At 37.2% G+C, this 1,153,433-nt stretch overlaps 3 protein-coding genes and 1 non-coding gene across 6 annotated transcripts; 2 read left to right on the top strand and 2 right to left on the bottom strand.

Moving 5' to 3' along the window:
- Nucleotides 1–227,522: 227,522 nt before the first annotated feature.
- On the top strand, nucleotides 227,523–228,498 carry LOC138386312 (NEDD8-conjugating enzyme UBE2F-like). Of its 2 annotated transcripts, XM_069472651.1 has the most exons (2): nucleotides 227,523–227,733; nucleotides 227,830–228,498. In XM_069472651.1, the coding sequence occupies exons 1-2, from the start codon at nucleotides 227,611–227,613 to the stop codon at nucleotides 228,166–228,168; spliced, it is 462 nt and encodes a 153-aa protein (XP_069328752.1). In that variant the 5' UTR covers nucleotides 227,523–227,610; the 3' UTR covers nucleotides 228,169–228,498. The 2 variants fall into 2 exon arrangements, with proteins under 2 accessions (XP_069328752.1, XP_069328751.1); XM_069472650.1 differs by having other exon boundaries at nucleotides 227,523–228,498.
- A 63,835-nt stretch (nucleotides 228,499–292,333) lies between these two features.
- On the top strand, nucleotides 292,334–888,027 carry LSAMP (limbic system associated membrane protein). Of its 2 annotated transcripts, XM_069472647.1 has the most exons (9): nucleotides 292,334–292,488; nucleotides 617,528–617,760; nucleotides 687,784–687,909; nucleotides 847,165–847,299; nucleotides 855,780–855,900; nucleotides 856,337–856,485; nucleotides 863,311–863,346; nucleotides 881,466–881,498; nucleotides 887,930–888,027. In XM_069472647.1, exons 1-9 carry the CDS (start codon nucleotides 292,334–292,336, stop codon nucleotides 888,025–888,027), a joined length of 1,086 nt encoding a protein of 361 aa, XP_069328748.1. The 2 variants fall into 2 exon arrangements, with proteins under 2 accessions (XP_069328748.1, XP_069328749.1); XM_069472648.1 differs by lacking the exons at nucleotides 863,311–863,346; nucleotides 881,466–881,498.
- On the bottom strand, nucleotides 733,542–733,645 carry LOC138388802 (U6 spliceosomal RNA). Its single transcript, XR_011234289.1, has one exon. It is a non-coding gene; the product is annotated as a U6 spliceosomal RNA (small nuclear RNA).
- A 64,683-nt stretch (nucleotides 888,028–952,710) lies between the features above and the next one.
- Nucleotides 952,711–1,048,786, bottom strand: GAP43 (growth associated protein 43). Its single transcript, XM_069472646.1, has 3 exons — nucleotides 1,048,575–1,048,786; nucleotides 997,413–998,019; nucleotides 952,711–953,398 (listed from the first exon to the last, which is right to left on the bottom strand). The coding sequence occupies exons 1-3, from the start codon at nucleotides 1,048,602–1,048,604 to the stop codon at nucleotides 953,310–953,312; spliced, it is 726 nt and encodes a 241-aa protein (XP_069328747.1). The 5' UTR covers nucleotides 1,048,605–1,048,786; the 3' UTR covers nucleotides 952,711–953,309.
- Nucleotides 1,048,787–1,153,433: the final 104,647 nt, after the last annotated feature.

Below are 1,153,433 nucleotides of genomic sequence, written 5' to 3'. Positions count from 1 at the left end.
GGTGCCAGCACCCAGGATATCTTATTGTTTGAAGGGGAAAGTAGAACATGGTCTAAATTGATATGAAGTATAAGGGTAGTAACATGGCATGTGTGTGTTACCTTATTTTATTCACACTCTTTCTGAGGTAGATGGTTTGTTGATACTACAAATAAAGAAACTGAGATTTGCTAAAGAAACTGTATTTACCCAATGCCACAGAGCTAATATGTGATGGAAGTGGAATAGAAACATGGGTCAGTCTGATGCTGAAATTTGCATTTTTTGAACTAGGCTAAGCTGTCATTCTTTCTTTCTATGTCAAGAAAATTTGAGGTAGCAGAATCCCCTTTATCTCAGAATACTGTAGAGGTCGGAAGTCAAGGGAAGAATACTCTGTTTTTACACTTTGGCTTATAGATAGGTAGCATAACTATACAAAAAAATACAAAGGAGATAGAACTGCTTTTAAAGAAGCCAGTACTTTTCACTACCCTAGCATAACATTACTGAATGTCTGTCAAGGTTTTTCGTAAAAAATTGCAACAGAGAAATTCAAATTGTTAAAGTTAATTGCAGGATTAAATTGCCATTTGTCAATAGCAATGTAATTTTTATTATAAATTACAGGACTATAGCTTTCAGGCATATTTTATCAATATGTTTTCAATGATTTAATAACAATATTTCTCAAAAATAAGCCAAACCACTTCTTTTCTGCTTTTTAAATGAACATGTTCAGAGGATTTTCATCAGTGTGCTAGCCAGCTCTGCAAAATTTCTAGTAAATAAATTATCACCAGGAGGCTCAAAATCCATTACCATAAAAAAAGCCATTTTTCCCTCCCTAATCGATTGCCCACTGTGCAACTGCTAATGGGACCATACACACATGTTGTGCAGAGGGAATTCGTTTTCAGGTTCTCTCTCTTTTCTAGAATTTATTTTACAAAGAATTTCTCACTAAACTCATAAATTAGTCAATGCATAAAATGAACACTTCGGCTTGCAGCAGGAGAAACATTAAGGTTGTGCACCTAGGGAATTTTCCAAGCTGGTTCCCAAGGAAAAGGAGGTTGGACTAGGTGATTTTGCAAACGCTACAGCACTGCCTGGGAGAGCCAGTCCTTTCCTAGCTTCCTACAGCACAGTTTGCCTTCCCCTATGTCCTTGTGGGCACAAACGTTTCTCACATGTGCTGACTGCTATTCCATGTGAGAAATGCTCTGAGCAGTATGGCCTTTGAACCTAGAAGTTTTGAAATGATCTCAGGACAAGTAGATTCATTTTACAAAGTCATCTCAGTTCATCCCCACAATCCCATCTTTTACCTCCAACCCCACTCTTCTATCTTTCACAGAAGATAGTTCAGTTGTATAAATCCCAATTTATAGCATTCTATGACCCTTTTATAAGTCCAGAGCTTTGGCTGATAAATCAGCCTTGCCCATGCACAGAATAGTCAATCTTAGGGAATAAAATAAAGTGAGTGGCATGGGAAGGCCTGTCCCCCAAAATTTTATCCCAACTGAGAGCCACTAAATCTGAGATTTTATTTGAAAGTTATTTCTTTTTGCCACACCAGTTGCCTTCTCTCAAAAACTTAGAATTCTGAGGCTAGAAGCAGATTTAAGTTCAAGTATTCAATTGCCTCCCTTCACACATTATTTGTCTAGATCAAGGTAGCACTCTAGTAAGAGGTAAAGTCTGGAGTTTAGTCTGAGTTTTTGAATGAAATTACCTATGTTTTGAGAGATGATTGAGTATCAGTGGAGTCAAAGCAGCCGAAGAATGAGATGCCTGCAAAGATTGTGGTGATGTGAGAGGGCAGATAGAAGAAGGCAGGCTAGGGATAGGAGAATTAGGAACTTTGAAAAGACTTATAGGGCATCGAAAACTATAGTGGGAGCACTTAGCGGATTTAAGTGATTTCTCTTTGTGTATAGGTCTGATTCTGCCTGTCAGAATATGTCATGCTTTCTTTAAGATATTTTAAAAATTCTCTTATAGTAACCAATTTTTTTTTTCTCATTCTTTCCTTAGGTAAGTTGCCATTCCTGTTTTTTTTAAAAAAAACTATTATCCTGGGAAAAGTCATGTATATGAGGCAAGTAACTATTATGGCTTCTCTGCTCTCAATCTTTGGGTAACTGTTTCTCTTTGTCTGTTTTATCTTAGGTTATCTAGAGATTTAAAGGCATTGACTTTAGAGTTTTCATTTACTTAAGAGTCTATAGGGGTAATGATATCCTTTTATGAACTAAATGGTCATTTGGAGACTGTTTCAAGAACTACAACATTTGTTTGCATATTTATGTTTACTATCAAGTTTCCTGTGAGTTTTTCACTGTGAGCTGATTGACAGATAAGGTTGATAAGGTTTCAAAAACCAAATGGTACTTTTCCTATCACTGAGCCACACATAATGGTAGAACTCAAATTTTACAGTGAAGCAATATAGTTCATTTCTCTACACCAAAGTTATACAGTTATTTTGTCATTGTGATTTTCACTTACCAGAATAATGACTTAGATCTTAGATGCATGTTGATTGATTAGGAATTCTTTGGATTATTATGATCTAGCACAATGTAGATAATACACCTTAGAAATATCTTTGTCTTTTCTTTATAATTATTTCTTTAAATTTTCTTTCTAGTAGCCTCTTCTTTATTATTATTTCACTCTTTTCTTACAAACATAAGATTCAATAATTTATTGATAGATAGATAGGTAACGTATTTAGTTGAATAACTACCAAGGAATAAAACTGTGGCTACTAGTGAAATATCATAGAAAATCATAAGGATTAAAGGATGGAGATTTATAATTTGTAGGTTTCCCACCCCAGTAGAGTTTTTTAATAAGTCACTGTTATGATACCCTGAACAACCAAAACTGCAGTTTTTCTGAGTACAGAACCCTCAAACATATTTTATCATGAGGAATGTGGGGTGTGTGTGTATATATTTATTGAGACTGGATCTGATCAAATCAGAATTTTAAATGAAGCCAACTGGACAATGTCTAGATTGCTAAAATGGTGGATCTGAAGCAGGAAATACAAATGTGAATCACACTGTCCTAAAATAGCCACAGATCTTAACAGTTCGAAAATAAATAGTTGTAGTGGGATTTATGGTATTAAAGCTTTGGTCTAATTACAAACATTAATTTTCTTTAGCAGCATTGGCATAGCATTTCTATAGCTAGAGGGTCCCCGGGCAAGACCCAAACTATAGATCTTAGAAATTCTTTCCTTAGTTATTACCACCTTACGTTATTGAAATTTAAAGATCTTTTATATTCAAATTGACTTTTTATCAACCCTGCAATTTATTTTCTTTTTAAAAAAGGTTTTAATTATTTAAGATAGTGATATTTCTTCACATTTAGATTTTTCACTTTATTTCCTGTTTCTCAAATACTATCTCAAATTTCCTTTGTGTTTAGGCTTTTAACACCACAGGAGAACAAATTTTTAAAATATATATTTTCATTGATATTTTCAAAAAAAGAATTATGGTTGCTTTGGGAACTTTAACAGAGAGTTTTCTGACTCCCGTGTAATTATAATCTCAGTCTTAATTATACATTAGCATATTTTTGCATCTAATTTTATAAACAAATGCAAACCTCTGTAATAATGCAGTCTTGAGTGGCAAATTTAGAACCGTAGAAGTTAGGTAATTCCTAAACATAAGATGCCTTGAGATAAGAATGGAATACATTGCTATCTATGTATATAAACATATTCATATATAAACACATATAAGATAGAATAGTAAAACTGTCAACAGTTAACTTTATTTCAAGTTATTTTAAGCAAGCATATATAACAATTATTCTCTTTACATAGTACTGGTGAAATTTCACCTTAAAATTAAACTTTGTTTTAGATCATCTTTTTATCAGGAATATTCAGTTCAACAATCATTTAATCAACATCTATTTATTATTGGGTACTATGCCAAAGACTGTTGAGAATAGAGAGATAAGAAAACAGATATTGTTCCCAAGTAGCCCTTAAAAGAGTGGTGGAGATAGAAAAGGTATATCTGAGTATAACATAAAGTGGAATACATAAATACCATAAACAAAGCCAGAGGGTTGTGAGTGCATAAGAAAAATAATATTTTGAACTGAGAAATAAAAGAAGACTTTATGAAATGATTACATATGGGCCAGGATTAGAGGATAGATGGAAATTTGATGGAAGGTAGTTTAGAAGCAGACTAGATAGAAAACACAATGAGTAAGACTCAGAAGAGGAAAGGGTATTTTGAGGGCATCCAGTAGGTTATAAAAAGAAATTGTTAAAACATCAAATTGTCTATTAAGCCACATTAGATTATATGATTCTTAATTCTCCAGGATTAATTAGATATTTTTGATTACATGGTTGTAAGAAGACAGTAAAATTCTTGATGTTATGGGATTCTCATTTCTTCAATTTAACAGTGAACCTTTCATAAAAGTTTAGCAATATATATTTGACAGGGGGTTAATTATACCCACTAGAAGGTAAGTTTGAATCCATTTTCCCACCATCCAGCAGTATAACTTTGAACAAGTTTCTTAATATCCTTGTGCTTCAGTTCCTTATCTATAAAATGGGGATAAAAAATCCACAGAATTGTTCTGAGGATAGAATGGGTTAATTTAGTGAAATATGCCTGGCTCGTACTAGCTATGTAAGTGTTTATTATTTTCATCTTTAAATATTTAAAAAAAAAACAGCTCCTTTTAGATATAACAGAGAGTCATTCTTTAACATTAAATATAATTAAATAGTTATTATAATTCCTTAGAACTAATTAAGTGAAGTTCATAGTATATACCATGCTCCTGCTTTAAGAATCACTGAGAATATGCATATATATATGTAAAATCATTTTATGTAGAATTTTGTCTGACATGCTTTTCAAAGAATAAAGCTGAAGCTGTAGAAATTTTAGATGCTATACCTTATGCATGGCGTGTCGTTGCCTGTAGCTTAGTGTTTTATTCTTAGCTAACGTGTTGTATATTTGTTCTTCTGACCAGAAATTTTACTAAAGAGATGAAACTTATCATCTTTAATGCTCTTCAGATGCTTCTAATTTATACTTATGTTGCTGTTGCTAACAAACAGTCCTGTGTCACTCAGCTTTTTTAGTATTTCATTCTGCAATGATAACGGAAAAGTGTATTTGGTAATAACGGGTATTGCTGTTTTCATTTGTCTCAAGTGCTAGTTTTATTGTCATCTATTGCAGTTTAATGACCCAAACCTTGACAATACTCTCGGATGAGCTGTGTGATAGGCAACACTTGGATGAAAAGGAAAGGCTGATCGGCAAGCAGTGGCTCAATGAGGGAACATGGAGGTCTGAGTTTTTCCTTTAGAACAGGCTTTTTCAGAATAAACAAGGACTCTAATGGAAATGTTTTCAATATTGTTTCCATGTTCCAATACATAATAGCAAGGAAATATTGAATAATACAGTTCAGTAAAGGTTCATATATTTTATGAGCAATTTTATCAGAAGTGCTGTTATTTTTCTAAATAGCATTGTTATTAGTCTTTGTATTGTGCCAGAAAACTTTGAATACATCAAAAATGATACAATCACTTTCGTTTATAGTTTAGAGTACACAAAATCAAAATACTGAGCCAAGGGTAAAGTACACAGCATGGTTGCATTTAATGAAGTTTAGTTGCCTTTCCTTTTACTTTGGAGAGTAAGGGAAGAATGTTCTTGAAACAGAATTTGCTTGAAGGAAAAGTAAGAAGGGAAACAGCAAAATATAATAAGAGTAAGGTTTAACATAGAAGAATGCTAGGTGTCAGTATGGATGAGATGGCCACAGGGGGAGGGAGAGCAGGGCAAATAATAAACATAGAATTAAACATTTTCAGAAGTCCTAATTAAATAATGTGTAGAGGTAGAGTTTGGTGAAGACATTTCAAACTTGCGATTTATCTGCTCAAGGAAAATAGCTATGAAAACCTTTCTGGGTTATAAAGAATTATACATACACACATAAAAATATTTTATAGAGTTTATTATTTGAATGTAATAGTGACATTCAACAAAGTTTTTCAGAATTTTATGATATGTTACAGCCCTTTGCAGACTATGCCCTGACTGTATTTCAAAGTATATAAATTGTGTGCATGTATTTATTTATAGCAAATCAATAGGTGGATAGATGGATAAATATAGATGTAGATATATAAACCAATTGCTTGTTTAGTCTCAAATTCATTCCCCACGCCTCACCTGCTATGCTCCATATCACAGGTGGTGGACTCTACAAATGACATTTTCTTGTTCTGTTGCTGACTGGTTTCCTGCTAGGTTCAGCCAATGGGAGCCACTGCTGGGAGGCTGGCAGTGAGGCACATAAGCTGGGCTGTTTCTCACCATCTCTGTGCTTCTGCATCTCTTCCATGGTCCTAACTTCCACAGGCAGCCTCTGCAATGGTGTCATATCCCCTTGTGTGGCCTAACTCCCAGGCCATAATAACATCTTCTCCCTTGGTTCTAGAAATAGTAATATCTTTCTGCTATTGCTAATCTCTGGTGTAAATCATCACCCCCTAGTTAGTTTTCAGCTCTTCCAATGTCATTGTAACATCTTCCTTGGATTAAATTCCCTCTAATGGGAATTTTGTTTCCCTGACTAGTCTTTATTCTATAGATTGAGCTTAGAATTTGGAGTTACTGTGTAAGCATAGTTCATAGCCATTCTACATGTTAAATAGAGATTAAATCATCAGATAGGTGCCAGCATAACCAACCCAGCTTTTCTAGACCTTTCTATGGCAAGGCATAGTTTCACCTCTGGTACTTCCATATCAGCCTCACACCCTGTCAAGCGCACTCAGTAACACCCTTGTTCTCTTATTTCCTGCTACAAGTGCCAACCTGATTGGAAAAACAAATTGTTAACATGCTTTAAGAAATTAAAGAAAATAATGTTCTAAACACTATGTTATTGATTTAAATTCCAGTAGGAGCTTAAGGAGCGGGGGACAAAAGGATTTGGAAAAAAAGGTGGTGGGAATTTGACATTTTTTTTAAAATATAGAGAATGGTAAGCCTCAGTTATACCTGAAAGATTGGTAGAGTATTGATAGGCCATGGCCTTCTGGGAAGAAAAAGAACATGAAAAGAAGGATGTGGTTGGTAGTAAACACAAGAAACTGTAAAGGTCTGAGATTGATTAGAACATAGAACCAACTGCGAGTGTGGGGAGTTGAGGGAAATAATGGAGCAAAAACTAGGAGCAAGCACTGTGAAATATATACAAGAAAGCTCAAAATGGCTGGCCTGCAGTTTCCTTATGAAACAGTAGAGAAGGTCAGATGAAGAGGAAATGGCTGCAATACAGAGGAATTGGAAGTTTATGGAATGAGGAAGTAGTTTTTAACTGGTTGCTGAAGAAGTCAGTGATCATTAGGTGATGAACTATGGAACTGACACATTGAAAGACAGGATGAGGATGGTCAAAATTAACCTCTTTTGGGCCAGATAGAGTATATTTTCCTCCAAAAACTCACTCTTTGTGACAGTATATCTTATGCTCTCATACACACCATAGTATCTAATAGAGATTTTGGAAAATGTATAGTTTGTAATGGGCTCCATTGCACAGGTTAATTGATTGAAAGAGTAACCAATGGCATTTGTTTCATACAATTTTTTTTTTTTTTTTTGACATAATCTCACTTGTCACCCGGACTAAACTGCTGTGGCATCAGCCTAGCTCACAGCAACCTCAAACTCCTGGGCTCAAGCGATCCTCCTGCCTCAGCCTCCCGAGTAGATGGGACTACAGGCATGCGCCACCATGCCTGGCTAATTTTTCTGTTTTTAGTAGAGATGGGGTCCCACTATTGCTCAGGCTGATCCCAAACTCCTGAGCTCAAGTGATCCTCCCACATCGGCCTCCCAGAGTGCTAGGATTACAGGTGTGAGCCACCACACCTGGCCCTTTTCCAGACTTTTGGCTTAACATATACAATACTTATACAATATACTTAACATATGCAATACTTCATTTTGGATGAAAGACATCATTTACCAATGCCAAAGAATCAACCTAGATACTGCACAGCTGTTGTTAGGGATTATTGTTTTTACTAAATAGATAATCATTTATAGTCTGATTTGACCTTAAAAAATATTTTTGACTATAAATGTTATATTCCTTTGGGGTCTCTGATTTTAGAATACACACTTGGTAGATGTATTCTGAAAACATTTTGTCAAGTTTAAAAAAATTTGGATGGATCTGATGCTTCTGAGTACTTTGGGAAAATAACTCAAGAGAAATTCAAATTTAAAATGAGCAATAATAGCCTCAGTGTAGGTTTTTTTTCAAATTGCATTAAAATACAAACTAATGCTTAAAAAGGCTAACAAGCTAAAGTTAGAACTAATATATTCATTACTCTCAGAAAGGCACAATGCATTTTAGAAGCCAAGTGAAGGGCTAGTTTCTTTTAAGGATTATTTGTATTAAACCACTTAATTTTAGATGCCAGTGCTCTTGCTGAAGTCTGTTAAGCCATTGCAAAAAAATATAATAATAAAAATATTATGTTCATGAATTTGATGGTCTCCATTACTTCCTTTGGCTTCTTTAGCTAAGTTTCCTGGCTAGACTCTCTTCAAGTAATAAATGTTAGAGAGATTATCTGTGCCTTTCCTGTCTTCCTTCATATAACATAAGATTGCCTTCGAGTAGTAATAGAAAAACTTTAGTCCTAACAAAATTTCTTGTTTTATCCATCTATCCATTCTGTCAAAAATTAAAATGTAGGCTCAACCCTTGGTAGTGCCATTTATCAGCTATGGGATTTCAAGCAGGTCATTCATGACTTTTGGAAACCTAAGTTTCCACAAATATAAAATATGTGAAGTATTGTCTATTTTGTAGGATTGCTGAGGAATTAAATGTAATATTATAGATTAAAATGTTTCATAAACTTGAGAGTGATATATTAATATTAGAGTATATCATTTTAAAAAAATAAATACCTACTATTGGAAAAATCTGGATGAGGCTCTCATGGAGGAGGTAGAAAATTAATAGAACATGACTTCTGACTTCAAAAAATTGGTAATATAGTTAAGTTAAGCAAGTCAATTAGTTTTTTGGAGTTTTTTTGTATTTTTTTTTGGTTTATAAAGCCAGAGAAAGCCCTTGGAAACAAGGTTTTCTGAGGCTATCACTTGTCTTGGAAACTAGGCTTGTTCTTTGACTGTTTAAGTATAGTTTTAGTATTGTGGAAATCAAATAATATTTGGAGTTGCAAAATTTCTAACAAGCATTTAGTCCAACATCCTCATTATAAGAAATGATAAAACTATAGCCTACGTTAATGAAGTGACTTGTCCACAATCATCCAGTAGTGGATGAATCAGGAATAGAATTCTGTTCTCTTTCTTTCAAGCACAGAAATATTTCCATTGGTGTATTCATTCTCATTTTTTTTGGCCCCAAACTTTCTTGAGCCATGCCTTGTTATATTCTCTTACGTGGAAACTTTGAAGATAATGTGACAAAAGAAAAATACATGGCCTAAAAGGAGAAGACTGATAAACCTCCTGGTCCTATGTTGCAGGGCTTACTGAGAAGGATTTTACCTCTTCAGAACTGCCTACTAGAAAAAAATAGGTTAGAGATACTAGATCGAGAACTACTAAGTTCTTAGAAAAATCAATGTAAATAAAGCATTTTAATTAGGTGACAATTATATGTGGGTTTTGAGGAAATTCAAGGGTACATAAAATGTGTGACTTATAATTATAAATAGCCATTTATTGGCTTGAAAATCCTAGGAATTATATACCAGCAACTATCACTTTGGTAGAGAAATTAGTATAATAAAAGATAGAATAATATCTCCAAAGTTAGCATCTCATCTTAATTTTTAGTTGAACCCTAGTTCTGTATCTTTAGTTATGTATGAGGTATTGCCAAGTTTATGTCACAAATTCCCACCACCATGCAGAATTAATAAATGTTAACATTGTCATATTTACTTCTAATTGCTTTTATAAAGAAAACATTACAAATTGAGTAACCTTCTTCTTTCCCTATTCCCTTTTTAAACAATTTATTTGTATCCTCATGCTTGTTTCTGTAAATTTAGATTTTTATGGTTTCTACTCTTTACTGGACACATAATAGATATTTAACAAGCTTCTTGATTCTAAGTTGAAACAAAATGTTACTTTTCAGTGGTTTTTAAAAATTTTTATGTCATTTCTGATTTTTTCTATTTTATTTTTCATCTAATTATTAATATAATGATTCTAAATTATATTAAGAAAGAGGTGTAAAATTAAAGAGGCACAGGAAGATAAAATATTTTCCATGTTTTGTATACTCTTACTTAAATATCTCTCTTTTCCTTTTTCCTCAAACATTATTATTAGAATTATTATTTATAAAATCCTTAGTTGGTTATTTTATTATTATTGCCATGCTTGTCATGCTTTGAGTATTTTGGGGCATTCTAGGAGAAATTAGAAGGGGAGAGTTAGATCTAGGTATGAAGCCTGAATTATATTGGTGGTTACTTATCCAAATAGATTAATCCTTAATTCTAAGCCTTTCTGAAGCAGGGAAGACATAGTCTTAGAATGAATTTTCTATACTGAATTGTAGAGATAATTGAACAGAAAAATATCAGGAATTATGGTGAACTATGTATGGGACAGTCCCCCTTAACATATTTTTTCCACTGTTGAACTCAGACAAGTATTCTGATTTTTAAAGCTATAGCAGGCAGAAAGGAAATGATATAATGACTTCTTTCCACCTGGGGGATGTTAAAAGCTAGAAGACAGTCTAATCTCAGTTTGACATGAAATGTAAGCCCAGTTCTTGAGTATAGATCGTGTCCTAGTTATCCATATATTTTTTTTATCCTGCTGCTATATGGCTGTAATGAGCTGGCCTCATGACATCTTCAAAGGCCATTGGGAAGCTGGGGAGCAAGAGTAGGATAGAAGCATTTGGCCTACTCTGTTATTGAACAGTCAAGCAGCACATGTGTTTACATGTGTTCCTCTACCAACTCCCCAGTTAATATGCAACTCGAGGTATCGATAAGCCTGAAAAGCCATCTATGGTTTAGGCATCAACAGAGCCCATGAACAACACAAATCACAGAGAGCATCCTGTGGTTCTATTATTTCAGTTTTCCTAAGATCTATGTTAACTAATTGCTTTGATTTTGTTCCTGTGGGTACTCTGTTCTCTGCCAACCTAATAAATATAATGCTATTATTAAAACCAAGCTTAAAACCAGGCTATATTGTTACTATTGAGCTATCTGCCTACCTACTCAGCTAATGGAATACTTGGTTGTCAGTTAGGACGTGCTTTCATTAAAGAGTTACAATGCTCTTTACAAATATTAACTCAATTTGCTCAAGCATCCCTCTGTGGCTCCTCTAAAGTATTATTTTTCTTAGTTTATAAGAGGTAGAAGAGAAATGCTGGCCCATTTTCCTAAGTTCACACTGCAAAGAGGAAGACAGGAAGAAAAAACACACTCTTCTTAACATTTCATTAGAACTACAACATTACTTTTTGTTTTGAGCTTTTCACAATTTAAAAAACTTACCCAATTTATCTCTCAGCACTCACTAATGTACAATCTTGGTTGAATGATTTCAAGTCTCTAAACTTCATATTCTGTTAGGATTGTTTAGTGGACTTAATTAAGTCGTATGGGCAAACTGCTTAATAGAGTCCTTTCCTGGTACATTGTAAGTGTAAGAAAATGGAAGCATTTCTTAATAAATTAAATTGCATTGACCCACCTTCCAATAGTCAAAGGCATCTAATAATGGAAGTGCTGTTTCACAAGGTGGTGACTTACCCATCACTGGCAAAGCCTCTACAGAGGCAGATATCCAATATACACCTATGTTAGAGGAGGAGTCATGTGTTGAGTGTATGTGGGGGCTAGATGGTCTTTGAGATCTCCCCCAATTCTGACAGGGCAAGTTGTAGTAGGTGATAAGACACTGCACTGAAGGATCATGAAAATTCTTGATACTCGCACAGGTCTTTATAGTTTAAATGTACTGTTATTGTGCATATTTTTAATTAATCCTTAGAATAGTCCTATGAGGTAGACAAGAGTGATGTAATTGTCTTCATTTTATAGATGGGAAAATCTTGAGCATTAGAGAAGTCAGCCGGGCGTCATGGCTCACGCCTGTAATCCTAGCACTCTGGGAGGCTCAGGCGGGAGAGGATCGCTCGAGGTCAGGACTTCTAGATCAGAGAAGTGACTTTCTCAAGGTCATATATTAGAAACTTGAGAAGCTACAACTTACACCCTGTTTTTATGTAGCTGTGCTCATACATTTTGCATCATGTGTAGTCACTCATGTTTTTATTCTTATGACGGGTACCATTTAAAGACCACTTTTAAAGATTCACCCACTTTCTCAGCATTCCTCTTCTGTGTTCTTCACATCTACCCAATTCCTGTTACACCCACAGATCACAGTATTTCAATGCCCATATGTACTGGTTGAAGACCTACAGTGAGATTTAAAATTGGAAAGAACATTTCCTCCCTACTCTGGACCTCACTGCCTTGCAGATTCTGCTCTGGCATCCAGAACAAGAAGAATGCCAAAGCAGGTACCACCCTGCGTTATTCACTGCAGAGCAATGGCATTCTGAAAGGTCATGGGGCGAGGGGAGGAACATTTCTCACTGTGAATTACTCTTGAGATGAAACTGCTTTTTAATCTAAATCTGTGGTTGCATAGCCATTCAGCTGGTGATTAATTGAGGTGGCTGTGACTGGAATGGTAGCAGGAAGCCAATTCTGCAAGGTTGAGAATGGGCTCCCGCCTTGCTATAATTTATTGCCATAAAGAGAGGAAAGAGGAAAATATTACAAGTGTTTAATAGCCAATCAGAGTGTTTGCAGACCTGCATTTGTTTTTGTTTTGTTTTTTCCAAGCTCCAGGCACACATCACAAGAACAGATATCAGTGGCCATTCAATTTGGATCAGTTCAGCCTTTTTTTTTTTTTTCCATTTTTCAAGCTTAATTTACACTGTATTTTTCTCTTTATGCAACAAATACTTCATTTGCTTTCTTAAAGAAGGGATAAACACCATCAGCTAGTAGAGACATTGAATTCGCCCTTCTTCTTCTTTGCATTTTCCCAAGGCAGTAAAACAAAAGACTTTAAGACACGGATGCTATTTACATGCTAAGAGATGCTGAAACTTTCTTCTGTTTGACTATCCTGATGGGAGGTAGGAGGCTGGCTTCCACCTGAATGTCCTTCTCAGCCCTGTGCTTCAGCTATTCATCCTGTCCCATTGTCTTTCCTTCCTGTTAAGCAGTAAGGCAGGCAGACTAGCTGTTGTAAGAACTCATTAGTTTGGTTTGTATGTGTTTGGGCAAGTCGCAAATGTATTCCAAGTCAGGATAATTTGTGGAGAAGTCAACATCAAGACAGTGGAATCATCAGGGAATCCTGAAAGGAGAGATTCATTACCATTTCATCTTTCATTCTTTTTATTTAACAAGCACTGATCACCATATAATGAACATAAAGGAAAATTATTAAACTTTGAACCCTTATAGTGACTCTCAGCCTTTCATGAGAGACATATACATGATAAAACAAACTCTGTGTAATAGTAGATAAGAAGTCAGTTGTTTCAAAGGCAGAGAAGAAAAGATCCTGACCAGGTCTGGGGACTGCTGAAAGGTTTTCCCAGAAGTGGAGATAGCTGGATAGCCTATCAAAGAGTGAACGCAGGAGATAGATTTAGCAGAAGAGGCCTTTCTAAACAGCAGGGCATACAATTCACGAAAGTATAGGGGAGAATGCTGTGTCCAAGGCAAATAGTTTGATGTAACTAAAGCAACCTGTATACCTGAGGCAGTGGCAAAAATTGTAGTAAAAGCGCTATGGAGAGGTAACCTGTGGCTTACAAACGAATTTGAAATTCAGTTGTGATAAGAGGTGATCTGGATAAGTTTTTAGCTTGAGGCAATTTCAAAAGGCGTAATGCTGTAGCATCTGATGGATGCAAGTAGCAGCTGGTAAATGTCTCCTTCTTCTATTTGCTTCCTGTTTAAGCTGAGGTTGAGACACTCCACTTCCAGGACATGGTTGGGATGGATGTAATTCATCTCCATCTCTGTGCAGAAGGGGTTGACTCAGTGAAGTGGCAAGGCATTTGAAAGCAACCCAGAACCTTTAAAGAACGTCTCTTGTGAGCTGAACTAAGGCCATTAAAGTGGGACTAGAGAAGCGGGAGAATGAAAGGAAATTATGTGGGGAGGGAAGTGGCAGGACCTTGACAATGACCTGGTGAACCATTCAGAGTCATGGAGAATGAGTGGATGATTATTTGGAGAACTGTACCTGGGATATGAGAGAAATGATAACATTTTTCACTCTGAAAAGGAGTAGACATGTGGAAGAACTGTGGGGGAAGAGAAACAGCTTAGGATCCCACGTTCAACTCAAGTTGATGGCTCACACATAATTCAGAGCATCTAATTGTCCTTGATGTTTCTAGAACATCATTCATGATGTGTTTTAAATGACTGCTACTTTAGTAGCATTGTTAAATGGGTCCTAGGTAACTCTAAGTTACCTAAAGTTACTTAGAATTGTATGTAAGACAGCACTGTGAGAATAAGAGCAAAGAAGTCTATAAGTTTATGCTAATAACAAAAATAATTTAAAAATTAATATTGATAATAATATAATGAATAATAATAAAATATACTATGCACCAGGTCTGTGTTAAACACATTATATACATTATCTCATTTAATCCTCACAACCTTAGGAAGAAGGTAGTCTCATGATTACCATTTTATAACAGAAAAAGAAATAGGAGCTACCAAGGCAAAATGATTGCCCATGCCTCCCGTTGGCAAGTAGTATAAGTAGGGATCAGACCCAGGAGTGGTAAAAAAAGGTGGGATGTAGGAGTGTACAGCTGACTTGTATATCAATAATAGTCCATAGAGCATCTGCTGGCTCCATATGTCAGCTTCACAGAGCATCATGAAGCTTTCAAACAAAAAGACTAATTGTTTTTTTTAAGAACTTTAAATATATTAGGCCAGTAAGAATATTTGCAATGAGAATCCAATAGATGGGATGAAAGAAAGAAGGGCAAAAGGAGAGAGAGAGAGAAAATAGGAGATCATTTTAGTCTATAATGACTTCTAAAACTATCATCTGACTGGTATGTATTGCATCACAGGTTATAAGGGAGGAGTAGTTGGGAAGACAGAACCACCCTTGAAGGAATCCGTAAGAAAAAGCTCAGATGATTCTGTAGGAACTTCTGAATTGCCTTTGCTCACCAGAGGTGTCCCTGACAGTGGCCTCTAGGTGGTTCCCCTGGGCCCTACCACTGAGGTAGTGGTACCCAGACATAAAAGCTAGTGTAGACTGCTGCATAAGCTTTCCTCACCAAAGCGAACTGCAGGACGGTGCCTGCTAACTAATAAAGGGCATAAATGGCAGTGGAAGAAATATTACCTTTTTAGCATCTTAGCTTCACTAATAGTGGAAAGTAAATTTTTTAAAGAACTCTTTCTTTCAAAGTATGCTTGACAGTGAGCTTCCAAGTATGATGTCAAAGGCCACCCCATCTTCTTCCTCCCAATGGTCCTTTTTCTAAGACTTATGGTGAAGGAAGAAAAGTGTTCCAGTATCTTGGGTTGAATCCAAGCCAGGAAATTCTATTACACTTCCAGAATGATTTTCTCCAACAGTTTCAATTAGGTAAGAAATTCCTCCTTCTCCACTTTAAGAAACTGAATGCATTCCCTACTGTCTTCATTTGGATTCACGGAGGCATAAATGTACCTGTTGAGAAATATATTTGACAACCAAGGATTGAAAGATTCTGTAGAGATGTGCGGTTTTTGTTATATTTCTGTGAAAACTCCATAGGCCACCCTCTGGCCTTTTAGAGGGGAAAAAGCACTTTTTCTACAATTAAAAATATCCAGTGGTGCCATTACTCCCAACACAAGGAAGTAAACACATAAATAAAATATTAGTGGTGATTGTAACAGCATGTTATGTTTTTTTTTTTGTAAGTCTGTTATCACTTTTAAGTAGCTTGAACAATGTATCCTGAAATTCACCAAAGGCATTTGTGCACACCTCTTTCTGTAGGAAATTTGTACTCATCAACCTTAATTGAGACTTAAAAGAAAACATTTGAATTGCCGTTGGCTACATATAAAAAAAATTCACTGTGCCTGACATTCCTATTCCTATCTCCCTGTACTTTCACCCAGCTATATAATATACGTGTGAAAATGGATATGTTTGGAGAGAAATGACAATGGAAAAAATGACAACCATGCCTGAGCAGGAAAGACAGTCAAAAGGGAAGCAGTGTTAGAGAGGGATTGTGAGAAAATTAAACAGACACATTTACAGAAACACCAAATAACTCTTTTCATGCATTTCTTTATCTCCTCCCATTATTCTCTTTGAAGAGCATGGGTTCTCTAATTCCTCCCTTTGTCTTTCTTGTCCTCCACCGAATCACCAGAACTTGGAAAGCAAATCAAATCAAGGATTAACCTTTTAAGCATGAAATATATCTCTTTCTATGCTATGTGCGTCCTCTATAAATCATTCTGTAAAAGAAGTCTAGGACATTCACACAGCTCCAATCCTCAGGTGACTACTTGGGAAATGCTAGCAGCAGCCCCCCACCTCATTTACTATGATGGCTTTTCTCCAGTTGAAATACTGTTTTGCTTTAGCTTTGGGTAGGAATGAGCTCTTCAGATGTTTTTCTCATGCAATATACAGCAACACCACAATTATAAAACTAGCACAGTAGCAAGGTTATAGGCCCAGAGGAAAGAATGATAAAACATAATTATTTGTGAGTAATGAAGTAATTCCATAGCCTAAAGCTTAACAATTATGCTAAGACTAAATCACAAAGGAAAATATCAAGAGGCAAAGCAGGTCCAGGTTCCTAGAACCTTTTCCCATGTAGCATTGCCCAAGACTGCTTCCTCTGCAAGACTCTGAGCTGCCCACTCCTAGCCATCCCATCACCCCTGGCCACAACGGCCATGGAAATAACAATGACAACCATTTACTGGAAGCCTAACATATGCCAGGCACTCAGGACTATTTCCTCTAATCCCTCCCTTAGTCCTACAAAATCAGTATCTTTATTCCCATTTTACAGACATTAAATTAGCTTGTCCGAGGTCACACAGGCATTGGCCAACCTAGGATTCGAATATAGGTCAGCCTGGCTCCAGTGACTCTACTCTTCCCACTAGGCAAAAGGAGAGTGAAGCCAACCCATGGGTCTTTGATACCTTTCCACTCCTTGCAGGTAGCTATAATCTACGTGCATACTCATTAAAGAAAAGTGAATCCCAAGAGAAAAATAGGGTTTTCCTCTAAGGGAGGGTTTCTCAAGCTTTTAAAAATATTATCACATCCCAAGAGCCTTTTTAAACATTTTTATTCCTAATTTCCCCTGTGAAATTTTAATACAATGATACACTGTATATCTTCTGTACTGCATCCTTTAAAGAGACCACAAATCATTGTAATATCTAAGATTTTTTCCACCACTTGGAGGGTGATATTGCTCCTGTTGAGAATGTATGCTCTCAAGCGACACAGCACATCCTTGACGCTCTCCTTTGATTCAACAACACCCAACAGGGATAACAGAGTTCTTCTTCCCCTCCCACTCATCAGGTAGATTAAATGTGTTGTGAAAGAAGCGCATTGGTGAATATCCACAGCGATCAGTGGATCAATTTAGTAAAGAAAGGAAACTATGCAGAGCATCGTGAGCGCTTGCAGACATTTCAGATGGGAAAATCTGTTGTTAGGGACAGCAAAACAAACAAGGCTGCAGTTATGTAATCCAAACCATTACCAGCCATTAATTGTTTTTTTTTTTTTTTGTAATTACTGATTGATCTGTAATTTGATTGTAGAATCCAGGCTTTTATAATAAAGCATGGGCTGAACTATCCAATTAAGAATATAGAGGCTCAAAAGAATCCAAATACATGGCTTGATTTACTGAGAGACTGAGGTGATTTTTAGCAGAGGGACCAATTAAAAACTCCAGAAAAGTGGGAAGAGATTTAGATTGAAATTGAATTAGCCTTTATTTGGCACACACTGTACACCAGATAGTGGTCTGGATGTTTTTAAATTATCATATATCTAAGCTACATGATAACTCTATGAGGCCAATAGAAATTTTCATCTTTTATACTCCAAGAACCTGAAGCTCAACACAGATGTTCAAAACTTGCTCAAGACCACACGACTATCGAGTGGTAAAGAATCAAAGTTAAATATGCATCAGTTAAATTTCATTTTGGCTTGGGTTGCAGTTATTTTTTACTTTATATAAATCTGATACATGCAAATGCATTTTTATACACAAAAAGACATAACCAAATCACAAAATACTGGGGTATTTAAAAATTACATCATATTTATTTGAAAAATTTGACATTAACTTGTGTGTGTTGTACTTTTAAATGAAGAACCTTGGAAAACATTACATTTTAAAGCCGTCTATGAACTGCTGACTGGTAAGGAAAGAAGATTTTATATTTTCTCACCAAGTCTCTTCCGTTCCCTTAATTTCCTTTCCCTGTGTCTAAAACTGTCACAGATCAAGACTTAGCATGAAGGAACAGAATATAAATTATGGTGCTGGGGTGTAGGAACTAAGCTTATAAGGATTTGTCTTAAACTGGCTATAACATGCAAAAGTTGGGGAAACATAATCCTAATTATCTCTGCTCATTGCTCACCTGAGGAGAACAGTACACTGTGGCTGTTTTCCTTAACTCTTTGTATCCTAACCAACAACATGAACAATAGCTGTTCAGAAAAATCTGAGTTGATTTATTCATTTTCTAAATAACTAATAAATAAGATGGACCAGACTTATACTAGACACTGGCTAAGCAGAAGTATATTAATTAATCAAGAATCTCTGTCCTCAAGGAGCTACAGTCTGTGCAAAGATATATAGATTAACTAATAAACAAATAGATAAATATGTACTTATCATTTTGATAAATATTTGATTGCAAAAACCAGGGTGCTTTGATAGAGAATAGATGGGGGTGGTGCAAGCCACTCAGAAAGAGTCAACATTAGTTCTAAGTTAAATGAGACCTAATTGTGGATGAGAAATTGGCCACGAGAAAAGAAGAAAGATGGGTTTGCGGCCTGAAGGAAGAGTTGGCTCTGAGGAATAAATGGTTTGGCATATTTAAGGAATGAAAGGAAACAAAGTTTCTGAAGCTGTGGCAAGCAGAGAAGAGCCAAGTATTGGGATGCAGATAGTCCAGAAAGGCCACTGTAGCCACTGTGAAGAGATGGAATCTTATTCCAAGAGTTGTGGGGACCTTCAAAGGGTTTTATGACAGAGAATGGGAGGATTTTATTTACATATTTAGAAGATCACTTTGGCTGATGGAAGGGGAGAAGGAGGCAATGTGAAGATCAGTGAAGAGTCTCTTGCAGTGTCCAGACACAAAATGTTGGTTCACTGGACTAGTCTGGCAGGCAAGGAAAATGGGATTGATAATTCAAGGGCTGATCTTCAGTTAATGCTGTGAGGAGACCCTCCTGACAGCTACACGTGGTTAGGGAGAAAGAAAATAGTGAGGACCACTGTCACCACTCCATGGCCTTCTGTAATTGAGTAGTCCCCACCTTTACCAGGACAAAATGAGCTACCTGTCACCTACTTCTCTCTGGCTACATGGGCTTTATGTGCCTTTTTTTTTTTTTTCTTAAAGGCAGCCTTGATTGTTTTCTCCAGAAAAACACTTGTATATAAGTATTAGGAATAGGACTGGGGGAGAGGTGATTAGATGGTGATTTGCTCTATGACTTTTTTGTATAAATATTATTTCTAAATTATATGACATTAGATGATTAAAAGCAAAAACAAAGAAAACAAGGTGCTTAATTTTTCCTACTGTAGAAGCTTAATCTAAAACATAAAACACTGCCCTGACACACTAGGAAAAATAACAGAGGGATTAAGTCTCCTACTTATAATAATATAAACATTGGTATGCTAGATATGTTTACTGATGGGTACATTTTGCAGAACTATATTGCAAAAACAAAATCATGAAGATGACAATTTTGGGGACAGAGGGCTCCCTGCTTCTTCAGGGGTCTCAAATTATTTTGCACTTTTCAGGCCGCGGGCCTGCAGGCCAGCCTTGCCCTTTTACCCCCCTCCAACAGGAAGTTTATGACTTCCCTGTCTCACTCTAGCTAAGCCGTAGTCACATTAGAAAAGCAACCTTATAAGCAAACACTAAGGAGTATTTACAGCCTAAAATATGACTCCATGCAGGGCTTCTGCATTACAACAAGACTGCTAGAGCCCAGATCCTCAACTTAACAAATATAAGTTTCTAGTGGCAAAACGTCTCAGGGACAGGCTGATGGGCGGGTTATTTGAGAGCAGTAGTCTTCTGAGCAGCCCTCTAATCAGATTGCAGAGCTGAATGGCTGTTCCATATGTCTGGGAGGCCAGCCCTGCTGCTCAGAGTTCTAGATGGTGAGTTTTCTCCTCTTGTTTATGAGCACAGAGTTGACAGCAGCCCCTCAGCACTGGAAACTGGCCAGCAGTCAGTCAAGTGGCAAGTATCTATTAAACACTCCAGGGTACATTGCCCTCTTGGGGTCTGGTCTGGTAGCAGCTTCTACTCTTCTGTGAGCCATACTTTTTCCGACATGACTTAGCTCAAGGAGGTTTTTTCATCTTGAATGCAAAAGTTTATGGGTTAAAAGCTTATTTAAGTGTCCCCAGGGTGGGTTGGGTGAGAGACCAACATTGCCTTCTTGTCACACATATGCTATCTGGAGCCAGTTAAAGACTGGAAAAATTGCTTGAGGAGGCGTATGGAAATTTAAGAGATAGAAAGCAATCAAAACAACATTTTTTGAGACTAGTGTTAAAATCATGATTGAGAATAGAACTAAATATGAATCAGTCTTTATTTTTTTTTTTTTCCTCATGAAATCATCAATACAATTTCCTGACTATCTGGGATGGTTTTGGGATAGGGGGAGGTGGATAGACTGGATTACTATGTTTAAATTCACATTTTATATCTTTTCAAATGCTATAGAATTGTTCTTCTCACTATGAATGGATATAGCTGATGCCTGGCATTGGAAGCGTACTAGGAATAGAGCAGGCTCAAAATAAAAAGTACTGCTTAATGGATGAACTTCACAATGCATTGCTCCTCGGAAGCAGAGGGCTCCTGGCCACTGCTGATGTGAGTGGAGAGGAGATGACACTTCTTGGCAAGGATTCTGAGCTTGATGTGCTTTGGTACTTGGGTATTTCTAGCTCTGAGGAGAGAATACATTCCACCAGTGAGCAAGTGAGTGCACGTTTATGTGTGCGTGTGCATGTGTGTATGTGCACACGTGTGTTTCATGGTCACTGGAAAGAGTGTGAGAAGAGGTCTAAAATCCTGTTCAGGTAAAAAAACGCTAATGAAGATGTCTCTGCACTGACTTGATTCAATTGTATTGAACATTCCCCATGTTTTTCTGTAATGTTAGAGTTACCTACAGTTTTTTTAATAGGATATATAAATGTATCTCATATTTACTTTCTCTTCCATTTAGTCAGGACCACATATTGAAGACTTTTTATCTCTAACATCTTCCAATCTGTTGCCTTCTCTCAGTCCCTAGTGCTTTAGTTCAGGCCCTTTAGTTTCCTATCTAGACAATTTTAATAGCCTTCCAACTAATTTCCTTACCACCAGAACAACCTTTCTCCACCTTGTCCTTCTACTGTTGCCCAAGTGATTATTATAAAACCCAAATCTTGTTAAAGCACTTTCAGCTGAAAAATCACTAAGTGGCTCCTAATAGTTTTAGCTCATATCTAATAGCTGACAATGATATTTTTTACTGAGTCTGACCTGTGTGGTAGATACCATGCTAGGCATTTTTATATACGGATTCTCTCATTGAAGCCTCATCATTCCTTTGTTTTAGGCGCTAGGACTAATTTGCACACTTTAACGTAAGGAGTGAGCTTTAAGACTCAGAACACCAAAAGACACAATCAAATGCTGTTCTAGTGTCTTTTTGTTTCAATCCCAAACAATATTAAACAATATCAAGATACGCCCAATGTAACAGGCTGAGAGATCTGTCATTGATTGCATATCTGGGTGTATGTATGAGATAAATTCCTAAGAGGAATTGCTCCAAGTGTTTATATGGTTTTATAAATCAGAAAAATGTTGCCAGGTTACCTTCCATAGAGGTTGTGCAATTCATATTCACACCAGGAATGTACTCACCTCCTTGTCCACAACAACTTCTTGATTTTTGCCAATATGATAAATGAAAAAATAGTATCACTTTGTAGTTTTAATTTGCATTTCTCATTACTAGATGAAGGTTATATAAAAGAAGAATCTGGCCAAAGGTCTTCCAGAACAATTGGGAAATAGGTGCCATTATTATTTCTCCCTTTATAGGGTGGAAACGCAACCAAGACGCTGTCAAGCTTAATTCTTTAACTTCATATCATTAATCAATTTATTCAGTGAAGTTCCAGTGCTTAAAACTACTGTATTCCAGATCACCACATGGACTCCATGGACTCCAATACTTTCCACCGCATACAAGCTCCCCGAAGGCAGTAGGTTGTCCTCAACTCCACATCTTGGTACTTGCTGTACTGACTCTCTGGAATGTGCCTTCCCTCCTTGATCAGCTAATTCATCCTTATATACTTCAGATTTTTATTTAAGTATCACCTTCTCCAGAAAGCTCTCCCTGATTTGCATTCCTTTCCTCTGTGCTACCACAATACCCTCTTCTGACCTATAGCCCACTCGGTAGCACCCTGCATTAGGGTCATGTTTCACTGAAATATTCATGATAGCAAGACTGCCTCTTATCTGACTTTATTTTCTGAGTACTTGGCCCAAGGTCTCACACATAGTAAGTACTAAATATATGTTTGTTGAATCAGCAAAATGAATGGATGATTGAAAACCACAAACTAAAACAAACTCATTGAAAATTTAAGGAATGAAAAAGATAAATGCTGCACATTACTTTTTTCCTCAAGAATACACACTGCTGCTTTATTATTAACAAAATTTTATTTTCTCAAAGGCTGTATAGTTTATATTCTTCATTTGGACAGAAAACAGAAAAAAAAGGCCTTTATTTCAGGGGTTTTCAGTTGTCTGAGGGGCATAGGGAGCCCTCTGAGGGCCCCTGGAAGAGGCAGTGGGTTGAGGATCTCCACTTGCCCGTCCAAGTCCTCCTCACCCCTTCATACTCACCTGACCGCTTCAACCGAGCACAGTGTCCTCTGTGTTACATCTAAAATTCCAGTGTAAGCACTTTTTTTTTTTTTAATAGAGTTATGTAGTTCCAAAATGTTTTATAGTCTTTTGAAATGGAGAAAGCCTAGGTATACAAAGCAGGAAATTTGGGTTCTAGTCTTGCCCCTGCCTTCTTGCCCCAGACAGCTTTATGATCTTACATTAGACATTGACTCATCTGAGGCCCTGTATCTTCATCTGTAAGATGAGTCTTCTAGGTCAGGGGTCCCCAGCCTATGGTGAGTTGTATAATTATTTTGTCATGCATTACAATGTAATAATAATAGAAATAAAGTGCATAATAAATGTAATGCACTTGAATTATCCCAAAACCATCCCCCTCCTTCCTGGTCCATGAAAAAGTTGTCTTCCATGAAAACGGTCCCTGGTGCCAAAAAGGATGGGCACCTCTGCACTAGGCTACACAAGGCCAAAGTCTCTTGTTGTTCTAGAACAATATCTTTGTTTATATCCATGTATTACCTTTAAAAGTCTAAACCTTTTGTTGTTTTAAGCACTGTAGTCAAAATTTCCTTTTTTATTCGCCACTTTGATCATAGAACCCTGCAACTCTCTTTACTCTTTTAAAAAGTCATGATTAGTTTCCATTTCCTAAGGTATGAAGAGCAATTTCCTTGTCCTCACCCTCAAACCGTCTCCCAGGAGCGTCTGTATCATCCAACCATTTTATCTCCTTGGTCCTCTTGTCGGCCCACTCACCACACGCCCTTTGATATTCACAGCCACTCATACCTCCTCTGTTTTTTCTTACATACTGCCCTAGACCTGGGGAGTCTTTGCTTTTTACTTTATCTTTATTTTAAAATATTCCACCAATTAGGCATGGTCCATGAAATCAACTCTCTCTGACTAGTGAAGGGACAATGTTTATTACTCCATTTTCGTTTTAGTCATAGGCTAAAACACCTGCCGTGGTAAACCTCATTAATATAAAACATACATATTTTTAAGCATTAACTTTCTATCAAAATCTTATATATTATGCAGATCATATTGATAATAGTCTACAAGCTCCTTAAGGGGTAAATTTACATCTGTTTTAACTACTGCATAAAGCCTACAGGAGGCCACCTATGTGGACATACACATTTACAAGCTTTCTGTGTCTACAAGGACTCAGATTTAAACTACAAAGGTTGGGAGATAATTAATATGAAATTGGAGATGCTTGAAAAGTAAAATATAATTTAAAAATTAATCTCAAATATTAGCTTTTTACTTCTTTTCTGTTGAATTGCTTTTCCTGTAAAGGAAGAATGTCTAATTTTGTGAACATCAATAATGTATTCTTAAAAGAAGTCCCTTCTACATAGTGATCATATCCTGAAAAAGGAGAGAGGGTTTGTGGAGTAGAAAGAAACCCCACTTCTGTCATTTCCTTAGTTCTTTTGTCATTATTGAAAGCCTCCAAATTAAAAAAACAACAACAACAACAACAAAAAAACATATATGCCTCAAGGACACTTTACCACTGCTTTCCTCCAAATCCTGATGTGTTGCTAATGCTTGGAAAACACTGGTCTAAGTTCTGAAACAGATCTAGGAGGTAAGTTTTTTCGATGGGACACATCCCTGTTAATAAGCCAGTGTGGCCCCAAGGGGCAGTGTGGCTTCCTCTTCAGGGGCCCAAGGGCTTCCACAGCATTCTATTCATAGCAGTGAGGGATTTGTCTCTTTCCAACGTTTGTCTAATGAGCCGACTCTTCCCTTTATCTGGGGCACCTCAAAGGCCTCACTCCCCTGGGCCATCGTGGGGAATGACTTTCCTGCTATCATTTTTTCCAATGAGAGTGGTACGTCCACCTCCTGTGGGGCCAAATTACTCTCGAGCTGCAGTGTTTTGTCAGTTTATAAGGTTTCCCTTCTGTGTCCCAGAGAGCAGCAGCTGTTCCTTAGACACCGGAACCCACACTGTGTGCTACTGTCCCTTATAACGACAGGAACTCCTCCTTTAGTCTTACCACTTACTGGACAGGTAAACTTTTCGGCCTATAAAATTTCAGCAATGTAAGGTTTTTTGGATTTGGCCGGTGCTAGAGAAAGAAAGATGAGCAGAGTTGGAAGGGATAAGTAAAGAGGCTTTATTGGGGCACTCCTGGGTAAGGGTAACAAGTCCCAAGAGAGGGACCTGGGCGAGATTCTTGGGTCCCGGGAGAGAGAGAGACCCAGGAAGTCGCATCGCCAAGTCTGAGTGGGTTTATATATGTTTTTAGGGCTGGGGGTAGGGGTTTCTTTGGCAGGAAGATTTATGGTGGGGAGAACAAGGAATTGTCCCTTGCAGTTTTAGGGCGGGTATTGAGAAATAGGAGGGGCCGGTGGTATGTATGGACTCTAGGAACCAAGACTCTTATCAGGGTAACCATCCAGGTGTGGTCATCCTTTAACTTAGCTGGGCCATGCAGGCATTGTCCTTGGCAGGTCTCGTGGGCTTCTTCTTTTTCCATTAGGGAGGGGAGGGGTACCCACCACCAGCCTTACACATCAAGTGTGAGTAAGATAGACAATATAGTCTAGCAATGCAGTGAGGAGGCACTTTTTCAGTAAGAAATAACACTTTTTAATCATTTTAAAAAGTGTATTTTTATCCTAAGAGTTTCAGCCCAACACAAAATGACTTAGCAGACTCAATAGATGACAAAAGCCTTGTATACTTATTAATTTCACTCTTCTAATGCCCTGACACTGGATCGTCAATAGATGTACTGAGCCCCAAGGTCCTTTTGTTTCAGCGTCCTTAACGCAGAATGGAGGAACAGGAGGCAGAACATCATTAACCTTGATTGCCCCCCAGGTCCCCACCAACCACCATTCTTTACTCTCTATGTGAGGGAGCCCTCTGATTTTACCCCTTAATTTAGTCTACAAATTTCTTTTACTTAGTAAAGTAGAAAAGGCAACCATATTCCACACACATGCCCTAAATCACAGTATTAACTGAGCCAGATTCTTAATATCATCTTGAACTAGTCTGCAGTTCTGATTGCAAAGATAATGTGACGTGTGTGTGTGTGTGTGTGTGTGTGTGTGTTTATGCTCACAGGATGAGAGAGGGAGACAGAGAGAGACATGCATGTGTGTACACATGCACTATACACACCAAACACCCATCTCACCAATTTCCAGTTCTCTGGACCTTTAGAAAGCCTAGAGAGCATGGAGATAGAGGATTACTAGGAAATGATTTGGATTTTAATATTCTCACTTATTTGAAATACAATTACATGGAGACAAGAAAGTAAGGTGAGAGGAATAATAAAATTACCATTTAAAATTTCTTACTTTTCATGCATGGAAGATTGACCTAAATCACAGACGCAAATTACAGTTTTATTTTGTTTTTGTTTATTTTCCTTTTCTTTGTGGCCCTCACCTTTTCAATCCACTTGCTTTGGTCTACTTTGAGAAGCCTTAAAATTGCAGACAGTGTGTCGGCTGTAGAGTTTGGGCCTGCCACCTTCTCCTTCCTGTTTGCCATGCTCTGTTTTGCCCAAATGCTGCTCAGGATAAAACTCAGGTGAACTTTCTGTATGTTTGATGCAGAACCAGGCTGGGTTTGTTTCTGGCTATTGCACTTACTCACTTTAGGACTACTCTTATATCCGCCAAATTGAAAACACTTGTGGTACACTTCTGATATTCATTGTAATACCAAGGGTCTTAACTAGCCTGTGAGTGATAAATTCTTAAGATAATAAGGTTTATTTTTCCTTCTAGGCAGTGATGTATCAAAGCTTTGTTTCTTTTCTAATCAGAAAAGCCCCAGAGTTTCCTCCTTATTAATATTTGGTTGAAACTTTAAGATGTTAGTAATATACAGAGGCACATATTTGAAATCACAATTTGAGCTTCCATGACGATGCCAATCATTATAACAAAACACCAATCCTTAATGCTTATGTTCCATAAAATTGCCCCATATAGTCAATTAGTGAACAGTGAGCCATTGTTCCTAGGGTAAATACACGGTTAGCTTCCTGCAAATCTCTGGTCACAATATTTTTGTCAACTGATTGATCCATAACCTTGTTTTATGTGTGTTTCTATTTAAAGATGCCTTATTGAATGTATACTGCTGATTCATTAACATAGAACTCCCACCAAGAGCACTGTAAGTCATGCCTGAACAAAGCTTATCTAACACATATTCCCTCCTTAAGGCACAGCACAGCCCTACACTTGGTGGCCATCATAACCAGTGAGATCACCAACAACACAAAAAGATGAAAAATATGGCACTAAATAGACTACAAAAAGAAACTTGCTTTCAGTATGAGAGCTGAATCCAGGAGGCAGCTCAGCCAGGAATGCTCATGAGCTCTGGCAACTCAAATTTTTCTCCAATCCGTGCATGTCCATGAATGACCATGAAAGTACAGAGAGTTTCAACTTGGGAATTATGAATAAATTTTAGCAAGTAGGCGAAATTGCAAATAATGGAATCAGCAAATACTGAAGATCGACTGTAATTTGTAATTTAAAGTGAAGTTCCAGATGATGTAGGCTCCTGGAGAATTATCTATTCCCATCTCACAGACCTTCATGATCTGGCAAATCTCTTTTATCTTCCAGAAAACAATAAGGGGCAGAGTCTTCTTCAAATAGCTCTGGGCTAACAAAGTTTATCAAGTACTGCAGACAACTCTGTACCTGGAACTATCCATCTGTGGGTTGTCTTTGATTTAACCAGGTTCTTGTAACATTCAGTTTTTAATTCTGCTTTTCCTTCCTACCTGAAATAAACAATAACCACCCATGTGTTTTTGGCTCTTTATAGGGGTGCCCTTCCCTGCCCCAGTACCCCTGGCACCTGTGCTGAGTGTAGAGCTTCATCCTTTCTTAGAGCATTTCAAAGTGCAAAATCCTTTATAAGTACATATATGAGATAATATGTGTGTATGTTATATATTTTTATGTATATGTATAACGAATATATATAATATTTATATAGTAAGGAGAGTCATATTTGTAATAAATAGCTGTTAGATTTTTGTTTATTTTAAAGTAAAAATATGTAAAATCTAGATGGAGTAACATAATAAGTTCTTTGTCCTCATATTAGTTGCTCAAGTTGATATCAAAAAATCAAAAAAGATGATAGGCTAGAAGTTCTACCCAATATTTCCAGGAAAGTGCAGGATTCTTCACTCTGCTGAATTAGGCTCTAGAGAAGGCAAAGAGAACACAGAGAGGAGAAATTAGACAGGTATCCAATTAAATCTGCTTTAAGAAGAGTGACTTATTTTTCTCAAAAGATGGAATTGTTTCATTACACCTTTATTTCTGTTTTCCAGAAGCTATATGGCTTAAGGGAACTTTTATAAAGATTTCAGATATCCCCATAATAATTCTTTTCAGACATTTAGCCTCTGTTAATATTTCTTCTGAACAACTACAACTAAACAAATATCACTTTCTTGATGCCACTGGTCTTATTAAAATCTGTTTCTGACTCCCTGTTTCTAAAGCGTCTAATGCAATTCCGTTGCTTGGAATTCTAGGTCTTGCACCACCTGGTCAGGGTTATTTTTCCTTCTTCCTTTTAATATAGCAGTTCTCAAACCTTAGTGTGCATTAGAATTACCTGCAAGTCTTATTAAAAATACGTATTCTGAGACCTCACCCACAGAATTGCTGATTCAGTAAGTCTGGGTGGGACCCAAGGATTTTGTATTTGCTTTAAGTTTGCAACTTGCTCTAGGGATCACACTAATAACCATTATCCCTGATGGATCAATTTATTTAGATACTTACTACAACGCCTGGCACATTGCAAATGCTCAAGAAATGCTAACCATATATCGGTTATCCTTGTTTCATTGCCTTTATTTTATAAATATTCTATTTTATCCTATCTTCACCTACTCAAATCTATCTTGACAAAGGTAAAATCTCAATCAACTTTTAAAAGTCTTTGATATCATCATTGGCTCTTCCTTTCCTGAGTACACATTGATCTATGCCATTAATTTAATTTTTAATGACATATTGGCATAAATGTATGACTAATTTGTTTCCATGATAAAATTGTCTCTCCATCTAGATGAGGCCATTTCTTGTATATCTGCTCTACCCATCACGGTGTCCAAAACAGCTATTGAATAGGCAAGATGGATTATTTGCTTATAAGGTTCTCAAGTATGCATCTATTTTGAAGGTTGTAGAGAAACTCAAAAAACTATATATTGGGCTAATAAGAAGGTAGGTAGTGAGAGTAAATACCTATTTAATTCCTCTTAAAGTACTTAAGGATAATTAAAAATTTTTAAATTTTATTTATTTATTAACTCGGTTGCCAAATTACAATCTGCCTTTTAATTTTTTCTTATTGTAAAGTTGGAATGCTTTGAATCTCAAAGCCTACTACGAAGTTGAAAGTTGTCTTCCCTATAAATATTTAATACAAATATATATTACATTTATGTAATACTAGTGTCATTCATGTATCTATGTATAGTGTAAAACATATATGTGTGACTTAAATGTTACAGAGTTTCAGTTTGCTTCCTTGGAGTTCTAGCTCTATACTTCACTAGAAATCTGGGAATTCTATACCCAGAAATCTATCAAAATCAAGCACAGGGCCTGGAGAAAGGCAATTCAAGTAGGTAACTATTGTTATTTCCATGGTTGGGGACTGCAGTACTATTAGGATTTCTGGGCACCAAGCAGTATTTTGTAAAAGTTCTCCATAATTTTTTCAAGAAGGCTGAAAGTTTCTAGCAAAGGGACTTCTAAGGCTTTTCATTATGTTTGGGACCCTCCTTCAGTTGCCTGTGAAGCCATACAAGCCACTGCCCACTGGACTAAGCAACCGCTCTTCAGTAAGATAACTCTTCTGAGTTTATATGGTTGACTTACAGTTAATTTTTCTTACAAGGGAATTATTTGAATATCATTCGATTTATCAGAAACTTTTTTAGAAAATAAATTTGGTTTAGCAGAAACTGTAAATTCATTCAATTATGTGTTAATTCATTCGGTAAACATTTATTGAGTGCGTATGTGCTTGGGACAGTGTACTAAGTATTTTAAAGAATTAAAATATGTATCAGATATGGATTTTATTTTCAATCATTTTATGATAGCTGATATAAAATATATGTCCATAAAGAACTACATTTTGAAGGCGAAAGAATTAAGTGCCTTAAGAGAGGCTAATGCAATGCATGTTGAAAAATAATATGGATTATTTAAAGGACATTGTGGTAGACTTTATGGCAAAAGCTTTATTTAGGTTGGGTCAGTGAGGCTGTGTATAGACATGTGGAGTTGGGAAGGTAAATTGCTTTTGCTAAACTTGGTCACTCTTCATGTGAGTTGAATTCTAGAGAGAGGGACCAGGTCATGGCATGGGAACGTGAAATGAATGTGGAACCCCCTTGGTTCAGTTTCCCTGGAGCTTGACGGGCAGGAGTAGGAAGGCTGGAAGAGCTAGATGTTGTGAGTTCAAGAAGGGCTGTCAACGTCAGGCCAAGGAAGATCATCTTGAGTTTTAGTCTATATATGGTGGGGAGAGAAGGGAAATGAATCCATCTGTGCTTTAATAAGATTAGTCTGTCAATAAAATGTATACTGAATTGTCCATAATCTCAATATTTCACTTATAATCTCACATCTAAAATTTTGATGAATTTGTCTCCTTTATGGATCTTTCCCACTTCTGGACTTTGAGACTTGCAATAATTTCTTGGGCAGTGTTTTCCTCAACAAGAGAGAGTCTTGGGATCCATGGTCACCTTAGTGAAAGGTCTTATCTAGAAGGTTACAAAATAATCAGGTAAAGAGAGAGAAAGGGAGAAAGTCTTTGAGAGAAAGATGATGACCCAGTTATATGTATGCTTTATGACTCAATGGGCATATCATGGACTTTCAAAGAGAAGTGAAAGAAAAAAATCAATAAGAGGCAGTGCTTTGCAGACACGTGCAGTTTCCAGTAGCAGAGGTGATTGTTATCAAGCCCAGGTTGCTCCAGATTGTCGTTTGGGGTTGAGTCTGAAAATAGAAGTCATGGGTGTACTAGGTAAATATTGACATCCTGCAAATAACCTTCGACTCTTCTATAAAAAAAGGAGTCCAGCAAATAAATATTTTGGGTTTCTTACAGTACAAAATTATTTGGTAAGATCTGGAAAGTTGCTAGTTTGAATTATTAATGATCACAGTATACATTTAAAGTGAAAAAACATACATACTACCAGAAAACACTATCATCTTCCTTTCACAATGAGAAATTTATTACAGAATCACTACAGCCTCTATCAGTGTAATATTAGGCTTACAAACTCAGAGTTTGCCTTGTTTTTTGTTTTTTTTTTTAAACTGACATGAATTTAGGAAAGTTAGCTAGGTATTAAAAATTACCAAAAACCAATCTGTTAATTAAACCCACCTACACACATTGATAAAATAAAAAAATTCACCTCTTTGTTTTGTAAACCTAATACACTCCATCACATAATAGCTTTTCAGTTTTGTGCATGAAACGTCATTTTTTTCATACTTCACAAAACTATTTGGGGCTGCTCCGTGTTGTGGCTTTCAGACTTGCCTGCCCCCTGTCCCCTATCTGCCTTAGCCAAGTACTCTTTCTTTGCAAACGGCTTGGTAGTTCCTGTTTCCCAAAGGCGTTAGGTGGGATGTATGTACAAAAGCAGGGCAATCGTGCCCTCTGCTGGCCAGAGAAAGTGGTTGCATTTTGAGATTCCCCGAGCTTGAGCACAGCAAAGAGAAGCGTAAAGATGTGCTTTCTTGTAATTCTATAGTTTAGCAATTTCCTGAGACACACTTCTTCCTGTAGATAGTATTACCCCTTTCATGGTCTTTCTGGAATTATCAAGGAAGGGAAGACAAATACATGCTGAGCTCTTCAAGGAATACTATTTATCACTGGCATTTTCCAGATTGCCAGATAAATGGAGTCAACAAAGGTTTAAATTCTTAATAGGGACGTTGCTGTCCCATGATGGAAATCTCAGGAAAGGTGAATGACTCATAACTATTTTTCATTTGTCTCTCTGATTCACCTGTCTGCTTTTTAGGAGGAAATTAGCATTAAAACTGATTTAGTGCTTTCTAAATCCAAAGATGGAAATAAGCATTCTGCAACTTCCTCCTGACATCCTCAGACTCAATGGGAAAAAAGGAATAATGGCTCACTACGCAGGAATGATACTGACCACACTGCCTATCCGTAAGGAAGGCAGGGATCTGACCTGCAGCCGGAGGAACCCCACACAACTAAGTCAGCCTCTTCTGCTCAGGAGAAGCGTAGTCTCATTTCAAGAAAGCTCAGAAGCTGAAATAACCGTAGCAGAAACTAGATCTCTGCCTGGGGCTTCAGGTTACTTTCACAAAGGAACCCAGGCACTTTATGGGCCAGCTGGGTGTAACTGGGCTGTCATTAAGAGCAGCCAGACAGTCAGAGTCCCAGATAACTGACATCAAGTAATTTATTAATTACTAAAAAAAAAAAAAATCCATTTATAATTTCACTTTTCAAATATTGCACTTATACCTTAATTCAAATTGGTGATTTGAAAGTGTATTTTTAGGGAAAAATGCATTTATAAATTACACTTATACCTTAATTCAAATTGTTGAATTATCATTCATTAATTTGGGCTTACATTGTTTTCAACAAAATTAGCCAAAATTCTGGTGATCAAAGGGAGAAATGTGGTGGTAGATATAAGGAGGAGGAATAGGTTCCCCATTAGAGATGTTTCTCTAGCAGGACAAAGATTTATGTTGCATTGTGTAATTGGTTTTGAGGCTGTGATAATGAGCATGTTGTCAGAAATTTCAAAGAATCAATGTAACCAGCTCGAAACTCATTCCTGAGCTCTAGACTCAAACTCAACCTCCAACTGGACAGATTTTTTGATTAACGCTCTGTTATATGAAATTTGGCACTTTGAAAATAAATATTTAAAGCAATAAAAATATGATTAGATAAAAGGAATAAGTTCTAGTAGGGAAGTTATAGTTAATAATGATTCATTGTATATTTCAAAATAGCTGGAAGCATTGTAATGTTCCCAACACAAAGAAAAGATAAATGTTTGAGGGGTTGGATATCCCAATTACCTTGATGTGATCTTTATACATTATTTACAGGTATCAAAATATCACATGCAGCCCCAAAATATGTAAAACTATGACATACCAATTTTTAAAATGACAATGTGTGTGAAAATAATTTACACAAAACTGTAGTAAAATATGAAGTATGAACTTTGGTAAAGAGGACTTTGGAATTAATTAAATTGAAGTTTAGGGGGAAGAAAAACAAAAGACAAAATAACAAAACAGCTTTATCATCTTCATAATGAATCCATTTCCCCTCCTGACTTGCCTTTTCTCTCTGTGTCAGCATCATTTCTCAGTAGCTTGGGTTCATTTTTCACGGCTTTCTTTCTTGCATTCTTTTCCAAATAGATTTCTAAACTACATTGATTCTTTGTGAATTGTATTCCTTTGTCATCCTCCCATTCGCACTGCCGCCAGGATTTTGTCCTGCTTCATAACTGAGTAATGCCACAGCATTGCGACTCATTTTCCTGCTTCTGGTCTCTCCACTCTGTGGTCCATTCTCTCTGGGTGCTCCGTGAGGACTGGATGAAAGTCAGTATTTTAATCTGGCTTTCAGTGTGTGCTAAGATCTGGCTCTCGTCTTTGCTAATGAAGCTCCTTACTCTATGTTCCCACTAACTCCACGAGCTTGCGTTTCATGCATGCTTTTTGCCAGCCAGATTCTGTTTTACCACATGGTCCTACCTACCAAAAATACCTTCTTCTTCCCTTTCACTTATTAAAAATATATCCATGTTTTAAGGACAAGGTTATACCCCACCTCTTTGGGATAACTTCTCTGATTACTATGCCAGGAGAGAGTTCCTATGATGACCTTACCCAGCTTTCTATACGTAAACCGAGTTTTACTTGCCAAGCCATACATATGGTACATTTTATCCTTGATCGTATCTCTCACTTATTTTACTAGATTGTATGTTGCTTGAAGCCATAGACAATGGCTCATTCATCTTTATGGTCTATCAAGCACCTAAACATTTAGCACTCTGTACATTTAAAATAGCTATTTCCGTTGGTAACTTGGAAGTGTATTTTTAGGGAAAATGCATTTATAAAGCAAATGCTCATACTTTATCTTTTACACAAATTAAGAGTTTCAACTAAATACCTTGCTGAAAGAAAAATATACTAAAATCTTTTACAGAAATAGGCTTGAAAGATTTCCATAAGGCAATTCTTTAGCACAATTGCCTCAGTAAATAGGTTAAAACAAATGAAATTAACATGCCAATCACTTATAAGTAAATAGGTATTTTAAAACTAACAATTGAAAATTTTTTTTCTTGATTGTTTTTAAACTTGCATTCTGAAACTTATTAAGAGCAGCCAAGTAAGTTTAATAAATCCTTTATTTATAAACACTTTGTCTGGCCCATGTCCACATATTTTGAAATATTGAAGAATATAATGGAATTATTTCCCATTGCATATCTCCTCTGAACTGTGGTCTCCTTACATTTGAATAGAATGATGGGGAGATACTTCTTTCCATAAGTATTTACTGAGCAACCCGTAGATACATGTCTGGCATAGAAGAAAAAGCATGTAACAAAACAAACAAGGTCCTTGTCCTCGTTGTTAAGTCTTACGGTAGGAATAAGCTTTTTCTAGTCCACTTTCTGTCAGAAATGTCATTCTAGGAACCCAAATAATTGTTTATAAAAAGAATTGGGGCGTGAAAGTTGGTAAGAAACATTTCCTTCCTCTACTTACTTTCTTCTAACTCGTGAAATGACAGAAAACAGTATCATGAAAATTTATTTTTATTTTAGCTTCACACCAGGAAAGAGTAACTGCAAAGAAAACTTATCATCAGTGTTACATTACTGAGTGTCTTCTGGTTGAGTACATGTATATCCAAGCTTTCTTCTTCCCCTCTCTCTTCCAGTCAAATAACAGACCAACAATGTACACTCTGGGTAGGTGGAGAAACTAAGCAAAAAGCTTTGTAAAAATTAAAATTTAGAGTTGAAAGGGATCTTTGAGAACATTTAGTCCAACTACTTCATTTTTCCATAAAAGAAAAACAAACTCAGAAAGAAAATTACATTCTCAAGGATTTACAATCAATTATTAACAGATTCTAGACCAGAAAAAGTCTTCAGATAGTCAGTTCACTTTTTCTTCTAAACTACTTTGTTCCTGACAATTTTTTCATTCGTGCATTCCACACAAACATTGTTTTATTTTTTTCATCTAGAGGAGGAGGCCTAGAAAAGGCATCCTGAAAGAGGGAAACCCACTCTCAGCCTTAGAAAAAGCAGATAAGTATAATAACTCCTATGAGAATAAAGCCATAGGTGGTATTCCAGACAGAAGGAACCAATGTGGGAAGGCTTAGGGTATGCCATGGCCTGGCAAACTGCATAGACCATGGAGGATCTGATGGGCATGGGGAGAGGTGAGTCTCAGAGCATAGGAGGGGCTAGATCATCAAGGGTGTTGGATGCTTTGCAAAGGAATTTTGTTCCTTTCCTGGAAGTGATAAAGAGCTGTTAAAATGTTCTAATAGGGAGTAGTGGGTAGATGTGTGTGTTAAATGATAGCATCTTTGTTTCTTAGATATCATTGCTGTAGCAATTCAGAAGACAGAGGTTGAGGGAATGCAGGCAGAGAAACCAGAGAGAAGGCGGTTGTAGTGATTCAAACAAGTGATAGTGTACACTCTATCTAAATCTCACCCTCATTACTCATGTTGACCCAAAGAAAATGTAGGCATCTGTCATACAGTCCACAACAAGGTGAGTCCACAAGATCCTTAGTCTGTGAATGAGCATCAGGGATACATAAGCCCCTGAAAGGGAAATATATTTGGTGCACGTGGGTATGTGTATTTCTATGAGAGAGATATGTACCATATTCTCAAAAGGATGAGATACTCAAATTTTTTAACAACTACAGCACTAAAAAAAGCCTGTAAGAGTTGAGGCAGTTTCTGCAGCGCCTAACTCCCCACCCAGAAAATCAGTCTTCCTGGATGATTGTATCAGGGCTTTATAGGAGAAATGATTTTTTGAGACATGTATCTTTTGGCTGAAATTGATGTAGTAGATTTGTAACTCTGCAGAAGCAGTGGTAATTATCATGGCTCTCCCAGAAGAATATGAGCAGCAATTCATAAAATTTTAGAGTTAGAGTCTTCTGCTGGCAGAGGTGAGGAAGTATTGCGAAATGCATATTTGGTTGGCATCCTTTAGTATAATCAGGAGTTGCTGCAACTTCTGAGACACAACATAGTAACAGAGTCCAGTTTATCTTAATTTTTAATTTGGATTATGGGGATATATTCTTCACTTCTAAGAATTTTTACTAGTAAGGAATCAGAATTAGTCTGTTTTACAGAACAGTAAAAAAGTTAACAGTCTCAAAATAGTGTTATAGCTTAATCTGAAGTATGTAATATTCCTGCATACACTGACTTATAAAACTGAGAAGAACATTCTATGTCAACATTTAAATTGCCCGATACTTATTAGAAAAAGCAATGTAATATTCATTTCTTTGGTATTGGTATGTCATACTAAGTATTGCTTATAACAGAAATTTAGGAAAAGAAGCAAATTCAGTGCTATGAAATACAGCATGGACATAAATGCTCTCTTCCAGATGTTATGGGCTCATAGATTGCTTCCTATACAATAAATTCTCTGTTACTGAGAATTGTAACTGCAGTTTTTTTTTTTTTTTTAATATTTGGGGAGAACAGCACATATCTGTGCTGAGAATTTTATTTTAATTTATTTTTGTTTATATAATAAATTATGTATGTATATATACATACATTCACACACACATGTGTAGTGTTATCATATATATTACAAAGCAAAATTTTATAATTATCATCCAACCCAAAAACTAGAATGTTGCCCAAATTTGCATCTACCTATAGGATTCTTTCCTATCTCATCCCCTTTTCTCTCCTCAGGGGTACCCATTAATCTAAATTTCCTATTTACTATTCACTTGCTATTTTATAAAATGGTTATATCATATATATTAAAACAATAAATTATTTTGGTTTGCTTATTTTTAAGCTTTATAAAATACTATTAGATATGGGTAGTTTTCTGAGGCTTTCTCTTTTCACTCAGCATTATGTTTGTTTATTTTTCATCAGTGCATAATATCCCATTGGATGAATATCCACAATCTGTTTATCCATTATTTTGTTAAAAGATATTCAAATTCTACCATTTCCAATATAAAATATTTTAATTGAATTTTTGCAGATAATTTATTAATCTCATTTTCACCATGTAACTATAACAGTGTGTAAGCTCTGAATCTAGTTCTCTCTATATAAAAATATTGATACTGTTTGTCTCAGAACTGATCCCAGGTTCTGATCTATTACTGTCTTTCCTGAAAATATTTCTCTGGTCAGCTAAGTTTTTGACCAGTCACCTATTTCCCAGCTCTGCTCAGTAAAGAAAGACCAGCTGCAGTGCATTCTGTGTAGTGCATAGCCCAGCCTTCCTAGAGATAAATGGATTAAATCACAGGCCAAAGCATCTTTCTTTCAAGAGATGTTTTTGTGATCTAGAAAAAAACATCCTTCTACTTCATGGGTTGGGCAAGCAATAGTTTTTTCCAGCAACATGAATGTATTTTTATTATCTATAAATCTTCAGTGCACAAGGAGGGGCTTCAGCTCCCTCCTCTGTCTTGTTTACTGGGAGATTGTGGATTGGATATAAAAGAGGAGCGCCTTTCAGTATATTGGTCATTTTTATGAGAGTGTTTTGGAAAAAGTATTTGCTTCAAGCTTATATCATATATATATATATACACACACACACACACACATTTATATAAACACATACATATACACACACAAATATTTATGCTCATCACTGGCAGTAGCAGCTCTAGCATCACCACTATTACCACCCTCATGAGAATTATGTGTAAATATGAGACCTAGACAGTTTTTCCATTCCTGAACTGATTCTTACTGTTTCACTTTAAACACAATTCTAGACATTAAGCAACACTCAGATTTGAATCTTCAATGATATCATAAGTCTCGTTTATGAAATCGTGTTTATTAAAATACTAAATATTTTGAACAATAATTTGGTTCAGATAAACTTAAGGATTAAAATATCATTAAATATAAAACTTTAAAAGCATTATCAATGACTAACTCTGTGTTGACATTACTAGTGTTATAATCTATAGGATAACTGTTCTTTTTGAGTAATCACTAGTTTAAAAAAAATTGAACTTGAAAAAACTAGGTATTTATCTATCCATTAATATACCTATGGGCAGGTACATTATTACAGTACGATTACATTTTCCAGCTGCTGAAATCTTGCCTGCTGGCATATCAGCACATTTTTAAACATGCACATATCCACACGCGCACACACAGTGCACTGTTATTTCGCTTGATCCAAGGGGCAGTGTGGTTAATTGACATCTGCTAGAATAACATTTGACAATATCACCAAAAGAGACCCTGACATAGTGCTGTGAAACTGTTCAGAGGATACACTGGGTTCAAAAATAAATATTCTGGAAAAGCTCAAAAAACTGCTCTGCAATGTAGCTACTAAATATTTCCTTACATTTATTATACCTCCCTTTCTAATGCTATATATTTTGACACTATGCTAAAACTATAAATCTGAAATTACATACATTTCAGTCACTTAAAATTTCCAAAAAATTTATTGTGCTTATTCATAGCACATCAGAACATATATTGGAGGTATCAGGATATGCTTTCATGGGAAAATATAGTGCTATTGTAAGCAGCTTTCTCCATAAGGAAAATACAAGCTAGTAAATGGGACAGCTCTCTTTGTCTGCCTTCCCATTAACTAATCTATGAATCTGCCTTCATCTACAATTATATCATTTCTTCCCTCTCTAGGAAGCATCCCTCCTCCTACCTCAGGTGCAGCTCTCCAAACTTCCTCAATCTTACTTCCCTCCCCTTTACAGGAGACAGCTCCATCAGTAATCACACACAGACGCAGGCACGATCTCCTACTTCTTCATTCATTCTCGTCACTGTATGCTTGCCATCAGCCTTTAAACAAACTAACAGGCAAAGCAAACATAGGCCCTTGATGCTACAATGCTTTCAAGCTATAGTCCTGCCTCTTTATCGTCCTTCAAAAAAGCCCATGTTGTCCCCAACTCTCTCACTTCCCATTCATTATAACAAATGCTCTTTTAAAAAACTACTTAAAATTTGAATTCTGAAAGACTTCCCCCCTTTCATTATTTGTCCTTCTCCAACCTGGCTTAAACCCAACATCGCTCCACTGGCATGTGTCTTGCTAAATACACCGGTTATCAACATGTTGCCAAATTCAGCAAACACTTTCCAATCCTCATTTTATGTGCTCTCACAGCAGCTTTCAGTGCAGTTGCTTCAGCTTTTCTTCTTGCAGTATTTTCCTCGCTATCTTTCATGACACCACCTTCACATGATTTTATTCCCATCTTTCTGCCTGCTCCTCAATTGCTCAGGCCTCGATTCAGGGTCCCCCTCTCTTCTTTTCACGTTATACTGTCTTATCAAGACATCTCACCCACGTCTCTGCTTTTACAAACTATCTATAGGCCAAGACGTTACATTTCTTCTTCAGCTCTTTCTGAGCTCCAGATTCATATTTCCATTTGTTTATGTGACGTGTCCACTTGGATGTTGTGGATTATAGGTAAAACCCCTTTAACATCTCCTTCCATAAACAACCACATGAAGTACATGGGTTTTTAAGTTCAGATGTTTGGACAATTGCATATTTCCATGGCAGGAAGAGGGCTAGAAGCAGTATGCAATTCGAGACTAAATTACAAGGGCTTTGATAGGGAATAAAGGGAGAACAATTTTCTCCTCAGTGCCATTCTATCATTTTCCTTCTTCCTTTTCATAATATTCAGCTATGATTCTGATGGGTTGGTTTTTATAATTAATACACCAACCGATAATGGTACCTCTCACATGTGTTTATATCTTCTGCTTGTGGAGAATATATTGGGAAAGTTGGGAACAAACACCTCCCCCACAGAACACAAGGACACACAGACACAGACACATTCATAGACACCACTGCCACTGCACCCTATCCAGAGAGAGAGAGAGAAGGAGAGAGACAGAAAGAAAGAGAGACAAGCATGGAATAAAGAAATTTTATGAAGTTGGAAGGTAGGAACCCAGAGATGGAAAAGTAAGCATATCAGTGGAAAGACATAAAATATAAATGTGAGTCAAAAATAAATCTGAGATGCCTTTCTATTAATTGTGTTCTCTGTGCTCCAGCTTTTGTTCCTTGACCTAAGGAACAAGTCTTTCCAAATTCATTGCTATGTGGATGTTGCTGCATCCTGACTTGTGTATTTTAGGTTATTAAGTATGAAATGTCCAATTTCCTTAAGTATTACACTAAGTTTGATCATTAATATCTTTGATATTTCACTTTGACAGTTCTTGCTTTATTTTTATTGTGAAGGTACATCTTCAGTCTTGCAAATGCATGGTTTGACTTGTCATTATCTTTCAAAAAAAAAATTTTTAGAGCATTTTTTGTGAAACCATGGATAAGTCAAAAATTTGTGTTATTTTTGAATATGAGTTCCATCACGGAACCAATGCAGTGCAAACAGCTTGAAATATAAAGAAAGCATTTGGGAAGGATGTGGCTAATGAACACGCAGTATGGTGATAGTTTGAGAAGTTTTGTTCTGGTGATTTTAATCTTGAAAATGAGCCTCTTGGGTGACCTGAGACCCAGGTGGATAATGATGAACTGAAAGCTGTAGTGGAAGCGAATCCATCTCAGCCTACACATGAATTAGTAGCAAAGTTTCTTGTTACTATTCCAACAGCATTGGACCATTTAAAACAAATTGGTAAGGTAAAGAAGCTGGATAGATGAGTTCTTCATGAATTAAATGAGTGTCACAAGAGAAATCATCTCAAACTTGCCTTTCTTTGCTGTCATGACATAAAAGTTAACCATTTCTACACCGTATTGTCATGTGTGATTAAAAATGGATTCTTTTTGACAATTGCAAGCATTCAGAATAATGGTTGGATAAATATGAAGTGCCAAAACACAGTCCAAAACCGAATATTCATCAAAAAAACTAATGGTGTCTGTTTGGTGGTCCAGCACTGGTATTATCCACTACAGCTTCATGAAACCTGGGCAATAGATTACAGTGGATGTCTACTGCAACCAATTGGACAAAGTGATGATGATGCTTGTGATTAAGCAGCCCAGACTGGTCAATAGAGACAGGCCAATTCTCTTGCAAGATAAAGCTCGACCACATGTTGCACAAACAGTGATTCTCAAACTACAGCAGCTGGACTTGGAAACTCTCTGTCATCCACCTTATTCACCAGACCTTGCACCAACTGACTACCACTTTTTCCAGGCTTTGAACCACTCTTTGTAAGGAAAAATACTCAATTCTCAACAAGTGGTGGAAAATGCCTTTCGTGATTTCATCACCACTCGCTCTCCAGGCTTTTTCCCTGCTGGCATAAAAAAGCTACAGTTAAGACGGCAAAACTGTGTCAATAGTTTAGGAGCATACTTTGATTAATTGTATTGCTTCTTGTTTGAAATATCATAAACTACACTTTTGATTCAAAATAGGACATTTCATATTTAATGGTACTAACCTTGGGTTTTGGCATGGCTATTAGACTGGCTTTAGACTTCTGATTTTGCTAGGTAAACAATGTCCCTCATTCTGCCCAGATCTCTTAATTTGTTCACAATTTTTCATGGCAGATACTCTTGCAGAGGGGCCTGTCCCCTTCTCCAATTCTCCCAGTCCCAAATCTTATCTTTGTTAGGATGAGGAGGAAGTTGGAAAGATATTTGTGATTTCTGTGTAATGCAGAGGTGCCAGAAAATATAATAGTTTCCAGCCAAGCAAGGTTACTAGGTAGATACATCAAAGCAGACACATAGTCAATCTATAGAAGTACAGCCAGATGAAGACTTGGATGGATATTAAGAGCGACTGTGGGCTTGAATTGTTTCCCTCTTCATGGAGATCCATTTATAAAGCATGTCAGCTCAGCACTGAAATTCTAGCTGTGGCAGAGGATGTCTGCCTCAATTGTTCTCTTTTAGTTACTACATGTGACTAAAAGAAACAAGTATAAAAACTCAGAGCTGCAAGGAGAGAGACAGACCTTAGGGAGAGAATGGCAGAAAATCATTACCTTAGTGGATTCTACGCCCAACCCCCTGCAGCCACCATTTTTAAACCAAACTGTAGTAACTTTTATAGATTCAAATTATCTTAAAGTCCCAGGGGTTTCTACTGGTTTATTCCAGAATCTTGGTATGAACATGATCACACAATTGTATCTTGATTAAAAAATATTTTATGGAAAGATGCACAGTTTAGTTCAATCAAATTCAACAAACATGGATTGTGGGCCTGCTGGATTAGGCATTGCAATAAGTACTAGGGATGTCTCAGAGACCAAGAGCAACACCATTCCTGCCTTCATATTGCTCGCAGTCCAATCTGTAAGACAGCATGGAATTAAGATGGAATTTCTAGAGAGATTTAAGTCAGCAAGGGAGAAAATTCAACTCACATGAGATGTATTATAAAATAAAAATGGCTCTTGAATTTATTAAATTAATGACTATATATATATTGCCCCCTCCTAGAGAGTCATGGTTTAAATAATCATGTTTGAAGCTCTAAGAAGGAAAAAAAAACTATTTGATTTGATAAAGGCATTTGTGGATAAAGAGTTATTCTGATATGTGACAGAGACTGGATTTTGTTCAGTTTCTGCTGTTTTGTTTTATTTTTACAGCACATTGATAGAGTGTGCATTTCTAAGAGGCAGTTTATGCTATAATTTCAAGAAAGTTACTGGGGATGACGTGTGCATCAGACTTTCATAAGATGCTTTTGATTACTCCAAACATTACAAACTCCTGAGTCCAGGTGGCAACGCACTAACCCAGAGACATCTGGTTTCTTTCTCATAGATGTAGTTGTGCTTGGTGTCATTTGTTCAAGGCAGGTTAAGAGAATGAACTGTGTTCTCTAGGTTTGAGTCTTAATCTCACATATTTATTTCTCAATGTTGGCATATAATGGTCTTTGTTGTGGAGTAAGATAATTCAAAAGGGAGAAACATTGACAATAGAGGATATGAATTACATGGAGAAAGATATTTGCTTCATCTGTCATGTGGAGCTCCCAGCATGAAAGGTAAAATGTGAGAAAGCAGCAACATTAAAGTGTATTCAAAGAGTTGAAAGAAGGGAGTGGGAAAAAAGAGATGTGGGATAGAGAAATAAGTATGTGTTTAATGGCAGGCTGTCCTGGACTGGAATTGCGTGCATCTTATACTTCACAAAGGGGGAAGTGGAGAACAGGACAAATGATTAGAGATTATTTCAATAAACATCAATGAGCAATTACAACAGGAAGTACCAGGGATGTCGTAAGACAGGAACTGAGACGCAAGAACCAGGCCTTTCACTTCTCCACGTGTTCCTAAAGAGGATGAGAGAAGGATCTAGCAATGTTGTCTCAGTCATTTTTACAGCCTAGCATATCACCTGGTCAGAGAAAATACTGGAAAGACATTTGTTCATTTAGGTAAAGTTTGTTAAAATAATTTTATTAAATAACTCTGTTTTAGTTCATATGAGTCACATATTTCTAGTTAAAGCCATTGGTCTGGCCACAAGAAGAGGCCAGTGAATAAAAAGGAAATTAACATTTATTAACTACTTAGGAATCATGTTCTACTATGCCAAAAAATTATGTATAATTGACATATATTTTCTCTTTTAATTCTAACAACAAGCCTAGGAATGTTTATTGTTTTCTTAATTGCCCAAGATCAAGAATTCAAAGCTCTGAGAAATTGATTAATTTCTTTAAGGTAATACAAATAGTAAGTGGAAAAATCAATCATGCTTCAATCCAACAGGTGGAAGATTGTAATTTAAACTTGGGTCAGTTTGATGTGGAAACCCAACCTTTAAATTTTAATCTAGGTACAGAAATCAGAAAAAAAAAAAAAAGATCCTACATATCTACAGTGAGCAAGCACAATGAACGTAGAGAATAAATGCTAAATTATTCATAAGAGAAAACTACATTCTAGACTTTCAGATAAGAATGGTACGTGTTTTTGTGTGTTTCAATTAGGCATTATCCTCGGCACTCACTTCATTAGCCATTGTCATACATTAATCGCAAGGAAATAGCAACACGAAGCAGGGTAGCACTCACACCTGCTGCAACTAGCTACATGTCCAGTAGAGGGAGCCGCCATCTTACAATTGAAAGTCTTCCTTCAGAAAGTGCAGCGTCCTGTTTTTGAAGGGAGCCCTGAGAGGTCTAGGAAAACATTATCTTCAAATGTATTTGGGGGAAAAATTGCTCAGATTTTAAAGCAGCCCACTGTCTAGATGCAAAGAGGAATGCATGAAATTAGTTGCTCATTTCCTAAAGTTACTAAAATCCAGTGGAGTGTTGGATCTTGAGTCTGATTCATTGTGTTAATATTTATTTTCAAAGGGTAGAAATGGCCAGTGATGTCCTGAACAATATTGAGGCATTTTATTCCCCCAGGCTGTGCCATGGCATCTCCTGGCCTCATTAATATAGTGACTAATGAAACTTAATACCCTTCAGTGGGTCTACTCCTCCCCTTTCTCATTTCATCAATATTCTGAAGGAGAGGATGGACTAGATCAAGGAAAGGGTTAAAAAGAAATAGTAAATATGTACACTTATGTAGTTACACCCCCATTCTGTGGAAATCTGAGTATAAAGAAATATCTCAAGGTGAGGTGGAAAAAGCAAACCTTAGTTTATTTATTTATTTTTTATCTAACAATTTCTCTGATAAGTAAAGGGTAGAGAGGGATAGGGAGAAAGAATGCATTTTTTTAAGTGTTCATTTAAAGGTATTTCTTCTTATTGTTATTATTTATTATTATTATTCTTTGTAATTATAGAATCCATTTCCTTATGATAAACTCTCATTTTTTTTCCTTTGAATTTTTTTTTCTGTTTTCTCTCCATTTTTCTCTCACATTTTTCTCTCTTCCATTTTCTTTTCTCTTCTCCTCTAAGGCATCTATTATTTCTTCTCCTTTTCTTTTTCTGACTACTTCATGTTCTCCAAGGCATTCTGCCATTTCACACACAAATGAAAACTTAGTCAGCTTTTTTGTTATACACAAGCTCTCAGTCTTCTGAAAGTATCCCCATTGGTACTGTACCAGTTCCATATGATTTGAAATAGTGCTAGGAAGGACATACCCGAACATCACTTGTGCTAAAGAAGATGATCTCTGTCTAAGAGGGAGTAGTAGCTGGATCCAAAGACTTCCAGGCTCAGGTGGGAGACCAAATGATGGCTTTGACATTATCACGCTTCTGATGGAGTGAAGTGGGAAACAGATACAGTGATGCTGCCATTTTAGGTACATGAACCAGGACAGGAAGAGAGGGTGAAACAATTAAGGAGAAAAGAGGACAAGAGTATAGGGCTGACATTTACTGAAAAAATGCTGATGGTGGGGTTAAAGCTAGTATAAGTGTGCTAACTCTCCCTTTGACTAATTGTTTTACTTGGGTTAGATCTCTTACATTCTCTAAGCTTCAGTTTCCTTATCTGTATAATGGGAGTAAAAATCTTCACCCCACAGCTTTGCCATGAGAATAAAATGAACAATGAATATAAAGATGCATATTAAAGAACTTGACTATGGCTAAGAGTACAGTTTTGAGGAATGGTGTGATGAGGTAGAAATGGCACAGGCTTCATAAGCAGAGATTCTGGTCCCTGTAACAGCACTTTCCAGACCCTTAACCTCAGGCAGAACTTAAAAGAAGATGCAAAGCCTTCAAATCCAAGTCATGATCCTGACCTGCTGTGTGACCTTGGGTAAGCCATAAAAACTTTTGAATTTCTATTTCTGTATTTGGAAAATGAGTGTAAGTAGTTCCTATTTTAAAGTTGACAAGATTAAATATGATGATCTATGTGGAAATGTGCTGCAGTCAGGAAGGCTGTTTGTCACCTGTTCCCTTCTCCTAGCACCAGTAAAGCCCTTTCACCCTATTGCAAGGATCTCAGTTGATTTAACTCCCCTAACTTCAACTTGGCATCCAGCTTGCCCTTTACTGTACCAAGAGCTCTCCAAAATCCAGTCTCCATTCAATGTCAACCCGACATTCCTAAAAATGTAGTCATAAGTGCTTCTAGTCTCCTAGTTTTACTCAAACGCTTTAGTAAGTGCATCCGCTCCTGTGGAGTCAACGATCACATTTGTCTGAATGAGTTAATGTCAGCATCTCCAGCTTTGCTCTCTCTTACGAATTTCAGTTTTTCACATCCAGCTGCCCCCTGGTCAGTTCAAGATTACTCTGTGTTGGTTAGAATATGGTCTAGAAAAACAAGAAATGCATTACCCCATTCTTTGAGAGTGTGTTTTTTCCGGTACTGCTCTAACAAATGTAGCAGCTTAAGATAACATAAATGTATCATCTCACGGTTTTGTAGGTTAGAAATTCAGCACAGCATGGTTGGGTTCTCTGCTCAGAGTCTTACCAGACTATATAGCTTAGATATCTGCTGGGCTGTGGTTTTCATCTGGTGCCCATGGGCTTCTTCCAAGCTCACTGGGTGAAAGAATTCATTTCCTTCTCAGGCTTTCCATGTGACCCTCTTCACCTCCAAGTCAGCAATGGTGGATACAGCTCTTCTCATGCTTCTGATCACTCAGATTCCTTTTTTGCTCTAAAAGATTGCATCTAAAAGATGAGATTACATTGGGTCCAACCAGATAATCTCCCTATTTTAAGGTCAATTGATTAGTAATGTTAATTATATTTTCAAAGTCCCTTTTGGGAGCCATAATTTTTCCTACCAAAAACATCACTGAAGGCACATCTGCCACCCTTACATAGAAGATTAGAGCTCAAAGGAATTTTTGGTAGAAAAAATTATGGCTCCCAATGAGATTTCACACTCTGATCTCCAGGATTGTCACTCTATTACTTTCCATGGCAAAAGGGACTTTGAAAATGTAATTAACATTACCTACCAAAAACATCACTGAAGGCACATCTGCCACCTGGTTCAATCTCTTTATTTTCCAGGTAAGGAAATCCGAGGTCCAGTTAGTAAATATACCTGCCAAGGTTACATGCTGTTCAGTCCAACACCAGTGCCCTTTTTTCACTACTTCCCCAGTGAAGTAGTTCCATTTATTCCCATTAATTTCATCTCTTAAAAGTCTTTCCATTTTTCTTCATCCTGTTGAAATTATATTTAATCATGAGTCTTCCATCTATTGTAACAACAATCTCAGCTTTGAAATTTATTGAATGAAATAGCTAATAAAAATGTTAACACAGAATTTTTACAAAATTCATGGAGACTTGAGTGAAGCAACTAAAGAGAATTATAATGCAGCTTGTAAATAGGAATATATATGTACAGATACATAAATACCTGATTACACACACACATGCACTCACACACACATAGGGGATCAAGGTGTTTAGCTGACACAAAATGAGTCTTGAAAGTCTCCCTTGAGATACATTATGAAGGAAGATAAAACTATGTTGGAAGAAAATAAAGAAGGTTTTGTTATGAAGGGAGAAGCCACAGATGTGTGAGTTGACAAGTCAAGAGCATCAAGCAGATTGGATTTTGTTTTCAAGAATGGAAGGATTCTTTTGAGGAATAAGACAGGGGTAATGTTGAATAGATAAGAAGGAAGCATTCTCTAGAAAGCTCTGGATCTCAGTCTACAGGTAGGCATGTAAATCAGCTTTTGGAAAAGTGGTTTCAGCAATGTATGCTGGTTGGCCGTGTATCGTGTATGGGTAGGATGGAGACAGACCCCAGGGAGAACACTCTGGGGAATGGTTGCAGGAATCTAGACATAAGTTATGAAATGTGGGCAGACTCTGGTAAAGAAAAAGAATGGGCAAATCAGAGAAACCTGGGGGAGACCTAGAAGGATTTGTTGACTGATTGAATGAGGAACATATACGAAAGAGAAGATTTCAATTACGTATTGAATTTTCAGCCTAGAACATCTGGAAAATGGACGTGCCATCATCAGAGATGGGGGTGTTTGAAAGATGGCTGTTTCCTCTTCTTATATGTGGGACCTCATTCTGGGGCTGTTGTGCACAAACCTGAAAGACATTAATAAGTGTGGTCAATTACACATGTTATCACTTTTACCCTCTCTTTTTTTTTTTTTTCATTTTATTTCCCACAATAAGACTGTTATTCATGTATTTGTTTATTTGCTTATTCATTGAGAGACCATAGACTGAGATGGCTCCAGCATCATGGGTTTCTACATAAGCAAACTGAAGCTTAATGCAAATAGTAAAACAAAAGTTAACCTTTACCAATCAGAAGCCACCAAATGACTAGGGACTTTCCACTTTAACCAGTCAAATACATTTTCTTTGGCTTGTTTTTACAAACACCTTATAGAAGTTTTCTTCCTCCCACCCCACTTCTTCTCCAGTGCAGCACTGAACCACTTGCTGTCTGGTAATGCTCAATTCATAAACTGCTGAATGCTCAAATAAACTCATTAAAATTTTAATGTGCCTGACTTTATCTTTTAACAAGGCTCACTGTTTATAAAAAATCATTACAAGATAAAGTGATTATTTGCACTTTGTGGCACATGAGGAAGTTTTTTAATATAGGTACAATTAATGCTTGAAAAACTTCATAGAAAAATGAAAAATATGTTTTTCAAGAAAGCCAGACACTAAGGCTTACCATTCTAGATGTATTACTAACTTTTAATTTGTAGAAATGTCTTTTAAATTCCTTTCTTATTGCTGCCCTAAAACTCTCACAGTCTTATTCCAAGCAATGCCTATGCCTTGCCCATCGATATCACCTTAACTGCATTTCCATAGGATTGGCCAGTAAATTGGGGTAACTGACTTCACCCATTATTTTTAGTAACTTGACAATAGCTGTGAAAAAGTAACTGACAGGAGACAAAAATACCCACAAGGTAGGACAAGAGTTAGGAAATACTTATTTATATTTCTATTTAGCTGCTTATTATAATATACTAGTCAACTGACCTCTGGTTGCCACCTCCTCCATTCCTTTAAATTAATTTTCCTAAAAATCCCACTGCAATAATATGACTTCGGCTAAAAAAAAATCAAGCAACTTTTAGTTGTTCCTCATTGCCTAACGTACATAACTCCAATTCTTAATGTGGCCATTTCCTGAGATATTATTTTGTTTTTTCTCCTGGTATTTTCTTACCTATTCCATTTCTTCTTTGAAGCAAGCGAGCTGGCCATGCACCCCCTTGTTTCAGAGGAGGCCTGTGGCAGTGAGTCAGTCAGAAGTTATCCTCAGTGTTTGCTTTTCCCTGGCTTTTGTTTTCTAAAAGCGAGGAGTTTAGAGTAAATATCTTAGGGGGGAAAAAAGGCTAAAATATAAGAGAGATGTATAACATGTACTGATTTTAATTGAAGTGGAAGCAGTGTGAATTTGGGAGTATGACAGGGTAAGCACATTCATTCTTGTGTAGTCAAAAATCACTTTGCCCAGATAACTTGAAATATCTCCAGCTTTATTCTCTCTCATGAGCTGCAGTTCTTCATATCCAGCTGCTTACTGGACTTCTTCTTCTTCCTCCTCTTTTTTTGTATTTTGTATTTTTTTTTTTTTGTAGCCATCTTTGACAAAGTTTAGGAGGTTCCTACTATTACTAACTTGCTACATTTTTTTTGTCATAGAGGATTTATCATAACGCTGTTTCTGTGTTTATTGACATAATCGTATATTTGCTGTCCTTTTATCTGTGAATGGAATAAATTAAACTTATAGATTTTCTAATAATGTATTACCCTTTGATGCCTGAGATAAAATAAACTAGGTTCTAATGCATTATCTTTTTCACACTCTCAGGAATTTTTTTTGTTAGTGTTTTCTTTGGGATTTTTGTATCTATTAATAAGTTTATGATTGAGGTTGGTTTATACTTTTCCTTTCTCACATGATCCTTGCTTGGTTTTGCTTTTAATGTTACCCTAGCCTCATAAAATTAGGCAAGTTTCCTTCATTTCTGTTCACTAGAAGTAATTTTTATAAGGTTAGAATGACTTTTTGAAAGTTTGATAGAACATTCTGTTAAATTGCCTAAGCTAAATCTTTTCTTTGTAGAAAGATTTTAACTGTTTGCTCTGTTTTTTTGTTTGTTTGTTTGTTTGTTTTTGTTTTTTTTGGTTTTTTTCTTTCCGGAGACAGGGTCTTGTTCTGTCACCCAGGCTGTACTGCAATGGCATGATCACATGATCACAGCTTACTGCAACCTTGCAACCTTGAACGCCTGGGCTCAAGCAATGCTCCCACCTCAGCCACCCAAGTAGCTGGGACTACAGGCACATGCCACCACACCCAGCTAAATTTTTAAATTTTTGTAAATAAGGAGTCTTATTATGTTGCCCAGGCTGGTCTCAAGCTCCTAGCCTCAATAGATCCTCCTGCCTTGGCCTCCCAAATTGCTAGGATTACAGGAGTGAACCACCACACCTGGTTTCATTCTGTTTTTTAATGATTGATTATAGAACCATCATAGCCCTCTAGTTCTTCTTGAATCATTATCAATATGTTATATTTATATAGGATGTGTCCAATTTTCTTAAATTTTCAAATTTACTGATATAAAGTTATTCATATACTTTTATTATTATAATTTTAATCCCTAGATATCTGTTTTGTCTATTTTCTTGATTACTTCTGACAAAGTTTTGTCTAATTTTTAGCCTTTTCTCAGTGATACATTTTGTTTTTATAGTTTTTATTTTATCATTAATTCTTATTTTATTAATATACTCTACTATGTTTTTTAATATTTTTCTTTCTATTCTCTTTGAGTTTATTCTGATGTTCTTTTTCTAAACCTTTGAACTGGGTATTTAGGTCACATATTTCAGAGTATCTTTATAATTTATCTGGAGTGTAGTTGTCAGTGGGTCAAAGTGTCTGGTTTTCCATATTGACCAAATGGAAATCCTAGAATTAAAATTTCTTGAGCAATGGAGGCAAAAGAACAGTTCTATTCCAGCTACTCTGCTCCTGAAGTACCACATTTAGCTTTCTTCATATAGATTAAAGGGGACATTAAAAAATATAAGATGCACACAGTTAAAAGTAAGCAGAGTGGTGGGATGTCTGAAATTTATGACATATGAGGAAATAGTAGAATAACTGTTGATATTCAACCTAAAAATTAGAATTGGGGTTGAGATGGGGATAAGGATAGAAAGTCTACAAATTCTTGACATGCTATAGAATGACAGATTGAATTTTATTCTTTTTGGTTCTAAATCACAAAAATTAGTTTAATGGATAAAATTTAGAAATTAGATTTTGGTTCAAGCAATAAATATCTACTAATAAGCTACCTGGTGGTAGAAGACCCATTGTCACAGGAATTGTTCAGAGGCCAGTCCACACATAACTGAATATTATGGTGGAACATCACAAGTGATTTAGAGAGTTGAATGTGATAACCTCTAAGGTCCCTTCTCAAATTTGGAATTTCATGATTTTAAGCTTAATTGTCATTGAAAAGAGATCCTGTATCTCCTCTTGTTTTTGTTTGGATGGTGTTGTCTAAAACTGCTTAAATGAGTACTATGAATACTGAAACTAAATGTATAAATGAATGATTGAATGAGTAAATGAGTCATAACAGTAGCAAATATGCTATGGTCTCTTGCCTTTTCACCTTATCCATAATTAGTGCAGCTATATACTTTAAAATGTATATGTGTGTGTGTGTGTGTGTGTATGTGTGTGTGTAGCAGTAGACAAGAGGGAGGAGGAGATAATCTGTTAAGAATTAAAGTACTAGAAGTGATTTCTTACAGGCGGTGGCTCACGCCTGTAATCCTAGCACTCTGGGAGGCCGAAGCGGGTGGATCGCTCGAGGTCGGGAGTTGGAGACCAGCCTGAGCAAGAGCAAGACCCCCGTCTCTACTAAAAATAGAAAGAAATTATATGGACAACTAAAATATATATAGAAAAAATTAGCCGGGCATGGTGGCGCATGCCTGTAGTCCCACCTACTCGGGAGGCTGAGGCAGTAGGATTGCTTAAGCCCAGGAGTTTGAGGTTGCTGTGAGCTAGGCTGACGCCACGTCACTCACTCTAGCCAGGGCAACAAAGCGATACCCAGTCTCAAAAAAAAAAAAAAAAGAAGAAGAAGTGATTTCTTATTCAGGGTGAGTAAAATCCTCCAATGCCTCAATTCAGAGACATCCTGGGAATGTTTTATGGATCAGGTTTCATCACCTGTTAGAACTAGGACTGAATAGCTGAGCTACTTTTGATGGATGGCACTTCAGCATCTGTCTTTAAACCAGTACTTTCAGCTCACACCTTCTTCACTACTCCCTTTGTGCAGTATTCTGATAACCTTCCTTCTGCTGGCTACCGAGTCAGTATAGGATATTTGCTTTCTTAAGTACACTTTTGTCCACCTTCCTACCTCAACTATAAATTACCAACCTATGTAAGAACCTAGGTATGATCTCTGCCCATTTTTCAGTTTGTGGACTTCTCCTAGATAATTTTATCATGTGGACTCTAATTTCAGTCACCATCCTCTCATGCTTGGCTAATTACAGTAGCCTCCTAACTAGTCTTCCTGTTTGCAGTTGTGCCCCTCTCACCTCCAATCCAATTCCTATCCTGAATCCAGGTGATTTCAACAACAAAAATGTTGATGATGCACCTTTTCTGTCTACCCTGCTGCAATGGTTGTGCATTACCTGATACAGCCCAAAGTCCTTAGCATAGACCAAGAGAGGCTTCGTAAGCTAAACCCTGCCTGTCACTCCTGTCTCCTTTCTCACCAATGCCCACCTACAACAGGCTGTAAGATGTTCAGGGTTTTTTTATGGTTTTAAAATATTTTATTTCTGGAAGCACAGTTTTAAATTCCAAGAAACCTTTTGGCTCTCTATTCTTTTTTCATAGCAGCATATTTTTACTTTATTGATGTAATATTCTCTGAAATCTTGTTGAGAATGATTGCTTTAAATTTTCCTTTCATAAGAATTCTCCTTTTTTTCCCTATGGTATTGGTTTTATTCTTTATTCTTTTTGGGATTTTGTTTCATTTTTGTTGACATGTAATAGTTGTACATATTTATGGAGTATATGTGATATTTTGATACTAACATACAATGTGTAATGATCAAATCAGGGCAATTGAAATATCCATTACTTCAAGCATTTATCTTTTTTAGTGTTGGGAATATTACAATTCTTTTCTAGCTATTTGAAATATACAATTAATTATTGTTAAATATAATTTCCGTACTGTACTACCAAATACTAGGACTTATTCCTCTTATCTAAATATATTTTTGGTACCTCTTTACCAACGTCTCTTTATTCAGCCCTCCCCCTTTGCCTTTCCAGCCTCTGGTAACAATAATGCTACTCTTTACCTCTGTGAAGGATCTTCGTTTGTTAACAGCAACCATATTCTCTATTTTTGTCAAAGTCTTTGCACAAACTGTTCCTTTGCCTGGAACCCACACTGATAATGCCAATTTTGTTCAGCTTGGCAAAAAGAATGTTTGCCTCAAAGCAGTGGGATGATGAAAACATATATGGCAACAATTTTCAAATGTTAGTTAACAAGGCGTAAAAGATAACCTTTTTTTTTTTCCACTAAATTAACTTAATCTCAACTCCAGGCCACCATCCTGCCAGGTTGATCAGAGCTCTATCAGCACCTCAGTCATTCTGCTAGCTCATTTCCCTGATTCCATTATAGTGCATAATACACTCTCTATATCTCTACAAAAATAGTTTCTGAGTTTCTAATATAGTTACAACATTTTGCTGTTTCAGATCCTTCAATAGCTATCTATTGTCAATAGGATAAAATAAATTGCAGACTGCCAGTTTTTCTCTCAATGTCTGTCTTTCCTTTGTTCCTGGACCATTGGTTACTTAACTACAGACAACGTTTTCCAGCCTCCCTTGAAGCTAGTTCTGCCCCTTTGACTAAGCTCAAGGCAGTGGGATGATAAATGGAAATGATGTGTGCAAGTCAAGGTCATCTCCAAATGCAGGGATAGTGCTCTGTAATCTGGCCACTGCGTACCTCTCTATGCTCATATCTTACAGTTTCTGAAACTTTACACTCTAATAATGTTAAGTAACTTGTATTGTGCTGTTGTGTTGTTATCTCATGCTTATCAAATTTTATGTTTTGCTCACCTGGTATGAAATACTCTGTCCTTTCTTCATTTTCAACTTTTAGAACTTCATTTGCTCTAAGAAGTCTTCTTTGTCTTCCTCTTCCACCTTTGTTCTAATCTGAGTGAAATGCTACCCCTGTGTGCTTCCACCACACCAGGTATACTGAAATTTCTTATTTATATATCTAGTTTTTCAACGAGGCTAAAAGTTTCTCAAGAAAGCTACTGTGTTGTATCCATATATGTAACTATAATGCCTAGCAAGTTGCTTGGCACTTGGTCCATGCTAAACTGAACTGCTTCTTCTACTGACCTTTGTTAGTGCAAATCTTTAGGTGGCAGAAGGCACTAAGGAATCATGATTGGTTAAATGCATGTGGCAAGGAGCTGGGGAAATGACATACTCCAAGAGGCATCAGACACAGTCTTGGAGATGGAAAATAAATCCTTTTCCATTGTAAAGAAAAAGGGTCTTTGATCATGTATTTCCAGTCTCTCTGCATTTGACCTCCCCATTTGCATTCGGTCACTCATGTTTCTTGTTTTTCTCCTACTCTTTGTACACATTCCCTTACTTTATTCCACCTTTTTCAGAGCATGCTGCCCTCACCCTTCCAACTTGAACATGTGAGACATGGCTTCTTATCATTATTTTACAAAGTCACAATTCCAGTGGGCCACAGAAAGCAACATAATTAAAATTTTTATTTTGCCTTAAGTATGTACGGGTGGTAGGTTGGTTAGGTGAAGTGTGTGGTTGAATACAGGGAAGAAGAGATGTTTTGGGGAAAAGATTCCTTATATGGAACAATGTCAGAATGTCATATGTCATAACTGTCAAATGACAATTGTCATTTGCTTTTATATCAGATATTTAAGAATCAAAATTTCTGGCTCAGTGATTCATATTGTTAGTAATTCATCAGTTCCCCTGATCACCAAGTTAAAATTAGAGTCCAAAGATTTTCCTGCATGTTCCCTTTCAGAGGCAAGAGAGTTTTAATCTTTAGTTTTTTATCTCCTCAAAGATGGCTGATGATTTCAGTGGTTGTTATGCTAGCCTCAGTAGTTTTGGGATCTGAAGCATATCTACATCATCTTTATACAATAAGACTATACAAATCTAAATTTCCTGTATGCATATTTTACCAATTGAGCTCTTCATGCAACATATATTTATGGAGCAACTTCTGAAGGTATACTTTGATTTCTGTCTTGAGATCTGATTCTTTTTCTTCTCCCCAATTTTCTGTTTTGTTTTTTTTCCCCAACATTCTTGTCTGGCAATCTGCAGCCCTCCTCAGAGTCCTCGCTAAACTCTCTAGGAACTGCCCACCCCCCTTTTTTAAAAAATTTACTGTGGGGTCTTGGTTATTCGACTTGCTATCTGAAGGTGTTGCCCTAGACAGGCTTCAGGGCACACTACTTGCCTCAGTGGAAAATGCAGAGGTTTATTCCTTCCGTTCCAGGTTTGAGTTAGATCTTAGGGTTGAAGGTTTGCCTTTCAAAGAATGAGTCTTAACAGGGCTTCTAATACTTACCAGGCTGTAAACCAATGGAGAACATTTCCCTCTTTCCTGCATGCCTTGAGATAAAACTCCCTTCTGTCCTTTTCTTGCATCGCCTTCCCTCTTGTGTGGATTTGTAATGATTGCTAGAGTGCTGGGGATTCATGCTAATAATGAGTTCTCAAGAGCGACTTTCCTTTTTTTTTTTTCCTTTCCTTCTCTCTCTCTTTTTTATTTCCTCGAGTGGTTAGTTCTGAAAAGAATAATTTATAAAATCATTTTTATTCAAGTTTGGAGGAAGAAGAAAGAGGAACGGTGAGGAGAGAACCCTTTTGCGGTTTTAATTGCTTTGCAGTGCATGCGTGAGGCTCTGCTCAGCTTATCAAAGCTCACACAGCTGAGGCCCTGCGCTCACTGCTCAGCGCTGCCTCCTCAGAGCGGCTGGGCTCCACTGATGGACCAGATAGTGCCTCAGCTATCTGATGGCTTTAGTGCTTAGGAGGTTAATTCAAGTGATGAATTGGAAAATTTGGAAGGGTGGGAGGAAGGGAAGAGGGGCTGCTTTCCAGGACTTTTAGAATCATTAAGATTTTGTTTTTTAAATGAAGTCTTATTCCTCCCTCCTCCTTGCTAGGATTTGATAAATTTGTACACTTAAGGGAGAAAATAACTTTTTCTTTAGTGCTAAGATGATAATATGAATTAGAATATATTACTTGATTTATCATTAGCATATTTTAATACCTGGGAACAACTCTGCTGAATAAGTCTCATTGAGGAAGCCGGAAATTCATGGAGGCATTTAAACTTGTAGAAGAGAAGGCTGAGGCACGATTAAGTACTCCAATTAAGGCATATAATAGGTAGTTCTAAGGTGATGGTGAAAAGGTGGTCACAATCTCTAAGGAAGCAGAATAGGAGAAAACATAGTCAAGTTCTCTGTAAGAGAAACGGGAGAGCTGTTAGATCATGAAAGCAAGTGGCGTGTAAAAGTGGTTTTGGAGCAGGTTATGGAATCACCACCAACAGAAGGATTTAAAAGTCATATTTTTAAAAACTATGCTTTATAGGTGGGAATGGTGTTCAAAATTAGCTTGTGCTTTTTGTTGTTGTTTGTTTTCAAGATGTTATGTTATTTTGAAGAGGCACTGGGTTTCTTTGTGGGGAGTTCTGTGCGAGCGGGCAAGGCCAAACAGAGAAAAAGCACACACCGGTGCACGTGCAGTCCTCTCATTGTGCTCACAACACTCTTGTCTTCTTCCACAGTGGTTAAGAGCACCAACTTTGAGGCCAAACAGCCTGGGGTCACATCCTGGTTCTACCAATTCTTAGTTGTGGGGACTTAGGCATGTTGCATAACCTCTTTGTGCTTCAGAGTTCTAATCTATAAAGTCAGGTTAATTATAATAACTTCATCACAGGGTTGGCACGAGAATTAGATGTGTAGATATTATAAGTGTTTAGGGTGGCACCTGGCACAAAGAAAGTCCTCTGTGATTTAAGCTGTGCCCATTCTATGCCAATCCATGGTCATAGTGCAAAATAGATGAGTTCTTCCTCAGTTTCACCCAACTGCAATGTAGGTATTAAGCCCCACAAGTTCTTACCGTCTTGCATAGAGATGCCGCTGCCAATTCACCATTATCAGTGGTCCTTACACTGTTGAATATGATGATCGTTATTAGTATTCCCTCTCCTTAATGAGTATGTATACTTGAGTCAGGCCATGGACAAGAAGGCAGGCCAGGCGCCTATGTGGTTGTAATAGAAAGCACAAGGATTTGGGGGACCAACAGACCTGGCTGGTTTCAATCTCAGCTTTCTCTGTGACTGTGAGCGATTTACTTAACCTTCTTGAGCCCCCAGATTTCCTCAACTTGTAAAAAACTATTTTGATGATAAAGAAGAAGATGGTGATGTTTAGAAATGCAGTCACAACCATGGCAGCCTCCCTTCTGTCGAGAATCAGACAGTGCCTGCTTATTACTGCAGAATCTGGTAGCCATTAGAGGAAAGGCCTTTGTGTGAAAGATTTTTTAAATAATATGCTTAAGGATGTCTTTTCAATAAGATAATTTATAGTTGTTATGTCTGTCAACCACTTAATATATATTTCACATGTTAAAAATTAAGAACTCTTTAACTACTATTTTAGTTAAATTATTTAATTGGAGGCAGAATATGGGCTTATGGATTGTCACTTATGTCTGATAAAGAACCTGTGTTTTCTAGTTAATTCAATTTAAAATAAATTTTCTCACTTTAAATATATTAGGAGAAGGAGGAGAAATCCTTTCTCTCTTGAAAGCAACAATGGAGCACTCTATTATTAAATGCAGAAAATCATGCTAATGCAACCTGATGGCTGAGATTTCACAACACAAAAATCAGGAAATTCAGAGTTCTGTTTCCCACAGCAACTGCAGCTCTTCTCCCCTTGAGCATATATAGCATTTTATATTATCAAATATGCATTCACCTCTAAATTATTATATGTGCACAACGGGTTCAAATTACAGTAACCATGGGCACCAGAAATGTAAAATTCCTGACAATTGAAAATTTAAGTTTCAGTAGTGCTTTTCTTTTCTTCTTATTTTTATTTTATTTTATATTAGTCATTTAAAATACTCCTTTGAAATAGTGAAAATGTTGTCAATGCCTTCAGCCTCAAGCTTCTGTATAAGATGCCATAAATGTGTTAGAAAGGCTACAATAATTAATTCTATCTGTCCATGATTTGTGGACATACTACGTGCAAGACCCAATTCTGTGCACTTTAATTGAAGATTTATGTTCAGTGCTCAGGTCCCTCAATTTATAGCTTTCTGCTTGGCCCTAAAACCCACCAAGCAAGACTTATTAAATTTAGCACCATGGTTAACAGTTCTTCTGTTTGAAAGTAGTATTTGGAAGGATTCTCCCTGAAGTTTACTATCATTAATATTCATAGCCCATGTTCTATTCTAATATAGTTATTTGAGAAGGACAGACACAATGAGCCCTTTTGTTATTAAGTTACTTAAAGATATACTTTTCAATCCTTATAACCTCTCTTCAGTGGGTGTAATTACAATACCAAAAAAAAAGATCTATAATAAGCAGTATTAATCATTATAAAAATCAAATTCCTGTTTTTAAAGATGCTATTCCAGATCCATTTTTTTTTGTACCAGGTAGCAATCCACAGGGATGCCTAGCCTTCATCTCTTGCCATCAAGGACCTGGAGGGAAAGGAAGTTACTAAAATAGCCAGGCATTTAGAGTATAAAAATCTTATGGATCATTGGATTAGAAGTTCTGCTTCAGGGAATTTGTCCAAAACGTCTAATCAGACAAGAGCACCAAGATATATGTTCAGAAACAAGTGTCATAGCATGGACTATAATATTTTTTATAAAAAGAGAGAGAAACTACCAAAATATTAAGGTATCGGCATTGGTTAATTAAATATTGACATAACACTATGCTAAGCAGCATTTAACAATTATGATTTAGATATATATTCATATTTATTGTGAAAAGAGTTCCAAAATACATTGTTAAACAATAACAAATACAAATTTCAAAGTTTGAATACATAGCATCAGCCTATGTGGGAATATGGATATATATATATATATAAATGATCTCATATATATGTTTACGTTTGTATAAAACTTGAAAAAATCTCTAGAAAGACTATTCATAAAATGTTGACAGTTATCTCTGGATAACAGAATTTCAGATTTTTTAATTTTTTTTTATTATGCTTTATCTTCATAGTTTTGTTTCTAATAACTATATATCATTTTCATTACCAAAAAAGATTAGATCATCTTAAAACTACATGTCTTTACATATATACACAAATATGTATACATAGATACACAGGTCTAATGTGATGCCTTTTATACTAGAGCAAACATACAGCAACAACAAACTCTGACATGGTCAAAACTTGTACAGTTTGACACTTGAGACTTTGCTTTCTGATCAGGTCATGACAATAAGTTAGCCTCAAGTAAAAAATAGAATTCTACTTAAAGTCACCTATGTGGGAATCCAGGGATCATAGATTTAAGGCCCAAATTTTCAGGATAAGCTATACTTTCAGAAGAGACTGTGTGGAGAAGGGCCTGGAAGGGTCTGGCTGTTCATTCACAATTTGAATAAAAGAGCGTTGAGAGAATGTGGGGTGGGAGGATGTGGTAGTGGGTGCTGATTTCAAAGCAAGTGTAACTGCATGGATTGGAAATGAGAGAGGAAATCATTTTGGAGAAACATGGATATGGTGGTTGTTAAGTATAGATTTTAAGGGCGTGTTTTGGATTGATCAGCAGGAAGAGTGGCTGTCAAAAGCATAGTCTTAGAATATAGTTCAGTCAGAATGTATTGAATACTTATTTACCAAAAAGCCAGCCAAGCACTGAAGAAGAGATTTAGCAATCAAGAGAGAAAAAGGAAGAGGTCCTGATGAAATGAAGAGATAGTGTGTAATGAGTGAGCATTGAGCCCATGCCTAGAACACTAAGGAACAAGACTGAGCCATAGCAGCAGAAAGTCTTCCATTGAAACGTCACATTGTCTTCCTTTTTTCCCACTGCCATTAACCTATGCTGAACCATTGTTTTCTTCTTAACTCATTCATGTGAAATTCTTGTGTATCTGCCATTTGGCAGACACTGTGGCAAATATTTGCATCATGGTGACAAATAATACACAGCCCTGGCCTTGGAAGACGGCAGTCCCATGGGGGAGTTGGAGAAGTACACAGGTCTTCAGCTATTATAAATACCATGACACAGAGAGATGCAATGGGGGCAACTAATTCAAACTGATGGCTTGGGACAGTTTTGTTTTGTTATATTTTCTTCCCTGTCTTATTGCCAGTTTCCTTTAGCAGCTTCCTGATTTGTAGACCTTGGCCTTTTCTTCTCTGGAAGCATCTTGATGCTGATATTAGATTTAAAATATTTTTGAAAAGTAATTTTATTCTGTCACTTTCTTGTTCATAAACTTACAATGGCTCTATATTCTCTTTTTTTATACATTCTAAACAGTTAAGGTCCTTCCACATTCTCACTGTTCTATACTTCTACCCAAACTTGCAGTTCTTTCCATATATATATATATATATATTTTTTTTTTTCAGAATATTATGGGGATACAAATGTTTAGGTTACATATATTGCCTTTGCCCCACCTGAGTCAGAGCTACAAGCCTGTCTATCCCCCAGACAGTGCACACCTCACCATTAGATGTGAATATACCCATCCCACCTGCCTGACACCCAGTGAATGTTACTACCATATGTGCACATAAGGGTTGATCAAATTGCAGTTCTTCATTTATTATTTATTTTGGTGTTCATCTTCCCCCACTGTGAGGGGCTCTGAGGTTGCAAAGATGAATTAGATGTGGTCTCTGTTCTCTAAGCTTATAGTCTAATAATACAGGGTAGAAATATATAAAAATGAGTACAATGAATGCTTAGCGCTATGATTGAGTGTATACTGAACACAGTAGAAATGAGAATTGTAAAGTCTATCTGAGGAAAGGAGAAGAGGTAGAACTTTGACTAAGTCTTAAAAGATGAGTTGGACTTTGCAAATTGGAGAATGGTTTTCTTTGTTAAAGGAGCAACAGGAGTAAGAGTGTGAATAAATAAAGAAACCTGTGAATTGGAAGAGAAGTTGACATTGAGTTAAAAATACATAGAAATATTAGGTTGTGGATATGAATAGAGGCCAAATCATGGCAATCTCTTTGTTATAATAATTAATTTCTAATCATGGTATCCACTGAATGTTTCTGAGAGGGAATGACTTAACCAGATTTGGATTTTTGGCAGAATGACTGGGAAATAAATTAAGAGGTCATTGTATTCATCTGGACAAATATCCCGCAGGCAGGGCACTAAGAAAGGCTAGAGGAGGGAGGAGACTGATGCAAGAGAAGGTAAGGATCTAGTCACAAGAATTTGTGGCATAAAACTCAATATTTTTCACTTGATGTCTGGAGGGATGCTTTATATTCACCACAGAAGAGATTATATGAAATCATAGAAGTCAGAGAGGATGATGCGGAGGTGTTAGAAGGCAAGATGATGAATTCAGTCTTGAGTGTGCTGAGTTGGAGATGTTTGGGGGTGATTCAAGCAGACAGTTGAATATATGAATTTTCAACCTGGGAAAAGGATCTAGGCTAGAGAAACAAATTTGGAAATCATATAAAAATGGCAATTGAAATTATGGGAGTGAACTCATTTATTTAACAAATATTTAATGGAAGCCAATTATATGCCACAGAGTCTCCTAGATGTTGAGGATTTACAGGTGAACAAAATACAAAACACCTCCAACCCCTTGTAGAACTTGCATTTTTGCAGGGGCAGCCAGGAAATAAATAAATAGGTAAAATGTGTAGAATATCAACTGGTGATAAATAGACATAGAAGAGAGAACGCAGACTGTAGGAGTGGTAATCAAAGAGAGGTTTGCAATTTTTAAAAGGGCGGTCAAGGAGGGCCTCCTGAGAGCGTGGTGTTTAAGCAAAGACAGAGAGGCATGAGCTGCTACAGTCCTGGGTAAGGTAAGGTTGAAAATAGGAAAGAGGAGAAAAAACTGATGATGTAAGTCTCCAAATCTCTTTTGAATTTAATGTAGTTGTAAAATATGTTTGGTGATATTTTAAATTTAAAAATGACACTTGAAAACATTTTTATACTTTAAGTGTAAACGATAGATTAATTGCTGGAATAATGGAAATTATCAGAGATACAGAAGTTTACCTAAACAATGAGAAAGCATATTTGAAATTGAAGTGCTTTAGAAAATCATTCTAGTCTGCGGTTGCTATCTATATATCTAAATATACATCTCTCTTCCTGTATACATCTTCAAGTAACTTTGGGTATTGTCATTAAATTCATACTCTCAACAATGAAAGTGCACCATCAATACATGAATGGATTAATAAAATGCGGTATATGTATACCATGGAGTATTACTCAGCCATTAAAAAAAATGGTGAGCTACCTCTTGTATTATCCTGAATAGAGCTGAAGCCCATTCTTCTAAGTGAAGTATCACAAGAATGGAAAAACAAATGCCAATGTACTCACCATTTACTAATTGATCAAAACTTATGTGCACACATGGAAGTAACATTCATCGAGTGTCAGGCAGGTGGGAGGGGGGAGGAGGGGATGGGTAAACTCACACCTAACGGGCAAGATGCACACTGTCTGGGGGATGAGCACAGCACGTTTGTAGGTCTGACTCCGGTGGTGCAAAAGCAATTTATGTAACCAAAGCATTTGTATCCCCGTAATATTCTGGAAAAAATTCATACTCTCAGTCTCACCGTAGCTGTACACTAATAACTCTTCATCATGCTCAAGCTAAACTCTGAATATATAAGGGCTGAGAGGGGGGATCATCAAAGAGATGTCTAGATCCTTGTAAAACATATTGTCTCCAACACCCTAAGGGTTTCTGTATGCCTATTTTTAATGAACCTCACTCAATTTAGACTTTTAAATTTACTAAAAATTGAGCAGATCCAGTTTAATTTTCTCTTTCTGGTAACAAAGGAAAACAAAAATTTTGTTTATTTGTGAATAATTTCTATAGAGCTTGAAGAAAATGGTAACATTTTCTATTTATTTACAGGGTTTTTCTTCACGTTTCTAACAAAAACAATAACACTCCGAATGCCCAGTGTGGCATTATTTTAATATGTCCAGATACATCCTGTCATGACCAGACAAATTGTATTTCTCAATGTAAAGGAAGTTTGTCCAGATATCTCTGTCTTTCTTATCTTAAGGCATTCATTATATGTTATTTATTCCTTTAACTGCACTGTTCTCTTACTAATATCTAGATATTGATTATTATTAAATTTGGTGTCCTAATTCCCCCAAGGTACTTGATGTAATCAAAGTGGGATCATGTGTGTGATTTTGAATGTCTCCTGCGTTTTCATATATAGAGAAGATTAGCTGGCCTTTGCCTTTATTGCCCCCAGGGATGGTGCCAGATAGTCCCAAATTGCACCATGCTGACCATGCTGCCTGAAGCCCAGCACCCTTCTACCCACTCATGCTCTTTATCTATAAAACTGTCATTATTATGGAAGTCCAGAAATCTCAAAATTTGCATTTAGCATCCCAGTTGTTGTAATCTTTTACTTAGCTGTGTATTTCTTTCTGTGCATTGGATTATTTGCATGTATCCCAGTTATTGTTGTTCATTAGTTCAAAACAAAATGAAACTCTCAAATACTCTTTTTGAGCTGAAATATATTTCCTCTGAATTTGCTTGTGTTATTTCTTTCTTTTTGTCTTTTTTTTTTTCACATAGCACTTATTTTTTGCTCTCTAGTTAGTGGAAATGGACAATTGGACACAATTACATTGCAGCCAGCTTCACAGGAATGACTATATCTATTCAGTGTATTTATGGAGTATAGGAAAGCCAAAAAAAAACAAAAACAAAAAACTTTTTCATTCTTCCCTTATAGAATTTTACTGCAGCTCAACTCTCCATTATTATCTATGTGGGGGGTATATATGCATTTTTTAGTGTACATTGAGCATAGTATCTTGCTACCAAGCTATATTAGATATACACTCTTGGAATCCACAAAATGAGTCCATTGTGGGCCATGACTTGAGTTATACTGCACACAGTTTTTGAGCTATATTATTAGCCACAGCAATGCTACCCTTCAATAATGTGGGAAAATCAAGTGTTAACTGTATTTGCTTTTGAATATTGTCATCATAAATCTTTCCGCATTGTTGACCTTCCCAAGTATAATAGTGTGTTTCATCTTGCCAGGGTAATTGTGGCTTTACCCTTTATTAAAGACTTCTTGAGTTTAGACATGAGGGAACCAAAGACAGCCAGTACCCTGCAAGCTCAGGGTAAACTACACCATAAATGCACAGCAAATATCTCACAAAGATACAGTAATTACACAACAAATACCTCTTTGCTAAGCAATGAATTATAGAGCCCAATATCCTGTAATTACAAACCATTTATATATCTGTTTAAATTACTATGAATGCCACTTAGCGTAATCACTTTGGTGATTAATCAAACATTATGTGTGGTATGGAATGCTTCAGAGTTCACAGGTGTGCATGTTTTTCAAACGCTTGCCCTAAAGTATCAAACTGCAAAGTTGCTAGTATTATATTTTCCCCATATTTTATTAATATTTCTAAAAGCCATATTTTTCTTGAACTACCATTGCTTTATGCTTGCTTTGGAAACATTTAGGAATATTCCATTCAGATTTTAATGGTTAAAAAGCCATGTTTTAATAGCTATGATTTTCAGAGCTCTAACATGCACACCCTTCAGGGGGTTAAACCAGAAAAAAACTCACATTGCCAAGTGTGTGTTTGGAGTGAAGCTTTAGTGGCACATTCAGCTTCTGTCTTCCCAAGCGAGAACTTTAACAGCACAGTCACGAAGCATTCAAGGAATTGGGCCAAGTGCCTACCAAGGTGTTCTTTGGTCAGGGTACAGATCTGCCCTAAGGCTATGAATGACAAGGATTTGTCCAGGACTGCTGGTCTGAGCTCTTGCATTTTTGGCTGCCAAAGACTTTAGTTTAATCTTCCTGGCAACAGTAAATAAGGGTCAAATCGGATTATTCTAAACCAATATGAGAATAATTTGAGAACAATAGTTGGCTAGGGAGAGAATGTCATGCAACTGAATTACAGTAAATTATATAGAGTCTTGCCTTGGAAAGAATAATTTGATCACACGACCTGCAAGTAACAATTATTACCGATTGCAGCAGGCACCCCTCAGCAGTTCATATGGAAGCTACGTTAGGCAATAAGCCTCAACTTGTATATGATCCAAATATGGGATATGCAGATGTTTATATTATATAGAAACATTTACTGAACATTTATTATTAGGCAGTCACTATTCTAAGTGTTTTATATATATTAATGTAGTTGATCTTCACCATAACCCCGTGAAGTACCTAACTATCATTACCCCCATTTTAATGACAAGGAAACCAAGCTCGGAGCTTTTAAGTAACTGCCTCATGGCTACTAAGTGACAGATATGGCTTCTCAACCAAGAGAGCCTGGCTTCTACGTTTATGCTTCTAAAAGCTATGCTACAGAAGCCTGTCTTTAGAGACTAAAATGAGCTCTGGTTGAAGTTATATTATTGATTTTAATAGTATGTTGGATCTCAACTACATTTAATCTCAGAAATCAAATTCTTCCTGCCAAAGTTTTGCACAGCTTTCATTTGTGCAGCTGAGCAAGAGTGTCTCCAAGCTCTCCAATTTTACCAGGTAGTGATTTGAGCCCGACTTGCACTGTTGTGTGCTATGACAGAGCAGATCCAGGTATGAGTAACTGGAAATGCAACTCATTGGTAAGTTAGTGTCCAAGCTATCAGATAATTTACTGACAGTATGACTTTCTACATTTGGCTCTATCAGTTCCCTGTTTATTTTTGTCTTCTTCTTCCTCCCACCCCCAACCCTTTTTTGATAGAGAAGAAAAGCATTGTCCTTAGGCTTAATAAGAGTTTTCTTGATGAGGATTTTCTTCCCCAGCCTTAAAGAGGAAAGTACTAAATTGGAAAGTAAAACAAACTATTTTAAAAGGTTTGAAAGTAAATTTGAAATGGAAGTGTTGCAGAAATCCTGAAACCTAAAAGCAACTGATAGAGAAAAGGAAGGTGAACTGTGAGGGTGGAAGCACTAGAAAGAAAAGTTTAAAAAATAAACAAATGAACGAACACCTTGGTCAGCATTGGAAAAGAAACACATTCTTCTTCCGTATGAATATGCTCTTGCAGGCCTGCTTTTGGCAAGTGTACTACTAAAGCACATTTCATTTGATGTTAGGGACATAAGCACGTTTACTGGGTCATGGTAGACTGGCTTTATCCAAGGCAGGAGTAGCAAATACAGAGGTATACTCAGGGAATAAAAGCAGAGAGAGACGGAAGTTTAAGAAGGAATTTAATTATTATAATAGAAATGCAGAGAATTAGGAAGCATGGGAAAAATTAGAAAAGAAACATAGGAATTATTTTTATTGAGATAGCAGGAAAGGAAGAAATTAACTGCCAACAGGCAGGTAGATTGAAAATGTCTAAAAGTGGAGAGAAACTTAAGGGAGTTTTTTCAGGGCAGACAGGATCTAGAAAATAGTCTTGATAAATTGATTAAAAGGTTTGCAGAGAAACTCTTGACATCAGTTTGAAGTTTGAGGAAGATGGATACAGCAATACAACTATTCATCCATTCACTCAAACTAATTAAGAATTGATACTAGGCCAGGCGCAGTGGCTCACGCCTGTAATCCTAGCACTCTGGGAGGCCGAGGTAGATTGCTTGAAATAAGGAGTTCAAGACCAGCCTGAGCAAGAGCAAGATGCCGTTTCTACTGAAAATAGAATTATTAGCCAGGCATGGTGGCACATGCCTGTAGTCCCATCTACTTGGGAGGCTGAGGCAGGAAGATCGCTTGAGCCCAGGAGTTTGAGGGTGCTGTGAGTTAGGCTGATGCCACAGCACTCTAGCCTATGCAACAGAGTGAGACTCTGTCTCAAAAAAAAAGAAGAACTGATACTATATAAGATATTGTGCTAGGCACAGCCTCTACCCTCTAAAGGTCAGAGTTCAGTGAGGGCAAGAGACATATCCTTATCTGACAGTGTCTTCAAATTGCTCCATTAGAATTACCACACACACATACACATACACACACATACAAATGCCAAGGTGATATTGCAGAAGAAGAGATAAAAAGATGGTTGAGAAAGATTTAATGGTAAAGGTAACATTGGACTTGGCCTAAGTACATATAATTTTACAGGGAGAAGGAGAAAAGTTTAATGCAACCTGTCGAAGACCAGGAGTGATCCTGTAAATATTGACAGGATCAACAGTGTCTACTTCTGCTTCCCTCTGTTAACGAATGTGCAGGCATTCAAAACATTTTTTGATGATGGATAGTGAACTAGGCCCTGTGTAGGCTGCTCAGGACACCAAGAAGAAGAAGATGCTGTCTGTTTTAAATGGTTCTGAGCACAGTTTGAGTGAGATAATGGCCTGGTAACCAGATAAATTATGATACAACCAAGTATGCCTGATAAAATTGGTCAGAGCACTGTGGGAGTACAAACTGCCTAGAGGTGACATTCCAACAATGCTGGAGGGGAAATTTGGCAGGCAAAGGAAAACATTCTAAGGTGAGAGAACAGCATGAGGAAAGACTTGGAGTTGTGCTTTATAAACCGTAATTAGATATGGAGCCCACATCCACACCCAGCTTCCACTGTTGGTTTTTCCATGGGCTAGATCCCAATTTGAAGTTCTGTGAGGGCAAAATTATGTTCATTGCTCCTATCTTCTGTTGACTCCTTTTGACCTAAATTGGAGAGTGGCACCCCATGTAATAGGTCTGTGATCATATTCTTCATCTTTCAGCAGAATGGTATCCCATTGCACCTCTCTTTAAACTATAATTTTATGTTATTTGAGACAAAAATTGTGAAATCAACATAGGACATATACTCTATCCTTTTAGCTAAGTCCTGAACTTTGCTTTTGTCTCTTTTCTTTGAGTTGTCAGCCTGCATCTGTGTGTGGGTGAGAGAGAGAGAGAGAGAGAGAGGAAGGGAGAGTGGGAGAGAGAGTCTGCTTTATGCATTTTATACTTCAAAGGAACCTTTTGTTATATATTTTTTTTTAAGACTAGTCAAGTGCAGTAGTAAGGAGAGGGGAAAGTAGTAGAACAAGGAGTTCAATCTGTAACTGACTGTGAACAATCAAGTGAGATAACTCACTACCTTCGGACCAGCCTGTTATAAAAAATTTTAAACATACAAAAGTAGATAGACTGGTATAATGAACACTATGTATTCATCTATAAATCTCAGCAATGATCAATTCATGACCAATGTTGTTCCATTTGTATTCTCACCCCATCTCTCCTCCAAAAATTTTGAAATAAATCTCAGACATTGAATCATTTCATCTGAAAATATTTCAGGATATATCTCTAAAATATAGGGATGTTTTAAAATATAACCATATTACTAGTGCCACTCTGAAAATTAGCAATGATTCCTTAATATTAAATATTCTTTCAGTATTTACATTTCCCTAATTCATAAATAGGTAGGTAGGTAAATAGATATGGATATAGATATCACTGATTTTTTTGGTCTGAATCAAATTCTAAATCATTTCAATATCCATTGTGATTGGTTAGCAACATCTCCTCAGTGTCTTTTAATCAATATCAGGGGTCAACATACTTACTGTAGCCCGTGGACCAAATACATATTGCCACCTGTTTATGCAAATAAAGTTTTATTGAAACATGCCTATGATCATTAGTTTACATGTTGCCTATAGCTACTTTCACATTACAACTGCAGTGTTGAGTACTTGTGATGGAGATTGTATGGCTCCAAAAGCTGAAAATATTTAGCATCTGACCCTATACAGAAAAGGTTTGCTGACTCCTGATCTGTAGCTCCCAACCCTCCCCCTCAAATCATTTTAAGAGTCATACATGCTTTGAATATCAAGCTTAGCTATAGAAGAAATATACCCCTACTTGTTTAAAAAAAAATGGCATCCTCCAAATAAATTTCAGACTCAAAACTCTTCTGGAGAAATGTAGATGACAAGCAGGAATAAGAGGGAGACTTGGTTGGGCTTTCACAAAGTAGAAGTAACTTGCAAAGGTTACTACCTCAGGGCTCCCAACTTCCTATGTCTTTGGCTTTGCCACTGCACTCAAAGATGATCCAGCTGGGGCACTGGCTCATATCTCTCTAACTCAGCTTCTTGCCAGCATAATAATAAGCAAAACAGTGTGAAGATTTAATATGTAATTAGGGTGTAAGTGTATTTCCAACACTGCTCTAAATACTTTATATGTATTAATTCATTTAATTCTCACATACACTGTCATTAACTCTGCTTTACATATGTGGAAACTGAGGCATAGAGATATTAATGGAAGTCCTAGGCTGACCAAAAATTTATGGCAGTTTGCCATTGCATTTCCTCTCCTGTTAAAAAGTCTACATGGAGGTCCAGTTATTTTAATCAGAAGATTGCTTGGTGAACATGGAGCAAGAGCAAATGCAATTTAGATAGATTTTCTTGGTGGTGAAGTACATCAAGAGGCACTGGTATATAGTCTGCACTCATTTCATCAATAGACATAAATGTACCAACCAGAGATCTGTGTTTGCTCATCAAGAAACCCTCCAGCCTGGATTATATGGAAGACACACTGATATCATTTCCTTCTCCCTTGGCTTCCTTTATGAATCAATGCAAACCATGCACCTCTTTCTTCAGATTGATTAAAATAAAATGATTTGGTTTCAGCTTGCGTTTTCCAGTCCTACATTTGTAGGCTTTTGCCCAAGTCATTTTACTTAAACTTGGGTATTTCAGAACTGCTTAGCTTCACATTTTTTGAAATCCTTTTGGCTCTTCTGCAGATGACTAATCTCTTCTACTCTGGGTTGCTTCTTGCTTGTTCACTCTCAGTGAGTAAACCAATTTCCACATTCTCACAGACACTTTACCTTTACCCACTCACTAAACTCTTGAGACAATCAACTGTGTCAGAAGGATTTTTAAAGCTAATTTATTTAATTTCTTAGTCCATAATAGTGCACACCAGCCTAGTCAGAATTGGCCTTTTATTATCTACTCCAGAAGAAAGGGCAAGTGTTGCTTTAAAAGTTCATAGATACTCTTAATTCTCAGTGCCAAGACAGGATAGATCAAGGGTGCAGAAAGACAACTTGTTCCACCAGTGTTGGTGTGCACCTGACAGGGAGCACCTGGGACACCTGACAGGTGTTGTGCACCTATCAGGTGTCCCAGTCTTCAGCAGGTGTAACTGACAATGAAAACCAGGAGATGGTGCTGGCACCACATGACCACCCACACAGCTGTAAGCAGCACTCTGTAATCATTGCTGCGTTCCTACTCTACCTTGTTCCCTGCATGAAATGGAAATCTGAGAGGGGAATTGGAAAGGTGGGCTTGGACATGCTTGCAGCTCTGACTTGGGCGGTACAAAGGCAATATATGTAGCCAAACTGTTTGTACCCCCTTAATATTCTGAAATAAAATAAATAAATAAGTAAAAACTCAGCCTCACAGTAGGGTCAAATGACTTTAGAATAACAATCAACCAATGAGAAATTAAATACGGTGATCATGATTACTGAGAAGCATTTTTGGAAGAGTTACGTTATATGCTGTAATGTGCAGCAAAGTGACATCTTCTCCACATCAGTTGCTACCCTTGGATCTAGTGTCTTCCTGTACTGTGAACTTGGTGTCTGGGGTGTCATGGAAAAGGCTCTAAGTTCCTTGTTTAGGTCTATGTGTGACAGAGTGAGAGAAAGAGTCAAAGCAAGCAAGATGAGCCTGAGACTGAGAGAGCAGGATGTAGGAGGGAGGGTGGTCTGATCATGACAGTGCAAGCCCATGGAGTCACAGAGATGTGGTGAGAACATCAGTGGAACTTTCCACACATGATAGGATGGGTTCTGAGCCAATCTTACTTGGATTGCAAATTCAAAACTGGATTATGTGAATAACAAGCCATGAAATTAGGCAGTGGTTTACTAGAGTGAGCAGTGTGACTTTTAATTAGCATGTCTAAGAGAATAATCTTTACTGGGCCAATGTGGACAATTCTGATACACTCCTGTGTGCCAACATTCTTCTTGACCCCTGTCTTTGTGTACTGGGACAGACTGACTCCACATATAGGAGTTCTTGTTAATGACAAAAAGAAAATTCTTAACCATTGTTTCTTCAAATGCTAAAAGCCCACTCTAAGTTGAAATATTTTTTATTGATTTTTATGGATACTTACACCCTCCAATATTCTGCAAAATGTTGATTGTCTGCATTAGTATTCCTAAGAATGCCTGATTTTTGTTTACTTTTCCCTAAAGAACCTTGCAACCTTTGTCCTGCCTTCTTATCTGTTTCTACCTTACTGCAAAAAAAAAAAAAAAAAAAAAAAAAATCCAAAAACAAAACAAAAGAAAACCCTTCATTTCTTAATCGGAGATTAATAAATATAAATCCTTCCAGTGTCTCCTCTGACCCACCCCCACAGAGTACAAATGTGAATGTCATGATACTTTCTCTGTTAAATCTTTAAGTGCCATTCCTTCATCAAGGGTGAGTGATTTATAATTTCATGCTCAATTTTGAGTTTTTATTTTCACTTTGGCTACTGGGTACTTGGTGCTTTTGAGAACTGCTTTGTATGGAGGAAAAAAAGATGATCATAGCTTTTAGTTATTTCTAAAATGTTATTACCCACTTATTGTATAGATGTCAGATGCTATAATAAAACTCCTATTTTCACAGTTGCAACAGAAATGACCACTTCATTTTAGTGAGACTTTTTTTTAACCATATAAGGTTAATAGAGTATGTGCCTTGTTATGGGTGGGTCTGATCACACAATTTCTAATAAGGCATAGCTATGTGAGCAAAATGCTGAGGTGTGTGTGTATTTAACAGGATGAGAATGCTGGGCTATAGAGGCAAGGCAGGGCGGGAGGCTCCATGGAGGTTTCTGCATTGTGCTTTCTTGCAGGGGAGAGCGGGAGGAAAAGAAACTGTTGCCTGTTGCCTTAACGACCAACATTGCTTGTGACCTTCACTGAATGTCTCTGCATTTTTTAGCAACATTGCTGAGTAGGAGGAAGGCATGGATTGGGGAAGCATATTCTTGGAGACTATTGTGCACAGCCTAAATAGCTATCATAATGCATAAGTGTGAAAAAAACACACAAAGCTGCCTAATTGTAAGACTCGAATTGAAAGAAAAATCTGGTGGCATCAACTGAGGCCTTTGGCTCTAGGGTTGTTGAAAAGGTTTTGTGTAGGAAGCGCTGATTGGCGTGATTGTGGGACCAAAAACCAAGCTGCCAGCTGTGGCTATGGATATACAGTGCTTCTACCATCTTACCTGGGCTCTCAGAGAAGGGACTAAATGGATGCTAGGGACTGGGAGTGCACTCAGTTCATAGTCATTGAAGTAGAAGAGAAAATATCTAGGCCAAAGAAACAGTGGCTAAACACTGGCCCCTGTGGCTCCCTGGGGTCCTGCTGCTTCATCTCTATGTCACATAGCCCTGGAGTGGTTGATGAACAGGTATTATGCTCCCAGAAATAAATGGGCGTGATCTGACCCTGACCAATTCCACTTAGCAAGCCAGTTCTCCTTTCATTCTCTCCCTCTCTTCTATTTGGCAATCCTTCAGCCTCTGCCTGAGTTTCATCTAAGAATGATTTCTAAGCTAACCCAGAGCATCCTGTGACTAGAAGTGAAGGAAGCAAACACACGAGGCAGCATTCTCATACGGTTTTACTCATCCATGCAGTGGATACTTATATAATTCTTGGAAAATTATGACAGAATAATTATAAAAGATGACTCCTCATATATTACTTATTCTGAGCATAGGTGCTTGACTGCTTTAAGAATTGCAATGTGCAAAAAAACTGTTTATTTTCTCCTTTGAAGAAGAACTCATACAAAATTGCAGCTTTCACATGTATACATGGAGTTATTTTTTAGAGCAAAAAAATGGATATGTGTGGCATTAACTGCTAATTCTTTTTCAATATCTATTCTCCCACCTCCTTTTTCAGTAATAGAGCTTTTCTCTGGGCACATGGCTGCCCAGATAAAAAATACATTTTCAAACTTCCCTTGCAGAAAGTTATGGTCCAGTGACTAAGTTAAGGCTAATAGAATGTGAGTAGGAAAGTTGTATTTAAGTTCTGGGTTGTTTTTTTAAGAGGAAGAGATATGTCCCTCCCTTCTCCTCCTTCCTTCCTTCTGGCTGAAATGTATTCATAACCGTAAGACCTAAAGAGCAACTTGGGCTATGACATGGATGCTACATATTGAGGATGGCAAACTGACAGGACCCAACACCATCAAACCACCATACTGTACCCACATCATCAACCTGGACTTTAAGAGAGAAATATAATTCTCTGTTGTCCACATCACTGTACTTTTTTTTTCTTTGTTTTAGCAGCCTAATCTGTATCTTGACTAATATGTTTCTTCTCCTAGCATACTGATACCAGTTTTCAGCTGAAAAAAAACTTTCATTTCAAGTAAACAAAAGGGGTATTTTGGGGGATATTTTGCCTAGTAAAACTTGGCTAGAGTGTTCTCACATTTCTAAATTTACATTTCTCAGCACAATTATAATTAAATGCCCAATAATATGCATAAAACCTCTATAATTTCATTTATACAATGTTCAAAAAAAAGGCAAAGCAAATCTATGGTGTTATAAATCATAACAGAGTTAACTATCCAGAAAAAGCTCAACCTTCTGATGATCTTGGAGAGCGCAGAGTCATACGGTACTGGGAGATGAACTGAGAAATCAAGGGGGTGGAGAGGTGGATGCTGAAGAACTGAATTTAGACCTTATTGAATCTTGTTGTTTCAGGCTGTGAGTTGAAATTTAAGTTAAATCGTGACATCCGGGAATTAAAATAAATCCCAGAAGCTACCTCTAACTTTGTATAAGAAGATTTCATCTCATTCATCCCATTCTACAGAGAATTAACCTCACTGGATAAACCTAGAAGCACTAAGTCAATTTAATCTTCATAAAAATTACATTCTAAAATATATTCTAAAAATTTTTAACTTTTTAATATATTTCAGATCAACTGTACTAAGAAATGCTTGATTGTGTTTTTACACTGATTATTTAAAGGGAAATAATTTGAGGATATCTCAGAACATTGGCATGCGTTTAGCAGATCGGTTTGAGTGATACTTCAGATAACAAATAATGGATTAAGTTTCACACTTGCTTTGCATGTATCTTTCGTTTTCAGTTCTCATGATTCTGTGAGTACCTACAGATACCCCAGGAGACATCTTGTCCACTAAGAAAAATAAACTGGGAATGGAACCTACCAGATTTATCTATACCATGTTTTTATTGTTTAAAAAGTTTTATTAAGTTAAATAAGAAAATAGATTAACAACACAATTCTCATTGCTGAGTTCTGAACAGCTCGGTGTTAGGAATGGTCTGTGTTCACACTGTAAGAGAGAACCTTAAAATTCCATTTGTAACTTGATGTGAATTTGTCTCATATCCTTGTAATCTTCAGTCACTGCTGGTGAAGTCCCCATGTTGCCTGCTGTCTCCATGACTTTCATTCCTATCCTTCTCACCTAATCTCTCTTGCCATTTCTCTCAGCTCCTCCCTCTGTGTATTCTGGAATGTCTAACCAACAATAATTTATCTCTCATGCATCCTCAACTCCTTCTCTTCACCATGTACCTTAATTGAAACCTAATTAACTCCCAAGCATAATGCTTACTCTGGAAACTCTTCAAGAATTGGAAAATCATTATTTTGCCAGTGTATTCAAATTACCTCTTATCACCATTGCTTATTCTAGACTTATTCTAGACTTATTCTTCTGAGATCAGAACAAAATAAATCTTACAAGTCTCATACCATCTATCTATTTTCTACCATTCTTGGTCTCTATCCTCCTTGCTAGTTCCTTTTCTACTGCTGTACCCCAAATCATATCATTATTCTATGGGACTTCAGTTTCCATGTGATTGACCAGCACAACATTCTGATTTTATAATACTTTGGCTTCTTAGACATCTACATGTTTCAGCTTGACTTTAGTTATCAATACTGACATTAACAACAGAGCCAACTTTGTCATCTCATAAAATGTTTATTTCTTATTTAGTCTTACTGTGAACTTCAAAATCCCAATTTCTAACCACAGCCACAATTAAAATCTTTCATCTTTCTCATTCCCTTACTCCCAGAACATTACTTTTTTCTTTCCCATTTTACCTGCTGACCCCTTAATTTCCCTATTTCTCTTTCTATCTCTCTTTTGTTTTCAAGGAAGGAGTGAGGAATCAAGAATTCCAATGTAAACATAGTAAGCTGAGAAATTCCTGGTGGAAGCCTCAGTATAAACATACATAGACAGTTTAGAGCTCACAGGATAAAACTGGCCTGGAGACATAATTTGGGGATATTCACATAGCACATAGAGATGCTATTTAAAGACATAAGTCAGGATGAGATCAATGAGGCAAAGTTGTTGACAGAGAAGAGGGATTTGGAAGGCATACTGAAATACTTCAATATTTACAAGTCTAGAAGAAGAGAAATCATCAAGGGAGTCTGAGAAGAAGTGGCCAGTGTGCTGAGAAGACACCAGAGGGCTGAGTAGAGTCATGGAAGTCGAGAGAAGAGAATATTTGAAGGAAAATGTCGTCTAGTGTGTGGAATCCTTTCTCTCATAGAGTAAGATAAGGCAACATAGAAATCCTTGGTGGAAAACCATTTTGGTGGTATGTAAACCTGAAAACCTGGTTGGAGTGAGAAAAAAGTGAGGAGTTTAAGCTATGATGGAGAACAGAAAAGTGCTGAGTGAGATAGCAGAACAGGGGAGTTTTGTTTCTTTTTTTAAAAGATGGAAGATACAAAATATTAAGATGTTTGAATATGAGTATGTTAGCACATCTGCATTGGGTATGCAAATAATCTGGTGAAGGAAAGATTTAGCATGTAGTAGAGAGAGGAAAAATGGAGGAGTGAAGTCCTTGACAAATCATTTGAGGATAGAGTTCAGAGAGATTTTTCCCTTTCTGGGAGAAGGAAAAAATTTTACGTTGAATTAGGAGAGCAAGAGATGCAAGTTGGTTTTTCCAAATTGCCACTGAGACTATAAAAGAATTCCCTATAACATCTCATTTTATTAACAATGTATAAGGCAGGTGCCAACTTAGAGTGAGGAGAAATGTGGGAATAGGAGTTTGGAGGAAAGTTAAGTAGTATGAAATAATATATTCAGAGAGGGAGAAAGCAAATTTATTGAAAAAAGTAAAATTTTGACAGTGATAAGGGTCCAAATGAGTTTATGGTTGTGAATTAAAGTGAAACTAGTCAGGTTAATTGTTTTGTTTGTTTGTTTGTTTGTTTTTGTACACACCCTCCCTTCACCCCCAGCACCACCTATTAATAATTGCTCCTACACGGGCGAGGGCAGGCTGGGTGGGGCGTGGGGGGGGGGGCTTGAGTGAAGGAAGCATGACACATGATAGAGAGGATAGAGAGGGAGCGGGGTAAGGCATTGGTGGTTGATTATAGTGATGACCCATGGAATTCAAGACAGATCCCTAGCAGAGCCAAACATAGCCAAACATTTGCAGTTTTAGCCTGGTGCTATCTTTTACTGTTTTCAGAATCATTTCATGACTTTACGACTTATTTCTTCAACACCACGATCTTCCTTGAGGAAAGATATTATTTTATTTTTCTTTCATCATAAGAATAGGCATACTGTAGGTTTTCTATAAAGTATCCTGAATCAGTGGCGGTGGATACGGGATCTGAACTCCTAAGTTCTACATTAAAATTATTATCCCACTGCCAGAAACTTTTCCCAAGAAATATTTGTTTAGCGTGAGTATTTACAGATACAGTACAGTAATTTTAGTGGGTTTTTAATTTAGGCTTCATGTAGTATTCCCAATCCATCTGTTAATTGCACTGATTACATCCTCTGGCTGATTACACTGAAAATTGCTATCCATGCCTCAGGTCAGGCAATGAGAAAGTTGTGGGTTGAGTTGTGAGGGAGGATAAATCGGTGTAAATTGAAGTAACAAGCAACTGAAAATAAAGGCAGGGGATGTTTGCAGAGAGTGTGCTGATTAGTTACCATGCTGAGCAGTTTGCCTTCAACAAAATCTAGCTCTGTGGGCAGATTGAAACACTAAACTGCTGACTTACTGTGATACCACATTGTCCCTCGGAGTAAAGTTATGAACTACCAACTTTCTAAATTTTATTTTATTTTTGGTTTAGCTAAGGAACACACTTATAAATCCACCCATGAAGAGTGTTTCTCACTGCATTAGCAGGTTTCAAATTTTGGTTTAAATTCCCAAAGTGTGAGTCACTTAGTCTAATCTGACCTTGAATGTACCCTGGATTGTCTATATGTTAGGTAGCAGTATAGTGTAGTCCTTAAGACTTTGGGGTTTGGAGCAAGTCCTGCTTAGGCATTGAGTATTATCTTCTTTGAGTATTAAGTCTTGAGTTTTGGCCAGGCGCGGTGGCTCACGCCTGTAATCCTAGCACTCTGGGAGGCCGAGGCGGGTGGATCGCTCGAGGTCAGGAGTTCGAGACCAGCCTGAGCAAGAGTGAGACCCCGTCTCTACTAAAAATAGAAAGAAATTATATGGACAACTAAAAAATATATATACAAAAAAATTAGCCGGGCATGGTGGTGCATGCCTGTAGTCCCAGCTACTCGGGAGGCTGAGGCAGGAGGATCGCTTGAGCCCAGGAGTTTGAGGTTGCTGTGAGCTAGGCTGAAGCCACGGCACTCACTCTAGTCCGGGCAACAGAGTGAGACTCTGTCTCAAAAAAAAAAAAAAAAAAAAAAAAAAAAAGTCTTGAGTTTTATCTTACCACTAGGAAGGAGGAAACTGAAAGGAGGGATGAGAGACCAACAGTCAAAGTCAGGGTTCTTTTAGGTCTGTTCTCCCAAACATGAGAGCCTTGCTTAAGGCCTATAACTGGAAGAGTGGGGAAAAAAAAGGAAGATGGAGCATTTAAGCATGTATTTAACTAATGAAATATACTGAAAGTCTCTTTTAAGCAGCATATATATCTGCTTTGGACCCTGTTTATTTGGTATTTTTAGCAGTGACTTGGATAACAAAACAGAAGGCCTGCTTATCAAATTTTCAAAAGTTTAATTTGTGAGGGATACCTGATACTCTGAATAACGAAATAAAAATTCAAGATTGTCAGCTTAAACAGTGAGCTAAAGCTAACAAGCTGAAAATCAATGGGAATAAATGTGAAGTCTCACACGTAGATTAAAACATCCATTGCACAAGACAGGTTAGGGGGGAAATGTTACTTAATTGAAGTTTATGTAAAATCATGCATTGATTGTTGCCACAATTTATGGCAAAAAGCAGAGTGATCCTACGCCGAGTTAATAGAAATATAGCTTCCAGATGGTGGGAGGTAAAAATCCTAACATACTCTGCACTGATTAGATTACATCTGGAGCCTTGTGTTCAGAGATAGGCAATATATTTTAAAAGGACCATTGGAAACTAGGTGGTAATCGGATGGCAAAAATATTTGTACATCACCATAGGAGGTGATGAAACTGGGAGAAGAGAAATTTCATGCGGATATGGTAGCCATCTTTTTATTTGAAGGTTTCCCCGTGAAAGTGAACTTAGACTTGTTTTCCAAAGCCCAAAACTTTCTTCATAAATTAGACTTACATTTGGACTCACATTTAAGGAAGTAAGTATTTTCCAATAGTTAAAACTAGTCGAGAATTAAAGCTTTATTGTGAAACAGGGAACATCCTGCCAGAACAGAGCCTGGAAGACAGAGCACTCTGGCACGCAGTGGGGGTTTGGTCTGCAGGTAGATCGTCTCTGAGGTCCCTTCTAACCCTGTGACTCTACAAGAGAAAAGTGGATTGGGAAACTTAAATCTTCACAGTGAAAATGTATTAGTGGGTATCAGCCGGCCAGGCTGCTGAGCCGTGCACATAGGCGCTGTTTGCTTTTGATTTGCTCATCCTTGTCTGATGGACAGGTGTTGTTCTCAGTGAAGCTGGCTCAGCTTTCTTTGTTTTGGTTACTTTGAAGCAGAAGGATTAATCCCCTCTGGAGATATTTGCTTGTTTTTGCTGTCAGAGCAGTCACACTTTTCCCTTTGTATCTCTTAGCTTGTTTTTTGAAGTTCAGCTTCACAGAGAAATAGGCCTCATGTTTCCTTGGTGATTCAGAGTCAAGCTACTCCCTCCTCCACCTCCCCAGACAGCCACTGAAGATTGTTTATCCTGGTTTGCATTTTGGCCTCCACAAAGAAGGACAAAAGACCACTTTGGGAGCCCAAACTTAAAAATTTCTTGCAAAAAGTATCTCTCAGAGGTTAAGACAGGCCAGAACCACTATTTTTTCTTTCTTTCTTATTTTTTTTCCCTGAGGTACCTTCTATATGAAAAACTGAAGAAATGCTAATGTAAGTTTATCTTTTAGAAATCAATGTTTTCATCAGAAATAACTATAGCAGCTCTATATTACTGTACTTGGTAAAATCATTAACAGTCTACATATAAGGCCTTTGCCATTTTAGGGTCATGGCAAATTGATCCTTCCAGAAGTAGTCCTTGCTACTCAGGAGGCTGAGGGGAAAAAAACATATATGTGGCTAGTTTGTAGTCATTTCTCACTGCTATGGCATTTACTTGGAATGAAAATGCCCCATACATCTTGATATTCAAAATGTAGTCCATGGACCAGATGCATCAATATCATTGGGGATGTTATAACTTCAGAATCTCGGGCCCTACCCAGGTTTACTTATCAATACCTGCATTTTAACAAGGTCCCCAGTTATTCATATATACACTAAAATTTGAGAGGTACTGCTCTAGAACCTGCTCAAAAACTTGCAGTTATCTAAGATCTAAAATGCACAGCTAGCTCTTAGTGGATGTTACAGTTTTAATGATAGCATGTCAGAAGGACTGTCACACCAAAACCATCTCCTGCTATATGTTCCAGATTAAGGACATACATTTGGTGCAGAGGTCCACAAATTCCAGGGAGAATGGAAAAATTTCTAAAAAGCTCTTGATTCCTCACAGAAGACACTCCTGATTTGGGGGAGATCCTTTGTTCTCATTGGCTTATGTATTTTCAGATTGATTTTTTTCACTTCTTCCCTGTGACTATTACGGTAATAGGCACTTTGGGGTTCCTTGGGGGGGGGGTAAAAGATGTGTCCTTTCCTCTCCAGCAACAACTTAAAGAAGGCTAATGGGAAGTTACTGTATGGACCAGAGAAAAGGAAGCATGAAACAGAGAATATAGTCCAGCCTCTTATCTATGCAAAAGATGCCTTCTCAGCTCATAGGTGTTTCAGGCCAGTTTCTCAGGGTTAGAAACCGTCTATGGATTTGGGGCTAAAGCTGTAGTTGGAAACAATAGTGCTCATACCTGGTTTATTCTCTATGTAGATCTCCATTGGATACCTACCATATGCTTGGTGGTGGAAAGGGTTCAGGACCCTGGAACCTGGCAGCGAAGCACGAATGACATGTCAACACATTTGAGCTCCATCCCTTAAGAATTTTGATTCAGGTTATATGATAACTATCCTTGTAAGGGATGGGGTATCATATTAATTGGATCTCAACACCTTGCTTTAGTGAATGATCTGAGGGCTGCTGTTGACAGAGTTAGGGAGTGAGGGCATTATGGAACCCATCACCCAAGGGAAAATGGTAACCAGAGAACTGAAGAAGGAATCATTTTGAATCATTTTCTCACTAGATCATCTACAGAATTTTGTCCTGGTTATACTTCATATTTAGTAGAATGAGGACAGACTGTTGTTTAAAACATAACCTTAAATTCATTACCCATATTGTAAGCACAGTCTAAATTTTATTAGAATTTTTAAAAATAGAATGTTATAAGAACAAAGATAATATAAACTCAGCATTGGATATTTTTGTGTGTATATTTTTTCTTGTTTGCCGCAATAGTTTTGTAGAGGAAAGCTTCAGCTTTTTCTTATTTAAAATGAACTCATAATGGCATAAGGTCATTTTGATAAGTTGATAATATAATGCATGTGGAAGCACTTGGTAAACTGAAAAAGACAGCTTGAATATTATCTGTGCCCATACAAACAGATGTTATTTATTCTCACACTTGCTATTTTCTCAGTGCAGGTCAACCCTGATTGTAACCTAAAATCATGAGCTGCAACTCTTCTTTAGACTTCGTTTTGTTATTTATCAAAATCTGCAATTGATGAGAAAACACCACCTTTTAGCATCTCTCTCCCCTTTCTTCAATTCCATCCTCTTGCTTTGCTTATTCTCCAGACAATTCTAAAAAAGTTATTTCTCTTCTCTTGGTGTTTACATTCTTCAAATGCTTGTAGACAGTTTTCATATGCCACCTCAGTTGTTGCTTTGCCAAGCTATACAGATTTAGTCCTTTTCATCTTTCCTCATAAGTCACTGCCTCCGTCTCTTTAATCATTTTTCTTGCTGCTCTCTGAATTTCATCCAATTTGTTGATATCTTTCTGGTATAGAGGTGCCAAGAACGGAGTGTACAGTGTGATTAAGGAGCCATGTCCATCACTTCTCAGCCAGATGGGACAGTTGTGACTTCAGAGGACACGGTGAATGTATATTGGCAGCTGAGATAAAGGAAAAGGAAACAGTAAATCTTGAGAAAGTAATTCTATAATTCATTGTCCCTAGGGAAAATAAAATAAGCATTTAATTAAAAGATGTGTTCCTGGTTTTGTGACTAACAGATGCTATTTGGGTGAGAAAGGCGAAAAATGGCATCATTTAATAAGATAAGAAACACAGTAGCATAATGCCATAAATCAGACCCTTTCTCACATTTGGAAAAACAATGGTAAACTATGAACAATATTATCCTGAAAAATGCTTTTTGTTATTTTTCTCTATATAAAAAGCAGACAGGAAATTTAGTTCAAGTAATTTAAAACATTCAACATATTCCTTGTACCATACTAATGCAGATAATACCCGATTCAGAAAATGTGCCCCACAAAAAAAAATGCTTTCTGTAAATTTATGTTTATGTAGAGTTTCCATCTAGTTCTTAGGTTATGTTCCAAATTTAGGTTTAGGTTTACTTACAGGATGAGTGAGAGATTAAAGTAGGAATATTTGTTATGTAGGCTGTCCACAGTTAATACTAAGAAGCCAGTATTTTCTAGCATAGCTGAATATAGATATTTCACCAGATGCTATATTAAAGCTGAGTTTCATTGCTGCCCTAATTTATCTTTAGTGTTTTGCTTTATGCTTATGTTTAAAGTTTTACTGTACTCATTGAACTGTGCTTGATCATTAATAATGGCAGCTGTCTTTAATGAGATGCATGTTACCCTCTAGCAGGTGGCATGGTCTAATAGTCTGAGCATTGAATTATGAGTCAGAAGGGAAATACTTCTTATATAGGACTACATTGTAGCATGAGAAAACTGCAAGTACCTTAAAAATGGAATAACATTTGAAATGGGAGAATGAAAAAACAAACAAACCAGGTTTTCCGGAATAATCACCATAACCCCTTAAACTCTGAAAGGAGAAACCATAATTCACCTATTGCTATTATGGAAGCTAGCAGAAGCTTGGTCAACAAAGTGCTGACATTTTTAGTTGAGATAACCCACCTGTTACTTTGTGCTGTAAGGAAGAAGAAGAGAGAGTTGCTACAGTGCCCGGTGCATTTTCTAGCATTAAGACTGCCAGAGAAAATAAGTATGCATGCTCTTACTTCTTAAAACCGCAAGAACATTTCTGAGGTTTTGTTGGTCTACACACTATCCACACTTACAGTGATGGTGATTCTTAGATATAGGCCTAGTCAGAGTGCCAAGTTTAATTACGAATTCATATCTTCCTTTTGATACCTTTACCCTAAAATTGATGTTTTGGAGATGGGAAAGTAAAGTCTAGATTTACAGGCACAATTAATAAAGCTCCGTAATTGGATTCATAGGAATGAAGGTTTGAGTTTCAGCTCATCAGCCACCTGACCTTGGGAAACATCTTTGAGTTTGTTAGTGGAGTGATCATCATGTTCTTCTAACTCCTAGGGTAGTTGGAAATATCTAAGAGGATAATACTATGGGAGGATAGGGAAGTGCAGAAAAACACAATGACTCCTTGTTGGTTTTCATTGTGTGGTAAAGGTAATCATGTCTCCTTACCTTTCTTTCATTGTCACTCAAAGATTTATTCCTGAAAAAAAAAATATGTTTAGAAAATATAAACTCTGCAAACATGTCAGTTTTGCTAATAAGTCTCAAAGTAGCAAATGGAAAAATAAGTTGCATTGCATGAAAAGTAATACTTATGTTTAGAATTTTCTTTCATATTAGATGTTATATTTGAAATTTCTAAAATTCTAGTAGAGAAATAAGGGACAGAAAATTATTCCAGTCCCAACTGGGACTATGTTATCTCATGGTATGGTTGTAATCCAAGAGCATGGTTGCCATCACTTTTCTGGTCACCTCCCCTTAATATATGTGGGATAAGAAGGGGTTTGTTCTGCCTCCTCTCACACATCTTCCTCTTGACTGCCTTGTCTGAATGGCATTTTCTCTCCTCTGTAGTTTTTTGCTTTGCCATGGTTCACTGCCCACTTGCTGCTGGTATGTCAGGGAGGTTATGGTTGGTGGTCCCCTTTCAGTAAAGTTGAGACCCTCAAAATGGCCTCTACAGAGAGGGAGTAGAATGCAGGGTAGGTCTTCTTTTATTTTGTCCTTGTGGGAATAGTAATCCAAAAAATTGTTTGAGCATATATACTATGCCACTGAAACTTTGGAAAATAATTTTAAAATTAGAAATGTTTAGAAAATTGTAATTTATATGCTAAAAAGTTCATTGTTTAAGAGAAATGTGCTCAAGAAGTTAGAGTCTGCTTGGGTATGATCGGTGAGTGCAGCCTCATTCATAACATTGCTCTCTTGTTTCTTGATTTCTCTACCATTAGGAGAAGCCTTTCTTGTTTAAACCACTGTCAAATATATCTCTACCCACATTTCAGGACACATTACCCTCAATCTACAGCAGGTGATCTTGCCATCTTCCTACCTCTAGCAGGATAGATTTCCGTGTCTTAAATCTGAAAAAATCTGACATCTGTTCCCAGAGGGACATCTCAGGGTGGATTTTGGTGTCTTTGTCTAACAGAACAATCTAAGGTATCAGGGGAACTCTGTTTTGTGAATCTCAAGAGGTCCACAGATTAATTCATCAGTATGCTTCTAGGTTTTCCTTTTTGAATGTTGAGTCTTTAATTGCTGAGTCACATACACACAGATACACATTCTGCTTGCTCAAGAGGGAAACACTAATTCTCAGAGTCAGATCTTTCTAAATGAGAGATCACAAACTAGTAATCCCCTAGCCAAATTCAGCCCACAGATATGTTTTATTTGGCCTATACAGTTTATGTTTATTTTTAGAAATTGAGCTAACATTAAAACTAGAGCATTTCATACAAGATTCCACATTTCTGGCTTTATTAAAACCGTAATAAGGTCTAGATACACTCAACCTATAATTATACATGACAAAATTTGGCCAAACTGAGTAGAGGCTGCCTTTTCAAGGTCAGGGCTATGATCTTCATTCAATGATGGTCTCTACCAGACCCTATTATTCTTCCAATGTGGAAGTGATGCTATTTACTGGTCCTACTACTTTGTTTTTCATATTCCTGTCCCATTTCTCTTATTATTAATTTTATCTGCCTCTCTCTTATAGACCCTTGTCAGAATCCATAATTCTGAGCTGTGGAAAGTCAATTGAATGTTCTAATTCCTGGCTAAGCCTGTTCAGCGGCAGTAACTACGGTTCAAATTTCTCATATTTTCATCCATAACAAACTTGTATTTGGGTGCCACAAGATGGAAATAATAAATGAGGAGTAAAACAGTAAAACCCCACATTATGAAAATAAGAATTATAATAATAAATAAGGGGTGAAAATGTAAAAAGACATGTTTATTTAATAGATGACCACCACTGTAAACCATTTTAACTGCTCATGTGCCAAGGCAAGATCAAATATATTCCATTTGTTTCCCAATTTTTAATGTCCTTGAGTAGACTCTATAGACAAATAAGTAATCATGGATAAGTTATAAGTTATAAAAATGGAGTGGGATTTCCTAAGTAGAGACAAAATAGCAGAACTTACATTTTCTCAATTCTTAAAATGTATGCTGCCTGGTTGTGTTTGGAAAAGAAAGAATTACAGATATTGGAGATGAAATGACCCTTATTACTAACATTTAACTTCTCTGCACACCAACATTTGCAGATGAAGAACCTGAGAAGCAGAGATGCTGAATGTCTAGCCCAGGGTCACACTACTAGTCTATTGTAAGGGCTGGGACACAGGATCTTCTGTCTAGAGATAGTGCTGCTCTAGATCATTAAAAATTATCTCGGCACATGGAATTGCTGTTGATTTTTTATGTTTTCAGGCTGAAAGATGTACCTTTATTATTTTTTACTAAGTTTAAAGTTGGCCAGTAGGCAGGGAGCATGGTCACATTATGGACTAGGGAGAATCAAATTGACAGTTTTTATTTCTATAGAATGCTTTAGCTCTGTACCTGTTAGACCTGGAGACTTTATGAGCTGAGTTTAATCCACTACTCTTTTCACCAAGGCAACATAGTAGAGAGAACAGAGCCCTGATAGTGAAGGCAGACAGCTCTGATTGATGTTATGGTTCTGCCTGGTGTTTACTTTTAAGACTTATGAAACAGGAAATTTAATCTTTCTGTACCCCAGCTTCCTTATCAGTACAATAAAGATAATACTACCCAATGGGAGACCCATTCGTTTGTTCATTGAATAAGTGCATATTAAACCCCTACTATGTGCCATACATTGTTCTTGGTGCAAATGGAGAGCCAGAAATCAGATACTCTCCCTTATACAGGGCAAGGTAATTGTAAAGATTAAATGAACCATCTTCAATGGTTCCAGGCACAGAGGGCATGTTCAATAATTTTCATTGTTCATTTCTTGCACTATTCTTTTTCAAAACCATGCCCTAAAATCAGGAGAATCTTTGCTCCCAAGTTTCAGTATATATTGAGAAAAGAAAAGCATATACATTTCCAAGAATAAGACTTTATGAATTTTTTAATAACCAACTGAAATCTAAATGTTTTTTTCCTATGGGCCAGGCCAAAATGAGGTGGGTTATGTAAAACAAGGATAAGTGCACAAACACCTCCAACCATATACTTTCCCATGGCAACATACACAATCTATTTTCTGTAAAATATAGAAGCAACCCCTGCATTATTTGTATTTCAAAACTTTTCTCTTGCTCTTAGGGCAATGTCACAGACATTTTGCTTTATCTTTGCTTCCTCACATAAAAATTGTAAGGCAGAGTAAGATTCCCATTCCTCTAAGTTTCTACACACTAAAAGTGGGGGCGGGAGTGGGTGGTTAATCAAGAAAAAATTCTTATACCTCCTTTTGATCATCATCTCTGAAAGAGAAAAAAGAGTTTAAACAGAATTAGGCTGCTGGGAGGAGCTCTTAGAGGCATTAGGACAGCTAAAAACAGAGTTGCTTATTTTTTTTCCTAAAGGGAATGATCTGTTGGTAATTGGAGGAAGGAATGAGAATTAGCACTCCGCTAGGCCTTTTAAATATGTTATTTCATTTAATTCTTACAACACATGATCCAATAACACAAAATATAAATAGAAAGTTAGCAAAAATCCCCACACAATTTAAGTATAATTTTGACTTATGCATATGTTGCCCCTATCTGACTGCGAATCCCCTGTTCTCACACTGCACGGTGAGATTCATCATATTAGCCATTGTCATAAGGGTGTAAAAGTGTTTGTCTGAGCTCTGTTTCATTTTAATCCAAGGTATACTTTTTTTGGTATTATGTAGGGCTATTTGATGTGGTGACACCTCCCTGAGATAGCATCATGGGCAATGAAAAGGACATGCATTTCAGGCCTGCTGATAAGTGTCTGCGTGGCATGGGATGGAAAAGTCACTTCATTTTTCTGGGCCTTGGTTTCCTCACCTGTGAAATGGAATGAGTCAGATGATGCTACTTGTAACAGCCTTGTAGCTCAGCAAAGACAATTCCTCAAGGGTGTGTATGTGGGTGTGTGGGTGTGTGTGTGTTTAAATTTGTTTTTACAAGATAGCTGACTGTCCACTCTTTTGTGATACTGGAAATATTCTGAATTGTCACAAAATTAGGGTTCTTTCCACTCTTCTGAAAAATATATTTGCTATTAATTCTAAAACCACCCCCATGCATGCCTCGTCATTGGTACCTGCCTCGGGCAAGGTGATGGAATAGAAAACAGGACCTCGAAAACAGTGCCTGCCATTAGGGTCTCTTCTTTCAGCACCTCTGGTTCCTACATTACTAGAAGTCTGCCAATTCCCCCAGCATCCTCTTTCTCTGTCTCTCCCTCTATCAATAATCTTCCCTCTGCTCAGCTGTTTGCTAACTCAGGGTAAATTATTTCTGAAAAATGTGGTATTAAACTTTACATTTTTATAACATAATAGTAGAAATTAAGGATTAACTTTCGAATGCTTTCACCTTGGAGCAGAGGTGAGGTTTGGTGGGAAGGACGGGGAGTAATTTCAGGGAATTCAACCTTTCGGAGAAGCCCATATCCTATGGATGACAGTGACAGACATTTGTGGATTTAATGAATGTAAAGCCCCAACAGAATGCCTGGCACATAGTAGGAGTTTAGCAAATCATAGATCTTATAATTCTTACTTCACAAGTCAGCCTTGCGTGTTGTGTAATTTACTCAGATCCCTGGAAAGCTTGTTCTCTTTCAAAATCTCTTTGAAGTTTTTGAAACCTGGGACGTTTTGGAGTTTAACCTAATGTTCCACAAATAAACCATTTTCTCTTACCTTTTCTTTTATCTTCCTCTGAATCTCACTGCTTTTTTATATTATTTTTCATTCCTGTATTTTCTCTCCTGCCTTCTGGCTTTGTAGCTTTTACATTTACAGAATTGCCATCCCCTAATATCCTTATTACCCAGCCCCCCTCGCTTGTGGCCAGGGGGCAAAGTATATTCTCTGGCTCAGGAGAAAGTCTAGTAATGTGCAGAAGCACCATACCTGAGGCAAGGTGAGAATTTAATACATTTTCTAATCTCTTCTTTCTTACTGCCCCTCCTCTGTTTTCCCTTGTATCAAAGTACTAAAGGCCAGGCAATCTTTTTCTCCCTCTGTTTTTTTCCCGCCTTGTTTTATTTTATTTTGCTTTCTGTCAGCTTGTGGAAGACTGAGAACCGGGAATGTATGATGAGATCGCCGATAACACGAAAGCGGGAGCACAGCGTAGGGGCGAGCCAGTGTAGTGGGGACCGCTGCTGTGTTCATGCATACGACTGGCATTCTCCATTTAAATAAAATAGGTTATTTTATTTATGTTTCTTCAGAAATATAGTCAACTACCTGTGTTTTTATTGGCCTGCTTCCCAGGTCTCTGTCTTTCTGGCACCCAGTGCTCATTTTCCCCTCTGCTTTTTCTTACACCGTCCCTCTTTCCTAGATGGCTGTCCTCCCTCTTCTCTAACTAATACTTCTTTCAGTATAAATCTCCCCCAGTTCATAAAATTTTGCTAATTGTTATTAATAGTAAAACAGAAATTGTGCATTGCTTTACAGGGCATGAAATTTGTTTCATTTTCACACTTTATTCAACTCTTGAAATAACCCCATAGTACATATTGTATGACTATCATTCCCACTTTACAGGTGAAAAAACCATGCCCAGGCCTCATATGATATGGAACTATTAGGTATTCTGATTTCTGATAATATGCCCTTTGCACAAAACTCTAATATCTTTCTGTTTTAGCCTGTATTGATCTTCCCCTTTGCTGATTTATTTTTGCAATTATACCTGACTCTGTGTAATTTAATATTTAATTATATACTGATGTAGGATATTCTAAAATTACTTCATACATCACTTCATATATATTAGTTCATTCAATCTAACTCTATTGTTAGCCACATGGAGAAGGGAATTCTGTCTTATACTTGTCTTATTTCTCTTTGAGTACCTGACTCAGTATTGGAACCATACATATTTAATGAATATTTTTGTTTGGTCAGTCAAACAAAACAAGATTTATTCTATTCACCACATTTGATATCTCCTTATGTATATGAAGAGATGGATAGGTAGTAGTTGTAATGGTGATGAGGAAAATAATTTACTTATTCTTCATAAATCCTGCTATGCTTTGAATGTGCCCCCCAAAGCATGTGTTGGAAGCTTAATCCCCCATGCAACAGGTTGGGAGGAGGGAACTAATGAGAGGCAATTAGGCCATAAGGGCTCTGTCCTCACGATGGATAATACTATTATTGAGGGAGTGGGTTTCTTATAAAGGGCCGAGTTTGGTACCTTTTTTCCTCTTTCTCTCCTGCTCTTTTGCCTTCTACCCTGGGATAATGCAGCACAACACCCTTGCCAAATGCGGGCCCCTTAATCTTGAATTTCACAGCCCCTAGAACTGTAAGAAATAAATCTCTGATGGTTATAAATTACCCAGTCTCAGGTACTCTGTTATAGCAGCACAAAAGGGACGAAGACAAACCCACCATCTTTATTCCTACATGAGAATCGTGGATGTTTTTCCTGCTGGGGTTCCCATTTCCCATATGGGAATCATGAAGCAGACAGAGGCAGTACTACTTTTGCCGATGTTGCCCTTGTCTAAGTGAATGATGACTGACACCCTTTGGAATGCATAACATACTCTTTATTTTGCAAATGTGGACTATCTATGTCAGCCAGAGCCATATTTACTCAAGAATAAATAAGATTTTTAAAACTAAGGTCAAGTGTTTAGACCATCACTTTACAAATCTGGGTAGGCCGAATGCCATTGTGTTATACTGCTTCTAGCCTTCTATGCAAAACGATATATTTTTAAATCCTTTACTTTTTTTTTTTAACTTCTTTTTGTTTTTCTGGCAGAGATGGTTTGAAGGGAAAGTAAAGAGCTGGTTTAGATCTGTTTATTTCAGTAGGAAGAGTACCTCTTAAAGAAGGAAACAGGTGTTGAAGTGCCTCTTCTCTTCCTTATCCTTGTCCTACTGCTTATTTTTCCCTTGTCTTCCTCACTGGCAAAAGAGTCTGGTATAAGATTTACAGGAACTGTTTCTTCCTCAGCTGAAGAAATATTTAGACAGGAGGAGAGACAGATTTGAATCCCCACCCACAGCAGACCTTCTGGTCGCACCCAGTCTTTCACATGACAGAACTGAAGCACGAAGGGTATTTTTCAGAAGTTTTAGAATTATTTTTAATAATCACACTATTCTCTTCTTTGGAGACTGGCAATCTGGACATTTGTTTTTTTTTTCTCTTTACTAGCTTGAATTTTCCAGAATTCTATTGTTTTCTCTTCTCCTCTTTTTCAAGGATATATTAAAAAAATCCTACTATAGGTTGCCAAGCAAAGTGTCTTTTAAAAGAGAAAGTGGCAAAAAGATGAAGTCTAACTGGCCAGTAGGGGTAAAGGAAAGGATGCTTTCAGGATATAGAGTTTATTCTTTCTCCAAAAACCAGTATCTAACATAGCAGACATAATACAGGGATTGAAAACAGAACAAATGAAATGACACTAGAGAGAAATAAAACTATATCCTATGAAAGAGAATATGAAGAAAAAATCTAGAGCACATATGCAATGTAGGTATCATTTTGGGGCTAGAGCTTTCTTAAGTACAGAAAAGTGCTACTCATGCTCTTGTTTCCTGGGATAAAAGCATCTCCTGGGAGCTTGTTAGAAATGCAGACTCGTCAGTCCTACCTAAGATCTGATTCAGAATCTGCATTTAGCAGGATCTGCAGGTGACTCACAGACACTGCTAAAAGCCTTGGCACCTACTCTTCCTTTCTGGCTCATCCTGCGTTTTCAGTGTTTGGCTCTTTGCCCCTGTATCTGCTCCTTTATTCCAGCACATCCTTGCTGAGGAATCTGATTTGGCCTCTCAGCTGCTGGATCTAGCCTTCCTGCTTGTAATAAATTGCATAATTCTGTAGAGGGGATCCGTATTTAGCTAGCAAAATACAATTCTGTAGTCAGGCTAACTATCTCTGGGGTGCTGGTTATGCACACTGCTGGGTGCTCTGTGGTTAATATGTAATTTTATTTTTGAAAGGCAGAATTAGATCAATGTTTCTTCATTTCCTTGGGTTTAAGAGGAACACACGCTAGGATTAATAGGTCTCAATTTTTTTTCAAAATGCTAAAATGCATTCTATGTTGTCAGAACAATAAATCATTTACTCTCTGAGTTCTTCATACTCAAGAAATAGTGAAGCAATTACTGACTTTGGTCACAAGATTAAACCTTTGAAATAATATTTGCTGATACATTCTTCACTGGGGAATATCACCCTTTTCTTTTCCAGTTACCATGGGCTAATAATGAACTCCTACAACCTAACCTATTGTTTGTTATTGCTTTATGGTGAGAAAACACAATAAAAGTGTCCAGACAATACTCATCAGCTGTTCTCCTGAAGTGCCATGGTACCAGGTTTGTTTTGCATGTTACCATATAATTAAGACTCAAACCTGCTTTGGCCCCTGGGGGTGTTGTGGTGGTATCTGGGTATTTCTAGGACATTATTCATAGTATTCAGTTATAGGCTCTTGTTTGTTGACAGTCTTACTCTGATTTGATATTAGAATAGGAAAAACTCAGTATGTTTTTTTTTTTCCTTTATGGTTGACTACAGAGCCAAAATAAAATATATTAACTGGTGAATTGGGATAGTGTATGATTAAAATCAAAATAAAAATCCATTTTGGCTGAATAGATCAACACTGGGGGAATTAAAATTTCTTTCATTCTGTCATGTCTACCACTGTGACTAAATTAGCTGTGATGTCCCTAATTCAGTATTTGTAACTTTTAGTCATTAATTCTACAGTAGAGGATTCGATCAACCTTGCAGAAATTTGAATTAGTTTTTAATAAGAATTAAAAAAAACCCCTCCATCTCTGTTGCAAAGAAACTCCATGAACACAGTAGGTGCTCAAAAATGCCTGTTCTGTTTTTTAGATTATCAATAAAGATATTGAAATTCTACGTTGTTTAGCTGTTATGCCTGAAATCAAAGAAACAGAATACAAAGGGACTTGTTTCTTTTCCCTAATATTGAAGATAATGCATCATGCTAGAAGAAAAATTCTAACATCAATAGTTCTTTAATCCATTTCTAAGAGATATGCCTCTGCCTGGAGCTATGCTGATTGACCTTCAGGGTACTTTTAAACCCCAAGTGCCACATCTGAATTGGAATCAAAACACACGTCTTTCTTGCTGAGCACAACATTCTTTTCAATTCAACAATAATTTATCATGTGCCTAACAGTATCATAGGCAAGGGAAATGTTAAAGATATAAAACATATGCTCCTTTCTCTCTGCACAACATGTATATTATTTCATGATATAGTTAGAGAGAATCTCAAAGAATATACAAAGCAGGGTATAGCATATGGAAGTCATTATCTGTGTTCACCAAGCTAGTTCTCCTCCTGCAGCCTCCCTTCTGGAGAGCAGCACACTAGCTACCCCAGCCTCACTTCCCATTATATCCAATCAATCATCATATCCAGTTGATTCTATCTGTGTAATATTTCTTGATTCAATACTTTCTCTCCTCTTATACTGCGGCTTTAGATTGGCCTATATTACCTTTGGCTTGGACTACTGCAACACAATATCCTTTTAACCTTTTGACTGGTCTTTCCAACTCTGACATCCCCCTAGCCAGCTTCTTAAAACATAGATCTAAAATTGACACACTCTTTTTGTCTCCATCACTCACAAGACAAAGTCCAGACCCTATATTCTAGACTTATGCCTCCTGTTTTGTCTCTATCAGCATAAATATTTATATCCTACACTCTCACCAGAACATATCCAGCTGTTTCAGCATCTGGAGTTTTTCACATACTGCTCCCCTGACTAGAATGTCCTTCCTTCCCTTCTTTTCTCTACTTGACAGTCAACAAAACATCTTTCAAATTTCCATTTAGGAAAGTTTCTTACAATCATCTTCCTAAACATGACTGACCTATCTCTCCCTTGGATTCCATTCTGTAGACTGGGCATACTTCCATTATTATCCCTATAATATTATACCTACTCCCATTCAACTGTAAGCTTCTCAAAGACAGGATTCAGATATTCATCTCTCCATCTCCTCAAAGAGTGAATAGAGTATAGCAGGTGTTTGATGATAGAATGAACAAATGGTTGCTAAGTAAATGAATGGTCAAAGTGTGATACTACTATGGTAGAATCTCTGAGAAGAGGCTCACCTAGTGTAACAAACGACCACAAAGTTTGTGGCTTCAAACAGTACAAATTAATCATCTTGCATTCCAGGCCGGGAGCCTAGAACTGGTCAGCAGAAGTGCAAACCTCCCAATGGCTTTGGAAGGAATCTGTTGCCTTGTCTTTTCCACCGTCTTGTGGCTGTTTACTTTCATGGCCTGGGGCCCCACATCACTCTGACCTCTACTTTTTTGGTCACGTCTCCTTCTCTGACTCTTCTACCCCACTCTTCCACAGCTTAAGCACCCTTGTGATTATATTGGTCCCACCAATGTAATTCGGGATAATCTAGAATAATCTGCCCATGCTTAATTAATTACACCTGAAAAAAATCCCTGCTATCTAAAATAACATATTCACAGGTGCTAAGGATTAGGATGTGGAGCTCTCCGGTGGGCTATTTTTCTCCGTATACGCTCAGATCAAGCCATTTCTTGGCTATTACAAATATGGCCAGGCCTATGGCTTTGCAAAGAAGATGGAAAATAACCTAGTAGGGAGAAGAAGGCTAGTATTAAATGATTTTTTTAAACAAAAACAAAAACACCACCTGAGGCTCATAGGCAAGTTTACAGACTGCTGCACATGTCCACAGAGAGCATGTGTACACACCTGAACTCACATGTACTGTCTTTTCTGATCCATCTCTAAGTCAAGGTGGCTTTCTATTAATACCATGCTCCCTGGACTCCACATTGCCCTTGTGCTTTTTCTAAAAGATTTCTTCTGGGCCGGGCGCGGTGGCTCACGCCTGTAATCCTAGCACTCTGGGAGGCCGAGGCGGGTGGATCGCTCGAGGTCAGGAGTTCGAGACCAGCCTGAGCAAGAGTGAGACCCCGTCTCTACTAAAAATAGAAAGAAATTATATGGACAACTAAAATATATATATACAAAAAATTAGCTGGGCATGGTGGCGCATGCCTGTAGTCCCAGCTACTCGGGAGGCTGAGGCAGGAGGATCGCTTGAGCCCAGGAGTTTGAGGTTGCTGTGAGCTAGGCTGAAGCCACGGCACTCACTCTAGCCCGGGCAACAGAGTGAGACTCTGTCTCAAAAAAAAAAAAAAAAAAAAAGATTTCTTCTGAAGATGAACCTTAGCTTGATTTCGTGTGTAATGTGCCCAAGGAAGGCAGTGGGATTTGACCTAGCTGCCTCCCACCTACAAAAGACCCAGGTGGGCAAAAAGTTCTATTCGGCATGCACTTCAGTCCTCACGGCATGGCAAGTGACATTCAGATAACTGTTATTCAAAAGCACCTTCAGAAATTTGTTGGAGCACTTGAGGAAAAAAATGTGAATATCTTTCATTTTAGATGGTTGTGATTTTCCAAAGAGTTACTTGCTTTGTTATTTCTTTGAAAAGCCTTAGGAGAACTCTGTCCGATTGATTCCAAGTGCTCTCATGGCCTGAAATTCAATTTGCCCACTGATGTTGCCTACCTCTAAGATTCCCCATCTCTCCTCTCAAGTCACATGTTATTTGGCTTAGCTTTAAATACAGTTTTGTTTGTACGTGGCTGAAAGCTTCTTCAAGGCTGTAGTGCACCTTCATCACGTGTGATGTCACTTGTGAGTCAGTCAAAGGACTGTTTAGTTTTTCTGCTTCTATTCCCTCAAGACTTGATGGCTCTCCCTGTTTTTATTCATCAGTGCCACTCTGTACCCTTGCTCTACCTTTTCTAAAGGTGTGTGTATTGGTATACTGAGAGCCAAATGTCTCTTATTTCCCCCCTTAAAAACTGGATTCAGAATATAATAAGATAGTGTTCCAAAACATCAGTTCTAATCCTCTTGCCCCAAAGGGAATGGTGTTAAGAATCTTGAAAGTCTTTTATCAGACTAAACTTGATTTCTCTATAACTAGAAACTTTCTTATATAATAAATACTTGTCTTGCAAGTGTCTTCAAGTGACAAGATAATACCTTATCAATCATAAATTTTCCAAGTTATGCAGATATCTTCTTCTATTCTGTTTGTATTGTCATTTGTGGATAGTGCAAAAAAGAAGTTAGAAGCACAGAAGAGAGAATATTATTGGGACACTTCCCCATATACTTGAAAATTCAGAGACATCTTTCTCACTGGTTTTCAGCAGCTGATTGTTACGGAAAATCAGTTAATACTAATTAAACACTCCTTTTATTATGGGGCACTGGGTGAGGGGAAGAAAGTGGCATGAGGTAACTTTCTGGCAAACTGAAGTTATGAACTGTTGACTGAATTTGATTTTTATAGAATGGCTAACAACTCAAGGGCATTATCCAAAGCTGACAGGTATATATCAAGGAGTCCTCTGAATTTGGCTAAGCTTATTAGGGATAGCATTATCATTTATAAGAAAATTCCAGGAGGTTTTTTAAGTACATGGAGTCCTCGAGCAATATGAAAAACACACACAGTGAACGACGAGATAGGCGGTGTTCAGTCTCTGGAGAATGACAGGTTGTCTTGACCCAGGCTGGATTTGAAGCTGAGATTGGAGATATTGCGGAGCTGAGTTTTAGATCACTAAGTAATCCCCTCTGGCTCATCTTCTCTGCTTAGCCTGTGTCAATTTTTTTAAAGTACCTGAATTACATTTTTATGTTGCTCTATAAATAAAGCAATTGTGACATTTTTAATACATTTACAGTTCCTGTAAGTCATTGCTCCTTTCACTTAATTGAAAGGAGGGTTTCATGGTTTAAATTTGGTAATACGGTATCAAATGGAGTTCAAATCCAACTCAGAAATAAACATCCTTCTTAAAATTTAAGTACCAACGAAGCATTAGAGGTGTTCAAATCATAACTCAAAATCACCTAAATTCAAAGAGCTTGAATCATTATATGAACTATTAGAGAAACCCACAACCAAGTATAATGAGCTGTTAGCTCTTTGAAACTAGTCACTGCATCTTATTTTTCTTTGCAATTCACGAGCCCAGTCAATTGTCTGCATGCATTTATTTATTAATTCAACAAACATTAATTTATTCCTACTCTGTACCAGAACTATTCTGGGTCCTGGAGATACAGAAATAAATATCACAGTTCCTTCTTTTAAGGAAAGATACGTTGAAAATATTATGAGATGATATAAGGTAGTCACTTTATCTTGCCTGGGTAGTGTCAAAAGCATTCCTAGATAAGATGCTTCTCGTGCTGAGCTTTGAAGGGAAGTATAGGAGGTAGCTATAGCAAGAACCCTGAGCACTCTGAGAAGTGGAAAAGTTTAACAGGAATGGAGTGTTCAGTGTATGGAATGGGAGTGGCAAAAGTTGATTTTTAAGAGACAGAAAGAAAGCATTCATGAAAAGCCTTATACACCACACTGAAATTTCAGGTTCTAATCTGAAATTCACTGGTTGCTGTTGGATAGTTGCTGATTTGGGTTTTAGAAAGGTGACTCTGACAGCTTTATGGAAAATAGACTGGTGTTGGGGAATAGTGCAAAACCGGAAGAAGGGAGGCCAATAAGAGATGTTTCAAAACCCAGGAGATGGCTGCTTAATCTAGAGTAGGATCAGTGGGCATGTGATATGCAAGGGAAAGGGAAAAATCAAGGATAACTCTTTTTCTTGCTTGGGCATCTGGGTGTATGTCAATGGCATTTGCCAAGAGGGAACAGTGGAGAGGAGTAGTACTTAGAGAAGAGAAGGCAAGACAAGAGGAGTGCCATTGAGGTTAAGATGATGGCACACGATAATAACATGATAAATAAAATATTCTTTAACAACACTGTATTGCCCAATTCTTTATAAATGAAATCTACTTTACACTATATCAACTGCCATGCCTTTTCCCATTATAGCCCAATTCATTCAACCTCTAATCACATTTTGCTCCCTTCTTTGTAATGCCTATGCTTTTACTTTCCTCTGGTGTAATTTTGGCATACCACTTCCCTTGTTTTACTATGGCTGTCTATGTTAGCAGGCTAAATTTTAGCATTAGGGATTGATTGGCTTAAGTCCCTTCCAATTCAAACAATCTTTTCCATGAGTCTTTGGTTTCTGGTTTTTGTTTGTTAGTTTTGCAGGTCACCCGTAGTGGACCTTCTACTTGCAAATGATTTGGAATGCCTTGGTCAGCACCAACTTCATTATTGAAAGGGTCCCACATGAGGGCATCTAAGCCTGAACAAGTTGTGCAAGTCTAACTAACCCAAATTCTGGCTATATATTTCCTTTTAAAAGATTAAGAAAAGCTGCAGCAGAAAGAGCAGCTAATGTTCAGATTTACCACCTATTTCTGGATCCTGAGCAATTTCAATACCTTTAATTGTGTGAAAAATCATGGTTTTTTAATAATTATGCAATAAGTGCCTTGGTCATTACACAGTGGAAACAATCCTATGACAGATCTATCCCAAAGGTTTTAATTTCTTCACTATGTAAAAATTAGGAGTAAGAAAAGTGAATAGTTCAGAAATGAAAGAGGGGGACTATAAGCTTAAGAAGAGAAGGTGAACTTTCAAAATACAACTTTAACTCTTTAAATACCTAAAGAGCTATTTTTCCCTCCATCAAAAATCCCTCTGATAAGTAACATGGCATGCACAGGTGTGCTTTTTAAGTGGAATGGAATAAAAGATGGCATGTAGCATCTGGGTCTCTTCTGTAGATATCCAATTGGCTTCTTCCCTTATCTTGTGCAGTCTTTACTTAGATATAGGTTTTCCTAGTCACTTTATTTTACATTGTCCCATTCCGCATTCAGTACTCCCTATCTCCTTCCCTTGCTTTATTTGACTCCATTACACTAAATCTATTGAAACTATATGTTTAACATTTTTTAAATTTTGTTTTATGTTCACATTCATCTCCCCCTGCCCAACTAGAATGTATATACTTATACACTTTATGCACACACACATAGGTATATATATTATATATGCATGTATATATGGAGGGGTGTGTATATACATGAGGCATAGATGTGTCTCCTTTGTTCACTGCCGTATCCAAAGACCTAAAACTGTGCCTGATACATGGTACAAACTCAATAAATATTTTCTGAATAAGTGAATGTCAGTTGTCATAGAGCTATTTGTGTCTTATAACATTTTTCCTAGGAAATTTATTTTTATGCACTTATAGAATATACTAAGAATGTTGTATAAACTTAAAATTGTAAACAAAAGGGCTATTGTGGTAACAAAGATGAGAAATATCTTAGGTAGTTGATCCTGGAGGATCTCTACTGATATTTCTATAAAAGGGAGCACTCTATTTCAAATAGCATAGATTTAAGGTATCTCTTTTAAGATTCTTGGCTTTATAAAAATGGATTTTTAAAGAATTTTCATGAAGACTCTTATATAGATTCCCTTGTGAAGTGTGCTCTGGGACATATACCTATGTATATAATGGCCTAAAAGATGGGGGGTAGGGTCTTGTGAATATTTTACTTTTGTTTTTGGAAGCTTTTTACTTTCATTTTAATCATTAGGATAATAGTCTCACAGCTGTTCCCCTCTCTCTGATAGATTTAGAGCTTTTGGAGGAATCCCAGAAAGAAATGAATGAGTAGGCAGAGTGTTAATTGATTGTACATATAAGCAGAATAACATCAATGTATTAATTTCTGGTTGATGCCAGTTTTTAAGGAGGTGCGGAGTAAATGCATGCTGTAACCAGGATGGGCCTAAGGAGGCAGAAGAGACCCTATGCTTTGCCATCCCCTGTTCATCTCTACTGCGTCTTGCTCATGCTGAAAATTCCTGCAAACTTTATTTTGTCACTAAATGCAAAACTCGTAAGTCTGAATGGAAGGAGGAAAGAGAATCCAGAGAGGAGGAGATTTAGGGACCCAAAGACTAGTTTTTACTTCTTTACAAATCTGAAAACTCTAAAATATATTTTCAATTTTAATATGTCCATGTGTTCATTCATCTATTCAACATTTTTTGATTGCTTGATCCATGCCAGGCACTGTCCTCTACTTAGGTAATATCATTCATTATTGGAAAAAAAATATGCATTATGCCCCTACTATTGGCAGGCCCCGTTCCAAGCACTAATGACAGAGAAGTGAAACATTAAGTCCCTACTTTCACTGAGCTCATGTTATAAGAAGGGAAAAATGACTGTAAGTAACCAAAACCAAAACAAACACACAAAGAAATGTTATCAGGTATTGGCGAGTGTTATAATGGAAAATAGAGCCAGGTAAGTGGGAATGGAACATGTGGTGAGGACATAGAGATAAATATGAAGTGAAACAAATGGTGATATTATTTTCCATGGTTTTGTGCTTGAGAAAGATAGTTCTAATGGCAAGTGTGAGGGTCAGTCTGCGTGACAGCAAGACTTGGGCCTGATGGCCAAATATCACTGCAGTTTTGCAGGCTTTGCTAGGGGGATGGGAGTGGGGTAGAGGAGAGTTTAAGTATATATAGCTAGAGTATATACTCTTTACAGTCTTGTGACATATGATGACATTTCTCTCAACAACAGACCACATAAACCACTGTGGTGCTGTGAGGTTATAATGAAGTTGAAAAATTCCTATCACCTAGTGATGCTATAGCCATTATAATGTCATCATAACACAAGGCATTACCTTCTCTGTTTAGACACACAAATACTTACCATTGTGTTACAGTGGCCCACAATGTTCAGTACAGTAGCTGTACAGGTTTTTAGCCTAGGAACAAGAGGCTATAACATATAGCCTAGGTGTGTAGCAAGCTGTGCCATCTAGGTTTGTGTAAGTAAACACTATGATGTTCACACAATGTCTAAATTGCCTAATGATGTATTTCTCAGAACATATCCCCATCATTAAGTGAAATATGACTGTATATACTATATATATACTCTACATAGACCCTACATAGAGAATATAAGTACACATGTGTATATATAAGTATATATATATGTGTATATACATATACAGAATATAAATATTTATGCTTTACTGCCATATAGCCATACATATCCATACATACACATACACACACACACACGAGAGAAAGAGAGAGAAGAGTGAGAAAAAGAGAGAGGAATATAGAGAAGGTATAAGCCATGTTTTTAAAAAGTAGACTAGACAGGACTCAGGCATTCTTTAAACCATTATTGAGCAGACACTTAATTTCAGGCAATATGCTAGATGCTCAGACACACAGTATATGTGTGTAGGTGCACAATACTTTACATAGGAAAGTCTGTTATGTATGAAACAGCATGCTTCAGAGACTACTTAGCAAATTCAGAAATTGTGCCTGCCACATTTTATATATCTTCTCAAAACAGATAATTACTTTTTCTAGTGTGTTAGTAAAGGAAAACGTGTTTTCATTTTAAAGTCATGTTTGTATTACATAAGCAAGTCTCCTTTTCCCACAGGCCACAAAGTCTGGTCAGCCCTTTCACTGAAGGTAGTAATAAAGCCATCAGACTTTCACTAAAGAAGGAATTGCCTTGAGGATGAGAAGTGTGAGGTTATATATAATTCACAAATTTACTGATTATTTTCCACCCACATTACAACTTTAAGAATTTAGCCCAATTGCATATACACATGCATACACATGCATATACCCATACAAACTAATTTTAAAAAAGTGTTCTTTGGTACCAAAGAGTGTCATTTCAAAATGCTTTCTCTTCCCAGTAGATTGGATTACTGAGCCGGAGAAGGGAAGGTTTGTCCCTTTCTGACCAGGACACTGATAAGCCTCATAAATTAAAATTTATATCTTCCCTTGTTACTGACATACCACCTAGCTCTTTTGAATTATCACAGCCACCAAATGAATTTTATAGTCCATTGGGGGCTGTCCATGCTTGTTAAGATGATATTTCCATCTCTGGCGTAGCATGGAATCTCATCTCCTCCTTGGTGAGTGATGACAGTGCCAAATCCCCCATCAGCCCTCTTTTGCTTCTTGGAATGGTCTCTAAGTTATGTATCCTCTACTACCTAGATCAGCTGAAAAATTGTGACATGATCAAACCGCAATGGGCCCTTGGATTACCTCTGTTTTGTGTCATCTTCCCACTACAGAAGGCTCTGGCTTTGTGACATGTTCCCTAGATGAGTTTCTCTGTTTCTTTCCTATTTATATTATTCTTGTATTAGTGTCTATTATTTTCTGCTTTCTTACCCATTCTATCAAAATCACTTAAGTTCACTCTGCTAGGAGATTTATTTATATCATCACATTTAATTCTTTCAAGACTCTGTAAGTAGGTATTTCTATTCCTATGGTAGAGATGCAAGAAAGGTGACAAAGGTCAAGCAGGTATCAGGAGAAGCAGCAGAATACAATTTGAGATTATATAATTTCAAAGGCCATGCTTTGTTATAGTCAATGCTATCTCTTAGAAAAACCATGGATTCCCCCTCATTCTTCTCCACCTTACTCTCACAGTCTCACTCTCTCACCGCAAACTCTCCTAGAGGAAGAGAACAGTACTACAATATTCACTTCAATGTCTTTCCAGCAGTTTCCTTCTAAGTCATGAAAGCAATATGGGAAGATAAAGAACACAAAATTTGGTCTAAGGAGATTTGGTTTTGAGTATAGTTCTGGCACCAACTAGTTAGGTGATCTGGGAAAATTCCACCCTGGTGTAAAATGACATAAAACCTGTAGTGATTTGGGGTTGTGGGGAGATTAAAATGAGACTGCTGGGAGGTGTAACGTTCTGGTGTCCATGGGCAACCTGGTCAATGATTTGGATGGTGGGGCCCTAGTGAGACCACCTGAAAGTTTCTGCAGATCAGATCCTGAGGGATCCCTGGATCCCTGTCTTTCCTGAGCCTTGTTTATACACACCATTCAATGTAATTTCTCTAAAGTCTTTTTTTTCCCCTAAAGTGTACCAAAGTAATTTTTGTTGTTTATAACCTAGAGAATCTGACTAATACCCACTTCATAACTTGCCAGGATTTTGATTCTCGTGGGATTTCAGTGAGACTTCTCTGGGGCCAAAATGATAAAATTAAATAATTAGTAGGCAAGTGAGACCACAGGGTAATGGGAGATGGGTCCTGGAGACTAGCAAGTAAGGAGGGGCTGGGTCCTGGAGGTGTCATCATATTTTTTCCTTTCCTTGTATCCTGGGATTCCCAGGTTGGCCATAAAACTGACATAGTAGAGGGAACCCCTGGGTCAGAGGTAACTCAGACCTGGAGTAGTTCTGAAGGACAGTTTTAGATGATAAGGTTACCTGAATTTTCCTAGCTCTACTGGATGCCCACATCTCAATGACCCTGGAATGACAGTGAGTTTTGAGATGGATTGCTGACTGAAGCTACGCAGGATCCTGAGCAGGGCTGCCTTTGTTGGTGAGGAAAAATAGAGGTTCGTATTCTAACTACTAGCTGGCAGGCAAGGCTGTGCTGGCAGAGTTAAAGGGAGCCTCATTTTCATACACCAGCTAATGCAGATTTGTGACTAAAAGACTCTAAGTCTTCACCCTTAAAAAGCATCAAGCTCCAGCCACTGAGTAAAACTGTGAAGAAAGTGATAAATATTCCCTTAGGAATTTATCTTTTCTTTCTGTGACAATGAGTCTATGAAGCATTCTTTTAACAATTACTATGAGTCGTATTTTCTTAGGGTGAGCTTCAAATTTTGGTTTGGCTTTATTTTTGGAAAAAATAAAGGGGTGTGTGTGTGCATGTACATCTATGCATGTGATGACTTTGGTCTCAGTTTCTGATTATGTTAAATTGAAATTCTTCTGATGTTGGCTGGGAATGACTGGAGAATATTTGATTTCCCAGCAATCAGTGCCATTACTGAACTTTTCTCTGCATGGATCTGTATTTTATTGTTTATCTAGCATAAGCAGTACACTTGAGGCAGTACCATATGTGAAGAAATAAATACTCCCTTCATTTACACAGATATCTTGTCTGCTAAGAGTATGACGACATGGGGATAATACATAAAGTCAAGATCCAGATGGCTTGCCAATATTAAAGATCTATTTTAGGCATATGATTTTCAGGTCTTAACTCATGGCCCCTTGGCCAAATCCAAATGCAAGTTAATTATTATATGCTTCTTTAAATTCCCTCCAACAATTTCATTTGAGTATAGCACTCTACCCTATTCCTGGGTGGTGATTCTGTCCCTGCTATGAAACATCTGCTAGTGCCTATCTGAGTAATCGTCACCATTACTCACTTACATTGTCAGAGTTTTATGAGACTTAGGGAACCCATGCTCTGAAAAACTATAAAATGAAGGACATTGACTCACTTGGTTGAAAGATGGTGTAAAAGTCCAGCATTTCATAGTTTGCTTTAAGTGAAAAAAGAAATTGGACTTGATATAGAAGGGAAGTTAAACAGAGGAGTGGTGGAAATGGTATTTCATTTAGGTCCATTGACTACATGGCTCAAATTCTTGGTCACACACTAAAATCATCTGTAATATCCTGGTCCTAGCCTCAACCAATTAATTGTGAATCTCTAGGGGTGGATCCTGAGCATTGATATTTTAAAATAGATTCTTGGCTGACTCTAGTCCATAGCCAGACTCGAGTACATTCATGTAAGTTTTATTCCAAGTGACTCAATGCTAAGTATCACTATCTACCTCCTATTTTATAGTATTAGCGTTAGAAAAGATAAGATAATGCCTTAGGAGAAGACAATGCCTTAAATTGATCATGTAAACTTGGTGTAATGAAACCTAATCTAAAAATTCATAGATGTGCAACCACGTCTCCTCTAAGACATTCTCACCTTCTTTTTATACATATAATAATTACTATTCTTAGGTTGCTTCTATGCTGCATTTCCTTTCTTTTGTAAGAACTTCTATAATTCCAAGTTATTTTAAATCTTGCCTTAGCAGTTAATTTCTTTTGGACGACTGTACAGGCACCCTGAAAGAAAATGACAACATATTAATTGATGAGGCAATCAAATCAGAGTTCAAAATGTCTTCAGTCAGGAGTTTACGAAGACTTTGAAAAAGATGAAGTTCATGTGAATTTGTCTAGTGAAATTAGTATTGGGAAACAAAACCAGTCCAGTTCTTCTACATGCCAGGGCCAGCAATGTTTGTGTAGGCCTCTGTACTTTACCAAGCAAGCTCCTCATCATTTAATCCTCACAGTAGGAAGGGATGGGGATTGTTATATCCATTTTATAGAGGAGGAAACTGAACCTCAAAGTTGGTTAGTGGCTTTTCAAGCATAATTCTACTGCACTGTTACCTGGAAATCAATGCTGCTGTAGCTGCAATATTTATATTCATACTGGCATTTGCTTGTATGTAGAAAAGCTATTGATTTTTATGTGTTTACTTTGTGCTCAGATTCCTGTTGTACTTCTCTTACTGGTCTAATATTTTTTAGTTGTTTTTCTTGGGTTCAAAGCATATAAACGTATCATCTTTAAATAATGACAATGTTGCATCCACTTTACTATTAGTTCATATCTTATTTCTTTATCTTGTCTATTCTTAGTGATTATTACTTTCAGAACAATGTTAAATAATATGTGATATTGTATATCCTGTACTTGGTACCAACTTAATGGGAATACATCTAAACTTTTCACTTCTGAACATGATACTGGCTTTTAGTTTTAAAACAGAAATTTCTATTCTAGATGTGTGTTTATTATATATGTGCTTGTAAGATATCTGCATGTATAAAATGCAATGTTAAGAAGTATCCAATTCTTACAACTTAACAACAAAAACCAAACCACCTAATATAAAAATGGGCAAAGGAATTACATATACATTTCTCCAAGTAAGATATATAAATGTCAATAAACACATGAAAAATACTCAACATCATTAGTCATTTGGGTAATGCAAATCAAAACCACGATAAAATACCACTTCATACCCACTCATATAACTATAATTTAAAAACAAAACAAAACAAAATCGGAAAATAAGAAGTGTTAATGAGGGTGTGGAGAAATTGGAATCCTCATACATTGCTGGTGGTAATATAAAATGTTGTAGTCACTGTGCACAATAGTTTGACCATTCCTAAAAAAATTAAGCACAGACTTATCATATGCCCAGTAATTGCATTCCTAGGTGTATATAACACCTCAAAGAATTGGAAATGGATATAGTTATAGACTAAATTATGTGTTCTCAAAATTCATATGGTGAAGCCCTAAACCCCAAATGTTATAGCTTTTAGAGATAGAGCCTTTAAAGAGGTAATTAAGGTTAAATGAGGTTATAAAAGTATGTCCTAATCCAATATGACTGGCATCCTTACAAGGAGAGAGAGAGAGAGAGAGAGAGAGAGAGATACCAGGGATGTGTACACATACTGTAGAGGCCATGTGAGGACATAGCAAGAAGGTAGTGGTCTGTAAACCAAGGAGAGAGTCCTCAGAAAAAAGCAACCCTACAGTTGCCTTGATCTTGAACTTCTAGTCTCCAGAATTGTGAGAAAATAAATTTCTGTTGTTTAAGCCACCCAATCTGTGGTGTTGTTATGATAGCCTTAGCAGACTGAGATGTTAGTACAAAAACTTGTGCATGATGTTCATAGTAACTCTAATCACAATAGCCAAAAGTTTGAAATCATACAGATGTCTATCTACTAATAAACGAAATGTGGTATCTCCATACAATGAAATATTATTCACCCATAAAAAGGAATTAAATACTGATACATACTACAATATGGATGAACCTCAAAAACATTATGCTAAGTGAAAGAAGCTAGGCAGAAAAGGTCATATATTTTATGATTTCACTTATATACAAAACTCTGAATGGCAAAGCCATAGAGACAAAGCAGGTTAGTCATTGCCAGACCAGAAGAAGGAAATGGGGAATGACTGGTTAAGTGGGTTTGTGGTTTCTTTGGGGTGATGAAAATATTACGGAACTAGATGGAAGTCATGGTTGCACAACATCTTGAATATACTGAATGCAGCTGAACTGTATATTTTAAAAAGTCATCATGTTGCACACCTTAAATATATACAATTTTTTAAATTATGCTCAATAAAGCTTGAGCAAAAAATGGATGAAATCGTCAATTATATGTTATGTGAATTTTACCTCAATTAAAAAAACAAGATTGACAGGAAGCATATGATTCTAACTGACAAAATAAAATAAATTATCTATTTATTTTATTAGGATTTTTTCAAAATAAGAATGATGAGCATAATTTTTGAATATATATTTAACATTTTTAATATATTTTTATCACACTCTTAGTATGGTGAATTGTATTAATAGGTCATTTGAACCAAGCTTGCAACCCTGCTAAAACCTAGCTCATGTTCTGCTGCATGCTATGGTATAATATTTGATTTAGTATTTTTGCATATGTATCCATAAAAATTACTTATAGTTTCTCTCTTTTCTGGCATTAGTATAACAAGTTTTAATATCTATATTTTGCTGGACTTGTAAAGTGCTTGAAAGCTCTTTTCTCATTTATGTTCAAAAGCAATTAAATAGCATCAGAGGGGTTTCCTATAAGTAGCAAAAACTGAAACTGTTTAGTTGTTGTTTTGGGAGGTGGAGGGATGGTCATGAGAAAGAAAGTCAATAGTTTTTTATGACTTTTTCAATTTTTTTTTTTTTTTTTTTGTAGCAAACAGCTTGCTAGATTCTCCGGCTCTTTTGGGGTTATTTTTTTAAATGAAGGTACCACTCAATGAATTTTCACTGAATATAACTTTGTAACAAACATACAAATGAATAAACAGAATTTTACCAGTGAAGACCTCTGTTGTACGTACCTGTTGCTGCTCCACTCAAGGGTAATCTCTATTCTTACTTCTATCACCATATATTAGTTTTTGCCTGTTTTTTGTGCTTCATATGAATGTAATTATACAGTAAATACTCTTTGCATCAAAATTCTTTTCTTCAACATTATAGTTAAGAGATTCATTCATATTGGTGTGTTTATTTATTCTTACTGTTGTATAGTATTTCATTATGTGAACAGTGATAATACCATACCATATTTATCCGTTCTTCCATTGATAAACATTTTAGGTAGTTTTAAGTGAGAGGCTATTATGAATAGTTTTGTTCTTCACATTCGAGTCCATGTCTTTCTTTCAACTATGAATGCACTTCTGTTGAGTATGTACCTAAAAGTAGAATTGCTGAATCATAGAGTGTGTGTTAATTCAGATATGGTGGGTATTACAAAACAGTTCCAAATAGCTAAATTCATCTTCCCGCCAGCAGTATATGAGAGTTCCCATTGCTCCAGTTCCTTACAACACTTGGTAATTCCTATCATTTTAATTATAGTCATTCTCTTGAGTGTAGGTTGTCGTGTATTTGGGGTTTTAATTCACATTTCTGGCATGACTAATGAATGGAACACCTCTTCATATATGTATTGGCCATTTGGATAGACTTTTTTATAAAGTTCTATTATATCATTTGTCAAATTTTCTATTGGTTTGCCCATATTTTTCATATTAATTTTAATAGTTCTTTATATATTTTGATTATGATTTTTGAGCCCTTTGTTATTAATGTATTACAAGTATCTTCTCTCAGTCTGTGGGTTGCCATTTTATCCTCTTTTTGATAGTACCATATATATTTTTTATCTTTATGTTATTGCTCTTATTCTGGGTCAATTTTGTGTTTCATCCAAAGTTTGGAAGTATCAGTATATAGAGTTAAGCAAAAGAGTCTGTTATGCTTCTTGTATATTTTCAGTGTCTTTTGTATTGAATAGGACCCCATTCTTATTTCTAATTTTCAGTTTTGGTATTTTTCTTTTATTTTACTGGCAAAGTTAACTAGTACTATATCAGGGATTTTTTTCTCCCCCCAAAAAGCCTTTTTTGGATTTATTTGTTTTATAGTTTTTAGTTTATTGATTTTGGCTTTTATCTTTATTAATACATTCCTTTTATTTCCCTTAATTATGTTTTTTTGCTCTAATTTCTTGAGTTGAATAATTAATCCATATATTTTCATTCCTTCTTTTTAAAAAAGTAAGAATTTAATTACATAAATATTCTTTCAAGCACAGCTTTCTGTATATCCCTTACATATGCTGCATAATGTTATCATAATTATTATTTTATAAAGTAGCTATTTGTTTACAAACAGTGGGGTGGGAAGAGTGAGTTAGGAAAACAAAATCTGCCATTCAGGTGCGTTGTCTCAGAACATTTTTCTCATCAAATTCACCAGATTCTCTGCCCCTGTGGCACATCTTCATTCATTTAAGTCCTACCGTTTTGATCAGCAGGAGATGCATGTAGCTCCCAATTAAGCTTGGCAAATGCACAGGCATTCTGCGTAGTGGTTTAGTATTTACCCGCCTGTTTTTAGCTGCTTCTGATCCATCTTCTCCCCACTTTCACCCCTGAAATTCATCTTACCTGCCTTCTAAAGAGAGGGCACACAAAACCATTTGAGTGGTTTTTGCCTTCTTTTTTCTTTCCTCATCCTCAAGGAAAAGGACCTAAATATGGGCCTGCAGCCAATCTGAGAGGGATTCCAGGCGAAGTATTGTTGTTTGATCATCAGGGTCATACCATCTACTTCTGAAGAACTTGGTATCCCTCATGGAGTCTGTAGAAATCTGGGTCACAGCAAACCTTTCTTGGTTTGGTCCTATCTAGACTGTTTGGATTGCTATAACAGAATACAACTGGATATTAAAAGCAGAAATTTATTTCCTCATAATCTGGAGGCTGTAAGTCCAAGATCAAGGTGCCAGCAGGTTGAGTTGTCTGGCAAAGTTTCTTTTTTCCAGGATGGCACTGTGAATTCTCCAGAAAGAAGAAATGCTTTGTCCTCATGTGGCAGAAGGTGAGAGGGCAAAAAGAGATGAACTCCCTCCATCAAATCCTTTTATCAGGGAACCCAATTCTATTCATGAGGGAGGAGCCTTTATAACCTAATCACCTCTTAAAAGGCACCACCTCTTAATATTATCACATTGGCCATTATGTTCCCACACATGAATTTGGAAGGGGACAAAAACATTCTATCTGTAGCATTCTTTCCCTGGCCTCCAAAAATTCATATACTTCTCACATGCAAACTACATTTATTCCATCCCGATAACCCCAAAAAGCATTAACTTGTTCCAGCATCAACTTTAAAGTCTGAGTCCAAAGTCTCATTTAAACATCAAGTAAGTGAGACTCAAGGTATGATTCATCCTGAGGGAAATTTTCCACCAACTGTGATCATATGAAATCAAACAAGTTCTATGTTTCTAAAGTACAATGGTGGGACAGGCATAGGATAGATTTTCCCATTTCAAAAGAGAGTAACAGTAAAAAAGAAATAGACAACATGTCCTAAAGGTGTCCAAAAACCCAGTAAGGCAAACATTAAATCTTAAAGCTCAAGAATAATCTTTGGCTCCACGTCCTGACTAACACCTTCTTAATGAGACACCACAAAGTTCCTCATGGTTTTAGTCTTTTGTTGCACTGAGTTAATAAACCCAACTTTCTTCTAGTGGAGGTGTTTCTGGTATTTTTTGGCTATAGAATGTTTACAAGTAATATATTTCTCTCTAATTCATAAATCTCATTATTATTTATTGAGTGCATATTATTTCATATAAAATAAAGAAATTAATAATTATTACGTGTATTTAGTGGTAAAGTTATTTCATTATAGTATAACCCACAAAGTTTATTGTTTATTTTACATATATTATGTGTTCTAATCTTCAACTACTATATAAGATGACCTTTTCATATACAGGTATGAAAATTGAAGCTGAGCAATATTAATTGGCAGTTATAATGTTAAATAATTAATCTACAACTTTGTGTCATGAAATAGATACTATTAAGGTAGATATTAATCATGCTGAGTAGCCAGTGAGGAAACTGAGCTTTAGCAAGGTTCAATACATTTTAAGAGGTCACATAATTAGCAAGTAGCAGAGACAGGCTTATTGCTGAATTGCATCATTTGTACTGCTACGTTTATATCCAGATGCTGAGACATGAAGAATATTTCAAGAAAAAAAGGGAGAAAATATATGGTGTTTTTGAAGATATGAAATGCATTTACTACTGCTTGAGTGTATTGTGAGTGAGAGAGAAGCTAGAGATGGAGCTGGAGAAGTTAGCAGGGCAGGTGTGTGTGTGTAGTGGGAGGGATTGGACTACATTAGAAACAAAATGAAAAACGATTCAAGCCTTATAAAGGGGAATACCATGTGAAATTGTGTGATTTTGAAATACTGCTCTGACTGCAAAGTAGAAAATAGATTTAAGGAGAGCAACATCAGTGATAAGGAGACCAATTAGGAGGGTATTGTAGTGCTCTAGGAGAAAATAATGTTGCCTTGAATGACAGTGGTGACAGTAACAATGGAAAGAAGTAGACAGATTTGAGAGATTTATGAGCTAGATTCCATGGGATTCAGTTACTGAGTGGATTTAGTAGGTGACAGAGTGAGTGGAGTCAAGGATAACAACTAAATATCAGACGAGCAATTATCGAGATGGTAATAAATAGAAGTAAATTTGTTGGGGGAGAGAAGTCTAGCTTTGGATATGCTCATTTTCAGAATTGCCTATGTGTATGCCTTTAATTAGGCAGTTGAATGTTCATTCCTGGAGCTCAGGAGACATGTGTGTGTCTGTGTGTGTGTGTGTGTGTGTGTGTGTGTGTGAGTTGTCTGCATATATTCAGCAGTATCATTCAATGCCATTAGGACTAGAAAGAACTGCCCTCTGAAATTTCTAAGAGTGAGAAGAACAGAAGAGCCAGGACCAGGCTTTGAGAAACACTGATATTTAAAGAATAACTACAGGAAGCAGAGCATGCATGTGAGATTAAGGAAGAGAAGCCAGGAAGGTTTATGCTGTGGAAGCATGAAGTAGGGTAGTTCAAGTTAAGACATGAAGCCAGATAAGAATGTCGAGTGCTATTGGATTTGATAAAGAGATCCAAGAATGTTGAAAAATCTTCCTTTTATTTTTTCCTTTGAGTCAAAAGGCATCTACAGAATCCTCTTGGACCTCCTTTCCTCTTTATACTACTGCATGTTTTCCTCCATTTGTTTTTATGTCTAGTTCTGTCAATAGGTGCTGTCTTCATCCAGCAAAGTACACACCAAGGTCTTTGAGATCATGAAATGATTCTGGAAGGAGCTGGCAAGGGTTTCCTGTGCATCTTTGGTAGATGTTTCTGAAAGATTTAATCTTTTGTAGGGCAAATGTATCTTTCTCTTGTTAATGTTGGCCAACTCACATAGAATTATTTTGATGAGTTATTATTCCAGTAAAGCATCTCACTCTTTGTCTTATCAAAGACACTTTCTTCACCAGGAATAAAGAAAGAAGGACAAATGGAAATACAGGGAAAATAAAATTCTATCGTGTCACTCTGAACACGTGTGGAGAGACTATAAAGGAAATGGATATTGTGGGTTAGATGTGCCCATTTTATTGGTTATTCATAGAGGACAGAGCTCACAGATGTTATCACACTACTATCTAATCCCATTAAACTTCTACACCCCTACTTCCAATTCTGCTTTCAAATAAATACTAAATCTGTGCTGCATTTTAAATTAAAGGAAATGTATTATTATTCACATTGGAATTTTTTTCCCCAAAAGGCAGATTGTTTATAAGCACTTTTTACGCACTCAACTTTAACAAACATTTTACACAATGATGATTTTAACTAAAGCAACGGGACTGTTGATATTGTTCTATTTTTCCAGACTGTGTCTCTCTCCATTTTTTTTTTCATTTTTGCTTCATTTAACCTGTGTTTTTTGTCATTCTGATAGTTTGTGTACATGCACAAGGAGGTGGGGGTGGCTGGTATTGCTACTTTCTCTAGGTCCTGATTACGTCTCATTTTATTTTTCCACTTCATTTCCATGTTTTTCCTCCTCCTACTCAGTGTCAAAAAAAGAGTGCTTTTTAATATGTTTTTAAAAACCCTTTGAAATGATACTGTCTCTGTCACTTCACTCTCACTTTTTAAATTATAAACTAAAATAAAAATTGGCATATTGATAAAAGCTTCCAAGGCTGCTGCCTGCTGCTTCCAGGTGATTAGGTGTGAGAAGGTGGCCTTTCTCAGTTCAGATAAAAAATATGCAAATGATGATATTTAAATCAAAATGACAGTGTAGTACAGGAGGGAGGAACACATTTATTCCTTTTCTTCTACACTCTTTCTCTTTTGCATGGTTATCTAAGGAGCAGCTTATAACTTTTTGACTGAGGAGTTGAAGATTAAGGAACAGTTCATATCCACCTGCAAACCAAGTCTCCACCTTGGAAAGAAATTATTCCTGGCCTTGGTTCAAATATTTTAAATTGCCCCTTCTTTATTCAGATGATGCATTCGGATTTCTGACTTTCCACATAGAAGAGAATCCCACGTGTTTTGAGCCCTTGTTATGGCCAAACTTTATGCTAGGCTTTTAAATATGTTTCCATTTAATCCATATAATAATCCTCCAAAGTAAGCATCATTATCCTCATTTTTACATGTGAAGAAACTGAAATGTGGTGATAGGACGTATCCGACACTAACATTTCCAGGATCACTGACTAGAAAGTGAGGGGTGCAGGACAAGGTTTGTTCACTTCTAAATTACATATGATTGTCATCAACAAAAAAAGAGATAGATATGCCCAGAGTGGACACTGAAGTGTGGCCAATGTCTATGTGCACGAGCTTGTGTCTCAGCACAGGTGAAGACTAAACACAGCTGTCAGGTCTATTTTAATAGCTCTAACTCATCAATATGGATGCTATTCAGAAAAAGATGCACAAATATTGTGGACAGACTGGAAGAAACATGCAGATAACTTCTAACTGGCATGCATAGCGACACAGTGGCCACTCTATAGCATTTGAGTCTGAACTCGGAATTTGCATCATGGACTCTGACGTATTTAGAGTCACAGTCAATTTAATTTGTCACCCAATAAACTGATGCAATCATAGATTTTAATATCTATGCAGACCAGAATTGGGGTTTTCTGGTGTAAATAAGAATCTAGGAACTGTGACTTCACAAATGCTGTGAATGTTTTGAAACTTAATGGGTAAAGGAGTAGAGTGTGAATGTAGTTTACTGCAGACCTTGGCTGGATATGATGTGTGAATTTGTCTGCTTGTATCTAGAGTATGTTTCTCTGCACAGAAAGAGGCTGAAGGAAGAACTGGAAAACAGGAATGGGTAACATTTTCCAAACAATAGTTATACCTGTTTAGTAAAAGGCAACCAGACTACTCAAATATTAATTTTCCATTTTTAGGATGCATTTAGTCGTAAAGTGACATTAACTGGGATTCCAAGAACAGTTTAGCGCCCAGGATACAGGCAATATCCCTATGAAGCACTGGGGTCACATGCAATCCCAGCTGGGCCCAGAAGTGGAGAGGCATGAAAACTCATTTTCTTACCAGGAAAGCTAATACTAACAGACCTAGGATTAAATTTTCTCAAGCTCCAGACATCACTTAAAGATTAAATATTTAATTAAAATTTCAGAGAAAGAGAGAAAAAGGAAAACTCAGTGTAGCTGAAGGATCTGGTGTTTGCTTCTTTGATCCGATGGCTGAATAACTATAGCACTGGTGATTCTGATGATGTTTAAAGGGCCACATGTTCCATTCGTACCTCACGGCCTCATTATGCAGCAGCTTCTGATGAAACGTTTTCTGCTTTTCTAACAAATGTTCAATTCTTCAAATGGAGAGAGGTAGCAGTCTATCGCTATAGTTTAAAAGAAAATATTTGAGTAGAATGGCCATCTGTGTCTTTCATTTTAGCTATGGGGAAGAGACAAAACAGGGAGGAGACAGGAGGTATGGATAGCTGGCACTTTGCCTATTGTGAGGACCATGGGAACCCTAGCAGGTTCCTATAGAGACAACACATCTCTTTATTCTTTTATCAAAGAGAATTCATCATGTTGAAAGTCTAAACTCCTTTAGTGAGAGACCTGATGATGCTTTTTGGTCTCTCATCACTCACTACTGTTTGATCTATGAGCCTTTTGAGAGGTAGGTAGCATGAGACCAGGAACCTAATAGCATGTCAACCCCTGCCTCCCATTTTCTCTTCCCCTTTTTCCATCCAGACTCTATGGGAAGAATAAGAATAAGTCCTTGTGAATTTAGGATATGATTTAGCAGGTTTTATATAAGAGAGAAAACAGAAGTAGTCATTGGGTCACATACATAGTTTCACGTTACAGGCTTTAACTTCTCTGTGAGATACAAATGAGATGCTCTATTGGACAAGCTTTGACCTAGAATCTATGCAACATATTTCTAATGATTGTACTAATGATGGGTAGTCATTTTGAGTACTCTAAGGGCAACAGGGTTACCAGCTTGCTGTGATACTCTTTTTCCTTAAAATTCACTTAAGGTCAGAAAAATCACCAAATTCATAAGTAGACATACTTTTAACCCAAACATGTTGGGATTTACTAGTCTTATATCAGTCATGCCTCCCTTCAAACCTATGTACTAAAAGTTAAATGAAAGAGCCTCCCCCACTCCTTGGCATTAAATGTTTCTCACTTGGTACAAGCAAATAATGTTTATTGTGACAACAGGAGGTATATTGCAATTCAACTCTGGCACCAAACACTTGAAATTAGTGTCAGACTCCACAGGTTAAAGGGCTTGGTCCCCAGCAGGACTGCTTTTACTTCAGTTGCCAGATGTCCCTACAGAATCTCCTTGGCCACTTGCACTTCTGACTGATTGGCTACAAATTTGGGAATTCTGAAGGACCCCCTCAGGTTTAGTGACTCCTTATAACAACATACAAAACTCAGGGAAGTCCTGTGCTGATAATTAGAGTTTTATTAGAGGATATAAATCAGGACCAGCCAATGGAGAGACACAAAGGGCAATGTTTGGGAGGGTCTGAAACACAGAGCTTCTGTGTCCTCTCCTTGTGCAATCAGGGCACATCACCCTTCTGGCACAGCAGTGTGTTCACCAAACAGGAAGCTTCACTGAGCCTGGGTTTCCAGAGTCACTACAGGGGTTTTATTATGTAGCTGTGATTGATTGAACTCCATCTCCAGTCCCCTTCCCTATCCCTTTCCCCTGCCTGGAGTTCAGGCTGGCCCCAAGTCCCAGTCCTCTCATCCTGTGATTTACCTTTCTAGAGACCAGGCCCCTCCTGAAGCTATAGGGAAGGGCCCACTATGAATCTCATTACTGTAAATTCAGGTGAGAGCCAAAGGGCTCATGAATAACAAAGAGACTTGTATCACTCAGGAAACTCCATGAGCTTTAGAAGCTCTGTGCCCAGAACCCAGGACAAAGACCAGACAGTTTTTTTTATTATACAACAGTGTTAGATCTAGGTGAATCTTAAACATTATGCAGGTATCAGTGCTATTGTTTCAAATGAGAAACTGGAGACTCAGATTTTCTACTTAGCTGACCCTGGGTCACAAAACCTATGTAGGAGAAACAGAAGGAGCACTAGAACACAGGCTCTGTGGCTGCCTGCTGTGTCCTCCCTCTGGTGCCCGTGTCTCTTACCACATTAGCTTACGGTAAAATGCCCTCCTGGAGCTGTCTTTGTCATATGTATTTTGAGATGGCTAATTTGGAAATAAACACAAAATAATTCAACATTGGGTAAGACCCTCTCTTTTCCTTTTTTCCTTGTTACGAAGCAGCCTGGAGCTCCTTTACCATGTCAAAATTGAGAGATAGCTTCTTAAGGGTGAACATTTTGAGAGGAGTAAGGCTTTTGAAGCATATGTGATGCATGTTTTTTGAAAAAGTGTACCCTTTTGGTTGAAAAGAATTAAATTTTTGAATGACCCTTGACCGTTTTTGCCATTTCCCATCATGTGCTGTACTTACTCAAACCAGTAATTTCTGTATGCAACCCTACATAACGGTTTGATTTTCAAAAGGATATATAGAAAACAGCTTGTCCTTGATGACATACTGTTCAGAGTCATTTCATCTTTCCCTTCATTTTTCAAGGGAAAAAGATCAACACTTTACATTTTCTGAAAATTCATCAATCTATGATCCAAATGCCTACCACGAAAATGGGACTGTTTGCCCTTTGTAAACTTTTCCGTCTTGTTCTAAATAAGAAAAAAATCTTGCTCTCTCTGCTGATTCAACTGCAGAAGACAACTTGTGAGCCAGATTTAATGTTTGCTTTCACAAACACATGTGGCCATATTTACACATTAGCAGGATTACGAAGTCTAGTGATCATTTGTGCTTGCAGATAATTGTGGCTTATATTCAAGGCCTATTTTGGCTTGATTTCAATTGTTTCTACTTACTTGCCTGCCTCCATATAGACACGAAGACTTCTTGTTTCTCTTCATTCCCCGTTTATGTTTTTTTGTTCTTCTACTTCTTCACCCCAGATATTTAAAGTATGGTGGGAGATTTTAACTTTTGTTATTATTAAAACATCTAAATCTTGACTCATTCATCCTACATAATACGGCTGCCTACTTTTTCAAAATAAACATCACCAATTATGACATTCCTTCTCAAAAATTTTTTGGATTATTCTATTGTTTTCCATTAATTTAAAAATGAAATACAAATCTAGCCTGGTATTCAAGTTCTCTCATAAGAAATTGTTTCCTAATGTTATGTTATTTCTTCCATATATGTTTGATCTGCTTCCAAACAGTTCTATAGTGTTTTCTATACCTCTGCCAATGTTTTGCCAAATTGTTTTTATTATTTCTATTATCTAAAATAAAATCTCCTAGCTGATAAAATTTTGTCATCTTTCAGTTCCAGCTCAAATGCTATCTCTGCCAGAAAATCATTTATTCTGTCCCTCTTACCGTTCTTTCTTCTTTCCAGGGACAACAGACTTTTACTGATAAACTACTATGTTAGGTATAGCGTCCATTGCTGGAAATACAATGGTGAATAATATACCAATAGGGGCCTCCTGCCTTCAAAAATTGTAAAGCCCAGGGAGAAGAGATAGGGGAGTACAACAAAGTACAAAGAATGCTATATGATATAAGGGAGGAAGTACAAGGTTCTATGGGGACACATAAAAAGGGAACTTGGCCCAGCCTTGAGCAATGAAAGAAAGATTCTAAGAAAAAGTGATTTCTATGCCAAAGCTGGAATAAGAAGGTACCACATGTCAGGATAAAGAATAAGGAACAGGGAAGAAGGATCCATGCAGATGGAAAACATGTGTCAAGGCCCAAAGGTGAGAAAAGGTGCAGCATATTTGAGGAATATACAGAATTTACAAATAATCTGAGCATAAAATGAATCATAGGAGTAATGAAAACTGACACTGAGAGGAAGATAGGAGCTTATTTGAGATGTTATTAGCAATAGTAGAAAAACTTATCCAATAGAAAATTGGATTTACAGGTCAAGAGAGGAGAGAGAGTTCAGTTAAAAATATGGACTTGAGAATTTTCAGTTACTGACTCAATAACTGAGTATGATATCCCTTAATATGAGTATGCAAAAGTGAGGAGTTAAAACAACCCTGAAGAACACATTGGTATTTAAGGAGTAGTCTTAGAGTAGTCTAAGAAGGAAAGGCCAGAGAAGTGGGGGCAAAAACAGAGTCTGATAGCACAACAACAAGAAACAAGGGAAGGTTGGTCAATAGAAGAAAATGCTCCTAAAAAGTTATGTAAGATACAGAATGAGATATGCCCATGAATTTAGGCAAAATGAAATCAGTTGAGAGCTCTAGAAAAAGCATCTCCAATGGACTGGTGGGGCTGAAGTATGATTGATGGCCTTGGGTTGAGATGAGAGTGTAAGTAAGATGGTGACACTTCAAGTAAGAACTTTTACAAGAAGGTTGGCTGTGAAAAGGTGGAAAGAAGGACATTGGTAGCTAAAGGTAAATATAGGTTGGGAGAAGGAGGTTTATGAAAGAGATAATATTTTTACATAGTATAGAAAAAGTTCAGGTAGAAAGGTTAAAAATACAGGAGAGAGAAAACTCCTATTATGTAAGTCCATGGAAAGAAAACAAAACAAAACAAAAGAGACAAGAGACTAATTACTTATTTGTAGCCAACAGGAGATTCTCAAAGTTAGTTGTGGATTCCCAGTAATGTACAAGTTTGGGGCTGGGGAGTTGGGAAAATCCTTGCCTGATGAATTATACTCTGTCCAGATTTCCATTACATTTTGCTTGTGGCTTCTTTTAGCACTTACTACATTGCCTCATTGGTTTATGATTTACTTGGTCTATCTCAACCAGATCAGTACTGTCCAAGAAAATTATAATGTAAGCCACAAGCATGAGTCCCATACATAATTTTAAATGTTCTAATAATCACATTAGGAAAAATCTAAAAAGAGGAAATTAATGTTGATAATATATTTTATTTAATCAGCATATTCAAAATATTATCATTTTGAAATATATTCAACATAAAAATTATTAATGGTAATATTCCACATTTTTTTTGTACTGGACCTTTGAAACCTCGTGTGTATTTAACATTTATATTACATCTCAGTACAGACCAACCATGTTTCAAGTGCTCGGTAGCCACATATAGATAGTGACTACTGTATTGGACAGTACAGCTATAGATGGTAAGTACCATGAGAACAGATACTATTACTTCCCTTCATTTGTAATCCCTTTTGCTCACTTAATAGTTAGAATTGGAATTATATAAAATGAGAACATCTACCAAGGTAGTCATAGGATATTCAGTGATTTCTTAAAGTACAGTCATGCGCTACATAATGATATTTCAGTCAATGACAGACCTCATATATAATGGTGGCCCCATAAGATTATAATGGAGCTGAAAAATTCCCATCACCTAGTGATGCTGTAGCCATGCTATCATGGTCACATAATGCATTACTCATGTGTTTGTGGTGAGTCTGGTAGAAACAAACCTACTGTGCAATCAATCTCTTAAAAGTACAGCACATAAAATTCTGTTCATTACATAATACTTGACAATGATAATAAACAGCTAGGTTACTGGTTTATTTATTTACTATACTATACTTTTTATTGCTATTTTAGAGTATATTCCTTCTACTTATAAAAAGAACTGTAAACAGCTTCAGACAAGTCTTTTAGGAGGTATTCCAGAAGGAGACAATGTTATCAGAGGAGATGACAACTCCATGCCTGCTATTGCCCCTGAAGATCTTCCTGGGGGACAAGATATGGAGGTGGAAGACAGTGATATTGATTATTCTGACCCTGTGTAGGCCTAAGCTACTGTGTGTGTTTATGTCTTCATTTTTAACAAAAAGTTTAAAAAGTAAAACAAAACAAAACTTATAGAGAAAAAAATGCAAAAATACTTATAGAATAAGTAAAGTATTTTTGTATAGCTGTACTCTGTGGTTGCGTTTTAAGCTAAGTGGTATTACAAAAGAATCAAGAAGTTAAAAAAATAAATTATAAAGTAAAAAAGTTACAATAAGCTAAGGTTAACTTATTATTGAAGAAAATTTTTTTATAAACTTAGTGTTGCCTAAATATATAGTATGTATAAAGTCTACACAGTAGACACAGTAGGACATAGTAGTGTCCTAGGCCTTCACATTTACTCACCACTCACTCACTGACTCACTCAGAGCAAATTCTAGTCCTGCAAGCTCCTTTCATGGTACCCTAAACAAGGGTACCATTTTTTTTATCTTTTAAATTGTATTTTTACTGTACCTTTCCTGTTTCAATATATTGAGATACAGAAATACTTACTATTGTGTTACAATTGCCTATACTATTCAGTATAGTAGCATGATATCCAGGTTTGTAGCTTAGGAGCAATAGGCTATGCTATACCATATAGCCCAGATGTGTAGTAGGCTATACCACCTAGGTTTTTGTAAGACACTCTGTGGTGTTCAATGATGAAATTGCCTAATATCACAACTCTTAGAACATATCCCTGTCATTAAGTGATGCATGACTATAAATTTAATTGATCCAGTAAATAAAAATCAGCAATACCTACATAGTATTTGTCAACGTTGGTGCTGGAAAACTCATCTTTTTTTCTCTTCAGAGGCCTTTAGGAAATTCGGCTCATCTTCAGAAACAAAAATGATATTTATGTCAATTTGAGCAGCCTAGATGAGATTAGGAATCATCCTGACCAAATCACAATTTGTTGCTCTAGCCCAGGTTTTCTGACTTCTGCCTTTCCAGAAGAGGTCTGGTTCTGTGAGTATAAATGCAAAATCCATCCGATTTGGTATTACAGCAGTTTGTCTTCTTTCTAATAAACTGGGCCATCTCCCTGAGAGGTGGATGGTCTGGATAAACGGAAGAGCTGGAGGATAGCCTCACCATTGGCTAGCTACACTCAGGAAGCAAATAAACATCAGAGGATTTCTTCTCTGAATAGTCCTTTTGCAGATAATAGTCTACTTTTGCTTAGAGATATATCCCTGGTAGTGTCAATGTGATACGTGAATAAATGAATCATGGAATCATAGGATGTTGGAGCCTGAAAGGACCTTAAAGATCATCTTGTTAGCATTTCTACACCCTCATCTACCCTGATTCTTATTTTACAGGAGAGGAAGTAGTCATAATATCACATTTCTTCTGATCTTGAAAGCAGAATTGAGACCTGGCGTAAGGTTTTCTCTAGAACCCGTTTTCATTAAAAGTGTGTTCCAGACCAGACTGAATGCATGTTATACCCTACAGAATAATTCTTGCACATGTGGCTTATATATTTACAACTAACGAAAAATATCTCTCTGCATAGAGTCTCTTCCTCTAAATAGTTAAGCTTTATGTATTCTTGAAGCATCAAATGTGTCCCTTTAAATGGATTCTCCCATTTATTTTAAATTTCCTAAAATAAAAAAGATCCCCGCTATGTAAGGACTTCTTTGTCAGTTCCTGCCACTGTACTCCCAGCTGTGGCTACTAAAGAGCTCCCAGCAGATTGCTCAGCTTTGCCTAATCCCTGAATCATTAAGATTCAGGCCTGGTGGTATATTAGAAACTAATTCTCCACCAGCAGGAATAAGAAAATTAGTCTGTAGCCCTATGCCAGGTGTCCCTTTTCTCCCAAGGACTGCATCAGCACCAAGCTGAGATTTCTTTCTCTCACCACCCTCCCCCATCTTCCCTCTGCATTTCTATTCCATTCTAAGGAGCTGCCTACCCTCCTGGGCCTGTTGCAACAAACCTCAACCCCAAGCCAAGTTTTTTATGGCTCTGTCCCTCCTTCTAGCTCCCACAGGTCTTTTCCTTCGGAGTCTAGTTTCTCTTCCCTGCATCGTCAGTCTCCGCGGCTGCCCTGCTTAAACCCCGGTGGAGCTCCCTGACAGCATGGATCAGTTCCCTCACCTAATACCAGGTACCAAACCAATCCCTGTTTGACATCCCTTGCTTCTCTTTCTTTAAAGCAGAACTTTTAGAAACCTGGCCCAAGCCTATAGGATTCACTGTATTGTTCTAGATCTAGTGATTTTGACTTTAGACTGTCTTTCCCCTGAGTTATCACATCCACTGGAGGATTATTCCTCCTAGCCTTTATTTCCTTGTTTCCAGACAGCTTCCTTCTCTCCACTACTCTACTGCTGGGCACAGTTCGGCTGAGCCTGAAATTATACAGAATGTCAGGTTCTGGCCATATTTCAGAAGAAGAATAAGAAATACTTGTTTGTGCTATAATACAGTATTTCATTTCAGTAATCCTAAGAGTTTTTCTGCAAGGTTATTATATTTTTATTATCTTTGATGGCTACCTTACCAAGAAAAATTAAATATCTGTCTAATTTTAAACATCTAGTTTAAAAGGCACTATTAAAACTGGCTATAGTATACAGTCTCATAAAGATGAGAAAAGAGATTCTAATGTGTTAAGTTCTGTTTATGCAGAAAATCACAGATACTTAGGTTAGTTGAGTAAGAACAGAAACCCATGACATATAGTACCATTGACTATTTTTTATTTTTGCCTTCACATTTTTTTGCTTTTTTGGTACTAAGAAGAAGCCTACTGTACAAAGATAGATTTTTTTTTTTAATTATATAACTCTCTATTATCTAGAACACACTCTGGCTCCATATATTTAATATTAGCCTGCAGAGACTTCATCATATATTAGGCTTCAGGGAAAAAAAAAAGTGTTTATATAGCCATCTTGAAAATTGTCAGACAATATATCAGTCAAAGGATGTCATATAAAGTAAAACATTAAGAAGAATATTTATGGGGTTTTTGTGCTGTCCTGGCATTACAATTCCAATAAATCATTCTGCAGCATGTACCCTTCTTTCCTTTCTGCCTTTGTAAAAGTTGTGCAGCCTAATAGATGGTTAGAGCTGGAAAATTCACAAGCCCGACAGAATCCTGAATTGGAGGGTAGTCATTAAACTGCCACCTTGTGAGACGTTACTCCCTAGCCTATGAGCACCAAACTGACATTTCCCCTGTGTACACTTTTCATGAAATTAAAACTAGTTAGTTACAGAGAAATGGCTGCATAATTTTCAAAGTCATTCTAATTCCCAAATAGCACTAGAAAACTGCAAATTAGAAAGATACCAAGTGGTAGTAGTCATTTTGACAATGTATTGACAATGAGCAGTTAGAGATATCACACTAGCAGTGTGGATTTAAGAAGTGCTGTTAAGTAAGTAGGTTTATCTTATAGCAGCTGGGAAGCTCTCCTGCCCTTTCTTGGGCTTTCCAGATTTGTGTTTATTCTTGTCAGGCTCCATACCACCCTTGGTGAGTGGTAAGAAGTCTAAGTAAGTCAGCAGGTTTCATTCTGGCTGACATTCCATTTAAGGGGGATATGAAATAGTGAAAAAGATTTCAAGGTGTGCTTTCTAACAGTCCATCTATGTGGGCAACATTGTAAACGTACCATTAAAAGGTACCTTTTTCGTGTTTTAATTTTTACCTTGGATAGGTTGAGCAGTTGCTGCTGGGTACTGAGTCAGCCTGAGGTACTAATGAATTCACAAGTTACAAGGAAAAGAAAAGAAAATGGACTTGGGTTTTGAGTGTCATTAATATTCAGTCCAGAGCTTTCACAGTGCAGTCCCCTGGCCAACATGACAGGCAAATATGCAGGACAGCTACAAATTCAGGAGAGGAGGGTACTACCCAAGTCCCTACCTTCATTCATATTTCATCCCTGTACCTTAGGCCTTGCAAAAGAGAAAATGGTAAGAACCTCTAGGTTTTTATCTTCTTATTCTTCTTCCCAGTTTAGTTGTTCATTTACACAGTAGTGGGAATGGATGTCCTTCTCTTGTTTGAAAAATCTCATATCTTCTCTTCAGAAAGACTAAAAATAAGAAATTGGTGTCATGTATAAAAGGTAGCTAAATATGACACAAATATTCATTCTTTCTGTTTTACTCTATTGTTTAAGGAAGACACACCTGATTATATAGCATTTTTCTGTAATGTTATAAACACTGCAAAATCTAAGCTACAGATTTGCAATGAGGACATATTCTGACTAATCTGTAATTCAGTGTAGTGAGCATGATCCATATAGCCATGACCCTGCATGAAAATCATGTATATATTTTTAATTACCAGTTAATATGCTTACTTCCTCAGTTAAAACACGTTCCTTGTATTTCCAAATTTTTCCAATTAAAGCATTTTAAGTGCCATGTGTTTCAAACCAGCTTCCTTAGATCAAGTTGTAAATTTACATAAGTGCACATTAATGTAAAATTTATCAACATTTAACTTAAAAAACCAAATTGGCACAATAGAATTTGCATATGTAATGTAAAACTGTTCAAATAATCTTGGTTTTCATGCATTTATTAATTTGTATAGTATTCGCAAATGGCACAGAAATGGAAAGGCTAAAAGTGTTACCTAGGAATATAGCTGAAGATAAAAGGTCATAATTCAGAGCTTCCAACCCATTTATGATCTCACAGAAGTTCTTCTGTGTATACTCACAGAATTCTGAGTACGAAAGTTTGTAAAATAACGATCTGATAACCACATAAGTACTATTATTCCTGAATTATTATGGAAAATTATATAAAGAACCTGGCTAAATGACAGCTCCAAATATTTCATAAAACTATCCTCACTGACTCTTCAACTGGTTTGTGAGGTTTTTGAAGACAAAAGCCATGACTAAATAGTCCCTATATCTATTGTAGTGACTGGCATATAGTAGACACTTCCTAAGAATTATTGAATTAATGGACAAAAGCTCCTTGACTTTTTAGTCAGACATAAGGTCAGAAACTGGGTTATACCATACATATATGATCCAGGCAACCTTGAGTCAGTTACTCAAACCCATTGTGCATTGGTTTTAGCATTAAGGGGGGAAAAAAAGAAAAGAAAAAAAAAGGAAGCTACTTCTTAAGGTAATTATTAAATAAAAGTAACTTACATTAAAAAGGATGACCTATTTCCAGACTCAAAATATGTAACTTTTTTTTTCCCACTTCCCACCCTCTACATTGCTACCACATGAATTGGAATTCAAGTCCTAAGTAAGAGAAACTTGCTAATACATGGCCCTTCAATCTTTCCTGCAGTCTTTCTTTCCTTTGACATAAAAGTACGAAGAGAATTTGCAAGGGAATAGGAAAAGTGAGTATTCAGATAATGGAGAGGGAAGAAAGAAGAAAAAATGTTGACTTGGCCTTTGGTCCTTCCAGGGATCTTGGGAAATGCTTGCTTTCATGCCAGGATAAGCACCCTGGATGAGAGGCGGAGTCTCAAAGCAGATGATGTGTGTTCCTGCGCTAAACTTCTTCTTCCAGCACTACCAGTTCTCTGACTTTACTGGTCCCGTCTGTCCTTGATTTCTCCAAGGAACCACAGGCTATTTCCAGTACACCCTGCTGGGGCATCTTGATTATTATTTTTTTCCTATTTCCCTTGAAAACTGTTCTTATAAGCTATACAATACTTCAGGCCTCTACTTTTCTTTTGTTAATCTGATAAATTCATCCCTTATAGGAAAGCTTTTAATCAGACAATGAGTTAATTAAATCAAGTTTTTGTTTCAATGTTAGCATTTCTAGAAAACATGGCAAGCTTTCGATGAGAGGTTTTTGGCTGGTGCTTCTCTTGCCACATAAAGCCACAGATTTTGTGCTTACTTGTGCTGACACTGTTGAATCTTGAAGCTGTTGGTGGGAGCTGTTTTGGGCTTTGAGGAGCTAAAAAACTCTAGAGAGGGAATTCTTTCTCATTCGAAATGAAAATAGCTATATTCACTTTTATTCTTGGCTGTTAAAGCAATCTATTATGCATATTATACCAGTACGGATTAGGAACAGGAGGAAAAAAGGTAAAATAAGACCCCTATCTACTCTTTAACATTTTAGGACATGTATTTTTTTCAGTATTTTTCACTGCTAATATACAAGAAAACTGAATCATATTATATTTTACTTTTTTTTTTCAATAAACAATATATTATGGAGATATTTCAATGTCAATAAAGATAGAACTACATAATCATTTTTAATGGCCACATAGAATTCTACTGCATGTTATTTTACTCCTTTCAGACTACTATAACAAAATCCCATAAGCCGAGTAGCTTATAAACAACAGACATTTATTTCTCACAGTTCTGGAGCCTGGGAAGTCCAGGATTAAGGTGCTGGCAGATTTAGTGTATGGTGAGGGCTTGCTTTCTGGTTCATAGACAGTGCCTTCTTGCTATGTCCTCACATGGTGGAAAAGGTGAGAGTTCTCCATCCCACCTCTTTTATAATGGCACTAATCCCATTCATGAAGGCTCTATCCCTATCATCTAATCACCTAACACAGGCTCTACCTCTTTATACTATCCTAATACCCTCTGAGGAGGTTAGGATTTCAACATATGAATTTTGAGGGGACACAAACATTCAAACCATAGCACATGTTAATATTGTAATTTGTTTAACCATTTCCTTATTCGTGAGCATTATGTTTGTTTCCAATTTTTTGTTCTTATAAGCAAAACTCATGGACTTTCTTCAAAATACAACTTTGATATTAATCTGATTGTACTCTGCTATATAATTTTGGATTATATTCTTAGTTGATTTGTTAGGTATAAGAGGATACATATTTAGAATTATGATTCATTTTACCAGGTTGTCCTTTTAAATGTTTGAGCCATTTATCCTTTCCACTAAAAGAATGCTTAATGGATGTAGTCACTGATATCACTGATACATGACACATACACACACACACACACACACACACACGCACCCCCCACAGTAATAACCAAATACATTTTGGTGTTTGTAAAATGCTTTCATATTCATTGAACCATTTGACCCTTATAACTATCTTGTGAGGTAGGTAGGGCAGGTATGCTACCCAGTTTTTACAGCTGAGTCAACTAAGACAACCTGGTTTATGCACTTCCTTGGTGGTCCAGCAAGTGCTTCTTCCAGGGTCCTTTCATTATCATCTTTTTAAGAAATCTTAGTCCATTTTGTGCAGCTATAACAGAATACCTGAGATTAGATGATTTACAAAGAACAGAAATTTATTTCTTACAGTAATAAAGACCAGGAACTTCAACATCAAGGGGCCATCATCTGGAGAGGGCCTTCTTGCTGCATCATCCCAGGGTAGAGGGCAGAAGGGCAAAAGAGATGGGGAGAGAGTGAGTAAGAGTAGGGAAAACTCTTCCTTTTATAGCAAACCTACTTCCAAAATAATGGCATTAATCCCTTAACTGCCCTGATGCCTAATCGCCTCTCATTAGGGCCCACCTCCCAACACTGTTGCATTGGGGATTAAGTTTCCAACACATGTTTTTGTGGGACACATTCAAACCAGAGCATGGAGGTATGATGATACTTCATTATATTTATAGTTTGGATCCAAAATTTTAAAAATCCATGGTCTCTGTAACAAAAAAAAGTAGGTGCCAATTGGCTTTTCATTTACATATAATTTGCATCTAGTTCTTTGAATGTCATTGTGTACAGAAATCCTCTTAGCCTCTTATTAGGAAGAGCCACCTTTTTTGGTAAAAATAACGCTCAAAACTCTAACGCTGGCACTGGTAAGATACTTTATTACTGGAAAAGAGGATCTAAACTACCCAGTGCTACTCTGCCTCTGAGGGCCACCTCCCCCATGGATTTTCTTACTAATAGTGCTGCCATTTCAATAATGCCCATGAGACTTGATTTATCTTTTAATACCTTGATCATAGCCTCTCACTTGACACCTATAACACAGCTGAGACAAGTCTGTAATATCTAAGCAACACACTATTAAAGGGAAAGCAACAGATGATGCATATCATATTTTATTGTGCTGTTATAGATACTTATAAATCTAATATAAATTATGGATTCTCTTAATGATTAAACTACACATAAACACTCATGTAAAACATTTTGCATGTGAATTAATAAAATTCATAGCCTCACTAGAGTCCAAACATGGATCACAATTATCAATCTTAAATTCTTTGCTGGAGATAAATCTGATTTAAAAAACTATATCTGACTCTCTTAGGTTATTGTTGATTTCTTCAAAATATGCATTCTTTCTTGAATCTTTCTGTATCTTATTAGCCATAACCAATGCTACATCCCTATATACCTTAACTCTCTAAAGTATAGATCAAGAGAGGCCAATACTTATTATTACCTAACTCTAGGTTCCCTCCCCAACAGTTTACAGTTTCTTCCCTGACTTCACCTATCAACCAATGACCTGGTTCTACACAGACATCAGAAAAATAGCTGTTTCTGTATAACACAGCCATCATAGCACACATACAACAAAAAGAGATAAACTCTCACAGAGCTCAGGTGGGAAGGACTTTCCATTCTTATTCTTGTTTTCTGTTTTCTTCAACCCCTTTCTGAAGTTTGATGTTGTTTCCTTTCTGTTTGCTGAAAGAATTTAAAGTTCTATATTATTTGTATTCTAAGAGCTTCCATAACTTGAGAAACTCTTTCTCTCTGTATCTTAAAACAGTTGCTAGGAGACACCGGCTAAACAACAATAAATCAGTAAACCCGTGGTCTTATGTTTCCTGGGAGTAGAGGAATAGTGTGTCCTTTTGCAGATGAGGATACACTAAAGAGAACTGAGCAACTACTCAGAGACAAGATCTTCTAGTTCTTAGCAGAGGATGAGAGAGAATGAGAGAGAACAGAATAACAAAGATGATTTTCTGAAAAAGGAACTTCCGTGAAGTTATTGAAAACTGGGGTTTGACGCAGAACTTAAGATTAGAGTTGATATTAGAAGAAAGAGTTGGTTTCTTCTAAAAACAGGTAAAAATTTCACCAAGGGGTGATGAGTGAGGTTTGCAGTTTAGGGCATTTTACCAAGATAATTTTCGCAAGTCCACAGTGTGATGCTGTGATGGACTGAATGCCTCTGTCTCATTTAGTAATCTAGTAGAGCAGTTATCCTCAATTTCCTTATTTTTAAGCCCAGTGAAAATTTGTTAATTTCCTCTCCCCCAAAAGCCTGGCTTTTGAGTGAGGCTTATAATGTAGGTTCCCCTTTTGGTGCCCCATAATTCTAGGGCTAAGCTAAAGGAAGGCTTTGCCTTCATTGTGTGATTTGAGGAAGAATAAAAGGACAACCTTATTTTTTTTTGTTCACTCATTCTGTCTGTGCTTGAATTTCCTCAATTATAAATCTCCTTGTCTATTAAAGACTGTGATATGTTAAGCACACACTATTTGGAAGAAAGGAAGGAAGGAAAGAAGGAAGGAAGGAAGGAAGGAAGGAAGGAAGGAAGGACAGACAGACTCTGGTAAAGGGTAATACTTCATTCTTATCTAACAAATACCTTAGAAAAATTAGTTGCTGCAGTCTGAGCAGGGACCTGAGCTGGATGGATATTTGGGAAAAGGTTGAAATTCTGAGAGGGGAAATAGGTTACTTACTTCAGCAATTTTATCAGAGGTCAATCAGGCCAGACCTCTAAGGATCATACAAACTCTGAGAGGCAGAAAAGGAAATTAAAATATCCAATTTGGGAGGCCAGTTTGGGCTGTTCACTTATTCCAGCACAGAATCAGTACTCTGCAGCTTCGGTCTCCACAGGCACATTTCATCTCAGTTGCCTCTAGTTACTAATGTTTTTAAAACTTTTTGCTTTTTCAGTAATTTAGGCTCTTGAATAGCACTTTTTCCAAATCTGTACCATGGAGAACCCCACCACCATGCAAATAGCCGTGACCCAAGCATTATTCACGAACATCTCAAGGCAAAGGGTGACTGCTTTGTCTTTTGTGCCCTTTAGTGTCAGTTTGTAAAAGCCTCCCTGGGTCTGCTGACCCCCAGTGACCCGAGCACCAGGCCTTACTTAACACTCAGCTCCAGGACATCTCTGTGTTGCTCTCCAGGGTTAGGTGACAGAGTGTAGTGCTAAGTGTTTTAGCCTTGGGAGAAAGCTGGATTCTAGTTGTGACTATGTTCTAACATTTTGACTTTGGCAGGTCCCTTTTCCTACTTGGGACTTAGTTGCTCCATCCATACAAGGAGGATTCATTCATTCTTATCAAGCAATAGCTTACTACGAGCCTACTGTGCATGGGGCACTGTGAGTCTAGATAATTCTTAACTCGTCTTTTGATCTATAATCTTCCAGCTTTGTTTTTCCTCCTGAGCCCCGGCAGGGCTCATTATTGAGTCCAATCTGCTAACAAGCGTCATGTCTCGGTATCCAGTCAAAAGATTCCTTCTTTTCCAATGAGTCTTATAGGCTCTATATTCAATCCTCACAGAGACTGGATTTTCTCTGTGATTTCCAGTCCCTCTGCTGTGCCCTTACCTCTCTGCCTCTGCGTGTTATTTGCTATTTGAAACTCTATTTCTTTTTGTCCTTTCTCTGCTTAAAAAGACACTTTGGCCTGGCCCCGTCCCTGAGTTCTTGAGATCTACATCCTGTTTTCCCTGTGGATTGGTCAGGGTCTCAATCCCTGAATGGTCATCCTTCCAGTAATCCACCCTGCCTTACTTCTGTAGCCGAGATCGTCTCCACTGAATACACCTGGGGCTGGCTTTCCCTCGACAGAGTGATTCTGCCATATCCTAATCCTGGTTCTGACAGAACTCTGATTAAATACACCAACCAAAAAATAGAACATGCTTATGGCAAATCTTTAGGCAAATATAGCCTACTTGGGTTGATTTTTTTTGCTGCTTATCTAAGTAGAAATGCCAAAGAGCAAATGCTCCCTATTCTAGCTGGTAACAAACCTGAAAGGAACTAGGTGCCACATTTCTGTTGTATCATCCCCTTTTCTCTGTTTCCCTTTCTTTTTGATTCTGTGTCAAATATCTGTCTGTGTATCATTCTTGTTCCTCCCAAGCTTTGGCTCTCTTTGGAGCTTTGGTTTTAGAAACATGCACACATATATATGCAATTAAATGCAGGCTTTGACTTTTCACCTGGGAAACTGGAAGGATAAGGTGAGCTAAGCTTTTAATTACAAGTACCCATTCTGGGAGGCAGGGAGTTTGAGCTTCTGACAGCTACCACCGCTCAGCTTAATCCCATCTTTCAGGGAAGAAAAAGAAAAAGCCCACATGTATCTATCTACAGAAATGTTGACTTAATATATTCAACATTTCTTAAATATTTGCTAAAGTCTGCTTTAAAACCAGGACAAATATTATTGTTGTTGTTAAGTTGAAAGCTTTATATGACTAAGATTCTTTGATTCCTCTAAGGTTATTCTACCTCCATTTTAAAGTTGACTCTTGATATACAGAAATGCTAGTATTCTGCACTTTTATAACTGCTTTCAACCAGAATCCCAAATCTCTTTACAAATACTAATTACTGTGGTCTAATGTCACTGGAAATTGTTAAATATGCTCCAAAGAGGTTAAACACTTTAAATCCCGATTTACAAATTAAAAACTAGAATGTGGAAAAGCTAAGCTGCATTTGGGGATTTAAATAGGGTTTTGGTTGAAACAACTGGAAATGACAGCTGTCAACCCAGTCCCCTAGTCCTTGAACTCATTTGATATCCTACACTTCTTGAATTATTAGGCATGTAGAAAGACAGGTTGCCATTGTGAATTCAGACACTGAGGATCTCTTTTTCTCCAAATAATATATAACACCTAAAAATATTACTGTACGGTGGTGGCATTTTTCCAGGTCAAAATTTAAAATATATTTTTTCTTATATAAGTCATTCTTTAAAACCAGGAATTGTAATCAGTGAAATTATTTCTCCCTTTATGACAATTTCTAGACATCCATCAACTAGATTCATTTTTGTAAGCTTAAAAAAATAGAGATAGATGTATGTATCTTATGTACATATATGTATCTGTACAGGCATATATCATATATGCATATATATCATATACATGTATACACACACAAAATAAAGCAAAAATCATTTTCATTTAAAAATCTTGATATAAGGACCAGGTTGATGAAAGTCTCTTGTGTGTTATGCAAATATGTGTCAGTGTATTTCTAGCATTGCCTTCTTATCTCTAAAAGCTTATCTGTATTTAGGGTTTTAGTGAAACAACAGGACATAACATCTATTCCTATGAGCTCATAGTCTAACTTCATCTCAGTATTACCTTATTATTAATATATTTTCCCCATTGGTATTAACTGATCAACACTTAAGTGCACATATAGTAGTAACATTCATCGAGTGTTGGGCAGATGGGAGGGCTAAGGAGGGGATGGGTATATATACACCTAATGTGTGCGGTGCAAACTGCCTGGAGGATGGACATGCTTGAAGTTCTGACTCAGGTGGGGCAAAGGCAGTATATGTAACCTAATCATTTGTACCCCCATAATATGCTGAAATAAAAAAAAAAAAACTATTGAGCTAGAGGTATGTCATTGACTGAACTGCAGGTAGGCATACATAGACTAACTAGAAGACTAGAAAGTGTGTCTAATCAATGAGCCTCATCTTAGAATGGGTAATAAATGATACAAATTATATCAGGACTTTCACAGTCATGAGGGAAACAGATAGGACATCAAGAGATACCACAATAGATATTTAGAGGGTGAGAGTAAAAATATGCAATATGTTCTACTATGTATAGGTAGAGAAATTAAAAGGCTGCCATTGGCACAAATGAATTTTTACTGGGGTTCCAAAGAGGCCTTGGTGATGCAACAAACAAGTGTTGCCTCATTTCCTCCTGGGCTACATCTTAGAACATTGGACCCTTTGTGTCTGAATCCAAGGAAAATATTTTCTTACCAGAATGTGAACCAAATAATGAATTTAGATGGCTGCTTTGGAAGTAGGGGATATTATGTAGAAGAGACATTGGTTGGTAAATGGGTAAAAGGCCAATAAAATATTTCATTTGGCTGGCGAAACACTCTTCATGCTTGTCAAATAATTGTGGCAATTTATTAATAGTTCCTGTTCACAACTCCATTTATTAGAACTTCTTTTCTTAATTTTAAAATACTCCCAAGTCTCCCCTAGGATGAAGTGATGATTATAAACTAATATTTCTCTACCAACAATAATGTCTCTCAAAATTTACTTTTAGTTAAAAAATTATCTTGAAATTTACTGTCCCAAATTCTACACGTTAAATGCCATTATTTAAACTGAAATGAGTTCTACCCTAGTCCAACATTAGGAAAATGATAAAAGTTTTGCTCCTATTCCACACTAGGTTTTGTCACATGATTATAGCCATACATGACCCTATGCCCAGATTGTGTAGACTCCTGGCTTCAGGTTTCCTTGATTCTGTCTGACAATTGGACAATTTGGACATAAAAGATATGTGAGGATTAAGATGACTTTGAGCTATGTATGGCTTGTATCTGTATCTATATACCCACATCTCTATATGGTTATCTATATGACACGAGTTAATTGATGAAAAACATGTGAAAGAGTTCCTGGACCATGGAAACCATGCAATAAGTATTACCTGTCTGTGCTATTCTTACTGTTGTTTAATTTGTTATTTTGTTGTGATTTTTATAAGACATAATTACCTTCCTAGGGAAGTACAAACCACAACTTGAAGCAAGACAGGAGTCTGCATAATTGAAAACTTAGATTGGAGCATCACACAATAACCAAAAGGCATCCTAACTGACTCTCCCCCAAACAGGAGTGCTTCACCTCACTGAGGGCTGGCATCTTTCACCCCAGAGGGCTCCTCTGTGATTGACAGCTCTATTTCTGATGTTGTCTCCAAGGAAGGAGCTGAAGGCCATTATTAATATGGGCCATTGTGTTTGACCCTCTATTCACCTTTGAACAGGCACTCTTTATGGAGGATGAATTTTTGGTCTGGCCAGGTATTAGAAGGATTCATAGAATAAGCTACAAGGAGACATCCCAGTGATTCTTACCTGGGGCTTTTCTTTTGGCTTCATGAGGCCCTGGAGATTCTGGTACTGCCTGATGGCTGCCAGTCCACGTGAGAGAAAGCCTATATCTAGAGTTAACCAGCATTCAGATTGGTGTATAAAGAAAGTGAAATTATATCTGGCTTGGAACTAAGCTTTGTACCAGAATGAACTCAGAGTCATACTGCATAAGCCCAGGGTTATTATCTACTATCACACATACGAATAAGCTCTCCATCTTGTCACTGCCTATGTACCATCTTCTCTGATTTTTCTCATCACTGCAGTTCATCTCTCCAGTCTCCGCGCTAGGCAGTTTATTCTACCTGCTCCCATCATCATTTATCCCGAGAGTATGTGCTGTTACCAGTCAGATTACATCTGCCAAATTCCTCATGGCTGTTTAGATCATGGGCTTTGGAATCAGCCCAACTTGGTTTCATGTCCCTTTTCTAACTTGCTGGTTGGGTGAACTTGGGCAAGTTATTTAACCTCTCTGAGTCTTCATTTTATTGTGTATAAAATAGTGATATTAATAACTAAATTTAAGGAGTTGCTGTGAGGATTAAAAACAATGGTATATGTAAGGTGCTTGGCACATAGCTAGCAATTCATTAAATGAGATAAATATGCAAAATACTTACTGTGATATTTTGGCACAAATGAACATTCAATATATCTCAGCTACTACTAATATTTGCTTCTTCTTAGCCCTTTCTTCCCTCAGTTCTTCTTTTACTTCTACGTCTCTTTTCTAGGCTCTTTGGGGCAGAATAATAGAATAATATGTCATCTCTGACCCCCTGCTGCTAGGAATGGGAAGGAGTCTAGGATGAGAAGAAATCAGGGGTGAAAAGAAGAGAAGTATAAACAAAATATTATGGGAATTCTTTGTAGGGAAAAATAGATTTTGACTAGGGAGGAGGCATCAGAGAAGGTTTCACATGGAAGGTGTTATTTGAGCTGACTCTTGAATAACTAAAACTGATTGCTTAATAATAAAGAATAAAGGAAGGAGAGAATAGCCAGGAAATGTGATCACAGTCAAATATATTTGACCTGCCATAACTTGTCAGGTAATAGGAGTGAGGTGAGCAAAGTGACAACTGTGTCCTGAGACTCTGACTCTAAGGGAAGCATTTCTTCAGAACAATTTGATTAAATGTTTATTTACTATTCTCTTGACTCTGGAAAAGGGTTCAAAGTGAGTAAGAAGAGGGCAAGCAGTTAAATTCTTATTTTTTTTTTTTTGTTGTTTCAAGGCATTTATAAAATCTGTGATGAAATAGATTTTTCTCTCAAGAGTCACATTTTTCTGAGTCCAAGATAAGGTGATTTGTACTTTTATTTTAGAAGCACCTCACCTGCCAATCTCCCCCCACAACAACAAATCTATCTACATTTAACAAATTATTTAATCAGAATAACAATCAAAGTATAAACATTCCTTTTTCTAAATACTAATCATAATTAACCAAAAGTTGTTTTGGTATTTTAAAGACATTAAAAAAAAAAAATCCTGCCTGACATGCAGTTGCTTGTACTTACACACATATCATTTCAAAGAGCACTACAAGAGCCAGAACAGTTGGTGTTAGACTTAGAGGAGAGATTAGCAGGACTCCATTCCAGGAAAATCATTATGGTGATCGCTTGTCACTTGTCATTACGTATAAGTCCTATTGGTCTTGCTTCAGTTTCAGTTTGGACTCACACTTGGGAAATTACATTTTATCTTCTTCTTTACTTCTAGAATTCACTGTATTCATCTAACTGGCTGCCAGTTTACACTGACTATTCTACTACCCACCTTTGGGCTCTTTTCATTCTTTTCCTTAAAGCCAAATATATATTATTTTTGTATTTGTATGTCAGAATCAATAGCACATATGCTGTTTATTTGAATGGGATGCCTCAAATGAAGCAAAGCATAAACAAGTTACCCAGAATGGCCCACATTGAGGGACATTTGTTGGATTGCCCCTAAAAATGTTTGTGTTTATACAATAATTAGAAATTCCATAGTCAATCATGGCAAAATCCATCCTACTCCAAGTTTATATTTTTGGAATACAACCATACCTAGATATTATCTTAGGAAATGGATTTTGTTCCAAATTAGTCAGAGTTCTCCAGAGAAACAGAATCATGGGACATATAGAGGTATATAGAAGGAGATTTACTATGAGGAGTTGGCTCATGCAATTGTAAAGACTGAGAAGTCCCATGATCTGCTGTCGGCCCAGGAAAGCTGGTAGTGCAGTCCCATTATAAGCCTGAGGACCTGAGAACCAGAAGGGTCAGTGATGTATGTCCCAGCCCCGGGAGGAAGGGAGGAGCTCAAGAAGAGTGAATTCACCATTATTCCATCTTTTTATTCTATTTGGGCCTTCAAGGATTAGATGATGTCCATCCACATTGGTGAGGACAATCTGCTTTACTCAGTCTACCGATTCAAATGCTAATCTCTTCTGGAAACACCCTCACAGTCACACCCAGAAATAATGTTTTACCAGCTGTTTGAGCATCTCTTAGCTCATTCAAATTGACACATAAAATTAGCCATCACATGTCCTATTTCTTTTTCAATGATATTTCCTTGCTCCATCTTATTTACAGCTTTTTAAAAGTATATATTCTTGCTATACTCTAAAAATGATCTCTTTTTTTCCTGTCACTTGCTAGCTCATCTGCCAAGTGACTATATGACTACCCCCATGCACACATTGACCCCTTAATGGAACTCTGGCCTTTAAATGAGCTCCACCAAAAAAAAATCTTCATATTCAGCACAAAATTCTGTGTTGGACAAAAAAATGAGATCTTAGTGTTCATTGAATGAATGAATGAATGAATGAATAAAAATTAATAGCCAGGGATGCCAGATATAAGATAAAGTAGAATTATAGTAGACTATTATCATTATATCTTTTATGCATACTATAGAGTAATAACTTTTTGGGGTGTGTCTGTATCTATGAGGAAACTGCAAAAAATTATCTTGACTAATGAATCAGTAAGTTAGTACAGATATGGGAAGAAAGCCACTATTTCAGGTCAAAAATGATTAAATTGAAAACGACCATTGAGATTATTTTCAAAATGGTTGTAGAATACAGCTTCACATTGAAACACAACTACCACTGCCTTCACTACTCTTTCAGTAATATTTTATTCCCCTTATTTATAACTGGACTCTCATTCCCTTTGAGATATACCCCCAGCTCTCTAGGTACCCTCCTTGAGAAAGACCATATTCTTTCATAAAGTTCTACAACAAAAAGTTTTCTGTACTTTTATCCCAAAGGTAGCTATAATTCCACCTTTCAGTTAAGGAATTATCCTCTGATGAGGATATTAAGAGGAGTAACATTAGCTTCCATTATTAGATATTAACAGCTTATCCTGGATCTCTTCATAAAAACCTGGGATTTCCTTCCTTCCAAAGGAGAAAGGAGACCTAAACTTTATGGGAAAAAATAGATTAGGAGTTATGTATTTAGGTACAAATGGACCAGGGTGTTAGAGTTAGAAGCAGGTCTCAATGTAGAAAGGCAAATCCAGAGTTGATTAAAACAGGGATGAATGGGTTTGGTGACCAGAAGAGGAGAGAAGGCATCAGAAGGGTTGTTCAAACAGGAAGGATGCAATGAAGATACCCATTTTCTCTAGGGCAGGACATAAACACTTTGATAAAGTGAATTACACTTGTACTGTACATATTAATAAGATAAATATGTTCTTACCTACAATTGATGGCTTGTGGAAAATGAATAATATCTTCTTCTAGGCAGTAATTTCTACTGATTTACTATTAAGGCAGCATTCCTGAGTAAGCGTGATTTGTATCCTACATGACAGATACTACTTCCTTTCTGTCTCTAAGAATATACATAGAACTCTTTACAATGCTAGAGTCAAATAGAACAGGACTGACTCCTGAGCTCTTTCACTTCTTTCCTAATATTTAATATTTCTCTGATTAGAATAAACTTTGAACTCTTTTTCAACTCAGGTGATTTTTCTTAATATGTTATATTCATCTAAAACAAGAAGCCTTTTAAATTATGTTAGTAATAATAATTTACTCTATTATGAAACTTTAGCCATAACCTAGATGTCAAATGGCGGGTATTTATTGGGCCCCACTGTATATGTAGGCATTGGCTAAACCACAATATTTTGTAATTTACCAGCTTTAAGTAGGCAAAAAGTGAAGACCAGAGAATAGCCTATTTATTTTATGATCCTTAATTATAGGATAACTACAGAAGAGAGGAGCTCTATTAAGCAATTACTCTTTAAAGTATGACTGACAGCACATTGTAATGGTGTTATGATTCTGACCTGATCACTCAGAAAGTAGTAAGGGGGTTTTAAAATTTTCAGGTCAATTATATGTAGGTGGTTTATGCCTTTTGGTTCCAATCACATTTCCCTTTTGCCCTAAGAGTTTTCTTACCTTTTTCAGTACCTTGAATGTACACACTGCTTTCCACACAATCAGGATATTATTGCCCTGATTTTCAGGACGACTCCTCTCTTCTTACCCAGCCCTCCACCCTCTACTCAGTATCATTTTATTCCCCCATGCCAAAACACATGTGTCCTTCTTGTACTTATTTATGTCTTTCCTGGCTAATTTTCCCAGTGCTCTATCCTCTGACTAATGACATCTCAGCTCAAGACTAAGAAGCCTCCGAGGTCATAAGTTCCTGTTTCAAATATTTCCATATCCATTTTTCTTCAGATTGGGCTGTGCTTCTTTCATTTATTCTAAATTAAACTTCTCCTCAGGCTTGGATTTTACAAGACTTCCTCTGCTTTCTAAATCCCTAAATCTACCCTCTCTTCCAAATCCGTGAGCCAAGTGTTACTTGTCAGTTCATTGATTCTGGCTTGAAATTCAGGAAAAGCAAAAGTTACCCACCAGATGACTGATTTGTTCTACTCTCTCACTTTGGGAAAAAAAGAAAAATCCTGTGTTAGATTTTTTTTTAAGAGTCATACTTTTCCTAGGGATGAAGACTTGCAAAGAATGTCTTCTTGGAAGAATCATACCATATCAGAAGGTGCCGTCAAGTGTGGTTTTTGAGGTGCTTATAATGTATGTGCTAGAACTTTTCTTCATCACAGTGTTACCCAGTGAAAATAATTTAGTATTTAAGATCAAATCTATGATTCTAGCTAAAGTAAATTAATTATAATAAAAACAACTTAAGGAAAGATGGTCTTATCTATAAGGAGTTTCCATGGCCAGGATATTAGAATAGCCTTAGGTTTATCATTATTTATGAATTTATTTTATTATTTATAATGTTGGACACACAGAAGGCACTTAAGAAAATGGTAGTCTCCTTTCTCGTTTTTATATCGTGGCTGTTCTGCACCATCAGTCTCCTTCCCCTCTCCCTCTCTCTCTCTCTCTCTCTCCTCTCTATGTACTTAAAATCTACCTGAGTGTTTCTTTATAAGACATCATAATAAATTCTCTTTAAAATGTAAGGACATTTAATTATGTGCATGTGCCACATGATAACGGCTTTATGAATTTCAAACTTAGAGGTGAGAATCAGCACATTGTGACCTAGATTGCATGATAAGATTTGTAATGGGGAGCAGTAAGTCTTATGCATTCAGGTCCTATAATGCACAGTAATTTCCGGTAAGCTGGTAGACATAGTACTTCCTTCTACATGCTTTTTGACTTCAGAATCAAAGACAGCCACACATAGAGCTTATGTTAGTGTAACACTTGGCAGGTCACCCACCCCTCTTTTTGATAAGCTTTAAACTGTTCAAAATACTGTGTTTCAGTCACTACCTTTCTTTCCTTCTACTTTACAGAGTTTCTAATTTAATCCTTACAACTTCTGTGGTAGCTGTTATTTTTGGTTGTTGAATAAACTAGGAAGATATGAAAGAATTAATTTTGTTTAAGTGTTTTCACAGTACAGCATTTCTTTAAAATGCTTTTACAATAACCTTTACCTTCTTTCTCAAATTCCAGTTTCATACATTTGATATCTATCATCTCCATAAGAGCTTTTCTTTTATTTTAATCTCTAACTTTGCTTTGCCCAATTATTTTGCCCATTATGAAGCACAACTGAGGTGAAAGGAGCATCCCTCTTGCTAAATTTTCAAAGAAAAAAGAGGGATTAGCTATACTCTAGCAGTCATAATTTAATTTGAAGAATTAAAATAATACATAATTATTTATAAAGTAAAGCTCTACATAGACTTAAATGTACTTTCTCTTCAGATAGCAAATGCTTTATTTCACTAAAATTAGCACTGTTTTATTAGCACTTTATGAATATGAATAAAACTTGGGTATTTTAAGAAATAAAATGCCCCTCTTCTGTAGCCCCTGCATGCTTTGCTAATTCTTCGTACATTAGGTCACAATTAAGAGGTCTTGCAATAACACTGAATGCAATCACATGCACGGGTATGATGGAGTAATGAGTTCCTCCAACTAGAATCATTGTAAATGTGCATGGGTTTAGCATATTCAGACTTTTAGACTGTGACCACTACCTGAGTCACGAGCTTTTTACAAAACTCTAGTTGTCCTATTATTAACTTCACATTTACATAGTTATTTATATTTTCAGTATCCATTCTGTTCCTTGGCCATGAATTCTATTTTTTCAGACTTCATGAGTTATTTCAGGCTTACAAGAATTATCTATATTAGAATAATCTTTACTCAACAAATACTTACCAAGTGCTTATTATATACACGTCTTAGTCAGTTTGGGCTGCTATAACAAAGTGCCATAGACTGGGTGGCTGATAGATAATAGAAACTTATTTCTCACAGCTCTGGAGGGTGAGAACTCTAAGATCAAGGTGCGGCAAGTGAGGTGTCTGTTGAGGGCTCACTTCCTGGTTTGCAGATAGTCGTTTGCTCATTGTACTCTCCCATGGCGAAGGGCAGAGACAGAAGCAGCAAGCTCTCTTGTGTCTTTTTGTAGGGGTACGTATCCCATTTATGAAGCCTCCATCCTTATGATCTAATCACCTCCCACAAGGCCCCCACCTCTAATAACATCACATTAGACGTGACAATTTCAACATATGAATAACGGGGGGTGGGCAGCAAAAACATTCAGTCCATAGCAAAATAGCACTGGTCTAGGTACTGGGTACATATATTGCCTTTGTCCCACCTGAGTCAGAGCTTCAAGCATGTCCATTCCCTGTATGGTATGCACCGTACCCAATAGGTGTGAATATACCCATTCTCTCCTCCCAGCTCCCATCTGCCCAACACCCAATAAATGTTACTACTATATGTGCACTTACGTGCTTTTAGTGGCAGGATAATGTTCAAGTCAAATAAAAACTGTGAAGTCAATTCAGAGGCTTCTATCTCTCTTACTGTTATAGCTAAGTCTTTTTATCTGCCAAGCCCTAGCAGCCTGTATATTAAACATGTGCCAAAAATGACCTTTCACTTATGTCTCCTTTGTAGGTATTGCCTAAGAATGTTTGAGGCCACATTCATAAAAATTCCCACTAACTCCTACCCTCATGTTTTTGCTCCCTAAGAAAATTTGGCTCCATTGTAGTTCATACAACCCATGTTTGGTGGCTTAGGTTAAAATCGGGCCTGAGTTAGAATCATGCATGGATCTGCCTTTTCCTAGCTGTACAACCTCAGGAAAATTTTAACAAATCCCTAAAATTTGTGGATAGATTGAATTAGTTAGTAATTATAAAGTACTTAGTGCTTGGTACAGGGTATTCAACAGATGCTAGCTCTTTAGCTCTTCTTGTTTTTATTATTTCTAACCATGAACTTCCCCTCCAGATTTGGTCTCATCTTCTCACACTTGGATTACTCATTGCACTAACCTCCTACCTGGCCTCCCTGTCACCAGGTGCCAAACTCCGTCAGTGATATTTTTTCCTCTAAAATGAGAACCTGTTCAATTTATCCTACTAGCTAAAAATGCTACTATGATTCCCATGTTACCTTTACAATACATTTCCATAGTCAGAGTGTGGCATTTGGAACATTATCTTGCTGTCCTCCTCTGTTCCCAGTCCTCACTTCATCCCTTCCCAGTCTCATTTCCTCTTCCAGTGCTTCCTCCAATGGCTTGCTCAGGTCACACCGCTGCTCACTCTCAGGGACTTGCAGGTGCCTGTTGGCTTCTCCAGCCTTCTTGCCCTGACAAACTACTGTGTCTTCTTCAAGATTCTTCTTCAAGACTCTGTAGTCTTTGTCTAACAACCCAACTCAGGCACACTTGCCTTTATGTTCTCCTTCTTTGTACCTTTAAGATGACTCTACCACAGCACAGCATAGAAACTGAGTCTTATCATTTTAAAGTTGGCCCCAGAGTGTGTTTCTCGTGGGCACCTTATTTGAAAAATACATAAATTTAGTAAGCTTCCTTCAGTAGGAGGAGGAACATTGAGTGTCTAGATGCCAGCAGAAACCGAAATAACAAAGTGTAAGGAAAACTCTGTGTGAAAAACAGAGAAAAACTGGAGTTTTGTTTGAATCTGGGTCCTTAGAGAAAGAGAGGAAACATTAGCTCTTGTGAGAGTAGGGACTTTATGGACGATCAACTAGTGGACATAACCTTGTGTGGAGGAATGTGAAGGACATTTAGGAAGAGATCTGCTAAATGTTTAACTTGAAGTTTTTTGCATTTCTTGAACCTCTGCTCTGTCTCCTTTCCGAATCCTTAAGAAAATTTGCTGCATGCTGTCTTGTGTACATGGCATGAGGGGCGGAGTTCAGGAACAATTTCGAAAAGACTGAGTTTCACAACAGGGACAATTTGGTGTGATGAGGAGCCCGAGGGGAAAGGGGTAGTGGGGCAAGCTTTCAGGTTCACTTTATTTAGGGCAAAGGCATGAAGGCTCTTGCTGACAGCCCAGTTACAATGGCATTTACCCCTTATACGCCCCCCTGCTACTCCTTCAGCTAGTTAAATTTTTCACATTCTGCTCTCAACCTAAATGTTTCTTCCTCAGGAAAGCTGGCCCTGACCCCAGGGGCTAGATTAAACACCTTAGTTCCATGATTTCTCGACACTGTATGTTACAGAGCTAGAGTTCTTAATTTTAGACACTGTTTCCTCCCAGAGGCAGTTTGCAATGTTCGAACCATTTTTGATTATTACTACTGCAGGGGATGGGGGTAGGGGGATGCTAATGGCATCTAGCAGGCAAAGAGGCCAGGAATGCTGCTAAACACCCTACAACACACAAGGAATTATTCAGATCAAAATGTCATAGTGTTGAAGTTGTGAAACCCTGGTGTGGAGTATAATCTATTTACTTGTTTTATATATATGTATATAGTTTCCCCACTAGACTATAACCTCCACAAGAAAAGACTGAGTCAGTTTTGTTAATCAGTATATTCACACTGCCTAAGCTACTGCTTGACACGTAGTGGGTGCTCAAAAAAAAGTTGATTGCTTGAATAATTGATTGCCACTATATTTATTTATTCATGTGTCTGTTTTGCCACTGGACTGCACTATCCCTGAAGGCAGACTAAATATCTTTCTGTTGATGGGACAATAGCATGAAGCACATAGTACATAATACATAGTAGGAAGACCATAATATTTTTTGAGTAAATGAAAAATTGCATAGGTTCTCTGTGATTTTCAAGAGGATAAAATGCAAGGTTAACACATACTCTCTTTGCTCCTCCAAAATATTTTTCAAATCCAATTTTTTCCTATATTCCTATGCTGAGAAAACTTAGCCACAGGAATAATTTATCTATAGTGATAATTGGTCCAAGACTGAAAGATTTTGTTTTAAGGAAGAAAAGGAAAAAAATGTACTCCTCTGTAAAAGAGTGACTTTCTCAGCCTGATTATTTTAGGTATAAACAATAGAAGGGGGTAGTATTTTAAGTGTCAGAGAAGGAAGCTGCCTCCTTTGGTGATCTTTTGCATGTTCTTTAAGAATTCATAATCTAGCAGGAAGGTGGGCATGTAAACAAATAATCATAATGCAATGAGAAAAAAAAGAGATTATGTCATTGGATTCTCATTGCCTAAAATAGTGCCTGCTTAGGGTAGGTACTTGCTAGATGAATTTTTGAAAGGATCTGGTATAAGCTTGGTAATAAATGAGGTTCAGTAAATAACCATTTTCACTTTTTTCCTAATGGGTAAGGACTCCATGTACTCAGGTTTTGTTTTGTGTTTGTGTTTCCTTAGTACTTTTACCAGGTCTTTCATAAAGGACTTAACTATGTTCACTGAGGAATCCAGGAATCTCCATGTTATGATGTTGGCAACATTCAGTCTGGATTTGGGTCATGAAATACAGTGGTTTTGTCTGAGTATTCTTATGGATTCTCATTACCTCCTGTCTAAACTAGACCAACTCTTATTCCCAGGCACTGTTTTGTGGCATTTCATCTGCATGCCTTTGCTCTTTCTGTTTCCTTCTGATGAAATGACTTTTCCTTCTTTCACCTAAAAATGTCTTATTCACCTCTTAATATTTTTAGTGTAAAATCTCCTTCTGCCATAAGGCCTCACTTGCTCAGCTAGTAGATCTCTCCCTCTTTGAATATCAACAACACTGTATTTTCAGTACCACTCAGGACACTTGATGCCAGCTGTCTTGAATTCCATGGTCTGAGTATCTGTCCTATCCTTTCTATTTAGGTGAGGGGGTACTCGTTGTAGCACAAGAGGCACGGGCTTTGAGTCATACAGATCTTGGGTCTCAGGATGGTTATTTGGCCTTCAGGAAATTATATAATTTAACTGAGACTCATTTTCCTCATCTGTAAAATGGATATATAATAATATATACATTTAAATCAAATCTATGAAGCACTTAGTGTAATGACAAGCATATGTTATATGCTCAATAAACTTCCTGCTCTACTATGTCCTTTTCAGTAATTGTAAACTTCTAGGTTCTTCATTTTATTCAGTCTAGATCAACATATAATAAAGTAAGTATATGGTATTTTTAATAAACTTTATTTTTAGAGCAGTTTTAGATTTACAGAAAAAGTTGCAAAGACAGCAGAGAAACTTCCCACTAAGTTTTTCATATGATTAATATCTTACATTAGTATGATACATCTGTTACAAGTGACGAACCAATATTGATATATTATTATTAACTAAAGTTCAAACTTTATTTATATTTTTGTAGTTTTTACCTAATGTTCTTTTTCTCTTCCAAGATCACATTCACAATACATTTCACTTAGTCATATTTCTTTAGGCTACTCTTGGTTATGACAGTTTCTCAGATTTTCCCTGTTTTTTGATGGCTTTGAAAGTTTTGAGACATTCTAGCCAGTATTTTGTGGAATGTTCCTCTATTGGGATTTATCTGATGTTTTTCTAATGATTAAACTTAGGTTATGTGCTTTTCAGAGAAAGAACTCAGAAGTAAAGGGGATTTTCATTATATGATATCAAGGGTACATGTTATCAGTATGACCTTGGCTAGGGTAGCATTTGTCAGATTTCTCCTCTATAAAGTCACTCTTTTTACTCCCATTTCCATATTGTACTCTTTTTGAAGAATGTCGCAATGTATGGCTATTTATTTATTTAATTAGAGACAGGGTCTCGCTCTGTTTCCTTGTGTAGAGTGCAGTGGTGTCATCACAGCTCACCACCACCTCAAACTCCTGGGCTCAAGCGATCCTCCTGCCTCAGTCTCCTGAGTAGCTGGGACTATAGGCATATACTACCATGCCTGGCTAATTTTTTCTATTTTTGGTAGAGATGGGGTTTTACTCTTGCTCAGGCTGGTCTCAAACTCCTGACCTCAAGCAATCCTCCCACCTAGGCCTCACAGAGTGCTAAGATTACAGGCATGAGTTACCACACCCAGCCTGTATGGACTATACTTTAAAAACGGGGAGTTATGCTCCACTTCCTTGAAAGTGAGGTATCTAAATATTATTTGGAATGTTTCTGCAGGGAGATTTTAAGGTTCTACCAAAAAAGCAGACCCAGTAGGATATATGTAGATTGATGGATAGGTAGACAGACAGATAGATATGGCCTGTGTGATTATGATGGCTGGCAAGTTTTAAATTCATGTTGGACAGGCTGGCATGCAAGAAACTCTCAGGTAAGAGTTGATGCTGCAGCCCAGGGAGTCCAGAATCAGAATTTTTTCTTGCTCCAAGAAACATTCATTTTTCTTTTAAGATACATAAGCTGATTGGATGAGACCATCCAGATTATCAAGAATAATCTCCTTTTTCAAATAAAGGAGATGATTACTCCTTAACTGACTATGAACTAATTGTAGATGTTAAGTACATCTACAAAATACCTTCACAGCAGTACCTAGGTTAGTGTTTAATTAAATAACTAGGCACTATGGCCTAACCAGGTTGACACATAAAATAGCCCAGCAGAGCTTCTTTGCTCTCATTTATTCATTCAATTATTTATTTATATAAGTGTGAACTTATGCATATTTATTTTTAGTTTCACATTATAATACAACATTGTTTTGCTTATTTTGCTGCTTGAATTGTTTCAGCTTTGGCCATTGGAAGCTCTTTCAGTTGGCTACTGTGTCCCTTTGACATAATCCCATCAGTGTGTGTGTGGGGGGGGGAGTGGTTAGCATTTCCTTACTTTCTAGTGGTATAAAATACCCCAGGCTCATATGTACATTTCCTGGATAAATGGGTTACCTATTTATCCAAGATGCTCTGGTTCCTTTTATTGGAGAATAGTATTAGAAAGCAAGATCTTGGTGCTAGATGTCCCTGTTGTTATTAGAGCACCACTACTTTTAACTCTCTCAACTCACAGAGCAAGGAAATATATGTGTGCCCACTAATGCATATATATAAATACACATACCTATAAATATTTCAATATGTCTTCAACTCTAATCCATTGCTACTGATCATCTTAGTCTACGATCCTTAGTTTTGTGTAGATTCTCACCAACAGTAGGAAACCTGACTTCTACTATATGCCATCCATTCATTTAATTTTAGTTCCACTAGACATATATAATGATTTGAGAATTGTTAACCTGTACCCTCATGGGAAGCAACTTTATCAACTTCCAAAGCTACTTAGATCATTATCTTTTCTCTCCACCCTCTTCAGTGAGGTTGTTTTACACAGTGAGTTTATAATAAGTTTGATTGTTTTTTTTTCACATTCTATACTTTATCCTGGTATTCCCAACCTCAAAAGTGATTTTTTTAAAAAATTGCACATATTAAGGTTCACATTCTGTGCTGTAAAGTTCTATGAATTTTAACAGATTCATAATTTCATGTATCCATCATTATAGTATCATACAAAATAGTTTTGCTACCCTAAAAATACCTATGCTTTACCTAGTCACATCCCACCGCCCCAAATCCCTAGCAACCACTGATCTTTTTTTTAAAGTCTCCACAGTTTACCCTTTCTAGAATGTAACATAATTGGATTCATACAATATGTAGCCTTTCAGACAGGCGTCTTTCACTGAGCAATACGCATTTAAGATTCATCGGTATCTTTTCATGGCTTGATCACTCATTTCTTCTTTTTTTTTCATTTCAGCATATTACAGGGGTATAAATGTTTAGGTTACATATATATTGCCTTTGCCCGACCCGAGTCAGAGCTTCAAGCATATCCATCCCCCAGACGGTGTGCACTGCACCCATTAGGTGTGAATATACCCACCACCCCCCATCGGCCCAACATCTGATGAATGTTACTACTATATGTGCACATAAGTGTTGATCAGTTAATACCAATTTGATGGTGAGTACATGTGGTACTGTTTTTCCATTCTTGTGATACTTCACTTAGTAGAATGGGCTGCAGCTCTATCCAGGATAATACAAGAGGTGATACATCACCATCGTTTTTTGTGGCTGAGTAGAACTCCATGGTATAAATATACCACATTTTATTAATCCACTTATGTATTGATGGGCACTTGGGTTGTTTCCACATCTTTGCAATTGTGAATTGTGCTGCTATAAACATTCTAGTGCAGATGTCTTTTTTATAGAATGTCTTTTTTTCCTTTGGATAGATGTCCAGCAACGGGATTGCTGTATCAACTGATAGTTCTACTTGTAGCTCTTTAAGGTATCTCCTTATTGCTTTCCACAGAGGTTGCACTAGTTTGCAGTCCCACCAGCAGTGTATAAGTGTTCCTATCTCTCCACACCATGCCAACATTTATTGTTTGGGACTTTTTGATAAAGGCCATTCTCACTGAAGATAAGTGATATCTCACTGTGGTTTTGATTTGCATTTCCCTGGTGATCAGAGATGTTGAGCATTTTTTCATGTTTGTTAGCCATTAGTCTATCTTCTTTTGAAAAGTTTCTGTTGACGTCTTTTGCCTACTTTTTGAGAGAGTTGTTTGATTTTTTTCTTGCTGATTTTCCTGAGTTCTATATAGATTCTAGTTACCAGCCCTTCATCAGATGTGTAGCATGTGAATATTTTCTACCATTCTGTAGGTTGTCTGTTTGCTCTCGTGATAGTTTCCTTGGGTGTGCAGAGGCTTTTTAATTTGATCAGGCCCATTTATTTATTCTTTTTATCACAAAATAATACTCCCTTGTATGGATATACCACAATTTATTACCTATTAATTTATTGAAGCAATATCTATCGCTTTATGGTTTTGACATAGTAAGGTCTTGATCAATAAAAAAAAAAATGGAGTGAAGAATTGAGTAACCAAAACAATGTCTTTAGCCTTGAAATTTATAAAAGGGAGAGAACTTAACTCTTTTCATCTATTTCAACCCCAAGTTCTCTGATGCTTCTTCTTCTTTGTCCACACCATGTCTACTTAACTAGGAATTGATTTCTACTGTTTGTTAGTGGGGGGTGTAGCTTTTGAAGCAAAAAGAAAGTTTTGCAGAACTAGTATGCATAACCTGAATTCAATCAGAAACACCAAAAACAAGAAAAAGCTGCATCATCATCCTGTTTGCCCTGAAGAATATATGGGTAAAGCCTATTAGACATAAAAGAGAAAAACAAGACAAACATACAGCCATCATGAACAATCACAAAAGGAGCAAAATTATTACATTTTGTTTTAGATACTGCAAAGTTTCCTATTTCTGGACTCTCCTAGACCAGGATTTTAAGGTATCAAAGTTAATAGGTAGACAGGATAAAATACTTGGAGATGACAATTCCATACAAACATTTACCTTTAGCATAAGGTCAATGGAAATATATATGGTCTGCTTTCTTTTTTGGAAAATTCTGTTCTCAGAGACCCTGAAAATCTCTCCAGATTGGAATGCAACACCACTTTTATCTTGGATGCAGAATTTGTATTGGGACACCATCTCTGAAGCAGGAAAAAAAAAAAAAAAATACACCATCCTCACTGAAGCTTGCCAATTCCAAGGCTGATTCATATTCCAAATTGAGTTGTTTTGCCTTTCTTAGCTTTCCTTTGAATCTGTTTCCAAGCTATAATCTGTAGACAACTGTTCGCCCACGTACCTGCGGTTAGGGTATTGTGAGACAGCTTTGCCTTTATTCCATATTAAATGAAAAAATTACTTTAATGCAGCAGTGAAGTAAAAATGCTGTAGGCACTCTAGAAAATAAAAGCCAGAAATTTCTAACTTAATGGTCCTGCGGAAGAAAAATCTCAGCTTTATTGTGTATCCTATGCATATCACAATGTACCTTTGACATAAAGTTGAAAGACAAATAAGATAAACCACTTTCCACTTTCTTCTTACTACTTATTATGAAGGATTAGTAAGACCCCAGAACAAGCTGAGGTCTTACTCTTTCCCCTGTTTTGCTCCTGTGTGTCACTCTGGGCATGGAGTTGGTAAGTCAGATTTGTGAGATGAGCACAGGAGAGGAGGGCAGAGAATAGAACTCAGCTCAAATGTACGATCAAGTTAAATGTGTGTCTTTTAAGAAATATAAATGATCAATCTGCTTTTACACTAAAGTGGTTTAATATATTTTTAATTGTGCAAGGGTCTTTCAGTTAATTAACAAATATTTCTTGAAAGCCTACTTTGGCAATAAAATGTTGAAAAATTCTGAAGGGATACCCAAAATTTAAGGAGATAGAGAAAATGGAGAAAATAGACTCAAAAGACATTAACAACATGATGGTATACAATTAAATGACTGATACATGATATAAACCAGTTGTTCCCATGACAGAAGCACCGGTGGCATTGTGTTAGAAAATAACAGGATCTCTTGGAACTACTGGTGTAGCCAGAATGCCATAAGGACTCAGAGGAGAGAGAGAGAGAGAGAGACAGACAGACAGAGAAAGATGAGGGGAGGAGAGAGACAGTGCTTGAGTGCAAGAGAATGTGTGTGAATTGTGCACTCAGAATATTCCAAGAAAGACATCAAACGTAAGGCAACTAATCCATAGGTATTGATTAATTTTTGTTAAATAACTCACCACCCCAAAATTTAGTGGTTTGAAACAACTAATTTATTTAGTTCATGAGTTTGTGGATGGCTGGGTAGTTGTTCTGGATAGGCTGCTTCTACTTACTTTAATGAGGGTCTCCATGCCTTTGTGGGTAGCTGATAGTTGGCTGGTGGCTGGTAATTCAGGATGGCCTCATTTAGATGTCTGGTGGTTTTCTGCTGTGAGCTGGAACGCTCCTCCATCATGCTAGTTTGTTCTCATGGTGCCATGAAGTGGCATGAGATGGTGTTCTCAAGGTTCCAAATACAGCAAGAGTGGGAAGTCCTAATGCAAAACCACTTTTCAAGTCTCTGCTTGAGTTGTATTTGCTGTTATCTCATTAGTCAAAGCTAGTCATAAGACAAAATGGAGAAACGCATGCCTCACTTTGATTGGAGGAGCTACAGATTCACATTGCAAAGTGGCATTCATGTGAGAATGGGAAAAATATATGGCCACTTTTTTCAATGGACCAGAGTATACAAAGCAGTGAGGAAAGATGTAGCTTCAGTGAAGTAGAGTTAATGTTGAAAAGAAGTGAAGAAATATAGTTGAGTGACTTAATGAACCACTGGACAGATTTTAAGAGGGGAAAGAAGAGATGGTTAAATAAACAAAATCTGGATCTAGATGTGAGGTAATAAGGACATGCACTGCAGTAATGGCATGGATTTTTTTTAAGTGCCAGATATGAGAATTAATTCAGAATAAATTATTAGCATGCTTTGATTACTGATGGATTTGGGGGTTTGGAGAGACAAGTGGAAGGAAGTAAAGAAGATAGGTTCAAGGTTTCAGCCTTTGATAGAAGACTAGTAATACCTTCACAGATATAGATAAGGAAAGAAGATTCTACTCTAGGGTAAGGTTTTGTTTGGGCACATTAAATTTAAATGGATGGCATCATATCCCATTAATCATGTTCACTACAACATCGGAAATGTGGGTGAAAGGCTTGACAAAAGACCAGGGATATATGAAAGAACAGATATTTTGTTCATCTTCCACATAGATCAGTGAATGTAGTAATTGGATGAACTGTCTGAGACAGAATATAGAGAGAAAAACATAGGTTGGAGATATGAACCATAAAGGAGGATCATTAGAGGAACAAAAAGAGGAAAGAAAACAGAAAAGGATAAATAAAGAGCAAAGAGTGAACGGAGAATTAGAAGAGGGAAGGGGAGGGAGCAGGGTCAAATTATGTCAGAAAGCCCAAATTAGAAACAGTTTCAAAACAATTTCCTGGGTTTTTTCCTCAGGAGCATTTGTAAACAGAAATTAAATTGTGTTATTTCATAGGAACAACAACAACAAACAAAAGAGCTTGGCATGAAGTTGTCAGCAATGCTACAGAGCAGCCTAGAAAGATGAGAGAAATGACAATTAATAATTGCAATAAGAGATAATTAAGGCCAAACTCCCAGTTGCCAGATTCTTCCCCTAGATCAAGGGGAAGGTAAACTCTTTGTGTTTTGGCTCATCAAACATTCTCACCATTACACTATTTGAAACTAAGCTACTGGACATTTGAAGATTGAAAGATAACAAAATAATCTGAACTTGGCAGGTGCATGTGCAAAGTGAGTCCACGTTTTCTTCATTCATTTTGTTCTCATTTTCCACTTTTTAAGAGGAGGCAAGAGTTTGTTCTTTCCCAATGTTGGATGTGTGTCCAGTATTTGCTCAGTCACTTGCTGATTATAAGTTACAAAGTTGGTGGATGCAGACAGGTACCCTGTGGTCACTGTTACATTGTGGTCACTGTAAATACAGTTCCCTAGAGTTATGCAGCATAAAATGTGTGACCATTGTGGTACTGTGGGGTGGAAGGGAATTATCTCTGCATGACTTATAGTCTAACAGAGGTGGGGAAGACAGGCAGAAAGAAAAAACACAATCATTGGCAAATCCCGAATACTTATTTTACAGAAAGATAAGACAAAGGAACCAGTGACTAGAGAGCGTTGTGAAGAAATTCTGAGTTTTAGTTTGGAGGAGAGTAACCAGATGAGATCCTCTCAAAAAGAGCTAATGTTGGGGAGAATGAGGCGACAAAGTGGGAAAACCAAGTATGTGGGTCCCCAAATGCCTGAGTATATAGTTTGGATATCATCCATAGGCTATATAGAAATTAAAGAGCTAGTTACATATTCAGGAGAACTTAGAAGAGTACAAGGAAGCAGGTGGGGGTACTTTCAGGCAGAATAATTCCTTTTACTTTTTTCTTAAGCATTATGTGCAAGTAAAAGAGGATAAACTCACCTGATCTGCTTAGCCAAGGTAAATATCCTGAGATATAGTAAATCTGTGCGATACACCCTTCAGATTTATTTTACAATTTATTTCTGGATTCCCAGGGATGTTTTGTAAATTGAGTATTCTTCACATGAATAGTGATTTTTTCCATCCTGGTAATGTAAGAAAATTTAAGTACACACATTGTGTAAAATTCAACAGTTATTAAAAGTGAATTTACAGTGGTCAATGCCAAGAATATTGTCTTAGTGTGTTCTTATTCTTTTACTGTAATTAAACTATAGAAGTTAACACTGTCAAAATTTTTGGGGGTTGTTTAATTTGAGAAGCTGAGTTGATATTGAATTGATATGAATGAATCAATGGCTAATCAGTTTAAATAGCAATCATTACTGAATATATTTATGGGAACTTAATTACTGTACAGTAGTACCATGTCAAGTGTGAAAAAGCATTAAAATATACTCAGACGTGTCAACAGACAATGTCAAAAAATGCAATGGACTATGAACCCATTAAACTTTATATTTTTAAGCACTTTACTTGGACAAATCATCAGATCGCAGTGATAACTTGCAAAATATGCAAATTAGTAATATTACACTTCCAAGCAAGCCACGACACATTCTTGGCCTATTTGTACATTCACTGTATTCAACACAAATTACCATCAGGGTTGCTGTTGTTGAGCACAGATTCTAACATCCCTTGTCTGAAATTCTGGTGATGATCAGGGCAGGTGGTGAAAACTACATTGTCTGTTTAAGCGATATCATCTAGAGCTGCCTTATTTCCTTGCAGTGTTTTGCACTTTGTAATCTAGCTTAGTTTATTGGACAAGCTTGTCTTAGAAAACAGGGACCTCATGCATGAAACAGTGGAAAGGCAAATTATTATGCAAACATTGAGAGATTTGTAGAGCATTTAGCATGGCCACCATAAAAGATTGGGTCTGATTCAGAAGCTGAAGTGGGGGCTCTGTGAGCAATGAAAAGAAGGAGATGACCATGTAGGTGTAAGAATAATGCAAGAAGAAATATGCTTACTTCAGAGTTCTGAAATAATTTTCTAATGAGAGATCAAAAACATTCACGGTAGGAAGTCAACACCTATTGAAAGATGTTTTTATAGCTGTCAGTTCTAGCCATCTCTTTCTCTATGTCTGATATAAGCACATATACACCATACGTATGCAACATCACACACACACACACACACACGCGCACACTCCCAGATATACACACATCTTTTTCCCTTTCATGGTTAGAGACAATAAACATGTTGCTATCCTTTTCATGACCCCTCTCCTCAAATTCTTCTGCTGAGCTTTTATTACGAACTATTCCAAAAGCTAGCTGGGAAGGAAAATTCTTTTGCTATTAGATGAAACCTTTTGTCTCCTATTTTGAATCAAAGGTGAAGGACGAAATGGATTCAATCTGTTTCTTTAAGTCATTTTTTTTCTAATGGTCTCTGAAGCTTATTGATAAGAACACTTGTATTGTGAGGGCTTTTCTTTTACATCTGCTCTTTCTATAGTTTCTGTCAATATAAGAGATGTGGCATTTCTATATATTTCTACCTTAATTAAAATGGTGCTTGGAAAATGGAAGCAGTGAAGAAAAAGTAAGAAGGGTTCACTTTTGTCAGAGAATAAAGAGAGAGAGAGAGAGAGAGAGAGAGAAATCAACTTGACAGGAGAGGCAAAATTCAGAACATACGGTGATTGGGAAAGCTAGATGGAAATAAAATGCAAAGGTGTGTAAGCTTTGGCCAAAAGCTGTAAGACAAATCTGACTGATACAGGTTTTCCGTTTTTTTTTTTTTTTTATTTCATCTTATTGTTATGGGGGATACAGAATTACAGGTTACATACATTGCCCATGTACCGCCTTTCCCCCCAAGTCAGAGCTCCAGGCGTGTCCGTTCCCCAGGTAGTGCACATTGCACCCATCATGTAGGTATATATCCCTCCCCCGCCACCCCCCCTTCCCGACTCAGCACCTTCAAGTGTTACCATTCCCCAAACGGTGCTCAATGCACTCATTGTGTAGGCAAACACCCATCCCCTCCCCCATCCCCCACCTCAGTCTGATATCCGATTGGTGTCGTTCCCAGATGTGTATTTAGGTGATGTTCAGGGAAACCAATTTTCTGGTGAGTACATGTGATGCTTGTTTTTCCATTCTTGGGATACTTCACTTAATAGAATGGGTTCCAACTCTCTCCAGGAGAACCATAGAGATGTCGTATCTTCATTATTCCTTATAGCTGAGTAATATTCCATGGTATACATATACCACAGCTTACTAATCCAATCATGTATTGATGGGCATTTGGGTTGTTTCCACATCTTTGCTATTGTGAATTGTGCTGCTATAAACATTCGGGTACATGTGTCTTTGTTACAGAATGACCTTTTTTCCTTTGGGTATATGCCCAGTAATGGGATTGCTGGGTCAAATGGCAGGTCTACTTGAATCTGTTTAAGATACCTCCATAGTGCTTTCCACAGGGGTTGCACTAGTTTGCAGTCCCACCAGCAGTGTATGAGTGTTCCTGTCTCTCCACACCCACGCCAACATGTGTTGTTTTGGGTTTTTTTTTGATAAAGGCCATTCTCATTGGGGTTAAGTGATATCTCATTGTGGTTTTGATTTGCATTTCTCTGATGATTAGGGATGTTGAGCATTTTTTCATATGTTTGTTAGCCATTCTTATATCTTCTTTTGAGAAGTTTCTATTCATGTCATTTGCCCACTTTTTGATAGGGTTGCTTGATTTTTTCTTGCTGATTTTCCTGAGTTCTAAATAGATTCTTGTTATCAGTCCTTTATCATATAGTCACCTAATTTTTGACAAAGCGGGAAAGAATATACTCTGGGGACAAGAATCCCTATTCAATAAATGGTGCTGGGAGAATTGGTTAGCCACTTGTAGAAGACTGAAACAGGACCCACAGCTTTCACCTCTCACAAAAATCAAATCACGGTGGATAACAGACTTAAACTTTAGGCGTGATACAATCAGAATTCTAGAAGAAAATGTAGGAAAGACTCTTACAGACATTGGCCTAGGCAAAGAATTTATGAAGAAGACCCCCAAGGCAATCACAGCAGCAACAAAAATAAATGAATGGGACATGATTAAATTAAAAAGCTTCTGCACAGCCAAAGAAACAGTCATGAGAATAAACAGACCACCTACAGAATGGGAAAAAATTTTTGCATACTACACATCAGGTTTTCCGTTTTTAAGTCTCAGCTGCTCCTGTATTCACTCAGAAGCTTCCATATCCTTTTCCATTCCCCTAAAAGTAAAGAACAGCCTCTTGATCGATTGATTGCTGTAATAATTGCACCCCAAATGCAAAGCTCTTCTTTCCCCAGATAGAGGCAGTAGGACCAGGCCATGTAAGTGGCTTGGGGATTGCTGGCTCCCAGTTAAAGTTAACTCCTAGTCTAAGTTAAACTCCCCAATCCCCTGAAAACTGGAATTTATACCATCTCACGTCTACACTCCTGTCTTCAAGAAAACATACACAATTCTGTGTCTATGTGCTCACATGACCTGTAACATAAGAGTTTAGCTTATCACGATTCCCCCCTTGACTTTGAAATATTTCCAAGATTCAGACTTATAGAAACATTGTCAGGAAGAAGACATATTGGTCAATTCTATGGAACTACTTACATAAAAAAAAAAAAAAAAAAACAGGGACAGAGTGGTGAGAGTGCATTCACACCAGTCTGGCAGTGCAAAGCATCTTGACTTTTAGTGTTACGACCTGAACACAAAAGTGATGACTTTTCACATCTACAAAATTTTTTCCATCAAATATATACAGTGTTGTTCATATGAATATCGTTGTTGAAAAATGTGATCAGATAGGTGAAGAGAAAAGAAAATCATCCTGCTAAGTTCAAAGAAAATAAATTCTGGAAACTGGAGGATATTATAAGTAATATTTCTTCTAAAATTTTATACAGGCAAAGTAACAGAAGAGCTGAAGCAGCTGCATATTGAAAGCTATTGATGAGAAAGCTCTGAATTATCCATGCTAACTTTCTAATAAATCAGATTTTATAGAATATTATTTTTTTCTTCCCTCTATTTTACCCTAGATCCTTGCACTTTGTTTAATAAGAGAGTTGCATCCAAAGGGAAACAAGCTAACCTTAAATTTTCAGGCTCATTGGGATCAATCTCCTCTGAAAGGAGCTACTACTGTCTCTCAGACCAAAAGTAGAACATAAAATTCATACTGACTCATTAAAATCCTAGACTTCTCCAGTCCCATCTGTAATGATGACAAGTAGTAATCAATGTGATTGCAATGTGCACTTAATGCTTTTGTATATCAACACATGCATGCATGTAGCATGGTTTGGAGACAGAAATATTTCAAGATTGTTTTGAAATCTAAGATTTCAGACTGTATCATGGTTTCTATTACACAATGTAATTGAAATGGGTGATGATCTTGGTAGGAGAGAAGAAGCTAATAATGTGACTTTTTCCCTCATTGTGGGCTTTTTGGGTTTCAGCAGCCCAACACTCTCAGTCCCCAATGTGATACCCAAAGATACGGAACATAAGCCACACTACTATCTAGTGTTAACACCCAGCGATGATACAACCAGCAAATGTTTCCTTGTGGGAAGCCTCTGAGGATCCCAATTACTGTGAATCAAGAGAGAAGTCAGTCAGGCTTGAAGTAAGGAGCTTGCATTTAAAATCAGCAGAGAGAGAACGGATGAAGTTTCTTGGCTTGTCAGAGCTGCTGAAAACTATTACTGTCAAACTCACCACCTCCTTTCAGCCCTTCCTTCTACCTTACAGTATCGATAGGAAATACAATAGATCTATTCCTCTTCATCTTCCTACAAGAGCATGAGGTTGCTTATTGACATTTTCTAGATTTCACTCCAAGAAGTTGTTTTTCAGGACAGGATCCTGGAGAGGTCCCTACATCTCTCCTCATTTGGAATGAAAGCCCAGAAGGTGCTTCTCAGGGAGCAGAAAAGAAGTGCCTACAGCTGTTTTTGCTGCCAGAGAACTTAACGAAAGATTGCAGGGGCCACATCCTCTTTAATTGAGTTTCAGCTTGTTTCACACATGGGAGTCTAGTTGTCACAAGGGAATTATAAATGGACACATTGCCCTTCATGGCTGTGGAGGCCGCTGGAGTGGAGGATGATAAGGGCATCATTATTCATGGAGATTGTCCATGCTTTCTTAGAAAGGGTCAGATGACAGGAGTCCTTGAGCAGGGAGACACTAGAGTTAGGTTTCCAGGATGCATTTGACAGTCTAGCCAGTCAAATGCTACTCGTTCTTTAAAAATTTCCCCCTAGTGGTTGTAAGAAAGTGTATAGATATGCTGAGTAAGTAACTTTTCCCTTAGCATCTAAAACAGCAATCCATCTGGATTCTTAACTAACTTAACTTATCAACACTTAAGTGCACATATAGTAGTAACATTCATCAGGTGTCGGGCAGGTGGGAGAGGGAGTAGGGGATAGGTATATATATACCTAACGGGTACAGTGTGCACATGCACCGTCGGAGGGATGGACACGCTTGAAGCTCTGACTCGGGTGGGGCAAAGGCAATATATGTAACCTAAACATTTGTGCCCCCGTAATATGCTGAAATAAAAATTTTTTTTAAAAGATTTTGATATTTTAGTCAAGTAGCTTTAGTATAGATTATGTTCTGTGTTTTATTAAAATAATTTTCACAAAATTTTTATTGTGATTAAACACATAACAAAGAATTTACATTTACCATCTTAATGTTTTTAAGTGTATAGTACAGTAGTATCAAGTATATTCATATTGCCTTGCAACTTTTTCATCTTACAAAACTAAAACTGTATTCCCATTGAAAAGCAACCCCTCATTTCCTTCTCAACCCAGGGCCTGGCTACTTTCTGTTTTTATGAGTTTGATTAGTTTTGATACCTCATACAAGTGGAATTATACATTATTTCTCTATGTTCTGTGTTTTTAACTGGTTGATAAGTACTACTAGAGACCTAGGATTAATTCCACACAAAGACTGAATTTTTGTATTCTAACAACTATACTAAGTCCTGAGAAATATTTCAGCCCTCATAAAACTTTCAATCTAGTGGAGAATACTGATATTTGGACAGCAAGTACAATAAAATATAACATACACTGTAACAGATGTATGCACATATAGGAATATCACTTTGATTAATAATTTTGTTTTTACCAAAATACTTTTCATCATGTTTCTAGTATTACTTCAGGAATTTTCTATTGTATTTCCATATTCTTGTTGTAGGTCTTATTTCCTGTAAACTAAGATTATATTTAAATTCTTATATTAAATATCCAGGATCGCTTTTTTATTTTCTACACCTTGTGCATATCTTAAGTCATAAGTATTATTTGCCACTTATTAATTTTAGAGAATCATAGTGAAAAGTCTGCCTACCTTTTTTCTACTTTAACTATCACTTCTGTAGTCCTCTAGAGGCGTGGTCCCCAACCACTGGGCCATGGAGGGGTACTGGTCTGTGGCCTGTTAGGAACCAGGCTGCACAGCAGGAGGTGAGCAGTGGGCATGAGCAAGTGATGCTTCATCTGTATTTACCGCTACTCCCCATTGCTTGCATCACTGCCTGAGCTCCACTCCCTGTCAAATCAGCTGTAGCATTAGATTCTCATAGGAGCACGAACCCTACTGTAAACTGTGAGGGATCTAGGCTGCGTGCTCCTTATGAGAATCTAATGTCTGATGATCTGAGGTGGAGCTGAGGTGGTGATGCTAGCGCTGGGGAGCGGCTGCAAACACAGATTATCATTAGCAGAGAGGTTTCACTGCACAGAGACCAAAATAAATCAATTGCTTGCAGATTCATATCAAAACCCTATCAGTGAGTGTGGCAAGTGACAATTAAGCTGCATCTGGTGGCAGTCTTTAAGTCAGAATCTGACACTTATTTTAGTCCATGCACAGTCTGCTCATTATTTTATTTACCACTTCTGTCCACGTCACAGTTTTGGTAAGCCCACAAGCTAACTCTAGCAAAAATGAGTAAAAAACAAACATCGCTGGAGAGCTTCTTTGAAAAGGAGGAAAGACCCAAGGAGGACAGCAGAAGACTCTAGGACTGCCAACAAAATGAAAGCTGCATTTAAAAGAAAATGCCAAGAGTCCTACTTAAATCATGGGTTCATTGCAACAGCTGGTTCACATTCTCCAAGTCCAATCTGTATAATATGTGGTGACTGGCTATACAATGAAGCCATGAAATGTTCAAAACTGCTTTGCCACACGAAGACCGAGCACCCTGAATTATAAGCCAAGCCTTTGGAGTTTTTCAAAAGAAAAAATGTAAACACCAAGAACAGAAGCAGTTATAGAAGGCCACCACTTCATCAAATGTGTCTGCACTGAGAGCATGATTCTTAGTTGCTAACCACATCGCTAAAGCTAAGAATCCCTTCACTATTGGTGAAGAGTTGATCTTGCCTGCTGCTAAGGACATTTGCTATGAACTTTCAGGAGAGGCTGCAGTTCAAAGTGACAATTGTTCCTCTTTCAGCTAGCACCATAACTAGATGAATTAATGAAATGTCAGGGGATACCAGGACACAATTGTTAGAATTAATGAGTCACTGTGGTATGCAATCCAGGTTGACCAGTCTACTGATGTTGACAAGGCAACAATGCTTGTTTTTGTGCGATATGTTTTTTAGGAGGACGTACATGAGGATATGTTATGTGCACTTTTGTTGCCAACCAACAGCACAGCTGCAGAACTAGTCAAGTCTTTGAATGATTGCATATCAGGAAAACTGAATTGGTCATTTTACGTCAGTATATGCACGGACAAAGTGGCTGCCATCACTGGACAGCTTTCTGGTTTCACTACTCGGGTTGAGGAGGTCACTTCTGAATGTGAATCTCCACACTATGTTCATGCATAGAGAAATGCTGGCTAGCTGAAAAATGTCATCTGAACTAAGCAAGGTTTTGGAATATGTGATTAAAATTATCAAGCACATTAAAGTACATCCCTTAACTCACATCTGTTAACACAGCTCTGTGAAGGGATGGACGCAGAGCACACACATCTTCCTTTATACATAGAAGTGAGATGGTTTTCTAAAGGTAGATCACTGGCCAGAGTTTTTGAGTTATGAGAGCCTCTCCAGAGATTTCTTTTAGAAAAACAGTCACCACTGGCAGCACATTTTGGTGACACAGAATAGGACACAAAATTTGCTTACTTGTGTGACATATTCAACTTGGTCAATTAACTTAACTGTCACTTTAGGATATAACACCAATGGTGTTCAACTGCCCAGATAAAGTGGCTGTATTCAAAGCCAAACTGGAATTATGGGGGTAATGAAGGAACATTGGGATTTGTCACATGACTGAAACATTAGCAGAGATTTTGAAAGAGACTGAGCCAGGGCCTTCTTTCTCCCAGCTGGTGCATGATCACCTATCTCACTTTTCGAAAGAGTTTGAGCATTACTTCCCAACCACAAAAGACTCCCGAACTGGGAAGGAATGGATCTGAGACCCATTTGTGAATAAGCCAGGTGAATCAACTTTGTCTGTGCTAGAAGAGGATCAACTACTTGAGATCACAAATGACGGTGTCCTTAAAAGTATGTTTGAGACAACTTCGAATCTCCATACGTTCTGGATTAAAGACAAGGTAGAATACCCTGAGATTTCCACAAAAGCACTGAAAAGTCTGCTTCTATTTCCAACATCCTATTTTTGTGAAGCAGGGTTTTCTTCAGTGACACCAACCAAAATAAGATTACAGAGTAGACTGGACATAAGCAGCACATTTCGGGCGTCACTGTCTCCCGTCACCCCCAGATGGGACCATCTAGTTGCAGGAAAACATGCTCAGGGTTCCCACTGATTCTCCATTATGGTGAGCTGTATAATTATTTTGTTATATATTACAATCTAATAATAATAGAAATAAAGTGCATAATAAATGTAATGTGCTTGAATCATCCCAAAACCATCCCCTCGACCCCCTGGCACTTGGGAAAATCATCTTCCATGAAACCAGTCCTTGGTGCCAAAAAGGTTGGGACCCACTGCTCTCAAGTATGTGATGTTGTATGAGCATTCTTCTTCATTCCTATAAGATTTCAGTGTAAAGCCCCTCAATCATATGCAGAAGACTTCTGCCAGACATTCTTTCCAACTCTGTGAGATGTACTGTATTCTCTCTAAAAATTCATATTTTTGGTATTAAAGGCTGCTGTTCAATATTTTTAAATACCCACAGAGTAATCTTTCCTTTAAATATCTGCATTCAAAAATCCTTTCCAAAACAATAGTCTTTAAACTTAGATAAAAATTCTACTTGTACCTAAAATTGCTACTCATGTTATAAAAAATCAAAGAATTGGAGTTCTTGATTGGCCCCCAAGTATCATTGGCATCAATGCTCCCATTTTGAAAATAAGGAAAAAGAAGCTAGAAGTAGGAAATGACTTGTTCAAGATCAAGGTTGTTAAAGATACATTTAAGGTGTTTTTTTGTTTTCTTCCTGTCTCAATCATTTGTTTTCATTTGAATCCACAGAAGTGGGTGGGTAGCAAACGGTGGGTTTGATGAGTCTTAGGAGGTACAGCATCACCCTTGGATAAGTGCTCTGGGAAAATAACAACCTCTCAATCAGCCTTATCAATCTGCATAAAGACACTTCTATAAGTGGCCATTCTCATATCTTCCTCCTAAGGTCTGTAATAAGATACCTTGAATTTATTAGTGCCTATAAATCCTCCTTAATATAATGTTGCTCAGGGGAAGTAGCTGCTTCAACTACTATGAGAAGAGACACATAATAGCTTTATGTTAGGTAAGACAGGTTTTTTTTTTTCCTCCCTATTGTCTGTGTCATGCCCTTCCTCTAAAACACTCTGAATCTCCTTTACCCATTCATGTATTCATTCCACAAGTGATCAGAGTTCCTAATGTATTCCAGATACTCTATTTGGCACTGGGCATAAAATGGTGAATACGATAGACTTGTACTCTACCTTCAAGTCTCTGCTTTCAGAACTGTTTAGCAAGACATTTATTTGTGTTTTCCACCTGTATTGTTTCTTGTGGGTAGCCTAAGCATACTTTGTTTTTCAAATAAGCATGAGGGTAGAGAAATATTACTTATGCTTTTCTATTATGATCATACATAATAAGGACATCTCATGATCTCCTGTCAGAATTGTGATAGAAACTCTCTAAGACACCAAAATGACAAGTTCCTTATTTATTCCTGAGATTCTCTATTCTTAAAATTATCAGTGTGAATTTTGAGGACCAACTGTTTCCTTTTTTTGTGAAGGCCCTCCCAGGCCTGTTCATTTGGATTATGTCCATAAGCTATTAACACAGTCTATGGGTAGTAGCATGTCTATCTAGTCAACCACTATGTATCCATTGTTTCTAAAACCTCCTGGAACATAATTAAATACCTAATAAATATTGTAGAATAAGTGAAAAGAAAAATGAAAGAGTAAGCTTCAGGAAAGTATTGGTTGTACGCCGATTGGTCATTTTTCTTTTTCATTCTTCATTCCTAGAAACTTCCCATTGACTTGAAAAGGGTTAGTAATTAGATTTAATTTGCATGAAACTTGCTGTAATTATAGTTTTGTTAAGAAAAAATGGTTTTGAGGAGGCTTTCTTCAAATTTCAATAACATTTCTCCTGTTTTACTGTTTCCTTTAGTTGCCCTCTTTTCTCTGGCCCGCTGCTGTTCTAGAAGTCCTGAAATGGGCCCACCTTCTAGAGTCCATCTCAGCAAGGCTTGCTCTGGGGCAGGGACTGGAATGGGGAGAGCTGTTATCAACAAGGAGCAGTTTTTTAGTATAGTTACCTTTCACAAGTTAGTGCGTATTCTCACTTTGTGCTTCATTTCTCTGTCTGGATGATGGACTAGTTTAGAAAAGGTATGAGACAGTGAATAAAAAATATATTGGATTAATTTTTTTTCATTTAGTAATTACTTTACTGCAGCAAACAGAACTGGGTCTGAGTGAATGTTGACATCTAATTTTCAGGTTTTGAATTGCTTGGAGAAAAAGCAGATCTCACTGTTTTTATCTACTAACTTCACTGTGAAGTAATTATGCAGAACAGAATATGGTCTTGGGCAGTGTTTAACACAGGCAGGTCATAACTAGACAGAAAATGGACCCTTCCTTTTAGGATAGGAATAATTAATGGCCCATAATCTTGGAGGAGCAATGGTGATGTTGCTTAATAGACATACACTTGCAGGGAATTGCCTGCTTATAAGGCATGTCTTTTGCCACTCTAGGTCATTCATAAACTGGCAACATAATTTGGAAACGAAAGCTCTTTTACCTAACTCTTTTCTCCATTTTGGGGGGTACATTTTCATTTCCATGAGCAAGATTGTGCTTTGTGAGCATTTTGTTGGTTTTGTTTATTTGCAAATGTGTGCGTGTATATATTCCAATAGGCTGTTATTCTTGTGTTACAAATGAACAGAGAAATTCGAAAAAACGGGAATTTGAATGGAAAGTAGAATGGAATCATGGAATTGAAATTTTAGAGCTGTAAAGGGCTTTAGTGCATATATTTTAATTCCTTTTTTATACATTGCAAAGAGTTAGGCAAAATGTACAATCTGAGGGGACAGTCCCCACCATACCGCCCTCACTGAAGACACCAGCTACAAACCCTTGAGTCTTCAGGGTCACCCTCATTTCAGGCCAGCTGGCTACAAGTTCAGGGAATCTCATGACCAACCTCATGTTTGATAACTTGAGTTTGACAATCAGGGACGTTCACCTGAGCTTTGGTATCCAGAGTTTTTATTAGGATTTTATAACATAGGCATAATTAATTGATTATTGCCTATGTGACTGAACTCATTCTCCAGCCTCCCACCCCTATACCCTGAGCTCTAGCCCTTTAATCACATGGCTGTTTTTTCTGACATGGCCAGCCCTCAACCTGAATTATCTCATTAGTACAAACTGTTGAAGGATCCACCATGAGTCCCCTGGTTAGCATAAACTATCAGATATGGTTAAGGGGTCCATCACCAATAACAAAGACACACCTATTTCTCAGGAAATTCCAAGGGTATAGAGGTTGCTTCCCAGAAGCCAGGAAAATAGATAGATTTCTCTTAGGTAAGGACAAATTCCTTATGACACATACTTGCACAGCCCAGATTGCTGATTTGGTTTAAAGAATTCAAATAAGTTAGAGGAAAGGACTGGATCTCAGGAAAATATCTCCTGCCTTTCTGTCCAGAGTGTTTTCCTCTACTATCCAAAATGATTACTAGAATATGAAACCTACTTTATAGCACCTGTTACAGCAAAATACCCTGAAAAATACAATATTTACAAGGCAATGGTGAGATGAGTATTGATTTTAGACCTGTCAGATTTAATTTGCATACGATGACCTCACCCAAGTGAGGATAGGAGCCTAATAATCTGGGCAAATCCGTTAGGAAAGAGAAGGGGGTGATAAGTGGAAAAAAGTTCTATAGAAGGTAGGGGAGGTTCTGCTTAGGAACTCAAGAGGAACAACCCAGGATTGCATGGTTTGGGTGGAGGTTAAAAAAGGGGGTGGTGTGGAAAATTAGAGAAGACAATTGCTTTAATGAAACTAAAAAGATTTTGAGCAAGTGTAATTAAAGATGGAACCAAAAAGTAACATAGAGACTTCGTATCTAACTGTCAAGAAAAAAATCTGTAAATATACAAGAGTGAAGTAACTGGATAGAAGACTTCAGAATTAAAGAACAGGTCAGTAAGAACTTTGTTCATTCGTATGTCTTTATCCATTTAATATAGGATAATCTTAAAAACTCTTCAATTTTAGTACGATACCATTTATACTATTTAAAAGTAGGTTATATAAAAGCATATATATAACATGCCAAATTTTGTGTAAGAAAAAAGGGCAAATAAAAAACCCATATACATCTGCTTATTTTTACAAAAGTAGATATAAACCAAATAACCAAAAGAATTGTTTATGTCCACAGGGCACTGGCAGGGCAGCAGAGTGTAAGAAGTGGGGAAAATATGACACTTTTCTGAGTATAACTTTTTGTATAGTTTGAACTTTTAGAAACTTGTTATGTTCTACATATTCAAAAATAAAAATTTATAAGAATAGGAAGAATAAAACAGATAACTGACAACAAAGAAAGAATCCAACTGTCTTTTAAATGAATGGCATAATGACAGAGGGAAACACAAAGAATTAATCCAAATGTTTTAATATTATTATATAATTATCAAAATATAACTTACATTTAATAAAATTCACCAGTTTTTCCCACCATTCATTTCATTTACTTTGAGTATAATTTGCTTTGTACAATATCTTTAAGGGGGTTGGAAGATAGACAGAAAAAAGTGGCAACAGCAAGTAGTTTTGGAAGGTTTAACGACAAAGGGTAATAGTCTGCCTTTAAATTTTTTGTGGCATATCAAAAGTTACTATTTGTTCTAGATTTTTCAGGAAAATTATTGTTTTAAATATTACATTGTAGGTTTTATTTTTCCTACCTTTGAACTTGGATAATATGACCACCACCTTAAGCATATGTTTATTCATTTAATAATAAAATGAGTTGTTTGGGGAACCATGACTTGTGAATGGTTGATCTTCTGTAAGTGTTGCCTTAGTGACCTTGGGCTGCTATAACAAAATTTTATAAACTGGATGGCTTAAACCACAGATATTTATTTCTCACAGTTCTGGTCTCTTGAAGTCCAAAGTTAAGGTGTCCATTTAGTTCCTGGTGAGGGCCCACTTCCTGGCTTACAGATGGTCACTGTCTTGCTGTGTCCTCGCATGACAGGGAGAGAAACAAGTTCTCTGATCTCTTCTTATGAGGGCACAAATCTTATCATGAATACCACACTCTTATGACCTCATCTAAACCTAATTACTTCCCAAAGGCCTTCTAATACCATCACAGTGGGGGTTAGGGCTTCAACATATGAATTGCGGGGGACACAAACAGTTACTTCATAATAAGTATTTGCAACTATGTTTCAACACAGTATTTGGACTGTATACCATGAATCTAGAAGGAAAAATTGCAAATAAATCTTAAACTCTTTAAAGTTGTTTAGTTTTTTATTTGTTTTTAATAGTGGCAAATGTATAACAATTCTGAAAGTACTTTGTGTGCACGACAGTACTGAGCAAATAAGTAAATGTGATGATGATGTTGAAAAGCAATGTTTTTACTTTGATAAAAGGGGATATGGAATGCAGGGAGGCAAAGAAGAGCCCTGTGGATTAGATTGGAATTGGAGATATCAATACAAATAAGTATTTCCTGTGTCCATGGGAAGGGCAAGAAGCAATGACATATCAGGCATAATGAGCATACTTAAAGGATAGAGGTTGGCTTTTAAGTGTCATTTCCCACGTAATGAAACCAGGGATAATCGAAGATATGACTAATTCCAGGACTGGGGAAGGGAAGGTGTTAATATGGATCTGGAACATCTTGTTTAGGAAGTACTCAAAAAAAAAAAAACAAAAAAGAGTGTGTTAAAAGGATACAGAAGACAGTCTGAGGGACCACTCACTGTATGCAACTAGGCAATTTTTGGCATCAAAAATTAAGGAGTGTATTATAATACAGTGAATAAAAAGGAGTCTATGAGTGTATATTTATAAACAACAGGTAAAAAAGACAAATAAATGGGGAAGAGAAAACTCTTCCTAACAGTATGTCAACTGATAAATGTGGAAAGAATAACGGATTAGGAAAAACACTATTTTGCAACCATCACAGAATAAATTGCAATAGACAGGGATCATCAATGGACTCTAAATGTAGGGAGAAATGTTTGGTGAAAAACAGAATATTTGCATAATTCCAAACTATTACCTCACAGATCACATATTAGTTGCAAGGGAGGGAGATAGTTACTATACAGTGGAAAAACCAAACAACACTTTGACCTGGGAGTCCAAATTAATATCACCAATGACTGAGAGATGGACAAGGTACCTTCAGATGTGACACCCTAAAGAGAACACATCACTGATGTCATATGCTAATGAGGCATATATTACCTGAATAGAATTAAGAGAAAACATCAGATGTGACAACAAAATGCAATGAATGACCGTAAACTGCTGGATCTTATGTTGGAGGGAAAAACAATGCTATGAATGGCATAGATGGGTCATTTCACAAAATTGAACCATAGGCTATAGATTAGATCATGTTATCAATGTTAAATTTCCTGAATTTGAAATGTGTGTGTGTGTGTATATGTATATATATGGAAGTATATGTATTTAATATAAATTATATATCAACATTAATTATATATTTTTTTATAGAAATGGGGTTTTACTATGTTGTCCAGGCTGATCTTGAACTTCTGGGCTCAAGTGATCATCCCACCTCCGCCTCCTCAGTAGCTGGGAATACAGGCACGTTCCACTATGCCTCGCTTAAACTGTATAATTTAATGAGAGAGCGCACAAAGGTGACGAAGTAGTACAAATTGGTGAAACTGGGAAAGAGTATACAGAAGTCCTCTGTACTAATTGAGCAACCTTTACAAGTTTGAAATTATAATATTTCAAAATTAGAATTTAAAAAGAAATGAATTTTTATGAATTGTTTGCTCTTGAAGGGAATGTCCCAGGAAAATAAAGAGCCAGATAAATTTCCAAGGAATGAGCCCCTGAAAGCTTGGCTTATGGCAAGCTAGATAGGTTTCTTATTTCGTTACTTTAAAGATCCCTGATTGAACAAACCTCTTTAAAATCTTTCCTTTTCACATTAGATCAGCTCCTTTTGTAGATCCTCTATTCCTTTTTTCCTTGTAGCATAGCAATCCTACAGGTAATGTGTGTGCTTCCTCATTTGCTTCCTTTGAATTGTGATAATCCAGCGGAATCCCTCACAAGAGCACAAGTCCACAAGCGCCTCACAGACTAGGGCACATTCCCAGGCCATTTCTCTCTCCAATGGCCCTTTTCCCTTTCAGCTCCAAATCTAATTTTTCACTCAAGATAAGCAACCAGATGGCTCGGTGGGCCTCCAGGGGGCCTCCAATGTAATAGGAACTCACTTTATATCTAATGGAGAGGACGAGGATTAACAATCCTGACCAGCCAAATTACATATTGCCTCACATCTGCGATGCTGCCAGCAGCTAAAAGAACTGTAGGGACTTCATTTCATTTACTCTCTCATGGTCTTTGAGAGTTAGATAAGGAACAAGTATCACAAGCTCCATCCTTTAAAAGAATCTACTGATGCCCAGATATATTATGTGCAACATTCATAGATTCATAGATCTGGCAAAGCCTTCTCTTCAGAAAAGAAATATTTTGCCCTGTTTGACAGCAAAATTTTCCAAAGTTATAAAATAATAATAACTAAAAAGATATAGTTAGAAGTATTATTATACATCCACTTCAGGTCATGATTGATAGAATAACTTATACCATCTCTTGGAGTCTTCAAATGTGCATGACTCCGTGTGTGTGTGTGTGTGTGTGTGTGTGTGTGTAAATTCATGTTATAATTGTCCCATCAATAATTTTAATGTAATTATTTGTTGAGAAAGATGATGAGATTATGAAATATATCACTTTTGCTTTGGCTTTTGCAGAGCTTAGATGTTTCCAAATGCTGCACAATTGTAGAGCTGAGAGGAACCTGGGACAGTGCCACATCTAATACTTTCCATTCTAGCAGGATCCTTTTAAAAATAACCCACGAATATTACCCTCTCCCTTATTATTCTAGAGATTGAAGAGACAATAAGAACACAATGTAGAAAGGGGATTCATCTCCAATATCAATTAGTACCTTTAGTCTTAACAAATTTCTTTTTTGGTTTTATATCTCTCACCAGGGGCCTCAAACATTGTTACTCAAATTATTGTTTCATTTTGATCATAATTTATTAGTAGTGTTGATTTTTCTCTCTGCCCTTCTTGACTTCACTTTCTTCTTTTACTTTTTCTTCAGCCTGATTCAGTTGCCATATACTTTTTTTTTCTCAAACCCTTTGAGTGTTGTTTGAGACTTCATACCATCCTGACCAATACCTTTCCTTCTTTCAGATTTAAAACTGAGTCTTTGAATCTGGCAGGAAGGTTTAGTCTTTCTTCCTCAACAGCTACTAGATATAACATGAAATGCTGTGATCTTGGAGTAACTTCAAGGCTTTTATTTCTAAAGTTATTAAACATAGTTATTTTAATAGGGCTTTAATACTGTAGTCCTAGGGACAGGGTATGGTGGCTCATGCTTGTAATCCTAGCATTCTGGGAGGCAAAGGGGGGAGAATAGCTTGAGCTCAGGGGTTGGAGACCAGCCTGAGCAAAAGCAAGATCCTGTCTCTATCAAAAAATAGAAAAAAATAGCTGGGTGTGGTGGCGTGCACCTGGAGTTTTAGCTACTGGGGAGGCCAAGGCAGGAGGCTCTCTTGAGCCCAGGAGTCTGAGGTTGCAGTGAGTTATTATGTTGCAGTGAGCTATTATGACGCCACTGCAATCTAGCCTGCGTGACAGAGCAAGACTCTGTCCCCAAATAAATAAGATAAAAAATAAAAAAATACTGTAGTCCTTAAAAAATTATTCCCCTGTAGGTTATGCTATGAATTTCTATTTCTTATTTCCTGGCCCAGAATTTTTGCATTGAGATTTATAAAAGTCATGATTATTGGATGTTTGCTGATGGTGTTCAAAAGCTACTGCTCTCTTAATGCAGCACACTGCTATCAAGTGAAGACTGAAGCCTGAGTTCTTCAGGCAAAAAATAACTGAGTCAGAATTTAGTATAATTTCCCACTTAACTTTCCTCCACATGATACAATATTACATGTAGCTAATATCATACTACAGTAATTCAGGGAAATTACTGCTTTTTCAGTGCTAGAAATTGAACCAGTTTATTACTTCATTTTATAAATATTTACGATGCACTCAAATTATGAGGCATTGTTTTAGCTACTTGATGTGGGGGAAATCGTGGCCAATGAAACACTGTTCTCAAGAAGTTTATATTCCATGGAAAAAGGCAAATATAATACACTGGCAAACAGGAAATCAATAGCATAGCTTTGGTCAGTAGTAAATTCTATGAAGAAAAACAAAAATAAGGGGATGTGTAAGAAAGTGACATGGTGGGTGAGAGTGGAGCAGCAGTCAAGTTGGATATTCAGGGAAAGGCTCAGAGAAAGTGTCGTCCCAATGGGGGCCTGGATGATAAGGGAGCTGCCACCCAGACAATGCGAGTATAGACACAAAGCTCCTAAAGCCTGAAAGAGGTTGGCACATTTGAAGAACAGAAAGAAGGCCAGGCTACTGAGCGCAGGCAGCAGCAAGGGAGAGTGATAGGAGACGATGTCAGGCAGGGCTAGAGGGCTTGAACAAAGTAGAGTGAGATGAGGAATTCACCATATTTCATGCTTATTTTGCATCTAGGGCAAGCAGATATATTGGAAGAGGAGAGGTAATTGTATAAAATGGTCAAGGCGAGGTGAGTTACTGATCTAAGAGAATAGCTGTGCTGGTAAGCCTTAGGACAATCTAAATTTTTCCTCTGTCCATTAGCTAAAATCTCTAGGGTCACTAAGTGAGGAATTATGGGATTTTTTAAAGGAGAGGTGGTCTGTGGTTGAAGATGTCATGTCACTATTGCCAGCTGTAGATGGCCTTTCCACAGCCCCGTCTATTCTCACACAAAAAGGGTATATATGGTGGTAGACTCCAATTTATATAGAGACCAGAAGACAGATCCACTCTTCATTACTTGATCAGCACAGATGGCCTTCCCTGAAGCTTCCTTAGGGTAAAAAGAGCTTATTTAAATAAAATTTTATTCATCATTATTTGGGAAGAGAACGTGATAATGGTAATTTCAAACAGCAACTAATATGAAAGTTCATCTATATTTGGTTGTAATTGATATTATATTAGTTTGGCATCAGGTTCCACCTCTTCATCATTTAGTAGCTATGTAACACTGGTGGCAGTTATTTAACCTCCCCAAGTCTCATTTTCCTCTTCTGTATAACTAAGACAATAATAGGATTCATCTGACAGGATTGTTGTGAGAATTACATTAAACAAGATAATATATGCAAAGCACTGAGCACAATACCTGTTACCTAATGACCACTCCACATAGTTACAGAAGTTAGCAACAATAATAACCACTCACATTTAATGCTTAAATTTTACAAAACACCTTCACATGCATGATGCCATTTGATGCTTACAATAATCTGTGAGGCTAAATTCCTTACATAACATCATGCAGCTTTAAGTAATCAAAGCTCATTTTAAAATAAAATCCTACACCTAAAGAATAGGAATCTATTAGAAGGAATGAGACAGGAGAGGCAGAAATAATGGCCTAGAGGCCAACTAAGTGGTAAGGGGAGTCAGTTTATGTTTAACATTTTTTTATAAATAATCTATAATCTAATATTTCATACATGGATGACAAAATGGTCGATCCATTTTGCATATTCATTAAAATGTCATTAATACAATACCTTTCATTCTTTTGGAGAAATCATGTTAAAAATTCATAGTCAAATTGCGTTCCCAATCAGAGTCACACACCACTCATTAAATGATGCAGAGTATCTGGTATTTCTATTTCACACTTATTTCTCTGACATGCAGTTAGTTTTGGGAAGTAACATGCCCCCTCTTCAGCAGATACACAGCTACATAAATGCTTCACACAGGAAGGGAAGAAAGATCTCCTGCCCCCTTCAAATAGGGAGATTGGGGTGACATAATCAGCAGAAATACATCATTAATATGCTTCTGTGTCGTACATGTGGAATTCTTAATAAACCCTGTAAGAGGTTAGGCACTCAAACTGGGATTTGGCTAATGCTTTGGAAAACTACTTCTCTTCTGGCACAACTGCTTTCTCTCAATATGGGAATAGGGCCAAGTGGACCAGCAGTGGCACTAGATAGATTGATGGGGATGCCTACCACTGAAATATTTTCCTGTGTGCTGCAGCTATGTCATCTTTATTCTCATCGCCCTATCTTCAGGCATTCTCCCTCTTTTATTCAGGGAATGAGACTCCACAAGAGAGACACTATCCTTGACAGCCTTGTTATGCCTTCAGGTCAATGCCAAACACACAAAGGTCCCTGATTTACAAAGGGAGAAACTATGTCTTGCACAGCCTCCGGCAAAATACAGGACTGGAATGACTCAGTGAGCTGCCTTTGTGTTTTCCCTGGCCCAAGTTAACCTTAGGCAAAATGGTAAAATAGTTAAAAGTCTGAGGTTGATCTTTGGTTTCTACCTTTCTATATTTCATTTCTCTTGTTTAGGTTTCTCCTATTACTTAGGATCTACACTGTGCAAGACACTGTGGGGAAAGTTATATGAAGATGCAAAGAGTTGTAAGACACAGTCCTTCTCCTTAGGAATTTTTGTGACTGAAATAGCGAACGGTGGCATATCTGAAATAACAGCATCTGAGAAGGAAGGCTAGTTTAGGATGGGACAGTTTACTACAAATTATATGCAACTGGGAGCTACCAAACCTGTCTGAGTGAGATGAGCACACTAAAAATAAGGAATGGCCGTAAATGACATGACCTATAATGATTTGTTTTTGGAAGAGCCATTGTGTTGACACATCATACTGAATATCTGGAAATCATCCGTTGTCTCTGAGGTACAGCACAAATACTATAAATCGGGAATCATAATTTTAAAACCCTCTGCACATAACAGAAGCACCTAGTTTACAGCATCTGACTGCTGTTCACAATAAATGCTCTGTAATATCTGTTGATGGTTTGGGTTACAAATGCTAGAAAATTCTAATATGATTTGCTGTACCTCAGCTTGATTTATTTATCACATTTATATAAACTGGCTCTCCAAACTGCTTCCCAGAAATCAATAATGTAGTAACTTCTCCAATAACAAATAATAGCCAAAAAGAAAAGAAACTGGGATATGACATAGAAAACGTGTGAAAATATGGGGCATATTTTTAGCTCAAGTTATAAATGAAATGGAGAGTCAATAGTGTTTTCGGTAGTTCTCCAATGAGCATGGGGTTCATACATAGGAGGGGCAAAAGCATAAAGAGCTTGAAAAGTAAGAGCATAAAACCACTGAGACTCATAATGACATCTCATAGCTCTAATTTAGACAAGCTTGTGCCTACCACTTAAGTTCGCGCGCGCACAAACACACACACACACACACACACACACACACACGAACAGCCCTAGTTAGATTCAACCCTCTTACTGTAGTCTATCTTACATACAGCAGGTTCGGAGGGGCAAAATTTTCCACTTGTGTTATTGAAGTCTGTACTGCATTCTCTGTCATTCCTCTTTGACCCAGGTGCAGTGGATTATAAAGAAAAACTAGTTGGAATCAGAAAATGCAAGCTTGAGTCTTGATTTAGCCATTTATTAGCTGTGTCCTTTAAAACACATTACTTGTCCTCTATGACCCATAGTTTGCTTTACTTAGAAAGGAGGGTTAATTATAGCTTGCAACTATGAAATAAACAATCCACCAGTGTGCAATGTGTATCAGAAAACTCAGCTGAAAACTATAACTTGACTGTTCATATAATTATAATGGGCTTAAATTGAATGGAATTCAGAGGCTGTTTGTGTGGTTATCATGACTGATATTGTATCTTTTCACCTGGTGATTAGACTTGAGTCATGCTTTTGAAGAGTGTGGGAGAAAGTCAAGTCCATGTGTCAGTTCAATGTGTTCAATTGTAAATAATAGAATACTCATTTTGTAGTGATTTTTAATATAAGGGTTTATTTTTCTTATAAATCAGGATGCTAGATGTATAGATCTAACATATCTGAAATATTTTGGGGCTTTCCTTTTTGAGTGTAAGATGTTGGCCTCAACTCCTAATATTTGGTTCCATTCAAGGCAAAAGAAGTACAGGGGTATGGCAGCCACTCTTTCTTATCAAATAATAGAGGGATTTATCTTCTTTCCTCAGTAAATCAAAATATTTCCCAGAAAACATCAGTAGATATCTAATTCTACCCCATTGATTAGAAAAAACTACTGTGGCCACCTCTTGGTGCAAAGGGAACTGACAAAATCAAGTTGTTGTTTTTTTTTTTTTTTTTACCTGAGCATAATTCTGCCCTGAACCTAATTTAGGCTTTTTAGCAAGAAAGGGGAAGGAAAAGAAAATTGGGCAGTTGACTCAAAGTATCTGCCATAAACTGACGCTTCAATGAAATAATTTAAAGTTGAGTTACCTTTCCTAATCAAGCACCAATATTTTTGTTACACTGAGACTTCAACGATCAATATCTGGTAGCACAGATACAGGTGTGTGGAACATTTCTATTTACTCAAATATGCCAGTTCTCAAATAAAATGACTGCATTTCGTGTTAAACTGACTTTTCTCATTAGTTACTCTAATTGAGGAACATTTAGCTTCTTGGAACAAAAACCATCCAAACCATATTTTTTTCCCCTGATATGTCTGTAACTATAAAAATCAGCAAATAAAAAGAACCAGATCAGCAAGGCATTGACGTGTGCACACATCTAAGTTTACCAACAGTAGCTAATTAGTTGTATCTGGATGAATTATAAATGGTGAAAGAACTGAAATTAGCAACTATGACTCCCATGTAGGCAGCTGATCTTGGTCGCATCTGTAAATATGACAAGAACCAGCATTTGTTTCTTATAGGTTTAAAGAGAAAGATACATACTAACTTGTGTGCATAAAGACTTTCTGCCCATTTGATGATAGTAATCAAGTCATGCCCTTCATGTCTCATTGCATTTATCCACGAATTTGATAATTTCTATCTGTACCCATAGGGGCAAATGCACTAGCATCTATGTGGTCAGTATATAGTGCTTGCAGTAATAAGAATTCTTCCCTCAGTTACATGATTTAAAAGATTATTTTGAGGAAGAGATAGTATGCAAAGGAGAGAACAGCCTGGAAGAAAAAGTAGTGTGTAGAGAGACCTTTGGAACAGGGAAAAGGATTTATCAATATTAAAAAAGGCCTAGAATGTATTTCTTTAGTTTCCTTCCTTATCAGTCTTATTGGGCATATGTGTAGAATGGTGGAATTAACACGAAATGTGGCTAGAGCTGCGGGCTTACAAAGAAGTTAGACTATCACATGTGTACTGGGAGAGTTCTCTGTAAAGAGTAGGCATGCACGGCCCTACCTGCCTTAAAATATTTAGGACTATGTATCAATAAAAAAAATTAGATGTCCATTTCTATGGAAATTGAACTATTTCTTAGCAACTTGCTTCATAAATAGGAAAAAGATGTCAAAATTTTCCAGAAGCTGAAGGCATTTAATATTAGAACAACTTTATACTTTCATTTTAATCACCAACACCAAAACAATGTCTGATTGTCTCCGTTTAGTGCACTAATTTGTTTGAAATCATGTCCGGTACTGGATATTAGGGAAATTCTGTTTAATCTCCTAATAGATTTCTATAGGACATCATCAGGCAGAAACTCATGGGATAACAGAATGGTTTGGGCTACAGTTTAGTATGTACTTTTCTCATAAACTCCAATTGCAAGAAAATGGAAGGACTAATTCACTCTGTCAATTTGCTTTTAAAAGTTCAGAGACCTTTAGTAGATCTACAAAACTACAGCTCTCATGCAAGCTGGGTTGCCCCAAGAAACTCTCTAAGGCCACTTGATGGGTTTTCCTCCAGCACTGTTGATGCCCAGCCTGCCGTGACCTCATAATTAGTAAAGTGGAGCACAGACACAATAGACCCATTAGTATGCTAGTACTTACACCACCGCACTGCAAGCCAAAAGATACTTGGAGGACAACACCAGAACACATTCCCTGTGCAACTGGATATCTTTTGAGCTTAAGAAGAATATGAACATTATAAACCCTTGAAACATTTCAACAGGGGTATCTATAGACAAAAGATCTCTTTAGTAGTGCCTCTGCACTGTAACAGGAAAACAAGCTGACCACTTCAATGTACAACTGAAAAAGAATGAAGGTTGTGCACTGACCTGCATAAGAGAAAACCTATACAAAGCACAGTTTCCATTTCAGATATAAAACTAGGCTTAGCTTTGGACAGTGATAAATTGAATGACCAGGGCCAGTAAAGTGAAATGTGATTTTTTTTTTTTTTTTTTTTTGCCTGTCAACCATGCCTTAGTTTGCAAAATCATTATGTCCCATTCTTTTATAAACTTACTTGCCCAGATAGGCCCACAGATAGGTATTTGATTCAGAACTAGTCAATTAGAAAAACTTATTCCCCACCCCAACAGAGCTGCATGTAACAATTTTTCCCTCTATATGGAAAGAAACTGTGCCTGAGAATGATGCCAATGAAGACAAAAGTAAAGCTGAGAGATGGGGGTGGGAGGTGAGAGAGAGAAAGAAAGAGAGAGAGAATCATTTCAGAAGCTGCACCCAGCTGAAGTTGATCCTAAATCTATCTTTGGGCTTTTAATGCCAAGTTTTGTTTTTTTTTTTCTTGAGCTATATTAACTTGGGATTCTCTCACTTGAAATTATAGGTATACTGTCAAATACACAAAATTGAAAGTATGAAGAATTCCAGAAAATGGCTTATCCTTCAAAAAGTTTTTATAACACAACCAAAATGTCATCATATAGCAAGACAAACCAAAATCTGGCTTGGCTGTGACCTAGCTATATTGTCAGGGGGATATGGAATTTGAACGTGTTAAATTTGTCATGCCTGACACTTTAAACACTATCATCACTGTTATTATAAGTCAAACCTCTTTAACACCACATTTTAAAATAACAGAATACTTTTCATGGTCATTTGAACTCAGAGCCCAGCATATTAGTAAAAATTACTAGGGAAATACTCAGCAGGAGTGAGCAGGACTACATCTGTAGTTGGAGGTTAGAATTATTATACTTTTGTTAGAAATACTGAGAGTTTAAGTTACTTGTAAGAAAAAATTTCATGGGCCTGAGTTTAGTGCTCACAATCTATGTGCCATACTGAGATTTGGCAATGTCTCCGGGTTCGAGGCAGGAAATAGTGTTGTCAAAATTGCAAGGGGGTTTTGGTCTAGGTCCAGTTGCTTGTTGCACAAAGATTCAATTATTGAGACTATGAGGATTGCCAAGGAAGAAAGGAATTTTAATAGGACAGACATCTTGTTGGGAGAATGAGAGAAGCTACCTCAAATCTAAGGGAGATTATGGGCTTTTGAAGGAGAGGATGCCTTGGGGCAGGTCATGATGTAACTATTATAACAAGGGGCTAGGTGCATTGGGGGCAGGTTGTCGGGGATGGTGAATCTGGGCATTAGGAAGTCTTCCCCAGGCCTTCAGAAACTCAGATCCTTTATCTCGTAAAGCATCCACCATTTTGGGGAAACAACTCAAAATGTCAAGTAGTTAGTTAAGGGAGAAGATTATAAAAAAAGATATAGGGCTCATTGAAATTTGTTCATAGAGTCAGTTGCAATGATCCTTTGTTTATACTCAGGACTATACAGCCCGCAGAGGGAGTGGATCCATTGCAGAGTTTTGCTTTGCTTGGGGGCCTAAAATTTAATCCTATACCATTGTTTCTCTACCCTCAACTGTTTCACCATAAGCAGTATGGGATGTAAAGACTTATGTGTAAATTGTATGAGATAAATGGGAATCCTGAACTATGACTACAAAACAAAGCCTAAGGAAAAACACAACTGTCTACTTAGTTGAAAAAAGATGACTATCAGTGCTTATCTGTCAGAGCTTTTAACTAAAAAGCCACAGGACTCAAAAAAAAAAAAAAAAAAAAAAAGGGACACTGCAGAATAGAGGTTGAGAAATTCTTTCCAGATTTGGACCTAGCCACTTGATAGACATTAGTCCAGGGTTTTTTTTTGTTTTTTTTTTTGTTTTGTTTTTTTTTAACTTAATAAACATGCTGTGGGGCTCATCTGGAGACCAGAGTGTTGTACACATTGGCTTTTTTAACAGCTCCATGAGGGAATTGATCACAGATACTCTAGTTTTGACCTCAGAGTACGGGGTAGGCTTAGGTGTGCTCACTGTCAATATTTCTCCTCCATACATAATGCAGAGCACACACTCCAAGTCCTAACTGAGTAATTTGGAGTCAATACTTAGGAGAGCGAGAGAAGAAAAATCTCACGTTATGGTTTATAACCGCTGCTGTTTAACACTTAGATCAAAAGCTTTACGGTGATCACACCTTTGGTGCATTTCACTTACACAGGAGCGGCTGGAGGTGATTTTTTTTCTGCTATAGTATATTCCCCATGGAAGAGACTGTAGATGTTGCTGGCCAATGTATTAAGAAGTTTCGTGCTTTGTGTGATTGTTGTGGGGCTGGTGGTAAGGGGGAGAGAGGGTGCCCATCTATGGCATTCTCAGCCACAAATTGCTATAGAGCCTGTATATTCCAATTTGGCAAAAACAGATACTATTGACACTGATTTTTTCTTTTAATCATAATATATAAAATACATATTCTATCATCACAGAAAGGATTTGATAGACTATTTATCATGCTATTTTGGATAGCTGCATATATTCCATACTGCACAAGTAGGGGGAGGTCAATTAGGAGTCTATAAATCAGGTAGTTCCTTGCCTGCAGCCTTTCTCATGCTTTAGGGTGTCACCTTCTTGGCTCTCAGAGTCCATATAGCTTTGTGCACCTGATTTTTCCTAGATTCTCCCCAAAGAGTAGCTGGTGATGCTACTGATGGAGCAATGTTGTGCTTATGGTGGCTCCATTTGTACTCCAGGGGACTCCTGTGTCTAGGGCAGCTCTCCACAGGTATTCCAGCTCCAACAGGGGTATTGCAACACAGATCTAAACCCTAGAGGTGTGAGGAGTACTCATTCTCTGCTCAGAATCCTCTTCAAGACATCTCCAAGGACTTTATTTCATCCAGTAATGCTCAAAGATTAACTTGCAATCTTGCATTTAAGACAGCAGTTTGATAGTTCCACAGATCTGGGTTTTTTGGAAACATTCTCAGTCAGAATTTAATCCAGTTTCATCATATAGGTTAAGTATCCCTAATCTTAAAATCCAAAATTCTCTAGAATCTGAAACATTTTGAATGTCAGCATGACACTCAAAGACAATGCCCATTAGAGTATTTTGGATTTCAAATTTTTGGATTAGGGATGCTGAGCTGGAATAATGCAAATATTGCAAAACAAATAAACAAACAAAATCCAAACTCTGAAACACTTCTTGTCCCAAGCATTTTGACTAAGAGGTCCTCAATCTATATTTGTAAAAGAGCCAACAAAACACTAGTCCAGTTTCACAGAGACCTGTCTCACAATAAGTAAGATATAAATTATAAATGTACAGTTTAAAGAAACTATGAATTAAGTAAGGTCTTCATTTCTTGATCTGTATGTCTTTTTAAAGAGAAATAGTATACAGAGTTGGAATATGAGATTAGGAACCAGAAACACTGGAATTCATTCCTTCTGAACTTAATCGCTGGGTGTAATGAGTCAATCACTTAATTTTCTGAGTCTTAATCTCCCTTTCAAATTAAAAATAGGAATAGTTTGCATTTGAGTTTGCATTAAGTGTCAGACACTGTGATGACTAAGTATTCTGCCTTCATTTCACTGAGTTTTGTTATAGCCCCATGAGGTAGGCATTACCGTCATCGTTCCTAGTGTACACATGAGGGCGCTGAAACCCAGAGAGGTTCAGTTTTCTGTCTGAACTCTTAAAGGTGAGAAGTGATGAAACAGGGATTTAAACCCAGAAAACTTTGGCTCTAGAGACGTTTTTGCTACTAATTGCTCTCTGCTTCTGATACTACTAATTTCTTTACAGGGTGGGCACGAACACAGCATTTTTAAAAGTGTTTGGAAAAACATTTTGTAAACTGGAAGGTAATATGGAGGCATGGTTAGATTATTATTTTTAGTCAGATCCAGAAGTCCTGTTCCTGCTACCTCCTCCTGGTCCCCTGCTATTCCCCAACCAGGTTCCATTCCTGGCTGAAGCCTAGCAAAATGTTTGCTATGCTCAGTATATTAGTAGTCCCTGTGATACCAAATGTATTTATTTTTCAGGTTAATATATTTACACTTTAAGAGATAGTGCCGGATAGCCTCCCAATACCTCAATAAAAAATACTTTCATATCATATAACATGATAAGCCTAAGGGGAGAGTGTCTTTAAGTTAGTGTGGTTCTTCTATAAATTCTTCATGGAGAAGTCAACTCTGTGAACCAGGACTTCTCAGAGTCTGGCCTTTGCACCACTTGCATCAGATTTATCTAGCATCTATGGTCAAAATTCAGACTCCCAGGCCCTGCTTTGAGACTCTGATTCAGTTGCTCTAACAAGATCCTTAGTTGAATCTTAAGGACACTATAGTTTGATGCCAACTGCTCCAGACTTAATTATAGATCCCACTCTATAATTTATTGCAGACCATTTAATACACAAGTAGATATTTCCCATGAGGGATGTCAAGGCGAGTTTGCTCAAAAGAGTGTTGACTATCAAGGATGAGAATTATATCAACTTGAAAAAATCTGTGTGCATCTTGCATGAAGGAGTAAATGAGTTGTGTAATGTATAGAGATGATCTTTTCATTAATAAGGTTCTTTTTCTAGTTGAGGGTCAAATGACATTTTCTTGTCTTGGTTTGCAGAACACCTTTCATAGCATAAATCAGTATTGCAAACTCAAGTGCTCCACTTAGCTGCATTTTAGGGGGATGGCTAATTGATTCACTTGCAACTTTGTTTCGAATGATTTCATTTTCCCTGAAGAAAAGGTTAATAAATGTGCAGAGATATTTATTTTAAAAAATAGTCATTTTTAATGTTTCTTCCTTGTACCGTATGATAGACAAGAGATGATAGAAGCCTTTCTCTAGGTCTGACAAGATTCCCAAGCAGTCAGTGAACAGGTTGAGAGGGGTTACTGGAGCAATGTCTCTCTGACACGGTACTGAGTTGTAACATAGGAGCTTTTCCTGTGACTAAAAGGACAGAAAAAAACCAACTGTCCTAGGAACATTGAGGTCTACTGAACCATGTACTCTAAGCAGCCAGAAAAATTTCAAGTCTCTCACTTCAAAGGTGTTGGAAAACTTTCAAGTGCAAATGCTGGAAAGCTAGGGCCCAGAGTTGAAAGAGAGGAGCATGATTTTTGTTTTTATTTTCAAAGGAGCATAGCATCTTCTGGAATTACCATGATTACATTATTTTGAACGGGGGTAGTTTCTATTTAAGGGCCTCTGAAACCGAGACAATATATATAAAGATGATTATGACACTCGAAACACTCTCATTCCCAAGGGTCCGTCAATCATCGTATTCCGTGCCTATTCTCCCCCAGCTGCATAAATTGGCCCCAGGGTACACAGAAAGCTTCCGTTTCAGAATATTTCTCTCAACCCAATTTTTCTTAAAATTGGTCTAGCTATTAAGTTAGGAGACAGAAAATATAACCTTAGTGAGGGGGATACATTCATAGGGACATCTGCCACTCAAAGCAACTCTATTTCCACACACAAATCTGTTGCCCATGAAATGCCAAAATGCCCATGTCTGCAGAAGAACATCTGAGCATTAAATTTTGGAGACTGTTAGCAGATGAGTTCATGGGATTTGCTACACATTCCTTTGTTCAAACAAATTGGGAGCTGCCCCCTGAGGCCTCTGCTCATAGAATTTTAAAGTTTTCACTGAGTTACAAAAACAAAGGGAATAATATCATGGGTCAGTGGCTATACTAGTAAATCATTTATTTATAGAGGCTTACTGCAAAAACCCCTTAAAACCTATAAAATATAAATAGTGTAAAACAGTTCACACCTTTTGGAAATCTGCACATAGACTTGATTCTCCGCTAATGGATGCACTTGGGCAGCTTCAGAGTTTTAGCAACTCTTCTTTCCTCTTGGTGGTTGTACACACACAGAAGGAATTGTTGTCTATTGTGGCTGGTGTTCCGAGTAAAGTCAGCAAATCTTCAGGAACACACTGAAAATGGGAATCAGTTATTAAAATAGAGTTGTTCTTCAAATTTCTCAATTACCTTAGAAATGATTATTTAAAATCCATTTGCCATGATCTGACACAGCCCCTTGTCAAGGCTCACCAGCTAATTATGTTATTAGAATTTTTTATATTTGTTTTTTTATTTGATCTATAGAGGTATTTTAAGATTTTATTATTTTAAAATATTTCCATGATATTTAACTGGATTGGTAGCAATGTATGGCCAAATTTTATGCATAGGGCTTTGGAAGAGACTACATTCTCCCTGTTACTGTCTACGGGACCATGTTTGTTACCTATGAACTGTCCCATTAGTGGGTGGGGTGGCAGGGCTCATATCTGAGTGAAGTATCAAAGAGAATATTTCGTTTACTTATTCATCAAGTATTTTATGAAGTATATAGTACATGCTAAGCACAGTTCTAGACATAGGAGTACAGCTGTGATCCAAAAAGACACAATTCCTCTTCTCATGGAGCTTACCTTCTAGTTAAAGAAGAAAATACTCAATTAAACTAATAAATATATAGTGTACCTTTAAAGAAGGGAAAAACACCTATTCTATCCATCTTAGGTTTTCTGGTTGGGGCCCTGTATATAAAATTGGCCAAATAAAGATTATCAAAAGAAAAACAAACAGAGATTATTCACTTGAGTATCATACTTACAAATGGGAGTGCCCAAAAATGTGTAACTCAAAAGGTTGGTTGAAACTTGTATGTATATATCATCTTAGGCTTAAACAAAGGAGGAGGGTGTTGGGCTTCTAGATAGTTAGTCAAGTTATGGGAAGATGACCAGGAAAAGTCTGGTAAATAAGCATTAATTAACCTTTTTGTCCAAATTTAAGTTTTCTCCACTGATAACATTTAAGATTCCTCCTTTCCTTAGTATAGGAAAGGGAGACCTCTCTACAAATGGGAATTGTTTTTATAAATATAAATTTCCTTTACAAAGGGAAAACTTGTGCCCTGTTTTAGAATTTATCACAAGTCTGCTGGTTCTCAATGGCCTTTAGTTCAAAATAATCCATATGTCCAAGAGGCATATTTTTGGGTGCATAATTGGTACCTCTCCTACTACAGAATGACATGATGAAAAATGAAATGGGCATAAAAAGTGAGGATGTGTAAAGAAGTAGGTAGGGCTATATTACTATATTTCAAAGACATCAACAATTGCAAATTGCAACTATATTTATCTACCAATTAGAAGAACAGAAAAGCTTCCAATTATAATCATAAGATGCATCCAATTCTCAGAGGTGTTAAAATGTAAAAAAAAAAAAAAGAAAAAAGTCATCTTAAAATCTTAAATCAAAGAAATAGAGTGTGTAGTGTGTTGTCAGGAAGGTTTTACTGAAAAATGATATTTAAGCAGAGACCTGAGGGAATGGACAGTGGGAGATGCATGACTAGGCAAAGAGTATTTCAAACAGAGGGACGCACAGGTGCAAACTTGCTGAGGTGGAGGCATACTTTGAATTCTCATGTTAGAGGAAGGGCAAATAGGCTGGTATAGCTGGAAGGCAGTGGACAAGGGGCAGACCCTGTAGGGCCTTCCAGGCCATGGTAAGAAATTTAGATTTTACTCTGAGTGAGAAGGAAAGCCAGTACAGGCTTTGAGCAGAGGAGGTATACAACCTGATTTAGCATGTCAAAGAATCATTCCAGCTGCTCTCCACCCTGTGGAGAATAGACAATAGGGGAAAAATGATGAAAGCAGGGCAAAAAGGTAGGAAACTATTGAAATAATCCATCCAAGAGTTGATGGTGGCTTTGACTAATGGGTCAGGTGCTAGCAGGGAAGTTGATGAGAAATGGTTAGATTCTTGGTGAGTTTGAGATGCTATATATAACCCAATACCTTTAAAAGGCTGTACTATTCTTTAGAGATGCCAATCATATTTGTTATGCACTTGATCTGAGACCCCAGGGCACTCTCTAGATAGGAAAGATAAAATTAATGGAAAGTCCTAGTGAAAGAGTACAATTTAGAAACAAGAAGATGTCAATGTTCAGGACCTCTGGTGGAAAAGCTCAGAGAGATTCCCCATCTGGACATAGATGCTAGCTTAAAACTATGGATGAAGAAGCAGAATGCCCTTGGAGAGTGAAAATAACCTATGTGCCTAAGTAGTGAATGTACTGCAGAAAATTTGAACTAATTGGAATTGGGTGAGGAAAAGCCCTGAGAATCTAGGAACCTGGTACATATCTTTATCCCAATAAGTTTATGATCCCAGTTCATGTTCTGTTTTATGAATTCTCAGCTTAGTAACTCAATCTATTTATCGATTTTTATAATTTCTTTAAGGAGTATGTTGCTTAGTAAAATCCCACCTTTTTATTACTGAAAATCAGTGAAACAGATTTAAACTTTGGGGTCCACATACCTGGGCTTGAGTGTCAGGGCTGCAACCTCCTGTTTATCTGCATTTTGGAAATTTACTTAACTTCTCTGAACTTTCAGCACCAACTTCTGAGAAAAGCGGCCAATAATAACAATATCTTCCTCATAGGATTGTTGTGAGAATTATAGGAGAGCATGTAGTTTTGGCATCCAGCACAATAGGTGACACATAGTAAGTTTTTAATAATTGGCTGTCAATCATAAAGGTACAAGCACATAAAGAAGAACATAGTGCCCTGGAGGCTAACGTGGCGGTAGCAATCATGCCCCCAGATGGAGAACCAAGGAAATCTACTGTTCTCCTACAGACAGAAACATCTAACTCAAAAAGGAAAAGAAGAACAGGTTCAAATTGAGGCTCTTTTCCTACGTGGGTTTTCTTCCCCTCACAACACCTTCTATGCACTTGACTTGCATGACAGTGTTGACTCTTCTTAATCTAGGGTCTCCCTTGAGTTCTGTGTCTCACTAGAATCTCAGTGGTAGCCAGTGAGAATCTGCTAAGTTAATTAGGTGAGCAGGTGGAAACCTAGAGGAATAATAGAACATTTGCTATTGAAATGAGACTCTTAGGGACCTCTTTAGTGCTTACATGGGGAGATCATCTTTTGTTGTAATTGTTGCACATTTGGTGGATGCCTCAGAAAAGTCCTGCTGAATTGGACTGTGTTGAATTTGTTGAGCTAGACTCTTTGAATTTAGTCTGATGTCTCTCCTATTCTGTCTGTGACTCTTGCTTTCTCCTTCTGTCGCCTGCCTAAAGCATCATCTAGTTCCTCTCATGCCTCTCTCCCTTTCATTTTCCATCTGTTTGTCTCTCACTTTTCTCCATATTGGTTTCTCGCTACACATTTCTGTGGCACCTTTCACCAGAGATCCTCAGAGCTCAACATAGTTGTTACTCAGTGGGCTTTGCAGAGCACTCATCAGTGTTTCCATCAAAGGATGAATTAACTCCCTGCTGCCCTTCACCAACCTGTAGCAAGGGGCCATGCTGTTCCTGGTTAGTTTAAGGCAGCAGGGAACTAATTGTTCCCTTAGTCAGTGTGGTGGTAAACTTCTTTCATTATGTTCACAGGTTCACACTCTGCTCTAAAAAGAACCTATTTTTACTAACTTCTTGGCTGATTACCACCCTGCCTGTAATCCATTCTTATGGCAGGAAAGGTGCTGTCAAGGCAGCTCCAGGCAAAGTGGGATAATACGGTGTTTTTTTGACACCTTTCAGTGTGAGCTCTGGCTTTCTTAAGTAATGGAGACAGCCTGCATCATTATTTTTAAGGAGAAAGATGTCACCGTGTGGCTGAGTTTGTGCTCGCTAATGTGCAGATTTGGGAGACCATCATTTTCTATTTTCCTTGGATGCATTGTCAAGAGAGAGATAGAACAGAGTGGGCCCTGATTCACATTCAATGCTACAGGGCCTTGAAAAATGTAGGCATTCTACAAAGGCTACAATTTACAAACGGTGTGTTCATACCCACCTGTGCAGTTGTTAGGCTGTAGTTAACACCTGTATGCATTGTGAATGAGTATTAGAAATATTCATGAGAAATGCTAAGTGCAGGAAACATATATTTCAAAAAAATCTCTGCAATACCTATGAAAAATCTTCATGTTCTTGATATTATAGAGGCAAATATGCACAGTAAAAATGTTACCTTATTCCATAAATTCCAATTATTGATGAACACCTGCTGGTTCTACCTGTACAACATATATCCTATGATACTGCCAGCAAAGAGAAAGAGATTTTTCTACCAATACCCAATATTCTGTGGGTGTACAATAAATATTAAGCTACTACTGCAGTAATTGAAACATAAAAGGAAATTTTGTAGAATTGATTAACTGACAGTACTTATCATGAGCATGATGATTCTTTTAGATTAATCACAACACGCACACAGTCACCATCCTTATTTCTCTTTTCCACTGCCTCCCCTTCCTTTTTATCCCTCTACTCCTTTTTTTAATGGCTGTCTTTTCCCTTAGTCCTTTAATATTTTTTTCTATAATAAATTATTTCAAATGGCAAATTTAGGTTTGCCTTAATAACTTCTAATTAGTCCATTGATCGATTTTCTCTCCAGCTCTCAAATTCAGCTCTATTTCTAGATCCCACAGCTCTACCTTAGCCTAAGTGTCCAGTCACTTTGAGTTGTTATCTGCCTTCAATATTTCTTACATCCTTCATACAGCTTCCAGCCAATCTTTTTATTTCTCTCCTACCCCCAGCCACCAACATGGTTCCTAAAGCCTGAGTCACATGTCAGCTCCAAGCCCAAAATTCAAAACTTTCTGTCAACTGCCCACACCATTCTTTCCCTGTAGCATCACCTGTTACCCTAACTCTTGGCAGACCTCTATTGCAGCCAAGTCCAGTTACCTTGAACCCCATTATACTGTTGGTTCGTTTCCTTCATGGTGTTTTGGAGCACCTTGCAAAGATTTTCCTTTGGCACACTGCCAGTGCATAGGCTTTATTTCCTCATGAGTAGTTCAAACCTCTCACCTTCTTGGAAATGTTTCTGGGGATAGTCATATATCTTTGTAAGTAATCTACATCATTTTACTTTATGTATCAACTTTACTGACAGCCAGCTTTCATCTGTTGCTCTGATATTTAGCTGTCTTTCTCAAGGAATTCTCTATGTGTGCTTCTTTTTCTTGTTAAATTATAAACTAATACTTATCACTAACATAGTTTCTGGGCATGATATAGAATTATGTACATAATAGACATAGGTGAATGTTTCTTAACTAGTCTTCATTCTCTTATTGATATATTCCTTGTGTCACTGTTTCTTTTCATAGAGCTGTGAAAACCTCTCTAGCTATATTTTTAAAAACCTGGAACTGTAGCTATTTAACTTTCATAGAGGCCTGCACCCAGTCAGTAATCAAAATTGTGTTTCTATACTAAAATGAAATAATGAAGTTAACCAATTATTACTTTATTGTGTTTCCATTATTAACAGAAAGTCTTATCACTTTTTAGTTACTACTTCTGCAATTGATTTTGCTATACTTTCCAATTGTTTGTGGTATTAATATTATCTTTAGAGAGAAGTTATAAGGTCCTTTAAGAATGAACTTTGACTTCTATGTCTGTATCTTTATAGTATAGAACTGAGAGAGTTCAGCTGAAAATAGCAGGTAATAAGTAATAATTTGCTGAATAACCTTAAAAAAACAAGGCTCTCTTCTGTTTTTTTTTTCCCATAAATAACCTAACACAGACAGCAGTTAGAAACATGAATTATGAAGCCAAGCTGAGTCTGAATCTAAATCTGTGAACTGTGTGACTTGGCCAAGTTACTAAACCTTTCTGTGCCTCAATTCATGCACTTGCAATATGGAAATCACAATAATGCTCACCTTATAGAAATGTTATGAAGATTAAATGGAGTTAATATATGTAAAATATTTATTAGGAAAATATCTGTTGTGCAATAACTGCTAAAATGTATTTGCTATTATATCTTGTCCTTAAGCACTATAGTCTAGTAGGGTAGTTCTCAATTTTATTTTAATTTTTGATGGCTAGGATAATCAAACTCTACTTCGAAATTTTCCCCTTGAATAAATATTATAAAGAAATGCATCATGCTCCTTTTTCTGTAGAATGATATTAATGCTTAATCCTGTTACTGTAAGCAGATCCAGGGATACCAGTCAATAAACAAAAATGAATAGTACAGTCAAATAAGATCTTCAGAGAACATAGGCTTACAAAGTATAACAGTAACTAGTGCTTAAATTGCTACTGCAGTATTCTGAGCTCTTGACAAGAAGGATGTGTGAAAAGCGGCATTGGTATTTTCTGGATGATGGCTTTGCAGATAGGTGCTTTTTTAGAGTTATCTTTAGGAAATTATGCTTTAAATTTATGTCCTGAGTAGCTGGATCACACATGATATATTTGCCCTCAGCCCAGAGGCCCTTTCTCCTCCCACAACCATCTTAAGCCTTTACCCACCAGAAAAATTTTTATCCATATTTCAAAACTCAACTCAGGCGTCATTTTTTAATTCTTTGTTTCTCTACGTCTACCTGCATCCCCCCAAAATAAATCAGTTCTCAAAGTTACTTCCATTATTTACTCATGTTCCTACCATTGTATTTATTACCTGTATTCTAATTTGTTTGTTTACTTGCCTGTCTTCTTTTGGCTTAGTTATTTTATGGACTGGACTTTAATAAATTCCCTATCCCAAGTTCTCAGCCAAGTTTCTGAACGCAGGCCTTAGACCGCTCGGCCATCCTGACTCGCTGCCAGTCTAGTTTCTAATGCACTTTAACTGTCCAAAGTTTTTGCTTTGTTTTTATTTGTTTATTGGTTCTATTATTTTTTTAAATCATTTATAAAAATGTTGTAAAGTTGCTGAATAGGGAATCAAATAAAGAGTACCAAGAGCATAAATCCAATGTTGATAAGAAAAACTCTAACAATAAATTAGAAAAGTCAATGAAAGCTCACAAAGCAAAGATCTTTAAAATGAAATATGTTGCTTTGAAGAGACATGCAGAACTCTTTAGTAATGCCTACCACCTATGCAGAATTGGAATGACATAGCTAGAAAATCTTCAACTATTTTTAATCACAGAAAACTAAAAACTTAAAAGCAGAAGTCATTGGGAGCAGAATAGGAAAAGTGTCTGGGGGTTGGAGGTTGACATAAGATGGGCTTTAGGATTAGATGGATTTGGTTTCTAATTCCAGTTCAGCAACCTATTATGTGACTTCAGGAGACCCACGTATCTTCTTAACCTGTTTCCTTATGTGGAAAATGAAATCTACCTCTGTGTTCTGCTATGAAGCTTATGTATCCCAAGTTTAGCTGCTTGGCATGAGTAACTCTTGAATAAATATTACCTATTACCATCATTGGAGTAGAAACAATCCAGGTTCATTGGTGGAAGCAGTGCAATAATGGAACCATTATCTTAGTTTAATTTCAAAAAATTCTTGAGGACTAAATCCATAGAACTTTTTTTACAAATATTCAAATACAGGTGCTATAAGAAATATTATTTGATATCCATACACTTATAGAACCACTTTATTTTATGACTGTGTATCAATTTATCATTAAATATAATTTTTACTTTTAAGAAGATAGATTGGTGACAGAAAAAAAATTGGTGTAGCAATTTTAAGATACAATAAAATAGTGATGAGCTATCATTTTAATGAATTAATTATAAGAAGTAGATGTCTTCTGTTTTGAGTTTTCAGTGCCTGAGGATTTGATAAGGTTTTAGGTTCATAGATCAACAATATTTTAAAAGAAAAACTTAAATATAAGCAACATTGCTCTTCCCATTGCTAGTGGATAAACATGGTGGACTAACTGCTATGTGAACACAGACACATGCAACTAGATGTAGTTCCATATATGATTAAAAGTTTGAAACCCCTCTCAAGATATCTAGCCCTGAATGCCCCTCTTAAAGTTGATAAGACTACTGAATTATGACCATACCTTTAGAAAATATTAGACATAAGATTTATTTGCATTCCTCCTTTTCTCCACCCCTGCCCCTAAAAAAATAAGAAGAATGATGTTTTTGAAAAGTCCAAGACTTTCAGCATGTCATTAGAAAAAGAATTGACCTTTTAACTTTTAATCACAAGGCTACTTTTAAGAGAAGAAAATTTGGTATGGTAACAATTTCATGAACAGTTTTCCTCAAGGGACTGTCAACTCAACAAAAAAAGAGCAAAATCCTTGTATCTGCCATCATCTTAAGCATAATTAAAAACAAGAAGCTTGAACATCTCCAAGCCTGATGTATTGCAGTGACCCGATTGACTAAAATAGTCCATATCTGTTATGAAGATCCCCCTCCACCCAATATGAGAAAAAATCTTGCACTGTATACTCACTTAGTATGATTGTATATTATTTTTATATCAGACTATTCATTGTATGTTCCTTGATAACACCACTCTGTGGTAGGCTTTACTTCCATTTTCAGAAACACACCCAGAGTAAATCAAATTTAGTAACTTTTCCAAAGTCACAGGTGAGCTGAGGCAGATAGAAGATTCAATGGGCAGTATCAGAATGGCCACTGAAGCGTTGCAAGTTTCCCAGTAATTAGCTAAAAGGTAATCCTTAAAAGGTAACAGGAAATTTATGCCCAAAAGGAAGGATTAGAACATATTTGGAAGCTTGAAACTTCTATTAATAATGAACTTCTTTATGAGCACATTCATTTTTATAGTCATTTCTCTTCTCTTTTTTCATCTACTTCCCACCCTTTCTTAATTACAAAGGACTTTCCACCAAAGTTTCTCTCATAAAAAGGGACGGCCTGTGCCCCTCACGAGATTCAACTGATTATACACACACTGTCTTAGATTGACAGCTCAATCAATTAATCAGTACCAGTCTCCTCCTGACACTAACACAGAGAGCCCTTTCACTTGTCAGAAGGGAAAAAGAAAGCAAAATACATAAAAGAGGAAGAAAAACAAAAAAAATAGTAGATTAATACTTTATTTCCATTTATCTCTACCTCACTTATGCATGGAATAAGGTAAGATTTCTAACTAAAGTTTCTCACTGGCATAAAAATACTATTTTAAAACCACCTTAAAAGTAATGCGGTAATAATACCTTTCATTTACATCTAATACTGTGTACATATTGAAAGAATCCAAGAAAGTTTAATGATTAAAAAAAGTAAACACTATTTCTCACCTGTTTTTTTCTATTTAATCTTAATTATATATGATGATCACTGTTGGGATTCTGAAATAGAACTTGTACCCATGTTTTTTATTCTGGTTTTCCTAAGATTGATGCTACCTCACTTTAGAGCTCACCAGAGACAATTTCCATTTCTTGGAAGTAAAAAATAAATTCTCCCAGAAGAACTTGTTAAGGATAAGGTTCCAACTTTCTCCAGTATCTAGGGAGATCTTGAAAGCTCTCAAATGGTTATAGGTAATGGATATGTCTGCCAGAGATGCCCCATGCTAAAGGCCACTGTAAAGACGAACTGCCTTCATGATAGATGGTGTTACAGATAGTTAGGTTCTTTCAGTGCTAGACTTGGGGTGACCCACTGTATTCAACGTGAACTATACCCTATGATCCAGAAAGAAGTAAATATGAATCTTAATAACTTCCTCTAAATTCATACTTATTCTCTATATATCCTTGACGGACCAAAACACATATTAGATTTCTTATAATGGCCAGGCTCATTTTGAAGTTGTTTTCACACAATAAGTAGCAGAGATTTCAGGGATGAGGAAAAATCAGAAGCACTACTTACCTCCTTTTGGCATTATGCCAAATCCTCACCAGAATGAAAATATTTCTGTGATCATTATCCTCCAGAACAGGTAGGAATGACACTTCACGTCTCTGTCCAGCGTCATGAAGCAAATCCAAACACAAATCATGCAATTTTAGATTTCCATAATAGAGCTAAAACACTCTTTAACAAAAATGTTTGCAATTATGTATTTTGCAATAGGAGGTAAATTTTTCAAATTAGTTTAGAGGTGTTTAACATGGAAAGGAAGGTAGGTAAAAATGCTATAGATGCTAATTTAGCAGGTTAGTTTGATATGCACTTAGAACAGATGCTCAGTTGAATACACTATTCAGTGTTAGTTTCTAAATTTATGAAAGTATTTTAAAATAAAAAAGGTAGTACAAATATTACCTGATTTCTTAAATATTCAAATATATCAATTAAAACGTGGGCAACTTTACTTATTGAGATGTGCAGATTTTACATGTTTTATTCATTTAAATTCAGAACAAAAAGAAAAAAAGCTTTGATATTTTATAATTACACTCAAATTATTAAATGACAATTGGATTATGAAATGTAAGGTATTCAAGTATTCCCAACTACTGTACTGGTGAGAGAGATCCATGGATTCTGTTGCAGTTTAATGTATCAATTTAAATCAGTTCTGTCCTTTATAGGAAGGGAAAATAAAATAAATACTCCCCTAGGGGCTGCCAAAGAGAAAAGTGTATCCTTCCACCCCCTGTCAGGTATTCCGATGAAGCTGAGATTGCACCTGCTTCATCTTTAACTAGGCACTGACTAAAATTGTGTCCCCTGCTATATGGATTTCCAAAACAGTTCTTTAAATTCTGTTCCTTTTCTCTCCTTGAAACCCACCTACCACGCTTTCTCTTCACATATCAAAAAATAAATGTCAGTGAATATATAGGAAGAATCATGTAAGGACATAGGAATGGTGATGGATGCCCTCAAAATAACTAAGCATTTTTTTCTATTTTTATTTAAAAAAATTTGTTGATACTGATTTTTTCTTCTTAACCACAGTTCCTTCATTAGTTTCAGAGCTAGAATGAATCTGAACTCAGGAATTCTATTTATAACTAAAGCCCATTACCAGTGTATAAAGGAAAAATGGTTCCAGACATTCTCTTACCATTCTGGAAAAATTTCATTCTCCCAGTAATGTCTTATTATTTTCTGAATAATCCTAAAAGATGTTTTTCTTTTATTTATTTATTTTTTATATCAGCATATTATGGGGGTACAAATTTTTAGGTTATGTATGTATATTGCCCTTGCCCCCTCTCCCCCTGAGTCAGAGCTTCAAGCATGTCCATCCCCCAGACGGTGCACATCACGCTTATTATGTATGTATATACCCATCCCCTCTTCCTCTCTCCCACCTAAAAGATTTTAAAATGAAAAAAAAAAAAAAAAACAAACACAAGCAAAGAATTGTTGGGGAGCATTGACATTATTCTAAATAGAACTATAGAGAAGTGTTATGTGACTTGTTTGAGGATTTCAGGAAACTGAAGTCATTATTTGCCTTATGTCTTAGAGAAATGTACACATTTTATGTATTCAGGATTTAAAGGGAAAACCAGTTTTTTTCCCCATGAAAATTTAATCTGGAATGTGTTTTCACCCTATCCTTGCTCCTTTGGGTATTTTAACTTATACATTTTAAACACAAATAGCAGAGACATACTTTTAAAAACTAATGTTTATGCCATTAGTTCATGAAACACTTTTGTAGGATGTTATCTCTTTAGTGACTTATGATCAATTTTCTCCTATTCTATAACAATTTCAAAATAACCAAAATACTTCTCTGAATGGTTATCACTGGAAGCTGAGTTATTTTAACTTCTTCTTTTTCCACTCACTGTGTCTAATCCACCCACTCACTACTGCTATTTCGCTACCTACTCCATTCTTTTCACTTCTATCTCTGTAAAGTAGGTGCTCACTACCAGATTCTGAATTGTTTCAATGGCCCCCGAACCCCATTCTTTCTCTTTTCCATGTGGCATTCAATCTACCCTACTCCCCAGAGTTAAATGACATTTCTAAAACCTATTTTGATGATCATTTGCCCTCTGTTAAAATGTTTCATGAATCCCTTCTTTTGGTAGAATATTTTAACCTGATACGTAAGGCCCAAATTTATCTGACTGTGACCTGTTTTCCCAATCTCTCATTGTGTTAATTTTTCACAAGAGTTTTTTTTTTTTTTTTTTTTTTTTTTTCTGGATAGGGTGTTCTATGGATTGTCTATGGAACATTTCATCCTTACTGCCTGCTTTTTTGGACTATGCTTATGGTGTGCTCAGGGCCTGGATCTCCTGTGCCTCTCCCTTCACCTATAAATATTAAACATAAGCCCTTCTTCCTCTTCTTTATCTTCCATGAAACCAACTCTACCAGAACCTCACAGGGAAATCCCATAATTCATGCCTTTTCATTCATTCTGTCAGTTAATTATTCTCCTTCTTTGGTTATCATGTAATTATTTCCCCTGAGTACCATCTAAACTAAAGACTCCTCAGCACTTCTGTTTTCTTTGCATTCTCAAATCACTTAGCAAAATGTTGGTGTAGGGAAAGAAATGTATGCCTAGATGCATATGCATAGATGCATAGGTGAATAAAAAAATTGATAATGACATACTGAATTCCATTAATACAAGGAGCCCAATAACTTTATTCATCATTTAGGTATTAAACATTCAAAACAACAAATTAGAATGGGGGGTAGACATTTTGGCAATTTTAGCTTTAAGATAGCAAAAATGGATATCGGTACCTATCTGTGCATTTTACTTGTTATAAGTTAATATTGTTAAGTAAATTGTGGCACTCTAAGTTCCTCATGATCATATCCCTATAATCAATGTTTCCTTTGATTTCTTTCCTTTATTTCATGTCTGAACTATTTTGAGGTATAACGGTTGTAAATTACTTTGGTCTGTTCACTGTATGCGCCATCCATGACTACTTCAGCCCTATTTTCTATTCCATTTCATTATATATGGTCTGCAAGACCTGTACCTTCCCCTAGGTCCTCAAACCTATAACTTAACATTTAAATGTAAAGATAAAATTTTTCCTGGCCAAAAATGACACCAGAATTCATGAAAACTACTCATTTACTAAAGCACTAAAGCTGGAGAAAAGGAAAAGCCACCATTTTAATATGAATAAAAACTAATTTTCTAGTTTCAAATGGAGCTTATGGTAGAAATGTACAATGGTGCGGTCACTTTGGAGACCAGCTAATAGTTCTTCTAAAAGTTAAATATAAAATTACATATGACCAAATAATTTTACTCCTAGGTATATATCCAAAATAATTGAAAACAGATCTTCAAAGGAAAACTTGTACATGAATGTTTGTAGAATCTTGATTTATAGTATCCAAAAGGTAGAATCAACCCAAATGTCCATCAATGAATGAATGGATAAACAAAATGTGGTATACCCATACAATCGGATATTATTTGGCCACAAAAAGGAATGAAGTACTGATGCATACACTCTATGGCATGATGAGTCTGGAAAACATTATGCTAAGTGAAAGAAGCCAGTTACCAAAATACCACATATTTTGTTATTCTGTTCACTGCCTATAGGCAAATCTATAGAGATAGAAAGTAGATTAGTACTTTACTTAATGCTAGAGACAGGAAATGGAGGACAAAGTATAGCTAAAGAATATAGGATTTTTATTTTCTATTACTTTAATTTCAAAATATTAAGGGGGTACAAATATTTTTGTTACATGCATACCTTGTGTAATACCTAAGTCAGGGCTTTTGCTGTAACCATCACCAGAATACGGTTCATTGTACCCAATAGGTTAGTTTTTAGCCCTCAGCCCCACCTACTCTATTCCCTTCTTGGTTTTCAACAACCTTTATATCTCTTCATGCCCATTTGTATGCTCATTTAGCTCCCACTTATTAGTGAGAACATATGGTGTTTGTTTTTCTACTCCTGAGATACTTCACTTAGGATAATGGTCTCCAGTTCCATCCAAGTTGCTGCAAAGACATTATTTCATTCTTTTTTATGGCTGAATAGTACTTCTTGGTGTGTGTGTGTGTGTGTGTGTGTGTGTGTGTATGTATATCACATTTTCTTTATCCACTCATGAATTGATGGATATTAAGGTGGATTCCACATCTTTGCAATTGTGAATTGTCCTGCAATAAACGTTCAAGTGCAGGTGTCTTTTTTTAATGTTAACATTACACAGTATGCAAAAAAAGCTGTTTTAAAAATGGAGCTTAAAACAAAAAAGATGAATGGCCATCTACATTGAGACATTTACTCATAGATGATGGAGGAGTAAAAAAAAGCACAAGCAAATTTTAGTGCTGCCTCCTGAACTCCTATTCTCATTGGAAAGAAAGTGGAGGAACTGTTCCTAAAGAGGGCATTGCATTAAGAATTATAGTTTCTATTCAGTCCAGGAGAGAACTGACTTTAGTGCTAACTAATGGAAACTTTAACGTGCTAATGTTAAAGAAGCCGAGAGTCCTTAGAGAGCTATATTCTTTCATTACAAGTCAGAGAAAAGACAGGAAGTCCGCAAGAGGGTCTCAGACAGGTGCAGTAGCAATTAGCATGTGCCAGGTGTGTATATATTTACCTCAGGTTATGTTGGAGAGGAATCAGCAGATCTCCCTTTTTTATAGGGTCAACTGGATATAGTCTGATTTGTATTGCCAGAGGACGGCATTTGAGTGTCAAACAATCTAAGCACCTGGAGGTTGAACAGATGATTAGGAGTGCTGGATGCACAAGGATCTGAAGATTGCAGCACCCTAAGTAGAAATATCACTAACCCTCTTAAAACATACAGCATGAGTGACTAAATTCAAATTATTGTGCTCAAAAGAATTTTTAAACTCCTCTACATGAAGTCCTATTAGCCAGATTAATATCTAGGGTTTACAGCTTTTATTTCAGGGAATGATCTAATGATCAAGAAAGAAAGTCACATTACTTAAAAGCATGAAGCCCTAGATTGGGTCAGTTCTAGGGACTATTGGCAAAAGCATTGCACTATTGCTCACACTCTCCTGGTTTTTGCTCCTGAATTATATTATGTTCACAAATGTACAGAATAATCGTTCTTCAGATGTATCTCACATGTCGAGAGAAGAAGCCATAAATGATATCCAGGGCTACAAATGTTGTCTGATTAATCTTTCCTTTGAATCCATTCCCAAAGATAAAAGAATAAGGAAATTATAAGTGTAAACACCACATGTCATCAGATGCAAATCATCAGCTTCCACTACCAGAGACTTTTTCCAAAAAAACACATTTTACCCATGACAATATTTAAGAGCTCTAGATTCTGATTAACTTTGTTAATTTCCCATTATTGTTTAACAAAGTGAATTACTAATATAAAAGCTAATGAAGATTTCTAGAGTAGAACATAGCTCACAAGTGACACAACTCCCCTCCTTTCACCACCCAATTCAGAATGAAAATATTAGGATACCAGAGGAGGAAACTAACTGAATAAATATTTTAAAATGCTATCTACCATCTTCAATGTAAAAACTAAAGATTTTTAATAGTGTAACCAAAATACGTCATGTCAATTACATACTAATCCTATATTACTGGTAGCATTGATAGCATTTTCATAGGTCTGCATCTTCTAAATGAAAAATAGGGGCAAATATATACCCAGGGCTGTTGGCACCAAACATTGCCTGGCTCACAAGTGCAGTTTGTAGCAGAAACTTCTAAAAACCATAGACAGCTACACACATGTAGAATACAAATTTTCAAATCTCTTTTTTTCTCTGCTTCTCTTTCTCTTTTTCTCTCACTCTGTTTTGCCTCTAACATTCCACCACCCTCTTCCCTCTTGATACATTTAATATCATGCTGATATATTAGCAAAAATGCAAATGCCATGCTCACAAATGCTTGTGATTGGCCAGTTTCTCAATTACACCCTCCTGATACTTTTGCATACTCCACTATGGAGTATTTCATGTGTGTGTGTTTGTGTGTGTGTGGGGGGTGCTTTTTATTTGGGGAGTGAGCAATGGGGGCAGGCATAGCACATGACAGTGCAAAATTGCCAGTCTGACAAATTGTATTTCTCTTGGGAAATTAAAAAAAAATTGCCCACATTTATACTCCTTCCATCTTTTGTCTTCTTCTCCACATACCTTGTGCTATTGAACGATGTCTTTGATTAGAGTACATGAACCAGGAAAGAAGAATAGGATCTTGCTGAACAGAAGAAAATCCCATTGATAACTCTGGTGTTGTTTGTTCACTTACCTGGAAATGGCTTAAAGCTTCTCAGTATTAAAAGGAGTGTTGGATTTTTTCTCCTGTGCTTCCCAAGTAAAGGATTAGGGAATACTAGGTTTTTGTAATTATGATAAGTAAAACTGTTGAAGTTTGCCTAAACTGAGATTAAATTAGGAGTATATAATGTGTTCAAGACCCAACATAATTGTTCATATTAAGCTCACTAAGAAATATGCCTTTAGCTTTAACTGCTTGCACCAGGATAAAAAGGAAAAAAAAAAAAAAAAAAAAAGAAAAGAAAAGAAATATGCCAGCAGGCTGAGAATTATTTGGGTTCCCTTTTATATTGATTTTTTTCTCTTTTTATTCTTTTTTCATTGTTAGGTTTTGAAAATATTTCTATTTGCTCACCCACTGCTGTTTTTTTCTAGTAGCAAATAAGTTGTTACCAGTCCCTTATAATAATAGAAATTTGTTATCCCTTGCATTTATTTCACCAAAGCCCCCATCCCACAAAAATCCCCAAAAGTGAGTTAATTCTTTATTACTTTTCATTGTAAAAGAAAGGCAGTATAATGAACAGTTGTGCTTTATCGGGAAACAAAATCTTTCTCTATCGTGACATGGCACTATGTATCACTTGGCCCTACAAAGAGGGTGTCCTCGGGTCAGGAAAAACTCCAGTGGGGTGTGAATGGCACTACCAAACTGGACATGCAAATTAAGTTTTTATCATAAATCCATAGGTCACCTTCCTAAGAGTGTTGTATAAGTACTTGAAGTGTATTTTCATACCATTTTCTTACCTTGGTGGGTAGAACTTCACTTAAAAAATGTTGATATGGATCACAGTTGATATTCACAAAAGAAATATCCCATGATTTCGTATTGTAAGCATCTTGTCCAGTACTTCTTGACCTCTGCCACCTCCCCCGTGCACCCCCCATACTGAGAGTAATGGATAAAGTAGACCTTTAGGTACCCATAGAGTGTCATCCACTCTGGGGCGGAGTCTAATCACTTCCTAAGTACACTAGATAAGGAACATGGACTTCCTCTGGGTGCCCGATTTGAGAAGATCTGGGAGCCGCCCTTGCATTCCCATCATGAAAAGCAAAAACGTGCTTGTTGAATTTAAGGTGATTTGCTGAAATTTAAGAAAACTTAAGAGGTCTATCATCTCCTTTCTTACCATTTCTTTTCCTCTCATCTCAGGGTGAAATTCCATTGACATTTTGTGATGGGAATGTGATTGAATGTTATGTAAACATTAGCGTGTCCCCTATCTGAGAAGACTAAGTTAGTGTCAGCCATAAAAATAAGTTAGCTCACAATAGAGGATTAGATTTCTGATAAAATAGAAAGTCCCAAAGAGTGGAGCAAAAAAGAAAACAATCGTGGACTATTGAAATGGAAGCTGAGGCAGCTGGCAGGCAAAGGATTGGGGAAAGAGAAGGCAACTATGAAGACCTTGGGTGTGCATGGGCATAAAGCCTGGCTGCAAGGGAGCAGGGAAAACAGATGTGACCTACTTTTTAATTATACCTCAGCCGGGTATCCTTGGGACTTAGTTTTGGGATTATATATATGTAAATCTTTCTCTGAGTCATTTTCTTCCCAGTATTTACTGCAACAACGCTTCATAATAAAATATTCAAGTTTTTATAGTTATACCTACATATATATACACATGCATATGGGTGGTTCAAAATATTTTTCTTTGAATAGGTGAGGTTTTGACTGAAAATGAATTATAATACAAAGACAAACAATTCTTGATTAGAAATGGGTTTTCTGGGCCGGGCGCGGTGGCTCACGCCTGTAATCCTAGCACTCTGGGAGGCCGAGGCGGGTGGATCGCTCGAGGTCAGGAGTTCGAGACCAGCCTGAGCAAGAGTGAGACCCCGTCTCTACTAAAAATAGAAAGAAATTATATGGACAACTAAAATATATATATACAAAAAATTAGCCAGGCATGGTGGCGCATGCCTGTGGTCCCAGCTACTCGGGAGGCTGAGGCAGTAGGATCACTTAAGCCCAGGAGTTTGAGGTTGCTGTGAGCTAGACTGACGCCACGGCACTCACTCTAGCCCGGGCAACAGAGTGAGACTCTGTCTCAAAAAAAAAAAAAAAAAAGAAATGGGTTTTCTGTATAGAAGCAAAATGATTCACAATCAAGATCAGCCATTTCAGGCTAGATAGTACATAAACATAGATAAATAAGCAAATCAATCAGCCAAACAACCATCTTCCATGCTTGGAGTTTGAAGAAAAAAATGTGGTTCTTCAATAGACCTTGAGATTTTCACAGGAAAAAAAGTATATTTCTGAGTTGTGTTGCCCTTTACTTGACATTTCTAACTTCAGAGCAAGGACTCAAGCCTATTTTAACATTTTTCATAGAGCTGTATGTGGGGAAATACCTGTTCCACAAGAGTGCCTATTGTGGGCAGGGCACTGAATCTGTAAACATATACACAGATTACACAGATTTCTTGACCTCCAGAAGCTCATAGTATTGAAAGACAGATGTATAAACATATGTATAAAATAAATAACAACAGTAAACATGTATGCCATGTTTGCTGTGTGCCAAGTCCTTTTCTTATATATACTCATTCTGTCCTCCGAGTGGCCCTCTGAAGAAAGCATCAGTATTATCCTGTTTCACAGATAAGAAACACAGAAATTAAATTAACTTGTCCAAAGTCACACAGCTATTAAATGATAGAGTCAGAAGGTGCAACTAGGCATATAGCTCCCAAGTTTGTAATTTTAACCACAGTGCAATGATGGAAAAACATAAGGGGTATAATGGGAATGTAAATGATGGAATTTATTAGGGGTAAAAAAAGGTATCATCCAGAGAGATAAACATGAGTTTATTCTTTAAAAATATGTAAATGTGAGGATCAGGGAGAGAGGAAAAAGAGTCAGGGATTTACATTCCTGGCAGCTCGTTTTTGTTAATTATTTCTTGTTTTACTAAATAAGGCTTCTGTACAATATATTTCACTACTTCCATTCAATCACCTGTACTTCAATTAAGAAGAAGGGAAAAAAATTGTTTTCCTATTATACCATGCTTAAATAAGTCGGCCAGTGTGATGGAGTGAAGAAATAGACACCCTGGTTGATCAGTCACATGTGGTGGGTTGGGAGGGAGCATTATTGATTTGATGTAATATAAATGTGATAAGAAAGCGTCTACCTGATGTACAATATTTCCGCTACCAGCCTCCTTATGCTTTGGTGTTACAGCATTTAAGGCAGCAGAAGTTATCTGGAAGGGAGAAGCCCTTTGATGGTCATGAACACATTAGCTCACATTACTTTTATCAGCTTCCTAGCAAAGAGCAAAATGGCTGAAGACAAGGCAAGTGAGGCAGAGGGCAAATAGGTTATGACTGGGGGAATTTGGAGAGGAGAAAAAAACTGGAAAGAATGGGCCATGCCTTGGAGACCATAACAAGCCAAGATAAGCAATGGTGCTCGGATGTGGGGGTGGGCAAGAGCAAAACAGCAGTCTCAGTTGTGCAGCCAAATGTTGTACTCAAACACCCAGGAGTGTTATTTTGGAAATACAGTTCCAAAAGGAAATGGATAAATTTTTTCTCCTGTGACTGGGGAGCTGGGACAATCATCTACATCCTGAAGGGGCAGAATGAAGATGAAACAAATAAATCTTTGGGTGCAAATTTCTTCCTTGGCTGATTATATGCTCAGAAAATGTTAGAGCTTAGAGATCATCCAGTTCCCTACACTGAGTGTCCGGTCTGAGATCCAAGGTTACTCTATCAGTTCAGTTGTCCCCCGAATATATGGTGTAACCTCCACAAGTTTTGCTGACCCTGGTGGCAGCTGCTTCCAGACATTATCCTACAAACTCTGATGATCTTCCCAAGAGCACAATGCACCTTATAGAAACTCTTGGGTCCTAAGTTGGGTAGATGCCTCCTTTCAACCTCCCCTTTTCTGTGAATGAAGAGTGGCTTTCCTTTTCACTGCTTGGTTTCCTCTCAAAGATAAATACCTAGATCCAGGGAAGATATATAGCATGGGTTGCCAGACTTAGCAAATAAAAATGAAGCATGCCCAGTTAAATTTTAATTTCAGATAGTAGTGATACTTTTGGGGCATAAGTATTAATATATTACACACAATATTTAAGAAATATCTTGTGAAAAAAATTTATCTGAAATTCAAATTTAGCTGTTTGTCCTGTATTTTATCTGGTAATAATATATATGGAATAGTGGAAAGAACATAGGCCTTGGTGTTTAACAGAATGGGAATTCAAATGCTAGATCTGCTACCTAACAGATGTGAGACTTTAAAGACTATATTTAACCAAGGAGGTGAAAGACCTCTACAAGAAGAACTACAAAACATTGAGGAAGGAAATAGCAAAGGATATAAATAAATGGGAAAACATATCATGCTTGTGGATCAGCAGAATCAACATTGTTAAAATATCCATACTACCCAAAGTGATCTATATATTCAATGCAATCCCCATTAAAGTACCAACATCATTTTTTATAGATCTAGAAAAAATCATTATATGCTACATATGAAACCAGAAAAGACCCCGAATAGCCAAAGCAACCTTAAACAAAAAGAACAAATTGGGAGACATCACTTTACCAGACTTCAAGCTATACTACAAGGCTGTAGTAACTAAAACAGCATGATACTGGCACAAGAACAGAGACCTAGACTAATGGATCAGAACAGAGAACCCAGATATGAAACCATCCTCATATAGCCATCTGATCTTTAACAAAGCAGACAAAAACATACACTGGGGGAAAAAATCCCTATTCAATAAATGGTGCTGGGAAAATTGGATAGCAACATGTAGAATACTGAAACAGGGTTAGCACCTCTTACCACTCACAAAAATTAATTCACAAAGGATAACAGAATTAAACCTAAGGCGTGGGACTATAAGGACTCTGGAGGAAGAGGTCAGAAAAACTCTTATAGATATTGGCCTAAGCAAAGAATTATGAAGAAGCCCCCAAAGGCAATCACAACAACAACAAAAATAAATAAATGGGACCTGATCAAATTAAAAAGCTTCTGCACAGCCAAGGAAACAATCAATAGAGCGAATAGACAACCTACAGAAGGGGAGAAAAATCTTTGCATGCTATACATCTGATAAAGGGCTAACAACCAGAATCTACAAAGAACTCAAGTAAATCAGCAAGAAAACATCAAACAATCCCATTAAAAAGTGGGCAGAAGACATGAACAGAAGCTTTTCAAAAGAAGATAGACTAATGGCAAATAAGCATATGAAAAAATGCTCAATGTCTCTAATCATCTGGGAAATGCAAATCAAAACCATAATTAGATATCACCTAACTCCAGTGAGAATGGCTTTCTTCAAAAAGTCCCAAAGCAACAGATGCTGGTGTGGATGTGGAGAAAAAGGAATACTTATACACTGTTGATGGGACTGCAAAGTAGTACAACCTCTATGGAAAGTAGTATGGAGATACCCCAAAGAACTAAAAGTAGACCTACCATTTGATCCAGCAATCTCACTATTAGATATTTTCCCAAAGGGAAAAAAAAAAACACTTTATAAAAAAAATAAGAAGACTTGAATGTTTATAGCAGCACAATTCACAATTGCAAAGATGTGGAAACAACATAAGTATCCATCAATGCATGAGTGGATCAATAAAATGTGGTATATGTACACCATGGAGTATTACTCAGCCATAATACGGTGATGAACTAATACCTTTAACAACTCAGATGTAACTGGAGACCATCTTTGTAAGTGAAGTATCACAAGAATGAAGGAACAAAAACCATATGTACTCACTACTAAATTGAAACTTATAGATCAACACTCATTTGCACATATGGTAGTAAAATTCAATGGAAATCAAGCAGGAGGGAGGGGAGGGGAGAGGATAGGTGTACTCACACCTAACGGGTACAATGCACACTATGTGGGTGATGGTCACACTTACAACTTTGACTCAAACTGTACAAAAGCAATTCATGTAACTAAAATGTTTGTACCACTGTAATATTCTGAAATTTAAAAAAAAAAACAAAAAACCAGAAATTACCTAGTCTCTCTGAACTTATGTCTTCCCTTAAACAGAGATAATATTAATATCTATCATAGGGTTGGTAAGAGGATTAAATAAGCTAATATATGAGCTGTGTCATTGTAGAACGCCTTCAAATTGAAGGGTCTCAGTAAGTCGTGGCTCCCTCTGGGACACAGCAGCATGGGGAAGGTCATATAGAAACTGATAGCAGTTACTGTTGATAGAATTTAATTCTCTAACCTTCTAACAGCATTTTCATTGTCCAGATACATGATCAGTATTTGATTTTCATATATTTTCTTAAAGGTTTGGTAGTGTTTTTTATGTAAAATATTTCAGAATCTAACTAAAAGCTGTCAAATCTGATGTTTCTCTGCAAATTCCTCCATAAAGTTGTTTATTGCACTCCTGTGTTTGATTCTCAAAGCTGTTTGGTACCTCTTAACTCTGTCAATTATTTACCACTCTCCCTTTTATCCTATTAGTGCAAGTGAATTTAGCAGTACCACAGCTCCCTGCCAGTGAGTTCTCTGTCTTTGTGCGTTTCTTTCTCTGTTTATCCCTCTGTCTCTCTTTCTGTCACACATGCACACACACACTCTCTTTCTCTCTCTCTCACCTGACCTTGCCTGAGAAAAAAGAATCCATTTATCTGTCTCAAAAAGAATAGGGTAGGTATTCAAGAGATTTTTTTTAAAAATGTATTTTCTATTTAGAGAGGAAAGAAAGAAAGAAGGAGGAAGAGAGATAACCCCCAAGAAAGTCAAACTATCTATTTATTTAGTTATGTGTTTTGGGTTGCATTTTGCATTAATCGCTGCCACACACAGGAGCCCTGCAATTTATTATTGGTGATAAGTGTGGACAGTAGCTATTATTTTCTCTCCCTGTTCTAAAATGTGGCATAGTGGGACACTTAGATTTATGGAACATGCATTATTCAAAACTCTAGTTCTGGGATGGCTCAGCAGGAAGACTCCCAGCTATTTCCATAACCCTTTTTCAAAATTCCTTCTCACTTACTTTCTTCGTTTCCATACCGTGGTGTTAGAAATCACACAAAACTCGGAAGTGAGAGAATTCATCATGGGCATCTATCAGTACAGCATCTTTTACAAACGGGAATGACTAGGAACCCCCTATTCTACAAAATCCACAGAAAAGTCTTGAAGGAAGCAAGCAGATTTTCACTGGAAGCAAAGAGATGAGCACCTAAATACTGTAGCAAACTATTTGGGTGTTAAAAACCCAAACGACACAGTTTTTTCCCCCAAACTTGAGTGTGCTAGTTCCAGTAATTATTCTATGTATCATCAATCATGTTAAGGCATTTTTTCACCCAATATTTTAGTGTCATACATGTGCAAGATAATTGAAGGGAAGAAAAACAAATGAGAAATTTGAGAAGGGTATACAATAAAAAATAAAGAATAGAAAATATTTCCATAATATATATTAAAACTGATATATGCAAAGTAAATTTACACATTTATTGTCAGAAAACAATATTTATATAATAATCACTACTAACAATAATCATTATTGTATGTGTATAATTTTATGAGTGCTCTATATAAGTGTGAATTCTGCATAATTAAAATCTATTCAGCTTGTTGGGTATAAGAAATCCATCTGAAAATGGTTCTGTACTAATAATATGAGAGGTGTAAGGTCTAACAAGGGTAAGTTGGGATATTCATCAATAGGAGAAGATTGAAAATAGCATTTCAATGTCATGGCAACCTAAGAATAATCAATAGGATAATGTAATCCTTGTCTATAAACAATACAGAAGAGACAGATAATAGGGGTTGTGGTTAGTAGACTTAGCACAATACAGCTGCTATATAATTCTCATACTATTTGACTATTACTTCTCTAGCTTTCAAAAGGTTAGTTTTTTGTCCACTTTTGTCAGATTTGTGAGACTGAATTTCTTAATATCAGGAACCATAATTCATATTCTATATCTCCTAAATGCCTAATTTTGTGCCATTATCCATACCCAGTTGTGTTTGTGTGTGACAAATAACCATTTATGGACACCTACTATTTGTCAGCTACCATGTTATATATTTTTTATATATTCAAGATTTTAGTAAATTTTTATAACACTCTGAAGAAGTTTCTATTACTGTCCTCATTTTAGAGATTCTGAAAAGATGGGGAAGTTCGGTTGCTGAATTTCTAAGGAATTTCTCAATATTGACAAATTTGTTTCTCAATATTGATAGAAAGTAAGACTTTGCTTCACAGAAAACAGCAATTAATTGAGAGTTAAAATAAACTGTGATTTACTGTAATTCCCTTAGCTAGAGCCTTCTGGGAACAACTGAGCAAAGAAAGTACTACACAATGGATTTAGGTTGAATCTGCTGGACCTCTCCTAGGCCCACTTCAGTAGAGCATAGTGGTTAAAGGCAGGGACTAGACTGCTTAGGGTTGCATCCCAGTCATGGCATGTACTTTTATGTGACCTTGAGAAAGTTAGCCAAGTGGGAAGAGTGATAGTAGACATGTCATAGCTTTGTTGCGAAGATTAAATGAATGAATAACTATGTATTACTTAAAGCAGTACCTGGCACATAGTGAATGGTATTATAAGTGTTAGCCATTTTAATTGTCTGCACTCTTGTATTCTGAGCTGACTGAGACTTCAACAACATTTTTTTTTCCAGTAGGAATAAGCAGAGCCCTTTAGACAAGTGTAAGGGAGGACCCTGGGCTCTACTCTGTTGGGGTAGAGAGATAAGAGAACTTTGACTCTTGACTCTCCAATCCTGTCTTCCCAGGTCAGTTCACAGTGTTCTAGGGAAAACAGTAATGACAATTCTGACCATTTGAATACCTTATGATTCTAATTGGAGAGAATGAGACCATGCTACCAATCAGACATAAAAAAAAAAAAAAAAAAAAACCAAGGGCATTTCTTTCCTGGTAACCTTCTGAAAAGAACCTCTTCTAAAAGTGGCAACTTTGTCTTTCCACAGCTTATTATATAGTAGAATATTCTGCTCATCAAGGTGAGAGGCATTCTTAAAATAGAATCGTTTCTTTATTTCCTTGTTTACTTGATTGGTGTATACAAGTGGGTGGTTTGGGGGAAAAATGATTGAAAGGGAAAGGGAGGAAATAGGGCAATTAAAAGTGTTCAGAAAAAATCACCACAATTGCTCCAGGTTTTGTAGAATTCCAGATGAGACTAAGACCTCTGGGGTCAATATGGGTTAAGGAAGGTGGTCAGTATAGTGGACTGAGGAATCTGTTTACAAAAAACTCAAAAAAATGTTATCTGGCCTGTGAGCTATTTAAGAATACGTTTAAATTAACATTAAAGTTTGAATCTGAGTTTTTAGTTACAAGGGAAATAAAAGAATAGGTAGGCTGAAGAGAAGCCATATTTTAAAAATATGCCTTACGTGTATGTTTGCCATTAACAATAATACATGTTCATTGATATATGTATAAAATATGCATCTGTCTCAACACCCAGTGTAACCAATCTTAACATTTTGGTTTGTAGTGTCTCACCTTTTTCTATGCATATATGCAGCAGTGCTATTCATACTATTTAACAATCAACATGACAATGTAAATCAATGTGCAAATCCCCCAAATTTAAATTCCACTTTATTTTCTAAACGTATTCAATTGTATTTATTATAAATCTACTTACCAAGCAATACAAGCTATGGTGCAGATTTTTCATTAACTCATTCTTAATAATTTCCAAGTCACTTGATATTTAAAGATAAGTGGTATCTTCTGCTCCCCTAGATGTGATACATTATTTGATCCTTCTGTCAACAAGGAAATAATGCTCCAGTCTGCATCATAGTTTGACATAACAAAATCTATCAAATTGTCCCAGTGATGTTTCCATTAAAGTGATAGTCATTGGGTGATTGCAGTTCCAATAATTAGAGAGTTTCTCTTAACATTAATTATATTGCCAATAACACTTAATCTGCTTTCAGCTTCTGCTCAATTAACAGATATGACGATAAAAATATTCTAGCCCTTAGCATGTTGCCTCATATTTTAAAAATGTAGTAGATACCTTTATTATTGACTCAGTCACAAACATCCTTTATTGGAGACATATTTGAGTAGATGGAACCTGCTTTTTTTTTCAAGCAAGAAGTGATGCAGTAGGACAATAATAACTGAGATCTGTTGCTAGGCTTCTTGAACTAGAATTCTTTTCTGCTACTTAAGTTTTTGTCTATGCCTCAGTTTCCTTACCCATAAAATGGGAGTGTTGCTGGTAATTATAGTACTCAATGAGTGAATACATTTTAAAACAGGTGCCTGGCATAAAGCATATTTTTATATAAGATTGGCTCTAAGGTTATGAATAAAGTTAATGTTAATGACCATGATAGCAAGCATTTGATGGTCCATTTTAATGTCCCATTAAATGAAAGTAAACTGTCCCATCAGTTGGATATTATATTCAGTAGGATGGCAAAAAAGATACTATCACCTGAGGCTTCACTGGGCCCAGTGGAATAGACTCTCACATGTCCCATCTGTTCCTCTTAGCTTTCCTCCTATCTTTGGAGAGTTGTCCATTTCATCGGAGTCTGAAATACCAGATCTGCACCTGTGGCAGCTCCCTTAATTCCCTTTTTACACATTCTCCCTTATTTCTTGGCTCTTCCAGATCTCAAGTTCTTCAAAAGTGGGCCAACTGAGCATCAAACATATGTCCACTAGGTCTTAGGACATTGAGGGCCATCCCATGAGCAGCTGGCTGGCTGGTGGGCGGGAAAGATTAACAAGTAACAGTGAGGCTCCCTGGGAGTGCATACCTAGGCCTCCTGGGCTGGGCTCCAGTGGTCTTTGAGGAATATAACTTTTGACACCTCAGAACAGTGGTTATTTATTCACCTGTATGGAAGTATTACTATGTATTGAAAACCACTGGTACTGTATTAGTGTGCCTTTTGAATATCACCCCTGTACCTATGTATATATAAGCTCTTATCTTTCTATTAATGTTTATCACTATATGGTAAACACTTTATATAAAGCCATCTTATTTTAAATAATAAAGTGTCCTAAATAAAATTTAGGCCTTCTCAAATTTCCTCAGTCTTTTCATTCCTCTCCAGAGTCATGGATTTAGCCTTGTGAATTCTGGTGTCTTATATCAAAGGAGCAAGTCATCGAAACATTTTGAAATAAAGATTTCTTTTTTTATGTTCTGGAATTTATCAAGCACACTCTTTTTTGAGATTAAAGCCTTATAAGAGCAAATATCTATGTAAAGAGAAGTTTGAACAACTGACACTACAGAAAACACCATAATAACTGAAAAAGATTAGCAAAAATGTTGAAGAAAAAATTCTATGAACTCTCTTTAGAATGTTCAGTTCTTCATAGTTCCCTTAGTTTATATTTGTTTCCTAAATAGGGATATTGTTGAGACTTGACTTCTGGCATGCAAATGTTGTACTATATCTTTCATTTGCTTTCTACACATTGGTCATGAATATGCATGCCATTTACTCCTATAATTAAAATATAGTCCAGTAATTTACACCTAAATTCAATTACAGCCTTAAAATAGATTCTTCAATGAGACCTTACAAAGTAACTCTGAGATATTTTACTCCTGTTCTCATGATGAGTAACAATGCTAGCAAAAACTTGTCCCAACCCTCATCCAATCCTGTTGCCATTGCACACAGACACTCCTAAAGGCTTCTTTCCATGTTTCAGACTCATTAACACTAGTTTGATTACATATCATGCTTGGTGTACGTCCATTCTCCTTTCAAACTCATTAAATAAACAAAATACAGTTTTAAAAAATATTTCTATACCACAATTACCATACTTCTCTGTTGATACATATCACTTTGTAACTTGTTTTTCTGTTTCTACAGAACAGATATTTGTCCAAGTTATGTTGGCATCTCTGTGTTTAGCATGGTAGCTTCAATATAAAAAATGTTTAAAATGTATTGGTATATGAGTGAAGAGTTATGGAGTGCTGTATAAGAAATACTATAGTGGGTAAATCTATATGTTATTAAATATGATCTCAGTGATTATTTTGAATTATAGTTTTAAAAAAGATGGGAGGTACAATTAGGTAGAATAATATAATTATTTTCTTCAATTATAATTGCTTCAAAGTGTGGGGGATGTATTCTAAATACCTATAACTTCTTCTTAAAAACTCTTTATGAATCTGTCATTCATGATTTAATCTAAACTCTTCTCCATCTTTTGTCTTCCAGGGTAGGAAGTTGTAATGTTTACTATTACCTTTGTAAGATAGCACTTCCTTTAGTTAGTACAAAGACAAAGTATTTCAAGCCTCTAAGGGGGTCTTCTATTTTAGTATATGGGAATTCTGTGGGTGAGATCCTTTTCATCTGATCCACAATGCTTATCAGTTAAGAGCTCATATTCCTCAGCAACCTCACCTCCGCAATGTGAAGAGCTCTTAGAGTTTCAGTTTGCCATCACACTGTATGCACATCACTACCCACTTCCATTCCTTTGGCAGTTTTAACCACCCAGGTCTGCATTTTATTTCTTGAAAAAAATGACAAAAATAAAGCACGCCTTTTTAAGTGAGAAAAAATGTGATTTTATTATAACTAAAATTATGATACAGATTTCATTGCCCATTCTCTTTCTGAAAAAGACTAGTCTCCAGCTACTTATCTTTTTATCCCACAGGAAAGAAATATTAGTTCAGGTTTTCTAGGGATTAATCAGGGCAGGTTCTAACTTCTCTTTCTAGGTTGTACCTGTTAGTGCTACACTTAACGAAAGCCCATATTTGTCTTTCTGAAATTTTTTATTGAATGTATTTGAACATGGTCAAGTAGAAGTCATTTATCAGCTACTATCTGTTTGTGTGTGTGTGTGTGCGTGTGTGCAAGAAAAGCAGAGTCTTTGAGATCTTTTTGAATTTTAACATACATTGAAGAGCTTAAAGTAACCAATAAACCTGAAATTTCATTGTTCACCTCATTTCCCAGAACTTAATAACAATAGTTCAAACAGGATACAACAAAGATAAATGAGTAATTCCACTGTATTTTTTTCACCCAAATGTGTACAGGTTCAGTATCTTTTATCTGAAATGCTTGGGACCAGAAGTGTTTCAGATTTCATAATTTCTAGGATTTTGGAATATTTGCATACACATAATGAGATACCTTGTGGATGGGACCTAACTCTAAACACAACATTTATTTATGTTTTATATATACCTTATATACATAGCCTGAAGGTAATTTTATACAATATTTTAAATACTTTTTGCATGAAATAAAGTTGTGTTAGGTATTTATGTGTGGAATTTTTCACTTGTGGTGTCATGTTGATAGTAAAAAAGTTTCAAATTTTGGAATATTTCAGATTTTGGATTTTTGGATTAGGGATGCTAATATTGACTGATTTGTTTTCAGTCTTCACTTTTACCTACTGTCTTAGTCTGTTTTGTGCTGCTATAACCAAATAACATAGATTGGGTAATTTATAAACAATATAAATTAATTTTCACAGTCTGTAGGCTGACAAGTCCAAGATCTAAGTGCCAGTATTCAGTGTCTAGTAAGGGCTTTTTTGCTGCGTCTTCACATGTCAGAAGGAGCAAATGTTGTGTTTGCATATGGTGGAAGTTGGATGGCTGGAGTGCAGTGGTGCAATTATAGCTCACCACAGCCTCGAACTCCTGGGCTCAAGTGATCCTCCTGCCTCAGCCTTCTGAATAGCGGGGAATACAGGCATTAGTCACCATGCCCCACTAATTTTTTTCTGTTTTCTTTTTTTTTGGTAGAGACAGGGTCTCACTCTTGCTCAGGCTGGTCTTAAACTCCTGAGCTCAAAAGGATCCTCCTACCTTGGCCTCCTTGAGAGCTAGGGTTATAGCCATGAGCCACTGTTCCCAGCCCCTTCAGCCCTTCTATTAGACATTAATCCATTCATGAGGGCTGAGGCCTCATGACTAAATCATTGTCCAAAGGATCACCACCTTAATACCACTCAATACCACCAAGTCTCAACATATAAATTCTGGGGGACATTCAGACCATAGCACTTATATCTGCCTCCTTTCATAATCAGTCCATATTTTATTATTATTGTTGGTTAATGACCTTTTAACTAACAATTATTATAAGGGAATTTTTTAAAAAATCTATAGCAATAATTGTTATTGATTTTTCTTAGGTCATATTGTTTACCTTTTTAGGAAAACCCTACATAATTAATGACCTTCATTAAGTTTTACGTATTCAGTAATCTTACACTTCAATAGATAATACATTTGGAACATATCTCTCTCTCTCTCTGTCCCTTTCTCCTTTTTCTCTTCTCTCTCTCTTTTTAATTGGAACTAGAAGGGTATTTTAAAATTACCAGTAGTAATATGACTCAAGCAAGAAAAGAATTCAAAGAATAATAATAATAGTTGGCATCTATTGTATGTTTCCTATGTTTTCATAATTTAAAGTGCTTCCAAAGTTCTTTAAATTTATTAAATCACTTAATCCTCTCAACAACCCTCACTGAAGCTCAGAGAGGATTGCCCAGGTCCTCATAGTTAGTTAATAGTAAAACCAAAATTCAAACCCATAGAATCTAGCTTCAGAGCTTGGTGTGTAACTGTTTGGTAATCATAGCTCTCACCTCTTTTCCTTATGGTGGAGTTGAGAGTATACTCTTTACACAGATGTCTTTGAGTGATACAAGAGGAGTTTATATTTTCTCCCTGAGGGAGAAGTGCCATTTATACCTTTGTTTCTGGATTTCCGAGTTACCAAGAAATGTTTTTATGTGATAAAATTTTAATGGCTCCATTTATAAAGTAGTTATCATCATTTAATAGTTATAATATTTTCCATAACAGATGTTTTTGTTTTTTTGTTTTATTCAGTAAACAACACATGGCAAACTAAAAATACCTAAGCATAAAGAATATTTTGATTATGCTTTCCTTTGGGTGTTTGTAGTTGTGCAACTTGGATTTTTTTTTACCCCCATTCAGAGATCACCATCAGGGTCTTTTGTATACAGCAGGTACTCAAGAAGCTTTTCAGGAATGAATAAGTTGCCTGAGTGACAAATAACTTCTTGCATATCTTAGTGAAATTCACAGTTTTGGAAACTCACCTGCTCTGCCTCCTCAGATAACACAACTGCTGTTACAACATTAATTTTAATTTACATGTACTTTAGCAAAATTAAAAAAAAATGTATTTGCAATCAGATAGATGGTAGATTCAAAGCTCATGAAGGTTAACTGGATGATACTGGATAATCACTCAGTTTCCACCAGACTAAGTTTTCCCATCCTCCCTTCATGAGTGATAATAATAGCTACTTAAAAGGGCTTCTGTAAGAACAAAATGACATAATACATATGAAACACTAAATACACTGTTCATACATAGTAGGCATGACATTAATATAATATAGACTGATCTAGAGCAATTGTTAACAATGATTGCTTTCTGATACTGTTGCTTAATCTTCTCCCTCATAGTCAGTATGCTCTTAAAATATGCTTCTATTAACTAAATTTGCCTACTGTTGACCTTAAATACTTTTTTCTCGGATATTGCCTTTTTTTTTTTTTTTTTTTGGTATACACTTCAGTTCATTGGTCAGAATTTTTTGCAAAGAATATAATTCTGAGGACCATGAAGTTTATAATGTAAGTGCTTATTTTGGTGAGTTAGAGTAGAAGATAATGGTGAAAGATATACATTATAAGAGAAAATAAATGTTTTCCTGGGTCCTAGGTTTTCTTATAAAGGATCTGTTGCCATGGAGGATCTCCCATTCAACCTCACACAGTCCCTGTGAACACCACAAATTCTGTCATGCTCCTCTGAGACTGAAGGGCTGTCATCATCATTCTAATGCTTGCATAATTACACATAATACATGTCCAATCTGCCAGTCTAAATGTGGAGAGCTGACATTCTGGCATGCTTACGTGTGTATTCCAGCCAGTCCTCTAAACCCTGCAGCGTCTCTCAGCACAGCTATTGAGTAATAGGTAAAGAGCTGTGAGTCAGAATTCCTTGAGCAAAAGGAGTGGGGTTATGGGAAAAGGGAGCAATTACACAGCAGTCTTAGCTCTGATATTTAGGCTTCAGGTTTCAGGAAACTATAAGTTATACCTGGGTAAGGATTATTCAATTTCCATTTTGATTCAAAATAATTGCAGTGATGTTGGGGCATTACTTGGCACAAAGCATTATAAGAATATAGTGAAGCAAAAGTGAACATTTGTCGGACTCCTAGAATGATCCAGATAATGAGCAAGGTATTTATATATACATTATCACCTTTAAATGTAGAACGGTTTTGCAGAGCAGGCAGCGTTCAATCCATTTTGGAGGTGAGAATTATGGCGTAAAGATGTTACATAGTTGGCCAAAGTTCATTTGGTTGAAATCTGAAAAAAAATATTCCTAGTTCTAAAGCTCATGAGTGTTTTTAATGCACAGCACTGCTTCCTTAGGAATTTTGTGTATAAGGACATGTGTCAACATTTAAGGACATAATTGAAGTCTCTAGGGAAGACATAGGTGAGAAATTTATTTTCTTTAGATGGTACTAGGGTCCCAGCAGAAGGAGGTTACCATTGCATTCCCCCCACTGCAGTCCTGAGGGGTTGGTCTGTGAGTCATGATGAAAGGGAAAGGAAATGGTTGAGCGGTAGCTAGGAAAGAAATTTGGTCCACTTGACCTTGTATTGAAAGTTCTCACCTTGAAGTTGTCCCAAGTCTGCCTGAATAACGAGGGCTGTCATGAGGGAGACTGATAAAGACTGAAAGTCTGACACTGACAACAATAACATTTCATCATTGGTAAAAATGTTCCACAAGGGGCTGATAATATACCTAGGGATCATGCATGACTTATTCACATAATGGCAGTGGCTCCCATTCAGAATAGCTTCTGAGGACAATGGAATATGGGCTGGCAAAGCGTTTCCGCTCCATCAGCAAAGACATCTTTGTCCAGGAGAAAAGCTGATGAAATAACACTACTTGAATCCTTTCTTTTCTGCATGTCAAAAGGTGGAAGGATAAAAGTTTAAGGCAAGATTTAATGATCTCATGTACTTTTATGTGAAATATGGGATTTGGTGGTTCTTCTATATATTGGTACATGAAACAGACTTTTTAAAAAAGAAGCAAGGAGAAGATAAAGGTAATTTGGTGTTCTGGAACTGAATGTACAGGGGAGACCTACTTACATCTCAGCCATGTGTGGTATCCTTTGAAAATTAGCATAACCACCTGTGGATTTGTGAAGTTCAAGTATGCAATGCAAAAGAGTTTTTATCTAAAGAGTTTGCTTTACTTTAAACTTTGTGTAAAAACCATAAAGAAAGACAGTGGCTTAGCTTTATTTAGTTGTTCAGTATACATCTAAACAACCAGTGATGTGGCGAAATGGGCACTTTCTTTTACTGTGGGTGGAAATGTTAACTGGTACAATCACATTTGAAAGCAATTAAAATACACTTATTAAAATATAAAATGTATGTTTTCTTTTATTAAGAAATTCATATTATATAATATTCATACAGAAATAGTCATACAAATACATAAAGATATATATGTATATTATATAATTTTCTGTTTTTATAAGACAATATGCATACATGTGTCTATATATCTTTGTGTACTTACATGAAGTATATATATGCACATATATATATATACACACACACAGGCATACACACATATACATGAAGATATTCATTCCAGCATTCATCACAATGGGCACAAAAATTGTAAATAATCCTAATTAATATGAAATTGATTAGATAAATATTGGAAGATGCATACAATAGACTACTAAAAAATGTCCAGATACAGATCAATCTCCAAACCATATTGTTTAGTAAAAAGAAGTAGACTAAAAACAGGAGGTACAGTCTTATTATAGTCCATAAAAATTAACTAAGCTAAAGTTTGGGAGTATGTGTGTGTACATTGTTTTAGAAAAACAAAAAATTGTGTAGGAAAAAAATAAAGAGGTATCTACCCAATAATTATTAGTGAAATTCCAGGAAATTTTAATTTTCACATTGTACATTTCCGTATTATCTTTTTCATTTTATGTTTGTATATATATCATTATAATCAGAAAAATAGTTATATATTTATGGAAAACCACAGAGAAAACAAAGATACAAAGAGCAGCGACCCAGTCCTAGAGAAGATTTTAAAGTGACTGACTGTGGCAAAAGTACATGGGTAATACTGTTGGGGTCTCCAATGTGTACTGAAGAAAACACCATAAAACCTCAAAAGCACAGGTCAAAAATACCTAGGATTTAGAGTTCTTTGACATTTCACAGTTCTCTCTAAATATTTTTCTGAATGTCTTCATATTTCTTTATCCCCTTTTTGTATTTCTTGCTGGCTGATGATCTTACCTGGCTCTCGATGGATCAGAGGATATGTAGAAAAATTTCCCCTTTAAGAACAAAGTGAAACTTAACAGTAGCAGAATAGCCACTTAAGATTTTGAGGTCTGTAGCCCAGAAGTTGAGAGAGGTAGGGACTGATGACACTCCACATTTCCAGATAAATTATGAAGGATAGTGTTCGGCAATGTCTATTTATGAGTTGGTGGATGGCCAAGGTTGTTTTAAAAAGTTTTAAGAATTGGTGAGAAGAGATACATATTGTTATTATCATTTTCTTTAAAAGGTTAGTATAAAAGAATCATCTCCTTGGAAATTTAAGTTTGGCTTGCATTTTAAACTTTTTATAAGATATATATTTGATTTCTAAAAATGGAAATATTTCTACAACATTTAGATGGGCTTCTGAAGAAGTTCTTGAGAGCATGGAACTTATTCAGAACATGGTAAGAGCATATTTTAATTTCAGCAAAAAATTATGGAATATAGAAAGACAATATTGACTCTGTATTCACATGGACAACTTCATTGAGGTATAATTGGTTGTAATAAATTATACATATTTAAAGTAGATAATTTATTAGGTTCTGATACATATCTACACCCAGCAAACCATCACTACAATAACAATAACTAACATTTTCATCACCCACAAAAGTTTCCACATATCCCTTTGTAATGTTTTCCTCTGTCTGTCCTCATCTTTAGCCAACCACTGATCTGCCTTTTGCTACTATAGACTAACTTACTTTTTTTTTATGATTTTATCTCAATGAACTCATTCAATGTGTATGCTTTTTTGTCTAGATTTTCCTACTCAACCTAATGATTTTGTAGTTCATCCATATTTTTGGATTATCAATAACTTGTTCCTTTTCATTGCTGAGTAGTAACACATGTATGGGCATACTATAATCTGTTTATTCATTCATATATCGATGGAAATTTGGATTGTTCCCAGTTTTAAATTATTATAAATAAAGCTGCTCTGAACATTCATGTACAAAGCTTTATGTGGATCCAGTTTTTCATTTGTCCTGAGTAAAATGCCTCTGGGTAGAATGGCTGGATCATACTAGAGATATACACTTCACTTTTTTAAAAAGTGCCAAACCACTTTTCAAAATAGTTGTGGCATTTTACATTTCCAAGCAGCAGTGCATGAGAATTCCAGTTGCTCCATATCCTAGGCAATCCAATAGGTGTTCGGTGGTATCTCATTTTAGTTCTAATTTGCATTTCCCTGATGAATAATAATATAGAACAAATTCTTAAGTGCTTAATGGTCATATATGTATCTTTTTAAAAAAATTGTTCAAATCTTTTTTTCTATTTTAGTGTGCTCTTCATCCTCTACTTGTGAAGTTATAAGAGTTCTTTATACATTTTAAATATAAGTTCTTTGATATATGCATAGCAAATATTTTCTCACAGTCTGGTGCTTGTATTTTCTTTCTCTTAATGGAATCTTGTAAAATGTAAAAGTTTTTAATTTTGATGAAGTTCAATTTAGAAAATTTTAAATTTATGTTTTGTGGTTTTTTGTTTCCTATCTAAGATACCTTTATCCCAAGATCATAAATCTTATCATATATGTTTTTTATCTAAATGTTTAATGGTTTTATGTTTTATATTTAGATATAATATATGGTACATTTCAAGTTAATTTTTGTAAATGGTGTGAAGTAAAGGTTAATTTTTTCTATATAGATATATGGTTGCTCCATCACTGTTGAAAAGATGGTTTATTCCTCTATTAAATTGCTTTGGCATCTTTATGGAAAATCAATTCATCATATTCTTAGAGATCCAATTCTGGACTGTCTACTCTGTTCCATTGATATATGTCTATCTTTTTGCGAATACCGGACTGTCTTGATTACTATTAACATTTCTCCCAACTTTATTGAGGTACGCTTGACAAATAAAAATTATACATATTCAAGATATACAATATGATATTTTAGTGTATGTATAAATTGTGAATGATTACCATAATTGAGCTGATTAACATGTCCATCACCTCCCATATTTACCTTTGTGTGTGTGTGTGTGTGTGTGTGTGTGTCTATGGTGAGACCACTTGAAATCTACTCTCAGAAAATTTCAAGTAGCAATACATTATGAATAATGTTAATCACCTTGATGTACACTAGGTCTCCAGTACTTATTCATCTTATAACTGAAGGTTTGTATCCTTGACCAATATCTCTCTTTTTCTTCTACCCCCAGGCCCTGGTGACCACCATTCTACTATGAGTCTGACTTGTTTTTAGATTCAACATATAAGTGAGATCATGTAGTATTTGTCTTTCTGTGTCTATCTTATTTCATTTTGCATACTGTCCTGAAGGTTCTTCTGTATTGCACATGGCAAGATTTCATTCTTTTTTTAAGGCTAAATAATATTTCACTGCATACACACACACACACACACACACACATTTTCTTTATCCACCCATCTGTCAACAGACATTGAGATTGTTTCCATATCTTGTGCTGTTGTGAATAATGCTAGAATGAGCATGGGAGTGTAGATATCTCTTCAATATAGTAATTTTATTTTCTTTGGATATATACTTAGTTGTGGGATTGCTGGATCATATGGTAGTTCTATTTTTAGTTTTTTGAGGAACCTCCATCTGCTTTTCATAATTACTGTACCAATTTCTATTCTCACCAACAATGTACAAGTGTTCACTTTTCTTCACATCCTTGCCAATGGTAAGTTTTTGATAGTAGCCATCCTAGCAGGTGTGAGGTAATATCTTATTGTGGTTTTGATTTCTATTTTCCTGATGATTGGTGACGTTGAGCACCTTTCATACTCTTGTTGATCAATTTCATGTCTTTTTTAGAAAAATTCATGTCCTTTGTCCATTTTTAGTAGGATTGTTTGTTATGGAGTTGTATGGGTTTCTTATGTTTTGAATTTTAACCTCTTATTGAATTAATATGGTTTATGATAATTTTCCTATTCTGTAGGTTGCCTTTTCATTTTGTTGTTCCCTTTGCTGCACACAGTTTGGTTTAATGTAGTCACATTTGTTTAATTTTGCTTTTCTTGAATGTGCTTTTGGATTATTAATACTATTAACTTTGTGATTACTTTTGAAATCAGGTAGAATAAGTACTTCAATATGGTTCTTTTTTTAAAAATTGCTTTGGCTCTTCTAGAACCATTTCATTTCCATATAAATTTTAAAATTAACACATCAATTTCTACAAAAAATCTGTTGGAATTTTTAGTAGGATTTTGTTGACTCTAAAAATAAATCTGAGGAAAATTGTCATATTAAAAAGATTGAGTCTTTCAATTAATGAACATGATATATGTCTCCATTTATTTGGATTCCCTTCGGTTCTTCTAAGAAATGTTTTACAGTTTTCTGTGTAGAGAGAGGTTGGACACCTTTTATATATTATTTCTAAGTATCCTTTTTTTGTGGGGGAGGAACTATGGTAAATAAGACTTTTAAAAGCAAATTATTTTCCAATTACCCACCCCTAATATATTATATAAGTATACAATTGATTATTACATTATCTTTGAACCCTATGGTTCTAGAAATTGCTTTATTGTTTTCCTAAAATTTTCTATGTAAACAATCATATCATCTGCAAATAGGGACAGTGTTATTTTTTCTTTCTAATCATTATATCTTTCAAAAACAAAACAAAACCCAATCTTTTACTTTCTCCTGGTTTACTGAAACTTTTTTTATACAAATTGAAGTTGAAGTTTGTAAAATTATTTTTCTGCACCTAACTAAAATGATCATTTTTCTCTTTTATAGATTTTTTTAAAAATATTACCCCAACTTTGCATTCTTGGGATAAACCTCACCCTTTCACGACATGTTATCTTTTGTATATATACTTAAATTCAACTTACTAATATGCTTTTAAGAATTTTTATATTTATATTTGAGTGATATTAACCTCTAAGTTTCTTTGTCCATTATGTCTTTGTAAGATTTTGGTATTAGGTTTATACTGGCCTCATAAAACAGACTCACAGTGTTTTTTTCCATCTCTATTTTATGAAAAAGTACATGTAAGACTTTTATTTTCCAATATATTTTCCTACATACTTTATTCCTTGAATCTTTGATAGAATTCACTAGTGAAACTATTGGTTCTGAAGAATTTTTTTAGGAAAGCTTTTTGATAACAAATTAAATTTCTTTAATAGTTATAGGACTAGTCACATTTTCTGTTTCTTCTTGTAATAATTTTGGTAAATTGTACTTTTCAATACATTTGTCCATTTCATCTAAGTTATTATATTTGTTATTCATAATTATTAATATATTGTTACTATCCTTTTTATGATTATTGAGTTTTTGTTCATAACCTTTCTTAAATTTCTGACATTGGTGATTTATATTTTCTCTCTTTTTTCTTGATTATTCCAACTAGGGATATGTCAAGTTTGATCTTTTCAAAGAACCAACTTTTGGATTTTGAAAATTATCTGTATTATCTGTTTTCTCTCTCATTGATTTCTGTTCTTATTTTAAAAAATTATTTCCTTTATTACTTCTACTTATCTTGGACTAATTTTCTTTTTTTAAAACTTCTCAGTGTGAATATATAGGTCATTTATTTTAGATCATTCTTGGGTTTTTTTCTAAAATATATATTTAACATTATAAATTTCCCTCTAAGTACTGCTTTAGCTGCCTTTCAAAAATTGTTATATGTTATAATTTTGTTACCATTTATTTCAATATACAGTAGTGCATCACTTAACAGTAGGGATATATTTTGAGAAACTTGTTGTTTAGGAGATTTTTTCCTTGTAAGAACATCACAGAGTGAACTAATACAAACCTAGAGGGTAGAGCTTACTATACACTTGGGCTATAAGGTATAGTCTATTGCTCCTAAGCTACTAACCTGTACATTATGTTACTGTACTGAAAACTGGAGGCAATTGTAACACAATGGTAAATATTTGTGTATCTAAACACACCTAAACATAGAAAAGGTACAGTAAAAATATGGTATTGCAATCTTATGGAAACACCATCATATATGCAGACCATTGTTGACTAAAATGTAGTTATGTAATGCATGACTCTATTTCCAATTTATCTTGAGATCTCTTCTTTGACCTATGGTATTATTAATTTATAGATAATTGGGAATTCCTAGATATCTTACTGACTTCTGAGTTAATTCCAATATGCTCAGAAAATATTGTTGTTATGTTTTTGATCCTTTTAAATATATTGAGATTTATTTTATAACCCAGCAGATTGCCTATCTTAGTGAATGTACCAAGTAAACTTGGAAAATATTTGTATTCCAGGGTTATACGTACTGGTCTGTAAATGACACTTGGATAAAGATAGTTGATAGTGTTATTCAGATCCTTTATGTATTTAATAATTTTATTTTAATATAAATGTTGCCATTTTAGCCTTATTTTATTTATTGTTTACATGGTCTATATTTTGCAATCCTTTCTTTTAATCTATTTTTTGTTTATATTTGAAGTGTGTCTCTTATAGGCAACATCTAGTTGCATTTTTATTCACTGTGATAATCTAGGCTTTTCAACTGAAACATTTAAATCGTTTAAATCATTAACATTTAATGTAATTACTGATAATGTTGGCTTTAGCCCTATCATTTTATTATTTGTTTTCTATTTGGCCTTTCCATCTCTTTTTGCTCCCCTGTGTCCCTTTTACTACCTTTCTTTTGATGATTTAATTATTGTTACCATTACATTATAATTTAACTATTAGCTTTGGCTGCATCTTTGTATTATTGTTTTAGTTATATACATAAGATGTGTGTGTATGTGTATATTTAACTGCAACACTGGTGGGGCAGACAGTTCCTTTCCACATATGTAGATATATGTATATTCTTGTGTGTATGTACATATATGTATACATATGTGTGTATACATATGTGTGCATAGAGTTAATATTACTTCACATAAAATGTAGAAATATTGCCACTATAAAAAATAAAAGTCCTATCCCTCCTCCCTGCTGTCTTTTATTGTATACCTGTCATACATAGAGTACATCTATATGTGTATACAATGCACATCTATGTACATTAAAAATATCACCAGACAATATTATAATGTTTGCTTTAAGAAATCATATGTATTTTAAAGAACACAAAATGAAAATAGTGTTTTACGTATGTTTGTTTATATACCATTTTTTATAGTCTTCATTTGCTCCTGAAGTTGTAAGTTGCTCTTGCTTCATTTTTCTCCATTCTGAAAAACTTCCTTCAGTGTTTATTATAGAGTAGGTCTGCCTGTATCTAATTGTCCTAGTGTTGCTTTATGTGCAATGTCTGTATTTCATCTTCATTCCTGAAAGATATTTTTACTGAACAAAGAAGTTGAAGTTGATGAGTTTTTTAAAAATACTTTCAGTATATTAAACATGTTGTTCCACTGTTTTCTGGCCTCCATTATTTCTCACATGAAACCTATGCAATCTGTGTTTATTGGAAATATTGTTCTCCTGTAAAATATGTCAATTGTCTTTCTTTCTTTCTTTTTTTTTTTTTTTTGAGACAGAGTCTCATTCTGTCACCCTAGCTTGAGTGCAGTGGCATCATCATAGCTCACTACAACCTCAAACTCCTATACTCAAGCAATCCTCCTGCCTCAGCCTCTGAGTAGATGGGACTATAGGCCCATACGACCATGCCCAACTAATTTTTCTATTTTTACTAGAGACAGGGTCTTTCTCTTCCTCAGGCTGGTCATGAGCTAATTGTCTTTAATTTTAAAGGTATTACTACTTAGTTTTATTTTCATAAGTTTGATTATGATGTACCTAGAAAAAGTTTTCTTTGATTTATCTTATGTAGGGTTAACTGAGCTTACTGAATCTATAAATTTATGGCCTTTTTTTTCCACCCCAATGTCTTTCTCCTGTCCTACTGAGATTCCAATTACATTTTGACCTTTGATAGTGCCCCATCAATTTTTAAATTTTTACGCTTAAACATATTTTCTCTCTGTTTTTCATATTAGCTACTTTCTATTGCTCTATTTTTAAGAACTCTTAACTCATTTGACTGTCATTTCCTCTGAGTTCAGGTTATATTTTTCTGGGTGTATGCTGATTATTTTTAAATGTTAGGTTGTATAGGTTTGGGGTCTTACTATAATTCTGTGGAAATTGGTGGGGTTTTGTTTTCATAGCAATCAATCTGGTTAGATTAAAACTGTAAATTTGATCTCAACTTCAGTGGGATATTGTTCATATCTCAGCTTAGTTCTCTTTGTCTTTGTTGTGTTGTTTTATGTTAGTGCACACATGTGTGGGTCATGGTCTAGGCTAAGATCTGTATGCATGGGTTCCTGTACAGTTTGAGGGTCTCCTTTACCTGTTCTAATCCCTCCAGGATTCCCTGCTTACTCTCCACTGCTCTGGTTTATTCTGTTGTTTCTATGGCCAAAAGGATAGCAGGTTCTTTATTATAGCATGAGTTGTGCATGCCACTTCCTGAATGGAGCCCCTTCTTGAGGCAGAGCTATGGGAAAAAATAAAAAAAGAACTGAAAATTCATCCACATGCAGTGCCTCTCCATAGTTTGGTTCTTTTTCATATTCTGCCTGTTTTTGTCTAATGTTTTAATCCTTAGAAGTTAGGGTTTTGGTTTTGTTTTATGAAATTTTTTTAGTTGTCATGAGTGGTTGGAAAGGGCAGTAGGTATATTATACCACAATAGTGAAATCATGAACACCATTGGTAAATCTCAGTTTTACAGCTCACTAGTTTGTGATATTGGGTAAACTACCTACCCTCTCAGAGCCTTGATTTTATCACTTATAAAATGAGAATAACAAATTCAGCATTTATGAAGATTAAATAAAATACTATGTGTAAATACCCCACAGATTTTGGCAAACAATTTTCTTATTCTACCCTTTAATTTTTAGACTTATGAAAGACTGTTTCCTTGAGTTAAACTATAATTCCTAATTGGGTCATTCAGAGAGGTGAACTGCTAAGATTCTTTTCCATTCAGCCTTCGCTTTTCTAAGTCAGGCCTAGTATGGACTCTCTATTGCATTTGAGGAAAACTTCTCTTTTCTACCTGAACATACTTAATCTTGATTTTTTATATCTGTGTACTGAAAATCAGAAACAAATATAACATTTGAGTTGGAAGAGACTTAAGGAACCATTTAGTACAATCCTTACAGAGAGAATTTTTGTCTTGGCCAAAGTCACAAACTAATGTATAGATCTAGAACTTAGTTTCTTCTAACTACCCAAACTCCTTTGTCGATTTTGAAAACTAGTATTTATATACACATTTTCAGTTCTTAAAGAGAAGAAACCATTTCCACTTCAGGTCTACACAATTTTTAAGAGCTCTTTATTAAATTTTATCCAGGGGCCCCAGATGTTAAAAATGTGGCAAATTTAGGGAGAAGTGTTCTGCCCAATATGCATATCTAATAATTAGCCAATTTTTGACTAAAAACTGTGTGACTGAAAACTGGTCCCATTATCTATTTTGGAATGCATCAGATTCAGACATGTACTTAAAATTTTTTAAAAAATTTACATTTCAAATATTAAGAGGGTACAGATGTGTTTGTTACATAGTATAATGCTGAAGTCAGAGCTTTTAGTGTGCCAGTCACCACTGTAGTTAACTTATTGGAACACAGTAAACCCTATTTTTGTAAGGAGTCATGGTCCCCTCCTAGATACTCAGAAGTGACACTGGTGGACTAAAGAGGTCCTTCTTGTTAAAATCCTACGCTGTGGTTTTGAGTTCCTGTGATTATCAGTCTTGGACCCCGACTAAGACTTTCTAAATGAAGACTCTAATGCAGTTTTGACTGGATATATAATAAATAGCTTCACCCAATCTCTCTACATCTAAGTGCCATGTCAGAGACTTGTTGGGAGAATGATTTGTGGTGAGGCTGCAGGGCTTGTGGTTGTTTTGAATCCATATTGAATTCTGGACAAACAGGGCGGGGATGAGTTGTTCTATCTGTACCTGCCAGATAGATGTTGAAAGGGGGTTATCAATTACTATTCTGACAAGACCATATCATTCCAAACACAGTCATAGCTAGCCCACTTCAACCACAGTTAAGGTAGTAAATATTTCTGCTTTTAACTTATTGCCTCCTCAAATTTGGGGCTGACAGAAATTATATCAGATGCTATAGAAATAACAATCTGGGTCACATAACATTTTACTACACATCGTAGCTCTGGCACTATTCTTATTTTTGTCTCTTTGCTTGTCATTCTCCCAGCTAGTAATAGTTTGTAAGCTCCTTGAAGGTAGGAAACATGTATTGTTCATCTTTTATACTCTATCCTCAGAATGTAACTTAATGCCTGACACCAAGTAGGCTCTCCTATTTTTTGAATGAATTAAAAAACAACATCAAAATACTGCAACTAAAGACACAATTAGCCAGCACTCCCAAGAGTAAGTCTGAGTGAACTGTGGATATCTGATTTATCTTTATATTTAAAATGTAGACATAATTTTATATATTAACCTGTTAGAACTATCAAGGAAGAAATGAAAGTAATGAAATTTTAAGATCCTCCCCGCCGCCGGGAGCTGGTGAGGCTGTGAGGGGCCGCGTCTCGCCACCGCCGCCACCCGGCCGGGCATGGTGTTGGGCGCCGGGCCCGCCTCGCCTGTCTCCGGGTACCCAGGGGAAAGGTGGCAGTAATGCTAACGCTAGCAAGCAAACTGAAGCGCAATGACGGTCTCAAGGGGTCCTGGACGTCAGCCACAGCGTCCGACTCCACTCGGAGGGTTTGTGTGAGAGACAAGTTGCTTGTTAAAGACGTTGCAGAATTTGAAGCTAATTTACCTTGTACATGTAAAGTGCATTTTCCTGATCCAAACAAGCTTCATTGCTTTCAGCTAACTGTAACCCCAGATGAGGGTTACTACCAGGATGGAAAATTTCAGTTTGAAACTGAAGTTCCCGATGCGTACAACATGGTGCCTCCCAAAGTGAAATGCTTGACCAGGATTTGGCACCCCAACATCACAGAGACAGGTGAAATTTGTCTAAGTTTACTGAGGGAACACTCAATTGACGGGACTGGCTGGGCTCCCACAAGAACACTGAAGGATGTTGTTTGGGGATTAAACTCTTTGTTTACTGATCTTTTGAATTTTGATGATCCACTGAATATTGAAGCTGCAGAACATCATTTGTGGGACAAGGAGGACTTCCGGAACAAAGTGGATGACTACATCAAGCGTTACGCCAGATGATGAAGGGGAAGCTTGCAGGCCCACGGACTGTGTTACAGTTTGTCTCTAACGTGAAACAGCAAGAGGTAGCCCCGCCTCTCCCCCGTCCTCATGCTCCCTCTCAGTCCCACTGGATTGTCCCAGCCTTGTGACCACGTTGTCCTGAAGAAGACCATCTTCATGACTGCCCATTGTAGATGGAGAATGCTACATAAATACAGCAAGAACATGTATTTGGGTTTCTAAAGAGTTGTCTGCTTACCTTAACATGTTTACTTTTTTGAAATTGTACTGTATAGGCTGTTGGTGAAATTCTTGAGAAGTTGTAATGAACTCAACACTGAGACTAGAGCTTGCTTACCCTTTCCCCAAACAAAATTGGTTTCCTGCACAATTGACGCTAATGATGTGTCCAGTGTAACTCGCAGATTGGCAATAAGAAACCCGCTACAAACTGTGATTGGAGGCAAATTCTCTTAGCTTCTTCCACGAATGTTGGCCCTGCCTAGATGTTGTGAAGCTTTCCAGAATGCATAGAGTCATTCACTGTAGATCTCTTATTGAAATGCGTATTTTATTTAATAGCAGACAGAAAGATGTTGGGTCAATCAACTATTGAAGAGAAATACAAACAAAGTATGAAAGACACATTATTCATTTTGTCCAAATGCAACAAGATTCTGGCTCTTAAAAATCAGCTCTTGCTTTCAGGTCCAGATGTGGCAAGGACATTTTGGAGCCCTTGGAAGCTAGATCTGGATGATAAAAATAAAAGCAAACAAACAAAAAGGCAGGGAGCCCATTCTCACACGCTGCCCCAAGGAAGCTGGCCGGATGCTGGACCAGGCGGGGGCTGGTGTTTCTGCGGTGTCATGTGATCGGGAGCCAGTAGCCACTTACCAGAGCGCCAGACCCTCGCTGTCCTGAGAGGCAGGAGAGATACTCAGGAATCAGCCCAGACAGTGTCTGATGCCACTGAGACTGTGCCTGTGGCCTTCTTCTGAGTTTGCTGTGGCTCTGGCCCTTTCTGGGGGTGAGCCTGGGCTGTGGAGGACAGGAATCAGCGGCGGCATGTGCCGTCCTCAGCCAGGCTCATTCGCGGCAGAGGAAGAGCCCCGAAGAGAGGCAAGTGGATTTATTCCAGCGTTTAGACCTTTGAACCAGTGAAGTCATATGCAAAATAAATGTTTGTCTGATTTCAAAAAAAAAAAAAAAAACCTTCTAATTGTAAGATATTGGAAAAATTATACTGATATAGATAGTATTTAATTAAATACTGTCACCTCCTCTAGACTCTTTGGGGAGACTTTAGCTAGACAGCAATTTCAGTAATGGTTAGGTACCATATGCATTTTCCCAATCATTTTATCTTTATTACCAACAATGGCACCTGCCACATAGAAGGTGGTTAGCATATAATTGTTGAATTATTCACTAAGCCTTTTTTTTTGCTTTCATTCTAAAAATTATATGAGGAAACTTGCACCAATGGATACAAGTAGAAAACAAATATATCTTGTAAATAAGGCGAGGGAAAAAATGGGTACAAATATTGAAGCAAGGGATAAGTATACAAACATGTATGAAATGTGGTCTTACATAATTGTTAGATATGGGCCTCTTTTTTACTCTGCACTTTATAGATGCCAAAACAAATCAAAACAAAGCAAAACAGCAAAACAACAACACTACCATATGCTGTCAGTGCCCTGTCATATTGCCTAAACTTTTCAGTGTGTTCCAGACAACATTCAGCTGATTTGGAATTCATCTGTGCTTAGGATTCTTTCCCCAGGAACGTAAGAAAGAAGACAGAAGTCCTGAGAACATATTACCCCAGAGCAGCCTCTATCAGTGACGTGCGATAGTTGGCATACACATGTATCTGCTCCCCCACCACCTGGGAGTGACCATTCTAAGCCATGTGCTTTCCATCATTTCTCAGCACCTCTCCATAGGACTGAGCTTCAGGAGCTCACTCTGGGAGCATTTTTCATCTTTCTTTCACTCTTTGCATCACCTCTCCACTTCTTTGCCTTTGTTTCCTGCTCTTCACAAATAAACAACTTTTACTCTAATCCTCATCTCAGAGTACGCTCCTGAGAAAAACCAAACTAAGACAGAAATATAAGTCAAAATGAGATTCCACATACAACAACGATAAAATAAACCTTCTTGGCAGGAAAAAAAAATTCTGAAAACAGCTTCTTCATGGATACTCATAAAGTGGACACTAGATAATGGGTAAACCATCTTTGACTACATTGATCAGGCAATGTCTCCGACTCCTATGGTCACGATGGCTTCTGAGTCTGAGAAGAGCTTGAGAAAGAAAAAGGAACATTATTTAGTCCAGCAGCAGAAGGCTGAAGGCAAAGCTCTCAACTCTTTCTGCTGGATTCTTTATATGTTACGATTAGGGTTATTCTATCATTGGTCATTTGATTACCATTTCATTTTCAACCCAATCATAATCTGCTTTTGTCACTTTGGTTTTTCTCATTAGAAGGCTGCTGTTCATTAGTTTCCACTTTACAGTTTTGGCTGACAAGCTGCTCACTTTCCAACTCTCTCCACACATTTGGTGTCACACATTTTCTTATAAATTTACCTTTTAGAATAAAATTTGTCATACATGATCCCTGTGGAGATGAGCAGCCTTTGTTTTCTACTGGGGAAGGAAAAGAAATAATAGAGGAAAGGATGATGTGCTGACACATTGAATCTGTAAGACAGACACTTCATTAATGTAGCTGGAAGTTTTTGATCATGAGTCTGATGGACAGTGCTAGTCCATTGTGTCTTTGCTGCCCTGGGACACAACCAGTTGTCATTTCTCCTGAGCATTTCCTATACGATTCTGGCAAGTGACTGTGTTTACCTTTTTATAGTCCTGTTTCTTTTTCCATTCCCTGATTATTCAATAAAATAGAAAAATAAATATCCAGGAAAGTGAGAGTTAACAACAAATAAATGAAGTGAGAGATTCAGGCCATGCTTAGACAACTGAACATAAGCAGATTGTAGCAGAGTTGGTCTAGTTATTTCAGCCTCTTTGACAGCTTGTGCAGAGCACAGTAGTCTATCGGTGATTAATTGTTTGGCTATCACTTGCTAATATGGCAGGATAAAAAAAGTAAAAGAATCAACTATACTGCTGCAGATTAAACATGTCATATAGACTTAGCAAAAACTTAGGTTTATAGACTCAAGATGAAATATTTTGTCAAATAATTAAGTGGTAACTAGTTGGTACAAACCACCAGTATAAAAAACAGCTTTTTTCAATACCCCATCTGCTCTCCCCTCCAGCAATTCTCCTTTTTATACATCTCAGTATCTCAATATTTGCTATCAGAATATGTACTGTCTTTGGTAGGTACCGAAGTTGTCAGCTTGTTTATATATGCTAGACACTATAGCTAGATGTCAATGGAGAAACAACAGTTGCCTCTATCTAGTTTAGGTAAGACAATATCATTATGGATCTCAGAAAAAAACAGATTAAAAGAATATAGGTCTCTGGTGGTAGAGGTCAGCACAGAGCTGGAGAATAGAACTATTATAGAGAATTTTATTAATAATAAATATTCAGTGAAAACTCACTTCATGTTGAACTTTCTACTAAGGACCCTTTATGCCATTTCTTGTTTAATCCTTACAATAATTCTGAGGTAAGAACTATTAGTTGTACTTCCTTTATAAATGAGGGAATTGAGGCAGAGGGATTAGTTGAATTGTCCTGTGTCAGAGAATAAATGGTAGATTTGGACTTTTTGCTCAGATATACTGATTCCAGAAATAACAGTCTCCAAAGGGCCCCCAAACTCAGGTAGCCAGGTAGCTCTGGCTGCTGAATAGCTTGCTACAAAATGAGAGAAGAGCAAGAAGCATCTAGAACTCTATAGTAGCTGGATTTAAGGAAAGAAAGATGTTGTTTTCCAATAATTCTGCAATTTCCAACATTACCAAAAACAAACAAACAAAAATTTTCCAGGAACCTAAGGAAGATGAATATTAGATTAAGGAATGGTTTGGGCCTGGGCATCAAAGTCACATATTCAAGAAAACCTCAAGTATCAATTAAGTCAAAAAATTACATCTGTACATACTTATTTAGTGCATGATGAATAGATTTCTTAGATGCCATTAGCAATTTGCAAATGGCTACTTCATTGAGACAAGGTGTTGCCCCATTGCTGTCTTGTTTCTGAATTGTGGCCTGACTTCTAGATGGGTAAGGAAATGAAGGATCAGGGCCAGCCATCCAGACCATGCTTACTGAAGATGCTGCAATGAGCCCATTGCTTTTTATGAGGTTTTGCATTATATTTATTTCAAGAACTGTTTCAAATCTCAATTTTCATTTTCCCATGTTTGTAAGAACAGAACAACAACAACACCTTTGTTTTTTGCTATGTTATACAGCAAAGGAGAGGAGGATAGGAAGAACATAATATTTTGAAATGAGGTGATATCAAACAATTAGCAGAATAGAAACCATTTTTATAAGACATTGGATGGGGAAAAATACATTAGTTTATGTATTACAATTTGTACTGAAAATTTATGGAAAAAGAAATGCTTGAAAAATGTGACTTGTGCTTTTCATCTCTTGGACATTTATAATACATATGTACATATTATATAAAAGTCCTGAAAAATCCTGCAGTAAATAATTCCTACTAATTCTGTTTAACCTCCTGTTGCCCAGAATATGTGACCATGGAAACCCTTGTTTCAGAGAATGCCTATTTTTATCTAAAGGGTGAACGTGAGATCCCATTTTGGGAAAAACTTCTATTGTTAAATCAATTCATATTAGAGATGAAATAAAGAGGTAATTCATTTATGAATGTAAGTGTAAATATAAATATTTATTGAGGCCTTACCATGTGCTGAGCACTATTATAGGTCCTTGGTAATGACAAAGATCCTTGCCCTCATAGAGGCTGACGTTCCCTGTGATGGGTTTTCTTCTCTATCCAGTACAGGCAGAACAGAACAACCTCATTGACAATCAAGGGACTTCAGTCTGTGACTTTCAGAGCCTTCTCAAGAACTGATGTTTCAAAGAGATTAAAAACTGAAGGGAACATATGATAGTCCTTCAAAGCTGATACTGCAGATTTAATGAAGGCTGTATCAGAATGAGATATGACTCAGATATCAAATCACGTTTGTTTAGTCCAGCACAGCTTAATAAATCACAGCCACATTTAATAAATATTTATCTTGTTTTAATCACCATTTAGTGGGTTTCAATGGTCTCATCTCTCTAAATGGTTCACTTCAATATTTATTAGATATGATTTCCATTTCTAATCTATATATTTTTATTTTATTTTTATAATTCAATTCGTTTTTCCTACTTCTTGAGATTTAATTAAGATTATTTTTAATCCATATTTCTTAAATATAAATCTTTACATTTTCACAATTAAATCATTACTGAATAGCATAATTTTGGTATTGATGTCCTATAGGGCAATGAAAAATTGCAGACGTGGCATTAATTATTGCTGGATTCGGAAGTTCTTCTTAAAGATGAAATAATTTTGTGATAATTTTGTCTCCCAACATAAAAGATTATTTAGAGTTATGATTTAGAAAAATGTAATTAACAGGAATATTTCATATTAGGTAGTTGATATAATTCTTAGGTTTTAATTAGTAAATGACAAATGAAAATTCTGAACAATTTCAAGGAATGATACTAAGAGTCAAATTAAAGAGCATATGAAGATTTGAGTTCTTGAGTACTCTTGAATTCCAATCTGGCTGAGGGTTTCATTGTTATTATTATTTTATAATAAAATGTATTGGGTTTTCAGTATTTGTGGATCACTGAATTTGTGTTAGGAATGTCTAGAAGATGAGTAGCTGTTGTAAAGTGAAACCAGATTGTTAGAAATCATTTTTGCATTAGATGGTTAAGCTCCATGAAGACAAATTCTGAATCAATTGTACATTCTTCCAGAGCCAAATATTTTCTATGAAGGGATTAATAAATATTTGGCAAATGAGTAAATGAATTTTTTATTCAATGAATACAGTGGAGAATTCTGGCCACCTTTAATACCCCTTCTCCAAACTTCCCTAGGTTCATAATCACAAATTTAGAATATGGGATTTATTTGTTACTTGAATTTCTTGATGTGGCCAGAAGTAGCTAGTGATTTTGAGGATAGTTGCTAATTATTATAGCCTACAAAATAGCTACTTCCTTTCCATAATAATGCCTGAGAATATCTGACAAACTACCATTTCATTCATTTAAGTATTGTTCTAGGTTCTAGAGATACAATAGTAAAAAAAAAAAAAAAAAGTTTCTGCCCTTAAAAAGTTTATGGAGTTTAAATAAAAGTCAGATAGTAGAAACTTCTATGAATAAAAGTAAAGTGGGACAAAGGAATTAGAGAATGAAGAGACAGTATATCTAAACTAAGATGGTCAGGGAGGGGCTTCTTAATGCTATTTGGGTGGAGAACTGAAGAAATTGAAGAAGCAAGTCATTCAAGATACCTGGGGAAATAGTTTCCAGGGACAGAATATAATGAATAAAAAAGCCTTGAGGCAGAAAGCAAAACTAGCAAAAAGGCCAGTCTGTCTGGAAGAGAGTAAGTGAAGAAAATTAATAGCAAATGAGGTCAAAGGGGTAGCATGAGGTGGATAATGTAGAACTTTGAAATTGGAAGTCAATTGGAAGTTTAAGCAGAGTGGCAAGGGCTTTTTAAAGGATCAGTCTGGTTGTTGAGTGGAAAATAAGCTCTCAGCCAGGGAATCCAGTATGGAAGGAAAAGTGCTAGTTGGGGTTATTGCAATAGTCCAGACAAATAAGAGAATGGCTTGGACCATGTTTGTAGCTATGGTGTTTATAAGAAGTGGTCAGTTTTTAAAATATATTTTGAGAGAAGAGGCAATATGATGAGTGCAGGGGTTGAATACAGGATGGCTTTTCACCTAAGCAACTAAAGTAATGGAAATGTTATTTACTGAGATGGAGAAAACTAGAGAAGGATCAGGTACAGTGGTGGTAGGAATTAAAATACAGAGTTCTATATGGGATACATTACTTTTGAGGATTCTGGGTAAAGTAAGAAGTATTGTATGGAGATATGCTTTTGGAGTCCATTAACATAAAGGTGGCATTTAAGGGACTGGAAGCGATTGCCTGAGAATTAAGTATAATTAGAGGAGAAAAGTGGTACAAAACTGGGTCTTAGATCATGGGGGTAATTAACATATATAGAATGATAAAATTTAATTAACACAAAACAATTAGAACTATAACAAAACAATTAACACTAAAAAAACAAAATATATACTTTGTATTTTGAGAACCAAGATACAATCAATCCAGTAATATATTTTGTTCCCAAAGGTAAAGTATTGGAATTAACTATCATCTTTCAAGTTCTGACCAAGCCAATTAGTCTATTTCCTTGGAAGTTCTACCTATACAAGGTCCTTTCAATTTTCTTTTTTTCATTTGAGTCCCAAGAATTGTTAAGAGCTAAAATTTCAGCTCTTCTTGAGATATTGCACCCATAGAAGCCACTGAGTCCAAAATCAGATATGAGATAGCTCTTTATCATGCATCTTATATTCATGGTTAAGTTTGAGAAAAATTGTTCAGCCTCTTCTTGAGGAGGGAAGTCTTGATTGCTGGTAGAGTCAAGAACCCTCAGTCTTCTCAGCATCCAGTTCCTCCTAAGGTAGTGAATGCCTTCCTTTAAGTGTTTGAAAGGGAGGAACAAATCTCTAGCTTTTATCCTCTGTTCCAATAGGAAAGGAGACACTATGAAAATCATATATAGACCAAAATATTGATTCTAAGTCTTCCCTGGATTCACTAAGAAAGAACATGAGAAAAACAGGCTATCAGAATGGAATTCAACAAAAGGAAGACAATGTTAACAAAAAGGGTTGATGCCATGCTGAAATACATTACCATTTTATAAAAATATTAAATATTTGAAGAGCTCATATGGCTCTATTTTTTCCTACTAGGCTTTCAAAACCACAAGTATTTCTTTTTTATAAATGTTTTAAGTGTAATTTGGATTGAAGGGCAGTGATCATTTTAAATTAATATCTTCCAAGGTTTCATATGGTACATAATTTTATTATTTTGTTTCCTTAGACAGCTTAACCTCATTTACCTTTGGTGTGGCAGAATCTTTTTCCTCTTTTCGTTGTATTTTCCAGATGACTGAGCAAACATTAAAGAGATACATGGAATAAAGAATAAAAATAAGAAGGAAAAAAAAACACGGCAAAGAAAGTGCACAACAGAATAAACCAAGTTAAACAAATAGATCTTTCATGTCATGAAAATCAAACAGCTATCTCTTTATCATAGCAGGTGGGGAGGATAGAGATCTCTGTGGGAAATTACCTGCTCCCTGGTCTTCTAAATCTAGACACAATTAGCTCTACTCATTTTTTTTTTGTCTGTTACAGTGTAAAAGGAATATAAAGTTACCATTTCTAAAGTACTTAGAATTCAAACTATGCAAAAGCTGCAGATTAAAACCTTAGAAGTACACTCAGAAGCAGAATGTAGTAGAATATCTCACAGTGCATCGATGATGAAATAATAGTGCTGCTCTATTTGATTCTGAATCAGAAAACTGTAGTGAATCAAAGAAAGATCTGTATTATGGAGAAAGTATTTCATTAATTGAGACAAATGCAAATGACTAAACAAGGTTTATCTTCCAGGATTTCAGGTACTGTGAATCCACCTCAAAATTGTCAAATGTGGTTGCAAAAGAATCACACACTGAGACAGATTCCCATTGCTGCTCATCCCAGTTTCTCATGGTTATATTCATTAAAAAGTGAGAGCTATTCTAACCCTATGGTCCTCTCCTCTTTGAAGAAGATTCTTTTGCCAGAATTTCTAAGTCTTTTCTGTTGCATTACTTATTGCATCCATGTTCCTCCCTAAGAACTTAAAAAGAACAAATAACAAGGATTTACTATGTAGCACTTCATTACAATTTAAGTTTTCATTCTGTTTTCTTGATATATTGTCCTACTCTTTGTCAAGACCAACATCACAGAATCTTCAAACTGTACTAAGGGATTCTAGGCTTCTCCTACAATGAATCATTGACATCAACTGACATAACAGAATGGGCTTTATCTCCTCCAAGTACCTAGCCTTTATCTCCTTCTCTAAGTATTCTGGGAATAGAGTGGAGCTGTCAAAAATCTTGGTCATGTATTAGTTTTCTAGCTTCATATATCCCTAATACGTAAGTCCTGAACTACAAAATTTGAAGGAGCAGAGCCTCTGGGAACCATAGAAGGTCACTGTGGAAAGACTGCTATTTGTGCAATGTCATGGGTAGAAGAGGTCTAGTACCCAGAAAGTTTCACTGGTATCTTCTACTTTTCCTGTTTTCTATCCATTTACTTTCTATCTATCTATCTGTCACCTACCTATCTACCTATCTATTTCTCAATCTCAATCTCCCTATTTACCTACCTACCTATCTACCTAACTACTTATCATCTATCTATCTTGTGTAATATGTACATAAGTTTGGGAGCCCAACAAATTTGGCTTATGTTTAGGGCAAGATCTATAGAGGTGGGACAACTGAATTCCTGCAGATTCTATTCTAGGACCCTGTGTGTTTGAACATATGCATGTATGTGTGTGTGTGTGCATGAGAGAGAGAGAGAGAGAGAGAAAGATATTCTTCAGCAACCTTTCTCAATATGAAGCCTCGGGCTTCCAATATCAGGAGTATTTCACATAACTCTGAGGTGTAAGGCTCCCAAGAAGTCATCAAGAGGCTTCATTTTACAGATAAAGAATCCAGGGTCTTGACGGTTTAGGTGACACTACCCATTAAAGGCAGAGCTTGCATCCTATACTCACCCTCCCTGATCTTCAATCAATCATAATCCTTTCCCTCCACCCTGCCTTAAATCTAAGAGTTCTTTGTCTATTACGAGAAAGATAAATCAAATATAAATGACTATAAAGTGCAGAAGTATTAAAAAAGAGGAAAAATGAAGGGCAAGTACAAGTACAGTTGAAAAGTTATGAAGTTTTGCTTATTTTTTTCATATTTAATATGTTTAACTCTTGTATGTGGAAAATCAAGATTTAAAAAAGCAAGTATGATATGATTAATAAGTTGAATTTATTTATTGACAGTTGTAGAATATATTGCCTATCAGCATAGAACATCTTGAAAAAAAGCTGGCAGTACTTTGAAAGGTACTTAAAAAAGTCAATAAGCTAAGTTTAATGCAGTAACATCTGTAATTTTATGATTATAATCAGTATATGATGATTTAGAATAACTGTAGAAGGATATCATGGTTTTTCTTAGTGTTGAAAAAATAGTATTTACGTTAACTGGTACCAAACAGAAAGTTTTCTGATTCTAGAGTGAGAAACAGTTGTAACCATTTTTTCATCCACTTATGTCTCCTTGTAGCTAAGATTGAAATGTCTTCTGAAGTGTCCAACAAAGTACATGACATTTAGCCAATCTTTGGGTCATAACTATGGAATGACTGTTTTTTATAAAATCATAAGAAGCTTCCTCCCTGGCTCACAAATTGTACTAGGATAGGCCATACTAGGTTCCTTTGTCCATGGCTCATTATGGGCTGGTACAGCAAGTTCTTTCACATAGCATCAAGTAGACGTACTGCCTCAATTCTCCCAGGTTACTCGGGGGTACTTGTGGCATGACTGGGACCATCTTGATTGTACATAAGAGAAAATAAACTTTGATAAAGCTAGTTGTGGAGAAAGACCTCGAGATGAGGTACCTTACTTTCCTTTACTAAGCGTACTTCCAACTCTGAAATTCTATGATATGCTCATTCTATATGTCCATTAAAGATACAAGACTTTCCTTCCACCAAATTTAAAGTTTTAACTTTAAATTTGTCCTCATTTATTTTTCAATAAATAGTTAACAAAACAACCTGCTGTTATGTGGAATCTCGATCTTTGGCCTCACACAATATTTGATGGATAAGAAAGCACATTATGTCAGAAATGCAAATTTTTCAGTTTATAAATTTGTTGAATTTTATGAGCAATTATATCATTAATTTTTGGAAGATTAAGAAACAGCAAATAGTTCAAATATCCTCAGGAAGTAGTATTTATGATTGCTTTCTTGCCACGTTTTTTTCAAAGTTAGGTAGCAATTTCATGACCAATACGATAACATATCTTTTTTTTTTTTTAATTTCAGCTTATTATGGGGGTACAAAAGTTCAGGTTACATACGTTGCCCATGTACCGCCTATCCCCCCAAGTCAGAGCTCCAGGTGTGTCCATTCCCCAGACAGTGCGCATTGCACTCATTATGTAGGTATACACCCATCCCCTCCTCACAGCCCCCCCTCCCCGATAACATATCTTTTTGTAAGATAAATGCATCTGAACTAAATTAGTTGTCTATGCATTGTGCTAAAAAGTATAGAATTTATTTTCTTGGGTTTTTTATGTAGAAAATTAAATAATGTATAATAGTACACTATTAATTATTTACTTATGACAGACAGAGACTAATTATAGCTCACAGGCCACATCTGGATGGCCACTTGTTTTGTAAATGAAGTTTTTTTGGAGCACAGCTATGTTCATTCATGGCTGCTTGTGTGCTCCCACAGGAGGGTTGAATAGTTTGGACTTTAGTGCAGTCAAAACTATTTGCTATCTGAACCTTTATCAAAAAAGATTCCTGACTTCTGGCTTAAGCTATGATTCAATGGGAAGGTAGCTTCTCTATACCCCATGCTGTTTTCTGGTCAGATATCCTTGTCAAAAGATGTTATTGTTTCAGTCTCCTGCATGTGGGAAAATTGGATAGCCATATGTAGAAGACTGAAACAGGATCTGCATCTTTCGCCTCTCACAAAAATCAACTTACAGTGGATAAGAGACTTAAACCCAAGTCATGAAACTATAAGAATTCTAGAAGAAAATATTGGAAAAACTCTTACAGCCTTTGGCCTAGGTAAAGAATTTATGAAGAAGACCCCTAAGGCAATGACAAAAATAAATAAATGGGACCTGATCAAATTAAAAAGGTTCTGCACAAAGAAACTGTCACAAGAGCAAACAGACAACCTACAGAATGGGAGAAAATTTTCACATGCCACACATCTGATAAAGGGCTGATAACTAGAATCTATATAGAACTCAGGAAAATCAGCAAGAAAAAAACCAAACAACCCTGTCAAAAAGTGAGCAAAGGACATGAAGAGAAACTTTTCAAATAAAGATAGATTAATGGCCAACAAACAAATGAAAAAATGCTCAACATCTCTAATCATCAGGGAAATGCAAAGCAAAATCACAATGGGATATCATTTAACTCCAGTGAGAACGGCCTTTATTAAAAAGTCCCAAAACAGTAAATGTTGGTGTGGATGCAGAGAGATAGGAACACTCATACACTGCTGGTAGGACTGCAAACTAGTACAACCTCTGTGGAAAGTAATATGGAGATACCTCAAAGAGCTACAAGTAGAACTACCATTTGATCCAGCAATCCCATTACTGGGCATCTACCCAAAGGAAAAAAAGACATTCTATTAAAGAGACATCTGCACTTGAATTTTTATAGCAGCATGATTCACAATTGCAAAGATGTGGAAACAACCCAAGTGCCCACCAATACATAAGTGAATTAATAAAATGTGGTATATGTATACCATGGAGTTCTACTCAGCCACAAAAAACAATGATGATCTAGCATCTCTTGTATTATCCTGAATAGAGCTGGAGCCCATTCTACTAAGTGAAGTATCACAAGAATGGAAAAACAAGCACCACATGTACTCACCATCAAATTGGTATTAAGTGATCAACACTTAAGTGCACGTATAGTAATAACATTTATTGGGTGTCAGGCAGGTGGGGTTATATTCACACCTAATGGGTACAGTGTGCACCATCTGGGGGATGGACACGCTTGAAGCTCTGACTCGGGTGGGGCAAAGGCAATATATGTAACCTAAACATTTATATCTCCGTAATATGCTGAAATAAAAAAAGATGTTATTGTTGATATTTCATAAACAGAAATCTGAAATCCTATTCAAACTTTCAGATGTCATGATATATAGAGAGAAGTATTCTCTCTTGAATCCAACATTATTATGGAGAATCAGCTTGTACCACTTTAAAAAAATTAATAATGTGTATTTTGTGTTTATTTCCACGAAGATATATCATTTACCTATAGTGGTTTTTTCCTTCCCCTGCCTATTCCTTCCACAGCATTTAAACAAGTTATTTGTGGTTGACTGTGTGTGTGTGTGTTGGGGGGGGGGGATTCACATGCGTGCATATAGCCCATGAGATAGAAAAAAATTTGTTCTTGATTAATTTTTAGTGCATTGTTCTCTTCACTTATTGTGAAAACTATCCCCATTTTTATTCGTTAGCAGAGCACTTTACTAGGACATCATTCAAGAATTCACTGCTGTTACTATGTGTTATCATCCTCTATTTCACTCCTGTCTTCAATTCACAGCCACTTTCTTTTTCCATGTCACACTTGGGTCTTCCCCAGTACAGTGATGTTTATCCTTTGCATACTTAATTCTATTTGAGTAGAAGAGATAAAACATAGCAGTCCAATTCTGTGAGCAAATTGTCCTGCAGTTCTCTTGGACTTCAGAGACATTTTTCTCTTAATTGGTCTCTGAAGCTTTGAATTTTATTAACTGTTTTTAACAAACGTTCTCTATTAGAAAGAGACTTAGAAACAAAGTGCAATTTTGGCTACTTCCATAATATTAACCACTGTTAATATTAAACCAGTTCCAACTGCCCCTGTCACTGAATAGTCTGACACTAATCATAAGCCTAAGGAATCTGATACATGGCAAATGAGGTAGCAAAATCTGTAGCAGTAATTAGGGTAGAAACACTTAGAAATGTCTCAAAATGAGGATTATAAGCTTTTTGAGGGCATGAAGCTTATATTTAAATTCCTTCTGATTCTCTACTAAGATCACTACTCAGTAAGAATTAAGTAAGTGCTAAGAGTTGACTAATGTAACATTGAAACCCTGCAGGAAGTTTTGCCTTTCTCAGTAGCTGAACAACAGAAATGAAAAGTATTATTCTGAGCCATTTGTGAATGCTGTCGAAATTTTACTCATTCCCTTTTCCTCCACTGACTGTTTTGCCTAATCATTGCCCTTTGTGATCTTTCATGACATAAACTTGAGAAGTTGAGCATCTTAAATTTGCCTTCTTATAGACGAGTATATACCATTATAGGTAAAATCAATTATGGAAGAAGAAAACTATAACATGAAGGATGAGAATATGCAGTACATTTGAAATCATGATAAACATCTAGTAGAAAGTGGAAAGATAAAGTTCTGTTTGGTCATCAGTCTGCTAACATTTCGTTGCACTGTCATATGAGTCATATAGCATTCATTTCGTGGCCATCCAAAGTTAGCAAAATGAGGAGTAGATGGCATATTTGTATGTAACAGTGTAGCCTGTTTAACAGCTAAAGAGTTTTAACCTTTAAAAGAGTTTGACAGTTTTAAAGCTTTCATTTTAAGGCGTCTGCTCCCATTGTTCTTAATTCTACAATAGAAAATGAACACAGCTTTTTGTTCTCGGGAGTGTCTCTCACTTAATTCCCCTTCAACTTTCAGTTAAATACTTAATGACTATCTTGTGTCAACACTGTCTTAGGCACAGTTGGAAATTACAAATTTCCATTCATTTATTCAATAAAGCTTTATTAAGTATCTTTCACATATAATTTGTAAAGATTAAATATGAGAAATAGGCCCAGGCAAGGTGTCTCATGCCTATAATCCTAGCACTCTGGGAGGCTGAGGCAGGCAGATTGCTTGAACTCAGGAGTTTGAGACCAGCCTGAGCAAGAGTGAGATCCCGTCTCTACAAAAAATAGAAAAATTAGCCAATGTGGTGATACACACTTGTAGTCCCAGCTACTGGGGTGGCTAAGGCAGGAGGATGGCTTGAGCCCAGAAGTTTGAGGTTGCAGTGTGCTACCATGATGCCAGTGCACTCTAGCTGGGGTGACAGAGTAAGACTCTGTCTCAAAAAAAAAAAAAAAAAATGTGAAATGAAAGTCACTACTCTCAAATAGCTTATTTTTATTATTATTTTATTTTAATGTAGTAAGAACACTTTATATGAAAACTACCCTATTAACAGATTTTAAGTATATAATACAGTATTGTTATCTATATCATACAGTAGATGTCTAGACTTATTCATCTTTCATAAGTGAAATTTTATAGCTGATGTTTGACAATTCCACCTTTATCCTGCCCCCTAGTCCTTGGCAATCACCATTCTATTCTTTTCCTCTATGAGTTTGACTATTTTTAAAAGCTTATATAAGTGGATTCATACAGTATTTGAACTTTTGAAATTCTATAACATCAAATAGCTTTTAATTCATTTGAAGAAATAAGACAAATGCATTAAAAATTGTGATACAAGGTAGCATGTGAGAAACATTGTTCAAATGTTACAATCAATAAATTTCAAAAAACCTGAAAGAAAGAGAAATTACCTCTAGCTGTAGGGATCAGAGGCAGTCCTAAAGGAGATGGTACTTGAACTGTATTGGTAAGATCTAATAAGAACAAATAAGATCAAGCCAGGACAATAGAGAGACTGTAAGAGGAGAGAAATACACTGAAAAAAGGAGTTGGGTCAAGCATATGACTAAGAATCTTCGTTTTATTCATGTTACATTCATTTAAATTTGCTGTCAAGTGTGAGGAGAGGTAGGGAAAATATGGCAAGAAACCCCATGAGATTAAAAAAAAAAAATTCTCCAAGAATGATAGGGAATTTATTAATTGGCCAAAAAATATTTTTGCCAAAAAGAAATATTCATAATTTTAAAATGACTTTTGATATATTTGGCACTCAATGAAATACTTGTTGAATTTAATATTGCCAGATGTGTTTAAATACATGTACGTGTATGAACATAAAATTGTATATACATAAAATTTTGGACTTTAATAAATTTGCACGCACTATTAAATTTAGAAATTAAAAAATTTTAAGTTGTTTCTATTTTAGAGATAATGCGCAATTTTTCTATTAGGTTAGTTTTAAGAAAAATAAAATATTTGTTTTCTGTAAATGTGTTTAATATCTGATATCTATTGCATGTTAAATAGTGATGATTTGATTATCAATTTAAATAAATTATGATTGAAAGTGTATAGACGTGTTTATTTGTTATAGAAGTGTTAAGCTTGATTAAGTAGCTTCTGAATCAGCCTTGGTTGTTTGCTATATATTAGTTCCTCAATAAAAATGGCACTTTCTAGTTGAAGGTTCTCTACTCTCAGAGACTTTACTGTCCTGCTGAATTTCTGCTTCATGGAGCCATCTCCCTGCTTGCCCCATCTTAAACACAATCGGTTCACTTACAGCATATTTTAATACAGAATATGAAGAGAAAATGTCAAGCCATGGTACCCAGGTTTTAATTGCAGAGAAATGGGGTTGACTCTTTGCCCTGGGGCTTTTCTGCGTTAGGTGATAGCTCCCTTCTGCACTTGCACTTTCTAACCATTGACTCTTTTTTGTGTGTGTGTGATTATGGAGTTCTTTTATTTCAGCATCTTACAGGGATACAAATGTTTAGGTTACAGAATTGCCTTTGCCCCATCTGAGGCAAGGCTTCAAGTGTGTCCATCCCCAAGACAATGTGCACCACACCCATTAGATGTGAATATACCCATCCCCTCCCCCCCACCCCACCTGCCCGACATCCTATGAATGTCATTACTATATGTGAACATAAATGATAATCAGTTAATACCAGTTTGATGGTGAGTACATGTGGTGCTTGTTTTTCCATTCTTGTGATACTTCACTTAGTAGAATGGGCTCTAGCTCTATCCAGGATAATACAAGAGGTGCTAGATTATTGACTCTTTACACTGTTTTGGGGTGATTCCTCGTTGTCCTCAGTAGGTTTTGGAAATATTCAGACATCTGCCTTCCTTGATTTCTGGGACACTCTCTACCCAGATTTAATGTCCCTTTCCCCCAGTGGATACTACCATATCTGACTTTTAGGGGCTCATTAATCCCTCTATCTGTCATAAATAGCATGTGGAAAAATAAAGTTTTCCTAGCATTTAACTAAACTAAAATAAGATTAGCCTTTACTTGAATAAAAAATCAGTTTAAATAAAAACAAAATATATGAGCAGTGAGTGTATTTAAAGAACAAAGATTTTAGAATTGAATGATTAGCTAAAAATGCACTTTTGGCTTGGCTTGGCTTGGGAAATTGTTAGTTTTCCTCACCTCAAATATAAGAGAACTTCATGTAGAGGAATACCCACTTGACCAAGAGACTCAAACAGCTATTCCAAGTTTCATTAGTTTACCAACAAAGATTTTGATCTTCAGGATCTCTCATATCCTGTTTTATATTTTTATTTGGAGGCAAAGATTCCAGGGTTATCCTTTTCACACCAGGTTAGGTTGAAATTTGTGCTCTTTGTCTGTCCTTGATCTTATTGATCTTTACTTCTTGAACACCAAAATATCTGCTCCCAGTGGTTCCCTGTGCTTGGAAACTCTTCTTAATTTCATTAAGTTCATTGCTCTTTTTTCCATTTGATTTACCTTTCAAAATGCATTTTGACCTGCTAGTGAGACTGGCCTTACTCCGTGGAGTAGCTAGGGGTATTTACTTCTGCTTTGTCTGGGAGAGCCCTATGGCCTTATGATGGATCATCTTCCTTTCTTGAGGGTACGTCCCCATCATATCATCTGCCTACATTTGCCACCCCAGCCTGTATTCTATACAATAATTTGACTTACTGACTCCTAGGAACCAGACACTAAGGCCAGATGCATAACTAATGTGTGGTGCCTGCCCTCAAGGTATTTAGAGTCTAACTGGAGGGATCACCATATATTTACATTATTGGTTTATTATTTTTCTGACCATTATGTTTTATGTCTTATGTGAATAGCCCCTATATCCTTGCTCATTTGCAAAGCAGAAAAGATAAACATTTTTGTCCAATTCATCATCAGATCTTTCTTGGCTTGGGTTACTAGGTTACTTACCCTGATTTTCTTTGCTGAATCTGCCCTTAATTATTATCTAGTGGTGTGATGGTCCAGTATCTCATCACTATAAACATACAGTATTAAAATTATTTTGTATTTAGACCTTAGGTCTTAGAAGGATAATGAGAGTTAAACATTTTTATGAAAAGGAGAGAAATGTCATAAAAAGGAGAATCATAGGATTACCAACCAAAATTTAATATGTTTATAAGTTAAAGTAAATATTGGCTACTTTTGCAGGGAGAGAGAAAAAATGCCATAATATGAAACTTAACCAATAATAAAAAGGCATTATTATTCCTAGAAGTTTTTAAATATCATTCTCTTTCTCTAATCCTCAAAACCTTCACTCATTGCCCATCAAAACATCCTTAGAAATATGAAAAGTTTTATTTTTGATTAATCATTTCTAACCCACAGGTTGATAGTCCTTTGTCCTGTCCTTTGACGGGCTGCTTTTATTTTCTATTTTAATCTCTATATTATATTTCCATTCCATAAATATGTTGAGAGGCCACAAGGCACCAACACACCTTTTATGCAAATGAAATAAAAATGTACAGAGTGTTTGATCTGTTTTTATTTTTTATTTTTTTTCACTTTGCTTTTATTTTTAAAAGTTGGGCTCCCTGTTGCAAATAGTAAGCATGTGCAGACGCATGAAAAGGGCAGTTCTTTGACCTTGGAACCATAATGCCAGCAGTCATCTTCCTTCCTTAAAGAGGCAGAGGCCAATTGTATCTCTTTCTGTTTCAGGATAAGTAACCACAGAGGTGGCATTCTTTCAGACCACAGTATTGCTTACATTTTGGCACCTACATTTTAAGATTTGGTGAGTCTTTAGTAACATTAAGGACTCACGAACATTTTCTGTTGTAGTCCCTTTGAACGTCTTATTGAATTTCACAGATTCCTTAGTATGCAGATATTTTATTAATAGCACCAACTTTTTAGTACTATTCATGGGTCATTTATTGGATTTAAGATTTTGTAGCCAAGTCACCTTCCCCCTTTGTCACCCATAACTACTGTTTCCCTATGCTCAAAGTGTTTGAAATGTCTACTTTTCATCCCAACACCTAGCAAATAAATCTTAGATAGCTCACGCACAGAATATACAATAAAGGGTGGTGGTTAAGAGTATGGTTTGGGGAGGCAGGCACATATTGGGTCACATATCTTGTAAAGAGCAGTGGTGGGTTTTCAATCCAATCTGTGCCTTGGGTAAGTTATTTAACCTCTTCAGTTTCTTCCTTGATAGCACTAACCCACAGTTTTATTGTCTACATTACAAGAGATAATTCTTGTAAAACACTTACTATAGGGCCTGGTACATGTTAGGTGCTAAATACATAATAAATATACTTATTAATAAAAACCAGAATCATCCTTGCAAACCTTCTATACTACCTGAAATATCTCCTTCAACACAATTTTAGGCTTAAGGCACTGCCTCTAAAAAGGCATTGATTAGTTATACAACATCAACCAAGTAGTGTGGTTTAATTTGTTAGATTGGCTGATTTTACCTCAGTTTCAAACATGACCATAAAGTAATGACAAAAATCATAAAAACATTTTGATAAAAAGATGAGGTTGAAGGCTATAGAAAGTGCAGAATCTTGAGTGAGGATGCAAAAGAACAGGATTTGAAGACAAGGGAATTCTGCAAACCCAGCAAGGCCGGGTGCCTGGGGTGCAGATTTATTTTCCTTTTTATTTTCTACTCTCTCTGTCTACTAAAATCCAGATAGTATTGATGAAACATAGGAAAGCTGCTGTTTCTAAATTATAGTGAAATTTATGCAGCATATTAATAACAATAATCACTTTGAATTTTAACAATATGTTAATACAAGCATACATTATTATATTGATTTATTAGTTATTATGCTTTTCATGTTATAGATGAAATGAGTAAAGTTCAGAGAATTACCTTACAAGTTCCCAAGTAATAAGTAGTAAAATTTGGACAATATAGGCCCTACAATTAGAAATACTTAAGTCTAATTCTGGCTCAACCCAGCAATGTTGAAACTCAGCCTTTGTAGCCTCTCACTGTGAAAAGTTGGTAGGATAGTTTTTCCCTTGCAAGGTTTTTATAAAACCATGTCTATAAAAATCCAAGTCTGTATGTGAAAATACGCAGCATAGTGCATGGCATGTTATGCTTGTTTAATAAACACCACTTTCCATCTGTCTGATGTTAAAGTCCATATATTCCTGATTATCCCATGGAAAGATGGACCATTATTGCATCATTTTACTTCCCAGTTGAGAAAAGAGCTGGTCCTCTTGCATCCTCATCTAGATCCTGTAACCTTTCCCTATTTTCCTTTGTCCATCCATCCATCCAATCACTAACTCACTTACTCTTTCATTCTTTATTTTGCTATTTACTGAACCGCATTACATTCTGTTTTATTCAGCATTTTCTTTTTTTCAGTCAAAGTATTTGGAATTTTTTAAAAGTGTTGATGAGTATGAAATATTTTCATTCTCAAAGTCTTGGGACTTCCAATCACTACCACAATGTTCAGCTCCTACTATATACTCTTTATATTAAAGCTGCTCCTTCCTGGAAATAACAGAAGAAATAGACAATCCACCAATGAATATTTTCTGCTCTCTATACTTATTAAGAAACATAACCCAATTAAAGGGGGATGTGTAATAGAGAAGGCATGTTAGACTGAGAAAGCAGACACCCACTTTTCAATACTTTAACACATTTAGCCATTTACTCCATGCCTTGGTAGATACTCAAGTCAGCAGAAAAATTTTACTCCAAGTGGTCTTTAAGGGATGCTGGTTCCTTCCATCTTTTTGTTTCACCATCTTATAAAGCCATGTCATAATTATATCCAATCAGAGGAGGAATAAAAAGCAATCATCGAGGAGATATAACATACTTTAAAATAGCCTAGGTGTAGAATCAATACATGTCACATTTGCTCATATCCATTGGCAAGACATAGTCATGTAGACACACCTAGCTACAAGGTGAAGTGTAGGGCTATTAATACAAGCCAATCACTGCAGATGAAAGCAGGACAGAATTCAGTGAACAGTGAGAGAAACCTGCCATGGTATATAAAAGAGAAACTATATTTCAATTGTATTTTTGTTTATTCAAAAACAATAACTTGCTAGTCTATTGATACTTATCCCATTTTGCTAAAGAATCTCTCAAGGGTTATTAATTTAAATTCTGCCTGTTCCCAAATGGATAACACATTATTTGGGAGTGTGGGTGGCATTAGTTGTAGAAGGAGGGGTGATCTTTCTTAGTCTAATTTTAAATAACAGACCCAATTTAGTGCAGCACCAGCAAAGTATTCAATTAAAATCACATTATTAAAATAAAAATTAATGCTCTGTTGCTGAACTGCTTGGCTGAATGCACCAATTAAAAGTTTTCTTATCTTCCGGACCCCCTCTCCAATCTCTTTGGAAAGAGAAGTCACATACACACAAATGCACACATAGGTTTCTGACTAAATACACTGAGGCTGAAGATAAACTTTGTCCCTGAAATGCTGTAATTGTATAATTACTTATGGCATTTGAGACATGTATAATGTGTCAGTTAAAATAAAAAACACAAAATACAAATATTTTATTAAAATATTTTATTAAAACAAGCATAGCTTCTGCTTTTCCATATTTCAAATTTGTTTTTTAAACTATATTTAACCTTAACTTCCTTCCTTCCTCTACTTATCTTCTTAAAATGATTTGAGAAATCACCAAGAATAGATGAAAATTAGGAGGGGGAAATGTCAGGGTAATGACTGTGGAAAGTCTTAGATATAGACTGGGGTCTCTGATTTTAAATTCAGTTTTTGTTCTTCAGGTAACTGATAGGCAGAAAAGATATCATTCTAGGACCCAGGTGCTTTAAGCAAATCTTAGACCTTAGATATGATGAATAAATCTTCTATAATCTGTTTTGCTACTTTCAAAGCATTTTCAAACACATATCATTTTCTCTTGTTTTTTATTTTCTTTTCCACTATTTTTTTTACAAGGTATTTCCTATCCAGAGTCCCTTGATATCACTCAAATGTAAATGTGCTATCCAGTCCCTTCCTGCCTCTTGAAAGCCCTACCACAGTGGATATGCTTTAGCATCCATCTACCAACAGGCAATTTCTTTCTCCTCAAGATCTCTTTGTGGATACAAGCAATAAAGGGTCCTATAAAACAACATGTTTTTCAGTTTGATCCAGCTGCCTTTCCCCATTTTCCTTGCCCTATTTGACCTTTCGGGAAGTTAGCTTTTCTATTCTAATGGAAAAATCTGTAAGCTTATCTGTAAAGCTTTGGATGTTGTTGCACATGGATTGTATCCTCATTATTTTTCTAGCACTCTACATGGCACTGGAAATACACAGACAATCACAGTAACTGATGTTGAATTGCAAAGTGGCTTTCCCGTTTGTATGTATTTGCATATGGTGATTGATATATGTTTTACAAACTGCACCCAAGTCAAATATCACCTTTTTTAAAAAGAACTCACTCCCCCCCAAAAATGGCCAGAATGCTAATCATTTGAAATGTATTAAAAAGCAACAAGTGAAGTTATCACTAATCTCAATTTTAAAAATAATCCCTTTTGATATGCCTGTGTGATGGGACTGCAGAAACTGAGAAGGTTGATATTAAAAATGGGAAAAAATGGCAGATGCAGACAGCTGTCAGTATTGGCCTTTTGTCACATCAGGTTTTAAGAGGAAAACACAGAAAATTTTGTCTGGAAAGAGCCAATGATATTATTCATAAACACAAGTACTTACACATCATGTACTCAATACATACACATCTGGGTACAAAGATACCTGCATCCAAAGACGGCGCATATTCACACACTCCAATTAGAAAGTAATTGGGAAGGAAAACTAAGTAGAGGAAGAGGTCTTATGGGTAGCTTTGAGGCCATATTCTGAAGCTGCTTCGTTGTTTTTTTTTTTCAAAATTTTGTAACTATCTCCTGGAAAGTGGTTTTAATCAAGGCCACATCGTGGAAATCATAGTCCCTCAGTCTTGGAAATGTAGGGATTTGCTGCAGCAACATGGCAAGATTGAGAGGCATAAAGAGTTGCTCAGGGTTATTACTTGAAATGCCTATAAGACAAGTTAATTCAGGGAACTATAGTTAGTCATTTCCCATGAAGACTCTGCCATCTCTGCAAAAGGAACATGCATCTGATCCTCCTGAGTCTCAGTTCATATTTTCCTGTATCTGTTTCTTGATGTGCTTACCAAAAGGAAGTTGGCTGATGCTTGAAGGCATTTCACGATGAAGTTCCTGTCCAGTCATCTCAAGGAACAACATTCTTTGTTACAAGAAGCTCTGAAGCTTCACCAGGGGGCAGGAATACTTGTAGAGCAGTCTCTTCACCATCTTGGACACCTCTTAGTTCCTAAAAAAACTTACTCATCCCTGAAAGACTTTATTCAACAACATCCAGTTTCTTTATTTGGCCATTTGTTAACAGTAAAAGGATGCCTTTCTCAGATGATGGTTCAATTATTTAACTCAACATTAAGCAAGTTATTTTAAATTAATGCTCCTTACTCTTTCTTCTTGATGAAATTTAAAAAGAAAAACTCCATACAAGCTTTATTTTACACTGTGGATAAACAATAATTGTTTGAAAGAATAAAAAGGCTATGTGAACAGATTGGTCTCTCAGTGGGAATGAACTCCAAACATCAGGGAGCGGATGACTTAGAATCTTGAAAAACTGAAACATTCCCAGGAGGAGGCAGCCTCTCAGGTATTTTTCGTCCAGACTTTGCATAGCTTCTCATCCCCGAAAAGTACACTGTATTGAAATAGGTCAGCCTGTGGAGAGATATTAAGGAAATGTTATCTACCCTCTGAATCATGTCATTCAGTACTTTATTTTTGCCCTAGAAATTGAGGAAAGCAAGACCTCATTAGAACAAATCAGGTCCAAATTTATAACTATGTTTTGACTCTGATGCAATACATTCAGCCTCAGCTTAGATTTAGGGTGAAAGGGTAACAGAAGTGAAGGCTGACAAAGGGAAATTGAAATGTACCCACTATCTTCTATATTGTTTATAATTCACCTATGCCTCAAATATCTATGTCTTCACTGTACGTAATACCTGGATAAGTGTTGCTCATAATAACATGAGGTCTGAGTTACAGGTATTGCTTTCAAGGGGCTTACAGTCAGGAAGGGGCAAGGAGAAATGTTAATGTCTACATGTAATTTAAAGGAATAGACAAATTATAGCTGTGTACATATCTGACTCAGCTGGAGTTAACTAATGAGCTCAAGGTCACAAAGTCTCTGTACCTAGTTTCTTCAAAATTCTATATGTTTTGTACGGAACTGCAAGAGAAACCTTCCTACATACTTCTTTGATCAGTATTTAATTGCCTACTGATATGTTCGATGTTCTCCACTGGCAACATAATAGAATAAAACTCTGTGATGGATTTGGGACTCCAGAGTCAGAGCCCAACTTGGCTACCCTTGTGGCCTCTATTCCCTGATAGAAACCAGCTACTTCTGCTTTCTTCTCTTGCTATTTCTCCACATAATTTAAAATTTCCAGTTCTGAGCCTATTTTCCTACCTTACAAAATCTTTAATTTCTGGGTGATGGGGATCTCCTCTTCCCCTGAAACAGAGAAGAGAGGCCCATCATCCTGGCTGGGTCTGTGGGTCTCTGCCATGACCCCTGATATTTGTGCTGCCTATACTTGGCTGTCCTTCTCCTCTGGTAAGTCTGTACTTGCACCAGTTGTCTACAATTATCAACTTCTGCCATCGTCCCAAGTTGACTGCCTATATTTGCTTGCTAGGGCTGCTATTAAAAAAGTACCCCAAATTGAGTGGCTTAAAACACTGAAATGTATTGTCTTATAGTTCTGGATGTTCTAAGTCTGAGATCAAGGTGTTGGCAGTGTTGATTCCTTCTGAAATGTGTGAAGAGGAATCTGCTACATGCCTCTTGCCTAGTTTTTGGTGGTTTGCTGGCAATCTTTGGCATTCTTTGGCTTATAGAAGTATCACCTAGATTACTGTCTTTATCTTCACATGGACTTAATCTGTCCAAATTCTCCCTTTTTATAAAAACATCAGTCATGTTGGATTAAAGTTGACCCTGATGACTTCATCTTAATTTCATTAATTGCATCTACAATGACCTTATTCACAAGTAAGTTCACATCTGAGGTACTGCAAGTTAAGGCTTTATCATATGAATTTTGAAGGAACCTATTTCAACCCTTACCATTGCCCCATTATTTATCTAGAGCTCTATTTATGGCCCTCTCAGATTTCCTTAGTAACCACTGAATTCTACCTTTTTATACCTTTGTTGCTTTATGCAATATCTAGTGACCGCTGAACCATGGCAGGAATTTGGGAAATGAAAGCAGTTAGAACAAATCCTAGGGTAAGTCAAGTCTGAAAGCTCCCATTCAAGTTACCGATTCACAGATTAGAGCCCTGCCAGGAGTGGAGAAGGAACTGTAATCACAATTATTTGGAAAAAGGCACATCACAAAATTCAACTTCTATTTGTGTTGCATTTTAATCATGAACTTGAAGGCTTAGCCATTATAGCTATATCTGCAAAGGCACAGCTTAATCATATAGGATGAAGTATGGCTGAATGGTAGAGCTGGAACCAAGAAAAATGTCATTCAGTCTTTCTAAATGTCATTAACACAGTATTTTGGATCAAATCAGATGGATTAAATGTTTCCTTCCTGCACCCAGGACAAAAGTGTAAAATGTAACTTAGTGTCTTTTTGAGTTACCGTGTAATTCTACAAACACATTACTTTACCCATGTAACCCATCATAGGTCATTCATAATAACATTATAGCTTCATAATGGCTACAAATTTGGCCTGTTAAAACCAATGATATATTTTTAGCTTTTGGCAGATGTCACCATGACCGTGCTTAAGAATCACTTTGTCCTTTTGCATTCAAACCATTTTTAAAGGTTAAGAAAAGAAAACCAATTTTTGAACTAAGGTTCAGAAAACATTTTAAAAGATTATTTTGTACAAAGTTGTACAAATTTTCTGTGATGTCTATTCCAAAAGGAAATGCATTCACTATTTACTACTAATTAAAAAGAAGGATCGAATGGTAGGTCTACTTGAATCTGTTTAAGGTATCTCCATATTGCTTTTCACAGAGGTTGCACTAGTTTGCAGTCCCACCAGCAGTGTATGAGTGTTCCTGTCTCTCTGCATCCACGCCAACATTCATTGTTATGGGACTTTTTGATAAAGGCCATTCGCACTGGAGTTAAGTGATACCTCATTGTGGTTTTGATTTGCATTTCCCTGATGATTAGAGATGCTGAGCATTTTTTCATATGTTCATTGGCCATTCTTCTATCTTCTCTTGAAAAATTTCTATTTATATCCTTTGCCCACTTTTTGATAGGGTTGCTTGATTTTTTTCTTGCTGATTTTCCTGAGTTCTAAATAGATTCTAGTTATCAGTCCTTTATAGGATGTGTAGCATGCAAAAATTTTTTCCCATTCTGTAGGTTGTCTGTTTGCTCTTGTGACTGCAATCCCATTATTGGGCATCTACTCAAAAGAATAAAAGTCATTCTATAAAAAAGACATCTGCATGCGAATGTTTATAGCAGCACAATTCACAATCGCAAAGATGTGGAAATATCCCAAGTGCCCATCAATATATGAGTAGATTAATAAAATGTGGTATATGTATAGCATGGAGTATTACTCAGCTATAAGAAATAAAGATGATATAGAATCTCTTATGTTCTCCTGGATAGAGTTGGAACCCATTCTACTAAGTGAAGTATCCCAAGAATGGAAAAATAAGCACCACGTGTACTCACCATCAAATTGGTTTCACCGATCATCACCTAAGAGCACATTTGGGAATAACACTAATCGGGTGTCAGGCAGATGTGTGTGTAGGGGGGAGGGGATGGGTGTATAACTACATGATGAGTGCAATGCACACTGTCTGGGGAATGGACATGCTTGAAGCTCCGACTTGGCGGGGGGCGGGGAGAGGAGGGGGCGTGGGGCAAGGGCAATATATGTAACCTAAACTTTTGTACCCCCCTAATATGCTGAAATTTTTAAAAAAATTTAAATTTAAAAAAAGAAGAAGGAGAGAGAATATTTTAAAATGCCAAAGGAGTAAAAAAAACGAGGAGGGAATGAGGGCTTTTTCTCCAAAGTAAGTATATGAAGATTAGAAAGAAAAAGTCAAAAGTCTGTAGGTAATTGATAGAGAATGAGGATTAAATAGACTTTTAACTTTTTAAATTCTAAAATTTTCTGTTTTATATCCCAGCTCCATCATTTGCTATATAACTGTAGAAAATACATAAACTTTCAGGAGAGCTGACGCAAGCCTATTACCCATCCACCTGTAGGCAATCACTAAAATTGTTGGTATAACACAAAGAAGAAACTAACTTACTAATGAATATGGTATGCAAAGTCAAACTTATATTTTGAATAACTAGTATCTTGGATTCAGACTCCATTAATACCGTTTATCCCCACAGACACCAATTGTTTTACTCAGAGTTGCCTGACCCTTTATTAAATTTAGTTGAAGTTTGTAAAAAATGCAGTTTAGGAGATATTGACATTTGCTGTCAGAGATTTAAGGTGTCATCATGACAGGGACATGAAAAGTCGACAACCCAGACAGAAATAGGTAGTGGCTTTTAAGCCTTAGTTTCAAAAGAAACCAGGCTAATAATATTGAAAAATAATGGGCGTATGGAGAGGATTAGGAGAAAAAGTGCATAGCATAAATAGATAAGGGCACTATGGAAAAATGATGAAAGGCAAAGGGAATTCTCATGGGACGACACAGAAGTCTCAGAGGAATACAAAATGAAATGCCAAGGTGTTTTATAAAAAACAGCTGTAATTGTTATAATTTTGAAACTTATATACACTCAATTAATAATGAAAAGATTAGAGGATCACTTATAGAAAAGTAAATAAGTGATCCCTCTTTTTGTTTCCAAATAAGTAGTACATTGTGTTGTGCTTCTCTCAAGAGACAAGGGAATTGTCTGAAGTTTAAAATGCTATATTTGGACTTTTCTTGTGGAATACAGATGGGCTTGCAGCAGTCATTTAAATTTAAACTTAAAATTTAACACTTTTATATGACAAAAAGTAAACCAAAACAATACATAAAATAAAACCAAAGTCAAATAAGAAGCAACACAGTGAGAAAAATATTTGCAATACTTTTGACAATTAAAAGTCTAGTTTCCCTAATTTACAAATGGTTCTTAAAAATCAATAATAAAAAGATGGACAACCCAAAAGAAAATTAGGGGAAGATATGAACACATAGTTCACAATAAAACTAAATACAAATATCCCATAAAATATGTGAAGAACTATCTAACCTCACTGCAGTGAAATGCCATTTTTTATCTATTCATTGGACAAAAATCGTTTGATAAAACTAGTGTTGGTGAGGGTGTGAGGAAATGGGGCTTTTGATATATTATTAGTGAGTATATAAGTAGATATTTTGGGAGTACAATTTGATAGTATCTGTCAAAATTTCAAATGCATGTACACTTTTATCCATTAATCCCATTGCTAAAAGTCTACTCTACCATGAACAAGTAAGACCCCAACCATTTGTTTTGCTTTTTGTTATTGTTGTTGATTTGGTTTTTTTTTTTTTTTTTTTTTTTTTTTGGTTTTTCTTCCTCTCTTCCTTGCTATTTTGTTAAAATAGCAAAAACTGGAATTAGCCTAAATGTACATTAATAGGAGACTGATGAAATAAATTTTAGTATTATAAAAAAATTTAGTACTATGAAATAAATTTAATACTATGTTGGTTTGAAAAAAAAAAAACTTTTCAATCTCAAAAGAGAAGGAAGAAAATAAGGAGAAATTCAGAATTGGTAAAGTGCCAAGAGGAAGACAAGGAAATAAATATTTCCCAAAGGTTGTTTCAGTCCAGAAAAAAGTTATGTCCTTTAAACAGTTTTTCATAACTTTTTAATGCTATCATTCTTTAAAAAGTGTTACCTACTATTAAAGGTCCTCTTAGGCAGGCTTTGTGTCTGTTCAATCAAATTGTATTTATAAAGTTGACTTATATTTTGTGCTTAGTACTCAGTAAATCAAATTCTTTAACCTCTATTTTCTTCAGATTTCTCATCTATTAAATGTAGATATTACTAGTAACTAGCTCTTAAAGTAGTATTGATCAAATGAATTGTTACCTTGAAGGAGTTTCAAACATAATAAATACTCCAGGCGAAGTAGCTAGTATTATTTGTAATAATTAAATAATCCTTTCTTAGTTGAATTAAATAAACCAAAAATATTGCCACTTTCATCTAAACCAAATGAGTGTGCACGTGTGCGGGCACACTTATTTATATTTTGGTTTTTTGGAGAACGCAATGAAAGTATTTTAAATCTATGCTTTAAAAATTTAATGTAATATCTTATTAAAATAATTTTATAAATAGCATTTCCTGTGTATTAAAATGACTATTTTAGAATGCAGTTTATATCAAAAGTAGTTTGAGAAGGCCCCTGTAGAAATAAGATGCTAACAGAAGTGTAAGGTAAAGATACATATATGTATATACACGTATACATATCTACTCTATCATACACATAAATATTTATCAAATAGTATCCAGTAGAATAACTCACCACTAAAAAATATTTTTTATCTTTAAATGTGTTTTATTATCTATTTTAAAAAATATATAAACAGAGTGGGAAAATTCACTTTTTTGAATGGCAAAGGCAGTTATGTTTGTTGTAGCCATACAGTTCTGAGATAGGATTTTTGATTTTGAGCTCCTTTAAGACCAGGGCTTGATGTTACTCATCCAGCATACCCCCTGGCTCATAGCAAGCCCTAAATATGTGTTAATATTTATAAATGAATGAATGCATGAATCAATAAATCAGTGAGTGAGTACATGAACAGGAGGATGAAAGGCAAAATGTTAGATGCAAAGAATTATGAAAGGAAGAGAACAGCGACCACATCTGTCCATTGTTTCTCACTGGTTGTTTGCCTTTTGCTAGTTATACAGGGAGATCCTGGGGGATATATTTTTAGAATGGAGAGAATCTGTTTATTATGCAAGAAACATCATGTAGGTCGAAAGACTGTAGTGGTAGTTGGCAGCCTTGAAAGAAGCTGGGTATACTTTGATACCTTGAATCTAAAGGCCACTGAAAAATCTAAACACACATTTACACACCATATTTAAAAGTTTCAAAAGGATTTAATAAAGAAGAACAATTACACTTGTAATTATTTCTTTTTAATGCTTCTTAAAACCATGAGCCCCAAGATGGCAGGGAAATTCTTCAGCACTGCACCCTTGGCACCTGGCCAACATCTTGCACATACTATATGTGCTTCAATAAGTTTTTGTTGAATGAGTCTATTAATAATTAATATTGCAAAGAGGTGTTAAGAATGAAGCAAAAAAAGTTATGGGCAGAAGTTGATAGAGGAAAGAACTGATAGCAGTAAATTGAAGAAATAAAGGAAAGACATTGGATGGATATGAAGGAAGGGTGAGAAGAAAGAATTGCAGATCCCAATAGGAAGAGTGAACACCATGAGGTACAGAAAGGGATCTTTGTGGGAAGGTTTGGTAATACTGAGTTTAGATTTATTTTCTCTAACCAAAAAGTGTTTCAGCAATTTGGGAGAAAAACAAAACTCAAAAATTACAACAAAAGCAAGTTATGTATTATGTTTCTCTGCAGACATCATAAAAGAGCAGTTTACTCTTGTATGTTCTCTAAATGTTTACAAGAGAAAATGTTTCATGGGCATACTGATTTTAGATTCCCTTTCCATCTCTGACTCTTAACTAATTCACTTGAAAGCCAAAACTTTCTGTATGTAGAAAGCTAAAAAGTCTTCTACAGATGAGGCTTTTGAATGTGAACATTTGGGTTCTGGGCTGGTCACTCTGTCTCAGAATTAATGTAGTAAGAAAGCTATTTAATAGAAGGTAATTAAATTTCAAATAAAGACATGAGTAATCAGACCTCAGTTTCACCAAAATTCAACAACCCTGCCAATCTCTTGGATTAACTCACAAGAAACGAGTCAGTGGGAACATCATAGAACATCAAGTGATGGAGATATCATGTTAGGTCTAAGAAACTGGGCCTGTTTCCTTCCATGATGAATGGTTTTCCCTCAGGTTTATGGATTCATAGTAAATAGATGTTATTATCCTTATTACATATAATAAGAATGAAAACCAGTGAAGATGTGGTGCTGAAAAGATATCAAACTGATATCCTTGTTTTGCAGATAAGTTTATTAAGGAGAAATGTGTTGCTCCAGTTCACAAAACTACTTAAGGACAGATATGTGAATAGAACTCAGGACTCCTGATTTCTGTTGTAGCACATTTTCACTAAGTACTAAAAAATAAAGATAGTTTATTATGTTGATGATAAAGAGTAGGATATAGTTGAAGTCTATGTCCTCAAATTGCCTAGCAATGGCCATTTGTTGAATATTCTAATTTTAGGAGAGCAAAATCTTGTTCATCACTATATTTCCAGTAGGTTTCAAAGAATCTGGCACTTGAGTGTTCAATACATATTTTTTTTAATTGAGGTATGATTTACGTACAATAACATGCACGATTTTAAGTATTCAGTTTGATGACTTTTAACAAGTTTATGTATACACATGTAGCCATGTACAGAATACAAATATTCTAGATATGAGCTCTTTGCCAGATATATATATTATTAACATAATTTATTTTCCAGTCTGTGGCATGCCTATTCTTTTTCTTAATGATATCATTTCACTACCCCAGAAAATTTCTTTATGCTTTTAATGGTCCATCTCCCTTTCATTCTGCCCACCCATAGAAGTGAGCATTTTCTGATTTCTGTCATCATAGATTAGTTTCGTCTATTCTTGGGAGTTATATAAATAAAATAAATGAGCAACTATATTTTTGTTCCTGTTTCTCTCATTCATAATGTTTTTAAAATTTATTCATGTTGTTACCTATGTCAATAGTTTCCCTCGTTATATTACATTATGGCATTCTATTGTGTGACTGCAACACATTTTGCTTATTCATTCTCCTGTTGGTGGGTATTTGTGTTATTTACTCTTTGGGATGATTATGCCTATGAAAGTTGCTATAAACATTCTTTTATAAAATGTTTTTTTGGACATTTGGAACACATATTGTTCTACTTATTGGCCATTTGTATTTATACTTTGTAAAATTTCTGCCTAAACTTTTACCCATTATGTAAATTCATTGTTTGCCTTTTTATTATTGATTTACAGGAGTTTTCTATATATTCTATATACATACATATAGTAGGGGGAGAGAGTGATCTCTCTCTATTTTTTTTTTTTCTTTTTTTGAGACAGAGTCTCACTCTGTTGCCCGGGCTAGAGTGAGTGCCGTGGCGTCAGTCTAGCTCACAGCAACCTCAAACTCCTGGGCTTAAGCGATCCTACTGCCTCAGCCTCCCGAGTAGCTGGGACTACAGGCATGTGCCACCATGCCCGGCTAATTTTTTTTTTTTGTATATATATATTTTAGTTGGCCATATAATTTCTTTCTATTTTTAGTAGAGACGGGGTCTCACTCTTGCTCAGGCTGGTCTCGAACTCCTGACCTCGAGCGATCCACCTGCCTCGGCCTCCCAGAGTGCTAGGATTACAGGCGTAAGCCACCGCGCCCGGCCTCTCTATATATTTTATATCTGATTTGATTTGTTTTTCAAATATATGTTCTATAAAATTTTTTCCCAATCTTTTTCTTGTCTATTAATTTTCTTGATGGTGTTTCTTTTAGTGAACAGTAAATTTTAATTTTGATGAATTTTACTTATTATTTTCCTTTTATAGTTACTGATTTTGTGCCCTGTTGAAAACACTTTGCCTATTCCCAAGGTTACAAAGATATCATTATTATTTTTCTTCTTGCTTTATGGTTTTTGATTTTAAATTTAGGCTTAAGATTCATCTTAAATTAAATTTTTATGTCTGAAATATAATAAGAGTTCAGTTTTCCAGTGCTATTTGTTAAAAGATTTTCTTTTCCTTCATTAAATGAACTTAGTGCCTTCTCTGAAGATCTATGGACGCTATATGTGTGGGTCTATATCTGACTCCATTCTGTTCCATCAATCTCTATGGTATATCTTTAAGCCAGTTATTATACTATCTTCCTTACTATAGCTTTATAGAAGTCGTGAGGTTAGATAGTATTAAGTCCTCTAACTTCTAAAAAGGATTTTTTTGATTATTCTATATCCTTCATATTTCCACTCAAATTTTAGAATCAATTTGCCAATATTTTCAAAATGGCCTATTGGCAATTTCGTAGAATTTATATTGAATCCATAGGTCAAACCAGGAGAACAGACATCTTTAAAACATTAAGTTCTGTCAATGAGCATAAGCATAGCTCTCCATTTATTGAAGCCTTTTAAATTTCTCAGCAATGTATTTTAGTTTTCCTTGTGGAGATCTTGCATATTTTTCCATAGTTTTTTCCTATCGAGAAATCTTTGATGGCATTGTAAATGACTTATTTTGTTTTCTAATTATTCACTCTTAGTATTTAAAACCACTCTTGATTTTTTGTGAATTCTCTTTGGATCCCAAAATCTCACTAAGTTTATTTAGTATTTCTAGTCTCTTTTTGTAGATTCCATGTGATTTTCTACATACACAATCATTTTGCCTGCAAATAACACTCTAATTTTTCCATTTCAATTTTTAAATTTTTTATTGATTTTTCTTGTCTTATTGCACAGGAGAAAAACTTCAGAAAGATATCAAACAGAAATGATGATCAAAGATATGCTTTATTAGGAGAAAAAGGGGGAAAATATCAAATATATCACAATTAGGAATGTTAGCTATAGGATTTTTGTAGATGCTCTTCATCAGGTTGAGAAAGGTTCCTTCTATTCTTAATTTGCTGAATTTTTATTCAGAGAGCATATTCAGTTTTGTCAAATGTTATTTTCTACATCAATTGAGATCATTATATGGCTTCTTCTCCCCTTTATTCTAATGTGAATTAGAATTATTATAATGGTGAATTATATTAATTGGGTTTTTAAAACGTTAAGCCACATCTGCCTACCAGAGATAAAATCCATCATTCTGTTTGTGTGTTTATGTGTGTGTGTGTACTCAATTTGTCTCTACATTTTTATGAGTTTTGCATCTATGATCATAATAGATATTGATCTATAATTTGTTTCTTGCAATATCTTTGCCAGGTTTTGCCATCAGATTTATACTGGCCTCAAAAAAAGGTTGAGTAGTGTTTCCTCCTTCATTTTTTGAAATGATTTGTGTAGAATTAGGATTATTTCTTATTTAAATACTTTGTAAAATTTCAGGGAAGCCATCAGAGCCTCGAGTAACTTTGCAGGAAGATATTTTTAGCATGAACTTCCTTTTGTTTTTAGTTATAGAGCTATTTAGATATCGTATTACTTATGTCAGTTTACATAAGTGTATTGTTCAAACATTTGGTTCATTGCATTCAACTTGTGGAATTTATTGGCATAAAATTGTATTTATTTTTTTATTTCCTATAGAATCTTTAATGATGTCCTCTTTTTGTTCTTGATGTTGATAAATTGTATTTCTTCTTTTTTTTTACAAATCTTGCTAGAGATTTATCAAGTTTATTAATCTTTATAATGATGCTACTTTTGACATTTTGGTTATTGGTTGTTTGTTTTATATTTCATTGATTTTTGCTTTTATCTTCATTATTATCTTCAATGTACTTTGGGCATAATTCATTCTGCTTTGTCTAGTTTTTAAGGTAGAAGCTTTGATTATTTATTTTTAATCATTCTTCTTTTCTAATATAAGCATTTCAAACTATAAATTTCTCCCTAGTGTAGCTTTTTTTCTTATGATTTCTTCATTGACTCAATGTGGAAAATTTTTGTTAAATTCCAAATATCTGAAGATTTTCTATATATCTTTTTGTTATTAATTTCTAATTTGGTAGAATTGTGTCCAGAGAATATACTCTGTATGATTTTGATCCTTTAATATTTTTAAGACCTTTTTATGGCCTAGAATATAGTCTTTTTTGGTGAATAATCCATTGTGCGCATGCAAAGACTGAGTACAGTTGCTCCTGTAATGTTATATACACACAGTAGTTTTGTAATGTGTTATACAAAAATGTAGATTTTTCTACTTTTTCATTTAGTCTATCAGGTTTTGCTTCATGTATTTTGAAATCCTATTTTGGTGTGTATACATTTTGAATTTTTATGATTTCCTGATGAATCAATCCCTTTATAATTATGAACTTTCTTCTTTTTCTGTAGTAATATTCTTTGTCTTGAAGTCAATTTTGTCTGATATTAATACAGCCACACCAAATTTCTTAATTTTGCTGTTTAAATGGCATATTAAACACAAAAAATCTTAATCTGAACATTGAGAGTTTTAATCTTAGTGTTTAAGTGGTATATTTTTAATATATTTACTCTCATCCTCTGTTTTTACACATAAAATTTCTTATAAATGGCAGAGAGTTGTTTCTCTTCCTTTATATGATCTTAGGATATCTGGCCTTTATATAGAGTGTTTAATTCATTAACGTTTAATGCAATTATTGGTATAGTTTGATTTAAATCTCCTGACTTTAGGTTTTTCTCCACTTGTGGGCACTGACCCATTCCACTCTCTCTAGGACGTATTAAAAAAAAATCTCCTGACTTTGTATTTGGTTTTCACTTGTCTCATTTATTTGATCTTCTGTTTCTCTTTCCTGCTTTCTTTGAGGTAAATCACAGATTTTTTGTATTTTACTTCAACTCTTATTTTTAATGTTTAGGTATATGTCTTTGTGTAGCCATTTAGCTAGTGAAGTGCTCTCTAAAAAATTTCTGCAATGATGAAAATATTGTGTCTGTTCCCTCCAATATGGTAGCCACTTTAGCACTTGAAATGTGACTAGATGAGGAACAGAATTTTTCTTTAATTTCAATTAATAACCATCTAAATTTAAATACCAACATGTAGCTAGTAACTACCCTATTAGACAGTATAAATTTAGATATTACAGTATGAATCTTAGATTCGTTACTGCCTACCTTCCAATAATACTATGCTACTTCACAAACAGTATATATATTTAAATAAATATTTAATTAATAAACTTGATTTTTAGAGCAATTTTTGATTCACAGCAAAATTGAGTGGAAATACAGAGTTCCCATATAGTCCCTGTCCCCTCCTCACACACAGCCTCCCCACTATCAACATCCCACACCACGGTGGAACATTTCTTGTAATTGATGAACTTGCATCAATACATTATTATCACCCAAAGTCCATAGTTTATATTAGGGTTTACTGTTGGTGTTGTACATTCTATGGATTTTGACAAATAATGACATGTATCCACCATTGTACTAAATCATACAAAATAGTTTCACTGCCCTAAAAATCTACTGTGCTCTGCCTATGCATATCTACCTCTTCACAACCCATGGCAAAAACCACTGATCTTTTTACTGTCTCCATAGTTTTGTCTTTCACAGAATGTTTTATAGTTAGAATTATTCAGTACGTAGCCCTTTCAGATTGGCTTCTTTCAGTTAGTAATATGCATTTAAGGTTTATCTACGTCCTCTTATGGCTTCATAGCCCGTTTCTTTTTGATGCCAAATGATATGCCATTCTCTGGATGTACCACAGTTTATTTATCCATTCATCTACCTAAGGACATCTTGATTGCTTCTAAGTTTTGGCAATTATGAATAAAGCTGCTATAAACATCTGCATGAAGATTTTTGTGTGGAAATTAGTTTTTTAATTACTTTGAGTAAATACTAGAGAGCACAATTGCTGAATACAATGGTAAAAATATTTTACACTGGTAAGAATCTGCCAAACTATCTTCCAAAGTGACTGTACCATTTTGCATTCCTATCAGACATGAATGAGAACTTTTGTTTCTCTGCATCCTCACCAGCATTTGGACTTGCCAGAGTTCTGGATTTTGGCCATTCTCGTAGAAGTAGAGTGGTATCTCATTATTTTAATTTGTAATTCCCTAGTGGCATCTGATGTTGAACCTCTTTTCATATGCCACTTTCTATGTGTACATCCTCGTTGGGGAGGTTACTGTTAAGATATTTGGCCCATTTTTAGTATTGAGTTTTTTATTTTCGTATTGTTCAGTTTTAAGAGTTTTTTGTATTCCTTGCATAATAATCCTTTATTAGATGGATCTTTTGCAAATATTTTCTCCCAGTTTGTGGCTTGTCTTCTCATTCTGTTAACATTGTCTTTTATAGAGCAAAACGTTTTAATGTGAATGAAATTCAACTTACCAAATATTTTTTTCATGGATCATGCCCTTTATGTTTTATATCAAAAGTCATCCAAACCCAAGGTTACCTAGATTTTCTCCAATGTTATTTTCTTGGAGTTTTATAGTTGTGTATTTTACATTTAGGCCTATGATCTATTTTGAGTGAGTTTTTGTGAAGGGTGTAAGTCTGTGTCTAAATTTTTTTTTTTTTAATGTGGATGTCCTGTTCTAGCACCTTGTTGAAATGACTATCTTTGTTCCATTGAATTGCCTTTTCTCCTTATCAAAAATCAGTTGACTATATTTATGTGGGTCTATTTCTAGGCTCTTTATTCTGTTCCAGTGATCTATTTGTCGATTTTTCCACCAATACCACATTATCTTGATTATGGTAGCTTTTTGGTAAGTCTTGAAGTCCATTAGTGTTTAGTGCTCCAACTTTTTTCTTCTTCTTTAATGTTGACTTGGCTTTCTAGGTCTTTTGACACTCAATATAGACTTAAGAATCAGTTTGTCAATACACACAAAATAACTTGCTAAAATTTTTGTTGGGATTGTGTTGAATCCATACACCAAGTTGGGAAGAACTGATATCTTGACAATATTGAATATACCTATCAATGAACATGGAATATGTCTCTATTTATTTGTTCTTCTTTGATATGTTTCATTAAATTTTTATAGTTTTCCTCATGTAAATCTTATGCTTTTTAGATTTATATCTAATATTTTATTTTGGGGAGTGCTAATATAAATATAATAGTAATTTTTTTGAATTTTAAATTCCACATGTTCTTTGCTGTTATATAGGAAAGTGACTGACTTTTGTATGTTAACCTTGTATTCTACAACCTTGCTATAATTAGTTATTAATTCCTGGCTATTTTTTTTTCTTGATTCTTTTTGATTTTCTCCTTAGACAATCATGTCATCTGTGAATAAACACAGTATTATTTATTCTTTCTCAATCTGTATACATTTTATTTCTTTTTTCTTTTTTTATATTATTTCGTTAGCAAGGACTTCCAGTATAATAATGAAAAGCACTGGTGAGAGGGGACATCTTTGCCTTGTTCCAGAACTGAGCCAGAAAGCTTCTAGCTACTCACAATTAAGTATGATGTTATCTGTAAGTTTTTTTCAGATAGATTGTCTCCTCTTCTTATGTTTTGTGCACCTTATTTCTCATATTTTAGTTCTACATAGGCTAAAATCCCCTCAATATATTCAACATATTGTTATTTCTCTTTTAAGTGTTCTGTAGTCTTTTAGAGTTATAAAATGACACAAATAAATATAGACATATATTAAAAATGGGTTTTTTTGTATTTACCCAGAAATTTACCCATTTTTGGTGCCTTTCATTCATTTCTGAAAATTTGGGGTTCCATTTGGTATCATTTTTAGTCAGCCTAAAGGACTAATTTTAGCATATCTTATAGTGCAGGATTGCTGGAGGCAAATTCCTTCAGTTTATGTCTCTCTGAAAATGATTCTTTCTATTCACCTTCTGTCTTAAAGGAGAGAGAGATAGATCACTCTTGGAATGATTTATTTTTTTAGCATTTTAATTGTATTATTGTTTTGTCCAATAATATGTTGTCAATTATTTTTAGTTGGAAGTCAACCGTTATGCATATTGGTGTTTCATTGCATATAATATGTCTGCTTTTACTGACTACTTTTAAATCATTTTCTTTAACTTTGATTTTTAGCAATTTGACTGTGAAGTGCCTAGATGTATTTTGCTCTGTAGTCTCCTGCATGGGGTTCACAGAATATCTTGGATATGTGTGTTAATGGCTTTTAAACCTTTTGAATCATTCTCTGCCATATTTATTTACATATTTTTCTACTCTAGATTCTTCATCTTCTCTTTCTATACTCATTCTGGGTTTGATATTGTGCCATAGATCTCAAACATTTTTATCTATTTATGTTTTCTCATGTTTTTTAATCTTTATGCTTCAGATTAAATGCCTTCTATTAGTCTATCTTCAAAGATACTTATTATTTTTCTTATTCTCATCTGCTAAGTTAATCTGATGAACTCACTTATGATATTGCATTTTTTTCTATAATTCCCATTAGAATTTTTTGTTTAATATAATATTCATGTTTTCACTAAAATTCCCCATCTCCTCACTCCTGTTCCTGTCTTTCCTACCAAACCCTTAAGACTTTTTATCATAAACATTTTGAGTCCCTGATCAATAATTCCAACATCTGGGCCATCTCTGTATCTGCTTTTATTCATATATTTTCTCTTGACCATGAGTTTTATTTTCTTGCTTCTTTGTATGGCATATAAATTGTATGGTACTATAAACATTTTGCATATAAAAATAGTAGAAATGAGAGGATATCATATCTATTTCTAGAAAAGAGCTAGAGTGAAGGACTAAATAAATCTGATCAGTAGTTAATATCTGTTTGGGCTTTATCACAACTTTAATGTGACTACAATCTTTAAATATTTTAAAAGTGGAACTGGAATTTAGCTCTGGTGGGCTTTTCTGACCAAGTTATAGCTTTTTAAAACATGGAGACCACTCTCTCTGCTTTTGAAGGCTGGCTGCCATCTCTTTGGGTTCCGGGGGAGTTCTCTTTGGTCTTCTCCAGTTCTCTCCAACACTTTCTATACCAGTAAGGCCTCTTTCCTCCCAAAATGTCTCAGAGCAGTCTCTCTCAGAACTCCTGTCTGCCCTTAGCCCTTAGAAGCTAAAATCCTGAGTTAAAATTGATCCCTCCTTGCTTTCCTTTCCTGCCTTCAAGCCTTTGGGAAACTGCCCTGAACACTCAGAAAAGACTCAGGAAATAGAATTGGCAAGTGAATGCAGATTTACTCTGCAGCCAGGGGGTTCAGAATTCCAATCTTTCTTAGCAACCCACACACAGGCTTTAAAATTTTGTTAAAGATTTGGCTGATTTTCCTTTACATCTGTCAATGAGGAAATTTTTCTTTTTCTGCCAACCAGCCAGAGATGAGAGCAGCTTTGATGTCTTCTGTCCTATGAAGTGTTCGTCACTGGAATTGAGTTTACTTAAAGTTTCTTTACATTGTCACCTTTCTGATGAGTTCAGAAAGACTGATTTTGTACCTCACTTTGTTTTTTTTATATAGTGAAAGTCGTACTCTCTTGTAACTTTTTACTTCATAATTTGAAATGAAACTGTCACTCAATGGGTTTTTGTTGATGGTATGGAGAGAAGCAAGAGGTCAGTCTATCCTGTTAAACTCTCAAATTCCAAGTCTGTTCTGAATTTGTTCCTTGCTATATCCTTGAGCAAGTTTTTTTTTTTTTTTTAACATTTCTGTTTCCTTAAATGTAAAAAGGAAATAATAATTATGCCAAATTTATAAAATTTTTGTGAGGATTAAATGAGTTATTATATGTAAAGTACTTAGAATAATGCCTGGAACATAGTAAGAATTATGTGTTTGTTATCTTTATTTATTATTTGGAATAGAGTTTTTCTTTAGAAAGCATAGAATGTGTTCCAAAATCTCAGCAAGGTAGAGAAAGGATCAAAATAATCACTACCCACTTTGTAGAAGGTAGAATTACATATTACTACCAATTATTAAAACAAAAGGTATTTTTATAGAGTAGTGTTTAGTCAACATGAAGAACACTTTCAAGTTGTTTGGTGAGTTAGGTGTTTCATCAGTGGAATTAGGCACTTAGTTGATTGGAGGAGACAATATGCCATTACATAAGTTAAAATAATTGAAGGGGTAATCAGCCCTTCTGGCTGGAAGACACGCACCATCATTGCTGGTCTGTATACTTCTTGAAGTTGATGGAATGCCCTACAGGACCATGCACAGCTAATACACTCACTTGTTTTTTAATGCCATCCCTCAAGCAGCACTGGCTGACTGTGCCTGATTATAGGCTCCTGAGATCCTCTGCACATGAAAGAAATAAGCTACAGAAACCAGACTGAACATCGTTTTTAGCCTCTAGGTCTCTCCCTCTTCTTAGTTTCTCTCCAAAATATCTCTCCCTACTTTTTTATCTTCCAATTATCTTCCTATTTTTCTCTCTTCTTCTCATGTACCATAAGCCAAAATAATAATAATAAATGATATACTATTACTTATAGTTTAGAGAGGTAAATGCATAAAATTCTTCAATGGATGTATTTTTTTTTTTTTTTTAGTAATTCTGGACTCCAAATTGTAAAAAAAAAAAAATAGATTTTGAAAAAGGTCTTTGCACATTAAAACAAACCAACCAACCCAGAATCATCTAAGTTGGGTCTAGCCAGTGAAGATTGTGATCTGACAGACTGTGGCTCCAGTTCACAAACTCTTATGATCCCTGACATTCATAGCTCTGTCTTCTTAGATCTTGTCATGCTGTCCTTGGTATCTCCAGTTATTAAAAATATGATAAACAGCAAGGTTTGTGTGTTTGCTACTACTGGAGTATTGAAACACTCCATTTTTCTCTCAGCCTCCTTCCTTCCCAACATCCCTAACAACTCATCTCTCTCTCTCTCTCTCTCTCTCACGCGCACACACATACACACACAGTTGAAAATAATGAAATACAGTACACCTATTGTGATGCATTTTCAGGTTTTGTGACTGCTGGTTCAAGGAAGTATTTGTAGATAAGGGACTCTTCCAGTATAAACAATCATTTATATGTAAATCTGGCTCCATTTCTAATGAATTTGCCAAGAAACAAGGGTGTTGGGGATATACTACATACATTTTATGAAGGAAAGATTGAAAGGAGGCAACCTGTGCTCCCTCCCATCTGTCCCTGTGCACTAGGCTAGGCGAAAGAACAACCACCATCAGTCACAAGATCGGCTCCACCAATCCGCCCAACTAATGGATTGTTTCCTATTTGCTTTATTTTCAAGGTTGAGGCTGTCTGAGCCAGACAGACAGGCAGGCAGCTGCAGAGGATAGGAACACAGCTCTTGAATCCTGTAGATAATTGCCAAAGGCAGCTGAGTTCAGAAGCCCCACCTGTTAACGAGCTGCCAATTATTTATATGTTTATAAATCACCTTTTAAACACTAACAAGCACTAATAAGCCTTGGCTGCCAGTTACCATGGTAACTGACCATGTCCCAAAAGGGAAAGAGACTACTGACATATGGACTCTGGGCCAATGGTCCAGTATCTCCTGGGACTGACGTTTTTGTTTTTACTCCTTCACATGAAACTGTTCTCTCCCAGTACAACGTGAAATCACATGAAAAAGGAGGCATAGGACAAAATGAAATGCCTGCTTTTCCTCCTGCAGCTTACAGTGTCTAAAGGGAATAGAATTGTGTCTAACTTTTCATGAGCAATGGGAACAAGTTGCCCTAATTTGTTAAGTGGAAGTTCCTATGTACAGCCACACAGCTGGTCTATGCAGGCCACCTGCTGTCAGATATTTTATTCCCCAAAGCTTCCTGGGCTGCTAGACTCCACCAGTCTGAAGAGGTTTTGCTAATACATTCAGTTTGCTGTTGCAAATAGATAAGATGATAAGCTACTTGTGGGATGCTCAGTAATATTTAGTGTGATGCTAGGAATGGTTTCAGATCAAAAACAACATATTTTTGCTCCCAGCAAACTGAAGGCATGTATTTTTTTTAAAAAAAAGCACGTGGAGAAAGCAACCACCCATGACCCAAAATTCTTTTTATAGTAGAGAAGGAAAACCACCTTCTGGCTTCAACTGGTTTTCCAAAGTATTATAAGGAAGCTGACTACAAGTGGTATCTGGTATGAGATGGCAGCTCAAAGAAGCTCATGGAAATAGGGCATTAGTGAACAGTGACCTAATCAAGCAATATAGGGATGTGATGGCAATCCATGAATGAGCCAGAAATGGCTTTTGCCATGCCATCCAAAAGACACTAGTTTTCAACAGAAAATTGAATTGCTGATATCAGAAAAAAGTTCATACCCTTCAAAAGGTATTCAAATTGATACCTTTTATCTCCCAACCTTACTACTGTGAGGCAAATAGTATTTGTTTTTGACTAAGAGCAACTGATTCAGGATTTATTAGCATCACTACTATTTGTGTGCTTCAGTTCATCTGGAGGATAGAGGAAATGGATGAGGCTCTTTTCAAATCTTTAGATTTTGATGAAAATTATGCAAGTGGCTAGGGTATATTGCCCCCTCTACCTTGGGCTATTGCCTGGTCTCTGCACCAATTACATTAGGGGATGGGAGGTTCAGAGGCTGCATGTTATATTATACATGTGTGTGCACATATATATGCATATATAACTGGGTATATGTGCATGTTGCCTTGGAGTTATGCATATGCCAATGCTGGGATTGTGCCCTCTCCTTGTCAATGTTATTTTCTATGGAGAGTGTCTAATTCATATTTGGCTCCCACCAGCCCTCCTTACAATCTCCTATGCTCATTAGTCTGAATATTCATATAGGGATTTAAAGTGATCCACAAAGGGACAGAGATGAGGTCAAGGTCTTGGGGAGCATATTACAGAGGGTTGTCCTCCAAATGAGATATTCTGACACCAACAGAGTGACTATGTGAAACAAAATCCAGTGAAGAGAAGATGTAGGGCTGATGAGAGGTCAAAAGATAATCAGTTGTGTTCAAAACATTGTCAAAATTTAAAGATTGCAAAGAATGGGTAGGTATTGACATTGGTAATGGAAAGATAATCAACCATGTGAATTGTGGAGAAAGATTTATGAAGGAACTTATGGCTCTATGGCTCTTTGGTCTTGCTCCAGCAGGTTGGTGGTAAGGTTGGCAAGGTGAATGAGTAATTTGTAAGTGTATGCATGACTGATTTAATAAGGAATCAAGTCATTTGAAATGTCACGGGAAATCAGACAGACTCATCTCCTATGCAGGTGGAAATTTAACTGTCCCCTCTAACATTCTCTTCATTTGGAGTGGTCAAGTGGAAAGAGCAGAGACAAAAACACAGGACTCCAGCACTGTGTGTGCTTCTAAAAATCTCTGAACCACTGGGCAAGTCATTTTTCATTTCAAGGCCTTAATTTTTGTATCCCCCTCTATGTATTTCATAAGGACATGTAAGTTAATACTAATATAATTAATGAATAAAATTTGTGAAAACTGAGTGTTTCTAAATAAAAATATTATCAGTGTGAAAGATAATATTAATGCTATTAATGACTTCTGTCTTTTGGGAATGGACTCTCAGAATTTATGATAAAAGTATATTGAATAAAATACATAGAGAAACTAACACAAGACTACTTTAGACACAACTATAAAGTGCTGAAAGAAAAAAGAAAAATGGGAAAATTTGAAAAAGAGAGTAAGTGGATGTCAACAGGGTGGAAAGAGGAATCAGAAGAGTAGAGTGAAGAGTGGCAGGAAGATGCTTGCTGTCAACTCTTGAGAATGGTTCCCAGCCTGGCTCTCCCACTTGCTGATTGGCCTAAAATGAGCTCCCGAATCTCTCTCTCACTGTAATTTCTCATCCCCTAAAAAAATATCTTTTATGAAGTAAAATGGAAAATATAACCTCAGTGTATAAAAGCAGCTTGAAGTCATGTTTCTCTTATTGAGAGCTTTCTCAGCATTCTCTTTGCTCCCACTTTACTAGGTAGTCTTGGGTCCTGTATTTAAAAATCCTGGAATTTGGAAATTCACAGCTTGAAAACCGGGGACCTGGATGGCATCTAGTGGTCTTTGTTACTGTATCATTCTTGCTTCTGAGCATCAAACATTGCCAGAGAAGTTTTAATTCCCATGAACAGGGAATTAAAATGGAGGCTAAAGACCAACGCGGCGGGGGGGGGGGGGGGGCACAAAGTAACTTATTGCTGACCAAGCATATTGTTGACTAAGCTGAAAACAAACATCTAGAAACAATAGTCACCATAAAAGGAAAAAAAGAGTCCATGGGAAGTAGTGTTCCTGAAATCAATACTGTCCTAAGAACATTTATAGGAGTAGGATGAGGAGCCAGGAAAATACTCCATGAAAAATAACTGGGATTGGAAACCTGAACTCTCTATATTCATTGGTATCCAACTCAGGCTGGTCAAGTTTGCATCCCAGATGGGATAAATACCCCAATACACCCCAGCAAAGGGTTGCTAGGAATCTAATCTCAGCCAGTTCTTGTTTACACAGGCCACTTTGTTCCATTCTTTCTCCCTTTGCCCAATAAATCATTGAAATTTCTAAAGAGAAATATTGTATGCATTGGCCCACTCCTGACAAGAGGCAGCTAAACAGACTTATGACAAGGTTCATTCAATCTTTTGCAACCAAACAAAAAGGAGAGTTTCTGGGGACAGGATCCGCCTGCCTTTCCAATGAAGTCATCAATGTCTATCAAAGTTTTTTGCAAAATGCCCCTCCACAATGCTTTTTATGAAAAAAGCTCACACAACTCTTTCCTAAGTTTCAGAATAAGATTACTATTGTTTGGAGCCTTAAAGTTTTTGAGAAAACCTGAATATTTTCACCTCTTCTTTGAGCCTGAAATTTCCATTTCCAAGTTTCAATTCTCCCAGTGGTCTATATGTGTCCTGCCAGATGGGCTACAGAGTTGAGAGAGGAAATGGAGAAATTCAGCTTTGGGTGGGAAAACACATTTATCTGATAGTTTTCTGACAGTTCTCACCTGTATATTGTTGATGCAGTAACAAGCTTGTGAAAAGTGATGTTGAAATACTTTTTATCTCAAAAGGAATTTTAAATATTCTGAATTTTAAGAAGTCTATTGATATAAAAAAATGTTTCAAGTTTCTGTAACACCCACTTTTGTTGGTTTCTAGATCAGATGCTACTCACTAAGGATTATAAATCAGACATTTGGCTGAAATCTCACTTGGTATGCTTGATGATCTTGGAAAGTCATCTTATTTTATGGCGAATATCTGAAGGGACAAAGAATGAGTAAGAGGAGGTGGCATTCTAATATTTTTAGCTCCTTCTGTTCCAAGCAATTAAAAACCTCACTTCTAATCTCTTTTCTTTCATTTGTTTCTATCACTCCACCCTTTTTATTATCTCTCATTGTGTGTGTGTGTGTGTGTGTGTGTGTGTGTGTTCTATGAAGAAGTTCACAAGAAAAGAATAGATAGTAGGCTTAGAGTTTTAAGGAGAAAAGAGAAGAAATCATTTTAATTTTATTTTTCATTATTTCAAGTCCTTTTTATGGCCCAGACTGAGCCAGACTCTAAAATGAGTATTTAATTTGAGTAACAGAAGTGATATTACACCTCATTAAATTAAAAAGAAAATGAATGGGGGGTGTGTGCATACGTATGTGTGTATATGGAGTGTGCGTCATAGGTCTGTGTGTAGCTGCAAAGGAAATGTATCCTATATAATTATACATGTTGTCTCCCCAACATTATCACTCTGCTCCTGTTTGGCTGATAGTAAAAATCAGTGCCAGCCCTTTGTGATTTGACTCTTGTATATCTCTCTAAAAGACCTACTAATAGCCTTACTCTAGACATACTTAACAGATTACAGTACCAATTAAGTAGAACAATGTATAACTTCCTTAGCTTCATCATTTATTTTATCATAAAGCTTTTTGTGAAATTATTTGCCCTGTTCAGAAACTTTAAGAAGACTTAGCCAGTTCCACATTTGTGCCTTCACTCTTCTTTTTATAAATGTCTATCCCAACATTGCAAAATACTATTGTGCTAATGTGCTACTTTAGGTGATATTTGCTGTTCTACTAAACTATGAGAGTAGGAGTATTTCTGATTCCTCCCTACATCCCTAGCATCTGACCAAATATCTGGACCTAGAAGTTTTCTATACTCACATGAATACTATATATTATTATAGTCATATTCCTATAGTCCTATATACACACTATAGTGAGAAATCTAAGTCTTATAGACGATTCAGAGCATCTAGTTACTCCCTGATTATTTGGGCCCGATATGCTGGGTTTTAGGATTGGCTGGCTTTCAAGGGCATTGTTGGGAGAATATAGCAGGGAGGGTAGAGGATCTCATGGGAGGCCACTACTTGTGGCAGAGACACTGAATCTAGATGGTGAAGGAATGGCAGTGAAGGCCGTCAGAGCCACTGATCACATCCTGCTTCTGTGGAGATGGTGGTAGGCATGAGGCCAGCCTGAATGTCTAGAAAGGGTCTGGAAGAGGATTGAGCTGCATGGGGCTGGTTAAGGCAGTGTTAAGGAAATGAAGCTGTAGTTGACATTCATGGTTTAAAATCAGTAACTTTACAGAACTATTTTCCTAAGGCCTCTGGGCAAATTATAATTTGATCCAGCAACAATATCTCCTTGGCTCCAAACTGATGGGCATCTGCTAATTTTTCTAACTGCTTTAATCATTGTTGGGGCTTTGCTTTAGAAGCTCTCCAGATCTCCCCCTTCCCACTAAAGTCTCAAGCCTTCAAAGTGTATGTCAATTTTAATAAAGGACTAGAAGGATTACCTTACATTCCCACATTCAGTATTCTTATTTAATATTCCATTCTTTGTCTCACTTAAATATATCAAAATGCATAGTAGAGATCCTCAAATTTCTAGGAGCCAATGACTTATAAAACAAAAGTTTGAAATTCAATCTAAGATTACACAAGAGCAAAAAGCAATTTGTGCGTGCGTGCCTTACCCACTGCAGCAGGATGTTTCTGAGGACAAGGACTTTGTCTTCTTCAAATATTTCCTTTAGCACTTTTCAGTCTCTGGCTTTTTTGTTCCTTTTGTCAAAAGTATATATTCAGGGTTAGTTTACTGTTTTCATCTCTGAATACTTTTAATCAAGAGTGCTTGATAACTGAAAACTGAGTGAAAAATTCAGAACAAAAAGAAAAAACAGAAAATGTTTTCAGTTCACATATTAGATAGTTCTTAAACTTTCAACTCCTTTTTTAATGGTCCAGTGTGGGACATGAGGGTGTAGGATGAGGGGAAAGGAAAAAAAGGTCCGAAATAAAAAGGTAAAGGAGTGCAGAGAAAGAAAAATTTAAGAATAGGAGCTAGATGGAATATGAGTCATAAGTATAGGAAAGGTGGGAGAAAAACAAAGTGAAAATAGTGACTGGGGGCAAAAACAGAGATGTACATGCTATAACAGGGCAAATATCATGTATGTGATCTCTCTAATTTACTCACTCATCAACATCTGTCATATGTAAGCCTGGAGTGATCTTCCACTGCCTGTCATTAGAGAAACAGTTGAGCTAGATGGTTGGCCCTATTTTGTCTTGTACTCAAAGGTCGTATTTGCACATTCCAAAATTGTAGCCTTCTCTCAATAATGTATTTTCAGTCATATAGGAATAGATGTGATAGTTCAGATATTCCCCAATAGCAAATCTTCAGGCTAGTGAACAGATGATTAATTGAAGCATCACCCACTTAAGATGAGTCCTGAAATTCCAAGTTGTTTCTGATGACTTAAAAAAAATAGGTATAAATGAATGTGAAATATTATCTTTACATGGGGAGAAAGGAGATTTCAAAAAGTCATGAGAAGTTATAGGTACTATTTCTTTAGAATAACATTTAATGGGAGATGTTGGTGCCAGTGTTGCTTCTGAAAAACTACTTGGTCCACCTCTGGCATACTACTAAAAGTACTTATTAAAATTAAGTTTTTATACTTTCTGTGTATTCAAGAAAAATTAAAATGAAGTGCAATATGATGTCTACAGTAAAAACATACTTCTTAGTTAAACTAATTACTCTGCAGGGTAAGGTTTTTCTAATTTATCTAAATTAAATTAAACCATTTCTATAAACCCCTATGAAATGCTTATCATCATCATGCACTGTGTTAGGCAACATGCATTCATAGACAAAGAGGCTATGGTTCCTATTCTTAAGGAGTTTGTAAAGTAGTGATAATAGTTCATAATCTACCCAATGAAGTAGACAGATGGAAAGAACATTGATGTGTTTGAAAACTGTGCTACCAAAATGACTCAGGTGCTTTCTAGGATGGTAAAGCAAAGGGCAGTATCTGAGATAAAACTGGAAGGCAGGAACAGATTGTATTTAAACTGGGTCTTGATTAAGGAATAAGAATTTGCTGCATAAAGAAAATTTGGAGGCAGGGAGTGGGGGAGGGAATGAAGGATTCTACCCAAGCAAACAGACTAAGCAAAGGGACATAGACACACATACATACATGTATGTACACAGCCATATATGTTCTCCTTTAACAGGCTGTCAGTATATTTCAATCAGGGTTCTGAACTGAGAATAAGTGGAAATTCTTTCTCATGCTGGCTCTGCCGAAATCTACTGTGTGACCTTGAGCAAGACCTTTCAAGTCTTAGGGTCTCAATTACTCCATTTGTAAAAAAAGAGCTAAATCCTATAATGGCCATGTACCAGCCCAGTGAAAAAATTGGGAGATACACTAAAACCTGTTTGATCTAAAACTCGTGATTTAGAGGATACAAGAATAATTTGTGAGAAGTGATCTAAAGTACCCTATTCTGCATTTCATGTAAAGAAAAACATTCTAAACTTTCAACAACGGGAAAAATAATTACAAATTAAATATGTCCTTGCATATTTATTTATTTTTGCTGTGTGGTAACACAAAAATCTTTGGATATACATTTGACATTTTTCTATAAAAATTAAGGACACTTTTTCTCTATATATTTCAGATAAAAAAAGACTGCTGAGAGTCAGGACACTGACATATAGTACATTATAATACTCTGACGAAGCCTATGCAAGTGGAAATGATAAAGAATCAGTGTAGTACACAGCACCAAGTTCCAGGTGACAGAGAGAATTGAATGGCTGGAAATACAGTGGGGATGTACCAAATCTTCTGCTCATATCTGAATATCTGTAGGATTTTCATTTGTCAAATATGAAAACCTGAGCTCAGAAACTATACATAATACCAAAGATAGCCTCAGACACATTATCCTTCCTTCTGCAAACATCTCGACAAGACTTGGAGCTCAAGGTTTCAGTCTTCAGGTCTCTGGTACCTCATTTGCCCTGTCTAGAAGCAGCATGAGCACAACTAGGAAGCAGCCTTGGGATCTAAACTCTGCCAGTTATAAAGTTAGACCTTAATTGAATTAAGAATGAGTTATGGAACAAATAACTAACTGGCCAATAAGTCACCGACTGTCCAATAATTATATTTGCAGTGCACATATATTTGCATATATGTCTTTAGGTGTGGGATGGGTGTTTGATAATCTATATCTTTTCAAATCAGATTTAAAATGTTTCTTGGGAAAAATGATACTGTGTTACTGGTTACCAAAAGTAATTTTTTTTATTTGTAAAATACTTGGATAACATGAGAATCTCATACTATATTTGCAAATTGGAATAACTATTATAAAATGACATTTTAAGGAATAGATTCCTTTTCAGTTGGTTACAAGAAAAAAATCAAACATGTATTTAAGCCATCTCCTTCATAAAAGTCCATAATCTGTCACTTTGGTGATGATGGTGATGAAGTGATGGCCTGTGATCTAAGAATTTCTCTTGGGAACATGAAAGTCCCACTATATGTGTAGCAATCAACTGTTCAGTTAGTGGCAGGCCTAACCAAACTTTGGGTAAGACAGAAGGCCACCTTTGCAGAGGAGACCACCCTTTCCCCGGGGGTGTTCCTCACCTCACTGTACACATAGGGAAGCCAGGGGCCTTCCCTACTCTGGCCTCCTATCATTCTTTGATATTGATCCAAACCACTGAGTGATGAATACAAGCAGCACCCTCTTCCTATTTAACAGTCTTGACTATCTGTTATTGTTTTTATGTTTATTATATTAATACCTAACATTTATAACATCTTTCTTCCAAAGAGCCCTCTGGAGTGCTATAAGGTGTCAACTGAAGACAAATGAATGTGAAAGTACTTTGTGCTATACAGAGGAAAGGAGATACACTCCAGCCTTGCTGCTTTCCAGGAGCAACTTTCCTTGCTCCTTCCTTGCTTTCTTGCTCCAACATGGCAAACCTTATCCAAGGGGTAGCTCTTGGACGCTACTTTTCTTTGTTCTCTCAAACTCTCACATTTACACACAAACACACACACACACACATGTGCACATAAAAACACACACCTGCATTTCAACTCTTACCTTTACCCTGATGACTTCCAAATCTGTATTTCACTATGGGATTCTTCTAAGAGTCCAGCTCCATATTTATAACTATATTTTGTAAATTTCTTCCTTAAAATTTAAACTCAGATCTAACCTTTCCAACATAAAGCTCATTATTTATTTACCTTGAGAAAAACCATTTTATAACTTTATTTGATATCCAGAATACATTTTGAAATGTACAGAATTTTTTTAAAAAATTGGTCTGGCCTCAGTTAGAAATAGATTAGAATAAAGAAATGTATAAGAAGCTCAAGGGCAGAGGATAATGAAGAACAATCAAATTCGGTGAGCACAGCCCGGAATATTTTGGACTCCTTAAGAGTTTGAGGATGAGATCTAGCAAGGCCTAGACAAAAATATTCTAGGGTTATAGAATATTAAACAGCAAGTGATGACAATCAAACTTCAGTGAATAAGGCCCACTTAAGCCCAGGTGTTAGATGCATTTTAAGTATGTTCCAAAGTGTGTATCACATTTTTAAAGAGTGGACATTAAAGAATAATGAATGCCATTTTATTTATTAATACTAACAAATATAAGCATCAACACTGAAATGATCATATGGTTTCTTTTTGTAATTTTTCTTTCCTTAATTATGCACATCTGGGAAATTCATACTGATTGAGCTAATGCAGCCAAACCCATTAACAGGTGCACTCCATCTCATTGTGGAAGCTAAACAAACGGCAGGCCTGATGCCCATCAGGAATGCGTTCCTCACCCCAATATTCTTCACTCTACTTTCTCAACTCCCTGATCTCTATCAGTGATGATTCCATTCCTCAGAAACCCGGGAGGAGTTGAGGGGATTCATGGGATCCATCTTGAACACCTTGCTCTTATCCATTTCATGTACCCTGTTAGTCAGCAATTCCTTTTGACTCTTCCTTTTTAATCTCTTCTTCTCCACCCTCACTGTCAGATCATTACCTCTTATTCGTGAATTATTGAGGCAGCGTCCTAGCTGGCCCTCCATTTTATACAGCTGCTACACCCAATGCTACTTTCAAGAGCTTGCCCACAAAATAAAACAGTTCTTGTTTACTCATGTATTAAGTTTAGATTTATCCCTTCCTATCTTTTAAGACCCTTTATAATTCATCTCCATTCTGCTTATCTAAAGTAGTTTCCTACTACTACCCAGCACAAATCCTCTTCTCCGATTAGGGGACATTTTTTTCCTCCCTCATTGCCTTGATCCACAGTGTTGGCTCCTAACTCTAGGTATTTATCTCTGTTGTTAACCCTTTTTTTTTATTTCAGCTCATTATGGGGGTACAAAAGTTCAGGTTATATATATTGCCCATGCCCCCCCATCCCCCCGAGTCTGAACTTCAAGTGTGTCCATTCCCCAGACAGTGCACATCGCACTCATCATGTATAATTTCTCCCACATTCTTTTCCAACTATCAACACCTAAACCCTAGTCCCATTCCTAAGTCCCACCTTCTCAGATGACTTCTCTTTTGGGACACAGCTCAGTTACTATCTTTTTCAGGAAATTTTCCCTCCAGTCTGGATCAGGTGGCCTCCTTTATGTGAACACAGTACCATGCCGGTATTTGCATAGCTAATACTATATTATCATTGCCTAACTATTTGTCTGCATTTGGGCTATCCATTCTTTGAACACAGGGATCGTGCCTTGTGTTACTTTGTAATTTCAGTGCCTGGTACCCTAAATGTCATATAGAAGGTTGAAGTGATCTCCAAGTCTTTAAACTTCTGAGCATTTGGAGTACTCTTCTCAAAATTTCAGACTCAATTGTATGCTGTTTTCAAATCATTCAATCTGTATGTTGATCTTCTTTTCCTAACAAGGTTGAAAATGTCTTCTTACAGAGGAATTTTCTAGAGACCATAGTGAATGGTTCTCATGAATCTTTCAGAGTACCCACTTACACAGTAGGTAATCATCAATCAATTCTTGTTTTCGAATTAAATAACCAAGCATTGTTGCTAATACAATCACAAACCAAAAATAATGTAACCCAAATTGGTAGGACTGGAAAGAAGTTGCAAATTGTCACTGAGTATTGTTGCTTAATAGCAAGGTGGTCATTTTTGTCCCATGAAACATCATTTTACCAGTTACAGTATGCATTAAAACTGGTACTTAGCATTAGACTGTCCCACATTAGCTGATGAATAAAAATGTTCTATCTCAAGAAATAACTGATCACATTACAAGTTTCTCTTCACTGCCTTTATATCCTCCTCTTCCACTGCCTATGTTGGTCATATTCTGTCATGTTCACTTAGTGTTGTCACAAGCCAAATTTTCTCAACTGCTTATCCTTTCACCTACCCTTCTACATTCACAAACTATCTAGTCCTTACATCTAAGCTAGATATTTCCTAGATCAAAGCTCTACCAAACCTAATTCTCCTGAAACAGCAAATATCCCTCACATCATCTCATTCCCATGGCTTCTAAACATCACAATGGCTCCTAAAGCCATTTACTGACCTGATTCTGTCCTAAGATCAATACTCTGTCATGCTTTCTTGAAACAGAAATGGAGAACACCATGGAAGAAAGAAGGCTCTAATTTTACTACTGAAAAAAAAAAAAAAAAGCTGTGTGAAAATTTTAACTGACAAATGCTTTTTGGATATGGGTATGGGGAATATTTACCAAGTGTATTGAAAAGTGTCTATATCTGTGAATCATTCATAGGGTCTATTTGCTTATATTTGTAATATTATATAAAGTTTCACTATTATTATTTATTTCTCTATTCTTGACTGATGTCTAACAAAAAAATTTTTAATAAGCTTTGTATAAAAACTTTTTAATAGGCTCAATGTGTTGAGTGGATGGTCTAAACTAAGCTCCCTCATATGTGAGTGGATATTATGATCAGTGGGTTAAGATCATGTAGATTCTTTTTCTATTTTAATTTTGATCTCTTAAGATATTTTTACAGTAGTCAACCCAAATGTCTTTATCTCTTGCCAGGAAGAAGCAAGGGTTACCAAAGAATTCTTCCATTCAAAAATATTTTTTCTATATATTTTACCTACTCAAAATGTGCTGAGTTTAGAAAAGACTCCTTGAACAATATTCTTACCCCTTCAGAGGTTGGAACTTACCCATCACTCACACACAAGTATAAGTTATTTAGTCAGATTTTATTGTCTGCCAAGAGTGAATGGGAATACTCAAGAATGGGGATAACTTTGGGGATGGGATCTGAAGCTGGGTACATAGCCAGAGAGCTAGCGTAGACTGTCTACATAGGGCATATAGGGAAAAAGAAAAGAGTGCTCTAGACAGTAGCCTGGTGAGAAATCCCAATCCAGCTCTCCTGTTAACACCGTCTGTAACACTCTGGCATTCCTGAAAATCACCTCGAGCCTTGCCAGAAGTTATACAGCCCCACGCTGGACAGACCGCTAGTCTATTCAAACAGGTGATAGATGATTGCCTTGTTATTTATCTGTCTAACTGATGTGCATTTCGTTTATTTTGGTTTTACTTTTCCTTTTGTTTCTTACTTGCTTTTGTTTCTTACTCGCTTATAAGTTTAACATATCTGTGGGTTGTTCTGATGCAATGTAAATCTAGCTTCAGAAAAACAGGTATTTTCAATCTACAACCTACCCTACCTGTGTAAATGCTTCAGCTGTGCCGTAAAGGATTTATATCCCAGCATCATTAGGCAGACAGCATGGTACAATAGAAAGAATACTGTTTTGAGAGTTGGGTTTTTTGAATTCTAATCTCAGTGCTCCTAAATAACTATGCAAAGTCTAAGTTCCCATGTCTCAGCTGTAAAATGGGAGGATTGAGCAAGATTTTCTGGGTCTTTTCCAGCTTTAACATTATGCAATTCTTCTAATTACATATGCCTCCTGATTTTCCTCTAATTTCATATGAGAGCTTACTGGCTCAGAATCTCAAAGTAATTTTCTGACAAGTGAGGTGATAATACTTGCACTGTTTATCTCACAAAGTTGCAGCGAAGATAACATATGAAATTATGTGTGTCACTATGTATTATGAACTACAAAGCTCTATACTTGTACAAAACAAATTAGTATTGGATATTTCTATGTCTAATATTACTATGGTTAAAAAAGACCCACGATACCTCGATGTGCAACCAGCAGAGGGAGACAAGTTCAGATTATATTTCTTCTGGAAACAGAATCAGTTAATTACTATATGGACATATGTATTTAAAAATCGAGATGAGATTCATTATTGGCAAATAGGTCACTTGCTCACATGCTATCTACATATTGAAGTTACAGAAACACATGAGAGAAAGACAAAGAGAAAAAACAAGGGGAAATATGGGAAAAAGAATCTGAATGTCTGGGCTTAGTTTATTACAGAACTCAGAGACAGCCCTCCTGTGAAGAATGTCATATTCCTATGACAACTTCCTTAGCATGTCCATCTGGAAGTACAGGCTATTTGAGTACCAATTTAGGAACCAATCCAGAATTCTAAAAGTAGAATTTTCAAATTCCCTCTGAAACTATTTTTTTTTTTTTTTTTTTTACTCAACCTTCCCATTTTATCAACCTATACTTCAAGGGGAAAAAAAAGTAGAGCAATCTTTTGCCCTTCTTATATCCTCAACTTCCATATGCAGTTAGTTGACAAATTCCCATCAGCCCTTCTGTGAAATTTCTCTAAAAGTTTTCACCTCTTTTCTCTTTTCCTTGTCGTTGCTCAGTAGCCTGTTTTTATCTTCTTTTGGTTGTGCTATTTCAGAAACTTTCTAACTGGTCTTCCCTGTTTTTGACTTTTCCAATCTATCTTCTACTTCATTGCCAGTTAGTTATCTTCTTAAAACACTCCCTTGCTCAAAGTGTTTAATTGCTCAAAGCTCCTTATTGCATACAGAATAAAGACCAAATTCATTAACATGCCTTTCAAGCCCCTCACTGACCCCAACTTACAAAAACAGAATCATTTTCCATTTTTACCTTTTCCCATATCTACTCTCACACTCTTCCTGACAACTTGCCTTTTGCCACTAATGTAGAGTCTCTGAGTTAAGGGCTTCATTGGTCATCATTTTTAGGAAGCAACCCTGTATATAATCAATATAGTTTGTCTCTCATCATTTCATCAACAACTTCATTAGTCTCCCAACTATTTTTTCTACTCCATCTTTGTTCTACTCTCTAATTTCCTGTTGCCAAAATAACCACCCTACAATGCTGATATCTCACCTTACTCCTCCAGAATCTACAGTAGCCTTCCAACTGTGAGAGGAAGCATGATCCTTCATCTGAACACTCAGGATTCCTCATTAGGCAGCTTCTCTACCCTGCCTTCTCAATCTCCTCCCCCTCTGCTACTCAGATAAGTCTTCCTGGAGTTCCATTCTTTGTTTCAGGCCGGTTCTCATGGCCATCTTTTGTGTAAGGTGTTGCCTTCCTCTATTCTCCTCTTACATATCTTCCCAAGGTTATTTAAAATGCCATTTTCTCCATAAAGCCTCATCCTGGATTACTTTTGCTGAACTCCCTTTGCATTTCAATTCTGCTCCCTTGTAAATTAGACCATAATCACTCACTGGTTCATCTTACTCTCTGCTTTGTGTGTGTTCACCTTACTGCTCCACCTTGGTTGTGAGTTCCTGGGTTCCTGAGGATGAGGACTCTGAATTTTATTATTTTGCAGTACTGGCCAGCACCAAAGAAATGACTGGACATATGTGTTGATTAATTTTGTCCCTATTCTATACTGGAGAGCAGGTTTGAAAGGCCTACCTTATAATTGTACAAAGAAGGGGCTTTTAATGCCATTCCCTCATTAGACTTGCATGAAGGCAAAGTATCAGTTTTGTACATCGTCATTTCCATAGAGCTTAGCACAGTGCCTGTTATATGGAAGGTCTCAAAAAATATTGATTATTTTAATGAATTTTCCCATACATGGCAACAGAACGGATGAAGCAGGTCTTGTAAATCCTCTTCCTCTCATCTAGGCAATGCTTCTCCATTCATTACTAAAAGCAGAGAGGGCTGAGAATACGAATTAAGTCCAGGTAGGAAATGGAGATACTTTGAAGCAGGCAAACTTCTGGGACCCTTTGAATAATATAATGACCTAAAACTAGACTTGCCCTGCAGCTCAATATTGTCAGTAAACTCTGGAGAAAACGTATCAGTATTATTTACATGACTTGTAGCCTCCAGATATTTAACTAGGCAGTTCATTTAGATTTAGCAGGAGATATCTGTTGGCCTGATAAATAAATATAGATATGTAAGAAAACATTTGGTAAAGTTTAACGATTATATAGCATCTGCTCGTCATGTTATGCACTTTTTGCTCTTTAACAAAACAGTTCTTATTGTACTGATATGTATTTAACATATGATGACCATATTACGGGTAAGCAAAATTTATACTTGAAGAAAAGCAGCAACTGGAACACATTTTTTTCTGACTATCTGGTATTAATGACAGTCTACTTGACCTTCTGTCAGTTTTTATTGGATGAGTGGTGGCTCCCTGCAAAAATATGCCAGAGTTGAAGTAGTATGGGAAGAAGGAACACTGGCACATGGAAAATGCTGATCACATGTGGTAGAACATTAGCCCACTGGGGAGGATCTTTCCATCATGAATAAGCTGGTTAACTCCATCTTCATCTTTACCCCATCATCTAAGCCAGTTGCCACTGGATGGCTAATATTTCCTTCTATTTGTTTTCTTGCTTCCACTATTGTCCTTTTGCCATCCATTCTTCATATGGTACTCAGAGACATCTTTCTAAAATGCAAATCAGATCATGTCAATCCCTTGCTTAAAACATCTTACTGACCACTCAAGTCACTAGATTAAAATCTAAATTTCTTACCTTGGAATCTCTTCATTATGACCCCTCCTTAATTTCAATTTTTTTTCTGCCTTTTTCAACTACCCTCCACAACATACACACAAACTATATTCCAGGCTTATCATCCTGGTTTTGGTTCCTGGTATACTACGTAGTCACTCCTACCTTAGGGCCTTTGCAAATGCCATTTCTTTTACCTGGAAAGGTCCTTTTGCTGATATTTGCATGACTGCCTCCTTAGCTTTTAGAATTTGTTTAACTGTAACTTCTTCAAAAAAGGTTTGGGTTGACCACTTTTCTTTATGTTTCCCTCACCACATCTCCAGGCCATTTACTCTGTGTCACACCTATATTTTTCCCCATAGTATTTACTTCCTGAAATAATCTTAATGTGTATTTACCTATTTAGTGTCTATTTCTATACCTAAGATATAAGTTCAATAGTACAGCGGCTTGGTCTGTCTTGATTTACTACCATATCAATAACGGCATATTGAGCAAATGAATGAATCATAAACCTACTGAGCATATCAGAGTATGGAATTGCACACCTGCCTCTACTCTTCCTCATTTGTCCTTGGCCTATTTTCTGGTTATGGAAATCCAAGTGACTATAATAATACAAATTGATGGTAGAATTGCCGAATTACCTGCTTGTACTAACATCTTACTGTACTGAAGATGTGCTACTGCCATCTTCCAAATATTGCAATACTCTTCCCATAAGTGAGGGGTAGATCAAAAAAGAACAGCAGCAATGCAGATACAGCATTACTTGGCATTGCCAATTCCTTGTACATGACGGCAGAGTGGACAACCTAGGAAAAAGGAGGGTTCATGGGCTAGTGAGTACATTTATGTGAAATAATAAAGCATATCAGAGTAAGTTTGCTGGTAAACAAATGTATCAATGGATGTTAATAGGTGTATGTTTATGGGTAATGAGGAACAGAAGCAAGGAAAGAGGATGCAAGTAGCAGCTCAAGAATCTCAAAGACCTTGTGAAAACTGGGACAGATCCAAGCATTGACGGTTATCAAAATAGAACAATTGACCAAAGGATACTTACTTAGAAGCAGAAGACCAATATGGTAATAACAAACCACAAGGGCACACACTAAAAGCAAACCAAGAGTAATTTTAATTGTTCAGGATATGGATTGAATGTTTAACATCACGGGGTGGGGGTGATCTATAGTAAGAATTTGGACACTATTTAACTGACTTGAAGCTGACTGATTTTTGCAAGGCAGTGAGACACATGTGAATGAAATTTCTATATTTGAAGGAGCCAGATTCCAGAGAAAACTCACAAGAGATAGGGCTATGCTTACGAGCATAAACTGAGATACTTGAGTATTGCTAAATTGTGATGAAATCATTGAGAATGTCATACCAGGAATCCTAAGGATAAGTATGAACAATTGTGCAGTTCTAGTTCATATGGAAATGCTAATTCCACTTATGAAAGTAAAGTACAGGCATGGCGTTATTATGATTAAGACCTTACAACTGTAGAAATGTAGGGTAGTATATTAATATCATAGACATGTTTAGCATAAAACACAAGCAATGTAGCTAAATTAGTTGTACATTTCAGGCTGCATCTGGATTTCATGTGAGCCTATTACCTTACAAAGCTAAACAGAAGAATAAACCTTTCATGCTTCTTAGGGTTCGCAGACGTTAGCCAGTTTTTGTTTTTCCTGCAGCATTTGTCCCTGGAGAGTGCCAGAATCTTCTAAAGCCTCTTTTAGAAAGGCAGTATGTTATTTTAAAGTAGTAGTTAAGATCATCTTACTTGGGTGATGATGGCTGTTTCACAAGCCTAACAGCCATACTTGCCTCACAAATAACCCGAAAGTATGTTCATTTTTGCCAACCCTCTTTTAAGAATGTATATAGTGGTTTACAGAAAAACAGCTTGTATAAATTTCAGGAACTCATATATTTGTTTCTTTCTCTATATTTCTTATGAAAGCAAGAAGAGAAGTTAATATCAGGGTAGATTTGGGGGAGTGGCCATTAGGATGAGATATGTTATCCAACGTATATTGACTGTTGGATTTATCAGAAAGCACGAGATCATGAGGAGAAACAAAACAGAAGGATTCAATGAGGGAGTAAAAGGGGAAGAACTCTGAGACAGCATAATGTTGAAATAGAAGTAGATGGTACACCCACAGATAGATTTATTATTCTGTGAATGGTGAGGTAAGCCAAGTGAGTGGGCTTGAGCAACCACTCTTACATTCATCAAGTATAGAGTACTCCCTCTGGGCCAAAGGCTGACTTAGAGAGTTGTACTTCAAGTGCTACCTGCATGTAAATAATAAGTATTAAATAATTAGCTGATATGATAAGCTACAAAATTTGGAAATTGTTCAGAGATTCAGTCCAATTGAATTAGAAAGGATTGACTGAATAGTTTAGAGACTTTTTAAACTGTGGTCTTTTCTTTAAAAAAAAAAACAAACCTGTATTTTACTTTAAGTTCTCATAGTAAGTCAATTTAGTTTTAACAAAAGTTGCCAAGAAATGGACTTTATTTAATGAAGATATTTTTAAAAATTTCATTATATGACTTTTATACAAATATATGTCTATGATTTTATCTTGTTAGATAGGTTAGGCATTTTCTATTACAATTCTGATTCTGATTGTTTATAATCTGATTAACTCAGTATACCTTTCTCTCAAAGTGATTGTAGAAACAAATTCCAGATCCCATTGATTTACTACAAATTCCACATTCCTGCTATTTTGATGTGAATTATTCTGTATCCCAGTATGTTAAACATATGTTTCTTCCAAGCACCACCAGGCAAGTTCTACCAGTAGTTTGCAATTACCCGCATAGGTATTAGTTAACAATCATGTATTAACATCTTCTATAAATAATACGCTACCACCCCATCACACTTTCTCCTTGTCCTGAAAGAACTTCTTCCATTCTTCATACAAAATCGAGGCCCCTGGCACAAGAGGATCCTCATACTCTTAATATGCCTAGTCTTTCCCCTCAGAGTATCAAGGATCTTAGTGAGGATCATACTATTCACCTAGCACCAACGATGGAGTTCATGATTGATGGAGGTCTACTAGAATGATTCTAGTAGCTTCCAGTCCCTTGTGTCTTTCTTTTTTTCCTCCTGACATTGGAGAAATAATACTCAATCAAAGTATATATGCTATGTCTAAGGCTAAGCCTTTGTTTTAAGCTAACCCTTTGTTCCTAAGAGATTTAGAAAAGCCTTCCAAGGAAAGTCAAGTCTGTTGGTGGTTGGGGAAAGGGAGGGTGCTCTTTTCTCTGCAATCTTGGCAGAGGGCTATTTAACCCTTGACTCTCTTTTTAGCACTTGAAGCTCATTTTCCCATTCATATTTGAAATCACAGGATTATGAATTTTGTAGTTCAACTAACCACTTGACCTAACCATTTTTCTTGTGGCAAAATGGGTTCCATGTTTTAAACAGCTGGGTTATAACTTAGTGGTTGAATATCATTGGCTTATTAGCTGGGGACTTCTTTTAAGCCCTGACATAGGATGCCTTGATTTATAAAAAATGAATACATAGTAGAAACAAAATTAATTGAACTCCATCAATCATGAATTTATGACAATTCAGATCCCAATCCTTCAGTCATTTCTTAAACACAAAAGGTCTTCCTTTTTTTCCTCACATAATCTGTCAGAGTTCATCTACCTTTTCAACTGATAAAATGGAGCAAAGAAATCCTTTGAATATTCTGGGGGCAAGACAAGTGTCAGTACTGTGTTTCTTTAGGACTTGTATTCTGGTGGGCTTTGATAAGGATTCCTAAACATATTTCTTGTTGGTGTTTTGTTTTTTTTTGTTTTTTTTTTTTGCCAATGTCCTTGGCTAAACATTTGCTTAAGAGGGATGGATATAATATCTCCATGTGTATGTATATATTTACTTGCATATGTATGGAATTTATGGAAAGATGCATAAGAAACTAAAAATATTTGTTGCCTTCAGACAGGAGAAATGGGTTGCCTAAAGACAGGAATACGGAGAAAACTATAATTAACTCTATAGTGTCTTGTACCATTTGGTTTTTGTACCATGTAATTGCCTTAACTACACACATAAATAAAATGTAAAAAGAGGAAAAGAAGGCCATGATTGGTCCAAACTCATTTTTCATCCTCAGCATCAGTACTGCTGATGTCTAGGAGTTTGGGGCTCTCACTTGAGTGACTAACGGTGTTAATCTGTGATCACTGCTTGGTTCATGGAGTAGAAGGAATGACAAATGATGGTAACCTTCTGCCATTCGCAGGAGTGTTGTATGTAGCCTCAGTGCTTCCCTATAAATGACAAACTTTCTGATATACAAATCTCCTTTCTTACATATGAACATTTTGAGAAGCAATCCAGTAGTAACTTGAATAGCAACCACAATGTGCTGTTTAAACAATAATCCTTAATGCCATTACTCATTTGTGGGATTGAGTAAGGGTTTCCTGGAGAGTGAGGTTGATTTAGGGATCATGGATCAGCTGCTGAGGCTGGCACTTGGATAAAACAAGCCACGCATTCACACCCCAGACCACTCAATACCAGCATTGTCTCCAATCCATCTTTCATAAGGGGGTTCCAAGAGGGGGAGGGGACGAAGGAAGGAGAGAAAATAAACCATTTTAATCCTGTAAAAGAAAGTGCAGAAGAGAGGAAGAATGAACAAGATAGGAGTATGAAAAGCCAGTTGCCAGGAATGCTTAGTTTGAAATCAACTTTGGCTTTTAATCTTAGACTCCACTGTCAAGTTTCTTCTCTGTTTCCTTATCCCATCTTTCAGGACTTGTCCCCCTACCCCCACTGCAACGGTTTTCTATCCTCTTGTTTTACACTCTCCATTTGACAAGGTTTGCATCTCTCTTTTTCATCTCCTTTTCCTTCTTTCCTCAGCCTTTCCCTCTCCTTTCCTGGACTCTTTCTCCTGTTCCTTTATAGCATAAGTCCCTGTCCTTCTCCCCTCTCTCTTGAACAGTACCTCTGAGCTCCGTTCCCCCTTCTTAAGGAAATAGCCAGGCCTCAGATGGAGCTGTCGTCCTGACAACCTAAAGGCGCATCAGGCTTTCATTGAGGCTGGCTGCTGCTGAAGGGGGCAGTTGTGCAAAGCGAGGGGCCACGCCGAGGGGCGGGAGGAGGGGATGACGTGGAGGGGCTGTCGAAAACCAGCAGGGTGGGAGGGAGGCGCCGAGCAGAGCGCGCGAGGGACTGGAGAGAGAAACAGGAAAGGCAGGAGGGGGAGAGACTCGGGGCTGCTGCTGCTGTGTGGCTGTGTCTGTGCACTCACTGGCAGGCTCGGTGCCGGCTCCCTCGCCGCCCGCCAGCCTGGGAAAGTGGGTTACGAGCGAAGGAGCTCAGCTCAGACGCTGGGAGAGGAGCATCCAGCCACAGAGAGACGGAGCAGGAACCCCTTCCTCTGGCTTTCTCTTCATCTTTTCTAGAGGGTTTTATATCTGTACTCTCTCTCTCTCTCTCTCTCTTGAAATTTTGTTGCTTTGACTTTTTTTCCCCTTCTGCTTTGGCTTTATGAGGGCTTTGTTAAGTCTTAGAGGGAAAAGAGACTGAGCGAGGGAAAGAGAGAGGCAAAGTGGAAAAGACCACAAACTGGAGAAGCCCGTTCCGCCCTCGCTGTCGATGCAAGCCCTCTGTTTGTAAAGCCCTCTCCTCCGCGAGCAGCGCGCACACACACCCCTCCAGAGCACGCGGCGGACCCACAACTCCGCGTGGCCACCATGGTCGGGAGAGTTCAGCCCGATCGGAAACAGTTGCCGCTGGTCCTACTGAGATTGCTCTGCCTTCTTCCCACAGGACTGCCCGTTCGCAGCGTGGATTTTAACCGAGGCACGGACAACATCACCGTGAGGCAGGGGGACACAGCCATCCTCAGGTAGGGCTTTCGGGCAACTTTTCTGCTGCGCGCATGTGTGTGTGTGTGTGTCTGTGTGTGTGTACCTGATCTTGAACTCCAGCTCCCCATGCTGCAGGCTTGTGGGTTGTGTGTGTGTAGTGTGAGTGTGTGTGTGTATGTATTCCTTTTACTGACTGGTGGACGTAGCAGCCAACAAAATTGAAGGGAATTCTGGTCTCTGTCAAGGACCAGTGTTGCTGGTTAAATGTTGTTTGGTTTGTAGGACCTTGTTTTCTCTTGTCAAGGAAGCCTGACTTCACCTATGGCATTAGTGACTTTTGGACAGTATTCTTGCTATTGTAATCACTGTTGCTTTGCGCTTCGGAGTTCTATTGGGGTTCCTTAATTTGGAAAGAAGGTTTGTTGAATTATGGCTCTCAGAGAGTGGTACACAGTACTGCATTCTCCTTGCTCCTCCAGTGTGTGTGTGTGTGTGTGTGTGTGTGCCTGCATTTCAAGGCTCTCACTCTGCCCTAGCAGTAGTTCTGATAGAAGACTTTCTGCAAGGATCCTCTAATGACATAGAGGGCAATAAATCAATCTTAGCACTTTGGTTGGTTACTGAGCATTTTCTGGAATGTAGATAGAAATCAACACAAGAATGAAGAGAAGAAATAAAATGCCAAATTGCTGGTATTAAGAATAGGGTTATTAAACACAGAGGTTGGGAAGGAATTAACCTGGCATAAAATGGATATTTCAAATCGATTATTGACTTCAAAGTCTTATTTCTGTGTAGTTCTGCAAAACTTTGAAATATAATTTGAGATTGAAATTTGGAAAGAAATAGTCCCAAGTCCTTGGGAGTTTGACCCCTATAAGGGACAGTGAGCTAGAAGGACTCAAATGGGACCTAGTCATAATTTTATTTCTAAAAACCTCTAAGCTTTTTTCCACCTTGCTTCTCTCCTCTTTCCTCCTGCATCCACAATACATACCTCTTGTCCTTTTTCCTAGCTTTCCTTGAATTTCTGGCAGATACTAACGACAACAACAACAACAACAACAACAAAAAAAAAAAAACAGAAAGAAATAAAATGCTCTCCTTGGAGATATTTTAAAATCTCATTTCCTCCAAATAAAATGACCCTGTGTCGGTTTGTCTATCTAGCTAATATTGCTTGTTGTGGCAATAAAAAACAGTATACCATAGAAAATAAACCTCTAATCTGTGTGCAAGAAGCTGATAGTGCATAAACCCTGGGGCATCAGGGAGCAGTTCTCTAGCAAAGGTGCCGACAGCAGCAAAGTTTTCTTTCCTTTTCTCAGAGATAAATTTGGTTGGCTGTCACAGAGTGTCCTGCTTTGGGATCCCTACCCTTGTTAGAGAAGACAGTGTGTGTTTTGTGTTTGTGTGTGTGTGTGTGTTGTGTGTATGAGTTGCTCCAGATTGTAAAAAGTAAAAAAATGCTAAAGCGTAAGAAACTCCTTTCTTCATTTCCTCAGCATTGGGTGATTATGAATCCCAAAGATCCTACTATCCAAAGCAGATTTTCCCTTCCAGCTCTCTAGCCTTGTAAACCTGCATGTGTGATTTATCCACATGGAGTAATAAGATTTATAGAGTAATTTATCTGTTTGCAAAGGGATTTGGACATGATGCAGAAAATGTTTTTGCAAACACACAAGCATGCCATTTTAACTGCTAACATTCAAACTCCCTAACATCATTAACCCTTTACTGGCAAAGCACTCTATATAAATTTGTGCAATGCCTAGAAATATTTTTTTTTACTGATTACAAGACTGAATATGAGAAAAGTGAATATCCTAAATGTATATTTTTTTAATTTGAATGTTCATGAACTTTGTAAGGTATTTCTAATTCAGCATCACCTATGTCTTAAGCTACAGTTATTTAAGTTAGATAAGCATGCAAATGTTAATTCAGAAGAACAAAGATATTCTTATATTTCCATACAGTATATGCATAGCAGTCTATGTCTATGAGAGGCAGTCTGACTACATACTAATGTATGTTTGATAGCTCAAAAAACGGAGTTTTTAAAGCATTACACTTTGGTTGACATTACAGTGTAGAAATAAGGGTTGTGAAAAAAGAGGGTAAACATAGAGCCAGTTATTCCTTGGGACAGACAAACAGAGCATGCAAATGAGTCCATTGCTTTCCCAGACCTCACCTTACATGCCCTCCTTTTTATTTCCTTGCCTTGGACAAAGGTTTATTTTGGGGTTGGTGGAATTCTCTATGGAGAGAATTCTCTTTGTTTTCTTAGCTGACCTTCTTCTCAGTTTCTTTAACTGAATCCAGTAAGCTTTGTGGGTCAGTTTCCTGGTGAAGAATGGTGCTCTTGCTTTCTGTTTACAAGTCCAGCCTGGGAAAGGCGTGTTTCCACTTTATTTGTGACATTTTCCTGGGTTCATGAGCTTCCAAGGGAGGAGAGGAAGGAGAACTTGATTCATTGGAAGCCACAGTAGATGTTTGGCACTGAGAAAGTGAAATGGCTTGGAAAGAAAAAATCCTCTCTCAGTGAGTCTGTGGCCCTGAATAATCTAAAATGGCAACAGGAGACAAGGGAGGTTTGTAATTCTGGTTGTCCAATTACAGGAGTTTGGCTGACTGGCCCCGAAACATTTACCCTCACTTCCTTAAATGTTCCATGAAACAAGTATTTCTTTTGGGAATCAGTGCTCATTTTTGTATACTTATGATCTTTGGTGTAACTGTGCATCATGATGGGAGAGTGGACGTTAGTCTTGGGGTCTTGTTCTATAATTTCTATCTTTCTGGAAAAAAAAACAAACAAACTATAAATTATGGTGACAAAATTGAAGGGAAGGAAAGATAGCCTCAGGTGTATATGGCTAACCCAGTTGTTTCCCAGAGCAAATTCATGATCTTTATGAGAAATTGTACAAAGAACTAAAGAAAACCACCAAACCAACTTTCATCCCAAGGACAAAGAATCCAAGTGTGATCCATATACTAGTGGCAGCTGCAGCACCTGGGGCTCCTTCCTAGATGGAATGAACAAGAATCTGCATTTATATTGTATGAATATAATATGAGTATTATATGAATATGCACAGGAAAGTGTGAGACACACTTATCCACAGGAATTCATTCTGAAGCGGCCTCCCTTAGGAGTTCATCAATTACTGGATGAGTTTCTAACACTGGTTGTTCCAATCCTCTACCCTCACACACAGGCACCCCTAGAGTTTCAACTCCCGCATAATCTTGACAGGTTGACACCATGTTGTTCTCTTGATAAGTCAAAGAAAAGTGGAAGTAGGGAGTGACCTAAGCCAACCTTTAAAATTTCATTTTAATAATCCCACTGACCATATTTTCAATATCAGCAGCATATGTCTGAAAAAAATTATAAAATACTTGATCCCAAAGAACCATGCTAGTTGCATAATACATTATATTATCATGTGTTTGTTAATAAGATAACTTCATAAAACTTACATATACGTGAATATCTTGGGCATAAAACGTAAAGGTGTATGTGACTAAATGCAGGTGCTTCACACTATTGTGATTGTAATTATTCTAAACTCTAGGTATTGAAATTTTATGTACTTCACAGTTCTGACCCTATTTGATATTTGCAGGATATTATAATACTTTTTATGATGATAACATTTTACCCATTTAAATGTCAATGTACTTAATAAGTATTTGGGATTTCTAAGGAAACTAAGTAGCTAAGTGAAGGATAGTTAATTATTAGTTTTGACGAATCCTAGGTCTTTACTTCCTTGTTTGCTTCTACAGTAGGGAGAGAAAGAAGAAACGGCAAAAGAAGATGTGACTATTTGACAGTAAAATGTAAAGACTTTGTGCAAATTTCAAGGAAAAAGAATGGTTTCTATGAGGCATCTGGAACGCCTACATTCATTAATAAAGTGTCAACACTCAAACAAACTTGACACAATATGTGATTTTCTACTACTTATAATTCACTCTTTGAGAACAAACTGCGGGTATGGTTCTACTGGGAGAGTTTGTAGCAATTATGAAATTTTCTTTATCTGCAGCTAAATCACTAAAGATAATCAGAATTGGTTGGTTATTACTGATACTTTTTAGGGATCATCCATTGTCCATAAAATCCTTTATCAAATATATTTGGTAAATAATAGAGTATACCATACTATATGTCATCTAGGAACATGGTATATTATGTAAATTTTCTTAAAGAACATTTATGCACCTGTTAATTACATCATTTGTTGTCATTTATGGCACAAGAAACACAGCAGGCAAATAAGAAAATTGCAAATTATGACCATTTGTGTTTCTGTAAGTATGGGACACATAAGTATGTATACATACACACACACAATACATAATAAAGGCAACTTTTCTGTTTTGTGTAATTTGACTTGGAGTGACTTATATGTAGAATTGTGTAGAGAACAACCAAATGTGCCTGACTCGTCCATTAAGTCAGTTGATGAGGGCTAATCATTTGTGTTTTTCAAAGCTTGACTCCGCGTGATAGCAAACTCAGGCAAAACAGGATTAATGCATTTTGCTGTGGTCTGAGAGCTCCAAGTACAAATGTCTGTGACTCACCTGCTAGGAGGTTGCCTACATATGCTGGTTCTCCTGTCATCACCTGAGCTTCTTTCAGGCCATTACTTATAGGTTACAGCCATTTGCCCTGTTCTTCTCTGAATGTCCTGCCTGTTAGTTTGCAAGGCTCAGAAAATCTGGGCTCTAAATTTGGATGTATCCTCCATGTGAGCAAATCCCTTAAATATTCTGAGCTTCAGTTTCATTTACAAAGTGTTGAAACTATCTATTTTAGTTACTCTACAGGGTTGTTTAAAGCAGCTCAAAGAGGTAAAGTGGGAAAGTTTGTTGAATTGCAAAATGCTACACAAGCCTAAAGTTTCAGTGGTTTTTCAGCCACATACAGCCAGTTGTTTAGATTTTAGGGAACTCGTTTTTAGTCCAGTGTTTCTCAAACTTGAGTGTGTACCTAAATTTTGTGGAGGGCTTGTTAAAACAAATTGCTTGACTTCCACCTCCAGAGTTTCTGAATCAGTAGGTCTCTGGTAAGGCCTGAGAATTTGCATTTCTAACAAGTTCTCAGGTGATGCTAATGCTACAGGATACTACAAGTGTGGTCCACAAAAAGGCATGTTAAGTGTGACATAGTTGCATGTTAAAACCCAGAATTTCAGGGTCTATTCTAGATGGACTAAGTGAGAATCTATATTTTAACAAGATTTCCAAGTAATCCATAGACACATTCAAGTCAGAGAATCACTGCTTTAGAGAGTTGACCACCAAGCCTGCCCATGACCATCAGCTAGGGAGCTTTTAAAAATACTGAAGCCACATATTTCCTACCCTCAGAAATTCTGATGTAATTAGTTTGGAGAAGAGCCTGGGCATAGGTTGTTGCTTTTTGTCTTTTAATGTCTTTGATATGTATACACTGGTGAAAACTACTGCCTTACTGGATAAAGAATCTCTTTTACAAATCATTTTCAGGGCAGCATTAAATAGATATGCAGTAAAAAATTAGAATCATATTTTATGGTTTGAGAAATATGTCAACAACCAAAGATGCACAAAGTCAAATGTGTGAGAGGAATGAGATTGCCATAGGTCCATTTCTTTACTACACAGTTTCATCACAATGTCATGGAAAATGGGGCAACTTTATTTTAATATGGACCCAATTTACATAATAACTATTGAAATAGCATTAAAGCTTCCATTTTTTTTTAAAGCTTATTGTTCTGTGTTCTCTGTCTCATTTAGGTTAGTCAAAGCACAAAACAGTTCTATATTGTTTTTGTTTTTATTGTTTTTAATGCTATCTCTAAGGGAGAAAAGAGACAATATTTAGATAAGGAAAAGATCTTCAGTATTAACTTATTCAAATAGGCTTAATCCTGGACACTTACATTGCCATATACATATACATATATATGTATATATATGATTTGTAAAATGATGACATTTGTTTTTAAAATTCATCTCAACTTTACATAGTGATCAATCTTTAGTTGAAACATATGGACAAGTCTTTGTGTCATAGGTAAAGACTTTCCATGAAGTATATAGTAAGTTTAGAATGCTCAATAAGGGTCAGAAGACCAAGATCTAAATAGCATGAAATATCCTAATCTATTAAATGAGAATAACTGATAACTATGTGGCCTACTACATGAATTATTTTTATTATAAAATGAGATGTATTTATCAAAGTGTTTTATAAATATAAAATGGTATAAAATATAAGCTCTTAAAAAGAGTTATTGTCATTACATTTACAACAGGATACAACTTTTAGAAAAATTTTTGAAAGTAATAAAATGAGATTTTTATTTTTATTTCTATGTTCAGCACTGGTCATTTGCTCTTAGATGTTTTTATTATTTTATTTCAACTTCTTTGCAGTCACAAATGTCTTAGAATATAGCTGCATTTCTTATCAGGAGTGCTGGGCACATGGACACTTTTTTAATAGTCACCTGTAATCAAAATTTAATCTCTAGTTAACCCTCACAAAATAAAGCCCTTTGCTTCAAATTTTGTTAATTACTATAGGAAAAACTTATAGAAGTTTACAGTAGTAAAAGCTTTAGAGATTAGGCAGTCCACCATGTCATTTTCAAGCGATATAACGAGAAGAGATAAATTTAGTTGGTTGTCCAAAAAGTTTGAATGACCAACTGAGAACCAGAACACGTTTTCTAATTCTCATTTCACAGTACCACTGAAACTATCTTCCTGGTCTTCACTGTATTTGATGACATGCCATTTTTTTATTATACCCAAAATTATGCCAAAAAATGTCTCACTTTCTCTTCTCTTTCTTCCTCTACTTGCCTCCTCTCTTTTCTCCTCCCCATTCCTTTTCCCTTCTCTTTTTTCTCTCATCCATGCAAATCAAATCTGCATTTATTTGTGGTGGATCATACAGCCAGTAGTGGTCAAGGTGGATTTTTTCAGGAAATGCCCCATGTCTACTCTCTGTCTAAATCAAGTGGGTTTTCCTTCTTCCAGTTGCAGCTCCCAGCTTATCATATTCCCAAAGATGTTCTTGTATTATATTTAGTAGAACCTGTTCAAGGATCCCTTGGCCCACTAACCATATATCCCTTTTAAAAAAGTTCCTTTCCTCTTGCTTCTGGTCCTCTGTCTTCTACTTAGTCTTCTTATCTGAATTTGAGTCCTTTCCCCCAGTTACTTCAGCTTGGTTTCTAAACCTACTGCCTTCTTATTCCTTATGACCCTCTCCCTGGTTAAGTCTCCTACTACCTGTCCCTCCTAGAGGGACCCTGATGGTTACAGTAAGATCGTGGCCTGAGTCTCTGCTTTCAGTTGATATGTTGTCCTTTCAACAGCCTCAAAGGGTACACACTGTAGTCATTGTAGATTTGTTTGTTAAAATCTTCTGAAGAAGGTAGAACTTTTCCCCCCAATGTACACAAAATTTACATTGGGCTAACCATGGGGCTGATTGTGGTAAACTGGGAGGAACTGGATACAGATCTAGCTCTGGCTCTTGTGTGGTAAAGGTATGGTGCAAAAGGCAGATGCCTGGGGGCTTCTGGTGTGGCATGCAGAACAAGGTATCCTGAAGCTTTCTTAGCAGGTGAGAGATGGAGCTGGGGAGGTTCAGTATGGTTTACCAAAAGAAGGGCAAAGCACAGTAAGGGGACATGACATGTCAGCAATCCTAGTTATCCTCACAGGGAGGCAGGCAGGGGTCACACAGGTAGGTCTGTCAGCTGGTAGTGAAGACTCAGTCACAAGGCCAGGGGTTCAGAGAAGGAACAGAGTCCTTGGGACAAGAACCAACTTGACCAGTCAGAGGCCTCAGAAATGAAGGACTTAGACCTCAAGCACGTTACCGAGACAAGTGACTTGGTCAAGGAGTAAAAGAGAGAGACCCAGAACCTAGAACTGAAGCTCTATATCAAAGCTGTGATAACCCAGGTGTGACTTGAAGTTGAGTCTCAGAGCAATGAGCTCCCTCTTTTTAAACCTCTTACTGTAAAAGTTCAGGATCATAAAACCTAGTCTAGCTCTCTAAAGGAAACAGAAGACAAAGGTCTGAAATGAAGTAAGAACTGTACTACTTGCTTCTTGCTTTGGCTAAGTTTACTAGACTACATTATCAATTTATTTAGAATTTCCAGACTCCATGTAGTTGACATAACCAAGGACCTGAGCTCACCTGACTATACCAGTCCTGCTATTTCCAAGATCAGTCTAAAAATGTCTTCTGATCCTTCAGAGGATCTTCCATGGAGTAAAGTCAATGCTCCTTAACTTGAATAACTCTCTATGAGCTGGTACCTCACTGCCTTCACCAATTCAGAACCACTTATAGTCACTGCTCTTGAGCATGTGAGTTTGTGTATAAACTCAGTATTGTTCTTACCATGGTTCGTGATGCTTCCTCTGCTTGGAATCTCCTCCTCCTCCCAGCTCTCCTACCATACTTCTCTGCTAGGTTAGGTTACTTCATCACTCCTTCTTCAAGGCTCAAGGCTCAATTCTGGTGGTACTACCTTATTCAAGAAATTGTCCCTAATTCTTCCAAACTAAGCAAAATATCCTATTTATTATTGCTGATAGCCTCTCTGCAATGTTGAGCTTAGAATATACTACATTTATAAAAAACATTCCCTTTACTTGTGCCTTGCCTCAAAAGCAGGAATTTCATCTACTTTACCTTTTCATCCCAGAATTTATCTTAGTACCTATAGGTGATCAAAATAAATATTTGCCTACTCAATTGAACAGAGAAGTGTGATCATACTCTAAATCAAGCAGACTAGAAGTTGATTTATAAAAGAGGAAACAAATTAGAAGGAGACAGGATTGAAGAAAGATATTTTGATAATGAAGTCAACCACTGCTGGAATAATTGTGGATGTGTGTTTAAAGAAGGTATAGTAGTAAAATTATAGATAGATTATTCTCTGATTATTGGTGGGATGTATAAAAGGGTTTGGTTAGAATACCCTCAACATTTCCCATTGCAGCTACTCTTTTCAAGCATACTTTTCTAGAAAATGAGAAGGAAAAATGGACTTATTTGGGGGAGATCCCAAAGCTTCAGAGTTAGAGACACAGAGACACAGGCAAAGCATGCTCCTTTCTCTGATAGAATAGCAGCTTCTGACATAACTAGAGGTCACTCAATGGCCCTAAAATGAGATGTCTGTGAAGAGTTCAACACCTTAGGTAGCTCTAAAAGAAGGATTTTACCTTCCGGGAGCTGCTAAAACTCTCTTTCTCTAGTGGTGACTGTGAACTTTCAGGGATTAGGTCAGGGATTTTGGAGTTACTTAAGTATCAGGATTGTGTGCAACAGGTATATTCACCACCATCCATTTTACTTTCTTGTGAAATGAGGCAAGGTGCATGTCACTCACATCCATTTGCCTAAAAGTAGTTACTCGTACTGAATAATGATGCCTACCTGGGTTTAACAGTTATTCTCTCCTGGAGATTAAAATTTGAAGGTACAGTGGACTTTGTAATAATCTCAAATTCCCTTCTGTATATTTTACCATAATGCACAAGGGTATTATTTATATGAGGTCAGAGGAAAAGACTGTAACTTTGAGGAAAAATGCAACCAAAGCTTCCCATACAATAATACATTACTATTTATTTTATTGTAATTTTCTATGTTGAATCTCTATATTTTGTCTGAAGTTAATGTTATTCTTTCTGAAGTTGTGCTTTAGTCATGCTACTATTTGCCACACTACCCTACTAGAGACAAAAAATAAAAAATGAAAGTGATATATCCAACACTAAGTCATGCATAGCAAATATCTACATGTGAAGACATTGGGAAATATAATTGGTTTCTTGACTTCTAATTTTTGTCTGTCTTCAGTCATACCTCACTCTAGCATATGTTTATCAGGGCTGTTTATTTTATGAGGTTTGAGCCACTTATGGCTGCCAATTTGTGGCTGGTCTTTGCCTTGCGATAAGCAAAGTTTGTGATCACCTTACGCATGTTCATGATATAATTGTATGAGCGTATCTCAAGATCAGCATTTTGTATTGCTGAATCATTAATTTAGCAGATAAAAGGATTTTTCTTTCACTCTCTTTTGACCTCTGTCCTTCTATCTTTTGTGGCTCTAATATTGAGGATGGATCATCACCACAACAATAAACTGCCTAAACTCTACAGGATATTACCAGATGAGATAAACCTCTAGATTGGGTATCAAGGGATTTAGGTCTTAGTTCTGCAAAAGTCATTAACTGTGTAAAGTTGAGAGTTAGCTTCTATTGTTCCAATTCCTACTTGTCTCTTAAGCAATGATGTTGGTCTGGTGGAGTGGCATTATGTTTTGGAAGATAGTTGAGTTTATCAGAAGAATTGCAAGATGTTATAAATGGAATGATCATGTGCTCAAATAAAAAAATAATAGCTCCTGAAATATCTTGTAAATTTCATAGTATAAAAAACTTTAAAAAACATTTTTACATTAATGCTTTAACCCTTAAATAAAAATATAACAGAATTCAAAGTCTAGGTCTTCTACAAATGAGTATGTATTTGTATAGAATCTGCTATGAGTTATAAACAATTTGTGTCATGAATATTCTTATTCTATATTGTATGGATATGTTTGAACACAATATCTTAATTTTATTTTTACTTTACTTCTGCATATGTTTATAATTATATGTAAAAAGTAAAAACATAAGTGTTCTTTTTATATGTACATATAATTTACATACAGAATATATGAATGTGAATATACTGTGAACTTTGGTCACAGCATACTTTAATAGGAACCTAATTAATTTGATGTACCAATTATGGGGAAGTTTATTGCAGAAAACTGAATTTTCAGAATGTCAAGGATGTGAACAGATACAATATATAAGAAGCATCACATAATTGTTGTCTTAATTTGTTTTGATTAATATGTTTTATTTTTAATTAATCATTATGCAAGGTGCTAAAACTATTTTGTAAAAGAAGTCAATGTTTCTTATTTCTATTAGATGTTAGCTTATTATATACTTTCCAAAAAGTAAAATAAAATCTTATATAATTATTTTATATTTGTTATTATAAGACAAATTAATGTTGCCTTAATTAAAGAAGAAATAACTATATTTTTAAATGTAATTTCATTCTTTGTATTTGTATGGTCAAGTCCAGACTAAATTTCTATTTTCTTTCATTCTAAGTCACCAAGAAGTCTAGTAATCTGTTAATGAGTATGCTTATTGAAGATGACAAATTGTCCACTGAAAGAGAAGAATAAGAATTTTAATTAAATTTCAATTTGTTTAGCAAGTGAAATTATCAAAATTATGCTATTATACCCTTTCCAATTTTAAAAGTTCAAGGCCTGTGAAGAAGTGATTTGAATAATATAAACAAGTTCAGCTGTAAGACCCATATGCATTACACCCAGGGCACTAAAATAACTTGAAAGCATAATTATGAAAGCACTATGCTAACATTTGAAAATCTGTAGAAAAAGGAACAGTTTCACAATAATGGTGGCATACAATATTATCCTAATTATAAATAACAGGAGAAAATAATATTAAACCACCACCCGCTGCCTGTAAAAAGCTTATGTGCTAGAATGGAGTTTTAAACAGAATTTGAAAAGGAAGCAGTGATCACTAGAAGCCAACATGGGTTCCCTGGGAACAAACTGTAACATGGTAAATAGATTTTCTTAAAATGAATAACAAAAAAATATTCAAGAATGGCGGATTAGGGAAATGCCATTTACTTTGAGCATCTATACTTAAACAAGTTTCTCCTAATAGGTTTATGCACAGATTATGGGTCCAAACTGAGCTAGATTTTTTCTCAAAGAATCATGTCAGAGAAATACTGATTGGTAGTGGTAGAGGAGACTCTCAGTCTGTCTTTGGTGAGGTTTAACATTTGGATAAAAACACGGAAAGTAAACTTCCAGTCACTTGTATGACACAAAGATAAGGGGATAGTGAAGGTGTTTGTTGACAGAATTATAAGGTAAATATGGATGAAAATTATAGGGAGGAAAATTGTAGCTCTGTGTAAATAAGAATATTTTATATATATATATATATATATATATATGTATTTGTGATTATACCACATCTCACTCAAAAAAAAAAAAAGAGAAAGAAAGAAAGAAAATAATTTAGCATAGTTTAAAATTTAAATAGAACATAATTTGATTAAATAACAAAATCAGGTTGAATGACTTAGAAAAATGACTATTCAAATCACATAGTTGAAATAACACAGCTTCTGAGCTGGAACACCAGCTCCAGGTATCACCTCTACCAATTACCAGCTCAGCAAACATGGGCAAATCACTTATCCCTGGTAGGCCTCTGGTTCTTTCTTTATAAAATGAAAATGATAATAATGGTATTTACCCTCTCACCTCAGAAGGTCATTATAAGAATGCATAAGAAGGATCTACAATTATAACTAGGCATATCTTTTGGTATAAGTGTATTTATTTTATAAATGTCAGTTTCTCTTCTGCCCAAATGGAATGGGTTTCCTTTTAAGGAAATTTTCAACCGTTTTAGTATTTCAGCAGAGGCCAGATGACCACCATCAGGAAATATTATTAAAAAAAAAAAAAAAAAGAAAAGAAAAAAACCCTTTATGTAGACGAAGATTAAAATGGATGAGTTCTTAGATCTCTACTAGCACTTACATTCTATCATTCTATGATACTCTGATTTTCCACTCTAGTTTATTTTGGGTGTGTTTATTTTATTTTTGCTGGCATTCTATTATTACTTTGACTGCTTATGGAGAATTTCATTCAGAAATATGTTTTCTAATAAGTATAATGTTTTTTAACATATATGCCTCTACAATTTTCTTCCCACTGAAGAATTTGCAAACATGTCAAAAGAGAGCAACTGTATTTTATTAAAACCAAAGATCTATTTAGGCCTTTCATCTTTCCACATAGAGCAACATCAAGACAAATCTGGTCTCAGAATGTTACTTTTATAGTCAGCCAGCTTCATAGAAATAGATAAGATTAATCAGGTCAAATAGTGACCTCATCTCTTACATCTTCTGACTGCCTCTATGACTTTGGCACACATGTTAATATAATTTTGCCTGAAGTGCACCCTGGAGTTCTGCATTCTATTCAGTACATCTCTGACTGAACATCTTGCTGCCATCTGAATTTGAAAATTATGAAAACAGGACTTCTAATGTTGATCCTCAAATTTTCACCCTTTGTTAACTTTTTGGTCGATATGGCTTAAATTCTTTACTCCCCCAGTGAGTAAAACATGAGGCCCTCTCCAAATCCATGCTTCATATATTGGTTGACTACCTATTGTAAGGCCTGAGATATCCCAGGCCTTAAACTTCTAAAACTCTGTCTCCCTCTGATCCCTGACAGAACTCCGTCACCTCGCCAGCTATTAATATTTGATGTAATCTTTCCCTCTGCTGAGTCCCACAGTATCATCAGAGGTGGTCTCCAGTAAAATGAGGAAAGGGGTAGTAATGGTCATACTTTGCTTGGGTCACTCCTTTACTTTTCATAATAAGCACCCTCACCAGCACTAATGAAGCAAAATAACTTCAATTTCTACTCTTTTGTTCTTACAATTCAAATTCCCTCTATTGCCATTAAATATGAAGTCAACTAACAAATGACATCCGTCAATGTATCTAGGTATCTATCTCCAGCTCTTGCTGAACCCAGTCTCTTTCATCAACACCAAGATTTTTGCTTCATTTTTTGAGACAGGGTCTCACTGAAATGCCGCTGGTGGAGTGCAGTGGCATCATCATAGCTCACTGCAACCTCAAACTCCTGGGCTCATCAATCCTCCTGCCTCAGCCTCCGGAGTAGCTGGGACTGCACGTGTGCATCACCACGCCTGGCTAGTTTTTCTATTTTTTGTAGAGATGGGGGTCTGGCTCTTGCTCAGATGGTCTTGAACTTCTGACCTCAAGTGATCATCCCACCTCGGCCTCCCAGAGTGCTAGGATTACAGACGTGAGCCACTGTGCCCGGCCTGCTCTCCTAATTTTGTATTCATGTTTTTTCTTATTTTATCTCTTTTTGTAAAATGACTTTAATTTACCTAAAAGTACAACAGTTAAAATTTATAAACAGCAATTATAAGAGTATGCAGCCAGTCTCATTCCTGTTGAGCTGACATGTACTTAGCTAATTACCTCATCATTGCCTTAGCAGTATTTACATGAAAGAAGCATTGATGCACAGCTTTATATGTGGAACCAGGTGACTTTTAAATGCATAATGTGGCATTTTGGGTAACAGTTTTGAAAGAGGTTAGAAAATTCAAACAAACAAAAGCGGGAACTTAAAAGAAGAGGGAAAAGATGGAGACAGGTTAGGGACAAGCAGATTGGGGAAGGACCAGGTGTCAGGATTTCAGTAAAACACAAATACCCCCGTTCCAAAGTGAATTATCTATGTGTAAAGCTGAAAATATTTCTAAGAATGTCACAATTTCCCAGTGGAAAATCTGTAGATATTAAAATAAAAATGAGGCCTGTTAAAAGATAATGACAGGGGATGCTAAGAATTACCTAATAAAGTCCTAAATATGTCAGAGTTAATTTGTTAAATATAAAGTCTTAGTTTCATTCAATTTTAATCCCAAGAGAAAAGGTTTAGGCAATGAGTTTCCAAGCCATAGGCTCCTGGGGAACTCCAATGTTTCCAAACTTCCTTGTACATCCTAATCATATGTGTAAACATTACATATCTTCAACTTAAATGAGTTACTGTTTTTCAAGTGTGTACAGTCTCTTTTATAATGAAAAATGCATTATTTTTTATTCTGAATATGTGGTAGTTTTTTTTGTTTTTTTTTTTTTAAACTGGACCTTTCCTCAGTTACAAGAAAGATCTTCATAATCAGAGAGTTTGCAGATCAATCTAGGTATTGATAGGTCCAATTAAAATATAGATAGGAAATGGACATGAGAAGGTTGGCAGGCTGGTAGAGAGAGAGGGGGAATCCTAAGTAAAAGAAGTAGAGCATAAATGAAGACACAAATATGGGAAAGACAGGGAACAGATGCAAAAGGACATATGGAATGAAATAGATTTTCAAAGGTTAATTTTGTTGGCTAAACTGAGTTTGAGGGCCATCAGGTTTTCAGGTAGAGTATCTCTGATGACTATCTCTGTGGAACTGGTGGTCAGAAAAAGCTCTGGGTTACATGGAAACATCAACTATTTTTCCTATCAGGGGATAGTTTGAACTATGAGTTTAGATGAAATTCCCAAGGAAAAGAGTGTAACATGCATAGTTAGTGTGCATCAGCTTGTGCTGGACATTCTGTGGGGATTAAGTCAATGTCCAACAGAAGTAGATTCACAGGGAAGTTTAGCTTTGGGACTCCTTACTTGCATGGGCCATTCTGAAGCTTTATCTCTAAATATCCTAATTTTTAATTTATTGTTTTGTGTTATTTCTTTTTATAGAAAAATTCCACACTGTATAAATATTTAGGCCCCACCATACTTGGTCTAGTGCCTCAAGAAACTTTATACAAATGAAAAATTAAGTAACAATGAAAGCTGTGGTTCTGATGGCTATTCACAAATTGCTGTGGGCTGATGTGTTACTATGAACATTTTTAATGAAAGAACTGAGTCTTAAGGGTTGAAGTGAAATTTGAATGAGGATGGAAAGAATGAATAGAAAGGCAGACATTTCCATAAGGAAGTAAGGCCACGATAAACAGAGTAAATGAACTTCAGGTTGTGTGCTACCTGAACGACCCCAGGAGATTTCTGTTTTCAACCTTCTTGGCACACTTTTTTCCCTCAAGGCAGATTAGTGGTAATAATTACAACCCACCATACTATACACTACTGTCTCCTAATTCCTCACCACGACATACAATAGCACCAAGTTGTTGCAAAGTTAGGAAATAGGGTAAGATGATGGCCCCAAGGTTCAGGACAGAGATAAGACACAGGCAATCACAGAAGATGTATTCACATTTCAGATTTGGTTTCCAAATTTTGCCATTATGCTGTCAGGGTTTTGTTATTATTGTTATTATTTTGCTGTTTTTTTTTTTTTTTTTATACTTGGTAAACTTAATGAGCTGTCTCTAAATAATGGGATGTTTTTATTCTTCCTTCTATCATTCTATTTCAAATCCTTATCAATGCATGACAGTATTACTGACTTTGGTCTTTTCACATGTTGATTCTTACTTTGTACTAGACACTTAGTTAAGTACAGGTGATGAGCAGTGAATAAATTGGAACTTATAGTCTAGCTTTTTAGATTTCACCGCTGTTTATGTTCTTCTTTAAACACAGCTTTTTATTAGTTTTTTTCTTGATCAATAAACTAAAATTGGCCTTCAGTCTTTGTTTCATCTGTTTCAGTTTCAAAGCACCGTCAGGCTTTAGGATATCTTTCTCTAATACTCTTCTTTTTGTTCCGAATGTTTCCTGGTACACCATATCCATCTTTCCTTTTGTATATATTAATTTTTGTTTTTCTTTAGGTGTATGCCTTTTTACCCTCCACTCACCTAAATTTTACTCACTTTAAGCCTATCCTCCTCTAAGAAACCATTACTTATTCCATCCTCAATTTATTATTTTTCCCTCTAATTTATTTTATTTATGGAAGTTTAGGCAGTATCAAACAATTTAATGCTTATATGTTTGCAAATGGTTTTCTCTGTAGGTTCAACTATATTGCAAGCTCCCTAACATAAAATAAAAGAAGATTGGAGATCACATGAATACCTTGGTCTGAGTAACCTCTCAATCAATACTTGTGTTGATCTACTTAACCAAGTATATCACATTCTCTGTATTTTAAGGAAGAGGAAATAAACTCCAGGGAAAATAAATGACTTTCCTAGGTCAAACAACTAGTTATCAGCAGAGCCCTGTTTAGGTCAGTGCTATTTCCACTAAGCCTTGTTCTATGCCCCATATATTGTCTGGGCCAATGCTGGACACATAGCAGGTGCTAAAATGTAGGTAGGTAGGTACAGAATGAAATATATTTGTTGCTATGCCCCATTCTATGGATCATATATGACCAAAGGTAAAGGCTGGCAATAGGGCATCTATTTTTCCCTTGTCATAAGTAAATACAGGGTGGTGAAACCTGTAGGGCTAATGACAATATCAAAGGTGAGCAATTCTTTTGAAATTACTTTCATGCTGATCTGGGGTGATAATTGCATTCCTAGAGTTGATGACTTGACAAAAGCTTTATGACTTAGACATCTTAAGGCACCACCAGATCTAAATGCCCAGCCTCTCCCCTGCCCCACAGTAGACAATTTATTTCACTTGGCAAAGTCCACTCTCTTTTCATCATTAGTGAATTTGGCCTCTTGAGGATGGCATTTTTAAGAGTAATGCAGATACATCCTTTCCTATCAATAAAGCTGTGATTTACAGTATTTAATCTAGTTGAAAGGAAAGAAAAATGGAAGTCTGCATACAGGAGAAATGAAATTATAATAAAATGGCACATTCCCCAAAGTTTTTCTAATATGTAGAGTATTAACCTGGCACCCAGCCTTATTTGCTGCACACAGAGCTCCATCAATCAGAAGAATGGAAAGCCTGGCATTCCAAGACTCTTACTAGGGCATTTTACTTACTAGGTTCTATAGATTTTGTTGGGTAAATAACATGATTTTTAATCTACACTATCTCCACTGTTGTCTTGTGTAAGACTGAGCCTCCATGTACAACCTAGAAATACTCTTTATCATTTCTGCCCCATACCCATCTGAATTCCACTTTTTGCCCATGTACTGCCGTACTGTGTTGTCCTGTGACCCTCAATTGATTGTGAAACATTCAGCCTTCATTAGTCAGAGCGTTCTGTGATTTTTTTTTCCAAAGATAATTGCCCCTTGCAGAAGGTAGGGCTATGGAAAATTAGTTGTGTTTTGTCACTGGCTTAGAAATGCTGGAATGAAATTTAAATCTTTCCCCAATGAACTATAAACTGCTCTCCTTTGCTAAGCCTCAAAACTTGAGTGTGATTTAATGTTTATTCAGCACCGACAATGTACAGCCACTTCAAAAAAGCATTCTGTTTATCTAGCACTCTAAACTTCTAAAGACATGTCACATACATTGCCTAATTAGTCCTCACCAGACCCTGGCAAAGAAGGAAAAGAGGACATGCACATTATTCCCACCACATACCCTGGAAATAAAGCTCAGACTTTTTAACAAGATAATTGAAGCCAGAGGGCCACAGGACGTGAGTGAAACACACTCTCTAATAAAGGGCACTACTTATTTTTTCTCTCCCTATTTCCTTTTTAATCATTTGTTTCTACCACCTGTTCTAGACCCTACTTTATTCTTACCTTAGTTTTTTAAAAAAAAACTGATTCCTTTTGATCTTGCTATATTCTCTTTCTCATCGTATAATATTGTTTATCAGTCCATTCCTTCTTCCCTTTTCTTCTTTCACTTACTTTTGCTTTTAGGCTTTTATTGCGGGAGACATCACAGAAGGAAAAGACAGTGAGGACATTAAGATGTTTGCTCTCTCTTTCTCTCTCTCTCTCTCTCTCATGTTCCCGGTGCTGTGTTCAGTGCTGGCTCTCTGTTCTCTTTGAGACTACAGCTTCTCTGCTGAATCACTGCTCTGTTTTCAGCCAGGGACCATGGAGTATTCCCAGTGTATTTATTTTCTGTTCCTGAGCTGAATGCTGGGTGCCTCTTTATCCTGATCCTTTCTGCAAAGGAGTTTAGGAGGTGTGGGATAGAGGGGAGAAAGGAGGAGGAGGGATAGGAATGCCAATAAAGCTTTCTCTATCCCCTGAGGAATGTGCGCAACCGTCTTTAACATTGCTTCACTCAGTGTTCTCTTCTCCACCGCCCTTGCTTTAAATTGGATCTAGGCCCTAGAGAAAACAACTTTGTTAATGGGATGGTTAAAGAAAAAGAGAGGTGGAAGTTGGTTCTGCTCAGTTCTGGCAATGTGTCCTCTTTGGGAATAACAGTCTCAGGTGCCTGATCTGAGAAAGGGATTCCACTTTCTATGAGGAAATACTACTTCCTTTCTGTTACAGGTTTTTTTCCTCTCAAAATGAAAGATTATGTTCTGTGCCTCCTAAAGATACATAAAACTAACTTGCTTGGCAAATATGGCTCATCCATTTACTCAGCCATTTATCTATTCATCCATTCATTTATGTATTCATACATTTGACAAATGGCTATTAAACATGTCATTGTGGCAGGCACTGTGCTAAGTTGTGGGAATAAAATGGGAAATGAGAGAAATAAAGTAACTACCCTCATGGGGCTTACATTTCAATTGAGGAAAAAGACAATAAACAAGTATGCTAATACATAGATAGGTAGTTCCAGCTAGTGGTAAATGCTAAAATTGAAAAAAAAAAAAAAAAACAGGATATAATAACAAAACTATAAATGGGATACTTTGGAGCAAGTATCCAGGTATGGCCTTCCTAAAGGGGTAATATTGCAGCTGAGCCCTAAAAGCTGCTTGTATAAGCTTAGCAGCACTCTTTATTTTTAGCCCTTTTAATGAAGTATAACTTATATATCATAAAATTCACCCACATAAACTATTCATTTCAATAGTTATTAGTAAATGTACAGTTGTGTGATCATCACCATAATCTAGTTTAGAACATTTTCATCATCCCCAAAATATTCCTCATACCCACTTTTAATCAATCCCCACTTCTACACCAGACCCTGGGCAAGCACCAGTTTACTTTCTGTTTCTATATACAATCATTCCTCAGTATCCCAGAAGATTGGTTCCAGAACTTCTTTCAGATATCGAAATCCAACGATGCTCAAGACCCTTCTATAAAATGGTGTAGTGTTTGTATGTAACCTACACATATCCTCCCTATACTTTAATCCTCTGAAAATTACTCATAATACCTAATACAATGTAAATACTATGTAAATAGGTATTACACTATATTGTTTTTATATGTGTTATTTTTTATTGTTGTGTTGTCACTTTTTATTGCTTTTATTATTCAAATATTTTCAGTCTGAGGTTTGTTGAATCCACGGATAAGGAACCCATCTGATCCACATTGGAGGGCCAACTGTTTTTGCTTTTCCAGGACATTTCATATAAATAGAATCATATAACATGTGACCTTTTGCATCTGGCTTCTTTCACTTAGTATGATGTTTTTGAGATTCATCCATATCGTAACATGCCTAAGTAGTTTGCTTATTTTTTATGATTAAATAATATCTTATCGTATAAATATACCATATTATGTTTAATGATTCACCAGTTAATGAGCATATGGATTATATATACTTTGGGGCTATTATGAACAATGTTGCTATGGACATTTGTGGTCAATTCTTTGTGCGAGCATAAATGTTCATTTCTCTTCTACAGATACTGAGGATTGAAATAACTGGATTGTGTAGTAAATTTATTTTAACTTTTTAAGAAACTGCTATATTTTTTTCCAAAGTAACTACAGCATTTTATATGTCCACCAGCAATGTATGAAAGTTCCAGTTTCTCCATATCCTCGCCAACACTTATATTGTCATTTGGATATAGTTATTTGAGTATGTGTGTAGTGGTATCTTGTTGTGGTTTTAGTTTGCACTTATCTAATACCCAATGTTGAACATATTTTCTTGTGCTCTTCTGCCATTTATATATTTATATACATATAACATGTTATTCAAATATTTTGCCTCATTTTTAATTGAGATGTTTTTCTCTTATTATTGAATTGTGAGAATTCATTGTATATTCTTCACACCACAAGTCCTTTATCTCACCGTATGTGGTTCATCTTTTCATTTTCTTTTAATGTGTAAAAGTTTTGAATTTTGATGAAATCCAGTTTATCATGATTTTCTTTTATGAATTGTGTCTAAGAACTTTTTCCTTAGCCCAAAATTATAAAGATTTACTCATAGGTTTTTTTCCAAAGACTTTTATAGATTTAGCTCTTGAATTTATGTATATGATCCATTTTTCCTTAACTTCTGTATATGGTATGAGACAGATTCTAAATTCATATTTTGGCTGGGCATTGTGGCTCACGCCTGTAATCCTAGCAATTTGGGAGGTCGATACAGGAGGATCACTTGAGACCAGGAGTTCAAGACCAGCCTGAGCCAGCCTGAGCAACATAGCGAGACCTTTCTGTACAAACAAACATACAAACAGAAACTCAGAAAAATTAGACAGGTGTGGTGGCCTGTGCCTGTAGTTCTAACTACTCAGGAGGCTGAGCCAGGTGGATTGCTTGAGCCCAGGAGTTTGAGGTTGCAGTGTGCTATGGTGATGCAACTGCTCTCTACCCTGGGCAACAGAGTGAGACCTGTCTCAAAATAAATTAATTAATAAGTTAATTAATATTTTGTTCAATGTGGATATCTAACTAGTTCAGTGCCGCTTCTTGAAAAGACTATTTTTTCCCCATAGAATTGCTTTGGCACCTTTGCCAATTTACTTATTTTTAAATTGCTCCATTTCAAAAGGGAACAATAGTCCATGAAAGCTGAAATCTGTTGGTTTGTCCTTAGATCAGTCATTGTTACCTGATGCCTGAAATTTGTCATATTCTATCCCTGTTACTGCCTAGTTTTCTAAAAGATATATATGATATGGTCTTTTGATTAAATACCTACTTTGAATAGATAGCTCTCTGTAGTAGACACAGATAGATATAAAACCTTTCTCTGCTCTCAAAAAGGTTTTAATATGGGAATAAGATATATGATTTAGCATTCAACCAAAATAGGTACAGTGTCACTTTCAGATATGATAAAAGCAAAATGAAGCAAGTTAGAATTTCTAAGTAAAAAAAAGCTGACACATTGAGAGTTATTTCTATAAAAGATATTATGATAAGTATATTACTGGTGGTTTGATTATATGTCCAAAATGCTTTGCTCTAACTTTTTTTAAATGGCCAAGTAGATGAACCCTATGAGTTATATCCATCTCCATATTGGACAATAAACAACTTACTCTATCTTTCCTGGTCCAAATTGGCTCATTTTGCCTTCATGTTTCTTGTCTCCACCCTGTTATATATATTCCTAGATTCCATTCCTCTGCCTTCCCCCTGTTGATACGTGTTGATTTTTACATAAAGATTACTGCTTTACCACAAATAAGCATCTTTTAGACCTTCCTTGTCTTCCTACTCTGAATCTTGACCTACTCTGCCCTACTTTTCTCCTTGCCTGAGTTTTTAGTTCTACTATCTACACCTAACACCTAGAGCACCCATTTTCTAAAAAAGGAAATTTAAACAATTGTAAAGCCAATATTATTTAAAACCTCAATAACCTACCCCCAAGCCTTCCAGAAACACAGAAAATAATCTAGTTTCTATAACTTCCAAATAAAGCAGTAAATAATTTATTGAATACACATTTAGGGAATTCAAAAAAGAGAGAAATTATTTTTAACTGGGATGGTCAGAAAAGGCTTCAAAAATATGTGGCAAATGAGGATTCTTAAAGGAGGGTGAGATAAATTAAATTGTGCAGATGTGTCAGGAATAGGAAAGTGGGGAATTCCAGACAATATAGTTTCTTTTATCTATTCATTCATCACTAGGTACATTGCTACAACAGTAGAAAGCAGAGGATGGTTTTTAGAGAATATTTATGAGTTACCTACCCAGAATGAGAGACAAGGGGAAACACTTATGGAAAAGGTGACAACAACATTAAGGCTTTAACATTCAAGTAAGAGTTTACCTATGATGGTTAGAAGGAAGCATGTCAGATGTGTTGGGAAGAGGGAATAGCATGTACAAAGGCAGAGACACATAAAGGAGTATGGAGAATTGAGAGCGAGTTAGTATTGATGAAGCATGGTGTGCATATGACCAGGAGTAAGGGGAAAAACTAGGAAAGCTCATGGTGATTTTAAGAAATGGTGAATCTTTGCCTGGAAAGTATGAAGATTACAAAGAGAATTAAGATAGGTATGTCTGGAAATGTAGACAAGGATTAGTTTTGAGCTACCTCGGGTACCAAGTATAGGTGTTTGAATATAACTTTAACTTTATTGGGCAAAGGTAAGTGATCTGTTAACTCACATCGATGTGGTTGTGACCTATGGTGTAGTTTGAAAGTGAGGAAAGGCTGGCAGCAGCAGAGGCATCATGTAGAAGCTTACTACAGTAGTATGTGTTTGATGACATGGAGGGATAAGCTAGAGCAGTAAGTGTGGTGCTGAAAATATACAAAATGACGTGGGAGATACTCTGAAGAAATGGTCAGCAAGAATTTATGGCTGGTTGGCTAACACGGCAAGAATGAGTAAGGAGTCAAAGCTGTCATTGATATTTCAAGCTTGCAAACAATAGAGAATTAAGAAAGGGAGAATTTTTAATGAGGCAAAGGCTATAAATTGGGCTTTTAGACCTGCTGACTTTGAAATGACATAAAATACCTGGTATACCTTTTCTGATAGCAGACTAAGATGAGTAACTATGTCTCATAAGTGAGATCAGCATTGAAGATTGGATTGGGAAGTTTTTCAGCATAGTGAAAAAGTCATACTTTAGAATAAACATAAATGGCATAAAAAGGATTGGCTCCACCATGTTTGTACAGGAAAATGACCAAACAAAAATCCAGCTATCAGTGAGAGGGAAAGAGAAAGAATAAATATATATCTATTAAACAAATGTTCTAAAGATGGTACAACTTTTCCAGATTGTATCCATGATAACTCAAGAAAGTTTAGATTATTAAAGCCATTATATGTCAAACCTGTCATCCCTGTCTCTCTAGGATATCAAAATTTCCCCTCCAATGCATAAAAATTGTGCTAGCTCTTTCTGTTATCCCTCCAGCAGGAAATCCACAAGATCTACAGGACCTGGGCACTGATACTTAGAGAACAAAACTTGTTTTACTAATAGAGTCTCGAAGAAACACAAAAGAGTTGTGCTGCCCTCTTGTCATCATTTATTTATTGTAATCAGGACTGACAAGTGAAACAAAGAGACTCATATCATTGAAGGAATAGGAAACCCAGCCAGATGATTAAAAAAAAAAAAAAAAAAAAATGGCCAGGATGCAGGCCAAACTCTCTCTTCTTCCTTTCCTTTCTCATCCTCTTGTCCTATTTCAGATTTGTATTTTCTTGTCAGCATTCTCTGCAGCAGATCGATTCCTCTTCAGCTAGCACCAGTGATTTTTAAGCAAAGGAAGAAACTTATTCTTTGCAGGTGAGAGATAATTAAATTAAATATTACACAGCCCCTGAAGTGCGGGCAGCTGATAACAAGAGCCAAACTTAATATCCTGACAGATGTTGTCTTGGATTGATTAGTCTCCCCTCTCACCCTGGTGTAGCCATGCTCCAGCCTGGACAGCGTAGCCCCTTGGCCCCATCCCAAATGGGTTTCTGCGTGGCTTGGCCTAGTCCAGAGGAAAACTCTGTTAAATGTGCAATAAAATCCCTTCCTTTTGAGGAGGAGGAGGAAATGAAAACCCAGCTTGCCTACCTCTGCTTTGAAACCCACTGTAGGACAAAGTCAGATTCTAGGCTTAGTTTATGGTGCTCAGAATAAAGATGTCTTTCCTCTGATTTTTGGTTGAGCCAACACACACGTGCGCGTGTGCGTGCACACACACACACACACACACTCCTTTGCCTCTTGAACTTCAAAAATTGAGATATGCACATTTTTGTGACAGAATAAAATATGGGAAATTTGAAAAAATAGAATTTTAAAAAGTGAAAAGAAAAAAAGCAAATAAATTGCAAGACTACATACAAATGTAAGTGAAAGAAGAAAAAAGAGATTCCTTCATTTTCATTTTTACTCCCTTCCTTCTCCCCTCCCTTCCTTCCTTTTGCCTTTGTCTGCCCTCTCCTGTGTTTCCTTCCCTCTTGCTTCTTCTCTTTTCCTTCTACCTTCCTTGTCATCTTCTTTTATTTTGTTTAATACTATGTATTATTTTTTATTATGATACTTGCAAAATATTGAAGCCACAAAGGGGGCAGAGACTGTTTTCTGCCCTCATGGACATGCCTTCCATGTAGAAGGGAACCCGGGAGGTGCAGGATAAATCACAAAGCGTCCATGTGGTGAGCCCCACATCGGGACGCCCTGTGTCCTGGGAGCAGGAAGATACCAGGGAAGGTTTCATGTAAGACATTGGGTTTGTCCTGGCCTTGAAGGATGGTTATGTGTCACCAAAAGGGCAAGCAGAAGAGCATTCCAAACTGAAGTAAGCATGTGCAGAAAGAACGTGGTGTACTTGAGGCTGTCAGCTGTATTCCCACCTTGAAACCTGCAGCAGATTCACCACCACTCAGCTTGGTACATTCAATCACTTACCAACGCCATTGTTTTCTGATCCCCATTTTGCTTCTCTACTTCGTATTCATTTTTAAAAGTAGTATCTCAAACTGGTGATTTAGTTTTTCAGTTATTCCAACTCTAATCATTGTGCTCCCTTAAAACCCTGTATGTAGCATTTACATGTCACTACAACTGTGAATAAAAAAATACCTCACTCCTTTTCCAGTCCTGGTACAAAACACATATAGGCACTCACCAGAGAGGGGGGATGCATGGCTTGGAGAGAGAGCATTAAGTATGGCTTAGCTGGCACACAGAAGTGCTCAATTAGTGCTTGTTGTAGCATCTATTTCAATAGTGCTGCCTGAAGGCAAATGGCCCAGAACCATTTCCCACACTACCTTGGCTTTGCAGAATAAAGTTTTAATCTATAGGAGTGAAACCCATGTAAATTATAGCTCTGCTTTAAATTTGTGGATGATTTCTATGTTAGAATTGCAAGAATATACAGTGTAGCCTTTGTGAATGTCATTACTTTAAGGAAAATATTTGAATTGGAATAAACATTTTATTTTAAAATTTATACAATTTACAGAATACATTTGCACCAGCCCTGATCCTTCTACCTCCATCCCGACTATACCACTGGTCTTCCCCTTGGCAGTTTCTCACCCTATCCTTTGCCCAAAGCCCTGTTGACATACTCCAGAGTCTTTCATTTGCATTCTCTGCAAGGACCTATGTTAATTCAAGATCAGCAGCAGTACAATGCAGCATGAAGGGTAAAGCACTATTATTATTTATTATACTTTGAGTTTATACTTTACCTGTGGGAAGTTTCAAATGCCTGTATCATGCCAGTCTGCAGTAATCATCTGTACACCTATCTTGAGGGCATGCCGGCTCTCTCTCCAAGGCAGAACAGAAAGAAAAAACAAGACAGGCTGGGTAATTCTTTCTGCCACACTACCAAAGAAAACAATCCCCCTACTCTGATCATTTTGTTATACATATTGGAAAGTATCAAGGAACCTATTTCTTGGTCTCAAGCCCAGTGACCAATGAATCTGTATTATAGAATATTTAACTCTGTTCTTTGAGCTTTGTCATTTTAGTCCGGTGTTTCTATAGCTCTCGCTCAGCAATATTGTGAAGCAGGAAATATCTTTACCAGCAACTATTTTTCACATTTTTCAAAAATTCTATCTGCAAATTCCTACTCTCCCATTTATAACCTCATATGACCTCAAGTATCTCTGTGAGCCTCAGTTTCTTCCTCTGTAAAATGGTCATATAGTAAACATTGTAAAATAAAAACAAATTCAGACTTAGAGAGTCTTTAATTAGAAAGACAGACCACTGAAATAGGGAGAATGCTGTGATCTCAGAAATCTGTAAGCATCTTCAAATCAAGCAAAAAATGATTTTTCCTTTTTTGGGTAATGGATGAACAAGCAGAGATAAGCAGAAACTTTGGAGGGGAATCTGGATAAGCAGGGAAAATTGATCAGCGGGGTCTAACAGGAAAGTACCATGCTGTGGTCCGCTGCTTGCCAGGAAAGAACTGATACAGGGACACATTCCACTTTTTTAGTGGTTGCTCAGGCTTCAGAGTGAACACAGTTAGGGGGCCTGTGAAAAAGAGAGAAGCCTGAGTAAAGTTTGGTCAAGACAAAGCAGATGGTAAGAAATGGGCAATTGTGACCACTTGGTCACTATTGTTTACGATTACAGTGGGAATTAGATGGTCATCTGTGTACAAAGAGTTGAGCATGGTGACTATCACAGACCACAAAGGCAAACTCACAGAACTCACTGACGTTCCATGAGACAATAGAAATGGTGTCCAACAACACTAGTTTGATTCTTCCCAGGCTTTAATTCCTGCTAGCACCTCAAGATGCATGAAATCATCTCATTAGGCTTTCTTGTGGATTAGGTGAGTTTTAGCTGAAATATAATGATACAGGTGAGAAGAACTCACCGTTGGAAGATTGCTCGGTTTCAAAGTGGAGAGATAGAAGATCTTTGAGGTCAGACCTATGTTTTCAATATATGTCTGATGAAGAGTAAATGAATGAGTGCACGAATGAACGAACACACGAACTGGAGGACATGGGCCGGCAGGACCGTGGTATGCGGAAGGAACCGTGCAGTAAGCCACAGAGTATGGACGCATCATTGAAATCCATGGCACTCCAGGACAGAGCATTTTGAGAAACTGGATACTGAAGGAGTAGGGGGTATTGTGGAGAAAGATAAAGATTCTGCTGGCTTTTTTTTCCCTCTGTAGTGAAGACTTCTGCCATTTCTGTTTTTACTTTGCGCATATCTAACAGTGATAATGACCTCCAAATGAGGTATAAAATTCGCCCTCTAAAAAATATAAATTCCCCCAAATGAAAGTTGCTATGATCGAACAGTGTACAGCAGTCTGCTTTAAGATGAAAGAAATACTCATAAAACGAATAATGTCCATTACTTCAATTGGACATTGACACCCAGCTCCCTTCCCTGCCTCCTTTCTTTTCCACCTCATTAGAAATGATTAACTATTAGAGACATGCATGCAGTGCAAAGCAACAAAAAGGACTGATTTCCAAAAGCAGCTTTCTATTTTTTAAAAAAAAAAAATTCTGTAAAATGAGCAAGTGACTGTTTCAGTGTTTGCAGCTTTCTTGTCCTTTCTGTAAGCTTACCGGAGCCACCAGTTTGCTAGAGAGGCCTTTCTTGCCTCTTTCACTGGATATTCTTTCTCTTGAATTTTTCTCCATCTTTACTGAACACAGGATACCCTGAACTACGATTGATGTCTAAGACTTTTTCTGTGGATTGTTTGTACCAACACCCTTTGATGCAAAGTGGCCTCTCTCTGCTTGCTCCATAGATATGGAAACCAGTGGATGAAAAAGTACAGTAAAAAGTATTGATGCTTATCCAATTTAAATTATTGTGCCCTTGCTCATGGTGATAGAATCATTTGGTCGAAGGAATGTCTAAGCTATGAACAATCAGATTAAACCTTTCCATGCTTCATAACAAGCAAGAGGGCACATAAATATATGGGGAGAGCATTGGAATATTTTGTATAAGTATTTTAAGGATTATCTGTGAAAACTAAAATAGTACCTAACATAAAGTAGGTGCTCAAAAAAGGAGGAAGTGTTTCTTTGGTTTCTAAAGATATTCCATTAAGCATTTCAGTAGTTTTCAAGATTTCCAAGTAAGTCATTTATTCCTTGGAAGAACATAGTTTATTTTAATAAAATATAGAAATATGATTTTGTGTATCTCCAACATTATATGATATATATTCTATCATTATATGATTATATATATCATATAATGCCACCAAAATATGCTTAATGCATGCTTAATTTAAGGTCATTATAGTTTTATTAATAGGAATTAGTGGTTTTAATTGGATAGGCATAGGGTTACCGAAATCATTATAGACCAGTGATTGCCAAACTTTAGCCTACATCAGAATCACCTGGAGATATGTTAAACACATTGCTGGGAAGAGGCCAAAATTTGCATATCTAACAAGTTCCCAGGTGAAGTTGATATAGCTGCTCTAGGGAACCACATTTTGAGCTCTTGTAGTCAAATGCTGACAATGAAAACCCCCTGAGTATCCAGCCTCTAATTTTTTTCTGCTTGGTAATAAAGTTAAAAAAATTAACTTGAAGGAGTAAATTTCTACTTCTTCACCAACACTGTCTTAAGTGCTTCCACCTCAGATTTATTCTCAGGTTTGTTCCTTCAAGTTGGAAAAAATAAAAGACTCTTATTTTCTTTTTGATTCTTATGTTTATCTCATTTTCTTAATGTTTAGAAAATCACAAAACCATAACAATGTTAAATAATAACATGAAACAATAAATACCCTATGTTTTCTAAACTTGGAAACTAGTTTTTCCTTAGATAGTCGATGTAAGAGCTACCTTTGACCCAAGCCCAAATTGCAATGTAATTAGTGAATTCTGAAGAAGTTTCTAAACTAGGAATTAGTTGTCAGTGCTTGTTTAATTTTTGCTTGGTAGATGTCTTATGTTCTCATTAAAAACCTGTTTTTCATTGAACTATCTCCTAGGTTTCTGAAAACCTTTCTTGTACAGAAGGAAGAGAGTTCAAGTGAGTTTCCAGAGATGTAGAAACAGTCATTAGTAAAGCAAGTGTTTACAGTGCTCTGGATGTGGGAATCTGCCATATTAGGACTGTATGTCCTCAAGGAGTTCCAGGCCTGCAGAGCCACGGGAATCCTCTGTGACTCTTCGTAGAGAGTAGATTTTTTTAACCTAATCTCATCTACCTCACCTCCTTGTTCATTTCATGTACTTCCATATCCATTCTGGCTATTGGGTAGTATAAGCATGTATGAGCAATTAGGACTTCTAGCTGTTTCCATCCAAGTCCCTCAGCAGAGGAGCGAACTTAGTGGTAATAATGGTCTCAGTAATATAATTATCTCACTAGGTAATTAAATTACCTAGTCTGTGGTAAGTCTGCTATACCACAGACTAGGTAATTTAATTAGTACAGAAATGTATTTGGCTCACAGTTCTGGAGGCTGAGAAGTCCAAGAGCATGATACCAGCATCTGGTGAGAGTCATCCCATGCGGAAGGTGAAGGCAGGCACAGCAGACAGAGAGAAATGGGGGACAAACTTATCCTTTCATCGGGAGCCCACTCCTGTGGTAACTAACCCATGTGTTAATCTGTTCCAGAGGGCAGAGCCCGCATCACCTAATTACCTCTTAAAGTTCCCACCTCTTGATACTGTTACAATGGCAATTAAATTGCAAACTGAGTTTCAGAGGGGGCATTCAAAGCATGGCAAGAACATTACAGACAGCCATCTATGTCCTGAAGGGATAGAGCTGTTGCAGGGGAGAGACAACCCTTCCCTCTGGAAGAAGGAAGGCCCTGTGATAATTTGAGAAAGTCATTATCTTTGAAAGCACAAGTGAGACCAGAGAAGGGAGGGCTGGAGAAAAGCCCCTTTCTCCTAGCAGGTTGCCAAATTTGGGGGTTAGGGACAGAATAGAGTAGACCTGATATGGATAAGGGGGTGGTTCTCTAGGAAGAGTCACAGAATTTCTGGATGGACCAAATGATAACCATTGTGCACTTGTCTGATCATGTATCATTTTTCTGTGACCTGAATTTTGCTGTGGAAAGTTTTAGTAAGGAAAGCAGTTAAGGAGGTGTTTCAAAACAGAAGCTAGAAATAGAAGAAAGCAAAGGAAGTTTGTGCCAGGATCAAAAAAAAAAAAAAAAAAAACACTGACTACTTAGGTAATTCTACAAAGATTTTAAGAACCAGTAGTTCCTTTTAGAAGTGGATTCTAGTAGGTGATGGAGAAATGTTCTGGGTGCTTCCTCTAATGCTAATCCTTCTGTTTTGCTGTGTCCCTCAGCTATGACAGGGTCCATTAGAATAACATGACACTGGAGGTTTCGTTTAGAACCCCCTTTTTTGATCTCCTCTTGGCATTTTCCTATTTAACGAAGCCTGCTTTTATGGAGGCTAAGAATCAAGAGTCTTATAAAAAATAATTCTGTTCTTCCTCCAGTGTTAACTGTCTATTAAGAGTACTAAGAATGCCATTACTTAGAGTTATGATTTAGGAGCCATGTAGAGATCTAGCAAAAGTGTCTTAATGTGGTAAAAATTGTACCCTAATAATAAAAACTCAGGAAGGACAGAAAAGTGAGATTTGCCTGAGACTCACTAAGGGACTGTTCTTGAAAAACAACCACTTAAGAAATGAGTCCTCCTCACCCTGGCACTAGCCTCAGTGAGAAATGTCCTGGCAGAGGAGGCAGAGTTAGAAATCGAAACAGACACCTACCGGGAGAGCTGGCTCTAAACGTGCCAATAATTCTCTCTTTGCTTTGGTATAGCTCCGTAAATAAGCATCGTTCTCCTTCCATTCAGCTCCTCCAAAGCATTTACAGCTCCTTAATTAGACATATGTCTGCTATTTATTACCATTTAAAAGGGCAAGTGGTTAATGTCCCACTGTTGAAAATTCCTGGTAATTAATTATTAACTAAATAAGCGCTGCTCCTTCTCTACTTACCTCATCTTCGGTTGTGTCTCCTTGTATTTATACATTAATATGGAGTAATTAAATGATGGCAGGAGAAGTGCCTCAGAGCTGGCCAATGTCATCAGCATTACAATGGCTCTGTGGCTCACCCTTCCAGTCTTCATTAGAGCTATTTCTAAAGGATAGAACGGAGGGGGTTGATTTCACCAATTGTCCTGACTTCCTCAGGTCATGAGATCAGTTTCCCATAGTTATAAATTGGAGCAAATTACTTTTATTTTCATCTTTAAAAGGGAGGTGTGATGAATGAAAACTACAGATCCCAGCATGCAAAGCAGTTTCACAGCACTGATCAGAAAAAGACATTACATAAAGAGATGTTTCATCTTCCTGAGATGTCCCCAGCAGTATAAAGGAAGACAACTGAGGTCATCATAAAGCGCTTCTGCGCCAAATTTGGCTTGAAAACTACTTTGTCCGCACCTGACTCACATCATGCCTGAGGGATCCAGGGGGAAAATGCTTAAACAAACAGCTGGTGGTTAAGCTTTTACTGTGTCTCATAACAATGTCAATGATAACCTAACAGTGTGTACTTAAAAGCATCTCTCATCGAAGAAACTTGAAAAGCTTTACACACGATAACTTATTAGAGCTCTCAACATCCCTCCTAAGTAACTAGGAAGCAACACAATCTCTGGTGTACAGATGGGGAAACCAATGTAAAAAAAGGGCAAATCACTTTTTCTACTTCTGCACACTGACTCAGCAGCAGTCCTGGGAATAGAACATATGTCCCCTGAGGACTGTCTGCCTCGGTAGGCACTGGACCACATACATAATAAGTTCTTTGGGAGAAACTCTGTATGTACAATTAAAGCAAAGAAGGATTTATGCTTTTTAGTCATTGTGCATCTGAGAATCAGTAAACCAACTCGTGTTTAAACTGCCAGTTCTTATGCTTTTACATAGTTATTATGCTCTTGGTGTGACAGAAAGACCATTGACTTTGGAGTCAGATAGACTCACCACATAACTAGCTGTGAGGCATTGTGCCATTTATCTAACCTCTTTGAGCCTGAAAAAATAGGGAAAATAATATTTATCATTCATGGTGGCTGTGCCTGTTTTTACTATGTCCGTAGTTAAGACTGGATGTTTCTCAATGTGTTGAACATAAATGGAAAGTTTGTACCAGTCTTCCAGGTGTGATGAAGTTGCTAGGCAGGAAAACTCAATTTAATAAATACCCACTGCTTCCTCTCAACATAAAATGCCAAAAGTGGAAGGATGCTAAATATTCTTCTCCATTCAGATTTCATTTTCAGTGGTTGTACATTATAGATTTGTCATTTTCAAATAAATTTTCTATTTTAGTGAATTTCTGCAAAGGATGAAAATATTCTTTCTGTGCTTGTAGAACACACATGTAGTATTGATAAATGTGTCATCTATTTATTTATTTACAATAATGTTATTTTATAACTGTGACTTTTTATGTAAGTCAGATTTTTTAATTATAGGCAATATATACTTATTATATAAAACTTAAATGACACAAATATGTGTAAAGAAGGAAATTATAGTATTTGGTGTGTATTTTTTTTTTTGAGACAGAGTCTCACTTTGTTGCCCAGGCTAGAGTGCCATGGTGTCAGCCTAGCTCACAGCAACCTCAAACTCCTGGGCTTAAGCAATCCTCCTGCCTCAGCCTCCCAAGTAGCTGGGACTACAGGCATGTGCCACCATGCCCGGATAATTTTTATATATATATTTTTAGATGTCCATATAATTTCTTTCTATTTTTAGTAGAGACGGGCATCTCACTCTTGCTCAGGCTGGTCTCGAGCTCCTGAGCTCAAATGATCCACCCGCCTCAGCCTCCCAGAGTGCTAGGATTACAAGCGTGAGCCACCATGCCCAGCCCTGGTGTGTATTTCTTTAGGATTTCTTCCAAGAACATTCTTAGCATCCAGGTTTCATCCCTATTTATTTTATAGAAAGTATTATAACGACAAGTTTGTGTGCAGGTCACCTCAAAGGCTACGCCTTAATAAATTCACATCAGGCCCTGATGTACCTTCTTATCCACTGTGGTTCATAAAATAGTATATTTTAATAGTAGATAAAATAGAATGAAGCTTGTTAGAGTCTGTGTTCATAGAAGCATGTGGCTTGGCACCTGCCACTAGAATGGGTCCACCTGCTGAATGACAGTTGGACCTGGAGTTAAGAACAAATACCATCAAGTGGCCACCTGGGAAGCTGGGCTTAGTAGGTACTGCCCTCTGGATTGTTCCTGCCATGCTCAATTTACAAACCCTAGCATGCAAATTCATCATTTTACACGACAGGGTAAATCAGGCATGCAAATCATGCATTTCAGTCCTTTAGAGTGCTGCATGAACAGTAAACAACAATGTCTTAAGACTGAAGAAGCCTAAGCTTGCCTCCATAACTCACCATTTGCTTTTGTGCAAATCCTCAGGCTATATTTGGACCTTTTCCTAAAATAAAGCATTTGTTGCAAAGGCTAGAAGATAGGGAATATAATCTTGCTGTATCCTTACTAGAAGGCGAGGGAACAGCAAGGAGTTCCTCAAAGGTTTGCTACTATTGAGAATCCATATTTTTAAAGATTTGCAATACTCAGTATTGAAAGTCAACTAATGGTCATCAGTTGCTGTGGATTGAGGTCATTTAAATTTGACTTTTAATTACCGTCACATTTTTTGCATCTAAAAGCAAACCTATTTCTGCTTTGTTCAAAACAGTCTTTTAGGCTTTCATTGTATCTCCTTCACATAGGTGTTTGATGGATGCATGGTTGGGAAGACACATACATAAATAATATACGGTATAGACAAGTGAATGAAAGATGGATCGAGAGAGGGATACATAAACGGATGATGAACTGATGAGAATGTACTGTGTGTTCTCTTCACAGACAGATATGCTTGGCAATTTTTTTCAGTCTTCTTAAAGAACTTGAAATTTAAATTTAAAAAAATTCAATTAGTGAAGGCAGAAAGTTAAATTTTCTTCATACTCTCACAGCAGATGCTTTGAGAATCATAGACAGGTGGCTTAAGAATTACTAAAAAGAGCCATCATTTGTCTTTTTAATTTTCCACATCCTTTTCTTGTCATAATTTCTTCCTTTGTATTTTCTCTTTTTACCTCTTTCTAGGCCTCATCTTCCTTTCTTTATACTTGCATTTTCTACTGCCCTATTTGCTAATTTTTTTCTCTCAAACTTCCTGTTTCTCTCTTTATTTTGTTCCATCTAATTTCTGTCAAAAATGACCAAACATTTATTGTATGGGAGTGCAGAATGGAAGGAGAGCAGGAGGAGGTAGGCTTTTCAAAAAGAAATATGAGTGCTATTCCAAACATACCACCTCCCCCACTATTGCAACAGCGAGTATTTTCTACTCAACTTCTAACCAAAGTATGAGAAGAAGATACAAAGAAAATTGGGAGGTTAAAGTGGAATTATTTGATTTAAATATCAATTAAAAATAAGAAGGGCAGGAAGAAAATGTATGACAGCAGAGTAAAAAAGGAGGCTCAGAGGGACATAATCAAGAAGGAAGCCACCAAGAAAGGATTCACAAGGGTATCATTCTTCCTGAAAGAGGGTCATGCCTCCAAGTACTTATACTCTTTGATAATAACTCTGTGATGGTGCTTATTGATTCCAATTTATACTTTATATTATAAACTTTAACCTGTATCTATGGTGTGGTTTCCAAGGCATAGAAAGAGTTGGATGTTTGGATAAATCTCTTTATGTGTTCATTTATTCAGTGTTGGTGTTTGTGGCTCGTACTGCTTCATGAAATATGGCCCCAGGCTCCCCCAAGTCTCAGATAAGTGATCATTTGAAATAGAAAGGAATTTTGGACACCAGGTTGTTTGCTTACCTTTACTTGTTTATTTTGGCAGATGGATACTTTCACATTTTAGCCAGAGCTAAAAGAGTATTAAAAAAAGATAGAAATCTAACTGCCATGTGAAAATTACATCCTTTGAATTTTCAGCAAAGTGAACATAGGGAAAACCCAGAAACCTCATCAAGTTCTTTTATGAAAGTCCAGATAATTTTCTAGGCTCACACACCAGTGATAAACTCTAATTTTACTTGTTTCTAGTTTACCCAACTTCCAGTAGTTCTGTCTTTTTCTTCCCGTTAAGATTCATGTGAACATCTTTGCTAACAGATCAGAAGGGTAGGTTCTACTTCCCTGTTATTAACCAACTTGCGTGATCTTGGGCAGGTTTCATGATCTCCTACTCTGTGGATACAATATTTGCACCTAAAGAAAAGGATTAACCTTTGTTACCTCTAATGAATCTTCTAGATCTTAGTACTTTTGAGACTCACCAAAAATTTTTCTGTTCTTTCTTATTTTGTATTTAGTACTCCTATCAATCACAAAAACTGCTCAGTTACATAGAGTTTTGCATGTTGTTTGCTTGTTGTTCATTTAAAGTCAAGATGCCACACCCCCTCTTCAACTATTTATCATATTGGAAACATTTAATATTGCCAGTGTCTCTGTTATTATCAGTGTCTCAGTCAGACAGAACATTCAATGAGTGGCATTTTTGCAACCCGGACAGATAAGTCCCCTGGCACTGTCTGTCTCCCAGACACTCCCCACCTGTCTTCTGTCCTTATCAAGAAGATAAGTAAGTGGCTCATGTTCCCCATAGAAATAATTTAGTAGCTTGTCTGTCTAGAAGGTAATGGCCTGGCATCTGTAATTCCTGCAATTTTGATGGTGTAAGGTAATAGGAAATGAGATACCCCCAAACTGCAACCCAGATAGCCCTGTTGTTCAGAGTGGTAAATTACTCTGGCCTCCTACTCACAGAAATATTGTGGTCAGTACCACTCAACTATGCTTGTTCTTTGAGTCTTTTCAAGCTGCCTATCTTTAGGAAGCAAATACACTACTTTCAGACTACCTATCTCATAGACAGGTCAATTTGAATAAAACTCCTGGCCTCTGAATCCAGTGATCTTGGGCTCTTTTTATTCTCATTTCACATTGATTCACCTCCTTTTCAATAAATCCTTGTTTTGTACAACGTTAACATATCCAAAAGTCCCGAGTTGCTTTATTATACTGAATTTAGGTACTAGAAAATGAGACATTTAGGAGGAGAGAACAGAATTGTCATATGTCTGAATATCTATATAGAAGAGAAGAAGAAAATTTCTGAGGAAAAGTTATTTCTCCTGTAAATTCTTGGTGTGGCTTTTGATATTTACTGCTACTAACACAATTTTTTTCCCCTTTCTTGGAATCATATGAAAAATCTGAGATCAGTTAATGAGAAGAAAAAATCTATTTTATTCAAGTAAATTAGAGAATATTTTTGTGATCTGTAGAGATACAGAGTAGTTTTATTGTCATAATCATTATCATTGTAGTAATAATGATAGCATGTCTTCTTTTGGCTGTACAACTTATTTACACTCATACTCCCATCTAGCCATCCATCTACCCACCACATTGTCCATTCATCTATCCCTTCATTCATCTATTAATTACACAAATGTCTTCTGTGCATACACACTGGGTAAAGCACTATTCAAGTAACTAATAAGGAACTAGAAACTGCCTACTGAGAGTTTACAATGACTATCTACCAAAACGAATTATACTTGGTACTAACTGGGCATATTTTTACTTTATTAGAAACCCCTCAAAAGCACACAGATATTAATATTTTCTAGAACATTAAAAATAGAGAGAATTTCAGCTTTCACCATTGGATCACAAGAATTAGACCCTTAAACTTGATGAATCTAAAACTTGCAATTAATATAATCTGGAACAAATAGAATATTCATACTCATTCTTGCATTCCAAATGGTGAACTTTTTAACCCTCAATTTCTTTAATTTCTTATTGATTTAATTGTGAATTAAAACTTTAGAGGAAAACACTTTTCCCTTAAATCTTTTATTTTAACATGTAAAAGATTCTAAGCCAAACTTACATTTTGCAGCTTTTCACGTGGTTAATCAATCAAGTATGAGAGATATTCACTGTATCAATCTTGAGAAAGTATGTAAAATAATAAACCCATATAATTTCAATCCATAAAGTTTTAAGAGCACACAGAATCATTTCAATTAAACTTTTAGCTAAATGTTATTAACATGGACTTGGTTAATGCAAGCTCTCCAAGTTGCAGATTGTAGAATGATTAGATTTGTTCCAAGCGATTTTTTTTTTTTTTTTTTTAGATAGAGTCTTGCTCTGTCACCCCGGGTAGAGTGCACTGGCGGCAATATACTAGTAGCTCACAGCAACCTCAAACTCCTGGGCTCAAGCGATCCTCCTGCCTCAGCCTCCTGAGTAGCTGGAACTACAGGTTTATACCACCATGCCTGGCTAATTTTTTCTATTTTTTTTTTTTTAAGTAGAGACAGGGTCTCCCTGTTGCTCAAGCTGGTCTTGAACTCCTGAGTTCAAGCAATCCACTCACCTTGGCCTACCAAAGTGCTAGAATTACAGGCTGGAGCCACCATGCCTGACCCAATTTTTTTTTAAGAATAGCTTTGGAAAGTAAAAAAAAAAAACCAAAAACTTTCAAATTAAAATATTTATTTAACTGTTCAATAAACTGGGATGAAGAGCAAACTCTAGGATACATATCTTGGTGTCTAAATGCATTCATAGTGATTTTTATGGAAATAAAAATATATTGTTCATTGTCCCCAACTCTTCAGCATTCATCTCCACTGCGCACTGGCTTTGGCTTTGAGTGACTGCACTCTTTTAGATTTAGACTTCCTTGTTTTTTTTTAAATTTTCACTCCCCAGATTAACTCACTTGATTGCCCTTATTGTTACTATCCTTGCAAAGTTAGTTCTACATACCTTCTTTCTACCCATCTTGCCTAACAAAGGGAAATGGTGTCTATCCTCCTGAAGATTCCAACATATTAGATATTTCAAGTCTCTAAAAATTTCCCAAGTTACTATCCCTTAGATATAATGTCTTTCATTTCCAAAATGAGTATCATTATTTCTATGAAGATTGATTATTCTCATGGTAGTTTCATAATCATTCACATATGCACATAGTTAATACTTACAGAAGTATGAGTATTTGGAAACATTAAATAGTTTATAATACAAATTTACTCATTGTACAGAAATGGAGATTATTTTTGTCCATTTTTATCATTATAATGGAGACTCATTAGAGGCAGACCATGAAGTACTAATTTCATTTATTTTTCTGTTTTTAATTCTAGAAACATTTATTAAATTTTCATTGGGTAAGGAATATAGGAAGTGTATCAAGACATTTTCTTTAAAGAAAACAGATTCCCTTAGAACTGTGAGTCTATGTGTGATGTAAAAGGACAGATTAATAATTTAGAATAATATAGAAGAAATATTTCATGATATAAAGATAAATAAAATAATAAAGGAATAATAAAGACCCAAGATATTTGCCTACGTGAAAATATTTTTGAAACCTTGGATAAATCCTTTAATGTATGTGAGACTTGGTCTTCTTGTCTTTAAAATGAGGAATTTAAACTAGATGATCTATAATTCTTCTTTTCTTCAGGGTCTTTAGGCAACAGAAGCCCACTTTTTATTAGTTTCAGAAAAAACTATTGTCTTTAAAGTTGTGATTGAAAATAGCCTCAGGATGGAATGGGACCTGAGGTTTTCTAACTTTTTTCCACTGTCTCTTCTTTTCTCCCTCTACATCTCTTGTTTCTACATCTTCTCTTTTCTGACGTCTTTCTTCTGTGCTGCTCCTTGACTTTTTCCACATAGCAGAGGACTATAGGGTTGCTGTCAGCATAGAGCTTTCACTCTTAATTGTAGAGTTGTAATCATAAAGGAAAAGAAACTTTTCAAGCCAACACCACCTAGAAAAATCTCAAGAAAGAGGGTTACTGATTAGCCTCTATTTATTGTCCAAAACACTGTCTGCAAGCCTCTTTCTTGTTCCAGCATAATTATTAATAACACTCTCATTTACTCTCAAAAAGTCCACTATGGAAAAAAAATTATTTTATTGTCCTAATTTGGAGGAGGCTGATTACCTTGGTTTATGTTTTATGCCCACTCTGGACTAATCACTGTGATCAGAAGAATAGTATACAGTGATTGGCCATATCAGGATTATGTGCTAACACTTCAGTTCAGAGACAGGGCAATGTGGTAGCTTATACTTGAAACAGGTGAATGAGAAAGGAGCAGTCCTTGAAGGCAAGACTGATGATAGACAGATGAAAAGTATAAAGATACGCTCACTGCACAGGTAAAACACACATATGTCCACTGTGTCATAACAGAGTGCAAGGTATATGCAAGGAATGCTGAACAGAGGTACAATCAGCGTTAGGTGGGGTTTTATAGCATCTAGTCTTGTGTACAGTAGATTCATCTTTTAAAACTGAAGAGACAGTAATAGTGCATATTGTGAATAAATCAGCTCAGTCAGTTATGTACATATATTCACATTAAGTGTATGTTTGTTGATGTATATGCATATGTGTGCATATTATATGTGTATAAGTCTATATATAATATAGATGTGTGTGTATACTTACACATAGCCTTAACTTGGTTAAATGTCAATAAATAGTGAATTAATTATTAGCAAACTAATGTGGAGTTATAATAGATTTGTATTTCTATAAGCAATTAAAATGATTTTTTTTGTTTAAACAAAGGTTGTGGGCATGTTTTTGTTAGTATTTTTTAAAAATTTCCTTAGTAGGGAAATTTCCTTAGTAGTGGTCATTGAGATATTGAGATAAGCTGTTTTTTTTTTAATTAGAGTGACACAGGTGTGAGTAATGTGCACACATTTTGTTTTCCAAGCGGGTCTATGTTCAGTCAGCAGTTTCACATGATGACAGTTTTCAGAAAGTCAAGATCTTTCTTAAATGAAAAGTGATTATTCATGGTAATAGAATTGCAAATGGTATCTTAATGAATGGATGTGCTAATGTCTATTAGATATTTATATATATTAACCTAAATTTGCTCTTTAGCCCTAACATGTGAAATCACAACTACAATACACAATTATCACTTTAAAATAGCATGATATCAGCTGTTTTTCAGTATATTTAGGAAGCGAGTCACCAAAGATTTTCCACAATGGTATAGTGAAATATATTATTGAAAAATATCAGTGATTGAATTTTCTGTTTTGGGTTGCTATGTTGGGCAATGGAAAAATTAAATAAGATTCTTCATAGTCCAGTAAGTGGTTTAATTCTTTTCATTAAAAAATTTATGAGCTACCTACTATGTGTCAGGTATACTGCTAGGCATTAAGGACACAAAAATAACAAGACCAAGCCTCTGATCTCAAGAAGGTCATAACCTACAGAGTGAACAGACTTGCACAATCTAATAAATGTGTTTATATTTCTATATGTATTCATTTAATGATATTATATGACAGAACACATGTAGCCTTAACTTGGTCTATTGTCCACGAATAGTGAACTAATTTTAAGTATGAGCTGACTGTAGGAATTGATGAAGAGAAACCCAGTTCTGCACAGAGTCAGGGGCTGGTCAGGTATGACTTAGACAAGAAGATTACATATGAGTCTTGAAGGATTAGAAGGGATGATAAAGTCAACAAGGGAGGGTGTAGAGTGATATAAAGAAGTCACTCCAGTTGTAGAGTACAGCCTGGGCAAAAGCCTTTTTCTAATTAATCTTTGCTGGATTTTGTATGGAAGCTCTGAGATATTCAGCATGTGGCAAAATACGGAGGGATTAATGACCAATAATTTATTGTAAGCTCTTACCTTGCTCATATCCTGTATGTCCTGAGGTCCAGGGTTCACCCAGGAAAATACAAGGCTAACAGCAGAACAACATCGCTACTATCAGTGGGTCTTCTCTTGTGGGGATCTGAAACTTATATAATCATTTTCTGAAGGTCAGGGTAAGGAGATGGAACACGATTTGCTAGTGGGTCCATCCCATGTCATCTAGTGCATATGCACAGGTGACTATAGCAGTACAGCAAAACCATTGCAGATATAAAAGAAATGCCAAAGTGGAATATGAAAAAAAGTGTACTCAGAAAAAAAGAGTGGTGCCTCAAAGAAACAAGATTAAATTGGCTGATATGGATAAATCAGCCATGGAAGGACACCTGACTTTTGGATGCTTAATGCCAAATGTTAACACATTTGCCCATCTGGTGGATTAAGACTTAAGTTAGAGGAAAGGGAAACTTTCTCATTAGAAGGCTATACCCTAGTAATGCAAAGTAAAAACAAAATAAATTAGCCAGCTAGTTTCTCCAAGAATATATACGGGAAAAAAGAAATTCAGGATTTATCTTGAAATTTGTGGAAAGTATTAGCCTGACTTTCAGCCCACATATTTCCTGAGTAGTTCGAAAGAAAGGAAGCATAGAAAAACTATTTAAGCCAGAATTTAGGTTTTTTACTTTAATTTTGAAGCTTTTCTTTGCTTTTCTATTTCTTTTCTTTACTCCTGGCCATGAAGCTCAGGGAACACGTACACTCAGCGCTCCGAATACAGTCTCTTGCTGTATCTTGCAAATGCTTTCTATATAAGTGAACCTAAGACAGGGTTTGGACATGTGTATGCTTATAGATGTGCCAAGAGATGTCAGAGTTGGCAATTCACAAAAGCTCTGGCTGCTGGTCAGTAGCTTTTGCTCAATGGGGCATAAACTTGTGGATCAGAAAGAATTCTTTCTCTCCATGACTCCCCAGAGCATCTGACTTCAACCTGCAGAGTCAGAAGGCAAGACCCAGAGAGAGTATTTCTTATCACTAACTATACCACAACACCTCTTATTGACAAAGCCTCTGTGCTCTCACCAGTCCTCAATAGGAGTTTTTCTGTATTGCCCATTTCTGGCCTTGCTCTTCTGCATTTGATCCTAACCACTTTGCAACATTACCTCTCCTCTTTTTTCCAATGTTTTCTACAGTGTGTTTCTGCCAATTTCACTTCTTGATATCTCTCTTCCTTAACACTCAGTTCTCTCTCTTTTTATTTTCCTCCTCCATTATTATTAATACTACCCATGCTCAGCCCTATATGATTAAATATTTCTTGTTTAGGTCTTTGGAAGAGTGTGGAATGGGATTCAATGCTCTGTGTTGCCCCTCCAATCTATTATGCTCTTTGTAGTTACAGCTTTCTAAATGCCAATACCACTCTAATTATATCACTGCTTTTCTTACAATGCTTCCATTGCTCCCCATTATACTTAGACTAAAATTAAAATTTCTTCCAAAGGCAAACAAGTACTTTGTAATCTTGCCCCTCCTGACCTACCTTCATACTCTTATTTGAAATCATTCTCTGCCTACTTTTTCTTTCCACCTCTGTCTTTCTTTTAATTTCAATCCATCTGAAATATAACTGCACTGAGCTTCTTCCACGTCTTCCAACATGCAATTTTATCTTTCACAGCTATCTTCCAACCATTCCCCCGTCCAGCTCTAATTTTTCCTTTGGTCTTCATCTCAGTACTCACCTTCTCTGGGAAGCTTTTTCTAACCCTCAATTCTCTTGGTTAGGTAACCCTTTTATAATCAACACTGTCTATTAGATTCATTTATAGTATTAATATTATGATTCTGCCTCACAAGACCGCCAACTCCTTGAGAACAGTGAGGTCTTATTTATCTTTAGCATCTCGTGCATAGACTGGAACATATAGGTTCTTTATACATGAATGTTTCATTGATACTGAGAACATATTCAAGATACTTATCTTCTAAATTAAAGACCTTGTCTATGCTTCTGCCAGTTACAAAATAATTCTTCACTCTCCTCAAATACACTTTTCTAAACTTTCTCCAAACACATTCCTTCTCTGGGTGGTATTCTCATGGAATCTAGGTACTACGTGGTCCAAGGAGCATCTCTTTCTTTTTCACCAAAACAAATGAAAATTCTTAAAAACTCTATCCTTCATAGAGCTCTATTAATCAGTCAATATTATTGAAATTATTTATTGATTCATATGTATTTGAATACCTACTAAGCAAGACACTCTCCTGAGGACTGGGGATTTAGCAGTTAGAGAGACTGTCTCTGACCACACACAGTCATCTCATAGAACCTTCTCTCTCCTCCTTTCTCTCCTCTTCAATGAGGACTCACTCTCAACAGTAAGTTATTTGCGTATTTCTACTATCTTTTTTCTCAGTTAACCTTTAGTTAACAGGTACTATAAACTAAGTGGGTGTTATATATTGAGGGTATATTGTGGAGCTCAGGATGACAATGCAGTATAAAGCCTAATTGTGTCTTTATTATGTGTTTTAAATTTACAGTTCCTTGTTTCTCTGCATCAGAGTGTAAACTTTGGAATGGTACAGGTCATCACATTTACCAATCTTGTATCATTGGATGCCACCAAATACAGAATACTATGTAAAAGAGATATTCAACTCTGTTTTAGAAGTTAAATATTTACATAGAAGACAGCATGAGAAAAATTTACAAAACACTATATAATGTGTTCAGGTGGGAGATAGGCATCCTAACAAATTTAAAGATGTGTGCCCAAGGCAAGAAGAATTTCAGGCCTTTCCTGGGGCTATATAGATAACCAGTGGCTGAGCTTGGCCTAGATTCTACCACTCCTGGCCACGTGAGACCCTTATAACTACTCATTTCACAAGAGAAAAATGCTTTCTCTGAGTGGTGCCTTTCTCTGAGTTAATTTTTTAGAGCAATTTCCACTTATTTTCTACTATATTCACCTCACTAGAACTTTAGCAAGAATATACTGCCTGTCTGTTCATTTATTCGTTGCATTCATCAGAATAACTATTGGGCACCCTCTTATTGCCTGACAATATTCTAGCACTAGGCACTATAGCAGTAAACAAAATACACAGAAATTTCCATCTTCAGGAAGCTTCCATTCTGGTGTAGGGAGACAGACAGTAATAAAAATAAATAAATAGATATTTAATATGTTAGATACTGATAAGAGTTATAAAAATTAAGTAGAAATGGATTATAGTTGCCAATGGTGTGTGTGTGTGTGTGTGTGTGTGTATGTGTGTTTGGAAGGGTGCATTTTAAATAGGGTAACCTGAGGGAAAAGCCCTCCAGGTTGAAGCAACAGCAAGTGAAAAGGCCCTAAGGCCAGAGCTTGCCTGGATAAATCAAGGAATACCAAAGAGGCCAGTGTGGAGAAAGGAGATGAGATCAAAGAGATAACGGAATACCAGGTCTATAGAGCTCTGTAGGGCACTGTTAAGACATTAACACTTTCCCTTTTGAGACTTTAACACTTTGAAATGGAAAGACATTGGCAGAATTTGGCAGGAGAAGTGACATGACTTATATCTATCTGACTTATACCTGGCTCTTATGTTGAGAATAGATGGCAGGGTGCAGGGTGGAAGCAAGGACATCAATTAGGAGAATATTGTAACAGTATTGTAGTAATAATAGCTTGGACAAAAGTAAGAGCAGTGGAAGTGGAAGAAGTGATCATATTTTGGGTTTGTTTTGATGACAGAAATAAAATTATTTCATGATGAATGAAATATGGAGTGCGGACAGAAAGATGAATCCAAGGTTTTTGGTGTGAGCAACTGGAAGGATGGGGCTTCCAAAAATTGAGATACAGAAAACAATGAGCAGATATTGAAGGGAAAAGATTGAGAGTTATGTTTTGGATATAGGAAGTTTGATATGTCTGCTAGACTCTTGAGGGGAGATGCTGATTAGACCAATAGATGGACACATCTAGAGTCCCAGGGAGATGTCCAGCATGAAGATATGATGGGTACGATGTTGGATCCTGCAGAAAATAGAAAGTAGCTCTAAAATACCATCTCTGCTTTCTAGAAATGAGTGATTTACAGGCTGGACATGACATATATGTGACAGTAATTAACAAGCAATATAGAGTAGATGCTGTATTTTTACAAAGTATTTGAGTACCAAAATAAGGGCCGAAGAATATAGGTGTCGTAACATCACAGTGAAGGGAGATGTATACCCAGGGAAGGGTCCATAGGAAAAAAGGGTTTAAAGTAGCTTGAAGCCACCTGTGATGAATTTCAGTAGTTACACAGGAGAGAGGAATCCCAGGCCCAGAAGGTGGGGAGTGAGAACAACACAAACCTCCTGAAACACAGATGAGCTCTTTCCACCTGTCTACCAATGTGTGTGTGGAAGTCAGAAATTAGATTTTAGAGGATAGGATTGCATAAGAAGTGATGTGAATTTGATCTGGTAAAAGGTATCACTAGAGATTTTTTAGTTAGTGAATAACATATTTAATGCATTGTTTTTTCAGTAAATGCATCTGGTGGCCACATTGAATATATTTAGTTTTGTAAATCCGGCTTTAGTGCTTCCTCAATACATTGTTCAATAGAGCCTGGAGCCTAATTAATAGTGAAAAAAAGCCAATTTCATACCTTTTGAAATACCTATACTGTATTAAAATATAAGTAAACCTACAAAAGACATACAAATACTATTGATATAAAATTATTAATGTATTCTTAAGTTCATAATTGTGACCATTATGAAGCAGTCATATTAATGTTATGAATTTTGATAGTCTAGGGTAATATATATATATATTTTTTTTTTTTTTTTTGCTCTAGGAAGGCTGTCTGTCAACCGTGTAAGAAAATAGTCAATTTTCCTGTGGCTCGTAAAAACCACCCTACAAAAGGGGAAAGCAACAATAGGAACTAGAGATGTTGAAATACTTTAAAAATCAAAACATGTTCCCCTTCCGTAAAGTAGTTGTACTTGCCCTGTTTCTAGTCACACCTTAGTTTTCCAAGCAGACTGTATAATCTGAGTCTTTCTCTAGAGATAATACAGGGTGCACGCCTCTTCAAAAAGGGGATTTGTGCTTGCTGGCAGCTCCCTGAGCTCTGTTCTGTCTAGTAGTTAAGATCTCCAGCGTGGCTTATGGGCTTTGTGTAATTTCTATCTGCACCCAGACAGCCGGACTTCATTTCGTTTTATTTGCATTTAATAAAAAGCCGTCTTTCCTTAGCTGTTAAATTGTGAATTATCAAACACTATCAAATCCTTCTTTTCCATATGCAGGCTACACTTACTTTGAAACAGACCTACTGGTAACATGCTGGTTCCAGGGAAGAGCTGAGCTGTGTGCCATGTATTTCAGAGTGGAAACTGTTCTATTTCTTTTGGGGCTACAAATGCTATTTCTGATCTAATGTGAACACTGGGTAGAGAAAGCTTTGTGGTGGATTCATCTTTAATTATTAAAACAGGAGACATCATCCTTGCCCCTTTGAAGTTCTTATTTTATTTTCAGAAAAGGAAATGAATGTGCAAGTCACTACGTGTGAAGCAAGGTAGGTCGCTGAGGTAAAAAGAAAAAAAAAAAAAAAGGAAAAGAATGACAGAGATGGCACAGGAAAGTAATTTTCAATGCTGGACTCACTAGGAATCCAAGTGGGTCCTTGGCTTTGCACAAGAAACAATTCAAGAGTGAACTGACAGTCTAAAGCAAAAGCAAGTTTTATTTAGGAAATATATTAATAGAAGATCTACTCCACAGATAGAATAGAGACTGGTTCTCCCTGCTGAGGAGAACAGCACCTTTGGTTTTATTTATTTATTTTCACTTAAGCAATGGCTTAATCATAAGCCAGGCAGGGGAGCAGTATTCATGCTATTTCTTGGAAAGAGGTGGTGATTTCTCTGGGAATCTTCCCCCCACTTTTTTTACTTCATAAGGTCCTTCTCAGAATTGTCACAGTGTCATGGGAGTTTCTTTTAACATGCTAATAAATTATAACTAGCGTATAATGAACTGTAAGATCAATCAGCAGCTAATTTCCTTGCCATCTTGGTCTTAACTTCTGTCACCACACCTTATTTTTGATCAGGGTGGTTAGGGGCTTTTGATTCTTGCGTTGAGCAGTGCCTGCCAGTTCCCTTCCTTAGAAGGAATGGAAAGTAGAGAGGACTAGTGATTACAAAGGGGAAAGGAACTGTAGGAATGAGACCAAAAGACAGAAATGGTCTGCCTTGTAGGAAGCTTGTGCACAGCTCTCAATAATATTTGGAAACAAGTGGATCTGGGATCTTTTCTCTAGGTCATTGTCAGTGATGTAAATGTGACTGACTGTATGTTGGCAGGCACAGGGCTTTTAAAAGCTACTGATCAAGGAAAGAATGAGGGGTGAAGGGGGAAGATTTTATATATTAAATCTTGCTGAGAGATTGTATCCTCTTCTGATGGATTGAGGGGAAAAGAAACATATAGTAATTCAATGAATTGGAGAAGCTGGAATGGGATGAGGAATTGAGAGGAAGAAAGAGTCACGGCCAGAATAAAAAGTCACTTGCTGTCAGGTATCAAAGATCTCAGTGTGCGGTTTCTCTTAAAGTCTCGATTTGTCCAGTCCTGGTAATTAGAAAGTGAGCTTAACGAGTGGCTACCTGAGTCATGCTCTAATGAAGCAAGATTGTAGCAGGTTGGCATCTGTTACACAGAAGCACTTGTGCATGGGGAGTGACAGGAAGGTGTCATTTTTCAGGGGAAAGTGTCACTAAAGCTTTCCTCTGGCTCAAAGTGTATGTGTATATATATACATATATACATAATTGAAATGTAGGAGACAATATTTAAGATTTCACTTGGAGAATCATTTTGAGGTAATCATATCCAAGCCCCCACTCAGTATAGAAATTAACTGTATCATTCACAACCAGTAGCTATTTGGTCTGTTTATTTTAAATAATATTCCAGCTAAAACTGTCATCATTTGTTTAACTAGACAGGCTGCAGCAGTAATGAATACTTTGGGAATGCTTGCTCCTTGGGCCAAAACCTCCACACTCTTAGAAATTTGAGTTTATATTATGCCTAAAATTCCATTTTTATTATTTTAAATAAAATAAAATTTGCACAGAATTAGTAATAGTTTTATTGACAGTAAACACTTTCTAGGTTGAGAAGTCAGTAAAGAACTACCAACACAGAAGATATATTAGCATCAGGTTCAAAGCTGACACTATCCACTGCTGGACGTTTCATGGGCATTCACTCTTGCATGTGCATTTTCCTTTTGATTTATGTCCAGGGAAGGGTTTCCAGTTGCCAAGTCTTTCCCTGTGACCCTGCCATGCATTAGTAAATCATGTGACCAAATTTAGCAATTCAGTTTCTGGCTTTTAAGTAGTCCAATGTAAGGAGTAAATGAGAAATAAATAACCAGAGTGTTTTGTTATCATTAGAGGGACAAAGAGTATAGAATTTGAACAAGATACAGGCCTGTTTTAGGAGGAAATCGTGATGATCCAGGAGAGTTAAGAGTATAACTAATATAAAAGTGATTGCAATGTGCATTTGTCTAGCACCACTGGAGCCAAAGTAGGCCCCTTTGCCGATCAGCCTGTTAGAAGTGTCTTTTCTGCTCTCAATACAACTTCCCCACACCAACTAGTACCTTTACCATCCCTTGCCTATCCTACCACAGCTGGAAGTAGGCTAGCTTTTGGAAGACATACTACAGAGCCAGTGTTTGCATTTTTTTTCCTCTGTGCCATCTGTTCTCAGAATAGATTACAGTTGCCTCCAGTTAAGAAACAGATTGTCTTGGCCCAAGGTCAGGAGAGAAGTCTCAGCATCCTGTCTGACTGCTAAAAACCTCTTTTCCATCCCTCCAAGATACAAATGTAACATCTGCAATTAGAGCCTGGGTCCCTTGCCTGGTTCCTTTTCCTTTTGCTTAGTAATCCTCTACTGGAGATTTGCAAATACACCGCCTCTTTCTCTCTGGCCTGGCCTCATATTTCTTCATCTCAATATATTTCTGTTGGGCTCATTTTTTTTAAAAATGATGCCTGCTGTCAGCCTCGATTTACCTTCAAATGTATTTGTGCTCAGAACTGTGGTCCCAATGTACATTAGGGTTTGTGAAAAGAGCTAGAGTTGTCTTTTGCCAGATTAGTTTGGCATCATCTTCAAAGGAAAATTTTGGATGTTTCAATCTCTTTATTTGTTTATTGGGGATCAGGAGCAGAAAAAGAGAGAAGATAGTGAAGCTGAAAATTAAATCCTGCCCAAATTGTTGGGCAACACTTTGGAAGAGCCGTAAAGAGATGTTGTGTATAATCTATCTGCCTCCTCTTCTCCAGAGCTTTCTGTTGGCATCTAGTAAAAGAATTTTTCATTTTGAAATAAGAGCCCTTATTTTTATTTTAAAAAAGATTTATGAAAGTGGAAATGTCCTGTGGTTAGATCCATCCAATTCCAGAGTAAGGTGCCTTTGAATGATAGAGGCAGCTGTTGGCATAAATTGTCCAGAGCTATAAAATGGCAAGAATAATAATTGAGAATCAAAAGCTAAATGAGGCCAAGAGTGGTGGCTCATGCCTGTAATCCTAGTACTTTGGGAGGCTGAGGCAGGAGGATCACTTGAAGCCAAGAGTTCAAGACCAGCCTGGGTCTTTAAACAAGACCCTGTTTCTACAAAAAATAAAAAAATAAAAAATAAAAAATTACCCAGGAGTGGTGGCTCATGCCTATAGCCCTAGCTGCTCAGGAGGCTGAGGCAGGAGGATCACTTGAGCCCAGGATTTGAGGTTGCAGTGAGCTACGATGATGCCACTGCATTCTACACTGGGCAATAGAGTTAGATCCTGTCAAAAAAAAAAAAAAAAAAGCTAAATGAAAACCCACACAACATTTGTATCTTCACCTTTACCTTCAGGTAAATTGACCAAAAGTTACTTGCAATCTTGAAAAATAGGATCAATGTAGGCTTTTGTATAATGACTTTCTAAGTGTAAGCAGTCTCAATTTTTTCTCTTCATGCTTCTGCAATATTTTCTCCACTACTGCACTGTTTTGTCCTATGTCTTCATTGACGTCTGTGCCACTCGCGCTATCTTCTTTTCCACCACCAATCCAAATATGGATATGTTTCTGTGGCCTTTTTTTCTACATATTCTTTTTAGTTTGAATTATGAAAGTCGATAATATTTTTAAGCACATTAACTCTATGTCTACATCTACGTCTACATGTATATGTGATGCGTCAGTTACTCAATCTCAGTTTCCATATTATTTTTATATTTCCACTGGGAAACCTTGATGCTGTTTGCCTTCTTATTTAGATGCTCACATCTAAAACCCAATTTAGCATCTTTTCCACGGGGGTAAAAAAAATCCTGCTTTCCTATTTTAACTTCCATATGTTACTATGAAACCACTGGAATATTGTTTGTAGTTGCTTGTTTGTTAATTTTTTAATGATACAGAATAGTTGTACATATTTTGGGTGTACATGTGCTATTTGAACTATGGTTATTGACTGCATAGACTCATTTACCCAGTCAACTAGTGTTTACTGAGCACTTCTGTGTCTATCAGGCATGCCATGACTCTTCTCTACCTGACGTTAAATATCTAATTAGTTATAATTATGGCGACTCTTTATTTGTAATGCTGCCTGCCTCAGTCACTTCCTGTTCGTATACTTTTATTCCTAGAACCCTGAAATCTTCACTGTCTCCCGTTTTTTACCTCTCCATCCATCCTTCATGCCAGTCCTTGATTAGTTTTCCTACCTAAATGCTACTCCCGTCAGTGCTATACTTTTAGAAACTTTTATTAATTACGTATGTTTACAATATGAAGTAAATACTCCTTAGCCTTTTATCCATGTTCTCCATCATGTGATCCAAAATTTTTTACTAAATGTAATTGTCACTGTTTTCCTTCTCAACTCTATATTTCAGATAAACATTGTGTTTTAAATATACTCTTATTCTTCTATATCTTGGCCAATGGCTTTATTTGACCAGACAAAACTTCTCACATGCTCACCTCTCCCCCTTCAAAGTTCCAGTCTCCTACTGTCAATATCCCAGTTATCCTTCAAGATCCAGTTTAAATGTCACTTCTTCCATTAAGATTCCCTGATCACATTTGCTAGAGGTTCCAGGATGGGAAATGGCATTTTATATAAATGAAAAGAATGTGTACCCTATAACTGTGCTGGGAATACTGTAGCAGATTATTGGCAAGGTAGACTATGACCAGATGGTGGGGTACCTTGAATGTCTGACTGAGCTGGTTGATTTTGGAAGTAAGAGATATAAAGGTATGAAAATTTTTTTTTATTAGAACTAGACTTCAGAAAAATTGGCTCCATAACTAAATATAGTTTCTATTGGAGAGAAAAGAGCTCAGATACCTCTTTGACTCCAAATCCCATGATCTTAACCACTGTGCCATACGAACTAACTCTGTTATTGGCAGTTACTGTGTCCTAGGAGCTTTGGGGTGTTCAAGTAGACTGGTATTATAAACCTGCCTCTACTGCTTTACTAACAATGTGATCTTGGGCCTCTCTCAAAGTTAGTTTCCTCATTTATACAATGAGGTTAATAAAAGTAAGAATTCCCTATGTTCTTTTGAGGATTAAATAAGATAATACATGTAAGGTAATTAGCACAGTTTCTGGCCCCTGGTAAGTACTGAGTAAATGGTAGCTATTTGCAATAGTATTAGTATTAATATAAATAATAATAACTATTTTTTGCTTTATTTCTTTTATGCACATTTCAAAAATTTTAACGTACACATTCCTACTAAAACTACCAAGGCTAATCTTCCTTTGCTTATATAAAACACTACCTCAAACAGTACCCAAGGCACTCATTATCTTTTAAATTACTTGCTCCATTCAGTTTCCCAAGTGATAACTAGACAGTATAGATATTTAAAAATAGACAGGCAGCCATTTTAAGGAAAGATATTCCTATAAAATTCAGGGAGAATTACAAGTATCTTCTTAACAATCATGAGGGATATAGTCTGAGACTTTTGTGAATCCTTAAATTTGCAAAGGTGAGTAGAGAATGGGAACATTCCTCAGATGTAGAGGCTGGCCAGGCTTAAAGTTCCCTGCACAGCAGCCTCTTTGGATTTGGGACCAACTTGGCCATGGTGAAATTCCAATTTATTATATTCCTTGCACCTTTAGGAGTGTTCTCAAGTACTGGAAATAATAAAAAATAAATCCTTGAATGGCAAGGATCTATCTTACATTACTGAAGTCAGCTTATGTGCACCTTGCTATTTGTGTTCTAAGGAGCTGTCTTATAGAATCATAACACTTTAAATCTTAAAAAGATTTTAACCAATTTTCTCATGTGACAGATGTGAAAACTAAATCCAGAATGGAAGTATCTTGGCTGAGATTGTGCAGCTAATTTTAATTCTCCCTAATTTCAATCTTCCTTTTTAGACTCTAGGGAAAGAGTCATATAAACATGGTATTTCCCCATCACCTTCTTTCTCTTTGGTTTTGTGTTTTATTATTCCTTTTCCTGTGGAAATAAAAGGAGCTAGAGTCTGACCCTGTGACTGAGTGCAGCTCAGTGACTTACACACACCCCTGCTTGTCCTGTAATCCAACCAGCCTCGGTGACTGTTTGGTGCCCAGCACCTCAATAATTCATTTCACATATTCTAGTTGGCATTGTTTTGACATACAGCTTTGAAAGTGAAAGGAAGGAAAGGGAGGGCAGAGCTTTGCCCTGGGTATCCATGCTGGCCTGCTTTGTATTAGGAAAACATAATCCCTCATAAAGTAGTGTGAGAGAATTATACAGTCTAAAATATGTGACTCAAAATTAAATGTGTTTTCTGTGTGGGTGGACAGGTGGTGATATGCAGGAAAAAGGAAAAAAAAATCACAAAACACCCCCTCAAAGTTACCTTTTCTCTGCTTAGGATTTTTAGATTGTTCACATGTACTGAGAACAATGCACTATCTGTCATCAATATTGGGAATAATTTAGCAGATTTGTTAACTTTTTCACTGTATATAGTGCACCTCCCCCTGTATACTAGGTTAATGGGCCTAAATATATGTTTGGGAATGCAGTAAACCTCACTGTGCATCACCCTCACCTTGTGGGTGTAAGACAAATAAATCAACACTGATGCTCAGATCCCATTTCCAGAAATTCTGATCCAGTTGGGCTGGGAGGTGGGCTGTGTGTCAGTATGTCTTTGAAATCTTTTTAGGTCATTCTAATGTAAAGACTGTTGAGGACAACTCATCTAGTGGTTCCATAAGCCAAAGCAATGGATGATTGAGATGGATGAAGCAGAAGAATATTCTTCAGAGTAAAGGCAATAAAGTGAGAAGTGACCTCGTCCTGAATTGAGACATGAAGTAGTAGCAGGCTAGGAAGTAATCGAAGAAAGTCTGGAGGATACTGCTGTGGTCTTTTCTCTTTTCTAAATTGCTTAACATGTCATTTTAATCAGAGGAAGATGGCCGATTACTGTGCATTGCTGAGCAGAGACAGGCCAGCTAATTCTCTGGCTTGATTAATGAGTTTCTTCCTAAACAAGGGAAATGGATTGATACTTACTTAGTTTAACAAAATCCTTTTACGTGCCTTGGTCTAAGGTTAGCAGGTTTAAATCTCAGATGAAGGAGGGAAGTGCTAGTTAGAGTGCAGCTATTAGACTCCAATATACTAATGGGCCAACTATGGCATCTAATCAATGTGTAAAAAATGAGTAATTCTCACTAATGCTCTGCTAATGTTCTCATAATGATCTGTCAAAGTACTAGAGCTAATTATTGTCATGAAAATTTGGCTCAAGTTCACTGGGATAGTCCTGGCACTGGTGAACAAGCACATGCGTTGCCAATTTGTCACCCACTTTGTATCTCTTTTTCTGTTGTTCGTCACATAAAGATCCTGTATGTCATTTTCTGTACACTTTAAAATATGTATTTGCATATTAAATTTTCCTTTCATTTTCTTGTTTTCCAAGCTCCATGTTTTATCTTTTTTCCCCCTATTTCCTTTTTATTTCAAAAAGTAATGATGAGAATATTGGTAGGCACTCAAGAGCCCTGGGATCTAGAAGTGGTTCTACTGTAAGAGCAAGTCATTTTATCTCTCTGCATCTCTTTCCTTGTAGGAATAAAAGAATTAGTTAAGCCATATTGTCTCTGATACCTTAAAATAATAGAATTCTACATTCCCTTGCATGCCTGCTCAATGTTCATGTCCATAGCACCATTTTTCCCTCAAGTTTATGTATCACTGTGGCAATTTATTTTTGAGCCATGGGCCACACAGCAAGCAAGGGAACAAGCAAGCAAAGTGCCTGCTATTAGTGGTACAAGAAATGGAGCTCACCTACTACAGAGATGTACAAAAGGGAGAGGGAAATAGAGCCTTTAGATATGAAGACATATTTCCAAGTCATAGCAAGGTAACACTGCTACCTCCAAACTTTCTCCTAGAGTAGTTATTCTTGAAGAAGAGTTTCTTATTTGTAATATCTTCAGTAATAAATTACCATAGCAATGCCTTGGATCAATATAGCACCTAGTGAAGAGCTCTGGTCCTTTTTCATCTTAGTTTACAACATCCTTGTGATGATCTCCAGCAGGATAGCTGGGGCAGATAATAATTAAAGCAGGCAAAGGGATATTAGTATTTATGGACAAAGAAATTTTGTATTAGATATTTCCTTTTGTAAAGCAATCCTTTCCTTAAGAGTGTTCTTTTCTTCTGTGTGTGTTTACAGAAGATATTTTCAGCAAATGCAACTCAACGTCATAAGGCACTATGCCCTTTTTCACCTTAGAGTCAAACTGAGAAAGGGTGCAACTTTTATTCCCAAAAATAGACAAAAGATCTAACAAATAACAAACTTGGGGATTTTTAAAGATTTTTTAAAAAATATTTAAACATGACCTTGGAGAAGGGGTCAGCAAACTTTTTCTATAAAGGACTAGATAGTAAATATTTTAAACTTTGTAGATTGTGAAGATACTCTGTCATATATTCCTTTTTTTGGCAACCTTTTACAAATGTAGAAAACCATTATTTATATCTCCGAGGCTGTACAAACAGGCCATGGGCCAAATCTGGCCCCCGGGCCATAGTTTGTTAACTCCTTTCTTAGAATATTGTCTGTATTATATGATTCCAAAACAATTAGGACAACTGGAACAATGATGTTCACCTGTAGATGCCCATAACAAGGGATGTTACGATGTCCAGATGCATTAAGTCCACGTGTAAGAGGTGGTCTCCATGCCGGCCTACTCAATAACAATTGAAAACAAGACTGATTTCTTGGAAAGAATAAATGCTCCAATAAGCAACATGAAATCCTTTCCATATGAGTGAAAATGAAGACTGAAAGCCTAAATACATTTTATCAATGCATTTCAATGTGCATACAGTATATACCTGTACAAGAAAGAGAATAATAGCCTTTGATTTAGCATTCTGATTTTGCAGGATTAATACTATAAGTTATGAGAATGTAAGTCCACATTGTGTTTATTATAATAATAGTTGTACCAGCAAAAAAAAAAAAAAACAAACAGAAGAATACAAAACCCAAAGCTATTATCAACAGAAATATCCATCAATAAAAAAATGTTTGAAGATATTTTGGTATTTTCATGTTATGAAATATTTTGTAATCATTGATAATAATGAGTTAGATTGTAGTCTACTGATATGAAAAAATGTTCAGAATGCAATGTCACAGATACATTTATATAGTGTGTAAGTATAACCCCCACAATACTATCTGTACAGGTTTGCATAAACATAGAGAAATATGAGAACGAACATACAACCAGGCTGTTAAATTTGGTTGCCTCAGGAAGGTAACAATAGGAGGTTGTGTGAGGAGGGTGAGCAGATGGGTAGAAATTGTGAAATTGTGAAACTTTTCTTTATTTATCAAGTTAACAAAGAAAATAAAGATAGAGAAAAGCATGTACAAAAAAGGAAATATAAGGCATAATTATACACAATGTTCTTAAACAGATAATACTTGTTAATGAGCTATAAATCAATTATATGCCAACCAATGTTAAGAAACATTAATTTTAATACTCAGACTTTTATAATTTTAATCTTACATACAACTAGTAATATTTAAAATAGCTAATAGTAACTTTGGTACAAATAGTATGCTCAGCACTTTATATGGATTATATTTTTTTGCTACCCGTAGTAACCCTAGGAGGTAGATAATAAATAATCCTATTTTACCAATGAAAAGACCAGGTATCAGTGAGGTTGAATCAGTCACTCATTCATATGGTCTGACATTGATAACATGGAATTTTAAAGCCTGATCTGTCTGAATCGAGAGCCCTTGTTTCTTCAACAAAGTGCTGCTATTACACAGTGTATATTACGCCCCTAAAAAGACTTTAAAAGTAGTGAATTTAAACATAGGAAAGCCAGTGGTTATAGATTGCCAAATCAGAGATTCTGAACACAGAAGGAATCTAGGTGAGACTCAGGGTTTATGACAATAACTAAGTTTCCAAATTTCAATCCCATATTTGCCTCCAAGTGAGTGTCTTTTGTTATGACATTGCATCAGTTTATCCATGTATGACTATTTTCCTTGCTTGTTTAAATATTTCTTCTAATCTCTGCTTTCTTGCTTACCACAAATCTTTTTTATTATACTGATTCTTATGGTTTCCACATCTGGTCATCTATCTATCTATCTATATCTATCTATCTATATTACTATTAATCTAGACCCTCTGACCTCCTATAAAGAATTCTTAAGTATCATTTCCAGTTGGCCCAGCTGTTATTTACATTCCACCTACCCATTTGATCACAACAGATTTTGATCTGAGCAATCTTCTAAAAATGTAAGTCAGATCATGTCACTTCCCTGCTTAGAACTCTTCAAAGTCTTTCCATAACTTTTAAAATAAAATCCAAATTTCTGCCCCAGCATACCAAGACCACACATGATCTGGCCCTTTCCTAATTTCCAATAATATATGCTCTATTCTCCATGTCTCAGACTAACTGTACTCTTTTTAAAATGCCCATCCCTGAATCTCCAACAATCAGGGTCCTTTTTGTCATTCTCACATTCTCAGAGAGACCACCTAATCACTTTATATCCCAATGGTCTGCTTTAATTCTCAGCATGACACTGAGAACATATGAGGATATATCCTTGTGTAGAGTAATTAAAAATGATCATCTTTGTTTATTTACAATTACCATAGCCATAAAATCTATAGTCAATAATACAACTAAATTATTCACTGATAGTGACTCTTATGTCCTTAAAATCTGTCTTAATTGACAGCAGCATTCAGAATGCCTGCAAATACACAAATGTTCTTCTCAGTAAGAATGAGCTTGTCGTCATGATAGAACTCATTTGTATGTGTATGTGTGTGCTCTGAACAATTACTAATAGAAAAAAAACCACACAGACCAAGCATCAGTACTGGGACATGTGTTATTTCTACCACTTACCCACTGTGTGCCCTTCATTAAGGTCAGCTTAACTTTGTGAAGTTTAATTAAATCAGCTGTAAAATGAGATTGATACCATTTATATTATAGACACATCTACCTTATACACTAAGTGAGGTGGTCCCCCTCATTGGGAGAGGGAAGGGGTAAGAGGTTTCTCATGTCAACCTTATTGCAATTTTAAAAATTATAAACAATAATTATTTGTTCATGTAATTAGTTTAACTTTGTCTTCACCACTAGACTGTAAGTCTTATGTTGCTAGGAATAGTATTTATTTTGTAAGTCTATAAATCCTCACCATCTAATCCAGTACTGAAACGTAGAAGACCTTCAGTTGTATTTATTGAATTAATTGCATAAGTTAATCTAAAGATCAAAATGATATGTGGAATAGCTCTTTATGAATTCTAAAATAAACTTCAAATGTACAATATTAAATGATTCCACTGGTCCCTAAGCCCTTTGGGAGAGGGATGTTGTGACTCATTGCTCTTCATACACACAGAAGGAAGCCCACCCCTCTGGTGAGTGGCCTCTGGGCAAGTGTTTTTTGCAGAGATTTTTGTCTACATGGATTTCAAAAGTCACCCCAAATTAGTGTGTCAGCACCATTCTGGTAGCCTAATCTTAGTGATCCCTTGAAAAAAAAAAATACCATGCCAGCCACCGGGAATAATCCACTAATCCGGCCATCTACCTGGAACTGTGTCTGGCCTTGGGACTTCAGATTATCTCCATAATCAGGAGCCTTTGGAGTTCCACAGACAACTGGTCAACCCCATAGAGTAGCAGTTTGGAGAGAACTGTGAAAAAGAGGTATAAAAATTTGACAAAGTCACTCGAAAGTTCAGGCACCACCTAAAGTGCCGAGGCCAGGCCATGGCTGTGCTTTCTGAGGTCAGGGGAGGAAGGACAGTGCTGATGACTGTGGCATGGTGTTCTCAAAGGAGTGTGCTAAACTGAGTTCTTGGCTCTAATTCTGGTTCCCAATTAACTGGTTAATTTCTGTCCAACTGCATTCTCTGTCTCCTTATTGGTTGAAAGAATCAATAATGTTTTTCTAATTAAACTCTCAATATTGTGAGATGTGTTTCTATGGTATAGACACACATATACTTTATAAAATATAAAGGGCTCTATGGAATTTCAATATTACTAGACATCATGAAAAGAATGAAAATAAAAGAAGTGATTAGGCTCTGACTTAGAAAATGTAGGATATAGGCCAATAAATTCAATAGTAAGGCTGTGTGTGGTTGGAGAAATAGTATTTGAACTGGTAGAGTGAAGAAAGGAAGGCATAAAAGGTAAAAGATTTGAAATTGTTTGTCTTAGTAATAGTACAATTAGATGAGAAAAATTCTGTTGATGACTGTCTTAAGATACAGAATTAAAGTGTTGGCTTTATTTAATGTCCATGGAGAAGTTATTGAACTAGAAAATGATTTGACAAAAAATGTGTTAGAAAGACTAACTTGGCATTAAGTGACGGATTATATAAATATTTATAGGTGCTAATTGACCCCAGAGGGATGTCTTTGAAATGTGTTCTTCTTCAGCTTCCTTTAAGTTTTTTTTTTGGCATCAGTAGAAATACCTAATCTGGAGATATCCAGTTTCGTAAATCAAAATACTGCCCTTGTTAGTTAAACGTAAAAACTGCACTAAGAAAAAATAATTAAAGACAGATGGACTAATAAATAGTACAAAACTATTATTCTTTTTAATGAACCCAAAGAACCATCAGCAGCAAAAATTAAACTATGGCTTTCTTGAAGTGTTTGTGGGGGTCAAAGATAAACCTCAACTCCACTATAGTCCTCTGATATTTGTTTTAGTTTTTTGTTTTTAAAACATCAGGTCAAATATTCGTCTGGCCTGTGAAAATAAAATATTTTGTTATCATTATAAGAAGGTACCTCTTTTCCATCATATAGTTTATCTAAAATAAAGGAGGCACAAAATTTCTGTTTTTGAGCAACAGGTAGTTAGAAGCAAGGAGACCTCATCATCAGTGTTTAAAATTAATCAACTCAGTGACTGTTTTACTTTCTTATAGTTGTATTTATCAGAATTCAAAGAATGTTACTTACAAGGAATTGATAAGACATACAACATTGAATTGAAGTACCTCTCCAATTTACAAACAGATTGTGTTCCAAGTTTGTTGGCAAGTATTATTCTAACTAATTATTCTGAAGTTTTGAAGAGTTAATTCTGCTATATTAGTAGCAAACCTCTCTGAATATTAATGAACTTAGTTCATTGTTGAAGTCAAAAATTATAAAAAGTTAATTATATACATAGTAAAAATATGCACAATAATTATTATCCTACAAAGAAACTAGTCATGAAGAATAAGGAGTTCACATAAAAATTTACATTTTGAAGTATTTATATACAAAATGAGACTTTAGTGCATAGAAAAGTGTGTAGGGATTTTAATCTTGTAAATGCTAAAGAGAATTCAATGATCAAAGTAATAATCTAGAATTATTCAAAGTAAATTTATCAATTAAGTTCAGTTTCTTTTTAACACTTTCAAGAGGATAATTTTATGATCCTCAACTATAAAAGTTAAGACAATGCCCTGTAGACATTGGTCTGGCCTGTGAAAATAAAATCTACCAATAAAATCTACTATTAACCACTACAATTATTATAAATAACAAAAAAAAAAACTTTTATTAAAAATGAAGAGAAAAAGGAAAGATGAACATTTTATGTATACTTTGATATTCATAGTATAAAATAAGCCAAACTCATGCATAGAAAAAAATCCTTGTAGTAAAAAATACTAAATTTTAGTACTGTTTAGCATGCAATGGTGAGACTAAGGGTTTTATTTTTGGTACTTTTATTTTTACTTATAAATTTTCTGTTTTTTTCTCTAATCCAGTACAACTGGTAATAAATTTCCTAAATTTAAATAATGCATTCACTTTAAAAATGCTTTTGCTTATTTAATACAGAAAAGTTGTTTGTTTGATTTTTTTGAATAACTTTCCCAGCAACAAACAGCAGCCCCACAGTGTTCAGCATAGAACCAGTTTAGAGTCCCTTCCCCCAACAGTTGGTTGAAATAGCCACTCTTTCTTCTCTCAGTAACAGTATAATAATGATGATAATAGTGATGATGGACAAAGAACACAAAGTAACGTACATTTGAAAAACCTAACATACATTTTAAAGCAATTTTCACATATATTTACTCATTTGTTCTTCATGATATCAACTCTGTGAAGTAGATGGCTTATTTACTAGAGGAAATCAACTCTTTTTTTGTGCATGGGCCCAAGGCAGGAGAGGGATTAAAGGAGCTACGCAGCTGGCAGGGAAGACATCTCGACTGAATCATTGTTTATTCATCTGGGGCTGCAGTCCCCAACCCCCAGGCCACAGACTGGTACTGGGTCCATGGCCTTTAGGAACTGGACCACACAGCAGGAGGTGAGCAGGTGAGAGGGCAGGTGAGCAAGGGAAGTCATGCATATTTACAGCCACTCCTCATTGTTCACATCACTGCATAAACTCCGCCTCCTGTCACATCAGTAGATTCTCATAATAGCCTGAACCCTACTATAAACTGCGCATGTGAGGGATCTAGGTTGCTCGCTCCGTAGGCGAAATCTAATGCCTGATGATCTGAGGTGGAGCTGAGGTGGTGATGCTAGCACTGGGGAGTGGCAGCAAATACAGATTGTCATTAGCAGAGAGGTTTGACTGCACAATAAATGTAAAGCACTTGAATCATCCAGAAACCATCCCCGTATCCATGGGAAAACTGTCTTCCATGACACTGGTCCCTGGTACCAAAAAGTTTGGGGACTGCTGACCTAGGGAGTATATTCATCACCACTTCTTCATTCTCAGACATCTATTGGTAGCAATTCATGCTCTGGGGGCCTAGGAGAGTTTAACTTGTGACCTTCCAATTCTCAAGTGTAGAGTCAGTTGCATAGCCTGTAGAGTTTGAGTGGCACCAAAAATACATCAGGAAATGAAGTATTAATAATAAGAGTTATAGTGGCTTTGAAAAATAAGGAGTGCCAACAGTAGGATTTACTGACCATCTTCTGTTGTGTTTCTTTTTTGTTTGTTTTTTACTGAAATTCTGTATAATTCAGAGATAATAATGCAAAATACAACCAGAAATCTCATAGCTAAGGTGCAGATAACCAGACTTTGGTTTTCATCTCTATGGTTGAATTTCTTGGTGACATGGGGTCAGACACTTAACCTTTTAGTACCTCAATTCATCTCTAGTAAAATGCACTTAATGTTGTAATAATACTTGTCAAGGTTATTAAAACTCATAGGAGAGAGGTGTCAAGTGTCAAGTATCGTCATATCCATGCAGTGGCAAATGCCTACCTGTTTCTTCCAAGCTTTTCATGAAACTCTAATGTCTCTATGCAAAAAGTGAGCCTTCTCGTGAATGCAGTATAAGAGCAGCTTATTGTATTACAACCAAATGCAATTTTATTGAAAATTACTATGAAATCACCACTGTCCTCAACAGAACAGAGAAATGTTCAGTGTCCTGCAAGGCATTAATCATGTTTTTTTTTTTTTTTTTAAGTGATCGTAAATGAATTCCACAGTCCGATCTCTTTACTGCTAACTTTTGTCACCAAATAATTTGAACACTACGTAGATGACATTGTCTTTCATATAAGATATTAATGATGGAAACTCGTGTTCTCACTTGCTTATGTCACTAGACTCTGGTGTTATGAAGAGGTTTGCAGATACTGTCTTTGATCATATTGATCTACTCAACTAGAATGTTCTTTTCCATCACCTTGATATATAAGAAACCAAACAAAAGTCTATTGCTCCATGAAACCTCAATATTGATTATAGCATATCACTTTAGAGTATGTGGTAATCCAGATCTTCCCTTTACCCAGACTATTGGAATCCCCTGTTCTTCAATATCCAAATAAAATTATACAGCCCCGATTCCATATAATGGAAGACATTCAGAGGCTTTTTCAACATTTTTGAAAATATCTAAGGCAATATTTAGTGTAGGTATGGGTGGAGTTGGGGAAATTATGTACTTCTGATAACTTTTTCAGTCTTTTTTAAAGTAGTGGTAAGTGAACATTAACAATATTTGCTATATTAAGCATTGTTATAGGTACAGTTTGGTGGTATTAAGTGCATTTATATTGTTGTGCAACTGTTACTATCATCCATAACTTTTCATCTCCGTAACTCTCTATAAGTCTTTTCATCTTCCAAAACTAAATTCTATACCCCAAAGGCCTACACATTTAGGCCTTTTATTCATTTTGAGTTAATTTTTATATATGGTGTTGGGCAAGGGCCTACCTTCATTCTTTTGCATGTGTATATCTAGTTTTCCCAGCACCTTTTATTAGAGTATCCTTTCCCCCATTGAATAGTTTTGGCACCCTATATTTGACTCTATTTGCAAAGGTTTATTTGGGGGCTTTCTGTTATATTGCATTGGTCCATATGTATGTATTTTTGCCAGTACCACATTGATTATTGCAATTTTGTAGTAAATTTTGAAATCAATAAGTATGAATTCTCCAGTTTTGTTCCTCTTTTTCAAGATTGTTTTGCCTATATGATGTCCCTTCATATTCCATATAAATTTTAGGAGGGTTTTTTCCATTTCTGCCCAAAATGACATTGGGATTTTGATAGGAGTTGCACTGAAGTTGTATATTTCTTTGGGTGGTATTGACATCTTAATAATATTAAGTCTTTCAATCTGTGAATATGGGCTGTTTTTCCATTTATTTATATCTTCTTTAATTTCTTTCAGCAATGTCTTACAGTTTTCATTTTAAAACTCTTCCTCCTCCTTGTTTCAATTTATTCCAAAATATTTTATTCCTTTTGATGCTATTGTAAATTGAATTGTTTTCAAATTTTTCATTGTTAGTGTATAGAAATTGAACTTATTTTATTTGTTGGTTTTCTATTCTGCTACTTTGCTAGATTTGTTTATTAGTTCTAACAGATTTTTTGTGGAATCTTTATGGGGTAGTCTATAGATAAGATCAGATATCTCTTGATCTTTGAAGAAAAACTTTCAGTTTTTCACCATTGATTATAATGTTCACTGTGGGTTATTCATATATGGTTTTTCTTGTGTTAAGGTAGTTTTCTTCTGTTCTTAGTTTGTTGTTTTATCATGAAATGATACTAAATCTTGATAAATGCCATTTTTACCTAAATTGAGATGATCATGTTTTCTCCCTTTATTCTGTTAATGCGATATATTATTACTTTGATCAGTTTCATGTCTAATCATCCTGTATTCCAGGAATAAATCCTACTTGGTCGTGGTGTAAAATCCTTTCAGTATGCTGCTAAATTTGGTTTTCTAGTATTTGGTTAGGGATATTTGCATCAATGTTCATAAGGGGTATTAGTCTTTAGTTTTCCTTTCTTGTAGCATATTTGTCTGGCTTTGGTATCACAGTAATACTGACCTCATAAATGAGTTAGTGGATATTCCCTCCTCTTTGATTTTTTGGAAAAGTTTGAGAAGTATTGTTGTTATTTCTTTGAATGTTTGGTAGAATTCACTGGTGAAGACTTCAGTTCCTGTGCTAAGTTTTTTTCAGAAAATTTTTGATTAATAAATCAATCTTCGTACTAGCTATAGGTCTATTCAGGTATTCTATTTCTTCATCACTTTGTTTTGGTAGGTTTGTGGTTCTAGAAAATTGTCCATTTTATCTAGGTTAACCAATTTGTAGGTGCATAATTGCTCATAGTACTCTTGTAATCTTTTTTATTTATATAGAATTGGTAGTATGGCTCCATTTCCACTTCTTATTTTAGTAATTTTAGTCTTCTCTCTTTCTTCTTAGTCCAACTATAGCTAAAGTCTGTCAATGTTGTTGATCTTTTTGAAGAACCAACTTCTAGTTTTGTTGATTTTCTCTGTTATTTTTCTATTCCCTGTATCAGCTTGCATCAATGGGGGGAGGTGCAATAACAACGGCCAGTACCTCTTTGTCTGCACATCTGTGATTAGAAGCAGCAGTTAATGGTCAGAGCACATATTTCTGACATTTTGGATGATAGAGTCATTTGCCATCCACTCCATCTCCCCACAACATGCGTGTAAGCTGCTTCAGTAATACCTGTACAGTTGCCTACCAAGAAGCTGAGGGGTGGGTGAAGGGTAACTGCTGCTCTGCTAGGAGGTGATATTGAACAAAATTAACCACAATTTATTTTCTAAGCCTTTCCCTGAATGTTGCAAGCCTACAATAGACTGCAGAGTTCCAAAATAGTTAAGCAGACAGCTTCTGCCAGCACAATTGTTATCTAGGTGGAGGGACAGATTTCTTGTGCTTCCTTCTCCACCGTCTTTCCAGAATCCTCCTATGCATCTGGTAATTTTTATGCTAAATTCTTGTTTTGTCAAATTCTTATTTGTGTATTTATAGACTACCTCCTTGCAGCTAATGTCGTCTCTCTGCTTTGTGTTCTCTCAAACACCTTTTTTTCTACTCCCCAAAACACAACTACAAAAATTGTTATGTGAACATTTTTAAAGGTTTGATGAAATAAAAGGGGTATAGAATATAGCGCATAAAAAATAAAAAAATTAAAATTACATATTGTCTATTTTAATATTCTTTTTACATTCTGAAATCACCAGTTCTATGTATTAGTTTGCTAGGTCTATAGTAACAAAAATGCCACAGTCTGGGTGGCTTAAACCAACAGAAATTTATTTTCTCACAGGTCTGGGGATGCTAAAAGTCCAAAATAAAGGTGACAGCAGGGTTGAATTCTTGGGAGGCCTTTCTTGTTGGCTTGTAGAAGACTAGATGACTAGATGACTTCCTTCTTGCTGCCTCTCCGCATGGCTGTCCCTCTGTGCATTGTGCCACCTCCCATGTCTCTTCTGATTCCTATAAGGACACCACTTATGTTGGATTAGGGGCCCACACTAAAGGAATCCTTTTAACTTAATCACCTCTTTAGAAACATTATCTCCAAATATGGTTACATTCTGAGGTACTAGGGTTGGGACTTCAACCTATGGATTTTGTGGGAGAGACATAATTGAGTCTATAACACTCCACTTCCCCTAAGACCTCCATTTTTCCCACCTTCATGTTTCTCAGATGACCCTTCTCTTCCTTTTCCCCAGATCCCTGTACCACTCCCTAAACTTCTTCATTCTGGAGCTGCTAGAGGGAAAGCCTATATTTCTGTACTTTATAGCTCTTGCTCTCCCTTCTCTTTGATAGAACTGCCAGGGTGGGAAGAAAGGAAACAGCCCAAAGAGTCACATAAAAATATTTTCTGGAAGGTAAGAGCAATGCTCTCCTTGGAACGAATACTTCTATCATTGTGGCTCAAACTGCAGCCAGTGTTGTAAATAACATTTTCTCCCCTGACTGCTCTATGTGTATCACATTCGGCCTTTTATTAAAACTATTTGCTGCATCTGTCTGCCTCAACCAGTAGGTTGTAAGGTCTTTGCAGGCAGAGGCTGTTTTATTTACTGTCGTATTCCTCACAACCCCTGTTTGAAAACCTTCATGTCACAGGATCTATCTCCTTTTTTTTCTTGTTTTCTTCTTCATACATACAAAAAATTGTGAATTCTCTTTAATCAACTTAATAAAAATATTTCTTCTTTAAAACTTTCAGGCTAAATTTTGCACATTAGGTCGTAAGCTTGGTTCTTGAACTGTCCTTAAAACCTACCTACATTCTTCAAATAACTCAAATTACCTCATACCTGTTTTACAATGTTTGTTTGCTAATCTCATTGCTATTTATCAAAAATAAGCTTGCCCTTCCAATGAGGTAAAATGCTAGGATATTGGCCATAAATTTATGTTCCATCTTTTAAAATGCTGCCTGTTTTCTAAAAGTTTAAACAGGGAAGAGTTACAACCAAATCTAGATGATTTTTTGTTAAACATTATATATATGTATATAAAACCTCTATTATATGTTATTGTATCTCTTTCTTTTTCTTTTCCTTTTTTTCTTTTTCTTTTTTTTTCTGAGACAGGGTCTTGCCCTGTTGCCTGCGCTTGAGGGCAGTGGTGTCATCATGGCTCATCTGCAACCTGGGTCAAGCAATCATCCCACCTCAGCCTCCCAAGTGGCTGGGACACCAGACACATGCCACAATATCTGGCTAATTTTTTTTTTTTTGGTAGAGATAGGATCTCACTATGCTGCTCAGGCTGGTCTTGAACTCCTGGTCTCAAGCGATCCTCCCCCCTTGGCCTCCGAAAGTGCTGGCATTATAGGCATGAGCCACTGCCTGGCCGATAGCCTGTCTTAATACAGCATTCAGTCGCACTATTCCTTCCTCTTCTCACACTTATAAATGGTAAATCCCATCAAAAAGATCAGTATGATTGTAAACATATTTTTTCTTTGGATTTGGGGCTAAGCAGCCTATTTGACTGGAACAGCTTGTTCAAACCTGTCATCTTTCAGAGGAAGCTTATGAAGTAGATCCAGAGCCAGGCTACTCCAACCAAATATTATTCAGGTAGCTTTCTGAATATTTTATTAAATAAATCTAAATTATTTTTTCTTCTAGACAGTCACTATCAGCAATAGAAATTTATTAATAACTTCCCATTCACGCTTTTTGTATTTAAAAAAATTATATGCCTTCAGAGAGAGATATAGGTGGGCTACATAAATATTAACAAAAATGATTTGGGGGCCTTACAAATGAGTCCACATGACTCCTGCTTCATTTTGGACAATTGCCTTTTTTGGAGTTGTGAGTGCAAAGTTACCTTTAGTTCTAATTCCCTTTAGCCTAGTTTTCATCTGTCAGGGAATGTTTTTCCTCTCCTCTGTGCAGGGCTATAAAGGAACTCTGTGGACATCCCTCTGAGCTTTTATAGGTGCCTTCTCACACTATTAATTAAATGAGAAATATTATTACAGCATTTTTAAAAACCTATCAAGCAGCTAACACTTTCTGCCCACCCACATTTGCCAGAAGCAGTTTTGCTCCCACTCACCCACCTGCCACTCATATCCTCAGGTTGAGAGAATGAATGTTCGTTTGTGCTTGCAGGCCAGCACATCCTGAGATGGCACATGGGCAGTCATAGACCTGAAAGGAATGTGAGGGGACATGAAGATTAGGGAAGCGGTGTCTATTATTCTTGCTTGTAAGCAGTGGATTTCATGTGAAATAAAGGGAATAGAAGGAAAAAGAGTAAATGTAAAGAAGAGAAGGCAATATACACTGTTAAGAGATGAAGAAACGAAGTCAATGACAGAAATACATTTGATAGGAAGTGTTGAAATAGAGGGATACATAAACATAAGATTTTTATGTAGGATTTATTTAAATCCTATGTCTTTTTAATGGATGATTCCCTATTTCTCTTTTTACATTTTATTAAGTATTTAGCATACGCATACTCCATGACTTAGTTTAAAAAAATAGAACAATGACACTTATTTGAAGATGCTGGTGATTGTTGTTTCTCTAGTTAAACCTCATATGCATATATTCAAGAAATACAGGGTCTTATTGGGCTATGTCCATATCTTTGACTCTTCTGGTGAAAGGATTCAATTATCTTACCATTAATCTGATCAATTGATATTGAACAGGTTGTTAATCGGTTCAGCCAAGTCTAATATGCCAATTAGAAGTTTTTAGGTAAGGCATAGGAGTAATTGTTTCAGGTATTAGATATGCCAGCTGTCTTATTCTAAAAGTCTGGCAAATCAGATAAATCCACCCCTCCCCACCACCCATATTTACAAAGGGCTAGCAATTCAGGTGGCTAGAAAGTGGCTTAAGACGATAAGATGAGATGAGTGTGCGTGTGTGTGTGTGTGTGTGTGTGTGTGTGTCATTGATAAGGAAGATTCAGAAAATATTATAAAATGGCAAAATAAATAGGCCTTTGACTTTTTTGCCTAGAATTATTCTGTAATCCTGGTCGTAGTTATTGAAGCTAAGCAGAGAGGATTATGACCCTTAAAAGCACAGACTTTATCTACCATTTGTGAATTCCTAGCCCCTACACAAAGTAGCTTCTCAATAAATGATTTTCTAAAGCAATCAGTAAATGAATGCATTACTTCTCAAGTACTATCTCTTAGAAGCTTTCCTCCATAGTCCTTGAGACTTTTTATTCACTTATGTAAAAATATCTGTGGGGAGGATCCTGAGTGACAGCCCTTTGGGTGGACAAATATGGATAGCATACGCAGTGACAAATGGTCTGAGTAATCAGTGTCATAAGACTGTATCTATGGGTGGAAAAATACATAGATTCTCATTGCCTATCAATCTTTGTCTTCACCTTCATGAAAAGTTGTTGAGTCTTAGAAATAGGTGCTTTTGACAGAAGCCAGATGTTGGCCTCAGGCAATCCAGTCTCTCCTTGTTTCCTTCATTAGGAAAGCAAACAGAAAAAGTTTACAGTCAATTAAACTGAAGCTTTGCTGTCCAGGATAACAGGGGTCAACAAGGGTCAAGTTTCTTAAAAAGCCACTTAAGGTAATAGGCTGTGCAGCATTTAAACATTGGAGCCAGGTAGACTTCTGACACCTCGTTTTGCCAAGATGGCTCTGTGATTCTATTTCATTCAGCACTTGCTAATTCAAGGAAAAATAATATTTTCACATTGATTGATGGAGTGATTAATTAATTATTAATTAAAAATTTGTTGTACTCACAATACAAATGTATCTTAGTTTAGGAAATGCTCAATCCAAAAGTAATATATATTATAGTTTCTGTCCTTGATATGTTTAATATATAATTTAAAATATAATATTTAATAGTAAGCACATTTAGAAAGCTCAAATAAACCAAACTTTTGTTTTGTGGAAACTAGACCTTCCTTTAGTTTCGTATGACAGAATAATCCAGATATTTTATAGATGGCAAAGATATAAAATATCTTTAGGCAGATATTTAAATGCAATCCAAAGTTTATAACTGTAAATAACTATTTATTAATTTATATGCTATGTCATTCCAGAAATGCTTTTTGGTGGATAAAAATAATTACCAAATACATTATTGAAATTTACATTTGTTCTAATTAACAACTTTTAGCTTTTTATTTATACATATTTCTATTTTCAAAATTTCATGAGAACCAGTAACACCTGTCATTAAGATATAATGTTTTCATGTCTCACATTTTGTATTTCCTAGTAGGGACTTTGATTCAGTCGACATTTCTGTGTAGAAATGTGTATGCATAAAGATAAAATATCTTCCATCTAATACATCAGTCATTGCAAAGTTAAAAAAGCATTCCAACTGGTAAATTTTATTATTAAATCATAGTAATAAATATATCTAGTGGGCTTCAATTATTTTTAATTTTCCTATCACATGTAACTTGGCATAAAAAGCTTTCCTTCCTTTCAAGTGTGGGAAGGGTTTTAGGCTCCTGTGCCATTCCTTCTTGTATGGTTTTGCAGTTGAGGTTAATGACTTTTCCCCAAGGCATCTAGGCTGTTGTCATCCAACAACTACCCTATAGTCATATATCCTTACATGTTAGCTCACTGCTAAAGTCCAGCAAAATCCTACATTTACATTGAGGAGAAAATTATGGGTAAATTCTCGTGTTGCATTTCTAAGAGGGCTCTGGTGATTTGGCCTGACAGAATCCCTTTTCCTCCTTCCTGTAAAAGCAATTAGCTTTTCATGTGGGGAGCTGCCACTCCTACATTCTACTTGTTTCCATTTCTACTGTCAACTCTGAAGCCTTCTCTACCCCAAATAGGGTGACTAAACAACTCTTTCCCAGCAGTTTGAATACGAAGTATTCTCATGCAGAGGTGGAAAGAGATTGGAGCTCACTTATTCTAAGGAAGAAACCTAAGGAAACTCTCCATTAGTTCTTGCCTCCAAGTTCCCTAAAACTTCCTGGTGTTTTACTTTCCTAAGTCCTGAGTGTCCAACTCTTTTATTTTTTTTATTTAATTCTATGGTTTACCTTCTTTGTGAAATGTCAGTTCCATTATTTTCCTTATGTTAGCCCCAGTGGAAATTTTCTGTTGTTTTCAATGAAGAGTGAACTGTTATAAATTCTTTTTAGACTCTGTTTTTAGGGTTCATTTATTATTTATTTATATTAGGTTTGGAACAAGATAATTGGGCCCAATGGTTGTAAACCTTACCTAAAACACATGCAGCATATACATAAAATTAGTCTGAAAACAAACCCTTCAGTTTTTATACTGGACCATCTCTTTGAGAAGTGTACTTTGTATATGAACATTTCTTTTTATTGTCTTATAATGTATTGGGTAAATTATAGTTTGAAATCCTCTAGACCCAGTATTCTGAGAATGATTTAGTTGTCACATACATGATTTTAGATTATATTCCTTAACTAGTTTTTAAATCTATAGGTGTCACCGGTGCATGCAATGGGCTAATCTCAGCAGGATACTCCATTGTCTTTTTTGAACTTGAAGAGACTGATTTCTGAAAAATTTCAGCAATTTCACAAAAGATTCCTATTTGTCAAAGAAAATTCTAGTAATTTACTTTTCTGGGAAAATGATGAAAACAAGTACTTTTTAATAAAATAAAACCAACTTTTCCATTTAATTACAAAGAGATTAATTAAATGAGTGAATTCTATTTTTCTCTTATTGTAAAATTATAGTTTTCAGCATTGACTCCAAAAGGTAATATTGGGGTACTTATACTTAGTGATCTTGATTGGCAATTTTATGATTTTGCTGTAAAGCAAAAAAGGGCCTAAGTATTGATTAAGTTTATGGTTATAAGAAACTGACTTCCCATGGGAAAAATTTTTAAACTAAGTAATTTTATATAGTAATTTCTAATCAGCAGGAATGCTTATTACTTTTCAAAAAGAATTATCTTGAAATTGCAAAGCAGACTATATAAATTTGCTTATTGTTTTTTCCTTATTGCAGATATTACTCAAATCTTAAAATTCAGAATACTTATGCACATATAAATGTGGAAAACAAATATATGTGCTAAAGACCAAGTTAATTTTATGTAGTGGTTTTCATTTTATAAAATCAATAGCTAATAAAATCAGCTGCTTATCTGAGTCAATATCAAAGCCAAGTACATATTGTTATAAAAGAAACAAATATATCCATAGTGGAATGCTGGAGAATCAGTCATGCCATTTACATATAAGTGTTGTGTTCATTTACCCAGTCTTCTGAATTCCTGCTTCCTCAAGAAAATATGACACACACACACACACACACAGGGGATTTTTCTGCAGCCTTCAAGTCTTTGATGACTTTCTCCATATCCCTTCTAAAGTTACAGAACCATTGATGATGCCCCTGTGTGTATCTTGGTTCTATTACTTTCCTTTGAGAATGCATGCGTAGTAGATACATTTGGTCTTTCCTCTGGGAGAGTCTAAGGCAACCTACCATAAAACATTGCATTTACATGCAGTGCCCAAACCAGCTGTAAACTTGAAGAATCTCTTTAGTTGCTCTGAACTCTAAAATTATATAATTCTGTTATTCTACATACAAGGAGATATTTCAGCTTCATTGCCAAGGGATAGTCACTGGAACTATAATTCTGCAAATTCAACAAAGACTTAACAGCAAATTTTTGGTAATTGCTGGAGCTATGTCTCAAACAATGGTAGAGGCAGGCAAGGCAGAAATGACTAGACATGGAGGTCAAAGTATTTCTAAGAAGGTGGATATAAGCAGGAGCATAGGCAGAGAGGCAGGCAGCATCAGCAAAATCTGGAGTTTGCATAGGTGTGGCTGTACTTGGGAATGCCTGCTTTGGATTTTGATACAGGGATGGTCCTGGGAAGAATCAGGAACATTTGACTAGAACAATGGAAGGGACAGGAATATCACTAAATTTCAGGATTTGGGTATCAAAGTAAATTGAGATCAATTATTGGGTTAGCTTACAGCTCTTTAAATACCGTTGATCAGGATTATACGTAATTGTTGGCACTAAGTGGCTCCAGCTTCATGAATGAAAAGGAAAGTGTGGAAGGGGTTCTAGAAAATTCTGGTAACAATCTCTTCAGTCAAATTCTATTAATGATACTCTTAGCTCTAAAGTTTAGAATAAAATTTAAAAAATTATTGAATTGATATGCAGCTGAGAAATCTTAGAAACTCTCTTACAATAATTTTTATGAACTTTTTAAAAATTGAATCATTAAATTAATAGACTCAGATGACTATTTCCTGAAGTGTGTTCAATTATTTATAATCCAGTGTTCATGTCAATATGGTCATATATGTAAACTTTCAGTGGAAAGTCATATAATCAATGCATTACACTGTAATAAATTCTGGGAAAATGAATTATATGATTTTTATTATATAATATTCCTATACCCACAATTATACACTTTGCCTCCTCTCTTCCCCCATTTTTTGTATTACCACTGGGCCAGACAGTAGCAGAGGAGGTTTACACTATGTTAATTTTAAGATTCATGTATAACAATTCAATTCAGTACAGAATTATGGAGTGTCCTTTGCATGCACTTGATTATCTGGGGAGATGTAGAGAAATCCAAGTTAGGTGGGAAAACGTGTTCTCTGCCTTCCAGGAATGTACAGTCCTGTTAAGAAAATAGAACTTATGCAGAAAAAGTAATTAAATAACAATACCAAGACAGTTTTTAATAAAGTGCAAAATTAAATATTACCAAGAACCATAATTGTATGGTTCAAAGTGTTACTCTTGTGCAGAACTACTAGCCAGAGTAAATTGATCATTTTGAGTATCTCACTAAAAGAGTACAGGAGTAAAAATGTATCTTCCCAGTTAGGTCACCTACCCCTTTTTCAAACTTAGTTGAATTTCTAAGTATGCAGTATTATTAACCCTCATTTTCTCTTGGTTTGCCTGTAGTTGCATCTCTGTCTCGTGATCCTTATGTTTTTGCTTAAGTATAATACCCTGATTAGCTAGAAGTCAGACTATAGCTAATCACTACCATCCAGAATGTATCTTTGAAGACAAGAATAAGTAGAGAAAACACTGCAGGTACAGAGCCCAGTTGCTGAGGAAGGTGAACTATATTTGGCATCTTAACCCCATTGAGTATGAAATTCCAAAACCTATAAAAAGATGCAAGCATCTCTGTGTATAGGTGACCTATGACAAAGGGAAGACACTAAACAGCTATAAATTTAGGATAGTGTTTGAACCCTTCCATACTGGAGCAAATAAGTCTATGTACATACACGAGAAATCCTGAGAAAGTCATTATTATATAATGCAGTGAAACAATTGAAGCTTGCTGGAGTGCAATACATGTGAATTAAAGAAAGTGATTGATGTATTTTATAATTAGTTACAAGAAAAACTGTTAAAATGAAAGCATGTTTTTAGAGATTAAAGAGATAACTTTCCCTTAGTTGAATATTTTACTTTGAGGCACACCACGTTCTCTGGAGAGACTAGGTAAAAGAACTATTACTGTATATCTAACAGAGAATATTTCCATATTAGAGCATGAAACTTCAAAGGAGATATATTTAATGACCCATCATTAGACTCAGTGCTGTCCCTCACTGACACTATAAACAATTTTGATTTTCCCAGTTCTTCTATCTCTACCTGTGACTTCTCTTGCTCCCCTTGTTTCTCTTTGCACAACTCATCATATGAGGTCTCTAGCTCCCATGCAAGTCAGGGTTGATTGGCAAGTCCTCACACCCTGAATCTGTCTTAACTTCTCCTTCCTCAACCCAGCTCTTTCATTGTGTACACCTCAGAAGTCTGTCCTTTGCTAACTACCATGGTAAACTGACCCCATATTAATGTTAAGCAGGTACAGATAGAGTGATGTGTGGATTTTAAAAGATTCTTCTGTATTGACTATTTTCCCTAATGGTGGAAGTGTCAGAAAAGTCAGGCAGTTTTTTTTATGACAAGTGGAATTTCTGCTTAAATACATAGAGTTGGTGTCTGCTTCCTCTACTTGTGCATATGACAAAGCCTGATTAAACTTTTAAACAAATTATAGAGCTGATGAAGAAACATGTCGCAATTCTGAAGGGTTAGTTAAAATTCCCTCTGACATCCTCATTGATATTTTCCACACTCTGTTACCTGAGAGAGGATGATATTCACATGTTGCTGATATTAGTATATTTAAATAGGGAGCTAGTTGATGAGAAGCAATGAAATATGCCTTTGTTTGTCTTCTAGTTGAATATTTCCTTGAACATCCCTGAACATTTTGAGATCTCCAATGCATTTACTAAAATTATGCCTTAGCCAGAGCAGCCGGTCTGAAGGGAATGATACTGGGTAGCAAAAACCTCTTTCACATTTCAGCAGCCATCCAGATAAATAAACAGCTTCTAGGCTATGCTTTTATTTATTTAATTAGTTCATCACTGCCAATCATTTTGTAGTTTTCAGTGGAGTATTCTTATAATTATTGGAAAGAGTCTGTTTAGTCCAGACTGTTGAGCTTTGAGTGTATTCAGTTGAAAAGGGACACAATGACATCCAATGTGAGAGCTAGAGCTGGATGGATACATATGTGAATAGACTACTGACTCTGAAAAATTCTTCAGAATCTTCAGAAAAAGTGCTGAAGACACCTTTCCATTATTCAGGGACTGGTGCTCCTGAGGTGTCCTCATTCTGTTTCTTCTCCCTTCAGATGTCTAGTGTTTGATCATTTTTCTGTTTAATAGCACCTCCACTGGAAGGTAACATATAAGAAATAAACAAAGGCAAAATTTAAACAAATCAGTTGTGCTGTGTGTAGGACACAGCAGGTGCACTGCCTTCATTCTCAGCAATGCAGTTCTTTCTTCTGTTCTCTTCCTCTAAACCCAAACTTCTAAATCCCTCCTTCCTTTGTGCAAACTGTTTCAACACACTCTCAGGGAGTCTTCAGGGCTTCAAGATGAAACTTCTTTACAAAAAATACTGAGGGCATTCTATGTGTAAATTCTCTGGACACAAATTGGTAAAAAATCTCCCGTTATCCTTAGGAGATTTGTTTCAAGATCCCCAGTGGATGCCTGAAACCACAGATGGCACTAAACCCGCAAATTTAATACCTTTTGCATCTTACCTAAGCACTTATCCGGCACTGTGGCCATAACTTTCGCAGTTTGAAACGTGACAGCAAAACTAACATGAATTTCTTTTTTCCTTCTTTATAATTTCATGGACAGATTTTTTTCTTACTGTAGGTCTTATCATACTCAGCATGTGATTTTTTTTTTTTTCTTTTCTTAGTCGAGAACGTGTACCTTTTCACTTTAAAGAAGAACTTTATGGCTTCTCTTTGGCATATCCAAATTGTCAGCATCACTTATGTGCCTTGGTGCCATTATTAAGTAAAATAAGGGTTATTTGAATAAAAGCACTGCAATACCACTATGGTCTTTCTGGTAATCAAGATGACTACTAAGTGGCTAATGGGGCAAACACGGTGGCTCATGCCTGTAATCCCAGCATTCTGGGAGGCTGAGGCAGGAGGATCGCTTGAGGTCAGGAGTTCAAGACTACTAAGGGGCTAAAAGAAGGCAGTGTCTACAGGCTGGATGTGCTGGACAAAGGGATAATTCTTGTCCCAGGCAGGACAGAGCAAGACTAGCATGAGATTTCATCACCTTACTCAGAATGGTGTGCAATTTAAACTTATGAATGTTTATTTTTGGAATTTTCCATTTAATATTTTCAGACAGTTGTTGACAAAGGGTAACTGAAACTATGAAAAGTGAAACTGTAGATAAAGGGGGATGACTGTATTGTGTACACAGCATCAACAGTTAGTATTTGTGTGTCCTTAACCAACATTTTATCTCTGTAGCTCTCAGTTGCCTTATCTGCCTACCTGGGGAGAGTACTTGAATGATAAAAGAATACATTTCAAATTTCAGGTAGATGGTTATTTATTTAGCACCTACTACATGCTCTGACAGGAGATGAATTAATCTTATTTTTTTGGCTAGTTTCCAGCCTCTTTGTACTTTTTTACTTGTTAGCTCTAATTATCTTAATTATTTTAATATCAACAGTAATATTGGTACCAATAAAAATATATAAAGAAGGCATTAGTAACTTCCTCTAGCCTCACCTTCCAATCTCTAGACCCCTGAAATAATTAAATTTAATACATTTAATAGCTGTATATTCGCTTAGATATAATATTTTCCTTCATGTTCAAACAAAATAGACAACCATATGAACATGATCAAGAAAACATAAATATACTTTGCTTCCTCATCTCTTTCAGGATTCTCCTCAAATATCTTCTTTTTGTCCCTGAGAGAGAACTTTATTCTCCACCATGATTGTCTCACCAGAAATTCCATATATGTGACTACATTGCTTTATTTTTTCCTATAGCACTTATCATCATTACATATATATTTTACTTATTTATTTTATGTACATGTGAGTCCCTGCCGCCTAAAATATAAGTTCCATGAGGGTCAATATTTATGACTGGTTTGTTTACTGCTAGAACCCAGTGCTATAACAATGCCTAACAGTAAGTGCTCAAAAATTATTTGTAGAATGAATATGTATATTATGTATATATAATACATATATATAATTCAGGGGGTGGTTATTTTGTTTTTTGAAGTGAGATGATACTGAGGAAGTAAGTATACAGCTTGCTTTTCATATTAAAGAACAGGGAGAATAGAAACATATCTCACTTTTAAAATTTTTAGGTATGTAATAGTCCACTATATGGATCCCACATTAGATATAAGCATTCTAATATTGATAGCTACCTAGTTATTTCCGTTTTCTTCCATTAAGAAAAAAATATAATAAACTTTCAATATTATCCTTATGTACTGGTGATTTTATTTCTAAAACATAATAATAATAGATAGCTAAGTTGTTGATTGCTTCATCCACTAAGTCATTTATTTTCCCAACAGCCCTATACAGTAGGTATAGTTATCATCCCCATTCAGCCGGTTACAGCAGAGGAAAATGAGGCACAGGGAGTTTATGTAACATGCCAGAGTCATGTGTCTGTAGGAAGCTAAGCCAAGATTCAAACCCCAGAAATCAACATCCATAGACTGCTTTCTTAGCCATTCTATTGATTACAAATGTGGGATTGATGTATCCAGGGAATACATGTTTTAAGTGTAATAGCTACTGCCAATTAACTTCCAAAAATTAATTCTGTAATCAATAATAAATAAGAGTATCTGTGTTTCTTTATCCTCTTCTGGAAATTGTTGCTGTTTTCATGTCATTTTAATATTTTTTAAAAAATTTCCAGAATTAATGGGTTAAAAGAAATGCTCTTTTGAATACAGCTTTTCATGAAGATTAATCTTATGGTTGGGAATTAAAGCTAGTGTACATATATATTATTTTACCAGTAGAAAATGCCTGTCACAAATGCCTTCAGTGAAATGGGAATGAGACTAATTGCTATTGGTTACACAGTCATGTACCTTTAATTTACTATTAAGGATACAGAAATAAAGGAACACTTACTCCTAGCAATGAGGCTGTTTCTGTCAGTTCCCTTTGCTTTATGTGGGACAGGATGAATCAAACCTTGAATGTCAGATGCCTTGTTAAAGAGAAAGGAAGGTAAATGCATGGCAGTGAAATCATAATGCCAAGTGCACTTGGGCTGTCGATGTTTTGGGGCTGAATTAGGAATTTGCTTAGTCTGCCATCCGAGAGGTTGTCAAGAATACAATTGTGGCTGAGTTTATTCTGAGTTGGATCAAATTCATCGTATTGAGGCATGAAAATAATGTGATCCTTTAGCAAACAACAGGTCATGAATGAGAAATGAGACAAAATTTATTCACTTGTAGAATTGCCAACCTATCGTGAATAATTTCTATCCTTAGGGTGACTGTTTAGTTTATTGTTCAAGTGGAAGGATTGCTACCAATAATTATACTGAGATACCAGACAGACACTGAGACCTTCTCAAGTAAACTGAGATGCATGATAACTCTACGTATCCTAGAGCTTCATTTTCTACTTCTCCTACATTTATGCTTCAAAGTCTACCTGGAAAAAAATATTGGATAAATGATGGACACTAGTATTTTCCATCTTATTCATTTTTTTTCTGTCATTCCTTGTCCCTCTACCCTTCTCTCATTTGATATTTTTCTGTACTGCCATATTCTTTCATTTCCAAAATGCAATATTTCTATTTATGATTGTTAGGTTTACAAACAAGAGAAAAAGATTACCTGAAGTCGGCTGTGGGTTTCTTGGGTAATGCTATGGATGGACCATGGAGCAATCGTCCTGTCCTCTTGGTTTTTCCTGTGTTTACCCTTTTTTAACTGTTTTATTACCTACAATTCTACAATTTCTGCCGCATAAAATCCAGCATATGGGTTATTTCTAAAATAGAAATTCTTCCAATCTATGAAAACAAATACATCTGAATATTTAAAAGGGGGAAGGGAAGGAGAGAAAGGGACAGGGACTGAACTCGATAGTAAAAGGAAGAAAAAGTGAGAAAGCTCTCCTGGCAGAAATGATCAAATCCTTCAATCATAGTTAGTATCAATTTTCTGTATCATATTAAGTTACTGGTGGAACCATGTTAAATGAATAAGATCTAAAATAATTTACCTATAAGTTTGAAGAGAAGTGATATTTGTTTTCTGAAGCAATTATTTGACCTATGAACTGCCAAAATACTTCTTCAAGTTAAGTGTTAGGATAGTGAGGAAAAAGCAAGTTCTGTATATACAGCAAAAGATTGCCCTCACCATAAATGCACACTTCATGAAGAGTGAATAGAAGGAAGAATTGTTATTACTATTACTTTGTTTTATTTTGTAAGCATAAAATTATCTGCACTTTTGTGCCCACAGTGTAGCCATGAGCAAGATTAGAAAATGTGCTTCCTCTGTATTCTGATAGCAAATCTCTAGATTTTCCCTACAACTGTGGAAAGTTGGGTTTTCTGTATTACTGTTTCACCGTAAGTGAAAAGTATCTCCTACATACTTTTCAATACAATATGTAAATAAATCACTTCTATTACTTTATTTACCAAGTCAAGAAACTGATTTTAGGGGTAGAGGGATGAGTTGTATTATTTAATCTTACTTTGGTGAGTAAATGAACATATGGATTTTAAGATGTTGGGAAGCAGAAGGAGACACTTGAGGGTATGTCAGCAGAGCAATGTTCTAGGATATGTGTAGAATGAAAACTGACACATAGTAGGTACTTGACCAATGCTTGTCGAATAATCGAGTTCTGAGGCCTGCCTGAAATAGCTGTGTGCCATGTGTGCCTGAGATACCCATGGCAACACATACAGCCCCTTGTACTCACCATTGCCCTCTGCAAAATGAAGGTGTTAATGATCTCTAGGGATTGTTTCCTCTCTAAAACTTTATGATTCTTAATAATTAATAACAATGAAAATAATAATAGGAATTAATTCCAAAGGGCCATGGATGCTCATGTAAACTATAGGCAGTTATTAGAACTCTCTCTATTATGATAATGTGATAAAAGTATCCCTTAGAAAATAAATCATGTATTCTGAATTTGAGGCAGAAAAACCTCATTGGGCATATATGTTTACCTAAAAATTCCCCAAAATCTCATTAATAGGAACATATAAGGATGCAAATTAGCACCCATCTCCTTGAAATACTTATCTGTGGAGATATGGTTATTTATAATTAAAAAAGGCAGCTTTCCTTTTCATAAGTTTTGACTGAGGTTCCAGAGTCTAACACTTTCAGTATGTTTGTTAATTTTAATAATTTACACTCAGACCTTTTAATTTGTGGCATACATCCTGGTTTTTTCCTTCATTTAATTTCTAAATGAATTCTTCCTTTAAATTATGTACATGGCACAACATATTTATTTATTCACCAAGTATGGCATTCATAGTAAAGGAACACACTAGTAGGAAGTAATCAGTAGTTATTATTACCCCTAATTCTGTTTTCTTCTCTGTATTTTTGTTTATTTGTTTTTGTTTTTGTTTTGTTTTGTTTTTAACACATAGATATCCAAGCTTCCCTAGGCTCACTAGCTAAACAGGCAACTGACACTGTCATACCTAATTTTAGGGAAAGCTTGATGGTCTTTCTGGGCTAGATATTAACAATTTTTTTTCTTTCTTAGATCAGTAAAAACAACAAAATAAAACAAAACAAACACCAGAAGTTCTAACAAATAGCATTATTGGGAAACGTGGGAAAAATTAAAATTTAAAAGATGAAATTATGTAAATTAGTGAAATTGCAAGCACAGTTTTATTACTGAATGTAGCTAAGTATCTGTCCAGTTGCCGTTCCTGGAATTCACTGGAGAAATCCCATTTCAGTGATTGTCATGCAAATAAGGTAGTTATTTCTCTGTTCATTTACAGAAAAGAGAAGATTGACATACCCTGAGTCCTGAACTATGGGTCGGGGACATAGTTCTCATTTCTCCAGGTGACCCCTGCTCTGGGGTCTAATTGTTCTGCAGAATTCTAATTGTTCCATTTTTACAATATTAAAATTATTTTATAACTTTAGTAGTAATGATGGTGACAACAATAGTATGTGGAGGTTAATAGCTCATGTATGGTTGATCCCCTACGTAGCCACACTATACATCACTAAGAATCAAACCTCTCCCGTTTTTTAATACACTGTCTGTTGTTTGGTTTTAAAGAACCTTGCCTCACCAAGCAGAGCAGGCAGATAGACAGTATCTCCATGAGAGCAGAGACTATGCTAATTCTTGTATCCACAGTACTTGCCACAGTGCATAGTGCAGATTTATGTTTTCAATAAATATTTGTTAAATCAAATATGTAATATGTACACACACACGCACACACACACACACGGATTACAATCTATTTGCTTATAACTTGAAAGAAATCAAAGCAAGTTTTAAGAAATGCCTACAATGAATAATATAGAAATCAGAGTGGTGTCTAAATGAATGTAAGGAAAACTATTTATCTTTCAATCTCTTCTTTTTGTTTCGTTTTGTTTTGGGTTTTTGTCATTGTTGTTGTTTTTCTTCAAGACAGGGTCTCCTGGGCTCTCTGTCACCTGGGCATCATCATAGCTCACTGCAACCTCAAATTCCTGGGCTCAAGTGATCCTCCTGCGTCGGCCTCCTGAGTAGCTGGGACCACCAGCATGTGCCACCATGTCCAGCTAATTTTTTTTCTATTTTTGGTAGAGATGGGGTCTCGCTCTTGCTCAGGCTGGTCTCTAACTCTTGACCTCAAGCAATCCTCCCACCTGGGCCTCCCAGACTATTGGAATTACAGGCGTGAGCCACCGTGCCTGAACTTGAGTGGGACTTTTAAAGTGAAACTTCAGTGTACTTGTGACCTAAAATGTGTCGCCAATCCATACGGCAAAGCTATTTAGCACCGAATGAGGAACGGTGGTGCCACTACTCAAGTGCTATCATAGGAGTCAGGTTTTGTTTGCTTGCTTTTGGTATCCACATCACGAGCTTATAATTCTGTAGTTTAAGTCCTTATATTTCATGAAAAGTTGTTAAATATCGTGGCAAGGAGATTTTCACGTATTATCTAACTTCTCTCTTACTCAGGAATAATAAATTTACATTCTCATAGTATTTATAGAGTGATGCTATAATTTGAAAACTATATCCTACCATGTTTATTTGAAGAAATTCAGGTAGCCAAAGAATCTCTACCTGTATATGGTTGAAACAAAACCAGACTGTGCAGGCTGGATCATTCTGTGTATCTAGGCAGTTCAGAATGACCGGCATTCTGTCTTTTGCTTATGTTGTGTTGACCTAGGCTCTGCTTCTTTGAAGCTGAAGAAATTTATGAAACATGGCTAAATAGTTCTTATGTTTGGCCACTAATAATCAACACAGACAGCCATGTTATCAGTAAACCCCAAGTGCCCTGAATCTATCATAGTCTGCCTGTGGCCAGCTCTACAGGCCATTTTGTACAGGTTATGATGCGTTTGACTGACCATGTTTGGCTAAGCTGGTTACTTCAGGTAATCTTGTTTCCATTAAAGCACTTGTATTAGGAAATTACCTGAAACCCAAGAAGCTATTTTCTTTACTATTAGAATCTAAATAACAAGTGGACCCTGGTGATTATTACACTGCTTTCACATTTTCCACCAATACCCTCAGGCCAATCAGTGGCATGACTAGGGTAGGTTTTTGATCTGTTTGCATTGCCTATTTTCAGGGTCACAAACCTGTCCTTTCTATAACTTAGGGGCTCTTTAGTGACCCGTGTTTCACTGTGTTTGCTCTACAGCAGATGTCGGACTCTTTAAAGTTTCCCCTGAGCAAGATATCCTGTCTTTCCAAATATATCACAAGTAGGTGCAAGAATTTCACATTTTCTTCCCTCCACTCCAGGGATCAGTGATGGATAGTCAATACAGTATTTTTTTTTTCTCTTTTATATTTCCCCCTTTTTGTTGCCTATCCCTTTATATTTTGTTACTCACTTTGTTCCTAAATTGTATCTATGTATTGTAAATACTTAACATATAATGGAAGAACTTTTCGCTTTCTTTCTCACATTTTCGCTTTGGAAAAAAAATCCATCAATATTGACTCTTGAATCATGAAAGTCACTGAATTATAGCACCATAGAAAGTTAGAGCTGGAAAGAAGCTAAGTTATATTTTTCTTGCATTCATGCTTCCAGTAGAGACTATCTTGGCCTGTTGTAACTGCATGAAAATCCTGCTCCCCCGCCCCACAGCTTCAAATGTCATAAAGCATGTCACATGGTCTTGATGTTGGGGGTTTTAAGTCAAAACCCCAAACATCTATTACATTGAGCCCATTCAATCTCTAAGACTATGCTGCAGCTATTTTAGCAGCTCTACATGGTACAGGAGACATTTCCAAATATAAGCATTTTCTACCTGAAGGCTTAGGGAATGTCATTTGAAGGGCACAGGGATGATCCATATCAAAACATATTCTTCATCTACTGAAAAGAGACTTTTTTTGTCTCTTTGTAGAGAAAAAAGATATTGTCCCTTATGCATATATTTGAGAAATGTACTAAACTGTTATCTCACATACTGGCATCTTAGTATAAATTGGTTCAGATCATCTATTTTTTCTTTCCTCTATTGTTTTACTTAGAAGAAGAAAGTTCTTAGAGATCAATAATCAAAAGAAAGACTTAATGTGGGTTCTGGAAATAAGGATGAGGATGTTAAATTTAGACTGAAGAGTGGGGTAATGGAGGCTAGTATTAAGAAAGGCACTGAAACCACAGTACACAAAATTTAATTATTTCCAGTAACAACTTCCAACTGCTCATGTTTCTCTACCTTGAGATTGAGAAGAGGATCTGTCCAGTACTTTACAGTGACAACATGGCAAATAAAGGACTATGACTTGTACGGCTGATGTCAGGAACTCATCTAAAGCACTAACCATATACAAAGCCACCCCATCCCTTCTCAGACACTTTGTCATGGCATTTTAATACTGTTGCTATTATTTTACATTTATGTAGTCCTTTTCCCTGAGGAAAATTACACCTTTCAAATGTTGACTTAGTGCTATCCTAGCCCTGTTAGTCATTGCTTATCCAGCCAATACATATTTAGCTTCTTTAATCTTTTTTCCATAAACACATCATTCCATTTCTTTCATCATTTCAGTGCCCTCCTTTGTAGTCAGTCCAATTTCTCAACACATTGCAAGTGTCGAAGAGCCTGCTGCTATATTTTAGCCTAACCACAGTCAAGGAAGGTGGGAGTCATTTCTCTACACTTTTGCCGTGGCCCAACATAATGGATCATTGTATTCAGTTCGAAATAGCATCAGCCCCTTTGGCAGTAGTATCACATTGCAAACTGATATCTAATTTGTCCTCCATTATCAGCTCCAGGTCTTTTTTCAACATTATCGCTCATCAGGTTTCTCCCGTCCATTGAATTATTTTGCTCAAGATGTATTGGTTTTCATTTTTCTAAGCTGGATCTCATTTTGTTATTTTCGACTCATAGCACTACCCCCTCTGGGTCAATTTATATGACATCTCAGAAGCTTCAATAGTGCCTGCCACATATCTTTACTTATTACCTGCAGGGTTCATTAATGAGCTGTTTCCACTGTTTCCTCATCCAGAAGATTATTCAAATAATGAACATAATCCTTCTTCCAGGTGATTTTTAAAGAGATTTAATAGGACTCAAGCTCACACTACCCCAATAAGAAAAACACTTTTTAATGCCACTTTTCACACATATCATGACTGTTCTTTTCACTTCTTTCCACTTTAATTTTTCTAAATTAATTCAAATTACTTTCTTAATAAAGGTTTTGAGAGTTTGCTAACATTCACACATTTTCATAGAAACTCTATTTTACCTATGCATGACTTGGAGTTGTTGAAACAAAAATCAGTGCTGAGAGGGTCTAAATGTCATTATCTTAGTTACTTGGAGCCCATCTGGATCCCTAAAAGAATCATTTAGTTTTTCTTTTTTTCCATGTGCCACACGAATAATCACATCAACTTCTCCTCTTACAGGACGACTGATAGTGATGCATATAGAACTTATCAGAATTTTTTCTACTCCTAAGTTAAAAGAACTAGAGAAAATTACAAAGAATATGCCTAATTGGGTGTGGCTGTATAGTATTATTTCTAGAGAGTGTAGACATGAAGAAGTGGAAAGGGACATTGACTTGTCATAAGAATTCCTAGGTTTTGAGGTTTACTGATCAGTAGAGGCTTTATTCAAATAGAGCCTTGGATATGTATTTACACAGAATATTGTCTATAGGACTATACCCTGATTTTTTTTTATGGACATAGAAGTTATGGTTAGTAATAAAATATGTATTTTTTTCTAACATAAATACTACTATGATATGACTGTCCAGTGATTGTTTCTAATATTTAAAAAAAGAGTCCTCATATGGACAAATGTGGGGTTCACTGATCTGGAATAAATATTTCAATAATGTGTGTCATCTATGTAAGGAATATATTGGAAAGAACAAATTCTAGAGTTGTTTTTCCCACCCTAGAATTTTTTTGACATGACTTGGATGCATTCTATTGATTTTCCTCAATTATAAGGGGTAATTGCTTTGATCTCAACTGAGATATCTAGAGAATTTTGATATTTTGTTAGAACAGTGCCAATGACAGCACTAACAAAGAATTTAGCAATAATTATTAAATTCTCATTATAAGAATTTAGTTCTCACATGTTATAGTTCTGTGCCAGGCACATTCTTTTACATTGCCTCTTTTAATTCTTACCACAATCTTGAGATATGGTTTTCTCTCCATTTTACATGTTAGAGAACTGATCTTCTGAGAGCATGAGGACTAAATTACCTAAAGTCATACAGGTTTTAATTGAGTGGCAGGGATAACTGAGTGGCTAAGCCAGGACTGTGAGATTCTATAAATGCTTGCTCTGCCCCTAATGCTTTTCAGGATTTCTGGTTGTGCTGCATGTTTTAACCCTCAACTTGGAGCTGTAAAATAACCATGTTATTATGCTCTAGACTGTTGGTCGAGAATGTGGGCAAAACCCAATGAGGCCAGCTTGTTTCTGCTCCAGAATATCTGGGAATTCAGGTGGGAACACTCAAGGCTGGGGTTGACTTGATAACTTGGAGTGACTCAATGGTTAGGAACTAGTAATATCTGGAGGCATCATCACTTAGATCTTTGTCAGTTGGCTGGGACCTCAGCTAGGGCAGTCAGCCAAAACACTTATAGTGATGTCTTCATGTGAAGCATGGCCATTTTGAGACTTGTCATCTGGTGTCTTATGGCTCTGAAGACAAGTGTTTTAAGAGAATCAGGTAGAAGCTCTATTGCTTTGTATGACCTAGCCTTGGAAATTGTATAACATCACTTTCTCTGTGTTCTACTTGTCTGCCATTCCCTAAGTTTATCCCAGGTTCCAGAGGAGGTTGTATAGACCCTGCTTCTCCATGAGCAAGTGTCAAATAATTTTCAGACATGTTTAAACCTTTATAATCCAGTATCATAAAACAACTTACTGGCGATAGGCTGTAATAGTCCTTTAATGCTGCTAATTAAGTGCAAGTTTTGAAGTGTATTCTTGAAGAGCTTTCTTTTTCATGCCTTTGGTTTATTTACTATGATTCTCAACCATGGCTACAAGTCATCATCACAGGAGAACATAATAAATCTATCAGCTCTGGACTCCACTCCAAATTCACTGAAACAAAATCCATAGAGAGCAGCATAGGAATATGTGGTTTCACCAAGTTCCTGGTGGTTGTTAGGCAGCTGGCCTGACCTGTGCACCAGGTTTTACCTAACCCACTCTCCGCAGATAGGGACGTTCTCAAAAGCCTAAATGGTAAACTCCTTGGCTTCTGCTATTAAAGCAGCTTGTCTGTCATTCTCACCTTTTCTCTACATTTGCAAGTGGAATCCTGAGAGTTTCCTTCTCCATCTCATCAGGAATGGATGACAGGACTCTAAACACAGTCTCTGCTGAAGCTCTCACAGCAGGAGCTATACCAGCTTAAAGCTGTTGGTTGATAATCACTCTACTGTGAATGGTTGGGCTAGTAGCACCCAGTGATTTAATTTGCATATTTATAACTTGATGTGTTCACAGAAGTGCCACTTTGGGGTGCTGCTGCCGCAGCTCCACTCTAATGAAAACATCTTCAAAGAGCCTTGTCAGTTTCCTTCAGCATACTTCTGAGGTTTAGAACAAGAGGAGGGTGGCAGTCCACACCTCAAGAAGAACCCTGATAAAAATCTATTAACTCTTTCTCCCCTTAGACATCTATCACTCAGCTGCAGCAGCAACTAGTCCCCTCATTGGAAATTTGAGCACTACATGAATTGAAAATGAGAGAGGAAGGATGCTTCTGTCTTACCTGCCTGTTTGGGGTTTTCAGATTTTCATAAATTTCACACAAAGTCAAGATTGTACGTGAAGGTGTTTAGTATCTATAAATGTAGTGGAAGAGAAGAAACTATAAAGGACCGGCTAGGGAGGATAAAGATATTTGAGGATAGAATCTTGCAGGAAGAGCTTTTTGTAGCTTTGAGGCTGGAAGGGCACTTGGTAGTTATCTTGAGTAAGGAGCAGGTTACTAGGGAGAATGTCCCGCTATTCAATAGAGAGGCTGTGATATGAACCCTGTGGCATTTATCCGTAGGATAGGAAAGTCAAACTCAGTTTCCTAAGCTCACTGGACCACAGTTGTCTTTAACCTTAGCCACTTCTTCATAACCATGTCTGAAGGAGAATAGAGGTGATAGTGAGTACGAATTATTTCCACAAATCCTCCATAAAGTTGGGAGTGTTTGGAAAAAGTAGATAAAACAAACAAAAACCCATGAAAGCCAAATTACATTATTTGTAGGACTGGGGTACTATTGTGCAGGGCAAGAAGCAAATAAGTAACATTTTCTCTTTCCTTCTTTCCTTTTGAGTGATTTCAGACTGGGTCCAGCTATCCATTTCTTTAAAAGTGTAATTCTTAGATGGTCTGCATTAGAATACTTTATAGGAAAAATGAAAATATCTAGAATCTACCTGATGTCTACTGAATCAGCAACTCTTGGGGTTGGGACCCTAGAATCAGAATTTGTAACAAGTTGCTCAATAACTCTGATGAACATTTAAGTTGTAGAATTATTAACCTAAATCATGCTATTATTGCTGGTATTGGGGAAGCTGGAAAGGGTGTTCCCAAAGGTTTCTATTTATATGCACTTACCTTTTCTCTGTCTCTGCCCCTCAAGGGGACCCAGGGGCACCAGGAGGGTCTTTTGAGTTTTGATGATATTAAATGATTGACCTTTATGAGGTAGTTAGAGTCTTCTTTGATATTAATTAGTCATTAGGTCAGCAAGCATTCTAAAGGACAGAGCTATTAGAGTGTAACATATATTAAAAATACCTCTTTGGGTTTTGAATAAAAGTTACAGATCATATGTTATGTTTCAGCCCAGTAAAATTGCTTGTCCAAATGACTGTTAAATTTCCCTAGTACTAGAAGAGGCAGTGGAGGCTACATTGTAATCAATGTAGAGTCCAATAGATATTAAATTAACTATGATTTTTTAAAAAAAATTTATTGTGTTAAAATACACAAAAATTTACCATGTTACCCATTTTAAATGTATAGTTTAGTGTATCTGTCATAATGTTGTGCAACTATCACCACCATTCATCCCCATAACATTTTTTATCTTGTAAACCTGAAACTCTATATTCATTAAATATTAGCTCCCCTTCTTCTTCTCCCCAGGTCCTGGCAACCACTATAGACTGTCCATGATTTTGACAGAATACTCAAAGTACCTCACAAGTAGAATCGTACAGTATTCGTCATTTTATGACTGGCTTATTTCACTTAGCATAATGTCTTCCAAGGTTCAACCATGTTGTAGCCTATGTCAGAATTTCCTTCCTTTTTAAGACTCAATAATATTCCATTGCATATCATCACATTTGGTTTATCCATTCATCCATTAGTGGATACTTGGTTTGCTTCCACATTTGAGCAATTGTGAATAATGCTGATAGGATCATGTGTGTATAAATATCTCTTTGAGACCCTGTTTTTAATTCTTTTGAGTATATACTTAGAAGTGGAATTGCTGGATCATATGGTAATTCTATTTTTAATTTTTTGAAGAATCGCCATATTGTTTTCCATAGCAGCTGTACCAGTTTGCATTACTACCAAAAGTACACAAGGGTTCCAATTTCTCCATATTCTATCATAGACTTGTTATTTCTATTACTTCAATAGCCATCTGTTATTTTGATAGTAGCTATTATTTGATAGTAGCCATTCTGTTATTTTGATACTAGTCATGAAGAAGTTAATACTTCTTCAACAGTGGGTGTGAGATGGTATCTCATTGTAGTTTTGATTTGCTTTTCTCTAATGATTAGTGGTGTTGAATATCTTTTGATGTGCTTATTGGTCATTTGTATATCTTTTTTGGAGAAACGTCTATTCAAGTTCTTTGCTCATTATTGAATTGGGTTGTTTTACTGCTTTTGAATTTTAGGTGCTCTTTATATTCTGAATGTTAATTCTTTACTAGATATGATTTGCAAATATTTTCTACCATTTTGTGGGTTGCCTTTTTACTCTGCTGATAGTGTATTTTGATGAATTAAAAAAAATTTTATAAGGTCCATCTTGTCTTTTTTGTCTATTCTTTTGTTGCCTGTGCTTTTGGTGTTACATCCAAAAAATCATTGCCAAATGCAAGGTTGTGCAGCATTTCCCCTATGTTTTCTTCTAAGTGTTTTATAGTTTTAGGTCTTATATCTAGATCTTTTATCCACTTTGAGTTAGTTTTTATGTATATGGTGTTAGGTAAGGGTCCACTTTCACTCTTTTGCAAGTGTATATTCAGTTTTCCCAGCACCATTTGTTGAAGAGACCATTCTTGCCCCATTAAATGGTCTTGGCACCCTTGTCAAAATCTATTTGACCATACAGATGTTCCCCAACTTACAATGGTTCAACTTACAATTTTTTGACTTTATGATTATGCAAAAGTGAAACACATTAATAGAAGCCATACTTTGAGTACCCATACAACTGTTTTGTTTTTCATTTTTAGTACAGTATTCAATAAATTATATGAGACGTTCAACACTGTTATAAAAATAGTCTTTGTGTTAGATGATTTTTGTCCAATTGTAGGCTAATGTAAGTGTTCTGAATATGTTTAAGGTAGGCTAGGCTAAGCTATGATGTTCAGTAGATCAGGTGTGTTAAATGCATGCTTGACTGATGATATTTTCAACTTACGATTTTTTTTTCAGGACATAACCTTGTCGTAGGTTGAGGGGCATCTGAATATGCACAGATTTATTTCTGGGCTCTCTATTCCATTGGACTATATGTCTGTCTTTGTGCCAAGATCAGATGTGATCGAGTGCATTCAGGGTGATATCTATCTTTATGCCAGTATCACACTGTTTGACTACTGTAATTTTGTATTATAGTAAGTTTTAAAGTCAGGAAGTATGAGTTCTTCAGTTTTGCTCTTTTTTTTTTTGGATTATTTTGGTTATTTTGCATCCCTTGATATTCCATATAAATTTTAAGATGAGTTTTCTGTATCTGCAAAAATGTCATTGGGGTTGTGATAGGGATGGTATTGATTCTGTACATTGCTTTATTAGTATTGACATCTTAACAATATAGGACTTCCAGTGCATGAATATAGGATGTGTTTTCATTTATTTATGCCTTCTTTAATTTCTTTCAGTAATGTTTTATAGTTTTTATTTCATTTTATAGTTCTTTCATCTCCTGGTTAGGTTAATTCCTAAGTATTTTATTTTTTATGCTATTGTAAATGGCATTGTTTTTGTAATTTCTTTTTTAGATTTTTCATTGTTAGCATATAGAAACACAACTGATTTTTACATGTTGACTTTGTATCCTGCTGTTTTGCTTAATTTTTTATTAGTTCTAACAGTTTTGTTCTGGTAGAATCTTTAGGGGTTTCTATATTTAAAATCATATCATCTAAAAACAGACATAATTTTATTTCTTTCTTTCTAATTTAGATGTATTTTATTTCTTTCTGCTTGACTAATTGCTCTGGCTATATCTTCCAGTACTATGTTGACTAGAAGTAGGTGAAATTGGGCATCCTTGTGTTGATTCTGATCTTAGAGGAAAAGCTTTCAATCTTTTACCATTGATAATGATGTTTGTTTTCTGTTTTTCATATATGGTGTTTTGTATGTTGAGGTATTTGCTAGTTCATTGTGTGTTTTATTTTTCTATTTTTATAACATTTTATATAACACATTAAAGTGATTGTATAAAAATTCACACAAAGTTGCTAGAGGGCATACAATTTCCAAAAATGTCCTGATTTTTGTTACATTCACCTTTCTAAGGATGCACTTAAATCAATGGTAAAATGTAGACATTATGCAATATTTCATTGTCTTTGGTAAAACTAAAGATAATGGGTATTTTTTTTTTATCATAAAAGGGTGTTGAATTTTGTCAAATGCCATTTTTGCATCAACTAGATGATCATCTGTATTATGGTTTTCCTTCATTCTGTTCATGTGATTTATTACATTGATTGATTTTTGTATGTTGAATTATTCTTGCATTCCAGGAATAAATTCCATTTGGTCATGGTGTAAAATATGCTGCTGACTTCAGATTTTTAGTCTTTTGTTTAGGATACTTGCATCGAGGTTCATAAGGTACATTGGTCTGTAGTATTCTTTTATTGTAGCGTCTTTGTCTGCTGTGGGAATTAGAGTGATGCTGGTGTCACAGAATGAGTTAGGGGTGTTCCACCTCTTTAATGTTCTGGAAATGTTTGAGAAAGATTGGTGTTTTTTAAATATTAGGTAGAATTCATCAATGAAGACATCAGGGCCAGGACTTTTCTTTTTGAGGAGATTTTTGATTATGATTCGATCTTCTTGCTAGTTATAGGCCTATTTAGATTTTATATATTTTCATTATTAGTCTTAGGATTTGTGTTTCTAGGAATTTGTTATTTCAGCTAGGTTACCCAATTTTTTGGCATGCAATTGTTCAGTGTACTGCCCTATAATTCTTTTTATTTCTATAGAATCAATAGTAATGTGCCCACTTTCATTTCTGATTTTAGTAATTTGAGTATTCTGTCTTTTCCTTAGTCATTATAGCTAAGAGTTCATAAATTTTATTGATTTTTCTCAAAGAAACAACTTTTGATTTCATCTATTTTCCCCATTATTGTTTTTCTATTCTCTATTTTGTTTTGTTTTTGCTTTGATCTTTATTATTTCCTTCATTCTTTCAGCTCTGTGTCTTCTTTTTGTAGTTCTTAAATTGTAAAATTAGGTTGTGGATTTGAGATCTTATTTTGTTTTATAATATGTGTTTATTAGCATAAATTTTCTCATTGGCACAACTTTCACTGTGTCTCATATATTTTGGTATGTTCTCGTTTTGTTTTCATTTGTCTCTAAGTATTTTCTGATTTCACTTGTGATTTTTTTTAATCCATTGATTAAGAGTGTGTTGCTTAATTTTCACAAATTTGTGAATTTTTTAGTTTTAGTTTTTTGATTGGTTTTTAATCTTATCCCATTGTGATCAGAAAAAAGACTTTGCATGATATCTATTTTCTTAAATCTATTAAGATTGAATTTGTGGCCTAACCTAGGTTAATCCTAGAAAATGTTCCAGTGCACTTGAGAAAATGTGAAGGTAGTGTTGGTTAGAGTGTTCTATATGTCTGATAGATATGTGTTAACTTCTCTGTTTTCTTACTTATCTTCTGTGTAGTTGTTCTGTCCATTTTTGAAGGTTGGGTATTTAAGACTCCAACTATTATTGTAAAACCATCTATATTTCATTTTATTTCTGTCAGGTTTGCTTCATATATTCTGAAGATCTATTATTAGTTGTACAAATTTTATATTTGTTGTATTTTCTTGCTATATTGAACATTTTATTAATTTATAATTTCCTTTTTTGTCTTTGTAAATTTATTGATTTTTAAGATTATTTTGTCTGATATTAGTATAGCCACTTCTGCTCTCTTTTGATTACTATTTGCATAGAATATATTTTTCCATTCTTTCATTTTCAACCTATTTATGTCTTTGGACCTAAAGTTAATCTCTTATAGACAGCATATAGTTGGATTATATGTTTTTATACATTCTGCTAATCTCTGTCTTTTTATTGGAGAGTTTAATCAATTTACATTTAAAGTAATTACAGATAAGAACAGGCTTAATTCTGTCTTTTTGCTACTTATTTTCTATATGCCTTGTGACATTTTTGTCCCTCATTTTCTGCATTACTCTCTCCTTTTGTTTTTAGTTAACTTTCTGTAGAGAAATGTTTACATTCTTTTCTCATTTCCTCTAATACATCTTCTATACATATTTTTGTGGTTATCATCCTAAAATTATATCACCCTAATTTGGATTTATACCAGTTTATCTTCAATAACATACAAAAACTCTGCTCTTTTATAGCTCTACCCTCACCACTTGCAGTATTAATATCACTAAATTTTATTCTAATACATTTTGTACCACAAAACATAAGCTAATAATTCTTTTAAAGTCATTCATCTCTTAAATTATGTATAAAACAAAATGTGGAGTCATAAACCAAAATTACAATTATACTAGCATTTAGGCTACTTTTTAAATAAATATATTAAACTTTCAAATCATGTAGAAAATAAAAAGTGGAGTTACAATCCACTATTTCAATAATTCTAGCTTTTATAATTTTCCATTTATTTACCTTTATTGAGATCTTTATTTCTTCATATGGGCTTCATATTACTTCTAGCGTCCTTTCATTTTACCTTGCAGAACTCTCTGAAGCACTTCTTACAGGGCAGGTCTCGTTATAAGGAACTCCCTCAGATTTTGTGTATTTTGAAATGTGGTAATTTCTCTTGCCTACTGCCTCCAGCTTCCAAAGTTCTTGATGAGACATCTGCTTATAATTTTATTGAGGAGGCTTTCTATTTGATGTATCATCTCTCTTGCTACTTTTGATTATCTTTGTCTTTGTCTTTCCTAAGTTTGGTTATAGTGTTTCTCATTGTGAGCCTGAGTTCATCTTACTTGGAATTTGTTGAGTTTCTTGAGTGGTTTAAATCCTGTCTTAAATCAAATTTTGGGTATTTTCAACCATTATTTCTTCAAATGTTCTCTTTGGTCCTTTCTGTCTTCTCTGTTGGAACTATCGTAATGTATGTATGGTCCACTTTATGGTATTCCACAGGTCACTTATGTGGCATTCTTTCCTTCATTTTTTTTTTTCTTTTTATTTTTCAGACTTGATAATTTCCATTATCCTAACTTCAAATTCAGTAACTTTTTTTTTCTTACAAATAAAATTTGTCCTTAAATCCTTCTTGTGAATTTTTTTCAGTAGTTGTAATTTTCAGCTCCAGAATTTGTTTGGTTTGCTGTTGTTGTTGTTAATTTGTTTCTTTTTAGGTATTCTATCTCTTTATTGTTATTTTTATTGTGTTCATACATCATTTTCTTAACTTCACATCTTTCTTTAGTTCTTTGACCATCTTTAAGACAGTTGTTTTCAAATATTTTTCTAGTAGATGTGCCATCAGGTCTTTTTCGCTGACAACTTTTGTTCATTTATTTATTTATTCCTTTAAATATGTTATACTTTCTTCTTTCTTTTCATGCCTTGTAAATTTTTTTATTATTGAAATTTGAATCAAATAATATGGTAACTTTGGAAACTTTGAAAATCAGATTCTTCCCCATCCTTAGGGTTTGCTATTTTTGTTATTACTTTTGTTTATTGTTTTTGCTTTTTTGATTGTTGCAGGCTGTTTCTGTGCCAAGGGTAAGCCTGATGGATAAACTTAGGGCCTTCTCGTGACTTTTCTGAGCTTGTGTCTTTCCCTGGGCATGTAAGATCACTTTTTAGTATTCTCTTATACAGGATGGTTTTTGAATGTCCTAGTTATTAATGTGTGACTTCCGAAAGTGGGTAAAATATGAAGTGGAGGGGACATGCTGGCCCTTTAAATCCCCTAGAAGTCTCTTCAGTCATAAGAGATGGGGTTTGTGACAATGGAGGCAGGTACAACAACAATGGCCACCTGCTTCTTTGCACTTTTGTGATCAGAATCATTAATCAGAGATCCGACCACAAATTCCTCATTTTTGTAGGACAGGGTCTTTTTTGCCCACCCTGGCTCCATGAGCTATGTGCAAACTGCTCCAGGAACACCTGTACACCTGTCTGCCACAGAGCTGGGGGTGCAGGCTAAGTAGCTGTTACCGTGCTACAGGTTGAAATTGATCAAAATTAACTGCACTTTACTACCAAAGCCTTCTCCTGGAAGTTATTTAATACAAGCCTACAATAGACTCCAGAGTTCCAAAATATTTATATTACATAGATTCTGTCAGTGCAATTGTTGTCTAGATGAGGAGACGGAATTCTTGGTGCCTCCTACTCTGCCATCTTCCCTAAATTCTCTCTTATGTGATTGTTTTTTAATTTTTTAAATTTCTTTTAGATAAGGCTCTTTCTCTTATCTAAAGTGCAGTGGTGTCATAATAACTCACTGCAACCTCAAACTCCTGGGCTCAAGCAATCCTCCCACCTCAGCCTCCTGAGTAGCTGGGACTACAGGCATGTGCCAACATGTTCACTATTTTTTCCATTTTTTGGAGAGACAGCATTTTGCTATGTTGCTCAAGCTGGTCCTAAACTCCTAGCCTCAAGAAATCTTCCTGCCTTAGCATCCCAAAGTGCTAGGATTACAGGTCTGAGTCACTGCACACCCTGTGATGTGTTTTAATAACTGAAAACTATAAAACGTCATAAGAGTTAATTGCCCTTTTGACAAAAGCTCTTAGAAGGATGATATAGAAAGAGATATGGAGGCTAGTAATTATTCAGTAACTGATATATGCCAAACACTGTGTTAAGTATGTGACACATTGAAATTTCATTTAATTCAATGCATAATAAGTTGTCTTAATATTTATTTTTAAAAAGCATCCTTTTATATCAGCCAGCTTTTTTTGCTTATTTATTCTGTGGGACACTAATTAGAACCCTTCGCACCCCAAGCAGTCACTGAAAAAAAAGTACAAGTGATTGGAAAACCATAATTTAGATATACTACCATCTGAATATTTGAAGTGTAGGTAAATGGTATATTTGTTCTAGGCCAGTCTTCACCATTATATCATGAAGTCCTCCTTCATGATATTTGAATAATGTATGAACACCTGGTGTTGGCAGAATTACTAATGAATATGGAAATTTTGGACCCCACTCCATTTGTGATTTTTTGAGAGCTAAGAATTTGCATACATTACATTACCAACTTTAAGATTTGGCTAAAACATTCACTTTTTTAGTGAAGAAACAAAGTTCACAGTTAATAAAAATGTTTTTTAATAACAATTTTCAGTCTTATTCTTAATAATGGAATCTACTTTACTTTCAAAGGCTTTCCACAGCCATAAACAAACAACTGGGTTCCTTTCATTTAACAACTTTCAAAGAAAAAAATTCTACTTGAATTTTGAAAGACATTGCATATGAACTTCTCCACTTATAGATGAGCTGCCTTGGGTGACTCTCTGCTTTACTTTCTTTAACCCTAAAATAGAAAAAAAAAAAAAAAAGGGTAGACCAAATTGGGCTGCTGTAAGAATTAATTTAATAAACGTATATTCAGTGCTTAGCACAGAGCTTATTAAAGCTCAATACACAGGAGAAAAAAGTGGTGGATTAGTGGTGATGTCCTGGCTCTCTGCTCCCAGAGTAGGAGGTGAAGAACTTGCACAGCTACACATGAGTGGATTGCTGCCCCCCAAGAACGGTGTTGTGAATCTGCAGAAAAACAGCATGGGACACACAGCACAGGAAAAAACAAAAAACAAAAAATAAATAAAAAAAGAGTGAATGGGAGATACTATTGCAAATACTAGAGACTGCGAGATATACAATGGGGAATAGAGCGCGGGACAGCCATGTCCATCCAGCCAGCCAGGGAAGTATGATCTGACCCACAGGAGGACGCCTGGCTCCTCCACTGACTTCCACACCCACTCAGACAGGGACAAGCTTGAAGTTGGTGCAAAGTCATGGCACGGGATTACAGGCTTCCCTGGAGAGGACACAATAGCGGGAAACATTTTGAACTCCCTGATGCTCTGTGCTGTTCCCGCACTGGGCAGGGGAGAGACTGGTCTGAGTGGTTACTGCCCATGACTGTGCGTGGGAGTTTGGAGATAGGCACGTGGCCTCTGGTGGTCAGTGGGACCAGAACAAAGGAAGTGAATGCTGAAAAGGGGGCTCTGCCCCTGGAAACCGCTGATGATTTGGTTGACTCAGGATGGGGCAGAAAGAGCAGGACTCTCTGCTAGGCAGATGTGAGCCTACAGGACTGTGATTCAGAGGGGACAACTATTCAGTGGCCTATTGATTCAGCCCGCTGAACCAGCATCTGCCAACTCCTGAGTGGTCGTCCCCAGCGCTAGCTCTCCATGGGTGGGTGGCCGCCATTTTAGGGGTTCACAGCCCAGAGACACTGTGGAAAGCTGTGGTATGCTGTGGTTTCTGGCAGCAGCCCTCCCCCAGCAGAGGGACTTTCGCCCTGGATGTGGCGGACTCTGCCCTTGGAGGCCAGGAGAAGCAAGAAAAGCTGCTTTCTTTGCGCAACTGGAATGAATCTGCGGGACTTTGGTGGTGAACAATAGCTGGCAGCCTGTCAATTCAGCCTGCTGGGCTAACTTAGTCATCTAATAAGATCATAACTCTAGTGCTTGCTTTCCATGTCCGGGCAGTTGCCAGTATTGGGGTTTGTGTATAGGGAAGGAAAACCCTGGCCAGAGACGTCACCAATTGCATCAGTCGATCCCTCCCATTAGGAGCAGCCTTCCAAGTGTGGTGAAAGAGCCCTGAATAACATATTAACAGGTTCCCCTAGCGACAGATCAAGCAACCATAGACACACACACACCCAAGCTTGCAGGAACCAGCTGAGCTATATCTTGCCCTTACCCCCACCTTAAGGGGGAACATGGTCCAGATAACCTCAGGAGTGGCAAGATGCTTCCCAAAGATCAGGGCATTCATATACCCCATCTGGGGGACCAGATCCAACCAGAGACATCAGATTACCTTGATAACTGGCTCCTCCACACAAACTACAATCAACGACAGAAAGGGTGACCCCATAGCTTAACACAGTGCCTTCCATCTCAAGCTATTAGAGGGCAGTGGAGTCATACACATAAATGTGATCCACTACCAGGGAGCTTAAGCTGGGTGACCAAACCGACTAGTTTCCATTGGCAAGAGGGGAAAATAACAGGTCAGAGGTAGCCCAACTTGCTAAAATATCTGTAAGGCATTATAGGACTAGCGCGCCTCTCCCCAACACTGTCAAGGAATGACCCTTGGGGACTTGGAGATAGGGTCATAAACCAGTCCTAGCACCTCCAATTCCCAACCAAGTAGTCTGATGAGAAAGAATCAGTGAAAGAATGCCAGAAACATGAAAGATCAGAGAGAAAAGTCATCCCCAAAAGAAATCATTAGATCCTCAACAATGGATACCAACTTAAACAAAATGATTAAAGTGATGGAGGAATAATTCCAAATATGGATTGTAAGAAAACTCAGTGGAATTGAAGAGAAAATAGAAATCCAACAAAAATTTTCTAAAGAAATTGAAATATGAAATAACCAAACAGAAATACTGGAAATGAAAGGTGCCTTCAAGGAACTACGAAACACAGTGGAAAGCCTTAAGAATAGGATGGATCACACAGAGAAAAGAATCTCAGAGCTTGAAGATAATGCCTATGTGCTAAACAAATCAGATGAATAAAAAGAACACAGAAGCAAGAGACAAGAACAAAACATACAGGAAATGTGGAATTATGTAAAGAAAACAAATATAAGAATTGTAGGCATCCTGGAGAGAGAAGAAGAAAATATGCAAGGGCTGGAAAATCTATTTCTTGGAATACTGGAGGAAAATATGCCTGGCCTGGCCAGAAATCTAGATATCCAGATACAAGAAGCACACAGAACTCCTGGAAAACTCAATGTGAAAAGGCAATCACCATGTCACATAGTTATTAGGCTGGCCAAAGTAAACACCAAAGAGGCAATCCGTTGAGCAATAAGATGAAAAAAGCAGATAACCTACAAAGGAAAACCTATCAGACTAACTGCAGACTTTTCAACTGAAACCCTACAAGCCGGAATGGACTGGGGACGTATCCTCAATCTTCTAAAACAGAATAATGGCCATCACAGCAAAACTAAGCTTATCTATGAGGGATAAATAAAGAATTTCCAGACAAGCAATCACTGATGGAATTTACGAAGACCAGACCTGCCCTGCAGGAAGTACTCAGACCGGCATCATACGCTGAACAGTGCGATAGACACTCACCAAAGTAAAATCACCCAAGAGTTAAAGTGCAGAACCTCAATTCCACAATGGCTTGAGAGGTAAAACAAAACAATAAGAATTTATCCAACAATATGAACAGAAATCTATCCCAAATATAAATTCTCTCAATAAATGTGAATGGCTTGAATTATCCACTGAAGAGACATAGTCTGGCTGAGTGGATAAAAAAATCACAAGCCAAGTATCTGCTGTCTCCAAGATATGCATATTACCCACAAAGACACTTTCAGACTCAAGGACAAGGGTTGGAAAACAAACTTCCAGGCAAATGGAAACCAGAAGAAAGTGGGGGTAGCTATTTGTATATCAGATAACATAAACTTTAAAATAGAAAAAGTAAAGAAAGACAAAAATGTCCACTATATCATGGTGAAAGGAAAAATCCAAAAAGAAGACTTAACAATTCTTAATATTTATGCACCTAACACAGCAAATACATAAAACAAATTCTTGTTTGATCTAAATAACATAATAAACAGTAATGCCATAGTAGCTGGGTATTCAACACCCCACTGACTAGACTGGACAGATCCTCCACACAGAAAATAAGCAAAGAAACAAAGGACTTAAACAGAGCTCTAGAACAAATGGGACTAATAGACATCTACAGAATATTTCACTCAAATAAAGTCAAATATACATTCTTCTCATTAGCTCATAGAACTTTCTCTACAATCTTTCACATCCTGGGCCACAAATAAGATCTCAACAAATTAAAAAAAAATAGAAATTATACCATGTATCTTCTCAGACCACAGTGGTATAAAATTAGAGATCAATTCCAACAGAAACACTCACCACTTCACAAAGTCATGGAAATTAAACAATGTCTTGCTGAATGACTATTGGGTCAAGGAGGAGATCCAGAGGAAATTCAAAGATTCTTTCAACTAAATGATAACAGGGACACAAGTTATCAAAACCTGTGGGACACAGCAAAAGCATTCCTGAGAGGAAAAGCAATAACATTAAATGCACACATCCAAAAGATAGAAAGCTCACAAATCAACAAATTAATAAATAGTCTCAAGGAACTGGCAGAGGAAGAGCAAATTAATCCTAAACCTAGCAGAAGAAAAGAAATAACTAAGATCAGAGCAGAACTGAATGAAATTGAGAATAAAAGAACTATACAGAAGATTAATAAAATCAAAAGTTGGTTTTTCAAAAAGATAAACAAAATTGACAGCCCTCTTGCTAGATTGACAAGAACTAGAAAGGAAAGGACTCTAATAAGCTCACTTAGAAATGAAAAAGGAGAGATCACTACAGACATCACAGAAATACAAATCATTTTCTTTGAATACTATAAAAATCTACATGCCAAAACTGCAAAAAGTAGAGGAAATAGACAAATACTTAGAAACACACAATCTTCCTAGGCTCAATCAGGAAGAAATAGAATTCCTAAACAGACCAATATCAAGCACAGAAATTGAAGCAGCAAATAAAAATCTTTCAACAAAGAAAAGTCCCAGACCAGATGGGTTCACACCTGAATTTTACCAAACTTACAAAGAAGAACTCAGAAATTATTCCACAACATTGAGAAGGATGGTATCCTCCCCAACTGATTCTATGAAGCCAATATCACCTTAATACCAAAGCCAGGAAAGAACACAACAAAAAACAAAAACTATGGACCAATATCCCTCATGAATATGGAAGCAAAATCCTTAACAATATCTTAGCAAACTGAATCCAACAGCACATCAAAGAAATAATTCGTCATGACCAGGTGGGCTTCATCCCAGAGATGCAAGCTTGGTTCAACATACACAAATCTATAAATGCAATTCACCACATAAATAAAAGCAAGAAAAAGATCATATAATTCTCTCATTAGATGCTGAAAAAGCATTTGACAAAATCCAGCACCCTTTTATGACAAAAACTCTTAACAAAATAGGCATAAATGGTACATACCTTAAAATTATTAAAGCTATATATGATAAACCCACAGCCAATATCATACTGAACCAGGAAAATTTGAAAACATTCCCGCTTAGAACTGGAACCAGACAAGGTTGCCTGCTGTCTCCATTTCTACTCAACATAGTGCTGGAAGTTCTTGCCAGAGCAATCAGACAAGGGAAGGGAATTAAGGGTGTCCAAATGGAGACAGAAGAGGTCAAACTCTCACTCTTTGCTGGTGATATGATATTATATCTAGAAAATCCCAAGGATTCAGCCAAGTGCCTCCTGGAATTGATAAATGAATTCAGTAAAGTCTCAGGATACAAAATTAATGCAGACAAATCAGTGGCATTCAAATATGCCAAAAAGAGTCAAGCCAAAAATCAAATCAAGGACACAACACCTTTCACAATAGCATCAAAGAAAATTAAATATTTAGGAATATATTTAATGAAGGAGGTGAGAAACCTATATAGTGAGAACTATGAAACACTGAGTAAAGAAACTATAGAAGATGTAAACATGGAAAGAAGATGGAAAACCCTACTATGCTCTTGGATTGGCAGAATCAATATTATTAAAATGTCCATACCACCTAAAGTGATCTATAGAATTAATGCAATCCCTATCAAAATATCATCATCATTCTTTACATACCTAGAAAAAATACTTCTATGCATCATATGGAGGGAACCAGGGAGGACCTTGTATAGTCAAAGCAATCTTAAGCAAAAAGAACAAATTGGGAGGCATCAGTTTACCAGACTTCAAGATTACTACAAGGCTATAGTAACCAAAACAGCAAGGTACTGACACAAGAATAGAGATATAGACCTTTGAAACAGGACTGAGAATCCAGCTATATAAACAGCATCATATTGTCTTCTAATCTTCAACAAAGCAGACAAAAATATACATTGGGGAAAAGAATCCCTATTCAATAATAGTGCTGGGAAAACTGGATAACCACATGCAGAAGATTGAAACTGGATCCCCACCTCTTACCTCTCACAAAAATCAACTCACAATGGATAACAGACTTAAACCTAAGATATGAAACCTTAGGAATTCTAGAAGAAAATGTTGGGAAAATTCTTATAGACATTGGCCTAGGCAAAGAATTTATCAAGAAGACTCCTGAAGTAATCACAGCAGCAACAAAAATAAATAAATGGAACCTGATCAAATTAAAAAGCTTCTGCACAGCCAAGGAAACTATCACTAGTGCCAACAGACAACCTACAGAATGGGAGAAAATATTTGTGTTCTACATATCCGATAAAGGACTGATAATAAGAATCTATATAGAACTTAAGAAAATCAACAAGAAAAAAATCAAACCACCTCATCAATGGGCAAAGGACATGAACAGAAACTTTTCAAAGAAGACAGAAGAATGGCCAGCAAACATATAAAAAAGTGCTCAACATCTCTAATCATTAGGGAAATGCAAATCAAAATCACAATGATGTATCACCTAACTACAGTGAGAATGGCCTTTATGAAAAAGTCCCAAAACAACAAATGCTGGTGTGGATGTGGAGAGATTGGAACACTCTTACACTGCTGGTGGGACTGAAAATTAGTACGACCCCTGTGGAAAGTACTTTTGAGATAACTTAAAGAGCTAAAAATAGAAATATCATTTGATCTAGCAATCCCACTACTAGGCATCTACCCAAAGGCAAAAAAGACAATCTAGAATAAAGACATCTGCACTCGAACATTTATGGCAGCACAATTCACAACTGCAAAGATGTGGAAACAACCCAAATACTCATCAATATGTGAGTGGATTAATAAAATGTGGTCTGTGTATACCATGGAATACTACTCATCTGCAAAAAACAGTGGCGAACTAGCACCTCTTATATTATCCTGGATAGAACTTGAGCCCATCCTTGGAAGTGAGGTATCACAAGAATGGAAAAACAAGCACCACATGTACTTGCCATCAAATTGGTACTAACTGATCAACATTAAGGTGTTCATATGGTAGTAATACTCACCGGGTGCTGGTCAGGTGGGAGGAGGGTGATGGGGGTGGGTAAACTCACAACTAATGGATGCAGAGCACACTGTATGGGGGAAGGGCACTCTTGTAGCCCTGGATTGGGTGAGGCAAATGCATTACATATAACCAAAATGTTTGTACCCTGATAATATTCTGAAATTAAAACAAAGAAAAAAAGCTCAATACATGTTTCCAATTATTATTTAAATAGGTAAGTTTATAATATACATTAAATTCTACCTATATGCAATATCCTATTATTAAAAACTTCTCTACAACTCATGCATTTTACTAAACCAAAAGTAACTTACCCTGCATTATTCTGAATTGTGTGACATTTATCTTATTAATATAGTGAAACTATATTGATGACAATGAAATTCTGAACAGATTTGCTTTTATTTCTATATACATCGAAGTTTAGTCCTATATGGTAGAGTCATAGAGATCTATTTTAATCTTAAGTAATAAGATTAATTTATTAATAATAAATATTAATTTTCTACATAGGCATATAGAAATATACATTAATTTTTCAAAGGAAAATCTTAAATAAAAATTTATTATCTTTAATGAACGATAATTAGCTTTTTTTCAGAGGATTGGTAGTATAAAACAGCATCATCCCTTTCCTGTTTTACTTTGGTATGTCATTGTACAGATGGGCCTTCTTTGTTGGCAAGGCAGTAATGATGATGCCCCTATCACTTTTCAGCTCTTCTCATTAGCTTCTAACCACCTTCATTTGTTACAACTGATTTCCCCTAGTTCAGTATATTAAATGTTAACAAATGGTTCTCATTTTACATGACAATTCTAATAATTAATGATTACAGAAGCATGTTAGGCATGTAATGCCAAAATATATTACCTGTAATGTTAATCTCTAATTTGAGTTTCTTTTGTATGTTGGGAATAGAATATGCTATTTAGAGATCACAGTAGAAATGCACTTGCATTTCTAAAACTCTCCTTCTCAATCACATGCCTATTAATTTAAATCAGTGAAGAATTCTGAATCCAATTTTCCATTATCTGTATAAGGCTTGCAGGAGAGATCTCTGTGACTCGGAGAAGAGCAGCATAGCTATAATTCACAATGGAAAGGGAGAGAAGATGAGGAAGGGAAATAGTCTTGGCCTTGTATTGCTTTATTGCCCAACTGATTGTGGGAGGAAATCTTTTTATGTGCACTATGGATTACCACTGTCTGTCATGTCCAACTTTGGGAAAGAAGAACCAGGGTAGGGGAGTAGGCCTAAACATTTGGGGGATCTCAATTAATGAACATCAGAAAGACCACAAGCAAATCAATGGAAAGAAAATGCAAGCAGAAGGGAGGTAAGATAATCCATGCTTCAGAAATAAAGAACAGAACTGAAGAACTGATGGAGCTTGATCATACGACGATCCATCAGGAGTCCTGACCCTTTGCAATATCTCAGCCTAATGCTTTCACCTGTTAAAATTTTTTAAAGATTCGTTGTCTTTTCCTTTCCTTAACCTCTCTCACAATCATACCCCATTACCAACTGGGTGTTATTTCTTAGTGAAACACATAATAAGTTGTTATTAAGGACTGACATTCTAACCCGATACTCAACTTTTCAGTCAGGGATGGATCTAAAATGGATGGATCTAAAATCCAGTGTATTCTTTTACGCACGACTTAGTTGAACAAATATTTGCAAAGTACTTCAGTATACCACAAAGAGGTGAGGATATAGAGAAGAATGAAATGGAGTTGTTGTGCTTGATAGCTTCAGGGTCTGTTAGGGGAGAATCATCCACATAAACTTAAACTTTGCTAGGAAAATATCCTAGAACAGAGAGCAGGGCACAAAGATTGGAGGTTTAGAGGAAGAAACCATGGAGAAGATAATCTTTTGGTGGAGTCCAAAAAAAAAGGTAAAAAGAATATTCCATATATAAAGAATAGGATGAAGTAAGGCACAGAACAACAACAACAACAACAACAACAAAAAAAACACTACAGTGTTCTTCGCAACTATGAACAACCTGGTCCTACGAGAAGATACAATGTAGGACAGGTGGCAGGAACTATAGGTCACGGGGAGCTGTGTTACTCGAAGTGTTATCTATAGCCCTCAGCATTAACTTCTACACAATTTGTTGGAAATGCACCTCCTCAAGCCAGAACGACATCAAAATCTGGATTTTAACAAGATCCCAGGTGACTCATTTGCACATTAACGTGTGAAAAGCATACATCAAAGTGTTTAATAGATGTGGATAGATCTAAGAAAAACATAACTGGAAGCTTGGGGGCCAAAAGCTTCCATCAGCCACAGTTTCCCCTTGCTCCTCTCCTTTTTCACCAAGATCAGACTCCCCCAGAGTAGATTTGGGTTCAGCTTGGACCTTGAACTCCTACTTTCTGCTGCTTAATTTCAATGACACCCGCCTTCTCATTCCATTAATGTCTGGGCTTGGAAAGTCTTAGGTGTGTAAGGGGAAAAGGAAAAGGGCAAGGGCATTATAGAAAATCTTGAAGGCTAATATTAACAATTATTATTTTTTCCATGCATGATGTTTGTCAATGTTTTCACATACTTTCCTTCCACCAGTCCTTTGAGACCATGATCAATTTCATCATTTTGCAGATGCAAAAAAATGAAAGAAGTGATGTCAATTGTGGAAAGTCACATGGCCGAGGAAGAAGCAAATAGGGACTGAAACTCAGCTTTTCTAATATCAAATTTAGTGCTGCTTCCTCTTCTTCAAGTTGCCTTCCTAGCTCATGTGCTTCCCTAGCCCTGGTCCACCTGTTCTCAGCTGCTGCATTGTACTCTAGGATCGTTTTGCATCAGAGGGTCCAGGAACACTGGAGTTGAGAGAGACTCAGAGGAAAGGTCAGCTAGAGGATAATTGTTCATCCTGTTCAAAGGAGTCAGGATTCAGTGAAATCTTAAAGTAATGTGATTCTTTTTTTCCCTAAGCAGTTATAAAGGAAGGAACAACAGAGTTGGAAAAAATTAAATTTTTTTAGATTTAATTCTAATTGAGAAGAGTGATCAAATCCTGCTGAAAGCCTCCTTACTTTCCTTTTTCACTGCTGAACAGTACAAAAAAACACGTTTTTAGGGTAAAAACCACTCCACTGAAACATGGTCAGTCTAAGGTTGAGAACTCATCTAAATGATTGAATTGATTGAATTGAGATCAGTCATTACTTAAGTAGTTAAGTTAGAAATAAAGGATTACTGAGAAATGTCTGAATGTTCAAATGCGGGTAGAGGAAAATCCCCTGCTCTTCAGTATTCAGCCTTTGATCACCAATGGAAAATGGGCAGAAGGGAACTACTGGAAAAATCATGAATGTCTTTGGATATGCTCATGCTCTCCTCACTCCAGTTTTTTTGAGGTTTTGAGATCCTAAATGTCTCTTGGGCTGGTAGAAAGAAAGCAGAGATTTGCATAATCAAAATAGAGGTGCCACTCTGCTGTGGTTGTCCACGAATAATACTTTGATGATTGAAGGTTCAAAATAGTTCTATATTCAATTCTTCCGCACCTTCAGCATACAGGCAAATGGCATTATTTAAACCTTAAAGTTCTGCATCTGAAATGTACATGAATGGAAATTTTCTGCCATAAATTTACAGAGCGGAAAGAACAGAGGGAAAAGGAAAATATATGAGAGATGAGGTTAAGAAGGTGGAAATATGATGGTGAGATCCTCTGTTTCCATTATAGATAAGATATCATTTTCAGCTTTGGAAATTCTACCTCCTATCAGAAATAAAATCTTGATTTATCTGAAGGTTTGAGGGACCTCTGTAACCTCATTGTAGTCGAGAATGTTGGCTTTTAAGAGAAATATGTGACCCTTCCTGCTCACCTTGTCATTTACTTCATAAACATAGGAACAGCAGTAAGAAAGATGTAAAAGTATATGATAAAGATGAGATTGGATTAGAGCAAAGGGTAGCTATAAGAAAGAAGTAGTGATTTCTTGTTTAAGAAATAATATTTCTTAAGTATTACTAAGAAGGAGGTGGATGTCATGATATCTATAAGATGTCTATATAGATTAGGAGTAGGATCTGCATCTTTCTGTATCTTTATTAAGGATGAATATTATTTAATTTAACCCCACAGCTGGGTTATATGGCAACAGAATTTTCTGGGGTCAGATCTTCTATAGATGATAAAGAAGCACAAACTAAATTTTTAAAAAAAGTTACCATCTTGGACAGTGTCAGTAGGTATGTTCATCAACATTTTCATAGCATGAAAGACTATAAAGGAGGTCAAAAGAAAGCACGTGAGAGGCAGAGAGGCTGAATCTAACCCTGGAAGGGCTAAAAATAATATCACAATCCTTACAGTCTGTGAAAAGGAAGAGGTAGTTAGGAGGGAATGTAAAATCCTAAATGTTATAGATAATGCCAAGACATACTGTTTGTTGTTGGCCAGCTTAGAAAAGACAAGCTACATAAAAGAATAATTCCTCTCAGCTCATGGGAAAATGCTATTCACAGAGAAGCTTTGGGTACCCAGCATGGTTTGTTGCAAAAAGGTGAATTCAAGGAAACCAAAAGAAGAACATCCAGGGGATGTTTGATGTGATTCAGGTGACTAAGAACTCAGTATGAATAGACTATGACTCTAGTAGTAATGAAAAGTTTTATTGACTGGGTTTTATGTAAATGTCTACATAGATCAAGAGTAGGAACTGTGTCTTTCTGTATCTTTTTAAACCATCATATCCACAATTCCTGGCTCTCAGAAGTGGCACTCAACAAGTGCTTGCTAAATGGTTGAATGAATGAATATTATACCTGATGATATGAGATGGGTAGGAAGGTATTATATTATTCTATTTTATACTCAGTGATATACAGAGAATTGAATGTAAGGATTGCATTAGATATCATGACATCCTCAAATTTGTTATTGCCTCTGAGATGAATATTCTTATACTATAAAGAAAATTGTCCTTTTTATTCATAAAGAACTTCAGAAAGAAGCACTATCAATTATATTTACTTTCCAATAGCAATTTCCGACAAGACACACATATGCAAAAATTAATCAAATAAACAGTGTTGAAACACTTTTGCAAATGTCACTTGCAGAAGTTGGATTCTCCTGTTCAAGAATCAAGTCACATCAATGAAAATAAATCATTTTTCTCTTTGAACTGTTAATGTTCCGTGAAAAGAAACAATGTCTCAACCCAAAGGCCATTCATTCATTCTTTGAGCAATTGTAATTTAAACCTCAGAGGAAGGGTTGAAGACCCATTTTGGGTCTTTAGTTCTTACATCTTCATGAGCAATAAGTAAAGAAGCTGGATGAAGCTGAGATAATTCTATAAACAAGGTAGTTGACTGGTTTCTATGCGCAGAAGCAGGACAGCATGCTCTAAAAATTTCTGAGGGCCAGGATCAGAGGCTGAAATTGAGTCTACATACCTGTTGGAGGAGTTAGCATCAACATAGAGGAGATGGTAGAACTAGACGCTAGGTGGAAACACATCCTGCTTTTTCATAGATCTATGAATCTGACATAAACAACTGTGTCCATTACCCAGGGGAGAAATAGGGAAAGTTATCAAGGAGGAAGAGAATTTATCTAGGTACAGAAATATCCAGACCAGATAATCTGAGGAATAGGGTGGTGGAAAAAAGTATTACTTTGTTCCTCAGTTAGTCTGTAGTGTTTCAATTAGACATTTCCACCATGGTTCCTATAATAAGCACAGACTACTCTGAGGGAAATCATCCCAATTCTTCCTTACAGCCTCTGCTGAAGAACTCTCCAAACTATCAAGCTTTTGCCCTCTGTCTCCTCCTGCCCAGACCATTCTTACCTTGATTTTCCCACACTGGAGTGGGCATCTGCTATCAGAAAATTAATCCATAAACTGAGCTAGGATATAACAGGTGTAAAATGATAAATTGAGTTAAAGAGGCTTTGGACTTTGAATGGGGGTATTACTACAAAATAGGTTATTTAGAAGAGAATATTGAAGCTGAATCATGTAGAAAACCCATGAGTTAATAGTCCTAAGTAGCTGGAATTGTGAGAACACAGAAGCTGTGATTAACCAGAACCTATGAAGTTGAAAAACAGTGTACAAAAGTAAGGGGAAAGAATTCACAGTCCAGTTAAAACTAGGAAGAGAAATGGCTAATTCAGAAATGGAGATTTGTGGACAGTAGTTGAATCATACTTATGGTAGACAGATGTTAGCCATTTCCTTCTCTTTCTGCAATGTTTCTCTGTTACAACTCCTAGTCTTACTGAATTTAGAGTAAGAAAGTTATTAGAAGGCATGTCCTTATAAAAGCCCTCTAGTCTTTGTGATAAACCTAGTTTATGACCAAAGTGCCAGATTAAAACCTGTAGAGTCACTACGTCAGTTTTCACAGGCACATTCTGTTTTAGGCATGCTCTCCCATTGTTCGCACGTAACTAGTAAACCTGCTTTTTTTATGGTTTGAAAAATATGAATCCAACACTCTTACCTCACTTAATACAGTTTTCTGAGAAGGGAGGGGGGGAAAGAGAAGGCAGGTAGAAAAACAGAGGAGAGAAGGAGGGATGGAGGGAGAAAAGGAAGATAAAGACTGAAAGAAACAAAGATTAAAAGATGGAAAGATTTGGATGTGAAAAATATGATCCAATAAGTGGTTAGCAAATTCCCCCTAAGTTTTGAGTTTAAGATTTGTTTACTGCTGGGCGCGGTGGCTCACACCTGTAATCCTAGCACTCTGGGAGGCCAAGGAGGGTGGATCGTTTGAGCTCAGAAGTTCGAGACCAGCCTGAGCAAGAGTGAGACCCTGTCTCTACTAGAAAAAATAGAAAGAAATTAGCTGGACAACTAAAAAAAAATATATAGAAAAAATTAGCCGGGCATGGTGGCATATGCCTGTCGTCCCAGCTACTTGGGAGGCTGAGGCAGAAGGATCGCTTGAGCCCAGGAGTTTGAGGTTGCTGTGAGCTAAGCTGATGCCCCGGCACTCTAGCCTGGGCAACAGAGTGAGACTCGATCTCAAAAAAAAAAAAAAACAAAAAAGGAAAAAAGATTTGTTTACCTATAATAAGTCTTTAAAAATTACTATCTGTCAAAAGAAATGTTAGTCAATTTTAAAAAAATTTGCATGCCCAAATATATAAGGCCTAAATCTTCTGTGTAAATAATATGCTTCCATGTACAACATAAAATAAATATAAATCATGTTAAAACAGGGGTGGTGTTTGCATGTGATTTGTGTACCTAGAATCTATCTACCACTAGTTTTTTTTTGGTTAAAAAACATAACTCTCCTTACAGAACCCAAAAATATATTAAAGAAAATTTTCTTCATGTCCCTGGTTGAGTCCCTTAATATCCCTGGTTGAATAAGCAGGCTTATTTCCACATAACAACCTGATGGAATGGTAATAGCCACTTCAATAATACAATATAATAAATTTTATTTTTATATTGGATCATAAAATTACTGTACCCAAAGTGGTCAATGGTTTGTCAGTTCTCAGAGAGGCTAGTATAGGATGCTACTAGAAAGATGTAAAATCCCTCAAATGTATCTAATTATCCCAAGCTGTATACCCAAGAGAAGTATTCTCCTGATCCATTCTGTTGATCAGTTTATGTTATAAAACATACGGATTGATGACCCTTATAACAGTTTTGCTTCAGTGGATAATATAACTACAGATCTCTTTTATTGCCCTATAAATACCATGTCTTCTCTTGAACTAGTATTGTATTCATCATGTGTCTTTCTCCAATTATTTTCTAGTGTCATTATTTCACATATTAATTAAACATCACTGAACCATCTATAAAATGAATGAATTTGGGGGAACAACTATTGAAAATGACCCAGGCTTCAGAGCAGGGAAGCATCTTGAAAATAATTAGGAACAAACTTAAAAGTCCAAACCCTCTCTCACCATCAGCCCCAGACCCTACCCAAATGATTGGGTTTGGAGAAGGAGAGGTATAGAAGCTATTTCCTCTCTTCTCTCATAGCTCTAAGAGAGAGTGTGTGTGTGTGTATGTGTGTGTGTGTGTCTGTTCTGTAGGTCAGAGGGGAGCTCTGAAACATGAGCACTGATAGCAAAAAGTGAAAGTCAAAGTACCTAAATTTGAACCCAGGTTTCATCATTTACTACCTGTATGATCTTGGTCAATTAATCCCTCTTAAGCCAGTTTCCCCAACAATAAAACATTAATAATTGTACCTTCGTCGTAGATGTTGGGAAGAGTGAGTGAGAAAGAGCCTGGAAAGCCCCTACCATGGTACTTGGCACATAGTAAACACTCAGTAAAGGTGAATTTCCAATGACAATCACGACTATTCTTTATGTAGTCACAAGTGACTAAACCTGTTCATGTTAAGTAGAGAGAAGGATTTTTTTCTCTAATATCTCTTATATCTTTTCTTTAATATCTCACAAAGAGGTCATTGAAAGGGATAAAGGACAGGTTTGGGGCAGGAGACTGTTACATGAAAGCAGTTTGGAAGAAAAGTCCATAGCCCAGATGCTCTCAGAATGATCCTAAAAGCAGGAAGAGAAAGCTCTGAAGGCAGATAAAGAAAAAAGTGTTGAGAGTAAAGTTACCCAAGTGTGAGCTTCAGTTCACTGCTTGCTCGTGATGTGCCAGTAATTGTGCCAGTGCTGCCACTGCAATGAGGGTGGGGTTTGTGGTATAAATGGTGAGGAGAGAAATATTGTATCATCCTTAAATATATCAAGAGGACAGTGAATGAATGAAGCAGAGTGGAGAGAAGCAGGTGAAAGTGAGCATAAATGACATTTAATCGTTGCCTCTATATCTGGTTCCTGCCTCATTCTGCCCATGATTTTTGAGCAACATGGTAAGCTGTATGGCACAGCACCCTAAGAGAATCCAGTACTCCTGGTGTGTGGCAGTTGTCATGTGCAATCACATAACTGCACAAAGGGAGAAATGGAGGAAAGTTTAACTGGTAGTACAGATGAATGCCTCGCTAATGTTATTAATTACTGCCAGTATTTCCAATGGCTGCAACACTGGAAATGCAAGACAGTTTTCTTGTACATTTACCTGAAAAGCTGATGTCTGACATCATTTTGGGGGAGCAGGAGATGGGGGGGTCACACACATAACATACTGTTTTGCTGACATATGCAAATGTTTGGAAAGTCTTCCAAATTTAAGGGAGAAAAAATACAACATAAATTGTAGGCAAAGGAAAAACAAACGGTTGTTTGGTTTTCCATCTTCCCTGGGGAGCAGCTGCTGATTTCACTCTAATTTTAGCTGCTATTGCTTTGAGCTAAACTTTCCATTTTTATTAAAAAAAAACACAACAACTTTGAGTCTAGAGGATTACAAGCGCCTGTGCTTTTGATTTTTAATAAAAAGCGAGCATTTACCTCTGAACAGTAGCAGCAAGAAAGGGAATTAAACCTGAGGCTAGTGAGCCGACCTTTAGAGGGGTGTCGATCCAGAGGGAGATGAGGAATTTAACACATATCCTTTTTCTCTCTCATGTACACACTCTCCAGCTAATCTTTTTAATAAATTTATTTAAATAGGAAAATCGCTTGAGTTTTTGGAAGTGTATTATTCATTAATGTTTGTGTTTAATGGATTGGCTAAGTGGGTATAAGCCCCACCAAGAGCTGTGCAGGCTTTTATGGTTGAACTCCTATCTATAAAATGAATCGTGATAGTGCTGATTTAAGGTATAGAATAGAAAGAGAAATCACATAACCATCTCTATACAACATACTACTGAATGGGGAATCTGGGGTGGTGCCTGACATAGTGAAACTAATCACTCCAACACAGCTGACAAAATACTGCTTGCAACTGGGAATATGTATACCCAAATTGCAGGAAAATCTCATTTTTTAATCTGTTCACTTTTTTATAGAGGAAAGGAAGCATAGTAAATTTAGTCTAATTTGCATATGACTTTTCTGTAAACCAAGTATATTTCTGTGGCATTAAATGAATACCACTGTTTAAAGAAAATTGGTCTGTGATCCATGAATTCAGTTTACTAATTACTGTTTGCATTATTCCCTCCCCACCCCACCCCCCACCAATTCTATACAACACTATTTTGTCTCAGCAAGGGAGCTCGCCTATAACCAGCTTAGGATGTGAAATGCTGAGCCTCTTAAACTCGGCCTTCCTCTCCTTTTATTTTCCCCCCTCTCCATCCCTGCTTCTTGTGGAAAGAGTGTCAGCCTGACAGAATCGAGGTTGGGAGTTCATATTTCTATTAGAAATCGTTCACAGTTTTAATTCTCTCTGTCAAATGGATCACTACTCTTACAGCATTTAATTATCTTTATCATCCAAAAAGTTCTACTTTCAGAGAAAATATTTAAAGAGGCCTTGGTTAGAATATCTAAATGTAATATATTGCATTGATTTTTGCTTTTGTCAATCTTACCTTCGCGTGAGTATTAGTGTTTGTTAAAGGTATACGTTGAATGCTAACTGCATTATGTTTAATTACGTTTGTTATTTAACTTTTATTGTAATTTTCAGTTAAAGATGTAATCATGGAATATTATAATAGAAACCTCTCTTGGAGCTAATTAGATGACTAAGGATCATTTGTAAAGGTCAGGCTGACAGTTGGCTTAGGAGAAGCAAGAGGCTCCCTGGGTGAGAAATGGCAGTGAGGAGACACTCTTCATGGATTTAGAGATGGTCAGACTGGAAAGAACTTCAGAAGAGTTTGTGCCCAACCCCTTCCCTCTCCTGGTGTGGAAACTAAATGGAGCACTGGCTATCCATCTATCTATGACTTACTATGAAATCTTAAAATGAATAATTTAATTTCTCAATGTCTGGTTCATATAATATTATTATTACAACTTTCGATTAATGTGATGTAGATTGTCCAAGGGGCTCAAAAGTCTTGACACACTTTTATGATCAGAGATAAGAGTGGATGTTTTATTACTGATTTTACATGAGACACTTGTATTAACAGGTAAAATGAAGAAACTTCTGGCCTCTTAAAATTAATGGATTCTTGATGCAATTGCTCACTTAGAAACCTCTTTTCCTGCTAATTAAAAACAAAAATCATGGACTATAACTACTGCCTTTGGTTTTTCCCTTAATATCACACAGTCTAGATTTGGGCTGTCTTCGTATCACTAGAATAGTACTCTTGAAAATCACCTAAACATCCATCTGGCCAAATTGAGTGACCTTTTTTCAGCTTTCATCTTCCTTTACTTCATTTTGGCATTAACTACAATGCTTGCCACCTTATTTTTAAAGGACGTTTATTTTCCTTGCCTTTCTACTTTGCCCTATCCCATTTTCTTCCAACTTTCTTTTCATATGTGTTCATTCATTCAACAACCATTTATGATCACCTACAATTCATCAGGAACTTTGCTAGAATGGGAGGGTACTTGGATGAGTAATAACTCTCAAAGCAACCTAAAAAGTGTTACAAGAATAGAACCCTGTAGAGAATATAGGGTTGTGTGATACAGTGTGAAATCCTACTCACCACTAATTCTTAATGACTAGTAGTTTCAACTCAGCATCTTGACGCTTTTGCTAGAAACTACGATGGTTTCCAATAGTTTGTATTACCACATCTCAACACTTCAACTTATGGTCAAGATCCTGCACCAGATATCCTTTTTTTAACCTGCTGGTCCTTATATCTCCCTAGGTCCCTCCACACAAATCATCAATGTTCTTACCTCTGTGACTTTGTTGAAGTTTCTTTCTCCACCCACAATATCACACTTGACCTTCCCTAACTATTCCAGCCATACTTTTTGTTTTAATCCCCCTTTCTCAGAACACTTGGATTCTTATTTGAATACACTGACTTTTTCCCCCTTTGAATGTCATTAGTTTCTGAGTATGTGGTTGGTTCCAAAATTTAGCTATTCATCATATACCAAAGACAGTAAGTACATCCAAGACATAAATTCTGGAGTCAGTGTTCCATCACTTACCAGTTGAGTGATGGCACCATGCTTCTATTTTTTCCTCAGTAAAATGCAGGTCATAATAGTACTCACCTCCTAGAGTTATTGAGAGGATAAAATGAGGAGATAAGTAACTAGATAGATGATAGATAAAGATATCACTTTGTCACTTAGAACAGCCCTTGAAATATAGCACTTAGAAAAATGGTAGATGCTATTTTATATTTATATTTGTAAATAAATATTCTCTGGGTATATGTCTCATTTCTTAAAGTGTTAATTCTTCAGAGGCAGAGCTGCTATAGTTTCTTTTTCCTGTACTCAGTGGAGAACTATCTAGGTCCTTGTCATATAACGGATACTAAATTGAGCGATTGAAGTGTTTAACAGCTATTGTTTTCTGATTTGACTTTGTCCCCATTTCCAACGTAGATATGTGGATCCCCCCCACCTTTAAAAAAATCGTGCCACATGCTGGAGTTCTCAATTGAAGAGGATGTCTGGAACTAAAACGGGAGAAGGGGGCTTTAGAAAAAGACAATGTAGATGAGACAGAGCCCCTATTATATCTAGGAAAATGTTTGAGCCCTAAAGAGGCTTAAAGAAGAAGTAGGCCTCTGAGTGGAGAGACTGGGTAGATAGAATCTGAGAGATAGAGATTGCGATATGAGTAACAGCAATATAGATGGAGGGGATGGAACGAGCAAAAGTCTGGAGGTTAAAAAGCCTGGAATTGTGTTTAGGGAAATTGAAAGTCATTCAGCTGGTAGGTAATGATCCTTGTAGCACAGCATCAGAGAAAAAACTTGAAAATTCGGGTGATATGCCAAACTCAAGGTACATTCTATTTTGAAATTGAGAGTCATCATATTTAAGGGCCAATGATGTTTTTGTCCAATTTACATTGCTTAAATATCATCATAGTTTATTGGTTAAACAAACAAAGAAAATAAAATCCTAGAAATTAATACTGCTTTCTGATTTCCGGGAATTATACGCTCTTTTTTCCTTTTTTAAGGGAAGAATGATTCATTCTTAGATTCCATATATGGTCTTTTGGATAAGATGTGTTCAGTTTTATATAAATGTTGACAGGGCTAAAAACAGCAGTACTAATGGTCAAGCTAAGCACTCGGTACAGCAACCCCAAAGGGCTTCCAGAAGCAGACAGGGGAGCTGTGCGTAGAAAATGATTCCTGGAACTACCTAGTCTGTCTTTACCAGTTAAACCTATAACCATATTCTGCCACAGCCAGTTTCCACAGACACCATCAAGAGTTTTGTTTCCCTTTTATTAAAGTGGACTCATTTCACATTTTATAGGATGGGAGGTGCTAAGCAAATTCTCTTCTGAGATCCCACACCATTTTCTTCTTAACTTTATTTTAGTGCTTGGAATGTTGTACTGTAATTTATCTCTTTATGCATGTGTCTTCCCCGGTATCCTATTAGCTCTACCAGAAATTTCTTGAAATCTTTGCTGTTTCAGGCATTGTGCTAAGGGTTTCACATGAATTCATCTTCATCATAATTTTATGAGGTTGGCACTATTATGAATCCCATTTTACAAACTAGCCTATAGAGAGGGTAAGAAAATTATCCTGGTTATAAGATTAGTAGATTCTGGAGTCAGGATTTGAACTGTCTAAATCCAGAGGCTGAATTCTTGAATACATTGGATTAGGAACTAGGACACTGGATCTCTAGTCCTGGGCTGGCTACAAACTAGCTGGGTGACCTTGAGTGATTGTCTTAACTTCTCTGTGCCTCATATCTTTAATGTGTGAAATAGCAACTGGGAAACCTCTTTTACTAGATTATTGAGGGAATTAAGTTACATGACATGTGAGAAAGTGCTTAGCACAATTCCTGGTGTCTTCTAAGTTTTTAATAAATGCTAGTTTTCCTTTCTTTCCTACCATTCTTTGCCCTAAGAGGCCTGTGACCCAACCTTGACTTTTCTAAGGCACATGACATCCTGTCTCAATCTGTGTCCAACCCCCACAGGCCAGAAGGTGCTTGCCCTTACTCCAATGAAGGAAAACACAAGCAGTGCCAGATGATTATTGAGGGGGCAGAACTGGGTGAGGGTTATTGCAGCTGCCACTTCAGTGACCGATGATGGCAAGAGGCCATCACCTCGGGGCGGGGCCCCATGTGGTCGTGCTGGGTGCACCCGCCTCAAGTTGCTCTGTATTGCTAATGTGAGTTACACGTGTAATTATCCAGGCAGCAGGCTAAAATATCTCCACAGACAGCAAAGTTTCACCAGCAGAAGGGCACATTTTGTTTCATGTGACTCCAGCAGAGTACTGCCGAATGATACAGAGCTATGGTAATTAATTGAAGGACAAATCAGAAAGTCATGGAGCAATATGTTGTCCCCATGGCCAGACCTCCACGGGTTAAGCAAAGCAGGAGGTAAAAGAGATAAAAATACCGACAAAGGTGTTTTTAGCTACAGGGATTGCACTAGAATACACTTTTCCTCCTTCCAAAGAGCTCAAAGTCTGTATTTTTTATTACTGTATCCTTAATATTGACTAAGACTAAAATAAGGTGGAGGATGACATATTAGGTCAAATTTGTGTTGAGGAGCAATAGCATGAGTTTAATGCCTGCATTCTGTGAGTTAGATGTGTGTCTACAGATGAAGACACACATGCACACACACACTTGCAAAGACACATATTGGTTTTTTAGATTGTTTGAATAAAAACCTCATTATTCATTTATTGCTGGATTATTGTGACTTCCTTCACACCTCCCACTGACCATAGTTCCTTCTCTGAAAGTATTTCTCTGGTGTGTATGTGAGGCCAGTGACCCGTAGCCCTTCTTGAGAGGAGTATGGATAGCTGCTGAGCCCTGTGTGCTCTGGTGTGCCTAAGAAATGCTTGCAAGATTTCAGAACAGCTTAAAGGCATAGAAAATAGAAAGAAACACAGAAAAGGAAAACTTAAGTGGATTATAAAAGAATCCAAGGAAAAGGGGGAGAGTAAAGAACTGAGAGTAGAAAGGGGGAAAGAGAAGGAGGTGAGCATGCCACCAGGCATCATCTTCAGTGCTACACAGCGGCCAACTCTGTCAAGGGTGCCTCAGATTTTATGTCATAGCCGCTGGAGAGGTCAAAGAGAACTCCAGATACAGTCAAGGCTGCTGAGCCAGCATTTCTAAGGGGCTCTTTTTGCCTGGTTCACCTTCTTTCACTGCCATATGCACCCAAACCTCCATATAAACACACTTTTTATGATCAAACACAATGGATTTTTTGTTTGTTATTTTTTTGAGGGGGGATAAGGAGAAGGAAATGTGGATGTACATGGGGATTTACAGTGAAGCAAAAAAGATTTTTAGCTACACAGATCTATCTATACTACCTTTTTCTAGCTTATTGATGGGAATACCAAATGGAACTGAATCAAAGACATAATTGATTGATAGATTGCATCTATTGTTTCCCCTGTTTCTGCGGCCTGTCACTCTACCTGAGATGACAATTAAATGGACTTGGCACCGTTTTCTCCTCTTAAGGCATTCATCATTATTCAGGGTCTTATTTCTTCTAGCTCATCGCAACAGATTATTTAACAGACTGTTTTAGTTTGTTCTTTACTTAAATGAAAGGCATTTATTGAGCAAGTACTGCCAATACTACCACAGCTACTGATGTTAATTTTTACTACTACTATCTCTACTACTACAACCATTGGTTCCATAGTGTTTTGGGCTGCCTTCTTGGTACATAATCTTATTTATAGTTTATAGAGACCTTTAAGGTGTATACAATTATGTGAGCAACTAGGCTCACAGAAGTATTATAATGTGCTCCAGGTTATATATCTAGTAGTGGCAGAGCTGGAATTCAACCTGAGCTGTGTCTAGCTGTCTGCTGCAGATCACTGTACAAGAAATAGGGATGGAGCCCAAACACACACACACACACACACACACACACACACACGAATAAAATCAAACTTTGTCCCTTACTTTAAAATTTGGTGAATAAAAAGATGTATGAATAACTCTTATTCTTTGTAAATAGCATTGAATATTTTGAATACTGATTCTGAAATGATCCATCAGAATCACTTGGGGAATTTATTACAAATATAGGTTCCCAGACTACAAACAAGAAATTCTGGAATGAGACTAAGGAATCTGTAATTTAAAAAGAAAAAAAATGTAAAATTATCCACTGATTCCGTAGCCCAGCCAACTTTGAGAACTGCTATTAATCCATAATAACCAAAGTAATATAAAAACAGAGGGAAATAGTTCCAGCCAGAGGGGGTGGGGGTTAGAGAAGGCTACTTGAAGTTATCTTTATGATTTTCAGGGTTATCCAAGTCTTAAAAAATCACATAATGATTTCTATAAAATAACTGTCCATATCTTTAGATTGGAACCTACTAATTTTGTAAATGATTATTCTCAACTCTTGCTAGCTTTAAATAGATCTTATCATTTCAATGTGCCCTTCAATTGATGTACTTCTCTACAAAACTCAGTAATTTGGTCTTCTAATTATACAGGTCACTCATTCAAGTAATCTAGCTATCCATGAACCATTCATATATAAATCTATTCAGATCCATGAAAAGAAAACAGCTTATCATCATCATCATTTTAAGTTATAACTGTTGACATTTTGCTTAGACACTATTTTTATGTCCTTGGTCAAGTCACTTAATCTCTCTGGATCCAAATTTTCCCATGCATTTAGTGAGGGAGTTGGACTTATTGCCCTCAATATTGTGAAAATTTATGAATTTCAGATCTTTAGGCATCATCTATTAGCTACTCAATTGTCTTAAGGCATATATCTTTCATTGGGAAACTTACTTAGAATTTGGTAAATATAGAATCACAACTTCAAAGGCCAGCTCTGGAATAACTGGGAATCTTTCTGGGTAGATTTGAGGCTTATATCTGAAAAGCTATATATAAAGAAAGCCTAGAGGATTGAAATAGTCCAGAGCATTTCAGGACTGGACAGCTGGTGAGTGGGTAAAGGTTGCCTGTGCCTCACTTTGTCAGCCTGCCATTTTAATGAATAGCAAAATCATCCACATACTACACTGAGAAGCCAAGGATCTCATCTTGACTGAGAAGAGCCCCTCCCAGAACTTGGCTGGGTTCTGTGAGATCAGTTTCAGTAGCTAAAAGTTTCATTCTCACCTGCTGCTGTGAGGACTTACATTGCCAGAATTCTGTGACTTCTTTTGTCCTTGATTATAATATAGGCGAAAAACTGCCTTGAAAAGATAAAGATATTTTACATGATTTACAGTCTGACCTTAAGATGCTCTTGACAGTATGTCTGAAGGAAAAGAAGGAACGGCTGTTCCCAGACAGGTTGAGTTCTTTCCTTATCAGAAGGGTTAAAATAAATATTCTTTCTGTTCTGTGCCTTTGTAGCATTTCTCTAGCTGATAAAAGGGGAAATGTGGGTGTGTGTTGGACTGAGAGTTAGGTGGAAGCAAATCTAAAGAGATGAGACAAACTTCTGTCTCTGCCAGTGCACATCAAGTGTAAGTTTGAAGAAAACCAGAAGGAAGGACGTGCCATTCAGCGAAGGGGTTGACCAGGGAAAAGAGAGTCACCAAAGTGAGGGTGACTTTAGCAATGCCTGCTAAAGCAATATCCAGAAGAGTCTTGGCTGGTGGACTAAGTAAGTATTCTAGCGACAGCACCAGTTCATCCCTTTGGCCAGGTATTGTAACCAGATCCCATTAAACATTTCAATCATCCAGTCAACTTTCTTGCTCTGATTCTATGCCCCCAAACCAGCCTCCAATCATAAGGTCCTTCTCATGGAAGAAAGTCACTGACCATGCCAACAATTTCTGTGAGAGTTCTCTTTTACATTATAAAATAACAAAATTTTATTCTTTTTTGAGTATTAATTTGGCTAAGGAAGAAATACAAAGTTTATATTTGGATTGCCTGTGGAAGGGAGGACCTCAGGTTAAATATATTGACTAGTTAGGGCAGCAATGTTAGATAAAGTAAGTAGGCACTAGCCAAAAGTAGCTATTTACATTTAAATTAATTAAAATTGAATTAAATTAAAATTAAGTTCTTCAATCTCACAAATTACATTTCAAGTCCTAAAAAGCATACATGACTCGTGATTACTATACTGAATGTGGAGATTATTGAACATTTTTATTATCACAGAAAGTTCTATTGGGCAGCTCTGGGTTAGGAAGTAATTCTCAATTCCTTTATCAGATTATATTTGGTAATCTGCAATAACATACTAAGATTTAGCTGTGCCTCAGCTTGTCTGTGAAATGGGAGAAGGATGCTGTCAAGGAAATAGAAATTATGTGGGAATTTTAATGTAATTGCTAATTAATGTTTTATAAATAGAACAAAGAAGAGTATATGTTTAAATATTAATATGAATCCCATTCCCATTTTCATTCTGCCCCATAAGAACTCTATTTAACAACTTTAAACCATCTTTCCAACAACTTCTCTGTAGAAGGAGGCAAAGGGAAATACTGAAAGGTTGTCCTTAATCTTATCAAAGAATTATAGGCTACTGTAAATCTGTAAAATGTCCTTATTAAATGTGAACTTCTAAATGAACAAAGCTTTACCAGAAAAAGAACTAATGATAATAACTTACATTTTTATGCTGCTTTTTCTGAAATGCCTTTTCTCATTTGCTATTTAAAATAACCCTTTGAAATGGTGTATTATCATCCCTGTTTTACGTTTTCAAAGAGGTTAAGTTACTTGTTCAAGGTCACAGTGGTAGTGTCAGCAAAGAATCTGGGCTTTTGACTCCTGAGTTTATGTTCTATTCTGTTATACCACTCTGCTTCAGTTATCAAGACAAATATTATATTTTAGTTAAGGCAACAATAGAAAGAAAATAGGAATTTTGAAAATTTTGAGTCATGAAATACAGACTGAAAATATTCTTCCTCCAGGCTAAAGAATTACACCTGAGCCTGTGGAAGTAACAGGACAGAATTGCTGTTTCATCTTTCCTTCCTTCCTGCTTCACTTAAGGATTTAGCTTGCCTTCATTCATTCACTAATCCAATGTAGATCGAGCACTTACTCTGTGCCGCACTTGCTAGGCTGTTGTGATATGGAGAAGATCTCTTTCCCACATTCTCATGGGGAAAGAGATGCACATGGATTAGCATGCTATGGCATAGATGCTTCGAAGGAATTTATTATAAAATGCTCTGACAACAAACGGGAAGGGGTGATTAGTTTTTCTAGAGGGGGGTGGCCATGAAGAAAAGCTTTATACTTTTGGAAAAGTAGAAGCTAACAGGTAAATTTTAATAAGTGGTAAGGGGAAGGATTTCTAGGAAGAAACAGCATGAGTAAAGTCATGTTGATTTAAAACAAACAAAATAAAACAAATAAAAATGGTATCATTTGTTCTGCTTACTATGTTCCAAGCATTTTACGAATGCATTAAGCGTCTCTTCATCCTCATAGCAACACAATAACATAGGTACTGTTATAATGTACGTTTTATAAATAGAGAAACTGAGGCTCAGAAAGGTGAAGTACTTTACTCTAGGTCAGATATCTAATTACCAACACAAGCAGAATTCACCTGTACACAGCCAGATTCCAGCAATTGTGCTCTTAACCACACAGTGGTGATAATACTATATAGTCTATTTTACAACCTGATTTTTTTTTCTCTTTATAGTGCATCATAAGCTGTTTCCCAAGTCATTAAAATTCTCTATAAATGCTACTTTAATAGTACAAGAACCCATCTCATTGATGTATTATTATTTGTTTAACTATTCATTTATTGTTGGACATTAAGTTGTCTCCAATTTTTTTACTATTTTGAATAATAGTGCATAACAGCTTTTGTGAATCAGGACTTTCTTCACAGGCCCAATCTAAAGGGGAAAGCCCCATGAGAGTTCCTTGATACTGTCACCAAGCATGAAAACAGTCCTAGAAGGCAAGAGCACAGACTAAATGGACTCCATTTTGGATTATTTGCTTTGGGAATTATCCCCTGTGTATTGAACAACCCAAGCTGGCTCCATTTGAAGGCTTGTATATTTCTAGGCCTCAGGTCCTCAGTTAGTATATTCTGGAGTATTGCAAATTAGTTTTAATATTAACTAAGAAAAATATAATTAAGAAAGTAAATCAGCTGAAAATGTTATTACAAACCCAAATAGAGGTGATCTTTGGATTATCTGCTCTTCTGAATTACTTCTTACATTGCTCTGTCCATTTCAGTGAGTGCTGGCAGTGTTTGATTGCTTTGCCCTAAGTCAAACCGGACAGAGAGAAATGTGAAGGTTTAGGTTAAGATGTGAGAATTTATTTCCCTAAATGAATGCAATTAAAATTAAGTTTCATGTGACCCATACCAATTGTACATCTTTTTTGTTTGTTTGTTTGTTTAGTGATGGCATCCATTTTAAGGAAGAAATCTGGAAATGCTGAGCAAAGAACACACAGGCTTCATTTCTGAAGGTTCATTTCCCACTCCCGCTTTAGATTGACAATGAGTTGTAGTTCAAAGCCTGCCCTGCAGGGAAGCTCATATACCCTATAATTTAAAGGGCCTCTAGACACCTCTTGGGAAACTTGGTAAAACATTCTATTTAGAGACATGCCTGCTGATATGACATATATTTTTATAGTTATACCTCTTTATTGCTGGGACATAAAACCTGTTTTCACTCAAAATGTGCCCGCTTTCAGAAAATAGGACAAGAGACATGCAGAAAACAGTGATCCTATTATTGTGTATTATGACTTTTGTTTTATAGTTCTCTTTCCCGACTCATCTCTTTTCCCTGCAGCTATGACGTCTGGACAGCAAAATCTTCTGGACATTTCTTTCATTAAAACCAGGGATGACTCTCAGGTTACGGATCTAACTCTTCTGAAGCCCTCATTAACTTTTTACCAGCATCAGGTCCTCTTAGCACAGGTGCAACAGAATCTTCCATTGAATCCTTCATTCCTTCATTCCCATTAAAAACCATCTATATAATCAACATTTTAGGAGCACTAGTATGTGCTAAGAATTGTGCTACATGTTGCCAAGAACACAGACATGAAAGATTCTGTCCCTGCCCTCCCCAACTCTCTCAGTAAATGATTATGGCTTTTCAAATTTTGCATATAGGAACATTGTCTACTTCCTGACTCTAAACATTGTAATTTGACTACACTTCTATTCATCCTTTTGTCTTCCACCTCTTGTTACAATGGGGAGGGGGAGGAAGGAGGCCATGCTACCTTCTGTCTAAGGGTAATCCTTTCATTCCCCCCTAACCTGCCCCCCAACTTCAAACTCTTTTGAGGACAAGGACTGTACCTGCTTTCACATAGCATTGTTTCTTCAGTGTCTAGCACAGTTCCTGGTGCATGATAACTTTTCAATGAATATTTTTTGGATAAATAAATAAATGAACTTATTCTAAAGGAGCTAATATCCTCATATGGAAGCTTAGGAATGTGCTGGGCACAGAGTAAATCTGCAAAATATTAACTGAAGAAAAAAGTGAATATATAGTAAAAAAGCACTACAGAAATGAATAAGGTCAGTATGTGAGACAGAAGTAAAGTATCATTCAGAAGAAGTTCAAATTCCCTAAAGTTGGGGGATGAGAGAAGTTTTATATTTGTATTATACTTCAAACTATTCTAACTTTGATTTCTCCTGGAAAGCCATTTTCTTCTGGTATTTTCACCAGGTTAGATAATTTCATTCTTCAGTATACTATAACAAAATGAGTCTTATGAGCACATTTTGGAAATACATACAAAATTGTGTTGAATACAAATAATATAGTTTTTTTGTGAAATTAAGAAGTGTTTGTCTTCTTTGAGTTTTGTTGTTTGCCCTTTCATATCAATATTATTTTTTCTCTCTCTCTTTCTGTATACTTTCTTCTTGTGGGCAGCCCCATGCTTTATTTCAACCTGAAGGAGATGAAGGATTACAATGGAAATGGGAAGTGAGACTAGAGGTGGTAGTTTGTATTTGAGTCAGATTCTTTTTGATTCAGGAACATCTTGCCTCAGACTCTGGTGTTTCCAGGATTTCTTTATTCAAGATGAAATGAGTTGGGTTAGAGTCAAACATGTAGTGCTATGGTCCTGGATTTTAGAAGCATGAAAGTCTTACAGCTGTCCTCTTGCTCTCACTTCTTTTCTGTTCCCTTTTATTGACCCATTTGTGAAAATCAGCTGGTCTGAAATGAAACTGTCTCCTGTTCCAATAAATGCCACAAACTATAAGTGGTATATATTATGAGGGAACTATAATAGAATTATTCACAAGGCTGCATCACCATTTGTAATTCTGTTGGCATACCAGAAATAGGGAAGGACATTGAAGCTATGTGCTCAAACAAAAGGAGGCTGTCCTGTCCCTTGATCTTTCCTTAAAAAACAAACTTCTTATATCAGATTAGCACTAGATATCTGGCACCATCTTGAAGTCCTAAAAACACCTTAAGGGGTGTACTTTGACTTCTCTACTTCTTCGTCCTGGATTCTGTAACTCAGCTTGTGCCTTTCCTCCCCTTCATCCAGGAGGAAAGCATTCGGAACCAGAAAAGTGACACTTTGTTCTTTCCTTTCCACCTCTCCATTCTCCACCTTCCTTTCCACCTTTCCAGTCTCCACCTTCCTTTCCTCCTTTCCAGTCTTCACCTTCCCCACTAATATAATAGCATCCTAACATCAATTTCTGTTCATGCTACTTCAGCATCACAAGTGTATTCACTTCAGGTTCCATCAACACCACTGACTTAGTTTAGGTCCACATCCGCAGTCACCAGGGCTATTATAATCTCTGATGTTCTCCGTACCCCAAAATTTGTCTCCCCTAATTGCTGCTATAGAAGTCTTTATAGACCATATATCTGACCTTCTCATGCACCGGCTGAAAACCCTTTGTTCTGTCTTCATTTGGGGTAAATGCATGCATGTCATCCTGGCCTACACCTCCTTGTTCAGTTTCCGCTCCCCATCCTCACCCTCATTCTCAACCCTTATACTTGGAATTTCAACAAATCTGGCTCACTTGTTTCCACATGAACATCACGTCATTTCATAATGTTGCCCTGTAGTTCCTTTGTCTGGAACAGCTTCTTCTCTATGTCTGTGTGTCCATTTGGCTTTCACCTGCTAAGAAAAGCCCTGATTATGAACTTCCCTTTCAACCCCAAGCCCCACATCATTACATATTTCTTCCTCTGTATATTCTTGTATCTTATGCATTTTTCTATAAGTATATTGGATTGAATATTTTACATATTTGCTTCCCCCTGGATTAATTCTTAACTCATTGAGGGCAGAGGTTGTCTCTTATTGGTCCTCAAGTCCACAGGATGTAGCATATAGCAGAAGCTCAATATCTTTGTTGAACTACATAGGACATCCTACTAGGTAAGCAGACCAAGTTGAGTTAGCACAGCCAATGAAAGAATATACATATTATTAATCATGTCCCATTTTGTAGAGTAAAAACCATGTATGACCTCTTCATGATTATTCTTGAGAGGTTTAATGCCGGCTGTGATTCCTTATCACACTCCTCCATAGGCATTACCCCAGCCATGTCATTTAAGTCATGTCATCCTTTAAATTCCTTTGGCTGCTTTAACACTTCCATCACTTCACACTTGCTTTTCACAATGATACAAAGGATAACAACCCAAATATCACATACCGTGTGAAAGATTGTTCTGTGCATCCAGTTGTTAAATCTGTTGTGCTCTGAGTATACTCACGCCAGTCAGCACGTACAGATTATTTGCTCGCAGGGTTAGTGACTGTAACATTTTTGATTAACCTCTCTGTACACTTCACAAGCACTTACTCTGGGCCATGTTCATATCATGAAGATGCCCTAAATCACTGAGATGTTGCTGAATATCAATCTGTTGACATAGTTTTTACCAGCATGGAATAATTCAGTGCTCTTTAAATTCAAGGAGAGTCAAAATAACTTTTTTCCTAGCTTTATTGGTTTTCATCTTGAAAATACTGGACAGTGAATTACAAACCAAAAATAGAAAAGAAAAAAAATTATTTGAGATTACTTATGCTATGTCTACATGCCCAAATTTGTGTATTCATTTCCATACATTCAAATCTTTGGTGCCAATTTAGCCATTCATTTTAAAATCTCTTCTTCTTCAATGTTTGCAATTTGAAATAAGCAAAACGATGTGTATCATTAATTGTTTTTCTAAACTTTAATGATGTATGGCAATTTTCCCCAAATCTTTATTTCTCCCAAATATCTTCTACAGGACATAAGACTTCTGTAGTTTACTTAATTTAAGCCAGAGACAACTTGACATTTCAGTTACTATTTACCCTCTTTCCAGATGAAGCCAGGCATTTGCATGAGATTGAGAAGGCTTCTCTAGTTGTTTCATTTTTCAATGTTCATGTGCACACATTAATTCTAGAGTTCATAAAAAATAAAAATAATAATGCACTCAAGATATATGTAATTTAGAACTTAGAATCATGGATAGCAAATGTCAAAATAGTTTAGAATTATAGATTCTCTGGTTTAGAAAAAGAGTCTATTTATTTGATGGGGTGACCAAAACATGTATGACTAACTTGTAGACTAGTCCTCATTTTTTATACCTGAGGCCTAGTGGGAACATTGGGAGATTAATGCTACTAAAATGTCAGCTTTCACTCCGCAGTGACACTGGCTGTCTATCCAATCATCCATCCATCCAAATATTCTTTTGACCCCACAACTATTGATCTCCCACTGTGTTCCACACACAGAGGCATTATAGAAGAATGGTCTAAAAAGAAAACAGACTTGTAAGTTTTAATGGCTACTATGTTTTAGCAAAGCAAACACATGGCAAAACACCATAGCCATTCACACTAAATCAAATACTATCCATATTTTTAATGAGAGGGATTTATTTAACAGTCTACAAAATGTTACAGAATACCTCCAATGTGTCGGGCACTGCTCTAATCACTGATGTGCTGTTCTTCCTATTTTAGGAAGTTAGCAGTATGGAGGTGGTCTTTATAAAATTAGGTTGTAGGGGAGGAGATTATAGAGGTGATAACTGTTATAAATAACTGTTGCAAAATATTTTATGGGCTTAGAAAGATGAAAGCTGAGGACTAGGGAATGAGAAAAGAAACAGGTAAAATGAGAATATTTACAGAGGGGTAGTGAGTCATGGGGGAAAAAAAGTTACTTATATACAGTTTTGCCTAGAGCCACCCCAGGCATGCTTATTATGCTTATTTGGAAAGGAACATTTTCTCAAAATGTGCTGCAGTAAACAAACTGAACACAATATTTAGAATGCCACTGGTGATTACCATAACAAGCGGACTTTTTTTGTTGCTTTATTGGGTCACAATTATCTGTGCCTTCATTTCAGAACACCTTCCTCCTTCTTGACAGCTTGCCATGGTCTCTGTAGTAAATGAGTATTGATTTAATACTTGGAGCCCTTGAGCAGTATCTGTTACAAAGAAGGGACCAGAGCTAGAGTATGTACCCATCCTCGCCCAGCAGAGCTGCTCTGGGTGATGGAAATGTGGGTGAATTTTTACCATGTCCACACAGCTGCAATCAACTATTTTGAAGGTCTTCCACTGAGGAGGAGGGAAGGCCACCGATTAAGATCAAATTGCCAATTCTATCATGATAGATTTTTGTCAAGGAAATATCTTACTTGCTATCTATCTTTACAATGTCTAAAATCGTAATTTCATACTTTTATTCTAATTTTTTTCATTCACCTTCTGAAGCCATAATTTCACGGTTTAGCAGGAATACGTTTTACTATGAATATATGTATGAGGAATGGAGCCCAGTTAGATCTCCAGTGACTCATCCAATGAAATGCATAAATTTCAGGCCATTATTGGAAATATTTCCCACTCTCTTCGGGGTGGACAGCTTTCTCAAGAAACTATTTTGGGGAAGAGGTATAGTCTTGGAAATCAGCAATTTACCTCTTTCTAGGATAAAAGAACGTTAAGAAATGTTATTGCCACAGTCTTCTATCATCTTTTCTGGCCTACTTTACTGGATTATAGGTGTTCTAAATGTCTGATGTTGGTTTTATTTTATTTCTTTTGGCTTGTTTGTTTGTTGGACCTCAGGTACACAGGGTTGTGTTAATCTTTCTCCTGGGTTCAGTGTCAGTTGTGATTAACAATCAATTTGGTTGTCAGAGGGTCATACACTGCAGCCTACAAGTAATTTGATGGTCTTCTCTTCAGCCTTGGTAAAATACTTCAGGTGTCAGGCATATGAGTGTAGCTTTTTATTGCATATTTCTATTCTTGGGATTTTCATTTCAATACACATATTTAAACTGAAATGATCCTGGTTATGGGTGATATCAAATTTCTCTTTTCCCTTTCATTTCCAGATATTAAAGATGCTATTTTAATTCCCCAAATATGTGAGAATTGTACTCCATATATTAACTTTTATCATTTTAGAGTACAATAGCATTCTAAGGCTGAATAACCAGGTATTAAAAGATATTATTTATTTTATTATTTTTCTTTTTTTGTTAAGATGGACACAGATGACCTGGAAGAGTTAAGTCATTGCCTCAAAATGAACACCTTGTTTCCAGAGGTTAGATTGGTCTTTTATCTTACTTCTATCACATGTAAACTTACGTGACAAGATGAATAGACAGGACAGACCGCTGCTAGAAGTTTAAGTGACTCTATGTATGTTACAAATCAAGTCAATGGGAGAGCAGAGAATAAATTCAAAGACCCCATAACACTTGCCCAGTGCTTTCACCATAAGATTACGTGGTTTGTCACGTCCTGTGTGCTCTGGGTTCAAGCCCTTGGGAATTGTGGCTGAGCTTTTTCCTTTGCTCTTGACTATGACTTTGCCCGAGCAAGGGGATGGAGGACTGAGTGCTGCTGCACGGCCAGCCTGCTTTCTCCCCTCACCTCCGCTAAATGGATGGGATCAAAATGTGCCTCGGACATGGGAGCCTAAATAATGGGACTGTGTTTGCTCGTGGAGCTCAGTACTATTTACTGAGCCCAACAGCTTCATTTTCCTCAGTCCCTGCTGCCTTAATGGCTGGCTTCAGGGTGGGAGGTGGAAAGGGAGGGAATGAGGAATTGCTGAGAGGGACTCAGGTGACGCGGTTAACGGATGGCCTTATTAGAGACACTTTCCCTAGGCCTAAGTGAAGCCTTTTTGTCTGAGTCGGCAAGAAGTGGGTCATTTTCCTGAGCTGTCAGGCTCTGTGCTTACCTGACTCGTGGCTGTATTTGCAGCAAGCTGTTGTTTCCCCACTGGCTTCGGGTTTCCTGAGCTATGCTAAGGGCCGTGTCTCTTCGGGCCTTCCCACAGCAGAACTGGACTTCTCCACAGACAATTTGTTTCTTTTCTGAGCTGTAGGCTGCTCATAACTCTGCATGCCTCATGCACAACCAGCCACAGTTGGGGATCTCTGAGTCTCTGCCCTTGAGGCTGGGTCCAGCTCTGATCTGGTCCAACGGTCCAGTGGTTTTGAAACCTGGAGAGCCAGGGAAATACTGCAGTCTCCAAAGCATACATACACCCAGAAACTTCTGTCTGTATACTAAAGAGCAAGACCAACTCATATTTGCATTGCCATTATCTCCCAATGTAAGTAGATATTACAGTAAGTACAATTCAGATTTATTAAAAATATTTCTGAATTTGTAGTAACCTTTCATCATTGTGTACTTTCTCAATCAGTGGATATTGAAAGAAAGATCGTAGCCCTGTGTGGTTCTGGAGAGTCCTTTGACAGTGTTTTCATAATATTTGTTAAGAATTTGCTCTCCATCAATCCTTTTTTCAGGATGTGGCATGCTGTGTCTTTTAGGCTCTACCTGTCACAGATTATACATCAGTGACCTTTTAGCATGTCATAGTATTCCTTCTCCCACCCACAGCTGATGTTTTGGAAGAATTTAGTCATTCAGTTTCTGCTTCTCCCAATGCCCCAGTGCAAGGCTTATGGGTGGTCATTCCCTAGGGATACTGAAAAGGCAGAATACTTGGAGGGTGGTGACAAAAGGAAGCTTTCAGTCTGTAACTTAAACGAGATTCTGTGCTCTGAGACATTTGGATAAAGCTGCATTACCCTGTCACTTCTGCTGGTTAAAATTAAAAATTAAAAAAACAACAACAACAAAGTTTTGATTCCATTCTCTCCCCACACCACTTTCTTCAACAATTCTGAAGTGATTGGCAGGTATCCATATGTAAGGGTAGACATTACTCAATGTTGAAAACCTCTGCAATGATAGGTTGTGACTATGTCTGCTCTTTGCCATGAGGACCTGGCACAGAAGGGGAAACTCTAAATATACCAGGAAATAGACCAGTATCTCTAGACAGGCCCTTGTGGATTCAAAAATTGTAAGTGCTTAATTAAGCCTGACTTGAAAATTATTTCCATCTCTAACATGAAGAAAATAGAAAATAAAGTGAAACTGTGCTTTGAAATTAGTTCTCAAGACATATATAACACATTTTAATTGATAGATAAGGAAATAATTTTAGAAAGCTATTTTTCTCCCTATGCTACAAGTTAATGACTGCATCTTTATAGATCGAGAGGAGAGCATATAAATATATTTTCTACTGAACCATATTGCCCAAGATCCTTTGTGTCTCCATGCTCTTCCCTCCTCCTCTCCTTCTCCATCAAACTCCAGAAATCAGAGAAAAGCCTCCTACCTCCTAGTTTTTTCACTTCTGAACACACACATCTCTCAAACACATTCAGACATGTTGGAGCCAGCAGATATAAAGCTGCTGGTTTTAAGTCTATGATTTATTTGCTAAAACTGGGCATGATTTTGGGCAAAAAACTAGAGAGGGAAACAGAAGGAGGGGCTCTCCCTTCTGTCCATGGCTCTGCAGGGATTTCTGCTGGAACCAGAAGAGAAGAATCAGACAGAAGGTTTATTTAGCTTCCAAGAGCTAGTAAGTGAATTGTTGTATTATATTTTAGGTGTCTGTGTCTGCAACAAAAGCACAATGGAAGTCTAGATGGATTTATAGATAGATACCTAGATGGATGAAAAAGAGAAATAGAACATACGTTGAAGGATTGCTGAGGAAGCATGCCTTTTGGAAGATTATCTGGCGGCCAGAGATCTCACACAGAAGGAAGATAAAGGAGATAGAGCCAAGGAACAGGAAATCTATTATGGCTACAGAATTAGTAGATTCTAGAAGAGGAAAAAGGGTGGTGGCTGTCAGGTTATTGACAGAGAATATAATGAAGACGAAATTAGAAAACATGAGCAAAAGTGAAGTATTGTTTTTTTCACTCCTTTTATGAGTTCAAAGGATAGATATTTATTCCCCCCCCCAAATTTCAGTTATTTTATTCTTAATATATACAAATAAATCAATGTACAGGTAAGTTTGTTGACAATATTTCAATTTGCTTAGTGTGTCTTAATATAATCCCATGTCTTATTTTGTCTTTTCTCTCAGACCCTTGAAACACATTTTCAGGATACGGCTGAAAAGAATAAGGGAAAGGGATTTAAATGTAGCATGATATATGTTCAACCCCAAACTTAGCATTTAGATTTTAGGCACAGTAAATCAATAAAAAATATCCTATTGTATTCCATCACCTGTAGAAGAAAAATTATCATTCTATCCCCAAAAGAATAACATAAAGGCTTAATGTATCAAATAGAGTTTACATTTTGAAATTATCATGCAGTATTTTCCTTAAAAGACGAACTATTGTGTCATACTTCTGATATCAGTTAAGGATCTCACTACCCTTTGTTACTTAGGGCAAATTTATTTGACCACTCTGATAACATCCAATCCTAGAGAAGTTCAATGGTCTCTCCAAGATTTTAGTGACCCTTATTAGAAGATTATTAATAATTTCTATGGTTTTATAGTCATATAGCTTTCTTCTCCTCTGCATCTTCTATCTATGTATCTCACCTGTCTTTTATTCATTTTCAATTTAGATACAGGATTCAGTCTCTTCACTATGATCTACAAGAAACCCAGTCGACATTTTGTGTTATTTGTTGACTTTGTAGAAAATTGGGAAAGAACATGCTACATGGTTCTCAGAATTCTGACATCTTCCTTGCTATGCTTTTTACCTCTACATAAGAGGCGATAGATGGCCGGGCGCGGTGGCTCACGCCTGTAATCCTAGCACTCTGGGAGGCCGAGGCGGGTGGATCGCTCTAGGTCAGGAGTTCTAGACCAGCCTGAGCAAGAGCGAGACCCCGTCTCTACTAAAAATAGAAAGAAATTATATGGACAACTAAAATATATATATACAAAAAATTAGCCGGGCATGGTGGCGCATGCCTGTAGTCCCAGCTACTCGGGAGGCTGAGGCGGTAGGATCGCTTAAGCCCAGGAGTTTGAGGTTGCTGTGAGCTAGGCTGACGCCACGGCACTCACTCTAGCCCGGGTAACAGAGTGAGACTCTGTCTCAAAAAAAAAAAGGCGATAGATATGAGTGAGAATCCTATGAGGGTGTCTAGTACATGTGGTTTTTAATTTTGTTCTGCCCCTAAAATTGTGATCTGTGGTTTGTCACTTAAGTTCTACAGGACTGATATTTTTGTTTGTATAATGAGGAGTTTGGTCTATTTTTCCAAATTCTTTCATGGTTATACATTCCAAGGTCCTCCATGACATAAAGGCTATGTGTTCAACTTCTTTGACTCGCCCACAATTCTGGGTCTAATATAGTACCCATAGGAATAGAATCTCAGTAGATATTTAAGGATTTCTTAAAAATAAATCCTTATTCTGCTAAAAGTATGCACCTAAAGAACTCTCTGGACACTACCTTGCTTGAACAAAGGAAACATAACTGTAGTCAAACAATGTAGTTCTGGGCTATTTTTATCAAATCCCTTTTAATGCAGGTTGTTTGTAGGATATTTTTACAGTAAAGTAAAACCTTTAGGGTTTAAATATTCCACAAGATGTAGCAGTTTTGTCTTGTTCAATACACCTAAGCAAAAGTCTTCTTTATATTTGAAGTTTCAAAGTCTAGGAGGGAATTAGCTAAGGCAGGAGAAAGCAGCTTCAGTATCTGTTCATTTCAGGCTCTTTAGCAGATGATTTGGTTTGTCCATACACGATTTGTCTGTAATGACCATACTTATATCACAATGTTTCAGTTCTTCCAGCACACGCAGACATAGACTTGTAAGCTCAGTGGGAATGGATGTGTTAGTCTAAACTAGACCTTAATGTCCCATCCAAGTTTCCCTAAGCAAGTATATAGGTTTCCCAATGTGTTCTTCTAAAGGCACAAATAATACCCTAGTCCCCTTGTTAATCTGAGTTCCGAAACTTTAGGAGCACATTATGTTTTCTCACATGGTATCTCATTTATGCCTCTATTATTACATAGCCAAATATTCCTAGTATCTTCCTTTGGGGAGCCCAGAGGGTCAGTACATAATACTTTTGTGTTGTCCCCCTGAGTTCTGATGCAATTAAGAAATAAGATACGGAAGACAAAGGTATTACTGTACTGGAAGTTCTTCCAGATGGAAAATAGAAACCAGGAAAAAGAGGCTCCCCTCGGCATTACATTTATTCAGAATTAAAAATTCTTTTAGTGTTGGCCGTATGTATGATTCCCCTAGAGTAGGACAAATGTGCTATGTCAATTTTGGCCACTTTCTCTTTTTCTCTCAACTATGATTTTCATGTTGGTTTTATCACGCTCTTCCCTTTAGTATTTCATCAGTCTTTTGTGTTCCACTCAGGGGCATTCTTATACCCCCTAAAGCTAGGAGATAAAACTCGTTCTATTAGTTTCTTATTTCCTGCTCTCTTGCCAATGAGTTTTAATTGAGCTTTGGGAAAAGACTGCAGGAAAAGCCATGCAGCTGTTATAACTCCTCTGATCTGGCCTGTAGTCAGTATACATGCTGGAAGTTCGATTGGTGACAAATTGAATTTTTATACCCTCTGTCACCCACCCCATAGCCAATTGCTACAGGCTTGGAAGTTAAGTGTGGGTTACCTGTGTTATTTAATGTTAATGGTGAAACGGCTGCCCCTATAATATTCCACATCAGGTATTATCTACAGAACATATAAATTAACCTTAGATTCATAACATTTCTTAATATTTAAATTTAAATGGGAATCAAGCTTGTAACATTGTGTGTTACTTTTAATACTTTGAAGCACAATAGGAAACACTGATTACTATAATACTGAAATCTGTATGAATAGTATTTAAAAATCACTGCTGCTATGGTAACCAAAAAAAAAGAATCTTTATTCTTTATTATAAGAGTCTGTTAAAGGATTTCTTTTTACTTCAGATCGATTTTCACATGCTTTTATTCATTTCCTATAAAATGCCTGTTCTGAAATAGAAGTGATTATTTGTTGTTCTTCTTATTTCTGAATCCTAGAATATTCAAATGCTTTAGTAAACTGTAGTAAGATTCAGCGATCAACATTGGAAATAATTATAGTAAAATCAAGACTCAAAATTGCATAGAAATATTATTTTACAAACATTGTCCTTCCAGACTATTTTGTGAAATTCAACCATTAATAGTTGATAATCTTCATGTGAATAATTTATTGTGTGGACTGATTATAGCCAGTGTCTAATGTCAAGTACTTGTGCCTCAGCTACCTAACATGGGTCTGGGTTCTTACACCCTAGTTTTAGTAAGTGTGTGTGTAGGAAATAGAGATTCAAGATGATGATGATGATCTTTCTCATTATTATTCATTCTATCATGTATTCAATTATTCATTCATTCAGCCCCTCAGCTAGAGAACCAAACAACCAATGAAATAACCAACATATACTGAGGACATTGTGTATGGCTCTGCATTTATGTTGTAGGTCACCTGGAAGAAGAAAAAGTGTGCTTTCTAGTGTGTGTGTGCATTCAAAAATAACACGTGCCCATGACTAAAAACATTAAAGTTTAGAACAGTCACTACCTTACCTCCCTTTCAGAATGCTACTTCCCACTTTTAACAGCTTCAGTTTTGTTTTAATTATTATTCTGATTAGCTCCATATATCTCACTATAATGCTTATACTGATGTTAATAGATTTATTAACTTTAGATACTATCTATTGATTTCATGTTATAATAGATAATATTTTTGCTTGTTCAAATAATTGCTTCATTTTCCCAACCCAATATGATTATAAATCAATTCTCTTACTAATCACCTCTGTATGAACTATTTGTAGCCAAATTTAAACCTCTATTTTTGTTCCATGAACCATAAACAATATTTATTAAGCCTCATCTTGTAAGAACATTTGAATTTCTGCCTGTCCCTCTAGCTTGCTTTCCACCTTAAAAAATGCCTTTTAATGGAAATAGAAAATAAATCATAATTATCGTATATTTGTATAGCCCTTCATAGTTTGCAAAGTTTTCAGGTTGGAGGGGGTAATGTTCAGGACTCCTAATGACCACCATTAGAATTTAAAATGACAGGATTCCATATATGGATATTAGTGACATTTTTCTTAATGTTGCTTGATGTGATTACAATCTGGAACCAGTGCTGAGTATTAAGACCTTTGAAAGAGAAATCACCTTGGTGGCAGAGCCAGTACCAGTGGACATCAAGAAGAGATGTTCTGGCTTCACAGGGAAAAAAGCAAAAAATGAGCACTCTTTGAAAATGATGGTGCATATACGAGGGTGAGAGTGTTAAAATGGAGACCTCTGAGCTGGTATTCATTCATGAAAAAGAAAGAAAATAAATGGAGAAAAAAATAGGTCCTGCTTCCTTTTGTTAAGGTTGACACAAGAGGTTTCAAGAGGTCACCCTCCTATAGGATATGGACTTAAAAAGGTTAATGTGCTAGCCTTTGGGTTATTGCACATTCATATTATTCTGAACTTTACAGTTACTTGCCCTTAGGTTCACTATGTTGTGAATGAACACTTTCAGGACAACAGAGAAACCATGTGAGCAAATTGTTTAACCTTGCAGGATTCAGTTATCCTCCATGGAAAATGAAGGAGGCAAAAAATAAATGTGAAGTCATTTTTTGGTGTTAAATTTTATACTGTGGTCAGAAGTCAGGAGGCAAGATCAAGATAGACTGAATTGAGTAAAAGATCTATGAACAAAACCCTACATTTGTAAAGCATGCTACAGATTATAAACTCAAATGGCTCCCTTGCCATATTGATTTCCCAGGACAACTCTAGGAAATGCACTGGGTGTGTTTGCCCAAGATCTTACAGTTGAATAATGGCTGGGCTGAAATGAGACACCTGATTTTCTGTTTCCTAGAAGGAGTCTTCTCTCACTTACCCTCTGAGATAAGCAACACACGTTTACACAGTGTCTTCCATCCACATTAACAATTCATTTCCATAACACACACACAGCTTATGTCCTGTAATTACCATTTGAGGAGTTATGGTTGAAATAGTCTTCTTTTCGTTCTTATTAGTGCTTTTTGCATAGCAAGACCCAGGATTAAAGATGAGTTGACTTGATGCACTGACTATTAATATCTTGAAGAGATTAGGAGCTTTGTCAGTGTGATATTATTTCCTACTTGTATTTAATTATAAAATGTACATTCCATCTAAACCTCAGAAATGAAATAAATGAATAAAGTAGGGGAGATTATGAAAGATAAATTTTAAATTAACTCACTGCTCTGCAGGTCAGGAGAGAAAATACCATCTCCTGTACATCTTTTGTGAGTGGTGCCATTTTACATGGATGCTGTTCCCAGAAAGGATATGTTTCAAAAGGTGACAAACTATATAAGTCTTTCCAGGGATTTACTTATTTACTATTTTTTTTTTTACTAGATTCCCTGTTACAAAATTTACTTTGAAAAACATTGATGAGTGGTGACTTTAAGCTTAGGAAATTTGTAAGGATGAGGAAGAGAATAAGAAGAGAAATAAAAAGAAAATGTCCAAAGAGTTGTTGCCTGGCAGATTCCTCTACAACAACAGCTCTTCAGGCACTTTTATATGTGAGTCAAGGACTATTTTCTCAAGAAAACTGTAGATTAATACAACTTCTAAAGTGTCATTTGAAAATAGATGTGTCTATTTTACAACTGGGGTCCTCTGCCAATGTTTCTAGTACCTTAGAGTCTGACTAAAGCCATGGTGCGTGTGGGAAGTTAGAGTGATGCATCAGAAACACCTGGGCTGCAAGGGGGGAAGAAAGAAAACAGCAGAGCTTGCTTCTACCTCTGAAGTGAGCCTTTGGTTAGAGTCCTACTCCCCAAATGACACAGGTCATTTTCCAACCCAATGTTAGTTGTAGCAAACCAGTTGAAGCCAACTCATAATTAGAATGAAACCTCTATCCTGGCATCATAGAATATGAGGAACTGACAACACTCCAGATATCATCTAGGCCAAAGCACTTATTTTGCAGATAAAGATAATGAAACCCAAGTAGGTTAAGTGTTTTCCCCAAGGTTAAGTATAATAGTCTGTTACTAGCATATCTGGGATTAGAGCCCAGATCTCATAACTCCTAGGCCAGTACTTTTGGTCAAACTCAATGCAGTCTGTCCATATGGCCAAACCATATGGCAGAGTCCTTGAAGACCTAGTTCTGCCCCAGAAAATCTAAGCTGATCGTTGTTTTCTTTTCAATTCTGTTTCCAATTCACCTACCCATGTATGTCAACCCTATTTAGTAAGGCAAAGACTTATAATTTGAAGCATGTATACGCAGAAGAGAAGCAGGTTAAAGTAGGGTATGAAGGCAAAGAGGAACATGCCTGGCAGGGACGGTGACCTGAAAAAAGACATAAGCATGAGAATTTGGCTGGTGTCCTTAGTAACCACTGCAAAGATTAAGTTTCTTATTGGACAGAAAGGGCACACAAATTTAGAGACACAGTTCAGAATCAGGATATGAAGGGTCTTCAGTGAGATGGAACCCTGTGTGCAAGAAGAGATACTGGTGATTTTTTAAGAGGACAGTGGCTTAACCATTGTTAATTAGATGCATGCATTAGCACTGAGGTCCCCAACCCCAGGCCGAGGGCTGGTCCACAGCCTGTTAGGTACTGGGCTGCAGAACTCTGCCCCCGACCCCATCCATGAAAAATTGTCTTCCATGAAACTTAAGAAGGGGGGCAGAAGGTGCACACAGAAGAAGGTGAGCAGCTTCGTCTGCTTTTACAGCTGCTCCCCATCCCTCGCATCACTGCCTGAGCCCTGCCTCTCCCCATCTCCACCTTCCCTCCCCCCAACCCAGTCTGTGGAAAAATTTTCCATGAAACCCATCCCCGGTGCCAAAAAGGTTGGGAACTGCTGCCATAGCAGACAATTAGGATTGATTATATCAGGGAGAATTTAGAGGCATGAAGACCAAGTGAGAAAGTATTTTTATGTCTAGGTTATTTTATGTGTGTCTTAGGGAAGATGGAAGGAGATTCTTCAACTTACAAATTTCAACTTTTAATGTCTACTTATTCTTGAATGTGGTACAGCACAGGCAGTGGAATCTACAATTTCCCCCTATCAATATAACAAGGGGCATTGTACAGGGACATGCTACTGAAAGAACCTGTCACATACAGTGTTTCTTACGAACTAAAATGCCACCACCCCAATCCCTTCTTGTGAAAGTCACCATAGGCTCCTTCAGCAAGAGGGTTTTTTTTTTTTTTTTTTAACTAAAAGGGGGAGTTGTGCATCTAACTCAAGGGGGTGCCCTAGAGTCCATGAGATTGATACCAAAAGCTCGACATAATAGGGTAATTAATGACTTGCTAATCAATCATAGTAGCTGTCTCTGGTATTTGTCCTGGGAAATATAAGAGAATAGGCCAGTAGGTTATGAAAAGAGAAATAGAAGAAATCCAAAGAGAGAGAGAGATGGGGCAAGTAACTAGACCATACAGCTGCTTTATACTATGCTAGTTTTCTAATCCAGGTTTAGTTTCAGGCTTCACATGTCTTTACAATAAATCCTCTTTTCTTATAGTAGCCTGAGTGAATCTCTCTTCTTTGTAGCAAACTGATAAGCATATTGAGTTAAGTTTCAATATTGCCAATTTGATAATTAAAAACTTATTAAGTGAGGTTTGGGTTGGAGACAGTGGACTAAGCTTTGCATTACAATGAGCCACCGAGTGACCATGGGACGATGTATTTCACTGATAGGATCTTATCATTGAGCCACTTTGACATCAAAAAGGTCTAGTAGAAGATTTTTCTAGACTTGCTGTTAGGAAGTGGCATCTATAAAAGAAACACAGTAAGAAAGTGGGGGAAATTGACATGGGTCTTCAGCAGCCTTTGCTGCGTCATTTAGCTATTGTCCTCAGCAAGCAGTTCCCTGTGTGTAATGACAAACCAGGGCATCCTCTGCATGTTGGTGTACATTCTGTTTGCTTGAAAAAAAAATCTGTTCTAAGTTACGTAGAGGTAGGATCAAATATGTATACTATGCAGTTCTACTCAGTCACAAAGAACAAGGGTGATCTAGCATCTCTTGTATTATCCTGGATAGAGCTGGAGCCCATTCTACTAAGTATCCCAAGAATGGAAAAACAAGCACCACATGTACTCACCATCAAATTGGTATTAATTGACCAACACTTAAGTGCACATATAGTAGTAACATTCATCCGGTGTCGGGCAGGTGGGTGGGGGAGGAGGGGATAGGTATATTCACACCTAATAGGTGCCCAGTGCTCACCGTCTGGGGCATGGACGTGTTGGAAGCTCTGACTCCAGTGGGGCAAAGGCAGTATATGCAACCTAAACATTTGTACCCCTGTAATATGGTGAAATTTAAAAAAAAAGTAGAGGTAGGAATTGATGTTTAAGTAAGTTAACAAAATTAAAAAGGTTTTGGGAAAACAGGACTTTTCAGAGCCTTTCATATGTTACGGTATATTGTGAATATCTTAAAAAGTGGTAAACTGTGCAGTGGTTTTCAAATGAAAGCCCCTATCCTCTATTTGTAAGAACTGTTTGTTTATATCTCAGGGAGACACCAATCTTGATTTGCTCTTTTTTTTTTATGTTGGTGTGTTCTTTTTTATGTTAGGATTTCTCTAATTGCTGTAGATACTACTGATTGTTTCTCTCATGAAATTTTATATAACAGATAAATAAATAAAGCTCTTGTTTCTATGAGTTCTCTTTCCTCACTAAGTGTGCACTGTTTTTTAAAGTAAATCATTTTGAGACAGCCTAGTAAACCCATGGGATTTAAAACTGGGAAAGCACTGATCTGTTTTTACTAGTGTGAAATGGTTTAAACGTTTATAGAAAATTGGACTGAACTCCACTTCATTTATTCTCAAATGAATTGGTGTGCTGTTTGTTTGTCTCTTCTTGGTCTTGACACGTCTTAAATACTTGGACAGTTATAGAAGAGTGCAGCATTGTTTGAGATCCCCTTATGAGAAACATTCCACCAGGTGGTTTGGGAGTGAAAGAAATTTCTCTCTGCCTTTATTCGAGAAAAATGAATTGTGCTGAAGACTCAAGAGATCAAAGTGGCTTGAAAGAAATTTAGATACTGCATGTTTGGAGAAGTTTGCAAATTGAAACTCTTGGTATTTTCAGGCACTCATCACAGGAACCTTTCAGACTTTATGAAAGAGAGAACAGCATAATTGAGTGAAGTTTTCAATCTGCTTTTACAAGTTTAAAGATTTGGAAGTTTCTCCAAACTTTACTCTGCAGGTCCCTAGTGAAGAATCAACAATGTGAGAGTAACCACATGTGAAACAATGAACACGCATTTTAATCTATTACATGTGATGGCCATAGTAGGAGTGAGTACAAAGGCCAATTGGTAGTTCTGTCATTTCTCCAACAATTGTTTTATGTTGCCCACAATTAAAGATACCTCTTTTCATTTGTCTTTTCTTCAAGGAATCCATGTAGAGAGGCAAACAAAAGAAGCAGAAGATGTGAAAGGGTGGGAAGGCAGGGATGGTGCTCAAGAGTCATTTGCATTCGCTCTTGAGAGAGCATGAGTGCCACCTTCCACGTACTTTGTTTGCAATTTTTTCTTACTCCTTTTCCCATTCCCTCCACCTTATATAGACAAAACACTGAAGACACCAAGATCATAAGCCGTAACTCCATCACCCTAAAATAAAGAAAGCAAACATACCTGCCCTTTTTATATGGTCAAAGTATCTTCCATAATTCTCTCCTGCATCTCTTCTGGGGCGGCAGCACTGTCTGTTTTCTTTCAAGGTCAAAGTTATTAGAAATGGAGAGGAAATATCACATTTCCTGTGTCTAAGCCAGCTGGTTTGGAATTACATAAAGTCTGAGGCTTGTACAGTGTTCTTAGCCTGGGAGGCTGCCCATTGACACTTGTGGTTGAGGGCAAACTAAGAGCTCTGTAAGAGCAGGCGGAGAAATCTGCATTGTGGGGTTAGTGACTGGAGCATGAAATGATTAGACTGGAAGTGGGACTTGGGAGATGTGGTGATGAGTATGGTAAAGTTAGACAAATGGCCACTGCTTTTGGTTTCTATCTTTTTCATCAAGGGAAGAAATGTTTTAAAATTTCTTCCCTTTTGTGTACTCATTATTTTTCAGATTTATTTTTCTAGTGAATGTTCTTTCAAATTTCTTAATATTTTAAGTCTTTACCTTTTTGTCTTTGGAAAATGTTAAAGCCATCAAGCTGTAGTAAGTGATAGAGCCAGATTTAATGCACACAAAAAGGAATAAACATTTTACAGGCAGCTGCTCTCCACCAATGCACACGAGCTCATCGTTACTGTACAAGAGCCTGATTATTATGCCCTCAACCCACTTTGACAGGGGGATTTGTGTGGATTGTAAATGAAGTCTTCATGCTTGGGAGCGCATCTTCTCCTATTACAGGGTCACGTTATGAGCGCTATAGGTGAGAAAATCACAGAGGAGCACTAAGGAGTTCTAACCTCACCTCCGTAATGCAAACGATGCCATACCAACAGGTTATCTGAAAACATGAATTTATGACTCTCTCTGCATGTGACACACTACCTCCCATATAAATGTATACACATACACATACAGATATTTATATACACACCTACACATACACATCACCAACTCATAAACAATTAATTTTTGTAAAAACAAATTACACATAAACATCTAAGAAAAAAATGACCCACTTCATCCAATTCTTACTATATAAGTGGCTACTACAAGGCAAGCAATGAGAGACTGGAGAGGAACATACCGCCTTATCTCTAGACTGGGCCTAGATAGAAAGGAAGGAGGGAGTCAGAGCTGCTGATGGCAGTGTCTTTTAGTAGACCTTTCAGGCCCTGGTAACTTTTTTGTTTTTTTAACTTTGGAGATAATATATGTGATACAGAAGGAGGAAATGCAGAACTGGGAAAAGTCTCTGCCATTAACATTTAATATTAGGCTCTTGTACTGAGAATTACTAGCTAGATGCTAAGCTTGATATAATTTTTTATCACAAATCTGTTTTTGCATGGTACAGATGATTTATGTAACTTTTGATCTAAATAGTTTAAAAATCACTATTGCTTATTGAAAAATGTGATACCAGTTCCTCTGCTAATCAAGGTAAATGGGCCATAGTCAGATGGATGGAAAGACAGACCAAAAAAGGAAAGAAAAAAAAAATAGCTGGAGGAGGGTGAGTTAGAGGAAGAGAAGTGATTAAAACTACAGCAGCCTCATTTGAGGACATGAGCCTGAAAGAGAACAGCATCACTCTGAGCCTGAATTACTGTGAGAGCTGTGCCTTTTCGTCATTTTTAATGGAATGTTATTAAAGACAAATCTGGAGTAGTCAACCCTTCAGTGCTTCCTCTTAATTTATTTATTTCTGCTGAAGGAAACCCTGTTAACCCCAGCAGATAATGTATTCAACAGCTTGTATCCATGGCAAGGTTGTTTCCTAAAAATTTTATGGGATAAATTTAGTTCAACATTTGCACATATTTACACATGAGGTCTCCATTTCAAGGTCTTTGGCTTAAGTAAGAAAGTCATTCCCAAGGCAGGATGTCTGCCAGGGCTGCAGAGTATATTCCATATGCATTGCAAAGCTCCTGTCTTTCCTAGGACATGAAAAGGACATTGCCTTAAATGCCCCTCTTCTCCTCTTGGAATTTCAAAGTTCAGCTAGGACTGCTGCGAACCACAGGAAGCTTTCCACAGTTAGGTCCTCTGGGTCCTGTCTCAGCCCTAGACTGGCTCTCCCACAGTCTTTGTCCTCCTTTTTGTAAGCTCTGGAGATGAAGCCTGCTTTCCGTTCCTCTTTAAAAGAATTCTACCTGTCTAGCACTTTCCCCCAATGGAACTACTCTGGAGTAGCTCATAGCCTCCTTATCTCCAAGATTTCTGTTGATAGAATCACACAAATGTACAGGCTCTGTTCTTTTTAAGGGTTTTACAGCTAATATTTGCGTGTGATGGGGCAGGGAGTGGCAGATGGAAAGGGGACATCCATTTTTACCTTCCATTGACATCACATAAGCACCTATTATGTACCTGGCCTAATTCTAGATACAGGGAATGCCTTGGTGTGGATGTAAAGTCACTGTTTTCATGATTCTTACATTCTAGTGAGAAAAGCCAATAAATATCATCCCTTGATTTTTATGTAAATTCTAGGAAGAAAATTGAAGCAGTGTAAGGGCTCAAGGGGGAAGGGATGCTTTGGAAAGTGTATCCTATTTAAAACTATACTTTTCTCAGAAGTGTTTACATTAGAGCAGAATCCTGAAAGAAGAGAAAATGAGCCATGCAAAAGTCTAGGGGCAAAACATTCCAGGGTGAAGAAATGGCATTTATAAGGTCACATGGCCCACAGGTAAGCTTGGGCTGCCTGAGGATTGGCAGGCTCACAGAACAAGAAGAGGGAGGCAGTAGCTGGTGGGAGGCGAGGTTCCTGAGGTAAGTCTGGATCACCTCCTGTAGAGCCATGGACCAATCAGGAATCGGATTTTTATCACATGCATGATGGGAAGCCCTTGCAGGAGAGGGGCATGACATGATTGCCATTTTAAAAGATCCCCTGATACAACTAGGGATCAGGAGGTTAAAGGGAGTTCCCCAAGCCACTCAGCCAATTTAGGGCTGAGCCAACCCTTAAAGTTCAACCTTCAAACCAGTCCTACTCAAGGATCAATGTTTTCAGTCTTGACTTTGAGATCAGGACTTTTGCTTTCTTTGTTCTTTTTGGTATGTGTCCTTGAAAGCAGCTAAATCATTCATCCATTTACTAAGCAAAGGTACTTTACTACAATGTGAAGAGTTTTATTCTGAGCCAAATTTGAGGACCATGACCCAGAGCCATGCCTAAGAAGTCTTGAGCAAGTGGACTCGCTGTGGCTAGGTTACAGTTTGGTTTTATACATTTCAGGGAGACAGGGGTTACAGGTAAAGTTGTAAATCAATACGTGGACTGCATATATTGTTTTGACCCAAAAAGGTGGGCTATCTCGAAGCAGGGGGCTTACAGATTACAGGTGGGTTTAAAGATTCTTTGACTTATAATTGGTTAAAGACATGAAGTTTTGTCTAAAGGCTTGGAATGTTTTAAGATAAGGAGCTCTGTTAATCAGAGACAAGCCAGGGACATACATTTGTTGTGTAAATTGAGGAACTGCAGGTTTGTCTTGCATAGCCCTAGGCCTGTTAATGAGCTTAAAAGGATATCTCTAGGAAGAGAGGGGGGCATGATGAGGCAGGTCTGACCTCCCTTCTCTTGGCAGGCAATTTAGTTTTAGGATATCCCCTTGGCCAGGAGGGGTCTCTTTAGTCAGCCAGTGTGTGGGGTGGTGAGCCTTAAGATTTTATTTCAGTTCACATATCTTGTCATGGTTTATTATATTTTCATAATTGCATCATATTTTATATTTCTTCGAATAGCACTGATGAGCAGATGACTAAACATTTTGGAATTCTGGATCGATTTGATCATTTCAGAAATCAAGTATTTAAATTCCAGATGAACCTGATCAGTTTAGAGGGATTCTGAGGTTTGGAAACTGTCCTTTGGGTTCTTTGCGGTGCCCGTGAGACAGAAGTGATCTGCTGATAGGCTGCCTTACATACAGCAGGGTGACAGCCACCAGGGAATTAAATGCAGGGGTTAGTAACAAAGTATAAATGCCCTGGGGTGGAGTTAAGAATGTAGTGGTGGGAAGAAAGAAGATAGACTGAATTTCTCATAAATGGTCCACACCTTCTGTGATGTAGTAGCCTTGGAGAAGATAAAATTTAATTTTAAATTGTTAAACTCGAATCATGCAAATGCATCATTAGCAAATTGCATGCCTTCCCAGGCCCCTTTGAGGCCAAAAGAAAATATACATTATCTACTAGGAAAAAATTATTAAAAAAAAAATAAAAGAATCTCAAAACTATGCCTGCTCTATACTGATAGATGAAACCAATACCTTTTTTAAAAGGACCATTTTTTGGCATAGAACTCTGAATTAAAAGACACGGATAGTAAATTACTCTACAAGAGGAAACATGACAACAAAGAAGCAATTTCAGGCGTGAAACAACTGACTTTTCAGTGGTGGTGTTCTAAAATCAGCCTTCCAATCACTTTTACCATCTTCATTTTTGGAAGGCACAAATAATGCAAATGTTTTCCATGCTGTGTCCCATTCTTCTAACCTTCTCTTCCTGACCGCATACAAAATCACAAATCTATATGTAAAAAATATCTTGAGTAAGTTGAGACCATTTTAATTAGAAGAAAAATAAAAACGAAGGAGGCCTGAGGAGGAAAGTGCCATTTTTCTTTAGGCACATTCCAACACAACCTCTCTCTGACCCCTGAAAAAACAAGGCTCATGGGTTTCATTATAAGCCATCTTTATTTTTTGATTCCTAGAGTCTCTTTAAAATTTACTCACTGGGATAGTTTCCCCCTGCCCCTAACCAGGAATTTTCTAGCCACTGTTAGATAATACAAAGCCCCAAGGTAACTTTCAGCACAAAGCACAGACTTGATTAAAAGTGAACTGTCCAGTCCTATTAGTCAACAAGTTCCTCTTTATTCAAAGATTTCTCTTCTGTCTCATGCTTCTGTCTACCTCAGTCAGGGAAAAGAGGTGTACCAGGTTCTTTTCTCATTTCCCTCTCCCATCCTTCCCACTCAGTAACTATTCTGTTTTTTTTTTTTTTCTTTCTTTCCTTTTTTAAAAAATGTTTCTGGTATTGGGGCTTTGGGGCAGAAGAAAGGATAAGGAGAACCACCAACATTTTACCTTTATAGGTACTATCATAAGACAGTTTACGTTCTCTCATCCTGGAAAAAAGTTTAAGCTAATTCTTTTCTGTAATGGAAACCTTCATGGGTTCTTAGGAGACCCCTTCCATCTCTGGAAAATGCTCACCTGCAGCTCTTTTGACCACACCGAATGCATCTCATCGCCACTGATGACTGGCTCCTTCTGAAGCCTGATAATCAAGTTCTATAACTTCCATTGGTTTTTGCCTAATCCTGCTTTCCTCTATAGGTTGCCCTGTTGAAAAGGACCTAAGAGGACCTCATCTTGGCTCTCTGCCATGTGGGGCATGTGTCTAGTACACAGGAAATGCCCAACGATCCTTGCGAATCGTTGGGAACCTTGGGAACCCCACCCTTGGGGGGTGAAGACCATGTAATATTATCACCTTGTCTTAGCTCCACCTTCAGCCCATCTCTTGCTCATTTGAATGCACAAGTGGAAGTCGCATACAAGTCTACTGTAACCCCTAATTGCCTATAAGGCTCTCTGGGAGTCTTGCTGAAGCCTTTCTTGGGATGACAGGGGAACCATCCTCATCTCTTCTTGGGAACAGGAACCATGGCACAGCTTATTCCAAAGAGTTTCTCTTCTTATATCCTTCAACTTTCAATACTTTTAGTTTTCTTTTTTAATTGGTAAGAGATCTTCTAACCTACTTAAAAAATTTACTTTGGTATTTTTTAAAATTTTATTTTATTGTTAATTATCCCTTTGGTATTTGATGCCTCTCTCCACCAAACCATCCACTATAACATTCTCAATGTCTCACATAGCATACAGCAGGCTGAAGATTAGTTAAATCACCTAGGAAATTGTCCATCAAATTGTTTATTTATCAAGGAGCCTTGCATATGTCATAATATGGGCTTTACATTTCACCAAAATGCATAATTGGAAAATGTTTATTTTATTTCACCTATCTGCTTGGATGGATAACCTTAGGAATGAGTGTGCATGGCTTTATCCATAGGCAGTTTGCTTCTGTGACATGACCTAATGTCTCAGAAGACCTTCATTCCTCTTGATAACTGTCCTCCTATATCCTCACTTCTACTAATAACTTATAAGTTCTTTGGAAGTTCTGCATAAAAGATCATTTGCTTTGAGTTAGAGTCAGAAAACCTGAGCTTGTACTATTTCCATTTCCCCACTCAACACCTATAAGATTTTATTATCTATAGTGCAAGATACTACTTCCTGGAATTTTAATTTACTCATTTGTAAAATGTGGTCAGAAATATCCCCCTTATAAGTTTGACATATTGATTAAATAAGATGATGAACATTTAAGGGCAGTATAATAATTTAAGCTTTAAATTATTCTTCCAATGAGAGTTTTATGACTGCTCCTGCTCTTGCTGTTGTGACTACTACAGCTGCTATTGCTACACCCCATTATAGGAAGGCGAGCAGAGAGATGCATCCAGAAGGTGGCTAGCTGTCAAGGAGGAGCAAATTGTTATGGACCATAGGGTTACGGGTGGCCAAAAGCAGGACAAGGGTAATGAGCAGCTTGCAGGGAGAGAGGCAGCAGGAGAGGGAGTAAGGCATTGAGAAGGACACTGACAAGAGGTCCAAACCAACATTTTGATGAGTTTGCTTCAGCTTTGTCTTGCCTAGAAGAAAGACATTGGCTTCAGTTTAGGTCTCAATGTCAACTTTAAATGGCTCGTATGCGTCTTATATTTCCTTCACAGGAATATCATTGAAATTGCTGAGTTAATGGGAAACCTTCTGTTTGGCAAGAACATAGATCACATTTTTGGCTTAGTTACAGTCTGCAGCTTTTTGTTGCTCTGCTGTTGTCTGTGTAGTATATAGTTAAAACCCACCTGTCTGAAAATGCAAGATTCAGAGACAGGAAGTATCCACATATGTAGATTAAGGGGCATGGAAGATGTAATCCCTTTTACTCCTGTACTGAAGCCATTTAAGGAAGTTACATCATAACTTCTTATTTCACAAGGAGGTGCTTATGAGAAAAGAACATATTAAGAGAAAAAAAGAATGTTACAATGATAGAATGATGTTGATTAAATTACTTTTAAAGAAGAGCTTATCTGCCACCTGTTAAAAGAACAGAGGTGTTTTTGTTTTTTGTTTTTTTTCCCCAAATCCCCAAACTATAGGCTCTTTCCAGGGGCTGACTTCCCAAGATATATTTTGGATATTTACATGGTATTCTTGCTCTTACAAAATTGGGGTTAGGGGAAACCAGAGGCAACTGGCTTTGGCCCTCACTTCTAATCCCTTTCCTCTACATCTTATCCTCTGTTCTTAGTAACATTAAACCTAATTGTCCCTGTTTCAATTAAGTCCTGCTCAGCGTGAGCCCAGTCTATTTTCTGAGCATGGAAATTTATCAAAATTATCCTCACTGTTAGTAAAGAGTGAAGATGTTTTTAAAGAGCATCTTGATTTTCTTATAGAAAATAAACAAAGCAGCAGCACATGCATAATCACTTAAATAGCATCCCTTTCCCCAACAACAGTGAACCTTCGTACTGACCTTGTCAAAAGGTTAATTAAGAAGGCTGTTAACGTGAAGATGGATGTTTTCATTTCAGAATGGTATCTCTCAAGACATAAGTATAACGAACATTTATTGGTTAGTACTAGAAGATGTCATAGACAATGTGAGGAAATATCCAATAGCCACTTAAAATTCAAAGTTTAATGTGGGGAGGGAGGAGCAATATGATCCAGAATGCTTTAATATTCTAAATGTAATCATCTTCCTCTCAAAAGATGTAACTAGTGGCTTTTGATTTAACAGATCATCTATTCAATGTGAAGAGATGGGCCCTTAGATTTACAACCATGCTGAAAATGATAGCAGTGATAGCACTTTTTTATTTGTGTAGCTTCTTATATTTTACAAAGTGGCTCCATATTCATGATTAGTCCTCACAAAAGTTCTGTAAGGTAGTGTCATTCTTGCAGATGGTGGTTTCCTGCACACTGTATCTATCGTGTCTGAATCTGACAATTGTAGAGATAAAGTATGACTCTTCTGTTTGTATGTATCAACTAGGATAGCTGACACTCTTTTGCATCTAATTACAAAATGGACTGTTGTCATGAATACTAAGGAAATGGACCATCTCACCAACTTCTCAGCATGTCTCTTTGAAAACAGCAAGATGTCAGCCCATGTGAAACTTGAAAAATAGATGGTAAGAGTTTCCAAGGAGATATAACTTGTCCTCCCTCCCTCCATCCCACTCTATTTCCATGCATCTTCAATGTCCTTCTTTTTTGCTTCAAACATCCTCAAAACTTTCCTCCACAAAGCATCCTTAGTTTTATTTCCTGCACTTCCTTTTTTTCCTTTGTTTCAGGAGTCCCTCAGATCTCATGCTTATATTGTTTCAAAGCTTACAACTGCTTGTTTTACTTTCATCTTTATTCTACCACCTGCATTTCCCTTCCTTTCCCTTTTTCCCCATCCTTCTCTTTCCTTTCCCTTTCTTTTTCATTTGTGTGCTCAATGTCTTCCAGTTCATTGAGGATGGAATTGTTCCTTTATACATTAGATGACTGTTTTGTCAGAAGAAAATTATGACACTTTCCCGGGCTGTTCATAAGCGGCAGCATGTCATTCTCAATCCACGCCTTACATTTGTGCTGAATGATCAGTTCCACTGGCCAGAGGAGAACGAACTGAGAATCTCGAAAAAGTGAAACAAGACTACTGGAAAGAAAGAAAAGCCCCTGGATAATAGCCAGTCACCTAGCAAATGCTGTCAGTTGTCCTCTCCTGTAGGTGAATCACATTTTCAGAGATGTTTATTTCCAAGCCTATGCAAGTTTGTTTAGAAGCCCCAGGCCCTAGGTACCATCCAATGGCACAGCATTTTTAAAATGTCCTGGCCAGCACCATGGAAATGGATGCCAACAGTGGGTCTCTTTTCAGTCGATTGAATCCTGACCTACAGCCAAGCTACTTTAGAAAAGGAGAGCAATGTGGCGCATATAAATTGAAAGTTCCAGTCACCAAGTCCTTGAAAATGCCCCTCTTTCTCAGTTTAGTACAGGGAAGAAAGTGAGGACTAGGGCTCAGGAACCTGGGTCCAGATCCCATGGGGTCTGCTCTTGCATGCTGGGATCCTGAGATGCGTCACTTCTCAGAGCTTCCCTGTCCCTGTCTCTAAAGTGAAAATATCTGCCATGCTTTCCTTACTCAGTTGTCGTGGTGGGAACCAATGAGATTTAGGTAAAAAATGTGAAAGGTAAAAATTGTTATTCATGGATTTAATACTACTATCACTTTCTATTCTTTTGTCTTTTATAGTATGAATGTTTCTGGTCAGATTCTGTTTTGTCTTAAGTCACACTAAAACAAAAAGTTTATAAGCATCATCAGTAATTAAAGACACTAGTTTTTACTTTTTTAAATATGAAGAATTCCATGGGAATGTCAGGCTGTATATTTGGCCTGAACTCAGATTTCTGAATGATTATTTCCTAACCAGGACTGGACATAAATAATGATAAATGTTTGGAATATATTCTTGACATTTACTAGACCAGATGGCATTGAAAACATTGGTAAGTGCAGCTAATCTATCATAGCATATTCAAAAATCATTTATGGCAGAGTCCAGTAATCATTAACTTTTGGAAGTTTGGGAAAAATGCTTAACATTTTAGATGAAATTTTCATGTACTATATAAAAACTGATTTCCAAAATTCAATACAGATAATATATACCCAGCAGTCAGCAATCTACAAGTAACAGTATTATTGACATAATTTTATTTCTACGATAATTACAAGCAATAAAATATAATAACCAAAAATATTATTTCTTTGGGCAAGCACATAATTCTTTTTAAAAATATAAAAAATTTATGCTACTTTCCAAGATTTAAGACTAGCACAAGCTAAAATCATTGCAGAGAATCTTTCACATGAGGAAGATACAATTACTAATAGACTCTCTGCTTTTCTATACCTGGTTTTAGTCCTGAGTCTATAGTTAAACTAAAGATGAGATATTTATATGAGGAGAGAAGTATACTTTCTGGACAGCCAAGAAAGCTAGTATCCAGAGCATGCCATGATTTCAGGAAGAAGTGGTTGGAAATCAGGCCTCTTAGCGAGAAGGAGACCATTTTGCTTTAAGGCACTGCTCTTGCATGATTGTACTTACTCCTCTGACGAGAGACTTCTTGTGACCAGTAATTTGTTAAGAGGTGACATGTATTGTTTGAGGGCAAGTTAGAACGCTCTCTCACTTGCTCAGGGTTTCCTCTGTACCTCTCTTTCCCAGAGATACATAAAATTTAATATAATTTTAAAATTCAGGACTAAAAAATCATTGAATGCATTCCTGTGACTCATGTCCAAATTTTATTCAAGCGGCAAGCACTAGCAACAAGAATCTTAATGAAAACTCTCCTGCAGCAAAAGCAAAAGCCAGGTACAAAAACTTGCTGACGGTTTGGTAGAATGAAGCCTTGAATACATTCTTCCAGAGCACGGGCAGAGTAGGAGTTTCCTCCGTTGACCCTGGAGCAGATGACTTTAGCCTGGAATAGCTGAATACCCATCTTCTTGGAGGCAGAAGAGTTAATAATGAAAATATTAACAGAACATTCAATTTGAAAGATATATATCCTAATCCACTTAATAAAATTATATTTATCAAATATCTGTTCAATTGATATTTGCCAACATGGGTGGGTTCAACAGAAATTGAGCAAGAGCAATGTGCTAGGTTTGGTGTTAGGTGTTGAGTTACAACTTGATGCAGATTGAGCATGGATAACATGATCATCAGATGAGCTACTTTTGCTTTTGCTGGATGTTTGCACAACAGAAAAGTGCTTCCTTTCTTTATCTATGGCCACAATGATGTGACAATGGTCACAAAAGAACTTAACTCTCAGTTACTTCACACTCAGATAAAGTTAAATCTGCAGTTTAGAGGTGACAACAGTCACAAATGTGCCCTCGTCTCTCCAGCTCTCCAGAGACGCCTCTCTTGCTGGCTTTTTCTGCTTTCCATTTCTCTGGTTTATTTCCCCCAACTGAATTCATGTTCCTGTTTGGTTGTCTTACAGATGAGCATGATATTATGAATTGAGGATAATAACTTCAGGTGGAGAATAAGCAGTAAAAAAAGTCAGCTAATAGTTTCATTTAAATGTCCTTAGTAGTAAAGAGCAGGAAGAGGAAACCTAGACAATATCTAATCTAGAAGCTGAATTATTTTCGAATGGAATAATTTTCAGAATTCCACAGAGTGACAATAGCGCTTAAATCACACGAAACGAAAAGCTTATTTCAGCTTCTGGGTGTGTTTGTGACATTTTTTTTGCTCCCCAAAGCTAGAATTGCTCTGATAATCAGCACACAGGAGGGTTGTCCTGCTGGGACTAAATTATAAATGAGAGCACTCTCAAAGGATTTTACCTGTGGTAATAGTGCTTTCCATCTTTAATACACTTCACTTTTATTATAGGATTATTGCTTGCAGCTTCACTCCTAAATGTGCAGTTTCATGAGCACAATATCTTATACAGATAAATAATGTTAACTAGGGTTACAGTAATTATTAAACATTACAGTACCATCTTGCACATCAGTACCAGTATCATGCAGGTGTCCAAAAGGTGGAACAATTTCTTATATTAACCAGCAAACATGATTTTCTTCTTCTGTATGAGGAAAATAAGAATAATCTGAGTCCATCATAGGACTCTGAGCAATTGGTATATTTGTCCAGCGACAACTGTAACCTTTATACTGAGTGACTGTCACAGCTGTGACATATAGTGTTTAGAAGGTTAGGCAGACTATGGTTGCACCCTTTAGCAGACATATAAAAACAAGAAGAGGAAATGTTTTGTTATGTTAAAAGCAAATGTTGAACAGGTATCAGCACCAAACCGCCCTGGAAATTCTTGTACCTAGGGTGGTGCTACATATTTGGAAAGTTCAGTATATTATCTGAATGAAGGAGTATGGGCTGATAATAATTAAGCAATGTCAGCCCATGCTGGCCACATGAAACTCCTTGTGCTGAAGCAGTGTAGTTAATTTCTGTTTATAAATCTAACGTTGTTTGACTTCTCTTATAAGGGACCATGTTCTGTTACATGTTTGATGATCTTTCGTGTGTTCACTGATGCACAAACTGAGTGTCATGACTGTCAACAAACATGAGAAACGTGAGTGCACTGAAGTCCTATTAATTCCAGAGCCCCTCCTTGGCAGCCATTGGTGGTCAGTCCAATCGGTAATGGACGCTGCCTGGCCACGTCTCTCTGCAGGCTGTCAAGGATGCTATTGATAAGAATTGCCTTCCTGGGCCATCTCCATGTGCTTGGACTCATATTCTATTTCTTGTGGATTTTCATTGCAGACATCAATCTTTAAGCTTAACTATCTGCCACAAAGACCCTGTTCTCTTAGTAATATCTTGTATATCTGCTATTCATAAAATTTCATACATTTTTAAACTATATTTATTTTAGTCTAAACTAACTCTTATTCTTTAAATTCTGTATGTTGACTAATCATATATAAAATAGATCTTTTTTTTATTCCAAATATATCTTGTTGAGGCTTTTTAAATGCACATTCAACCTTAGCATAAAGGAAACACGTAGATATATTCATTTCTTTCCAATCCAGACATTTACTAGTTATAGATTATTCTCTCTTTGCAGCACTTTCTCTCAAGATGAAAAAACAAACAAACTTTAAAGTATAGAGCAGTTAGTATATAATAAAATATTTCCTTAAGGACATCTATGGAAAAGCCTATTGAATCCATCAAATCATTTAGCTCTAATATTAAAATATAGTTCATTCTATGTCTGGTTACCCATAGAATCTGTCATTGTTCAGGGTTGTTGTCTGTCTCCTCATGGGTGTGCACATACATAGTTCAAGAGATTAAAGTTTACATGATTTCATCCATTCTATCTTCCCCTGATTTGGTTTTATTCAGTTAAGTAGAGAATAATCCTACCACTTCTTATAGATTCTACCAGTTTGTCCATTACAGAAATAAAATTAATGTGTGACTAGGTCCCAGGTTGGGAGAATGGAGGTAGGAGTAAGAGACGGAAATACAGGGGAGGGGAGAGGGGGAGAACTGGCAACCTCAGTATTACTAGTGATAATTTAGTTTTCTTGAGAAGCAGATTTTGAATTTGTGTGTACCATCTGACGTCTAAAAGTCTGGGAGAACTATTATTTTTCATGGATAGTTTCTCTACACCAGTCTATGAAGCCTAAAGAATGAGGTTTTAAAAAAAATGGAAAATGAAATGACATGCTGTATGATTTTTTTCTATTGTCATGCTTAACAATTAATTAGGTAAATAAAATTTCTTTTAAGTTATAGACCCCCCCCATACACAAACATCCATAAATGTTGAGTTGTCTTTACAAAAATGACTGAGGTTGTTAAACATAGATTTTTTTTTTGTTTTTTGAGACAGAGTCTTGCTCTTTTGCCCTGGCTAGAGTGCCGTGGCATCAGCTTAGCTCACAGCAACCTCAAACTCCTGGGCTCAAGCAATCCTCCTGCCTCAGCCTCCCGAGTAGCTGGGAGTACAGACATGTGCCACCATGCCCGGCTAATTTTTTTTTTTTTCTCTCTATATATATTTTTAGCTGTCCAAATCATTTCTTTCTATTTTTAGTAGAGACAGAGTCTCGCTCTTGCTCAAGCTAGTCTTGAACTCCTGACCTCCAGCAATCCACACGCCTCGGCCTCCCAGAGTGCTAGGATTATAGGCGTGAGCCACCGCGCCCGGCCTAGATTTGTTTTTCAGATATTATTTTAAGTAGAAAAACAGAGGAAACAAAAATTCCTTTGTGTATATGTTTTCAAGACAGCAAACAAATGTTTTAGGCAGTTCATAAAGAAAAGTCTGTGCTCTGGAAAACAGTTTCTTAGTTGTTTCTACTTGATGTTATTTCTGTCAATTGTGAAAATATACTTTTCATATATGATTATATTAGTACCTGATGATTTAACTGAATTTTATGCATTTAATTTGTTGATGTTGAGGAAAAAATTCCTTCTTTACCAAGTCTAGTGACAAATATCTTCTGTTTTATTACTTCATCATTTTTTAACCTCAGAAAAACCATAGTTTTAAGTAGGCTTAGAGATGAAGGAGATCTATTAGTTCAACACCTAATAAGTACTTAATAAGTGTGTTTTAAATGAATTACTGAAGTTGTAGCACATGGTTTGAGGGTGATTATTTTTGTAGACCCATATTTTAGCCATAAAAAGCCATAAGAAAAAATGAATAAAAAGTAAATAAATAATACAATGCTTTTGGTTTTAGTCAGATGGCATTTAATACATAGAAAAGCAACAGTTTTACGAACATCATTGCTTTTGTATTCCCAGCTCTGGAGAGCTCCTCTCATTTATTTATTCATCCATTACTTAAATCCTAGTAACAGATAGCAAGATGATAATGAGAAACCGAGAGTACAAACTACACAACAGAATAATGTTTGTTTTAAACATACCCAAATACAAACTACGTGTCTTCCAAATTCTAGCACATGAACTAAGTATGGAAACTCTGAGAGGGAAGTTCAAAGGCAGTCAGAAGGGAGAGGATGTTAGTTTTGAAAATAATAAGAAATAAGAAAACTCTTCCAAAATGATTTATAATGAAGAGGTGACATATAATGAGAACACACAGAGGAAGTACTGTAGATAGAAAATAACAGATAAGAACCAGAGGAGAATCTTAAACTTGAAGGGAGTCTCAGTGGTCATCTGAGATTATTCTTCTAACCCATGGCGAAACAGCCTTTACAAATCCATGATAGGTGGTCAACAAGTTTCTTCTAGAGAGAGTTGGGGGAAAAAAGAGAGGGAGAGAGAGAGAGAGGGAGAGATACACACATATATAAGTGAAAATAAGAAGGTTGTAATGCCATGTTATAAAATAGATTACTCTAAGAGAACAGTAATTAATTTCCTTTTCCTTTCTTGGACTAAAAGAAAAAAAGCACACAATTATTTCTGTTGTTAATTTTTTTCTATTTGATAGATGAGTACTTGTTATCTCTCTTTAAATGCTTCTTAATGAATACTCTACTGCTCTCAGTTTCCTTTTCTATTAAGATGGAGGTAGGTTTCCCTCACTTGATAGAATAAAAGAAAGAGCTAGGTAGAGAGCCTGTGACTGGTCAGAGGTTACATAGCAAATCAATTTAGAAGCCAGGATGAGAATGGGAAATCATGGGAGCTCTTGCCCAGTGCTGTGTTAGTCAAGGATAAGGTGAGGTGGAGATAGGATTGATAGGGACAGCAGTGTGGCTGATGTAGCAGGTCACACATGAACTCACATTTGATATACAGATAAGGTCTTCTGTCCTGCTTATCTCTTTCTGAGATTACTAAGTGCTTTGATGACCTTTTGGGGAACAGCAAGCAATTCTAAGTAGTGTTCAAAGAATGAATGACAGCACTTAATAACACCAGAAGGACTCAGAAAAGCCAAGGGAACATATTAGCATGTCATAAAGTCCTAGAAATAATTTACCTGATTCTGAAAGGTTATTTATACCCAAAGTGCTGCTTTCATAAAAAAGTAGAAAATTAAACAACAGAAAAATAGTTTCTTGTAGTTAAGACATTTAAATCAAATAGCAAACCAAAGTTTCAGTTTTATTTTTTTAACACATTAATTGTCTTGTCTATCAGTTATTTAGAACAGATTCTTATACACACTGGATGACATTTGTGTGTCCTCAATCTGTGGGGCTCAAAATCGTGCAAAAACTAATGGACTATCTAGGAGATGAATGATTATTCCTATTGTCTTTGAATAAAAACAAAGTAAAAGCAAGAAAACACCATGACTAATAGCAACATAAATCTCCAATGTAGTTCAAGGCTTTTGCCTTAAAAATAGAGTCAAAATAAATTAGGTTAATTGTTCATGGAGAAATAACATCTCCCCATTAGCCAGTGGGCATCATCAGACAAACTTGAGGGGTTGTATTGAGCTGCTGCCATTATCAAAGGATTAACTAAGGAATAGTTATTCAGTGAGTGCAATAAGATGGCCTTTCTATCCAACAATGGGACTTAATCTTGCTCAGGGACAGAATGCCAACTCTAAGTCTTGGTGTTATTGTTGTTTTGTTTTCCAGTGCTATTTTTGCCTCTCTTCAAACCCCGAATTAGTGTTGTCAGTTCCATGATAAAACGGGACTCAGGATAAGTCTGTATTCTTACACAATTGCATCATTGGGCAGAAGTGTTATTCACACAGATGTGGTTTCTGTATTTATTTTTGTTATATACATATTTATTTGTGTATGGGACTGTAATTTAGTGAGACATATGCATAAGTCCATGCTTCCAAAGACAATGAGCTAAAAAGGGCTTCAAAACTCCTTCCCTCTTTACATCTATCGCTTCTTTCATTCTTTTGCTTTTCTAACATCCAATCTCTGTTTCATCAATGGTTTTTAGTTTTTTCTTTCCCAACTGCATACCAGGCCGTATTCTTTTCATATTCAATTTAGATAGAATACATAGGAAAATACTCCATTTTACTTTTTTCTTTTCTTAGTTTCTGCCATCCTTCCCCATAGTAGAAAGGAGCCCAAGAATGAGTCTGTATCACTGGATTACTCTTCCCACAGAAGAGTAGTGAAAGTTTAGCTTCTCTTTTAGATTAGCTACAATGTGACACATTGTCCCTCAGCTAGGTGCATTTTATGTTTGTCCACAAAGTAGATTGTACTTCTGTGGTATAAAGTGGAAGTTTAAAGAAAAAAAGTTTCCAGTGTTCTTGTTCAATAGTCCTAAACCATCTGGCTCCAACTGTTTACTAACATAATCTAGTTTCATTGTTATTTTCCTTTTCCACCTGAAAAAAATCTAAAATTTGAAACTAACTGAAAGTAAGCAGATCTGAATTAATTAAAGTTCTAGAAAACTTAAGGAAGATTAATCCCCTGGAGTCTGACTTCTCTTCTGAAAAGAAAAAAATATAATTAATTTATGTATTAGAGATTAATTTTTAAACTGAAAAAATATTATGGTAATAGCATGATACCTTATGTTTGTATACTAAAAATAACCTGTCATATATCAAAAAAAGCTGAATTCTGTTTTTTATTTGTTTAAATATTGGGTTAATTCCCTTCTTTGCCATCAACTATTTAGAGCAAAACCATGACAACATCATTACCCAATATGAACTTATGTCACCCTATCTTGCTATCTATTTAAGAGTTCATGAAGAGAATATATAGTATGTATGATCCAGAACTCTAATTTTATATTTGAGGTAGTTGAAATCTGGAGAAGTAAGCAGACTTTGTCAAGTTCTAGAGCCAGTGACTAATACAGACTAGGTGGTGTTTTAAATTTTTTCTGACTTTAAGTTACAGTGTTTTTGTTGCCTATTATGTATAACTATTCAAGTGGAATGTTTGAATAGGTGTGGAAAGACTAGGTTTCCTTTTAACATTATCTATACAGTGGCATTCCATGTCTGTAGCTTGAATAGGATAAACAAAGAGCTCTCATAAAAGTCATACCTGAAAGATTTCCTGAATCCCCCCAACATTAAGTGTGAAAGCCCCCTCGGCAAGTTACCACTGTCCAGGCTCTAGCAATTCCTGGTGCTTCCAGAAATACATGACCTTGGACCTAATTGAGACCAACTTAACCAATGTTTCATTTCATGATTAGTTCTTGAGCTAATAGTTCGTGGTTGCTGAAAGGCCAAGGCTACTGCTGATGGCACCAGACCCATCTCTGGTATTAGTAAAGTCATTCTTCAAACTTAACTACTAAGACAATGACAATATATATCTCAAATGCATAAAGAAGCTTCAGGGTCCATCTAATCCTCCATCCTGAATTTCAGAAAACCCTGCTTGAGTTGAACTATGCAGAAGGTTGTTAATTCCGTGGTCATTCAGAGAAATGTGGTGCTAACTTGAAGGGTAATTGACTTTCATGTTGCTCAGCAACAGTCCTCTACCATTTCTATTTTGCTATCCCATTAAGGTGACAATTTTCATCACAGGAAAAGTTTTGTATGACTGAAAGGGTCCTTGGTGACTAATTGACCAATGACATACTTATTAGGATTTATCACATAAAACTCTGGCCTAAAAATATATCTTGTTTTGAAAAACCCAACATAAAACAAAATTTGATTTAATTTATAAAGCAAATAAATTGAGTAACAGGGTTGCTGGTGGGAGGTGGGATTGATTATTCTAATTTTAGAAGAATTTGTCACTTTAAAAATGGTTTAGCATGAGAGATCCTTTAAATAACTCTATGGGAATCTAGATATATGTTCATTTATTATAATAAATATCCATTAAACACAGTTGTTCAGGAGCCAATCCATTGTACAATGTCAGGTATACCTGTACAATGTTTGGAATGTTTGCTTGGCTTTAACAGTGAGAGAATTAAACCTGTGCATACTTTCACAAACACAAAATCATTTGTGATTCCAATGAATTGATCAAGCAAAGAACCGTACTCTTTTTAGTAAGGTGATCACATCTATGTCCCCATTTGTTCAACACATTCCGAGTTTATGCAAGTTGTACTATAGTAATTATTAGTAGTGCCCCTCTTCACTCTCAAAAGTGTCCTGGTTTGGCTGATAAATTATTAATATGTGGTCACTTATTGATATGGTTGCTGCACAATAGAATAAGACCAGTGTAATTTGAACATAGAATGGAATTACACAAATAAAATTCAGCCAGCACTCACAGCAGTACCATTGGGTTTAGCATCATTCATTCATTATATCGTTATGTAGTATTCAAACTTTAGCAATTGTTTATTGAGTATTCCAGGCAATGTATAGGATGCCAGAGATCCAACTGTGAGCACACTCTTAAATGCTTTCAGAGGAAGGGTAGGTTGTAAATGTGAACAAAGTATATAACATATATGTTGCATATCTCAGTTAATACTGAATAAGAGAGATTGCCATTAGTATCATATAAATGAGGAAACAGGCTTGCAGACATTTCATATCTTGCTTACTATCACATGTCCTGTATATACAAATTTTGAAGTTCAAAGTCACATGTTATTAATTTCTTGCACTTATCTTTTCATCGTTTTACCTTGAAGCTATAACTGAGAGATGCATTAAAGCACCTTGAGCTTGGAATGTGGGAGGGGATGAACAGAGGTGATGATGAAAAGGAATGGGTGGATCAAATTTCTACTCTATGCAACAGCTTTCTGAGTGGTCCAAACCACCTAACAGGAGCATTTCTCTAGGCCTTGCCAGGGAAATTATGACTTGTGTGGACACACTAATGGGACACAGCGTGGTTCCTGGGCCCACAGAATGATGTGATGTTAAATAGATCCTTCCATTTGATTGGACTGCCATTTCCTCTACTGTTCAAATCCTGAGAAAAGTGAGTTCCATTTCTATTCTCCACAAAAATTACTGCCCTCTTACCAAACTTGTCCTTCATCCTTCAAGAGAAGAATACTATTTCGTAAATGAGCAACAATTTCTAAAATTATGGAAGTCCGAAAGAAACAAAAATGAAGGAAAAAAAATAGGAAAAAAAGAATTAAAAAAAATCACTTTGGAAATCCTGAAATACACACAAAATATGGAGGTCTAACCCAAAAGGAAGAGATTCTATGCTTGCCAAGTTTCCCAAAAAGCTATGGTTCTTTCTGATATCCCCATAAATCACTGTGTTCTAAGGTTGTTAAAGAAGGGGCATGAACCTCCAGGCTTCTGTCTGCCAACAGCAGCACATAAAGAGCTGGTTGTCTTCCCCTCCACCCTCAGTCCTCAGATACAACTCAGAAAGAAAGAAGAAGAGCAAAAATTAAGCCATCCCTTACATGAAGGATATGGTATGGGTTTATGTCTAATCTTTGAATTACAGCAAAGAAAAGGCATTTTGGTTGGCTGGGCAAGAGGGCCATTCATAGCCAATAAGACGACTCTGCTTATCAGTAGGATTCCCCATTATCAACAACAGTAAAAAGGGATATCACAAAAATAAAATAAAATGACTACTCTTATTAATTTAGGAGTAGTAAAAAGAAACTAGAAAAAGGATATTTTAGTTAGGATTAGATTACATTTCATATTATAGAAAACATGATTAAAATAACTTAAACAAATTAGGGTTTTTATTTTTCTTTAATGTAAAATAGTGCTGAAGGGATATCCAGGGCAGAAATTCTATCAGAATTGCCCTGGTGTATCATTCAACTTTGCCATCTTTAATGTGTGGCTTCTATCCTCATGGTTCAAGGAAGTTTTGGGGGCTCCAGCTATTACATTCCCATCCCTCCTTCACAGAACCTCCCTGGAAGCTCTCTCTGTTGACTTTTACTTACATCTCATTGGCCATTCCATCTGCAAGGGAGGCTGTAAACTGGAGGGTTTTAGCTGGGCTCTTTGCTCACCCAATAATACAGACATTCGCTTATAGAATAAATATTGGGAACACTGTCAGTCTCTGCAGCAGAGATTTCATTTTTATTTTTAAAAAGCACATGATAGCAGTAAAACAGTGGTGCCTAACCTAATGAGCAGTTCAGTAGGTAGTGGCTGCTATTGAGACAGTATTTTTGCCAACTTAACTCTGGGATTTCCAGAGGGGCAGAGATAAGGCCTGCATAGTGTCTTCTCCTCTTGCAAGTAAGAAACTTCCCTATAAATTCTGACTGCTGCTTTTCTTCTGTCAGTTGATACTAAGACTTAAGGAGAAAGGGAGCATAGTTTTCCCTGGCTTAAGGGAAACACCAGCAAAAGCACATCAGGAAATGCTGTGCAAATGCATTGGGGGCACAGCAACATAAAATTCCTTGCTGTGCTGTTTCTATTACTTCAAAATTCTTCCCTTACTATAAGTTAAGTATAATAATAGATCTAAAAAGTATGGCATCAACTTGTGAAAGCCATTTCTCCTCCGTTTTTGTAACAAAAATGGATGGGTCTCCTCAAAATTCATTTACATTGCTAACATTCCGTTGTTTTTTCTTCCTCTTTAATGAAGACCTCTTATATTGCAGATGCAAAGGGCACTGATATCAAAAGATGCAACACATGCCTTCCATTCCAGTTCACTGGCCACAGTGGGAGTTCATTCTTCCCGCTCTGTCTCGCAAGTTCTGAGCTTTGAATCCCTACTTACAGGTAGTGGTAGAGACACTTTGCTTCAGAACCCAGCATTGATCTTATCACAGTGCCCTCCAGGATAGGATGTCATAAAGAGTCAGTGCGCTAACACACCAAGTATAAAGTACTTAGCAGGTGCCTGCCACATGCAAGTGAGTGTTGGTTATCATTGCTAGGTTTAGTTTTGGCTGTTACTATTGTTAGCATTAATGCTGTCGTCTTCTTGCTTCTTAATAACCTTCCTATTTACTCTTTGTAATCTTTTTTCTTACAGAGTAATTACATATATTTTAAGTATATGTGTATATATGTATATGTATATAAACTTATCCTTTCCATTTTCCCTCTCTCCCTGTGTCATCTTTCTTTCCTCTCTATACATTTTTCTGCATCCCTCTGCCCCTGACTTTGCACGAAATGCCAACCTTCTCAGACTGCCTTTGGTGATGTCTAAACTCGTACACTCAAATCAGGGCATATGACATACATACAAGTAGCTGATCAATAGTTCACTCCCAATATGTTCATGTCCCATCGCTGGGCCCAGTAATAATAACGAAAGTTTTCTATTTATTGGACATCCTCTGCCATGCACTCTACATACTCCATGGTTTCCTATAAATCAAATACTCAGAATTTTTGTCTCTTGGTTTCAGCTCAGGTGTTGCTTCCCCTAGGTGATTCCATTGCTTGACCTTTCTGCCCTCTTTCAAAGTTCTTGGCTTGCAAGCAGCATAATAAATTCCCATCTCATCGTCATTAACTGTCAACTAGAAATCCACCGCCAGGTGAAGGGTAGAATAGGAACCCATGTCTTGTCACTAAAGCATGTTAGATCTCTAATAGCTCATTAGCATACCATACACAAGCATCCTGCTTTTAATTAGTTACGTGGTGTGATAATTAAGTAGTATTTCTCTGCAGTTTTCCCTTGCGTGGGGAGAAAAGGGAGGGAAGAGGTTGACTAGCGACAGAAAGTGGTGTTAAAGCTAAGTTTAAGGTTTTAAGTAATTGTGACCCTGGGGACAAAATAGTCAGCAAACTCTTAAGGGGAGAAAATAAAATACTTCCCTTATGTTAAAAAAAATAAATAAAAGACAGAAATCTCCCTTTCCCTATTCTTGCTGGTAGTGATTTGAAGGAAAATAACTTTTTAAAGTTAAACCAAAGATAAAAACACATAAATAGAGTCAAAGAATGTCTTTTGTTATTTTGTCTTTTATTGTGAGAAGAGAGCACAACTTATGTTTTAGGGCTAGTCCAGTTCAAGCAGATTAGGGGAAGAAAACTGCCATTAATATAAGTTGAATAAATAACCACCCTAAGATGTCTTGATATTTCACTACAGAAACACTCAGCAAGCCTGTATGTGAGCCCCAAAGATTGACCAAGATAGTTATGTTAAAATCTAATCCTTTCTTCTCACTTGTGGGAAAGTGGATATACCACCTCTCTGGGCAGTGGTCATGCCGTTAGTGTGAGGCAAGGCACTGAGGGGGAGAAATTGCCCTTCTCAGGAACTCCACCACCTTGGAACAAGTATTTAGATTACTAGGGCCAGAGTAGCAGGACATATAAACTACAGCCATGTTCTGGCAGGGTATATGCTGTTGGGTTTCTTTAGATGGAGAGGCAGATGGCAGGCTATGAGCCATCTTTATGTGTATTTGAAAAGTTACTACATCGTCAAAAGGACAGATGTAAACCTGTTATGATATAAAGCACCAAATGCAGTCTCCCACATTGAGCCTTAATGGTAATTTAGTCCCTTAATCTCTCAGAAACCATGTCTACCTCAAACAAATGCCAAATTCTCAATTAAAAAAATTCCAGCGTGAACCTTAGCCTGTCTCTAAGTGACTCTTCCTCAAGAAGAGTAGAATCAACAGCTCTGGTGTCCCTAAGCATATGCTTTTTCATGTTATGTTCTAAGAAGAAATATTTTAGGTCTTTGTCCTCATTCCTGGCACAGAACTCCTAAAACCCTTGGGATTTCCTCAGTGATAGATATGTCGTTTGTTATTCATAACAAGCCCCTTTTGATCACACCTGAATCAGCTGGATTTATGCTAATGAGGTGACTTAGGATGGGGCCCCCCTACATAGCCTCAGGCCCAGGGCTGCTCACCAGAAAGACCAAGTGATTAGAATGCTGGAGCTTTCAGCCCCACCATGGACCTCTGAGGAGCGGGGTACTGCTGTAGATGAAGCTCTATAAAAACTCGTGAACGACCAAATTTGATGAGCTTCAGAGTTGGCAAACACATTGAGCTGCTGGCGAGCGATGGGCCTGAAGAGGGGATGGAAGACCTGTGCTCTTCCCTGCCCCATCCCCTGCCCTATGCACACCTTCCATGGGGCTGTTTGTGAGTCGTATCCTTTATATGAAACTGGTAAACATAAGTAACATATTTCCCTGTGTTCTGTGAGCCGTTCTAGCAAATTATTGAACCTATGGAGGGGGTCATGGGAACCCCAGATTTATAACCAGTCTGTAGCACTATGGGAGTCCCACACTTGCAACTGGCATCTGAAATGGGGGCAGTCTTGTGGGACTGAGCCCTGAACTTGTGAGATCCGATGCCAACTCATTATGGGACACCCAGCTGGTGTCCAGAGGTTTGGAAGAATTGCTTGGTGAGGAAACTACCCACACATCTGGGCCAGAAGTGTTACATAAGTGTAAAAGAAACAGAATGTATTTTGTCAGACATGTCAAAGCTGACTTTTGATAAAATATGTGCAACAGCATAAATTTATTCAAAATGGATAAATCTATTTAATGAAAGACTATTCTCAAGCCAACCTTCTTCAACTGAAAATCAATATAAAGAGAAGTAACAATATTCACATAGCATATGGCCATCACAAAACAATTGTCAAGTCACATGGAATATTACCCAAAAAAACTGGTGATTCTAAAATAGAGACCTGAGAAGTGCATGGATTAAGAATGGAGTCGGGTCGATGAGTTTAATGTCCACCCATCACTGCCACCATCTTTTCTCCTCCAACTCTATATTCGTAGCCCTCTCTTGTTTCCTTGACATTAATCATCAGGAGACTGAATAATCCCCCTTCATGGCTGTGAGCCTCCCAGAGAGTCTGGCCCCAGAATGTGAGCTGTGCAGCAATTGACTGGGCTGTACTAGAGCTGTGCCTTAATGTCTTGGAAGCCACCTCCTACTAGCATATGGGAAACATCACAAGGCCATTTCTTTGCCCAAGTTTGGCAAGCAAGCAATTCTAGACAACTCTCCAACTTGGAACAAAACGAAGTCCAGATTAAAATGTAATCTGAAAGAAGAGTAGAGAGAGAGCTTTTTTTTATCTCCTTATCACAGAAGAGTAATTTTTTAGGGTTCTCCTAGACACAGAGAAAGAGACTAGGGAGATAGCAGAATATACTTGGCATCTTCCACTGTAATTTGAGGAGCTGGTACACTAATTAGGTTCTGCTGAAGTAGCAAATAACATAGTATTAAAAGGTGATATTTTCCTTAAACCTTAAAAGGTACAGGCAGGTGGTAACAGCCAAGTGCAGGCTGATGGGCAAACTTGTTTCATTGCCATCCTGCCTGGTAGCAGCACACCATAATTTTCAATCGTTTTCAGAGGGAGCCTCTCTCTAGGAGATGATCAGTACTTTCCTCTGCACTTGGTTCTCATTCTTGCAAGCAGCTGTGTGTGTACCTTTCCTTTCTGAGTAAAGAAGCAACAGATGACTCCTTATGACTTTTACTAAAAATCCTGGCCTCAAAATCATGTTGCCATATTTCCTTAGAAATCAAAAGATACAGCAAAGAGAGTACATTTTTCTATATAGATTAATATTACTGGTATTAGTAGATACAATCACTAATTGTTTGGATTGAGCCATATTTTATAAATGCAAGCTCATATTTCTAGATCTGTGCTTAAAAAATTAAAACTGTTTCTCTAATGAGAAGCAACGTAAACGTTGATGTAATCTTGATATGTGCTTCACAAAAGTGAAGCTGAAAACATTATTTAACCATGTCACTCAATATACAGTTTCTTATGATACATGTTACTACAAAAATACCTAAACTTTTTTATGGTGGGATAATCAGTTCCTGCAATTAGAGAGCATGCATAGTTCATGATGATCATCTTCCTGTCTCTGTCCCAAAAACATTCTTTGTTGTCTTTGTCATTGGTAAATTAAACAAGTGCTTCTATACCAACATTGATTTCCTTTTGTCTTAAAAAGTGTTATCTTCCCTGTGACAAATAGAGAACCTACAGGTCCCACTCCCTGGGTGGGCAGAATGACAGAGTCCAACCCAGAATCTCTCCCTTAAAAAATGCTTTGATTTAAGGGCTTACAAAACAAGATCACCGGGGCTTCTCCTCACGGAGCAGACCAGTTTCTATGAATGCGTCTGAAGTCCTCAATCCCTTCACCTGCCTCATGAGGGACCTACAAGAGCATTCCGAACACAGAAAGCCACAAGTGATGTGTCTTGCTTTGATTTTGATGATTTCATGCTTCCCTGGAAATGTCTTTTTCCTCCTTCTTCTGTCCTCTTAAGTACATGCTATCCTCTTGAACTCTTTCTCTACTCCCCTAGCAAGATGCGCTGAATGATTTTTGAACTAAAATTGATTGCATTCTTTTCTGTGCCATGGTAGCTTTTGTATCATTTATCCCCAAAATCTAGATGCCTTACCACCCGAGGAGACTGACATCGTCACATATCACCATCTAGGATCTATGTGTTATGTGATTTCTACTTCCCTGATATTTAAACCCAAAATTCGGATTTAATATCACCAAGTCAATAAACTTATCCTCTAACATCTAGAAGCCCTGTTACCCACAAAGGACTGAAATCTTCACATGGTACAGTTTAGAATTTATGGTATCATGATTTCTACTTTCCTGATATTTAAAATCAAATTTCAGATTTGGTATCACTCGAGTCAATAACAGCAACAAGAACAACAGGTAGTAACTATTAATTCTGTTCGCATAGGAAATGGAAGAGAGGCTGCAATGTCTTTTCTTTTAGCACAGTAGTCCTTGCATTTAGGCAAAAAGTCCTAAAACGGCAAATAAAATATGACTATTTCTACCTGAAGTTGGTCAGAAAAATGACAAGAAAATGGTAACGAAGGGAATCCATTAGGCTCATTAGGAAAGTGATTTAGTAATTATTGCATTGTTAAATTATTCTTGCACTATATAGCTCAGCCACATAGAGTATTAAAATTTTATTTGCTCAACTTTTCTTACTTTAATTTAGGAAAAAGATGCTAATGCAGATATATATAAGGTATAGTATATATATCATATTAATATTTATTAATATATTACATTTATAATATAGCCTATTTTATTACAAATTGTTATATTATATAATATTTTATTTAGATACACACCAAGATAGAGAATAGCAACATATTCAAGTGACAAAGAGACTGACCTAGGTTAGAGCATTTTGGAAAGGAGACTTATAAGATCAGCCACATTCTGTGAACCTGCTCAGAGTTGGCTAAGAATTTTCTGAAGAACTTAGTCTTCAGAAAGATTGGATGCAGCACATTTTGCTAATATTTTAGATAAATAATTGTTTCCTAAACAGGAAATGGTGTAAAATACAGATAACCTTGAGCAAAGCAAAACTGGACAAACAGGGAATTCAAAGCTATGAGAAAGACTGAACCAAAGGGGTAGAAGAGTGCTAAGAAGAACAGGGCATCAGATGATAGCTTTCTAAATAGCAAGGTGACACACTGATAATTCACTGTGATGCTAAGATAATAAAAATGCACAAGAGCCCTGGCATCATAAACAGACACATGCTATCACAGAACAGGAAAGCTGTAGCCTGTAGCTCCTGTTTATAAGGTAAGGGGAGCTTCTATCTGGCAACCGCCTTCTAGGTCTGAGGGCCCCAGGATCAGAAAGATGCTGATAACTGGAAATGAAAAAAGAAGCCAACAACAAAAATGATTAAAGAACTTTAGGATACATAAAGATTAGAAGAATAAAATAGCTCCAGTTTCACTGTGATAACTAGGAAGGAATATGCATGATCACTATCTACAAGTGCTATATCAGAAAGTTGTAAACACTAAGGAGGCAAAGGAATAATTTACAGTACCATGATACCGAGGTGTATGTGGCTAAAGGTAATAGGATAGAATTACACTTTGCAAAATATAATTTGAAAGCTTTGGAATATATTTTAGAAAAGTTAATTGTGCACAAACTGTTTTACATGCTCAGAATGTTAATCAGCTGCATCCTTTCCCAGGTGATGTTCTATCTCTGCCTCCACCTCTACCCCCATTAACAAACACTCAAGGAGAAGCACTTAACTGAATGCCAAATCTCCCACAGGAAATGTTGCCTTGGACTTGGGGCCTTGGGCCCTGGTTCTCCTCCCTCCCCAGCACACAGAGGCACACTAATTGGTTTTCGCCTCTCTAAGCCTCACTTATGTTGATGACTCAGGCCAGAGAAAAAGAGTTAGAAACCTGAGAGGTATGCAGCTGAAGCAATCAAAAAGTCCTCCCCCACTCCTCCTCCTTATCCTCCCCCTTCACCCCCCACCATTGGTGGCCAAATGTAGTCACTAATGCCCAGGAAGAGCATGCAGTGGTCTCAAAGAGAACCCTAAGACTGTGCACTGAGATCTTGAAGAAATTATTGGAAACTTTCTATATTTTCAATCTCATTCTTAATTCTATTTTTATATATTAACATAGTTTATAACATATTGGTATGGCAAATTAAGTATATTATATGGAAATATATAAATATGCATGTATGAAGTCATATGTGCAATTATTTTTTGCAATCTATATATTACTGGGGAGGAGGAAGGCTCCTAGAGATTAAAGAGTCCTACTACCACTAGGCAGTGTCAGTAAATATCAAATGAGATCAAGTATGTTTGCTTAAGCCCTTTGGAAAGTTAAATGCGCTATACAAATGTAAAGAAGGATCCTTATTGAGAGGATTAGAAGAAAGGGAAGTTTAGCATTCCTTTCCTTAGAGAAAGACAATCACGTAAAAGCTTCCTCCTGAATGCAAATGGAAGATTTAGCCCTAAATGTGAGGCAAATACCAAATCTTGGAAACGTAATTCTCAAGCAACATTCTACACCTGGGAAATTTCAGGTGAAAGACGGAGAGGAAAGACTATAGACTAAAGGGAAAAAGGGAATACTGAAGATGCTTGGCCAGGCATAGAAGTATAATATTTTGAGATGAAGTAAAATCAGAAATAGAAGGAGAGAACAAGCAGGAATGATGCTGCAGAAGATAAAGCTAGTTGTTATGAGGGCAGAGAGCTAATGAGTAGGAGATTCAAACACTCTTTCTTTATGTCTGTAAGAGTCTTTCCTACATTTTCTTCTAGAATTCTAATAGTTTCTGACCTAAGGTTTAAGTCTGTTATCCACCGTGATTTGATAATCCATTGTGTTTGTTACCAAAAGCATTATCCAGTGACACTAACCAATAGGAGATAAGCCTATTTTCACAAGCAACTCTACCACTAGCACCACAACCACACGCATACACACATTTATGTAGTGCTTTCCAAATTAAAAACTAGTTTTGTACATATCATTATTATATTGGCTTCTAGGTGTGAAAGACAGAGAAGTAACCTATCAAAGTAATAAAAGCCTTAAAATAAAATGCACACATATAATTATAAAATACAATGAACATGAGAATAAGCCTTAGCGAAATTTTCCAATGTTTAATTTATCTTGTAGACTGTCAGGAATGAAAATGAACCAGTCTAATTTATTCGCCATTTGTGAACAAAATACAACCATTGAATACTGTCTTGTACCTATAGAGCAATATTAGAACACACAATTGATATTTTATCTGAGTGTTTTTAACTGCTATCTTTGGCCCAATGTCTCATGAATAAGCTAAAAGAAAAAAGGTTTTTGAATAAATACAATTGACTGAGGCATGTGCATGATTGGTGAGATAGGTTTGGCATTTTATTAATAAGTCTGACATGCTATTGGATAGCTAAATGCATGTTGTGAAAATCAGCTGACTGCAGAGCAACTGAACAATTTTGCAGAGTTTCTGTTGTTCTAATTGTTGAATATATTGAATAGTGTTACAACACCAACAAACTGATACATTTTGGGGGAAAAAAAACAATCCTTGGGTAGGGTCAAGCCAAATTCTAATGTCTACAGATTTGGTAAAATAAGAACAGAATGACCTCATTTATGTGTGGGAGTTCTTTTAAAAAGCAGAATTTTTATTGATGTAAACTATCTTCCCTGTTTTTCAAGAGTGTTACACATAATCTTTTGCTAAGAAAGCATAAGTTTATGCATAGGTGTCACTCTCTTTCTCTCTCTCTCTCTTTTTATTGAGTGGTCTGTTTGCATTATTATACATGCAATGAGAGATTACTTTAGAAGTACATGCTCACCTGAAAATAACAACTCTATTTTACTGTTAGGCAATTGTTGTGTTCACCTTCAGGTAGGAGGGCCGACACATGATTTTTTAAAAAATAATTTCCCTATTGGCCACTATTGCTTTATTGATTCAAATTATGGACCTGTTACTTACAATATGATATATTTCTTTAAAAGAGATTTCCAGCACCTAATTATCCTGCACAATTATAGAGCAAGATTTTTTAAATGTTGCTTTCTTTTAGAATTCTTTTAAAATTTAATTAAAAAAAAAAACTTGGAAAAAATCATTCCTGACACTGTTTAGTAGATTATGATTCTCACATATACTAGCCTAGTACTAATTTTTAAAATGAAGAAGCTTTTTACCAAATTTAAAAAGAAGTCACAGAAGAGTGGAATGAAGCTTCCATATTTAAATAAGTTGTTGGTAATGCTCAGATAATAAAAGATTTTGAAAGCTTCTGAAAATTCACAGAAGACTAATACAAATGGCAAAAAAGATTATAATGAGGGTTGGAGGAGAAGATGGATTCATCCTTAGATTCACTCATCAATTTTGTAGAAAGGCAACGGTGTTAAATTTAGTTCAGGAGGCCGCAGAAGTGCACATTCTTCATTCTTTTATGAGAATGAGATAAAGGACAAGAAAACAAGCTGGAATCAAAGAATCAGTCAAAAGCAAATAAGGTGACAAGTTAAGGTCAATGAGGATCAGTTTTAATTTCTCCATTTTACCTGATAATTGTCAGGTTATTAATTTTATAGTGTTAATAGAACTCATACTTAATGAGAAATTGCAAACTTTTGAGTCATTAAGGAAAGTCAAAGGATGTTTCCATGTTTACTGAGGAAGCAAAGAATACTTCTTTTTCAAATTTCAATAGAAGAGGTGAAACAAGAAAAAAAGATACAAAGAATAACATTTACTTAACCATTCACTGATTTAACCAATATCTATGAAGTACTGACTATGTATCAGAAATTCTATAGGTAATGAGCTTATAGGGATAAGCAAAACTAAAAATTTCCCTAGAAATCATGGAACTTAAATTCAAACAGCCAGAAACATTACATTGCAATTGTATTACAATTGAGAATTATATTACAATTCTCAATCAGATATGTAAGTTGATTTTATCTTATGTTTTGTTGTTTGTTTTGTAATTGGCAGCAAATATTCAGAACAAATCAATAATTTCATACAGGAAAGTACAATAACACCATTGTTTCCTATAATCCAAATATATTTCATGAAATTGTCATACTGCACCATTCTTTGAATTCTTCTTACAAATTGAATCATGCATTACTACTCAAGAAAATTATCCAAAGAACTGTTGGAAAGCAGAAAAGACAGAAGAGAAAGAAAGGAAAGAAAGAAAACCAGAAGAAAAGAGTCAGGGTACAGAATAGGAAAAGACTGCTTTGTATAGGGTGTGCTTAGGGCCTATTATTCACTCCTTCACTTCCCAGGATTTGAGGGATGGAATATATATGCACAGATTGTGTATACTCCATTTGTAAATGTGCACCAGTTTAAGTAGTCTGTAAAATTTCCATGTATTTCCAATACTTGGCTGTCTGCTAAAAGGGAATTTAGAGAACATGATGTGGATCTGAGGCTGAAGAGCAACCTCTGCCCTCCCATTCTAAATTTAGAGCTTGGGACCCACACAGAGTGTGCCGCACTTGAAGAGCACAAACCTTCCCATGAAAACCATGTCCTGAGCCTTGCCCAGAAGCACCCCCAACATGGGTTTGGAAGCAGACAGCCCAAAGCACAGGAGCTCCCATGTGAAAAACAGGCAGGAAGTACTTGCTGTAGCTGTATACAGAAGTTTTAAAGAAGGTAAAATTAGGGCATGATTCTTGCTACTATGGAACAGTGGGGCTCATGCCATTCATGACAAGCGATTCAATGGATGTCAGGCTCTGACCCTTCAGATTTATCCTTTCTCTTCCTTCTCCTCGCTTGGATGGGAGAAAGTGACGGGGCAAAATGGTTGAATTATTCCACTTTATAGAAAAGTGAAGTGACTAAGACACACAGAAGAGAAAAGGGAAAGAGAGTACCAGGCACAATGAAATGGATAAACTATATTAGCAATTTAGAAAGGATCAGGTATTTTGAGTAGGCTTTCAACTCTTACTTTCTACCCTTTACATACTAAGCTTTGCGGGTATATGTAATTACAAGTAAAGGCATATTGTATAGTAATTATATCATCAATGCATCATTCTATTACTCCTTCCAGCCACTTCTACAATTTCTCTCAAGCTGCAAGTCACACTATCAAACATCAAAGATAACTTGGGTGGGTGGGGGGGTGGTCACAACTTGTCCATTCTCCTGAGTAGAGAGAAAACACTGGTTTTTATCAGTATTTTGTACAGGTGAGATTCTCTCTTTCCATGCTAGTGTGCACAAGGGTATGCCCAAATGCTTTTGCCTTGCAGGTTGGTTTTGCACAGAGACAGGTTTTAAATGCACTGGGGGAAAGCAGCTTTTGCTAAATGTTTTATAACGTGTCAGGAAACCTTTATCGAACATTTAATCCGAAACCTGGCTTTGAACCAGGGAGGCATACAATTTCGTAATTAATTTTTTTTAACCTTCTTTTGCTAATCGTTGATAAAAAGCTTAATTCTATTAACAACTCGACTTGACAAATTGCACCGCTCAATGGAAGCGTTTAGAAATTAATTATGCATTTTATTGCATTAGATCGGATAAACAAGGAAGAACCAGCAAAAAAAAAAAAAAAAAAAAGGAAAATCTGAAAAGAAGGAAATGGTCAAATATAAACAACCCATTGGCATCTGACTATTTCCATTATGACTCAGTGTGTCACCTAAAAAATAAATAAACATACAAACCTCTCAGGTAGAAGTACCTCCTATTTAAGTTTGGTTTTGCCTCTAGGCTATGTTAAGTAATACAATTTATTTTTTCCTGGAAGCCTGCATTTTTTTTCCCTCTAAAGACCAAGTTGATTTGAATTCCTAGAGGGATTATTATTATTATTATTATTATTTTTTTGTCTAATTATCATAGAAGCTCAACCCTTCCAGTTATATTCTCCAGCATCTAGTCTTAGGAATCTCAGCTCATGGCCATTGGGGATTCAGCTAAGAGTAGTGAATTGTAACAGTAGGTGTAATACTGTGCCACCAAAGTATTAAAAATGAGAGGGAAAAAAAGATTAAATTGGCTTCCACTTCACTTCTCCAGTTAAAGTTAAGTGCTCAAGCGGTCAGAAGACCATATGCAATTTTTATGGTTCTCTTTGTCTATAAATACACATGTTTCAAAGTGGCTGTTGAAGGAGACTTCTGGCATATAATCAAACTGTTGTAGCTTGTGGACTCCTACACTATGTCTGTTTTAATCAAAGACTTTTATTCTGTAGCAAACTCGTCAATAAATTCCTGTTTAAAGCATCATGTTCTTTTTCTCTCTTGCATGCTTTTGCAGCTCTCTGGTCAATATTCTTTTTCTTATCTTATTTGCTAAAATATTAATATAATTACACTTTTAGATTTTCTTCTTTAGTTAGTAGTGCACTCAGCTGTTCAGTTCTTTTTCAGTTCAGTAATTGTCATGTCAATACATAAGCATGTTATTGAAGCAGACGTCACTGCTGGTGATGATGAGTAGATGGAGAAGAGGAGGCATTGCCTACAAATATCTAGAATGGAGCTGGTCATTGAAGTAAGATGGAAACACAGAGAAAATACAGTCTCACATCTCAGGCAGAAATACTGTGTAAAGAAAAATACGTTAAGAACAAAGAGCAAAAGAGAAAGAGGCTTTTCTCATGGTCATACTCAGTAATTGATGAAGAGTGCGCCTCCAATCTGTAGCGGCATTGGGGTAAATTTCCTATCAGAAATCTACTCCAGGTAAATAGAAAGGAGAGGTCTGAGACATTGGACAACATTTGGTGCAAAAGTGAATATTCTTGCTACAACTGAGTTTTTTTTTTCAAGAAAGCTTTGTGGAAAAATAAATTATGGGGCAATTTGAGATTCTGGGAAATTTCTTAAGAAATAGTGCCAGCCATTGGAGTTTCTTCCAAAGAGTTGAGACTAGGAAGTCAAACCACTTGACAGATTGTAGTCAGAGGTTTGAATCAAGCCACAGGCACAAACTGGCTCTTCCTAGTTCTCATGAAGTCAGTTGCACTTGTTTAAAGCTTGAGTTCCAGCAGAATCATGCTATGACATTACTGAAAGGAGAGAGTGTCAACAGACAGAACTGGTTTTGTTTACCCATGAGAGGCAGAAATGGAGGAAACCACCCTGACAGCCATCTGTACTATGGTATGTTGGGCCATCTTCTTCCTCTTCTGCTTCTTCCCCTTCTCCCTCTCCTCCTCCTCCTCCTTATTCTCCTTCTCTCTCTCTCTCTCTCTCTCAACAGTTTATTCATTTTTTTATTTTTGCGCTGGCCACATTATGTCATATTTTTTTTTTTTTTTTTTTTTTTTTTTTTGTTGAGACAGAGTCTCACTTTGTTGCCCAGGCTAGAGTGAGTGCCGTGGCGTCAGCTTAGCTCACAGCAACCTCAGACTCCTCAGCTTAAGCGATCCTACTGCCTCAGCCTCCCGAGTAGCTGGGACTACAGGCATGCGCCACTATGCCCGGCTAATTTTTTCTATATAGATTTTTAGTTGTCCATATAATGTCTTTCCATTTTTAGTAGAGACGGGGTCTCGCTCAGGCTGGTCTCGAACTCCTGACCTTGAGCAATCCACCCGCCTCGGCCTCCCAGAGTGCTAGGATTACAGGCGTGAGCCACCGCGCCCGGCCCATATTTTTTTTTGAAAAATCAAGTAGGCAGTGGTGAGTGAAATTCTAAATAAATCTATATGTTGCATGAATGAATACATGAACTATTAAACATAGCTCTGGTTTGTGGACAGATTGCTGGTTATAAATGGATACAGAACCTTTTATCATCAACAGATAATTTTTTACCTCCTTTCTGTGTTGGATGGTATAAGTAGTTTGGGATACCAAGCACTGGTCCCTGTCCTTAGGGAATATTTCATATATATTCAAGATATATTAAAAGATAAATTGCTCTGCAGGTAATCATATTAAAAGTCCCCTGTGAAGAATGTATAGTCAGTGCTACTGGACTTTACAGGGCAAAGAACCATCATGAAACTGTAGGGAATTGAAAAAATATGAAAAAGTACATGGTATTTAAATTTGGAGGAACTTGATGATCTGAAAATGCATATGCACTTCATAAAATGTTATGGTTATTGGGGAATGAGAATGAGCTTGCTGGGCCCTTTTGATAAAAAAGAGCTACCATCCTGACCCTCACTGCAGCTTGAATCCTAACACTCCACTCTGTTTTCTTATCATTGTCTTCCACTCTTAAATCTCAAACTTTGCTGAGTTTGTTTATTTTTTTCTTCCTACTTTAAAACTTCAGAATTCACTGAAGCACAGCAACTGCTGATTTCCAATGTAACACAAATGAGAAATTTTCATAGCTACAAAAGGAACCTACGTAGGCCCTCTTGCAGCCTAGCTTTTGCTATGTGAACAAGTGAGAGAGAATTATTAAGGTTTATTACACTTAACATTATCTAGGGCTCTTTTCCCTTGCTTCTGCAGTCTTATTTTGGGTGGCAGGAATCGTCATCTGCAAAGATATGTGAAAGATAAAAGACAAATAATAGTAATAAAAACATGCTATATGTATTACATATAGGTAATGTTCCATAAAAATACGTTTCTTCAGGGAACTTAGCTGATATTTACAAACATGACAGAAATTCTTTATTTGGGGATTGGATATCACTAATGGGAATACCACCTCGCGTTTTCTGTATTTCTATGGGTGACAGCTGATTACTGCAAATCACATCATAAGGCTGGTCGGTATGTACAGATGGTGAAGGGGGTTTTTATTTCTGTATTTTTTTTTCAATTTGCAAAATGTATCTATTTCTTAGACCCCTTTGCAATAGTAATATATCAAGAATATCCCTAGTTCTCCTTTTAGGAAGAAAGCGGGGGGAGTGGGGGGGAGGCCAGGACTATGCGCTGTGCTCCATAGCTCTGGTAATTATCCAAGGCTGGAACAGCTTTGGGGCTGCTAGTTTAGCTCAAAGTCATATTGATCAAAGAAGTCTAGAAAGGGATAGACTGATTCACTATTTAAGATTTCCCTCTACAGATGGTCAGGGCATTGTAGGCCAAATAGGTCTCTCTCCCTGTTGATCAGGACTTATACGTGCAGTTTACTCTTGTGTGCCCCAATCCTTGACAATGGGTGTCATAGAATTGGCCTTTCTGCAGGTTGTTGCAAAGCAGAAGAAAACCCTTAAGGATAAGGTCATGGTGACATTTATGGGGCCAGCTGAACTCACACTATTTACAGAAATAGAGTTGAATGCCTGATAAGTAGAAATTTATTGTGGTAAGACTTTGCTTGCATTATTCACATTTATAATGCTGAGATATTTAGTTCTCTGAGAAAATTCAAATTATTCATTAAAAATGTTTAGTCACTTAGAATCACAGGGACTCATAAGATTTCAAGAACCTCTAGAGGTTTTTCAAATGAACCACCCACCACCTTCATAGTGTGCTTTCTGATTTTTTTTCCCATAAATTACTAAGGGAGGCAACATAAGGAAAAAGCAATGACAAAATTCTTCAGCTATTTCGAAGGTTGGATAAGCATCTACCTTGCAGGTCACTGGCTACCTAAAAGCAATTCTCTGGCTTTAAATGAATGGCTTGAAAAGTCTCACTTTGTCTATACAGTTGATTTCATGAGCTTTTCTCCTTCTTGTGAGATTACTGACTTCTTTCTCTAGCACATCTCAATTGTCCCCACTGGTGGCAGAATGCTCTGCCAACTGCCCTGCTCTAAGTAGATACCATCAGTGTGGCCCTCCCATTTGCCTCTGTGTGCTGGTCAACTGGGTGTGCATTTGTAGACACTTAGCACAAGATAGGCTGTGTGTACAGAGACCCCTAAAGCCCCCATATATTTAAGAACAATGAATGTTAATGTTCCTCCTAGCTAGCATCGAGAGAAGCAGAGATGCTTCTAATGAGAGCTGACACAAGGAGAAATACTGGCTTTTTGTCTCTCTTGTATGTTAAACAATTCATGAGGTTTGGGGTTGAGTGAGACGTTTAATAAACATTGGCCTCTTGGGCTGCCTACAGCTGGTGATTTGTCACTATTGGTCAAGTGTATGAGAAGCAGAATGAGTTTTTCAGCTTTGAGGACTTAAGGCTTAACAAATAATGCTATTTACCATCCATTTAAATTTAAAGGCACAACATGATTTAAGTGATACATACTGAATGTTGGCATGTCTATTAAAGGCAAGGTTCCCATAAGATGAAATTAAAATCTTTGCAGATTGAAATCTTTCATAGAATCTAGGCACTGGAATTGTTTTTAGATGTCATTCAGCCTAAGCACTCACTTCTTGCAGGAATCCCTCCTGAGGAATGGCTCTTGCTTGAACATTTCTCTCTGCCCCCTTCACCTCCTTTAAAGGAGCTGCCCTCTACAGTTTTAACATACAGGAATGACCCACCAGACCTGCACTGTCTTATCTCACCTGCCTAGGTCAGCATTCCTGATCTCTCCTTTGCTAATGAATTCATGTGCTTTCAGTGTCATGAACCAGATGGTAAAGCATTTGTTGGGTGGTTTTGGCCCCATGACTGATTCCTGTTCGAAAGGCTTTCTTGGTAGTGAGATGTTTGCTGCCTCTTTTCCATCTCTAACTTTTACACTAACTGTGGCCTCCCCCCAAAAAATCAACACTAAACTTTGTGGCTGAATTAGCAGTTCCAGATTCTAGATTATGAAATTCGAATGAGGATTTCAGCAGAGAGGTCATAAGTTAAATTGATGTCTCTATCTTAAATTAACAATAATTTATTTTAATAGTTTATTGTTTTAGCTAATCTGTTCAAATAGGACTTGTTTTGTAAAAAGGAAAACTATTACTTGAGGGCACAAGTCTTGAAGAGTCAGCAAGTTTAGAAGAGAGCATAGGGAACTCATGACAATATGCATGTAGACACACAGGCAGTTAACCTTCTGCCTCTTCGACAGAACCCAGCTAATGAATGAACCAGGTGTCCATTCTCTGCTTGAATATTTTGTCCTTTTCCAAGATACAGGTAGGTACGTGGACAGCAATGAGTTTATTTTCCCTTTTTTTTTTTTTAAATTACTGACCTTCTTTCTCTTGTTTGCTTTTTTTTTTTTTAATTACAACTTTAAGCATTTAAGGAGGAGGTAGCTAATAGATGCTCCGCTATTGGTAATAATTTATGGTGAATTTTTATGCAGAAATGGCTCTTTCTTGGCTATTTTGTAGGGAGTAATGAATTGAAAATGATGAAAGTCAGGATAAAGGAGGGAACCCCTCAATTAGGGAAGCATTACCAAACACATAGTCAGTAGTAGAATGCATTCTTTCAGAGTAGATGGAAAGTCTCAGAAACTCCTGGTACTCTGGATTTGACATGGTATCTCAGGCAGCTAAGAACATGTTACCTCACTTGAAACAAGTACTTGTAGGGGAAGATAACAATATCAGGATCATCTCTATTTAAGCTAAAATTAGTGAAGAAATACAGCATGGGCTTTGTTGTCAGCACTCTGTTATTCACTTTATTGAATCTGATTCTACATAACACAGCTCATCATTCTGGGGCAATAAAGGTATAGAGTTTAGAAGATCCAGGTTTTTCTGTACACTGTTATCAAATAGCTGGGTGACCCTGGACAAGTCAGTTGTCTTTTGGATCTCAAGTCCCTTTTTTTTAAATAAAAGATTAATAATAATGCCCATCTTAGGGTTTATAGGAAAATTAAATGAAATAATGTACTTGGAAGCACTTTGTAAATTTTAAATTAGCATTTTCATGGCAGGGGTTGATGACAGTATGATATTGTCATTGGTAATAACTATGATAATAATAATAAACTTATGCTACAGAGTAGTACTGCCCATAACTGTTACTAAATATGATCTAATGGGGTCTATTACTGATTTTACTGAAAATAATAATTTTCTGGAACTCTCCTGGGTATACAGTGCCCAGAAGACTAGGTATTAAAGAATCTTCTACTAGTTTCTGGAAGCTTCTGAGAACTACTGGCTCCCCAAATTAGGCAGAAAGTATGTCATCTTGTCAAAAGAAAAAAAATAATATATATATTTGTGTATATTAACACATATATTTTATGTGTGTGTGTGTGTGTATATATATATATATATATATATGATAAAGGGACCAAGTGAGTTCTTCATCCTGAAATTAGGGAATATTATTTTGGACACACCATAGATGAATACATCCTCTGACTCTCTCAGTATCAAAAATGTTATTAAAATTTAGTCCATTTTAAAGAACTGATGGGGATTGTATCAACCTGAAGACCAAATGCCAGCCTTTCACACGTAAGTCCACACAGACAAGTGGGTGTGCTCATGCCTACATATATGCATCAGCATCTTCGGCCTATAGGAAAGGGATGGAGGCCGAAAAAGTCCAAAGTGGCTGGCCTAGACATTAAGAAGGTTGGCCATGACATTGAACACAGCCTGTTGTCTTTGCCTGATTTTTTGACATGTCAAGCTAATGTCTGCAAAATGGAGGATATAGCCTAAAAGGCTTACTGTGCCCCATAGTTCTTGTTCAGATATCACAGCTTCCTAGAATGCCCCTTATCCTTTTCCAGATTTTAAAATTCCACTCATCCTTCAAGGCCTTGAAAGTTAAAATTTTATTTCCTTTCTGAAGCCATTTCTGACTTTCCTCCGAAGAACAGCTGGCCCTTCCCCCTGCTCCGAAGTGAATTCGAGTTACGTGTGCATAAATCTTTCCCTGTAATCTGTGAGTTTCTAGAGCTAGGACATTTATATGCTTCATCTTTGTATCTCCAGTATGTAGTATATTACCTGGCACAGAGTTTGGTAACTGCTACCACCCCGATGATTAATAGTTTCACCTTTAAAGATTATGTCCCTGAGAACATGTCCTCAAGGGCTCCATTTTCTTTGTTACTCTACTGTGATTTCTCTGCTGTACTGTGTGGACTCAAACACACCATGTTCTACAGGTCTCTAAGTGCACATGATGCTTCACTGCAATTTGAGGCAAGAAGTAAATCACATTAAATTATCTCAGAGGGGTCGATTTGGCCTTACAAAGATTCCCATTGGTCAGGTTTTAGTTTTCACTTTAAGTTTAACTACACAATTCACCCATACTTTAAGTGGTTGAAGACTAGAGGTAAACCTTAGTCACTAAAGTCTCTTTTTTCTGGGTTCCATACTTGGTTCCAGTGGAAAATTCAGCTTGATATTTCTCTCTGGTTTATATCCACAAAAACACTTTTCCCCGAGTACACTCATAAACTTACCTTAGTCCCAAACCTTTTTCATTTTTAAAATATTATCTACTTTGTTCCCACAATTTCTTCAAAAAAAATTCATGATTTTATTTTTCTATGTCATATTTGCAAGATTTTAATTCTCAAATCGGCAAAATACCTCTTGGCATGTTAACATTCTTAAATATTTCTTCACCCTACTTATTAATGTCTTTAGGGGATAATACTGATGCTATATAACAAGTTGCTTTACTCACAAACTATGAAACTATTTGACAGATGCACACTGAGAAAGGTCTGAATATATAAATAGAAAGGTCTTGGTCTGATAGAATTAGGTAGTGAGTTTTCTGTCACTGATAGTGGACAAGCAGAAACCAGCTCAATAGAGAGGTAAGGATATTAATAGAAGCAATTTAAATATTAGGTAATGGTCACTCCCACACTTAATTCTCTCAACTTTCACATTACTTTGGCAAGATCAGAGTTCTATGACCTCACTTCTATGTCTAACTGAAAATGGGATATAAGCCCTGCATGAATTATTAATACCGTACTCTTCTATATAATTTTACCAGCTTGTTTCTAATCACATATCCATTTCCTGACCACGTCTTTATTAGTGGGAAGACGATCACAGTCACAAAAAAATTGGGGATGGAAAGGCTATGAGGCTTGTCGATTTCAAAGTGTTCTGAAATGAGCATCGCCTCCACCCTTACCCCCCCCTTTTCCTTATCAACACTAGTACCAGGCCATTTGCAAAGTATAAGCAAATCTATCTGTCCTGTGGTTGTTTTGAATTTCTAGGGCTGCTCTCCCATTCATCACTGGTCCAAGTGTTCACTCATCGCCTCTCCTGTCCCTCGCTGCACCATATGCATCACTTTGGACGTGGTATAGGAGGACCATATACCCTCCCTTTTTGCCCCAAGGTGCTTGTGGAGCTCAAAGAATGACGTGCAGTCGAGTTGTTTATCACAGTGCTGAAAAATGGAAGGATGGCATCGCTACAGGAGCAGATGGCACTGCACGCTTGGCATAATTTCCTCAGACAAACTAGGACTAGGGCTGTGAATACTGGCATTTGCCTGCTATAGTCATTCACATCAAAACATAACAATGAAAATAAGGTAGTTCTACAAAAAAGGTATGGAGATTTTAAATTATATGCCTTTAGGCATCGTGGGCTCCTGTTGTGTGCATACAATATGGTTGCACTCCTGATATTTTGTATCAAGCAACATTTTGTATATGAGGATTTTTAAATATATATATATATGTTCACATGTATTCCCATAAAGGTTCTTGGGCAATGATATATCAGAATATTACATGTAAGCATGTAGAAAATATTTGAAAAATGATGGTAGGAAGACTAAGAATTTGTTTTAGACTCTGGGAACTAACAAAGGTCTGAAAGAGAAATACAATGTGATAAAGGGAGCATTGGCCTTTGTTTAGGAAAATTGAATTAAGGTTCTACTACTCATTAATTGGGTGATTTTAAGCAGGTCAAACCTATTTCACTGATTGTTTTTCTCATTGGGAAGTGAAGAGTTTGAACTGGATGATTGCTGAGATTTCTTCAAATTCTAATATTCTTTGATTTGCTCTTTCTATGAGAACTAGTGAAGCAATAATGCAGGCCACCTACCTTTTGGCCTACTTTCGTGACTTTTTTTTTTTTTTTTTTTTATTTAAAGACTCGTGGAATGAAAGGAGAAAGAACAAAATGAAAATGGCCACAGGACTCAGTATGCATGTAATTCCTGAAGTGCATTTCATTTTTCCTCCCTTTCTCTCTTCTCTCTTCCCTTAAAATCAATAATTATGTGCCTTAGTTTTGATTCCCTTTGAGAAAATGGGACAATGTCTAAGAAAAATGGTCATAGTCTCTCAGGTGTTTGAATTAGCTAATTCAGTTTTTCATTCATTCAACAAATTCTGTTCTGGGCAGGTGGTAGGCTACAGAGATACAGTGATGGATGGGTGTGTTCCCTGCCCTACAGAAATTGTTAGTCCAGTGGGAGGCAGACAGCCTACACATGTAAGAAATGTGATGCAGTAAGTGTTAAAATAAAGCACAGGGAAAAGAATCAATTTTGTTAAGAAGACATGGGAAAGATGTCACAAAAGAGGTTATATTGTGTTTGCTTTTAAAGGAATTTATAATTCCTCCAATAAAGAAAGGAAAAACACTTTATGTGGAGGGAACACTATATGCTAGGACTCAGGGTCATAAAAGGGTTTGGCCATGTTTGAGGAAAAGTGAGAAATTTTATGTGGCTTGAATATAGTGTGTGGATGAAAAAGCCAGGAATGAAAGACTAAGAGGAAAATATGGACCAGACTTTAAAAAGCTTATATTCTTATCTAAGACGATTGGATTTTGCCTTTTAGGCAATAAGAAAATAGAGATTTTTATGGGCAAAATTAAGTAACATGATCAGATTATTTGTTTTGTAATATGCATTAGCTTGCTAGAACAGCTATAATAAAGCACCAGAGGCTGGGTGACTTATACAACATAAATTTGTTTTCTCATAGTTCTGGAGGCTAAAAGTCCACAATCAAGGTGTTGGTGGAGGTGATTCCTTCTGAGGCCTATCTCTTTGATTGTAGGCAACACATAGGTGGCCATCTTCTCCCCGTATCTTCATGTGGTCATCCCTCTGTGTGTATCTACATCCTAATCTCCTTTTCTTATGAGGATGAGGGCCCACTCTAATGACCTCACTTTATAGACCCTATCTCCAAATATAGTCACATTCTGAGGTACTGGGGATTAGGGCTTCAACATATGAATTTTGGAGGTACACAATTCATCTCATAACATAATAGCTATGATTTTACGGTAACATAGGCGATGTTTTACCTGGAGAGAAGCTGGAGACTCAGACCATTTGAAATAGTCCAGGAAAACAACACTAAGAATCTCAACTAAAAGAGAGGTAGGGAAAGTATATTTCTGAGGTAAGATGAATAAAATTCACTTACTGACTGGATATCTACTAGAAGGAGGTCATTGTTTATTCATTTACTCAAAAATATTTATTAAACACTATGTGTCATCAATAAGTAAGACTGAGTCCTTAATTTTGGGGGGTTTATTTTGTAATGGGGAGGGGATAGAAAATACATAAACAAACAAATGAATAACAATACCTGATGATGATAATGTCTCATATTATCATTAACACGAGATGCTATGTGAGAGCCTCTGGGCAGCTGTTTGAAGTTAAAGTGCTCAGGTAAGTTCACTGTGGGAAAGGAAAGGATGACAAGAAAAATCAGCCACACAGAGATTAAGAGGAAGAATATTCCAGACACAGGAATTGGTTCCTACTTTGGAATTTAAATTGGTAAGGATAAAGGAAGCCGAGAATGATTGGAAGGGAAGATAATGACTTCTTCAAGGACTGATTGGGTGGGAGGACATGGATTTGCCTGGTAGGCCATTGGACATACATCTGGCTACATGATGGAGTATTAGGTCAATAAACATAAATTTGGAAATAGCCAGGCCATAGAGGGAAACTGAGGTGATATGGTAGAACCTACCTGATGTAATCAATTGTCAGAGAATTCAAGAGAGGACAGGACCTAAGACCCAACCGAGGGTAGCATAGAACTCAAGGGAGAAGGGATATGGTGATAAGTGACGATAAATAAACCTGTAAGTTTAGAGGTTAGAGGTTAGAGTAGAAGGAAGGAAGTAGAGGAAGATCTGTCACCTAGAGGCCTTTATTTTGAAAGTGATTGGGATGTGGACTTTAAAGCAAAGGGGTAAAAATTTAGGAAATCTCCCACAGGGAGTACACAGGAGAATTTATTAGGGAGAAATAAGTGATTTGCCAAGCACATAGGGTGTTCCACTGAAATTAAACTACTCTATTCTGCTTTTTCTATCATTCCTCTAGATTTATAATTTAGAAATGCAAATTTCATAATTGTGAATCTTCAAATAATTTTAATAGATTGTATTTTAAATCAAAAATAGTTGTCAGAAATGTTATTTTCATTTATTTCTACATATCTTCTTACCTACCCCACGAACATTTAGTTCAGTGACATCATGTAATTTGTGAAATAAATAAAGGTGGTAGCTGCACGAGTACTCTTTCTTAGCCCTGACTCTTCACACTGTGTGGATACAGAGAGAACAGTTTGTCTGTAAGCATAGGAATTCTTGAGCTCTCACTGTTTTAGTGTAGCCAGTTCAAAGCTAAAACATGCATTGAGTAGTTAAGACTTCCAGAACTTAGAAATTTCCAAATATTTCCAATTTTGGATTTCTTACAGATATTTGAATTCTATTTTGACCCAAGCATTGACAATATGCTAACACATGGGAGGTGAAAAATGAAAAGAAAAATAGAATAATTCGCTTCCTTCCAATGTTAAAGAGCTAAAATATGCTGGTCCCAGGGTAGTTGGTCCCCAAATCCAGTCCTCACACTGCGTGCTCCTCTTTGTGGCAGGAGTTTGACTTCCACAGGCTTTGGAGCCCACTCTGGGCTCAACCAGTAAAAAGCATGGTGGGAATTAGAGGGCAGGAGGAAAGGCACAGAGTATTTCTCTCTCTTTCCTCTTTGCCTAAATTGGTGTCTTGGGCAGATGCTGAGTCTCTTTTGTGGCTCCAGGTCCCCAGGACAACCTGTATGGTTCCAGCTTTTGCTCCTGGCTTCAAGTATGTTTGTCTCTACAGCTAGGGAGTAGAAGTAGCTTCCTGATGTGACTAATTACTTTGTTGCCTTGATGTCCCCTGGTTGACTTCTCATCCTCTTCCATCATCTGTTTATCTAGTCCCGGCATTAATTTCATTCTCTTCTCATGACTCATAGAGGACTATGTTTTCCTGATTAGATGTGGCTAACTCAGTAAAATCAGGCATTTGCTTCAGGATAAGGGATCTTAATATTTTAATCTATATTCGAATAGAATTCAATAACAATCTGAATGCTTTTTTCCTATCTATGATGCATATCAGAATGAAAGTGCTAGAAATATCCCTTAGAAGACAATCTTAGTCGATTTTTTTTATGTTAAATTCAAGTTAGATAGGTTGAACATGTTTGGGCTGCAAAGATCAGTACATAAGGAGAGCATATGTATTAGGGAAAAGAAAGAACCAAAGCCTGGGAACAAAAAAGCAGAAAAAGGAAAAGTATTTGGAAAAGCATGTTAGAAATGATTAAGCGGTAGCAAAGGAAAAAAAAAAAAAATCCAAAAGAAAGAAGGACTAGTGGGAAAGCAGGGTTCCTGGAAAAGAAAAGAGAGTCTTTTATAGAAGAAAAAAGATGAACTTGACACAAAACATGGGTATTGTCCCACTTCTTCAGGACAACTGGGCCTGCCTGGACTATCGAGAAAGCTTTTTCATTTCAGTTCATAACCAGCCCTTTCCTTCCCCCACAATCAACCTGCTAATGCTTTTCTAATAATTACCATTTTTAAAACTATTTTGGCTGTTAAAAATGTTTCTCTTTAATAAGCTGATTGAAAGAGGCTGCTTATTAGCATAAGCTCTTTGCCGTTCAGCCCTCTTCCTAATTAAAAGCACTCATCTGTGGAGACCTCGATTTTTCCCTTCTCTCTGTGATGGGTTTTTGGATATTTTTCCTTGGCAATTTGTTTTATTTTACTCTTCTCTCCTTTGGTGATTTTCTGCTCCTGTATTCCATAGAGATAAAGCTACTGAGCAAAATAACACATGGGAGGAAATGTGCAGTCTGAGTGTGAGAGAAAGAAATGGAAGTCCCACCCGTGTGGTAAAGTCACGTCTATAGAGAAAGTCCTACTTCTATGGTAGTTATGTGGAATTTCCAGGATTGCAAGTCACCAAAAGTGATACGTAAAGATGAAAGGTGATGAATCCAAATCTGCTGTTCTTAGCATGGGGCTGTATCCCAAACACCAGTAGCTATGCCCTGGGAAATGTGCCTTGTCTTGCTGAGAGCACACCTCTGGAAACTTCTCCATGATGCCCCTAGAACGTGGGGATACGCAGTGGATGACATTTGCTGATTGTAGATCTGCCCAGTCCTCACAAATGGTCTTTAAGTATGTGATTAGGGAGCTTGGAAACAATTAGGCCCAGAATGGTGCGATCTGCGTCATAATTTAATTTATTTTGATGGACAGAGGCTTTTAATATAAAAAACCATACACCGAGAAATTTTCTGCATAAAGAAAATATTAACAGAAAAGGTGGTCTCTATGAAACTCGGAACAAAGAGAGGAAAAAAGAAAAAAATGGGTATGTTTGCAGGTTGTTTAGAAAAAAGAAATTTTATAAAGATGACATAAGGTTTCCTGTTCACTTGCATGGTATGTTACTTAGTGCTTAACATTATTTGTTTTATAGACTCTCCTGAGATCTGATGAAACTATCACTTTCTAACTCCTGAAAAATAAATGCTTGCATACAAACATAATTTTTTGCCTACAATAACTTGGTTTCACAGATGCCTGAAAACCCAAGAGTCCATGGACATGAGGCTGAGAATACTTAATGCAACTTCTGTAATTGGTGCTGCTAGCTATACGGATCATTTTTCTGTTTGGCTTTATTTTAATCTCATTCTCACCAAGTGAACTTTTAATTTCAGTTTTTCTTCTCCTGTAGTGTTTTCTTAGGGGAGAGATTGTGCCAACAAGACCTAGTACAAATGTTTTGGTTTGCTTGGCAGGCATATATCTCTATGTAAATTCATACAACATTCTTACCTACTGTAGGTCTTTTTTGAATCTTGCTAGTGTGGATTGTCCCCTAACCTTTATAACTCTGAGCCAATTGCCAAGGTTTTGTTTTTATAGCAACAAAGCAGCAGATCCAGGTTTAATGGCATGATTTCCTCACTAAAGTCTGCCATCCTATGGAAGCTCCAAGAGACCTTGCCACAATATTTCTTACAAATAGCATGCATGATAGATATCATTTTTGTCCAGTATTATCTAGATTGCAAAGGAAAGATTAAAGAACGCTTGTTTCTATAAAATTTTTTGATCTTTTTCAGAATCATACTGCCTTTTTTTTTTTTTAATTAGACACAGCTTATTCAAAACATGGGGGACAACCAAACCCCTTCCCCACACCCTGAGCTCCTGGCTCATTGGGTGGCCTCCGGCTCAGGGGTGACCAGTGTCCTTGGACAGCTCCCATACTTCCTTATGTTAACCATCAATTATATGATTTAAGAATATTTTCTATGATTGAAGATTTTATAAGAACATGAAGAACTCTTATGGTATGATGCTGAGTGGTTTACGCGTAATTGAATGTGCATACACTACGGTAACAAAAACTTTTTAAAAATGGAAGGGGACAATGACAGCAATAGTATGTCTAATGGAAGGTAACTTGAATGGCAGAATTTGTAGATTATGAACTTGTTCATACAAGGAAGTATTAAATCTCACTTACAGAAGAGAGTACAGACATGGCTGTCTCCAAATTCATGAAGAACTGGCATTGGGAATAAGGAATATATTTATTCTGCATTGATCCAAAGGTCAGAACAAGGGCCATTGGGTATGAGGTATATGGAGAGGTGGAGTAGAAAGATGCCATATTAATATTAGAATGGCCCAATGCAAGTAGATATGTCAACAGAACAATGTTGGTTCCTTTAAATAGTGAGCTCTCTATCCCAGGAATGGTTCAAGCAGAGATCAGGTGACCATTAGTCAAGAAGTCTGTTAAATGCATTCTACATTTGGGTGAAATAAGAATTAGATTTAAAAATTTTTTCCAAGTCTAGAATGTATGGGCCAGGCGAGATGGCTCATGCCTATAATCCTAGCACTCTGGGAGGCTGAGGCAGGCAGATTATTTGAGCTCAAGAGTTCAAGAACAGCCTGAGCAAGAGTGCTACCACATCTCTACAAAAAAAAAAAAAAAATAGAATGTATGACTATTAGGACACTTATTCTACCACTAATGGGGGTGGTGGTAAATTTTTGTGTTTCTATTGTTTAATCGTTTGGTCCCTCTCTTGGTTTGTATGCAAATTAATTTGTATTCTATGGTTCAATCATTTAAAATTTTAAATAATTTTTTATTTAGGGTACAACATATTTATTTACTAAATCAAACAACATATTCCCTAATATAGTACCTTGTCTTATGTTTAGTCAGGAATTTAAGAATAGGATTCCTGGCTTTCAAAAGATCTTTTTGATTTCACCAATCTTTTTTTTTTTTTAACATATGTTCTAAATAGTATACTCTAGGATGTTTGGAACTCAAGTTGTAATTCCAAAGCCTATGAGCCAGAAAGTTACTTTGGTTTTCTATAGTTTAGTAAGTGAGCTTTATCAAGACAGAGACATATGGCTCTGTGTGTGTGTGTGTGAGAGAGAGAGAGAGAGAGGGAAAGAGAGAGACTGTGTTTGTGTTCCTACTTGACCATTCAGCAGCGTATATACTGATTGGGACACCAAGTCATCTACTTTACTCTCCCCGTGGGGCACTCTATATATTTCACAGTCCTGTGGCGAGGTCAGTAGCCCTTACAGAAGAAAAGCTGGAATAGATTCCCTTTTTTCTAGACTTAGACTGTCACAGGTGACATGACACAAATGCATGTCTGCTACTCATAATTTCTAAAAGCATAGGTTTGCCTAGCCACATAGGGAGAACTAAGCGGAATTCACTTTCATTTCACCTTGTGAATCATCAAAACCTTATCAGTTGGGTTGTGGTTATAGGATATAGTATTGATGATACATGGGGTGAGGGGAAAAATAAAAGGGCACAGCTGAGTCTTCTTCTCAGACTGTAGGCAGAGTGATTTAGTATTGTAACTTAAAAGAAATGTCATCATTTTGCTTTTATATTGAGCACATTTCCTACTGAAGTTAGAAAATACGAAATGCCTTGATATCAGGTTTACCTTTGCTTACATCATTTTAGAGAGGCAGGAAGACTGGACTCTCATGGACTAATTTTATTGATCACTGGAAAGAGAGACAGGAAACTGACATGACAACATGGGGAAGGGACTCTACTACCATAATTAAATGGGCTTTGTATACAGATATTAGACAGGTAACTTTTTCCTTTTCTTCATGTTCTCCCTTCCTGGATATATTGCGTCCAAGTTGTGGGATACAGAGAAAGTGCTCCAGACAGGTGAACTCAGAACATGCCATCTGCCTGGCCACAGTCCCCTGATGAGAAACCCCCTGCATCAGTCAAGATGGGCATTTAAGTAGATCACAATTATGCATGAATATTTGTAAGTTCAGAAAAATACTTTCAAAATTATAGCTACTTTATTCTTCTGCTCTAGAGTCTCAACTATTCTTCAGAAATGTCAGGCAGGATCAAAATGATGATGAAATGAACAAAAAAGCTTGAGTGGTTTAGTGAAGGCCAGACCTAAAGGGGACCTTTAAGGTAGCCAGTCATTTGGTAGGAGAGAAGCAAAAAGGTAAAAGCCTCAGCAGGTTTGGTGATAAAGACGGGGATCCTAGTGGTGATTGATTGCTCCAGTGGTCACAGTATCAGTAAGTGCCTCATTCATTTAGAACAGAGATTCTCTATGTGGGGTGATTTTGCTCCCCAGGAAATATTTGGCAATGTCTAGAGACATTTAGATGGGGGAAGGATTGTATGCTACACTCATCTAGTGAGTAGATGCCAGGGGTGCTGTTAAATATCCTACAATATATAGGACTGTCCTTCACAGCAGAGAATCATTCATCCCGAAATGTCAGTAGTGCCCAGGCTGAGAAATCTTGCTCGAGAAATTTATTTGTACTGGCCCTTGGGTATCTGCTCCTGAAACTCTACCCTTCATCAATTCTAAAACATGCATGAAAATTTGGTTTCATGTGTTGTTGAATTATGCAGTGGTTAAGAACATGGGCTTCAGAGTTGAATGGCATCGTTTTAGGTCCCAGTCAGTAAGTTGTCTGACCTCTGCTCACTTAGCAACGAAGGCTGAACTTTTTTTTTTTTTTTTTTTTTTTTTTGAGACAGAGTCTCACTCTATTGCCCGGTCTAGAGTGCTGTGGTGTCAGCCTAGCGCACAGCAACTTCAAACTCTTGAGCTCAAGCAATCCTTCTGCCTCAGCCTCCTGAGTACCCGGGACTACAGGAATGAGCCACCATTTCCGGCTAATTTTTTTCTATATGTTTTTTTTAGTCTTGAACTCCTGACCTCAAGTGATCCTCCCACTTTGGCCTCTCAGAGTGCTAGGATTATAGATAGGCGTGAGCCACCGTGCCCGGCCTCAAGTTCTTCATTATACAAAAAGGAGAATACTATCTCTAAGTTTTGTGGTGAAGACTCAGTGCTAGTGTAAGTATTCAATAAATGGTGGTGAAATTAATGAAGGGGATGGAAGTAGATACCCTGGAATAACAGTAGCTCTTTATCATTGGGTCAGCAGATATGCGTAAAGCTCAAATACTTGGCATTGGGCTAGGTGTTCCATTCCGTACTTCCTTACCTTGTCTATATCGGTAAAGCTTCATGCTCACCTTTTTGCTCCTGCTTTGCTCAATTATCCACAATCATTAGCATTGTCACCATAGAGGATAAACAAGGTTAGAAAGAAAACAAAGATAAAAATTATAAAATTGCTACTGATTTGAATGTTGCACTTACTTTCCAGCACACTGAACAAAGATGTACACATAGATAAAAGGAACATGCTATTTAAAGGGTCTACATTTGTTGTTATTGATATGGATGTGAGAATCACATTTGTTTTGCTTGAATCTCTGTGAGAAAGAGTGTAGAGAATGGATTTTATTAACATGTTAAGGCAGGACTAGGCCTTGTGTTCCAACTAAATTGTAATCATATAGGCATGTTTTTAACATCATCATCTGAAAGTCTCCCTAGTGTCTTCAGTTTTACCTTCTACACTGTGAAATAGCTTATTTCAAACACTATGTTTAATGTGTATATATATATATAAAATATGTATTCAGCTTAAATTATAGAGGCAATACATTTTCAGAGTAAGGAATGACCTTATAAGTCATCTAGTGTAGCTCTTTTGTTTTACAGATAAGGCCCATATAAGTGGAGTAACATGCTCAAAGCCTATGTCAAAGGAACATTTGTCTGAGTATTTTTTTAAATATTTATATTGTTTCTTTCAAATATTTCAAGAACTTTAAATAATGGACCTTTTCCAAATACCACAGCATTAAAGGCAACATATAGGCCCCATAGGTGTTAACTAAGCATTATGCAGAGTCCAATAATTTGTTCAATTATATTCCCTCGTTTGTTATCCTCTTATGAGCATGGTCCAGATACTTTTTATCTTACTCCTTTTATAGCCTGGGGCTGTAAAGAAGCCATGATTCAATGTTATTTTATATGGTTCAGCATTTCAGAAGTGAATTTAAGGTGGGCCCCAGCAGTGAGAGAGAGATGAAGGTCAGAGTTGGAGGGATGCAGCATAGAGAGTCACTTACTTCATTGTTTCTTTTACTATTAGGTATTCTTTTCCTTTAAATTTAATATGAAACTGAAAACATAGAAATTGAAAACAATATAGTTGGGGCTTTATATTACACATTACTGGGCTGGAAATGAATCCTTTGCCCAATTTTCTGACAAGCACAATTTGGGTCAGATTGTTTTCTGTGTTTTAAAGAAAATGCACAGCCCATTTAAAATTATTAATTAACAATATTCAAAAAAATCCAATACTAAGCCAAGCATGCCTCTGCAACAATAAGAATATATTTTGGAGATAAAAAATGATAATAAAATGTTTCATTACAAAGAAAATTTTTTTTTCATTACCAGTGAATCAGGCTCCATTGTGCCTTATATTTCACTTTTCTACAATAATCAATATAAAGTGAAGAAACACAAGCAATGTGCAGATGCACTGTCAATTTTAATAATAAAAGGCACCAAATAAATTTATTGAATGCTTACTATGTCCCTGCTGGAATTTTCACATATGCTGACACATGAGTGAAAGAGTGGTGTTTGAAGTGAGATAAAAAAACTGGAAAGTAAGACTCCTCTTAATTGAGTCTATATCCTATCATAGTATCTGGATTAAAATATGCAGGAAATATTTATCTGATTCCTTAATTTAATCCAATATAAGAAGAGAAAATGGAAGTCACAGGAATCGTGGAGGTATACTATTTTCTCTGTATAGTAAGGCCATATCTTGGATTTACTTTGACCTCTTCAGAGAAAAGCATGCATTATACAATAATTATTCTGGTAATTTCATGAAGTAACATACAATGCACCTAAAGAATTGAGTGACACATAGCACACATTCAAATATCATTTCCTTTTCCTTTACTGTTATATAGTATTACTTTCACTGTTACATATTAATGAAAAAAACAAAGATTTGGAGACTAAATTATTTAAGGCTTAGAGAGTATCCCTCTCTCTCTTTCTCTCTTCTTCCCTGTCTTTTTTTCTCCTTCCAGGTTTCCCTTTTGTGTTCTCATGCATGAATATGTGTGATTTTTAAAGTTAAAGAGGACATAATATAGCAGGAAAACAAGAATTTGAATCTTGGTCTACTTGAGTGTCTGTCAATTTTCTGTACTCTATAATGGAATGCTCCAAAATATATCTCTTAGAACATTTGTTTTGCAGAAATATAATTGTGATACATTAAAAAAATATGTTCATGGTCAAAAAGTTTGTTGACTACTGATTTAGTCTTTCTTGCAGGACTTCTCAGAACCTTTAGTATCTTTATATGAGCTAAGAATTTCCGAAAAAGCATATTATCTAACTATTCTAAACTTATTTTCAAAGAACCCTCCTGTGCCATGAAACACAGTTTTGAGATGTACATTTTACTGAAGAATTATAAGGGGAAAAAAATCTGTAAAAAATAGCTGTTTCCATTTGCAATATCAGAAATCCAGGTACTCATGTCCTCAATTTAAAAACAGAATTAAATTAATAATTCAAATGGAGAAGAAAAGATAAATTTTATTTTCAGAGGAGTTATTTTTGTTGTCTTTCAGTTAACACCTTTAGAATAAATTTTCTTTTCTAGTCAAACTACTCTATCAGGGCTACTGTTGTCCGCTCTGATGTTAATTTTATAATTGAATTTCAAACAAGAATAATTTTTTTGTTAGCAAAAGGATTTCTTATTTAAATAAATAAATAAGTGAATGAATGAATGAAATCTCTATGCAGGCTCCAATGTCCTTCACTATGTTTCTCTGTTGTCAAGTTCCACCTTCTTATCTATCAGGCAGCATTTGGTCATTTCATGAATTATTCTCTGTGTATGCCCTTTCATTCTTTTTCTTTCTCCTAACATTTATATCCCAAGAGAACTTAAAATGAAAAATGAATGAGCCTGTATTCTCCAATCCATGGGATCTGTGCTGACACCTGTAAATCCTAAGAAAGCCCCTATTCAACATATACAAGACTGAACTATCACAGGAAGAGTGTGCATAGGGACAGGCTGTGTCCCGTACAGCCAACTCCATGATCCCCAGTATCACTGTACTTGCTTCTAAGAGCCGAGCTTGAAGTGTTTGAGCCAGCAGCTGTGCAGGTGCCAGCTGCCAGTCAGCAGTTCTTCATCTCAGCCAGATTGTAAGTCCAGCACTTCAAGTAGAGTCTACAAACCAGTCAGCAGGAGAGTTTTCTGCTGCTCACAGAGCGTGTTGCTGTGCCTTCTGGAAGGAGGAGGGAAGAATGAAGTAAATCATGTGACTGTTAAAAATCGAGCTGCAATGTGGAATTCACAGAGGTCACAGGATATCAGTAATTCACCTTAAACTGGTAATTTACTGTCATTTCTACTCTGGCCCATTTTTTTCCATACTGCTTCATTACTTCAAGGCCATCTTTTCTTATATCATAAGTATAATCTAGTTCATCATTTCTTAATTAAAATGTGCCTGCACATTTTTTTTTCTCATAAGCTCTCAGGTGTTCTAAATGGCAGTTTCCTTTTCTGCAAGGTTCTCAGGAATGATTAAAAGCAGATAGAAAAAGAACCAACTGTGTACTTTTAGCTTTGTCAATGCCGTAAAACCTGACATATTTTATAAAGGCAGGTTGGGGGGGGGGGCATTAAATAAATTTTCCTTGCTTGCTAATTTCTTACTAAAGTGGCAAAATGATTCTTCCCATTGGTAGTTTGGGTAGTGTGTAGTCTGAGTAGTCAGCAGCTGTTCGGAAGCCCATCCGACAGCCATCAAAGCCCAGCCACGTTCACGTAACCTAGTAGTTCTACTTTCTCGGTGTTTAAGACCTGTGCTCATCTGAGACTAGGATCTTCCTTGCCTCTGGTGGCAAATCTACCCTGCTGCTTAAGAAAAAGGATAGAGGAAAAAAAAGAAAAAGGACCTCCTCAAACTGTTTCTTTCTCAGGCTGAACTAGCTGGAGTTAGGATTGATTTTCCTCACGTGGAAATTGCAGATGCTACATAGCCAAGGCAAGACCTTTATAAAGTGCCTGGGCAGGCTGTGCAGGGCTGAACGGTCTGTCAACAGACTTTCTATCTAGTTATTGAATGGACCAAGTGAACATTTTTCTCTAAACATCTTAGGTTGATGGGACTTTTTCAAATCCTCCTCGTACAAATACAGATGGTCTTACTAAGAGAATATCAATTTAGTCCTTAATTCGAAGGAATCTAATTTTATAATCTGTGGGATTGAGAACAGAAGGAGAAGAAATACGTCATATGGTCACACTTACTACCGTTTTCTTGGAAAGCTGTTACCTGGCGGTGGTAGTGAAATGGCCCCAAACATGGGAAGGCTGTGGAATTTGAAGGATTATTTTTAGTACTTCTAAAGATTATTTGAAGATTCCTCAGCCTGTCTGCTTACACTACCATCAAAACCCATGCAAATAGCTGTTGGCTTAATGTGTATTTCTCTAAATTTGCTTAGTTCACACACCAAGACCAGAGCCCTAACTTTGAAAGATGAAGCATGTAATGATTCCTATTTATAAGCTGTGGACATATGTTCCTTGATGAAAATGTAATAGAGGCATATCAGAGATGCAAGGCTTAACAAGGTGGAGTTTTCAAGGTGTGACCATCTGTGGAACACCAAAACAAAACCAAAAGAATCATCTGGATATTGTTAAAGTGCTAAAGAGTGCTAGAAAAATTCCACAATTATTACTGCTGGCAGTATTCCCCCCTCCCTTGACTGGTGACTGAGATATATAAAGATTATATGTTCTGAGCTGCAATAAAAATTCTTTTCTCCTAAACTATGTCCTTTCCTCTGTCCCTTTCCTTTGGTCCATTCTCTCCACAAAGTCGTCACTGACTTCTCTGGTCTGTGGTGTGCCTTCTCTTTAACAGAACTCTCATTTCACTCAGGGTGCCGGAGCCTTTAGCTCTTAATTGCCTGCTTTTGTGTGATTTATGCAACTTAGCTTTTGGTTTTCTGGTGAGGGCATCTATTCTTTGAAGACAAGGGTTATGCTTGCTGCTGTTCCTGTGCTCCCTGAAGCACCTGCCGTAGTCCTAAGGTACATACTAGGATATCATTAAGCTCATGTTTATCGATTAATTGATTGCTCTTCCTTTATGAAATTTGGGACACTAGCTTTTACACTAATTTAAAAAAAAACTGTTCCTCTCGGATGGAAGTTGGAAGCTAAATTCAGAAAAATCAGGATAGCGTAAGATGAAGAACTTGGCTCTCACGAGGCCTGTGCTTTCAGGATGAAAAACACTCAGATTTTCACACTTAAGCTCTGTTATAATCAATGACTGAGTTTGTCAAGACTGTGCCCTATGTAAAAGAACCAGACCTTTTTACTGCATCAAGTGTTTAAAAAATCAAGCATCAGATCTAATTAATAATAATATAAAAGCCAATTTCACAGCCCATTACTTCGAGCAGCCTGGTACTTGAAAATCGAAGGGGGGCTTAAATAAACAGGAGTGCTCATGTTTGTGGTCTTCATAGTGACCCACAGCCAAATCAAGGAAAAGCGTAGCTTCATTGTATTCTCTCACCAATTGACAGTTTTGGGCTCCATTAACCCAGACTCTAACACAAAGGAGAAAGAGTCAGGAGAAAATTTAAAGCCCAACCTCCTCAGTTTGCTTCATTTATAAGGCTACAAACTCTTCTTCAGGTTCCTCCTTCCTTTACCCCTCCCCTTCTCTTTCCGTTTCGTTTAACTGAAGGCAATTCATCTCATTTTAATTAATTTTTACTTGCAGCATTATCACCCTGAGTATAAAGGCAAAAAGTTTTTTTTTTTTTAATTACTAAGCTAACGGCATTAATTACTAGTACAGTAAATGCATCGGCGCACAAAAGCTGAGTGGGTTCCAAGGAGCTGAGGCAGCAATTGGTGAACATTTCAACAACTGGAAAAGGCATAGTCACAAAGGAGAAACCTTTCTATGGTAACAATATGAAAGCTGTCTTCAAATGATTGAGCCACTGTTTAATTGAAGGTGACATAGCCTACAGAGTAGGGACAGCACCATTACAGTACAGGGAAAAGGTTATTCATAGAGAATCTCTGTGGACTTCTTGCTGAATCTACTGTCAGAAGGGAACCAAGAAATCAAACAAGTTTTGAAATATATAAAAACAGCTGCAATAGCATAGCACTACAGTAGGCAAAAATATGTCAAGCATCTTTCTTTTTAACATCCATTTAGTTTGTGCTGTACTAATTAAGAAACAATCTCATGATATGCTAAGAAGCTAAAACTTGATACCTTATATATGGCTAGAGAGGACTGGCCAATGTTGAGTGTTTCTAAGATCAGAAAGTTTGCATACTAACCTGCCAAAGACAAGCAAAAAGCATTCTACCCACAAGCTTGAAACGCTCAATAAGTACATCACAACAGAGTCTTCCACTGCCAAAGCATTAGCATTCTTGCTACTTGTGTGCATTTTGTTTAGCAGCCAAAATGTCATGAGGAAATACCCCTGCCACTTAATAGCTCATCAAACAAGTGGAACCCTATTTCCAGCCCAATACTTTCTTATTCTTCTGCCAAAGGATTATTCTGTATTTCTTTCTTTGCATACAACACAGTAATTTCCTTTCAGGCACTCTTCTTTGGTCCCCAATATTTCTACATGTTTGTTTACAATCTTTATTCTCTCACCACCTACCCTCACCTCCTTGTAATTCAAATACCCTCTCTTTCTCTCTCTCCATTACATTTCTGACCCAATATGCTTCTGAAAATATACCAATACCACCTGTACAATCTGAAATTATTTAGGGAAAAAGAAAATCGAGCCTATATAACTTCTGAATGCCTTGAAAGTATCATAAAGTCTTCTTCAGAAACTCTACCAAAAACATCTTTTTTCTAATGTATGAAATATAAATATAGACAATACTTTTTGTTCCATTTTAGAGTTTTATTTTTATTTTTGAAATAATGTATAATTAATTTTCTTCTATAGATATAAAATATTTCACAGTGATTTTATGTAAAAGTAGCATTTTCGGTCTTACCTATGAACTTAAAAACAAATTATAAAATTGTTTCCATGGGAAAAACATGTTGCCAGTTCTAAACAACTGAATTATAGATGAAATTTTGGAATGTATGTTTTGTATTTTGGCAATTGCCTTTAGTTATTCATCTTCAGGAATTCTACTTAATGATATGCACTAGCAAATTTATCTCTAGCCTATCAAAATTTAAAATAAGCAGAGATTTTCCACTAATTTTAGCTCCATAGTTTTTACATTGATCTGAATTTAGATTTTATTTGTAACTATTCTAAGAGTGTATTACGACTTTTAGATTTCCTTTTGTTTTTTTTGAGTAAGTAAATGAATCATGTGTTCTTATTTGAGGTATGTGAGAGAAAGGCAAGTGTTTCTGTTCATTTTTCTCTGAATATCTTAATTTGGTGAAATAAGACTGTAATTCTCCCCAAAGAAAGACTAAGATAAGTTTGGATATTTTTTATTTTGTGAAATTCCCATGAAAAAGCTTACAAATCATAATGAAAGGAAATTAGAGAAAATTAATTGCTGAATTTATTTCAATTTTTGTGAAATATAGTATTTATTTAGATTTGAATTTGTCGAATGTTTTTAATGCTTTTTAAAATCCAAGTGGGTTGACTGATCCCTAGAAAAAATGTGATAGAGCTGATTTCCCAAGTGGTTTCTCAAGCTATCATTTGAAAGAGCCTGTAGGAAATACTGGATGAGAGATTGAATATACCACCTGCTTTCCCTAATGCCTCCAGCTTCCGTCATGAGTGAAGAAGGGATTAATGCTAATCTGCCTCTGAGAGTCCAGACTAGTTTTCTTATGGTACCCACATTTGGCTTGCTTGACATGTTTTCCATTTAACAATACTTAGAATTGGCCTCTCTTATTTTGCCAAATTGTTTTCACTTTTAATAAGAACAATGTGACTTCCACCTCTACCACAGCAACAATGTAGCAATTCTGATGAGAATCATAGTAATAGTACAGCTATCATTTATTGATTACTTACTCTATAAACTTACTGCTATATTGGACTCATCAATTTGGGGGCCCATTTAACCACCATATCAGGTATATACTATTATCACCCTCATTTTACATATAAGGAAATTGAGGCACACAGAAATAAGTGCTTTGTCCAAGGTGACATGATTAGTAGAGGTGAAACCTGAACTCAAATCTAGGTCTGTCAGATTCCAGAAACTGAGTTGTAATTACTCTGATACTAATGGTGACATTGTACGTTGTTCACTTAGAGGTATCTTTTCTACATTGATATATCCTTTAAGAACAATGAGTATATTGTTTTGTCTTGGCAATACTGATTTATCATTAAGTACTATCTCAGAAGACTTTCTGAAGGATGCCTTTTCTAATACTTTGCAGACTTTACAAGAAGAGTTAGGACAAATGTACAAAAAATTATGAACCACATACATACAATAAAGAGATTTTTTTTAAAAGACTAGGTTTAGAGAAATCAACAGGAATGATGTTCTCTCTCTCTCTCCCTTAGAAGGCAAAATCTATCATACTAATCTTTCACATCTCCTATTTTGGGCCAGGTTTACACTATCTTTTAAAAAAAAAAAAATCTCACCTTGTGCTCACTATGTTCAAGCATGTATCAATGTATTTAAACAGCTGCAGCCCTGTATATGATTAATATGAATTAATCAAATGTAGAATGTTTTATCTTCAGTCTCCTTTAGACCAGTATCAGTCTGACTGAATTTCCATAAGACATTTAAAATCACAGTTATTGTGATGCTAGGCAAAGTATGTGGTTGAAAGTTGTAATCATTTAGTATGTGAATTAACTCTTTCAATTCTTCTGTTCATTACTTAATAGACACCAAATAGGTACATTTCTTTTATATGAGAGCTGTCATCCATAAAGTTCATCAATGCAGCAGCAGAGGAGAGGGGGGAATAAAGGAAATAAGGAACAAGATGATAATAGGAGAAATAAGAGGAGAGAAAAAAGAAAAACAGAGAAGGAAAAGGGAACATTCTATTCTGAGAGGACAAACAGGGTAGACTGAAAAATATATGTCAGACATCAGTTAAGCAGGGTAAAGTTAGAATTTGGATGTATGCTAAACTCATTCATTTAACAAATATTTCTTAACCATATGATATGTATCTCGTACCATGCTAGGTATATAGTAATGAAGAAAATGGACATGAAAGTGCGATGCACACTGTCTGGGGGAGGGACACGCCTGAAGCTCTGACTCGGTGGGGGGGGGCAAGGGCAATATACGTAACCTAAACTTATGTACCCCCATAATATGCTGAAATAATAAAAAAAAATAGCTTGGAGCCAAGTGAGACAAGTAAATGTTAAGCCACAAATACTATATAAATATATATTCTGATTAGTGCTACAGTGAAGATATAGCTGGGAGATATTCCTGAGATTCAATGACTAGTTAACACCATGCCAAGGAGTGGTGATAAAACAGCAAATGGACAACTGTATCCTTCTAGCAAAGCTCAGCAATGAGATGAGAGGGAAACGAGGAGTACCAAAAAGAATATTTTATTTGTTGAGGTCACCTTCTAGTAGAGGTGAAATGAAGGGCAATTTGTCAAACTTTGCTCTTGCCCTCCCTGGGGTAGACAGTCAGCTATTTTCAGAAGCTGAGAAGCGAGACTGTCATCCAAGGGGAGGACTTGTCCATGAGATGGCACAGCCTAGCACCTAAAGGTCAGGGGAACAGAGGTGGGCTGGGACTTGGGCAGTTGGGGATTCACACTTGCTGTTCTAGATAGCAGTTTACCAAGTTTTGGGGGAGAATTAGAAATAGAATTTGGGAGAAGCTTATTGATTGTTCACTGGTTAAATCAATGATTTTAACCTGAAAAAAAGGAAGATTTGAGGAGGTACCATGAAGAGCTTTCAATTTCATTTTAAAAACCAGACAGAAAGATGCATAGACCACAGTTGTTAAAAGAGTCAGTCACGAGACATAGAAGGGAAATTTTGAGGTTTAGAGGTTTTCTTTTAGACATTGGAACATGATTTGTAAAATTCTGTCTATTTGAAAAACTGATTGTTATTTTAGTTAAAGAATCAAACATCATACTATAAGAAAGCTTAGGGCAATGCTTGTTTTCAGCATTTTATTTAAATATTTTTAATTACACAGTAATAAACAGAGAGAATAATATATCAAATACCCAAATATTCAGTTCCTAAGTTTAAAAATTGTTATTGTTTTACCATATAATCTATATTTTTGATGTATTTCAAAGTCAATTAAAGATATCATGATATTTTACCCCTCTAAATAGTGAAATTTTGAATTTCCAAAAAGCATATTTTCTGACATGGTCTCAATACCATTTCACATCTAACACAAACAGCAATGATTTCTTTATTCCTTAACACCATCTATAAGGTCGGTATTAGCTTCCTAGAGCTGCTGTAACAAATCACCGCACACTGGGTGGCTTAAAACACCAGTTTTAGAGGCCAAAGTAAACAATCAAGATGTGGCAATGATGTCCTCCCTCTTAAGGTTGTAGAGGAGAATTCTTCCTTTACTCTTTCACCTTCTGGTAGCTCTCGGAGTCCCTGGGCTTGTGGCAGTACAGCTCTGATCTCAGCCTCTGTCTTCCAGTGGCCTCAGCTCTATCTCTGCGGGGTCTTTGCGTTTTCTTTTATAAGGATACTAGTCATTGGATTGGGGGACTGCCCTAAATCCAAGATGATCTCATCTGAAGATTCTTAATTACATTTGCAAAGAACTTATTTCCAAATAAAGTCACACTTACAAGTACTGGGAGTTAGGACTTGAACATAGGTTTTTTGGGGCCACTACTAAGCCTACTACATGGTCAATATTTAAATTTCCCCCAAATGACCCCCAAAGTGCCCTTTACAGCTGGTTTGCTAAAATTACTGTCAAGGTTCATTCCTTGGGCAAAATATTTAAGTTATATGTGAGAAAATTCGTTTCTGATCAATAACTCAAAATTACTGTAGATTCATTCATTTAAAAAATACGTATTAATTCTAAGCACTTACTATAAACAAGACTTACCCTCCTAGGTGCTGGGCATATACAGTGGTGAACAAAATAGATAGGGAGTCACTTGGAAGATCATTCTAGGGCTGGCAGCACCAGCACAAAGCAACGTGTCCTCACATGTTGCTTGAAGATGAACGAGCTCAAAGACTGTGGCTCTCATGCAGGAAAATAAGATTGCTTGTTCCATTGCACCTTTTGACTTGTATGAGGTTGACAAGCCTTTTTCTCAGGTGTCTAAATTTTTGTCATGTGGTGCTTCATTGGTTACATGTTTATAGGCAGTTTATAGACCAGAATAATCAATAATGACTTAGAAAGTAAACAGGCTGTGAAGATATTCAGAAGAAAAGGAACATTTTTAGATCCAGAAAAATATATTCCCTTTATCTGTTTGCCTTTTTCAAACCTATGTTTGTTGTGTTACCTACTTCCGGATTCTGTATGCGATCCTAATTCTGATCGCATTATCCCTTAAATTTTATTGTTTTCAGTCAGAGTCCAATGAATCTGAAAAGTTATTATAAGAAAGAAAGGAAGAGACCAAGGATCAGTCTATGCATTTTTTAAGAAGACCTTAGAAGTATGATTTTAATATTATTCACCTGTTTCTTGGATGTGTTATGCAAATCACTGAGTAAAGACACCTTGTAAAATGCTTGAGGATCCTCAGGTGAAGGGTCTAATTAAGTGAGCATTACTATTTTTATTATTTTCTAGGCATGGTATAAAATAATTATGGCTGGATAACATGAATACTTCCTTGAAATAGCTAACTCGGCAGCCTAGTAGAGAGGTTGTGATCTTGAACTTGTAAGCCTAGTTGAGTCATTAAGTAACAGATAGCACAATCTAATTAAATTTGACATTCTCATATGGGGAATCAGACCCACAGGTAGTACTACAGCATGAGTCTTCAGGAAAGATTTTTTTTTTTTTTTAAGAAAGTTCATTAGAAAGAGACTGAGGGGAAAAGTTTGAAAATGAAAATTTATTAAATCAGCAAAGGAACCACTTTTAAATATTCCCCTAGAGGAAGAATTAGAGCTGTGAAAGTATCAGCAATTTCCAAAGGGTTATACAATCTTCTATATAGTTTGTATGCACAAAGGGTCAGACCTCAGGCAGCAGCTTTGTGGGACTGGAATTACCATGAACCTTAAGAAGACTCTCAAGTAGTTAAATAGTGTAACATTCAAACCACGTGTCATTAAAGATTTCGGCCCTTTTTATCATTAAACAAATGTACTATAGTGTCAACATTAAATACCATCTTCAAAACAGTCATCTACAATATTACCATTTTAATAAAAACTGTAAGTTTCACTCTTCATATTCCCTTCAAACCTCTGTTTATATGAAATGCATAGTGTACACGGTTGAGATAATAGCATGCAAACTAGTTCATAGTCTGTTTTTCTACTTAAGATGACAGTCTAATTTTCAGTAGTTTTCAAATTCTTATATGTTTTAAATTTAAGTAGATTCATAATATTTGAAAGAATTGATAAGACACATTAGATCTATCTCTAGTGGGGATTGAATTGGTTCCAACTTTTGATTGCTATAGAGAAATCTGCAATTAGTTTTGACTGGTTAAAAGGGTACTTGGTATAATGGAAGCACTCAATAAATATTTGGTAAAGGAATAAATACAACTATTTTTGTCTTTCTTTTTTGGCTAGTCTTATCAGGAATGTCATTCTAATTTTGGAATTTTTATTACTTATTCAAAGGGTCAGTGTCACCAAATACTTTTTAGTCCCACCCTCTCCAATATTTGTTATTTTTTAAGACAAATCTGGGCTAATAGTTCTTTTCAGCTTGCTTGCCTTGCATCACGCCTATTACAGGAAAGAAGAATATTTTACCCTTTGTGCAATTTATGTATTTTGAAAAGAGGATCTTATAAAAAACCACAGACATTTAAGTGACATTCAAAAATGGGGAGAAGATGAAAGGTGAGAAAAAAGAGCATCAGAGGCAAGGAAGCTGTTTAATTCCTTCCCTGAGCCCACTGTTGGCTTCTATAAAACAGTGCGTTGTTGGCTTTTCTCCTCTTCCTTTCCCATGCCCAGACCTACACTTTCTGTTCACAGCACAAAACTCTCAAACATAGCTCTCATTTTACAGACTTCACACCCAGACCAAAAGTCCATCCAACAAAATTATGATAAAAAATTACAAATTTAAGGCTTTTCTTACCTCACATTTAAATAGCTAGACATAGAAATGTGTTTATGCCCTGAAGAGGAAATTTTTTAAAAATTTAAAACGAACACCAAGTAAGTAGTTATTAAGAAGCAATTTCATCCATGGCAGGCAACTGTCATAGCCCACAGGATGCAGCACAGTGGGAATAAAAAAGTATTTAGTTTTTTTTTTTTGAAGACATAAAATAGGTATAATATCATAGGATGTCAGAGCTGGAAGAGGTCTTAGGGATCACCCTTATTTTGCAAATGATGAACCATTTTCAGAGAGGCAAAATGGTTCTCAAAAATCACACAATTAGTGTTGAAGCAGGACTAGAAACCAGACTAGTGGGTTTGGATAACCTCATTTTTAGGGATTTTACTCCCCAAAACAGAAGCTGCTGCCTATATCAAGCGTTGGAGATGAACCCAATGAGGTGGGACTGGCTCCTCAGATGCAGCTCATAATAGATGCTTGATAATTGTCTTTTGAATGAATGCCCACATTGAGAAACTGAACAAAGAGGCTTTGGAGGAGGGTCAGTAGAAAAGGGCGATGTCAATGTGTTTGCTGGTGCTCACCTACACACACACATAGTTTTTCTTAGGATCACAGAATGTTACACATGGAGGTTTTCAAACTGTTCTCTGTAAAGTTATGTGTCCCTTGGTGTCTCTCCAGGGTCAGAGTGGGGATGGAGGGAGTGAGACACCAGAGCCCTCACTCATGCCTCAGTCAGTACAGCTGTGACAGTATATATTACGTATATCAAAGATCTGTGTAAGATTCTGTATTCGTGAAGGTTCTGCCTGTTTTACACAAGCAGACATTAGGACATATACGGACATGCACGTAACACGTGCCTTTGGAAATCACTGATCTAGACAAGATATCTCAATTTATAGACAAGCATGTGGTGGAGGCCGAGACAGGTGGAATGGCTGAATGACCTCCCCAGCTGGTTAGAGGGAGGAGCGGGAGAGTGGAGAGGTTGTCATTTGGAATCCTGAGGTGCTTGGTCCAAAACCTGTCTCCATTAGTTCACTGTATGTGTTAACTTGGGCAAGAGCTAACTTGCAGAGTCTTAATTTTCTTGTTTATAAAATGGGGTTAATTACATTTTTATATAGGCCAGCTTTAAGATAAAACGAAGCAGTATATAAAAACAAGTAATTTGTGTATTTTAAATCAATGTCTGGATTATTTTTATTGCTTCTCTTTTTCTTAGTCTCAGAGCCAGGACTGGAACCATGCTTCCTGAATCTCAGTTAATGCTCTTTTGACTACAGAATGGCTGCTTATTCTGACCATGGCAAAATTGGTTTCCTTCCCACTGTGCTTGATTATGGCAGTAGATAAGTGGCCCCCAAATCCCTTATCTCATTCTTCCATTCTGGCTGGTTTGATACATACAAATCCTAAAACTCCTAAAGGTAGGATGCTTGAGAATCCGTAATGGCTGCTCCATCATACAACAAATCCTGACAACTGATAGGAATGAAAAATTGGTATCTCAAATTGTATACCATCTCCAATGCTTGGCAACGTGTGATGTCCCTAAGTCCTAATACTCTCTTTTCCAATAACTGATAAATTATCCTCTATCATACATTTTCCCACATGTAGCTGTGGTTCCAACCTCAGATCCCTCAGTCACTTGTCACTCTTCCTTTGCTACTTTGTTCCTTTTAGAATTATCTTTTGTGTCTTTCTGTGTGATATATGTGTGCACATACACATATATTCAAATAATAGTGTAAAAAGGCAAGATGCTTTATTAAAATGCATATAGTTCTAATTTCTCCATATCCTCACCAACACTTGACACTTTGTTGCCTTTTGGTTTTCGATAATAGCTATTTTGACAGGTGTAAGGTGGCACCTTATTGTGGTTATGATTTTCATTTCCCTGATGATTAATGATAGAATTTTTTCATGCACATATTAGCCATTTGTATGTCTTCTTTGGAGAAATACCTGTTCAAATCCTTAGCCTATTTTTAAAAATCAGGTTATTATTCTTTTCATTTTTGAATTGTATAAGTTCCTTATATATTTTGGAGATTGACCCCTTATCAGACATATGGTTTGCAAATACTTTCTCCCATTCCATAGGTTTCCTTTTCATGTCATTGATTGTTTCCTTTGCTGTACAAAAACGTTTTAGTTTGATGTAGTTCCAGTTGTTTATTTTTGTTTTTGTTGCCCGGATCCCTTGTACACTGTTGGTGTGAATGTCAAATGGGGCCAATACTATAGAAAACAGTGTGGAGGTTCCTTAAAAAATTAAAAATACAACTACCACATGATCCAGCAATTGCATTCTGGGTATATATCCAAAAGATTTAAATTCAAGATCTCAAAGAGATCTTAGCACTCCTATGTTCATTACAGCACTATTCACAATAGCCAAGACTGGAAACAAACTAAATGTCCATTGACAGATGAATGAATAAAGAAAATGTGGTATTTACATACAATGGAATACTATTCAGCCTTAAGAAAAAGGAGATTTCACAATATGATACAACATGGATAGATCAAGGATATTTGGCTAAGTGAAATAAGCCAGTCACAGAAAGACAAATACTGCATGATCCCACTTATATGAGGTATCTAAAATAATCAGACTCATAGAATCAAAGAGTGGAATGGTAGTTGCCAGGGATTGGGGGCAGGGGGAAATGGAAGCTACTAATCAATGGACATAAAGTTTCAGTTAAGCAAGATGAGTAAGCTCTAGAGATTTGCTGTACAATATTGTACTTAAGGTCAACAATAATGTATTGTACACTTAAAATTTGTTAAGAGAATAGATGTCATATGAAGTGTTCTCACCACAATAAAGTAAAAAAAAAGTATATGTATGTAGTTCTTTTAATACTAGGGCTTGGGCAGAAGCATAAATTGTTGCCAAAAGAAAATTTGCATTGAGAATAAGCTAAAAAGCTGGAGACTGATTACATGGTACTAAAAATGAAAGCAGCCCGGTGTGGTGGCACTTGACTTTACTGTCAGAAGACTTCAGTGCTATACACTGGGAAGTGAATTTGGCAAATGAGAACTGTTGGCCGGTGAGGGCAGGGATAAAGGACATACAATGGTAGCAAGGAGTGTTTTAAGTTAAACAGCAAAATTGTAAATATATTCTAGTAACAAATAACCAGGAGAATCCCAGTGTTTCTGTGCTTTCTAAAACAGAGCTCATCAGATAAAGCCTGTTATAATTTATTACACCTTATGTGTAGTATCCATAGGTAGTATTTTGCCGTTTGATTTATGTTATTTCCTTCTGAGATCAATTACATCATTAGTCTGCATCTTCTTTCTCCTAAATCCAGTCTGTAAGTCTGCCTTTCCAACACCTAATGGGCCCTACTGTTCTTAGAAGATGACTACATGAAAGGAATGATTCCACTATTTCTCTTTCTCCCTTCCTCCCCAGCTCCACATTGGCCTCCCATTCCTGAGTACCAGGACAACACGATCCATAGCTCCTATTCTTTGTTGCCTTGTGAAATGGCTCAGTAACAATTTCACATGTTGAAACAGATTAAGACTAGACATGCTTTGTACCAAATTTTAAAATGTTTTTTTTTTTTTTTTTTCACTGAAACACAGTAGGAATAAAAACCTCCCCCAAACCCTACAAAGGACTCCCTGGATTATGGCCTGAGGTGGGAGGCCCTCAGGGGTCCCTCTATAAGCAGCATGGTACAGAGGTTGAGAACAAAAGTGTCAGAATCAGAAATACCTGATTTAAACATTAGCATGGGCAAATTACCTACCCTTTTTAGTCCTTAATTCTTATTTGCAACTGAAGATACTAATATCTTCATAAAACTTTTGTATGAAATAAATAAGCAAATATTATGTAAAATGTTTAGCACAGTGCTTGGCACATGGTAGCACTTTAAAATAAGTGAAGAGAAAACTGCAATCTAATGTGCTTCCCACTGGACTGTGAATGCCTTGAGGCAGGGACAAAGTCTTCATATCTGTGCAGAGCTCAGTAGGCACTTAAGTAATTTGGAAGAAATGAATGCAAGAATGCATTTGTGAGAAAATCATAAAATTAGAGCTCAGAGAATTGGATAACCTGCGCAAAGTCAACCACTGTTAGAAGAGCTAGAATTTGAGGCCAGATATATTTTATTTTATGTTGCCCGTCACTTTTCTATAGCAGGAACACATTCTTCAGTTTCTTTAGTTTGTGGAAGGTTAGCTCTGGCTTTTTCAAGAGTGATTCCTTGAGCTCTACAGGCTTGCTGATGAAAACAGCCACAAATCCTTGGGACTTGATATTAAAGTGTTTTGGCTCAATTACCTGCATAAATTTATCTGTTTGGTGAAGGTGTGGGCTCATACCACAACAGCCACCAGCAGTGAGAATTAATCTCCTGAGTCTTAATTAAAACAGTCTTGGGAGAATACAACTGCCTCAGGAAGTGCCAGAAATCTCATTTAAAAGCTTCCTGATTGTGATATTTCCAATGTCATATTGCAGATTCAAGAAACTTGGATGTTTGGAATAAGCTTATGATAAGAAAAGCCTCACTTTAAGTGCTTATCTTAACCACCAAACCATCTGTTCTTCTTCCATCATGGTTCTAAACAGTACATAAGAACAAGCATTCCTCTTCCTGTCCCATTTTGCATCTGAACACGATCTATTTCCAAAGTAGTTTGTTTCTCTCCTTGCCACATCAAGTAAAGCAGAAACTAGCTGTGAATATTTCAACAGAACTAAAAAAATTTCCACCCCTTTCTAATACCTCCTCTTCAACACTTCTTCCTAAACCTCCTGTTTTAAACTCATAGTTATTTCAGTGAAGTTTTTTTCTTTTTTACTATTCGCATCTAATTCATTACTACACCTGCTAATTTTTTCTTACACACTGTCTTGTGTTTCCCACTTCCTCATCACTTCATGGATTATATTATTACAAAAATCCTTTTTTCTCTTTCCCGGCTTCTAGAGTCTCCTATTCCCTTACCATCTCATACAAGATGTAATAGTAATTGGTTTTAGATATTAAAGTGGTGCTTCCAGGAACAATAAACTAATTTGATCCTATGCTCTATTACAAGATGTACACTGCCCAGAATAAAGACAGTGAATGTCACATTTTTTTCCCTCTGTCCTCATCAGAGCACACCTAGAGTAGCATGTTCAATTCTGGAACTTCAAGAACATCAATAAACCGAAGAAGACCTATCCAGAGTGATCCCTACAGTAATGAGCCTGAAAGTCAAGGGAGATGAGGGACAAGTAAAACTTGAGGAAGTTTATCCGAAAATAAAAAGGCTATCACTGCTTGGCCTTTTGGCTAAGATCAAGTATGAAAATAAAAAGGCTAAAGGAATGTATGGCAAACTAAGATTTAAATGGGATGTCACATATTACTAGAATTAAACTTATTTTTGTGTCACTTGTATTAATAAAACTTGAACCAGTGATTGGAGACTATGGATAGGTGGATTTTAGATTCATCTAAGAAAGAATTTGCTAATATTTATAGCTATATAAACAGATGTGCACCTTTGTGAGGTAGTAACTGTTCTGTTCAAGCAGCTGTTGCATGGTTACTTATTCCAAATTTTGTAGGCAATGGTCATGTATAGGGAAGGGAAATAGATCACAGGACCTCTGGAACCCTTTACAATGCTGAATGACTATGATTTTACAATCCTTTGAATCTTGTTATTCACCACTTTCTTAGTGAATCCTTTTCATTTTAATCAACTCAGTTATCTCCACCTACCATGGCTTACCCTAATTACTGTGCCACAGTACATACAAACTCGCCCCTGGACAATTCATGCCCGTCATCTCCCTCAAAATTAACCCAAGGAGTCTTCTCTAATTAAACTCTCCTCTTTGATTGCTTGGCAGCTAAATTATTTAGCATTCAGGCTAAGAGTCTATAATAAACATATCAGGAAAACATACAAAAGAAACAAACAAAAAAACAGTGACTGAAATGCAATAGAATTTTATTTCTCTCAGGTAACAGTTCAGAAATAGGTGGTCTTACTGAAGGTGGGTTTACATCTTCAATAAGTGGCCTCCACCTCTGAGACCCAGGCAATTGTTTTTCTTCTCACCTTCTTGCAGCAGCAGGCTATGAGAAAGGTTTCAAAGCAGTGAGTGCTCAATACTTTGAAGAGCACAGCTGAAAGTGTCACGTATCACTTGCACTCACATTGAATTAACCAGAAATTGACCTTATGTTTACACCCCACTGCAAGGGAGACTGGGAAATAGTCTTCCCTGAGTGCCCAAAGACCAGCTAAGACTCCATTATAGATGAAAAGGAGAATGAGTATTGGAGAGCATCTCACAGTTGGCCAGAGCAACCTTCAGCAATTTTTTCCTTTATTTGTTCCTTTATTTCTGTTTTCCTTTTTATGACAGTACATTTTGTAAGATTCTTGAGGACAGGGACAATGTCCCCTATTCTTGGATCATCCATCCCCAAGGTATCCAGTATAGTGTTCTGCACATGCTGAGCTCTTATAATGTTTATTCAACTAACAGATGGACAAATAAATAAAGATGACCCAAAGTATCATTGTCAAGTTCAGTTAGTATTTTTTGAAGTCTGGTTATTTTATTACCTTTCAGCTCTTCTAAGACTTTTAAAAATATTTAGTCACAGTCTGTCGAGATTCAGTATTTTTCCTCTTTCCATTACTCTTTTTATTGCTTAGGGATGACTCTGTCGTGCTTCTCCCCTGCTGGCTCCTTCATATATTTTTAAGGGCACATTCTTACTCTTTAGATGAGGACACACATTCTAAACAGAAAACCCAGGGCCTTGTGCCACAAGATATAACCTGATTTCTGGCTTTTCAGCAGAGGAACGTTTTATAATAGAGAGATGAGCAATACACTTTCACTCTAGGCTGGATCTGGGTTACAGGGCACTTTATAAAATGATCAATTGTTTGAACAGGACATGATCTACAGAGCTGAGCTTTATTTACACATTAGCTGAAATAATGATAAGCATCTCAGAAAGCAAACAATTTTATTTTGAATCATAATTTGCCATTAAATTCCATTGAAAGTTTAGAATTGAATTTATATATTTAAAATTTGTAGCACTGATCAATAATTTTTACGTTCTCTTTTTTCAGTATGAACTCTTTTTTTTTTTTTTTTTTTTTTTGAGACAGAGTCTTACTCTGTTGCCCCAGGCTAGAGTGAGTGCCGTGGCGTCAGCCTAGCTCACAGCAACCTCAAACTCCTGAGCTCAAGCGATCCTCCTGTCTCAGCCTCCCGAGTAGCTGGGACTACAGGCATGCGCCACCATGCCCGGCTAATTTTTTCTATATATATTTTTAGCTGTTCATATAATTTCTTTCTATTTTTGGTAGAGATGGGGTCTCGCTCTTGCTCAGGCTGGTCTCGAACTCCTGAGCTCAAACGATCCGCCCACCTCGGCCTCCCAGAGTGCTAGGATTACAGGCGTGAGCCACCGCGCCCGGCCAGTATGAACTCTTTATGCTTTCAAATGTCCCACAAATCTTTTTTTTTTTTTTTTTAATTTGTTGTGGTAAGAACACTTAATGTAAGATTTCTCAACAAATTTTTAAGTGTGCAATACATTATTGCTGACTCTCTCTATAATATTGTACAGCAGATCTCTAGAGCTTATTCAACTTGCTCAACTGAAACTTTATACCCATTGATTAGTAATTTCTCATTTCCCCCTGCTCCCAGTCCCTGGCAACAACCATTCCACTTTGTGATTCCATGAATCTGATTATTTTGGATAACTCATATAAGTGGAATTATGCAGTGTTTGTCTTTCTGTGACTGGCTTATTTCACTTAGCTTAGTGTCTCCAAGCTCCATCTGTCCATATCATACCATATTGCAGAATCGCCTTTTTAAAGGCTGAGTAGTATTTCGTTGTGTGCATATACTACATTTTCTATGTCCATTCATCTGTCAGTGGACATTTAGCTTGTTTCCACATCTCGGCTATTGTGACTAATGATGCAATGAACATAGTGTTAATATCTCTTTGGGATCCTGATTTTAATTCAAAATAATGTAGCTGCTATGAAAAACAGTATAGAGTTTTCACAAAAAAAATTAGAAATAGAAGTGCAATGTGATTCAGCAGTCCCACTTCTGGGTATTTACCCATAAATGTTATAAGAGGAGAAATGGTCATGGACATTGAAGCTTCAGGGTCTTTGAATATAGTTTTAACATGCACAAATTACAAAGTGATTCATTGCAAATTCTCTTGTTACTGGAACGTCTAACTTACTGATGAGACTTAAAATTTTGCATATTTTCACACAGGTTACACCTTTAGTGCAGTAAAGGGAACTCAGTACGTAGAGACAAATAAATCAGTTTCCCTGCCTGCTGCCCCTGTTCCCTTACCAATGTGTGTACACATGGTTATACTCACCCAACTGATAGAGACGGAAGAATGCTACAAAGAACACGCACTTACATAAATTTGTAACTCCAAAACGTGTTTTGATGATTTTTATAATCTTTAAACATTAGTTAGAGAGTCATTAAATGCTTAAATATACATTTGTAGCACCTAATCAACTCAGAAGGATGTCTTTGAAGCTCATTTTACTTCTGTAGTTTCTTTGAAGTCTTATATTGTCTCTAAACAAAATTCTCTAAATTAAATCTCTGCTTTAGCAGGGTAAATTGTAAAAGTGAAATTGCAAAGTGAATGCACTCAGGAGAATGTCAGTCTTTATAGACTCATTTCTCAATTACTTCTTCTATTCTGTTTAAAAGTGGCTGTTTATTTTATTCTGATCTTTATCAGGAAATATAGTATTGTCATAAATGAAAAAAAAAACCCACAAAATCCTTCACCTTTGACATCTTTAAAATTTGTTCAGAGGATAACTCATCACTTCTGGAATCATTTTGCACCTAGAACTGAACTTTGTGCATCTTTCCAATTGGCTGATCATAAGCATTCTCTCAATTCCAACTCCATTTACTTGATATCACAGCACACATGGTTCATTATTTTCCAGAAGTACTAGGCTGTGAATTGCCTCATGGCTGCTCAACAAACTGTGTCAAGCAATAAAATCCTGTGTCGCTGGATTGGGTAAAAGTCTCCTTCCTTAGCATTCTTTTCATAGTTTTTATCACAATAAGAACCCAATTGTAATTTGACTTCTGTCTTCTGTTACATATATGGCAGCACAATCAGAATACTGACACAAGCTTCAACCTGTGAAATCAATGTCTCCCGCTACCATCTCTCTGCTGCCCATTTCTCGCATTTTGGTTTTTGTTTTCATTTTTAAAACAGAGTCTCACTCTGTCACCCTGGCTAGAGTGCAGTGGTGTCATCATAGCTTGCTGAAACCTCAAACTCCTGGGCTCAAGTGATCCTACTGCCTCAGCCTCCCAAGTAGCTGGGACTACAGGTGCTTGCCACCATGCCTAGCTAATTTTTTCTATTTTTTGTAGTGACGAGGGTCTCGCTCTTGCTCAGGCTGGTCTTGAACTCCTGACCTTAATCGATCCTCCTGTCTCGGCCTCCCAGAGTGCTAGGATTACAGGTGTGAGCCACATTTTACTTTTATATGAAAATAAGGGCTAGAAGATGGCATAGTCCTCATTAACATGTCACAAGAAGTGATACAAACCTCTTCCTTTGAGATAAATTCTGACCCCAAATCACTTTTCATTATTTTTCCAGATGGACTAGTTCTCTTAAGTCCAGGGCCCAAATATGGGACACCTAATAGGAGTTTAATCATATACATATAAAATCAGCACATTGCTGCCCATTACCACATTTAAGCTGTGAATATAGGGCCAGCCCACCTTCTCCTTTTTAGTTTCTCAGTATTTTTTTAAATAGCCTAGTGTGATCTTGGTTATTGCTTTTTTATTATTGTTTACCTTTTTAAATTGACAAAAATATATACGTATGATGTACAACATGATGCTTTGAAACACATATACATTGTTGAATGGCTAAATCAAGCTAATTAACATATTCATTACTTCATATACTAATTTATTATTTATTTAAGATCTATTCTCTTAACAATTTTCAATTGTATAATATATTGTTATTAACTATGGTCACCATATTGTACAATAGCTCTCCTGAATTTATTCCTTCTGTCTAACTGAAATTTTGTATCCTTTGACCAGTATCTCCCAAGTCCTCTGCCCTCCCAAATCCTGGTAACTACCATTCTACTCTCTGTTTCTATGAGTTTTGCATTTTTATATTTCACATATAAGTGAGATCATGCAAGTCTTTCTGTACTTGGCTTATATTACTTAACATAATATCCTCCAGGTTCATCCATGTTGTTGACCATGACAGGATTTCTTTCTTTTTTAAGGCTGAATACTATTCCAGTGTGTGTGTGTGTGTGTGTGTGTGTGTGTGTGTGTATGTATGTATACACCACATTTTCCTTTAGTCATCTGTTGATGGACATTTAGGTTGATCTTGGCTATTGTGAATAATGCTGAAAATGAACATGGGATTGCATATATCTCTTTACCATACTGATTTCATTTCCTTTATGGTTCTTGCTTGTTGATTATCTATCTCTGACTTTTCAGTCATTCACTATTAGAAGTTCTACCTACTTCTGTTCTAAGCTACTGTATTTATGTTTCCAAATCATCATTATCATCATCAACATTATCACAAATAAAACATAAGACAGAAAAGCCAAATGTATATTATTTATTTCTAAACAATTTTTACTAGGCAAACAGTTAAAAAAATAAAATCCCAAAATGTATTTGTTTAGTTTGAGATTCTAGATGAAGAATAAAATACCAGCCAACTCATTGATCACTGCATGTTTTTCTTTGGGGTCTGCCTTAACTCTTAGTTCTCCAAAATCAAACCCCCTCCCACTTTGTTCACATATAAACATACATACTCACTGAAATCACAGTGTACACACAAAATACCTCAGTTTGAATCTTACTGCCTTATATAATCACATATATTCACAAAGATTGGAAAATTATATGCATAGGAAGAAAATAAATTTTTAAAAAAATATTTCTAAAAATAGATTAAAAATTTAGAAGAAGGTTTATATAAATCAATAAAATTGAGAAAAGACATTTGATTAAAAAAGTTTGTAAATTCAAATTGAAGGGAACTTCCTGATCTCATAAAGGAAATCTACTGAAAAAAATAGCAAAATACTTAATGGTAAAATTAACCGTTGCCTTAAATATCAGGGAGATATCCTCGATATGATATCACATCAAAAGGTTCATAGCCACAGCAGCAAGACAAGAAACAACAATAAAGAAATGAAAATTGGAAGGCAAGAAATAAAGCTCTTATTATCTGTAGAAAATATAGGGATTTATACACTCTTAGAACCTATAAAATAGTTTAAGAAAGTGGTTGGATACAAAATCAATACATAAAAATCAATTGTGTTTGTATACTTCAACAACATACAAAGAACACATTTCAGTGTGTCTTCTCTTCTGGTAACTTTAGCGGTGCTTATCTATAATGATTGGGGGCTTGGATGCTTAACTTGCAAAGAGGTGGGTACTTCCAGACCAGAAGGCAAAAGTGGCAGCATCCACGAGTTTATTGGTGAGTAGGAAAGATTCTCTGGAGCAGGAGTTACTGGAACTAGTACTGAATATGTGTAGGAAGGAGCTAAAGATAGGGTGTGGATGGATGGGACAAGGGGCAGTATTGGCTCAAGTAAAATGTGACAAAGAGACAGGGGCAAAGGCACACCTGGAATCTCAACAGTAAAAGAATAAATCAAAGACCGCATGGGAGGAGGAGAGTTTGTTAACTTGTCAGGCAACACCACTAAGGAGTTTACTGAGGAGAAATGTTGGGGTTTACTGAGCAATGGAATGGAAAACACTTGAGGTGTTTATGCTAATTAAAAATGAAAAGCTAGCACCCTTGATAGGACAGAATGAGTCCTCGGTCTCTCCAAAATTAGTTAAAATAAGACCCATTTATCATTGGTCAGGGAAATGTCTCCAGTTAGGTCCATTTAAGGTGTGGGTATCCAGGGGAAAGGAGTCACTCCAAGCCCACGGTATGTTAACAGCTTCAGCCAGCTGGCTGAGTGGCAGGGAAATGCAGCTTACAGTTTCTATACCTCTCGGGGCCAAAGCCTCAGTAGGTGGAACATTTTCCTTTTGCAGAAGTAATGCAGGGTGACTGGATCTAGATGAGAGGCTGTTTTAAGGGGTCCGTTAACCTGTAGGCAGCAAGAATCCCAAATGGCACAGATGTCTGCTCCGGGGACTGGGGGCACTCTGCCAACCATGCATAGGAGGGTCCTGATGGGAGTCGCAGAGACAAGTTGACTATACGTGATTCTTCCAGAGAAATCAATTTAGTCTTATGAAAAGATGCTAAAGGCACAAAGATGAGTAAGACACTGTCGCCGCCTTCCCAAGAAGTGTTAACATTTTGACTGTTTGGATGAGCTTGGTGTAAAGAGGCAAGGCTGTTTTTAAATCTGTACTGGCTGGTGCTGCCTGAGCTTTACCAGGGCCTGAAGGAGGCTCTGCTAGGAATGGCAATTAACAGTCTGGGCACATGCTAGGAGCCAATGAATGCAAATGAAAAACAAACAAACCTGAAAGTGGGATGAAGACAAGGAGGTACAGGGGGGAGGGACAGAGAGCAGATGAAACAGCTAACCCACCCATCCGATGAATTCTTCTCTGCTCTCCTTTCCAAACTGCACAGGGTTGGCTAAGCGTGCACCTCACTTGTTAATCTCCTTTTTGCATCCCTGTTTTTGTGGCTGTCAGAACTCCATATTATGCAAATTGGGCTCAAGCAATTAAGGCAATAATGTTTCCCTTGAAGAGTTTGACAAGGTGGTGGGAGCTTGGGCTGAATTTTGCAGACAGGAGCTTGGATGCTTATTTACCTACAAATAGAAGAGAACAAGAAAAGGGAAAACACTGCAGCACCAGGCTTAGCTGAGCTGGGCTGCTGCTTTCTCTTGCTTTTTTTCCGGTTGCTTCATAGGAGAACAAAGGGTCACTCCATGGCATTAGTGGGTGGTAAATTTAGAACAAATCAACACTTTTCACAAGATGTAGCTTTAACCTGTTGAATTCACAGCTGCAGAAGGCCACTGAACCAAGCCCTCTGGCAGGATTTTAAAGGGGACTGGGTGATTTCATGACAAATAACATTTGAAGCCACTGGGGCCATATGTCTTCTGTTCAGGGTCATGAGCTGATTGTCTGAAAGCTAGAGAGAAGCAAGGCCAGGAAGCTAGACTTTGTCTCTCGTAAATTGAATTGCACAGTAGATGAGAATATCACAACTACTTTTTTTCGAAAAATCCACTGTCATTATAAAAACAGATGGGCTATATCAGGCTGTTAATTGGGAGTGGCACATTCCACATCATTACTAGGCTTAGGGAACAATATCCACACGATGCTGTCCTCAGCTTCATCATGTGGCAGAAAAACCACTTCTTACACCTTGCCAGTTGTTATTCTCCTTCTCTAAATAGTGTGGTTGAAGCTTCCTGAATGTCAGAGTACCAGTAGAAAAGGGTGCCCCCTCTCCTGCCTAGCATTTAGTGTCAACTGTTCAGCCTCTTATTAGTTGATCAAGAAGTGGTTGGGAAATACCTGCTAGGCATATAGCTGTGCATGTGTCTTGTATGTGTGTGTGTGTTTTGTGTGTGTGTGTGAAGTGAAACTGTGAACAGCAGTGAAATTATAAGGCGTCCCTCTGCTCATTCTCATTGCATTACCATATCCTTCACTCCTGTGTCTTTCTACGCACCTTTTCAGTTCCCCTCACATGCAAATCTGTATCATTTGCCAAACATATTAAAGCTCATTTCTTCCAAAAACATAAGCTCTGTCAACCAATACAAATATCTACACATGCACCTTCCTTAATTTTCTAAATTTACTTGCATACAGTCAATGGTTGCTGCAACCACCTCCTCCCTTCCATAAATACATCAAAGAGTCAGATTCTGACCTCTGTCCCTTGAAATGATTTTCTTTTCTTTAAAAAAAAAAAAAAAAAGCTCCAATTAAATATTATATGCTTAATCTAATAAATTCCTTCTTCTGATCTCACTCTCCTTGACAGCTCCATAGTATTTCATACTGTTAACCTTGAAACTTTGCCTTGTCTTCATTGTACTTCTGGCCTACACATATGTCTGATAATTCTCTGTCTCATTGTTCTTCATTTTATTTATTTCTTCATTTACTCACTGTTTCATTCATTTATTCTAGTGGGCTTGCAACTAGACTTCTACTCTGTGCTAAGAACTGCGACGTGTCTGGGACCACAAAATTGAATAAGACACAGTCCCAGTATTAAGGCAACTTCACTTCAGTGGGGATAAAATGCATGCAAATGAGTTAAGATAATAAAGTGGTTGAGTATAATGCTGGTGCAACTGGAGTATGATTAGAGGCAAAGAGAAAGGACACTTGACTGCTGGGATTGAGCAGCAGGGAGGGCATCCTGGAAGAAGTGACAAGGGAGCTGAGTTTTGAAGTTTTGAGAAAAAATTGACCACGTATTTCTTAAAAGGAGATATTGGCTAAGCTTTTCTACACAGTCTTCTTCCCACCCAGATCCAGTCTTCCTTTAGCTTTTATCCTGAAAAAAATACTGATGCTTCATAAGCAAATATCTCAACGCTAATTTTTCTATTAAGTTATGATTTTCTCACAGAAATTTCCACCAAGATTTCTAACACCCTAGTAAAGATTTCTTTACATTTCTTTCTCTAAATAGCACACCTAAACATCACTCCCACTCAGAAATCTTTTTTGTTGCATTTCTAATCTTAGTTAATAGTAAACTCTTTCATTCGTCACTAACACTTGAAACTGTGGAGGCACTTGGAGGTTCTCATTCTTCTCCTTTAACCTACGCAACACATTAGTCATCAACTTCTAGGGATTCTACTTCCCAAAGAATATCAAATCCATTTTCCTCTTTTTATCCCTCTAGCCGTGGTCTTCACCATTTCTAACTATGAACAGTAGCAACTTCCCATCTGATTTCCCTGAATTTGGTCTCAGAGAAATGCTCACAAAAGAAAATCCATGCATTTTATTTTATTGTTTTCAGAATAAAGTTATATTGGCACACAGCCATGCCCATTTGTTCGCACATCATCCCTGGCTGCACTCCCTCTATAATGGCAGGGCTGCGTGCTAATGACAGAGATTGCCTGGTTCACAAAGCTGAAAATATTTTTTTAAATTTTTAATTATTATGAGTACATAAAAGTTGTATATCTTTATAGGGTACATGTGATATTTTGATACAGGCATATAATGTGAATTAATCAAATCAGGGTAATTGGGGTATCCATCACATCAGACATTTATCATTTCTTTCTGTTAGGAACATTCCAACTCCAATCTTTTAGTTGTTTAAAGTATATCCTAACTTGTTGATTATAGTCACTTTGTTGTGCTATCAAATATTATTCATTCTATCTAACTATCTAACTATATTTTTGTACCCATTAATCATCTCCTCTTTATCCCCCACTCCCTGCTACCCTTCCCATCCTCTGGTAACCATCATTCTATTCTCTGTTTCCTTGAGATCAATTTTTTTTAATATTTAGCTCCCACATATGAGTGAGAACATGTGAGATTTGTCTTTCTGTGCTTGGCTCATTTCATTTAACATACTGGCTTTCATCAAAAAGACAGGCAATAAGGAACATTAGCGAGGGTGTGGAAAAAGGGAACTCGTAGACACTGTTGGTGATAATGTAAATTAGTGCAACCACTATGGGGAACAATATGGAGGTTCCTCAAAAATCTAAAAATAGAATATAACCCAGCAATCCCATTGCTAGGTATATATCCAAAAGAAAGGATATCAGTAGATTGAAAAGATATTTGCACTCCCATGTTTATTGCAGCACTAGTCACAATAGCCAAGATATGCAATCAATCTAAGTGTCTATCAACAGATAAATGGATAAAGAAATTGTGGTACATATACACAGTAGAATATTATATAGCCACAAAAAGGAACAAAATCCTGCCATTTGCAATAACATGGATGGAACTGGAGAACATTATGTTAAGTGAAATAAGCCATGTATTTTAATCATATCATCCCACCCTTATCTTTTCAACCTCAGCTTTCTTAATTCTTTTATTCCTACCTTGTACTTCATGCACACTGGTGGCTACTGCTTACCTGAATAAACCATTTTTGCTATATCTTCATTTCTTTCTATGTCTTCTATTTCTCACAGTGTTCATAATCTATCCCTCTTTCTCTGACTGGTGAAATTTAATTTATCCTTTTTGTCCCAGTTTAAATGTCATATCTATATATCAACATCTGTATAAACAATAGAATGTTTTATATTGTAATAAAGTTAGCCATAGATGTGTTTGCCCACTAACAAACTATGTGTCATTGGGAACAAAGATTGGGTCTTTTACTGATGTTTAATAGATGCCCAGAAATTACATCTGTAGAATGAAAGTATGAATAGCCTCTCAGATTCCCAGTGTTCTACTGAAGAACCAGAGGTTTTCATTATCAAGAATGATCTGAAATAGATGGCTTGATTTTGGAATAGAGGAATTAAGATTATAATGACAGGAAAAGAGAGCAATTCAAATGATGGATTATAAAATCTGCTGCCGTGCCTAGAAAATGATATAAGGAAGATTTTGAAGAGTTGGCACGATGCTTTAAGCAATTTTTAACTTAATACGCTGAGTCTGTAGAGTTGTAACTTATGCGATCTAGCTGAGTAAGGTGAGTTTGTATACTTCAAACTAGTTTGTAAACCATGATTGCCTGGCACTGTAGTTTTTAAAAAAAATGATGTTGTCTGCATCTTGAAGCAGCTGGCTCTATCTGAGTTTTGGAGGTGAGATGTTTGGGAGGAGGAATGAAAAGGACAAAGTTATAAATTCCATGCCTACGGTCTGCACTCAGAAAGTTCTTGTTCCTCTCTCCCAAACTTGTCCTGGAAAGACAGAGGACAGAGAGAAGGGTAGCAACAGAAGGTAGATGAGGGAATCTAGATAAAGTGTGTGTGTGTGTGTGTGCGCGTGTGTGTGTGCATGTGTGTGTGTGGCAGAGGGGGAGTTACTTTTCTTTTAGGGCTGGCCAGAGGACAGCATTTTCTCAGAGGCTGTTGCTAAAAAGCACTTAGAGAAACTTTGAATAACTTCTGGTCTTCCCTTTAGTTTAAAGGACCTTTGGAAGGTGCAGACAGCTTGGCCCCGAGGTGAAGAGAATAACAGAATGAGAGACATGGCAATGAAAAGCCCAGCCAATGGGATGGTTTCAGGAGTTAATCAGCAGAACCAGGATCTGTCCAGAAAGGGTGTGGGATCCCAAACAGGATGTGAGACCTCAAATGAAGGAGTGCTTGAATAAAGGGTAACCCAAACGAGAGGGCTTCTAGAAACAACAAGAGAAAGGAGGGGAAGCAAGGAGAGACTGTAAAAGAAAGATATACTTCAGCCCTTCAAAATCTTACCCAGGGCAGGCACTAGCGTTATATTTTGACTATACATAATAAAGGAGATTTCTATAAGGCAAAAGTTCCTGCTACTTTTTTTTTTTTCTAAATTATTTCTCTTCCTTCCCCTTCTCTACTTTTCATAGAAAATTTAAATTTTATCCTGGCAACAAATAGCTCAAATTAAAATCCTTGTAAAATAAACCTTATAGCTTGGGTAGTATATTGGGGAGAAAAGAAATCACTAATTATAAAATCAATAAAATTATGAATTATGATCTACTTGAGATAGGATTCTCAAGTGTTTTCATCTGACCATTGATAGATTTGCATGAAATGAAAGGGTTTGGAGGAATTCTCATCAATTCAATCAATTGTTTGTCAACAAATACATATTGATAGTTGGACACTGTATTAGGTTCTGTGGATAAAGAGATGAATAAGATAATTAATATTATCATCAAATATTTACAGAGGACTTAATACAGCCAAAAATTATTCTAGTTGCTGTAATAAAATGAAGCCTAATGACACTATAACTAAGAATAAAAATCATATCAAAATTTAGCTGAAGATTTCTGGTAGTCCTCAGAAGGTCAGTGAGAAGATGGAGTAAAGGAAACTGACCATTATGGTTGCATTTATTGTGCAAAAAAGTGTTTACTTTTTTTAAATGTGGGCTTTACCCCAACTATCAAACTATTACTGGCTCAAGCATTCCTAATGACTAGTTATAATCTATTTTCCTTTTTAGAACAATGAGCCTCAAAACATAATGTACATAAAAAATCACTAAGTGTGTTTATTTTAGAAACAGATTCTTTCTGTTTCTAAACTAACACACCAAAAGTTCTAGTTCAGTAAATCTAGGGTGGGGACTAGGAACAATGTAATATTTTAACAAGTAGCCTGAGTGATCTGACATAATTGGTCTATGAACAATGTTTTGAGAAACACTGCTTTACAGAAGGACATTTCCTTGAAGTGTTTTCTCAATTTTTTTCTAAAAGACCTTTCTCCTAGAACCGTTTTTTTTTTTTTAATGCATTCATTTATTTTTGACCTTCTGTCTTCACCAAAACTAAGTACCATTAGATGATATACTATTTCAACTTTTATTCTGTTAATTTATTTTGCTCCTTGTTCATATTCCAGGCAGTAGTAATTGTGGTAGCTTACAAATCATGATGTTGATTTATTATCACACCAATTTAGGAGAAAACTTAACAAAATTGTTTACATAAAGTTGGAGTGTATATATTGGCTATTTAACTATTTTTGCGTCCTATTGATTAATACTAATATGATAAAAAACAATCATAAATATTATAATAGATTTTAATAATAGAAAGCTTGAAAAAAAGATAGTTATATCAGTAAAGGAAAGGCACACCCAGGAAAACAGAAATCACTCTAAGTTTTTTTTTCAAAAAAGAAAATTAAATTCAAAGAGCTTGTTAGACAGGTGATTGAGTTCTGAAAAGCCAGTAAGAAGGCATTGAAACATCCCAGTGATTAGAATCAACTGATGAGACAATGGGAGGGTTCAGAATTACTGGAGCCAAGGGAGTGGTCAGAGGAGATACAGCCACTGCCAGACAGTGATCAAGGAAGGAAAAGGGATCAAAATACACTGGCTTCTCTCTTGCCCCCATCTTCTAATTTTCTGTCAGTGCATGTCACTGAATAACCCCAGTTGACAAGGCAGCCGGGATATTGTGGACTGTAGCAGCTCCATAGTGATTCAGAAGAGAAGGGGAAGAATGAAGAATAACTCTCAGAGTAATACGTCAAGGACCAGCATGAAGGTATATATTTCCCCAAATCTATCTTAATGATTTTCCCAAATCTACTTTAATGCCAAGATCTTTCTTTGATTATCTCTGATAAAATTTTAACCCCCTTTTTGTATTGTGCCAAACCTGAATTTTGAACAATAATTTAGTTGAGCATAGGGCAAGGGTTAGGGAAGATGGGAGGTGGAGGGTAATTTAAGAACAGCCCACATTGTCACTGAAATTTGATTCCTTGGTATTGTGGTGCTTGAAATCCACAGAAATTGAAAAATAACATGGCTTTTCTCTGCATGTCTCTTCCACTGCCTGCGCTGTTCCTAGATTCTTCTGTGCATTTCTCTCTAGGGTCTCATGTGGTAGCCATGTGCATTTGGCATCTTCAGCTTGCTATATCCTAGTGTCAATGGAAAAGAACCCAAACTCTGCCAAATAATTTAAAGAGGTTTATTCTGAGCTGAATATGTGTGACCATGGTCCAGAAAGCCATGCCTAAGAAGCTTTGAGTAAGTGGTCTAACCATGGTTGGGTTACAGTTTGGTTTTATACATTTCAGGGAGATGGGAATTACACATAAAGTCATAAAGCAATACATAAGGAGCATACATTGGTTTGGCCCAAAAAGGCAGGACACCTCAAAGCGGAGCATTGCAGGTTATAGGTGGATTCAAAGATTCTTGGATTTGTAATTGGTTAAAGAAATGAAGCTTTGTCTAAAGGATTGGAATGTTTTAAGTAAAGATGAGGAAGTCTGTTAATCAGAGACAAGCCACTTGGATACATATCCAGATTCAAGTGATCTGTTAAGCAAATTACCTGTAGGTATGATTTAAGCTTTGCCTTGTATAGCCTTAGGCCTGTTAATGAGTTATTAATACAAAGGATATCTCCAAGAAGGGAGGGGAGGTTGATGAGGCATGTCTGACCTCCCTCTTCATGGCTAGCAACTCAGCTCTAGAGTATTTCTGGTGTCCCCTTGGCCACAAGGAGATTCATTCCATCAGCTGGGAGAGTTTAAGTTTTTTTATAGTTCATACTAGTTTAGGCAGAATGATTTGTATACATTTCCTAATGACCATCACCACTTCTAACCCTTTAATTCTCTCTCTTCTACCACCTCTTCCTAGTGTGATGTATTTTTAACCCTGATTTATTTCTCTCCTGTAGGAGGGGGATTGCTTTAACTGGCAAGCTTTAGGGTGGCCAGTTTCAATTGCACCTTCAGGGCAGCCACAGAAGGTTTTCATCTTTCTGTCTGAAACTCAGCATGCCTTCGTAAACACTGTGCTCCACTATGAGAGTAGATGTGTTGCTGAACTAGGGTCAGCAAAGAGATGATGACTGTAGAGCTGGTGATAGTGTGGCATTGAATTCAATTCCTAAAAAGCCTTACAGTTATCATTTTGTTGTTTTGGCTAGTGTTTTAATGTTTTGCTTTCATGGTTTTTATTTTTCATTTCACCTTAATGTTTTATAAGTTAGCTGGTATGGGTGGAAGGGCAGGAAGGTTTAGGTGTATTTTCCTCAATTTTGGTGGTCAGTCTTTCTGATCTTCTCCACTTTCTATTTTGACTATGACTTTGAGCTAGTTCCAAATCCTAAGGTAAAGCATATTGCTGCAAAATTGGATCAGCCATTGCCTAGCTCAGTGTCTGGCTTACAGTATGCATAATTTTTGTTTGTTTGTTTGTAAATATGTCAATATTGCTACCTCTTTACAATGCTTACCAAGTCTTTCAGATGGGAGGCATTTTATTTAAATCTGATAAATCATTACAAGACAAATGGTACCCAGATTTTCCAAAACCAAATGCTTTTGTGAACTTCTTCTCTACCAGGAATTAATGATTTCAAGGCTTGTGAGTTGTATCTATTACTACAAGTCCATAAGTGGGAACTTTGAAAACCAGTCTGCCTGAATTCAAATCCTTCAGCTGCTCTAACAACAGAGAAGTTGTTGAGAAAATCAGGAATCAATTCACTTTCTTTTTTGGAAGATAGAAGACTGCCTTACTGTCCCTGTTTAACCTTGAGCAAATCAAATAATTGCAAGCTCAGCACTTTCATTTGTAAAATGTGGAATTATTACCTTTACCTCATGATTTTAGTGAGGACTTAGTGAGCTCATATAAGTGAAAATGCTTTGTAAACAATAAAGCATTATAAAATAAAGAATATTAACATTACTCTCATCCTCATTTTTAATTACACAAGAAAGTATCCATTTACTATGGAGTTTTCTGTCACACTGCAGTGGTTGGCATATCGCTACCAAAATTATCGAATTAAGTGGTAGTTGAAGCACCTCTGGTACAAGTGTAATCCAATTACATTTTCCAGGTGTCCAGGTGAAGAAAATAAGACTGGAAGTTTGGTCTTTGGCATGGGTACCTTCCTGCTCATTACCCAGCCTTTCAGAGCTGAAAAAGTCCTTAGAAATCATCTATTCCAATTATCTATTATGTTCATAAGAAAAACCACTGGAAACCAGGAGAGAGTAATAGCACAGCACTAACCAATAACAAGGTTGTAGTAGAAATGATTTGGAGTAGGGCAGAAACTTTATCCATTTGTTTATATTTGCTGATTCATCACCTAATTCTTTTCTTTAATTTTCCATCTTTCCAGGTGTCACATTAATAATATTTTTATATGCCTTCACATTTTCCAACTCATTCTTTCTAATCCCATTTCCTGGCATATTGGAAGATAAAGGGAAAAAGTGAAACTGGAAAAAAACAAAGACTCAGGCAGACAAAGAAGTAAAAGGAAGAAAAAAAGGTTTACTGAAGAAGTTAGAGAAAATCAGAGAGTAATGGAATTCAAAAAGTTAATGAGAATGGCTTGGCAGAGAGGCAAGTGATTAAAGAAAAAGAAGTAGATGGAGTGCTAGGGCTTAGAACTCATGTCTGATATTCCTCATAAATCTGCTCTTGTTCCATTTCCTTCTAACTCTTACATTTACTCCTATATCTCCACTACAGCAAAAGGTGGTTCTCAAGCTGCCTCTCCCTGATAGGAACAATCAGAACGCCTCTGTGTAAACCCTTGTTTGGCTCATGAATTATTACATTAATATCCAGTACAATGACATCTGTTCTCATGGCTTTAACAATCATGAAGCCACAGAAGCCATGCTAATGTTTCAGTTTTAAAAATAATACCTTGTTGTGATAGAATATTTTAAACTACTTTTTAGGTTAGTTCATGTCTGTCATTTCATTTTTTTCCTCTCAGTAATTCAAAAATTTAGACACATATTTGTGTCCCTGATATACAGATGGAGAAGCTGAATCCTGTGGTTCTTAAGTAATTTACTGGAGATCACACATTCAATTAATAATGTTTCTCTAAGTGACACAGGAATTAAATCTGATGCCTGAATCCAATAATCAAGGTATGGATGAACGGGACCCAGGGATGAGATTTGTATGTTTTTAACACTAATCATTCACTAATCCTAAAAAACCATCATAGTTTAGAAAACATGGTTTTAGAGGCCCCTTTAAGTCCCTCAAATAAGTCACTGGCTAATTGCAGGAATGTCATCCTGGAATGTTGGGACAATGGGCTGGCACTGAGAACCAGATTCAAGCTAGAAGAGCTAAACCAGGAAACCAGACTAGCAGAGGAAGTGATTTCCATTTCCTAAGCCAAGCTGCCAAATTGTTTTAGGACTCAGTGAGGCTGGCTGGGATCCAAAATTTGAGTGGAAGTCTCAATTGTCCAAAATCATCTTGACCCATGCACGGTTCTTAACCGTCCTTGGTCTACAGACCCATTTGGGAATCGCAAGAAAAATGTGCAGTCCTAAGAACCTGCCAAATGCGTACTTCATTCAGTATCAGGCATTCGCAGGCTTCCTGTGAATCTACCCAACTGCAGGTCCCTTAGGGTTGTGTTTCTCAAAATGTGCCCCTCAGACACTTCATCAGAATCTCCTGGGCTGCTGCTTGCTTATTAAAACAGAGATTCCTGAATCTCATCTGAAACCAATCAAAACAGTCCATGTGTGAAGGCTAGAAATTTGCATTTTTAAGAAGGAATATAGCTAATTCTTACAGAGACTAAAGTTTGAGAACCGATGTTTTAAGTAGTCTTTGAGCCCAGCTACGACCATTAGTCTTAGAAAAATAAATTAAACATTGTTCCAGAAACCCGACCATCCTGTTCCATCCTTAAACAACATTGCAAAGTAGCCCATATTGAAGCTGAGATAGACAGTGACTTTAGGAAAACCAGTGGTTCTTTGTTCTTCTCCTTTTCTTCTCCAAAGTTGTCCAAGATGAGAGGGCATCTGCCTTAGCATAAGCCTCAGAAGGCATCTAAGGATGGTTCTCTATTGCATAGCACCGACTGAAAGAGTATTATAAGCCCCTGAGAAGTCCTGTTAACATAATGTTCTGATTCCATTTACTCCAATATACTGCTTATAATAATAGAAAATATTACCTTCCTTGTAGCTTTTCACTATGACACATGCTCTTTTCCCAGTACCACACCGCTTTGGGGACAGGAAGCCAGTGTTGTAAAAAAGTGAATGAGCCAGTCCTGTTTATTCCCATTAAAATGCACGTACACACTGTTTATCTCCCTCTGGGAACAAGCTGGGAAACTGTTAATGTTAGGGAAAATAATAATAAAAAAAGTCTTAAGTGTTGACTCCACATTTTTAGGGCTTGATAAGTCCTTCTGAGTGTAGCACTCTATCACTTTTCTCAGCGGGGTATAATTACTCATAACTTGAAGGTTTTTATCTCTCGGCTGCCTCTAATGAAAAGGGGGAAAAAGAAGGTAAATCTGTCACTCTCTGGAAGTATAGATGCTAATTAAGTACTACATATAATTGTCTCAGTCTCTTGTGTGACAATTGTAGTGTCCAGGAATTTGGAGCAGAGGTGGGGAGATTGTCCAGTAGATTTATAAGGATTTTTTAAAATAAGGATTTATAAAGGTAGGGATTTCTGGCAGGGCTGGGGGCTCATGCCTGTAATCCTAGCACTTTGAGAGGCCAAGGTGGGAGTATCCATTGGGGCCAGGAGTTTGAGACCAGCCTGAGCAACATAGTGAGATCCCATCTCTACAAAAAATTTAAAAAAATATCTGGGTGTGGTGGTGCATACCTGTAGTCCCAGCTACTCAGGAAGCTAAGGCATGAGGATCACTTGAGCCCAGGATTTAAGGTTGCAGTGAGCTACGATGATGACACTGTACTCCAGCCTGGGCGCCAGAGTGAGACCCTGTCTCAACAACAACAACAGCAATAAAAAACTAAGGATTTCTTAATTTAATACATCTCTGTGTGTGTGGATGTGTGTGTGTGTGTGTTTGTGTGTGTGTGTGTGTGTCTGTATTTCCACTACTGCATCTGAGGCTTATCTTGGTGCCTGACTTTTGTTTTATCTTATTTTATTTACTTTTACATTTACAGATAAAATTATATGTATTTACCTTATACAACATGGTGTTTTAAATCTGGGTGTCTGGTTTTTAAATCTCAGATTGCTTGTTAAAAATAGGAAACTTTCCCGGTATTTTTAAACTACAAAATGATTATTTCATCTCTCTGTTCAGCTTCCTTGTGTCAACACTTTTATACAGGCCAATGTCTTTTGTACTCAGCATTTACATGTGGTGTATCTGATATCACCCTGTAGAACAAAAAGCAGAGACAGAAAACTGGGGTTCTACATTGATTTGAAAAAAGGGGTCATGACCCCTCTCATGATAATATAGGCCATTTAAAAACTTATACCAAAATGCCCCAGAGGACCTTCTCTATTTGTTCCTTCTACTCTGGATCCAAACAGCTTTAGAAGTTTCCAGGCTTTGCAGTTACAAGTCTGAAGTTTTATAACTGTCCATCTCTGTTGAAGGCCTTCTCTGTAACTAATGTGGTTTTGATTTGTGGAGTATGAGAAATAAGTGGGCTTTTTGCTCGGATGTATGGCATTGCCCAGACACAGTATTTCTTGAATATCACTCAGACCGAGGGGAAGCCTTGATTTGCAGCACTTGCCAGTTTCCATGGTGTAAATATCCCCATTATGGCCAACTGAGAAGCTATGCTACATCTGTATAGGGTATCTTTATGATCCTCAAAATGCCAACATCACTCTCATCTCAGAAATTTTGCTATTACTCCTCCTTATATAGAAAAAATTTTTATTTAGACCACCACCTAGTTCTCTCTGTTTTACTTCATTCAGGCTTTCACTAAAATGTCCCGTCCTCAGAGAGTCCTTAACCAGCCATACATAAATCTTCATTTACTTTTTTTCATAGTTCTTATTATAACCTGAAGCTATATGTTTACTTATTAGTTGTCCATTTCCACCATTAGAATATAAGCTAGGGAATTGATTGGTCTTCATTATTGTATCTTTTCAGCAGTTAGAATAAAATTGACATATAGTAGGTGATCAGAAATAATTGTTAAAGTAATGAATAAAATATATGATTAATCAGTAGCCATGAGATGAATACTACAAAGACTTTGTACAATTCTAGAACATGTTAAACTTTGACTATAACAAGAGGAATCAACTCTCCATTCCACTGTGCCTTCCGCATTCCTCATTCATCTTTCTATCATAGAATCTGCTGAGTATATATGAGTTTAGTGTTATCTTGGGAGGCTCCTGGAGGAAGGCATCATTTTTCATTTGCCCTTGAATTCCCCATGCCTGGAATATAGTAGAAGTTCAATAAATACATATTGACTGAGTGGACGAATTCATCACATTTTCCTATTATTCTTATCCCCTGTTTCCCAGGAATAGTTTGTGTTACATGCTTTGGTTAGAATAAAAGAAGCCTGCGTCCATCTATCAGGGCCATCAAGAACATGAGAGCCAATAAAAAGACTGTATTTTATTTCACAAAAAGGCTAGAGAGAGACTAGTAAGTCAGAGGATAGAGTAAGTTTTGGCAGCCGCCAATGAAAGACAGCTGCCAATGAATAGCAGCTACAAATTCTGGACTCAGGCCAAGGAAGAAGCCCTGAGGTTTAATAGATGAATGGCTCCCATGGGGCTTCCTCCAGGAAACATGCAGACACCAGGCATTCCTAAATGTGTTGTATGGTATCATATTAGACCTCTAATCAACTGATCTGCCTATGATAGTCTCAAACTTAACTATTCCTGGAAAAGCCTGAGCCGGACAAGAGGCCTTTCTGAAGCAATGGATTGCGCATATCTGCTTTTCATTGAACATGCCAGGATCACAAAATGAGTCAAAGAACTTTAACTAACAAGAGTTTAGGATGAGGAGGGAATTTAAGGACATATAGGTATGATGTTTGACATCAGCAAGGAGTGCCAATAGATTCTTAAAGAGCCTATTGTTTTTAAGTGTTGGGATGATTTGTATAGAAAAGTGTGTACAAAGGAAAGAGTACACCTTCTGCAATTATGTGAAAAAATTATGGGTGAGATATACCTTTGATATGAGTATTGTTGGGAGGCTATGTATTGGGCAAAGAAGAATGCTATATAAGTCAGAGGGACATTTCATAACTCAATACCTTATTGTGTAGTAACGATGAAGGAAGAATTCTTTCTGCCAGGAGGGAAAGGAATATGAAGAATACAAAGCTTTCATGTTTGATGAGACCTGATACTTTGAAAAAAATGCACTGCTGACATTTTGAGGCAATAGAAAGATCACTGTAATTCAGAAAGAGGAGTGAGAAGTAGAGACTGGGCAAAGAAGGAAGAAAAGGCTGCTTTTTTCCCTTTTCTTTTTTTTTTTTTTTTTTTTTCAGATTCTTTCAGAAACTTAGTACTGAAAAGCACTTTAAAAGTCATGAAATCTAATATCATCATTTGTCTTCTTCTGTCTGGGCAAGTTTTACCATCTGTAATTTGCTCAAAGTTACCCAGATGGATATTAGCAGTTAGGGCTTGAATGCAAGAGGTCTTTGGCTTCCCCTTAAGCCAGTCCACTTTTCCATTGCACTTCACTAGAATGTTTAGCAAAACTAGCGTGGCACCACCTACGTACCAAATGCGATATGGAAAGAGTGCAATATGGAGAGTGTGAAATGGGCCACAGAGCTGATGTAGAGCTGGAGGATAAAAGATTTGAAGACATTTAATTTAGAAGAACTGTGAAGATCAGAGAGGTCAGGGTAAGGGTACGATACACCCTTTGTTGTGGCTTTTGTTATCCCAGGAAACATGGTCATTATTCTTTACGACCCCCCTGGTTGCCTATCCTTCCCCCACACAACTAGAAATACTCTCACAGACAGTACGGCCTTTCTTCTGTGCTGACCCTGCTATGTTCAAAGCCACAGGCTTGAATACACTGAGAGGCACATCCAGCTGATGGAAACCCTGCTTGTCCGTTAATTTTTCTAGACAAAGGGATGGAGTCAAATACCAAGGAAAAGAAGCAAGCCATGAGTGGAGACAGCAATTTAGTTCTTCTGCAAGTAAAGAGAAAGATTATATAGTGCAAGAAGCAAGAGTGTGGAGAAATGGATTGCAGTCCTGTAATTTTATCGGAGTAATTGTGTGTCCTTGAAGCTCAGTTTCCTCTTTATAAAATGAGGGGATTTGTCATGATGTCCTAATGGTGCCAATGTGATGTAATTAAATCTATTCAAGAAACAATCCTTATCTTGATTAGGTAAATAGGACTTGATTAATTCCACTCTGATTAACCACTGTTTCTCAAAATGTCCTAGAGGATTCTACCAGTTCTACACAGGAATTCACCATTTTCTCCCAGCAGAAACTAAAAATGCCCCAGTATGCCTCAAGATAGAGATCAAGCCAAGATCCAAATGCTCTAAAACATAAAACACTTCTACAGATGGTTGTGGTTTGCCTTGCAAGTGGGATGGCATTGGTCGGGACAAGATGATGGAGGGAAAAGGGGAGGGGGAGGTATAAAAGAGAAGTTCCTTTAAAACATCAAAAAGACTTTATACATCTTTTCTGCCCTTTTATAAAGACTTCATCTGGCAGCCAGATTGCCTTAATGGTCTGCCTAAAAAGACCCACCGTGGCCTGACATAGCCAGACACGCACTTTCCAGCTTTGCTTCCCTTCTTTGATGCTGTCACATGTACTTCATTTTCCACATTTCATTCATTCTTTGCCTTTAAGCTACAAGGATAAAAGTGCCTGGCATTAAAAAAATCAGCTTACATTTTTTAAAGGGGCAGACATTTCGTGCAGCCTTTGATTTCTTTCCAGGAGAAAATCATTACTTTTCTTTAAAGGAGAAACTAGAGAGATTTCTCTGCTTCCCTTTCCTCCTTCCCATCCTTCACCCCAACCCTTCTCCCATTTTCAGTAGTAAGTAGTAGCACTGGGTGTGGAGCAGGAAAGGGCTAAATAAATAATTTTCTCCTAGAAAGCTCTCATGCCACTACAGTGAATAAAAAAGCCTGAACATTGATTTACTGCTAAACAATGACAATAGATAATTAGGAGGTTTTAAAGCACTGTACTGTATTCAACATCTGTTAAACATTGGTTGAGATAGCTGTTTTTAAAACTAGGTGGTATTAATGAGGAAAGGTAACCAATAGAGTATAATATGTGTAGTTTGCAAAATCTATAAGAAGATGCATAAGAGAGATCTGAAGCATTGTATGTGACAAAGGGTATAAATGGGCAGAGAGTAAAAACCTTATAGTACAAAGGAAGCACTATATGATAGATTTTTGTGTGTGCAAATACTCACTTAAATAATAAATTTATCCATAAGGAAACACTCTAGACTGTCTTTTCCACACAATGAGCCTTATCTTAAAATATGGAGGAACAGGGAGCATCTGTAAAAGAATGGCAGATAGTAATACTAAGGGGTGCAAGTGGGCCATATATGGAGTGTCCAAATACCTACATGGAAAAAAAATGGTAGAATTTTCAGATGGTATAAGGGACTATATTCTACAATAGGTGTTTAGAAATTAAGTGAAAAGCAAATGTTTGGAGATGATTCTTAGATTTGAACAAGAATTAATGCTGGAGATGTGGATAAATGTATTTTTAAAACATCACAAAATTTTAGAGGGAGAAGAAAAAAAGAAGAAATCTATCACCCAGCTATTAAACTCCAGGAAAGGAAACTGTGCCAAAATGTGAGAATTGAAACAAAAAAGTAATGGGAAAATCTGAAAAGTTAAACCACAAAGAATCTGGAAACATTTGGAATGCATCATTGGAAATCTAGGATAAATATATTCTCAGGACTAAACAGTCTCTTGCAAGGGCTGGTGAAAATAAAACAAAACTGTCTGAATATCCAGCAAAGTCAAAGTATCTCTTGTTGGATGGTGAAAAAAAAAAAAAAAACTGTAAGAGAAAAACAATTCAGAAGAACTGGAATCAACCAACCAGAGAAAGCACCAAATTAGCAAGCATTCTGCAAGAATTCTTGGAAGGCCCTTTAACATAGTAGGATTCCATGGCAGGTACTCAAAAATATAATGCTTAAAGTGTCTTTCAATCAGATAGCTAAGTCTCTTAGGAAGCAACTACATCTGAAGCTCAATGAGGCCTGCACTTCAAGGGACAGATTTTTTTAGTGAATTTAAAGAACAATTTAATGGTCAGTGTATGAATAGTGAGCTTAGGAGAAAAAAGGACAATCAGAGAGATTGATTGAAATATTGGCTTCCTCTATTTATTAAATAGGTCAATCAATCTCTGAGCAGCATCAATGTTTCTTTCAGTACTTTGAATGATAATGATAAAATCATTGGCTTTATCACTTTCATACTGGTCTTACTGGTGGCATATATAATGAAGAGGAGACTCAATGAACACTTATAAATCTTCCTTGTTGAGAAAAAGGCAGCACAGCTTCTGTAAGTGAAAATAATTTATAACAAAACTACTAGGGCTCCCATCCAAGTAGTAACCAGGCCAGTGCATGTGTGGTAGTAACATTCATCTGCTGTCGGGCAGGTGGGAGCGGGGAGGAGGGGATGGGTATATTCACACTTAATAGGTGTGGTGCACACTGTCTAGGGATCAGACATGCTTGAAGCTCTGACTCAGGCGGGGCAAAGACAATATATGTAACCTAAACATTTGTACCTCTGTAATATGCTGAAATAAAAAATTACTAGGGCTCCTCTAAATTTACATTTTAAAATGATATTTTTTTTAAAAAGTCTTTAAAAATTGATGCTGCAAAAATATTTTGATATTTTATATGGATCAGAATATTAAAAATAGGAAATAAAACATAATGAAAACAAAAATATTGGCTCATTACAAACATATACACATTAGGCTTTTTTGCATGAAAAATCTAAAAGTGGGAACAATTAGTAAAAATACTTCTAATAGAACTAGTCTTTCTGAGTCATGGAACGCCAGCTCAATGCGAATAAACTGAAAGAAGCTCTCAAAGAGAAGTTATGAATAGTCAACGAAGGAACAGGAGAGACCCAATATGAGCAAATGTAAAGGGGTCAACAAAAGTATTAACATTAAAGGAGATCTGGAAGTCATTGTTTTCTACTGGTACCAGTTGAGTTTGATATCATTAAAGTTATCTAAATTTGAACATCATCAGATGGGAATTCAAAGCTAATCCCAGTATAGCCCTATTCTTGTTCATCTGAACTGCTCGTGACAAAATAGAGCTACAGAAACTGGAAAGTAACTCAGGGAACCAAAGGGATGGGAGCCCATCCCGTGATAGCCTAAAAGGAATGGGACTCTTCAGTTTGAACAGGGGAAAACTGAGCTGAGACAAAGTCATGAAGGAAGTGCTTGGGGAGAACACCACTTGTTAACAGAGCATGATATGCCAGCATTATGGGGTATCTTTGGAAATTAGAAAAAGGTAATTTTTAGGACAAATGAAAAGATGTTCCACTTTGCATGGTGGATTTTAAATTTTTAGAAATTTTTTAATCTAGAGGTCTCTATGTATATGAATGGCATGAAAGGGATTTATATGTATTTAAGGATGCTAGATCCAACAAAAATGGATTTTTAGTGGTAAGTGGAAAAATGTGAATGTTCAAACTTTAAGGTTGAAAACTATATTTTCTCACATTTGATTATTTGGCACACTGTCAAATGAAGAATATTTTTTACTGGCTCAGAATTTCACTTTTTTGTTGTTATTGTAGGGACTTGACTCTCCAAAGGCGTAGGGGAAAAATATCAAAAAATTAAAGGACCACTATGAAGCTTCAAAAGTACTATTTAGTGAAGGTAATGAGGACTCCATTAACAAATGAGAATATTTTATGTATACTTTCTTGTACTAGGGCAGCCTTTCTCTAATTTCTTCTTTAAATTATGCTCTGATGTAGAAAATTAGCCAATAACTCTGGACATCTCCTAGCAATTTAATAAAAGGAAACCCTACCAAAACATGAAAAGATGATATAAATTTTCCCCATAACTTAATAAATATGGTATATATGTGATATTGGGATATATATTTGATAGGAGATAGACAGATTATTACATGATAAAGATAGACATTCCAATTGATTGTAAAACCATGGTCAAAAAGTGATGTTTAATGTAATGTACATGACTAACAAAGAAGAAGATTTGGAACTCAGAGTCTACTGATTCAGCTCTACAAGATTATTTTTGGTCTGGTATATTCATTGTGCCTCACTTTCTCTTATCTCTGTCTTTTTCATCCCCGTCTTTTAATGCTTTCAGATGCACCTACAGTACCTGCAACACAATCCCCAAATACCTGTGCTAAATAAACCCTCTATTGTCGCAAATTTTATATTTTTAATGATACTCCTAAATCCTAGATACTCCAGTTTAAAATGTCTGGGATATTTATGGCTCCCTCTTCTTCCTGGTTTCTATACTCCATTCAATTGCCTAGTCATACTGATTCTGTCTTGAAACTGCACTTAACTTCTCCACTTTCCTCCAAGATTGAGTGGAGCATAATGATTAAGGGTTCAAGCTCTGGAGTTGACTACCAGGATTCATATCCTCGTCTTTCTACTTACTAAAATCTTTCAAGTTATTTAACCTCTTTGTGCTCCAATTTTCTCATCTGTAAATTGGAAATGATAGTAGTAAAATATATCTTAGGGTTGTGGTAAAGTTTAAATTAGTTGACATATGCAAAGCTTGACAAATTTAGTTGTGAGGAGGGTGATAATGTTGATGATGAAGATATTTATGATGATGATGTTGATGATGCTGATACTGATTCCAGAGCCTTATAATCATTCATGAGACCCAGTCTTACAATGGGTCTCTCAGATTCTACCATCTGTTTTCCCAAGTTCAACCTTTATACTTCTACAAAAATTGACATCTTACAGCACATCTTGATGTTTCCCTTCATGTTCGAAAGCCTGATTGCTTACAGAATGGCTCTTACGTCCATTCATGTGGTATTTAAGGTCCCCCATTATTGAGATTCAATGAATCCAGTATCCTACTACTTTCCTTCTGTTCATATGCCTATTTTTCTCCCACCCTTGATGTGCCCTACTTATTCTTTCCCACATGTGTCCTAGATTTTGGTATCACCTTATTTTTCTTCTTGCTATTTTTATTATAGGGGGTGTTTTTTGACTAGTCCTTGCCTATTATAATCCTTTCTAGGTCTTTTGGTGAGAAATATTGTCCATCTACTAAAATATAAAGATGATCCCAATATTAAAACTAAAATCAGCAATCTTCATTTATTATGATATAGGTATAATAAGAACTCTATAGTAAGAGGTGAACATGATCAGTAACATCATTTTAGAGAGAAGAAAATTTATGCTCTAAAATGTAAAGTAACTTGTTCAAAATCATCCAACCAGAAAGTTGGGACTGATATACAGACCCTATTCTATCTGGTCTAAGATCCATATGCTCAGGCTAACCTATCACATTGCCCTAACACCTGTGTATGTATTTATTTTCTATCTGATACTCTCCTCTGTTCCCTCAAATTAAAAGTCAACATCTTACCTGTACATATCTTGCAAGTTTATGCTATGTCTTCCATGCAATAAGCATGCAATCATTGTGAGTTGAATTGAATTTCCCTGGTACTGCCGGAAGTGTGCATGGCCATGCTGGAGGTGTGGGATGCAACCATATTTTGTTTCTTCAGTCTTAAATAAACAGAGTTTCCTGAAAGATGGTATCATCTATGAGTTTAGTTTTACCCTCACTATTTCAATCATTCTATTTCTAGAGGTCATATACAGACAAGAACCTACTACAATATATATAAAAAATATTAGTCTGCATCTGCCTCAATCTAAAACTCATTAATAGAGCCAAATTTTGAAACCCAAAGGAGATACTGATCAAAAGAGGTATATTTTATGCAGGGTGTAAATATAAAGAGACCAACAATTAGACCTATGCCCCAAACCCACCCTGTGTTCTTTGTTTACAGATCTTTCCCGGTAAATCTATATTATTTATTGTGATGGTAGGGTCTGAGCCTTTTTTCTCTGTATTGCAATATTTCTGACCAGAAGACCTAGAAAGGATTATAGTAGGCAAAGATTAGTTGAAAAAGCACCCCCTATAATAAAAATAGCAATAAAAACAGCTCAGTGCCCAGTATAAAATAGAAACTCAAGAAATTTATTTTATTATGGGAATACATAAAAATGTACATTACCAGGCTCAACTGCCCTCCCCAAACTCAGATGCAACAGGTCTGGTGTGAGACTCAGGAATCTCTATTAAAAAGACAAGCAATAATAACAATAGAAACCCAAATGACTCCTTAGTGCCTTTTCCACATTATGTTTAAAAATGATATCAGGGATTATTTTCCCCAGTGTATGTTTTTGTCTGTTTTGGTTACTATAGTCTTATAGTATAACTTGAAGTTTGGTAAAGTGATGCCTCCCAATTGGTTGTTTTTGCTTAAGATTGCTTTGGCTATTTGGGGTCTTTTCTGGCTCCATACAAAGTATAGAACAATTTTTCTAGATCTGTGAAAAAGTGATGTTGGTATTCTAATGGGGATTATATTGAATCTGTCAATCACTTTGGGTAGTATAGACACTTAACAATGTTAAAGACCTGGAAATCATTCTTCCATGGAAATAATTTAGTAGATACATGTTGACTCCAGGAATGTTCATGAAACCTCTGTAGCCAATTATGCAGCCAAATACCAGTTCCATCATGTACTATTTCAATTATTCCTAAAGTTCTTTCCATAAACTATATTTTTTTACAGAAAATAGATACCATATTGTAGAAATTAATTACTTCATTTATTTGTTCACATAATAAATAATAAAACATTCAATATTTTATTAAATATATATTGAACTTCTTATGTGTTAGGCAGGCACCAGGGATAAGAGTGAACAAAATCAAAATAGTCTAGCTCTCCTGAAACTTACAATCTAATAGAGGATTAGAGGATTCTGCCAATTAAAGCAAGCAAAACTGTAGTAAGTGCTATGACAGGTTGCTATGGAGATGCCTAAGGATGGGACCTGATCCTTTCACGGTAGGTATTTATATGTGTGTGAAGAAGGAGTAGGGGAAAGATTATAGAATAAGAAGGCTGTATAGAGAAATCTTTCCTAATATCATTTTTATTCATTTTTTTAAATTTTCTAATATTATGAGGGTACAAACATTTTGGTAACATGAATTGCTTTTGTACAGTTTGAGTTAAAGGTCTAAGTGTGCCCATCACCCAGACAGCATGCATTGTATGTGTCTCATGTGATTTTATCCATTCTCTCCTCCCCACTCCCACCTGCTTGATTTCTGTTTTACTTCCATATGTGCACATGAGTGCTGATCAATTAGTTCCAATTTAATGAGTACATGTTTTTCCATTCTTGGGATACTTCACTTAGAATGATTTCCAGGTCCTTTAAAATATTTTTTCCAACATAACACATTTGTGGACTACCTGCACAGATCAGGCTAACAATTTTCATTGGAGCTGAAACACAACATGTTCTATTCGTTTTTAATAAAACTTATATCTTTCATCTATAAATTTTCTTCCATGACTGTTCCACAACAATGGTTCCTAAATGCAATCACTGGACAAACTAAAACATAGTCACCTGGGGGATCCTTATACAAATACAGATTCCTGAGTCCCACAAAGGAAATTTGCATTCAAAAAGTCTGTGGTAGGATCTGTAAATCTAAATTTTTAAACATTTTTTCTAAGGAAATCAGATGCATAGACAGTTGGGGAATCACAGTCTTGGGTCACAGTGGCTATGAAGATGGGAGTCTGGTATTTGAACAATAATGGCCATCTGCCTCAGGATATTGTAAAGAATAATAAAAATAATTTGTCTGAAATTGCTTTGTGAAAATAAAGGGGCATGTAAATACCAAGTATTTAGGAGTATGTTGAGGTTTAACTTTGCATAACTTATACTGATGTCATCATTATGCAATATTTTCAAGGGTTTCTGGTACTGTGAATGATACGATTGCTTAGTGAACTGAGGTGCATTTTGGATGTCCTAAGTCATTTCAGACATAAGGTTTCTGTGTTGATTTGGAACTAAATATTTTAAAAATAATTATATTAATACCAGTTTAAAAACTCATCATTGGCATCCTATTTGGGGCAGACAACTGGGGAATTATGTTTTTCATATCACCTTTTGCTTTGGCCTGGAAATCTGTCCTTTGTTACTAAGTTAGCCCAACTCTAGTGAAGAAAGGATCAAAGACATTTAAACATAATGACTCAAGTAAGGGTATTTGAATTATTGGGCAGTGTTCTGCTTTTTAAAAATAAGTTATAACTGAATGAGGTAGGCTAACTAGAAGTTATGTACATAAAAGACAAACCAATGATTAAAAGAATTATGTGGAGCACAAAACACTATGAAAATTATCTTGGACTATTCTTGGTTAATTTATTTTTTAATTTTTAATTTTTTTATTTCAGCATATTATGGGGGTACAAATGTTTAGTTTACATATATTGCCTTTGCCCCACCCAAGTCAGAGCTTCAAACACGTCCATCCCCCAGATGATGCGCACTACACCCATTAGGTGTGAATATACCCATTCCCCTCTCTCCCTCCCACCTGCTCGACACCCAATGAATGTTACTACTGAATGTGCATGTAAGTGTTGGTCAGTTAAGTCAGTTAATACCAATTTGATGGTGAGTACATGCGGTGCTTGTTTTTCCATTCTTGTGATACTTCACTTAGTAGAATGGGCTCCAGCTCTATCCAGGATAATGCAAGAGGTGCTAGATCACCACCATTTGCTTCTTTAATTTACAGAGATCTCTCAATATTCTATAAATCATATTCATGGAATCACTTCACCCATCTTAAGGATGCAACCATTTTTGGAGTAAAAAGTAATAGATTTCTAACACAGCACTGGCCCATAAAACACCACATTAAGGCTATTCTTCTCTCTTCAAATCTTTAGAGGAATTTTATACAAATAGCAATCATAATAGCTACGTTTTTATTATGCTGGTTGCTTTGCCCTACTTATAGACCAGATGTATGTGTACCAAAATAATTAGCCCACAAAACTATTGGCCATCCAATCCAGTCTCATATTTGTTTCTTCTCCTTCACTTCCTCAACCATGGTGGTGAGCAATTTATTACATCAGAAGAGGACTCATGTGACCCTTTTCTATCATAACCAAAATAATCTCAAATTATACCACCCGTGTTCTTCACCCTCCCAGAAATCTTCTCTATGGAACAGTTCTTTTCTTAACCATAACATATTTAACTAGTTTCACATCATTTCTAATGCTTTAGCTTTTAAGAGAAAAATGAAAATACAAAACATCTGGGATAAGAACTCTAAATCTTCATGTTTCCATGTTCGGGTAATATACTCTCATTTCATCTTGTACTTTCCTGTCTTTCCCTTATAGTTGTACTCATACATTCATTTGAGTAGTTATTTCTATAGTGTCTGTTGTCCCAAATGAACTCTAAGTTCCATGAGAGCAGGGGTTGTGTCTATTTAATGCATGGATTCATCCAGCACAAAGCATGGTAGCTGACTATATTCATTGTACGTATTACCTCTAATGTCCTGAGGACTAACGATATGGGTATAATCTTGAAAACATTTGTCACTTGAAAAAATAATTGACAGAAAATAAGTAAGCATCTCCAGATCTGAACCCAATCTATTTGTTATAATGTTGTTATAAATATGTTACATGTACTTAGAATAAATTCTATTTTTTGACCACATGTATGCATTCTATTTTACATAAAAATTTGCGATGTGCACTGTCTAGGGAATGGGCACGCTTAAAGCTCAGACTCAGGGGGATGGGAGGGCATGGGCAATATACATAACCTGAACTTTTGTACCCCCATAATGAGCTGAAATTAAAAAAATATATATTTAATAAGAGACTGGGGGTCAAAAGTATTTCTTTCTAGTAGCAATTGACTAGGTACAACTTTATGACATTTTTCCGACATCATTATCCTTGGAAACTGTCAACATGCTCACCTAATCAATTATTCCTTCTCTAACCACTTCCATCTACCCAAATTCATCTTCCAATGCTCAGGTATCAGGCACAGACAGGGTTTTCCAATGGGAAGTGCTTCAGTACAATGATCTTACTATATGTGTGTGTATTTGCCAAGCAGAGGAATCTGTGGAAGTGACCATAGATGAAACTGTTGCCAGCAGATGTCTGCAAAGGTTTTTGTGGTTTGTGGGGACTGAGGTACAGCAGGGAGCAGGAGCACAAGCAGGGAGAAAGAAGCCTTGTTCTGTAAGTCCTTGTTTTCACTATTTGTATTCTTGGGAAAATTTAAACTGTGACACAATAATAGGGGTCATTCTGCAGGAAGTGGAACAAGGCCACTGCTGTCAAGAGGCATTTTTTTAAGTAGTAAAAGTTGGGCAGCTGAGAGCCTTACAGAGGCACTGGGATACAACATCTTCTCATGAAATGTAAAGTGATTAAGATCCAATCTGATACAATCCCAAGGACTGAGACTGCTTTAGGAGAGGGACAGTGGAAAGAAAAGACAGTGAGACCATATAGCACCTAAAGGAGCTTCAGAGGTTTGTTATTCTTTTTTTGTTTGTTTTTATCAAGGTAGGACTTGTGTTTTTTTCTAAAAATGCCCTTGTAATACCTTTTATTTGTTTAATTTGAAAATTTATTCATTTTTATTATATATTTTGAAGGCTAAGATAGAAAGCCAGATGAGGCATTGATTTAGTTTGTCTTTGGCTCCCAACTGACAAGAACATGTTTCTTTTTAATTGGTAGCCTTTTTTAGAGAAGCAGATTATCTGTTACCTGCATGTCTTAACCCATCCTATTTCTTCTTAGCATTCATAATATCTTCTGCCTAATCCATCCTGTCCTTTATATTTCTCTACCACTTCCCTGGTTCAAATAATAAGGCCTAAATTTATCATTGCGTCCTAAGTGATCCACATGCTTTGAATCTCTTCCCTTTTGCATGCATATGCATTCATGTGCAAGCATGTGTGAGCATACATGCACACACAGAGACACACACATGTATCAGAATGATTGTCCTCAAAGACAGAATTATTATGTCCTAACCCTGCTTTCAGTGTTTTCTCATTTACTCATTTAAAACCTAACTCCTCTCTTCAACTTAGAAGACTGCCCAATGATTTAACTCCAGTGTCTCTGATAGAACTTTGATCTGCCATATAGCTAAGCAGTTGTTTTGTAGGAGCATGATTCTCTCCATCAAATTGTGAACTTCTACACGTCAGAGACATTTTATTTATTGCTGTATCCCCATAATAACTAGGATGTTATTTGCACATAGTAGGTGCTCAATAAGTACTAAATGAATGGGAGACTACATTCCATGATTTTAAGGGAAATCTCATCTAGGCCACAAGAAAAATCTGCTAAAAATACCTCCCTCTGCCTCTTTTTCTTTTTTCCCATGAGATAAATTTGTACAAAAACATTTCATAAGATCTAGTATACTTATCATCTCTGGAAGAGCTATATTTACTTTATTTTATTTTATTTAATTAATTAATTAATTTATTTTATTTACATTCTGTTGATCTTACTCACATTTTGGCATTTCACGCTGCAAAATGCACATAACAGCCCTTTGGCTACACTGTTAGAATTTACAGTTTTTGTAAATTTTATATTTGTTGAATCTCAAGAGGCCTGTATCATGCTTGCCTGGTGGGAGATTTTTTTATGTAGAGTATTCACGTTCTCTATAGTATGTGGATTCCTGTTCATGTCCTTCACAGTGAGGTATCTCTCCTTTGATTTTGGATTAGTTTTCCTTTTTCACTTAACAATGTGGGATCCAAATATTATTTATCCTAAATCTCTGGAACATATCATACTATAATTCAGAAATGTCAGCCTTGAAAATTATTGTTTTTTCCTATAATCAGTGTTACATATAAAGCCTTAACACAAATACATAAACATTACACCTTCGAACAAGAATGCATTTATTGAATTTCCCTGAGTATTGGTTTTTAAACTGTGTTCTAAGGACTTCTAGCATTCATAAGCGACTTCTCAAAATATTTCTTATGAGAAAAGCTGCCACTTTTACCAAATTTTACTTTTATGTATTTTATATAATTTGAGTTCCAAGTAAGATTTTGCTTGGGGAAACAACAATCACAACACCAAAATTTCTAAATGTTAAAAAAGTGAAATTATCTGTGTTAGAAGATAAATACAAAGGTATGGGAACCTGATACTAATCTTAAAGCATCCTTCGATTATTGGAAGCTTTTTAACACTCATTTCTCATTTTACTTAGTGCTCATCCCATCTGAAAGCAACTTGTGAGGACAGGATGTTATTGCTTTCTGTTCTTATTGTGATGATCATCACACCCACTTTCCCTTAAAAAATGGCTCAAGATTTATTCTTCCTATGAGTACCTACTTAGACCCTCTATGTGCCAGATATTAGATATGTTGTTAGTTAAAACAACCAGTTTAAACAAACAAAAAATTGATATCCTTCCCAACATCATGTACCTTATTAATAAATGGGTATGGTATGTTGATAGCCATCATTTTTCTGATACTAATGAAAAACATTTGGTTGCTTGGTTGATTGGTTAATTGCTTGATTATTTAGTTGGCTGGTTTATTCTTTTGTTACTTTGACAAATAAGATCATGGCAGTGGTTGAGGCTGGGCAAGATCATGAGATGGTGCTATTGTCTTCAACGTGCAATAATCTTTGTCAATGATACATTGTGTTCCCATTTTAAATATGGCATGGCTACTTCTACTCTAGTACTGTACTTAGTATTTCCCTTTCATTTTTCTCTTTGTATTTTTTTCTGCAGACTTAATGCCTTCACACCTCTTTTGAGGGCAAAGTTTATTTTTTATTCTTCTGTGAACTGCTCCATTTCCTACTGCTTCTAGTGCAATTTTTTGCACATATAAGGTACTCAATAAAATGTCTGAAAATGCCAGTTATTATATTTCTGAATTTCTGGCTCTATTGGTGAGGATAATGTTTGAACTATTGCAGGTGTTCTTGAGCCTCATACCAAGCTCTATTAAGGTGAAGGACTATGCTCACCAGGGATATTATATAAGGAATGCATGTATCAAGTAAAAGGTTAAATTGGGTGACCTCCGAAGCTCCTCTACCTCTTAATTTTTATGATTCTATATTATTGCACAAGGGTACAATTTTGTAAACAGAAAAATAAGTTTGCCTTTGGGTGTTAGGCTTTCCCATTCTTCACTGTGAGTTTTTATTGGATTTACTATAAGCATTGGCTCAATGTGTCTGCGCAGTACTGAAAGTACCAGGAAGCTTGGCTCTGCTTCTTATCATAGAAATGCCTTTATCATAAGCTATCCTGCAAATATGTCTGCTTACACCCAGATTGCACTCGCTTTGATTCAGCCTTTTTGTTTTCTTCAGAAAAAAGAAAATGATTCTAAGATGTATGTATGTGTGATTCTATGTAGGTATGATATGTGCTGCCGTAGATCTGTCTCCTCTTCCTTTTCCTTGTGCATACACCTCTCATACAGTCAATTTAATCAATGTGTATTGAATACTTCCTGGCTTCCCAGCACTGCTCTGGATACTTTCATTTCGTCAAAGAAGAATACAAAATTATAACTAGATAAGAGGAGTAAGTTCTGGTGTTCTATACCACTGTACAATGACTACAATTAACAGTAACATATAGTTTCAAATAGCAAGAAGGAAGTTATTGAATGTTCCTAATTCAAAGAAAGGATAAATGTTTGAGATGATAGATATACTAAATGCACTGCTCTGATCACTGCACATTGTATATATAAAAACATCACTATGTACCTCACAAATATGTACAATTACAATATGCCAATTAAAAAATAAATAAAAAAATTACTTTCCACGATATGAAAGGAAAGAAAGAAAAATGCAGGTGTACCCATGACCTTGCAGAGGATAGTTTAAATGAGGAAACCTAAAATATAACCAGAAAACAATAATCTCAGCTGTCTTGGGACTAATATGATATACTGTGAATAGTAGCTCACCACGTAGGTTAAATGACAGCCCCAGGGGTGAATATATTAATTAAAGAAGAATTCTCAGAATTTGGACTTGACCTTACATTGATGAAGGGGCCATTTGAGAAGGTGAGAAGTGGAGAGGTTGGCATAAGCCAGTGCAGAAAGGTGAGATACAAAAGAATGAGGTCAGGTGATGGGAAATGGGTGGAAGCAAAAGGTAATACACATAGTCAAGTTCAAAGACTAGGATGGAAAAGAGTGGTGGATGAGCAAAATGGTAGGCGATTTTGAGAGGAAATTGGTAGAGCTTGTATAGGATATCATAGACAGCAAGGAGCCACCATATGTGATTTGGATTGAGTGAATATTATTTTTGAGATAGACTTAGCTATCTGTAGAGGCGAAGCACAGAGATAAGAAAATCATCCGAAAGATGGTCACCACAATCCCCCCATGTTGTAATAAGTTGCTCACTAATATGGTTGACGAGAAGGAGAAGGAGCAAGTATAATGTATGAGTGGATTTGATGATCAATAGTTTCATAAGCTAATTGTTTGAGGATGCTTTTTAGTATAAAGTTACCATGTTTTCTTTACAGAATAATGCCTCTGGTCTATGAGTAGGGCAAAAAATGAGCACAATAAAGACATAGCTATTATGATTGTTATTATTATAATATCCCGTCGGAGATTTGAAGAGAGAATAGTAATCTTAATGTGATGTTTTTTGAGCCAGTGCTATGTTAAACAGCTATTAGTTTTTACCCCAAGGTTGCTGCATACCAAAGACAGGGGAAATGATACACAAGAATATGGCTCGTAGAACATTTAGGGATCAGCTAAAATAAAAGGCACCATATAAATGCAAGGTGTCATTATCAATAGTCATAACAGTGTTGTTTGTTATTGTTGTCTTGGGAAGTTTATAAGAACTAATTGCAATAGTAGCTCATACTGTAGCCATAAGCTGTAAGAAATAATCTTTTGAGTCATAATCTTAAAAATGTCTAAAGGCAGCTAAACAGCCTTTGGAAATAAATGAGACTGCTTTGATTTTTACCTGTGACAATGCACAAATCTGGCATTTTCTGATTTGGAAAAGTTCTGAGGCTGGAAATTAAACTGTCAGAGTTGAAAAGTATGAGAATATGAGGACCAAAAACTGTTTAATCAAAGTGCTGGGTACTTTTTCAAAAGGGGTAGGAAATAGATTATCCAATAACAATGTAACCATGTGAAATGCATCTTCGGAACAAGGAGAGATGGAAGAAGAGGAAGAGGGCAAGAGAAACTGGAGATTGCTTTCCCAATTGTTAACAAACAGAAAATGTTTTTCCCTCTTTTTGTTTTGTCTATTATGCCAGACAAAATATCAACTGTTATTGGTTTATATTATCATTATTTGATATTATATTATTATTATATTGATATCATACTGTTATTAAAGGTATCCGTATCTTTACCTTTAATTAAAACACTTGCCTTTGAAATTCTTCTATAATCCACTGATTCAACTTTCTGGGTTTCAAAATATTTGATTCCAAAATGGTATTATACACTTTATAGAAATCTAATGTGTGTATGCGTTTGCATGCATGTGTGTGTTTTCTGTCTATAAGTTTTAATAGTCCTATGCCTGCTATACAGAAGGTAACAGCAAATAATTTACACATCTTTTAATTCCTGAATTTTTAGTGGGCATTTGGCACTGGATTGTAAATTCTAGAGCTACTATGAATGTTTTTCTAGTGGCTCTTTGATATCTACAAGTTGATCAGTATTCAGCCATTTAATTGACAGACTGAAAAGGCAACAGCATATTTCATACTCTGTTGTACTGAGGTTTGGAAAAAGTAATTAAAACAAATGTAGAGGGATTTACCCAAATAGAGGTTTCTTCTGTTACAAGGGGTCCACACTTATGTTCAGGATAGCTAACCTGGCTCCTTTTTAAAAGTTTATTCATCCAATATTTATTTATTCTGTGTCCAGCTCTATTTTTGTGCTAAGACTACAATGGTAAGCAAGATACTCAAAACCTTAAAGAACTTTCAATGTAGTGTTAAGAACTTAAGAGTGTTAAGAACTCTTTTAGCTAATATAAAATTCATACATTTAGAAATAAGCAGATGTTAAGATTTTTGAGAATTTAGTGGATAGCACTATTTACAATTTGCTTTACTTTTTGTGTCTTATTTAAGAAGGTGGTACTTTTTTTTCTCATTTCAATCATTTCTCTCCCTGTTTCCCAGCAGTCATTGTAAGTGTGGAGACTGTTCTCAGGAATAGGGAGAAGAAACACTTCAGTCAGCAATGCCAATATAAGTAAACTGATCCTCACTTTTAGGTTATCGAGCTAAGCTTGAATCATGACACATAACATCGATTACACTAATGATTCTGGAAGCAGACCTTCTTGAGAGAATAATTGAGAGAAATTAGGTGCTTATATTTCTATCTCAGATCCTCTCAACAATATTGCTATAGTCTTCCTTGGGAGTTTTCATATGCTCTTAAACCTGAGTTTGAAGTTGGCTTTATCCTCACTGCATTTTCAACTCTCTATCACAAGCTAAAGCAAACAATAATAATAATAATAAAAAAAAGTTTGGAAAGCCTCGGTAACAAATACCAGATACCCGTATTCAGTTCCTAAGGACCTTTTTTACCTCTAAGTAAGAGACACTGATATTAGGGTAAAAGACTTTAAGAACTTTCAAGTAAAAAATAAAATTGAAAAAAAGCCTTAAAATAATAAAATTACTAAACATGTAGTTTTACTTTTCACTAATTATCTCTGGTGTAATTTTAACCTTTTTTAACCTTTTTTGCTACCAAATCATGGAAGGATATAAACATATAAACAACCAACTGTAATTTCTGTATGTTCAGAAATCATATCTTTTTCAGTCATGAACCTATACCAAGATACTTGCCCAATACCTGATATGATGTAGAAGCTTAAAAGATATTTTAAATAGATAAATGTAATAATTTTTTATTTAACCTTTGTGGGAAATTGTGATAAAACTATTCTGTCTTTATTGTGTTGGTAGTTACATGAGTGTATGCATTTGTCAAAACTAGTAGAATTGTACACCAAAATAATTCATTTTATTGTCTGTAAATAAAGTTTTTGAATGAATAGATGTTCACCTCATAAAGGATCATGCATGCCCATTCATTTTTCCCTTTATCCATCAGTCATTTTTGAGGAACCACAATAGACTCTGCACTGTTTTAAATTTCAAAGAGATACAGATAAACAGATGATCTTTTCCACTCCTCAGCAGGAGTTGGTCCTCTCTTCTCCATCTGCTCCTAAACTCCCATCTCTTACAGGTCCTTTGTGTTGTAGCCTTACTAGAGCCTCATGGATCATGGCTCCTCAGAGGACAAAAGGGCCCAGAGGTTCCAGATCCTTTGGACTCAGAGATGACTCACAGCTAAAATAAAGTCCTACTTCATCGATATCATGGGTGACAGGAAGTTGTACAATTTTTTTTCACACACTTCTGACAAAAATATGTTCCCAGCTCAAATTAATAGGTAAAAATTAAACTATCAAGTAGGGCTCACATACAGTTCAGTCAATTGATTTTTATTTGGGGAGAAGGGTACTGTGATGATGTTATTAAAATAATATGAGCAGTAACAAGAGTAATAATATCTTGATTGTGGTGATCAGACTTGGTTTCCTACTTAATATAGCTCAATTTTGTTGTAAGGTTTCCATCCTCCCACATGATTCAATAAAATGTGGTCTTATCTGCAGCTAATATATTCTGATTAATCTAAACCAATAACAGTAATTCTATTCCCCTGCTCAGTGATTGGTTTAGAATTTAAAATATCAAGCACTTATTAAATGTTTATTATGTGCCAGGTACTGTTCTAAGCACTTGATTTGAATTAACCCATGTAATTATCATGGCAATCCAATGAGGAACATAATATCATGACCTCCGTTTTATAGATAAGGAATCTGAAGCACAGAGAAATAAAGCAGGAAGCCGCAGTAACAAAGCTATGAAGTAAAATGCCGGAATTCTGACTCAAGCAATCTTATTTCGATTTTCATGCTCTTAACCACTATATTAACCCACACACACCTAATTCTGGTCCATGAGAAATGAGAAGAAAAACTGTTGGGAATTTCTCAAAGTTTCCTTGTACCTGAGGATTGAATCCACATAGGGAGGAGGGAAGAGCTGGGAACCACAGAGAAGCAAAGGTAATGGTCAGACTCGCCACGCTGGAGCCTGCCCAAACCATGCACTTCTCAAGTTATGTGCGATAATAAACGGCTTCATCGTGTAAATCAGTCTGAGTCACGATGTTCCCTTTTTTTTATATCCCAAATCATCCAAGTAGTTTTAATATATTGAATGCTAATTTCACTGCTTGTCACATAGCAAGTGTGCTACATATAGTATCTTATGTAAGTTAAAAACCTAAAATTGGTTTCATTATACCCCTATCCAGACTGAGAGATAGAGAGGTTAACTAATTTGCCACACTCATATAGTGAGTAATTGGCAGAGGCTGGTATACTAGACGACAGAACTCGTGTTCTTAAACACCCTGCACAACTATGTCTAAATTCCCTAATCGTAAACATTATTCCATATTAATAACTTTTTAATTCAGTGCCTGTTACAAAAAGAAAATGTTAGCTTTTATAATAGGAAACGTAGATATATATATATATATTATATATATGTGTATATACATAAAATTATAAAGTCTGGATTCTTTCAGTTGTTAAATTCATCAAAGAGCAACCACATAGCAAGTGTATTACACGTAGTATACTAACTTATGCCCCTAAGCAATTAGATTGATTAAAAAATACTGGTCTTCTCTGGTTGGCTTATAAAACAAGTCAAGGCAATTGATAGTTGGTATTTTGAAATTTTTGTTACTTTTTTCTTGCTTCTTATGCAGTTTGAAAAAGAAATGTCTAAATTGAATTTTATTTAGCTATGTCTAGTCTTAAATACATACATGCTTTTATGGCATTGCCTCATTGAAGAGAAACTTAAAAAGTGTTGATGTCTTAAAAATCTAAACACTATGGTAAAGTGCATAGACAAACACAATAAATGGATTAAAGATTATCAAGACAGCTGCCCATATGATTATGATTTCTCAGAGATAAGGTTTAAACCCATTAATTATCAATAGCCACGGGCTTGGGCCAAAGAGTTGTCACTGCCAGCCATTGGTGCTAACAGCCTATAACAAGAGGCAAAAGCTTTACTCACACTCAACTCGATGGTAGGCATCAAAAATGGATGAGTCTGGTTTCATAAGACTGGCTGTCAGTACCCAACAGCATTAAGTGGTGAGAAAAATTGATTAGCTTTTTAAAATCTTTTCAGCTAAAAACTTCAATGATTCTTCTGTTTCTACAAATAATGAAATGGCTTTAGAGAAATGAAGTTGTCCTGGGGGACGTGTACTTTTAAAGTGAAGAAGATTATAAGAATGAGTTTAATTTTTGGAGGGCCTTCCTTGTAAACAGTGATGTCTTGGTGAGGAACGGGGATTGTTCTGTTGGCATGGCTGAACTGCAAACTTTCTGGACACACTCATAAGGGCTGTGTATTGTTCACTGCTACATCCTTCATAATGGGGGGCATTATGAAGGGAGAAAGTCGTGAATGGGAAGGAGAAAGGATCTGGAAGCCTACCCTGCAGTGAACACCTTAGCCCATATGCTTATCCCTTGCCTGAGCTTGGCTCTCCTGTTTCGTTTTCTGGTCAGGATATAAAATGGAAAATAAAAATGGTTCTTCAAAAATAACTGCTAGATTCACTAAAGGCAGTTTAGGGGAAAAGCAATTTTAAGTTTTGGTGTTTCGTGCCATTTTCCCCTCTCATATGCCTTATCCCAACTCCCCAGTAGGGAGTAAAGCTATATGATCAACAAATTTGTTTTAAAGGTTAAAGGTCCCTGAAAATATAATTTCCATTTTAGAAAAGGACAATATAGTAGGACAGCAGAACTAGAGTTAGTGTTTAGAAATATATAATGAATCATGCTGTGATTTTTAGTAATTAAATTAAGAAACTGTACTTAGAAATATCTTATCTAATCCATAATAACGCCTTGATTTACCCTAAGCATTAATCACTAATGGTGGAATTTTAAGCATCAGTGGGGAAGATGTTCAGGTCATCGAGGCTGTCCTGCACCCTGTCAGCTCACACCACCATGGGGGCAAACGTGTATTGCATAGCCAGGGGTATTCTAATCAATCTGTGTCAGGACTCAGTAAATTCAATGCTTAGATATCAGATATATGCAGAGAAAAAGCAGAAGAAAATGCCTTCCTCCAGAAGACTTTTGGGGGACATTCTTAGAGGTTGTAAACTTCAAAATAATCTCATTAAAATTTTACATCCTATCTCTGGGATGAATTTCTATCAAAGGACAACTTGGCAGTCATGGTGAGGGGTGGATTGACTGGAACAAAACTGACAATAAAATGATGGTGTTTTTTTCTCTCTTGTTTCAAATGTAAATGAATGTCCTTTGATTCTCAGGAAATGCAGCCATAGTTCTGCCTCCCACCATGAACAGAGAAAGCTCCCCTCCAGGGATATCATCTCTTACATCTGACAAAGCCATTGGTCAGTAAAAAAAAAAAAAAAATAGAAGCCCTTAGGGTATCTTTCCCCAAATAGTAGTGTTGGGCTGGTGAAGTCCCTTGTATTCCTTAGAAGAATGCATAATTTGAACAACTTGTTTATTTCCACCAATGTATTTTGGAATACTTTTTTCAAATGCTTCAAGATGAACAGTCTTACTTATCCTAAGTAACATGGTCTCAACCTGCTAAATTGTTGGGGCAACATTGTTGTTATTCCTTCTTTGATTCTACCCTTCTTCTGCCCCCTTGCTTGCATCTCCTGGCTTTGTACTTGCTCCTTTCCTCTCCCTGCCCCTTCACCCATTGCCCAGTATGTTTCCTCTTGGTGGCCACGCTCACAGGTAGATTTCTCTCTGCCCTGTTATAAATCGGCTCTGCATTATAACTGTATTATACATAATAACATATGCATAATAAATATGTTATACAGAAAGGTGAGGGCCAGGGAGTGTGGAGAACAGTACATGCCAGACCACATTTCCATCAGGGCTAGGGCAGTGTCTGCCTCGGTCACTGTTCACATCACCTACTTACATCACTTATGTAGTGATGGACCCATGGCAGGCATTCAAAGGATGGACAAATGGATGAGCAGAGGGATGTGTGCATCAGGTATAAAGGCCAAGTACACTCTTCATGAGATCCTGGATCCTTTCTCATTTCAATCACCTTCATAGTTTTTGCACACACACACACACACACACACACACCTTTTTATTTACCCTTTTTTATGAGTAGATTTTGGATAACAACCTCCCAGTCCAAATGATGCTATGAAGCATTATGTCTTCACTTATGTGCAATATAACTGCATAAATTGCCTAAATTCTGAACTGCATAGGTTTGATGACGTGAATTCAGATAACAGGGCTCTGAAGATGGACTCTAAAAGTATATACTAGATTATTTTTCTGGTCACAATAATTATGTGCTCTCACATACTTGCCAAAATGCATACATACATGCAAATCTACTTAGTACACTAACACACATAACCATAAGATGTTGTTTATTTGTGGTGAGTTCCTGTGGTTGCTTATGATAATGCTATACGTTGAGAGCTAGTATAGCGTAGTTTCTAAGAGCATTGACTCTGGAGCCAGACTACCTGGATCCAAATAGTACCCAAATTTACCACCTGTAAATTTGTGAACTGGGAAAAATCACTAAAGGTTTCTGTGCCTCAGTCTCCTCATCTAAAAAATGGGGATCGCAATAGTACCTGCCTCCAGAAACTTTTGTAAGGATTAAATATGTTAGCATACAAAGCACTTAGAATAGTACCTGGCCTGTGGCAAGTGCTATACAGAGGGTAGCTGTGAGGAGATAAATTGGGGTATTGTTCCAACAGCAGAAGGCTGCCAAAAAAGTTTTTTGAGTATTTCCTACTACTTCAGTACATCACTCATTCATTGATTCAGGATGTCATGGAGCAATGACATGCGCTGGGTCTATAGTAGCCACTGGGGCTATAAAGAGAATAACAGACAAGTTTCCTGCCCCCATCAGACTTTCTATTGAGAGAAATAAATAAAAAACAAGGAAATGCATACATATGTAAGGTGTTTTCAGATGATGATAAGGGTTTTAGAGATTATGCAACAGAGCTAAAGGGATCAGCACGGCCTGGATAGGGGAGGCAGGGAGCTGAGAAAGCAAAGATGAGAAGAAGCCAGCCATGCCTAGGGCCAGGGAGAGGCACTGCAGGGATCAGCAGTGAGGCCTCTGGTGGTGAGGAACTTAGGGTGTTTGCAGCGTGAGAGCAAGGGGGAGGGACAGCAGATGAGGCCTGTGGGGTAGAGAAGAGCCAGCCCATTAAGACCAGTCTGCTCTGGTCACATTTCCTTCATAATTAAAAATAACCTATCTGGACCACCCTTAATTTCCAAAGCACAGATAGAGCCCAAATTTTCCTTAATTATCATTCCTTCTTTCGTGAATTTCTGAAAAATCATATTATGTATATACACAAAAGACATCTGCCTATCTTCAGCTGAGCTTCTGATTAACCCAGTTTTAATCCATCTACCTAATTGTGTTTTGCTATTATCTCTTTCTTTATCTTCCAATTGCTCCACTGGGTGGGGGGTCTGGAGGGCAAATACATTCATTACGTTGCCAGCAAACAAGATAGGAATCACACTGCAGGGGACAAAATTAAATTTACAGCTTTCCCTTGTAGATGTCATAAACTATTGATTTAACACAAGAGGAAAACGCTGCAGAGATGGGGCACCACTGCAGTGTGCAGCTGGGCTCTGGCTAGGGAGAGGCCAGTCGTGACTGCCCACAAGCCAGGCCCGGGCATCTGAGACCAGCACCTGCCCCCAGCCAAAGGGTGAAGGAAGCTAGACTTGATTTACATGCTAGGTGTGCAGAATTTTAACCTAGGACCGTTCCCTGCTTAGACACACTAACTTTATGCCTGGAGAAAGCATTGAGGGTAGATTCAGTGAATGTTTACATCAACTATCCTTGTGATCTTAGAGCTACCCAGGATCTTTTAAAAAAATGACAAGTGAGGAGCCAGGCTCTGAGGTGCAGATAGCCTGGTAAAGGCCATCCTGATAGACAGGATTAGTTCTCCTCCTACAGGAAGCCTGCACTGATGCCTCAGTACTAGATAGGGGCATGCTCCCCTAACATGTACTTGGCACTGACACTGTTCCCTGATTATCACCCTCATTAAGCTAGACACTCCTTGAGGATGGAGAATGTATCATGTTCATGCTTATATCTGAAGTAACAAGAAGAGGATGTAAAACAGGCACTCCATATTTATATATGTGCATATATATGTGTGTATATATGTATATATGTGCATGTATCTGAATGAGTGAGCTCATGTTGATTTCAAATGAGACAAGATTACTTACAAAAGAGTTTCTTCTTCACATTCAGATCTTCACTTCAAAACTTCTTTGCCCTCACTCATTGTATTTAGTATTTTTCAACTCTTATGTGATGGAATTAGGAATGAAACAGAAGAAAAACTGGCTAGAATTTCAAAGGTTTTCAGCAGACTGTGTTCCTCTATCCATCCTAATAGGGCATTGGTGGGTGTTAAATATGCCGACTGTAGAAACCAGGTGCTCCTTGTTAACTGTATTTTGAGTCAGTAAATAGGACAGGGATTTAAGAAGCATGCCTCATGGTTGGGTTAAAAAGCACTATTATCTAATATTTGTACAGATATTTGGCATGTTCATGATTCCAATGACTCAACTCAAGCTGAGAATTTAGAAGGCACAATGTTAAAATACAAAACAAAAGTTAATAATACATAGAAACCTTTTCTAGCACACTTTAACCTCAGCCATGAATCTGTCCAGATAACTCAGAAACTCCTCAGGATGCATGTGTGATTCTTATTTTCAAATGTGAAAGCATTTTGGAAACTGTAAAGTATATATGTGTGGCTTTCTATTTCCTTTCCCTCATTTTGTTGTTTTCTCATTTCCCCAGGCTCCTTCCCTTTTTCCATAGACCCAGAAACTTCCAGTCATCTGTTCCTCTTAGTGTGGCCAGTGAGCAGCATGTCCAGAGATGAGGGAACATGTAGGCTGAAGGCCAAGCCTTAGCAGCCACACTTGATCCTGTCTGGGGAGACCCTTGAAAGGGAGGACAAAGCCTATAATTTTGGCCAGAATCTTAGTTCACAGAGATTTATCAAGGCTGGGACATTTATTAATAACAATATTATAGCTTTAGAATGCAAACACACACGTACATATATACACATACACACATATATATGCACACACAAACACACCTACATAGGCAGAAAGACAAGTTGTGTGTGCAAAAGTGACAAACTGGGAAATGTCAATCTTTTTATTTTTATTGTTTTGAATGAAATCGGTAAACCTCTCTTGCTAAATTCTTTAGAAATATGGCATTAAGATATGGGGTAGCGTGGCATTGTGAAATGCGCCTGGAATTAGGCATCAGAAAAGCCAAGTTGTTAATCTCAAATTTACCACTGATTTATTATATGACTTTTAGAATAGGAGCTCATGTTTTCGCAAAAATGTTGGCAATCAAACAAGTTGAGCCTGCAAATGTTTGTAAGCTGAGACATGCCATGTAGATGATAGCTTTATGAAACATTATAGTAGAGAATAGTTTCCAAACTCTGATTACAAAGTGAGTCTTAAAGAACAAATTTATGAACTAAATGAGCCCTCACTATATCCTAACATCACAGGGGAAAGAGAGGTGTTGGTTCCCTCTCCTTGTTTTCTGGCCAGGACCAGGTTCTAGGGGAGCTTCTCCCAGAAACCAAGCAACTCCATTGCACCGCATAGACCAAGGAATATCACCAATACTAAACCATGCACAAGATGTGTACTGCCAATCACAGGATTTCTAAAAACAATTCTCTAAGACCACTTATTACCAGCCACATGAGCTTCTCTAAGATTTTAGTTAGGAGAGCAGTCACTTATTATAGACTAGCACTAGAATTCATTTTCATATGCCAAAATGCTAATGTGAATGTGCAGAAAGAACCTTTGTCTCTAGAGGCAAAGGAGGCAGTGGATCCATTAATGTTCTTTCTTTTCTGCCCTATTTCCCTTTCATTTTCTTTTCTGCTTGGGGGTGAGTTATTTTGACATGATTATGCACTCTCATTCCTGCATCCAAGTCTGCAACTCCCCATCCTTGCCTGCCAACCTCTATCTGGTTTGTGTGTGTATGTGTGTGTTTGTGTGTGTGCATTTTGTAGATTTTATATCTAAATGCTTCTCTGCATGGGTCCAATAAAGATAAGACTTCACATCTCTGCTAAGCCTGACATAGGAAGTCAACTATTTTTTGAAGAGGAACTGCTGTGTTGTCTCTTTTTGGTGCATGGATACTACAAACTGATGCTCTTTGATTTAGAATATTTCTTGGCACTAAGCCCATCAGTGAGACAGTTTGGAATCTCAATTTCTTCTGTTGTGACTTTCTTGGCAGTCGACATTCCTACTGTTTGCTTAGAACAGAGAGGCCTATGGATTGGGATCTCGTTAAGCCCGTAGCATAGGTATTTCTAACACCTAGTCCACGCTTATGCACTTGTTCTGACCGGCTGCAGGCAGAACAGACATGAAGGTAACTGGTGAGACTGCCACATGGTCTAATGGCATACCCACTGCTTAGTGTTCAGTCATTTTAAGTACAAATAAATGGAGTTAACCACAGATGGTCCATTTAGTTCATTCTATGACAATAGCATTATTTGCTATTTACAGACTGGGATAGGAATAAAAATGTTTAATTGGATAATTCTGAATACTAATGTAAAATCATACTACTATATACATTTATTGATTGGATGGAAACATTCTGTAGAAAATGTTATTTCATACTATTCATATTGAGATGTGTATACTATCTCTTGTTTTCTCACTGTGGTGGGTAAAATGTAAAAGAAAACTTTGCATGCTCCTTATCTCAGAACAAAGTACAGTGTATTCTAAAGCTGAACTCTATACTAGCCACACATGGCTATATAAACTTAAAATAATTAAAGTTAAATAAAATTGAAAATTCAGTTTCTCACTTGCACCACTTTTTAAGTACTTAATAGCCACATGCAGCTAGGGACTACCTCATCGAATAGCACATCTATAGAGCATTTCCATCACTGCAGAAAGTTCTATTGGAAAGCACTATAAAGTATGATTTTTCTAAGTGTATCTTGTGGAATTGTTCCTTCTGCTTATTAAAAATGCAAATTTCTGGTCTCACTCAAGACCTATTAAATCAAAATCTCTAGGGCATGGATTTAAAACATGCATGTTTATAAGCTTCTCAAATGTTCTCTATGTGCAGTGACGTTTGAGAGTGCTTCATAGAGTATGTCCTCATATCCATTACACATTCACATACCAATCACCAAAATGTTGTCAAGTGTATTTTATGTAAAATAATTGTTTCCTTGCTTATTTCTATCTTTTCTGTCTTTCTCTTTTTTGAGATATATTTTCCCTATGTATTTTGGGGTCATAAAGTAATTGTCAAAAGGAGAGTATTAATAATTGCTAAATCTAAATCATTTTGTTGAAGTCACTAGCAAGAATCTATTCTTCTTTATTGCTAATGACTGCAGCATTAGCAAACATAACCAGAGAATAAAGTGTTGAACACAGGAAGACCTTAGGAACCTAAACTGAAAATCTCATAAATCATGAAGCTCTTCAAATCTTCAGTGATGCCTCTCTTCCTTTTGTCAGTTCTTTCATTATTGCTATCACTATAAATTACAGGGAAAGGTAGAATCACAGTCTGGGGGATGAAAGGACTCTGAGAAATCATGTTCCCCTCCCTGCTTGAATTAAGTTTATACCATCACAAATGACCATGTAGCCTGGGGGTCCACACCTTGCCTAGTCATAAGAATCACCTTGGGTCTGGGCATAGTTAGGAAGTTTCCTGGGTGATTCTGATAATCTGAAATATTTGGAAACCATTAACTGGGCCATTATTGATCACCTCCAGTGTTCCACATTTAACCTTTCTGAGGCTGCCTACCCAGTCATCATAGAGTCCTAAGAATACCCTTATATGAGGTTGAACTCATCTTGGAAGCATCTACCCTCAGGTCCCAATGTAGCTCCTTAGGGATCTACAGGATATGCCCAATTCTCCATCTGATACTCCTTTCACACAACACATTTTTTCCACCTGAGACCACCGATCACATTCCTCCAGAATCTTCTTTTCCCTAGGTTACATCCTGATTGTGGCTTGTTTTCTCTGGTAACAATTCTATTTCAGGTATAGCATTGTATCATCTCATCATACTGGTCCTTCTCTTTCAAAGAATTTCCAGTTTTCTTGTATCATTTTAAAATGTAGTACTCTCAAACATTTTTTCTTTATCAGTAAAGTCTGACTTAATCCATAATATTTAGTAGTGATATCTCTGTCATCTTACACTTTCTGCCCACCGAAACCCAGGCACCCTTCTACACGCGCATCTGTTCATAGTGTCATTCCTCTCCAATCCCAAACATTTGTTTTGTTAATTTCAGCATTAGTTATATGTATTGAGTGTTTAAATAGAGATAACTAGCATTCCTACCTCTGACCCCACCCCAAATTAGGAGGGCTTTATGTGACTTTCCATATTCTCTTACTCAACTTTTAGTGTTTCCGCAGTGATATATGTTTCTTTCTATGACAGGTAGTACAAACTGATCTGATCAGTTCTAATACAAGTCAGTCCTGGAGGTCTCTTTTCCCTTCTTTCATTGTTTTTTTTTTTTTTATTTTCCTGCAGTGTAGGATTATATGTTTGTCACCCCCTGCCTGGGAATTCTGAATGAGACCTAAAGAGAACTAGAATTTTCACCGGTGTCCTAAATCACCATTATTAAGTCCAAAGAGCACATCCTGTACAGGAAAATTGCAGCAGCATATGGGCAGCCCCCTGCACTTCATATGTCATCCATCACATTACAGAGCCCTGCCACATGTTCCTGAGGCGACCAGGGAAGAACTTGGCTCAAGGCTTGCTGAGTAGGGCCTCTTAATCTGTTTTACAGCAAACAGTTTTGTAATTACTGTGGGCATCATGGACCCAGCTGATATTTGAGCTTTGTCCTGACAAGTCTGAAGCAAATAAACATATGACACAAAGATAGTCAACTGAAATCAATGGAAAAGGAGCTAAAGAAACGAAGAAAGGATTTATTGGTTACAAACAGAAGAGAAAATCATAGATCTCTATTTAGAGATACATACTGGCTATGCACAGATACATGTTTACAGATACATACTGGTTAATTTGTATATGCATATGTGTGTGTATATATGTTTCCTATATGTTACACATGTATACTTATAGTCATCAAATACTTATCAAGTACTTACTACAAGTCAGGCAACATGCTGGGCATTGTAAAGATTAAAAAGTGATCAAGGCCATTCTCACTGGAGTTAAGTGATATCTCATTGTGGTTTTGATTTGCATTTCCCTGATGATTAGAGATGTTGAACATTTTTTCATATGTTTGTTAGCCATTTTTATATCTTCTTTTGAAAAATTTCTATTCATGCCCTTTGCCCACTTTTTGATAGGGTTGTTTGATTTTTTTCTTACTGATTTTCCTGAGTTCTAAATAGATTCTTGTTATCAGTCCTTTATCTGATGTGTAGTATGCGAAAATTTTTTCCCATTCTGTAGGTTGTCTGTTTACTCTCGTGACTGTTTCTTTGGCTGTGAAGAAGCTTTTTAATTTGATCAGGTCCCATTTATTTATTTTTGTTGTTGCTGTGATTGCCTTAGGGGTCTTCTTCATAAATTCTTTGCCTAGGCCAATGTCTGTAAGAGTCTTTCCTACGTTTTCTTCTAGAATTCTAATAGTTTCCCACCTAAGGTTTAAGTCTGTTATCCACCGTGATTTGATTTTTGTGAGAGGTGAGAGCTGTGTGTCCTGTTTTAGTCTTCTACGTGTGGATATCCAGTTTTCCCAGCACCATTTATTAAATAAGGAATCTTTTCCCCAGAGTATGTTTTTGTCTGCTTTGTCAAAGATTAGATGGCTATATGAGGATGGTTTTATATTTGGATTTTCTGTTCCACTGGTCTGTGTCCCTGCACTTGTGCCAATACCAAGCAGTTTTTATAATCGTAGCCTTGTAGAATAGTTTGAAGTCTGGCAAATTAATACCTTCCATTTTGTTTTTATTGCTTAAAATTGCTTTTGCTAAACAGGGTCTTCTCTGGTTCCATACAAAGCATAAAATTATTTTTTCTATATCTGTGAAAAATGATGTTGGTAATTTAATAGGGATTGCATTGAATCTGTAGATAACTTTGGGCAGTATAGACATTTTAACAATGTTGATTCTACCGATCGATCCATGAGCATGGTATGGTTTTCCACCTATTTACATGCTCTGCGATTTCCTTCCTCAGTGTTTCATAATTCTCCCTATAGAGGTCCTTTACCCCCTTAGTTAAATATATTCCTAGATATTTTATTTTCTTTGTTGCTATTTTGAAGGGCATTGAGTCCTTAATTTGGTTCTCCGTTTGACTGTTATTGGCATATATGAATGCCTCTGATTTGTGGGTATTGATTTTGTATCCTGAGACTTTACTGAATCAGAGAGACAGGAACACTCATACACTGCTGGTGGGACTGTAAACTAGTGCAACCCCTGTGGAAAACAATATGGAGATACCTTAAACAGATTCAAGTAGACCTACCATTCAATCCAGCGATCCCATTATTGGGCATCTACCCAGAAGAACAAAAGTCATTCTATAAAAAAGACACCTGCTCCCAAATGTTTATAGCAGCACAATTCACAATTGCAAAGATGTGGAAACAACCCAAATGCCCATCAATTCATGAATGGATTAGCAAAATGTGGTATATGTATACCATGGAATATTGCTCAGCTATTAGAAATAATGGCAATATGGCATCTTTTTGGTTCTCCTGGAGAGAGCTAGAACCCATTCTATTAAGTGAAGTATCCCAAGAATGGAAAAATAAGTGCCACATGTACTCACCAGCAAACTGGTTTCCCTGATCATCACCTAAGTGCACATTTGGGAATAATACCAATTGGGTATCGGACAGAGGTGGGGGCTGGGGGGAAGGGATGGGTGTATACCTACATGATGAGTGCGATGTGCACTGTCTGGGGAATGGACAGGCTTGAAGTTCTGACTGTGGGGGATGGGGGTGGGGGGAGGGGATGGGTGCATACCTACATGATGAGTGCGATGTGCAGTTTAGGGAATGGACACGCTTGAAGCTCAGACTCGGGGGGATGGGGGGAATGGGCAATATATATAACCTGAACTTTTGTACCCCCATATTGAGTTGAAATAAAAAAAAAGTGATCAAAAACAGCCCTCAGTGCCTGCCCTCATGATCAAGTCTAGTAAATGAGAAAAGACATCAATCAAATAGCCTCAGAAACAAATTATAACTATCAAAATGCTTCATAGAAGCATATGGTGTTATGAGGATCTACGTGTTGAGGTTTTGTCTTAGTCTGATGTGTAAAAGAAGGCATTCACGAAGAAATGACAGTTGAGCTGAGATCTGCAGCAGTGGACTACAAACATTTTTTGCACAATGTACTCCAAATATGTATATGGTCATGTATAAATTGCCTTTATATACTCCTACCGATGGATATTCCAATATTTTTAAAGCATAATTTACTTTTAAGTTTAGGCAAAAGTAAATAGAAATAAAAGCTTGAATTTTTTTCCCCAGTCTCCAAAAGACTGTCATGCATTCCTCAAAGGGTTGCTCACATCCTACTTTGGAGACCTCTTTGAAGATATCAATAAGATGACTAAATATGAGTAGGAATAGGGAAAGGATATGTCAAGGCCTCAAAGAAGGAGGGAGCAAGGTTATGTTTGAAAAGCTGAAAGGAGCCCAGTGGGGCTGAGTGTGCATGGGAGGGGGAGGATGCCATTAGGTGAGACTGAGAAAGAGCTTGGCTTCCAGACCAGGCGGGGTATTGTCAAACCCAGTAAAGTCTTAGATAATTAACCTAGGACCAACGGAAAGCTGTGAAATGTTTAATCAGTAGGTGAGAAGATTCCATCTGAGTTTTGAAAAGATCATTTTAACTAATTGTGGAGAATGGATTTTAAGAGCTCATACTAAACTTTGGGCACCTGATTTTGCTTAAGGTAAATTAAAGTTTATGAGAATATTCTTTGTGTTCTAAGCTTTGTTATTAAAAATGCCTTTCTAAATCAGTCAAGGTACATAATGTACCAAGTAGTATAATGAGCATAATTAAATCTTCGGTCTTGCAGTTCCTCAAGGTAGGCCAATAGATAGTTGTGATTGATAGTTATCCTGACAGTGCTCGTCATTGTCATCATTCTGAATCACATTTCTCTTGGCATACTGCTTTATTGTCTGAAAATATATACTAAAACAGCAAGAAAGTGCTTTACTTGCAATAGCTCTGTTAATCCTCACAACCGCTCTGTGAGGTATGTAGGCTCAGGAAAGCCCTTAGGCTGCTTATGGTATGGGCTGTTGTTACAGCTTATTCCATGTGAACTATTTTGGGAGATTTGTCAATTTTTTGTTAATGAATGAGCACAGATTTGGAATGCTTAATTTACTATGGTTATAGTTGTTTTAATTTTGATTCTCTACAACCAAAGTTGTTCCAACAATTTTATATAAAGCAATTTTATATAAGATTTATCTTTCTTTTTTACCTTTCTTGTATTTACGTAGGTAAATACAGATATCATTAGCCAAAATAATGAATGAGCAGTTGATAAATACTGTAGATGTTACAATTTAAACTAGGTTTTAGTTAAAGCCAAAGAGTTAAAATTATTTTTTAAAATTTCACAAGATTAAATTATAAGGTTTTTAGGTAGAGCACCTGTTTGCCCCTGAAATTAGTTCTCAGCCCTAAACAAAAGGTGAAAGATAGACAATCTAATTGACCCAATGGTGATTCTCCTTTAAATAATGTAACAGAACACCCATAGTTTTCTATGAATTTATAAACACATTATGGTTGCCATCCTATAAAACTTCTTATTGTTCTCAGATAAATCTATTAGTTTTATGTACAATCATTCTATACAAAAATGAAAAAAATAATTAAATACATTGTAGCACCGAAGTTGAGAAAATTGACTATAGTATTAAGTAAAATGTGACAATTTGAGAGTTTCTGGTTGATTTTACTCCTCCTCCTTAATCACTAGAATCATTATTGGGAGATGCGTGTGGCCTTTCCAGCACCAAAGCTATTTTCATCCTTGTTGAGTTCTTCTGCCTAGTCAATTTACTAAAGAGATAGCACAGTTTGATAAGTCATCTTTTCTTAGGAAAAAGCAAGTTCCCCATAGCATGTGGCATAATTTAGAGTCATTATTCATGAGAAGTCCTGCAGAGCTGAGCTCCTAAATATGGAATCACTCTCATTTTCCTATGGTCAGGTTGAGTCATAGCTAACTCATGTAGATACAGTCTAAGAAATCCCTTTGCAGTTCTCATATAGTCTGGAATGGACCAAAAGATAATAAAGTGGCTTCAAATCTAAAGGAATTGAGTAGAGCAATGTAATCAAACTCTAAGTAATTTTTTAATAGCATATATAGTGGTTCTAAACATTCAGGTGGTTTTGTTTTGAGGAAAAATTCTTTTTTCAGCTTAAACATTTTTCTCTGACTACTAATATATTCTTAATGTAAATCCTTTTTAAAACATGAAAGATAGTTCTAAAAATTATTCATAATATCACAGAAAATTAAACACTGATAATATTTTGGCAAACATACTTCTAATCTTCTTTCAAGTATTTATTTAAAATTTATGGAGCTGAGACCATACTTAGAGGTGGATCCTTAATAAAGACACTGTTTATGTTCTTCACAGTGTATGAGTAATGAAATCCATGTAATGGAATACAGAGACTAGGGTTTAGTCCTCACTTTTCTACTGATATATTTAGATAAGTTGTGTGTGTACATACTTATAATGAATTTTATTAAGGGTCTTGTTTTCTTGTTTTGTTAAATGAGTACATTGGACTTGATCTCTGGATCTCTTATAGCTTCCAACTCACATGATCTTCTGTCATTAAATTCTGCTGTTAGAATTTAATCAACATAAGAACATAGACCATGTGATTTCTCTTCCTGTGTATCTGGATGCCTGGCACATATATATTGCTCATTAAATACTTGTTGATGAGTTAATTGTTATGATATAAAGATTGAAGTGGATAACCTATCATTAATAGCGTTTCTAAATTATACAAGCTCAATTTAGTACATCTGAGGCACAGTATAGCAAAGTGGTTGAGGCAGTGCAGTATCACAGTTAAGAGGGCAGACTCTGAAGCCAGATGGCCTGTACACACCAGCTCCACCGTCTACTAGCAATGTGACCCTATGCATATGCCTTGGCTTTAAAGCTATTTTTAAAATCTTAAAATGTGGGAATGAATTGCAGATAGATTGTAGAGTGATTATTAGGAATGAATGAGTTTATACATGCAAAGCACTTAGAAGGGTGCCTGGTACATAGTAAGCCCTCAGTAAGTTTTTCCTATTAACAATAGAGTGTATTGCAAGTGAATGAGAATAAGCCATAAAATGTTTTGGCACTTATAAATTTTAAAACATAAAATAATTTTTGCCTCAAGAGTTTATGTCAGATCTGATCTAGAGCAGGAACTAAACGAGCTTGATGAGGAAGAATTTTCTTAGAAGGAAGGTAAGGAGTAAGTTCGGTAAGCCTAAGATCAAGTCCAGAGAGGTCAGATAAACTAAAGAGGAAAGAAGAAAACATTGGACAGAAATATAAGTAAATTCTTATTCTTTTGTTCCTCAGCTAATAGCTGGTCTTATTGTGGCTAGAGTCTTGTGTCACTGTTGGGTGCCTCACTTAGAAAGAAATGTACACTTAGTCAACCCTCGTTATGTATCTAGAAGGAAGTGGCTAGCAGAGTTTGTGGAATGGGGAGGAAAAGGACTGCATTACAGTGAACAAGTGACAGAGTTGAGGGACCTGCTCCTTGGCAGGAGAGTTGATCGAGGAGACATCTGCACTCGAATGTTTATAGCAGCACAATTCACAATTGCAAAGATGTGGAAACAACCCAAGTGTCCATCAATACATGAGTGGATTAATAAAATGTGGTAAATGTATACCATGGAATACTCCTCAACCACAAAAAACAATGGTAATATAGCACCTCTTGTATTATCCTGAAGAGGGCTGGAGCCCATTCTACTAAGTGAAGTATCACAAGAATGGAAAAACAAGCACCACATGTACTTACCATCAAATTGGTATTAACTGATCAACACTTATGTGCACATATAGTAGTAACATTCATTGGGTATCAGGCAGGTGGAAGGGGGGAGGAGAGGATGGGTTTATTCACACCTAATGGGTGTGGTGTGCACCGTCTGGAGGATGGACACACTTGAAGCTCTGACTCAGGCAGGGCAAAGGTAATACATGTAATGTAAACATATGTATCCCCCTATTATGCTGAAACAAAAAAAAATTTTTAAAAAAGAGTTCCTTGAGTTTGGTCTTCACAGGGTAGTCTTGAGACATGCCAAATATGGTGTCCACTCCGGGTTCAATAGCAAAGTCAGATTTCCCTGTCTCTGCTTCAGCCCCACCCCTACCTCCAACTCCCAGCAATTTGAGGGAAGAGAATGAAATAATGCACAGAAAAGGCATAACAGATATTTTTGAATATTAAAAAAAACAAATATTTAAAGAAGAAAAGGATAGTGGACTTCCCTATTTATAGTCATAGTGAATTATATGTAGTCACTAAACACAACAACCTCCCTTAGGTCTCTAGGCCTCCAGATATATTGTTCCCCTTGCTTAGGATACCCATTCCTGCATCTGATACTATCCATTCTTAAAAACTCAGCTCATATGTTAGCATCCCCAGGAAACCACTTCTTACTATGTCCTCTCCACCTCTGCTCAGAGTGAGACCAATAAATGATCCTGCATTGTAACCCTGTGCACATTTCTCTCATAGTCATAGATTCTACTATTACTTTTCTGTCTTTCTCATTAAATTGTAAGATTCTTCATAAAATGACTTTGAATTTCAGCTCTGTATCCTGGGGGCCTACCTTTGCTTAATGTAAGAAAGGATTTTAAATAATAGTTTTTAAAATGGGCTGTGGCAAGCAGTTCTATAAGCCCTAGTGAAGGACAGGAAACAGGCAGAGGCTATGTCCCCACCTTCATTCAAGGTTCTGTGGAATGACTCGTCCAAATCGTTACAGCAGATCCAGTAGGACACTACCTGGGAACGAGTTATTAGCCAAAGATATTTTACTATGCTAAAGTAGTGAAATTCTATTTCTCTCATCTATTTTGCAATTTCAATTTTTACCTATTCACAGCAGGTTTCTCTTCTCTCCAAATTAACGTTTTTACTATACCATTCTATCTGTATATTTTTTTCTTTATGTTTTCAAATTTGCTTCAAAGATTTTTGAGTCCAATTAAAACTACTTGTCCCCTCTCTTAGAGCATTTTTCAGCCCTTTAGGTAGGTAGCCGTATGCCTTGTTTCATTGTACCCTTGATAATTCTAACTCCCATTACTAGGCATCACTTACCAAACTTCTCTTCTTGGCCTTCAGCCCTATTCAGACTTTGACCCTTTTTCTCCATCCCTAGCTTTTCTCTGGCCAGCCTTTTTAAAATTGATAATAGAAACAGCATTTTCATTTTCACTTTTCTTTCTGCTACTGTGTAGTTGATATTTGATTTATTTCACCTAAAGCCTACACTCATAGTAAAAATGCCACAATTGTACCTCCCTATTCTGAGACTTTTGAAAGTTTCTTTAAACCAAATGTCTAAGGATGTTTAAGTCAGAAAGTACAGATGTGAAAGACAATTATCAAACGATAGCTAGGGTCTTCAAGAGGGGAGGATAATTAGCTATTTTATGAATTAGATCTATTTATACTTTAGGAATTAAAGCAAAACTAATTTGTTGACTTAATAAACTCTAGGTCTTGATTTCTTCTGTTAGTTTCAATGGAAGTGATAGCTAAACTCAGGCCCCTGCTGTGATAAGCAAGTATGTGAAATGCTAGCACACTCATGGGGTCAGAAGAGTGTAATTTACTAATTAAAATGCACTAAATGACTTTAATGAAGACCACATACTTTTGAATCAGCTTTGTACATTCAGTTCCATATTTTATAAGTCATCTAATAGTTGAACATGTTAATTGCAATCAAATTACTTAATGCAGTTATTACTTTTTACTTATATACACTGAGAAATGTCCAGTGCTTTAGTTAGATATTTGCTGTTTCAACAATATGTATTTTTTGTTAGGGGTGTGGGTATACAAGGGATTTTGATATATCTCTCAGCTGCTGAAGTCAGTATGTGTATTAGAAATGCTTCCAGTCACTCAGAGAGCCGTTTTTCTGTAAGGATATTTATTCAAGAGCTCCATCAAAAAAAGAAGTGCATCACCATTACAACAAAGTCTCCTTCCCTGAGATCTTGCCAAGTACCAGTACGTATTCAGATAAATGAACCATTGAATGCTGTCTGTAATAGCAACAGCTGGCACCTCTCAGATAACGCTGAGCTGCCCAGCCCCCATAGATTAGAAAATAGGCAACAACTAAGTTGAATTTTTATAGATCTGAAATCTGCTGAATACCCATTGAAAGACAGCAAAATGTGCATTAGACCTCGCTGACAAATGCCCAGGGTTCAATCTCTCAAACGGTTTTGCAGACCAACAAAAACAGGAGTGAAAGGGATTATCTCCATCCTCAAATTTTCAACGTGGTCAAAGGGACTGTAAAATCCTTCTGGTGAGCAAGCCAGGTTTAATGGTCAGGAACAAATGCTTCTTTAGTCACAGGGCAAGTCTTTTGGATTTGTTGTAATTTCCTGTTAGGGACAGCAAAGGCAGTACACACCCGCCACTCCTACCCTGCCCTGCTTTCCAGCCCTCTTCCCCACACTGTTTTTCTTGCTTTTTTCTTTCTCCTTTTTTTCTAGCGAAAATCTAACTATACTGCAGGGTCGCCTGGAGTCTGCACATTGAGGGCATGAGGGCCATACTGTGATCTGTTCACCACAATTCTGCACACAAGCCTACTCTCTAGAGAAGTAAATCTGTACTCAAACCGCTAACTGTAAACATAATTGGTGACTAGTGGAAGGTTGAACAGAGCACTAACAACATCTCATTAAGGGCTGAATAGATGATCTTATGTAATCAGTTGCTCTGTGGCTGTGCCCCAGCATAGCAGTGGGCCTCCTATTATAACTAGTCTTTTCATAGCCTGTCCTATTTTCTCTATTGACTTCTGTGATTGCAAATAGCAGAGAGTAGGTGCTGTTGTCCAAAATCAGTAGTTTGCTGTATGCAAAGTACTGGCATTCTTTTGAAACATAGTGGGGACTATTGTCCAATATTGTTACTCATTTATTCCGAGTCTGGAATAGACCCCTCTCTGTTTACCAATCACATGTTAAATTACTCTGACAGATGCATTTTAAAAGGCAAGTAAATTTAGTCTTTGAGATTACATGGAACAAAGATGTTGGATGGTTTATCATTAGCTTCTGGTGTCATCAACTCACCGGAACATATATATCCATGAATTTCCCACAGGGCCAGGAACTGCGTTGAACTTATTAGAGAATCAGCATGTACTTCTTAATCACTAGTTTACGCCCCAAACAACTTCTTTTTATTTGGAATTGGGTATGACTATAAAGGTAATAAGACCAATGATATTAATGCTGTAGCAACATGTACAGTTTTTGTTTTGAAATATAGGAAAGGTAAATTTCTTGCTGTTCACTCTACTAACTTGAGCTCTTCATTAGTAATCGTAAGCAAGAGAAGGTAAATGAGAATCACCTGTGTGACATTATATACGTGTTAATCCAGGTCTGCTAATTGACTCCCTGTCCCATTTAATAGGATGATGGCTAAATGATTGACTTGTGTAAATACATAATCCATGAATCAAAAATAATTCTCTGTTCTTTGTTGTTGTTACTATTGTTTTAGCTAGCCTCTGAAGGTACAAATGCAAATTAGATATAATTCCTCCTGAATAAAAAAAGCATAAATTTTTGTAGGAAAAAAAATCAAGAATTAGACATGATAAAAGAAAAATATTTTAAAATGGCCCAAACCTCCATAATAGTGTATTGAAATCTTGAAACTATAATTACGTGAACTCTGGGAATAATTTTAAAGGAGGAAAATATTAGTTTCATTTATATTGAGTGAAAGAATAAAGAGAAATAAGGCTCAGACAAAAAGAAAATAATAGAGACAATTTTTTCCTATTTTGGAATTGTCATCTGGGCAAAGCAGAAAGGTTTCAAACTGCAAAAGATAAAACTCAAAACATATAGAAATAGTGAGAGCATCTAACTACTTAAGTGAGTTCAGTTGTCCTTGGCCAGGTGAAATATGCCCCAGTGTCTGCTAATAAAATCAATGAAACTTATTTGGGATTTTTTTGAAAAATCAAGGATAATAGACTGGAAGACTAGAGATGGGAAAACTAGGCCTTGACTTTTTAAAAAGAGTAAGGAGATGGATGCTCAAACCATATAATATAGGGCCTGTTTTCAATTCTTGAAAAAATATTATGGACAAATGGCTAACTTGCTTGTGATAAAAGAAAGTGATGATCACTATGAGCCAGGATACAATCACTAAAAATTACTGAACTTATGCTTTTCTGACCATTTTACAAGACTATTGATTAGAAGAATGGGGTAGCAAAACATTGGAAAATATATGCCATGATAACATTGGTGACAGAATGGAGAAAAAGGAACAGAATTTTAATAAAGCTGAGTTTACCTGGAGGAAATTTCTTAAGGCATGTTATAAGGATCACTGTTTCTGTCAATGGATTGCATGAGGATATAAAACAGAGATGAGGTGTGCAATGGGAATGTGGATAAGCACATAACATGCTGAATAGCAAACCTGGACTTTTAAGTTTTCAGAAATTTAGAATGATGATACAAATCTCAGAAAATAAAACTGTAAAACATATGTCAAGTTTAGCATTTACGTATGTGTGAAAAAAATTGGCTGTTGAGTTGACTACAATTTTAACTCAAATCAATAGACTGTCATAGTTATATCAAAAATAAAGGAAATCTTAAATTGTATTAGAATTGATCCAACTTGATCCCTCTTAACCATGAAACCTTAGGATCCCCAGTTTGGAAAGACCCTTACAAGTCATTTCACTCAAACTTTTTAATGATTCATATAACTAAGAGTCCTCCTAATAAGTAGTGTTTCAGCCTCTTGAATAACACAGGAAAGGGGTATTCTATTTTTATATGGCAAAAATGGTGACAAATTACTTTTTGTAGGCCAGAATTGATTTGCCTATAACTTCTACCACATGAATATGATTCTGCTCCCTTGAGCCACGCAGAAAATCCCTAACCTATCTCCCATTTGGCAACTTTCTAGGTATCTGAGAACCGCTTTCACTACCCTTGCCAGATGGTATATCCCTGCAAAATATATACTATTGAGTACTACTCAGCCATAAAATGGAATAAATTAATGTCTTTTGCAGCAATTTGGATGGAACCGGAGATCATTATCCTAAGTGAAGTTTCTCAGGAATGGAAAAACAAACAGCAAATGTGCTCTCTAATAATTTGGAACTAATAGATGGGCACACATGGGCACAGAGAGAAGTAAAAGCCATTGGAAATCAAGAAGTGGGGAGGAGGATGCAGGGAAGGGGTAAAGATCTACTATGTACAATGAACACTATTGAGGTGATGAGCACACTAATAGCACTCAGTTAAGCATTATAAAAGCTATCCATGTACCAAAACATTTGTACTCCCTTAATATTTTGAAATAAAAAAATAAAACCTTATTAAAATCTTAAAATACATATACTATCATGTCAACATCTTCTCTTTTGTTAGTATTACCATTCATTCATGCAACACATGGTTACTATACCAATCGGTATGCTAGTATTGGTGATAGAAAGAAAAATAAAAACATTTTTTTCTGCATGCCAACAAGGGACAACAGATATTATTGACTCATATATGGAGCTTTTTGTCAACTAAAATCTCTAAGGCTCTTTTTGCATTTTCAAATAACAATAGCTGCTAAGCTATATCTCACCTATGTTACCCATAGAAATAGTTCAATTTCAAATCTTAAAAGTAATAAATAGCCAAATTGAAAGAAAGAAATTGAAATCTTCAGGTGAGAGAAATAAGGAGGGCACTCAAAGTCTCCTGATAAATTGAGCTGATGCCCTGACATAACTAGAGATATTTCATGAAAGATATATGGTGTTTAGGGTAGTATTGTGGAGTCAGGCTTTATGGGCCAATGCAAATTAGGAAGCAGGAAGAGTCACTACTGAATAAAGCTGGAATGTAAATAGTCTGTTCTCTTGGAAAAGAGGGCCATGAAACCTCTGCTAACTGGCCCCGATAGCAACACTAAATTTTACCACCGAGTACGTCCTCAGTTTAAAAAAAAAAATCTAAGGCCGGGCGTGGTGGCTCATGCCTGTAATCCTAGCATTCTGGGAGGCCGATCATATATGTAGAAAAAAATAGCTGGGCATGGTGGCACATACCTTTAGTCCCAGCTACTCGGGAAGCTGAGGCAGAAGGATTGCTTGAGCCCAGGAGTATGAAGTTGCTGTGAGCTAGTCTGATGCCAGGGCACTCAGCCCGGGCAACAAAGCAAGACTCTGTTTCAAAAAAAAAAAAAATCTACTGTGAAAAATTGAACCCAAGACTGTACCAAATTAAGTTGGTTATAATAAAAATTAATGATAATGTAGCAGTCACAAATGTCATAAATATTTTTAAATTATTATGGTGATGTAAAAGAAAGAATAGAATCATAGTAAAATATGTTTATTTAAAAAAGTAAAAACTACAATTTCTTGAAATAAAAACTAGTCACTATAATTAAAAAATCAATGGATAGATACAACTACAGATTAGACACAGTTGAAGGTAGAATTAATGAATTGCAGGTTATATATGAGAAAATTACTTAGAATTTAGCAAATCAAAATGGAGATTAAATATAAAATACTGATTGAACATTTAATATTTCTATATATTTTTATACATTTTACAAAATATGAAACGTCTGATGGTTAATTTTACAGTGTCAATTTGACTAGGCTTTAGTGCCCAGTTGTTTGATTAAACACCACTCAAGATGTTGTGAAAACATTTTTTGGATATGATTAACAGTAAAACAGTAGACTTTGAATAAAACAGATTACTCTCTGTAATATAGCTGGGCCTCATCCAATCAGTTGAGGCCATCAGAGTAAAGACTGAAGACCCCCAAACAATAAGGAATTCTGCTTCCAGATTGTCTTTGGACTCAACAACTGAAACATCAATACCTGCTAAAATTTGTAAACTGCTAGCCTGCCCTGCAAATTTTAGATGTGCTGGGATGCACAACGGTATGAACCAATTTCTTAAAATCAATCTCTCTCTCTAGATTATAGATATAGATATAGATATAGATTTCCTATTGGTCAGGTTCTCTGGAAAAGCCTGAGTAATACAAAATGAGAATTCCAAAATTATTCTTAAAGGAGTTTCAAAAAAAGAAAATAGACAAAATATGGAGGAAGAAATATGCAAAGTGACAATGGACAAGAAAGTCTTAAGATTTAAATAGCAAAAGTCTCAAGCAGAATAAACAAAAGTAAATTTACACAAAGCCACCATGTACAGAAACTATAACCATCTTTCTATAATTCTATACCCAACTATATTATAAATAATTACTTCAACTGGGCACGTGCGTGTGTGTGTGTGTGTGTGTGTGTGTCTCTGTGTGTGTATAGTTATAGATAATTTTTTAAACAATGGAAATACCTAGAATAGAGAATGTTTGAAAACCAAACAATGGAAAAAGCAGGCAAATTCAAATAAAATGAAATAAGATGTAGTAGTAGCAATATGTGACAAGATAAACTTTCATTAACAGACTATAATAAATCCGAACTGCAATGTAGCCAAATGAAAACTTTAAATTATATACATATAAATTTTGTCAAGTTACTAAAAAATATTAACAAATATAAACATAGTGAGAAATCTAATATACCTTCACTTAAAACTTGTATATTAAAAAAAACCCAAAAAGGTGATGATATAGAGAATTTGAACAACAGATTTAATGAGCGTAAGTATAGCATATGTTCTGAACAGAATAAGAGGAAAACATATATTCTTTTCAAGCAGGAATGGTTCATTTTACAAGCTGACCACATAAAAAGTCTCAAAAGTAACTCTGATAACAATGCAATGACTTCTCCACTTCCAAATTTGATATGCTTGGAAACTAAAAACACACTTTTAAATAAATAATGCATCAGAGCAGAATTCATAATGGAAAGTCCCAATTATTTTGACTTTATAAAATCACTACATATCAAATGTTTTCAGATAGAGCTAATGAGATTTTAGAAGGAACTTTTGGCAAATATTATAAATAAATACATTTATTAAAAAAGATTGAAAATTGATTATCTCCATATTGAGTTATAAAAGGTAGGGCTACAGGAACAAAGTTAAACCAAAGAGAATGAAAGGAAATAAAAGACAAAGCAACAAATTTATAAAATAAGTAATAAAATAATGGAGAAGATCAACAAATTCTAAAGCTAATTGTTTTTGAAAAGGCTAATAAAATAGAAAACCTGTGCAATGGGTGATCAAATAAAAAAAGACAAGGCAGAAAAATTTCTGATAGGTAAAAAGGGTCATAATTAAAATATAGCAGAAATTTTAAAATAAAGCATCAAATAACTTTATGTCAACATATTTGAAAACAGATACAATGGATATTTTTAGAAAAAACTTAAATGACAAAACTGATTCAACATAAAATCAGAAATTTTTTTGCCATTTAAAAAAAGCATTGTATTCAATGTGGTCAGTGGGGACTGTCCCTGCAAGAAGTTTACAATTTATTAAAAATAAAAAAAGAACACATGGAGGCACTACCAATGCTATCCAATATTCATTCTTAAATGTCATACCATGTAGGAAAAGCAATAAATACGTTTTATAGATTATAATTATATAATGTTAAACTTTGGAAGAAAATCGAAAGACCAGCTATTTAGGTAAATCCAATCCTGAAACAATAGCAGGAGGGTGGGATGGAGGACACAGACTATGTGAAGGGATTGTGGTTCACCTACTATGGTGTAGCACCCAAGGGTGCTAAAACAAATCTTTGGTCACCTTCAAGCTGCTTTAATAAAAGAATAACATCTGAATTTGTTGTTATTTAGATGGAACCTTGTATTTTCATTCCTTTGTATTAATTAAAATCAACCTTTAATAGGGCTATTGTCAAACTGTAATATATTCTGAGGGGAATGGCAAAGATTCTCCTGGGATATCTCCATAGGGCTTTAAACAGTATTATAAGTTCTGAGCTGTCTGCAACTATAGGAAAGGGTAACATGCAGAAGAATTAAATATGTGTATTGTGGTCCCTAGAAAGAGGACTAAGATCAATGTAAGAAAATTATAGATGGATAGATAGTCCATCTATGTTGAGCTAAGATTCTAGCAGTGGGATCTGTCAGAACATGGACCGGCTTATTGCTGCAGATCATGACATTCTTGACATTGGAGGTGCACATGTGCAAGCTGGATGGTCACTTAGTGAGGGTATGGCAGAGGGGACAAACACATCAGATGGCAGATTGGACAAGATGTTCTTTTGGGTTTAATTTTATAAACCTAAAAGCTTTACTGTCCGTGTCTGCCCAAGTGGAACATTCCTGGAAAACAGTTTTCGCTTATCCCGTGCTAATTGATGATTTGACATAGGCAAACATAAAATAAATCTCTAATCACTCTCTGCAATTAACAACTTTTAAATGTCTAAAATGGATGCACTAAACTCTTACAGTTATTAATGTCCATGCCACAAGTGTTTAAATCCCACAGAATTAATTCAGTCACAACCAATTCACCTGCCAGTATACAAGTGAGGTTGATTTGCCTGAGGGAATCCAGGTTGTGGTATTGGATGCTGTACTGCATTGCCCAGATCCCCTCTTCAGGTAGAAGAACTCATTCCCCAGCTGCTACCAATATTGATAACTTAAGACTCTCAACTGATCCCCTCTCTGAGAATTACCTCAACCAAACACAGCCACTTGCCTAAGTAATACCTTCTCCCTGAGGACAGTCCACATCCAATGAATGGTTGATAAAGTGTATACAGGCTCCCTAGCCTAAGGGCTGTACAACTCTGAAAAACCATTTTAACTCCAGAGCTTTTACAAGCAAATCTTGGAGTCTCTGAGACTGTTACCTACAGAACCTGACATAAAACATGAGGTGATTCTTAGGTCTTCGATGTCCCGTTTTACAGCATGTGGACTGCTGACCCTCAGTACCACATGAGGAGTCCCAGGTGCCATGACTGTATTGCTATAGTTATTCAGCAGTGTTAAGGGGGACCTAAGCCCTAGGACCTAAGACCTTTCATGCCATGTTCTGTAATTTAACTTGGGATTTAGGGAAAGAAGTAGAAACAAAAATAGTAGGGTGTAACGGGAATGGAGGAGAGACGGGAAAGGTGAAATAGAAAGCTGAAAATGTGTTACTTCTTTTTCTAGCTATAATTACATTTTCACCTTTCTATACTAATGCACATTTTTCTGAAACGTGCCTCTCTCCATTTCGTTTCTTCTCACCCTTCTGTCCATCCTCTTCTATGCATCTCTTTTCCACTTGCCCAGAAATAGAAGTAGTAGGCCACAGTTGCATGGGATGCAATGAGGAGAGCCCTATTTATAACAGCGGGTTTGGATGTACATCTCAGCTCTGCCTCTTACTGTAAATAAATTTTCATATAAAGTATATATAGTGTCAAATAGACTATAAATAAAATTTCAGTCACCTTGGCAGTCAATGCAGATGAGATATTTTTAGTGGAAATTAATAGAACTTAAGTCATCAGCTCTAACCCGGTGGGCAATGGCATTTTCTTCCTAGATACACGGATGCCTTATTGCTTAAGCTAGCTCTAATGGGTTTTATTTTTATACCTCCTCCATTCAGGTCAAGGTAAATCCCTTTCATTTATCAAACCCCAAGCCTGTGGAGAAAACCATTGATTATTTTTCCTTCTCTCTCTCTCTCCTTTTCTTTTACTCTCTTTTTCTAATAACCTGAATTTTCTACTTCATTTGGATTGGTTTAAACATATTTTCCCCTATAGCTTTACTTCATCAAAATTATGACCATTTCAGCAAATGAATCTCAAATACTCATTTTATCTGTATTAGGCAATGTATACCCTTGAGCAGATACATCTTTTGGACAAAATTTCATGAATGTTTATTTTGCTATGAATTAATCACTACCTAATGCCTTAAATCTCAATGTTGTTGCATTTTGCTATCATCAGGTAACACATATGAATTATACTTTCCACCTTCTTAGCTCACTTCAGTTCAGCTGATCTTGAGCTTCGGCGGGATTGCTGCATATTAGCTTTTCAGACGGCTTAAACCTCTTTTCTTTTCTAAGATGATCCAGTCATTTTGGCCAATTCAGAACAAGATTCATCTTCCACCTCTGTCACTTGGGTGTGTAATCCTAATGTGTTTAAATAATCGTAATCATGAAAATAAATTCAATTAATGTTTTTATTTACTGTTTAAAAAGAAATCATGTGATTGTCCTTTCACCTGTCAAAATGTGGCCCCGTAAACAAAAACAAGTCTGGTTTTTCTAGAATCAAAGATTAATTTTAGAAACACTGTCACCTGGTGGTATATCACAGTTATTGCATTTGGCTTTTCCACAAGTTTTTTCCATGTCTACGGGAGAAATGAATCAATATCTAAGAAATTAAACAGCACATCATAATTTACTAAGTGTAGTTGAGAGTCAGAACTACACAAATCCTTTCCATCATGCCATAAGACTAAGATTCCAGGACCTAAGACCGTTTCTCATTCTGAGAAATCCAACCTAGTGTTCAGGGAGCATTTGTGTCTCCCCTCCTGTGTCTTTTATTGCATGCATTTGTAGCTTGCAGAAACTTCAAGGAATCTTGGTAACATCTTGTACTAATAAAGCCATCTCTCTGCTATTGTGCCTCTGTGCTAGTTTGTAAAAAATAGGCCATAAATTCTATAAGAACCACAGGCAAGATACTGTAACCCCATAGAAAGCTCTGTCTGAAGGGACAATGTTCCCCTCTCTATACTGAAATGAGTCATAGAATGCCTGGCTGACAGAACAGAAAGCAGTTTGTTGTCACTTGCTGCATCTTTCCCATTCCCTCAAAGCAGGAGCCATGAGAAGCATTATAGATCTAAAAATAAGTCCCATATGTGCTGTAATATATTGATTTGGATATGCCTTTAAGGAGGAAAATAAAGGCTTAGAGGATGACAATAAATAGCTTAAGCAATAGAACTGTGCAATAAATCTTGTAGCATCTACTGACAATTAGCTAGCTCATTTGATCAATGAAGATAGCAAATCCAAACATTTCAGATGACTATGTCTGCTTTGAGTGTGAAGAGATATAGTTAAAATCGTGAAGACACTATTTATAGTCTTTGCCTTATACTGTGAACTTTGGTTATGGCAGTGAAAATAGTCATTTTCTGTCTTCATTGATGTCATGATGAAGAACTCCAGTTGGCCTCAGAACCCTCAGTCTATTAATTGATGAAGATTCTCATCTAGTATCAGAATTAAATATTTTGTGGTCTTGAATGCTTCTGATCGAAGTAAGTTTAGATATGAACAATCATTCTTTCAAAATTAGGACCACGATTTCCATGGTGCCTAACAGCTGCCCTTTTGTGAGAATATACCTGGTAAAAGTCATGATTTGCTAACTTTTTCGGAATTTTCAGGCCTGAACATCAAGATCACTGCCACCTTCTACAGCAGAGGAAGAATAAGCATAGTCTTTCTAGGGCAAGTTTTCCAGTACTTTAAAGATAATGTATATTATATACACATTATACACATTAATATTATATACATGTCTATTATATATATGTAGTATATATTTTTAGTTGACAGTGTAAACATCTGGATCACTGTTATGATCATAACAGTAACTGATTCTCATTGAAAGTGCCTCAAGAACAGCCATAAACAAACTGTCTTGGCTGCCACCTGCCCGTGAACTCACCACTCTTAGCCCAAGCCAAAAAAAGGCAGTTGCAGAAGTTAAGACTTCAGTATCTAGAGCCATTACTCTCTAGCATATCTCTTTGGCAATGCATAAAATTAAATTAAATCAAAAACAAGGATCTATTGATTTTTCTATAAGTTAAACACATTCTTCTGGGAGCATTTTATCTTTTCTTTGTGAGTGATTCCTACCTTTCTCTGCATCCACTGAGACTTCCAGGCTGGAACCCACAGCACCACTGATGATTGCTCCTAGAATCCAAGCAAGAGCTATATTGCTATGGCGTCTCTTTGACAACAGTCCCTACCTGAGAAAGACACTGTCCTCATTGCTAAGAAGTTGTATCTTTTAGAATAGAGATCAATTGCCTCAGTTTTTAGAAAATTTTCAAAAGTAGATTAACTTTTGCCTATTTATAAAATTGCATTTCTGTTATTTCCCTAATATTATATGAAACAGAAGGTTGATGACAAACCTTATAACTGAAAAAAAAAATCCGCAGTTGACTGAGAAAGAAATGCTTGAGGACTGAATTATGAATTATGTTCCATATATCTTTGTATTTACCACAACTGATGTAGAATAGAAGCTAAATGAATGCTAGTTGAATGAATAAAAACCATGTAATCTTTAGCTTATGTGACACAACAATTATTTGCTAGCCCTGTTGGAATAATTTGATTTTCTACAACTTTGCTATTCAAAATGTGGTCCTTGGTCATTACTTGGAAGCTTGTAAGAAATATGAAATCTCAAAACCTACCACTGACCTACCATCTTAGAATCTGCTTCTTAACAAGATCCCCAGGTGAAAAACACTGCTTCTCTATAAGTCCTATTCCTTTATCAGGATGTTCAAGTTTTGTTTTCCTAAACTCTTGCCCTATGGATGTATTTCTTAGTTTTAAGTTGATTTGTATAGGATTCTTAATTGAAAAGGGCAGAGAGCACCTATTTACATTCTTTGCCAATAGGCAAAAGCATACGCTCCCCATTTTGTGGGTATTCATTATCTTTTGATAAGGACAACATTATCTAGGTTAATATCAGCCTGATCTTCTCTAACACAAAGCACAATGGTCTCATCTCTAGAATACAGAATACTTCATTTTATAAGTATTCAAGATTTATCTGCCATGATTCAAACTCTACTGAAAATCAATCAATAACTTCAGAATAAATTGATTACTGGTTCAGTCAGTTTAAATCTTGTAATATTTTTTCACTGTGAAAGATTATGTTCTACTACTTCTCAAAGGATATATATTGTTATATGTCGCTTCCTTGGAAGGATTAAGAGAAAAGTCATTAATATAGGTAGTTACTTTTATCCATGAAATTAGCCAAAGATTTATACTTAAGTTTAGTGATATAGTTTGGTTGGTTATTTGTCCCCTCCAAATCTCATGTAGATGTTTGATCCCCAATGTTGGAGGTGTAGCCTTAAGAAGGTGTTTGGGTCATGTGAGTGGATCCTTCATGAAAGACTTGGTGTTAGTCTTGTAGGAGGGAGTTCTCATTCTGAGTTCCCAAGAGAAAGCTGCTATGACAAGAGCCTGGCAGCTCCTCCTCTTTCTCTTCCTTCTGCTCACCATGTGATGCCTGCTCTCCCTCGCCTTCCACCATGAATGGAAATAGTCAGAGGCCCTCATCAGAAGCAGATGCTGTGCCATGCTTCTTATACAGCCTGCAGGACTGTGAGCCAAATAAATCCCTTTTCTTTATAAATTACCTAGCCTCAGGTATTCTTTTATAGCAACAAAATAGACTAAGACAATCAGTCTTAGAATCAATATAATTGCCAAATGAAGTTTTTATTATTTGTTTTAAAAAAGAAATACCATCAGTGTAGTTTTGTTAATTACAATGAAAGTCTGTAAATTGGTACAGTGAGTTGACTGGTGACCTACCCCCCATCCCTGGCAAGGAGCCTTTGCTAATGTAATTATAGAGATCCAAGAGGAAATCATCTTGGATTGGGTGGGCTTAATCCAGGCACAGTGACAAGTGTCCCTATAAGAAACAGAAAAAGAGAAGACAGAGACATTATGAAGGCCATGTGAAGAAGCAAGCGAAAATTGGAGTGATATGTCTGTAAACCAAGTGACAGCAAAGGTTGCCGGCAGCTGTCAGAAGTTGGAGGAGGCGAGAAAGAATTCTCCAGTAGAACCTTTGGAGCCTTGCCAATGCCTTGATTTTGGATTTCTGGCCTCCAAATATTGAGAAAATAAATTTCTATTGTTTTAAGCTACCAAGTTGATGGTAATTTGTTATGGCCACCCCTAGAATACTAAGGTAATGAGCCAAATAAATCCATTGTGTGGTGGTATATTGACTGAATGAGTGAGTGACTTTGACATTATAATGCCCTTACTGGACATTGTCACACCCTTACCGTACTTCATATTATCTTCTGATCCTGGCTGTTCTGCAAGTGTAGAGACACATACATATGCACAGAAGGAAAGCCACACATAGGCATGAAGATTGAGAAAATGATAAAAAGTGAACAAGTGGACCAGGAAAGATGGCACTGCCCATAATGGGAAAATTGGCGGAAAAGAGAAAAGCACACTAAGATTTTTAAAGCAACTCTTGAAACTGGAAGAGCAGAGGTTTAAAAGAATCAAAGATCTGGAATAGATGTGTTTGTAAAGGCCATGACCTTTGGTTTTTGATATTCTCACTACACAAACAAATTGATAAATTAATTCAACAGTGACAGTTTGTTTACCCAGGAACTTTGAAGTCATTAGAGTTATAACATTTTGTTCTGTTAATATGCCTGGACTGACCCCTGTGAATGTGTGTGAGTGGACGTGCATGTGCATGTGTGACTGAGAGATGCGGTTTGAAAGCACACTCCTACATGCTAGGAGGCACCTGCTCTATTACAGCCAAAGCGTGGGTAGGGGAGTAGTCACTGGTTAAGTGAAGAACCGTGTGATTTGTTCTATGCATGCTTCAATCCTTTGCAAAATCCTTTGTGTGATCCAGCAGGGTACTAAAATTATTGATATATCAGGTGTATTCAAGAAATGAGTAGTTTTTACTTTTTTTTTTTCCCACCTCTCCAAGAAATGAGTAGTTTTTAAATAGTTTGCTTCCTCTGTGTCATGAATGTGCGTCTGGCTACCTTGTAGCCTCACAAATCAATATTCAAATTCAATGACAAACTTTTTCAAAAACATAACTCATTAAGCTTTAGTGCTACTAACGACAAGGACCTTGCTTGTGTGAGGCCATCAAGCATGGGTATTGACTCTCTAGGACATTTTAAGGCTATTTATATCACAATAAAGGTGCTTTATTAGCCTCATCAATCAGAAAGGTGCAGATTTCACCCTGGAATCAGTCTGCCTGAGCCTGTGGAACAAGGAAGGATGAGAAATTATGGGATGCATTATCTTCAATCTCATTTGAAACTTCATAATCGAAAAAACGGACAAGCACTGTTTATTGCTTATAAAATAAATGAAGGAGGTACCACTAATGAAATAATGAAAATTTAGGCTTCTGGTTGTTTTTCCCCTCATTGACAGAGAGTTGGTCGTCAGCCAAAAGAGTGATTCCCGGTTTCCATAGTTAGTGACACAATACATCTGTCATTTGACCAAGATGAATGTACTGGGCAAGCAGTAGAGCTGCAACCAGCTTGTAGCAGAGGCCTAGACTAGTAGTTCCGGTCATCTGTGACTTGGCAAGTAGTACTGTCTTTCACCAGGTCAGAGAAATGCTATCCCATAGCAGTTAACTATTTAGTCTTTGGAGTCAGATAAGATTGGGTTCAAATTTCATCTGACCTATTTAAGCTTAAGTTTTCTCATCTGGAAAACAAGGGCCCTATATCACAGCACTCTTGTGAGAATTAATATAGATAATGCCTTGTGTATAGTAAACACTCAATGAATGTTCTCTGTTAACATTATTAATTTGGACAGGTTTTCATTTCTAGTTGGGTATCTAGGACTGATATGAAAAGATAAGTTGATGGTTATGTTTGTAAGATTAAGAGCACTGATTTTAGTGTCAGATGGTCAGATTTGAATTCTACCTCTGCCACTTATGAGCTGTGAGATCTTGAGTAATAAATTTACTTTCTCTGAGTTTTAGTTCTCTAAGCTATAAATGATCATGAACATAATAATGCTACCCCCAAAATTGTTGTGAAGACCAAATGGAAAATTCATTTTGGTAATGTATGTTGAGTGCTTTCTATGTGCCTGTAGTGCTTCACACATCATAAACAGTCCATCAATAACATTCCTGTACAATTATTGAGAGCTCAACAAAATTTAAGAAGGAAATATCAATGTGCATTCCCAGGGAATTATTAATTTCACAGACTCGCTACATTTGCTCAGTAAATATTTACTAAGTACCTCCTATATAGCTAGACACTGGGGATACAGAGAAAAACAAGGATGCCAAGTTCTCTGCTCATGGATTTTATGACCTAGATCTGGAAGAGGGACATGGACCATGATGAAGTAACTAAAATAGGGTGATGTGAAAGAGAGTAATTGAGGAATAGGAAGGGGCTGTATAGTTAGTACAGGCCCCTCTGACAAGATGTGATTTGAACTAGGAAAGAACAAGCAATGCAAATATAGAGGGAGAGGGTGGGTGAACACATTAAGCAAAGGGAAATCAAGTGAAGAGTCTGAGGCAGAAACAAGCCTGATGAAGAAGGCCAGGGGGCCTAGCCTGGAGCCTGATGAGCAAGGGATGGATTGGGGGAATATGAGGTCCAAAGCTAGTTAGAAACAAGGTCATGTAAGGGCTTTTTAGGTTGTGATGAGAGTTTGGATTTTATTCTAAGTGCACTGGATAGCATTGAAAGATTATTGGAGCTGGTGAGTATGGGGGTTGCACAGTTTGATTTCATTTTTTCAAAAAGCCAATTCTGACCTCTGGGAAGAAAAAGATGGTAGTAGCTTATATTAGGGTTACAGAAAGGTGTACTAGGGCAGTCGTGGTGGAAATGAAGGGAAGTGAATGGGCATGGAATGTATTTTGGTTGTTGGATATGCTGATGAATTTCATAAATGGGATTGGAAAAAAAGAAGAATCAGGGATGACTTGAAAATAGTTTAAGAAAAATTTTTTTAAAATATCTTTTTTAAGTGATATTGACTCCTCTCTTATTCATCTTGGACCAAATCAGTCCAAATCAGACCCAGTCTTTTAGTCAAGATAATGTTCTGGCTTATTCAGATCATGATCTGGCTCATTCCAGAGCTGAATCCTCCTATGCAGCTTTTTCAAAAACCTCTAAGAGACTGGAAGACTTTGTCACAGATGAAAGAGATGGGAATTCCCTAATTTGGAAATAAATATATGATTTTTGAGCATATACCTATATGGCATAATTAATTAGGTCAGTATCATTTCCTCAATTTAGATGCGGAAAGAGACACACCCAGTTTAAGCCAACTACACAAGATTTCATAGTTTAGAATTTGATTTCATCTTCTTTACCACCTGCAGTTCATTGGACAAGCAGGCAAGTGCAGATCTTTCAAATTTCCATTCTGATGCACTCTGGTATGGAAATGTCTGTGCTTCTTTCAAATGTAGATAAGAGATGCGGCAATGTCCCCAAATTTTGGTTGAGTGATATGAGAAAGCATTTATGGCCTAGATCTCATTCTCTTTTGTCAAACTCTTTACTATACTACATTTATGACAATGTGGAGACTGTGGAGAAGATGCTATGGAGAAATCAGGAATAGACTCATAGGAAGCATTGGAGGTTCTTTTAGATTAATATCACAGCATAATTCAAGCATGTGTATTTGGGGAGATATATATCCTAGGCCTACACAAACTATGAAATCACTTGGTGAATCATACCAAGGCATTACTTATTAATTGGTTGAATTTTTTTTTTTAGTTATTCCAGTTAGAAATAAAAGTGCTAAACTATAGTAAGAGAGGTAAAGAAATGAACTAAAGGGGAAAAGGAGAAAAAAAGAAAAAAGATATTTATAGAGAAAATGAAAGATAATATTGCCTAGTTCTATCCCCCACCCCCTTAAAAATTTGCAGACCTATTCATGAGAAGTTTGTGAGACCCACATTATGTACTGGAAGGTTGTAGTCTTTTTTTTGTGCCGAGATCCTTACAGTCCCTATTTCATGACGGAAAGATGAACAAGGATGTCTTATTACAAATACCCCATCAGGTGTGGGGCAGTGAGATGAAGGCAGCCTGGACTTTTGCATTCTCTTCTACCTCGATCCTTATTGCCAGCTTTGCTGGCTGAGGCTGTCACAACTGCTGAGTGCTCTGTAGAGAATGATATATGCTACCAGATTAAAGATGCTTGTCTGTCAAGGCCCCAAGGGACATTAATTTAGAGCCATTTGGGGTATTTTCTTCATTGGATAGTTCTATAGGTAACTTGCTGTTCAACTACAAAAGATTAGAAAAGTGGTTCTCAGTGTGTGAGCAGCAATTGCTCAAAGGGGTTCTTGTACTTCAAACTGTGAGGGGCTGCTGGCATAGGACTCAACCTCCGTCTACCTGTTTGTCACTGTTTGTATGGTAAGTTTATCATTAAGGGATTTTTGATTACAAGACATAGAAAACCTGACTTAAACTGTTTTAAGCAATCAGGGAGTTTCTTGGTTCATATAAGTGAAAAATGGAAGGATTATCTGCAAATGTGGGTTGATCACTTTCTCTATTCCTTGCTTTACTTGCTTCCCCATTGACTCCCAGATAGCCCCTCTATCTGTGGTCACAAGATGACTGTGTGGCAGCTCCAGACCTTGCATCCTCTGGGCTTTAAATCCCTTGAGGAAGAGTAAGAACCTCTTTCACATAGTCAGAAAAAGTCTCAGACCACCTTGTTCTATTTTACTGACTCTGATTGAGTCACATGCCTGTCCCTGAACTCATAACAGATGAACTGTTTGGTTTAACTGTGGGTACCATCCCTGCAGTCAGCAAGTGGGTCTTAACCAACCTATGGAGGATAAGAGTGATAAAAGTGTGGATCCTTAAGTGGTTATTTCCTAAAATAGAGTGCATACCTCCTGCGTGGCTGAAGAACAACATGTGTTCATTTGAACAAGATTGAGTGAAAGAAGAATGAGAATTTAAAGAGAGAAAAGAGGGAAAGGAGGGGAAAAAATAAGAATAATAATTTATTTTTGTTCCCATGATTATCATAAAAAAGATGCCCCTATTCGAATTATATTTTCAATACATTCAATGATGTAGAGAAAAATTACAAGTCTTTCTCATTGTAGCTCTGAGGACTTATTAAAATGGCAATGTTTGTAATCCATGTTTTTGGATTGAATGCTTATTATGTTTTCCAATCAGGCATTTGATATCTGAGCTCTGTTTGAAAGGACAAGCCATCTCATGTAAGAACTTTTGCTACCTATATTTGTACATGTACAGTTGAGATTTAATCAACTCAAGCCTTCTATTCATATGCTTATCATCTTGGTCTTTGTATACTAAATCACTCATCAGCTCATAGTCTTTAATTAGCCAAATGACCTTCCAAAGGATTCCGGGGAACATAGACAGATACTTTTGTAAACAGGGGAGACAGGTAATGGGGTGGGGGAGGGTAGTGGCAAATGCATGAAGTAATGGAAAAGAGAAATTCAGCTAGGTAGGGCAGCCATGAAATGGGCTAGAAAGCATAGTTTTCAGCACAATTAGCCAGAATATTTGTCTCCTTAGAATATTGTCCTTGAAACTGCTGAGATATGCTTGGAAAAGCTTGTCATCTTTATGTTTGGACTGTGCAATAAAAGAATATTGGGCTGCTGTTTCTGGAGTTGGTGTCCAGAATACAGTGAATATTGAAAGTGAGATTGATAACCTAGTCCTTCTAATCACCCTCCAGATGAACACACGGAATCCAGAGTCCAGTGCATTGCTGAAGGCTTTACTTTCCACTGGGCTGACCTCCAGAGAGAGAAGGCACATCCCCGCAGGGCTGGATGCATCCCCAAGGCTGTTCAGGCAGAACAAGTAGCATTTCCATGGAAACATTGCACATGCTCATATGCACACATACTCTCCTGGCATCTGTCCTTCCAATGACCAAGCCAAATGAGGTAATTTGTGCCACGGCCACTGGAAGCTGGGCTTGCTTCATTAATGTCATCTTTTGCTAGCAGGATTATAGGGAAAAAGGTGTTTGGATCCTTTAGGGAAAGTGCTTTTCTACCGGGTTCTTGCCAAAGGTCACACTGACAATGCTTTGAGACAAGCTGAGCCATACCCTTCACATAACTGCTGTGTGTTTTGTGGCCAGAGTTCCTTTTTGTAAATAAAATCTAATATAGCAGAGACCTACTTACCTTGGGAGAGGGGTATGCTATTTACCCAAGGTAGGAAATTGGCAGTATATTATCAGAGGGTATTTTCTGAGCAAATATTTAAACAGAACCTCTCCTATTTGTCTTTTTTGGCCTGAGGATGTTCTATGAAGTGCAATGCTGTGCCATTCTTATGTTCGTGATTTACTGAGAGCTTTGCCACAAGGCGTTGTGTATGGAAAATAAAGTTCAGTATTTCTAATTATATTGTGTACCTAGTCTATTATCTGGCACTCCTCTGTATTGCCAAATAAATTTTTATCTACAATCCCCATTGCCAATATCAAGATCCTGTGAATTCACATTTTGTTAAGTTTAGGATAGCATGGATGTAATATAAATGTAGTCACACAGTTTTACACACTCTTGTCATACCATACACATCTATGAGCCCACCAAATCCAATCTATTTGTGATTTTATATTTTTCAGTAGCATGAACATTAATTTTTGATAAATACTGAGTAATGTGATCACCAATGCTGAAAAGTTTTTAATTAACTTAGATGATATATGCATAGGCATTCAGCAAAAATATTAGTAACATGTTGTTTTAATGTTCTTTGTCTTTGCAGAGGTCACATGAAAGTGAGAATTCAAGTTTTCTCTCTTTTTCTGTATTATGTTCTTATTCTAATTCATAATCTTAATTGAAGAAGTATATAATCTAGCTGCTTTCTCTAAGTTTGCTTATCAAATAGTGGGAAGAATGTTTCATGCAATTTTAGTGGTGGCACAGATCTCAAATATAGTGACAATGGTCACTTACACAATTCTGTTCTTTGACATAATGATGTCCCAATGTGCAATCCAAGCGAGTGTCAGCACAGCTGTTTCCTAAATTTTGTCCATTATGTCATGTGATGCATACCACAATGCAATTATGGGAGCTATGACAGAATTTGTTTTGAGAGTGAATAACACAAACAAATCCAGTTAACTTCTCACCCGTGAACATGTGGGAGTGCATGTGTTCCCTAAGCATAAAAGGGAGAAACTGCTCAATCCACTTCTAAGAACATCATTTAGTGAGGGAAAATCTGGCTTCTGAAGTCAGAAACTCAGATGTTTAAATACCACTACTACCTCTATCCAGTTGTATGAAGTCGGCTAAATTCTCTCACCATCTTCATTGTTTTCTTGAGAGAAATAAGTCAAGAGATGTCTATAAAAAGGATAGAAAATCATAGTTGTTCAATCAATATGATTGTTCTTCAACTATGTTATGCTCTTGCTAGGGCAACAATTTATCTTTACCTTTGCTATCCCTCGACCTTAGGAAATTTCCTGAGACTTAGAAACTATTCCATAAATGTTAACAGAATGAATGAGTGAATGTTAAAATTTGACAATCACAGCCAATCACACCAGATATGTATATTAAAAAATGAAACAAGGTAATACCTCATTGTGGTTTTGATTTGCATTTCCCTGATAATTGGAGGTGTTAAGCATTTCTTCATATGTTTATTGGCCATTAGTCTATCTTTTTTGAAAAGCTTCTGTTCATGTCTTTTGCCTGCTTGTTGGAGTTGTTTGAGTATTTTCTTGCTGATTTGCTTGAGTTCTTTGTAGATTCTGGTTATTAGCCCTTTATCAGATGTCTAGCATGTGAATATTTAAAAAGTCCCAAAACAACAGATGCGGGTGTGGATGCAGAGAGAAAGGAACACTTATATACTGTTGGTGGGACTGCAAACTAGTACAACCTCTGTGGAAAATAGTATGGAGATTCCTCAAAGAACTAAAAGTAGACTTACCATTTGATCCAGCAATCCCACTACTGGGTATTTATCTGATGGGAAAAAAAAATACATTTTATCAAACAGACACTTGCACTCAAATGTTTATTGCAGCACAATTCACAATCACACAGATGTGGAATTAACCCAAGTGCCCATCGACTCATAAGTGGATTAATAAAATGTGGTATATGTATACTATGGAGTACTACTCAGGCATAAGAAAAAATGAATTAGTACCTTTTGTAATGAGCTGGGTGGAACTAGAGCCCATTCTCCTAAGTGAAATGTCACAAGAATGGAAAAACAAATACCACAATACTCAGTATTAAATTGGAACTAACTGATCAGCACTCAGGTGCACATATGGAAGTAAAACTCAATGGAAATCAAGCAGGTGGGAAGAGGGAGAAGGGGATGGATAAAATCACACCTAACAGGTACAATGCACAGTATATGTGTGATAGGCACACTTACAACTTTGACTCAAACTGTACAAAAAGTATTTCATGTGATCAAAACATTTGTACTCCTGTAATATTCTGAAATAAAAGAAATAAAGAAAGACATGGGCTAAAGTGTGATAAACAAAACTATTCATAATAGCCTCTCATTTAAAACTACCCAAAATGTTTATCATTGGAAGAATGGATAAATATATTATGGTATTATCACTGTTCACATAATGGAATACTATACAACAGTAAGAATAACTAAATATACCAATATTAAAAAAAAAGAAAGAAAGAAAAAGAAAAAACTGAAGCAAGCCAATAAAAAACAGTCTAAGGGCCTAGATCACCTCTTTTGATTCAGTTGTGATAATAGAAATAAAATAAAACTAAGATTTTTAAAAAATAAAACTAAGATTTGAAGAGCAATTGACAGTGAAGAGTTGGAAACTTCTATTAGAGATGCTAAGCAGTGAATGTATGAAGCTGATCTTTAAAAATAATGGTTTTAGGGGAAATGCATGTTGCTTAAAATTAAATTACCTCTCCTAATGAATAAAAAGCAGAGATTTAGAAATGTCCCATTGTTTAAATATGTCTCCATTATAAAGAAAGGAAAGTTAAAGGATTTCACTAGTATTTGCCTCAGGATCTAACTTCTCTACAAGAAACATCCACAAACACTGAAATGAAAACATTTGCCTACTCAGCTTTTATCCTTTCTAGAGACAGTAATTTCCACTTTGAGAGTAGGTATATTTAAAAGGAACTTTCTTTCTCAGCTTTTATTTTTAAATGTGAGTATATTTTTGTGCTTGTGAATTTGCACATCTCCTGAAAATGATTTAAAACCTTGCAAATGTACTCTGACAGTATTAATTTGAACTTGTGTATCTCTCTTTTTTACTGCCTTTTCTCTCACCTGTCAGGCATCCTTGCATTTCACTCAAAATATATTTATTGCACTTAAGAAGGAATATTAGTTGAATCCTTCTATCTGACAAAGGCAGTGTCTATAAATGCAAAAGGAGAGGGAACGGTATCTCCATATCTTTTGGCCAAGGCATGTATGTATCACTTGGAGGTTATTGTCAACATCAACAGAGAATTTTCAAAATAATCAGATGAGCCACTACATAATTGTGAATATAAACCAAATTTGTTTGATGTCCAAAGAATTTGAACTTTTATGTGGTACATTAAATAATAAAATCCTATGTATTTTGCATTTTATTAGTTGACAATTCCTAGCAAACCCTGGAGATGCCTACCTCATCATTTGAGTTATTCTTTGTATAAACCACATATCAATCCAGAAATCAGAAAATTTTACAGAAATAAATAATTAAGATCTAAACCACCAATTCTCATTCTAGCTAGATTTCTATTTCACAAGATGCCATAAATATTTCCAGAGGGTTAGAAACCAGACAAATATCATGTGCAAGTAATTTATTGACATACTTTCCTCCTCTCCCCAGCAAGATTCTTAACTCCTTAAGTGATAGATAAAAATACTATTCATATCTCCAAGTTCCCAGCATAGTGCTCTGACTCTGGACTTAGGTGCTTAACACACAAAAATGAATGACAAACCACGGTACTATTTTCTATCGTTCATTAGGTCTTGAACCAACCCTCCCTATTTTGAAGAGAAATTTGGCAGGGGGATTGATATTCTTTGAGCTTGTCCAATTGACAGTGCTCTGGAGAGAGACTTGTCTTCTGGTCTCTTTGATTCTATATGCCCTCAAATCTCACTTTCTTGTGGCAGCTCGGCTGGTCATGGCTCACACTGGTGTGGCTGAGATTCAGGTTGTGTTTACACACTGCCAAACAAAAAATTCAGTCTAAGTCCAGATGTGTTAGCCACGTGTTTGAGCTTCCCTGTTTTGTCATGATTTTTCTTTTTCATGTACACAAAAGTTTAGAAGCTTTGGATCAATACACTTGAAGTCAAAAACCACGTTTATCCCAATCTAGCAAAGTAAAAACTCTCCTCTTATCCTGAAGGGCTGCAGAAGAATCCTGCCTACAAATAGATATAAAATGCTGCAGCATGGAAGTAAAGGCTCAGAGTCCAGCTTTTATTATCTCCATTTTTCCATAGTGCTACATTTTTTATTGTATAAAGGAATATTATTTACCATGAGAGAGCAGTGAGCCCAGACACGACCACAGATCCTAATTTCCTAACCCTTATTGTCTTTTCTCTTTTGGTTACTAATTCTAAGTCATTTCCAGTTTTCATTGTTGCCAGAAAAAATACCATCAAGTATACTCTGCCAAGTTTTTTTTTTTTTCATTTTCCTCTTTTTATTTATTGAATTGCCCTAGTTTATAAAGCCCATTTTGAGTAGTGGATGGAAGGTGAGCTCAGAACAACATTTCTTGGAACTAGTGTACACAATGCTCTTCCATTTCCTTGTTTATCCAGTTGAAATAAGGCAGCAGATAAATGCAATCTGTGGAAAACCAATTCTTGTTGAGCTTAGAATAGTCAAGTTGAGGGCAGTCAAAGGGGTTGGGAGAGTGTTGGACAAGGAAGGAAGATAGTTGAGGTAGTGAAACAGAATAAGTAAAGGAGATTGACACTGGATGAAACTCCTAAGCAGGAAAGAAGCATTGCAAGAGATGAACTAAGGAAAGGTAAAGGAACACACTGGGAAAAAAGGGAAAGTAGTAGGGGGAAATCTGCTATGAATAATTAACAACTATGCAGGGGGTAGAAGCAGAGAAAGAGAAATGAAACAAAATATTCCAAAGGTGGTCCTTCTTGATTATTTCTAGGGGAAAAAACACAAAATAGACAAAGTTTTATTTTATTCTTGTTAAAACTTTATTATATGATGACATTTCAAAGCTGGCTTTAGCTAGGGAAATGAAATTGTCACAGTCTTGTTCCCTATTACAGAAGTCATTCTCAGCTTTCAGTGGGAGAGACAGAACAGGGCTAGGACAGCACACCCAATGGGAGCACATCAGGCCAAGCCAGAGGTCCCTGGGAAAAAAGGACCCTCAAGTGCTACAGGGAGAAATTTCTTTCCTAACTCTCTCCCTTCAAAACCCCAAATCTCAGCATCCTCCCAGATACTGCTATCTGATTTGTCTACCCCAAATCAGCAAAGGCTAATAAGTTCTTTGCTGTGCAAGTTTACATGGGTGGAGTAATAAAAACAATAACTCTTTGCACATGTAGACAGATATTTTTATAAAATCTGCAAGTATTTATGACCCCTATTGTGTTTTCTTCTTTGAGTGCATGTGTGACTGTGTCTGGGGCTACAGCAGTCTGACTGCTGTAAACAGCTTCATTTCTTTGACTGGTTCTTAACTCCCGTATTCTACAGTTTTAAAGTTTAATGGAGAATATTTTTTTCATATTTTTGCATTTTCTTTTTGTGTTTTCAAATCTCTCCTGGCCAGAAACATTTTCCCAACTGTAATTTACTTTTATAAATATGGTTGGTGGTAAAATCAGTCTCTAAAATGTTTTCAAAGTTATTTACATTTTAATGAATTTAAAATGCTTAAATGCTAAGGATATATATTTAGATATGGTTTTTCCCAAATGACTTAATGCAAATAAACTTTATAAGGTTTGAGACAAAAACCACATACTGCATAATTTTGTAAAGACTGGATGGGTCTAAGACAAGAATGTGATACTGTGGTATGACTCTGGAGCGACTCAGAAGGCCTCAGAGCCCACAGATCATTGTTATGAGTGAGAACCAATGATTTCCTTGGTTCTCTGAGGATATGGGATTGGTCAGTCTTCCATTCAAACTGAGCAAATTTCAATGGATAAAGATTTACAATTTTCGAGGGCCTTTCTCCATCCAAATTGCTCAGGTACTTCTCATTTTTACACATCGATGGACAATGCTGAGTGATTACATTATTCTTTCTAGATGAGAAGAGTGTCTTCAACCAGACATATGAAAATAATTTCAAATTTGTTTCATTTATGCATAGTGAGCAGACCATGTTAGGTGGTAAGAGAGTCCATTCCCAAAGATTGTGTTATAGTTCCTGAGTGAATAGATATTTTTCTCCAAATCATATCTTGCATGTATAAGTCCCCTTGTTCCAGAGTTATATTTCTATAGTTCCTTACTGAATAGGTATTGTCTCCAGATCATACCTTGTATTATCTGCAACCTAATGAATTAAGTCATCTCAACATTTATGGGACTATTGTACAGCAACAAAGCCAAGACAGATGGTTTGTGTAAATTTGATTAATATCTGCTGTGTTAACAAAGTCTTAAGGCAGATAACGTTTTTTTCCCCCCCCTTTAAGGTTTAGCTATATCAGACCTAGTATCATGGGTACACTTACTTAAAATAAAAACATAATCCAAGGTAACATTTTTGGTTCACAATGCTTTTCACAGAGGTAAACGAAAGAGTGTAGTAATCAAAGCAGAATGCCTTCTGTTGTTCAAGTCCCATAGTCAGTTAATAATTGTTTTCATCTCCAACTTTCTTCCACGTCATCATGTTTTCCATGTGGCATAACTTTGCCTATTGTTAGAATGTCATCACAGTTGAAAAACAGACTTTTCTTGCCATTTCTTTCCATATGGATTGTCAGAAGCATCAGTTAAGTTCACAATATATGCAGAGGATAAACTATATCTCTGAGAGAAAAATGCTCTGGCTGTGGCCCATGACTGGAGGAGGTGTTATGAGCCACTTTCCCAAAGCTCCTTTTAAGACACAGATTCCTTGCATCCAAATGAGAAGGCAGCTCACTCTACGTTTGGTTATATCTATTTACAAGGCGTTAGAGGAGACATGATCAAATGCTAGTAATTTACTACCGTTTTCTTATTATTGGTTTTTCCATGAGCATTGTTTGTGCAAATTTTTTTTGATAATTTTTAAAAACAAATGAGCTATTTGGCTTCTCTCAATTAGAAAGTCTCGGGAAAAGTCAGTCTTTCCTCTGAATGCCTATCCTTTACATTACCCCTTGTGTATCTTTGTCACTATACCATTATTTATTTAGGAGTCTTTCACATCCACTAGACATAATTTTATGCAGACAGGGAGCATCTCCTCCGTGTCTCCCATGGAGACCACCATTCTTGGCCCAGAGCTGTACCCAGAGCACCCAATTACATCTGAGAATACAAGTGACTGTGAAGATGGAGTGGAGGGAGAGAATCTGTGAGCTTCTTATGGCTTAATTGGAGGTTGAGATTTGCTGATGTAAAATGACATGTTTTATACATATGCTAATTTTGGAGATACCATTTATTCATTTATCACTGATTCATTCATTTATTTAATAAATATTTACAGAGCACCTACACAACTTCCTAAGTCATGGGAACACAGACTAAGATGGACATAGTCTTCACATAAATGGAGATTACTTTTAAAGAAGATGGCAGAAAATGAAAAACATATAAAAAGGAACTAACAAATAATAATAATAATAAATATTTAAGGGATATAAGGAGAGTGACTGGGTCTTTCCTTCAGACAGGAGATCAGAAACACTTCCTTGATAAGGTGACATTTAAGTTGAGCTCTAGAAAATGAAAGGGAACCAGCTGTGCAAAGATCAGGACAAGGGCATTCTTGAGAATATAAGTGAAAATACCTATTTAAACACCACATGATAATTACCATCATTTATATTTTGATGTATATCCTTTATTTGAGTGTGGGTTTGTGTGTGTGTGTATAAATGGATTTTACTATAGAGTATATTTGTATTATTAATTCAGCAATATACTGTGAATACTTTACCAGCTCATTAACTTTATTTCCATAACAGACCCTTTAATGACGGCATAGAATTCCACTGAATGTAAATAGTATTATTTTATCAGCCTCCCCTAATTATTTTCACATTTATTTTGATTCTAATATTTTGATACTTTGATTTTTATTTTTGCATGGTGATAGCCCCTGAGAGAGCGTATAGTGAAATAACGAACAGTACAGACTCTAGAGCCAGTCTGCCGGAGTTTTGACCTGACTCTACCATTTACTAGATGTGTAACCTTAGGTGAATTGCTCAGCCTATCTGTGCTTCAGGTTTTGTTACCTCTAAAATGGGCATAATAATGGTACCTACCTCATAAAGTTGTTGCTAGAATACTTCATTGAGTTAGTGCTTGCATTGTGTGAAGAGGAATGTTTGTTACCACCTGAGCATATCAACAAATGTGAGCTCAAATTTTTAGGTTCTAGAGAACCGGGTAGAGAATGAAATATACTTCACTAACCAAATATTGCCAGTATCCTAATTGTGGAAGAAGTTTATTGTTTATTTTTAAAGATTTATAAGAAAGTTTAGATAAAATTAAATTGTGTGGATTAAAAAATAGCCCACTATACACCCTAGGAACTGACTCAAAAATAAAAAAACTTTCAAGAGCTATGAAGTTTGTGGTTGTGATTTCTGGGAAGGTCAGAAAAGTTGCAAACTTGTTCCTGGGCCTAATATTCGTGTATTGATAATATGCTTGCCTTTTGCTTACTGAGATCTCAATGCTAAGCAAGAATGCAGTATTTCCGTTTTTAGCTTTATGTCTTATTGTAAGCAACTATTATTGGGTGAAAAGGTCTGCAGAAAGGCTTGTGAGTTCAAGTAATGAGAAAAGTGCACATAGATGAAATCTGATTGGGATAAAAAAAATTGACGGTGTTGTGACCTTATCAACTCTAAGCCATCACATTGCCCCTGGCGCAAGTGTTCTTAACCTAGAGTTCCCGTAATGGGTGTCACCGAGTCTGTCATCCACCTGACATTGTTGACATTCTATAATCAGAAGGTCCTTTGATGAGCATAGAGTTAAAGTAAATGGCTTCCAGCCTCAAGTTATGTTAATGATCTGATGGATTCGTTGAATTTATTTAGTTTGTTTTACTCAGGGTTTATGGAAAGCTTACAAAAGTCTGTGATTATCCTTAAAACCCCTGAATCCAAATTCAAACTTTGCATGTGCATATATTGGGAGTTTTTCTAAGTATAAGGTAAATGTCCTTAGTATATTTCCAAAGATATCTTGAAAGAAAAACAAGTTAGGGACCATTCATGTGGCCTACTTAAATGCTCCAGAACCAGGGACCAGCCTTGTGTGATTTTTGCTTTGGAGACTGTCCTCAAAGGGGCACCCCAGTAGCTTGTTCCTCTGTCTTCTACTGCAAGTAAAGAATAACTGGGCTCTTGTACTGTCTCTGAATCCCATCCTTCACCCCTGACCCAGTGCACTCCCAAAGAGACCAGGTTCCACACATTTGTTGTCAGAACTCCCTAGTTACACCTACCTGTCCACCAACCTCCTTGCTTTTCTTCCTTCCTTCCTTCTGTCCTTCCTTTTTCTTTCTTTTTCTTCCACTGACCATAATGCAAAGTCCATTTAGATTAAGATCTTATACAGATTTTGGCAACATGTAATATTTGTTCAGCCCTGGTTTTATTTCATACCCCATAAAACAGTCCACACCACCACCACCACCACCACCACCACCACCACCATCAATCCAGTGGCTAAATTGATTTCTTCCTCCTTTGGGCCATCAACATACCTTGTACTTCTATTATAAAACATCCCATTTGAAATCTCTTAGTTACGTACATCTCTTCATATGACTGTGAGCTCTTTGAGAAAGTTTGTGTCTTTATCTCTCCATCATCATCATCTAAACTCATGCCTGAACAAATACATATTATCTGGGTTGCCTTGTAAAACTATTACTCTAAGGTTGCCCTTGAAAATATTTTATGGAACATTATATGACATCCTCTTTGTAAAGGTAAACTAAAGAAATTGTCTTTTTAGCCTTAGTGACTTAGGTAAAGGATTGTGTATTCATTTTTATGCTGACTTCCCAGAGCTATATTTACAATATCCCTGCCATTAACTACACAAATCAGACCATATATTTTGTGTACTAACCTCAGTATTTGTTTTATTTTATCTTTCTTATGGTAATTTTCCATTTGCTTTGATTTCCTTGCCTCTTTTAATAAATATTATTTGCATGCATAGTTAAGCCATCTTAAATCAGTTTGGTACAAGTTGTGGTATAAAAGAAACACAAGTACATACATATCTATAGACATGTAATAATTCCTAGTCTTAACCATTTCTACGCAGATAACAATCTTGTGGCTATCTAATAGAATCTAGTCTCCAATGGGAAAAGAAAGATACAATTTTTTAAAAGCTGACAATACTCCTCATTTCATGCTGTACTTTTACTTAACTTGTAGGTCAGCCTGAGTCCCTAGTCCTTCCTTTCTTTGGGACGACTCAATGCGTTGCTATTTAAGCCCTGACAAAGTTCTTATGCAAATAGTATGTCTACAATAGAAATAAACTGTGAAATGGCATTTTATTATGTCAGAATATATAGTGCTATAAATACATTACTAAACATTTCAGTGATCTACATCCTTACTATACAAATTTGTGGTCCTTGAACCAGCAGTCTCAGCCCCACCCAGACTTAATGAATCGGAACCTGCATTTTAAGAGATCCCCAAGGTATTTGTATGCACATAAAAATTTTGAAAAGCTCTGATCCGCAGGATCTTATGGATGATAAATTTTATTTTACAAGTTGAAAATACAAACTTTATAATTGATGAAGGATGGAAGTTTAGTGTAATGTGAAAAATAAAAATTAACTCAAATTTAGATTTGCATTTGAGTCCTGACTCCACTTCCTATTTTCATTTATTTGAGACTCAATTAGTATTTACCTCCTACTCTTTGTCAGGCATGTGTGCGGGTGATGTGTATACAAAGATGAGTAAGACAAAGTCTCTTGTCTTGTGGAGTTTTGTAATCCTGAGCAAATCTGAGAAAAGATTATGGATCAAATACACATCCAATTTTATGCTCCCGCCACTCTACTAAACTTGCTGTAAAGGATTTTTTTTTTTTTTTCCTAAAGACAAATATACGAGGATGGAGAGAGCAAGAGAGAAGAGCACAGCAAAAACAATTTTGGAAGCTGTAAGGCAGATGGATGAGTAGAACTAACTTAGCAGATGTGAAAATGCTGAAGCCTAAGCCAGTAATGGGGAAAACTGAGAACCAAACTAATTCATCCCACGAAATCTCCAAACAGTTCAGGAATTGACAGCACCACATACCACTGGAAGCAGGGGGAAGACTGGGGTTGAGATGGGGAGCAAATAAAATAAGAAAAATCGAATGATGCTTAAGAATCAGTTAGATCCCTAGATTCCCTCTCCTCCCCATGCCTCTGGGTGACTCCACCTGTGCAAACTAAGCAAAAGAATTTAGCTTCATTCTCTGGAGGAAGGAAAATTGGGTCTCTGCACTGGGGGCCACCAGATATAGTTGAAGGTGGGGCACATGATACATGCATATTAAATACTAAGATCCCCCCCTCCCCCCGCTGCCGAAATCTCAGCCTTAATTTTTCTGGTGAGACTCCAGAATGTTGGCAGCCAGGTTTTACCCTCCCTGCAGAATGTTGTAAGACCCTTTGTTAAGGAATATAATTAACTCAAAAAAGATATCATAAAATAAATATCCGTAAGCCCATATGGATCTAATAAATAAATATAAATAAATTCTTCTGTATGAGATAGAAATCTCCCATGCAGAAGAATTCCAAATAATTATATAAATACTACATCTTCAAGGAGATAGAATGTAACTCCCCTCTCTTATGTGTGGGCTGCACATAGTGACTTCCTTCCAGTGGGTACAGGATGGAAAGAAAGAAGAATAAAAGAGTAATTTTGCAGCGGAGAAAGCTGAGAAACACTACCTCAGCCAGGTGATCAAGGTTAGAGTCAACAGTGGCAAGTCATGTTGCCCTTATTAATAGAAATACCCTTCTTAATAGAAATAATAAAAATGACACTTTATCTCTGTGTTTTCTTATTAAAAACACATAACCCCAGTCTAATCATGAGAAAAACATTAGACAAATTTCAGTAGACAGACATTCCACAAAATACCTGACCAACACGCCTCAAAACTATCAAAGTCATCAAAAACAAGGAAAAACTGAGAAATGGTTGCAGCCAAGAGGAGCCTAAGGAGACGATGACTAATATGGATGGGATCTTAGAACAGAAAAGGGACATCAGGTAAAAACTAAGAAAATATAAGTAATGTATGAACTTTAAGAATGTATCAATATCAGCCTATTAATTGTGACAAATGTACCATATTAATTTAAAATGCTAATAGTATGGGAAATTGGTGTGGAGTTTATGGGGAACTCTGTACTATCTTTGCAGTTTTTCTGTAAATCTAAAACTATTCTAAAATAAATCTTATTTTTAAAATAATAAAGAGAAAGTAGAAAAAGGAATGAGGTGCTTTTCTAATAAATGGCACAACCAGGTCACCTTGCAGTGAAGCCCCTGGTCAAGGAGTCGCATCTACACACTGAGAATTTCCAATCTCCATTTTTAAAATCATTTATTCAAGTTGCATTTATTTTAACTTACCAGTATTTTCAATATCACCTTTCTATGATAGTCCATATATATCAAAACATCAGATTATCCCTTGCTGCATAAAAAGACTACTCAAATCTTAGTGGTTTAAAACAACTCTTTTGCTATATCTCAAGATTCAGGAATTTAGCCAGGACTTGACTAGGAGAATCTTTCCTACACTATGGTGTTGATAGAGGTTGTTCTGTGGTATTCAGCCCACAGTGGGCTGGTTCTAGAGGATCCAGGCGGGCTTCTCTCACTCATCTGGCTGGTACCTTGACAGGGATGGCTAGATGGCTCAGCTGGAAGTGTTGGCCAGATTGCCTATGTGTGGCCTCTTCACTAGGGTGGCCATATTTCAGAGAAATAGTACAGTAATAAGTATGGCAGTGAAACTTTTGACGTGGCTCCTAAAGAGTCTTCTAAGAATCAACTTACATTTTATTTCTTATTTTAAATATGAATTGCATATGTAGATTTCCAGAGAACTAAGGAATGCCTCTAATGTGAAAGAGAAAACCAAAATAAATGAACAATAGAGGCAACTTGAAGAAAAGGGAGGATTTGAGCAGAAGAAAACTTTAAATATTATTAATATTCTTAGACATGAGAAGATATTGCACACATAAAATGAGAAGTCTTGGAAATTAGAAACATGGTAGAAATAAAACCTCAATAGATGTATCGATATTAAAAGCTGAGAAAAATCTCTCAGGAAGTGGAAGATGGAAAATAGAAGAAAAAAATTACATTACATTATAGGACTGCCCAAGAAGTTTACCATCCAATTAATAATAATTACAGAAAAAAAAGTAGAGGAAAAGGAAGGGAGGAAATTAACAGTGAAATAGTTCAACAAAACTTTCCTGAACTGAATATGACTTTCTAGGTTGAAAAGTTGAAAGTACAATGGGAGAAAGTAGCCCTACCCCAAGACATTTCAGCATAAAATTTCAGAATATTGGGATAAGGAGAAAAAACAAAACACATCCAAGCAGAGAAAAGAACATAAAAATAAGTTATATTGAAAGGATCAGAAATCATTATAAACTTTTCAATAACAACACTGGGATTTAGAATTCAATGGGAAAATACCTTCAAAATAATGGAGGAAAATGATTTCCATCTAGCATTCTCATTCCCTACTCAACAAAGTTGAAGGGCTTATTTTGCTCTCACATTTAATTAATAGACACAAAATTCATAAAATAATTTGTATCTTACACATCTTAATCAAGAACTTACTGGAGAATATTTTCTACCAAAGTAATTAAATAAAGAAAAAGAAGACTAAACAAAGGACAGAGGCAAAGAGAGATCCCACAATTACAGCCCTGCGTGGATGTAGAGAGTGAACAGTTCAGAATGTACTACGTGATTCTATTCTCAGTGCAACCGGTTATTAACTAGTATTCCTGTAGCAATGTAATTGACCTATCTGTGACTCACTTTTCACTTCTGGAAAATGGGAATAATCAAAGTACCTACCTTACATAGGTTGTTGTGATGATTAAATCCAACAACACATGTAAATATATGTTGAGCAGTGCCTGGCACAAAACAGATGCTCAGCAAACACTGGCCTTTACCATTTATTACTAAAACCCTTTCACCTTTGATATGCATTCAATCTGTATTAAAATGATACAAATGTATTGGCTCATTTCAAGGAAAAATAAGTTTTCCAAAGGCAAGCCACATTCAGTTTTCATTTTAAAACCTGAGTTTGACTAAAAATTCCATTTAAAGTGTTTCCAAAAACCTGCAAAACCTGCAAACAATTATAAAGAGATGAATAATAAGCAAAACAACTCCTTCCACTTCATAAAATACTATTGAAAAGCATCTACATTTTCAAATTATCCTAGATACTAAGAGTTGTCATACTTGCCTGTTAACCCAGTAGCATAAAATAAAAAGAAAACATAATAAAATGTAGGGGACTCTGCATCCCACTGACATAATAACTAAACTGAATAGGCAAGGAATGTGAAATTTCTAACTTTATGACCTACATGGAGGAATAATCCAAAGTGTAGGCAGACCTATTAAAGTCCAAAATCTACCTGAGGTATTCACTTTCAGCATTTTCATTGTGTGACTTATTTCGTGTATATCACAAGATTATAAATGTTAAGAATGTTATTGTTAGTGTTTTATAAAAGCAAAGTTACTATTTCTCTTAAATATGCAAGTCTAAAAGGTGGTACTACTGCTTTCTTAAGTGTCTGATTTTATTGCATCTCAGGATTTTATTACACCCAGAGATCTCTGGTTTTCTAATAACAGTCTCTTAGTCACCAGAAAAAAATGCATTTCTGGAATAAATGCATTTTTTGAAAAGAGGATAATATAATGAAAAAGCTCTCACTCAAATAGGAGTAAAATCTTCTCTTTCTTTTTTCTTCCTCCCAACCCATGCACTGCCCAGGATTGCTATTGGCACTGCTCCCAGCCCATGGTTCCAAAGGGTAACCTAGAACAGAGAGCTTTGTGATACACGTAAAAAACAAAAGGCATCAGATAGTTATAGAAAGGATATTAGTAAGGCTGTTGCAATAAGAAGAATATTCATTAATGAGGAACACCTGATAAGAAAGGAAGGGAGGCTGGAGTGCTCTAGGGGCAGGGAGTTATTGGAGGCTATGAGAGTCATGAGGAAGGAGGGAGGGAGATCTTACCTCCCACAATGTGAGCACACTGGGGTGTTTGCAGTTTAGTTATTTCCTGGAGCACAAAATGGTGGAGGATTTCTTAACCATCCTTGCTTTCTGGAAGTACAGAGCTTAAATAAAGTCCACATTTTCCACATAGTCTTCTACTATTTCCTTTCTTCCCATTTAAAGTTCAACTCAGTAAATCTTGCTTCAGTGTTTTCCTCAGGGTGGGCATTCCTGAGACCCTCTTCATTGCTCTTTGTATCTTGCAATTATTGACCTATTTCAGAAAAGTATGTCTCACATCCCATTCTCCCTTATTCCATTTTATGACTAGTAAATGTAGTAATAGCAATAATAAAAAACAACAGCAATGACAGTATCAGCAATAATATATAACAAGCATCAATTATTTACCATATGCCAGGTACTACTCTAAGGTCTTTACATGGGGATTTATTAAATCCCCAAACAATCCAAGGGAGAAACTAAGACTTACAGAGGTGAAATAATTTGCTTAAATTGTTATAGCTACATTCAGGTACATGTGTCTTTGTTATAGAATGGAATATTACTCAGCTATAAGAAATAACGGAGACACAACATCTCTATGGTTCTCCTGGAGAGAGTTGGAACCCATTATATTAAGTGAAGTATCCCAAGAATGGAAAAACAAGCATCACATGTACTCACCAGAAAATTGGTTTCCCTGATCATCACCTAAATTCACATCTGGGAACGATACCAATTGGATATCAGACTGAGGTGGGAGGTGGGGGGAGGGGATGGGTGTATGCCTACATGATGAGTGCAATGCGCACCGTTTGGGGAATGGTCACACTTGAAGGTGCTGACTCGGGGAGGGGGGGATGCGAGGAGGAGATGGGTATATACCTACGTGATGAGTGCAACGCGTACTGTCTGGGGAACGGACACGCCTGGAGCTTTGACTTGGGGGGACAGGCAGTACATGGGCAACATATGTAACCTGAAATTCTGTATCCCCCATAATAAGATGAAATAAAAAAAAATTGTTATAGCTAAAATGTTGTACAGCTGAGATTTGAACTTCCTCAGTCTACTCTTGCCCATTACACTACACCAACTTGTGCATCTTGCCTCACAGTGGCAAATGTACCTTGGGAACATAGCCAAGCATTAGTTAGGGAAAGCCTGGGAATCACTTACAAATTCTAAGAGTGGTAGTAAAGGACGGTCACTGCTGGCTTAGGGAAACAACTCTAGCCAAGTTTAATTTTACTGAGCACAGTGAGTTGACATCAAGGTCTAGCTTCATCCATGCCTACTTAACAATATGGGTTGTCTCAGAATTTCTACTTTTTATGAGAACACCTTTAGGAGCCATTAGAAAGTAGATAAGATGGAAATTATATTATTCTATGACTAACATGCCTTACTATCTAATATAATAATTTTTAAAACAGAGTTCAAAGTTATAAGTATGTATATATGTGTATAAACATACAAATTATAAGCTCAGTATTATTCCAATGAAGCATAAGTATGACCAAGAATATGACTTTAAAATAATTCACCAGAGATAAGCATTGTTAATATTATGATTATTTTTCTTTTATCTATACTTTTCTGTCTTTGCTGAAACTTTTGATGTAGAGCAGATGTTATTTTATAATCATAAAACATAGAGTGAAAATATTTCTAAATTTTTAGACTTCTCTACCCTACATCATTTACTGATCCCTCAAATTTGTTGTTTCACAGAGGGTGGGATGTAGGGTGTGGCTTGGGATGAAGAGAGAGCTGGCTTAATATTGCTAAATATAAACATTCTTATTTCTTTTTAAAGAATTTTTTACTTGTTTTTATCTTCAACTTTAAGAAGCTATTCTACATGTCTACTACAGAATTTCCTTTGGCTTTTCACATCATCTCTTTTTATCTAATTCTCTGATAGTTGCTCTGTCATCTCTCTTTGTCTCTGTCTCTGTCTCTTTCTCTCTCTCCACTTCTTTCTTTCTCACTCTGTTTCTGAGTCTGTGTGTGCATCTTTTTCTCTGCCTCATATTCTCTCTTATCCTTCCCCTATTATTTGTTGTACGTACATTTCTGTCATTCTCCATCTGCCTGAATCTACTTAAGAAAGAAAATCTGAATACTGGAATTCCAGAAACTTGAACTCCCTAATAGTTAGGAGGCTACTTTATAATCTCCTCTCAGAGCACAGAATTTTCAGGGATATATCAATAACACTGAAACTCAAATTTGAAATGTCAAAGCATAAAATCGTGGCAGCTATAGGTATTGTTGGGTGGGGTGAGAAGCATCCCTGTAAAGAGCATAGTTAACTCCCCTAACTTTTCTCTTTTCAAACCAAACTTTCTCCTCCCTTCCTTGTCTAGTTACTGACAATTCCCAGGAGACCCCAAATCTGCTTTGCAGATTCCACCAGATCCAGTCTTTCCATTTACAGACTTCATAGGCTGTTTCCTACGCTACTAAAACTTTTAAGATATATATAAGCCATGGATCAAAAGAATCATCTATTAAAAATCCTAAAGAGTTGAGTAAGGGTTGTAACATTTAATTGTTAAGTGAATGATTCTTTTTCAGATTGTGAACCATTCCAATACCTAGGTATTTTATTAGTTTTCTTATCATCCTCATTTGGAAACTCATTGCCCATCTCCAACCCTTCCCTTGAGCTCTAGGAAAACAATGTTCTAGCTGGTGGTTTTAAATTATGTAGCCAAGCTGAATTCTGCTCTTGTCTGGCATCCTGTCCTCCATCATACAGATGTGTCCCTTCGTTAAGGTGCACACAATTGCATCCTCTTTATGGTTGGTTTTGATTGGTTGTGATCCCAGGATCCACATTTCTAAGAGGAATACCTGTACTGATCTTGAACTTTCACATTAAAAGCGTTTTTAGAACTCCAGTTTCTCTGGTATAGCTATTCAGCATTTCAGGTTAGAATGGAACTTTCCATTTTGTTACTCGGCTAGGAAGTCTTATCCCTGTAAGAAAGCAGGCCTCATCAAGGGCACATGGCTTCTGTCCAGGTAAATCCAACTGAGTAATTATCTTTCACATACTGGAAAAGGAGCTGTCCTGTGTTATCTAAACCTTGCTTTCCCTCTCCCTACATTTACCTCTGAAAATTCAGCACTGGCCAGCAGAAGCACAGTGGCTTTCACATGCTGCCAACTTGTTGCTAGAGTTCCCTTGATTTTGTGCCAACATTTATTACAGAGAGCACCTTAATCTTGCTGAAAACACATTTTAAAACAACTAACCTATCCATCTCTTTCATTAGAAAACTCTTATCAGGAGTGTCATGAAAAAGGAGTGAATGTCATTAGCAAAATTAATTAATAACTTAGCAGAATTAATGAACCAGAAAAGAAACAGACAGCCCTGAAAATTTGTGCAATAATATACTAAACAAAATTTTCACAATCTATGGAAAAATAATGAGTGTTAAAAGGAGAAGGAAGGAAAAGAAAAGGACTGATTACTAATATAGTAAGCTGTATCACTTTGTGTACATCTACTTTTGCATAGGATAAGATAGGTACAAGCTTCAAAATAGAAACATTCTAAAATCAACATTTATTAAGTGATTCTAAATAAACCTTTTGAACACTCCAATGGCATTGATGAAATAAGGAATTAACTCGTGTCTCAGTGAAAATTTATGAACATAGAAGTATTAAGAAGTGCCTCCTGATAAGCACAGAGGGAATAAAACTATTGATCAAAGGAAGATATTTACTACCTCTGCTACCATTTCTCAATGACAATGCCTGCTTGGCTGTGCAGCAATCCAGAGCCAACTGTCCTAGAGTTGACTCCAAAACTGTTTCTATTGACAGTGACCGGACCTGGCAATCAGTAGAATGCATGAGAAGTTTGGAGGTCTTTCTGACAGTTAATCTCTCACATCATGTTTCTACTATGGCTAGAATGGAATCTCAAAGAATTGGCTGGCAATATTTGTTCTTTTATTCTGGACTAGCACCAGCTGTGGTATTTTTTTTTTCTAGTCAAATTGAAAAATAACTCTTCTGTAGCCAAGAGCTCTGTAAGTGCCTTCATCATGCTAACTATGTAGGATAGTTACAAACTTTAAAAATGCTTTTAGAGTATAGCTGGCTCTGCTGGGCTAGTGCCTGATATGGTCAAGCACAGTTCCTACCCAGTTTTTAATGCTGGTGTCTGTGAATGTACCTGGTACACCCCAAGTGTCAGTTCTCTACTAATGCTATGCTCCCACTAGGGCTGTAAGTATATTATGAAGATAGCAAGTAAAATGGTGTTTGATAAGTCAGGGCTAATTCTGGCTTATAATACATACTTGAGCTTTTCATCTGACATTAAGAAGGAATGATACAAATGTGTGATCTTTTTGAGAGATTTGGGCATGATCACACACCAGCATCACCTCCTGAAGAGGTAAAGTGTGCAGGTTTAGTATAGCAGAGAAACAAGAGAGTTAATTGTGTTTTCCCATTTTAGAGAAATGTGCAAAACATAAAACAAAGGCCTGGTTTGGTTTTGTTGTTGGATTGTTTTTAAATTGTTAAATTGTTTTTAAATTGTTTTTAAATTGTTTAAATTGTTAAAAAAAATTTTTAACCTTGCTTTGGGCAGGTTTGCATCTAGCAACTTTCACCTTCCAGAAACACACTTTACTGTTCAGTGGAGAATGTTCTTCACTTATTTGTTGCTTGGGGCTAATAAATAGGCTGAGCTGCTTTGCATTGAATATGTATCTTTTGATCTTGCTTTATGTTCCTCTTGCCATTTTGTTGCTGCTAAGAGCTGATGTTTAGGAGAAATAAGTAAGTGAAAACTGCCAAAAGGGTTTTGAAAGGATGAAATTGGACTAACTGGCCAGTGCTCACCTTGCATTCTGTGTGGGTCACAGCGGCTCTGTATAGAACTCAGTGGTTGGGAAAGAAATCGACTCAGGCTCACCTGGAGGAAGATTTCTACATAATAAACAATACATTCTTTGCCTTCTTGTACTCTAAGTCTGTCTTGTCAGGGAATATTTCCTCAAGTTCTTATTTTGTTACTTTCAGTCACAGTATTCTGTGATTTAGGTGTTACAGAGAGGTAGAATGATCCATCAGAAATTGTATTTTGAAATTACCTTTATTCTTAGAGAATTTTTTATTGCATACCCACAGGATCTTTGTGCACCCAACTCATTATTGCACTGATGTACTTAGAACAGAGACATTAGGGACTCTGATGTCCTTAATTTTATAGCCTAGTAGAGGTATAATTTCAATGTAAAGCATCGTGTGACATGGCACAGGTCTTATCCATACAAGAGAATGTTCATAAAAGTTTAGTAACACATATTACATAAAAGCAAAATGGGAAAGTTATATAAATAAGCCATTTTCTTGCATTGACTCAAGTCCTCAAAGCAAAGAGTATAGCAAAAAGAAAGAGAAAAGAAAAGAAAAAAAGAAAAGAAAAGAAAAGAAGAAAAGAAATGGAATGAGAGGAAGTGACATGAAAAATATGAACAAAAATACATGATGGTTCACTATTAGGTCACCAGATTCTAGTCTCAAGATAGGAACATAGTTATTAATACAGTAAAGAAACTAGACAATCCACCTTTGACTAAAACTATATACACTAATATTCCTGAAGTATTAATATAAGGACATATCTTGATGAGCTATGGTAGTTATTTCTTTTAGTAAAGTTCTTTTGGAAAATACTGTGATTGAGGATAACAAAATAAGGACTTTAGGAACTCTCTCCTTAGGAGGTAAGAAAGAGCAAGATATAAGAGACAATGATATATTATTATTCATTTGATTGAGATAAGCTCAGGTCATTAAAAATATTTTGTTAATACTATGTTAGTCTGGGTTCATCAGAGAAACAGAACCAATAGAACTTTACGTTTACTGTGAAGAATTGGCTCACATGATATGGAGGCTAAGAAGTCCGCAAATTTACAGTCAGGGAGCTGGAGACCCAAGAAAGCGAGTAGTATAGATCCAGTACAAAGGCCTGAAAACCAGGAGAGCCAAAGTCGTAAGTTCCAGTTCAATTTCCAGTCTGAGGGCAGAAGACCAATATTCTAGGTTGAAGATAGGCAGAGAGAAAGATTTCTTTCTTACTTAGCTTTTTATTCTATGCAGGCCCTCAATGGATTGGATGAGGTCCACCCACATTTGGGAATGTCAATCTGCTTTACTCAGTTTACCAATTCAAATACTAATCTCTTCTAGAAACGCCCTCACAGACAAATCCATAAATAATGTTTAACCAAATATCTAGGCACCCAGTAGCCCAGTCAAGTTGACACATACAATTAATCTCCCAAATTTTATCTTTTGTATAATCCTGTTTGCAGATTCATACACTGACATACAGATTGCTAACATTGTGTCTTATAGTAATCAAAGAAAATAAATGTAGGACAAAATTTACCAATATTAAGCAATGAAAAATAATTTTATCTGAATAAACTACTGTATCTTCTATTGGCTGATAAACTCTAGAATGTCTAAATTTCAGTGGCCTCCCAGACAACAAAGGCTCAGTGGAGAGAATCCCACTCTAGGTACCTCTGTATCACCCTTCCTGGTTTTCTTCTTGATCATATTACTACCCTCAATGAAAAAATAATTGCTAATTTCATAGTGAAATGAAATGGACAAAGAAAAACTTTAGAAGTTCTGTAAGATCAAATTAACCTATTTCATGAGATATGAGCAGTGAGAAAACTGATAATGATCTAATCACAAACCCTCCATAAACTTACAGCAAGTAGGTTATATTGTTGAAGGTGGTTAGTCCTCAGTGTGACATTTGAGTATGGATTTAAAAATGTTCATTTGGATGTGCAAATAAGAACTTCTAGGGTAAGAGACACCAAGAAGATAATATGAAAGTTGATATTAAAGTCCACCAAACTAGAGGAGGAACATTGGTATATTTGGATATATTTTGTTTTCACTCTTTAGCATACTTTTAGAAATTATTTAAGTTACAAAGTTTCCCTTGCAAATTTTATGTATTTTTATTTACTTTAGTTGGGGGGAGGATAGGGAGAGATTTGTTAAAGGGTACAAAATTATAGCTAGGTAGGAGGAATAAATTCTAGTGTTCTATACTGCTGTAGGATGAATATAGTTAAATATATTACATAGTTTCAAATAGCTAGAAGGAGGATATTGAATGTTCCCAACATGAAGAAATGATAAATGTTTGAGATGATAGATGTGCTAATTACTCTGATTTCATCACTATATATTATATGTATCAAAATATGTACCCAATAAATATTTACAATTATTATATGTCAACTAAAAATTTAAAAAAAGAGTGGCAACGAAAATAATTTACTTTTATACAAACACGCACACATACACACACACACACACACACATATAGTGGATGTATTATATTAATAGATGAGATTTCATCATTTCTCCCAGGCAAAGAGAGGGAGAGAAAATGGTCACAACAAATAAAGGAAAATAAAGATGCCTGGTTTAGATAAGAAGAAAGTGTCTTGCCCTGTTACAATTTCTCTGCTTTCAAAAGCACTTGGAATAGTAAGTTTCTTCCACCATCAAGATTGTATTAGAAAGAGAACATTTCTGAGAAAAGGAGATGAGAAATAAAAGATTCTTGGTATATTTAGTCATCCATTGAATAATTATTTAGGGACTTTTTTGTGTCAGACACTTTGTCAGGCAATAGAGATACAAAGGTTGAAAAGACATGGTCTTGGCCCACTCTTAAAATAGTGATGAAAAGCATAAAAACAAACAAAAAATGCTAGCATAAACTGGGAGATAACTAGGGAAATTGGAGAATGCTTCACAAGGGAGGACACATCTGAGATGGACTTTGTGTAGGAATCAGGAGCTTGTCAAATGTAAAAGGATGTAAAAGACATTTTAGATAAAAGGAAAAACTGGAGCTAGGAAAAGTGAGATTGCCAGAAAAACTGATTAAAAATGTTAGGAATGCTCCACAAGGTCATGAAAGAAGAAAAGTACAATCCTGAATAAAGAATAAAATTCATAGCAGAGAGTGAGTATAATGCCAAGAGATCAGGCTAGAAAAGTAGGTTGAGTGAATTTACATTTTGCTAATTGACTTGGACTTCAACAGGTAAAACAACCACAAACATTTAAACGAGGTGATTACATGATCAACTTCACATATGTTCTGTTTACTGTGAAAGACAGATGGAATAGCTGTGGGTAGGGGATACAATATCGCAGGCCAGCACATCAGTTGGAAGTCTAAGCAGTAGACAGAAGTCTATGCAGTAGATGTTGGTAACAAATGACCAGGCACTGAACAATAGTAGTGGAAATGATGATGCAGAATAGAGGTCAATTTTAAGGAAAAAATATAAAATAATATTTGATCACATAAGTAACATGGAGGAACAGAAGTAAATAAGAATAACTCTATAGATACTAGCTTAGATTTATAGATGAATTATGGTTCCATTAGCAGAAAACTGGGAATTTAGAAGAACAAGAGTAAAGTGGATAATGATGAGTTTCAGCTCAGGACATACTGAATTTGAGGTGCCTTTGGATATCTATGTAGAGCAGCTGAGTATATTGTTTCAGATTCCAATCATATGAAGTATAAATATAGCCAAAAAACTGATGAAATGTGTTAGAAATTCTCCATGAGGTCATGAGAGAAGAAAAGTACGAAAAATACAGTCCTGAAGCACAACAACATATAAAGGGTGAGTGGAGAAAGGGAATAATTATGGAAATTGAGAAATGGTAGGAGAGTTAGGAGGAGAGAGAAGCAAATGAAGAATGGTTTGCAAATGGTGATGAAAGCTTTGAAGAGATTAAATAGGACAAATATTTAAGGTAAGTTCATTGGCTTTGACAATTAGTGGATCACCAACATCCTTCTAAGAGTGGTCTTTATAAAGCCCAAACAAAGGTGACTTGTCCTTGAGAGAGAGTGAACATTATTAGTTAGTCAACATAATTTCTGCTGCTAGGCAGGTCAGGTTCCTGAGCACATGTTGAGATTTCAGCAGAGTTCCTGATGCCATGTCAAGAGGTCTTGACCATAAACAATGGCAATTAATGCAGAAAATCTAAAGGAACAATTTTAAAACAACGCCTTATTAATCTCCACTTAGACTCAGCTTTTTCCTTTTCTCTGCCTCTTATTTCATTTAATAGCCAAATTTTTGGAGTCACTGTGAGGGAAAATGGCTCTTCTGTAATACAATTTCAAAACTAGACTGGCCCAGGGACAAAGAGGGTGGGAAGGTGGAACACAACTGCTCTCAGGCTAAAGAAATACTTTTGAGTCGTAGGTTCTTCATAGAACTCAGAGTGTGACCTTCACCTTGAAGCATCTGTTCCTCTCTTTTTAACTCAAAATGGCTGTGAAATTTCAGAGTTAACTTATATGGTGGATGTAGTAATATAATGCAAGGGGTGATGGACTTTGACTTTCTCTCTCTCCCAATCCACATACCAGTTACCTCCCCTCACCTCCATCAGCCTACCAGAGCCAGTGCCTTATGTAGACTTGGGATGTGGTCACAGTCATTCTCCAGATATCATTCTCCAGTTGGAGTAGGCTGAGTTCCTTACAAGAGCTCTCCCAGATGGGCTTTCCTTTCAAACTGATCAGCTCTTGCTTTTATTCTCATTCTTTTGGTAACTTCTAAAGCTCTTTTTGATCACCTGGCTCCAACTCCCATTTACTATTTGGTTATTGATCTACTCAAGAAAGACAGGCCTTCAGCCAAAAGTTTAGGTGAGGAAAAAAGGTGATGAGGAGAGATAAAAGAAAATCCACAAAAATAGGTTGTCACACAAGGATGATACCCTCCCCACACCACTGTCCTTTGGAAGACAACGCTGAGGGAAAAAAACAATTTTGGAGATAGGAAATACAGGAGATGAGGTGGGGTGGAAAGTCAGTGATGGAAAAGCAAACATGGCAGTCAGAAGAGTCCTTGTGATTATAATTCTCCATGTGAGACATGTCCTTGTGATTTATATGCATCTATCAGTGATCTATGGGCTTCTTGTCATCTGGGGGAGGGGACCAATATGTTTCTGTCACCTGTGATAGATCTATTTGATAATATCTTCCTCAGTTTGCAGCTACTGGAGTGCCCTATTTCACATTTGTATCCACAAAGTGCATTTTAAAAATAAAGATTTCTTTTGCTCTTTTACATATTTGCCTTTATCTTTATCTCTTTTACTTCTACCTCTACTAGTAAAGGTAAACTAGACAGCGGGGCCATTTTCTAGCCCTGATAGATAGTCGCAGGACTTATTTATTTATTTATGTACTCTCACTTACTATGTGGTAACTCTATTAAAACATATATCTTGTATTTATTAATTGCTATGTCTTAAAGAGCATAATTTGATCTGAATTATATCTAAATGCATGTAATGTAATGATGAGTCATATTATAATGTGGTTCTGCTTCAGTGATAACATTTACATAATGCTGTATATGATAAGACTGTAAAGTAAGAGGCTGGATTTTTAAGTGAGACTTATGGAAAATAGTATCCTGACTGTAGAACCATGCCTCATACATTAGAATACTCAAGCTAAGTGCATTATAATTTATTATAAGCACTTTTATTTCTCCTTACTGCTGGAATGAGATAAAGAATAAACCCTATATGGTATAGACCACATTTTTTTCCTTCTAGAACTTAGCATATTTTTGATATTTACTTTGTAATGACTCAGAGGTAACAAAATTTTCTTCAAATAGCTGTGGAATTGTTTTTAATTGCATAGCAAGTGAGGTTTTTAACTACAAATCTGAGCCAGCATCCCAAGACTAATTTTAGACTTTCAAAGGTACAACTAAAGACAGTTTTTTCTCCTTCTAAATGAGAGGGATTTTTCACAGAGAACAAAGACTCATAGGCAGGATCAAAACAAAAGCAAGATTTAAAGTAGTTTCTTATCCTTTCTCAACTGTATGGGGAGGAAAGAGGAAAATTAGTAACTCAAAGGAGAGGAAAGAGTTGTAGATTCTTGCTATTTCAGTTAGTGTATAATTTCTACTCATTCACTGAGAAGGAAATGGACTAGGCCTTGTTCTTATAACCTGAGAGTCCATAAAGCAACAGGGTATGTCTCATCCAATCCAGGAGGATCCTCAATTCTGCCAGCAGATCTCAAGAGATCACAAACCATGCACCAATTGTTGTCCTCTGTTTCAGCTATCCTAGAGAGAGAGCCATGTGTGGGCTCTTCGTTTTATGGAACTAATTGGGTCTGATTGAAAGTGATGAGACAACTAAGGCCTGAGCTGCCTATGCACAGGTATGCCAAAAATTCTTTAAAAATGTTCCATTAGAGCCTCAATTATACCATTGCACTATAACCATGCTGGAGCATGCAGCTTTCAATTTAAATTCTATGGGCTGTAAGGGACCAATTGCTGACCAGAGGAGACCAACGTAGTATCAGATTCAAGAGAACCCAAGCACCCAAAAGGAGGTTTCCCTGGAAATGCCTATTAATAAGCAATGATTGGATTAAACCACAATATCTGGGGGTTGCTGGATTTAGCCCAATAATTAGGTTTCTACAGAATGAATGTTCAAGATTCAAATTACAGAAGGGTATGAGAACAAAAATTTCTTAGTTTCTTTCAAAGCTCACTGGGTACTCTAAATACATTAGCGCATTTAATAATCAAAACCATCTGGAAAGTATTTGTTGTTCCTGTGTTGCAGAAGAAAAACACTGATGCTCTTCCTACAGTGAAGAACTCTGTTGAAAATAAAAAAAGAAAAACACTGATGCTTTCTAAAAATATTGGACACATTAAGGCCAGGCACTCTCTATATGTTTAAGAAACTCATTTAAACATTACTACTGCCCAATGAGGTAGATACTATTATCATTTTCATTTTATAGATGAGGAAACACAGGCATAGAGAGAATAAGCAAATGTCCCAAAAAACATCAAGAAAGTATGTGAAGGAGCTAGGAGTAGGCAGAAGATTAGCTCCTCAGCCTGAACTCAAAACCACCCCAACCATGCTGCCTTTCTCTGCTAAGTAAATTGCCTAAAGCTACTAGACTACTGAACCCATAACTTTTCCACTTCACCACTGACAAGATAATGAAGAATCTTCAGGCCGAGGTGGGCGGATCGTTTGAGCTCAGGAGTTCGAGACCAGCCTGAGCAAGAGCGAGACCCCATCTCTACTAAAAATAGAAAGAATTATATGGACAGCTAAAAATATATAGAAAAAATTAGCCGGGCATGGTGGTGCATGCCTGTAGTCCCAGCTACTCGGGAGGCTGAGACAGGAGGATCGCTTGAGCCCAGGAGTTTGAGGTTGCTGTGAGCTAGACTGACGCCACGGCACTCACTCTAGCCCGGGCAACAGAGTGAGACTCTGTCTCAAAAAAAAAAAAAAAGAATCTTCATCCGTGGTGTGATTAAGAAGATAATGATTTATTTTCTAGCATGATCCAGACTCTTGGGAAGACCCTAGAAGAACTATTTCCAATCACATATAAATGATCCTAAGGATTGATCCTAACTCCGGCCAGAACTAGGATAGACATCAGTTCTCTCCTGGTCTCAGTGTCAATTTTCATCTCTTTTTAGAATTTCTCCCTTTTTTGTTCACTTGTATTTCTTCTATATGAATTTAAAGGCAACGCAGTTGATGTGACAAGAGGAACACAAACTGTCCTAGAATACAGTTGGTTGAGATGCACTCAATACTTCATTCAGTGGTCCTCCTCCTTTCCCACCTGCCCTTCTTCTCACCTCTGCCATCTGCATGGTTGTGCAAGTATCCTTATTCTTCAAGAAAATGATTCTGAAGCATAGCAATGTATATATCATATATATCATATATATGCCTATATAGTAATAATAATGCATATATGGCTGGACAAGGTGTTCTCTTGTGATAATAAAAGAGAAAAAGTGAGTTTAGAAAGGTCTTTTGATAACCCCAAGAATGACACAGTCTATCCTGGCCTTGCCATTTACCAATATGGACCTTTTTTCACTTTCAGGTAATGAATTATTCTTACAAGTGGTAACACAATCACAGAAAGGCAGGACAGCTCATGTGAATAACTAATGCAAAACAAGATTTTAGAGAAATGCATGATTGATCAGAGAGTTTAGGTAATAATATATATTTAGTGGGTGTCATCACACTATAAAATATAAAGAGATAAACTTCTTGAATGTGACTTAGAGAAATCAGTGTTTTTCCTTTATAGTTATCTTTCACATGTGACTATTTACCATACCCTATGGTGAGACAATATGTTGTTTCACATCTCATGAAATGTTTCCATGTACATCATCTCATTTGATTTATAGAACTACCCTGAGAGTAGTTTCAAGAGGCTAGGGCAGGTATTATTAGCCTCATCTTACTTATGAATAAACTAAGGTACAGAAAATTATTTACCAGTGTTCTATTAATAGGCTGAAGGCAGAACTAAAATTAATATCTTCAGGAACTGAACAGTGTGTTTTTACCCTAACACTCCATCATCAGAATACAGATTTCTGAATCATTGTGACCACTAATATATTTGCATGAATCTGGTTCCTGTGAGTTTACTACCTCTGTTCTCACTTTCCCCTGAATGTTCATTACTACTTCCATGTGTTTGCCCGTACATATGTACATGCAGGCATTAGTACATGAATGTGTGCAAAGGAGTGAGGGTAAGGGGAGACAATGTTTTTGTGTAGATGCTGTCATGATGTTAATTGGACTAAAATTTGGCACGGATCTAGAAAAGTAAACCATCATCAAATTAAGATCAGTCTCTGGTTCAAGGGGATGAAGATGAGGAGGACAGACATGCACAAGAGCAAGACAATGAGATCTGGAGAGCAGGCCCAGGTCCAAGCCAGAAGCCAGGTCTGGAAAGAAGTAGAGCTGGAGCAGGGAAGCTAGGGAGCCGAAGCTTCTTGTTGCAGCAAAGGCTAACAGGGCTCCTGAGTGTCAGTAGTGAATCCCCAGGCTTCTTTTTTTATTTCCAACTAAGTCTAATCTTAGAACATAGTACTGAAGCAGAGATGAACCAAAATGATTGATGATTTAAAATTCTTTACATTTGGTTTTCAACTAATTTAGTATTTATTTTTTTGATGTGTTTGCATAGTTCTTGGAATTCATTATACTTAAAATAATGTTATAAAACCAGACTAAGGACTTCTGACTCAGGAGAATCTGGGATAATTTTATACTTTATTCCATTTTCTGTTTAGAACTTTTTCTGATTCCACATTTTAATGCTGGGAATATATAGCATCACTTCCCAGACCAATTATCTTTCCTTCTAGAGGGAAATGATTCTATGACAGTTTTGCTGATTCACTAAGGGTTTTATTTGTAGGAGTGAAGATACAAAGCAAACAGTATCAAAATAACTTTCTTGAAGACATTCTTTCCATTCACATCTTGAATCCTTCCACGTTTTACAAATGAGAGAGATTCACAAATGTGAAAAAATAATAAAGGTTAATAAAAAAAAGCTTTCCTGTGAACAAAGGTGAATAATTTTCTTAAAAATCAAATTTTCCCCAACTGAATTGATTCTCCCTTCCCTATCCTGGGTGTCACTACTAAGGTTTAAATACTTTCTCCAGCATTAAATTAGGAACCAACCAAGTTATAGGTTTCTCATTCATTGTCAACAGTGTACAAAATTATATCACTATATAATCAGGATATTAAAATAAAACAACAAAAGGGGCATGATTCATTAGCTATTACCTTATAACCACAGCATCACTAGGCTTCTCTGTAGTGCCTTTGTCATGAACTTGACTTATAGTTCAGAGATGTTGCTAGTGATAATTAAGCGCCTGTAATTTAAGAAGTATATTCTTATGAAGAAAATACCATTGCTCTGTTGATGTGTGCCCTGTGCTTCTGGATATCTAAACCAAGAGCCAGAGATCTAAATAGGGTTTTTCAAACTTGGTGCTCTGGACATTTTGGATGGGATACTTCTTTGATATGGGGGATGTCCTGTGCTTTGTAGGACGTTGAGCGGCATCCCTGGCCTCTAGCCACCAGATGCCAGTACCAACACCCTCCTCCGCAGTTGTGACAACCAAAAAATGTCCCCAGACATTGCCAATGTCATCTGGGAGCACAAATTGCCCCCATTTGAGAACCACTCACCTAATGTTCTTTCTTAATTTAAAAAGCAAATAAATCTGTCATACCCATCTAGTTACCCTGCACCTAGTCCCAGAAATATAAAAAGTATGAGTATAAATAACTTGTGAGAGATTATGTAAATGTATTTGTTTGTTATCAGTGAGTAAATACCAGATTATACTCTTGAGAAATAGAGGGAAATTTATATAAAGCTAAATCTGGATAAATTTGAATGCTAAGTTGGTATGTTTTTAGCAGCCAGTAATGCTTTTTAAATATGAAGAGATATGTCCAGTAGCAATTGAACAGACTTATTATCCAGTAGATTCATATCACTTATATCATGGATTTCCTGTCTGTAAATATGCTATTAAATAATCTATTGGTACAAACTGAATTTAGTATTTCTTTTCTACCTCCAATTATACTCATCACTTTAGAAGCATAATCCCCAGCCTCATGCAATGTGAGTGGAATTGTCAATGTACCTGTTTGTATAAGTGTGCATAAGATACTTGGTGAAAAGTGTTTTCAAAGAACCAGTGCTTGAGATTTTTATGGGTGCATTGATTTTTTGTGACAGTTTTATGGAATCAAATATACTGAACAGGGAAGATAAAAATTTGTTTGCTTGCCTTTCCTGCTATTTTTTAAAGCTGATTACAAAATCATAGGTTTATAGTTAAATAGGTAACCCAACTGATATTTGAGGGTCCATGGTTAAAGTGAACGACCTACTAAGCATTTGTTTAGCACTTTATACCTTTTCTATAGTTTTTCTCATGTACTATAGATTGTTCCCAGGGGTGATCTTTCTTCATAAGTGGAAACAAGGAGCACATTTATTCTCTTCTTCACTTTCATTTTCATAACACACTCAATTCTCTTTTCAATATCTATTAGATAGTTAATAAATATTTGATAATTGACCTAATAGCAATTTGTTAAATTAGATCAAGTTTATTTATTCCACATTTCAATGAGTATCTACCGTGTAGATTGTGTTTATGCTGCCCTCGGTGAAGACTCTATAGGTAAATTACAAGAAGGTCATTGTCTTAATAAGCTTATGAGAAAAGATGAGTGCAAATAACGCTAATGCAATGTGGATGGAGTATGATGAGTTCATAAGAAGGGGGTCTTAAGAAGGTCATACAAGGATGGGACAGTGATGAGAGAAGATTTCTTGGAGCGGTAGCACTCTGTATCATACCCCCATGTTCTTAGCCACCTGCAAGAATTTCCACCTAAAGTGGAAGGACCCTCTCCTCATGGCACTAACACCCACTCTCTTTAGGGTCTAGTCCCTTCTAAATCTGGGAATTATTTGCAACATCATGAGCTCCTCCAGGCAACATTCTATTAACTCAAACAACACATAACAGAAATGGATTTTTAAAATACATCTCTTCACACTTTTCTTGCTTTAGCCAAGGTTGATTGTGGAGATAGTTATTAGGTGCACAATTTAGAATTAAATTGTCCTGTTCTGAAGCACCATTCCAGGTGGGTGATAATTCACTGTTATCATATCAGGATGTTATGGTCCAAGAATTCCCATTTAGTCCACAGCCCTGCCTAATTCACAGTTAGACAACTTACCTCCTAGGTGCAAGTCCATGATTATTATTCATGAATCGGTGAATGCTAGTAACCTGGGTCTGCATTTATATCAGCATTTCTCATTTCTGTATAGCCAGGTGATCTGTGACTGACTACCCATGTGACTGGTTATTTTCACTTAGTAAACATAGAGATCTACAAATTGAGACTATTACGTTGGCTTCTACTACCTCTTTTTAAATATGTTCTTCTTACAGTTAAAAATAGTTGTGACCTTAAATCAAAATTTTAATATTAAAAAATAAATTGTATTCTTAAATTGCATTATTCCTTTGCTCACTTTGCATTAGGAAAGTTTTAGTCGCATTGTAGAAGGATTATTTGCCAATTTATAGGGCCAATACATTTACTTTGGAACTACTGAGTACATAAAAAAAGTACCCTCAAAGATTTGAAGATGTGATTTCCTTTTTAAAAATACTGTACTATATTATGCTCTGGCACTTTGGCTGAGTCAATAAAAAGTATGTGTGCATTCTAATATACCTTTCACTTGTTTGTAAGTAAAAGAAAACTTTAAAAAATAGATACAGATGAAACCAAAAATAAAAATAAGATGTATAGATTGTCATAATAAAATTTTCACATAACGTATTATTTCAGTAGATGCACTTTTATGGATCTGACAATTTTGCTGAAATAGTCAATTACTTCTTTAGGTAAGATAGATCTGAACATGAGAATAATTTGGAATAATGATCTGTATGATCTTAACTTTTAAAATTTTAGCAATTTAAAAATTGCTAAAATGTCAGAATACCCTAAAGACCTGACTGAAAAACTCTACCTTACATTGTTAAATAAATTTCCATATTTATTTATAGAGATGTTGTAGGACTTGGGATTGGGAGGTAGAATATAGGTAACCATATGTCTGCATGTGTGGTCCCATTAGTTTACAAAACAGGGATTTACCAAGTGTCTATTTTATCTCAGATTAGCTTCCAGCAGTACCTAAATGAATAAGGCAAAATCTCTGTCTTTATTTGATTGACAGGCCATCTTTATGTAAAACATATAAAGTGTTTTTTTTTTTTTTCAAAATTGGACAGATTAGTGCCACATTCGGGGCTAAAAGGCATTCAGAATAAATGTTTGTGATGTAGCAAATCTAGTCATTGTTGTGTTAAGCTGTGCAGATGAGAAAAATGCAAAGGGAAATGTGATAGAAGATTTAGAATATATTTTGCAGGTAAGTTTCTATCCCCAGTAGAATAGAAAAACAATAAATCTACATTCAATAATTTCATTAATGATCTAGAATAAGACAGCAAACATCCTATGAATTAATTCATCAACGATTCTAAATTGACAGGTGCTGTGAATAACACCAAGGGCAGAGAAATGTCAGAAAAGCATAAAACAGTAGAAGTATAATCAAGTCTGGAAAGAAGCATCAAGCATCTAGGAAGTTAGCTTTGTGCTCCCCATAGAGGAGCTCTAAATTATCAAACATGTTAAATGATTCCCAATAATATCTGCATGGCAGAGAAACATACACTGGGAATTGGGGATATCAAATGATACCTATATCTAGTTATGTTTATGAAAACAAACAGGGAAAGAAGAAAAGTAAAACCTGTATATCTTGGCATCCAACTGATTAAGTCAAATTCCCACTCTAAATAACTTATACACTTCACCTAAGAATAATGGGATAAAGAGGTATTAGCACTATAGATGAGGTATTTAAAAAGACAGCTTTTTTCTTATGAGATACCAGTTGGCCGCTATATCCCTAGGTGGACAGCCTGTGGATTATGCATCAATTTTCTGTCTACGCGTAGGTGTGGAATCTCTATGCCTAGCTGTTTTGACTTCAGAGAAAACTTGGATTTAACTTGGTTTAGAAAATACAGGGGCACATGGTATTTCCACTGTTCTGCTGCTGTGTTCCTGGCTCTTTCTGTCCATTCCCTCATGCCCTAGGGTTTCGAACAGCTGGCTCTGCAGCTGCAAACAGGGTATGGAGCAATCTCCCTGCGTGGTAGGCATACGTCTTGCCTAAGGGATACAGAGAGAAGTTTTTTAGTTTTTTGTTTTTTGCTTTATCTTTCTATTGCCAGATTCTTGCTGGAATTGAAGAAGAAAACCATACTCACCAGAAAGTATTTATACCTTCTCCAATAATGCATGTTCTTTGCCTCTTTCTTTCATGTTTCAGACAGAGACCCTTTTTAGGTTCCTAAAAAAAGTAGTCATTTTTCCTTTACTTTCCTTGGAATATAAACTATAAAATTAGTTTCTTCATCTTCCATAAAAGACTGCATTCATTTGGTGTGACCAGAAATGCTGGTAGCAACCTATCTTGCCACCAAACAACCTGCTGCCTTCAGCAGCTGGAACCAGACTTATGCCAGGTGATGTTTGCTTTGATTTCCTTGACACGATCCCTATCCACTTTCTCTTGGACCTGTTCACACAGTTTTCATTTCTAGAAGTGGGCATTGCGAACTCATAAAGGTCAGAAGCAAACTAGTCTAATTCCTATAGCAATGGAGCATAACTTGAATCTATATCACACGAGACTATAGGCAATACTTACAACAGAATGAACAGTTTAAGATAGAGTAAAAATGCCGCAGTATTAACTGTATATTCTCAAAATTACTTAAACAGATGGAGTTCTCTGTGAATGGCCTTTTTCTGAACAAAAAAAAAAAGATAATTCAGTGGAAAATCAATACTAATTTAACTTTATTTGCCTTCATTACTCACACTCAGATTGTTTATTGCTGAATTGAGTCTAATATAATGACATCCATCCATTGCATGGTAATTGGATCTTAAAGGAAATAGTGAAAATACTTAGGACTACAGAAATGGTATGGAAATGACTCATTCTGCATATAATTATTTTTTTGTTTGATTTGTCTTGTTGAATCTGGTCACATAGAGGAGGAAAGCAGAAACAGTCATGGTTAAGGCACTTACATTGTTACTCTACTCTGTCAGGTGTGTTGTAGAAGACAAGAACTCGAAGGTGGCCTGGTTGAACCGTTCTGGCATCATTTTCGCTGGACATGACAAGTGGTCTCTGGACCCCCGGGTTGAGCTGGAGAAACGTCATTCTCTGGAATATAGCCTCCGAATCCAGAAGGTGGATGTTTATGATGAGGGTTCCTACACTTGCTCGGTTCAGACACAGCATGAGCCCAAGACCTCCCAAGTTTACTTGATCGTGCAAGGTAAGAAAAGGGCTGGATAGATGGGTGGAAAGGAAGAGGTGGGAGGCAGAGATTAATCATGATGTACAAAATATTTGAAAAATCTTTTCTGAAAAAAAAAACTGCTTTCAAATATATTATTGCACTTAAGCATCTATTTTCTTCTGAGAAAGATAGAGTTAAAATGAGTGGGCTAAGGAGAGTATAGAGAGAGCAGCCTTGTCACTGTGAGCCAGGACCCATGGTGAAAATGTTTCCTCCTGGCCCTGAGTGTGAAAACACAGCAAAACCCACAGCTATTGGAACAAGGTAAAACAAAGATACAAGAACACACAGGATGCTTGGAACCATATGAAGCCCACTTTTCTACCCTATGAGATATGGGATGCTTTGCTGAATTTGAGAAAGTTTGGTTTTATCTGTCTTCACCCTAAAGATTATCACTAATTATTTGTTTTTCACTAGTTATCTGATTTATGATAGCAAAAGTCTTCTGGAAAAATGAAAATTCCCAGATGACTTGATATCTTCTTAGCTGTACAGCTTCATGTGTGGTTTGTGTCTCCACTTAATGACAAATTACTTGTGAGAAAATCCAGTGACAAGGCTCTGCAAAGTCATTGGGGACAATTTGCTTCTATACTGGGGTTACCAAAGGCACATCTGAATCATGGTTTTATAGGATGAAAACCCTAAATGGCATATACATGCTCTCAAACTAGCTCTCTTGGGTTTCTTTCCCCATGATTGCAGAAGGATATAACAAAGCTGATCAGCTGCACAATTTTATTGCAAGCAAAGTAGAACCAACGGTAGTTTCAATCCATCTCTCAGGAAAGATCTAAGCACTAACAAATATTAGGACTGTGTTCATGTATTCTTGATTTACAATTTTATGTAAATTTAATGCAAATTAGGCATGGCCCTAGGGCTTCTGTCGAGATTCCAATGCAGTCAGTGGTGTGGCAAAGTTTGACTGTAGCTTCTATTAATGTGTCATGGAATTGATTATTGCAGCGTTTAAATTATTGCTCTCCCAACTCCTCTGATTAATAGATTGAAACTGGAATAAAATACATCAGAGACTGCTTGGTACAGGGGTGCTTTAGTCATATGACCTCTATCTTGGTCCATTTGCAATGGCTGACAGCTTCATTTTATTGCTTGTAAAAGACATGTCTACTGGCTTGCAAACTTCCAACCATAGTCAAAGCATAGAATGGTTTCCCTGTAGTTTAGTAGAGAGTGCTTGAGCTTCTTAACAAGGGAAACACCAGGGTTGAGATCTCAGGTAACCCATTTAAATGCGTAAACATAACTAGAGACATGTAAATATGTCAATGGGTTAATTTACCAGTTACCTCAGAACAAATGCAAGCACACATGCATTCACACACATACACATCAAAATGAAAGGAGAATTTCTGCCTAATTCAATGACACAGAGAGAGGGAAGAGAACTAATTCATTTAGGGCTCCTTAGAACACAGTTTATCTAATGACCAGTTTTTGAGATTATTTCATAATTTTTCTTCTTTGTTTTTTTTTTTTTTTTTAATTTCAAAATACTAGGGGGGTACATAAGTTTTTGTTACATGAATACACTCTATGATGCTGAAGTCAGGGCTTTCAGTGTGCTTGCCACCAGAACAGTGTCCATTTTACCCAGTAGGTAAGTTTTTATCCCTCTACTCCTCCCAACCTCCCCACTTCTTAGTTTCCAATGTCCTTTATGTCTTTTTGTGCCCAGGTGCACACATAATTTAGCTCCCACTTATTTGTGAGAACATGTGCTGTTTCTTTTTCCATTCCTGTTACTTCACTAAATATTTCATTCCTTTTCATGGCTGAGTAGTACTCCATGATGTGTGTGTGTGTGTGTGTGTGTGTGTGTCTATACCATATTTTCTTTACCCATTCAAGGACTGATGGGCACTTAGGTTGATTCCACATCTTTGCAATTGTGATTGTGTTGCCATAAACATTCAAGTGCAGGTGTCTTTTTGATAAAATAATTTCTTTTCCTTTGAGTAGATGCCCAGTAGTGAAATTGCTGGAATTGTTGAGAATTTTTGCATTAATGTTCATAAGGGATATTGATTTGTACTTTTTTTGTTGTGTCCCTTCCTGGTTTTGGTATCAAGTTGATACTAGCTTTGCAGAATGAATTAGGTAGGATCCCTCTTTCTCGATGTTATGGAATAACTTCTGTTGGATTGGTACCAATTCTCCTTTGTAGATTTGGTGGAATTCAACTGTAATTCTGTCTTCTCTGGGACTTTTTTGGTTGCAAGATTTTTTATTATTACCTGGATCTCACCGCAGGCAATTGGTCTGTTCAGGATTTCTATTTCTTCCTCAATCAGGACTGGGAATTTGTGTGTTTCCAGGAATTTTTCCATTTCCTCTAGGTTTTCAAGTTTGTGTGCATAGAAAATTTTATAGTATTCATGGACAATATTTGGTATTTCTGTAGTATCAGTTGTAATGTCTCTTTTTTCATTTTATATTGAGGATGAGTCCTTTCTCTTCAATTTCTAGTTAATCTGGCTAGTGTTCTATTGATTCTGTTTATCATTTCAAAGAACTAACTTTTTATTTCATCGATCCTTTGTATTGTTTTTTTGGTTTCCATTTCATTTATTTCTACGCTGAACTTTGTTTTTCTTTCTTCTCCCAGCTTTGAGTGTGGTTTGATTTCTTTTTATAGTTCCTTGAGATGTGAACTAGAAATTTGTCTTCTGTCTTTTTGATGTAAGCATTTAAGGATATAAATTTTCTCCTTAGCACTGCCGTTGCTATATTCCATAAATTTTGAAAGCTTGTGTCCCTTTTGCCATTCAGTTCAAAAAAATCTTTGATTTCCATCTTAATTTCATCAGTGACCCAAGGATTGTTCAGTAGCAGCTTGTTTAATTTCCATGACTTTGTGTGGATTTGAGAGTTTCTCGTGGAATTGATTTTTAGTTTTATTCCACTGTGGTCTGAGAATATACATGGCATGATTTCAATTTTTCTGAATTTGCTAAGACTTCCTTTGTGGCCTAGGATATGATCAGTCTTAGAAAATGTCCTATGTGCTGATGAGAAGGATGTATATTCTGTACTTTTGGGGTAGAGTGTTCTGTAAATGTCTGTCAGGTCCATTTGTTCTAGAGTTCCATTTAGTTCTAGTATTCCTTTGTTGATTTTCTGCTTTGATGATCTGTCCAGTTTTATCAGTGGGGAGTTGAAGTCTTGGTGATATGATTTGCTACTGTTTATTTCTCTGCTTAGATCTAGTAGAATTTGTTTTATGAATCTTAGCGCTCCTGTCTTAGGTGCATATATAGTCAGAATTATTATGTCCTATTGTTGAATTTCCCCTTTTATCAATATATAATGATCATCTTTGTCCTTTTCTTATCATTGTTTATTTAAAGTCAATTTTATCTGATATGAGAATGGCTACACAAGCTCACTTTTGGTTTTCATCTGCTTTGAATATTTTTTTTTTCCATCCTTTTTCCTTGAGTCCATGAATATCCTTGTGAGTTAGATGGGTTTTGTGGAGATAGCATATACTTGGGCAATATATTTTCATCCATTCAGTCAGTCTATGTCTTTTAATTGGAACATTAAGGTCATTCACATCAGTGTTACTAGGGATATGTGGGGTACTGTTCTGTTCCTCATGTTGGATGATACCTTGTTGTTTTGTTTTCCCTCTTGTGCTATTGTTTTGTAAGAGTAGTGAGCATTGATTTTCGCGCATTTTTACACTAGTGGGTGTCTATTGTGCTGTTTTATATACACTGTACTATTGAGCATTTCTTGTAGGGCAGGTCTAGTAGTGACAAATTCCCTTAATGTTTGTTTGCCTGGAAAAGTCTTTATTTCTCCATCATTTACGAAACTTAGTTTTGCAGGATACAAAACTCTTTGCTGACAATTGTTGTTTAAGAAGATTAATAATGGGACCCAAATCCTTTTTGGCTTTTAAGGTCTCAGCTAAGAAGTCTGTTGTTACCCTCATGAGCTTTCCTTTATAAGTTAGCTGTTACTTTTATCTTGCAGCTTGTAAAATTTTCTCCTTCACTTTGACTTTGGCCAGGTTGATGACTATTTGTCTCGGAAATATCTTATTTTCTATAAATCTTTTGGCATTCAATGACTATCTTATATGTGGATATCTGAATCTCTGGAAATATAAAGGAAATTTTCCTCAATAACTCTCTTGTATAGATTTTCCATGATTTTTGCTGTTTCTTCTTCTCAGGTCTACCTATAATTCATATATTGGCTCACTTTAGTCCCATATTTCTCTGAGTGATTGATTGTTCAGTCTTCCAATTTTCTTTCTTCTTTTTTCTGCATTTTTCACTGCCTGTGTTGGTTCAAAATCCTTGTCTTCAAGCTCTAAGATTCTTTGTTTTGCTCAGTCTAACCCGTTGTTGATGCTTTATGCTGTGTTTTGAAGTTCCCTAAGTTACTCTTTCATTTCTTTAAATTCTACTGTATCCTTTCTTATGTTGTCTGTCTCCTTAGCAACTTTTTCATTTTTTTCATTCATGTCTGGAAATATATTTTTACCTTATTTGTGTTGGCTTTCAACTTTCTCTTCAATCCCATTCATCTTATTTGCCATCCGTACTCTGAATTCCATTTCTGACATTTTGACAATTTCTTATGGTTGGATCCCATTACAATAGGTCTATTGTGATCCTTTGGGGATATTGAACTACCTTCTTCTTTCATGCTGCCAGAGTTCTTTTGATGATTTCTTCTCATCTAAAACTTCTTCTCTCAGTTTAAGGCAGATAGGTTTGCAGTGCTCCTGTTGTCCTTTACTAGGAACCCTCCTGTTTAGTTAGAAGAAGGAGAGGTCTCTAGATAGGGCTTTTATGTCCTATTCAGGAAGACTGATCCAGTAAAAGAGGGGCAGATGCACTGAGATCTTATAATGTAGCTGTTCTACATTGTCCCATTCCCCTGTGGTTATCACAATCTAAGCTGGTGCTGGGGGATCTTCATGTGGAGAGGTAGGTTGGTCCCTAGGCCACTGTTGGAAGCTCAGACAGGGGTCTGGGTTAGTCCCTCTCCACAGAGACAGGCATTGTGGGAGATTGCTCTACCCAGATCTCCCAGTGGTGGTGGTGGTGGCAGTGGCTGCTTGATCAGGCTAGCTAGGCAGTGAACACAGCTGTCAGGGCTTTGAGCAGTCACTCTCACCCAGGTCTAGGTGTAAGGGCAGGGGATGGCTTGTGGCCAGTGGGTCTATGGTGGAGAACTGGACTGAAGGCATGGCATTGTGCAGTGCTACAGGGGTGTGGCCTGCTGGCCAGTGTGTGGGTCCACGGTATGTGGGGGTGAGGGGCTTGTTCCACTGGTTGGCACAAGGGCTGTGACAACATGGCCTGCTGGCTGGTGCACAAAACTAGGGGATATGGCCCATTGTGTGGCATTCAGGGCCAGAGGGTATGGCCCGCCTCATTGTGTGTGGGTCCACAGGGGCGTGACCTGCCAGTGAGCACACAACTCCACAGGGGCGTGGACCTCCAAACAGTGCACAAGTCCATGGGGGTGTGGACCTCCATGCAGCACACAGGGCCGGGAGCTTCTTCCACTGGTTGGCATGTGGGGCCACAAGGGCATAGCCTGCTGGCCAGTGTACAACAACAGAAGGCATGGCCCATGGGGTTGTGTACCTTCACATGGTGTGCAGGGCCAGGGGACTTTTTACTCACTTTGTGGGTCCACGGTGGCATGGCCTGTCGGCTGGCATGTGGGTTTGCAGGGGCATAGACCTCAATGGGGCAGTGCATGGGGCCAGGGGGCTTGTTCCACTGATCAGAGTACAGGGCCATGTGGGATGGTCTGTTCGATGGCCAGGGCCCTCTGCTCACACAGTTCACATAGGGGCTGCTACTGTGGGCCCTCTTGAATGGTATTGGCACCTAAATTCCCTGGTGGGAGGGTCACCTGGCTCCCAGTCACTGGCATGTGATAGCACGTGCTCTCCCTGCTTTCTCCCTGGTCCAGCAAGGGGTGATATGGGGGCAGTTGCAGGAAAGCTGATATCTGTGTAGGCCAGTGCCCTGGACCTGATTGCTCAGAATGGCATCAGCTGTGGCAACCCAGAAAAAAGACCAGCTGAGCCTGTTCTCTGATGCAACTTTACCATACAGACTCCAAGCAATTCCCTGATCAGTACAGAGGCCTGTGGCAGTGGAGGGGCGGGGGGAGGAGGGGTCATATCTCCAGTCACAGTCACAGTGTCTACGCGGGGAGTGTGGGGCTCTGGGGTCTCTCCTTTATCCCTTCCCCACCTGTAGGCATCTCCCCCAGGTACCTTTTGATCTTGGGGAATGGATCTCTCCATCCCTGTCTGTCTCCTCTCTGAGTGTCTCTTGTCTCTTGTCACTTCTCTGATAATTTACAGTGCTCTCCCCAAGAGGGTCTTTCAGTAGGTGGGCATTCACTGGCAACTTTTGAGCCTCTCCTTGAGAGTGGTGTGCATGGGCTGCTTCTGGTCTGCCATCTTGGCCTAAGTAGCTAAATATTTTATTGTGTTTACCACTATTCTAGATTTCCTCTGAGCCCCTCATGCACTAGTAAGTAGGAACAAAATTAACACTGAGAAGTCCAGCATGTCTTAAAGCTTAGTATTATACAATCATTTAAATACCCATTTGGTAGTATTCGCTTAGAAAAACACATACAAGCTCTCAGACAGCCCTCCCTGTTTCTCTCCCTAAAAAGGTCTTCATGTAATCCTCCTTTGATTTTTGATGTAAAATTGTTTATTAATATATATCTTTATAATGGATTATGCTTAAAAAACCCTGCTTGGTTATGTTATGATACTTTTACACAATTATAGTACCTTCACAGCCTTTGATATCATTAGAAAGCCCCTAGAGACCACAACTAGAAATTATGTATTTTGCTATGCTGAATAAATTTGGACAGTCTGAGCCTATATTCTTGGTTTCTGGATGAGAAAATAGAAGTTCATTAAATTTAGGTTACTTGCTCAAGATCACACAGACAGTTCAGAGGATAGTTAGGTGCCAAGCAGACCTGGAATCAAATCTAAAACGATTTCCACTGGAATAGAGTATTTTTACTATGACTTTAAGCACTACTTTAAGGATTTATATTTAAGCCAAATTTATTCCCTTTTAAAAAATTTATGTATGTACTTTTAAGCTACAAACATGACCATCTCAAGAGTGCTAGAACTAGAACTAGGTTAGATCATACTGCCTGTACCTTCATGCCATGGCAGTGCCAGTGAAATTAAAGTTAACTTAATATTAAGGGATAAAAAATAACCTACTGACTTCCAAGTACTCTTCATATATTATCTCATCTCATTTAATTATAATAATATTACTACTAAATAGGTGTTAATAACTTTATATGCAAAAGCTTAAAATTCAGAGATGATAAGGAACCTACCCAAGGTTATTTGTTGGCTTAGGACAAATTCATATCTGTATGATTCAAGATATTATTAGATTTTCTTCTTAACCACATTGCTCTGACAGTGAAAATGAGCAGCAAATACTGTACTTAATAAGTGAAATGAAGAAGGGATTGTCTCCTCCTTGAGCCTGAGTCAGGGGAATTTTTGGACAATTATATACATGTTAGAATTTGATCTTTAGCACCAGATGGCCAAACCACTTCCCTCTGGGACATTCAGCTTTGTCGTTGTCAGGGTTTTATCTATTCACACTGTTCCCATTGACTCCTACTCCTTACCTCAACTCTACGTGGTTTTCACCACATCAACGATTCTGCTTCTAAGTATGGCTGACATCCCTCTTCTCCCCAACCCCACAGCACCTTTCTTCAGGTTCTAAGAGCCTTTTGCATTTTTTATGTCTTGCTTTGATGGTTTCTGCAAATTCTACTTAACTAATGGTTAAATAAGTACTGTATTTCTTTTCCTTACCCAATAGTGAGGCCACCCTTAGCTTAAAGGGACTACGAGCTATCACTAAAGAATGCAATTAGAAAGGTGAGCTCTGCAGGCGCCTTGCCTGACTCAAATCTGTTTCCATTCTTGCTATCTAAATAAACTTTGGGGTAAAGCACTTAACTTCTCTAAGCTTCAATTTTGTCATATGTAAAATAGAGATAAAATTAAAATTTAAATCCTTTTAAATTTATTATAAGGATGAAATTAGATGATCTATGTAAACCGCTAGCCTGTTGTTTGGAGATCGCAGGTTCTTGCCCAGTAGATGGATGATGATAATGATGATGTTGATGATGTTGATGATGATGATGATAATGAATACCATGATGCTGCTGGTGCTCCAGTAGTTCCACAAGGCTCGCTCTCATCCTGGGGTGCCACCCAGAGCCTAACAGCTACTTTCACTCATTGCTTTTTACTTTTGTAGTTAACTTTTTCAGTTTTTCTTTTGGGTCCCTCCAGTCCATTTTTTCAGCTGTTCTTTTCCTTAGCATCCAGTCTTTACCTTTACTCCTTTAGGATTCTAAAGGGCTTCTTAGACTAGCATCATTTTTAAGTTCATACCTACCTTTATTAAGGATGTTTGAGTAGCAAATGCAGTGTATATCAGCAATACACAGAGGGTTGGTTAAATTTAAAATTGGTGGGAGATCTTTGAAATTTCTGATTCAGTGGATCTGAGCAGTGCTTGGGAATTTGCATTTATAGCATATTCCCTGGTGACACTGATGTTGCTGGTGTAGTGACCACACCTTAAGAACCACCATTCTAGGCTCACCTCCGTAATACTAGCACTCTGGGAGGCCAAGGCAGGAGGATTGCTTGAACTCAGGAGTTCAAGACCAGCCTGAGCAAGAGTGAGACCCCATCTCTGCTAAAAATAAAAACTTAGCTGGGCAGTGGTGTTCTCCTGTAGTCCCAGCTACTTGGGAGGCTGAGGCAGGAGGATTGCTTGAGCCCAGGAGTTTGAGGTTGCTGTGAGCTAAGCTGACACCACAAAACTCTACTCAGGGCAATGGAGTGAGACACTGTCTCAAAAAAAAAAAAAAAAAAAAGAACTACCATTCTAAAAGAATTGTATACCTTAAGATAATATGGGGAAGTGAATCTGTATAATTCCATTCAATTTCAGATAGCGTTACACCCTCCCAAATAGTCCTAACTAATCTTGCTAGACATAAGATAGAGAACAAGTAGATTGACAAATATCTTAACTCTCACGGACCATCTTAGGCCATCCAAGACTGCCTACCTAGCTTAGTACCATAGAAAGAAAATCTTTTCTTTCCCCAAACTGTACATTTTCAGGTATCAAAGCTGAAAAAAATGGTTGTGGCATACTGCTCTAGACTTCAAAAATCTCAACTTTATACATTTGTGAGTGTTTATGACTTCTCACATTTCTCCTACATCTCATTTTCCCTAGAGTCCTCTTTTTATATATACATATATTTCTACAACATTAGTGACTTTTCAACATCTCCCATATATTCTCTCTCATTTTGGTGATTACCTTTCACAGAAGAAGTAAGTTTTTATCTGTTCACAAGGATCCTTACAAACAAAGTATCCTTTGTGAAATAAATATGTTCCATGGTTCACTAAACTCAATATTTTGCTAAATGACAGCTCCACACACCTTCTTCATGAGGTACACAGGTGAAAGTTTTGCATTAGCAAATTCACAAATCAATAGTGACCTTTGGGATCACTTGTGATTACGTGGTATTAAGTATTGCATCTGTGGAAGTCAAGGCTACTCAAATATGAACATGCATTTGAGATGCTTAATGCACGGAGGGATCCACATCTAAAGCCAATTTTTTTTGGTTCTCATGCCAGCTCCTCTACAAATTTAAAAATCAAAGATTAAGAAAACATCACCCTTAACTTTAATAAAATAAACAGTGTACTCTGCCTCTTCTCCATTAATAATGCCTATTTCTTCTCCAAGGATTACCTGGAGGTTTCCTAGTCTGTGATTTCCTGGCTTTTCTGATCATGCTGCATATGGAGACATATGTGTCATATGTGTCAAGACAGTGTTTCTCTAGATGTGATCCTTATATAACCTGTGGCAAAGTCACATTTTGGTTTATACTTGTCAAAAATGCAGATTTCTGAGAACCACATTTAGAAAAATTGAATCAGAATTTCTGAGGATGGGACCAAAACTTGTTTTGTTCTGCAGATTGTTATGTTCTGCAGGTGATTCAGATGCACACAAAAAAATCAAGAACTACTATTCTAGGGATCTAAGTAATCCATGAGAGAAATTTACTGCTGTCTGTATGCTCATTTTCATATATGACACTACATCAAATTATATACAAAAACTCTGCAGAACAAGTACTAGAACCTTGTAATAGTAAAAATTAAAAATAAAATAAACCTGTGTACTCATTTAAAACAGAGTAATGTCATGTGATTGAGCCTTAGGAATAGTGGCACTGAAAACTAGGGTATTTGTTATGAAGGTAGCATTAAAAACCTTCATATGTATATGAATACAAAGGAAATCCTGACATGACAATATTTTAAATGTGAACTTTATTTTTATGTACCTCATTCACCTTACATTGCAACTTTTAACATATTTTTAATTATGTATTGCATAATTGTCAAGTTGGTACCCATACTAGAGTGGTCATTCCCATATTGAGTCTTTTGCTGTTTTCTTATGCTATTCTAATTTGGTTAATATTGTTTCAAAAGTGGCCTAATTTGAAAATGCTGGAGTTTTAAAATGTATTTATACATAAATACTTATATTTCACTATAGTGTTAAACAAAATTCCAGACTTTTTTTTTTCATCTCTATGACTCAAATCACACACAAACCTGGTGAGAATCTATCCATTAGTTGCCAGGAAATGTTTTCCATAATTACCTCAATTAAAGCAATATAATTGTGAAAAACATGTGAGAGTTTTACTCCTCATAATATCAACATGTTTGATGTTTCTTTTCAAATCCTCACACTTAAAAAGCCGTATTTCCTGGATCTTATTAACCCTAGAATATCTATATTGTCTATAATTGTATAGAAATGTCCTTGTATTAATAATTAATAATTGAAAACTCAACAAGGAAACACAAATTGAATTTTTTTATGAAGATTAGTCTAGAACTTATTGTTTCTAGGATTTAAACTTTTAGAAGTAAGTTTTACAGTTCTCTTAAGCATTCCTAATGCTGACCAGAATCTATTACCCAGAACTCCAAGAAGGTCTCCTTTTTGCTTTCTCAATTTCTCTCTTCTTTCCCTTCTTTGTTACTTCCTTCTTTCTTCTTTCTTTCTAGCCCTTCTTTTCCTTCCTTAATAAATAGCATGTTGAATTGATTAGTTTTTCAACAATTGAACATTGCCTATGAATTTCATACAAAAGTTTTACGAGTACATTGAAATTGAATTTAGCTTGTATCTCTTTTCATTTTTAAGGCATTCTAATAAGATAAGAATTTGAAATCTTCATTACTTAGATTTGTTCTTAGGATTAATTGTATTAATTATTGAGAATCTTAATGATTAACTGAAGTTTTCTCATTTGGATTTCATATGCTGAAGTCTACTAATTTTCCTACTCTTCAGCTTAATTTTTCATACAACAGCCTCTTGGTTGGTTGTTAATAGGTCAGGTGCAGACTTGAAAGACATCACTATCCACATTAGCAACCAGACAGCTAATGTAAAGGGGAAAAGTCAAACTTTGGCAAAAAATTTGCGGAATATAAACTCATGCAGTTTTAACTTGATATTCTCCCAAAAGAAGGACTTCAAGTTTTATCTAAATCTATCCCATACATGCATGGTTCATCACTATCGCCAAGCTTTCTGTATATAGCTGCAGTCCACCCTTAGTTATTAAAGTAAATAAACCATTTACATCCACATACTTTCTAATCTAAACTGCATTTGTCCTTCTTGAGGATGAGAGAAAACTTTTTAAACAGAGAGAAAAAGTTATCAGTACCAATAGTGGCACCAAATTTGGCTTAATATAAAATTCTCAGCAATGAAGAAAGCTACTTGAAGGTAGAGATTAATGTATAATGTTCAGCTATATTCAAATCTTTATTTTTCTTTCATTAGTATATTCAAATCTTGAGTCATTGCATCTATGAGTATTTTAATACCTTATGGTCAGAATTTTCAGGGTTATTAGGAAGATTTGGAGATAAGGGCTTATTATATATTAGATATGCATGTGCTAGATATTATAACTACATCCAGTTTGTGTGACAAGTTATTTTTATTTCCACTTACGTGATATTGTATGTGACTACTCACACATCTGTTGGTTTTTACACAGAGATTTTACTTTATCACGATAAGAAAATCTACTCTACCCCTTTCAAATGCTTTTAAGTAATACTGTAAGCCACCATAAATCAGCATCATTTGTAGCATTTATGTTTTCTATATATTACCTAAATAGGTATTCTAAAAAATATTAAAGGTAGCTTTTAAAATTCACATATTTAAAAAGTCTGGGAAAATGGCATGTATAAATGCATATTTTTCAATATATGGGTACTTTTATTCTTTTCAGTTTGCTACAAATAGGAAACACTCATTTTTGCACAACAGTCTCCTAGATGATGTGCATTGCCTTTAAAACTTTTCCAGTCCTAGGTCTGCCTGAGTGACAAACAAATTAAGTATATAAAACACGATAAGGCCCCTGTCTTTTTTTTTAGTCAAAAATCGATTAGGCAAGCTGCAATGTAGAGGAAAAGTAGCCCAACCTATGTCAAGGCCTATACAAAGAGGGTTTCTGAGTGGGGTGACATCCCTGAAAGGCCCAGGGTTCATGCCAGAGGGTGTTTGAGTGAGGAGGCCGTCCAGGAGGGACCATGGCTGCGTTGAAGAGAATTGAGCAAATAAATAAATATGTTGAGGATAATGATAACCAGTTTCTTATTGTTGGAGAGGTATAACTTTGGAGAGGGAGAAAGGTAAAACGAACCCTGTGGTATTATTCATGAGTTTTAATGCGGGAGCACAGAGAGCTAGAGAGAGAGAGAGAGAGAGAGAGAGAGACATGCAATGAGTATACCTAGTACCTAGCATCCAGATTTTGGTTTTAAAATCTCACTATCCACTAAAAGGAACAAGGGTTCTTTGGAGAAATACCTGATCCCAGGATTGGGACATAGAAGGAACAGTATGAGCTTGGAGCATATTTCATGCCAGAAAGTAGGGATATACTTAAAAAATGAGAAGGCATGCCAAATGTACACAGATGCCAGCTTGAAAGGAGCTTCCACCAACCAAGTCTGGGACAATTTGGATATTGAAATAAATAATTTCAATATATTATAATAGTGATATGAATTAAATAATAGTTATTAAATAAAGATAATATAGAGCCCTTTCTTAGAATACTAACAAATGTAGAAGGAATGATGGAATTTGATAAATAGCATTTGGCAACTATTGCAGAAATAATTAATTCAGGCAAGAAATATTAATGGATTCTAAAACTTGTAGGTGAAAATGAAATAAGGAATTAAATTTTTACATAATGTCAAAGTAGCTCCCCATAAAAATATTTATTAATTACATAGAGAAAAAAGAATAAAAAATAAAAATGTAGAGTAACCTAGCTGACACCATATTAACCAAGTGATGAAAGTTAACAATATCAGTAATGGGACAAATTGGCATCATATGCCAAAAGATAGGAGGCAATGAGCAGAACACAGCCTCAGTTTTGTGATTTTTTTTTTTTTTTCCAAAACCTGAGTCTAATCATAAGAAGACATTGGGCACACCCAGGTGGAAAGATATTCTATAGAAAACTGGCCTTTAATCTTCATAAATGCCAAGGTCATGAAAGTTAGGCAAGACTGAGGAACTGCCCAAGATTGAAGGTGGCTAGAGTGACATGACAACTGAGTGTAATGTCTGAGCCTACACTGGACCTTCCAGCAATTGACAAAAGTTCAATAGAGTCTTTGAGTAAAGGGTATATGGGAGTTATTTGTATTGTTCTTGCAATTTTTCTGTAAACTTCAAATTATTTCAAAATAAAAGTGAAACGCAAACATTAATACTTAAGGCAGGTATTAGGATTAAAAACCAGTGAATAAAATCCAAAATTATATTAAATATAGCATAATTAAGAAGTATTTTTTTAAGCGCAATCTGTTATAAAGAAATGAAAAAAGATGTGATATTAAAAGGTCAAAGGAGAAAAATCATGAGATAATTTCAATAACTAACAAAAGATATATGATATAATTCAACTTCTATTCCTGATTTTATTAAATGCTCATAAACTTAGCAAGCTAAGCATAGAGGATATATTTCTTAACATGAAAAAAACGGATAACATCAACAGTAATTAAAGTGAGGACTAAGGCAAGGATAACAACAATCTTTACTATTATTTAACATTAATCTCAAAGTCCTAGTCAATGCAATGGAACAAGACAATGAAATGAAAAGATTTAATTATGGGAAAGGAGTAAATACACTTATTACCATATCACCTAATATGATTACTAAAACAAACTTATAAATTAATGAGAAAGTATATTAACATTTTTAACAGTTTGATAAGTTGTCCAGTTATCTGAACAAATATATAACATCAATACTTTTTATATTTAGTTATAATAAATACTTATAAAAATATTAAAGGTGGCCACTCAAAAAGCTACAAAAATATAAAATAATCTAAGAATAACTTAAGCAATTTAGAGAACATAAATGCAGAAATTGAGAGAATAAAAGAACAGTTTTTGTCTGCTTAGGTATTTTTTTTTTTAATAAAATGAAATAGTTCTTGAATGGCAATGCAAATAACATTAAAGATGTAAAGAGGTTAAAAATGTAAAGATGGCAATTTTCTCCAAGGTAAATAGAATTTCTTATGTACCTAAAAATTACTTTGGAGCATTTTAAAATTGAAATTATAATACATTTATCAAATTAATTATGAATAATCTTGGACAGAAAAAAATAGCAACTTAAAAAAAATAATTATTTTGTTGAGGAGAAAGACTTCTACTGCTAGATGTTAACATATATTATAAAGATAAAATAATTAACATAATACAGTTTTGATTGAAGTATGATCAAGTCAGTGAATCTAAATGAAAGGCCCAAAACACTACTGCATATGTTAAGATCACATGATACAGGTTGATTTAAAATCATGTATGATTATGCAACAAATGGTTTTGAATAAGTTAATTAAGAAAAAAATAAAGTTGTATTTCTACTGAACAACTTATGAAAAATAATACCAAATCTCTTAAAGATTTAAAAGTAAAAAATAAAGAAAAAGGCTAGAAGAATCACCAATAAATATGTCTCTCAACAGAGTATGAAAGGCTCTTAGCATAAAAGTGCATGAAAAAAGTATAAAGAAAAAGATGAATAAATTTGACTGTAAACCAATATATAAAATTAAAAGAAGTAATAAAATGATTTAAAAAAATAGGTAACAGATAAAGCTTCAATGCCATTAGACTATGAATAAATTCCAACAGATCAGTAAAGAAAACATCAAAATATCAATTAAAAAAGTGACTGAAATTTGTCAAAGACATAAATTGCCAGTTTACAAAAGGATACATGGACATAGCAAACAGAAAATTGTCAAAACCTTACTAATAATCAAGGAAGTCCAAAATAAAACAGCAATAAATTGTTATATTATAAACCAGTAATACTAGGAAAGGGTTAACAAAATGAAGATAGCCAGAATTGGCAAGTCAGTAGGAAAACTGATACTTTTATAGCTTCCTATTGATAGTGTAAATTAGTGCAAACTTTACCTAGGATATTGTAGGGATGTCTATCTAAGTTTTAAAATATATTTGTATCATTGACTTATTAATACCACTTCCAGGAATGTATAAAAATAAAATCATCTGCCATGTAAACAGATTTTTGTACAAAGTAGTCATGGCAGAATTTGAGTAAATTCACACCTAATGGATGCAATGCATGTCATCTGTGGGATGGGCACACTTGTGGTTTTGACTCAAATGGTACAAGGGCAATTTATGTAACCAAAATGCTTGTACCCCCATAATATTCTAAAATTAAAAAAAAAGAGAAAATTACAGAAAATGCTATAAATAATCAGAATAATGAATTGGGAAGTTAAATTCAGGTCATTTCATAAGAAATGCCATTATAGTGGACGTTATAGTGGCTACCCTGCATTCAAACCTTTTCCCTATGTTTGGGAATTTCCTTCCCTGTTAATATTGTTGGGATGTAGATATTACCATCCACTATAAAAGCTGAAATAAAATTCAGACATACTCAAAAATAGGGCTTGGACATGAGATCAAGGCCTTAAAGTTCCACTGCACCTTTCCCAAACTTGGAATTATTAATAGAAATTATTGATACAAAAAACTGAGAACCAAAGAGAATCTATTCAGGTAACTGGTGACATCTGTAACAGTGAGTTTATATGGGAATTTTGCATCACTGATGTTCCAATAAGGCCTGTATCCAGGCCATGTTGGTGACAGTGAGAGTTGTGGCATTTATGTTCAGATTTACCAGCAGTCATGCTTTCCTCAAGGGGTTTATTTAATTCTCATTTTGCACCCCTGCCAGTGAGCTGAGTTGCAGTGAGTTCCTTTTCCACACAAGACAGCCAGAAATGGTTTCTGTTTCTTCCAAATAAAAACTCTGGGTTATAGAACTAAGCAGCCATTAACCATTATGTTTTAGAAAATATTTTATTAGATGATAAAAATATTTTCAATATATGGTTAAGTGAAGTGGCCATATATAAAACAGTATAATCTGTAACTTCAATTTTGTAAACTATGGGCAATACGTACATCATATGTACTCACCCATCCATTGGATAAAAGATAGAATAAAATATACCAACATAACTTTTACAATGATTTCTGAGGCATTGGCTTTACAGGTAAATTTTTATAGTATTTAGTTTCTAAATTTTAATGTGTGTGTGTGTGTGTGCTTGTGTTTTATCTGGATAATACCTCCATAAAAATTGTTAAAATAATAAACTCATGATGATTGAAAGGACAAACTTCCAGAAAAATTTTCATAGAGTAAAATTTTCTTTGATGCCTTCTTCCTCCCTTTGTATTTTCATTTTTATTTGTATTTTTCTTCTTCATCTTTCCATCATTCCCCCTACCCGAGTGTTCATATTCTTCTGTAGTTTTTTTTTTTTCCCCTTTTTCATGGAAGAAGCAGACTCATGAAATAATCTATTCTAAAATGACTATGCCCTAAGTTAAGTTATTACACCATGCGAAGATACATTCTTTTTAAGAGAGATAGAATAAAAATAATGCTGCACGCATGCCCCCCACACTCAAACATAAAGTCTTGTGGGGAGGAATGAAGACAGAGATTTTGTGTGGGTAGGACCTTGTCAATCTCCTCAACTCAAGTAAAATTGCAGAATAAAAATTTCCTGCATAAAATTTCTACTTTAAATTTTAAAAACTCACTTCAATCAGGACCTCATGAATGCTCCTTTAACCATTTACTGGGATCATTTGCCTGTCTACCCAAGCCGGAGCCTGTAGTCTGACATTTCAGTGGCCCTCTTACTGGCACCAGAAATTCAAATTTATTTGATCTTATCTTGTTTTGACCTACTCAGTCTCTAACCATGAGTGACTCCAATAATTCCCTTTCCCCCTCTATTTAAAGGATGTTAAATGTTGCTAGGAAATGGGAGATCATAATTTTTATTGAGTACACTACAGACTTACGCTAACCTCAGTTGACTCCTCATGATTTCTGCAAATCTCTCCATTTAACTTGTTAATTTTCAACTCAATTGTCTATCTTAGTGTTTTCCATATTTCCTATTTGCAACCTCCCACTGCCTCTCCTTTTTTAAAAAGCCAAACTCCTCATATTATTCTCTTTGACATCTATTTAAGCACACTATTAATAATTCCCTCTTTTCTTTCAATCCCTTTTCCCTTGATTCCCTGAAATGATGCACCATCCTAATGTTCCTTCTCTCTCTCAGGTTTTGTCAACATGATCTCCTTTAGTTGTGTGATTTTCGTATTTCTGTATATTTCATCAGAGTTATCCTTGCTTCTTCTTCCTTTTCTGATTTTATCCACTGATGACCTCATCTTTAACTGTAACATCTATATAGTTTGATTCCAAGTCTCCATTGCCAGTCTTGCCTTTTATTTTTCTGAATTCTAGCCCAGAAATACCTTATAAGCATTTCTTTCCATCTATCAGCTACTTTATGTTTATTATGGTCAAGTCAAAATTAATCTTTGCCTTCTTCCTTTGCCTTCTGATGTCCTTATTTCTGATAATGGCACAATTGATCTCCCTGAAAGTACAGTTATTTCTAACTTCTCCATTCCATCTATCTCTTCTTTTCAATCAGTGATAACATTTTTGTAAACTATGCTTTCTTACCTTCAATTTAGGCTCTCATTACCTCTTTCCCAGATATATTTTTTAAATAAAAGTGGTATCTCTTTCTCCTACCCTTCTGGTATTCTAAACTGTCTTGAACATCAATTCCAGGTGTTTATGAAACATAGCTCTGTTATTAACATTCTTTGTGTCAAAATCTTTCAGCTGCTCACAATGGTGATAGCTCACACAGAAAGTCTGGCCCTGAGCAATTTTCCCCAACATATTGTTCCAAACTTACTTCTTTCTGTGTTCATACCCTATATCCTATATAATCAAACTCTTCTCCACAATTGTGAAGGTAGTGTTAGGCAGGAGTGGAGTGTGAGAAAGAAGATTCAAGATGGAAGAGAGCATGTATATGAAAAGACCCTGTCCAGGGAGCTAGAACATGCTCAGCAAGAAGAGATGAGAAGCAGGAGGAGTTGCCAAGGCACACAGAGCCTTGCACACATTACTGTGTATATGTTTGTTTGTTTTCTTTTCCAGTGAGGAATCGACTGAAGATTTATTTTAAGAGGAGTAACAGAGGGTTCCCACTGAAGTTTTAAAAATATCAATGGGCACAGTTTACATAAAGTGACTTCTCTATCATGGCCTACTTGATCTTACTATCCACAAGCAAGTTCTTCCTTTTCTAACACTAGATATACATTTCTGTCTCTCTCTTAAAATATATCACATTCCACTTTATAATGTCTCTATTTGATTGCACATCTTAGCTCCTTTACTAGTACAAGTTCCCAGAGTGCACATAACTTCAGAAAATACCTGGTAATGGATGAATAGTCTCACTTTTAACAGTAATATCCAGGTTCACAGAGAGGATGGGACCATATATAGAATGTTGAAACAGTTGATGAAAAGCTTAGTCTTTATTCATTGTGATTCTTCATCCCTCTACTTTTGTATAGATGGAGCAAACCTTTGTAATTATCTGTACCCTGTTCATTCTATCTTTGAAACAGCAATAAATCCCATCAACTCATATACAAGAAAGTAATAAGCATCACCCAACTAATAATCACTGAGTACTTTAACTTTTCTAAAGAAAATATATCAGTTTTCTCTCCTAGTATTTGTTATATTAAATCTGAAAGAAAACATTATTTTCTACCACATATCTAGTCAGAAGTGCTGTACAAGTTAGCAAAAATGAGAGCATTTTAGATTGTTCCAAGGAAGAAAAATAGGGGTAGATATAATTTTTCTGCATGCTGATTGGTTGCTGAGCAGATAATGATTTATGGCACATTTTAAATTACTCATCTGGATGGAATGGTTTATGGAGGGGGGAAATGGGATTGTTCTTTAATATCCTGAAGCATCTGAAAACCTATGCAACTTTCATTGATCTTCTCTCTGCTGGATAATACTGCTATTTAAAATCGATGACATATTTACTTTTCTCAGAATGCCTCCATGGTTATAAACTATTATTTGTTGTTTGTTGAGAAGTAAATTTTTTTAATTCATTCCTCCATTAAACTGGAGTTTCCATAGATTTGGGGGTATCCCAGTTTTGTCAGTATTCAGCATGTTTTTTCATACTCCTCCCTGTTCCATTTCTATTTTATAGTCACTGTGATAACTTGTGGGTCAATAGTTTTCAATAGTCTCTGAAAAACAAATGAACAAATTCCTAAGTTCTGCACATTGTTCATCACCCATATGTCAGGAAAACCTTTCCTAATAGGTTTTTAATAAAGAGAAATAAAATATTAGTTTGATGCTTTTGTTTTGTTTTGGGATAGATTTTTTTTAAACAATGGCAAGATACAGCAAAGTATATGTCCAGGGATGAACAATAAACTCCCTATATCAGACACTCAGATCAAATTTTATAGCAGCTATTTTATTGCCTTAAAAAAATGTTCTTTAACTGAGTTAAAAGGGGGAGAAAACCTGTTCAAGAGTGCTTCCTGGCCAAACAGTCCATGATTGATGGGGCAGCAACAACCAGGGGGTATTTGCCAATTCACCAATGCCAAGTCCTTGGAGTGATTTTGCTGCTTGTGACAGCTGGTGTTCTCTATTGGAAGGCTGCTTCTGTATACATCTATGATTTGCATATTTATATACCTCGGCTGCTGTATGAGGTCTACATTTCACAGCAGTGTGTATAAGCTGTGCAGCCTTACTGCTTGAGTGCCTCTGGGCATGGGATGGTAGAATTGATTTGAACAAAATGAGAATTTTAGGTTTTTGTGTTTTGCAGGTTAGCCAGTAATGTCACATTTTTGTTCATCTCCTTCTTCATCAACTTCAGTAATATTTTTGAAGCATCTGTATTCATGGGCTACCATTTAAGGCAGACACATTATATGCTCTCTAGGAGGGTACAAGCTCAGATATTAAGGCATCATAGAAATATAGAAAAGAAGACATTAAAGGAATATATTTATCTAAGTTGAAGCTTGAAGTGGAAATTGTGGGATTTGCACATTGAAGGGAATTACTGATGTTTTTCCTTGAGTTGGGAAAGACTTAAGAAGGTAAGAATTACTCTGCTAAGACAGATTAATGAACTTGTAAGCTGATATTTCTCTTTCTAAATAGTAGTATCACAGGGATCCTGTAATAGATAAGATTTCCAAAGTTGTGTGAAAGATCAAATATAGAATATTTATTGATCAGGAAAAATGTGGGTGGGCAACTTGGATGAATGTAATGTGAAGAACATAGCTTAAAGGAAACAGCAGTTGGATAAACAAACAATGAATATGTAGAAATGAAATGGTCTTAGGAGCATAGAGAGTGGTAGGTGATTAGCAGGAGACATATTAGGGTGGGGGTGTCATATAAGGAATTTTGTGGTAGTTAATGAGAATCTTTGCCCTTATTTGGAATGAGATGGAAATTTTTTAAGGTCAACTGAGAGTGTTAACTTGTAAAAATGGTAGATGGGTCTTCAGATTGAAAAAAAATCTGAAGAAGGATGTTTTCCAAGGCAATTTCTGGAAAAATATTAATATTAGAAAAAAGGTAACTAGACTAGAATTCTAATGGGTGAAAACAATGGGGCAATTTTTCAACAAAGACTATATAGTATCTGGAAGAAATATTCAAATTTTTTATGAAGAACAAGAAAGAGTTTAAAAGTGAACTGAAGGTTTCTTCTATAGCATGTTTTCACTATAGTGCAACAGGTTTCATTTTGAAGAACCTACTTACTATCGGCTGAATGTTTGTGCCCTTGCTAAATTCATATGTGGGAACTTTATTCCCAGTGTTAGTATTTGGAGATAGGGTCTTTGGGAGGTGATTAGGCTCTGCCCTCATGAACGGTATTAGCACCTTTGTAAAAGAGGCCCCAGAGAGGTACCTTCCCCTTTCCACCATATGAAGCCACAGTGAAAAGCTGGCCATCTAGGAACAAGGAAGTAGGTCCTTATCAGACACCAAACCTTCTGCCGTCTTGATATTGTACTTCTCAACCTCCAGAACTATGAGTAATAAGTTTCTGTCATTTATAAGTCACCCAGTCTATGATATTTTGTTATAGCAGCCTGAACGAACTATAAGACACTACTATATGTACCAAGTATTCATATTCATTATCTATAAACCTCATACGAACCCTCTAAAGTACATAATATCATCCCTTTTATAGATGAGATAATGGAGACAGATAAGAATAAATAACTCACCAAAATTCATACAGCTGATATGTTTCAGTGCCTTGATTCACACTCAGGTCTGTCAGATTCTAGAAGTCATTTTTGTTGATTTATTCATTTGCTTGTTTTCGTAACATGCTACTTCCTTGGACACAGAGAAGGCATATAAAGAAAAGGTATTCTCCTGGGCATATTTAGGTTGAGTTAGTAGGGAAATAGCCATCTGGAGAAGTGGTTTAGACAAAGCACATTCTGGGTTTGTTTTTTGCATACCTATGAAATGTGTGGTGTTAGGTACTACAGTCCCTATTTTATAACTTAAGAGCTTAAGAAATGGAGTGGATTATGATAAAACTAGTACACGCTAAAAGTGCTGAAAGTGTGAGTCATCCATATGGCTAGTCTGTATTTATTCCACGTATAATGCTCTAGTATAGTACAGGTCATTGGAAAGGCATTTTGATTGCCTAGACAGCTAAAGCAATCAAGAATTATCATAAACATTGGCCAAATATAGAAAAGGAAATTGAACATATAGTTGCAAAAAATTAGAAATGTAACTATCTTTGAGATTTTACTGTCTCATCAAATGATAAATATCATACATGATACATAAACCTAATTGTTTTAAATTAACATTATTTCTCTTCTTATTTGGCTTATCATGGGTGTGGTTCAGACCTACCTACTGTCCGCGTGGACAGCTGATCACAGAATTGTTTGCTGGCTCAAAACTCCAAACTGAACGCTAGCCTCATGTTTGTAGGAGATGTTTCTTTTTTGGAAGTGTCATCTTCTAAGTAATATCTGACAAAGCACTACTGCTGAATTCCATTCTTATGCATCAGGTAAATGTCCATCTGAAAAATCAGGTCATACATGGTAAATAATTTTTAGAATATAATTACTATTAGGTTATTAAGTATGAAATGTCCAATTTACTTACGTACTAAGTTTGACAATTGATATCTCTGACATTTCACTTTGACACGTCTTGTTTTATTTTTATTGTGAAGGTACATCCTCAGTCTTACAAATGCACATTTTGGCTTGTGATTATCTTACAAATTTTTTTTTAGAGCAACTTTTGTGAAAGCATGGATAAGTCAAAAATTTATGTTATTTTTTGAATATGAGTTCTATCATGGAACTAATGCAATGCAGACAGCTTAAAATATTAATGAAGTGTTTGGGAAGGATGTGGCTAATGAAAGCACAGTACCTTGATGGTTTGAGAATTTCCATTCTGGTGATTTTAATCTTGAAAATGAGCCATGTGGGTGACCTGAGACCAAGGTAGATAATGATGAGCTGAAAGCTGTAGTGGAAGCGAATCCATTTCAACCTATGCGTGAATTAGCAGCAAGGTTTGACATTACTATTCCAACAATATTGGACCATTTGAAACAAATTGGCAAGGTAAAGAAGCTGGATAGATGGGTTCCACATGAATTAAGTGAACATCAGAAGAGAAATCGTCTCGAAGCTTGCCTTTCTTTGCTGTCATGACTTAAAGGTGAACCATTTCTACACTGTATTGTTACATGTGATGAAAAAAGGATTCTTTTTGACAATTGCAAGCATTTGGCAGAATGTTTAGATAAAGATGAAGTGCTGAAACATAGTCCAAAACCAAATATTCATCAAAAAATGCTAATGGTATCTGTTTGCTGGTCTAGCGCTGGTATTATCCACTACAGCTTCATGAAACCTGGTTTCATTATAGCAGATATCTACTGGAACCAACTGGGTGAAATGATGAGGATGCTTGTGATTAAGCAGCCAAGATTTGTCAATAGACACAGGCCAATCCTCTTGCAAGACAACACTCGACCACATGTTGCACAAACAAGGCTGCTCAAACTATGGAAGCTTTACTTGGAAACTCTCTGTCATGCACCATATTTGCCGGACCTTGCCCCAACTACCACTTTTTCTAAGCTTTGGACAACTTCTTGTAAGGAAAAAATATTCAATTCTCAACAAGATGTAGAAAATGCCTTTCACGATTTCAGTGCCACTTGCTCTCTAGGCTTCTTCACTGCTGGCATAAACAAATGCCCATTAAGATAGGAAAACTTTGTCAAAAACCTAGGCCCATACTTTAATTAATTACCTGCTTCTTGCTTGAGATATAATAAACTACATTTTTTATTTGAAATTGGACATTTCATATTTAATGACTTAATATTATTTTATACATTGAATTTGACATTTATAGCATTAGACTACAGAACTGCCAAAATCTCAAATCTAGCCTTAAGATTTAGTACATAGTGGCTTAAGACCATAGGTTCTAAGGTCAGACTATATGAATTATATTCCTATCTGACTCATTTACTAGCTATGTGATTCAATGTAAATTTTATTACCTTTTGTACTTGAGCTCCCTTTTCTATAAAAAGAGGATGTAACAGTAACACTATTATAGTTATGTGTGTGTATATGTGTAGACATTAAGAGAAAATATAATCTAAAGTCTTTACCACATTGCCTGAAGTATAATAGGTTTTCGATTAATATTAGGTATTATTACTATTTTCATTTTTATTTCATCTACTTTACAAATATCACCCACATCTGGGCTATGCTTTACTGTTTTTTCACAGTAACAAAAATATTTTCAATAAATAATCAGCCTGACTCTCCATAGAGGGAAAAAAGGTATAAAATCATTTTCTGGGTTTCTAAAAGTTTTCATATTTACCTTGTACAGGAAACTCCAAATGCTTATAACATTAAAGAGAAATTATTGAGTATTGATTTAAAAATTACTAATTTTTATTACAACCACCCTCTTTTCCTGACACCAAACTCCTGAAACAGAAGAAAGAATCCATAATTCACTCCTCTATGTCACCGCTCATTTATTGAGTTTATCTAGAATTTAGACAAAGAGATAGCAAAAAGCAAAGCAAATAACAGTAGATTAAAGGATGTCTCAAAGTGCAGAAGAAAAAAAACCTCAAATGTTTAGAGGGAAAGGGGTTTAGAAGCAACATAATAGTTTTGATAGGGTGCCATGCCTTTGGAAGAAAAAGTTGGTTTTATTTTCTTGCAATATATAACTACTTTAAAGTGTATGTTAAAATTGATCTTTATATTTTTCATAAACTGACATTATTTTAAAACTGTTTTCATTTCCTAATTGATCTTTATTTGACAATAATTCTAAATAATCTTTGTACCTCATCATCATGACCAAGTAGTTAACTATTTTAAATACATACAAATGCATTGGAGTTTTCAATATTGAAAATTCTATTGGTAAATATCTTTTAAAGTGAAACATTTATTCTTAATTTTCATTGTAACATTATTCTCTAATTTATTTATTTTGTATTCATTTTTTCAATGCAATGTTGGGCTTTTTGAGAGCACAATACACAACTATTCTGTTTAGTTTTCTTATAGAATTGATGAGCCAGTCCTTTGGAAACATGATATGAATTGAGTTGCCTTTGACAATGGATGAGAATAGCATTCTTTTCCCATTAAATTAAAAGGCTTAAGTTGTATTTTATGTGTTTTGCTTCTTGGTGTGGTCCAACAGTTTAATTGCTAAAGTACTACCAGAAATATACTGTGTCTAATTCAGAAAGAGTACTGGAAATTTCAGTTGTAAAATTCTTACTGAGGTTTGCCAAATCCAAATATCAAGACACCACAAATGGATATCTGGATTTAGTATTTAGATTAAATTAGACAAGAAAGCTTACTCTTTGAATCCAAGGTGGTTAGGCATACACAAATATACATATACACACAAGGATGTATAGACATGAATCATAAAAATTAATTTATAAATAAGTTTTAAATTTCAAAATATTTCATACTACTTGAATGTACTACTCTTCTTTCATTTTTATTTTTAATTATTATGGGCATTTACTAGTTGTATATACTTATAGGGTACAGTTGATGTTTTGAATGTTGGTTTTGTGTGTTTTACTGAACATAGGGTTATCCAGCTTAATTACACACTTTACGAATATCTTTACTCAGACTTGGTGAATTTGTTGTCTTGTTACCAAGATATCAAGGTCTTTGAAGTCAATTTCAAAAATCAGTTCTTGAAATATTTTGAACCATAATTACATTATTGAAATAATGTGATTCACCACATAAAAAGAACCAAAACCAAAGACCATATGATCATCTTAATAGACACAGAAACAACATTTGACAAAATTCAGCTTCCTTTTATGATGAGAACTCTTAAGAAAATAGGCATACATGGAATATACCTCAAAATTATAAAAGCCATATGAGAAAAACCAACAGCCAACATCATATGGAATGGGAAAAATATTGAAAGCATTCTGCTTAGAACTAGAGCAAGACAAGGTTGCCCACTGTCTCCACTTCTAGTCAACATAGTGCTAGAAGTCCTAGCCAGAGCAATTAAGCAAGAGAAGAAAATCAAAGGTATCCAAATGGGGCAAAAAGAGGTCAAGCTATTGCACTTTGCTGATAATATGATCTTATATCCAGAAAACCCTAAAGATTCTGCCAAGAGACTTCTAGAATTGATAAATAAATTCAGTAAACTCTCAGATTACAAAATCAATATACATAAATCAGTAGCATTTCTATTCACCAGCAACAGTCAAGCTGAGAATCAAATCAAAGAACTTTCACAATAGAAACAAAGAAAATAAAATACCTAGGATTATATTTAGCCAAGGAGGTGAAAGACCTCTACAAGGAGAACTTGGAATCATTGAGGAAGGAAATTGCAGAGGATGTAAACCAATGGCAAAATATATCATGCTTATGGGTTGGCAGAATCAATGTGTTAAAATGTTCATACTATGCAAAGTGATTTACAGATTTAATGCAACCCCCAACAAAATACCACCATTTTTCACAGATCAAGAAAAAAAATTCTATGCTTTGTATGAAACCAGAAAAGACCTCGAATAGCTAAAGCAACCTTAAGCAAAAAAAAATAAATAAATAAAAAATAAAACAACCAAATCTGGAGGCATCACTTTACCAGACTTCAAGCTATACTATAGGCTGTAATAACCAACAGCATGGTACTGGCACAGAAACAGAGACATAGACCAATGGATCAGAACAGAAAACCAAGATACAAAATCATCTTCATATTGCAATCTGATCTTTGACAAAGAAGACAAAAACATACACTGTAGAAAAGAATCTCTATTCAACAAATGGTGCTGGGAAAATTGGATAGCCACATGTAGAAGACTGAAACAGGATCCTTACCTCTCAGCACTCACAAAAATTAATTCAAAAGGGATGACAGACTTAAACCTAAGGCATGAAACTATAAGAATTCTAGAAGAAAATGTTGGAAAAACTCTTACAGACATTGGCCTAGGCAAAGAATTTATGAATAAGATCCCAAAGGCAATCACAGAAACAACAAAAATTAATAAATGGGACTTTATTAAATTAAAAAGCTTCTGCACAGCCAAGGAAACAATAAACAGAGCAAACAGACCACCTACAGAATGGGAGAAAAATATGTGCATGCTATACATCTGATAAAGAGCTAGTAACCAGAATCTACAAAGAACTCAAGCAAATTCACACTGTCTGGGTAATGGTCATACTTATAACATTGACTCAAACCATACAAAAGCAATTCATGTAGCCAAAACATTGGTACACCCATAATATTCTGAAATAAAAAAAGAAAGGAAAATAAATTTTCTGAAAACATCATAGATGACCGTGTTATACTTTTATAACTGACACAGGGCAAGGGCCAATTTATGTCTGAAGAAAGAAGGGAAAAAAAAAGAGATAGACAAAGAGAGAGAGAGAGAAAGAGACTCTCCTACTCTCCTGCACTTTGAGTTTCACACCAAGTTTAAATCCGTGGCCACCTATAATTAAGTAAAGGGCCTGAGAGCTGAGATCCAACTCCTCCACTTCAAGGAAAAAGAATACAAGTCTTGCCTAAGGACAGGAAGAGAATGAGAACTGAGAAAAGCTCTCTTTCACTCTGGATCTTACATTAAGACCAAGACAGTGTCCAGTCTCTCATTGGAAATATTCATATTCAGTGTTGTACTGTAGGTAACTGAAACAAAAATCTCAGATTCAGGTCAACTACAGACTAGTTGATCAAACTCTTGACATTAGCAGCCCAAAAGTAAATGAAATGGGCCTCTGTGTAAGTATGAATACATGATGTCCGTCTTTATTTTTCTGGTATGCACATTTTTGAGGATATAAGAAAATACTATGGGATAACACCAAACAAGAAAATAGAATGCATCATTAAAAGATAACATAGTCAGTAGAAGCAGATCCAAAGGTGACCCAAATATTAGAAATATCAGAAAACAGTTACATTGCTATGATAAATATGTTAAAATATCTTGTGGGAAAGATCAGCAACATTCATAAAGAGATAAGGAATTTCAACAGAGAGATGGAAAATATTTTTTAAAAATAGCCAAAGAGAAATGGAAAGCAAATCAGAACAAAGAATCAATTTGATGACTCTATCAGCACACTGGACACAGGAGAAAAATGAACTAATGAACAATAAGCCAGATTGGTAGGAATTATTCAAAATGAACACACATAGATTATAAAGAGTTGAAAAACATAGAGTTGAAAAATATAGAACATACTATATCTGTATAATACCATGAAATGGTAAGATACCAGAAGGAAAAGAGAAAGAGAATAAGACAGAAGAAATATTTGATGTAGTAATCATCAATAATTTTCCAAAATTAGTAAAGTACACAAACCTCAGATCCAAAAAATCTAGAATTATTTTAGATATCAAATTTTATGTACACACACAAGTATATATGATTTGTATAGTGTCTCATGTAATATATGTATATAAGAGTTACCTTATAATAGTTATCACTATTACTGTTATTATTTCATTGCTTTACAAAAGGGAGAAGTAATAACAGAAGGCTTTTCCTATATCTTGAACTGTGGAGAACAAATGAGATTATATTTCTATCATTTGAATTTGGGGAAAGAACTTTGTAGAAATATTAAATAGTATGTTATATGCCAACATATCCCTTATCTCAATGTTTTTTGCTCTTATATTTTTACTTATAATGTGATTTTGTGCTTAGCATCTTACTCTTTTATTATTATTGACTAAAAAATCATTTATTCATGAATTAATTGGGTGCCAATCATATGCAAATCATGTTGGAAGGTTCTATGCAAATTTCATTAGAGGAAATGGGACTAGCAGTAAGGTAATGAAGCTGATTTCATTTCATGGCCTTATTTGTACTTATTTTCTTTTTAATTTTATAAGTACTTCATGAACATATTTTTCTTTTAAAATATTCAAACAGCACAGATAAACTGGAAGCTCCCATGGCCAAAACGTCCAGTCTAGTTCCCTCCTCAGGAGGAGCTGTTGTCATCAGTTTTGAGTCAATATTCTTATTTCACATAGTCACGTTGTCTCTCAAGAAGAACAAATAAAATAGGTTGTGGAAATAGGATTAATGTCCTTGAACTTTTCTACTTAAACCTTGCTGCCTAGAAATTAGTAAAGATTAATACATTCAATATATAATTATTTAACATCTTCTATATGCCTTCTAGATGCAAGAGATAGAGAAGTGAATATAAATAATTAAGGAAAACGAAACCAAACAAAAACCCAAAAGCTCATGGAACTTAGATTTCAGACCAGGAGAAAACCAGTAAGAATATAAACTAAAAACAAAACATATGTAATATATCTGATGGTGATACTGCTACAGAGAAAAAGAAGGAAAGAGGATAAGGGGTGTTAGAGGTTGGAGATACAGGCTGTTTGCAATCTCCAATAGTGTGACAGAGAAATCTTCCTTGCTAGGGTGACATTTAAGCAAAACTTGAACAGATGAGGATGAATACAATTCACTTACCACCACCACCACCCGACTGGGCTGTATCACAGAGGCACTGTGTCCAAGGCCTGGTCATGGCAGAGTGCTCCCTCAACCCCATGAGGAAAAGAGACCTAAGCAGTTCATCACAGTCAATTACATAATTTTCATTTAAAATCACGTTTTATTAACTGAATTATGCACAGTATTCTTTCCTGTGTGATATGCTAGAAAAAGCATAGATTTTGGAGCAGAGACCTGGATTCAAATCCTGACTCTGCTAATTACTATTTATGTACTTAATACAGAAAAGCTTCTGTTTGCTCATTTGCAAAATAGAAATATTAAAAAGTTCTTGTGAGAATCTAATAAGTGCTGTTTAATGAAAGATGATTAAAGTATGTTAGGTATGCCAGCAATCTCCTAGTCCCTGACTCCATTCTGTATGTTTACATTTCCCTGTCCACTTGAGCCTGAGTAGCTGCATGTCTCCTGATATATTTCTATCTACTAGAAAATAAACTTTTAAATGCTAGAAATTTACTATTTCTTACATCTCATCATGGTATTTTGTTTTTCATTTGAGCATCTCTCATAGCCCAGTGCCTTGGATATTATAGGCTAAAAAGTTCTTGAAATGAATGAACAAGTTTTATGTCTGTGTGTGTATGTTTTAAAACAACCCCTCGTTTTTAGAAATTCCATCTCTCATATTTTGAAACTACCTATTCATTAGCGCTTAGGTTTCCTTAGCTATGAAAATTTCACTGATGCTCTGCTTTACCTCTTTAAATATTTGTGTTTCTTTTCAACTTTGTACTTTGAGAGGAAGAAAGGAGAAGAATTTATAATCAGCTTTTATTTGGCTACCTTCACAACTCTGCTATTAAACAAGTATGTTGCTAGAAAGATTAGGCAAAACAGAGGGGAAGAGAAGAAAGGACTGGAGGGAGGTAAGGAAAGCAGAAAGGAGAGAAGGAACAAAAGAGAAAGAAAGAGAAGAGAAGCAAAGAAAACCCTAAAGAATGCCTTTGCGTTTTCCCAGTCCCCCATAGCAAGTAATTATTGGCAGCATTTTCTGCCTGGAGATATTGCTATGTAATATAAATCACAGAAGAGCTGTGCTCAGCCAGGAACTGGGTGTTTTGTCTGGGGGAAAACTCCAAGTGGTGGTGGCAAGCCAGCCATCCCTCCAGCAGGAGGGCTGCACACAGGGCTGGACCAGTGAGGGCTCCTTATTACCCTTCCTGGTGATTCACACAAGCACTCACATGCCAGGGCAAGAGGTATTTCATTAGAGAGGGTTCAGGTGATTTTTCATCATCTAAAACTGAGATGGAGCCAAGTCAGCCAATGTAAATCCAGACGCCTAATTAAAAAACCTCATTTACATCTGTTTGGCTACTTGTATGTACAAGACTTTTAGATTGTCTAAGCTGAGGTTTCACTGAAAACTTCTGTGTTAGAAGGCACCAGCTCTGCCTGGTGATAAAGACTAAGCCACTTGGCTCCTTTGGTGGAGCTGTGCTGTATCTTTACCCAGGTGAACTGTGGTGTTTGGTGTGGGAAATGCTGGAGGAAGAAGGAAAATAGCTCAAAAAAGTGGAAAGAAGGTGATAATTATTTCATCTTCAGAATTCTCAGAAGCTAGATATCTACTCCCACAACTCTTCCAGTTTTATAGGCAAAATACCAAGGAGAATCCAAATGAAGCAGTTAACGGAACACAACTTTTCCTAATTACATTTTTCTTGCTTTAATCCATTCAAAAATATAAGTGGATGAAAAGAGTTAGGGAAGGCAAAAGGCTTTGATCCCTTATCTCTGCAGGATGCTAAACGTCCTCTAATAAAAATAATTTCTCTCTCTAATCCACCATGAAGTAAAATAATATTTTAGGGTGAAACCTAAATCATTTGTAACTTCAACTAGCTTAAATGAGTTACTCTTTTATTTGGAGGTAGAAATTTTAATCTCTAGAGATTTACCATTTGTAGCTTTGCAGCTATATTTATGTTTAAGCACATAACTTTCTTAACTAGAAAGGAAACATGTCATGGCCCTTTATATATTACAAGGATCTGCCATGGTGTCCAGCACAGAGCAAGTATGGAGCCAATGTTTGTTGGAAAAGATAAAAACAAACAAACAAAAACCCCTTTACTAGTTTATGAGCACTATTCATCTGTGTTTAGTTCCTTTCCTAGTGGCTAAAAAGCCGAAGACTTGTATGTCTTAGACACACATAAGTCATTGATCTTCAGTCATCTTTATCAGGCTTCTCAGTTTATCTTTTATGTCACAATGGTATAAATTGGGTATGTCCTTTCTCTGCTTCCTTAATGTTCTGATTCTGAGTATCTAAAACACTAACTTGAACTCCCAAACTAAGTTTTCTTAACTTTTATGCAGCATACTTCACAAAGGTAAAGATTTTGAAAGTTCAAATGTGACCAACAGGCTTTGATTAAGTAAAGGCAATTATAGAAGATGGCTACTTTCTGTGAGTAAGTTACTGTATTTCTGGTAGAAAATTTGATTTGGGAATTACTTCAAAGACTGTTAAAACTAAAAGGGACTTAGGGATCATCAAGCCCAGTGGTTTTCAACTTTTTTTTTCAAATTTTACACCACAGAAACCCTTCAGTTAAAAGCTGGCATTCAAACTTAGTAGATAAAACAGATATGTTGAGAGAGCAGGAAGGAAGGGCAGGGAAGCCCTACTTTGTCACCCATCTCGTATCTACCCCTCAAGGTGTTCCATGGAACGTGTAGGGATCATCAGACTCTGTGAGAAAAGCATTTCTCCAGCCTCCTCATTTTACAAAGGAGGAAACTGAGGATTAAAAAGTTAGAGTGACTTGCCTATAACCAAAAAGCTAGCTTGTGGCAGAATTGAAGCTAGAACCCAAACCTACCCAGTTTCACTTCCAAATAGCTGCCTTCATTTCTTTTCCAATTTTAAAAATAAAACATTTTCATTGTAGATAATTTGTCATGCTGTATTGCTTCTAACTCCCAGTAGAATGCTATTTCCACGGTACCATGCTACTCCATTCTAGGTTCACAAAAAGAGATGCCATTCACTTGTGTGCGTGTGTATGTGTGTGTGTGCATGTAGCTACTGTATATGCCAAATTTTAAGGTGAAAGGAATTCAAACCACCAGCCATAGTCTTTTAATTTTTTAGAGTGATTGAACCAATGGCATATGTTTTATAAAACATATAAAAAATAGGTTAGGTAGAATGGGGACTGTAGGACTCATGTAACTGGAGAACACTGGAATAGTTTAATTTCAGACATGGTTGGATCTGGAAGTTCAAATGATATCATAAGATTTACATTTCTCAATTATCTCTTGGCTATGCTTTTTTTTAAAAAAAAAAAATGTTAACCTTATTCTCTGTCAGAGTTTCTACATACAATGGGAAAGATGACCCTGGAAAGTCCAGACTACATGCATATGAGATCTCAGAAGAAAAAAGAATCCATCTCCCCCTCTCAATATTTCTTCCTCTCCTTCTCTCTTTGTCTTCCTTCAGCCATTTCCCTCAACTCTGGCCCTATGTCAGTCACATGCCCACTCATTAACCAAGCACCCTTTCTAAGGGGAATAGTACTCTGATTGGCTAGTTTGAGTCAGATGACCAGTACTGTATCAGAGGATGTCAAGTCGTATAATAGACAGATCCAAGAACTGAGTATAACTCTTTAAAGAAAAGACGAGAGGCAGATGAAAAGTAAAAGACAACTCTACATGAAGATAAGTCACATATGCTTGTATAGTTAAAAATGCTAAAATAGGCTTTTACATAATAAAGTTCTTTTTATCTATGACCTAGTATCTTGTGGACTGATTTGAGTTTCTTTTCTGCTTTATCTTTACTGTATTGGTAAAAGTTCCACTAAGCAAAGCAATATCCAAAGTGAGGGTTCCTAAGAATTAGTAGTTCTGTAATAACCACAAATAAAGTAATCTGTCAAGGGATGTTAACTTGCAGTGGAAAAACTGTTCAGAAGAGATCACAGCAGTTGCTATAGACAGGCTCAGGCTTTGGGGTGAATGACGTGTGCTAACTTCACAGAGGCTGTACCCATGATTCTTAATAGCTCAGTTTTACTATTCATTTCCTTATAGTGCACTCCCAGGTATTGTTTTGTCATTCACTTTATCAATGCCCTGTCTAGCATACCAGTCAGTGCATAGTAGGTACTCACTAAAGATTTACTTAGTGAATCCACAAATCCATAAATAAAAACTTCTCAGGAGATATTGTATCTAGAACCCACTGTCTTGATGAGGGTTTGCTTCTTAGTTATTAATACTTTTCTTCCAATAACATAAAATAAAGATCTGCTGGAGCACTTGAGATCTCTGGGGGATGAAGGAAACTTTGGCCAAGAAAAGAAATACAGAAACTGAATGCAAGGAGTTCTAAAAATCATATTTTCTAAAGTTGCCTCTCTGAACTTGAAGATAACTTTGTTATTTAAAAAATAATTTTTATGTTCGGAGAGTTAATTAGGCCTAGTCTTCTTCCTAGAATGTGTGTTTTTGGCTATATCATTGTATAATATGTTGTGCTTTCTGCTTTCTATTAAGTACAATTATGACATATCTGGGTTATTTAGGCCAGTTTATCTGTCTGAATCATGTTTTTAGTCAGGGGTCCTATGCCTAAATTGAGCTAGATAGCTCTATATCAGATTTCACGGTAGCCCACACTAGTTCAACATCTATATTTGATCAGAGAAGAGAATGGACAGAAATGTGGATGACTCAGTTTGATCCATCCCTAATATGAGAAAGACATGGCCTGGAGACTATTACTCAGTCAAATAGACCGTCTTTGTGTTACTATGCAGAACATTATACTGTTATTATGCGGCAATTCCATCCCCGAGTTTATACTTTTTCTTGTGGCATACATACATCTCAGAAATGAAAATAAATAATTTAAATCAGCATCAGAGTGAGGATTGAGAACCAGTATCTTTCTTTACAATCATGGAAAAGAAACATTATTTTATAAAAGGCAAGCGTCCAAGCTTAATTAAGCTGCTGCCTCAGTAGTCCTATTGAATCAAAAGAGCAGTGAAAAAAGAAATAAAACCAAGGCCCTTTCCCATCTTTTGCTTAGTTATAATGCTAGTTATACTCCAACTGCAAACTCTCTGAAAATACTGATGATGTAAGAACAGGCAGAATTTCAGAACCTACATGGAATTTGCAACCCTAGCTCAAAAAAATCCTCTCTTGACATATAGACTAAGCAGATTTGCTATATAAATGATTGAGAAAGGAAGCATATGGAATTCACTGTCACTTTTACTTCTTCCACACACATTTGAAGAAATATGAAAATGACCGATTCTGGAATAGGTCCCATGGTGGGCCAGGACTGGGGAACGCAGTCTGCAATGAGCTCCAGAGAGCCCTATTCCTTTCCATTAGGTTACCTGTGAGCTGAAGACACTGCCAAATGTAGTCATTTTCATTTCTGTGCTTGGGAGGTAGTCTGTTCAAAGGCTGGGCAGGGCATCTCACCCCTCAAGTTTTCTAGAAAAAGCTCGCCTACATAATTCTAAATAGACTCCTCAAATTATCACGTTCATTTCTAATCATTCAACTGCTAAATAAGGTTAAGTAAATACATAATTTATATATACTTCTGTTATGGCAATGATCACAACTCACCGTACTTGTTTCCAGGTCACTCTCTCTCACTCCTGGCTTCAGGCCAGACATTATTGTCACCGTATCCCCAGTGTCCCATCGTGCATAACAAATAGCACATGGTCAATGCATGGACAGTAACCACTATCAGTTTTGAACTTTATTCAAAGGACTTTCACATAAGTGATCTCTTTCATATCACAACATCTCCATAGCATACCAACAGCCAATATTTTTAAATCCCTGAGTAACACAGGAGAAAATCAAAAGGTGATAATGTCTATTAGTCTGCTCCTAATCACATAGAAAATCATACACAATTAGAGTTTTTGCCTGAATTGAAGGCCAAAAATCTTTGTACTACATTTTTATGTTGTTGATACTCTGACTTTAGAATACATTTTCGTGTACCTGGAGCATGGAAAACAATAGAGAATAGGAAAAAAGACAAACCTTCCAAAGTGTCAAGACCTGGAAAGGACTACCCCAAACAAAAGGCACTGTTTTCCTTCAGTTCTGCAGCAGGACATGACCACTTGGATGTAAATATAACTATAAATGTCAGACTGTGCATTGCTAAGTTTTCAGTCAAGAACAGAAAAATGATCTATGTTTAATCCATTTTTGGTAAAAAATTCTTTTTACTTTTCACTTTATATCAAGGGCATATAATCTTTTGTATTCTTGTTAAATCTTATTTTTTTTTTTTTTTTTTTTTTAATTTTTTTTTGATACAGAGTCTCACTCTGTTGCCCAGGCTAGAGTGAGTGCCATGGCATCAGCCTAGCTCACAGCAACCTCAAACTCCTGAGCTCAAGCGATCCTCCTGTCTCAGCCTCCCGAGTAGCTGGGACTACAGGCATGCGCCACCATGCCCGGCTAATTTTTTCTATATATATTTTTAGCTGTCCATATAATTTCTTTCTATTTTTAGTAGAGGTGGGGTCTCGCTCTTGCTCAGGCTGGTCTCGAACTCCTGAGCTCAAACGATCCGCCCACCTCGGCCTCCCAGAGTGCTAGGATTACAGGCGTGAGCCACCGCGCCCGGCCTCTTGTTAAATCTTTATTCAGTGTTGATCAGAAGTAATATAAAATGATTTGACCATGTAGGTGGAGTAGTAAAGTCTTAATTGAAGCCCTTTCCACTCTATTTTGCTTCACTTATGAGACACAATGAATAAGGCCAATTTCACTGGTTGAAATCTAGAACAGGTTTTTAGGAGCCCAAGCTTACATCTTTACATTTTACCCTCTGCTTTCATACTTCATTCTCTGAGCTAAGTATGTCTGTAGTAGGCAGAATAACCCCCCCAAGCTGAACATGTTCACATCCCAATCCCAGGGATCTCTTAATATGTCACCTTATATGGCAAAAACGGCTTTGTGGATATGATTAAATTAAGGACTGACTTTGAGGTGGGGAGATTATCCTGGATTATCTGCATTGGCCCAATGTAATCACAAGGTCCTTAAAAGTATCAGGGAGGGAGTCGTGATGACAAAAACATACTTTCAGAGTCAGAGTCAGAGTCAGAATGAGATTTGTTGGCACTACACTGCAGGCTTTGGAGATGGAAGGTGGCCAGGAGCTCAGGAATGCAGGCAGACTCTAGAAGCTGGAAAAGGCAAAGAATGGATTCTCCCCTAGAGCCTTGAGAAGGACCACAGCCACGCCAATAACTTGATTTTATCCCAGTGAGATCCATTTTGGACTTCTGCTCTCTACAACTGTAAGATAATAGACTTTTGCTGCCTTAAGTCACCAAGTCTGTGTTAATTTGTTATATCTGCAATAGGAAACTAATATGGTGTTTTAAATGAAGCATTAAATGTGCAGAACCAAAAGAAAAGCAGATTTACCAATTTCCTCTAACACAAAACTCTCTAATCCACATATTACCCAATTATTTGAGCTGTCTTTCAAAAACACACTTGTGACTGTTACTCTCCTACACAAAACACTTGAATGACTCCACATTTCCTACTGAATAAAGTACCACATGTTAGCCTGACATTCGTCTTTCCCATGAACTTCTGATAATTCTACATTCTGTCTCTCACTGTATTTACTTACATTGTCCATGTTTCCATCACATCAAACTACTTGCCAATCTCTGAAAACCCATTTAATTTGCCACCTATGAACCTTTGCACAGGGTATTCCTCAGCCTAGAATTTCCTTTTCACCCATTCAATAAAACATTTCTGTTTACCTTACTTGTCCTTAGGGCCCAGTGTAATGAATGCTATGTCCTTAAAGAGACTTTTATGGCATGCACAAATTATCTCTCTTTTCTCAAAAATCTTTTGGTTTTGTTGTTTATATTTCACAGTGTCACCCATTTCATTGTATCTTGTTGTCTGTATGCCTGTCTCCCTCCCTGTGTTGTAAGAACACTGAGGGCAGGAAAAAGGATGAGTAAATTGCCCAGTGCCCTGAGCTAGAAACTCAATAACCATAATTTAATTGAATTGAAAACCTGATCTTTGCTACAGATCTAGGATTGCAGATCCAGGATTAGGCTATACAGTTCTCAATTATAGTATGGAGATCCATACCTGGGGTGTGAATTAAGAGTTTCTACTTTTGGTGACAATGAACAGCAGATGATGGCCAGTGCCTCTAGTCTTAAAAGTGAACGTCCTCCTTTACTCTTCAGTAATCAATCAGAGCCAGGCTGACTTGTAAATAAGGATGTTTTACCCTGGTTTTATTTCCAGTGTTTTCACCCTGCAGTCCACTCTGCTCCCTTTAATGAAACTGAGTTTTGCTTCAGAACTGGTTGACTCTCTGCACTAGGTCAGAGAGACCAGAGAGCATGTACAATCAAATCCCATCCAACTAAGCAATGAGATGTGAAATAGGTTTGGGAGCACGTGAGCACCTTGAACGACATCAGCAAACTGACTTGTTTGCTACCAGCGTGTGAGTGCAAGCCTTCTCTGACAGAGATTGTCTGAGTAATTGAGCCCAAATGCCTGGGAACTAGTAGCTAGCAGGCGAAAAATTTCTTCTTAACAGAGGTTAAACACAAGAACATCTTGTCTTGTTGTCCCATTACCCTTTAACTCTGAACTTCTTAGCCTCACTGGGACAGTGTCTACCTACCCAGGGACCTAAGGCATAAAACAGCCAAGAGTTTCCTGTACAAAATCTCAGGAGGAAGAAATCCTTATAGTGAATTTATACAGAAAATATAAGTTCTGTGTGATTGTCTCTTTAGTTTAAGATAAACACTTATTTGTGAAAGCTACGACCCAAGAGGCTTGATAGAAAGAAAGAAGAAATGAAAAGCTAAATTTTTTTTGACAATTTTTTTTGAAATTTTTAATTGGGATGTTTTGCCCCCACCCCTTTCTCTGCCTCTCTCTCCTTCTCCGTCTCTGCTCTTCCTCCTCTATCTTCTCCTTCTCATTCTTCCCCTGCCCTGCTTCTTCCTCTCCTTTCTCCTCATGGCTGACTCCAAGCACAGAGGATTTTGTCCGCAGCCATAAGCTATCAATCAGAGGATCCTCTTGAAGCTTTCCTTGTTGGCTTGCTGTCTCCAGTGCTGAAATACTTGGATCATTGACCAGCCCGATGTGGCAAGTCCTCGGCTCATAGCTCCTCTCCTTACTACTCAATTCTCTTCTTTTAATTCCTGCCTTCCTCTATTTTCTTTATCTTACTTCACATCTTAGCACTTCTCCTTGTTTTGTTCAACATTTAAAGAATAACACAGGATGAGAAGAAGTTCTGAAGCAGTTGGTGGTGGTATGACAGCTGGTCCACTCGTGTTTCCCCCAGGGAGCAATTTTACTCCACCAAGAGATGAAACTTGGGCCACCCCTTCCCTAGCTCTTTACTGAGCAGAACCTGCCTGTGCCTCCCAACCAGCAGCCATGACAGGAAAGGGACCAGCATCACTTTCTGTATGGGTACCCAAATGAGAAGTGACATCCCTGTAACTCCGCTGGCAGCCAGAGCCGGTCAGGAAGCCTTTGCTTGAAACTTTTTACTTTCTGTGAAGAGGGGGATGGACCCTCTCTGCTTATAGCCAGTGCAAAAGAAGGCTAGTATGATGGTTTGGGGGATTGTCCATTGAATTTTCACTTCCTAATATCTCCCCAAAGTAAATATTGTTGGAACTGGAAGGTGATCCTCTTAAAACAAACAAAAAATAATAATATTATAAAAATAATAAAAAAGGATTCTCAAGCAAAATTCAGTCGTTTGAAGGGGAGAAAGCTACTGCCTTTCCCAGCAAGTTCTGCATTTTCAAAGGGAGATTTGTGCTGCAAGAAGCAGCTTTTGGAAGTCATCTCAGGAGAAGATCCTCTTTTTTTGCCTCACTAATCAACGCTTTTGTGCTGTCTGGGTCCAGTGACGAGTCACATGGAACCTGCAGGAAAGCTATTTTAAACTCCTGTTTTGCGTGCCAAATGTATAGGAGGCTAAAACCTGACAAGGGAGGTCACCGTCACTCACCTTGCTGCTCCTACTCTGGCCTTGATGATTCACAACTTTTAGCTGTGCCAGGTACCGAAGTGCTTTCTTTTTTTTTTTAAATTGCATATTACAATACCACTGGAGGGGAAAATGAGGCTCCAGAAATGTCCCTCAGTGCCACTGCCACCAGGTTTCTGCCGGAGGCAGACATGGGAGAAGATTTTATTGTATCACCATGACAAACACTTTGTGCTAGTTTTTATTATTTAACACTTTCCTGGAATTGTTGCTGGGAGTCCTGTTGTCATTTTGGACTCCAGTGTGCCCTGCACTATGGCCTCATAAGGCATGATTTATCTTCCACAAGATACCATTCACCACACTGCTGATGCAAATGAATTATGTGGTTATTGGAAAAAAGACAGCATTTCATAGCAACTCATATTTGGGCCTTTTAAGAAAGAAATCATTTAGAAGTAACTGGGAAATATGCCCTTGGCCTAGGGAGAGCAAAGCTGACTCCAAACCTTTTATTTTGCTATTAAAACCTTGGCTAGGAGGTATGCTGTGGTGCGTGAATGTGAGCCACATTGTAACGGCCAGTGTCTGGCCTAAGAAATTCATCTGGTTTCCTGGTGCTTTTCTAGGCCAAACCACCCATTTTTGACCGTGTGACTTAGTGGAAGCATTTTTTTTTCTAATTTCCCCAAGGACCATATTGAGGTTTCAGAATAAAGGTAAACCTGAGTTATAGGACTTTTTTTCAGTCAGAGTCCCTGAAGGAAACAGATGGCAAACTTAAATTGGATAATGTCAAAGAAGTTTAATAGGAATTTTGTTTTTTTAATATTTGGGCAAGAGGTGGGGGGTAAGGAAATCACAGGGGATAGTGCAGTGCCCTGGGGCTAGTAACATCAGGAAGCTGTTAATGCCTCCAGGTCTGAAGAGGGTGGTAGGAAGGAGCCGTTACTATAAGCCAGAGAAACAGAAAGCTGTGTTCAGCCTTCAGACCACAGCAGAGACTTGTCGTAGGAGACCACAGCCAGCCCACGGAGATGCTGCGGTGTGGAAGCCAGGGAAACAAATGCTCAGCTCTCACGCCACCTCCCCTGTAGAGCTTTCGGCAATGTTCCTCCCTAATTCATCCCAACTGGAAGGCAGCCAGTTGGTCAGCCTCCTAGGGCACCGCGCGGGGAGCATCTGGGGCTGGGGTGCAGTGTGCAAACGGAAGGCATCCAGTAAAAAAGTAATTCCCAGGCTGTGTGGAACCTTTATATTTTTCTTTGAAAAGACAGATTCTCTGTCAAATAGAGTAAGTGGGTAGGACCTTTGGCTTTTCCACAAGTAAAAAAACGTATTTAAATACCTAACCCAACCTTGCGTGTCTGTTTTGGTTCACCAATTGATGTTGGTTAAGAAGTATATGCAATAGAAATACGAAGTGAATACATGAATATTTTTCTATGATTTCTGAAGGCTGATAATTCATATGACAAATGGATTTTTATATGGGACTATGCTTAATAAAAAATATTTAATTGATCCCAGGAAGCTAAGAGTTGAGTCATGGATGAAGCAGCTCATATCCTTCAACAAAAGAAAAAAAGTAGCACCTTTATGAGTCGTCAGCAAAGTAACTACCCTATTGTAACCTCCAGTGTAACAACCCTACAAAAACAGAGCTTAATATAGAGTTTAAAAGGCAAATACCTTTTGCTGGGTGAGAGTGGAGGAGACAGGTGGCAGATGTCGCCAGCGCCTTGCTATTAATTACTAGAATGTTTCAAATCCTTTCTTTCCTCCCTAATGGTCACTGAGAAGAATGGAACACTTAAGAACATAGAGGCTACTGAAGATGAATTGCCTGCTCCCTAGTTTTGCTACAGGCTGGCCCTGAATCAAGCTTTACTATCCATAAATTCTACTAACAGCCACTTACGTAGCCAAAAACTGCTCCTAAATTATGAACACTGATGTCTTCTGATTCTGTTTGGCAGAAAGCAGAGATAGCAAAGCCCAGTCAATCCCATTAAAGCTAGGACAGATGGACACTCCTGGCTTCAAGCCTCAGTAGGGCATTTGATTCCTCTATGACATAGTTACTGTATTTACTGTCTCTTAATCATTGTTTGAGAGTGAACCAAGAGGAGGTTCTGTGCTAACTGAACTTCTACAGCATCAGCTCCCATTAGAGTTACAGCAGCAAACCTCACCGCGTCCATTCCTGTACCGCCTTTCTCCTCTTCAACAGCAGTAGTGCCTTGGCCTCTTTATTTTTAATTTCTATGTCTTCTCTACATCATGTTTGTCTCATATTGTGATGGAGAAAAGAAACAAAGTATTACATAGAGAAAGGAGTCATGGCCTTGAAACCAGAACACTGGCTTGATTGTGGTACTGCAACTTTAGCTCTGTGACTTGGAGGAGTTATATCACCTCACTAAATTTCAGTTCCCGGTCTTTAAAATTGAGATGATGATAATACCTTGTTTAAAGTAACATGAAAGGACATAACATAGTTTCTGGTATTTAATTAGTGCTAAATGCTTCAATTTGATTCTCTCTTCCCTCATCATTAAGGTAGATACAAAAGCAGCTTGCAGGAAAAACTGTCATTAGATTTATATTTGTTCATTTTACTCACAATTCAAGTTATACGGCTCTGTTTATTTTATATTTCTTCTGGTGGTCCTGATTTATAGTCCAGAGCTAAGTCATACTATTCAGAGATGTGCTTTTGTGGGTACTTTAAGATTTACCTATTGTTGCCCCCACATTAATTCATTGTTTTTTAAGATCTCAGGTATAAGTCACCCTAACTTAGCCCTCACAACTGTACTTCACAAAATGTCTCTTCCTTGGTAGACTGTTGACATTCCAAGGCATTATATTTGGTGATTCTTTCCCATCACAGCCCTGCCATCAAATGCTAAATGTGTATGTGCCAAGAAAGGCAGTTAAGGGAAGGGATGAACAGAAATGCAAACAAAAACAAGTTCCTATCAATACATGAGGGGATTAATAAAATGTGGTATATGTATACCATGGAGTACTCTTCACCTTTAAGAAACAATGGTGATATAGCACCTCTTGTATTATCCTAGATAGAGCTGGAACCCATTCTACTAAGTGAAGTATCCCAAGAATGGAGAAACAAGCACCACATGTACTCACCATCAAATTGGTTTTAATTGATCAACACTTAAGTGCACATATAGAAATAACATTCATCGGGTGTTGGGCAGATGCGAGGGGGGAGGAGGGGATGGGATATACACACATAATGAGTGTGATTTGCACTGTCTGGGAGATAGACATGCTAGAAGCTCTGACTGGGGAGGGAGGGCAAGGGCAATATACATAACCTAAACATTTGTACCCCCATAGTATGCTGAAATAAAAACAAACAAGTTCAAGAGATCTAGTGTACAGTATAATGACAATATTCTTGAAAAATACAAAGACAATGGATTAGTTAGGTATTCTCACCACAAAAACAGCTATGTGAGGCAATGCATTTGTTAATTAGCTAGATATAACTATCCGACAGTGTATACATACTTCAAAACATGTTGCATACAACAAGTAGACACAATTTTACCTTTCAATTTAAAAAATAATAAAAAATTATAATGTTCAATAACATCTATGGAAATATGAGCAACGTCCAGTTGGCACACAGAAAGAAAGTGGCTTTTTCCCTGGGATATCAAAGATTTCACTAAGGAGGAGATATGGGCCAGGGCTTTGATGCCAGAGTTGTCCAGGAAGGTAAAAGAAATAAAAGAAAGAGATGCACACATGTAGAAGTGGTTGGGATGTTCAGGAAATAGCAAGTAGTCTGTTTTAAATGGAGTAAAAGGCACATGGGGGGAATTTAGAGAGTCGAACTTGGAAAAATCACTTGAGTCCAGAATAACGAGCTTTGAATACCTCAGTAAGGATTTTTGACTTTACCTTACAGACTAGGGTAAACAACGGTTTTCAAAGGAGAGTGAAATGATTACAGGCATATTTTGTAAAAGAAACTAGGAGCAGTGAGGAAAACATTACGTCTCTACCACCCACAGAAATATTTGTCTGTATGTAAGATTCTTTCTATTTTGGATGGTGACACAGCCTTTTCTTTCTCCAACTTATTTGCAATGCATAACATTGCACCGATTCTGAAAGAGGATCATAATCTTTTAAATGTATTCATTGAGAGAGTAGTCATCAGTATAGACCAGCTCGTGCAGGATTTTCTTGAGGGCATCAGATATTTTTCTGACTTGCTCAACTGAAAAACATGTCCCAAAGGACAGGAACTGCATTTCAGCATCAGTTAAGTATCTGAGCATGGATACATAAGAAAGAATAAATAAAACAGGGCTTATTTCTGAGCCCCTTGCAATGGGAGATGATTTGGAAAACCCTGACCTGATCAGCCATTTTATCATCCACCTGACTGCATACTAATGTTTAAAATATAAGAATGAATGAGATTTAGGGAAAGGAGAAAAACGGATGTTGACAACGTATGCCTTCATTTCATGTTTGTTTTGGCTCTGTTGATATCTGGAGCACCCTTGTTTTGCCCTTGGAAGTTCAGAAAACACTTACTATGTGGGCAAATGCATGAAAGGATCAGACTATTATGCACAAAAGCCATGGCCTCCTAGCTATTACCGTTTCCTTTCAGGGTTGCTGCAGAAGTATCTGACATTTCTGGGGTGCTGGCAAACTCTATCTGTTGTCATTCCTCCGTCTGCTCCAGCCTCCCAAACAGAGGCCTTTGAGCTCTGCTCTCCATCTAATCTGTGCCTCCCTACCTAACGACATCCACTAATGTGTGCTAACAGATGTCTGAGGGAAAATTAGCTGTGGTGTCCAAATCAATTAGACCGGAGTTCTGTGCAGGAACAATTGCTCTGTAGGCTGGAAGGGCTGTATTTTTTTTTTCTTATTTCTTTTTTCCAAAGGTGAAGTCATGTAGCCCAGGCTGAGCTTCCCCACTCCATATTTTCCACTTCCAGGCAGTCTATCTCAGTGCTTAATGGGGTCTGATTGGACCTCCAGATGGAGATGTCTCTACCAGGTGCAGTTCCCAGTAAACACGTTAGGAACAGGAGGGCTACATTGCCTTTGGGGCAATACAGCCCAGAATAAGAGTCATGCCAGCTTCAAAATATAGCTTTGCTCTGTGTTTTAAATCCTAAAAAAATGTTATACTAACCTAGTTGCCTTATACGATTCTTGTTTTTTTTTTTATTTCAGGATATCATGGGGGTATAAATATTTTGGTTACATGGTATGACTTTGCCACACCCAAACCATGGTGTCTTATACAATTCTTTAAAGAAAAAATTTTGTGGATGAAAAATGATTTGAGTAGCAAACATGCCTACTTTCGTTCATGGAAAGGGATTTCTATTTCCCATCTTCTAATACAAGGGCCAAATTATCAAGTACATGAGTAAGCAGGGTAAGGCGATTCTGCTCTGAACTTAGGCAGACCTGGACTCTGACCTTATAAGCTGTGGGACCTTAGGGAGTCCTAAACTGAACCTAGGTTTTTTGCTATGAAACATAATCTCTTTGAGACTCAGTTTAATAACGTAAAGTGATTATAATAATATCTGTGTCTCAAGGCAGAATCTGGTAATAACTAAAACTTTCCTAAAACACGGCCTGTTATATAGTATATGCTCAATAAATGATAGCCATATAATTATCAGTTTTTACATTCTGCTCATCAGAAATTGTTAAGTAACATCCAATTTATGAAGAATTCTCACTTTTTGTACTTTTTTCTTTTACCATCCCCACCCAAGTGAAAAATCTTTCAGGGATGTCTGTGGTTTTACATTTTTTCCCCTATCATCATCTTTTCCCAGGTTTGCCATCTTTTCCCAAAATATAGTAGCCAAATCTCCAACCACTACCACTAATACCTTCACTCCTTACTTGTTTTTCCTGCCCCATCGTCTTCTAAAACAGTCATGTAATCATCTATATACTTTTATGTGGAGGAAATGGATGCCTGTTTCCAAAATAGGGCCAATGGTCATAACAGAAATTAATAAAGAACTACCAAACAGAATAAAGGGCAATATTTAGAGGCAGTTGTAGAAAGAAGTTAATATCTTTCTCTTGTATTATACGTGTTCATATCTGGAGTTTCATCTTGCTTAAACTAAAAGATCTTTTGAATATTTGGAATAACTGTCTTTATGCTGCTCATAATCTTTCAATACCACACAGCTCATTTATGTATTCCGTTTTAAAGCTAACAACCTTCGTGAGGCCCACCTCAGGCAACCCATGTATATAGAATCATCCTATTTTCAAGAACTTTTGCTAAAGACATTTGCTATAAAGCTTTTTCAGAAATGGCAGACTGTCTTTATTTTTTTTTTTTCTTTTCTTTCCATTCTGGAAACGTAATAACCACTGAAAGGCATCTAGTGTTTTCAGGGGCAACATTCCCTACTAGGGCAACAAGAGACACAGAGAGAAACGGAAGCCACTCAGTGCAGTCTGAGCCCAAAGCCCCCATACTCACCTCTTCTCCTTCTACAAACACTGGTTTTGTTCTCATTACCCTCCTGTGCAGACTTTGAGGTCTGGCCAACGAGGGCTATGAAAGCTATGGATTATGATACATGAATAACCTCCGCATGAGAAACTAGTGGGGTTGTTTTATCTTCATAAGGATGCTTGTTTTGTTTTGCTTTGTATTAGTTTCTTTTTTTTTTTTTTTAAGTACAATTACATTTCTACTTTAGGCTGCTAGCTGTGGCTCAGAAATAGAAACCTGCCAGATTCTGCCCCCCTTTTGTGCATGAAGCTGTTCCCCATGAACACACAAACATCACACTCAGCTCTGTCAGATCAGCTTCATGGCCACATTTATCAAAATTATCCCAGAGTCCCTTGCAGAGACGAATATTAATAGGGTTCATTTAAAACCAAGAGTGTTACTAATGCTTTTTTCTATGTGCTAAATGGGAGGAAACAAGAATTACACAAACAAAAAAAAAAAGCAGGGTTGTTAGAATAGTTAATAAGGCGAGGTGAAATCTTTGGGCAAGGGGAAATAACGCTGAGCTTTCAGAAATTTTGATACATCAATTTACATATTATTATTCCCATTGCTTTCCATCCAGAAAGCAAAACAGCATTTCTCTTGGTACACAACACACCACCAGGTAATCAACTCTGAGCATTTTCCCTGAGTACATTCTCTCTGTCCATCTATCTAAAGCATTTTTACTAGGTAATATATTAATTAAAAGGGGAATAATGTTACTGCCACGTTAAGTTGGTAAAGAAGGCTCAGGGAAGAAGAGCAGAGGAAATGGAAAGACATTAAGAATGGAGTCTTTTCGTTTTCTCTCCATTCGTACAGAGCCACTCGCACACAACAGGTCAGGTGTTACTGGCAGGCCCACGTCACATGGCAGCAAGCTGACTTAGTGGTGTTCCGGGTAAGTTTTGTTGAATAGCATTTCACACTGTGATGCTGCTTCCATGCCCAGGAAATGCCATTTTCTTGCCTTGTGCTGAGGTGACATCTGCTCTGAGTTAAGTAGATACTGTCATCACTCTTTCCTAAAGCAGAGTAGAGAATCAGAAGCATCCTTTTCGTGTCTGTTGGCATTAAACTGACTTTAGAAACTATGTATTATCCTGCCAGAATTCTCACGTTTCACATTCTACGTGGAAGAAGGTAAACAGAATGCTTGTCTTAGAACCTTGTCTGTAAGCACCTAAAAACAGAAAGTTTTTAATTAGTTGATTAGTTTGTTTTTCAAAAGAGTGCAGTGATCAGAGATGAATCTTTAAAAAATAAAAAGTAATGATAATATGTGAAAACATCGTTTATCACTTTTTAATTAAGGGAAGCAGCATCTCAAGGAATGAAATTACTATGCTCTTTGAGGCTGTTAAAAACTTGATTCCATACTTATTTTTACTCTTGGACCAGAGACAAACGAGTAACTGGATTTTAGGGTCCAGCTCTCTATTGTGGGAGCTACCATTGTCTTTGAGAAAGATGGGGCATGCCACCCCGACATTTACCAATAGCCTAGCATATTAGCTCGTCCTTCCTTAGTCTATCCCAAACAACCCTCTAAAGCAGTGATTCTCAAATAGGTACATTTTTGCCCCACAGGAATATATGGCAATGTCTGAAAACATTTTTGGTTATTCTGACTGGGCGAATATACTACTAGTATCCAATGGGTAGAGGCCAGGTATGTTGCTTAACATCCTGTTAATGTATACGATAACTCCCACAAGAAAGAATTATCTAGTCCAAATTGTCAATTGTGCCAAGGTTGAGAAGCCCTGCGTTAGAAAGATATGCAGAAAGGTGTAAAATTTCCAAACAAATCAGGGATAGAATAAGGGGGAAAAAAGGCATTGGATCATTACACTCCTGGAGTTTATAGAAAGGGAACAAATCTATCTATACAACGTTGACTGATGGATTATACTCCTTGTTCTATAAGGTCATCCTTTGCTAACAAGCATGCATGTTTGGGAGAGACACATACGCACAGAGTGGTGAGAAATAGGGGAGCATGCCGCCAGGTTAGTTGACTCAGACCTGCTCATCAATGGGATGGCAGATGCTGACAGGGTAAATAGAGTAGGTGTTAAGAGCACAGGGTTGTAAGACAGATAGAAAGTAACAGCCCTTGGATTCTAACCCAGGATAATTATTTTTTCATCTATAAAATGGAAATATTAATGGTACCTATTTCCTAGAGTAGTAAAGAGGATTAAATGGTTAATAATTATATACAAAACAGTAAGTGCTCAATAAATGTTAGGCATTGTTATTACCCTTCACATCTTATCATAGGGAGAACATGAGAAAAAGTAATTCTAAACTTGATAGAGTCATACATGCTTCAGAGTAGTAGATAAAATTTTAGGCAGTGAAGATCTTGTTCATCACCTAATATTATCCATAAAAATAATGTACAATTAACTTCAATCTAAGTGAATTGGATGATATGTACATATGTTGTTTCTACTATAGTAGTGTGCTGAGGTCTATGGCATGCAAGGAAAAGTAAATAATATAGTTTACTTCAATCATAAAGTACTCCTCCAAATATATCCAAGTAAAACCACAGAAAAAAGGCAACCACGTTCAAGAAGTTTTCAAAACAAGTTGTTAGATAGAACGATGTATTCCCTTTTAAAAGTCAAGGTTTACTTTTGCATACTTTTGCTTACTTTTTTGGTACCAAAACATATGCGTGACTTCACTTCCTTCTTGCCGAATTAAAATGAAATGGTATCTTGGGAACTGAATCTATTAAGAGTACTGAGAGGTTTTTGGTTGGTCTCAAGCATTGGCTTCTATTAATACTACCGTTTCTACTGCCTTATTCCTTATGGTACACATCTCTATGGAATGATCAATGTCTTTTTAAGAGAGCAACGCCTGAGTTTTGCCCTTCTCTCTCCACTGTAAGAACAAGCAGAAGAGGCTGTCTCAGAGACACTCAAAGTTTAGTCATTCATTTGCAAAAGGACTAAATTTTGAATATGAATCATATTCATCTGCCTAAAATCAGGGGCCTTTGATTTTATGAGGGGAGAGATAATTTTAAGATCCTATGTATTTCATCAATCTTTGGCTAAACCTTGGACAAGCATATCTGATAAACTGATTTTCATTAGCAAGCAACTGTACAATTCAGAAATCACTTACTTGTTACACACCCTTCTTTTCATTGTTTCTCCAGATCAAATTGCCATTTTGTTGACTAGAATACGACTTAAAAACATGTGACCTCATTCACTCTAGCCATTTTAGTGTCCCAAACATGAATTCGTCATGGGAGACCCTATCATGATCACCTGTATCTCCACCAAAGGTATTCCAAGGGGAATTAATATTTAATTTGAGGATTATCTTCACCTTCTGTGGAATTGCTAAGATAATTAATAATGATGGAAATATAGAGGTAAAGAAACAAGCAATAGAATACAAATGGTGAGTATCAAAAATAAACAAGGGTAGGCATGTACATCATGTGCATTTCAAGGTTATGTGTGCTTTTATGTAAAGGGAAAATGAATGTGTTTTTTGGTCCAGATGAGCTGTACCCAGAGAGCAGTCATTTCTCCTTGCTTATCTGAGGCTGGGAGTTGGACAACTGTCACCTCTCTCCATCTCCTTTCAGTGAAGATGGATTGCTCTCATCAGCCTTTCCATTCTGAATTCTTCTCCTCTGACCTGCATCTCTCTTCAGTCCCATCCTGGCAGTAGGAACAAAGGTGTTAAATTCTCTTCTATCTGTAGAAATGCTGTAGTGAGGTCAGAATTACAGTGTTTTGCCTGAGAGTTCTTCACTCCTCAGTTGTGTTTATCCAAGTGGGACAAAATCATTCACGTGCAACACGACTTTTCTTTCTCTTTGGGTAATCGTCCACTGGGCACTTTGCTTCAGAGAGCTTTCCATTGACTTCTTCTTAATTCCACTCCCAGTAAGTAGAGAAGGAGACCAGGATATTTTTTCCAAAAAGAAGCAGGGTAAAGGGTCACTGTTAGCTGGAGCATGGAGACTCAAGATGAGACAGGGCTTTGGTGATGTAAGTTGAGAGCAAAAGGGAGGACTTTGAAAGGTGAACCTTAGAGAGACAAGCTGGTCATTGAAAACTGAATTGCCAAACTTGCCTCCAGTGAACAAATGCACCTGCCATTCGTACTGCAGCCAATTTACTGCTTCTACTTTTATCTCTCTCACACAGCAGGCTCCAAACTCTCAGAGGTTTTCCTGTGCCTCTCTTTGAGATGCCCAAACCAGCAGGACTGTTAGATAGAGGCGTCTTGTGTGCATTTTATTCCCACCTTCTCTCCCACTCATGGCATTAAATAAATTGAGACAATAATATTCACAAGAGAAGTAAAGTACTGAGGAGCAACAGCTCTTCCTCCAAACCCTAGCACTACTGGAAACTGTCCAGCTTTTCAAGACGGTGCATGCACCTCCATAAAATGCAGGCACTGGAGCCCAGCCACCAGGGGAGAGATGCTCTGTGCGGTGAACACTTAGGTGTGAAGTAATGCTTTTCAACCTATTCTCAGAGAATGAATAATAGCTTCTGGAGAATTACATCCTTTGAAGGATGAAATTTTGTAAGCAAGGTCTCAGCTCCAAAATATTTTTTTCCATGTGAGGAAATGTTTGATAATGAATGATCATCAAGTGACTATTTTTAATTGCCTAAACAGGAGGTAGAAACACCATCTTTCCATAAAAAGAATTCAGAATGACAAATGTAGATTTGCTTATTTGAAAACATCCAGTTCCATCATTTCCAAAAGATTTAATTATTTCAACATGTATTGTTGAGCTTTCACAATAGCTTACATTTCTCAATCCCAAAAGATGCTTCCAGTTACAGACTCCTAATTCTCTATGCCTGTGGTTCTCTGAAGACACCTCTATATGTTTAAATATAGGCTATTTCAAACACTGGCAGGGAAGAAAGAAAGACCTTGGAACCGCATCAAATGTAGTTTTTTTTTTCCCTCTCTCTCATGAAACCTAAAGTAAATGTTATGCAAAATATTCTAATGCTGCCTTAAGGTTGGTATTTTAATTGCACAAAAGAGAAATTATTCAATTATGGTTTCCTAATCAACTGTAACTCTTACCCAATATAAGGGAAGATCTCAGTCTTTAGTCTTATGATACGGAGAAAAGGGCAAGCATGCAGGCAACGTTCTATTCTGCTACACTTCCTGGCCTTTCTGACTTGCACTTCCCTGTCTTTCTTCAGGCCTATCAAATTAATAGCCCTCAGGTAAAAGTGCTGAGTGACTACAGCATAGATATATATCTCAGAGGAGGGGATCCCGGCTTTGATTCCTCTGCAAGCAAAGGAATTAGAAATAGAAAGAAAGTATTCAAGGCATTCTATTGTTCAAGGAATAAATAAGTACTGTTCAGATGCTTTAGTTTACCCTACAGAGATATTGCTGATTAAAGTAAGTAGAAGTTGCCGGTTACCCATTACCTCCCCAAAGCATATTTCCAGAGAGAATTCTTTGGGACTTCGCTGATTCATTCATTCATTTTTTTTTTCTTCCTCTATTCCAGAAGAATATTTTAAATTACTGACATTTCAGTCAGGTGGTGCTAGTAAATTCAGATATCAGTGACATTTATTCTAAGTATTTCCTACATCATGTTAAGTATTTCAATGCATTGTCTAATTTAATACTTGTAAAATTATATTGGATAGGTTAATTTTCCCATTCTTCAGATGAGAATATTGAGCCAAAGAAAGACTAAACAATTTCTTTAAGATTAAACAGCTAATAAATTGAAGAACAAAAACTGAACCCCAGTTCTGAAGCCTAGTGTCTAGCCACTAAACTATATCCTATAAATACATATTGAAAGAGATAGTCCCCACCCTCCTATATCTTCAGGCATCCTTTGCTCAGAACATTTATCACATTCACACCTTTGATCCTAGACCCTTGACCTCCTATGTTCATGGATATAGGGAAGCATTACCATGGATGGGTCTGTGGGCACCCAGCTCAAGGAGAAGTCCTCCTGGTTGATTTCTGAACCCTTCTTTTCCATATAATAATCTTATACCATTGAGGTTGAGTACAATCTTATCAGGTAAGACAGTACCGATGTATATATATATAAACTCTAAAGGTCAATCCCTAAGTCCTTAATTAGTATCAAAGCATGTACTAGACCAAGAATAACTACATGGTCATGGGACATATTCTGCATCCCCCAGTAAAAGCCAGTTTTTTTAACATATAATTCTGACTCAATTTTTTCTTCCTTTTGTGCTTTCTGAAAGAAAAGAGTACCTAAAAAAATGTGCTAAACATATACACCCAATATACTTTCCCTAAATGATTTAATTAATCCTTGTATCTGTCCTAGAAGCTAGAAAATTGGCATATGTTATTTTTATCTTTTTAGAGATAAAGCCTCTGAGGTATGGAGAGATTTTGTAGCATGAAGGAGTCCCACTGAGAGTCAGAGGAAGTGTGGGGCTCACAATCTAGGTCTCCTGAAGCTGAGCATTTAGTGAATGAGGCTGCTCTTAGATAACTCTGTTTACTTATGTGGGTCAGATCTTATTTTCTAGTCAGAGTCACACATTTCCAGTTTGTCCCCCTCACTATTATGCTGAAATTCTCCCTGGTTGGCCTTAAAAATAACTCCTGTACTAGAAATATGTTCAGTGAACTCCCTTTATGTTTTTTCTTATGAATAAATGATTGTGTAATAATGAGACTTGCAAAATGCCTAATATAGAACTGTTTCACTACGGGAAAGCTGAGGACACACTCAACTTGTGTTAGAAACCTTATTTGTTCTGAGAAAATATAATGTTGTATTTCAATGAGGGGAAGAACTAATACAGAAGTCCCTGAGTCCTTGCATTGATTATGTAACATAGTTTCCTGAAATAATTCCTGAGGCATTTGTCTTCCTCCTCTAGCTAGGGAGAGAAAGAAAAAAAAAAAAAAGAACCCTGCAGGTACTTTGGATACCAAAACAAAAAGAAAGCCAAAAATATAACCCAGGACTCATTTATTCTAGCAGCTATGCTATTTACTAGCAAACATAAGCAAATAGAGAGAAACTTGGTTATAATACCCAGACTACAAAATGAGAATTTTTAGTACAATATTTCCTCAAGTAATTTCTAGAAATATCTGGTACTGTTTCATCATCTCCATAGTTGTGAGCAGAGATTGTGACTCTCTTGATGAGAAATGCTATTTTGCTAATCCAAATAATATTCTTTTGCACTCACTTTGTTCAGATTTTACAGAGTACTGGCTTTCACTCTATGCATCTTAAATATAAAAGTATAAAGTTCCAACTTGAGAATGCCAAATTCCCAGGATATGTAACCTATAGCTCAGGGGTCTGGAAGCAGGCACTTGCAGGTCCTTCGCACCAAAGGTTTGTAATCAGGGGTAGGCATGCAGGTAGAAAACGACTGACAGGTGGCAAAGACAAAAGTGTGGCACAGAATTAGGCAGAGATATCAATTTTTGACTCAAAACTGTGGCTTCAGTATGACAGAGTAGAGGAGAAGTTCCTATACCTTTTATAAGGAGATGGACAATGTCAGGTAGGAGGCTACAATTGGTCAACAAGTAAAAAAAGAAATGGATGAATAGACTGGAAGATTAATTGAGTACTCAGCAACAGCCAAAGTCTCCATTGAATGGAGGAGATTTCCATTCAATGGTCTTAATCATAAAACATGAGGGACCTTGAGAGGACATCCATACCAAGTTTCCAGCATTCAGGCCAGTACACTTCCAAACAGAAGTTGCATAGTTTGCTCTTCTTAATGATGCTTTAGTCAGAGTAATAAATATTAGAGGCTGCAGCAGATAATGCTGAGTTCTCAGTGCTTATTTCTTGCTCATGAAGTTCAATCTGGGTTAGACAACCCTCCACTGTGTAGCAGAGATGCCATCTGGATCACCTGTCCACCATAGTTGCCATGACAAGGTAGGAAAGGGCTGGGGAGACACACTGGCTTTTTTAAGTACCAGGCCTACATGTAGCTTATCTCACCTTGCCCAAAATTTTCTTGGCCAGAGCCCAGTTAGATAGTACCAAACGAACCCCAAGATGTTGAGGAATGAAGAGAAGCACATAGATACTTGGTGAGCACTAACAGCCTTCTCCACAACCTCCAGTGGTATAGAAGACAGTACATTGGGAATACCATTCTGCAGAGCATTGAAAGGTAAGAGCACACTCATTCATTCCTCCAGGAAGTAGATGGAATGAAGGGTGAGGTCCATGATCGCCGGGCAGAGTACAAACAAGACTAAAGTAAGAAATGTCTGGACAGACAGCTAGCTTAGAAGCCAAGGTTTAAATGTTAATGTACTTGTCTTTGGTTTTGCCTTGATTTGAGAATATGTGGCATTTGAAATATTTTAATGAAGGATGTTAAACAGAAGAGGCCATATCCACATTTGGGAAATCCACACCTGTGTAAAGTGTCACTCTTTCATTTCCCACCATTTTTTTTCCTTTTCTTGATCAATTATTATCATTTTAGTTGAGTAATTTGAAGTCTCCTTCAGTCTAGTGTAAGTGAAATGTTCCCATTACTCCCATTAGGACCTATAAGCTCAGATGTCTTTTGAGTCAAATAATTTATCTTTTGATTGAATGAGAGAGAAGGGTTATAACGTGTGAATGCTGGGTTCAGATGTCAGGAATAGCCATAGCATATAACAATTACCATGTGAATGTCCTAATTCCAACCAATGTTATTAATTACCAGCATAGCATATTTCTGTTTGGTTGATAATTTTTCTTTTTTATAATGTTTTAAGATACTTTTAAAAGTATTTATAATAATTTATTCTACTTTGTAATTATGCTTAGTGACTAAAATCTTGTTCACTTACATAACTGTTTTCCTTAAATGGATAGCACCAACTGGTTTATGGCTGAAACCTGATCTGGTTCCCAAAGCTGTCAGACAGGCCAGCATAAGGCACAACCTAATGTCTTGTGGAGCTTCATCAAAAGTTAACAGAGGAGAGAGGTTTTACATCCTTTTATATTTCTTTGGTAGAATTATATATATGTTAAATATATTGGAGAAGATTTTCTTTTGAACTCAAACTTTAGCTACTCTGGGCATACATTCAATTTACGTGACACAGAAAGAGGCTGATATTATGTTCTCTCACACGGCCTCAAATCATTAAAGGAAGAGTGAATAGCTAAGAATTTGCAGTTTAGAGTTGAACCACTTGGGGTCTTTTACCATCAGGAGAAATGTGATGGCTGCATAATTAATGGAAACACATTAGCAAAAGGCTAAGAAAGCAAAGAAACCACAAGTGGCCCTGAGTATTGTTCCCATGTAATTTTACACATGGTATTGAAGATTTGGTAAGTTATTCATTCACTCCTGTATCACACAGTTAATGAGAAACCGTGTCAAGCTAGGCACTGTGCTTTCACGCTGGTGTGACAGGTTATGAGGAAGTCGGACTCATGGAAATAAAAGACCTAATGGCCAAAGGTTCCTGGGGCCACGCTGACTTGCCCGATGCAGGAGGGTGGGTAGAGTCAGAGACAGAGGGAGTGGTGTGCCCTTTCCATATGGATGGAAAAGGAAGAGATGTGGGCTGCAAATCAAGATGACTCCTGGTGGCCATCCAGGCCTGGTTCTCAGTCCATCTGGAGCTGTTTGGAATCTATAAAAACACAGGAATCCTGCTCACTACTGTAGCATGCATCTTCCCTTGGGCAGTCTGTGGCTTACTGAGAACAAAGGAGCGGTCCTGTCGGGTGCCTTTACTGACTGTGCCAATATGCATCCAATTGCGTGACCACGACTACCTGGGCTTAATTCTTGTTTTGTAACTTGCCTCATGTGCTTCCAACAGGACATAGGCAATGAACAAAGACTGTGGGTGCTGCTCACTTTCCTCCTCTAATCCTCAGTTTCCGTAGAGTTTCTATAGAAACCCAAACGCATTTTCTATAGAGTTCCACCTCAGGGCCAGTGGAAAAGCTACTACCCCTGCTGGCCGCCAGGACAATACCAAAGACAGAGCTGCTGCAGAGCCACGCAACAGAAAGTCCTGCTGGCTTCCCTTGAAGAGCTGCGGATTCTGACCTGTTGTCATTCGCGAGTGTGTCACCTTCTCCCCGCCTCCAGCCCTATTTTCCCAGCAGTCAGTTTTTTTCAATATGAACCCAGAGTTCCAGTGGCAGGTAAAGCCATCTCTTGTTGGAAGGAAGGGTCAGTGGACACATCGTGTCGTATAAGCACGAGCATTGTGAGATGGATGCAAACACAGTCACGGAGGGTTACGGCTGCCTCGGAAATCATTCGCTAGAGTGCTCAGCCCGCAGCATGTTACCCAGAGACTGCTTTTTGCGAGCATTGATCGGCTCTCCTCAACACAGGTGCTGCGCATGTTTATGTGTGAGACTGGGAGCCAGGAGGGGGAGGTTTTGATAGGCAGTGTTTGTTTCTCTAGGACCTAGAGGTTTGAATAAAACATCCTGGCAGGGTGTAGAAGCTAGAGAAGAGAAATCTTTGACATTTTCTCCATAACACGCCTAGGGCTCTGAACAAACAGGTGGAACCCGAGGCCCCTCCATGTCTAACTTCACATTTAGCTCAAGATTAATGAGATACTCGCCCCATTTGGGATTTACTTGTGGAAGTAGAGATGGAGCATTCCTTCTCACCACCACCACCGCTCTTGAGTTTTAAAAAGAGAATGGAGAGAAGAGAAATACCTTTCACATTGGCAAAATTGCAGAAAACGAAATGTGATACAGGTTGCAAATTGGCCTGCAGAAATGGATCTGAGTTTCCCTTACAAAATTGTTCAAGCTTTTCAAGTTATAGTGATGAACATTATGACCATTATTTAGAAAAAACACCTCAAAACCAGAAGGTCAAATTCTTAACCATGTAATTTTGGAACTGAATAATGCAGAAAAAAACTAACTTCAGTCAACCAAACTCCCGTAGCTTCCGCACAAGCAGTGACATTTCCATCTTTGTATTCAACACAATTACTCCCCCACCCAGACTTTCCTATCTTTACTTGTGTCCTGGTTATCTTGTGAGCTGTTTAATTCAATCAATATGGCAGCATCTCGTGTGTCAGTGGCAGGTAATTTTGTTTGTGGAATATCAAAGCTTTCCATGGGTCTTCTTGACACAATCAAAAGAACTGGTTATGAACTTAGCATTTTCACTGTCTAGCTTTGTGACTTTAGCCAAGAGAATGAGCCCCATTGAGTCTGTTACCAACCAATATAAGGGTGAGAGGTGGTGGTAATAATACCTGTCTGAGCTACCACACCTGTGTCAAAACATTACCTATATTCTATAAATGTGTGCAACCATTATCTATCCATAAAAATTAAAAATAAAAAAATTAAAATTAAAAATATGGCAAGGCATATACCAGTGTTTTGCAAGCCATGTAATGTTTTGTTACCTTAGATCTTATCATTAATATTTTTTATTATTACTTCTCACTTTTCTACTTGCTTGTGCCTTCTTTCATTATTTAGTGTTCATTTGCCCCTCCAAAAGAGGGCAAGCAAAGATAAAAAGGGAAACATCTAATCTTCATCGATTTGAAGTTTTGTGTTTTTTTTTTGTATTTCCCCCATCCCAAACCCTGCACAACCTTATTTACCTCTCTGTAATTTTCAAACCTACTTAGAATTGTAGAAAATATTCTATCTCTCCTAGCTATATTTAACCTTTGCAACAACTATTGTGTTTTCTATCATTATGCATAATTTTTGAAAAATTATACTTGGCATGAATGTATTAATTAATTCACAATGATAACACTATTTGTTTAGAAGGAAATGATGTGAATGTTCTACATTCTGTTTAAAATGGTTCATGGTAAGCTTTGAATAGGGGCAATGCAAAGAAAGAAATTCTAAAACCTCCTGTCAATCTTATTCTTTCTCTAAATATTCTATCTTATGGACCCTTGAGCAGTGGCAGGAAACAACCTTTATTATTTTCATTGTATTCTGGGCATGCTTTAGTTCACCCTAGTTGGTTTCTATTAGAATCCACCTTTTTCCCTACATGCAAAGAACACTATATGCCTTAAGCAACTGAAAAAAAAAAAAAAGGCTAGTAATGTGGGCATAAAATCATTAAATTTAAGAGATTCTTACAAGCACCGGAGTTATCACTACATATTTCTGATTCCCAAAATGAAATGAAAGATGAGATGATCAGTAAGCCATGGTGAAAGTGTTAGAGTAATGATTTTTATTATTTTCATGATCACCTCTTACTGTCATTTCTGTTGAGACAATAAAAATTGGTTGATCTAAGTCCTAATTGTTATTGTTTCATCACCTCCCACCTCTGCCCATGCCCAGCACAGGGCCTTTGGTGCTCAATAAATGTTGTTGGTTTGTGTTATCCTTAAGCATAACAGATAAAAGATTGGTCTCTGAACCCTTTATACTTCTATTTTCTATTCATCCAAGTCCTTTCTCGCTGATTTAAAATCCTCTTTGCTTTTGATAGAAAGACTTAGCGTTTATTATACTCTGTTAATAGCTAAAAGAATTGATCCACAGGATATAGGTAATATTTTTTTTCTCACATTAAATTTAAAAAAAAAAATAATGGAACAAAGCAAAAATATATATTGGTTGCCCATAAAGTATTTTGTAGTTTTTAAGGATATGTCATGGTTTAGGACTAAATCTTACCAGCTTCTCCTGGAATAAGGAGTGCATTTTTAGTAGATGCCAGGAATGCAACCTGAATTTTCATCTACTCTAACAATTATACAAAGCAACTCCCTTTAACATAGAAAAATATATTTTTCAGAGTAAAAAGTCAGGGAAAGACATATTTCTCTCTTCTTGGATAAAGTCTCAGGGTGCCACTTCTCAGACCTTGGAATTCACCCAGTTGCTATTTGCCACCCACTCAAGGTTGCCTGATATTTTTGAGCTTCCCTCTATTTCATACCCCTATTTCTGCCAAATAAAACCATCTGCTCTGGTTGGACAGTATGTAAAGCCTATTCTGTAAGTACCAGAAATGAGAAAAATATTTCGCCTAGGTAAGGGGAAGAATGTTGTTTCATTCCTTCCATCTAGTTAAATCAGCATCTGGATGCTGGAAAAATGGGAATATGAGATTTTGGAGAAGTTGCTGACTTGCTGAGTAACTGCAGCCTCAGTGAGCAGAGTCAGAATGGTTCTGTCTGGGTTTTTTTTAGCAAGCCCATGACCTGTCCATGGGAACCACCACCTGACATTCCACGGAGTGTACCTTTGCTGATGCAACAATAATGGATGCCTTTAGCTGGTTGTGCATGCACGTGTTGGTGCCTGGATAATTTTTCCCCTTTCTAAACTAGCCCACTTGCTTAGATTCTGGGGTGATTCTGAATATTTAATAAATACAGAAAAATGTCAATTTAAAACACCGCTGTTTAGGTAGAATAGGGTACTCTCAGTTTGCAGATATCTGTGCCACACATGTATCACCGGAAGAACACATCCACCACTGGGTGATATATAAATGAACCATATAATATTTCTTTGTCCCATGGCTACTGTATTTGAGTTACTTAGAGCAGTCTAGTTCAAATTAACCCTCTTTTTGATGGTGGCAACTGTCTGGATGAGTCTCTAGGGACCGTTGTGTTGTAAATCTGACTTCCAGGGACAGTGCTTAGGACTCATAGGGACACTTGAGAATGTGATAATGTAGGACTCAAAGGCCCAAAAGAGTATGTTTTCCCAGCTTACACCTTTAGCCATCACAGTAAAATGTCGGCTACATCTCAGGGGACAATGGTAAGTGAGGCTTTAGGCACTAACTTTTAGTTACATGGGCAATTCAGAAACTGCTCCTGTTTTATTAAAAGAGGATTAAAAGAAGATGACTTTTTCTTAACTATATGGTTTTAGTATTTCATTTTTATTGGCTTCCCTGCTTCAATTTCCCTGACTTTACTACATTACCACACATGGCACCTAGCATTGCTTTGTTTTGTACATACATTTTATCTTTTCTTCTAAATAGCATATTATCCCTCTTACCTTAAGTTATTTGGTTCATCGTTTAATGCATGCATAAGTGCAGCATTTATAATCACTTCTGGCAGGGAAATTTGAGTAACTGATACTTATAATGAGTTTCCTCTACCCTCAGCTTCACCTGACACTCAAAGAATCTATAGTTTCCATATTTTCCCTACTCGCCCATGAAATTTGTGTCTAAATGAAATCATGTTCCTGTAGAACGTGATTCAAATACCTACTTCAGAGGCTGATGTTTCTTGCTTTATAAATGGATCCTAATAGGAGTGGGAACTAACGCTAGTGGAAAAGAAATTATCACTGCTAGTTGTTTTATTCTACGGCAAGGTCTAAGGCTTCAGAGACTCAAATTACAGCCACAAAACACCTGGCAACATCTGTTGTTTACAAGGACAACAAATTAAAGAAAACCTCTTTTATTTACTGAGACATTACAAATTATGTGATGGTTAGCTAAGTTTCTAAAAATTTTGGTGAAATTTATTTCACTCATGATTTTGTACTCTCACATCTTCATGTCACTTTTTACTCTAGGTATAAAATGTCTATGCATTGACTAAATGACTGAACATATTAGTATAACTCTGTCCATTAGTAGATAAAAACTCAATACACATCTTTGGGGTGATTTATTGTTAATGCCACAATTAATGATTAATTATAAATTATAGTAGCTACCTACACCTTTTGGCTATGACAGAGTCTGCAAAAATATAACTAGAATGCCATTAGCCATAGAAATGCATAGACTGTTTTACCATGTCATCTTAGGAAAAGTTAAACGTCATTATTAGCTAGTTTTAGTATGCAGTAAATAATGTATTTGTAGAACCTCTTACAGTTTACAGGTCAAGTTCACATATATTAACTTGTTTGACCCTAATATCAATCCTGTAATATTGCCTAATACCAACTATGTATATTACCTCCAATTGCCAGATAAGGAAACTGAGGTTCAGAGGGATTTAAATAATTTGTTACTAGTTTATTCATTTATTCATTCAAAATCAGTTAAGCACCTACAACATGCCTGATGATGAGGATTCAAACGCAAATATCAGAGAATATTCTGTTGCATTTTGAACTAGTGGCCAGGCAGGATCAAAATCTCCTGGCTCTCAATCTAGTACATTTCCCAATCCTGTCATTTCTCCTGGAAACTCCCACACCATGCAGCAAAACATGCTTTAGTGGCATTTTCAGAAGCAAAATGCCAGGCTGGATGGATGTTTGATGTTTCACAAGATGGCATTTATATGTTATATTATATAGTTTTATTCTTATTGTCGAATCCTGGGAATATACTTATTAAAGGCAAATCCTCCTCAAGAAACATCCTGTAGATTTTTTAACCCAGTTCTTACACAGACACATTATACGGTTTCATAGCCTGTTGTATACGCAAATGATAGGGCTTAAGCTTTTCTAGCTGTACCAAAGAAAAGTTAGAAATTAGGGAGCTGATAGTGTTTTTGAACACCCTGCCATCACCACACACACAGTAATGTATACACCTTGCCCCAACTTTGAAAGAACAATAACTAGTGAGACTAATTTGTTGTTAATTTGCACCATTAGGAATGACATTTTGAATTTAATACAAATAATAACTTCTAATTATTTGAGGTTAGGGAAATAAGCCAAATGACCACTTTTCTCTCCTACTCTGGAGCTGATTATTTTCCTTCTGTTGGTTGGTAATTTAGGGACTCAGGCATTAAAATATTCACAACTAGAATTAAATGGTTTTGTAGACCTAGGGTTATTTTAAAGCAGCCATATCGACAGATAAAAATCAATGCTAAGCATGCAACTAAGTTGGTTATGTGGAAGCCAAAGGATTAGCTAGGCAGAGATGGCAACAGTTTACTTCTATGGAAAAGCCCCTCTTCAAATTTTCTCCTTATGACTGCCTTTCAGTTTGTAACAATTAGGATTTTTTTTTTTTTTTTTGGTTCAAGCAACAGAAATTGGCTAACTTGATGTAAAAAGGGGGTGATTTAGTTCACAGAATCAAAGGAAAAACAGAACGACCTCACCTTGGAAAATACGTAAGTCACACATCTCTAGAGATCCAGGTTATAGATACTAGTGAAGAATATAGTCCTTTCACATCATCACATTTCATAATGTGTACCCACTAACTATTGCTGCTGAACAAACCACTCCCAAATTCAGGGGCATGAAATAATAGTTATTCTTTATTCTCACAAGTGTGCAAATCAGCTGATTTAGGCTGAATTTCACTAGAGATGACTTTGCTCTTAGAGTTGCCAGATTTACCAAATAAAAATATAGGATGCTCAGTTAAATTTGAATTTTAAGTAAACAACAAATAATTTTTATTATAAGTGTGTCTCATGGAATATTTTGTACATACTTATACTAAGAAGTATTTGTTGTCTGCCTGAGATTCATATTTACCTGAGCACCCTGTATTTTATCGGACAATTCTATGTGCCATCTCCCATCCTCCTTCTCCTAGGCCAATAGACACAGCTGAGCATGTTCTTCTCATGGCAATGGCAGAGGCACAGCTCTGTTTGTGTTCCACATGCTGACATGCTATTAGCAAGAGCAAGTAACACGGTCCAGGGATGAAGAACTATGTGTCACCAGCTGTAGGAAGGCATAGACGTGGCAAAGGATATATTACAGATAGTACAGGGAGAAGTGCAGAATTGGGGCTATTGACACAGTCTGCCACAGATTGAATCAGTTTCATCCTCTCTTGAGTCATTCCTTATAAAAACTAAGTTTCCAGGGTGTGGGGGAGAAAGCCTGAATGGTCCAGCTTAGGTCATGCACCCACTCCTTGGCCAAAGGAGAATGGGTCACTTGATTGACAGTGTCAACAAACTGTGGGTGAGCAGTGGTTTCCACAAAGGAAAACCAGGGTGTCTTAGCAGAATAAAGAAGCTTGGCTTCTGGGCAGATGGAACAATACATATCTATTCCACTTATGTCCCTGACTTTGCTTGCATTTCCACTTTTTGCCATATGTAATAGACGCTAGTCTTACACAAAAAAAGAAGGAATGAGTTGGAACCTAGAGAACTATACAGACATGTACAGGCAACTCTAGGTTCACAAAAGTCAGGACAGACCCTGGACATCTGGTAGAGAAGGTGGGTAAGGGAATTACAAAAACAGTGAAGAGGGACAGAAAAACATCAGTGGCAGCACCAGACCAACTGCATCATAACCTTATAAGGCTGCTTCATCGCACAGCTGAAGGAATCCACATATTTAGGTGTACCTAGATTTTAGCATTATTTAGAAGCCACAGTTAAATTTGCATTGAATAGAAAAAAATGTACATTTCTTTAACACTGACTGTGTGTATTTCAATGAAAGAATATGACCTACTTAATTCAGATTTTAAAATTAACACAAAATAGTGTTGTCTTAAAAAAAATTAATGACATATTTAAAAATATATTGGTGATATTAGTTGGCATGGTAAGTAAGGTTTATATTTACATGTTTTCCAGAAATACTGGGCTGGCCAGGTTGGCAGCACTTTATAGGGTGAGTCTGAAAACCAAAATAGTGAATGCATTTTATATCATTCAACAAATGCTATTGGAGAAATTGACTAAAAATTTATTGAGGAAGCCCTGATTATCTCTCATACCGTAAATAAATTCCAGATGATTTAAAGAGTTTGATATGAAAAAAATGAAACAATTAAAAAAGAAGAAGAAATAGAGATAAGTATTTAACTTATTTTTTGTTGGAAAAGTACCATCTATGCACAAAAGCAATAGAAGAAATAACAAAAGAAATATCAATAGATATAACAACACAGAAGTTTTAAACTTCAGCAAAATCAAAATAATCATAAACAAAATTAAAAACCAAGAAACACATTGGGGAAATTGCAACATGACAACAAAAGGTCAATTCCTTATAGTATAAGTAGCTCTCATTAATCAATAAGAAAAACAAAATAATCCAGACAAATTGGAGAGATCACTGAAACTGAATAGGTTGAAAACATCAAATAAATAGTTCAGGGCATTACATGTAGGAAAATAAAATAAATCACACTAATACCCTCTGAATAAGAATTGTTAGGGGATAGTCCAGAAAGAAATACACTACTCAGAGTACTATGATGACTCAAGGATTGAGCATAAATCAATATTATAGTGATTTTGAAAAATAAACAACATGTGTTTGCTGATTCAAATAAGATTATTATGTTAAACAGTACTTCCCAGGCAGTCATTTTTTTCTGAGAATTAAACTTAAAAAAAAATAAAAATACTATTTCCACCACTTTTGCAGAAGTGAATATGATCTAAAGAAGAGTAAAGCTTGTGAAATATACAAATCATAGGTTTTGATCCTAGCTCTATTATTCATTAGCTATGTGATTTTTTACTCATTTTTCCCCCTACGTCTGCATGTGTAAAATGGTAGAAATAATAACAGTAATACCTTTTACTTACCAGAATTTTTATATTTTATGAGGTAATAGAATAAAACCTTTGAATTGCCACCTCAATGTTATCAGTGATGATATAAATTTAAATTCTATCAATTGCTATCTCTCTCTCTCTCTCTCTCCCCTCATGGGAAAGAAACAAAAAAGTTAAAACTCAGAAAAGTCTGTAATTGAGGAAGTTAGACACCAAGTTCTTCTCATTTCCGATGTTCTTGAAATATACAAACACTTCTCTACCCTATGGTTAGTTTTTTTCATTAAGAGTCAAAGAAGTTGATAGTGAAATAGGTGACTAAAGGGGTAGCTAAAGAAATGTTGATAGAAGCTATATTTTAGTGGTTGAAAATAAAAGCTTACTCCTTTCTGACAAAAATTCAGTGAGATACCTTCTCTGAGTGAAGTAAAGAATTGGGAAAACCTAAGTAAATTTTTTTCAAACACTTTTTGAGCACCTACCATGTTCCAATCACCATGCTCTGTGAGACTTACTGGTTCAGAAAACAAAGGCCCTGACATCTGCCTCTTATAGTTTAGTGCAAGCACAGGTAAGGCAGCTACGGCTCAGTGCTGCCATGGGGAATGCAGGGCACAAGGTGAGAACACAGTGGGGTGCACAACTGGACATGGTGTCGGGAGCAGGGTGGGAGTCAGGGCTGGGAACAACAGGAAAGTCATCCCGGAAACAAGTAAGAAGACAAGCTGTAAGAAGGAGGTAGCATGGATGGGGCATGAGGGATAAAAACTTACCTGTAGGGTACAATGTACACTCTTTTGGTGATGGGCACACTAACAGCCTTGACTTCAGCATTAATCAATTCATCCATGTAAGAAGAACCTTGGAACCCCCTAATATTTTGAAATAAAAATTATATTAGAAAAAGAAGACAAGCTGACAGGTTGAAACCTGAAGGAGGAAAGGGGTTAACCACATGAAGAGTTGAAGAAAGAATGTTCCATGTAGAAAAATTAGAATGTCAAATGCTGAAACATAAGTGAGGAGACCATATTCCAGGAATCAAAAGTTGTTTTATCCGAATAGATGATGTGACAGAAATGGAGCAGGAAATGAGGCTGGGGAGAGAAGCAGGAGCCAATCACAAATGACTTAATAAGCCACCTTATAAAGTTTGGATTTTATCTTGAGGGCAATGAGATTCATCAAGGGATATTATATTCACATGCACAATTTAGGGGGAAAAAATCTGGTTGTAGTGTGGTGAAGGTGTAGTAGTGAACATGAGGAGAGGAAAGCTAGAGAAAGAAACCAGTTTTAATGCTTTTGAAGTAATTCAGGCAAAAAAAGTTGATGTCTGAAACAAGGCATAGTGGGAGTAGGGACTGGGGGTAATAAATGAATCTGAGAGCTACTTCAAAGGCATAAGCCTCAGAACTTGGAGATCAATTTTATATGAGGGTAGTGAAGGAGAGAGAGCAGTCAAGCAGTCAAGGGAGGTGTCTTCTTTGTTGTTGCTTGGGCAACTCTGCATGATGACACTGTTAACTAAGATAATAAAACACAAGTGTTTTGTGGGAAGAAGGATGTCATGTCAGTCCTGAGTATGTTGAATCTTGGACATCTGTGAAGCATGTGCTAGAGATATAGAATAGTCACCTGGAAATGTAGGTATAACAGTCACCAGAATAATCTGGGCTGCAGATACTGATTTGGGACCTGTCAATAACATCGCTTTAGCTTCTGAAGCTAGATAAGATCATTCAATGAATGTATGGGTCGAGATGAAGAAAGAGGCCAGTGATCAAACCTTTAACTATAGATATTTAAGGAACAGGATAAGATGAGCTCAAAAGTTAAACTGAGAAGGCTAACCAAAAGAGTAAAAGGAAAAGCAGTTGAGTTTGATGTCCCAGAAACAAAGAAAAAAACAAAGGACCAAAATAAGGAGATTACAACTAACTGAGTCAGACATTTCAGAGAAAAATAGGAAAATAATAAAAATTAGCCATAGACCTAGAAACAATATGGCCATTGGTGAGCTTCCTGAGAGCAGTTTCTTTGGAGGTTAGGGAGAGAACCCAGATTGCACTGAAGGTTGAAGTATGGATGGGAGATGAAGATTGTGCTGTAGAGCAATTTCCTCAAGAAATTTGGAAAGAGAGATTGAAAGTTACTAAGAGGGTAGCATGGGGTTTGGGAAAGGATTTCTTTCAAGATCAAAAAAGACTACATTGTATGTAAAGGATTTGGGGAAGAAGCTGGTACACAATAAAATAAAGTAGCAAAATATATGATGGAGTGAGATCCATTGGAAGTAATCCAGAGCCAAGTAGGATACAATGATATAATGAGGCTACATTTCTAACTGTTAAACACAAATACTTCCTGTGTCTCCCATCTCTAAGATTCAGGACCTGAGTATGTTGTCCTTAATTAGGAGACACAGTATGGTTTGGTGGCTGGAGCATAGCCCTGCAGTCAATTATTCTAGATTTTATTCCCAAGTTTATCAGTACCTGTTTATGTAACATTGATGAAGTAGCTTAACTTTGTGACATGTAAATGCAAAGTCCTAGGTATATGTTCCTTTTATTTAAAAAAGGTAATGTGAGTAAATTGTATCATAAATAATATTTCTCTTGGAACAATTCTCGTAATCATGGAAACGTTTTCTGTTTTATAAATTTGAATGTTTTTACATTAGAGATATAAAGGGTTTTTTAAAACCCAGAACACATCCCTATTTCATCTCCATACACTCTGTCTTATGTTGCATGTCAGAGGTAACTACAACTTGAGTAATGTGGGCTCTTGTAATTACTGGATAGCTTCCTGAAGCAGGTTTTAGATTGTTGAGGATGGCACCTAGTCTGTCTAAATCTTGTTCTTGAACACCATCATTGACTTATAGTTTATTGCAGTTGTTGTGAGGTATTAGAACACTGGCTTACTAACTGGGTTTTAGAAACTGTGAATATGAAACAGTGGAACAATGGGACATTCAGGAGCTCTGAATTTTAAGCCCAGCCATGGTTCTTGGTGGGATCACTCTTGACAAGCCGTTATTTCTCTCTGTGCCTCACATTCTTCCCTATAAAAGGGGTATGACCTTTCGGGTCTTCATTGTAAAAGTCTGGGAGAACATATTGCAAGTTGATGTGTGAATAGGAGAAAATGACCCTTGACCTCAACAGCTAAAAAGGGAAATAGAAATTCTATAAATAGAGATTGCTAAATAGTGGGAATCAGCTACAGTCTACTTCTGCCATTGGGCTTGATTTATAATCACCAGTTTCTACCCAGAGGCCCTACAAGAGCGGAATGATGAGGTCGAGAGAGTCTTCATCCTGCTTCCTTCTTGTTACATCCTGAATGGGTCTGCTGCCCAAATGCCATCAGTGTCTACTAACAAGGATGTGTAGGGGCTGTATGGCTGTCAGCAGAAAATGTTTCTGTTTTATTCCTCACTACACAGAGTCTCTAATGGGCAGGAAGAATGAGAAAAAGTAAACTTCTTTTATTATTGGACCCTTTCATGCTCTTTTGTCCTTCTCCCTCCCCCAGATACATACTTTGTCAGGGACAGCCTAAGCAACTGAGTGAAAAGGAAGCAAATCACAGTCAAACCATAAACCCTGCTATTTGTAATCACTGCATAACCTCTGTGATGAAATTTTTGAGTAATTCACTTCCCACTTTAGCCTACCAGTGTGGGATCTAATGTTGCCACCCCGAACACTAATGAGGTAAGTCAGACGGCAGTACAGCTTGCCCTTGGGGATTCATTTCTCACATCACCAAAAAGTAATTTCTGTCATTTTCGGCCATCTGGTAGCCTGGGTTGTGAAGATGAAGTTTTATTCAAGTAGTACTTAAGAGCATATGCCTTGGAGTCTGCCTGGATTCAAACTCATTTTCGTCCCCTCACCCAGCCCCCTCTATGCCTTAGTTTCCCACCCATAAATAAAATCCCCATAGAATATCATTTCTTTATTATAAGAAGTTATTGAAATAACTTTTGAGGACTGAAAAAACTCAACCCTTTTGAAACCAGAATTTCGAAGTAAGTCTGGTAGAATAAAAACAATTATTTGATGTTATTTGCTGTAAGATGAGCAGTCCAATGGTATCTTAAATGTATTTTCAGGAAGTTCTTGAAACAAATAATAAAGATATTTACAATTTCTGTATTCCTGAGCAAGGGTTTTTTTTTTTTTGAAATAGTAAAGTCATGTTGATGAAGACAGTAAACTGCGTGAGTGTAGATGGTTTGGTTTCTGATTGTTTATATGTTTCAATTAATTGGCAAAAATTGATAAAATAAATCTAATTCTTCCTAAAAAATTATTGAAATGATACTTGTTAAGTACTTTACATGGGGTCTTATATATAGTAAATGTTTCATTAAATTTAGGTATTATTAAATTTTCAGTAGTGGTAGCAGTGGTAACATTAGAAGTAATAGTATTTTTGTAATGTCTACCTATCTATGACATAGGTCTTTTTAATTAAGTTTTTAAGTTCTAAGGTACATCATACAGCCTGTCACACACCCATATGATATTTAGAAACTTTCTATTGTGTGATTAACCCATGGTTTCCTTATGTGGCTAGATTTTAAGTAATGAGGTATTACTACATTTTAATAACACTCCAATGCAATATTACACTAAATAGCATTTTTTTTCTTTTCCTGGTATTTGGAGGAGAGACTGGCCTATATTTTATGTACATAAAAATAAACATAAATAACAATGATAAGAAAAATGTGTTAATTTGTATAAATGTGCATGCTCTCTAATATCAAATAAGGTCCATTCTAATAAAAAAAGAGCCAATAAATTTTTATTATATGACACTATATACTTCCCATAGCACTCAGATGGCCATGGAGAGGTATTCTTACCTTATAGTAGTGCTTTAGGAGCTCCTTACAAATTTGGTGAACAGAAAATGAGCACTAGTCTTAAAAGCACAAATTTGCAACTTTCAATGGTGTGGACCAGTGCTACAAGCCTGATCTTACTAACATGGTTAAACACTCCACTTGGTTTTATCTTTACAGTCCCACCAAAGATCTCCAACATCTCCTCGGATGTCACTGTGAATGAGGGCAGCAACGTGACCCTGGTCTGCATGGCCAATGGCCGTCCCGAACCTGTTATCACCTGGAGACACCTTACACCTACTGGTAAGCAACCCTCCAGTTTCCAATATGCCACATCCTGTCCATTATGTTTAAGATATCCTCCTGCTTCAGAGATTCCAGTGAATCAGAAGGGCAAACATGTATGTTGTTATTAAAACACTAAGAGAATTGCAACATAGGTCTTATTTGGGATCCTCATGGTCTTTGCTAATGTGTTCATATCTATGAAGTTTACAACCATAGTACTGAAAAAATATATATATTAAATATGCATATGTATACATGGTTTCATTTTCAATAAAACAGCCCCCAAGGCAACAAATATAGAAGCATTGGATTATTTGATATTGTATGTAAAATGGATGCTAGTTTGAGGCTTGAGTGTCTTGGGGCAATGTTTGTATGAATTAAGTTTACATAGTTGTTTTTATATTTGTTTGTTTTGCTTTGCTGTTAACTATAGTTTCCTAATATGTAAAACTTTTTGAAGAAATCGGTCAGGAATAATACAAAATTGTTTCTCATCTCTAATGTCCTGTCTTTGACATCGGGTTCTGTGTTGGGTGTCAGACATGGGCAACACTTCATGAGCTCATTATGGATCCCAACTATTGATGCTAAATCAGTAAAAATCAGAAAATCATTTCCCAGGACTATCTTCTGTATCCTTTCCTGTCCCTTCTCACCACCATCACCACAGAAAGGAGAGAAAAGAGGCTTTCCTGCTTTTTAAACTTTATTTAAATGTTTTTTCCAAATTATTTAGGATTAACTGCCTGCATACTTCCCCACTCTACCAATTATATCTTCTTATATGCAAAACCATGCCTTTGCCAATGACACGGTCTTTGTAGAATGATGCCTGCTACTTAATTGTTCCAGAAAGAGGAGCTATGGGTCAATTATTCTTGTAACATATTGTTTATTTTGGTAGAAAGCCCTCAAGTTTTAACTGCTTTATATCTGATAGTCTGTTAACATTTTCTCATATAAGGACTTAGAAATTTAAGTTACAACATATTCATTTTGGAATGAACACCATAAAAAATATTGTACAAAGCTAGGCATACAATAGCTTTCCTGACATATTCCTATAGGCCAGGATAGTATCTGGTTATAGTGTCTTTAAAAATCTCTGTATTTTGTAATAGGAGAATATGGGGCCTTCATTTGCCATTAAACCCCAAATTAATTTCTCAGGTAAAGTTCGGACCAACTACAGAGTGGTCTTATATTTAGGCAGGTATTCTGATTAGAGGCCTCTATTTCCTTAAGAAAATGTCACTCAAAACCCACCCTTATTAACACATGCAACTCATCATTTATGGATAATCCATGATTATTTGGGAAATCAATATCAAACTTGTTTCCTCACAGACTCATTTTAGACCTCATGAGGAAAAAAATACATAATGGAGGATGTTCTGAAGTTTGAAACTGTGGATATAATACACTGTTCCTACGGAATAAATTAAACCTTCAGACACATTCTGCTTGGGTGGTATTATTAGCTCCCAATCCCACACTACACTCCCCATCTCAAGTAGAATTGCTTTTACTTTATGGCAATTTGGTAGAGAAGCTACTAGTTCATGTTTAAGGATGTTGTAAAAGATAACTTCCAAACTCATTGTGTTTAATGTTGTTATTGAGAGACGATGAATTTTTTACAGAGTTTTCCTTTGAAAGAACCCTTTGAAGAAGTTCCCCTTTGTTTTCATTATCTCTACTGTCTTTTTCCTAAGCAACAGTTTGGTTTTTCTAAGAATAGGCCCAGTGAATTTTTGTAAATGATCATGTGTCCTTCACTGTATTGACTGTTAACAAAATTAGAACCAAATTTATGGATCATCTGTAAAGAAATATAAATTACAGAAATTACACATTAAAATTTATTTTAAGCAAACTATGTAGGAGTTTATGACACCAAATTCATATTCCTGCTATCATCTTGTTTCCTACCATTATTTTCATTTTATCTCACCTTTTCTAATTAATTTCGATGTCTATATAAAGATATTACTTATAATCTCTTTTACGGAACAGGTGGTAGATCAAAGAAGGACAAAAAAGGAGAGAGAAAGGAGGGAAGATAGATTATATTCAAGTTACAATCAAGTAATGAACTGCACTAATAGAAAGACATTATTTCTTTTGGGACAATACTGACTTGAACCCAAAAACAGATTCTTTTTTTTATCTCTGGAGTTTAGAAAAATTCCAAGATAGAACCAGAGTTTCAGGGCCTTTTCCAGCTTGGCTAAAGTTTAGGTCTTCATGGGTAACTCTAATAAACTTTCCCAGGATAATAAGCATTTGATTTGAGCCCTTGATGACATGGTTTTATAACGTCTCAAGTCAACAAAAGACCAGAGGACAGCCTGTCTTCCAGAGTAAAGACAGAATTTACATACACTCAGAGAACCCTGGAGACTTCAAAATCAACTAGAAAAATAGGTGTACTCACAGGGATTCCCAAAAGTCAATACCAGAGGTCAGCAAACTACAGCCTATGGGCCGAATCCAGTCTGCCCCACTTATGTACTGCCTGCCAGCTAAGAATGGTTTTTAAATTGTCAAATGGTGGAGAACAATCAAAAGAGGAATTCCATTTCTTTGACATACAAAAAATATGTAAAATTCAAATTTCAGTGTACATACATACAGTTTTATTGAAATACAGCCATACTCATTCATTTACATATTGTCTATGGCTGCTTTTGTTCTGAAACAGCAGAGTTGAATAGTTGCAATAAATATCACTTGGCCCACAGAGCCTAAAATATTTTCTATTTGGTCCTTCACAAAAAAGTTTACAAACCCTTGCCTATGGGACACAGGACAAGGATTTGCTGCATTCATCCATGGCCCCAGAGGGCTTTAGGGATAGACATCCTCTCTCAGGAGCCTTCAACATCTCAAGGTAAAAAACCTGACTCTTCTATGGTCTCCTATTCCTCCTTACATTCCCAAGTCTATTCTTTCATCCCTTTCACATCTGACCCAAATAACCACTATGATAACCATATTACTGGTGGCAGGAGAGAGAACTTGTCTTTACTATTTTAAAAGGAAGCTAACGTTTTTTTGTTTTGTTTTTGTGGGGTTTTACAAAATTTCATTCAAAATTTGGAAACAGTAGGTGATTCTTTTCAGCCTATAGTGTGAAGCCTTTCTTGGAGACACCCAAAAAAGAGACTCTGTTCCCTGCGTGACAGCAAAGCTGCCTGCAACCCGTGGCCATGTGAACAAAAAAAATTTCAGCTAGCTTTGTTCAATTATTAATTGTGCTTTCAACAGTACAGAGTTTGACTGCCTTGCAGAGGAAATGTACCTGTAATTAGTTCGACCCCACAGGAACACTGAGCCCTGAAAGTGGGAAAATTCCATGCAGGGTTCACAAATGTCTGATTACCTTTCATTGGATAACACGAGAAGGAGAAAAGAAAGAAAGATTCATAGTATATTTTTACAAGGAGAATATTTATTACTTCTTAATTTTTTTTTCAGATTCTGTTTAAGCCATTTTGTTTCTCTTTAACACCCAGAGTTTCTCTTTCAATTATATTACAAGTGTTTTTAAAGAGGGAAATTAGAAGAATGGTAAATTTTTCATACATACAAAATCAAAAACACTTACCTGGCTTAGATGGATGCATTCCATGGGTATCTTTCTTGTATTTGTGATTTCTTAATTTTTCTCTCTTCTTCAGTTATTTTATATAGTCAAAATGGTATGTCACAAATGTGGTTATTAAATATGACCTATTTTCTCCCTTAATTAAGTTAGACTTTCATAATCCTGTGACTCCCAGAGGGCAATTGCACCGTAACATGTATTTTCTATGGAGTGTTTGATCTTCCTTCTGTGAGCAATGCTGCTCCCATATTCATTTAACTTTGTTTCTAAATCTTCTTGCATTCGTAAGGAAGTCCCTTTCTCAAATGTGCATCATGTGGTGTCAGGATTGCTCAGGGTCACAGAAAGAGTTTCTGTGCATTTCATTTCTACAAAGGTTTTCACAACCTTAGTAGCTTTCTACCTCTGAAAAACTCAAAAGGCACATTGAGGATTTAGCCCCTTAGGCTGAGAACAACTCGAGAGGTACTGTGTAATTTTCTTGTCCAGCCAGAAGCCAGATTTGACATCAACACAGAGTATAGGAATCTCACTTAGGAAATACTTTGTATTTCTATGGGGTGAGTGGGAAAATATTGTGCTGGGAGGAGCTAATAGGACCCCACAAAGTCTGAAATCCTATTTTGGGATTTAATCACTTGGTCTGAGATTCCTCTTTCAATTCATTTCCAAGTCTAAACCTTTGACCTATGGGACTCTTGAACTCCACTAATGCTAAACCCCTATCTGCCTTACTTCTAATTGTATAGCTCACCCAATATGACCAGCATAGACTCTGACCTCATGGATATGGGCAAAATATATAATGTTAAACTGAACTCACTTATTTAAGCTGAATTCCAGAAACACATGTTGCAAGTAATTCTCATCTGGTCCTTTGACTATAGCAATGTTAGAATTAGTAAGACTTTATATTTAACACAGAGAACATATGATTTACAGTTTAAGTTTCAGAAAATTATTTCTCTAGGGTTTTCTTGGATAGCCCTTCCAGAAGATTCTGTGAGTCAAACTTTGTAGCATATGGCTGTGCAAGAGTCAAACCTATGCACTTTATGGGTAAAGGCTACTGACCACAGAGTAACGATTCAAAGGAGAATAATGGCTCAACTTATTCTATCAATTTTATTTATTTATTTCTTGTATTTTTAAATATTCCCCTTTTCCCTTTACAAAGAGGAGAAAAATGTATAAATAAAAATTCTGTTTTCTTTTTGCTGTATTACTTGTATATTGGTTTTAAATTATGTCATCCATCAATACAGAATGATATTTAGATTAATGTTGATCTCCATCTCACAATTTATTCATTTGGCAAGAATTATAGAGTGCTCACTCTGTAAAAGGATATAAAGAAGAGTAAGACAAACATGGTCCTTGTACAAATGGTGCATATAGTTGAACAAGAAAGCAGGACGTTGAACTAATATGAACCCATCCCAAACTCCTTGACTTGGGATGGGTTTATCTATATGTAACCCCATCTTAAGTCAAAGAGCATACTGAATACTGAATGTACATGCTTTTGCACCATCATAAAGTTGAAAAATTGTAAGTCAAACCATAGTAAGTCAGGACCATCTGTAATTGAATGAATAACCTCTTAATTAGATTCTTCATTATGAAGGAAAATTATAGCATTCAATAAGACCATAAAATAGGGCCATATAGCAAAATCTGCAAGGCCAGCAGAGCTACCCTAAGGGCATAATATGCTGAAACCTCAAGAGCAAATAGGACCTGGCCAAGAAAATAGGGGAAAAAAGAGTATCCTAGGAATAGAACACAGCACATATAAGGCCCAGAATGATAATACATTTAAGAATCCAGGTGAGCAACTTTATATAAAATCATGTTGGTGCTTTGTTATGCTACTTTCTTTCAGTATTTAAATCTCTTTTTTTAAACACACATCACTTATTTTTTACTTTTTAATATTCCCATTTTCTCTCTCTAAAAAGCACAAAAATAGACAAAGAAAAAAATTTTCTACAGTATTTTCTTTTCAGTGCCTTCCTTGTGAGGCACTTCACCACTTCAAATATGTTTTTGCCACTATTCCAAATAGTTTAAAATGCGTTTACAGTAGGTTTAAAAATAGAATCTATATCAAATGTTATGAGTATTAAAAGCATATGTAGGCAAAGTTCTTAGTGCAGTATTAGCTATCATTGATAATTTTATTTATTGTAATTATTACTTACCTATATGTTAACTGCCTATAGTGATAATTTTGGGTGAGACTGATAATTTCATTGGAAACAACCTCAATGCCTTCTTTATCCAGGTCTAAACTCCATTCCAGCATGACAACCAAGGGGATTCTAAAATGCTGTCATCAAAGCTAGTCTTTTCTTAATTTTTTTTTTTATTTCAGCATATTATAGGGATACAAATGTTTAGGTTACATATATTGCCTTTGCCCTGCCCGAGTCAGAGCTTCAAGTGTGCCCATCCCCCAGACAGTGCGCACCACACCATTAGATGTAAACATGCCCATCACCCCTCCTCCTGCCTCCCACCTGCCTGACACCCAATGAATGTTACTACTATATGTGCATTTAAGTGTTGATCAGTTAATACCAATTTGATGGTGAGTATATGTGTTGCTTGTTTTTCCATTCTTGTGATACTTCACCTAGTAGAACGGGCTCCAGCTCTATCCAGGATAATACAAGAAGTACCAGATCACCATTGTTTTTTGTGGCTGTAGAACTCCATGGTGTATATATATATACCAGTAGTCTTAATATTTTTTATTTTTACATTACATTTCAATATACCCACTTAAGATGTCTCTTTTACAAAAGGACATGACACCAACAGTGACTTGTTAGAGAAGGAATTTCTAACATGATTTATTTGTGTGTCCATCCTTCTCCTAGAGCATTAGTTTTCCAAGAGTCTGATTATGTAACAGAAAATATTTTATTAACTGTAACTATATAGAACCTATAGTGGTAAATTACAACTCCTGTGCTTTTTTTCCAAGACTCGTATTTTAGGAGATGGTTGTACTATCACACTAAAAAACCTGACCTGCAATGTTCAGCAGTGAGCCATTGGGCACTAACAGAGGGGCTCTCCACAGTTAAAAAAAAAAAAATAAAAAATAAAGCATTAATGTATTTTTTTGGATAAGTCTATTAAAAAGATCAAGGTGATCATGAAATTGTTGAAATGGGCAGATATTTGCACATGAAATTCATCAAGATAAGTGCAGGTTTGTTTACTTGGAAGCCAAATAAATCACTAAAGAACAGAATACAATAGGACTCGTGATGACATGGCTTATATATAAAGGAAAATGTCCAGTTTGGCTGTGCAGCTCTTATGGACTGTCCATAATGGATTTTGGAATCTTGGCTGTGGGTGTCAGTTAGGATGTATCCTAATATCCTTCATGAGATGCCAGCGTAGGTCTGATTTCAATCCTTGCCAACCTAAGGATCTAAATCTCGGGGTGGGGGGCTTTAATGCTAAGTAGCAATGGGAAATTGGGAAAGTAAGCAGGAAAATTAACTTGACCATTTTTATATTTAGAAATATTAGGAAAAAGTCCAACTGGAAAACTGAGAAATTCCAGGTTAAAGGAAATATTGGCTGAACTGCATTGCAACAATAACAATAAGGAAAGGTAAATGAACTGGTAGTTATTAAGGAAAAGAATCAAGATAATGTGTCAAATAAATCACTGCTGGGGCAAAGGGAGAGAAACAGGCCAGGAGCACTCTCATGTTTCTGCCTGGACAATTTTTATCTCCTACCCAGAACATTTCTTGGCACTTGTCCTCTGGCTCCTCTGCTTCTGGCCACCCTGGGTAAATGCCTTGATTCACAGTTCTAAGAAATAGGACTGTTCCTTGCCTATCAAAGTTGGACCCTCATCATCTGAATTGTTATCATTTTCAAGCTTTACATTATAGAAATGTAGAATATTAGGCCCCACCTCAGTCCCACTGTATTAGAGTGTGCATTTCCTCAAGATCCCCAGGAGGTTTGTATGCACATTAAACTTTGAAAAGTCTGGGCTAGAGGTAAAGAGAGAAAACTGTTTTCCTTAGTATTCAAAGTGTAAAAATTAGGGATCTTTCCCCACTTTTCTACCAGCCCACTAATCCTTAACTTCACCCCCACCTCCCCTCCTTTCCAAATGCATTTCTATCATGAAAAGAGAAAAAAAAAAAAGTTGTAGGGGGGTGGGGTACAATTCTGTGCCATTGAATATTTATTACTGGAAAGAAGAGCACCTAAGGCTCTACCTGCTGCATCAGATGCTGCTGCTAAATATTACAGGAAAAATTTAGGCTACTGTATGAAGAGATACAGTCTGAATGACAGTAGCCACTTTTCTCATCATCTTTTAAAATAGATTTATCTGCAAAATGTAGATAATAAGATGTGCCCTGCCTGCCTCACACTGTTGCTTTGAGGGACCAAATGAGATAATGAATATGAGAGTAGTTTGAAAAGTGTGAAGCTCTCTACAAACGCACAGGATTGAGAGGAAGAATGATTTGGTAGAAGGGCTACAGAATTTGCAGTCAGAAAGCCTGGGTTTGAGTCTCTCTACTCGCCATAACTTACTTTTATAGGGGTTTGGCTAAGTTCTTTAAACTCTCCACTTTTCATCTGTAAAAGCTGAATAATAGAATGCGTGCTCACCTACCAGAATTCCTGTGTTGTCTCAAGTGAGATAATGTATATGAAAGTGATTTATTAACCATAATGCATTATTCAAGTGCCGTTTGTTGTTATTGTCTTAGATTCCACAAAGCAAAATTACAGCAGTCATTTTGGTTAGATGGTAGACAACTTTGGTTACAGTAGTCATTTTGGTTAGATGGTAGAATGAACTTCAAGACGAGGAAGCACTCCACCTGACCAAATAACTAATAAAACTAGAGTCCCTGGATAGTCTAAAACAATGGCCCTTAGAGTGCAGTCCCCAAACCAGCAGCATCAGCATCACCTAAGAACTTGTTAGAAATGCAGGTTGTCAGAACCCACAGGAGACTTCCATGAATCAGAAACTGCCCATGTGAAGCCCAACAATTTGTAGTTTAAACAGCCCTGCAGGTGATTCTGATGCACAATAAACTTAGAGAATGCCTGCATTAAAGAAAACACATCTTCCTGTGATAGTCAGAGTCGTGTGCTGTTTCTACCAAGCAGAAGAATAGGGCACTTGTGCACTGCAATAATAAATCAATAGGAAAAGTTTCAGTAACCTAGTGTGCGTGCGTGTGTGTGAGTATATAAATCTATCTGATATATAAATGCACTATCACATTTCTTTGGTTAGAATTTCTATCACTTTAGATGAAGAGGTTTAGAAGTAACAATCGCACAGAAATTCCCACTTTGTCTTTTTCTATCTACGTTCTAATGATGTTGGAGGCTAACATATCACTTAAAATGTGCACACATTTCTGAAATCCTCATCATTCTCTTGGCATATTCATTTGCAAGTCTCCCAGTACACTGAAGCTGCAATTCATTCTAATAAAACAGAAACCTCAATAGATAACTCAAATGGGGTCACACTGCCCACAAAAGACATGCCAATAAAATCACCCCATGTAACTTAAGAAACGTTGTGAGAAGTAAATTCCTTTGCAAAAAAAAGAAAAAATTCTTGCCATTTCCTTTATGTATCACTTAACTTCATTTCATGAATCAAATCAGGTATTTTTCTCAAGTTGGTCAACAATTCAAAAGCCCAAGATGCTCTGTGAAGTCACATGATTACAAAGTGACTTTGTCTGCAGTTGACTGAAGTGTTAAAATCTGATGAAGGGAAGAGAAAAAGAAAAAAAATAAACTTTAATAATTCAGTTGGCAAATATCAATGCAAATCAGATCTAATTCTTTAAGGTATTCTAGTAATAAAAACTAAAATGTCAGTCTTTGAATGACATCAGTCTTTTTTTATAAAAAGTTTTTGGCCCTGTCACTGAGGCTTTATGCTGTTTTGGCTGTCGAAGACAGATCCAGATCAGGGAATGAAGGATTTGAAATGCAGATGGGAAAATAGTCTCAGCAAGTTAGTCTTCATAGGACAATTCAAGAGACATTTTATATTGTTAAAAACTCCACCACCTCCGCCCTGCCCCCTGCCAAAAGAAGAGCCATGGGAACAATGCTTCAAATTGCAACAAATTATGTATTCCAAAATTTCAGCTTTGAACAAAAATCGCTTCAACGATAACACATGGCATTGAGGACTTAGATGCCCATTGCTCAGGGTCACTTCTGTGATGTGGACACAAAAATAGGCAGTAGGAAATTCTTTGGGCAATTCTTTTGTCTAAATTCTGGAATTTAGACAAGCTTACTTCTGGAGCCATCTAGAAAAGAGAGATGGGTTCCTACTGTTACATGAAGAAAACAGAGATAGACATCTTTTATTTTCTAGTAAAGTAATTATTAATAAATATGCTTGCTGCATATGTAATGACTTCTATAAGACCACCTATTTAAAGATATTTAAATAAGCTTACTTATTTAAAAAATGTCACTGTAGTATATTAGTCAGCCGGGGTGGCTATAATAAAATACTATCTACTGGGAGGCTTAAACAGCAGAGATTTATTTTCTCACAGTTCTGGAGGCTAGGAGTCCATTACCAGGGTGGCAGCAGGGGCAGGTTCTGGTGATGGCCCTCTTCCTGACTTGTGGGGGGCTGCCATCTCCCTGGGTCCTCCCATGACTTCTTTGTGTGTGTGGAGACAGTGGACAAGCGCTATGGTTTATCCTCTCAAAAAGGCACTGATCCTATTATGAAGTCCTCATGACCTCATTGAAATCTAATCACTTCCCAAAGGCTTCATCTCCAAACACCATCACATTAGTGGTTAGGGATTCAACATGTGAATTTGTGGGGACACAAATCAGTTTATATTACATAATAGCTACTCTCTTGATGCTGAGTATCAGGACCTCCAGCTCATCTGGCTTTCTTTGAGCTCTGGGGTCACAGAATTGCGATTGCCCTGTTGTCATTTGAACTGGCTATAACCTGGAGTTAAGTGCTCTCTTAAAGTCAGAATACACATCCATAGTCCAAGAAGCAAATGGGAACAGCATTACCACCCTATTTCTGGCTCCCTTTCCAAAATCTGAATGTCCTGTCAGTAGAGCCCACACTAGGTATCTTCTCTATAATGCCAAAGAACCAGTAGAAGACCCAAAGCACACCCCATTGGATTTTCCTGTAACACACAGGGCCAAACTGAAAAAAAAAAAAAATTGTTTTACACATGTGTAGGTAGCTATAACTTTCTATCCTTGGCAGTTCCGTGACTGATTGTTGCTAGAAGAGATAATTCCCCCAGGAACGTTTAAGCACTCTAAGCTTTCCACAGAAGGCTGACTCAGCTGCTGCGTGTCAGAGTGGATCAGGGGCTCTGCTGAGGCTAGCGTACAATGTTGCTAAGCATTTGAGAATGTACGTGAATCTTCACTCAGCTCTGTTTCTTGTCAAAAATGTGGTGCTGCCAAGGAAATGTCTGGCAGCAAGGGCAACCCATAATCTTATTCTAGAGTGCTGTGTAAGGGTAGGAGACCAGCAGCTGGGGAAGGGGTCAAAGGCTGTGAGTATTGCATCTTGCTTCTGACCTGATCCTAAGTAGAGTCCTCAAATGGAGATAGGCGAAGAGCTATTTTAGCAAATCCAGGAAATCTATTTTTGATCTCAGCTGCCTGAGGTAGTACCTTTCTGAATTCAGACAGATTCACAGTATCCACAGAAACTCTGAGATAAGGAACCAGTTCCCTTTCTTTCGGTCTTCTTTCTTATATGAGAGAATTCCATAAGATTTGAACAAACCAAAATGATCATTCAGGTCTTTTCTCACCATAGTATTTAGCACCCCCAGTACCATCATTATTATTATTATTATTATTGTCACTACTACTATAACCAACACTAGAGACAATCACATTAGTTTCAACTACTATTGTCAATGATGGGGTGTCTACTCCGTGCCAATCATGTCCAAGCTACTCTGCACTGATAATCTCTAATTTTGGTAGGAGCTACTAGCCAGCCACTCATGAGCAGTTCCATGAATTTTCAGAACCCAAGCCCAGAGCTCTATAGGCAAGCACCTATGAATCACAAATCAGGACCAGAGAGCATTGCCAATGGGGCATTCTTTTTTATTTCAGCATGTTATGGGCATACAAATGTATAGGTTACCTATATTGCCCTTGCCCCACCTGAGTCAGAGCTTCAAGCGTGTCCATCCCCCAGACGGTGCACACTGAACCTCTTAGATATGTATATAACCATACCCTCCTCCCCCTCCCATCTGCCTGACACCCGATGAATGTTATTACTGTATGTGCACTTAAATGTTGATCAGTTCTTTTGTTTGATTAGGAAAAGAGCAAAACCTACCAGATACTTGTAGAGGCTCTATTTGCATTTGTCTCCCTGTCGATCTTTCAATAAAAACCAATCAGTCGTACAAAAAGTTCTATAAAGATGTATATGTGTGTGTGTATATACACACTCCCTTAGATCATTTGTATGAGCCTGGTATTTTTAAAATAATATCTAATTTTAGTGAAAATGTTTTGCTTTTATCATTATGAAGATGAATATTCAATTACATTGGAATATTTGTTAGCCTTGGCCTAATTTTTCACTCTCAAAGCACAGGGACTTTGACTTTCCGTTCTATTCCTGAAGTGGAAAAGAAACCATTCGGGGCCACACTGAGCATTATATTGAAACCTTGCTTTCCAGTTGGACCTTTTAGGTTTTTAATAATAAATATTATGATACTTTATGATTTCTAGCTTTGCATCAGTAAGAAACTAAGGTGCAAAAATGCATCTCTGCGACCTAGTTGTGGTCATGATCATACAATTTTCCTCAGTAATGTTTGTCAAACCATCTTGGTATCTACACCATGCAAACACATCTGTAGATTAGCTATCTAAGGCTGCCACAACAAATTGTCACAAACGTTGTAGCTTAAAACAAAAGAAATGTATTTTCTCCCTGTTTTGGAGGCCGGAAATCCAAAATCAAGGTGTTGGCAGGGAACACTCCCTTTGAAGGCATTAACGGAAAATCTTTCCTTGCCTCTTCCAACTTCGGTGGCTCCTCACTTTCCTTAGCTTGTGACAGCGTATTTCCAGTCTCTTTCTTTGTCTTCTCATAGCCTTCAGTGGATTGAAGGTCCACCCAAAGTCGAGGATGATTTCACCTCTAGATTCTTAAATTTATTACCTCCACAAAGATCTCTTTTCCAAATAAGGTCAAGTTCACTGGTATGGAGGGTAAAAACTTGGACATATCTTTTTGGGGACCACTATTCAATCCACTACAATCTTCTTTGCAGAAAAAAATAAAAAGAATAATGAGATCTGAGTGGAACAAACCCAAATGACTTTTGAAAAGCCAAGTGTGGGGAACTCCAAATATTGTCATATTCAAATCAAATGTAATTAGATCTTGCCATTATTATCAGATCATCTGAGCAGAGATTTTAAATACAATCCACTGAGTTTACTTAAAAGTCAAAGTTCTTTTTAGATAAACAGAGAGGAAATATGCATTGTAGCTAAGAGAATAAAATTTAGGAAGTAGGCTAACCTGCATTTGAGTTGTAGATATGATTTGCTAACTGTGTGACCATGGTAAAGTGACTTCCTTCAGCCACATAATGATCTGCAAAATGGGGTGATAATAGGAATTTCTCATTACTGTTGTACAGATTAAAGAGATAATGTTCATGAAGCACTTTCTACAGTACCTGACCTGTTAAGCTCTCAATAAAGATAGTTGCTATATTGTTGTTCCATTAAAATTTCTCAAAGAAAAAATATGATCTATGTGCAAAGGCAACAACCCCACAAATGACCATACCTATAAGAAGAACCAAAAACAAAAACAAAAACAAAAACCCCACCATAGTTAACAGTTAACAATAACACGTTTGCATCTTTCCTTCTCCACAGTACTTTAGTTATAAGGGAACATTTTTTTTTTTTTACGTCTCAGCCAGGGTTGAACACAATGAAATGATGGATCTTGTTCCTTCAAACATTGCTTATAATAGATGTGTCAGGTATCCTATTTAAACCTTAATGGCTCTGCAAATAGCAAGGCTTATGAAACACCCAAATATGAAGTAAAAGAGAAATATCCAACATAATTCAGAGGCAAGCAGCCAAAGTGAGCTGAGGGCAAAAGGTTAGCAGAGAGGACATTTGTCTACAGCTGAGAAACAGAAGCCCAGTTTGGCTTAACCTGTATGTACTTCCTGTCTGGACGTTTTGTCCTCACAGCTGTAACCTCCTCTCCCCCTTTGCTAGTGTCCCTCTCAAAACCTTTGTCATGACTTTCCCTTATTCTCTGAGTACACTGGGATTTTTTTCCAAGGGATGCTTTCCCGGTCTTGTAGCACAGTACAGAGGGACACAGGGGTAAGTGGTGCAGCTGGGAAGACAGCCAAGTGTGCACATTCGGAAGGCCTGTCAGATGGCATCCAAAGTTTCTGTCAGCCTGGCTTTCTGCCTCCGCATTTCTCCTTCCTAATCTCCTCTTGTGTTCTCCACTGTCTGGCACCAGGGAAATATGCTCTATCATTTTCTTTCCTTTTAAGCTCTAACTTCAAGTTGTTCTCATCTGTCAGTCAAAGCTCTAAGAAACAGAAGTCTGAGCAACTGCCCTCTTCGGGGCCTAAGTGCCAGTGGGCCACACACAGTGCGGTGGGCCACTGCCGGGTTTGCTTCTTTCCTGCTGGCTTTGGCCAGGGCAAGACGAGAATCTGACAAATTTTATTGAGCTTCTGTGTGAACTTGCTTTCCTTGACCTTATGAAGTTCCATAATCTGCATTTCAGGATCATCCTATCCATCACCTGTAAAGGCGGATATTGTTTGTAAAAATTTGAAGAGAAAAGAGAGAGAGGAAGAATAACGTGATGAAAAAGTTATTGTTAAGGGGAGTGTGAGAGACAGAATAATGGGCCCCCAAAGACGTATATACTCGAATCACCCAAACCTGTGACTATGTTACCTTACGTGGCAAAAGGGACTTTCCATATATGGTTAAGTTAAAATCTTGAGATGAAGAGATTATTCGGACAGGCCCAATGTAATCAGAAGGATTCTTATCAGAAGGAAACAGGAAGGTCAGAGCGAGGAAGCAGGTGAAGAGGGAAGCAAGAGTTGTAGTCAAAGAGCAAGAGATGGGAAGATACTAAACTGCTGGTGTGAAGATGGAGGAGGGGCTGCAAGCCAAGGACTGGAGGCAGCTTCTAGAAGCTAGAAAAGGCATGGAAACAGATTCTCTCTTAAAGCCACCAGAAAGAGCTGAGCTCTGCTGACATTGTGATTTCAGACCAGTGAGAACCCTTTTGGAATTCTTATCTCCACAACTGTATGATAATAAACTGGTATTATTTTAAGCCACGATGTTTCTGGCAGTTTATTACAGCAGCAATAGAAAACTAACACAAGGAGGGACCCCACAGAGTTGTTCATTGCCAGACACTCAGCTATGCAAAATTGGCTTGAGCTTTTGGGGAGGTAAAAAAAAGGACATTGAACATATGCCTTTACAGAATTACTTGTTTTGACATAATGGAGAATAATGTGGAATTGGGGGCTCTGATCAATGATATTAGCACATATTTTATTACTGATGATTAATATTCAAAGAATTATGTTATGATCAAATGTAATACAAAAATATGCCAAAGGAAGTTTTTCTTTCTTTCTTTCTTTTATGATCCACAAAGCACTTCAGGAACTTGCACTGCCTTGGGGTAATCGTTGTGAACATCAATTATCATTGTACCACTGAAGCACAGAAACACCCGCTAGTAGTAATATTTCCAGGTGATGAACACTAGATAAACCTTCATTTACTATGATATAGTGCCTAGATTATGTCAGTTAAATTGAAACTTTGGGAAAACTGCATAACTGTTTCAGAATTAAATTTACTTATTTCAGGTATTTGCCTTGAAATTTCATGGAGAGAGTGAAAGATAAAAGGAGGTCTCATGGCTACTATTAAGTGCAGGTCTTAAAATACCTCTGCTAGAACAGGGGTAAGGTAAGCAGTTGTTTTGCTTCAGTGTCATTTGGTGAGCATGTGGGGTGTCCTCTGTATGAACACACCGTACAGATACAATACTTTGCTTGCCAACACTCGATAAAATGTAAGTTACTTGAGGGAAGAGCCGATATCTTCTTTTCCCACTCCCCTTCTCCATATATTAAACCCAGCTATACTTCATAGCTTAGAACCAGGTCCACAGCAAATACTCAATGAATAAATAAGCTAATGTTGGGTTCTTCAAATAACAGTCACTGACGTTGTTGCAGCACTTAGTGCGCAGTGGGCTTTCCTGCCCCTTGCTTTGGTGGACCCCTCCCATGCGGGATGAGGTGGCCATCCGTGCTTGAGGAGGCCCAGTGCTGATGTGTGATGACTCAGTCCCACAGACTGTGCTGGAATCCTGGCTCCTTCCCCTCCTAGCAGGGGTTGTGGGGAAATTTACTTAACCTCTCAGATTCCTCATCTGCCTAAATAAATAAATAAGAATAGTTCCCACCTTATCAGGTTGCTATGATGATTAGGAGAGATAGTCCCCGGAGTGTGCTCCAGCATCGGGCCCAGGCTTACGAAGGATTCTAAAAATCACTGAATTTTGCTATTCTCAGTTGATGGAGAAGGCAAATGAAGATCAGAGGCATAAAATGACTTACCCAAAGTCCCTAATGCCAAAAGGGAAAATCTGGTTTATATCCTGTTCTCTCCTCTCTATACCGGGTAAATATCTGAATTCAGAATCCACTGTTTAATCTCTCTTCTTTTTCCTTTGTCGTCTCTTCCCAGTATGCACACACATACACACGCACACACACCTGCATCACTGCCCAGCTTGGGTTGCTGGGGAGAAGCACGGGGGACTCCACATGTTCCTGTCAGGAACCTGCTAATGGCAGCTGACAGCTGTGCGGTGACAGAAGCTGTGTGCTTCAGGGGCCCGTCTCCCACAGAGAGGAGCAGTCTCACATGCAGCCCTAAAGAGGCATTCAGCTTTATCTGCCTTCTTGTGTGAGCCTGCGGTAGTCTCCCTGCCCACCATACAGTGTTCATACAGTGATTGGTGCATCTGCCCTTTATAAACCTGCTAACTCCAGGTAACTGGGAAAACCCCTTGACAGAAACGGCTCACTACATCGCTCCCAGGCTTCTAAGGAGATAGGGCTACCCTCACACCTGTAAGGCTTAGAGATGGACGTGGGTACCCTGTCCCGTGAAAGGCAGCCTTGAGGATTTGAATCACTTTGCTTGTTCCTCTTTCCCCTCGAGCTCATCCTCCAAACCAGGCTCTGTAGTTCATGATATGATGGGGTCCACATGTTAGGATAGGCAGCATATTAGCTCTGCAGGAGCTGCCAAAAAGGACAGTAGCTATTTTGTGCTTTAGGTTTTCAGGAGAAAAGAATTTGACAAATGGTCCATGTCCCTGCAGGACGAGAAAGCAGCTAGCCTGGGGTAGCCAGAGAGGAGAATGATGAAGACAAAGGAAACACAGACTGATGTTCAGCTTTCCAAAATCTCTCTACACGGAGCAGAGAGAAACATTGTTCAAGTTGCAAATCCTACTGCTTATGATCTGGAAGATGCCCGTCATTGACTATGCAGCTGAGCAGCCCTCTGAGCAGGGGCTGGTCCCAAAGCCTCACCACTGCTGCCCACACCCCGAACCTGGCATCACTTCTCACGGCATTTGTTTTGTATTTTCAATGTTAACGCTCTGAGCTGGGAAAGGATGCCAGCCCTGGGAGCAGCAGCAACACAGCTTGATAATTGGTTTTTAAATGCTTTTTGCTTTAAATTGATACCATGGGTCTTTCGTTTTTCCTCCCTGGAGGAATTTCAATCTTTTATTTTTTGAAGGGTGACTTTTCCTCATCCTGTGAAAATTAAGGGACAGATTTGCAATTCCTGGCTCTCTAATTAAGGACTCTAAGAGGAGATACATGTTATCCTACCAAGCAGGATGTTGGAAAGGACACCTGGCCAGGTGATGGGAGAACTGGCTTGCAGTTCTGACTCTGCCTTTGTTTATCTGTATGACCTTAGGCAGATCACTCTGCCTCTAAAGCCATCTGTTTTCTTATAAGTAAGACAAGAAACTCAGCTTGGACTTGTGTTTCGCAAATTTTTACAAGCATAGCAATTACCTGGCGATCTTACTAAAATGCACATTCTAATTCAGCACTCTGGGTGGGATCTGGGATGGTGCATCTAAGGTCCCAGGTGATGACAGTGCTGCTGGTCTGTAGATCAATTTTGAGTAGCAAGGGTCATGAATGTTGTTTCTCCAAGCGTGTGCCTGTGACCCTTGAAAGTCCTGCCAGGGATCCTTCCTTTATGCTTTCTGAATTCAACATGTTCTTACCACCCTTGTTGCTAAACACTCTTTCAATCCCATCATCTCTCTGCTGAGCTCTTCAGTGATCCACCAACTGGTATCCCAGCTTCCATTTTCCACACCTCTATTCCCCCACCAGCCCCATAGTGCCCTTTCAAAAACATAAATCAGATATCACTCCTCTGATCCCAATTAAAATCCTCCAATGACTTCCAGAATTTCTTGGAATAAAATCCAGGGATTATTATAGTCTTACATAATTTACCCACTCTCGGCCTTATCATCCCCTACCTCGTATCATTCTTCCTCTCCCACTGTGCTCTAATTGAGTGGTTCTGAACTAAAGGTGATTTTATCTCCTAGGGGACATTTGGCAATGGCTGGAGAGATTTTTTATTTTAGAGGCAGGATCTCTCTATGTTGTCCAGGCTGGCCTCAAACTCCTGGGCTCAAGCAATCCTCCTCCTTCAGCCTCCCAAGTAGCTGGTACTATAGGTACTCATTACTGCACCCAGCTGGAGACATTTTTGGTTGTCACAACTGGGAGGGTATAACCAGCATGTAGTGGGTTGAGGCCTGGGATGCTACTGAAATTCTACAATGCCCAGAAAATCCCCATACACAAAGATTTATTTAGGTTAAAATATCAGTGGTTTCACTCTTGAGAAACCCTGTTGTAGCCACACTGTCCTGCTTTGTACAAACACACACACACACACACACACACACACCTTTTTCATCATTAAGACCTCAGTTCAAATATGGCATCCTAAAGAAAGCTGTCCCTGATCATCTTAGCTGACATACTCCCTGCAACTCTTTTCCCATTATGCTATTTTATTTCTTTGTAACACTGTCACTATTTGAGAGTATATTATCTGCTAATGTGTGATATTTGTACCTGTAGCCCCACAGTAGAATATAAGCCCCATAGTTCCATGATGGAATGTACTCTGTCTATCTTATTCATTGCTTTAAGCTCAGTGATGCTGCAGTACCCTAGAAAGGTGGCCAGGGCATCTTTATTGTTCACAAATATATGTTGTTCAATTATTAATAATTAGCAAATAAATGAACACACAACTGAAATACACAACTTAGAGGTACATATTTTTTTAAATGTAGAATTCTAAACCTCATTCCAGATGTACTGAAACACAATCTCAGAAATCTACATTTTCACCAGCTTTCCTTGTGATTTCTATACACACTGGAGTATAAGTTCCACCGGGCTAGATAACATGTGTTCACTCCCCAGCCTGTACATGGATCTTGCCCCAGATCAGCTTCTCTTTTGTCCTGCTTGGAACAGGCCAGGAATCCTATCTTTGGTTTTATCTCTGTGAGTGGGAGATTGGGAGAAAGGTCTGGAGCATGGCCCTGATGAGGACCCAGTCTGCCCATACCTGGAGATAGAATAGACCTGGTTTATTTTTCTTAAAAGTTGAAGGGAGCCTGAGGGGAGTGGAGGAGATGACCTTTCCTGAGCAAATAGTAATAAACTGAGAAATGAATAAAGGATAAGCAAAAATTATATGAACTTAAACTCAAATAATGAGTTTCATGAGGACTTAAAAAAAATCATTGGGTTTTTTGCCCACAGCCTTACCAGTGGCTGTAAGATCACAGTCAACCAAAACGTGTGAGTCATTTCACACCCGCAAAGCTAATGAGCCATAGATTTCCCATCTTGATTTCTTTGTTCTTTTTTTTTAATGTAAGGAAAAAACTTTCCATTTATCCCTATTATATGTGATCGTAGTAGATTTGTTTTATTGCTGAAGTTTTGTAATACTTTCTTGTTACAACAAACCAAACAAAACACCAATTCCCTTGAAAGAGAAGGTGGTGGAAGGGATTATCTGCATATGTCCGTTCAGAAGTGTAACTCATCCTTTAGATGCTATTCTACCATCTAACTTTTCCTAACATATAGTAAATGTTCAATGTGTGATCATTATTGTTGCTGATATTCTGTGGCTTGGATATTTTAATTGGTTAATACCAGTAAATAGTAAATTTGGTTATTATATTCTTTTTATGCCCCTCAAATAGATATAAATCCTTTAATCAGCACTCTTTAGGAAAAGATTTTAATCAGTTATGAATCTATTTTACCATAATCCAGTCCACATATTACATATCGCTTATAAAAATAGGTTTTGGCAAATGCCTGCTTAAATTAAAATATGTTCTACAGTATACCTTTAACCAATTGTTTGGTAATCATAGTAAATTAATCCCAGGTATTTATTCAGTCTAGGGTTCTGATTTTAATATATTAGGTCTCAAGCTAAGCTTTCTCTAATGAGTATTCATGTCCCCAGAGACAAATCACTGATTCTTCCCAGGAAAAATTTAATATATATAGGTTTCCTCACTACCTCCTAATAAATTTCCATTAATTTTCTGGGAAAATTTTGTCATGAGGGCAAATCATTGGGGAACAACTGTAACATTCAGAGTTTCTCTCAATTTTGTATCGAATAACACTTCTGCTCTATTACTAACATGTAAAGTCAAGTGAACTAAAATATATACCTTTCTATTTTGTTATTTTTCTCCTCCCTTTCATATACCTAGTATTTAATACAACATTGGTCATTAAATAGGTGATTGGGGGGAAAGCCTAAAACTAACTATCTTCTAAACATCCTCTGGAATGTATGAGGTTTTTAAATTTACTAACAACAAAAACACAAACCCAGTAATTAAGCACCATCGTCATCAACAAATATTCCCTGAGTAGCTTCTATCATGTGCCAAGCAGTAAATTAGATCCTGAATGCTGTGGAAAAGGAAGGGCACTAAATTAAGGCAAAAGAAAAAAGTCCCCATGTCTGGGATCAGCACTGACCTTCACTATGAATAGACACTTTTTGGAGAAGATAAAACAAGGCTCTGGAATAAGCAAGCTTATTGATCATGTGTATCCTGTATACTTAATCACCTGGCTATTAGCTGAAATAATGGTGGCATCACATAGAAAATGGTTGGCCGTGGGTGCAGGACAGGCATTTTTTCTTATGTTTTAAAAGAATTTATGGAAAGGTTTTTAAGTGAATTCTATGTGTAGAAAGTTGGCAAGCTTAGACAAACAAGACGAAAGACGGTAGGTATACAATACAGGGAAGCTTCTATGGGTGCTCTACACAAACTTATTTGTACCTGTCTCTGAAAATATGGGCATTCTGTGATGCCCAGGAACTACATTCTTACTTATACCATATCAAACTTGATACATCTGTTTCAGGGGTGGAGAGAAAGTCGCTCTCTACCGGGTTATAATCCCAGCATTTCCACATGCAAATGCCTGTTATCAACCAAACCCCAATCCATGTAGAATGCAAAGATAATTGCTAAACTCGACTGGAGTTACTTTTGGGATCACAAATGGAAGCTAAAAGAAGAGTGGAGGCACCTTGAGCCAAATTTCATTTTAAATTCTAGTATAAAATAAGCCTCTCAAATTAGGGATAATTAGGGATTCAATTGTAATAACTACATTGACATTGTTTTTCTTATCCATTAAATCCCAAGACATTACACAACCAGTATGTAGGGATCACTCACTCCATGCTGAAATGAGGCTACCTACCTTTCAGTGTCTAAACATGGGCCACTCTAATCATTATTCAACAGCACAAATGCATCAGTGACAGACACAGGCTTAAAAAAAATATTAAGAGAAAGGAAGCCTTATGAAAGAAACAGAAGGATCTTGACTTTTCTATAATTAAATAATTTTATAACCAATATCTGATATGGCCCACTTCCCAGGTTGGATTATCAAATAAAAATTGCCCTTTGGAGGATGCAGGTTATTTCTGTCATAATGACTAGATCTCCCCTTTTACCATTTGTGAGATTATGCTTTTCTCCTCCTTGAGGCACTCCTTCCAGATCACCAGGTGGTAGACTCATGAAATTCCATCCTGTTTCCTCCCCCTTGCTGACTGCTTTTTTCTGTGAATGTTCCACCATTAAGAGCAGGAGAGTTGGGAAACTGATGTCATATTGACATCCAGAAGTCACACTCATTGCTATGGTCACTGCTGCAATGCCAGGTTGTCAGTGATCATTTAAAAAGGCCAGGTTCAAATCACAAAGATCGAGGAAAATGACAACCAAAATTCCTTCTTCCAACTTCCACTACATGCAAGCCCTAGGACTTGAACTACTAGTTTTTAGCCTTTCAAAACAAAGTTCACATCTGGAGGACATCTCTGCATTTTTTCTGAGTGTGCACTGATGTGACACAACAGGTATAGCCTGTGTTTGTTGGGATAAATCAGCATTCAAATCTCGATTTATTTGCTTGTCAGGAATAAAAACATTGCATACCAATAAAAGAACAGAAAGGGATGAGGAATATAAAGTGATGGGAAAAGCATGACCATTTTACCATTTTTACACAGATACCTCATTTTTTACATTAATTTTTTTAAAAAATCACCATTGTAGAAGTATCATCATTTTCAGGGCAAAAAGTAAAAAAAAAATGTATGTTTGTTTCTATAATGAATAATGAAATCTGTTCCTTTAAAAACACAGGGGAAACAATCATAAAAGTTAAAAAAATCAAATTAGCATGAAGAGTCATGACTTAGAAAACTTTCAAGAGACAAGTTATGAACAAATTTCAAAAGAGGAATAGGTGAATTTAGTTTACATAATCATTAAATGTTAATAAGATTATCTGAACCTGTGAAATATAGCCGGAAATTCTGAAGAATTGATGTCTTTATGGAATACTAAATTCTTTCTCCTACATGTTCTGAGGATCAGATAAAAACACCACCACAGATAACACAGTGGTTGAAATTAAAAACAAAAGATACATTATTGCTAACATTTTCAAGACTGTCAAGAGGATATATTGGATTTTACAGCAGGGCTAAGCTCAGGTTTGTGTCATATACTTAAACTGCCACTGGAAAAATTTAGGAAGGCTGTTGTTTGTCTCCTTTTCCAAGCATTTACTTACCACTTTCTCCCAAGAATCTCTATACTTTGCAGACATTTGACTTACACATAATATTAACCAAATAGAGTGTGTAGGGGAAAAATATTAATAAAACTATTCCTAGCTTATTAAGTAAAACACTGAGGCATACATGGCCTTGAAGCCAAATGTCTGTATGCAATACCAAACTTCAGAAACCTGAAAACAAGTGCAGGGGAAATTGCCACCATCCATACTTCTGGTATCAGCCAGGTAGAGAGAGACAGAGAAACAGAAGAGGGGGCTCTCCCAACCCCTCAAAGTCCTGTGACTGAAGAGACAGAGAGCCAGTGCCCCAGCAAGGCCACTGTTATCCCGACAGCACTAATTAGGCAGCAGATGGATTTATGAGCAGTCACATCAAGGCAGCTTCTTTATTATCCATCTCAAGATGACTTTGTTGTTTTTGTCATAGATTCACTTTTTCTTCAATCTATTCTATTGTTGCCGTTTACTCCATTTATGAACTATATCAACATTATTTTATAGTCCTCCACAAAGCAAGAAAGACCATCAATATACACAATAAATGCATTTTATAAAAAGTTTTCTATGAAAAATTCTGTAAAATGAACCTTTTTTTATGTTTCTTTGCATTATATGAGAAGATTTGACTCTGAGGTTTCAAATGACCAAATCTACTCAGTAGTATCATCTAATTTGCTTGCTGATTTTAATCCTCATTATAGAGGAGAGATGGTGACTTTGATCATCCTATTCACTTGTAGAAGCCCAGACATGTATCTTCAAAACTGTAAAGCAATAAGACCAGTAGCCACAGAAGCATAAAAGATTTTTTGACCGTGGGGAGAGTTTCAATTGTGGAAATCATCACTAGGACACCCTCACCCACCCTCTGGCCCTCATTAACCACCACTGTCATTGCAAATGAGGGTGTAGGCAGCCATTTTAATTGGGTTCCTATCTTCATCACACTAGCTGATGCTGGTGCAGAGTTGGAGCTGGGGGCTAGGGACATCTAATCTGGGCAAGACAACCCAAAGTATTATTTTTCAGCTAAAATACTTTGCAAAGTATGTCATAACAAAATTGTGTGTGTTGCATATTTTCTTCTCTAACTATACTGCAGGCAAAGAAAACAACCTAGTTCCTATAGCCATGCCATCCACCTGCCCTCTTTTAGAACAAGACACTGGGATATTTGTGGAAAAAAATAATCTTGGAGCATATGCAAGATCAAACATGGGTGGGAAAGAGAAGACAGTTCCAGAGGATCTGCTTCACCCTAGAGCACAGCATTACCTTATTCCTGACATCTGATCTTGTAACGGTGTTGCTGGGCTTAAACCAACCTCAGCACATTTAGCCACCTGCAGTGCAATCTCGGGGCATTACTTCAGAGTAACAGCCTGCCTGTCTTTAAACGGCACTTTCCCTTCTTTTGTGTCCTACTACTTTTACTCTACCTGTAAAGAAGACTAAGAGAGAGTGGCTAGAACAACATATTCTTTTCCCCAGATACACGGAGATATTTGAAGATGTTAACATTTATCCCTAGCCCCTTGATGACTACATGAATATGTAAGATTACTCTGATTTTATTATTCCACACTGTATTCATAAATCATAACATCACTTTGTACCTCATAACTTTATGCAATTATAAATTGTCAATTTACAATTTTAAAAAGACTACTCTGGGTCAGATACTTTGCTAAGCCAGAAATGTGTGTGTATATGTGCACACATTTACACTCATGTATGTATGTATATAATATATAATTGTATTTAATTTTAGAGAGTTCAATAAGGTATACATTCTATAAGTTCTGTATATTACTATCCCTATTTTACAGATGAGGATGCAGAGGATAGAAGATTAAATAACTAAAATATAATAAGTACTGTAAATGGTGTATGAACCCGTATCTTGTGCTCAAACTACTGTACTGTGAGTTAAGGACCTTGGCAAATCATTCCAAAGTCTAATCTCTGTTTATTTTTAAAATCATGCTGTGCAAACAAAAAAGTTTATATTTTTTACCTTCTTTTTTTCCCCAAGGAAATAAATGCACTTAAATATTCATTTATAAAATACTTTTTAAAAGTGATTATTTAGTTTAGAAGAAATGGAGGCATAGGAAGAAAAAGAATGAAAAGGAAAATGCATTTAGATAAAATGCTGAGATGTCTTTATCTATAGTAGCCAATCTGCTAGTAATTGGCCTTACACAATATTTCTCAAAATGTGATCCAGGATTACTTATATCAAAATCACTGGGGTGCTTGTTAAATGGAGTTTCCTGGGGCCACCCAAGACATAATAAATAAGAGCCTCTGTGGATGAGCCCCAGGAATCTACATTGAAAGCATACTCTCCCCCTGTTCCTTATGTCCACTAAAGATTAAGAACAAATGCCTTAAGACCTTGTGTTATTTCTCATCATGTTTGTGTGACAATTAGACAATGCAGTTGATGATAGGAAAATAGTACGTTTTAGGTGGATACAGTTCAAGACTTGACCAATATCATTAATGAGAGTAGCAGAGCTAGTTTTCGAAGTTCTGGTGCCTTATCAGCAGCCAATGAGGACTAAGCCACATTTGGAATTCCTGAGGGAGTAGAAGCTGATTGGTGTATTCATACTGTCATCATGGATGACGAGGAAGGAAATAAGCATTTTGGAGAAAACTTCTCTTACATCGTGACCTTGTATACAAGCTAAAATATCTACTACTAGGTCATAGAGTTTATTTAAAAGAAATGAACATTTTACCAAAGGTTTTGCAACGTATGCTAATCAGAAACTGCCTGTCAAGTTGAAGTAGCATCAAGAGGCTCAGAATAAGGGCTCTTGGGCGTTAAATGGTTCCTCCCAAATACCAAACCTATTATCATGATTGGCTGTTATAGCCCTCTAAACGGCAAAGTGATTAAATTGGTCATTATGAAACTCTAAAGATGCATAATTATGACAAATAAGACTCAAGTGCAGGGAGATTTCTATCTCACTGACTGGATTACTTTCAAGGAAGAATCAATGGAGTTTTTAAAACCACAGTCAGCTGTGTGGAGAGTGGTTAAGAACTGGATTCTCTTGATCTTCACATGAATGTCTTCTGTAAGTCATCTCAAAACACGCAGTTCAGTAACCTCTCCATCTCTTAACTCTGACCCTGAACACCAATCGTATGCAGCAACTTCTCTCTCTTTACATTATAGCCCTGAACTTACAGGGAATGCTCTTTTGAGATCATTTGCTAAGTATCAGGTCCTCTAACAGGATCTTGGGTTCATTCTGAGTCACTCTAACTTGCTCGAAATCAAGTCCTCAACCTGGATGTGCTCCTTTGATTCACTTATCATTAATAATAGTCATGGCTAAAAAAGGGAGACTACAATGTAAGCTGGTCCTATCCAGTGTATTCTACATCTAAGAGCTGAAAAAAATATCTCTGGAGACTAAGTACATTGCCAAAAAGACAATGGTTCCCTCCTAGAAATAGACTAAAAACCCTTGCACAATATGCCTGGATCACTAACAGTAAGAATATACCAGTCTGCACCAAGAAAGTCTAGCACAGAGTCAAACATTTTTCCTTTAGTATTTGAGGAGAGACAGCTCAAAGCATTTAGTTTGTTGATAGAATACTTTTGAATTATTGACAGATAGACAAAGAGAACATGGAAAGAGAATTCAATCAAGACTTACTTGTCTTTTTGGAAGTTACCAGCTAGATACAATGCTAATGAAGTGTCCACTACCAAGCGTCTTCTGCATTATCAAGCTTTGTCTTTAGTACAAAATAACACACTATTTATTGAATACTAATATTTATCTAATTACTTATATCTTCTTAAAAAGAAATCTAAGAACGTGGTATGAGATACAATAAAAACTATAATTGTGGTTGTTGATGTTTCCTTGAAACAGAAAAATCACCAGGAAGGTAGTTAGCATTTATTTTCTCTGTTTATAAGCCATTCACTTTTCTCTTTTCCCTCTTTTTAAATCTCTTCTTCTCTCCCTATGAATTTCTTTCACTTTCTTCATTTCTATTTACCACATAACTTGAACTGTACTCTGATCCTCTGAACAATTCATTTAGTGTGAAAATTGAATGCCCTTTAAGAAATGAATTGTCAGTGTTTGATATCACTGTGCTCCTCTCATTTAGAAAAATGCTACGGTTTTATTGGCAAGAAGGGAAAATAGCAAGAGAAAGGGAATCAAAACATCCTGAAGGATAAAAGAGTTTTAATTGTTTTTAAATACGTGTTAAGACTATTGTAACGACATAGAAAAGAGAACAAAATAGATGATGTTAATGAAAATAAGCTTCTGGACCACTTCTTTTGGTAACTCAACTACAAGAACCCTTATCAACTCAAGGCTTACAAAATATCAGCTATGTTGATAATTGAAAGTGTTGTTTTGCTCATGAAAATGAAGGAAATCAGAAAAGTATACAAATTAGTAAACGTGTTTAAATTTGTAGTTCTCTAATTTTCAGGATTACACCTGGTCTGAAGGGTTCAGGCTATATCCACTCACAATTAATTATTATCAAGACTGCCTTACCCTGTGGACATTCTATTCCCTACTTTGATAGCCACTATTTACATTTTTTCCAGACGCAAGCTTGAGAAAGCACTGTTCGTTGCCTTGGTACTACTCTTTTAGATATGCTTATTTCTATGTGCACATGGAAACAAAGTAAGCACTATATAAAGAAAGATAACTATGTCATTTTCAGTGAAATATGGTAGCTTAAAATGAAAATAAATTATCTATATAATATTTGGGGGTATGTCTAGTGAAATTTTTCATGTGATTTTATCATTAAAATTAAGGAATAAAGAAGTTTCCCATGGTAGTGGTTTACCTTTATCTGGTTTGCTTGTAGTTAGAAAGCTTATAGATGAGATGACTCTTCTCATATTTGCAGAGGAGAAGGGACAAGGAAGACATAACCAGAATAGAAAGTCATCTAGTTAAAGAATGATTATAGGGGAAATTCGTATTTGGCTTTAGACTAATCACATACATGTAGCTATTTTCTATTTTATTGCCTTTATGTATGAAAAGCTTAGAAGGAAAGCAGAAGTTTGACCTGCTGGATGAATTAAAGATTTTTAAGACTTTTATGTATGCAGTGATAGGGAAGCCATTTCATGCAATTGTTTAAATAGAAAGTTCTATACGTAAGCAGTTTTTCTTGACTGCAAAATACACTTTCATTAAAGGTTCTATATCAGAGATATTATTTGGAGGTGTGGTACAGAACTCAGTATTTAGATTTTAAAAATTCCTGATTCATAATCATGTGATAGCACATAGATGAATTCACACATCATCCAAAAATCCTGCTATAAATGAAACACTGTAAAACTATTTTATCTGATGAATGTTTTCTAAACTTTGAGGATGTTGATCCAAACAACATTATTTATTTAGTAGATACTTTTACTGTTATGTGCCATGGAAAAGTGAAGGGAAAGCAATCTAAATCAACCAGGATAATTAATCCTAGATGCCGGGTAGTCCCTGAAATCTCAATAATACAATGGTAACAAATATTGCTTAACACAATAAAAATGTATCCCTCTTTCGCATTACGGTCCCATGTGTACCATTCTTCTCCACCTTGTAGCTCTGCCATCAGAAAAGCATGGCCTCCAAGTTCACTGTGGTGGAGGAACAGGGAGAGAGCAGGGAAATCGCTAGCTCATAACTACCTCAACTAGAAGAAATACACTTCTCTTCCATTCCCAATTCATTGGCCAGAACTCATTCTCATGAGTCCCTGACTAACCACAGGGGAGGTGCAGAAATGTGGCCTTATTTGTGCTTAGGAAGAAGAAAATGAAATAAGATATGATAAACACAAGCATTTTCTCTGCTGCAGTCAGCCTTCTGGCCTCCAGAGAGCCAAATACTTCTTCTTTTCACATAGAATACCATCACCTTCTCCTTGAGGGAGAAAACTCAGTAGCCTCCAATTCCTCCAATTCCACAGCCTTACCCAAAATAAATAGTCTTACCTATGAGGTCCAGATATTATTCCTCTTGGTCCAACAAATAAGAAAATAAAAGGATAAATTGTCTATCTCTTCCCCTCATTCCACAATCTGCTCACTCAGTATAGACCTAATATACAGTGATGAAACAGAGACAGAATGACTTCAATAAACACTTTGCTGGAAAAGGGGATGAATGGAAGATACACGTAGGTCTTTGGTCCAAAGCAATTCCACAATTCCACTGGGTATTGTAAAAACGCCCTCTTCCAACCTGATGGTTAGAGATGATTGTTGTTGAGCCTCTGATTTTGTGTTCTTGCCTCCCATTTGTTGGTGGCTCCTAGATCTGCCCTCTGGGGTAGAAATTTTCACTCACCTACCACTTCCTGGATCACAACCAAAGTGGGGGTATTTGGAAATATGCTGTCCTTGGAGGCTGCACAACTTTTTCAGTCCGTGTTCTTCACATGGTGGCCCAAAGTTTAAAAAAAAATTCTAACAATAAAATTCTTCAGCCAATTTCTCAATTAAATGCAAATTCAAAAGTTATATTTTTTCCCCAGAATTTCTTTTAGTCTGGGCTCCTGGTTTCTTTGGTGTTATATTTTCCTCAACGTCTTAGTAGGCTTTGGATCTACTTCCTCGTTGTCAATAACATGTGCTAATAACTGTGCTCAATGTTCTTTTTGGAAATAGTTCTCAAGCATGTTTTATTTCTTTTGCTTTCTAACCCCTACATCCCTTCTCTCACCAACTTAATGGTAGCTACTTTGAGGCCCACCCTTAGTATAATCTTTGCCCTGAGTTTGTTTAATCAACTAAGAGGTGTTATTGGCCCTTTGTCATTCTAAGTTTTTTAAAATCCCATCTCTTACCATTTGGGATCAAGAAGCAGTTGACTTTTCTAACCCTTTAAAGCCCCAGATTTCTGGACTGGATTTTCTTTTGTTCCTACTTGCAAACTTGGTAATTCTCTCCTTTGCTCATCTTTTCCAAAGGTAACCATGTTAGTTGTGTATATTTGCTTAAGATTACATGCCTTCCTGCCAAACCTCATGTCACTCCTTCTTACATGCTACCATTGCAATGTACATACCTTTACTATAGCATGCTTCACAATGGACGGTGTCTCCTGCATGACAGTGTTTACGTCTCAAGGGAGCTATATGCTACAAATTACTTTCAATTACCATTGAAGCTTTATCAATCTTACTTCCTAACTTATTGGATTCTTAGTATTAATTATATAATAAATATTTATTGAATACACAAGTGAATATATAAGTGAATTGACAACGATAATTCCTTCTTCCTCTTTCTACTCTTACCATATAGCTAACCTCCCTAATCTCCTTGTACCTATGGTAGACCCTCAATAAATGTTTAACAGTTTTAAAATAGGTGAAAATTAATGATTCTTCATATTATACCTGTCTTCTTGGATGATCGCATTTAAGCATACATCCAGCCCAGGCCTATACCTTGAGTGTAAGGTCCATATATCTAACTCTTTGAAGGAAACATCCATTTATAATTCCTCAAATAAACTTGAATTTAATATGTACAGAATTGAATTCATCATGTTTCCCATTCATACTCATTTTTACTCTCGGATTTTCTTTCTTGGTGAGTAGCAAACCCGTTTGCACAAGGCAAAAGTGTGGTGTCATCCCAGACTGTCCCTGTAACTTGTTCCCAATATCCAATTTGTTTCTAAATTTATGATTTACATCTCATGAACTATTTTTATTTCTCTCCTTTCTTTCAGCTTCTTATCATGTCGTATCTAGGATACTGCAAGAGCTTCTAACTGGTCTCCCCACCTCCTGTCTGACATTCCTTTAGTTTATTTTCCACACTGTTGTTGTCAGGTCCAGCCTCTTTGTGGACTGTTGTCCTGGTTCTTTGGCTCCCTGATAGGAAAATTCACAAGCAGGGCCAGTGAGACAGAGTGACCACAGACAGGAAGCAATTCCACACAAACAGCTTTTATTGGAGAAAAGAAGGGAGCTATACAAAATGAGAGTATGTTCCAGAGAGGAAAGAGTCAGTCTCCAGGAGTGGAGAAAAAACATTGAGGACTCCCAGGTGGTTTCCTTTTATTGGGCTGGTCTGGGGAAGGGTTTATGGGAGGTGTGGGATGTTACCACATGATTGATACATATGATTGACAGGTGTTCTTATAACAAAGTTGCAACTCCACAGGTGTATATACCTCAAAACCTCAAGTTCCTGCTCTTTGTGATATTTAGCTGCATTTTCCTGCAGTCTCTTCCCCACCCCTAGGAATCGCCCTCCTGGCCTATATCTGCCACCTGCAGATTTGGTCCTTTCCTAACACCATCAAATGTGGAAATGTGCTCTACAACACAAATCTACCATCTGTCATTTCTGTTTAAATGCCATCAATAGTTTCCCATTGTTTTAAGGTTAATATTGGCACTTTTGTGCTGGCACAGAGAACACTTGCCTATCTCTGGAGACCCATCTCTTTCCTGTTCCCCTTCTCCCTGCAGGCCCCAATGCGGGGAACCCTATCTAATTAACTTACCAATTTGCAATCTCTACTAGGTACTGCCCTTCCCTCTGAGTTCTGCCTTTCCCTCTGTATGGTTCTTTCTTTGACTAAATGTTAACTATTTATCTTGGGAAACTTTCCTTACAGTTAGCCCTGTCTGTAAATAGCTGTTGACTCACTGTGTGATTACCAGAAATCTTAATACTGAAAAGTAAAAACCTAAAAACAGAATGTACTTTGTAATTTAGTCATTAAATTCTTTATCAACACTGCTAAATGCCACCTTAGGTGTTGAGATTTTGCTGTGATGAACCAGATGACCCATCCCCATTTTCCCTAGAAAGCCAGCTTTTTAGTTTGAGTTTATTATTTTTCATTAAATTTTGGTGCTGGTGGAGGCAACAAAGAAGAAATGTGATATGGAAAAGTCTGGTTTTCCATAGCTTTACTTTTAAATAGGATCTCAACTGACCTCTCTGGCAAGCCATTCAAACTTTGCCTTAGACCTTAGATTTTAAAAAAAAGCCTCCATGGGCACTGATTGGTTACGACAGAGAAAAGCGATAAGGATGCGCCCACGGGCAGGTGGAGGCTGAGGCAAGCAAAGACAGTGACAGGCAGATAAACAGAACAGGTGCAAGCAGTTAAAAATAACAACTCTCAGGTGCCTGAAAAGCCCTGGCTAAGACAGTGAGGGAGATAAAAAGAGAAAGAGGAGAAATACTATCGACATTGCTGGTAATTGGAGAGGCCGGAGGAATGGGGGTGGAAGCTCAGAGGGGGAAAGAAGAGCAGAGAGAGAACATGTACAACATAGGGAAAGGAAACATAGGAAGAAGTTTAAAAACCTGAGAAACTAGTCAAAGCGTTTAGAAAATGGAGATCTGAGACACTGAGAACCTCTTGGGTCTACTTCTCAGCTGTTTTATTAACCTCTGTACCAGAAAAAACTCATGGACAATTTGGAGGATTTTCCCCTCTTTTACTTAAAATAAATAAAGAAATATTTAAATAAAAAACCTTCTGGCCTATGAGACTAAGTTCAAAATCAGTGTAGGCTAATAACAGGCATTCAGATGGTTTGGAAGCTCAGTTACTAAACTAGGAAGTCAGAGAACTTGGCAAATGTATCTCCTGAACAGGAGTCATGCCGTCTGCATTTCTTGCAATTGCCACCCATGCCTTACTTTTTGTCTGTAAATGTGTCCTTCTGTATGTATAGTTCATCCTCAAGCATCCATCAGTTGCATAAAGTTATTGACTCTTGTTCATCAGTGGCAGTTGATGAAAGCCTTAGGATGTCTCAACCCTATCCCTCCTCTATATGCAGAATGGATTGATAGTGACAACTTAAGTTTTCTTCTATAGCTTCACCTTCCCTCAGAGATAAATAAAATATGAAGGCGCTAAAGTCTCCAAATTGTCTATCTTTTCTAAAATAAAACATTTTGACCAAGAAGTATACAAGTGATTAAGATGGGTGAACTTTGGACCTCCAATTTACACTTTTCCATTGTTAGTGACTTTGTCATCTCTACTGTTAGACACCTAGTTATACACAGACTGGGCTTCCTAAGATATCTTTTTTTTTTTTTTTTTTTTTTTTTTTTTTGAGACAGAGTCTCACTCTGTTGCCCAGGCTAGAGTGAGTGCCGTGGCGTCAGCCTAGCTCACAGCAACCTCAAACTCCTGAGCTCAAGTGATCCTCCTGTCTCAGCCTCCCGAGTAGCTGGGACTACAGGCATGCACCACCATGCCCGGCTAATTTTTTCTATATATATTTTTAGCTGTCCATATAATTTCTTTCTATTTTTAGTAGAGGTGGGGTCTCGCTCTTGCTCAGGCTGGTCTCGAACTCCTGAGCTCAAACGATCCGCCCACCTCGGCCTCCCAGAGAGCTAGGATTACAGGCGTGAGCCACCGCGCCCGGCCTTCCTAAGATATCTATGTGAAGGTTTTCTTGTGAGACTATTAAAAAAAAGGTGTCATAAAAAGAATAATGTAATTTTCATAGCTGTAGTTCTGCCTTGGAGGTTGGGAGGAAACAAGGGCTCTTGGTAAGAATCCTGATGTGCAGATTTGGGTGGGTTTTTTGTTTGCTTGTTGTTGTTAAATAATGCTCTCAGAAATCAGGTCTGCAAGAGAACATGGGACAATATTGACTAAAGCACAAAACAATTCAGCAAATGATCTTCCTGCTTTTGAGCCAATCAGAATTCATGGCAAGTACATACCATCCAGTCAGCATTCATTTCAGGTGACCAGTAACCTGCTGATGTCAGAAAATGGATGAAAGGCAGCATCCAGGTATGTAATATGAGCATAAAACAATGGATCAGAGTGAAATTCTACCAAAAAAAAAACTATAGGTTTAAGAGGATTGGAAAATGTATTTTGTAGCTTTAGAAAAGATTTTTTTTATAAGATCATACGGTCACCAGTGGGAAAAATACAGAAGCTCAAAGCAAACAAAAACGAATTTATAATATAACACCTGTTGCTTTCTTTTTATTGTAAAAGATCCAACTTTAAAGAAATATCTATTGACCTGAGAAAGAGTTTCACTATAAAGCTGTAATGGGTATTAGGTTCCTGACATCTTTCTGTGAACTCAGCTTTGAAGAGCAAGGCCTTTTAACACTATCCTAATTTTCATTTTGATTGATCATTGAGCTTACTTCCTTTTTTCTTTTCCAGTGTATTTTTCATAATGCAGCAATTTCTTATGAAACAATATTCATTGCACATCAGGAATATTATACCCTTGTTGGGTTATAGTTTATGAAGTTTAAATGGGAAGAGAACTCAGTCTGGGACACTGGCATTCTGACTCAGGATTGAAAATGACTCTTAGAAGTATTCCCCAAAGCTCTGATTATCACCATTGAAATGACAATTCACCTCTCTGTTTTCTTTTACTGAAACTGACACTGTAAGTAACAAAATGTAGTGAAGTTTCAAAGAAAGGAAAATGACCTTTAAATTTTCTGAAGCATAAAGTCCACTTCATGCAAGAGAGAACAACAAAAGATATATGGCCTTAGGAGGTGAGTGAGATGACTCAGATTAAGGGATAAAAGGGGAACACAGCTGGGACCTTGGGGTTTGTCCTTTCTGAAGTCATAGGACCAAGGTCTCTTTTAGATGGAAAATAGGGGTGGATGAAACTCAAAGACTGGTACAGACTTGGTACAGATAATAACCGAAGATCTCAATAATTATTCAAGGAATCTAAGAGTTCCAAAATGAATCAACCAACTTGCTGTATTTCAATATTTTCCATTATGCTTTTATAAAGCCAAAATAAAAGGTAATATATGTGAAAATTAGTATAGAAATATTTCCTACTATCTGTATTCTTTAAGTAGAAATTAAGACTATTTTGTTTCTACGCTAATAGAAAGGCAAACTCCAAACTGTGAGATCACTATGGGGCTTATTTTTCTCTTAGACAGAGAAGATTGACGAGTTGAAAAATATTATCTATTTTGAAGTTCTGATAACTGGGGAAAATTTCAAAATTATAAAGAGAAGACTTCACCAACTAAGTTTAATAGCAGATAAACCTTACATTCTACTTTTTTAGTATTTTTATGAAACCCTAAATGATAACAAATTTACAGTTTAAGTAAACATTTCTTAAGAGGAAAATGAATTTGCAAAAGATTAATAGTCTTAAAAGAATATTTTGCTGTATGTCAAAACCTCTCCCAATTCTAGGATAACTTCTCAGAGCCTAATGAGGCATATTATGTATTTTGTATGATAAGCTTTCAAAAAGATATAATGAGTTACATGCACTAAATCTTACTGGAAGTTGAAATACAAGTTGGCTTTAGAGACAAAAAGTACGTGAATTTAATTTAATAGACTACTTAAGGAAATATGCTAATGATTAAAGGGCATCTTTAAGCAGACAAATCATAAGTCTCACTAAAGGTATTTCAATCTCTCCAAAGCATATTTGCATTTAGAAGTAGTTAGCAAATATGTATTAAACACTTATTGTATGCAGAGATGAGTATTTGGACCAATGGAAGATGCATCATGATTAGAAGAAATAATCTCTGTTCTTTATCTATTTAGAAAAGAGAAACCTGATGTATGGTGATCAAAATTATTATTCATGAAATCACAGTACTCAAAGGGACTTCATTGTTATTCTGTTCTTGGGGATTTTAGGGAATGGAGATCCATCAGTCTTTCTTGGAAGCTCATTCTAAGGTTAGTTATGTCAAGAAACTATGTCCTAAACCTCCAATCTGCAGTATAGCCACTGTCTAATTTCTGTTTATATTCCTGGGCCCAAAGATACTTTTGAAGATAAACATAGAACCATCAAAGCCATGCTTTCTAATACCTGAATCCTGTGCTAAGAACTACTTGTATCTAATTCTTTCTGCATACCTCATATGCCTTTCATAATGGATATGACAAGAGTTTCTGAGCCAGATGTGGTGAGTCATGCCTGTAATCCCAGCACATTGGGAGGCAGAGGCAGGAGGATTGCTTGAGGCCAGAAATTGGAGACCAGCCTGAACAACACAGCAAGACCCTGCCTCTACAAGAAGTTAAAAAAGTAGTCCCAGCCGCTCAGGAGGCTGAGCCAGGCGGATTGCTTGAGCCTAGGAGTTTGAGGCTGCAGTGAGCTATGATGATGCCAATGCACTCTAGCCCAGTCAACAGAGCAAGACCCTGTCTCAAAAAAAAAAAAAAAAAGAGTTTCCCATTTTCTTCAAACTTGTAGATCCCATCCCACAATATGCTTGGCTTCTTCTCACATCCTTCTGTCACATAAGCAAGAGCCCTTGACATCAGCATTTTCACCTTTCCTTTTCTCCTCTTCATACTATCCTTCCTAAAACAAATACTGGTAGAAGCTAAACCTTGTTCTAGGATTGATAAAGGAGATCCAACAAGACCAACCTAATCTTTCCTTTCCTCCTTCTCTTTCCTCCTTGCCCTTCTTCCCCATGTCCAATCTCACCATCTGTGTGCTCTTTTATTCTATCTTTTAAATACTCCACATCTTTAGTCCTCCAATATTGATCTCCTTTTGCCTTTCCAATATATCTCTATTCATTCTTAGTTCTCTGCCTTAAATGCATAAAACTCAGTTTTAATTGATTTTTTCTACTTTACAATGTTCCCACTCTACCAATAAATGCACTTCTTATTCCTTTGGTGCCAAATTTCTTGAAACATTGACTTCATCTCCTTACTCACCTGCTTTGCTTCCAATTATATTTCCTACTTGCAAAATTGAATGATCTTGGCATCATCTTAATTCTCCTTTTATCATGGTAGCACTCAACTTCTGAACTGAAGCCTTTATCAGCAAGGCCACAGGTAGACCATAAATTGATAGCCTGCTGTATTTGTTTTCTTTTGCTTTTTCTTTTATGACTGCTCCTTCATGTTTTTTTTTTTTTCACTGACTCTTTTTCAATCTCTCATGTGTGAAATGAGATATGAGATGTTTGTTTGTTTGTTACCTTGAAGGTAATCCCCAAATTACAGTGTTTGTTTACTTAGTAGGAATACTGTTAGCACTACTGTATTTCTCAGTTTAGTTTCTCCTTGTAATTTGTCACTATCATAAAAAAAAAAATTATTGCTTGGCACCATTGTCTTCCAAAAATTCATTGTAAATTACTGATGAATAGTTTTTGATATGGTGGGGAGACTATTGGATTAGAATGTTAAAGATCTTGGTGATAAAGAATAAGTTACTTAGCCTCACTGACCTTGAGTTTCCTTATCTGTCAATATAATGTCTGCCTTCCCTCCTTGTTGTGATTATCAGATGATACATTGTATATAAAAGCACCTTATAAATGTGAAAGCACTATTTCAGTCCATCATCATATCTTCTTATGGGGAACCAATTTTAACCAGATCCATATATTACCAAAGTTGTCCTTTACTTTTCCCTTTATAGAGGGCATAGCTTTTGCCTTTGCTATGAGAAGGAAATAACTGTAACTTCCTTGCCTTAAGAAAGAAGGCTATGCCCCTTCAAATTCCTTCCAACTCCCAGATCTGTGTCCTTGGGGATTTCATCTCAATGGCTACTCAAAAATAATAGCTATTGGGTGTGTGATAACATCTACCAATTTTTCAAATAACTTAGGGTAAATTTAATTCATTCAGCTCCTCATGGCCATAAAAACTACATCTTCTTCCTATTTTAGTTTGGCGTTCTTTCCTTCCTAGTCAAGGAAACTTGCCCCACTCAACTGTTCCTATTAGTTAAACTTGAAAGAAAGAAGAAAGAGAGAGAAGACAAAGATTTTTTTCAGTGTTCTATTATAGTTATTCCTACCCTGTCATTTAATAAAAATCATACCTAATTTGGACAATAAGGAGGAGATATTTAAGTTGGGAGACATTTAGTAAGGAGTCATTTAGGTTGGACCTTCAAGAGTAGATACAATACCAGCTGGTGGAGTATGAGTTAGGGAGTATTTTAGGAAAAGAATAAAACCTCAGCAAAGGAATTGAGTCAGAAAGGTGTCAACACAAGGGACAACAATAGCCATGTCTGGCAGGAACTGATGGTAAAGTTAAAGGGATTAGACCAAATCTGCTTTAAAGAGGTAGAATCCTAGATGCCATGATTTGGAAGACACCCTAGAGATCATGTGGATATTCAAAAACTATATATCCTATAAAGTGTTAATATCCAGAATCTACAAAGAACTTAAACAAATCAGCAAGAAAAAACAAACCACCCCATTAAAAAGTGGACAAAAGACGTAAACAGAAGCTTTTCAAAGAAAGATAGACTAATGGCCAATAAACATATGAAAAAAATGCTCATCAGTAATCATCAAAGAAATGCAAATTAAAACCACAATGAGATATCACCTTACCCTTGCTAGAATGTTTTTTATTAAAAAATCTAAAAACGATAGATGCTAGCATGGATGCAGAGAGAAAGGAACACTTATGCACTGTTGGTGAGACCATAAATTAGTACAACTTCTGTCGAAAACAGTATGGAGATTCCTCAAAGAACTAAAAGTAGGCCTACCATTCGATCCAGCACTTCCTCTACTGGGTATTTACCCAAATGAAAAACAGTCATTTTATCAAAAAAACACCTACACTGGGGTGTTTATTGCAGCACAATTCACAAAGATGTGGAATCAACCAAATACCCATCAATTCATAAGTGGATTAACAAAATGTAGTATATATACACCATGGAGTGCTTCTCAACCTACCCTCAATGCTTGAATTGACCCTGTAATATTTCTTCTGAGTTGTTATTCAAAACGAATTTGAAAACTATAATGACAGAAAACCCACTCTTTCCTGAAACAACCTAATCCATCTTTTGACAGGACTGACTATGAGACTTTTCTTTTCTCCGCTGAGCATAAACTTATCTTCTTTTCACCCACTGATCCCAATAGGCTAGTTTGGACCATACTGAACAAATTAAAACACCTTTCTGCTTCATCATTCTTAGTTATTTTAAAGCTATCTCAGGTCATGTCATATCTTCTCATTTTCAAGCCAAACATTATCCATCCCTTTAATAATATTTCACATAATATGAAATAGATTCCATTTCTTTTGCTCAACATTATGTTTTCTCTCCAAAGAATATTCTCCAATCTTTCTCTCTACATTGAAGATAATATCTAGTACTAAATTTTATCCTGACCAAATAGGATAAAGTAACACTATACTATCCATCTCCTAGAGATCATGTTTTATTTTTAAATTGCTTTAGAAATCTTTTTCTTCAAACAAATAAAAGACCCTTCAGTGATGATGTCCTTTCTTGTTTGTTGTTTATGCTCAGCCACTTTTGATTCAGATTGAGTTTACTGTCATATATATGTCTCCAATAAAATTAGTTGACTTGGTTTTTGCAGTTACTAAACCTGTTTCTTCCTTCTATTCCTTTCCCTTTCCCCAAATCTTGTCCTTGTGCACTTAATTGTTTTGAACTCAAATAAAGGAAGGTTTATTGCCTTGACAAATTGGAAGTATTTTGTAGAGAGTATTTACTGAAAGGTTTATAAATTTGTTCTTAATCAAGTAGACAATGAGAAGCAACCAAAAATTTCGACATGATCAAAATTCTCTTTGAGGAGACAAATCTGACAGCCACAAATAGAACAGATTAAAATGGAGAGAGACAGGAATGCAGTTTGGAGAAGACTTCAATTGCTTCCTAAAGTGGTATCAAAGAAAATGAAGAAGAATGTTAAGCATGGTGACAGAAGCTGCAGAACTTACAAATGATTAATATGAAAGAGGGGGGGAAATCAAAGTTCCATGTCAGGTTTCAGCCTGTAGTGACTAGGAGAAAGGTAAAATGATGAAGCCTAGAAGTTGCTTTGGAAAGAGGGGACTATTGGGGGACTATTGGGATATGTTGAGTTTTAATGTCCAGTATATACACACATGAAGATGACTGTATAGATATTAGAAATGATAGGATGGAACTCAGGAAAGAGATAGGAAATAGAAATTTAGATTTGTGTTTTATTGACATAGAAAGTCATAAGTTAAGGAATTGCAAGAGGTCAGTCATGTAGGATATTACAGAGAGGTTACCTAGGACAATGACTGAAAAAAGTCAATGCTTTGGTATTAAATAGTTTAGAAATCTCTGTGGTCAGAAAAGTAGGATAGCTCCCATGGCACAGAAGGGCTGAAGCCAAGAGAGTGAAGTGTTTATTCTTGAGTGAGTCATCTGTATTCACTGTCTCTAATTATCATCTCCCTTCTGTCTCGCTTCCTTAGACTTTCATTAATCAGGCTCCTGGCCTTACAAATTTATGGAAGTTGATTTCTCAGAAAACATCATATACTCTGTCCCATTTGCTTTTTCTATTTGTCTTCTAACTACAAGAATCTTCCAAAGCTCTGCCTCTGCTTCAATCATCTATGTAAAGTGGAAAAATGCTAAAACTATACCCCAACCTCTTTCCTCAGTTTGAGACCTGTACTTACGAGCCAAGTGCCATAAAATCTACTTAGATGTCTCTCATGTTTGTATCTCAAACACAAAATATCCTAAAAAGAACCCATAATCTTCCAGTAACATCCCTTTATGGGCTCAGGAACACTCCAAGATGCCCAAGTTGTAAATTTCCAAAGCAGCTTTGGTTTGTTCTTCTCTCTTGCTCCCCATTTCCAAGGCCAAAGCCTATAATTCCACGAACAAAACATATACCAAATCAATACCTTCTGCATTATTCCTTTCACCACCACCACCATTCAAATTAAAGACCTCTTCATCACTTAACATGTGGTGCAGGTTGAGCGAGCCTTCCTAATCTGAAAACACAAAATCTGAAATGCTCCAAAATTTGAAACATTTTGAGCACCAACATGACGTCACAAGTCAAAATTCCATGCATATTTAGCACAAACTTGTTTCATGCACCAATTATTAAATTAAAAGGTAATTAAAATTACCTTCAATCTATGTGTATAAGGTATACATGAAACATAAATGAATTTCATGTTTAGACTTGGTTCCCATCTCCAAGATATCTCATTATGTAAATGTAAACATTCCAAAATAAAAAAAATCCAAAATTTGAAACACTTTCTGGTCCCAAGCATTTTGGATAAGAGATACTCAACTTGTGTTATTCTTCTAGATGGGCTTCTCACATCTAACCATTCTCATCTCTAATTTGTCTTTATAGATTGCTGCCAGATTAATCTTCCTAAAGTACAATTTAAATCATGTCATTCTACTACTCCAAAATGTTTAATCGCTTTTTATTACTCATTGAATAAGATCCAAACTCCTTAAAATAACATTTAACACCATCCACCATCTGGTGATATCCCACATTTCTAGACATATCTCCCATTTCTCCCTTTCAAAGATCCAGTACTGCATTCAAACCACAAAATATCCTTCTCTTGTCTGTCTCAATTCCTTTATTCATTCCATTCTTTTTGCCAGTAATATACTTTCTTCTCATCCTTCTCTGTGAAGCTTTTATTAATTGTTCCAGCAGAAAAGAATATATAATTCAAAATCTATTGGGCTAAATGTTAAATGTCCTATATGCATTATTATGCTAAAATCTCACAATAACCCCATCACATATCTACAATTTTCTAAATTTTACCAATAAATAAGCTGATGTTTATGTTTTTTTAATTTATCCCAAAGTAACACAACTAGTATCTTTTCATATTTGTCTGATCTCAAAATCAGTGCTCCTAATTTTATTCCAAATATTTTTAGTTTTATCATCACCCCTTCAGGTAGAATAATCAGTCCTGTGGTTTTATTTAAGCCATAGTAATTGGGGAAAAAATTTAATAATGACATATTGGATACTAATAAAAATGTCTTTTTCTCAGTTTATTTTATTGACATATAATTTGCTTATGGTAAAATCCAACCTGTTTAGTGTACAGCTTTATTAATTTGGTATTTCTGTTAGTTTCCTTTTTATTTATTTATGTTTCAGTGATTCTTCATACATGATCTGTTTGTTTCTAACTTCTACCTTTAGAGTCAGATGATTTATTTATGCAGTTTCCCTTAGTATTTTGATTTAGTTTAAAAAGTTTTTGGCTTTTGTTTTAATCTATTATTTCTTTGGAAATGCTGGATGTGGTCAGTTGTTTTAGTAGTTCTCTACATCTTCTTTGTGAACTCTAGTTTTTTTAATAGAATGAGAATTTTGGAGTTTGTTCATAGAAGAAGCTAAGTCTATAATCATAGCCAGAATTCATAGACTTTTCTTCCATTAGCACTTTCTTATCGGTGTCCTAATGTTACCAAATCTCAGCACTTGTCCCCGAGGAAGCATCAGAACAATGAGAACAAGTGGTTTGAGGAGAAGGAAAGAAAAGTTTATTAATTTGCAGGCAAATGAAGAGATAGGCAGACACCTATCTTAAAGTACCAATGTCCTGCCTCTGAGCAGAAATACAGAACTTTTAAAGGGGAGATTTTCAGCTTCAGGCTATTGCTGGTTCTGATTCATCCTGTCTTCAGCTAAGACAATCTCTTGACCTCTGCCCAGATAATTCCCTTGAACCTTCTCCTGTGATACAAAGATCAAAAGGCACTCCCTGCCCCTCCTGATCACTGGCCTGGGGCAGGCATTCAGGTTTTATTTATTTATTTAGTCTTTCTGTGCCTGCTTTATTTCACTTAAAATAATGTCCTCCAGTTCCATCCATGTTTCTGCAAATGACAAAATTTCCTTCTTTTTCATGGCCAAATAATATTCCATTGTGTACATATACCACATCTTCTTTATCCATTCATTCCTTGATAAACACTTAAGCTGATTCCACATTTTAGCCATTGTGAATAATGCTGCAATAAACACTGAAGTGCATATATCTTCTGGTTACATTTTATGTCTTTGCCTCACCTAAGCAAGGTTTAGAGGCATGCCCTTCCCTTCTACAATGCTCACCATGACCGTGTCCCTTAGTTGTGAGTTTACCCCCCACAACTCCCTAATCCCTGGAGAATATTACTACCGTGTGAGCACCATAGTGTTGATCAGTTATTGCCAATTTGACAGTGAGTACATGTGGAGACTATTCCTCTGATCTTGTGATACCTCACTGTGGATAATGGGCTCAAGCTCAATCCAGGAAAATATAAGAGGTGCTAGATCACTGTCATTTCTTATTATTGAGTAATATTCCATTATATACATACACCAAATTTTAATAATCCACTCATGAATTGATGGGCACTTGGGTTGTTTCCACATCCTTACACTAGTGAATTGTGCTGCCGTAAACATTCAGGTGCAGATGTCTTTATTATAGAATGTCTTTTGCTCTTTTGGGTAGATGTCTAATAGTGTTATTGTTGGATCAAATGGTATTTCTATTTTTAGCTCTTTGAGGTATCTCCAAATTCTTTTCCACAGAGGTTGCACCAATTTGCAGTCCCACCAGCAGTGTAAGAGTGTTCCTGTCTCTCCACATCCTTGCCAGCATTTGTTGTTTTGGGATTTTTTGATAGAGGCTAATCTCACTGGGGTTAGGTGATATCTCATTGTGGTTTTGATTTGCATTTCTCTAATGATTAGAGATGTTGAGCATTTTTTTTTAATATGTTTGCTGGCCATTATTCTGTCTTCTTTTGAAAAGTTTCTGTTCATTTCCTTTGCCATTTATTTATGGGGTTGTCTGATTTTATCTTGTTGAATTTTTAAAGTTCTAGATAGATTCTTGTTATCAGCCCTTTATCAGATGTGTAGAGAGCAAATATTTTCTCCCATTCTGTAGGCTGTCTATTCACTCTAATGATAGTTTCCTTGGCTGTGCAAAAGCTTTTTAATTTGATCAGATCCCATTTATTTATTTTTGTTGCTGCTGTAATTGCTTTGGGGGTCTTCGTCAAAAATTCTTTGCCTAGGCCTATGTCTCAAAGGGTCTTCCCAACAACCTCTTCTAGAATTCTTAAGGTTTCATGCCTTAGGTTTAAGTCTGTTATCCATCTTGAATTGATTTTTGTGAGAGGTGTGAGAGGTGGGGACCCAGTTTCAATTTTCTGCATGTAGCTATCCAGTTTTCCCTGCACCATTTATCGAAAAGAGATTCATCTCCCCAGTTTACATTTTTGTCTGCTTTGTCAAAGATTAGCTTACCATATGCGGATGGTTTCATCTCTGGATTCTCAGTCCTGTTCCAAAGGTCTATGTCTCTGTTCTTGTGCCAGTACCATGCTGTTTTAGTTACTATAGGCTTGGAGTACAACTTGAAGTCTGGTAGACTGATACCTCCCAGTTTGTTCTTTTTACTTAAGATTGCTTTGGCTATACTCGGTCTTCTCTGGTTCCATACAAAGCGCAGAATTATTTTTTCTAAATCTGTAAAGAATGATGATGGTGCTTTGATAGGGATTGCATTAATTCTGTAGATCACTTTAGGTAATATGGACATTTTAACAATGTTGATTCTACCAATCTATGAGCAAGGTAGATTTTTCCATCTATTTACATTTTCTACAATTTCTTTTCTTAGTGTCTCATAGTTCTCCCTATATATGTCTGTCACATCTTTCGTTAAATATATTCCTGGACATTTAATTTTCTTTGAGGCTATTGTAAAAGTTATTGCGTTTTTGATTTGAAATTCGGCTTGACTGTTATTGGTGTATATTAATACCTCTGATTTGTGTGTATTGATTTTGTATCCTGAGACTTTACTGAATTCATTTATCAATTCTAGGAGTCTCTTGGTTGAGTCCTTCGGATTTTCTAGATATAATATTATATCATTGGCAAAGACCGAGAGTTTGATCTCATCTGACCCCATCTGGATGCCCTTAATACCCCTCTGTTATCTAATTGCTCTAGCAAGAACTTCCAACACTATGTTGAACAGAAGTGGAGATAGTGGGCAACCTTGTCTGGTTCCGGTTCTAAGTCGGAATGATTTCAGTTTTTCCCCATTCAGTATGATATTGGCTGTGGGTTTGTCATAAATGGATTTGATAATTTTAAGGTATGACCCATCTATGCCTATTTTGTTCAGAGTTTTTACCATAAAGGTGTGCTGGACTTTGTCAAATGCTTTTTCTGCATCTATTGAGAGAATCATATGGTCTTTGTTTTTGCTTTTATTTATGAAGCGAATTGCATTAATAGATTTGTGTATGTTGAACCAGCCTGGCATCCCTGGAATAAAGCCCACCTGGTCATGGTGAATTATTTTTTTGATGTGTTGCTGAATTTGATTTGCTAAAATTTTGTTGAGGATTTTTGCATCTATATTTATAAGGGATATTGGTCTGTAGTTTTCTTTTTTTGTTGTGTCCTTCCCTGGCTTTGGTATCAAGGTGATATTGGCTTCATAGAATGAATTAGGGAGGATACCATCCTTCTCAATGTTGTGGAATAATTTCTGTAGTATAGGTATGAGTTCTTCTTTGTATGTTTGGTAAAACTCTGAAGTGTAGCCCTCTGGTCCGGGACTTTTCCATTTTGGGAGGTTTTTAATTGCTGTTCCAATTTCCAAGCTTGAGATTGATCTATTCAGAAATTCTGTAACCTCCTGGGTGAACTTAGGGAGGTTATATGTTTCCAGGAATTTGTCCATTTCCTTCTCATTATGTAGTTTTGGGGCATATAGGGTTTTAAAAATACGGAACGCTTCACAAATTTGCGTGTCATCCTTGCACAGGGGCCATGCTAATCTCTGTATCGTTCCAATTTTAGTATATGTGCTGCCGAAGTGAGCATGGCATGCAGGTTTTAATTCCCAAAAGGAGTTGAGGAAGTTTTAGAGAGACAGAAAACATTTTCGTCCTTTTTCAGGCCATTCCCATGTTACAGAAAATCTAATGAAATTTGTGTTCTTGAAAATTATTTACATCATCTTTATTTAGTGAATGTACAGAATTTGTAGGATTTGTATTGTTATATAGCCACAAAACATCTAGAATATGCACCTTCTGAAATGATAGTTGAATGCCATTCCAAATGAAACCAAAGGGGAAAATATAGGAATAGAATCCATTTTTGTAGAAGCTACATTTCTGTGGAACCTATGAAAATAATTGATTTGTTTATTCCTCATTCAATAAACATTTATTGAGCATCTACTATGTGAAATACAAAGGTTTCTCTTAAGTAGCTTACCATCTAATAGGTATTTCAATTGATTAATTTCATATACAGTAGGTAAATGAAATCTTCAGGGTGATAATCATTTTAACAATATTTAATGGCTAAATAATTAACTACTGTTCTCACCAGAATGGTAAAGAAGTTTTTATGGTTTTTATTAACTTGAGTTAGCACAATAATATCTAGTGTATTACTGATGTTCAACAGTGATGAAATAACAATAATTAGGAAGATAAGACTTAAAGCCAAGAAGGATTTCAAAGCTTCAGTAGTATTAGGTCAAGCAGTGCATTAGAAATAAGAGGATATATTTTCATATAAAAGCAAGAGTCCTCTGAGTATTGAGAAAGCAAAAGAGAAAGTATTTCTCTTTAGGGCTTTTGAAGATAAGATAAAGCCCTTTTAAAAAACTTTATCATGAAGTCCTAACAATAGTTTTTCCTGCCATTATAGTATAAACATGTCATCTTGTTTTGGACCTCTTTTTATTGTGAAATTTTTGAGAAAACAAACAAAAACTTATACTGGCATATCTAGTCATGATATATCCTCATCAACAGCACAGGCACCATTTTGAATTTTTTTTTTTATTTTTGCCTTCTTAAAATTTTATTAATAAGAGTTAAGTATGGTATAGTTTACTGTAAGCACAACGCCCTAGAGCAGATCTCTAGAATTTATTAATCTTGCATAACTGAAATGTTTTGAACCTTTAAAACAAAGAGTAAGAAACCAGTTTTATACCCTTTTCCCACTCCAGGATCACTGCTCTGCAGCTTCCCCTCCAGCCCCATATGCTCTGCCTGTCTGTGCTAGGATTAATTCGAATGACCTGAATAGGCATTTGAATTTTCTGGCCCTGGCATGTCTTGAAGAGGTTGAATGAATGGTTTCCACTACTCTGTCTTCTTCCTCTCTCTCATCCTCAGCTCCCACAACATGTCATTAAAATAAAAAGAGGGATTAAGCAAATTATAATGTATAGTGATTACTATAAAAACCATATAATATGCATCAATAATAGGTCTCATGACAGCATACATATCACAGAATTCAGAGGCCTTTTTTTTTTTTTTTTTTTTTTTTTTTTTTTAGAGAAAGGGTCTCCGTATGTTACCCAGGCTGATCTCAAACCCCTGGGATTACAGGCATAAGCCTCCATGCTCAACCTGAGAGGAGGTCTTAGAAGTTCTCTTACCCACTCCACCTGCTAACCAGCAGTACCAAAATTAACTCTTATTACATGGGTAAATATCTTATTTTTAAAAAATGTTTGCAAGTACAAAGTATCACATTTCTACCCTAACAATCTGAGTTTTCACACTCTAGAAACTTCTACATATATCTGTGATATATACATTCAAATGCACAGCTAAAATATTCAAATATACATGGTAAGTCTAAGCAAGAACTTCTTTGTTCTGACCTAAAAGCACCTCATTAGCACAGATGTCCAAGATAGACAGCCCCAAATACACTGAGGTCCAAGGGCATGAAAGAGCCCTTACTTCTGTAGACTAACAAATAGATTCATGCAAATTAGTGTGTGAACTTGAAGATATTATCGTGACAAACTGATTGGTACAGACATGCTGCCAAGGGGAAAACACCAGCTAGACAGTGTTATTATTACTGCTATAATTATTGCCAAAACCATGAGACCTTAAAGCTTTCTGGATGAAAGGCTTGTGAGGGAAAAACAATCTATCCTAGGGTTCACTCTGTGGACTTGAAATTACTTTCCAACCTTTTCTTCTTATTTATCCAACTCATTTCAAAAGATGAAACACCTATTCCAAGGTGAGGAAAGCGGCTTCTGGGGAAAAGAAAAAATAAATTCTTTAGGATGGTCTTATTATTTTCTGTTCATTCTCCCGATTCTTTTTTTCTTCCTCTCTGCCTATTTCCCAGTTTTAATTTGTCTTACTCTGTTTCTATCCTTTTGTCCTCAATTTTTCAGAATGTCCTACATCTTTTCTCTGTATCTCATCTTCCAACCTCTCAGAAGCATTGCCAGTAATCAGTCATATATTCGCTCTCTTCTTTTTCTGTTACTTCTTTAAAACATCCCTATGAATATTGCTTCAGAGAAGTCATGGTATCTATTGTTGTAACTGAAGGGGTGACAGTAAAAATAGACGTATTTGAAATGAGGCAGTATGATGTAGAGGTCAAAAAGTAACATTTTGGAAACAGATAGGTTTATGTTTGAACCCAGGAGCTGCCATTTACTAGCAGTAATAAGGCTAGTTCATTCAGTGCACTGAGCCTCAGTCCCAGCAGATCTTATGAAGGATTAATAACATCTAGCTCACTAGATGGTTGAGGATTAATTGAGATAATGATGTAAAACTCCAGTAAAATGTCAGAAACGTAAAAGCATTTAATACAAACTGATAATATCAAGATGGTAGTGAGGTCGGTGGCAGTGGCGGAGGCAGCTGTAACAGTGGTAATTACAGATGTAAGATTTCAAAGAGCCTGTTTGCCACAAGGTGTGGTCACCTTCGTCCATTTGGGTTGCAAGTCCTTGATAATCACTCATATATTTAAAAGAAGGGAAAGAATTGCTCTACTATGTCAATTGTGCTTCAGTGTAAATGTTGTGGTCAGGCTTAAATCTCTTTATGTTTCCAGAAATAGATTTACTTCACACACACACACACACCCCCCCCCAAAATTCAAGCACTGCTTTGCTTTGCCTAATCTTTTTCTCACTATTGTAAAATTTTTCATACATTCAGAAGAATACTTAAAACACACATTTAAGTTAAAAATAAAAAAATACTAAAACAAATAGCTTTGTACTTAGCACCTAGCATAAGAAAAATAGAACCTTGCCAATATCTTTGAAGCTCTCACCATGCCCCTTCCTGATTTCAGCCCCTCACCTCTCCCACACCCCAGGTAATCACTATCCTGAAATTTCGGTTTATCATTGCATTGCTTTTACTCATAAATTCCGTATATGTATGTATCTCCAAATAAATCATTGTTCAGGTTTCCTTGTTGTTGAACTTTTATTCAAAAACATACTTATAGATAATACTATGCTTACAGATTCTTTGGAGATTGTATTTATTCCTAGCTGCATATCAGTAGTTCATTGAGTAAAAACATTGCAATGAAATTATGTATTCCTCCATCTATGGACTTTTGGGATATTTCTAGTATTTGGTCTTAGAACTATATTATTTTGAACATTTTTGTACACACTTCCTGATGCACATAAGAATAAGATTTGTCAAGGCAAATACTTAGGGGAGTAAATTGTTGGACTGTAGGATTTACATATGTTTACCTTTATGGCATAATGTCAAATTTTCCTAATGAGATTGCATTGATTTAGATTAGTTTAGGCTGCCATGAGTAATAACAAATCCAAAATCACAGTCATCTTAAATAAGATAGCCATATATTTCTATCTCAGTTTCAAGTCTAGAGGGTGGTCAGATAGTAAGGCACTTTATAGTGTCAGAAACCCAGGCTGCTTCTATCGTGTAGGTCACCTTGTATGAAAAATTTTCATTCCCAAGGTCATGGTCAAAAATGATTTCTGAAACTCCAGCCATGATATCCACATTTTGGCTGGCAATAGGAAAAAGAACCAATAGATGCATAACTCTTTCTTTAAAGATGCACAGAGCACTTTTATTTGAATCTTCTTGGCCAAAATTTACATGGCCATATCTGGATGCAGAGGAAACTAGGAAATGTCATCTTTATTCCAGTTGGCCATGGACCAGCTGAAAATAGAGAATTCTTATTACTGGGAAAGAAAAGAAAGAAAAATATTGGCAGATAACTAGCAGCTTCTACCAAAATAGTGGTCGTACTAATTTATGCATACCCCTAAAGACTAAGAGAATTTTTGTTTTTGTGCATATTTACCACACTCAAAATAGCAGAATTTTTGATTTGTTTGTTTTTTTGGAGACAGTCTTACTCTATTGCCTTGAGTAGAGTGCAGAGGTGCTATCATAGCTCACTGCAACCTGCAACTCCTGGACTTAAGTGATCCTCCTGCCTCAACCTCTAGAGTGCCTGAGACTACAGGCACATGCCACAGATGCCCCAGCTAATTTTTTTGTTTTTAGTAGAGACAGGGTTTTGCTCTTGCTCAGACTGGTCTCGAACTCCTCAGCTCAAGCAATCCTCCCACCTCGGCCTCCCAGAGTGTTAGGATTACAGGCACGAGCCACGGCGCCCAGCCAAAATATCAGACTTTTTAAGTTTTTTCAAGATGATAGGTATGAAATATTATGCCATCTTAAAAATTTGTAAGCCTCTGTAATACTAAAGTTTCATCTTTTCCTGCTTTTTAATCATTTGGATTTTCTTTTCTATGAACTGCCTGTACATATCTCTCTTATTTTGTGTTCTTTGTCTTATTCTTACTGATTTTAAGAATTTTGTGATCATCTTGATTAATAGCCCTTTATCAGTTACATAAATTCCACAAAAACCCCACAAAACACAACAACCTTCTAATTGGTTTCATAGATTTTTATTTCTTCAAATTGTCGTTTGATCAAAAGAGTTCCTTTTGTTTAATTTAGTTGATTTGTATCAGTCTTTTCCATTAGGATTTAAACTTTTTATATCTTATTTGAGACATCCTTCCTCACCCCATGGTTATAAGACATTCCTATGATTTCTTCTAAAAGTTTAAAGTTTTTTTTTTCTTTTGCATTTATGCATTTTAATGGATTAGAATTTATCTGTACATTTTGGGTAGGACTACAGTTTTATTTGTTTCCTCTGGGAAATGAAAACTAATAGTCTCAGCACAATTACAATAGTTTAACCTTTCCCCACTGATCTGAATTGCCAGCTCTGGCATATGCAGGCTTCTTAGCATTAGAGATCCGTTTCTGAGAACTAGTTACCTGTTCCTATGTCTACCTATACTTTCTCTGTACATGTTAAATCTATACTTGCCTAATTTTTATAAATAAACTTGCTATCTAATAAATCAGGACCCTCTCTCACATCTTATTTTTTGCCATCATGTATTCTTAGTTACTCTAGGCTCTTTATTCTTCACATAAATTTTAGAACCAGTCTGTCAAGTTCAACAGTAACAAAAGCCACACATTAAATCTATTCATCAATTCGAGAAAAATTACATCTTTGTAATATTAGATATTCTAATTCATGAATATAGTATATTTCTTATTTGTGGAGGTTTTCTTTAATGGATTTTGATATTTTTTTTATGATTTTATGCATAACGGTCCAGTATATAATCTGTTGGATTTATTCCTACATGTGGCAAAATGTTGTTGCTATCGTTAATTTTAAGAAATATCCTTTTTTAAGCTGATTTTTTTGTTGCTGTATAGAAATGCAGTTTATTTTTGTTTCTTCATTCTGTGCCCATCCAATTTTCTTAATTATTTCAGAAATATATAGATTTTATAGGGTTTCTTTATGGATAATTTTATCATGTGTACATAATGAACATTTTGTTTCCTTCTAGTTTTTAAGCTTCTTTTTCTTCTTGTCCTATGGTACCGGCTGGGACCTCCGACTTAATGGTGAATAGAAGTAGTGATAGGAGGCATTCTTGTAATGGTGCAATTTTTAAAGAAATGCTTGTTAATACTTCACCATTGAGAGTGATATTTTATGTAAGTAAATTAGATACTAGGATGTCCTTCTATATATTTGGTTGTTGCTGTATTTATATAACGACAACTGGACTACTCCATAATTCATTTATTCAATTAATATTTATTGAGTGATTATAGTGTCCAAAGCTTATTCTAGTTGATATGTGAGATTCAAAGATGAATCAGACACAAATCCTACCCCCAAATAGTTTACTACCTGTAAGAAACAATAAGAACTACATAAAACCAAATACAATAAAACACAGAAAGTAATACGTACCATAAGAGGAGTTTAATAGGGTGCGATGAAAGCTCAAAGGACAGAGCAAAAACTGTCAATTGGATACTATCAGGAAAACCTTTGTGACTGAAATGGCATTTTAAAAAAAAGGAGAACGGGTAGAGTTTGAATTGGAAAAAAACATTCTAGGTATAGGGACAGCATTAACACAGGCCTCTGTCTCTTACGTCTGTATTCTAAGTGAAGTTAAAAGTCTCTTACACATAGCACTCTGGGAGGCCCAGGCAGGAAGGATAGTTTGAGCTCAGGAGTTCGAGACCAGCCTGAGTAAGAGCGAGACCCTGTCTCTACTAAAAATAGAAAGACATTAGCTGGACAACTAAAAATATGTAGAAAAAAAATTAGGCGGACATGGTGGCGCATGCCTGTAGTCCCAGCTACTCAGGAGGCTGAGGCAGGAGGATTGCTTGAGCCCAGGAGTTGGAGGTTGCTGTGAGCTAGGCTGATGCCACAGCACTCTAGCTCAGGCAACAGAACGAGACTCTGTCTCAAAAAAAAAAAGCCTCTTACACAGCTTTAAAGGAGATGTATCCACTATAACCTCAATCAAATTCAGTCATGTACTGGAGTCAAATCTAATGGTAAGAGTTTTCTTCAACCCTATCTATCTACTCACACAAGCATATGGGTGATGGGATAAGTCCGTCAAGAGACCACAATTCAGATTCTCCTGCCTTTTATTTACTTATTTATTTATTGACAGAGTCTTGCTCTGTTGCCTGGGCTAGAGTGCCATGACATCAGCCTAGCTCATAGCAACCTTAAACTCCTGGGCTCAAGTGATCCTCTTACCTCAGCCTCCCGAGTAGCTGGGACTACAGGAGCGTGCCACCACGGCCTGCTAACTTTTTCTATTTTTAGCAGAGATGGAAGGAGGAGTCTCGCTCTTGCTCAGGCTGGTCTCAAACCCCTGACCTCAAGTGATCCTCCTGCCTTGGCCTCCCAGAGTGCTAGGATTACAGGCGTGAGCCACCACACCTGCCCAAATTCTCCTGCTTGATCACCTCCTTCAATAACCAGAGTACAATACATCCAAACATCTTTTAGCTGCCTCCAAATTCAGATCTACACTGAGAGAACAATTTGCCACCTCTGAAAAGACTCAAGAGAATAAATGAGTATGTCAGGGCAATTCACAAGTAATTTCCTTATTTGTAGCCATGGTGGAATCATTAGAACAAGTGTACAAATTTGCAAAGTGACTCTTTGGAAGAAAGCGACCCTTGGATTAATTAATTTCAGTACATTTCTTAAAATTCCAATCACATTATCTAAGAGTTGTACTTATATATTATTTTCAGACCTCTTGTTACAATGAAACATGGTGATTCTGTGGCCCCACATGACCAAGGTGTTGGGAACTTTTTAGGATGCAAAATAATCAGAAGAAAATTACGAGGAAAAAACCTTTAAATATACAGATAAACTGAGCCCTTTTCTCATCCTATTTGGTCGCTGGCTAATGTATTACTCATAACTTATTGCAAATTTATTAAACCACAGTAGCTCAGAAACATAGTAGCTTATGGATGATCCTCTAATTAGTGGAATTAGAGGATGATACTGTTTCCTTTGATTAATTGGCACATGTGGAGACTGGGTGCCCTCTGAGGCCTATCATTTGCATATTAAGTTACTACATATCAATGTGCTGAAATCCGAAGGACTGGGGGCTCCATCTACCCATGTGAAGGCAATGTCCTGTGGATCTAATTAAATCTCTATGTTCTCTCCCCTTTCCCTTTTCTACCCACTTTGGCACAATTTTCCAAGGAATAACCTGAAAGTTAAAAAATGAATAAACAGCTTATGTATATGTAGCAATTTACCATTCACAAATTCTTTTCACATATTTAATCCTGCTTAACCCTCTCACAGCTCTCTTGAGAACGCACAGTTTTATTCCCATTTTACAACTAGATAGTGAGATTGATAGGCCTCCCAATTTACAAGGTGGTAATTGATCAAACTGGGACTCACACCTGGATCTTCTTACTCCAAGGTCAGAGCTATGTTCACTCCAAAATGTATAATGAAAGATGCGAAGAAAATGTTACTCTTCCAACACTGGCCATGATCTGTACCAACTGCTATTATACTGATTACCTTTGGAGAAAGGGGTCAGTTAATGGGATTAGTAAAAAGAGAGCTTAAGAGAGCACGTGAAGGGAAAACATGGTGTTCAGCGAGAACCAGTATGCAGGAGATAGTAAATTCTATAATCCCTCATCCCAGGAGTGCAAGGTGAGACTGAACGGCCATTTAATTGCAATTCTAATTCAAACGTCAGCTGCGTGGTTGGGCAAGTCAATCATTAAGGTCTCTGTGCTGAGTTTATGTGACTAAAAAAAAGAATAGCAAGCCACTTTGGTGGGTTAAAGAAATGTGCTGGCCAATTCCTTTGCTGGGCATTTGTCAGAGTCTTGGTACAAATAAGGGAGTTATTTTAGACAACAGGTAGTTCTAGTCGCCAAAAGCTATGCAGCCATCTTCTGGGCACCTGTCACAAAGCATGTTATCTTTGCTGGATAGAAGCAAGAGAGTATATTTGAAAGGATTTAATAAAGGTTCTGAAGGCCCCTCTTGGTATAAATGCCTATTATTGTTGTCAGTGTTATTTAAGAACAGCAGGAGGGAGGCATTTCAAATAGAAGTTCAGCTTCTATTCCCAGAAGCCCCACCAGATCCAGAATTGCTGTGGTCTTTAAGCAGTCTGTGAAACTGGCCTCCTGGACGGGAGGAGAGAGAGAAGGCTGTGCTGCCCGGCATGTGGTGCTCCCTTTGCTAGCTCAGGGAATTGTTTGGGGAACTGTTTTTTAGTTTAGTTACTGAGTCACTTTTCATTCTGGTCATATTGCCAGAGGCTGAGGCCCCCTTCCATTGACAGCATTGAGAAGAAAGCCAGATCAGCTCCCCCAGTGGTGATATACACTGTGAATATGCTTTAAGCCAGACATGTTTTGGGAGGGGGTGGGGAGACCCCCCAAAAAACTGTGTGTTTCTTCGTGTTTCTTGCTATGAATTCTAAAGGAAACCCCAAACCTAAAGCTGTCGCCCATCCTGAGAGGAGGGGAGGATTGGCATAGTGTCCTCCAGTTTTTCCATAAGATAAAATTGTGTGACGGGGGCCAGCTTGCTGTGGTTTGGCGCTTCCTAATTCATCTCCCACTGCCTCTTCTGACTTTAGGAGGTTGGAAAACACATCTGCATGGAAATGACAATATGAGAAGATCTTATGAGAAAAACCCTGTTGCTTAATGGCCTATAACTAGCTCTTCTCCACTACCGCTCCTCTCTCAGCTTCTCTCCATCTCTCTAAAATAGCATTTGCCTCTTGGTGATGCCAGCTCCCTTACCTCGTTAAGCTGCTGCTGAAAAGCAGACCCGGGGATTGATGGCAGACAGGTTTAATGTGGCTTGCACAGAGCAGTCAAGTTGGGCGTGTGGGAGGCTGCCGGGGAGATGTTACCGCAGGCTAAGGCACACCAGCTGATTGAAGTTGCTGTGAACTGACAGCTAATGGGGGAGCTTTCTTTGATAGCTGTTTCATTTTGGGTGTGCTGGATTTAAAAAAAAAAAATATTCTCCATGGGGAAAAAATTAATGATTTTGATTGTTTGCCTTTTATTAACAGTTGATTTCAGGGTATTCCAGAGGCATCATCTTGGCAGACATTATATTGTCTGATAAAAACCTGGATTGATAACTCTTTAAACCCCTCTTCCAGGTATGCCAGGCCCCATGGTGCAGCTGGACAGCAATGCCAACCATGTGCTAGAGATGCCACTGCAATCACTCTGAAAGGCTAACGGTGATGGGGAGGACCAGACAAAAAGCTGGCTGAAATATATTGCTGAAAAAAATTAAAATACTGACTTGGGGGTGGGGGTGCCTAAGACATCACAACATGTCCCAGTAGTATTTTACTTATGGAAAAAGAAGAGCAAAACTGAAATTCCCAGGGAGTACCAGGCCCCTGTGTGTTTTGCCTGCATTTGGATTGGTAAAGAAAAGCTTCTTTGGGGAATTAAACTAAAATATGAAATCGCCAGGGTTTGCTGCCATAACAAAATACCACAAACTGAGCGGCTTAAACAACACAGATTTATTTCCTCACAATTCTGGAGGCTAACTGTGCTTCAGGCCATTCTCCTTGGCTTGTAGGTTGTCTTGTGTCTACACATTGCCTTCCTTCTACAGGCATCTGTGTCCAGATTTCCTTTTTATGAGGACACCAGTCAGGGGTGGGAACCTGTGGCCTTGGGAACACATGTGGCCTTCTGGATCCTTGAGTGTGGCCTTTTTACTGAATACAAATTTTACAGAATGAGTCCTTTTCATAAAGGGATCTGTTCTGTGAAGTTTGGATGTGGTCGAGGGGCTGCCCTTGGGGATCTGGAGGGCCACCTGTGGCCTTGAGGCCGCAGGTTCCCACCCCTCTGACCCTGAGATACCATCTCCCCTTGGACTCTTTCTCTGTTCCCTTTGCCACAAGATATTTCATGCTGTCTCTCCATAAGTGGGGGCCCTGTCATTCATGGTCAGATCATTGGATTCCCATGCCACTCTACCTGAATTCCAAACTAGAATAAGGCGATGAATCCAACTTTTGGAATAGATTTAATAATGATATTGCAGATAATAGTAACAATAATGATAAAATTATAATAGCAGCTATATTTTAATGAGTTCTTAGTGTGTGCCAGGCTCAACGTCAAGCACTTCCATGTAGACCTCACTTAGGCCTCATTACAAACCTATCAGGTAGGCACAATTAGTACATTATTATAGATGTGGAAACTAATGCACAGGGAGGCCAAGTAGCTTATCTGAGGTCACAGGTTAGTTAGATGCAAAGCTGTATTCTGCTTATAACCAATACCCATGCTCTGAACTACTACATTTTATTGTATAGAACTACCCATTTCCTAAATCAGGGTTTTAAAACTATCTTTCAGTTGCAAAACCCTCTTTTTTCCAAACCAAACTTTTACATTGAACTCTACTATATAGCACAAATGTACAGCATAAGTAGAGGAGACGGGTACTGAACTCCGACCATGTGGCTTCTATTACCTCTGCTTGGTGCATCCACCAGTGTGAAAACCACAGCTTTAAATTATGCCTCAAGTCCTATCACTTTTAGACTCTACGCACTGGATGCTTTGAGCCCTGTCTCCTCCCCACAAACCCTATATTGCTGTCTCTCTCCCCAGAGAGAATCTCAGGCTAAAATTCACAATAAATTGCCCAATGTATTGTATGAAGTCTTCGGAGTAGATTATTAGCGGCATCTAGTAATAGTGAGGAAAGAAATAACTAGGTCATATTAAAAACACAGATTATTGTGGATTGTTGCTAAAGAGGACAGAAACGTCTAGAGCAGGAGACAAATCTCGAACTTGCGTCCTAACTACGGGGTAGGTTTGCTGAGGAAGGAGAGGGAACTGACAATTATTAGGTACCCTTCCCTCCAGGCACAGTGCTGGGTGCTCTACAGGGCCTTGTTTATTCCTCACCACGGCCTGTAGGTAGCCTACACTCCTTCTGGCCTCACCTCTCCCAGCTCCCCCTGACAATAGGAATATCTAGAAATTGATCTTATTCAAGGGGAAAAGTTATATCATTTGGAGACAAAAATAAGAAAAGAGCTTAACGCTTCACTTGCTGAATCTTGTGCAGAAAACAGCCTTTGCAGCCACCCGTCTGCAGAAACGAATCCTGCCACAGAATATTATCTTCTCATCCTCTATGCCATATGTTCAAGCAATCTGTGTTTCACAGTCTATATTAATACACTGAGTCAGAGGCAGTGGGGTTCAGTGGGCTAAGCAACAGCCTGGAAAATTGAGGGGTGTGAGTTCTAATTCTGTCCTTCCCTCTAGCTTGCTGGCTGACCTTCAGGGAAGTTATATCAACCTCACAGCATCCTCTATTTCCTCCTCACTTCTCGTACAGGATTCACAATGCCTGGGCAAATTGAGGAAAAATACTAACAATGTAGGCATAGAATTTCACAAACACCTGAAACTTTTAAAAGCCCTCCGTTTAAAAACACAGTTCCGAGGCTGTCAACGAGCCTTAAAGAAATGATTCTTACCCTTAAGTCATGTGTAATCTACTTGTAAAATTAAACATATATTTATAAAATTTGTTAAAATCAACATCTCAATATTTATAGGTAGTCATTTTCCCCTTAAAAGTTAAAGTTGTATTAGTCTTATATAATTAAGAAGACGTCAAGAAAGGCACTTTGCAACCTTTATAACAATATTTTTATACAACACCTCAAAATCCTTCATAAGATGAGACAATGTATGTGCATATATGTGTGTATATATACATTTATATATATATGAGAATAAATTTTAAAAATATTATTATGTTGCTCTAAAAAAAAAAAAAACCAGTCTCAGAACTGGTCATAACTATATTCCTGGCAGGAGTAAAATTTTTTGTATCCCATCCCATTATGGGCTTCCTCTGTCTCTTACTCTACTCCTGAGAAATCTGAACACCACACACCTGAAAATGTTGGACAAAAGATAGAGATGACATAGAGGTAGTAGAAAAAGACCCTCCATAACAGGGTGATAATTCAGTTACAGCTGTAAATCATGTGGTTTAGGAGAGCATGTTTTTGAACTCTTCTGGATAAAAAGGGTCACCATGTCTTCCTAAAAAAGGTAGACAATGGTCATGCTATATACACTAAAACTACAGTAATGGTACCAGGGCCTTGAGGTGGAAACGTCAGTCATTACATTTATTACAACTATACCACATAGATATTTAAGGCTGATGTGGAAGATACAAATTCCCTAGCTCCTTTGTCCTAGCACAGAACACACAGTGGTGACATCCTTGTCATGTAGTAGCAAGAAAACTGGTGAATTAGCTATTGTACCCAATGTCCCTTTGACAGTCAGTTGGTTCCATTAGGTTTCTGCAGATATATTTCGTTTAGGTCTTTCCAAAGAAGAGATTAAAAATGAAAAGTAGATATGTTGGTGATGGGGCATCAGGATGCTTAGGAGGCAATTTTGGGCAAGGATAAAATTAACAAGGCATCACTGAATATTGAATATTGGCCACAAAGTACTTACAAAAGTTTGCTAAACAAATAGGCTCTGTTTTCCAGCATGAGCCATTTGTGCAGTGGTTGTAGCCCTTGGGGATGGTGTGGTATGCAGGGGTATCCTGCACCTATAGTCAGTGGAGCTTCCTGGTTGTCTGACATAAGTTTTGACCTATGATGGGCACCAGCCTTCTTCAAGTGAAAATGCCAGGATTCTTATACCGCCGTGGGTATCTTTACCCTACATAAATTATCCCATTAGTTTAAGTTAAACTTTTATAAGATCTTCACAAAGAGGAATGGGGATAGCATCAGGGTACTTTAAAAACAAAACTAGGCAAATACAGGGGTTTGAGGTATCAATTTTGACTAGAAATGTTTGTTGGGGGTACAATTAAATGAGGCCTCTCACAAAGGCTGAAGGAAAGTAGGCTTTCACATTCTAAAAGGGTTCTGGCATCTGAAAAATATTGGAATGACTCCTTCAGGAAGTCTATCAGGGTAGATTGGGAATGAAGGGATAAAGATCTTAAATTGAAGAAATTCTTGAACATCCTTAATGTGCTAGGTTATATACAATAAATCTTCGCTTAACGTCGTCAACAGGTTTTTGGAAACTGCACCTTTAAGTCAAACAACATATAACAAAGCCAGTTTTTTTTCCTACCAATATTATTATGAAACAATTCTGAAGAAAATGACATTATTTGAGGACCTGCTATATGTCATTTCACTTAAGGTTGCAGTTTCCAAAAATCTATCGATGATATTAAATGAGGACTTACTATATACTGATATATTTTAGGGGGGAATAGTTAAAGAATTGTAAAGGTTTTCACTATAGAAGCCCCAAACTTTTGTTTCTTGCTTGCCTTTTGGATTTCTGTCATGGAAGGAAACTGACATGGACCTAAATATAAATCTTTAGTGAATTCTTTTCTGGGTGATAAGTACACTTGTATCAACTCTCACTGGGGATATCCTTAAAGAATAGTCTGATCTAAAAATAGAGGTGGGCAACCAGCTGGATTTCAAGAGTCAGTTGAAGTCCATGGTGCAGAATAGAGGATGTAACGGGAGTAGGTTCTCAGTTGTATCACCCTGTCAAGGCAGAGTATTTCTCCTTTGTGGGCATCAAGGTCATTGGAAGGTGGCCGATTGGACTACAATAGGAGCTTCTTTCTTTTAGGGTTGTTTGGTCAGAATGATGTGCAGCTTACTCATTCTTGCATGGGAGGCGTGCTGGGTCACATCTGTCTTGCAGAACTCTGCATGTGCAGAGTCAGGCCCCAGCCTGCTCATCTCAGATGCCCCAGTGCTTTGCCAAGTCTTCCCCTCCAGTCAGATTCTCAGTTTCCTAGTATAGCCATATGCAGATCATAAGCATGGAAGAGGTCACAAGCTCTTTCTGAAAGTTATCATAAAGGATAGAACGTCTCCAGATGAAGTTTTGGGCAAAGAGGTGAATCATAGTAGCCTATATTTGGACTGGGTCACATGGCTGGTAAGTCTCTTATGTGGCTCGATGTAAGTTTTTGTCCTTGGCAGTAGCTTTAATTTTCTACAAACACTCTTAAAAAAAAAAATGCCAGATGCTGGCCTAATGAGGGCTTTGGGGGTTTATTCATAGGACTTTCCTCCTTTCATCTGCCCCAATGTTTAAGTGAAGGAGACCACTCACCTTCTCAGGACCAGTAGCATTCATGTTGGAGACAACTCTAAAAACTCATGAGCTTTCTGACCAGCTAAGCAGGCAGGGTATGGATGCTGTAAGAATAGCAACCAGAGAGAATTTCTTTTGTTGTTGTCCATTAAAAATACCTGGCTAATTTTGACTTATGCCTCATATCTCAAGTTAGGTAGCATTTCGTCCTCTAATTTTTATTGGAACACACACACACACACACACACACACACACACAGATGGCTACCTTCTGGGTTAATAGCACCCCCTTTCTCTCCCCATTGGCAGTTAATGCAATGACTTGTTTAAATACCTGTCTCCCACATCCAACTGCAAGTTCCCTGAGAACAGGTAGCATCCTGATTTTGTTTATGATTGTATCCCTAACACTCAGTACAGTTTCTAGCATACAGTGAAGGCTTAACAAATATTTGCAAAGGAATGAATGAAGTCTGATACCGCCACTATTTTCCTGAGATGCAAACATGATCTGCTGTCATATTTTAATAAAGAGACTATCAGGACTAAACCAGGAACATGGGAAGAACAAATTATAATTCTAGAGAAGTAAGAAATCAGAGAAATCCTATTTAGCTTGTAAGGATTGAGCATGAGGTCAAGGTTTTCTACCAAGTTACAAGATAAAACATCAAAAACAAACAGGTAGAGGTGTGATGCTAAAGTCAAGTACAGAAGGCATGGCACAAATTACCAGGGACTTAATGCACCCATGGGGTCAGGAACCAACAGAAGCCAATTTGGTAATACGATTTGGTGCATTGAGGAGGAAATAATTATGGAGCTATTTTAAACGTGTAGGCCAGTGTCTTCCTCTTTGATTAAAGACTATCATAAAGGTGGCATCATCTAATAAATGCTGGGCTCTGAAGAGAGAATGCCTTTTCTTTGCCAACCATCTTAAAATCATATCTTTGGTTTAAAATACATTGCCCTTTTATTCTAATCTATATTTGGCCTCGACAATGAAGGAGCTTGGCTTCAGTACAGATGAGTGCACTATCTCAGTACTGCAGCTGATGTGTCCAGGAGGAATGCATCAAACCCTTGCATTTTCCCAAGACTCTGTCTCTCTCTATTTGCCATGTCCATTTCAACTTCTCTAACCTCTTGCTGAAACAGTCCCTGCACATTCAGAACATTATTTTTCATGCTCCCCATGGTAGCATCACTGTAGCTGTCTATTTGGAGGAGCAGGCAGGTCAATGTCATCTCATCAGCGTGATCTCACAGAGCTAAGAACATGAATGCTCAAGAGTGGGGGAGTGGTGGTAGGGCACTGTCCTTCGGCAAACAGCAGCTCCAACGTGAGCCGTCCACAGTAAGACTGTGCTTCCAGGCTGGCTGCCCGTGGCAGCCCTGATGCCAGAGGTGGATGGGGAGAAGTTGCAGAGATTCCAAATAGGCAGGCCCAAAAACAAAGTAAAAGAAAAGAAAAAATAAATAAACCTTCAAGAAATATTCACCAAGCACCTTATGGATATAACATGCCAACTGGGAATCAGGACGAGGCAATGAGGGATAAGGAAGAAAATAAACAGTTAAAAAGCAAACCAACAAGACATTCTTAGATTGTTATATGTGACACAAAAGAAGTGAAACAATTAGGAAGACGTATGAGGTGTTCAAGGGCACAGGGTGTTTGCTTTATCCAGGGAGGTCAGGAGTGGCCACTCACAGAAGACGACATTGACCTGAGACCTGAAAGGTAAGAATGAACCAATCATGGAAAAAACTGGGCAAAGGGCATCACAGGCAGAGGGATCAAGAGGACCAAAGGCTTTAAAGCAGGAAAGGACTAAATGGAGTCAGGACAATGTGGTTAAAGCACAGTTAGAGAAGGGTCCCTGCCATAAAAAGACTTTGGAGAGGTAGGCAGAAGCCAGATTCTGCAGGGTAGACGAAGGTAGCCAAGATAAGGAACTTCACATATTTCAAGGTCTTGTTACTTTATAAGGATTCCTTAAAACCCTATCCTTGGAATTTCCAAGTTTTCTTCAGGTCATGTTTATGGTAGCACTTCTCTGGGTCACTAGCGTTTTGCTCAGTAGGTCACTGAATTTGGCTATCCTGATGAGGGGAAAGTTGAGAGAAGGGAAAGCATGACTGCAGATAGTAATACAGAAAACCCAAAACTGCTGGTCCACAAGGAATTTATTTTTGGCTTATCTTAGTTACACACACACACACACACACACACATATATATAGTGTGAGAGACAGAGACAGAGAGAGAGACTACATTTTGTTTCATCCTATTAAATTTGTCTCACTAATCGGTTTTGATAATTAACATTGATCTGATTCTACTCCATACATACATATGACTGGGATATGTAGAAACTGGCTCAAAATGAGAATTGTCCATGGAAAATAAACTCAGTAATCTAAGTTGGTTGCACTATTTCAGCAAAAATAAACTAAAACAAAGCAGGTGTGCATGACAGAAAACTAGGCAGCAGTTGGATGAGGGGATCTGAGATGCAGACACAAAGGACATGCCCCATGGCCATCTCTTCTGGAGGGCAGGGGAGGTGCAGTGGTTGAGAAGAGGCTCTGACACTGAAAGAAGTTCACATGCATGTTCCACCGATTATCAACTATCTCTATGAGTTTGGGCAAATTACTTCAGTTCTCTAAACCTTACTTTCCTCATCTGTAACACAGGGTTAACAGTGCCTTTTGCATAGTTTTTGGCAAAGTTACATTAAATAATAAACTGCTTTACACAAAGACAGTATAAAATAAGCATTCAGTAATGATTTTTACTATAACAACATTTTTTCTTACGTATCAGACTGATGCCTCTGTTGTTCTGTGCTTTTACATATTTTGCTGTCAACTTATGCACTTCCCAAACCTTGTCCACAAGAGATCATCAGGCCCTAAACAAATTTACTGAACCCGAGAGAACACCAGGACGTTTTAAATAAGCAGGGAAAAAGGACGGCAGAAATGAACTGGAAACCAAATGAACGAAATCTTCACTCAATAAAATCCTGTCTTTGTAGTATGATATGTTACTTATAAGTGCATCTGGAAATTGATATCATTTCAACTAAGGCATCTTTTTTATTAAGACCTAATTCAGAAGAGATTGAAATGTCCTTAGACTTGACTATTTAGTCCTAAGATTTTCTTTATTTCATATTCATATGCTAGGGTAAAGTGAACATTATCTTTCTGCAGAACTCAATCAATGGTTCCACCTATACTTAGATATATTTTCTCTCTGTGCTTGTTCCTTAATACTCTACCAAATGTGCAGTCCTGGGAAAGACCCCTGAAAGTGGCCTTCCCATCAGCCAGCCACCTGCTTGGAAGTACCTAAGTAAGCTGTTATATGAATATAACAAGAATGAACAGAAATTCAGCCGGTAATATGTTACCCATGAGGCCGGCTCATTCCGAGTTCATCCCTCTCTTACTCTTCCACCAGTTTATTCATAAACTTGTACCACATTTAATTACCAACTTGTTAATTGGAGTTTAAGCCTACTTTAAGCATGGGTTATGTGGCAATACTTTAAAAAACTATTTTTGTAAACTTTTTTATGGAATTATAATGTGCACACAGGAGAGACTAAAAATCTTATATTAATACATCTTGATGACTTTCGCAAAGTATGTTCTGCATACTAGTGTTACCACATCCTATGTGAAGAATAAAACATTACCAAAAACCCTGATGCCTCCCTTGTGCTCAGTATTACTTTTCCCAAAGTAACCATTGTCACAAATATTTTCACCAAAGATAACATTTCCCTTTTTATTTTCTTTTAATATAAACGGGGTCCCATAGTATGTGCTTTTCATGTTTCACATCTTTCACTCTCTATTGTGCATATATTCCATGTACACCACATGCCATATGCAAATAATGACAGTTTTAGTTCTCCCGTTATAATTCTTATAACTTTCATTATTTTTCTTGCCTTATTGCATTATCTGAGAGCTTCAGTACAATATTATTAGAAGGAATAGCAGATATCTTTGTCTCATTTCTAATTTCAAAGGGAAAACTTTCAATATTTCATAACAAATATAATATTTACTGTGAATGTTTGGTTAACCCTCTATATCAGATTAAAGAAATTCCTTTCTATTTGCTAAGAGTTTCTGTCATGAATGAATGTTACATTTTAATAAATCCCTTTTCTATATATATGAAGAAAAATCATATCATCTTTCTTCTTTATTCTGTTAATATGATTAATTAGAATGATTTTTTTTTTTTACTTAAGCCAACTTTATGTTTCTTAGGGGAAAAACTTAACTTAGTTTGACATGTTATCATATATATAATATATATGTATGTATATATACATATTTAATGTGCTATTATTTTATTTGCATTCATATTTATCGTGGAAATTGGCCTGCTATTTTAATTTTTATTTTACTTGCATTTTTTGGTCAAGCTTTGTTGTCAAGATTGTAATGACCTCAAAAAATGATTTTGGAAATGTTTCCCTTTTTTTGTATTCTCTGGAAGAGGTTTATTTTCAGATTTGTATTCCTTGCTTAAATGTTTGCAAAAATTCACCAATGAAGGGCTTGTAATTTACTTTGTAAGAAGATTTTAATTATGCATTAAATTTTTAATAGATATTGGGCTATTTAGATTTTCTGATACCTCTTGTGCCAATTTTGGTTAATTGTTTTGCAAGGAATACATCATTTTCACCCAAGTTTTCAAATTTATTGGCATAAAGTCTCTGCTTAGATTTTGTAGCCTCTTAGCAGCTGTTTTCTGCCTGATTTCTTGGCATCTTGCCCATGAATATACATCTTGGAAATTGACGTACGCCTAGAGGAAAAAATTCTTGCAGATCCCAAGATCATAGCCTCTTTTGCCCTGGCTGCTTTGGTAGCTCTGCATTTCTTCATTACTTTTTTCCATTTTTTTTTTCTATCTCCCTAGTTCAGAGACCGCTGTTTTCTCTTGCTCCCTTTGCTCCATACTGTGAATCAACAGATGCTTACTTCAGTGACTTCCCTCCGTTCTGGGATCTTACTCCCCTCCCCAAGTCCAGCTGTCCTGGTTGCCTTCTGATGCATTCAAAGAGTTTTGTGGGGTTTTCAATTTTAATTTTTAAAAAATTTATATATTTATGGTGTACAACATGATATTGTAATATATTATACATTGTGGAATAGCTAAATGAATTAACATGTCTGTTACCTCAGATACTTATTTTTTATGGCAAGAACATTTAAGACCTACATTCAGCAATTTCTAAGTATACAATACATTGTTATGATCTATGGAACTTAGTCCTTCTGTCTCACTGAATTTTTTTATTCTTTCACCTTCAGCTCTCAAATTCCCCTACTCTCTCCCCCAAGTCCTCCCTGGTAACCACCATTATACTCTCTGCTTCTATAGTTCAACTTTTTTATATGCCACATATAAGTGAGATCACACAGTATTACAAGATTTGAAGAAAAAAAAACCCAAGCTTTTATAATTTTCCTCAGCAGGAGATTTAATATAATACCAATTACTTTGTCATACCTAGAAATGGGAAGTCTCCTTATGGCATTAATTTTTATATTGACTGTGATGCTTTGTTTAATCAAAATTTGTTAAATATATAAGCAGAGTTTTCAGGGGATGTTCTATTTAAGAGTTTGACTTTAAAACAGTCTTTCCTTCAAACTCTTACTGTTTTAAAATCTTCAGAAGAAAAGTACACTAAAGTTGCCTTAACAAAGGATTTAACCGAATTGAGTAGGTAATAATGTCAATAAGAACTTAAAAGCAAAATTTGTTCTTGAGGATCCATCTGTGAATAATTGAGAGGTGTCTACTTGAGCAGAGTTCTTATGACAGTACAGACTCTATTAGATTGAAACTGCTTTTAAAAAGCTGTTCAACGATTTTATTTCTTTAAGTTGAGGCCTGATCTCTTCTAAAGTCTCCAGTCGTATTACAAGGGAAAAGTTGTTGGACACTAGGAAAATTGATGGCAAGATATTTTAAATGTCACTGGTCGTTCTGTTTGTGTCAGCGTGATGTTAGTAAAAAAAATATTGCTCTCGTATGAAGGTGATCTGAATCACAGTTCAGGGCTTTAAAGCTTCAAAGCTGTGTGACCTTTGGTAATTTACTTTCTCCTGCCTCTCATCCTCCATCCCTTTACAATATCTGAAGCCTTGTAGAGCCCAGAAACTCAAATCACAACCCTCAGACCTTGACGTGGGAAGCAGAGACACTTAATTCCAGGCCCTCATTTGTGAATACCCAATTAGGACCAGTCCTTAGTCTGAGCTCTGACCCAGGTTAAACCTGGGAATGCTTTCAGCATATTGCATTTCATAGATATTTATTGAGCACCCACCATATGGGAAATATTTGATTAAGTCTTTCAGGGACATGCATAAGCCACAGTTTGGGAGTTTATGTTGAATAGCCAAGCAGACAAGGCAAAATAAGGAAAAGAACCATATGGGTTATACCGAAGGTACTGACAGTACTCAAAAATGTAATCCATATCTGGTTAGAAGGGTGTAAAGAAGAGGAAAGAAAAATTAGAATAGGCTTCACAGAGAAAATCATATTTAAGATCAACCTTGAACCAATATGTAAACTTTTGATAGGCAGATACAGGGAGGGAAAGGAATGGACGTAGAGGAACAGTGAGAGGGAACGTGGATGGGCCCAGCAGACTGGAGAGAGGCACTATACCATAAAGGTTTAAGAGCTCAGGCTATGGTGTTAGATATTCCTGGGTTCAAATTGTGGCTCAGCCACTTATAAGATACATGACCTTGCACAGGATCTTAACTCACTGGGTCTCAATGTCTTTATTTGTAAATTATAGATAATGATAGCTAACACAAAGAACAATTGCAATTAATAACTGAGGTAATTTATAAAGTATTTGCCACAGTGTTAAGAATACTTATTTTTACTCCAAAACACTGTAGTAAATGGTGCTTACTCCATAAATATGGAAGCTAAGATTATTTCAGAATTAGCAGAACAAGGCATACTGGGACCTCTGATACTTTTGAACCCACCATTTTTCGTTTCCATAAGGATCAGTTAAACTAAAAGAGGGTGGGGTTGCTGGGAGCTGAATACTTAGCTTGATGAAGTCCCCTTTAAAGTTTTGAATTGACAGTCATCTAAGGGTTCAGTGAGAAACATGAGGCTGAATTTCAAACAGGCAAAACTGTCATGTTATTGATAACAATGCATGTATCCAAAGAGATTGTCTTTAATTGCCTAGGGTCGATATGTTCTTCCTTTCAATGAGAGCTAATACCTCACCTTCAGCCCTTCATCTCCTCAGCAGCATCAGCAAGGACACTCCTACTGAGAAGAGTTGAGCACAGATTCTAAATGCCTCAGCTAGTAGCAGCTTCCTTCCCCAGAGGGCCCCGGCAAGAGTGTACAGTCAGAAATTTATCATTACCACCAGCCGTCATCCTCATTAAGTACTGTGGGAAAACTATATTAATGATTGTTTTTAATGCTGCACTGTAAATCTGTGGATTTGGTTATGTATCATTTTCTTCTTAAGGAATCCCTGGATTTCGAGCCACCAGGCTAGCTTCTGGTAACTTGTTCCTAAATAAGCTTGTTACAAGGAGATATATTTTCCCACAGGGAGAGAGAGTAAAGCAGTTTAAAGGCTGTTGGGATTTCCCCCAAGGGCTTGTTTGAGGGCTGGTTCAGATAATTTTGGGGAAGCAGGATCCTCTAAGAGCTACCCACAACCCCAGATCCTGCCAAAGGCTCTCTGGAGGCAGTGCTGAGGGGAGATGGAGAGCAGGAAGCTCCAGAGCTCCACATGTGCAGTTTAGTTCTGGTTTCAGATTAGACCTGAGGTGGTGAAGTAGCATATCTTGGGAAGGTGCCCATTTAAGTGAGAACAGCTTAATCAGAACATGCAGATGTCTATTAGTTAAAGAAATCTCCTTAGTAGGGGCTTAAGGAAGGAAGATCCCACGGAGTTAAGAACAGACAGCCTGCCAGTCCTGTTCTGAGTCTCCCTGATTTAAGGGGTAACAGTCAGTCTAACATTAGGAGCAGAGTGGTAAGAAACCAGCACCTAAGTTATTCTCTAACTGAGAGTGTGTCAGGTCCGCCCTCTTGACAGACTGTTGTCCCGGTTCTTTGCCTCCTTGCTTGGAAAATTCACAAGCACTGCTGGTGCGACAGAGTGACCACAGACGGGAAGCATTCCACACAAACAGCTTTCATTGCAGAGAAGAAGGGAGCTATACAAAGCGAGAGTATGCTCCAGAGAGGATCGGGTCAGTCTCCGTCGGTACTTCCAGGTGGTTCCCTTTTATTGTCCTGGTCAGGGGGCGAGGTTTGGGGGGAGGTGGGATGTTACCAGGTGATTGATATACATGATTGTCGGGTGTTTTGTGTTTTCCTACAGTCCCCTCCCCCAATAGGTCACGCCCATCCCCACTTCTCCGCCCCTAGGAACCACCCTCCTGGCCTGGATCTGCCACCTGCAGATTTGGTCCCTGCCTAACAGGTGGACACCTCAATTCGGGAGATTAGAGGTTCATTTTTACTTCCCCACAAAAGAGGGAGGAATTACCAGCTCCCTAATGCCCAACAAAGGTGTGTATGGCAGGTCTAGAGGAAGAGCCAATCTGGATGAAGTATTCTGAAGGAAAGTCAGAGCCAAATCAAGGAAGAATGAGAATAGAATGCACTAATTCTTGGTGCAGCAGACCTCCCTGGACTCTTCCCAGGACTCTCGGACATTGGGCCAGTGCTTCTGCCTAACTAGTTCATGGGCTGCCCCACGGGGGGATCCTTCTTCCAGGTCTTTTTCGTACTTTTCTTTGTTACTGAAATACCCCCACCCCATGTAAATGCTAACGTTTTAAATCCCATTTCAGATAAATTCATGTCTTCATCTCTTGAACCTTATAACTGAAAATGATCTTTTCTTCTGAGCTCTTCTTAATTTATGTTGTTCATTCAAGCAATTCACTAAGCACTTTTTTTATTGCATTGTATTTTTCTTATTTGAGTTTATGCTCATCTTATTCCACTAAACTATAAAATTGATCTGTAAAAGCACTCATGCTAACAACTGCATATGAACAATCTGCTAAAGTCGTGAATGCTGGCATGATCCTTTTTTCACCTTTAACATAAACCTAAATGCTCAAGATAGTAGGTCTGTATCCAGTTTCTCAGATGTGGTCTACAGATCACTTGCATGAAAATTTACTGGAGAATTTTAAAAATACTTATTCCTAGACTTTACCACCAGACCTACTGAATCAGAACTTCCAAGGGTGGGATCTGGAAATACGCATTTTAACAATATTATCAGCACATCAATGATTTCTAGTAAATACTAAAATGTAAAATGATAGAATCATCATGTGTATGTTTATAAAATGAAACAAAAAATGTGAAACATTGCAGTTTAAATTTTGTACACAAGAGAATGGAACTCTTTTCTTACTGTTGTACCCTCTTAAAGTATTTATTTTCCATTCCACAATTGTTTCTGTAACAGTGTGAGATAATTATCAGCTTATAGAGGAGAAACTGACTCAAACATCATGGTCTGCTTTATCTGATGATAATGTTTTCACAAGAAGACACCTTTTGATCCTATGAATTATGACCCTTGGTGATGAGAAATATTTGCACTTTTATAAGGGAACCAGGTTTTCATATAAAGGAGAAAGTGATAAAGACATATGCTTGAAGCTAGACAACATTTATAATGGAACTGAAAAGAGACACTAAATTTGTTTGCAAATCTATTTATTTATTTGCTTTCCTTCCTTAACTTCTCTTTCCATTTTTATCTTTTTACAGCATGTATCTACTATTTCTTCCTTTAGCAACTATCTAGATTCCTAGTTCCCCTTTGTAATACATTCATTTTAGCAGAATTTATGTAACAAATATCAAGTTATTATATAATAGGAAAATATAAAAAACAAAATAATTTTATTTTAAAATATTTAATTGGCAAAGATGGTATATATTCAAGGTGTGCAATGTGATGATTTTATATATGTACACATTGTCACAATCAAATTAATTAACATATCCCCCACCACCCAAGCTGTACACTAGATTTCCATAACTTGTTTATCTTATAACTGAAAGTTTCCATTCTTTAATCACTATCACCCTATTTCCCTCAGCTCTCAGCTCTTGGCAACCACCATTCTACTGTCTGTTTTTATGAATTTTACTTATTTAGATTCAATATGTAAGTGATATCATGGAGTTTTGTCCTTTTGAGCCTGACTTATTTGTCCTTCAGTTTCATCCATGTTGTCAAACATGCCAGGATGTCCTTTCTCATAGATGAATAATATTCTATATAGATATTCTATATATATATTCCACATATATAATTCCATATATATATTCCACATATAGAATTCCATATATATTCCATATATATTCCATATATATGTATCTCACATTTTCTTTATTCATTTATCTGTTGATGGACACAGTTGTTTCCATATCTTGGCACTTGTTAATGCTGCAGTGAACCTGGGGGTGTAGATATCTTTTTGAGATAAATATTTCATTTCCTTCGAATACATGCTGAGAAGTGGGATTGTTGGATCATATGGTGGTTCTATTTTTAATTTTTGAGGAACTTCCATGCTGTTTTCCATAATAACCATACCAATTAACATTCCTACCAACAATGTATAAGGGTTCCCTTTTTTCCACACCCTTTCCAAAGCTGTTTACGTCTTGTTTTTTTGATGATTTCCATCCTAATAGGTAGGAAGTGATATTTCAATGTAGTTTTGATTTGCATTTCCCTGATGATTAATGATGTTGAGCACCTTTTCATATATACCTTTTAGGCATTTGTATGTCTTCTTTAGGAAATGTCTAGTTAGTTCAAACATGGAAATCATAAAAAATTCATAAAAATTTCAACATTTCAGTATACACAAATGAGTGTATATTCATACATTTATCTCGTGATTTAGATCAGGGTAGCTTTTGTGAGTCTGCTCATTGGAGTTCTGGGTCATTTTTCTCTCATAAACCACACCCATAATAAATTATCTTCAGTTTTCTGTTTTGGACTCTTAAATACAGTGAAAATCTAAAGTAGTCTGAATGCAGTCTTTTTGTCCATTTTTAGTTGCTTTCATTCTTTTACATTTAATACTCCAACTTTCCTTTAATGAATATTTTGGATGTATTGAATACAGTTTAAATAAAAACTTTTTCTTTTACACACATATTTTAGCAGTCTGTACAATACTAGATTAAATTACCTAATTATAATTAATAGTACAACTATGAGGAGGAAGTTTAGTAATAAACACAACCGTATTAGAGTAAGCACACGAATTCACTCTGGAATAAGTAGGTAGCCATACGGTATTAGCCAATACCATTCAGCATGCTGTGGGCATCCCTTTTAACAGAGAAACAGAGTGTTCGTTAAGCCAGAATGTGTAAAGTAAAGGCTGATTAAGAGACCAATCACTGTATTCTAAAATGTGTACATAATGCAAGACATTATATTTTGTGCCACTATAATTCAATTTTTAAAACTACAATTCATATAAAATTCTACTTCACTAAGTATATTCTTTATTCATTGTGCCTGGAGTTCCGGAAGCTGACACCGGGTTCTTCTGTTCATGTTAGTCTTTACTTAAATTTTAAATATGACCTACAGAATCTTTGGCAAGGACCCACTATCCCAACTCGAATAAAGATCCGTGTGAAATCTAGTCTCTTAGCTATCCCAGCTACCAAGTAATACTGACTCTCTAAAGCAAACCAGAGGTATTTTAAGCAGAAAAACACCATTAGATACTAGGAGTGCTCTCAGAAAGTGTGGATCTCTCAGACTTCCAGATCAATTTTGCTTGTTTAGAAAGGTTTGGATGTGACCTTGCCTCACGGGTGTTGGAGAAATGTTAATTGAGCCGATTGAATTGGGACCCAAGTTCAAACCCAATGTAATACCAAAATACTGGAAGTTTGGTCAGATCACAAAGTCACAGCTGACAATATTGCCTAGGACAGGTATTACAGCATGTGAGCTGGGAAGCAAAGGGAGGAGATTGGCAGGACACCTCAAATTACGTTCTGGGTTCTGAAAGAGTGCTATTTACAGCCAAGAAGTGTCATGACACCTTGCTAGCTTTACAGTCACTAAAACATTTTGCTGTGTTTTTTTTTGAAATTGTCATGATGTGAAAAATCTGTGTCTCTTTCTTTCCTACTTCCTTAAAGACACCTCGCACCCTATCCTGCCACTCTGAGATGGGAGTTTCTTCTCATCTAAAATACAATAGGTGTAGAGCTGTATCTCAAAACCAGGAAGAAACAAAGTGGCAACTACCCAATGAGGTAGTTGGGTAGTCCTACCTTAAAGTAGAACTTTTAAATCATTTCCCAGGGACAGAGACGAGGACGAAATAACTTGTTAGACAACAGCAGAGCGACCCATGCCTAATGGACTTGCGTTCTGCTGGGCCCAGCAGCATGTGAAGTACGGCACGCATGCTCTGTCCACTGTCCCCGAGGACCACAAAGGCAAGATTGCAGTTTGCCATGGTTTGTGGTTCATTCACCTTGACTTTCTCATGAGGCTCTTTATCACACACCACTCTCTCAGAAAGCAGAGAAGTCCTCCCTCAGGGCCTCTTGTCCCTCCAGTTCATTCATCATCCTCAGGATTAAGCCTTTCTTCCATGTGAAATTGAGCACAGTATAAAACTGCCTGTATTAAATAAGCTTTACTTTCTGTTCCCATCTCCCTCTCTCCTCCTTTCTCCTTCCCTACTTCCCACATGGGATATAGCCAAAGGTACTGTCAAGCATCTGGTAAAATGATTATGGGTTGGAAGATTACTACAGAGTTTCTTAATCAGTAAACCAAAAGAAAATTCATGCCTAGTTGTGTGATACGACCATGTGAAATATTATACTTCCATATTTTTTAACAATTTTAATTTTTTATTTTTAATTATTATAGGTATATAATAGATATATGTCTTTATAGGGTACATATGATGTTTTGATACAGGCATAAAATGTGAATTAATCAAATCAGGTAATTGGAGTATCCATCATCTCAGGCATTTAACATTTATTTATGTTAGCAACATTCCAATTCCACTTTGTTACTTATTTTAAAGTATATCCTAACTTCTTGTTAATCATATTTGCTTTGTTGTGCTATCAAATATTATGCATTCCATCTAACTCTCTAACCATAGTTTTGTACTCATTAACCATCCCCACTTTATTCCCTTCTCCCACTGGTTCCCATCATTCTACTCTCTGTCTCCATGAGATCAATTGTTTTTAATATGTATCTCCCACATATGAGTGAGAACATGTGAGATTCACCAATACTTGGTGAATTTCACTTAACATAATATTCTCCAGTTCCATCCATGTTGTTGCAAGTGACAAGATTTCATTATTTTGTGACTATATAATATTCCATTATGTGTATGTACCATAATTTCTTTATCCATTCATCTACTGATGGGCATTTAGGTTGCTTCCCTGTCTTGGCTATTGCGAATTGTGCTGCAACAAACATGAGAGTTCATATGTATTTTCGATATAGTGAATTTCCCTCCTTAAAATATATACCCAGCAGTGGGATTGCTGGATCATATGGTAGTTCTATTTTTGAGAAACCTTCATTCTGTTTTCCATAGTGGATGCACTAATTTACATTCCCACTGGCAGAGTGTGAGGGTTCCCCTTTCTCTACATCCTCACCAGCATTCATTATTGCCTTTTTGATAAACGCCATTTTAACTGGGGTGAGATGAAAATCTCATCGTAGTTTTGATTTGCATTTCTCTGATGAGTAATGATATTGAGCATTTTTTCGTATACCTGTTGTCATTTGTATGTCTTCTTTTAAGAAATGTTCATTTTAATCCTTGGTCTATTTTTTAATCAGATTATTTGAGTTTTTTCCTATCAAGTTGTTGAAGCTCCTTATACATTTTAGTTGTTAATCCTTTGTTGGATGGGGCATTTGCAAATATTTCCTCCCATTCTGTGGATTGTCTCTTCACTTTGTTGATTGTTTCCTTTGCTGTACAGAATCTTTTTAGCTTGATGTGATCCCATTTGTCCAATTATGCTTTCTTTGGTTACCTGTACTTTGGGGGTATTACTCAAAAAGTCCTTGCTCACATGAGTGTCCTGAAGTGTCCCCAATGTTTTCTTTTAGTATTTTCATAGTTCCAGATCTTATATTTAAGTCTTTATTCCATTTTGATTTGATTTTTGTATAGGCAAGAGATAAGGGTCTAGTTTCATTCTTCTGCATATGGGTATCCAGTTTTCCCAGCACCATTTATTGAGGAGACTTTCCTTTCCCCACTGTATGTTCTTTTGTTGTTGTTGTTCATTCTTTTTTTTTTTTTATTTCAACATATTAAGGAGGTAAAAATGTCTTTGTTACAAGGATAGCTCTTATAATGCTTGAGTCAGGGCTATTAGTGTGCCCATCAACTGAATAATGTTCATTGTACTTCATAGGTAGGTTTTTACTCCTCCCATCCTCCCCCTTTCCCCCTTCTTAATTTCCAATGAGCTTTACATCTCTCTGGTCCCATGTATGCCCATCAGTTGGTTCCCAATTACTAGAGAGTACATGTGGTGTCTGTTTTTCCATTCCTGAGATACTTCACTTAGGATAATGGTCTCCAGTTCCATCCAAGTTTCTGCACAACACTTTACTACCTTCCTTTTAATGCCTGAGTAGTACTCCATGATATACACACCACATTTTTTTACAGTGATTGTTTTTCTTTACTTGTGCAATACTTCGTTTTTCCTGTGATTAACAATTATTGTCTTTCTTGATCATTCTTCTTATGTATTTATCACAATTTCAACCCCATACCCCCCCCATTGTCTAAATCTCTTACACAACAGATATTTTATCAGTTTCATCTTTTGGAGATAACTTTCCTAGGAACTTACAATCCACTCAAATTTAGATGGTGGCTTTCAAGACCTGCAGTGCAGCTATTCTCCCAGGAGCTCATCCGGGCAGTTCTTTCATTTCTCTCTTTCTTGTGTTGGAGCCTCTGTTTCTTCAGTTCTGAGTCTTTTTCTTCATTTACTTCCCCATTTTAGTGGATCACATTCTTCAGTAGCTTCCGGAGAGTGAAAGATGAAAGGTAAATTTTTTGAGACTTGTATATTCTAAAACATATTTATCCCACCTTCACACTTTATTGATCGTTTCACTGGATAGAAAACCCTAGGTGGTAAGTCATTTTCCCTCAAAAATTTAAAGGCATTGCTCTATTGTTTCATATCTTCTGCTGTTGTTAATGACAAGCCAAAATGCCATCATTATTTTGGATCGTTTCTATGTAAGACCTATTCTCTCTGGAAGATTTTTTTTTTTTAATCTGCTTTCTTCCTAGTGTCCTGAAATTTTACAATAATGTGAGCTCATGTTAAGTCTGTTTTTATCCATGTGCTGAGTATTTACTCTGGAAAACTGTTTCCTTCAGTTCTATTAACATTTTTTTTTAATTTCAGAATATTACAGGAGTACTAATGTTTTGGTTACATGGATTACTTTTATATTGCTTGAGTCAAAGTTATAAGTGTGCCCATCACCCAGATAGTGTACATTGTACCCGTTAGGTATGATTTCACCTATCTCCTCCTCCCCCTCCAACCTGCATGATTTCCATTGAGTTTTACATCCATCTGTGCACATGAGTGCTGATCAGTGAGTTCCTGTTTAATAGTGAATAAATGTTCTGTTTGTTTTACCATTCTTGTGATACTTCACTTAGGAGGATAGTCACCAGTTCCATCCAGATTGTTGCAAAAAGTATTAACTCATTTTTTATGAATTAATAAATTAATAAATTCACATGTAATCCATGGTATACATATACTATATTTTATTAATCTACTCATGAATTGATGGACACTTGAGTTGATTTCACATCTTTGTGATTGTAAATTGTGTTACAATAAACATTCTAGTGCAAGTGTCTTTTTGATAAAAAGAGTTTTTTTTCCCTTGGGGAAATACCCAGTAGTAGGATTGTTGGATCAAATTATAGGTCTATTTTTAGTTCTTGGAGGAATCTCCATACTATTTTTCCACAGAGGTTGCACTAGTTTGCAGTCCCACCAACAGTGTATAATGCCAGCATCTATTGTTTTGGGACTTTTTGAGAAAAGCCATTCTCACTTGAATTAGGTGATATCTCATGGTGGTTTTGATTTGCATTTTTCTGATAATTAGTGACGTTGAGCATTTTTTCATATGTTTATTGGCCATTAGTCTATCTTCCTTTGAAAAGCTTCTGTTCCTGTATTTTGCCCACTTTTTAATGGAGTTGCTACATATTTAAGGAAACAATTTGGGGAAACTTTTAAAATTTATTTATTTATTTTTCCTTAGAACAACAATGGAACAGAATATTTTTTAATCTTTTATTTGTAATTATTACAGATACATAATAGTTGTACATATATATGGGGTACATGTGATATTTCCATATAAGCATACAATGTACATTGATCAAATCAGGGTAACTGGAGTATCCATTACCTTAAGCATTTATTATTTATTTGTGTTAGAAACATTCCAATTCTGCTCTTTTAGTTATTTTGAAATATATAACAAGTTATTGTTAACTATAGTCACCCTAGTGTGCTACCAAATACTAGTCCTATTCCTTCTATCTAACTATATATTTGTACTCCTCTTTTTTTTTTTTAGAATCTTATTCATCCATTTATATCCCCTTTTAAGATGAATAAATTTAAGCTTTTAAGTTACAAAGCCATATTCCAAAGACATGGGCAGAATTATGTTTTCCATAGTAAAAACTTTCGTTTATCAGTGCTAGTTGCTCAAGCCACCGCTCCATCTTTCACCTTTCCTTTTAATGCCAACATTGTGAAAAGAATGGACTACATTAGTCACCTCTGCTTTTTTGGCCCATGTTATTTCCACATGCTGACTTCTGTCCCAAACGCTCTGCTACAGTATTCCTCCCCAGAAGGCTGCCAACACCGAACGGCCTATTTTCACTGACACACCACAGCTTCGGCACTCTGGGCTCTTCTCTCCTTGTTTCCATAACACTTAACTGAGGTTCTACTATCTCTTTAGATGGCTGCTCATCTCCTCATCACCTGAATGTAGAGATATTCCTTATGTTTCTGCCACCAATCTTCTCTCTGCATACTCTTCCAGGGATGCTCCTACACCTATACAGAGCTTAAAAGCAGGCTATCCTGAGTCCTAGACCTGAATTTTCCTGCTTGCTGATAATGTTATTTGAATGCCTTACAGTCATCTCAATTTCAACATGGCCAGTAGCTCTTATTTTTCATGACAACTAGCTCATCTTAATGTTAAAATTTTTTTCTCTACTCATCCAGCATGATCTTGATTTTTTTTTCTTCTTTGTTCCCTCAATTTAATCATTCACAAAGCCTGTGGATCTTCTCTCTGCAACATCTCTCAAGCCACCTCTCTCATTACCATTCATGTGAGCAAGTGCTGTAGAGTTCCAACCAGTCTTTCAAACTTCCAGTCTGTCTCACTCCAAACCATTCAGAATTACTGCCATAGAGTCAAATTTTCAAATGCTTTGCTGGTCTGTTGCTGTCACTATGCTATGAACAATTTTCAGTGTCTTCTCGTCACCTTCCTAATAGCTGGAATGTATGGCCATGACAGAGCCCTCTCTCTCATGCTTGCTAGACTTAAACGACTCTCTTTGTGAGTTCTGTGCTCTGGCCTTCTTTGACTGCCAGCTCTCGCTTATGCATGTCATTTCCCAGCTCTGTTTTGTCTTTCTTCCCCCTAAATCACTATCAGTTTGAGGAATACTCAAGGGCTAGTTCAGTTGGCCTCTTTCCTCTAACACCCAGGTCAGCTCATCACCTTTTTCCACCATGTGCCCACTGTTCAGCATGTAGAGCATTTTGTGCCAGTGCTTTATCTCTGCCTTTGAAACGTATGCTCCTTGGCCATTACTCTCTTTTTTATCCAGAGACTTGAACATCATTAGTAATTGGAAAGCAGTTTTTTTTTTTGTCTTGAGACAAGGTCTCACTCTGTCACCAAGGACAGATTGTTGTGGTATCATCACAGCCTCAAACTCTTGTGCTCAAGTGATCCTCTTGCCTTAATCTCTCAAGTACCTGTGACTACAGGTGTGTACCATCATGCCTGGTTAATTTTCAAAATTTTTTGTAGGGACTGGGTCTCGCTATGTTACCAAGGCTGGTCTTGAACTCCTGGGCTCAAGTGATCCTCCCACCTTAGCCTCCCAAAAGGCTAGAATTATAGGTGTGAGCCACTATACCTGGCTGAAAAGCACTTTTAATTGAATAGTATTTGTTTACTAAATGAAGTCATGAGGTAAATATGATGTTTAAAAAATTATTACCATGTTTGAAAAGACTAAGAACTAGTAAAAATAGAATATCTAGAGATAGTCAATAGAACCATTCCATGTGTTATAATTTTTCCTTCAAATTGACCACTTTATGATTTTTCTAATATATAAGTTGTACTGTATGTACAAAACAAAATCTATGTATTAATTATTTAAGCTTCAGTTGTAGCAATGAACTGTTTCTCCCCTCTATCCATGATTGACTTTTCCATGATTTGGGAATCCACTCTGCTATCCTATCCTGTATCTGTGCCTCTATAGACATTTCTTCCACTGCCTGAAAGGACCTTCTCCTCCAACCCACAAAAGAACTTTTCTTATAGAAAATGTATCCTTTCATGCCCAGCTAAAATTACTATTTGTCTATAAATTAGTTTTTTCCCTGACACTCAATTAGTATAATATAATAGGTAAAAGTGCAGGCCCTGTGTTCAGAAAGAAGATGCAGGTCCAAATTCTGTTTTTCCCATTTCCTCAATGATTTAGGATAAGACACAATTTCATTATCAATAACATGGGAGCAGTCATAATATCTTTCTTATAAGTTGTTGTCAGGTTTAAAACAACACAACAAATGATAGCTATTTTATTATCGTCTTACTCCCACCTTAGTGTTACCAAAGCATTTCTTTGTACATCTATCGCAGTACAACCTTTTTCACTTTCTTCCTTATATTGTTTTTCTGTAATTTAAGTTCAAATCTGTCTCAACAAGTACATTGTAAACCGCTCAAGGCCACAATATGGCCTGTTTCATCTTTGCTTCCCCCACTTTGCCCAGCTCAGTGCTAGGCATGTATTACTTGCTATATCATGGGGTTTTGAGCTCACACATTTTGTAGACAGATAAAACTGGGTTAAAATCTCTATTCTGCCATTTACTAGCACTCTGTTTTGGAGCAAGTTCAACATTTCTGAACCTCAGTCTCTTCTTCAATAAACTTGAAATAGTAATAGTCTACCCCATGAGGTTATTGTTAGGTAAGGAAGGTATATGTATAGGAGGACTGATAGAGGAATGGATGTTTGATGAGCTAAGTAGTCAAAAGAATAGCTATATGTTAGATATTTCAAGAATCTTTCTTGAAATCAATTCAAGTATTTGCATGGGATATCCTTTCCCTAATTTTAAAGATGGGTCACAAAAAGGAGAGAAAAGAGACGCATGATGGGGGTGGGGGTGTGCTCTCAACAGGACCCTCTCTGTCCCAGGGCTCATTTGTACCTGCAGTGTGACCCTGTGCCTCAGAGCATAAGAGCCACTTTGATCCAACCCCCTGACACTTGATTTCATTCTTCTCTTTGTGAAACAATCTCATTAGAGAAACCGTGCTGCTGAGAAAGCAGGTCACTCAGCTGGGGGCAGGCAGAGAAAGTCTTGCTCGACTTAGTCATGACCTCCATGAAAAGTGAAGCATTAGTGAGGGGCCCTGGGATTTGCAGTGTGCCATGGCCAAGGTTTTCACCAGAGGCTGCTAGGAGCTTCAGTGGAAGGAAGAGAGAGTAATGAAGAGGTTGACTGAGCTGCTGCTGTGGGTGTTAGCATCAATTCTCTCCTCCTGGTTAGTAATGAGCTCTCTCTCCATCTGGTGGGAAATCCCGAGTGGAAGGAGGAAGCGGGGTGCTGCCAAGGGTGATACTGGCAGTGATATATTTAGAAAAAACACCTAACTGGGTTGCTCATCATCTGCAGTCAACATTGACCTTATCACATTTCCTGTAAGAATAGAAGTGTTCATTATGGAACCTAGGACTGGCTTTGAATAAAGACTATTTCTTTTCAACTAATTTATATAATTTTTGTCTTGTTGTCTTTATAAAGTGTAATAGAAAAAAATACAACAGAATATGCCATTAAGATTTTCAAGCTCACATCCTCATCCCATGTATACAGACATGTAAGACCAGATGACCTCCACAGAACAAGCCAGGCAAAGCTCTGTGGTGTCAGGGTATTCAGTGGCAGAACTTCCAAAGACAGAAGTAATTGTTAATCTCCTCTCATCTCTCAAAGTGGAAAATGCAGAGGTTAGCATTTACTACTAACAAAATGCTTTGCTGCACTTTAAAGCTGTTCAAACCTAACCATTCATACAGGTTCATGGCACACTTGGATCGTAGGCTGTTGGGGTATCCAAAGTTAAGTAGAGAAAAAGAATGTTAGTCGCATTTGTTTGAAGTGGGTTTTCTACCTTTATGTACCTCCTCTTTTTACTTACTGTAGACTGCACTTCCCAATCTGATCTCCCTAGGAATATCCTGAGTGAGTAGGAGACTATCCTAGCTAAGATAACTTCTCTCCTTTCCCTAGTAGCAAATTAGCCACATCATAGCCATAGTGTTACTGTTGAGCCTCCCAGTAACTCTCCTAGAGGAGATGCTCAGATAATAAAAGTGAAAGCAACTAACTCCGTACCTGGCCCATAATACATGCTTATTAGGTGTTTATTCTTTTCTTTTAGCTGTAGAGCCATAAGGTAAAAAAGCTAAATTCTAACTCTCAAAAATAAAAATAAATCAGTATTTTTGACTGAGTAGCGTTATTTTCTTAATTCAACATGCTGAGAAGGGTCTACCACTGCCCTCATTGATAGCATCAGACCCAACTCCAGAATGAGTGGAGCTGGTGTACGGCCCCACCGCACACCACTTGTTACACAGCTAGTCCTTTCCTCATTCTAAATTCTGTACCCATAGGTTCTAATGCTTCACAAGACCTATCTTATATGTCACAACAAAATCTGCTAAATTTATAAATCTGCATAACAAACATTTATTATGTGGACCTCTTATGTGATGGGCATTGTCTCTTCCAGAAATACTAATGTTTTTAAGATGACCATTGGAATAAAACTGTTTCATCCTAAAAGACTTAAACAAATGGTAGAATTTCAGAAAGCTAGAGAGTACAGGGTGGAAGGAACTATAATACTTAGTTCTTTCAAGTTATCTTAAATTTTGCCACTTTTATTAGAACTAGCCCTGTGAATTTCAGAAGGGGCACTTTTCTGCCTTCACATTATTTTTCTTTGTAAAATATATTTAGAATTTTACGGCATTTTGAGTAAGAAAAGAATTTATAATCAACCTATTCAATAGGTAAAATTTACTTATCTAAAGTTATACAAATGGTTCATGAACAACCTTCTGTAGAACACAAAATTCTGTAATTATTTTTTTCTTTGTGGGGAGACAGGGTCTCACTCTGTCATCCCAGGCTGGAGTGCAGTGGCCTGATCACAGCAGACTGCAGCCTCGAACTCCTGGGCTCAAACAATCATCCTGCTTCAGCCTCCCGAGTAGCTAGGGCTGTAGGCACACACCATCACACCTGGCTAATATCTTTTAAAGTTTTTGTAAAGATGGGATCTCATTATGTTGCCCTGGGTGGTCTCGATCTCCTAGCCTCAAGTTGATTCTCCTGCCTTAGCCTCCCAAGTGCTGGGATTACAGGTGTGAGCCACCATGCCCAGCCAAATTCTTGACTCTTTGCCCAGATATGTTACAAATTTTACCATGCTCATGGCTCTATGTGTATTTTCACCTGTCTGCGGGACAGAACGAGAGTTTTTTCATCTTCAGAGCCACCACTAAGAGACTAAAGGAGAACATTTCTGCATTTTCTCACCCATTTCACTTCTGTGGAGAATATACAATTTGTTCAAAAACCACCTATTTAAGGGTTGAGGATCAAGGTAGTGTCACAAATAGAGTCACATGTGACCTCTTTGACTTTGTCCAGAGTTGAAGCTCTCATCAAGACCCTTCCTGCCTCTTGAAATGCCCATGCCTCTCCTCCTGGCTCTTTAGGTGGTTTTTTTTTGGTTTGTTTTGTGTTTTTTGTTTATTTGTTTGTTTTTTGTTCTGACTAGTTTCTCCTGCTTTCTACTCTTCATTCATGAATTGATTGTATTTATGTCTTTATTTGGTGCACTAGAAGATTAAGATGCTTTCCTGGTGGGCTCTAAGGACACTCCTTTATCTGGTTATATTCAGGGCCCACATTAATCAGCCAAGGTTCCCACAGAATATTATTACAGCTAAGAGCTACCTAACTGTTCAATTTCTTATAATGTATAAATATAGATAGCAAAAGAACTGCACAATAAACCATAAGTCAAATAGGAAAAAGAAGGTACATTCACACCTCAGCATTCATGACACATCTCTTGTCCCCTATAAATCTTTGCATCTGTATTCCCCTCTTTGCCCTTAACATCTCAAATAAAGATACTCTTAGAATTACCATTTTCTCTTCATTTTCTTCACTGGCCTGTGACTTAGGGACCCCTGGTTACCCTGGAGTCAAGTTCCCTGAGTATTCCTGATTTACGCTCTTCTTTCTTTCACCCTTTTCCTTTATATCCATCCTCACCGACCTTGCACTCTGCAGGACTCTGCAGCCTTTCCTGCCAGGGGTCAGGGGTCCTCTCACATGGACATAATTCAACAAATCCTGTAAAACATCTCTAGAGATTCACAGTATACACTTAACATTTTAAAGGCAGCTCCATATCTTCCTCTCAAATCCCTGATTTCCATTAAGCAATTAAAGCTATTATGTTTTTCACATTTACATTTTAGCAAACAAAACGTGATGTAAACTTTTGTCATAACCCACAGTCTTTGGGAACGGGACATTTTTATTAATGCATTTGATTTATACTCTCTGCTTCGTGAGGTACTTGGGACTGTCTTCTCTTACTTTTGCCTCCTTCAAGAGCTCACCAAAGTGTTCTGTGCACAGTGGTATTAAATAAGTGGTGTTTGAATGAATTAATTGTGGAAGAAGAGAAGCAAGGTGAAAGCTAACGTCAAAAGGACCAGGGATTCCCAAGTTCTTTCATAGAATAAACATTATTTAATGAACTCTCTTCTTGGTTTTCTTTCATTTTGATCTATCATTCATTCATTTTGTCATCCAGCAAATATTTATTAAGCATATACTATATGCTAGGCACTTTTCTGTGCATACAGAGTGCAATTTTAAACCACACAAAAATTCTTCACTGCTCTCATAAACATTGTAGGTGGAGGAGGTGTTATGGGAAGGCATATAATAATCAATTAAACATAATAAATAAAATTTAGGCCGGGCGCGGTGGCTCACGCCTGTAATCCTAGCACTCTGGGAGGCCGAGGTGGGCGGATCGTTTGAGCTCAGGAGTTCGAGACCAGCCTGAGCAAGAGCGAGACCCCATCTCTACTAAAAATAGAAAGAAATTATATGGACAGCTAAAAATATATATATAGAAAAAATTAGCCGGGCATGGTGGTGCATGCCTGTAGTCCCAGCTACTCGGGAGGCTGAGACAGGAGGATCGCTTGAGCTCAGGAGTTTGAGGTTGCTGTGAGCTAGGCTAACGCCACGGCACTCACTCTAGCCTGGGCAACAGAGTGAGACTCTGTCTCAAAAAATAAAATAAAATAAAATAAAATAAAATAAAATTTAAAAGTATACTATCAAGTAACAAGTACATGGAAAAATGAAAGACATAGAGCAAGATAATAATCTCAGGAGTAGGTAGAGAGAGTAAGGTTGCTGTTTTAAATAAGTTTTCAAAGTCAGTCTTTATGAGAAGGTGACATCACCAAGAGAAGGTGATATTTGAGCAAAGCCTTGAAGTGGAAGGTTGCGGGCAGGGAGCCAATGGCCCTCTGGAGGAAAACCTTTCCAGGCAGAGACTATAGCCAGCGCAAAGCCCTGAGGTGGGCACATGTCTGCTGTGTTTAAAGAAGAGCAAGAAGTCCAATGAGGCTGAAGCTGAGTGGACAAGAGCAAGAGTACCAGAGGATGAGAGAGAGGAGGCCAAAGAGTTAAGAGGGAAGGAGGAATGCAAATCCTTTGCATCAGGAATGGAATAATATATAACCATGGTCAGATGGGGTGGGGCTGGTCCTCGCTTTGGAAAAGAAGAAGGGCTTTCTGAGAGTGGATGGCCAGGCAGCGAGCTGCTGTGTGTGGGAGGCAGGTAGGAGGAGGCAGGCGTAGAAAGCAGCAGCTTACAAATGCTCACACAGATCCCTCGGTGCACATCTGTTATTTCGGAGTGTGGTGAATTTTTCAAAAATTTTCAGCTGCCATAGCCAGCTTCTCAGCAGGCTGTTTCACTCCAGTGCTCTCTAGTTCCTTCTTCATTCTGTTGTCTTTTATGCCAACTCTCTCCTCATCTTCTTCATCACACCCTATCTAATCTTTGTGGCTGTGAAGAATCTTTTGAGATAATCCCCTTTATAATGCATGAATTCTTCCAAAGCATCCTCAAAAAAAAGTGGTCAGCAAGCCTGGGCCTGAATATCTTCCCCACAAAGGGGGTGCCATTCAATCTGTCAATCAAATAGTCAACCAATATATAAGCACTCATTCATACACTTATCTATTCATTAATTTAACAAACATTTGTTGAGCATTTGTTACTTCCCAGATTTCATGCTAAGCACTGGATATGCAGCAGGGAATAAGACAAAGTCACTGTCCTTATGAAACCTATATTATAGTGGCAAAGAGACCAATAAACAGATAAACAAATGGAATTTTAGATAAGTGGTAAGTACAAAGACTAGAAAGGAGGCAAGTGATAGAGAAGTGATGGGAGATGGGTCTATTTTTAGATCTGAGTGAAATGAGGAGTAAAACTTGCAGAAGTCTGGAGAAAAATGTTCCAGGCACAGAGAACAGCAAGTTCAAAGGTCTAGAGTCAAGAAATTAATAAGCCTTTAGCGTGTGCCAGGCCTTGTATTTCACAGTAAGACTGTGGATCTTATCTTCGGATGCATATCAGCATCCCTATGGAACATTCCAGGACTCCAGAGGAGCTCACCCACACAAGATCTCCTACATCTGAATGTCTGGTGAGGGAAGCTGAATACGCCTATTTTTTTCAAAAGGCTCTACCAGATGTTCATCCAGGTTTGAGAACCGCTGCATTGGTGATCCAGCTGTGAACACAGCAAACATTTTCTCTGTGCTCGTGAAACTTTGTAGGTGAGCTCTCAGTGCTAGAAACTTGTTTACGTATATATTGGTCCAAAACCATTTCCCTGTATTGCCCTTATGTTCTCTGACACTACAAAGAAGTTCAGTTCCATTTGCATGTGGTAGTCCTTCATGTATTTGAAGACAGCACTTATTCCAATGAGTTCCCTTGATCTCTCTGTGTGAAAGATATCAGTGCCTTTACCATCCCATTCACTCTGCTCTAGATGCGCTCCAAGTGCCCACATTCTCTTTAAGTACAGGGCCCAGAATTAACATGAAATTTCTCTTTGTGATCATGGAGGCAGCATCTGATCATCTCCAGGCACCTGTTTTCTGCACTTCCTCATACATGTCACATAGTAATTCAGCATACTCTCTTACAAGTCTTTCTTTTTAATGTATTCTAGGATGCTGTGATCCTTCTCTGTGTGTGTGTGTGTGTGTGTGTGTTTGTTTTTGGTTTTTTTTTTGTATCTTATGCAATTATCATTTCTGTTATTCAGTTCTCTTTTACTGCTTTTCCCTTTGTCCCTGAAGTTCTGCTCCATATAACAAGGTTAAATGCATCTGATTTGCCTTATAACACCCATTCCATTGATTAAGCCCATGTTCTTGTTTTCCTAGAGTAGGCATGTCAGTATCTTCTATCAATTCATAAATAATATTATTCAGAAAAATGTTGATTGACCCAATTAATTGGAGCACTCAGTGGCATTCCACTTTTAGAATTAAAAAGAAATTTTAAATAAATGAGCCAACAACTGAGAGTTTAGTTAAAAAGAAATTTCAAGATATGTTTTAGAGTCAGATCATATTAGTTATACACCAAAAATGTTTGTGATGTCTCTGATTCATCATTATCAAGTACTTTTATTGTTATACAGATTGTAATATCAGACATAGTATTTTTATAATACTTAATACTTAACCAAGACAGGCAAGAATTTCCCTAACATTTGTGAGTCTTGGAGCAAAAGTGCAAATGGATGCTTATAACCTAGTAGCTTTATATTTAAAAGCTACAAATCAAGCTAAAAAATTCTAACTTCTAACTTCTAAAGTTATTTCAAAATGGCATGGAATCCAGGTTTGCATTTAGAATTCTTGGATACCTGAAAGTTCTATGACAGAATGTGGTGGTGTCAACAGCTGAATTCTGGACTCTGGCACATAGCTGATTCCTGTCCACATTTGCCTTTGCTCCACAGCACAAGAAGCTTTGAGTGAACACTCTAGCCCCTGTGTTCAAGCTCCATCAACCACAAATAGCTGCCCCTTGTTTACCCCCTGGGCCTAGGAATACATACACCTGGAATATGACCCACCTTCCAAAAAGTGGACTAGGAAAGAAACCCAGACAGATCGTGGGAACAGACTAGGAGCCACTTGGGCAGGGAATTTTGGGGTCCCATACACCTAAAGCTTGATCTAGACAGAAGGTTATGGGGTAGGCACTGGCTGTGGGAGAGCATGTCCCGGTGGTCCCATGATTCCTTATCTCATGAGAAGGAGCACAGCAAGTGAAAGGTCAGAACTGGGCCTGCCAAAGTGTAGGGGATTTTCTAGCCTGAGTCTAAGTGCAGTACAGCACTAAGGCAGAAGAAGTAGGACCCTATGTTTTAGAAGGATTTTAACTGGAAAGACTAAAATAAAATGGGTTTCCGATTAACCCCGATTTGACCCAAAATTTATTTAAGCATAATTTCTAATGCAGGTACTTTTAATGGGTATTGTATTCCCCCGTAGTACCTTCCTAATAAACTCTTGCCTTTCCCCTCTGATAAATAAGAAGACAACATTTGGATAATCTATAAGGTCCCATCCAATCCAACATTCTCTCTGTCACCCTATGCATTCACAGCCCTACAAAACAAATCCTTTGGCAATTGTCAAACTTAATGAAAAGCACATGTAGAAAAAATATAAGGGAACCAGAAGAGAAGTTGAAAATGGCAACTATATGTATTATTGGAGTTCTGATCCAAATAAAGAAGAGCAGATGGCAGCCATGGAAGGGGCCTAAGGTCATTAGAATAAGGCTACACTAATGGTGATAACAGGGCCAAGGAGCTTGTCACTTTACTCCAGCTGAAAAATCTAGTCAAGGCCAAAAAAAAATCTAGATTAGAAAAAAGAAATAAATAAACAAACTAAAAAACAAATTTTTAATATTTCTTTCTAATGTGAATTAGGATCAGGTTCCTAGGAATTCAAATTAAAGTAGCATGGCTGCCCTACACAATTCAGTTGGTAAACATTTCATGAACATTTCATACCGGTTGCCTTGCTAGGTTATGGACTAAAAGCAGAAAAGCCAGGTGGCATGAATAGAAACACAGATAAATTTAGGTAGTGCCCCTCTCCTAAAAAAGTTTGGAGACACATACTGCTAAAACCTATTATAATACAATGCTACATGCATTCTAGTGTAAAAATGAAGAAAATGCTGTGATTGGTTTAGAAGGGGAAGTTTTTTTTCTGGTATCTCACAAGGAAAATAATATTCAAGCTCATGTTAGAAAGCTAAGTATGAGTTCACTGGACAAAACAGAAAGGAAAGGCCATTCCAGGGAGAAGAGACTATATAAGAAATGAAAGCATGATGTAGTCAGAAAATTATATAAATTTTTGGTAAAGTGGAAGATAGCTGTGATAATAGTAATAGCCAATAGTATATATTAAGCAATACTATGTATTAGAAAATATGTTGGGCACCTCACATAGATTGTCTCAGTTAAGACTTATGGAGAAGTAACATCAACAAGATGGCAGAATGGGAAGTCCCAGTTCTTGTCTCCCAACAAAGACACTCAAATACCTTTATGAGAACTTCAGAATCCAGTTAAGAAGTTGCAGTACTCTAGGTGGGCACAAAGCTGAAAATAGTTGCAAGACATCCGCAAGAAGAGCAATTTCATTTTATCTGCGTTAGCCGCCCCCCCCCCCCCCCATGCCCCAAGCTAATGCGGCTCAGAAGTAAGAGAGAACACACTGGCTTGCAACTTCTTCACCAAGGGGGAAAGAGAAGAGTGGAATGTGCGTCCAACCTTCTGGTTTATCAGAGTGATGCCCAAAGGATTGGTTTCTGTTTCACCTCACCTGGAGTGCTCACAGAACTGGAAAACAGTTTTAATGCCTTGGGGCTGCTAAGAACACAGAAGAGAGGGGGAAGCAGCTTGCTGCAGCTCAGCCTGATCAGGAGAAGGCACACAATTCGAGGCTTCTCTCTTGAGAGAGAGAGAGTGGAATAGAGTGTTGTTCAGTGTTCAAGTTTTTCAGAGGGCTTTCTGAGGGACTGATAGCTGTCCCATCTCCCTCCCTGAGGGAGTCAGCATATTTTAGATGTATGGTAGCTGCTGAGAACAAGGGAGTGCTAGGTGGCTTGCTGTTTGTAAAATCAGAGAACTTGCAGTGCAACCAACAGACACCAGAGGGAGCAAGAGATTACAGGCTCCTACAAAAGAAACCAGCATACCTCTCTATGTGAGAAATAGCACTCACAAGCATAGAGAAGTCACATCCTCCAAAAAGATTGCAGAGGCCCCCTGATTCTCCAGCCTGACTAAGTGGTGAGGATCTTCTCCTCTACAAGCCAGTCTGTAAAGACTGGGAGAGGTAGCTGTCTTTCCAAATGCACAGACCCAAACAAAAAGTTGTAAGATACACAAAGAAACAGAGAAACATGGCCCAAAGAAAGGAACAACATAAATCTTCAGAAATCAATTTTAAAGATATGGAGATATATCAATTACCTGTCAAATAATTCAAAATAACCATGATAAAGATATTCTAGGAGCTCAAGAAAATGATGCATGAACAAAATGAGAATGTTGACAAAGAGATAAGAAATATATTTTTTTAAAAAAGAACCAGATAGTAATTTTGGAGCTGGAGACTACAATAACTGAACTGAAAAAATCACTACAGATACTCATCAGCAGACTTGATCAGGCAAAAGAAAGAATCCATGAACTCAAAGACAAGTCACTTGAAATGACCTAGTCAGAGAAATAAAAAGAAACAAAAAAGAAATAAGAAAACTTAAGGAATTTATAGGACTCCATCAAGCAATACAGGCATTATGTAATTTCCAAAAGGAGGAGAGAGAAAGGTAAACATTCTCTCTTTTTCTTAAACTTTATATAAAGGAATAATGGCTGAAAACTTCCCAAATCTGAGGAAAGCAATAGGCATCCAATGAAATTGAAGCCCAGTTAAATTCAAGTAATATAAATTCAAAGAAATCCACATTGAGACCTATTATAAACAAAAATTTACACCAAAAAATATTATTAAAAAAAATGTTAAAGGTCAGAGACAAAGAGAACTTTGAAGGCAGCAGGAGAAATGCAACTCATCACACATCAGGAAATAGCAGTAAGATGGATTTTTTTGAGCACAAACCTTGTAAGCCGGAAGAGAGTGAGATAATATAGGTAAGATATTAAAAGAAAAAAAAAAAAAAAAAAAAAACCCTGTCAACCAAGAGTGCTACATCCAGAATCAAAACTTAAAGAGAAATAAAGACTTTCCCATATAAACATGGTATATGAAAATGCTGGGGGAGTTCATCACTGATAGACCTGCCTTACAAGAAATACTAAATAAAGTTTTCAAGTTTAAATGAAAGAATGCTATATAGCAACACAAAAGCATATACAAGTATAAAGCTCACTGGTAAAGGTAAATATATAGATAAACACAGAATACTATCATACTGTAATGGTCGTGAATAAATCACATTTTATTCTGGTATAGAAGTTAAAAGAAAAAGTACAAAAATAACTACAATTATAAAATGCATTAATGGATATCCAGTATAAAAAGATGTAATTTGTGACATCAATAACATAAAAATGTGTGTAGAGGGGAAAATTAAAAGTGTAGAGAATTTTTATACAATTGAAGTTAAATTGTTATCAACTTAAAATAGATTTTTTGTAAATATAAGATGCTGTGTGTAACCACAAAGAAAATACCTCTGGAAGATACACAAAAGAAAAGGAGAAAGGAATCAATGCATGTCATCACTAAAAGATCAATGAAACACAAAGGAAGACAAGAAGAGAAAAAGAGGTACAAAAGAGCTACAAGACAGAAAACCATCAACAAAATAGCAATAGTCATTCCCTATCGATATTAATAATTACTTTAAAAGTTAATGGATTAAACCCGTACATATAGCAATAACATTCATCAGGTATTGGGCAGATGGGAAGGGGAAGGAGGACATGGGTATATACACACCTAATGAGTGTGGTGCACACAGTCTGGAGGATGGACACACTTGAAGCTCTGACTCAGGTGGGGCAAGGGCAATATATGTAACCTAAACATTTGTACCCCTGTAATATGCTGAAATAAAAAAAATTTTAAATAAAATAAAATAAAATAAAATAAAATTGAGGTAACAGGTGTAAAAAAAATTAGAGTCGCTAAATGGGTAGAAAACAAGATCCAACTACATGCTATCAACAAGAGACTCACTTTACATTTAAGGATGCATATAGATTGAAAGTGAAAGGATGGAAAAATATATTCCATGCAAATAGTAACTAAAAGAGAGCAGGGTAGCCATCCTTATATCAGTCAAAATAGACTTTAAGTCAAAAACTGTCAAAAGAGGAAAAGAAGTACATGGTAATAGTGCCATTTGCCAGGAAGATGTAACAATTAAAAATATATATACATCTTTCATCAGAGCATACAAATATATGACACAAACATTGACAGAACTGAAGAGAGAAATAAACTGCAACACAATAATAGTAAGGGATTTCAATATTCCTCTTGCAATAATGGACAGACCATCCAGATGATCAATACAGAAACAAAGGAGTTGAACAACACTATAGTCCAAATGGACCTAACAGACATATACAGAACATTCCACCTGACGGCAGCAAAATATATATTCTTTTCAAATGTACATTGAACATTATCCAGGATAGATTATATGCTAGGTCACAAACAAGTCTTAATAAATTAAGAATATTGAACTTAATAGCAAAAAACTTGATTTAAAAAATGGACAAAGGACTTGAATAGACATTACTCTAAAGAAGACATACAAATAGCCAACAAGTATATGAAAGATGCTGAACCTCACCAATCATCATGGAAATGCAAATCAAAACAAAAATGAGACATCATTTCACACATGTTGGAATAGCCATACTAAAAATAAAACAAAACAGAAAATAACAAGTGTTGGAGAAGATGTGGAAAAATTGGAAACCTTGTGCACTGTTGGTGTGAATGTAAAATGGTGTGGCCATTATGGAAAATATTAAAAATTAAAAATAGAACTATCATATGATCCAGCAATCTAACTTTTGAGTATTTATGCAAAAGAGTTGAAATCAGGACCTGTAAGAGATCTCTACACTACCATGTTCACTGCAGCATTATTCATAATAGCCAATAGATGGAAACAACCTAAATGTCCATGGACAAATGAATGGATAAAGAAAATGTAGTATATACATACAATAGAATAGTATTCAGTTGTAGAAAAAGAAAGAAATTCTGTTACATGCTACAAGGTGGTTGAACCTTAAGGATGTTATTCTAAGTGAAATAAGCGAGTCACAAAAGGACAAATGCTACATGATTCCACTTATATGAGGTATCTAAAGTAGTCAAATTCATAGAAACAAAAATATAGTGTGGTTGCCAGAGGAAGTTGGGAGAGTAAAACAGGGAGTTGCTGTTCAATTGTTATAGAGTTTCAGTTACTCAAGATGAAAATATTCTACAGATCTCCTCTAAAACAATATGTCTACAGATAATAATACTGTACCAATGACTTAAGTTTGTTAAGAGGGTAGATATCATGATATGTATTTTTACCATAATAACAATAACAGTGAAGACTTACAATGACCCTACAAATAACTATTACTATCTCTAATTTTGCAGATAAGGATCTTGAGGTTTAAGCTTCGTTTCATAATATTTCACAGCTAGTAAGTGGTAAAGTTGGGATCTAAACATAGTCTCCGGGACCCATATTTTAGATCACTATGCTATTCCCCTCCCTTTAAATGATTTTAAAGAAATTTGTTATAAGACTCCACATATACCTTGTAAGAAGTTTGCATTTTTCAAGAATCATTGAATCTTTAGATTAATGCAAACTTAACACATATATACACACATATATCTTTCTCTCATGTATATGAAAGAGAGATACTTTTCTCTTTCAAGGATAAATGATTATACTACACCCATGTTTTAATCCCAGATTTGGGCACTCCAGAGACTCCACCAACTTCAATCCATATTAGAGCCTACCTCTTCCAATCTGGGGATTCTGTAGAAATTGAAAGATTGGAAAAGAATAACAAAATTTGTTTTATAACACTTTCAGATGCAGGAAAGAAAAAAAGAAGCAAAGGAGATTCTGTTCACATCCCAGACCCTATTCATACTTATACATATACACCACATATATCCTTATACACACACACACTCAACCCAAAACAGCCCTCTAGAATTATAATGGAGAACAAAAGAATTGGCCAGCAGAACTCTGAGCCTGTTATAAGGCAGTTATATCTCTCTTTCTCAGTGGGTGTGTTTGAGCTGCTTTAACTATAGCCCATGTGTTTATGAGTCTAGCAAGCACAAGAAAGAAAGGTCGCCTGTGACTTTTTCCCTCCAGACTAAACAAGCCCAGATGTATAGAAGCAGGACTTTGAATGGATCATGTTGGCATTTAATTTCTAGATCCAGGAAGCTAAATTTAAAATGTCCTATTGACAACTCAACAGTGGAGGCGAGGGGTGGGGAGAGGTGAGGACAAGTTTTTTAAGTGCTGTGTGGTCTGTCCTACAGGAAGTGGAGAAGCATCAACTCTTCTAGAGCAGGTAATTCAGCTCTCTCCCCCTATCTCCAGAGACATTCTAGAGAGTGTTAAGGTTAGAGACTTGAGTCCATTAGATCTGAGTTTTCCCTCTGCCAGTTTTATAACCTCAGGCAATCATTTAACCTCTACGTCACTGAATTTGTTACGAGATTAAATGAGATGATTCATGTAAAGAATTAAGCATAACAGTAGGCACATAGAAAGCACTAAATAAATGGTAGCTATTATATCTAATCTGGTCAAATTTAACTCATTCCAAACTCCTTTTGAGGCAGTAAAGAGTACCTCCCATCTCTGTGAGCTATAAGCACCATTAAGTAGGGACAAAAATCTGTCTTTTAGGGTCTTGTCCCTAATCTAAAAATAAAGCAATGTGGGGGGAAGGTGGAGATTTACTCTGAGCAAAGCAGCCACTAAGAGCTGCAGTTCATCGTCAATCAGCCAAAGTCACAGTCAGGGCCAGAATAATTGAGCTGACTATGGGGCCGGTTCCTGTGCCTTTCATCGCAGCCATGCCAGTGGGAGACTGATGTAGGTAAGAGTCTTGGGCCAGAGAGATAATAACAAGCCTCCTTCCCCCACCTCAAAATTTAGCAGGCTAACCTAACTGCTTATCACGATTTCAGAAAGTGTTGCTTGAATGATTGAATCTGGATTTGTTTTACTGAAAGAACATGTAATATCATACCAGATAACATCACTCATTTCTCAGCTTTGGGAGAAATCTTGAGCATTTGATTTCATTTGGCTGTTTTTCACCAAGACCAAGAAGAATAATCCCTAACCTTTGCGTCACCTGGATTACCGTGATCTTATCCTAGATATGAGCTAGTAATCTCCCTATATAAGAATCTACTAATAGACCTGGGGTCTTAATGGCACTCAAAGAATAAAACTCTTTGTGCCCTGCTAAGAGTCCATGACCACAGACCTGAACAGTCAGAGAGCTGAAGAGGTCAGCAGATAGAAATGTGCAGCTGCACCTGGCCCTTGCCCGCAGCCACGGTGCTGGCCTTGGGTTCTGCTCTGCCTCTCATGCAGCTTTTACTGAAGAGGACCCGCATTTTGAAGACTGCTTCAATTTGGAACAGGAGATGCTTTTAGAAAATAATAATATGTAATTAAAATCTCTCTGATGAACGGAGATAATTTTTATATTTAGGGAAGTTGCCGAGGCAGCAGATTTTTAGTCATTAGCATATTTGGAAGGTTAATGTACTGTACTTAATAAAATAAATAAAGCATTTTATAATATTTCAGGCAACTTGTAAAAAGAGGAAAAGTGAAGACAATCCCATTGCATTTTGAGTATGTGAAAGACACCAAATTCACTTGTCTGTTACTGGGGTGCTATTCTTCTCCAAAGCAAGCTTTCAGATATTTAGTCGTTATGATGAACTTGGAGATAATGTTCATTAACTTAAAAGAGTGTTTGACACAATGGGAGGAATGGAATAAATGGATAGGACAATATGTAAAAATACAGTGAGCTTTAGGGATAGTGCAAAACAAGGAGACGTGGGTTATGTGGTTCTTGAGAATGGGAAAAAGTGAAAGGAAATAAATTTTAGAAGTATCAGGGAGGAAGAGGGGTGGCAATAGCAATACTTGGGGAGCTATCTCTGGAAAAGTGGTAAAGAGGAAATCACTGAGAGATGGGTCCTATTGCTACAGAAGTTCTCTGATCCCTGGATTGAAGCATTTTATTTCAGAAGGCAGCAACAATATAGGAGCAAATGTACTTGATAAAAAGTAAGCTAAAGTGGTAGAAAGGAAAGATTGGTTGCAACTCAAAAGTATGGAAGCAAAGGTCTAGGGATTGCCCTAGGCTATTGAGCATTTTTAATGTCCTACTTCAACCCTTACCTTAATATTTTATTTTTCTCTTAAATTTCCCAACCTAGGAAATATCTGAAGCCATCTGCAGTAAGTCATTGTGTGCCTTGGGATGCAATCATTTCCTTCTTCCCAGCTGCAAGCCCCAGACAAGTTACAGGAAATCATTAGCAGAGGCCCTTGTTCCTCTACTTGATATTTTTCAGAACTATTGGCCTCTTACTTAGACTTTTTAATAATATATACAATGGGGAGTCCATTCATAGAAAAGTGAAACTACCCTTTATAGGGAGAATATTACCACTTACTTTCTACCCTACTACTTTCTATTCTTATCCTCCCCAGGCCTCCAGCAATATAAAGGCATATATACAGTGTGTGTATTAATAATACTTTGATGACAAACATCAGACAGGCCTGGGTGTAATTCCTGACCTTGGGCATGTGATTGAAAATCTCATAACTTTAGTTTTTTCATCTGTAGTATGAGAATAGTATCTACTTCATTAGATTGTTGTCATGAGAAATAAATGAAATTATATTCATCCATTTCCTTACCCTAGAAATATTTTCAAGTTCCTATAGGCTATAATACTTGAAAAGTTGGATTTCAAAGGAATGAATGAATGAATGAATGAATAAAATTAGGGTAAAAGAAGGCAAAGGAGACTACCACTAAACATCATAGAGATTTTCCTTAGTTTGGTACATCTTATACATCAATATTATAAATGATTGGGCCTTTATTCTCCTGATCTGAGCTGTAGAGAACAATTAAGATCTATCTCTTAGATGATGGTAATTTACAGTTGAGGTAAAGAGATGATATTTGACAGACATGTTATAGAAACATAAATTTCTGTTTGCATATTGTATGTTTCAGATGTGTTGACTTTCATTTCCCATCTCATAAACATCAGTTTGTTTGTATCTTTGCTGCCGAGCCCCTTGAAACTCTCCATTGTTTTGTTTTGTTTTGTTTCCTTCAAATCCCTCTACTGCTCATGCCCCAGCTGAATAAGCAGCAGGCTTTGAAGAGAAGAGGCAGGTTGGAGATAGCCCCTGAAGCAGGGCCAAGCGTTCTCTGTGGTCTTCCAAATCTGCTTGCATCTACTTTCTCTGTCAGATGATCGGTGTTGAACCTTAAGCTTTAATAGTCTACATTCCAGAAGTGGTCCATTCATCTACAAAGTAACGAAATCTCACTCATGTTCTGCCAAGTGAGAATAACTGGAAACAGGGTGGTCTTTGAAAAGCATTTCTGGTGACTCATATGTTATCCACTCTCCCTTCTGGGCCAGAGGTAGAATAATATTCCAGGGGCTGTATCTAGTACAAGATATTCTGATCTCCAGATCACCTCCTAAGGCTAACATTTAAATGCTGCAGCATGTGAACTCAGGATCTTTTCATACAGTGAAGAAGAAGAAAACACTGGGGTGAGAAAATGTAGATTCTCGATCCATCGAGCCCATTAACTAGCAGGGAGATCTAAGTTGTATTGCTTCACCTCTCCAAAATTGTTTTTATCCATCTATAATAAAAGGGAGGAGTTGACCTAGTTGGACGCAAAGGTCTTTTCCAGTAAAATGTCCTGCAGTCAGCAAAACCTTTTACAACTAGGCAAGCAGATACTGGAGAAACTCCATCTCATTTCTCCACTTCTATATTTATCACTTCAGTCATCAACAAGACTTTGCCCAGTATAAGCGAGCTGAGTTAGCCATATTTAATAGCGTGGGAGTTGTCTCAGAAAAGTTAGAAATGTCAAACTTCACTCGAGCGTCTGGTCACAATTGCAGAAAACCAAAGGGAATGGAAGGGTGCAGCGAATCCCAGGTGCCCCAGTTTCAGTTTAACTTATATAACTGTTGGCAAGGAAAGGGTAAGAGGACATCCCTTTTCAGAAGGTTTCTATGTCACAGCAAGACTCCAGCCTCTCACTGCCTTTTGGCTTCCAGGCAAATAAAAGAAGTACCTTCCACACCCCTCCCCGCCCCGCCCCATTCAAGGTGATTATTCTCTTACCACCTTTGGAGTCAAACCCAGGATACAGGCCTTTCAAGTATAAAAATGTACTTCCCAATTCCATCTTCCCAGCAGTGCAGAAGAATCCTAAAAGGTTAGGAAGAATGAAGAAGCCTCTAAAATCTATGTGCCTGAGAGTACTTAGCGCCCCCTTCTTCCTTACGCAACAGGTAGGGTTTTGTGTGGTGTGCGGCTAAAAAGAACAGATCTGGGGTAGCAATGAGCAGTTCTGTCTGCCTATGACAGAACTGCTTATCTCTTCAGCTATTCTAACTCTTAGAGGTGAAAAAAAAAGGAGAAATAATAACAGAAGGAAAAAAGAAGTGGCCTCTCTAGTCCTATGTTCAAGAAAAATTATTCTGGCACTTGTTAAAATAGTGTCAAGACTATCACAATAGGGAAGAGAGATCGAGCTCAACTCCAACTGCAAGAACAAGTAGGGATTTAAGGCCAAGGACTCTGGGTAGGAAGCAGGGTTGGTGGATGGAAAATTACTTAGAGGAGACATGAAGGATAGGGGTATTCTTGCTAAACTGACTTAGCAGGATTTTTGCAAAAACTGGGCTATGCAGGCACTGCAGAAGGGTAGGGGAGCAAGGTCAAGGTTTATTTCAGAAGAGGGCTCAGGGACCCTGACTAAAGTTTCTTCAAAGAGACAGTCTTTGATAATCTCTGAACCTTCAGTGTCTTTGAGGGATTTTATTTTTTTTAAATCACTCTAACTCTAGTATCTGCAGAGCTGCCACAGTCATATGATTGTCTTTTTTTTTTTTTTTTTTTTTGAGACAGGGTCTTGCTTTGACATCATCATAGCTCATTGCAACCTCAAACTCCTGGGCTCACGCGATTTATCCTCCTGCCTCAGCCTCCTAAGTAGCTGGGACTACAAGCATGTGCCCTCACACCCAGATGATTTTTCTATTGTTTGTAGAGACAGGGTCTCACTCTTGCTGGTCTCGAACTCCCGACTTCAAGCTATCCTACTGCCTTGGCCTCCCAAAGTACTAGGATTACAGGGGTGAGCCACCACCTGTAATCCAGCCCTTATGATTATTTTATGAAACTTAATAGTTTTAATGGTCTTTGGCTTCTTTATCTTTCCTTCCTTTCTTCCTTTCTTCTTTCCTTCCTTCCTCTCTTCCTTCCTTCCTTCCTTCCTTCCTTCCTTCCCGGGAGAAAGGTTTAATTACGCTTTCGGATTTACAAAATTCAGTTCCTTGGACATTCTCTTCTCAAGGTCTGTGCAGCGTTTAACACATGACTGTGGCTCACCGTGACATAGATGGATTTCAGCCCTTTCTCTGTGCCAAGCACCATGCTTGGCATTTGAGAAACATGCCTGAAAAAGACATAGCTCCTGCTCTTGTGGGAAAACTGATGTTTTGTGACAGAGTGCCCATAAATCATTCATTCCTCTGTTTTCTTTTCCATTTCCATGTCGAAGAGAGAGTCCTCATCCATGGAAAAGGGAGTTTAGTTTTTTCCCATTTTCTGAAGATAATACTCAAACCAAACTTCAAAAGAGCTTTGTTGAAGAAAGGCATTTCCAGGGCATTGTTTTTAACCTAAAACACCTGTGCACCCTTTAGCTGTTTGACAGTCTTGCCCTGGGGAGGCAGAGGGCCATAAGCATGCTGGCCTGCTAAAGACCCGGCACAGGTCTCCATCAGGGAGGCATTCAATAAATACTTGCAGCCTGACAGAGCCTGCTGCTCAGAAAGATTGTGGCCTTGTCACGCAGCCAGGTGAGCTGGAGATGTCAATACAACCAACTGAGTGAGATAGAGAAGAAATAATAGAAAATGAGTTGCCCCAAGTAAAGAGGAATCTGGAGTCAGAGAGGAAAAGAGATGGTATAAATTATATTCTCTCCACTAGGGGTCATTATGTGGGCAGATTACACACTGTTGAACACCAGGGTTTTTTCTCTTTTTTTTTTAATCATCGACATGAAAATCCTATAATTTATTGAAGCATCTGTCCTCCTCATAACCTTGTGCTATGGACTTTGAAGAGCATGTTAAAACAATAAAAACTTGCCTGCCAGAATAAACATCACATATTTTCTAGACCATCAAGTTTCACTTTAAAATCAAATTGAGGGAAATCCACTTCTAGAGAGATGAAATAGATATATTTATCCCCATTCTTCTGGAAAAATACAAATAAAAATTATGCATATTACATACAAAACACATAGAAAAAGATTCTAAAAGTTGGAGAGAAGAATAGAACAGGTAGGGACCTCAGGATATAAGGCACAACATGGCCATAAATTCCCTGGGTGTCTTTTTGTCTCGCATATCCCAGACTTGGGGGTGAAGAAGCCAGCAACCTAGAAATGCCGAGGGACACAGACAAAGGAAGCTCCAACAAAGTCCTGCTCTTTATAGCCAAAAGACCAAGGAAGTGGCAGAATAGCAAGAAAGAAAACTTTCAGACAATAGCCATTCCACTTCAGCCAAGTGCCACAGGAAACACTGGCTACAGCCCCACTGATACTAGCAAAGGTCAAGTAGAGAGCCTAGACATTTACACTCATGTGACTGTAATGAGGTACCACCATACCCCTGCCAAGGTGGTGTCAGAGAAGTCCAAGTCAGAACCTGAAATTTTCACATTCCCGGGCCAGTAATGAGCCTACACCTCACCCTCTGGGATCAGCAGAGTCCCCAGGGAGATCCTAGACTCCCACACTCACCCAGCAGTAACAAGGGGTCCCTCCCCTCCTCCTCCCTCTTGGGTTGGTGTCAGACAAAGGGTTTTGCAGCAGCTGAGCAAACACAGGCCAAAAGGAAAAAAAAAAAAAAATGAATATTGACCTAAGTCTAACACCTTACACAAAAATTAACTCAAAATGGATCACAGACTTAAATGTTAAAATGGAAAACCATAAAATTTTTAGAAAAAAAAAATGTCATCTAGTGTTAGGCAAAGAGTTCTTAGATTTGATACCAAAAGCATGATCCATAAAAGGAAAAAATTGATACATTGGAATTTATCAAAATCAAAAACTTGTAAGACCCTGTGAAAAGAATGAAAAGATAAGTTACAGAATGGGAGAAACTCCATATTAGGCAAAGAAGTGGTATTTAGAATGTATAAAGGACTCTCCAGACTCCAATAAAAAATAAACAATCTAATTAGAAAAGGGACAAATGAATGAACAGAACTTTCATGCACAAAGATATATAGATGTTCAATAAACACATTTATGAAAAGATGTTCAATATCAGCACCCATTTGCGAAAATGCAATGAAAGCCAAAAAGAGATATCACTACACACTTATCAAAATAGCTAAAATTAAAACTATTACAAGGCCAAATGATGGCAAGGATATGGAAAAACTGAATCACTCATGCATTGCTGGTAAAAATGTAAAACCGTATAGCCATTCTGGAAAAAAGTTTAAAATTTTTTTTTTAAATTAAACATATATCTACTATGTATTCTAGTAATTGCACTCTTGATCATTTATCTCAGAGAAAGAGTTAGATAAACACAAAAACCCATACACAAATGTTTATAGCACCTTTATTCATAATAACCGAAAACTAGAAACAATCCAGATATCCTTCAGTGGGTGAATAAACTGAGGGACATCCATTCCATAAATTACAACTCAGCAATAAGAAGGAATGACCTTTTTTTTTTTGTTTTTTACTGTAGCTACCATTTATTGAGCTTTTACCATATGTTACCAGATTAGTGGTTTGCAGGGTTAAGGAGAGGGTGGGGAAAGGAGAAAAGTGTTGTGGCTATAGAAGAGCAACATGTGGATCTTGTGGTCATGGAAATTCTGTATCTTAACTATATCAGTATCAACATACTGATTTCCATATTGTGCTATAGATTTGTAAGATGTTACCATAGTGGGAAACTACATACAGTATAAACAAAGACCTCTGTATTATTTCTTACAACTGCATGTGAATTTGTCTTTTTTTATTAACTCAAAATAGAAAAGTTTAATTAAAAAAATCAAATGTGGGGGCAGAGTAGTTAGAGAAGGTATTGTTTATATTAAAACACACTGATATATAATAGATATAATGCAAATTTGCCTGCTTTTTTAATAAAACATCAAAGAAATTTCACATTTACAACAGAACTTTCAAACTATATTCCAGACCCCTAAGAACAAAAATTTGCTTAGCTCTGTTTCACAGGTGTAGTTGGGTGAAAAACCTTAAGGAATGCTTGTTGAAAAAAAGAAAAATACCTGGATCCTACTTCTTACTAGCTAATTTGTCTGATCTTCTGCACCCTCACTATAAACTGAGAATAATAAAAATGTTTTCTTACCTTCCTCCCTGGGTAGCTACAAGGATTAAATTAGAAAAAAAGAAATTTGTACTCTGAAAAATATTGATATTATTGAGACAAGCAATACTAATATAAGCACATTGTATCAAGGACCTAGACATGCCTTAAGAAGCAAAAATAACTAACATAAACTTATTTGTGAAAACAGGATAAATTTTTGTTTGCCTTTTAGAAGAGTTAAACACAGGTACTGTAAACTTATATAAAAAGTGCTAGATTAAAGCAAAATTATCTCCTCGCTAATAAAGCAAACTTCTCCATTAAGTTATCTTGATGAACATATTACTATTTTCCATCCAAAACTGATGGAACACAGATGATATGATATCTCTTTAGCAATTTAGAACATTTTAATCTTTATCCTTGTTGCATCGTTCCTCAAAAATCACATAGAGGAAGGTATTCAAACTATTAAACTGATACTGCCTATTCTAAGAAGTGATGCATTTCTTGATTGGCGAAGAAAAAGAGGATATAGAAACCCACAGATTAAGCCAACACCTCGGAATAAGAGTTTCCAAATTAAGATGTATGTTGGTGGAAATCTTATATTGTTGCTGAAGAAAAAACAAGTACTAATGTAAGCTAGGTGAATGACTATACCAAGGGAACAAAAATAAACAACTGAGCATTTGAAATCGTTTGAAGATCTTCCAGCTGGTTCTTACACTCACATCTCATGACAAAGACATGCATGAAAGGACCACTCGCAGGGTTGTGCAGACTCAGAGAAGCCAAGATGAGGAACTAGCAGAAATGGGGTTGTCTGGGCAGGTAGGCAGAGAATCAGAAATTTAGAACCAAAATACTTGGAATTCCAGAAGGCGGCTGACATCAGAAATCTGTGTCATTGGGATGGCTAAAAGGAAGATCAAAGCTAAGGGTGGATGAGGAGAGAAGACTGTCTAGAATAAAGCCACTTCCCAGTCCTAGACAGATGTTGAAGCTGGACAGGCTATTGGGACAGAGAAGGTGCTATATAACAACAACATAGGAGTCCAGTTATTTTCAAAATTAGGGTCTAAGAGACTTTGAGAAAAAGGCAAAAGTTGTGTTATTTAAATTTAAGGAAAAGGTCATGGTATATAAGACAAACAGCAAGGTTGGAGGTTTGGAATCCTAAAGAGTGAACTAGAGCACCTTATGTTACTCTTGACTGGGGACAGGAGGACCGGGGGCCAGGGTGAACATCTAGGTAGGTTGGAGATGAAGACACGCAAACTGTAAGTGGACAGGTTTTCAGAAAGGAGGCTTTAAAGGCCCTGACACAGATACTTTATCTCCTGAAAATTCTATGTCTAAGATGACTCAAAAATAATGCTTCTTATACTAAAAGAGACATAATATTAATAACAAAGAGAGTAATAATGCTACCTCTTGTTCCTTTCCTCCTACATGTTTCTTTTGTGCTCTGATCATAGTAGAAATAAGTTCTATATAAATATCAGAGGCTGCGTATCTGAAAAATCATGGGGAAAAAGGTCAGGGTATAAGCAACTTTAGAATTAGGCTTTTTAAAGGATCTGAACAGGAGTCCACCTCATCTTTTACTTTGTTAAATACCAAGGTTGGTTCCTGTGTTCAGGTTTTTGCAAATCTGACCACCTGCAATGTTTTGTTCTGAGCCTTGCAGGTAGACAGATATACTAGAGAGTTCATGTTAGCAAGATAATAGCAAGATAAGAAATGATAAGTCTATAATTAAATAAGCTTGCTACAACATAACTTTGTCAGGTATGGGGTAAACTAAAATCATTTGGTTGGCTATTGAGGGCTAGATTTTGAATGAGATTTAGATGTTTTTTTTTCCTTAAAAAGTATTTAAAAAGCTTTCTTGTCTTCCCTTATGAGCAAACACCAGGATCTCATACATTGGGCTCAAATCTTCCCAGGAATTAAGTGTAGGCAACTAGCACTTTTTTAACATTAAAGATTTCATCTATAGGCAATTAATGTCAGTGTGACATGAGACAAGGCTACATTATCCATTTGGAAACTTCCCAGTATGTGTCATGTTGATCTTTAGGATAAAAAGGCTTTGACAAGCCCCAAAATGATGTCATGTCCTACTCAGGATTAGCTGGTGCTTACATCCTTCTTTTTCTTCAGCAAGATGCTTCACATCAAAATCTGTAATTTTACCTTGATTACAAGCTAAATCATTTCAATGAAAAACTTTTTACTATTGAGTTTATGGCAAACTCACAAACCAGTTCTCAATTATTTGGGAACTGCATCTTGCAATGTTGCTGTTCCTAAGTGAATTATCTTTCATGTGAGATCAGGCAGGTCTGACTGGGAAAGCAGCCTGCAGTGAGCTTCAAGAAGAGAAATAAGTGAGAAGACGGATATCTTAGTGTGTCTGGGCTACTGTAACAAAATACCATAGACTGGATAATTTATAAACAACAGAAATTTATTTCTCACAGTTCTGGAGGCAGGGAGGTTCAATATCAAGGTGCCAGTAGCTTTGGTGTCTGGTGCATGCTCGCTCTCTGCTTTGTAAGTGGTGCCTTCTTGCTGCATCCTCACATGGCCTAAGGGATGAACAAGCTTCCTCAGGACTCTTTTCTTAAAAAAAGGCACTAATCCCATTTATGAGAGTAGAATCCTTATGACCTAGTCACCTCCCAGAGCCCTCACATTTTACTACCACCACACTAGGGATGAAGTTTCAACGTATGAGTTCTAGAAAGGGCAGAAGCATTCAGACCTTAGCAATAGATAGGCAAAACCAGGAAGGAAAACCGGAGCCAATGTCTGATACTGGACAGGAACTATACCCAAGTAGGAATAGGCTGGAAGCAGGGAACAGTTTTGAGGTTGATTGCAGCAAATAACATTGGATATGTTGGAATTGTTTGACAGTACGGGACTGAAATGTGAAACCAACCAACTGGTGAAGTTTTGGAAAACAAAGGAATTTGTTTTTAATATTTAAATTATTCTGATATGATGCTAACATTAAATTATCAGGATTGTTGTTTACCTCTTTACTTGGGTTTATCTATGTAGAATCTGACTAAGAATTCAAATAAACCCCAAAAGTTACATTGCTCATTCTCTGAAATCAAGCTAGCAAAGATATAATGAATTAGCTGCCTCTAATTCATTTTAATATGTAATACCTGGTTATTGCACCACATCTTATCTCTGAACTCTCTTAGAAAAGATTGTCTATAAAATAAGGAACAGGACTTAACATGCAACGTAAACCTGCTATGTGCCAAAAACTGTGCCAAACCCTTTATACATAGTAATTTATTTAAAGTCTTCAGCAAACTAAGCTATTAGATTTACCATACAGATGAATAAATTAAGGCTTTGATGGTTGAAGTCACTTGCTTCTGGATATGCAGGTAGTAGGAGAGAGAAATGGGATTCCACAGTTAATGCTCTTTCTGCTCTTCCATGTTGCTTCCCTCTTTGGATTACAGAGCTGTGAACTGCCTGCTCTTTGAAGTCTACTCTGCAGATAGCTGGATGTTGCAATAACTATGATAACAACTAATAATAAAGTTGGTCTCATAGCAATACCTACACCCAGACAACATCTGATTCATTTAAGTCATTTGCTCTCCAGAGCGATATTATTTTCCCCAAGAATTACATGCACAAACAATAAAAGAAAACTGAGAGGAAATCAAGTGTAATCTCAGTACCGTTCTTAATAAATGTTGGTATTGGATACATGAAATGGCATAAACAAAAGTAACTTCACTTAGTTACCTCTGCTCTCCCAAAGTGACATATGCTATAAGTGGCAGAACTCCATCATTAAGTGCATTTCTGGCATAAAGGAGAGAGCCACAGTGTGAAATTCCCTGAGCTAGTAACCTCAACACCTCTTTCTTCCTTTTGACATTGGCAGAAGTCTGTAGTATGGATGGAAGCTCTAATTGCTTTCCATAAGGTTCCAGCACCTGTTTCCAGGGTCCAGTGGTCAGATGCACAGACTGAATGCCAAAAGTCATGTTGCTATTTCCAGTTTTGCCCTAGCCTTGTGACCTTGGCATCGTAGTGCTCCTTGACCTCATCGCACCTCACTAGCATTCTCCCAAAACAGGAGTGCCCAGTAACTTCCCACTACCAAGGTCCCCCTCACAAAAATGTCCTCAAGGATTTTGAGTTCCTGACACCCTAAAATGAGAGATGCTTCTGAGAAGCAGCCAGGATGAGACAGGTTCTTTCATCGGGAACTGCAGGTGCCCGTGCAGGTGAGGAGAATGAGCATCTCAGCATCTTTTTTCAGCTTCATAAGAGAGCCTTCTACGTAAGGCTGTATTTTCTACAGCACATGTTCCCAAGTATGCCCTGTGCAGCTGTACAGCCTATGACTTTAATAATTCTCAAAGCCTTTTCCTGATTTTGTGTTACTGACTCAATAGCAAAGGATCAATTTATATTAAAGGCCAAATATTAAAAATTCTAGGGAGGACTCTGGGGTATCTATTTTGAAATTTAATTGAAATCAGCGTTATGTTGTTCACAGATGAAAAACTGAACAGGTATATTTTGGGGGCTTGTAATGATAGCTCTGTATTGTGAAATGAAACTCAGCAGGGAGGAAGAAGGTAAAACATTGATTTTTTTCAGGATGTCATGTGTCTGTGCACTAAAGAATGCTTCCCAATATCATTGGTATCTCATATTAGAGCAACTGTGAGATTCTTGTCTTTTGAAAGTATCTTGGAGAGAAAGGTGATGCTTTTATTGTCTCCCCATATCCCAAACTTGTGAGAAACTTTTCATCACTAATAGAGACAGACCCTGACTTAGAAATGGGTTGTAGTCCAAAAGTGCAATTTTGGCTGTCCTTTGTAACCTGGAATGTATTTTTCCATAGAAATAGGATTCTACTTGATGATGACTGACAGGCTATACCAAAAAGCATTTCATCCATGATATTTCTGAAGTAGAGTATGTGCCCTACATTGCGCCAGGCATGTGGGGGGCCCTGAAGACCCACAAATAAATGCCCTCAAGGATTCACAGCATCGTGAGAAAGACAAACTATTATAATAAGCAGAGTTTGATTAGTCCAGATAGGTGATGTGAAGTTCTCTAGGGGTCCAAAAGAAGGACCACCTAAATCTAGTTTTGAAAGACAAGATTGTGAAGTCAGAGAACACGTAAGTAAAAAAGCAGAGGTAAAAGTGCAAAACTAGCATCATGGGAAGTGGGAACGATAAGGTTGGAAAGGCAGGCAAGAGACAGATGAATGAGGAGGCAGGATACCAGAGGAAGGCACATTGACGTCTGGTCCTGGTGGTAATGAAGAAACCCTGAGTGTCCCTAAGGGACTGGAATGACCAGATTTGCATTTTAGGAAGAACACTCTGAGCCTGAAGGGTAGATCTGGGAAAGGTGAGAGAGGGACAAGGACAGAGGTTAGGAAATAAAATTTAAGGTTTTACTAGCCTAATAAAATAAATTGTAAAGTGTCTGCTATTTTTATAAGTGCAGGAATAGTTTGGTAAGTTAAGATTGTTTTTATTGTTATTTGTCTTCACTGTTGAGTAGAACTCTTCTATAATTTTATTTGGACCTGATATTTTCTTTGTGGGAAGATTTGCATCTGCTAGACACATTTTTTAAATGGCTATAAAACTATAAATATTTTGTATTTCGTCTTGAATCAGTTTTTCTAAGTCATTTCTAAAATTTGAAATTTTCATCTAAATGTTAAAAAAGTATTTGACATAAATATTTCTAATTTTCTAATAAATAATTCCTAAAATATTTATAATAGTTCCTGGGCTTTTTAATCTACTGTGACACAATTTTTGACCAACATCTATAGCCATGTCCACTTTATTATTCCTAATATATATTCATTGCTTCTCTTTTTTTTCTGACTCATGGCAGATAATTTTTAATCTTTTTAAAGAACAAATTTTAACTTTGTTGATTTTTCTATTGTTTGATTTCTATTGTTCTCTTTTCCAGTAATGTAGTCTCTTATCTTTATAATTTCATTCCTACTTTCGATGAGTTTATTTAGAATAATAATAATATAATAATATAAATATCTAAAGCTATCCTTTCTGTAACTTCTAAAAATGCATGCTGAGCTGATTAATTTTCAACATTTCCTTCTGAACAACATAAACACTTAATGTTATAGATTACCCACTAACAACTTCTCTAACTAAAACCCACAAGAGTTAATTTGTAGTTTTTTAATTATTGTTCATTCTTATTTTATTACGAGTTGTTTCTGTTGCCCTTGAGTTATTTAGAGTTTCTAAGTGAACAGGTTTTATTTTCCTAGTTAAATTTTGTTACTGATTTCTAATTTAATTGCATTTTTACCAGAAATTACAGTCTGTAGATACCAATCCTGTTTATTGAGATTTACTTTTTTATTCCTGAATGTGGTCAATTTCTGTAAACAATTCATACGTGTTTAAGAGAATTTGTATTCTCCATTTGTGAAGTATGATATTTTATATATGCCCAGGAGTTAAATTTAGTTGCCTCCATGAGATAAGGTATTGAACTAAAGACATGATAATGGAAAAAAGAGGAGGATGTATTGGAGTGCTATTTCAAAGATTTTATTTGGTAATTAATTAGATCTTAGATATGGCAATTGAAAATCTAGGATGGTTTAACAATCTTATGATTTAGGTTACTGAGGGGATTTAGGTGCTGTACATTGAGATAGGAAATACAGGGAGATAAACTGGTGCAAAGGAGTGGAATGACAAGTTGGGTTTTGACGTGTTGCTTTTGAAATGCTGGAGTGTCATCCAGGTTAATATGTGTAGGAGACAGTTGAAAATAGGTATCTGTAGCTCAGCAGAGAGACCTGGCCTTGAAACGCTATTCTGGGAAGAATCCGCATCAAGGAAGTAATTGCAGCCCAAGTAAAGTAGGGAGAATGAGAAGAGAAGGCAGCCAAGGACACACTTTGAAACCTACAAAAATGTATTATTATACATATTACCTCCTCACATGCCTTCCTTTCTTGTATTTTGCTGCTAAATTGGCAAAAGGCAGTGATTATGTAAGTTGTTCTTGGCTGCTGTTACTGACAGGTTAAGCCCAGACTCTCAGACCCCAAATGTTTCTAGTGGCAGAGCCTCCAAAGGCTTGCCCAGAGAAGCTAGCAGCAGAGAACGTATCCATAAACCTGCTCCCGTTGCTTTAGCTTCTCTTACTAAGCTTGTACACAGGAGCCTGCTACTCACGACTAAACCGAAGCTGAACATAGGAGGGGCAGGGAGAATATGTGTGGTTAGGGAGAATGGAAATTGTTTTTTGTCTTGTCAAAATTGAGAGGGGAGAAAGCAAAAATCTCAACAAAGAAGAATATTTCTAAGTAAACAAGAAAATAGTTTATGCTGCCTCAGACATTTTTAACTTCAGGATCTATAGCCATAAGCCATAAGCTGTTTACATATTGATGCAGAATCCACTGTTTGTACCATGGGTCCAGAAAGCTGCCTAGAAGCAGGTAACATTTTTCTCCAATTCACCATTCTTCTTTCGTTTTCAACTTTTTCCTCGATGATGAAGACAAGAGACAGGAATCAAACACATGGGGCAACCAGCACCTCTCCTTTTGGTTGTATACCTGCTTGTTTACCCTTCCCTGCTATCTTGATGCAGAACATTAGCAAATGGAGATGATCCTCAAATCTGTAAGCATTAAGCCTTAGGGTTAGAGTTTGTGGGAAAAGCTGGCTGTGGTGTGAAATAGCAATTTAAGTTTCGGTGAATGAAGCTCTTATTTTTGTCCTGCCTCAGTTTCTCCATCTGTAGAATTTGGTCTTATAAAGTAGCATCTTTAGAGTCAACACCCACACTGAAATTCTCTAATCAGTTGAGTTTAGGAAGACAAGTAAGGAAACAAATATCCTAAGAGTAAATAGTTAAGTATAATTCTACATACAAACTATTTATCATGCTTAGAGCACCACTGTGAGGACATAAAGGATTATAATACAAAGAGGCCATTTGTCTTCTTTTTGCCTTCACATCTTAAGAAAACAGGTCATTCCTAATGGTCATCAGGAAGACCATCTTTAGAAATTGGGTCTGTCCCTCTGAAATAAATTAGATGTGAATAAATATAGACTCTGGTGCCATTTTTAGAGAGTTCTGTTGTCAACAGTAAGCACAATTTAAAGTGGAGCCAGATGCCATGTCTCCTTCTAAGGATATTTAAGAATCTAGATTGTTGCTGACTGTGCAAAGTTGATGTTTGGACTATGTATAGAGATGGATACAAAATCATTCTAATCAACGGAATAAAAGCATCACATTTAGATTTCGTGGTAACTTGACATGTGAGATTTAGTGGATGTGCAGGATTGAGTTATTGGAAGAGTTAAGTCTACACCTTTTATTGAATACTCATTGTGTTTCAAGGACATGGTTTAAAATAGGCATCAGGCAGTTACACACACAGGGTAATCACAGCTCTCATAATAATACTTTTTTTTTTAAGTACCTTTCTCCTATTCACCAAGAAAAGTAGACTCGGTGATTTATAGGAATTGTGAATGCTCTGCTCTGCCTCTTCTTTCCAAAGTAAAGCATACTTTCTTTATGTGGTTCCTTTTCTGGAGTGTTTCCTAGGAAGGCAGTGCCCTCTGAAACAAACAGGTGTTAAAGAAAATCTGATGCAAATAAGGACTCCTGCTGCCACGGAGACACATGCTTTGTACCTATATAAATTCATTTCTCAGAAAACCCTCACTGTTGAGAAAAACTATTTGAAAGGAAGCCGAGCTAGCTAAAAATGCTATTCTTTGTACCCTGAATACATCTGCTTCTGTTTCAGACTGGCTGCCTTAGTTATGTGTGTGTGTTTAACATATTAAAATGAGGCTTCTTTATCCTTTTCCACGACTTCAGCACAATTCTCTCCTTTGCGTTCTGGACACCGATTTGTCTATATTTATACTGCGGTGCCGTCTGAGACACCCAGGGCTGTACACATGAATGAATGCATGGCTTCAAATGACCATTGCCTGACAGCCCCTTGGCCACTGCAGCCCAGACTTTAAGTGTCCTCAGAGTGGCCAAAGAGAATTTACCATGCTCTCGTTCCTCCCTTGCCTTGCTCTAACTTCCCTTATGGCTACTTAGTGGGGTGGTCACCACTGGAGGTTCCCTATAACCTTCAAACAAGGAAGAACTGTGTTCCCCATGCCCTGTTTTTGAGCTTTCTACTAAGTGAGATCTGCCTGGTTCAGGCACAACCAGGGAGGATGGATCACTGGCTGGGCACTAGGTGAGTCTCAATCTAATTCTATCTTGTTAAGCTCAAAGAACACTGTTTTGGGTGCCTGCGTGTATTTATCTGCATGCAGACCCTGGGACAAATTTAAAGAATCATATATTTGTACTAAAGTGGTCTGAGATGCAACTTAAATAGCTTGTTCAGATTTCAACTGAATCCTCAAATCTACTTTCTTGGCTCTTCTAGAGATTCAGCTCTTTCTAGAAAATCTTCAGGAAGCCCAAGACGAAAAGAAAAATCTGTAGGTGTCCCCATAACAGTATTTCCCAAAGTGTGCCTTATGGCTTGTCCTGATAAACACCCTGGAAAATAGTTTCATAGTCAAATAAATTTGGAGAACACACTGTCTTTATTCTCTGGAAATTACAGTGCACATTAACATATTAAAGGTTTTAGGAATTTCTACAGTTAAAAACTAATCTGTTAATTTTTTTAATTCAGTGTTTCCCAAACTTATTTTGATGCAGAGTATTTTTGCATGTATTTATCATCATCCAAAATTTGGGGAAACACTAAACCCTAAACACTCAGAGAAAGAGCCAAGAATTCCCCTTTGTCCCAAGTGCTTGAATGTAAGTTCTCAAACTGGTGATCTTCCTGAGTTTATCTGACCCCCTAGGACATTCTCAGGAGGGATATTATGAACTAGCGTTTTGGATCTGGAGTGAGATTTGAATTCAGAGTGGAAGGCTAAGCTGGCCAGAACTCACAAACTGCTCCCACATGAAGTGGCATTTCGCCCATCAGCATGGCTTCCTGACATTTTTCCTCTCTTACACCAAATTTACCCTCCCAGTTTAATTAACATAGGAAATTGGAGGTGGGAAAGCCAGTGATTTTTGCCAGAGGCACTTCTGAATCTATTCTAGCAGGCAGTGAGTCAGTGCCCATCTTTTCATTTTAAAGAAAGTCCAGACACTCTTAAAACGTGTTCTATTTTTAACAAAACACTATTAAATTGTCACATACCCTTCTTTCTATTTTCTTCTCCACTGCTGCTGATTGTGACCAAGATATTTGTATGGGAATAAAAGCTGTCTTCTTTATATTCAACTGACATCTCCACTTCTCTGATATTATTATTTTGCATTTCTATAGACTTTATCTTTCCAAAAGGCTTTATAATTATTCATTATTTATTCCTCCCAGCTTCCCTATTAGGTAGAACACTATGATTTACCACTTTTGCCATTTCATATCCCTCCATTCAGTTCCTGCTCTCTTCTCTTCATGGAAAGAAGAGAAAGGTAAATAACTAAATAACGAAGGGCCATCTGTGTGTCAAGTTTTTTTTTTTTATCATGTAATCACCATAATCCTCTACGAGTAATAAGATTTTTGGGTGGAATTTAGTGAGATTCATGCTGCTCTGCCTTTCTCTCTCTAAGTCTGCTACAGAGAAAATTATATGCAGTGACAACCCTGGCAAAATGAGGGGGCAAATGATTAGCTTTATTGATAGCTGGGCAGGCATCTGAGAAATAACGCCCCTCCACACACATGCACACACACGCACACCATAGCCTAACCCAACCCGGTTCAGGGTTTCTCTGGTAAGGGCATCAGTGGGAAGCTTGGGGTTGGAATCATAAGTGAGACTTCTTATTCCTTCCCCATCCTACCCTGGACATCTAAATGTCTAGATCTGCATGTACCCACCAGTGGCAGAGGCAAAGAGTGGGAGTAGAAGCAGACTCGAAGGTCCAATTCCAAAGGGCAAGCCTTGTTCAAAATGTATGTCCAAGGAGTACAAGAGGCCAACCCCTGCAGAAGTGCCAGGGAGACAATGGAACTTAGAAACTCATGTTCAAGGCATAGAAATCCTGCGCTTATAAATCATGACCATAAAAAATTGAAGCTTTGTTCCATCGTATTAATCCTCTCATGAGGTTAATGAGGTGTGGACCACATGGAAAAATAGTGGAAACTGCATCCCATATCACTAGTTTGAAAGAATGAGGAGAGTAGCACAAATTTTCCTCACTTCCCAAAGGTGGTATTCATTATCTACACCATTTTAAAAATGAGAAAATCAAGGTACAAGTGATTAAATGAATGGTACAAGGTCATATAAGCCAGTGAGAGACAGACGAGAGTGATCTCTCAATGCACTGTTTCCGACAGCACAGGGCAGCCCCAGTTTCTACTGCTTCTCGGACCTAGGGCCACCTGCCTTACAGCTACTGATCCCATCTTTTTCTACTTGTATAATTTTTATCTCAGGGGCCACTATGTATATCCAGAGGGAGTATATTATACCTCACTTATCTACTTGGGAATTGGCCACCTTAAACTACACCAACCTGGAACTAGGTAGCAGTCAATTTTAGTAGAATACCTATGTGGCAACTATTTTGACAGCTCAAGACCACTATTTTTAGCTACTAATGCACTTTTTTCATAAGACACCCTGTTAGCACCATAATATGGGGCTCTTTATTTTAAATCTCCAAACATCCCTAAGAACTGGATTTAATGCCATCTTATTTTTAAATCTTAGCAGATAGGGAGAAACAAATTCAAGGGACAAAGAATTTTAGGAAAATTAGAAGGAGCAAGAGTAATAGTGAATAGCCTCACCAGAAAGAAGACAGAAAAACAATAAAAACAGATGCAAAAACTTAAAACTCACAGCAGTATAGGGGCATTCAGTGAAAGGGCAAATAGCCCAAGAGATCTTGCAATGAATTTTAATGATATCAATGTTTTACAATAATAGATGCTCATAAATAATGACCCTGGTTCTGAAAAAAAAAATTGAATTCATAGCAGTGTTTTCTTTTTGAACTGGCAAAAATATACATGTGGCACATTTAAGAAAGATTTCCATCCAGAGAAGTTAAAATGTAAAAAAAAAAAAAAAAAAATTTCTTACTGCTTAAAGAGGTAAACTCTCAGCTATTAAAAATAAACAGACAAACAATCGACTCTTCAGAATAAATCATTTCCAAAGAGTCCTGGATAAATGTGGTCTTCCAGATAAATTTTGTCTTCTAAGAACAAGTACACTGAAAGAAGATAACAAATTTATCACATATTCTTCTTATATATTAAACACACACATCCTTCTCACACTACTCCTTCCACATTCCATTCAAAGAAATATTTCTCCTCTTGATGCATTTCCAGAAAAGGGTTCTTATACTGAAACCTATTTGTTGTTTACCTGAAATTCAAATTAAGCTAGGCAGCCTGTATTTTTGTTTACTAAATCTGGAAACCACACTCAAGAAGTTGTAGTGATCAGCCAGTTTATGTAACCGGCATATGCTATCCCTGTGGGGACCTTTGCTCCTCCTCCCCCCAGTTTGCTAGGAATCATTTGACCCCATCTGCTGGTACCTTGGTTAGCACTTGGTCTCTTGACCGTGGCTAGAAGAGCTTCGACCAATTATACCAAAATGATACTTCCCTGAAGTCCTTAGTGATGTTCCTACCCAGCCTCTAAGCCCTTGTAATTCACAGTCAAGAGACTGGACTACTCTGATGACAAGAGCTGTGCTTTGTGAAATATGACAAAGAAACCTAGAAGAACAATCTGATAGTTAGAGGACAAAAGCCTGTATTTATACCTGATGATTCTGGTAATTGTCAACGGGAAGGGAGCATAGCATGGATTTTTTTTTTATAAACCATGAATAAACACATACTTCTTTTCATATTTGTCTGAATTTAGCAAGGTGCATTAACCCTTAATTGCCCCTCCTTTTCACTTTCATTTCTATTCATCTGCATTTGGTTCCCTTGAGAATAATGAAAGGAAATCAAAGTGTCTTTGTGAGTTTTGACAACCAAGTGCAAATAGATTGATTAAAAACATGGTGTTTCTTTTTTTAATTTAAATAAAGAAAAGATTTGTGGGTAATATGCATAATATGTGTTCACTGGTAACAAGCTAGCAGTGGGAAGAGAGAGAAAATATGGAGACACCATCAGAGTTGTTCTGCTTTTAAGCATGAGATTGATTTTAAATTTTTCCTGTGTGTCAGTTTCATTACAGGCAAATTAATTCTTCTTTCCGTGGCTTGAGACTTTTTTCTGAACACCTCGTAGAAAAAATATGTAGCAATGTTTTTCATTTTTCACGAATAGTGCATTAAATCTGAATGCTGTGTTAGTGGTCCTGACTCAGAAGATGGTATTTTTGAATAAGATGGTCTGCCAGAGAAGCCCTTTACTTTTTTACTTTATTGTGTTTTCTGTACATACAAATTCTGGCACAAAGATAGAGAGCTCAGAATGATCTCATTCTTCCCTCTCACTCATATAATACTTGAATAGAAGGATATTCCTTCATCCACAGGATCTTGGACAAGTTCATGTATGGTCAACACATACTTAATTTTCCAGCTTCTCACCTTTGCCCTTGGGAGCTGCATGTAAATAGAGACAAAAATGGGAGCAGAAGGGAGTATTAATTAGAGCAGGAACAGTGGCCAGAGGCAAGGAATTGTAGATGGTGAAAGAAATTTTAGAGCTCTACTGGATGAGTCAGAGATCTGGGCAAGGTTGCCTTGGGTGAAAGTAGGTGCATTGTAAACATTTGTCCAATTAGGCTGGAAGAGAGGTGGTCTAAATTTTTGGAGTAGGGTTGATACAATGAAGAGTCATTGATGCATATTTTTCTAATTCAAATCATATTACAGAATGAGACTGTCTAAACTCTAAATCAAGAATAAGAAAAAGAACAAGGAGAAAGTGGAGGTGGAAAAGGAGAAAAGGCCTGGCCTGTAGCATAGGAGGAGTCAGAAGGTGGAAGGGGATTAGAAGTGACGACAGCCTGCCTTCCAGAAGACACCCTTGCACTTGGGGCACATAGCTGTGGAGTACGCATGGCGATTCCTAGCTCGGGCATCCAGGTTCTGTGGGGCCTAAGACATCTACAATTTGGGAGTCCTCTTGAAATAAAGGATACAACTGGGGTATAAAAGTCAATTTTTATTTAGAGTAAAAATAGAAGTTATAATAAAATATAAACATTGAAAACTAGTACATGCCATAAAGATAAAATCAAGAGATTATCATCATTTTATGAATTAATTACCTGTTATACATCTAATAGTTTTAGCCCTACTTTTTTTTTTTGGCTGAATATTTTGATTGTTTCTTCATGAGACTACACTTTTGTAGTATTTTCTGTAGAGCAAATAAAAATACAAATGAATTTTTCCTCTGCTATTGATCAAAAATTACGTTTTAACAATGCTAGTTTAAAAAGTTCCTTTGATTTTCATTAGTCTTCTTGGCAATAGCATGCAACTGTTTAGGATTATTGTTAATTTAGGGAAAAGAAACCTCTATTGAGTTTGATTTTTTTGTCTTATGAACTATAAGATCTTATGAAATATAAGATCTAAGGACATTTCAAGTTTTCTTGTACAGTGACTACTCTTAAATATTTTTTGAATTGACAACATTCATAAACCACTTTGTTGCCAATGTTTTTATTCTAGTGGCAAATTAAGAGTTATTTATCCTTGCTGATTTTATGTTTTGTATAAATTTAACAAGAAATTTATATATTTCTTGATTAAGTGACATGGTGAGATTTCACATACAACTTCACATACTAACATACCCAATGTTTGTGGTACTGTGATAGACTTCTGCCCTAAAAAGAGATGATGATAAATGCCATTTCACACAGTTTAAATAAAATTTTACAAAACGTCTAACCAAATTGAACCAATAGTTAAGGTCTCTCCTAGGGGTTTGGAAAGAGACCTTGGCTTAAGCTTCATCAGACTATCCATTACCTGTTCTTCAAACACTGTCACATTGCAAACAACTACAAAAATTCACTGGCATTCAACAATAAGCCTATTTTGCTCACGTGTCAGCACCAGTGGTTGATTAGGTGACTGCAGATCTTGCCTGGCATCACATATATGTTTCCAGGGGTCAACTGATCTAGGGAGGTTTTTGACTGGGATGACTTGGGGTAGCTCAGCTCTTCTTCTCATGTTCTTCATCTTTCATCAGGTCACCCCATGCTTGTTTCTTCTGTGACAGTAGCAGAGACATGAGCAGAACAAGCTCCAATGTGAAAGCCCATTTTAAGCCTCTGTTTGCATCACGTTTAATTGCATGTCAGTGATTACAACAAATCACAAGTCAGAAGTGGGAGGGGCATGCAAGTTTCCATGGCAGTGAGGGTGGATGAGTGAAAGGGGGAAGATTAAGGCCATTTTTGGCATCATGGCAATTAGGTATCTAGTAAATCTGCCTCTGGTTTCCAGCCTTCCCTCCATGAGCAACTGAAAGTACAGTTGGGTGAGCAAAGTACACAGAGGGCATAGTTGTGGTATAATTTATGTCATAATGAAACTAGCCGATTCCCATCCAAAATGTCTACCTTCTTCCTAGAGAAGCGTCTCAAAAACTTTTTTTGCATCAAGGCATGCATGGAAAATGATGATATCTTTACAGCATATTGGAATGGACTGCTCACGGTGAGGAGCAAATTGGGTGGGTCCTCTAAGGGCTAAGGAGTTCAATATCTCTGTACACCTAGAATCAATTCTTGTCATATCTGTGTCATCCAGCGCACTAGTTAGGGAGGTCTCCATTTGAGGACTGAGACAGCAGCAGGTTTTACCACTAGATATTCCCCACTTGGGTTTATGAAACTCTTCCCATGTGCAAGCACCTCTGGGATGACGTAACATAAGCCTCATCAGTCATTTACATGTGAATGCTGAAGGCTTCTCAGCTACATTTTTTACTCAGCTCTCATTTCCATTGTTTTGGTTTGGTTTCTTACAAAAATAAAAGAGAGACATGTGAAGACGTTAAGCAGTGAAGAGCAGGAGAAGGTGTGCTTTGGAAATGTAGAGAAGAAAGAGGACTTAGAAGGCAAACTTCTGTCATAATTTAGGTTCAACTGCCACTGGCTATGAAAATATCTTATCCTTGACTGGAAAAGTGAGGAATAGCCTCATCCCGAGCTAGTAGTGTAGTCTGGAAGAGATGCCTAACCTAAACTACTGGTGCCATGTTGTTTTATAGACAGCTTAGATATAGGGAAGTAAATTGTCCTTGTTGGACTATCATGTATGACTATAAAATGACATATAGTTATATGATTATATGCCTGTCTGTTAGGTCATTGATAATTTTAGCTGGTTGATACTCCAATACCCTCTGTACAAGTTCAGGGACTTGTTTGCAGCACATCCCAGAGACGGCACATTAACATTGTCTCTATTGAGCCAGTATAGAGAGCTATGGATGCTTTTGAGATTTAGGAATTCAGGTAGAATCTTATTGTAACCAACTTGAAAAGAAATCAAAATTGCTGTATTCAACCCAAATCTCATTAAAATGGAAGTTTACTGCTAGAGAGTATGAAGGAATATAGTGTTTATTGAGATTTTTATTTGTTTACATAAAACAAGTGTTAGGTATGCACTGTGTCTGCAAACAATAGCAAATGGGAGAAATGCAAAGAGTATGTTCCTGCCAGTTCTGAGGGAGTGACAAAAGTTATTTCTTCCACTGTAACTATATTTAAATGCAATATAACATGCACTTAATATGATTTGTATGTTTTTCAAATTATTTTACTAGTGATAGAAACTCAGACAGGGTTTCTATTGTTGTGCTCAATTTTTTGAACTATCTCTTAGGCAATAGCTTGGTAGAGATGCCTAAACAGACTTACTAGTGCCATATTGTTCAGATATCGTAAGGAAGCAAATTATTCACATAGGGTTACCATATAGAGTTATAGAATATTAATCTCCAAGGTCATTACCAGTTTTCACTCTCTAAGACAATTTCACTGATACTCCCATGCCACCTTCTCCATCTGTAAGTTATATCTAATTGGGCATCAAAGCAGGACTGAAAACCTGCTTTGAAATATCAGTTTTGCCCAGACTTGGATCTACCCCTAGACCCTAAAGTTTGATTCCCTCTCAAGTTCTTAGGATTTACCTAAATATAACCCTGGTTTGAGCACCAGAATTCAAGTTTCATTCTTTAGTAACCTCTTCACACACAGGCATATGCACCCCCTCCTAGAAGTGCATGTGACTCTGAAAATTCACCAGTATAACATCTGGCATGTAGTACATTTATATGATACAGATGTTCAACCTCAGATTTTTTATTTAATTCTAAAACAATAATATTTTCATTAAGTAGAATGTCAGCTAACTGCATTCCAGTTTTTCAAAACAGAGAATCTTACCAATCCTCAGGCTTTGCCTTTCAATCCCAGCTTGCTTCACCCAGAGTGGATGAGGACCCTGACTCCCTACCCAACTAGAACACGTGTTCTGTGAGAGTGCTTTAGGGGGAGTGAGCCAGGAGTCTCAGCAGAGGATGTAGGCAAGGCCTGGTCCTACTTTACTGCTCTTGTTTCCCTCCCTGTCTATTCTCTCAGTGTGGTGGAAGAAAGAGCCTAGCCCTGAGAGGTACTAAGATCTTTAGGGCTCAGAAGGCTGGTATGGGGTGGCTGTTTCTTATCTCTCAGAATTCACTTCTTCAAGCCACTGAATAGATAAGGCTTCTTCTCAACCACCCAGTTTTACCACATAGTTGACATTCCTCTTTTCCACACTTATCATACTTCCAAACAGTCTGAGAGCAGGGTGGTAGAGGGGGAAGGAACTGTGAAGAAATAGAAATTTGGTCAACCAGTTCAATCTTTTTGTGAATTTTTCAAAACACTAAAAAGAGGGGTTGTGATCTTCAAGAGACCAAGCAGGAAGCATGGAAGTCTGGTTCTCAGAGAAATAGTGGACCATACATTGGAGTGGATGAGGGTCAGTTTGAGTATATTCCTCACTTCTCTTTTTAAATGTATTTGGAAGATGCTAACCTGAGAGTGAAAACAGGGAGATTTGGAATGCTGAACAACAGGAGGGATGATTTATACTAGAAGACACTGAGCATGGTGTGAGGTCAGATGCTGTGTAGAGTAGCAGAGAGGTGTCAAAGGGGTAATTAACAACTATTATACATTCTGAATAAAAGCTAGGTTTGGGAACAGATGGGACTAGAAGCAGCAAAAAGTCCTGGAGTGGTTATAGGAAGATAAACAAGAATGTATGAAGAGAAGGCACTTTTAGTGCAGTGATGGTAATGACAAAATAATTAATTGGCACTTAAGAGCTTTTATTTCTTTTAAGTCTTGCTGTGGTATTTCATGGTTTATGAGAAGAAAATAGAATCACGATTTTTATGTTGCTTTCTAAATCAACAGAATTGTGTATATAAATAGCTATACATACAATCCCACGCACATATATGTATTTTGAGTGAGAATATGAAAGGACAAACCTTTGCTTTGTTATTCAACAATGCCTGAAATAAATCCAATCAAATGGTAAGATGCATGTCATTGTACTTTGCCAAAAAATGTCCACTGTTCAGCCATGGAGATATGGAGGATGTGACTGCCCTGACTGCTCATGAAATAGGTTAAGATTTTAGATTTAATGGCAAAAAAGATACCTTAAAGTACTTATACTTTATAAATATCAATGATTGCTTCACTCTGTGGTCTCTAAGAGTGATTATGTTCACCGTAGCCAGGTAAAGCATATCCTATGATTCATCAATCACCCCAAGGTCACCTGCTCTAAATTCCTACCTATTTTCTATTAATACCTACTCCTCCTCGTCACTAAAGGTATTGTGGATATGTGTAGATACCAAATGCCTGGTGAATTGATAATTCTTTGAATGACACGGTGGCCTCAGCTTCTGCCCTTTGCTCTAAAAAACACAACACATTTCAGAAAATATTTAATTCACATTCTATCCCTGGAGAAATGGGTTAAATGTATTTAAAATATGTATCTTCCTACATGAATCATTTAATATATTTGTTCTACGTAATGCAAAACCAAAAGAGCAACATCTGAGTTAAATAAACTATTGAATGGCAGACACTTGTTGAAGTATTTCATTCATTTTATAAAGATCAGTGAAGTGGTTTTAATATATGCAGAAATTTGGTTTTTTCTATTTAGTAAAATAAAATCTACCTTTACTTTGACTTTATAGTCTAAGGCAAAATCACAAGCTGTTCTTATGGTTCTGATATATGTATAATATATAGACAAAATTATACAAATAATATATATAATGGGAAAGAGAAAAATAGCTCTTATATAGTCACCCCTGAAGAAATACTAGATGACTAGAGGTGAAGATAGGTTATAGTGACCAAGAAAGCATAAGGACAGATTGAAGGAGGTAAGTATAAATATTAATAATATCAGCTAAAGTCTTGGGCACCTAGTAAGAATCCAATTAAATCCACTTAAATATAGCCATAATCAGCCTTACTATAGAGCATTTATTTAATATTAGAAAATATCAAGAGTGACTTAAAGACTAATTGAATTCGCTGAAAACTTGATTAAAAAAATGGGCTTTTATGAAGGCCGTTACTATTTAGGTAGGCTATTCCTTTGCTTCATGTTTTAAGGTCAAGATGTTCAAAGAAAACCTGTTGTTCTAATATCAAGGACATATAAAATGCCTTGTATGTTAATTATTGCTGATGCTGGCATGGCATTTTGTATTAGGCCTCTGTCACGGGAGAATGGTTTTTAAAAAATAATTAAAACTGAGCATATTTATCCAAGAGAACATTATTGTCGAACTCTATTTACATAAGCAGCAATGAAACATTTAACCATTTGAACAAAAAAAAAAGTTGACTTACTATCTAAAGGTGGTTTCCAGTTTCCAAAATACAGAAGAAAAGATAACACATTGTTAACCTAAAAATGATTTCCATCCTCTGAAACATCTGCTCCATTTCATCTTGGGTCACAAGTGAAGTGGGTTTGTGGAAATGTGGCTTTAGCCTATTCAACCAGCTCCATTTTCTCACTTTGTTTCTGACAACCACTCAAAAAGGGATTAGGACTAGAGTAGCTAGAGGCACTAAAGGTCAGAACTGAAAGCAGCAATAACAATTTTGTTTAGTGAAAATCTAGGAATAAAATGATACCAGTATTTCAAATCAGAGAGAAAAAAAATGGAGACTTTAAAGTTGAATTTTGGACTTTCATTTACTTGGATGTAGCATCTTTTCTCTTTATAACCATCTTTGGCTGTTCTAATTTCAAATGGTGATGTCATTTACATCACAGCTTCTCAAAGTGTGGTCCATGGACTGGTCTAGTGCCAGTTGGTAAACTATTAATGATATACAATGAAATAAATATAAAAGTTGACAACAAATGTTTGGATAAACATATGTAACAGGCTGATGGCTAATTTTATGTGTCAGTTTGATTGGGCTTAGAGATACTCAGATGGCTTGTAAAACATTATTTCTGAATGTGTTTGTGAGGGTATTTCCAGGAGAGATTAGCATTTGAATCAGTAGACTGAGTAATGAGTAAAGATCTGCCCTTACCAATGTGGGTGGGCACCATCCAATCCATTGAGGACCCTATTAGGACAAAAAGGTAGAGGAAGAGCAAGTTCTCTCTCTCTCTTCCTGAGTTTGGACATGGATCTTTCCTTGCCTTCAGACATGAAAGCTCCTGATTCTCTGAATCACACAAAGAAGCTGTGCTCTTAAAGAATAAATCTCTGTCAAAGACATGTAGAAACCAATTCTCTATTAAAAGTCATATCTGAACAGACAAAGCCCTATTGCAAATGAAAACCCCAAATTTACCCTTTATTGGGTACTTTAAGAACTCAAGTTCTCGCTTTCTAGTTGTTGGGATGACACCCTTGTCTTCAGGCCCTGAGACATTATGGGAGCTCTCCGTGGCAGTCTTTCAGATCCTGGCAACAGCCTGGATGATTATTGGCTCTAAACTAAACCTTGCTTTTTCTAAATTGTTTCCAATATTCTGCTTGATAAAAAAGATCTAAATGAGATAAAGAAGTATCTTGCATTATGTGGCAGATAGTTGTCCCCACCAAAGATGTTGAGATTTGTTTTGTTTGAGACAGAGTCTCGAGTGGCCCTGGCTGGTGGGATCAAGCCTACCTTACAGCAAGTTCAAACTCCTGGGTTCAAGGGATCCTCCCTCCTGCCTCAGTCTCCTGAGTAGCTGGAACTACAGGCGCACACCACCATTGTTAGAGCCGGTTCCCCTTGGCCCCAGGAACAGAGAGACAGAATCATTGAGGCTGCAAAAAGGCAAAGGAGTTTATTGGCTAGCTCGAGTTAGGATCCAAGTCCCAGAGCACCAACGCAGTGGCCTCTCCACGAACTAGGACCCTGCCCTGGGGTAAAGGTTAAGCTTTTATACTTTTCTGTATGCTAGTTTTTACACCACACATTAGTCTGCACACAACATACTAGTCTTCACACGATATACTAGTCTGCACACGACACACTAGTCTGCACATGACATACTAGTCTGCACATGACATACTGGTCTGCACTCCATCCCCCTTTAGTTTATTTGTTCTTTTAGAAGTGGCTGATCGCATTGTCTCCTGATTGGTTGACTCTAAGCTTCGGGCTTTTCGCGCTGGCACCAGTTGTAGTTAACGTCATTTAGGGGAAGAGGAGGGTCTCCGATGGGGGAGGGGGGCTGTTGTTGCATACCTTCTAGTTTTTGGTTACAAGCGATACTGGGAACATATGCCCTGCACAATCCATTCATGCGCTGATCATGCCTTGCCCTTCTTATCTACTTGGTTGGAGGGCCCCTGGACTCTCCAGCCCTTTATCAGGAAATAACTTGGGGTTACCTCCCCGAGGCCTTGTTTTCCTTTACTTTAGTGAAGCCTGCCATGGCTCCACTTAAGCTAAGCACCAAGCCAGCAAGCCATATATACAGAAGCAGAACTAGGCTGTTAGCTTCTCACATCCAGGAAGCCTAGCCTATCATGGAGTTACCCTTGCTCTTATACCTGTTTTTTATTCTGATTAACTATATTTATCAAACAACTAAAAGCAAGCACAGTCACAGAAGCAAATAGCATCAGTTAGAATCAAAGAGAACACACATTTTCCTACTATCAATTCCTGTTCTTCACCATGACCTGCTAATTTTTTCTATTTTTAGTAGAGACGGGTAGGGGAGAATCTCACTCTTGCTCAGGCTGGTCTTGAACTCCTGAACTGAAGGGATCGCTTTGCCTCGGCCTCCCAGAGTGCTAGGATTACAGGTGTGAGCCACTGTGTCTGGCCAAATGTTTGCATTCCAAATTAGCCTCTGCTGGTTGCAGCATGAGTCCAGCATGGATTCTGGTCAACTGCCTAAAACTTTAGCTGGTATTATAGTTAACTCCTTCAATCTGTGCTTATACTTTGTTAGTCAGTATAACCTATCTTCCTCTCCAGTATTCCAGTTTTTCTTCAGAACTAAAAACTGTGGAATTGTAATACATAGAAAGGAATTGAGATCATCTCTCCCTAGCACTTAAATAATCTCATAATCATAACGAACTCCGGATCTCTACTCACTCCACTGTCCTTTCCACAGTTTCCAGACTTACAACTCTTAAAATTCTTTTTTTTTCCAGGAAAAACATGGATTTTATTCCTTTTTTTTTGCAACAATTTTGTTTTTTATTTTTACTTCTTTTATTTCACCATCTTACAGGGGTACAAATGTTTAGGTTACATATATTGCCTTTGCACCACCCTAGTGAGTGCTCCAAGCGTTTCCATCCCCTAGACGGCGCTCACCGCACTCATTAGGTGTGAATATACCCATCCCCTCCTCCCCCCTCCCACATCCTTCCCCTTCCCACCTGCCAGACACCCGATTAATGTTGCTACTATATGTGCACATAAGTGTTGATCAGTTAATACCAATTTGATGGTGAGTACATGTGGTGCTTGTTTTTCCATTCTTGTGATACTTTGCTTAGTAGAATGGGCTCCAGCTCTATCCAGGGTAATACAAGAGGTGCTGTGTATAAATCTCTCTCCCAAAGAAGAATAAAACACTGAAGGCCAGGAACACACCAATGCAAATTTTTCTATTTTCTCCTTTGAACACCAACCACATTGCATTGCACATTGCAGGTGTTAAATTTAAGTTCTTGTCGAATGAGTTTGCATTGTTCTTACAACTTCTCCTCATTAATTTTTGCCCTTCTTTTCTGTAAATTTCCTAAATTTTTATATTTGGGGCATAAAGATATCCAATTCAATTTTGTATGTTTAATATACTTTCTTCTATGAGAATCTTTCTTAGTATTTTATACTGGCTACCTACTAAGTAACATTTCTTTTTAAATCAATTTACCTGACTTTTGAAGAGTGCTTCCTTACACTCAACATCTAAAGGAGCAGTTCTTTTGTTTACATTTGCTGTACACAGAATACACTTGTGTTTCTTGTAATCAGTCATGCTTATTCTTTTTTAGATGTTGTGGATTTCCAGGCTCATCTTCTTAGTGAATATGCGTGTCTGTTAGACTGTTTTATCCTCTGCTAAAGCATTTATGTTTTTCAAGCTCGATCTTATTTTAGATGATTTCTGTTCATATTTATAAATTTGTTGCCATTCCTTACATAATTTTCTGTTCACTGACATTAGCAATAACTTTAAATCTGCAACTTCTCTGTACTCATCTTCTATACGTGATGAAACTTATAATAGTCTCACTAAAGAGATCACCAGAACTAGATCTCTAATCATTCATGATCAGTGTTCACTAATTGCTAAGCCAATAGCACTAATTTTAGATTGAATTTGAATTGAATTATAATCTTTAGTGTCTATTTTATATTTATTGAAATTCAACCATATGAGTTGCCCTCTGTTGCCTTTTATTACTTGCTTATAATTCTGTCCACCATAAAGCTATCAGAAATGATGTCCACCATTTGTTCTTCTCAAGATAATATTGCTTACCTGTCATCTTGATGTTTAAGATTGTTCTCTAAGAACATCTGTTCCTTTTAAAAACTGCTTAAGTCAGCCTCCAAAATCATTTCCTTTACCTATTATGAAGATTAGTTCCATTCACCCATTATTACTACATCTTTTACATATCCATAGAGCTCTCTCTTTTGTTCATACCTTTGCAAAAATCGAATTCAATCACTGTGACACCCAACTATCAAGTCAATTGTGGGCATCATATTCCCAGAGTCATTGATTTGTTAATGTCCAAATTTTCCAGTTACTCAATTCTCTGCTTTTAGAAGCTGTTTTTGCAGAATCTTAATTATATCCTAATCATACACAGTAGTTGTTTTCTTATTAAAGCATGATTTAAGAAATTGAGTCTCTCAGCCAGTCAGACGTATCATTAATGTCATGTCTTTCATTTATTTTTTATTCTATTCACCCAGTTATTTCCTATTCCATTATATTCCCCATGAGGCTTTTAAAAATACTTCTTTTTACCTTTAACCATTTGTCCAAACCCTGACTCATTTTTCTTTTGTAGTGTTCTTTTTTTTTTTTTTCATTTCTAAGTTACAATACTCTACCTTGTTTGGTGTAAAAAAACAGCTCTAATAGTGAATAAATAGAGAACAGTCAGGATTACTACCCCTCACTAGATTCAGATCCAAGATCCCTACAGATGTGGATTGAGTGATTTCTTGGGGACCCATCAGCTACACTTTAACCTGATTTCCATGTATATGCTATCTGCATACACTGTCTACACTATCTACACAATATACCCATCTCCTCCAGCACATGCAATCTGATTACCATTTGCCAGCCTTGGATCCATCAAAGTACAGTCACACCAGGACTATTGTTTCAACCTCCCTGAGGACTATCACTGGCCAGGTGCAGGTTTACCCTAAAGCATCTACCAGGGCAGTGAGAAGGCTCCTCTGTATGCCTTACTACTGATTCTTACTCTCTGCTCCCAATAACTTTTTCTTCTATTTACCTTTCCACTTATCCTCTCACCTCCTTACCTTCACACTCTGCATCCCTCTTAATCACTTCTCTGTTCTCTAACCCAAATGTGTTCTAATGAACTACAGGGTAACAAAATCATCTGTTTAGTCAAGGTACTCTCAAGCCCTAGTCAGTGGCCTACTTGTCTCCAGTGGCAATTGATGAAAGAGAAATTTTGGGAACTGAAAAATATGTATAAATAACCCTTCGGAATTTAGTGGAATAAGAATTTGCCTCAAGTTCACTTTCTTGTTCAGTCCATTTGCTTCATTCTCTCTGCACAAATTCTTCCCATGTAGCCATCCAACACATGCCTAGTGTAGGGAAACAAAGAGAAAAACCTGGGTTTGATAAGAGGGAGGTAAACTCAGCAGGATGGAGGCCCTGGGGCCAGAATGTCACAACCGTAAAAGCAGAAATGGGATCCAAAAATAAGAACAGGGGTGGGGGATAGAGGCAAGGGAGGGAAGCTTCCAGTAAATTCCTCTGGTATCAACACATTACTCAGTAGAACAGTACCTTCTTTATTATGATGTGACATTAAAATTCATACTTCAAAATAGATAAGTTTAGTGATTAAAAATTCAGTTTTTGAAAAAATTAACAATAATGCTTTTGGCCAGGCGCGGTGGCTCACGCCTGTAATCCTAGCACTCTGGGAGGCCGAGGTGGGCGGATCGTTTGAGCTCAGGAGTTCGAGACCAGCCTGAGCAAGAGCGAGACCCCATCTCTACTAAAAATAGAAAGAAATTATATGAACAGCTAAAAATATACATATCAAAAAAATTAGCCGGGCATGGTGGTGCATGCCTGTAGTCCCAACTACTCGGGAGGCTGAGACAGGAGGATCCCTTGAGCTCAGGAGTTTGAGGTTGCTGTGAGCTAGGCTGATGCCACGGCACTCACTCTAGCCTGGGCAACAAAGTGAGACTCTGTCTCAAAAAAAAAAAAAAAAAAAAAAACAATAATGCTTTTAATAGCATACTCTCTTATGCCATTTCAAATATGACTATTTACAGAAACTCTATTATGTAACTTTTTAGGAAAATGGCTCCTCAGTAAAGTAAGGTGTATCAAAAATATATGGATTCAGAGAAATGGGAAGTTTTAAATGAAGAAAACCATTCATTATTCAGCAATTATTGAACCAGAATATATCTGGAAAAATCCAGGAAGGAAAGAAACCTCAAGCCTTCAGAGGAAGGGACAATGTCTTATTAAAATGTTTAGCCCTAGTTTAGTACCTGGCACAAAGCAGGTATTTGTCTTAGGTCAGATTCCTTAACCATAGAGCCTGAGACAGGGGTTTAGGTGTATGTGATGTGTTGAGGAGTATTCCTCCGAAAAACCTGTAAGCAGGAGAGAAGTGGACTAGGAGAGGGGAAAGGGCCAAAACAGAATATTGCCTCAGGGAAACTCTCACCTTGTACCGGTGCATGGTGAGGCTCTGGACTGAAAACAGCACCACAGAGTCAGAGTTGTCTCAGCTTGAGAAAAAGGGCTTGGCTTTTTAAAACCCTGTAGCAGTCAGTCGTTAATCTCTTGGAAGCAGCCCAGAATTTCTGGACATCTTGGCTTCCATCCACGAGCAATACTCCGGAGAGGGCCACAGATGGAAGCCGCTAACCACAGTTCCCAGAACAGTTGAGAGATGGGTGCACCCTCTGGAAAGGGAATCTGGACTGGGTGCCTAAGGCATCTACTGCAGTAGCCAATAAATATTTATTAGGTGAGTGAAGAGATGGTTATAAGCCAATCTGACTCTAAACCAAATTCGCATTTTATAAGAAAGGTGATATTTTCCAATTTTTCGTTATGGCAATGTATCTTATTCAACACACTACACATGTCCCATCTGGCCTAATCAGTGTCATTTTAGAACCCATGTTTAAGTAGCAAGTGAATATAAACAATTACCAAGTCCAAGAACACAACCAGCCAAGAAGCAGGAAGAGGATGTTTGTTCATAACATAGCTCTCATTGACAGGGTAAATACAGTATGATTCATAAGCCACTATATGGGTGAGACCATTAACAAGGTGGGCAGAAGAAATACTAGCAGAGCACATTAAAGCAAGGCCCAAAACAATGCAGAATGGCTCTATAATCCTCAGCAAAAAGAATAATTGGAAGTCTAGAGTAGACAAGTAATACTCAAATATGGGTTGCTCTTCCTAAATAGGCTGATGCTAGGCCTCAAATGGTAGAAGGCACAGGAGTGACAATTTGATTTACTGATGCCTAGGCTGGTGAAGAGGAATGGTTATATGTGTAACTGTTTACCTGTACTTAGGCATACAGCCTCTTTTAGCAGCATTTATGAATTCAAGTGGTAAGACTTTTAAAATGCTACGTGTTGAAGTATAACACTAATAACTTAATGTAAGGATGATGGACCATCACTGGAAATGGTAAATAAAGCACTATATGCTTTATTTTAATAGAGCGGATTTCAAATGTTTAGGCTTCAATCTAACCATGATCCTTAATCTGATTTTCTAACTCATTAAAAATATTCTCTATTTACTACCAGGTGATTATACAAATTTTACTCATAATCCTAACCTTAGATTTTTCCAATGCTTTAGAAGTTTAGGGAAGTAAACAGAATTTTCAGTGTTGCCCTTTATCAAAATAGAGACTACACACAGAGATTCTGAGATATTAAAATTGTTCTTAAGAGTATCTCAAGAGGAAAAGTTGGTTGTCAAATATTTATCTCTGTTGATGTCCTTTGGTTGTAAACACAGAAACTAACTGAACTCTAATGTAGAACAAAACAGAAAATTTATTAAAAATTTGAAGGAGTAAATCACAGACTTAAAGGAAATCTGAACAGTATGTCCTTGGTGTGGCAAAAATAAGGTACCTCTTGAACAGGAAATGTTTTTGAGCAGGAGATGTTTAGGGACTTTCTCTATAACATGATGCCATTAACAAAACTCATCTCATTCTCCAAAACACTCCATTCAAGTTTCACATTTCCAGGGGAGAGTTTTATTAGTCTAGCCTAAGTCGTTTTTCCCCTTAGATCAACCAGCCTGTCCAGAGAATAGTGACACAGAAATGGTCACCAGAGAAATCACAGATGTCCACTCAGCTATCCCAGTTTATGCTGCTTAAGCATTAGAGTTTGTCCCTAAGGTGTCTGTGGTCAGCAGTGTGTTCAAATCCATAAGAACTTTATAATTTATTTTTATTTGTGGGTTTCTTTGGTGGTTCTTAATGCTTACTCCTATTAGAATTTTTTTTAATGTGGAATTGAATGAATTTAGATTCGCAAGCATCAAGCTTATGTTTTATGCTAGCATTTTTAACTCACATTAAGGGTTTTGATTCTGTAATACAGAGGTTGCCATAAAAAAATTTTTTTATGAAGAACCAGAAAAAAAAAAAAACAAAGCTGTATCTGTTTTACTCAGTGCTCATATTCCATGGCTCTTGTTTTACCCAGGCTTCCTTTCTGAAAATTTGGCTTCTTTCTTAATAATATGTCATTATTTCTCATCTACACGGTGCCCTCCATCAGTAGAACCCACACCTAGTAGAGTATATATAGGCACTAATGACATTTTTATTGAATGGGTAATTGAACTTATCTATTCCTACCTTCTAGTGTCCACTTTTTATTTATTATTAACAATATAAACTAGTATGTACAAGATCTAAATAAACATATAAAACCCAGATTGGTCAGTTTTCCACCTGATAGTAAGTAATAAATGCTTCAGTGACACGGGTGGAATTTGGAATTCTTTAGCAATATAAAGTTTGAACTTTATCTTTGGGTTTTATTTGTGTATTTATGATATTCCAAGTATCCAATGGCTTGGGTAATTTGAAATTGACAATTTCCATTAATTTTGTTAAATGCACACATTTGTAGATCTGTGTCATGGGCAACAGAAAGGGTAGATAAGTATATCTTCACAATAAATCTGAACCCATTTACCTGCTTGGCTGGACTTGTACTTGTTGGATCATAAAATTTGTCCTCTCTGAGCCCAAGGAATCGTAATAATGATACAAACTTGACTGAACTTGCAGTCCCAAAGGCATGAGAGTGATTATGTAGGGCCCATCATAAATTTCTTGTCATGTAACTTTCATCAAAATTTTGAGACATGGATATTGCAGATTTGGAGTGATGTATTCAACTTACAGAGGGTGCAACTGCCAAGGCTTCAGAAGCATCGGTCTCTGTTACTCAAGTTGACCCCATAATTCACTAAAACCAATTAGAGTCATCAAATGCCACACATGTAGGTCCATTCCCAAGTAATTCTCACTTCTGGAATTGGTGACATGTGCCGCCACTGTTATTGTCATTATGAATAGGATTCTATTAGAATAACATGCTCTCAAACTGCCAAGTAAATCTTGTATTGGTTAATAACATCTGAGGCAGATGCATTCTTTCACCTATCCCTTGCTTGTCACTCTTTATAACCAAAACAAAAATACTTCATCATTGTGCTTTTTTAATACAATGTTGTATCCCATGATCAATGGTAATAGACTTGGTGCAAAATGCTGTCCATCACCTTTGCTTGCTTGCCTTCCATCTAGTCTGCCTCATATTGAGGCATTACCCTTCTTAAAGGGCACTCATTGAGAGTCTCACTTTTCTGTGAGATCCCCCTTCTAAGTCCTGATTACCTGTCCAAGATTCTGTGGATGTTGAGAATTGTTATTTTCACATATCAGCACTGGTAGTTACAGACCTTATAGATGCTGCAGAACCACTGTGCCCCTGTATGGCTCAGGGAACTGGATGGAGTTCAGTGGCCTGGTGGCAGACATCCTTTCCCATTGAGATTAAAATCCCGAATTTTAGCAGAAGATCAACACAGCTCTGTTACAGCACCTATTACTGCATGTCATCATCTGTTTGCTTAGCTATCTCTTCAGTAGCCTGTGATCTACCTAAAGATGGGAACCACATTTTCTTATTTTTGTAACCCATTCCCCAAAATGGCAGAGCACCTGGCACGTAGTCACTGATGCTCCAACTGACCAAAAAGTGCCTTTGCTAAAGAACACAGAGAGCAGGCCTGTATGATTGGAAGCCTTATCCAGGATGCCACATGTTTGTGGCCGCAAAATAAAAATAAAATAAAACTTCAAAATGGAAAAAAAAGTGAAAGATGTGTTAAAAATTCAGAGATTTCCCTTTCCTGCTGGCTAGGAAGTGATACCTTTTAAGGAAGTAAATAGTACACTCTGGGCCCATGATCTTGATGAGACCGGCACATAATGCTGATAAGATCTGAGCTACGTTGTCGTTCTGTTTTTATTTTTTGTAGGCATTGCGCTCATGTATAAATGTTTGAAAAAGAAAGAAACTACTCATTTTGAAATGTTATGTCTGTGAATAAAATATGTACATGTATTTGAGACTCAGTTTGACACTACAACAGTATATTTAAGATAAACTATTTATCTTCCACAAACACATTTCACTGTTTTAACACATCCATTTGTTTCTGGAATGAAGGCAGAGGCATGAGGGTGGGAGGGAGGAAAAGAGGCAGGAAGGAGAAGAAACAGTCAGGGAGCTTTGTGTTGTGATATTTCAGCTTCCCTCTTGATGGCAAAATTCTAACTGGAATACGGTTTTGTTATCCCGGATGTCAGTTCACAAATCATGAATTAAGCAGCTCAAGCCAAGTGGCACCTAGCAGTAAAACTGGCATTTCTCAAAATATTGGCAGATCGAGCGAGCAACTGTTGATTTTAAATGTTTAATGAGCAATATGTTACTTATTCCGGTAATATTGTTGTGTTTGCCTAACCTTTCTCAGGCTGCCTCCTTCTGCTTTATTGCTGGAATGCTTCCAGAAAAGAAGGGGTACGTTAGGGAGGGAGGAGAGGCATGTGGGCAGTTTCTTATGAGGAAGAACTATAAGAAGAAAGAATTCATTAAAATTGCTCTCCTGATAATGGAGAACTAGCCATGTCTTCTAAGAATCATAATTCAGGGACTTATACGGCGTTATGGAATCCTAGCATGTTTTTCCTCATACATTTATGATGACAATGGAGGCAGGAAAAATAAATGAAGAAAAAATTTGAATAGAAGAGGGTCAAATAAACCTTCTGAGAAGTGTTTAAAACAAAAAGTACAGAATAGTCTGGATGAGGAGACCTTAGGAGGGAGATTGTGTTGACAGAAACCTGGGTGAAGTCACTGCACACCATTGTAATGGGAGAGTCTTGACCCAGAGAATGAACCTGTGGGAGAATTTCAACAGAAACCAAATCAATGGAACAAAGGAAAATGAGAGAAATCAATAGTAACTTCATATTCTGTAGCAGAAAGCACTTGGCTTCTTCCCCCCCACCCCCCCAGCTAAATGCTACTAACACACACTCATTTCCTAGCAAGACTGGTTGGCAAGTCTGAACACATTACTGGTCAGTATGTATAAAATATCTGATGGAAATTAAACTGCCATCAAAGTAAAGTTAATGAACCCTATGCAAACTATGGATATCATTTGTTGCCTAAAAGAAAAATAATTAGCTTTCTTTATCAGAACAATTTCTTTTAGCAAAAGTGAATGAGGAACTTGAGGCATTACTGAGTATGTTTGAAATCCTCTATAGAGCTAACGCTGATAATTCATGCAAAAGATCTGGATCAGTAGGGGTGTTAAAGTAGAGATGACCATATGACTGATTAGCATAAAAAAATAGCTAAAGAGACAAATCTCCTGAACAGAGCTCTCATTATATTTGGGAACAGAAAGAAATTTCTCAGTGCTCTAAGAATTAAGATGAAAGGGAAAAAATCACTTGTTTATGGAAATCAAGGAAATATTTTGCTTTTATATAAATATACCATTGGCCTGCTGTTGTGCTGCTTACAGCATTAGGGATATTGTTTCTAAGCTTCAGTAGAAAAATACTGTAGTGTAAAGCTCATCCAGGGTCACATTTTGTAAGGTTATTTCAAAATATATACCTATTTATACTCTTCCTTGTTTGTTCCCATGCGGAGAGGAACTATGATTTTCTTTAATGTAGTCATAAGGCCTATTTTTGGTTCAAGAACCCTGAAAATGATGCTAATGAGGTCAGAACAACAAGGCCAGGCTTCATAATCTAAAGAGCTTTCCTTTGTCCTTTGGCCAGTCTTTAACACTGAAAGTGACCCCACGAATGAATAGTCAGTTGCAATAGCAATAACTTGTCAAAGAAAAATTATTTGAGATTCATCATTAAGAGGTCATCATTTATTGAGTATCTACTATGTGACAGGCATAGCACATAGTGATATCTGGGATAATATAATTATTCTGTACCCGTTAGTAATAGGTTTCTATTTATAGAGATATGGCTACAGTGCAGCAATTTTGATAGCCCATCACATTTGTTAAAATGAAATGCAGCAATCACTTATCAAACCCCTACTCTAATATCTCACTCAATTAAGTATTTCAGTACAGAAATGAGTTTGGTATGAAGAAAATCTTATTTAGGAAGTGAAGATAAAGAATGCAATCAGGACAAATAAATTCAAATGTTAGATTAAGGTTAGTTGGCTTGCTTCCTCTGATGAAAAAGAAAAAGATAACATCTCTTAGAAAAATATTTTGGAAAGGATCTCTAGAGTAATTTTTGATTAGGTCTAAAAGTAGTAGATAGTCTGCGTTACCTTTTACACTAATCTATCCATTTTGAAGTTGTTAACAAAATGAAATTTAAAAAACCCAATGTTCTTTCATATGGTTGTTATGAAAATTACCTAAGATAATATAGATGTGTGTAGAAAGCCTTAAATAAATAACAGCTATTTGTATTAAACTTATCTGTTTCATTTAAGAGGGCTTTTCATTCTTTTTTTAAAGCACCTACTATGTGCTAGAAACTCCTTACATGATAAAAAAATACTTATCCTTCTGATCTCAACTTAAGTGGCTTTCTCTTAGGTGATCTTTCTTAACCTCCCTCACTAAGTAAAATTTCTCTTTCATGCACTTTCTTATATACCAGATATCTTGCCGTCTTAGTACTGAACAGTTAGACTTAACCAAATAATCACACATACTTACATTTGTATGACGGATGTTTCATGAAAGTGAAGATAGCCTGGTTTATTTACCACTATGTCCTCACTCAGCACCTAGTGCAGTGTCTGGCACGACGTAATAGGCGTGTAGTAATATATTTAGTTGGATATATAAATAAGTGTGCAAATCAATGAAGGAATGGAGGACATAAAGATAAATAAGCACGGAGCACTGACCTTATGAATCTCATGGTATAGTTGGAGAGACAGAAATGTATACAAATGATGACAGTATAAGCCTGATCCAGGCCACAATCACTGTATGAACAAAATTCTTTGAGAGAATAGGGAGACCAAAAGGAATTGGGTATTGGAAATAGGGATAGTTTCAAGCAGGGGTTAGGAAGAGGAGGAAGACAAGGGAAGATTCTGGGAAAGATGTCATAAAGAAGGTGGTATTTGGGCTGGTTCTTGAATGTTGAGCAGAAGGGGCCCAGATAGAGAGAAGAATGTCTTTCTGGAGGAAAAGACAGCATATACCGTTTGCATTAATCCATGTACTAAAGCCTAAAAGTTCCAACTTCATTATGTCAAACACAACAAATTGATCTTTTGCAATATTCAGAAGCAATATTGAAGGTTTCATTAGATGTAAATATACAATAAAAATTATGAAAAGGCTCCAAGAGAGAAAAATAAACCTACAAGATGGCAGAAGCTCAGAGTATAAAATATTTCTGAGTACAAGGAGGCTCGGGCATCCTGAAAATGGGTAGTGGTCAGCTCCTTCAGGCATGTACTTTCATGGGCTGATTCCTAAGTGGAAGATCTTATCACGGGGTGATCTACAGAGGGGACAATGGGGAAGCAAGCTGGGAGGCTTTCCAGTGGCCTTAGACAAGAGAACTAGTATTATAAATTTAACTGTGTGCATTTACTTACATATATAGTACTTGGTAATTTGCATATATTACCTCCTTTGAACTTCTTGGCAACCTTCCTTATGAGGTCATCAAGACTAGTATTATAACTTCTATTTTACAGATGAGGAAAGTAAATTTTGGAGATTTTTTATGACTTGCCCAATGTAAATGGCAAACTATGAATTCGGGTTTCCTAAATCCAGTTCCAATACTCTGTTATACTGTATAGGCTTAATTATTCTGTGAAACAAAACAAAACAAAACAAAAATGGTAAAACAAGGTAGAATGACCAGGAGAATCAGATGGAATTGTTAAAAACTAAATTTTCTAAATTTTTCACTATATCAAAATGTTTTTAAATTTAATTACTGAATAGCTCATATTTTAAGATACATTCTTCATTTTTTTCTGTATTTTCTAGACTTATTCTGTCTTGAGCCATAGATCTCCATTCAGTCTTGTCATTTTTTCTTTTTTCTGAAATAGAATTTCCGGTCTAATTTTAAAAAGCATGAGCTTTGGAGCTAGGCAGAACTGAATTCCAATCCTGATCCCATCGCTTACTGGCTTTATAATTGTGAGAAAACTAATTCAGACTTCTGTCTCACCCACATCTATAAGTGGAAATGAGTATGCATGGGTGTGTGTGTTTGTGTGTGTGTGTAAAATATTTCCTGAATTGCACTATGTAGTATGTGTGGAATTGCTTACCACATGCCCAGTTCCCGACAAGTTCTCAATAAATACCTGTTTGATGAGTATTAGTTTTCTTCTCTTTCCCTACTATTTGTGTGATCTTAGACCAGATGCTTAATAGCGCCTCAGTTACCTCATCTGTAGGGATAAAAATACTTAGGTTACAAAGTAGTCAAAATGGTTATGTATTATAATTCATGTGAGAGTTCTTAATACATAGTTTTCACTAAATAAATACTTGTGTTCCTTCCTCTTTCTTTTCATATTTTTATTCTGCACACCATTCAAACTCTTCTTTCCATTCTTCCCATCTCAGCAATCTCAGTGCTGTTTTCTTTCCCACCTTTTACCTCTCCTCTTTTCCAGACTTCTACTTCCTGTTTTCTCCTGTGCTGTGCCCTGTGGTTCTCCTTCTTGCTTCCCTGCTGTCTTTCCTCTTGCCTTTGCAGATTCTTTGAGTGCAGGGGATGCCTGGGGTGTCCTGTGGAGCAATCCCACCTGCCCAGAGGGCTTTTGAAGCTGTTCTAAGCACCGAAGGTTAAATGGTTTAGATATCTTTGATTTGGAAGAATGAAGACAAAAAAATACATTTAACAGTAGAAATCTTCTTGATTCCTCACCTTCCTCATTTGCATACACATACACATACACACACACACACACACACTCACAAGCCTACCCAGGAGTTGTGTGCATCCCATCACTTCTTCGTTCATTCCTGTGGTCTTTTTAATCTTTATATTTAATCCTAATTCACTGATTTTCAGAGCTGCAAAAATAATTGAGTATGTAAATCAATAGAAATCTAAGAAGAGAGAAAAAAGGACATGAAAAGGGAAATGCTGAGATATAAATGACAACTAGACATGAACATTTTAATTCTCTCAGAATCAGCACCCTCTTAACTATACCAGCCAAGCTGCACACTTGTTCCAAGCAGTTTGTAACTCTTTCTTCTTTCCCACAAGGCCCTCTGCTACATGGTATAGGGATGTTTCTGAGTCCAGCTTGTGATCACTTTATATCTTGAGGCAAAAGGATTGATGGTATTTGCCATACTTTTTCTAGCTTATATAATGTAGGTGCTATTTCGTTTCTGCTTATTCACATAGATATTTAATTCTTTGTAGAATCTTACAAAGCTTAAACAGTACCCCAGGAATGTCAGCAATTGGGCACCCTCATGTTAAAGGAAAATATAAAGAAGTAGGAAGGAAGTTGGAAACCTCTCTCTCTCTCTCCCCCTCTCTCTCTTTCACACACACATTCATACACATGATACACGTTGGTTTTCTTTGGGTGGAGAGTTGTTCTTTGTACATTAGAACAGTTTAAACAGGGGCATATCTTTGTACCCCTCTTTATCTCAGCACTGTGCTGCTAATATTTTTTTGCCTTTGACTCTGCCTTTTCCTCAGACCTCCCAGGGCCTTTGGAACCTCCAATGGTAAGGTTGATTTCCCAGGGCTACACCTTTCCAAGGATTATTGTCTTCAGAGTTCCTGTAGTCATTTTTCTCGGTCCCTGATGAATAGACTTAATCTCAGTCTTGAGCCTTGACCCAGGGCAAAGAGAAAAATTTTAAAAGAAGGGAGAAAATGCATATCTCTGTGTTTCATGGTCTAAACCATGTGGCTATTCTAGGCTGCCATTCCCCATGAGAATGCCATGCCATTTCTTTTAAGGTCTATCAATTTTAAGAACTCCCAGGCAGCATAAAATGAGAAAGAGGTTTATTGTGAATTTGGGATAATACTATTCTCAGAGGAAAAAACTTTTCAACTATTGCAAATATAATTTCTAGTTTCATAATGTGAAAGCTCCGTGACTGATTCTTATGTATTTCTCTCTCATCTTGTTGTGGGCATTTGTGTGTGATTTCATATAATGGCTTTTCTCTGCTGTGGGAACCCGAAGCACTGTGCACCTTACAGGTTTGTGATCGCCATCTCTCCAGCAAGCAGAAGAAATGCCTGGGGCCTTTTCAGCTTTTTTAGAAAGAAACAAGTATAAGGCTGTTAGTCTGATTCTAGCTTTTACTGCATTTCTCCTGGGAACAACTACAACTCCTTGGCAAGTGCAGCAATCTCTTCCCTGGAAAGTCTCAGGATGTACGCTAAAATAGTTCAGTTCATACCAGCAGACAGAGCTTTTAAAGCTTTCTTTACAGCATAGCTAGTTTGCTGAGGCCGGGCAAAGGAACCAGCGAATTGGGCCGATATTGTGAAGCTTTTGCAGCAAGCGTGTACGTCAGAATCACCACTAGAGTATTAAAATGAAGATTTCTGGGGCTTGCTCCAGACCTGATAGATTAGAACTTATAGAGATGGGCCTAAGAATCTTTTCTTTAAGAAGTTCCCTAGGTGATTGGTGATTTTTTCCTAATTTGGGAGCCACAGCTTTAGAAAGATATTGACGAAAAAATAAAAATGTAAATGGACAGATAAATATTGATATAATAATTATCTAAAAATTATTAATTAGAGCCTAGATCATAGAATGTTAGTTCTGAGATAGACTTTTGTTGTCATCTACTATATTATCCAATTTTAAAAATGGGAAACACAGCAACACAATGAAAAATTGTGTTATTTAGATTTGCATATTAGAATTTGCTCCTCTATACCAGAAATTAGCAAACCTCCATAAAGGACAAGGTAGTAAATATTTTAAGCTTTACATGCCACACTGTCTATTGGAGCTAAACTCTGCCATTGTAGCTGAAAGCAGCCATAGACAATAAGTAAATTCATGGGCATGGCTGTGCCCCAATAAAACTTTATTTATGGATACTGAAATTTGAATTTTATATCATTTTCATTTGTCACAAAATATTGCTCTTGTTGTAATTGCTTTAACCTTTTACAAATGCAAAATCCACTTTTAGCTATGAATGATACAAAATCAGGTAACAGGTCACATTTGGCCCAGGGGCTATAGATTGCCAATTCCTGCTCTGCAACTCTACTGGTTCCAACTTAAGACAAATTTGGTAAAAAAATTCACAGTAAACTCAGGGAATAATTTTATGTGTGTGTGTGTGTGTCTTTCTCTGTGTGTGTATAAAATCATATATAAATGTCTGTGCCCAGTAATACAAGATTGTTGTTCAGAAAAGACATATAAGTGTACTTTCCAACCTTACATTTTACAAGTAATTCACCAGCTATAGATAAGGTTATGCAGAGTCTAAAAGGTAAAAACTCTTGAAGATGGTTGTAGCAGAAAGAGAAAGAGAGACTGAAAAGAAATTAACATTTAGTGAGTGCCTACTGTGTCTGGGTATTGTTCATCCTATGCAAAAGTAAAGAACTAAAAGCATCTAAAAGTACTAAATATTATCAGTAAGAGTAAATTTAAGTTATTAATTAATTATTATCAATACATTGATAGTTTCCTAGATGGTCGCATCCTCTTTACTTTTCAGTATTGTCTTTTTATGTTTTGTTGTATTTTCCAGCACAGTGCTGGACATATCATAGCTGTCAAATTAAATTCTCCATTATCCTTTCTATTCCAAAGAGCTGGTATTTTAAGTAAAGATTTACAAATGAAGAGCCATCCTTTCTGTATTTTTAGGCAGTCTCACTCTCTCACTCTCCCTCTCTTTCCCCCCTCCCCTCTCCCCTTCCTTCCCTTTCTGTCTCCCTCTCTCTCTCTCTCTCTCTCTCTCTCTTTCACAGACACACACACACACACACACACACACACACGAGGGATTCAGCCCTTTATGAAGGACCCAAGGGATGTCAAATTGCCTCCCGACTTTATTTGGCTTTTCACTTATGGCTATCAAAGTTTGGCAACTGGTCTATGCAACAGCCACACTCTTAACTGTCCATTTAAATTTCTTGATTTTAGTTTATCCATTGAACATAACTGCATTGATTGGTCTTTCTGGAAGCTATTTAAACGGTTTTCAAACTATGTGCTAGGGAACACTGATGTTCTAGAAACTGAATTTAGCAGTTTTGCCACTGAAATGGTATATTGATATTCCTTTACTGATTTATAGGGGAAAATATTACTGAGTGGAATTTTGTTCATTGATGGTTTTCCCACAAAATATCCTTAGATTTTTTTTTTTTTTTTTTTTTGGTGCCTGCACCATTTTTCTGAATTAAAATCTAACAGTCAAATGTAAGAAAAGCACAAATTCACATAATCAAATATTTTTCTTCTTATATTTGGATCTCCTACTTGAATAATTTTGAGAATCTGTTCTAGATTGTAGTTTGGAAAAGTTAGTGATGTCTTTTCCAGAAAAGAAAGATTAAGTCTGTAAAGTTTTGATTAAATTTGATGAAATTACTTTGGAACTTTCTTTCAACTAAACCTCATTTTTAAATATGTATGTTTTAAGTTTCATATCTTCAACTCTTCAGTGAAAACTATTTTTCTGTTAGGTTAGGGAATAATTCTGTGTTCCTGCTAACTCAAATTCAATCAGGTACCTTTCTCTAAGTGGTCCTAAACATATTTTAAACACCCCAGACACATTTATTTTCTTCCAAATACTTCTCAGCCTTAAGTTGCTTTGTAATATTCCTACTTTGCCTACATGATGAAGGGAAGGATAGATTTCTTAATGGCCAGTGCTTGGATTCAGGGATTCAGAAATCAAGTATCTGACTGTTTTGGAATTGCATTTTCTTTTGATTAGTGTGGATCAAACGTAGCCACGCTCTAACCAATGTTTAACTAGCCCCAGCACAGTACATGCAGTTATTATGTACCCAACACCCCCATTTCCTTTGCCAGTGGCCCACAGCTCTTATCCCTGAAAGCACTCAGTAGTTCTCTGAGTAGACACTCCATTGGATAAGAGTTAAACTTAGGAACAAAATATCTCATTATCTCTAATGTGCAGAAAGTGCTTTGATAACCCACACAAGCCTAAATCTAAAGCCTTTAGTCCACCTGGGACTTTATCAGGACCAGGGATATTGGTTAAAAGCAAACATTAAACAAACATGTTTTGGGCCTTCAGTCCTTTAAAGAGGACTAAAGCTTATTGCTATGTTGTCAGGAATGACCACACAAAACTTTGGTGAATCTTAACCTTTATACTTACACACATTTGCAATCACCTGCTCATCTGTTTACTTACTCCTAGATGTATAGAATGTCAGGTGACCACTTCTTAGAATGATTATTATATGTTATATCATAATGAAGTCTTTTAGCAAGTAGGCTGTAGGCTCAACCAACCAAAGCAAACCCCTATGTCTGCCTTGACTGTGAACAAGGCGGATTTCTTTTCTGGAGGTATCTGTGAGTCTACTTAGGCTGTTGCCATTCTGGTAGCATTTTCTTCCTACTGTTACTCTTCCCCACGGTCTGATTTGCTTGATTTCTTCTATGGTCTTCCTGTGCCCCATTCCATTCCCTTCTTGTTTGCTTTGGGGCTTTTCTCTAAAGCTTTCCTGCCTTCACATCTTGCCCGTCATCTCCTCTGTCCCTCAACACAGCAAGTCAGACAGTGTTGCCTGAGAGCCGCTGCTAAGTTTGCCTTTGGGTGAAGCCATCTGTCAAAAAGGGATGACTGGAGGTGCTTAACTTTTTCCACCTTGAAATTGCAAAGGTTTTTAGACTGGAAAATTAAAACTGCATCAGTATATGATATGTTGGGATATTGATACAATCAGATTTACCCTTCTAGAAACTGACAGTATTTTAGATTAGCACACAAGGAGGGGAAGACTGAGGAGATTTGAAAGCCTAGCAATTTATTGGAGATATTCCAAGACCTCCTGCTCAAAACTTACCCAGTTATCTTTTGAAAAACTGGGTAATTACTGTGCTCATCAAGATTTGGATCAGCCAGTTTAAAAGATCACCTAACATTTCTTCAAATGGATCCAACAACTTTTAGTGTGCCTTATAACTATTCCAGGACTAATATATGGATGGATAGATAGACAGATAGATAGATATCCCATGCCCTTTTTTATTTCATATCTGCAACTCATTTCAAATCAAGGCTTACATTTAAGTGACAATGATTTCTTGTCATGATATTTACTACTCACTTGCTAGCAACCTCAAACATTTAGATTCACTAAGCCAGAGTTGTGTGAAATACGACATCTGAATTTGTGACCTCTCCCCGACACACATCCTTCCCCTAGCAGTGTCCTCTTCTTTCATTCTTGTCTTTCTAGCTCTGCAGAACCTATTCCCACAAGTACCCATCCTGATTGCCTGCAGGCTGAGAAGTCCCTTAGGTGTTAATTGAGAATTAAGACATTAACTGATAAAAGGTATAACCACTTGCATTAATATTTGCACTGCAAAAAGAGCCTTAATGGGAAAATAATTAAGCTTTAAAGTTTGATATCTTTGAGGCAATTTATCCTGTCAAATCTCCCCAGGCAGCCCCTGCTTTGCCTGCCTCCCCTGCCTGCACCTCAGGCTGGCCACACATAATTTCAACGTAACTCTGCAACCAGACTATAAGAGTGTGGAGTGGGATAGCTCAGAATCCTACATTACACGATCCAAAGAAATTTTATATCTCTCAGTAATTTACAAATTAATTTATTCTTAAAGGATCTTCCAACACTTAAGAAGGTCAGTAGCCATCCATCTTCATTCTCCAAGTTCACCAACAGCTTATCCACCCATCAAAGATGATTTTGTAACAAAATTCATGTGTAATAGAGCAGTGATTTGTATTTTCTTGTCCAACTTTACATGTAAATTACCTGTTCTCAGTGATTTTTTACAATAAGAAAACCTAGCCATCATAACAGGCAACACAGAGGGAACTGTAGGATGGAAAGGAAAATAAAAGGGTAACTGACAATTGGGGGTTGGGACCCAGGCTTTTTCTGAGTTCTAGGAAGAGCAGAAGGCAGTCAGTATTGGCTTTTGTCATGAACCTGGTGTCTAAAACTTGTGGATAAGATGTGAATCTATTACAGGAACAGAGCTGAGACTTTTGAAATATGGTACAATGGATTAAAACACTAGAGTCACACAGACATCTTGACTCTGCCATCTACTATCTGTGTGATGTTGGGAAAGTTCCTTAACTTTCCTAAATTTTAGTTGCTTCCTTTGTGGAAAAAAAAGAGAGAAAAGAGTAAGTTTATGTAGATAAATAAACTAGCATATGTAAACAGACCATGTGATACAAAGTGGTACCCAAAAAATGGAGGCTAAATTGTTAGCACGGGAATGGGAATTGAGGTCAATGCAGAATGTTGATTTAACTTTTCTTCTTCAACCTCCCCTGATCTAAAAACTAGCTTGATCTCTGACCCCAGGCCAACCTGACTCCTGTGAGCTAGAGTTAACTGAACTACCTTGAGAGAAGAAAAGGGATTGCCTCTGGGTGTCAGACTGCTAAGATCAGATGGATATCAAATGTAGGTGTGCCAGAGCACCATTTGGGGAGCTTTATACACCCATGGATTCCTGAGCCTCACCCCAGAGATTCTGATTCTGTAAGTCTGTGAAAGGGCCCAGTGATCTGCAGATAGAAGCAGCTCCCAGTGTGATTCTTACATAGGCGGTCCATGGATCACACTTTGAGAAACACTGGAACAGACGCCAACCAGAACTGAGTTAAGCTTATCACTATGCCTGGGCACTATATTTGCATAATTTTTCTAAAGTGAAAGCAAAAGGGAAAGTATGTAGATTGTCATAGCTTCTTTTGTATTTAAAAAAAATAGCAAGAGTTTAAAAATCTATCTGAAGAGACGTTTTTTCTGTTAAATAAAACTATGCATGGAGTCCTTTTACAAAGGGTAGTGAATAATATGTTAGACAATATGTTTGACTGAAGTTTATGAAATGCCTAGAAAGTGTGTTCAAAAGGGTAATTTTTTAACAGTCTTTGTAGAAAAGCCTGTGGTCTCACTTCAGTGAAGTCATTTCTAGGAAGTGCTGAAATAATTATAGTCCAAATGGCTTGCATTCTAAATATGTGATTCTTGGATAGAATCCAGAGACTCTTAAATAAACTGATAGTAACATATTGAGTAGATATGCCTTGCAATTATTAAGTGTCTTAAACCTGCAATTAGTAAGTTCTAGGTTGAAATCCATTAGTGATTGAATCTCAAGGCAGTTATTCTGTGTGGGTGCAGTGAGGTCCTTTGTGATAGGTCTGGGAAAAGGAGGGGGTATATCTTCCAAGCAGTCACCTAGAGTGAGACAAAATGAGAATCAGTCACCTAGAGTAAGACAAAATGGCTTCATCACAGGGCTGAGAAGTTGCACAACATTTTTCTCTGCTGTAAACATACGATTGAGTACATATAAGTGCTTGTTTGAGATCCAAAGTTCTGTGCTATATAACAGAAAAATAATGTGTAGCCTGGTATTTTTGTATGGCAGGCATTAGTTATCTATCACCTGCTTTGTTTCTCCATAGAGATAAAAATTCTCCCTATTGAATCCATAAATTGTATACTTTTAAGGAAATGATTTTGGAACTTAACACCTGTTAGGCCGGGTGCTAAGCCACGAGGGAACTTGGAAGATCCCAGTGGGAAAGGAAGATAAGCTGAGTTTCACTGGGGCTGAGGGAGTGCAACAGAAGACATGAATTAGGACAAAGGATGAGTTCTTCCTACCCCCACCTTAGAACTCCTCCCTTGTCCTGTAAGACTCATAGTTCATATCATTAAGGAAACTCAGGTTGGGATCATTCTCAGAGTACTCAGACCCAAGGCGGTAAGACAATAAATAAGACGCACAGAGATTTCTGGGTAATGGTGCTGCATCAAAGCTAGGAGGCTATGAGTCAGTGACAGAAATACTGTAAGAAGTGTTTAGCCTTGCAGCAAAGATGATGGTGACAACAGATAATAGGTCCAGTTCATAGTTTAGCTCAACTTTAGCCGCAGCTGCAGACTGGAGTGCAATCTGACTGCCAGTGAAAAGGACCAAAGAGCAATCAGGCAAACTGGTGCCATAAAGTGGAAAGTAGGCCGGGAAAATGCACTTGAGTGTACATGCAGACACCTGACACCTTCAGGGTCAGCACTGCAAGTCCAGACTCCCTCAGTAGTGGGGAAAGAGCTTCTAACAATTAGCCAGGCTCAAGTCTCACTGCCAAGGGACCAATGGATTAGGCCTGTAATGATAGGCCTTATAATTCTTTAATAGTCTCAGTTGGAAAGTACAGGAGGTAAGTTGGAACAGACAATGCCCATGCATAGTCATCAAAACTCCTTATTGCCTAGCTAATTAGAAAATTGTTCTACTTTTATACAATAGCAACTTGCTTGCCACTATTCCTCCTGTCATTTGGAATTGGTGTCTTATTTCTCTATTAATTCTTCTTCCCCTAAGCCAGAAATAAAAAAATCTCAGAGATTTTCTTTTTCATTATGAGAAAGCTACCCTTAGGATACTGCCACAAGGATGGGTGTGTCTTTCCCCTGCACTGAAGTTATTAAATCCAATTCCATTTAAAAATATTTTATTATAAAAGTAATATATGAACTATGTCAAAAATTCAAGCAGTATAGGAGGGCATAAAATGAAGAGGAATTCCCTGACCACACATGTCTGGCACTCCTGATCCCATAACCCAGAAGTAAGACTGTTAACAACATCATATAGACATTGTATATATAAGCAAATGTGTTTAAAAGCATATATGTGAATATATGCATTTACATGTATATTCTAACACAAAGAACATACAATACATAGGATTCTATAATCAATATTTTTTATGACCAGATAGCATAACTTTATATTACATTACATGAATTACATTTTCTTAAGTGAACTGGTTTATATAAACAGTATGACACATAGTAAGCACTTAATAAATACTAGATAAAATAATGCTAAGTTTTTTTATGATAATCCTTTTCTTGCTTTGCCTTATAGCTTTTCTAACTATCTAGCATCCCTGGAAAATATAGATTAGTTTAACTTGTCTGTAATTTTCATATGATGCTATTCATATTGTATGTATTCTGCTTTATTTACTCCATACAACATTATGTTTGAGGGATTCTCTATGTTGCCCCTTATAGCTGTCATGTATTTATTTTCTTTGCTGTATGGTATTCCATCATATGAATGTACAACAATTATCTATGCTTTTCACAATGTGAGTGCTTACAGTGTTACCGTGGACATCACTGCACATAGTGGTGGAATTGCTGGATAATAGGGCCCATCTTCGCTTTAGCAGGTATTGCCAAACTGTTTCCCAAATGGTCAGACCATCCTACTGGCTTTGAAAATTCAACTCTTTCAGGAATCTGGCCCTTTCATTTATTTCACATATATCATAAATGCATTTTTCATTTTGCCATTTGTATATCAGTTTTGTTGATGTTTTTGTGCTATGAAGAAATTTTTACATTTTATATAGTCAAACCAATAAATCTTTTTTTCTTTATATCTTCTGTATTTCATGGCTTGCTTAGAAAGCTATTCCCTTCTTCAATATTATCAAGCTATTGTCTCAACATTTCTTTTAGTACTCTTATAATTTAGTTTTTCAACCTTCAATTCATCTGAATGAATGTGTTTGGTGAATAATGTGAGGGTATTTTTTTATAAATGGGATAGCCTGTTGTCACAACATCATTTCAGCAACAACAAGAGAAAAAGATCACTCAATAGGTAGCTGGTTACAACATTAACATACAAATATGGTTCTTCTAAATATGACTAATAACAGTTAGGTAATAGAAGAAATGACCCTATTAACTAGAAATAAGAAAATATAAGCTATATCAAAACAAGCATAACACAAAATTCTCAGGACTTGTGAAGAAAAAAACTGATGAATGAACAGAGAAAGCTTAAATGTGTTAACTTATTCCCGGATAGAAAGAATCAATATTGTAAAGATATCTCTCTCTCTCTAAATTAATTTATAAATTTAATATAAACACAATCAAAATACCAAACATTTATTTTGTTTAATTTATAAAATAATTCTAAAGTTCATTGGAAATAAATATGTGGAACCAATCAGAAAAATTCAGAAACTGACTATTCATATCAATAATAAAAATGTATTATAAAACTATGGTAATTAAAACAGTCTAATAGGATACCAGCACAGGAATAGACAAAAAGAATCAAGAAACAGTGTAGAATCAAAAAACAGATCAAGTTGTAAATAGGAGTATCATTTAAAATGATTGAGGAAAATACGATTAATAATTTTTAATAGAAACTATTAGGCAAAGTTTATTGTTCCCAAAGCCTTTAATCCATTTTCCACTCATGTGAAATAAAGTCAAGGCCTTCCAGAGCTTTGTGATTATATTTACCCCTGATAATAATGTAAGTTTCATGAGAGTTAGGAACTTTCTTTCTTCTTTGTCCTCTATTTCTTGTATTTCCTATTTAAATTATTGGCTGACACATGGTAGGAACAGATAGCTGTCAAATGTCTGTTTACAATTACACTAGGAGGCCATGCACTGCTATTCAGATCACAATTCACTTGCATATGTATTTCTAAGTGTTTAGGCCTCTTATTACTAAAAATTTGTATTTTGAATTGTTCATCTTACTCAGCATTCAGAGATATCCCATTTCCATCTTCTTCATCCCCTAGATGGTTAATTTCTCCTTTTTGCCTATAGTTACCTTTCTCTGATTTAAAGACCCCAGAAAATAAATGAATAGATAAAAAAAGGATAAAAAATAAGTAGTTTTATTCTTTATTTGTATTCCATTGTTTAGAAGGAATCTCCACTTGAATGTCCTTTGAGCATTCAAATTCAACAGACACAAAAACTCATTTCTACTAAGTGAAGTATCCCAAGAATGGAAAAACAAGCACCACACGTACTCACTATCAAATTGGTATTAACTGATCAACACCTAAGTGCACATACAGTAGTAACGTTCATCTAGTGTCAGGCAGGTGGAAAGGGGTGGGGGGGATGGGTATATTCACACCTAATGGGTGCGGTGCACACTGTCTGGGGAATGCACAGGCTTGAAGCTCTGATTCTGGCGGGGCAAAGACAATATACGTAACCTAAACATTTGTACCCCCATAATATGCTGAAATCAAAAAAAAAAAATTAAAAAATAAAAAAAAACCTCATTACCCACCCACCTGCCCCCATAAAAATATCATCCAGGCCACTGATCAATCAAACCAAGAACTTTGGGGTTATCCCTCTCCCTAACTTGCAATTTAATTGGAAGGGAGTTTATGAGACTATTTCCCTCCACCCATCAGGCTAAGATTGTCTCCTGACCTTTCTTTATTTCAACCATTTAAACCTCTGTGGTGGCCTTTTCTTCTCCCTTTGTTTTTATTTAAAAAGAAGTGGAGGAAACATCCTCATGCAGCGCTTTTTAAATGAAGTGACTTGTCAAGTCAGAGACTGTAGCAGTAATCCGAAAGGCAGTAAATTTAGCGACCCTCACTTGCGCTGACAGCCTGTCGAGCACTTGAAACATAAATAGCAGTGGAGACAAATCGCTGCTGTTTTCCTATTAAGCTTTGGCCCACTGGCCTCATGGCCTTCCAGGAGCACGTGGGCCCAGCCTGGGAGAGCCACTGCTTTCAAGAGCAGGCACGTGCTCTCTCCTGTTCTCTCCCACTCCGCCTCCACCTGTGCTCCTCACACTGCAGCTGGGCCCCCACCCCCACTGTGATCCATCTGCTTCACAGAAAGGCTAGAAGTCCAGGGCCAGGGTTGAGGCATGCTGGTAAGCAGAGGCCTGCAACCCAGAATGAATGATGATGGGGTGATTCCTAGCTCCTGTATTTTGGTCAAAATCAAGAAGCCAATGGTCTGACGGTTTACTATTATTTGTGTTGGTCCCTGAGCAGCCAAAGGCTGCCCACCCTGTGTTAAATGGAAATATTCCAAGGACATCAATTTAGTTCTTGCTTAAACCATTTCTTTTTCTGTCCTACTCCCACCCCTCATCCCCTCTTTTCTCGTTATTATTTATGTATTGACTTTAAGCAAGAACTATTCTCTAAATTGGATAGAACAGCTCATTCAACACTGGGCCTTGCTGAAGAAGTGGAGCTGGGGTTTTGGGGTGAGCACAAATGAGAACACTGAAACATCAGGGCTTGTAAAGAAAGGGTGGAGGGCCAGATAGGGTTATCTCATGGGCTGCTTTGTTTTAATTACATTTCAAAGGCTTCTGTGGCAGCCACAAAACTCCGCCTAGAAATCCTTCCACAGTGCAATTGCCCTGCTGAGTTTAACACATTCACTTACAAAATGCCAATTGATTTATGTGACTCTTGAAAACAGCAACCGCTGCTCTCATCTCTCTTGATGTTTAATCCACCGCCATGGCAGAATCCTAATGACAGGTCTGGTAATGCCCCTGCAGTTCCCATGACAATGGTGAGTGATCTTGGTTCCAGGTGACTGTCCAGCAATTCTAATCTTTGCCCCCCACTCCCCATTTTAGAAAATAGTCTGAAAAACAATCAACACCTGCAGGAATTTTTGCTTCTATTTTATTCCCAAAGGACTCTTCTAAGTATTTTGGTGGGTTTTTCTTCCCCCTTCTTATTTTTTTTTTTTCAGTTCTGCCTCTTCTTCCCCACACCCCTGGAGTAATAAATGTGAAGTGGGACAGTGAGTACTTGCTTTATGACGTAATAATACATCATACAAATATTCTGCAACCCCTACTCCAGTGGTTTGAATTATCACCAATGTGTAGATTGTGCATTTAAATCCACATTTAGCCCAAATCTCTTACTAACCCCATATTTCCATATGTAGTGCATATGGAATATACTACAAAGGATGTCTCAAGAAAACCTGATACCAACCATATCAAGAATAAAACTCATTTTCTTCACTCCAAAATAAGCACCCCTTCCTGATTTCCCAAGTGGTACCAACTGCATTTACTCTTAGCAAGTCACTGGCTTCTAACCTACACACTGTATTTAAAATATACTTCTCCCTACCTCAAAAAACCAAGTGGCCTACAGGAAACCCAGGGCAGGTGAGAGTCCACGTACATGGTCCATATTCCTTCTCCTGCTCTCAGAGAAGACATTGCCACTGTCTCCCATTGAGCTCAGACACTGCCTCAGAATCCTTCTCAACATCTGTCTCCAGGCAGCCACTGTCAATTAAACAAGGTTGATGATGATTTTTGACACCTTTAAAGAATTCATATCCACTTTCACAGTAGTTCACAAAAAGGTTTATTGCGGTACATGTTAGGACTCAGTGCCAAGAAACTGACACTGACAGTAAATGGTGTTGGTATATTACTAGAAAAGACTTCATACAAATAGAATTTCATGCTTGCATGCCATGTTTCCTACAGGAAAAAAAAAAAAAAAAAAAAAGGAAGGATGGAAGGAAGGAAACAAATTATAAAACAATGCCACTTGGTACTCTATGGGTGCCAAAAGGCTTGAATAAGATGTAGAGGTACCCGGCCGTGGCAAATCTAGAGTCATCATACCACCCCTCACACCCCAGTGAGTGTCCTCCTCTCGCATCACCATCCTCATTGCTCCTGCATGGAGACCTCTGTTTTAGTCAGGCTAGTCAGACTGCCACACCCTTTTACAACTTGCCAACTTGGATTTTCTCCACCTGTGTTTTTTAACTTCCTGAAAACTCATTTCTCCCAGGAAGTCTTCCCTAATAGTAAGTTCATTCTACACTGCCCCTGGAGCTCCTTTGCCAGTTGCTGGTGTTTTTGTGCACCAGTGAGTTTATAATGCTTATGGAAGAGCTTCTAAAAATAAATGAGTGGAGGCTAAATTTTTTTTTTTTTTTTTTTTTTTTTTTTTTTTTGAGACAGAGTCTCACTTTGTTGCCCAGGCTAGAGTGAGTGCCGTGGCGTCAGCTTAGCTCACAGCAACCTCAGACTCCTCGGCTTAAGCGATCCTACTGCCTCAGCCTCCCGAGTAGCTGGGACTACAGGCATGCGCTACTATGCCCGGCTAATTTTTTCTATATAGATTTTTAGTTGTCCATATAATGTCTTTCTATTTTTAGTAGAGACGGGGTCTCGCTCAGGCTGGTCTCGAACTTCTGACCTTGAGCAATCCACCCGCCTCGGCCTCCCAGAGTGCTAGGATTACAGGCGTGAGCCACCGCGCCCGGCCTAGGCTAAATTTTTAAATACCAACTTTTTTCTCTCGTTTATTGCTTTATTTGATTCTCTCAAGAAGGAAGTTAAGTGAAGTGGACAAACCTCATGATAGATGAAGGCTGTCGTTTTGCCTTCTTTATCTATAACTGAGCTGCATTGCTTTGGAAATTCCTTACCTGTCTTGCTCTTAATCTCTCATTCTATATTTGGAAGAAAGAAATAGAGCAGACTCTGAGAAGCTAAAAATGCAGCCAACTCTAGCATTTCCCAGCATTCTAACAATAAAAGTAGGCACATCTAATTAGGAACATGGGCTGCAAAAGTCCACAGACCTGGCTCAGACCTCATCTCTCCCTTACTACCTTTGTAAACTTGGGCAAGTTTCTTGTCCATTCTAAACCTATGTTTCTATGTGTTCCACATCTGTAAGCACTCTTAACAGTGTCATGAATTAAATAAGACAATATATCTGAGTCTCCTAGCACAGTGCCTAGCAAGTGTTTATTAAGCAGCAGCTCATTCAACAGTCACTCTACAATATTTCTTGAACTTTTAATAGGTTTCAACATTGTAGTCTCTACGGTGGTAAAGCCTTACAATGTAACCATAGCTATTCTCAACACAATTCCCTTCAAAGAACTAAATGTAGGGGATCCTGACTTCAAGCATAGCATTTAGAAGGGCAGGAAAGTTTCTAAAAACTAGCACCATGTAGGAGATAATGTTTTAGTATGAGTACCATAAAAGAATGTCACAGCCCATGGCTGAAAAGGATGCGTGGATGGTAGCCTTGGGTTGGATGCTGTGCTCAAACTATGCAGTGAGCTTATTTTTTTACATGTGAAAGCAAAAATGCACATCATAATGAATTGGAGCTCTCTGGATGCCAGGGAAAATAATGCCAGGGCGTTTTTCTTCATTTGGCCCATGCTCATTCACAGAGCTAAAGCCAGTTGTGAATCTTCCCTGGAATTATGCTTGTCATTGATTTCTGGGTACTAACTACACCCTTTGGGGCCTCGGAAGGCATGGAGCCAATTTGCATAATCCACACCCTGTTGTGTCTTACTATTCAAATAGGGAACATTTTCTATAGCAGAATAGCCCACCTCTTCCCTTCTGTGCAGCTCAAATGTCTTAATAATCAGATACATCTTTTTCTAGAGAACTCTCTCTCTCCTTTCATATCCATTCCTCCTACTCTTCCTTAAAATTATCCTCATTGTATCACATCTCTCAGGTTTTTTTAGTGTTTTTTTCTCTTTATCCCCTTCAATACATTACTCTTCCCTGTACCTCCTTATCCTCCTATGATTGTTGCTTCCAGCAACTGTGTCTGCCCCTTCCCCACCTTCGTTTACTCATGTATCATTTACTACTCTCCACTCTTCCCTTCCTTCCAGGGGTGAAAAGTGGGGATGAGAAGTTTCAACCTTTGGACAGCGACATTGTAAACACTAAGGGATCTCTCAGGTGAAATGTGAAGCTGAGAAACCAAAACTTCAAAGGCTCTGGAGAGAGACATGGCTGGAAATATAAACAGAACCCTATCGCAGGCATTTTTCCTAGATTCCATGTGTTTCTTTCTCTCTTCCTTTTCTTAGCATTTTTATGTAGAACATGATGTGCAGAGAAGTAGGGAAGGAAGCAAAAGCAGGAATGGGTGAGCATGTCCTTAGGGGAAAAAAAAGAAAACATGAAACGTACTATAAGAACAGAAACTTGTTACAGCATTTGAAGTCCATACAGGAAACTTCAAATGGCATCATTGATTCATGATCCCTTTTTTTAATTTTCATAGGTAGAAGTTCATAGCTTGCTTTTTTTGTGCATTTTCTTCACACTCGTTTCCAATCACAGACGCATATAAACACAAATATACATACACATACACCCAGCAAACTAAATTCCAGTTCTTTGCTCTCCATTGAAGTATATGTGTCTGTGTTTATAGCTAATGTGTCTGCAGCCACTTACATATGAATATTCAAATTTAGGTGACTAAAGGGAATAACAATCCCATTTCAAACACATCTTTCCTTCTGTGAAAGATTGGTCTACTGAGATGTTATAAGATTCTTCTCAGAACAGTGAAAAAAATGATTCATCCATTTTCTAACATGTAAGATTCTTTGGAATTCTATACTTTTAAAGTCATGAAACACTCAAATTTAGCATATTTCCTAAATTGTATTTTCTATATCTCAAATAAAGCAAAAGAAAGACAAATACCATAATGATTATTAGGGAAGTAGTGTTGTTTTTTTCTTAATTTTTTAAAAATTCCAAATAGAGGACTGGTTATCATGTCCTGGGAAATTTTTAAGAATAGGACTGTTCTATTTAGTGAACAAATATTTGAGGGTTAGTGAATTTGTATGCTGTTTCCTAAAAGTTAAGAGTGAAAGCATATTTATAAATAAATAGTTGTTTGTGTTGTGTGTGTGTGTGTGTGTGTGTATGAGAGAGAGAGAGAGAGAGAGATAGACTGAGGGAGGAAGGGAGGGTGGGAGGGAAGGGGGGGAGAGAGAGAGAAGGGGGGATGATGGAAGGAAGGAGAGGCAGGAGAGAAAGAAAGGGAAACAGAGAAGCAGCATGGAAACAAATTTAATTTCAAATGGTTGCTTGCTTACAAATGCCTGGTTGACCTTAGAAATCTAAATAAATCAGCATTTTGACTGTGAACTACAAGTTTTACTGATACTCTGAAGGCACTACACTCAGAAGGCAGCACCTGGCCTACTTTAATTGCAGTTATTCCTGGTTGATTTTCCTCCACATCGGGGAACACAGAAGAGAACACTTTTCTCTTGCCATTAGCTCTAGGCCTTTCTTTCTGATTTATGAAGAAATATCAAAAGAACTAATATGTACAACTTGAGTAAACAGTGACTAAGAGGGGATATGCTAATTATGTGCAAGAGTTTAAAAGGTGCACACACGGAGGAGGGTGAGAAGTTATTTAGCCTGGTAGCTGAATATTGCCAGGAGACACAAAAGCACATTAAGCAAAGGGAGATTTAAACTAAACAGTAGATCCCAGAATAAATATAACACTCAGCACCGTGAGCAAGCTTGTGGAAATTGGTTGAGATGTTTAAAATACCAAAACATTGAAATTTGCATTTCAAGTAAACATTTATGCAAGGGCAGAAAAATAATAGATAGAAGCAAGAGAAAGACCCAAATTACAGCCATAGAGCTGGCCCACCAGAGAACTTAAGCACAGGTTATGTGTCAATTGCTGACCTGAGAGTCTTCTAAAGCTTGAGAGAGTGAAAGGAAATGGTGGCAGGGCTCTTGGCTGAGAGCAGCCAGTCACAGTGAACTGAAAAACAGGAGAAAAGGTGCCCCCAGGTGAACAGGCCCACTAGGGCAAAGGGAAAGGAGCAGGAGAATCTGAGTGCATTTTAGAATTTTGTGCCTCAAGATCCACATGGTATATTCCATGCCTTAAAACAAGAAACTGTGCTTGCTGAGATGAAAGGAATGGCATTGCATCAAGCCTGTGTTCACTGGGGACTCTGCATCAAGCCTGTGTTCACTGGGGACTCTGCAGGTTTCTGAAACAATAACTCCACACAGCAGATAAATCCTCAGGACATGGCCAGAGATGCCCCTGTGCAGCATCTCAACAGCAGCGTACTCAGCACACCCTTTCTTTCCCAGTAAAATGATGCTTTATTAGGATCATTAAAAGGGAGTGGATTTTTACACCAGCTTCTCTTACAGAAATATTTAACCACCTTTCAATACTTACTTAGCTCAGTTTTCTTAAACTATACAAAGTGTCAGATCTGATGCTAGTATTAACATATGCTTGTTCATCTGTGTCTCAGTCCGTTTAGGCTGCTATAACAAAAATGCCATAGACTGGGTGGCTTATAAACAGCAGAAATGTATTTCTCATAGTTTCTGAGACTGGGAAGTCCAAGATCAGGGTGCCAGCCAATTTACTGTCTGACGAGGGCTTACTTCCTGGTTCATAGACGGCCATCTTTTTACTGTGACCTCACATGGAGGAAGAGGCAAAGGAGCTCTCTGGGGTCCTTTATATAAGGACACTAATCTCATTCATGAGAGCTCCTTCTTTATGACCTAATCACTTCCCAAACGTCCTACCTCCAAATATCATTACTTTGGGGATTAAGTCTCAGTATATAAATTTTGGAGGAACACAAGCATTCAGTCTATAAGCAAGCTAACTCAAAACATTTGTTGAGTAACTAATCTGTGACAAACCCTGTGCTAGTTCATGGGGATATTATGTGTAAGACATGGTCCCCAAGGAGCTTATAATTTGGAGCTTTGGGCTTCCAGCAACAGAAAGCTCCCATTTCCTATTAAATTACTGTGGATTACTGAGAAATTCCCAAGTGAAGTAGTAAAAATAATGCACTGTGGGCAAAGTCTCCTGTGGGTGTGAGTTGAGCAGACCAGTAGGAAGTGGCAGGGCATGCAAGAGTTTCAAGGAAGGATCAAAGGACTTGTAAATAAAGTAAGAATGACAACAGGGCAGGCCCAGCAGTGTTGTTCAACATATTAAATTCTTGTCAGGCTGGTTGGATGAGGGAAAACAATGTCTTTTCTCTTACCTGTATTTGGTTTGCGCCTTCAGACTCCCCCACTCCATTGAGACACATCCGTACAGTGTGTGCTGGACACAGAGGCAGCCATTGGAGTGGAGGAGCTGTCACTGCAGAAGTAAAAAGGATGTCTCTGCCTCCCCTGTGGGTCACTTATGGGAAACCTCCCCTTTCATCCTCAGGTAGTGTTGGGGGAAATTCTTCCCAGAGACATCAGATTGAATGTTTCTCTATTTTATTATCTGCTTATAAGGAACATATGAGACTATTAATACCTATATTTGTATGTAAGCATACCAGGCCCCAAACCCAATAAATATTACTTTATTTTCTCTCATTCATCTTAAATGTTTACTTTCATAGGTGCCATCTTCCTGAACTGGTAGGGCTTTAGTTGGTGTTGCTGAACTAATCTTTTTCTCTCCTGCAACTGGTTGATTTCTTTTAGAAATTCCAAACACAAGGTAGAAATCCATGACCCACCATTTCTAGGTATTTTATGGGAATTGAAAATAATTCACTGTTGTCAACTATCTCTAAGATTATCTCTTTTTCTTCTGACAACTCTGTACTCACTTGGGAATAAGGTTTATGGGTACGTGGGAAGGCAGGAAAGAAATCCTAAAACATTCTGAAATCATCACTTACTCTTTTCTCATTATAATCTACCATTGTTCTCAAAATCAATGTTATTTTACTGCCTATTTTTGTGCACTCCATGTTTTTAACATGCTTGCACCTATTTCAGCCTGCTAAATAAAAAACTAATTGTCAAAATTGCCATTGGTCTTCAGGGTATTTATGTTTGGCCAGAAGATTCTTAGCATCAAATAGTTGGCCTGGCTCTTGGTCCATAGGTGCACATACGCAAAAAAGATCTCTTTTTTTTTCCCCCTTCAAGCCCAAATCCTTCCCTGTTAATCCAAAAAAAAAAGTGGCCTATTATCTTTTCTGCGAGTTCTGGGCTCCTACTACATTTCACTTCTGTACCATGTAAAAGCATATCTGACTATTCATTTGAATGTGGGTAAGGGAAAAGGAAAAAACACAGATAGAAAAAAATATCTTTTATAAATAGTATTCAGCTATATACTATAGACTACTTTTTAAAACATTTTGAGAAGAAGCATGTGCTAGATAACATACAGAACCAAATTATGTTATATTATTATTGCCTGTTTGTTGTTGGGATTGTAAAGTTTCCTCAGAACTGGTGAGATTGATAATTGACAGAAGACTTAAAGCGTGGAGAATTCTAGTTTTGTTATAGAATGTTATCAAAGAGGCCCTATGTTTTACTGGGGGCCTAGTTAACAGGCTTAGCCAACATATTTGCGCAGTAAATTCATCTCCTTGCTGGCTATTATGTTAAATTGACCATCAGGGAATTTCCAGGAAAGGAAAACAGTGTGTGGCATTTGAACAGAGTGAAAAATTGTCACAATTTAATGTAGGATAATGGGAGCAAGATCCAATCATGGTGGCAGGACTGCGTTCACCCTCTCCAGCTGCTCTATCCTAACCCAGGCAGCAGTGGAGTTTTGAAATTTTGGGGCAAGAGGGATTCCATTTAGTTAAAGTCCATGGGCCTTTCTGGCCAAGTTCGGGCTGAACCCTTCCTGCTGCCCAACTTCATTTCCTCTTCACCTTCTCTTTCCCCTTTTCCTTTTTCTCCTCTTCTACTTCCTCTTCCTTATTTCTCTCTCCATTCCTTTAGAAAAATTCATTTAATCAATTTTATTCTGCACCAGGTGAGTTTAAGCAAGCTTGCCTATCTGGAGATAAATGCACACATCCAATTTTGTAGATCTTTCCCAAAAAGGCCTCCATATTCCTAATCCCAATTTTTAAGCCAGTAATACCCTGCCCTCAGCCCTAGGTGACACAGTTTGTCACAAAACACACCATCCACAGCACATTCCCATGTGTCTGGTCCATGGCCTGAAAGTCTCAATGATGACGTAGTTTGATGCAGAACAAAGAAACCACAACTGCAAGACAGGGTTAGCACACCATCCTTGTGAATGGAATTCCACAAAATCTGGAGAAGGATGATGGTTTCTTAAAACAAGCCACTTCTCCTTCTAATAACCAATTTGGTGCAAAAAGTGTTTTGCAGCATGGCGTCATTAATGATGTCAGTGCTTCACCCATATCCCATCAGAGCACTTTACAATTTGTGTGCACCTCCCCACAGCCCCCACTTTGTTCCAAACCCTTAACCAATGACTGATGGGTGTGGACATACAAGTACTCCAGCTCCTGGCCTCAGCATCAGGACAGTTTTGAGGTGGGACATGCTGGCCAGAGACCTCCCTGAAAGATGGAGTCAGAGTTGCTCTCTGTGGGACTTAGTTTGGCATCACATCCCTGCTTGGCTTCTTTCTCTTCCAGGTCCCATTTTCCTACTCTCCTACCAGTTTTTCCTGAGAACACTCCTACTTCATCACTTTCACAAGACTTTTCGTCTTGGGGTCTGCTCCTGTGTAATCTGATGTCAGACAAAGCACATTGTCAAATTATTGAAAAGCCATGTGGATTTATTGCTTTTAAAAAGAAAAATGAGGTGATTGCCTGCATATTTTAGACTTTGAAAGACAATCATGCAAACCTTTGTGTTTCAGGAAGAGAATTTGAAGGAGAAGAAGAATACCTGGAGATCCTCGGCATCACCAGGGAGCAGTCAGGCAAATATGAGTGCAAAGCTGCCAACGAGGTCTCCTCAGCGGATGTCAAACAAGTCAAGGTCACTGTGAATTGTGAGTATGGCAGGTGTCAGCAGGTACCATGTGCCCAGGGCACACCTCCACCTCCAGTGAGCTCTAAAGATTCCCTTAGCAAAAGAGCATTGCATTTCAAGCAGATGCGCCTCTGGTCAGGGATGCACATTTATACATTGAACACATCCAAGGGCAGGACTTGGGCTTTGAATTTGATAAATCAACTCTACCAACTCTAAATGTAATCCATAATACATTTAACAATACCCTCTGTCTTTTACTCGGACTAAAGAATTAAGAAGACATGATCAGACAGCTCTAACATCTCTGGCAGTCACAATTCTGGTCTTTGTGGAAATCAAGGTCATACGACTTTGAGAAAGCAACAAATCATATCTGCTTTAACTGGAATTTCCATCTCAATGCATTGTTTGTCAGAAGGGAATACCTCAAGATTGTATTTTATCCTCTGCTATTTAACTAATTGGACTTGAGAACAAATTTAAGCCACTGTGGTCAGATCCTGTGTGTCCCTGATGGCTAACAGGGATACCTGATAAGTTAATTTGGGTTATCTATTTGTCCCAAGCGTGAGCATTAGAAAGGAAGATTTCACTAAGATGCATAGGTAAGTGGGCATACTTTGAACTTCTCAGATGAAAGGATTCTTAGATGTAGTTCAGAAGGGGGAGGGGGGAGGATCCATATGATATGTGTCACCCAGCAAAGGAATAAAGAGAATTCGTTTATCTTGTTCAGTTAGGAGTGACTTTCTTCATCATTCAAATTCAAGTTCTCACATCACACAATGGTGGCTAGTGACAGGGACAAAGGGTTGTTCTGACAGCTCTTTTCTATGCATTTAACACACACACACTACATACACACATGTGCACATATAACTCACATGGACACACATACATGCACAAATGATTTAACCTGTATTGGAAAATATCCTTTAGGCCATGATGAGTTGCTTTCTGTCATCTTAAGTCCTCCCTGCGGTTACCTATGTGCCCAAAATTCTATGTAATTTCTCTCTAGTCTTCTCAACAACCCTGGCAAGGTAGATATAATTGAGTCCATTTTAGAGTGTGAGAAACTAAAGCTCAGGAGGTAAAACTGCCTATCCAAAACAACACAGAAAGCATATGTAAGAAAAGGGATTCAGACTCAGGTCCACTTGATTCTAAAGCCCCTGCTTTCATGAAGAAGAGGAGGAGAAGGAGGAATTTTCAATTCCTCATACTCACTATATGCAGCACTAGGTTAAGGAGTGTACATTGTCACCTAATTCTCACAGTTAACCTATGAGATGAGCATCATTAGTCTTTAAAAATTTGGAAAATGAGGCTTAAAGAGCTAAGGACACTAGTTAAGGTGACCCAGCCTGTGCTAGGACGCACTATTTCCTGTGCCCTTGCCCCAGCCCTTCAGCCTTCAGCAGGCAGCAAAATCTCCTTCTCACCATACCTAGAAGAATCTGGTAGATCTGACTCTGCTGTGGTTTGTAGTACTCATTTCCAAGAAGCAAGAGGCTGTATTTCATGGCTCTGAAGTGCTTCTATTCGGAGCTGTCTTTGAATTTTTTAGTAATAGAGGTTTGAAATGCCAGTATTACTATTCTTTTCTAGTGCTGGGTGTGTTTCAAAGACACATTAATGATTGCAACGTTATAAAATGCTTTAGGACCTTTCTTTCACATGAAAGACAACTTCTCTGGATGTTTGTATAAGTCTGTAATTAGGTTAGCTTCTTTTATGTACACATAACCATGCCATCATCTTCCATCTCTTCCCTGACTTTTACAGTCAAGATTTCATTTTCTCTTAATTGACCTTCATCTTAATTAGATTTTGGAAAGTCCAATCATGGAGTACATAGAAAATATTTATGCTTCCATTGTGTGAAACATCAAAGTGGTCTGGATTGCAGATGGTTCCTAAGATCAAAGCTAGCTGCCTGGGCCCTATTATTATTAGCGCAATTAGTCTGACATTGCTCTTTCTTGACTGTCCCCAAAGTGTAATTTAGAACAGAAGAAAACACTGATAATTTTTAAGAAAAGACTTTTATGAAAATGTGAGCTTTTGCTACTGAGGAGTGAATGCAGAAGTATATGGACAGAACCTCAAGATTCTAAAAAGACAACTCATAATGAATTATATGGAAAACTAAAGAGTTGAGTCAAACACCTGGTATATCCTAACCAGCAGGACTTAGCACATGCCTGACCTTACAAAAATTGCTCAGTAAATGTTTACTGAAATAGTAGGTGAAAACCTCACAGATAAACTCTTCCCTCCTAACATTTCTCTAAACTTTGCAAAATATAGTTGTATTAAGTAGATGGTGTCTCCGAGATTGAATTACAGAACCAGGTTTGTCTAACAAAACTCTTGCATACAGAGGAATGGCCAGGATCACCTTTGTCACTCCATCTGAGCCTGTCTGCTATGAAATGTCCCATTATTTAAACTATTTCTCTTCCTTTCAAAACACAGACTTTGGAATTTGGTCAAGGGATCAGGATGGCTAAGATAAATACTGGCAGAATAGATTATTCTGATGAACAGATCCTGAGTACCACTAAAAAAAAAAAATCACAGTGCTGGTAACTTTTTCTCACCAGCATATTCTTGATTCATTTACTCAGTTGCCAACAGATGCTGGTTGCAGGGTACTAAGAGGGTAGAGCAGTAAACAAGAGGGGCATAACAGTTTCTCCTGCTGTGCTCACAAGCTAGATTCCATGGTCTCTCCTTTTTACTTCTCTTGGAACCCTTCTTTCTAGTAGGTCTACAGCATCGCACATAGCCATTTTATATGCAAAGTCTATTTTCTAAGTGTAGGAGGTCCTGGCATTTACAGAAAGCTAAAATATTGGCTTAAAATTGCATCAATTAAATGAGCTTAGTGGAATTTATACAATAGACACATGACTTTTGGCTTTCTGTATCTTACCCACAGTATAGCTTCAAGTTTCTTTCAGTAACTAGTCCTAAGGACAGTCTGTCCTTTCATTGAGGGTTCTAGTTGTAATTCCTCAATTTCAGTTCTCAGAGTACATTTAAAGTATCTACTTATGCATTTAACTCACCCTAGTACCCAGTATCCCTAGGGTAATATCTAGCACATACTAAGTGTTGAATAAATACAGATTATTAATTTTATTTGGACTCTTTATGTACTAGACTTTTTTCCTATTTCTGAAGGAATTCTTCTCAAAAGCTGCTCCCAGTTCTAAATGCTGCCCCCCACTCCATTGACCAGCTAATGTTCCCATCTGCTGCCTTCCCACAGGCTCCCTCCAAATAGGTTCACATTATCACTCTTTGCAACTTCGTTTTCCTTTACTGGTTTCTGTTGGAACTCAGCTCTGCCTCTACCCTGGTGTCCAGAGCTAATCAACCCAACCAGCACAATTGCTTGGGGACCTAGGATGTTGACATTTCTAAATGTAAGCCCACTTTTACATTTGATAGCCATTTTTTTTAGAGGAAGCAGACACAATTGGGACCGAAGAAAACTTTTGCCTCCAGATAATGTATATGTACTTTAACTGGAATCTTCAGTGCTTTGATCCAAAAAATCACCTAATAAGGAAACTTTAGGAAAACAATTACTCGATATAAAAGCAGACAGGCCACCTTCTTTAGCTATTCGCAACTATACCTATCCAATCTCCATAACTACCTTTAGTTTATTCTTGCTTTGGGGAAGTTATCAATAAAGACACATCCTGATATATATGAATCAACTATGAGATCATCAGAGAAAATCTTCAGTAGAAATCCAGAGTGCTACAACTTTCTACCATAATTTTGTAATAGGGACAAGAACCATAACTTTCTGAGCACCTTCAGAGTACCAAGACTATCCTAGAAATTTCATATCCATTCATCGTAATCATAACACACCAACAGTGGCTAAGAAAATGGAGACTGGATTGGGCCTGGTCTTCCCCAGCAAGAAGAAGTATTTACTGTATCACAGATATTATTTAGTGTGGTTAGTCTAGTATTTCTGGTACATAGTGATTTAAAAAAAAAAAAGATAACTTAGTCAATCTTAGTATTATTATTTCTAAATTCTCTACAGACAATGCCTTTCTTATTGCTTGCACCCTCTGCCTCTGCTGCCTTGTTACTATACATTAACCCTGGGAGATAACTGATAGCCCATGTAGAAAGGACAAAAACAAAGGCCAGCAAATATAAGCATTCTCCACCATAGAACCAAAGAACTTGTGAGTGGTAGACTTGGGACTCTAACCTGGGTCTAACTCCAAAGTCCTCTCTCATTCCATTACAATATATGAATAATAGTACTGTAAAAATAATAAATGTAATCACTTTAAGTGTTAAAAGTGCCCTCATATGAATGATTTCATCTGGTGTTTATATCAAACCAATGAGATAGGTAGACAGGTGTCATCATCTACATTCACAGTTGAGGGGCTGCAGGAGAACATCTTGTCTATGGTGATGACCTAAGTCGCACAGGTGAAAATTGAGCCTGCATGCATCTCCTGACTCCTAGTGCAGGTTTATATCCACCATGTCATCACACGTTGTGCCAGTTTTTGGTACCCTGTAAATAGCAGAAATATGCAACATTCCTATTTTCACCTACCAGCATGCTCTTCTGAATAGTATTTTCCTTATTAGGAATGCATTGCTCTCTAAAAGAACTCATTCAAATACAAGTGCCAGAGCAGAGAGATTCAGAGCATGGGTTTCAGAACATGATAGACCAGGCTTCAAATCCATACTCCACCAAATACTGACTGTAAATTTGGACAAGTTACTAACCCTTTGTAGGCCTGTCTTCTCATTCATAAAATGGGGTTAATAATACTTACCTCCTAGGACTATTATTAGAATGAAAGGAAGATCTAAAGCCTAGTAAAGTGCTGACATATGGTAAATGCTTATAAATTAAATTCTTCATTCATAATTTTATTATTTCATACTATTATTCCCAATATTAGTAAGATCAAATGAATGATAGTTTGTTTTCTAGGCCACCGTCAATGTTATCTTATTTATTCCGATTGAAAGAGTCTTGTTATTGATAATGTCAGAAGAAGAAAGGCCCTATTAATATTTTCAGAACCTGGAAATTTGAAGCAATAAAAACTGGAAGAGTCCTTTGACAATTGTAAGCTATTCCAAAGTCAGGTAAAAAATAACAATGAACCTCTCTGTACAGCAATTTCATGAAGCCACATTTTATTAGAGCCATATTTTGAGCAAGGACATCTATTATTTTAACTACAGTAGGCATGCTGCAGTATAATTTATAATAATCTTTCTTAGCCCCACCTATACAGAATTCATTACAAATGAATTTTGAAATGCTCATTCCAGTAAGCCATGAAAGAATAGACCTGCACCATGTTATCATTTGAGAAATATTAGGAAGAATGAGCTTTTTGTACATTTATCAGTATTTATGGATTTACCCTGGTATGAGAAACTTCCTGTTTTCAAAGACAGAAGCAAATGGTTGGCCTTTTTAGCTGGCGAACATCATCCTGTCCCGGGATTAATGCACTTGAAAGTGCTCAACCCTATTTTACTGCCAGCTTCCCAGGCTGGGATCTCTGAGGGGCTAACAAATAGCTTACTACTTAGACACTCAGGTTCCAAATACATTGAGAAATAAGTAAAGAAATAGTCTGGGAGACCTAAATGTTCCTATTTCTAGAAATCAATGTGGTTAGCGACAGTAGCTTAGTGTGTCCGACTCACCTCCCCAGTCATGGCAGCCCTGGGCTGGGCGGGCCTGCCCGCGGGACAGCAGGAAGGGGAGAGCCCAAGTAAGACTTCCGAGGTGGAGAAACAGAGGAGAACCTCTGTTCCCTCTGACAGTAGCTTGGTCGCAAGACAAAGAAGGGAAAGAGATGAGCCAAGTAGGCCCAGTGTTTTCTTCCCAAATTTCTCAATCAGAAAATCATTCCTTTTCCTGGGTCCTCAAGCAGTAGGTACACTAAATAAGCTCCTGCCGAATAAAAGGAAACATTCAGAACAAGGAAGAACTCTCTGCAACAGTGAACAACTAGGACCTGCATTCCTGGTCTCATGGAGAGGGACTCAAAGGCATTCAACCATGGCAATATTATATTGAGGTGCCACTGCTATGAACCCCAGAGACGGTGGTGGTAGGAAGTGTGGAATCTGGTCCAGGTTTAGGGCTGGTTTAGTAAAGCAATAATCATCATTAAGGATTTGTCAGTGATAACCATGTGGATCTGGAAACTCACAAACACTGGTTAAAACTCATTTTACAAATTGTGAAATTGAACAAACCAATACAATCATAAGCAAAATTACCTCTCCAGCCAACATTGATGGGTCAGATGGCTACAGATTATACAGTCATTGGCAGTTTAGGAATAATACAGTGAGAATAAGTAAGAATGGGAAACTAATTTATTGAGTATTTTATCGCTGGCTATCTATTTCTTTTCTTAGGTATCTTATCTCAGTGGATGGCATCACCCAAGCCTGAAACCTGAGTGTTATCTTTTTGATACTCCTTCTTTCCCTTCACTCTTCATATCTAATCCATTGCTAGTCTCATCAGTCCTGAGGCTGCATAGATCTCAAATCTATCCATTTCTTTCCAGCCCCTTTATCACAAACCTAGTACGGACATCTCTGAACTCCTTCAACAGCTTCCAAATGAAAGTGCCTGTCTCAGGGTTCCAACATTTTATAGATGAGAAATTGAAGCAGTGTGACTCTGGGCAAAGTACTAAACTCTCTAATAAGGAAGGAGGATGATGGGCAGAGCCTGCATTTGAGCTCAGGTCTATCAAACTTTAAATCTGAACTCACAACCTCTGTTCTGTGTTCCATCCCTATACTAATACCTCCCCTGCCAACACCACTAGCACCAATTATTCCTTTATCCTTTGAACCGATGTACTCTTATGATCTTATATAACCAATTATAGAATGAAAGATTTTTAAATGGAGCCATGGTGATCATTTTAAGTTAGCTCTTACTTTTAGAAGATGAGAAAGAAAAGACTGGTACAGATGTTTGCCCCGACCACAGTTCTCATTAAGAGTAGTCAAATGAGACCTCAGGTTTCCTATTCCTGACTGCTAATCCGGATTCCTAACCCATGGAATTGTTAAATGAGTTGTAATTTGGAAAGTTCAGAATTTAATGGTTAGTTGAGTTAAGGGTATGAAAATACACTTGGGTTATAATGATACCAACTTCCCATTTGTAAAGAATGTGCAGTTTTGACTAGAATTGGGATATTTTATAGCTGGAAAGGATGCTATCAATCATTAAACCTTGGTTCCCTCATTTTCTATGCAATAAAACCAAGGCAGAGAAAAATAAAGAGTGTGATGGGAGGTCCACACAGCCAAACTGAAATCAAATCCCAGGACTCTTACTTTTCAATCCAGGGTTCTTTCCACTATATCATTTTCCCATTTTGTGCTTATATGAAAATAAGCAGATAAGTCTAAAGCAAAATGACAACAACAAAACAACAAATCGTTTAGGTCTGTGCTTTTCCACATGTACACACACAGCCAAGTGGCCATTTTCTGGCAGGTGACCTTTGGACAGGACAGTACTTCTCTCCTTGAAGGTCCATAACCTGCACAAACACAGCGCCATGCATAAGAGCTCAAATCTACAATCCTGTCATGGTCATGTGGACCTGTAAACACTGTTCCATCCTTGTAGGATTGTTTGAATATATCACGGCAAATTAGAATGTCAGATGTATTCCTGAGCTCATTTCAAGCCTGTTACAGTTTTGTAGGCCCATTCCTGGGCATAAAAATCAAGTATACAACTGCCAGAAAAAGCAGAACGCTGATATGCCAGGAAGTCTTCCATGCACTAGAATAGACTTCAAACTGAACCCCCACAAATAAAAGAAAAATTTACCTGATCCATATTATAAGCAAAGAAACAAGAGAAAAGAAGGTAAAATAATCACTTAATCCTAGTTTTCTCTTTGTCTGTTTCTGAATTCCTGCCATAATGCCAGGCCAAGCTTGGGTTGGGAGGCTTCAGTCCTCTATTATTTTCATTGGACTCCTCAAAGCCACCTCAAAATATAATAACTATAATAATAAAGAAAAAAAGTGATAAAATTATAGATTTAAAGCCCCAAGCCCTTTAGCATCACCACTTAATTTATGAAAAGAAATGACTGTGCAAATATTTACAATCTACCATTGGAATGACTGATAATCTACTGTAGAAAGAAAAAAGAAATTCTAGGTTCCATTTCCATAAAACCCTCTTAAGTGTCTCATTTAAATAAACTAAGTCTGCATTTTCATTATAATCTCTTATTTTTATTGTTTTCTAGTGATCAGTCCCATTCAGCTGGTTATATAATTCATGTAAATGAAACTTTTAAGACAATTCTTTCCTGACTCTCTCCAGTCAGATTTTCCTTCTTAATTCCTTCCTGAATGGAAACTGGAGCACCCTCTGACTCACATAAACCTTTGTGCCTGTCCTTCCTACAGATCCTCCCACCATCACAGAATCCAAGAGCAACGAAGCCACCACAGGGCGACAGGCTTCACTCAAATGTGAGGCCTCCGCGGTGCCTGCGCCTGACTTTGAGTGGTACCGCGACGACACCAGGTATGTGTCACACCTGTCCCTCTGCTCTGCTAGGTGGTCCTGGAGGCACCAGAAGCCCCATGACAAAACCAAGCCAGTTGTAATTATGTAGAACTATACTATTAGACTCTTCCTTCTCAACATCTCTTTATCAAATGCTTTGAGGCCTGCAGCTCTAAAGTCAAAACCCAAAAGCAGTCAGCTAAAATATAAAAATGGTGCAACAGGCCATGTCTTTCTTGCCTGTAACAGAAACTCAAGCCCATTCCTGAGTTTTCTCTGTCAATGGACATTGATTTGGATACTATGGCATTGCACAATTAAAATGAGGAATTGAGCAGAGAACAACAAATTCTAACTTTCTCTCCTTTTCCTCCAATGTAAAGATGAGGAAAGAGTTACTAAGCTAAAATGTTCATCACTGTTCCTTTTTACTCTTCTGTTTTTGACCTCTTAGGATAAACAGTGCCAATGGCCTTGAGATTAAGAGCACGGAGGGCCAGTCCTCCCTGACGGTGACCAACGTCACTGAGGAGCACTATGGCAACTACACCTGCGTGGCTGCCAACAAGCTGGGGGTCACCAATGCCAGCCTAGTCCTTTTCAGTAAGTATGCCAAAGCAGGGCCCAACTCAGCAGAATTACATTGAATTCTCATGTGGAAAACTTGAAACTCATTGCCTTATCTATTAAAGGTAAACTTATATTAATACAAAAATGAGGATATATTCACTAAGACAGAAACACAGGGGTTTCAATTCTCGTGCATAAGGAGAGATTTACAAATGGAGTAACTTCTCTCTGTATTCTGTCTTGCTTTTGATAACTGCCTTATTTTTGTTTCTTCTCTTTAGTTTTTTTTTTTTTTTCCTTTGGTTGGTTACACGGAAAGAATATTCAGAGAACACAAAGCTCCTTAGTGATGGTCTCTTTAAGAAGCAGAGGTGATGTAAGAGCCTGGAAATGGATGGCAGCTAAGAAATGGCAGTGATAAGAGTGATTGAGGAAGGAACACTCAGTGAGAATGGATAAGGTGCTAGGAGGAGGGAGCGGCTGGAAAAAGAAAGTGTATTTTTAACAACACAAGAGGAAGGGGGGAATGAATGATTAAAACATAATATAAAACCTAAAGGAGGAAAAATGGTTGCAGAAAGGTTTCTGTGTGACAGGAGACATTACTTTTCTGATATATTTTTGGAACACAGCTAGAAACAGTAGGAAAGAGGAGCATTTCTGAAGACCAGAGAAGATCCTGAAAGTAGACTAAGGAAGAATCAGTCATTTCAAAGTTACTGATGTTAGCAGGTGACCTCACCTTGGAATTTGGCTCTTTCGCCGCATGTTACAGTCAGGTTTCTGTCTCTCCTTCCTTGTTGATCAGGTGGCTGTGAGCATAGACGCGAACACCCCTCCCCCCCCAAGAAACAGAATGAGGATGAATGGGATCACAGGAAAAACATAACATTTGGAATAGGGGCACGTTTATCAGAATAAATAAATCAAGCAAAACAGTAAGCATGTGCTGAGTCAGAAAGTTCATTTGAACTAAAGGGAAAAGTCCCAAGAATGTACTATTTGTATTTTGGAAAAGCAAACAACTAAGAGTTTTTTCTTCTGCACAGGTTCAATTGGAAAAACTAGAAATACTATGATCAGAAGAGATGTCTCCTTCTTGCTTTATTCCATTTAGATGAGCCTTCAAGAAAAAACAGAATGATTTTGGAAGAAAAATCAATTTAAGTGAGAGTTCTCTTAAAATGTAGTGTTAAAGCCATTCTAAAATTGTTCGAGATCCAACTCTACTTATGAAAAACAACAACCACAAACTACTCTAAATTTGGCCTTCAGTTTCTCATTCATAACTCTCATTGGCATCAGAATGACAGTTTGATGGGATATAGCTATACAAACGCTGCATTGATATGAAGTTTAAAATTCATAACCTGTTTACGTGTCTCCAAAGACCAAGCCTCAGTATTCTTTGCTTCAACTAGAGACATCAATATCCCCAAGACATCTGAGAAGATATTTATTAAGAAATGTAATTACTTGATTCACTCCTAACATTTGAGATTCCCTAAGTAGGGGGTAATACCAGCTTCAACTATGAATTTGAGATTTTGACAAATCTAAGGTGACCTGGTTAAGTAGAACAACATACACTTAACAAGAAGGTTGCATAGAGATTAGAAAAGAGAAAATGTAACAATTGGATTAGTTAGAGAAAGTGAGCAATTATATATTTGCATTAAGGTATATTTTCTTGCTATCTCACCTAGACTAAGAAGTATGCTAAAGATATACTTCAAATAAGAAATAAAATGTTGCCCATAGACTGGGAGAGAGGAAGAGGAAGGAGAGTGGGAAGATGGAATACTTGAGTAGAAGAGAGAGCATGGACTACATTAAAGACAATGGAGAATCTGCTAGTGGTCATGGAAGATAATCTCAAGCTCTATAATGCCAGTGCCCCATCCCAGAGGTCCATTTAAAGAATTTAACTCAGTAAAATTAGGAAATGTCAAAAATCTTATAGAATTTCTGTTTGTAAATTGAGAATCAAGGAATCACACAAGTGTATCATATCATACTGCCCTTTATGATTTGGTAGGCATCACCCCCAATTATATATTAGAGAAGTGCATGGTGCCAGGGTTAATGATGTACTACTCCCGATGGGCCCACACAGGCACTGCTGTGGGTCTGTGATTAGCAGCATGCAGAGGCAACATAGGCATCAGCATTTGGTTTGCAATTGATTTCCCACCTTTATGGAAAGCTAGGAGGTATAATATTAGAAAAATAAAATATAAAAGGTCATTAGGCTTTGAGGTGAAAAGAAGCTACTAAAATTGCAGAAAAGTACTGAGTCTACTGCCCTGTTTCTTAGACCCAGGGCCTAAGTGTGAACATTTTAAAAGGGGAAGCTCTTTTTCTTTTGTAACTGCAATGGCGCTCTTTTCAACCCCTCCCCGCACCTCCACTACCACCACCACCACCAATTAGTTTGGGGAGGTGCATTGTTACAACCTGCATAGCTAGAACTCTGAAGAGGCTCTATGGTAGCATATTTCACACAGGGGCAAAAAAAAAGAGAAAGGAAAAGTGAAGGGGGGAGAGAAAGGGAGGGAGGGAGGGAAGGAGGAAAGATGGAAGGAAAGAAGGGAAAGAAATAAAAAACAAAAGTATGTAGGTGGGTAGATTGCCCATTACTTAGATTCAGAGTAAATGGGATTAATGTGAAAAGGAAGACACTGTGCCAGTGTCGGTAGTGGTACTTTCCACAAAACAGTGGCAGGAGCGGGGAGATGCTTGGAGTGGGTGTCTATGGCCCGTGGCCCTGACGGAAGCACTGTGTGGGCAGCAGGGTGCTCTGCTGACCAAGCCTGGCCGGAGCAGACCCGGCAGCAGGAAAGCTCCTGCCAGCCAGAGGCAGCAGCAGGTAGAGACCCAGAGCCAGAGCCCCTGAGGAGTTCACAATTATTCGTCTTTGTTGGTGGGTAAGCACATTTTCAGCCACGTCCACCACAGTAATGTGCTGACTTTTCACATAGTGTCAATTTGCGGTCACATGCATACATACACTTCTTCATTCTCTATTCAAATATTGATCTCTAAAGGGGTCAAAATAATTAGACGAGAGTGTAAGATACACTGTATTCATAGTCATTTTTGTCCTAAGCCATTGGAAGCATCCCTTTCTCATCTGTCTTGTTTTCCACACATTCTAGCACTGTTTGTCAAAGATCCATACTACCTGAGTCTATATATCCAAGTAATGCCTTTTATATCTTTTCCTTTATCCCTGGGCTAAGCGTTACATTGCATAATTTTTCTGAATGTATTAATCAAGTGACACAATGTGTATGGGCAAGGATTCAGCTTCCTAGTCTTTGTCAGACAGGGGAAATGCATCACAGAGATGAAGACTGTTCGAGTGATGCCAAGAGAAGTTTCATTGTCTGCGTATGTAACATAACAGATTCTGTGTTTCCACACTGATGACTAAAGTACACCCACAAAGGTGATAGCTTTATCTTGTTTCATGCTTATGTTGAGTTAGTTTTAAAGCAGTGACTGCAAAGGAAGAATAAGGATGATGATTGAAATGTTATCACTTCTTCTCAAGTGAGTGCTTACAATGTACTCTGCAGTATGTATTGTACTAAATGCTCCACATACAGAATCTCATCTAATCATCACGACAAGCCTACTATGTACTCATGTTTCTCCACTGCACAATGAGGTTAAGTGACTAGTGCAGCTAAGCAGCGCTGATTTGAACTCAGGTAGTCTGTTTCCACAGTCCAGGCTCCAGACCAACACATTATCTACATTTTTGTATATGGGCAAAAATGTTAGGAGATGTACCTTGTAGTTTGAAGGTGAGCAGACATCTAACTTCTTTCTCCTTTTTTCACTTAAGGAGGCCTTTACACTAGCTTTCTACTGCTTTATTCCTTCCCACCCAACAACACTGCTTCTGCCACCTCCCAACTTCACTTCCACGAACCCCCACTAGCCTGGGCGCACTAGATTAGTTGGACTGTTGGTCTATCTTTGGTATGTTGAGATTCTCAGATAATACTGCAGCCTAGTGGTCAGCGATTGGCTCTAGGAGAAAAAATATTCCCACACGTTAAAGGGCAATCTAACCAATCAATTACCTTGTACTTTAGAGAAATGTATACAAAAGAATAAAAATACAAAGAAATCTACAAGGGGCTATGCCATATCAGTGTGTAGGAGGTATTTTTAATTTTCTTTTTAATTTTAAAATATCATTAACTTGTAAACCTGTAATTGACTAAATTTCAAGTACCACCTAAGCAACCCAGCACTAGAGAGTGAGTATCTTTATAATGAGGGCCTTCTCCTTTTCTTTAGAAACCATTGTAAGTTATTATCTGAAGGGCTTGGTATTTAAACATACACCACTTGATGTTAGTTAAAACTTGTCAAAGCCTCTTAACCAGCTACTTTTAGATGCCACATAATAAAACAATTTGAGCTGTTATCTACCCACATGTTTGAAAACCAGCAGCAAATTCCTTAAATGGACTCTCTGTGGATACAAAAGGACATAGGGGGGCACTTGGACGAGTTTTCATTTCAAGAATAGGCTTTCAATATGTTGACTTCTAGAAAGACCATTGAACCTTTGCAACACCTATTGGAAAATGAAAGAAAACCATATCCGAGTTAATACATTACCTCAATATACACACTCTACCCTCAACTCCAGCTTTTGCCATTTAGGTGCCCTTAATCCAAAGGACTGTCTTGTTAAGCGTTAGTACCCATTGGTTATTTCTTGTGGTGTTCCAGCAGAATCAGCCAATAACACCTCCACCCACCCCACCACCACCCATTTAGCAGATGAGAAACCAAAGCTCAGAGTTAGGGGACTTGCTAAGAGCCACAGCACATAGTACTAGGGCCAACCTCAAGGTTCTGTTCCCAAAACCTCCCAATCAGCTGCTAAGCATGTTCACCTCTTCAAGTATTATCAGACAAAGGAAAAGCACACAGCACCAAGGTTTCTGTCTTCCCCTACTTTTGAAAATCAAAAGTTGGAAAATTTCTTTTATATTTTAAGTGGTATTTACTTCACTTTACACTCTAACAAAAGCCCACAAACCCTGGCATAAACTATAAAACAGCAGCAGATTAATAGTGGAAGGATTAGAATAAAAAGCTAGGATGGGGAAGCATCTTAAGGAAAGGTAAGTCAATAGGATGGAATTAAGAGAATGAGAATAACTAATGGGGCATGGTAGACCTAAGATTATGATGACAGGGTGGAGCTGAGATGGTAATAGCAAGCTGAGAAGCAGTTGAAAAGGCCATGAAAGGAGGGTGGGTGAGATGATTTAGCAGCATAAATGGTCTTGTGGAAATGAGGGCAGAGTGCATTTACCCAGCTGTGAACAGTGTGATGAGAAAATATTAAGCTGAGTCATTTAAGCAGTCTGAATAATAATAGTAATAACAAAAATAAAATACAGTAGAAAGAGTATAATACGGGACAGTGGTCTCCAACTGCTACATAAATGCTGGAAGCAGTTTAGCTATTTATTTTCAAAGCTGGAAACTTAATACCAAATAACCAGTGGAGGTTTAAATCATTTTTCTACTTGACACTTGTGTAACTAAGACACAATTGTTCACTGGGCTATTATTGACCTGCTCCACCTTAACACACCTAGGAAACTTTCACATTTAAGCTACAACTTTCAGCTAAGCTAGAGAAAAGCTCATTCTGCAAGGAGACTGGGTTTTTTCAGTGTCCAGATGTATCAAGTACCAAAAGTCCAGGTAAAGTCCACTCTTTCTAAGCTTATGGTAAAAGATGGTAGGTAGATCAAATTTGAATATGCACATAAGATTTTCTCTGTATGGTTTTGAATTTTGTTGATTTTCATCTCCCATTGGTCTTCATTTAACCAAGCTGCTAGGAGAAATCTAGAAAAGTATGTGCTAATCATGTTGCTCTATAGTGCTTGGGGGTAGCAAATAATGCATCCTATCTCGAAAACACCATTCTACCTTTCCGAAAGAGCCTCAGAAGAGGATTTAGAGTTAAACCTGGGTTTTTAATGAGATAAATGAAGGTTGTCCTGAAGCCTAAACTCTGTCAACACACTTCAATTTATGGTCAGTATCTTAGGTATGGGACTGTGAGAGACTTACAAACTAAAACCTCGGTGTTCAAAAGAAAAATACTTCTTATTATACAACAGTATGTATCGCCAAGCAAATTTGATTGGTTTATCAAGTTTCAGGTGAGATTGTAATATTAACAAGAGAGGGAAGGATTAAGAAATAGCCCAAAAATAAAACTCTATCATGCCAAGAAACTTATTACCTTAACATTACTCCTGCACTGTTATTAGTAATAGGGAAGTAAAAATCTGAGGGAAAAGTTGAGTTAGTATTTCCCAAAATAAATTTTCAGATGGTTGGCTAAAGCTGGTGTGAGCTGTGGGCTTAGAGAGAAGAAGTTCGCAGCTACCATAGGTCCATATGTCGTGAGCTGAAGAGATAAGAACCAGGACCAACATGAGTCATCTGAATTTGATCACTGCTCTAAACCCCCTCAACACCCACTCTCTAAAAAGATCTAAAATCGTGGTGGTGGGTTTTTACAGTGGAAAGTAGGATTTTGTATGTAGAGTTATCACTATCACAGTCTGATGTTGTTTCCCTACTCTAGCTAAATTTTTTAAAGGCTTGATATTTTTAATTTTACTTATAGCTCTCTTGGATGCTTTAGTATTAACAAGAACAGTCATATGTTTTGTGGGCGATAAGAGCCTATAAGCATGGAAATTTACCTGTTTCATAATTGTTTGAATAACTAAACATGAGAAAGATGTATATATATATATATTTAAAGTCTCCATGATGCTTACTATTTTTCCCCTTTAGAGCGTGTTTTACCCACAATCCCCCACCCCATTCAAGGTCAGTATGATTTTTATCACTGTAGCTCTGTTACTGGGTCATTCTCCATCATCTATAATGTACAAAGCATACAAAGGGGTAAAATACATTCACAAAATTCACATAAAATATAAATCTTTTTTTCCCTTAAACCTTCAAAAGAAAGTCAATCAGTTGCACCCACACCTGTTGATAAGCATTTAACAGATCTGTCACCTGACCTAACTTCAAGTTGGTCAGTACCTGGGAAGACAATACTAAACTCTGAAAGCAGTTTTTTCTCCAACCAATATTTATTACAAGTAACTGTGAACTCACATATTTGAAACACAGCCAGTTAAATTCTCTAGCCCACAAAAATACAAATCCTCTGACTACCCTCACATTTAGAGGTTTACATAACACAATCCAAATCTGAAGTCATTAGTATTACGGGTAAAAATTAATTTATAGACTGCCAAAGGTTAAACTCAACCAGATTAAAACAAGGACATTGCTTTTCCTTAAAAATCTTGGCCAATTCAAAGGTTTTTCCTTTCAAACATAACTATCTTAGAAAATGCAAAAAAAAAAAAAAAAAAAAAAAACCCAGGGTAGTCATTCTGTACTCCTTTTCATAAAACTTTCTACACACTCAAATAAATATTGCCTTCTACATCACATTTAGATGCAAGTGCAGCCACAACTTTCTAGCTTAAGGCTATTTAAAGGCAAATTGGCAAATAAAATTAAAACAATACAAAAAAATCTGAAATGAAACCAACCTACCATTGAAATTAAATTCCAGAAAAGTGATTTGCAAATAGCACTCAAAGACCTAAGAAAAAATGGAAACTAGGCCATGCGGGGCCTAGTGTGGAAAAAATAAATCCAATTAAATAAGATTATCATACCCACTATAAGGGAAATGTGCTCAGAATTAAAGGTAGAAAGCTGCCGCTTTAAAAGTTTGAAGATGAATCATGTTTCATTAACACTTATCCAAACTAAAAATTAGAGCAAAATTGGCTGTAGATATTCAGAATGTCAATAATGTAATGTTTTGCATATGTATGCATCCATATATATGCAAACTTATTTTAATTATATTTTAAATAAGGATTGCAAAGTTTCAAGGATCAACTAGACAGCTTAATAAAAGAGTTATTCTTAAATTTTAAGAAGGGTCCAAACTATTTTTAGTATAAAAGCTTAGAAGAACTCTGTTGAATAAAAAACTTCCCTAAAACAATGAAATCTGTCTTTTATCCCAGCCACTAAAAAAAGACTGTTAAAATGTTCTTGTTTTTTAGACTTAACATGAAACTTAATGTTCATGGAAAATATCCCATTTTGAATTCCTGACATGCCACAATTATTTTAAGACATTTATCTTCTTGTGTTGCTGTGGAGATTGACACCATTTTATCAGCTTGCCATCTTGCAAATATCTTGATATGAAAAACATGCACACACACATTTGTCCCAATGGATAATATTTCCAAAGAGGTCATGCTCCATCCAAGATGAGCTGTGTACAGTATCACTGAGACTCTAGGTGTCCTTTGTGAGAGCAGTTTTACAGCCACAAACTCAAATATTTATCTGATGAAGCATTATGATATGTGTAACATTGAACAAAGTGAAGCCAGACACCGTTCACAAAGGACGACTGTCGGTTATTGAAAGACTGTCTGGATTAGGGATGGAACACTTGGGATTTTGTTGAACTTTGTATTTCCCACAAACTGAATTGTTGATTGGAGAATGACCCTAGTTTGATTTTACATTGTAGGTAGACTGTAGTTAGCTTTCTTAGATCCACTAGTTTTTAGAGAATATAGTTTATCTTACTACTAATACTTTGGGCTTCTGCTAGTGGAAATTGGAAAGCTGTTCATTGAGACATGGGATAGCTGGTGAGTGAGGTTGCTACACCCTTCTTAAGTTCCCTGTTCTTTACAAGGACTTTAACTTCCTAGGAATCAGAATCACTTTTCTCTTCCTCTTCTTAATCAAGAGGGAAACCCATATGAAATGCAGTTTCCCCTGGAAAGAAACACTAACAATAGAATACTTAACCCCTATTATGATGCCAATCGAGCACCCAAATGTTTATGAAAAGTATGCCTTCTCATCTAGTTATGTGGTCATAACTATAGTGCAAGACACCTTCACTTAGGTAAATATCACAGATTGTTATCATCTATATGAAATCCTTAATTTCATCCCTGAAGTGTTAACATGTCTCTAAGCAACTGATTGATATAAATGACCTGAAGAATTTTGAACTGATTAATTTCCTTAAGATGTTTTAAAAGTAGGAGAAAGCCACAAAGATCCTTTTCTGTCCTCCCATCATAAAAAAGAGGACTTTCCCTCCTTATTTTCAACCTAACAGAAATATACGTTTCATTTCAGCTGCTTCATTGTTAACAGCACTCATTGGAGGGTCTCCTCAGCTATCCCCACCCTGCACAGCTGATCAAGCTGACAGGGACGCACAGTGGAGTCACAGCAGGAACGCGGTCCTAAATCCCTTCAAGCTGTGATTAAACGAAAACAAGGCTCAATAAATCAAATGCATTTCCCTTGGGTTTCCTTCATCACATTGCTTGATTTTCTGCAGTGATAATAATAATACTGGAATTACACCAAAGGGTAATTTGTATTGGCTGTGGCCAATCAGAAATTTTCAAATGTCCTTTTTTCCTGTGCCAAAAACAAAACAAAACAATAAACCACTAGTTTCCCTGTTTCGTAGTTTAAAAGATATAAATAAAATAGTGTTCCATCCTTGATCTGTTTCTGATAGGTGTTTTTTCCCATTAATTTTAATTTAGGTTTATTTATTCTGAAATGTCTTGAATTGCATAAATTTGCATAAATACCCCTGACTACATTGCTGCAGAAAATCCACTGAATTGTAAAATGAGGAAAGCGTAGGCTCTAAATGTCTGAGGGAACTTTTCTCACTTTGTTAGGCTCGAATCATTTCCTGAGGCCTCTGAATACTGGGCAGTGACAGCATTTCTTCTCATCAGCTTGCTTGCACATGGCCCTTCTTCATAATCCGAGAGCACCAGAGATGCCCTCACGTTGAGAAGCACTGTGGGTTTGGAATGAGGCAAGGAAACCAGCCTCAGAAAGTTAAAATGAAGTGAAATCAGGGAAAAGGACAAGGACAAACAACCATTGTTTTGGTTTTATAACTCTCGAGCAAAGAATTCCTTTGAGCTCGGGGCTCTCTGGGCTCAATCAGCCAATCCTTTTCTGATTACTGGTACTTTAAAAACAAAACAAAACAAATCCTGGAATGTGTCTCACTTGTTTGCCTCCCATCTGATTATTTATCCCAAGTGAACAGCCTTTCCATTCACTAACCCCGTGTGGCAAGTGGGTTTGGGAAATGTTGAGATTATCTTCCAGGTTCAGGCATGGCACTGGGTTTGTTGACAGCTGCTTGCCATTCCGTCCCTGTTTTTCCATTGATAAAACGCATTGCACATGGCTGGGTTTGCATGATTAATACAGCTGTCCCAAGCTTTCTCCGAAAACAAAACAGCACACCCCCCCCAAAATTAAAGTTAAAAAAAAATTAAAATCCAAACCACAAACAAATCAGGCTTGCAGAAATCTGAAGTCAGCCTGGCATGTTTCCTCCAAAGGGAGAGGGATGTTCTTATGGGCATCACAATACCCTGGCATCACAGCAGCCAAATTCTATCTATAGTAGAAACAGGAGATGTACCTTCCCTCACCTGGTCCTCTCAGGAATGGGTTCTTGAAATTAGTCTCCAATGGAATAAAAGGAAAAATTGAGAAAAATCCTGAACATATCCCACACTGTGAAGATCACTGGACAATTTCTATAGTTTTATTTATTGTCCATAGGGTAGCATCCTGCATATTAATAAGAAAATCCTTCTTTTCAGTTCCTTAATATAACAATATTTCACCTTGTCTAATAAAGGTAATATTAATAATAATAACAATGGCTGACATACATAGTGGGCTTCTCATAACAATAGAATTCTAAGGGCTTTTGAATGTAGTAACTCAATTCATCCCTGCAACCCTAAGAAAGTAACATGCATCTTTTCCCACACTTTTTAACCACCAAAGGACATTCAAATTTCAATCTACCCCATGCTGTACCCAGGCACATATATAGATCTATAGTACATTATAAATAACTGGTATGTATATATTCATGTTTATTAAATATACATCTGTCCAATGAATTTTAAACATTCATGTAATTTATTTTATGTATTATAATGTTTATAATACAGAATATTCAGTTACTTTTACATTTTTACAAAGTCAATTTTCAAATATGCTCAACACACAGAGAGATGTATGCCCAACTCACACAGATTTATATGAAAATATTCATCTTTAAAAACACGAGCTGAGCTATCTGGCATCAGCACATCTAATTTCACACACTTATTCAGGCTGATTTACATACACACCTCTATTAATCATGGATAATTACTAGCATTGTTCTCCGTAATTCAGTTTTTCCAACTGTGAAATGGGAAAGAAATTATATTTTTCATGCCTACAAGCTCAAAGTGGTGTTTTAAATAATGTACAAAAGAGAACTTCAAGTTCCCAGAAAGAAAGCCTATTGAATTTAAAATAATCATATTCAGATACACATATTTCTTATAATTTTTAAAAGCACTGAAATTTAGAGGTACGCTTGTATCATATTGCATGGACATTAGCTAGATATAAGTTCAGTGTGCCTTCATTATAGTTTGATGCATTATGGATTCCAAGGATGTCTGAAATGCCCACACTGCTACCAAGTTTAAATATAGAAGTATCCCAAGGCCAAATAAAAAATGACTTTTTATTATTCTTTTACCAATATCATAATATTACACTTCAGAGGAGCTGCAAAATTCCACGGTTCCTTATTATGTAGCACCCACAGATAGACTTACACAATTCCAATGCATGCCCGGTGCCTGTCATGCACATTAGCACATGTCATACTAATCCAAAGTCGTCAACCTAAAGAACTTGCCTGTTTGCTGGACAAGGGTATAAAGCATGTCCTGGGAAGGATTTCAGTTTTTAAATATATCTCTCCTTTCCCACTAGCTGGCAGGAAAAAAGGATCTTGTTTCTGCTGATAGAACTTAGGCAGCCATGTCAGCACAAATTTACCATGAGATCATTGGCCTTGATTAATACACATGAAATAATGAAAATAATTAAGAGTTGACCTTAATAACTGATCCCCTGGCTCCTTTATTGGGAACAACAGTCTGATTTCCTCCTGATTGGGAACCAAATGGGATAGTTGTACCAATATTTCACGTGGAATCAGTAATTCACTTGTCAATCCAATAATTTAGACCCAATTGTACTAGGTAAGGTATTCTTCTCATTTCTGTGTCTTACCTCTTCCCACCTCTGTACTCTTCCTTCTGCTCTATTTCCTAAATTGTTCTTGTTCTCTCCCTGTTAAAATTTGCTAGCAAGAATAAATCTGAAATTTATTCACACCATTATTTAAATGTCCAACAGAGGCTGGAAGTGTTATTTCTTTCAGAATTTACATTTAGCTTCAAGCTAAATAGCTTAAAAGCCTATATTGTCAATTTAAAGATAGGAAAATTTTTAGTCTTAGGACTCATTTCTAATGCCTTTTCCTTGTTTCCTAGTTTGGATTTGCCTACACCAGTCGCCCTTTCTGGGTGATCTTTCTCTACTTACGTTTTGCTGTGCTATTTAGATTGCTGGAGCCAATAGGGACTTGAAAATGAATACTTTTTTTTTGAAAATCCAAGCATCCACTAAATTTTAATTTGATGGAAATATTGCTCTTCTATGTGCTTCTATGGGAAAAAAATCTTTCAAAGTAACAATTACATTTGGGGATTAAGTTTAAGTAATTGGCAGTCTTGTCTTTTTAATTAAAAGGAATAAAGCTGCCTAAGAAGAGCTCAGTGAGATTTACAGTGGAAAATGTTGGCATACTGCCCCAAAGGGTGAGAAGACCAGGCTCCTGAATGGACAAAAAACTGACACAGGCTCCTCCAGTCTTTAAAGCTCACCCCCAGCGGAGTTTGCTTTGGTGTTTGTATCACATGACATTTAGCATGAGCGTAGCAATCTACTGCAGAAAGCACTGCTGGGTGTGGACAGGAAGGAGGTCCTTTCTTTGGGAGCTTAGTTCTGGGTTCAGGGACATTGTATGGAGCTCTAGAGTTCCTAAAGGAAGTGGTAGTACTTAGAGTTGAAAAAAAAAAAAACCGAAAATACATATTCTTCCAAATTTTGAATTCTCAAGACAATCCCAGCCTCTGACAAATGTCATATCATAGCATAAAAAGTATAAACCTTAATTTTAGTCTTTCCTTTGGTTTCCTCTTTCTTTTTCACCTGAAATTCTTGTTTCTGATACCTATATTTCTTTATTTTATTTTTCTCTACATTTTTCACCATATTCACTTTGCATTACCTAATATACATGTTTGCTTTGACATCCTTCAAACAAAACCAAAGGGAACGTTTTGATAATATTAACACTCATTTCGAAACATTGGTTACTGGCCATGCCAGCACCATCAAGCCATTATGTTATCCCTTTTATCTGGAGGAAACATTGACTTCTGAAGAGGCGAGCTAAAGCTCAGTAGCAACTTCTCTTAACAGTCACTCTATCCTCATGATGTTCTTTCATCATCACAAGTTATTTGTAGACATTAAATTAAAGGAGTGCCTTTATAAGGGGAAAAAAACAATGTTAGAGATCCCACCTTACACTGGCCCTTGTATACTGCTGTGAAGAAACACACCTGCCGAGTTAGAACACAGCATGACATAATGAGTTTGGAATTCCAATTTAAGGTGTTTGTATGTACTCAGATGCATGATGGGAGTAGGCACACCGCTCACTAGGACTCCATGGAGAATTGTCAGCTTATATCCACCACAAATCAATGTGGGGAGAGACCTTACAAGTCATTTATCATGCTTCCTAATTGGACCCTGGGGAGCCAGGCACCACCATAGTTTACTGTATGTTTTGCTTATCACTGTGCTGATTGTAGAAGAAAATATTTCCCACATCTCTATAACACGTATGGACATTTAGCATCTAGACATTACCACTAACATAGTACCTTTACAATAAATCATAGCTATCAGTCCATTCTACTTTTTATCTGTCCCATACTCACAATAAAGATTCTGGCTTAATCACCCACCTCTAAACCTTGTAGTTGCAGTATGACTTTTTTTTTTACTGCCTAAGAGGACATTGTTTGGGGCAACAGAAGCATACTGTGGCTTTTAAAAAGCTGTAAAAGCAGTAGAAGATAACTGTGCCTTGGCTGGGTGTCCATTCTGTTTACCATCCATGCTCTTCAGCTCACACAGCAGTAAGCACTCCCAGCCATGTTCTATGTTGGAAAGTTGCTTGGCCATTCTAAAATGCTTTCTCAACTATACTTGGGGGTTTTGTATGACTTGGAAGTGTGTGTGTGTGGGAGGGGTGGGTGTTTGGAAATCAAAAATAGCTAAAAAAGAAAAGAAAAGAAACAAAGCAGCAACTTGCCCTTCTCTGTGGAATCACAAGCTAGAGTAACTTGGGAAATTTGTTTTATTTTTCTCCCTGAAGTTCCAGAACACAGGTAAGTTCATCATTGAAATCTGTTAAGTGGAGCAGTGCTGAAAAAGATGGAACGATCCCATTCATTGGAGGTTGGTCTTCCCTTGGCGGATCAACCTTCCCAATCTTGCTCATAATAGTATGACTTTTTATTCTGCATTTAGATGTACTCTCCACTTGCTTTTACCTTTGCTTTGTAGAGTTTCTTATAGAGTGCACATTTTCTTTTCTTTATGATTTCTAATCATTAGGAATACAAGGAAGAGCCTTCATTCTTGAGGGGCAGTTAAAACTAGTTTTTGGCACAGGTTAAGTTTATTTGACATGCACAGTGTTCTGATGACACTATTCATTTACTCAAAGGAATATTATCCTAGTACTTGCTCTGAGCTGGATCTTGGAGACAACAATGGAGAACAAACCAGGTATAGCCTCTGCGCTAATAGAGATTACAGACCAGATGGTAAAGTACACAATGAAGCAAGCAACCCCAGTAAACTTGGTTAAGTCCATGCTAGGATACCTGCAAGGTGTTTGGGGAGAAAAGAGCAGGGCACTTGAGCCAGCCTGGGCTGGTCAGGGAAGGCTTCCAGGTGAAAGTGAAGTTTATAAAGAAGAAAGAGGAGAAGATGGGAAGGAGCAGATCACCCCAATACATACAAAGGTCTAGAATCCAGAAAAAGCTTAACTAATAGGGATTCAACATTAAGTCTAATTAATTTTTAAGTCTAGAAAAAAACATTTTTTCCCTAATAGTTTTTTACTTATCCTCTTTTTACATCTGGCCTGCTAAAAACAAACAAACAAACAAACAAACAGACTAAGAAGGAAATGTGATAAACTAGTGGAGTTAAAGGTGAGGTATTTCTATAGTTAACAATAATCTATTGTACATTTCAAAATAGCTAGAAGAATAATTTGAATGTTCCTATCATTAAGAAAAAGATAAAAACTATTTAAGGTGATGAATATTCCAGTTACCCTTATTTGATCTTTATACATTAGAGGAATGTATCATTTTAAAAAAAGATTATTTCTAGGAAAAAAAAATAAAGCTTAGGGGTTAGGCATTTCTACCTCTATTACACTTTTAGGACAAAGAAGAGCTCATGTTGGCTTGATTGTGTAAACATGCACCAACACCATACACTGTGTGGTAGGGAGCACTATTGGGGGGCAGTTTTCTGGAGGATCCTGAGAGCCTATTAAGTAGCAGAACATCTAAAGAAAACTTACATATTTTCAATAGGGAAGATTGAGGGTAGGTTTATATTTTAGTTGTAGAACTAGGTTGTATGGAGCCATCAGTACTTTCAGAGAGTTGCACCAGAATCTGGCTATCATGTTATATTTGGAGTCAGTGACACAGCAGGAGTTAGAGATAAACCAGACTTGTTATTGAGGCATCCTGGAACTCCACGGAATAAAGTCCCTGGAGAGAGTCCAAAGCAGAGCTGCATTTACCAAGTTCTGCGCTGTGGCGGTTAGTGCGATAGAGGTAGGTCCAAAGGTAACTCAGAGCACACCTACATTTTTTAATCCCTTATCTTCTTATTTCCAGGAGCTTTAAAACCCCAGGAAATCTCACAAATTCACTTGTTATCTCCGCATTCAAATTCCTCAGGCTAGTTTCCTCGTTTCATGGTATTTTAATGTTTTTGATTTTGAAACATACAAAATGAAAATGCACATTACATTGATTAAAGACAGTCTTGCATCCTTTAGGATTTTGAATTTAAAATGTATTCTAAAATAGAATTTAGGGCTGGGAAATAGAAAGAGAAGAATAAGACCAGAATGGAAAAAAAATCTAGAGACCTATCCAAACTTGTATTTTAAATTCTTCTTATCAAGTCAATAAATGAAGGTACAGAAGGCTTTTTTATGTATGCTTTTAAACACAGAAAATATAACCTACTTTATGTTTTAACAACTAAGTTGAGTCAACAACTAAGTAGACTCGGGGCTGGGAGGTGATTCTTTTTTAAATGAGTTGACTGGTCTCTTAATTGTAACCAGGGGCCAAGGGCCAGGATTGTACACACAGGGACAACGGTGCATGTATGGCCCTGAGTACTTTACAGACAGCTGACGCAAATCAATTTACTTCTGAAATGTTTCTAATCTCATATATATTTTTAGGTGGCATAGCCCAGGGAAACCCCTTTATTAAACTTAGCCTCTTGGGCATTCTTGAACACTTTAATTCATTGATTATTAAAAATTAAACCTCTCAGGCTGAATAAGAAACTCAGGATGTGAGAAAGCTGACTTGGTATAAGAGACGTAGTAAAGTCTTCTCTTTCTGTTGAGAGTGTTTAGTGAGACTGCACTTTCTGTAACAATCCATATCACTGCTGAGCAGAGCCCGCAGTAGTTCAAGTCAAATCATGCACCTATACTTACTCTACAGGACAATCACCTGGTGCATCAAGCCTCTGGTCAGAAAGACCTCATAACTCATATGATTTGTTTTTTATTGCATTGTCATTTCATGCTGTTAAGATCATGCTGCTTAAAGAAATTAGGCCTCAGCCATCTTAGCTTCTCTTTTGTTTTACTGTATGATATCACTCAACTGAAAAATGAGGGAAAAAAATTCAGTCTTCTTGTAATGTTGTCAACCCAATGCCAAATAATTAGAAAGTGATTATTTTCTTTTCTCCACATTTGAGGGTTCTAAAAAATGCATTGATTTGTTTTTATAAATAGTTTTCTAGTCTGATAATAAATGTTATGCTTTCTCATTATGGAAGAATTTGAAAATACATGAAACTATAAAGAAGAAAATAAATATCCTATATGATCCCTCTCTTCAGAGATAACACCATTAATGTGATATAAATGAATGCTTTGTCTGAATGCTTGAGCTGTCAGTGGATTATAGCATGTTCAAGTTAGAAATCTAAAATATTCCCTATGTTTTGTCCTCTCCGAGGCTGGGCCTGTTTCTGTTACTTGTTCAAGGTGACAGCACAGGCAGACCCAGGAGCAGCCCTCTGCCCAGGCCAGGGTGCAGGTGCACTCCACAGTGACGACAGCACTCAAAGCCCTTGCAGGTCCAATTCAAACCTGACTCACCTTACAAGAGGTTTCCCTGGTGTCACCTCCAAGATTCTCAGTAGGGGGCCCCCTTTTGGGTGTGGGAGCTCATACATTCCTTCTCTAGAATATTAATATTTTCCCTTTTATAGATTTGTCTTTATAATGCAGAAACTTTTTATTTAAAATTTTTTTTCTCATTTCAGCCATTATAGAACTTTTGGGTTACAGAGATTTGGTCATCCAATTGATGAGAATAAGGAGTGAGGCTCAAATATTTTATTCACATTTTACAAAAAAAAAATCATACCAGCATTAATTTTAGTTCAGCTTTGTTCATTCATTCAACAAGGGGTTAGCACCATTTGTCTAGAGTTGCAATGTTCTGGCAAGTCTACCCATGCCTACTTCATTATTCACTCCTAAACAGCAGCAAACATCTGAAGTCCATTTCTGGACACAGTCAACTCTAGGAAGAAAAGCCCTTAGAGGCATTTGAAAGCAAAGTGCAGGATTCCTTTTTGGTGCAAATGTAGCTAAGGGAGGCCAACTTCAATATTTTTCAAATATTGATAACCTGCTAAGATTGCTTAGTTTCCTCAGCCAGTTTGATATATTCTCTTCGTTGTTGGGACAATGGTCCACCCATGAACTAAGAAAACAGGAAGAACCGTAAGGTTGTGATTCAGATCCATGTCTCTGTGTTGACTGTCCCACCCCTTAACTGGACCCCGAATGATTCCTGTGGTTCTCAGAGAGCATTATTCTAGAAATATTAGGCATTGGAGTTTATGAATATCATACATGGGAGAAAATCAAAAGCTCTAACAATCCAAATAGGAATCACAAGGCAAATTATTTTCTATGGAAAAAGAAAAACATAATAATACTTGTAAGCAGAAGCTGCTAATCCCTAAAGTCTGTGAATAGAGTGACGAAACCTGTGAGAAAGAAATGAAGAGCTTTCAACACGTGGCTTTGAAAACTGAGTTAATAAAAATGTCCCCCTTTTAAGCCATTATAATAATAGAGGTTTTATTTTTCAAAACCTAGGCTAATTAATTAATTAATAGGTCAGGGGACAAAACCCATAAATTTCCACAGAGAAAGCTTACCAATGTTACGCTTCACGTCCTTGGCATCAGTGAGGGAGGAAGCAGCAGGCAAGACATCAAATCTTCTCCTTCATTTCTTTTACTAAATGCCTGAATAATTTTAACCCCCTCTCTCACACATAATTTCCAGGCAATTGAAGGATAAAAATCCCTTTGGAATTTGGACTCCTCCCCTTTTGCAAACACAAATTCTTATTAATTCTGGCCCTGAAAAAAAAAAAAAGCATCATTAATTGTTGTAAGTCCTCTAACTATAATAATATGTCATTTTCAAAAGCTGCAGCACATCAGAGGATTGGCCTTATAGAAACAGTTGTATCACACACAAAGGGAGAGTGTTTGCTCATCCAAATGGCTGCAGCAGGTTAAAAAATGAGATGTTTATGTTCAAGTAAACACCCTGGAATTAGAACAACTGTGCAAACAATATAAGCATGCAAACTCTAGGTATCCTACATGTGACTGGAAACAAATGTTTATAAGCAGAAGATTAGAGGCAAATTGTCAAGAGTCAACAGTCAAGCACCAAAAATCAATTCTTCTCCTTATGGACTTTTTGTATCCTCATCTTCTTTGAATTTCTAGCATTCAAAGAAAGCAAGAATGCCAAAATTTTCCATATACTAAGATGTGAAAGTTTCCTAAGACAATTAGGGAGTTCCCAAACTATAAAATTTAGAGTTTCCAATGGAACACCTTTTACCTTTGCAAAACTCACTTTAATTTTTAGAAGGGAGGAGAGGAGAGGAGAAAAGAGAGAGAATCATACCACATAGTGAGAGATGAGAGGACGAGAGGCAAGAGGAAGAATAACTCTTCTGGCCCTTGAACAAAAAAGAAGCTTGAGATTTTATTTATTAAAATTTAAATTTTCATTAGTCATGAGGATATTTTTAAATAAAATCCAGCCCCACAGAAAATGTTTCACCTGCCCGGACTTGGGTACTGATGAAAGGACCTCCTGACTCCATAGGGCTCTTCAAATGACTGTGAATTATCAACAAAAATCTTGCCTTTGGGTTAAGTCATGGTTTCAAAAAGAGAATAGATGTGGTGTTTGTTTTCCCATTCTTGTGATACTTCACTTAGGAGGATGGTCTCCTAACAAACACCACATGTACTCACTATTAAATTGGAACTAACAGAGCAGCACTCATGTGCACAAATAGAAGTAAAACTCAATGGAAATCATGCAGCTGGGAGGGGGGAGGAGAGGATGGATAAAATCGTACCTAATGGGTACAATGTACACTATCTGGGTGATGGGTACACTTTTAACTTTGACTCAAGCAATACAAAAGCAATTCATGTAACCAAAACATTTGTACCACCGTAATATTCTGAAATTTTTAAAAAGTGGAAAAAAATTATTAAATAAAAAAACCAAAAATAACAATATTAACCTTATGTTATAAATATAAATATATATAATTATCTTTCTTCTAAAATTTTTATTAAATTTTTTCATTATTTTCATGTTACAAATGTAGTAAATGCTACCCTTTTTTCTCTTTATAAATTCTCTTCTAATTTTTTTAAAAAATTGATTATTACATTTCCTATTCTATAAAAATTATGCTTTTCCTATCATTTGCCCAGCTTTCTGTGGATATACACATTTAAATAGCTTTATATAATTAAAATAATAATAAATAATTTTTAAATAATTTAAAAACTTTTTTTTTTAAAAAAAGAAAATATCTCCCCTACCCAGAATCTTACCTAGGGAAGCTCCTGAGGTATTAAATGATTCATCTACTCATTCATTTATTAATGTTCTCAGACATGTGTTCAGCAAATTTACTAAATATTTGCTCTGTGTGAGAGAAACAGTAAGCTGAGGAGACATAATCGTCTATACCTATGAGAGAGAGGCTGAATCACCTGTTTTTAGTGGCACAGGTTTATCTAAAGAATTGAAATGATTGAAAGTCAGAAGGCAAAAACCAATTAGCATACATAAATTTATCAAGCCCCCTTCCTTTCCTAATATTAAATTTTTCCCCATTGCCTCCTTGTTCCACTTCCTCAGGAGCTAAGATCTAAGCACAGGACAATAATGCTTTCAGAGAATGTCTAGAATGTTTTCTACACTAGAATCCCCCAATGTTGTGTCCCTTGTATTGTTGTAGATTTATCTTTTTATATTATACTTTAGGCCTGCGTGGCCATGCTTGCTTCCTAAGTGTATTTGGTGAAGCAAGATCAGTATGTGGGAAGAAGTTTTCCTGAAATGCATAAAAATCATAGGTTTCAGGTATGTTCTAATGGATGTGTCTCTGGAATCTACAAGAATAATATCCCAGGCAACACAGTTTTATCCAAGAACATGAGATCACTTTTATACTAAAAAAAGGAAGAATAATTTTCAGTTGTTAAAGACCAAAAACAATTTTTTTGTCTATAATAAGAAGAAAGATTCCTTCTCAAAGAGCAACATTTCACGCCTGCTCTTACACTGAAAAAAATGTTTTTATTTCTCCCACTATTGCCACCTGGTGGACAAAGATGATTCCTTTAGACAGCACAATGGAACATATCTTACTATTACCACAAGATGGCAGCATAGAACTGAGTTTTCAAAGAGCGAGGCTCAAAAAAATTTCAGGCTTTTGCTCCTCAGTAGAAAATGTTCTGTTTCTACAGAGGAGAATGAATAGGAAATAATAGTACAAAATAAGCATTTCATTCCCGTTGCCTAAAAATTAATGGAATTCCACGTTTTAATATCATTACTATTTCATAAAGGAGTTGATTTATTGCAGGAATAGGAAGGAGTACCTAAAATTTAACTGGTAACTTATCTTGTTTTTTAAAAATATTTCAGGCAAGTGTATACTTTTTAACCTAATTTTTCTGATATTTTCTTCATACAGTGGAATATTTTGGAATGTTTTATATGCTCCTTTTAATCAGCTCTCTTTAGTTGGTTAATAGGGGAGAATATTTTCTCTAAAAGATCCATTTAGAACATATAGACTCTTACCCAAGCCCATGCCTGTGACAGTCAACGACCCAGGCAAATCGCTAGTCTTCTCCTGGCCAAACTGCTGCCTAATCAGTCTGCTTTCCTTTCACATTTTTGTGCTAGAATCTCCCAATGTTTTGTTCATTGTATTGTTGCGAGATTTTTAAATACATATAGATATATATATATTATTCTTTGGACCTATATGACCATGACTTACTTGTTAAGACATGTTTTCCTCTTGTCAGCAAAATTGCACTCAAAATTCCTTCTATAAGGGATTTTACCACAAAACTGACAGCAACTTTTATTTATTGAGCACTTACTGTGTGTCTGGTACGATTGTAAGTATAGTATGTTGATTAATTTATCAAATTCCAAGCATACATTTATAAGGGGCATGTTAATTGAACTCATCTTATGGATGATGAAACTGAGGCAAAGAGAGGTTAAGAGATAGCTTAAGCATTGGCCTTCCTGTCTGTTTAGGTTCCTGAATGGTCGCTGGGAATTTTTCCCTGTGCACCAAATATGGAGCAGGAGAAACGTAGTGGTCTGTACCTCAAGATGGTTTCCTCAAGAATTTATACCTCTTTGAGTAAAGAGTATCACTCTGGCTTTGGGGGGGGTCTTATAAATTCTAAAAAATGATAACCAAGAGGCTTGACCCAAGAAAGAAGGAAAGTTGTGCTTTGTACAAGAGCAGAGACTTCCAGCCAGTATTGAATCATTTAAATGTCCCAGTGATATCTCCTAGAGTTATTGAGGCCTTGCTTTTATTTAAAAAAAAGAAAAGAAAAAAAGGATATTGTGGAACAAGGGACTGGGTTCTGGCTAGAGAACTGGGAGTCCTGAATTTCAGTCCCAGCTCTCCCTCTCACTGTCTACGTGATCTCTCTGAGCCTCAGTTTCCTCAGATCTCAACGAGCTCATTCTCTACAGTGCCTTTTCAACAGTTTTTGTGGCAATATATTGACTTTAAAGAAAAGGTTTCAAAGCAAGTATCATGAAAGAAAACAAGTGGCAGTGTTTAATACACAACTGAAACACCAGTGGTCAGATGATGAGACGCATAGAGAAAATTGTCAACAGGTAGACACTGTGGCTTTGTGTATGCATAGGACCCGGTTTCGTTTCTGGGATGAGAGTAGTGTTAGTTGCTGGCTGCTAAGAGAGGAGAATTCTTACTCTATTTTTCTGTATGGACTTGCAGTGTGTTACATTGTTAATTAGAAATATTTGCAAGTATCCGACTTCAGGGACAGAAAGGCAGGCGCTGATGTCTTTGAGCAGCTTCAGAAGAGCACCTGGAGCTCCACCAACAATCATGATTTAAAAAAAAAAAAGCATTCAGGCTGGACTCCCCTTCTACATCTTACCAGTTTAGAGAAACTGTCCTTATGTGAAGATACAGTTAACTTTTAAAAACAGTCTGGCTAGCACTAGTTTTGCTAATGCTGAATTGGAGCCAAACATCTTCAGACTTGAGAGAGTAGGACAATTGTGCCCTTCTTTGCAGCCAGCATAAGAAGGCTAGAAAATGGCATGCCGTTTGCGGGCTTCTCCTAGTGACCTGCTTTGAATGGACAAACAGAAAATCTGTGAGGGAGAGGATTAATAGGTTGTGCTGAACCTTGGAAACTTTGCAGACCTGATTTCAAAGATCTCACCCTTTAGTGCTAAATCAAAGAATAAAGAATTTAGCTACTCAGATTCCCCATTGTTTTAGGTTAGGAAGATGCTTGGCATGTATTTACTTTTCTCACATTTCAGTGATTCTATATTTTCTATTTTGGCCCATTACTCATTCAGAGTGCCTGTCATGCCCTGGCTGGGCTACAACAGTAAAAATAACAGATACAGCCCCTGCCTCTGTGGGACTCAAAGTCCAGTGGCGAAGACAAGGATTAATGAAAGCATCAGACAAATACATTTGAAATTAAAATGGATATGAGTTATATGAAGGAGCACAGCACTTATAATAAAGAAACCTAATTTTATCAAGAAGACCAAGAAAGACTTCCCTGTGGATTGGCAACCGAATTCCAAGGAATGAGTAGGATTTCTAGCAGAGATTTCACTGGGCTATAGGCACTATGGCTGAGAAAACATGGTACCATGGAGAGTAAAAGGAAGTCTCATAGGGCCGGAATACAGGGGTAGATGACAGACATTGATGAAATTGCACAGATGAGGGACTATGGAGAGCCGTGAAGCCATGCTAAGGATTTTGGTTTTTACTCTGAAAGTTGCAAACAAGCATTAACAAATTTTAAACAGGACTGTAAGGTGACCAAATGTCCAATTCAAAAGGCTCTCTCTAGCTAAAAAGTCTAGTCACTTTACTTCTTTAATGAAAATGTGTTACTCAGGAATGCAGGACTATGTCACAAAGAAAAAAAATCTGTTTCTCACAGCCAGTTTGGGCTCCTATATCTGGCCACCCATTAAGTTGATCCTGAGATTCAAAGTGGTAGCCTACAGAAACTTTACATATTTGCTTCTAAAGACCTAAGAGTAGTGTGGTTTACTTGGTAAAGATACTTAAAAGAGAATCCAAATATTTGAGCTATATGAGCTCTTCCAATTCTGAAATTTATTTATACATTCCACATTAACTGAATGCCTACGACCTGCCAGACTCTAATCTAAGCACTAGGGGACACAGTGGTGGACAAGACATCCACTGTTGTTGCCCTCATGGCGCAGTAACTATAAACAAGCAAGTAAGTAAATGTGTAACATGATGCCAGGTTAAAGATATGTGCTATTTAGATTAGCAAAGCAGAGTGAAGGGATAGAGAAAATAACAGGCAGTACTATTTTTGATAAGGTGATGGAGGAGTCCTTCCTGAGTTGGTGACATTTTGGCAGAAATCTGAATGAAGTGATTGAGTAAACAATACAAAGACCCAGGAAAAGAGCATTCCAAGCAGATGAAAGAGAAATTGTAAAGATTTTAAAGTTGGAGTGGACTCCGTCTTTTGGAAAAAAGAGCAGGAATGCCAACGGGCTCCAGTGGAGTTTGGGACAAAATGGTAGGCTAGGGTTAGGGACCAGGCACACTCTATGATTCCACTAAATTGCAGTTAAGAGTACTTTCACATTCCATACTCAGAGTTCTTGTGCTTGTCCACGCTCATAGCCTGTAGCATCAAGTATTAGTAGCTGCAAATCATTTTTTGTCACCTCCAACTGCACAACATTTGTTCCAATAGAACAATCTCTTTTCATTTGCCTTTCTCTAAATCTCTACCTATATCTGCTCCTATTAAAATGTACTTTCTGCCTTTTCTCTCATTCTCCTTTCAGTGGAGAGTACCAAACTATCTTCATGTTTATTCTCAATTGATGAAGAATTTTTTGTTTGTTTTTGTTTTGCTAAATGTTTCTTTTTTAGAAATTGGCACCACCGTGCACTTCAAGCAAAAAGGTATGGTTCTTATTTCTGATTACCTTCTATATGGCAAAATTAAAATTTTGCAGCAGTATATTGTCGTCTTATATACTTGAGTTTATTTCAGTTTAATAATTTTTGGTGATAATTTCCATAATATATTTGACATTTTTTCCCCAAATTGTGAACTGTTTTATTTACAAAACATCTCTGATCCAAAATATGACCCTTATATTGCTTTTTATAGTTACTCATTTTTAAATCCTAGAACTGAGTGAGCTATTCTCTGCCCCACCCTCTCTCCCCTACTTTCCCTAAGTGTCCACAGGTAATTGTTACAGAGTTGCATTTTTGGAAATGCTCACTGTCCAATGGCAGGGCTCTGAGAAGGGACAGACTATTTTACATTCACTTGTTGGCTATTCAAATAAATATGTCACTGAAGGAAGCAGAGCAGTGTCTCTTAAAATGAAACGCTTGCAAGTCAGTATTTCCTCCTGACTCATCATTTTCCCAGGTCTTCACAACCCGTGGGCTGCTGGGCTCTCCTAGAAATGCCATTTTATACCATCCAACTATCCCACTTACCATATTGGCCATTGACACATACGCCACATACTTTTTTCTATAAGGACAGTGCAACCAGGTCAAAGCTTCATAAAATAGGCCATAAATGAAAACAATTACTAATTCTGAGATGCCCCATTTACCAGTATGATAGATTGCAATTTCTAATGGTGTCTAATCCCAGACCAGAGCCACAGGTGCACCTGTGTGGCCAGATACCACCCTCCTTATGTCCTTGTGGTCACTCACTTGATTGGTATTAATAATTGTCCCATATTTGGATGTCTTCCTTTCTGAGTCTCAAAGAGGTAAGACAACCAGGATCATTCTCAAATGAAGAACAGTGCAAGCTGAGTCTTATGGGACTAAGGCCCAAGCAATGATTCAGAGCCACAAGAGCGATCACAGTAGACAACTCGTTGGTTATTTCCAAGAATGGGCCAGTGCCCTGTTCATGGCCAGTTCTAGCAGATCCCCTTAGAGGCCGCAGGGAAGAGACAGCCAGTAATATATACTTGGGAATAGGGTCATTCGAGGCAAGGAGGTATAAAATATTATCCCTTTCAGCATTTCTTCCTTCCCCAGTGCTATGATTACCAATTATATTTGAATCTTAAGTGGCCAGGGTTATATGTGATACATTAGGGCTTTGATGTGGATGAAGAAACAGGGCATAGCACTTTTTTAAATTTCAAAAACCATGTGATAAACTGCTGGTGCCACCAGAAAGAATTCTAAGTATTGACCTAAAATTTCCGTGCCAAAATACTTGATGCTATTTTGATGGAGAAGATGTAATGATCCCAACTTTACTGTGAGACTACTTCATCCTTACCAAAATCTCACCTACAGAGAATTGAGATGATGCAAAAAAATTTATGTAGAAAGAGCCCAGATTTGATTCTGAGACCCAGTACTGAAAGAAGACATCAATACAATAGTCCCCTCCTTACCTTCAGGGGATACATTCCAAGATACCCAATGGATGCTTGAAACTGTGGACAGTACGGAGCCCTATATATTATATATTATGTTTTTTCCTATACATGCATATGTATGATAATGTTTAATTTGTAAATTATGCACATAATTTATAAATTAATTTATAAATTGTGCACAGTAACTACAATAACAATAAAACAGAACAATTGTAGAAATGTACTTTAATAAAAGCAACTTGAATGCTCTCTCTCTCCCTCTTTCCCCCTCCCTTTCTCTTTCTCAAAATATTTTGTTGGATTATAGGCTTTAATCCCAACTCACTCACCCAGAAGAAGCTGTACTGTCAGAAAATGGACAGCAGGTGGCGCCAAAGTCAGTCTTATCAGGCTTCCCTTTAAACATGGCTTCCCAAGACACAAACGTGCTGTAGTATGCACAGCTAGATATCAAAGGGAGAGATTTAGGAGATTCTGCAGATTATTGTTCACTTTCATTTAACAATTGTTTTATAAATTGTTTAGATTTTTGTTCTATTTTCAGTTATTCTATCAGCTTTTAACAATTATAAAAAGAATGCAAACTTAAACCCCTCTGGCCTTTCTTCTCTTCTTGTATGGCTGAACTACACGCAGAAATAGCGTCATTCTTGACCCTAATTTCTTAATGGCTGACAGGAATGCCCAAGAATCACTGAGGGCATGCTTAATGACCACGCTGAATAAATCGAGTCCCAAATTTAGGAAAATGGGCCCTAAGTACTGAGGAGAAGCAACAGAAAACTGTTGGCCAGATCTGCATTACAAAGTGTCTCCAAGGAAATGCTCTCTAAAACAGGTGTTGAAAAATCACCTTGTCCTTTAAGATTTTATTGAAAGACAAATCAATTGGATCAGGATCCTGCATCAGATTTGTAATGTAGAGACTTACCAGAAAATTCTCATATCCCTCAATTTCAGAACGTTTAATCAATCATGCCCGTAATCACAAATCCCCTTGCATTGTCATGGCAAAGTGCAATCCAGCATTTACCTTGACACAGAATCTCACTTACTTTACCCTGGGATTGAGAACCTTGATCTAGTGTGTTGACTCGTGGTTTGCAGTCTTGCGGGGCTGAATTTTACCCGTTAGGACCAACATTAAAATCCTTGACCCAGTTCAGAAGCCAGTGCCTTTAATTCAGGTTGATATATCATCCCTTTCTATAATCCAAACTTCTATGTTGATACTAATAATACCACTTACTGAATGTTTACCAGATATCACACATATCAGTGTGTATGCACACATATAACACATATATAGAATGTGGTTAAATACCAAGATATTATTTTGGTCTGCTCTATGAAAAGCATGCAACAAATTTTTGAATCGTAGTTCTATTTGCCCATCTATTCTTAAGGCTAATTTATGTTTGCAGACTCTTGCTTTCATTATATCTGTCAGTATATGAAAGCACTTGCTGAGCCTGGCCATCTGGCTTAGGAAATAAGATTTATCATTTGCATTTCCACAAATAAGCAGAAATTTCATAACTATGAACTAAAACATAATTAATGATTTTGCTGATTATTCTCCCCTGAAATAGCCATTAACTGAAGTTGTCTCCTATGTAGTCATATATATCTATAATTGCATACACACTTATGATGATTCTCCAACTATCACCCATTTACTCTTGTATTTTTTCAAGCCTATTTATTTACTCTCAAAACCAATTATGAAAAGAGAAAGTCATATGAGCACATTAAATAGCTATATGAGAGCACTTAATAAATAATAATTGATAGAGATGAAGATACCTTTAACAGATGTACAAAATGCATTTCAAATACAGTCATGCATCACTTAACAACTGAGATACTTTCTGAGAAATGCATCATTAGGCTATTTCATCATTGTGTGAACATCCTAGCATGTACTTATACAAACCTAGATTGTATAGCTTACTACACACCTAAACTATATGGTATATCGTACTGCTCCTAGGCTACAAACCTGTACACTATGTTACTGTACTGACTACTGTAGGTAACTGTAAGACAGTAGTAAGTGTTTGTGTATATAAACATATCTAAATATAGCAAAGTACAGTAGAAATGCAGTCCTATAATCTTATGGGACCACTGTTTTATATGTGGTCCATCTTTGACCTAATCATCATGTGGCACATGACTATATATTAACATAATAATACTATTACCAATAACATTAAAGATAATTAACATAATCTATGATAACTAGAATATCATGTAAAAGTAACAGTTCTGAATTATGTGTACTAAAAGACCAGTAAGATTTGTGCATATCATGTGTTTATATGAGTCTGTATGTAACATATATACTTCTATTTGTGTGTCTGTATATATGTGTGTGTACATGCATTAGCAAGACTGTTCTTTGTGAACATATTCATCCAGGTTAATATATGAATATATTATATTTTTAATAATGGAATTTTGACTTTCTCAAATATTTACTACTATCCAAGTAAAATGATAAGACTAGTCTTCACCCTCCCCAGATACCACTCAGCTCCAGGACGTCTGAAAGTTAATTGAGCCTGGCCTAGCACTAAAAATAAGATTAAGGAAATTACAGAATTGCTTTCTGAAAACCTCTTTCACACTTCCCTGGTGCAAAACAGAAATCATTTGTGCTTAACCCTGTATGGCCTTAATTTTTGTGTAGTTTTTCTCTGTTTTGAAAGCCTCAGTGATACACAAATGCAAACAAATGTGCCAAGGAGTTCATGCCATCTCATATAGAGAGAGGAACTAGAAGGTTAGACACACAACATTGCCACTAAGAGAGCTTGAAGGTCTCAAAAATTTAAATAGGATGGGGGTGGGAAACATGGAAGGAGGGGATTAGGAAGTGCATTGAGCTGAGACTCAAGACGTCTGAACTCGAGTGCCAGGTCAACAGTTACTAACCTGGTGCTGCATGCAGGACACAGGATCTCACTGACCCTCAATTCCTCATGAAAGGCGTGGACTTGAAGATAGCTGAGTGCCTTTTGTTAGTATGATCCTATTACTTGATTGAATATTTAATTTATTTATTCTATGTTGCACACAATACAGCTCATTTTATACAGTAACTATGTTGCTCAGTTTGTATATGTTCATATTTTTATATTAAGTAATACTTTTTAATATTCTCAAAAAGGCATTCTAGCCAAAAATATGCTATTGAAAATCATTTTTGCAAAGATAATAGTTGTTATCCTTGTTTTTGTTTTTTGTTTTTTGTTTTTTTTGCTGGCTATTTTAATGAAACCCATGTTTTATTTGCTGAAGGTCTGACAAGATACTCACAGGCATCCCTTCACGGTGTAACTTCACTTTGTAGTGGTTGCAGGCAAAGGCTCCGGAGCCAGACACCTGGGTACAAACCCCAGCTCTTCCGCTTACAAGCTGTGTAAGCTTGTGCAATGCAGTCAGCCTCTCTGGGCCTCTGTCATTTCACTGTCAGACAGGTGTCACCACAGCACCACCTCATAGCATGGGTGTGTGCTTATGACAAAGCATTTATAACAGTATTTTGTAGTAAGTGCTAGGCAATCATTTGTTGGTAATGTTTTATTGTTGCTGTTGCTTTTATTGTTTACATAAAATATAAATTAGGAGACCATTCTCGAATTCAGCATTTTTCCCTGTTATCTACCTTCAATCAAATATGTTTGTAAACAGTTCCAGAAATATTCACGTACCAGAGGATGCTTCCATTGTACTTGCAGACCATCGAAGTTTTACACAAACACACACACATAGACACACACACGCTGATCAATCTGCAGATGTGCCCTTGGAACTTCAAAGTGACCCATAATTAGTCACACCAGTTTGCCTTTTGAACATCATTGTTTAAGTATGTAGTCAAAAATCCGAAAGTCTCTGTAGTGAAAAATACTAATTTTTCCCTTTAATGGAATGTGAGCAGAACTATACAAAAGGAGAAAATATAACAAGCAAAGCAGAGGAGACAAGCTCTTCAGTTCGACCTACAATTTCCATCCCAACCCCCCTCTTTTCATCAACACAAAACCCCTTCTCCACCTTGCTCTCCATCCCACTCCTCCTCTCAGACCAGACCCACAGCCCCCACATATCATCCACCTGGGGAAACCCAGGGTGACAGCCAGAAACACAGACTGCACTTTCAGGTTTAACCTGGACAGGTTCGAGTCTCAGTTTTGCTCCTGGTTTGGACCTGCCTCTTAACCTCTCTAGATTTATTCATTTTTATTGTTGTCTTTGCTTTTTAAAAATTTTTTTTTAATTTTTATGAATACATCATAATTGTGCATATTTATGGGTATCTTTGCTTTTGGTTTTGGTTTTTAAAGTGACGAAGAAGGGGATGATTCCCTGCTGCCTCTTAAGACTCTGCAATGTATTGACTGTTTTCCTACCTTGCTATCTAGCCATAAACGTTACTTTGAAACGATTCCCCTCCCCATTAACAAATAAATAATTACTGCTTCTCCCCTGGGATAGAAGGGAGTCATGGATTGGTTCCCTGTTTTATTGATGGAGACGCTGTGATGAATTGGCCGGAAGAGCACACGTCTGGCTGCTGAAGGACCCCCACCAACGCTTGGCATCTTAATGAGCGACGGCGTCACAGAGCCACGCAGGGCAGAGCAGGCAGGAGGAGGCTGGGTGCACAGGAGCCCGACGCACCATTAGATACATTGGTGATAGCCAGTTTAGGGACTTCTCCAGCAAGAGCATTTTGTCTTTAGAAGTGTTTCAGCCAGTGCTATTCCCTTAAGATACTTGGAGCCCCAGGAGGAGAAGGATGTAGGTTTTGAGCCCTTCTTGGGTGGCACAGAAGCGTGACTTTGACACGCCAGAACCTGGCCAGGGCTGACCGCTGATGCCATCAGCTGGAACATGGAGTGGGCCAGATGTAACTATTCTCTTTTCTCTCTTTCCTCTTTTGCTCTGCAGGACCTGGGTCGGTGAGAGGAATAAATGGATCCATCAGTCTGGCCGTACCACTGTGGCTGCTGGCAGCATCTCTGCTCTGCCTTCTCAGCAAATGTTAATAGAATAAAAAAGTTAAAAATAATTAAAAAAAAACACACAAAAAATGCGTCACACAGAATACAGAGAGAGAGAGAGAGAGAGAGAGAGAGATGGGGGGAGACCGTTTATTTCACAACTTTGTGTGTTTATAAATGAAGGGGGAAATAAGAAAATGAAAAAGAAATACAACATTTAAAACAATTTTACAGTCCATCAATAAAAATTTAAGTATAATTCAGGGTGAAGAAAGTTCTACCAGGATATGTTTATATCTACTAATCGAATGTATGCTGTGTAAAGACTACATCATGTTAAGGACGTCCGGACGTTGTAAAAATAAGACAAGTACCAGATGGATATTAACCCCCCGACACACACTTTATCCTTCCTTCCTTCAACCTTTTTCATCTGTGGGGGAAAAAGAAAATAAGGTCTTGACTTTGGTGTTTATATTTCCATAATCTTTTTATTCCGTTTTTCATTTGAGCTGATCTGAAGCCATTTCAGACTATCAGTGGAATCTTATGTTGAGCCTTTCTCTGACTTTCCTGCCTCCACTATCCCTCCAACTTTTAAGATCATCCCCTCTCCTCCAGTGTGTTCTATCTCCCCCACACCTAACCCAGACAGTCCCTGTTAATCCGACTCCCCTCCCGCCTCTATTCACACACCCCCACCCTCCCCCCGCCCCAGAGCACTAGTCATGCCGCAAATGCTAGGAAGTGCCATTTTAATTTTCTCCACTGTGCGCGTGTGCTCAAATCTTTTGCTCTCACGTGGGTGTACATGTGTGTGAGCGTGTGTGTGTCTCCCTCTGAAGCATGCCAAGGAAATGGTCCATGTGTACATAGACTCATTGTGCTGTAGATACTGTCCTGCATTGTAATTGTGAGATGCGGCTGTTACAAATTGCTGGGGGAGATGTCGGGGAAGGAGGCAAGGAGAAGAGTCCCTCCCCCCGTCCATGGCTGTCACATAACATCAGTGTGTACTCAAACCAAGCTGTGCCCCTTCCAAGGGCAGGACCCCATATTCCTTCTAGTCTCATCATCAGAATCCAGTCGGGAGTCACTCAGAATATCACTGTAAATGAAAGTGCCTACTATATCGATGGGGTGAGCAAAAAGTAGAATGAATCAGTGCCATGGATGAGGTGACCTAGGAGAGAAGGTTGCAGATTTCACTCTTGTTTCCTGAGCCTGAGGGGTTCATGTATTTCCTGGCTGTTTATAGGCTGGGCCCTGCTCTGCCACACATGTGAGCAGCGCATTGAAGAAATCCCCAGAAACAGGAAGGTCTCCAAGTGTTAACTCCCAGGGGAAGAATGACGAGCCACGTGGACATACTAAGCAGCCCAGTTTTGCCTCCTCCTTAGTCTTCAAATAACACTACATTTGCCCCATGGAGTCCCCTGAGCAGAGATTGCTTCCTATTTCATATAAAATACAGTGAAAGTGAGCAAGGCAGGAAAAATAGACAGATGTTTGGGTTGATGACAGTTCTGGAGATACTGTCAGAGCTCTAATGCAAAGCATTGGCCATAACAAAAAGAAATTCACTCCTTGTGCTCCCCTGCAGACTTTGGTCCTGGTATTCTAGGCTAAGACTTTATTTGGTTGCCCACATCATTCCCCTTCTGACACTCTGATACTGTTGGCAGCCCATTTTTCATGGTGGGCTATCATTATCCTAGGCCAGGCTGCTAGGAATTGCATTATATTCACCTTCCCTGCTCTATTTGAATTTACATCAGTAAGAGTCATTTTGACATTAACACTGAAATGTGAGCTAGTTCCTTAAGCAAAAGAGTTGGACAAACTTAATAAATTTAGGCAGAAATTGTATAAGTACCACAAAGCTTGACATTACCACATCACCAGAAGGATTTTCTTAGGAAAGGTCTTGCAGGGAGAGCTGGCTCCCTGAATGTAGGTATCTTTGTCGGAAAACCAACCATTGCTCTCACTTACACTATAGCAGGTATTGGAAGTGGCTCAGTTTATAAAAGGCCAGAGGATTATTACTGAGGTTATAATTGAATGTGATCCTACAGAGCCAAGCATGGACCTCATTGAGGTTGGAACCTTGAAAATAGCTGCCACGTGACATAAAATGAGAAATTTCATAACAGAAAGAAAGAAAGAGAGAAGGAAGGAAGGGAAGGAAGATAAGCAAGAGAAGGAAGGAAGGAAAGAAGGAAGGAAGGAAGGAAAATCTGAGTAGCATTTTTAATTTCTAGGAAATCCTACTGTTTGTTTTAGAAGCTTATTATATCCTTCTTTCATGATTTTGAGGTTTAAACATGAAACAGAAGGACAAATTTGGCTTGGGGATGGATACAAGTGTTTATGGCAGATTCTGACATAGGACAGAAAAAAAATTCTTACCCAAGAAGGTATCTAGTAAAATGTAGGAAAGGTGAGCCATATTCCTATACAGCATTGATTTATTGACAATCAGGGATTTCTCTTAACAGTTTGGTCTTCTTAGTACAGGAATAAAAGGTGATCATCTTTGATGATGAATCTATGGGGAGCCCCATATATTGAAGAGGCAGTGACATACTTAGGGGAAAGCTTTAGAAAAGTGTATGCTAATTTAAAGATACACAGGCAGAGAAAAGTAGAAAGAATTAATTTGGATGTTGTTTAGTATCAGTTTCAGGAACAGATCCGTGTGACCTGTCATAGGTTTTAATTGCACACCTGGCCTCATCATAAGGACAAGGTCCTGGTGTTCCAGAATGAGCTTCTCCATTAAAAGGAATGTCTTTCTCGTGTCAGCACCAACTGTTCCCTTGGTTTTAATGTAATGGACTATATATTAAAGGTACTTAAACATATATTTTAAAATGTGGTGTTTGATATCTCTAGCAGGATCTGAGAATTTTTAAAATTTCTTCTGGCTCCTGTTTCAGAGAAAACATTGGCCCCAGAATTCTTGTCTCTAAGCAATGTGAACAATAGTTTGGAGAAATGTCCAGGAAAAGGTAGGGGCCAGAGGACTGACACCAAGAAATCATCAAGTCTTAACATGAGACTTCTTGGAATTTAGATCATCATATTTCTATAAATTCCTTCAAATATCTTGTCTGTTGGTAATCAAAGCTTGAAACCCTACAATGCAAAGCACCAACTGATTGAAAATAACATACTGAGAAAAGTGAAATGCATCCATTAATCTGAATGTCTAATATATCGAATGTTCTTTGTATACAAAATAAAATCCACGATTTATAAAACAAAACCCTTAGACCTAACTTTTAGTTAACAAAAACAGAAATGACCTTGATCCAGGCCACTTCCTGAAGAACGAGAACTGCAGAACTGTAGTTATGGATCCTCTGTGCAATTGTTGATCAAAAGATTTTGCCTTGTTGGAGAAATAGTCTTGCTTGTTTTGAGACATAAAATCCCTATGTCCTAAAAGCACTAGGCTTATGGAAAAGTAGATGCATTTTCTGTCGGGAAGGATTTCAATTGACCTTTGCCTTCTCTTCCAAGTCAGGTAGGCTTCCCCTTTGCCGTGGCAATTTCTTTTTTCTTTTCTTTTTTTTTTTTTTTTTAAACTACACAGTCAGACAACTGGGGCTATTCATAGAGACCTTTTAAAAGTACTCGTGATTTTCATGTTCTTGGAGGGCAGAAACAGAAAGCTGTTTCTCCTCCAAAAATGGACTTACCTCCTTTGCACACAAAAACTAAACTCCTCAGCATGAACTTGTTTGAGTTATTCCTTACCAAGTTGTTAGCTTTCTGCATACACCAGACTTGCAGTTTCCATCCCTGGGTTGGCTGGTCTCCCTGAATTTCTCACTTTTGTTCTTTGCAGGCCTTGAATCATTTGTGGAAAAATAATATATATGTGTATGTATTTTTTTTAATCTTATCTTTACAGATGCTATATTTACAATAATGTATGTATTATAAGACAAATTAAGAATAATGATTTAAACTCAAAAGGAAGAAAAGTACTGAATTTGGGGTTTTTTTAGAAAAAAGAGCTATGCTTCATTTAGAAAGACATGGAGGCTGACTTTTTCCATCTTGTAATTATTTGCTTAAAAGAAATTTGCTTATGGATCACGTTCAATGACATTAAACATATCCTCATTTTTCTCTTCATCCTCATAAACTTTTAGCCGGATTTAGTCTTGGTTGCCAATACCTATCATTTTTTTATAGAAACATAAGTGCAATGCTATATTTGACCTACAAAAACTATTAATATTTAGAAGACAAATGTTAAACATACCACAAAAACAGTGAGGACTTTGAGTTAAGAAACACAAATCCAGTTTAGGAAGCCTCCTTTTTTCTTAAATATTGAAAATATTTCTCCTCCAAAGACTGAATTTGCCCCAGTGATGTAAATTTCCCATCATGGTTGGCATAATATCTATAAACATCTCACTAAATGTAAAATGGAGTTTACATTTATGTGCATACTAACGGAAGGGAAGTAAACTATTCTCATTTGCATGTAGCTGTGCTGTTCAAATGTCACCAACTGAAAGAAAGAATTTGTTTTCACCCAGCAATGTACATCACTTTCCTCTTGGCAAGGAAGCTGGTGTTAACGTTAGGTTTAGGTTTAACATTTACACCAGTGAAAATGTTTATGAATATTATGGAAAACTTATTTTAAAATCTTGATTTCTTTTCAGCACATTTACATACTGTGTGCTGATTAATAAATTAGTCACCAATCATGTGTAAATCAATGTAAATCACTAGTTTATGTACATAATATAAACTATGTAAACGTCATTTTTCATGCATTGCCCAACTTCAGCTAAACCTATGAATCTGAAGAAAAAAAAAAAAAATCAAATAAATAGAAACCAAAGCATCGCATAGGTAAGAATGGGAAACATCACTGAAACACCAAACACAAAAGGAAGCAGACCCACAGGAACAGTTATGGGTTTACATCCTGCTCAATTCACCTCTTTGATCTCTCAGGACTTAAGTGGAGACTCTCCCAGCTGTTGCTATAGTTGTCTTACCTGACCCAAAGCAAAGAAAATAAAGAGAAAGAACTCCCAAGTGTCTTCTTGTTACTTTTGCTAACCATCTAAGATGTATTATTTAAATAGCTCCAAGGAAGTCCCCCATACTTTGATGAGCAAAACATTACTCAGTTTTTATTTTTCATTCAACAAAAGCATTGGGAAAACTTCTTTGATATCCTGATTCTAAGAAATTGTGTAATATAAGAAATATATTATATCCTGCAGAAATATCTTGCCAAGTCACTCTAGAAAATAATTGCTTTTCCTTTGTCTGGGAGCTCTATATTTCTACACATCTCTCCTGAATACTGGAAATGAGGGACAGAATCATTTTAACTGGGATTCTTTCTCTCAGACATGTTCTCTTGGAGTATTTTTGAAGTGCCTGATGTGTTTAACAAGATGGCATCTATACCTTTTCTACAATCTGAAAAACTGGTACATAAAGAGTCATCAAAGGCATGAATTCAGGAAACACATGAATTTTCTGCAAGAACTGTTGTAGAAAGAAATTCACGTCAAATCAACATTAGGCTTTAAGTGCATTCCTCTACCTAAGAGAATGAGAGAATAAAGAGAAATAGAGGGAGGAATTTTAAGGGTTCATGTGTCTATCGCATCAACTCCCGGATGTCTGCTTGAAACTTCTTTCTCACCATCTAAGATCAATGACAACTTTAAAGTGAGGTGGAAGGGGTATTGGATTGGGAGTCAGGAGAACTGGGTTCTGGCCCTGGGTTTGACCACAGAAAAAAAGCTGTGCAACACTGGCAAGTCATTTAACCTCCTGGTTTTCTCATCCTGAAAGGGAGGGATTTGGATGACATCTCTAAAATCTCTTTCAACTCCAAACTCTGATTCTGAATAAGAAGTTTGTATTCACTTAGTGCTGTGCCCAGCTAATCATTCCAAGCAGCTGTTTGTCATCTCTAGTTTTGTTTCTGTACTATCATCACTTCTCAGAACCATCCTTCTACCATCTCCATTTCAAAAGCCAAAACTTCCTAGAATACAGGGTCTCTGGACTGGTTCTATAATTCTCTTCTGGTCAAAACTTCTTAGTAATGTAGAGAAGGGACACATTCAGATTATACTGAGGGCATTGAAATAGCTGGGGTTGTTTCCTTGTTTATAATATTTCCTTCTTTATAATATTATAAAATCTAACTGTTGAACTATATTCTAATAACCTTTCACAGGAAGGAAAATAGCCAGATTGCATATTATGCATGCAACAAATGAGAAAGTTGTGCATTTGAAAGGAAACATCAGTTTTCTCTCACCCTGGGCCAAGTGCCTCATTATAGTAAACGTGTGTCCGAGGAAACTCTTAGCTTGTGCTGATGGTAGTGAGCATGTAGTCCCAGGCAGGTTCAAAAGGCTGATCTTTGAGAAGTCAAGACAATATATTTTGTTTGGAAAGAAATTTCTCATGGGTTAATTTTCCTGAAACTTGAATTATAGGCTGTGAAATCAAGCAAATAGATGGAGAGAAAACACACCTCACTTTCAAAAAGTATAAGTCAATACCATTTAAAGAAGACAAGCTGAAAACAGGACAAAAATAAGCACATTTTAGGAGGCTACAGAGTGGAAGATGTTAAGAGTTGTCATGAAAGCTAAAATCAAATGTGAAAGTTAAGTTCTCTGAGAAAGGGTAAGCAGAAAGGATGGTTTTGCAAGCTATTAATGAGGAATTATTTTCTTGTGCCATGTTCTAGATGGATTGAACACAAGTCCACTTGTCCCACGCCGTCCTAGAGGTTCAGCTTAGCATCTGTCCAAAGTTATCTTTTCATTTATTGCCTGAAAGAACAGAAGGAATCTGAGTCTCCAGGACACTGAAGAGCAGGGTTTATTCATAACTTCTTAGCATTAGTATCACTTTGTGTAGATAAAGACATACAATGTGCTTAGAGTACTTATGAAGCTCTCTGTAAGTGGGAGAATAACCTGCCCACGGGACAACTCCCTATTTCCATGGTTATTTCAGAGGTACCTCTTTGTGGGTAGTGCTCCTGGATCTACTCCTACAGCTACCTTCTCCACACAAGCCCTCTCTACGTAAAGCCAGGCACAGTAAAAATCTGCTTCTTGCAAGTGAAGAAAACACATGGAACTACTAGCTTCATGGCACGCAGCAGCAACCCTAAGCTATCAGGAGCCTTTTTTGAACCCACTTCCCTGAGTCTTTGCTCTTCACCAGAGAATGTAAATGGTTCATCCTGGTGAATTGTGGCCATGTTCTGCTCCCTAAGTATTTACTGGGAGGAGGGAGGTTAAAGGGAGGAATTACAGGGGAAAAGAAGCCCAGGAGAACACCTCCAACTTCCTCCCTCCCACCCTACCGCTTCACCCCTTCCTTCTCACTGGTCTACTGAAGGGTGTACAAATCCTGCTCTTGGTTAGAATTCTCCTTATTAACAGTGTTATATACATATAAATATATATATAAATATATTCCTTTTTTCAGCCCTATAGACATGAACTGATCTTCCCTTGATGATACAAACACATGGCCAGTTTTTGTTTGGGTTTTTTGTTGTTCAAGGTTTTGTATTTTTGTTTATTGGGTGGATTTTTTTCCCTGGGTACTAGCTCTGTGAAGGAAAATAAAAAGCGCAGTGTGTGTAAAAAAAAAAAAAAATTGAAATTAAAAAAAAAAAAGCTTTTTTTTCTTTTCTTTTTAAATGTATTTAAATTCTGTTTCTCTCTTCTGTTACTTTACACGTATGAATGCTCTGCTCTTCTGTGATCTTAAAACAAAATGAAATAAACGTGAAAAGGAGATGTGTCTTCCTTGACCTGAGTCAGTGATCTTGTGGTTGACTGCATTGCTTCATGGGGGTTTTCATGAACAGGAGAGCAAATGAAGCCACTGACAATGGATATCATGTGAGGAAAGTGTGGACAAAATACTCAAGAATCACTTGAAGGCTTTCTTGTGCAGAAAGGAATATGCTATTTAAAACAGTTGTCTTCATCTAAGCAAAGAGATTCTCTGAAAGTATTCTGTTTTCATTTTCTTACTTAAGGAATCATAAGAAATAAGCAAAAATTACCACTGGTAAGCTACAGATAAAGCGTTAAGAAGTTCCTAATTGTTAGACTTGAGTGAGACCTTGAGATGTGATACCAAAAAACTTTAGAGAGTATATCCTTTCTTTAAAGTCTCCATAATAAGGGTTAATTTTAACGAGACCCTACTTGATAGCAGTAGGAAAAGCTGAGTTACCTTGTAAAGCCACCTATTATTTCTACTTATGAAAATTGTTTGTTTTCTATTCTTGTTGTGAGCTATTATCTTCACAAAATGTTTCCAGAATTTCTATAAAGTCCCTACAGGATCACACAAGACAGACAGGGGATGTCAAGAGAAAATGAGAAATAAGTAATTCACAATCCCAAGAAGCAAGGTTGGCTAATTATACGTCAGAAGTGCCTGGGAGGGTCTCAAGTTTTACTTGTAGAAGTCAAATCAGTTCTAAGAAACCTCCAGGAGAACTGATGGAATGAGAAGTGAAATGGGGGAGTGAGCACTCGTCATAAGCTTCAATAATGGGAAAAGGATCTCGAACAGAACCAAAACCCCTGGTGCCTTCTGGTTCAAAGAGACAGCTTAAGGGCCCAATCTCTCCACACCTAAATTGCATTAAAAAAACTCTGAAGGTATTCCTCTGCAATAAGTTTACCAAATTCAAGGTAAAGGACACATTCCTCAAACAAGACTGCCCTCAATTCTGATACCATCTGCAAGTTTGGCACCCTCAGACCACCCTCATTTCTCGTAATTTGACAATAAATTCAGGGGTTCTAACTACCTCTTCAGGTTCAATAAATTGCTAGAATGGTTCACAGAACTCAGTGAATTATACTGTACTTAGGATCTCCATTTAATTATAGCAAAGAATACAAATCAGAACCAACCAAAGACAGAGACACATAGGGTAAGGTCTGGGAGAGTCCCAAATGTGGGGGACTTTCCATTGTCCCCTCCCCATAGACTCAGGAGTTGTTACCTTTCTAGCACATTGATATGTGACAGCAGTATATTGCCAACCAGGGAGGCTCACTTGAACTTTGGTGTCCAGAGTTGGTTTTTGCTTTGCAGTGTTTTTCTTTCTTTCTTTTTTTTTTTTTTTTACATAGGACAACTGATTGAATCATTGGCCACACAGTTGAACTCAAACCTCTGCCCAGGGGTCAGCCTGCTTTCACTGATTCAAAGCCCTGAACCTCTAATTACATGGCTATTCTTTCTAGCATGCCCAGCCCCCAGCTCGTTAGCATAAACTATCAGGTATAGTCCAAGGGACCCAACATGAATAACAAAGAAACAACTATTACTTGGAAAATTCCAGGATATTAGAGGTTATCTCCTAGGACCTGGGTACAAAGGCCAGCAGTCTTTATTACGTACTTTCCATTACCCATCTTGTGAAAAAATACTTGAAGTCTCTAAGTTTTCCAAGATGGCCTGAAGTTTTATTTCCTTTAAGCCACAGAAGCTTCAGGTTTAGAAAGTCAACACCACCTTGAGGCTTTGCTATCACTGGTGCCTCATAAGAAATTCTTTCTATTGTACTTCCATTTTCTACTTCCTTTACATCTATCTACTTTAAAGTATGTCTAAAACAGCACCTGAGAGCTGTAAAGAAGGTGAGTCTGTGAATGTATCCTCTGAGAGAAAGGGCGGTGTCTTTTTCATTCTTGTGATCCTTTCAGACCTAGCATGGTGCTGTGCTCATAGCACAGCCTTAGCGAACATTTGTCAATATAGAATTAAGCTGTGTTCAATTCATCTGACAAATCCACTACACATAGAATTCTTTTTCTTTTTCTTTTCTTTCTTTCTTTCTTTATTTTATTTATTTATTTATTTATTTATTTTGAGATAGAGTCTCTCTCTGTCACCTGAGCTACAATGCAGTGGCATCATCATAGCTCACTGAAACCTCAAACTCCTGGGCTCAAGCAATTCTCCTGCCTCAGCCTCCTAAGTTGCTGGGACTACAGGTGTGTACCACCATGCCTGGCTATTTTTTCTTTTCTTTTTTTCTTTCTATCTTTCTTTCTTTCTTTCTTTCTTTCTTTCTTTTTTTTTTTTTTTTGTAGGGTTGGGGTCTCACTCTTGCTCAGGGAGGTCTCAAACTCCTGACCTCAAGTGATTCTCCCACCTCAGGCGTTCAGAGTGCTAGAATTACAAGCATGAGCCACCGCACCTGGCCATCTTTTCTACGCGTCATTATAACTTCACCATAGCAATTGAAGTTTTCTGAATCCAAATCTATGAAACAAAAGAAGGATCCCTCTCTCACATGCAAAAACAATATTGTTACACAAACATGGAAAACTTGTCTGCTTACAAGCCCAAGATTGCAGTCTTAATGGTTCTTGGTATAAAGAGGAAAAAACTTCTCTTCATTTTCCTCCTTAAATTTCTCTCTGCTACTCCCTAGACTAGCTACTGGCCAATTGGGATAGACTTTTATGAGTCAAAGCTATGTCCTGGTCAAAGGATCTCAAACACTTGAGGATCTGTAATGAACCCTGGGAATTATGTCTAAGAACATGCATTGGAGGCCATCGTTGGACCTAATCACCTTTTACAGACTCAACCATTTTCAATGGGAGGTGCTGTTAATTTGTCATGTGCTTTTAAAATAAGACATTAGTTTTTGTTCTGTAAGGCAGTATACAGTTTTGACTAGCCATGTCATCTTTGTTTTGGGTTATTTTTCCTACTCACCCTGTCCCTGTCTGTCCTCCCAGATCAAATTATAAAACCATTAATCTTGTACCAAAGGCTCCTATTTTCCCCCCAAACAATCTCTGTCTTGGTTTCTGTCTGACCCTCCCCCCCCAAAAAAGATGTTTCTACTAGTGGGAGAGAATGGCAGGATTGACCCTGATGAGAAACTCAAGAATGGGGAAAAGATGTTGGTCAGGTTAAGAGAAATGGTGCAGTAACATCCCTGAACAGCTCCAGTTTGAGTCACCAGAAGCTGTCAGGCAATTGTCACTGGAAAAAGTGCAGCAGCCTCAGCTACTGCAACCACAGGCTCCATCCAGAGACCTCTATTGTATTAACACTTTGACTCCAAATCCTTGGATTCTGAATATTCCTCTCCTTATATTATTTTCTGCCTCTTAGACAATTAATCTAACCTGCACTATTGAGTTTTTTTTTTTTTTTTCTTATTCTTAATGTATAACCCTCCAGGCTCTATACCAGCAATCATGAAATTAAAAAGTCTTCAATATTTACCCAGATATATTAATATTAATATTGGGGCACATTCTCAAAGGAAACAAAACAAGCAAACAAAACTCTCAGAATCAAGAGGACTCACCAGGGAAAAGACAACTGAGAACTCCTTCTGGATGAAGACACTTCCTAGGTGCAAGAAAATTGAGTTGTAGGCTGGGCGCAGTGGCTCACGCCTATAATCCTAGCACTCTGGGAGGCCGAGGCGGGAGGATCACTCGAGGTCAGGAGTTCGACACCAGCCTGAGCAAGAGCAAGACCCCGTCTCTACTAAAAATAGAAAGAAATGATTTGGACAGCTAAAAAAAAAAAAAAATATATATATATATATATATATATATATAAATTAGCTGGGCATGGTGGCACATGCCTGTAGTCCTGGCTACTCAGGAGGCTGAGACACGAGGATCGCTTGAGCCCAGGAGTTTGAGGTTGCTGTGAGCTAGGCTGACGCTACGGCACTGGAGCCCGGGCAACAGAGTGAGACTCTGTCTCAAAAAAAAAAGAAAATTGAGTTGTACACTTGAAAAAGCTCTGTATAAACATGGTTCCCAGGTCTAGTAGACCCCTCTTCACTTAGCTTTCCCCAGCTCAGGCCACCTGCACTGCCCTAATCCTACTTAGCCAGGCCTGGTGACCACATAGCCCAGCCAAGAAATAAATCAGTCTAGAGGAGGCATGGGCCGTACCCATCAAATACACAGGGCTCTCCCAAGACACAAAGGCTCCTCTGCCCAAACCTCATTTTCACCACACAACTACGTTCTAAGACTTGGAGAATCTTTCTCAGGATATATAATGCAACATGAGAGGACACAGAGTTCTCACCATGCATCTATTAATTCTTTGTTTTATGAACTCCATTATCCAGTGACAAAGCCTAAACCGGTCTCTTTTTTGTTGTTCTGAAAACTTAAAATCCTTATTCTTAAATAGCAACATTCTATTATTTTCCCTCTTTAATACTAATTTGTGATAGAAGAATGATACTTTTAGGAAGACAAGATATTTGCTTATCAACTAATTTGACTACCAAGGACTCTAACTGCCTAATTCTGTCTTACATCCTAAATAAATATTAAGAATAAATGAGAAAAAAGGAGAGTTAGTCTGCAGACCCTGGGCTGCTGTGAACAAAAATTCTAATGGCTTTCCCTGTTTAAACAACATAGAGGCAATGGGCTCCTCACCTTTCCAAAGTCCTTTTGACTATAAGAAACAACAAATCAGAGGTTAAAACAAAAAAAAAATCCTGGTAGTTATAGTCACTGTTTTCATTAACATTTTAAATGGTTGTTTTTAATGGTACATTTAACTAAAGCTAACTTATCCATGGGAAGAGAATGTGACCATTAGGATTGGCATCTATTGAAAAAATTGAGGCTCCAGATTCAGTGACACACGATTACACGCTAATAGCAGACTCATTAGCATTAACCAATGCATTTATTTAGTCCCTCTTAAAACCTTCTCTATCTTTAACATTTGCTAGATACATTATCCTTTTTGAAATAAATATACCCTAAAATATTAATATATAAGTAACAATAGAACTAATTCAAGATGGGCATGTGCTTTAGTGATGAGGGAAAGAAAAGAAAAGATATTCATGATGACAACTCTGGACTAACAATTTGGCAATGGAAAATCACCACTGTTGACCTGGTGTGAAGTTCAGCTTAAAAAGGAAGGGTCATCAAGAAATGTGTAGATATAGGGTTTTTTCACAGCAGTTCACAAGTTGTTCAATGGGAGTGGTGGAAGAGGTGGAAAATTCACACCTGGAGAGGTGTGAATTCTCAGAGATCAGCCACTGTGCTATTCATTGATTTCATTTGTTCATTTATAGATCTTCACAAAAGCATCACCAGGCCTAGGCACCATGACAATCTACATGCTCCCTGAAGGCAAGCTCCTGTCCTCAGGGAGCTTATGAGTAGCTAGGAAGACAGACGTTTAACACAGATTTATAAGCCAATCCTTTCACAATGCAAATAAAGTATTTTAATGACCCCTTCATATAACCCTACTATTGGGCCAAACAGACTATGCCCGGAGCTGGATCTAGGCGGAATTAGGATCAATAAAACATGAACACTCTCCACTAGTGGAAAGGGCAGCTTCTCAGAACCACTTGCCACGTGCAAGGTCCCAACACCTCCTTTTGCTTTAAACGATTTGATTCAGAATTTCCTGCTTCCTTCTCTCAGAATGTCTCTCTCTCTCTCTCTCTCTCTCTCTCTCACACACACACACACACACACACAAACACACACATACACACACCCCTACCTCCTTATCAGTGTTTTCTCCACTTTAAGTGCCACATTGTCCTCCATCATGATTCCCTCTGGAATTCTCCCCGCTTATTACGCATCACTGAAAAAATGAGTTTAGTGTTTTGGCTACTCTCTTGTCAACACACTGTTCATTTCTTCATTCATCACCCAAATATTTGTGGGTTTTTGTTATTTGCCAGGCATTGTGCTAGGTGCTGGGACACTCTGGTGATTGATGGTGGATACTGTTTTTATCCTCATCTCCACCAGATTACTCGAATTTCAGACTGAGAAGGATGTGCTTGAAAACATATAAGTGAGATGAAATTACAGCAACAAGTCAGCATTGCATATTGAAAGAAATGACTAAGACGCCTATGTGGTATGGCAGGGATTGCTTTAATGGACAGGAGATGATAGATCTACAGAGGAAAGTACATGAATGCTTTTTCCATCTCCATAAAAGTCCAGAGCTCCACAACCATTGGAAGCTGGTTGGGGGAAAAAAAGGAAGGGGCAAAAAGATTGGCTGAAGAATAAATTACTGTCATTAGCAAAAAATAATATCACAAAGATCATTTATGGAACCCAAGTCAGGAGTAGAGCTCAACTCTATTTGGAGGTTAAGGTGGTGTGGAAAGAGTCAAGGGAAAGAACTTGCAGAAATAAAGTAATGATGACAATGATGATAAACTATTTTTAATCCTTCACATTTTGTATGTATTATTTTCCTTAATCTTCATATGAATTCTGTGTGGTTGTTTATATTAATCCTATTTTATATAGGAGGAAACCAAATCTTTCAAAATTAAATGATTACCCAAAGGAAGTGCTGTGATTTGAATGCATCCCCCCAAAAGCACTTGTTGAAAACTTGATCTTCAATGTAACAGTATTGGGAGGTGGGGCCTAGAGGTGATTAGGCCATGCGGGTGGAATGAATGGATCAATGCTGTTATCGTGGCAGTGGGTCCCTTATAAAAAGGGAATACGCAGGAAGAAGGCCTTCAATCTTGGGCTTCTCAATCTCCGGAACTGTGAGTCAATACATTTCTATTCATTATTTATAAGTTACCCAGTCTGTGGTATTCTGTTACAGCAGCACAAAATGGACTAAGATAGGAAACAGATGGACTGGAATTCAAACTCAGATCTGTCTGCCTTGACAGACATTGCTTTTAAAAACTACACTATGTCTCAACACAAAGAAAGTTACCAGTCAGAACAGGAACTATAAAAATATTATGCATTGGCTCACACCTATAATCCTAGCACTCTGGGAGGCGGAGGCGGGAGGCTTGCTTGAGCTCAGGAGTTTGAGACCAGCCTGAGCAGGAGCAAGACCCCGTCTCAACTAAAAATAGAAAAAAATAGCTGGGTGTTATGGCACATGCCTATAGTCCCAGCTACTCAGGAGGCTGAGGCAGGAGGATCACTTGAGCCCAGGAGTTTGAGGTTGCTGTAAGCTAGGCTGAGGCCATGGCACTCTAACTGGGGCAACAGACTCTGTCTCAAACAACAACAACCACAACAAAATACTATGCATTAAGCAGAACATATCATTTCACAGAAATTCTTTAAATAGCCATCTTAAGCATCTGAATACTAATTACATGCAAAAATAATTAATGGTAGAACACTAACAGCTCATGTTTCACAGACAAGGAAACTGAGCCTCAGAAAACTAACTGTCTGGCTCGAAGTCACACAACCAGCTGAACAGTGGGACTTCAGCACCCAATCTCTGGGCTTTCTAGGTCTAATATGAGTGTTGTTTCTACTATGGACTTCTCTATCCCTGTGGAACCTGGAAGAGTGCTCTCAGTAGCCCACATGAGTATGCTTGAAGAGTGTTATGGACTAAATAGTGTCCTCCAAAATTTATATGTCAAAACCCTATCCCCCAATACTTTCAATGTATGATTATATTTGGAGATAGGGCCTTTAAAGAAGGAATTAAAGTTTAATGAGTCATAAGGGTGGGTCCTAATCCAATCTGACGGCTGTCCTCATGACAAGAGTAAGAGATATCAGGGGTGTGCATGAGCAAAAGAAAGGCCATGTGATGACACAGTGAGAAGACGGCCATCTGCAAGCCCAGTAGAGAGGCCTCGGGAGAAAATGAACTGCTGACACTTTGATCTCAGGGTGCCAGCTTCCAGAACTGTGAGAAATAAATTTCTATTGTTTAAGCCACTCAGACTGTGGTATTTTGTTATGGTAGCCCTAGCAAACTAACGCAAAGAGTGAGTTCACTGGTTCATGTGAGGTTTTGCTAAATGTTCTTACTTTTCAACTCTAGGGTGACAGTTACTATAGAGACATACTCTTACTCCAAATTTGAAAGCAATTCACTAAGGCCTATAAAGCAATAAATCTCATGCGTGGGGGTGAGAAACATTGGTAGGTGTGTGTGGAGGATGTACGTACTGTGGTGAGATTTTATATATACTAGTGTGTGTATATATAGTATGTGTAAAAATATATATCTGCATTTCTACTATCAATAGAAAATATAGTTTCCACCTCCACTCCATAAGGACATAGATTCACAGACTTATGTAAATTCTTTGTGATGAGCTCTCTTTATGGCATAGCAGCTAAGCATGGAACTGAGCAGGTGAGCGTGGAAGTGAGCAGCACTCATTGACTGCTATTGTAGACTAAACTTGGCCACGGCATCAATAAAACCCAAGTAAGAGTCGGTTTCTTGGCTGAAACCCTGATGGAGGATCCTAAGCAAATGCACTAAACATATTCAAGCAGAAAGAGATACCATAAAGAATAAGAAGGAAACTGAGGAAGTAAAATGTAAATGTTCCCATGCTAAGAGGATAACCAAACAATTATTTAATGATTTGGAGATACACAGTTAACTGGTTCTGAAACACGCACAGCAACATCTTTTTTCTCTACAGCATTGTTTTGCCTCAGGTCCAGGAAGCATGTTCCCAGTTTGCAAAGCATGTCCACATATATTGTCTCTTTTATACCTCATAACACCTTACTCAGGCAAAAATAATATAACTCTCTCTATTAGATAATAACCATGTTACAGAAAGTTTTTGTATTTTGAAGTCCCAATGCATTTTTCTCTTTCTGCTGCATCATAATGCATTTACGAACATGAAAAGTGGTGCATCTCCAAACTGAATTCCTATCCTCAAATATCCCTGGCATGTCCCAAAAGGAAGGTCAAACACCAAGGTCAAAAACCAAGGCCACTGCCCTGAGAGCTCCCTCTGAATTTACCAAGTAATACTGACCTGTGAGATGGCCATCCTCTCCATGCGATCAGACGGACAGGCAACCAGCCCTCACTATGGCAAAATAAGCTGTATTGACCAAAATATTTTCATGAAACCATTTGTTATGGTACATGAGTTTGGGCATTACTGCCCACGCCCATATGCAATGATTTATCTCCTGCCAAAACAGTTTTTATCATCCTGTCCGGGCTTTCTAAATGTGACCCCCTCCCCCAAATCTGGAGCAAGATTAAGTAATGTTGGCAAAATAGGAACTGAGACTGGGGTGTAGAAAATCCTTTTTAACCTTTTTACCACTGTATGGAGTTATAGCTAACACAGATCCTGCAAAATCTCTCTCCTTTTGTTCTTCTAGAGAAGATAAAAGCGATTAGGCCAAGAGTTACAGATGTGATTCAAAAGAAGCCATTTTTATGGCTATTTGTTGATGTTGGGGCTTTGTTTGCTTGTTTGTTGAAGAGTAAGTGGCAGAAGCCTTTGCTAGAGTATTTGTCACAAACATTTGGATTCTCAGCAGCTACTAGTCTATTCCCAAAGGACAAGTGAGCCCATAGAGGTCAGTGGAGGGAGAGAGAGACAGAGAGAGAGAAACGTGGATCAGAATAACAAAAGCAGATGTAGCTGATAGCAGAGGGGCAAGGTGGAGTTAATAAGCCAGCATGCACAGAGGGCTGTCAGACACAGGGAATGTATGGCATAATTGTTTCTGCCTCTAATGATCTCAGTGATGTGGGAGACATGAGAATATTAAAACAAGACAGAAAAATGGAAACTCATTTCTAGCAGCTGCCAAACAAAATGGGATGTAAAACAGGAGAGAGGTATATTGAAATGTTCACAAGGTTCACTTCACCAAAATGAAACTTTACCTCTCAGGAATGTCAAATCCTCCCTTCTCTTTCATGCATAAGTCCCCTCCCATTTCCCATCAAACTGTTGCTCCCTGCATTCTTTCTGCATCCTTCGCTGTCACTGTGTTCACTCATCACTGTCACTGTGCCTTTCGCTTTTTAATCTCTTTCCTTTTCTCTATTCCTTTCTCTCCTCTCCATTATCCTGTCACCACAAACAAGCTCTTACAGTTGTTCTCCCCCCGCCAGCACACACACACAAACATGCGCGCGCGCGCACACACACACACACACACACACACTCCTCATTCATTAGTAATAAACCTGGGAACCACACCTCCTAACCCCAGCAGCTGAATGGAGCTGTAAAAATGCTCCCTTGGAAAAACACCCGGCCAGCAGTGACGCCCGGAGGGCTGCGGGCGGCGGCGGCGCTGCTGCGATGCTGGCCCCCGCCACGAGGGGGCAGTCGCGGGCGGGACGGCTCTCTCGGCGCCACCCGTCGCGGCGGGGGCAGGCTGCGCAAGGATTCTGCCGGCGTCCCAAGCGGGCGCGCAGGGCGCAGCGAATGAGCGGACGATTTCCGTGGAGTGCGGCAGGGGAGGATTCCGCCTCAGGCTAGCACAGAGTAGATCTTTTCCAGAAACAAAGGAGTGTGTCACGTAGCCTCTGATTAGAGGGGCGAGTCCGCGTGGCCCCAGCTGCCGCGCGTCCCCCCCGCGCTCCTGCCCGCGGCCCTTCCCCACGGCCCTCGTGCCCACCTGCGCCCCACGCTGCTCGCACTCCCCCTCGGCCCCCTCCCCCGGTAGCTGGACCGGTCGCCCCAGTCGCCAGGTCGGGAAGAATCTAAAAAGCAGCGTTGTTTGACCCCCTGGGGGCAGTGATGGAAGGGGGGGAAGGGGAGGCTGGGGTGGAGGAAGAGAGTGTTAGGGGGAGAGGGTGGGCGCGCAGCCCTCCCCGCGGGTGCGGCAGCGAGCAGTGACAGTCTGAACTCGGCGGCAGGTGGCGGTAACGCTTCAGTCAACTGCAGCCTCCGCGTGGCTGACGATTGTTATCTTTGCAAATGTTTGTCATAGGTCAGCTCTCATCTCTCTCTCTCACACACACACACACGCACACTCAATCCCGCTGGGATGCTGTTCCCTCTTACTCCAAAATAGGGAAAAGAAGGGTAACACCATTGACAATAATAGTAATAATAAACATTTGTTGACTTCTATGTGCCAGACACGCACTGTTTGTACAGTAAAACTATTATCAATTTTACTAAAATTGATAATTAATAGCAATATGCCAAAATAATGTTGCTAGAGAAATTGACCGTCTCTTATTTCCTTGGTTTTAGGTTGAAAGCCTGCAGAGGTGTTTTGCCCTTTAAAGAGGGTAGCTAGGTCTGGTTCTCCCTATTTCCAGTAGAGGAAGGGGCCTTATTTCTTTATTCGTTTTAGAAAAGCTAAAGTTACTCAACTACCTTTGGGAAGAATTCAGCCTCCAGACTGTTTTCCCCCCACACATATTTTTGGGGAATTTTAATGTAACTGTCCAGATTTATAGCATTCCTTGAAAAAAAGAACACGTGGAGACACAACCAAAAGGTCAACCGTCAGTGGGAGGTGAGGAGCTGTTTCTACCTTTAGAAGGGACGAGTGGCTCTCCAGTTTGCCACAGCACCCACCTGGCCTTATTGACTTACATCCAGCTTTTTCACCAGCATGGCATTTTTAGGCATTGGAGCCTGAGACCCATGGTCTACTAGGAACTTATGGAGATAGAACTAAACTGTCAGAGAAGAGGGAGGTTCCATGGGTTGAAGAGGAAGGGGGTGGCTGCTCTGAGGAAAGAGTTAGATTGAGGATCCTGGGAAGAATGGCCTGATGAAGAGTGTCACCAGTGCACCCACACTCTTATTCCACACAGTGCCCCGGGGGTGGCTGGACCTCAGGACAGAGGAGTATTTGTTATACGTGGGGCCCCAGATATGGGAGTGGTGGTGAAGGCCCCATGGCCTACTGTGACAAGGAGAGGATCCACAGCAGAGCTCCCTACCTGGGCGTAGGCCATGTGGACTTGATCTAGGAGACAAACAGGGATCACCCACCAAAGATCCCCTTTGGGGATGCTCCTGAGGAACTGGATTTTTATATGATCCCAAGGGAGGTAGAAGGGACCCTGAAAAGTGACTGAGATAGGTTTACCTGCCCATCCTGATATGTGAGAGTGGAACCATCATTCAATTTGACTTAGACAAATAAATGTGATTTTCTTCAGTACCCAAGCATTTGTAACACTAACATTTACAGAGAGGTTCTTATTGAAATGGGCACTATTGTTATCCTCATTTTAGAGCTTAGGAGAATAAGACTTAAGGAACATAGGCAAAATGTTCACAATCACACAACCATTATATGGTGGAGCCAAGACTCAGATGCAGGTATGTGTCACTCCGGTTTGGGGATCAGCAAACTTCTTATGGGAAGAGCCAGATAATAAGTATTTAAGGCTTTGTGGACTATACAGTCTCTGCTTGGAAGACACCATCTCAATCAAGGGCTCATAGTGAACATCGCCAGTAATGGGACAAACCAAAATCATGAGCCACCTAATAGGATGCAGTGAAAGGAACGCAGCATCACGTCTGCGATATGGGTAGCTCATGAGTAACTATGAAGAAACAGATAAGCCCACATTGAGGGGCATACTACAACATAGCCTGTAATCTTTAGAGCTGTCGAGATCATGAACCAAGATATATTGAAGAACTATTCCAGATGGAAGGGAACTTAAAAGAGACATGCCCACTAAAATGCAATGCATGTTATGGACTAGATCCTTTTGCTATAAAAGCCGTTATTAGGACAATTGGCAAAATTTGAATAGGATTTGAAAATAGGATGGCAATAAAGTATCAATATTAATTTCTGATTTAATGGTTGTAGTTTGGGTATGTAGACGTTGCGCATGCTCTCCTCTCTCTCTCTTTTGGAAGCACAGAAAAGAGGTCTTTATACTGAACTCTCAAATTTTCTGGAAATAAAATTGTTTCAAAATTGAAAATGCATATTTAGCATAAAAAGAAAAGTAAATATTATATTATAAATTCCATAAGATCAGGAATTGTCTTATGTTTCTTTTGAATCCTTCATAGAAATTCATAGATCTGAACATAATGTAAGTATCAATAAGTTACTGTTGAATAGAAATTTGTTGAATAAAATGGGCAATGGGACATTATTGAAAGTGTCAGGCTACCACAAATGTTGCCTCCATTATTTTTTAAGGACTAAGAAAATATTCACATAAGGCATACAACAATCTCTTCTATGCATGCATGAACAGAATTTGATGTTGACAGAAAATAAAATGCACAACAAAATTAGTGTATATGTACTTAATTATAAAATAAACATTTTTGTTCTTTGTTAATCAGGCATAATCACAATCTGAGAAATATTGAAAGGTAATAGACATACTCTTTATAAGTCTTTCAATTCATAGAAAGTTTTAGGCCTGCTCTAGAGGTAAGAGAGATGTGATGTGATATATAAATTAAAAAGTAAACTAATAACCCTTTCACACTGTACAGACACTCTAGCTATGCAGTACTGCATTGCATACTTATCAAGTATGGTCCTATTGGGGAAGTAGAACCACTGTGAGTGACATACAATCATGGATTTCTTATAGGCCTTAGATTTTATGCAGTTATGAGAATGGGTTAAGCAGTCTAAGGCCTTTGTGTCTGCTCTCGAAGTCAGCAGGGCTGGTGGTCAAGAAGGAAAGACAGATGTGAAATGGGGAGAGCAAAGACAAACTGGAACCCCTGCCTGTTTCTCATGGCTTCCATGTGACTCGCAGGGCAAACTGATGCTCTTCCCCATGGAGGTGTTCACACACCCAGCCCGGATTCAGAGAAGCCAAAGCAGACGACTCTGGCAGGAAGTGAAGGAGCCCACCAATAGGGTGACCCAGCAGATCAGCAACAGCCTGTGTGAGCTGCAACTTCACCCGACCTTCAAGTCATAAAGATGGCTGTTGCTTCTTTTCTGCCATCCAGATATTGTACACTTTTCTCTTGTGGCCAACCCTAACCTGAAACAAAGGGAGTTCTTGGAAACGTGGTTTCAGCTTCACAACATGGACCCAGGACAAAGCCACCACACATATAAAGGAATCTAAGATGGTAGCATAAAGTCACTGTATTACTTGGGGGAGAGCAGTATATTTTTAATATTTGATAATAAATCATAAATCTATGGACCCAAATAATATCCTTTTTGGTTATTTGTCAGATTACTTTCTTAATTGGGGGGATTGGGAATTCAAAGGGAGAATTATCAGGACGTGAGAAAGTACTGTAGGTGATTGTAGGACATGGACTCAGAGGAGATGACAGACTAACTTGGGTAAAGTCACATAGTCTGGGCCTTTCAGTAGGAATTAAGACAAGGAGAATTCACTAGGGTCCTACAAGGTAGACAGAATCATTGCCTCAGATCTGAAAAAGAAAAAGAAAACATGAAGAAAACCTGCTTATTCTCATTTCTCTGGCGTAAGTGGCAATTACAGAAGAGGTCAGCCACCAACAGGATGCTGAGTGATGCTTAGCATGTTGAAAAGTTTACTTTCAATTCTGCCTCTCACGCTAATTCCTCACCACTTGCCCCTCTTCCAGGCTTCTCCATCTCTGAAACTGGCTCTCTATCCACCCAATGTCTCAACCCAAAAATCTGGGAGTCAACCATGACTTCTCTTTCCCTCCTTTCATCTACTGAGTTTGTCAATTCTATCCCCAAAATATATCTTGAATATTTTCACTTCTGCCACCACCATGACACAAGTCTGATCTGCTGTCACAGCTTTTTAACTGGTTTTCTGCTTCCATTTTCCCCCTTCTAATTCATTCTCCAAACAGCAGCCAGAATTCTAGTTAAGAAAAGATGAATAATACTACATATTAAGTTTATAATATCTGTATTTGGTAGTATTATCCTGATGTCAACATAAGGTTTCCAGAACAGAGTGGATTATTTACTTACATGAACAACATACCACGTACCCGTTGCCCCAATTCTTACCACTGGGGCAACATAGTGAAAACTAGATGTCATCCTACATGTAAGGGGGTTACACGTAGGCAAAGAGTCTGGAAATGTGAATGTGGCCTTTTATATAGGAAAAAGAGAGGCAGCTATCTCCCAGGTCTAGCTTTACAGCCCAGAGATGTCGCCATGGCCCAGGGTCTTATGCCCCCTTAAAATGTAAACAAATATTTAATACTTCCCTATTAAATAAATCCCTCTAGTACTTAAGACCTTGTTTCTGGCTTTTCTCTCACCTCACTTTTGTTTCTACTGTGTTCTACTCACAGTGGCTTTGTGCCTGTTGTTCTATAGTTCTTTGCAAGGCCAGCCCCATGCATTCAAATATAACATTCTCAGAAAGGCCTGACCACCCACAATATATAAAATCCCAGCATCTTTATTATATCATCTTATTTTATGTTTTTCATTCCACTCAGGACTATGAAAAAGTCCTACTTATGGAATCGTTTACTTATTTATGGTTGTACTCTCAACCAGATTGAAAGTAAGGACATATTCTTGCTCACTACTGTGTTTCCAAAGCACATAATGGTTCCTGGTATATAGTAAATGCTTGAAAACTGTGTACTGAGTGACTAAAAACACATACTTTACAGAATTCAGTTGGATCCATCTAAGCTGAACCAGTCAGAAGCTCACTCAAATCAGGGCTAAAATGCACACACTTTCAGAGCTGCATGCAGAGCCAGTTTATTTGTATACCTAGTCATAACACGTGGGCTATATTACTAGGGAGAAAAAGTGCCATAGTGGAAAGTTCATGGGCTTTGAATCAGTCATGGGTTCAAACCCCAGCTCTACCACTTACTTGCAATGTGACGTTATATAGATGAGAAATCTGAGGGTTATAGAGATGGAGTGACTTATCTGATGGAGACAATAACACCAACTTTACAGGATCTTTGTAAGAACAAAATGCAAAGTGCTCACATAAATAGCAGTGCTCTTCCCTTCTGCCCATGCCCTCCCAGCCTCTGTCCTCCCCATTCCCTTACTTACAACTGAAAAAATTATACTTGGGCCTTCTTTGATATCCATCCTCCCCTAGTTCAGCAATCATTGGCCATCTCCATAAGTAACGAATTGTTCTACATGTGAAGGACCCAAATGACACAATTTCAGGCATGAAGTACAGATAATCTAATGAAGTGGTTACAAGATACAGACACCTGCATTTCTGGTTCCCTGTTCAAAACTTCACAGTTTTAACAAGGATTCCAAGGAACTCTGTAAACTGACTGATACATAGTAATACTCCAAGGCACCGCCTTTGGTCACCCTGTGGTGATCATGAACTTGTTTCATACTTTCTGATTTAAAATTAAACACACAAATAAATTACCATATCCAATCTGTCCCCTAGTGTTTCATACAAAATAAATATTTAAATAAGGGATGAGTGGTTTGAAAGTATAATGTGCTGAATAATACAATGTGTTATGGAACCAGGCCCTTTTGAGGAAGTTAGAGTCACAATTGGCCACAAGCCCACAATGGAAACTGTTACTTTTTCCATAGAAATAAAACCAATAATGCTCATTTGTCGAGATCTCAATACTAGTGGGCTCCAAACTTTTGATCATGCATACAATCTGAAAAAAAAATAATTTAAGCATGTATCCTCAAACATGTATATTTATTTATAAAATACGTAGCTGTACTCTTATACTAATTAATCATATATACACAAATAATACACCTTTTGAAAGGGTTAATTGTAAATAGATGAATAGAGAATCTAATGTTTCCCTTTTGTACCCTGTTGGTTCATCTTGTACATGCCTAAAGTACAGAGGCCCATGATAAGCCTATTTATTTTGAAAGATTTGAACACGTAGAAAAGTTCATCCTAAATGTTATAAAACGAGCAATTACACAAGCAAACTGTGCTGTGTTTTGGCATGACTGAGGAGAAGGGAGGAGAAGGGAATCATGGATCCACGGTCTTCTTTCCTCCCCTCCACCACCCTTATTACCGTCTGAAGTTAAGACGGGGAGAAAGTACAGCAAAAAGATAAGAGGACGGAAGGCTGCACACAAATGCCCTTCAGACATTAGGCACTGTCTCTTTACCTAACAAGACTATGAATATGGGGTCCAGTTTGGGAAAGTTGGCTAAGGACTGATTTGTGAAAAAAATGTGTATCGGTTAGGGCTGTGGCAACTGCCATTGCTTTTGGTCTTAAGCTGCAAAGCATGGAATCTGACTTTCAGCAGCTCCACCAAGCTGAGTACCATCAGTTTAAGTTGGTGTAGTGAACATTCTATGGGGCCAATTCTGACTAAAGAGAGATAGAAGACGGAAAGGAGCCAGCAGATAAATCTCTCTGTCTTCCTCCCCTCAGGAAACAGTTCTGTATTAGTTTGGACCCACCTGCCTTATCTAGAAGACATGCCACATGACCCAGCAATCGGATGTGTTTTCTTGAGGAGTGTGGCTAACTTGGTAACATGCCACATTTGGAATGGTGGTCTGGTCACACTTGGAACCTCCCCTCACTCGTAACCTTTTGCTGAAGGGTGACACCCAAAATCTGTATCAAGTGTTCCTACACCTCCAGCCACACTCTTTGGACAAAGGATACCTGATTCAAAGACCACTGCACAGCATCTCTCCACCACTGCACAGCAGCCTCTAGCAGAACAAAAAGAAAAAACCCGGGGCCAGGTTTCTTTCCTGGGAGCTTGGGCTTAGACAAGTCAAGTGAATGATATTTATTATCTGTGAGTGCTGGAGTTGTTAATCCTGAGGGCTGGAGTGGCTGCTTTGGGACTTGCTGGTATTGCCCCGCTAGAGAGGAGAAAATAGCAGACACACAGAGAGAGACAGAGATGACTGGATAGTCCCAGAAAATAAGACAGATAAAGAAACTGCCTTGTCTCTTTGGAGGCCCCAGATACTTTTCCCATGGGGCCAAGTTATTTGTCATTTATCATATTTGATTCCTTCATCCTTTTCTTACACAAGCTATGTGAGTCTCTGGTCCTTCCAACCAAAAATGTCCGTGATGAAAGTATTATTGCTACCCAGTATCTATGTCTATGAAAAGCTCAGGTGAGAGAGCAGGTGAAGCCTGAATTTGCAATATATACATTTCTCCAGATACTATAAAAATCTGCCTCTGGATTAAGTCAAGCCAGCAGAAAGTTGCAAACTGGGTGGATTTTTGTATGCCAATCTCTTTGCAACTGCCAGAGAATAGCTTCTTGTAAATTGTGACTAGTGTAATACCAACAGCCTTTTTTTCTGAGGGACTCCTTAAGAAGCAATGGAATGTGTTACCTCAAATATATGAATGTTGAGAAATATGCTTATGATATTCTCATGTCCTTTTTATAAAAACCCTCTGAATAAATGTCTTTCTAGTATAAGAAAGAAACCTATTTCTTGCTGAGAAAAGCTTATTTTTGCTAGGACCTAGAAATAGTCTTAGAATTTATATAAAGGGATGCTAGAAAGCTTAGAATAGGAATCTATTTTTGCATTAGCTTCATTTCTGATTCTAATTTATGTCCTGACCCACTGTTTAACTTTTTTCTTCTTCATTTCCTTCTAATTTATGTTATCCCATCGTATGACATATATCCTTGAAGCCATCTTAAATCCTTTCTGGAGTAATGCAGATATGAAATAAAATATTTCCAATACTGATAAACAAGAGAGCAGAAAACTGTGACATTATTTATGATAATGGACTTGAAAAAATCAGAAGAAACTGAGAAGAAACTCACACAAACTATTAACTAGTTTTTAATATGAGACAAGCTTCCTAAGGTAACAAGTTCACAGTATTGCTAGGTTTGAAAATTGTTGTTTATGTCTACATCAGGGAGCTATCAAAGGCACCACCCAGTACACACAGAGAGAGTCATTACAGAATAAGCTCATGGAGAAAATAACAAACCTAGTGACAGTCCATCATAGTTTGTCTCACATTGATCTGGAATTTTAACATCAGTCTGGGACTCTCTTATATAGCATAGTGGCATTCAGTAATAAAAGGAAGGCGACATAAAATTATTTTTGTCAATATGGTCTGTCTACACAGCTCCATTTGCTAATAGAATTGAGTGAGTTTAGGAAACCCTGTTAACTGCTTATCTGAGGGCCCCTTTATTTTTCTTTCCAATGCCTAGAGAAGGATCAACCTGATCTTTCTGAAGCTTCTCTAAATTCACAGAAGAAATAATACTTTTAAATATTTTTCATTCAATTTATTGACATTCCTCCCTGATTTTCTGATTTTCCTCTGAAAATCTTTCTCTTTTATCTACCACCATATTCAAATTATTTAGATTCATGGTACAAGGAGAAGGAAGCTCTTGCTGGCTTCTGGCCTTATTGCCTTCTACCTATGGCAGAGTCTGTTCAGTAAAGTCATTGAATACTGACATCTAATCCTACATTTTGCATATGATTAAAGAATATACCCTGTTATCCCTTCAGTGAAGCCATGCCCAAATTCGAACCCATTCATTCTCCCTGATAAACCAACTCCCTTCCCTCGCTCCCCCTATTTCTGGTGGGACCTGGGGAGGCAGCAACTCTTGCTAATGAGGCTCCTGACTCCTCTTCAGATAAAGCAGCTGAGATTTTGACTATAATTTCATGAAAGGAAAAGAGAAAGTGGCCTCAAGGGATCAATTTCTGAAAACCACTAAGCTACGAACTTTGGAGTCCTCTATATAGATGGTATGGAAAGGATCAATATGTTGCCAATTCACAGAATCATAAAGTTTCATGAGTAAGAGGGACCTGAGAGACTATCTAATGTCTTTTTACAGGTGAAGATATAGGCTCTAAAAATTGTGACTCCCCTTTCCCAATGGCAATTTTTTAGAAACTGAGGGATATGAGGCACATGGAAAAGGTCCAAATGCTTCAGGAGAGAATTCAGCTCATGGATAACTTATATCTTTATGTTTTTTAAGCCTTTCTTCTCACTTTCTCTGAACATGTGGCCTATACATTAGTCTCACTGAATGCAATGTGCATCTTCAGACCTCTGAGCCTTTGTTCGTTCTGCTCCTTCAGCCAGGAATAATCTTCCCCATCATTTCTGCCTATTAAAATCTAGCTTCAGTTCCAGATCAAGTGATTTCATTTCTGTGAACATGTTCCTGATTCCCCAATGAGAATTATTCTGATTAGGGAAGTATACAATTGTGATTGAAAGTATATCCTTTGCTGAGGAGAAACAGGATATTTCCATAGTCTCAAACTGTATCCCTGATATTTATCAATTACAAAGGAAAATAATAATAATTTTATGGTAGAGAAATCTAGCAGACACTACCTTAACCAAGTGCTCAAGGTTAACATCCGCAGCAATAAGAAATATCAATATCACGTACCCACTGCAAGGACACTGCCTTAGTCTGTCTGACTGCTATAATGAATACCATAGACTGATAGGGTCAAATGACAGAAATTTATTTCTCACAGTTCTGGAGGCTGAGAAGTCCTAGATCAAAGTACCAACAGATTCAGTGTCTACTGAGGGTTCACTTCCCAGTTCTTAGATGGCTGGCTTCTCGCTGTGTCCTCACAGGTGAACGGGGCCAGACAGCTCTTTATAAGAGTACAAATTCCAACCACCATGACTAAATCACTTCCCAAAGGCCTCACCTGCAGATACCACCATCACGTTGGGGATTAGATTTCAACACACATTGTTGGGGAAACACAAACATTTGGTCTACAGCAGACACACCATCACTTCTATGGTATTCATGCCAAAAAATGCATAACCTCCATCTAATTATGAGAAAACACCAGACCAGCCAAAATTGAGAGATATTTTACAAAATAACTGACTGAAATTCTTCTAAAATGTCAATTTCATGAAATAAAAAGGAAAGAATGAGAATCTGTCATAGATTAGAGGAGACTAAGAAGAAACAACAACTAAATGCAATATGGGATCCTAAATTTGATCCCTGGAACAGAAAAAAGACATTAGGGTAAAAAAGGGTGACATCCTAATTAAGTCTGTTTCTTAGTTAATAATTTTGTACCTGTTCATTTCCTGATTTTGATAAGTATACGATGATTATGCAAGATGTTAACATTAGGGTAAGCCAAGTAAAGGGAATATGGGATTCATTTTGCTTTGGTTTTTGTTTTTTAAAGCTCATCTCATGGAACCAGTCAGCCTGGATCTAAATCCTGGTTTTCCACTTGCTAGATGTATGATCTTGGGCAAGTTATACTTCTGTGTCTCAGTTTTCCTATCCTTAAAATGAGAGTAATAACAAAATTTACCTCATTAAATGGTTATGAGGATGAAATGAGTTAAAACATTTTAGTACCTTAAGACAGAGCTTGGCATTTAATAAGCTCAACATGTATTGGCTATTGTTTTAATTAATAAATACTACTTTACAGATTTATGGTGTACATGTGATATTTTGTTGCATGCATAGAATGTGTAATGATCAAGTCAGGGTATTTGAGGTGTCCATCACCTTGAGAGTTTATCATTTCTATGCACTGGTAACATTGCAAGTCCTCTTTTCTAGCTACTTTGAAATGTACAATACATTGTTGCTAACTGTAGTCACTGTACTGTGCTATCAAACATTAGAATTTATACCTTCTATCTAACTGTTTGTGCCCATTGACCAACCTGTTTTCATCACCTCCCCCCACCTACAGACACTTCCCAGCCTCTTGTATCTATATGCTACTCTCTACTCCACGAGATCATCATTTTTAGGTCTCACATAGTAATGAGAACATGCAAAATTTGTCTTTCTGTGCCTTGCTTATTTTGCTTAACATAATGACCCCTAGTTCTATCCATGTTGCTGCAAATGACATGACTCCATTCTTTTTTTGGCCAAATAGTATTCCATTGTGTATATATACCACATTTTCTTTATTCATTCATCTGTTGATGGATACTTAGCTTGATTTTGTATTTTTGCTATTGTGAATAGGGCTGCAATGAACACACGAGTGCAGGTATCCCTTTTATATGCTGATTTATTTTCCTTTGGATAAATACTGTATTGAATCATTTTATAATTTCTCTTGTCTGTTATTTCTGCCTCCCTCCATGCTTTGTCTTTATCAGATCATTTAACACATAGTTGGCTTTCTATTGCAGACTATTCCCAGGCTTTGGAAACAAGTCTACCTGAGATCAGATCTGTGCTTGAAACTTGTTCAAGTTACTTAACCTTGCTGAGCCAATTTCACATATAAAATTGAATATTAATATAGTAGCCATGTGGCTTTGTGGGATTAAGTAATATAATATGTGTAAGGTACCTAATAAAGCCCAATGACTCATAGTAGGCATTAAATAAATATTAGTTACATTTCCACCTTCCCTCCTTCTACTAAACTATAGATACATTTTATTCATCTTGGTAGACTCTACTCCCCCTAGAACCCTCACTTTTAATATACATACATACAACATACCATATGCACACCACACGAGTATCACACACACACACGTATACATATTCACACAGACTAAAACAGCACCATGCATATAGTAGATGTTAAATTAGTCATTTTGAAATAAATAGGTATACCAGAGGTTATATTTGTTCCCTCTCTGTTTCTACAATCCTTGCTTAGGAACATGGTCCATATTTACTTCATTCAGCTCCAGAAGTTTCAGACCTACTGACCACACAATTTCTACCCAACTCTAAGCTATGAGTAGACATTGGTAGAGGGGAAGGCAACACCAAGGACAAGAACAGCCATTCAGACAGGCTCTCCCAATAATGTACAGTAGGGAAACAGAGAGATTAGGTCAATTGATTCCAGAAGCTGAATCTGGAATATCCTACTATTCAGGGACTGAGAGTACCTTTTTAGAACCATCAATACAAGTCATAATTGGGGCAGGAAAAAGCCAGGCTTCTGGGAAAGAGAAAAGTAAAGTAGAAGTGAGAAAGCGAGTCCCAAGAAAGAAAGAAAAAGGAGAGAGGCAGAGTGATGGAGGGAGGGAAAAAAGAAGAAGAAGAGAGAGAGAGAGAGAGAGAGAGAGAAGCAGAGGGTGAGAGTATCTTTTTTGGTCCCTGGTGAGTTTGTACTTCTTGGTACATATTCATTGTAAGGCTTGGTACATCCTGCCCTAGGAAGGATATAGGGAAATACAATGAAAGCCAATATATTCCCCTTATTTGCTTAAGCGAATTTAAGTGAGCTTCAATTCATTCTAACATATGATCCCACACTAAGATAAAAGTCAAGAGAAAGAGCTTTTCCTATATATTCAACTTTTGGTTTAGTATAAAAGTGCATTCATTTATTTCCTTACTTGTTTCACCTTTACTCCATTGCAGGATGATCATAAACTGTTTCTATAAAAATCCAATAAAGACAAACAAATTCCAATTTTAAAAGTCACAGTAAGTGATTTTATAATCCACATTTGAGTCAGGGCCCTAAATAGCCCAGTCATACATACAGTGGTATTCAAAGGAACCATAAGTTTAACTCTATAAACCTTCAAAAATGATGTAGATTTTTGCTATGGGTTTTCATAAAGGGCAGCTGAAGGGTTTTGTACAGTCATGTGAACATCTAATCTACTATCCAAACTAGGATGCTTTTGAAAGAGACATGAAACTTCTCTTAAAAACCATGCCAGTCCAACAGGCACAGACTAAAACTAACCCAGGTCATCCTAGGTTATGCAATCTAACACAAAGACTCCTCTCAAATATTTTATTTAGCCATCTTTCCTTTCCTCAAAGTTCCAAACTCACAGCTCCCTCTAAACATTGCTCCCTTTTACTCCAGCCTCTCATCATGCTGTTCCCTTTATCCTCTTTCTCTTTCCAATGCACTTGGACACCCTGTCTCCCTGCTGGGAGTCTCTACAGAGACTTCTGTTCCCACCGGTGGTGAGTCTAGGAGTTTGAAGGACACAATTGCTCCATAAACACATTCCTCCCTTGCTTCCTGGGGAGAGAGGCAACAGGAATTCCTGATATATTTAGTTTCTCTGGATGATTTTCTTACAAGAAATATCCAATTCTCAGCTTCCTTACATTTTTCTCCTACCTAACATTTACACATCTCTGCGAAGAAGCGTATATATATTTGAATTCCCCAAAAGTCTTAGATCAAATGTCATATTCAAAGAGTCCTTTCTAAACTACCCTTTGACTAACAAATCAGCCTATTTTATTTACTTCATAGTTTTTAATACTATCTGAATTTCTTTTAGTTTTTTAATGCTTTCCTTGTTTATTTCTTGTCTTCCTCCAAGAAAATGTAAGCTCTGTGAAGGCAGGAGCTTGCCTGCCTTACTCTCCTCCTAGCACTTAGAATACTGGCTGTGCACCATGCCTGTTTGGCTCTTCACTCCCACATTAAATGGGGAGAAGAGACTCGTGCTCTTGGCAGTACACCCAGCTTCTGCTGCATTCCTTCAGTTCATCAACAGGGTTTGTGATTAGGCGTGCACGCTCAGGGAAAGATCATCTCTTCCCCACCAAAAGGTCAAGTGTGAATCCAAGCAGATCTAAGATCACAGCTTTCCTAAATCTTCCACCCCAGCATCTGAGGTCAACCAGGGAATTGTTAATTGGAACTAAGCTCTTGACCCTTGAAGCTCCTCTGATCCCATCATGATGGGTGAAAAGTGAGCCTCAGAATCATATTCTGTCCTACTCTACTCTACAAATCACAGAGCTTCACATCCCTGGGATTAACATCAAGCCCTTTATCTCTCTTAGGTCACCTCTCATCTCACAAGCACCAACCCACATAAGGCTCTTTACACTTACTGTGCAGTCCACTTCCCTCACCCCCACCTGTATCAGTCAGGGTTCGCCAAAGAAACAGAACCAACAGGAGATATATATTTAAAGAGATTTATTATAAGGACTTGGCTCCTGCAATTATGGGAGGCTGGAAGGTTGAAAATCTGTAGGCTGGAGACCCAGGAGAGCCGACGATGGAGATGAAGCCTGGAAGGTAGTATGCTGGAGAGCTCCTTCTTGCTTACGGAGGCCGATCTTTTTGTTTTGTTCAGGCTTTCAACTGATTGGATGAGGCCCACCTACATTATGTCCATTATGGAAGGAAATTTACTTAACTCGAAGTTCACCAATTTATATGTTAATCTCATCCAAAAATACCTTCCAAGTTGACATGTAAAATTAATTCCATCCCTTAAACTAAAATCTTCTGAAATCTTTCCACTGGGTTCTCTGGAAACCATGGTTGTTACCAGCAATAGTCTCCGTCTCCACACCCTCGACCTTGTCTATGAATCCTTCCTTCCCTTTTTGTTCTGATATCTCTCTTAATCACTAAATTTCTTCACCTCCTTGATACTTTCTTAATTTCTTTCCTTCTCCATTCATGTTATACTGTTGGTAAAATGAACTAAAAAGAACATAAAGTGGAAAAATAAAAAACATATTATTAACTCAAATCATTGTAAGAAACTGAAAAAGAAAGGCTACTCTGCTCCTTGGTTTAATAGTAGAATTTAGCAAAAGTAGGAAAATCTTTGGACCAGACAAGTGGAGCTACATGTTAACAAGAATGATACCATAAGATAAGTTATAGCAGCTAGAATAGGGCACTTTGGTGCTTATAAAGGAACAACAATATTTACTATCAGAAGGAGGATAATAACATAGTAATCAGAGATCCACTCAGTGATGGGGTGATGAGAGCAGAGTAAAGAGTAGATAATAATTCTAATGTAGTAATAAGAATAAATACAGCTAACACTTATTGAGCATTTATAATGTATTAATAATCTGATATGCATTATTCATTAGTTTAATCATAACCACTACCCAAGGAAGAAGGTACAATTATTATTTCATTTTACTCTAAGGGTCACAGAACTAGTAAGTGATAGAGTCAGAATTCAATCCTTGGTTGTCTGACTACAAATGGTGTTTTTAAGTCTTGTGCTCCCCTGGAAATGGTTTCTTGAGAATCACTTGACAGTACTTAGGGGCATGGGAAATAAGATTTATGATCATAAAATTATAAACTGTCTTTCAAAGATTATTTTTAATGGCTAAAAGGATACTGGAGTATCCCATGGACTACAAGAAAGATTTAGCAATGAGTCTCCAATAGGGACTCATACCAGGGCAGCTCTCAGGACCTTGGATGCATGGGTTTGATGACCTTCCCTAAGAAAGTTCTATCAGTGTCATCATCCACACCCAGCTGATACTCCCTGTATCCCTCAGTTCAGATTCCTGAAAGAAAAAGGATGAACGTTTGAGCTTGGATTTGTTTTCCAGCTGTGGCCAAAGTAGCAAGTCATGGAGTAAAAATCTGTCCTTCAGAAGGCTAGAGATAAAATGTGTTTATTATATGGCTATTTTTCAGGTGTTTTGTCTTAACAGAACACGGAATGTTTAAGGAACAGGATGATCAGGAGGAATCAGAGGGAGGAGCTTTGATAAATATGAGCATCTAACATGTACCACAGTACTAGATAGGCAGGTTCCTCATCCAGGAAGTCATGGAGAAGTATTTGGAAATGATATTTCTATTTTAGACTGTCCAGCAAGGGTTAGAGTCTATGAGGGTTGGGGACAGTCCCCAACAGAACAAGTGGTGAAATCACACCAGAAATCTTTAATATGATTTTTACAGAATTAAATGCTTATCTGGAAAAGAAAGATAAAAAGAAAATTTGAATTAGCAACTGTGTAAGTCATTTGAAAAAGGAAGCTCCAAATGTGGTGAATCATAGAATCAGAATAATATTTTCTATCAAATGAGACATCTTCAAGAGGCCTCTGATGAAGGAGAAATTAGTAAAACAACCAGTTTCAGAACTGGTCAGGACATAACTGCAAAGCTGTCAGACTAAAGCCAGGGCTAAACACTTGAAGCACACAATCCAGTGGACTTCTCTAGCATGCAAAATAGGAGGGAAAATGAAATTGTTCTGCAGCACAAAACAGGATCCGTGAAAATAGGGGGAAAATGAGTTTTAGCTTGAATCAATGCAAACTAAATCATCTGGGAAAAATATCCAAAGCACCACATATCCACCGAGCAGGAGCACACTGAACAATAATGGTAATGAAAGAGACCTTGAGGTGATTGTGGGCAGCAAATTCAGTGTGAGTCAGCAGTGGCCAGTTTCAGACACATGATGCAGGAGAAGAGGGAGCATTGTGAGCCCTTATAGGCGACCCAGGGAAATTGTATCTGGGAAAGTGTGCTCCACTTCAGGCCTTTAGTACCATTAAAATGGAGTCTTGGGTTTCCATTATTGAAATAACTTAAAAATCAAGATTTGATAAAGAGGCAAGGCACTGGTTGAAGATTTAGTTCAATGTGCCAAAACTCCTCTTAATTTGTTAAGTTGGTTGGTCCCCAGGTATAAGTCAGGGAGGATTTTTTCTCCTTTCTTCTTCTCTTGAAACAAAACAGAAGGTTGCCCTTGTTCTCTCCTGAACAATTTGTATAAAAATCCAATAGATCAGAAGTTCCTGAAATTTTCCTGGCACTTTGAGATTGCAGAATTGCTGGAAATAATTTTATCCTTGAGAGAAGGTGGACTATGGAAGTATATAAAAGAAGTGGCATTTAAAGTGTATGCAAAAAATATGAGACGATGAAAGTCCTGAGCCTTTCTGCCAGGTATTATGAGAAATGGTAAGATGTATTTCAGATCTGGCAAAAAGGCAGATCTGGCTTTCTTTTAAGGAATATTTATTAGCCAGAGGAAGGTTTAGTTGCAAGAAATAGAAATTCATTTAAATTAGCTTAAGTCAATGGGGATTTATTCTAAGATCTAGATCCCATGGAACCCAAGGGCAGGAAGACCAGCTGAGCCTCATACCTGTGCAGAACTGAAATCAGGCAGGCCTTCAAGAATCAAGGCACCTCTCACTCTTTTAATCTCTCTCTCCCTCTCCCTCTTAAACTTCAAATTTTTTGCTCTTTTCTGGCTTTTGGCCCCCATTTACCTGCTTCTTTCTGCAGAGTGCTTCTTTTTTCCAGTTTTCAGCATACAAATAGCTGTTGCAAAATGACAGCCCCACTCTTGCATGTACAATATCATCTAGGACCAATAACATTAGGTAATCGACTGGGCTGAGATGCCAAGTCTTAAATCCAAATTCTTGGACAGATGATCTGATTGGTCCAGCTGGGCCAGGTATCTACATCTGGTCCCATCAGCTCTCATCAGATAGGTTGGGCCACAGGGCTGTTCAGGGAGATGTGGACTCTTCAGGGATCTTAGAGTAGGAAATATACAGGCAGGTGGGAAATGATGTACAAATTGAAGGTTTAACAAAAAGGTAATTTAGGTTTTTTTGTTTTTATTGAGGGCCTTAAATGCCAGGCTAAAAGGCTTTTAATTTTATATAGTAAATAATTTAATCTATTCATTTAAGCCAATTATTTAAACCATTTAAGCAAAAGAAAGTTAAACAAAGCAGTGCTATTATAAGATTACTCTAGCAGCAAAAGAAATTGAAGAAAGGAATGACGGAAGACACAGAGATCAGAATAAAGATTGCAATAACCTTAGCTTAACATAATAAGATTTGAAACTGAGTGATGGCAGTGAGAACAGAAACAGAGTGAAGGATTGGAGAGTCATCTCACTGATAGAACTGGCTGCACTCTGGTTGTAAGAATCAAGATAATGTATGTGAATGCATGTTAAAAACAGATGAGAACTATATAAATGTACCATTAAATGTGTCTGAAAGTAAAAGATGAGAAGCATGATGGTATTTTGATAGCAGACATGGATTTGAAGGAAATCCATGTGATAAAGTCTGACAAACTATTGAAAAAGTAGGTCCCGAACTGAGGAGAGGGGATAGGCTAAAAATAGGGACATGGGACAACCCTCTTGGACTTGAATTTTGACCAAATAAAAGGGAATATGGGAGAGTTTTCTTTAAAAAGGCTGACAGAGAATATAGAAGTGTCTAAGAGGGATAGGATTATTTTCACCTGTTTATAAAGTTATAATAACAAGAGTCCTTCCTTTTACTTTCTTCTTCAAAAGAGAAACCTTTCCAGGCCTGATCATGAGAATCCAGCTGTGGCTATGAAGCAAAAATCAATCTTACTGGCCTTAAAGTGATGCCCCTCCCACTTTCAGAAAAAGAGGAATGGGCACGACCTCACATAGCCGCTTTTCATGGTCCTTCGATAAATTTTTGATTGTGTAATTTCCCCATTGCCAGATGATTATGCATGGCAGGCTGATTCAGAGGCCATTGTCTATTTTGAAATGAACCCCTAGAGTGCACTAATGGGATTTTATGCCATTAATGCTGAACAGAGTGGGATGAGAAATCACTTTTCTGATCTGTCTCCTCCTTGGTCTCAGTGCTCAATGAGAGTACAAGTAGCTACTGTGAGAAAAAGAAGTCACTGAGATCCAGGTCCCTTCTCCCCTCCCCCTAAGTCCCTGCAGTGACTGAGCCAGGCCTTACCTTTCCCATCTTTTTATCTTTTCAGGTTAACTTGAACATATCACGTCACAAGCTCTAATTTGTCAGGGTGAGCGAGTCATCTGACACCTTCTTTATATATATAGCCCACTTCATCCAGAATGAAAAGTCTGTGTTGTGAGGACATTTTATATCAGGGACAATCAGCTTTGTAGATCAGGCCCTATACCAAATCCCTTTTCAAAGGCCTTCCTTTGCATATTTTCTTTCTCTGTGCCTTCTAACTTTGAAGACTCTGACGGTTTTTGTGCCCTAGGTGAGGAAGGATGAACAGAGTCAGCGCTGAGCTGTTTATACTTCTTTTGTCTTGCTACCCTGTAAATCACCTCCAACTCTACCCTAGGAAAACAAAACCTGAGAAAAGTGTAAGCTCAGAGTTGGGTTTGGATGTCTCCTTTCCTTCAGGACAGATTTTCAGTTATATATTTACAACTTGGGGTTAACCCTGTTGTTCTCTCTCTTCTTACTGGAGTGTAAGAGCATGTTTGCTTTCAGTGTGTCCACGTTAACAAAATTCCTTTGTTACAAAACAATCCCAATGCTCTGGAAAGTTTCTTACAAACTGGTATTGTCTGCATCATCTTTCCTTCCTGGTGTGGTGGATGGGGAGAAAGAGGAGGGGTGACTCTGTCCGGCCATCCACAGCCATTAGTGAAAAGTAGTCACCTACTGGGGTCAGCAAAACCAGAGGAGTAGGCACATGTGAGGGTTTTAGAGATTAGCAGAGGACAGACTTTGAGCAATGCTCACACCTGAGGAGTCAGGGGTAATCAATTGCTCACACCTGAGGAGTCAGGGGTAATCAATTGCTATCACCTCGGCTTCAAGAGCACACTAGCAGGGTGCCTACTGCACCAGCACAAAAGCCTTCTCTCTTCCTGGGCTGCTCAGTCCACACCTCTGACGCCCAACCAGCCACACAGAACAGGATTCACTTCCCAGCTCAACATCTCCTGTGTTCTGGAGGAGGCAAGGGACTCCAAACTTACCTCTAGGAGGTGTTTCATTTAATCCTACAAGCAACCCTGAGATGTAAGGATTGCCGTTACCAATTTACAGACAAGGAAACTAAGGATAAAATATGAAAAGTAACTTGGCCAAGGTCACAAAGCCACTGATGCAAAAGAAATTTAAAATGTGAGCATTGTCTGACTCATACCCTTTCTACTATGCTACACTGATTTCAAGCTTTTAAAGTTAATGTAAAATTTTATATGTAAAAATTGGAAACCTGATGAAGAGGTAAGTTTTAATTATATATATAACAAATGCTAACTCTTGGAGATCTTTAATTATAGAATTTATACATGCAGTCTTCTGAATTTCGTAAAATAATCTTAGTGCTCAATTGTATAGGCAATGATCCATGTTCAGAGGGAATTTGAAATAATACTAATATTAAGACAATTGTGTTTTAGGGTGGGAGGTTGGTTGATAAATTGAGGTGAGATGTAGAAATAAAAATTGTCTGCCTCTTTTTCTATATCCCAAAGCATGGTAAAACAAAGGTAATGCATTCTGTGCCTATAGAAATTGAATTTAACAATATGCACCTCCACAGAATGAAAATGAAAGCCTGACTCAGAAATAATACTCTCACAAAATATAAAACTAAACCTATTAGCTAAACACCCCCTGGGTGGCTATTTCTGTCCCCATGGGCTAAGGCCCTGTGCAGGGGCAGGGGGAGTTTACTCAGGTCTTCATCAAGAAAATACCTCTGAAAGTGCTTGCTTTTCATATCCCCTGGATAACCGCGTCCATGATTTGGCTTCCGCATGGCTCTGTGTCTCTGGAAGGCAGGTGGACAGAAACACGCCACCTCACTCAATGTCATGCCCCTGGAGAACAATCTGTGGGAGACATATAAGGCATATGAATACCTAGTAATTGGGATGATTCTGAGCACATTAAGATGATTTCATGGCAGCGCGGCACAATCTGCAAACTCTTTGATAAACATTTCACTTTTGGAGAGTGTGTAGACGGTCAGATGAGTATTTTCATGTTATGAATAAATATGTGAATGTTGTGGCCCCATCCCCAACCCCACTCCACCCAACCATCTTCCAACCATGTTATGAGAAAGGGGCAGGGGGGCGAGACTGTGTGTGTTAAGTGTAAGTGTATATATTGTGTGTATGTTTACACACACTTCCACATAAATAAATAGTTGTGCCTAGGGAGAAATGCAAGGAGAAAAGACTTTCACATCCTGAGATAGGGGCTTTAAAATAAGTCTTTGAATGGTGAGTTCTGGACCCTACTCATAATCAGAGCAGGCTAACTGACTAGCCATCTCCCTGTAGGTTTGAATTAGTCTGCGTTGCTGATAATTGTGGGGGAGGGCAGGTGATTCATCTCAGACAATTGAGTTGAAGTTTTAGTTGTTCCAAACAAATCATCTGCCACCCCCCTCACCCCCTCAAATGTTCTACATTGAATCATGTTGTCCCTAAACCACAAAAAGGACAACATCCTGGTATATAGTGGGCTGTTTGCACCTCCGGGCTATAGCTCAGGAAAGAGTCTAACCCTAAGGTACGGTTTTTGAACTTACTGGCATAGAAAGTAGATGAAACAACAGACGAGGTGGAGATTGCCCAGGGAGGAGGCACAGACTGAGAAGGGATGAGGATTGAGGACAAAATCTGGAAACATTAGCATTCAGTAACCAGTGAAAGAAAAAAACAATTCTTGAAGGAGACTGAAAATGATCTTTTCAGAGGTAGAAAGTAATCAGGAGAAGCTGAGAGAGAAGAGAGCTAAGTGGGCATGCTAGGTACAGATCAAACATATTTTTAAATTTTTCTAAATAATTAATAAAGAGAGAAAGTATCTTAGTGAAAATGCCAAGACAGGGGTGAATAGTATTTGAGTACCCACTGTATACCAGGCACTGAGATAAACATTTTGCACATATGTTGAAAATGAAAAAATTTCCTGAACTTGGGTTTTATGGATAATAATTCAAGTTATAATAAATTTTTTTAATGTGGAACTATAAGTATATTTTCTGAGGAATCATGGATTCTAATTTTATCACTGCCAGATACACTCACAGTGACCTGGAAAAAATCACTCCATTTTTCTAAAATTTAGTTTTCTCATCCATAAAATAATGCAGAGGGTTGGAAAAAATCTCCAAGTTTCTACCCAACTCTACGTAGTCTGATTCTGGTGAGCACCTTCGCAGTATACCACTGCACGCCGAGTATAGTGATATAGGCTAATGGCATGACTTCTGGAGTCCATTAGCCAAGGATCCAATCCTGATTCCACTGCATTTATTGCTTACTTGTTGATGAACCTTGTGGAGATTACTTAGGTTTTCTTTGCTTTAGTTACCTCATGTATAAAATACAGACAATAATATTGGCTCCTACCTCACAAGGCAATTATAAGAATTAAATAAAATAACCTAATGCTTATAAAGACCTTTGCATAGTTCCTGGAACATAGTAAGTGCTAAATAATTGTTTTATACTTGTTGATGGTGATATTATTGTAATCATCTGAGGTAAGGCAATTACAAGCATTGATATCTTTAAATTCCTATTTCACAATCAGGACTCAGCGGGAAAGAATCATTCCAGTAGAAGAAAAGTTGTTTCAGACTGTGCCTGATTGAATAATTAAAATCATAGCTTTAAAAATATTTGGTTAACAGACAAGGGGTCAGTAACAAATTTAAGCATAAACCTTTTGTGCTATGCTCTTTCTCCTCCTATCCTGGCTTATGTTGGGAAAATGTATTAATTTGATTTCAACTAGTGGAAGGGCCCATGTATCACATCAACACACTGCACTGATGATAGTGTTGACACTTTAGTCCAGGTATCTACTTATAAGGATGTTTGTAAAGTTGGACCATGGTCAATGCAGAGCAAAAACACTCAAAGCCAAGGCAGGATTGTTCTTCATTCAACCAAATTAAGATTTATTGTCAAATGTGTGCTCAAGCCACAGTTATTGACAGTAAGTTTAATGTTAAGCACCTGTACTGTGAAAAATACTCTCAGAATAAGTGTATATTTCTAATAAATACATGTGTAGAATATCCAATTGCCAAATCACCCAACCTTGTGGGAGAGTTTAATGTGTTTGTAATTTAGGAAGGATTTGGCCAGATTTCTTTGTCCCATGTGTCCCTTAATTTTAAATCTAAATCAGGATAAAAACAGTGTGCTGATAAATGATGTCAACTGAGCTACAAGGCTTCCTAAAGAGCAGGTAATTTGGACCATCACTGGGAATCTTAATGACCATGCCACACACACCTGTTTAGTTTAATTTAATTTTAATTTTTTTCTCATCTTAACTGGACATGGTGCTACAACAGCAAAATTTAGAGTTACAGTTCTCAAACTTGGCTGTACATTTGAATCATTTGGGAGCTTTAAAAAAATCCCAATGTCCAGGCCACACCACGTACCAATTAAATTAGAGATTCTGGGGGTTGGACTCAAACCCAGTATATTTTAAGGCTCCCTGGGCAATTCCAATGTGTAGCCAAGCTTTCAAACCAGGGCCTTAGAATCTTGCCACCCAATATTGCCAAAATTTGATTCATGAATTTTTATCTATAAAGGTGTGCATTGTAAACTATTGCATAGTCTTAGCTTCATAATTCAGTAGAAAGGGACTATATTGTTTTAGTTTTAAGTTCTAGGTTCTATTCTATGACCATCCCTACATAAAGACGAGTTCACTCAAAGTGTGGCATGTACTTTAAAGTTTGAGAAGGACTGAATTAGAGCATTGGTTCTTATCTGTAATTAAGATTCATCTGAGGAGCTTGTTAAACATGCAAATTCCAGGTGCCTTTGCCTCTAATTTCTGATTTAGGCCTGGAATAAATCCTAGAAATATACATTTTTAACAAACATCCCAGATTTGGGGTTGGGATATCATAAAGTTGCAGAAGTTTAGGTTCCATCCCTGGGTCTTCTGATCCAGAGGATCAAAGTAAGGCTCAATATATCCATAAGCTCTTGCTTCTTAATGGATCACTCCAAACAACAACCATGTGTTGCTCAGAAGTCTATGCGTGGTTCCTCTGTTCTTGATTGGCTTAACTCATGCATCTATGATCAGCTGGTTATTGGTTTTGCTGAAGTTGACTGGATTCTCTCACATGTTGGGGGCTGACTGGCTACTGACTGTCTGTTGCCTGGTGTGGGACAACCTTGGTTCTTTTCCATGTTTCTCTTACATCCCTCCAACAGGCTAGCCCAGGTTTCTACGTGGCAAAGGCAGGAGAGCCATAGGAAGAGCAAAAGCACACAAGACATCATTTCTTCTGCCACATTCTGTTAGCCAAAGCAAATACAAGACCAGCCCAGATTTTTAGATTGGGAAATAGACTTCACCTCTTAAAGGGAGGCACTCCAAAGTCATACTACAAAGGACTTGGACAGGTCAAGGACTGCAACCATTTTTGCAATAAACTTACCACATCCAGGCCTCTATTTTTTAACATTTTTAAATAAATTATTTTATGCAATTGTCACAATAATCTGACGAAGTATGTAGTATTAGCTACATTTACTGGAAACGAAGGACTGTAGAGATCCCACAGGATGATAAAACGGTTGCTAATGATGTGTAGAGACAGGCTTCAGCTACACTTTGCAGATAAATATTTTAACTTAAATGAGCAGCAGAAGATGGGGTCATTACCAGTTTGGCAGTGAGGGTGTATTGTAAGTGTAAATATACTGATTATGTGAGATGAAGGTATTTTATGAAAGAAGAGGCGGCATTCAAGATTCAGTTTCACTTGGATCTCACAGCCCTCTATTTGACCCTAAACAACTGACTTCTGACACAGTGGGGCAGACGCAGTTGATACCTGAGGCTTCTGTTCAGCTCCATCTCAAGACTTAGAGATGGGAAACTGGAGAATTACGTTTATTTGACTTCTGGGGAGAAAATGCCTGGTGATCTAGTTAATTGAGGTTGAAAGGAAAACTACCAAACCTCTATCCCAGCTAGGTTGATTTTATAATGTAATTTTGTGTTTTAAAGCCTCTGTAAGAAAAGTTAACTTTTCTAAAGGGAAAAAATACATAGCAATGCAGGACACCAGCCCATTTAATCTGCTGTGCCATGTCTCATCGGTGCTTCTCTTATCTCAGTAGTTAAAACAGGGGCCCTACCCCCTCCATACAGAACTGAGGGAGAAAAGCTCTATTTTTATGTGGCCAGACAGAACTGCCTTTTCAGTATATCAGGGCAAGTGAGCCAAACGATTTTTCAGATAAAATCAGAGCTCATTTTTAGATTTAATGTTGAGTTTTTCTTTTCTATCTTAGGAGGTATGTTATAGAAGAATGGTGTAAAATATTTTAATAATCTTTCATACTTAATTGACATCTCTTACCCAAATAATTCTGTAGTAATTCAACATTAGCTCCTCATTGGGCAATGAACTTATTTTTTTTCTGGGCTTCTGGGGCCCTTCTTTACTGAGATAGTAACATAATGCTGGATATTCAGGGTTAGAGGTGATAGGTGAGAGGTCTGATCCCAGGCTTTGTTTCCTGTGAGACTGTGAGGTCCTCATGAGTGCTGCATGTATCTATGTCCTATTGTGGCCTAGTTCAGACCCTAACACTTAGTTGAGAAGAAACGTAGGATGGTAGATTACAGATTCAGATCTGGAATGGACTGCCTGAGTTTGGTTTTGTTTCTGCTACTTACTAAGTGACTTTGGGCAGTTACATAACTTCTCTGTGCCTTTGTGTGCTCATCTATATAAATTAGAATAAAAAATAATATGTATTCCACATCATTCTGAGGATTCAATGTGGAAATACATATAAAATACTTAGATCGGTGCCTAGAACGTAAGTATTTCATAAGTGTTAGTTATCATTGCTCCATAAGTACACATTCAGTGACTAGAAAGAGTTGCTATATTAATGTCATATATCTGACTATAGATTAAGTTAAAGGAAAGAATTCCCAGGAAAAGGGAGGACAATTTTTAGGGGATAAAGAAACAATAAAAATTAGCAAACAATAAAAAAATTTAAAATTAGAGTAGCTCCATTCCGCTTGAAAAACAGTTCTTTTGTTTATTAATTTTTAATGGTATGAAAGATTGGATCTCTCAGACTTCCTTTAGAAAGAGAGGCAGAAAAGTGAAGTGAGCTTGGACTTTGGGATCAGAGTGGGTTCAAATCTCAGCTTTTCCAGTAGAGGCTTAAAGTCATTTGATTTCTCTGAGCCTCAGCTTCCTTATCTCCCAAAGATGATTGATTACATTTTCTGGATGCGATTGTTATAGTACATGGCACATAGTAGGTACTCAGCAAGGAAAGCTATTAGAAGGAACAGACTCTCTAGAAGGGGATTCATGCTGGGTAAGTCAACAGTAGCTGTTCGGTGAAAGCATATATGTGTGTATGTGTATATGTAGTCTGATTTTCATTTTAGTAAACCATGATTAAACTCATTGAGGGGCCCTGCTGTGTTACTGTGTGATTACTGTTTCTCCCATGATTGAGAGAGGACAGCCGGATGACAGCGGAGAAAGGAGCTAGAGTGGTCTGAAGGTGGAGCAAGAAACCAAAGAGGCAATGAGAAGGTGCTATTTTGAGAAGTGTGAGGTCAAATAATGCTATGTTCTTGTTTGCTGACATTTCACCAAATCCTTCCATGAAGGCAGTTTCTCACTATTCTTTCGAGCCTGCATAGGCTCTCACCTAATGAAGAAGGCAGGCACAAGCTGAGAAAGGACATGGTCAAATCCCTTTTCCCAGAATGTGCCATTTCTACATTCCCTTGCTTTTAGATCTAGGGAAAGCAGACGTGCTCCTTGGGGGATGAGCACTTTGTTTTCCCTCTCAGAGGGGGGAGTAAGCACCTGCAACCCCCCTCCCCCGCACACACATCTGTCTCCTGCACTGGTTTCCTCTCCTTTAACTCCTCCAAGGTTTATTCCTTAATGGAGGAGAAGGTGAGCATGAGAGAAACTGCTAAAGGCCCATGAATATTTCAAAGGGAAAAGCCAAGGGACTCCATTAAACCTTGTACACGCTTCTGTAAATGGTGAAAGAGGCTGAATAATGAAATACTCAGAAGTACTGAGGCAATTTCAGAGCAAAACAGGCAGATATAAAATAAAATGGTTCTCACAAGGATGAAATCTTGAATTTCCTTTCTAGCCTTCTGTCTCAGCCATTTCTTTTCAGATCTGCAGCTCCTTGTGTCGAAAAGGCACGGAGGACATACGCCCAGTGGTTAAAGACAGGAACTTTGTAGTCCCAGAGTCACGGCTGGAATTTGGTTTCTCATGTTGATTGTTAGCATTACTTTGGAAGACTGTTTTATCTCCATGTCCAGATGAAGAAAGTGAGGAGCAGGGAGACTGATACAGTGCTCACTTTAGATGAGAATTATATATGGCAAAGCACGTAAATCTCAGAGCGTAGACTAATCACTTTTGAAATGTATCCTCTTGTTATTATGTATTCATCTTGCATGTTTTCTTCCTATTTTCACAGAAGCTGGTCTCCTCTTCCAAATTCTTTACAAACCACAGCTGTTCAAGGCCCTGTCCCACTGGTCAGGTGGGTGGCCAGCCCGGGCATTTCCAGTGGTAATCAGCCAAAGTCTGCCCAACAGACACATATGTTGTAGCAGCCTCAGTCTTTAATGGCCCTAGGGGAATAGGGCTTTTAAGCCTGAACATGCATGAGACAGGCTAGAAAGCCTTTATTAATGGCCCATGCACTGTCTGGACCAGTTAAGTCAGTTGGTGCGTAACAGGCAGTACCTTCTGCTTTCTGGCCTGGCAGGAAAATATGCCTCTTTTCTTTCCCTTTCTTTAGCTACCTTCACAAAATATAAAAATCACTTCTGAGTTTCAGACATCCATGTTTTTCATTATTACCTCAGAGTCCATTGGATATCTCTTTTGAACTCTGGCATTGGGGGAGGAGGAAAAGTGAGAAATATGTTCCTGTGATGATCTTTGTATAAATTTCTTGAGGGCAGAGATAGCAAAGACACTGACCAAGATGTTTTAGAATCAGCTAATCTATATTCTCCAGATTACAGAATTTTCTCTGCGTCATTGAAACATACTGCAATTTCTACTCACAGATATTATTGCATACCTACTTAATTGTCAGCCACGGTGCTAGATGCTGGCTGTGCAAAGAAGTCATGGCCCCTGTCCTGAGTGTCTTAGTGTCCGGTAGGGAAGGTAGGAAACTCAATAGGTGATTATAACACAATGGAGTGCTAGTATAGCAGTTAAATGCCAGGGCAAAATGCATGTAGGAGAAGCCCTAAAGCAGATGGAGGAGTCAGGAAACACCTTTCAGAAGCAGTGGCATCTGAACAAAGTCTTAAAATATGGGTAAGAACTAATCATTTGTTTGGTACAATACACAATTTTTACTTTCATCAGAGCAAATTCTTTCAAATAGTATATATAATGCTATATACTTGCTCTCAAATCTCATCTTTTTATGAAGACTCCTACTCAACTAGTCCATTGCAAATTAATCTCACTTGCTTTTGATCTCCTATAGCTCATTCACTTACACCTACAATTTAGCATCTAAACAAAACCAAACCTTGCATTGCTGTTTCATATCCACTTTAAGTCTTTATAATCCCAAATAAATTGTAGGTCTCCAAAGAGTATAGGTTTTATTAAGGTGAATTTTAAATTTTCAGTGTTTGCTGTGTGGTTTTGTCAAAAGGTTACCTACCTGGAAGGCAAAAACAATGCATTCTATTCCTAACTCTGAAAGTGTTTGCATGATTTGCTAAACTTCTCATGGAGGACAATTGCCAAATTTATTTGCCCCATCTATAAAATGGAGATAATATCTCTCTTCCAGCCACCACATGGGATTGTGTTATGTTAATGACATATTTTTGAAAATATGTCTTAAGTAGTGAAATACTGTAAAATTGATTTATTGAATGGGCCTCTGATAATTGCCCTTTATTGAATATAATGCCAGACACTTGGCTCACTGCTGTATCAGTCAGGGTAGGTGAGAATAGGCCGTGACAATAAACATACCCCAAATATCATTGACTTAAGCCAACTAAGGTTTATTTCTGATTATTTAACTTTTCCATTATAGATTGTGGGTAGGGAATGGGATCTCTGCTCAGTTTAGTCACTCAGAAACACAAGTTATTGGCCAACCATCATCTTGAGTATTGCCAGCTGCAGTTACAGACAGAAAGAGAATTTGAGGGTCTCACACGCGCACATACTTGCTCATGCCAGAATGTCACTGCTACTTGCAACTAAATGGCTAAAACTAATCACACAATCCCATATAAGCACAAGGAGAACAATAAGTACAATCCCATCATGTGCCAGAAGGCAGAGAGCCATAAAGATGAGGGGAACTGTAAGAATGTTCTGGTAGTCCAGCATATGAATGGTCCACTGCATTTGTACAGCTCATAGCCTGGTGAAGGAGATGAACAAATAAAGACCACACAATGGCCATAATAAGAGGTGACTTCATTCAGCTAAGGGGCACAGATGGTAGACCAATTCATTCATTCAAACATTTATTGAGTACCTACACAGTGCCAGGAGCCAGGGCTTCCAAGAATCCAATCCTGCCTTTAAGGAGTACATGATTTTGACAAAATAAAAAATGAAATAAGAACATAAATTGAGTGCCTCCTATATGCCAAGCTATGGGGTATGTTTCCTATTTAATCTCTACTGCAATCCTGCAAAATTTTATTGTTGTCCCCAGACTATAGTCACAGAGCTGGAAATGGACCAGATCTGTATATTCCACAAGCAGTGCTCTTTTCACCATGCCATGCTGATTCATTGGTCAGAGAGAGAAAAAATATGTAAGCAGAAAATTACAGCATGGGAAATATTATCATAGCAGCATGAACAGTGTATGCACTGTGTACTCTGCAGGCCCTGGAGAGGCAACTAAATGCCTGGGGAGTATCTGAAAGGCTTCTCCACGGAGGTGACATTTTAGCTGGGGCTTTTGAAAGACAAGTCAATATTTGCCATGCAGAAATCAATTCAGTCTAAGTAGTAATAAATGGGGCTTAAAGAGGCAAACAGCCAAGTTGTTTATCTAATGTCAAATATCCTTGCAGTCACACATTTCCGTCCTCCTTGCCACCAGCATCCTTTTAAAGGCTCTGACTCACAACCCTACAGCCACCCTCAATTCCTCTCTTTCACCCTTTACATCCCACTGCCAGTCTATCACCAAATTCTGACAAATCTTTTGCTGTGTTGTTTCTCAGGAGTCCATTATGTGACTGAATCTCCAAGAGGGTGGCTGTTTGGAGGGGAGGAACATTGCCTGGTGCAATCATGGACCTTCTATCTGCTTATGTTTTCACGTCATCAGCAGAGCTGAAGTCTGTATCAAGGGAATAGGGAAAAGCTATTTTTCTCACACAGCTTCAGCAACTGGCAGCTTAGCTCTGCCTAGTGCTGGGAAAGGAAGAATGATGAATGCAATGTGATTGTTTCTGAAGGTGTAAGGCTGAAGCTGGAATAATAGTAAAAGGAACCCTGCTTATAGTAATGATACTTCAGCACTCCCCTGTGGATGTTTTCTTCTTATAGCTCCTTACAGAAATGTAAGGAAAGATTTTTGTCCTTTTAAAAAAATGTCCATTTGCTCCATGAAACTATTTGTTAAATAACTTATAAAAAGAGACAAAAATGAATAAATATAAAATATTAATATATATTTTGGGGACTCTGGATTCATGCTGTGCTCACTCTCTTAACTACTCAGCTTGGTCAGACCAATCAGAACATATTCTTTTATTGTCTCCAGTGGTTAAAGTTACACATTTTTATGCATTAGAGGAAAATTCAACTATTCATTCTTTTACTTGTAATGAGCTATGAAATAAAGATCAAGCAATTAGAATGGATCTGGAAATTTTGTCAATGATGTACGATTCAGCTTTCTATTACTCTGTATTACTTGGGAATGTTCTTGGTTAAGGGCTGACGGTAAGGAAAAATTAGCGGGCAGGATGCCAGAGATGGAGAGCAGTGACATTTTGTAGGTGGCATTATATTTACCCAAGTTTTCTAAGCAATCATATTTTAAATGTATGTTAAGTAGTTACAATAAACCTGGAATATGGCCTCTAAACTAAACTGACAATGTTTAAAACATTCTCCAGGAAGAGATTTTTGGGAGTCTTGAGCAATGTAGGCAACAGTGTCGGTTCTGAATCCACATAGATAATGAGAAAACACAAGTCCTCTCTAAAATGTCTGAGAAAGATTTTTGGAGGAAATGAGTGATAGGACATGGATGATTTGGAGGGCAGGAAAAAGGGCCTCTGCCTATCTAAATTATTTTTATGTATGTATATATATATATATATATATATATAAAATATGTAGAATATAGAATGTATCAAAATATACATTCTATAGACATTCTATATTATACATTCTACATTAAATATATATCTTCTATATATACATTTCCTGGATTCCTAAAGTGTGGATTATTCATGTTAATATGTTAATATTTCTAAAATGAGAATCCTCTTCAAAAAATGTATACCCCTAATGTGATAATGCTCCCTTTTTTATTTTTTTCTTCTAAAAGAAGCTGTTATTTATAGCTGTATTATTGGTCATATTACCAAGCAAGAAATAGGCTCACCACTGCCTGTTATACTTAGAAGCCAATGCTATGGCACTGGCTTTTGAGAAAAGAAAGGCTTTCTTATGAGTTGACTGGCAAGGAAATCTGTCTTCTGGAACTGAGGGCTGGAGAATATTTCTTTTTCTTCTTTTTTTTTAGCTTGAGTATTTTCTCTTTTTTTTATTTTTAAAATTTTTTTTTATTTTTTTTATTATGGGCACATAATAGTTGTATATATTTATAGGGTATGTGTGATGTTTAGACACAGGCATAAAATGTGTAATAATCAAATCAGGGTAATTGGGATAACCATCACCTCAGTGTTTATCATTTGATGTTAGAAAACTTCTGATTCCACTCTTTTAGTTATTTTAAAGTATATCATAACTTATTCTTGACTATAATCACTTGTGCTATCAAATAAAGTTCACTCTATCGATCTAATTATCTACCCACTTTATGCCCCCCTCCCCGCTACCTTTCCCAGCCTCTGGTAATCATCATTCTATTCCCTTTCTCCATGAGATCAATTATTTTAATATTTAGCTCCCAAATATGAGTGAGAACATGTGAAATTTGTCTTTCCGTGCTTGGCTTATTTCACTTAGCATAATGTTCTCCAGTTCCATACGTGTTGCTGAAAATGACAGGATTTCATTCTGTTTTGTGGCTGAATAATATTTCATCGTATATATGTGCCACATTTTCTTTATCCATTCATTTATTGATGGACACATAGGTTGATTCCAAATCTTGGCTATTGTGAATAGTGCTGCAATAAACATGGGAGAACAGATATCTTTTTGTTATACTGATTTCTTTTCTTTTGTGTTTATACCCAGCAGTGGGATTGCTGGGTCATATGGTGGTTCTATTTTTAGTTTTTTGAAGACCTCCTTACTGTTCTGCATAGTGGTTGCATTTATTTACTCTCCCACCAACAGTGTACAAGCATTCCCCTTTCTCCACATCTTTGCCAGCATTTGTTATTCTGACTGTCTTTTTGATAAAAGCCATTTTAAGTGGGGGAAGACAGTATCTCATTGTTTAATAATTTTAATTTGCATTTCTCTGATAACTAATGATGTTGAGTACTTTTTGCCTACATGTTGGGGATTTATATGTCTACTTTTGACAAATATCTATTCAGACATTGTGCCCATTTTTAATTGGATTATTTGATTTTTTTCTAATGAGTCATTGGAGCTCCTTATATATTCTAGTTATTAATTCCTTATAATATGGGTAGTTTGGAAATGTTTTCTACCATTCTATGGGTTGTTGCTTTGCTTTGTTAATTCTCTTCTTCAATGTAGAGAAGCTGTTTAGCTTGATATGATCCCATTTGTCCAATTCTGCTTTGGTTGCCTGTGCTTTTGAGGTATTATTCAAGAAATCATTGCCCAGACCAATGTCTTGGAGCATTTCTCCAATGTTTTCTTTTAGTAATTTCATAGTTTCAGGTCTTAGATTTAAGTCTTTAATCCATTTTGATTTGATTTTCATATATGGCAAGAGGTAGGGGTCTAGTTTCATTCTTCAGCGTGTGGATATCCAGCTTTCCTCACACCATTTATTGAAGAGACTGTGCTTTTGCTGAAGGTTTTATAGGCAGAAGGTAACAAAGTGTAATCTGATTGGATCTTGTAATGAGGTGACGTGGAGACTCATTGCTTAATTCGGTCCCTGTTCCTTGATTTGAGCACTTTGGTTCCACCTGTGGTTGACTTTTTAGTTCCCGCTGGCTCTCACGTCACAAATAAGGTGAAATTGATTCATCTGGGCATGCTCAGGTTATGTGACCTGCAGGTTGGGATTCATGGCAACTGAAAAACAACTTAGCATTTTATTACACAAAATTGAGTCAAATTGAGTTGGTTCTGCAGTTACAGACATTAGGATCTTGTATCATCTTCTTACTATTGAATTGTAAGAATTCTTTTATATATTCTGGATACTATCCTTTATCAGTTTCTATATATATATATATCTCAAAAATATATAAAGAATTCTTACAATTCACCATAAGAAGATAAGTATAAAATATATAAAATTATGCATATATTATTTTCTTCCAGCCTGTGGCTTGCCTGTTCATTGTTTTTCTAATATCTTTTATAGATCAGAAGTTTTGTATTTGATGACATTCATTTTGTCAATTGTTTCATAAATCATGTTTTTGTATCCTATATAAGAAATCTTTGCTTATGTCAAGATTACAAAGATTTCTTCCTAATTTTTAGAAGTTTTATTGTTTTTGCTTTTACATTTAAGTCTATGATTCAGTTAGAGCTAAATTTTTATATGGCTTGATGTAAGAGTTGAAGTTTTTTCCATAAATATCCAATCATTCCAGTAATATTTAGTGAAACCGCTTTCCTTTCTTCATGGAATTAACTTGGCCCTTTAGCAAAAATCAATTGAACATATAACTGTGGATCTATTTCTGAACTCTCTATTTTGGTTCATTGATATATTTCAATACCACTGTGTCTTGATTACTGTAGCTTTATAGTAAGTCATATAATCAGGTAGTATAAGCCTGTTCTTCTTCAAAATTGTTTTGTCTATTTTAGGCCCTTTGCCTTTTCACGTAAATTTTAAAATCAGCTTGTCTATTTTTCCTAAAAAATCTTGTTCATTAATAATTATTGACAGGTGAATTAAAACCATAAGATACCACTATGCATCCATTAGTGGATCAATCTAAAATAATATAGATTGATAGATCAGGTACTGATGAGGGAAGATTTCAAATAAGTAGAACTCTGCTAAATTGCCAATTGGAAGGAAAAATGATAAACCACTTTGGAAAACAGTTTGGCAGTTTCTTATAAAATTAGATATTTACTTACTATATGATCCAGCAATTTCACTCCTATTTACCCAAGAGAAATGAAAATATATGTTAACACAAAAACATGTACAAAAATATTAATGGAAATTTAATTCATAATAGTCTCAAACTGAAACAACCCAAAAATCCAACAAGTATGTGAATGAACAAATTATAGTGTATCTCATAAAATAGAATAATATTCTTCAATAAAGATGTATGAACTACTGGTACATTAAACAACATAAATGAATCTCAAAAATATGTTGCTCAAAAGAAGGCAGACACAAAAGAGTCCATGCCATATTATTTCATTTACATGAAATTCTAGAAAAGACAATTCAAATATATAGTGATAGAGTCTCAGTGGTTGCCTGGGAATCAGAGTAGGGTTAAGGAAAGACTGGAAGAGGCCAAAAAGAGAACCTTTTGGGTGTAATGGAAATGTTATATACCTTGATTGTGATGAGGGTTACACAGATGTATATATTTGTCAAAGCTTATTGAACAGTACAGTTAAAATATTTGCATTTACTTACATATAAATTATACATTAATAAAGTAGATTTTTATATTTAACACAGTTGACCCCTATTTCCTTCTCTTCTTTCTCAAAATGTTTATGCTTTCATGGCATTTCTCCTGCCTTTCTGATTGCTCCCTCTGGGTTTCCTTCATTGTTTCCTATCCAAGAATGCCCCAGGGCTTGATCCTGAGCCCTCTACTCTCTACTTTCTCCAGGTTTATTTAAATATTATATATATTGATGCCTTCCAACTTTTATAGCTTCAGTTCAGATCTTTCTTGTACATTAGAGACCCACAAAACCATCTTCCTTCTAAGGTCTCCAGTTAAATATATTACGGACATCTCCAAATTACAATAACATATCTGCTGTGGTCTGACTGTTTGTGTCTCCCCAAAATTTATATGTTGAAATCTAATCCCCAGTGCAATAGTATTAATAAAAATGAGGCCTTTGGAAGAAGGTCATGGGGGCTCGAGCCTCATGAATGGGATTAGTGCCCTTGTAAAAGAGGCCTGAGGGAACATTTTCCCTCTTCCACCAGGCATGTGAAGATGCAACAAAAAGGTGCCACTGATAAGAGAGAGATAGGCCCTCACTAGACTCAAATCTACTGGTACCTTGATCTTGGACTTCACAGCCTCTAGAACTGTGAGTGATAAATTTCTGTTGTTTATAAATTACCCAGTCTAAGGTATTTTGTTATAGCATCCAGAATGGACTAAGGTAGAAATTGGTATAAGGAGGGGGGTGAAAAACCCTACCAATGTGGAAGATGGTTTGGAATGGATTATTAGGTAGAGGCTGGAAGAGTTTTGAAATGTGTGCTAAAAAAGCCTATGTTGCCAGGAATGGACCATCAAGGGTGCCCTGGTACAGCATTGGCCTCTAATCTAGAGGGCACAGGCAATAAACCTTGGAAGTGTCTGTGCAGTGCCATTTCCACCAGTGTGCAGAGTGCTTGAGTTGTGGGGGATGTGACTGCCTTCACCTAGGTTTCAAAGGATATCTCTGAGAGCCTCTGGGCCTGGCAGATAATCATCATAGGGCCAGAGCTACTGCAAAGAGCTCCCATTAGGGCAATGCCTAGAGATATTTTGGGAGTAGGATTGCCCTTGAGACTCCAGAATGACAGAGCCACCAGTGAGCAACTCCAGCCTGGAAGAGCTACAGATGCATGTCCGCAGCTTGTGAGAGCTGTGGTGTGGCCTACACCCAGCAAAGCCATGGAGTCAGGGCCACCTGGAGCCTTGTAGGCCAAACCTCTGTCCCAGTGTGTCTAAGAAGGGGAACATTGAGTCAAATAAGATCATTCTGGTGCCTTAAGGTTTCATGTCATTTGCCATATTGGGTTTTGGACTTGCTTAAGGCCAGTTACTCCTTTCTTTTTTTCTATTTCTCCCTCTTGGTATAAGAATATCTATCATCTGCCTGTCCCACTACTGTATTTTGGAAGCACGTAACTTATTTAATTTCACCGGGTCACAGCTGGTCTGGTAAAAGGTATGTAAAGTCCTCCCTTTACTAACCCCCTTCTAGCCACACTTACCTGCTTTTATTTTCTAGAACACAGCCAGCTCTTGCACAGGTCAAGACTTTGTATCTGCTGTGTCCACTGCCTCATCTTCTCTTCTTTGCTCTTTCTCACAGCTTTCTTCTTTTCAACTCTTATTTTCAGCACTTAGTTCATTCTCTGTTATCTCTCATCTACACAATAACTTTAACCTCTTAACTAGAGTCTTCATCTTCACACTTCTTTGTATTCTGAAGTGTTGCTGGTTTTCTTCTTATACCACAAATGTAATCTCTAAAATATCTCTAATACAAGGTTTTTAACCTTTTTTTCCTTCGTAGATTCTTTGGTAGCCGAGGAAGCATACACACCATTCTCAGAATATTCTTTGAAAATTGTAAAATAATATGCATACAATTATAACACAAATAAATTATCAGAAAATAGTTACTACATTAAAATACAATTATCAATGTGCTTTTATATTAACTCATTAAATAATAAGATGTGGCAGTAGATTTTGAAACTACCAAAATTTTGAAGAAATTAATAGTGTAAATATCATTTCAAGATATCTGCAACAACTGTAATATAAAATGAAAATACCTGATTTTTTTTGGTGACAAAGTGGTTTTTTTTTTTTAGCTATGTTCATAATCGAAGGAAATGCTAACTTTTACATAACAGTCAATGAAAATAAAGATGTATTTTGTTTTCCATCCAATTTTACAAACTCTTTGAATTTTTCCCCAGATGGAACCTAATAGTTAAGTCCCTAAATAACACTGTCTATACACTAGACCAAACTCGTTAGTCTTCTAAACTCTTTACAGATATGTCCAGTGCTTTTCTCCCAGCCTCCTCTATATACAAAGTCATGCATCCTCTTTCCCTAATCTCCAGACATACAGACTTCTTGTCATTTCCAGTCAAATTAAGGTGCTTTGTATTTTGGATCTGTGTAAGTGTGGTTTCTCTGGTTGAAATATATTTTTTTCTCTCTCTGCACCTGACAAACGTCTCTTAGAACTAAGCCTTTCTGATGTTTCCTCTTCCAGGAAGCTTTCCTTCACTGCACAGTTCAGGTGCACCTTGTCTTGCTTCTCCCAGCAGTGTTTATTCCTCTACAGTAGCCATCACAACTTTTCACTGTGCTTGTTTGATGCTAACACCCCTTCATTACATGACCATGTCTTATTTCTTTTGTTATCTCCTTACTCTAAGGAAGTACCAGTGTTTGATAAATTTCTGTGGAATCAATTGATTATGTCTTGAACCTATAGTCATTTCTAGTCTCCTGTGGAGTAGCCAGAAAACAAAACTGAGCATGTATAAATAGGAGAAGTAAATCCATGCAAGTTGGCCTGGTTATAGCTTTAAAGTAGCAGACGAGGCTTTGAACTTCATAACACACAGCATGATACAATAGGTCCAGTTTAGGGCTCACAAAGACTATTTGGAAAAAAGGCAAGCAAAGGGAAGAGGAAGCAACAACTACGTGATGTCAACTGTTCAGGAACACAATGAAACCCCTTTCCAGTGCAGGGCTTGCTGCTAGCTAATGACCCCTGTTGTAAGAAATACCCTGGTCAAACAAGCACTTCCTATCTCTTAATTCCTTTGGAAAAGATCCAAAGTAAGTATAAGTGACACTTGATTCTGTGTTATAGCTATTAAAGAGAGGCTTCAATGTTTTTGTTTTAATTTTGTTTTCAATTTTATATTTCTCACCTCATTTGTCTATATCTTATCAAATTATTATATAGATGTATATTGTATGAATATACATATTAATATATGTACATTGTGTATATACACATATGTGTGTGTATATGTACATAGATATATATAGTGCTTTCTACTCTAGGCAATAAAACTATGCTAATTTTCATTTCATTAAACACCCACTCTATTGTAGTATAACAGTAATATATCCAGAGTAAATATTTAAAAATATTTGTTCAGCATAGTTTTCTAATAGGAAAGATTCATGTTTATTAAAATGTATAATTACTTTCATACCATATGCTGTTCTGATGTAAAATAAGGTTAGATTTTTGAAAGAGACACCTATGATTTCAAGATTAGATCATATTCAATATCTTGCTCTTCTAAGCATAAAATATGCTTTGTGACTTTCACTCAAAGTTTGGGGGTGGGAAAAGTATCATTGGTAGCATTCAACCTCAATTCCAACCTTAGCTATCTAATATCATATGTTCTCTGCTCTGTAGACACAATGGTGTTGTCCTTTGGCATTTTTAGTTTGTGGATAAAATCTTGAAAATATTGTATCAATCTGTAGGGGAAAAATGGGGACATGCTGTACACATTAGACAATAAGTCATTTTGCTTATGCCACAGATGTTGTGACAATGTCCAGGAGCCATGAAGCCTTCTGGGAACATCTTCCAGAGGGTGACTTATGTGTAGGGGTTTACTGTGGCTGGGGCAGATATGGAGAAGTTAAATGTCAGGAATCTTTTACCTTGTACATGACAAAAATGCAATTCAAAGAACCTTAAGTACAAAAGGGTATTAACACACACTAAGAGTCCACGAATAATATTTCTTTCAGGCACTGTTACAACTAGAGGTCTGAAAAATGTTACCAGGACTTTGTCTCTTTCCCTTTCTTGGATAGGCTCTCCCCACATGGTGAGCAAACAGTCACACACACACACGCACACACACACACACACAAATCTCTGGAAGACTCACATTCTCTAGTTTAGAAATGCTACCAGGAGGATGAAAGTTTTTTTTCCTGATAACTTTGGCAGAAAACTCCAGGGCAGGACATGGCTTAAGTCACATGTCTGTGCTTAAATGAATCATCACAGCCAGGAGATGTGATACTCTGACTGGCCAGGCCTGGGTCTGATATCCCTTCTGTGTTGAAGATGAGAGAAGAATCACAGTCATTTAGTTCACTGAAGCTACACAGAATGAGAAAATGGTAGTTTATTACCAGAGGAATGTGAAAATGTGCTGTGTGGGCCAGAATAACAGATGTCTCCTGGTAAGGAATGTTACGAGACAGCGGTCCGTGGAAAAATGCTATAGTTAGGAAGAACCAATTTTAAACATATAAAAGGTCAAAAAGTATGTGCCAAATTTGAGGAACAAGTAAAAGATTAAAAATAAAATCTGTGTTTGGAATTTTGAGAAAAATGTATTCATCGGCATTTATTGCAATCCTACTGGATGCCAGACAGTGTCTTAAGAACTGAGATATAAACAAAACTGGGAAAATTCTTACTTAATGAAGCTTGTATTCCAGTGGTGGAAGACAGATAAATAACATAATTGAGTAAAGAATATGTTTTAAATGGATATAAGGCCTGTCTCTATTTGAAAAACTTTCACAGGAAAGCGTGATAGAATATATTGAGTAAGTTGGTCATTGAAGGCTTCAACAAGAAGGTAGTATTTTAGGAATGACCTGAAAGTGCAATGTGGATATCTGGGGTAAGAGCATTCCAGGAAGAGGAAACAGCAAGTACAAGGGCAGGAATGAAGTCAGGGAGGGCCAATGATGCAAAGTCAGGAGTGGAGTAAGCAAGGACAAAGAAGAGGTCACAGTGGCTGGATCCCTCAGCTGCCTTTTCATGAATGAATAAAACTTATCAAGCTAATGTGGCAATTATTGAGCCAAGTTCATCATCAGATATGATATGTGAGAGTGCTGAGTTCTTAGGGAAATACTTCTCCCTGTTGGACAAGGGGATTTCTTGGACAAAGGGCTGAGTTGCATATTGGTACTCTTATGGGAAGTTTGCAAAGCCAAATGAAGGGAAAAGGAGGTAGAAACTGATGAACAAGAATTAGAAGTCCGTTTATCCATTCATACATTTATTTGATATTTTTGCCTGCTATTTTCAAATACTCTCAGGTAACTACAGTGCAGAATCAAATAGGGTAAAAATCCCATGCCTACAGAGATTACAGTCTAGCAGAAGCCATCTAAGCAGAGAGGTGGGCTAAATTACAACAAGGAGGGCAGGATTCACAGGTCTAGGCTGTCAGAGAGGTCCACAGGCCAAGAAGTCAGAAAGTAGGCAAAAGCAGCACTGCAGAATACTACTGGTGACCTATGTTGCTAAGGCAGAAGCTCCCCGGGGGAAGGATGGTTATAGCCTTCACTGAATCTTGCTGCTGTTGAAGCTGGGGCAGAGGTAGAAGAAACACTTTTTAAAAGCATAATTCTTCCTCTCACGTATTTTTTTAAATTCCAAAAACAGATATCTTCTTTTTATTTCTAAATATAAAATGAAATATTGGTTTTCTTATCTATAGCTTAAATTTAAATTTGCACCTATGGTGAGTTAATTAATGAGTACTTATTTTCCGCAATACTTAGTAATAATTCCAACTTATAAAAGGCCCTACTGGATCAGCTTCATTGGGAATATGATTTTCTAAGTGACCAAGTGTAGTTTCATAACTGTACTCTTCCCAACCGTACTCAACCCTAAAAAGTAGTTAATGCCTACCCAGACATCGAAAACTGGTGGTTTGGTTTGGCAGTACAAGTAATATTCTACTTTTCAATTTATTTTCAAAATTTTTAGGTAAATCATGAATTCTTCACTTCTCCATAGCCCTAATGAGTTTCTAACCACTTCATGATGTCTATACCCAGCTGTTTCATAGTCTATATTGTCTTAGTTCAGGCTGCTATAAGAAAAGTGTCACAGACTGCGTGGCTTATCAGCAATAGAATTTATTTCATGCAGTTTTAGAAACTAGAAGCCTGAGGTCAGGCTGCCAGCATGGTAAGGTTCTGGTGAGGGCCCTCTTTCAAGTTGCAGAAGGCCACCTTCTTGCTATATCCTCACATGGCAGAGAGAGAGAGAGAGAGAGAGACAGTTATCCCATGTATCCTCCTGTTTTAATAAGGACACTCATCCCATAATGGGGTTCCACCCTCTAATTACTTCCCAAATGCCCCACCTCCAAATACCATCACATTGGAAATTATGCTTCAACATATAAATTTTTGAGGGCACACAAACATTCAGTCCATAGCAATGCCTCCTCTAGAAAGCAGGGAAACTTTTTAAAGTTATCCTATTAACTTTTAAGGAATATTAGACATCTAATTCCTGCTTCCTCATGGCCCCACCCACTCTCAAGCCTTACAGTCCCTGGGTATCACTAAGACTTTACATGATCACAGCTGCCTAATGGTCATCAGAAAATGTTTGTCTAGAAGCCAATGATTCTAGCATTTTCTTTGGAAGCAGCAGGGCCAGAATTAGAGTAAGGCAAGTAAGTGAGGCTACTTGCCTTGAGTGCAAAATGTAAGGTTACAACAAAAAACTTAGTAATCAAAGTAGTATTTGAATGCAATATTTTCAAAAATAAAATTAATACAAAAAATATCTATGAAAAAACAAATATCAAAATTTTAAATAAAGGTAGGCTACATCTGCTTGTTTTATGACTCTGCATTATTGTGCAATAGGATCATCCTTTCCAATCAGCTGTCAGTTCCCTGGCCTGGCAAGGCTATGCATTCCTTGTCTACCAGCAAACAGATTTATGAGGATTCACAATGGCATATCAAAGACTGGGCAACACGTTGCTTTGTATATGGTCATATTTTGGGTTGTGGATCTTTTATTAACTTTCTCACTTGGTTCAAAATATGGGACAATACTTTGATAAGTGTATACAATTGGTCCTCAACTTACCATGGTTTGATTTAATGCTCTTTGGACTTTATGATGGGTTTATCACCTGTCATAAGGTGAAGAACGTTTGTGTTGGGTTGCACATTTTTCCTTTTGTCTCAGGCTTCTGTGAGGCTTGGCATAGCACTGGGAAGCAGCAATGGAAACCACAAATTTTAAAGTCCTCTGTCTCTAATATGGCAATCTGTATAAGAAGCATGTACTCAAATCCTTTGACCCAATTTTTCCAGTTTTATGGATCCTGTTAAGTTCTATTACAAACACATTATAAAATACAATTTGCTGTTGAATGTCTAACGTAGTTTACAGAATAATATATGCAGCATGAGCCCATTTTTGTTTTAAATAAATAAGTGGATAATATATGGGAAGGGAGGAGGTAGACAAGTAGGCAGACGGACTGCATAAGGCAAAATCTCTAAATGTTATCATTGCTTAATTCCGGGTGGTAAAGTGTGGATTATTTTTATCTTTTTTCTTATTTACATTTTCTGCCTTTCTACAATGAAATAGTATTTTTTTGGGTAATTAAACAATAAAACTAGCTTAAGATTCTTCCGACAATCCCATGAGCTTCTGTAGCCTGATCTTATGTGATACAAATAAACTGACAGCATATTTCTCCTGAATAAAGGCATCTCGCTTCACTGAAAATGTACTTAGTAAGGTACCATCTGTGACACTAAACATGCTGTAATTACCAACAATGACACATACCTGTAAGAAAACAAATCAGGTACCCAATCTGCTGGAAAGTGTACATTCAAAACGTCCTTGCCAGTTTAATAATGTTTTTAAAGAACATTTAATGACTCATCACTGTCATAGCTACACTCTTGTCCTTATTCCTGATAACTGTGAATTATTTTCTAGGAAAAAAGGACAAAATTGCAATTATGTAGGAGGAAATATGTGACTGAAAGTGGGGGTAGGCATGAATGCAGCCCTTACATACATAATAAGCAGACGAGGGTTTTAATCCCCCCAGGAAAAGAATTAGGCAAGTATTCTATTTGAAATTAAAGAAACTCTCATTTATAATGCTCATTAACTGACATTTATCTAGAAGGGTCACCAGTCATTAAGTTATTTTTATAGGCAGCTTAACAGAAGCTGTGTTTCCATGACAACAGACAATGCATGGGAAGGTTAAAAAAAAAAGTTAATGGAACTTGTGGTGATCTTAATAATGCTCTGCAGAAATCATTCATTAATCTGGTTTTCCCATTGTCTGGGCTTCCATGCCAATTGCAGAACTGGTTTTCCTGAAGCTGGCCAATGTTGAGAATAGTGTATTTTTGAGAGTTGTAAGTGCCTTTAATCCAGGATATTGAGATAGAGAGTTTGGTAATACCTCCCTGATTTCTCTTATGAGTTAAATAGGGGAAGGGACAAACAAACAAACAAAATCCCTTAGATCACCTCAAACTGACCAAAGGCAGTGCAGCATTAGTCAGAGCAGGAAACACAAGCTTTATCCTCATTCTTTTCTGAAATCCACAGCAGCAGGTTTACTCATGAACTAAATGTTATATGAGGAAAAAAGGAATGAGGCTGCTTTCTAGATTTCTGACCTAAGCCACTGGGTAGGTGATGACGGAAAAGATTGGAGGATCAGCAAAATGTGGATAGGATGATGGGAATAAAGGGTTCTGTTTTAGAAATCCCTTTATCTTCAAGGAGACTTAAATTGTATTACATCATGACAACATTTTGGACCCAAATAATGCGGCTCAGTCAAAAGACCTTGCTTCATACAAAGTCATGGTTTTGTTATCAATGGAATATTGGGTCTAATGCCCAGAATATGACCTTATTTTCATTTGAAAGAATCACCTGCCAATGTTGAGGCCTTTTTCACTTGTCCTCAACCTAGTTTTTAATCTTTCAAAGTAATCCAGATGTAGATGTTTTAGAATCAACAACTTACTTTGCTTTTTGAATAGAATTTAGAAGCTTCTATGTCTTGAATGGTCTATGCTTTCCAAAATCACCCTGACTTTGTATGTGTTGTATATAAGTTTGAGTCACATTGCTTTGTATCAGTGTGGGGGTTGCTGTTACTTTTGGTATGTCTTTTAGGATCATTAAGAATCTGTCTAATACGTTTTCCCCACCTTTAAAATTATATAAAGAACCAAAACTTTATAAATAAAATAAAAATAGATAGCCATAAGTAAAATTTTTTAAAAAATTCTAACTCTGACATCAGTATTAAGACTACTGAGCAGTATATGGTTAGAAGATCATATACCATTAGTTTCAGTATAATACGAATTCAGTGGAAGAAGTTTAGAATCGCGCTTTGAAGAAGATGAATTGTTCCAAATTATTGAAATGTTGCATTGACATATAAGTTTGGAAGAGAAATTAAAGCATTTATCCACCCCCTCCCCAAAAAACCCCAAAACCTTTGAGGTAAAATAGAGTTCCTAAAGCAATATGTTGCCAGACATCCTGTGTGATCTGACTTCAACCCGTGGATGACTTTTCCAACACCTTATCTGACATCTGATGAGACCCCAATCCGATCATGACTGAAGCCCAGATATTTGCTTCTAAGTCTTTCATTGAAATCATACCAATGGAATGACTTCAGAATGAAGTCAAACTCTTAAATTGTTTTAATATGTATTATTTATACTTTCTGATGTTTTTGTTTGTAGTTGCTGCTCCCAGTGAAAAATTCCACTTAATGTCACTGATCAAGGAAAATCCCCCTTGATCCAGGGAGGACTCATTCTTTGTGTGACACCAGCGTTCTCTGAGGCATTAATTAGGTATCAGCTCTACACAGAGCTAAGCAGAGTTACAGAGGTTTAGGTTGTACTTCCTGAGACGCATTGTTTCATTGATCTTCATCATAATCAGGGCTTTCTCTTTGACTCTATTTTCTCTTCCCTTCTAGGAAATTCCATATGCAGATGAGTGTAGGAAGCTGAAGGGAGTTCCCTGGCCATGTTTGGCAATGGGAGGAGACTCTGGGCCAGGGTAGGACATGACCTGTTAGGAATTTGCACCAGGATTGATTTAGAAAATTTAGGGAGGAATAAAGCGCGTAGATACTTAAGGATTTAGGGACATGGCTTTATTTCTCTTGAAAACTATTTACCTTCTAACAGAAGATATTTTTAAAACTGGACTGGGTGGAAATTTGAAAAGGACTAAAAATGGATGTGCTAAATGTATATAACTAATCAAGACTCTGATAGCTGCCTTCAGTAGGGATTGTAAATCCAACAGAATTTTATAAACTGAAAAAGATAGAATGGACTAGCTCAATACTTGGGTCAAAATAAATCAACAGAACAAACGCCTAGGGGTTTCTAGTGCATCTCTCGCTCTCTCTCTTCACATATATATATATATATATATATGTGTGTGTGTGTGTATATACATATATATATATATATATGAGATAAATGTCTCTTTGTGTTGCACAGCCTGGATGGATTCAAACTACTGGGCTCAAACTATCCTCCCACCTTAATCTCTCAAGTACCTGGGACTACAGGTGCACACCATCATGGCTGGCTCCTCTCTATGGCATTTAACTTAGAAAAACCTGGAATTACCTTTCATTGGATAAACTAAATTCTTCCTGAGTGATGAAAGTACACTGAAGACATTTTAGTAAGGTAAGTCTTAATGCCTACTATAGGCTGAATTTTGTCCTGCCCCCAAATTCATATGTTGGAGTCCTAACCCCAGTATCTCAGAATGTCAACTTATTTGGATATAGGATCTTGACAGAGGTAATCCAGTTAAAGTGAGGCCATTAGGGTGGGATCTAATCCAATATGACTAGTATCCTGATAAAAAGGGGACATTTGGACACAAACACAGGCACAGAGTGAAGATGTGAAGAGGCACAGGGAGTCGACAGCCATCTGCAAGCCCAGGAAAGAAGCTTGGGACAGATCTTTCCCTCGTGGCCCTCAGGCAGAACCAACTCTCCCAACACCTTGATTCCAGACTTTTAGCCTCCATTACTGTAAAGTAATAAATTTGTGTTGTTTAAGTCCCCCAGTCTGTGGTCCCGTGTTACAGCAGGCCTAGCAAGCTAATGCAGTGCCCAACTATCCCCTCAGGGACCAGAGCGATTGGTCCTGACCAAAACCTCAGGCTTCTGTGTTTTCTTTATCAGGGTTGTTGGTGTCAGGAGAGGCCGGGAGAAAGATGAAATGTAGGACCCGAATGTGTCCAACCAACTAATGAGAAGGTGGAACAGAAATGCAGAGCCACTGGTCTTTGATTACTCTCATGATTTATTAATATTCAGATTGAAAAAGGAGCCTTAGAGCCGCAAGTTACGCTAATTGGCACATTTGCTTTATTTATTTATTTTTAAAACAAACTGGGTTTTTGAATTTTTTTCCTTTTTGTTCATTCCATCACATTGAAAAGGAGGAAAACAAAAATGATTTTGAATTCACTTGATATTTTGGACTCCTCGGATGAACGGAACATTGCACACACACTTGGAACAGAGAGAGATAGAGAGGAAAGTGGACTCCCACAGGGCCACACGCACCAGATCAAAAAACTTGGATACAGTGCAAGAATTTCCCAAAATGATTGGATCATCATTACCAAAAACTCGCCATAACAACACCAAGAAACAAAAAATGTTTAAGCCACACTGTTTGACTTGGGATCTTTCCTGCTCTTTTTTTTTTTTTAAATGTTTGCCACACAGAGAGAAAGAGGGCTAGTGGGTGGGAGAGGACAGACTCACAGACGTGAGCAGGACAGGAAGGGAAACTTCAGAGTGGAGCTGAGAAGAGGGTGGGGAGAGACAGGGTTCAGGAGAGGGGAGGGGAGGGACGTGGAAAGCCATTTCTTGAAGTTCAGGCATGTTCTTGGTCAGCCTCGCGTTCTTCTTCTTGACCCTCATCCTGCCGGGCACTTTCCTTAGGTTTGGTTTCATCTACAGCTTCTGAGGAAGAAAACAAGATGGGGGAGATGGGAAAGAGAGTTAGTATGTTATCTCATCTGTCCTTGTGATGGTGCAATTCTTTCTATGCCATTACATAAAAGCTTTACTACAAAAAGTTTATTGCTACCCAGTTAATATAATTTCCAAGTTCAGAAGAGTTTAACTTCAGGAAGCTGTTCCTTGGCACATGAGGAAGAGCTCAGGATCAAAGCTATGTTAGGGACAAGGAGTTCACCAAAGAGAAATTACTGTGGTCTTTAACCTCTCAGCCTTATAAACATAGTGTCCACATATAAGATCTTCATATAGGTAGGTAATCAACAATCTTGAATTTCTGTTCCATTACTGTCAGAATTGTGACATATAATTTATGTGGATCATTAAGCATCCATCCCAACTCTCTTATCCCTCATTTCTAGTACTATGAGGACTGGAAAGTGAAATAGTTGAATTTCCAGCTCTTGTTGGAGCTATGGGTGGCCATATGACACAGTGCTTGCTGGTCAATCAGATAGAGACTTCCTTGGAGAGGGCAGAATTGGGTTTTGCCCTTTGTGTTCTCCTATTCCTGATGACTAGAACATCAAACAATACCTGTAGTATAGCTGCTATCTTGTCACCACGAAGACAAAAACTATACACTGAGGATGGTGGAGCACAAAGAAAAAAAAATCTATTGAGGACTGTACCACTCCTAGACATCTTTCCCTCAGACTTCTTGTTGTGAGAGACAAATTACTAACTTCTTTAAAGTATTATAGTAGTTTTTGATTTCTTGCAGCCAAGCACATTACAACTGAATGCACTTATCCATAGGGCAAGTGTTGTTTTGCTTAACAAGGATGACTTTGTCTCTTTTTGAAGGATGATATTTCCCCTTGGTTTCCCCATAGAGCTCAGTCAGTTGATTATAAAATGCTACAAGATAGTTTACTAATGTGCCAGCTTATAGAAAGAGAACTCGTTTGTCTCGAAGTCACCTATGTTGCCAAACAATAAACTCCCTGTGTCAGGGGTTCCCAAGACCACCTCTTGGTTCAATGATTTGCTAGTAGGACTCAACAGGACTCAGCATACAGTCTGATTCATACTTATAATTTATTACAGCGAAAGGACAAAAAGCAAAATAAGCAAAGGGAAAAGTTGCATGGGGCAAAGTTTGGATGAAACCAGACACAAGCTTCCAGAAGTCTTGTCCCCATGGCGTCACACAGGGTCTGCTCAATTCTTTCAGCAATGAATTATACAAACACATGTGAAATGTCATTTACCAGGGAAGCTCACCTGAGTCTACAAGCCCAGAGTACTGGGTGCTGGTCATGTGGCACCCTTTGCCTAGCATGTACCAAACCCATACTCCCAGAAGGAAAACAGGTGTTCAGCATAAATCACATTGTTTGTACAAAGATTTTAGGCACAGGGAACCACTCTTATCAGCTAGGGAATGGTTAGAATGTTCTCAAAATCCAAGTTCCCAGATGCTAGCCAATGGTCAACTTTACAAACAACACTTTCTAAGGAAAGTAATAGGCCTGCTATTTTAATTAATTTATTTTTTTACACTCTCTGATGTTGAAAATACCTGCATTTTAAATTGAAGCTATTGTTTTGCTTTTCCTCCTCTTAACATCTACTAGCTGCTGATTTCTCTTGAAAAGGTGAACTGGAGTCAGTGGAATCTTGCTAGGCTAACGAATTTGTATTTAATTTGAAGGCAATAGATAGGCTTTGAAAACATTTCAGCAAGAAATATAACACAGCTATGCTTTAAGGAGGTTAAACTAGCAATACTAAACAAAATTGATTTGGTATTGGGTGATGCTGGGATTAGAGAATGGGGACCATTTAGGAGACCACTCATAAAAATACATGTCTCTTTCAAATCAGTTAGCTATATATTTGTGTTTGGATGAGGCTGAACATTTAAATCCAAATAAGACTACCAATGTTAAACACATTTTTGGAATTCCTTCTTTGGAATACCTATCTAATAACATTCTTTTAAACCTCTTAAAAAGCAGAAAATGCTTATTTTCTTGAAAATAAATATGGTTTTTAGAATCACAACAGGCTGGTCTGGTAAATAAAATAAATAGTTACTATGGGTAATTTCACCTTACAATGACAAAGTTTTTAAGTCTGATTTGTTTTATAGGGTTCATAACTCACTGTAAGCTATGTCTAAAATGTAGTTATTCTAGTGATACTACCCACTGTTACTCATAAAGATTTCTTAAGGCTGTAGCTTTCCAAGGTGACTATTAACTCTTGAAGAACCAGTGCACAAACCCACGTTTTTGGATGAAACTAACCCAATTCTGGTCATCATAATACTCAGTGTATCAGCAGTATTTCTCAGGATAGAACTTTGGTATGCTAATGAATCGTTCAGTTGTCTACCAGAAGAAAGGTTCCAGATTTATTTCAGTAAATTCCTCCAATAGAAATCAAGAATTCTTTTAGAGAATCTGCTTAGTTACCTAACCCTGCTCAAACCTTAGGACACTACAGGCATGTTCAAGGTGGTTTACGGTCATTATCAGTGCCAAGAAACAACATTTTTAGTGTTCTCTTCAAACTGCAAAAGAAGCACCATATTGATTTTAATGGCCAGAAACATATATAAAAATCAGTTGTAGGAGCAAAAGACTTAAAATCTCTCCCACTAAAATATAAATTTGGGAGCTATTATGCATGATTTGAGGAAGATTAGGAAACTCAAGAGAAAAGGGGAAGTAAGCTGAGTTAGGTGACAATTCTATATTTGTGGAACAAAGAGAAGACAATTCAAAGGGGAGAAACAAAAGAACAAAAATGCAGAGGATTCTGAGATGCAGCCCCACTTTCTGCCCTTTGTTGGAATAGAATTAAGTTAAATCTTCCCAATTCCCCCACTTTCTCTTGCCATGTTTTGCCTGGATCTAGGACAAGAGATGAAATTCAGCACAAATCAGTTTATTATGACAAAAATTATTGCTGCCTATTATCTATTAAAAGAGGCTCAATATCTATATTTTCTTTTTCTCAAATGCTTCAAAGTATTTCAAATATAATTATTTATTCATTTATATGCTCAATAAGTTGTTATCAAACATTGAGCAATGCCATAGGTATTGAGGAGAAGTAGTGAGAAAAAATAGCAAATAGTCTTGCTCTTTTTAAAGCCTTTCACAGTATACCTTTAACAGTCAATAAACTTCATAATCAGAATGTTAGCAATGAGAGGGATCTTTCAGATCACCCAGTCCCTAAACCATATGCTCTTCAAGGGTAACAGCAATATTTACTTCTGCTCTACTTTGAATACCCAGTGCCCAGCACAGGACCTAACACAGGGAAGGCCTCAATAAATGTTTGTTGAGTGAAAGAATGAATGGACATCTTCATTTTACAGATGAGGACACTGAGTCCAGGTACATAAAGAGACTTTCCTTAAATCATATGGTTTGTTCATGACCAAGTCAGGACTAAAACCTAGGTATTCTACTTGTCCACGTTTTCCTATTATATCAGGTGGCCAAACTTGAGCAGCAGAGGTCAATGTCAAATCCATTTTATCAATTCAGCACCAGAAACTAAGCAGCTAGAGTCCACAAGCTTTTGGTAACCTGCAAAACTTCTGAAATTAAAGAATTGTTGACCCCAAAATATAAAACAAAACCAATAAAATTACAATTGATGAAGTTCAATTAGATGACTCCACAAGGAAATATTAATCATGTAACTGGAGCTCAATTCAGCTGAAAATACACATTTTAATTTGTCTGAGATGAGGGTAATTTTGATATTAATAAATATTGAGCAAAGGGGTCATCTTTGTTTTAGATGAAGGGATGACTTGTTAGCCGAAATAAAATGAATTAAGTCAGTAGATTTGATGAATTTTTTATGGGCCGCCAAGAAATTATGGGGAGGAAAACAAAACATGGAGGGAGAAAACAATATAAAGTAATAATCTTTTACAACCACAAAAGAGCAGTAAGCTAAGAACTCATAATAATATTTAAAAAAAAAAAAAACTACATGCAAATGCAAAAAACAATAGTCAGATGTGGGCCTGCTCTAGCAAACTCTACTTCAGTGTGAGACTGCATATGAATTTAGAAAAGAGTTTAACCTCCTACAAAGGGAAATTTATAAACAGAATCCAAGTTTTGTATAGATGCGTCCATTTGAGCCCAAATGCTGGAAAGAACTTCTCAATTTTGCTAACTTGTTCTTTCTCTCACTGATGCCAACCCCAGAAAAGTCATTGCAGTTAATAAATCACGCTGAGCATACAGTTACATATCTACATTTTCTTACCTGTTCTATTCAGCAGCCTGAAAAGACTGCTCAGAAATAACTATGGATTCTGACTTTCCTGGCTCTTTGTATAAAGTATTCAACTATAGCTAACATTTTTAAGCTCTTACTATCTGCTCAGAACAATTCTAAGTGTACTTGTGTTATTTCATTCAATCCTCAGAGCTACCCTAATCATCCCATTTTACAGCTGGGAAAGCTGAGACACAGGGGGAGTAAATAGCTTACATAGCACCACGCTGTTTGTAAACAGCAGCAAGTTCTAACCTCTCACAGAGTCAGCTAGGCAGCTTCTACTGTAGATTACTTACCCTGTTTTTACTTTTACCCAAGAAGCATGAGTGGGCTTCGAATGAGAACTAACGCAGGTAGTCTTCAGATATATAGACCTGGAGCCTGCGAAGTCTAAAGACTGTCTTGTTAAAAGCAGATCAAAATGAATGAAAGAACCCTGATTAGTCTTCCATAATATGAAATCTGGTCTTGGCACTTTCCAGCACTAATTACACAATTTGTAAATGTTAGAGACGAGTTAATATGTAATCTTTAGTATTTTGTGCAAAAACTTTGATCATCGTGGCGAGTGTCAAAGACAGATGAATGGCTGAGGACAGCTGGTCATTCCAATTACCATGATCCAATTAGGGTAAATAACCACATTCCTCATCTAGAAGATCAACCTCCCCCTGAGACAGTTATTAGTAAAGAAGAGGCTGTAGAAGCTAAAAGATTGAAGTAATATTTCCAGTGCCAAGTGGCATAGAAGCAGCGAGTGGAAGTAACTGGGCCTGGGGCTGGCAGAGGAAACCTGGAGTTGCTAGTGTGATGGCTGAAGTCCAGCAAGTTGGAGAGCAGGAAATGTTTGTTGTTTTTCAGTTTGGCTCTGAATAGTACTTTTACTTATATTAAGCATTGAAACCTAATATTGATACCATTATTTTGGTTAAGAAATTACAGAAAAAGCAAAATTAAATGAGTCACAGTGTGATGAACTGAATGTTTCTGTTCTTCTGAAATTCATATGTTGAAATGCTAACCCCCAAGGTGATGGCAGAAGGAGGTGCTTAGATCATGAGGGCAGAGTGCTCTGATTGGGGTGACTGTCTTTGTAAACGGGGCCACAGAGAGCTATCAAGTCCCTTCCACCACATGAGGACACAGCAAGAAGGCACCATGAGAAATCAGGCCCTCACCAGACACTGGATCTGCCAGCACCTTGATCTTGTATTCCCCAGCCTCTGAAACTGTGAGAAACAAATTTCCGCTGTTTATAAGCATCTAGTTTATGGTATTTTGTAATAGCAGCTATACTAAGAAACACAGGTGCATAGTGACCAATGATTATCCTTACTAAGTGCCATTACTATTCTCTACTTGGCTTCCCCCAAGTCAGTCTTCACCAGGGCAAAATCATTCCCCCAAATCGGGTTCTACCATGAGATAGAAATGTGTCCATGTGTCCAAAACAAATAAAAAAATGAACAAACTAAAACTGATGATGTGTTTTAGTGACTGGGGCTAGAAGGGAAAAAAAATGTTGGTTTTTTTTTTTTAAGATATCACTATTTAAAAAAATAAAATTTTCAAATGGAACATGGTCATATTTTCAGAAGTAAACAGCCTTATTCATCTGAGAGGCTTAAGCTAGAGGATGTGGGGTCTGCTCAGAAACTTGTCTAATCTACCGTTTGGATGTGCTATAATTTAAACAGTATGTATATCATTTAGTCTCAAAAATTATATTCAGTCAGTTTAGACAGATAACGTTAGAATATGACAGAAAGCTATAACTTGCCCATGCCATTGCATTTTAACCTTGACAAAAACATTGCTCTTCCAAGCCCAAAAACTGCTTAGAAATTACCATGGTCACTGTCAGCCTCCATGAATTTTATCATTTCTGTGTTAACTTAAAAAGAGAAAATTACCATCAGAGACAGTAAAGTCATGTGTTCTTTATGTGCCACATAGTTGGAGGATCCTTCAAAAGGGAGGGAAAAATGTATTCATTCATTCATTTATTCATCCAGTGAAAGGAACGGAGCCTTACTACGTGGCACATACCGCTCTATGAACTGCAAATATTGCAGTGGTGACAAAACAATGAAGACACGAAGCAAAAATCCCTACCTTCTTGGAATTTATATACTAGCAAATTACTTCAATGATGTGCTGTTTGCTGGAGAAAGGGTAGTAAAGGAAAGAAGCAGCTAGACGAGAAGAGTTTAACCCAAAGGGGCATAGTTTCTCCTGAGTCACTTTTCTTGGGTTTGCAAAGTTGACTAACTTTATTGAATCTCATAAGTTTTGGAAAATGGAACACTCTAGTAATTTTCACATTCTTGACTCGCAACTATCATTCCTGAGAAAGACCAAAACCACGTTCAGACAACAATAAAGATCTAAGTTACGCATTTGAAACAGTGCAATGGTATCCTTAAAAGACTAAGGGTATTTGGGTGGACAATTTCACAAGGGTCCTTAAACAACGTATGCCAAACTGGCTGTCTGATTCTAGTAGCAGCTCTTGCCTTTATGAATTCCATTCATTTCCTCGAAAGGGTGAGAAGAGCATGTCTGTGCATTCTGCTGGTGTGCAAATACCAGGAGCATATGCAGCAGCGGCTGCCTGTGCGATCAGCCAGGCAGCCTGGTTGCAGTGCTGCCGGAGGGATGGCGGTGTTCCCAGCTGCCGTGCCTACGCTGAGCTCTAATGGCCCTGCTTTTTGGCTCTGGTCCAGGCCCCTCCACAGCCCTACATTACTGAAATTAGGTTGAGTGGATTTCCGAGTAAAACATTACCTCTTGGGACCTGCCCAGCTCTCCCCAGCCTTGTCAACATTGATTAAATAGAAGCTGCTATCATCCTGGGGCCATGCCCACAATTACTCTACCAATCACCACTGGGCTGGGTGCTTGCTTTCTTTCCCTTTTTATTTTCATCTTTCTTGAATATTAAGCATCATCTCCTCAAAGGCTCAAAGGAAAGTAATAAAAAACCATTTGGCAGCTAACTCACATATGGCCCTTTTGTTACTTATGTGGTCTTTGTCTTTAGCTGTGTACCAGATGTCAATCTGGAACCTGGATCACAGCTTTTGATGGTCACTGGGAACCACATTATACTCTTTTCATCACCATGCTTCACATTTTAAATGCCTTTCAAAACACTTACCAGTATATATCATTTTGATGTCTGGAGAATGGTAGAAATAACACCTATACTTTCTGAGCCTTTGAAAGAGAGAATAATCCTATTGCTTATAACACTATTTACTTAAGGATTTCAAACAGTAGCAAACAAGAATTTAACCAAGAAGAAAACTCAGGCAGCATGGTGGGCTGAAACATACCACATACATTTCTACTTCTTCTCTCAAACGTTTAGGCCTAGGACCAAGCTGATTTATGTTCTAGCCTTGACTCTGCCACCAACTGGTCATATGACCTCAGAGAAGTTACATTTCGTTTCTTTGCCTCAGTTTCCTAATCTATAAATAATATGGATAATAATGCCTACCTCACCTTATTGTAGGTTGTTTGAAGTGTGAAGGAAAGTATTTGAAAGCACTTTAAAAATTTTAAAGTGAAGAATGTAGTATGTTGAGATTTTAATCCAATTTATGAGATTTGGGATTTGTTCGATTTTAATCCAACCTATGGATTTGGGAAATCCACTCAACCAAATTGCAGCCATCAAGTTTAACATTCTCATCCTAGGAGGATAAAAGCAATTTCTCAAAGGAAAAAAAAAAATCTTCTCTCCCAGACAAATGATTAAGAGACCTTCTGTCCCAGAATGCTCCTATAAAGTCTCTGGCTCTAATGAGAACATAAGGATATGAATGACTAGTTAATTAAATAGAGCTACTTTTAAAGAAGCTTGGACAGAATATGAGATTTCTAGTCTACAGAACAAAAGTTAGTTTTTTTTTATCTGAAAGGAAAAGAGACCCAGAAATATATATATATAAGAAAAAGAAAACTAAAGCCGAAGAAAGTACATATTACTAACCTTGAAAACATCTGAAACATTATTTATACAGGAGTGTCTGTCAAATCATCAAAGATCAGTGTTCTATCTTCTTCCCCCATTAGAAACATACAGAAACATCAATAATTACAATTAAAAGGCTTTCATAGTTGCCTTCAATAACTTTTGGACTAATATGAGGTAAATATATAAAGTTAAATGACGTTAACTTTATTTCTTACCATTATTACAATGAATAAGTCAAATTCTAAAAGTTAAGTCAAAACAAAAATTTGGGGGTATTCTCACTCTAGCCTAATGGTCAAGGAGATTCACTCTCTCATCTCTTCTCCCAGCCCAGGTACATGCAGAGCATGCAGGTCTGTTGAGGCATTGCTTCTGTTAGCATGTGGGAGGAAAGGAAAACTGCAGACTCAGCATAAAGATAAACAGTGATGGCTCCTATGACATGCAGACAAGTTGAGAAATGCCATGTGAGGGATAGAAAGGTAAGGTGATACTGAGTGCTGCTAATGGTGATAATCAGAAACAGTTCAAGCTAGGAATTTTTGTTTTCTTCTTTTCTGTAGAATAAGATAGATAGATAGATAGATAGATTTTAAAGTTCAAAATCCCCTGTGTGCCCAAACTTCACCATGGACTTCTAAGGACCTACGTTCCAGGAGATACATTCTCTCAACGTTTTCAAATTCTTATGAGGTTGACATAAGTTGATTGCAAGTGGTCATAACCACAGTTGCAATGTTGGCTCATAGCACTTTGCCTTCAAATAATTTCAAAATTTCTTTTTAAGATAAGGACTATTCTCCCAGGAGAATTCTAGATATGCACTTGTACACACACAAAAGTGATTGTGAAGGATTTTATGGTTTTATATAAGAACTTTGCGATATGGTAGAATCATAGAATTCTAGAGGTTGAAATTATGTAAGAGATATTTTAACTAACCCCAAATTTCTTTTGGGTTAAGAAAATTGAGGGTGTAAGAAGTTAGGTAAGTTAAGTAAGTGGTCACAAAATTGAAAAAAGCAGCACTGAAATCCAAGACTCCTGACTCATAGCCCAGGAGTCCTCTATCTTATTATGATATCTCTCTAGGGGACAGGCACAGATGACATACAAAACCCAAAAATGTGCTTTATCTTTACACCTTGACAAACTGGATTGGCTGGGACAGTGAAGTTGATAGTCTGGTTTAACTATCTTGCCAAACATAAAAATGGAAAAAATGGAAAAGAAAACAAAACGTAGGCTGTGTTCTTAAATAATTTGAGTGGACAGAAGTCATAAAAGTTTGAATTCATTTTGGGAGGGTTCATTTTTGACAGAATTTTATTATTAACTATTTTTTATGCTTAGTTTTCATTATGAAGGATCATTTATAATAAAAATTCTTTCCTACAAACTGTAAGCAGGGACAAAAACAAGAGGTTGAAGAGGCTGATTGGCCTCAGCAAAAAGAGTTTATATACTCTAGAAGGTTCAGAATAATTTTTAATGAATTTGAACTAAACCAAATTGCAGAACAAAGACTGAAAGAGCAGAACTGACTGAAAATCAACTCTAGGAGTATTTTTTTATCCTGATCAATGAGTCAGAAAAAGATTTTGTTGTTATTTTCTTTCTTTAAATACTCCACAAGTCAGTTTTAACCGGGCTTAAAATCAAGAAATGTGCTTTACATATTTGAGTGAAAACATCTAAATTATCTCCAAACAGAATTGGAATGGAACAGACATTTCACTCAGTTCAAACTTCTCAATTTTCACAGCAGAAATTACGTCAGGGAATAGCCTATGATAGCTACAAGAAAAAAAAAAGAGTAGGTGAATAATTTTTCAGGGTTGACTTAGAATGTGACTTCCTAGAAAGCAAATGTTTGAGATGACTTGGTATTTTATATGGTAATCATAAGTTATCTGCATTGCTTGGCACATTATAGTGAATCAGCATTTTAAACTGTGGTTCCTAAACCGTACACTGATATAACTTTGGGTGCTACAGTGAACTTACAGGAGTATCGAGTAATATTTTTTAAATTGAGGGAATCAATGTCTGTTGCATACTGTGCAATCCACTATTATTAAGTTTTTTGAACCTAACTACCTAATAAGCATATGGTTAAGTATTTCCTTTGGCTTAGAGGTGTTGTGAAAAAATTGCTGAGCCATGAACTGAGAAAGTTTGGAAACCTCTCCTTAAAATTAATAAATAAATCAGTTGCTGAAATATATATGCTTACATATACTTGCAAAGTACAGTAAAAATTAAGAATTCTGTTTGGGATTTTAGTTTGCTATAAATGACAGTTTAGATGTAACTGATTATCCAATAACACCTTTTTTATAGTAGCATTGTAAAAAGCTAATTAGTTAATGTCTGTACAGTACCTTGAACATGAAAAAAGTGCCTTATGATTTAATTCATTAGCATATATTCTTTGACATAGGCCTTAGGGTAAAGTAGGCAAATTTATGTTGTTTGAGAACACGATCAATTTACCAACATTTAATTCTAGGAGGTCAATGTCAATTATATATACTTAAAAGTGTTTAATACTCAGAAAACAAGTTTGCAACAAGCAAGTCAGCAATTTCGACTCTGAGTCTCCCTTTTTCACTTCATAGGATTTCAGACAAGGAGATTCTTAGCTAGAAGAAAGTCTTAGCTGTATCTTCCCAACCTTTACAAATTCACTTGTCTAAGAAGACAGGCAGATAACATTAATGTGAAAATGTGGCCATGGGTAAAATTGGTGGTGGAATCTATGGTGAACTGGAGACTGCAGGCTTTGCCTAAAGGCATTAAAATAATTTTTAACATTCTCACTGGAAAATAAAAAGAGGCAGGGTGTCTGGAGTAAAACACTCAAATTGTACTAGGAAGATACATTTGTGGACTCTGACTTCAAATTGGAAGAGGTTCCCTTTAATCAAAATAAAAGGCAGTCACATATTTGCCTTCAAGAACTGACTGCAATTCAGGGGTTCTGAATTCCAGTGCTGCCTTTTCTATTTTGCTAAATTTATGTTGCCCATGTTCAAGATTTTTCTGTGAATGAAGTAAAAAATAAATAATGCCTATTTCGGATTTTATAAATGAACTACCAAAGCAAAAAATAAATTCTCAATATTACCCGTCCCCTCATTTTCCATTCAAATATTTTCTACATTTCTACAATTCTACCTATATCTTCTAGATGTCCTATGTTCTTTGTAGCAGATGCTATTGGTGACCCTCTCAGACCTTCTCTACCAGGCCCATACCCCCATCCCTCAGCTGCTGTCGGCTGCCAACAGCCCTCACCTGTCCACAGGGTGGCTGCCAATTCATCTTGGTAGCCACATCAACCTGAGGTGCCTGAGGAGCATGTCCCCTCTGCCCAACATGACTGGAGTCCTGGCTTTTATACAAAACAACCTCTGTGGTGTAATTTGTGCTTCAGAGCTCTCTGTGGGATCAGGATGAGACTACACTTCTCTCAAATTCTCATCTTTGTCTGGGATGTTCCTGTCCACTTTCCTCACCCCCTTATAGCTTTCCATCAACAAATTAATTGCACAAGAATTTCCTTCTCAGGTTCTGATTCTAGAAATCCTGACCAAAGATAGCTCTTCAACCAAAATTTAAAAACTGGAGTTGGGAGGCAGACCGGTCAATTACTATAGTAAATATATGTAGTAAATCTTCAAGTTTTAATCATGGGGAGTTACTGCCTATGAACCCTGATGACCCATCTCAAATGATGTTTCCAACCTCCAAACCTACCCCAGGTAGGATTAATCACTTCTTTCTCTTTATATGGAAATCGTATCCCTTGCATTATATGCTAGTTTGCGGGATCTTTTCTAGTCTTCAGATGACTGTGAACTAATTCTCAAAAGAAGACATTTGTTAGAATTTAAACTCCACAAAAACAGATTTTTGATTGTACTTACTGATGAATCCCAAGTGCTTAGAAACATGCCTAACAAATATATGTAAATTTTTAAATGAATCAATGCAACTCCTGGTATCATGTTTATCATAATATGGGCATTTAATATTTATAAGAGGAAAGAAAGTATTGGAAAAATGGGAAAATCTCAAGAATGCTTTGTGACATGTAGAAAAAACCTCAATTACCTCAGGCAGAAAAAGTGTGGACCTATAATGTTGCCATAACCAAAAGAAACAGCAAAGGTTTGTCTAAAATTTCAAAATATTGGATTATGAAAAGGAAACCTCAATATTATTCTGACTAATAGCCATGAAAAGCATTACCCTATCATCCTCTATTTTATTGCTAATTTTAATTTTATATCTAGATTCTAATTTTATAACAAATTATTCAGATATAAAAACAAAGTATAAAAATACATATCTACTATAAGCATAACTATTTTTAGATGGCATAGGGTAGTGGTTAAAAAAGCTGATTCTAAAGCCAGAATGTTTGCATTTAAATTCTATCTTTGACACTTATCATGACTTTGGGTACGTTACTTAACCTCTTATTGCCTAATTTTCTTTATGTGTAATTGGTACCCACCTCATGGGGTTGTTATGAGAATTAAATGTGTTTAAAGTCTTTAACAATGAATGACATGTTAAGTAAGTGTTGGCTCATAAGTGTTGGCTCTTATAAATTAGTGACTGGAAGGGAACTAACATTTGTTTAATGTTTACTATGTGCCAAGCATTGTGCTGAGATTTCACTATGGGCAGGGATCCCCAATCTATGGTGAGTTGTATAATTACCTCATTATATATTATAATGTAATAATAATAGAAATAAAGTGCACAGTAAATGTAATGTGCTTGAATTATCCTGAAACCATCTCCCTGCTCCCTGGTCCACGGAAAAATTGTATCCCGTGAAAATGGTCCCTGGTTCCAAAAAGGTTGGGGACAGCTGAATATGGATATTCAATATGCATTGGTTTCTGCTTTTCCATTTCTTAATAAGTAGGAATACTAATACCTACATCATAAATTTGTGATGAACATTAAATGAGAGTAAAAATCAAAAACAAAACAGGTGCCACTTCTTGTTCACATGGATGCCTAATAAATGAGAGTTATCTTTTCCCTTTCCCCCACTAATTTATGCTTATCCAATCTCAGCCCACAGCTGAAGACAAACTTTCTTCAAATATGCTGAGAAAAGGGAAGAAAAGTCTGTGACTTAAAAAGTTTTTTTGCAGAGTGAAAAAAACAAATTCTTTGAAAAAGGCTTTGAAGTCAGGGACCAAAATCCAGAAATGATTACAAAGACAAAGGCAACCACTGGCCAAACTTGAAGGGCAGCAAAGAAGAAAAGTCATGATTCTGTGATATAAGAATCAAGGCTGCTTAACAGTAATGTTTTAAAGGGCAAAGACCTCTCTCCTATTGATTCTCTTCAAGGGCAGAACAATCTTCTCTATTTCACATCCAAAGAATGGCAGCCAGGTGATTTTAAAATGAGCTAACCCTATCTTTGGGCTTAGCTCTGTTTGCAGAAAAAGTGTGTTTACCACACTAGATGAGTGAAAAGTCAAGTCACTACCTACCACCAGTGGTATAGTAAATCTCTCATTCAGTAGGCAAGTTACAGAGGGGATAGCGATTCTCCAGGCCTAAAACATCATAATTAATTTTAAGAAAAATTCTGTTATTCAATCATAATGACAGAATCCTATAGTTGAAAGAGACCTAAGACTTCTTGTTAATAATTGGTCCCTTAAGTTTAAGGAAAACGATCAGATACAGTGAGATTTTTTTCAGCTTTATGGTAAGAAAGATCTTTTCATTTCCAGGAAGTCTTGCAGTCATTTGGGGACAGGGCATATGGTGAGGAAGAAATCCCTGGGGAAGACTGCTCTGTTGGAGTTATTCTTTCTATTTATGCACAACATTCCCTCATTTCTGGACCTTCTCAAGCAGGGAATCCCAGCAGACTTGGAAGAATAAAGAGTTCGGATGGAGTTGGAAGTGGCGTCCTCTTAAAAGATTTCTGGGCAAAGAAATGTCATACTTCTTTTGGAATCTTCTTCAAACATGATTGAAGTTAGCAGCCCATTCCACTTCCATAGAAGGTTTTCTGGAATTCCTTCTGCTATATTTGGGAGAAAGTTAATGATTTTCAAAAAATCATACCTCATATATTTCATGTTAACTATTTAGGTCCATACTTAAGAGATGAGGAAAAATTAAACAGACGAATCATATTTGTTAGTAATTTTTTTATTGAATCTGCTTTCTTGGCTTTTCTTTCTCATAGTTTTTCACATTTTTTTGAACCAGATTGTTTAGGCATGGTGTTGGCCCTTTCAGAAGTTTTGTTTTCTTAGGTATTTTTATTATACCTATTTTTCAACAATGAATCACCCTATCTAGTGATCCGTTACAAAAGTGTTAATAAAGTAGTTTTTGTCTGTCAGATTCTGAGAAAGTTAATGAACTTTCTAGAAGTTCTGGAAGTTCTGATTTCCATTTAGAAATTCAATTAATCATTTGTAATGCTTTAATTTAATATGCTTTATTACAATGCTGATAATTGCAATATTTATCTTTAAAAGCAAAAGCAAATCTCAGCTTGCGCCAAATCCCACGATCTGATACTCGATTAAATGATTTCATTATCTGACTCCAGGGTTAAAATACAGAAACCAAAGCTAGTCATAATTATAACTCTGTAAGAGTCACACTACAGCTGCCTAAAAATATTTCCTACTTATGAATATCTGTTGTTTGGGTGACATTTAAATTTTTAAAATAAAAGCACTGCATTTCTGAGTCATACTCAGCTTGTGCCTTGCCATGACTTGCCATGATGTGTTTGGGTAGTACTTGAGATTAGCCAGACAATTATTTATCTTTGTTGTTTAATTTTTCCTTATGGCTGTATCTACACAGCACAAAGAAAACTAGAGACTTAGCAGTTGTCTTGACAATTTTATCAATGCAAATGGTTAAAACACATAATTGGGGACAAAATCCAAAATCTGCATATATTGTCACAGACTCAGCTTGTAACTGTTCACAAAATTATGGAGTAGTGGAAGCCGAAGAGACCTTAGAGATGATCTGATCTCAGGCCCTCATTCCTTATGAGAAAAACTGAAGATGGAGAGTTTCTATGACTCACCCAAAGTCACACTTCTAGTTAGAATTAATCCTTCCGTAAGACCATATTGCCTTTCACAGCCTTTGGGGATGAGTGGATTCTACTGTTTGATTTTAACCCGCATCTCTCCCTAGTAGTCCTAAATATACTATTTAACTCGACTCTTCCCTCACTTTTTCCCTCCCTCTCTCCATTCTTATTTTCTTTTGTGAAATACAAGGTAATTCAATATAAGTTTGCTTTAAGGGCCACCCAAAACAATTTCAGACACTCTGGAGGCTTGTAGAACCAGGGCTGAGGATTATTGTTCTCATCAAATTTCCACATGTAATATTCAGACTGTGGGAGGTGAAGTAGATATTCTATGCAGAGAGGAAAAAAAATGAGGACCTCTAAAATTAGCGACTGAGGGTAAATAGTTATCATTGACTATGGTAGTCTTCGTAAACTAAATGGCTAAAGAGTTACAGGATAATAAATGTCTAAAAATAGCTAAAACTACCACAAATGCTGTCATATCTAAGAATTCATAAGAGATCATTTCTATGTCTCGAGGAAGAGGGAATAAAAGTGTGTATCATTCCCCTCCTCCACCACCCCCTCTACTTCCCAGTGTTAAAGCCAACTGTGGAGGTTTAACTCACTTTTGAGGTTAATTTTTAAAATATTATTGTAACAAGAAAAGGTGTTTGTATTATGTGCTTGCACGTGGGTAAATAAATGCAATCCACACGTCTTGCTGGGACAATTCATTTTGCACTCATTGTGTGCTTTGGCTGCCTGGGGCCTGCCAAATTATGGTGCCGCCTTTGAGTAAGAAATTGCTTTAAGAATCAATAGCATTCACTGGAACACAAGCAGAACTACACTGAAAAAGTAATATTAGTGTTTGTACTGATTTTTCATTTTTTAGTCAAAGAGCTCCAAGTTCTTATATTTAGTGACAAAGAATTTTATAGATTTGGCTATTTAAGAACATTGGGACAACAAGCAGTTAAAGAACAAAGATTCATGGTGAGTCTGTATCATTTCTGGGATAGAACTACAGAATAATCCATGCTCTGCCCATCATATAATACTCCCATTTGAAAAATCATCCCTCTCTCTTCTAAACCCAGTGTTTTCTCCTTCCAGTAAAGCCATTTTCCAAGACACACCTTATATGTAGAAACTACCTCCTATTATCTTCCTTCTTTCAAACTCCCATTTATTTGGAAGTAATCACAATGCATAACAGAAAACTTAGAATAGAAAGAGGCTTTGGAGGCCCTTTAGCAATCCCCCAACTGATGCAAGAATCCCTTACTATGCCCCAGGTAGATGGACAGCCTCTGCTTCAACAGGCCAGCCCAGCTCTAACTGCAAATTATTCCTGATATTCAGGTGAATCTACTGCCTCTAAGCTTTCTCTTATGGAGTCTGTCTTTGGGAATAACACAGAACAAATATATCTTCAATATATTCTCTCCTGCGCAAGATAGCCCTTCAAAAAGGCAAAGATAGCCTCTTTTCTTCATCAAGTTCACAAACCTTTCACGTTGAGCTCTACACTTGGGTTTCGAATCAGTATCATTCTCATTTCCTAGGACACAGTAATTGAAAGAGCCCTACACACAACTGGCTCAGCATCAAGTCAACTTGTGCCCACCAATAACTGGTTTCTTCCTTGGGAACAGTTCCACTAACTAGACTTCTGCTGGGTTTGTGTTACCTAAGTTCTTTTCCTCTTCAATCAACAAACATCATGAAAGAACAAACTGTAATTATGCCATCTTTTTCTCACCTCACCTCCGTTATTCCTCTGAGCTGACTTTTAACCTTAACACACAGTGCTCTCTCTGAACTCACTGTATGTATGTATTCCAAACCCTAAGGCCTTTCTCATTTACCATTGTTCTTGATCTTTCTTTGACTACTTCTTCTTTTGAGTATTGACCTTTATCTGAGCTCTATGCTCCAGAAAACAGTAAAGGTTAGGAAATTCCCTTAACCTTTTGCTTTCTGAAATTTCCCCATCCTTTTGAACTCCAGGAAATGGCTAACACAAAGCATACGCTTCTCCATATGATTTGCTACCCACTCTTCCTCACGACTCCCGTAAGACTCAGGGATGATCCCCTTGCTTCCCTGTAGCAAGGCCAAACATAGACCATTCCTCTTTTTCCTGAATCTGCTGACAAAACCAATTTCTCATTCTTTGTTTCACGGGTGTTTAGCCAAGATTAGAATTGTTTGTCCCTTGAAATGAGCTAGATGCACATGGTAAACAAATCCTCTTCAGTTGACTGGACTTGCTCTGATTGCAAACAACTCCAGCTGCAAATTACCTCATCTGTAACTTCTATCCTCCTTCCTATAAAAGTCTCATGGAAAGCCACCCTGCCAAGATACTATGATCTTGGGACCTGGGGTCCTTATTACAATAGACTTAGTAAAATCATCTCCTTAATTGTCAGTGTGTTTTGGTTTTAACACATTCTTAAAATAGTCTTCTTTCTTAACTTCAGAAAAGACTATGTTCTGGATTTATTTCTACTGTTTCCAAGCTTTTCTTTTGCCATTCTAGGTCTAGTTTTTCTCTCCCCATCCCCTAGCAGGACCACAATCCAAGATTCAATTCTACATTGCTTTTGAAGACTCCCCATCAGAAAATTCATTGTCTTTAATGACTTCAACCCTGACCTCCATCCAGGTAACCACCAAATTTATATTATCACTGTGAATATTATTAATCCTTAAAAACTAGTGTAAGCATATCACTTTCTTTATCAAAAACTTTAATGATTCTGTCTCATATCCATCAAATTCCAAATTCTACTGTCAAATATTTCTCTACATCCTAGAGTCCACCCCTGGCTCCAATCCCATATCTTTATATACTGGACATCACCTGGCCACGATCACTATGAATGTAAGCAGATTGGCCTATCATTCTCTCAGTGATCCAAGTTTAATATCCTCTTTCTCCAAATGCACCTATATCTGTTGATTGTTTTTTCTCAGAGACACAGCTCCCTAACTGAGGCCATGAAATAGAAAGAAAAGAAAAAATAAGAACTGTACTGATACAATTGATAAAAAATATACCAGACTCAAAGGGAATGGAGACTGACCCTGCTACTGCAGTTTGGGATGCAGCCAGCAATTGGCAGTGGAAGGAAGTGCAGGTGGGTGGGGGTAACATCTGAAGCATATGAGTAAGGGCAGTGGTCAAACAGGAGGTCAGCAGCAGGGGAAGTCAGCAAACATTGGAGGAGAGTAAAACACAGCAACCAGGAAGAGGCCAGTATAGACCGTGGGCATTTGGGGAAACTGTCAGCCAACAAGAAGGCCTCCTACTACCACAGGCCCAAGAACAAGGCTCTTATCTCTAAGAGGAGGGATGAGAATAAGGCTGGATCTTAGTCTAAAAGAAATCAGAGGCTAAAAGAGGTGAACAAGATAGGAACTTAGGTAACACAAACCAAGCAGGAGTCTAGTTAGTGGAACTGTTCCCAAGGAAGAAACCAATTCTTGTTGGACACAAGTTGACTTGATGCTGAGCCAATTGTGTGTAGGGCTCTTTCAATTACTGTGTCCTAGGAAATGGGAATGATACTGATTCCAAAGCCAGGTGTAAAGCTCAACCTGAAAGAAAGATGGTGAACGACCTCATCAGTGGGTCCCAAAGGAATCTATGACAGTTGACCCACCACGCTGGTATTTCAGGGGGTGGTGGCGAAGACAGTAACATCTGAACCAGTGGAGTCATCTCTTCACATGTCACTCCGTTCCCAAGGAGTCCCTCTTGAAAATTTCTTCTCTGCTGTGGATGGTGGTAGCTAAAATAGCTTTTGAAAGCTGACAGATGATAACGTGAAGGAGAGAGGAGATGACTGCTGCCACAACAAATTCTCTGACACCACTGAGTGTGAAACACGGGATATCATTTTCCTTGTGCATACTAAATTAAAAAATTGTGTCATAGTCTTACTGTAATTTTGCTTGGACATGTTTGATGTCTGCTGTCTGTCTGATCCACATGTCCTTGTCATCACTGTTCAATCAAGTCATAAATTTCCCAAGGAATAGTAAGGAGAATTTAAAACTCATCCAGTGCCCTGAGCCATCTTGTCTAATTATTAAAACCAAAAATGGGAAAATACTAGAGGCAGAAAAAAACAGATTGAGTTAATTCTATTTTTTAAGTTAGGTTTTTATGAGATCTTAGAAAGAGAATCAGTGAACTCAGGGAGGTATAGCAATAAATCTGGGAGTAAAGATAATATAGAAAGTATTCAAATGTGGGAGAAAATGAGAAAAATATTTTTTCACTGAAGTTAATTTGAGTATATACAATAATACAGAAAGAAATTCTATGGCACATCAACACTTTCTAGCCAAGACTACCAGTAACACACATGTATTTGAACAAAGGTGGGTTTACTGGAGTGTTGCAGCTGGGAAGACTCTACACCAACAAGAATCAGGAGGCATCTCAGTAAGAAGGGATTAGGAGGGACTTAGCTGGGCTTGTGTTAGGTGATCTGGAGGTAGATTTAAGGAAACAGAACTTTGCTCTAGACGGGAATGCTGTCACAAACAGGGGAATTTTATGACTGGGTATCTCAATAAATATTATCTAGAAAGAAGGAGGAATGAAGTAAGCACCGTTTCGTGTTAGCCAGCTAAGGAAATATTTGGTCATTTTGTGGTTTGGACAATGTTCATATTTAGTCTGTACTGAGACATGATTATGGTGGTCTTGTTATGTCATGACCCATGACAAAATGTGCCCTTCTCTGATGTTGGTGTTCTGTAAAACTGTTTATGTTAGGAGAACACAAGGACTGACTTGTGAGCTCCAAGCCAGCTCCTGGCCGTCAAAGGCTGCTTTTCTCTTCCTTGGGAGAAATAAGGGAGATTTAAACTTGACTTTTCCAGATCTGAGGTGTCACTTGAGGCCCTTCCTTGTATTTGCCTATATCCCACTCCATAGTTTTCCACCTAGTACCACAGGCATGTAATTCCCTTGAGCTTCATGAAAGAGAAATTACATTGATTGCCCAGAGACAGTGAAAAAATCCTACCTCAACCCGATGCCACCAGCTCAAGTCCTATTGTGAAAATGCTTTTACTGGCTTTTAAAGAGGCTTATGACTCCCAATGGACTAGTGGCACTGTTTTCTAATTTGAAATATTTTAATTAAATAAAAATCCTTTGTGAGGAAGAAAGAGCAAGCTGGATCGGAGCCTGTCACCTCAGTTGTCTTCTCACTGCACTGATATGACAAGACAGTAAGTAAGTTGGGGTTTTCACCCTCTCTCTTCCCCTCCTTCCTTTAATGGCCTGTCAAAAGGAAACTCCATCCAGTGTTGGCATTAATGCCTGCTGTAAATAAAAAGGAAATGGGAGGAAAGAGGAGGAGGAAAGGGGGTGTGTGTGATAGAAGCTAGATTTGCAGCTCAATTGCAAGGCATCTCTCAGAGTGTCTAGACACCAGCTGCCTGGTTACCATGGCAACCCACTAACTTTGGCTGATGGGCTGAGTAGTAACGACTCTCAGGAGATCTGGGTGGGAGCACGCGGTAGGGGGAGAGGAAGGAAGGTTGGGAGTGATGGCACAGAGGGTGTTAGAGTAACATGGAAGAGAACAAGTGAAAACAAAATTCTCTTTGTGAAATAATGGCATTAACCCTGTTACTGTTTCTCTCATGCACGGTGTACATGCGGTGACAAGGTACAAATCTGTCATACCCAGCAGGTGTCAGGACACAGGTTGCTAAAGATAAATAGCTGAAATGGAATGATTATATTCCCATCAACCTCCTGCCAGTGCCAAAGTACTTCCTCAGTAAACCAGACCCCTCGATGGTAAACAAACGTGATTGACAATTGTCCTCCCAAGTCTCGGGAGCAGGAAATTCCCATCCCCGAGAAAGGTTGCCATTTTCACAACACTAAACAACGAAGATTAACTGTAGCTCTTTATACCTACAGTGTTCTGCCTTCCTTGTCATACGTAAGGGTCAGGCAGCTATTCAAATAAAGGAGGGTGGTGGTGGGAATGTTGAGGCGATGGGTAGGAAATGAAGAATTGTTACCAGTTCAGGGCCAAAGCATCAAACATATAAACATATTTTTGTTCTCTTATTCATATACAGATTTGTCTTATCAGAGATTCCCAATGCAAACATTTTAAAGTTTTACGGTTGCTCGCTGTCACCTTGGTCCCTTCCCATCACACTTTCCTTTTGGATGAGGGTTTTCAGGCAGCTCTGACACCCCCGCACCCTCACCTCTCTCATCCCCCAATTTTGTGCCCATTCCCACCCCCTACCCACATCTTTCTATTTCATGTCCTGACTAAGTGCCAGCACACACACACACACACACACACACACCCCACGTGCCTCCAGGCTCTTTGGTAATAAACTTTCTCGCCAAAGTTTACAGCTATGCAGACTAGATTTATCGTTTGTCTCACAGTGTTTGCCTTTATTCAGGCAACCTTACCAACCACAGTTAGAATCCTGGTTTTATTGGAGGTATCTGGGTCACAAAACTGTTTTCCAATTGTGCAAAGCTACTGGATGATATGAGACTTAATCCTTGGACTTGAACCAATCATGACCAACAGACCTGCCTGTTTATCTGTATGCTCTGTGGATTTTTATGCAGTGGTTCCTTTGAAGAAATGCTCCTACATGAAAAAAAGGTTCCAATCACATTGAGTTATCTTCGACTTAGAAGTAAATTCAGCATACTAAAAAAAGGTTACCGATAAGTAAATGCTGAGATAACTGTAATTTATGATAAGTAGAAAATTTTAATCCACCAGGGACTCTTTATTAGACATTAAAGTTTCCATGACTTAATTTGATGATTCAACATGAAAGAAAGGCAGCTCATTCTAAGCAAAGGTGTGTTTTTGTTATCTATTTCCAGTCAGGACAGAATTCTCAGAGGGTTTGAATTTGCTAAAATGGTTCTCTGCTTTTAAAGATATATCCTTTGATTGGGAGATGAAACAGTTTCCTCTCTGTGGCCTGTACTCCATGGACGGAATGACTGTGAGGCAGTGAGGCCACGACAAGAACACGGGGCCCTGGTGCCACAGACACAACCCAGTTACAGTCTCTGTCCAGCTGCCAGCATCTCCTGGTCATCAGGAGGGCTGGCATGACATGTGAGAACTATATGAGTCACCAAAGAGTTTGTGGGGACAAAGGAAGATGAGGAAACATCTGCCCAGGTGGCAGAGAGGAAGCTTCTTCAGTGGCGACAAAGAGTAAACCAATTTAATGTGAGAGTGATTTGGGGTCACCTTTGCCACGTACATGTTGACCATCAGGATTGGCTCTGCTATTCGGCTGGACTCTGACTGATCACACCCAACAGAGCTGCCTGTTATATATATATATATATATACACACACACACACACACACATATATATATACATATATATATATATACGCCAGGTGTCATCCTTCTCACTCATGAATGAACCTGTTCCATTTACAGTGTTAAAAACAATGATAAAACCAAAAATACCCTAACTTCATGGAGCTTATATGATACTACAAATAAATAAGTAAAATGTTTGGTATGCTAGATGGTGGTAAGAGCTATGAAAAAGGAGACTAGGTGTTGCTGGGATGGGGTGGTGACAATATCAAGCCGAGAGAAAGTTGCTTTGAAAAGGTGACATCTGAACAGAGAGCTGAAGAAGGTTGGAGAGTAAACTATATAAACATTTAGAGGAGGGAGGTTTTGAGGCAGAGGCAACAGTGAGTGCAAATGCCCTAGATACGTGAGCACACCTGGTTATTGGGGGAGCAGCAGGGAAATTAGCATTGCCAGAACGGATGAAGAAAGGAAGAGTAAAAGGAGAGGAAATCCAAGTGATGACCTGGTGGGGAAACTGATCATGTAGAGGTTTGAGGTCATTTTAAAGACTTGGCTTTTATTGACGTGAGAGGGGTGAGAGTGAGGTGTGCTGAGACTCTAGCTATACGAGGGCTGTCCAGAAAGTATCCAGCCATTGTTAACATAATGAGAACAGTTACGTGGCTGGATACTTTCCGGACAGCCCTTATATGTTAAAAATGGAGCCAATAGGATTTGCTCAAAACATTAATGCTGTCAAAAAAAAAAAAAAATAGCCAGGGATAATTCCAAGACGTATGGCCTCAGCATCAGGAAATGATGGGCTTGCCATTTCCTGAGATGAAGAAGACTGGAGAAAGAGCAGATTCAGGAAGAAAATATAGGAGTTTGGTTTTCAAAAGATTTAATTTAAGGTGTCTATTAGATAACACAATTTGAGATGTAGAGTAAGCAGGTGTCTGGAGTGGGGAGAGAGGTCCGGGCTATAGATGAAACATTGGGACTTACCATGCTGTAGACAATATTTAAAGCCATGAGCCAGGGGAGATTACAAAAGTTGTAAATGTAGATTAAAAAGAGAGGAGAAAAGAGAAGAGGAGATCCAAGAACTGAGCTTGGGGTACTTCAACATTTAGAAATCAGGGAAATAAAGAAGGAAAGGCCAAGGAAAGTGAGAAGGACTAGCCAGTGGGTTAGGAAAAAAAAATCAGGAATAGGTGATGTCCCAGAAGAGCAGTAGCCAAAGTATTTCAAAGAGTAGAAAGTGATCAACTATCTAATCCTGTTAGTAGGTCAAAGAAGATGAGGTCTTAGAACTGACCACTGGATTTTAGTAACATGGAGGTCATTTGTGACTTTGGCTAAAGTTGTTTCAGGGGACAGCAGGAGAGTAGATGTGACTGGTGTGGACTCAAGACCGAATAGAAAGAAACTGGGGACAGTAGACAGCTCTGGTTGAGAACGAAGACTCAGGAGCTAGATTGCCTGAGTTTGAATCTGGAACCCCTCACTTCCCAAATATGAAACTTCAGGCCTGCTATGTAACTTGTGCTCACGCCTTGATTTCTACATTTATAAACTGGGGATGTAATACCTACTTCATAGGGTTGTTGTATGATACATGTAAAATGTTTAGATGATACACTCAGTAAGAATTAACAAAAAGAGTCCTTATTGTCACTCCTCTTAATTCTTAAAAAAGATGGAGTCTTTGCAAACAAGTTCTATTATTATTATTACTTCCGGAGACTAAAATCATAAAAAATGTTGTTTGAGAAACAATGATGAAAATTCTGCCAGTGTTGGCCTACTCCCTCAGTGCTTTATTATAGACTTGGATTGAACCACCTCAAAGGAGTGTCACAGTTCATTTTCCATATAGTATAATATTCTGATTTTAAAAAAGCATAGTCTATTGGGCCAGTTGCGGTGGCTCACGCATGTAATCTTAGCACTCTGAGAGGCCGAGGCAGGCAGATCGTTTGAGCTCAGGAGTTCAAGACCAACCTGAGCAAGAGTGAGACCCCCCTTCTCTACTGAAAAAAAAAAAAAAAAAAAAGAAAGAAAATTAGCTGGACAACTAAAAAAATATATAGAAAGGAAAAAATTAGCTGGGTGTTGTGGTGCATGCCTGTAGTTCCAGCTCAGGAGCTGAAGCAGTAGGATTGCTTGAGCCTAGGAGTTTGAGTTGCTGTGAGCTAGGCTGACACCACAACACTCTAGCACAGGCAACAGAGTGAGATTCTGTCTCAAAAAATAAATAAATAAATAAATAAATAAAAATAAAAAGCATAGTCTACTGATCCAGGGTATTTAATAAATTTAAGGATTTCCAAGCACTAATATTCTTTAATGCTAAAATATCTCAAAATATTTTTTTCTGATCACATTGAACTTTGGTGTTAGTTTATGTAAAGTACTTTGAAATATAAAATATTCAAAATGTTAAGGCACCAATATTTCCATGATATGAAAACAATTCATCTGTCAAATAGAAGTCTTTATCAGCTAACATGTCTGCATTACAATAAAAATTGACATTTGTGTAATGGTCCTAAAGCATTTTATGGGTATAATTACTATACTTCTGATGTTGTGTATGTTTTATTATATCCCAAATCTTTCCCAATTGGAAATCCAATGACGACATCAATGGCAATTATTAATCAAAATATTTGATTAACCAGAACATTCCATTCCCCAATCACATTGGATAGCACAGAACTTACTGTAAATGTGTTGTCCCTTTTCTGTCTTGAGAACACTCAAGTTAGATAACAAGAAAAGGATAAAAATAATTCTATAGAGGGAGCAGAGATGAGACCCTGATGTATTTATACTCTCTAGCTATGTGGCCTGAGATAAATCATTTAAGTTCTCTTGCTTCCACTTCCTCATTTGTAAAACAGGGGGCAATGACACCCCCTCATCAGAGGATCATTGTGAGGCTTATGCAAGAAACTCCGTGTGGAGCATTTAGCAGAAAGCCTGGCACAAGACAAGTAAACGTTATCTGTGTTTTTATCATCATCAGTATTATTGTTGCTATTGTAATTATTCTATAGTAAGGACCTAATAAGCAAACACCAGACCAAAGACTGAGCAATTCAAAACTATCAAATATGCATTAGGTTGGCTTCTCATTTTAATTAAGGCTTGAGTTAATATTAGAAATATAGAGTCACCATTGTCTTTGTGAGGAAGCCCCGATTAATTATAGAAGCTCAATAAACATACGGGGCGTGTGATATATTCATATGGATTTATTCCAGATGGATGGCTTTTTGGGGTAGGGCTGGAAAAACAATCTTCACTTCGATTTCTGGGCTGCCTGCAACAGCAGCCGCAGCCACTCAGGGCTTCAAGAGACGCTCTCACAGCCTTCTGAATGACGGCAACCCCCGCCTAAGTGACAGGGGGACAAATGGCTGCTGTCTCACTACACATCTCCCCTTCCTTTCTCCTCCACCCTCCGCCAGCCCACCAGGCACGTGCCAGCAATGAGCTGCCTGCCTCACTGGGATCCTCAGCTCCATTAATAAGCCCTGGAAGGCTGATAATTGAGGATTCGTGGAGTCTACAGTCTTTCAATAAGCCAGGTTGTTATGGAAACAAGAGGCAGACCTCCATGTCCATATTACTGATCCTAAAAAATAAAATAAAATAAAAATGGAGACTTGAAAAGGGTGATTTCAATGCCTCCTCTCCCCTGCACTTTATGTTAGAAGTCCCTCAGTAACGTGCCCACGTGAGAATTCACAACTCTCTTTTGGTTTCCTTCTCAGCACTCCCCCACCCCTTTCTTAATTACAACTGAATGTTCTTCCACCTCTAGCAGAAAGAATCAGCTGAGCAGGATACTAAAGGAACACCAGAGTAGACATCCTAAATCTAATTTAACACTATGGCATTGATGCTGTTTATTTGAGCCAAGAAAATCAGCAATGAATATCAATGTGCTTTCTTCACTATCAAAAAAAAGAACAATAACTAAACAGGATTAAACAACGGCCTCAGAGTCCCCCACTGGCCTCTTAAGACGCATTGTTCTACAGGGAGATGGCCACCACCCATGATGAGTCACGGTACTGTGTTCAATGAAAGGAGCGTCCGGCTTTCAAACTGTCAGAGGAAAAAGGGGTCATTTTCTTGGGCTACTTTTAAAAATTAGCTGACAACTTTCTTACGATAGAAATCCAATTACTCCTTTTGGTTAATGAATTCAGCCATGATGCCAGAGCATACCTGACTGGGAGGTCTATAGATAGCACTAAATGAATCCAGCCTGGAGGCTGCTGTGGGCCCAGAATCCCCAACTCAGTCCCTACACTGAAAAGACCAGGACACCATTGTTTCCTGCTGAACTTCCTAATTCACCCCAGCAGAGGGCACCAGCGTAATTCCATTCCCAGCTGTGGGGCCTGGGTAGAAGGCAGACAAGTCAGAAAATCACTCTCCAGGAAGAAATGACTCCAGGCAAATGATACAGCAATGCAATAATAGGGCAAGAATAACCTACTGGGACGGGGTCCTACTTATAAGCCGTTTTGAAATTAATTCTTATTTTTCAGTCTTTCGGAAATGACTAAAAACTCAGTCTAGAAATAGTTTATTAAAGTCATTTTAATGAATAAAGCATGGATTGTGCTTTGTGTAGACCTTATAGAGATATCAGAGTCATTCTTGAAGCAAAAATAATATAGTAACATAAAAACTTCAACCACCCTCAATTTGCTGGACCAAGAATGAAGTACTCTGATCATTTCAAGGTCCAACATATCCCACCGTACCCTTACTGATATAAGCTACCAAGCCAGTATCCTCACCAATGCTCCATAATGATGTTCATTTCTTTTCTTGAGACCCTACCCACTATCCTGGCCTCTGAATTCCTTCTCCACAAGTACAGACTGCAGCTTGTAAACAGGCAGGTACTTATATTGTTTACTGGTCCTGTTTTTGTTTTTATTTTTTCCCTTTAAGGGCCTTACTTTTTTCTTCAGTCAGATCGTAACTTCTATGACAACAGATATTCACTTTTATGCATCAACATCCCTCATAATGCTCCATAGTGCAGAACGGAAATTATACATATTAATAAATAAAAATTAACTGAATGACAGGAGGATATAGTCCTTGGGACATCTGGGTGTATCTCCTCTACTCTGATGCTAACTCACTGTGTGACCATGGACAGATCATACAACCCAAATCCTGGAACATGCTTTGTCTTTTTAAAACACACAAATGTATTATACAACTTCTCCTGGAGATTGTTCAAGTACAGTAGATCATAATCTTTTTGTGTAGTGGTCCCAGTAGAGTATGTGATGAAAGACAAGGACACTCTGCCAAGAATATCATCCATATGCACACACAGTATAACATGTTGCAAATAATTTCAGGAGATTAAAGAATGCTCCTAAGCCCATCCAGGCCCAGGCCTAGGTAATTTCTAGGTTTCCTCTTAGGTCAAAGACTGTAGGTTTGAAATCCAAGATGTGACGGTTTATAGCTGATATCTACCTAGAAAGAGTGTATCAGCTACTTCCCTTCAGGGACCCCAATATTTTCTGTTCAATCCCTAGATTGCAGTTTCTGCGGGACCAATTACATGAATCCTAAATTAATCCTAACATCACTACCTGGTGGCCTTGGCTAACTTCCAGGCTCAGTAATTACTGATAATGGAAGGACTTGGTAATGTTTCTGAGCTACAAGGAGGCCAAATAGAATAGTTTCTGACTCCCAGAAGAGACTGCAAATCATTTTGTGTCTGTCTTGCTGTCCATAAATCAAGTTCCATTTGCACATTAATTTTCTTCATAAAATCAGGTGTAGTACCAAAGGAAAAAATGTTTCCCAACAGCTACAGTTGAAAGGGACAGAAACAATGGTGACTTCTTATTAGGTATTTACTATGTGTCTGATAAAATACCATAATACGCACTTTACACATAATCTATTTAATACCAACAACCACCAGATTCATCAATGACGGTATTATATATTTGACAATGACAAAACTGATGTTGAGCTAGTGACATAGAGCTGATTAGGGATCAGGCCTTTGACTAAAACATAGCTAGGTCTGATTCCAAGACCTGTGATCTTTTCCTGTACTACTGGCCTCTGAGGAAGAGATTTGGCTAAATTCATGGATGTTGCAATTCTTTGTCTATTGTTGCAGTATCCACTTAATAATATATTTTTTCTTTTGTAGTACCTTGAAATATTTTATTCTGGATCACTAAAAAATTTTTCTCTTTATTTATTAGATGAACAAATCTCTTCCACTATGTTATCTATAGGAAGATGACAGATGATGCTTGCTTCTACCATCTCCAATTTGAAGATTTGTCCAAAGGATTATCATATAAGGAGAGGAGAGTAGAATATGAATAGTAATTATTCCAGATTATCAGAAGAAAGGTAAAGCAAAATTATATTAATTGAGGACCTACTCTGTATGTAGTTCTTTACATATGTTACATCATTAAATCCTTACAATAACTGTTTAAGGGTGGTATTTTTTTATCTTCATCTTATAGATAAAAGATATTGGAGGTTAAACAAATCATTATAGACATGAAGTGAGAAACCTGGAACTGAACCCAGGACTGTCCAATTCCAAGGCTATTTCTCCATGAGGCATTCAAAGAAATAAATGTCTCTGAAACATGCTTTGGAATCTATAACTTACCAGTGTAGAAATAGGCCTACATTTAAACTTGCAGGTTAATGAAACTCAACTCCTCTTTTCTTTTCCTGCCTGGAAGCAAGCAGAGACAGAGTCCCCTGGTTTTTCTGAGGCAGCACTGGCTGGAGGCTGGTGCTGCAGAAGGGCTCAGACAATAGAGGGCAGGGGGTGGGGGCGCCTCTCCTTGGGGAGCCAGGCCCCATCTGTCACTTAGATCTGTGCAAAGACAGAGAGTCCATTTGCCAAGGAACCCTTTAGGGCCTGCTATTTGTGAAGCCAAGAACAGAAAGTGCTAGAGATGGAAGATACCTAAAACCATCTCCTTTTACCAGCAAGGAAGGTAAATTTGCCTTGCCCATAGCCAGAGAGCTTGTTAGCAGCAGAGCTCTGGGGAACCACGCCCACCTCTGTTTATCCCCAGCTCAGTCAGTGCCTTTCTCTGCTCTTCACTGCCCCTGCTTCTCCCAGGCCTCATGCCTTCTCCCAGATTGCACTCCCTTCTTCTTTTCTATCCTCTCTTCTTTATCCACCTCTCCCTTTTTTATTCTTTCTGCTTCCTCTGATACCTCCATTTCTGGTCCTCTTCTACTTTTCTTCTCCCTCTTTTTTCTTCCATGTTCTACCTCATTCTTCCTCCCTTCTAAAAACTCTTCCTTTTTTCTTTATTGAGTGAAAAGTCTCCACCTATACCCGCCACCTGGGTCCTCTTAGGAGTCCATGCTCCTTTCTCACAATCTGACCAATTCTCCTTCTGAGTCAAACACCCTCTCCCAGAATCAAGTGTGTTTGGGTGCCTGGGAGATGTGCAGAAATAGGTCATGGAAAGGAAGTTGCTGACTTTATCAAGTTCCAAAGAGTTGGACTACAAGCAATAAAAATGGGCGTTTGCCTGAAAAATTCTTAGCTTTTTTGGTGGGGCTTCAAATTAGAAAGTGAAATGATTCTTTCCCTTTCAAGCTGTGTATGAAGAGAAATCGCTCCATAGGTAATAATGTAAAATATACATTATTAGTCAATCAGTGGATGTCCATTGAGGGCCCTCCATGTGCTGGGCTCTATTCTGAGTGCTGGCTTCAAGGAACAGAAAGTCTAGTGAAAGAGAGAGGCAATAAACACATCAGAGACAGATAAACACAGTCATTTTAGGCATTGAGAGTGCTATGGAGAGAATAAATTGGGTGATGTGGTAGAACTGATGGGGCTGGTAGGGGTGGTGCTGTCCTGAGCAAATGGTCAGGGAAGTCTTCTCTGAGCAAGTGACATTCAAATGGAGTCCCAAGTGCTAAGAGGCAAGTGCTAAGCAGTGACCATAGGAAGATCAAGGGGAAAGCAAGTGCAAAGGCCCTGAGTCAGGAACAGACTGAATGTGTTCAAGAGACGTTAATAAAGCTATCTATTATGGCTAGAGAAGAAGGCAGAAGGACGGAGTACAAGAACATAGGATCAGAGAAATAAGAAGTCAGACCATGTGAGGCCTCGTAGGCCACGGTAATTATTTAGATTTCATGCAGGTTGCAAAAGTTAAGTATTGGAAGGTTTTATGCAGGGTATTCATATGGATGGGGATAAGTTTGTAGCTTTGAATGAGTCATTTTTAGACTAGTCTATTAGAAATTATAACCCTAAGCCTAAAATGATTATGACATTATTGGAACTACTCCTTTTACCCAGCTGGGTTGTGTCATGTTGTGATGTTGTTCACTGACGTGACCTTTCGGAGGTCAACCCTGGAGTTAAATAAGACTTGGTCCCATTCCCTGTGGGTGTTTCCCTTTTGGGCATCCTTTCAGACACAGGCAAAAACGCTATTGTCCACTGGGGCTGAGGAGTGAGAGAAAGGAAAATGACAGAACTTTTGGAATTTTTGAGACAGATTTGGGGTTTTAACCTTCTAGAAATCTTATTTTTGTGGATATTTCAAAATTACATAGGTACAATACCAGTAAGTAGTATCCCATCAGAAAGAATCTTTTGTTTATACAATCATGTTACAAATTGGAATAAAACTAAAAAATGTTATTGCATTAGTAAAGACCCCAAAGCCATAGATATACTAATTTTACATAGCCTTGTTCAGTAACCCTGGATGAGTCATCTAAATTTCACTTGTTTGCAATAGGCATTACAAGCCAATTTTCAGAATTTGAGTAATCCCTATAGTATATCTGGGAAGACCATCTGTTTGTAAAATGGACAATTCAAGCTAAGTACAGAGAGGATGCCTCCCTGAAAAGAAGAGTTCCAGTTGAGTTTCATTCATGTCAAAATTCAAGATCTTTTAAGTTTAGAACAGTAATTTTTAATTATTATTACCTAAAATGTCTAAGTTTTACCACGATCCAGACACAGTTTGGTGGGGGTAAAGGGAACTGTGGGATAGTGGAGGACCCAAATCCTCCCACCCTGGCCTCTGCAAAACAATCGGACTCCCAGAAAACACTTCTGAGGTGCAGCTCCATGGAGCACTCAAAACTCACTGATGGAGGGTTTTAAAACAAGGTTTTAGAAAATAAATTTTTCCTGGGTTTATTATCTGTAAAAATATCATTTAGAAATAAATAAATTTTGCATGTCTTTAATACTATTGGAACTAAAATGAAACAGAACATTGTCTAATTACCTAATATCATGTTGAGAGGTTACTCAGACTAATCCTATCTGTGATTAAATAATAGGCCTATAATATGAAGCATTAGTCTGTTGGCCTTATAAATAATGCACATAATCTACTATAGAATCAGTATCGGTGCAGTTAGCCATACTCATTGTGAAGACCACCTGACAATAAATAGGATTGACTGACATTGGCCGTTTTGCTGGCTACATGTCGACAGTCAGTAGCAGAGGAATTCCGTAAGTGTATGCTTTTCAAACTGTATTTTGGAGCTCAGAAAAAAATTGGTCTACAAGGGAGGAATAGAAGCAGAGAACAGGGAGCTCTGGGCATCTTCAGCCATCTCCACTTCCCTCCACCATCCTCAACCAAAGCAGATCTGCTTTCAGGTTCAGTACATACATTTTAAGCTCATTTGAACAAATGGTGTCCATGCTAACAATTTTGGAAGTTCTGCCTTCAATAATTACTCACTAATCTGATCCTACCCTCTGTGAATACATTGTTTTACAATGTTCGTCCTAGCACTAAAAGCAACATTCCCCCTAAAAATTACTATTAGGAAAGAGACAACTCTTCCTCTGTGTTAGAGGTTAGAAAAGTCGTCAATGGTTACAATTTAGTCTGAATCCTAAATTCATCTCTGAAAAATCAGCTGAGAAAAACTCATTGCCTTCATCAATGTGGCTTTTTTTTTTTTTTTTTTGAAGCAATGTCTTACTACGTTGCCCAGGTTAGAGTGCTAGAGTGCTAGAGTGCAGTGGCTATTCTCAAATACAATCGTAGTGCACTGCAGATTTAATTCCTGGGCTCAAGCTGTCCTCTTGCCTCAGCCTCATGAGTAGCTGGGCACAGGCATGTACAGGCACATGACACCACACCTGGCTAACATGTCTATTTTTTAATTCCCCTTTTTTGCTTTGGAAGAACATAATTTTTTCCAAACTATACTAATCATGAGAAAAAGGTTTTAAGAAAGTTCTAAAATTTAATATTTTAGATTCCAAGATTTGAGAATTTTGTATCTGATTGTTACTCCTAACTCACTTTTAAAGTTCCTAAGTATCCATTTGATTATAAACTCATATGTACTTTCTTAAAAAAATGAAAAGGTAATTCAATTCATTAAAAAGATACAGCTCAGATCACATTTTTGAGGACAGTATATCCATTCCTTCAGTAGCAAATGTTTTTCTAGTTGAATACCAGGTGTAATTCTAAACTTTACCTTTTTCCTTAACCTTTAATAAGTGTATGATACGTAACAGAAAAGATTGCAAATGTTCAAAATATTTCTCATGGCATCACATACATATGTACAAAATTATATGTTTTTACAAGTAGATATTTATGTGCTCTCATACTGATGCATTATTTGGGAGTTGATAATTACTGTTCTAGTATTTTAGAGTCACTAAATTATTAAATTGTTAAAATATATCGACTTGGGCTATGCTGGAGCTAGCTCACATTGGCTATTGAGAGCAAGTTGTTAGCATCTCTTCCCAACTGCTTGTGCAGTGACAACACATTGGTAGCCTGAAATCAGCATGATGGAAGTATTTACTCTGTGGAAACTGGCAAAAACTACAAATAAGGGCTGTTTGAGTTTTGTTTTGTTTTGTTTTGTTTGGAGAGCCAGCTTACCAGCATGCCACTGAAGATCTCAGATAAAATTATAATGAAGGCTTTATGCTTTGGTTTGTTTGTTTGTTTGTTTATTTGTTTTGCTTTGTAACATATATCCATGTTGAGTCATCATGCATCTCAGGGCAAATGGCCAGATAATGACTCAAATGAATACAGGGCAAGAGTGGGGAAAAATATTATTCTATAATACCTGAAAATGTGATAAATGTTCATTCTAATCATATTTCAAATTAACCTTGTAGTGGAGACTCTTGATGTGATAAACACATAACCATAGTCCCAGCTTAATCTTGAACATGAAAAACAATTTTTTCATGTATTATATGGTACCCTTATAAAAAATCTACTTTATTGGGATGTTAGATAAGGTTCTGTCTTTAGGTTTTCTCAAAGCAATATGTAATTTGACAACTGCACCAGCCTTGTATTCAGACCACTACCAATGTACTACAAATACAGTGGTGCATCTTAAATGTCTACTTTTCTGTTGGGGTGAAAAGCATAAACGAATAGCTAATCGGAAAATGGCAAGGTTTTGCTTCATTTTTTACCATCTGTTTTTCCTTTTGTAGAAACTGGCAAGAAAAAGGAAACTGACTAGTATCTTCCAACAGCGGTCAGGTTCTTGTTCTCCTGTAAACCTACTATAGCTAAACCATCAGTATTAAAGGAGTAGGAAGGAGGGAAACAAAAATCGTAAACTGCTGCTTTTCCTTCGAAAAGGATTTGATTATACCTGTGGGGAGAATGCTGAAACCACATTACTAAACTATAGACTTAGCCCTTCATATTGGAATAGAGAGAGCCTTCACAAAGTGGGGCTCTTTCTGTCTTTTTACCAAATACATGAGAGTTACTTTAAGTTACAGCTTATGTGTTGGGAAGAATCTATTCAACCTCCCACTCCCATGTCCCCTATGGTCTATAGTCTGAATGGCTCACAGGCTGCACAAAAATTAATATTATACTACTGTGAGAAAGGAGAACAGGCAACAGGAATGGGAGAGCCTATTTACTGATCTCTGCCCTCACACTGTTGGTTTGGGAACACATTAACAATTCATCTTGTAGTGGGGCAATAGCAGGTATGTAAACTCTTACGTATCTTGCAAAGATTACTTAAATGTGTCAGATGAGGAGAAGGAGCCAAGGAACCTGGCAGATTATTTCTTCCCTGGGTGTACTTGTCACACACTGGCAAGAGCCACCCACAGGTCACTCATGTGGCTGGAATGAAATCAATCACCTGCTTTCAGAAGGGAGCAGCCTTGATTTCCTCTAGTTCTCAATATGTTTCTGAACATAATGCAAAATGCTCACACTGGTCTATGAAGCTCTAAATGGTTTGAATTCTGGCACTCTCAGGGATGACTTATGGCTCTGAGTAACAACCAAACTTCCCAGTGAGCTTCCACACTCATTCTCCTGGGTCAGTTTAGGATTTTCTCTACTGCATAGTATTATTCATTCAAATCATTGTTATAGATGCAGAAGTTCAACAATAAACAAAACAGACCTTGGAGCTACTATCTCCACTGAGGCTTAATCTTAAAAAGCTGCAGCACAATTATTAATTGAATTGTATTTCTGTATTAATTTGAATGAAAGGTGGTTTCTCAAGTTTTTAAATAAATGATATCCCTTTTCATTAGATATATTTTGTCCTTCAAGACTCGAATGAGATAATCTCTACACAAAGAAGTCTTCTTGGACAATCTTCCCCTAACTAGCCTAACCAGGGTTTTAATGTTTAGACACTACAAATTTCATCACACATAGCTTTAGTCCCAAATCCTAGCTCTAACCATCCCATTGTAGATTCACAAACATATCCTAGTTGCGTGACCAGCAGAGAAAGGACTACGGCTTTCCACACACACCCTCAGAGAGACAGAGTGATGTTCCTGGAGCTGCTCCCCACTTCCTGTTGGCCTGAATAGTGAAGAAAATGTGTAACTCGTTGTTCTTGCAGATTGTCTGTGACAGCCTAACGGCCTTTCGCTGCATACTGAGTATTCATGTGTGTGTGTTCGTGTGTGTGCATGTGTGTGTACATATGTGTCTGTGAACCGGCAAAAGGCTATGCTACATGAATGAATACAGTGCTTAAGCATAGCTAAATTACATTCTTCACCTTTTCATACCCCAGGACAAGGAGAAATTTTTTTTAAGGGCTACAAAAATGTTTATCTCCATTTTATCTGACAGATTTATACACATTCTTCATACACCAGTAAAAAGGAACCATTTTAAGTAAATGGTTTCTAGTTTCTATTCCAAAATCCAAAAGATTCTACTAACTCATACTGGAAAAAAACAAAACAAAAAAACTAGAGCCTTCAAAGTTACCTCACTGTATATATGCCACCAGGAAAGACCATTAATGTTAAACATAATTTATAAGGAAAGGCAAATAGCTTTCCCGGGATACTATTTTTTTCCCTGAAAATAAGAACTTCAGTTTCCCTTCCAAGTAGAATGATGCGAGATGATCAAACTGAAGTATTTTATCTTCCACAATCCCCTAGTTATGATTTAAAAATTGAAAATAAGTGTGAGAATTGTTGAGTAATCACATCTAACTTGTCTATTATGTATACCATCTTTTCTTGGGATGTTTGATAGTCTAATTCCAAGCACTTAGGCCTGTTGGCCAATGTCACTAATGGTCAAAGATCCAGGCACTGTAAATGTAGAGTTAAAAAAAGAATTAGATGGTCCTACATGAAGCTCTGATTCGGGTGGGGTAAAGGCAATATACATGACCTAAACATTTGTACCCCTGTAATATACCAAAATGAAAAAAAAAGAATTAGAGGAACATGATATTAGCTTATTCATATCATATTTATGTTTTAATGGCAAGCTACTGAAAAAATTTCGAAGAGCTTATGAGATGTCTGTCAGGTGTGTCCACTGATCTACACAAGAATTGAAGGCTTTATGAATTCCTAAAGCTGCTTTAATTACTTTAATGAAATAAGATAGGTATAAAAATAAATCGATAATGAACTGTCTATGATGGAACTGAAACTACTGACAGCAAATGTAGGCCACCACAGTTGTAGTTTTCCATCTCAGAGACATTGTTAAAAGGACTAGGAGTCAGTAGTCTAAGCATACCAGAAAACATTACTTTCACCTCTTTATTTTCAATCACAAGTATAAGGTGGGGTTAGAAAACTCCACTGAAGTGTTCTTGCTGTCTGTTGGGCCCCCAGTGGAATCATAAATTTTCTCAGAATTGAATCTTCCTAGATTCTTTGCCCCTCTATCTAAATTTTATACTATAAGCTCCATCCCATAAACCCACTCTCTAATAGTTAAGAAAATAAAGGAGTACAGGAAAGTGAGGATGGGTGGCTAAGAGGCCATATGCCCCACAGTTTAAAGATGCCTCCTTGGTCTACCATGGTAAACTTGTTTTTTAAAGCTGAGAGGTAAAGAATACCTAGTTGAACACACTGACAGATGTCAGAACTAAGCCCTAAGTGTGGAAAGCCTGGCTTGATATCAACAGAATTTGAACAAGAACCCATATGTCTTGATTTTAAGTGGTGTTCAGTCCATTATGCTGAAAATACAGTGCTATTGCACCAGAGATATCCTATAAGATATTGGATCTATTAAAAACATTATACTATTCACCATTCAAAAATAATTTATGACAATTCTTTTAAACAAACCCAAAAATGAATTACTTGCTTAGAGAGCCAAGCTTCATTGCAGTGAGGTCAATAACTGGCTAAAGCTTTTTTGAAGATGGCAGTGGTTCAAATTTTCTTGATTATATGAATTGGTCTGAGGTTTAGCATCTGATTTAGTTATTTTCTTTCAACACAAAATTCAAATATGGTTAAGAAGGATGTAAAAATTACATATTCTTTCAAACCTTCCTGACCTCTTTATACATGCTATAAACCATACAATCCTGACAGATTTTCAAGAGCACAGTTCTTGCAGCTTTAAGTAGCCCCCTTGGCTTCCTTCTTCCCTTCCACGTAGGTCTGAATAGAGCAAACTTTTCATTCTTCATTTAATGAAGCTATGGCTGTGAGAACAAAACAAGAGTGATGACCACTCAAACGGACTCACTGTGTGACCCCTGCTGCTCTTGTTTCTTCTTCCTTCTCTTTTTAATACTTCTGGGATTTGTGTGTGTGCACAAGTGTGTGTGCATAGAGAAAAAAAGAGAAGACATGATGAATATGTATTAACATCTGAAAAATATTCTATGTTTGAAGAAATATTATTTTTAGTTTCAAATATAGTTTTATAACTTTAAAATTGAGGGTGGAACATGCCTTTCTATTTATTAGCCTCTTTTATAAGGTGATAGTAATAATTTAATATGAGCTATGAAAGAATGGACAAAAGGCCTCAAAAATGTGAGTTTTTTGACGCTAAAACATATTTCTTCATCTTCTCTTTTGTTTGCTAACTTTTTTTTCACTAAAGAGATAGTGATTGCTCTCTAATTTGTTTCTTCTGTTAAGTTCTTTAATGTTTTAGTTATAAAAGTACCAGGTCTTTTGGAAATGCACTTCAAAGGAGAGTGAGGATCTAAACAAGAATATAAAATATATACTAATTCTGATAAGCTAAATTTAGGGTAAGAATCGCCTACAATAAATAAAATGATTTTCATCTGATTGAGATATGAAAATTCCAATTTCTAATTTTCAGCTCCTCTTGGCATATTTGATGGAGTTAGTAATTCCTGTTAAGGACAATCAATTTCAACTGATCTTTATAGCTCTCTTAGGTCTAATAAAACAGCACTGGAAGCATTTTTGGAATAAGAACTGAAGATTCAGAACTAGTTTAATATTCCCAATAATTCTGGTTATAGAGCTGTGAAGGAATCATGATCAGGAATTATGGCAGTTGCTGGATGCCCATCTGCAAATGCATCACTAATAATTCCCAGGCAAGAGTCTGGAGTATCCAGTTATACAAATAAGAGAGATGTTCTTAGATTAGAACATGATTTTAGGGTCGGCAGACATCTCTCTTCTCTTTGTTTCTTCCAGAATAGTATTTGTATGGGTGTCGGGGTCAACATGTGACCTCTCAGACTGTCAGGGTTCATGGTCCAACATTTGCTAGCTGTTGACAATTATTAATGCCATATCTCTCTAAACCTCAGGCCCCTTGTCTGTAAAAGAGGAATTAGAAATTACACGACTACATTGCTACCACAGAGCGGTTATGATGATCAAGTGCGATAATCCCCACATAGCATTTAGCACAGGGCCTGACACTTAATATAAGTCTATTAAATGCTACCTATTATTAGACCTTTATATTTTAACCCTTGAAAAAACCTAAAAAATCAACTATCTTCTTCTTAAGGATGAGACAACTGAGGCCAAGAAAAGCAATAACTTATCTAAGATCTCCCAGCTGTTTGGTAGAAATATTGAGGCTAGAATCCTGTTCCCTTTGGTTCAGTTCAATGTTCTTTTCCCTGCATTATCTTACCGGGCATGAGGGACAGAGAATGCCCTAGGAATGTCCTGGTAGGTATTTCCCAATAAAATCAGATTGTCACATTGCTAAGATATAGAGAAAATGCAGAAATGGAGATAAAACACAACACCTTCAAAGAGAGGTAAAGAATCGTAGGGCTAAAGTGAAGGTGAAGATTTAAAGGTCTCCCTGTTTGACCCCTGTTTCCTCACTGACTCTGTCTGTGGGCAGAAGACCCATTTACTTTGCCCCTATTCTTGCAATGTAAGAATAGAGAAATATTATCAAATGCCATTTGTTCTTGGTCAAGAAAAGCCAGTAAAAATCATTGCTCTCACAATGTAAAAGGGCTCCATAAAAGCTTAATAATCAACAGTACTCAAGAGTACTGAGTATCTGACAGGGTGCACAGGTTTTATAAACAGCATTTATGTACTTTCACAACTAAGATTTTTCACTCTTTATGAGTTGTGTATAAATTTGGGAAGTGGTTGAAACCACATTTCAAATCAAAACCGCTCATGAGGCACCCTGCCAAATAAGTGTAAATATTCTCGGGAAATCTCACATCCAGTGCACAGCTCAGGGGAAGTGGATCTGTCTTCTGGAAAGCTAAAAAGTGGATGGTTACCTCGGGCCTTAGGGAAAATATCGTTCTGGGAAACATAAACAATTTTCCCAAATCCAGAAATATGGGCTGAGTATTTCATTTTCTTACACATAATTATCGTTCTGGAAGTTGTAAATTTTGCATCGATATTTTTGGCTAGTAGCTTGACTATCAAGACACATATTATACAAGACTTTCCATAGCATGCATCAAACTGTATCTTGGCCCCTGAAGCACTGTCTCATCCATATTTTGTCCCAAAGCATGTTGGCATATGGAAGTTCTCCTTACCTATTTGTAGAATTTAATTGTTATTAATGTGATTGTTTTCAACACTACTCTGTGAATTTCATTCCACCCTCACCATCAGATGAGAACTCCTTAAGGTCAAAGGACCATATCTTACTCATCTTTGTGACCCCAATACCTAGCACAGCAGAAACTTAATATAAAGGGAAGGAGGAAAGGAAGGAAGAATAGAAGAATGGGAGAAAGGGGAAGAGGAAGAGAGAAAGGGAGGGAGGGAGGCAGGAAGGAGAAAAGGGAGGAGGGAGAGAGGGAAGGAGACACCAAGTCAATTTTTCTATTTGAACAGGGAATGAAAATAGGAAACTCCCCTCCTTTCCAGATCATTATTGATGATCCCAATTTGAAAGACATATGAGACCATGGAAATAGAATGTAGCCAGGATCAACCTACAGAACATCTTAGAGTGACTCAGAGTTACACTTCTGCCTAGCATCAGTCACATACCCTGTGGCAGCACCTAGTCAGTATCACATATTGATAGCCGCCTGGATGGGTTACCTTGGTACGACTACATAACTGAATATGGCCACAGCAGAAATTGTGGACTCCTCTCTTGGGGAAAGTCAATAGGCTACCATGGAGAACAGGAGATGTGACAGAGAATTCTTTCACTGAGAGTCAAAGAGCACATTGACAATCTCTGTATAAGACCCCGAGGACATAGTCATTAAAGGGGGCTTGGAAATTCTCTCCTCAGGGCTGATGGGGGCAGTGTTTTCAACATTCTTCTTCCTGCAAAGGAGTCATCATCAGGAGTGCACGGAAATGTTTTGGTCATAGGCACATAAAAAGCGGGCAGGTAAACTGGCAAAGCAGGGAAAGGGAGATATAGTAGGATGATTAAAAAAGAAAAATAAAAAGGAAAAAAGTAGTCAACTTTAAAGGTCCTAATGAAAATGGTATCCACCTGTAACAAATCCATAAGTAGCAAAAGAAATAAAATAAATAGCATTTATAACTTATAAAATATTTCCATATGTATTAAAGCAATGATCATCTTTAATCTAAAATTATGACTCTCTCTCTCTCTTCTTCCTTTTTTTTTGAGACAGGGTCTCTCACTGTTGCCCTGGCTCGAGTGCAGTGGCATCATCATACCTCACAGCAACCTCAAACTCCTGGGCTCAAGTGATCCTCCTGCCTCAGCCTGCTGAGCAGCTGGGACTACAGGCCTGCACCACCACACCCAGTTAATTCTATTTCTTGTAGAGACAGGGTCTCACTATGTTGCTCAGGCTGGTCTTGAACTCCTGGCCTCAAGAAATCCTCCTGCCTCTGCCTCCCAAAGTGCTAGGATTACAGGCATAGCCTCCACACCCAGCCTGACCCTTTCACTGACAGAAATTATTTTCTTAGCTTTTCTTTTTTGACTAATTTTGTACCCTCTTAGATTGTATCTCTGTGCCCCTCCAGGCAGCCATAGGATTCTAAAGCAACCCATGGTAGCCATCCATTTCCTAATGATACAGCCCAGTTGAAAATACTGCTGTTTTAACCCAGCTTAGAATGAAACCCAAGGGAAGATAGAGGAAATGCAGTACAGGGCCTTTGGGAATTTGGTCCTGGTATGATATGATAGATCTCCTTGTCACCTTCAGTTTCTGTGATTCCATGAGATTCATCACAGCTGGGTAATCTGTGCTTGTCACATGCAGCAGGCAAGGCTAATAGATCCCTCAGTCCAGAAAGAAGCTACAGGCAGCATTTCAGAATCTAACCAAGAGGACAATACCTGCACAAATCTAAGAAACATTGTAAGATAAATTGCCCTTTGTGATTATCTTCAAGTTTAACTTCACCTATACTTTCAATCATTTTTGAATGTACATAATAAAATTTAATTGAGATATTTTTCAATCAGAACTTATAAAATTTAGGGGAGAGCATGATCTCTATTTGCTTTCACTGATCAGACACAATTTTAATCAAATAAATGAATAGAATAAGCAAATTATTATCTATAATTTAAATTTAGTCAGTTTTCATTCAATATTTAAACACCTACATAAAATATTTCATTAATACATTTGGAATTATCATAATTTGGAAAAATAATAAAACAATTTCTTTAAAAATATATATTAGACTTTTCACTGATTCAAGAAGTCCTTCTTTCTGTTAATCCAAATAATGAGTATAAACCTAAAATCACATCATGTCTTTGTGTCTATACTCACAACTTTAGAAATTCCAATTTTAAAACTATGATCTGAGCAATGTCAGATATTTTCTGTATTTAAAAGTATGATTAATTTCTAAGATTTATGAAAATGACACAACAGGTAATCTGTCTATATGCAAAGTGATTTTCAGACATTTTATCTGAGGCTCAAACCTTAAATCTAAAGAAAAATAGTTAGCAGAGTTTGCTTTACTGAGTAAATAAAAACCCATACCCCATTTTTATCACATGCCTTATCTTTTCCAGGGAAAAATTCTCATCTTCTTAACCTCAAGTTCTGACCCCTGGGGCAGGTATGTAGTTAGAATAAAGATTCAGAATGAATCACTGATAGAAAGAAGCATGTGATTTACCTAGAACTAGAATATGCTAATAACAATGATAATTTATATAATCTGGCATCTTATAGAATTTTAGGGATAAGATAAAGAAGTAGACATAAAAATATCTAAAATAGTAATTTGCCATTTAATTTTGGAGAAATGGATATCAAGGCAAATTCCAATAGTTACTTTCTTAATCTGATGGTCAGATGCCAAAACATTTCTCAGACCATTCTCATGGAATAGATCTTCTCCCAAAGAGGCACACTGTGGTCCAGTCTATATTTGAACATACCACTGGTTAAATCCAAGGGGTTCTAAAAGAGTAAACCCAGCCTTTTAAACTGGCACAGAAACAACTTTATCCTTGAGGATCTTGGTTGGAAAGTGTTCATGGGTCGTGTTAGATTAGAGAAAGATCACAGAGACTGCCGGCCTCCTTTACATTTACCGCTGTGGTTGTGCTGGAGTGAGGTTTAGATCTAGTTCCCAGGGGTGATGGTCTAGTAAATTTATCTTTCTCTGGGAGTATTCTATTCCAATTCTGCATAGGCTCTTTGGGCAGTAATAGTGAAAACACTCCAACTTCCAAGTTACAGCTCCAAACTGAATAGAATCCAGTACCTTTCTATAATCGTAATCAACTCTCAGTTATTTATGAATATGATAGAAAGTAGTGTCTTCAATACTAAAATGATAATTTATGTTTGACTTCACAACATATTCTGATTTGGGGTTTTTCTTTTGTTCTTGGCAACATCAACAGACTTATTTTCCTAATTATGTTTGACCCCAATTAACATTACAATTAACATTCTCTGAGAGCGGGCGCACACGCGTACACACACACACAGACACACACAACTCACCAACTGATGGTGGGGAGAATGCCCAGGAACATATTGTGGGATAGGGAAAGGTGGTATGAGATTATATTTTAGCTGCCAGCAATTAACACACTAGGTAATCTGGATCAATAAGAAGTTGGCTGTATTTATACAGACACTTCCTGGAGTCAGATAATCACATTAGCTAACTCTCACCCATAAAATATATGTAGCCTCAGTGATTACTTATTAAACTATCAGCACACAGAATATTTCTAACCAAGTTTATCTAGTTTGACTGTATATATCCATCTACTTAAGATAATTGCCAGATCTCTCTAGTACCGGCTGCGACATAGACCTGCCTGAGTTATCGCTCAGGCTTGGAGATATTTGGGAAGGTAACCTTAGCTCTTAGTCCTGCCACTTTGGGGACTTACGCATGACTTCCCTTGATTTCCAGAAACCACCTTCTAACTTTTCTCCTCTCTCCCTGAAAGACCTTCTGAACAGACCCCTCCCCCCGACCCATGCACCCACTGCATCTGGCCCTCACGGGTGCTCACCTATCTTCTCTTCAGCTTGGCTGCTCTCTGCAGTCTCCGTGGGAGGCTGGGCTGTTGCCTTGGCAGCAGCATCCTCTGCAGCAGGGGTGGTGGCAGCAGCAGCAGTGACAGCAGCAGGCACATCGGCTTGTTTAGGCTCCTCCTTGGCTGGGGCATCTTCGGCCTTGGAGGACGGCGAGTTATCAGTGGAAGCTTTAGTGGCACTTTCTGTCTCAGCTGAGCCGGCCTTCTCCTCTGAGGGTGCGGGAGCCTGGGGGGCTGCGGGCTCTGTGGCAGCATCGGGGGCGCCCTCCCCCTTCTTCTCCTCGGAAGGAGTTTCTCCTGCCTTGCCGGTCTCGTCCGGCTTGGGGCCAGCGGTGGGGGCCGCCTCCGCGGCAGCAGCGCCTTCTCCCTTCTTCTCCACCCCGTCAGCAACAGGGGCTTCATCCTTCTTCTCATTCGCCTCGGCCTCAGCGGCCTGGGCATCACCCTTCTTCTCTCCTTTGAGCTTTTTCCTTGTTATGTGTCCACGGAAGCTAGCCTGAATTTTGGTCGCGGCCTTGTGAGCTTTATCTTCTGGTTTGATACCATCTTGTTCAATCTTTTGTTCTTCATCATTCTTTTCAACCTTTGTGAAGAAAAGAGGGGGAAAAAGGGAGAGCTCATGTGATGTTCTTCTCCTTCAAATCACAGCACTCAACAAACATTTATTGAGTGATTTATTCTGTGCCAGGCACTGTTTGGGGAGTTAAGGAATCAACAGTGCCCTAGAAGTTCAAATCAAGCCTCCTCTCTCTCCCACAGTATTTTATGGGAAAATTAATGTCCTTTGGATCTTCCAGAATCACCTGCATTTTTTTCTATGTATTCCTTTCCCCAGCTCAGTGTTGCTCCACTGCCAAACTTAAACCAGCCTTTTTTTAGATGTACTTTGACAATTCAAATCACATTCACTCTAGGTTTTAATCAAATGGCTTTGAAAGATACTGGGTTTTCCGGGTTTCTGAGAGGGACCCTGTATGAAACTTTATGGTTGAAAAAAACATGCAAATCTATTTCTACCCCCAAAATTTCACATCTGATCAGGAAATTAATACATTCAAGGCATAGAGTATGGTAAAGGTTTAGACAATAAATCCCATGAGAATTTTATGCAAAATGTAAATGAGTTCCAGGGATTTGTTCAGTGTGACAACCCAGAATGCTGGTCACAAAATGATTATCTAACTTTCTCCTGTATACGGTCCGGTATCAGTCTCAAACATACCATACCTTCAAAATTTGAATAAAGAAAATGGTCATTATTCTTGAGTTAAGAAAAAGAAGAATGAGAAACATTATTTTCACTTTTGAAAAAGTGGCGTATGTTCACTGAGTCAGAATTTCTTATTCCCAAAGCAATTTAAACCTAAAATTTGTTTTATATTATCATGAGTAGAGCCATCCTAGTACTAAAGACAAGAACCTAGAATTTTTACCTTTTGATGGCAACATGTACAACATAATATATGTTGCAAATGACTTTTTTCCAAGTGGAAATTAAATCAGAGGACAAGAATAGAAGGTATAGTCACAGAAAGAAATGTATCAGTAAGTACACAAAATTCTATACAGCGCCACTGCTCACCCTGGTGCCTCAATATGGCTACTGATAGTCTCCATTTTTTTCCTTCCTTTAACTTTCAAGCATTTAACTTCTATTAACTTTTGTCAACACTGTTCTAAGCACTGGGGAAATATAGCATTGAACAATGCAGCAACTTTCCTTCAAAAGACCTTCAGTGAAAGAGTGTTTACCATGTATCAAGTCCTGTGCTTGGTCAGAATCTTGGCATGAGCCTGAGCCTTTGCTCCAGTTTGGGAAGTAAGCCACAGCAGGCTGACTCGAAGTATGCTTTTCACCTGTCATGCCAGCTCTGCTCCAGTGACCCAGATCCCAGTAGTCATGATGTAGGCCCCCTTGACATTCTCTGGACAAGCATACAGGCCTATTGTTGGTTAGGTCCATCACCATGCTAGCAGATACACAAAGGTATTTTGAAAATAAGCTACATATAAGAGTAAAAGCAGTATTGACAACTTTCTCAGTAGAGTCATCTTTTTCTTCTTCCCCAGTTAATCATGCACATAACCGTACAAAGATTGAAGGAGGAAGTGAAAAGCACTTTGAAGAGACCCATCCTGCTCCCTCCTCCCAGGGCCATGCTACAGTACTGCTCAGTTCTCTGATGCACTGCCACCTTCCTGCTCTCCTGCTGCTTTTGATGACTCCTACTGGGATGAACACAGCACAATCTGGGGCATGGGAGCAGCTGTCCCTGCCAGGAGCTCTCGCTCAGAAATGGAAGCATAACCCTGTAAAATTAACAGTTGTGAATGGAGCATGGAGCCAAGATGTCGGTAATTTATTTTACTCTATCTTGGGTTTTCTGAATGAAGCACCATCTTATATGATAGGACACCTGCACTTGGGCATTGATGCCAAATACTGCTCCTTGTGAAAGGAGACAAACCAATTATTTCAGAGCAGGCACATGTGCAGGAAAGACCCTCTAGTGACTCAAGAAAGCTAAAATTGTAGAGCTCTGTTTTTTCTTTAAGAATACAAAGCAAAGAGGATGAAACTCCTAAAGAGCTAGAAAATACCAAAAGAAAGAAGCTGAGAGTCTGTATGATATAAAGAAATAGACCAATGGATAAAGAAAGAACTCTTCTCAATTCTCTCTCTTTCTCTGTTTCTAAGAGCATCTGCAACTTTGATTCTCCAAATGAACAGTATTTAAGCATAACATCTATGTTAAAATGACTATTTGGAAAGGTTCAGGCTAGACTTCACTGCCAAAATTATGAGACCATCCTCACCTGAACAATCCAGGAGTATAAAGAATGCAAGAGAAGATGGGATGGGCAGGAGGAGGGGAGAACCATAAAAACAAGAGTTAGGAGAGAGAGAGGTAAAGCCAATTCTACAAGAGCCAGATTCCCAAATAGGTGGATATACGGAAAGAGGTGCTCAAAGCACTCCACAGGCACACAGCTTATCCTGGACGAACTGCTAGACCTCTTAACAGAGATTTAGGGAAACTAAATTTTACAGATGTTTGGAAAAAAGTATTTAACACAAATTTTTCAGATAATCAGAGGCAAACAGAGATAGAATGGGAAGGGAGGGGAGAGGATGGGAGGGAAGAAACCAGCCTAAGAAGAGGCTGGACTTAAGCAATTGGATAGAGACATCCAGAAAGAAAAATATTTTAAGTAAAAACTGGATTTTAAGCTAGACAGTGCTACATTGTGTTTGTGTGTCTTTCGTTTGTGTTTGTAACTGTTTCTATTAACATGCCTTAAACTACAGGTTATTTTCTGGTAAAATTTCTTTCACAGTACAGTACTAAAGGTAACTGGACTAGGAGTGTATTTTGTTGAGAAAAGGAGAAAAAGAACATTTCTCAAGATTGGCTGCAAGGGTAGCCCCAAGTTGTCAGGCCACTTAGACCTTTTTCCAACTAGAAATAGAAGAGCTTTCTTAAGCTAAGATGAAGGACATTTGAGCCCAGAGAAGCCAGAGGTCACTTAGTACATTCAACACAATGCTTTCAGCTTCTAAAGGGGAAAGCCAGGGCTCTGAAAAGTTAAGTAACTTGCCTAAATTCGCAGAGTGAGTGAAGGAATCAGTGGCCCAGCTTGTATTTGAACTCAGGTCCTCTAGCTTCCCACCTACCCCAAGTCCAATTATATTGCATCACTGACCCGGAATAGCTTGGACTTTCTGTAGCAGACAGTCCATAAAGCATGTCAACATTTTAATTCATTCATTTATTTATTTAACAATACTGAGTGCCTTTGCTAAACACTATACACACTAGGGAATGGATGGATACTGTATCTACTCACACAGGATTCTTTTTTAATTACATTTAAATCACGTCATAGAACTTTAACAATCAATAACTTTCTAGGAATTCACAGTAGACATTTGATCATATACATAAAGTAAGGCCAACAGTCTAAAATTCTAAGTTACAGATGGAAGAGGTCTGGAAAATGTACCCTGGTATTTAACAGCTAAAGAGTCAGCTCATAAGTCTCATTAAAGATAAATTTATCTTTTGAACTCAGTCTTGCTCTAATGTTTTCTGAGGAGATTTCAAAATTCTTTCATTTTTACATTGAATTGTTGCTATCCTGTGAATTAACTAAAAAGGACATTCCAATGCAGTGCATTATACATAAGAAAGAATATCATTGAGTTGCCATAATTTTTTCAGAAATTTTTATTGGTATGGTTTAATATTCTTTTACTAACTGATTTGTTTGGGAGCTCTGTAGTTTATGACTTCTTAAAGGCAAACATGGAACATGAAATCTTTGCTTTTCAAACAAACATTAAAATCTTACATGAATATTGATGTGAAGAAAAGTACCATTATACCAACTTATTGGGACCTAATTAAATTTCTAAATCCATTGTATGAAAGGGCAATAATTTTCATTGATATTTAAGAATCACAAATAAGATTTAGAAATAAGGAGAAATTACTTGAATATCCAATATTGTTACTCTGGTTAATAGTTTCCTCTTTGGGAGGGAAGGGAGAATGGACAACTTAAGATTTATTCTAAAATTCCCAAACATTTTCATTCATTATGTTACAAAGGAGCACTAGGCAAAAATTGATGAATGCCTAACTTTCAGAACTAAAAATAACATCATCCATTCTCCTGGGACACTTCAATGCATATAACTTTTCCCAATTATCATAGGAATACCTCAACCTTCCAAGTGAAGAAAAACTTGGCTCTGTATCTACTTCTGCCAGCTATAAATAGGAAGATTATAATACTTCAAATTTTTTCTTAAACAGGATTGGATTTTAAATACTTTAGAAATCAGTGATGTGTACAAATTCTTCTTTCCAAGAACATCTTTAGTAAACCAAAATGTTGTCAATTTGATCAAACAAAAGACATTTTTGAGAAGAAAAATTGAAGGGCCAGAGATATTGTAAGCAACGTTTTCTTTAACACACTATAGTTTTCACGCCTATGAGAATCTTATGCAGCCTGCAAAAGAACCAGAATAAAGTGTTGATAAATACATATGAAATCTGGTGAATACTTACTTATGGATCACTCTATTTTTAGAAATTCACATAAAATTTCAGTCTATTTTTAAGTAAAATTGATACTATGACAATATGCTTTGGGGAAAATGTACAAGAATTAAAGTAGCTCACAGTGAAGCTTGTGTACTTTGTTTAAGCCTAATCAAAGATTAAAAATCCAACGTAGTGCCCCTTACAGAGGAGAAAAAGAAGGATGGACCAGCCTCCTCCAGTTCTGTAGGTCGACTGTCCCTGCAGGTTTCTGTGCACATGTAGGGAAGAAGATGTCATTTAAAAAGGTGAACAGGTGCAGCTGGGACACACAGGGCTCCCTCAACACTCAGTCTGGTCTGAAGATCTATGGATCCGAGGGAAAGGGGGAGCAGGATTCACGTAGAAGCAGTGAAACTGTAATGTCCCTTCTTAGTTGTTGGGCAGGTGGGAGCACAGATACTGTGATGGCTAAGCAATTCTCCAGGGGAATGGGAGACAGGAAGAGCGATCTTAGAAATCCTGGCAGTGTGGTAGTGAGGGAAGGAACTCTCTTCTCTCCTTCAAATGAAGGTGCCGCATATTGCGGCAGCGGCAGAGTCATAAGTGGGCAAGAAATTTGCATTGACTGCATAAGAAAACCAACTATCTTCTATTGGAAACTACAGTAATGATGTTAACTTTTCAGATAATACCTGGTGATCAAAAGATGTGTCTTCAGTCCATTTTCATATGTTATTTGTTTAACACGTACAGCCCACCTGCTTCCAAAATAATATGAGGTGTTACATTCAACACAGTATAAATCACTATTGGAAAATTCAGTTTTCATTCAAAAAAGTTATCTTTTATTTTTTATGTTTGTAACCCTATTTGTCCTAGAAAGACAGATAGAGAAAAGGCAAAAAGTATATTGCAATTGACACCCTCAAACAGACAAAGGTCAGCATATGAGAAAGACTTTGTCTATTTTGCTTATGGCTGAATCCCCAGTTTCTAGAATGGTGCCTGGCACACAGTAGGTGCTCAATTAATATTTGTTGGATGAATCCAAAATATGAATATCTCAATTACTGCCATTTCATAAAGATGATGATAGGTGAAAAAGTCTGGATTTCATTTTGTCAACTTTTGTTAAAATTCTTTACTTCTCAGTGACAGACTTCAAGATCATCTGACTAAGGCAGGTATATGATTCCCCAATTATAGAAATGAATGAATGAGCAGGCGTTTAACAAGGAGAGAAATAATAAAACTATAGAAATGTCACTGACAATAATAATAAACCAAGCACTTAGAAATAGCAATAAATCTAAGATAAATATAATTACTTTATATATATTCATTTATCTATGGATTGGCTAGAGGGATACCAATAAAATTATTTTTGCAATATAAATCTCTGCTTCTTCATTAGTAAAATTGGTGAAAATATTCATGAGAGATTTTTGGAGAATCTCTTTTCCCCGGTATTTGTATTTAATCTGTGTACAGTTCTCCAGGGCCTAAGGGAAACAGGCTGAAAATGACTATTTCCTTAGTCATTCAATGAAGGAAACGCCATTCCTTAAACTGGGGTTGAGAAGAGCCCAGGGTTGAGATGAGGCATATATGTATGCTGGTCATCTACCAGGGCACAAGCTGGACAGAATAATTTAACTAAATTCTTCTGGAAAACTTTTGGGTATGGCAGAGATAAGTATAAGTTGCCTAACTAAATCAAGAGTCAAAGTCATTGGCATCCAGGCAAATACTCGCTAAGAGTCAGCCCTGGGAGGAGGAGATGCTACTCTTAAGCAGTGAGAGTAAGCTCTCTGAACACTGCCCATTGCTGAAGCTTACGTTGTCCACGTCAAGAAGAGGTACTCTCAAAGTACAGACGGCTGACAAAATGAGGAAGACCCTAGGCTCTGCTCTCAGAGAGGTCTCTATGCCTCTAGTGGCCAGTGAACTGGAAACAAGAAGGAACACCTCCCTACCAGGATGCTGAAAGGGCTGACATCACAGACTGGACCATGAGAGGGACATGGAGCTGCTTCTGGTAACTGGAGCAAGAGGGAGAACAGCAGTCAGCCAGTATATCTGGGATAAGACAGAAAAGCAGCTACCTGCAGAGAGCCCCCCTGTACCACCGACAGAGGCGAGTCCTTCCCAGTTGACGGGCCCTAAAAGCAAACCACATCCCAAGCTGCTAGAGAAGACGGTTAGAGCTGACCAGAAGGAAGGGGGCCCCAGGGCCCAGGGAACTTAGCATAAAGCAATCTTCCTTCCAGGTAAGACACTGCAAAATGTCTTTGATTGGACACTTAAGAATGTGAGACACAATGAGATAAATATTCATTTAAAGTATATATTCTTTTTTTCTTAATTAAACCCCCTTTGTAAATTACGTTCTCAGTCAGTAGGTCATTGAGACATTTTGTTCAATGAATAATGACTGAGAGAGACTTTTTCTCGTCCACTTTACCACATACCCTTCCCCAAATATTGTTAGTCTTGGTCTACTTACTTTACTTTTCCCTCTTAGTTCTTATAATCACCTGACATATGTTTTTATTTAATTATTAACTAAATCTTCCCTTGGACTATAAACTCTCCAAGAGCAGACCCTTGTTAGTTTTGCGCAGTACTCAAAGCTTCAGTGGCTAAAATAGTGCTGGCACATAGTTGATACTTGAAAAATGTTTATTTGTACCCACCATGTGACCACATGCCACGCTGTGGTGGTGATCAGAGAGCGTGCAAACGTGCAGCACTCAGCCAGCTGGCTGGGTGTCCTTGCTCTGCTCCAGAGAAGCCCCAGGCCACTGACACTGCGGGCCTTCAGCAAGCCACTCACCAGCAGTCATGTTTCTCTATCCTCTTACATTTATAATGAGCGTACAGTACCTACATTTAATATTTCAATTCAGTCTTCATCGTAACCATGAGAGAAACACATCGCTGTGCCTGCTTTATAATCACGACAATGGAAGAAACAGAAAGGGCCTGGTATTATCCAGCTTCTAAATGACAAAGCCCATCCTCAGTCCTACTCCTTCTCCAGTGCTTTTAAAATTAAATGTGGAAAGTGGATATTCCCTGGTGCTTAAGGGCATAGGCTGTGGAGTGAGACAAGTGTAAGTCTGAATTCCAACTCTGCCACTTATTTACCAGCTCTTAACCTTGGGCAAGTCAGCCTCAGTTTCCTTATCTGTAAGATGGGGGAATCACAGAACTATCCCATTGGCTTGCTGAAGAATTAAATGAGTTAATGTATATAAAGTACTTAGCATAGTGCCTGACACACTGTACATGCTCAGAAAGGGATAGCAGCTACTATTGTTCTCATGACAATTATTGTCATCTTCATTATCCTGTCAGAGTAATTTCTACATCATCAAGAGACTACGCTAAGACATGTTGATAAGATAAAAACCAAAGGAGATTTGGTCACAAGATGTTATTCATCCTGGTGATTGTTGGCATCCACACCCAGGGAAGGGAGAAGCTCTTCCTTAGCTCTACAGTACCGCGGAGCTGTCTGTCTTCAAAGAGTTCTGCAGAAAGCTGTGTAAAATGTGCCAAAACATTCAATTCAGTTTTTTCTATCCTTGGGAAGAAGGGAGATTTGTTTATACTGTCAAGGTTAAATCACAGTTTACTCTCCTACTGCCTAACACATACAACTGATTCCTCCTCAGTCCTCTCCAACTTTATGCACCCACAAACCTCCACATGGTCCAGCACCTTATTAATGGAAACTCTTTTAAACTAGAAGTCTACTGATTCTCAAAATGTATGCCTTTCACCTAACATCCGCTACCCCATACAAAATCTCATCTCGCTACTATTTCATATACAGTATCTATCCCACTGTTGTGGCTATATCCCTCACACATCGAGTAAAACAATTGCCTGTGCAGGTTCTGAGAGCTACTCTATGTACTTACTATGTCTGATAATACTCACGTCTGGCAACAGTTATGAATGCAGTTGCCAGACATTTTGGAAGGGAGATAGCACACTTGCTCAGGAGGGACTAGCTCAGGAGCATCTGGTCCTGAGGACAGAGGATCATCATAATGTGAGATTTCTAGCTCTTTCCAATGCACCACCATTTGATAGTTAATAAAGACCAAATGTCATGTACCTAATAATCTAGTAAGAGTACACAATATGTGACATCAGAGTGCATGTTATTATGAAGCCTAGTTGGTGGGAGATGGAAAGAAATTGGGACTTCATTTGACAAAGGGGGGTGGGGCAGTAGCTAGATTTGTGTATTACAGGTTATGAAGTAATTGTAACTTAGTAAAACTGTTCCTCAAGGAATTACAACGAATTAGGCTGAGCAAGTGTGCTATCTCCTTTACAAAATGAGGAAACACAGAGTGGTGGAAAGCCCCATGATTAGTAGAGTGGGTCTTAAATCTAGGCCTCCAACCTCTTACATTTTAAGGGACTTACAGAGAATTCAATCTAAGTGATACTCAAAAAGTATCACTGGATGAGCACAGTGGCTCACGCCTGTAATCCCAGCACTTTGGGAGGGCAAGGAAGGAGGATTGCTTGAGGCCAGGAGTTCAAGACCATCCTGGACAATATAGCAAGACCCTATCTCTACAAAAAAGTGAAAAAAAAATTAACTAGGCATGATGGAGTGCTTATAGTCCCAGCTACTCAGGAGGCTGAGCAGGGAGTTTGAGGTTGCAGTGAGCTGTGATTGTGTCACTTTGTTCCAGAGTCTGGGCAATAGAGGGAGACCCTATCTCTAAAAACAAACAAACAAACAAACAAACAAACAAAAACCCCATCATTGACTAAATAGGAATCCTAATATCAGCTCTAGGACTACTAAAAGTACTGTAATTAACAGAATTGTCTATACTTTAGATCTTATGAAAGGGGTGGTTCTAGAATTTCTATATAGGAGAGATTAGGGGCAAGAACATGTTTGGAAGAGAGAGCTGGAAGATATTCCTTGAAACTATAGTTGCACAGCAAGCATACTGCTTTTAAAAGTGTGCCTATTTATCTGATGTGGCTGATGGGATGATTTTGCAGGGGGACTGCTATCTACCAGCAGTAATTTGCACATATCTTAACATTCTATATCAATCACCAGGTAGGTGATTGTCCCTAGAGAACAGTACTTAAGAAATGTTCTTTTCTCGCTGATTCTAGAAGATACGTTGTATTCTTCCATGTGTGGAAAAAAACAATGGAATATTTTTGTTGCAGAGCTGGAGTGAAAGGGGGTGGCGTGAGGTACAAGGAATATAGTTTGAATATGACTAGACTTCCATTTTAACTGGATTTCTATCCCCAAGCTGATGGACAGTTTATGGGCAAATATCCAAGACTCCAGAAAAATTGTTAATGATAACTCTGAGTCTAAGTTTGCTATTGTTGCTCATGTTGCTACTGTCCTGGTTGCTCTTCCATTGTTGCTATCCCCTTCATTTTTGGCAACCAGTTCTCTCTCAGTCATCAGTCATTGATACTCACTAATTATGCGTTCTCTGGCATGGCTTTGGGTCAAAAGATTTGAGTTTGAATTCTGGCTCAGTCACTGCTTACTTAATTTCTTTAAAATTCAGTTTTTTTTGTCCCTCACGTTAGGGTACAAATACCTATGATGCAGAATTTTCTTGAGAATAAAAGAAAATAGTATTTGTAAAATTCCTGGAACAAGACAATACAAATGAAGTGAAAATTGCTACTTTCTGGGAATGAGTGAATTACATGGTAAATATGTTACGGTTTTCTTTTCCTTGATAGCTCCACAGAGGGATGTTTCAGGGCTATGCATACTTAATAAAATGATAAATGCCTCCCCTCAAACACACACAAAAAACAATCCTTAAAGGTAATGATGTAAAATACCCTCATATCCTTGAAGAACATAATACTAATAACAAATTGAAAAATTATATAGCACTATGTCAAGCACTGCTTTATAAATATATGCAAGCTTATTTATTAAATATATTTTTATATATTAACTAACTTAATTCTCACAACACTATACAATGGGTACTATGATTTTAGATGAAAAGACTAAGCACAGAGACATTAAATAATTTTCTCAAAAATCACACAACTAGTGAGTGACAGAGCCAAGATTTGAACTCAAAATAATGGTATGGGTTACATGCGAGGTAAAATGACCCCAGGAAACCAGAAAATCAAGAAGCCACATGAATGAGGACTGGGCTGATCTAATCTCTGAAGGTTTTTCCCTCAAGACTCCCAGGCAAGGTGAAAAGTGCAGTGTAGGGGGGGACAATTCAGAGCAGGACTCTTGTCATCACCCCATCACCCGAGTCTGACAGTGCTGCACTAGTTCGGAGTGTCTAAAGGACCAGGCTGCAGAGCTGTCACCCAATTTCATCTTCCCCTTTTGAGATCTCTTTACAGTAGAAAAGTTGAAATAAATTTTCAAGGCAGGGGCTGTGGTGTTATGAACTCATCACCCAGGTGATGCTGTGACTCATTTTCCTTGTGAAGATTTTGACGGGGAAAATTCACACTTGAGATGGTGAGAACAGCCTGGAGACCAGGTTTCCTATTAATTCTGAAAGCAGGAGAGAAAAAAATGTCAGAGAGCAGAAAAAAACAATACTAGGAGAAGAGGGAGAGAGAAGGCCTCGGGTCAGGAATTGTAGCTATTTAATTAAATGAGACAGGCAAATGGATGAACTAGAGTCACCCTTACAAATTCTTATCAGAAGGAAGGGGTCAATCAGGTGGTAAAGGGGAGGTTCTGGGATTTATTTCTGAGTCCAAGGATTTAAATTCAGCCCAGGTTCCTGAATTAAACATCGCCTTTTTATTGCACCAACTATTCCTGTTACCGTTCTCACAGTTGTAGTGAGGCATACAGGGCAATCCATCTAGAACTGTTTCATGGATGCCATACTAGTTGTTCTGAACAGAATGAAAGGTATCAGACTATAGTATTTATGCCTCACAGCTTATGGAAGGAACATTCTATATGTTTAGTGAATATGCTCAACTTGGTACAAAGCACCGGCACACCTCCCACTTTGTGATTCTATAGGGCCAAATACTGCACTCTTTGGAGCCATCAAAGAGAGAAAAAAATCCCTTTTATCTGTTTTTGAAACTAGGTTTGCAAGTTGCCCAATATTTGAATTAATCATATGAACGTGCCTTCTAGGGAGTAATAACCCAAACTTTGAGTAGAACAACTAGGCAAACTGGGTAAAAAATAGGGAGATATTGTCTAATTCTGGGGTCTCAGGTCAATGAAAATTACTTTCCTCTCTACTTGATGTGTAGGTAACTATGAGATGTTCCATAACCCTCTCGCAAGTGATGTTACATGACCCAAAGGGATATACAGAGCACCAAGTCAGTGAAACTCCAAAAAATAGAGAGCTTTACAGATGTGTTGCAACATGAAAAGCCCTGGAGACTCTCCTGAGCTCAAGAGTCTCAGGAAGCTGGGATGATGCCACTACTCTTCCACTCTGATTAATTCATGAGAAACCAAAGATTCCCTATAACGCTGTGTCAGCTCGGGGGTACAGAGAATGTTTGGGCTAGGTCTAAGACTAGGAATAAAGGATTCCCAGGAGAATCCAATAACCAACTTTCCCTGTGATTGAGGCAATTTCATAGCTCCTAACTAGAATATTCCCAAGCTTCTCTCCAAGCCAAACTTACAATTAGAAGTCATGTGAAAGTCCAATGAGCTTAATAAACCAAAGCTGCCTAGCACCTCTGTAAATGGGTGCCCATCAGTCTGACAGTGCCATGATACAGAAGCACCCCAGGAACACACAACAGGTGGTTTAAATCACTGTGAAGAATCAAGGCAATAATGGGGGTAGCTGGTGGCAGTAGTAGAGAGGGTATGCAGGGAGAACCTAGACAAAGATTCTCTTTTTACCAAATGTCTGAAATTCTACCTTTGAGCACTATTCTCATACTTTAAGGTTTAGAAGTGACACTGAAAGCTAACACTATAACATTCAATTTAAAAAGCTCTCTTACTTGGTCTGTCTTCCACTCTATACTACATATTTTATCAGATTAAGCTAAAATAGAGTTATGGTTTTATTATAACATGCTCTTTCACTCTTCCCCCACCCTGCCAAAAACAAACAAACAAAAACCCAACTGTACCTATTCCCATTGCTTATCGAGCTAAGCTAAGAAGATATGCATTGCTTTGGCATTTGAGAAATTCATGAAATGGACCCAATCTGCTCTTCCCACTTTTCTTATGAGTTTACCCTGAACTTTAGCCAAGTAAAACCACATACTGTTCATAGGCTCCACACTTCTCAAGTTCTGGTCCTCGTTTACAATGTGGCCTTTCTCAAACATCTCTCTGTCCTATGGTGTCTGCTGAAACCCTATACATCCTTCTTGACAACCCATTCCAATCCCCGCCTCCTTCGTTGGAGAGTTTTCTTGCATTGCCCCAACTGGACAATCCAAGGGTCTGAGACGTTTTTTCTGCAAAGGGCCAGGTATTAAATAATTCTAGTTTTCTGGACCATCTGGTTTCTATTGCAACCACTCAACTATGTCAGAGTAGTGTGAAATAAGCTATGTGATATACAAATGAATAAGCATGGCTACAGTCCAAGAAAACTTTATTTATGAATGAAATTAGAATTCTGTATAATTTAAAGGTGTCACAAAATATTATTATTTTGACTTTAATCTAATTATTTAAAACCGTAAAAGCCATCCTTAGCCTGCAAGCCATAGATAGCCAACTTCTGGGACAGAATATACCTTTACGTTAAATTTCCACTACATCCTTAGTTATATTTCCTTTTATATTATATTAATAGTTATTGGTATATTTACTCCCCAATCCCTCCACTATTCTGTAAACTCTTTGAAGGCAGGAATACTGTATTATTAATAACAATAATAGAAGCTGACATTTATGGATCACTTTATGCCAGGCACTAAACTGTTTTGGGTGGAAAGTCTCATAACAAATGGGTACAATTGTATGAGGTTATTAAGTATAAAATGTCCGATTTCCTTAAGTACTAAGTTTGACAGTTGGTATCTCTGACATTTCACTTTAACGCTCTTTTTTATATTATGAAGGTAAATCTTCATTCTTTCAAAAACATATTTTGGTTTGTGATTATCTTTCAAATTTTTTTGTTAGAGCAATTTTTGTGAAATGATAGATAAGTCAAAAATTCATGTTATTTTTGCATATAAGTTCCATCGTGGAACCAGTGCAATGCAGACAGATTGAAATATCAACAAAGTGTTTGGGAAAGATGTGGCTAATGAATGCACAGTATGTTGATGGTTTGAGAAGTTCCATTCTGGTGATTTTAATCTTGAAAATGAGCCATGGGAGTGACCTGAGACGAAGGTGGATAATGACGAGCTGAAAGCTGTAGTGGAACCAAATCCATCTCAACCTACACATGAATTAGCAGCAAGGTTTGGCATTACTATTCCAACAATATTGGACCATTTGAAACAAAGGGACAAGGTAAAGAAGCTAGATAGATGGGTACTACATGAATTAAACGAGCATCAGAAGAGAAATTGTCTTGAAGCTTGCCTTTCTTTGCTGTCACGAAATAAAGGCAAACCATTTCTACATTGTATTGTTACATATGATGAAAAATGGATTCTTTTTGACAATTGGAAGCATTCAGCACAATGGTTGGATAAAAATGAAGTGCCAAAACACAGACCCAAACTGAATATTCATCAAAAAAAGCTAATGGTGTCTGGTAGTCCCGGGCTGGTATTATCCACTACAGCTTCTTAAAACCTGGTCAGTTGATTACAGCAGATGTACTATTGCAACCAGTTGGATGAAATGATGAGGATGTGTGTAATAAAGTATCCAAGATTGGTCAACAGAGACAGGCCAATCTTCTTGCAAGACCACATGTTGCAAAAAATAAAAAATAACACTGCTCAAACTACAGAAGCTGGGCTTGGAAACCCTGTCATCCACCATATTCACCAGACCTTGCACCAACTGACTACCACTTCTTCCAGGCTTTGGGCCACTTCTTACAAGGGAAAATATTCAATTCTCAACAAACTGTGGAAAACACCCTTCATGATTTCATCACCACTTGCTCTCTAGGCTTCTTCACTGCTGGCATAAGCAAGCTACCATTAAGATGGCAAAACTGTGTCAAGAGTTTAGGCACATACTTTGATTAATTGTACTGGTTCTTGTTTGAGATATAATAAACTACACTTCTGGTTCAAAATCAGACATTTCATATTTAGTGACCTAATAAGTATAATGTATGAGGTAGGTATTTTTTAGTAGACGAAGAAATTAATACTTGGGTAGTTTCCAAATTTAATAAGTGGTAGAGTTAGGATTGGACTGATAATAGAACTCAACTTCTCTGCCACTCTACCATGCAGCCACTCTATCACTGTTTCACATATTAGGGTCTTAATACATACCTGGTGAATGTGTATTGTAGTTTGGACTAGATTCTACTTCTTTCTTGAGACTAGGTTATAATAAGAAAGACTGAAAATGAGCTCACAGGGCAACTTAAAGAGTCGTGGCAGAGGCACTTCCAAGGTGGGCAAGCTTCAGAGAACTGAGAAATGGGTGACACTGAAGTCTGCCTGCCTTAGAAGAGCCTCTGCCCGGTTATTTCTTAGAGGCTTGCTCAACACCGATGATGCACAAAGGCACTCAGACTTGAATCTAGGAGTAACATGCAGAAGTGCAGAACAGAAGGCAGCGGTGGGAAAATGCACAAAAATACTTGCTGAACCCCAGTGGAAGGGCAAGGCCTGTGAGCTAGCAGCCTGCCAGCTGCACTCCCAGCTGCTTGGGAGTGCGATGAGCTACAGCTGGGAGGACACTTACAGGCGAGAAAAGGCTTTTTTTTCACCATCAGAGTTGAGGAAATTGCTTATGTGAGAAAGGTTTTGTGGAACCAAGTTAAATGGTGCTAAGTCACTAGACAAAAGATCACACCCTCTAGCTCGAGACACCTGTCTCTAGGGACTATTTCTAACAATCTGAGGTCTGGATAAGGACAACGCAGTGAAAGGCCTCCAGATTAGTTAAGGAAGCACAGTGACCTGGCAACAGAAACGAAAAAGGTTTCTTAAATCCCCAGAGCTGTTCTATCAGTAGAAGGAAAAGGAAAGGAGGAAAGAGAATGTCTACAGCCTTGATGTTCAATTGCTCAATACATGGGACTAGCAGCATCTGTACTGCAACTGCAGGTTGCGCTGGCAATGCAGACTCTCGCCCTGGCCCAGGCCTACTGAATCAGGATCTGCATTTTAACAAACCTTTTGCACATAGAAGCATGAAACGTACTGGCCCACAACACTCAGACTTAATGTACCTGTTCTGGGAAATTCACAGCTCTTTTTTAAATATTTCTTTAAGTGGAAGTATAATTTCAGAGGTCCCTCTATTATAAAATCCAAAGAAATAAGAAGCAGCAGGTAAGTAGTAAAAGCCCAGGATTAGCAATCAGGAGACCAGGGCTGTAGACCTGACACAGCCCAACCTGACTGCAACCTTATCGAAGTTTCTTCATTTCTCTGGGTTTCCGTTTGTACATTAAGGAAGTTGGCCAGAAGATTTAAGACTCAAACATTCAAAGTATCAAAGTTCTAATTGTGTGCAATGTATATATGTTCTGTTTTCCTATTTCCCTATCAAAAAAAAAAAAAGCATCTGAGAAGTTATCTGTGATGTTATCCTAGTATCTGGGATGGACAGGGTCTCCTCCACTTTGGTCTGTACTGTCACTTAGCTTGTAAATACATATCACATCATGAGACTAAGATCTTTCTCAAATGTGCCAGTTCTCAAAAGGGATCGCCAGAGCACAGAACTTGTCTGTTAGCTGGGCTCTGATGCGGTAAGAATGTACAGTTCAGAATGACTTTACTTACATACTTCCACAAACTGGTATATGAAACACCTCATCAGGAAAACAGACACCCATCTTTTAGGCACCTAATTCCAACTTTCTCCGAATGCGGGAACACATCATTCATTATTCAGCAGAATGCTGCACCTTCCCCAAAGCCGCTGTGCTGAGGATTCCAAAAGAATACCGTACTGGACAATTTTTCAAGTCGTCTGTGTAGAAAATCTGAATGAAATCTGTTCTGGTTTGGGGAGCGGAAGACTGCTGAAAATAAATAAGATTTGCAAATTACAGTTATCCTCTGCCACAGTTTCAACCTATTTAAGCAAGAAAAAGAGGTCAGAAAACAGGGAGAGAAGGTTCTCCCTACACTCCTCACTGGTGAATGCAGTATTGTCTTTCTCTACAGCTTCTCCATAGTCCCAGGTCTCTTCACAGTCACCAGCGTCTAGGGCTGGCAACGCATCTGGCCCCTAAGAAACTTGCTGCCTGACACCTTGCCTCTCTTCTCTTCCTCTAACTGTCCTCTCATGTGGACCTGAAGTCATTTACAGCCTGTGACAAAGCCCATCACATCGTAAGTGTTCCATGTTCATTCATATTATTGAATGAATGAACAAATACATGCTGGTGCCATGTGTTTCCAAGCTAAGAGGAAATTTCACACCAAGTCTAAATTTGGCCGTATCTACAGAGTCATCTCACTTCTTCCCACCTGCTTCATTTACCCTCCGCCCCTCAAAAAAGCAACTTATTTGCAATTGACTATGGAACCTGCATTTCATAGTGGGGAATAGAAAAGTCAAATGAAGAAGCCTAGAAAACTAAAATAAAAGGGTCTTTGCTTTCCAAACGGAGTCTCTAGCCTGGACTCCGGAAAGCTGGTTTTCTCTCCTTTGCTATCTATCCTCTAATGAAAAGGCATTCCTGTTTAGTTTCCAAAGGTCTGTGCTCCTACTGACATAAAGAAACCTTCTGCCCGCTGCTCCGCGTCTGCCCCGGCCCTGCTACGGAAACAGAAGCAAACAGCCTAAGGAATGCTAATGAGCTCTTTGCAGCCTCCAAGCAACGGAAAACTGGGCGGGACAGGAAGGCCACTTCCGACTGACCCAGCTTTCCTTCCCCTTCCTTCTCCCCCGCTGGGTCACCTTGACTGAGTCTGGGCTCAATCGCGGAAGCAGGCTGCTGCCGCCGCTGCGGGCCGCAGGTGAAGGCGGACTAATGAAAGGCCAAGCGGGGCGCCGCGCGCGTCGCCCCTCGCTGCTCTCCTGCCGCGGAAAGGCCTGGGGCAGGGGCTGATGCTTTTGTTCTCCGAGTCCCTGAAAGAAGCAATTATCTCCCAAACTAGAGTTTGCGGAGGTTTGTCAAAATAAATCTAACTCCCAGGGGAAACTTGTTCCGGGAGAGCGGCAGGAGGGGCTCCGCGAGCCGCAGGCACTGGGTCGCAGCCGGCGGAGGCCTGGCCTTGAGCGCAGCCCGCGCCACGCCCTGCGGTCCCCGCGGTCCCCGCGGTCCCCGCGGTCCCGGCGGCCACGCCCGCAGCGCGGCCCCGGAGCCGGGAGGTGGGGGCGCGGCCGACTGCAGGCTGCGGAGGAGAAACAAAGGGATGAGATCACCCTGAAGAGAGGCCAGAGGAACGCCTAAAGAAGGCAGGAAAGGAGACCCGCAGAGGGGCTGGTGGATGGAAACCAGAGTGAAAATGCAGGGCGGGGCAGGAAGACCCGGGCTGAGAAGCGGAGCACTGGCTTCAAGAGGGAAAGCAAGAAGTTTGTAAGCGCAAGAGCGAGACACCGAGTGGGGGAGAAAGGACTAGTCAGAACCAGCCCTAGGTTAGGCAGGGGGAAAAAAAAAAAGTTTGCTTCAACCCTCTTCTCCTTTGCGCTCCATCAAGTTGTTCCCCCAAGCTCCCACGATGTGTGTGAGTTTTTAAAATTGTATAGTTCTGTTTTAAGTCTGGTGTCCAAGGATGGGTTTCAGGGTGTCCATGAATCTGAAGTTGTGTGCAATATATTTAGTTTATATGATTATTTCGATGTTGAGTGTCCATAGCTTTTCTAGAAATTTCAGAGGTGTCCATTACTTAAAAAGGGGTAAATGTTACTAGGCTCCAGCATGGTGGAAAAGGGGTGGGAGGAACCCCACATACGTAAAAATTACCTAAAACCAAATGTTTGGGGGAGGGGTAAGAATTTATTAATATCTTGTCTCTTTATTTAATCAGATTGATACCAGTCACCTAGCCAAGATAAACATTTTGAAGACAAGAAGCTCCCCAGCCAATTGAATGGACCCCCCTCTTGGTCAAGAGGACCTCCCCCCCCCCAAAAAAAACCTTAAAGGCAGGTGAGTTGCCAGCCATGAGGAGAAGGGAGGCCAGACACGCCTAGTTATGGCCTGTCCCTTTTGGAATTATTTTTTCTAATAATAAAATACAAAATCATTAAGAAACTTAAGGCCATGTAAGACAAAGGTTAAATCAGTTGTCCCCAACATTTTTGGCACCTGTATTTTGGGATGATTCAAGCGCATTACATTTATTGTGCCGTCAAACCTCTCTGCTAATGATACTATATATTTGCAGTTGCTCCCCAGTGCTAGCATCACCGCCTCAGCTCCACCTCAGATGGTCAAGCATTAGATTCTCATGAGGAACACGCAACCCAGATCCTCATATGCGCAGTTTACAGTGGGGTTGATACTCCTATGAAAATCTAATGCTACCCTGATCTGACAGGAGGTGGAGCTCAGGAGGTGATGTGAGCGATGGGGAGTGGCTGTAAATACAGATGAAGCTTCACTTGTTCGCTGCCACTCACCTCCTGCTCTGTGACCTGGTTCCTAACAGTGCTCTTTCACCTAGATCAGGAGTTTACATCCCTTAGTGTACATATTTACCATCAGAGATGCTTGTTTAAATCACGGGTCCCACCTTCAGAAATGCTGATTGAGGGAGCCTGGTATATAGGGCCCAAATTGCATTTTAATAAATGCCCTTGGTGGGCTGCTATAAGTAGTCGTTTCTTAGACCACAATGAGGACTATAATCTGAGCCACAGTCTTGTCTGGAAATAGCTTCTTTAATTTTATATCAAACAAGTCAGAATTTTCTATTTCTACCATATTGCCTCCTCACTTTAGAGTCAATTGGATTCCCAGCAGTGGAATGTCTCACGCAAATGACCAAGAATCCCTATTCTAAATTCCAGTATGCATAGACCCACTGAACATGTGGCATGAGACCTAGAAGAGACCATCACACTGTATCACTTCATAGCCATGGCAATTGAGGTCTAGTGAATTACTCAGTGATAGAAGTTTGAACTACCCATCATCACCGCCTATGTTTTTTTGTTTTTTTTTTTGAGTCCCCAGTGCCACAGAAAATGAGAAGGCTGAATTTGGGACTAAGTAGATAACTGAATTAGATCATTAGTGTGAAAAGGCATGCTTTGGCCCAAGGCATTTGGCAAGTCTCAATTTATTATTCTTCCATTCTAGGCCTGAAAGATCCAGATTAGCAGACTAGATTGTCCCTGTTACATTTCAATCATACTTACATGGTTTGGTGTTGCTGAATAGTTCAGTTGGAATCATAACAGTGGAAGAGTATAGCCTGAAAAAAGCAGATTAAGCTTTTCTGCCCCAGAAGCAAAATTCCCAAGTTTTGCATAATGTCATTGAATATTATAATATGCAATGTATATGCAAATTAACTTTCAGTGTTTTTATCACATTTACTATGTTATTGAATACATACTGGTCTCTTGCAAAGTTTTGGTAAATGTGAAGGTATAGATAGCACTGGTCCAGGAGAAATCCCACCCTTTAGGCATATACTCGATCATTGTATAATATTCTGCACACACTATTTGACATAGTTTTAGAGCAAAAGAAAACTTGTTACAGAGAGAAGGTAGTGAAGCTTATAGTAATACACATATTTGCAATAACAGACTTGTTCAATAAGCTAGTCTAATACAATAAACTGACCTTTAATGGTTTGTGTTATTTTGTTTTAATTTTCAGGGGTAATACTGACTACCGTATACAAATGTACATCCTAGGGAAAAGCAAGTATCTACAACACAATAAATTCATTAATAGAAAAGATTTCATCTAATTCTTCTTGTGCCCAAGGTAACACTGGCTTTTTAAATAAGGAACCATTGAACTTTAGTTTTCAGGAACCCCGATCCGTGCCATACCCTTCAGCTGTCAGTTTAGAAATACTCTGGTGTTTACTGGTCAAAAATATAACCTGTATTGATTCAATCTGGCCTCACTAAAGTCTAGTTTATCTCTAAGTTGCACAGACCTCAGAGATACGTGGGACATCAAAGGTTTCCTAATTCCACCCTCTACTCAACATATATTTCTTGCCTGGAAAACTTTGGAATCAAAGATTTGTAATCACTTTTTTCAAAAGTGGAGATTTGTCTAATATCACTAAAAATCTGAATCATTTTCCAGGCACCCCTGGACTTCCCTGTTAAGTGCACCTACTGCATTTCCATATTCTTTAAAAATGTAACCACAGGGAGTGGGGATGAGAGGATGGGCGAAAACTTACCTTACAGGTACAGTGAACACTATCTGGATGACTGGGTGATGGGCACACTTTTAACCCTGACTCAAGCAATTACAAAAGCAATCCATGTAAGCAAAAACATTTGCACCCCCGTAATACTTTGAAATAAAAATAATAATAATAAATAAAAATTTAGAACCACCAAGACAACAACAACAGTAAAATGTAACCACGTTCAGTTATAGTCACTAAGAACCTCTGCACAGAATGTTACAGCTGCACTGCACTGTGTACATTTCTGGAAAGTGGACTTGGTATTACTTTTCCCCAAGAAACCACCAATTTACACATCTGTTCTTTGCAGCAATGGATATAATTACCATGATGCTGTTTGTAGGCACATGACCCTCTGAAGGGGCACTGGTTAAACATCTGTAAACAGGAATAAACATTATATTGTGTCTCTTTCTCAAGCAATTTGAGCAATTTTTGCTGGAGGGAAAAAAAAATCTTTTGTTCAGTCAATGTTCAGCAGTATCTGCCCTTCTGAAAGTGTGACTGTGTGAGATTGCTTATGCCCCTAGGAAAGCAGATTTTTCTGAAGCACTCTTTGACTCAGGAACACAGTGTTCAAGTAAAACAGGACTTTTTAAAAAAGACGGTAGGAGAGGTGTGCTGAAGCAGTATTGGATCTGCTCATAATTTCCTCAGATCTTTCTGGGATGGATGAGCTTTTCAGTAAGGATAGTTTGTATAATATTTCCTAAGTTATCTTTCTCCAGAGAACTTTTCAGAGGGATTCTTGTACTTTGCTGTTCCGTCTACTGTGGTTGGATAAGTGGACAAGCACATGACTTGCTTAAGGTCATACTGAAAACAAATATAATGGTATTTGACTCACTTGGTACTTCACTCAGAGCACCAGCCAATTCTGCTTTATACATATAGTGACCAACTGATAAACTGAAAATAAGGGAACACTTGAAATATGAACTATTTTATACCAGAGCAGAAAACTTCAAACCTGTGAGAGTCAATTGAGCTCAGTTTTCCAAACTTCAGGGCAGAATTATCCTATCACAGAAGCAACGTGTAAGTGCCTATACTTACTGGATTTGGTGCAGAGGGTGTGGACAGGGAGAGATGGAGATGGATACTTCCTCCCTACTGTTGTTCCACATATTTTGGAAAATATTCTTTAGGACTTTTTTTTTTATTTCAAATGTTAAATATCTGAAAAGTGAGATGTGAATCTATTTTTTTCATTGGAAAATCCCTTAAATTTGAACAAGGCAAAATGTTATTTTTAATACAACAGCAGTATTTACATTTGGATGAAATTACCCAAACTCTAGTGCTAGTGCGGAGTGCGGGCTTCACAGAGAAGGTTGCATGTTGGAAAACCTAACATACAACCAGGATTAGGAAGCAGGTAGCACATCTCAAAACAAGAGATTTGAACTGGATGGTCAAGTCTTTTTCAACTCATTAATTCTAAGAATCTGTAAACCTAGTCCTGGGAGAACAGTAGTTTAGGAGGCAGAGGTTACCCTTGATGAACTAATAGTATAAAACACAAAAGTAGGAGCAGAAACTATTCTTCAAACCCTTTTCTAACCTCTCTTGCCACTGGAAAAACTACCCCATATTTTGGTCAAGAAAAAGATAAGAAAATATGTACCTCTTGATGTCAGTATTCTCCCAAATGAAGTATAGAAATCCAGTCTCAGATTTTTAGCTCAGTCTTACCTTTCATTTTGGTGTCTGCTTACCCTAACTTAACTCTAGACCTTGAACTTGCCTTATAAAATTTTTGGCTGATAGCTTCCTCTTTCAGAGGTTCTGAATAGCAGAATACATTCAGTTGCAAAGGTATATAAAATTGTACAGAATCCAATGTTAATAAGTTACAGAAATTTGCCCATCAGTAAATTTATTAGCTGCTATTTTGTCTCAAGATGGTGGTCTGAACCACAGTTAAATCTTTATGTCTATTCATTTTCATCAAAAATTACCACAGTGAGAGATATAAGCAAAATATTACCAACTTAGTTGAAACATCTTAAAAAACACTTTTGAACACTGGATAGGAATCAGAAATACAAAGATGTAGAAAATGCAATTCTTTCCCTCAAAATATTTACCATTTGGGTATGGTAACAACAGATGAAAGAATTGAATAAACAACACAAAACAGCATACACTTAGAATTAAATGGGAGGTACAGATAGTATGTGCTTTAGAAATTTAGAAGACAGAATAATCACTGAGACCGGAAGAACAATTTTCAGAAAAGGGGACTTCAAAGGGAAAGATAAATTTTGGAGAAAGGTGATGGACTCACTTTCAATTACAAAGGTTTGGAAAGGACTAGACATCTGTAACTAGACATCTGGTAAGCTATTAGATGTATCTTAGTACAGGAAATAAAAACTTGAGAGTCTTTTATGAAAAGGTGACAGTTGACGCTATGAGGGTGGATGAGATTTCTAATGAAGAGACTTAGAGATAAAAGGTCAGAAAAATTAAGATCTTGTTCTGGGTAATACCTACACTTAGAAGACAGAAAGAAAGTTGATCTAGAGAAAGCCAGCCTTGAGGAGGAGAGAGAGAATTGAAAATGGCCAGAATAGGAGCTGAGAGAAGAGAAAATCCCAAGAAAAGGTGTCCAGCAGAGTCAAATAAGGTGAAAAAGTTAAGTGAAGGTGACTGAGAAAAGGTCTTTGGAAATGGAAATTAAAAGTCCTCTAAGCTTCAGAGAAAGCAATTTTAGAACAGTGAGGGAGGTGAGAAGGACAGATTACATGTGTTTAAGAAAAGCATGGGCCAGATAAAAATGGAGGAAATTACTATACTTTTCTGAGATGTTTATCAGGAGAAAGAAATAGAGAAACGAAAACCTCCCATTTCTGTGTTGGTAAATAAAATGGAATGCAGAGAGAGAGAAGAAAAATATAGAAAGGTGTGTGTTTAGAATATGTTTACTCTTGATGGTAGCATCCAACCCAACATTGTGGTGTTCAAACATGATTCCCTCTCACCCTAGGAAACTGGTAGTAAATTTTTTCTTGCTAAATAAAAAACCCAACCAACCAAACTAAAAACTAATGAGATATTTTTCAAGCACTACCCTAACTTTTCAAACAAAATAAAACAACACCTCTTTTGTGTGTGTGTGCAGGTAAGAGAGAAAGAGAGAGAGAGAGAGAGAGAGATTTCACTTAGCAGGGAACCCATAATGCTGCAATTCACAGAACCCCACCGTTAATGTCTATGCTTCCTTTACTGAGGGACTCTTGGCATATGGGTTCCAAATAATAAAAGATGTTCCAGTGTTACAGAATTGGATTTTACTTTCTTCCACATACATTTTCCTTTTTCCCTTTACTCTTTATGAGGAGTGAGACTAGATTAAAAACAGTGACTTTTAAAAGTTGTAATAATATATCAAAGTTATGCTTGAGAGATGGTTAGGTTAGCAGGAAAGCATCTGTGGATCTTCTACATGTGCAGATTTGAAACTGCTAGGAACCAAATGTATGAAGCTTCTAATGCTGACAGTCTAGGGTAGAGCCCGAAGTAAACAAGGCACAGACCCAAGAAGATTTAATGTCCCACCTTGAGTCTAGGATGGAACTGGGGATGAGGAGGAGAAGAGACAGAAAGATAGAAAATGGGGATGAGAGGGACAGAGAAAAGAAAGGGGGCCCAGAGAAAGAAGGAGGTCCAGATGCCTCCATGAGATAAACTCCTAATGGACTCAAAGGTAATTCAGTAGAAAAATATGTGGTTTACAACATCTTCTAAACTTCCTGTGTGTACATGATCAGTACTGAGATTTTCTTTTTGATTATAGAAATATTTTGATACTCTCCCTGGTATTATGGACCAAACCAAGAGCTCATGCCAGGGTATGCTGGGATGAGGTGCACTCTTTGCCATGGAAATACATTTAGTCAAGGGAGCACTGTGAGGGAAGATTAAAATAACCACAGGATGAGATACGAGGTAGCTTCCTGTTAGGTTCCTAAATTGGTTAGTGTTTTCAAGGAGGCTTCACCTCCAGCAAGGCACTCACTCCTGGACATTTGCATGTGTAAGAATTATCTGAGAAACTTGTTAATGAAGTCTCTCCTCCAGAAACTGTTTTTTAAAAGCTTCTCTAGGTGGGGCAAAATGAAGTGATCCATAAAGCGCTTGGAAAAATGCTGCTTAAGTCACTGCTGTTGCTCAATAACCTCCCCTGAAGGGTTTTGTTTTCCCATTTTTACTCTGAACAGCTGACCAAAGTTCTTCACTGAGGAAAAAGAAGGGGAAAGTCCAGAGTTTTGACAGGATCCCCTGAATATACCATATCCCAATTCAGCACATTTCTTGTTTCCTTTGTTCTCTTTCTGTTTCAAAGCTGTGCAGTTTCTCCACAAGTCACCCAGTTGAAATCTAAGAATTTGATTTGTTCCTTCTCTGATGTCACATTGGTCTCCTCCACTAGTCTTTCAGTCTTCCCTTCTCTGTTCTTCCCTCTGCTTTACCAGAGGCCTCTGTCTTGAAAAACCCTTTAGCTACAATCTCATTTTTCTTCCTCCATTCAACACTGCTATGTTTGTGTCTCTTCAAAATTCACATTGCTATTTAATCTCCAATGCAATAGTACTGTGAGGTGGGGCCTTTGGGAGGTGATTAGGTCACGAGGGCTCAGTCCCCATAAGTGGGATCAGAGTCCTTATAAACAGGCCTGAGGAAGTGAGTTTGTCCCTTTTCACCCGTCTGCCATGTGAGGTTGTGGCAACAAAGTGCCATCTTAGAAGCAGAAACCTGCCTGCACCTTGATCTTGGACTTCCCAGCCTCAAGAATTGTGAGACATAAATTTTTATTTTTTATAAATTACCCAGTCTGTGATTTTTTTTTTATAGCAGCAGGAATGGACTGAGACAAATATGCAATTTTTAGATGTGTGGTCCATGTTGACTGTTTTTCTCCCACTTCAATCCTCTCCTAAGCCCCTACAATCTGGCTTTCATCCTCACTGTGTACTAACTTGCCCACTTGGAGGTTATCAATGGTCGCCTTATTCCTATATTCAATGGTCTATTCTCCATTCTCATCCTTCTTGATCACCCTGTCTTAATAGCACTAACCATTTATTTTGAAGCTTTCTCCTCACTGGCTTCTCTGATTCCATATGCTAGTTCTTTTACTAACTGCTCTGTTTCTTTTAATGATGTATCTTCTGCCACTGAAGGGAGAGTAAACCCTTCTCTCAGCTCTTCTCTTTCTAACTCTGCCCCAACTGAAGCCATGGAGATAATAAGCTCTCAATCACTCTTTCAGTCATCTGCACCCTGTCTCCTTGCCTCCACTTCTGAACCTTCAAGGAGTCATTTCTTCTGGATGCTTTCCTCATACTGATCATAATGGAAATCAAAACCATTGATTACCTTACCAAATCAGCTCTTCCTTTCAAGTTTATCAATTCTGCCAACAGTAATTCCATTCTACTGAATCTAAGCTAGAAATATTAAAATCCTATTTATTCCTCCACCCATCACAGGGCAAGTTAGGGGGATTGGCCTGTCTGTAATTAGAGCATGCAGGCACTATAAGAGCTCATAGAGGACTCACTGAAAGGCAGAGGAAACTGGGGGCTTTAAAGATGGGAGCACTGGGAGAGCACCCAGTATGAGAGGAGAAGAGAAGGCACTCCAGCAAAGTGGCTTATTGGGTTCAGTGGGTTTGAAATGGGGTAATGGAGTTCAATGCTAGAGATGGTGTCCAAGGCTAGAGAACAGAGCTGGAGAGAGCCCAGTGGGCAGGGGATCTCCAATCTCAGAAGGGTTCACCTGAAGGAGTCAGAAGCAGAAAAACAAGGTTGGGGTATAGAGCCAGCAATCTAAGAATTAGGAGATGACAATGTAAAGCAAGTGGATTGGCAGAAATGCCCAGAGTAATTCCTTAAAACAAAGAGGCCTTCCATGACTGGTCTTGTCATACTCTCATAGTGCCTGTACCACAAGTCAACTGGTCAGACAAATTTAAAGGATCATAGACCACATGTATTTGCAAAGACTTTTTTTTCTTCATGTGCCATAGGCACTGAAAGTAGCCAATTTTTCTTCAAAAGTTCTGCAATTCACTTTATATTTAAATTCTAATTGTGAACACTCTAGTCCAAGATTGACTTTTCTCCTCAATATTCTTTAAAAAAAATAGCCTTTTAACTTGCTTTCTTGCCTACCATTTTCCATGCAATCTTGCATGCATAGGTATCATGAATACCTCTTTCATCATGTCACTCCTTTAGCCAAACGCTGTTAATGGCACCAACTCCTTACCACATCAGGCCACATTGTTTTGGCTATGGTTCATCCTACATACTCGTTCACCCCCTCCCCAATTCTTACCATCAAACACTCTTCACGTTTTTTAGAATGGTCCCCTAAAGGCTCCATGAACATGCTCCATGTCATCCCACTTCACTCCAGTGCCTTCTCTTCTCCCCTTATATTGAGTGCTCTCCAAGTGCTCCCAGCTTTAAAGCCCCCAGTTTCCTTTGCCTCTTCCCGTGAGTCCTCTCTGAGCTCTTATACACCTATATCCTCTAATTACAGACTGCCTTGTTCTGTTATTTTCATGAGAATTACTTCCCAGTTTGTACATATTTCTTAAGTAACAGGCTTCTTTACCCTCTTAGTTAGTTTTGACTGTTATAAAAAATACTATAAACTGGATAGCTTATAAACAACAGAAATTTGTTTTTCCCACTTCTGGAGGCTGGGAAGTCCAAGATCAAAATGTCAGCAGATTCAGTATCTGGTGAGGGCCTGTGTTGTGGTTCACAGACTAAGTCTTCTCGTTGTGTTCTTACATGGCAGAAGGGTTAAGGCAGCTCTGTGGGGTCTCTTTATAAGGGCACTAATGCCATTCATGTAGACTTTTCTCTCACGACCTAATCGCCTCCCAAAGGCCCCATCTCCTAACAGCATCACTCTGAGGATTGGGATTTCAACAGAGGAAATTTGAGGAGAACAAACATTCAGACCATAGCACCCTCCTCAGTGGTGGGGTTTGTATTACTTTTCCCTCATCACAGTGTGTCCCATAGTACCTAACGGACTTAGGTCCATCTTAGGGGTTCAGGAAATACAAGTTGGGTGTTTAGTTTCCTGGAAAGAGATACTAATATATAAAACAGAGTGAGAAGAGGGTTTCTGACACATAATATGGTACCAAATTGCAAATAAGTCTCCAATGAAGTGGTCTTTTGTGATTGAGTCTATTCTATATGTCTTCTCTATAAGAAATGACAATTTATTGACTTAGGGCACTGCAAATATTTCTGAGGTTTTATGTTTAATGCAGGATACCTATAGAGCTTACCTTTCTTTGTCTTAGACTATTTCTACTTTCCTTCATTTCTTCAGTATGATTTGAAGTTCTCCCTTTCTCCCTCTAGTTCATTAGAACCTTTCTGAACTTTCTGAACCTTCATCTATAGCAACCATTCCTGAGTCCTTGCTATATCACCAAGGCACATTGTGCAAATCTTAAATGCTATAATCAAGAGGTCTTCTCCTTCAGTTTCTATCCTTGACCAAAATGTACTGGTTAGTTGAGATTTTCTTGGATCCAGCAAATATAAAAAAAAAAAAAGAAGAAGAAGAAGAAGAATTTCTTAGCACAATAGTAGTTGTATAAGCGAAGCAAACCTGGAAATGATAGCTTTGGAAGTTTCCACTGTGTATGTAAATAGTTGCCATAAGCAGAGCTGCTTACAGGAAAAAAAAAAATCTTTATAGGTCACAAATGCTGGACAGATTGGTGGCCTAGGCCAGACAATCTGTTTATCCAAGGCTGACTTACCCTTGGCACTGAGTTTCTGGATCCTGGCAGTGAGAGATCATGGTTTGAGAATAATCTTATCAAGAGGCACAATCCAATATGCTTTGGTTTTAGTAGCATATTTTAAATTTGAAAAGTTATTCTAACACTTAATTTTTTTAAATTATTACTAAATCGAGGTTCTGATAAATGACAATTGACCATTACCTAAGACCCAAACTAGAAATCTCAAAATTCCTAAAATTCCATAGTTTAAGTTTTATGTGTGCGTGTGTTTGCATGCCATTTTATTTTTTTTATTTTGCGAGACTTTATAATGTCTTAAATTTTGCCCAGGCCACTGCTGAAAAGCCTAAAGAAGTATTTTTCCTGGGATATTTCTAAGTGTTTCACAAATGTAGAAATTTCAATTTAACACTTAAGATTTATTCTAAACCTCGATTTTTCCATGCAAACACAACTAAACTGGACTGAGTTTTCATTCAACAAGGCTTCATTCAATAAGATGAAAGAGTGTTCTAAAACATATTAAGAGGTTTTGGGATCATTATTATGTTTTTTTTTTTTTTTTGGAAAAAAGAAACTGATACTCATTGGGCTACAAATATGAAACTTTAGTGTTTAGCTTCCATGTCTGGATGAGCATGGAGAACAGCCAGGTACAGTGAAGTTTGGCAGAGGCCAAAACAAGAAGATAAAGGTGAAAAAGTTCACTAAATTAACTGTTTAGTTCTTTTACTTTGATTCTACTTTGATCTCTGCATCTGACATTTTGAATAAGGAAGGCTAATTTGCTTTCTCTCAGTTGAGGAGTATTGCAGCAAATAAATAGCAACAATACACAAAATGTTGGAGATACTGTATCAAAGCATGAGCTCCAACCTAACAACTGTGTCATAAAGAGGAAATAATGCATCCTGTAAACAGTCGTATCTGATTCACATTTTTAGTCTGCATCCTTTAGTTTATAGTAGGCACTCAGTAAATATTTCCTAATGAATAAATGAACAGCTCATTGACAAGATGACTTCTAAAATCCCTTCTAACTTTGAGATACTATGAAACCAATAGATGGTCTATTGATAAACCAAAGTAATATTAGGGACCAATGATACATACACTTTAAAGTTGTCTCTCTCTAGGGAAAGATAAAAGATTGAATAGCTTCTTTAGGCTCCCTGCCTCAACAAAACTGCTAGATTCATACATGCTGAAGAAACCGTACATTAGCAGAGCTATGATCTCACTTCTATCTGGAATACAGCCTCTGATGAAGATCAGGCTTTGGAATGCCAGGGGAATTGGGTTTTGATTTGAGATCAGGTTATAACCACAGAACCCAGTGTCTGACATTGTGCCATTTGTCATTAGACATATACCCTTTAATTCCCACAAATCAAATTTTCTCTTATAATGGCTTGCAATGTCTTGAAAGATTCATTTTTTAAATCTCCATTTATAAGTCAGTGATATTGAGAAAAGAAATGTACAGTATTCTAGCTGCAGCCACAACTAGGTGGATTCATAGCATACTCAGTAATCATAAAGGATTTTTCTTTTTGCCTTAAAACTTCAATCTTTTTTAGAAGATCTTGCTATTTTTATTTTGGAATGTTTTTGCCATGTTGGCTCTTTGAAGATTAACCTGGAATGCAAATAGGACATGCAATGGATGTTCTATCTTACTCAGTGCTTAGAATGCCTCACGGTGACTGACTTACTGCTACAGGTTTGTTATGCTTTCTCAACTAGTGTTTGAACTCCTCCCATTCTCACCCATTTATCACCCTGATAGTCCTGTCCAAAGAATATCAGGTAAAATACAATAATCAGTCAAAGCCAGATGGTGCCAGTGGCAAAAGCAAGCATTTCCCCTACAGTGCCTGCAATAAATAAATAAATAACACAGTCACATTTGACAATTTAATGAGTATAAATTTACCACAGCAGGAAAATCCTCCCCAAATATTTAAACAATTAAAATGTAAAAAGAGAAATAAATAAGTATTTTGTGGTGGGAGGCAGGACCAAATTCCTCTTTCATTATTCTTATGGAATCCACTGCATAATATATCTTAGACTGACAACTGAACTGAAAGGAATATATGGGGTGTGGTGCTGCTAATCCAGACTAAGGGAGAGAAATCAGGAAGGACATGGGGGAAGGTGGAATGGATGCATTAGTTGTAGCATATTTTTAGCTTATTCTTATCACATCTGAGCAGAATTTAAATGCATTTATTTATTCATTCAGTAAATATTTATTGAGCATCTGAAATGTGCCAGGCACTGTACTAGGTTCCAGGAAATATAAGTCACTAAAAGAGTAATGGAGCTCTCATGAAGTTTACATGCCATTGGTGTCAGCAGATTGTAAGTATCTTGGATGGATACAAGGGCCAGAGAGAAAACTGAAAGAAAATAAAAGGGGACAGATAGGGAGTGCTAGGGTGGAGTACTGTTTCATACAGGATAACGAATGAAAGGCTCCTTGATAAGATTTAAACAAGTGAGACTTGAATAAAGCCCTGAGGAAGTAAGGAAGCTACTCATGAGAATATGTTGCAACAAAGCATTTCAGGCAGAGGGAACAGTGTACAAAATCTCTGAGGATATTGCAATATTTCAGGTGAAAAATATTAGTAGCTTTCACCTGATTTCTGAGTATAGGGTTGTATCAGTAAAAGTCTTGTGTGCAAGCAATAGAACCTGGACAGAATTAGGACAATATCAGAGCTCACATTATTGATAGGGAGGCCAAAGAACTAGGTTCAAAAAAATAGTCAAGAATTAAGGAAAGACAGGCCAAGAAAACACGGTCAAAGCAAGACCACCCAACTGATTAGGACATGGGTCCATGGATTCCACGACCACAGACCCTGGATGCAACCACCACTGAGGATAATTGATAACTGCCATTGCACCTTTGCATCCTTCCTTGAACATTCAAAGAGGCTGAGTCTAGGTCTTGAGATGTCCATGTTCCAGCTGTCTGCAAGTGATGAGCCTCTCCACCTTCTAAGTTGAGACAGGCTTACATTTTTATTCCTACTTAATTAACTACATCTGTAAGATATGCTAATTATTTGTCTGAGTTCCACACTCCAAGAACAAATGTATATTAGCCCTAAGAATGTTGAGAGCACAGGGTGCACAAAGTTTAAGTCAGTGGCATTAATATCTCATTTCTCAGTTAACCAATTTTATGTTCATTGAACTTCAGACGTGTATGAATACTTACACACACACACACACACACACTCTACCCAAAATCCAGAAACTAGTCCTGTAAGAATCTCTAAAAAAAGAAGTTTAGATATATGATTCATTTAATAGAGATATAACTTCATCATCATCGACAGCATCAATAATAATGAGCAATAACTAACGTTAAATGCTTACTACACACAGGTATAATTAAGTATTGTAGGTATATTAACACATTTAATCTGTAAATTAACACATTAATCCATAAAAACCCTTTCAAGTTGTGGTATTTAAGTCTATAGATCTATAAATGTTTCAATCTTTCAATCCTCCAAGTCTGGCTGGATAGTCACATCTACACAAGAAACACTAGTATATTCCTATACTAGGAAACATCCTTGAACACATAGGAAAATACCTCCTGAGACTGATATAGTAATATTCTGGAATACATACTTTTAATTGGACACAAATAGGTCTACCTCACTATACTATGAGCTACTTTCAGGGTAGAGAGTGTTTCTTTTAAAAAAGAATTCTAGGCCGGGCGCGGTGGCTCACGCCTGTAATCCTAGCACTCTGGGAGGCCGAGGTGGGCGGATCGTTTGAGCTCAGGAGTTCGAGACCAGCCTGAGCAAGAGCGAGACCCCATCTCTACTAAAAATAGAAAGAAATTATATAGACAGCTAAAAATATATATAGAAAAAATTAGCCGGGCATGGTGGCGCATGCCTGTAGTCCCAGCTACTCGGGAGGCTGAGACAGGAGGATTGCTTGAGCCCAGGAGTTTGAGGTTGCTGTGAGCTAGGCTGACGCCACGGCACTCACTCTAGCCTGGGCAACAGAGTGAGACTCTGTCTCAAAAAAAAAAAAAAAAAAAAAGAATTCTATATTTCCTGTACTCAGCATAGTTGTTGGCTCATGGTAGGTTATTAATAAATGTTTGTTGACTGAATAAGTGACTTCCATATATTTGAAGAAAATGTCTCTAAAATAAGTCTTGATGAAAAAGGCTAATTGAAAAATAAGATGAGTAAGAGCCAAAAGGTGGAAAACAGAAAAATAACTTCTGGTCTTCATTTGTGAAAGAACCCTGTTCATTGAGGAACCACATAAACACTGAGTTAAACTTAGAAAATTTAGGGCTATGTACAACCAGAAATTGGGAGCATGAGCCTCTGTCATCCCTCTGAAAGGAGTAGCACTGACACAGGAACGGATTCCATCTTGGCTCTTTTCAACTTCAGCGACCTTGAGCATGGAACCTCCTAACGTCTGCACCATGAAGGATTGCCCACAGATCAGTGCTTCCAAAACTCTGCTCCCTAGAGCTTCATCAGAGGGGCCCCAGAGGAGAGGGCTGACCAGACAGATTTCTGAACCTCTGAACTCTGCCTAAGCCACAATAGCACCTCTTATCTGTTTTACATATTTGGATTCTAAGTAATATTTCATCTGGGTCAAAAAGATTCTGTGGCTAAAAAGAAGCTAAAAGAAAAACAAACTAGATAATCCTTAAGCTCTCTTCAGCTCCACTAATCAATGATAATTATTACCATCAGGTACACAGACCAATAGTATGACAACTTGTTCTTAGAATATTAAAGAAAAAAAGTAGTTAGTGGCTTTAACTGTAGACCCAGTATATACAGCGTTATATAGTGCCTTGTAAAATCTAAAACAGAGGAAACCCAGGAATGAATCTTAAGCAATCTCCAGGGAAACAGAAAAGAGCAATATATTTAAGTATAAAATATATAAATGCTCTCTCTCTCTCTCTCTCTCTCTATATATATATATACACACACACACGCACCTATATGTGTATAAATATATATAAAGAGATATGTTTATATGTAACACACACGCACACGCACACACACATATTATGGGGGAGATGGATTTGCTGAAGAGTGAATATAATATGGAACCAGATAGGGAATGAGGAAATGTCTAAAATGACTTTATAAAAGTGGCGATTTTTCAACAGACGTTTTGGAGGCAGAACGTGGTTTGACAGAATGGAGGAAAGAATACATTTCAGGTGGAGAAAATAGTACCAGTTTTAATGTCAAGAGGTAATAAAAGTTCATATGTAGGTGGAGTGCCTAGAAAACTTTGTGATTCCCTAGTGTAATCTCTAATCTTCTTGTACCAACATAGACGTGACCTGTTGACCCTCCACTGAAATCCAAAGGAAACTCTTTTCTTAGTTCCAGAGAATTTGGAACTGAAATTTGGTTTAATCAGAATAATACAGATTTGTTGGCTATTCCTGAAATACCATATCATTACTGGCAACTTAAAATTTACAGTGGTCTGACACTGCAGTGTCCTTGGGTATACATCAATTGAGGAGTTCAGAGGGTTGATGTAGGAATGATTTTCCACTCTATATAGGGTTTTGTTGAGAAAACAGCATAATGGAAAAGCCTGTGAAAACTGGATGCAAAGCAATGTATGGCTAGATCAATGGGATGGAAAATGAATTTCCTTCCAGGAATGGCTCCAAGTGGTTTCACCCCTGACTGGTGGGTCTCTAATGGGCTCCGCCATGTCCCACCAAGTCAATCTCTCCAGTGTTGAATACTTGTTTCTCTCATCTACTTTCCCAGCAACCCAAGCTACTCATGTATCTTCTCCACCTTCCATATTAAATATCAAAATTTAAAAAGTATAACTGACAAATGTGACACATATTTTTCAGCTGAAATGTGTTTCATCTTGCTTTCCTTCATCCATTACTGTAAACAGGAAAATTATATTCTTTGGTGGTTCCCAAATTTGATTTTTGAGTGAACACACTCTCCCAACCTATAAATAAGATGTCTTTCCAAAGTTTGTTTTGCAAGTTACCAGTTTGAAACAGATTATCATTTCCTAAAGAAATACATCTTAAAGTGTTTAAGTTTCTCATCCCGATCAAAAAAAGTAAATGTAATTTCTATATTATTTAGCTTTAGTTCAACAAGATCTAACTACCTAATGATCATAGACCATTCTTTTTCTTTCCTGAGTCTCTTAACTATTCTTACAAGAAAAGCAAATTAAATTGAAGCTATTTCTCCCTCACCAGAATTCCAAGGAGAAGCCCGTTCCTTCTTGGCTCCAATCCCTAGAAGGAATTATATTTTTGTGTGTAAAAGATATAAGTTACCTGTTTGTAAATCACTGATTTCCCAGCCATTTGTTCTTTCATTACCCTGTAGGAAAATCTACTAGTATCTTTCCATTTTTTATTAGTTTGGAGATAAGTACAATCTCATCAGACAGATGAATGCTTCAATACTGTAGGGGGACCAGGAAAAACAACAACTAAGCATTATTGTGCATAATTTTTAAAAATATAAATTAAAGAAAGTGAAAGGCAAGAGAGAGTGTATATACAACCACAAATCATGTCATTAACAAAGAGAAAGATTTGAAACCTCACCAGGGATTCCTGCCTGTGGGAGGAGTACCAGAAGATACCAGCTTTAGTGTGAGGAAAGGGCTGAATGTTTAGCAGTAGGTTTAGGAGGCAGAATAAGTGGCCTAGAAGGCATAGCTATATATTTTAAAATGACTACTGATACTTAGCCCAGATAATAAGTTTATATTGTCAAGTATGGCTCTCTTTCTGATTCTTTTTGAATGTCTCTCTACAAAATGGTGACTGTTATTTGCTGAAGCAACCAGCTGGCACCACTTGGGTGAAATCCAAGACTGTGTGGTCTCAGATCTGTGTGAGATATCTATTAGGTGCCCAATTATGGACTGTGCCAGAAGTGAGCAGTTTCCATGATTGATCAGTGGGAGTTGAGCAACCTTTGCCTTAGTCCTAACCAAAGTTTACCATCACATACTACTCAGTGGACACTGATATTTTTTCATCTGTGTAGACTCCATTTACTCAACTCTTATTTAGTGAGAACCTGCAGTGTGCAAAACATTGAATTAGGGCTCTACATAGGTAACCAATGAAACATGACTCTGACCCTAAAGGAGCTCCAGGTATAGCAAAAGAGATAGACATGTAAATAAATACTTATAATAAAGTCTGCTGAATGTTGTAGTAGAGGTATGCAGTAGGCTATGAAGGGGAGGATAATCATATCAGACTGAAGGATTGGGGTGTCTCCATAAGGAAGAAAATAACTCCAGCCACATAGTGGAAATAAACTGGAAATGTGTCATAGAGAAAACAGGAGGAAAGGAGACATTATAGAGCAAACCCCCCCACAGTGCTTGGAAAGGGAGAAAAGATGAAATAATATAGGTCATTTTATGAAATAACACCATTGCAAAAGAGTCTGGGATGTGAAGAGGGGTGGGTTTTGAAGTTTAAGGGGACAGGCAGTGACCAGATGATTAATAAGTAAATATTTTTTTAAAAAATCAAATGGAGAAAAATCTTAAAAAGAAAATAAAATGAGTGTAATGTGTTAAAAAGTAACTTGGACACCATTCAGATAGGAAGGCCCCTCCAGAGAAAGAGCATTCTGGGCACAGGAATAGCACATGCAAAGAAGAAGGAATGTGCTTGATGTGTTTTAAAAACTAAAAACAGGCCAGGAGACTTGGTGACCGAGAGGAGTATAGTAATAATAAATTAGAAAAGGAGAAAAGGCCTGGGTCGTGTAGGATTTTATAGGCCTTGGTACTAACAAGTTTGGTTTTGATTCTACGTGGAATGGGAAGCCATCAAAGGTTTTTAAATAGGGGAGACGCATGATCTGATAGACTCTTTTTAAAAGACTAGTCTGGCCACTGAGGGAAGAACGGTTGGTAAGGGGCTGAGGGTAGAAGGCGGCAATGAGAGGGGAGGCTATTGCATTTGTGTCCATAAAAGATGACTGGGTTAGAGATGACTGGAGATGGAGAAGAGGGGACAGAGTTAAGATATATTTTCAAGGTAGGGAATAAAAGAATGGGAAAAATGAAAGGTTTTTTATTTATTTGTTTTTTAATTATAGAAACTAGGGAAAAAGTAGTAGCATCTAGTGATACAAGGAAAATATAGGAAGTGGATCAGGGCTCTATGTCTGAATTAGATGACTGGATGAGACAGGGGCAGAGATGTGGGAACAATAAGTGATGATTTATTTTTAGGACATGTTGCGACTGGGGTTCCTATTGGTCATCAGAAAAAAGATTTCCAGTGGACTGTTAGATGGAAAACTCTAGAATCCAGGAAGCAGGTTTGGCTGGAGAGCCTGAAGAATTCAAGAACTACTAGTCCATGTGAGAGTTGTGGGCATGGATTAGATTATTCATGGAGCTTGAGTTGAGTAAGGACATGAGAGAGTAAAGATAAAAGCTGGAGTAACAGCAACTTTTCAGAGATTGGCAGAATAGAAGCCAAGCAGGGAAAAAAAAAATGCATCCAAAAATGTAGAAGGGAAAAACCAGAAGAAACAGGTGTTATGAAAGCCAAGGGGGAACGTACATTTCATGATGTCAAAAGTCCCAGAAAGCAGTGCAAGATAGCTCCATGTGTCTTTCTGAGAGTTTACCAAGCTTTCTATTTGTCTTGTACGCTCTCTCAGAGTCCAATACAGAGCTCATCCCATAGTCGATCTAAATCAACATGTGTTTCTTAAGCCAGGCACTAAACCAGACACTTTGTCTTCAAAGAGTTTGCAAACTAGCTGAGGGAAATCAGGGATATATAAACACAAATGGATGATTAAGGTTGTTTGATGAATGACAAGGGAAGGGGGCAGGTAGTATATATTACAGCAGATCTAAGAGGGCAAGAAGTCACAGAGAACTGTAGTAGTCAGGATAGCCTTCACAAATGATAAAACTCTTGCTTCAGGTCTCGGAGGTTGGGTGAAATTGAGCTAGGCAAAAAAGGGAATTTTCCAAGTAGTGGCAATGACAATGAACAAAAGTATAGGAAAACTATAACTTAAATTTATACTAAGTCTAGGTAGGAATGAATATCCAAGTAAAAGAGGAATTTGCTATAGAACATATTTGTTACAAGTTGGAAAGCCTTAGAGATGACTTTGTTCAATATTTTTATTTTACATAAAAGGAAATGACAAGCCAGAGAGACTAAATCTGCTTAAATTGACAAGCCTAGTCAATGCCAGAGCCAGCAGGAGATAAGGCAAGAATAGGAGATTGGTAATGGATTTTGAGGAGCCTTAAAAAAACAATCATAAATCAATAAATTAGAATTAACCCTGTAAACAAAGAGAAACCACTGAAATTTTGGGAAAAGGGGAATTAAATGTAAGATTAGCCAGCAGGCAGTATATAGAGGTGATGCTGAAAAAAGGGAATTTTGGTGACACTCCAACCTTTTTCACCTGGAGTTTCTTATCTGAACTACAGAACACAACAAAATGAGTAACTATTTTTTCTTCTTCCAAGGACGGTATGTAACCACTACCCATCTAGATGCATAGGAGAGGGGTTAACTCATTATATGCATATGGGCATTAGGGCCTTAGGGATTTAGGGGCTTGGTTCTCTTCTGAAATGCTGACTTAAAAAGGCAAGCAGAAAGTAGAAAAAACATATGTGAAATGCATTGCAAATAGAATTTGGTAACTTATAGTATGGCCTCAGAAGGGAAAGAATAGTATATTCCCATGTTATGAGCTGAGAAACTGAGAATGTGCTAGAATCTCTAAAAGATATTATCAAGAGAAGGGGAGTAGGAAGTCTAATCTAGGGAGAAGATAATTAATTTAACATGATACTTTTTAAGGTAACAACAAAGAATAAAAAGGAAAATGATATTTTTAATGCCTGGAAACATTGGATTATAGGAAAGTTAATTTTCTTAATGATTTTCCTATGGTTTTTACGGTTTGTTTCTTTACAGATAGATTTTAACTATATATCCAATTTGAGTAAAAGTGACAATTTTGGTAAGACATGTTTAGTAAAATAGACTTCAGTATGTACATGAACTAATCAGTTTTCAATGACACTGGAATGAGAACACAGGAGAGGACAGGAGAGGGCCTGTAAGAAAATCCTTAATTATTGAAAAATATTGTCTAGTACATAAGATACGATAACTATGACAACAAAATTGCATTTCTCTTTTTAGCCAAGAATAGTTTCTTTGCACTAAGTGAGGATAAAAACTGAATTTGGTCCTAAGTATGGTTAAGCATATTTAAGTGTACTAGTGCCCAAACTTCTTGGATTCTTTTCTGAATAGTCCTTCTCCTGGGTGTATTGTGTTTTCCAGATGATGTTTAGAAGTGAGGTCTGAGCCATCTGTGGTCATTAATGATCCCATGACAGTTTTTACTAGAGGGTTATGGCCCAATTCCAAACTGAGTAATTCTATTTTATAATTCTAATCTCTTCCTCCCTTTTCAATTATAGAAACCCTCATTTCCTCGTCGGTACTGGTTTGATCCCAGAGGTGTAAGGTATGAAGTTCAAGGTGGAAGAAAGAATGTGCAAGAAGTTAAGTTTTGTCCTTGGTTTTCTGTATAGCTCTCAGCTCTCCAGTTAACTGCCCATCAGTGTGGAAGCACAAATCTGGCTGAGTTATCAAAAGGCTATCACCTTGAGTCTTTCAAATAGGCAGTCAAAGCCCCAAGGAACACTGAATTAAAAGGATTAGCATGAAAGACTTATTCAGATGAATCCTTAATACCAACCTGAGTTCTCCAGTGTAACTTTCCTAGGTGACAGAGAAAGCAATCTCCTTCTTTTACATTAGGGTAATCAAATCCTTAAGGAGTAAGGAAATATTGCAAAAGTTGCTCTTCAGGAAAAAAAAAAAAAAAAGATACTTGAATAAATCAACCCCCCAACTTGATTTTACTGAAGAAAGAGCTGGTGTTTTTTAAATAAGACAATATCATTCTCCCTTTCCTTTTGAAAATCTTGGAAAGTTTTAGAAAGATTAATCCAATGAAACTTGGATTTGGAAGAAAAATTCTCCAAGTGCCTAGGTGAAAATGAAATGAGGGAGTTCATAATGGATCACTTATGAAGTCTTGCGATTCCTTTCCATCTCTCAAATGAAATATTACTTTTCAAAATTGACTTAAAGAGAAAGGACTTTGAAATGCAATGTTCACCCAAAATCTATTCGACACCTATTCCTCTTGGCCCGAACATGGGTAAGAGTCTGGAAAACCACGCTGTGCTGCCCCACCACCACATGTACTAGCAAATCTAAATGCAAGCTAATTATTTAGAAAAGGAGAATTTCTTTCTTTCTTTCTTTTTTAGGTAAATAATGGAGACAATTGCCTCTACTAAAATTTGAATAGAACTGTAAAATACATCTTTTGGAAACAGCTGTTGTAGGATCTAGTTTGGCCATTAAGAGGAGCTTTTAATTCTCAGCTTATATTCCCAGCAGGTAAATTGGTTTCTGAATCAAAGCAAAGTAAGAATGAAAAGAGGATGTGCACTCTAACAGCTTCTAGTCGGGCCTAGTTATGCTGACTAAAGAGGTTTTGCAGCTACTTAAAAAAGCAGCCAGTTCCTGAGTTCATTTAACCTTTGGAGATCATTTCAGTTATTTTTCTCTTTGCCTCATCTAGCTCTTTTATCTAGTTATTAATGGGAAGATATTAGGGTCTTTCCAATTTTCATTTAAAAATAACATTTTGAGTAGTTATTGGAACTGGAATTACAAATAATGGATGTAAGGCTAATTACCAATATTCTACATTTAGAGCAAACTGATGCATATGGAGACAACAGCTCAATATTTTAGGAAGTGCCAATTTTCTAAAAATAGATAAATATGGTGATTATTGCTGGAATTAATTCAAGAACATTCAAAATGAGATGAGTAATGTCAAGGAGTAGCATTTCTCTGATATAAATCCAGTAGAGCTGTTTTACACTCATTATTATTGTCCAATTTTTTTTTTTCCAGAAACCGATTCTCTAAACTAAAAAAAGAGACATTAGAGCGAAGCTACATCATGCCAAATTAGCAAGAATATATGGTAGGTAGTGTCCTGCTTAGACAAGCGGTACCTGCTAGAGTTAGGCCTCTGGAAGACAGTGAAACCCAGAGTCTGCCATCTCCAGATACAGAGATTTACCCTAACCTTTCTTTTTTAGATATATAAGGTTATGGGTTCAGTAATCAGCATGGTTACTGCTTCCTTTTAGAGCCATCAGTGATGATAACCCTATGAATAATAAGCATATGTAATACAGGCCAAATTGAAAACAACCACAGGGAAAAATTAATGGTCCACCACATTTGGGATAAATCCCTTCTGATCTGGGTAGCTACCTTACTGAGGACATACAGGTATATATGCAAGAAACTCTTTCTGAACTAATTTACTCTCTCACTAGATTTAAGTGTAGGCTTCCAGAAATTGTGTCTAAACTATCTGACCTCACCCTTCTTCCAGTCAGAGATACTAACCCAGGGGCAGTAACTAGCTGATCCAAGCAGGATCAATAGATTTCATTCATTCATCCTCATTCATATTCTCTCTCTCTCTCTCTCTCTCTCTCCCTTCATTTAGAAGTTTGGATTAAGAGGTGGAGAAGCTAGAGTTGTTAATAACACTCTTTTAGATGCAGGACTCCAGAAAGAAAGTTTATCTCCTGTTGAGATTCCCAGATCTACCCCAGTTCACATAGGCTTGGCTGTTCAACTTAATTTCATGTGGTCTCTAGTTGTTTTTTTTTTTTTTTTTTTAAATATATTCCTTCTTATGGACCCTCAAGGTTGGTTTCTGTTACTTGTGCTCAATAAAAAAACACATATATAGTAGAAGTGGTGCATGCTGAGGCAGAGAAAGAGAGAAGGAGGGAGAGAGGGATGTGGCTGGCATTGAAGGATTAAAAGTGATACTGACCATTAACCATTTACAAATATAATTAAATAAATTATTATTTCCTTCTGGACATCAGCTTATTTTCAAATTTCTAGTTAATATACCTTTCTATTGCAGTCTACATGAGCCTCCTATATAAAAGTATTTTTGCATAATATGTATAATACTAATTTTTTATGTTAAATTTTTGGCTTTTAAGAAAAACAGAATCTCTTGGACTAACTTGATCCAATTATTATACTTGAAAATATTTGCAAATATTATCCATATGTTTAAGAACTCAGTTTCTTTGGGTTGCAGAAGAATTCCATTGTTTATATGAGAATTTGACAAATTTTGTTGTATTAAATTGGTAATGTATCCCAATCATAACCAGAACACAGGTAAAATGAAATGTCTTTTGTGGAGATCCTGAGGGCTCAGAAAATTATAGTATTTAGAGTTGAATTTGGAAAGCTTCAGGATTATATATTACCTCTCTGATCAGGTTTTTTCCTGTTGCTTTGAGGAATCTTGAAGCTGTTATGGAAATGGTGCTCAGGTGATAATATTTGAAGTATGCTTCCCCCAACAGGCTGCACCTCCCCTTTTAGTCTCCCAAGCAGCCCAGCTTCCTCTCTCCACTCTTCTGCCTGACTGGACCCTCATGTGATGGATGTGAGCACAGCATGCCTGGTACGCTTAGTGCTGAGAACCCAGTTTGGAGGTGGAGTGGGGGTGGGGATGTGGGAGAAGCAGCAGACTTAGCAAATGGAGAAAAGAAGAAATGTAAATGACAAGAAAAGACTGAAACAGAAAAAGATAAAAGGGAAAACTGTGGATATTCCAAATGCATTTGAATTGATCCTTGAATCTTATGACAATTTGCCTGTTGGCTTACCTAAATTCTGTCAGTGAAGTTTTGAAAGGAAATGATAAAGATATACTATGCTCCCATCCATTAGCATGGTTAATATGTGCTCAGTAGAGAATGAGAAAGGGGGTAGAAACAGAGAATGTATACATTCTATACTGAGAGCATGGGTACTTCTAGTTTGCATAGAGCCATGACTACTTTAGGGCTCAATATATGAAATTCCTTGATTAATAATGCCTTACATTTGAAAAACATATTGTTTGCAAAACACTTTTATTTTTATCACTTTATTTGAGCTTCACACCAAACCTACTAAAAAAAGACAAGTCAGGATTTGGAGGGTTCTTTTTATGTGTCCACTATACAGATGAATAAACTGAGGCTCAGAAAGGTTAAATTACTTACCCAAGATCACACGACAAGCAATTGGCAGAGCCAGGTCTAGAACCCAGGGAAAAGGTTTATTTCACTACAAAGACATGAAACAGGACATTAAACAAACAACATCTAAGAAAATAAGATCTGTAAACAATTAAGATAGGAAATCTGGAGGGTCACACTCCAAATACCAAACCCGAAGGAATGACTGCAAGGGCACCTCTCTGATCTAAGCCAACAGGAGCAGGAATTATAACTTTGACTACGACTGCCTTGTGAGCTGAGTGTGCATTTACAGAGAGCCCACTCTGAATAGGTACACGGGAATGGTCTTCTGTCCCAAAACATATCCCCTAATGGCCCACTGTGATGTTACTTCCTTCCCTACATTTATTGCCTCAACAAATGTTTATTGAGAATCTGCCATGTACCAGACACAGCTTAAAATACCTGTTTTGTCTAAAATGCTTACTTGAAAACTTGGAAGGGACACACTTTTTCTTAAAATTCTCCTTCCATAGCCCCACCCAGTGAATGCTAGCATGAGCTGGTATTACTTAATCAGAAAACTCCATTTGGATGTAAGGGGAGGAAAAAAGGATAGGAAAACTCAATGTCAAAGAGACTGGAAGCATTGAGCAAGATATAGAGTAAGAGTACAACCACTAAGGAACACTCCTTAACTTTAGTAGTTGAAGACAAACTTGACTTAAAAATTATTTAGTCTTACAGCTCTTCTCAAGGACAGGCCAATGCAGTCAGAGAAAATAAACCACTTAGAGCCTGGCAAGTGTATCGTCATGGAAAGCTGTGGTTGTAATTTGCCCCACACTGGGCACAATAGATCTGTTTCAGAATCTAAGTCCTTTCAGTCTCTTTAAACCTAAGAAAGACCCAGTTGATCTGATTCTCATTCCTTTAACAGATAGTTGAGGGACTACTTACCATTCACCCTCCCTTTACCTCCATAAAAAGTTCACTTTGTGGGATAATATTATGTGGATTCTTCAGTGGGAAGAAAAAGAAATCCAAATGAAGGTAAAATTAATTTTTGAGCATAGGCCAACAGTACACACATTTTTTTGAAGTTTGTGTGATCAATGATATAAATCAACTAAGGGTAGCAGGAGATGGTTTTAGGTTTTATTTGTAATAGTTGTAGAGCAAAGTAACAAGCACAAGTACTTGGGGCCCCAAAGGAAGGTCACGTGAAGGTCCAAGAGTGTGGTAACCAGGCATCTAAACTGAGACTCTGCTGGCCTCAGAGGGTGGGGCTGGCATGCTTCTTGGTGGGGGAGGAGGACATAGAAGGGCGGTTTCCAGATAGTACCGTCTATGGTAGTTTGGAGAATACAGTCTATACATGGGCTCATTTTGTGCCTACTTTTAGGGAAAACTGACGGTTGTCATGTCCATAAATCAATACCAAGAATCAATGATGATCAGCTCCACTTTAAAATTTCATGCCAATAGAAATAGATTTTCAAAAATCTATTAGTGATTCTATCCATTTAGATATGTTACAACTTGTGGAAAGACTATAAACCTGGCTCCATATTTATTTAGCAAACAGATTATCCATGGTTAAAACCTGTTACTTTAGGTACCTAGAATTATGGTAGACACTAGAGATAGAAAACAAAAATTAAGTGTTCATCCTTTTCCTCAAGTAGCTCACAGTGTGGACACCAGTATGTAAAAAAGTAAATGCTATATGGTACAGTAAGACAAAATGGAGATAGTACAAAATGTAGCTTGGGCACAAAGAAGGTAGAAGAAAACTTAGGGAGGTCCAGAATGGTTTTAAAGATCTAACTCTTCCAGGGAAAATAGGGATATTCCAGGCTGAGAGGGAAGTGTAATGTGGACAGAGAGTACAGTATGAGCAAAGGCTCCAAGGTCTGGAATATTGCTGTGGTGTCAGAAGGTGAGATGGGCGGGTGTTTGAGGATGGCACTGGAAAGGTAGGCAAAACTAGAGCATGTCATCTAGGCTGAGGAGTTATATTTTAACAAGAAAAATAATATGACCAGCTTTGCATTAGGTAAAGATAACTCCAGTGTTATTTGCAAGGAGAATTGAAAAAGAACAATGTGGATATAGGAAGTCCATGTAAGAAGCTATTGCCTTTGTCCAGATGAGAGGTAATAAAAGTTCTGAGCCAGGTTATTTATATAAACAGGTAGGGTTGAAAACCAGAGGAGGTATTCAAAATCTCTTAAACTAGGATTTAGTAACTGGATATGGAAGTTGAAAGAAAGGACTACATTTGGGATTACTGCAAGGTTTCTAAAGCACTGAAGCTAGAAGAACAGTGCCCTAGCAATAAGGGTAATAAGGAAAACCAAATGTGACACAAAACAGAGGACAGGAATTTGGTTTTGTACATACACATAATGAGCTTAGGTGTCTCTGAAATACTTGGATATCTATGAGCTCAGATAAATATCTCGTCTACTGATTTAGAAATCACACAGGTGGTTAAAGCTCTGAATGTGGATAAGATCACCTAGGATTAGAGAGTCGAATGAGAAGAGGAATGGATCAAGATCATGAACCAGGAGATGACTGATGTTTTGCGGGGAAGAGAGTAAAAGAAGCCAGCAAAAGAGACTGAGAAGGTCCTGTCTGAGAGGGGTGGAGAGCTATCCTGGGGCCCGGTAAGGAGAAAGCTCCAGAACCAGGCTAGATAGCAATACAGAATGCCAAAGAGATGTCAAATAAGATGCAGACTAAAGGGTCACTAGATATGGTGCCCTTTCCAGAATATGTTCCAATGGAATTACGGAAACAAAATCCTAATTAAAGTAGATGAAACAGTGACGGGGAGTCATGGAGAGAAGGTGAGTGTGCAGAGAGTGCTTACAGGAACTTTGTTCTACAAGGGGGTGAGGCAGAACACTATAGACATGGGGACATAGAGTCAGGAGAGGATCCTTTAAGATAAAGGAGACACTAGCACATGCACAGGCTATGAGGAAACGAGTTAATACAGTACAAGAGGATGAGGTCTCAAGAGAGAGCAGGGCATGAGGGAGTGAGGTTCTGGAGAAAACACAGGGGAAGGAATCAGAGCACAAGAAGAAGGCTCAACTATGACCAGAAGGAATTCACCTCTAACAGAAAAAGGTTACATGGGGGGCACTTGGCAAGCCTGAAAAACTGACAGTTCTAAGTCGGGCCTCACATTGCAAAACTTGGAGAGAAATATTTTCTTATATTTGTATTGATCTTTGTTTTCACATTAATTTTGTTTAATCCCTGCAAAAATCCTTAAGGGAAACAGGTTTTTTGTTTGTTTCTTTCCTTTTGTTTTTTGGCTTGTTTGTTTGTATTTTTTGGTTTTTGTTCCCATTCCACAGAAGGAAATTGAAGCCCAAGATGATATGATTCATTCAAGATCTCAGAACCAGTAAGTCTCATCAGCCAAGGATTTATAGTACAGTGCTCTTCCCAACACTTCAGAGAATGTTATGAAGATTTAATTATAGTGGTGTAGACGCAACCTGACCATACTTCAGAAATTCAAAAGGGGGAATACCTGTGCACAATCACTTCTTTGGTTTGCAACAGACACTGTTTGGTTGCCTTAATGCCTCTCTTACAACTAATAGGGAAGCGAATAGTTCAGTGCTGTACTTTCTCTTGAAATGACCTGGTTATGTGTATTCTTTGAACTATTAATAGAAGAAGACTTTAGTCTTGTCTTACTTCATCAATATGAACCAGGGGAACATTTGCTAAATATATATGCTCTACTGTTGCCTGAAAGAACCCCACCCCCCTTTCTTATGGGGCGGGTAAAACTCTGAAGTCTGTGGATTAATTCAGCCCCAGGCATAACACTGACAATTTCACTATGATTGAGGCAAAAGAGACCCTAAGCCACCCTCCCTCTTGGTGTATAGGAGCACTGCCCTTTAGCATGAAACATCAAAGAAGGTTTCTATGGTTTTGCCAGCTCAGCACGAAAGAAAATTAACTCTGCATTTTCTTATTCCAGTTGCCTCAGCAAGGGTTGCTAGAGGGTGGGGGGTGGAGAACAGAGTTATACAGACTGTCAGCATGAGAGATCAGGGCTTATTATGTATGCACCCTGCCATGAGTTAGAAAGAATCATAGAGTCACCAGAAATGAACACATTTCTAGATTCACCATGAATTTTCTAAGGTTCTCTGCAAGTCCAGATATTTTGGCAAAAAACAAAAAATGCCCTTTAAACAATTTCTTCTGTTTAAATTCAGAAATGTGTGGTGAAAATGCCTATATTTTTTTAAAAAGAATGAGCAAGCTTCAATTACATTAAGTAGAATGCCTCCATTTAATTAATTCACTAAGTCCCTGGATGACACTGGGTGTGGCTCAGAGAGATTTAGGAGGAATCCAATATATCACCAGGAAGAAGTGCCTGCACCAAGCAGCAAGGCAGCAGCATCCATCCAACACCTTCCTAAGGCTGCAAGGAAAAGGCACAGGGAGGTTGGAATTCTAAGCCTCAGATTAATACTCTCAAAGATAAGAATTATTTGTTGTATGAGGAAAAAGGTGGGGTGCCAGGGGCTGAGAAGTAGAGGGGCTACTTGCTTGCATGGTGTTCTTTACACCTCAATTACAAACTAAAATCATTATTTTTAAACAAAGGAAACACCTCATAGTTTTCTTGCTTTGTGGACACAGATCACACCTTGCAAGTTTTTAATCATCTGCAATACGCATGTCAATTAAGCTATTTAAAGTAAGCCCCAAGATATTTGAAAATCATAAGCCAATAAAATCTCAGGGATTCTTTTATTTTATTCCTCCTTTGCCTACTCATTTACCATATTCTCATCTCTACCCCACTCTCATTCTCTTCTTCCTCCTACAATAATCTATAATGGTAATTAATGGCTAATATAGATTATTTATGCTTTCTTCTCACCCATTGGCAATGTATTACAACTTAGAAATCCAAGATTGCTTCTTTATGCTGCTCAAGTGGAAGAGGAAGGAAGTGCAAGCCCTCCAGCCCCCTCCCACGTTTCTGCTGGATTTCATGGGTGTGGCAGAGTTTAGACCTTTGCAGGTTTTTGCCCTTGTTTTATTCCCTGTTAAGTACTAGGAGGATGAATAGATGTCACCAGGATGGACACCATTGAATTTTGCCATGAATGATATAGGATCATTTCACCCAAAAGAAGGAAACCTGTGTGAGACTTAAGTACTCACACTGTATAAATGCCAGTCAGTGAGTGCAGTGTGAGCCCACGCCCTGAATACACCATTTCCTTCAGTCTGATTGAATGGTATCCTAAATACTAACTAGTATGAATGATATACAACAGTGATATATAGCAGACATGACCTTTTCACACATAAGTACACATTTATAAAATGCATGGGCAAAATAGGACAATTTCTATACCCTTCATTTTCTCTTCTGAATATGAATGATGCTAAAACACAGGAAGGCATGTGAAAACCATACAGAGTACACACATGACTGTTGCATATGAAGTATGTGGATGCTGTACGCATTTACATGTGAATTTCTCCCTAAACACACAATTTCAGTTTCATTAAATCGCACATCAGAGTGAGCGCTTGGGGCTGTCAGTGAGATAGAATCCCAGTGAAGGCAGCTGTCCTCATTTTGGGAAGGGAATTCCTTTAGCCCTAACTCCCTTTCTAAAAATCATGCGTGGATTCCTTTATCAGAGTACATGCATATGTACTTGCATATGTAGAAAGAGGTGGGAACAAGTTGTAAACCAGCATATTTTTCTTTCTGAAATTTAAGATTTTTTTTAATAAATAGCTTTGGCTTTCTTAGGGCTCTGCCTTCCTAAATTTTATTTCCCCAGCTCACCAGTGAAGTAACCTCAGGACTTTTCTTTGATGGTGTACTTAACCCAGACACCTGTATTTATTACATGTATATATTAAAATAAAGGAACACAAGAGAGGAAATGTCCTGGTTTGAAAAATGAGCCAATGGAAGCATCAATGTCCGGAACCATAGAGCGCTTTAGAGAAATGCTGCAAATACCTGCCCCCCACCCCCAATATCTGACTTTTCCCCAAACATCCCCACACGATCCAGGATGTCTGCTACTTTATATTTTATTTATTTATTTATGCCTCTACACCCACTGCTCTGACATTCTGCTGGTCTCCCTTCCCCTTCCTGTTCCTTCTCCTTCATCCTCACTCCCCACCCCTCCTTCCAGGGCGCTGGCTAAATGTGCAAGGCTGGCAGGCTGCTGCTTCTCCACTCTCTTCCACCCCCTTCGGATTCAGGGAGTGTATTACAAATTGCCTAATTTCCAATACCTGCACAGGAAATAATACCCAAATCCGATCTTTTGCACCCCACCCCTAAGGCAATCAATCTGCAAAGCGCTTCTTTGACCAAGCCTGCCACCACTAACCCCCCACCCCACCCCCGCCACCGGCACACACACACACACACACTCACACACACGCACACATTCACCCATATCCCACACCCATTTTTTCCTCCTCAACCTTCGCCAAAATCACTCAAACGTGTTCCAAGAAATGTTTGAAAGCTTCTTTTGGAGACTGCCACGGCACGGTGGGTTGCTGCGGAATACCGCACTCGTCATTCCGCCCCACTCTCACCCCAATCAAGTTTCTAAAATGTCTTTCAAGAAATAAGAGAGCAATTTTAAATGGAAGAAAAACCTGGGCAGTGGGGGAGGAAAGGAGGGTACTCGGTTCTTGCTAATCTTAGATGTGCCCCTCTTTCTGATAAAAATGAGTCACCGCGCTTATCATCCAGGATGTTAGCACGTCTCTGGTCACCGATAACCCCAGGAAAGAAGCAAGGGAAGCGGGGAAGAGAAAAGACCTGGCTTCCAACAGGTAATACCCGGTTCGTCTTTCCCATCCCGTCTGAGCTAAAGGCTCCTAGGGGCGTGGTCCACCCTCTCAGACCAGCTGCTGCACAATCGGCTACTGATCTTAGGAAGGGGATTTTCCCCTTCTACGCGGCCAATTTCTCCCCCAGCCCCAGTTGGGGTTCTCTTAAAAAAAATGTCCCAAATAACAGTTCCATTCATTCATTGAAAAATAAATAAATAAATAAGCCTTCACGTTTTTCCATAAATACCTGCGCCCCTTTGAAGCACATGCATGTACGAAATAAGGCATCTTCCGCAGCACATGTGAGAAAATTGTACGGCAGACAGGCAATAATACTCAGCCTTGGATATTATTTTCTCAACCTGCTTTTTGCAAATAATATAAAGGTTCGCCTCCCCATCTTGTAGGTAGAGCCCACGTCTTCTTCCCCACACCCCTTTCCACATCCACACCCTCAGGACCAGTGACCTAAAACGCTGAGCATTCACTAATAGGAAAAAAAAAAAAATCTTATTTCAAGCCAAACAGACGTATTTTTTCTTCCCTTACCCTAATTACTAGCAGCATTCCAAAACCAGAGCATGAAAGACAGAAAGGAATAAAAGCTGGGATGCAAGCATCAGTTACCATATGCTAAGGAAACGCGAGCACCATGGCCAGAGCAGAAGCAGTAAAAAAAATTTTTGCCTTTACAGGGAAATATTGTACTCCGGTAATTTCACAACAGCAAAAAGTAAAAATCTTTAGCTCTACCTGTTTGGTTCTTCTCATACAGCACAGCATGGTTGTAACGTCCCTTGCCTTCTTCCTGCCTTCTCTCCTTTCCTCCTCTCTCTTTCTTATTCCCCCCCTCTCCACCTCTTTTCTGCTCGCTTGCTCACTCGCTCTCTCGCGCTAGCGCGCTCTCTCTCTCCCTCCCTCCCTCTCTCTCCCGCACACACACCAGGGCAGTTAGCAGCAACTGTAAGGTCCACAGCTATTGCTCATCGCACATGCTCTCTCTCTCCTGCGCGCTCGCTCCCTCTCTCCCTCTCTCTCCCTCTGTTTCTCTCTCTCCTCTTTTTTCTCTCTCCCCACCCAATCTCTATCTACATGTCTTTTTCTTCCCTCTTTCCTCCGTCTCTTTCTCAGAATTGTTCACTAGCTTTCAATGACTAATCACTTCCCCCAACCCCTACCCCCACTCTAGACAGTCACCCCCTCCCAGTCCCCTGCCAGCCTCATGAATATTTAAACATCTCCAATCTGGACCCAATTACCCACCGACTTTTCCACTGCATTGAGAGGGTGATGGGGTGGGGGCAGAGGATATTCCAGCCAATCCAGGAGATATGATGGAGCATGTTTTAGGGAAGAAGGGATTGAAGAATGCTTGTATTTTTTTTACTAACTCTTCTCCTCTTTTCCCAATAACATAAAAGCAAAACACAGCTATTCCTAAAGAGGAAATGTAGTCAGACCTATACAATATAAGTTATATCTGCCATTTAGATTTTATGCACAGTTAATAATTGTAGGGATTAAGTTCTCTCAAAAAATAAAATAATATGTAACTATAATACACTGTATATATACTGTTCTTAGTACACATAACCTAAAATAAATACACACATATAAACTTAAATATGCAAAAATATATATCATATATGCTCCAATATTATCCTGGAAAAATCCACCTGAGTATATAGCATTTTAAATATTCTAAGCACTTGAGTTCAGAATAATAATGTTTAGGAATTAGCATTCATATCTAAAATCACGTGGTAGTTTTTTTCTTAATGCACATACAGTACACATATTTGAAAATTGTGGTTTCTTCTAATTTTACTGAAAAAGCTAAGCACATTTGAACAACAGGTCTGTGTAATACTGATGATGACCAGAATGATATTTTCCAGTTTGGAAAAGATGGATAAAAGTAAACTCATCTGTGACAAGAAAAAATACATTATGAAACCTACTTCTTTGATTACTTCTGTGGTCTTTCATAATTTGCAGCGAGGAACATGTAACTTTTAAAATGTCTATAAAACAAATTTTTATTATTTATTGCTGTATGAGCTTGAATATGTCACTGAAGCTTTTTGCACCTAATTTTCTCATCTTTGAAATGGAGATGATAATGCCAATTTTGCTAACATGTTGTGAGGACCACATGATATAATACATGCAAAGCACAACAGAGCCTCTCTTATTGTGCAGCAGCCTTACTCCAGAGGCTGCACTTTTCTGAAAGTTTGGTGACATTTTCAAGCGAATGTCGCAAAGAACTTTTCAAACTATTTCTTGTTGTTCATTAGTGATGACAAGCATCGGTAATTAAACAGCTCATATTCTTCCTAGTTCCTCCTAAACATATACCTAGCTAATAGGTGGCAACCAGACAGCTTATTATCATGAATATTTCAGGATCATTGAGCTCAATAGGTGCTTAACACATTTCGGGAGGGAGGGGCACATAACCCATAACACCTGCATTGTCTGTCAGTACTTGCTGATTTCACTTACTTATTCAACATTTTCTATGTTGCAAAAATAATCCTGCCCTCAAGGAGATACACACATACGTGAAAGGCAAAACAAATGCTATTTGAAGAGAACATAATTCAATGTCAAATGTGTATTTTTAGGAATTCAAAATAGGAAATAAATCACTGTGGACTAGGGTAGGCCTTTTATTTCATAATTAGGATTTGAACACATAGAGAAGACACAATGAGTTTTAGACAAGGGCAAGAGATAATGTGAGAAATGACAAAAAGCACAAACAATTACTGTATGATCAAGGGACTGTCAGTATGCACAGGAGGGGAGGTTGTCAAGGGTAGTAGTAAGAGACAAGCTGGGAAAGGTAGGTTAAAGCCAGATTAAGAGGCACCTCAAAGACCAGGCTAAGGGTATATCTTAGTTTCCTAAGCCTGCTGTAACAAATTTCCACTAATTTGGTGGCTTAAAACAACAGAAACTTATTTTCTCACATTTTTGGACGCCAGAAGTCCACAATCAAAATGTTGGCAGGGTTAGTTCCCTCTGGAAGCCCTGAGGGAGAATCCATTCCATACCTTTCTCCTGGCTTCCATGGTCAGTCCTTGGCATTGTTTGTTTTGAAGGTACATCACTCCAATCTCTGCCTTTATCTTCACATGACTTTCCCTCCTCTGTGTCTCTGTGTCTTCTGCTCTTCTTACAAGGACACCCATCATTGAATTTAGGGCCCACCCCAAATTTAGGATGATCTTATCTTGAGATTTATAACTTAATTACAAATAACATCTGCAAAGAGCCTTTTTCTGAATAAGTTCACATTCACAGTACCAGGAATTAGGACTTGGATGTAGCTTTTGGGGACTACAAGGGATTAGACCTAAGGTTTGTGAATGGGGACAATTTAGAGAATACCTGTGATAACGTTGTATAGTATGGAATGGTGAGAAGGACACACTGGGGCCCAGTGACAAGAACGTGAAGTTCTTCTAATGCATAGATCTGGGAGGAAAGGTAGAAGAAACAGTAAACTGTCACTTGTTAAGTGCCTAGCATGTTCCAGGTATCACATATTTTGTCTCATTTATCTCACAGGAGACTATCTAGGGGAAAGGGAAAAATGGAAGAACTGAAAGTCATATGGAGATTGAACCTAAGCAGCCTAGAGAGAGAATTAAAAAATCAGATGTCAGAAGGTCCAGAAATGGGCCTAGTTTTGTGAGGAAGGTGATGAGTCAGGTTTGAAAGTGTTCATTTTATGGAAGCATTGACATGTTCAAGTGCAGTACAAGATCAGATTGTAAGAAACAAGATTCAGAATTATCTTCCTATGGGTAATTGTTGGAGCCATCGAACAGAATTTATTTTCTGAGCTATGGTGTGCTATAGAAATCAGAGGACCAAAGAAGAGACTTGGAGAAATATCCAGAATTCATTAAAGACAGGATCAAGAAAAGGAGCAATCAAGGGGGTAGAAACAGTAATATCCTCAAAAATGCTTAAGAAAGTTTCCTTGCTTTATCTTCTTAAAATTCATTTATTAACTCGATTGTCTTGTCATTATTTAAAAAGTTACAGAATTAAATGTACCTAGGTATGATTTTATAAGTATCCATAGCTAGAACTATTCATGGAATGACACAACCTCATTCCAGAGGAAGGGAACATTCTATATTTTGCTATCTTAAGATATTATTTTAAAACATCCTCAGTGGAAATACTGAGATTCAAAATCCATAACAATAGCTGGTCAGAAAATGACATATCATGACCCAAGATTTAAAGTAGGACACCACAGAGGGCACTGACATTAAACTAACATCCTTTCTCCCCAAAAGAAATAAAACAAAACAAACTGCAAACCAACATCTCTATGACCCAATGGTAGAATTAATAAAGCATTTGGTCCTCACTATAGTGAGGCATTATCCACACATGGATGCCTTGTATGCATCTACAAGGTGATGAAGAAATAGCAGCAGAAACCACAAAATTAGATACTTGCTCTATACAAAACAAGCTACAACAATAATTATACCTAAGAGTGTACTGGGAAATTTTTAATCCTCTTGTGAACTTATAAACATTCTTTAACAACATTTGGTCTCAAATGGTCTTGATATGGGGCACATTTATTGAGGTTTGTTGGCAACAAACCACCCCTAAACATGGATTCCTCATGTTTGCCCTGTCCCATGACTTGGCAATGAGCAATACAATGTTGAGTAAAATTTCCCTCAAATAGGAACTCCAGAATTAGGTATTTGACTAGTTGGTGGAAATACACAGAGATGGCACATAGATACCCCAATTTCAAACTAAAACTCAGCTTGACATCTTGGCTGCCAGCTTGTTCCTCTTCCTGTAGTCCCAGTATTAGTGAGGTGCCCATCACTCATCATTCCCCCAAGCCAGCATCACCTCTTCCTTCTCCATCACAACCACCACTGCACAACCGACTAGTTTTCATCATCTCCTAAATGTTCTGCCCATCTTTATCTCTGAAATATTCTTTTCTGAAATCTTTCTTTGCTCTTTCTTACTCAATTCCTCTAACGCAGACCGTCAGCATGTCTTGCCAAGATTATTGCAATAACATTCTAATTGGTTTTGCTATTTTTGCATTTACCACCATTTAATTCTACCTTCCACATTGCACCCAGATGGATTTATATAGAATGAAAATCAAATAATATCCCTCCGCCTCTTAAAATCCCTCTTGGATCCTCATGCCATAATTAGTTTCAAACTTTCAGTGCACATAAGAATCGTCTGAGAAACTTGTTAAAAATACAGATTCTCTGGACCTTTTTGACAGATCATTGGACTCAATAGACATGGGGTAGCACTTAGAATGGGCAATGTGTATAGTCATCCTCAGAGAACTTTGACATAAATGATCCTTGGATCATGCTTTGAGAAAGAATGGCCTGAGGAACAAAGGCCATGCTCGAACTCATGGGACCCCTTTTACTATTCCAGCTGTGTCTTCTACCTCATCCCTTTTTGCAGTCTACAATGTAGTGAAGAAATTGTCCAATGAACATCACATCTTCTTTCAATTCTTTAGGTCATTCTGTTCCATATACTTTTACAAAAATTTACCCACTGGACATGAGTCTTGGAAACCGAGTAACCAGATAAATAGTAAATTTCTCCCTTCCTTGAACCTCCACAAGAGACTCACTCTGCCTCCTCTGATCCCACAGCACCCAGAGCATAGTATTTTATTGGCACCTACCACACTAATATTGTTTACTGTCCTCACTCAAATGTAAATTCCTTGTTTGCAGGGGCCCTCTCTTATTCATCTTTATATCCCTAGCACCTGGCCTGGATGGCTGGCACATAACAGGTACTCAGTAAATATTTTCTGACTGGCCCTGGATTGCTGTCCTGGGATGTTGCTGCCAGACAGAGCCTGCCAAAGGCTTCCAGGCAGACATGGCTGCATCTGGTTCCAGGGAGAGGATTGCCTCTATGAGATGATGTCACCATATTAATTAGGCTGATAGCATTTCAGTATGGCCTCACTGCCAGGATTCGCCCTGCTTCCTGTAGGCAGACAAGATTTCTGACCAGGACCTGGATGATTTTTAGGACCTCTAAATCTCCACCCATCTTTCCTGACTTGTCTCACAACCTCCCAGAGTTCCTCCTTCCAACACACCCTGGAGGCCATCTGAATCTCTAAGCAGCCAGTGTCCCAGAACAAGGAAATCTTAGGGGAGGAAACTTGTGCCCATGGCACTAGATGGAAGACAAGATGAAAGGCTTGTAGCCCATAAGCTAAGACTCAACTTGCCACTCAGCTTTAGCAGAAGTTTATGATTGCCTGAGTGAACAAATGTAACTCAGTGGCTTACCAAGTGCATTTAGCAGCTGAGGTGAAAAATTCCATTAGGTGACACAACTCTACCACCAACATACCATCAGAGGCTGAAATCAGAGCACTTAATTTGACTTGGTTGTTGGAGTAACCACAGAACTTTTCACATACCTTTTTTCTATTCCCCTCTCAGCTAATAGTTTGTTTACTAGCCTATGCCCTGCCTGGAATGCACATTTCTGGATGACAAGCACCATGTCTTAGTTTTTAAATTTGTTTTTGGTGTTTCCAGCAGAGATGCATAGATTTTATGGGGCTTAAAGATTACATGATTTTGGGGGGCCTTCTTTAAGAAAAAGAATACAAGTTAAGTATGAAATGAATACTTATGTAGAATGAAGAAAGAAATCACAGGTTATACATTTTTAAAAATTGATATCTACCACAAATATCACAACATTCAGAAAAATAAAGGTAATATTTTCTAATAACTGTCTGGTAGTTTTCCATAATACTTTTTTAAAATAGTTATTTTAGCTGCATGCTCTTTAATCACCTCTTTATGGCAATGATATTATAAAATAATTTTTAAAGGGGAATGGAAAGATAATCTAGTTTTTTTTCCCTAACACAGTTGATTGTATTTGTTTTTATTATTGAGAGTTGGGAGGCTTAAAACATGAGATCTCACATATATATGTATTTGCTGTGTAGGGTACTGGCAGTAATACAAAAACAAAGGAATTCCTAGAAACTCTATTTCAAACAATTTCTATAGAAAGAGAAAAATATGTGTGATATATTTATAATTGTATGTGCAGCATTATCAAATTTATTCCTGACCAGAAAAAAAATTTTTGATTTTGATTGGGCTTTGATAAGAACTGAATCTCCCACTCAAAATTTTACACAAGTAATGCTTGAAAGAATTTCCCAGAGACTAGCTTCTGGCTTTGTACATTTTAAATCTTGTTTCTCGTCTTTACCATGGGATTCAGGTGCCAGGTGGTTTGGATATGCTTATATTGTAATTCAACCACTGGCCCTGCACTTCTTTCTAGTCATGATGCCCAGTGAGTTGGCTGGCACACTGCATTTCTTAAAGCCACTCCTATACCACAATGGCTAGCAATAACTTAACTCTACATACAAGTCCCTAGGAGAAACATAAATATATTCCATTAAAACAAATCTACATATAATACGAATACAAACCCTTCATCTTAGCTGGTTCCCTGAATAGCCCAGAGCCATTCAGCACAAACTGACATGAGAGGAAATGTTACAGAGCAGAAAGAGACAGCTGTAAGGGGTTGCAATTAAAATATTTTACTATTTCAAATTTTATACAAATGCACAACCATGTGCCACATGGTCCATCCAAGTGAGGAGCTCTGAAGTTTAGGCTGCCTTAGTTTCTTGGTTAATGTGTTTCTGGTTTCTGGGATCAAGTACAGAGCCATTGAAATTTCAATAAACAATTATTAAAGAACAGGAGGGAGGGAGAAAGGGAGAGACAGTAAAGAGAAGTGTGGAATTAGGGGAAAAGGGAGAGAGGAAGGTTGTTTGAACTAAAGTTCAATCATTGATTTTCAGGATACCCAATTGTTTCAATTTGCAATTGTTATTTTGTTCTAAACAGACATGGCTCTATTTCTCACCACTTCCACTCGTATCCTGAATTTGGTCCCCTCTAAACTTCCTTCTGGAATGCACATGGCTTGGAGAAATGACAAAATGCAGCCTTTCTGGTGGGCTGTGAACATGAAGCTCCCCATTTGTGTTCCATTAAGTGCTAACTGCCACCACATGGGCAATCAGGGAGGTGTCCTTCTTCAAAGACTAGATTCTTAAACCCATCCACTTTTATCTTTGCTCAGGTCTTATGATACCTCTTTTACTATAATGCCTTATGATAGCACCTTCTAAAATGCACTGTCTTCTACAGACTGGACCAGTGCTGGGAGGTTTCATACACTATATAACTTACAGTTGTATAATAAAAGAAATTTCAGATATATATTAATAGCTTCATGTTACTTAATTTGCTTATGTCGGCATGAAGCACTCACAGATTTCACTGATTTCGACTCTCGTTCCAAGAGGGAAGTTCATCCTATAATTTAATCCTTTAGGTTATTTTTCCCCTTAGTCCCTTCCCCTCCCCACCTCCCACTATGATTCTATCAAGTCTGAAACTGAGCTTCTTTTCCTTAACAGCCTTGGTCCTTTTATGTCTAAAATCCATGTATACCCTTCTCCTTTAAATTAAAATGCTTCATAGTGAAGGCCTCTGAAACACATCTAGATTGATTAATATGTTGTCCACAGAATTTTCGTGAACAAACTTCTCCATTCTCTGTCCTGAAGGCTCTGGATAAATATTTCCAATAATCCTCATTTGGTCGACTCCTTTTCTTCCTTCTCTTTCTCAGCCTATTCAACCTGAAGACAAGGATGAAGACCTTTAGGATGATCCACTTCCACTTAATGAATAGTAAATATATTTTCTCGTTCTGATGATTTTCCTAAGAACATTTTCTTTCCTTTAGCTTACTTTATTGTAAGAATATAGTATATAATACATATAACATACAAATATGTGCTAATCAACTGTCCACGCTATCAGTGAGGCTTCTGGTTAACAGTAGTAAGCTGTGACTAGCAGGAGGTCAGCAGCCCAACCAAGTTACTCAAGAATCAACTTCTATCCACACCATAGTCTCCCAATCCACACTAAGTGTTGAGTGCTAGAAGGTGATACTATATGTACACTAGTTCATATTTTTAATTGATTTCTTTAGACTATACTGCATTGGAAGGTTACAATTGTTTAAACTGGAGCTCAAAATGTCATCTTGTCTATCTTCCTGCCACTAATTAGTCACTCTAAAGTTTTAATTTTTTTTTAAATCAAGAGAGTCTTTCATTAAAGTTTTGTCATTCCCATTACTAATATCTGATATATTAGGAATCTCTTTTCCTCAAGCTAGCAAATTGTCATCTTCTGGACCTCCGTCAGTGTGGATGTGTTTAATGGTCTGAATGACAATGAGGATGTAGGCTTCCCCTTAATAAGCCTTGAAATAATTAGCTTCACAGAAATTAGTCCCTGCATGCCTTCAGTGGTTTGCATGGCATGCTGCTGCACTTCAAAGATTCCAGGTTAGACAACACCTAGAAGATCATAGGCACAGCTCCTCATTTGATGTTACCAAATGTTAAAACATGCTGTGCTTGAAGAAAGGTTCCTTCCAAAGTTTTTCATTTTAAACTTTTGACAACTGTTGGGATAGTCTTTCCTATAGAAACTGATATTTGTCTCCCTCTAAGGTTCACCTGTTAGTCCTATGGCCTTAGGGCCACCAAGAATAATCTCTCTTTTACATATCATTTCAGCAAATGGTTTAATAGAACTCATGCATCCTCCCTGAGTCTTCTGCATTCTGTGTACTTCCTGAGCTATCCTTCATGTAACAAGACTTTGGTCTCTTCATTCTGGTTACTCTCCTAACTGCTTTCAACACACAATAATTTATATCCCTGAAAACATAGTATGCATAACTAATAATTATATCTGAGATGAGAATGGATTACATGGGAACAGTGAATAAATCACTGCCATAATTTTAGATTTTAAATATCAATTAATACATCACAGAACTGCAAGAACTCTGGGGTGTGTGTGTGTGTGTGTGTGTCCACCACCATACCAATAGATTGTGAAATTATTCAGTGGTATGCTGGCAAATGTTTAACAACTCATTCTCAGGGGGAAGAAAAAGACATGATTTATAGCATTTTCCAATTTCCATGATGTAAATACTCCCACTATGGCATATTTCAAGCCACAAATGTGGCATCACCAAATGCAGAGCTAGAAAGAGATGCACAACATAACAGTGTTATGTAATATTTCCACCAATTATATACAATACACAATAATATCAAGAGCATAGATAACAGTAAATTATAATAAAATAATTAGGAAATGATGCATTTCAGGTATTTATTATCTTTGTCTTTAGTGATTTCATTTTGAGTTTACATAATTTAATTTTTAATAATGGCTATGTTTAACAACTGGCTTGTAAAATTCCTGAAAACTTAGCAATTGGTTCAAAAAAGCCCATACAACCGTGTCTGCAATAGCACAAATTTACTCCAACTAGAATTTTGAAACATTTGTTTATAGTATCCTGAAGTTGTCCAGTTCTATTTTTAAGTTTTATTTTTTCACCTGGGTAAACTATTGTATATGTATTGTTGTTTATTTTTATCTTCTTAGATACAACCAATCATTTCATCCTGTCCATAACTCTTTAGTTCCTAATTCTGTCATCTCAGATCTCCATCATCTTTATCCTTTCTGGCTTTCACACATTTGATGAGCAAGCCTTATATTTCTCTACCCAAGGCACTGAATTAAAAAAAACACGCCTGACAGGACAGAGCCAAGGACAGAATCCTTGGCTATGCAAATAGAATTCTCCCTCCAACAAGCATCAAATCATTAATCAGCATTGATTCAACAAGGTATTTGTCTACTGAACTGACTTTGCATCCAGTCCAAATTTCTCCACCTTGTCCATAAGACTCTGGATAGGTTATTTACAAAGCGCATGACTGAGAAACCCTCACTCTCTTCCTTCTCATGTCAAAGAAAAAGGTTACATTGCCCCTAGGCAAAGCTGATCACTTTCTCAGGATTCATCAATTACCCCTCCTCTCTTTTCTCTCTTTTCAACTTGCCTCTTGTTTTCTACCTCAACCCTCTGGCATATAAACATAACATATAAGCAGTGTCTAAAAGTCTTTGTGTTTCCACTCTGCTTTTTATCCTATTTGCAATATTGCATATTTCAATTTTTTCCACTTTCTTTGGGCTTACTATTCCATCTGTCCCCCTGTATTCTCAGCAGATGACTAATACCATAACCCTGTTCCCAGTTACAAGGTGGATGCATTCAGGCAGGGACTCCACCCATTTGCTGCTTTGCCACCTTCAGACTTATCAGCACCTGAACCTGGCCAAGTGAAAGTGTAAGTTTCCCCTCCATATTTGGAATACCATCTTCTCATAGTAATTCCTCAGAGACTTTGGTTCTGCTACTCTATCTCCTATATCATCGTCTGTTTCTCAACTGAGTCTTTAGCCTCATCCTTTAAAGGATTATAGCCTCTGCCTTTTCTTCATAAACAAAATATTTTCCTTTGATCCTAGTTCTCTATCTCACTGTACCCCTCTCTGCCCACCATCTGCACATCTTCAATTTTTATTCAGCTCTCAGTTCTCAGAAATTTGCCTTCTGTGTTCACCACTCCATGGGGTTGGATTAGGTCACCAGGAACTTCTTAGCTGCCAACACACACACACACACACACACACACACACACACACACTTTTCATGTCTTACCTTATAAGGCTTCTCTGAGGCTTTAAGACTAACCACTCCTGTTTTGTTTTGTTTTTCCTTTGATTAATTTCTTTTTATCTTTGTTTCAATAACACCTTACTCTCCTAATTTTCTTGCTTCGTCTCTGTTCGCCTTCTCTTTTTTCTTGTCGGGTTTCTCTTTCTCAGTCTCCACTTGCCTGGGCATTCTCAGCAATGCCCACAGCTTCCACCACAACATCTTTGTGTGTGACTCTAAATTCTCTATTTTCAGCCCAGACCTTGCTGGAATTCTACTTCAAATGCAGATCTCCATATGCATGATTCACTCTCCCAAAATGAACATCTTATCTTCTCTCTGCATCCTCTCGCCAAAATACGCACCTCTCCCTGAAATCCCTATTCTGGTGTATAGGGCCACCGCTCACCCACTTGCCCAGGCCAGAAATATCCTGGAAACCTCCCTCTTCCTCTTCACCCACATTCAATAAGTCACGAAACTCTCTAGATGTGAATACATAAAATTCTTGTCAGCTTTTTTTTTTTTTTTTTTTTTGAGACAGGGTCTTGCTTTATCTCCTGGGCTCGAGTGCCGTGGCGTCATCATAGCTCACAGCAACCTCAAACTACTGGGTTTGAGTGACACACCTGCCTCAGCCTCCCAAGTAGCCGGGAATACAGGTGCCCATCCGACTAATTTTTTCTGTTTTTTGTAGAGACCGGGGTCTCACTCTTGCTCAGGCTGGTCTTGAACTCCTGGTCTCAAGTGATCGACCTTGGCCTCCCAAAGTGCTAGGCATGAGCCACCACTCCTGGCATTCTTGTCAGATTTTTTAAATGATAGTTTGCCCATTACTTTACCTGCCTGCAGTCTCTTACTCTTTAATCTTTCCTCTACTTACAACCAGAATAATCTTTCTAAAACCAACCTTCCAGATCCTTCTCTACTTAATACCCCACATTGACTCCCAGTTCACTGCAGGAAAATGTCTAAATGCCTCATCACCGCATAACCTGCCTATGTACCTTGCCAGTGACATCCCTAAACATCTAATTTGCTGCACTTTCCAAAGAAATCTATGCCTTAATTATCTCTATGCATTTATATACACTGACCTCAATTCACAGTATGATTTCTCCCATTGTCTAGTGATGAAATTCTCATTTTTTCAAGAAATAGTTAAAATAGACCCTCTTCTGTGAAACCTGACCACATTCCTCATGCCACCATTTCTTGTCTGTTATTGTTCTTTCTTGTACAGGCACTTGTCAAGCACTTATCACATGCTATTGACAGTATTTATGTGCCTGCCAATTTCTGTTACAAGATGGAAATTAAAAGACTAATATTTTTTTCTTTAAAAAAAATTTTTTTTATATTTCAGCATATTATAGGGGTACAAATGTTTAGATTACGTCTATGGCCCTTGCCCAACCCGAGTCAGAGCTTCAAGCATGTCTATCCCCCAGATGGTGCACACTGCACCCATTACGTGGAAACTAACATATTTCTTAAAAGAAGGAATTGAATTTTATTTACCTTTGTATCTCCAATTCTTGGCACATGGCCCATCATATCCTGGGTAATTCAGTAAATCTTCACTGAATGAATGGCTTTCCCTTATTTAATATTTTATACCTCAATCAAAGAAAGAAATGTGGAAACAAGCATGATTTGTTCTTGGTAAATAAATGCTGGCTCTTCGGGATTAGTACTTTTTTATCTAGTCTCAAAACAGAATTTCAGTATTCAGCTCTAGATTTATGAGCCAATATTAAGCTCATTAATTGTTGGATAAACTTTTGTCTCCTCATTTTAATTTTGAAAAATAGAAATAAAATTTGCCCAAATCCAACCTTCCGAACTCAGAAATGCTACTGTAGACACACTGCCATTAAAGTAAGACATCACTATTGGGTAAAATTTCTTGGAGTGTATGTATGTACGTGCAAAATCAGGCACAGAAGGGATAAATCAGGAAGGTTTTAGAGGTATAAGTAACTAAACCCCAATTAGTGATGACTTAAAAAATAAGAGATGAATTCTATTCTATAATAAGAAGTGTGGTGGTAGATAATTGTTTATATTTGATCATCTCATGGATGGTATCATTAGGGACCCAGGCTTTTTCCTCATCTACTCTGCCATCTTTAACTGCTTCTTTGTTGTTCCTCCCTTCCCCAGAGCCCTCTCCCCCATCTTAGATGGGTGTTGCCTCTGGTGGTAAAATGGCTGCTACAGCTGCAGGTATTATAGATGCTTTACAGGCAGGTAAGAGGGGAAGGGACAGTGCTGATATCTCGCCTTTTTATAAGGAAGTAACAGCTTTCCCAGAATTCGCCCCCCCCCCCCCCCCTGCAGACTTTGTTCTGTGTCACATTGGTCAGAGTTGAGTTGAAGGATATTTAGACAGCAGAGAGACTGGAAAAATAAGAATCTTGCCTTTTTTTAGTGTCCATAGTTGAAGGTAAGCAGGGGAAACTGGGATTGGAAAACAGCTCCTGTCTGCCTGAGGGGAGGTGTCACTGCCTAATCACTGCTGCTTCCCAATTAGTATTGGTTTTTAGCTTATATTACTCCATTGCTTTCTTAATTCAAAAATTTTACTGAACTTGTCCCTGGATAGTTTGGACATGGCTTCTGCTGTCTTTCCCACCTGCATAGCATCTGTTTTGAATAATTTTTCCCCCTGATATATTCAATGGCATTTTTGTAGCCAAAATTCTAATCTTTTCCACTGTCTTTCTAACCTCTTTAAGTCTGTTTATATTGTTTTATCTTAAACAACTCAAAATTTAATAAAATTTGCAAATTTTGCTAGTGCACTGCACATTCCCTTCTAGATCATGCATTTAATACTACATAGAACCAAATCAGAATGTATAATATTGACCTTTGAGTCATCCTGATGGGAACATTTCTCACCAACTGTTTGCATGCTCATTTTATAATTTCTTCACATCTCTAAACCAAGACTTGGGCCTTTAAAGAGATCTTTAAAGAAGATCAAAACTAAAAGGAGATTCTGGTGTCAATGCACCAACTCCTTTCATTTTATAGTTCAGATAACTGAGACCAAGAAAGTCAAAATGACTTCTTAGTGTTTGAAACAATGATAGAAACTCTAGTTTCTTGGCATCCAAATTGGTGTTCCTTGTACTAGGTTGACGTGTGAGTGGGTTTTGCGTGACAAATATGTTAGATATTAGAAATATTGGACTAGTGGAACAAAAGCCAAGGGGATGGAACTATATAGAGTTAGTCCTGGAAAGGGCAAGGACAAAGCCCAACTGAAAAACATGGCGCAAGCTCAGGCATGGTTCAGGCAATCTTGGGCACTAGGTCCAATGTGGTAGGACAGGGCACAGCAGTGGGTGAGCCCTTGGGAGCCAGGCAGGTGGCAGTCATGGTTCTGGGACATGTGCCCATATGTTGCAGAATCCCCTCCAGAAGGCTGAGTTTGGGCAAGGCTCCAGTTCCTGGGGTGGAGAGCTGACAGGTGCCAGGTGGGGTTGAGGCTCTAGCCAGATGTACTACAGTTCAGAGAGGGACTCTGGGTATAGGGAGGGATGCCTATATTGGGATGAATAGTCATAAACTCAGAAGGAAGAAGTTAGACAGAAGTAAGATAACACTGCCAGGGCCAATATCAAGGTAGTGTTATGACATGGGCTACAGGGGCACCAAGGGCTCACCCTAGAATTTCAGTGCTTGGGTCTAAAGGGCAGCAAAGGTTAGTTGTAAGTCATGAAGGAAACCCAGCAGCCATAGCTAAATTTTCAGGCCTCAGATCCAGGAGTCTAAATTTATTCCAAGACCTCCCAGCCTCAGTGAGCACTGCCTGGGGATAGAGAATGCAGTTGGGAGACCAGGGCATCACACCCTCCAGCTGCCAGAATCCAATTTTTTTTTTTTTTTTTTTTTTGAGACAGAGTCTCACTCTGTTGCCCGGGCTAGAGTGAGTGCCGTGGCGTCAGCCTAGCTCACAGCAACCTCAAACTCCTGGGCTCAAGCGATCCTCCTGCCTCCGCCTCCCGAGTAGCTGGGACTACAGGCATGCGCCACCATGCCCGACTAATTTTTTCTATATATATTTTTAGCTGTCCATATAATTTCTTTCTATTTTTAGTAGAGATGGGGTCTCGCTCTTGCTCAGGCTGGTCTCGAACTCCTGAGCTCAAACGATCCGCCCACCTCGGCCTCCCAGAGTGCTAGGATTACAGGCGTGAGCCACCACGCCCGGCCAAGAATCCAATTTTTATACAGAGTGTTTGACTTAAAATTACATTGGAGGTGGAGGATGGATTACAAACCTTAATTCAATAATTCCATAGGAAAAGCTTATCTTGCAGCCTTTTTAAAAAAATCTTCTCAGTTGTAGGTGGTGTTCAAGAATTCATTATCTACAATATGTTTACAAATTTATATGTCTTAATATAGTTAGTTGTTGGTTTATGTTAATTTTAGACCTTTAGCAGCAACTTAGTTCTCTGAGATGTTTTAAAAAATAGAGACAGCATGAAAACAACTATAAGGACAGTATATGGCTTATGAGAACATATCCTTTGAAGATGGAGAGAATGCATGGTGGTCAGGCTTCTCCACAATCAATGCAATTGGGTCATTAAGGTGACCAAGATCACCAGACCTTGAAACACTTGGTCTAACCATTTCATCCAACTTAATGACCAAATCCAACCAGCTGCACAATGATACAATCAATTGCTCAGTAACTATCCATTAGGATGGCAGAAAACGAAACAAAACAAATTGGCAGTGTTTTGGTCATTTCAGTAAAACTAAACAGACAAGATTGCCAAGCATATGCTGGCTCCTAGTTTTTATGCCTTTTGCGGTTCAGACACATTTCCACTGTTCCAATTATTTAGAAATACTCAACTCCCCCAATTTTTGTCTCCAAGCTTACTTATTGCCATTAGTTTCTGTTTACTTTACTTTTCTTAATTTATCTTATTAGAACAGATTTTTAAAGCAATTGGTACTTTATTTTTTTAGTCATCCTTCATTTTATATCCCTACATATTTATTATGCCTTATTAGAGAACCTATTTTCTTTTGTGTTTCACTTTTTTTCTGTTACATTTACATGAGCCTTCCAATTTGCCTTCCTTCATTTTGAAAGCATTAACTCAGCAAAACACTGGTATAAATTATATTTTATATTTAAGCAAAGATATAATAAATGCACCTGGCTTTTTTACATTTACCTAAATTTGCTTAGCTTAGATCTATACCTGCCTATATATTTTGGGATTAGCTATAATCCACATCCAAATACTTAGACCATCTATTTTAGCTATGTCATGCTCATATCTTGTAGATGGATTGACTGGTTTTTCCCTCTTGAATTCTACTTAACTGTGTATCCAGCTTTAATAGTTCCTATTTTTTTTATAGTGGTCAGATTTCACTGTTTCATCACTGCTTTGTACTCCTTAGCTTTTCTAGGCTTGTTCCATAAAACATTTCATCAGCAAGAAGTTAAATATTTTGTAAACTAATAGTTGTTTTGTGTGTGCATTTAGGGGGAAAAAAACCTGATTTCTGTAATGAGATGATCAAAATTGACTAAATGCTTTGGTACACATAGGCACAGAAAATAATTTTGTAAAACTTTCTCTGAAAAGACTTTTGACTGAAGAGAATGTTTTATATTAAAATATAGCTTTTTTTCAAAAAAAAGGATCATAATTATCTGTTTTCTGTTAAGTATCTTTCTAATAACCTGATAATTTTTGAGCACTGAACCATTTGTGTGTGTATTTATGTGCACATGCATGCATGTGGGTGCATGTTATTTTTTCCTTGGCAGTTATAGTTAAGATGGTAGTAGTAGGGGATGCATCGCAGTAGCTGGAGCATAGATACAGTGCGCAATTGCTTCATGTTATGCTACAGGAATTGATGGTAGTTGAGGTCAGATGAGGTCATGGCCAACCAATTGGATCAGGGAACTGATTATAAGGATTAATGATGGACAGGTGAGGGCGTGCTAGGGGTCAGGGTAGGCAGCTGCTGTTGAGGGTGCTTGAAGTCAGAGAGACAAAGTTCCAGGCAAGGCAGTCACATGGGTGGGGTGGCTCGGGATATCAAAAAGAGCACTTAATACAGAATCTATCCATGGTCTGGACAGCTCCCTGGAAGTAGCTTTAACAAACTTGGCAGAGAGACCTTTCATTCTCAAAGTTTCAGACTTCCAGTTATCTCTTAACAAAGAGATAGCAAACCTCCCAGTTAGCTTAGTTGATGCAAACCTTTGTCCCATGTATAGATTTTCTCTTATACTTACTCTACATTAACCTAAAGAATCATCCCCATAGTCTAAAAGGTTGTCAGTTTCCACATCAGACAGAAAGGCCATCTTTTCTGCTCTAAACTGGGCTATTCAGAGGTGTCAGACTCTAGAAGGTTTGACAAGATGAGGAAGGGGAGGATCATACTTTTCATAAATAGATGATCCATCTCTCAAGGAATCCATCTCTCAGTGGTAGATTCACCCAGGTTAAGGGCCTTTACACTCTCCTCTGTACAAAAAGTTTTCTATCTCCCTGGAAAAAAAACCTGTACTTTATGGATAATTTGTGATAAAAATGTCAGACAGGGCAGAAGATATAACTTTTACCAACAAGTACTCAAGAATTATCTGCAAAGTTTAAAGTTGTCTACCATTGCTTCCTCTTACAGGTATAAGAGTTGAAAATTTTATAAAGTTCATAGTCATCTCATTAACTGATGGGGAAAATACAGACTTTGTGTATATGTCGTTGCTGTGTTAGGCAGAGGAAGAAAAAGGAATGGGGAATGTGATATAATAAGAAATATATTTGGCCTTTGTTCTGTGTTCCTGGCACAAAGTGCCTACAACCACTGGAATTTCTTGAGTAATAGGAATGTCTTTGTTATTGATAACGAGCTTGTTTTGATCACACCTGAGGTTTATTTTAATGAGATAGGTGACTTAGGTTGGGTCTCCTAGATAGCCTCAGGATGAGGGCTGGGCACCAGAGGGACCAAACATGTAGTTAGAGGATGGGAAATCTCTGTCCCATCTCCTGACCTCTGGGGAGGTAAGGGGGAGCTGGAGATACGGTTACAAAAACTCTTGAACAAGAAGATTTGGAAAACTTCCAGGTTGGTGAACATATTCACTTGCTCAAAGCATGGCACACTCAAAGAAGCCACTGAAGCTCCACACCCTCACTCCCTATACCTTGCTGTATGCATCTCTTCCATTCAGTCATTCCTGACTTGTATCCTTCCTAATAAACTGTTAAATGTAAGAAAAGTGGTTTCTTGAATTTTGTGAGCCATCTTAGCAAATTTTGGAATAGTAGGAAGGGGTTGTGGGAATCTCCAATTTATAGTTGACCAATCGGAGTATGGGTAGCCCCCGAGACTTGCGATTGATATCTGAAGTGGGAGAGGTCTGTGGGACTGAGCCCTTAACCTGCGGGGTCTGGGCTAACTCCAGATAGTGAGAGTCAGAATTGAATTGATTGTTGGACACCAGGTTGGTTTCAGAGAATTGGGGAATTGGTTGTGTCTGAGAAAACACTCGAGAGGGGAAGATTAGTTTGAAAGTCATTGCAGAATTCAGTTAGTCAAATCATAAGTTAAAAAAAAAAAAAAGAAAAGGTAAAACAGGCAGAGGATTCTTGGTTTATTTGTACCATAGATCTTTTCTTACTAAAACATGAAAAATCCTCAAGCTACCCTGGTAGTGTATTATAAGGAATGTGCAATTTAGAGGCAATTTGTAATATATTAATTTAAGCAGCCTAACATAATTTTGCCAGTAATTAAGTTTAATTTCTATTTCTCACTCCCAACAAGCCAAAATATCAGAAGAATGCATTTACTCCATATCATTTACAAAGTGATAAAAACAAGGACTGCTTGATCAAGACTAAGTGACAGCTAGGAAAAAAAAAGAGAGCAACTTCCATGCTGTAGCCCTATTCTTCACTCTATAATCTGCTGATGTTTTGAAGATAGGACTAGACTCCTCAGAAAATGCAAGAATGCTATCTGTATTAGTTACGGTTTATTTTTGCCGTATCGGAAACTTGCAAAATAGTGGAATAAATGAGAGAAGGAACTCATTTTTTCTCACATAAGAAAAAATATGATGGTGGATAGTCCAAGGCTGATGTGGCCATTCAAAGGTGTTGGGTTCATTCTACCTTCCTGCTTCACCATCCCTAGCACAGGGCTTCCATCTTTGTGGCTCCAAGATGACAGTTATGCAAATCATACCCATGTTCTAGACAGGAGAATAAGTGAAATGACAAAAGCAAGGGGCAAAGGGAAGTAAAAAGCCAGTTATTGGTCCCCTTTTAGAAGGCTTTCCAGAAAGAACTTACTGGTGATTTCTGTTTACATCTGTGGCCAGAACTGAGCCACATGACCACTCTTAGCTAGAGGTAGTCTGGGATTGTTAGTATTTTAGTTGAGTATATTGTACTCTTAGAAATCTCCATAATTCTGAGGTACAGATTAAGGGTAGATGTTGTGCTAACAGATTGCAGGGATGCTTTCACTAACTGTAGTATAGACAGTGACCATCTAAAAACCAAAAACATGAAGGCACAGCTACTAACCAGAAAAATTCCAAGGTTCAAACACTACATTTGACTATTCTGTCCCCGCACAGGAGATTTATTCCTCTTCCTCTCTTTTCTCTTCTCTCTTTCCATTCATCAAATCTCCTCCCTACATCTCATCTCCCTCTCTAGGCATATATTCTCTCTTCTGTCCTAGGTTCTCTTCTTCCATTCTCCTCTCTTGTTGTAACACATACTCACTTTCAATAAAAATTACACTTCCCTCTAGTCACTTGTTTCATTTATCTACTGCAGCATAACAAATCAATGCTGAAGTTAGTGGCTTAAAACAGGAGTCAGCAAAGTTTTTCTATAAAAACTGTATAGTAAACATTTTCAGCTTTATGGGCCATATGGTCTCCACCATTGAAGTACAAAAGCAGCCATAGATAATATGTAAACAAATGAGCATGACAGTGTTTCAATACAACTTTATTTGAAAATAAGTGGCAGGCAAGATTTGGCCCACAGGCTGCTGTTTGCAAATCCGTGGCTCGAAACAACAAATTTATCATTTCTCACAATTCTGTTAGTTGATTAACTCATCAGGGTGGTTTTGTGTTCCACATGGTATAACTGAGGTCATGCATGTGGCTACATTTAGCTGATAGTACAACTGGGGATGCAACCTCCACGGTGGCTTCTTATACTCCAGCGTCTCTCTCCACATAGCTTCTGACTATTCAGTAGTCTGATCTGAGATCTTCTACCTCGTGGAATACAACTTCCAAGAGGGAGTATGCCAAAGGTCAAGCCCCAGAGTGTAAGTGCTTATCAAGACTCTTCTTGTATCATTTTGCTAAAATCTCTTTGGCCAATAGAAGCCCCATGGCCAATCCCAGAGCCAACATGGGAGGGGGCCACACAGGAGTGTGAATCCTGGCATACGTGGATCACCGGGGCCACCAATGTAACAGACCACAACTGTCTGCCTCCAGGCCCTTAATGACTCATGTCTTTCCTATGCTGAAAACATGTTCACCTCCTTTCCAGGACCCACACATATCATCTTATTCAGCATCAGGTTCAGGCTTGGCATCCAGTATCCTGTCACATGAGTTAATTTCAGGCATAGATGAAGGCCCCGTGGCTCTGGTTCCTTAGGTACAGAGAGGTGTGGACCAAAACAAGTTATCTGACCCCTCACATCCATTTTTAGCGGTGAAAGAGAAAGGATAACTCCAAAAGACATTCCCTTTTCAAAAATGTAAATAAGAAGGCGGGGCATAGAGTACATAGTTATGCCCCACAGTAATTCTTTAATCCATCAAGCACATGCCACTTGTGGAAGGGAATGTTTGTTGTGCTCCCTGAAAGTGTTTCCTCAATCCATTGCTCTCCTCAACTCTTTGATTTTCTTTCTTCTCAGTTCCGCTTTCTGAGATGGCTTTCCTTTTCATAAAGAATGGCTCACCCTTGTAGCTGAGTAGTACTCTCAGACTGTTTCCTGCCGGTAGTAATTTGGTGGCTCAAAGACCTCTTTAAATTTTGACCTGCCCCTTTATTATTCAAGCTGATACAACTCCCTTAAAAGTGCTATGGGCTTTCTATATATCAAATTTAAAATCCATTCCATTAGACAACCTCCTCCCCACCGCCCCCACACACAAACACACATCTCTTGACAGACTCTCTCCTTAGTTTCGGCTGAGAATCAGTGTGTTACGGTAAAATGTCCTAAGATTTTCAGAAGAGATTTTGTCCAGCTAAGAGGCAATAAATCTTTGCTGTAAATCTTTCAGAGGCCTATAAAAGAGATTAAACACCCATAATCTTGATTTGATATTTATCGTTAGGTCTCCTTTTACTGACAGCATCCAGAAGTTGATCTGTATCCCTGAGGATATTTCTTACTCTACAGTGTTTTATCAGCTACAGAGACTGGGAATCAGGAAGTTATATTGTCTAACCTAGAAAGTTCTGAGTTGGAAATATTTTCACTAAATTCTGCTTGAAAACTGCACAATACTCTCTATCTTCCCTCTATTTCTCTTGTAACATAACAGGTGACTTAAAACACCAGTTGGCATATTCAATATTCTGTCTGGAAATCTCTTCAGCTAAATTCTAAGTTTATCAGTTATATTTCCTATCTTCTAAGTTACCAAGATGGCAATCTCTTTCATTTTTCTACTAATATATAACACAGATCCCTTTTTCTCCAGCCTTCAATAGAAATTTTACTGTTCTCCTAGCCTCTACTTATAGCCTCCTCACTTTTCAGGGCTCAGCTGTCTCCGGTCCAAAATCCTATATTAATCATGATGTTATATACTGTGTGTTATGATACTTTGACATCTTGAGGGCCTTACTGACCCAGGAGATACTGTCTCTTCTACAGCTAGCCAATTCCTAGAGAGAGCAGGAAATTTTCCTGGGAGCATGGTTTTCATGTGTGAACCAACTTTCCTAGTCTGCTTGGGCTGCTATAACAAGGCGCCATAGACTGGGTGGCTTAAACAATAAACATTTATTTGTCCAACATCTAGTGACTAGGAAGTCCAAGATCAGGTGTCAGGTTCTTGGTGAGGGCTCCCTTCCTGGCTTGCAGATGGCTGCCTTCTCACATGTCCTCATGTGGTCAAGATGGGGAGAGCTCTGGTCTCCTCTTATTATTATAATATAAGGACACTAATGCCATCAAGCATGTCCCACCCACTGATATCGTCTAAGTCAAATCACCTCCCAAAGGCCTAAACTACAAATACCATCACACTGGGGGTGTGGACTTCAACATACGAATTTGGGAAGGACACAAGAATCAGTCCATAACACCAATCAATCTAGAACCCGCCTGCCAACTACCTCCTTTGTGGAGCACTCACCTGTCACCCATTGCCCCAATCATCCTAGGGACACATGTCAGACGACTCAAGTTGTCCCCTGAAATTATTCAAACCAGCCAATCCTAAACCTGCTTATTTGGGTTAGCCCACCTCACTCATTCCCTCCCATGAAAACCACAATGCAGGCTTTGCTCATGCCTCCCTCACACCTTTCACTTCTTGACAGGCCCTGTTGCTTCCCCATGCGGCCCTGCAGAGCCATGCTCTTGAGAACCGTTGAGTGACAAATGATCTTTTCAATGACAGTTGGCTCCTGATCTGTTGGCTTTTACCCATACCTGAATAAAAACAAAATCCCAGGTATATTTTAAAACAATCAATGACATATACTTTAGGTTTTTGTTACAGTAGCACCCTACTTTTAGGTACCAATTACTATGTTAATTATTTGTTGCCACATAATAGTTGCCCCAAACTCAATAGCTTAAAACATCAAGGATGTGTTGTTTCTCACAATTTTGTGAGTTGACTGGCTCAGCTGAGCATTATTCTGTTCCATGTGGTAGAATTGAGGTCACTCAAGTGGCTGCACTCAGCTGGGGGCTCAGCTGGTATTGGAATGTCCAAGATGGTCCTTCAGGGCCTCTCTCTACTTGTTTTCTCATTATTCAGTTGTCAAAATCAAGCTTCATTATAATGTGGCAGCTGTCTTTCAAAACTGAATGTTCCAAAAGACAAGCCCAATGTGCAAACATCAAGCCACTGCTTGAATCACACTTGCTAATATCTCATTGACCAAATCATTGGGGAGCTCATGCTCTATATAAATAGGGACTGTTGAAGGGCTGAGTATCAGAGGGGTGGGTCCCCGGGGGCCACCAGTGTTGCTACAGTCTAACACATCATCATGCACAATGCAATCCCAAGTTTCATTTTACTTTGGGAGATAACAGAAAAAGTACACATGTAGTGACTTAGTGGAGACAGAAGACCTGTGAAACAAGGATGTAGACAAAACGACTCCAGTAGGTCTGATTTTTACTATTCAACTGGTCGTTTTGGCATTCTAGAGGCAAAATTTTCATTTTTCTAGGACTTAATTTATGATTAAATGGCATTGCACTTTTATTTAACTGATACCCCCCCCCAATCACTACTAAACAAGCCTACTGCGGCTAACTCTATTTGGGACTACAAGATTTTTCTTCTACTTTAAATTTATGTTTTTAATTATTGTCATTGTTCCTGTTTTTTTCTTTTTTTTTCCTACATAGATTCCTCTGGTTACATTGACATTCTGAGAAGAGAGAGTCCTCAGCAATTATCCACATGGAAACATGTACTACTTATGGCAGTCTGCTCTGGCTTGTTTCCTGTCTTGCTAATTTTGTGAAATTGGTTATTTGTGAATAGTTACTTGATTACAGAAATAACCTGCCTAGAATGGTGGTAAAGATATAGACAATTAAGGTCATCTACATGAATCAGAATCATTGAGATGAAAAGAGGAATATACTGGCTACCATCTGACTATCAAACATCTAGATATTTGGGAATATCTTCAGGGTTTTAAATAACATAGAGAAAGTGAAACTGAGAGTTGTTTTATTGAGAGGTTGAAAAACAGTGGGGCCTCTGTCCCTCAGACCACTTACTCCGATGCAGTCCTGAGCCCGGCCTCTCCCAAATATAATTACTACTACACTCTGCATATTAACCTCGGCTTACACCTTCTATTTATGATGCATTGCTGCCTCCGTGTCCCAGATTCATTTACATAATCTCTGTCTGGAGTCCTCTTCAAGTTTTTCAAAGTAGGATCCACCTATTACATACATGAAAATCACTTAAAGTGCCATTTTAAAATATAGATCCCTGCACCTTACCTCAGATTCACTACATCAGCATGTCTCAGGTTTGAATCCAGAACTATGCATTTTTAAAAGGCATCCATATTTGCTTTCATAAACTCTGACGTTTAAGAACCACTGTTCTACAGGGAAAGACAAAAATGGGGCAAGAGACCCAAGCTGAGCGAAGTAATTCCTATGTCTGGCCTCTGAAAAGGGGGGCAAGTTCTGGTTTTGGCAAAATTCAGAACTGAGGTGTGTCTTTGGGGACCTTCTCATCTCCCTCTCACCTCTGCCTTCTCTCATCCTTCAGTAGTTCAAGGTTAATTTTCATTTGTCCAGCTCAAGGTACTAGGCCTTGAGCTTCAAAAAACCCTGTGAGATAAGTAATAGTATCTCCCTCCATTTTGTGAGTGAGGATACTGAGGTTGATTGAGGTTACAGAATTTGTCCAAGACCAGGAGCTAAGGAGGGGTAGAGCTGGAATTTGAATTTACACTGCTCTCTAGTCACCTGCTTGAGAAACTAATTCACACCAAGCCAGTAGGGATGTTAGGTTTTCAGATACTTGAATATCCCTCCATCTGCTCTCTGGCCATCCATGCCTTGTTTTCCAGAACTCTCAATGCTGGCACCCTTTGAAGCACCTTTCTCCTTCCTTTTTAAGCTATTCTCCATTTTCCTTTGTCTGGATATTTCTCCCAATTCTTTGTATCAAAAAATTAGAGGCTGATGGCCAGCATCCTCCCCACTTCAGCCCTCTCTGGAATGTTTATTATTAGGCAAAATGCAGACTCTTTTGTTAACAACTAGCTAAATATCTTTCAGGAAAAAAATGAGTACAGGAGGTCTTAACTGAGGAAGACTTTCTTTTCACAAATGGCTCTACAGCATAAGCCCAGGTCTATGTTTCAGCCACTATTCTGGCTCCAGCACCTAGAAGAGTACCTGGTTTACCAGGACTCACTAAATAAATATTAATGAATAAGTGAATGAGCAAACCCCATTTTAACTTTATGGCTCTCTCGTCAGAAACTCAGAAGGTGGGATAACTAAGATTTGGATTAAAAGTTTGGGGAAGGGAAAGCTGATGTCTTAAATAGGGCAACCCTGTCCTGTGCATTGACCTTAGTAAGCAATAAGCTGTGGCTGTAACCCAATATGTGGCCAAGGAATGAAATTTCAATTGTTTCGCTGGGAATATTTGGCCAAATCCTGATGGGTGTCTGTAGATGTTAAAGCTAAGCTACATGCTTTTTGGTAAATTTATATGTTCATTCTTTCCCTCATTAAACAAAGGTTTATTGAGCACCTACTATGTACCAGGCACAGTTCTAGGCACTGAGAATACAGTAGCAGAAAAAAATGATCAAAAGTCCTAGCTAGCTCTCATAGAGTTTATTATACTCTATTTGGGGAGTGTGGGTGGGGCAGAAATTGGAGAAGAAGAAACAGAGACCATGACTAGGTCTGGTTAACAGAAAAGAACTACAGGCAGACACAAACACTCAGACTGACATCAGAGGTGTATGTATTGCAGAAGGGAGGAGAGATTACTTGGACATGATGCATGAAAGAGTTGCATAGTGTCTGCACAGGGCTATAGCCCTAGAAAGTGCTTGGCTCTTAGAAATGGGCCCGGTCTGGGGGAAAAAAAATGATGCCCGGAAGAATGTTGCCATGGTGATACTCCCTAGTTTCACCCCCTCCATCCCTTTCTTCTTTTGCAGCCTGAATTTCTACAATGAAAATGTGAGGGGAGAAAGGCTGTTTCCTGTTCACTGTGAAGATTTTAGTACAGATTTCTGCTGCTTTGGATGCTTCAGAAATCCTGAGCTTATGCAAGAGGGTCTGCTGTGGCATGGGTAACATGTGCAGACAGAGAGGTTGGGCCAGCCTGCTGACTCTGGGCTTGTGGACAGAATGAGGTGACATTACCAGGGAAGACCATGTATTTTACCTTGCTCACTCTCCTAGGCCTAGCCCGCCTGACCTGGGCCTTAGTGACATAGGAAAGTTTTTGTTCTTCAAAGCCTAGGAATATTCTTCTTTCTGAGATCCAAATGTACTTATGTGGGCATTCTCAAACAGAATCACACTGGTCTCTCCCTCCTTTAATGTATGTGCATCTGATAGTAGTCTAAATGTTTGAGGTTTTTTATTCAGCCATTCTGCGTCAGGGACTGGGATTCATGGGCCCTGAAATATTGTTTTCTCTTCTTCCAGAAAACATTTTTATCTCCTGCTTGAAGGACTGGTACATTTTTACCAGTGACTCACTCTCTATTTCCTCTTTAAATGTGAATAGTTAAGGGAGAGTTAAACTACTAAATTCCTAACACATGCATGTAAATTAATTTCTTAGGCAGGTGACAAGAGAACTGAGAATAAGAAAACTGCTAGGGTAGGTAAAGGTGTATATTGGTGCAAAAAAGTGGGGGACTGGGAGTAAGAGATTTTAAAAAGAATAAAAATAAGCATGCATTCACTCACAGACATGCACACACACATATCCTGAGATCACAAAAGCCAAGCTTCTCCTTCGCTGTTCTTGCCTGGGACATACTCAAGGTGTGGAAGTTCAACAGTAAGCTGTAGGGGCAAGCACTCAAGCTCTGCAGTTGGACAAAATGGGTTCTGACCCTACTTCATTTCTGTCTGTACCCCGGGCTGCGTGCAAGTTACTGAATCTCAGCCTTAATTTCCTTGTCTGCAAAAATGGGATAACGACACTTATTTCTCAGGAGTACTGTGGGAATTAAATAAGATGATACATATTGAGTGAGTGGCACAGTGCCTAACACATAAATCAAATGAAAGGGCAATGAACCTCAGGATATATTTGAAAGGCCTCTCAGGTTGTAGGAGAGAAGTCAGAAGACCCCAAGTCCCTTCTATCACCTCTGTTGGGTTATTCCTCTGGTAGGCATTAGAAAGGGGGAGGCAGGGTAGAATGGGTGATGTCCCTTTGCCGTTCACACTAACCTGGCCAGAATTTGCAGAGATTTCTCATCCAAACTGGGCAGTGCTGAGGCACTTACCTCATTGAGGTGGATTCATCATCTCTAGCTACCACTTCTCCAGCCAGCACACAATTAGCATGATTGCTAGTTCCTGTTGGGGTCCTGCTGTGGAAGAGAGGTTAGGGTGAGGATGGGGGAGCACTGTGCACAGACGCGGTTTCTGGGTTTCTCCTGCCAGCCAGGCTCCCTCACAGCTGGGAAACGCTGACACTCCAGCAAATCTAACGCCCCTCCCCCACGGTGGGCCTTCATCTGTTCTCCCCTTCCTCCCACTTCCCCACAACATACAGGCACATTCACATTCCCTCTGGGGTTCTGCTTCTAAATGTCATTTTACCTTTTGCTCTCAGCCTCAGGCTTTCGCCAGGGAACACTGGAGAGTGAGAACAGCATTTGGATTTACCTTTACAAACAGAAGCCAAGATCCCCAAGAATCAGTGCTCGTTCCCCAGGTTGGGTCTGAATTTGTCCTCAAATGGCCTGCTTCATTGACTTGGGAGCTTCCATTAAACCCATGACAATGAAGAGAATGCAAGGCAGCCCCACTGGGCTTCTGAGCAGGAAGAGAGCAGTTGAAGCAGTCATTCCTCAGCTCGCTACCAGGGTAGCTAATGGATTAATCAGTGCCTTTGTAGCAAGCCCTGAATATTAGTTTGAAATTAGCTTGGTTAAATACCCAGAGCTGGAGTGTGCGTGCTTATGCATATGCAAGGTGAAGGGGATTCAATGAGTCTCCTTTAAGGCTTACTTCTCCATACTTCCTCCCAACCCAAACCAGTGCCAAGTGCTTGGTTTTAACCCCACGATGACCTCCAAGTCTAAACCTGGTTGTCCTTAGGAGAATGAGCAGGGTTGCTCCTGCCCAGCTGTAGACAATGGTCACTCATCCATTTGAAATCTCCCAGGATAATTGAGAGCTGATAAGAATGATTATGTGGGGACTGCGGAATCAGGTTGCTCAAGCCTGAAATCCCTCTGGGGCACTTAGTCTTACACAAATAATCACTATAAACCTCAGTTTCTTCCTCAATAAAATGCTGATAGCAGTAACTACCTCAGAGGGTTGCAGAAGGGTTAACTGAGCTAATGAATAGAAAGTGCCAGCACAATGCCTGGCACATAATAAGTACTTAATAAAGGTCAGATGCTAGTATTAATCTTTTACGTCTTTATAGCACTTAACTATTTTCAAAGTACTTTCACAAAGTCTCACATGACTCTCCTAACCAACCAATCAGGCATAAGATGCAAAGTATGCAGTGTTATCCTCATTTTTACAATTAGAAAATCGAGTTAGTAAAGGATTAAGTGTCATGGCTATAATTAATGAGACTCCATTCTGGCAGCTTGTCCCACACCCATGCCACCATGCCACAGCTGCTTTAAGAAGCCAGCCTAGGAGAAATTTGCTATCCACATGAGAAAAAGCAGGAGACCTGAATTATAACATGTGCTTCTCATCAAATAACAGCCTCTCTGAGTCTGGCTTTCCCACTTGTGATATTAGAGGGCTCTGTCCGGGGCTAATAATCTCTTGTTTTCAACTCTCCCTTAATAATGGGGCTGAGTCCAGCAATGTGCAGCAGGGAGAGATGACCCATTGCTCTCTGGTCTTCCCCCTCTACCACTCCTATGAGCCTTACAATATATTGCCTGTATTGCGGCTACTTCTGTGAATGTATTATCTTCCCAAGTGCAGCCGAGGTCCAGGAAAGCAGTAGAACAATTTTATTTGTGTTTCCACTAGAGCAGCTAGCACAGTACTTTCTCCATAGTCAGTACTCAATAACTACTTGAGGACTGATGATTTTGTAATTTTGAGCTCTCTAATTCAGGTCTAATTCATGCCTGTGTTAAAGTCAGCCTCATTATCCTATGAAGTATTTTGGCATGAGTCTGTACATTCCAGTTTCAAAACTATAGCTTTAAATGGTTTTACCAAGAGGGTAGAAGGGGGACACATTTCTATAACCTCACATATTGTTTTAAAAAATTAGCTGCTTCATAGGCTCCAGAAGCACCCACCATTATCATTGGTTAGTGAGAAGAGCCAAAAGAAAAGTTTGCCTACATATACCAGTATTAGCCTTTCAAGGTCCTGGTTAAAAATGAGTGTGACTCTGAGACATATACTAGAGCAAGGAGGACCCTCAATCAAGGGGTAGCTGACAGTGATCTGTTACATGTAAGGGCAAGGAATGCAAAGAGGAGACACACTGACACCCTCCATCAGGGCTGTCCTGACTGCATGGTACCCAAGTAGCCTCACATGAACACAGAGTCATAATAAATGAACTGAAACTGACAGTCTAATGAAATCTATCTGCCACGTCTGATCTAAGGAGCACCTTTATAGGGAAAGGGAATTATACCAATGGTATTTTTCTCTTGTGATGTAGATTTGAATTCCAAAGCAAACCATTTTGCGTTTTCATACAAATCAGGTAACTTTGTCTTAGGTAATGACGGTGTCTTTATATGGCTGCAGGAACTATGATCATGAGTAATTGAAGGCCTAGATAATTGTATATGCTATAGTCAACTTTTTCTTTCCTTTAAAATTGAACTTTATCATGAGAGCAGAGCTGAACAGTCAACTAATTAGGAAATGGTATACAAAAATGATAGATTACTTGGAGGAATATAACAGCTATACATTAAAAAATATAAATACATGATATAATAAGATACCAATAAGTAACTCTTAACTGTTATCAATGCATGTTTAATTTAATCCTGGTTCTAGCCCAGGAGAACTGTAAAACAATTCATCTAGAACTTTTTTTTATAAATAAAAACATTACAGGATTAATGTTTAACTAACTAATATTAATAGTTTCTGGTTTTCAGCATATTGGCTTGAAATCAAAGGCCCTCACAAGTAACGTTAGTCCATTTTGCTTCTACTTTCTCTTTAAGTTCTTTAAATCTCAAAATGGTGATTTTTTGGGGGGGGGTTCCTAATTCCAAAAGCATGTAATAATAGTCATACAGCATGACTACAAAGTTCTATGTAAAATTCTTTTTCTAAATAATTTCCATCTAACAACTTCCCTTTATATAAAAGCATCTTTTGAAAGCTAGGGCTGAACATCAACTTACAAATTAAGTTTATTTACTTATTACTTCTTTACTACAAATTTCCAGAGTGGCCTCTATAAAAGACCCATTGACAGAAATGCTTCAAAATTTACTTTAAAAAACACGTTCATTTGCTCTAATGATTGTTTTCTTGGTTGTGCAGAAGCTTTCTAATTTGATCAGGTCCCATTTATTTATTTATTTATTTTTGTTGTTGCTGTGATTGCTTTTGGGGTCTTCTTCATAAATTCTTTGCCTATGAGTTTTTCCAACATTTTCTTCCAGAATTTTTATGGTTTCATGCCTTAGGTTTAAGTTTGTTACCCATCACAAATAAACAACCTATAGAATGAGAGAAAATATTTGCATGTTATACATCAGATAAAGGGCTGATAGACAGAATCTATAAAGAACTCAAGCAAATCAGCACGAAAAAAATCAAACAGCCCCATTAAAAAATGAGCAAAAGACATGAACAGAAACTTTTCAAAAGAAGATAGACTAATAGCCAACAAACATATGAAAAAATGCTCAACATCTCTAATCATCAGGGAAATGCAAATCAAAACCACAATGATCAAATGGTAGGTCTGGGATATCACTTAACTCCAGTGAGAATGGCTTTTATCAAAAAGTACCAAAACAATAAATGTTGGCATGGATGCCGAGAGATACGAACACTCACACTGCTGGTGGGACTGCAAACTAGTGCAAACTCTGTGGAAAGTAATATGGAGACACCTCAAAGAGCTAAAAGTTGAACTACCATTTGATCCAGCAATCCCATTACTGGGCATCTATTCAAAGGAAAAAAAGACCTATAAAAAAGACATCTGTACTAGAATGTTTATAGCAGCACAATTCCCAATTGCAAAGATGTGGAAACAACCCAAGTACCCATCAATACATGAGTGGATTAATAAAATGTGGTACATGTATACCATGGAGTACTACTCAGCCATAGAAAATGGTGAACTAATACCTCTTGTATTAACCTGATGGAGCTGGAGACAATTCTTCTTGAAGTGTCACAAGAATGGAAAAACTAACACCACATGTACTCACCATTAAATTGGAACTAATTGAGCAACACTTAAATGTGCACATATGGAAATAATATTCATTGGAAATCAAGCAGATGGAAGAGGGGAGGAATGGATGGGTAAATTCACACATAACAGATACACTGCACACTATCTGGGGGATTGGGACACTTATAACTTTGACCCAAATGGTACAAAAGCAATTTATGTAACCAAAATGTTTGTACCCCTATAATATTCTGAAATAAAAAAAATGTTCAAACAGAAAACAAATAGATTTAGAATTTTTTAACTCATTATTTTGAAATAATTTCAAACTTAAAAAAGTTTCAAGAGTAATAAAAGTAATGCTTTTGTTTTCTTAATCCAAATTTTCCAATTGTTAGCATTTTGCCACATTTGCTTTATCTTTCTCTCGATGTATGATATATATTATTATCCCAAACTATTTGAAAGTTGTAGAAATTATGCCCTTTTACTATTAAATGCTTCAATATTTCTTAAGAACAAGAATATAAACATAGTACAATTATTTAATTGAGAAAATTTGATATTTATTCAGTATTATCTATTAGAAAGTTCACTATCAAATTTTGCTTACTGTCTCAATAGTGTCCCCATATGGCAATCTCTCCTGCCCCATCCCCAATGCAGAATCCATTCCAGGACAACACATTTCATTTAGTTGTCATGTGTCTTTTGTCTCCTTTAATCTGGAACAGTTTTCAGCCTTTCAATGTCTTTTATGACATCAACATTTTCAGAAGAATACAGGCCAACCGTTCAGAGTTTGTTTGATATTTCTTCATGTTCCCATGCAGGTTATGCATTTTCAGCAGGTAAAGTTTGTAAGAAATGCTATTTGCTTCTAAGTATATGACATCAAAAGGGACGTGATGTCAGGCTGTCCACTTCTTAGTGATGTTAAGTATGATCACTTGTTTGAGGTGCTGTGTGTCAGGTTTTTCCATTGTAAAATTATCATTTTCCTCTTAGTATTAAAAAGAAATCTGCAGAGAGATACTTTGAGATGATATAAATATTCCATTTGCAATCAAACTTTCTCCAACCATAACATCCCATGAAAATTCTTACCTGATTATCATGAATGACTGCAAAATGGTGATTTTTAAATTCTATGATTTTTTCCACATTTATGATATAATATTCTACTGTAAGGAAGAGTTTTCCTTTCTCCCCTATTACTTATGTATTTACTTGTTAATATGAACTCATTGGTTCGTATTAATATTTTATTTAATGGGTCATAATAAATTACTGTAATCATTAATATCTATTTCAGTTGCACAAATTGTCACAGATTTGATCAGAGAGAGTTCTTTCAAATTGATCATTGTGTTCTTTTGACAGGTCTCCATCATTTTTTCGATCACTTCCTTACCTTGTAGCACAGTAACTCATATTTTTCCTGTCCCAGGCCTGGAATCAGTCCCGATTCTTTTTAATGGGGGAATGGTATTTAGAAACCCAAATCTAGACATACAATTAGACTTAAAAATATATACTTTAAAAGATAGTCAATGTTTCTTTTGTTGTGACTAACTGCCAGTTTGGACTAATCTGTCCATAGAGCAAAACAGTGGGTGATCTATATTGGCAGACCTAATGTTATAAATCTTAATAAAAATGTAAAATACTACTGCATTTCTTCTATTTTAAGATACTAAGATGCACTGTAGTTTTAATAACAGCTTCCTGGATGATGGAAGGAGGTTAAAGAATTCTACATTAAATGTTCACATTGATTATAAGGCATCTACTAATTTTAAAAACATCAAGATGTGAAAAATTTGCATCTTAGAATCAAGAAAATAAGCAATTTATCTCAAAGAAGATCATATCATTATGGCCTCATGCAGAATCATTCAAATGATTTAAGGGAAGTGTTGAATAATGTTATAAACAAATTGGTATATATTTATTCCCTCTCCTATTATCCTTAACTTTATACCCTTTTATTCTCACTAGGTTGTAATGAAAGTTTAGGGGACAGGTCAAATGAGACTGTTTTATTTTTTATAGATACACGAAAGGTGAGAAGAAATTATTGCAAGATCTACTCTTCAATGATTGAGGTTAAAGGAAAGAAGTTACTACTAGAAACGTTGATTTATTCCATATTTTCTCATGTGTCTAAATTTTAATAGGTCTATTGTATCATCTCAATGATTTGGAAAACTAAATGGATTTTAACATAATAAGAATATTTTATGTATGAATATGACTTTATAGTTAAATACTTTGCAAAGGCAATCTTATCAAGGGTAGAGTGGTGTATTAACTAATTAGGATCCCACTGCCTGGGAGTCCTGTCTCTTCTACTTACTAGATTTGTATGTTTAGGCAAATCATTTAATATTTAACCTCTCTAGGCCTCAGCTTTCTCATCTGTCACAGGAAGATCTGCCCTAAAAGGTCCTTGTGAGGCTGAAATGAGAGAATTCAGGGAAAATGTACAAACCAATGCTTGGCACCTAGCAAATTGTTCAATTAATGTTAGCTGATAAAAAAATGTAGTTCAAAAACAGACGTCTCTATCATTCCAGTATCTTTAATGAATATATTCTTTTGTACATAGTTTATAAGACAATTCATACTTTTTTCCTACTTAAGAACCCCCGTGGAGTCAATAGGAAGAATCTTTTTAAGTTCTAAGTAGTGTCCTTTACCGCTCAGGCAGTTCTGCTCCATTAATGCTCCCACCCCACCCCACCCCGCCCCTCCCCCGATGCCCACCACCGGACGGTCACTAAAGGTAAACCCAGATGTGTCGCGAGTTCCAATTGTCACTCATGCTCTGGATAGAAGCGTAATGCTTTTTAACAGCTGGACATATGGCTGCCTTGTCAGGAATATGAATTAGGAAGCTGCACCAAAGTGAACAAGTGCACCTACGTATGGTGGATTTAGTGATCCAGCTCTTCATTTCACTTACCATCAGCAGGTCACAGTCTGCCAAACCCATCGTCTGTTTTCTCACCCACTTTCCTCCCATCTAGAGAAAAACCATGGCTCACAGAAGTCACTGGGTCAGAAGACCAAGCAAACATTTTTGAGCCCTAGCTAAGCAGAGAAATGAGCACACATGCAGCAGGTTTGCGTTGCCCTGTTCCACTCGAGTTGTGTCTGCTCCCAGAGGACTCACTCTCTGTCATTGTAATACCACTCATGAGCAGTCCAGAGGGTACTTAACCTGGGACAATACCACACAGATGATTGACATTACTGAAACGAGAGACACCATTCTTCATCTTCCACGATAAGGGATTCACCATTTCCCTTTTAATTCTTTAATTGGCCTTTCTAATTAGAGGAATTTGCTGCTTTATTTGGCAGCAGTTGGCTGTGATCTGTGTGGTTTCTGCAAGACTGGGCCAGATTGTTTGCATCTTAAAGGAATGCTGGGGACTCCTTACCACTTTCTAGGGTTCCTTTCATGCTCTGTGAGAGTTTTAGAGAACTGAGGTCAGGGATGATGCATTAGCATGCATAAGAAGGAAGCTGAGGCTCCACGGTCTATTTCAGAGGGATTACATCACTCTCTCTGGCTCCGCTTCCACATTGTCACGTGAAGTGGTGGATGAAGCAATCAGTGGGATCAGGCTGTCACAGGTCCCCTGCCATTTGCACAGTCCTGTCCTAGGAAGCTCTAACAGCTACACTACTAGCTCTTGGGAGAATCTCCTAAGTTCTTTCTGCTCAGTTGGTTTGTCCAAAGGTCTGCCTAAGTAAAAGCTGGAAAAGAAAAAAAAAAATTGTTTGTTTGGAAAATATTACAGCACGTGGGGACATGTGGGGTATAAGCATAGAACATAGTTCACTAGGGGTTACACTACAAGCCTCTTAAGTAAATAAAGCTAGAACAGATAATGTAATCATATGATTATCATAAGAAGCAATTTGTAACAATTAACTCTTCAGGGAGGCTTGTTTCCACCTTGCCCTGAAAAAGCCTCAGGTGTTTGTTCCAAGGGACCATACCCACAAACTGTAAAAAAGTCCTTTTAAAACTAAGGAGCCGATAGCAGTGAATGTTGTGCTTTAACGGACAGGCAGTTTTGCTCCATTAATGCCCCGCATCCCACCCACCCTTCCCCCCACCCCACCACCCAATGTTCACTAAGGGTAGACTCAGATATGTCTCAAATTCCAATTTTTACTCGTGCTCTGGACAGAAGCATAATGCTTTTTAAAAGCTGGACATGTGGCTGGCTGCCTTGTCCCTTTGAGCTACCAGTTTACTGACCATGATCTGTTGTCTGACCTTTTGCTATCAGCGTATATCCACTCAGCCTTGGGGGGGTTTCGTGGCTATTCCTGGTCTAAGATTTTCATCTTTGAGTTCACTGGCTTACCAAAGATCTAATTCAGCAGACTGTCTGCCTCTGGCTTCTTAATTAGCTCCCGAGAGGCTTTCCTTTTTTTTTTTTTTTTTTTTTGCAAGTCCTTCTTCTGGATCATTTTGAAAGGGGCATTTCCTGTATATAAAGCTCTCTCCCCATCAGGAGGTATAGCTTAAAGCTTGCTGTACTCACCCTACACACATCCCACCAAAGCCCCCGATTATGAAAACACACTACTAGGAGGATCAAAGATGAAATAATTTCTATCTTCCTGCCTTTGTTTACTCAACATATTATTTGACCGCCTGTTATATTTAATACACTGAAAAGGCTACAGTGATGAATGTATTTTGGCTCCTGTCTTAGAGGACGTACAGTCCAGAGCGATGGTCCTTTAACTTCATCGTACATAAGAATCATCTGGGGAGCTTATTAAAAAGCAGACACTCAAGCTCTGTGACTCAGAGATTATGATTCCATTTATGTCGAATGAGGCCTGAGAATCTGTGTTTTTTAAGAAGCCCCTTAGAGACCTGATGTGGGACCCTGTGGGTACTTGAAGAAACACCACTCTACAAGAGAGATACTTCAAGTTTATATCACCCCCTCTCAGGTACACAGTTCTGGAAACATGTTCTGTATATATGATTTTCCTAAATGAAATGGGAAACTCATGTTCTATTTGTATTGTTTATTCCTATCAAGATGCTCAACTTGCTTTATACGCTTTTACTTCCCTTTCCTTTGTCACAAGAGTGAGCATTATGTGTCTTTATTTTAGAGATGGGGAAGCAGTTACAAACTATCACTTGATCTTCCACACATCGTCTAGCAAGTGGGTAGCAAGTTTAGAACTTCAGTAAGTAGATTCACCACTTTCATGACATAAGAAGACAGCATTGTTTTTTACATTCAGAAAATGCAATGGCTTCCCCAAGTTCCTGTAGCATTGATTACTCAACGATGCATAAATAAGAAACACTCAGGTTCACCAAGGCATACGTGGGGCCTGAGAATCTGAAACGTTTACAGAGTTTTCAGATAATGATGGTGTTGGGAGCCACCGTTATGGGGCAGGAATGTGTAGAAGGTACAAAGAATAATACAGTGAGTCTCTTCACCTGCCTGTTCCAGCACCGTGTTAAATTTGAGTCCACTGAACTTTGTGCTTGTGTCTATTCTTATCCTCTTTGGGCTTCTATGCCCATATCTATTTTTTCTTGTTTTTATTTCTCTTTTGAAAAATATTCAGGGCACAATTCCATCTGTGTACTTGGAGCAACAATTGCTCTCTTTCCACATGTGGTTGTCCAAGTCCATGTATCTCTTGTGTGAAGCCTGTGGATTCTCTGGTGTTATCTCAATTATGTGTTGAGGGGTGTACTTGAGAGTACAGAGAAGTATAGGTAGGATAAATATGTATATATTAAATGTTAGACACACATATAAAACAGGTACACATTTCAAAAATCTTAAAAAGTACATCAGCCCTTTTCTTTCAATTCTGCCTACCACCTTAAACTTCCAGGATTATATGATGCTTATATGAAAGCAATTTCTAATGAAAACTGCAAGGATTTATTTGCTGGCTCTCATCCCAGTCAGGGAAATGCTTTGTAGATGACCATGTTAAAGTTATGGCAGGAATCCTATAGCTCTAGAGAGAGGGAGTGAAAAAAAATCTATAAATACCCTAGCTTACCTAATCTCAACCTACAAGACTGGTTCACAGTAAAACCATAAAGAGTATCAATATTCTGCTGGGCTCCAGCTTCTCCTCTTCCTCTCAGCTCTGAAACTATTTTCTTGTTAATAGTTCCTTTGGTCTAACTCAAGCATCAGCATCCTCAACCCTGAACAAAGTATAGATTCTTCTTTTTGTTCTAAAGCATAAATGATCCCTTTGAGGAGAATTGGCGAGTTCTTGATGCAGTTTAATAAGGTTTTTGAGTCAATAGGCCTTCTTCCAGATCCTGCTTTCCCCCTTACCAGCCCTTCACCTCGGACAACTTGAGTGACCTCTTTTAGCCTCGGCTTCAGCTATCAAATGGAGATAATAATAGTAATAATAATGGCCTCATCCAAAGGGGTGTTGTAATGAATAAATGAGAAAAGGCACACAAAATGCCTAGCAGAGCATGGGCCCATAATAAACATTCATTAAAAGTTAAATTATTATTACTAGTCTTGGAAACATTTGTATTTCCGTTGGTATCAGAACTTTAAGAAAAAGAAATAAAAATTTTTATTAAGAATGCCAGCAAGAGAATGAAAGAGGATTTGTGGGGAGCTTGATAAATGTTCTTGCTTGAGAGAATATTGCTGGCTTTTGACAGGTATATGAAAAAATGCTCAACATAATTAGTCATCAGAAAAATGCAGATCAAAACTATAATGAGATGTCATCTCACCCCAGTTAAAATGGCTTTTATATATTAAAAAAAAACAGGCAATAATGAATGCTGGCAAGGATATGGAGAAAGAGGAACCCTCGTACACTGTTGGTGGGAATGTAAATTAGTGCAACCACTATGGCGAATAGCATGGAAGTTTCTCAAAAATCTAAAAATAGAATATGACCCAGTAATCCCACTGCTAGATATATATCCAAAAGAAAAGAAATCAGTATATCTCAAAGATATCTGTATTCTCATGTTTACTGCAGCACTATTCAGAATAGCCAAGATTTGGAATCAACCTAACTGCCCACCAATGGGTGAATGGATAAAGAAAATGTGGTACATATACACAATGGAATATTATTCAGTCATAAAAAAGAATGAAATCCTGTCATTTGCAACAACGTGGATGGAACTGGAGAATACTATGTTAAGTGAAATAAGCCAAGCACAGAAAGACAAATTTCACATGTTCTCATGAATATGTGGGAGCTCAATATCAAAACAATTGATCTTACGATGACAGAGAGTAGAATGATGATTACCAAAGGCAAGAAAGGGTAGCAAAGAGCTGGTGATAAAGTAGGACGGTTAATGGGTGCAAAATATAGTTAGGTAGTTAGATAGAATGAACCATATTTGATAGCTCAACAAAGTGACTATAGTCAACAATAAGTTATGGTATACTTTAAAATAACTAAAAAAGTGGAACTGGAATATTCCCAAGACAAAGGAATGATAAATGCCTAAGGTGTTGGAAGCCCCAATTACTCTGATTTGATTAATACACATTTTATGCCTGTATCAAAACATCACATGTACCCTATAAATACATAAAACTATTATGTACCTATAATAATTAAAAATAAAAATTAATTGAAAAAATAAGTAAATTTACATATGCCCATTAAAGAAAAGACAAGACTACTGCTGGCTTTGGATAGTCTAGCTGCTGGATATCTCAGGAAGTCCTTGTTTCCTTCAGATTTATTTGTTTAGCAAAATTGTATTGTATAAATGCTATGTGAATTATATCTCAATAAATTACACATACACATAACTCTTCTATTATTACATGCAGGATAGTGAGATAAGGACAAGGGATAGTAAAATAAAAAAAAGCACAGTACCTGCCCCCAAAATGTAAGTGAGAGATTACCAGACCATTTTTCATGTTTTGAATCCCCATCTTACACAATCCTAAAAACATACTTCCACTCTCAAAGTAGAATGTGCCTGAATGAGTCAGTGTTAAGAATGGTACATAAAGTCCTCCTCTCTGAATCACCTGACAGCTCTTCTGTTCACCCTGGAACCCAGGGCTCCTTGAATACAAGTATTGTGGGATTTTTAAAAATTAAGAGTAGAAATTTTAAAAATTCTATAATCCTTGTATTCAAGGAGCCCTTGAGCCTGTCAGTTGTTGGGACTGACAAGTAAATAAACAGTGTTAAAGGCAAAACCTGTTGTTGGGGGTAGATAGAACACTGAGGCATCCAGGAGGTTTTCTTCTTATGGAAGATGATATGGATCTGATTTTCAAAGTGTTAGCCTCAGTTCAATTCTTGGGTTTTTAAAGAGTGTGAGCCACAATAAAACAATGATGATCTAGCTCCTCTTGTATTATCCTGGATAGAGCTGGAACCCATTCTATTAAGTGAAGTATCACAAGAATGGAAAAACAAGCACCACATGTACTCACCATCAAATTGGTATTAACTGATCAACACTTAAGTGTACATATAGTAATAACATTCATCGGGTGTCAGGCAAATGGTGGGGAGGAGGGGATGGGTGTATACACACCTAATGGGTACAGTGCACACTGTCTGGGAGATGGATACGCTTGAAGCTCTGACTCAGGTGGGGAAAAGGCAATATATGTAACCTACACATCTGTACCCCCATAATATGCTGAAATAAAAAAAGTTAAGAAGGAAAAACAGAGTGTGAGCCAGTTAGGCTCCACTATAGTACATGTTAGGCTTCATTTGTCTGAAAGTATGAGATCACAATAACTCAAGTATCCCAGTTATGATGGTTCTAAGTCACATCTACCAGTGTAATAGGATGTCAGTTCCTTATCCTCTCTCATCTAGTCTTTTCCTCCCCTAGTGGACAGGATGGAGGAGACGAACCAGGCTCCTTTGTCATTCTGGGTCACTGCCTCTTCCCTAGCAATTAGTGCTCTGGACTCACTGATTTCTACCCCAGCTAATGACCTATTGCACCTCTGCAGATCTCCTTCTGTGATCCTGGGACTCCTAACCTCCCTGGTAAATTCTGTAACGACTGCACTAGCCTTGGAGTGGGATGGGGATGGGGCCAGAGGCTGCCCTCCTGTGTAACACTCCATTGAAAATACAGAATGCACCCTTCTCTTCACTCCCCATAGCAGAGTTGAGTCCAGGCTATGTCTTTTAATAAGACTTTACTGAAGTTCCTTGTTGGCAGAAGGGCAGCACAACCCATAGAGTAACACAATTGCTTCTGGATGTGGCTGCACTCGAGTCCAAGGGCCAGTGAGTTTTTTTCCAATCAAAATACCCAAAGGCTCCTTAGATGGTTCCTGATGAGCTACGTGGCTCCCTGCCTTCTTCTAAGCTTTTCTCTGAGGTGGAGACCAACATAACTTCATCACCAGGAATCTACTCAAGTAAGGCTACAATCTCCAGAATTCTGGTTCCAACAGTCACAAGGCTCAGAGAATTGAAGAAGCTGGGCTTGGTGAGGAGTTATGTCCTACTTTCCAAGATCTCATTACCTCTCCATAGGTCAGCGGCTGGTCAGGATGACTGCCAATGGGAACAACTTTCTGTAAGGGAAGCATCACCTCTTACTCACTGGAGTGTGATCCTGTTCTCAGGTGCCAGCAAGGGAACACTTCAGTAGAGACGATAATGATAATAATAGTAAATGCTTTCATCATGCCAGCTAAGTGCTAGGTACTATTCTGACCACTTGTATTATTAATTCACTTAATCTTCAAGCAGGCTTCATGAGGTGTGTACAATTATTTCCCTCATTTGAAGATGAGGAGATTGGGGCACAGAGTAGTGAAATAACTCGCCCAAGATCACACAGCTGTGAAGTGGCAGAGTCAATACTTGAATCCAGGAAGTCTGGCTCCAAAGTGCATACTATTACCCAGTATATCATTCTGGCTTACATCCAAGGGAAGTACATTTCCAAAATTCTGAGTCATTAATTTCTTTTAATTGAGACTTAATTCACATATCCTACAATTAACTCATTTAAAATGTGTACTTCAGAGATTCTCAGTATATTTACCGAGTTGCACTACAATCTAATTCTAGAATATTTTCATCACCCCCCACAAAACTCATATCCATTAGCAGTAATCCCTCATTCCTCCCCCTACTACTTTGTTTCTATAGATTTGCCTATTCTAGACATTTCATATAAATGGAAAGATACAAAATGTGGTCCTTTGTGGTCTGGCTTAATCCATGCCATAATATTTTCAAGCTGCATCCCTGTTGTAGCATGTAACAGAACTTCATTCTTTTATCCTTGCCAAATTATATTCCACTATATAGATATACCACATTTTGTTTATCCATTTGCCAGCTGATGAACATTTGGATTGTTTCTACTTTGGGTATTATGAATAATGCTGCTATGAACATTCATGCATAAAGTTTTGTGTGGCTATAGGTTTTCACTTCTCCTGGATATATACCTATTAGAATTGCTGACAACCCTATGCTTATCAGTTTTAAATTATTCAAAATATAGATCAACAAGAGCACAATTTATATGAAATTTCCACTCATTTGCTTTTGTTATTTACCTCCTTGAAACGGTTTTTACTGTGAGAAGTGATAATCTAACATCTAACTTGTAGTACTTTTTATCAGCTTCTAGGACTCAGATCAATGACTCACGAATCCAGGGACACATTCACACACACATATACATTCACTTGTGCACATGCTCACTTTTATACACACACACATTCACCAGAAACATACGCAAAAATTTATAGGCACAGTGTTCCCTAATTCCTACAGAAAATATAAGTATGTCCCCTTCATCCAGCCTGGCCCTGAAGTAGTTCTTTTGAAGCAATATTTCTCTGGCTCAGAATCACATCACAATTCACATCACCAAACCCAACCCTTGTATTCTCACTGAGAAGCATCTGCATCCAGATGAATGAGTCCTTAGCAGTGATTTGTTTGTCTTTTTGTTTTTTTTTTTTAAAGAACAATGCACAGATACCTGCTTTGCATTTCTGTAACTGCAGAGTTATTTAGGTGGTTTTTGTTGACCAAGGAACAAATTTCCCCTAATTGAGCAAGTCTCCTTCTCTTATAAGTCAGAAAACAACTTCAGCTCTTTCAAGGTTTAGAAAGAAAAAATCATGTAGTAACTTATTATCTTTATAGGATGTTTTGTGCTTCTAAAGAGCTGTGCCTATTTAGGTTAACATTTAAATTACGTTAAGATTAAAATTTATTTAGGTAACTATGAAGTTGATTTGATGTTTCCACTTGACCACGCTGTCAAAATGCCAAAACAAAAAAATTTTTTTGAATGGATTTAAAGTCAAATGTAGTGCCTCCAAAGACTAAAATACACTAACAGCATTAAAGAGTTGACACATATAAAAATACAACAAAAATTTCACATGTGAGTAAACCATTCCTGGCACCCCCAAATTGAATGCTCTACAACATTTTTGCTCCACTATCTCCCCACTAATTGAGGGCCCAAGGACTGTGCCTTTGTGACGGTGTCCTACCCTTCACTTCTCTTCAGTTTCCTTCGAGGAGTCCCTTCCACATAGAACAAGTTCATCTAATCATTTAAAGTCAAAAGTCAACTTATCTATAATGAAAGGAAAACTGAAGGTGTAAAGTCTATGTATTAATAAGACCTTGAAGAAGGTTAACTGTTTAGTCACGTATTAACAGGTTTTATACCATGTGCCTCCCACATTACCTGGCTCATTCCTTTAACTTCCCCACCCTTGTATTCTCCAGGCCCTGTGAACTGTGGCACCAGTGACCTCCTACCACCTGGGGTCAGAGTTACTCTGCTCAGAGTCACGTGAACATGGCCCACAGTGGCTCCTGCAACTCTGGTTAACAAGCATCCTCTCCCCAGAGATTTTCCTTATGATTGAAAAATACAAATTTGAAAATGGCCTAGTAGACCTTTCAGGTATTTTGCCTAGAGGTAGAGAGAATCTTGGAGGGAAAAAAACCCAGAATACAGCTGGATGTGGTGGCATGTGCCTGTAGTCCCAGATACTTGGGAGGCTGAGGGAGGAGGATCACTCAAGCCCAGAAGTTTGAGATTGCAGTGAGCTGTGATGACACCATTACACTCTATCTAGCCCAGGAGGCAGAGTAAGACCCTGTTTCAGAAAAAAAAAAGAAAAAGAATAAAAATGCCCCACAGAGCAATGATTTCTAGAGACAAGCTGTCCAATTTAAGTAAGAGCCCCAATGTCACAGCCTCAAAATTTTTAAATGTGACTGGGTGGATGCCATCTGATCTCAGTGATTTATCTGCATTTGGCTCATCAAACAGGCTTTGGGTCGGTGTCTGTCTTGAGCTATTCCCTCTTCTTTCCTTCTTTCCGATCAGGTGACTGGCCTCCCTCCTCAAATCTTCGAGTTCTGAGCTGTTCACATCACCATTTTGGAGATAGAAATACTGATGCTTGGATAAATTAATTACCTTTCTCAAAATCACTCACCCGCTAAAAGTTAGATTTGTGATTCCACCCTAGGCTACCTCTCTTGGATTCCTACCCCCTGATTATCTGCCTGGATTTCTGGTTATGATCCACTTACCTCACAAGCTGGCATTACACTCTACTCTTCCTTTCTGGCATGAGAGTCCAGTCTCCCTCAATTCCCTCATCACCCGACCACTGGCTGTGTCCATTTCAATCATCACTACTCTTCTGGTCTGTTCAGTGTTCTCCGGGCTCTGCCTTGCTCTCCTGGCTCAAATATCCTGCTTTATCCTCAGGCTCTACTGCTGCTGATGGTGCCAATGTGACCTAGAACATTCACCCCTATTTTATCAAGTATCTGACCTCTGCTCTGTATTAAAAGATACTTGACCAAGGTGAATTCAATTCTATTCCCTTTTCTATTCTCTTTTCATTTCAACAAAATCCATATAGGTTACCACAAAGAGAGAGAGAAAGAGAGAGAGAGAAAAGAAAATAGAGAAAGAATATCACAGGCAGCATTTTAAAATGATGATTTGAAAATTGTCAGTGAATCTGTATGATGAACTATCATCTGGTTAAAAAGATAATTCTTCTATAAATCTAGCATAACTTAAATTCACTGAATTAAGTAAATTTGAATACTATTTTTAAAAGAGAAATACTCAAGGGAAGATGGAAGAAAAATAATTCAAGTCTATGATTGCCTAACATTTTAATATTAATAAATTGACTGATTTTGAAGGTATTAGCAAGCCCAGTTTTACATATGAGGTGGTATCAGATGTACTAACAGATAAAGAATTGGAAAGGAGACATTTACTCCATTTTGTTCAACCTAGCTGCCAATGCAGATGCTAAAGGAAATAATGAATTTGAGTTTCAAAATTAGATTGATTAGTCAAGTATTTTGACAGTCATAAAATATAGTAGCTAAAATTCCTTTATGTGCCAAGACCTGTGTTGAAAGCTTCACATGCATTTCCTGATTTAATCTTAAAAATAACGTTATTAGGTGGGTATTATAATTATCACCATTTTAGAGAGAGAAATACTGATGCCTGGAGAAATTAATTACCTCCTTCAAGGTCACCCACCTGCTAAAAGCTAGATTTGTGATTGCAACCCAGGCTACCTGACTCCAAAACTAGTGTAATTAACCATTAAGTGCATCAAGGAGAGAATTCTCTGATGGCTTTTTTAAATTCTTCTTTCCCTACGCTATGTGTTCTGACCTTAACATGAAGGAAAACTACCAGTTGATCCATTTGGGCTGTGCTGCTTGTATCAATGAAGGGAACAAAAGGTTAGGTCAGTGAGCATGATCTTAAATTAAATAAATACTGTAGAAACCTATTATTTTCCCAAGATAATTATTCCTCAGTACCTGAACTGACCACTAGCACTGAGAGGATGAAAAGCAACTTAGTTGTACATTTTTCTGGACTTCAGAAGGAATTTGTCACCCAGAATACTCACAAGCTGTGAGATCATTAATGTAAAATTCATAATTTTAAAATAATACTTCTTAGTGTGCTTCATAACTATTACATGTTTAGTGTATATATTCAGTGCGGTTTTCTTCTGTTGAATTGCCCATGGTAGGCACTCTCTTTCCCTTGATGGTTCAGACTGGCATTCTCGTTCACCCGACTTTCTCCTCTTTCCCCTTCACATGATCTTGCCCACCTGTCTCTCAGGCACCACCCAGCCCCTCCTCTCACTGTTTTCTCGGCATTCGTTTCCCCTGCATATTCTTCAGGTTAAACACACTCTCTTTCTTGTTTCCTTTTCCTCTGAATCTGTTTTCAACATAAATTCAGCAAATGGTTGGATTCAACTGTTTAAAAAAGAAATAAATTCAATTCTAAAATCTACTTTTTAAATGAATCCAGCTATAATTTTTTTTTCCTTGTCTAATTGTGACTTCCTGCTCACCTGTTGCACTAACGAACCTTGTTATGGTTTTGTTACCTGGATCCTCCTCTGTGTACCATGCTTGAATGAAGCCTCTGTCTTCCCATCCCTGAGTGTCTTACTGTCCATCTTTGGCAGTAGGTCCATCTGTATCCAGCTACCTTGTCCACCTGAGACTCCAACAGCCATGCCTGTCTGTCCCTCCAGCCATCTTACATTTTCCCTAAGTGATCCTCCCACCCTTGCTGACCTTTCTTCTCTAACTGCCCCCTTTCCCTTGTCTTCCAGAGGAGAACACTGACAGATGAGATCCATTTACAGTCTCCCCACGTTTTCTCTGCAGATCACAGGCATGATTTGTTTCAGAACATTCAATGGTTGGAGAGTAGCTGCTGGATGTGGCTGCCCAAGGAAGACCATAAGCCTGACATAAATCCTAAGAAAAGAGTCCTGACCCCTGATCCCTTGCGTGCCTCTCTCAGACATTATATTAACACAGAACAATCTTTTTCAATGTATTGCTCTGATCCTGAAATGATATATACATTACCTGAAACTTGCACATTTCAATACTCACTATTAAGTTATATGTGCAAAGGTAAACTATTTTAAAAAGGAAGATGAATACTTCCCTTACTGATAATCACACCAATAATTACATTGTGAAGTCATTCTTCTATTAGGTTGATCTCTTTATATAATGCATTTAGAAGAACTAGAATGTAAAGACTGGGTCAAGTTCAATATCCATTGCAGCCATTACCAGTGGTTTGAGACCTGCCCACACCGGCATCTCCAGGGAGACAGTGGATTTCAGCTGCTGCATCACCAACCTGTTGTCAAGGAAACAAGAGAGGGCAAAAAAAATCCTCAATGACATTCACTTTCAAGGCAGTCAAGATACCCCTGAAAGGTATTTCAATAGTGCTATGAAGGAAGCTGAAATAGGCTTCTAATTATAAATTCTAAGCCACCTTGTCTTACACCAGGTATGCTGTCTGCTTAGATCTCAGTCTTTCAGTCATTCTCTGTTTACCTAGCCACATACTCCAGACATCAGAATACCAAGAAAGCTTTCCCAGAGAAAGGAGGAGGCGAGAGGAGCAAAAGGGAGAGTCTAGGGAGAAAAATGGGTAATAGTGAAATGGTTAAAAGATATAACACATTTCTAAGGCAAGTGAAGTCATAGTCCTAACCTATGTAGGGGAGGCATAAATTTCAGTCTATATTTGTAAGATTTTAAATGCATTCTTATGAATATTTGTATCTCTATATAGTTGTGAGAGAGCAGGTTAAGAAATTCTGTACACATTTATGCATATAATACAAAGTATGAGATTTGGGCCAGCACTTGTATTAATGATTTTTAATTCAGGTACAAAACATACAAGGTAGAACTTTTGAGGAACTTCTTTGCATGAGAAGTGACCCCCCCCCCCCCCCCGCCAATATACAGAAAACAGTATGTTTAATTCATTAGCTTCATTAGTGTTTGTAACTTTCAAGTGAGTAAAGATTTGGCTATAATGCTGTGTTTGGGGACACACAAGTGGTAGTGTAGAGATATGTAACATACATCGTTGTGAAGACATTGATGAGTCTGTCAGTGTGGAAGCCAGTGGATATTACTGTCCTGACCGGAACCCCCCACTGGCCTGTCCTTAATCATCCACCCTGGGCTTCCCGTCAGCTCCTTTCTCTCCAGCAGCTCCTACTCATGCCCACCAGCCTCCTGCCCTCAGGCTTGTCTCCTCCTAGAATTTAAGGCTCTTCTAAATCCCTGGGGATCAAAAAAATATTCTCTGAGAAGAATAGCTATGAAATGTTTCTCAACCTTTCATATATGTATGAATCATCCAGATTCTGATTTGGTAGGTCTAGGTCACCAACAATCTCCCAGGTGATACTGAGAATGCTGGTCCAAGATGCTAGGCTATAAATTCCTTATAGATCACAGCTGATTCTGATGAATGGCTGCCAGGATGTATGTACTTAATGCCTCTTTTCTGAATGAAATTAACCTTATAATACCTGCCCACCCCACCGCACCCCTACCCTCAGCCTTGGAAAGGCTCACAAACTTTCAAACTTACAAAAACTTTCAAAAACTTTCACATTTACAAAAACTTATGGCCCAATAACATTCTGGATTAACCTCTTGTGGCAAAGTGTGGCTGCCTGATTATAGCTGGTTCCTCCTCTTCCTGAGCACAGAGCATGACTACATCTCCCAGCTTCTCTTGCAGTTAAACATGGCCATTTGATGGGGTCATAGCTAATGGAATGAGAACACAAGTGATGTAGTGCATCTAGTTCCCCTTCTGCTGGCAGCCACTAGGCCTAAAAGATTGTGTAGCCTAAGAGAAGGAAGGAGCCCAGGACCCTGAACTCTGTCTTTGAGGAGAATTCATGCACTGATCAGTTACTCATTTTAGGCTTTCTATGAATGAGATATATTTACTACCATATTTGAACCATTATGCACTTTTATTGTTACAGCAGATAAAATTAGCTTAATTATGTATCTTTCTATCAGTCTTATCACCTTGTATTGTAATTGTCTGTCTCACATGGAAATATGAACTTTCAAAGGTATTTAAAAATTGTTTTTTTGTCACAGCATGAATATTACAGTGACTGACTTACTGTAGGAGATTGAATTTGCTTTACAAAATAGTTAATGAAGATGGTGTTATTATTTAGCCATTCACCTGTTCCATTTATAGAGAACCTGCTGTAAATATCATTTCACTCTCCTGCCCCGTAAAAAATGAGACCTGGAGAAAGAATAAATCTAATTTAATTATGCTTAGACTTTAGTTTCTTTCTTCGGGGCACAGATGGTAATGGGTAGGGGGAGGGGGAAAGATATGCTACATAGATGTCTTTAGCTTCATTCCATGTTATGTGTGACCTTTCCATGACAGTTTTGATTTCCACAAGAAATGTGATTGTACGAAATGAAACAGGTGAAAAAATCAAAAGGGAGTAGAGGCTTCAATGAAGGTGAATGGGTACTAAGCACAATGAAATGGAAAATTATAACATAGATAATGGGGTTAAGGGAAAAATATATACATAAATGTATATATAAAGCATATATTATATGTTACTATATAATCTAACTTTTATATGGGCTTATTCCTTGTGTAGTACTGTGTTAGACTTTCCATATATTATCCATAATCTTCATTTTACAGTCCAGAAATTATGTGTCTCAGAGAGGACAGATGAATTGCCTGATGATTTGAACTCCCAGCCATCTGTTTTCAAAGCTCAATTTCTTTCTACTTCATTACATAGAACAAAAATGTGCTTAGGGAGACTTCATGACAAAATATTTGAAAACAAAATTAAGCTGGAAAATTCAGGACTTGTGGTTGTTGTAGGTACTTTATAAGCAACCATCCCAGAGAAAAACATTGCTCTGATTGCATCCTTCCATGGGAGTCAGTCATGGGGGTTGTGTGGTTTCCTTTTGGGATGAACACTGCCTGGGGAGCATTATATTCTTGCTGAAACAGCAGCAGAAATAAAATTTTTTGTTCCCTTACCAGTAAGGGACATGAAGGTTGTGATGCCAATATCACATCACAACTTGGACAATGTATTGGGAAACAAAACCTTAGGTAGCCTGATCTCTAAACCTCTGCCTTTCCCCCGGGCTAGACTTTCCTCCACCTGGAGATGTGGGTTAGATGCCAGCATGGCCTGGCCTGTGTAAAGAAGTGAACTAATTTCCTTTTATATTCCTTTAAACTCTTCTATAATATATTCCTTTGAGTTGATCTTTGAAACTATAGTCTGGGTGCAGGTACCTCAGTTCATTTTCTGCTAGATCTGTGTATATTCTTATAAAGAAACTCAATGGCCCCCAATTCCAAATCTAACCTTATATTTTTTTAAATTTTATTTTCAAAATAATTTCCGTGAAAATGTTTCTTTCCTAAAATCCACCATGAATCTCCCATGTATTTTTCAATAGCCATTACAGTTTTCATCCTGAAACATAATCCAATGAGTTTTTAAAGAACTATTCTTTCCATCTTCTAATTGTGGTATCTTTCCTAATTCACATCATACTATTATATTTGTATTATTCCCAAATTGCTTTGTGTATGTAAATATTGTTGGCTTAATTGGATTTTAAGAGCTGGGAACATGTCTTGTTACTACATGTAAACTCCTTGAGGGCAAGGCCTCCACTTCTATAAACTCTTGCAGCTCTAGAGCACTTGCACAGGTACTAGTTGCTTATAAATATTTGGAAAATAAAACATACCTCTTTTGCAGTCCCATATTTCCTGGTACAATGCTGGACCCTTAGCAAAGTATCTATGCAACTGTAATCTCCATATATACAGAGTCTGAATTATTCTTTGTTGTGTCCTTGGCCCTTAGCACAGTGAATGCCCATGAAAGGCTTTCAATAAATACAGGTTCAGTAAATGAATAGATGTTATAAATGTTTACTGCATGGTTTCCCTATATTCTGCTTTCATTCTTCCATACCTACAAAGGAAATCAAACGGATCAAAGCTTCTAAAATTCTAATGTGCCTATGAATCCCCTGGGAATTTTGTTAAAATGCAAATTCTGTTTCAGTAGATCTGGGATCTGGGATGGGGCCAGATTCCATAAGCGTGGGCAAGGCATCTTTAACTAGATCCCAGGAGATACCCACATTGTCTACAGATCACATTTTCAGTAACAAGGATATAGGCAAGCTTATAAAAGATTCAGGGCTTCCACATGTAAATTGAACTCTATCACTGAACATCAGCACATCGTTCATAAAAGGTATTTAAAGATCCTTATTTTCCAGCCTCCAGAGAAAGAGATTCTGGGACTCAAAATCTGTAAGCACCAAGATGAGAATTACATAGTTAATGAAACACCACCACCAATATCCAGTCATTCTGATCTGCTAAATAAGTATTGATCGAATCTAATTCTCCTCAGTGGTAGGTCTGATGAAAATATAGCCATAAACGTAAGGGAAAGCCCAAGAGAGGCTGACATTTAAAGACCAACTAATGATGTTGCCACAAATTTTCTGTATAAGACAAAGTGGCAATAACAACACTGGGAGAAATTATGGAGGGAAATTATCAATGAGAATGAAAATTCCTAGTTATTGGAAAAGGAAAAAAAAACACTGCTATAATTCATTTTTGAATTCATCTTAGTGCTAATATCAAAGAATGTCAAACTAACTGAATTGCGTTAAAATCTTGGTATCAAGAAGTTGAATGTGTATGTTTAGCCATAATTGTACTACAGAGTAGATAAAAATTTAAAAATATATCTTGTTTTTCAGATACTTTATTTCAGGTGCAAAAGTCTGCAACTCATGATATCCAGCACTTCAAATAGATTTATTAGCTATCATTTAGTCACCTCTTATCTCTTCTCATATAATAATCTTTTGCAATTAGGGTCACTGTCTATACCCTAAATATTTTAAAATGCTAATTGGCAAGCTTTATCCTACGCAAGGTAGATAGATAATAATAGATTTTGCTGTTTATTAAGCAGTGCTGTGTTGCAGTCAAAAGTCTAAGGGCTCAATTCAGTCATGAAAGGAACTGATTTTTTATTTGTTGTTACTGCAGTAGACGCCATAGTAATCATCATCATTGCTGCTATTCTGTAGAAAGACATCCATTTTAGAAGCTCTGAGCACATTTTCAGAATGTGTAATCAAATTTACTCTACCCATTTGCACACATCATGGAGCATTTTGTATCTATTCAGGTAATGCTTTGATATTGAGCCTCACGCATGCAACTTTACACCATGCCCAAGATGTAAATACACCATGACCATATCTGAACAGAGCTTAGTGGGTAGTCGAGTAGAATAGATTTTAGGAGATGAAATAAATTAGATATGTCAGCCTGATTTTCCTCTCATATTCCTAGTACTCTTCCATCTTGTAAGGTCACAGAGGGAAGACAGCTGACTGTAAACCAGAAGTGGGCCCTCACCAGACACCCAATCTGCCATTGTCTTGATCTTGGACTTCCCTGTCTCCAGAACTGTGAGAAATAACTTTCTGTTATTTATAAGTCACTCAGTTTATGATATTTTGTTATAGCAACCTGAAAAGACTAAGCTAGTCTTTAAACGCTGACCTCTTGATTCAGCTCTTTGTCCACTATTTGATCTTCCACAGCCAAGTAATCATTCAAAAATATAAATCAGATAATATCACCCTGCTCATAACCCTCCAATCACTTCTCATCTGATTCCAAATAAAAGAAAAAGTCTGTAATGGTTATGAAGCCCCCAGGTGCCTCTTCGACTTTCTTTCTTACTATTTTTTGTATTGCTTTGCTCAATTATTCCTTGAACATTTCAGGTACATCTCACCTTAGAACATGTATACTGTTTGTTTCTTCTGCATGAAATAATCTTCCTTATAAATAGCAACATGATTTACTTTTTCACCTCTTTCTTGTCTTACTTCCCATGCCACCTTCTTTGGCCTTCTCTGACCACTCTCAGATTGCAGCCCCTGACCTCCCTATTTCTCTCTCTTGCTTTTGTTTTCTCTCATGGTATTTATCATCATCTGATACTATTTATTATTATTTGTTTTGTTTATTATCTCCTTAGTAGAATGTAAGTTATGTAAAAACTGGGATTTTTTTCCTATTTGTGAATTATTATACTCCCAGGGCTAAAATTCTAGGCCCCTAATAAGTATTTATCAAATGAATAAAGTAAGGTACAATTCTGGCATTTTTCATTATGAGTAGCACAAAGCATAAGGAAAATCTCAACCCCAGGTGCTTTAGCAAGAAGATTCTGAGGTTATTAATCTAATAAACACTAAACCGAACTAATTAAATGAGAACTATCCAGCTGGTTATATAGATTTTTTAAATGCCCAAAGTAATGCACCAGAGTAATCCACCATTTCTAATCTCTCCCTTTAGTAACTAGAATGGTTTTAGGAAAATAGGACTCCACATGACCAAGCCTGGGTCACTATTCCACTACTCAGGCTGAAAAACCCATTAGAATAAATGTTTCATCTAAAACATGAATCAGGGGAAAATGGGATCCAATATGAAAATTCAATTTCAGTAAAAAGTAATCAATTGTAATCCATCCATTCAATATCAGGCAATATACATAGTAGTCACTAAAAACACAAATATGTTCAGTCCTTCAAGATAAGAATACCTGTGAGCTCACTTTATTCTACATAAATTTGGGAATAAAATATTTACAACATAGTTTCTGTGAAAATACACGGATAATTTAGGAGCATACCTAACATGCTGCCAGGAATTTAGTAGGTTATTTTTCCTCCTTTCTCAGGTATTATCATCTTTTGCAATGATTTTCATGCTACTTTTAGAGTGAAGCTGTGTTTCCTATCAGAGTTTCAAGGAATAACAGGTGAAAGAAACTTTTGGTTGGTGTTATTTTCAATGAGAACCTTCTTCTTCCCTCTACACTCATGTTAGATTTGGAGACTTGTATTAGTGGCCTTGAAGAGGCTTGGTTACTTGATTTGTCCAAGGAAATGAAGAGTCTTCCTATTGCTTAACCTTCCTAGAAGTTATTGTTTTTTAGTAAGAAATGATAAATAAAGGAAAAATGGTCTCAGAGAAAATTGTTATGGAGCATACATGTATGAGCACTAACAAAATGAGAAGAGACAAATTCAATTTCATTGCCTATTTGGTAGTAATCCCAAGGGCTAACCACAATGTGCTGTGCTTCTAAGGGAGGGTTAGCTTTCAGTGAATTTCTGGACATGTGTATTTGTTACAAACATTTGAGCTAATTATTTCTATCTCATTGTGCATACCTTGGTTAACATTGTAGAAAATACAGTAAATATCATTTCTAAGTGGAGATTGAGGTCTGTATTAGTATTCTTTGTTTCTTCCTCACACAGTATATATGAAAAACTAAAATGTTAGCAACTTGCTAATAATACAGTACTAATAAGAGTTAATTATGTGTTAAATGAATAATTGGTATGCTAGATAAATAATATATATTAGTTTGAAATCAGGAATCATTCAAAAAACATATTTTGAACATTTGAACATGTCCTGTGTGTTAAGTGGTGGAGATAAAAGAAACATAAAATACGGCCCTGCCCTTGAGAAGCTTATAACTTAATGCAATGGTCCTGAAGTTTGGTACATAAAAGAATTATTTTAGGCATTGACTAAAATAGAGATTCTCAGGTTCTACCCAGAAAGATTCTTATGCAAAGAGAATGGGAAGGAGCCATAAATCTACAATTTTTCATGAATATCTCAGGAGATTCTAAGGCAAATGGTCCTGTAACCATGCTTTGAGAAATGCAGGTCTAACAAGATAAACAGATATATGAACTAGCAAATTATAAAGTGCAGTCAATCTTATAACAAGGAGATGGCAATAGATACCAATCACTTTCCACTGTCTGAAGAAGTCAGAAAGGGTCCCGTAAGGAGAAAACATTGGAGTAGGATCCTGAAAGATGAATCAGAGTTTGTCAGGCAGGGAAGAAGAGGAAGAATGATTCAGATCTTGTTCAAAGAAGGTGTGGTAAATGTGAATGTGGCATCTGAGAATGGCACAAGATTCATTGTGACAGGAACAACCCTAGAGACAAATAATCAAATTATGTTTCTGAGCCAAATTTCTCTCTCTGCATGGTAAAGGATGGACTGCAGAGAAGGCGTCTGGTGACCAGGAGAAAGACACAGAACTGAGGCAATAATCCATGAGGTGGATCACATTAGGGGCAGCGTGGATGAAAGAACTGCAGCAAATTAAGGGACATCCAATGTAGAATCTACAGGATTCTGGGATAAGAGAAGGGTCATGAGGGAAGAAATTGTTGAAAATGACAACATTTTCAGTCTAGGCAAATAAGTGCCACTATTAACTAGATCCAGAATAATGGAATTGAGAATTACATGGATTGAGAGGAATAAAAAATTTTATTTTGCACATGCTAAATTAGTAATATCTGAAGGAAATCTTGGTAGACAGATCCAAGAGGCAATAGGCTACTTAAATCTGAACTTTTCATTTTCACTTTCAAACCCTGAAATGACACCACCATTCACCTATTTGCTCAAGCCAGAAATTTATGAATCATTCCTGATTCCTCCATTTTTCCCACCCACAACACACTATCCAGAATCAAGTCCTATTGCTTATACTCAAATGTATATATCAAATCCACCCAATTTCACACACATCTGCTCCCATCGGCTAACCCAGCTACCAGCATCCCTCACTGGAACTCCAACATCCTCTTAACTGATCACTGAATCTACTTTCTTCTTAGTAGCAAGAGTAATAGACAAAAAAAAAAAAGAATGAGGCTTCCAAATTTAACTGAAATAAAATCCAAATTATTTTTCAGGATTTCAAGATCCTGTATCATCTTGCTACTATGTTTCTTTCCACACTGGTCTCACACCATTCTCTCCAGTGTTCACTTTCTCCCAGTCATAAAGGTCAGCAATATTTTTCCACCTCAGGACCTTAGCTCATGCTGCCCCCTGCACCTGGAACAGTATTCCTCTGAAGACTCTCACAAGGCAGTTTTCTTTTCATCATTTAATTTCTGCCCAACTGTCACTTCCTCAGAGAGTCCACCCTGACCATCGTATCTCATAGTAGGTCTCCTATATTCTCATTCTCATCTCCTTATTTGTTTCATGTATGGAAATTGTTACAATGTATAATTATGTTTATTTATTTGCTTATTTACTTGGTGTTTGTCTGTCTTCTCCGCTAGATTTTCATCGCCAGGAGGGCAGAGACCATAACTTTTTTTATGTATTCTTGAATTACTCAGCATAGTGCTTAGAAAAGAGTAAATGTTCAGTGGATATTTGTTAAGTGTATAAAGGAATGAATTACTCTGAAAAGATGTAAAGTTAGTGTCATTCACATATTAATAATAGCTGAAGGCTCAGAAGTCAGTGAGATCACATAAAACAAAAACATGTGGATAAAGGAGATGACTGTGGACAAAATCATAGGAGAATCCTAATATTTATGGAGCAGACAGAAGAGAAGGGGCCCGCTTAAGAGGGAGAGAAAGCCATCTGTGCTTGAGAAAAGAAGAAGGGCTGTAGAAGAGAAGGGGGCAGGTGTGCCGCTTACTCTGCTGGACCGCAGCCCTCCACACAGTGCCTAGTGTTTAGGAGTCACTCAGAAAAACACCTGCCCATCTATGGGATGAAAAACAAAAGAATAAGAGGAATAGGCCAACAATACCAAATGCCCTGAGAAAATCAAGAAAGGTAAGATTTTAGTAATTAAAAGGCTACTGGCCACCTTAGTAGGAACATTTCCTTTCTAACATATTATATAATTAATATCTTTAATCTGTGTACTCCTATTGTTTACCTCCCCTGCTAGAATGCATACCCCATGAGGTCAGGAAATCTTTTATTGTTCACTAATGTACACCAAGCTCCCAGAACAATTCCTGACAAGGTCATGGAGATTAGCATTGGAATTTTTTTTAAAGCCTCAGTATGTATAGAAAAAGAGGGGTTTTTTTTAATGCTTAATTCATTAGTGAGCCCAGACAATAAAAGCATCACTGTATTATCAAATAAGCCCATTGTTCTACCAGTGAATCAGTTGGACATTAAATGGTTCTAAGACCTGTGCTCAATCATCCCCACAGATTTACTGTGTGATCTGGAGATAGGTTTAAATGTCAGCAGCCATTATTTATTGTTCAATCTGTTCAATGGAAGTCAGTCCTTTAAATCTTTTTATGCAACAACAATAGCAAAGACCAGAGGGCCTGATTTTGTCTTTATCATCGTGGCACACACCCCTTCCTGCTCCCTGAAGCTATTGTAGAGAATATTTCATACCCTCCCTTCGCCCCAATTTATTTAAGGCCAAGAGAACCTGAAGTTTTATGCAGATCAGGAGTTCACTACCCAAGAGGAATCTACAAATACCTTTCCTAAGCAATGGGACTAGTCTCACAACTGACAGATGACTGCAAAAAATAACTTATTCATTTTTATAACTGAGACTATGCTTCCAAAGGCTCTAACATCTTTCTTCATTTATTTTCCTCAAGGTTTCCTGAGAAACAGATCTGTTTTTATTTCCTGAATTCGATACAGAAATATGAAATTGGTTTTCTCATGTGCCTGGTGGTTGAACCCTCTTGTAGTTCTTCTGAATATATTTTTCAACTGGTTTTTCTTTATTAACTCTAAAATTGGACAGGGTTTTAAGTTGACTCATGTGGATTTATATCTCTTGAGGTTGTGGAAAATGCTATTTTCTAAGTAGACTAAGATGGTTTGGGATAGCAAAAGAGAGGGAAGACAAGTGAACCGAATGATATGAGGATGTGGTGAGTAAAAAAATTGGGAGTGGAAGATGTATGAAAAATTTAGGAAATATTTTAGAGAGAGAAATAACTGCCTGTGAGAGCGTTTGTACACGGAGGTTGAAAATTTTAAGTCTAAGAATTTATACATCTAATTATTTTTATGACAGACATGCATTCATATATTTAAATGTCAAAAAACTATCACTAAAGTGGCACCAGAGCCAAAAGGATTGCAGTACCAGGACATCAATGCATCAAGACTGCAGAGGAGAAGAGGCATATATTCTGACTACTCTCCATTGATTGGTCAGCTGCCGTTTCCATAGCAATGCATGTACAGCTCAGACATTTTTTCTTTCCTACCCTGCATTACCTTCATTACATAGCAAAGAGCATGAAGATTAATAAACAGATATATTTGGTAAATGTAATATGGTCCTGCAGCCATTGTTCTTGTGGCTAATTATTCTAATTGCATTAATAGAATAGTTACAGTCTATATCACACCCCAATCACTGACAAAGCAGCAAAGAAATCTTATGTTTTATCATATCATTGGGGAAAATGACCTTTATCTAGATAGTTTATTAGACCATACCTGTAAGTTTAAGAACATAATGGTGTGTACTTTAAGCTGGAAACAGTGAATCTACTAGGGTTTATTTAAATTTCTTTTTTTTACATGTATATTTGGATTTTACATGTAAAATGAGCACATTTATCTAAGGTGTGGCTGGCATCAACACAGTTCTTTTAGATTAAAACTAGTTCTCTGTAAAGTGTGAAAGATAATAATCACTACTCCTCAGAAACTTGAATCAGAAAGATATTTTTCTTCCAAAAAGCTTTTTTTACTGTTCCTTGCTTTGAATGCAACCAAAAATTTCTTAGTGCTCATTGTAGTGGAGTTTGCTGCTGTAGTGGAAGTGACCATCTGCTTTCCATTCACTCTGCTTTTGAAAATAGTACCTGATTTATCTTTGGGGAAATTATTCCATCCTCACTCTGAGGCCATGTAGTTTGGCACAGCTAACTTCATTCCCAGTTCCTGGGGTAGGTGGCAGTTTAACCCAGGTCTGGCCAATCAGGGTCTCACATTCCCCTGGTGATTGGACAAATGACAAGAATGGGTCAAGGCCAATCCAGGAGTTAGGAACAGAGTGAATTCTGAAACTTTTGTCTGAGCAACCAGAAAGGGGCAATATTTGTACTGTGGACTTGGGTCTGGGAGAGTGAATCTGGAGCAGCTGGAGAGAGAGAACCTGCCTAAGAATGGGCCACATGGAGGGGAACAGAAACAAGAAATAGAGAAAAAGCTATAAAATGGGGAATCCGAATAGTACTTTCCTCCTAGCATGCTGAGAGAGTTAAATGAGTTATTTCCATAAAGTACTTAGACAGTGCTTGGCATATAAAAAGTACTCAATAAATGTTAGCTATTGTTATTATTAACATTGTTTAAACCTCTGAGTCAAACCACACCTAATGTAAGGCCTTATCCTTTGTCTTTTCAGTTATATGGACCAAAAACTTTCTCCCACCTCCTCCTCCCAGTTTTAATTGGTTTTCTGTCATTTGTAACTGAAAAAAGTTTCTCTCTTTCTCTCTTCACATATACGTGTGTGTGTGTGTGTGTGTGTGTGTACGACTATACATTAAACTAGAATTTGTATTCTTTACCCAGCTATTCTACTTATAGGCATATATCTAAAATGCAGATAAAGTTTACACACAAATGCAGTCATTATGGTGTTTTATATACTAACAACAAATTAAAACATCTCAGTCAAAAAACCCAGGAAAGGTTAAGTATCTTAAGGTCTATATAACTATATATTATGCTGTCATTAAAATGATGTCCATTAAGTATTTTTAATATATTGGCTTCTGATGTTATGTTAAATAATAAAATCCCAGAACACACAGCACATATTCATATTCTAGTATGTGTACATGAACTCAAGTACATCAAATAACTATATAAAAAGAAGACTGGAAGAAGAAACAAAGATATTAGTAGCTGTTTTCTCTGTGTCTTGGGACTATGAATAATTTGAATTTTTTAACTTTTCTGTGTTAAACATATTATATAAAATGAGCACTTAATATTTTAAATATATTTTATTATCTATACATTTATAGAATTTTACCTACTCAAAAAATAGATTTGTTGTTATTTTAGACATATACTTAGAAAAAGGAATTTAGAAAAATGAGGAAATGTAAAGAATCTTAGAAACATTTTCTAATTTCACCATTTTTATAAATTTTATTGAAAGCTGAGGCTAAGAAGTTGTAACTTACTCAGTATCTCACAGTATTTGGCAGATATTTTAAGACTCAGAAGACATGGATGTGAATCATATTTCAGTTTTTTCATTTCTATTATAGCATTTTTTTTTTTTTTTTTTTTTAGCTAAACACAGTAAAGAGTGGATGCACAGACCTAAATTTGCATCTGGTTTCCATAGTAACTGCTTTTTGGTTTTTAACATTAGGCACAACCTGTTGTTCTATGGACAAACCTCCAAATAACATCACAGATAACAGAGGGGGAAAAAAGAATGCATACACCTATATAAAATAGCACTTCCCTAATGTACTATTTCTCATTGAAATTTATCCACACAGAATCATATACCTAAAATATCTAACACGCTATCATATATCTCCTTACCATGTCTGCACACAGAGCAGCTGTATTTTCTGAATTTAAAATATTAAATCTTTACTTTCACACATTGCTATGCCAATATGGAGCTCACAACCAATCATAATAGAATATTATATGTGGAACTATAGAATTATGCAGTGTTTTTCATCTGGTATTTGGAGATTCTGAAAATTGCAACATAGTTAAAACTCTCACAGAAGCTCTCTGGTTTTCTAGATTTGCACAAGAACACACATACAGAGTCACACTTCTAAATATATCCAGTTATTTTAGAAATTGTGCAAACCCTTTTTCTCTGATTCATTTTTAGTCTTCCCCACTTGCATGAAAACCAGCTGTTGGGGAAGACTTGGGGGTTTTCCTTAATTAAAATGATTTCTCATCGTTCTGATTTAAAGACCCTAAATTATGATAAGAAGAGTCTCCCTCTCTGGAAAGACTTCCTTTGAAAAGGGCAAAAGAATTTTCAGAAACTGGTTTACTTAGGTTTTATCATCCTTTGGACTTATGTGATTAAACTCTTAAGGTAAGTTAGAAAACAACTCAAATGTATTTTGGAAAAAAATATGATCAGCTGCTCAACAGGGTTTATAGCATATATTATGACAGAAATGTGGCTTACAGTCTAAACAATCCATTGAAACAGGAATATTTCATCTGGTAAATTGAGTATATGTATCATTTTTTTATTTTTCTGTTTGCTGCTCAACACCTAGTTTTTCCTAGCAGGTTGTTAACACAGTCTCTTATCAATTCAGTATGTAAGTCAGGAATTCTGATCGGCAGATCAGGTTTTGTCTGTTGATCTCAACTTCTGATGTTCATGTTGCTTTTATAAACGCATAACGTTTATAAAAGCAACATGATTCCCCTCTCCACTATGCCTTTTTCTCCTTTTTCTTCTTTTCTTCATTGTGAGGCAGTGGAAAAAGGGCTCACTTTGAAGGCTAACAGCCCTAGTTCAAACCCAGCTCCACACGATTTAGTCTATTTTCTGTTGCTTGTAACAGAATACCTGAAACTGGGTAATTTATAAAGAAAAGGAATTTATTTCTTATAGTTATGGAGGCTCAGAAGTCCAAGGCCGAGGGGTTATATCTGGTGAGGGCCTTCTTGCTGGTGGGGACTCTCTGCAGAGTCCCCAGGCCAGGGCATTACATGGTGAGGGGGCTGAGCATGCTAGCTCAGGTCTTTCTTCCTCTTCTTATAAAGCCACCAATTCCATTCCCATGATAACTAACTAATCATCTCTTAAAGGCCCACCTCTCAATACTGCCACACTGGGGATTAAATATCAATGTGAGTTTTGGAGGGGACAAATATTCAAATCATAGCAACACTCATTAGTCATGTAGACTGTCTGAGCCTCATGCCTCTGCAGGGAGAGATAACACCCATTTCGCATAGTAAAGTGAGGATGAAACTTAGTAATGCATATATTACTAAGTATGATACTGAATTTTATTTCCCTGATCCTTTTCCACACCTAAGTTTTTCCAGGATCATCAGTTGGAAGTTAAAGTAGTTGCCTCCTGGTATCACTCAGAAACCCAGTAATTTTTCTTTCCACACAGTCACTGACTGGCATTTTTCTTTAGCTCCACTTTCTCACTAACCACACAAGTAGAGCAACACCAGTAGTAGCAGTTTCCATGAACCTCAAGGCTTCAGGGAAATAAAATGCATTTCCTTCTCCCAAACAGCTGTGACCTGCTGGTTCAAAATCATATAAAGCAGAATATGACTTCCAGATCCCTGAGAAGGAGCAATCAAAATAGGATTAATGGAGATGGTATTTGCAAAGTGCTTAGCATGGTGCCTAGAACAAAATAAATGCTCAGTAAATGTTAACCATTCCCATAAATTATTTTTGGAATGAGTGGTTACATAGGTCAGCAAGGGCACTGCTGGGTGTTTAGTTGAACTGTATAAAATGAACTGATATTGATGGTGACCATGAACATGAAACCAATTTCTGGTTAAATAGCAATTTGCACACATGAAATTTCAGATGAAACATAAAGGGTAAGATATCTCACTTCTCTCAAGACAGAGTGGTAGGTTAAATTAAGTAGAGATAGTAACCACGATACAGACATTTACTTCACTCTTAGCTGAAGTCAGTATAGAATAACTCCCCAAAATATTTCACCTTGGGTTTTAGAAATATTATTTTGGAATATAATAGTCTCTAATGTGAACAAGAGTGAGAGATGAAATTGTTCTGAACTTTTCATGATAGCTTTTCATGATAGCTCAAGACTGTCAACTTTACCATTAAAACAGGAAAAAAATAGATCAAAAAGAAAATGTTATATTGTTGGTCTGAAAGCTGTAAAGATGAAAGTCACTCATTCCACCCCCAAATCCTCCCACTATAGTCTGAAGGAATATTGTAATATAAGTAAAATGCCTTGCTTAGAATGATAACAGTTAAGAAGTCTGAAACATTGTAAAGATAGCCAAGTCAGAGACCCTTAACCTGAAGTGCATGGGATAAATTTGGGGGAATGTCTGTGAACTCTCTGCCAAATCGTGTGTGTGTGTGTGTGTGTGTGTGTATTTGTGTTAAGCAAAACAACTCATTTGAATGCTAAAAAGATGGAAGTGGAAATCAGGGCATTGGTTTTTGTTTTTCCCTAGATAAGGCTGTGGCTGAGCTGATCCCATCTGATTGAAGAAGAAAGGACCGACTCTTTGTAAAAATTGTCTTGACTGGAGTTCATAGGCTGTTAGTGTAAGTTCATCAACAGTGGTACAAGCCCTGAATATAAAGAAAAATATCTCTCCAAGAATTCTTGGATCAGATCAGGTAAGATCCTAATTTGCACAAATAAAGTCATCAGTCCCCTGTTAGGCATCCAGGCCCAAAAGAAACTACACTAGGATCAACTGCAGCTGCTCCTGCTCCTGCTCTGTGTGGCCACCTCATTTCTCAAATATTTTGTATTTTTGAATAAATAAATTAGAAATCCAATCTAGCTTTGCAGAGGATGTCTGCATGTGCTTGCCACTTCTTGCTAACCTGTAACAATGCATCTTTCATAATTTTGAGGAGAGAATTTGTTACTTTAGTCAGATTCTAAAAGGGTACTTGGTCCAAAGGGCTTAAGAACCATTCAGGTATATAAATAAAATATTACAGATATGAGAAGTGGAGTCTCGGAAAAGTTAGGAGATTTACACCAGGACAATTAGCAGAACCATGACTAGGAAGCAGTTCTATCTATTCCCAATTCACTACTTTTGCCACTAAGCCCCAGCAGAAACTAAGGACTTTAGGGGATTCAGGGATGACCAGGTGAACTATTGTTAACATGATGCCACTCAAAATCAGGAAGTCAGAAGTCACTCGGTGGTTTGTGTCTCTCCTTTCTCTGAACTTTGGTTTCAAAGAGAACATGATAAACCAGAGCAATCAGATAACTAGGCAACAAAGTCAAGACATCAAGCACCCATGGAATCTTAGACAGATGTGTAAGTATGTGCATATAGTCAGAGACCCTCTGCTATCACTCAGAGAATGGACCATCCATAGGCATAAAAACTGACATTTCTTGCTATCAACAAAATGGTTTCCTGGAAAAACCATTACTCTGTACACCACTGAGGCAGCAGCCAGCAGCAGCTTATGCATCTCCCTCTTGGTTTTAGCTGCACCATGGACTGGCTTTGGCAGCCAAAACTCTTCTAGTGGATTTGTGCCTCCATCTCCAACAGCCTTCTCATTTTTATCTCTAATGAGATTGACCCATGAGACTGCTTTTGGGAGTATTCCAGGGAAGGCCACTTATCACACTGACAGAGTCTTTTACTAAAACAGCATCTCAACCCCATGGTTCGTTCAGGTCTCACCTTTTTCTAATTCTCTGCTCTTGGTCTTGATTCTCTCTGTATTTGTTTTTCTTTTGTGATAACACTACCTCTGTCTGTTTGGGACCATCTTTCTTTCTTCTTTTGGTTACCCATCTTTCTTCAAAGGTTAAATGAGTATCTAGCTGGAGTGACTAAATCACATAGTTTGATAAAGAACTTCTTGAGCTATTTATCAGCATGGCAACAAAAAGGGTTTTCTGGGGTATAATAATATAAAACATGCTATTCTAAAGTCAGACAAATGGCCCATTTTATTCAGTGTTCATGTCTTACAAAGTAACAGCAGGATGTTTATAGAAACACATGGCAGCTCTATGAAATCAAATTCTAACAGGCAAAGTATTCTAAACACTGCCAACTTCTCCTTAATAACTCATTCAATCAGTAATGACATATAATATCTATTGAGTACCTACTATATGGCATACATTGTACAAAGTTCCTTAAGTCCATTTTCTTATTTAACTATCACAAGTAAATATCAAGAGCACCACAATCCTCCCAATTTTACAGTTGTGGAAACCTATTCAGAGAGCTTAAGTAGGTAGTAAGGTGTAGAGCTAAACTCAACCCAGGTCAGTCTGCCTCCATAGCCAGTTTAATCATTATGCACATAATATGTATACATTTTAAGCCCTTAAAACATATGTATTATTAGTTTTAGTTTTAATTACCTCTTGGTGTTAACAAACTCCGTACTGTTACTATAGAGTACACCGTTTCTGTGTGCCTTTCATGAAAGGAGTACTTTCAAATTTAATAATGGAATTCATCTAGGTTATCATTTGGGGAGTGAGTCTACATTCATTTTATCACACAAGGAGATCCAAAATCCAATTAGTAGGAGTCTCAGAAAAAGAAAAAAGGTGACGATAAGGAGCAATCTCTCAAAGAGGTAATACAAGAACATTTTCTGGAATGAAAGGGCATGAGTCTTGAGCCCACTGAATTCTCAGCATAGCAGCTGAAAAAAGATACTCCCGTCATGGAAATTCCAAACATTTGGAGTCAAAACAAGAGCCGCCAAGTTTCCAGAGAGAAGAACAGATCACACAGAAAAGAAGAGCTTCAGGCTTCTTAGCAGCACACGCAAGCATCTGGAGACCAGCCTGCGACATTTTGAGTGAAACACGTTAGCCTAGAATTTTTACCAAGACAAACCCAGCCATCAAGTTTGAGGGGGAGAACAACCACCTGCTTCATGAAGCTACTAGAGGCTGTACTCCACCAAAATGAGAAACAGCACCAAGAATGAGTAAGACATGATATCCAGGAGACAAGAGATGCATTCATCAAGAGGCAAAGGCAACTCCCAGGGTAACTGGAAGGGAAAGCCCAGGGTGGCAGTTTTGCAGCAGACCTAGGCAGCAGCAAGTGTAACTGGAGTAAGGGTCCAGGAGACACATCACCAGAAAAAAAAATAGACCTGTTGGGATATACGACAGGTTTGAACACATGGACAATTGTGAGGTGTTTGATAGAGCTCTTGAGGAATGCAGGAAAACTTAGCCAGTGGACATGTTAGCATATAAAAAAACATATGAAGCAATTGTTGGCTCTAGAGAAACAAACAAAAAATTGTATATGGATAAAAATGTGATGATTGTTAGCTCAACAATAAGCCACAATTTTATAGTCATAATAAAAATACTAAATATGGACTAAATAAAATAAAATTAAGAAATGTGAAAGACTTGAATGAACAAACAAAATAACTTTATCAACAGAATAAAAGAAGGCTTGAGTAAGGGAGAGGTATACCATGTTCCTGTATAAGGAGATTAAATTTTATAAAGATAACACATTTCCCAAATGTAGCTATAAGGGCACTTCTATCCTAAACAAAATGCCAAAGTCATTTTTTAAAAGTAAGTTGGTCAGTTCTTTTTAAAGTTCCAAAAAGCAAATATATGAGAATTGCATTTAGGGTGCTTATTCTCTCAGATATAAAAATTTACCACAAAGTTTCAGTGATTCTGGCATCAGCTAAAAACAGACCTAGGATCATAGATGGGAATTAAATGTCTTATAGTTAGGTGATTTAAAAGCAGTGGGAACATATCAAACTAGCAAAATCCAAAAGACTTTTACAACAAACTGCTAAAGCACAGCTAATGCTAATGTAGAGAAACAGACACTTTAATACATTGCTGGTTGGAATGGAAGGCAATGCAACTGGAAATATCTATCAAAATTTAATGGAATTACATTTTGACCTTATATTCCCATTTCTTGGTATTATTGCTACAGGAACATCTGTTACAAGATTTTTTATATCATAGCAAAAGACAAAGTGATATGAATCTGATAGGAAATGATTTCTAAGAAACATTTTTAAGTGAAATAAATGAAGTACAGAACAATATGTATACTATGCAGTCATACCTTGTTTTATTGTGCTTCACTTTATTGTGCTTCACAGACATTGCATTATTTACAAATTGAAAGTTTGTGGCATCCCTCTATTGAGCAAGTCTATGGGTGTCATTTTTCCAACATGTGCTCACTTTGTGTCTCTGCGTCACATTTTGGTAATTTGGGAAATATTTCAAAATTTCCTGTTATTATTATATCTGTTACAGTGAACTATGATTAGCTATCTTTGATGTTACTATTGTGATTGTTTTGGAACACCACGAACTGTGCCCACATAAGATGACAAACTTAATGAGTAAATGTGTGTGTTCTCACTGCTTCATTGACCTGTTGTTCCCCCATCTTTCTCCCTTTCCTTGGGTCTCTCTATTCCCTGATATATAGCAATATTGAAACTGGGACAATTAATAACCCTACAGTGGCTTCTAAATGTTCAAGTAAAAGGAAAAGTCACATGTCTCTACTTTTAATCCAAAGCCAGAAATGATTAAGCTTAGTGAGGAAGGCATATTGAAAGCTGAAATGGGCCAAAGGCTAGGCCTCTTGTACCAAGCAGCTGACCAAGTTGTGAATGCAAAGGAAAAGTTCTTGAAGGAAATTAGAAATGCTACAAACTGAATATGCTAATGATAAGAAAGAGAAATGGCCTTCTTGCTAATATGGAGAAAGATTTAGAGGTCTGGATAGAAGATAAAACCAGCCACAATATTCTTTTAAGCCAAAGCTTAATACAGAGGAAGGCTCTAACTCTCTTCAATTCTGTGAATACTGAGAGAGGTGAGGAAGCTGGAGAAGAAAAGTTGGACATTAACACTAATATATCATAAAAGTGCAAGATAAAGCAGCAAGTGTTGATGAAGAAGTCATAGCAAGTTATCCTAAAGATCTAGCTAAGATAATTGATGAAGCTGGCTACACCAAACAATAGATTTTCAATGTAGATGAACCAGACTTATACAGTGTTATAAGTCTGGTTCCATCTAGAGACTTTCATAGCTAGGGAGGAAAATTCCATGGCTGACTTCAAAGCTTCAAAGGACAGGCTGACTTTCAGGTTTGGGGCTAATGCAGCTGATGACTTTAAGTTGAAGTCAATGCTCATTTACCATTCCAAAAATGTTATAGCCCCTACGAATGATCCTAAATCTACTTCACATGTGCACTATAAATGGAACAACAAAACCTGGATAACAGCACATCTGTTTGTAGCATGATTTACCAAATATTTTAAGCCCACCATTGAGACCTACTCATCAGAAAAAAAGATTCCTTTCAAATATTGGTGCTCATTGACAATGTTCCTGGTCACCCAAGAGCTCTGATGGAGATGTACAGGAGATTAATGTTGTTTCCATGCCTGCTAACACAATATCCATTCTGCAGCCCATGGCTCAAGGAGTAATTTTGACTTTCTAGTCTTATTATTTAAGAAATATATTTTGTAAGGCTATAACTGCATTAGATAATGAATCCTCTTCAGGATCTGGGCAAAGTCAAGTGAAACCTTCTGGAAAGGATTAACCATTACAGATGCCATCAAGAGTATTTGTGATTTACAGGAGGAGGTCAAAATATCAACCTTAACAAGAGTTTGGAAGAAGCTGATTCCAACCCTTATGGATGACTTTGAGGGGTTCAAAACTTCAGTGGAGGAAGTAACTGCAAATGTGGTGGAAATAGTGAGAGAACTAGAATTAGAAGTGGAGCATGAAGATATGACTGAATTACTGCAATCTCATGATAAAATTTGAACAGATAAGGAGTTGCTTCTCATGGATGAGCAAAGAAAATGGTTTCTGGATATAGAATCTACTGCTGGTGAAGATGGTATGAACATTGTTGAAATGACAACACAAGATTTAGAATATTATATTTAATGCAAACTTAGTTGATAAAGTAGCAACAGGGTTTGAGGGGATGAGTCCAATTTTGAAAGAAGTTCCATGAGCAAATTGCTATCAAACAGCATTCCTTGCCACAGAGAAGTTGTTCATGAAAGGAAGAGTCAATTGATGCAGCAAACTTTATTGTGTTAAGAAATTGCCCCAAATATTCCAACCTTTAGGGTTCACCACCCTGATCAGTCAGCAGCCATTAACATGAAGGCAAGACCTTCTGCCAGCAAAAAGATTATGACACGTTGAAGGCTCAGATGGTTGTTAGTATTTTTTAGAAATAAGGTATTTTAAAAATAAAGTTTGTACATTGTTCTTAAAGATATAATGCTTTGCACACTTAATAGACTACAATATAATGTAAACATCACTTCTGTATGCACTGGGAAACCAAAAAATTTGCAGTTTTTCTCTTTATTGTGATATTTTGTTTTATTGGAGTGGTCTGGAACTGAAACCACAGTATCTCTGAGGTATGCTTATATTACCATTTGTGGAGAAAGAGGGCAATTGTTTGTGTGTGTGTGTGTGTGTGTATATATATATATGTTTGTTGGTCTATATGTAAAGTATCCCTGGATGTTGATAATATTAGATTCTCTAGCTAAGGGAATGGATGTGTAGCTGGGTGACAAGTTTGGGATAGGGACTTTTCATATGTACTCTTTTGTGGCTCTTGAATTTTTACCCATAATGCTATAAATGTCAAAATTGTTTAAATATTGAAATAAAATGAGTCAGTATGTGATGAACTTTTCACAATTTATTTTGGAACTGAGTTAGTTATTCTTAATATCCTATTTGAATTTTGCAGGTAGGAAGCATTCTCTGGCATAACTACCTGGCCAAATTAATATGTCCCTTCTTTCATGGCACTTTGAACACCATTCTGTTGTATCATTTATCACATTATATTATAGTTAGCCATAGTTTGTCTCCCTTACTGGAGTGTGAGGGTGTCTATAGGGCAAGGATAGATAGATATTCATAGATTCATTTATTCATCCACTCATTAACTAAGTGCTAGACAAGGTGTTTATTCAACCGTGTATCTCTGGTGCCTGGCCTGGCAACTGACATGTTCAGTGGACCACTTTTGAATAGATGCATAAATAAATGAATAAGGTGAGTTCAGCAATTCCTCATAGGATTCAGGATGATAGCTTCTTCAAATCAGTGTTGTCCATAATCCTGAAGACTTCCAGAAAATACTAACTCTTTGTGCCTCAAAAATTAAGCTGTAACTATAGTGACTATACATTTCAAAACTTTTACAAAGAAAAGTCTTAATCCACCTTTTGAAAGATTAAATATATTTATTCAGACACAAAGGAGACCGTAAAGTACCTTCAAATATTATTTTGTTACTTTCCTTCCTGGTATATATTTGCCTATTTGCAAATACCACAATTGTATACAACAGAATAAACAGATATGAACAATTAATATTTTTAGTGCAAAATATTTTATAATTACAAGCATCATGTATCACTTGGGCAAAATCTTTCCCACAATAATCCCGAGAAGTGGGAGATTTTGATAGAGATAAGTAGATAAAAATGGCATGAACAAGTGATTCCTACCAAGTCACACAGCATGTCAGTAGAACAACTGGATCTGACCCAAAAAGATCTGTACTCTGGGGCCGTTGTTTCATCTGTTTCTTCTCTCAGATTGAAAACTATATTTAGTCTGAAAGTGAAGAGCCCAAAAAGATGGCTGTGTTTACATCAAACTAAAGATAGAGATTAAGCCTGTCACATATAGGTACTAATGATAGGTTAATAATATGATTGATTTCTTATCAGGAAATCTAATTTGTATAACTAAATAATATTCTTCTCTTCCTTTTCCCCAGGATTTTGGAAGAGGTCATAGATAAATACTGGTAATCTCTGACCCCAACAGCTCTGCTAAGAGAGGGTGCGGTATTAGAAGTAGCGAGTCCAGTGTTAGCTGACTGACGCGTGCATAGGTAGGGACTGAATACTTGAGTGGCGATAGGTATTTTGCTTGAAAACCATGATTGCAGGTGGCTTTACAAAGAATTTCTGGGATCTATGAAACAGAAGTTTTATTAAAACTCAGATTTTCTGAGAAAATCAACTGGTCTCACAGCTACCTTTACATACCTTTGTATTTTATTGCATTTTCGTGGATATACACCTCCATCCCCAGTCCCTGCCACCCCTGTGAGAGCTTCCCCAGCAGGAGCTATATCATCATTTTTTGTTTTTAATCCCCAGGGATCAGCCTAGTGCTATGCATATAATAGCATTTAGTAAATATTCATATGAAAGAATACAGCTCTTATTCACAGTCAGAATGATATAGCAGAAAGTGGTTCTATCCTTGGCTCTGCCCCTGAGCAGCAGATTCAGCTAACACGTGTAGCAATAAACCAATTTTTTCTTCTAAAAAATGAGTAGGTCACTAGGTGACTTGTAATAACATTTTCGGTTCTGAAGTTCTATGATTTTATGTAAGTGTGAGTATTGGAGCAGGAGAGAGGCAAGGCCATGACAGATCAAAAAAGAAATAGAATATAACATAAAACAGTAAGCATGTATTAAACTCTTACTATATACCCGGAACTGTGCTAAGAAAGGCCCTTACATTCATTTTCTCCTTAATCCTTGCCACAGCCCTATGATTTAGAAATTACTGCTATTCTCATTTTATGCATGAGTAAATTGGGGTGCAGAGAGGCGAGTAACTTGTACACATTCACAGAGCTAATCTAAAGAGTTTGGGCTTTTTCATTACAACCTGATTTGGACTCTACATAATCACAATCCCAAAAAGATGGCGGTGTTTGTTTGTTTATTTATTTATTTACAAAGGGGGAGAGTGTGTGTGGGAGGTCAATTTCCTTTTCTTTCTTTCTTTTTTTTTTTTTTTTGAGACAAGAGTTTCACTCTGTCACCCTGCCTCAAGCAATCCTCCTGCTTCAGCTTCCTGAGTAGCTGGGATTACAGCTGTATGCCACAACAGCCAGCTAATTTTTTCTACTTTTTTTTTTTTTTTTCAGAAATACTAGGAAGTTTATTTCTTTTATCTTTGTCTTTTTATATATGTGCAGGAATGATATATAATTTTTTTTATTTCAGCTTATTATGGGGGGTAGAAAAGTTCAGGTTACATACATTGCCCATGTACCGCCTATCCCCCCAAGTCAGAGCTCCAGGAGTGTCCATTCCCCAGACAGTGCGCATTGCACTCATCATGTAGGCATACACCCATCCCCTCCCCCCACCCCCACCTCAGTCTGATATCTGATTGGTATCATTCCCAGATGTGAATTTAGGTGATGATCAGGGAAACCATTGGGGCGGAGCTGCGCTACGGCGAAAAGCAGTGAAGGGTTGCCGAATTACAGAATTTTTTTTTTTATCTTTTTATTTTATTTTTTTTTCTTTTCTTTTCTTTTTCTTCTTTTTTTCTTTTTTCTTTTTTTTTTTTTTTTTCTTTTCTTTTCTTTTCTTTTTGGTGGCCCTCTAACTGGGGAGCTACTGTGGGCTTCTGAGCTTGCCAGGCCCCCGGCTCTGGTGCCTGCCGGACCCTGAACATTCACCCCCAGCATCCGCAATATGTGAGCACACGGTTGCCATCTTGGGGTCCACAGCCTAGCCGCTGCGGAGCCATGGGGTGCCTTGTGGCTCCCTGGGCGGGTCCCTCCCCTAGTCCGTGGACCCTCTATAGGAGCCCCGCCCTTGTGTGAACACTTTTCTACTTTTAGTAGAGACGGGATCTCACTCTTGCTCAGGCTGGTCTGGAACTACTGAGCTCAAGCAATCCTCCTGCCTCAGCCTCTCAGAGTGCTAGGATTACAGGCGTGAGCCACCGCGCCTGGCCAAGATGGTTATGTTTCCATCAACCCAAAAATGGATATTAAGCCTGTCACATGTAGGTACTAATTATAGATTAATAACATGATTGATTTCTTATCAAGAAATCTAACTTGTGTAACTATATAATATCCATCTCTTCCCTTTTCCCAGGACTTCAGAAGGGCATAAATATTGAGTCCTCTAGTTCTTTTTATCAGACTTGCTGCATACTGATATCTGAGCAACTCTTTGTGGGCCTTGTCACCTCTAAGTATAAGTCTGCAGTCAGGATGGACGAGTTCAATATAACCCTTTCCGTTAATACAAAACTCTCATTTAAAATTACCAAAAGTATTTAAAACAATACAGCTTTCCTAAACTTTGTCACTAAACTTTATATAACCTTTGAAACTTCACAGAATTTATGGATTCTTCTGTCCCATCAATCCACTGCTGCTGGAAGGCCTACCTCACTTAGGTGTTAAAGGATACTAAGCAGGTCATGGTCCCTGCCTTCCGTAAACTTACGTCTTGCAATGGCTTGTACATAAGCATGTAATCGATGCATACATGTTGCTTGAACAGGGAGATTATTCTGCAAATGACAGTACTGGAATATAACTGTATATCTCTCTGTAGCTAAAGCTTAGACTTTTAGAAGGGGATATATTCTATATATCCCTCTTCTATACTCTAATATACCTTATATATATAGCTTCTTGGTTAAGAAGTTCCTTGATGTCAAGGACTGGATTATGCTTTATTGTGACATCATAGTGCCATATACAGAGCAGAAGTCAGCAAGCGGTTTTGACAGCAGTGTGGAATTAAAAAGTCAAACTAAACAGAATTTAAAATTTTATTTAATTTTAATTAATTTTAATTTAAATAACCACATGTTGCTAATGGCTACCATATTAGACAGCCCAGGTATAAACCCTCAACTATCTGTTGAGAACATGAAAGATGGGGGAAGAGTGAAGAACTGTCCACAGATTGGAAGAGATTAAAGAGACAGGGCAAGTAAATGCAGTGAGTTCCTGGATGCATGGTGGACCAGAAGGAAAAAGAGTCATTGTTGTGCAAAATTGAATATGGTCTGTGTTTTGGACAGAAGTGTGGTATCACTATTTCCTAAATTAAAGGGTAGGAGAGTGTGCCTGGTTTTGGTAAATGGGAAGGTTTTGAGGTTACAGGGAATACTGTTTGCAGCTTGCTGTCAAATGGTTCAAAAAGACTAATATTAAAAGAAAAGAGCAATAAGTAGAATATAAATTTATATTACATAAGGGTGATTATATATACATGGAAGGAAATTTATTTAGAGGATTTTACCTTTGTCTCAAAGGGTAGGAAAGATTTTTACAAGTGAAGATGGTGTAAGGGGTTATTCTTGTCAGTGAAAATATTGCCCCTAAATAAACTTCAGTAACCTAAGCCAAAAATCGTGGCAAAGCTCCAATTCCGTGTCTAGCAACCTCAAAGGTAGTCATGCATCCTGTGCTTGAATACTTCTAGAAACAAAAATCATTACCCTCTATGAGGAAGTTCAGGTTGTCATTAGACAACTTTAGCCTTTAAAAATTGTTCCCTATTCTAAACCAAAATCTATCTACATAAATTCCCCAACCCCCACTCCGTTAGGGCCATAAAGAACAAGTCTGACCCCTCTTTCTCTTCCACATGACAGTTCTCTGCATATTTTAAAACCATTGAATCTTCACTGAGTAAATATTGTAAGCCCCCACTTTTTTTGAGTCATTTCAGTCACATACTATACAAATACAGTAAAGAATTTTCTATGTCTTTCTTAAAGTGTGGTGAGTCTAAATGAACCCAACATTCTTCATACCGTCTGATCAGGATCAAGAATGAGGGGACCATTGGCTCCTGCTTTTAAGTCAGGTATACATCCATGAATGGACCCCAAAACTATAGCTGTTTGAGGGGAAGACCACAGCATGCTGGTGACTTCCAATGAGCTTAAAGGTAACTAAAAGCTCTCCTGCTTGGGCTGTCTCCCATATTATCATAGGGTACTTGGTTTTTAGGATCCCAGTGTAGGAACTTATTTTTTATCACTATTAGCTGGATTTTCTTAGAGTCCAGTAATCACTACAGTTCATGGAGATCCTTTTGGGTCCTGACTTGACATACAAAATATTTTATGTCCTTCCTAGCTTTACATCATTTTTAATTATAATGAGATTAGTCACTATGTGGTTACTATTAAAATTTAAGTATAATAATTACTGTAAAAATAAATTAGAAAATGATTTATGTTAAGAGATAAATCATGAAAGATAATAAAATGTAGAATTATAAAAATGAGTGAAAAAGATATAGGTATATACAGAGAGAGACAAAGAAAGCGATAGAATATGTCAAGGAGAGTATCACAAAGTAAGCAATTGGTAAAACACAGAAGAACAGGAATTTTACCTATGTATTAAAAATGACCACTCCAGAGAGACACAGGCATAATTTCACCTGAATCCTAATGATTTTAATAACAAGAGTTATTTTACCTGATTTTACTTGATAAGATATTGGGACATGCCATCCAAAGTTGGTGTGTTTGAGCTATAATACATAAGGTCTTAAATCTGCTGTTTAAAATTTTTAGTGATTCCTCTATCAGCTAAAGAGAGAATCTATAGTATGGCAGATAATACTCTCTACATATGGCCTAGGTCTTAACATTTTGCCACGCTTCTCTGCATGGAGAAATCTAATTATATATATTTTTTAAGAAGTGGCTTGTAGTTCCTAGAATTCATCATGCTTTGTTTGCCTCCACACCTTTGCACATGTTGTTCCCTTTGCCTGGGTACCCTTCCTTCCTTCCCTTGATAAAGCCTTTGCTAAGACTTAGTTAAAGCATGATTTACTTTCAAAATGACTATGTTGCCACCTCTCAACCTCCATTTATTTGCTGTGTGTATCTATTTTGTGTGTATGTCTGACAGAGGACGTCTTTTATTACTTCTTTTCTCTCTTTATAAGCTCCTGCAGGGAGGCTGACAGAGGAGTATTTGGCATATATAGTAGATGCTCGATCAATGTGTGTTGAATGAATGAAGAAAGGAATATAGAATATCCAGTCTTGGAATCAAGTTATTGTATTAGTTAGAATTCTTTGGTTGCCAGTGTGAAACACCAACTCAAGTTAGTGTAAGCATAAAAAAGTGGGAAGGGCAGAGATTTGCAGAGTTAGAGGAATATATCTTGGGGAACCCAAGAAAAGGAGAGAACCAGATCCCGAGAAGGTCTGAGACCAGGAACTAAAAAGAAAGGAAGGCACATTCATTCTCTTTTATTTCTACTTTTTTCAGATCATCTGCTTTGTTCTTCTTTCTCATTGCAAAATAGCTTTTCTCTTCCCCATAACAGCTCTTGCATTTATATCTTAGAGTTCCAGCTGCATGTCGTGACTGGCTCATAATCTTTCTATTCCAATTCTAAATGTCTGAAAAAGAAATGTGATTGATCCAGGTTGAATCAGGTGTCACCCACTGTCTAATCAGTCAAGGTCAGAAAGGACGGGGTAGTGTCATACAAATATGGCTGCTGGTGTGTGGTCCACCCCTGTGTATTAAGATGGGTGAAGGCATACTCAGAAAAGGGGCAGTGGCTCCAGAACTCAGGGACACCTAAGTATGATATACTACTTGCTAACAAATCTGCCAAAGAATGCGGGGAACTGCTGCAAGAAGGGAAATTGTGGTAAACAAACTTGGATTTTAAGAAAGCTTTTTGGGAATTTTATGTTGAAATAGCAACAAAAGTTGTCTTTTCTTTTTTTCTTCTTCTTTTTTTATCATGGGTGGTCTAGGGCAGACTTATCTTGAATATCCACTCTTTAACTCAGATAATTATGAATTATATGGAGAGGAGTACAGAGTACCAAGATATGTGTGAGTGGGAAGAGCATCTTAGAATGAAACTTTGTAATTTATCTTTTGAAAATCTGCATTTGATGTCTACTAATGATTTGCTCTGATTTTTTTCCATAATGTTTTACACTACAAAAGACCCAATTAATTTTTTTATAGTGTACTTGAAGAATAGTGAGCAACTGATTTTACTAGAGCATAGAGCACACACAGGGAGTACCATAATATAAAATTTCCTAAGATAGTCTAGGCAGGTACAACGTAGGTGAAGATGGAACATGTAGAAATAGTAGCCAAACGACCCATGTTATTCTCCAAATTTACCTCCTCCTCATCTCTGAACCTTAGTCTTTAATTTATTTGCAAGAAATTGAGAAGCGTTGAAAATTGTTGATTGGGAAATGGCTTGATTAAAACTATGTTTTAAGATAGCTATGGCAGTGGTATAAAGAATGAGTTACATTGGGAGATTATGAGTTAGGAGGCTGCTGTATTCGGACAGAAAATGGTTTTTAAAAAAACCAAAACCTTCCACTACATGGTAGCAGAAGAAACAGAAGTAAAGGAATGATTTGTGATATATAACCTTTTGAGTCAAGACCCTTTTAAGAATGTATGAAAATTGTGACCTTTCTCCCCATAGACTATTAGAAAGTTCACAGACATTTTACAACCCATTTATGACTCTAGGTTAAAAACCTCTGGATTAGTGAAACACTGAAGTAAAAGAATAGATATAACTCTCAAATGAAGTGCATGCGGAGCTGAGGGAGTTTGAGTCAAAGTTTATGTGAAGGTTCCAGGCCTTGATGCCTTGACAAGGTGTGTTTCCACAAACAGAAATGAGGAAGAAATTGGAAATCAAATAGAAAAGCAAGTCTTACAGTGCGGGGAGGTGGGGCAGAGATGGTGTGCCTAGTTTAAAAACACTTTGTGTCTGAGGTTCTTGTGGGATAGCCATGTGGACATGGGGTGGACACACATTTTGTGAGCATCTACTCTGTGTCAGGCAGTTGATGTATGTTCATTCACTAAACGATTACCCAAACCCTAGGAGAAAGCACTTTCTTCATTTTACAGATGAAGGTTCTGAAGCTTCGAGACTAAGTAAATTCCTCAAGGTCATACTGTTCATTAAACAGTAGAGCAGGATTTGGAAGCTAGGTCTGCCGGACTGAAACCTGTGCCCCTCTGCCGTCCCACAGTGCCTCCCTGCAGGCAGTCAGGAGGACACGCTTGAAGCTCTGACTCGGGTGGGGCAAAGGCAATATATGTAACCTAAACAGTTGTACCCCCATAGTATGCTGAAATTTAAAAAAAAAAATTTTTTAAAAGAGCTTAAAATCGCCATTCTAAGTTAGTGCCAAACAGTTTAGAGTTGAATTGGCCCATAAATGTTTTTGTGTTTGCCTTGTCTTCACATGGAAGTTATAAATTCTTTATGGGCAGCGATGGCATTATAAATGCCTCTTGCCTCCTTCCACAGCATCTCATGCAGCTCTGGACACAGAAGAGGCCTCACTGAATGCTTAGATTGATCAATGATTCTGATCCCTGGTGATAATTGCATAGCAGCTTCACATTGAAGTTGCAGTCCTCATGAATCATTTATTTAGAGGCCTCCCCCTCCTTGGGTACAGTGGCAGATACAATGTAGGCAAAGATAGAGCTTATAGTAATGGTAGCCAAACAACCCATGTTATTCTCCAAATTTACTTCCTTCTGGTCTGTGAACCTTTGTCCTTTTCCATGTCATACAGAATCATTATAGGGCATGCTGAGGAGCAGTGCTTGGCCGTGTTTGCCAGAGGCCAGGGACACCCCTATACTACATTGTCAGCGCTGCTACCGCAGAAATTCACCATTCTTTCCCATAGGATTCAGTAAATAACCCAGCCATGACTGAGCAGAATTGTGCCACTTGGCCAACTCATGTTTGCTGAACTCATTCCTCTGTTCAGAAGCAACTGATGACTACAGCCTGAGGTAAGGTATTAGAGAAGAGATTTGGAGAAATCAACAGATTCACATCAGAGTTATTGATGTCCGGAATGCTTTTCCAAGAACAAAAGCAATTCAAAATTGTCAGCTGGACCAATTTTTTTCCCCATGATTTCCTAAAGAGTCTAATGCTACTATTAATAATAGCTATCATTTAATTGTCTTATCTACTATTTTTGGAGCTTGCTAAGTGCTTTAAAAATTTTAACTTATTTGAGGAAGATGATTCGCTGGGTTGCCCTAAAGTCTGTGCAATGAGGCACAGAGAGAAGCAAAGAAAGTAGGACAGAGACAACCTGTGTGGCTTAGAGATAGAGCTAGTCAAGGGCTCCCAGATGATCCATACATCCTGGGAAGCTTTTATTTTATTGGGACCCAGGAACCCTTGTGAACAACATCTTACACAACAACTAGGTCTGGCCGGGTGCGGTGGCTCACGCCTGTAATCCTAGCACTCTGGGAGGCTGAGGTGGGCGGATCGTTTGAGCTCAGGAGTTCGAGACCAGCCTGAGCAAGAGCGAGACCCCATCTCTACTAAAAATAGAAAGAAATTATATGGACAGCTAAAAATATATAGAGAAAAAATCAGCCGGGCATGGTAGTGCATGCCTGTAGTCCCAGCTACTCGGGAGGCTGAGACAGGAGGATCCCTTGAGCCCAGGAGTTTGAGGTTGCTGTGAGCTAGGCTGACACCACAGCACTCACTCTAGCCTGGGCAACAGAGTGAGACTCTGTCTCAAAAAAAAAAAAAAAAAATAATAATAATAATAATAAAAAAAAAACAAAACTAGGTTTGTCTGTCTCTTGTTTACTATCATACTCCTAGTGCCTGAAATATGGTAGGTGCTCAAAATATGTGTAGAATGGATAAATAAATGAATCATTAAATGAATGAGTCCATGCAAGGTCCTACTCATTTGCACAAAACATGAATGGTATACTAAGCTACTGATGTGGGAAATAAAGAGAAATGACTTTTGCCCAAGTATAGCATGCTACCCATCTTATATTGCCTGTATCTCATCATTAGAGAGCATCTATTTTTAAATAGTAAATGTCTCTCTACTAGCAAAGGCATATTAGGCTCTTGACAATCATTTAGAACTTAGAGAGAATCTGGTTATCAAATCGCTTTCTGTCCATACTGCTAGCTGAGGCATGACCAAGGGACAGAGAGTTTAAGCAGAGACAGGGAGATAGGCCTGCGATCCTATAATTCCAAGAAGAATCAGGGACAGATGCTCTGTCTGTATCATTATATTGTTACTCATCAAGGTAGGACCCTCATCTGTAGCTGGTCCTGGGAGAATTTAAAGGCCCCAGGGGTATGAATTGGCCCTTGGGAGGTAGAGCGTATCCCTGAGCTGTTCCACTGCTGAGGGGCCTTAGGGCAAGCAGGGTTGATCTAAAAGGACCTTCTGCCAGGAGCAACTGTCACCGTAGCAGAGAACAGCCACTGAGAGGCCACTCAGGAGAGAAAGGCTGAGGTCATTTTACACCAGAGATAACCATCCTCTTCTTAACCTAGCAAGCCAGAGAAAATTAGAGATAAATGATCAAATGAAATTCTCCTCCTGGAAAAAAGATAATGACAATTACCTGCTGAATAATTTAGTGAGACCAGGGAAAGGAAAATCATATTTGATGTGAATTTCTTTGCAACTCTACTCATATTCCAATATGTTTAGTAGATAGAGGCTACAAATCCCTGAGGAAATGGCACATACTCTTTCCATTCATATGGTTTGTGAGAACAAATGAAAGGGAGGCAAAGAAATTCAGTCTATCTGTGGGCCAAGGTTGAGAACAAAATGAACATTTGGTGAACAGGTAGTAATCTCTGCCTCAGGTATTTGTATCCTCTGCCTACAAATGGAAAGCAAGGCATGGAGAGCTCCAGCATAGTCAAGCTAAACCTACCTGCTCATCTCACTGCCTCTATCTCTTTGATCACAGCAGATGTTCATGGAGAAGAAGAGGATGCTAAATCAGAAACATGCATTGCTAGCCGCCTGCCAAGTTCCAATCCATTAATGTAAATTCGCTAGGATGTCAAAGTCCTTTTAAATATCCAAAACAATCAAATTCTACCTGTAAATCCCAGAAAGTAATTTGCCTTAGGGTTTCGGGGCATGGTGTAAAGGGCTAGACTTCCAGAAATTGGTAAAATCATAACAAAATTATTATGATATCATCTAAGAGATTCTTCCCAGTTTGGGATTGTCAGCATCACAATAAATTCTCAAAAGTATGAATGGCTGCTGAGATATTTTACAATGCCTTAATAAAATTTATATACTTGTAGGAGAACATGTAGCACTGACTATTCAAAACACTTACTGTCTTTGATTTGACTGGAGATATATTGTCCTAACATGACAGCAATGCTGCTTATCTTGTGTGGATCAGAAAACTTGATCACTCATTTTAGATGTCTTCAATTAAAATACACTAGAAAAGCATTAATTATTATTTAATAAATGGTAGACCAAACCTTTTAAAATATGAGACCATTATTAGAAGGATAATAACAAAAGGCCTTTTGTTGAGAAAAAGGTTAACCAGGGTCAAAAGTCAGGATAGCATCAAGTCATTCAACTGACACTTTAGATACAAAGGAAATAAATAAGTGTCCTCAGCATAGACTACCCTGAACACCACATTCTATTTATCTTTGAGTTGGAGGTAATAGCTTCTTTGACTTGTCTTTTTTATGGGCATTCTAAGATGATTGGTAAGAAAACCTATATAAGGTAGACAGTGGGAGGGAAGGAGGTGGTAAGGAGAGAGAAAGAGAACTTGTGTATGTATGTGTATCACAATAAAAGAAGAAAAACAGACAATTATAGGTATGCTCCACTCCCACTGTGGCGACAAACTAAGACCACCCAAATGAGAAAAAAGACAGAAGCTATTTATTCAGAGCTTACTACATAGCAAGAGATTCAGCCACCATCACTTGTGTTTGGCAGAGACACAAAGGCAGGGAGGGAATAGGAAAGCTTTATGGAGGAAAAAAGGAAGCTTTCAGGTATGCTCTGATTGAAGGTGTTGGCATGGAAAGCCAGTGCAGACTAACTGAAGCGGGGCATCCTATGCAATTGGTTTGGGAAGCATATTTGGCTTTCTTGGTCCTGAATTGGAGTCAGTGTATGTGTGTGGTGGGTTGGGGGGACAAAAATTAGGGAAGCTGGCAGTAATTGACCAAGTCCTGATTGTTTGGGACTGATTGCTGCAGAAGGTGTGGTTTCTTCAGAGGTTGTGGGTCAGGGTTCTATTGTCATAGGTGATCTGGCCATTGTCTATTTGTATGTGGCCTCTCATCCCTCCCCGACCCCATCCCTCACACACATGTATTGGGGACCCAGTTTTAGGCCAAAGGTTTTACTTTTTTCTTCATCTTTCACTACTTCCTGTTTTTGCCTCCTCCTTGCTTCTTGCCACCAGCCTTTTACCTGTAATTCCCTCAGCCTGGCTTATCCTGTACCTTCACCTGACTATGGAAACACTATCTTCACATTAAGGGCAGCTTAAACCCCCTGTCACGTCAAGTCATTTTACTTTAAGTTCCTGCACCATTTAGAATTTGTGCCACATCATTAACCACTTGCTTATAAAATGTTTTTAACTGATTTTCATTAATTTGTGCATGTTAATCTTATCTTTCTAACCAGACTATTAATTGAAGCCTAGTATTATGCCTTATGCTTTCTCATACACGATAGTTTGTAGTGCTGAGTCCATGTAGTAAATGCTCAGTAGGTAGTTGTTTATTGAATATTTTCTATACATAATATTTAATTGTGAGGATAAAATGGAACTGACTCATAATTTTATCTAATCATTATCATTCCAGGTACTGATTTCAGCCACAATCATCCCAATTTTCTCAGAATCAGAAGATTTTGCACAATGAAGTTCCAGGACCCAGAAGGAGGGCTTCTCTTACATCCAGTGATAAGAAGGAAGGACTTTTTCAACTTCTAAGTCCTATATAACAGTGAGCCTTCCAAACATTCATGAGATACATATTGGGTTTTTCAACAAAAAGGATGTGGAGTCCTAGAGGTCAGAAGAAAATAAAAGAAGAATTAAATGAACATCCCTGGGAGCAGTCAAAACTGTGACAGAAGAAATGAGAATTTAGGCAAAGAGTTGTATAAGTACAGACAGTTTTCTAATAAGAATTGTCCTTGTATTTCTAAGAAGGCTTCAAATAAATGAAGAATAGCAGCTGGAGTAGAATCAAAGAGAAATTGTGAATATATTTTTATCCAAAACCAAAACCAAAACAAAGACATATATGCCACATATCTTAGTGTGTGTATAATCCAGCTATGTGTCTACATATGTGAGACCATTCACTGATGCAGCTTTTTGTAAATGGAAGAGAACTGGTTGTGTGCTGGAGTAGCTCATACCAGCTCATAGGAGCCAGCTGTTCAACTTTCAGAAATTTTGCTAGCTAGTTGTTAAACCACTGGTAGCTTGAAATCAGCCATGTTGGGAATGCTTACACCAGGAAAATTAGCAAACTCTACAAATCGGTGTTTTTCTTTTCAGAGCACACTAGTGGCAGAAGAATAGGATCACCCATCTACCTTTCCAAAGAGTACCATCAGGAAAGAGAAGGTGGTGATCTGACAAATCCTGCATCTTCTAACTTCCATAAAGAGTTAGAAGTATGTAACTTTAGAGTTGGATGAGACTTTGGGGGAACGAAAGTCCACAAATAAGAAGTGACTTGCCCAAGATCATGGAAGTCTGAAGAAATGCCCAGATTTTCTTACCCTTACCCATTACTTTCTGGAAATATAGTGTCTGATAATTCACAAAGGTATATTCTCCTCCCTCCTTCCCTTTACATCAAAGAAAGCTACTGCTGGTAAGACCAGATCACTCTCTTGTGTCAGAGCCCAGCTCATAAAACGCTATTAAGTAAATTACTGATGACCTAATTCCCAGCTGCAGGACACATTCCATTAGAGGTAGGCTGGCTGCCAAGAATTGTCAGCGATGACTGCATGGCAGGAGTGATTGAAACCATCCTGCCTTGGGTGGCTACGCTTCTGAGAGTGTAGTGCGTGGTGGAGAAGAGGTGCTCCTGTTCCCCAACATCAGTCCTATGTCTTTTTCTGGGAAGGGAAATTATAAGCTTCAAAGAGAACATTCTTAAACAAGGATCATTACAGAAGCAACTAGAGGTAGTGCCTTGTCTGTCAAAAATGTCTAAAATCATGAGTAAATTTAACCACTATTATCTATGGCACCAACTTGCAAATGTGTGTGTATGTGTGTGTGTATACACACACACACATACATATATATTTGCCATTCACATCATTACTTTCTTGTTTGATTTTATTAGCTAGCCATCCATTCTTCTACTTCTGTTTCATTTTCTTAAAACACAATGAATTCTAGTTGGTGTTATGGTGGAGAAGAGTAGGAACGATGTGGTCTATTTATTTTTAATTTGCCTCAGTACTCACAAATAAGAATTGGGTAAGTATTTGTGAGGAAAAAAATGTATCACAAATCAAAACTAGATAATTTCCATGTAGGCCATTCCATAGTTGATATTTACTTCTCTCAGATTTGGTACAAGGGTTAAACAAAATAAAGCATGCCATATACTGTCAATAAACATCAATGTAACAGTACAGAACTGTTAGATGCTAAAAGAAAAATGTAAAGGTATTTACATTTCAAAAGAACTTTGGATCCAATTAGCCTTTACACATGTAAGAAATGATGCAGCCCGACTACCACAGGACTAGCAGTCAGGAAACCTGGGTTCTAACCTCGGCTTCATCTCTAATTGACTCTGATATTAGACTCATCTATTTCTGACCCTTGCTTTCTCACCTGTGAAATGACAAGGTGGACTGGATGATCACCAGATTCTTTCTAGCTCTGAAAAGTTCTGTCTTAAATCAAGATGAGAATAAACTGGAGGATCCTAACCTATTCATCAAGGGCTTAAGACATCCTTTTCTATTTAGTTTTTGTTTTTTAATCTCTTGTTCCTTCACTTTTTCCCCCTCCCTCTTTCTGGTATTTATGACTCATTTTCTCCTTTACATTTTTGTTTTGTCTCCTCTGCCTCTTCTTTAAGCTTCTTGAGTGAGGTCAAGTGGTCACTTCTTAAATTACCAAACTCATTCTAGGAACTGTCAGGCCATATTGACCACCATTGCAAAACTGTACTATATAAGTATATTTCACTGCGTTCAGATGAATAAGGTACTCCTGTCTGTGGGTACTTTTTTGAAGTTAAGAAGCCAGAGGGTTATAGTCAATTATCCAGAAGCTTGGCACAATGGCCGTAAAGAAAGTAAATCGGGAGTCTGAAGATTCTGCAGTAAACTGCGTGACTGAGAATGAAAAAAATAAGAAGAATGAAAATAAGTTGACTCTTGCTATTCTGTGTTTTTGCAGGTTTTACATCTAAAAATTGCTAATATTCTGCTATATTGTCAAAATTGTGGGGAGATGTTTATATTATGTTCCTTAGCCACCTTAGGGTAAGGCCTTGAAAACAAACCCTGAGTAACTAATATCTCAATGCCATAGACACTATGATTAGTTTGAGCACATATGACTTTCTTTTCCTCTTCTTTCTAGAAATAATTGCCCTCCTTTAATTCCATTAACTGCTGATATTTTCCATCTAAAGGCTTGAAGCCAAGAATTAGTCTTTGGCCTCCATGTCCTTTAATTTATTTCTGAATTTTTCCTAATATAAAAATGAAAACTAATAGGCTCATGACTGAACAACATGCACTAAACTTAGAGCATAAGTGATAGGAATTTCAAAAATTTCTCCTACATTTGTAATGCTGTCACTCATTTCTTTATTCCTATATTCCATGACTCTGAAAATGAGCTCCAAATGGCACAAATACCTGTGCCTTATTTCAGTCCTGTTTCAACTACAAAAGATTCTCAATTCCCTTCTTAATCATATGGTTCTTACTCGGCCTGAACCCATATGGTTTTTAAAGCATTCTTTCTCACCATTCTAGCTTCTGAGTTTATTTTTAAATGAAACCATTAAAACTTGAACCTCTAATACCAAAATATGGTGGGTTAGGCAAGTGGTAAAAATGGAATAGAGGCCAAACCAAAGTCTCTTATAAGTTGCAGCAATAGAAATATGTCACAGAAAAGAAAAAAATATAGGAAAATTAGCTCACTATGTCACTTGATAGACAATTTTACAGAATTGGCATTTTATAACAAACAGGCAGTACGTTAAACTTTTTCTATTTTACCCCTACAGAACTTTTTTTTGTACTCCTCTATTCTGTATCTGTTATAAAAGGCTAGTCTTCAGAGACATCTAATAGAAACTGCTCTTTTTCTCTCTCTTTATTTCTTGTATTATAATTAATTTCACCTCGCTTGGAGTTTCCATGGTATCTATTACCTGCAGCCAGGCATCATCTGTCATTCATGAGCTTATCTGCCTCCCCAAATCAGAGTGTATACACCTTGAAGCCAAAGAACATCTCCCTCATTTTGCACACATTTGGCTTATAGTAGATCTCAGAAAGTGCTTACTAAATTGAATTAATTTCACTTTGTAAGACTGGCAGTAACTCTGACGGCTTATAATGACTTTTTCCTTTTTCAAAGACTTTCGTTTTTGATGCAAACTCCACGTGTTATCTAGGGCAGTAAGTAATATTCAAGTGATTATTGCAGAAAGCTGAGATTCCACCAGAGCTCTGGGAATTGCAGCCGGGAGATCAGCAAAACCACCCGGTTAATATTTTAAAGAAGCGGCATGGTCCTTTCATGAAGGTTTCTGCCATCAATCCTCTCTGAGGATTCAGTCACTCAGCCACATTTAACATTCTCTAGGTCACATCTTTATTCACGCTGACGTCATCTGAGCCCTTGTGCAATTCAATCTCTGCATACATTCTGCCCAGCCTTCTCCTCCTACTCCCCCAACCTCTTGCTGGGGAGTCAGCCAATAAATAGCAGTTAATCCAGAACCCAAAGCTTTTGCATCTCTCCTTTTCAGAGCTTTTACTTAGTTACGCTGTAGGGAGAGGGGTGGCCAGTGAAAGACAGAAGTGCGGCCCCTCCTACAGCAGCAATGAACCTTTAAGACTTGAGACTCAGGGCGAAGTGGACACTCTCCCTTGCTTCTGGGAAACGAAACCCAACAGCCCCATCAGCCAGGGAGCCACCCACAAGGAATGGGATTCCCAGTTGCCTGGGTAATTCTGTCCCTTACACCTGGATATCAGACATGAGTCGGATATTTCTCACGCATGAAATGAACACCCCTCTGCCCCCTGCTGCCTCCTCTTTAATGTCTCCCGCGAGCGTGAGGTGATTAATTCAACTGGATTTTTCTATTCCCGTTTCAGTCCATGAGCGCTCGCCGGTTCATCTCCACCATCTTCCGCTCTCCTGTTTCCTCCCTTCCTCCTTTACTTCCCCTTCCCCCACTTCCCCTCTCTAAAACGCAAACGCTCAGGTTTCCTTCCCGCTCCGAGCCGCCACGGACGGCAAGTATGGTCTCCATGGAAACCAGGAGCCCGCGGGGTCCCGCGGCCCCAGCCTAGCGTTAGGCTAGAGCTGCGGCAGGGTCGGGGGAGCTGCGGGTCGACCCCTGCCTTATTAATGTGAGCCTGGTGAGGAGGGGAGAGCATTTAGGCGGGGTATGAAACGAAATAGAAACGCAAAGGGCTAAGGGACCGGATTATCTCTCAGTTTGGGTTTCAGCCTAGGAACATTCAGAGGAGAAACAGTCCAAGAAATCCTAGGTTCAGGATCTTCCCACCCTCAACTTCTCATGTACCCAACGGGGTTCTGCTTAATGGGGAGATTATTTAGGGGAGCTGGTTTCCCTGTTTAGTTACAATGAAGCAGCTGCCACACCCTACTCAAGCAAAACATTCATTCTTCCTGAAAGCACCTAAAATGCGCAAGAAAATCTACACGATTTTGCACTCTCCTTCTGTGCCCAGCCATTCTGTATATGGGACCTCGTTTTGTCTTCACGAAGGTGGCATTTTGACCCTGATTTCATAGACACGAATGCATGAGAGAGGGTGGTGTGTAGTTACAGCCTCACACCTGATGTAGTCTAGGAGAAAACTCTTTGCAGCTCCAGAGTAGAAGAGTCCTCTCTATTTCCCCTTCTGCTTGAATTAACACGTCCTCGTTCTTCTTTGGTGGTCCTTCTCCTACCTCCTGCCTTTGTTCCTTGAAACAAAAAAATTTCTCTGACTTACCTCCCCTGAAAGTAGGTCATCAAGCCTCCTATTCTAGAGGGTCCTGCCCTGTACCTGGAGGCCGAGAAGAATCTGAACAAACAGGTTTCGCTGGGTTCCCCCTAGTTTATTACCATGGATCATAACCTTTTCCCCCAGTCATACTTCCGCACGGCTGTCCATAAACATGCATAGTTTTTCCTGGCCGTTTGCCTTCATTTCTGAATCCTGCCGTGTCACGTAAAACTTTGGTTAAATAAATCTCTTACGTATTTCTCTTATTAATCTATCTTTGTTGCAGGAGTGTCAGCTGTGAGCCTTGTGATGGGTGAGAAAAAGATATTATTTTCTCTTCCCTACAGTTCCTTTCCTTCACATAGTAAAGATCCTTGTGTTAGTTTCCTATTGCTGCTATAACAAACTACCATAAACTTACTGGCTTAAAACAACAGAAATGTATTATTAATACTTGATCTTTCAATATACTTCCTGATAGATCTGATCTACTGTTCCATCTCTAGCCACAAGCTCCAAATTTATATCTTCAGCCTATATCACTTTTTGAGTTTTAACTCATGTATAGAGGTATCAATCAGAGAACTTTCTCCAGATACCCCCAAAGTACTTCAAATTCATCCTGTTCAAAACCAACTCAACATCTCCTACTAGCCATATTTCATTTTGGTGAACATTAACTTTTGCACCAAAATACCCAAACCAGAACATAAAAACTCTTTCTTTTTTTCATTCTCACACTCACATAATCATCTTGTCATGTTAATTTTCAGAAATATCTTCTCTCATCTTCAAATACTACCAGTGATTTATGTCACAGTGGCATCATCTATCACCTCCTAACTGGTCTCCCTGTCTGCAATTATACCAGAGCCCTTCTGCTACTACCACTCCCCAGTGTTTGACAGATTTCTGTCTCACCACTTGATCAAAGCAGACTCTGGTTTTAAAATTTCCCTATCATGTGTGGAATAATGTTCCAGCTCTTCAGCACGGTGATGAAGGCCCCCTTGATTTGGCCCCTGACTCTCTTTCCAGTCTCTTTCTCACCAGTACCTCCTTCCCCACACACGCATTCTGAACTGTATGCATCATTTGTATCACAGAGCTTTATACTTCTTTGGCTTGTGTAATTCCTGCCTGCTTGATGCAAGCTCCTTAACATTTTGCAATGATAAATTCTTACGAAAGCCTTCAGAACTGAACTGAGACACCATATCTTTCCCTCTGGCTCTAATCTCTCCTTATTCCCACAGATAGGGGCATTCACTCCTTTATACATATCATACTTTTCTTTATACATACATATACTTTTCCTCTGATGATTGCAACACTTATCACAATGTTTTAAAATTATCGCTGCATATCTCCTTGTCTACAGTGAAAGCTCATGGAGATAGTGACTTTTTTCTTGTTATTTTTCTTTATATCCTTGCTACTTTGCATAGTGCTTATCACATAATAAGCACTCAATAGATGTTTTATGAATTACTGAATTAAATCAGTTAATTAAACAACAACCCCTGGGTCTCAGATTACAGAGACATGAAGGTGGGAATCCCTAGACACAGTCAGCCCACTCGACACTCCACTACCAATTTAACATGTAAGGGAGCCTCAAGCCAACACTTTGAAGGGTGCCTGGATATCCAAATAAATTCCACGATATAATAACACTTTCTCTGGTTTTGGGATCTTCTCCTAAATTAGCTGGAAGACTAAAGGACTTAAATATAAATGAGTGCTGCAATATGATTATAATTCAGCTGCTTGACTTTACCTGTGAAAATGTTTAAAATGGAAGAATATGGTTGATTTTTAGTTACATGATTTTAGAAAGTGGTGGGTTTCTTGCACTGGAGCTTTCTAGCCACTGGATGCCTGGTCACACTCAATAGAATGTGTTGCTTCCTGTATCAAAAAAGAGAGCCCACCACTATGGCTCTTTCTGGAGCAGAGGTATGCCTCTAGTTTGTGAATCTCCAGCTTCTGCTGAGGTTCACTGAGAAAAGTGCTTTTCCTCCCATGGCTAAACAAGGCAGGTCTTGGTTTCTGTGGGGAACTTCCAGCTACCATGGCAACTCCAGTCTTTTCTCCACTGTCTCTATGTGCTATTCTGTCAGGAAAGGTGGGAATCTGTAATCTTTTCCCCTTCCCTTTCCCCCCTTCCTTTTCTTCCCCACTGGGTCTAGGATGGATAGAGGTTAGCACTAAATCCTGCTTGTGATTGTTCATGCCTTGTGAGTCTGTCTGTGCAAGTCCCACTGACAAAAATTACATGGATTCTAGTTCTTTCTCTAGAAACACAATGTTAACTCTTAATAAGAACAACATACAGTTCTAGCCAGGGCTCCTCTATTGTCCAGAAAGTCAAATTTGAGAGTAGGAGAAAAGGGGTCTAGGCTATGGTGAAAACTAAGTGGGTAAATAGCATGCATTAGGGTGAGCTGATTGGTATGCAGGATCCATTTCAACTAAAAATTTGTAGAGTCATAGAAGAGCAGGGGTTCTCAAACATGTCTGCACATTAGAACCAACACCAGGGGCTTTTAGAAACAGATACCTTGTCCTAGACTGCACTAGATCTGAACAGGAGGTGATCCTATATGTTCAACACGAAAGCCAGAGTGGAAAATAAAAAGTTGCCTGGCATGAAATTCGATGAGAGGGAAAAACAAAATTAAAGGCTTTTATAGGAGTGGAAGGCTGATAAGAAAACTCAAAGTAGTCAGGACAGAGAAAAAAACAATGGGTTGTTTCACTGGTATGCTAAAATCAAGGTCTAAGGAACTGAAAGTAAATTAAAAATGGATTAAGCCCCCAAATTGGATTAGGATATCAATATTAATGTTGTACATACCACATACCCCAGTCCTAAGGCTTGGTTGTTTCTGTCTATAATGCTGCATTATTTTTAATTGTATTATATCATTTGCTACTTTCTGAGTTATAAGTTGCCCATTTATATGTTTAAATTTCAAGGACCTAGTACTTCCTTACAAAGAGTAGGTTGTAAAAAAAAATGTTGAATGAGATACTTAAGAATTAATGCTAATGGTGCTGTACATGATAATGTGGCCAAGACGAGGGGTCAAAAATATTTGCTGAGAATGACAAAACCCCAACACTAAGACTTGGCATGTAAGAATGAAATGCCTCCATACATTCTTACTAAAACCAACACATTCACTTCTGGAAGATATTGACTAGATATGAGTTGCTGTTTTGGAGACCTTAGGTCAATGTTGAATTGCCTCCTTTCTATCAAGAATATCAGTAATAACTAGAGGTATAAATGAGTTGATAATTTTGTAGCAGAGAATGTACAATCTTTTTCCAGTTTTATTCATTCAGTCATTCAACAAGTCTTTTATTTGAGCAAGGAATTGTGCTAAATATTTGGGGATAAAGTGACAATTTTATTGGTATGTGTTGTGGGTATAGTGTAGTTTTTACAACTTTTTTTAAAGGAAGAGGAATCTTATATATGATACATATAAACATGGATACTTACAGATATTAATTTATCATAATTATAATTTATAGTAGGTAGTATATATCAGGTTCTGTGAAGGATCCAAGATTTGCACTACTTGCAAGCTAATAAGCTGATCTACATAGTTTTATGGATGCTGGAAGAAGACATGAGACTCCTGGTTCAGAGACAAAGGACTTTATTACTCGTATCACAGTAGGTAGCATGAGATTCATGTTTGTGCCAGTTTCCCATTTTCTCTAAGACCCCCCCAGAGGTGACACACGTAGGCATAGATAAATGCTGTGAGGCGGACACAGTTGGTTTTTGTCACAAGTGAGGAACTTGAGCTTCAGGAAACCCCAATTTTTTTATAGTGGGCTACAAGCAAACTCATCCAATCTTTGCCTTAAAGGGAGACGTTATCTTTGTTATAACAGACAGCAAATAAACCTACTCTTTGCTCTGAAGCAAGATGCTATCTCTATTTTTAAGGCTGTTTGTTGTGCAAGCATCTCTGAAAAAATAGTTTAGAACAAAAGCTATCAGTTCTTCTGCTTGAAAGATATGAAGAAACATAAAGAATCCCTGGAGACTGTCTCTCAATTGTGTAATGATACAGGATAGTGGTAAATTGGATATATAAAGAAGAGGATGATTAAAATGAATAATAAATTATAAAAAACAGATACCAAAAAATAAAGCTAGTACAACCAGGATAAGAAAGCCTAGGTCTAATTAAGCAAGAGCAAGAGCTAGAGAAAAGCAGGTAGAAAGGCTGACCTATGTTTGAATCATGAAGAGAGAATAACTCAAAGGTTTTGAGTGGGAAATAGTGAATCTAAGAAACTTCTTAGAGAATATAGAGGTCATCTGAAAGGGCATCTTCAGGTTGCAGTGACAGCTTGAAAGGACATCGTTCCTTCTAAAATTATGCTGCTGAAAAATAGTACCTAGCAAATCTGGGAGTAAATTAGGATAACAGTAAAAAAAAAGAAAAGCCAAGTTTATCTATGTGGCTATTACAAAAATATACACTAAAATTACCATACTGTACTCGTAATGTACTGACATACAGAAAATGGGGGTGATGGATGCTCATTACTGTCCCACCATTTTGGAGAAGTCTCAAGCTGGTTCCTTTCCATTCTACCAGTGAGGATGTGGGGACTTTCTTCTCTACAGCCTTTCTGTTTGAAGGGTGAATGAGTGTCTTAAGCTATTGAAAGTGAGGAGGGATTTTTAGGGTCATTACAGCTGTAACAAACAACTCAAAACCTTAGGGGCTTAATGCCCCCAAATGCATCTTTCATTCACAAAGTCTGTTTCTATTGTTTCTGATCAGGTAGTACTTCAGTCAGCTTTGCTGTATCCACATACAAGCTCAAAATCCTACTGGCTCACGACAATAGACCATGTTATATAGTGGTGGCTGCAGGTGCTTTGTCTCTGCTTAATTCCATTTGGCTCAGCTCCATATGTCTTTTTATTCCTGGGTCTAGAATAAAGAAGAAACCTCTCCGTGGGATGTACCATTTTCATAGCAGGGGGCAGACACAAAAGAACTGGCAGAATCGCTCAATGCCTCCCAAAACTCCTAGAAGGTGGTAGCATGTATTATGTATGCCCACATTGCATTAGCCTCTAGCACATCATGCAGAGTACTATAGGCAGAGGTTCTTACAAGAGAGTTAATATACTTGGGAACAATAATATAATTTATGATGGGTTGTGTTCTTGGGAAATTTTTCTTTGAACTGTCACTCAGGAATTTTTCCTATATTTTGGGGTAAAACCATTATCTAGAGTCTCTGAGATGAAGAGAAAAGTAGCCAGCAGGAAACCTGCTAGAAAACAATAAACATGAGATGTGTGTATGGGGGAAAGGAGGGTCTTACTCCAAAAGGAAGTCCAAAAAAAAAAAAAATATCAAGAGAGGGAAGAGGTACAGGTCAAAGGCATGGCTTAGCACTTGCTAGCCATTACCAGGTTCCCTGTAGGTTGGGTCATTCAGGACATTGAGAGAGAATCTTTTTGAAAATAAGACAGGGCAGAGGCACCTGCAACTTGTTTTTCCATCCTTAAGAGTTCACCAGCTATCCCAGGTGAGGTTGAGTAGACAGAATCCCTTTCCCTCTGCCTGAGCCATTCAGTGAGGATCTCTTAGCTGACGGTATCCTGAAGTCCAGCATTCTGGTTCCTTCAACTGCATGGACATGTACACCTATTTTCTGTAATCCTAAGTATTTCTCTTAAATGAACTTTTATCTTTGTATTCACTACATGGCCAGAGTTACCACAAGGGAAGTAGAAAGGTAAGGAAATGCAGTAAGCCAGGAAATGATCTTTGTTGAAGAAAGAATTTGTCTTGTATCCTTGGGTAGAGGCAATAGGAAAAGTTTGATTGACAGTAAGTGATGGGCAGTATGCACCTGTGGGAGTCAGCAGTTACTCTTGCCCTGGACTAGATTAAGATTCAAAGATGCAACAGATTTTGAAAAATGTGTTTGCTCACCAAAATTCCAGTTTTATGTGTTCCTCAGTCCCTATCCAACTCCCAACTTCCAGTAATTATACTCCAGATATACAGAGATTCATTATTTGTCCATTTATTTGTTTAGTAGCCTCACTTCAACATCTCAGCTTTAAGCTGAGAGCCCAAAGCTGTTTACCCTATTATTTTGGTAGAATCCCAAAGCTTTCAGGAACCACGGAAAGCTGCACACATTTGGACCTGGCACTTTAATTGAAATTACATGTGTGTATCAATGAGTAAAAGAATGCCATGGTGATTAAAAGCATTGCTCATTGTGTTCCCTCAATTCTTTATACCTATTTTCCAAAAATTCACTCTGTTGATTCCATGGCTATTTAAAATACCATTACTATTCTAGCCACAAGTGAGTTTGACATTCTGAATAAACAGTGGGCTCACATGCCCAAAATAAGAGGGAGGATGTCAAGAAGATGCTCCTGAGAGTGACAGAGAACAGAATGGACATGGTATATGAGGCCGTCTGAGTCATTTTTGTGAAAGGATTGGAATCAGCAGCTATATCTCTCCGGAAATGGACAAACTCCAAAATATCAGTGGCTTTATAAAACATAAAAGGGCATAAAATCCAAATGGCTGGAGGGGAGATAGTGTCCTATTTAGTAGGTCAAATTATGAGTAGTTTATATAAGGACCCATACCCTACATGTCTTGGGACACCTCACACCTCTAGAGGCTCAGATTCCTTTCCATTCAGTCTGTGGATGAGTAAAGGGACAGTAGTGGATCCTGAGCCAGGCCTGGAAAATGGCATCAATCACTTCCTCCCATATCCAATTGGCCACAATTCATCACACAATCCCACCTAACTGGAGGTGGGGGAAGGTTGGGAAATGTAATCTAGGTGAATGCTCAGAAAGAAGAGGGCAGAAATTTAATGAACAATCCATCAGTTTTTGCAACTAGCTAGTCCTAAAATTAAGAATGCAATTAAAGCATCCTCATTTTGGATCTTCAGAGCTCACAAATTATTGCTGAACACCTTCTTTTCCTCTATCTTTCTAGGTGATGCTGCTGCCTGAGAAGATTCTGAAGTACTTAGAGACCCTGAAAGCCAGGCCTCTCTCCTACTCATGCACCCCACTCCCCTGCCACACATAGTAAAAGTATTGCTGGTGATAGTGAATTGTTCCTTGTAGTGGGTGAGGGGCAGCTAACCTGCTATAAAATGTTACCTGGGACACTGAATTTATAATTTTACCACTGCCCACTTTTCTAGCTCCCTCCATATCTGCAGTATGCCAGAGCTAGTTTCTCCCTGTTTTTTTTTTTTTTTTTTACCTATGGCCTAGGCTTATTTTAAATATCAGTGCCCATCTTCAGGGTTTCCTGACCCTCATTCTATGTGAATTCCTATTTGAGGATACTAAATAGGTTTAAAAAAATAGTATTTCTATACCACCCATAAATTTTAAGAGAATAGGTATAGGGATATACTTGTATGAGATAAAATTGGTGCCTATGCCCTGCCCCAAGCTTCCCCTTCAATTTTAATTACTTCCTTCCTCCCACTGTTTTCCAGAGTATCTGAATTGCATCAGGCCCAGGCATGTGGGAAAGTGAGTACCACCGGATGGCTATTGTCAGTCAGGAAATAGCTTCCACTCAAACACTGTTTGCTAATGATCATATTTGATGTGATAAAGTGGATGTGAATATTAAGTTTGAACCATCTCGGCACCATCTCGGATTTAAAAAACAGGCATGAGAACTGACAGCTTTGAATAAACCTCTTTCTTTCTATTTTCTGTGATTCTGACATATTCACATTCCACCAAATAAGAGTGAACACCACCATCCGCCCACTCACCAGGCGCTCACTTTATATATAGCTATAGATAGTCAATGCAAAACAAAGAAAAAAAGGATTCATGTAACACAGAATTTGTGGTGGGGTTTTGAGGAAAGCAGGGGCTAAATTTCCTATATTTAATTTTCAGTCTTGGTCTTGGTTCTACAAAAATGTTCTTGATTAAGGCATTATACATGCTTGCATTTCAGCTACTTGTTTATTCATTCAATATTTATTGTGGACTCCATCAATACCTGGGACAATGCTAGGTTCTGGGGATATAGAGTGGAATGATATGGTTCTTACACGAGGAGCTCAGTCTCATAGGTGCTATTATAGAAGTATATAGTGGTAATTGCTATGTCTGGTGAAGGAGGATAATGAGAAGAGTCTTTGCAACCTTGGATGGTTCTTCAAAGGTGAGGTATTATCCAGACAGAAGACTTTATCTTAAATACCTTTGTACTGAGTGCTCACCATAGTCTGGGCACTGTTTAGGCAACTACATATGTGATGAGAGCTAAGGCTGCAGAGATTATCAGGGTTTAGATTTCAGAAGGCCTTATTTATTGTGCGTGGATTTTGTCCTTCATAGCAGAAGACTTTGTGAGTAAAGAGTCATAGGATCAGTTTCTCAGAACTATTTTCTTACCACCAATGTAGGGGGAAAAAACGGATTACTTAGATTCAGAGGTTATGTCATTATTTGGCAACTCTTTTATTTATTCACTCTTGGGTCCTTAAACTTCATACAATGAGATGTTTCTGAACCTTTTTTCAAATAGTCAGGGCTATTCAGTTCTATTTGTGTTCTCACTCCAAACACATTCCACATGTTAATCATGGTGAGGGAAAACATTATACTTGGCTTAAAGTTTCCATTCTTCATTTCTTTCTACTCCTTGGATATTGGGAAATCTCTGAAATCAAAGCTCTTAGAACTTAATTTGCAGCTGAGAGGAAAAGAGATAGGATCAGAGCATGTGCCTTGGATTCTCTATAGGCATCCTCTTCACAAAGACTGTGGAGAGGAAAAACATGGAAGGCCTCCAGTTAGCATGCTTCCAATAGAGTGGGCCTAGCATTTTAAACAGATTGCACTTGGCTCCAATCACAGTGGGACTCCCTGTTTGCTTTCAAGTTCTGGTTATAACTCATTGACTTTAACCACTGACTACCAACCACTCTCATTTCAAGAAATTCTGGGCCCATCAGTCACCTAATTCTGGCCTAGGTAAGTTAGCCTTCTGGATGCATATGGTTTGATTATAACAATTTGATTATAATGGCCCTTTGTGGTCCACTAAGAAATCCCACTCCCTTCTCCCTGCCCTGCCACTTCCACTCCAGAGGCCCCAGTAGTCCTAGAAATATTAATAATTAAATTTTAAAAGATAGCCTAGTTTGAACTTGTTCCAAAGTTATCCAGGAAAGGCTCATGATCTGCCTCTATACCCCCGATTTCTCCAGTGATATTGGACCTGGGGGACCTTCCTTATCACAGTAGACCGTGCCAGTGAGAACTTGATGAGTTAATTCTCTCTTGGTGGGATATTGGGATCCACTAGCCTCAGCAGGTGTCTAGCAGCCCGTAGCCACGTACAACATCAGCCAGCTCCCAGAAAGTTCATACATATATCTGTGTTTGAGGTTTTCAGCTTCTGTTATGGTTTTTTTTCCACACCAATTTCTGTGGACAGGTGGGTAGAACGAAAGCTTTTACAGTAATTTGCCACACTTTTTCCCCCCTATCCTACCAATGTTTATCAGATTTGGAGAGACTGTTCAGTTTTTAGCAGGGTGAGTTTAGAATCGGAAGTTTTCTGAGAAACCTCAGCCCATGTCGATCCTAGGTAGAATAATTAACAATTCCTACATTTAAAAATGTTTCTGAGCCAGTTTTCCCACACAGGGCACATGCAGACCCCTCTCACTAACCCCAGACATTCCAGAGGATGACTTGCCCAGCTCTCCAGTTTTCTTCTTGCTCAATGATGATTAGGCATTAAGAACAAAGACTGTAGCATTACTCAGTTTGGGGGATACTGACACCTCAACCCATGGGAGGAAGGGGCTCTGAGACATCTTATTTGCCTTCGGCATTTCTTTAGCACATAGGTCTGGTATTCTTGAAGCATCATAATGGTATTCCCTAGTTAAGGTTTACATGCTTCCTCACTAGTATCAGAAAATACTTCCCCCAAAACCTCAACTTTCAATAATTATATCCTTTAGAAATAGGAGGAAAAGTTTCTGTAAGAGTGGTGGTAGTAAGTTATTGCTAATTGCAAATAGCATCCTTCTCCCTAACTATATTTATTATGTCATCCAAGGTCCAGGGCTCTCCCTTTAGAAATGAGGTCATCCTTTTTTAAAATAGATAAAGAGGTATGAGTTTGTGGATCATGTTTCATGACCCTCTTAGGTAAATCAGTTAGGGTCAACAGACTGGGATACCTTATAAAATTACATCAAAATCACTACTCTGCTGCTATATTAGCTACAAGGAAAAGATTTCTTCCATGATTCTAACTCAGATCTTATGATGCCTGCTATCTTCTAATCTTAATCACAGATCACAGATTATCCTGCCATCCCACATACCTAAGGAGAGTTTCTTTCTGTCCTCCTAAACCACTCTGTTGGCAATAGAGTCTCATATGGCATTAAGACTGATATGCAAAAATAAAAACACTTGGTTTTAGTCTAAGTGTGCTAGTATGCCTGTGATATAACCTAAGCTACAGCCAAACTCACATGTTAACATTGTTATGAAAGGCACCTACATGTAACAACAGTATCCCTCTCCTGCAGGTTCAGCTCAGACTCCTCACAGCTACTCCCAAGCCAAATCCTGCAAACTTTCTGATTAGTATACAGGGGCTGCTCTTGGATTTATAGCTGTCCTGGAAGATTCTGCAAAGAAACGTGCTTGACGCAGATGAAGAGACAGATTCTCTCTTTAAAGGCCAATCAAGGAGCTCGAGTGCTAGGTGTAGGAAACCTGAAAGTTTCTCCTGTAGGAAGACAGTGGTTATCTGGAAAGAATTGTAATTCAACAAGGTTCTTAGGGGGTTCCCACAGGGCCCTTCATAGAAACTCTGCAACCTCAAGGTTCTTCTATCTTTTGATACCAATATTTATGCCTTTTTTTAAAACAAATAATTATGTAACACCCACTGTATGGCAGACATTATTCTAAGCCAGTGGTTCTCAAACTTTAGCTTGCATCAGAATTGCCAGGAGGATTTCTTAAAATACAGATTGATAGAATCCTGCCACCAGAATCTCTGAGTCAGTAGATACGGGATAGGACCCAAGAATTCGTGTTCCTGACAAATTCCCAAATGAAAATCATGCTGGTCTGGGGCACACCTTGAGGACCACTGTTCTACTTACTAGAAAGAAAGAAAACACAAACACACACATTTCTATTCTCCTGAAAATGATATTCTTTCCTATTCTGTCACATTAGTAACCTTGGTGAAAATCAGTCATTAAAGTAGCCATTCACTAGCTACTAAAATCGGTAGTCCTTGAAGTAGTACTCAAACAAGACTGGGAAAAGAAAATGAATTCAGTTTTAGAGATTCCTTAATACTTCCAGTTCTATTAAGCAGTTATGTCTAAGGAAGTAGAGATCAGGGTTGAGTTCTAGGATGCAGAGTCACAGATTGGACATAGCAGTTTCAGAACATAATTAATGGAAGACACATCCAGGACTACAAAGCCAAGGTCATAATTTGAGACACATCAATACTAAATAAGTAAACAAAAGAAAAGAATCCCACAAAGAAGACTGAAAGGAATATCAGAGAAGGAGAACCAGAAGGGAACAATGTTTCAGAAGCCGAAAGAGAAGTTTCTTTTAAGAGGGATGTGTACATTGTATCCGCTGACACAGAGAAGCCCAACAAGATGTTAATTAGATTTGGCAGTTACATCATCAGAGAGTTTTGTTGAAGTGTGATGAACAGACATTTAGTTTCAGTGGAATGAAGAGTGAGAGGAACTGAGGCAGGAAAGTAGGTAAGTGTACAGTATTCTTTTGAACAGCTTGGCTGTGAAATGGAGGATACAGAGGTGGTGGTTTTTAGAGAGAAGAATTTCTTCATGGGAAGCTTAAACATACTTATAAGTTAAGGGGAAGAATCCAGGCAAAGGAGATGAAAAGGTTAACGTGCAGGGCAGTGAGGGAGACAGGGAGACAGAGAGAAAGGAGAGGAGAGGAGGGGAGGGGAAGGGAGAGGAGAGGAGAGGAGAGGAGGACCAAGAACGCAGATATATGAACTGTCTTTGAGCAGCAGGTATGTCTTTTCCTTGAGACTTGAAGAAAAAGAGGTAAGGCTGAGTACACAAATTGATCCATCTGTAGAAAGGTGAAGAAGTCTGCAATTGAGAGCCTCTAACTTTTTAATGAAATAGCAGGCAAAGTTATTTACTGAGATGGAAAGGACACTCAATAAATAGTTTGTAGAAAGAGAAGAGGTTTGAAGGAATCACCATGAAGAATGGACGAGTCCACCAAGGACACATGAAAAAAATCACAGAGTGGTGCTGAGAACCTAAGTACGGTACCAGACCATAAATTTGTAATGGCACTATTTTTCTCAACAGCATTCAATAGTCCAAGTGAGGACTGGATACACAGAATTGAAGGATGAGTCAATGGATGATTTGCTTCATCAGAATGACAACAGGGTTAGGAAACTGAGGATGCTGGAAAGAGGGAACTAACTGATGGATACTAAGTCTAGGATATATATGAAAGCAAACAAAACCACGAATATCATGATGGACTCAGAGAAAAGGCAGTGTTCAGAGTGTTGGAGAGTGAGAAGCTAAGAATTTAAGAGATAAGAATAATGTTCAGTAGCTGTTATATTATTCCACACGTATATACACCATGATCTAAGTATTGTTTAATATTAATTTATTGAACCCATATAACAATGATATGAACCATTATTATGATTATAGCCCAATCTACAGATTCCCCAGCTTACATGTAATTTGGGCTTATACCCCCAATTTAAATCTGATACACAGAGAAAGGTCACACAGATATTAAGTGGTAGAGCTGGGATTTAAATTAGGTAATTTGGCTATACAAGTTGTAGTCAATACCTTATCCTGCTTCCCCATTGACATTTTAGATTTCAGCCAATAGCTTTCAATCTTGGCTGAACCTTAGATTTTTAGCCAGACCATTCTCAGAAATAAGAAACTCTGGGAGTGAGATCCAGAGATTAGTGGTTCATAAAGCTCCCTAGGTGACTGCAATGTGTAGACAAGGCTGACAACCACCGATCTATACCTAAGTGAAGAAGTAGCACAGGTCAATATGATCATATTGACTGATAATTCAAGTGGAGGAAACCAGAATCGAAACACTAACAAGAAAATGCTGCCACCCAGGTAGGATCTCATAGAATTCAGAACCTCTTAAGGACAACAAGATAGTATACAAATTAAGTGTGGGAAGTAAGGCAAAAATCAAAATGATAATCTCTCTAGAGAATGGTGATGAATATTAATATCCAACTTATGACCCCTGTCCCTGAGTATAGCAGAAGCATTTATCCCCAGGTTCAAAACTATTTTACAAAAAGGTAATGATCTACCTGGAAAAAGCAAGGCTCCTAAGTGTGAGTTCCATGCCCCAGAATAAAGCTCTTTTCAATTTGGTATTAGAGTAAGGTATGTGTTGGGGAAGTGGGGACAGGGACACACACACCTGTGTGCCTGTTCAACTTGTGCAGCCTAAAAATGAAGTCTGTTAACCAAAAAGCTCATACAACTATCTAGGCCTCAAATTCTCACATGAGGAAACAAGCCTAAATATCTGTGTAGGAAACCCAGGCCAGCTGGTATAACATATATCAATATTACTAACCAACTACAGATTGCCAAACAATTTGTTCAATTGTAATGAGGGTGGTATCAATTATAGAATAGATTACTTTGTATATAACTAAAAAAGAAAGCACTTCCAATTAAACTGTGACATATTATTCATTCTAAAATGCATCTTGATTTCAAAAGTATTAAAATCTGGAAACAAAGAATGGACACCTTAGAATTGATGAAATTCAGATTTGGAGGAAATTAGTAGCATTAAAAATTAAAATAAAGTCACTCGCCTCAAAATAAACAGAAATAATTAAGAACTTGAAAATATTTTATTTAGTGTGCACAGAAAGATTCAAGAAATTATTAGTTTAATGCACTCTACTAAGTGAAGTATCACAAGAATGGAAAAACAAGCACGACATGTACTCACCATAAAATTGGTATTAACTGATCAACCCTTAAGTGCACATATAGTAACAACATTCATCAGGTGTGGGACAGATGGGAGGGGACAGGAGAGGATGGGTATATACACATCTAGTGGGTGCAGTGCACACCATCTGGGGGATGGACATGCTTGAAGCTCTGACTTGGGTGGGGCAAAGACAATATATGTAACCTAAACATTTGTACCCCCATAATATGCTGAAATAAAAAAAATTAAAAAGGAAATTATTAGTTGCATAAAATAACATAGGCTACTATCTCAAAATAAAGAAATCTGAATATAATAAGGAGTTTTTGTAAATTTAGAATGTGATTGACAATTTTTTTAAAAAATCAATAAAAGGGCTGTAATAAAGAGTTGAAAACATTTCCCAGAATGTAAAGCAATATAGAAAAGGATAGAAAATCGGGAAGTTAAAAGGTAAGAAATCATTGCACAATATTCATCACATATTTGATACATGTTTTAGAAAGAAGGAATAGAGAAAATAGAATGGAAGAATAAGTTTTAGAGTACAAAATTATCAAAATGTATATAAGAATGTAATGGAATACATTGTTTAGAGCTGACATAGGATCCAAGTGTTCAGATTTATCGCTGGCCAGATACCTAGCAGGATGAATAAAAATCTAAATTTCAAAGATGCAGAGAACAAATCCTAAAAACTTCCAAGAAAAAAGAGGGGAGGATGTTACTAACAAAAGGATAATAAGTAGATTGCCATCCAACTTCTAGTCAATATCACTGACATACTGACTACTTCAAGCTTGCACGCATGTGTGCACATGCACATGCATTCACACACACACACACACACACACACACAAATGCAATGTAAACAAATAATACTATTCCCAGCCAAAATATCATCAAAGTATGAGGGCAAAGTCACAATATTTTTAGGTATGTAAATACTCCTGATTTTTTAACATTTCTGAAAAATGTTACTTGTGGAAGTATTAGAGCAAACTGAAAGAGAATCCAAGAAGGAACAGTGCATGGGATTCTAGAACTATGGAGTTAAGCCAGGGTTAAAGGAGGGAAATGTCCCGGCATGGCTACTGAGAAATAAGGCTGGAAAGCAGTTGAACTAAATCAGCATAGGTAGTTAGAAAACTCTTAAAAAGATATTTTTTAAAAAGTGATTCTCTGTAACAAAGAGTATAAATAGAAAATTTGGTGAGAAAGTAAAGTTATATGATTCTTTTAACAACAATAGAAAAATAAAAACAATCAGAAATTTAGAAAGAACTATATATGAAAGTATGAAAGACATTGTATATATGTGAAGCAAACTAAAATGAAGTGTGACTTGGAGCAATTGAAGGAGAGTAAGATTTTCCCCAAGAGATACTCTTCTTGAAAAGACTGTGGCTTTTGACCCAAAGAAAACATTACCTTCTCCACAGGCCCATTCACACTGCTTTGTCTTAACTGAATAATAGTCACACAATTTGTGGAATTCCAATTTTTATAATCAACCCCATAAAGCATAGATATACAATGGACATTCATTTTTTAGGTTACATGGTGAAGAGTCAGAAATAAAATCTATAGCAGAGACGAATAGACAGATAGATTGATTGATAGATAGATGGATAGATAAATGTAGCTTTAAATCCACTGTTGAAAGTTATAAATATAACCCATAGAAGAGCTAAAAAAATAAAATAAAATGAGCATGAAGTTAGGAAGGAACAGGATAGTATAAATGGACCAAATTCTTCATCTTTCATAGTTGATAGGTAAGAGATAACTGTTTAAAGTTGCCAAATCAAATGGTAGGGATATATTATTTGGAGTAACGTAGCTCACCAATCAAGACTTAAAAATAAAAATGTCCAAATTGGGAGTGGGACTATGGGAGAGAGGAAGAGAGAGTTTGTTCTTATTTTACATCATATACATGATGCTTGGATTGTTATTACTACTGCTTTTGTGATTTTAAAATCAGTCAAGATGATAAACATAGGTGGCTATAAAAGCGAACATTTTTTTTTACAGATACAATTCCCAGCTTCCCACAGCTATAAAATGAGCCTCCATAACTGATGTACAGACAATCCTTAAGCCTCATGATAGCCAGGAGCTTCCACATCCTTCCTATCGTCACAATAGCTTATGTTGTATCCACGACCACCAAAGCAGACAGAATTGATTTTTACATCTTTTTCCCAGGCTACCTACTGGAGGTTGTAACCAGCAGCAAAAGACCAAAAGGAAAGCTACTGTAGGAAGGAAAAGAACAATCCAAAGACCCCACTGATTTTCTGACTTGAAAATAAGTCCCTGAAAATTGGGAGCTGTTTGAGGGGGTGCATGGCTACCACAATTCAGAGCCCTCACACACAAGAGAAAGGATAGATTCCTTTATTAATCTGGTAAGAATTTAATATGCCCTATAGCATAATGAAGCTAATTTTAACGTCAGCGTTAGAGTAGATCTACTGTAAAATTTTATTATTAGCCCTAATTAAGTTCCAACACCCAAGTCTGGGGCAAAACTTAGGAGGTGAGCTATGGATGCATTGTACTATAAGTAAGGCTCAAAAGTACTTTCATGACTGGGATTTTAGTGAGATTAGTAAATAAATTCACACTGTTTTCTGCTGAATCTTGGGTAATTTCTGATACAGATTGTTGTATTGAACAAGTACCAAATGCCTCTCACATTGTATCTTACTGTTTAGTGATCAACTGAGTGGAGCGTTAGGGAAAGGAACAAGAAATCCTACTGGCTAACGCAAGAGTGCAGACGGGGAAAGCTTACCTTCCCATCTGCTGCCTCTGGCACACATTAATCACATTGGCATTTAAGAAACGGCAGGGCAGGTGCACGAGCTGGTGGGAAATGGAAGCTATAAGAAAGAAAGAAAAGGAAAGGAGGGTTTGTTTCCCTAACCAACCATGACACGGGCTATGAAAAGGAATGAAGGAAAGTATGCCCGGACCGATGACGACTACTGCACCAGCAAGAATCTATTAGTGATCACCAAGTTCCTGCCTCCATCCCAGAACTGGGGGAGGAAAGTATATGGCAATTTGAGAAAAAACTTTTAAATCCCTACTTATAGCCATTAATGATTCAGAAATCTCGAGATCTAATCTCAGAGCAACCTACTCTGGGGATGAGTAAACTTGTTTTTTATGACTAAAGAATGGCTATTCACATCTGGTTTTGATTTTCTATTACTTGATATATAAAAACAAAATACAAGACTATCTGAGTCAATATTAGACTTCTAAAAATCTTATTTCAGGCTACAGTGAAGCTTTTCTATAGTAATTATTGGAATTTGTACAATGTGATATTGGGAAAGCGCAATGTTTGTATACTGATGACAAAAGGACTAGTAAGTATGAGCACTGAATTTAGAGCCAGCCAGGTGGCTTTTGTCTAATCTCAGTACTGGCACGCTCTTTGTGATCATTTCATATTTAAAAGGATAGACTAGGCAATGTCAACTATTATTTGCATCTCTGTGACCACATAATAATATGTGTGTTTTGAAGGATAATTCCTTAATTATCTTAATACAGAGAGCTGAAGTGTTGGGAGTGTGGAGTAAAAGTGATTCACAAAAAGACTTATTTAATGAACAAAATAGAGAGGAGGATATGGTTGTGACTGGAGGTTTAGCTTACAAAACTCAGAAGATAAACTTAGTAACTGAATAATAAATACATAACTGTAACTTATTTGATCAGATTATAGTTTCAACTCCCAGATTCCTTTGCAGTGGAGTACAGTAGTCATGCCCATTAGAATAGAATACTACAGGAAACAACACAAGATAGTGATGTTTGAGGACATGTAAAAGGGGCAAAGACCTTGAGT

This window comes from Eulemur rufifrons, chromosome 7 (assembly GCF_041146395.1).
Source record: "Eulemur rufifrons isolate Redbay chromosome 7, OSU_ERuf_1, whole genome shotgun sequence".
NCBI classification, from domain to species: domain Eukaryota; kingdom Metazoa; phylum Chordata; class Mammalia; order Primates; family Lemuridae; genus Eulemur; species Eulemur rufifrons.
This window is presented reverse-complemented; position numbering and strand designations above follow the sequence as displayed.

Excerpts from the sequence above, each read along its gene's own strand:
- LOC138386312 (XM_069472650.1), top strand. The coding sequence starts at position 227,611 with ATGCTAACGCTAGCAAGCAAACTGAAGCGCAATGACGGTCTCAAGGGG.
- LSAMP (XM_069472647.1), top strand. The coding sequence starts at position 292,334 with ATGGTCGGGAGAGTTCAGCCCGATCGGAAACAGTTGCCGCTGGTCCTA. Across the intron at positions 687,910-847,164 it reads GAGACACCTTACACCTACTG|GAAGAGAATTTGAAGGAGAA; the intron begins GTAAGCAACCCT and ends TTTGTGTTTCAG. Across the intron at positions 863,347-881,465 it reads AATCCCCCACCCCATTCAAG|AAATTGGCACCACCGTGCAC; the intron begins GTCAGTATGATT and ends TTTCTTTTTTAG.
- GAP43 (XM_069472646.1), bottom strand. The coding sequence starts at position 1,048,604 with ATGCTGTGCTGTATGAGAAGAACCAAACAG. Across the intron at positions 998,020-1,048,574 it reads GTATGAGAAGAACCAAACAG|GTTGAAAAGAATGATGAAGA; the intron begins GTAGAGCTAAAG and ends TTCTTCACAAAG. Across the intron at positions 953,399-997,412 it reads CCAAGCTGAAGAGAAGATAG|AAGCTGTAGATGAAACCAAA; the intron begins GTGAGCACCCGT and ends TTTCTTCCTCAG.